Here is a 1,153,433-nt window from a genome sequence, read left to right as displayed (position 1 = left end):
TCCGGCTGAGATGGGAAATGGCTTCGACTCTGGATCTGAAGAGCCTTCGCTTAAGTGGTGCTGATAATCTATTACCAATTGTTCAGATAAATTTGGAAAAGGAGTAAACTGCCTTAGGTTGGTCTCCACCGCTGGCTCGAGTCAGGTAAGAGCTGAGGCTTATTGCTGGTAGATGTGTATTTTAATCACGTGTGTACGTCATCTCACTTGTTGACCACATCTATAATCCTTAAGATTTATATATTTTACTAGTACATACTATTGTGCTGCATGTATTTTTGGTACAATGCAGATATCTTCCTTGATATGTTTTGGGGATGTGATTTCACTTTTATTCTCAATTCACTGAGAACGTATTTTCACAGCACCCACACACGTGGTCATGGTAACTACTGTAAGATTCACTATTTCATAAAAGGTGGTATAAATTCAAAGCCATTATATGGTCTTGGATATATTTACTTCTGTTACGAGCACTGATAAATGTTGATTATTTGAAAAAATGAAAGAAGAAAGCAAAATCTCCTTAAAAGTAAGACAGTTTGAACTAATTGAAGCAAAATAGATACATAAGGAAAATAATATTCAATAAAGTGATGGGTGTTTTCTGTGGAGGGCAGATGAGAAGGAACAAAGTGGACAGTAGAAAACTTGCTCAAGTTCTCAGTCACTGATTTGGATATCTTAGTACTGGTCCCCTCCGCCAATGTTCTTAATTACGATGGAAAGCAACTAATTGTTGGAGGAGAGAGGTAGGTGGAGCTGAGTTTAGGAAAATGGCTTACTCTCGCTTTGTTATGGAGGTGATCTCTACCCAGTGGTTATTCTTTTAATGTTGATGACTAATCATAGCAGCATAAATAATCCAGGTCACCAGGATTAAAGTTCCCTGTAAACTGGCTTTTTGGAGTTACCTTTTTTAAATCTGTAATTCCCCTCCCCCTCTTTTGCTCCACATTGACGGAAGTCACCTTAGCACTATGATTGTATATATACACTAAATGTACTAGCTTCATATCTGAGTATGGTTGTTGTGGATGTCTTCCTGTCCTTGCTTCTTCTTCTCTTCTCCTGGGTAACAGTGGTAGTTTTGGAGACGTTAGAGACAATGTATTTAACATTACAAACCATTAAGCACTTGGTGGAGCAACTTGAGAATGCTTAACAAATTTTGTTCGGATGGTGGCAGTAATTAGGGTGGTGGCCCTGAGAGAAGAAATGTTTATGTTTATATTTGTATCATCCCACTGCATATGGGTTTATATATGTGAGATGTGTCTGTTCATTTTGTATCGAGGATCCCTTTTTTATTTATATATTCTTTCACTTGTATGATTTTTAACCATCTCCTGCAAGTATCTGGGCACTTGCGGTAGGTAGGTGAGCAAATTGCTTTGAGACTTCACAGATTATATTTAAGTCCTAGTCCTTGCCTTCAGGGAGCTTACAACTTTCATTGATGAATTTGTGTGGCTAGAGAGACAACAATTAAATGCCAGCCAATAATGGCAATGTTAAGCGAGAGGGAAGCGGAGCGAATATTTGGAGGAGGCAGAGAGAATTTGACTGGGCCATCAGGGAAAGGGGCAGAGCTTGAGAGCTCCTTATTAAGTAGAGAGGGTAGGCCATTAATTTGTGATTCTGTCATCAAAGCATTTGATAATGGAAATTGGATGTGTGGGTGTCAGACTTTATTGTGAACATTGGAATTCCAACTCACTGAATAAAAACTTATTTTGTATGTAGAGAATGGTGCTAGGGTTGGAGAGTCAAATTTGCAGATGAGATCTGGGAGAAAGTCACAGTCTAGAAATGGGGGTGGGAGTGAAGAGTGGACGAAACAGTTAAAACACACTGAGATGAACCCTTCTCTGGGGCACACCTGAGGGCTTCAGGAGCCCCTGGAGAGGGAGTAACGGCTTTTGCCCTGGAAGGCAGAAGGCTATGTTTTGAGGTGACGTCGGAGTTGGAGTTTAAGGTTGGAAGGGGGCATTTCGGGCCCAGGAAATTGCTGGTAGAGGCACTGGCGGGAAGAGAATGGTGACTCGACTTCAAGTGACTTAGGGCAAGTGCTGTGCTTGTTCCCGGGAGTGGGCAGGGCAGGAAACTCCGCGGAGTCTGTGAAAAGCCCTGTGGTTGTTAAACTGTATGTTTGCGGCCCAATCGAATCGGATTTTAAAAAGAAAAGTGATGGGAGGAGCGCGGTGAGTGGAAGGTCGGTTAGGAACCAGCGCTAGATAGAGCACCAGGAACGCAGTGGCAGCAGAGGACCCTTTGGGAAAAACTTAGGCTCTGGCGGTGGCTTCCAGGTGTAGGGAGTAGGAGAGAATGTGAAACGATGTCTCTGTAGTGTCCCGTGGAGAAGTTCGGGAGGACGGTTTGGAGTTGCCGGCTGTTTGGGGGAGTCAGGCCAGGAAGCCCCTTCCTCATTCAGCACGGACGGGGAAACGTCCAGTCTCCCGGCAGGTGTGCCCTGGGAGCTAGCCAGGCGGGCCGTCCCCACTTTGCCCATCTCTCCTATGAAGTGGAGGAAGGGCCAGCCCATGGCTGTTCTGACCCAAGGGCCTGTCGTATCTGTTGTCCTCACCGTCCCCCCCCCCCCGAACCACCATTGACAGCTTCGTTCCATTAGAACTCAGACCTCCCCGAGCCCAGATTCTGGCCCCTCCTTCCAGCTCTCGGTCCGAGGAGGTGGACGCTCCAAAAGGAACAGGGAGGCCTGGCGTGGGGGAAGCTGCGGGCAGAGTGGAGGCAGCCGCGCCCTCGCGCCGCCCTCGACTGCGCCGGGCTCCCGCCCCCGGCTCCCACCCCCCGGCCTACGGCCCAGCGAGCGTGCCCGGAGCGCTCCGGGCCACACGGAGGGGCGCGTGGTTCGGGCTCCGGGTCTTGGCGGCTGCCGCGGGGGAGGCGGGCACGTGTTAGGGCGGGGGGTTCCACCTGGCCACGCCGCCCGCCCCTGCGCGTTGGCTTGGCCCGGGACGGGCGTCCGCGGCTAGCGCACGGAGGCTGGAGCTCTGCGGTCTCCTGTAGGGAGGCTGCGCATTTGGTGGCTCAGCCGCTGCCGTCGGGGCGGTGGGCTTCAGACGCGGGCAGCTCGCTCCCACGGCCCCCTGCCCAACTTCGGGCCCGCCAGTGCCTGCCCCACTGGGAACCACCGCCGTCCGCCTCGACCTTCGAGGCCCCCCCAGTCCCGCCCGGCCCAGGTCCCAGCACCCACGTCGAGGCGGGCCGGCCGGCAACGCGGCCGCCGGGTCCGACCCCCCGGAGGGGACTTGCAGAAGTCGGGGCCCCGCCCACCGCTCCCGCGGCCCCGCCCACGCCTCGTCTCAGCCCCGCCCACCGCTCCCTGGCTCCTCCCCTTCCTGCCGGCTCGCCCAAGGCGGCAACCCGCCCGCCTCGGCCCGGAGCGGAGCCCACTGCTCCCCTCGGCCGCCCCGCCCCGCCTGCCTCCCCGCCCCTCCCGCGCGGGCGGTCCGAAAACCCGGAGCGCGGGAGCGCGGCTCCGCCGGGCCCGGGCGGCCGCACTGGGCATGCTCAGTAGCCGGGGCAGGTTTTTTTGGTCGCAAGTAGGAAGCTTTTTGCACTACACCGGAGAGGGGGAGCCACGGAGCCAGCCGCGCTGCCGTGCACCGCCGCCGCGCCCGCCCCAGCCCGGCCCGGCCCCGCGGCGGGGCGCGATGAGCCCGAGCCCGAGCCGGCCCGCCGGGGAGTGAGCGCGGGGCGCGGAGGGCGCGTTGCGCAGCTGCTCCTGCGCACAACCCCGCCGCCGCCGCCGCCGGCCCGCACTGGCAGTGAGTGTGAGAGGCTCGTCCGTGCTGAGCTCCCGGCGCTGGGAGCGGGAGCAGGAAGCGCAGGCCACGCAGGGACCCAACTGAAACAAAGTGTCGGCCGCCCGGCGGCGGCGGCGCCTCGCCCCGACCCTGCCCCTCCCGCCCGCCCGCAACTCCGCCGCCCACCATGGCTTCCGAGGAGCTGTACGAGGTACCTCCCCTCCCCCTCCCGGACCCTCGGGCCGCCCCCGCCCGCCGCCCCGCGCCGCCCCTCCCCGGCCCGGCCGCGTCCAGCCCGACGGCCCGGCTCTGCCGCGGGCGCCCGCTTCGCCCCCTCCCCCTCCGCGGCCGCAGTTTGCTGGACGGGAAATGTGTGCGAGGGGAGCCCGAGCCACGCTGCTCCGAGGGGCCCGGCGGGCGGGGGGGCTCCCCGGAGTTGTCGGGCGCCTGGGGGGGGCTCCGGCCGTGGGGAAGTAGCGCTGACACCAGTGACTTGCTCAGACTGAGCCCAAAGTGTTCTTGGCGGGGGCAATGGGTGTGAAGCCCCTGTTAGAGCTTGGCGGGGTCTGTAGGCGGTGCGGGGGTGTTTTTCCTGTCCATTTAATCAAGCATTTTGGAGAGGGTTTTCCTCCGGTTTGAGGAGTGGGGGGCCGAGAGGAAGAGTGCAACTGTCTTCGACTCTGTTGCTAGCCAAAGCGATGCAAAATAACGCACCGAAAATGCTAAACGTTGACCACATGCTTTAATTAGGTTAGCATTGTGAGCCAGGAAATTTAAATTTAACGCTGATACACCGTCATTCATTTGCGTCGCAGCGTTGCAAGTAAGAAGGGGCACAATCAGACCTATAAGTTGTGAACGATGGGTTTGCCAGCTTCAACTTCCAAGTTTTGGAGTTATCTGTTTGGATCTTTAGACATATTTTGTATGCCTCGGTATAACTTCCTGACGTATTTCGAAGTAGACTTCTTGGGAGTACAGAAGCTTGGAAGGCTTTCTGTTCTTTTGGATAAACGATCTTCTGTTTATATATATTTATAAATTCATCTTCGGAAGAGACTTAAAGCTTCCGGATACTCTCTGGATTCACCTTTAGGATGCGTTTAGGGAACTGGGTGTTTAGGGGCTTAAGTAAGCGTATGTAACAGGTAGAGCCCCATGGCCCTTGTCAACCCCTAATATGTACCAGGTGAACCTTCTGAGGTGTCATTATTGCAATTGGCGTAGAATGGCACTCTATTCCCGACAATGATAGCCTTCTAGCAACTTTTCGTTGCTTTTTAAAAGCAAGTGTTTGCAGAAGTTCTCAGGAGGAGGCTGCCTTCTGTAGAAATAATGGTAAGATTGTTGGCTCCCCTTACATTGTATGTGGTCAGTGTACCTTAGCTGGCACTGAAAACGTTCCATTCTCTTCACCCATTTTATACATTAGCTGTGCCTTAGTGTATTCAAGATACTATCTTTGGTCATTTGGCTATTTTAGTAAAGGGGAAAAAAAATCTTGTCCTCAAGAAGTTTCCCTTCTAGGACTAGGGAAAGTGGTGTGCATGGGGAAGGTCCATAAGTAGAGGCTAAGATAGATGCAGGTCTTCCAGGCTGACAAACAGTTGGAAAAATACAGATGAGGGATTTTGGTTTCTACATTAGATTGTTCTTTGTTTGTTTAGGTTTGAGTATTCACTGTACTGATTTTTGTGATTATAAACACATAATCACTTAAGTCATTCCATTAGTGTTTGGGTGAAGGTAGCACCTTATACATCAGTTGTATCTTATGTGTGTAAAAGTGTTCCTGAAGACAGTATATTTACCACCAGTGCTTTATGAACTAAATTTAGTTCTTTATTCTTATCTTCAGGTTTTCTAGTCACTACTTTCCTGGCAGAATTCATGTATAAGTCACATTTTGTTCAAAATTCGTGTTCATTCAGCATGTTCATTGAATGTCTTCTCTATGGTGATTCCATAAGGAGATAGGGAGGTGTAAGGTATGAGGATGGTTCGTGTCCTCAACATTCTTTGGGGAAGAAATAAGTACATTGCAAAGAAATGATACTCTCATACAATTGACCTTCTGATTCTGGGTTTTGGGTTAGTTTTGAAAAAAAGTGTTATAGAAGTATAGTTGAAGTGATAGTAAATATCGTGATAGTATCCTTCAGGATAAGTTCTCTAACTTCTTGATCTTGTAGGCAACACTGACTTCACTATGACTATAGTACGATTGAAAGTTCTGCATAGTGGTTAAGAGCCTGGGTTTGGAGTCAGAAAACCTAGTTGTTGAATTCCAACCCTGTCACCTTGGGTAAATTACCTTGAAAACTTTAGTTTTCTCATCTGCAAAATTGGGATCAGTGCTTACCTCACAGAACCGTGAAATTTAGATGAAAGAAAATGTAAATCATACTCCACAATTCCCGTAGTGAACACTCAGTAAGTGATGGTTATTGTTGTATTTTAACTGATCTAACATGCCTCCCTGAGGCCTGGTTTTGTTTCTAAAGATAGAGAATTGTATTGTTGTTGTTGTTGTTTTTTAAAGATTTTATTTATTCATTTATTTGAGAGAGTGCGAGAGAGAGAGAGAGCACACGAGAGGGGGGAGGGTCAGAGGGAGAAGCAGACTCCCCGCTGAGCAGGGAGCCCGATGCGGGACTCGATCCCGGGACTCCAGGATCATGACCTGAGCCGAAGGCAGTCGCTTAACCAACTGAGCCACCCAGGCACCTGAGAATTGTATTGTTTTAATCAGGGCAATATTACTTGTGAGGCAGAAATGATATGCAGTTGTAAATAAACACTATAGTCTAACAGACTATTTGACAAGGCTGGGAAGAACACTAAGGTACATTAGTAATAAGGTCATGGACATTAGTTGTCTTGTTTTGTTTGGTTCTGCCTAAATCAAAACAGAAGTTTCGTGTTTGGCCTCAAACTCTACAATTTTGTAGGGATAGATTGACAGAGGAAGAAGTTCAAAGTCTTGCTTCTTGATGTAACCTGGTATAGTAAGAGCACAGGTTTGCAGTAGCTGTGTGAACTTGGGTGAATTAATTGATTGCTAAGCCTCTGTTTTGTCACCTAGAAGAAATGAGATCTCCAGTACTTAGCATGGTGCCTGGTATATGGTAATAGGTCCTTAGTAAAGTGGTTCTTGTAACTGTGTGGATAAAAAATAAGGGAACAAGATGGGGTGGAGCATCAGCCTTACAAAATTGGAAGAGTGTCTGTTGAAGATGGAATGGATATACTAGGAAGAGTGTTGAAGATGGAATGGATTTACTAACTGTATCTCTAGCAGCTAGGATTAGGAAAGACAGATTTTTTACTTACTCCTGGTGAGTACTTCATAACTTTCACAAAAAGATAAACATCGTATAGATCAGGGGTCCAGACTTTATGTAAAGGACCAGGCAGTTGATATTTTAGACCCTGCAGTCCATGCAGTTTGTTGCAACTACTCAGCTCTGCTGTTGTAGGGCAAAAGCACCCATAGACAATACCTAAACGAATGAGTGCCATTTTCCAATAAAACTGCTTATGGACAGTAAAATTCAGATTTTATGTAGTGTTCACATGTCATAATCTTTTTTTTTTTTTTTAAAGATTTTATTTATTTATGTGACAGAGAGAGACACGGCAAGAGAGGGAACAAAAGCAGGGGGAGTGGGAGAGGGAGAAGCAGGCCTCCCGCTGAGCAAGGAGCCCAATGTGGGGCTAGATCCCAGGACCCTGGGATCATGACCCGAGCTGAAGGCAGATGCTTAACAACCGAGCCACCCAGGTGCCCCTTACATGTCAGAATCTTGTCCCCCCCATCACTTAAAAATGTAAAAATCATTCTTAGCCAATGGGTTCCATAAAATCCATGGGCTGGATTTTGTTTTCTCACCTCTGCTTTAGATGACCAACTACTCAGGGACTGAGGTTGAGGCATGTGGAGTGTGGAATAATGAAAGTCCTTCCAGCTCCAATCCCAGTTCTAGACTGGGTTCCACTCTTTCCTTTTGTATAATGAAGGGAATAGCTATGTGTCTTCAGAAACTCTCTCTCCTGAACTTCCTCATCAGTAAGATGTGAAGCTTATATGACCTTAGCATGTAAAGGCAATTTATAGTTGATAAAGTGCTATACCCAAGTGTTAAATGATTATATTATTCTAGGAAACATCTTTATGTTCTTCCATTCTGTTTTTTTTTTTTTTAAAGATTTTATTTATTTATTTACTTATTTGAGAGAGAGCATGAGTGGGGAGGAGAAGGAGAGGGAGAGGCAGACTCTCCGCTGATCAGGGAGACCGATGTGGGGCTCGATCCCAGGACCCTGGGATCATGACCTGAGCTGAAGGCAAATTCTTAATCGACTGACCCACCCAGGCGCTCTATCTTCCATTATTAATTAAAGAAAGAAAAAAACCTATCCAGCTCTCACACCTGAAACCAAACCTGTTTTCCTTTGATATTTGGGATTTCAAAGCATCACGTAAACTGATTATATCACCAAAGAAAACTGTGAGATCAAGAAGACTATCTACTGGTCAAGTTACCACCATAAGACTTCATTCATGTGGGACTGAATAAGGAATCCACACTGTAGGAAAATGGAGATGCATTCTCCTTATATGTATATCTTAATATTCCTTCTTTCTCAGTGGATATGGGGTTTTTCCCTTGAAAACTGTTAAAATAGCTAATTTAAATTTTAGTAAGATCTCAGTGATCTAGTCCTGGCCCTCTGAGAAATTATTTATCTAACACATGCATATTCCAGTCTATCAAAAATGGAAGTAAGTTTTTAAGAATGAAATTTTATCTGGCTTATTTAAAAAATGTCTTAAAGTTGATTAGTTTGGAAGGATAATCAGGATTTGGGGGAAAGGTAAGTCTTTTGAATTTTTCTTACTGCTTTGGGATATCATTGCTCCTGTCCCCTATGCACCACATGGATTTTATGTACATTGACCAAAAGCACAGTTATAAATAAAATCTGCTTGTGTAATTCAAATGGAAGTCACAAAGATCAAGAGACCTTTTTCAGTGGATGTTGGTCAAGATAAACCCACATCTGTTGTGTGTGTGCTGGCTCTTAAAAGATTGACCAAGATAAGAAAAAGAAAAGAGAGTTGTTTGACTTCTGGAGTTGATTGTGGGGCAGTGAAGTCAAATGTGTATTTTGAAAATTAACATCTTGAATGTGAATTGCTGAGGATATTATTTATTTGCCTAAACAACAGTGTGGAGACATCCCACGTGCTTAACCTCTGTATTTGCTTTCAATTCCTGTGTACTAGAATGTCTTTTTTTCTGTTCTTGCTATAATATCTAAGAATCATTAAATTTTTCTTCATGCTCTGTAATAATTTTTAATCATTAAAGATCTTTTCATGGTGTATAGAAAATACTTTATTTGTACTGTTCTGATTCACAGTTTTGAATATCTGTGATGCACAAAGCCAATATGAGTCAAATTTTTGTGAATAAGTAGTTTTTATATTGTGTGTGTGTTTCTAGGTGCAACAGCATCATCTGGGGTCCTTTTAAAATACAGATTCATGGGCCCAAACATGAGAGAGTAGTTTTCAATGTTTGGATGGAGACCAGAATCTATATTTCCAAAAAGCTGCTTTATGGAATGCAGGTGGATGTAGGAGCCTTTGGATTGCAGTGGTCTGTGTTTCTGACACTGAGGCTACACTACACATTGAGGTGGGGAGGGGTTGGGATCTTCCTTTGCAGAACAACTCCAGGTGGACCAGACTAGTCCTTTTTGCAGGCTCTTTGTTGCTGGTTGTTAACGGAGTCATTCCACGAAGGGAGTATTAAAAATACTAGGTAGCTAGCTAAGGGTGCTTTAATATCTATTTTGTGTTTTCATTGTATGACATACTTGTCCATCAGGTTGTAAGATTGATGCTAACAATCTTTAAAACTAGGAATTTTTTCTTGTCGTTATTTTCCAAAGTTCAAGTATTGCAGTAGTTGCATAATTGTTGAGTTACACTTCAATGAAAGAGTGAATTATAGGACTGACTCTCCATTCTTGACCTCTTCCCTCCAGAATTCCCCCTCCCCCAGATGTTATGCCTTGTGCTGTTCCTTTTACACTTGGTTCCTCCTCTGCATATGTGGTTTCAACTCTTGGGTAGGAGAACTTCTAACTTTACTAACTTTCCCACACAAACTTAATTCTCTTTAGCCTTTTAAGCTGTGCAGAGCCTTGGGGATCTGTGTTCTCTGGGAGTCTGGGAAAAGTCTTTCCCGTTTGTATGAAAATTTGTACAAGTCTGTATGAGAGTTTTACTGAGGGAGAGGATCAATAGCTTTCATCTGTTTCTCAAAGGGATCTGTGACCCAAAACAAGTATTAAAATTGTTCTTGAGATGTTTGAGCTAAGATTTGACTTTCACTGCCCTTCACTGACCATTCTGACATTTTTTGCCAAACTCAGTTCAGCTTCAGCCAGAGTCCACAGTAAAATCGTATCAAAACTTCACTGATTAGATTTGGAAGTTGTACACTATTTCTTTAAGTGGCTATTCTCGAAATTATACATCCATGAAGTCTAAAGTTAACCAAAGGGGAGTGGGAGGTACAGGCTTCAAGTTATGGAATGAATGAGTTACAGGTCTGAAAGATCCAGCATAGAGAATATAGTCAGTGGTATTGTAATAGGATTATATGGTGAAGATGGTAGGTACACTTGGGGTGAGCATAGCATAATGTATTCACTTGCCCAGTCACTATGTTGTACACCTGAAACAAATGTCACATTGTGTGTCGACTGTATTTCAGTTAAAAAGGAAGTTAAGCAGGGCGCCTGGGTGGCTCAGATGGTTAAGCGTCTGCCTTCGGCTCAGGTCATGATCTCAGGGTCCTGGGATCGAGTCCCACATCGGGCTCCCTGCTCCTTGGGGGCCTGCTTCTCCCTCTGCCTCTCTCTCTCTTGCTCTGTCTCTCATGAATAAAAAAAAAAAAAAAAAAAAAAAGGAAGTTAAGCAAAATTTAGCTTCACTTCTGACAGTATAAAGACTTTAGAATCCTTTAACTCTGATCCCACCCCCCCCCGAACTTACATGCTGTTATTTTCCCGTGTTTATTTATGTCTATGGAAAAAACCTTACACAATAGGACATTATTATTGTATGCAGACAATATTTGTTTAGATTTACTTATATCTTTACCAGTTTTTTTGATCATCAAAACTTCTGGGATTCCTTTCTTGGGTATATCCTTTAGAGATTTCTTTAGTGAAGGATTATTGGTGGAAATGTCTATTTTTTTTTTTTTTATTGTAAGGACATATCTCTATTTTGCCTTCATTTCAGGAAAATAGAATTGATTCCAAATAAAAATCAGTTAATTGGTAAATTTCTTTAAGCATTTTGAAGATACTTTTCCGTTGTGTTCTGGCTTTCCCATTGTGGTGGAGGAGGTTGTTGTCAGTCTAGGTGTAGTTACTTTACAAGAGATCTGTCTTCTGTCTCTGGTTGCTTTTGAGATCCTCTCTTTGACTTTGGTGTTCTCTAGTTTTATTATGGTGTATCTCTGTGAGACTTTCTGTTAATAAGGTTTGTATATGTTGTGCTTCTTTGGGCAGTTTTTGCCTTATTAGTGCTCAAAGTGTTGTCCATTTTATCATAAAATACTGCTGTTCTTCTATACACTTCTGGAATTTCACCAAGTAGTTATTTATAAGGTCTTCTCATTTTCTCCTCCCTATCAAAGGGTAAGAACCCTCTCATTTCCATCTTTTTGTTTTAGCTTTGTTTGCATTCCGGGTTTTTCCTTGGATCTGACTTCTAGTTCACTGATGAAGTGTGCCTAATCTGCTATTTAACCCAGCCATTGAGTTTTTAATTTCAACAATTATATTTTTTACTTCTACATTATCTGGGGTTCCCCCACCCCAAATCTCTAGCTTGCTTTCTTAGTCTTTGGTATTTGTCTACTTTTATGATTGAATCATTCTTTATGGTTGGGTTGGAGAGAGGTATGGGGCACTTAGATATTTTCCTTGCTTCTTTTTTTTTTTTTTAAGATTTTATTTATTTATTTGACAGAGAGAGAGATAGCGAGAGCAGGAACACAAGCAGGGGGAGTGGGACAGGGAGAAGCAGGCTTCCCGCTGAGCAGGGCGCCCGATGTGGGACTTGATCCCAGGACCCTGGGATCATGACCTGAGCTGAAGGCAGACGCTTAATGACTGAGCCACCCAGGCGCCTGATATTTTCCTTGCTTCTTGCAAGCTCAATAAAGCATTAAGAAATACACTTTATTGAAGATCTAGTTATTTTGTAGTGAGAATGCCCTTTTGGAATCTTGTTAGCTTTTTTGCCAGAATTGGAAGAAACCTTATTGATTTTGAATTTGTGGTGTCATGCATGGGGATAGAGGGCTAGAGCCAACACTTGAGATTTATGTAAAGATATTGAAAATGTAAATAAAGTATAAACTAGATTTCAACAGGACTGATTATGAAAATGGATATAATAGTTACAGAACTAATGATTCTAAGGCAAAATGTTCAGCATCTTTGTTCTGTCAGCCTTGATATATAAGCATATTTTCTCTAATTTTTCTTTACCTGAGGTTGTCCTTGTCATGTGGTCTGAGCTACTGAAGCCATAGTTGTCGGCTTACTTTGTCCACACCTGCACAGCCCATCCCTTCCTACCTTTGTGTTGCCATTTTTCCAATAGGTGGATCACCCAGCTCGCTAGCTTCAGTGTCCGTTCTCATTCAGGACCTCATTAGAGTTCACAACTAGCAGGAATCATCCCCTCCAAACTCTGTGTGAATAATTTACTTTTTTCCTTTGCACTATTGACTTATTAATTTGCACTTTAAGTATTGCTTTCTCTAGGTATTAAATAATACCATATGTATTTTTTTCCGGGAATGGGTTGGCTATTTGTTGATTTGTTGCAGTGCTTAATCTGAGGACCTGAATGTGACTGGAGTTCTATTTGAAATTGTACCATATATGTGAGAATTGTGCATTTTGTTTGGAAAAAACTCTACATGGTGTTTTGGAGGAAAATAATGTTCGTCATAGTATTTGTGTTTAGCTGTTGGTGAAAAGTGTTGGGGGGAGATATCTAAAAATACTCTCCAGTTGGAGAAGTTAACCACAATATATTTAGAAAATGCCTTTGTATTTTGTCTTATTTTCATTTATGATGAACTCTGCAATGTGAAGTTTTTAAGAGGTTGATATTTTCTTAGTGTTTGTTGATAAAGCCCAACGATGTTGATTGCAGATAATGAATATCTCTGGTTACAATATACCCATTTTTCATCAGCAGTATGTTTAGGATTGGTATGTTTAGGATTTTAGGGCATCACAGAGTTGCATACAGAAGCATTTCCTATTTTAACATGTAACTAATTTGGGTGCCTCAGTTCTTTAGAATATGCAAGAACCCCAGGACCAAATAAAAGTCTTCTTGGCTTGTAGAACGGGTCACACCCCTTACACATTGAACAGCTCTGGGTCTCTCTGGGAGACTGTTTTCCTTTATTTTAGGCATGATATGCTTGGACTTCACCAACTTCCTTATCATGTTAGGAACAGATTCTTGGTAAGAGAAGGAGAGCTGTCAAAGGCCTGTGGGTTGACATTAATAAAATTGCTCGTGAGATGAGCTGGTGACGGCACCTCCGGGTCATGGAAAGCACGGGCTCCTGAGCCCCACAGAGCATGTGAAAGGCATGCTTATGAAAAAAAAAGGCATATTGAAAAGAGCTGTCAAAAATGATTTTTAAAAAGTTTTGGCGTGTAAGTGACAAAATTCAGTTTACTTTAATGGTAATTTTTTCCCAAAGATTCCACCCAAGTATTCCTAACAACAGAAGCAAGAGATCAGATAGCCTCATAAGAGTTGGAGGTGGAAGTTGGGGATTAAATGGCCCGCTGCAGTCCTCGCCTGTTTTTGAATTCTCACGTTACCTAAACCTTTGTGAAGTTAACAGTGTATGCCATAGAAAATTTTTTGGTTTGATATTAAATGTCTTAAAGGTATTTACCAGTACGTACTTCTCCATAAAACTTTGAGTCAGGTTGATGTTTCAGGAAGAGGAGTTAGTGTTCTCATACAACTTTTGATCTCCCGCTGGGCGTGTGCATCCAGTGCAGGAGCAGGGGCTTACTGTGTTATCTTCCATGACAACGCTAGGTAAAAGAATTATTCCTGTTGGAATGGAGGCCTGTCTGGCTGTAGAACTCTTCCTACCCATGGGCTAGGCCAGTACCCCCTTAGTAAACTTCCTTTCATCTCCTCTTTCCCTCTTGAATGTTCTTGTCCGCATGTCCAGCTCTGGTGCCTTCAACATCATTTTCATCCCTCTGCCACATCCCCTTTGAGTTGAGTCTTCGTTTGTTTTGACTCTTAACCCTAGCCTCCATACTTGCTTGTTGCCTTGGTAAAGCTCTGGCCCGGGAAGCAGCAGTCTGGCTGCTCACTTTTTCTTACTTAGCTTTTCGTGTGTGCAGTCCAGAGGGAAATCTCTGTCCGTCTTACCTCAGACACCTGTGGCGGAGGTTAGCCACCTCTCCAACTCTTGGCCAGCAAACAGGTCCCCCGTCTTAATCCTCTAACTTCTCTCTTGTATGCAGATGAGCTTTTGAGCTTAAAGCAAGAGGTTAATGATTATTTTATTATCATTTCTTTTTTTTTTTAAAGATTTTTTATTATTTGATAGAGACAGCGAGAGAGGGAACACAAGTAGGGGGAGTGGGAGAGGGAGAAGCAGGCTTCCCGCGGAGCAGGGAGCCCGATGCGGGGTTCAATCCCACATGACCTGAGCCGAAGGCAGACGTTTTAACGACTGAGCCACCCAGGCGCCCCATTTTATTATCATTTCTAAGGATGGAGAGAGAGCGTATGTGGCAGAGAGTGCCAACTAGAATATGATTTGTGGTATTTTTCCCTCAGAGTGTAGATGTGATGAAAATTTTCTCCAGAATTATTTTATATGCCATCATTCAATACCACTAACTTCATCTCATAAATGAGTTGAGAATGTCTTGATTAAATTGATGGATACATATCTAAAAATGTATTCCTAGGGGAAACGATCCTAAGTAACTGTAGGTTGGGACTGCTTAAAAATGATGAAGTTGCAATGATTATGTAGAATGAGTTTAAAAGATTGTGGAATGAGGGGCATCTGGCTGGCTCAGTCAGAGGAGGAGCATTCAGCTCTTGATCTTTCAGGGTTGTGAGTTCGAGCCCTACGTTGGGTGTAGAGATTACTTAAGTAAATAAGTATTTAAAATAAATAAAAGATTGTGGAATGAGATCTTATCAAGGTGTGTGGGTCCACCTTGGCAGGAGGGAGTTAATGTGTTAAGACCAGACACGTTCAGTTTTCCTGGGAACCTGATAAAACCAACAGAAAAGAGATTGTGGTCATGAGTGGACAGCTTTACAGCAATGCTGCACCCCTGCCTTTGTCAAAAGATGGCCTGGGAGAGAAAAAGACCAAAACCAGGAAGTGGAGGGTCAGGTGGAGAAAGGATTGTTCTAAAATCCACGTCCCTTATATGCATAATCCCACTGGAAGGAAGGCTAAAACCTTGAAGTCCTTGTCTTGGCTGATTGCTGTTGCAGTAGAGAGATATGCTTTGAAGTTGGTAAGCTTTTTTTTTTTTTTTACAAATTTTATTTATTTATTTGATAGAGAGCGAGAGCAGGAACACAAGCAGGGGGAGTGGCAGAGGGAGAAGCAGGCTTCCTGCCGAGCGGGGAGCCCGATGTGGGACTCGATCCCAGGATCCTGGGATCATGGCCTGAGCTGAAGGCAGATGCTTAACAACTGAGCCACCCAGGCACCCTGAAGTTGGTAAGCTTTTAAAAAACTTTACCTGTCGTGGAACAGGTCTCCCCTTGAGGAAGAGTGTTCCCTTAGAGCTTGAGAAGGAAACATTGGAACAAGTAAGGACATTGATGTGACCAAGGCTTTGAGAACTTCAGTTTTTCCTTGGAGGCAATAGGCAGCTGAGCCCCTCACTCTCCTGGGTGATTGCGGTGGGAACTAAAAGTAAGGTGGAAATTTCCATCCTTCATGTGCTTTTTCACCACTCAGAAATCTGGCCCCCATTTTTCCAGAGCCCTCCTAGCATACAAACAGGAGCTCTCTTCCTGCGCCCACCTGTTAGGGCCACTAGTTAGCAGATAGTGGACTATCTGCTTTGCTCCTTGGGAGGAGGAGGAGGGATGTGCTCATGTCCTTCACTGAATGAGGCAGAACTGCTTCCCATAATTCCCCAGGTGATGTGAGGTCAGCCAGAGCCCTTACCTTGTCACAGGGTTTTTTTTGGTTTTCAGCTGTGCTTTTTTCCTAGTAGTATCCCTGGTAAGGGCCGGGGACAGAGCTGGCTGTTCTCACCATCCAACCTTGCACCACACACTTTATTGCTGGGCCAGTTCCAGTCTGGTTCCATCCCCCCTCCAGGCATCTCTCTGAATCCCTGTGGGCAGGAACTCCAGTGGTTCAAACTATAGTAACTACTACCTACAGAGAGAGAGTGGCTTCAGACCCATGTGCAGTGATTTCTCAGGTTTTGCGGGGGGAGGTGTATGTCAGAAGCTCCTGTCACTGAGCACGGTTGTCAGATAAATTAATGATCCAAGATTTGTTTCCAAAGTAGTTTTTCTTTAGCTCTATTGCATTTTTGGCCTTTTCTAACTCTGGGTCAAGAGCAGTGAGACTGAGAGTTGCTCTCTTTACCACCTGCCCACTCTCTGTCCTTCTCATCCAACCCCCTGTTGGAGAGCCCTACCCTGCTGCACTCCATGTAATACGGAATCAAACTATTCAGAAAGGTTTAGTTTCCTGTTCTTAATGAAAAAGCCAAGTGAACGTAGAATCATTCTGTCTTTCTAAAATAATAAACTTTCAAACTAAATTCAGCTACTCTTTGCTTGCTCCACTTTTCCCTGTGGTTTGTTTGAAAATGGATTTCTCACTCCTGCTGTATACATCATTATCAATTTAGGACATGCCATCCAGTCAGGTTTTTGCTTATCTATTATATATAAAGCATCAATAAAGATACAGAAGAGCAACAAACATAGATATCTTCAGTCTCCTTATCTATTTTGGATCCATGTTAGCAAAAAACTAGTAAACACCCTTAAATGATTTGTGTTTGTTAAAAGTGGCATTTGAAAGATTTCTTCAAGAAAGTTTACAAATGATACTCATGAAATCTTTTAAATAGGAAGATTACTTAAATTAAAAAATTTTCTACCTAATAAATTTTAATGAGCATTTGATAGTGTGACTCAATACTGCATTTAAGTATGCATAGGTGATCTTTTGTATTAGCATGCTATATAAAAACTTCTCCGAGTTGAGGAGGCATTACCTCTGTGGTTTAGGGTTTACTTTAAGTTGTGGGAGATGTTAGTGTCCTATAAGACATACACCTGCACCTTAACCAAGAGAAACCCACTCATTTTCCTTGCTATGAGGACTAAAGTTAAAAGATTCCTTAAACTCTTTGTAGTATAAGGTAACAGATGATGGTAGCTCCATTTTAAAAGATAGACAGGATCCTAATCAATATTTTAATCTGCCTTTTCTTCCATGGTCACCATACTTGAGGTCATTAAGCAGAACATAGAGCAGATGTGACTTAAAGCAATGGCATTCTCTGATAGTCTGTGGAAGCCAAACAGGAAAGCTCAACTAATTACCTGTAATTTCAAAGGCAGCCAGTAGGCTTCCCGTGCCCAGCTGCTTGAAAATCTGTATGGGCCTAAAAAATGAGGGGGTAATTATAGGGTAGAAAATGAATAAGCTTTGCATGAGATTAAATAAATTTGCGAGGAGAATGAACCTAATGCTTCGTCATGGATAGTGATTTTTGAGTGTCATCAAAGATTTCAAGTTAAACAGGTATTTATAATGAAGCATAAAACATTGATGAAAACAAAAGATCAGAGATTGCATTTGTCCCAATATTTTTGTCCACAAAAAATAAGCAGGTGTTCACTTTGGAAGAGAATTTGAAAGTTTCTTCAAAGATAATGAATGTAAACGATGATTTGACGTTTGCTATGCTGCTTTTTAAAGAAAGAACAAAGTAAAGGGTTTGGAGAGTACATTAAAGAAGACATGTCCGATACAAACTTTAAAAGACTCATGCACAGTGGAAAGCAGTAACATTCTCAGAAACAAGAAAGGAACAATGTCAAATCAAAATGTGATTTTTGTCACCAATAGCACCGTTCATTGTATAACTGATTCCATAGGGATCCACATAGATTTAATACGTGGAAATTAGGAAGTTTGAGAATGATGAGATGCAGAGGGAACAAACTTGAGGCCTGAGTGATGGGTTTCTTTATTAGGATGCTTCGTATTGTTTGTGGGCAGCCACTTTTGATTTACAACATATCGTCAGCGTAACCCACTGACTTATAGTTCTGAATTATGTTAGTTCATTCTAAGATTCATTTCTCCCTTAGGGAGTAAAGAATTGGCGCCATGAAGGATATTCAAAAGACTGTGTCTGAGGGCAGTCCTAGACAGAAAGTTCTGGGAATGTTTTGTTTTAACTGCCTCTTTGAAATAAGAGTGTGGCCTCTTAAAGTCAGTACTTGAATCAGCTGACCATCCGCTTGACAGGTCCTTTGAATTTCGTAGTGTCAGAAATTACGTGGCCTCCTCCCCTTAACTTGTGGTTTGTGTGTGAAGGCCCTACGTAATGTTTACTGAGAAAAGAGGGAAGTCTAAGAGGGAAAGAAAAGTTACTCTTTGCTCTACCACCCTAGATCAGCTACCACAAATCATAGAGGACCACCATTTTGGACATCTGTATGCATAAGTACAGTTAGAAGAATGGGTGTATACAGAGAACAGTTACTTCATAAAAATAGAATTCTATACATGGTGTTCAACAGAAGACAGGGATGTGAAGGAATTGTAGAATTTTATAGAAACACCTTTTTCCCCCATTTGTCCATTTTTCTTTAGCCTTTTTCTTACTGATTTGTTGGAGTTCTTTGTAATGGATGCTATCTTTGTTACATATCTTGAGGACATTTTCTCATCTGTGATGTGTCTTCATTTAAAAAATTTTGAGTCTGTAATATAGTTACATATTAACTGAGTTTTACATTTTAACGTAGACATTCATTTTCCCCATTTTGTTTCTTATTGAAGACATCCTTCTTATCCCAGGATCATTATTTTCTATCATCATCTAAGAGTTTGCTACTTACAGGGTGAACATCTACCTGCTTTTATATATGATATGAAGTTGGGATCTGATTTTTTTTTTTTTTAATTTATTTGACAGAGACACAGTGAGAGAGGGAACACAAGCAGGGGGAGTGGGAGAAGAGAAGCAGGCTTCCCACCAAGCAGGGAGCCCGACGCGGGGCTCGATCCCAGAACACCGGGATCACGACCTGAGCCAATGGGATCTGATTACTTTTTAAAATGTGGATAATCTATTGTCACCATTTATTAAATAGTCCATCCCTCCCCCACTAGTTTGCCACCTCCGCCATAATGTAAAGCTTTCATTTACGTGTGGGTTAGTTTCTTCTGCTCAGTTGGTATTTGGCTTTTCTTGATCACACCACACTGCCATAATTAGTATGGGCTTATAATACGTCTTGGAAACTTGCCTTACCAAATATCTTTATCTTGTTCTGTTTTTCTAAAAAATGTCTTAGCTCTTCTTGGTGGCACGCTCTTCCACTTAAATATTGGAATCGTCACGTTGAATTACAAAAGAAGCCACGTTGGGGTTGGGATTGATGCTGCACTGGACCTAACAGATACAGTCCCTGCCCCAAGGACCTTATATTCTAGTGGTGGCAGCAGACTGATTAGGGTACTGCTGGTGGCTTGGGGTGTGTGTTATTTTTATGTAAATTGTTAGAGAAAGGCCTCATTGATAAGGTGACACTTGGGACTTGAAAGCAAAGGAATTCCCCCCCTGAGGTCGGCATGTGCTTAGTAAGTTTGAGCAGCAACCGGGAGGCCAGTGTGTCTGAAGACGGAGGGAGAGACTGGTAGATGAAGTCAGGGTGGTAGTGGGAACTCTGCAGGGTCTTTGCAGGTATGCTAAATACTTTGAGTTTTATTTTTACTAAGATGGGATGCCATTGGAGGAATGATGTAATCAAATGAACATTTTTGAAATGCCGTATAGAGAATAAACTGCAGGGGGACCAGGAAGGAAGCCGGGGAATTGATTAGGAGGTTGGCGGAATGATTCAGGCAGAAGATGATGGTAGTTTGAAGCCTGGGTGCTGGGATAATGGGGGAGAAGGGGGTAAGTGAGCAGTTACTGCACTGGGGGTGTATTTTGAAGGTAGAGCTGAGCAGGATTTATTCCTGGATTGGACATTGAATGTGAGGGAATGAGAAGAAAAATGGGAAGAACCCGGGTTTTTAGGCTTGAATAACTAGAAGAATGGGATTTGCTATTTATTCAGGCAGGTGTCACTGCAGCTTTCGTTTATTGGGGGTGAGGGCTGGTGGTGGATAAATGGGAGTTGGAGTTTAAACAAGTTTGAGATGCTTTATAGACGTGCGGGTGGAGGAGGGGTTGAGCAGCAACAGGTTCTACAAGCTTAGAAGAGAGGGCATATGCTTCGGCGGGGATTTGGGGAGATATCAGTGTACGTATGTGGTTTTGAATCTTCAGGGAGTAGAGCGTAGGCAGAGATGTGAAGATTGAATCTTGGGGGCATTCATGTGTAGAGCTTAGGGGAGATAAAGGTAAAGTAGAAGGAGACCGAGAAGTGAGGTGGCCAGGAAAGTAGAAGAAACGGGAGAGAGGCGCCCTGGAAGCCAGGTGAAGAGCATTTTGAGAAGGAGGGCATGACCCTGTGTGTTCTGTGCTGCAGCTACGGACTGAATTGATTGAGATTTGGCAGCATCTGTTTGGGGGCGTCCTGGGGATGAGAGCCTGGCCTGGCTCATGAGAGAAAGGGCAGGGAGGAATTGATGATTGTAGGCAACTCTCACGACCAGTTTTGTGAAAAGGGAACCGGGAGGGTGAGGTAGGCCCAGAGTTTGTTTGCCATTAAGATAGGAGCACTTAGAGTGTGTTGTGTGATGATGGGAAAGAGCTAACAGGAAGGGGGGAATGAATGAATTGAATCGGAAGCAGGAGGGAGGGCACTAACTGGAATGCTTTTCTCAGTTGGCAGGAGGGAAGCAGATCAAGAGCATGGGGCGGGACGCACGTTCTGTCATTCGATCTCTCTTGCCTCCTCCTTTTCGTTCTCCAGTAACGCTACGAACTTTTTAAAAAGTTTTGCACAGGGGCACCAGAGTGGCTCAGTTGGTTAAGCCTCTGCCTTCTGGCTCAGGTCGTGATCTCAGAGTCCTGGGATCGAGCCCCGCATCCGGCTCCCTGCTCAGCGGGGAGCCTGCTTCCCCTCCCTCTATCTACTGCTCTGCCTACTTGCACTTCCTCTGTCAAACAAATAAATAAAACTTTTTAAAAAAATAGTTTTCCACAGACTTTCTTGGGTTTATTCCTAGAAACCCTAAAGTTATATTTTTTAAATTAGTTGATATTTGTGCACAGAAAGGCTGTTTATGTCTGTGTTTTAGATCTGGCAACCTTGTTGAACTATCTTGTTATTTGAAAATTTGTAGATTCTTTTAGATTCATACGTAATCATATTGTGCGAATAGTGGTAGTTATATTTTTCTTTTCATGTTTATACCTGTTACTTCCTTTTCTTTTATTACATTAGCCTGGGCCGTCCAGTACAATGTTGAATAAAAAGTTAAAACAAACAAGCATTCTGACTTTATTATTAATCCTAAAAGTCCTATAAAATTTTATTAAGTAAAAGTTGTAAGTCATTGCTAGATACCCTTTTTAAAAATATGGTTAGAGTTCTTTTATTTCTAGTTTGTGAGGAGTTCTTAATCATAAATGGTTAATGAATCGTATTGAATGTGCTTTCTGCATTTATTAAACATTGTCATTTTACCTCCTTTACTTTTACTATTTGATATGGTATATTAATATATTTTCTGATATTGAGCTATCTTTGGCTTTCTGAGATAAACCCAGCTTAGTCATAGTGTATCACATTATGTACATCATTACATTCTTTTCAGAATCAGTGTTGGAATAGTCACTTGAAGGCGAGGTAACAAACTTTATTTTTTTTCTATTCTGGAACAGTTGCAGAATCTTTGGACTTTTTGTTTTTTGAGGATTTTGGTTTACTTGCCTATAAAATCATCTGGGCCTCTGTTCAGACTTTTAAGATAGGAGAGGAACCATTTGATTATCCATTAAACAATCAGCTCTCATTGATTAGTAATGCTTTCTATTAAGTCAATTGTGGTCTAAAGTTTTTCATACTAGAATATTCTTAGGACCTTTAAAAATTGTACTGGATCTGCAATTATATACCTTCAGAAGAACCACTTTTTAATTTTATTGATTATATCTCTGTCATATACTTTATTTCTTGCTCTTTATTTCATTCTGCCTCTAGGTTATCAGATTCTCTTCCTGGGTTATTGAGTTGAACACTTAGCTCACTTGTTCTTTAGTGAAGGCTATAAAATGACCTATAGTACAGCTTTGGCCACATCATAAAAGTTTCATCTATTTTCAGTCTGAAGTCTCTTTAGATTTTCCCTTTGTTTATTAAAACATTTTTGATTGGTATATTCATGTGTTTTTTAAATATTTTATTTCAGAGTGCACTAGTGGGGGGAGGGGCAAAGGGAGAGGGAGAAACAGATTCCCTGCTGAGCAGGGAGCCTGATGCAGGGCTCAATCCCAGGACCCCGGGACCACAACCTGAGCCAGAGGCAGACACTTAATGGACTGAGCCAGCTAGGCGCCCCTATTCATTCATATGTTTTGAAAGCCAGAAAGTATTAAAAAAAAAATTTAGCCAGGAGCAATTTTGTGTGGGGGAGAAGGGGGTAAGTGAGTACTTAAATGTATTAAATATTTTAAAGGTGAAAACCTTTTTTGTTACTGGTTTCTAATTGAAGTGCATCATGATCAGAGAATGGTCTTTATGAATCCTTGAAAATCAGGGAGGTTTCCTTTTGTGATCTTGTAAAAAAAAAAAAAAATTTTGGGATTAGAGTTCAGTATTGGTTCAGGGTTCAAATATATACATTTATATCAAATACCCGTGTTTATTAAGTATTGACTATACTGTTCAATATGTAGTACCCTTCTATTAATGAATTTTTCCTTTAAAATTTTTTATTTTTTTATTTTTATTTTTTTTAAGATTTTATTTATTTATTTGACAGAGGGAGAGACAGCGAAAGAGGGAACACAAGCAGGGGGAGTGGGAGAGGGAGAAGCAGGCTTCCTGCTGAGCAGGGAGCCCAATGCAGGGCTGGATCTCAGGACCCTGAGATCATGACCTGAGCCGAAGGCAGATGCTTAACGACTGAGCCACCCAGGCGCCCCTAAAATTTGTTTTTATATGTTATATATGCTTGCTTTAATTATTGTATTAATGTTGGATAGTATTTACTAGTCATCTTTTCCCTTTTAATTTAAAAAAACTTTCTGGTTTTGTTTAGAAGTGTCTTGTAAGCAACACATAGCAAGTTTAAAAACTTCAGTGTGATGTCTTTTATGAGTTTCATATATTTGTTATGATTTATGAAATATTTGGACTTGTTAATGTTTGCTGTTTATCCTTCTTGGCGTATTTTTTTCTTTTCAGCTGTTTGAGAGAATATTCTGTATGGATTTGCTGTTTATTCCTTTGCTGGTTTGGAAGATACAGATTCTTTGACCTTATGGTTACTATTAATTTCTTTAAATTCTGCTTAACTGTTTTCCTGAATAATCAAATTATTTACTAATTTCTCATCTTCTGAAATGTGACAAGGATGTCAGCATTCTTTACCTTTTGAATATATCTACTCCCTCATTTTATGCTTATCTGGAATTTTAAGGTTTTTCTCAGTGTACCAAAAATGAGATCTATATTCAATAGTTAATTTAGTCTTTTTTGAGAATATAGCAAGGACACAACACACTACTAACTACTGAAATCTCCAATTTCACCCCCACTAGATTAAGATTGTTTTGTATTTATTCTAGCCTTTAAAAAAAATACACCAATTTTTTTTTTTGTAAATCTCAGGTTATTTAAATTTTCTAACATTACATTTGAATACTTGTTTTGTTTATCCCTTCCCTTTTTTGTGGGCTTCCCCCCCCCGAATTTTATCTTATTCTTTTCTTTTTTTTTCTTTTTAAACTATACTTCACATACCATAGAATTTCTCCTTTGAGTGTACAGTTCAGTAGTTTTTAGTATATTCACAGAGCTGTGAAACCATTATCACTGTCTAATTTCAGAACATTTTCATTAGCTGTCAATCCCCATCTCCACTCCCACCCTGCACCCTTGGCAACCATTAATCTACTTTCTGTCTCTAGGAATTTGTCTATTGTCTTTATGTCTTTATGAGTTTGGACACTTCACATAAATGGAATCATACAGTATGTCATCTTTTTTGTCTGATCTCTTTCCTAATACGCTAATAACTTAGCATAATATGTTCATGGTTCATCCATGTTGTAGAATGTATCAGTACATCATTTCTTTTTATGGCTGAATAATATTCTGTTTTGTGGACATAGCACATTTTGATTATCCACTCATCAACTGATACACACATTTGTTTTTACTTGTTTTCTGTTATGAATAATGCAGTGAACATTCATGTAGAAGTTGTTACATGGACATAATACTTTCAGTTATCTTTAGTGCATATCCATCAAATCAAGTCTTTATAATAATTATTTTAATGAAGATTTGGTATAGTAAATTCTTGGTATTTGTATGTCTGAAGATAATCTTTCTATTATCACTCTTTTTTTTTTTTTTAAAGATTTTATTTATTTATTTGAGACAGAGAGGATAAGAGACAGAGAGCATGAGAGGGAGGAGGGTCAGAGGGAGAAGCAGACTCCCTGCCGAGCAGGGAGCCCGATGCGGGACCCGATCCTGGGACTCCAGGATCATGACCTGAGCCGAAGGCAGTCGCCCAACCAACTGAGCCACCCAGGCGCCCTGCCCTCTATTATCACTCTTGATGGCTTTTTAGCTGGGTATAAGTTTTATTGGTTGACAATTAAGTTTTATTAGTTTTGTAGCTGATGAAAAATCTTTTCTTATTTCCTTTATAGGTCATCTAAGTTTCTGGTAGTTTAAGATTTCTTACCTTTGGTAATTCTGCAGTTTTATTACAGTGGGTTTAAGAGGAGATATGTTATACTTTAGATCTGAGCATGTTTAGTCTTTTTAATGTTAATGCCTTGAGGAATTGTTGTCAGTGTTCATAAGGTATATAGGTCTGTAATTTTCTCTCCTTGTTTCATGTCAGAGTTATGCTGGCCTCATAAAAGGAGTTAGGAAGCATTTCCTTATTTTCTGAAATTGGTTGTGTTATTTTCTGAAGTTGGTTTTGATTCTTACATGAATGTTTACTAGAATTTATCAGTGAAACCATGTGGTACTGAAATTTTCTTTGTGGTAAATTAGACTATAAATTCACTATTTTTAATAACATAAAGGTATTCAAACTTTGTATTTCTTTATATTGAGTTTTGGTGTTGCATCTTTAAAGGAATTTGCTTTATCTAAAGTGTTGAATTTATTAACAGTTTCTACTCTTTATTATTCATCTTTGACTTTTAATTTTCCTTTTTAGTTTTGTAAGATGGAAGTTTAGGCCATTGGTTTAAGACTTTCTTTGTTTTTTAAGATGAACATTTAGTGCTGTACATTTCCTTAAAGCCCTGTTGGTATATCCTACAAAATTTGATATGCTTTCATTTTAGTTTAGTTCAAAATATTTTTTTAATTTCCCTTGTGTTTTTTTTTCTTTGATCCTTGGCTTGTTTAGAATTTGGATATTTAATTTTTAGATATTTAGGGATTTACTAGATGTTTTATTTTTGATTTTTGATATTTGATATTCTGTTGTAGTCAGAGAACATTTTCTGTAAGATTTCAGTCTTTTGCAATCGTAGACAAGTGTAGTGGCCCAGAATATAATCCATCTTGGTTGAATGTTCTGTGTGCCCTTGAAAAGGTTATGCAATTCTTCAGTTGCCGGCAGAGTGTTTTATAAGTATCAGCTAATTAAGGTTTATGTCATTTAGATCTCCTCAGTCTGTACTGGTTTTTGTCCATTGAGAGAATCTCCAACTATGAAAGTGCATTTGCCTATTTCTTCCTTTACTTCTGGTTTTGTTTCATATATTTCGAAGCTCTGTCATTAGATGCATGCATATTTATAATGTTGGCGTATCTGCCTATTCTATTAATCTTTTAAGTCATTATGCAGTGTCCCTTTTTGTCTGTAGTAATACTCCTTGAAGTCTTTATTTATTTTAAAGATTTATTTGAGAGAGAGAGAGAGTGCTCAGGGAGGGGCAGAGGGAGAAGGAAGGAGAGAAGCAGACTCTGCTAAGCTTGGAGCCCGACATGGGGCTTGATCCCTCAACCAAGAGATCATGACCTGAGCCAAAATCAAGAGTTGGACAGCCAATGGACTGAGTCACCCAGGTGCCCCTACTTTGTTTTACGTTAATATATTAATTCCAGTTTTGGTATGTATTTATTCAGCTTCTTAGTTTGTTTTTGTCTTTATATTATTAAAAGGGCTTTTTTGGGAGCTAGGATGTAGTTGGGGTTTGTGCTTTCTTAAATCCAGTGTGACATCTCTGTCTTTTGATTACAATGTTTAATACATTTATATTTAAAATAGTTATTGGTATGGTTGTATTTAGGTCTTTCATTTGTGCTTCTTTAGGGAGAGAGTTTTGTCATTATCCCTCCTTTTTTGGTTTTTGTATTAAGGTGTTTAAATTCTATTTTAATTCTTCTCTTGGTTTTCTTTGCTTTTTTGAGGGGGTGGTGTATGTTGCTCTCTAGGGAATACAGTATGCCTCTTAGCTATACTCCAGTCTACTTAGTAGTAATATTGAATCATCTTGAGTAAAACACAGGATTTTCCCAGTAGTATATTTTCATTTTCTTCTCTTATTCTTAGTATTATTGTTCTAATACTGTATTATATCCAGTAATATACTTCCATTTCTTTCTCTTATTCTCAGTATTGTTGTATGTGTTATGTCCGTATACCTTGTTAACCCGACAATAGTGTTGTAATTTTTGCTTTAAGCTGTCATCTTTTATAGAAACTAAGAAATTACATATTATATATGCCCACATAATTACCATTTCTGGCTTTCTTTTTTCTTGTAGATCCAAGTTGCCATCTAGTGTAATTTCCATTTGGAATAGAGAACTTTCTTTAGCATTTCTGGTAGTACAGATCTGCTGGTGATAAATTGTTTTTTATTTGAAAATGTCCTTATTTCACCTTCATTTTTAAAATATTTTTTTTTCTGGATACCAGATTCTTTGTTGATACGGTGCCCCCCCTCTCCTGTTTAGCAATTTGAGTATATGGTCCCAGTGTTTTCAGACTTCCATAGTTTCCAATGAGAAGTCAGGCTATATTCTTAATGATTTTTGTCATTTTCTTCTTCTTTTTTTTTGGTATATAACATGTCTGTTTTCTTTGGTTGCTTTCAAGATAGTCTTTGAGTTTTAGCAGTATGACTAAGATGTGTGTTAGTTTTATTTGTGTTTATTTTGTTTGAGGTACATTGAGCTTTGGGGGATTTTTCAGAGGTTACATCCTCACATATTTTTCTCTCCTTTTTTCCTGGAATTCCAGTTACAGTGCTGCTCTCTGTTGTCATGCATGGTTTTGATTTCTATTCATTTTTCATCCATCTCTTTTTCTTTTATTCAGATTCTGCTATGTTCACGTTCATAACAGATGGCAGAAGAACACATCAATCTGTTTAGCCAACCTAGTGAGTTCATTTTAGTAAATGTTTTATTTATTTCTCTGTTGGTATTGCCTTATCTGTTTACTCATTGATACCATATTGTCCTTCAATTCCTTCATCAGATTTTTAAAATTTTTGAAATATTTATGGTAGCTGCTTCAAAGCCTGTTAAATACAACATCCAGGCTATCTTGGAATTGGTTTTTATTGACTGTCTTTTTATCTGCTCATGGGTCATACTTTCCTGTTGTTTTCCTTGTGTAGTTGAAAATTAGATATGTTATGGTGACTCTGAATTCCTGTGTTCTTCTGAGGATTATTGGGTTTTATTGTACAGACAGTTAAGTTGTTTGGAGTCAAACTGTAAACTTAGTTTTCCTTGTGTTATGCAGCTGCTTAGATCTCTGTTGTTATGTTTTTCTGCTGATGTTCCTTTAGTCTGATGCTCTGGGTCTCCCCTGTGTCTGTAAGATTTATAAGTCAGCAAGTATGTAGGTAGAGATGGACTTAGTCTCTGACGTTTTCTTTCTTTAGGGGATTTCCCTAGTTTCTAACTGTTCTATCAGCTTTGGGCTCCATTCTGATATTTCAAGCTTTCTACTACCCTAGCTGAGCACAATTGGGAAAAAGCATCAGATTCACAGATTTGGCTCCATGTTACTCTTTCAAAAGATTTCTTTCTGGTCCCTGACTGCCTTTTCGGCATGCTGTTTGTGGTTTCCTCTGAGCATATGTAGTTCAGCTGTCAGCCGGGGATTTTAGCATTTTATGCTCTGAATTTGAGTGTCATTTTTACAGTTCTTGTGTTGTCAGAAAACTCTAAATTTCTGGTTACTGTCCCAACTCTAAACTCTTGATACCTGGCACCTTTAGCTTGTAAGGCTTTGGGGTTTTTTTTCTGCCACCAGTTTTGCAGCTATAGTTCTGGGGTTTGCAGTGCTCTGAAGTCAAGAAACCGCATACTCAACAGTTGTTACCTCTTAGGGTTATAGCATTTGAGATTTACCCTTTCCCTAGCTTTTGTAAACACTGTCTTTAGGGTTTTTTTTTTAAATTCAGTTTTCATGAATGTTATCTGTGGGTGTTCATATGACCTCTTCACTCTTCCTCCCATTATAGAAAATTGATTCTTTTCATTTGTTTTGAAATACTAGGGTACAGTTTACCTGTTATATGAACATGTCTTTCTGCTGTGCTTTCATTGCTGCTGGGTCGTTGTAGTCATCATTCTTTTTTTTTTTTCTTTCTTTTTTCTTGTAATTTGTATGAAGTTCAACTACTATCCTTTTTCTATTGTTCTTTTTTATTTGAAATTAGTCATTCTGTGCTTTAGGAAGGGGGATGGGTCAGGAGAGGTTTTCTAATGTCACAGCTCCAGAGCTCCCTCTTCTGTCGTATTTGAAAATACGGCTTGGGACTTCCTGAGGTCTGGCTCTGTTCTGCGGTCCTTACCCTTCCACTATCATCTGGACTTTCTCTTTCCATTTTCCCCAGTGTCTCTGTCCCTCTCAATTTGTATTCTATTCCCAGCAGTTTTCCTTAGTAGAGGGGGAACTTTAGCTGGCTGGTTTCAAGAGCTCTTCGGCCTAGACAGCTCTAGGCCCCTTGGATGTGACTGTAGATTCCTTATGCTCACCTGCAAATCGAGTGTGCACAAGTTCTTCCAGTTTTGACTGCTGTTCTCACCATGGCTCCATGTTTTCTAGTGAATACCTGTTGACAGTGTTGAGGTTCTTCTGTTCCCATCAGTCAGAGGCCTTTTGCTTCCCTCTCTTTCTTCCTGCGCGGATCCTGGTACGTCTCAGTCTTGCAGCTTTTGGTGATTTGTCCTTTCTCAATAGTATTCTGTAGTTGGTGTGGGGTACCTTGTTTTCTTTTGGCTAATAACTGAGGATTTTTGGTTTTTATTAGGGCATTGGGGAGATTGAAAACCTGCTGTCCTCATTCTCCCATAGTTCCTCCCGTCTTGAGGTGAAGCAGGGCTTTATCCTGCTCTGAAGGCTGGAATGTGGGTGAGACTTCTCTCCGATCCCCTCCTCCAGCTGAGATTGATGAAGATGTGTTTCCTTATTCTGTTCTCGAGCCACTCTTTCACTTGAGAGAAAGCCTGCAATCTCGCCTGTGTATAACTTCCCACGGGCTGTCTCCTGATCTCTACATCACCAGGCATCAGTGGATGCCCGTGGGGATTTATCTGGCTTCTGATTTGGCTTACCTTTCTTGGTTTTTGGATTCTTATCTTTATGTTCTTGAAGGTTTCTCTTCTTGCCAACTTGTGAGTGATGCATTGTAAAAAGTATTCTTAAAATACCTTAGTTTTCTGTTTGTATGTTTATTGTTCTAGAAGGCCTTTTTAAAGTATTTTGCCACCATATTGCTGAAAATGAAAGTTTCATTTTTTTTCTTGAAATTTGTCTCTTTTTTCCATGTTTTGTCTGTCTGGTTGCTTAGCATGAATTCTTTGCTCTCTTAACCTTTGTGGTTTTTGAAATACCCTTGTTTTCTGTTCAGGTTCTAAGAGTTTGCTCTAAGAGTCTTCCCCTTTAAGAAACTAGTGCAAGATCTGTAATTTTCATGTAATTTTCATGAAGCTTGGGTTTTTGGTCACTTACAGACTAGCCAGTACAGATAAAAGGGAGAGAGGAAGTGTAACACTTGTGTTATTAGAGCTAGGAAAATACAGATCACTCCCCACATTTCATGAGTTCGTAGACTATTATAGCGAGAAAGGTCTTTGACAATGATCTTGCCTCATCCACCTTTGACTTTTACACACAAGGATACTGTAACTGACACTGGGAAGCTAACTACTGAATTATGATGAAGTGCAAGACTCCAGGAAGTTAACTCAGGTTCCTTACATCATTGCAAGGCAGATGTCAATCTCCTCTGTTTAGAGCTGAAGCAAAGAGTTAAGTATTGAAATGGAATTACAGCTCCGCTCTCAGAGACCCCTGATACCACTGTCCTACTTCTCCAGGTCAGTGGTCTGAGAGCCAGGGAGAATGGAGTTCTTCTGACCTCTAGTACCTTGTAGGGGTACTCACCCCCAAGGAGGTAATGGGTCATGCTGCTTGATTTGTTCAGATTTTTAGTAAAGTCAAATTGTGTCTCCCATGATTAATCTTAGTGGGACCTACCCATCAATCTCTCCCCATCCTTGTAAATGACAAACTGCACTCATTCCCTCTGATCTTTTTCTGGCACTGTTTCTTAGACTTGACTAACATCCAAACGGCTGGTAAAAGAATTTCTTATGCTCATCTCTAGATACATTTTCCATCCCTTACTAATTATAGAAATTCCCAGTACTTTGAGAAAATGTCTTTCAGTGGCAAATTAACCCAAGAAGATTAATTAGACTTAATAATTGGATTATTTTTTAGTTCATCACTTAAATGAAAACATAAAATTGAAAAATGTTGTAGAACTATTGGCCCATTTAGCATATATAGTTGTCTCATTTCCATGCTTTATCGTGTGGTCCAGGTTATTCTCCATACTCTCTTTTCCTACTTTTTTTTAGTTTCCTTTTAGAAGAGAGATGATAGAGATTTTCCTTGACTATTCTGAAGGTAGTTGGTACGCATTTGACATTGAGTTGCACATTAAGTTCTATTTTTTTATTAAGTTATGTTAATCACCATACATTACATCATTAGTTTTTTGTTTTTTTGGTTTTTTTAGTTGCAAATAGCTTCTTAGGAATTTATTTATTTTTACTTTATTATGTTAATCACCATACATCATTAGTTTTAGATGCAGTGTTCCATGATTCATTGTTTGTGTATAACACCCAGTGCTCCATGCAGAACGTGCCCTCTTTAATACCCGTCACCAGGCTAACCCATCCCCCCAAGTTCTATTTATTTGGAATATGACTAAAGAGAGAGAAATTGGTTAACAGTGGTTTTAGCTAGAATTAAGATTTGAATCAAAATGTCAAACTGCACACAAAAAAGTCGACTAGAACCTGCTTTTGATTGGGAATAACGTATATAAACTAATGTGTATCACATGACACTGAAACTATTAATACGCGAATCGGCCAGTGAATTAGCTTTTTTTTCCTTTTAAACTGATGAGTAAATTTTGCTTTACTTTTTGAACTTCTAAAACCAGTCCTGATGCTGCCGTTAATCCAGCCGTTGCAGCAGCGCAGATGTATTCCGCTCCTTTAGGCAAAAGAGAGATGGTTGGTGAAAGGAATGTAATTGGTGTAACGGCTGGGGGCAGTGGTGCTAGGACCTGTATCAGGCATAGGTCGGCCAGGAGGCCAGGAGGCCAGCACTCAGAAGCCGCCCGGGCCATCTGGGGCAGGGGGTTTCATCAGGAGTTCCATCAGCAGGTGGAAAGGGCAGGTGGTGGGGACGACCAGTGCCCAGGGAGGCAGCCGTGGCAGAAAGCAGCTCCTACCCCGTGGGCTGACCAGGAGGGCATGGAAGGAACTTGGCCTGAGGCCCCCCTCTGAGGGACGGTGCGCACCCCCTGTTCCCCAGCGGGTGCTTCCCCCACAGCAGGAGGAGGACGTAGGAAGAGGAAGGGTACCTTCCGGCAGCGGCCCGCTGGCTCCCTCTGTTGGCAAAGCCTGAGCACAGCGGCTGGCGGAGGAGGAATGCAGCTCCAGCGTCAGAAAAACAGGACAGAGCAGAGAGTGACAGTAAGTTAATAACTCCTCCATGTTGCTCCCGAGTGAGCTTTCCAAAATTTAAAACTGTTCCTAGCATTCCCCCACCCAAATACCTTAATGGCTCAACATTTTTTAAAAAATTCTTTTTAACGTTCTATTATGGAATTACCTGATCCTTACGGAAGAGTTCCAAAAAATGGTCAAGAGTGCTCATATACCCTTCACCCAACTTCCTGAATTTTAACATCTTCCATAACCGCGTAACCACAGCACAGTTATCAAAACCAGCATTGGGACAGACTACAGACTGTATTCAGATTTTGCCAGTTTTCCTATGAATGTCCTGTTTCTGTTAGGATTCAGCATTGTATTTCGCTGTCAGGTCTCTTTAACCTGTGATAGTCTTTCCTTTCTTGACCGTGTCACCTTTGAAGAGTATTCGTAAGTTATTTGTAGAGTGTCCCTAAATTCTAGTTTTCTATGTGTATTTTCACGATTAAATTCAGGTTAGTGCATGTTTTGGCAAGGATTCCGTACGAAGAATGTTGTGTCCTTCTGTATTGGTCTGCTAGAACTACCATAACAAAATACTACCAGCCAGGTGGCTTCAGCCCCAAATGTTTTTCCTCGCAGCCCTGAAGGCTGAAGTCCAAGATCGGCAGGTTTGGTTTCTTCTGAGGCTTCTCTTCTTGGCTTACTGATGGCTGCCTTCTCTCTGTGTCCTCATACGGTCTTTCTTCTGCGCATGTGTGTTCCTGGCTTTTCTCTCTGGGTCCAAATTTCCTGCTCTTACAAGGACACCAGTCAGATTGCATTAGGGCCCATCCTAACAGCCTCATTTTAACTTAATTACCTCTTTAAAGGCCCTGTCTCTAAATAGAGTCACTTTCTGAAGTTATAGGGGTTAGGACTTCAACATACTAATTTGGAGGGGGGGACACAGTTCAGCCCATATCACCTTCTCAATGCATCCTCACATCAGGAGGAGGGTATGTGATGTTGTTACCTTATTATTGGTGATATTAAAATTGACCACTTGCTAAGGTGGTGGCTGCCAGGTGACTCTTTTGTACGTTGTAATTAATACATATTTTGGGGGAGGTCACTTTGAGACTATGCAAACGGAACTGTTGCCCACTGACTTGAACACTCCATTGGTGATTCTTACCTGCGTGGTTATTTCTGCGGTGTTTAATGGTGATTTTTATTTCCCTTGTTTCTTTCTTTTCCCATTTATTAGTTGGGAGTTTTTCTGTAAGGAAGAGCTGTTGCTTTCCCCCTGTATACATTCGGTTATCTGTGTCTTTATGGAATCACACATATTTTTAAAAATTCCATGGGCTATAATCTTACACACCCATTCTGTTGTTCCGTTGTTCTGGTTTTGGCCACTGGAAGTTCCTGTGTTTGGCTCCTGTGTTCTTTTGTCATGGTCCCTCCCTCCTTCCTTTTTTGAGCACTTCCTTACTTTTCAGCCACCACAAGATACTCAGGGCTCATGCTGAATTTTCCTTGCCCCCGCACTGGAATCAGCCGCTTCTCCAAAGAGCCCTGTTTTTAGTCTCATTGGAGAATGACATGTAGAAACCCAGATCTGGGTACAAGGTTTGCTTGGTGGCTACTGAGGCATCATTGTGTCTGGACCCTCCTAGTGGACAGAGCTGTGTGTGTGTGTATATATATATATATGTATAATATATATATGTATAAATATATGTTTGTACACTTGAGCAACAGACCCACACGTCTTTACATGGATCTATGTATGTATTGAAAAAATGAATTCATACTGATAACCTCCATTTCCAATCCAGCATCATAGCATTCACTGTAACTATACTTTCCTTATTTGTAGCTTCTTGCTCCAAAAGTGAGAAACCTGGTCCTCATTTATAATAATACATTGACTCAACTTTAGTAGTTTGGAATTGCTAGCCCAAACAATGTGAGAAACAACTTCACTAACTAGACCAGACGGTGGTGGACTATGGTCCATGGGCCAAATCCAGCCCACTTCCTGTTTTTGTAAATAAAGTTTTATTGGAATACAGCTTGCCCATTTTGTTTGTATATCATCTCTGCTTTCTCCTCACTACAATGGCAAGAGAGACCATATGGGCTGCAAAGCTGAAAATATTTACTGTCTGGCTCTTTATAGAAAAAGCCCGCTGACTTCTAAACTCATGTATGGATTTTATATACAGTTCTTTTTGTCTTTGTCCTTACAGTGTCCTAGTAAAAATAACTGTTTTCCAAAGTGACTTTTCCCTTTCATCTCTTTCTGTATAGTAAAGTTATAGGTTAATAATTAGTAATATACTTAGGTTCATCTGTTCCTGCACGTATTCCATTTTAGGTTCCCCCATATCCTAGTTGATTGTAATTGTTTATTTTGGGGGTGTATGAAACATTACTTGGGCTCTAGGAGTGGGAGCTGTATGAAAGAGGATGCTGAGAAATGGCCCTCCCCCCTCATTCCTACTACCCCATTCCGCCATGCTGTCCACTCTTTTTCCACCCACCCTCTTTAGGTGACCAGTCTCTTTAGTTTCTGATTTTCCTTCATGTATGTCTTTTGTACAAATTAGCAGATACATGTGTATTTTCTTACATCATCATCTTTCTTAGAAGAGTAGTGTGTTATAGATGCTCTTTGTGCTTTGCTTTTTTTCACTTAGCAGTCAGTATGTCTTGGAAATTATTCCAAATCAGTTCATAGAGATCATCTCCCCTTTTTAGAATACCTGTATAGGAGCTCCATTGTATGAATATTCTATAGTTAATTCAGCCACCCTTCTGTGTGTGGCATTTAGAATGTTTCCAGTATTTTGCAGTTACATAGAGTGCTTCAGTGAATAACCTTTGCGTGTGTAGTTTTATATGGCTGAGGGCCTGCCTTCAGTATAGTTTCCTAGAAGAGGAATTGCTAGGTTGAAAGCTAAGCTAATTGCAGATATGATTTTGGTTTTTCGGTTTTTGTTTTTTTAAGATTTTATTTATTTATTTATTTATTTATTTATTTTTAAAGATTTTATTTATTTATTTGAGAGAGAGAGAATGAGAGAGAGCACATGAGAGGGGGGAGGGTCAGAGGGAGAAGCAGACTCCCCGCCGAGCAGGGAGCCCGATGCGGGACTCGATCCCGGGACTCCAGGATCGTGACCTGAGCCGAAGGCAGCCGCCTAACCAGCTGAGCCACCCAGGCGCCCAAGATTTTACTTATTTATTTGACAGAGAGAGAGCACAAGTAGGGGGAGCAGCAGAGGGAGAGGGAGAAGCAGACTCCCTGCTGAGCAGGGAGCCCAATGCGGGGCTCGATCCCAGGACCCTGGGATCATGACCTGAGCCGAAGGCAGACGCCTAACCATCTGAGTCACCCAGTTGCTCCGCAGTTGTGATTTTGTTAGCTGTTGCCAAATTCTCTTCAAGGAGATTGCCCCACTGTGCATTCCCAGTGTCAGGGTCTGTGAGGGCCTGTTTCCCTGCAGCCTCACCAGCAGGATGTATTGTCATACTTTTTTCTAATTATTTTATTGGTGTTATCTCCATGTTTTTAACTTGAATTTCTCTAATAATGAGTTTCAGTGATTTTTCAAATTTGGTATTTTGTATCTTTTAGTGACTTTTTAATATGTACATTAATATTTTTAATATCTTTTTATATGAATTGCATGTTCCTGTCTTTTTCCCATTTTTCTATCAGATTTTGGTTCTATGTCCTTTAATTTTTAAGAGTTTTTCTGTATTACAGGGATGTCAGCCCTTTTGGTGATATTTTTTGTCAACGACCCTTCCCCCCCAACACACACATTGTCTTTTGACTTTGATTATAGCATTTATTTTTACCCTAATGACTCCCTCTTTCCTGGGGGTTGAGGTCTTAATTAATACACCGTTCTCTAAACACACAGTTGCTAAACCTTTGCTGTACCCTGTTTGCAGTGTACTTCCTGACAAAGTCTCAACTCCGGCATTGGCTCCCAAATGATTCCTCAACTCGAATGAGTTAGGTTAAAGAAAGAAATTATCTTCTGCTTTCTCAGAAGATGCTGCTTTTAAAAGTTATTTGATCCTCACAGTATCCTTTGATGATTCTCTGTGATTATGTGACTAGTACTAGTTAACTAAGTTAGAGTTTCTTTCAAATTTCATCACTGCCATATCTGTATGGAATGATTCACTGTTAGACTTGAGACTTTGTTTTCCCAATTCATTATGATTTCATGAATGTATTTCCACCAAAATCTTTCTTTGCCTTAATAAAATTTATAATATATAATAAAATTTGTAAGTCCCAATGTTAACTTGAGTGGCCATTTCTGTACATTCAATTATTGCAGACAGCTCCTTCAATAAATAGCGAAATGGCTAGTCAGTGCATACCATCTCCTGGGAGCTAATGAAGCTTCAGAGTCAGGTCCCCTCACTTGCAGCAAGGGCCAGGCCTGGAGACTTTTTCATAGTTGTCATTACAGAAGGGACATTTCTGCATGTTCATTAATTCTTTAACGGTTAAGAAGGATTTCCTCTGGGGGGATTAATTAGCAAGTATATGCAGTAGAGATGAAGTATAGTAGGCCATGTGAAAAACTCCTGAACTATGTTGCATGGATATTACTTCAGATAGAAATGGCAGTTGTTTATTTTTAATAAACTTTTATTAGACTTAAAAAGTTTAAGACTAGAACGCCTGATTTAAAATGGTGTTTTTAAAAGTACCTCTGCAGTCGTGGTGGGCTGTCACCACCAGGTTACCATTACCTTCCCTCAGCTGCTGCTCTCTTCCAACCAGTTACTGAGGAGTGGTTGAAGAGCGGAGGTGGCCAATGGTAATTGATCCTCTCTGTGTACTTGCCACCTTGCGATTCCTAGAATTCAGTTAACTGTATACTCAGAAATGGTCTCCTAGCTTTTAATACACATGACATAACCACATTATTCTTGTTAAACAATTGAAAACCCTGTAGGTAAGGCTGAAGCCCCCTTTTACTTCTGCTCATGATCTCGCTGCTCTCTGTCGTCTCCCTCCCACCACATCCCACTTCAGTCATCATCGGTCTCCAGCTCCTCTGGAGCCTTCCAGGTCATCTGTGTGCCTTCCTCTACTCAGTGTGGTCCATCGACCAGCCGCAGCAGCTCCTCGCTGGGCCCTGGTTAGAAATGCAGAATCTCAGGCACCTCCGCAAACCTGTTGAACCAGAAGCTGCTTTTTTTTTTTTTCTTTTAACATAACAGCTTTATTTATAATAGCAAAAAAACTGGAGACAACAGAAATACGGCATATCCAACAACGGAATGCCGCTGCAGAGATGTCTGAGCTATATACGTTTGTCAACCAGAATCTGCCTTTTAACAGGATCCTTAGGTTTCTGGAAGTACGTGGTTTTGTATTACTTGTATTAATGAGTGTAGAAAATGCTGCCAGTGTGTTCAGAATTTACACAAATGGCCTGATGCCCTAACATTTTTCCATCAACAAGGTGCCCTAGGGACAATTTCTCTGCTCTGGTGTTATGGTAGTCCTGTCTCATTCTTTCTTAGCTGCCGCCTGACTTCCCTTCTGTACTGTTGTTAAATGGCTAGTCATTTCCCCATTGAGGGACATTAAGGTTGTTTTCAGCTTTTTGTTTTTTTGAGACATCCAGTGTTGCAGTGAACTCTCCTGGGCATATCTGGTGTACATGTGTCAGTGAAATAACTAGATGGAAGGGTGTGAACATTTTTAATTTAAAGATCCTGCTAAATTTGCCTTCCAAAGTGGCTCTATCAATTTGACTTACTTTGTTCAGTGATGAATTTGCATATTCTTTATTCTTTATAGCATTGTTTTAATTACTGCAGCTTTATATGTTTTCATATCAAGTTGCCCAGTTCCCCTCTTGTTGTAATTTTAAATTATATTGGCTTTAAAAGAAATTTAAAATTTGTCTTCTATAGGAAATGTAAAATAGTTTGTCAAGTTCTGTGAAAAATTCTCTTAGGGTTTCCATGACAAGATATTGTATTGAATTTCTAGATTAATTTGGGTGGAGAAGTTAAGCCTTCTGATATCTATTCCTGAACATGGTATTTCTCTCAATTTATTGCAGCCTTAAGTCCTTTAATAAAGCTTATTAATGGTTGCATATATGTATGCTTTTATACATATGTGTGGGTTGCATTATAGTTTTGCTTTTTTTCTTTTAGGTTTATTCTTTGCTAATTTTCCTAGGTATTATGAGCGGGATTTTTGAAAATATTTTTTATTTGTTTATTTTTAATTTGTCTATTATATATATTTTTACTGAAGTATAGTTGATGATGTTGCATTAGTTTCAGATGTATAACATAGTGATTCAACAAGTCTGTTAGGCTGTGCTTCCCACAAGGGTAGCTTTACCTCTGTCACCATGGAATGCCATTAAAGTACTATCAACCATATCCCCGTGAAAAGATTGACTTTTAATTGATTCCCAGTATATAGAAAATTATCTGTGGGAGGTTTTTTTTTTTTTTTTTTTTTAATGTCAGTCTTGTACCTGCTTCTTCTGCTGGATGCTAATAGTTTTAATTATCTGTTAGATCTCTAGGATTTTCTGAGTAGGCAATCATATGCCTTCTAATTAATTGTGGTTTTATACTTTTCTCCTAGTATTTATACATCCATTTCATTTTCTCATCTAATGGAGGCTGAGAACTGCCAGGGCAGTGTTGAATAAATAGTAGCATGATAAGATAACATTGCTGTCATCTTCTTCACTTACTGGGAGTACTTCTGATAATTCCCCATTAAAGTATGATAGTTTCCAAAAATACCTTGTAGTAGATATTCTTCTATCCAAATTTTCTAGCAAAGAGGCCTATATTACTTCTTAAAGTTATGAGTGGGTTTTAATTTGATGGTATGCTTTTCTAGCATTCACTGATAATATACTTTCTCCTGCATCTTGATGGCAGTGATAGATTTTCTAATGCAGAATTATCCTGGTATTCCTGAGGCACACTCTACTTGGTCACCATTTATTCTTTTGCCAGTGATGGATTCTGTTTGCTAAATTATTTGTTTAGAAAGGTTAAATCTCTGCTATAAGTGAGATTGGCCCACACATTTTTTTTTTCTTTGTGCTATCCAGGTTTGGTTTGTTATGAGTTGTTCATAGAATGTAATTATTTGATTTTTGACCTTTTGGTGGAATTTGTCTTCACATTTCTGTCCCAGACTCAAACAGGATTGTTGGTGCTATGATTCGTTAAGTATTTTTATTTCTAATAACAGTGAGCATTAGCTTTTGGCAGGTTTGTGTGGCATTCAAATTATCTTTATTTCCACATTTAGTGGAAATAAATTTTTCTTAGCAAAGCTTTGGGAATAAAACAGCATTTCCTGAAAATGTTGGAGTAATACATTTTCTTTTTTTTTTTTTTTTTTAAAGATTTTATTTATTTATTCATGAGAGACAGGGAGAGAGACAGAGGCAGAGGGAGAAGCAGGCTCCCCGCAGAGCAGGGAGCCCGACGCGGGACTCGATCCCAGGACCCTGGGATCATGACCTGAGCCGAAGGCAGACGCTTAACCGACTGAGCCACCCAGGCGTCCCGGAGTAATACATTTTCTTAAAATTCGTGTAAACAACTGTTTTTATGCTTAGTGAATTATTTTAGAGTTGAAATAAATAGGTGGAGAAGAGAACCCTTAAGTAACTGACTTGAACCTGTTAGAAAATGAAATTGGGGGTTTTATTGTGCTGTTGAGTAGAGACAGCGCTAACCAGAGAAAGCAAAGGAATTTATAATTCAAGGAAATTCTACTTCAGCTAACTGTGAGGATTTAATATTAGAAGAGTAGGGCAGACGGGCAGATTTAGGATTGGGAACAGATCCTGGGGATCTGCCATGTGGGATTCACGTTAGCTTGTTGTGGAGTTGAGGTGGAATCCATTTGAAGAAGTGGGAGAGAATGAAGAGAGCAGCCAGGTCCGTGGTAACAGATCTCAGTCCCGTGCTTCACACACATTCCCAGTTTCCCCTTTGTGTCACTGTTCATCTGTCCAGTCTTCGATCTCAGAATCACCTTTTTAAGCCTGTCAGTAGGAACTCCAGTTTGGGTAGTACAGGCTCATATATACTAGTCATAATAAATGATTGCAGATGGAAAAGGGGACATGTGTTTTCTCCTCCCTCTTAAACTTTCACAGCATACGTGCACATATATGTGTGTAGATAGGACTACTGGGTCCAAAAGGTTACACATTTAAAAATTCTTTATCTCACTAGATTGCCTTCCAAATAGTCTAGCTGTGCACACTCAGATTGAATACCTATTTCCTTATAGGTAGATCAATGTTGATTATTACCAGCCTTTAAGTTTTGTTAATCTAATGGACAAAAATTGCTTTGTGATTGTCTTAATAATGAGATTTAGCATGTTTTTTTTCTTTTGGTCATTAAAATTTTTTTCTTTTCCAAGGCATTGCTCATGTTAATGTTCTTACCAGTTGGTAGGCATTCTTCATGTTATAAATAGTAGTCCTGTGTTGACAGTGTTTTTTCCTAACCTGCTATCTGTCACAACTTTTAGATATATGTATCTTTTGCTCTACAGAATGTTTTGATAGTTAACTGTCTTGGTCAAGAAGTCCTTTTTCTATGGCAACATGATAAACACTCTCCTGTATTTTTTTTCTAATATCTTTATAGTTTTGTTTTTCTTTTAGCTAGTTTATTGTATTGGAGAATAATATTTACAGTTTGGGGACACAAGGATTGCACTTAAAATATTTTCCATATGAAATAGCCAGTTGTCCCACTATTTTGTTGAATTTCTACTGTTTGAAAATGCTACCAATTAGCATATATTAAGTTTCCATAAATTTCTGAAGTTTCTATTCAACTCCATTAAATAATCTGTTCTGCAGCAACTTCACAGAGTTGCTTGCACAGTATGTTTTGATAACCTAGTATGCAAGTTTCCCTCAACTTTGTTCCTTTTGGTCAAAATTCTTTTGGGCATTTTTGTGGGTGTTTTTGTATGTGTATGTAAGTTCATTTTAAGAGTTTTATTTTGGAATGGGGCACCTGGGTGGCTCAGTCAGTTAAGTGTCTGCCTTTGGCTCAGGTCGTGATCTCAGGGTCCTGGGATCGAGCCCCGCATCTGGCTCCCTGTTCTGCTTCTCCTCTCCCTCTGCTGCTCCCCCTGCTCGTGCGCTTGCTCGCTCACACTCTCTCTCTCAAACAAATAAAATCTTTAAAAGTTTTATTTTGGATTTTGTAGGTAGTAAAGGGGCTGCATTTTATCTTCTACAAAGACAAAAATATGAAACTCCCTGAAAAATTAATACTTAGCCAAGATTTATTTTTATTTTCCATGGGCTGGATATTGTTTTAAGTTCTTTGCAAATACTGTTACAGGAGAAGCAATTACAACCTTCATTTCTCAGTGAGCAGAAAGTTAGCCTGCTGGAATGACTGTAATTAGAAAACATTAACAAGCCAACAACTGGGGCGCCTGGGTGGCTCAGTTGGTTAAGCGACTGCCTTCAGCTCAGGTCATGATCCTGGAGTCCTGGGATCGAGTCCCACGTCGGGCTCCCTGCTCAGCAGGGAGTCTGCTTCTCCCCCTGACCCTCCCCACTCTCATGCTCTCTCTATCTCATTCTCTCTCTCAAATAAATAAATAAAATCTTAAAAAAAAAAAAAAAAAAAAACAAGCCAACAACTGTATATTTTAGTAGAGACAGTATAGGTGGTGTACAAGGATAGGTCTGAGATAGACCTGCCAAGGTTCCAGTCTTACTCCCTCCATGTGCCCACCTAGTTTGCGTACAGCCACATTTAACATGATTGTCCTTATGTATCTGTGTTCTGCTTTTTGCAGATTATGAGCATTTCCCCATATCATTAATTTTATAAATTTAACCAATAAATGTTTTATATCATACTTATTTCAAAATCTACTTAACCCTTGTCGGCAATTTATTTTTAATTACATTTTTCTTTTGTAATTGTGATACCTGCAACAGAGTATGTCACATACGAATTATGGAGTGTAACAATCATGGGAACACCCGGGAACTACCTAATTTCAACGAGAGCCTTTCTAACAGTCATGTATGGAACTGTGTGCTCTTTCCCTAAAGGTCTTAATTAAAGTTACACAGTTTCTCTGACTGTTCTACCCCTTTGAAGAGAGGTTTTTGTTTGTTTGAAAATTGTGTGAAATTACTGGATCAGAAGTCACGAATATTTTAAGCTTTTGTTGGAGTCAAGTATTCATCCCCCCAGCAGTACCTGAAAGGGTATCCCAGCATTTCCTTACCAATGTTGGGTATTACACATCAAATCAAGTAAAGAACTTAGCTTACCTGACAGAAAAGTTGTCTTTTAGTTTGTATTTCTCAGATCCTTGGAAGCTAAATGGTTTTGAAAATTTTGGCAGTCCTTTTATAGTTAGATTTTTAAAAATCTTTTCTCTATTAACTCTTCACATTAAGGACATTCACCTTTTGTGGCAAATATATTTTCTCTGTTTTCTTTATACTTCTGTGCTTTTTATTTATCTGAGTTTTACTTTTTAAAATGTAGGCAGATCCATGGTCTTTTTCTTTATAATTTGAACTTGAACGGTTCATTCCCAAGTATAAAATTTCTGTTTTTATCATCTTAAAGCTTTATTTTTAAATAGTCTCTGTCCCCAGCATGGGGCTCAAACTCATGACCCTGAGATCAGGAGTCACAATGCTCCACTGACTGAGCCAGCCAGGTGCCCCAAGTTTTAAACCTTTAAGTTTATAATTTATCTGGAATTTATTTTGCTTTATGTTGTATCTTGATGGTCTAAATCTCGGTCAATTAGGCAGTATTTCCAGTGTTATTTATGCCTCATGCCCATTTACCGGAAGTTGAAGCTTCCGTGTGTGTTAGAATCTCTTTTGGACTGATCTGCTGTCAGATGTAGATGAATTTATCTGTCTCATTTCTTGGAACAAACCATTTCTCTAAAGGAACTTTGAAAAAATATTTTTGTAATATTTTGAAGTGTAGATTTAAACACTGGCAATTCTTGTTTAATGGCTACCACTACTGTTATATTTTCTCAGCCTTTATATCTTTGAGTACTGTAGTAACTATTAAAATTTAAAACAAGAAACACCAAGAAAGGGAGTGGGTGGTATAGGTGATACTGATAAACCTTTCTAGGAAGAAGCATTTCTCCCTAGGAAAGGGAGGGAATTTTGAAGCCTTTTAAAGGACTCTTTGAGACCTTCCTACCTGTGTATAATGTATAATTTATGGACGGTATGCAGGTGAATTAAGTTGCAGTCTTTTACCCTAGTGGATTGTGTGATCAGTGGCGGTGCTCCTTCTTTCTCTAGTGTAAATCTGAGGCTGGAGATGTGTTCATTAGACTTGTAGAGTTTACTGACCTTCAGCCATAAGTTACTTGTCTTCCATGAGCAAACGGATCTTTCTTTTATTGGTGCCCTGTTTTCCTAGTCATGTTCTGTTTATTGTACTTTATCTAGGGGCTTTTATCGCCAGATTAACTTTTCTTCTTCAAGAGCAAGAAAGCAGTTGTATTCTTTAGTAAAAACACTAAATTGGGAAGATAATAAAACCAAACTCTTACCACAGGTTTTTAGCATTAAAATCACAGATTTTAAAAATCTTATTGACTTGAGTGTCATTCTTTTACCAGGTGGCTGGAACGGGGCCCCAGGGCTGTGTTTGTTGTTTGTTTTTTGTTTCCCAGGGATTGATCCCCACCTGCCTTTAAGTCCAAGTGTCGGAAGATTAACACAAGTGTATAACTGCCGTGTTCTCTGTGTACGTCCCTGTGAGTTGGGAATGCAACTTCCCCACCCCCACAAAAATGTCCTTAAATCTAAGTCTATATATACTTTGGTAATCATAGTACTACCTGGATTTTTCTTTTTTTTAAGGTTTTCTGTTTTTAGTGTGTGAAGGTCTTCAGAGTTTTTTCTGAATAGGAGAGTTATTCATGTTGGATTTAGTGTTTTATAATAAATCTCGGTCATATTTTGAGATTTGGTGATGCTTTGTTTATGGTCAGCTAATAGAAATACATAGAATTATTTATATTTTTTCATTTTTGGGTCTAGAGCTTCCTTTGCTTAGGTAATACCAGTTTTCAAGCTGGAAGATGACGTGATCTTCTCATAGTTCACTGTTGGACAGAGAGAAGAATTGGAGGTCCAGAGGTTGAGGGGTTTGCCCAGAGTCACGCTGGTCAGGCTGAGACCTGAGCCCAGCTCCTGTGACATCCACCACATAGTAGTGGCTTCTGCCCCTTTTCTTGCTGCTTCATTGATAACCTCCATGTAGTGGAGCTCCTCCCTTTAAAGGTGTCGTCATGACAACATCATGAGGTTTGAGATGGACACAGTTTATAGATAAGTATCAGAGAGTTTAGTCATGATGCTATTTCTTCCTTCACCTCTGCTCCTTGTTTTTTCTCTTATATAATCTAGCATCAAGTTTTTATTGCAGTGGTTTTCAAGGAGGGAGGCAGCTCGTGTTTATTCTCCGGAGGACATCTGATAATGTCTGGAGACATCTTTGATGGTCCTCACTGGGTTGGGGTTGTGTGCTCCTGGCATCCAGCTGGTAGAAGCCAGGGATGCTGTTTAACATCTGACAGTACAGAGAACACTCCACACAGTAAAGAATTCCCCAGCCCAGTATGCCAGTCATGCTGAGGTTGATAAAACCCAGGTAATGGGAATGTACCAGAGATCAGTGGTGGAGTGGGAGGTCTGGTGTAAGGTGAGCAGGACAAGGGGGTATTAATATTAAGGCTGTAGGCAGGAAGACTGAGGAGAAGGGGCTGTTATAGGTGAGTAGTGGTGGGACGGCGGGCTGACTGTTACTGCCTCCCTCTTACGTTCTCTGTGGTGGCTGGTCCTGCAATCATACAGATACACGGAAACCTCCAAGAACCTCAGTAACCTGTGTACGATCTAGATATTTCCTGAGAGTGCATAAACACCACCGGAAGTGGATGAGAAGTTTTCAAGTCGTGGCACTTTTCCCTGTTGCTTCAGAGCCCTGAATATACTCCTGTGACGTGAAAGTGATTACTAAAGATACCCAGTCTGCTCTTTGGGCGGGGTGGGGGTGGGGGGTGGGGTTCAAATAGAAGATGTTAAAGACAAACCTTCACCAGTGGTTGGCTCTAACGCCAGGACTTTCCCTTCTCACACACTGTGACCTTGTGCGTATTACATACCAGGCTGACTTAGCATTTACTTAGCAGTTCAGTATTCCAAACCCATTCCTCATCATGGACATAAAGAGCAGTTCCTCTGGTGGCTGTATTCTGCTGTTCCCTTTTCTCTTTCCGGTAGCATCAGACTTCTCAGGGTGCTGAGATCAGGCACTGGGCCTTAGGGGAGGCGTCCCCAGTGAGGGAGATGGAGCATTCAGCACTCAGCGCAGTCCTTTCTCGAGGGCTCTGCATTGTTTAAGAAGAGATGTGTAGACAGGGAGACTTTAAGGAGCTAGGTGAAGGAAGACAAGATCAAGTTAAACCACCAATTCCCTGGTGAGGGTATCGGCAGGTGATTAGAAACCGTGTCCATGGGGTGGCTGAGCTGCCGTACTTGCATGGATGAAAGTTGTCCCCTCAAACACCTGTGAAGATAAAAGTGCAGTAGGTAGTAAGATACAGAGGCTGGCTTTAGAATATGCCAAATGACCGGAATAATGAAACATCCTAAAGTCTGCGTAAAAAAATGAAAGGAAGGAAGGAAAGAAAGTTAGTAAAAAAATCCAAAAGGTCTTACCTCCCATCCAGAATGTAAAGTCCATAGTGAGAACTACCTTACGTCTCATTTAGCTCTTGGCACAGAATAGATATTCAGAGTTAATAGCAGTCGAAGCGGTTTAAAAATTTTCTTGTTTTTGATTGTATTAATCTTATTAATAATTAATGTAGATTCTCATTTTACCTTATCACTATTCATCTCTTTCTCACCTTGCATCTTCATGAATTGTAGTGTCTTTATGGGCCAAGTGAAGGGTCAGAAATACAAAATGTGAATCACAGAGGGGAGGGGATAATCACTATCATAGCGTAATGCTTTATACAAAAGAGCTCCTTGGGTTTTCATGTGTTCTTAAAAGGTGTGGTTTACAAAACTTGATAAAGCACACTCCTTTGGGATTATACAGATTAAAATACACATGTAGATCATCCATTAGGTGATCACAGCCATATCATAATGTCCCAGACTTTTCTTGTTAGCTGGTTTTTGCAATACATGTGTACCACCAACACGGTTAATTGTTTCTTTAAATCAGCTTACTTTCCCTTTTAAAGGTAAACTTTCTCACTGCCATACATGCCAGGGTCATTTAGCTTAAGTAGAAGTATAAAAAAACGAAAACTGTATTAAAAAAGCAACAATATTAGTTTGGGGAAAAAAATACAAAAACCACAGCAAATTAATTTACAAAAATGTATACCTGAAGATTTTTTTTATCACTGGGAATATAGTTGTTTCATAAACAGTCAATAATAAAGGGATAAGAATGCTTAATACTCCCTAGTGAAGGCAAAAGTGAGATGCTCTCCGTCATTAATACTACCAAATGATTAATAGTTTTGTAATTTTGTCAGCCAGACTGAGAGCCAGCTCGCATGTACACAGTTGAACGTACATAAGATATTTAACCATTTTCTTTGATAGAGTTAGAATACCAAGAATTTCTAATACAGGTGATGAAAGCGACTTTGGTTTCAAGGAGCACAAGAAGCCATCCTCCACGAAAGAGTCTGAATGTGTCAAGTTTTCCAGGTAGCAGTCAGACAGTGGAAGGGGGTCCCATAGTCACTCGTTGTGGCCATTCTGGTATGGAAAATGAAACCTTTATTATGTCTTTCAAGTTCTCTTAATATGTAAAATATTTTTACTAGGTCTTTCAATTTAGATCATAAAGATAACAAAAGACCCCATATGCTTTTATCAGTGTCTAGGCCCAGAGCTCTACTTTTGTGCTCACGGGGGAATTCATATCATCTTACATGTAGAATACTACCTTATGTAAGGATAAATTCAGATGGCTTAAATGAGCCAATATCTTTGCAGGGTATGATGATTTGTGAAGTTTTGCTTATTTGTGCCTAGGCTGACGTGGACCTGTCTGTCCACCGGAGTGAGTCTCTCTCTTCTTGCAATGAGTATAGTAGTAGTAGACTTTCAAAGCTTTGAAGTTTCAGTATTAAACGGCAGTGGAAGTCACTACCCATCTCTGTAGAAAGTAGAGACAGGAGGATTCAGCATCTTTCTTTAGTAAGTGTTAACATTTTGAATTTGCTTCTCTTTCTAAACATGGAGTAGATTTCATAAGTTCCCGCAGGTGTTCCTATTTTCATGATGACCTTTACCTTTAAGATTGTTTTTAATCACTTAATCTTATCCATAATAAGTTTAACAGAAAGAAGAGATATTCAAAGAACAGTGCCAACTCCATTTCCCAATTATATATACTTGCATAATAAAGTAGACCGAAAGTTACTCCTAGGAGTCGGCAGTATGAGTGATGAGTGCATTCATACATGTTGTGAGATTGAGTGTTCAGAATCTTGGTTGGCCTTTGGGCATACAGAGTGTCCCATCTATGTGTACTTTTTCTTCCCCTTTCTTATGACAAATATAATACAAAAGTTGCCACTATAATCATTTTTTTTTTAAAGTAGGCTCCACACCCAGTGTGGGGCTTGAACTCAGGACCCTGAGATTGAAACCTGAGCTGAGATCAAGAGTCAGACACTTAACTGACTGAGCCACCCAGGTGCCCCTGCCACTATCAACATTTTAAGTGTACAACTCAGCGGCATTCACAGTGTTGTACAGCAATCACCACTATTTCCAGAACTTGTCATCACCCCAACAGAAACCATAACTCCCTGTTCTCTTCCCCCCGCCCCGGAAACATGTATTCTACTTTTTGTCTCAATGAATTAGCCTATTCTGGATATTTTATATAAGTGGCAATCATATAATTGTCCTTTTGTGTCTGACTTCCTTCACTTAGCCTGCTGTTTTAGAAGTTCATGTTGTAGCATGTATAAGAATCACATTCCTTTTTATGGCTAAATAATAGTTCATTGTGTATATATATTCCACATTTTATTTATCCACTCATCTCTTAGTGGTCATGTGGGTTGTTTACACATTTTGGCTGTTGTCAGTAATGCTTCAATTAACATTAACGTACAGGTACGTGTTTGAGTCCATTTCCAGTTATTTTGGACGTATATCTAGGAGCGGATCATAAGGGTTGTCTGGTGGATCGTTGTTGGGTCATATGCTAATTCTGTGTTTAACTTCTTGAGGAACCATCAAACTGTTTTACACACTAGCAACACCATTTTACATTTCCATCAACAACACTCACCAACACTTATTTTCCTTTTTTAAAATTATAGTCATCCTGGTAAGTATGAAGTGGTACCTTATTGTGGTTTGGATTTACATTTTCCCAAAGATTAACGATGTTGAGCATCTTTTCATATGTTTATTATCCGTTTGTGTATCTTTGAAGAAATGTCTAGTCCTTTGCCCATTTTTTAATTGCCTTGTCTTTGTTGTAGTCTTTGTATATTCTGAATATTAAACCCTTAACACATATGTGATTTGCAGATACTTCCTATTTGGTAGGATGTCTTTTCATTCTCTTGATAATGTCCTTTGAAACACCAAAGTTTTAAAGTTGATGAAGTCCACTGTGTCTATGTTTTCCCTACTGCCCATGTTTTTTGTTGTCATAGCTAAGAATCCATTGCCCAAAATCCAATGTTGTGAAGATTTATCTCTATTTTCTTCTAAGAGTTTTATGGTTTTAGCTCTTATGTGTTAAGATTATTGATCCATTTTGAATTATCTTATATATGGTGTGAGATACGGTTCCAACTTCTTTCTTTTACTTGTGCATATCCAGTTGTCCCAGAACCATTTGTTGAAAAGACTGGTCTTTCCCCCATTGAATGGACTTTGGCACCCATATCAAAAGGCAACTGGCCAACAGACACATGAAAAAGTGTTCAACATCGCTCGGCATCAGGGAAATCCAAATCAAAACCTCAATGAGATACCACCTCACACCAGTCAGAATGGCTAAAATTAACAAGTCAGGAAATGACAGATGTTGGCGAGGATGCGGAGTAAGGGGAACCCCTCCTACACTGTTGGTGGGAATGAAAGCTGGTGCAGCCACTGTGGAAAACAGTATGGAGGTTCCTCAAAAAGTTGAAAATAGAGCTACCAAACGACCCAGCAATAGCAGTACTGGGTATTTACCCCAAAGATACAAATGTAGTGATCCGAAGGGGTACGTGCACCCCAATGTTTATAGCAGCAGTGTCCACAATAGCCAAACTATGGAAAGAGCCAAGATGTCCATCAATAGATGAATGGATAAAGAAGATGTGGTGTGTGTATACACACACGTGCGCGCGCACAATGGAATATTATGCAGCCATCAAAAAACTGAAATCTTGTCATTTGCAACGACGTGGATGGAACTAGAGGGTATTATGCTAAGCAAGATAGTCAATCAGAGAAAGACATGTATCATGTGATCTCACTGATATGAGGAATTCTTAATCTCAGGAAACAAACTGAGGGTTGCTGGAGTGGTGGGGGGTGGGAGGGATGGGGTGGCTGGGTGATAGACATTGAGGAGGGTATGTGCTATGGTGAGCCCTGTGAATTGTGTAAGACCGTTGAATCACAGGCCTGTACCTCTGAAACAAATAATACATTATATGTTTAAAAAAGAAGAAGATATTCGGAAGGGAAAAATGAAGGGGGTGGAAATCAGAGGGGGAGACAAATCATGAGAGACTATGGACTCTGAGAAACAAACTAAGGGTTCTGGCGGGGGGTTAGCCTGGTGATGGGTATTAAAGAGGGCACATATTGAATGGAGCACTGGGTGTTACATGCAACCAATGACTCATGGAACACTACATCAAAAACTAATAATGTAATGTATGGTGATTAACATAATAAAATACAATTTTTAAAAAAAGTCAACTGGCCATAGATGTATAGATTTATTTCTGGAGCCTCAATTCTATTCCATTGGTCTGTATGCTTACCCTTATGTTAGGACCACACTGTTTTGATTACTATAGCATTGTAATAAGTTTTGAAATTGGGAGCTTGAGCCTTCTAACTTTGTTCTTCTTTTTCAACATTCTTTTGGCTCTGTGGGGCCCTTTGCAATTACATATGAATTTGAGTATCAGCTTTTCCATTTCTGGGAAAAAAAAGGCTGTTGGAATTTTGATAGAGATTGAATCTGTAGATCACTTTGATTAGTATCTAATGCTGTTGTGTAAAAACACATTGATTTTTGTGTGTTCATCTTGTGTCCTGCAATTCTGCTGAATTTAGTAGCTGAAGTAGCTTTCTTATGAATTCTTTATATTTATTTTCTTTATACAAGATCATGTCATCTGTGAATAGTGATAGCTTTATTAATTCCTTTACAGTCTGGATGCCTTTTTCTTTTTCTTGTCTAATTGCTTTGGCTAGATCTTCCAATACAATGTTAAATAGCAGTGGTGAAAGTGGGCATCCTTGTCTTGGTCCTGAAAGTTTGTCTTCAACATTGAGTATGAAGTTAGCAGTGCATTTTTTCCTAGATACCTTTTATCATGTTGAGGAAATTACCTTCTATTTCGAGTTTGTTGAATGCTTTTTATCATGAAAGGGGTATTGGATCTTGTCAGTGTCTTTTCTGCATTGATTGAGATGATCATATGTTTTTTCTTCTGTTAACGTGACATATTACATTGATTTTCCTATGTTGAACCACCCTTGCGTTTCTGGTATAATCACAGTTGGTCATGGTACATAATCCCTTTAATACGCTGTTAGATTCAGTTTGCTTGTGCCATCAATTCTTCTTTGTGGATTCTGTATTTGTGAATTCTCCTACATTCTGATAAGCTTTATTTGTAACCCCAAAATGAATATAGGGCATTTTCATGATTATTCATGGGTATGCCTACATTTGCACCTTCCCATTTGAAATTGACCAAGGAGACAATGCCTTCTAATTTCAGCTCTCACAGAGATGACGGGAGGATGGAAACAGTAGGGGCAAGTGCAACATAATGCAAGAAGCTCTGACTCTGGGGCCGTTTGATGGAGTTTGAATCCTAATTCCAGCACTTGGTTGTGTAGTCTCAGGCCAGTCACTTAACACTTCTCAACCTTGCTTTCTCTTTGGCAAAATAAAATCTGTTAAGAAAAGTCATTTTAGGATTTAAGATTATAATCTATGCGAAGGGTACGTGTGTGTGTTTATACTTCTGAAGGAACAGTGGTTCAGTATTCATTAATTCAGTATTTGTGACAACTTCATAAAACATAACTACTGTGAATATTGATAATCTATTTTGTTGAGAATTTTTGCATCTATATTCGTAGGAGAATTAAATTGACCTGTAGTCTTTTTTTTCTTCTCTTCTTTATCTGGATTTGGAATCAGATGATGCAGGCCTCATAGAATGAGTTAGAAAGTGCTTCCTCTTTATTTTTGGGAAGAATTTGAGAAGGTTTGTTGCTAATTCTTCTTTAATGTTTGGTAGTGAAGCCACCTGGTCTTGGACTTCTCTTTGTTGGGAGGTTTTGATTGCTGATTCAGTCTCTTGTTATAGGTCTGTTGATTGAGATATTCTGTTTCTTTTTGAGCAGTTTAGGTAATTTGTGTATGTTTCTAGGAATTTTTTTGTTTGTTTCATCTAGGTTATCCAATTTGTTGGTATTTAATTGTCCATAGTTTTCCCTTAAAATATTTTTGATTTCTGGAGGATTGGTGGTAATGTCCCTACTTTCATTTCTGATTTTAATACAGTGCATTCTATTTATTTGAATCTTTTTTTTTTGTCCAACTAAAGGTTTATTTTATTGACTCTTTTTAAAGAATCAACTCTTGGTTTTATTGGTCTTTCTCTGTTGTTTTTCTGTTCGTTTTATTTATCTCTGCTCTGATATCTTTTTATTTTCATTCTTATGCTACCTTCAGGTTTAGTTCAATCTTCTTCAGTTTCTCAGAGTTTTGTAAAGTTAGGTGTTACTGATTTGAGATTTTCCTTTTTTAGTGTAGGCTTTTAGAGCTCTAAACTTCTAAGTACTGCATTCACTGCATCTGATACATTTTGTATGTTGTGATTTTGTTTTCATTTGTTCCTGAGTAACTTCTAATTTGTGATTTTTTTGTTGTTTGTTTTAACTTCTTCCACATATTTGTGAATCGTCTAGTTTACCGTTTGCTTTTGATTTCTAGCTTCATTCCAGGAGATCCTTTGTATGACTTTGATCTTTTAAAATTTGAGACTTGTGTTAAGGTCTAGTATCTGATCTGTGTTGGAGAATGTTCCATATGCACTCGAGAGGAAGGTGTGTTTTGCTGTTAGGTGGTGTTCTATAAATGTCTCTTAGGTTTGGTTGGTTTACAGTGTTGTTCAAGTCTGTTTCCTTATTGATCTTGTGTCTGGATGTTCTTTATGAAAAGTGGTGTATTGAAGTCTCCAGTTGTTGTAGAACTGTCTAGCTCTTTCTTCTGTTGATGTTTGCTTCATGTATTTTGGTGCCCTGTTGTTTGATGCATATATGTGTATAATTGTTGTATCATCTTGATGAATTACCCTTTTTGCCAATGTCCTTAGTCTCTTGTGAACAATTTTGACTTAAAGTCTATTTTATCTGATATTTTATAGCCACCTGGTTACTATTTGTATATAATATCTTTTCCTATTTTTTTCATTTTCAGTCTTTGTGTCCTTGGATCTAAAGTGAGTCTCTTGTAGATAATATATGGTTGCATCATGTTTTAATATCCATTTTGCTAGTCTTTGCCTTTTGATAGGAAAGTTTCATTTACAGTAAAATATATACTAAGAAAGGACTTAATTCTTCCATGTTGCTGTGTTCAGTATGTCTTACACCTCTTTTGTCCCTCATTTCCTTGATTATTGCTTTGTGATTAGTTAATTGTTTTTGTAGTGAATGATTTTGATACTCATTTCCTTTTGTGTATGTGCTTTTTAGGTATTTTCTTTGTGTTTATCACAAGGATTACATTTAACATTCTAAATTTATAACAATGTAGCTTGATTTGTTACCAACTTCCATTACATGCAAATGTCTGCCTCTGTGCACCTTCCTCAGCCCCCTTTCTGTTGATGTTATGAATTATATTTTTATTCATTGTGTCTCTAGTAATAGATATATAGTGGGTTTTTTTTTGCATGTTTTTTTTAAATCATGTGTGAAATAAAAAGTAGACTTTACAGCCCCAAAATACAGTAATACTGGCTTATGTACGTACCTTTACCAGAGAGCTTTGTTTTTCAGACAAAGCACCACCGCTCCTACTCTTGGCGTATTGGCTCTGTGACAGGGCACTCCTTCAGCACTTAAATAGGTTTGCACTGAAGTGAAAGTTAAAGGTCTTCTTAGGTCTTTCTGAGCATGCATCTTGCCTTGGGCCTGTGCATGGCTTTCTGTCTCCCCATTTACAGTGCTTTTGACTTTCCTGATTTCTCTCCTCCAGCTTTTTTTTCTCTGCGCTTTAGGGGGGAGTTTGTTGTGTGTCACAACCATAAACTTTTGTCCTGGGTTTCTGTGGGGTTGTTGGTTTACCTTGCAGTGTTTATGAGCAGTGACCACCACTTTTCTGGCCTAAGTTAAAGCTTCTTGTGTCACTCCTTTAGGCAGCCCACCCTCTCAGATTAGACCATACCTACATGATAATTTGTGAGGAAAGTCTGCTCTGCTCTGTCTAGAATCAGGAACCGGGGACCCACACCAGGAATGCAAGCTGCCTTTGTTAAAACTGCTGCCATGGGCGCCTGGGTGGCTCAGTCGTTGGGCGTCTGCCTTCGGCTCGGGTCGTGATCTCGGGGTCCTGGGATCGAGTCCCGCGTCGGGCTCCCTGCTCTGCAGGAGGCCTGCTTCTCCCTCTCCCACTCCCCCTGCTTGTGTTCCCTCTCTCGCTGTCTGTCAGATGAATAAATGGAATCTTTAAAAAAAAAAAGAAAAAAAAAAAAACTGCTGCCATGCTGGGGAGAGGGTGGGGCAAAACCAGGTGAAAACACCACAAAGCTTTCTGTTTTGAAGTTACCTTTTTCATTATTCGGTGTGTGTTCACTTAATTGCTGTAAGCCTTTGCCTTCTTTCCAGAGTTCTGACAAAGTTGGTTTTAATAGTTTCTGCTTGTTTTTTATTTCTATGGGGGGATGAAAAGTCAGAGCTGCCTACTCTGCCATTTTCTCGAGCCTGTCTATACTTCTGAATGGTTATGGTGGAAAGTCACTCAAGATTTTAAATGTTCAAGGTGTGTGCGAGCAGCATCTCTATAGTGCAAGGGTCCATATAAGGTGGGACCACATTACCCCTTTAAATTTATGTTGGCGCTAGGTAGGGCTTTTCTGATACACACTGAAATATAATGTTAATAAATTGAAATGGTCATCCTTATGCCACCTAGAAATTATCTCGGGTAGCCTCCGCAGGACATATATTATGCTCTGGGATGTACTTCCCTACCATACATATGGAACTTGGATGGCACTGACTATTTTGTTTCATCAGCCCCTGCTGCGTTCTAGATCAGGCTGCACTATTAATATATGTGCGATAGCCAGCTTTACTCACACTTTACGACTCATGCATGCTTTGTGGTCTGAAACTTTTTTAAATTGGTGCTTTTGAATCTGGGAACTTTTTTTAAAGAGGGAGGCAGGAGGGGTGAAGGAGGTGGGGGAAAGAGAATCATAAGCAGGCTCCACACCCAGTGTAGAGCCCAACACGGGCCTCGATCTCACGACCCGGAGATCATGACCTGAGCTGAAATCAAGAGTCGGATGCTTAACTGACTGAGCCACCCAGGCGCCCCTGGATCTGGGAACTTATAAATCGATGTTATTCATAGGCTTAGGTTTCCAAGTCTGCTACAAATGCTGCCCATAACTATGTAAAGTAGAAAAGAATACTATGGAACCAAAAGGAGGTTTTAGTTAATTTATTTTATACATGTACCCCCCCCCGCCCCGAGGGGTTGGTGTGATAAACCGGTGTAATAAATTCCCAGTTTGATTTAGTTTCCTTTTTTTTTTCTCCTCTCATTTGTATATCTCCCTCAAGAATCCTAGGAATTGGGCCTTCTACTTCCCTTTTCCTGTGATATCACTTGTTGCACATTCACTACGGAGCATGGCTCTCACTGTCTCCCCTCTCCTGTTTCTGCAGTACAGTTTGTTCTTTACAAGCCTTTTAAAGGGCTTCCCATTGAGAAAATTTTTTAAATCTATTAATGATAAGGGGCTTTTTTCTCTGCACACCACCTTGCAGCAGGGAAAAAATAAGTTGTACATATGTTATGGAAAAGATGGAAGGCAGCAAGAACTACCCTTAGTGACTTCAGGGTGGGTTTGGTCATTGGCGTGCCTGAGAGAGAGAAGCTTGGGATGCCACCTGAGAAGGTGCTAGCGCTGGATGTGGGGAGCAAGGTGAAGAACAGAAGGGGAGCACCTTCTCTGCTCCTGGCTCCTTGCTAGAGACAGCCCTGGGAGGTTGTAGACCTTGTCCTGGGTGTATGACTAGAGCTGGAAACCAGGAAGCCTGCTGGAACAAATGGGGTTTGTGTTACGGTGCCCCTGGCATGGAGTGGGGGGCGTGGGTGTGCGCGTGTGCTTGCTCACACATCTGCCCACATCCGGCTTGTTCACCTCTCTATCCCCAGTGTCTTGACGTTCCCTTGTTGAGTGGATCAGGATCCAGATCAGGTAGCTGAGCCATTCTGGGAGGCGTGCACTGAGCAGGCACCGCCACATGTTCTGGAATATAAATTGGCGGTTAATTTTATTTTACTGATTTGACTCCTCACAGACTTTTATAATTAGAGCAACTGTATAATTTATCGTTCAGCTGGAGGTGCGTGAGAGGAAAGGGGGGACTAGAAATCGTTATGTAATCATCTACATATTTTTGACCAAATTTATTGTATTGGTAGACCTGTGAAATAGTTCTATTTAAAAAACTATTTTCAAAAATAAAATTATCTGAAGTAAACTTTCATTAGTTTAATAACTAAATTGATCATTCGAATATTATAAGAGTTAGTAATTATTCTTGGTATAGTCTCACATACTTTTATCATGTACTGTGTTACTGATGTTATTCTGAAGGTTATTTTTCACCAGCATGATTTTATTTCCAAAATTCTCATAATACGGCCTGCAAACTTCTTCAGAGTTTTGTTTTTTGTTTTGTTTTTTTGGTAATAAGTTTGAGATTGCCAACATTTTGAGTTTATTTTCCATGTGCCATACTTTTTTTTTTTTAATTGAATAATACTCTTTGGGTGCTAAGGTAGCTAGTAAGTTCAGAGCAACTTGTGCTGAAGGAAGGATACTTTCAGTCTTTTTTTAAAAACTGAAATGAGAAATATTTCAGCTCAGATACTTTCACAAGAACAGTTATTTTTACCTCCATTCAGAATACCTCTGTTCACATGAGAGACGGTGGACTCTGAAAAACAAACAGGGTTCTAGAGGGGAGGAGGGTGGGAGGATGGGTTAGCCTGGTGATGGGTATTAAAGAGGGCACGTTCTGCATGGAGCACTGGGTGTTATGCACAAACAATGAATCATGGAACACTACATCAAAAACTAATGATGTAATGTATGGTGATTAATATAACAATAAAAAATTTAAAAAAAGAATACCTCTGTTCAGCAAATAATTTTATGAGATAAAAATTGTCAAATAAATGGCCTCTGATTATTTTGATTGTATTTGTGAAATTTGGATATAAAATTTTTACTCTGTTCCATTTCTTTTTACAGAATATAAATTTAATTAAAAATGAGAGCTCTATAAAATGATTCTTTGTATAAATTGATATATTCCAAAGCACTCTATGAATTTCAAAATTATTATACACCTTCTTAAGCTCTGAATGTCTGATGTTTTTAATCCCTTGCTTTTTTAAATTAGGGATTAATTTCATTGTCTTATTTGCAAGTTTTGCTCAATAATTGCAGTTTGCCAAAATCTTCAGAAGCTGACTTAAAAAAAATTCTGTTTGGTAAAGTTTTTGACCAAAGATATCCAGCTATTTTGAGCATAATGCAACCAAAATTTTGTATTCTCACCAAAAAAAAGTCTTAAGTCATTTTTGTAATACCAGATTGATTTTCAAGGTAGTTTCTTAAAGGCTTAAGCAAGTGGGCAGCAAAAAGAGAATGCACAGTGCCGTGGTGAAGTATTTTTTAATTCAACTTCAGCCTTTTAGAAATTTGTTTTCACTGTGTATATATAAAAATCTGTATTCATATTAAAATCAAAGTGTTCTACGTTGAGCTTTTACAGTATTGTTCACAATAATATCAGTTGTTTAGGTAAAATTCAGCAAACTTTTTCTTCTGTATAGGGCCAGATAGTAAACCTTTCATATTTGTAGGGCCGAGGTCTGCTGTAGCAACTCAGTTCCGCAGCTGTAATCTGAAAGTAGCTAGAGACAATATATAAACAAATGAGCACAACCGTGTCTCAATAAGACTTTATTTATGTACCTCGGAATGTGAATTTCCTATAATTTTCACATACCACAAATTATTACTCCTCTTTTGACCTTTTTCCAACCACTGAGAACTGAAAAAAAAACATCTTTATCTTGCAGGCTATGACAAAAGAAGTGGCAGGCTGGATTTGGCCTGCAGGCCACACACTGCTAAACTTTGTTCCATGAATTGGATTTAAAAAAAAAAAAAATAGAACGACTAAGGAAATTGGTTTTCTATGTGAAAACTGGTACTAACTACTTGTAAAGTCCTCCCATGGCTTTTAAATGAGCCAGTGTTCTGTCGATTTTTTTATGTCCAGGAGAAAATTTAGGGAAAAAATGAGGACAGTTAATTAGAATACTTATTTGATCTAAATGAAAAGTCATGCTTCAGAAAGAAGCACGCTTTCTGTAATTGCGTAAATGGAAGTTCTTCTGTAGCTGTACTCCTGAATTAACTCTCTTTGGGCACTCTGTTTTAAATAAAAAAACCAGGTAGCTTCTCACGTGGATGCTATTGCTTGTTGAGCATATGTCTGCACATGTTTGTTGAGCACCCAGTTTCGTTCCATGGAGCATGACAGATACAGGCACACATTTGCAAATCACACGTTCATCATGAACTTTCTTAAGTGGCAATGAAATACTTAGATCTTTTTATTAAATCTATATTTAAATTTTTAGTTCGTTGCTAATAAAATGGCTTACTGCAAAATACAAGTCATCAAAGCAATAAAATAAAAAATTATTTACACCATTTAGTGAATGCCAGAATCATTGTAATAAGTACCAAACTTACTGTCTGTATGTAACTCCTTCCCACAAACTTCATGTACAGGAGTCATGACAGTAGCATACCTTGTTCCATCCGTGAGTGCTCATATGCTTTAAAGGAAGCAGTAACTGTAGACCCAGAAAAGAGTCTGGAAAATAGGTGGTTTACTGCTGGTTGACTTTCACGTGCAGCCATATGGTAAAATGGGAAGTCTGTTCACTGCCCGTGTGTCTTGCACTCTACTAGACGAGATTGTAGCAGAAGCAAGATACAGAAAATAGAGGTATATTGAACTGGAACTGGATTATTTTAATGTGATGGTGAGCCGTAATACTTAATGAAAGATGAAAAATGGACACATGTGAAACCAGATTGGACATTGAGACAGGCGTAAGCCAAGACTGTCTTAGGCAAACCAGAACATATGGCTCTCCTACTTCAATACATAAATTGCGCTTTTCTATAACTTGGATGGCTCTTCTCTTTCCTTTTCCCAATTTGGTCAGCAGAGTAGCTTCCTAAAAAGGTCCACTTATTCCACACGTTACTTTTATACAACCCAGCCGTGCAAGCTAACAAGACCCAAGCCCAGTCACGTCTATTCCATGCTAAGAAACCTAGCATTGACTACCCACGGATGTCACTCATGGTCTTGCAGTGATTGTGTGCACCAGAATCTTGAGTGTGTGAGGGTAATTGCAGATGTCTGGTTCCTGTCCCAGAGACTTAGATTCAGGACGGCTTGGGGAAACATTGGCATGTGGGAACTTGGGGCCCTTATCAGCCTGTCTTCAGTCTCACCTCCCATCCCCCTCCAGTGTCACAGTCTGAAACCATCCAGATGTTGTAGTTACCTGTGCCCTGTTCCATGGACCTGGACATCCTCTTCATACTCTTCCATCAGCCAGGAGGCCTGTTATCATACACCTTTGAGTTGAAATTATGTCTGTTGCTTTTTGATTCCATTTTTCTCTAGACTAAGCAATCTTGTGATAGCAAGTTCTACGTCTCAAATCCCTCCCGTATTCTTAACCTGACACCTGAAACTCCCGGCAGCTGTTTAGTGATGATGATTATAGGTATAAAGTTCAAAGTAAGGATCTTTCCATTGTTCGCTTGTCATGAGCTGAAAGTTAAGAGTGAATCAAAGTAGGATTTGTGTAGTCACTTCACGTAGCTCATTGTACCTATCAAGCTCTGCCTTTAAAACTTCAGCTTTCCCCAAGATTAATCAGTGTGCTGATTATTAATTTCAGACTTTAAAAATTGTGCTTTAGAGCAGATGAGCACCCTTAAATGTTAACTGCTGCTTTATCTTAAAATGTAATAGTAGCTGTGTCTTTCCACGTGCAGGATAGGGCTCAACAATGAGCTGGAAAATGCTGCAAGTCTCCAGCCCTGTGGGGATAGCACAGGGCTGTCAGCAGGAGTTCTTGAGTTTTTTCCGCAAGTCAGGATTGCTGTCAGGATGGTTAGGGAATATCTGCTCAAGCTTTCCTGAGAGTCTGTGCCAGTGGGACATGTCTCAGACTTTGAATTAAGTTCTGGTAAGAGTCTGGTTAACAACCAGTGTTGGAACTGCAAATTTCCGTTACTTGTTTATGCTGTTGCTTACCAGTATTAAAGTTTCATAAAATTCAACCGTGATTACCTAATATCCTTCTAAATTCAGTAGGCTTTCTCCAGGAAGAAAGCAATCTGTATAAGATAGGATTTTTTTGTCTGGGAGTAGGAGGTGTATGATACCCCACAGTCTCGAACAACATCTGACAAATAGTAGGCACTCAATATTTGTTTAAAGAATAAAATGAACTTTATGGTAAAGTGTGAGTATAGCAAATTGATTCTTTGATGTTTTAATTTTTTTCCTACTGGCAAATTCTTACAGAAATTGGAGAGTTTTGTGAAAATGTTTAAATAGCCAGAATTATCTATGGTATCCTTTCTTAAACCATCAGTTTGAAATCAGTTGCTAGTACTTAGAGCTAGATTAATGCCTCCTGTTAGATTTTGAGAATATTCTCTCTTTGGACAAATGCATAAATGAGCAGGCATGTAAGAACAATATGCAGCTTCTTGTTTAGGATGATAACAATGAAGGTCTTCCCAGCAGGAAAGCATTTGCATCATGAGTGGCTGGCCTGAATTTTTCATTCAAGTCAATGAAAAGGCAAATATTTTGATCAGGAGGAGAATTCTTCTTGGAGCGTATATAAATAGCCCAGGACAGCTTTGGTTGTGGCTATTTATATCTTCCCAGTGGTTTGTGTTTTCACTTTTATTTGATTTTTAGGATGCACTACGTGTTGAGGGTCTTAAGCCTCAATTGTGTGGGTGACAGTTTGAGACAGTTACTTTGAGGCTTCTCTCTGAAACCCCTTAGGGCAAGGGGCAGAAGATTATTGCATATAGGATATCTGAAGCTTATTGTTTACTTTGTTAGGATTTGACTGGTTTTCCCCAACATTTCTTTGTAACCTCAGATATTAAAAAGATAGTACTTAAATGTGTTAGGCCCTAGTTGTCATTAACGTATTGTGTCCATATTTTTATTGATCAAATTTTAAATTTAACCATGTTTACCTTAGAAAAGTGGTCTTTTTTTTTTTTTTTTTAAGATTTTATGTATTTGTCAGAGAGAGAGCAGAAGCAGGGGGAGAAGCAGGCTCCCCACTGAACAAGGAGCCCGATGTGGGACTCGATCCTGGGACCCCGGGATCATGACCTAAGCTGAAGGCAGATTCTTAACCAAGTAAGCCACCCAGGTGTCCGGAAAAGTGGTCTTATTTCAGAATGTCCTGATTATTTGGGGTCATCTAGATAAAACTCTGTTTGACTTACTCTTAATCTTTTCTTTGAATTCCCCTAGCCAAGTATTGGTATTTCTTAAAATCAACAATTGGATAAAGCACAACTTTATGGGTGAGGGGGCTTTGTAATAGTGTTGAAGCTTTTTTTAAAATGTGAAGTGATAGGCCAATTACTAAAACAGATAACACTGATTTTTGACAAAATGAGTCTTCATTGGAAGCGTATATTAGTGATTATCTGTCAAGTACAAGTGCTTTTTGAGGGTAACAAAATTATAAACAGGAAGCTACAGAAAGGTCAGTACTGAGCAGCATGATACTTACGCAGTATGTTTTTTTCAAAGGTTCTCAACAATCTTAAGTGCTCTCTGCATGGTATGTTACTCATTTATTTGGAGCATTTAAATAAGTGTTCTTATTTTCTTTCTCACATCAGTGCTTTTGGACATAAACTTCGCTGTTCAGAGAACTTCGTCCATTTAATTTATTTGTTATTTTTAATATAAAATTTCCCCCAAATGGTAAAATCGATCATGCCGGAACAAAGTCCCTCCCACTGAGTTTAATCAGTTAGGTAATTCGTATGATTTTGCACCTGCTAAATCCCCGACACTTAAAGGGATACGGCAAGATACAAAACAGGTGGACTCCCTGCCCTCATAAAGCTCACATGTAGACCCCACAGGATCAGGAAGAAAAACATGCCATGATGGAGAGATAGGGTGCTACAAAAGCAAGGAAAGTGGGGGTGGGGGGGCACCCAGCTAGCTCAGCCGGTAGAGCTTGCAGCCCTTGATCTCCAGGTTATGAGTTCAAGCCCTACGGTGGGCCGAGATTACTTAAAAATAAAATTCTTAAAAAAAAAAAAAAAAGGCAAGGGAAAAGGATACATAGGACTGGGGATGCAGGCACGAAACATGCTAGTCCAACTGGGTGACGACAGGTCTGTCATTTAACTCTGGAACCCATATTCTCATGAATAAATTGGTAAAAATAGCACATGTTCAACCTACTTCATAAGACTGTGTGGGTAGAAGGAATATTAATAGTGAAAAGGCCTTATCAGTAGTTCATATAATGATAACTGGTAACCTTTTTTTAGTATTAGCTTATTGAGTCCTTACAATAATGCATAAGTCTAGTGCCATTATTGTGATTAATTCCCTTGATTAATTCAGCAGATTATTACTGAGTGTCTTTGTTCTAGACACTAGTGATATAAGCTAGGTTTTAAATAGAGAAATCTCTGCCCTTATTCTAGTTGAGGTGTAGTTGAAGAGATGTAGCATTTAGTACTTCTCACAATTGCTATTGTATATTTTATTTAAAAGTTCAGTTTGTCAGTCTTTTGCCAGTTAACAGAAAAGTTTATATTTTAGTGAAGGCTATGATAGGAAACTCAGTGTGGTTTCATTTTCCCATTAATTGGTCTTGGGACCACTTGAAACAGTAATTGCTTTTGCTCGGCAAATACCAATTTTAAAAGTATTCATGGAGTTCCTTATTCCTTTCCTTATAAAAATTCTGCTGTAGCTCTCAGTTTATAATGGTGTTCAGTAAGAACAATGAATATAATTTCGTGACGACAGCATAGATCAGGAAGTAGAAATATGTCATTTGATAATTGAAAGTCAGGTTGTGAAAATCACACACTGGAATTTAGCTACGTTGATGAAATGCTGACTGGTAAATGAGGTAAATAGTTCTCTATCTGGGAAAAAGGAGTGGAAGAGATACAAGTAATTTGGATACTTAGTAAAAGATTATCAAGAGTTAAAATGTTTGAAAAACGAGTAATTTGCATTAACAGGCAATACAGAGTTCTTAATTGAATGACTAGGAAATCCTGCTGATTGGTGGGGAAAAAAGCTTATGATTACTGGGGGAAAAGTAATAGGAATCAAGCAGTGTCACAGTGACTTGTTAAGATCAGCTGTGTACTAGGATCTTTGGCTAGTGAAGACTTGACTGACTAGGTTTTGTGATTTAATCTTGGGGCCCTTACAGATTTCATGCAGCTGGCACTCTCCGCTCATGGACTCAAAATGCTGACATTCCTTTGGGGGACATAACTCCATGAGTGACAGTGATGGGTGTCACATCATTTGGATGGGTGGGCATAGTTCTTACAGAGGACTTGTGGTTCACTTTCAAAGCCTGAGGACATCATGTTTGGTAGAAGGTAATCTGGGCGGAGCACCTGTGAACTCAGTTGCTGATTCTGTAATGTTAGGCAAGTCGCCCAGCTTCTTGGTGCTATTACTTTCCTAAGAAATGGATATTAACAGGATTGTAGGACTCCTTGGAGGTGATTCAAGACCTAACGCAGTGTTTGCACACAGATACATGAAGTGCACGATGATTATTAGCTGTCAGTGTTGGTGTCGCTGAAGGTTTTTCTCCCGAAGTGTGAGCACTTCACCATATTGTAGGGGCTCTGCTCTTGGAAGGGTTTAGGCTCTTCCTGTGGTTGGAGTGAGCCTTTGCATTGCCTTCATCGTGGCAGGCAAGATTCACGGCACTTCCTCCTGTCTTGTGGGTGCAGGAAGCTAGAGTCTGGGGATTGTCTCTTGCTAAGGGGTCTTTGAGAAGGTAGAAACACAGGTATCGTTTGCTTGCACTCCCCACCCCCAGGACCAAGCAGGAAACTATAATCCCTGTTTAACTCTTCACTGCCTTTACTGATGCTTTGCATCCACCTGCCTCTGGACAGTCACTGATACCGACAGGCCTGGGAATGTGGCTCTGCATATAGTCGGACTTTCTCAGCCTTGTTTCAGTAGAACCCCGCAGCCATCATTCTTCATATTTAACCGTCAGAGACTTAACAGTCAAATGTAGAGAATAGTTTGATAGCGGGGTTGATGGTGCTGAAACCACCCGCCAGCAACTGAAATGTTAGACTTAAGCTGTGGTGATAGGGATACTAACGAACACAGGGTGCTATTTTATACCCTTTTCTAGAACAATCCCCCTAATTTTTGTTTGCTTTTACGTTGACTTTTTGAGGTGCTCAGGCCAGTTTCTTGTTGAATGTCTTGCCTCTTGGATTTATCTGATTGTTTCCTATTGGTATTTTGTAACTCATTTCTCTACCTCTTGTGTTTTCTGTAAATTGGAAGTTTGGGTTACAGGCTAGCTACTCTGTGCTGTCACATCCCGTTACCAGGCCCCCAGTGACAGGTTGTCCCGCTGGTGGGTGCTGACCTTGATAGCTTAGCTAGTGGTGTCGCCAAGGAGAAAGGGATGCATTCCCCTCTGTTCTTAGTACATAACCTGGCAGGAACATACTTGGCACCAGGCAGAAATCCCATTTCCATTAATGTTTCAGCCTGTGAATTTGGCATCCACTGATGGTCCTTGCTGAATCTTCTGTGGGTATTGCAATATAATAACTTTCTAATCCTGTCATTTCTTCTATATTTAGTAGGTAGAATTATTTTGTAAAGAAGAGCTTTCTCTCAACAGGGTTGAACTACAGTTCCTCCTGGAAAAGGCAAGGCTTAATTCTCTTTTACCAACTTTCCAAGTTTAGATTTGGTGTAAAAGTTAGCTTCATTGATAATAAGTGCAGGCTTAAAATTTCTTGTGGGTCTCATTGTGGGCTCTGAATTTTTACTCAATGATTCTGATACAGTCATTCTTTTTTGTTTGGATTGCCCCAATTTTCAGCCAGCAGGAACTGTTTCTAGTGGGTTCCTTTGTTCTTTTGACATCTGCCCACACCCCCTCATTAGTCTTTGAGTTTTCCTTGCATTTTGGCACAGTAAGGCTCCCCCTGCATTTCTTCCATGTAACTGATGACAATAATTGTAGATAACCATTGCTGAGCACTTACTGTATGTCAGGTACTGCTTCATATTTTAAAAGCATTACCTCATTCAAACTTCATAGCAGCCCTGAGGATGGGTACTTTTATTCTCCTCTGTAAAGAGAGGTTAAGAAAGGATGATATGATTTATCCAGAGCCAGTTGTTAAGTGGCAGAGCCTGCATCTGAATCCAGGCTTCCAGCATCAAAGCCTCCAAAGCAACCAAATCGCATGTTACTGACCCAGGTCCGTCCATATCCAATCCCCCTGCCCCTGTGTAGTACCAGAGGATCGCTTGAATCATTTGTCTAATCAGCCTGATTACTTTCTTGCTTCGAGTCCTTCTAGATTGTAGCATTGACTCTCTGCCTCTTGCCTTTCTCTTTCCAATATCTATATTCCTTCCAGAAGCATTTTTTTTTTTTTAAAGGCAACTATCACTTCTGCTTATAAAGTCCAGCCTCTTCTGCCTGGCACACTTGCCCTTCAAGGTTTGTCCCCTGAGCCAGCCACACAGGCCTGTCCCCCCCCCACCACCACCCCACAGCATGCACAGGTGCAGAACAGAGCAGTGTGCGGTTCTCAGAACCCTTGCTCACTCCTGTGCCTTTCTTTGCACACCTGGTTTCTTCTCCTTGGAATCCTTCTCCCACCTTTTTTTTTTTTTTTTTTTAAATTCAGCACAGATGGGCACCTGCTGGGAATGTGTTTTCCTGATTCTCAGTGCAAGGTGTCTCTGTTCCCAGTATGCCCCCTGAAGTGTCTCCCTTGGTTGCAGCCCACTCTCTGCACATGGCCTCCTCCAGCAGGGCCACTGGAGAGCAGAGCTCTGCCTGACCTGTAGCCCAGTTCTTCCAGCCAGCAAGTAGGGTGTTTTACCCTCGCTACAGAAGACCCTTGATACACATTTGAGCAGATTTATTTCTGCTTCTCCTCACTGGGATTGCCACTTGGCCTCTGTTTATTCCAAGTGACTACCATCTTGCAGGGTGTAGCTCACAGCTCATCTTCTGCAAGACATTTTTCCTCATTATGCCAGTTTTCTTTAAAAACTCAGCATCCCCAGTTCCCACCATCCTATTTATGTGATTTTATCCAATTTGATATTTCACCAGATCTCACAGTTTTAATGTGAAAGTTCTTCGCATTGCAAAGAACTCTGTGTACCCCATAGGCCCCCAGTGAATCATTTCCATTGAAGAGGTGACATGGGCCCATACTCAGCTGGGAGCTCTGTGTGTGTGCTCTCGTTTTAGAAGTGTTTTAGAGAGAGAATAAATACACCAAGTCTTCCAGCATGGTAAGTATTCTCAAGTGGTGAGAAGCTGAGTCACCTGGGATAAAATGCCAAGCACTCTCATGGCCCTTTGTGAGTAGAAAAGTAGTTCCAAGATTGGCAGGTGAAAGCTTGTTCCATTCAGCATGTATCTGCTGAAAAGGTAAGTTTGGCCTCTCAGTGGCAGAACAGGGAAGACTCCGTTCCAAGAGGGCATCACCCCCCAGATCTGTTTACGTGCAGGGTGTATGTAGCAGGTGGGTATGTCTGAGGCACCCACACTGATTTTGTCCCCCTTTGGGGTAAAGTCAGAGAAGTCACAAACCCCTCTGAAAGTTACTTCTGGACCCTTCTTCTCAAAAGTTTTCTTGACCACAAACCACATTAGAACTATATGTCACAGGCGCCTGGGTGGCTCAGTCGTTAAGCGTCCGCCTTAGGCTCAGGTCATGAGCCCAGGGTCCTGGGATGGAGTCCCATATCGGGCTCCCTGCTCCAAGGGATGCCTGCTTCTCCCTCTCCCACTCCTCCTGCTTGTGTTCCTGCTCTCGCAGTGTCTCTGTCTGTCAAATAAATAAAATCTTTAAAAAAAAAAAAAAGAACTATATGTCACAATCCACTATACACATATGTAAGTATATAAAATGTAAAGTTTCAAAGAACATTAACCTCTCTGTGTATAACATACTCTGTTCTATTCTGGTTCATTTTATAAAAGGTCATCAATGGCATTGATTTAATGAGTCCCCCCTGCGGTTAGAAAAATATAACTCTCAGTGTGCAAAGTTGCCAAGTTGTAGAACCCTTGTTTCATCATAGTCAAGTTCAGTATTGGAGTGTCTCCTGTTGAGACATAGCTTTTATGCCCATTGTCCATTTGTTGCTAAGAAGGACAGGTTGGGCCTGGGCCGCATGCTTATCTTAGGCAGTTAGAAGAAGAGAGTTACAATTTAATGTCTGACTGATTAAAAGTACTGAGATCTGAACCACATTATTCATATAGGGCATAGGAATCTCACATGCTCCGTGAGCACACATCGTGTGTGCTCACAAACATATACAGAGAGCATCAGGGTATAGCAATGAACCAAATAAAAATTCTTGCCTTCTGTAGAGGAGATAAGCAACCAACAAGGTTATAAACTAAAATATGTGGTATGTCAGGTCATGATAAATGCTAAGGAGAAAAAATAAAGCAAATGGGGGGTATGAAGGGTTGAGATAGAGCTTGAAATTTTAGGTAGCATAGCTGGGGTATTAAACTCACTGAGAAAGTAACTTTTGAGTAAAGATCTGAAGGAAGTGAGGCAGTTAACCATCAGATATTCAAGGACGGGACTCTACAGAGAGACAACAGCAAGTGCAAAATCCCTGAGAGAGAAAATGCCTGATGTGTGGGAGGAGCCGAGAGCCGCCTGGTGTCAGGAGAAGAGTGAGGGGTGCCATTGGAGGACTTAAGCTCTGTAACCTGAAGAGTCTCAAGGGCAGAAGCAGGAAGACAGGTGGTAACATGGACCAGGATGATGGCCATGGGAACGTTGAGCTGAATGGAACAAGCTTTCACCTGCCAAGGTGACAGGTGGTAACGTGGACCAGGATGTTGGCCATGGACAATGGCTTGGATCATGGAAAGACTGGAAGTGTTGTGAAAGAAAAGAGCCGAGGATGGCACCAACCAGAAGAGGAATTGGTGACCAAGTTGGGAGCTTGGAGGTTGCAGCTGGGGTCGATGGAGGTCCGGGGAGCATCAGGAGCTCAGTTTGGGAGAAGGTGAAAATTTGACATGCCTTTCACACCAGTTGGAAAAGTCAAGAAGTTGTTTAATTTTCAGGTATTTCCTCATTATAGTTTGAAAGAGAAACTCTAAACCTTTTCTGACAAATATAGTCATGATATTTTTTGTCCATAGCGTTCCTCCATGCTTTCATGTGGTGCTAAATTCTTGGCAGTTCCTTTCTCAGCCACCCTGGAGAAGTCTGCGGAGTTGGAAAAAAATTAACAGATGTTGGTGAGGACGTGGAGAGAAAGGACCCCACATGCTCTGTTGGTGGGAATGCAAACTGGTGCAGCCACTGTGGAAAAACAGTATGGATGTTCCTCAAAAGTAGAACTACGCTGCAATCCAGTATCCAGTAATCGCACTACTGGGTATTTATCCGAAAAATTCAAAAATACTAATTCAGAGGGATACATGTACCCCGATGTTTATAGCAGCATTATCTATAATAGCCAAATTATGGAAACAGCCCAAGTGTCCATCGACTGAGGAGTGGATTAAGAAGATGTGGTGTGTGTATATATATATACAATGGAATATTACTTGGCCATAAAAAAGAATGAGATCTTGCCATTTGCAACAAGATAGACGGAGCTAGAGAGTATTATGCTAAAGGAAAATAAATCAGAGAAAGCCAAATACTGTATGATTTTACTCATATGTAGATTTTAAGAAACAAGACAAACCAACAAAGGGGAAAAAAAAGACAAACCAAGAAACAGACCCTTAACTATAGAGAACAAACTGATGGTGAAAGAGGTGATGGGGATTAAGAAGGGCACTTGTGATGAGCACTGGGTGATGTATGGAAGTGTTGAATCACTGAAAGTAATTCACCTGAAAGTAATATTACACTGTATGTTAACTATACTGGAATTTAAAATAAAATTTTTAAAAAAGACCACCTCTCTGGTGAAATTGCATGATTTAAAAATACAGGTTTCTATCTGTTCATCTAAATACTTGTCTGTTTCACAAATCAGCTGGTCCCATTTCCTTATTTTGTATTGTACTAGCTCACTGTTCCTTGTACCCTTCACTGTTTTCCACATCCTTCAAAATTACACTTATTTTTTAATGCAAAAATTTCATCTAGAAACCTTATTCAGTTTCTTTCCTGACTCCTCTTATCTCAAAATATGCTCCTTATCCAAAGTGAGACTTTTATTCCTCCCTCAGATATAAATAGCTTTGAATTTTTTTTTTTATTAAAAAAAAAAGGCCATACTTACATAGAAAATTCAAGCAGTAAAGTAAGTTACAGCAGGGATGGGGAAACTCTGTAAACTCTGAATCAGACCCAAACCACTCTTTGTTTCCTTGATCGTTCTTCCCAATGATCTCCTTATTCATATGTAACAGTGACTGACCTAAGTTCAGTCTCAGCAGGTGCCAGGCACCAGAATGCTTTACACCCACACACATCAATTACTCCCCACAGCAGCCCTTGGAAGGTAGCTACCCACCTGCCCCGCCGAGCAGCCAGGCCCCACCGGTCACTGTCTATAGAGTTTCCCCCTACAGAGTGTCTGTACATATCATACATGTTTCTGTGTAACCTGCCTTTTTTTTTTTTTTTTTTTAATTTGGGGATATGGTAGAATTCTTTCACTGTTTATACATTGACTTAAAATTTAAGGCCATCAGCCTGAAGGTGGGAAGCGTAGACTTTGGAATTAGGTTGCCTTGGTTTATGCTAGGACTGCCTCAGTTCCTTCTGTGTAAAAAGGGGATGGTAGATAGGATTTACCTCCCAGGATTTTGCAAGAATTACATAAGTAAATACATGTAAAACGCTTAAAATAGCAATTGCCAAATAAGCAGTAGGTAAATGCTAATTACCTGCGATGGTAATAGTATGTTATGTGCTCACATCATTCGGGGCTTACTCACTAGCGAATCATTTGTTAGAGTGCTCTCAGACTAGTGCCAGAGTTCAAGTACATTTGTACATATTTTTACTGATGATGCGATTTCTTGAAGTCTTGTTTATGGTAAGGTGTTTGATTTGGTGACTGGGCAGTGTCTTGTTACACTTAATAATTTCTCTTTTGTGATGTTTTCAGTGAGTCACAAAAGTCACACAATAGAAGGCATGTTCTGTGGAACAGACCTATCCTTGGATTACAACAACAGGATAATTTTATTGCAGTTGTGAGCTCAGTTCTGTGAGCTGTATGCTTCCACACATAGTCTTCCGATTCCTGTCACCTCGGATGACTTGCTCTCATGTGTTGGGGGTCCTGTGCTCTGGGTGCACTGCTTAATGTAGGATACGCTTCATTTAACCTTCTCAGCACCTCGGGTTGGTTGTCCTTGTGTTATTGATGAGGACATGGGCAGGGTTATGCACCTGCCACGCTTTCCTGGCGGAACCGATGTTGCTGTCCAGAGCTTTCTCCCTCCCCTTTACCACATTTCTTTTCGCTGTAAAGGAGGCTTGATTTCATGGTGGCTGTCTTTTCTGTGCCTGTTACATGAAAGGACCTTTTTATTATGGATTTTATTAGATGATTAGATTATTTTGATTAGTGCTAGTTCTGAAAACTTGCATTTTCAGGGACTCTCTGCCTTATTTTTAGGAGATCGTTTTGGGTTTTTTTAGGTGTCCCCATTTATAGAGCGCTTTTCAAAATTTAAGTTCGGTGTTCGCTGAACAAAAGGGTATCTGTCCACTAGCATCACCTCTCCTGACGCTTTGCTTGTCCTCTTAGCACGTTACACTCTGACTGCAGGGAGCAAAGTAAGGTCCTAAATGGCTGTGTCGGGGCTAGACTGATACTATGACTTTTGTAGACACAAAATTAATAAGAATCTTAATAACAAGTTTATACTTCCTGTTTTTTCTTTTGAACTATAGTTTTCAAGTTTTATGACACATATCTAATGCATATGGTTGTTATTGCCACTCTTACAACCACATTCTCCCTCCCTCCCTCCCTCTCTGTCCCCCCACCTACTAGGTAGGAGCTTATGTTAAGGGCTCATGATATTGTAACCTACAGGTGTTAGCATATGGGTGGTTAGGAGCTTGTTGCCAATAATTAGAATGGTATAGAGAGTGGGATTAATTCATTAACAGCAGTTACTTATTTTTCTGACACAGAGGACCTAAAAATACAAAACAGTTAAGACCTATAAATGTCAATGAAAAATGTAGTGCTATGAGCAAAATGTTAGGGAAGAATATATGTGTTCTTTCTAGTTATGTGTATCAGTGGCTTCTACAGTGCTTTGATTAGCATCCTCCAGGACGTTCACCCAGGCCTGAAAGGCACTAAGGTGCAAATGGGGTTGTAGTTGTCTCAGGGCCAGGCGGGTGCTAGAGAGGAGGTGACCTCAGAACTCCTTCCTGGAGCTTGGTGTGTCACCCATCCCCAGTGGTGTTTGCGGTCACGCGTGTAACGGAGCTGGGGCTGCTGTCCGGGCGCTGGCCACATTTGGGCTCCACTTTCCTGCATCTGATTCCTTTGAGGACCAAGAGGGCCAGTACATCATGATTCCCCTCTTTCTCCAGTAATAAGAGGAAGCTTGTAGGATAAGAAATGGAAACCTACATCTTCAGACATAGTTCACACTCTGTGTAATGTGTCTAAGGATATATTTCCATTAATAAAGCTATTACTACATTATGTTGAAGGTATTTTGATTTTATGAAACTGCTCTCTAAAAAGAGTAGAAAGGAAAGGTATGCTTCTGGGTGCCCTTGAAAACTGTTCTTTTGAGTTGGGTTTGTTGCCATGTGCTGTTGGAGATCTGTGCTCAGTGCGGAGTGGCTCCCTGGTGTGTTTCTGTCCCCAAGCAATTTTATCCCTCCACTCAACAAACCTTTAAGCACCTGGGTTACAGGTACATGAATCTGGTTAAGTTAACTTGACCATCTCTTAAAATCCAGCAACGAACACTTTAGTATATATTCCCTATTAAATCACAACAAGCTTTCCATAGCCCTGGTAATAAATGGAAAGTAAGGGAACTCTTAAGAACCAGAGACAAAAGAACTGTCAGAGTGCTGGGTAGCCCTCCTTGGGTTGGTTACCAAGCAGGTCTGAGTCTGTGCCTGGTCTGTGTTGTTGTTTTAATATCTCAGGTTAAACAAAACACGGTAAGGTGATATAACACTGTATGTTAATTATCCTTCAATTAAAAAAAAAAAACTATATGGTGGGAAGTAAAAAGCCCCCCTTCCCCGCAATTACATCTGATTTCCTGGTATAGTCTGTGCATACTAGCTTTGAAAGAAATGTTAAGTGTTTGTGTTCTTGTTTGGGATGCGTGTGTGGAGGGGTGAGCTTATTCTGATTTGGGTTTAAGCTTATAAAGTTGGCTGTAAGACCATGAATAAGACATGAACAAGATCCATCTGGTGACAACTTACCCTAATTATTTTTACTCTGTCCATATAAACTTAAAATGCACAGTATAATAATAATAAGTATTCTATCAAAGCATTGTTTCATGTAACTAAGTCAGCTTATAGCTGTAAATGTGATCTAATAAAGATCTCAAAGTTTTCTGCTTTTGGGGGCAGTCCAGTTAATACATGTGCATATGTACTATCAGGCATTTGTGCTCAGTAGACTAAGTTTTTGGATCAGGACTGTTAACCTAATTCGCTCATCCTTAGTTTATAATTCCTAGATCTTTTATCATTCTTGGCTTCAAAGAGAAATTCCTTAATGGTAATTTTTTAGATTATCTATGGCAACTCTGGTTTAACTTGGTGCTGTAGACCCAGCAGTTCTTCTCAGCTAGTCAGTGTGTGTTGGTCTGAGTGAGACATCTTTTCAGATAGGCTGCTTTTAATAAAAACATTTTCCCTACTTCATGGCAAAAATAGAAAAAGAGGTGATTCCTTATGCTTTTTGGATTAGAAAAAGTCAATTTTATGCTCATAAAGGATGATTCTCCCGAAGGAATGAGCAGCTACTAGGTATTGCTTGATATTTACATTTAGTGGCGTTCTTCTACAAATGATCTAGCTTCAGTGCAACCCTTTCCTGGTGCAAAATGATACTTCTTATAAGCATAAGGTTATGTTGTTCCCAGAAAGCCATTTTGTGTCACAAACATCTAAATTAGGAAAACAATACACTTTGCAAGTATTTATAGGTCTGTGAAACAAATATTTAACACAGAAGCCAATCTCAAACTGAATTGGTTTTTAATGTTTCAGTGTTGGGATAAACTCAGATCTTACTTCCTTGCCTCATGCAGGCCCCCCAAGGCCTTGTCTCACGCCAGAGAATGTCCAACTTAAGTCAAATACGTTTTTCAGAAAAGTGAACTGACGGACTGGAGAAATAATACTGGAAAAGTTGGAAAAGATAATGTCCAAGAAGATATCATTACTGATTTTTTTAAAGATTTATTTATTTATTTTAGAGAGAGAGCATGAGCAGAGGGAGAGAGAGAATCCTCAAGCAGACTCTGTGCCAAGTGGGGAGCCCAGTGCAGGGCTCGATCCCAGTACCCTGAGATCATGACCTGAGCTGAAATCAGGAGTCAGACACTTAACGGACTGAGCCACCCAGGTGTCCCTTATTATTGTATATTTTTTAAAGTCCTCAGATTGAAGCACTAAAGCCCAATCGAAATTGAGCCCAGACTCTGACAGAGTAAACTGCAGAACATGAAAGGCAGAGGAGGAGATCTTGAAAAAACACAGAGAACGCACGGGGAAAGATGGCCTCAGAAGGACCAGCTGGGGCACTGAGCACAGACACTGACAGCAAGCAGTCAGTGAAGCCAGAGGCTGGAGCTGAGAACGGAGCTGCCAACCTGCCCTGCTTTACTACTGCAAACTATCATTCAAGAAGCCAAATGGAATGGACGCTTTCAAACGAACAAGTCCTGGAAGTTTTACCACTGGTAGATTTTCACTGAGAGGATCATCAAAAGTTATTCTTCAAAAAGAAGTTATTGCACCCAGAAAAGCATGAAATATAAATGATCAGTGAGGAAAGAAATTGGGAATAACAGGCAAATACACCTTAGTTGTTTAAAACAGTAAGTTATGTTGATAAATTAGGTCGTAATAAGTTAGATACAACTAAAATTTATAGCAGTAAGAAAGAAGATAGGTGATCAGAACTACTGCTGTCTTCTGCCCTTTTATTACTTAGGAGGGAGGAAGTAACTTTAAATTTTAATAAAACAGATAAGCGTGTTCAATCTTTAAGGGTAACTACTAAAAAATATACAGAATGTAGGAAAGAAGGGGGAAAGAATGATAGGAAAAGCAAGGGCAAATAGAATGACATGGTCAAAATAACTATAAATACAAATATATGTGTAATCACAATAAATAAAAAAGGATCGTCTCTGTTAAAAGTCAGAGCTTGTCAGATTGGAAAATATAACTTTAAGGCAATAAAGGGACAAACATAGAAGGGTCATTGTATAACAGTGATAAAAAGAGCAATTCTCTGTGAAGTTATAGTAATTTTAAACTTGCTTGCCTTTGGTAATAGAGCTTCAAAATATGGAAGACATGTAATTTTAGATCTACAGTCAGTGGGAATTAAGTGACTCTTCCGTAAATTACTAGTAGGTTGAGCAGAGAGAAATTAGGAAGGTTAGAAGATTTGCATAGTAGAGTTTCGGTTGAGCTCTGCCTTTAGTAAGTAGATACATTGTTTTAAAATACAAGAGACATATTCAAAAGCTGCCTACGTAATAAGCCACAAAGCTGCAAATAGGAACCAGTGCCAAATTACATACCATGTGGTCTCATAATTTATTAAGTAGTTTATTATAATTTAAATTAGAAACTTTGATTAAATTAGAAACTACATTTCTAATTTTGTGGTTTTCGAAAATTTAAAAATTGTCTAAATAACCTACAGGTCAGTGAAGAAATCACAGTGGAATTAAGAGAACACCTAGAAATAAATGGTGATCAAAAATTTTGGAATTGAGAGGCACCTGGGTGGCTCAGTCAGTTAAGCATCTGCCTTTGGCTCATGTCATGATCCTAGGGTCCTGGGATCGAGCCCTGCATCGGGCTCCCTGCTCGGCGGGAAGCCTGCTTCTCCCTCTCCCACTCCCCCTGCTTGTGTTCCCTCTCTCGCTGTGTCTCTCTCTGTCAAATAAATAAAATCTTAAAAAAAAAAAAAACGGAATTGAGTGAAATGCCCAACTTCTGAGTTAAAGAACAGCAGAATAAAAGTCAAAGAAAAAGGGATGATAAAAATAAGAATAGAAACTAACCCCAAACAAGGATACCAGTCCAAAAGTTAGTTCTTTGAAGACATGACATGTGACAGAATTTATAAAGGATGAGAAAAATGAACAAACAGGAGTAGGAATGAGCAGGCAGTTACGTCTACAGGTGTTTTTAATATGGAAAACTACAGACAAGTTGTGTGCCAACAAGTGTGAGAAGCTAATGCTTTGTAATTTCCTAGAAAATCTGTAACTTGAACTGGACTCAGGAAGAGTAGGAAACCATTAAAGAAATCCAGTCACAACCATCTGTACACCTCCCACCTTATCCTGATACCAGGCCCAGGGAGCTCACTGATGTGTTCAACCAAAAATTCAAAGGAATGGAGTCTCTACATTTTGTTTAGATATTTCCAGAGAAAAGAGACTGGATTGATCTTCTGGTCTTGTTTTTTCTTTCCATTTTAAACTATTTATTATGAGAAGTTTCAAATTGTACCGCAGTATAAGAAGCTCTCGTGAACCCATAATCCATCATTCGTCATAAAAGAATAGGTCTCATATTTTAAAAGAACATATCTACTTACTAAAGGCAGGGTTCACTAGCTCAAACAAAACTCCAGTATGCAAATCTTGTAACCTTTCCAATTTCTCTCTGCTTGATCGACTAGTTACTTACGAGGGCGGCGTAACAATTTCCCCTGACCGCAGATCTGAGATTACGTCAGATTTGTCTTCCTCTGCATATTTTGAAGCTGTGTTACCTACCAAAGGCAAACAAACCTGCAGTCAACAATTAGAATATTTTGCCATTCATGTTTTGTCTATAATTCCTCACGTATATACCTTCTTGGTTAGCTTCGTTTGTCATTTCTGGGATCTTTTAAAGGAAATCCAGGATTTGTCATTTCTTTCATAAATACTTCAGTAAATATCTCTTAATCTATAGGATTTAAGAACATAATTATAATACTGTTACTGTACCAACAATATTGACTAAAGATTGACTTTAAAATTCCATTTTTATAGTTGGTTAGAATTAGAATTAGAATTCAGATTATGACTCTACTTTGCATTTGGTTGACATGGCTCTTAAATATTTTTCAATTTTCCCTGTCTTTTTTCCCTCATCCTACTCATTTATTGAAGGGACCAGGTCATTTATCTTATAGAATTAACCAAGTTTGGTCTTGTAGATTGTATCCTTGTTGGATCATTTAACTTCTTTTCCACCTCCCTATATTTACTACAAACTGATAATTACTAGATTTAGAGGCTTGTTAGATTTGAGTAAATCACTTTGGCAAGAATACTTAAGAGATGGTACTGTGTCCTTCCTATTGTGTTATATCAGGAGGCACATGATGTCTGATCGTCCCACTCGTAGTAATGTTAAGGTTGATTAGGAGATTCAGGTGTTATCATAGCTATGAACACAGACACAGAATTTTCTAATGTATGAATTTAAAAATTTAGCAGTATATTAAGGAAAGATCGGGACCAAATTGAATGTATTTCAGGAATGCAAAGATGGTTCAGCACTTGAAAATTTAATGTAATCTCAATTAACATAACAGCATCTCTGGGTTAAACACTTTTTAAAAAATCTACCACCCTTTCTTGATAAAAGCTCCTAGGAAATTAGTGATAAAGATTAGCTACCCAACCTTACTGTAAACATAGTAATTATAGAATGTTGGAAGTATCTTAATTTTTAAAATTGGGAACAAATGAAGATAGAAGCCCTGGAAAGCAAGAAACAAAGCTAAACTTATGCACAAATATGATTGCATGGAAACAATAGATTTTTAGAACTTAAGAGTTCAGTAAGGGTAGACATAAACAGATAATGAACTGTGTACCTATATCAGAGTACCAATCTGAATATATGATTTTGAAAGATTTACAATAACGTCAACACTATAACCACAAACTTAAAATATGCAAGATCTTTATGGAGAGAATTATAAAGCTTTATTGGAGGAAATTAAAGAGAACCAAATAAATGGAGAAGTTCCATGCTTGTGGATGGGAAGTCTTGTTACTGTAATGTCCAGTTCTCCCAAATAAATCTATGAATTTTGAATCATTTTTATGAAAATCCCAAAGTCAGGTGTTTAATTCTTGATTTTTGCTGCCTTCTCCCCCCCACCCCCTTTTTTGGGTTATCATTGTGTGATACTAGTTGATCTTGTAATTTATATGGGAGAACATTGTGCCAGGAATAGCCAAGATAGTTTTCAAATAGAACAAGGTAGAATGGCTTAATGAACAAAATGCTTATTATAATAGGCCATTTTAGACAATATGATATTGGTGTTGGAAGCAAATAGAACATAAAAGTGAGTCATGTAGAAACTTGTAGAAAGAAACAAAGTTAGATTTCCTTTCTCACACTGTACAGAAGCCATTTCTATGTGTATTAAAGACTACCTTTATCACCTTAGGGAAGGGAATGAATTTTTTAAGCAAGACATCAGAACCAACCAAAAACTATAAAGAAACAACTGAATTTAGTCAAAGTAAAACAATAACAAAAATCTCATAAAGGCCACCATAAACAAATTGAAAAAGATAATCCACAGAATGGGCAAAATATGTGAACAGGGCTTCACAGAAAAGGAAAACAGAATAGAAAATAAAGTTTTATAGGAATTCTGTCCTCACCAGTTATTGGGGAAGTGCAAATTAAAACAAGTTAGCATTCTATATCAGTCAGATTTTAAAATAGTGGTTGGCTGGTGAGGGTGAGGAAACTGTTGATTTGGAGTATTAATGGATGACCAACCACTTTAGGCAACAATTTGATAATACCTAGTTGACTTGAAAGTGCTTCTACCATCTGATTTAATAATTTTTCTTCTAGATAATATACTTTAGGAGAATAGTCATGTGCATAAACAATTATTAACAAGGGTACTCGTTACATTGTTTATAGAGAGAAAAATTGAAAGCAACTCAAATGCACATGAGAATGGGTATGTAGCCAAGTTAATTATTCATACTGTGGAATACTATGCAGCCTTGAAAATGAATGAGTTAGATCTACATGTATGAATATGGATTAATTTCAAAAACTGATGAAGATTATAAAGTGTATAGAGTTTGAAACTATGCAAAATAATGCACACACAAGTAATACACTTCAAAAATGTATGAGAATGATAAACATCAGATTTGAAATAGTGGTTACTTACCTCTGAGGGGAGTGATGGGAGATGAAGTCACAGAGGGATGCTCAGTGGGTTTCAACTGTATCATACTACTTTAAAAAAAAAAATCCTATATCAGATATGGCAGAATGTTAGGGTTGATCAGCTAGATTAGGGCAGTCAGAATAATAGATAATACATACCCTCCCCCCCGCCCCCATTTTTCTGTATGATTGAAATATTACTTTTTGGGAGGCCAGAGAAAACATTGCCGTGAAATGAAGCAAGGGTAGTCTAACTGGTAAGAAGTACCCCTAATGATGTACAGACTTTTAAAACATTATTGAAGGGCAAGCGCTGGGAGTATAAATCTGTTTGCAGCTGGAATGTCACACCATTATTACATCACCGGTACCAGAGCTAAGGGGTCGCTAATGGTAAAGTAGGATTCCACAGCCAGGAACTGCTCCTGGACATAAGCAAAAATGAAAATACACAAACTTTCTTTTGGTCCCATTCAGACTGTATTGTCTGTGCTGCTTACTCGAGCAAGGGCCAGTCTTAGCATGTGGTTGGCTTTGGTCCTGCAGGTGAGCAAAATAATAAGGCAAAATCAGATCAATTCACCTGGAAGAGAAAACTTAAGGCTGATGCATGGACAAGTCCTGAGCCTGTGTTGACCTACGGGTTTTCTAAAATCAAATGGTGCTATTCTCCACTTTTACTACCAAACTTGTGCTTGTATGGTTAATGCTAATCTTCGCTTCTTCACTATCTTCACAATCTAATCTTCACTAACCAACTCTTAGTGCTGCTTGAGGGTGGTGTTCTTCTCCGGCGTGTTAGCTGTGTACCTGGTCCACAAGAAGGCCGCAGAAATTGGAGTCTGAAGCAGTGTTTCAAAGACACAAAGCACGGTGGCCTGCTTCCCCAGAATGAGCAGCTTTGCAGTTAGTGACTAGTCACAGATTTCAGCAACATCATGACCCCATACCACATTGTATTTGCATAAGAAGTATTTTAAATTCTTCCATATCACCGCAATCCTCAACCTTAAACCCTTCCCTCTCCCAGCTTCCACTCTTTGAAGATGCACCCAGAGCACTGGTTGTCTCTTTTCCACTGGGCACGGTAGGACCCATCACTTTACAGATCTGTCCAGTTCCCATAGGCCCCATTTTTTATTTCTCTCAGTAATGTTTTAAAGGTTTCAGTGTAAAATTCGTGAACTTCTTTCATAAGTTGATTTCTAAGTATTTTATTCTTTTTGATATTTTGAATGGGAATGCTTATTTTCATTTTTGGATTGTCCATTGCTAGCATATAGAAATACAATTGATTTTTATATATTGGTCTTATATCCTTCAGCCTTGCTAAACTCATTTATTAGTTCTCATAGTTATTTTGTAGATTTCTTAGTTTTTTCCTGCACAATCATATCATCTGCAAAAATTAGAGATGCTTTTATTTACTTCTTTCCAGTCTGTATGTGTTTGCTTCTTTTGTGCTATGTAGAGCCTACGGTGTGGTGGACGATAGGAGTGCTGAGAATGAAAATCTTGCTTTTAGTTCCTGGGATATTTAGGGGAATGTCTTCAGCCTTCCACATTAAGTGTGATATTAGCTGGGTTTTTGTAGGCTTCCTTATCAAGTTAAAAAATTTCCCTTCTACTTCTGCTTTGTGGAGAGTTTAGTCATAAGTCTTTTTTTGTCAAATGCTTTATCTGTGGCCATTAAGATGATCATGTGGCTTTTGTTCTATATTCCATTAGTATGGTGTATTGCATTAGTTGATTTTCAGATTGGAACTGACCTCCCTTGCATTTGGCAGATAAATTTTGCATGGACATGATGTTCAATCCTATTTATATGTTGGTGAATTTGGTTTGGGATTTTTGTGTTTATGCTTATAAGAAATACTGTTGTCTAGGGGGTGCTTTTTGTTTTGTTTTTATGATGTCTTTGTTTGGCTTTACTATTGAGTAACACTGGCCTCATAGAATGAGTTGGGAAGTGGTCTTTCCTATTTTTGGACAGTATTTTTATAGGATTTTTTTTTCTTTTTTTAAACATTTTGTGCAATTCATAAGTGAAGCCATCTGAGCCTGTACTTTCTTTGTGGGAAGACTTTAAATTACTAAATCTACTTATTTACTTGTTAATCTATACAGATCTTCTCTTTCTTCTGGAGTCAGTTGTGATCATTTATATTTTCCTGGAATTTCTCTATTTCATCTAAGTTTCCTACTTTGTTGGCAGCGTTGTTCATAATACCCAGTATTTCCTTTGTAGTCCTTTATTTAATTTCTGCCAGGTAGATAATGATGCCCCCTCTTTCATTTCTGATATTACTTATTTGTGTTCTCTTTCTTCTTTTTTTGGTTAGTCTAGTTAAAGGTTTATCAGTTTTGTTGATCAGTTTGAAGAACCAACTTTTGGTTTCATTGATTTTTCTGGCTTGTTCTTGTTTTTGCTGTTGCATTGATTTCTGCTCAGATCTTTATTATTTACTACCTTGTGCTTGCCTTGGGCTTAATTTTCTCTTCTGTTCTTGTTTCCCAAGGTAGAAATCTTAGATTATTGATTTTTTTTTTTACTTTATTAACTTCTTTTCTGAATAGGTGTTTAAAGCTATAAAATTTCCTATAAGCACTACATCAGCTGTATCCCATAAGTTTTTATATGTTTCCCATTTTCTTTCAATTCCAAATACTTTGATTTCCCTGTACTTTTTTCTTTGACCTATTTTTAGAAGTGTGTTGTTTGATGTCCAGGTTTGGAGAATTTCCAAAATTGCTGATTTCTAGTTTAATCCCTTGTGGCCTGTGAACAAGATTTTTCTGTCTTTAGCTTTCAATAGTTTGACTATTATGTGTCTTCAGTAAGGATCTCTTTGTATGTCTTGAATCCTTTCCAATTTATTAAAACTTGTTATGTGGCCTCAAACATGGTCTGTTGTGGTAAATGTTTTGTGTGCAGTTGGAAAGAATGTGTATCCTTTTGTTCCTGGATGGAGTTTTCTGTAAATGTCATACAGCATTGGTTGATAGCATTCAAGTTTTCTAGATCATTGCTGATTTTCTGTTTCATTCTTTTTTTTTTTTTTTTTTTTTTTTTTTTTTTTTTTTAAAGATTTTATTTATTTATTTGAGAGAGAGAGAATGAGAGAGAGCGAGTACATGAGAGGGGGGAGGGTCAGAGGGAGAAGCAGACCCCCCGCTGAGCAGGGAGCCCGATGCGGGACTCGATCCCGGGACTCCAGGATCATGACCTGAGCCGAAGGCAGTCGCTTAACCAACTGAGCCACCCAGGCGCCCTTCTGTTTCATTCTATCAGTTATTGGTAGTTGGATATTAAAATCTCTATCAATGTAGAATTGTCTATTTTTCCTTTCATTTATATCCATTCTTGCTTCATCTGTTTCAAGACTTTCAGATATACACATACATTCATTGTTACATCTTTCTGAAATATTGACCCTTTTATCATTATAAAATGTTCCTTTTAGTCTCTAGTAATATTTCTCAGCTAAAAGTCTGTTTTGTCCAATATGAATACAGTCACTCTCATGGTTACTGTAGGCATGGTATATCTTTTTCTACCCTTTTACTTGTAAGCTGTTTTTTCTTTGAATCTAAAATGAATCTCTTATAGATAGTATATAGTTGCTTTTTTTAAAAAAAATCTGGTCTCTGACAACCTCTGCTCTTTGTTGGGAGCGTCTAATTCTTTCACATTTCATGTAATTATTGATTTGGCTGGATTTAATTTATCAATCTACTAGCTGTTTTCTGTTCATCTCATTGTTTTGTTTTTGTTTCTCCTTTCCTGTCTTCTCTTATGTTAAACTCTCTTTTTGCCTGTACCATATTAATTTCTATGATTTTTAAAACTATGTCTTTGGATTATTTTCTTGATGATTGTTCTAAGGATTATAATACATATTTTAATTTACCACAATCTACTTTAGTTTAATACGGCCTGAATTCCAATCAACATATCACCTGTAGTCCAGTATATTTCCATTGCCCCCCGTGGTGCTGTTACAGTCATATATAATTGTATCTAATTTGTTAGGTGGGTATAGTGCTATAATTTTTGCTTTATACAGTCTTCTTTCATGTAAAGAAACAATTTTTAACCAGTCTTTTATATTTACCCACGTATTTACTATTTCCAGTGCTCTTCCTTTCTTTTCCTGGTTTTGCATTTCTGTCTAGAGTCTTCTTCCTTTTAACCTGTAAGACTTTCTGAGTATTTTTTTCAGGCAGTTCTGACAGCAGTGGATTTTCTCAGTATCATTTATTGGGGAATCTCTTTATTTTGCCTTCATTTTTGGAAGATAATTTAGCTGGATATAGAATTCTTGGTTTCCTTATGGTGCTTTGAATATGTCATTCCCCTGTTTTCTGCTTTCCATTGTTTCTGATGAAAAGCCAACCATTAATTGTATTATTTATTCCCCTATACATGTTAACTTGTCATTTTCCTTGTTATTTTTCCAACTGGTTTCAAGATTTTTTTTCTGTCTTTAGCATCGCTGATAATCAATTAAGGAGCTCTTTGGAGATATAATATATTAATTGGGCTTTGTTGAGCTTGACTCTGTTAAATAATTGCTTTCCATTGTATTCAGAATGTTTTCAGCCATTATTTTAAAAATATTTTTGTGCACCATCTCTCTGTGTCTCTTTTTCTTTCATCCTTTTTTCTCTCTCTTCTCCAGTTTGGTTAAAGTCTGTTTGATCTTTCATTCTTCTCCCATCTCAAATCTGCTAATGAATTTTCATTTCAGTTGTGTTTTTCAACTGTAGAATTTTTGTTTTATTTGATTGTCTATTTCTTTATTTCCTATTTGAGTCATTTTCATCGTGTTTTCTTTAAACATGGTTTTTTCCCAACTCTTTAAATGTATTTTAATCAACTTGAAGTATTTTTCTGCTAAATCCAGATTATGGGTAAACTGAGAGACGGTTTCCTTTGGCAGTTTTTACCTGAGTGTGACTCATACTTTCCTGGTGTTTTACATTTGTTTCAGGGTTTTAATTTTTTTCTGGGAATTTTTTGTCATTTTGGTTTTGTGTATGTGTGTGTTTTAAGCCACTTGCTAGGATGTAATCTGAACAATCTTATCAACCCTACATTGTGTGGCCACTGATTTCTCTGCTCAGCTGTCTCCTTCCCAGCTCTTATCTTTATTTTTTGGCCAGACTTTCTAGGGGTCAGTCCTCTGTCTGCATAGTTTATCTGTGAGCCAAGTTTTGGTCTGGATACCTCAAGCCCATAAGGCTTCCACCCTCTGCATTAAGTTTATGTTTGGTTTGGGCGTACATTCACAGTTCAGACAGCTTTCAGGGCTGCCTGCCCCAGGTTTGACTCTGTGCTAGTTCTCTCGAGTGTCCACTGTATGCGGAGCATGTGGAGCGATTTCTTTCTTTAGTGTGCATTCCAAGTACCTGAATCAAGTGGCCTATTCCACATCTCCTCTGAATGTCTTTAAAATGAACTCTTCTGTCTTCTCACTCCCAGTAAATGTCAGCTCCCCATTTTCGTTTACTCAGGCCAAATATCTTGGTTGGCCTTCACTCTTCGTGTTGTTTCATATCTTGCATTCAGTCCATCAGGAAATCTCAGATAGACTCCAAATCCAGCTGTACCGTATCACGTTGTCCATGTCACACCGTCTCTCACTGGGGCTATCACAGTACCTACCAGCTGCTCTTCCTAATTCCACAGAGTTGCTGGAGTCATGATTCTGAAATGTAAAATAGATACCATTCTTCTGCCCAAAACCTTTCCATGGCTTCCATCTTACTGAGACCAAACCCCAAATATATAATGGCTACAAGGCACCAAGTAACCCCCTCCGCACCCTCCACTCCCAGCTCGAGCCTTCTTGACCTAGTCTTCTTCATTCGTCCCTTGTTACCTCCACTTGAGCCTCCCTGGCCTTCTTGCTGTTCGTCACTCACACTGCAGCGGCTCACCTCCTCCTGAGCAACCTGTCTGCCATCACCCTGTCCTCTTGCTGTGGTTTTCTCTTCTTAGTGCTTATATATATATGTAATATATTCCATATCTATTTATTTAGTCTGACTTTTTCACTTGAATGTAAGATAATAGAGAGAAAACTGGTTTTGTTTCCTCCTGTATCCTCAGTAAAAGAAACAGCCTGATGTAGGGTCTCCATATGTATTGGTGGCATTGATGGGATTGACTGTGATCAGTGGAACTGGATTTTAGAATCCATCTGGTTCAGGGGCCTCCAGCCAGATTGTCATGGTCTCGAGATCTGAATCTCTTATTTGGCAAATCTCAAAGCTAGTTTGTCAGACTTAGAATCTGCAAATATTGACTACCACTTCCATGATAGTTTGTAGCTTGTGTAAAAATTACATTTGCCCATGTTGCTTCTCCCCTTAAATAGTATCCCCTAGATGGGCTTTGGAGGAAATATAAAGGGGTACTTTCTCACAAAAAGTACTCGATACCCCAGTCTGGTTCATGCTGTCTCTAACATTCATGCTGTCTCTAACGTTCATGCTAATGGAAGAAACCAAGGTTTCTGACCCTGAATTCCTCATTGGCATTATGACAGATGCTGCTAGGAGCCTACATTGTGGAGTTGGAATATGACTTCCATAACAGCACCTGGGATCTCTGTGCAGGAGTTGAGATTTGGGGTTTTGGCCAGAGCAATTATATTCTGGTTCCTAAATGCTTTATTTGTTTTTCATTGGTCTGAGTATGTGTGTGCAAGAGTATTCTTGTGTAGTTTTAATAGTCTTTCGTGGGCTATAGAACAGTTTTGCTGCATTTCATCCCAGAATGGGTTTTATTCCTGTGGTGGATGTACTCATTCCTGTTAGCAGAGGACTTAGGAGGTTTTCAACACAAAGGTACCCTCTTGATGTGTCAGCTTGTAATTTATGAGAAAGATTTTCATCAAACTGCATCAGTGAAATCTGTCACAGATGTTATTTTACTGTGTGCCTGGTATATTCCAAACGTATTTAATTTTGGCATGTCTTGGCATTTAAGTTTGGCTTTTTTGATAGAGCATTTAAGGTTTAAAAGCGCACACTTTGGCAAGGTTTTTATAATTTAAAATATGTGGAGGCTTGCCTGTAGCATTGTAGTTTCTAACTTTGCTGTTTTGCTATGGAAATAGGACCAGACTCCCAACCTCAGAAATCTTGGTTTATCTATTTTCAGTTCCTGAACAGTTTCATCTTTGTCTCTATTCATTTAATAAAGCCAGACAGTAAAGCATAGCAGCAAACATTCTGATTCAGAACAGAAATTTCTTTATTATTTCTTCAAGCTCCCTCTTTAGCATTTTTGGTTTGTGTTGTCAGTGAAAACAACAAATGCTTTATACTATTTTGAGGTGTCTGAAGAATAATACAGTTGTTACGAATATGTTTTCATAGTTTTTCAGTTGTAGCAGCTGTGCAGGAAAAGTTCTGATTCACCCTTGTTTATACGATACACACATATAGATTTGATTCAATTTGTGATTTGTTTGTCAAGTATGCAAGAAGCAAGAAGCAAGTGGTTTTATTTGTACCAGATACCATCCTACTCTTATTCAGAACAAAACACCAGAAATGTGACTTATTGGTAAGATTTCTAAACGGCTTAACCTTTAAAAAAATTTTTAATCCATTTTTACTTGCGTTAAGTCACATAAGAAGTCACCATAAAATATGGTGAGTGTTGCTACTTCTAGTAAAAGGAATCCCTTTACTCTGTATGCAGATAGAATTCTGAATCTCTCGTTGAGGAAGAAGAGAGTATATATGGTATCCGCACATACATATGTGTGTGTTTACACCGAGAGCCATTACGTTGCTCAAGTATCTGGTGTTCTTATGGGAGGGACAAGATGTGGACATTGATGATACTCTTCTGTGCATTTTTCATGGGGCAGGTGGAAATCCACATTTGCTAACAACCTAAATCATGCATTTCTCCTTTGTTTTTCATTAGAAAATTAACTTACCATTTAACCCTTTGGAAAACATGGCCACTGAAAATTCCTATACCTTAATTCTATCACCTACCTGAAGAATAAATTGATGAAGGCCTCATAACAGGATTCTACCAGTCATTATTGAAAGAATTCAGAGCTGAGATTCAGTGTGCCTGCAGGGCTCTGAGAACCTGGTTGAAGCCATTGAGAAGGTACCTTCTCCAGGGGGTGTGGTCACAGACTCCACAGCCTGCAGATTGCATCTCATCTGCTCCCCTGTGTGTGCCCGTGAACATTTCTTCAAGTTACTTCCTTGAGTTTATTCCTTAGCTAAATTCTCACGTAGAGAATAAGGTTGTTTTAAACCCTTCTTGATGTTCATTGTTCAGTTGCCCTCCATAGAATAATGCATGCACCCCCTCAGCAGTTAAGCAGGTAGCTTCTTCACACCCTTGTGAGACTGAGAAAGTGACCTCTTACTTTGGTGAGGTTAAACGTCGTCCTAGGCTTATTGCCGTTTGTATTTTCTTACGCGAATTGCTTACTCACAGTTCCGCGCCTGCTCTATCACAGTGCTGACCTTACTGATTTGAAGGGGCTTTTTCTGCAATGAGATTAATAGCCTCTTAATTCGTACTTCTCATAGCTTGTCAGTTTTATTTGGTGGTGGTTCTTTATATATATATCTAGTCACATGTTTTTAGTGCTTCTGATCAGACCCGACACTGCCAGCCTTGGGATTAGGCTGCTGTAGGAACTCGCAGGCTCTGTGCAGGGTGGGGAGCTCTGCCTGTGAGGAGGACGTGGGTCTCTGAGAGCCCAGCAGCAGTTTCAGATGTTACCTGCCAGAAGCATCTCTTCATTCCTGACTCATCCCAGGCTGAGAGCCGCCTGAGTTTTTTCCTGTTAAGTTTGTCCAGTGAGGTATGACTCCCATACAGTAAAGGCATAAATGTACAGCTCGATGGATTTTAACAGACGTGTACATCTGTACCGCTACTGTCTGGCTCGAGATAGAGCATTTTCACTTCAGTTTCCTTGTGCCCCCATCCCCGCCTCCCCCCTCGCTGCGCCACCCCACCGTGGCCCCCGCCCCAGCCACAGGCGGCCACTGACCCACAGGTTGGTTTTGCTTCTTCTGGGGCTTCCTACAAGTAGAATCAGAGAGGACAGATCCCATGGCATCTCGTGTCCTTTGCGGCATGATGGTTTTTGGATTCGTCCACGTTGTTGCGTCAGTCAGTAGCACTGCTTTTTTACTGGGAGCGGCAGTCCGTGGTGTGAATATACCGGATTTTGTTAATCCACTTTCCTGTTGATGGGTAGCGGGGCTGATGCATTTTTCTGGCGTTGGTGATAAAGCTGCTGTGGACATTCTTGTATAAAGCTTTCTGTGGACCTGTGTTCTGGTTTCTCTTGGGTAAATCCCCAGGAAGAGAATTGCTGAGGTAGGAACCGCCAGTTTTCCAGAGTGATTGTGACATTTTCCACACTCAACCCGCAGAGCATGAGCTTGAGCGTCCCAGGTGTTGTGCATCTTCATCAGCATTTACTCTTGTTTTCATTTTAGCCATTAGAGACGGGCTTGAATTTAGATTAACATAAGCCATCCAACTTTGGGCTTCTCTTTCGAGATTGTTCTGGCTATTTTAGGTATAAAATTTCAGAGTCAGCTTTTCAATTTCTATTTAAAAAAAAAAAGCTTTGGGGATGTTTTTATTGGGATTACATTGTATCTATATCAATTTTGGAAAAATTGACAACTAAATAATATTGAGTCTGCCAAATTACGAACATGGTATGTCTCTCAATTTATAGGTATTTAATTTCTCTCAGCTGTGTTTTGTCATGTTCAGGGTAGATGTTTTAGGTATTTTTATTTACTATATTTCTAATATTTTGATTATATTATAAATGGAGATTTAAAATTTTTTCATTTTCTTTTTTTTTTTTTAAGATTTTATTTATTTATTTGTCAGAGAGACAGAACATAAGCAGGGGGAGAGGCAGGCAGAGGGAGAAGCAGGCTCCCCGCCGAGCAAGGATCCCAATGTAGGACTCGATCCCAGGACCCTGGGATCATGACCTGAGCCGAAGGCAGCTGCTTAACCAACTGAGCCACCCAGGCGTCCCAAAATTTTTTCATTTTCTAACCGTTTAGGACCATTATATAAAAATTGATTGGATTTTTTAAAAAATTTTTGATATTCACTTGATTTTTAAAAAATTTAATCCTGTGACTTTTATTAAATTCACTTACTTTTCCTAGTAGTTGTCTGTAGATTCCTTTATTTCTGAGTTTTTAAAATCAAGAATAAACAGGGCGCCTGGGTGGCTCAGTTGGTTAAGCGACTGCCTTCGGCTCAAGTCATGATCCTGGAGTCCCTGGATCGAGTCCCGCATCGGGCTCCCTGCTCGGCAGGGAGTCTGCTTCTCCCTCTGACCCTCCCCCCTCTCATGTGCTCTCTCTCTCTCATTCTCTCTGTCTCAAATAAATAAAACCTTTAAAAAAAATAAAAAATAAAATAAAATCAAGAATAAACATTGACTTTTCCTCACCATTTTTTAATTATGAAAAATTTTAAACATCTAAATTGAAAGAATTTTACAGTGAACATTCATATGCCCAGTACATGTTCTTCCACGAACATTCTATTTTTCAGCCCAGTTTCCATCCATCATCTCATTTGTTGACATATTTTAAAGTAAATGCTGACTTCAGGGCACTTCCCCATAAAAAACTTCCATTAGCATGCATGTCATTAACTAGAATTCCATATTATTTATAGCTTTTTTCTTTTGATATAAAATTTTCCAACAAGGCGATGCACAGGTCTTAAATACAATACCAGTTGCTGAGCTTAACAAAGGCACATACATACCTGTGCACTCCAGAAGTGCTTATTAAGCTAGAAAGCTGTCAGCCCAGGAAGTTCACTGATGTCCCTTCCCAGTCAATTCCCTACCAACCTTTGTTTTGGTTTTCATTTTTTTGTTTAAAGGGATGTAGGGTTTTTTTGGCTTGTTCAAGAATTTCCATTTAAATGGAATTATGCAATGAGTATTCCTTTGAGTAAGATTTTCTCATTCAGTATGTTTTTGAGGCTCAGCCATGTTCTTGCATGTATCACTAGTTAATTGCTTTATGTTATTAGGTGATATTGTCTGTACTTACCACACTGTGTGCAGTCCCTTGTTGGAACTTCGGGCTGTCTCTGGTTTGGGGCCATTATGAACAGAGCTGCTATAAATAGCTTTGTACAAATCTTTTTGTAGACATATGTTTTCATTCCTTTTGAGCAAGTAATTAGGATTGGAATTACTGGATCATAGGGTAGGTATTTGTTTAGTTTTATAAAATGCTGTCAAACCTTTTACCAAAATGGCTGTATCTTTTTAAAATCCAACAATGGGTGAGTATCTCAGTTGCTCATCATTGGTGTGTTTTCTTGTTAGCCATTTTAATGGATGTGTGTTAGTATCTCATTGTATTTTTTAATTCGTATTTTCCTCAAGAACGATGATATTCATCACTTTTCAATGTGTTTATTGGCCATTCACGTGTCTTCTTTTGGGAATGCGTGCCCAGATCTTTTGCCCACTTCTTAATTCTATATTGCCATTATTGAATGCTAGGAATTCTTTATTAGACATAGGGACCAGTCCTTGAAGATATCTGTAATGGATAGTATATCCCAATATATGGCTTGTTTTATACATTTTGTCAATATTGTGTTTTGATGAAGACTGGTTTATCAGTTTTCTTTCTTTCATATTAGTGCTTTTTTGTCACCTAAGGAAGCATTGCCTTCCCCCAAGTTGCAAAGTTGACATCCTGTAGCTTTTATAATTAAGCCTATAATACATCTTGAATCAATTTCTGTATATAAAGGTCATGATAATGATTGTGATTCACTTTTTTTTTTTTTTTTTTAACCCATGGATAGCCAGTATCCCAGCACCGAATACTGAAAGGACTCAACCAAATGGATTGCTTTGGAAGCCTTTCTCACCAAAAGTAAATAACGAGTCCCTTGGCCGTGATCTATCAGTGAGAGTCTCCTTCGGGCTCCCTTGCTGTCCTGTTTCATTGATCTCTCTGTAGACCCTGGATCCAGGACTGTACTGTTGCTTTATGGTAGTAGGTCTTGAAGTGATGACATACGGCTACTTTTTCTTTTTCAAGATTTCCTAGGGTTTCTTTCCAGGTTTGTTGCCTTTCCGTGTGAGTGTTAAAATCTTTTTGGCAGTTTACACACACAAGTTTGCTGGGATTATTATTGGGATTGTCTGAATCTGAGAAAATGTATTGTTTAACAATATTTATTTAATTCATGAACATTTTTTTCTTTTAGTTTTATTGAGATAGAATTGACATACAGCAGTGTATAAGTTTAAAATGCACAGCATAATGACCTGACTTACATATTTTGCAAAATGATTACCACAGTAAGTTTAGTTAACAACCATCATCTTATGTAGATGCAAAAAAGGAAAAAAAAAATTCTTTTCCTCGTGATGAGAACTTCTAGGATCTACTCTCTTAGCAACTGTCAGATAGACCATACAGCAGTGTTAACTACAACTCATGTGGTACATTAATTCACCAGTACTTCTTTATCTTAAAACTGGAAGTTTATACCTTCTGACGACCTTCATCCAGTTCCTGCACCTCCCTCACCCCCTGCCTTGAACATCATTTAAGGATGTCTGTGTAGAGGACAGCAGTAGTTTCTCCTGCCAGGCGTTGGGACAGGCACACTCACTGACCGTCCTAAAAAATTGAGCTTCCTAAGCTCAGTGTCCTCTCCTGTACCATAATCCATTGTATGGCCCTCGTGTGTCCTCCTGAGGGAACTGGGGCTCGGGGAACTTAAAATAAGATGCTGGTACTCTGACTGTTCCAGTTGCTGTGAGTAGTCAAAGTCCTGTTATCTAGGACTCCAAGTCTCTTGCCTTCTGCCACATTTATGAAACTTGGCAGGCTCATTTGTTAGCTTGCAAATAGTGTGAAATCACAGGTCACAGTTCTTAACAGTTTCGGTTATGATGACAGGACACAGACAAGGCTATGGTTTTCTCAAAGGGGAGGATGAAAGCCTCCTGGGTCAACTGAGGAGATTTGAGGAAAACCCAGGAAGATCAGTAGCTTGACATGTTGACCAAATCCTCAACCTGGCAATAAATGGTCGTCTCCTTTAATTGTGCGAGAATGAGAAAGAAGTGGGAGATGCGTGCAAACTGACCCCTGACTACATGGTCATGTTTGAACACGGCTGCCAAACACTGCTCTGGTTATGGTGCCTCCTCCCTGGGCAGGAGGACATCCTCATTGGTTTGGTGGGCAGATGGTTCTGGCCCTTCTCAAACAGCTAAAGGAGGGAAAGTCACAACCACAATGGGCAGAAAGCAGGCAGATTGTTAGGACTTTGGCTGGTTCCCTTGGGAGATGAGAGGTTGGGACTTGTTAAAGCAGAAACAGCTGGGCAGCCTTGCTACTCCGTTTCTCCAACACTGTGTCATGCCAACCTCCGGTCCATCAGGACATGACAATAAAAGGCTCCGTTTTTTTTGCAGAGGGTCCTGGCTGCCAGGAGGGAGGTTTGGCCCTCTCAGAGAGATTTCCCAGAGACAGACAAATACCAGTGGGAAAACACTGATGATGCATTGACTAGTACTCGTCGGGCTTTTGCTGCCCCACATTGGATTTCCAGTGCTGATGAAGGTGACGCACTAGAGAAAGAGAAACCCTAAAAGTTTGAGATAAATTGTTGTTGGTAGCCCCACTGCCTGGAAAATTCTCCCCTGGCCTTTCTGCTAAAACCATGTGAGGTGTCAGGACAGTGGAGCATCGAATACCCATAGTTTAGTCACACGCCGTGAAGTTGCTGCTGAGCAAGTCAGGCCTGAACCAGCTAAAATGTGCAGACTCTATTGCCCCAGCCAGATGAGACTGCTGAAAACAGTAATGGCCTTGCCACCTGACACAGGGCTTCATTACAGTGGCCTGAAAACACTGGAAGTGCGGTTGAGCCAGGAGCAGCCACCGTGCCACTTGAATGGAAGGTGAATGTGCTTATTAACTGGTGCAGCACCTGACCCTCTGTCCTCCTCTGCTTTGACCCCAGCTGCTTTAGGGAGGTCTGGCTGAGCCTTCCCTGTCCCCAAAGGGGACTGCAGGCCATACACACCCATCCTGGTAGTCTAGGGAACTTGGGAAAGGGGAGGAGCTCAAACATTTGTGACTCTTTTGGGTAAGGCCACCCAAGTCACCCTCCTTCCCAGTCTTGCAGGAGTAGGTGGTATCTGAATCAACTGACGGGCTTTCGCCAAGCTTTGTGCAGTGGGGAAAGAAGTTAACGTGATCTCCTGGGTAGAGCCCATTGGGTCAATTCAGTGTACTATTGCTATATATCCGAATGTATAGTAGGAATTGATGTGTTATTATATACTTCGGACTTCCCTGTCCTGTAAGTTTCAAGGAGGATTCTCCCAATCAGAAAGAACTGTGTGTAGATTGTAGTCCGTCTTTGGGGGTATGTAAGTTCGTCCACAGTTTGCCAGTAGTGGGTGGGTTAGGATTTAGACTGAGTGATCCTGCCCTCTGAAATCACAGCTTTCACCCTCTAGGTGGTGTCCTGCTGGCAGGCATGTCAGAAGCCTCGGTCTCCAAAGCATTGTCTGGGTTCTCATCACCAGCAAGAGTGGTTCATTCACCCCCAACAAAATTGAGAGGTCTACTTGCTATGTAAAGGCTTTTAGGACTCTATGGGCAGACTTATGGCCTGGGACCCCGTATGAACTCTACAGTAATTTTTCTCTCCTTAGCCCCCACATGAAATAGGAAGTCCAGCACTTTATTGGGCTTTGGCTGTTGGAGACAGCGTGTGCCTCACTTGGACATTATTCTCCTTGGCCCTTTATATAGGCCAGCGTGCAAATCAGCATCCTTTGAGGCCAAATCTAGCAGGTTGTGTTGGAAGCTGTCCAGAGGTCTGCAGCTGTCTTGGCTGCAGGCACCCCCCTTTTGAAAAGCAGCTAGCTATTATTAGTTTGTTCTTACCTTGCTACCAGGCTCTTGTCGAAATTGAATGCCTGTCCCCTGGAGGTCTTGTGACTCTCAGGCCCGGTACTCTCATTTTGAGGTGGTGAATTTGGAATCAGTGACTAACCCAACGGGAAGGGCCCAACAGGCCTTGATTGTTAAGTGGAAATGCCATGTTGAAGAACTAAATGCCTGGTCCCAGTGGCATGTTAACTTTATGCAAAAAGTGGGAGGAGTCTGTATCCCCCACTCCTTCACCCTAAGCTTGAGCCACTGGCTCAGTGGGACCCTTGCTTCACAGAGTTCCCTGAGATGCCAGGCCTGGTTCAGTAATGGTTCAGTTGAGCTGAAAACCGGTGGTATGCATCAGGTCCCGCTGCTGCACCTGCTCTTGAGATGGGACGTGGCCTCTCTGCTCATTAGGCATACCTCAGGGCAGCACTCACGCTCTGCTCGGTACTCCCCTTGGTGAGCCGTGAGGTCTGGACGGACTCCGGGGTGTGGCCTAGCCTTCCGTCTGCTGCTTGGAAAACGATGGACTGTTTTGAGCTCCTCATGTCCACGCCCCTGATAAGTGCCCGCCCTCGATGAGACCGGCTGGCGTCCGGCTGCTGGGTGAGCCTGCACCGTCCAGGTACCAGACATGACCGCACATCCGCCGTCACCGACCGGACTCCTTGTAAAGACGTCCGTGTTTCTGGCACACACTTGACCGCTGCATGTCCAGCATATGATTCCTGCCAAATGTTTACCCAGTTTCCCAGACAGAGGGGAGCCACATCACGTGGGCCTTTGTCCCACCTGCCCCCTGGCAGGCTGATTACAGGAGACCTTTGCGCCTTCCTCACAGCTAACGGGTGCCTTGCCACTAATGACACTTTCAAGTTATGGTGTTGCTGTTCTCGACTGGCCAGCCAGCTTTGGCCATACCATAGTGACCCCTGAAACTAATCTGTGCCGTGTTTCCAAGCTGTCCAGACCATGTGCAGCCTGGCAGTGTTGCACCTTTATCTCAAATGCCACTTAGTAGTAGACTTTCAGTTAAGGTATTCGGTGGGCCTTCCATGGTCCCATCCACAGATGGCGTGTGGCATCACGGAGCCCTGGAGTAGCCTCCTCAGAAACCCGTGCAGAAAGGTTTCTGACTCTGCCTCCTTCATCTCATCCCCTCCTCCTCTACACATAGCAAAGCAGTTGGATCACTGAATACAGCTTTCCCCAGGAAGGGATCATTTCCTCTTAGCTGCTTCCTGGGTTATGACTAGGACAGAAGTTGTGAGACATTTTATATACACCCATTTTGAAAATTCTGGATTCCATCCTGATCATTCCTGGGTATATTTTTTCCCATAACAGCAAACGCAGACTGCTCTGGGTGACAGCCCAGCCAATGGGGACTTAGGGAATTTGAATTTAATTTTGCTGTGGTCACCTGAATTGTCTTGTCGGACTGATAGGGGAAGCCTAGATTATTAGGATAACGATCACTTAGTTTAGTCCTCTGGCCACTGAGTTCCCAGCAGGGCACACGTTGGCCAACGTAGAAAGACAGTGGATCTGTGTAAGCTGCATAAAAATGCCCTCACTTCTCCAGCACCTGGCCCTACCTTGCAGAGGATTGGGTGTGGGTAAAGTGTGATTGGCAAGCAGGTGCTGTAATGGGAACATGTGGTATTGGAACCAGTCCTGACACCTGGGGAGAGAGCACTTCTATCTCCGGAGGTATCGGAAAGGAAAGGACATTAAAGATCCTTGTCCTTCAGAACCACTCCTAGAGTCGTCCTCAGTAATGGAAAAGCCTTGGTGTGGTTCTCCCAAATTTTTGCAAGGGACTTAAGTGTAACTTTTGGATCTGCCTTCCCTGGCCAGAACATATTCTGATGATGAATTGGTGCGTTCCTCGTAACCGCACTGAGAAGATATCGGAAGCCACGTAGAACAGTTCCTCCTCCACAAAACACCTGTTAACACCTTCAGATGTCAGCCCGCCTCCATTCTTAGGGCCATCACTGTCATTCCATGAGCACAGATGACTGCCACCTGGCTGGTTGACTGGACAAACTGGACAAGTTGGACTGACTGTTCTCAGGCTGCCCCTCCAAAAACAAGGACAGGACAGTTATTTGAACTTAACCAGCTGGAAAGCTATGTTGGAGGCACTTTCAACCTATGCCCCCATGATAGAAGGGCCACTGGGGGAACCCCAGTCACTGTAAACAACACTTTCCAGGACCAACATGTGCACCATTGGGACTGTGCTTGTATGAAATCCGGAAACTAGCACGTTTCTCTCCCACAAACATGGTGACTTACACCCTGAGGGTGATCACTGAAGACCTTGAGATGTTTAAGGAAAACAGCCAGTAGTAGGTCGTAGAGCCCTCATAAGACCGTGGAGATCTCCAAAATGAGGCTACTCTTGATTACTCAGAGCAGGTTGCTGGAGGGATAATTGACTTACTGTGTATACAGCCTGCAGACAGTTAGCCCTACTGTGAGAACCATAGAAAGGGCAGTAGGAAATTTGTCGCTGCCTTTCTCTGAAGTGAGCAGTAAAAATGCCTTGGCTGGAAGATAGTCAGCCTCAGCTCGCTAGTCAGGGTTGTATAGATGCTAGCACTGCTCTGGATTTCCTCCTTGTGGGCCAAGACAGAGCTTGTGCAATTACTAATGCGTCCTGTTGTACCTGTATTAATGCCCCAGAGCAAGAGGAAAAATCAATTCAGAAACTTAAGGAGAAAGCCATCTGGCTTTCTGAGATAGATCCTGAGAGTTTATGGGATTTGTTCAGCCAGCTGGGTCCAGGACACTGGAGGCATGGCTAAAGACAGGACTGCAGGGTAGCTCATTCTGATGCCTGGAGTCCTGCAGATAGTAGCTTTAATTAAATGTTGTATGAGACAAATTGAAAGGATTTGTCCCAGCCTCTAATGGTCAGATTGATCACAGCAGCTGATGGAGTGGTATACTCAGGTAAATTTGCCAGAAGCCAAGACAGTGTGAATACAAGGGATGGATACTGTTGGGGGGACAGTTCTCGAGGGATCTCCGTATGCTTTTTCCTCTGCATTTCTGTATGTCTTGGGAACAGAGACTGTGCATTTGTCCTTGACTCTCTTCGGTAATGTTGGTATAGCAAACAGTCTTGGAGATAAAAATAGTGTCTCCCTTCAGACCTTAGGGTAGATTTGCTTACAGCTTTGGATGATCACGATAGGCCAGGTAGAATTCACCAGAAAAGCAATCTGCTCCTGTGCTTTTTCTTTGTGGGGAGTTTTTGTTTTGGTTTGGTTTTTTTGTTTTCTTTTTGTTTTTTCACAAATTCATTCTTTTTATTTGTTATAAATCTATTCAGATTCAGTTTCAGGAGTTTCTGTCTTTCCTGGAATTGCTTATTTCATCTAAGTTATCCAAATCGTTGGCATACAGTTGTTCATGGTATTATAATTCTGTTTATTTCTGTACTGTTGGTAGTTCCCTCTTTCATTCCTGATTTTAGTAATTTTAGTGTTCTCTTTTCTTGATTAATATAACTAAAGTTTGGTCAATTTTGTTGATCTTTTCAAGGAAACTTGGTTTTGTTGTGTTTTGTTTTGTTTTTTTAATATTGCTTTTCTGTTCTTTGTTCCATGAACTTCTACTCTAATTCTTATTATTTTCTTCCTTTTGCATGCTTTGGGTTTAGTTTGCTTTTTTCCCAGTGTCTTTTTTTTTTTTAAGATTTTATTTTTTTTATTTGAGCGGGGGAGGAAGGACAGAGGAAGAGGGACAAACAGACACCATGCTGAGCACAGAGTTGGCACCAAGCTCAATCCCAGAACCCCAAGACCATGACCTGAGCCGAAATCAAGAGTCCATCACTTAACTGACTGAGCCACCCAGGCCCCTCTTCCAGTGTCTTAAGGTGAATGGTTAGGCTATTGATTTGAAATTTTTCTTCTTTTTCAGTGTAGGCAATTTACAACTATAAATTTCCCTTTCATCACTGTATTTTGTATTTTTGTATTTATCTTTTGGGATTTCCTAATTTCCCTTGTGATTTCTTCTTTGTCCCACAGTGGTGAATTTCTCAGATTTTTCTGTTAATTTTCATTTTCACTCCATTTTATTGGCAATAAGACTTTGTATGACTTCAGTCCCTTCAAATTTATTGAGGCTCATGTTATGGGCTGGCATATGGTCTATGCTGGGGAATGTTCCATGTGTGCTTAAGAAGAATTATATTCTGCTGTTGTTGGATAGAGAATTCCCTGGATGTCTGCTGGGTCTCGCTTGTATATGGTGGTGTTCTGGACTTCTGTTACCTTGTTGATCTTCTGTTTGCTCTATCCATTACTGAATGTGGAAATGAAGTCTCCAACTCTTACTGTTGAATTGTCATTTCTCTGCTTATTCTTTTGTCAGTTTTAGCGTCATGTATTTTGTTGGCTCTTATTAGATATGCTTGAAACAGTTATATATTTCTATATGTTACAGATCCAGCAGCACAACTGTATATGTGTTGTTTTATACAGTTGCTTTTTAAGTAAGAAGAATGCAGAAAAATATGCATTTTAAACTTTTAGAATTATATAATTACCTTTACTAGTCCTCTTTGGGTTTTTGTGTGTGAATTCTGGTTTATCTGTTTACAGCCTGAAGAACTTCCTTAGGTATGTTTTGTAAAGCAGCTCTGCAAGCAACAAATTTTGCTTTTATTTATCTGAGAGTATCTTTATTTTGTTTTCATTTTGGGAGAGGGGGTGGTTTGTAGACTTCTTTTTCATAGCAGTTTTAAGATTCACGGCAAAATGGAGCAGAAGGAACAGAGTGTTCCCATGTACTTCCTGCCCCTATATGCAGGAACAGCCTGCCCCACTATCGTGGACATCCCCGACCAGAGTGGTGCATTTGTTACAATTGATGAACCTGCACTGACGAGTCCTATCACACAAAGTCCATAGTTTACATTAGGGTTTACTCTTTGTGTTTTACATTCTGTGGGTTTTGACAAGTCTTTAATGACATTTATCCACCATTATAGTATCATAGAAAATAGTTTCACTGCCCTACAACTTTTCTGTGCTCTACCTGTTCATCCCTTTTTCCACACTAACCCAAACACTTATCTTTTTACAGTCTCTATAGTGCTGCCTTTTCAGGATTGTCAGACATTTAGAATCACATAGTATGTACCCTTTTCTGTTTTCATTTTTGAAAAAGAGCATTGCTGTATATAAGATTCTTCGCTGACATGGTTTTCTTTTAGTACCTTGAATATTGTCCCACTGCCTTTTTCTTCCATTATGTCTGATAAGAAGTTAGCTGTTAATCTTACAAGAATTCCCTTCTACTGTGGAGTTATTTTCCTCTTGCTGCTTCCAGGTTTTCTCTGCCCTGATTATTGGTATTTTGACTATTACCTGTGTTTCTGGGTCTCTGCATTTATCCTAAACTTGGGGGAAGTTTTCAGCCATTTTTACAAACATTTCTGCTTCTTCATCTCCTTGTGTTCCCCATTGCACAAATACTGGTGTGCAGTTGCATGTCTCACATTTCTGTGGTTCCATCCATCTTTTCTTCAAGTTGATTGATTTTTCTTCCAATTCAAATCTGTTGAGCACCCAGAATTAAAAAGTTTTTCCGTTTGGTTCTTTTTGCATTTCTAACTTGTTAATGATATTCTTTAAGGTGATACTGTCTTCATACTTTACTTCTCTAAGTATGGTGTCCTTATATGAAGTCTTTGTCTGCTATACCTGGTAGCTCTCTTTTCCCAAGCAGTTCCTGTTGCCTGTTTTCCCCCAGTGTTGTATAGGCCACTTGATCATCCTGTGTGTTTTCATGACTTGTAATTTTTTGAAAACTGGACATTTTAGGTTATATATTGCAGCAGTTCTAGATACTGGTTCGTCTCTCCCCTCTCTGGGACTTACTTTTGTTGTTATTTGCTTGATGGTTTGTTTTGTGACTTGACTAGACTATTTTAGTGAAATCCATTATCCCTACTCTGTGAAGACTTCCATGGACTCCTCAGTGGGCACAGTCTTGAGCAAGTCCTGGGATAACAGTGCTTTCATAGGCTCTCTTTGGCTGTCTCCTTCCCTGGTTCTCTAAGCTGCTAGCTTTATTTGGTATTACACCTAGCCTGTTAGAATCAACTGATTACTGGTTAGCTACTCTCTTGTTTTTTGGGTTTTTTTTGTTTTACAGTGTCTGGTGCATTAATTGCTTAGCAGTCTGACCCAATTAAATTTGGGTAGGAGTAGTTTCTGAGACCAGTCTGAGAGTTACTCGTATCCTAGGGGGGCTCTTATTAGCTGGCCTTCCCTGGTGACTGGGTGAGTTATGGTTTAGCTTGTTGCCCTTCATTATCATTTTTAAGAACATCCTTAGGTTTAAACTTACACATACTCTGTCTCAAACAAAGTCATTTATTTTGGGAAATAGTTCTCTTTTCTTATGGATTACCTCTCCCCCAGGGCAAAATCTCTGAACCACTAGTCTGGGTGCTGAGTAGAGTGGTAGCCTCTGATTTCTCAGCTTGCCTCTGCCAACATAAAACCTCTCCCAGAGTGACTCGGGGCAGAATTGGTCACAGTCCCCAATATTTTTGCCCTGTTACCCCTGGGATAAAGCCTCCTTATGAATAGGGGCCAGCTAGAGGAAATGAGTCCCTGACCTCTCAGTCATACTCATAAGAGGTTTTTACCTCTTCTCCTTTAAGTGGGAGAGGAGAAATGCTGGTAGCCTGTCTGTCCTAGTGACATTTGGTAGCCGAGAGAGGGGAGAGAAAGCCTATATTCTTAGCTACACTCAGTGAGCTCCTGTCACACTAACTGGAGGGTAGGTGGGGAAAGAAGTGGGTCTTGGCTCAGATGCCATGAACTCTCTGTTCTTACCGAGTGTTAGTTGACTTTCTTGAATAAACGTTCCTTCATTTGCTCTATGGCCTTAGGACAGTTTCCAGAGACTTTAGGGTTTTGTGATTTTTTTCTTTTTTTTTTTTTTAATGTTTTTTGGGGGGGTGTTTGGTAATAGTTTACCAGCTTTGCTTATTTGGTTGAAGAATGTGTTTACAGAGCTCCTTATTTTATACTGCCATCCCAGAATTGGAACTCTACCTTTGCTTTTGAAGCGTATTTTTTTTAGATAAAGAATTCTGAATTGACAGGTTTTTCCTTCAGTGCTTTAAATATGTTTCCTTTGTCTCCTGGCCCCCAGTGTTGTGGTGCTGTCTGTGATGTCTTCTCCTGTCCTCTGCTCACTGGCTAGTTGGTGTTACCCTTTATCTTGGTTTGTTTAGATTTGATTGTGATGTCCATTGGTCTGGTTTATGCTGAACACCTGCTTCCTTCCAAGAATCTGGAATTTTGACCCATGCTAGGCAGCGGATGCCTCTGTGGCCAGCCCTAACAAAAAAATCTTGGGCAGGAAGTCCTTAATGAGCTTCTTTGGTAGACAGCATTTTGCATGTGTTGTGACAACTTGTTGCTGGAGGAATGAAGTGCATCCTGTGTGACTCCCCGGGGAGAGGACCCTTGCAAGCCTGCACTCGGTTTCCCTTGGACTTTCCCCTACATGCTTTTCCCTTTGTTCATTTTGCTTAGTGTCCTTTCACTGTGTTAAATCATAGCCATGAGTGAGACTGCATGCTGAGGCCTCGGAGTTCTAGTGAATCCTCAAACCTGGAGGTGGACTTGGGTGCCCCCAACACACCCATTGTTGTTTTCCACTAGCCTGTTGTAGTTCAGGAGTCCACCTGGGATTTGAGAGGGTTTATAATAATATTGTTTCAGGGGACTCCCCCTTCTGTGGGGGCCCTCCTGTCTGTGATCTCCACTAGATTTCTAGCACTCTGTCAACTCCTGACTCGGCCTTCTGACCCCCGAAGCCTGGAAGACTGCACTTTCTATGTGAGTCCTACTAGCAGCCGACCAGGGAGTGCAGAAGCCCTTGGGTTCCTTTGTTTAAAGGGTCTAGTCCCTCCAGTGTCTACCAGCTTTTGGTTTCTTTACAGTGTTGTCAACTATTTATGTTTATATTACACCTATACTTCTTGCAGTGGAACTATCTGCCTGTGTTTTTAATAGTTAAATGTTCTTAGTATTTCAGGCAACTTTTCCTTTTAATAGTAAACACAACTCTCAAACGGCTGGTGAAACACTTCTCTTCCTCATATAAAGAGCTTTTGCTTTTCAAAGGTCCTGTAGAATTCTTTGATAAAAGCAGGGTTTTTGTTTATTCATTTTTCCCATAGTGATGCTCGGTTGTTCCAGATTTTCCAGCCATTGGTGTAAGACCCAAACCTGAGAAAAGATCTCAGCATTTCTTGTGGTTTCAAAGTTACCCTGGCAGCCTGCTCCCGCTGTTCTGGCTGGGAGGAATCAGCAAGTATCGCTGACAAGGTTACCGATAGCACAGTGTGCCAAACTTTTCCTACTGTATTTTGCAACTTTGGTCTTTTCCTGTAAGTTGATATATTTGGATGCCTTGCCCTGATAAAATTTCTAGGCTGTTTGGTATTTAATGTAGCAATAGCAGAGTTACTCTTTCTTCCTACTCTTCCTGAGCTCTTTAACCAGTTTGGGCTTCTCTGTGGGTTTTTGTTTCTGTGTTAGGGAACCTTTGTCCATCCTTGTCTGGCTTCTGTGACTCTGTAGCACATTTCAGCACATTCCTGGGGCCACAGATACTAGGATGTGCTCTGAGGTAGGTGAAGTGAATTAGGTGTTTGGAATGATCTTTTGATTAATTTCACAGCTGTGCAAACCATCGGAGGACATTGTAGTGTTAAGGAAAGCCTTGTCTGACTTGTGTCACATCTTGGCTTTTTAGATTGAGTTTTAGAAGGAAATCCTAACGAACAGAACTTTGGTCAGTTTACTGTGCCGCAGGTAGTCAAGGCTATTGTGATTTGGATTCACCAGAATTTTACTGCACATGTTAGTGTGGGTAACACAGCAGAACAATCCAGGTAATTTGGATAAGATTTTCATGCCTTTCTTCATTTTGTCTTGGGCTTTTAAGAATCTTAGTAGAACTAGTCTGCGGTTCTATACTTCTGTGTTAATAAGTTTGTTTTATATAAAATTCTTTGCATTGAAATTCTGTAACTAGAGGTGGATACCTGTGCGTATACTTTGAAAAGACTGTTAACTGAGACTGGTTTTCAGAAACGGCTATGTTAGCAAGGAGAGGAAGAACACAAGGGGAAGGGACCGAAAACCTGAAGGAAAGTTTATTTATGTGTTTCTCTTGGAATCAAGGTTTTCCTCCCTCACCATCATAAAAGCACTCTGGAAGTAATTTTAGGCTTACTAGTACGGTCAAATATTTTTGAATCTGGATGATGATGCCTTTTTTTGGGAGACTAATTTCTTTTAGCCACTCAGACTAAGAATCAGTAGGACTTTTCCTTTAAGCTTTCAAAGGCGGAAGAAGGACGTCTGTCCTTGAATGGTGGGGAGAGGGTGTCATGTACCAGTGGAGTCCGAGTTGGTATTAAGAGGGCTATGGTCATTGGCCTAAACGTCCCTACCCTGCGTCTAGGGCCTGGAGTGATTCTGGTAGACCTGACACTTGAAAGGCATGCTTGCTGTCTCCTTATCAGCCATATGTGTCTTGTCAATTTGCAAGCCATGTTCCCCATGAGAATCAGTAGGACGGCAAGTCTGCAACCTGAATGTCCTGTGTCCTGTTGCTTTCTCAGCATCTAATGCAGGGGTCAGCAAACTGTGGCCTCAGGTTAACTCGAAGAATTGTTTTTACCTTTTTAAATAGTTGAAAAAAATCAAAAGCTTAATATTTCATGACACAAGTAAATTAGAAAATCTAATTTTAGTGTCCATAAATCGAATTGTTTTTGCTTTTAAAAAGTCTCCTCCTTTATATGTTGTTCTTGCTACAACACGAACAACATTTATACAGTGACAAGAGTTTGGTGGTTGGGAGCCCATATGGCCTGTGTGCCCCTTTACCTAAAGTTTGCCAACCCCCAGTCTCATGGGTCCCCTATTACTGCCTGCCTTCGGTGTCTAAACAAAATCTGACCACTGAGTATACATAAAACATAGCATATACACCACCACAGCTGCTGAGAGAGGGGCAAGCCTGCTGGGGGCTGGCAAAGGAAGGTGCCTGTGGGTTACAACCCTAGAAAAGAAACACCAGTGAAAGGACAAGACGGGCAAGAATCTCATCCTCCTTTACTAGCTCCCTCTTCAGCTTTAAGAAAGTGGAAGAAAGGAAAATTGGGTGCTCCGGTTCAGTACGGTTTAGTTGACCCTTGAACAACATGGGTTTGAACTACGTGAGTCCTTCTATACACCGACTTTCTCTGATAAGTACCGCACAGTACCATGAATGTATTTTTTCGTACTTACGACTTTCTTAGTAACATTTTAATATTTTCTTTTCTCTAGCTTCCTTTACTGTAAGAATACAGTGTATAATACATATACAAAATATGTGTTAATTGTGTGTGTTATCGGTAAGTCTTCCAGCCAACAGGATATCAGTAGTTGTTTTGCGGGAAGTCAGAAGTTATATGCAGATTTTTTTAGTGCCTTGGAGGTGGGCGTTGGTGCCCGACTCCCATGTTGCTCAAGGGTCAACTGTACTTCATGCTTCTGGACTGGAAATTGAGTTAGAAAGAAAATAAGTATTAAAATGTAGTTTCCTCTTAGAGAATCTATTTACCCCATGTCTTTAAAACTTTTAAACTATTTCTGCTATGAAATTGATTCATGTGGAATTTTCCAGAAATACATCTTTTGCTTATATTGAAATACTTAAGCCCTTGTATAAAACTTTCACAAGCAAAGGAGCAGGAAAAAAAAATCACTTTCAAAGCTTTCCATGCTATATTATGGACCGTGTGGACTTACATATGCAGATCCGACATTAGTTATTAGGTAATAATCTACAGAGATTATTAGTTATCTCTGTAGAGATCTGTTAGGCATGAAATCTGCCACCTGCTGAAACAAGTCCTTTCTTTACCCTTAATCCTTTTTTCACGGAAGCAATAATGTGTATTTAATTTTAGGCTTTTCTGTAGTTAAGGGCTTTAATTCCCTATATCCCAGGTAGACATATTGGAGAGTTTTTTTGATGGGGGTGGATTTTGAGAGTGGGGGAAATGATGAGGTAAGGTATTCTCCCATTCTCCAAAAGTGTCTGTTGTTGTACGCTAAGTTAGCCTCTGTTATTTTGGAATGTTGGAGAACTAGGTATACCATTATGTCATCTGACCTGACCTGTAGGTTTGCCAGAAATTTATTTATGTTCTTGGTAATTGATGGGCTTAGACGTTGAATCCTTAATTAAAGAGCTGCTCTGTGGCTGTAGGCCTCTCCCTGCAAGGTACAGAGATGCACGCTGCCGCTGGGGAAGCAGGCTGATGGTTTTTATGTTAACTATAGAGAGGTTCCAACAGATTCTAAATATTTCCCCAATAACATGGGGAAATTATGTCAAATAGATTTTGTTCGTGTGAGTCATCAAAGATCTCCCATTTACACTTAATGTGAAGGTAATAGCTATGTCACAGTAATAACTATCTTTCATGGCAAATTCATAAATTAGTGTGAACTCATAAATTAGGTATGGAATATATTGATCATCATATTCAAAGATTAGCAGCATCTTCCTTTGAAGATGTTAGTGTAAAATTAGTTCAGGGACGCCTGGGTGGCTCAGTCGTTAAGCATCCGCCTTAGGCTCAGGTCATGATCCCAGGGTCCTGGGATCGAGTTTTGCATCAGGCTCCCTGCTCAGCAGGAAGCCTACCTCTCCCTCTTCCTCTCCCGGCTTGTGTTCCCTCTCTTGCTGTGTCTCTCTCTGTCAAATAAATAAAATCTTAAAAAAATAAAATTAGTTCAAACCAATATTTGGAGGTAAATAACTGACCATTCCAGACCATTTTGTTACTGATACAGCATCACACTGTCTATGGACCTTTCTCCGTTTTAACCGAGTGCTTCTCACTGATACTTGCAATACTGACCGTTTCTTCCGTGAGCCAGTTCCACACGTCAGGAGGCTCCGAGCCCTTCGTAGCTAGTGTTTACCACGGCCGAGCTAGTGCCTGAGGAGGGCCTGCCGTGGGTGCCCTGAGGATGACCAGGCAGAAGGCTGCAGATGACTAGTCCTGTTCCAGCTGTAACAGAACCAACTCAGGTGGTCAGGGTCTGAGGTAAAAATAAAAACAGAGCCCCCTTTGAATCACAGAAAAATAGGCTACTTAATGTATGTCCATGTATTCTGGGCATAAAATTTTAGCATCTTGTCTGACTTAATTTCAAGGAAATTGCTAAAATCCCCAATGTTCTGTTCCTGTGCTTTTTTCAGCTTAGGAAAGAGATGGTCATTTTCTTTATCTGTTGTGGTTTTTATTATTTCTGATGCTTCCTTATGAAACTTGCCCCTTTTTCCCCAGATAATACGTTGACACCTCTTTCTTTTCTGTTTATAAACAGGTTGAAAGGATCGTTGACAAAAGGAAAAACAAAAAAGGGAAGATAGAATATCTGGTTCGGTGGAAAGGCTATGACAGTGAGGATGACACTTGGGAACCAGAGCAGCACCTTGTGAACTGTGAGGAGTACATTCATGATTTTAACAGACGCCACACCGAAAAGCAGAAAGAAAGCACACTAACCAGAACAAATAGGACCTCTCCAAACAATGCCAGGAAACAGATCTCCAGATCCACCAATAGCAACTTTTCAAAGACCTCTCCTAAGTCACTAGTGATTGGCAAAGACCACGAGTCCAAAAACAGTCAGTTATTTGCTGCCAGCCAGAAGTTCAGGAAGAACACAGCTCCATCTCTCTCAAACCGGAAGAACATGGACCTAGCGAAATCAGGTATAAAGATACTTGTGCCTAAGAGCCCCATTAAGAGCAGGACCGCAGTGGACGGCTTTCAGAACGAGAGCCCTGAGAAGCTGGACCCCATCGAACAGGGTCAGGAGGACACGGTAGCACCAGAAGCAGCAGCCGAAAAGCCAGTCGGAGCCTTATTGGGCCCTGGTGCAGAGCGAGCTAGGATGGGGAGCAGGCCCCGAATACACCCATTAGTGCCTCAGGTGTCTGGCCCTGTGACTGCAGCCATGGCCTCGGGATTAGCTGTTAACGGAAAAGGTGAGTGTCCAGGTGAGCTGCTCAGTAGGCAGCGTCCCTGTCGATGGCCACAGGCTGTTTCTCAGCATGCTGGCAATTTTCTCAAGGTGTGTAGGCACCGCTTTCTTCCGTGTTGGTCTTACTCTAGAGGGCAGGCTGATGGAAGTCTGGGGAGGCTGTGGACTGGAACCTCTGAGAGCCAGTGCAGCCTCTTTCTTTACCTGAAGCCTTTGGCATTTCTCTTTTCAATCAGCACTAGCTGTCTCTGTTTAATTTGTACCCACAAACCGTCCCACCACATTGACTTGCTTTGAATGGCATCTCCTCACTCTAAATCCGTTACGCGTGGTATTTTCCTTTATAGAAGGTTTCTTTGTGAACCTTCATACATCTTAGTATGTAGAAAGTCTCATGTTAAGGGTCCATCTGAATTTTCTAAATGTGACCAGTATTGATTAGAAGTCACGAGCCTTATTTTGCTGACGCATTTAAATAACCGGAAATGCCTTTCAGGTGAAGGTACCAATCACCTAATAGAACCTAAGGGACTTTGATTTGTTCATCTGTAATCATCAACTGTTCAGATCTAGTTGTCCCTTTTTCAGAGTAGGAGTCCACTCAGCAGGGGTAGTATTTTCTGTTGTGTTTCGGCTCCTGGATTCTGCAGCTTACCTGGTTGTGCCGTGGCCTCCCCAGCTCCTAAGACTGCGCAGCTGGGATTAACACAGCTCCCTTCCCCTGACTGTCCCCATGCCTCGGCTAGCCACCGATTTTTATAGGGTTCTGTTATGGGTTTCTCTGATGTGAGCCCCACTAGTTTGGCCTCACTTTGGGCCCTGGTCATTTCTTACCTGCCATAGTTTTCTCATTGGTCTCCCTGCTTCCTGCCTGTTGAGGGTTTCTGTCCATTTTCTGTAGTTCTTGGACGGAGGTGGGGGAGGGGCATCCCCGTCAGCAGTCCAATCCAGCCACTGTTGTTTTAGTTAGCAGGCGTGCTCCTGAGTCTCTCCTTGGCCCTCACCCCCTCTCAGCTCCCTCTCTGCCAGGAGCATCATGCCTCCTCTGGAGCTCCCACTCTGCCTTCTGGTTCAGGACCCACGTGCTCTTGCATCCTCTGGTCTCATATGCCATCCATGTCCTCTGTGCTGCAGTGTTGTGATTGTATCTGTCTGAGTGTCCCGCCAACTCACCCTTAGTGAAATAAAACAAACTGGTGTTGGTTTGGAAGGAGGGGAGCTATTTCCCTTGAGGAGAACTGTTCACCTGAGACACTGCCCTATCCGTCTTGTTGTGGTGCATCAGTGAGTTTTGGTTTAGACCTTTGTGGAGCAATGAAGAGGGAGGGATCTAAACGGAAATCTGGGGTTTCCCTTTGGACAGTAAATTGCCATTTGGCTAGTATTTTTCCAATAACACGCTTTACCCAAATGCTGCTTTTCTTCCTTACTCCAAAAGTTTCACCCTCACCTGGAACTTGTATGAGCTTGTTTATTACCAAGTTGACTTCCCAAATTGTTGGCCTGCTTCTTTTACTTCGCTATAAATGAAGGATCATAGAGACTCAGGGGCAGAAGAGATGATTAGCCATCGAATTGCGTGCTCTGTTTCACAGAGAGGGCAGTCGAGTCCGCGGAGACTGTGGTGTTCAGAGAGAGCTGAAGGCAGAGATGGAATCAGAACACGTTCCTTACTTCCTACTCCCGTGTTCTCAGCTTTGCTTGCTGCCTCCACTAGACGAGGAGCATCTACTTCTCTGTTGATGACTCAGGGCCAGGCACTGCGCTGGGCTGTGTGCAGTAGATGAGGGCTGGGGCGTCTGCTGACTCTGGGGCCGTGGTTGGCAAGCCAGCCTGTGGGCCAAGCCCAGCGCCCCGCCTGTTTCTGTACAGCGTGCAAGCTAAGAATGGTTTTGACACTTTCTAATGTTTGAAAAAAAACCAAGAGGAATAATATGTAATGACATGTTGAAAATATAAGAAATCCAAATTTCTGTATCCATGAAGTTTTGTGGGGGTTTTGTTTTGTTTTGCTTTTTAGAGAGGGGAGAGAGACTGTTTTTTTGTTTTTGGAGAGACAGAAATGGGGGAGGGGCAGAGGGAGAGAGACTCTTACCCAATGCAGGGCTCCATCTCACAACCCTGAGATCATGACCTGAGCTGAAATCAAGAGTCAGACGTTCATCCAACTGAGCCCCCCAGGAGCCCCTCCATAAATAAAGTTTCATTGGAACACAGCCACATTCGTTCATTGACTTAGGGTCTGTGGCTGCTTTCTAGGTACAAGGACAGAGTTGAATCATTATGACAGAGACTGTATAGCCTGCAAAGCTGAGAAAACTGGCAGTCTGGCTCTTTACAGAAGAAATTTGCTAATCCTTGCTCTATGAAGTCGCAGTCCTAGGGCCGTATTTTTGGAAAGTAAGGGAACACAAAAGGCTTCAGAAGATCTGTGGTTCCACTTTGTCCACAAAAGTTGTGTGTACATACACTTTTAGGGGGTGGTGTGGGGGCATGATTTTCAAAACTTTTTTGACCCTAAAGTTTCCACGTTTTGTCTTTACCACAGTCGTGTAGGCCTGGCTGCCCTCAGCAAAGCCTCCAGTTTCGTAGAAAAGGAGGGTAGTGGCTTCTGTTTAAATAAGGAGTTAGTGATTTCCTTTTTTATTCTTCTTCCCATTTTGAAAACATTTTTTAATGTCCATAAAGGTGGCTTTGGTTAAAACCACCAGGGATGCGTAAGCATAAATTCTTGAATTACTTTATCTTGTTCTGTGGAGTTAGATTCACTGATTAGGATGGGAGTACCACCGTACGTGCAAGGCCCTTGTGACCACCTCTCTCTCCTGGCCCTGAGTCCTATGTACTGTTGAGAGTACTCTCTCCACTTAGAAGAACAGAAGCCACTCAGGAAGATTTTTTAGGACAGTGGTAAGGGACATGGCCATGATCTTGCAGATTAGAAGGGAAAAGAACCATCTCCTCTTCCCTCTGGAGCCTCCCATTGGAGTGTCCTTTCTGAATGAAATATGATGGCAAAAGCAAATGGTGTGTTAGACAGTATGGCCACCTGTGGGCAGATGCTTAAGTGGGTCAGTGCCTTTGCTTCTCCTCACCCTTTCCCTTTGTAGAAAGGTGCTTTTGTTCCCTCCTTTGGAAAGTAAGCTCCAAGAAGGGATTTTGTTTTGCCAGGGCAAAATCCTACTATGTCCAGAGCGGTACCTGTGCATAGTAGGTGCTCTGCCAGTGTTTGTGGAGGGAACAATTCCAAGAGAATGGGCGCTCCCTGAACACAAGGACTGTAGTAAGTTCTTTGTAGCCCTGGGGCTGGGTCACACCCAATGTGAGGGAAGAAATGCTATTGAAATGACCGAGTCTGGAGGCCAGAAGTACAGGAATGTTCTCCAAAACCTATTACTAGCCCTCGGGGTGTTTCTTTCCTGAGAGAGCAGTACTGAAGCTGTGTCAGGCTGTTGGTCCACACTCATAATTTCTTGAAGTAGTTGTTTGTTTTTACTTTCCACATCAATTTTAGGGCTACATAAGAAAACTGATTTGTTTGTTTGTTTGTTTATTTATTTATTTATTTATTTATTTTTAGATTTTTTTTATTTATTAATTTGACAGCTAGAGAGAGAGTGAGAGCAGGAACACAAGCAGGGGGAGTGGGAGAGGGAGAAGCAGGCCTCCCGCCGAGCAGGGAGCCCGATGCGGGGCTCGATCCCAGGACCCCGGGATCATGACCCGAGCTGAAGGCAGACGCCCAACGACTGAGCCACCCAGGCGCCCCTGATTTGTTTTTTTAAAACTAATTGAAGCAGATACTTGTGGAGTCACTGGGAAATGAATCATCTTATTCAAAACATTAATCATGTGTGTATGAGGGATATTTTTGCCACCAAACACAACAGATATTTAAATACCTGTTAACCAAGAGAGTAAATGTTTCTGGAGAACTTTTAACACACACAATTGCTTTTACAGAATAACCATATGTATATTTGGTTTGTAACTGTTTTAAGTATGAAACAAAGGTTTAAAAGATGACTATATTGCTTCATTCAGAAATATGAAAAATTTTAAAGTTTAGGTGATATGATTCTCTTCTTTATGTTAATAAGTTAATGAGAGTATTTTCTTGCTCTTTTAATTGCCTAACAAATTAATCCTACAAAGCAACTGCTTTTAAAAACTGGATTATTGTTACTTTGTTCTTTTATGAACTCAAATATATAATTGTTCATCGTTTGACAAGTATGACACTTGAGAAAACACTGTTAACACACTTTTTAAAAAAATGACTTCTAAACCCCATCAATGTTACTGCCTAGGGTTGCTGCCAGAGATTAAGCCAAAGCCAGCAGATTCAGGAAGAAAGTGAAGAGGTACCTTAACATACCACAAATGCTCATCCTGTGAGCATTTCCATCCAAGGAGGCTCCCGGGAGAAATTGTTCAGGAAAATTTGGTTTCTTCTGAGGAGCCGGAGTGTAAATTCCCCTTAGTAGGAATATGAAGCTGATCATCTGTCTCCCTTCTCTGTTATTATCAGGGAAGCTGTTGTTCCAAATCAGTAGCTCCACCCACGTAAGAGGCCCATGGTCCCCTAGGGCCATTTATGATTGATGTGCTGAGATTAGAATTTAGCTCCAGGGATAGTTAAGAAATCAGGAGACCAGTGGCAGGAGCTGTTCAGCAGGCCCCAACAGGAGAAGTCTACCCGGTAAAAGAGGACAGTTGAAGCTGTTCCTAGCAGGCAGTCCATTGACCGTGCCAGTGAGGGTTTGATCACAAAGGACTTGCATTGGAAACCAACAAACATTTTCTGGGGCCTCTTGTAAAATGGGTTCCATGCTAGATACTTCCGCTGTCTTATCTCACTGGGAACAAACCTACTTATACGTAGAAAGATTACAGAAGCTAAAATTGAACCAAAGTGGAGCCAAGTTTCGAGGCAAGCAGATAGCAGCTCCACGCCCCACAAAGCAGTGACTGGGATGCCCCAGGCAGAATGGTGTGGTGGCCCAGACAAGATTGTTCCTTCTTTGTGAGGGGGAGCTCAGTGGGCTGCAGAACTCTTCTCTGCTTGAGCATTGAGTGGCATTTTAGGCACAAAGCTCTTCGAGAAGATGCGTTCATCCAGCAGCAGTCTGTTAGCGTAAAAAGTTGGTCACCTCCAGGAATCTTTGAGGACATACCACCCATAATCATTTCATTTTAAAAAGTTAAAAATGGGCACCTCTTTGCCACTGATGTAGAACCAAGGCCTTTAAAGGCCTTTGCTTTGCCATTTGTTTGGTGAGTCAAGCCCTTTTCTTTGGGTGTGGATCCGTGGACTAGAGTTCGGTTGTGTGGCAAGTGCATCCATAATACAGCATCTGCTGTTGCCATTGCAGATTTCATTGAAATGGAACAGAAACTTCAGTGCTTACAAATCTGAGTACACAGTCCTGGGATATTTTTTTCATTTTTCCCATATCCTCACTTATACCTGATTCGACAATTATTTTCACTTAGAGCCTTTCCAGAGCATTAGACATCATTTCCCTTGAGGCCGCAGCTCACCTCTTGTAATCATATCTCTGATCTTACGTAAAAATGAATTAAATATGATAACCCATTCAGCTGGCCTAAGAAGTTTAGGTTATGGATAAAGCCAGCCTGCTCCTGACCAGCACACATCCCAGCAGGAGCAACGCTGGCTTGCTGCCAGAGGACCCCCCCCCCCCCCGCCCCCACATTTCCAGGGTTTGATGGCATTGTTCAGGGGTGATTAGGGCTTGGGGAAGGGGTGACCCAGCGAACCTGCTTCAGAGCCCTTGTGACTGTTTAGTTTTCTCTTTTCGTCTCCACTCTCTTGAGTATTTCTTCCTATACCGGTGGTTCTCAAAGTGAGGTGCCCCGAGCAGCCACGACGGGGGGACTCTGGGGGCCTGTTAGAAATGCAGGTCCCCAGCCAAGCCCCCCTCACGCCTCCTGAACTGCAGTGTCCCCTGGGCCCAGAAGCCTGTTTCCCACAAGCCCTCCGGGTGGCTCTGGTACTCGCCAAAGGGTTGCAACAACCCCACTGTACCATGCTTTTTTTTTAATTTGGTTTTCTAGAGCAAGATGGGAAATAAATAAAAACACTACTAAATTCTTCTGTTTACAGTATATTTTAGGTTTCTTATGGTTAGATCCTATTCTCTGGTGAGGTTGCTTGTTAGCCTTAGTATATCTTGATTTAAAATTGTCTTCGGGCTTTTGTGATTTGGTTTAATAAATATTTACAATTAGAAATTTTAAATGACAGGAAAGCATTGTAAAATAAAACATCTGAAAGAAAAAAAGAAAAATAGAAGCACCCCCCCCAAGCCCCGCCTACTCCTCTCCAGAGAGAGATAACTGCTGTTAACAGTTTTTTCCTTCCAGAAATTTTATAAACATGCATATCTTTTAAATACATCAGTGGGTTCATACTTGTCATACAGCTCTCCAAGTCAGGCTTTTGTTTTTAATTTTGATATATCTCGGATATATTTGCATATCCACACAAGTAGCCCTACCTCATTCCTCTAAAATGTTTGTGGCTATTTATTGTGCGAGTACATATCCTACGTACCTGCCCACCCCCCCAATTCAGTGTCCGTATTTCTCAGCAGGGGGCACTTTGGCATTTGGGCCTGGATGCTTACTGGTTTAGCATCCTGGGCCTTGCCCTTAAGATGCTGGTAATGGCCTCAGGCATCATGACAGATCTCTGTGTCTGTTCTTCCCATCTACCTGCACAGGGCTTGTGTCTGGGTGCATCCACTATGTGAGAACCTCAGCGTGGACATTAAGAGTTTTTTTTCCACACAGATGAATACATTTTATCAATGTGGCAACAGCAGAAATGTTAACGCACCTCCTGTCTTAAACCTAAGTAATCCATAAATACTATGAATTTTTATGCAAGTAGTTTAGAAGTACAATGAGCCTAGTAGGAAAGTTTACCATTACCCCCTCCCCATAGGGAACATTAATAGTTTGACAGCTTTCCTTTCAGACCTTGTACATATTTATACTCTTTGATATGGAATCATACTATATACATCATTCTGGTATCTGCCTCTTTCGTTTAACATCATGTTGTGGAGAGCTTTCTATTTTAAGACACAGATCTCTACCTCTTTTGAAGTTTTAAACTTGATTTTTGTCTTCTTGGATGCAATTTCATATTTATGGAGGTTTGAAACCAGTCCAAGAAGAACCCATAGGCTTCATCCACGCTCCCCAGTTGTCTACGTTCAGCCTCACTCACTGACTTCCTCCCTCCCGCAGGTGTGCGTCTGTCCATGTGCTCACATACGTGCGTGTGCGTGTGGTGTGCGTGCCCCCTGCGCCCCCCTCCCACCTGTGTGAGCCTTAGCTGGACACTTGCTGCTGTCAACAAGAGTCCAGGGCTGTAATGAAGATTGTGCTAGATGCTGCCAAATTGCTCTCTAAGCAAGCTGTAAAGATTGTGAGTGCCCATTTTCCTATTATTCTTAGTCAACTTTTAAATACCTGTCAGATACTTAAAGTAGAAGATGGTATCTCCTTGTTTTAATTTTAAAATGTGGAAGTTCTGGTTTCACAGGTTAGAATTGTTTGCATTTATTTTTCTGTTAATTCCCTTTCTATATCTTGCCTCTTGAGGGGGGGACAGAGTCGTTCAACCTTTTCAAACTGTGAAGACTTTGTGAACATGCGTGTCCTCCTTGCCCAGGGACCACGCTGATCTCGCGTGTCGGGGCCGGAAAGTACATCCTTTCAACAGGAGCATTTCAGAAGACTTCACTGACTTTGGCTCTCCCAGCACCCACTCCAGGACGATAACTTCCATGCCAGGGGTTAGAACGAATAGTGCCATCGAGTCTCCACCCTAGGGGATTTACAACAGTTTAATGACAAAACCTCACATTAATTTGCATTAATCTTACAGTTCCTGCTCAGGTTCGAATATACTAAAGTGTATTTTATTAACTTGGAGTTTTATAATTTAAAAGAAATTTGGGTTATTTAGGTCATATGTCAGAAAAGAATCTGACTACAGTTCCTGCTCCTCTTGAACTTTATAACTGACTGGCACAGGGGCAGAATAAAAACAAGTCACCGACTCAAGTGAAATTCCTTTTTTGAAAACATTTGCTCTTGTTGGCACCTGCTGGTGGGGGCCGAATATTTGTTACAAATCTCACTTGTCTCGGGGCACCTGGGTGGCTCAGTCGGTTAAGGGTCTGCCTTCAGCTCAGGTCATGATCCCGGGTCCTGGGATGGAGCCCGATGCTGGGCTTCCTGCTCAGCAGGGAGTCTGCTTCTCCCTCTGCCCCTCCCCCTGCTTGTGCTCACTTGGTCACACTGGTGAAAGGAATTTTTTATAAGCCTCATTCATAGTGTTGCCAGTACTCTATTAGTTGAGACTTTCTCTCCCTCAGAGAGACTCTCTCTCTCTCTCTCCTGAAACTGACTCAAATTGGCTTCAACAAACAAACAGATAAAAATGCCATCTATTGGCTCAGGTGAGCAAGATCCAGGCTTAGGTGGATCCATTGCCTAAGAAGTAACCAAGCTCCAGCCCCTTCTCTCCACCTCTGGGCTTCATTCAGGCAAACCCATCCCATGGGGAAGGCAGATGCTATCTACAATTCTAGCTGGCATCCCAACCCTCACAGCAAACCAGGCAGAAAAGAGTTTCTCTTTCCCAGAAGTTCCAAGAGAGGAGATCAGCTTCCTCCAAACTCTCGTTACCCAAGCGCAACCCAGGGCTATTACCAGTAGGAGTGGAAGAGACTGAACTCCTGACAGTCTTGACACAATTAAGATTACCCTTAAAATACAACAGTGCTTTCCTAAGTTACAGAATATCATGAGTGTTAAATATGGAATAGTAAATGAATAATAATTTTAATTCATGTTTTAGCTTTTGAGCAGTCCTCTCAAACCGTACATGATCTTCTTCTCCCAGTTGCTCACCATGAGACTGAACTCTGTATTCGCCTTTTCATTTTCTATTTTTGTGTGTCATTGTGTGTTCTTCCTTCATAGCTGTTAGAGTCCTGTGTTTGAAGTTGGGGGGGTGGGGAGGCCGGGCACTGTGTCTGTCTCGTAAGTTGGTATGTCACCTTTTACAAGTAGGCAGTCATATTTTTCATTACAAATGAGGAAAGGCTGTGTTTGAGTCAGTTTATTAGGGACCTCTTAAAAGAAGACTCTACAGAGTCCTGTTCCCCAAGGTGCTTTTGCTTTGGGTGGAGTCTTAAGCAGCTTGGACACCTAGGCTATGTAGAGGAGCACTGATTTTAGGGGAATCACCAAAAAAGTAAAATCTGGCGGAAGAGATTCAATAAAACTTTAGATGGTAGAATGGGAAAACATTGTAGCAAACATTGTAATCTTCTTTAGAATCTTCTACATTGTCTGGTCTCATTGTTTACATATAATAGGTGCTTAATTAACATTTGTATGTGAGCCAGTGGGTTGTCAGAGCAGTTTTCTTCACTTCCACTTTCATCATTAGTGTTTGTCTTCTAAAAAAGGCTCCATGGGAAAAAGAATGAGGTTTGTGGGGGTGGTTGGGAGAAATTGCCGAGGAAGTAAGAGCCAAGGCAAGTTTTGAGCTTGCTTGCAAATACGGAATGATATGTAATTCTTTGAGCTGGAAAAACTCAAGAAAACATCTGTAGGTTAATGGTGTAGAACATCTTTTAAAAATATCAGTGAATAATTTTGCTCTCTATGACAATATCCAGGAGGCAACTTTATGGGTAATAAGTAGGGCCCCTCACCCAGATTTAGGCACTTCCAGAGCTCAGTGTCACTAGAATGAGCTTCAGACCACCAGAGCCTTTCCAGTGCCTTAGGTTTTTGGTCATTTTGAGATGAAAATAACCTCGCTGTGTGATTCTGTGCGTTTCCTCTTTGTCATTGCCAAGCTACAGCCTCTAAGAAAGCCCTGCAGCCTTTCTCTATAATTTTTCTCGGTTGAACTGCCTTCTTCCCCTTTCTCATCTGCCCCTAACTTAGTAGCAGCCCTTCAGCGCTCATAGCTGTGTCTTCCTCAAGTTCCCCGTCACGTTCAACCTCCTGAAGGAGGATTTCCCGTTCACCTTCCTGCCCTCCCTGAAGCCAGACACCTGCCCTGCTCGCTGGTCCTCCGCCTTCCCTCACGGTCTCTGGAGTGGAGAGTGTTCATCCTCCCCCAGACCCAGATGAACACCCTGCCCTGTTGAGGCCTGTGTTTTCTGACTCCTTCCTCCCCCCTCCCTCACTGTCTGCTTCACTGACCTCTTGGTCCTATGTCAGCATTCCCCAGAAGACAGGCTTTAGAGTCCCGCCCTTCCTTGTCACCCCAGAGGACTGGGCTGCCCGTGGAAGCCACGACAGCCGCATCGCTCATCCTGGTGGCAGCTAGCGTTTACTGTGTCCCTGCGTCCCTGGGTTCACTCCATGTGTTGCTGCTCACCCCGGCTGGGACTGGTGAGTGATGCCCATTTTACGGGTGACACTAGGCTGAAAGACGGGAGGGACTAGAACTCATGAACGCCTTTTCTTCAGGGTTCCACTTGCCTCCACCCTGATTCTGATTTTCCTTTTAGGCCACACTTGTGGGACCTTTCGTTCAGGATTGCCTGCTCTTTTCCTTTCCCACCCACCCCCAGTGTGGCTCCTGCCGTGCTGCTCTGCAGGGGCTCTTGGTCCCCGGGCCACCGTCACTCCAGGCCACTCCCCGCCACATTTAACATGAGCGCCATGTCATTGTTTTCGCTTTCATTTTAATTGTGGCAGCAAACACATACCCCTTACGTTACCATCTTAAACATCCTTAAATGCATAGTTCAGGAACGTTACAAGTGTATTCACATTGCTGTGCTCCCGGGCTCAATCACATTTTCACCTGACACAGTTGAAACTCTACCCTTTAAACACTAATGCTCCCTCCCGTCTCCCCCACAGCCCAGCAAACACCATTCTTCTTTCTGTTTCTTTGGTTCTGACTACGTCAGATAGGCTTGTATCACTTCAGGATGTCCTGGAGCTTCATCCACGTTGAAGCCTGATACAGGATTTCCCTCTTTTTGAAGGCTGCGTAATATTCCATGGTGCGTATAAACCACGTTTTCTTTATGCGTTCTTCTGTCAGCTGACATGGGGTTGCGTCTATCTCTTGGCTGTTGTGAATAATGCTGCAGTCGATATGGCTGCAATCAGTATCTCTTCAAGACCTGGCTTTGAATTCTTTTGGATAAATACCCACAAGTGGAATTGTAGGATCATATGATAATTCTGTTTTTGATTTTGGGGTGCCTCCATACTGTTTTCTGTAGCAGCTGCACCATGTTACTTTCCTACCACACTTTACGTCCCCACCCCAGTACTTGTTTCTGGAACACTGCTACTTTTTTACACCTTTTACCTCTCTGGGTGTTTCTTTTCCCAGGCGCCTTTGTGGCTGTTCTTTTGCCCCCCTTTAAGAGACACAGCCCCCAAGACTGCTTGCTGGGCACATGCGCACAAGGATATTTATTTGGTGCATGGGGCCTTTGGGAGGATGCTGACGGCAGCAGCTGGGGCCAAGGGCCATCCACTGGGGGTTCCAGCCGCCCTCCCCCCTGCCACTGCCTAAGCACTAGGGTCCTTCTTCCCAGTCAAGGTCAGCAGCCTGCCCCATTCCCCTGAGCTGCTCTACTTCCACATGTCCTTTTAAGGAGAGTTGACACGCTCCTCTTTTTTTTTTTTTTTTTTTTTAAATTTTTTTTAAAGTAATTTCTACCCCCGTCACGGGGCTCGAACTCATGACCCCAAGATCGAGTCACACGCTCCACCAGCTGAACCAGCCAGGCACCCTGACACGCTCCTCTTTACAGCTGTGTCCCCAGGGTTTCTCCTCCCTGCCTCGAAATAGGTGGCCACCAAATGCGGGAGGTGGATAAAGCCTTCTCTTCCTCCGTGGCTCATCCTAACGTGTCTTCATAATCACTGTTTTTCTGATGTTACTGAATTTCAAAGTTACCATTTTAACTGTTTATTAAGAGTAATACATTATTGTTTTATCTGGGCAAATAAGGAATTCATTCAACTCCACTGAACAAATGCAGCAATAAAAGAACACGCCGTCTGCTGTAAGATGTATACAACTGCTTGCCGTTATCTGAGTGCTTGTGGGACAAGAGGCTTCTAATTTACTTTCTCCCCAGGAGCCTGGGTCCCCTATGGCTCTCAGGTCACCCCACCTCTCCCACTTCCCATGGCTTTGGACCCTACAACTGTGCTTGCTTCACGTTACGTGGTTCCAGGCGTGCTTGCTGGCTCCTGATTAACTGTCTTCCTGACTTGGAGTTCCTGAAATAGTTTTTCCTCTGGTTTTAAGGCACATTTTAAACCTTGCTTTGAATTTCTGAGTGAATACATTCCATGCCATTCTCTGACCATTGCAGCCTCTGCATGGGGGAGTTTCTGGAAGGTCCCCGCCTTGTTACCTGGCACTTAGTGAGCGTTTGCTGTGTGCCAGGCTCCATGCTGGATGCTGATCATCCAGAGCCCAGTGAACGACAGCCCCTGACTTCTAGGAGCTCATAGCCTGGTAGGACCAGTGTCCGTGAAAGAGCCTTTGTTTCTGACTCTAGGGATCCATTTGAATGGCATTGCAGTTGACAGGAAGTAGCAATACTGGTAAAACTGCCTCCCTACTGAAGTCAAGGGTGAAATGGTCCAGAGTGGACGGAGCCATACTGTGCTCTTGGCCAGGCCACGGTGCTGAAAGTCCAGCCCAAGGGTTATAGGCAACATTCCTTAAGGCAAGAGCAGTACAGCAGACTATTGATAAGGAGATTATAATAAACTAATCCTTGTGCAGACCTGTTCTTGCTGAAACGATGACATCTAATGAGATAAACTATCTCTATAAAAAAGTAATTACCCTCATGTAGTAAATACCCATCTCCCCTAGTGGTAAGGATCCAATGTAATTGCCTCTCGGTCTAGGACCATAAATAGGCTCTGCCGAGGCATTCAAAATATGAAATATTAAGAAAACACTTTAAATCTTAACCTCCAGGGTATTTTTTCCTCCGGGTTATTTTCCAAACTGTGTATTTGCTCCTCCGTTCTCCATGCCACCGCCCTCCCCACCTTTTGGGAAGATGACCCTTTATCATCCCGTTTATTTATGATAACATCTGGTCTGCCCTTCCTACTTCATTATTTAAGAGTTGACTGTGCTTAAAATAATTTTTTTTTTTTAAAGATTTTATTTATTTATTTGACAGAGAGAGACAGCGAGAGAGGGAACATAAGCAGGGGGAGTGGGAGAGGGAGAAGCAGGCTTCCCGCTGAGCAGGGAGCCCGATGTGGGGCTCGATCCCAGGACCCTGGGATCTTGACCTGAGCCGAAGGCAGACGCTTAACGACTGAGCCACCCAGACGCCCCTAAAATAATTTTTTAATAGGAACACACTAGGCTCTCAAAATACCTGAAAACAACCTCCTTTCTGCCCAGTTATCTCCATCATGGCCCACTCTAATTTCTGCCTGCAGTTTACATTCTTATTTATGTATGTGCAGCTGAGGGCGGGAAGTGTGCTGTCGGGGAAAAGATGTAAATCTGTTCCCACCGTAGAGCCACAGCGTGGACTTAGGACTGTCTTAGCCACTTGGAGTTCAGCTGTGCGCTGTAGATGGCCCCCTCCACCTCTGTGCTGAGAAGGAATTGTCACGAAGTCCGTGCTCTGAAATAGTGACAGTAATCCCTAGCAGATCTCCTCAGTCCCCGGGTCATCCACTGTGCCCCTGCCAGCCTGAGACGCACCACCCACCCCAGCATTACCTGAATTTCAGAAGTATACGTTGGATAAAAATAGTAGCCCCGGGGCGCCTGGGTGGCTCAGTCCTTAAGCGTCTGCCTTCGGCTCAGGTCGTGATCCCAGGGTCCTGGGATCGAGCCCCGCATCAGGCTCCCTGCTCGGCAAGAAGCCTGCTTCTCCCTCTGCCACTCCCCCTGCTTGTGTTCCCTCTCTCGCTGTGTCTCTCTCTGTCAAATAAATAAATAAAATCTTAAAAAAAAAAAAATAGTAGCCCCATTAGCATGGTTATAAAAATGATGTGTATCACAGTCTCTTAATGAGGTCAGTTTAAATGATTGGGATACTAACCTGAGTTTCTGTCCTCTCCAGTCCCCTCGAGACTTGATTAAGAATATTAAACCCTCTGGAGTCCTTGGTGACCTAAAGTACTGTCTTAATCACTCTTTGACAGCTCAGTGTCCCGAACATCAGGCCTGCTCCCCAGTCAGTACTTGGGAGGTGATGCGCTTCTGGGTGCTGGCCTCTCCCCTCGGGAGACAGACTGGGGCTGTCCCTTTACAGGCTCAGCTGATTCTGAAAAGCGTACTCTGCCACCAAGGAGGGCAGTGTCTTCGTGCCTTTTCTGCAGTGGCCTGCTGAATTCTGAGGGAGGGGGGGTTGAGAAGCAGTCTGCGGGGAAGGATGAATCCCTGGATTATTTTGAAGTAATAAAGGGGGAGGTCACGACATCTGTTTCTGATGATTAAACCCGTGAGGCCGTTGGCCCCAGTGAGGTGAGAGCTGCAGGACGTGGAGACCCGACCACACCCCATGCTGAGGAGCCCCCGCTTTCCCCGCGCGGGCTTCTACATGTCAGGCACCTCACGCTGAAGACCTCTGTCCTCAGACTCACAGGACCGTTCCTAGTGTTAACAGTCACTGTCCTGGGAATCCTGTGTCTCTATGGTGGTTGGAGCCTTAGAAAAACTTAGTGGGTTCTAATTAAATTTTAAAGTCAAATAGTAAGCTGACATGGTATATGAGGAGGCGAACGCTCAATTTTAATTAAGTTTTATATTGCTAACGGAGGGAGGGTTCTGCATTTTATCCAGTAAATGACACTGCCTGTCGCGTGGATATGCGGGGTGACTTTTATTAAATGTAACACACATCGTTACCTGAAGCCCTTAAACTGGACAGAGATTGTTTTTCATCTGGCTGATAGAGTTTTAAATTCTGTATTCTGTGTTAGTATCATAATTGTAGCACTTTCTTCCTTGGATGACACTTTTCAGGAAAACTTGGTAGCTATTTCTTATACTTGGCACTCCCTGTGAAGGTTAAATGCCATTTTGGTTTTGTGGGAACACTGTGCAAACGTAATGTGAACATTAGCCACATGACTGCGGGGGCTCACGCTGTTTAATTGCCGTGTTGCCAGAGAGCTGAGTGAGGTCTGCCAGCGTCGTCACCTCGCGTCTTCCCAGCAGCAGCTCAAGTGTAGGGGCCGCACAGCCCGCACCAGCCTTGGAACAGGTGACGTCTCATCCAGAGTGTGGCTTTGGAGACAGTTTCTGATTCCTAGAATTCCTGGGCTCTGAAGGGAAAGTGGGACGCATGCCCCCTTTTCTCATCACACGTGTGCGCTTCGGGGTTTCAGGCGAAGCTCACCCGATGGGGTGGGATGGCCTCAGCTTTATAACAGCAAGTGAGGAGGAGTGGCGTTAAGAGGAGTGTCAGTCTGGTTTTTGTTTTGTTTGGGGACGGAGGGGTTGCCCTAGTGAATTTTCCACTTGCAAAGTAATCCCGTTTTCACGAGGGATTTTCTGATATGCATTTAATGAGCAGTTGCACACCGGGTTTTCTTGCTGCTTTCATCTGGGTAATCCTGTGACCGCCTAGCGTGGCACTCTGCCACGGTCTCCAGAGTTGCTCGCGTTACTGAGTATAACCAGTCCACATTAGAAATGGGGGCTTGAGTAAGTCCGAGGGTGGCCCCTGAGAGCCTGATTACCAGAGGGACGGCGTGTCCCCAAGATGCCCTACATAGAAAGCAGGGGCTGCTGGAAAATGCAGAAAAAGCCGTGGCAGTTCCAGTATCTGTTCCGTTGATTTCTGGAAGAATGGAAAGAAAAGCTGACTGCTGGAACTTGGCTCAAGGACAGTTTTGAAGTAGTCCTCGATGCTCAAACTGGATTCTAAAATTTCAGGGTTTTGCTTTATATTTCGAGTCTGTTGTGTTCAGGTCAGTTCTCTGTCTTGACCTTTGAGGTAGCTTTTGTCCTCATCTATAAAATGATGTGTTAAGTGTTCTCTCTTGAGCCTATGCTTTTTAGCATGTGATTCTAATCTTCAGCCAAAATGTCTTTGTCAAGTGAGTGGTCCGTGCTATGGTGTGGTTCTATCTTGAGCTCTGAGTCCCCTGCCACCCTGGTAGGTATCCCTAATTGAAAAGACACACAAACGCCCCTGCCTGTCGTCAGGCGGTCCAAGGGCCATCATTCTTCAGTGTGCACGGTGTGTGGACCCCTCTCAAGGCCAAACACTTGGCGCACCCTTGAGAAAATACTTCTACACTAGTTGGAGGAATATTGTGCTGAGAGTCCCTGCATCTCTCAGTCCTGGCTACATGTTAGGAATGAATACCTGGGCTCACTGGCAGAGATGGATGTCGCCCCTCCGCAGGGATTGTCATGGAAGGCTGGCTCAGAATCACAGCTGAGGAAGGCGATCCTTGGCAACAGCCTGGTCACACCTGATGGGAACGGAGCCTGAAAGCCCCATGGGAGGCCATCAGTCCTCGTAGATGATCACGAGGGTAAAAGCATAGGATTTAAAAATTGTTTACTGCATAGACTCGTAGTACGTCCTCAGACCCTAGTTTGAGAAATGCTAATCTGGACTAAAGCTGGATATTTGTCTTAAAAATTTGCTCTAGGAGACACTTAATTTCGGTTTGGTTTGCTTAGCCTTTTCACTTGGCAGATTGAGCTAGCTGCTTAGTGACAACACCCCAGGAGAGCCACTGGGGCAACTCTTGAGGCTGGTCTTGTGTCGTGGGCCAGCATCGCACAACCTCAGGCACTTGTCTTCCCGTGGCGGCCCCTGCGCGTGGCGCATGCTGGAATTGTGGACCAGCTGGCCTTCATCCTTGGCTCCCCAAGGTTGCAGGATCTGATTCCTGAAGCATAAAACCCTCTGTTACTTTTGAGCTATTACTTAAAAGACAGTGCCTGACCTGTGAGCTTAGCATGGTCTTTCCTCATTTTTCCCTCTCCATCCATAAAAAAGTGAAGCTTTACTTCTGATGGGGCCACCAGGAGCCCACACAGCCTTTTAACATTTTGACCCACTGTAAATCCTCCAACCCGCAGCTTTCCCATCCCATGGAAATGTGCTGTGTGTGTCTTTAATACCGTGACACTTTCTTTAGGGGGTCTCCTTTCGGGGCTCGTGGTCACATTCTGTGTCTGTCTAGATGTCCAGTTCTTTACTGGGTTCTGCTCACCTGATTAATCCACAAAGGGTTCTGTGCCTTAAACGACAGATACAGGCCCGTGCACAGAGGCGGGGCGTTAGAGTATGCGTGAGCAAACTTAACCATTCCAGACACACCCCACTCCTCACCACCCGGAGCCGTGAGAGGTGCTCTCAGTCGTCTGAAAACATTTGTGGTTCGTGAGAGTGAGAGCAATCTCCTAAAGGAACCCATCAAGAAAGGGAGGAGAAGCGAGTATGTAAGGGGGGATAAAAGATGTATTTATCACGCCATTACTTATGTCCTTACAATAGGCTTTTTAAAGTAATAAATTTCATCATGAGCATGGCAAACAGTGAGTTTGTTTACCGTGAGCATTGTAAATGGTTAATTATTGGCCTCCTCCATCCTGGCAGGGAGAACAGGGAACTCCATCTTCCCGTCTCAGTGAGTGCTACCTCCATCTCTCTAATAGCTCAAGCCACAAGCCGCAGATCGGCCATGCCCGCCCCTCTTCCTCATCCTTACCACCCACCCCACCACCACACCCACTTCGTTCCAAGCCAGGTGCGCCTGCGTCCATCTCTTTCCCTGACCTCTGACCATTGCCAGCACCTAGTCCAGGTGACCAACATCTTTTTTTTTTTTTCCTTTTAAAGATTTATTTATTTTAGCCGGGGAGGGGCAAAGGGAGAGAAAGACTCTAAAGCAGACTCCCCTCTGAGCATGGAGCCCAACACAGGGCTCAGATCTCATGACCCTGAGATCATGACCTGAGCCAACACCGAGTCAGACACAACCATCTGAGCCGCCCAGGCCACCCCAGCATCTTTCTTGTCTTTTTTCAATCCATTTTTCACTCAGTCACCAGAAGGATTTTTGGAGATCTAATTCATATGTTAAGGTCCTGCTGAAGTAACTTTCTTGGCTACCTCATGTACTGGGGATCAGATTCAGACTTCTTAACTGTGATCTGCGGAGCCCTCCATGGCCTGCCCCTTCACTGCATCTGATTCAGGTGCACTAGGCTTCTTCCAGGTTCTGGAGTTTGCCAAGCTCTCTCCTTCCTCAGGGTTTCTCACGTGTACTTCTGTTTTATTGTCTGGTTAATTCCTTATCCTCCTGGCCCCGGCCCTTCCTCCAAGAAGCCTTCCCTGATCTTCTCCCACACACCTTCCCCCACCTCCAGAGTAGACCATCTATGTTCTGTGGCTTTCTAGCATCATCCACAGTTATACTTGCAGACTTAGTGTGTTTATTAATGTGAGTTGCTGGAGGTCAGACACTCTATATACTTATTCAGCCCTATATCTTCAGCATCCAGAACAGCCTAGGCTTGTTAAATGGCCGTTGGATTTTCTTGTCTTTCTTCCTACCAGATTATCTCTAATGCTCTGCATTTAATGACCATTTACCTTTGTACTTTCTGTTTTCTTCCCTCAACTTGATTGATTAAACATCCTACATACTGTGTGCCGAGTATTAGGAGGTCCTGCAACTGGTGACATAACGTGACTCGTCTCAGTTCTCCCAAGAGCTGGTGTTTGCTAGGATGAGAAGCCAGCTACAGAAGCTATCATGTGAAGCAGTGTACAGATGCCTGTGTGTCGGCTGGGATAACAGAAATTTAGTGAAGAGGGAAGAGGTGTCTTCCGGCGCCTGGAAGGATTAGTAGGGTTTTGTTAAATGGCAACAGGACTCGGAGGGGTGGTCTAGGTAGAAAAGCATGAGCAAAGGACCAAGAGACAATAGTGGAGTGATCCTGGTGATTTATACACGACTTGAAAAAGGACCTAAGACAGCTTACAGGTTGGAACTCCAAGGTTTGTTTTTTCCAAGTGAAGATATCAAGACAAATGGAAATGAAAACATGATGAAGCTGAGAGTGTGATAATGTAGAGAATGCACACATGACACTGAACATTGCCAGTGGGCCACAGATGTGGCTTCAGGCTGCTCGGTAGCATATCCTGAGAGTGAGCAGGTGAATCAGATTCACAGAGCGCATGCACACTTATACACATGTCGCTCAGAGTACAGTTAGGCACAGTTGTAAGACCTGAAAGAGAGTTTACCTGGCTTAGTGAACACCACCATCTTCACAGTAAATATAAGGTTCACGGGGTTGTTTCTTAAAGGGTGATCTTTATGACTGAAGGCATAAACCCAAGCCATTTGGTTATCTGTTCTAGAGAAAAATGATAGCTCATGGGCTCGGTGTTCCATGAGGATAGTGTTTCTAAAAACCCACTTAAACAAAAATAAAATCTCAGGAAGGAATCCGTAATGGTAAGATCCATTTAAATTTAAGTAACTCCTTGGGGCAGCTGGGTGGCTTAGTTGGTTAAGCAACCGACTCTTGATCTCAGCTCAGGTCTTGATCTCAGTGTTTTGAGTTCAAACCCTGCTTTGGGCTCCACACTGGGTGTAGAGCCTAGTTAAAAAAAAATTTTTAAAGAACTTCTTAAGTAACTTCCCAGTTGTATTAACTTGCCATATATAGTGTTGTTAGTTTCAAACCTGTAACTATTATGGGACATCTGTCAAATTAAGATTTTCCAAAAGTCAACACATGACTCATAAATACCGAATGAATGTGTGTCAAATATTTGTTTCGGGAATCAAAATGATGGTAAAGTCAGTTCAGAGAAAATTGAAGAGACTGGCTATAGTCACTGAAAGAATGCCTGAATAGTCACAGGGTGAAGTACAAAACCAGTGACTGTCCCTCAGGGCCATAAAGCCAACCTTTGGGTTCCCTTCTCTCCTGAGCAGTTGTCCTTTGTATCTCTAAGTAGTGCTATTCATTGTATATCACTATGCATTTTCAAAAATTAACATCTACCCTTACAGAGTTATAGAATATCCTAATCAATGCCAAATTCGTAAGTCAAACGAAAGTACATAGCCCGAGAGAAGGCCATAATCTTCGGTGGACACATCACACGGCGCTCCAGCAAGACCTTGAAATAATACGTGGGCATCCTGTTTTAGCCTTCAGCCTGTTTCTAGTTTGGAGATTTTTTTCCCCTCAGACCATTACAAAAAATGTTGGCTTTGGTTTTGGAGAATTTGATCTGATCCATTCTTTCCGGGAGTAAATGGATAGCAGGGCTACCTCTCATTTATACAGACAGCTCCAGCCCATCGTCATCTGTATGTGGCCTTGAGGGTCATCTGTTTTCTGCAGGGGATGCTTATGAGAGAAGTAGCATCCTGTTCATCAAAGGAAGAGACCAAAAGTGCTGCTTGAAAGAGCTGATCATCAGGGGCCAAATCATGTAGGGCTTTGTAGAGCAGGGTAAGGAGGTTGGATATTTTTCAGTATGGCGAAGGGGTTGAAGTAGAAACATGATGTGAACCATTTGACATTTTGACATTGATTGCTAACTATAAATGAAAGAAAATCTCTGCAGTGTGCTATAGTCTTTGACACTCTTCCTTATTACTTAAGAATTATTTCAGAGTTGCTTTTAAATGTCTTTTTTTAAAGCTTTCTGTTTAGCAGAGTGGCATATGCAAAATACAGTGCTCATGCAAATAATAGTTAAAAAGCACCAACATCCCATATGATCAAAATGACCCTAAAGAGTTAGTTGTGGTATTGTGTGGAGAAAGTGATGGTGGAAGAATGAGTCCTTTGCGTTCAGCACTGACCCTGTGAGGTGATACGCCATTCAGACCTCCACCTCCACAAAGAGGGGTTTTTGTGCTTATACCCTCGGCACCTGAATTAAAGGGCGGGCGTGCTGGGTAGTCTCCCTCCCTCTGAGGAGCTCATGGTAAGATGTAATGGCCAGCCACCCTACAGAGAACACGCGCCTGGCAGAAGCAATGCAGGAAGTGTACAGCGGGGCAAGTGGACTTCCCACCATCCATATCCTGCCTTTCATGCTGGGTTCAAAGGACACTTACCAGATTGGCCTGAATCTGGAGGAGGGACTCCCAAGGGAGAGGCTGTGTCCAATCTGGTGTTTTGTTTTGGGTTTTGGTGATTACACATTTTGAAAAACCAAGCAACATCTGTATTTAGGTTCCATTTCACTATGTCATAAAATAAAATCACTCTGGTGGAAAGAAACAAATCCTAAATCACAACCAGAGCAGCCTCCCAAGGTAACAAAAGAAGTATCTGAGCTTGTGCTGAGAATTCAGTCATCCTCTCCATCGCTGACCTCACCTGAAGATTGGTAGCTGTCGGGTTGTTTTATTTGTTGTTGTTAATGGTGGTTATTCAAGAGGAGTGATTATGTCTTTCAGTCGATGGTCATATTTGTATGTGCATAAGGACATGGTTTTAAGGAGTTCGTGAAGCCCTTTAGTTTCTTTGCATTGAACAGAAAGCGGTATGGACCAGAAATACCCATGAATATTAGAAATGTACTTATATAGAGCAGTGTCAGCGGCGCAGTTATATGACAAGTTAAACAGCCATTCCCAGGGAGGTCTCCCCCCCCCCCCCCCCCCCCCACCGTACACGGGAGCCCAGAAGTATGAGACAGCCTTTCTGTAGGCAGAGGTTACTTTGTTACTAGGAAATGGGATTGGGTGGTGATCAAACCAAGATGGCGTCCAAGGAAGTTGTTTTCAGTGTATTTTGGAGGAGTGGGGAGGAGCTACATGGAGCCCTTTCTCAGCTACGTCCTTGGGAGAGAAAGCCTTATTGAAGGGAAGTGGCTGCCTGATGCCCCTGGTTTTCCAGACCGAGCAGAGATGACCCAGCCATCTGCCTGCCCACCCGCAGGTGAAGAGAGAGAATGTTCTCTCCAAATTAGTAAGAGGCCAGACATTCCAAGTCTGCAACCAAGTGAGAAGGGCAGGGTGATGGATGGAGGGTGCAGGGACAGAGTCTCGAGATCTTAAAAGAGGAGGAAGCGTTCCCATAGCCTTCACCTTGCTGGTCCTTGTAACTTAGCAGGGCTGTACGCTGTGGTGAGCAAGAAGCTCAGATTAGCATTTTATCTCAGGGTGAGTGGGACCAGGAGGCCAGAAACGGGGACTTCCCAGGGTCATCCTGGTGGGACAAGCCTTTAAAGAGATGATGGTATATAAGAGAAGAAATGGAAGCATATCAGACTTGAATGGCCAAATTGAAACAACCAGAACAATTTGTATAAACACGCTGGCACCACAAGACATGGTGTACAGATACACCTCAGAGACACTGCGGGTCCAGCCCCAGACGGCCACAATGAAGTGAGCGTCACAGTAAAGCGAGTCACATGAATTTTTTGGTTTCCGAGTGCATGTAAAAGTTATGTTTACACCGTAGTCTGTTAATGCAATAGCATTATGTCTAAAAAAAAGAGTGTATGTACTTTAATTTAAAAATACTTCATTGCTAAAAGATGCTAGCCATCATCTGAGCTTTCAGCGAGTTGCGGTCCCTGATCACAGGTCATTGTAACAAATAGAATAATGAAAGTTTGAAGTATTGCAAGAATTACCAAAATGTGACACAGACACACAAAATGAGCAAATGCTGTTGGAAAAATGGCACCAATAGACTTGCCCAACCCAGAGTTGCCACAAAATTTCAATTTGTACCAAAAAAACACAGTATCTGCAAAGCGCAGTAAAGCAAAGCACAATAAAACAAGGTGTGCCTGTATTTTAACACTGCCAAACGCCTCCTCGCATTGCCATGTGTAAGACCAACGAGGGAGTAAGGAGAAGGCTCCTCTTTATGTTCCTGTTTTCAGGCTCTTAGCATTATGCAGAACTTCTATTACCACGGAGAACTGAAAGTTAACTGTACTGCTCCATTTATGAATGAGAAGTTGGTTTAACTATAAGTGTTGGGTTTTTGGAAACTACCAAGTAGCACTGATATTATCCTTTCCAAAAATGTGGCATTGCTTAAAATTGGGGGAGATAACTGTGTTGGGGGAGGCGCTTTGAGACAAAGGGAGGGGCCTTTGGAGTCTGGTGGCCACCTGTCTTGCTTCTCAGCTTTAGGTTCGCATAGTTTTTAAAATACTGTTTAGATTGTGTGCTTTTCATGTGAAAATAAAAAGTGAAATCAGCGTTTTAAATCTCACATGACATAAATATCTCAAAATTGTTGATTTCAGAACTTTACCATCAAAGGACTCCATGAAGGTGGACTTCAGAGCCAGCTCAGTGAATTTTGCTGATGCGTGCCAAATTTCTTGACAAGTCCTTACCAAGAATTAGTTTCTAATCAAGAGTGGGAGAGCCTCTTTCAAACATCAGATAGACTCTTAGTTTTAGTTTTCAGGCAGTGGATTTATCTTCAAAGATGACATGCCTGTTAGTATGAAGAGATAAGCAATTACTGATTTGATTTGTCTTCTCTCTCTGTATACAGAAAGGAAGCCCACCTCTTTGAAGTAGGCTTTGGGGAAGGTACGATGTATTAGAAGATGTTGGAATGGACATCTAGGTGGTGAAAGCTCTGAAGATAAATTTAATGTGGAAAACATCTTGAGATGTGGGAAAAGAGCTTTTGAGATTTATAGGAGTCTTGAACAGTATGAGGTTAGTCTTCATTATTCTGAGAGCATAGAACTTATTCCAATCCCAGAAACATCAGAATCTTGTTGGGACTGGGGTGGGGAGAAGCAGCAAAAACTCATTTGATTTCGAGCTAGGGTTTTTTTTGTTTTGTTGTGTTTTTTCCTTTTTAAGTTTGTGGAAAGTAAGCAGACCCTGTATTCACACTGATATTATATGATCAAAGTCAAAATTATATGGTTTTCAAGATACAGTTTTTCTCCTGAAATTACCATTAATTTCAGTTGTTTTTAATCATGCTAATGGTTTTCAAGTACATTAAAGTTTCAAATATAATTAAGAGGACAACTGAGAAGGGCACCTGGGTTGTTTAAAAAAGTAGGGAGGGATGAGAAATACTGGTGGAGTATGGGAAAAGGAATAACTTTGTTGCTCTGGGACTGTGAAGGGGACAGAGAATTGTTGTGAACACAAACTTCATACCTGCCCCTCAAGTAGGCATGAGCACAAAGTACAGACAGCATCCTAGCAAAATACAGATTACTGAATTACCTGTTGAATTGAAGGTGGTTCATCCCTCAGTAACATTACTAGCCCCTGATTGTGTTTGCTTGCTTTAAGAAAAGAGGTCAGGGCGCCTGGGTGGCTCAGTCGGTTGGGCGACTGCCTTCGGCTCAGGTCATGATCCTGGAGTCCTGGGATCGAGTCCCGCATCAGGATCCTGCTCGGCAGGGAGCCTGCTTCTCCCTCTGACCCTCCCCCCTCTCATGTGCTCTCTCTCATTCTCGCTCTCTCAAATAAATAAATAAAATCTTTAAAAAAGAAAAGAGGTCAGTTACAGGTTATCTATTTTTGGAGCTGCTGTGATTTCCTTTTTTTTTTTTTTTTAAGATTTTATTTATTTACTTGACAAAGAGAGAGAGTTAGTGAGAGCGGGAACACAAGCAGGGGGAGTGGGAGAGGGAGAAGCAGGCTTCCCGCAGAGCAGGGAGCCCGATGCAGGGCTCGATCCCAGGACCCCGGGACCATGACCTGAGCCGAAGGCAGACGCTTAACGACTGAGCCACCCAGGCGCCTCCCGCTGTGATTTCCTTAAACTAGTTCCATAATCCCTTTTTAAGTTAATAGTTTTTAAATACAAGCCCTAATTTTAGGTATAAGTTGTTAACTTTAGTGATTCCATGACAGTGCCACACTTTTTCTGCTTTTAACAGAGAACAGAAAGTCTGGTTGCCCATTGGCAAAACAAATTTAGCCTTTAAAAAATAATCTTTGCTTTAAAATCCTGCTAATAGCTGGACTGTTAACTTCCTTCAAGTCTTCCAGGGACAGAACTCTCTCTCCACTTCCTTTCTACGATGATACTGGACATGAGAGGACAGTTCAGCCTAGGAATCAGCACACTTTTTCTGTAAAGAGCCAGATAGTGAATATTTCAGGCTTTGGGGCCATACGGTCTCTGTTACAACTATTCGTCACTACCCTGTGGCCAAGGAAAGTGGCCATAGACTGCATGTGAACAAATGAGTGTAGCTGTGTTCCGTAAAACTTTGTTTACAGAGACAGCAGCCCAGATTTGGACCACGCACCCGCGTTTGCCGGCCCTCGATCTAGCCTATTGGCTAGTGTTCTTTCCCATCTCCTCCCCCACAAGCCACTTTCACAAGGATACTTTGATATCCTACAACTAACAATCTTGCAAATACCCTAGACTCCCTTCCATATCTTTGCTGCCGTCTCTCATCTACGTGAACAGGATGCATGTTGCTCTTTCAGTGGCTTCTTCTTACTGATTTGTCAAAGTTCCAAACATAATCTGAATATAAGCCCTGCATACTGTGCACCAGTCTCTGGTACAGTCTCTTTGTCAGAAGTGTTGCAAAGGTCTCTTTCCAGTTTTTGCTTGATTTTTTTTTTTTTAATTCTCTGATGGTCTTTTGATGAACAGAGTTCTTAATTTAGTGTACTCCAGTATATCTGTCTTTTCTTTCACTTGTTATGCTGCTTAACAAGTCCTCCCTAATCCCAAACTCATTCTCTTAAGTTGTCTTCTAGAAGCTTTCACATTTAGATCTGTAATTTGCAATGGTGTTGTATGTATAGAAGTCAAGTTTTACACCATTTTTCCGCTGCTGCATGACCACCTTAGGCATAAACCCAGGGACTGTCTGTATACAGGTCACTTTGTTCTGGATTCTGTTCTGTTATCTGCCCTTAACGCCAGTTCCATTGTCTTAATTACAGTATCTTTAAATCTTGTAGATATCTAGTAGAGAAAGCCCTCCTACTTGGTTTTCTTCCAGTGCCTTGATTGTTATTGTCACTTTCCAGGTCACTATACAGTGTAGAGTTAGCTTTTTCATTTTCCACTCCCCAGGAAGAAACGTACTGGAATTTTGATTGAGATTACATTCAGTCAGATCATTTAGGGAAATTGGCATCTTAACAAAAAAAATGAATGTGTCTTAAAATTTTCTGAGTTAGAGGGCTTATTACCTGTCTTACGTTAGATGGATTCCTTCAGGGTTTTTTTTTTTAATATATTTTCGATGTTATTATAAATGGTGTGTTTTAAATTTTGTTTTCTTATTATGTTTATTGTCTTCTTTGTCCTAATCTCTGAAAGAAAATTGCAAGATTTCATCATTAAGAATAATGTTTGCTGTAGAGATTTTAAATACTGTGTATCAGGCATATCAATTATCCATCGCCATAATACTGCTGTGTAACAAACTATCTCAAAACCTCAGTGGCATATAACATTATTGACACATCTTAGGTTGTTGGATGGGCAGCTCTGATCTCGACTGGGCTTCCTTCCAGGTGTGTTTGGCTGTCTGAGATCAACAAGACGATGAAGTACTGAAAATTTCCACTGGACTTACTGTCTTTAGAACCTACTTTTTTTATTATAGGGACATATTAGTATTGAATTTGACTCATTTCTAAAGGTATACTCCAAAGATAAAAATACAGTGAGAGGCTCTTAAAAATATTTTACTTCTAGAGTTACAAAAGATGAACATATTTGTTCTGAAAAAGAGTCCATAAGATGAGAAATAACTTCAAAGGAGATTTGAAAGGAGCAAACTAGAATATTGTGCATGTAATAACTGTAGCATGTGTCCATTGACTGTTTAATGTATGTCCGGGACTGTTATGAGTGCTTTACCAACATCAGTGATTTGATTGCATAAAAGCCCTGTGCCATAGCTGCTGTTAACATTCCCATATGTTGATGGGCAAAGGTAGCAACTTGCTCAAGGACACATAGCTAGTTAGTTGACAGAGCTAGGAAAGGACTGGAAACAATCCAATTCAGGACCCCAAGCTATACTGCTTCAGATAAGGGTAAATATTTAAAATCCTCATCGGATCTTGAATGGCCTCAGCTGGAACAGCTGGGGTGGTTCAGATTGGTTCTTTCTTCCTCCAGCAGGCCAGACCAATCATACTGTAACAGCAGTATCAAAGATACAAGAGCGCAAGCTCCTGTTCAAAGCCCATTTCAAACCTGTTTCCAGATTCACCGACTGGGACAGTCAGCCCGTCCACAATGAGAGAGAAACAAAGTTACATAGCAAAGGCATATGGATACAAAGAAGAGTTAACAACAGTTGGGGCCATCGCTAATTAAGGAAGTTCCATTCTATTTCTAATTTGTTAAAAAAAAATTTTTCATGAATGGATATTGAATTACTTGCATCTTTTGAGATTTTGTTCTCATTTATTCCATTAAGCAGGTGAATTTGCATTGGATTCTCTTCCTTCCTTGCCCCACCCAAAACACCAGGTCACCCTTGCATTCCTGGAATGAACCCAAGTTAGTCATGATATTTTATATTTTCTTAAGTGGCTGGATTTGTTTTACTAAAATTGTGTTATAGATACAGGATCCTAGTTCACTGTTGACATTGACCTCTAATGTTTCCCTTCGTGTAATAGTAATCTGACTATTCAGTTTTTTTAAATTTTCACTCTTTTTAATCTTGTAATACCTTTTTAGCAAAACGCAAACATTAGTATTATTTATATCAACAGCTGTCTGTTGAGGCTCTGCTGTTTGATAGGTGCTTTTTTGTGCATTTACAAAAAAATGAGAAAGTTATGCAACCATCGACATTTTTTTTTTTTTAAGATTTTTATTTATTTATTTGACAGACACAGCAAGGGAACACAAGCAGGGGGAGTGGGAGAGGGAGAAGCAGGCTTCCTGCGGAGCAGGGATCCTGATGTGGGGCTCAATCCCAGGACTCTGGGATCATGACCTGAGCCGGAGGCAGACAGCTGAGCCACCCAGGCGCCCCCCATTGACATTTTTAATTCCAGAACATTTTCATCACTCCAGAAAAGAAACCCATACTCAGCAGTCACTTTCCTTTCCACCTTCATCCCAGGTGCTGGTAACTACTCATTTACTCTCTGCCTCTATGAGTTTGCCTATTCGAGACAATTCATATAAATGAAAGCAGATAGATGGAATTAGTATCTGTGTTTTTTACCTCCCGTATGTTTTCAGAGTTCATCCACGTAACATGAATGAGTACACCATCCCCTTTTTATGTCTGAATAATATTCCATTGTACGGACATACCACATTTATTTATATCCCCTCAGTTGACGGACATTTGAGTTACTTCCACATTATAGCTGTTGTGAATAATGCTACTGGGAACATTTGGATACATGCTTTTGCTTGGGCCTGTGTTTTCAGTTCTCTTGGGTCTATACATACGAGTGGAATAACTGTGTGATATATTAACTCTATGTTTAAAAATTGAGGAACTGCAAAACTTCCAAAGCCTCTATAACATTTTACATCTCCGCCACCAGTGGAGGAGGGTCTCAGTTTCTCTGCATTCTTACCAACACTTGTCATTGTTACAATAGCTGGGTTTTTTTGTTGTTGTTTTTTATAGACATCCTAGTTGGTGTGAAGTGGTATCTCATTGTGGTTTTGGTGTGTGTTTCCCTAATGACTGATGATGTTGAGCATCTTTTCATGTGCTTATTTTCTATTTGCATATCTTTGGAGATATGTCTGTTTAGATCCTTTGCCTGTTTTTTTAAGTTGGGTTTTTGTGTGTGTGTGTGTCTTTTAATTGAGTTGTACAAGCTCATTATATAATCTGGATATTACAAGACATTATGAGACGTGATTTGCAGACATTTCTCACATTCTGTTGGTTGTCTTTCACTTTCTTGATAGTGTCTTTTGAAGCAAAAATACTTTTAATTTTGATGATATCTAATGTATTTATTTTTTCTTTGGCTTCTTGTGCTTTTAGTATCATAGCTAAGAAACCCTTGCCTAATCCAAGGTCAGGAAGATTTATACCCATCTTCTTCTAAGAGTTTTATAGATTTTGCCCTTTCATTTAGGTCTTTGATCCATTTTGTGTTACTTCTTTTATATATGGTATACAGTATACAGATCAACTTCATTCTTTTACATATGGCTGTTCTGTTGTTCCAACACCAGTAATTGAAAAGAGTATTCTTTCCTACATTGAATGGCCTTGGTACCCTTGTCAGATACCAGTCAGCACAGATATATGAGTTTATATCTGGACTCTTAATTCTAATCCAGTGATCTATATGTCTGTTCACATATCAATACCACATTGCCTTGATTAGTGAAGCTTTGTAGTAAATTTTGAAATCAGGAACTATGAGTCCTGTTTTGTTCTTTTTCAGGATCATTTGCTATTCTGGGTTCTTTGCAATTCCACATGAATTTTAGAATCAGCTTGTCCATTACTATTAAAAGTCAGCTGGGATTTGCATTGATCAATTTTGGGAGAACTGCCACCTTAACAATGTTAAATCTTCTAATACATGAACATGGAATGTCTTGTCATTTAGATCTTTAATTTCTTCAGTGAGCTTTTGTTATTTTCAGTATACAGGTCTTGCCCTTCTTTGGTTAAATTTATGCCTGCATATTTTATTCTTTTTAATGCTATTGTAAATGTAAATTGTTTAATTTCTTTTTGTTTCTTACTGCTACTGTATGAGAAATACAGTTAATTTCTATATATTGATCTTGTATCTACCATCTTGCTCTACTCATTCATTAGTTCTAATAATTGTGTATATGTATGTGAATTCCTTTAGGATTTTCTATATTTATGGTTACGTCTCATCTGCAAATAAATAGTTTACTTCTTCCTTTCTGATCTTTCATTTCATTTTCTTACCTAATTGCCCTGGCTAGGACCTCCATCCAGTTCAGCGTTGAATAGAGGTGACTAGAGTGAACATCTTTATCTTATTCCTGATCTTACAGGGAAAGTGTTCAGTCTTTCATTACTAAGTATGATGGTTGCTGTGGATTTTTCACAGATACCCATTATCAGGTAGAGGAAGTTCCCTTCTATTCCTAGTTTTTTTAGTGTTTATCATGAAAGGGTATTGAATTTTCTAATACACTTTTTCTGTATTTTTTGAAATGGTCATGTGGTTTTTGTCCTCTCTTCTTTTCATATGGTTTATTACACTGATTGATTTTCGTATATTGACCCAACCTTGCCTTCCTGAGGTGAATCCCACTTGGTCATGGACTATAAATCAATTATGTATGCTGCTGGATTCAGCTTGCTAATATTTTGTTGGGGGATTTGGGATCTATATTCGTAAGGGATATTGGTCTATAGTTTTCTTGTATCACCCTTGTGAGGTTTTGGTACCAGGGTGGCTTCATAAAATGAGTGTGGAGGTGTCTTCTCCTCTTCTGTTTTCTTGGAAAAGTTTATGAAGGATTGGTTTTAATTCTTGTTTATATGTTTGGTAGACTTCACCAGTGAAGCTTTTCCTTGTGGGAAGTTTTTTGATTATTCATTTAATCTCTTGTTGCAAGTCTTTTCAAATTTTCTGTTTCTTCTTGAGTCAGTTTCAGTAATTTATATTGTTCTAGGAATTTGTCTATTTCTTCTTTTTTATTATTCTTTATTATTTTTTTTTAATTTTATTATGTTAGTCACCATACAATACATCATTAGTTTTTGATGTGGTGATCCACAATCCATTGTTTTCATATAACACCCAGTGCTCCATGCAATACGTGCCCTCCTTAATACCCATCACCGGGCTAACCCATCCCCACCCCCCTCCCCAAGAATTTGTGTATTTCATCTAGAATATCTAATTTGTTGACATACAGTTGTTCCCTAGTATTCCCTTATAATCCTTTTTATTTTTGTAAGGTCATTGGTGCTGTTCGCTCTTTCATTCCTGATTATTATTTATCAAATATATTTGAATATTTTTTTTGTCCTGGTCAGTCTAAAAAGTTTGTTGAATTTATTGATTTTTTTCAAAGAACCAACTTTTGGCTTCTTTGATTTTTGCTCTTGTTTTTCTAGTGTATATTTCATTAATTTGTTCTCTCAATTTTATTGTTTCCTTCTTCCTGCTTGCTTTGGGTTTAGTTTACTTCTTGACTTTTAGTTTCCTATGGTAGATACTTAGGCTTAATAGTTTGAGATCTTTTTTGATGGGAGGGTTTACCAAATTTCCTTCTGTTACTGATTTCTGATTTCATTCCATTGTGTTCGTAGGTCATACAGTTGTTGAGTAGGTTATCCTACAGATGTCTTTTAGGTCTAGTTGGTTCATAGTGATGTTTAGTCTTCTTTCCTTGCTGATCTTCTGTCTATCCTATCTAGTTCAGTATCCATATTGAAAGTGGGATATTAAAGACTTCAGTGATTATTGTTGAATGGTCTATTTTTCCTTTCACTTCTGTCAGATTTGCTTCATTTTAGGGCTTTCTTGTTAGGTACATGTAAGTTCATAATTGTTATGTCTTCTTGATGGTTTCACACTTTATTATTACAAAATAGCCTTCCTTTTCTCTTATAACTATTTGTTTTAATTTTTTTTTTAATTTTATTTTTTTATTTGTGAGAGAGAGTGAGCAAGAGTGGGAGAAGCAGGAGCCCGACACAGGGCTCACTTCCCAGGACTCTGGGATTGTGACCTGAGCCAAAGCAGACACTTAACTGACTGAGCCACCCAGGCACCCCTAACTATTTCAGTCTGTTTTTGCCTCTTTTGGAATAGGTATTCCAGGTCTCTCTTGGTTATCATTTATGCACCAGGTATCTTTCCCAATCTTTTAACCTGTTTGTGTCTTTGTATATAAAGTGTTTCTTATATAGACAGCATAGAGTTAAACCAGGTCTTTTTATCCTTCTGCCAATCTCTGCCTTTTAAATTGAGTGTTTGTAATTACTGATAGCTCACACCTTTTTTTCTCCCTTTGTTACTCTATTATTGCCTTCCATTATTCATGTTAAATAAGTATTGTCTAATGTACCATTTTAATTCCTTTATTGTTTTTTTACAATATCTTTTTAGCTTTTTTCTTAGTTGTTGCCCTGGAGATTACAGTTTACATTTTAGTCTGTGAAAATGTTAAATTCATTTGTATATAAAAACTTTACTCTTGCATAACATTGTTCTCTCTTCTCTCCTTTGTGCTGTTATTGTCATACAGAATCCATCATTTTACTTTATATGCTCATCAACACAGATTTATTATTATTGCTTTATGTACTTGTCTTTTAAATTAGATGAAAGAGAATTGTGAACTGAAACACATTTACCCTGTCTTCCATAATTATCTTTTTAGTTACTTTTGTCAGTGTCTTTATTTTGTGTGTGGATTTCATTTACTATTTAGTGTTCTCTCATTTTAGCCTGAAGGACTCCCTTTAGTAGTTTTGTATGTATGTATTATAAAATAGGTCGGCTGGCCACTGAATCTCTGTTTTTGTTTATCTGGGAATGTCTTAATTTCTCCTTTACTTTCAAGTATTTATTATGCTAGATATCAAGTTTTGGTTGACAGTCTTTTTCTTTCAGTACTTTTTATATTTCGTCCTACTGCCTTCTGACCTCCATAATTTCCACTGAGAATTAAGCTGTTAATCTTATCAAGGGTCCTTGAACATGGCATGCTGGTTCTCTATTCCTGCTTTCAAGATTCTTTCATTGTCTTTATCTTTCAACATTTTTATTATGATTTGTCTAGGTGAGGATCTCTTTCACTTTATTTTGTTTGGAATTCCTTGAGCTTCTTGGATATACAGATTAATGTTTTCCATCACATTTTGGATGTTTCTGGCCATTATTTCTTCAAATATTTTTTTCTGCCTTTGTCCTCTCAAGATTCCCATAATTTGTGTGTTGGTATACTTAATGATGTCCCAGAGGTCTCTGAGGTTCTGTTCTTTTTCTTTTTTTTTTTTTTCCCCCTGTTTCTCAGACTAGATAATCTCAATTGACCTATCTTCAGGTATGGTGATTATTTCTTCTGCCAGCCCAAGTCTACTATTGAGCTGCTCTAGTGATTTTTTTTTTTTTTTTTTCCATTTCTGTTGTACTTTCAACTCAAGGATTTCTATTTTCTAAAATAGTCTATCTTTATTGATACTATTTGGTGAGGCATTTTTCTCATACTTCCCTTTAGATCCTTTGATACTTTTTTTCTTTTGTTCTTGAGCATATTTGAAATAGCTGATTAATGTCTTTGTTAAGTTCAATGTCTGGGCTTCCTCAATGACTGTTTCTGTTGACTGCTTTTCCCCCTGTGGTATGGGTCATGTTTTCTTTATCTTTGCATGCCTTGTGACTTGTTAAAAACAGGACTTTTAAAACAATATGGCAACTCTGGAAATCCGATTCTTCCCTTCTCCAGGGTTTGTTGTTATTTCTCGTTTTAGCACTTGACTTTTTCTTAGGGTTTCTGGTCTTTGCTCGATTGCCCCATTTGTTCATGCACGTTGTCCACCTTTCTAGTAGATTCTTTTACATGTATCTTAGTTATTTTAATGTCCCTATATGATAGTACCATTATCTGGGTTATCTCTGAGTCTGTTTCTGTTGATTGCTTTGTTTCTTGACTATGAGTTGTATTTTTTCCTTGATCTTTGTGTATTTTATAATTTTTTATTGAATGCTGGACATCTTGTAAAAACAGGAGAGACTGACATAAATAATATGTACGCCTAGAAATGAGCATGGATCTTCTCAGGCAGCTAGTGGGGGGGGATTGAGTCATTCTACTCAGGAGTTGAGCTGGGTTTGAGTTTTGCCTTGGCTGTGGTTGCTGGAAGATTTTTCTCAGTGTACTCTTCTGTAAGCTTTCAGTTGTCTCTATATGCCTGAGTCATAGAGGACTCCTCTTTCCACGCTTTTGCCCCTCTCCTAGGGAAGACTTCTATTGATTTTTTTACTCAGTTCTTTCTGGGCTATTGTAGGAAGGTGCAGGATGAAGTGGGAGCAGGACAGTTCCTTTTATTTGGAGTAGAAATTTGGTTATACTCTACAGGTATCTAAGCAAGATAGTATGTTCCTTTAGTATCTCAGATTTGAAATTAATGGCCATGCACTATTAAAATGAAATAGAAAAATTAGATTGTAATTGATTCATTATCTTCCTAAAGCAGTAGTTGCAGAAACTAGTTGTTCCTAAAAGTCAAGGTAAACATTATGAGGAAAAGTGTTGAGAGAATTCAGTCCTCTGTCAAATAAGGCAGAATCATTATTGCAGGAAATAAAATTCTTCTAGATGTGATAAGTAATAAGATTCCACTGGTGGAGAATTATACCTTGTCGATAGTTATTATCCTTCTTATATTTTGTTTTTCTTGCCAATCCTTTATTCTCAGCACTAAAGAGGAAGGTGAATCTCATTATTTTCTGTTCCTTTTTTTGGTATTTCAAGGTGACATTATAGTGTACAGATTTTCAGTAAGTTTTTTCTGTCCAGTATTTGACTTATTGTCAGAGCTGTGTTAATGAGGAAATAAAATGTACTAAATTTAAAGTATCACCTGTCTTACTGGATTTATTTTTGAACTTATCCTGATATGCTTAGTTAGAATAATAGGATTTATATTGCTAGTAATTTTTCATTTTTTGTTTTGGTGTGTCATAGTAAAACTAAACTTAATAGCTTGAGTTTGCATTTATAATTCAAGATTGATCATGCTTGAATAAAGTTTCCCATTAACCTCTTCAAATAATATACTTCACTTTTAAGGATTTCAGTTTCCTCAGTGTTTTTAACTTTCGTTCTAAAATGTTGGTTGCTGATAGCTTTGTATATTATCACCATATGTGTTGAAGAGCTGAGTAAAGATGGATGCCTAAATTTCCTTTGGTCTATTAAGGACTTCATTGCTTTTCTAGATTTAGGAATCCAAATCCCTTTAGAGATTAATGCTCTCTGAGGAGCTCAACACAACTCAAAATGAAGATTAAAACTGACAGAGGATTCTTCTACATATAATAATGCTGTAGAATACTGACCTTTATACCTCAGAACTTTAAAACATGGCCAAGGACTCTTGATTATCTCTAGTTATACTCTGAACTGAGTGTAGATGTTTGCATAGTTTACAGTGACATTGCTTATTGGAGTGTTTCTGTTCTAAAGAACAAAAATCCCTAAGTTGTTCTTTTTTTTTTTTTTTTTTTAAGATTTTATTTTATTTATTTGACAGAGAGAGAGACAGCTAGAGAGGGAACACAAGCGGGCGGAATGGGAGAGGGAGAAGCAGGCTCCTGGCCGAGCAGGGAGCCCGATGCGGGGCTTGATCCCGGGACCCTGGGATCATGACCTGAGCCGAAGGCAGACGCTTAACTACTGAGCCACCCAGGCGCCCCAAAAATCCCTAAGCTCTTCTTATTCTCCTACTGTCACAATGTCATTCAGCAAACTCTGAGTGACCTTAATAACAAGGTTAGTGCTCAGAACCAGAGGCACAAGCTTGATGAGGCCTGGATCCTAACCTCAGGGAAGCACATGACTACTTTGTGTACATTAAAACTGCAAGATTGGGGGCGCCTGGGTGGCTCAGTCGTTAAGCGTCTGCCTTTGGCTCAGGTCATGATCCCAGGGTCCTGGGATCAAGCTCCACATCGGGCTCCCTGCTCAGCGGGAGGCCTGCTTCTCCCTTCCACTCCCCCTACTTGTGTTCCCTCTCTCGCTGTCTCTCTCTTTCTGTCAAATAAATAAATAAAATCTTTAAAAAAAACAAAACAAAAAAACTGCAAGATTGGCTAGCAGAAAACAATTTCTGGCCATAAAAAGAAACAAATGATGTATCTTATGAGGGTTTTGTCTATAAACTAAGCCCCTCAGAATTGGCTGTGGATCTTTGTGCAATGTATCTTTGATTATATTAACCCCTCTTCAACATGTAAAGGATTTTACATCCTTGTATTCTCTGGTTTCTAATCTCAGGAAAAGAAAACAAAAAATAGCACTGAAGTGGAAGTAATCACCATCCAGTCCATGATTTGGATCTTCTCCAAGAGTTTGATTATAATTACAAATTAAACACATTCTAACTAATTTAGGGAAATAGTAAATATAATTTCAAAAAAAACAAACATGAAATTATCAAATGATCCACTTCTATATCAACAGATACAGATATTTCTATATAATCCATAGAATTATCAATTCCACCTCTAGGTGAACTATCCAAAGAATTGAAAGTAGGGACTCAAATATTTATACATTCATGTTCATAGCAGCATTATTCACAGTAGCCAAAAAGTTGGAAACAGCTCAGAAATATCCATTGATGGATGAATGGATAAACAAAATATGGCTTATATGTACAATGGAATGTCATTTAGCCTTAGAAATGATGCTCTAACACATGCTGCAACATGGGTGAACCTTGAAGGCATTATAAATAAGCCAGGCACAAAGGACAAATTCATACAATTCCGTATAGAGGAGGTATCTAGAGTAGTCAGATTCATTGACACAAAAAGTAGAATGATGGTTATTGGGAAACGGAGAGTTCTTGTTTAATGAGTTCAGAGTTTTGGTTTGGTAAGATGGAAAGCATTCTGGAGATGGATAGTAGTGATGGTTGCACAAATAGGATGAATATACTTAATGCCCTTAAACATAGTTAAAATGGTAAATTTTTCATATATCCACGATAAAAAAAATATTTTAAATTGTTTGCTTATATTTTATTTGAGACTTTTGCAAACGATATGGAGAGATACATAAAAGCAAAATTAAGATTAGGCTATTTTTGAGGTATCAGAATGCCCCTTCCCATGCCTGGCTAGGTAGTAAGAATTTTGGTTGTTACAGGCAGGTAGGTGAGCTGTTGACCCCCTATAAGCCTTCTCCATTGCCTCCAGCATTCAGTCTATTTTCTTTTTAACTTCTTATTTTTAACTTGGTATAACCCTTAAAAGGCTGATTTCAGCCAGTTCTTTTCCATCTTGGTTTTTTTAATGGCAAACCTTCATCAAAGTCCTTTGAATTTATATCTGGCCATCCGTTTCTTTGCTAATAGCGTGGTACCCTAATATGCCATATTCTGGTTTTTTTATGAGTTATCTTCAACACATTTACTGAGCACTTACTATGTGCAAAAAGTACTTGAGCCAGTTAAAATCCAACTCTGTGAAGTCTTAAACGGCATTACTGGAGATGTTTCTCATCTTCTGGAAGACATTTAAGGCCGTCATTGTCACTAATCACTCATTTATATCATTTACCTTCTGCTCTTTAGCTTTCCACATGTGTATCTTTGTGCCACATCAGGAAGCTAGGCATGATGGAGACCACATTTGTGCATCGAGTGCATGGGCCTCAGTGTGATCTCCACTTTCTGCTTCCTCACCACTCAGTGACCTCAGGCAAGGCTGTTAACCTCTCTGGATCTTGAGTTTTCATCTTGTAAAGGGGGGATTTAGTGACAAGCCCCATATTGCACCCTGCAATTATGGATGAGCCTGTGTGTGTTCGTTGTAGTCCCTCAGCCTCCATTTATTTCTCTGACCTCTTCTTACCTCCTCTTAGAGACTAGTCTGATTGATCACTGGGTTTCTCCCCTTGCTTTTGGTAAAGAATAAGAAAAAAGAAATAGTTGTCAGTGAATGGGAAATCCACTTTGAAGGAAGGTGATTAAGCGGAATATCGACATTTTACCTTTCCTAAATGATATTACTGAAAAATTATAAATCCAAGTAATAAAAGAACCAACCGTTAGGCTATTTGAGGCTATTTAACTGATATTGTGAGCATGTTTCCTGAAATGCAGTCTTTAAAGAGGAAGGCAGTATGATCTTGTTGGTATTGACCAGCACCTGAAAACTCCTTTTTGGTTACCAGGTCCTGAGTTTTTACTGTTTCCTTTGACTTACTCAATAAATTCGTTATTGGAAAAAAACCAGTCACGTTGAATATCTTTGAGTATTTTGAGTTTCTATACATTTCCTAATGCCCCTCTTTAATCTGTTTTAGCATTTCCTTATGTTCTTTCCAGTGTTCTCTACTTCTTCTAAGAATCAAATATTATTTTTCTTTTTTCCCATTTTCTTATTTGTTTCAATTACTCGGACCTTAATGACCCTTCCTCTGATTTGGAGGAAATGTTACTGCTAATCTGGTCTCCGTCTTCTGACTTAGGCGTTTTCCTTTGGGTTGCCCCGAATGTCCTATTTTAGACCCCAAGTGTGCTACATCAGTGGAAGACACCAAACCCACTTACCTACAGCCATGGTCCTCAGCCCTCAGCGTGCGTCAGCATCACACGGGGAAGGCGCCAGTGCTCCACTCCCAGGAGCCCCGGGGAGCTGGGAATGTGGCCCAAGGAGCATTTTGTAAAAACCTGCCTCATGATTCTACTGCCTAGTCCTGATGAGAACCCCTGCTACCAATGGCAAAACATTGTAATTCCCATATCAAAGACTATATTGTTGTGTATATCCTGGTTCGTAATTCTTTGGTTTAATCAGGCTGATCTCATATAGAAAACTGGCATTAACTCTAGGTTATTTAAAGTTACATAGTCTCGGGCGCCTGGGTGGCTCAGTTGGTTAAGCGACTGCCTTCGGCTCAGGTCATGATCCTGGAGTCCTGGGATCGAGTCCCGCATCGGACTCCTTGCTCAGCAGGGGGTCTGCTTCTCCCTCTGCCCTCTTCCCTCTCGTGCTCTGTCTCTCATTCTCTCTCTCTCAAATAAATAAATAAAATCTTAAAGTTAGAGTCTCATCAGTTGCTACTTTTTATCTCAAAATAGTATTTTTCTTTTTAAGTCTCCACATTGCTTTTTCATACCTAATATTTTTAGGTTGGTTCTTTCTGAAAGTTAATTTATTACACAGGATGATTTTAATTGAAACCACAGCTTATGTTCTTTTTTCTGTTGATTTTCAGAATGCTTCCTAATTCTGTGTACTCTCAGCTTCTTTAACTAATTCATTTCACGGTTTTCCCTTCATCTGCTTTGAGTATATTTCTAGCATTTGTGAGTTATTTAGTAGTTTCAAGGAAATGATTTGTATGCCTCACGGGCTGAAATGCCTTTTATGCAGCCTCCATTCTTAAGTATTCTTTTGCTCCTTAGAGAATGAGCTGTTCGGAGTATTTCTGAGTGCTAATACTGTGCCAGTAGCCGCTCAGTACAAAGTTTTGGAACCCGCTCGGCCAGCTAGCGTGGCCCTCGCTCATACTAAATAGCTGGGATGCAAATGCTTGTGCCTGGAACCCGGAGCAGAGTGGCTGATTAATTCTTAGGAGATAATGTCAGAGATGCAAACGAGCCCCAACGTATGGAAAACCTTAATTATTGACCCGATAAGTTTTAAGTTTGAGGTTTTTTTGGTTCTTGTCTTATAGGGCAGATACTCAATAAAAAGGTTTGAGGAAAGCCATTGTGGCCATAAGAGTTGGCCCTGGCTAGCGTCCGGTCGCAAAACTAGAAGCCAGGGAGCAGTGAGGCTGATGGAGTGGTCAGGATACAGAATAATCACTATGAAAACCAGGCGAATCAACAGAGCAACGCAGGGGCAGGGCTGAGGAGGCGTTAACAAACTGAATGTGAGGGTGCAGGGTGATAATGCATCTGTCCCTTCTTCCCATTGCCAAGTGAGGGAAGACATGATGCCAGGGAGGGGAGACCTTGGTGACGCTGTTGAGAAAGCAGAAGCATGCAGATCAGATTGACGGGTGCTTGGATCCCAGATTTATTCATTTATCAGATGCTACCCAGGAGTCACGTGCCATGCTGGGGTCCAGGCACAGAGGTGTCCTCCTCAGGGGAGTCGGCTCCTCACAGCCCAGTGTGACAAGTGCTGGAGGGTTCAACAGGCGACACCGCGGCCCGGTTGGGGCCGTCAGGGGGACCCCTTGTGAGGGCCATGCACAGAAGCACTGCCCGGGCTTTCTCTCTGGATGGTTGCTGCTTGCACGGTGCTCGGCAGTCTGAGCAGCCTTCCCAAACTTCTCCAGTGCAGCCGCAGTAAGACATACCTGTCATCTGCTGGCCTGGGTGCTGCTAGGCCACGGTCTCTGGTGTTTCCTAGTCTTTTCTAAGTACATGAATACTGATTGGTATCCACGAAATGGATTTTGTGTCCCAGAGCTTGCAAAGCACTGTTGTGTATAGCACGGGGGAAGGTCATACAGCACCCACCCACCTGTCCACCCCTCGACAAAGAAACCCAGAGCTGATGAACAGTCTAGGTGTAGGGTAGCCATACTGAAATGGTTAGGAGAAAAGGGCCTTCTCATCTAGACCCAGCGTGGACGACAGTCGCTGCGACTGCTGGAATAGGAAGGCACCTGCCTCAGGCATCAGGATCGTGGAATGACTCTGGCAGTTTCGCCTGGCCTGGGCAAGTAGCTTATCTGGCAGAACATTGCTGTGGTTTCCAGCACGTTTGTGGAAAGTGTGGTGGTGGTCACCAAGGATAGTCTGGCCTTCCCTCCCGTTTGCTGTGCTACTTGTACTATCTTTCGGGGTCCAGAGGCTGGAGCAGTAGTACGTAATGACTAGAACACATGGGCGGGGCGGGGCGCCGGGGAGGCAGGGAATCTGGTGCATCCACAGCATAGCCAGACATTGGGAATGGACAGGACAGGGGAGATGTGTTTGTGCAGTAGAAACTGGACAGACTTGGGGCGCCTGGGTGGCTCTGTCAGTTAAACATCTGCCTTCAGCTCAGGTCATGATCCCAGAGTCCTGGGATCGAGTCCCCCATCGGGCTCCCTGTTCAGCGGGAGCCTGCTTCTCCGAACTCTCCCTCTGCTGCTCCCCCTGCTTGTGCTCTCTCTCTCTCTGACAAATAAATAAATAAAATCTTAAAAAAGGAATTGAACCAACTTATTCTCTTTTTTTTAAGATTTTATTTGAGAGAGAGAGAGCACAAGCTGGCGGAGGGGCAGAGGAAGAGGACAAAGCAGAGCCCATCACAGGGCTCGAGCCCACAACCCTGAGATCACGACCTGAGCTGAAATCAAGAGTCAGATGCTTAACCGATGAGCCATCCAGGCACCCCCAGACTTACTCTTAATGATAACGATTCTTATATTTCAATTTGATTACATTAAATGTGTATGATGAAGAGGCTCCATGTCTTAAGTGGCTAATTTACATTTCTAAGTTAGGGTTTGTCCTAACACACTGTACAAAAATAAAGCATCCCCAAGCACAGCATTCAGGGGCCTCAGTGGTGATGTAAAAGTGAGCTTGCACTTGATCTCTGAATCCCAAATCCAGAGCTGCAGGTGGTCGTCAGGCACATCTTACCTGTGGTAGGGGACCTGTCCTGTGGGCTAATCCTGAGGGACCTACCAGGAAGAGTCTAGGTAGGCTTCGAGTCACAGGAAAACAAGTGTTGACAGATTCTAAACACCATTTGCACTCTCCTAACCCTCCTGCAGGGTGACAAGTGGGGACTAGATGTCCCCCCTAACTGACGTGGGACAAGAAAGATGTGGCTGTGGCCAGCAATGTGATCTGAAGGGGAGGGGAGGAGCTCCTCCTCACATCAAGGGTGGCTGGGATGGCCTTTCAGGTACCATTGCCCTTAAACACAGGTCTCCTGGGGAGGATTGTGGTGGCAGGTATTGCTCTTTGAAACAAAAAGGGATGTAACTAGCTTGAAAGTGAACGTGGAGCTCTAAAGACGGATTTGTGGGTAGAGATAGAGATTTGGGAGCAACCTGCTGTTGAGAACAAAGGAATGGATCACACAGAGAAAGCTGAGCGCGCTTACGGGCTTTGGAACACAAACACACAACACTTTGCTCTCTCCAGTTGGAGAATCTCCCTTCAGCTCTGGAAACCTTGGGGCCCTTTGCTGTGGAAGCCCACTCTGGTGGGGTGGGGACAACAGTAGTAGCGTTTGGGTGGAGCCCCTGCATCCTTCCGGGAAGGATTGGACTAATGAAGACCAAAGATCTCTGAATGTGGAGTTTGATCGTACGCATTTCCATCCTCATTCCCCATTGAGCAGTTGCTTGTTGGTTTATGTATGGCCACTTGAAGCAAATCGTTAGTTAGATGGCTTTATTTTTAAGGCCAGGTCTAAAACGTGACTGTGAATAAATTCTTTCTCGACTGAGGCAAAAAGAATGACTTTGATACTGAGCAGCGGAAAGAAAACTTACAGCCAGTCCTGCTTAATGCAAACGTATGCATTCTTGAAAATTACCACACTATGCAAAATCATGCACTAAAAACCACCAGGCTTAGGTGGGAAATGGATAGGGGCCCAGCACTCAAAAACTGTGTCACTGGCATGTTTAAAAATAAGGAAGGACCCTAATAAAAGTAGTACTACAGTTGGACATATGAAATGGTTAAGAAAAACGTAAATACTGCAATAAATATGGCACGTTATCATGAAAGAGACATGCAGTTTGCTGGTGGAAGTGGGCGCGGGAAGGGTTACTGTGAGGCAGTGGAAGGGGCATCTTGAAAGCACACAGAAAGCGGGGGTGGCTGGTGGAGGTGTGTGTTTTGTGTGTTCCTGCCCAAGTAGAGTCACCTGAGTTGTGCGTACATTCAGCTGTCTCCAGACAAAATCAGGCATAAACAGAAGGTGAAATTTGCAGTATGCTCAGAATTGTTCCTAATAGATCAGTCATGTTGGAGCAAAGCATTATAGCAGCCCTGACCATACATTACTGTCTTTTATAAAGACAGCTCAGAATAAGCATATATGGCCTTAGACCCAGAGATTCCCTACAGACAGGGACCTGTATTTGAAGGAATTGGAGCAAAGAGACTTTTATAGTTATTTATAAAGTCTTCATTCATTTAACATGTTATGGATAAAAGGGATACTGATGTTTAAAGCCTCCCTTTTACTTCCATGTTCCAAGTTTTCTGTTAATGATTTCAGTTTGCAGATTATATAATCTGAATAAGTGGTAGGCATTTGTATGGCTAAATAGGATTAGGTCTAGAAGATGTGGAGGACAATGTTTTGAAATGTTAAACTCTGTAAAGGAGGGTTAATAATTCTATAGACTCTGTAGTGCTTGCTCTGTAACTTTAGACTAAAGAAAGTAACAGCTGGTTTTGAACTTTCCTGCAGCTCAGACCCATAACTGCCTTAACAATATACTACATTTACGAACTTTGGATTAAACAACCCTAAACTATAATACACTTAGAGAAATACCAATAAATCTTTACCTATTTAAAAATAATATCCCAGAAATGTTTGTCTGGATTTTGGTTGCTATAGTCTGTTTTCAAGTACTCCTTCCCCTGACATCAGTAGGATATTGTAGAAATTTACAAAATACCAAGAATATAAAAATCACCCGTATCTCTTTCACCAAGAAAGAGCCATTACTAACATTTTCACGTATCTGCATTTCTAATAAACTCACATGTAAACATTGTTGATTACACTACTTACACCTTTTGATATCTTTCATTTTCATTTCTCTGCTATATAATCTTGGGAGTAACAAAGTAAAAGAACACAAGCTTGAGAGACAGATCTGCAGATGCAGCCCCACTTTCAGGTGTCCCCTGATGGATTTAAATCAGATTTATGTTAAAAGCTTGGCATATGTAACATATAATGTAAATGGTAACTACTGTAACACACTTACGGACCTGGATGTTATAACAGTCTTCATGAACATCCCCATGATGTGTCAGGCGGATGGATGTGTCTCGTTGGTCATTGAACCATTTCCTTACTATTAGAGTTAGGGCTTTTTACAGTTTTTCCATTTTAAAAATAAAGTTATTTGAATAAGTGAAAACATGCCCTCATCTAATTTCTTTTTCTTTTGTTAGAAGTAGAATTCTAAAAGTGGAATTACAAGGGCAGAGGTTGGTGGACACACCTTATAAAAATCGCTCTCCAGAAGTGTATCCATTTATGTATGTGTGCTCTTCACCAGTCCTGATCTAACTGCCATATTTAAAAAGGTTTCCTAGGGCGCCTGGGTGGCTCAGTCAGTTAAGTGTCTGCCTTCGGCTCAGATCATGATCCCAGGGTCCCGGGATGGAGTCCCACATTGGACTCCTTGCTCCACGGGGAGCTTGTTTCTCCCTCTCCCTCTACCCTCCTCCCCTACTCGTGTTCTCTCTCTCTCTTCCTCGCTCTCTCAAATAAATAAAATCTTAAAAAAAAAAAAAAAAAGGTTTCCTAATCCGTAGGTAGAAAAGATCGTTTCATTTTTTATTTGTGAGATCAATTTTTTGTGTTTTGGTGTTTTATTCCTTGAAATGAATTTTTCTGTGCTCATCTCTTGCGTGTGTCTGTGTTTTATTTTGAGTAACAACATAGACTGTTTTAAGAAAATTAACTACTTGATTTTTTCATTACCACTTATTGAATGATCCTTACCGACTTCTATTTATCTGTAACGCCGTAGATTGTCATCATCATAGGAACTAGTCCTAGGTTAAATCTAGTTGGTCATCTTCTATGCTAAAACCATGCCCTTAAAGCTATAAATATATAGTTAGCAAGGTGCATTTCACTCATTCTCTTCAAAAATTTCTTAGCTTGTTTTCCAGCCAAATCTTAGCCACTGAGGTTGCAATTGGAAGTCTGTTAGAATTAAAATCGAGATAGATAGCTTTGTAATATTTGGTGTTAATAAAATGGCACTGTGGTGTCACAAGTCATAAGTAAAATTGACCTGTGGTTTTGTTTTGTGTTATCAGCGTCAAGTCCGGACATCAGAGTGAAATTCTCTTCTTCACAAAATGAATTTGGTAGATTTCCTCCTTCTCTCGGAACCTTGAAGCCGTTTTCCTCTGTAGTCCACGGCTCCTACCGTGCCCAGCCCCAAAGCGCTTTTGGGGGCAGTTCTTCAACTTTACTTTTTATCTTTCCTCAGTTATTCTTTCTCTTTGTTTCTGTTGTGTCCGAGATCAGTCTTGAGAATTCATATTTTTCCAGAAAGTGGTCGATTTCTTGAGGATACCGTCACGTATTTATGTAGTGCACACAGAGTGGTTTTTACTCACTCTGGTTAGTTTGATGTGGTTTTGTGAGGAGGCCAGTTATTGCCTCCTACTTATAGTTAACTAAACCTAGCTACAGTCTGTGCAGGTTCACTTTTCCCCATATGTTTACCACTGCTGGTGCTCTGCATTCTTCTGTGTATGTCCAAGCTTCTGTCAGCTCTCATTTTCCTTGAAAAACTTCCTTTAGCATTTCTTGTAGTGCAGGTCTGCTGGCTACCAATTTTCTCTTCTTTCGTCTGGAAAAATTTTTATTTCTCCTGTTTCTGAAGGACAAATAGGCTGCATGTGTGCTATATGCTATTTTTTACTTCCTGCACTTTTTTTTTTTTTAAGATTTTATTTGAGAGAGAGAGCATGAGTGGTGGGGAGGGGCAGAGGGTGAAGGAGAAGCAGGCTCCCCGCTGAGCAGAGAGCCCGACGTGGGGCTCAATCCCAGGACCCTGAGATCATGACCTGAGCCAAAAGCAGACACCTAACCCACTGAGCCACCCAGGCGCCCCTGCTTCCTGCACTTTAAAGATGCCATGCCTTTTCCACGGTCTTCTCTACTTTCAAAGATAAATATGCAGTTGTTGTTATGTTGTTCTACCTGTAGGTCTTTTTCTCTCTCTCTACTTTGAAGATTTTCTCTTTATCACTAGCTTTTGCAGGTTGATTATGATGTGCCTTACTTTTGTTTTCTTTGTGTTTATCCTGGTTGGTATTTGTTAAGCTTCTTGGGTCTGTAAGCTTCTGGTTTTCATCAGATATGGAAAACTTTTTTTTTTTTTTTTTTTTTTAGATTTTATTTATTTATTTGACAGAACACAGCGAGAGAGGGAACACAAGCAAGGGGAGTGGGAGAGGGAGAAGCAGGCTTCCCGCCGAGTAGGGAGCCCGATGCAGGGCTCGATCCCAGGACCCTGGGATCATGACCTGAACCGAAAGCAGATGCTTGACAAGTGAGCCACCCAGATGCCCCAGATATGGAAAACTTTGAGCCATGATTTCTGCAGATGTTTTTTACACACATGCACACACCATTTCTTGGACTCAAATTATACATATGCTGGATTGTTTGATGTCATCCTAAGGGCACTTGGGTTCTACTGTTTGGTTTTTCTTTTTTCTCTGTGTGCTTCATTTTGGATAGAATCTGGTGATAGGTCTCAAGTTCTCTGATCTTTTCTTGTGTAGCATCTAATCTGTTAAACATACCAGTGAAATTCATATGTTCATGTTGTCATTTAAATTCTTGAGCACACTGAGGTGATTTATAACCATTTTGGAAATGTCCTTTTCTGTTACTCCATCGCCTCTCATTTTTAGATCTCTATTAAATGATTTAATCTTAATCATAGGTCCGATTTTTCTGCTTCTTTGCATGTCTGTAATTTTTTGGCTGCTAAATGTTGGGACTTTTACATTTTGGGGCGCTGGTTTTGTATGCTTTTAAAAGTGTTAGTTTTGTTCTGACAGCCAGTTGTTAACTTGCAGATCAGTTTGATCCTTTCAAGGCTTATTTTTAAGTGTTGTTAGTGTAGTTCTAGAGTATCCTTTGTTCTAGAGCTAGATTAGTTCTACTGATATGTGCCTGTTCTGGGGTCTCAACCCAGTGTCCCGGGTGTTCAGTGAAGTCTCTCCATTCTGGCTGGTGACAATTCCCAGCCCCATGTGCACTTTGGCAGTTATATGGCTTATAGGTAATTTTTTCTTCAAAAGTTGTTGTCTGCCAAACCTTGTGGAGTTTCACCTCGTGCATACTCAGACTGGTGTTCAAGAAAGACTCAAGAGGATCCCTAGGCAGTTCTGGAACTTTCTGTGGAGCTCCCTCCTTTTCAGTACCCCACCCCACAAAGTAGAGCCTCCTGAGCTCCTCCTGATTTTAGGACTTCCGCTGGGCTGTCACGGTGTCCCTTGCCTGTACCTACAGTGTGGAAATGGCCTCCAGGCAGAAAGCCTGGGACGTTGTTGGGCTCACCATGCTTGGTCCCCTTCATGCTGGGAACGTGGTCCTGCCCTGCCTGTTGTCCAGCATCTGAAACAGTTGTTGGATAAATTTTTTTTTTTTTTTCCAGTTTTCTCCTTCTTGCTAGAAATGCAGCTACTGTTTCTTTAGGTTTGGAAGCAGAAGGCGCATTTCATTTTTAGAGAGACATGCTTTTTGAAGCAGTGAATTCTAACAGGTTAAACACATGTTTGAGGGGATCCTTTTTGCTCTCAAGCATGTTAAAAGAATATCATTTATTAGGAGAGGCACTAAAATGGGTTTGTTCCTCGCTGGCTTTTCTGCCAGTAAATCCTAGGAAGGCATTTAGTAGTCTCTGAATCCAGGTCCTGAAGGAACGGTCAGCTCACTGAGAACATTTGCTCCACTTTGTCATCAGAGCTTTTGCTCTAGGGAGTCACAGTAAATTTTCACACAGTTTACTTGTGGAGGGCATTTTTCTCTGAATCTCAGTGTTTACCTTTTAGGTTGGTCATTAGCAGTTGATTGTGCTCTAAAGCGTACTGCTTGCTGTCCCCGGATTGGCATCAGGTGATCAGCCGTGTGACGTTGGGCAGGCCACTTAACTTCTCATCCCTGCGTGGAGGGAGCCGGGCTGATGGGACTTGAAGGGCCTTTCCATTCATTTCTTCAGTATTGAGTGTTCCAAGCCCTGAGGGTACATTAGCAAAGGAGACAGACAGGGACCCTGCTGTCAAGGAGCTCAGTGAAGTAGGGCAACAACATATACACCATGAATCAAAAATCAAATGAGGGGGCGCCTGGGTGGCTCAGTTGGTTGAGCAACTGCTTTAGGCTCAGGTCATGATCCTGGAGTCCCTGGATTGAGTCCCACATCAGGCTCCCTGCTCGGCGAGGAGCCTGCTTCTCCCTCTAACCCTCCCCCCTCTCATGTATTCTCTCTCTCTCTCATTCTCGCTCTCTCAAATAAATAAATCTTTAAAAAAAAAAAATCAAATGAGGAAGAAATACCTTTGGTGAGGAGGGCTGTGAGGAAGACAAATGGGGGCAACGTGAGTGTAGCTGAGAGGGGCCCACATTAGAGGGGCACTCCATAGAGGCTCGTCTGTGGACGCGATGCTCAAGCTGCCATCCAGACGAGCAGGAGGAACCAGCCGTTTGAGGCTGTAGGACAAGGACATTCTAGGCAGAGGGAGCAGCAAGTACAAAGGCGTTGAGGTGAGCACGAAGCCAGAATGGGTGAAAGACCGCCATGGCTGGGTTGTCATGAGTGAGGGGCTGAGGGGCACAGATGACAGTGGGGGAGGGGCTCGGGGGGGGTTCAGGACCCAGCTCATGCTGGCAGTCCGATTCCAAGACTCAGCCCTGCTGTGAACACTTTACCCACATAGGGCATGGTTCGATGTTACATGGCCCCAGAGGGAAATAACAGAGGGTCCCAGGAGTCCTGCTGGGGTGGGTGTGGTAGTTGAGGCACTGGCAAGATCACAGGGCCTGCAATCAGCAGGGACCATGATGGCACCAGTGAACCAGTGCAGTTTTAACAAGGAGGTTAAGGCCAAGTTCAACAAGCCTGGTCAGCATGAGCCAGCATGAATCCATTTCCACATTTGCAGAACCACGGATAGCTCCATAGGACCTGTTGCCTCCAAGAAAAGAAAATGGGCTTATTGTGAAGCTCACATATAAAGGCAACATGGACCCCATAGCCTAGAAATCCTGCTTCTGTGGAAAGAAGCCCCCAGGAAATCTGCCTGTAGGGTTAAGGAATGCGTGCCTTTTAAACAAGGAAACAAAAGAGACTGAGAGAAGCAAGAGCAGTTCAGGGGGAAAAGGGGCCAATCCAAAGTCAGCAGACTTTGTCCTGGCCGAAAATAGCTACCTGGCCCTCAACAGCCCTTCCCCTGTGTTGCTGGGTCCTTCTCACTACCTTCTGATACAGTGCCAATTAATTCAGTTCGGGGTTAGTAACTCTTAAAAATCCAGACCCTCTCACCTGTTGTTCCGAGCACACTGGCCTGTGTTGTCTGCCAGAACCGCCCCTTCCTGGGCACGCCACAGCCTCCAGCCCATCCCCACTCACTTTGCTTTTGTCCCATCACCCTCGCCTCCGAGTCAGGCGGCCTCCGGCTTGCCTCTGCACAGGATGGCTCCCGTGCGGTCTCTTTTTAGGCAGGGAAGTCAGCGTTGTCATCTATCCCCTCCTCCAGATCAGCATCCTCTCACCTGGCAATTGTAGTTCTGTGCTCCTTAAAACAGCATGTTAACAGATTCTTGATTTGAACAGGCATGCTTTTTTATTTAACAACTTTTATCTGTCTTCCATTGTATCCTGCAGTCTGGCTTTTTTACCCTTAGCACTGCAGTGACACTGCTTGCCCGAGTTTAGTAATGGCTTCTAACCTCCCCTCCGTTGCCTTGCCTCCTTTCTCCTCCACCTCTCTGCGGCATATGCCACTGTTGACAGGTCCTCATGGCCACAGCATCTTCCCCTTCCTTTGAGGGGAGCCTCTTACTGCCTTTCTGCTTCCCCGCTGCCTCCTGGCCCTGCACGTGGCCCTCCAGCTCCTCGCTCTTCCCTTTGGAGCTCCTGCTTCTCGATTCAGCCATCGTTTCCAGGCACCAGCTCCCAAGTACTCATCTCCACCCTGACTTCTCCGGCCCCCACTTCTGATCTCTGGGGCATCTACACCTGAATAATAACTGTAGATAAAATGAAGTTTCTGTTCTCCTCCCCCGGCTACGTGAGACTCCCCTGTGGTGCCCCATCTCCTGGGCGCCCAGGCTTAATGGTTTCAGGGTCATCTGTGATCCATTTCCCTGTTACCCAAGAAGTCATCTGGTCATGTTGCCTCTAGCTACAGTGGAGTGTGTTGAAGATTGTGGACAGAGAGAACACAGATGGGGAAGGTTCTGATGGAGGAGAGGTTGAAAGTTAAAGAAAAAGGATCCTTGCTAGCCTCCTCAGATTCAGGATACCCTGTGTTCCTGGTAACAGCAGCCTATCAAATGCTCTTTCAATTGGAAATACTTGCCAGCATTGGAATGACAGAGGCCAAGGTAATATTAGCATTTATTGCAGTGTGGATCGGTAAAATGGATTATAGAACATCCATTCAGTGCACTGGTATGCAGCCTTAGAAAAGAACAAGGAAACTGACCCACCAAGACAAGTTCTGAGATACTGTCAAATGATAAAAGCAAGATAGGACAAAATACTATGTCTAGTGAACTACCACTTGTGTTTTTTAAAGGAGGGTGGAAATCTTTTTATTCTTACTTGCTTGTGTATACATCAAGACACTGTGGAAGGATCCCGGCAAACCATACTCGGTAGCTAACTGGAGGGTGAGGGTGCTGGGCAGATGGAGAGCAAAGGTGGTGGGAGGCCTCTTACCATAGATCTTTTTACATTTGTGGATTCTTGAACCATATTGCACACAGTAGAGGCTGTAGCCTCTTCCAAAATTTCAAAAAATTGAATTTTTTTTTTTTTTTTTAAAAACCTCTGAAGTGTTTCTACCAATTGAATGAAAGTCCTGTTGTTTTACGAAGGAGATTATTTGACTTCTCTAGATGTCCATTCCTGAGTGTTTCCTGGTGGCCTTGGCTTATTTTCTTTAACTGTGGAGGAAATATTTCTGACCCTCCAAGAACCTCTGCTAATTTTATTAGTAAAGCTTGAACCAGTTTTCTTACATTTCTTTCCCTTTCTTCTCCTACCCGAAGGCTCTGTATATTCATTACCAGGTGAGATAATACTCAGTTCGTATGAATAGGGCTATAATTATTCATTAATACTTGAATTCTTACTCTGATGTAACTTGATAACTCTAGGAAAGCATTAAATGAATCTCTTGCCTTTATTATAAGAAATACTAAGATCAGGAGACCATGTGTTTAAGACACAGCAACCACATTGATGCTGAGAACTGACATAGGAGGGAAAATTAGCAGAACACTTTATGTGGCAGGAAAGAGCATTGTCTTGAAATTGTACTTAGAAGGCTGTTGGAAAATGTGGAACTGGGAGCAGTGGGCAGAGAGCAGTCACATCCCAAGGCATCAGAAGAAAGAACTCCTGAGAGGCTTGAGTGCCCCCCAAGGGGGCGTGGTCTGCAGTGGCGGCCACGGCACCCCCACCTGTGGACCAGCAGAAACAGGTGGCCACGTGGCGTGTCCGTACACACCGATCTTGCATTCAGAAAAAAATTTCAACTGAATGGCTTTGGCTCAAATAATAATATTTTCTTGAACCGATTTCCTTTTTTCCTTCAACTTCTCGAGCCTGGAATAGGTACGCTTGGTGAGACCCATTCTCTTTTAATCCCATTCTTGAGAGGTCTCAAATTTTGTAGCTTCTTTTCAGCAAGTACTTTCTATCTATATTTTTTAGGCAAGATAAGCAAGAGGATGATTTCCTTGTCAGACTTTGAAGGAAAACAAATGCCTTTAAAAGCAGACTTTTTAGGGGCACCTGGGTGGCTCAGTCGGTTAAGCATCTGCCTTTGGCTCAGGTCGTGTTGCTGGGGTCCTGGGATCGAGCCCCGCATTGTGATCCCTGCTCAATGGGGAGCCTGCTTCTCCCTCTCCCTCTGCCCCTCCCCCTGCTTGTGCTCTTGTGCTGTCTCTCTCTCTCTCAAATGAATAACTAAAATCTTTTGTAAAAATAAAAGTAGACTTTTTAACAGCCTCGCTTTTAATACATGAAGTCGTGGGTTCGTAATAAGCGCTTTTACCCAATTCAGAGACGACACCGGGGAGGGAATTAGTAGCTGGACATCACAGACCACTGTGATTTCAAACTCTCGGCAGGTTCGTCTCCGTTTATGGATGCATTAACAGCCAATGGAACAACCAACATACAGACATCTGTTACAGGAGTGACAGCCGGGAAAAGGAAATTTATTGACGACAGAAGAGACCAGCCTTTTGACAAGCGGTTGCGTTTCAGTGTGAGGCAAACAGAAAGTGCCTACAGATACAGAGATATTGTCGTCAGGAAGCAGGATGGCTTCACCCACATCTTGTTGTCAACAAAATCGTCAGAGAATAACTCGCTAAACCCAGAGGTGAGAGACGTTCCTTGAGCTGCTTTGTGCTTCATGTTTCTCCACGCCCTTGTATCCGGGGCCTGCTTTGCCAAATCGGTGCTCTTTGGGCCCTTTCTAACTCGCCTTCTGGGCGGTTGCGCAGTCCCACCAGAAGGTAGGAAGCAGGGGTGAGGCTGGGCGGGCTTGCTCCGTACCGCACTGTGCCTGCATGCTCATGCCAGCGCAGCTGGGGCCGAGCGCGCCTCGGGGTCCGCCTCCGTGCCCCGGGGTGGGGCTGTGCTGGGCAGGGGGAGCGGCCACCTCCAGGTCACCAGCTCTCACCTGCGGGCCGTGGGGGCCTACCCAGACTCGCATTTGAAGTGCATGTGGGCACGTGCTTTTCTTTAGCTTTGTTCAGACAAGATTAAAACGGCCGGGGTCCCAGGCCCTTCAGAGGGTGTTACATCATTGCTACGGGTCTTCGGCATCGTCGTGGAACTTCGTTCCCGCTGCAGGGACCTGGGCACGTGTTCGTTGCCGGGAGGACCAGGCAAAGCTGGCGTTCAGGGATCCCGGGAGATAGGTGCTTGCAGAGGTTCAGAAACAAACTCTAAACTACCTAAGATGGAAAGTACTGGAACCCGCGCTGTGCCTTCGTAAGATTCTACATTCTGGCCGTTGTTTTCCACTTGTGAGCAGCTCAGTCAAGTTTTTTTCCAGACAGGAAAACCAAACTACACGAAGTTTGTATGTCTGGCCAAGGTCACATGACAAACCAGTTCAGGGCTGGTCCCCGGTACATTTTTAAACTGCAGAGTCCCTTCATTGGTTATTTGTAAATGCTTCTCTATAGAGATCATTTTCAGTGGTCTTACGCCCTTCTAAAACGACTCCGTGCTAATGTGCCTATGCTTGATATACTCATGCACCAAACTTCTGGGGTTTCTGTCCCACGCGTGGTAGGCTGGTGTTAAAAGGGAAAAGAAAAAAAGGGCAGGGAACCCTAGTTTCTTTCAACTGGTTGAATGTGCCACCTGCTGTCCAAACTGTGGAAGTGCCAAGTATCCTGTGTAACTTGCCTCATCTACTGAAAGTCCCAACGATTAGAATATTAAGGTAACTCAGATTTACGTGTCTTTCTAATTATACTCTGTTCATAATTAGTTACGGAACTTACACTGTCCCCAGCATTCCCAATCTCTGCTTATAGAAAAGAAGAAGTTTGTGAATTACTTAAATTGTGGTAGACAAAGGGAACGGTATCCGGCTTCTGCACTTCTCTGGGTCCAGATTATCCAGGAACAAAATGCTTTTAGGATTTCGTATCAGAAATACTCTTTGCCACTTTCCCTTCTGGTGACTTCCAGGTAATGAAAGAAGTCCAGAGTGCCCTGAGCACAGCTGCTGCCGACGATAGCAAACTCGTGCTGCTCAGCGCAGTGGGCAGCGTCTTCTGCTGCGGTCTCGACTTTATTTATTTTATCCGGCGTTTAACAGATGACAGAAAAAGAGAAAGCACTAAAATGGCGGAAGCTATCAGGTATGCGTAAATGGTGTTTTTTTAATGGTTGGTTTGAGTGTCTTGGTTTGAGTGTATCCATCCCTGGGAGAACAGGCTCCGGCAAGCCGTGAGAAAAACGCATGTCTCCTTCCACTGAGAGACACTGGTATCAAAATTAATTAAATCATCTGTCTTTTCTGTGGGCCTGGCATAAATTACTACTTGCCTTGAGCAAATAACTGATTTCAGGGCTGGCTCAAACCCAGTGAGTACTCCGGGAATGTTCTAATGATTAGCATGGACAATAGCATATAGCCAGAGTTTCCATTATTTGTACTATGAGCATGTTCTGTCTTCAGCCCTTAAATAAAGATGCACTGTCTTTCACATAATAACTTCCCATTTGCTTGACTCTGAAAGAAATTGGCTAGGCTTTATGACAAGCTGGTTCCATAACATCACATGAAAAGTTTGTTTTAGTACAAGTCGTGCACATTCTTGTTCAAGTTCATCCCGAGTTCCAACTACCCATAAAACTCGATCATGTAGAGTGAAAAGTAAGAGTTCCCTTTCTCTCACATGCTCCCCTCCCCCAGGGACCCATCATTCATTTATGTGTTCCCAGCCTTTTTCTAAACACTGGCAAATATTCATTCCATACATATTAGAGATAAAATAGATTTATCTTTAGTTCTGTTAAATAAATGGAATTATACTGTGTGTTCTTTTGCAACTTGCCTTTTCCATTTAACGGTGTGACTTTAGAGATTTCCATTTCTTCTGTTTGGGGATTTTCCACTGTTACATCATAACATTGCAAAAAGCTTCCCCAGAATCACCTAACTCTGCTGTAAGCATACCCAGGGACATATTCTGTTTCCGTATTCCTCACTTCTCATGCTAATCACTGTAAGTATAATTTCAAAAGATCTAATTATTCAGAAATTAATTTTATTTGAAGTGAATGAAACCCAGTCACCAACCAGGAAGACTATTGTACTGCCCTTCTCACCTCCCTAAAATAACATATCCCTGAGTGACCCCTAAGAACCCCTTGCATGTGCGTTTGTCTTCGTGAGGTACAGGAGGACAGGAACTTAAGATGCACATACGTGCAAAGTAAACTTGGTTGGATCTTCTCCAAATCCCCACATACCTGGAGAGTTGAAGTTGAGCTTCTTTGGATGGTTATTGGGCTCTTCGTGTCTGAGACCCTATGCCCCGATCTTGGGGCACAGGGCTTCCTGGTCCCCCAAACCATCCTTAAAGATGCACGTTGGGATTAGTGGAAGTTCTGTGTTGGTGGTGCAGAGTGAGGTAGGGCATCTCTCTGACAGACTTCCCCAAGATGGTTCTGATGGGTTGCTGCCCTGATCAGCCCATCAGAGTCCTGGAACCCCATACCTTGGGGTTTCAGGGCATTGCCTTGGCCTTTTATAACATTTATAACAATTTTCAAAATTAATATATTTTGTCACTGTATACAGAGGTATGCACGCATACAAGAGGTTCCTTTTTTAGGTTATCATATGATCATTGTTTTTTCAAAAACAGTTTGAAATTTTATAATCTGTTTTAATTAAGTATTGTCTCTGGTCTCCTAAATAATTTCAAACTTGTGGTTTACTGGATAAGACCATCTTATTAATCAATTTCAAATTAAAGTGCTTGATCAATACACACAATTACTTGACAGTCAGCACCTCTAAGACAACGTGTAGGTATTCCTGATTGTTAACCCATCCCATCCTTTCAGGATGAATTACGTGGGTTTAATTTTCATTCTTTAAGTACAAACTACCTCGGGCGGTGACTTTGTAGATTTTCTGTAAGCTCACACTGACTTTACACATAATACTGTGATTTGGGGGAGCTCTGCTGTAATAGAGAATCAGATTCATCTGCCCGGGCCTTCTGCGATCTGGCTCCTTTCTCCCCAGAGGCACTTCCCTCAGCTCCACTCCTAAACCTCGGTGTCACAGCCCTAGTCCGGCCCACTCCTCCCGAGCTGAATTGCCCTTGACAGTGGCTGAGGCTTGCATTGTTGGTATTAGAAACCTCAGAGGAAAGATGGATGGAGAGACTGCATTTGAAGTTACCTTTAGGTAACTTCAGGTGTTTATTTCGGGCAGCTGCCCACTCCTGTCACTTGTCCAGACCCTCCCTCTCCCCGGTCACTCTCCTTGCCCCCCACAAAATAGCTTTTCTAGGAAAAGGCCAAATTTTTAGGGAAACCCAGTTGGTTCTTTAAATGAGTATATTTTTATCAATGTGAATTTTTCTTTATGTACTCTGGCAAGATACGAAAATAATGAGTTATACCAAATTCACTTAACCTTTGCTCTTGCTCATTTGCATTTAAATTAATTCTTACATGTGTAAGATCGGCTTTACATGTAAAGCTGTATGTTTGTTATTCCTGTGTGTCTTGTCTTGAATTTCTTAAAACTTTGGGACAAAGAACGTCACTAGAGCAAGTTTCCCCCCATAAAAAGTGGGAAATATGAAGATGAGGTTTGAATTTGATTGTCAGGTGTCTACGACAGCTAATTCCATTATCAGGACTACTGGTCATAACCAGCTTGCAGATTCATTGTAATAAAAACATTCAGCACATTAGTGATAAAAACAAAATGATAATAAATCCGTTTATAACATTAGGCTTTTGAAGTCTATGGGAACCAGTCGCTGCCTCTTAGTGTCTGAAGGACTGGGAGCCTCCTCCCTCCAGAAGGCAGGCATCTTCTTCCCCCACAGAGTGAGAGAAGCAGAGATGTGGGGAGACAGCAAAGCTGACAAGCACCTGACCTCTCCCCATTCAGTCCTGTCCAGACCTTCACAGTGAAGGGAGAGCTCCCTTGAAAACCGGCAGTGAACTCTAGCTATTGAAACTGCAGATCCCGCTGGCCTTGTTTTCCCCAGACAGTTCCTACACTCTTGTTCTTAGGTGCTTTTCTAACTTTTTTGGTGATATCCATGAAGTAGTGAACATTCTTCAAAAGAATGGATAGAAGTTTGCTTTTGTTTAATTAGAAGTCTTTTTAAACTCCTTTTATGACAAATATAACCTCTTTCCTTCCCTGCCATACCCACCACAGACTTTATAGCTCAGTTCACATATAGTTCCCAGAAAGCTGAAATTTGAATTCAGTATGTTGCATTGAACACATTGGAACACTCATGCATTTTGATTTTAAGTTCTGAAATAGACTTGGCTTTACGCCCCCTAAAAGCAGTGGCCCAGCCCTCCCTGAGGGCCAGGCTCCTGAGCAGCGTCCGGGGGCCCGAAGGCAGCCCCCGCCTCCCTGTCTCTGGTCGCAGTGTGGCCAAGCCTTTGTGGCTCTGGAAAGTTTCTACTAAACAGAAAAAAAAGGATTTCTATGAAGTTTGTTGTTGGTTTTAAAAAAAAAAAATTTTTCTGTAGGCCATGCTCCTTTCTGACATCTCAGAGCTCACATACCCGAATGTTCGGTTGTGTCCTCTGAAAGGGGAAGATGATCTTCGCTGAGCGAGCCACTGAATTCCTACCCCTCCCAGAAGCAGCCACCGATGTCAGATGAAGTTATCATTCCAGGCAAAAATAAAAATAAGTTGGAGAGGGGGGCTGAGGAATCAGCTTCAAACAATTCTCCAGGCTTTGATTTTGCAATATCTATTTTAGAAGCATCTTTTTTCTTTTATACAAACATATAACGTGAGAAGGAACACTGCCTTGTGGAGTGATTGATTTCTTTGACCATTTCTCTATAAAGTCACTCTCTTACTGCAATATTTGCTCATTTCTTTCATGTTACTCTGCCATCCCATTCATGGTTTCCAGATGTTATTAGCACTAGCCCAGCTCCCCCTCGGCCCCTGTTCACATGAGGCAGATGAAAGCGGGGTGATTCCAGGGCACCTGGGAACAGATTTTGAAAACGTCTGCTCTGTATCATGGAGACCTTTTCTAGAGTCATCAGTAACTAAGCGTAGTAAATGTATTTCCATCATGTCATTGACCCAGAATCCTCAAAAGGTGGCACAAGTGAAGTACCTTCATGTAAATTGTCTACATTATTTCAAGAACCTATTTAAAAGGTTGTCTGGCTCTTCTTTGTATCATTAAAACCCAGTGTGATCTTTCTAACAACGCCTCAGGCTCTCATTTAGAAAGCCTTACTGCAACTCATTCATTTGAATGAGTCAGTTCTTACTCAATGTAAAGAGCCCACAAACCATAGGGGACCTTGGGGGCTGGGCTGAGGTCTGCACTGGCTGCACGGTGCTTTCAAGAATACTCCCTGGAGCTAGCATGCAAGCCGCCAGATTCGGCAGTGCGTCCTCTCTTCTGTTCTTCACACGTGCGCGTGTGCACACAAGCACACACGAACACACCCCAAACTTCCCTAGCCTGCCCCCCCTTCAAAAACTATATGATCCCTTGTTGTCACTATTTGGGGAGATGGGGAGACCACTTAAGATGTTAAGTCCTGATTTCCGGAGATAATCTGAATAGATCTGCTGTAGCTTTTAAATTGCTGAATTGCAGAGAGCAACCAGATTGTTATTTCTGGTACTGAAGATGGGGGTCAGGTTTAAAATTCTGTAATTCTGAGCTAGAACTCTGACTGCCTTAAAGGAATTACCTTCTGTTTTTGTTGGTGCATGTTTGTCTTTTTCTTCACCATGTTAAATCATAACGAGCAGCAACCTCTGAACATAAAAGTAGATTCTAGTGGTAGGAAGAAGATGCACATTCCCAGTATGGCATGGCACCAACCTACCCTAAATTGAAAAGCAGCCTACTTTTCCAGTCTGATCCTAAAACAAATCCAAAAATAGCGTTGGCTTGGTTTTGAAATCCACATCCTCTGTGAAGGCTGCCCTACCCCTAGTCATGCTGTCCTTTGCAGTCCTGCGGTAATTGTAATCTCCAGCACACAGTGCGGTACACAGGGATGTACAGGCAGTGTCTCTGCTGCTTACTGGCCTTCCTTGGATCTCCAGTCTTAAACCAGCCTGGAAGTTTCTTGTTTCTACCCCCCCCCCCCAAGTCATTCCATCTAATTCTGGACAAACTCAGGAAATCTCTGGTGTTTCCAGTCAATGAGTTGCATGAAATCACATACCAAGTCCAGACCCCGATCCTGTGGGTCATAACCCCAACCTCCTAGTCTTTACTCAACACCAGGCAGTCTTGGGAGGCCCCGTGCCAGGTTTTCTTTGGGAGAGCTTCCAGAGTGGTCATCGGAAGCCCACAGTGTTTATTGGGCTCCTTATGTCTTAAAGAGAAGAAAGGTTGTGGAGAAAGATGGATTAGTCCTAGAGCCCAAGAGCCAGCCTCTGACTGGACTTCACCCGTAGTCTTCACAAGGTCCTGTAGCCACTCTAGCATAGCGTCCACGGTATCGTCGGGCCTTTAAACACACAGTAAATAAGACCATGGCCCACTTCTGGGAGAGCCTTCAACAAATCTCAACTTACCTTGATTTCTTCTGTAGAGTTTACCTCTTGGTATATTGAATCTATAATAGTAGATTTTTCTGTTGCTCAAATACACAATGTTTTGAGTAATTTCCCATTTATTTTTCATTTTAGAAACTTCGTGAATACTTTCATTCAGTTTAAGAAGCCTATAATTGTAGCAGTAAATGGCCCAGCCATTGGACTAGGAGCCTCCATATTGCCTCTTTGTGATGTGGTTTGGGCCAATGAAAAGGCTTGGTTTCAGACACCCTATACTACCTTCGGACAGAGTCCAGATGGCTGTTCCACCGTTATGTTTCCCAAGATTATGGGAGGAGCGTCTGTGAGTACCTCTATTTTTTAAAATTATTCTAGGAGACTTCCTGAAGAAATCTAGTTTGGTCATTGTTTTTCTAAATGTATATAGGGTGTCATTTTGTGGGGACTTCCTACCAAATGAACCTTGTAGTTCAATTCTCTTCATTAACTCATATTCTTAATTCATGAAATCTTAGGAGGTTTTTCATATTTTGGTTCATAGAACATTTATTGACATTGGGTTGCATCGTTTCCTAGAGAAGGACCTTATTCAGTGAGCAGTCTCTCTCTGCATAAGTGACACTGATATCCGTTATTAGTAAATACCCAGTTTGTAATCCAAACAACAGAGTGTGCCACTAAAAGTTTCTTGACCTAAGAACCTAAGAGCTGCACTTTTAAGAGAAAGCAATGAAGGAGCTAAGTTGATTAGGATAAGAGAAGTCTTCCCATCTGATTGTGGAGCTTTATTTTTTTTAACTGTTTAAGCCATCCATAATAAGAGTGTTTGTAGCTTTTGATTTTTTTCAAGCAATTACGCACATTGCATTTCTTACTCCATGAAGTAGGGCAAGAGGTGGTGTCACGGGTTAGGGTCTTCAAAAGCCAACACTGAGGCGGAGTTTGTCATGGTGGAGCAGTATTCCATAGTCCACACCTGTTGGCAGGATGGCAGCAGTTAGGGGGCTGGACAGAGGAAGGCAGGCCCAGCAAAGCTTGGGCCACCTCTGGGGAGCTCTGGGGCATGGATGGCCTGTCACAGTTGTCCCACAGTGGGCTGAAACAGCTGGTTCCTTTGTGTCCATCATCACCGAGTGTGGGCTGCCCAGGAAGAGCGCCGTGACCGTGGATGAGGCGGCTCTCTGCGGCGGAGGGCGTCCCCGAAGGAGCTGAGGGCTGGCTGCTGACAGCACTGCCAACAGCTGGGACTGCAAGCCCTCCCTCGGGCGGGCCTCAGCGGCACATCCCGGTGTCCACCACAGTCCACCCTTTGGTCCTTCGTATGCACCTCTTCATACACACTGAGGGGGGCCGCTCTTCCCAGGGAAAGACGTAGAGGGGGATTAGCCACTGATGACTGTACAGGCAAGAACCACCTAGATGTTCAAGTTCGCGGGTAAAAGTATGATGAGAAAATGGATGTTTTGCATCCTCTCATTATTTATGGTGGGAAGAATAGTTAACTTTACAGTAGAGAAGACTGGTAGGCGTCACCTTGCTGAGTGGTCAGAGTCCCCAAAAATAAGACCCGTCGTTGGCCCCCGACCTGCTGCAGCGAGAATGACATGGCATCGCTCCACCAGAGTCCTGCCCTGTGGGCATCACCTCTGTCGGGTCTGGAGAGAGCACCAGACGAGCCCGGACTGCGGCACAGTCTGCAGGTGCCACGCAGGGCCCTGACAAAGGGCCACGGCGGTTGGAGAACTCACCGGGAGACCTAGGCGCCGCCCCACACTGGAGGGGACAGAGGGGCCTGACAGCCCCATGCAGATGCAGGGATCTCAGACGCGGTTCGGGGTCAGAGGAAGGACTTTCCTCGGAAAAATCGCCAACTTTGCAGAGAGTCTGTGGTTTGACTCATAATAACTGTGTTGATGGTAGTTGTCCAGTTTTGATCATTGTAAGATGTCGTAGAAGATGTTAACAGAGAGGGCTCGGTAAAGGGTTTATTATCTCTCTACTGCTTTTATAATCTTCCCATAAGTCTAAACTTATTCCCGAAACAAGGTTGAAAGAGGAAGGAGTCTACTGGGCCCACACAGCCCCCATTGCCCCATCTGGTCTCAGAGCCACCCCATCCTCGTCTTCTCCCTTCCTGTTCCAGTCCCACCCACGGCTGCCGCCTCCGCTGGCCTCAGCGACCCTCCTGTGGTGGGACGCTGCTCCCCCCACCCCGGAGTTACTGCACTTGTGCGTTGGTGGCTGCGGCCGGGCGGGACCCCAGGTGCCCCAGTAGTAGTATTCATAGCCACGCTCTTGGGACTCTCGCTGCATCCGTTGGCCAAGCATGCTCCCTCAGGGACCAGCAGAGCCCTGTTTTAAAAGCAGGAGGCAAACGGCCCTCAGACCATTGGTGGGGAGCAGGGCCAGGGGCAGATGCAGCCATGCCCCTTCCCTCCCCTCATTTCCCAGTCCCGAGTGTTCTTTCTGCCGGGGACATGGTACCGTATCAAGGTCTTTGATGCACTACATACACTGTACTCAGAAGGGGGTGCCACGTCCAGGCTGGTACTCCGCCTGCACTCGGGCCGTCCCAGCGCTCCATCAAAAGTGGTCGAATAGGACAGGGTCAGAGGACCCATGGTCATGGGCCCACTCCCCCCAGCCCCTTTGCTGTGAGGGGCATCTGGCATGGCACACCCTATGCCTGCAGACCGGGCACGTTTTGAGCCTCAGAGAGTGGTGCTCGTGAGGACTTGAGGCAGGAAAACAAACCCAGAACAGAGTGAGCATCTATTCCTGTGACAACAGTCAACCAGCCACCAAGCGGCCGACCAGCTGGTCTCAGGAGTGTTGCCAAGCAGGTGGCTCGGCATTAGTGTCTTGCTGGAGGCTGGATGTTCTGCAGTGACAGTAACTGAATCAGCCTCAATGAGTCAGAGTCCGTGCCCTTGAAGCTGCATGTCCCACACATCCCACAGCCACTCCGTCCACCTGTCTCTTGTGCTGGCACCGGGGCAGCCGGCGACCCCGCTGGTCTCCCAGAGCTGTTCGGTTCCTCTCTGTGGTGCACGCTCCCTGCTGGACACTGATGTCAGCCAGCCATGTACACACTTTCCCGGCCATTGACATGCCAGACCCCTTGTCCCCAACCTTCCAGGCCCCTGACCAGCCAGCCAGGCCCTGGGTTGGGTCACTGCGTGTTCTCACCTTGAGCCACCTCTCCTTCCACAGCAGGTGGTGGACAAGGCACATCCCCTGTCAGGGAGTGTTTCCCTTCGGGGGAGGCTCCCGGGCACTTGTCGGCTGTGTTTCAGTCTGCACACCCGAAAATGGAGCCAGCCCACCCACACCCCAAGCTCGCTCATCAGGACTCCCCCATGTGGCCGGCAGTGTGAGCTGAGGCAGGGCTCTGGTGCAGCAGTGGTGGGTGACGTGGGGTCTGGGCCCCCCATGCGGCTCCCCTGTGCTGTCTGCTGTCTGTGCCTGATCCCAGCGCTGCACCTTACGGCTCACCTTACACCTAGCAGGCCTGATGGGACTCCGCTCCTGGGGGACATTTCCAGCGTGTGGTCATTTGGTGTCCCGTGGCTAGGTGTTCTGCCTCCGCCAGGGTTCAGTAAACACTCCAGAATTGTTTTTAAGAGGCACATTCTTCTCTGCTGTGAAAAGCGCGGCCTCGCTCTGGAACCCCGGAGGCCTGCATTGTGGTCCTCTCTCTGGCATGTGCCCCAAGCTCCTGGAGGCCTCTTGTCCCACCCACTGCACAGTCAGGCCTGGTGGCTCTGACATTTCGGCTCCACTCAGCCTGGCCACCACCCCCTCCGTGCTTCTAGAAACCATCCCAGTAGCCAGGTCACGCCATCTGCTGGGGCACTTGCCAGGGAGTTCCATTTTGTATCTCAGGAGAGCTCCCAAATCAGCAAACTCCCCTGTCCAGCTTTGTGTTCTGGCTCCAAGTCAGGCACCCTTAGAATTCAGCTCCCTGTGTCGTCTTGCAGCTCCTTGGAGGGAGGAAGCGAGTTACAGGCCTAGGGGCCAGGAGAGGAGGTCGGCAGGACTTGAGGGAAGCGATGCCGTCTTGCGGAGAGAGACCTCTGCATTGTCTCTAGGCAAGACGGCAACACTTGTTCCTGTTGGGGACAGAGGGGTCAGAGGAATCTGGGGTTCAACTTTGGGGTGTCCACCTGGAGTCCCTATTCCAGGTTTAAGGGTCTCCTCCTTCCTCCCCTCCCCACCAAGCCCAACGGGTCCTCCCTAGTGGGTGACTCATCTTGTCTGGAGCTGGGCCACTCAGACTAGTAAGTCCTGGGTCTGGATCTGCGCTTTCTCTGCCTTCTTGCTACCCGGGAGCCCCTCTGCTTGCGTCAGTGGCAAAGAGCAGGTACTGTGCCCTCATGTGAGGATTTTCACACTCGAACCACCGCCAGGGCCGGGAGCTCTGGGTGCTCCACCAGTCCGTGAGGGGTGCTCTTTGCAGGCCAGCCAGGGAGCGATCTTGCTCCCAAAGCCCTCTCATCACCGCTTTCTCTCCCATTCCCACCCGTGACAAGGTAGTTTTTCTGGAAGCAGAGGCTGAGATGGATTTGGGCAAGCAGGACACAGGGTCCGCCTCTGTGGCAGGGCAGGGAGGAGGCAGGATTGGGCAGAGGGCACGGGTGAACCGTGTACCTTCCTGGCAGAACTCCTCACAGGGAGCCCCCACTCTTCCGGGGGCCGCACAGCCTTCAGAGCCTCATCTGCGGGGTTGGCCGTGCCGAGGAGCTCTCCCAGAAGGCCCCTGCGAACAGCACTCCTGGCAGCGGGGCAGCAAGTGTTTCTGGGCCGAGGCGTTCGGGCAGCACGTCTGTGTCCACCCCAGGGTGGTGCTCCATGTCTCACGGATGAAGAGGTGGGCCCCGTCTGGGTCATTTGTCTTCTTTTCACCACACTGCACCCACCCAACAGTTACTACTACCTAGTTCTGGTGGTAGAGTTGTTTTCGGGAAAATTACTTTAAGTTCGTTTTGAGTTATTACTGTAAAACAGATTGTTTCCTAACAGCTACTGCCTGTTCTGGGAGTGAAGACTCCTTGCCACGGGTGAAAGCCTTCTACGTGCATCCTGAGTCATTACCGTAGGGGAGACTGAAAGAACTGCGTGATCCAAGGAGGTGTCTGATGTTGATGCAGATACACAGGAAGAGCAGATTGGGGGAAATCCTAAACCTGACATTTAAACACATTCTGGGCAAAGACATTCTGAAATTGGAGTCCTTGGGCCAACAGCTTCTAAGAGGTGGAATGCTTTGAGCCCATTGCATTCAGCACCATAAAGCGCGGGAAGCCGTGACGAAATGAATGGCTGCTCGTCCAGCGGGTGCATTTTCCCTCACTGGACATGTCTTGAAAACACATTACTTTTTGCTTCTCCTTGTGATCTCCCGGTGCCACTCATGATTCTCCCCCGGGGTGCTGGGTCCTGTCTCCCCCCTCCCCGTGGGCACACGCTGCAGCGTCTAGAGACTTGACAGTCACAGCGGAGGTGGAGCTGGGTGCTGCTCGGCGTCCCGCAAATCACAGGACAGCCTCCTCAGCGCGGAGCCGTCTGGACCAGAATGTCGGCAGGCTGAGAAACCCTGCCCTGAAGCAAGAGCAGACAGTTAAGTGCAGAGCGTTTGACTAAAACCTGTCTGCAGAAAGTAAGTAAATGCTGCAGGGGTGAGGCATGGTGTGACAGTGCTCCTTGGAAGTGACCCCCCAGATGCCAAGTCCCCTTGGTGAGCTTCCAGCAGGCTGAGGCAAGGCTGCAACAGGATGGGCTTTCCACCCAGGGTTTGTGCACAAGTCTGCAAGAAGGCCAGGAAGGATCCTGTTCCCAGGATAAAAGGAGCAAGCTGCCAAAGCCCCTTTGGAGTGAAGCTGTAGTCACAAGATGTGCAAGTTAGTGTCAGACGGTATCTTCTACAGCTTAGCCCTCCTTGTCCCCAGTGAATATTCAGGGCGTGCCCGGCGCTGCACGGTCCCGGTCCCATGGCTCCAGGGCTGTGACAGACACCCGGCAGAGCCTCACTGAGGAGAATGCGAAGCTGGTGAACACGGGCTCCCACTGAGAAAGCTGGCGGCTCTCGTTCCGGATGGTGTGATGCTGGAGAGCAGCCCAGTCAATGGCTGATGGCCTCACCCCGAGTTTACCGGAGGGGCTGCCACTCTGGGGAGTTGAGAGCCTGACCGAAGGGAGTAAAGTGGCAGAACCGCTGCCTCCATGAGGTTCAGACTCCCCAACCCCGGGGCACCTGGGTGGCTCAGCTGGTTAAGCATCTGCCTTCTGCTCAGATCCTGAGCCCGGGGTAAAGTCCCACATCGGGCTCCTTGCTCAGCAGGGAGCCTGCTTCTCCCTCCCCACCCCCCCCACCCCCCCCAGCTTGTGTCCACACGCTCGCTCGCTCTCTCTCGCTTTCTCGGACAAATCTTTTAAAAAAAAGAAAGAAAAAGCTCCCCAACCCCTCCCACCCAAGCTGGTCAGGTTTCCTCACCACACCTCTTAATGTGGTCTTTTGGGCTGAAAGAAAAGGAAACTCTACTTTCCTGTGGCATTTCTCACTTGTCTGGGTAGTTACACTATAACTTTTTTAAAAAACAGTTGTCCATCTTGGAACAAAATGGCAGCCAATAAATTTCCAGTGACCGTATTTTTGCAAATCTGTTTCTTGGGTAGAAGTTAGAAACCTCTCATGTTAAAACTGCTGGAAATGGAGCATATGGGAACATGCTCATTCAGACTGAGTGTATTTAATCTTACTAATCTTATGGTATCATTTGTTGACTGTAATTTAAACCAACTCACTGCCTGTACTTACATGAGTATTAACAACCTTGAGTCAGTCCCACTTTTGTGCTCTTGGGTGAAGTCAGAAATACCCTTTGTTGTCTTGCATGTCCAGCCATCAGGAATAGAGAAGACTAAGTAGGGAAAGACTCTCCAGGGACTATAACCACGGAGTTAGCCCGGCTCCGAAAGGAGGACATGGTGGCAATGGCAGCTCACCGCCTGGCGGGAGACTGTTCTGATGGCCCAGTTGGCTAGCAGAGGCGCGTGGGAATCAAGGAAAGGGAGAAGGGAGGAAGAGAACAGTGGTAGGGTTCTGCTCTACCTCCAGAGGGGAACAAGTAATATTCAGAGAAGTGACAGGGTGGGGGGACAGGCCCACAGAGGGACTGGAGAGGGAACACGGGGAGGAGGCTTGCTCTCCCCCACGGCCCACTATTTACTGGCATGTGTTCGCATCCACGCCCCGAGCTCAGGCCCTGTGGTTCAGGCTGGTCTTGAAAACATATGTCACACTTCACTTAAGTGATGTAGTTGTGGTGTGGTCTTCACTGTGTGTTGAGAGTGAGAGAAGCACGAAGTAGGAAAACCGTAGAGCACTTCCCACCAAGTCCTTCTGTCAGCACTCCTCTCACCCTTTCTCATTGCGTTTGGACCGGTCTTCTAAAGAACTATCTTAACAGCTAATAGTAAGGTGAAGTCAGGCTTCTAAATGCATTGTTTATTTCAGACCTTCTTTTCACCAAGAAGAGGATGTTCAGTACAGGGGTTTTCAAATAGAACATCTCCAAACTCTTCAAACATCCGTGACTTTGTCCAAGACTTGGCACAAATAACAGGTCCACGCTGGCGCCAAAATAAGTCATGAGTGTGAAGGACTTTAGTCCTTCTTGTGGGGACCCAGCTCTCCACCCTGTTTTCCATCCTCTGCCTGTGTTGAAAGGGTAGTGAGTCAGCCAGACATTTCCTTTGCCAGCTCTTTTTATTTGGGTGTCGTCCACACTGTGTGTTCACATGCAGCAAATGTCTCGATGCATTTACAGGAGAATTTTCTTAACAATAGTTACCTCTTTACCTAGTTTACCTTGGGAGGAAGGTCACCTCCCAAGAGTATGCTTTACCTGAGTCACAGTAGATTATGGTCAAGTTTTTGTCGTGACCACCAGAGTCTTTGGGAAGCTTAGCAGTGCAAGATAAACTGCTTGCAGAAAATTGGCACGTCGGAACAGCACGAAGTTTCCTTGTCAACTAGATTTTCTCCCTATTTTGATATCTGTGAGCCTGTGATTTGAATGAGCTAAACTCAATGCACATTGTGTTGAGACCTTAAGTGATACAGAATCCAAAACAAAGTCAATTTTGTATGTATACATACACATACAGGTACATATATACCTTCTCTTTAACAAAGATAAGTGTTCATTTCCTTCATTGAGTCATTTGAAGTAACTATAGTCAGACCCTTCTAAGGAGACTACAGTAGTGGTCATTTTGGGTGCATTCAGGTCCTGAATAGTTGCTTACTTTAATGTCCGAGTGGTAAAATGTGGCCTTCTAAGATAAACTCAAGCAGAGGGGCGCCTGGGTGGCTCAGTTGGTTAAGCGACTGCCTTCGGCTCAGGTCACGATCCTGGAGTTCCGGGATCGAGTCCCGCATCAGGCTCCCTGCTCGGCAGGGAGTCTGCTTCTCCCTCAGACCCTCCCCCCTCTCCTGCTCTCTCTCTCTCAAATAAATAAATAAATAAAATCTAAAAAAAAAAAGATAAACTCGAGCAGAAACATTCACTGCCCTTAGAACATTGTCTGTGTGTATTGAGAAGAAATCACCATTGGCCTCTCAGATACAGAAAATCTTGAGTAGTAGTTCTGTGACTGATTTCGATCCCGAAAACTACGAATTTTCTAGCTTCGCTTATGCCTCAGGATACTGTTCTGTGTATTGAGTGACTTCACATGTGGGAACGGCTGCCACTGGGAAGGAGGAGGCAACTGGAGAGGGACATGCCAGGAACTTCAAGCTCACAACAAGTAGACCTTCTCTAAGTGAGATTTCTTGGTTGTGCCCACGTGATTCTGTATTACATCATACAATAAGCCTTTTTTTTTTCTATTTTTTTTAATTCCCAGTCAGTATGTTACTTCTCTGCGTAGTTGATTGTGCCTCGTTGGATTGCTTCTCCATGCACAGGCTCCAGAACAGTGCACTTTAGCTGGAACCCTGGAGGAAGCACAGCGAGTCCCCAGCAGGGCCCACACGTTCACACACCCGTCCTCAGTTTGAATTTTTTTAGATGAATTTTCGGGTTGGGTCTTTTCTGCCTGCCTCCCCCTCACATCTCATACCAGTTTCAACTCTTCTTCCTTTCAGGCAAATGAAATGTTGCTCAGTGGACGGAAACTGACGGCCCAGGAGGCGTGCGGCAAAGGCCTGGTCTCCCAGGTGTTTTGGCCTGGGACCTTCACCCAAGAAGTCATGGTTCGCATCAAGGAGCTTGCCTCCTGTAATCCAGTTGTAGGTGGAATTCATTCTCTTACATATGTTACCTTTTTTTTTTTCCCCTATGACCTTTCCTCCAGAGAGCTCGCCCATGTAGCGGTGTTTTCGGAGTCCTCTGCCTCTCCTCCCTGCATGGCTGCCTGCATGTGAAATGCCACTGGAGCTAAAATTGGTTCCACTGCTCCAGATGGGCTCACCTTGTCCTCCCGGTTGCAGAGGCCTAAGAATGAAAGGAATGCATTTCAGAAATGTAGGAACCTCAGAATGTCCTACAAAACTCTCCAAACACCATCTATATGGTTCTTTCCTGGTTCCAAAGCTCTTTCCTATAATCATGTTTGCTTCCCATGCCCCCCCCCACGCCCCCCACAGTGGATGTAAGCTTCTTTTTGATAAATGTGCTGGATAATATTCAGTCTGGTAACAGAATAGCATGTAGCAAATTAGAAGATGAAATGTTACTGAATATTAACTGACGTGACTCCCATCTAGATTACCTTTGACATGACAGCCCTTGTGAGTAAGATTAAATTTTGGTTAGAAGATCCCCTCAGCAGGTGTTTGCAGAGTTTTCACGGAGTCTCCCAAGGGTCGATACCCAGCACCGGGGCTGCGCTGGCCTGCAGCAGGGGCACGGGGCCCAGGCTGGTTGGTCTCGGTGGGGAGGGCCAGGGTGCAAGCAGCACAGCGCTCCTGAAACAGCTCAACAGCTGAGAAGTCGAGAATTTGCCCACTACCTGGTGTGGATATACCACAGCCCTATCTCGGGCCTGATGTGTATCATGAAAAAAAATGGTAGCCTAATTTTAACAGGTAATTACTCACGATGGATAACTGCCTCCGTAAATTTGGGGACAGATAGAGCCAGTCCTTGCAGATGCGCACCCTTGCTAACTTACTGCTCGTTGTCCGGTCCAGGTGCTGGAAGAATCAAAAGCCCTTGTGCGCTGTAACATGAAGATGGAGCTGGAGCAGGCCAACGAGAGGGAGTGTGAGGTGCTGAAGAAGATCTGGGGCTCGGCGCAAGGGATGGACTCCATGCTGAAGTACCTGCAGAGGAAGATCGATGAGTTCTGATTGGCAGGTGCTTGCTGGTGACACTGGAATTCTAGAGCAGGACATCTGTCGCGCCAGGTTGCCCTCCTCCATCCCCACGGCCTGAAACAAGTTCACTCTTAGCTCACGCTTGGAAGCAGGACTTGCGACATCCAAGCTATTTATTATCAAGGAGTTTTTAAGTACTGTAACTTTAAAATAAATAACTACAAAGCTCCTTTGTCCGAACGTCATTATTTTATACTTAATATACACACAAGTATAAGAGTATAATGGTGAGCTCCAGACTGCTCTTCGAAGCTCTAATTTTTGTTATCTTTAGCTAGTACTGTATAAAAAAAAGAAACGAAGTGTGTTTTGCTGGTTTTGGGTGGCAGAAAGGTCTGGAATAATGTTTGTTTTCCTGATTTTTTCCTTCTAGAACAAGAATCTAAAGAGGTATTAGCCAGCCTCCTCTCTCCTGCCCCAGTTAGAGATACAGAAAGATCTGAGATGTGCCTCTGTCTCAAAAGGTACAGATACCTCAGAGATGAAATGTCCTGAATCAAAAGGAAAACTTACCTTGTAGGATAAGTATTTCTGATGAAAAACCCACTGACAAACATACCCCTAAAGTACACTTAGGATTCATGCTGGAAAATCCATTGATTCTTCCTTTTTAGTATGTCCAGTTCTTACCCAGTTAACATGAAGAAACCACTGTCTCTTCAGAAGAAAGCTTGTTTGCAGTATTAGTGAATCACTGAATAGCTTAAGTATGAATTTCTAAGTTATAAGTTAGTCTTAATGGAGTTTAAAGAGTTTTTCTGACCCTTTTGAAAAAATAACTACATAAGTGCTTCTTGTTGCTGGGTGAGAAATACTACTTTATATACAGTTTGGGTTTTCTATTTGCAGATATGATTGATGTATTACACCAAAAAAAAAAGTATTTTTATGTTTATAAAGTGTAATTTTTAGGTTCACTTAGAATATATTTTATTTAATAAGTTAAAATTCTTTTGGCACACTATTAAATGCAGAAACTCCTTTAAGAAAAGAAAAAAAAAAAGAGCTACCTTATATTCAATGTTTAATGTTCCTGGTCTCTGCTTTCATGTCTACGCACTATGCGGAGTACAGTGTGGTGTCCAAGAGTGCCCTGTGTAAATAGACATTCACATTCCTTTCAGGAGTGGGGACTGATTCCTGATTACAGACGCCTATTATTAGTTAGGCTTCTGAGCTTGCAATCATATTGAATGTATGAAGAATGAAATAAAATCAAAACCTTATTTTTGTACAGTTTGGAAGTTTATACTTAGAACCGACCACCTCCTGACCACGTGGAGAGCTGTACAGTGTGTAAATCTGCCTTTACCTTGGATTGGTTGGTGCAGTATTTTTGCATCTGTGGGACCTACTTTTTCGTTCAGTAGTTTGAACTATATATAATAAACTGTACAATCTGTAAAGTTTTTATAGAATAAATATTCAGCTGTGAAAACTGGTTAAATAAAACTAATATTTCTTAACACATTTGAAATGTTCGTCTCATTCTTCACTCCTGAAGTTTCTCAGGGGACGTTTAATCTTTTTCGTGAGATACGCCCGTGGGCATACAGCTTCTGTAGAGTTTAGAGAGTAAGTAAGCCTGTGGGACTGTACCTGGAGAGGAGCTGGAATATGACAAGTATTGTCCTCCCAAGACCCGTCTCCTGTACTCCCCCCCCCAGGCTGCCATTTTTTTCTGAACTTTGTGTCTGTCTCTTCCTCGCTGCTCTGTCAGAGATGCATATTCCTACATACATTCCCTACTTCTGCCTGTTTCTGAACTTTACATTGTATCATGTGAAAGCTTCAGCGATTACTTTAGTATTGAGAGAGTTGGAACTTACTTCTTCTTTGCCCAGACCTACAGTGGAGGTGTTTTCATTGCTGCTTCATAGATAGAGAACCTGAAGTATGAAGTACTTCACATCGGGCTGGGATCTGGCGTCCAGCCCAGGTCAGCGTGGCACAGCCGGCATTCTGGCCGCAGCCCCATACCGTCTTTTTCCTAGAATTTACAAAGGGAACAAATTCAGTTGGGTTCTCCTCAAATTAGGGATCCGACTACACCATCCTGGGTTTTGCCTTCCCCGGGCCATGTTGGCCACATCCCCCCTTCTCTGAAGCAAAACTTTCATGTTCCAACTTCTGGCTCATGAATTGAGCCCAACTAGGAGGAAGAACGGACAACTTGAAATCCTGACGTCCGTGCCCAGTGTTGGTGACGGTGGCAGGAAATGCTGTCCTTCAGATTGGTGGAAGCCTAAATTGGTTCAGCTTCAGAGGAGAGTTTGACCAAATCCAGCAATTCCACATATAAGGATTCATCATAAGGAATGAATTCTTGCAGGACATACGAGAATTAAGATACATATGCAATTAAATTCATCTCGGGGATTTTCCTAACAATGAAGAGCTGGAAATGGCATACACATTCATCAGTAGAGTTTGAGTATGCCACACCATACAGTGAATACACAGCTGTTAAAAAAGAATAAAGTATTTATAAACCTTAGGTGAAAAAGCATGTTCTAGAGCAACCTATGTCAAAAACACCCATTGTATGCTTAAGAGCTTAAAAGCTATGCACAAAAACCAGGCTCCCTTCTGCTTATGAGGTCCTCTCCCCCAGTGCTTCCCAGCTGCCGGGTTTAGATACGGCTCAGCCCTTGGCATGTGGAGGTGGAAAGCCAGACAGAGACGGGCACTGCTGCCCACTTAGGCCTCTGAGTAGGGCCAACCCTTCTTGGGCTTCATTGCTCATCTGTGCTAAGGGTGAAACAGCTAGCACGTCCCCTGCAGGATGTGCCAGGCACTGTTCCAAACACTTGTGGGTATTAGCTCATAGGTTTTTTGAGGGACCTCCATTTCCAAGGAATATTTATTAAGGTGACATAAATATACAATCACTATAAAATGAGAGCTCTCAAATCTTTGGGTAGGCTGATTTAGTTTCTGGCGACTCTGACAGGATCAGTGAAGACAAGAAATCAGAAGAACACTGGACTTTGAAGATCTTTGAAGGAAATCATGCCCATTATGTAAGAGGAGAGAAGTGTGGAGAGCTACTGGCCAGGCTGCTCCTACTGCCCCTCGGCCTCATTGCTCGGTTGGGAGTGAAGGAGGGGTAACCCAGGTCTCTGGGCAAAGCAGGAGCCCAGTGGGCCAGGGTCCGGCCTCCATGACCAACTCTCTCCCTTAGCCACACCACAGAGGCTTCAACCCACTCCTACATTACTTATTCACTTATACTAGTATGAACAAATGTTACTCTCCAAAGGAAGGAAATTGTGTACGTTGCAGGAGAATTGGCACTTAACCAAATAACAAGCACGTATCTTCGGGACAGCCTGGGGATACGGGGCTCTGTCAGCTGAGCCTGTCACTGCTCTCAGGAAGCTCAGTCTCATCTGCTTTCCCCAAATCCCAACTAGCCCATCTGGTGGCCTCTCTGTTACTGACCTTTCTATCCTCCCATAACCAGCTTTGCCCAGTCCATGCCTTTCCTGCCCTGGAATGCACTCTAGAGGCCTGCAGAACATGCAAGGGAGAGCCCTGGTCTTCACAGGAATAGAGACTCAGGGCAGGTGAAAGTCCTCCAAGAGGACTTAGCCCTGTAATAAAGCCCAGAACTGCAGAGCGGGAGAGGATCTGTGACATGGCGTGCATCTGTTCATACACAAGGACACTGAGACTAGAGGTGTCAAGTGACCCTTTCATCATTATACAGCCTGTGGGGACAGCCTAGAAGTGGCCTGGCATCCAGGAATAGCTAGTGTTCTTCACACTCCATTGTTGCCTGCCTACCTGCCTTCAGCACCTTTACTGGCCAAAATCAGAATGAGATGAACACTGGCTACAGGTAGTGTAGAGTGGTGGTTCTCAAACTTTGTTGCATATTAGAATCACCTATAAAGCTTTGAAAACTCTTAATGCCTTGACTGTACGTGAAAACAAATCACGATCCCCGAGCTGGGATCCATGCATCTGGGGTATTTGACCCAGGTAGCTTAACTTGTCTGTGCCTGGGAGTGGTGATGGTTAGGAACATGGCCTGGAGAACTCAGTGCTTTCTGGTATCTCATGGATCTGATGCTGTGGGTGGCAGTGGGGCAGAGTGGGTGGTTTGAGGCTGCTTGGCGGCTTGGGATTTAGGGCTTTTTCCAGTGGAGGCTGGCCCTACCTAGAGAGTTTTGATGGTTTACAAACTGTTTCTGCATCTGGAGGGGCTGGACCAGTCCACAAAACCTTCAGTACTAGCATCTAGAAATAAACATCCCCAATCTTTGGCAACAGAGGAAGGACTGCCTATATCCCAGGAAACTCCTCTCTGTTCTCTAGAGAACATTCCTGACAGTATCTCTGAAGACACTCTGAAAATGGCACTGAAAATGGACTTGAACATTGGTTTAAGAGTTACTTTTTTGGTGAGGGGAAACTTAAGTTAAAAGCCAACTTTATGATCTTAGAGCCATATCATGTCCTTAGAAGACTAATAAGTTGTTTAATACAAACATTTTTTAAAATAAAAGCTAAGGTCTAATGAGTTTTGACCTTAATTCCTATTTTCCTAATTTTACATTGTATTCTAAAACTGGGAGATATATATCTATATCAATATCCATACAGACTATATATATAATCACCCATGTGAAACACCCTGGATAAAACAACTAGACATAAGATTACAAGGAAATAGAACACATGAACAACAGTATAGACCATATAGGTAACTAGACTTATTGTGGGGATCATTTCATAATGTATAAAAATACTGAATCACTATGATATACAACTGAAATTAATAAGATATTGCATGTCAAGTGTACTTCAATTAAAAAATGTAGACCTAACACATCTATAGAACCCTCCACCCAGCAGCAGAATACATATTCTTCTCAAGGGCACATGGAGTATTTTCCAGAACAGAACATAGGTTAGGCAATAAAACAAGTCTGAATGAATTTAACAAGATTCAAATCATAGAAAGCGTATCCTTCAACCACAGTGGAATGGAGTTAGATATGAACAAATTTAGGAAATAGAAAAATATGTGGAAATTAAACCTCACATTCTTAAAAAAAAAAAACTTTCACAAGAGAAATTAGAAAAGATCCAGAGGTGAATGAAATTGAAAACACAATGTAACAAAACATAATAAATTAATAACAAAACACCAATATTTAAAAAAATAGAAACGACACCCAATCAATAACCTAACATTCTACCTTAAGAAACTAGAAAAAGAAGAGCAAACTAAACCCACAGCAAACAGAATGAAGGAAATAAAAATGATGAGAGCAGATATAAATGAAATGGAGAATATAGAAACAATAGAAAAAATCAAGGAAATTTCTTTGAAAAGCTTAATGAGACTAATCAAGGAAAAAAGAGAGAATACCCAAATTACTAAAACCAGGAGTGAAAGAGGGACAGTACTACCAACCCTATAGAAATAAAAAGAATTATAAGGGAAAACTGTGAACAATTGTATGCCAACAAATTAGGTAAAGTACATGAGTTGAATTAATTCCTAGAAAGATGAAAACTACTGAAACTGACTTAAGAAGAAATAGAAAACCTGCATACACACCTATAACAAGGAAAGAGATGGATTAAGTAATCAAAAAGCTTCCCACTAAGAAAAGCCCAGGACCAGGCTTCATTCATTAATTCTATCAAATGCTTAAAAAGTAATCAACACCAATCCTTCACAAATACTTGCAAAAAATAGAATAGGAAGGAACATTTTCTAATGTATTCTATGTGGTCAGTTCTAACACCAAAACCACACAAAGACATCACAAGAAAACTACAGAGCAATGTCCCTTATAGATGCAAAAATTCTCAAAATAATCTGACACTGTATAAAAATGATACACCATGACCAAGTGGGTTATGGTTGCAAGGTTGGTTCAACATAAAAATATATATATAAAGAATAAAATTACATGAGCATTTCAGTAAATGCAGGAAAGCATTTTTAAAATCCAACAACCATCACAATAAAAACAAACAGAAGGGAATTTCCTCAACTTGATAAAGGCCATCTATAGAAACCCAGAGTTAACATCATACTTAATGATGGCAATTGAAAGCTTTCACCCTAAAATCAGGAACAAGACAAAGATGTTTGCCTTTGCCACTTCTATTCAACATTGTACTGAAAGTTCTAGCCAGAACAATTAGACAAGAAAAAGAAATAAAAAACATCCAGGTGGTAGAGGAAGAAGTAAATCTATTTGCATATAACATGATCTTATATGTAGAAAACACTAAGAAATCCACACACACACAAAAAACTTTTAGAACTAATAAGTTCAGTAAGGTTGCAGGATATGAGATAAATATACAAAAATCAGTTGTATTTCTATACACTAGCAATAAATCTGAAAATAAAATTAATTTCATTCACAATAGAATCAAAAACAATAAAATTCTTAAGAATAAATTAACCAAAGAAGTGCAAACTTGTGCACTGGAAACTACAAAACACTGCTGAAAGAAATTAAAGAAGACCTAAATAAATAGAAAAACATTCATGGACTGGAAGACTTACCTTGTTAAAATGGAAAAACTAAATTTATCTACAGATTCATTGATAACCCTATAAAAAATTCCAACCTCCTTTTTTGCAGAAATGGACAAGCTAGTCCTAAAATTCATATAGAAATGCAAGGGACCCAGAAGAGCCAATTCAATCTTGAAAGTGAAGACAAATTTGGAGGGCTCACACTTCCCAATTTCAAAACTTACTACAAAGCTACAGTAATCAAGACAGTGTGGTACTGGCCTAAGGATACACATATAGATCAATGAAATAGAATTGAGAGCCCAGAAATAAACCCATACATCTATAAGCAATGATTTTCAATGAGGGTGCCAAGATCACTCAGTGGGAAAAGTCTTTTCAACCCAAATTATTCTGGGACAATTGTATATCCACATGTCAAAGAATCAAGTTAGACTCACCATATACAAAAATTAACTCAAAATGGATCAAAATTTAAATGTAGGACCTACAAGTATAAAACTTAGAAGAAAACATAGGTGTAACTTCATGATCTTGAATTAGGCAATAATTTTTTAGATATGACATTAAAAATGCAGACAACCAAAGAAAAACAATAAACTGAATTATATTTTAAAATTTTTTTTAAACTTTTGTACTTCAAAGAACACTACCAAGAAAGTGAAAAAGCAACTCATAAAATGGAAAGTATTTGCAAATTATATGTGTGATAAGTCTAGTGCCCAGGAAATATACAAAAAATCTTGCAACTCAACAATAAGAAGACAACCCAATTTAAAAAAAAAAAAAAGGATCTGAATAGACATTTCACCAAAGATATACAAATGGTCAATAAGTACATGAAAAGATGATATCATTAATCATTATGGAAATAAAAATCAAAACTACAATGAGATACCACTTTACAACACCAGGATGGCTGTAATGAAAAATAACAAATATCAAGGAAAATATGGAAAAATTGGACTCTTCCTACGTTGCTAGTAGGAATGCAAATTGGTGCAACCACAATGCAAAACAGTTTGGCAGTTCCACAAAAAGTTAAACATAGAGTTACTATGTAATTCTGCAATTAAATGTATGCCTAGTCACATACCCAAGAGAATTAAAAACAAGTTCTCGACAAAATACTGTACACAAATCTTCATAGCATCATTATTCATAATAGTCAAAAAATGGAAACAACCCAAATGTTCATCAACTGGTGAATGAATAAACACAGTATGATATATCCAAATTATGAACTGTTATTTGGCAATAAAAAGGAAGGAAGTATTAATATATGCTACAATGGGATTGAACATTGAAAACATTATGCTAAGTGGAAGAAAGAAGCCAGAAACAAAAGGCCACATATTGTATGATTCCATTTATATGAAATGTCCAGAATAAACAAATCCATAGAAACAGAAAGTAGATTAGTGGTTGCCAGGGAACTGGAAGTGGGGGAGGGAAGACAGAATGGGAAATGACTGCTAACAAGTACACGGTTTTGAGTTAATGAAAATGTTCTGGAATTAGTGGTGATGTTTGCACAACCTTGTGAATATACTAAAAACCATTGACTACCATACTTTAAAATGGTTAATTTTATGGTATTTTAATTGTATCTCAATTTTTTAAAAAGAGTATATATCCTCTAAACTAACATAAGGAGAAAATGGAAAAATACTTAACTGACCCAAAATAAGAAAGGAAAAAGGATAGATAATAAACACAGTTGACATGGTGGATTTTGCTCAAAATATTAATAAAAAAGATTAAATGAAAATGGACTGAATGTATGAAAATATCTGGAAATGCATATATGTTTACAAAAAAAACACATCAAAAACTGAAAAGTTCGAATAAAGAGGTAGAAAATATATAATGTGCAAACATCAAACAACAACATCAACAAAACCCTGCCATCACCATATTATCAAAATACTACTAAAGCAAAAAGCATGTTAGAAAAAGAATTACTTTATAATGAGAGCAGACTGAGTTCTACTCAAAGTTAAACACCAAATTTGTGTGCCCTACTTAACTTATCCTCAAAATATATAAAGCAAGAATTGACAGCTGTACTACAAAAAAAAAAAAGACAAGGACAAAACCATTATAGGAGATTTTGACACTACTCAGTAAATGATAGACTCTGACCCTCTTACATTTTCAATGAGGATGTGGAATCTAAAATCTACCTGATTTTGAGTTATTTTATCTTTGCAAGTTCCTGAGTGTGAATATGGTAGGTAGTTTCTAAAGTGGCTCCCAATGATCCCACTCCCAATACTCACACTCCTGTGTGATCCCCTCATCTTCTCTGTGGGATGGACCAAGTGCCTTGTCTTTAACAAATAGATTATGGCAAATGTGATGGGGTGTCACTTCTGAAATCTGGCTATGAAAGACTGTGACTTCCATCTTGCACACACTTGTTCTCTTGCTGCCTCATCTTGTTCACTCTGGAGAAGCCAGCTGCCATGTTGAGAGGTGCTGTAAGGAGAGGCCCATGAGCCATGAAACTGAGGGTGATTTCCACAAACAGCCAGTGAGGAGCTGAGGCCCTCAGGCTAGCAACCCAAAAGGAATAAATCCTGCCAGCTCCCTCATGATTGAGCTTGGAATAAGTCCTGCAACTAGTCCAGCTGTGAGAAGACTGAAGCTTGGCCAACATTTTTTTTTTTTTTTAAGATTTTATTTTTATTTTTCGACAGAGAGAGAGAGAGAGACAGCAAGAGAGGGAACGCAAGCAGGGGGAGTGGGAGAAGCAGGCTTCCGGAGGAGCAGGGAGCCCGATGCGGGGCTTAATCCCAGGACCCTGGGATCATGACCCAAGCCGAAGGCAGACACTTAACGACTGAGCCACCCAGGCGCCCTTGGCCAGCCTTTTAACTGCAGCCAGTTAGAGACCCCTCGCCCAAGGACCCAGCTAAGACATACCTGGATTTGTGTTCCAGAAACTGAGATAACTAAATGCTGGTATTTTAAGCCACTAGTTTTGGAGTAATTTGTTATGCAACGGAAGATAATTAGTACACTCAGAATGATCGGTCTCACAGCGTACTTTGGCATTTGACAAATATATACATAAGAAATATATATCTACATATAAATACAGAGACAGGATACATAGGGTCTTAGACAAAATTTTCATTTTAACATCCTGTTTATTCTTTGCATTTAAATATCCTTTTATGAGGGATTGGATACATAAATGTTTTTATGCTCGTACAATGGAATTCTATGCAACTCTTAAAATGAATATGATATTGATGATGATGATGTAGTAGTAGTAGAAAATATTCATATATTTATTAATCTCTTAGAGTAGTAATTATTAATGATCTCTAATTGTATTAGAATTATAATCCACTCCATTTTTCAGATGAGAATACTGAGTTTTAGGAAGGTTATATAATTTCCCTAAGGTCATCACATTGTAAGTGTTGGGGCAGGTGTTTGACAGCAACCAAACTCTACCCAAGAACAGCTTTCTCGGGGTAACCTGGCTGGCTCAGTTGGTGGAGCATACTTTTTTTTTTTTTAAGATTTTATTTATTTATTTGACAGAGAGAGGGAGAGAGCACAAGCAGGGGGAGCAGCAGAGGGAGAGGAAGAAGCAGGCTTCCAGCTGAGCAGGGAGCCCAATGTGGGGCTCCATCCCAGGACTCTGGGATCATGACCTGAGCCGAAGGCAGATGCTTAACCTACTGAGCCACCCAGGTGCTCTATAGCATGTGATTCTTGTTTGTGGGTTCAAGTCCTACATTGGGTGTAGAGATTCCTTAAAAAAATAAAATCACACACAAAAAAGAAAGAAAAACAGGGACGCCTGGGCAAATATATTTGGGCAATGCCCCCTTTGGGAATCTGGATTATGGTTCCTGAGATAGAGACAAAGGAGTGTTCCACTAACTGGTGTATTTTGTAACAGTTATGTTAACATGCTTGTAAAAATCAAAACAGTACACCAATTTGTTTGAAAAGTAAATTGGCACTAGAGATACCTAGTGAGAGTCAAATCAAAGTTTGATGTATTTTCTGTGCATGTGTAACTGTCTCTCACCACCCAAATCTATTTGCTTCCTGATTTGGATAATGAAAGTCAGACACTGAGCTTGAGTAAGAAGGGATAGTACATATTTCAAATGAATTTGGTTCCTTAGTTTAAGACAGTGAAGAGCAAGAGTTTATATAACAAAGAATTTATCTAAAAGTCATCTGACTTTCGTTGGGGGCGCCTGGCTGGCTCAGTCAGTAGAGCATGTGACTCTTCATCTCAGGGTCATGAGTTCAAGGCCCAAGTTGGGTGTAGAACTTACTTTAAAAAAAACACACACACACACACAAAAACTGAACCATAAAATTTGAGTGTAAAAAAAGTCATCTGGCCTTATTTGACTCTTAATCTTAAGCTCGATAGTGAAAGTTTAGATAGCAAGGATACCCATAATGGTATATGTGTAACAAGAATACAAATTGCTTCTAAAATTCAAGAGGCCATAAATGTCACATTCGCTTATATTTCTAGATAAAATCAAGTCTGGTTCTTAGTTGCTTAGGAGAAATGAGAGAATGAGCAACAATGACCAAGAGAGCGGCTGGAAGGGACCGAGACCACCTCGGGGCTCCTGGAGAAGGCTGCACAGCCCCTCAAGGAGCAGGGCAACACATCCGCAACCTTCCGGAGCACCCCTCCCTCGACCAGAGGCATCATTTTAATAAAAGGAAAAACAATCTGTTGATTTTTACACCTAGCTGTAAATTTTTGCTGGTAGCAATCTGTTCCTTGTGACAGTTTACCACTGAGGTTTTTGTTCCCCTTTATGACTAGAAAGCTTTCCTATCTGGAGCTTTAAAGCCTCCTGCAGTGAGAAACTATTACATAAACACACAGTTTGGAGAGAAGGGAATGACCTGTAACTCTTGTTCTCTAAAGATGGGCGATCATCACACCAGCGCCAGTCCTCAGCTCCACTATGGGGACTCTCAGCTGGGCCTCATTCCCAGACCGTAGGAGGACAGAAGGATATCCCATTGACGCTGAGAAGGAGGCTCCTGTCGTAGGCCCTGCAGATTCTGAAGTTCAAGTCAAAAGCTTCAGCGACTGTTGCGTAATAGTCGTGGGAATAAGGTAGACGCAGGCCTAAGAGGTTTTCCTACCCTGTACCTCTGGCAAGTCCTCCCTTCAGCTCGGACCTTCACGGAATCCTGGAATGCTGAAAGAGGTGTTAGAAGCCACGCTGAAGCTCAGGAACCAGCCCTCCGTGCGTTGGTCTTTCTCGTGACCAGGACCCTTGGAAGAACCATGGCTCCCACAAAGCAGGTAGGTTTGGAGAGAGATGCTCGTAGTTGAGCTGATTAAAGTATCACTCGAAACACTTCACTGTGTGCAAATGTGTGCATGCGTGTGTGTTGGGAGGATGCTTTCTTAACAGCTTCATTGAAGGATAATTTGCATACAATGAAGGGCACATGTTTAAAGTGTACAACGTGCTGAGTTTTGACATACGTATACACCTGTGACCTCGTTTCCATAATCAAGACAGCAAACATCCCTCACCCCAGTTTCCTTGCCTCTCTTTGTATCTCTCCCTCCAGCCCCTCCCCACCCTACCTCTCCGCAAGCAGCCCCTGATTTGCTTTTTGTCACAAATAAGTAGTTTTGTAACTATTTATAATACTAGTTCTGAGCCCAGCAGGCAAATACTTTGTTTTTGGAGGTGAACTTTTTATTGTGTGTTTAAAATTCTCAGTTCCGGGCACTTTGTTTTTGGAGGTGAACTTTTTATTGTGTGTTTAAAATTCTCAGTTCCAGGTGCCTGGGTGGCTCAGCCGGTTAAGCATCTGCCTTCGGCTCGGGTCATGATCCCAGGGTCCTGGGATCGAGTCCCGCATCGGGCTCCCTGCTCAGTGGGGAGTCTGCTTCTCCCTCTCCCTCTGCCTGCTTCATCGCCTGCTTGTGCTCTCTCTCTCTCTCTCTGTCAAATAAATAAAATCTTAATAAAATAAAATAAAAATCTCAATTCCCAGAGAATGAGAGCAACAGAGACCCACAAAAGGCTGGTATGGGGCACCTCCTAGGGGTAACGGTAGCCTCAGCTTGGCTCACGTGCCCTGGAGGCCCTGCCCACAGGACAGCCCCGAGCAGCCTCTACCAGCTTGGTGACAAGGCTCACTGTCTTTTCTGGCAGGCTCGGGACAGTGTGGGACTCCTGGCCAGTCCTGGCACCAAAGCAAGGAGTACCAGCAATAGGACATTTGAGACCAGTCACTGCCACCTCACATCTCATCCCTGGACTACCTAGCCACCACCTAAAAGGTACTCCCCTTCTCTCTCCTTTCTGGGAGCTTCACCCTTACTGCTGTGCTCCTCCACATACTGGATCTTTCCTCCGTCTGCTCCGTTCCCAGGCCCCTCAGCCCCCAAAGCCCTAGGTCAATGTCACAGTGTCTCTCCACCTCAGTCTGCATGCAGAACTACATCTCGGCCTGGGCTCTGCCCATGGGACCGCACACCTTCTCCCCCCCAAGCCCCCGGGGGGCCCTGCACCTGGGGGACACCACGGGTCTGGGAACCCATGACGGCCTACCCGCGCACTGCTGCCCAGCCTCTTCCAGGGCGGCAAGGATGTTCGGATGAGGGGTAACCATGGAAATTGTCCCACATACATACTCTGTCCTGCTTTGGGCGAATGACAGTGAAGATAGTGCTTTCCCACAAAATAGGTGATGACATCTATGAAAGTGACTAGTTCATTTCTGACAGAAACAGGCATCAGAGAGGGCGCCTGGGTGGCTCAGTCGGTTAAGCGGCTGCCTTCGGCTCAGGTCATGATCCCGGGGTCCTGGGATCGAGCCCCACGTCGGGCTCCCTGCTTAGTGGAGAGTCTGCTTCTCCCTCTCTCTCTGCCTACTTGTGCTCTCTATCTCTCTGTCAAATAAATAAATAAAATCTTAAAAAAAAAGAACCAATCATATAAAAAAAAAAAAAAGAAAGAAACAGGCATCAGAGAAGTAGGGCTAAGTAGCCACAGGTCGATGATAAAAGCTCCTTAGGAGACAGGTAAAGAGTTCTTCAACCGGACACAAAAAGGACGAGCCCCTCCCCCCGGAAAGATGGAGACATTGGACAATAGTAAAGTGAAGAACCTCTTTCGCCTCCCCCCAATTTTGATACATCATTGGCATATAACACTTAAGTTTGAGGCATACAACATAATGATTTGGTACATGCATATACTGCGAAGTGACCACCACATTAAGTTAACATCCATCACCTCGCATAGTGACGAGTTGTTTTCTTGTGATGAGAACTTTCAAGATTTACTCTCTTAGCAACTTTCAAATATGCAATATAGCCATGTTACCTATAATCACCATGCTACACATTACTTACAAATGGACGCTTGTCGCTTTGGATGCCCTGCACCCATTTCCCAACCCCCACTCCTCACCTCTGGCAGCCTCCCATCTGTTTCTGTGAGTTCAATTTTTTTAGAGTCCACATAGGAGTGAGAACATACAATATTTGTCTTTCTCTGATTTATTTCTCTTAGCACAATGCCCTCCAGTTTCATCCACACTGTCACAAATGGCAGGATTACCTTCTATTTTATGGCTGAATAATATTCATATATCATATATATAATTCATATATATTATATATTCATATATCCCTATGCATATATATATATATCCATTTTCTTTATCCAGTCATCCATTGACGGACACTTAGCTTGTTTGCATGTCTTAGCTCGTATAAGCAACGCTGTAATGAACATGGGGTGCAGATAGATCTTCCAGAAAGTGAATTTATTTCCTTCATATATATACCCAGAAATGGAATTGCTGGATCATAAGGAAGTTCTATGTTTAATTTTTTAGGTAACCTCCATCCTATTTTCCACAGTGGCTGTACCAATTTACATTCCTACCAGCAGTGCACGAAGGACCCTTTTTCTCCACATCCTCACCAACACTCATTCTCTCTTGTCTTTTTGATCATAGCCATTTTAACAGGTGTGAGGTGCTATCTCATTGTGGTTTGGATTTGTAGTTCCTGATGATGAGTGATGTTGAGCACTTTTTCATGTACCTGTTGCCATTTGGATGTCTTCTTTGGAAAAATGTCTGTTCAGCCCGTTTGATCATTTTCGAATTGGCTTATTATTATTATCATTGCTTTCTTATTATTATTTGCTGCTGAGTTGCATGAGTTCCTTATATATTTTGGATATTAAACCCTTACCAGATGTGTGGTTTGTAAATATTCTCTCACATCCCATAGGTTGCCTTTTCATTTTGATTGTTTTTCTGTGCAGCATCTTCTTAGTTGCAAAAATAAAAAAAAAAAATTGTCTTTTCATCAATAAGATAGTGAAAGGCCACAGATGGAGAAATATATTCATAATGTATATAACAGACACAGTAGTCATATCCAGAATATGTAACGAGTTCCTCCAAATTAAGAAGAAAAAAGGCTGATAACCCGATTGAAAAAAAGAGCATAAGAGATGAGCAACCTAGAAGTGGGTGGTGGTGGTTGCACAACAGTGTGAACGTCCTGATACCATGGCAACTGGATGCCAGAAATGGTAAATGTTATATATGCATCATCATAGTAAAAAGTAGTCTAATAATGAATTAATTAAAGAAATGAACAGATGCCTCACCAAAAAAAAAGGAAGGATATCCAAATGTTCAAAAGGCATATGAAGGAGACTCAACCTCATAAGCTATATGACAAACTTAACCCACAGTAAGAAACCAGCACAACACTTAACAGATTGGCTAACATTGAAAAGACTGTTAATCCCAGTTATTGGGGAGAATAGGAGCAACCAAAACACTCATCCACTCATTCCCACTCATTCCACAGTGGGAATATAAAAGAGCGCAACCACTTTGGGAAACTTTTTGGGAGGATCCACTAAAGCTGAGCATACCCTGCTATCCAGAAATTCCACTCCTAGACATTGACTCCAAAGAAATGGGTACATATTGTCACGAGTGATGTGCACTCGAATGTTTATAGCAGCAGTATCCATAGTGGCCAAAAACAGGAGAATGTATAGATACATGGTAATATATCTATAAAAGGAATTCTTACAGAAGTGAAAATGGATTAGCAAGTGGGTTGCTATGCGCAGTTGATGAATCTCACCAACATGATGTTGGGCAAAAGAAGCCAGATGCAAAAGAATGCATCCTGTATGAGTCCATTTCTATGAAGTTCAAAAGCAAGTAAAACTAACCTATGTGTATTAGAAGTCAGTACACCGATTACATTAATGCTCGGCAGGGGGGGTGCTTGCAGGGAAGGTGACTCTGGTAATATTCTGTCTCTTCATCTGGGGGCCGGTGATCCAGATGTGTTCACTTTGTGATAATTCACCAAGCTATATTCTTAGGATTGGTGGCTTTCCTCTATGTATATTATACTTCCATTTTTTAAAGTTTATTTTATAAAGCTCCTACTGATAAAGAAGCATTATATTTTCTTTAAAGCAAACTCTCCTAATTATCATCCTCGCTTGATCTTCCTACCCCAAATAAAATAATAAAAAGCCAGAAAGCTTTTAGCAGGCTGGCTGCCATGTACTCTGTTTATGCATGTATTCTTCGTGACTATTAAAAAAAAGAGCACTATGGATTCTGGAATTAATGGATAAAGGGGAAGGGTCGATCTCTAAATCAACAAACTGAACAACGGGTAAAATTGGGAAATGCCAAACAGAAAACTGGGACTGGCTGTATTTTCTTTGGAATCTTTACTTATACTCATGGAATGAAGGTCTTCATTTCGTTAATTAGAAACTTGGTAGAGAAGATAGGAAAGATAATTTTTAGTGAGGGAGGGTTCCTTTCTTAGAGCCAGAGCTGATCCCATATGGACCCATGTACTGAGCATACCCCAGAGCCACACTCGGGCACAGCGAGGGCCAAACTCAAGCCAAGCATCTAGAGGCATCTTGCCTTTGCTGGGCCTGTTGACCTAGTGAGACATTCTGTTTTCTTCCCCTCAGTTCCACATAACAACTACTACTTATCACAAGTTATGCTAAGTCTTAGTGACCCAAAAATAAATTAGATATGATGCCTATTCTCAAGAGCAGGAAGTTATATAAAGCAGATTACAACTCAAGGTGATGATACAAATGCTATGAATTATACCAGCCGTAGATTATGACGCTGGACAAGTTGCCTAACCCCTCTGGGCCTCAGTTTCCGTATCTGTGAACTGGGGGATAAAGATAGTACCCATGTCACAGGGTTGCCGTAAGGATGAAGTGAGATCAAGCGTGGAAAGCAGTCAGCCGGGTGCCCGATGCACACGGTACGTGTTCGTGCTCAGTGCATGACTTTGCTCCGTCTGTGATGATGGTGACCAGACCGTGGTTACAATGATGGGGTGAGGCCCCCCAGGAGGTGATGGAAGCATTAAGACCCAGCCTGGGAACTCAAGGATTCCTTTCTGGGGAAGATCCTAAAGGATGGATAGTTTGAGAGGAAATGGAGGGAAAGGAGAATGGCGGACAGATAGGAGGGACAAGAACGTCTCAGAACCATGAGCCGGCTGGGTGAGTGCGGGCAGCCTGCAGCTTTGGAGGACGGGCTGGAGGGTGGAGGACTCTGTGCAGGAGAAGAGTCTAGAGCTGGGCCTTGGAGGGCCTTGTGTACCCAGCTGGTGAGCTGCCATTTCATCCCGGGAGTGGCAGGGAACCATGGAAAGGGGATTTAAAAAAAAAAAAAAAAAAACCTTCCAAGTAGAATAGCAGGACTTGGTGTTTGATGGGTTAAGTTTGAGGGAAAGAGGAGGCCCCTGGGAATGGAGGATGTAAGAGGAAAACCAGGCGCGGGGGGAGGAGGGATTTGCGATGTGTCTCAAACAGGTGGGGTCTGAGGTACCTGCGGAGCGGTCGGTGACAAATGCCCAGCGTGCAGTTCGGTGCGCCCATCTGAGGCTCGGGGACACTGGAGAGACGTGAGTGGGCAGGTGGGGCCAGGGCGATGAGCTAGACGTCCGGGGAACGCACATGGAAGGATGGGGACGGTCTCCTGAAGCCAAGCAGAGGGGGCCGGGCCGCACTGGGGCTTCAGGAGGGAAGATGGGCCTGGAGGCCCAGCAGAGTGTGGAGTCCAGCGGAGGGCACGTAAGATAAGGACCAGAAAGGGCTCGGGATCATCAGCTCAGGCTGCCACGACATGCACCACAGACTTGGGGCTTAAATAACATTTATTTCTCACGGTTCCAGAGGCTGGAAGTCCGAGATCGAGGTGACGGGAGCATGGGCGTTTCCTGAGGCCTCTCGTGTCAGTTTGCAGGTACCACCTCTCCCCGTGTCCTCCCTGTGTCCTCACGTCCCTCTGTGTGTGTCTGGGGCCTGATCCCCCCTTCTCAGACAGACACCAGCACGCTGGGCCAGGGCCCACCACCCATTTTATCTCAATGACGTCGTCAAGGTTGTATCTCCAGTCATGTTCTGAGGTACGGGGGTTAGGACTTCAGCATATGAACTTGGAGGGGACACAGTTCAGCCCGTAACAGGCCTCTTGTGGCGGCAAAAGGAAGCACTGGATGCGCTCCCAAGAGCCCTGGAAGGTGGGAGGAGGTCGGGCTGCAGAGACCGGATGCGGTTAGAGGCAGGGAATGGGGCCGCCTGGGGGCGAAGGGGCCGAAACCAGGGTGGAGGCTCAGCATGAGCACGTGGGAAAGGCTGAGGGGCAACGTCCACAGAGCAGGGGAGGGAATGGAAGGTCAGGATCACAGGGCCCCTCATTGTGTGTGGAGCGGAGGGAGCACTCTGGCTGCAGAACTCCGGTCCACCTCGGGGCCAGGGTGGCCCACGGTGAGCACCCGAGTTACATCCCCTTGAGAGGAGGGGCCCACTCAGACTTTCGAACCCAGATTCATCTTGACTGCAGCCCCCCCGGAATGGTGACTTGTCCCAGAGGATCGAAGGAAAAGCCGGTCACCCAGGGACAGCGCCAGGAGACTTTGTCACAGCAATTTAACAGCACAGAAACTTTGATTTTGTGACTGAAGAGATTATTTTCTCCTTAGTCTCGAGATATTTTCTAAATTAAAAAATTTGTTTCGTGTGCACTTGTCATAATGAGCACTGAGTAATGTATAGAATTGTCGAATCACTATGTTGTATATCCGAAACTAATATAACACGGTCAGTTGACGCTCCTGGAATTAAAATTTAGAACAATAAAATTTAAGAAAATTTTCTTGCCACTTCCACGAGATTGCTGGAGCCGTAAAATCAGAGAGACAGAAAGCAGAATGGGGGCTGCTAACAGCTGGGGGAGGGGGGAGGGAGGAGTCAGTGGTTAAGGGGGACAGAGTTCCAGTCTGGGAGGATGAAAACCTTCTGGAGACAGTTGGTGGTGGTGGTCACAGAACACTGTGAATGCACTTAATCCCATCGACTGAACACTCAAAAATGGTTAAGACGGTGAGTTTTATGTGATGCGTATCTTACCACAATTTAAAGAAATAAATAGGAATTTTTTTTAAGTTTTCTATAATAGAGTTTTTTTCCTCCTTGATATGGATATTTAAATGTTGGAGACAAAATGTCTCTAATGCTCTTGATTAGCAAAATGTTGGCTTTTTGGTTTTGGGTTTTGTTTTGTTTTTTTTTGGTTTTTTTCCCCAAAAGCATCAGGCAGGAGACTTGCTGGACACTAAGTGTACCAGGAACTAGTACCAGCCTTTCCAAAGCATGAAAGGAGGGTTAAGGAGTTCCTATATCAGCAAAACCTTCTTTTCTACAAGCAGTTCAAGCCGACTGCCATTTATTACGCACCTATCACGTGTTTGTATTACTTGGACTTTTTCGTGCTTTGCTTTGTCACGAATGGTATCCTGTGTGATGGGCAGACAGCGGGGTGTCAGGGAGTGACACGACTTGGGCGCCACCCGGCCCTCTGATACATAGGCCCTTCCCCTGAAGACGCCAGGAATGCTCCCTCTGGCCCTTTGTGTCTGGGGTCTCCTTCCAATCTGGGAAGCAGATCTGAGTTCCTCCCAGGTCCTCGATGCAGAGGGCCAAGCGTCTTGCAAGTCTGAAGATTAAAAAAAAAAAAAAGAACCTGCTGTGGCTGGCCATTGGAATTCCAGAAAATTCTGAATGAAAACAGCAGTTGCAAAATGGAATGGATTTACAAATTGCAGCTGATTATTCACTGGCTGTCTTGAGTGTTGGCAGCAGAACTCGAAAATCTGCCGCTCGAGGATCCAAAGGCAGCAGAGGAGGGCCGGGGAAGCACTGGGCCTAGCAGCTGGCCCCCAGCCCGTCCCCGCACAACCTCAGGCCCTAGTTGGCTGAGACGCAGGCCCCGAAGGCCACATAAGGCAGCGGCTGAGGGTGGCCCCAATGTCTGGGGCTTTGGAATATGTGTTATTGTCCTGGGACCCGAGTCCTCAGATGTCCAATACTCTGAGCCAGTTAAGGCTTTTGGCTCTGGGGCCCTGGGGAGCCGAGAGTACTTCCCAGGCTCACCAGAAATGTCTGCGTTATTTCTCCAGTGGGTCAGCAGACTGTTGTGGATGCCAGGTCTTTGATGGAATGAATTTTGGATGCAAATCAAATATTTAAATGGATGTTTTCCCTCTTTGGCAGGGCCCTTCCAACTAGTCCTGTTGACTTGTTCTTTACGTAAAATTCAGGCTCCATAAATATGTATTTTCCTTCTGGACTATGCTTGAGGCAGGACAGTGGCTGCATTTGAAAGCCCTGAGGTGACTGGTCTCCCCAGAGAAAGGGGAGCGGGTCCCCTCAGCTAACCCGCTTTGCTGAAAATGTACTTGTCAAAAACCGATTCATTTGCCTGTTGCCTCCACATGGTTATATATTGTTTAATCACAGAGGCCTTGGGTTTATGCCAAGCAGCGACTTGCTGTCTGCTATCTTTTAGGAAAGAAGAAGTAAGACAAATTCATTCACATCTGTCTCTTTTTCAGTTTCCTGGGCTGAAAGAAAGCAAACGGTGTTTATGAACACCCCAAAGTGCTGTAAAATATCCATCTTGGTGAAAACAAATATCGTGCTTTCCTTTGAAAAACAGCATTTTGTGAAAGAAATTCTTACCCATATATCTACCTCAGATAATTCTAGATATTTCAAATGGCTCCCCTCCTGCCTCCGCTATATATATATGTATAGAGAGAGAGAGAAAGAGAGACTCAAGAAATGTGAAGTTGCCTTCTCCACAACTTGCTCTGGGAGCTGGGATCTGGGCCTGGACCAGGAATCTCCACACTGGCCGGTTGCTGTTGACATGGGGAACACGAGGGGCTAAGGGAAACATGCTTCCAGAAAGGCTAGGTATGTGGTAACCTCGCTCCCAAGGAATCCAAAGAACCCCAGGGCCAGAGTCTACTGCAGCTCTTGGAAAGAGCGGGTGGGTATTTTCCTTCAGGGATGGGATCCAGGAGGGGGTGAGTGCTCCCGCCCTGCCCCACCCAGGATGCTCCTCTGTTGCCCTGCTGGGCGGCTGGAGCCTCCCTCAAGTGGGACCCAGCCTGCCAGCTCCTCAAAGGCCTCTAATTCAGGACCCCCAACACCCTCCTTTCTCCTTCCATCTTCCCACCCATTGTGCAGTCTGGCAGGAGTCAAATTTTCCTACTTCCTACTTTGTTTCTCTCTGTTTCATTCATTGGATGTAGAAAAATACACAAGCCCAGTGTCCCCCTTATGTAGGCCCTGCCACTGGAGCGTCAACTGCTCAGTGTTCATCCTTGCCATCAGGGAAGGACCAAGCTCTGCTTATGTCAAGAGTGAAGTGTCTACCTCAGCACAGCCCACTCAAACATCAGACACTGAGTCAGGCTCCTCAGAACAATATTCCAGACGAGAGGGGCCCAGTGTACCAAGGACACCCACCGCCCGAGGGAGGAAGAATGACTTAAACCTCTGGCCATGAGCATAGAAGCTAAAGAGAAGCTCAATGCACAGACTTGCTGGAAGGGGACACCATTCATGAGCTTACCTCACAGGGTCACTGGGAGAACCACACGGGCAATGCCTGCAGGTGCTTGCAACTGCCTGGCACAAGGTGTACTGTTATTTTAATCGCCTTGTACTGTGGGCATTGGTCAGAATTCAGTCCTTGGATATCACATGTGGATCTGTACAAGGTACAGAAGAAAAATCCAAGAGATGCTCAGCCTCCTAGAGCCAGCTGGGTGAATTCTGAGGTCAGCAGGTTCTCCCTTTGAAATCTGATGGGGAGCGGGAAATGAGAGCTATTGTTCAATGGGTGTAGAGTTTCAGTTTTGCAAGAAAAAGTTCCGGAGATCTGTCACACAGCAATGTGAACATAGTTAATGTTACGGAACTGTACACTTAAAAGTGGTTAAGATGGTACATTTTATGTTACAGGCAGACCTCATTTTATTGCACGTCATTGGATTGTGCTTTGCAGATATTGCTTTTTTTTTTTTAACAAATTATAGGTTTGTGTCAAGCAAGACTATTGGCACCATCTTTTCAACAGCATTTGCTCACTTTACCTCTCTGTGTCACATTTTGATAATTCTTGCAATATTTTAAACTTTTTCATGATGACTTTCTTAGGTGATCTGTGGCCAGTGATCTGTGATGTTACTATTGTAATTATTTGGGGTACCACGAATCATGGCCATATAAGAAGCAAACTTAATAAATGTTGTATATGTTCTGGCTGCCCATCTCTCTCCCTCTCTTTGGGCCTCCCTGCTCTGAGACACAACCATATTGAAAGCGGGCCAATGAATAACCCTACAATGGCCTCTAAGTTTTCAAGGGAAAGGAAGAATCACATGTCTTTCACTTCATTATTTTTTTTCCAAAGATTTTATTTATTTATTTGACAGAGAGAGACCCAGTGAGAGAGGGAACACAAGCAGGGGGAGTGGGAGACAGAGAAGCAGGCTTCCCACTGAGTAGGGAGCCCAATGTGGGGCTCGATCCCAGGACCCTGAGATCATGACCTGAGCCGAAGGCAGACGCTTAACGACTGAGCCACCCAGTCGCCCACGTCTTTCACTTTAAATCAAAGTTTAAGTGAAGCTTAAACTTTGTTTGAGTGGCCTGAATAGCAGATGAAACCAGCCACAACATTCCCTTAAGCCAAAGCCTCATCCAGAGCAAGGCCATAACTCTCTTCAATTCTGTAAAGGCTGAGAGGTGGGGAAGCTACAGAAGGAAAGTGTGAAGCCAGCAGAGGTTGGTTCATGAGGTTTAAGGCAAGAAGCCATCTCCATGACATCAGAGTGCAAGGTGAAGCAGCAAGTGCTGATGGAGAAGTTGCAGCAAAGCATCCAGGAGATCTAGCTAAGGTCACTAATGAAGGTGGGTGCACCAAAGAACTGACTTTCAATGTAGACAAAGCAGACTTCTGTTGAAAGAAGCAGCAATCTCAGACTCTCATAGCCAGAGAGGAGAAGTCAAGGCCTGACCTCAAATCTTCAAAAGACAGGCTGACTCTCTTGTTAGGGACTAATGCAGCTGGTCTTTGAAGTTGAAGCCAATGCTCATTTGCCATTTCAGAACCCTGGGCTCTTAAGAATTATGTTATACTGGGCGCCTGGGTGGCTCAGTTGGTTAAGCGACTGCCTTCGGCTCAGGTCATGATCCTGGAGTCCCCTGGATTGAGTCCCGCATCAGGCTCCCTGCTCGGCAGGGAGTCTGCTTCTCCCTCTGACCCTCCCCCCTCTCATGCTCTCTCTCTCTCTCATTCTCTCTCTCAAATAAATAAATAAAATCTTAAAAAAAAAAAGAATTATGTTATACTATTCTTCCTGTGCTCTAAATGGAACAACAAAGCCTGGATGGTAGCACATCTGTTGACAATATGGTTTACTGACTATTTAAAGCCCACTGTTGAGAACTACTGCTCAGAAAAAAAAGATTGCCTTCAAAATATTCCTGCTCATTGACAATGCACCCAGGACCTCTGATGGAGATGTCCAGTGAGGTGAGTGTTGTCTTCATCTGAAGACATGCCTGCTAACAGCATCCATTTTGTGGCTAATGAATCAAGGAATCATTTCAACTTTCAAGTCTTATTATTTAAGAAATATGTTTCATAAGGCTTGAGCTGCCAGAGATAGTGACTCCTCTGATGGAGCTGGATAAAGTCAACTGAAAACCTTCTGGAATGGATTCACCATTCTACATGACATGCAAAACATTCCTGATTCAGGGAAGAGGTCAAAACATCCACAGGAGCAGGAGTTTGGAAGAAGTTGATTCCCACCTTCATGGCTGACTTGGAGGGCTCAGGACTCCAGTGGAGGAAGGAACTGCAGATGTGGTGGGAACAGCAAGAGAACTAGAATTAGAAGTGGAGCCTGAAGATGGGGCTGACCTACTGCCATCTCACAATAAACTTGAACAGATGAGGAGTTGCTTCTTACGGCTGAGCAAAGACAGTGGTTTCCTGACATGGCATCTACTCCTGGGGAAGATACCGTGAAGACTGTTGAGACAACAACAGAGGATTTAGAATATGACATAACTTAGTTGATCAAGCAGTGGCAGGGGATGAGAGGATTAACTCCAGTTTGAAAGAAGTTCCACTGTGGGTAAAATGCTATCAAACAGCATCACAAGCTACCAAGAAATTGTTCCTGAAAGGAAGAGTCAATCAATGTGGCAAACTTCACTGTTGTCTTATTTTTTTTTTAAGATTTTATTTATTTGACAGAGGGAGACACAGCGAGAGAGGGAAGACAAGCAGGGGGAGTGGGAGAGGGAGAAGCAGGCTTCCCGCAGAGCAGGGAGCCCGACGCGGGGCTCGATCCCAGGACTCTGGGATCATGACCTGAGCTGAAGGCAGACGCTTAATGACTGAGCCACCCAGGCACCCCCATTCTCATCTTATTTTAAGAAATAGTCACAGTCACCCCACATTCAGCAACCACCACCCTGATCAGTCAGCAGCCATCAACATGGAGGCAAGACCCTCCACCAGCAAAAAGATTATTAACTGAAAGCTCAGATGATGGTTAGCATTTTTTGGCAATGAAGTCTTTTTAATTAAGGTATGTACATTGGGGGGCGCCTGGGTGGCTCAGTCGTTAAGCGTCTGCCTTCGGCTCAGGTCATGATCCCAGGGTCCTGGGATTGAGCCCCGCATCGGGCTCCCTGCTCAGCGGGAAGCCTGCTTCTCCCTCTTCCACTCCCCCTGCTTGTGTTTCCTCTCTCGCTGTGTCTCTGTCAAATAAATAAATAAAATCTTAAAAAAAAAAAAAAGGTATGTACATTGGGTTTTTTTAAAGATTTTATTTATTTATTTATTTATTTACTTACTTACTTACTTACTTATTAGAGAGAGAGTGCTGGGGGAGGAGCAGAGGGAGAGGGATAAACAGACTCCGTAACCGACTAAGCCACCCAGGCACCCCTGTACATTGGTTTTTTTAACATAATGCTATCACACAATTAATAAACTACAATATAAACATAACTTTTATATGCACTGGGAAACCAAAAAACTCATTTGACTTGCTTTATTGCAATATCCACTTTATTGCGGTGGTCTGGAACAGAACCCGCGACGTCCTGAGGTATGCCTGTACCTGGTTTTCGTCACAATTTAAAAGTATTAAAAAACAAAAACGAAAACAAACACCTGAGGGGGCTGCTACCCGGCATGTAGAATCAGTGCTGACGGCCACGGCTCCATCTTTCTATCCCTGGTCCATGAGACTGCAGTTCCCCGAGCAGACCCCTCTCAGAAACCCACGGCCCACCGGGTCTGCCCTCAGGTTTGAAACCATATCCCAGCGTGCTGACTGAAAGCAAAGGTACTACACGGCAGGAACATTTCATAAACAACCTCTCTCTTTTCCTGACACCACTGCTCACCTAGTGACCACCCGGAGCTTTCCTCCCTTGGCCCATCTTAGAACTGAGGCCCCACGGCTTTCCAGGCCCTGAGCCTCAGGGCCCTTCACCAGTGTTAGTCTGATAGGGTCGCAATAAGAAATACCACAGACTGGGTGGTTTACACAACAGAAACTCGTTCAGTTGCGGTTCTGGAGCCTGGAATTCCAAGATCAAGGCGTCAGCAGGGTTGGTTTCCTCTGGGACCTCTCTCCTTGGCTGGCAGATGCCACCTTCTTGGTCTCCCCTGTGTGTCTGTGTCCTGATTTCCTTTTTAATAAAAACACCAGTTATGTTGGCTTAGGACCCACTTATATAATTTCATTTTACCTTATTTAGTTCTTCAAAGGTCTCATTTCTAAATATATTCACCTTCTGATATGGGGTGGAGGGTGGGTACAGTTTAGGACTTCAGCATATGAATTTTGGAAGACATAACTCACCCCCTAACAACCAGTTCCCTCCAGCAGCCTCCTGATGACCCCAATAGTGACTTCCTTTTCATGACCTTATACCCCAAGTGGTAACCTTAATTTTAGGAAAACTCCCAAAGGTGACCCAATGGGACATTGAGGTGCCCAGTCCTGACCAGACCAGAGTGCCTGCATAAAGGCCATGTTCCCAGCACTTCTCTTCCATTCAAAGTTTCAAAAGTTGCCAATAATTCTTCTAGGTCTGGAGATGGATGGTAGTGATGGTCACACAATAACATGAATGTGACTCAATGCCACTAAACTTTTAAACTTCAATATGGATAAGATGGTAAATTTCATCTTATGTATACTTTACCACATTTTTTTTTAAAAAAAGTGTTAGAGATGATGAAAATTTAAGACCAGGCCCGCTAGGGGCGCCTGGGTGGCTCAGTCAGTTAAGCATCTGACTCTTGATTTTGGCTCAGGTCATGATCTCAGGGTTGTGGGATCAAGCCCGCCAGACTCTGAGTTCAGCACAGAGTCTGCATGAGATTCTCTCTCCCTCTACCCTTCCCCCTGTTCTCTCTCCATCTCTAAAATAAATAAAATCTTAAAAAAAAAGAGAGAGAGAGAGAGAGACCAGGTCCACTAGTTTAACACATAAGCACAAAATGAACCAAAGGCTCCAGGCTTTTTGCCCCTGTGAGCTTCCTCCTCCATTTGAATGCAATTGCAGGAGGGGAAGAATGAAGCGGGGGAAATTGGAGGGGTAGACGAACCATGAGAGACGATGGACTCTGAAAAACAAACTGAGGGTTCTGGAGGGGTGGGAGGATGGGTTAGCCTGGTGATGGGTATTGGGGAGGGCACATTCTGCATGGAGCACTGGGTGTTATGCACAAACAATGAATCATGGAACACTTCATCTAAAACTAATGATGTCATGTATGGGGATTAACATAAGAATAAAAAAAAATGTAAAAAAAAAATCACCCGGTGTGCCTGGCTGGCTCAGTAGGTAGAGCATGCAACTCGATCTCAGGATCATGAGTTCAAGCTCTGTGTCAGATGTAGAGCTTACTTAAAAGCAAAACAAAACAAAACAACTTCGCTTTCCTTACAAACCTTTAAGTGTCCTGTGTTGCTTACTCCTCAGCTCCCAAATCTGCATATAGCACCAGAGGTAGATTGGGAAGGAGGAAGGAGCATGGCTTTGGAGTCCAGCAGTAACTCAAAACTAGATCTGCTGAGAACGAGGCATGTGACCTGGGCCAAGTTACTTCCACTTCTCATCTGTAGAGATCATAATATAATTGGGGTTTTGTGAATATTGAACAAGGTAATGAGTGTTTTGACAAGCTAACTCTCCTTGAAAACAGAGAATTTTAAATTAATAAATGAACTTACCAATTATTGATTCATTTAACAGCCTGAACACCACCATTCAAAATATCACCATTTATATGCAAACGGCTATATATGTTAATTTGAAATTCTAACTGGTAAACTCTGCTATTAGTCTGAGAGGAAGAGAAGGATGCTTCTCAGGTAAATAAAATATTACCACATGATGCCTGTTACTGTTACTTTGGTGGCCCCCAATGAACCACACCTTCTAAGATTCATGCCCTTGTATAGTCTACCACATTGACTCAGGGCTTGGCCATGAGACTAACTTTGGTCAGTGGGCCATTAACAAGTATATTAAAAATGGAGCCTTGATTAGCACTCTCACAACGGGGCTTGTCTTCTTGGAATGTTCCTTCTTAGAGAGCAGTCACCATGCTGTGAGGAATCCCAAGCAGTCACACAGAGGGGCCGATGAGAAGGAGGCCATTTTGGACTGTCCAGCCAAACCACCATCAGGTAAAACAGAAGGCCTCCTGGTCAACAGGCAGTGTCGTGAGAAGTAATGGATTATTTTAAGCCATTAAGTCATAGGGCTGTTTTGTTACCTAAGAATGGATGGTTGAAACAATTCCTTTTCTTCTTCCCAATCTCATTTTGGTAATCATACAGGAATAAAGGAATTTGTAAGAGAGAGCATGTCTTCATGTTTAAAATCTCCAGTTATGGAATCAAGCTTAATTTGTAATTTTGGTTTTACTGCTTAACTTAGCCATGTAGCCTTGGGAAGATTACTTAATTTCTCTAATCTAATTTCACTTCCGCTTTAAGTGCCTTTAGTGGGCATTTACCGATGAAATGTGTCTAAAATGCTTAGCCTGCCTGAACACACAGTACGTGCTCAGTAAATGTCATCTATTATTATGAAATCGAATATACTGGCTGGTACTTTTATTCTGAGAACTTCAGAACGAATCCAAAATGAAACAGGGGCAAAGTTTACCAGGTGAGAAATAGAGACAAGCTTTAGAAGTTCAGAAGGCATTATCTGCCCATAACTTTTTCCCTCAGGAACAAAGACATTGAGGCCTGTTACAGGCCTACAAGAAACGTCACAAATTCTGTCTGCTTACAGACCCAAGAGACTGCCCTACATTCTCAAGCCCTCCAAATCTTATCTGGGTTTCTCACCCCGAAGAGTATCAGGCAGCATGGCCTAAAAGCCAAGAGACTTACTAAGATTTTACAGAATGCACTGCCTTGAAGCTGCCAATTATTATCTGAAAGAAGAGCCAGATGTGAGTGAGTTCTTCATAAATGAAAGGGCTCCAACTTACATCATTAGTTGAGGGAAACAAAGAAAGTCTGCAGGAATATACTTTTGTGTGTGCGCCTGTTTTTCCCTCAGAGAGAGCTCATGGATGCTAATAGAGTGATAGCCCAGATTTCCAGTCCCTGAATTTCTTTCCATTTCCACCTTTCTCACTGAGGCTTTCCCTGCTAGTGGTGTTCAAGGGATTGTGATGGATTTCGTCAGTTCCTTCACACTTGGTTGGCTGCTGCAATCTCCTATCCTGACCCCCCTAATATGGATATTAAAAGAGAATGAAAAAAATAAATCCTACCCCAGGCCCAATTGCCTTTTCCATGAGTCTTCCCTGTCCTAAAATAAGGATAGTCACTCTATAAAAGCAATGCATGAACAGCTAACCCATAAATGGGGCACCAGGCTATATTTAGGTAAGTGGTTGTTTCTATAAATTAATGCATTCTCCTAAGAAAAGTTTTCCATCATCATTAGGGGAAAATGGCTCCAACCATGCTCTAGCCAAAGAGAGCTGGTGGACTGTTGAACAATGTATTCTCAAACTGATAAGTTAGGGCCCAAGGGGTCGGGGTGGGGTGGTTGAAAGAATAGCTCCAAGACCAGGAAGCTCCCAACTGGCTGCCTTCCCCAGGGGAAGAGTCCTAGGTGACCTGAAATTCCATCCCTTCCAAAAAGTTCACTCAGCTACTTCACGTAATAGTCTACCACATTAGCTTGAGTCAAGAGCTAATGAGGTCAAGGTAGAGACAGCAGTCCTCTTGAGTAGCTTTTCCTCAAAAGGAGAAGTCATGTCAAACAATTTGTTCTGTTCTCACAGCCCACACGAGTAACTACTGAGTGTAAACTAGATGCTTAATAAACACTACAACAGACTAAATTCCTGAGGGAGTATCATGGTTAGTTCCGTGTCAGGCTTGACTGGATCATTTCAATATCCAGATATTTGGCTAAACATTCTTTCTGGGTATGTGTCTCTGAATGAAATTAGCATTTGAATCAGTGGACTCAGTAAAGCCGATAGCCCTCCTCAATGTGGGTGGTCCTCATCCAATCCCTTGAGGGCCTGAGTAGAACAAAATGGTGAAAGGGAGAATCTGCACTCTCTCAGCCTGATTCCTGGGCTCAGACACCGGGTCTTCCCCTGCTGGACTGGGACTTACACCACTGGCTCTCCTAATCCTCAGGGGTTTGGGCTGGAGTGAACTACACCACCAGCTCTGCTGGGTTTCCAGCAGATATTGTGGGACTACTCAGCCTCCATAACTGAGAGCCAATTCATCATAATACATATTTATAATATATAAAAATATTTTCAAATTTTATAAATATATATTCTATTGGTTCCATGTCCCTGAAGAATCCAGGGAACTTTGTGGTGAAAATTGCACATAGCTTTAGAGGCAACATGCCAGAAGGAGGAAGAAAACACCAACCCTGGGCAATAGGAAAACGGGACAAATAGTTCTTCAATTATAAGAGATGAAAATAATCATCTTTGACCTCTGGTTATTTCCTCAGAAATGGGTGGATCACACTTGGCTTTCTGCCAAGTAATTTGATTTATTAAGATTAATACAGCAGTAACTTTGCATCCAAAGTGTAACCTCTTCCCCTAATCTGGATTCTGAAGAATATGCTTGTAGTGGTCCCTCTGGTCCCCAAGTCCCAGCAAATGACACTAAAAGAATTTGAGCACAATCTTAGCTCCTTAAAAGGGATGCCTCTGGCATAGGGTTGTTGTTTTTGGTTTTGTTTTGTTGTGGTTTTTTTTGTCAGTTGCTATGTTACCATTTCACTGCTCTAAACTTAAGAAATCGGCCTTGGTAAGTTCTAGCTCCTTCTTTCCTTCTCTCTCTTCTTTCTTTTTTCTGGAAAACTCTTGACACTTGCTCCTTGAAGATCTACAAGTCTGTTTTCCTATGTATATAAGTTCATCAACTCAGTCTTAAAAAATCCTTTTATATCAGATTTTTATTTTTCATCTTATATAGAAAATAGTTGAACATCATATTAACTGTCAGATATAGTTTGAAAACACTAATCAACCCCAGATTATTCCAAAGAATGAACAACAGTAAATCTTATTTCCAACTTCAACTGACACCTCCTAAATTAGGTTCCTTATTACAATACTTCCTCTCAGTTGGCATGCACTCATACAGATAATCAGAGGGACATAACTGAAACAAAAACACCTTCTGACTTCCGGCTTGGGCTGATGGTTTACATTGTGTTGAGGCGGAGAATGGAGCGGTTGGAAGCTTTTGGTGTTAATATCATCAAGTTGTAAAGCAGCCCTGGAGGCTGTTCTAGGCCCATTGCAGTTCTACAGAGATTTTAGAATCAGCTCGTCAATTTATATAGACACACACAAAAATAACCTGTTGGGATTTGGATTGGGATTGTATTGAATCTATATTGAATCTGTATTTGGGGAATATGATATCTTTTTTTTTTTTTAAGATTTTATTTATTTGTTTGACAGAGAGAGAGAGAGCAGAAACACAAGCAGGGGGAGTGGGAGAGGGAGAAGCAGGCTTCCCGCTGAGCGGGGAGCCCGATGCAGGGCTCGATCCCAGGACCCTGGGATCATGACCTGAGCCGAAGGCAGATGCTTAACGACTGAGCCACCCAGGCGCCCCTTGGGAATATGATATCTTAACAATTCTGAATCTCTTGAGCCATGAACAAGGTATATATTATTGTTTATTTAGGTCTTCTTTATCACAACAATACTTTGTAGTTTCAACAATGTACCATCAAATTCATCTAATGGTACCTTTATATCTGGTTCAACCTGAGAAATGGTGCAGGTCTTTCATATTTTTTGTCAGATTTATTCCTAAGTACATTTTTTAAGCTGTTGTAAGTGTGGATTTTTAATTTCAATTTCTAATTTTTGCCACATATACATGATTTTTTATGTTGCTTTGTATCTTGCAACTTTGATAAAGTCGCTTATTAGTTCTAATACATACTTGGTAGACTCCATTGTACATTTTTTTCCATTGTACATTTTCTACATGTCTGAAGATAATGTCATCTGTGAATAAAGGCAATTTTTTCTTTCCAATCTGGATGTCATTTCTTTCTTACCCAATTGTGTAGTCTAGAATCTCCTGTACAACATTGGATAGAGACCTCCCTATTTGTTCTGATGTTAGGGGGAAAGTATTCAATCTTTTACAATGAAGTATGATGTTAGCTCTAGGGTTTTTGTAGATGCCCTTTATCAAATTGGGGAAGCTCCCTTTATTCTTAGTTTGCCTGAGTTTTTCTCAGAAATAGATGGTCAATTTTGTCAAATGATTTTTCTGTATTGAGATGATTATGTGAATGCTAAATCAACCCTGCATTCCCAGGATAAATCCCATGACCATGATATATTATCTTTTTATTATATCATAGGATTCAATTTACTAAACTTTTTCTTAGAATTGTTGTACCTAAGTTTATGTGGAATATGGCTTTGTAGCTTTTCTTGTTTTGTCTGGCTAATAATTTTAGTCCCAGAGTTATGCTGGCCTCACAGAATGAATTGGAAATTATTGCCACTTTGATTTTTTGGAAGTTTGTAGAGAATTGGTATTATTTCTTCTGAAGTTTTTGGTAAAACTCACCACTAAAGCCACCTGGGCCTGAATTTTTGTTAGAGGAAGGTTTTAAAACTGCAATTTCAATTTTTTTTAATAAAGATTTTATTTATTTGAGATAGCGAGAGAGAACGCACAAGCAGGGGGAGGGGCAGAAAGAGAGGGAGAAGAAGACTCCCCACTGAGCAGGGAGCCCCAAGTGGGGCTCCAGCCCAGGACCCTGGGATCATGACCTGTGCTGAAGGCAGATGCTTAACCAATTGAGTCACCCAGGCACCCCTGCAATTTCTTTTGTAGGGCTATTCAGGGTATTTCTTTCTTAGAGTACTCTGGTAATTTGTATCTTTCAAGGAATTTGTCAATTTCATCAATGATGTTGAATTTATTGGCATAAAGTTGCTCCTAATATTCCTTTTAATATCTGTAGGATCTGTACTGATGTTACTTCTCTCATTCCTTATATATATTCCTTGGTCATTTGCTTTCTTTTTTCCCCCACCAATCTGGCTGGAGATTTATCAACTTTATTGGTCTTTTTTCCCCAAAGAACAAGCTTTGGATTCATTGATTGTTCTCTATTATTTTTATCTTTTATTTCATTGATTGCCTCTTTGATCTTTATTATTCCTCCTCTTTTGCTTACCTTGTATTTAATTTGCTTTTCTTTTTCTAGTTTCTTTTTTTTTTTTTTTTTTTTAAGATTTTATTTATTTTTTTTGACAGAGAGAGACATAGCGAGAGCAGGAACACAAGCAGGGGGAGTGGGAGAGGGAGAAGCAGGCTTCCTGCAGAGCAGGGAGCCCGATGTGGGACTCGATCCCAGGACCCTGGGATCATGACCTGAGCCGAAGGCAGACGCTTAACGACTGAGCCACCCAGGTGCCCTTCTTTTTCTAGTTTCTTAAAGTGGAAACTCAGGTCACTGATTTGAGACCTTTCTTCCTCCCTAATACAGGTATTTAATACTATAAGTTTCCAAGTACTGCTTTAGTGGCAACCCATAATTTCTTATTCACTTCAAATAACTTTCCAATTTCTCTTTAGATCTCTTTGACTTGTTAGTTTCCAAATATTTGAGGATTGTCAAGGATCTTTCTGTTATTGATTTCTAACATAATTCCTCTGTGGCCAGAGAATATACTTAGTATGATACTTTCAAATTTGAGACTTTTTTAATGGGCCATAATGTGGTCTATCTTCATAAATATCCCATGTACACTCTCATGTTCTGCTGTGGTAGGTGGAATGTTCTATAAATATCAACCAGGTCAAATCGGCTGTTATCATTGTTCAAATAGACTACATTTTTGTTCTGCCAACTTGCTCCATCGGTTTTAGAAAGTGGATACCAGAATCGTTGATAATTGTGTATTTGTCCATTTTTTCCTTGCAGTGTGACCAGCTTTTGCTATCACTTAGGATTGCTGTCAGTTACATTCATTAACAGACCCATTATCAGTATGACATAAGCTTTAATCCCTGTTAATATTCCTTGCTCTAAAATCTGTTATTAATATACACATTCCAGCATTCTTTTGACTAGTGCTAGCTTGGGGTATCTTTTTCTATCCTTTTACTTTTACCCTACTTGTATCTTTAAAGTACATTTCTTGAAGGCAGCATTTTTTTAAATCCAATCTGACAATCTCTGCCTTTTAATTGGAGCATTTAGACTGTTTACATTTAATAGGACTATTGATATGGATAGGTTGACCATATGGTTAAATGACCTATGGATAGGTCATTCCCAGTGCTCTCCATCCCTTTGTGTAGATCTAGATTTCCATCTGGTGTCATTTTCCTTCTGCCTGAAGAACACCCTGTAATTTTTGTTGTAATGTGTTATCTGCTGGTGATAGTCTTTTGCAAGTCTGAAAACATCCTTACTTCTTCCTATTATTCTTTTATCAGTGGTACCTACTCTGCTGTTATGTTAGTTAATCCATTGAACTCTCAATTATGTGTTCCTTATTCCTAGATTTCCATTTGGTACTTTTCCCAATCTACTTGACCATGTTTACAATCATGCTCTTTAATCTCCCCTATTTCTTTAAATATAAAATATATTTTATATTATGTCTGGTGAATCTTAATAGCTTAAGTCTTTGTAGACCTGCTTCTTCTGTCTGTTTCTGCTAGTTCTTGTCTATCTTATGTGTTTGTGATTTTTTAACTTATATCCTTGAAACTGTTTCTGAGTTCCTCCAAAGACACTAAGTTTTGCTTCTGTCAGTCACCTGGAGGGCACTAAAAACTGGTATCACTTTAAATTTCTGGTGTGAGACTTTTAGACTACCCAGATTGTTCAAACAAACCAGCTTCAAGGCTGCTTGTGGCAATATATACATATATATATACACACACACATACATACACACACACATATATATACATATATTCCTTCTCAGGGAAGATGGAGATGTGTTCTCTCAGGATAGGCAATCTTCCTTGCTATCTGGGGGGAGTAGGGGAGGACAAGGGGAGATTGGAGAGGGAGGAGGCAGGCAGATTTGTTCATTGTTCACCCTCAGTAAGTCTATCTTTTTGGGGTCTCAACTTCATGAGATCTCCTATTATCCCTCCCACTTTGGGCAGGCCCTAAGCTTTGTCTGCTATGCTACTGCCCCTTTCCCACCCCAGATGATAAAAATCAAAGTTTAATTAGGTATTTGGCAAATGTCCCTAAGGGCAAAAAGTGGCCCCAGTGTCCTAATTACCTCTTTGTGCTTCTACTTCCATTTAAAATTTTTTGAGACTTATTTTATAGCTCACTGATCCATTTTTAAAAATGGCTATTGATATATATTCCAGAAGTTTTAGTGGTTCTCAGCTGGTCCTTATCAGCCATAATGCTAGCGGAAAAAATTCTTTCAACTTGTTCTTTACCATATACAGTATCCAAATACCCCTCTCTTGATCCAGAGGCAAGAGTGAGAACACACACTTAGGAACCAGCTGGCCTGAGGTCAGGTCTCAGACTCACAAGCAGCGTGACCCTGGTAGCTCATTTATACTCTGTGCTGTCGATGCAAGAAATAAATGAGGTAGGGGCGCCTGGGTGGCTCAGTTGGTTAAGCGACTGCGTTCGGCTCAGGTCATAATCCTGGGGTCCTGGGATTGAGCCCTGCATCAGGCTCCCTGCTCAGCCGGAAGCCTGCTTCTCCCTCTCCCACTCCCCCTACTTGTGTTCCCCCTCATGCTGTCTCTCTCTCTCTCTGTCAATTAAATAAATAAATAAAATCTTTAAAAAAAAAAAAGAAAGAAATGAGGTAAAATACAATCAGTACTTAAAGCAGGGCTGGCTCTGAGAAGTATGAGATAAGGACTTATTTTTATTATGTGAAAAAGTTGTAATCATACACCCGAGTAACAGGACACATCTTACCCAATGGTCTAAGAACACCTGTTCCCTGGCCATCCTAGTCCACTCTGCCATGCAGTACCCACACCTCTGTACTTACAATGAGACTGACCAGGGTAATCAACTATGAGCTATTCATTGGATGTCAGTCCCAGCTACACTCACAGGATGGGCCCTAAGTCAAGAATGCTAATGGATGCTGATCTAAAAAAATGCCATCATCATACAAACCTGAGTGAACACACAGTCCTTTACCATTAACAAAATCTGAAAGAAAGCATGAACATAAACAAACATGATTTTAAATTTTGTATTTTTTATGGTGGACAGTCATCATTTGCCCCAACAGCCATCTGAAGCCAATAATCCTGATTATTAAAAATCACGAAGTTGTATAAATGTTCTCCTCCTTTTCGAAAACCATGTTCATTTTCTCTCCACGAAACAGGACTGTCTGCAAAGCCTTGTACTGACAACGTAACCCAAGGAGCTAACTTGGGCTCATCAAAGTAGCGACTGAAAAAGAAAGAAAAATCTTAACAGGGAGGGCTAGGAATGTTCACATTTTTTTTACTATTCAGGATAAGTGATATTTCTGATGTTCCAATGAAGCTTAGACCTTAGCTTTTATTTATAAGGATTAAGAGATGCAAATTACATTCCTGATCCTATGTGGTGTATTCAATAAATGTTAACCAATTACAGAATGCACAAAACCAACTTCAGCAGTTCCTATGCTTACTGTGGAACATCATGTAAGATGCGAAGGGAAAACAAAATAAAGCCACAAAGCATACAGAAATAGTTTCCCTCCATTTAACAGTGCTGTTCAGTCTCTGTTAACTGAAACACTGCAGAATAATTTCCTGGATTTAAAAAAAAATCCAATCTTCTTGGGGCACCTGGGTGGCTCAGTCAGTTATGTGTCTGCCTTTGGCTCAAGTCATGATCCCGCGGTCCTGGGATCAAGCCCCGCATTGGACTCCCTGCTCAGCAGGGAGTCTGCTTCTCCCTCTCCCACTCCTCCTGCTTGTGTTCACTCTCTCACTCTCAAATAAATAAATAAAAATCTTAAAAAAAAAAAAAATCCAACCTTATTGAGGAAAATGAAAGTACTAAACTAATACATGAAAAAGGGTATTGGGCTTAAAAAAGAAAACCCTCAAGATTTAAATCTTAGACATTTAAAAAGTGAAGATTGATGGGTGCCTTGGTTAAGCATCCAATTCTTAATCTGAGCTCAGGTCTTGATCTTAGGGTCATGAGTTCAAGCCTGGCATTGGGCTTATTTAAAAAAAAAAAAAAAAGTGAAGACTGAGAAGGCATTATGTTTGCTTCATGGTCTTTTCAATATGGAATCAGAGTTTCCTGACATTAGATAAAATGTAGCGTTTTATTTATAGAGTACCTTCTCAAATGAAAAACCCCATACTGCCTTGTCCAATCCTTGGCATGTTAATGACGCCCAGGGCTTCACAGGATGTCAGGGCCAGAAGAGATCTTAGACATGATTTGGATTCAAAAGTGGTCAACTTGTTTTCAAAATAAAACATCTGCCGAACTCTAACATTTAAAACAGACCATAGTGTGTCCCGTAGAGTACGGCTGTTTTCTTAAGTGATATTACAACTTCCGGAGCACAAGAAAAATGAATAGTTTGTTTTCAAGAAGCTTAGTTAAACTCTGCTCTTTGTCTTTTCATAAGGACAAGTATTTGGCAATACAATTTTCCTATCACCAAGGATAGTTACATCATTTAAGATAATGTTACCACACTGTGAGCCCAAGCAAGGAAAAAAGGGGAAACGTTTGTGAGAGTACGCTGCGATCTGGAACAGTAGCACTGCCCCTAAAATGTCATGTGGGCACGGACAAGCAAGATATAAAAGGCAAAAAGCGTTCTCACCACAGCTGTTCCAAGAGGAGACAGATCTTCTCTGGAAGTATGAAACCAGTGATTGTACACAAATAAGCTTTGGCCAACACTGTGCTTGGCTGAGGACAGCAATAGGTTGATATGAAGTTATTAGGCTCATTATTTCTGTCACACACACACACAAAAAAAAGAAAGAAAGAAAACATATTTACATTTCCCACATGATTCATTTTCAAAGTATAAACCCCTATGAAGAACAAGAAGTCAGCCAGAGCCCGAGCCCACAGCCCAGGAGCTACTACGCACAGTTCCGCGTGGCTGAAGACGGCGCCCAGCCAGTCCAGAAGCTCGGGAGCGCTGCAGGCCGCCTCTGGCGCCCCCCGGAGGGCGCTGCTTTGCAGCACCGGGCACTGCAGCTCTGTCACTGTGCTCAGGGCTATTTTTGGCTGGTGCTCCTGAATTTGGTAATTGGAAAAGTATGACATCATTGTGGATTCTTCCGCACCTTAAAAACACACCATGCAAGGTCATCTGACTCCTTTGAAAGCAAGTTCAGTGAATCCCTGAAACCGCCCCATTCCCATGTGAGAGTTCTGGGGAGAAGGTGAGATGAAGTAACGCAGAAGGGAGTGGTGCAAAGCTGTATTCAAATTAAAATCATTTAAGTTGCTTTCAGCTCCTTGTGCCAAAGTTCTCTAAACATTCATTTCCTTTCCTTTTTCCTGGAAAAGCATAATCCTTTCAGATTCAACCCCATATTAGTTTCAGCATTTGCTCTAGTAAGAAAATTTTGAGTTACTGAATACAAAAAAGTGCTACTCGTGGCTAAATAAAATTAGTGAACTCTACAGAGAGGAGTTTATTTGCATAATCTCTGTAAAGGAAACACAAGAGGAACTGAATGATGGCAGAATCTCATTTAAGCTTGTCTTTAAAAACCCAGTAAAATCCAACTTATCTTCAAGGATTTTCCAACAGCCTTGGAAGACAGAAACAGTGGCCCCCCTTGGGAGCAAAAGTGAGGCTTGCTTCATGTCCAGTGTAATAGAAATAATCTGCTCCCCCTGCCGACCCTCCGCCCCAGAACAAAGGCCCGCAGGCTCACTGGCCAGGATGTAAGACTGGCGTTCCTGCAGCTCGGGATTCCTCTCCTGTAATGCAGCCCGTGGCACATGTCGTATCCCCTGGCCCACCGCGTGTCACCCTGTAGGTAGTGGGGCCTGCTGCACTACGGCCACTACTGTATAATTACATCCCAAGTCTTGTGCCTTCTGCCAGCATCCATGAGACTGTGCAGGCTAACTACTTGGTGTACAAGTGAGGAAAATCTTGGACTTTCCCCAGTTCTTGACAAGCCCTTAGAATAATCAGGAGCCTTAGGAACACAGAGCTCTCCAGACCCGAAAGCACACATGGTCCTCAATGAAGACTTCATGCAACTGAATGTCTTGTCAGTCTGCCTGGCCTCCTGTATCTTTACCCTAAGGAGGAGAAGCACTAAAGCATTACAGACTGAGGACTCACAGGGGCAGCCTGGAGCACCCCAGGACCAGAAACGTCCCACACAGAGCAGATGCATAGGCATATTTCCAAAATGGACCTATGTGCCTCCCTATCCTCCAAAAATGAGTATGACACTATCACAACTGTGATGATCTGACTCATTACAATCTTGTGATGGACCAAAGCTACACTCTAAAAGGAGCAAGGCACATGGAAGTTGTCGGCACGTCACCACGTTTGGTGACCAAGCACCCCACTAAATTTCACATTCTAATCAATTCCAAGTTACAACAAATTTCATCTGACATTTAATGGCATGCCTGATTTGGACCCTGAAATAATCAACAGTTTGTGTTTATAATTTGTGTTATTTTAAAACATACTGCTGGGGCGCCTGGGTGGCTCAGTTGGTTAAGCGACTGCCTTCAGCTCAGGTCATGATCCCAGGGTCCTGGGATCGAGTCCCGCATCGGGCTCCCTGCTCTGCGGGGAGCCTGCTTCTCCCTCTCCCACTCCCCCTGCTTGTGTTCCCTCTCTCGCTGTGTCTCTCTCTGTCAAATAAATAAATAAAATCTTTAAAAAAAAAAAACCATACTGCCAAGACTGTTTGAGGTAAGGTGTAGGAAGGAAGGGTCAAGAGACAGATAAAAGTTAGCTGCTATGAAGCCACTCTCAAGATCTCTGGATTGACACATAACCCAAGGAGGTGGAGGCAGATGGCCGCATGCCTAGATCATCCCAAACTATGGCTCCCGGGGATCGCAGGGGGCCCGAAGCAGCTTCCCGAATAATGTTTATGCACATATGTACACAATATCCTAGACCACAGGGATGAATCACAATTCAATCCTCCATTACTCCCCTTTAATTAATGATTATTTCCAAATCACTGTACTGTTACATATTTTCCATACCTGTATGATGCCAAGCCAAAAGAAAATCAAATTTCAATGGCTTCTTTTCTTTGAAGGACCAAGATATTCTTTCATACTTCTTAGAATTCGGGTTAAAGGATAAATCCATCAAATCAATGGAAACAACTTAAAAAATGGAAAGAGGAATAAACAGTTCATTCGTATATACACAGCCTACACTGTGGAAAAAGTGCTGTATTAAAAAGCATCAGAATTTTTGGAAGTTTTATGACTGCAAAAATTATTTTGTTCTTGCACTCCTTTGGTTTACCAAATCAAAACTCTGCCTTTCATGGGCTTTTCTAGCATTGACAGTAACAACAAATTTTTTAAATTCATACTTTTTCGAGGTCAAAGCCCAAGGGCAGAGGTTTGGGAGGTCAATCCTAATCTACCTAAGGATGTGACAGCCTCAGTCATTCGTGTTCAAGCCAGACACTATCGGCAGAACCGTATCTCCTCACTCATGGGGGTGTCTCTACTAGTCATCATAAAAAACCTGGTGAAAGTAAAGGAAATTCTTTATTAAGAACACGCTGTAGACTCTTATCTTGGGTTCATTACTTTGAATTTCTGACCCAAAACATATATATTTAATGGACCATTCCAATTCTGTGATCCTTATAAGATGCAGCCCACAGCCGAAGAGAAACAGAGAGAACAGCAATCTTAGCCTCTCCAAAGCCAACCTAGAGCCCCGTGGGTCAGAAGTTTTAAAGACAAGAAAAAGCCATACTCCTTCTGAATAAAGAGAACAGTGGCAATTCAAACATTTACACTGAAATTGCTACAGGAAGATTACTGACTTGTTAGAAACTGATGGGAGCATAATACTTACTAAATTTCATGATTTTTCTGCCGGAGTACTGAGATGGACGACCTTGAAGACCAGTTTCTTCATAAGTATCTTTATCCAGTGATAAAATTAATTTCCCTATAAGTCAAATAATTCCCATAAAAGAGATGTTAAAAATATGACACGTTCTCTGATTAAAAGAAAGCACAGCCAATCGAGCAGTTAAATATGAGGGTAATAAACTGCACACAAGGATTTTCTTTATGATACAAGGATATTATTTATACATACATCCTATTTATGTATAAGGATATTTTAACCTATTATACATACAAGGATATTATTTATGACAGTGAAAACAGAAATTATCTAAATTTCTATTAAAGATGGAATAGTTAAACAAATCATCGTTACCTCTTCACTAGAATACCTTCAAAATATTAAAAATAGTAAGTCAGAACCATATGCCCTGATATGGAAAGATGTCTATGACATATTGAGAAAAAAGAAAAGTGAGGAACAAGGTAGTACAATGTTATTTATGTTAAAAAAAAAAACAAGCTTTATGTGTGTTTATAAATTTATAGAAAATGTCAAGAAGAATAAAAACCAACCTGTTAAAAACAGTTCATTCTAAGAAGGGGAGTGATCTGGAGATTTGACTTTTTTTTTTTTTTTTTTTACAGTATTTCTTTTAAAATTAAAGAGAAAGTGAGTGTTGTTACCGTCTGGCAGCAGGGCCACAGTATTATCTTCATCGATATTTGTATTGTATGTTAGTGCACAGCACGAACCTGTAAGAAAGCCCAGACGAGAAATTAAAAAAAAAAAAAAAAAATCACACCTGCAAAGTTAGTGGATTCTCTTCACATGATAACGTATCTGCCAGGTGAGTAAAGGTCAGTACCCACCACGGCTCCAGCTCCCTCAATAAACCTAAAACCTGGGGCGCCTGGGTGATTCAGATGGTTAAGTGTCTGCCTTCGGCTCAGGTCATGATCCCAGGGGCCTGGGTTCGAGCCCTGCATCGGGCTCTCCGCTCAGTAGGAAGCCTGCTTCTCCCTCTCCCTGTTTGTGTTCTCTCTCTGTCTCAAATGAATAAATAAAATCTATAAATAAATAACCCTAAAACCTGCCAAGGGTGAGCTCGAGGACACAGAGGCCACACAACAGCTAGTTCACGCCCCCACCCAGGGCCTATCTGTGCCAGGTGACTACCATCAAGCAGGAAATGGACTCAGGGCGTGGTGGGTACCGCTGAGAGTGCTGGCAGAGAGGCACAAAGTAGAATACTAGGTCAGTGCACGCTCCTGGGAGGAAGAGTTCCAGGTGAAGATTCAAAATGTGCCAGGACCTTGTGTGAGGTTAGGAAAGCCACTCAGTCTCTGTGAACCTCAGTTTTCCTCACCTGTAAAATGGGGATCATAGGTCTAACTCAGAGAGCTGTTGGAAGAGTTCAAGTGGTTAAGATATGTAAAAGTGCCCCTTACAGCCAATGGCCACATTATTAACAAAGCAGCACCAAACTTCAAAATAGATGAAAGGACTCAAGTTGACGGGACCAAAGACAACACGCACGGCCAGCTTCGCAAGCAGGGCCAGCAGCACCCGAATGAGAGGAACTGGAAGTCACTGGATTCTTCAGGGCTCCCTGCAGGCGACGAATATGGAGCCTACAGCAAGAGAAGGGGCTTGCTTACTTCTAAGTACAGTGACTTACGTGGTGAGGGGGGAATCCCTAACGACAGTCTGAAACACAGTTTCAAACAAGTGCTCCCTAGGAAACAACTGGAACAAAGCCACCAACCCAGCAGACACGAATGGAAATGCGGTGGGGTGAGCAGAGAGGGTCAGAGCCACACACTCGAAGCAGAAGACACTGAACCATAATGAGCACACCGCCCGGTGAACAGCTGCTATGGCGGCAGGAGGAGATGAACCTTTCGAGGCGGCTGAGTGGGGACTGCTGGGAACACAGTGGTCTTTGTGGCCACTTTGGGTCCATTAAATATATATGTTTTGGGTCAGAAATACACCCGACAGCAGTGTATCTGAACACACAGATCCCAAGGCTCTCTCCTCTCCCTGAATCCTTGTTTTAAGATGAGGGATAGCTTTATGTTACAACATCCCCATGCCACACTCGTGGACAAGTGTCATCAGAAACCACCACCTAAAGAGAGCACGAGAAAAAGTAGGGTGAGGATACTGAGGGAGGGGGAGTGATGCATGCACTTGACCACGCAGACTACCTCCACAGGCCCTATTTAAGACAAGAGAAGAGCCCTAGTATCGTGATGTGATCCAACTATACTTCCTCATCTTGCCACATTCATAGACACGACAAGATTTTTCTTACCTTTCTTCACAAAGGTGTTGATGAATTCGTGTGTAATTAACTCATGAAGAGGTAAGTTCTTCACAAAGTAATAGGGTCCAGTTTCCATGACTAGGTTTTTCAGTTCTTTTGACAGAATCCCACATTCAGGAATCAGAATTGAAACCTATTTGGAATGTGTAACATAAACCAGTCTTACTTTCATGTAGATCAGCCTCCAGCTTTTTAAGGATGCTATGACATATGAAGGCTGCTAACCATTCCCCCACGGGTTTCTATAAAACTCTTACATTAATTTACCAGTCTCAGGAAAAGAGAAATTTGACAATTCACGTTTTTCATTTCTGTATCCAAACATTAAAGTTAAAGAAGCAAAAAAAAATTTAATGGAAAGCTTTTGCAAATAAACAATATGTTTTATATCCTGTCCACTGCTCTAATGAATTTTTAAGGAGATACGGTACAGTGGAATATCCCTAAATTTGTTTAACCTGGTACCAGGCTGGAATCAAAGGGACTGTCCCTTAGGGCATAAGGAAATTAGGGACATCAATCATTAAGAGGCTCCATGGAACCAGAAGTGGTCCAGGCTGTTTCTATTTTCTAGACAGAAAAATTCTACAGATCATCCTGGAAAAGATAAGATACACACCCCGATTGCTGCCTGCGATGAGCTTTTGTCTAAAGCAGAGATGTTAAACCTAAACGGTTTCAAATGTTGCCCAAGTGCTGCCCACCTTGAAAAGCACTCTCCCAAAGCTCAAACGCCAGTCTATTCCTAAGGGACCGGCCTCACCACCTGTGTCTCTGAGAAACTGCCACGGCAGTCAGGTCTGGGTGGAGATGAGGCTGATGAATTTAAAGTGTAAAGGGCTAAAACCATTTTCAGGTTGAGTTTTTGGAGACCTTGCCATTTTGGAAACCGAGCCATTGGACACTTGACTGGCACTGGGGTTATTCTCTTCTCTTGCCGGATGCTAGATCATTAACCTCACTGAGGCCTCAACTTACACAAAGCCCCCCCACGAGAATGACATCTTCACGAAGCAACACCGATGTTAGCACCCCTGTAAAGCTCTTAAGTTGTGCTCGGAAGCAGGCCCACCATGGCGCATTTCTACACAAAGCTGCCGAACTGGCGCGCTTTGGCTGGAGACCACAGAAGACAGCAGGCAAAGCGGGAATTTTCTCAGATCTAAACCTAGCTCCCCTAAATAGTCTAGAAAAGCACGTGCTTCCTGGGTCCGGACTCGGCAAGACGCTCCCACGAGGAGGGAGAAAGAATCAAGAGGTGGGGAGGGGCGCCGAGTCCGGCCCCGATTTTCCTCCGACCCGCGGCTCCACGTCGCACCCATCACTCGCTCTTTAACTTCCCAGGCTCAGCCCCCCACTCCCTCCCGGGAAAGCACCCCACCAGAGGCGGGACCAAAGTAGCCAGCGCGCTTTGGAGTCGGCAGGGGGCACGCCGCCCCGCCCCTCCCCCCGAGAGGAGAGGACACTGCCCCCGCCCCCGGAGCATCCTGGGAGTGGTAGTCCTGCAGCTCCGCAAGCGAGCAGTCGGGAGCAGTGAAGAGATTACAATTCCCAACATGCCTGGCGAGGAGCCCCGCCCCTCTGCGCGTCGAGGGCGGGCCCACCACTCAAAGCTCAATGCGATTTTGCCCGGACCTCCCCACCTCCCGGGGATGAAGCGATGCCCGAGGGGCCAACGGCGGCCGAACTCACCTTGTAGTTGTGATAGTGCGTCTCCACAAGATGTCGGTGGCGCGACTTGTCGTGGCCGAAGTTGGATTTCTCGCAGACCAGCAAGTGCCGGGGAACCTCCCGCAGCCGACGCAGGGTGGCCATGCTCTCCCTGGCTTCGGCCCCGGGCGAGCTCGGCGCGCCCCGCCCCTCCTCCTCGCCCCGCCCCCCCCGCGGGCATGCGCAGTGCGGACGCGCCGAGCCAGTTGCTGTAGGCGCGGGCTCCGTTTAGGAACTTTAGCAGAGGCTTGCAGTGGGTTCCTGAAACCGCAAATTCATTACCTAAAATGGAAATACCTGGCACCTGGAAACCTGGAACTTGCCTTTTCAAACCCATCTTTCTCGCCTTGTCCTCCGTCCCTCCCTTGCTGCTGTCACTTGCCCGTAAATCCTCCCTCTGGTCCTTCCCAAAAGGTTAAGGAACTTTGTGCGGGAAGAGAGTACACAGTTTCTGTCGTCTGCCCTACAGTACGACTCCTTCGGAACCACTTTAAGATCCCTTCTTAAAAATCCCATCTGAGTGGTTGTTGGGGGTTGCAGTGAGAATTCATTTTTCCATAATTTTTCTGATCAGATTCTGCATTAGTACCTGCTTCTCAAACTGGAGTATGCACATCCCCAATTCTGTGCAGAAAGGATGCAAAACAGCAGACTGTGGTACAACATTCTGAAGCAGCAATTTTACTATAAGATTTGGAACAACCGAGGTTAAGTAATTTACAAGGTAAGTATTTAAAAATTTTAAACTGAGACAAGGCTGGAGGAAGGTCTTCTGCCAGTTAATGTCAGTAACCTGTGTCTGAAATGTCAGCCTGTCTCTGAGGAAACTAAGAAAAACATATTTCCCATTATTTTAAACAGGAAAAATGATTAGAAATAGCGGGTCAATTGAAAAATTATGCCAATTTTCTAAATCACAGTATGGCACCCAGATATGTTACAACTGTCATATTAGGATATGAAATGCTTAAAGCATTACTTCTTGGTCACCTCACATTTAAGTAGCAGTGGCCTCTCTTAGACCAACCATCCGATGTGTATACCTTTGCTGATACTCCAAAATTTGCAAAGTGACTGGTGTGATTTTATGGTCTACCAATTGTATTTGGAACCAACGTGAAGGTTTTCTTGCAAGCCATTTAGTTTAAAATGTTTTATTAAGGGGGCGCCTGGGTGGCTCAGTCCCTTAAGCGTCTGCTTTCAGCTCTGGTCATTATCCCAGGGTCCAGGGATCAAGCCTCACGTCAGGTTCTCTGCTTAGCCCGGAGCCGCCTTTTCCCTCTCCCTGTGCCTGCCGCTCCACCTGCTTGTGCTCTCTCTCTCTCTGTCAAATAAATAAATAAAATCTTTTTTAAAAAGTGTTTTATTAAGTTTTGAAAACTCAATATAAATTATATCCTCTGAAAATATACATATGAACAGCCACTATGCAGTTTGGGTATTCATAACTCAAGTGTTCTTCCAGGGAAACAGTACTTGAGGATATGTTCTGGGGTGCGGTGTGCCTATATTATGAAATAAAAGGCAAAAATCTCATTTATTTTAAAGACTAAAGCTGTAACTTTAGGTAAATTTGGGACGGAAGAGTCCTTTCAGCCTACCTCCACGGTGTTCTGGAGTTCTCTCTGTAATGATTCATTCATTTCTCCCTGCCTGCTGGGTCATTTCTATCAGTATACACACGTGCCTTAATGTTGTGCATTCCTTTGCATTCTCACCATTGTGTTTCTCTGCTCCATCAGAGCTTCCTTTCCGCACATTGTCTCCTGACCCCATTCCATTCTAGCTTTCCTCCAGACTGCCTCACTGACTTGGCTTTTACCAAGGTCACCAGTGATTTCCATTTTGACAAATTCAAGGCCAAGTTTCTGTTCTTATCTCAGTCTTTTTTTTTTTTTTTTTTTTTTAAAGACCTTATTTGACAGAGAGAGAGAGACAGCGAGAGAGGGAACACAAGCAGGGGGAGTGGGAGAGTGAGAAGTAGGCTTCCTGCAGAGCAGGGAGCCTAATGTGGGGCTCGATCCCAGGACCCCGGGACCATGACCTGAGCCGAAGGCAGATGCCTAATGACTGAGCCACCCAGGTGCCCCTTATCTCAGTCTTTTAGATGCACTTGATGCAAATGATACAGTTGAGCACTTCTTCCTTTGTATTAACTATATTTTCTTATTTTCTGTATTCTTATTCTCTGATGCTCTGGCATCTGGGGCCTCACTGACCAGGGTGGGCCTGCCCCTTCCCAGGTTAGCTAATTCCTAAAGATAGCAAATAACTTGTGCAATGAGCATGCCTTTCATTTGCAGACCTACTAATCTGGAGTTGACACCCTGAAACACCTCTTTTGTAAGCTGTTACACTCCAGGCTCCTTTTCCCCTGCCCTAATAACTCCAGGGCCAGGTTCTGGATAACTGGGGACAGTCCCTACACTCCAGTGCCCACAGAAACTCTTCAAACTAAACAATCCTAAACCTACTTGGTGTGGTTACCCTGCCTCCCCCATTCCTTCCCATAACAAAAGCGCTAAGGGATGCTCTCCCCTCACTCCCCCTGCCAACCCAGATGTGCTTGGCTTGCGGTGGTGGCTCTGCATGACCTGTCATTCCTCCTGATTCTAGGGAACTGTGAGTAAAACCTTCTTCCTTTAGGACAGTCATTTCTGTGCATGCTGTCATACCTGTTAGAACAAATCTGTGGGTACATTTGAAAACACTCCTTGAAACACTTCCTCTGGAGTTTTGAGAACCTCCCCGCTCCTGGACTCCCTCCCATCTGACTCTACCTTCCTCCTGCTTCACTTCCTCTAGGTCTCTAGTGATCCTTACCCTCCCCACTTCTCTTTCATGCCCTCCCCCCTCCCCCCCCCCCCACCCCCAGAGGGATCCCATGTAGTCTCTCAGCTTTCAGGACCATCTATCCACTGAGAACCACCAGGCCTGGGTCCTCATCCCTGGGGTTGGGGGAGGGGGGCACCCAGGCATCATTCCTGACTCGTCTTCCCTTCTACCCCCATACACGATCCCACCGCCAGTCTGTGGCTTGTTGGCTCTGCCTGCAACAGGCATCCTGGTTACAGCCTCTTCTGTCTCCACCAGCCACCTTGCCCTCTCTCGGTCAGCTGCCAAACAGGCTCCTAACCACCTCCCTGCTTCCTGTCTGTTGCCCTTCTACGGTCTATTCTCCACTCAGCATCCAAGCTGATTTCTCAAAAACCTGAACAATGTGATACAGACATAGTTCATTTTACTGCACGTTACTTTACTGTGCTTTGCAGATACGGTGTTTTTAAGAAATTGAAGTTTTGTGGCAACCCTGTGTCGACAAAGTCTGATGGTGCTATTTTTCCAAGAGCTTCTGCTTCCTTTGTGTAACTGTCATATTTTGGTAATTCTTACACTATTTCTAACTTTTTCATTATTGTATTTGTTACGGTGATCTGTGATCAGTGATCACAACTCTGAAAGCTCAGGCGATGGTTAGCATTTTTTTGGCAATAAACAATCTTTCAATCAAGGTATTTACTTTTTTAGACATAATGCTATTACACACTTAATAGATTACAGTATAGTGTAGCATGACCTTTTTTTTTTTTTTTTTTTACAGATTTTATTTATTATTTGAGAGAGAGAGAGCAAGCAGGGGGAAGAGCAGAGGGGGAGAGAGAGAGGAGAAAAGAATCTCAAACAGACTCCACATTGAGTGTGGAGCCCAACATGGGGCTCCATCTCCCAACCCTGAGATCATGACCTGGGCTGAAACCAAGAGTCAGACACTTAACCGAGTGAGCCACTCAGGCGCTCCTAAGCATAACTTTTATATGCACTGGGAAACCAGGAAATTTATTTGACTCACTTTATGTGGTTGGCTGGAATCAAACCCGCAATATCTCGGAGGTAGGCCTGTATATGCTACCCACCCCCTATTTAAACCCTGCCTGGCTTTAAACTGGCTATTCACTGCAGTAGAATAAAAGCTTGTAGATAACCTGGCCCCTGCCTCCCTCTACAGCCTCATCTCCTACCCTTGCTTGTTCATACAATAATTTTCTGAATTTCTGGTATCTAGAACTGAAAGAAATCTTAACTGACCAACAGATACTAGATCATAGATTCGAGAGCATAGCAAAAGTCTAAGGATGATGGGCCAGGAATGGCAAAAATAAATAAATAAGAAAGAAAAGCACAGGAAATGAAACATAACTGATTTGTGTATATATATATATATATATATATATATATATATACACCCAAAAGAATATAGTAGCAAAATAACTTTTAAAAAAACCAAGCCAACAAAAAATAAATAAAAATATATTTTTTTCTTTTGCAAAAAAAATAAAAATACCTTTGGTTGTATTCTAACAATACAAAAATATACTTAGTAAATCTAAAAGGACAATTTTATACCACATTTTGGGGCTACAATGCAATAAAATTAGAAGTACAGAAACAGAATTTAAATATGCTCAACTCTGTGAAAATGTTAGAATATTATTTTACATAAATTAATGCCTGGGTCAGTGTGCAAATTCAAAACACAAATACAGTACCTATAAATATACAGTTGACCCTTGAACAATGCAGAAGTTAGGATGCTGACATCCCCCTACCCCGTGCAGTTAGAAACCCATATCTAACTTTTGACTCCCCCCTCCAAACTTAATTACTAATAGCCTACTGTTGATTAGAAGCCTTACTGAGAACATAAACAATAAATTAACACATATTTTGTGTATGTGTATTATATACTGTATTCTTACAATAAAGGAAACTAGGGGAAAAGAGTTAAAATAATGAAGGAAAATACATTTACAGTACTGTACTGTAAAAAATCCACAGATAAGTGGACCTGCAGACTTCAAACCCCGTATTATTCAACAGGACATGCAAATATATTGGATCTATATTGGTGAAAGGAGAGAACTCTCCAACTCTGAAGCTCCTGGGTATGTTTGTTCTTCGGAATGCACCCTAACCTGAAATCACCTAACATCATCCCATTACAGGCGGGAGTGGCAGGGAAGGTGGTGCTGGGAACTGTAGCTGTTGAAGACACCGGTAGTAAATCTGAGGCCTCCCCTCCTGCCAAGCCTAAACTTGACCTCACAGTCCTTTCCAGCCCAGGGCTCCAGGCATCTGCCACAAATGGATGGGTGTTGGTGTACAAGGCAGCCAAGGAACTGGATCCAACAGCCACAGCGGAAAACATCAGTGGCCCCCAAGAAGGGTATGTGAGCCACCCCCGCAAGCGAGGACTTGAATCCCTGGCGTTCTGGGAAGGGCTCAGAGCCAGACTGCTTCCTGTCCTCTCCCTTTGGCTGGTTGGAATTTGGTGGAGCATGTGCACATATTAATAATGGCAACTACGTGAACTGTGTCCAAGTGTACAAATGAAGTGTACAAATGAGGCATACTTTAAAAACAGAACACAACGTCATATGTCAATTATATCTCAATAAAGCTGGGAAAAAAAAGAACACAGAACGGTCACACCGTCTGACTAAAGCTCTGTCACATATGTTAAAATAACAATTTTGGAAGAGAATTTGGAAATGGTTGACATTTTTTATAAAGCTCATTCTTTTATTTTGTTTAAAGGGGAAAAACATATGTTTAGAAGTAAATTGGGATGTAAAAAATGTAAATCTTAGCTATCCAGGGACTTCAGATGTCTAGAATGAGGCATTTCTGTGTACCTCGGATTTTGCTATAATGTGAAAACTATTAATCCATAATGCAGTTGATGAAATAATATACATTGAGAAAGGGGTAATCACTATAATTTTATATATAATTATCAATAATTATGTAATAATATATATATTACATATACAATACTGAACACCTATAATGAATCAGGCACTACTCCAAGCACTTTATATTAATTATCTCACAAGAACCCTCTCTGAGGTAAGTTTTAGTATCTTCAACTTAGAGGCTAATTAGTAAACAGAATTGAATAAGAAACTTTATTTTTTTTTAAAGATTTTATTTACTTCTTTGACAGAGAGAGACACAGCGAGAGCAGGAACACAAGCAGGGGGAGTGGGAGAGGGAGAAGCAGGCTTCCCGCCGAGCAGGGAGCCCGATGCGGGGCTCGATCCCAGGACCCCGGGATCATGACCTGAGCCGAAGGCAGATGCCCAACAACTGAGCCACCCAGGCACCCCTAAATAAGAAACTTTAAAATGTGAAAGACTCTCAAAAAATACAATGTGGAAAGAGAAAGGGAAGGGACTAGTATATTTGGCACATACATCTGCACGAAGTCGAAACTTGCAAAGCTAAACATTATACTATTTAGAGATACGTATGTAGCAAAATTATAATGAAAGTGGAATAATAATTGTTTAAAATTTCAGATGAATGACTCTCTAGGAGGGGAGGCAAAGAGTTGTATTTGGGAAGGGCCATGAAGAGGGTGTCGAAGGTAGTGGTAAAATTTTATTAAGCAGGTGACAGATACAGAATGTCTATTTGTATACCATATAATTTTGTATGTAAAATAATTCATTTGTGAAAATTTTAAACCACTTTCTTGAGATACAATTCATGTACTGTATAATTCATTTAAAGTGTATAATTTAATGGTTTTTAGTCTATGCACAGATGTGCGTAACTGGCACAAGTCAATTTTGGATCCTTTTCATCACATCAAAAAGAAACTCCCTGTAGCTGCTAGGCTCCCACCTGACTACCCTGGCCCTGGGCATCCATTCATCTTCTTTCCATCCCTCTAGATTTGTCTTTTTCTGGACAGTTCATACAAATGGAATCCTATAATATTTAGACTCTTGCGACTGGCTTCTTTCCCTCAGCTAAACGTTCTCAAGGTTCGTCCAAGTTGCCGCAGGGTGGGTACTTCATTCCTTCCTATATTTGGCACGATAAAAATTTGTCTTGAGTGCTCGTGCGTGGAGAAGGAAATGAGAACAATGAAGGTTTCTCTGCGGATTCTAAAGGCTCTTAAACTACTTCCGGGATCTCTAGAAGTGGATGGCACTGGTTCTCGTTCTAGAATATGACTTCCTTTTTTCCCAAATCTGTGGAATACTAAACTGTGGGGTGAATGGTTGATCCCCCAATGAGTGTGAATGAGGCAGAGAGTGGAAGAAGAGTTATTTTATGAGGAAAAGCAGACAAGAACTGCTGGAAGAGGTACAGCAGGAGGGGCGGGGAGGGAAGGAGAAGGAAGGGGCAGGGAGGGAAGGGTGGTGGCGGGAACTGCTCGAAGTAGAAGGAACAGAGCTCTGAGCAGAGGAAGGCAGAATAAAAGGTGGAAGGACAGTTGGAACAGACTGAGGGAAGGGAGACGGCGATGAGTAAGAACTTTGGGGGACAGAAATCCCCGAGTTCTCCCACAGCTGGAAGCATTGCCCTGGGGCTGGGGAGCAGGGCGTGGCCAAATCCCAGGAAGGAGTGGGTATACAGTGTGCTTCTGCACATCCATCCACAGCACCAGGTGTGGAACTTACCTGTATTTGGCCTCCGTGTGCATCGGAAGTATTCATTTATCCAATCAACAAGCTCTTAATTAAGCTTCTACTGTTTGCCAGACACTGTGACTATCTCTCTGCCCCAGCTTTGAGGGACTTGCCAGGTCATGGGAACAATATTGGTTATTTCTTTTCCATTTCCCCACAGTTTCTGGAAGAGTGTTCTTCATAGAATGGGCAATTTTGCAATTATTGTTAGTAATCGGAGAAAGGAAGCTTTTCACATTCAGAGTTTTTACGAAAATGCAGTATATTAGATGTAGAACTATGTATCTTTGGCTTTAAAGTTAACAAACAATGAAAAAAAACTAATTTTATAATACTAAATGTTCACATTGATGTCAATTGGAAAAGTTTTTTCTCAGAGTATCTGCACTTAGGAACTTGAGAAGGGTGGGGGAAATATATAGTAAGTGGTACATGCTTTATCGTTTCCCTGCATCTCACAATGCTGTGATGATTAACATATACATGGATTTATGGATCTGAAAATTTTTCAGTGACACATCTGTTTACATTTAAAATGTGGCTTTCATCTCCTTTATTGCTCTTGAATTCGATCATATCCCTGGGTAGCCACGGACGCATTGCGTGGAGGCTGGGCTTCTCTCCTTAAAGATGTTGTTCATTAGAAAAGAAAAAGAAAGTTGCCTTGCATCAACTAACGACCATCATGCTTACTTTCACTAGAGAGTGTTATTATTTAGAGTTTTTGTGAAGATTTGCTCTCTTCACAGCATCCCAGCCCTGTCTGGATGCAGCACATGGTCCCATTTCTATACAGTGATGGCACTGGGGACTTTCAGTCTAATGCTTGGTGTGGACTAAGTCCTGGGAACGTATTGGAATTGTTGGAAGTGATGTCCCTTTTTGGTAATGCACATGCCTGTGAAAATTAGCTGTGGTGTGATTCTAGACTCAATTCATTACATTCTTTTTCCCAGCTATGGCCTGCAATTTGTATTTCTAATATTAGAAACTAAAAATGATGGTAAAGCCACAGAAAGAAAAATCCTTTGGTTTGTGAGAGCTTCAAACTTCATTTCAGCCTTATTCTTCAATCACCCTGGAGGAAGGGGATCTAATGTAAAATGGAAATATCAGGACCTGGAGCCAATCTGTGAGAGGCTAAGTAGTAAAGGTCTGGAGCCAAGAACCATGTCTTCGCATTGCTTCTGCAACCCTCGTGCAAAATGATACCAATTCCTAACACGATGTTGAAATGATGCATTTTATTTTTAATATTAAATCTTAAATTTAGGGCGCCTGGGTGGCTCAGTCGTTAAGCGTCTGCCTTCGGCTCAGGTCATGATCCCAGGGTCCTGGGATCGAGTCCCACATCGGGCTCCCGGCTCGGCAGGAAGCCTGCTTCTCCCTCTCCCACTCCCCCTGCTTGTGTTCCTGCTCTCGCTCTCTCTCTCTCTCTGTCAAATAAATAAATAAAATCTTTATAAAAAAAATCTTAAATTTAAAGCCTTATTAAATCCCTTATTCACAAGTAGAACCAGTAAAATGCCAAATTCTTTTAAAATTTCAGATTTCCTAGCCTTCCTGTCCTCTGCTCTTCTGAGGAGGCAGCCCGTGCTTTGAAAAGGAGGCAGTCCTTGAAGAGAGCAATGTCCGGTAGAAGCAGGAGGTGAGCCACGTCTGTAGTTTTAAAATCTCAACCCTCACGTTAGAGAAAATAAAAAGAAACAGGTGAAATTGATGGTATTACTATGAATTTATTTAACCTCATATCTAAGATACTATTTTAATGTGTAATCAATATAAAATTATTAATGAAATATTTCACCTTTTTGTATTAAATCTTTGAAATTCACTCTATTTTGCACTTTCAGTGCTTCATAACTTGGACCAGCCACATTCTAGGTGCTGAGCACTCACATGTGCTGAGAGGCTGTCACGTTGGAAATGCAGCACTCAGGGCTCCTCTTGACCTTGGGGAGGTGACTCCTCTTGACCTTGGGGAGGTGAAGTGCCTGAAAACATCCCCTTCCCTTCCAGAGGCGTCACCCCTTCCCCACCAACTTCTTCCCCACCAACCTCTTCCCCTCAGCCCAAGGTGAGAAGAGACGATGCCCCAAGAGGAAGTTTCCTAAAGTAGACCATGGCTTCCCAACAACTGCGTCTTGGGGTTGGGTCCATTCCACCTTCCCAGAGGTCAGACAGCAATAGAAGAAAGATGGAGCCCCCGAAGGAGGGAACTCCATGTCTTTAGATCTGTCCACAGCCTTGACCTCCAGAGTTTAGATTCAGAGGGAAAAAAGGCAAACTTCTTATTTCGCAATCTGGCCCTGGGCCCTCATGGTCAGACTCTGGTCACCCACTTCCTCTTGCAGTGTGGGGTGCTGTGTGAGCTTAAGCACCAATCACATACATACACGTCTGCATGTATTTCTGTTTAACTTGAGAGATGCAACTTTCAATAAGGGAAGAAGGAAATCAGCACCTATAGGATGCCTACTGTTTGCCAAGTAACTTGTAATTAATATATCATTGAATCTTGACATCGTGTCTGCAATTGGTGTATGTACTAGTTATTGTGTAACAAACCACCCCAGTACTTATCTAGCTCATGACTGAGCTGGTCAGCAGTTTAGGCTGGGTTCCGCAGGACCAGTCTGATCTCTGCTGGGCTCCTTCATGCCTGTGTGGTTAGCTGCTCGTTGACTAGGGGGCTCTGCTTCTGGGGGTGAGCTGGCTGTCAAGTGGGCATCTTCGTTCTCTTCCTCATTGTATCTCATCTTCCAGCGGGCTCACATGGGCTTGGAGACAGCTGTATTCTGAAAGAAAAAGCAGAAGCATCTAAGACCTTTTGGGCCCACACCCCAAACTGGCAGTCATTCTACCCTCTGCATTGTTATTGGCCAGAGCGAGTAAGACCAGAGGAAGGGAGTCAGCCTCTGAATGGGAGCAGCGGTAAAATCACATTGCCGGGAGGGCATGGGCCACAAGGAGGAATGAAGAATCGCTGGTGTTTTTGCAGTCAGTACCCTTAGGCCTTTTCCTGCAAGAGGTTTATGTAACTGTCATCCAAGTCAAGAAACTTGCCCAAAGCCCCATGGCAACTAAATGGCTGGGCTGGGCCCCGTGTATCGACTCCACCTGACTAAAGCACTCCCCTGCCTCCACAAGGATCATTCTGCCCCTGCAGCTTCCCTTGTCATCGGAGGTTCTGCTAGTGAGGCTTCTGCAGTAGAAGCAGAATTCCTTTGAGATCGGCATCCATCTCGTACCCTTCACACTGGGAATAATCCCCTGCAGAGAACGCTGAGTATCTTGGAAAGACTTGAAATAATTTAGGGAAATGGCTGAGGGCTGAGTTTAGGAAATCAAGTCTTAAGCAATGTAGTTTTCCTTTCTAATCATAGGAGAAATTTGAAAACATGTATAATGCACTCCACATGTTTGCAAATTCTTTTCATCCCCTTTTGGTATCCGTAGGCTATTAATGATTTTCTTTTTTTTTTAAAGATTTTATTTAATTAGTAGGGAGACAGAGGGGAAGCACAAGCAGGGGGAGCAGCAGGCAGAGGGAGAAGCAGGCTCCTCGCTGAGCAGGCAGCCCGATGTGGGACTCGATTCCAGGACCCTGAGATCATGACCTGAGCCAAAGGCAGACGCTTAACCAACTGAGCCACCCAGGCATCCGGCTATTAATGATTTTCAACACAGACGAAATCAAACTGCTGTGCCTAAAGCAACCCCTTATTCTGAAAGCAAGTGACATAAAGATGGATCTGCTAAGAAGACATTTCCTCCTGTTGCAGTTTAGACAGATAGCTGAGTAATCCAAAGTAGCCCTTTAATTTTGACAGGGCAGAACTGTTTTCTAAAACCCTGGAACACACATGGAAATCACTTACAGCTGATGCATCCCTGGCCCCATATCTGTGGTCCTCACCCTGGGCTCCATATGAAATCACCTGGGGGGGCTTTTGAAATTCCCAGAACCCAAATTACGACAGATCAATTACATCCAAATCCCTGGAGCGGAGCCTGGGCATCAGGTACTAGCTCTTCAGGTGATCACAGTGTGTGGCCAAGGCTGAAAACCACTGCATTAAACCAATTATTATTGGCTGAACTAGTTGCAAATAGTTGATCAAACAAAGTATGAAAACGTTTGCTGCTGAGTGTAGCCTTTCAGTCATATCTGCCATCACCTGCTCACTAGCCTGTGCACAAACAAGCCTCTCCTACTGGGTTTGTTCCTGTCAACACAGTGCCACGAGTATCGTGTATACAATGTGCAAGGAACCGTGCTAGGTGTCCCGGTGTTGGTACACATCTTAGGAAGGGAGGACTTCTCTGGAAAAACACTGCATCATAAAAAAATCAAAACCATGTGACTTACCAAACTGAAGCAAAAATGGAAAGACCCTAGGAGCTCACCCAAGGTTTAGGACGGTAATACTTTGGAATATTAAAATCCATCTGATGATGCCATGAGCAAACGTGTTTTACTTAAACACAAAACACAACAAAAGCCTGCTGTTATTCTGAGATACTGAGTTAGGATTTTTATGCAAATATGTAGTATTTAAATTTTAATTGACATAGGCGCGCCTGGGTGGCTCAGGATGTTAAGTGGCTGCCTTCCGCTCAGGTCCTGATCCCAGGGTCCTGGGATGGAGCCTAAGCGGGGTCAGGCTCCCTGCTCGGCGGGGGAGTCTGCTTCTCCCTCTGCCCTTCCCCCCCAGCTCATGTGTGAGCACGCATGCTCTTTCTCTCTCAAAGAAATAAATCTTAAAAATTTTTTAATTGACATATAACCTGCATCCTGAGATAGATGCAGAAACTCTTCATGTAAAGCTCAGTGAATTATTATAGATTGAATACATCTGTGTGACCAAGAGCTTGAACCAGCTTTGCTCAGGCTCCCTATCACTTTCTCCTTCCCTCCGTCACAAAGGTAACCAATGTCTTAAATGGCTAACACTGTAGATTCAATGAAGGTCTCTCCAGAAAAGTCTCTTGTGCTGCCTCTTTGTTTGTAGTCAGCTCCCCCTCCCCCACCTTATCCTTGGCAACCACTGATCATTTTTCACCCCTGTAATTTTTCCTTTACTAGAATGTCATGTAAATAGAATCATGTAATATGTAGCTTTTGGGGTCTGACTACCTTCACTTAGAGAAATGCATTGAAGATACATCCTTGTGCTTGTGTGAATCAAGTTTGCTCCTTTTGTTGCCAAGTAGTATCCTACTGTATGGATGCACCATAGTGTACTTATTCACTCACCAGTTGGAGAACACCTGGTTTATTTCCAGCTTCTGGCAGTTATGACTAAAGTGGCTATAAATATTCACGCACAAGTTTTTAACATTAGTTTTCAATTTACTTCACTAAATATCTAGGAGTGGAATATCCATAGGTCATCTAATGTTTAACTTTACAAAAAACTGCTCAATTATTTTCCAAACGCTGTACCATTTTGCATTTCCAGTTCTAGTCATTCCAGAGCCTCAAAAGTACTTGCTATTTGCAATTTTATTTTTATTTTAGCCATTTCTAATAGGTGTGTGGCATCCCACTGTGGCTTCTGCTTCATTTTGAAGGAGAGTTTTGCTAAGTGAATGTGGAATCCTGTGTTTATATTGACTTTTCCCCCTGCACTTTAAAGATATCATTTCATTGTTGATTTGTCTCTTGTTCTTGAATGATATATCATCCATCACTCATATTATTATCCCCTCTACGTAGTGTGGTATCCTTCCCTGGCTGCTTTCAAAATTTTCTTATTATCTTTGGATTTTTGCAGTATGACTGTGATGTGCTTAGGTTTAGTTTTATTTGTATTTTCTTTTGAGTTTTTTAAAAAACTTCTTGGACCTAAAAATTTAGGTTTTCTACCAAATGTTGGATTTTTAATTTTTGACAAGCTCGAAAGTTAATTCCTTTTCCTTTTGTCATCTTTCTAACTTTTTTTTATAATTTCCATTTCTCTGCTGAGTTTCCACATCTGTTCATTAATTATGAGAATATTTTCCTTTACCCTCAGGAACATACTTATAATGGCTGATTTCAAATCCTTGTCTGCTAACTGCAACATCTTAGATATCTTAGGGATAGTTTCCATGGCCTGCTTTTTGTCTTGTGTATAGAATACACTTTCCTGCTTCCTCACACATCTCATGATTTTTTAAAATTGCATACTAGACATTATCAACGATAGTTATAGAGACCCTGGATTCTGTTTTATTCCTTTGAAGAGTGTTATTTTCCTAGTACAGAGTTAACTTTGCTAGACTCAAAACCTCACCTACAGTGGGCACAGCTGAAATCCTCTTTCAGGCTGGGCCCCCTAAGGGATGCTCTGCACATATGTAGTTTAAAGATCTATTACCCCTTCATGGCTCTCGCCCTTCCAGAATTTCTCCCCTAACTTTCTACCTACTCTACTAACCCCAATATATGTCCTCTCTGACACCACCAGTAAGACTGTGGTTTTCCGCCTACGTGTGCCATGCACAGATTGTGAAGTGCATTGAGGCAAAAAGACTCAAGCTTGCAAATATTTGCTGTTGTCATTCCCATCATTCAAGGGAAGGGACTTCCCTCCACTTCTGCTTGTTTTCTGGAAATATATACACATATATCATATGTGTATTATATATAGGTACATATTTCTATATAACTATATATAATATTTTGTCCAGATTTTATCATTGTTATCTGTGAGAGTGTTAGTTCACAGGCTACTTCATCATTACTGGAAGCCAGACCTCAGTTTTGTTTTTCCATTTGTTTTAAGATATATAAATGGAATTATATAGTTTGTAAACTTTTGCATCTGATTTCTTTTCTGCACCATTATGATGGTGATATTCACCCATGCCTTGTACATAGCCATAGTTTGTTCATTTTTTCAAATATCATTTATTTTTTTAAATTGTGGTGAAATTTACCATTTTAAGCATTTTTTTAATGTACTGTTCAGTAGTATTAAGTACACTCACATTTTTGTGCAATCATCACCTCCACCCAACCATAGAATTTTTTTTCATCTGTAAAACTGAAACTCTGTACCCATTAAACAATAACCTCCCTTTCCCATCTCCCCTCAGCCCCTGGCAGTCACAATTCTACTTTCTGTCTCTGTGAATTTGATGATTCTAGGTACCTCATATGAGTGGAATCATGCAGTATTTGTTTTTTTTCTGGCTACCTAATTTATTGTAGCGTATGTCTGAAATTTCGTCTCTTTTTAAGGCTGGATAATATTCCATTGTATGTATTACCACATTTTTTCAATTCATCCATTGATGGACACTTGGGTTTCTTCCCCTTTTTGGCTATTGAGAATAATGCTGCTATAAACATATGTGTAAGTATATGTCTTAGTGTCCTTGATTTCAATTCTTTTGGGTAAATGCCCAGAATTGGAATTACTAGATCATATGGTAATCGTATTTTTAATTTTTTAAGGAATCGCCATATGCTTTTTAAAAAATATTTTATTTATTTATTTGTCAGAGAGACAGAGAGAGAGAGGGAACACAAGCAGGGGGAGTAGCAGGCAGAGGGAGAAGCAAGCTCCCTGCTGAGCAAGGAGCCCGATGCGGGACTTGATCCTAGGATCCTGGGATTATGACCTGAGCCGAAGGCAGACACTTAACAACCGAGCCATCCAGATGCCCCGCCATATGTTTTCCATAGTGGATGCATCTCTTTACATTCTCACCAGCAGTGCACAAGTGTTCCAGTTTCTCCACATCCTAACATATCTTGTTTGTTTGTTTGTTTCTTTTATTTATTTTTTTTTAAAGATTTTTTTTCTTTTTATTTATTTATTTGAGAGAGAGAATGAGATAGAGCATGAGAGGGGGGAGGGTCAGAAGGAGAAGCAGACTCCCTGCTGAGCAGAGAGCCCGATGCGGGACTCGATCCCGGGACTCCAGGATCATGACCTGAGCCGAAGGCAGTCGCTTAACCAACTGAGCCACCCAGGCGTCCCTGTTTGTTTCTTTTAAATAGTAGTCATCCTATGGGTGTCCGGTGGTATCTCATTGTGGTTTTGGTTTATATTTCCCTAATGATAAGTGATACTGAATATCTTTTCATGTGCTTCTTGGTCATTTGTATATTTTCTTTGGAGAAACACCTATTCAAGTCCTTTGCCTATTTTTTAATCAAGTTTTTGTTATTGTTGAATTCTGGATAGTAATACTTCACTATAAATTTGATTTGTAAATATTTTCTCCCATTCTGTGGGTTGCCTCTTTACTCTGTTAATAGTGTCCTTTGATGCACAAATTTTTTCATTTTGATGAAGTCTAATTTGTTTATTTTTTCTTTTGTTGCCTGTGGTATCATATCCAAGAAGTGAATGTGAAATCTAATATCATGAAGCTTTTCCCCTATGTTTTCTTTGAAGAGTTTTATAGTTTCAGCTCTTAAATTTAGATGTTTGATCCATTTTGAGTTAAATTTTGTATATGGTGTAATTTCTAATTTTAGTAATTTGAATCTTCTATCTTCCTAAATTAATCTAGCTAAAAATTTGTCAATTTTGTTGATCTTTTCAAATAGCCAACTTTTGGTTTCATTGATTTTCTATTCTCCTATTTATCTCTGCTCTAATCTTTATTTCCTTTCCTCTACTAGATTTGAGTTTAACATATTCTTCTTTTCCTAATTCCTTAAATTGTAATGTTAGGTTATTGATTTGAGAGCTTCCTTTTTGATATAAAAATGTAGAGCTATAAATTTCTCCCTTAGCACTGGTTTTGCTAGGTCCATTAAGTTTTGGGGTGTGGTGTTTGTTTTCATGCATCTCTAAGTATTTTCTAATTTCCCTTGTAATTTTTTATTTGACCCATTTGTTGTTTAAGAGTTTGTTGTTTAGGGGTGCTTGGTTGGCTCAATTGGTTGAGGGTCTGACTCTAGGTTTCAGCTTAGGTCATGATCTCATAGGTCATGGGACTGAGCCCCACATCGGGCTCCACATTCAGCACAGTCTGCTTGAGATTCCCTCTATCCCTCCCCCTGTTTGTGTGCATCCTCTCTTTCTCCAATAAATAAATAACTCTTTAAATAAAAAAGAGTGTGTAAATTTCTACAAATTTGTTAACTTTCTAGTTTTTCTTCTGTATTAATTTCTAACTTTATCCTGTTGTGGTCAGAGAAGATACTATATATCATAGTTATCTGGGTAAATATATTGAGACTTATCTGTGTATTAACATTTGTGGCTTATCCTGCAGAATGTCCCAAATATACTTGAGAAGGATGTGTATTCTGTTATTGAGTAGAATGTTCCGTATATGTCTATTACCCCTAGTTGAGAAATCATGTTGTTCAAGTCCTCTATTTTCTTGCTTATCTTCTGTCTGGTTATTCTCTCTATTACTGAGAGTGTGATATTAAGGTCTTCAATTATTTTTGTAGAACTCTATATTTCCCCCTTTAATTCTGTCAATTTTTGTTTCATATATTTTGATGGTTTGTTGTTATATATATAATGTAGATATGTTATATTGTCTTGCTGTTGAATGAGGTAGTCTACAAGATCTGCCTCACTTGAAGTAGTCGGTTAGATCCAGTGATTGATTATGCTGTCCCATCAGTCCTTGCTGACATTCTGCCTGCTCGGTTTGTCAATTACCAATAGAGTGTTGCTGAAGTCTCTCACTATAATTCTCTATTGTATCTCTATTCATCTATTTCTTATTGTAGTTCTATCAGTTCTTACGTTGCATATTTTGACACTTTATTATTAGGTGTGTATACATTGAGGATTGTTATGTCTTCTTGCAGAAGTTATCACTGTGATATCACTGTGACCAGCTTGAGAAACAGAGCCTCTTACTTGGACACGAAACACGGGAGCTGAATGGTGCTGCCAGCGCAGAAGTAGCATAAGATAGCATCTCCTGCCCTCATGGAAATTAAAACCTATTTTGGGATACAAAACTGGAAAAAAATCTATAGTGCAAGGTGGTGCCTAATCAAGTGGGTCTTAGAGATGTTCAAGGCAGGGAAAATCACAGAAGGAGGAAATTGAGATCTTAGTGGATGGGTAAGATTTAGTAGAGGAAACAATGGCACCTTCATCATGGCAGGGCAATGAACATAGTCAATTCAGAGGTATTGGTGCATTCATTCTAGTTTTACTCACATTTTAATTTTCTACCCTAACTCTGATGTTGGGAGAAATTGAACTCAGGTAAGTCACATGACTTATTTTAAAAATTGGTATGCTACAGTAACTTTAAAATATTTCACAAGGCTTTCCATCCAGATTACAATAGAATTGCCTTCTATCAACTTGTTTGAGTTGGTTAGCCACACTTTTTTTTAAAATTTAAACTCAATTTAATTAACATATAGTATATTAATAGTTTCAGAGGTAGAATTTAGTGATTCATCAGTTGCATATAACACCCACTACTCATTCCATCAAGTGCCCTCCTTAATGCCCATCACTCAGTTACCCCATCCCCCCTACCACCTTCCCTCCAGCAACCCTCAGTTTGTTTCCTAGAGTTAAGAGTCTCTTATGGCTTGTCTCCCTCTTTGTTTTCATCTTATTTTTCCTTCCCTTCCCCTATGTTATGTGTTTTGTTTCTTAAATTCCACATATGAGTAAAATCATATATTTGTCTTCCTCTGACTGATTTTGCTTAGCATAATACCCTCTAGTTCCATCTATGTCATTGCAAATGGCAAGATTTCATTCTTTTGATGGGTGAGTGATATTCCATTGTATGTATATATGCCACATCTTTATCCATTCATCCGTCAATGGACATCTAGACTCTTTCCATAGTTTGAGCTTAGCCATACTTTTTTTTTTTTTAAAGATTTTATTTATTTATTTGAGAGAGAGAATGAGATAGAGAGAGCATGAGAGTGGGGAGGGTCAGGGGGAGAAGCAGACCCCCTGCTGGGCAGGGAGCCCAATGTGGGACTCGAAACCAGGACTCCAGGATCATGACCTGACCCGAAGGCAGTCGCTTAACCAACTGAGCTACCCAGGCGCCCTTAGCCATACTTTTTAAATAGAAACAATGCACAGCAAAGTATTTGGAAATCAGTCAAGCCACATAAGCAGATAAGGCCACAGTGTAACTAAAACATAGTTCTCTAATACCCCTGACTTATCCACCACACAGAACAGGACCATTTGGAAAATTATATTCTGACATCGCAGCCCTGATAGCATCATTGGTGGTATGGGAGGGGATTCAGCCACACATTGGAATTGGGTCTGGAAGCCCTAAAAGAGATCAGGATTTTAAGGGGACCTGCAAAAGGTAGCATGAATTTCAAGGACTCCTTCATTGTTTGAGAACAGATCCCTTCTCTTCCTTGTCTAATCTCTGAAGGAGGTAAAATTTCCCAAAATGCTATTAAAAGTCAGCTGTACAGACCAGGAGTTAGTACATTGTTTCAGTAAAGCCCAGAATAATGTCAACACCCAGTGGAACCCACAAAGTGGGAATCAACACAAGGCAGGGGGCGGTGCAGGTATACCTGTCCCCCTCCCCATCCCCCCAACTTTCCATTCTTAAGTGAGGCAGACTGTGGTCTAGTCACTCCAGGATTAAGGCTGTGAAAGAAGAAAAGGAGGAAAGGTCATCTCAGAGGTGAATGGCGTGCAAGGACGCAGGCTGGATACTGCAAACCCTACGGGCAATCTTCACCATCTACAACATCACCTTTTCTATGTGTTCTTCTCATCACCAACCAACTTCACAAACTATGTAGATATCATGTCAAATAACAGAAAAAATGTGAAATAACTGGTAGCATTAGTGCCAATTTAAATGAAAGATTGCAAATAAATTTATTTAAGTGAAAAATGGTCAATGTTTCTTTTCCTTCCTTGTTTTTCCAGGGTGGGGGTTAACTCAGCTGAGGGCTAGAAAGGCACGATCTCCCTCACGAGTGTTAAATGCACTATCACCCCAGCATAAGGAATCAGGCTAAGGAGCAGCTGCATCCGTGAGGGGCCTGGGCTGATTCACCATGCTCATGATTATGTTTTCGCCGATCTTTTCAGTTTTTCATGTGTGTAATGCCCTAAATATCAGGTCTGGCTACCACAGTGGTTAGCTGCACTAACTAGTTGAATTCATGGAAGGGTATTTAGAGCTAGTTATCGAGGCTGGTATGTAAATTAATGCAAAGTATATGTCAATAGGTCTCAAATTCAAAATGCTGCCTCTTGGGAAAGAACAGTCCACACCCCAGTGGCATGCTCCCCACACTCACTACTCTGAGCATCTGATGGAGACACCGCTGCTGGGAGGGCTCACTCGGGGTCTCCCATGTGGCTGGTACGCTCCGGGCCCAGGTTTCAGAGGGAGCAGAGTGACAAGGCCATTGTCCCTAGAACACAAAGCCTTAACAAAGGTAGCACAGGAGTGAGAAAAAGGAGCCCCAGGCCGAACCAATCTGTAGCCCCTGCTGGTGCCAGCTAGAGGGGGAGAAGCCTGACCTGTCCTGGATAAGGACCTCCAGGAGGATCTCACAGTGGCCACTGGAACCCTGAGGACATCAGCCATGTGCGCAAGGCTCCCTCCACAGACTTGCCAGGATGGTCCTGTGCCGGAGGCTAATGACAGAGGGAAATGAAAAGTGTTTCTCCCGACATGTCAGGGTCCCTGCTCTAGAATCTGTGATCACTCTGCCCAGGGCAAGAGAGATGTCCTTTCAGTCACCAGCCCAGCAAAGTGGGCTTGCGCTGAGACCAAGCAGAAGTCCTGAGTCCGGTGACTTACACATCAGAGAGAAGGGGGGAGGGGAGGAGGGGCAGAATAAGCTCTCCACGGAGAGTCACATGAAATAAAAAGTGCTGTACTGAACCGTCCTGGACGAAGGTAACCTCCACGTCAAAAGATGTGAGTGCATCTTCTAGATTGCATGATACATTGGCAAACACCCTCACAAAGACATAGTACCTGTGAATCTCCCACCGAGAGCGGGTGAGAAGGCACATTGACAGCTCCTCTCTGACACCGAGTATTTTGGGTTTATTTCATCTCTGCCACTCTGATGCTTGAAAATGTGTGCTTTTACGTCTGCCTTCGGCTCGGGTCATGATCCCAGGGTCCTGGGATCAAGCCCCACATTGGGCTCCCTGCTCAGCTGGGAGCCTGCTTCTCCCTCTCCCTCTGCTCTCCACGCCCCCGCCGCCCCTGCCCCGCTCATGCTCTCTCTCTCTCTCTCACAAATTAATAAATCAAATCTTTTTTTTTTAAAGTAATCATTTGGGATGACTGGGTGGCTCAGTCAGTTAAGCACCTAACTCTTAATTTCAGCTCAGGTCATGATCTCAGAGTTGTGAGATCGAGCCCCTCTTCAGGCTCCATGCTCTGTGTGTGCCCACTTAAGATTCTCTCTCAGCCTCCACCCCCTAAAAAAAAAAAAAGAAAGAAAAGTAATCATTTAAACAATTTTATCACTAAGCATAAATCATGGCATCTTTCTAAACGAGTGAATAACTTTTTTATGGCTCGACTGGAAATACATGCAAACTATTTCTGATGCTTGTTCTTAGGAACCTGTTGCTTTAGCTGTAGAAAGATAACACACCCTACGATAAACCACCAGAAATGCTTGTGGCCCCTGCTCTTCAGCAACTGAGTGATCCTTTGCACTCCTGACACTTGGAGGAAGCTGGACACTGCTGCAACAGGCCCCTGACAGGGAGGCAGGCAAAGCAGTTGGGATCATGCCAGTCCTGCCTTCAACCGGATGGCAGAGTGGGCAACACTCAGCATACCCATTAGTGTACTTAGCATCAGGGAGGAAAAAATAATAATGCATCGCTCTGGCAAGTCCCTCAGGTGCAATATTCATTTAGAAATAGATTTGCTTCAAGTGCTCTGGCACACAGTATGTCTGCAATTCCTCTCCCTTTTTACCGAGAAAAAAAAACAAACAAAACAGATTTTAAAACATCTCCCAGAGCTGCCAGCTTACAAGGGCATGAGATATCCAAAGAAACTGATATGCCACATATCTACGGAATAGACAAGCAACATAGACACATTCTTTTGTGGTTTTTTTTTTTAGTTTTACTAATAATTTTATTCAAAAGCTCAAAAACAATCTTATCTTGAACAAACTGTTCCTGTTATTGGCTGTCTCCTTTTATGTATTAATACCAGGGATGCAAGAATAATTCAACAGATAGATAGAACAAACAAGTGAGCACTTCAATTGATATAGGAAACAATTTGATAAAATTCAACATTTGTTCAGACACATTCTTTTTTTTTTTAAAGGTTTTATTTATTTATTTGAGAGAGAGAGAATGAGAGAGACAGAGAGCACATGAGAGGGAGGAGGGTCAGAGGGAGAAGCAGGCTCCCTGCCGAGCAGGGAGCCCGATGCGGGACTCGATCCTGGGACTCCAGGATCATGACCTGAGCCGAAGGCAGTCGCTTAACCAACAGCCACCCAGGCGCCCCAGACACATACTTTTTTTAACCTAAAAATACTAACCAAATTATAAAGGAATATCTGAAAAATGCTCAGATTTCTTGGGCTCTGCACCCACGAGGTGCATGGGAAGTACAGGGAGCCAGATGTTTGCAGGTGCTTGCTAACAACCCCCTCCCCGCAGCAAGATGGCAGGTCTTCCCACGTGACAATCTAAGGAGGCAGGGACGTGACAAAGGAAGTGTGTGGTCGGTTCTCAGTGGAAAGCCCGTGTGACTCCCCTTCAGCTGAACACGGTAGCCTTTGGGTTCGTCTTCCCGGTAGCAGGACTGCAGCTCAGGGACTGCGAGCCAAGCCGGGAAGGCAGAGGAAAGGCTAGCTGCCACCATTTGTGACACTGAGCTGTTAGAGGAAACAGCTCGATTTCCCCAACACTGTGCGCACACGGTTTATCACGTACCTATGTTTGGGGCCCCTGAGTGGGCACTCTTCATACACCGGTCAATGGAAATTCATTCCACCAAAATGGCTCAACTGCTCCTTCACCAGTATGTTCAAAACATGGGCAAGTCGCCGACCAAGAGCTGAGAAAGGGGAGGGATGATGGCTGAGAGCTGGGAGGGTCCACACGCTCACGGAACAGTGCGGGCAACTGTAGCAAACCCCTTGGTGGAAAATCGTCATCTCCTCCCTGCAGTTATCCCTGAGAAGAGGAGTGACTGGCAGGCAGGGGAAGAGAAAGTAGAATAGATTATAAATTAATTGGTACAGAGAGCAAATCCCAGAAGCTGCCTATTAGTTTCCAGCAGGTAAGATGGATACGCATTATCCTGGCTCTTTTCTGAGCAATTTCCTAAGGCCCAGCAGTACCGAGCCCTCCACCAGCCCGGTCACTCCTCTCTGGCCTCCAGGAGGCTGGCAGGGAATCTTGGTAAGAGTCTGGGTGGCCGTTGCTTTCCATCCTAGATCATCATATCGTAACAGAAACTCCTGATGAAAAGTCTGTGAGACGTAAAAGCCTAACTCACCACTTATGTAATTTGGGGTGTAAGGAAAACAGCAGGAGGTCTTTTGAGCATCTCTTAGAACATTACAGAAAAATAACCCCACCTTCGTAAGACCAAGCCTTGGTACCTCTACTGCACAAAGCAGGATAAATCCAAGATGGCATGAAAGGTTGTAATACACACTATCCTGTCCATCATAACTATGTCACTTTATGTGACCCAGTGGGTGTTTAAAATAAGCATTAGAACATAAAAACTTTCTTCACAAGGAAAATACTACAGATCAGAGGAAAAATTTCTCGAATCTTTACATTTTATGATAATTAAATTATATGCTATATTGTATTCCTGTGGGTATATCATCAGCACCTCCATAATAATTACTTTTAATTTTCAGCTCGGGGGCGCCTGGGTGGCTCAGTCATTAAGCGTCTGCCTTTGGCTCAGGTCATGGTCCCAGGGTCCTGGATCGAGCCCCACATCGGGCTCCCTGCTCAGCGGGAAGCCTGCTTCTCTCTCTCCCACTCCCCCTGATTGTGTTCCCTCTCTCGCTGTGTCTCTGTCAAATAAATAAATAAAATCTTTAAAAAAAAATTTTTTTTTTCAGTTCAAAAAACACAGATGCTTTAAAAAACAAAACAAAGCAAAACAAAAAAAACCCACCTAGAAACACAGAATTACTGTTGTCTTAAGCTAATAAAAGTAGTAATGCCCCAGGATCCGTTAAGGAAAAAGCTTTCAAACAAAATAAGAATTCTTGGCAGGGATTAGAGAAGATGGGAGCTTTCACATATAAAATAATAGAACTAACCCACAGTAATCAAGATTTTGATTAATTACACAAGAGCTTATTCAGTTGAACAGGAATACTCACTTGGAAATCAAACTCCCATCATCATCCCCAGGAGCATTTCTGGAACTTTCCCTCTGGACACAAGTTTTTATCTTCCAGTATAGACAAAACCCAAAGCAAACCAGGACCCACAGCAGACAAGGGAAGAGGAGTCCCTGCTGGGACAGCACTGAGAGAGACTCAGTGCCCGGATGTCACATTTCCAGGAGCCCCACTGGATGAGCGCTTCCAACAGAACCGTCCTCCCACTCAACAAGGGCCCTCAGGGCCAGTTTGCTTACTTCCCCACCCCATCAAAACCAAAACAAAACAACCAAGAAAGAATACCTGTTAAAGCTTTTGTTCCTCATGTAAATCATCCAATTGTAAATTAAAACAATGGAAAAACAAATCTACTTGCTAGCTGGCAAAACCAGTACTCGTTAATGAGAACATGCTCTATGCTCCACAATCTCATCAGGAATACCCATTGTTCAATATGCTATGTGTCCATCCATAGATGAATGGATAAACAAGATGTGGTATCTATAGACAATGGAATATTATTCATCCACAAAAAGAATGAGATCTTGCCATTTGCAACAACATGGATGGATCTAGAGAGTATAATGCTAAGTGAAGTCAGAGAAAGACAAATACCATATGATTTCACTCATGTGGAATTTAAGAAACAAATCAAATGCACAAAGGAGGAAAAAAAGAGAGACAACCCAAAAAACAGACTGGTAACTGTAGAGAAGAAACAGATGGTTACCAGAGGGGAGGAGGGTAGGGGGATGGGTGAAAAAGGTGAAGAGGACTAAGAGGATACTTATGAGGAGGACTGAGTAATACACGGAATTGCTGAATCACTATTTCATAAACCTGAAATTAATATAACACTGCATGTTAACTAAACTGGAACTAAAATTTAACAAAAAAGAAAAGAGAAAAAGAAAATTAATTCACAAGGAGCTCTGAAAAGTGCTACACGGAGTGGCTCATTGTCTCATCTCTCATATAAATAAGTTACCCATTTAAGAGACACAGTATATAACCAACCTCAAAAGGATGTCAAAAATCGGGACTCTGGCACCCCCAGATCTGAGCCACGGGAGCCACAGAGTACTGGGTAGAGAGCACTAGCTAGGATAGGAGCTCTGCCATTCGCCCCCTCCGTGCTATCAACAAGCTGCTTACCCTCCCTCGGCATTCACTTCCCAATCTGCTAAATGGACATCTGTGGCTAAAATGAATTAGGAAGGCAGAGAAAGTCTTGGGACGACAGTAAATGCTACTGTTACTTGTCGGTGTTAATATCATCACTTATAATCTGCTCAAGGCAGTGGCAACCTTATATTCTCCAAGACAAACACAAGACCCATTCAAATCAGTAATCACCTTCCACAGTCCATCATCCAAAGCAACTCAGAAAGTTAGATATTAGATGCTTACCCATCAGAATTTATTTTTGTTGTCTTAGTTTATTTCTAGAGAACCATCTCTCCTCCCCACAAACTCAGGAGCAAAGAGAAGGAAGAGCAGAGAGGGGGAGAAAGGCTCCAGGAACAGTCCGATCTCTGATGTTTCAGCAGATGCAGAAGAGGGACTGGCCTCTGCCCGTATCCCCCAGGGGCTCCTGACAATGCCATCAACTTAAGCTTCGGTTATTGTGGCCACAGCAATTTTGAATGCCGTGGGGGGTGCCACATAGCTTCTTCATGTGAACGCCATGGTAAGACCCCCCACAGCAGTTGGCACACCTCAGCAGTTCGCACACTGGACAAAGTCCTGCCATCTGGGCACGCCAGGCACTCCGGGCACACACAGCAGCACGTACACGTTGCATTGCCCACACCCGCAGCTGTTTGTGCAGCACCTAGCCACGTCCTGTGCCACGTCTTTGGGGCATGGAACTCAGGATCTTCTTGTTCCCTGTAAAGTGCAGGGAGCACAGCCCGACCTGACATTCTTTATCACCTCTGTCATCCACCACGGGAAGTTTGATGGGCTCCACTTTGTCTTGAGCAGCAGTCTGGGTCCTTCCAGCTGACCTGAAACACGGGTGTCTATGAAGGTGAGGAAACTCCCAGTGGCCCCCTGCTGGCCCTGGCTGTTGCCAGAGGGAGAGGCTGGGGTCATCCCTTCAGGTAAATTCTGTGGGTCCTGACCACGCTGCTCAGTGCAGAGGGAGTTTCCTTTCGGGGACGCACTATGGGGCAGTTGGTTCTTTCCGGGGCTCTCCCACAGCTGCTGGTGTTGTGGGTGGAGGACGAGGTCATGGGGCCACCCTGGGAGGCTGGGCAGCAGGTGGTGGTCTCCAAGCCAGGTAGGGGACTGGCAGACCTGGGGCTGTTCTGCTGGCCTTCCACCTGACTCCCGGTCCTCGTGGCACTTATTTTCTGTGTTAGAGAACAAAGTAAAAGTGGGAATGGCAGGTTCCTGAAACTCTGGAGCCTTGAGGTAACAGAGATCCTAGGCTCTACCTCACAGGATGAGGAGGGACTCAGCTATGGTGGGATCTGCTGAGGCAAGGGCTTCATGGTGATGGAGTAGCCCTTGGGCTGGGGTGTCTTGTAGCCCAGGAGGTGACAGGTGGACATCATTTTGTCATGCTTCAGGCCCATCAGTGAGTCCTGGGTCTCTCTCCATTTGCAGCCCATGGGCAGCATCGACTCCATCTGCGGGGTGTCCTTATAGTCAGGGAGTGGCTGGATGTATCTGGCTTTAGTTCCTCTTCAGGGCCCATGTTTACTGATGGATCCTTCATGATTTCTTGTAAAATACCTCTGTCACTGGGACTGAGGATCAGGAATTATTAAATTTTTAAAAACTTCAGTTTTATTAAAGTGTACTTGACATATGAAATTGTTAAATTCTTGAAAGTGTACATTGCAATAATTTACTACATTATACATTGTGAGGAGTCCTCCATCTAGTTTTTTAAAATATTTTATTTATTTATTTGAGAGAAAGAGAGAGAGAGCACACAAGCAGGGGGTAGGGGCAGAGGGAAAAGCAGGCTCCCCGCTGAGCAGAGAGCACGACACAGGGCTCTATCCCAGGACCCTGGGATCACGACCTGAGTGGAAGGCAGACTTTCAACTGACTGAGCCACCCAGGCGCCCCATCCACAAGCCTCTTTCCCTTTCCTGTGGCTGTGGTGCAGTGGGTAATCAACCATCTTTCCTTCACTAGCACATTCGATGGCCAGATGGAGTGTTTCCTGGGTCCCAATCACCTCAAATAGCTTCAGGATTTGGGGGTGACTCATGGCCTTCACACTTTGACCTTTGAGGAATCTGGAGGCTGGAGGAGCTGATCTGGTGAATGACCTTCATGGCTACTGTCCAAGACAGAATACGCCAGATCAACTGCACCTCAGCGAGGCTGCCCTGGCTGATGGTCTAGAGGAGCTGGTCATTGTCAACATGGGTTTCCTCATCAGCAAAGGTGGCCGAGAGGCCCTTCAGTGTGATGACCTGATAATTGTACTAATGACACTAACGACCTTAATTAACACTAATCATGGTAAGAAACAATACTAACAAACTAAATTTTAAAAATAGATGAGAAAAATGTTAAAAATGAGAAAAAGAAAAAGGAAAATAAAAAATGATGCAAAGATGGGACGCCTGCTGGCTGGTTTAGTCAGTTAGGCGTCTGTCTTCAGCTCAGGTCATGATCCCAGGGTCCTGGGATCGAGCCCCGCGTCGGTCTCCCTGCTCAGCGGGGAGCCTGCTTCTCCCTCTGCCTGCCACGCCCCCTGCTTGTGCTCTCTCTCTCTGACAAATAAATAAAAATCTTAAAAAAATAAAAATTAAAAATAAAACAAAATCTTAAAAAAAGACTCAAAGAAAAAAAATAAGACAAAAAATAAGAATATGAACCAGGAAAACACACAGGGTAAAGAAAAATGAGATCATAAAAATAAAAGAATAAAGAAAATAAGATGAGAAAAAAGAAAAATGAGGAATTAAAAAGAAAATATCAAAAACTTTAAAAGAAAAAAGAAAAAAAGAGCAATAGAGGAAAAAAAATAACAAAATAAACAAAAAGTCAAAGAGAAAAAAGCTAACTGTGGTCCAAGTCCCTCAAGTCACCAAAAATACTCTTCCTGGGTAAAAGGACCAAAAGCCCTCCACCCAGCATGGACTCCCGCGGGTATTGGGGTTCCTGAATAGTGGTTCCTATGAGGTCATAGCATAGTTACAACTGAGGATGATCCACAGTGCTTTTCTCACTTGTTGCTCTCAAGAACACTTTACTTTTAGGGGCCCCTGGGTGGCTCAGTTGGTTGGGCGACTGCCTTCAGCTCAGGTCATGATCCTGGAGTACTGGGATCGAGTCCCACATTGGGCTCCCTGATCAGCAGGGAGTCTGCTTCTCCCTCTGATCCCCCTGCCTTGTGCTCTCTCTCTCTCTTTCTCTCTCTCAAATAAATAAATAAAATCTTAAAAAAAAAAAAGAACACTTTACTTTTAAAGAAAAAAAGGGGGGTGGACCCCAAAGGGCTTTTTGTTTATGTGGTTGATAGCAATCAATATTAACTTATTAGAAATTAAAATCTGTAGGCTGCTTCAGTGGCTTTTTCTAGTTGGAAAACCTGTAATAATCTTTGGGTTTTATTTTTTATTCTTTTTTAAAGATTTTATTTATTTATTTGAGAGCGAGAATGAGAGAGAGAGAGAGAGCATGAGAGGGGGAGGGTCAGAGGGAGAAGCAGACTCCCTGCCAAGCAGGGAGCCTGATGCGGGATTCGATCCCGGGACTCCAGGATCATGACCTGAGCTGAAGGCAGTCGCTTAACCAACTGAGCCACCCAGGCGCCCCAATCTTTGGGTTTTAAAAAAGCTCATAATGTTGACACTTAGTATATTCAATTCCTTTCTCTTTAAGCTCTGAGTGATTGATCTCAAAATGATGCCACGACTTAACTGACAGGATGATGATATAACAAAAATGTTCTGTTGCATAAGACAAAATACGGTGCATTATTAATATACATAAAGCCGAAGGGAACAAGGCTTTTGCTATATTTTCACTTGTTATTTGCAGTTTTGCCCAGAGTCTTTGGAAATTCCTATCTTCCATGTGCATTTCAGTAACCTGTAAGTGTAGAGGTTGCAGCTGTGGGTTGAGAAAGTTACTCTCTTTTTTTAAGCCAACAAGCCAGAAAATTCTGTGTCTGTATTATTCAGCATGGGTATGGGCATGGGTGCTGGGTGCTGGGCATGGCACCCGTGCCTCAGGGGAGGGAGGCAAGAAGCCCCTTCCTCTATTCCTCCCCTAACACTCCTCCTTTCTATATGTAGATTCAAGTTTCTGACCTGTATCATTTCCGTTCTCTCTGAAGAACTTCTTCTAACACTTCTTGCCAGGAAGATCTACTGGCAAATTCCCTCAATTTTGTCTGTCTGAGAAAGTCTATTTCTCCTCCACTTTTGAAGGATAATTTCACTGGATACAGGGGCGCCTGGGTGGCTCAGTCGTTAAGCGTCTGCCTTCGGCTCAGGTCATGATCCCAGGGTCCTGGGATCGAGTCCCGCATCGGGCTCCCTGCTCAGTGGGAAGCCTGCTTCTCCCTCTCCCACTCCCCCTGCTTGTGTTCCCTCTCTCTCTGTGTCTCTGTCAAATAAATAAATAAAATTAAAAAAAAAATTTCACTGGATACAGAATTCTAGGTTGGTAGGGTTTTCTTGCTTGCATAATTTGTGAGAAGTCTGATGGCATCTTTATCCTTGTCCCTCTATAGGTAAGGTATTTATTTCCTCTGGCTCTCTTCAAGATTTTCTCTTTGTCTTTTATTTTTCTGCAGTTTGAATATGATACATCTTAGTGTAGTTTTTTGATATTTTTCTGCACAATATTCTCTGAGCTTCCTGGATCTGTGGCTTGTTGTTTATCATAAATTTTGAAAAATTCTCAGCTACTATTACTTCAAATATTTCTTCTATGCCTTAGTCTCTTTCCCCTCTTTTTGTATGTCCATTATGTATGCATTACACCTTTTTAAATTGTCCTGCAGTTCTTGGATGTTTTCTTCTTCTTTCTCCTTCTCCTCCTTCTCCTTCTCCTTCCCCTTCTCCTTCTTTCTCCTTCTCCTCCTCCTCCTCGTTCTTCTTCTTCTTTTCTTCTTTCTTCTTCTCCTCCTCCTCCTCTTCCTTTTCCTCCTCCTCCTCCTTCTTCTTCTTCTTCTGCCTCTTCTTCTTCTTCCTCTTCTCCTCCTTCCTCTTCTCCTTCTTCTTCTTCCTCTTCTTCTTCTTCCTCTTCTCCTCCTTCCTTTTCCCCTCCCCCTCTTCTTCTTCTTCTGTCTCTTCTTCTTCTTCCTCTTCCTCTTCTTCTCCTTCTTCTTCTTGTTCTTCTTGTTCTTGTTCTTGTTCTTTCTTCTTCTTTTCTTCCTCTTCTCCTCCTCCTCCTGCTCCTTCTTCTTCTCCTTCTCCCCCTTCTTCTTCTTTTTTCATTCTTTGTTGTCTTTGCTTTCTAGTTTGGGAAGTTTCTACTGATGTATGTCTTCAAGTGCACTGACTTTTTCCTGTCATGTCCAGGTCACTGATGAACCCATCAAAGGCATTCTTCATTTGTTACAGTATTTTTGACTCTAGAATTTCCTTTTGATTCTTTCTTAGTTTCCATCTCTCTGCTTACATTACCCATCTGTTCTTGCATGTTGTCTACTTTTTCTATTACGACCCTTAGCATATTAATCATAGTTATTTTAAATTCCTGGTCTGATAATTCCAAAAATTCTGCCATATTTGAGTCTGGTTCTAATGCTTGCTCTGTCTTTTCAAGCTGTGTTTTTTTCCCTTTTAGCATGCTTTGTTATTTATTAGAAAACTGGACACGATATACTTGATAAGAAGACCTGAGGTAAATAAGTCTTTAGTGTGAGGTTTTTTTAATCTGGCTAGGAGTTTATCTATGTTTACTCTTTGCTATAGCTGTAGGTGTTAGAGGGTTAAATTTTCCCTGTGTCCTTGGTTTTTTCTCGTCTGTTGTCTCTGGGTTTTCCTAGACTTCTTCAGTAAGATCTGAGGCTTGTAGTCCTTTCCATTATAATCTGTTATTGTGCAGGAGCCTTGCTGTTGTGGGGGGGATGGTGTGGAGGGAGGGGGAGTGTTCTCAGAACTAGTCAATTAGATCTCAGTTTTTAATGAGCCTGTGCCCTAGGCTATGACCATCACAAAGTGCCTCTCAGGCAACCACCACACTCCCCTGACCTTAGGTAAGACAGGGGAGCTTTGGGGGGCTGCAGTTGGGTATTTCCCATGCCTCAGGTCTGCTAGACTCTGGTAAATCCCAAGGTGGTTTGGCTCTAGCAAAATAGTGTTCCTCGAGGGCAGGCTTTTGTTAGCAAGAACAGAATGCTCTGGTTCTGTGCATATTTCAAAATGGCTACTTCTCCCCTCCCCTGTGGAAGACAGGAGGGAACTTTTCTCTGATTTCCACTCTGAACACCTGGTGGGGCTCCTACCTCCTGGACATAGGCTCACAAAAGTGCAGGGTCCCATAAGTAAGACAGAACAGGACCCCTCTTAATTTCTAATTCCCAAGTTTGTGCACATTGGGCCTCCAGCAATTTGTCAACTAAAGTTTTTCTACCTACGTACTGGCTCCAGTGGCAGCTTCTGTTCCTAGTAAGTAAAGAGCTTCAATATTCACCGATCTCAGGGCACCTGGGTGGCTCAGTTGTTAAGCATCTGCCTTCAGCTCAGGTCATGATCCTTGGGTCCTGGGATCAAGCCCCACATCGGGCTCTCTGCTCAGCGGGAAGCCCGCTTCTCCCTCTCCCACCCCCTGCTTGTGTTCCCTCTCTCACTGTGTCTCTCTGTGTCAAATAAATAAATAAAATCTTAAAAAAAAATATTCTCTCCAATTTTGGGGAGACCAGTTTGCCCTGGACTTTACTTCTCTGATGAATCTAAGAAAGTAACTGCTGATTTTCAATTTGCTCAGTTTTTATCCTGTTGTAAGGACCAGAGTGACAATTCTAGCTGAAAATCAGAAGTCTCGTTTCGTTTTTCTTTTTTAAGTTTTTTTTCCTACAATAAATAATGATGCTACACACATTCTTTACACATGTTTTTTGATGCACATGTACATGCATTTCTGTTACCCCAGGAGTGAAATATCTGGGTCCCAGGATGTGCTAATTTTTAGGTCTACTATACAATGCCAAACATAATGTACTCCCTCTAGCTGTAAATGAGACTTATTGTTCCATATCCTCACTAACACTTGGTATTGTTAGTCTTTATAATTTTAGCTGTTCTGGAGGATGTGTGTAAAATATTGTGATTTTATTTGAATTTATGTAATTATTAAGGAAGTTGAAGACCATCTGGATATCTTGTTTTGTAAATTATGTATTCAGGTCTTCAGCCCACTTTTCTATTAAACTGCATCTTTCACTGATTGATTTAGAAGAGTTCATTTCCTATCTGGACATGAGCCCTTTGTTAATTACATAGATCTACTCCCACTCTGTGAATCACTTTTTTACTATCTTAATGATATCTTTAATAGAAATTCTTATGTTTTTTAAAGATTTTATTTATTTATTTGAGAGAGAGAAAGAGAGAGTGAGAACACACACGGGTGGGCAAGAGGCAAAGGGAGAAGCAGGATCCCCACTGAGCAGGGACCCCCCCTATGGGGGGTTCAATCCCAGGACCCCAGGATCATGACCTGAGCCAAAGGCAGCCACTCAACCAACTGAGCCGTCCAGGCACCCCAGAAATTTTTAATTTGAATGTAGTCCAATTTATCAATCTCTTCTCATATAGCAGATGTTTTTTGTGGTCTAAGAAATCTTTATCTACCTCGAGGTCATAAAAATAATTTATCTTATGAAAGTTTTTTTAAAAGATTTACTTATTTATTTGGGGGGGGTGAGGGGCAGAGGGAGAGGGAGAGAGAAAAATCTCAAGCAAACTCCCCACTGAGCGCGGAGCCCAACATGGGGCTTGATCTCACAACCCTAAGATCACAACCTGAGCCAAAACCAAGAGCCGAACACCAACCGATTGAGCCACCCGGGTGCACCTCTTATGAAAGTTTATTTTTTTAACATTCCTATTTGAAGCTACTTTCTCTCTGGAACTGATGGTTGTATATGGTATCAGATAGGTTTCAAGATTTTCCTTTTTACATCCTACTATTCAAATGACCAAGCACCATTAATTTTTTAAAATATATTTTTATCACTGATCTATAGGACAATTGACCCTTGAACAACACAGTTGGAACTGCTTGGGTCCACTTATATGTGAATTTTTTATAGTGTACTACTGTAAATATATTTTCTCTTCCTTATAATTTTATTAATAACATTTTCTTTGCTCTAGCTTACTTTATTGTAAGAATACAGTATATATTGTACATATAACATTCAAAATATGTATTAATCAACTATTTATGTTATTGGTAAAGCTCCCAGTCAACAGGATACTAGTAATTAAGTTTTGGGAAAACCAAAGGTTATACATGGATTTTTGACTGCATGGGGTGTTGGTGCCCCAACCCCCATGATATTCAAGGGCCAACTGTACTTGGTTTGTTATAGATCACATGTCCACATGCATGTGGGTTGGTCTGAGGGCTCTGATCTCTTCCATTTATCTAGTTTTTTTCCTTGTTTCTATATTACTGCCTTAATTCCTATAGATTTGTATTAAGTCTTTGTATCTATGGAGTAGTTTCTCCCTTTTAGTTCTTTAATTATATTTTGGATCTCTTGGCCCTTAGCATCTCATTTAAATTTTAGAATGAGACTATCAATTTCCATTTTTAAAACCCTGCTGGGATTTTGATTTATTTAGTAATTATTTTTAGTTGGATATTATTTATTTTCACAATAGCCTTTTTGTTTCTGATTTTTCCTGTTATAATTATGATGTTTTGTAGGTGATGATAGGAGAATTGCTAACTATTAGAAAGCAAGGACAGTATGTTATATAATTTTTTAAATCTAAAACTTATCCTGCAAGAAGAAACCCCTTTTAATTAAAGTTTATAACTGGGTGTTCATGCAGATTTGTTAGCATAAACATTCACTCAAGATTGGTTGGTCGATCTGGCATTTCATGGGAATCTCCAAATCCCAAGAGGGACAAAAGGAACTCTTGATTGTTTCCATAGAAACAAACTACTGCAGGGTTCTCAAACTTCCAGGGGTCTATGGACATACTATCCATGAGCTCAGATTTATCAAAAATATCTTTAGATGGTAATCTTAAAAAACTGACTAAGAATACTCTGGATATTTTGGCTGACCTTTATTTTTATAACCAAGTTGTGTAATTTCTATGCCAAAAATTATAATAAAGAAAGCCAGAGAGTGATATGTAAATTTCTTTATGTTTCCATATCAAGTGTCACAGATTCACCAAAAACCTATAAGCCTCACTTCACACCACTGACATGAAATAACTACTGGATGAGGGTTTTAAGTTGCCCCGTGTTTTGTACATCAGTCTGGTGTAGAGTAACTCATCAGACTTTAATAATAATTGACATTATTAGGGATTTTTTTTTATATGAGGGTAGATTACCACAATAATAGTGAATATGCTTTCAGGAAAATCTATTCCCGTTTTATAAATTTACTAGTGTGACAAATATTTTAATTTCATTCATGATAAATGTGTTGTCCTAAGACTGACTCCAGCAACCTGCCTACCAGAGCAGGCATGAAGCTGCCCAGACACTTCACTCTACGTGTGAGTTAGTCAGTGTCCAAAGTTGAACTATCCATCAGGCATTTGAACGTAAGAGTGGCTTTCAGGTGAATCTGACTGCTGGCTCATTTCCCAGAGGCACAGGGGGTCAGGGACATCTTTCTACAGGGAAACTGCCCTGTGGTTCAATATCCTGGGGTGTTTACCTTTGCTGTTGGGGTTTATAGTACTGTCTAAATTGGGAGCAGCTAGGGTGGGTCTGAGGAGGGGATGTATCTACTCATTATGTACAGAAATGTTCCAGGGGTCAAGGGCAGGGAGAGCCTTTGGTTGAGGAAGAAGAGTATACAGACTGTGTCAAATACAGAAGCACAGTGGGGTGCTTCTTCAGCTCAAAGGTATAAATCCATGTCCCATTTTAAGTGCTATGAAAAGTGTGAGGAAAATGTTCAGGCACATGGCAAGGTTTGACTTTTGGGCTCAGTATCATTTGTCTTGGGGAATGATGAGGTCGTCATCTATTGGCCCTGATCAGGGGTTCAATGCTCTGGACAACAGGGCCCCCCCAACAAGAATGTAGGCCTTTATCAGTTCTAGGGGATGAGTTGTAGATGTCAAGTTATATTCAACATGCTTTCCAGAAATCTGCTGCTGAGACTCCACAGGCAGGAGTGAGCGAGCCCTTCCTGGTGCAGAGAATAGCAATAGAAAAGAGTGCCCCATTCACAGGTCTGTGTTTTGGGAGTTCTAATGGATCTGTTTTAAGGGAACTGCTTGGTGAGCAGTGATGAACCTGCTGCAGATAAAGTAAATCAGGGCTGGAAGTAGGACAGGGCCTTCCATGCTGGCCTGGGGCTGAGTAACTCAGATGGACACCAGCTGAGCCAGTAATGAGTCTTCCGTGATGGAAACTGGTGACTGCCTGAGGTTCTATAAACTCACTGGGTTTATAGACGTCTATATCCAGTCCAATAATTAACATGTCTACTGCTAATTATTTGTTGAGCGTTTTTTTTTTCCTTTTAGTCAAGGGAAATGAGAGTGGGGGAGGAGGAAAAGGAAGAAACCCCAATGGGTGACAAGCCACCGATGATTAACAGTATCCTTGTGGCATTATTCTGACTCACAGCTTGCTTCAGCTTGGAGTTTAATTGCTGTTTTCATGTTAAAATTGCTCATTTGGTTGCTTATTTCTTTCATAAATGCTTTAATTAGAAAACTATGGTGCAGGACTTTAGGCCTTATTTTGACCTTCACTCCACCCCTTGCCCTACTCTCCACTGTTCTAAAAAAATGGAAAACAGTTTGGTTGAATATAGACTATTTATGTTCCATGAGAGCAGGGAATACGTGTGTGGTGTTCACTGCTGTATTCCTGGGGCTCAGTACAATGTCTGGCCCGTAGCTGGTTCTCAGTAAATATCAATGACCTAAATACCACTTTCCATACTGCTTTGCTTCAAACTTCTGAAATAATACTAATAGCTTCTAAGTTACAGCAACTTCTGGTAAGTGATAGGTAAGTGATGCGAAAAACTAAGGCAAAAGAAATATAGAAAGGAGGGGCGGAGCAAGATGGCGGAGGAGTAGGAGACCTGGATTTTGTCTCCTCTCAGGAATTCAGCGGGATAGGGATCAAACCATTCGGAACACCTACAAACTCAACAGGAGAGCGAAGAAAAGAAGAGCAACAACTCTCTCATCAGAAAAGCGACCACTTTCTGGAAGGTAGGACGTGCGGAGAAGTGAATCCGAGGCGATATTCGGGGAGGATAGATGACGGGGGAGGGGCCTCCGTCGGCCGCTTCTGGCACGTGATACAGCCGCGGAGCACAGAATCGGAACTTTTAAAAGTCTGCTCCGCTGAGGGACGTCACTCCGGTGGCTAAGCGGGGGGTGGAACCCTCACGGGACACTGTGGTCTCAGGACCCTCGGGGTCACAGAAAGACCGGGGGTGCCTGAGGGCGGCAGAGCTCCCAGGTATCGGAGCGGGGAAGCCGGCTGCAGAGGCGGAGCCCAGGCGCGGGCTCTCAGCTCGGGGTGGCCATAAACCAGGATCCGCGGGACCGTCGGGCCCCTGCTCCTCCAGCAGGGACCCAACAAGCGGCAGATCCGGGGAGACTCACCTTCCTCCCCCGGGAGGAGCCGTGCGGGAGTGCACCGCAGGGATCTGCTGGGTTTGCAGACTCCACCCGGGGTCGGGTGCCAGAGATAGAAACGCGCGGTCACAGGCTGGGCGAGCACAGAGTGTGGCCGGAGACCGGGGAGACGGCAGTGACTGGCGGCTTTTCTCTGGGGGCTCACTGAGGAGCGGGCCCCGAGTTCTCGGCTCCTCCGGGGCGGAGATTGGGAGGCCGCCATTTTCACTCTCCGCCTCCAAAGCTGTACGGAAAGCTCGCAGGGAACAAAAGCCCCGGAGAGCAAACCCGAGCAGATGACTTAGCCGGGAGGGGGCAAGGGCGGGGCTATTCCGCCTCCGGCAGAGACATTTGGAAACCACGGCAACAGGCCCCTCCCCAGAAGATCAGCGAGAACAGCCCGCCAAGACCAAGTTTACCGATCAATGAGAACGGCAGAACTCCAGCGCTAGGGGACTACTGCACACAGAATTCACGGCTTTTTTACCATGATTCTTTATTCTTTCAAAGTTAATTTTTTTTTAACTGTCTTTTTTCTTTTTTTTCTTTTTGAATTTTTCTTTTTCCCTTTTTCAACAAACATCTTATCAATCCCTTTTTTAAAAAAACATTTTTATTCTTCATTTTTAGAGTCATATTCTATCCCTTCATAGTAGTTACCCATATTTTTGGCTTATATATATAAGTTGTTCTCTCTTTAAAATTTTGAGATAGTTTCTTCTAACACATTAAAATATACCCTAAATCTCTAGTATATGGTGTTTTCTATTCCCCTGCCTAATCACATTCTCTCCCTTTTTTTTTCTTTTTTCTTTTTTTAATCCTCTTCTTTCTTTTTTCAAACAACTTCTTATCAATTCCTTTTATAAAATTTTTTATAATTTCCATCTTTACAGTCATATTCCATCCCTTCATCATATCAACCCTTATTTTTGTACATATATAAGTTTTTCTTTCTTTAAAATTTTGGGAAGCACTTTCTTCTAAAAGACCAAAATACACCCCAAATCTAGTGTGTGGCCTGATCTATATACCAGCCTGATCATATTTGATCACATTCTGGTTTTGTTGTTGTTGTTGTTGTTTTGTTTTGTTTGTTTTTGTTTCTTTTTATCTTTATCTTTATCTTTTTTTTCTTTTTCTTTTTTCTCTCTTTCCATTTCGTTTTCCACTGCTTCAGGTCTTTTCTGATTTGTTTAGAGTATATTTTCTGGGAACATTGTTACTCTGCTAGCATTTTGTTCTCTCATTAATCTATTCTCCTCTGCACAAAATGACAAGATGGAAAAAATCACCTCAACAAAAAGAACAAGAGGTAGTACTGACTGCCAGGGACCTACTCAATACGGACATTAGTATGATGTCAGATCTAGAGTTCAGAATCATCACTTTAAAGATACTAGCTGGGCTTGAAAAAAATATGGAAGTTATTAGAGAAACCCTTTCTGGAGAAGTAAAAGAACTAAAATCTAACCAAGTAGAAATCAAAAAGGCTATTAATGAGGTGCAATCAAAAATGGGGGTGCTAACTGCTAGGATAAATGAGGCAGAAGAGAGAATCAGTAATATAGAAGACCAAATGATGGAAAATAAAGAAGCTGAGAAAAAGAGAGATAAACAACTACTGGATTACGAGGGCAGAATTCGAGAGATAAGCGATACCATAAGACGAAACAACATTAGAATAATTGGGATCCCAGAAGAAGAAGAAAGAGAGAGAGGGGCAGAAGGTATAATGGAGCAAATTATAGCAGAGAACTTCCCTAATTTGGGGAAGAAAACAGGCATCAAAATCCAGGAAGCACAGAGAACCCCTCTCAAAATGAATAAAAATAGGTCAACACCCCGACATCTAATAGTAAAACTTACGAGTCTCATAGACAAAGAGAAAATCCTGAAAGCAGCTCGGGAGAAGAGATATGTAACCTACAAGGGTAGAAACATTAGATTGGCAACAGACCTATCCACAGAGACCTGGCAGGCCAGAAAGGACTGGCAGGATATATTCAGAGCACTAAATGAGAAAAATATGCAGCCAAGAATACTCTATCCAGCTAGGCTGTCATTGAAAATTGAAGGAGAGATAAAAAGCTTCCAGGACAAACAAAAACTAAAGGAATTTGCAAACACAAAACCAGCCCTACCGGAAATCTTGAAAGGGGTCCTCTAAGCAAAGAGAGACCCTAAAAGCAAGATAGACCAGAAAGGAACACAGACAATATACGGTAACAGTCACCTTACAGGCAATACAATGGCACTAAATTCCTATATTTCAATAGTTACCCTGAATGTAAATGGGCTCAATGCCCCAATCAAAAGACACAGGCTATCAGACTGGATTGAAAAACAAGACCCATCGATATGCTGTCTGCAAGAGACTCATTTTAGACCCAAAGTGAGGTGGAAAACCATTTACCATGCTAATGGACACCAAAGGAAAGCTGGGGTGGCAATCCTTATATCAGACAAATTAGATTTTAAACCAAAGACTGTAATAAGAGATGAGGAAGGACATTATATCCTACTTAAAGGATCTTTCCAACAAGAAGATCTAACAATTGTAAATATCTATGCCCCTAACATGGGAGCAGCCAAATATATAAGGCAATTAATAGCAAAAGCAAAGAAACACATCGACAACAATACAATAATAGTGGGGGACTTTAACACCCCCCTCACTGAAATGGACAGATCGTCTAAGCAAAAGATCAACAAGGAAATAAAGACTTTAAATGACACACTGGACCAAATGGACTTCACAGACATATTCAGAACATTCCATCCCAAAGCAATGGAATACACTTTCTTCTCTAGTGCCCATGACATTCTCCAGAATAGATCACATCCTAGGTCATAAATCAGGTCTCAACCAGTACCAAAAGATTGGGATCATTCCCTGCCTATTTTCAGACCACAATGCTTTGAAACTAGAACTCAATCACAAGAGGAAAGTCGGAAAGAACTCAAATACATGGAGGCTAAAGAGCATCCTACTGAAGAATGAATGGGTCAACCAGGAAATTAAAGAAGAATTTAAAAAAATACATGGAAACCAATGAAAATGAAAACACAACTATTCAAAATCTTTGGGATGCAGCAAAGGCAGTCCTAAGAGGAAAGTATATAGCAATACAAGCCTTTCTCAAGAAACAAGAAAGGTCTCAAGTACACAACCTAACCCTACACCTAAAGGAGCTGGAGAAAGAACAGCAAATAAAGCCTAAACCCAGCAGGAGAAGAGAAATCATAAAGATCAGAGCAGAAATCAATGAAATAGAAACTAAAAGAACAGTAGAACAGATCAACAAAACTAGGAGCTGGTTCTTTGAAAGAATTAACAAGATTGATAAACCCCTGGCCAGACTTATCAAAAAGAAAAGAGAAATGACCCAAATCAACAAAATCATGAATGAAAGAGGAGAGATCACAACCAACACCAAAGAAATACAAACAATTATAAGAACATATTATGAGGAACTCTATGCCAGCAAATGAGATAACCTGGAAGAAATGGATGCATTCCTAGAGATGTATCAACTACCAAAACTGAAGCAGGAAGAAATAGAAAACCTGAACAGACCTATAACCACTAAGGAAATTGAAGCAGTCATCAAAAACCTCCCAAAAAACAAAAGCCCAGGGCCAGATGGCTTCCCAGGGGAATTCTACCAAACATTTCAAGAAGAATTAATACCTATTCTTCTGAAACTGTTCCACAAAATAGAAATGGAAGGAAAACTTCCAAACTCATTTTATGAGGCCAGCATTACCTGGATCCCAAAACCAGACAAAGACCCCATCAAAAAGGAGAATTACAGACCAATATCCCTGATGAACATGGATGCAAAAATTCTCACCAAAATACTAGCCAATAGGATCCAACAGTACATTAAAAGGATTATTCACCACGACCAAGTGGGATTTATCCCTGGGCTGCAAGGTTGGTTCAACATCCGCAAATCAATCAATGTGATACAATACATTAACAAAAGAAAGAACAAGAATCATATGATCCTCTCAATAGATGCAGAAAAAGCTTTTGACAAAGTACAGCATCCTTTCTTGATCAAAACTCTTCAGAGTATAGGCATAGAGGGTACATATCTCAATATCATAAAAGCCATCTATGAAAAACCTACAGCGAATATCATTCTCAATGGGGAAAAACTGAGAGCTTTCCCCCTAAGGTCAGGAACACGGCAGGGATGTCCACTATCACCACTGCTATTCAACATAGTATTGGAAGTCCTAGCCACAGCAATCAGACAAGAAAAAGAAATAAAAGGCATCCAAATTGGCAAAGAAGAAGTCAAACTCTCACTCTTTGCAGATGATATGATACTTTATGAGGAAAACCCCAAAGACTCCACCCCAAAACTGCTAGAACTCATACAGGAATTCAGTAAAGTGGCAGGATATAAAATCAATGCACAGAAGTCAGTGGCATTCCTATACACCAACAACAAGACAGAAGAAAGAGAAATTAAGGAGTCGATCCCATTTACAATTGCACCCAAAACCATAAGATACCTAGGAATAAATCTAACCAAAGAGACAAAGGATCTGTACTCAGAAAACTATAAAATACTCATGAAAGAAATTGAGGAAGACACAAAGAAATGGAAAAACGTTCCATGCTTATGGATTGGAAGAACAAATATTGTGAAGATGTCAATGCTACCTAGAGCAATCTACACATTCAATGCAATCCCCATCAAAATACCATCCACTTTTTTCAAAGAAATGGAACAAATAATCCTAAAATTTGTATGGAACCAGAAAAGACCCCGCATAGCCAGAGGAATGTTGAAAAAGAAAAGCAAAGCTGGCGGCATCACAATTCCGGACTTCCAGCTCTATTACAAAGCTGTCATCATCAAGACAGCATGGTACTGGCACAAAAACAGACACATAGATCAATGGAACAGAATAGAGAGCCCAGAAATGGACCCTCAACTCTATGGTCAACTAATTTTTGACAAAGCAGGAAAGAATGTCCAATGGAACAAAGACAGTCTCTTCAACAAATGTTGTTGGGAAAATTGGATAGCCACATGCAGAAGAATGAAACTGGACCATTTCCTTACACCACACACAAAAATAGACTCCAAATGGTTGAAAGACCTCAGTGTGAGACAGGAGTCCATCAACATCCTAAAGGAGAACACAGGCAGCAACCTCTTCGACCTCAGCCGCAGCAACTTCTTCCTAGAAACATCGCCAAATGCAAGGGAAGCAAGGGCAAAAATGAACTCTTGGGACTTCATCAAGATAAAAAGCTTTTGCAAAGCAAAGGAAACAGTCAACAAAACCAAAAGACAACCGACAGAATGGGAGAAGATATTTGCAAATGACATCAGATAAAGGGCTAGTATCCAAAATCTATAAAGAACTCATCCAACTCAACACCCAAAGAACAAAGAATCCAATCAAGAAATGGGCAGAAGACATGAACAGACATTTTTCCAAAGAAGACATCCAAATGGCCAACAGACACATGAAAAAGTGCTCAATATCACTCGGCATCAGGGAAATCCAAATCAAAACCTCAATGAGATACCACCTCACACCAGTCAGAATGGCTAAAATTAACAAGTCAGGAAACGACAGATGTTGGCGGGGATGCGGAGAAAGGGGAACCCTCCTACACTGTTGGTGGGAATGCAAGCTGGTGCAGCCACTCTGGAAAACAGTATGGAGGTTCCTCAAAAAGTTGAAAATAGAGCTACCATATGATCCAGCAATTGCACTACTGTGTATTTACCCCAAAGATACAAAAGTAGGGATCCGAAAGGGTACGTGCACCCCGATGTTTATAGCAGCAATGTCCACAATCGCCAAACTGTGGAAAGAGCCAAGATGTCCATCAACAGATGAATGGATAAAGAAGAAGTGGTATATATATACAATGGAATATTTTGCAGCCATCAAAAGGAATGAGATCTTGCCATTTGCAACGACGTGGATGGAACTGGAGGGTATTATGTTGAGTGAAGTAAGTCAAACAGAGAAAGACATGTATCATATATCTCACTGATATGAGGAATTCTTAATTGCAGGAAACAAACTGAGGGTTGCTGGAGTGGGGGGTGGGGGGGAGGGATGGGGTGACTGGGTGATAGACACTGGGGAGGGTATGTGCTCTGGTAAGCGCTGTGAATTGTGCAAGACTGTTGAATCTCAGATCTGTACCTCTGAAACAAATAATGCAATATATGTTAAGAAAAAAATAAAGAAGAAGAAGAAGAAGGTAGCGGGAGGGGAAGAATGAAGCGGGGGAAATCAGAGGGGTAGACGAACCATGAGAGACAATGGACTCTGAAAAACAAACTGAGGGTTCTAGAGGGGAGGGGGGTGGGAGGATGGATTAGCCTGGTGATGGGTATTGAGGAGGGCACATTCTGCATGGAGCACTGGGTATTATGCACAAACAATGAATCATGGAACACTTCATCTAAAACTAATGATGTAATGTATGGGGATTAACATAATAAAAAAAAGAGAGGAAAAAAAGCAAACAACACAACACAATATGAAACAAATAAAAACACATAAGCAGCAAAAAAAAAAAAAAAGCAATATAGAAAAAAATTAAACTTCCTTATAACTTACAGCCCATTGACAAGTACTTGAGACAGGCAGAGCGACCTTCCTCCGGGGGCTCAACTCCCTCCATGTGAATACTTTGCTAAGGGCAAAAGGCAAACTTAGCTTGACCTTAGCCCGACCCCCAGGATCTTGTAAGTCTTCTTTAACATATAAAAACACCTTTCGAAACATCTTTTATCTCTACTCCCACAGATAATATGTTAATAATCATCCTCCAAGCATATGGCCCCCTGATATACACCTGAAGGGTCTCATGACTAAGGGTTTACTAGATAGTAATAAATGACTTTTTCCAACAATAGCTAGACCCCTCAAGGTCCTGGAAACCTTGCTTCCAAACTCCTTAGAGACTTATGCTCTCCCTAACTCCCTCCCAACTTGAAAGTATATATTCAGCCATCCTCAAGACCCCAGGGCGGCCCTTTCTGCCCACGGGTCCTGTCCCCGTGCTTTAATAAAATCACTCTTTTTTGCACCAAAGACAAATCAAGGATTCTTGAGGCACCCTTCAAGAATTCTTTCTTGACCATTCACTCCCGGACCCCAACATTTCACAGCAGTAAGCTTCATGCCAGTTTCCTTTGCAGCATTACACATTTATTTTTATTTATTTTTATTTTTTATTTATTTTATTTTATTTTTATTTATTTGACAGAGAGAGACACAGCGAGAGAGGGAACACAAGCAGGGGGTGTGGGAGAGGGAGAAGCAGGATCTCCGCTGAGCAGGGAGCCCGATGCGGGGCTCGATCCCAGGACCCCGGGACCATGACCTGAGCCGAAGGCAGACGCTTAACAGCTGAGCCACCCAGGCGCCCCCACATTTATTTTTAAAGCACAGCAATTTGGGGTGCCTGGGTGGCTCAGTCAGTTAAGCATTCGTCTCTTGATTTTGGCTCAGGTCATGATCTCAGGGTCGTGAGATGGAACCCTGCATTGTGCTCCGAGCTGGGTGTAGAGCCTGCTTGGGATTCTCTCTCTCCCTCTGCCCCTCCCACCACTTGCGTGCTCTCTCTCTCAAAGAAATAAATAAATCTTTAAAAAAAAAAAAAAAAAACAAAGCAGCAACCCCTTTATTTAGATTAAGGAAAACAAATGAAAATAAGCACTTTGTCGGCCCACTCATTCCATGTTCCAGTCATATCAGACATCCTTCATTTTCGCCCAGAAGTAATTCTGATAAAATTGGCAATATTTTAGACAATCCATAAACGAGATGTTTATCCAGCCTTGTAGGCTTAACCCAAACGTTTAGAGCAGGCCAAAAGAAATCAGCCAAAGCCAAGTCTTCTCAAAATCTGGGAGATGATGTCCTTCAGAGACCTAGATCCCAGTGGACTTTGAAAGGACCCTCCTCGGAACGACCCACCTGACCTCCCAGGCTTTAGCATCTGCCTTTGTTGACTCAGAGGAGCTCCTGAAGCAGACCTCAGCTACCTGCATTTTGACCTCAGTCTGTGCTTTCTAATTGATTAAATGCTTCTTTCCAGCTTCTCTCTGATCTCAGGCGAAAGACACTGTGGGCAGAGCGGCCCCTGTGGGAGCCAAAACTAGGACTCCAGCACCAAGGACTGTCCTGATCCAGCAGGACCCCAGGAGTGACCGCAAGACAATAATGACCCGACCTTCACCGCCCACCGGCACGTACCCACCGACCTCTGTCCCGCATTCTCCTTACCTAAACCTGGAAGGATTTGCAGCACTTTGGAGACAGTGTTTGAGATAGTCGGTGTTGGCCTTATGGAAATAAATTCCTTTCTTGCTTCATCACCCCTCGTCTCTCTGCCTGTAGATTTTGTCAGCGGCGAGTGGCCAAACCGGTCTGTTCGGGACCCCAGAGCCAGGCGCAGTCGCGTTGGTACAACTTGAATGCATCGCATACCCACAGGCCTTCTGAGAAAGTGGCTTCTCACCAGCCCATTTCAAGGAGGAGGTGTGGCCCCGAGGGCCGATAATTTATAGGTGGTCTCCATCGTAGGAGGTGGACTGGCGTGAGATCTCTGCCCAGCAGGAAGGAGAATCACTATCTTAAGCAGTCGGATCCTTTCTTTGTGGGGATGTGAATTTGAGACCCTGTAGAGACCATCAGCACTTGCTAATCTGGGCAGAAGCCTAAGGCAGGCAGAGAGAAAAGTGGCAGAAGGGACGAGTCCGGACAAGCCACGGCCAAGCATTGTCTGGAGCAGCTGAGTCTTCCTAATAGCAGCCCCAGCTCCAGAAGGAGCTAAGGTCCAATCTCGAAAAGACAGCAGGCGGTGGAGTCCCCCGGCAGCTGCCTGAGGGCCAGGGCACGTCTGTCCACCGATGACCTTCCTGCCAGGCCCCAGAGCCCCATACAGAGGGCGGTCTCTGTTCTTTCCCCTCCTGTCGCCTCAGCTAACCTGGAAAAGCCTAATCAACAGGCATATAAATATGAACTCCCTGGTTCTAAAATTCTAGAATTACACTGAGCACAGTAAGAACTCATTAATGCAGCTCACGGGTTCCAAGCTTCTAATTATTCCTTTTGGACGAAGCTAATTTTGCTCAGCAAAATTTTCTTATAGATAGCTCAAATTAAAGAGAGGGCAGAGGAATTATTTAAAATATTTCAGAGAACAAGCTACTAGTTTAATATGTTAATTTAAAACTACTTTATTTATTTAAAACGTATGACCTGGGGCTCCTGGTTGGCTCAGTCGGTTAAGCATCTGCCTTCAGCTCAGGTCATGATCCCAGGGTCCTGGGATTGAGCCCCACATCAGGCTCTGCCCTCAGTGGGGAGTCTGCTTGTCCCTCTCCCTCTTCCCCTCCCCCAAACTGCGCATGCATGTGCTCTCTCTCTCTCTCAAATAAATAAATAAAATATTTTTTAAAATGTATGACCCAAGGAACTTCACTTAGGTAGAATGAATAAATATTGTTAACATTTATGCTTCTTTTTTTCAACAAATATTTACTGATTCTCTCTCTGAGCCAGGCTCTATGCTAAGCATCAGAACACAGAAACAGAGAATCAATCAAATATGGCATAGTACTGTGTGTTAATTTTTAAAATAAAATGAAAGATCAACATAAGAAATATCTCAGTGTTGGTTTTTGCCACCCACAAAATATATATCTATATGTATACACATACACAAATATATATGTATGTGTGTGTGTGTGCGGATGGATAGATGGATGGATAGATGAAGGGATAGGAAGGAGGGAGGGAGGGAGGGAGGAAGGAGAAAGGATGGAGGGAAGGAAGGAAGGGAGAACCTTGCCCTCAAGCAGCTTAGAGACCGGTGGGGGAGACAGAGAAATGTATGAGCTGTTGCATCGCTGAGACAGAGATATACATACAGTATGTTAGCACAGAAGAGGAGTATCTCAGTCACCCTGGAGCCGGGGTCCAGAGAGACTTCCTGGGGACAACTGGTAAGGAGGTTTGAGGATGGATCAGGTGGCCAGAGGGAGAGAAAAAAGAAGGCACCTCAGGCAATGACAAACAGTGGAGCCACATGGCAAACATAGTGGGAGGGACAGTCAGTTCTCACCATCCACAGTAGTTGTGTTGTCTGAACTGAGTGCAAATACTGAATTAGTGAATAGCGGAGTACAGCTCCTAGGGAAACACAGGGTTAGGTTCCTGGGAGCCTCCAGGCACAGTTTTGTCAATCAAAACCCCATTCATGCTATATAGGATCATGTGCCAACATCCTTGCAAAAGAAGGCTGTTTCATCAGCATGGAGAACCTGCTCTTCCACATAACACCTTTCCTGCATAATGTGTAGCAGGTGTTTTGAAAATTCTTCCAGGGGCGCCTGGGTGGCTCAGTTGGTTAAGCATCCAACTCTTGATTTCAGTTCAGGTCAGGATTTCAGGGTCCTGGAATCAAGCCCCATGTTGGGCTCTGCACTCAGTAGGGAGTCTGCTTGAGGACTCTCTCTCCCTCTCCCTCTGCCCCTCCTGCTTGCACTCACAAGGTCCTGATCCAGCAGGACCTCAGGAGTGACCGCAAGACAATAATGACCCGACCTTCACCGCCCACCGGCACGTACCCACCGACCTCTGTCTGTCCCGCATTCTCCTTACGTAAACCTGGAAGGATTTGCAGCACTTTGGAGACAGTGTTTGAGACAGTCGGTGTTGGCCTTATGGAAATAAATTCCTTTCTTGCTTCATCACCCCTCGTCTCTCTCTCTCTCTGTAGTAAATTAATAAATCTTTAAAACAAAGTATCTTCCAGAGCCTCCTGATCTGCCTCCCTTGCCTCCCATGCAAGTTTAATGCTTCTCACACCATATCACCTTTGAAACAGGCAAGTGAGCCAGCCCTAGCTGAGAAGGGGTTAACATTTCCCTGGCCATCAATTTCTTTGGCTTTGCTCACAACACTCCCATTATGTTTTTTTTTTTTTTTTAACCAACTGCCATCTCATGAATCCACAGGTGTAGCTGCTTTTCCAGCTTTTTCATAGCTTCATCACCCACTAAAGATGTTACTTTAGCGCTTTCTGGAATGGCCTCGTGTACAAATTGGTCATTTCTTCTTTCTTTTTCTGCAGGTATTGTATCACTAATTCATTAGCATTGAACTCTTGGCTGATGGTCCTGTAGCTTATCTGAATGAAGTTCATCTAACACATGTACTTTCTCTATAAATATAGCACATCCAGCCTTCTTGCACTTAGGAACACCAGATATCACTTCAGTCTATGCTTGGGGGTCATTTTAAACAGTGAAATCACCAACAGGAAGCACAGAAATATGAAAAATGTGGCACTAAATAGGCCATGAAAAGGACACTTGTTTACAGTATGAGCTGAAATGAAAAGCAGAGTGTCATCTGGTTCAGCCTCAGCTAGGAATGTGCACATTGAATGAGTCAATTTTTCCCCCTCTCTGCACATCTGTGAATGATTGCAAAAGTGCCAGGAGTATTGATTTTGGAATTACAAATACATTGTAGGGAGTAGGCAACTGGCAAATACGGAATCCGCAAATAAAGCAGATGGGCTGCACTGCTAGCGAAGTGGATGGAGGCTGCCGTAAGTGGGGAGGCTTGCTCTTGTCTGAATGCCGTGCACTGTCACCGAAGGGTTTTAAACAAGAGAGTGACATGATCTTTGCTGTAGAAAAAACACTTTTCTCTAAATGTAAAGTGTGGTTTGAAGAGGGAAAGACTGGAGACAGGTAGGGGATGGCTGCGCTGGGGGAGAGTGAGAGTGAATGAACTCAGTCAGGGCAGAGGTTTGGGGAGCTGGTCTGAGAGCCATTAGAATCCCGGTGTCAGGGTTGGGTTGGGTGTGTGTAGTGAGGGAGGAATTGAGGACAACTCCCAGGCTTCGGGCTTGGCAAATGAGTGGGGTAGGGCCATGGGTGAGAGTCTAGTTTCCGAGTCGAGATGCTTGAGTTTAAATCCAAATTCCAGGGACGCCTGGGTGGCTCAGTTGGTTAAGCTTCTGCCCTCAATTCAGGTCATGATCCCAGGGTCCTGGGATTGAGTCCCACATCGGGCTCCCTGCTCAGCCCGGAGTCTGCTTCTCCCTGGGCCTGCTCTGCCTGTCGCTCTCTCTGCTTGTGCTCATGCTCTCTCTGACAAATAAATAAATAAAAATCTTAAAAAAAAATTTCCAAATTCCACCAACTCACTAGCTGTGTAGCCAAAAGACATTCTCCTTCACTTCTTTGAGCTTCGGCGTTTTCTTCTTTATATACAGATTCTATATAATGCTAAGAGTTATTTTGAGATTGAAATAAGTGCTAGTGTTTTCACTTAAATAAGGAAAACAGGAAAAGCAGCAGCATGTGGGGTTGGGGTGAGAAGGAGAGGAGTCCCACTGGACACATAAGTTGGACATGTCTGTGGGCATCCATGTACAAAAGCTATTTGATATGCTCCCAGGAGGCCAGGAGCAGAGAAGCTGGGGAGAGACATACAGACTTGGAAGTGATAAGCAGGCAGGTGGCTACAACAACCACAAAGGATGGGTAGTTCCAGCATCAGAGGTCTGAAGACCAAGCCTGGGGAATTCGAGCACAGAGGAAGAGGCTGGAAAGGAGCTCAAGAAAGAGCAGCAGGAAAAGGAGGAAAACCAGGAGAGCGTGGGATAACGGAGCGCAGGGAAGGAGAGTTTCCGGCAGGGAGTGAGTTCAGTTAGTGTTCTGAAAGCATAAACCTAGTCATAGAAATTTTGAGCTGGAAGGGACTGAGAGATTTTTTATTTATTTTTAAAAGATTTTATTTATTTATTTGACACAGAGAGAGATAGAGAGAGGGCTAGAGAGACAAGTCAGGGGAACAGTAGAGGGAGAGGGAGAAGCAGACTCCTTGCTGAGCAAGGAACCCAATGCGGGGCTCGATCCCAGGACCCTGAGATCATGACCTGAGCCGAAGGCAGATGCTTTTTTTTTTTCTTTTTGCAATACTAATTGAGGGGTTTTTTTTTATTCCATTTTTTTTTTAATTTTATTATGTTATGTTAGTCACCACACTATACATCATTGGTTTTTGATGTGGTGATCCACGATCCATTGTTTTCATACAACACCCAGTGCTCCACGCAGTACGTGCCCTCCTTAATACCCATCACTGGGCTAACCAATCCCCCCATCCCCCCTCCCCTCTAAAACCCTGTTTGTTTCTCAGAGTCCATAGTCTCTCATGGTTCATCTCTCCCTCCAATCCCCCCGCCCATTTTTCCCTTCCTTCTCCTCATGTCCTCCATGCTATTCCTTATGTTCCACAAATAAGTGAAACCATATGACAATTGACTTTCTCTGCTTGACTTATTTCACTTAGCATAATCTCCTCCAGTCCCATCCATGTTGATGTAAAAGTTGGGTATTCATCCTTTCTGATGGCTGAGTAATATTCCATTGTATATATGGACCACATCTTCTTTATCCATTCATCTGTTGAAGGGCATCTCGGCTCCTTCCACAGTTTGGTTATTGCGGACATTGCTACTATGAACATTGGGGGGCATATGGCCCTTGTTTTCACTACATTGTGTCTTTGGGGTAAATACCCAGGAGTGCAATTGCTGGGTCATAGGGTAGCTCTATTTTTAAATTTTTGAGGAACCTCCACACTGTTTTCCAAAGTGGCTGTACCAATTTGCATTCCCACCAACAGTGTAAGAGGGTTCCCCTTTCTCCACAACCTCTCCAACATTTGTTTTTTCTTGCCTTGTCCATTTTTGCCATTCTAACTGGTGTAAGGTGGTGTCTCAATGTGGTTTTGATTTGGATTTCCCTGATAGCTAATGATGATGAACATTTTTTCATGTGTCTGTTAGCCATTTGTATGTCTTCTTCAGAGAAGTGTCTTTTCATATCTTCTGCCCACTTTTTGACTTGATTATTTGTTTTCTGGGTGTTGAGTTTGAGAAGTTCTTTATAGATCTTGGATACCAGCCCTTTATCTGTAGTGTCATTTGCAAATATCTTCTCCCATCCTGTGGGTTGCCTCTTTGTTTTGTTGTTTGTTCTGTTTCCTTTGCTGTGCAGAAGGTTTTATCTTGATGAAGTCCCAAAAGTTCATTTTTGCTTTTGTTTCACTAGCTTTTGGAGATGTATCTTGAAAGAAGTTGCTGTGGGCGATGTCAAAGAGGTTACTGCCTATGTTCTCCTCTAGGATTTTGACGGATTCCTGTCTCACATTGAGGTCTTTCATCCACTTTGAGCTTGAGTTTATCTTTGTGAATGGTGTTAGAGAATGGTCGAGTTTCATTCTTCTGCATGTGGCTGTCCAATTTTCCCAGCACCATTTATTGAAGAGACTGTCTTTTTTCCATTGCATGTTTTTTCTTGCTTTGTCAAAGAGTATTTGACCATAGAGTTGAGGGTCCATATCTAGGTTCTCTATTCTGTTCCACTGCCCTATACGTCTGTTTTTGTGCCAGTACCATGCTGTCTTGGTGATCACAGCTTTGTAATATAGTTTGAAATCAGGCAATGTGATGTCCCCAGCTTTGTTTTTCTTTTTCAACATCTCCTTGGCGATTCGGGGTCTTTTCTGATTCCATACAAATTTTAGGATTGTTTGTTCCAGCACTTTGAAAAATGTCATTGGAATTTTGATCAGGATGGCATTGAAGGTATAGATTGCTCTGGGTAGCATAGACATTTTAACAATGTTTATTCTTCCAATCCATGAGCATGGAATGTTTTTCCATCTTTTTGTGTCTTCTTCAATTTCTTCCATGAGTGTTTTGTAGTTCCTGGAGTATAGATCCTTTACCTCTTTGGTTAGGTTTATTCCGAGATATCTTATGGTTTTTGGTGCTATTGTAAATGGAATCGTTTCTCTAATTTCTCTTTCTACAGTTGCATTGTTAGTGTATAAGAAAGCAACTGATTTCTGTGCATTGATTTTGTATCCTGCCACATTATTGAATTGCTGTATGAATTCTAGTAATTTGGGGGTGGAGTCTTTTGGGTTTTCTACATAAAGTATGATGTCGTCTGCAAAAAGAGAGAGTTTGACTTCTTCTTTGCCAATTTGAATACCTTTTATTTCTTTTTGTTGTCTGATTGCTTGTTGCTAGGACTTCTAGTACTACGTTGAACAATAGTGGCGAGAGTGGGCATCCTTGACGTGTTCCTGATTTTAAGGGAAAGGCTCTCAGCTTTTCCCCATTGAGGATGATATTTGCTGTGGGTTTTTCATAGATGGATTTTATGAACTTGAGGAATGTTCCCTCTATCCCTATACTCTGAAGAGTTTTAATCAGGAAAGGATGTTGTATTTTGTCAAATGCTTTTTCTGCATCAATTGAGAGGACCATATGGTTCTTCTCCCTCCTCTTACTAATGTGTTCTATCATATTGATTGATTTGTGAATGTTGAACCACCCTTGCATCCCGGGATAAATCCCACTTGGTCGTGGTGGATGATCCTTTTAATGTATTGTTGGATCCTATTAGCTAGGATTTTGTTGAAGATTTTGGAATCCATATTCATCAGGGATATTGGTCTGAAATTCTCCTTTTTGATGGGGTCTTTGCCTGGGTTGGGGATTAAGGTAATGCTGGCCTCATAGAATGAGTTTGGAAGTTTTCCTTCTGTTTCTATTTTTTGAAACAGCTTCAGTAGAATAGGTATTATTTCTTCTTTGAATGTTTGGTAGAATTCCCCAGGGAATCCATCAGGCCCTGGACTCTTGTTTTTTGGGAGGTTTTTGATCACTGCTTCAATCTCGTTACTGGTTATTGGCCTATTCAGGTTGTCAGTTTCTTCCTGTTTCAATCTTGACAACTTATAGGTTTCCAGGAAGGCCTCCATTTCATCCAGATTGCTCAGTTTATTGACATATAGTTGTTGATAATAATTTCTAATAATTGTTTCTATTTCCTTGGTGTTAGTCATGATCTCTCCCCTTTCATTCATAATTTTATTAATTTGGGCCCTTTCTCTTTTCTTTTGGATAAGTCTGGCCAGTGGTTTATCGATCTTATCAATTCTTTCAAAGAACAAACTTCTAGTTTCGTTGACCTGATCTACTGTGTTTCTGGTTTCTAATTCATTGATTTATGCTCTAATTTTAATTATTTCTCTTCTAATGTGTGGCTTAGGCATCGTTTATTGCTTTTTCTCTAGTTTTTTAAGGTGTAGAGTTAGTTGGTGAATTCGGGATTTTTCTATTTTTTTGAGTGAGGCTTGGATGGCTATGTATTTCCCCCTTAGGACCGCCTTTGCAGTATCCCATAGGTTTTGGACTGATGTGTTTTCGTTCTCATTGATTTCCATGAATTGTTTAAGTTCTTCTTTGATTTCCTGGTTGACCCAAACATTCTTGAACAGAGTGGTCTTTAGCTTCCAAGTGTTTGAATTTCTGTCAATTTTTTTCTTGTGATTGAGTTCCAATTTTAGAACATTGTGGTCTGAGAACATGCAGGGAATAATCTCAATCTTTTGGTATCAGTTGAGACCTGATTTGTGACCCAGTATATGGTCTATTCTGGAGAAAGTTCCATGTGTGCTCCAGAAAAATGAGTATTCTGTTGTTTTAGGGTGGAATGTTCTGTAAATATCTATGAGGTCCATCTGATCCAATGTGTCATTCAAAGTTCTTGTTTCCTTGTTGATTTTCTGCTTAGATGATCTGTCCATTGCTGAGAGTGGAGTATTGAGGTCTCCTACAATTAATGTATTGTTATCAATATGACTCTTTATTTTGGTTAACAGTAGGCTTATGTAGATGGCTGCTCCCATCTTGGGGGCATAGATATTTACAATTGTTAGATCTTCTTGTTGGATCGACCCTTTAAGAATGATATAGTGTCCTTCTGTGTCTCTTATTACAGACTTTAGTTTAAAATCTCATTTGTCTGATATAAGAATTGCTACCCCAGCTTTCTTTTGAGGTCCGCTGGCATGGAAGATGGATCTCCATCCCTTCACTTTCAGTCTGGATGTATCGTTAGGTTCAAAATAAGTCTCTTGTAGACAGCATATGGATGGGCCCCGTCTTTTTATCCAATCTGCAACCCTGTGCTGTTTTATGGGAGCATTTAGGCCATTCACGTTGAGAGTGATTATTGAAAGATATGAATTAATTGTCATCATGTTGCCTGTGAAGATGTTGTTTTTATAGATTGTCCCTGTAAATTTCTGTTATATATCACTCTTGGGGTCTTTCTCCTTTTATAGAACCCCCCTTAATATTTCTTGCAGGGCCGGCTTAGTGGTCACATATTCTTTCAGTTTCTGCCAGTCGTGGAAGCTCTCCATCTCTCCATCCATTCTAAATGAAAGCTTTGCTGGATAAAGTATTCTTGGCTGCATGTTCTTCTCATTTAGTACCTGAATATGTCTTGCCAGGCCTTTCTGGCTTGCCAGGTCTCTGTGGATAGGTCTGACGTTATTCTGATGTTCCTCCCTCTGTATGTAAGGAATCTCTTCCCCCTAACTGCCCTTAAGATGGTTTCTTTGGTTCTAAGATTTGCAAGTTTTACTATTACATGCTGGGGAGTTGGCCTGTTTTCCTTGATCTTAGGAGGGGTACCCTCTGCCTCTAGGACTCGAATGTTTGTTTCATTCCCCAGATTAGGGAAGTTCTCAGCTAGATTTGCTCAAATACATCTTCTAGTCCTCTCTCTCTATCCACTCCCTCCAGGATTCCAATTATTCTGACATTGGAACGCTTCATGGTGTCACTTATTTCTCTGATTTTATTTTCATGGATTTTGAGTTGTTTTTCCTTGGCCTCCTCTTTTCCCTTTTTATCAATTATATTGTCTTCCAGGTCACTTATTCGCTCTTCTGCCTCAGTTACCCTAGCTGTTAGATTATCTAGATTGGATTGGATCTCACTGATAGCATTTTTAAGTTCTGCCAATTCAGCTTTCATTTCTGCCCTTAGAGACTCTATGTTGCCATTAATTGATTTCTCCATTCTAGCCATTGTCTTCACAATTGCTAGCCTGAATTCCATCTCTGACATCTTGGTTATATCTGCACCCATTTGTAAATCTGCAGCATAAGTCATAATCTCTGAGTCTTTTCTATTTTGGGGGCTCCTCCTTCTAGTCATTCTGCTGATGGGTGTTTGAGGGAATGTATAGAGTCCAAATTATTGACCAGAACCCAAGCAAGATGCACCTGTTTTCTTGGGACCTTAGGGTTGCTGGCCTCTTGTTTTCCCAGGCTGTCTTCTGCGGGAGGGGCCTGCCCTGCTGTTACTCAGGCAACCCTGTTTGGGCGGAGTTGCCCTGCCCCCCTGTGGCCGGGGATGGGCTCAGCGGGAATCAGTTTTTGGGGCTTTTGTTCTCTGGCAGCTTTCCCTCGTGGCTTTCCGCGTCTCTTCTGCGAGTCAGAGCAGAAGAGACCATTTCCAACCCTCTGCCTCAGAGCAGAGAGACCACAGTCCGTTCTTCAGTGAGCTCTCCAGGCCACACCATCTCCGTTTCTGTCTGTGCTGCTATAAACTGCAGTGTCCTGGGTTGTGCGCCCCTCCGCAGCGCCCCCAGTCCTGCCTCCAGGTCAGGGCACGTCTCTGCCCTTTGTGCTTCTAAAACCGCCAGCCACTCCCAGTTCCTGCCAGCGACCCCGCTGCTCTGGGTTTCTGCCCCAGGGGCTGCAGTTCACAGGCACGACCCCCCGCTCTGGGTTTCCACCCCAGTTGCTGCCCTAAAGTCCTTTCCCCACCGCTACCGGTCTGCGAGTCTGTGCCCGACCACAGCGTGTGAGGCTGTCACTCACCGGCGGTGTAGGATCCCCACAGCCAGGCTCCCTCCCGCTGCCATTTATCCTCTGATATCTGCCCACGGAATCATGGCTCCCCGCTTCATACCTCAAAACCAACCACCTGCGATATTCTGTTTGTAGAGATCCCAATCTTCTTACATCTCAGGCTGGTTTCATGGGTGCTCAGAGTGGTCTGGTAGATATCCAGCTCAATTCCAGGGACCAGTTGCAATAGGGTCCCCTACTCCTCCACCATCTTTCCCCCCTCCCCTCGAAGGCAGATGCTTAACCAACTGAGCCACCCAGGTGCCCCCGAAAATCTTTTAATCTAATCCCTTTATCTCTTCTGATGAAGAGATAGAGATTCAAAGAGGTGAAGTGAGTTGCTTGGTCTCACTGTGATTTCATAACAGGATCCTTGATGCCTAAATAGTAATAAAACACTTTTTCTAAAAATATTCTAAAATTCAAAATTGTTCCTATTCAGTCACTCTGGAGCTTTTCCCAGTGTGATGAAATTAGCGAGATTTTATTGATATATAAGAATAACTCTTAACCTTCCCATGTACTAAGACACAGTACAGTCAACCAAACTACTTCGTAGATCTGTTTATAGTATACATTTAAATAAATCATGTTCTAATGAATTTAAAAACATAAGAATATACAGTCAACTCAGCAACATGCAAAAGAATGAAACTGGACCACTTTCTTACACTATACTCAAAATGGATGAAAGACGTATATGTGAGACCTGAAACCATAAAAATCCTAAAAGAGGACACAGGCAGAGTTCTTTGACATCGACCATAGAAACTTCTTTTTAGATATATCTGCTGAGGCAAGGGAAACAAAAGCAAAAATAAACTACTGGGACTACATCAAAATAAAAAGCTTCTGCACAGTGAAGGAAATGATCAACAAAACTAAAAGGCAACCTACTGAATGGGAGAAGATATCTGCAAATGACATATCCGCTAAAGGATTAGTATCCAAAATATATAAAGAACTTATAAAACTGAACACCCAAAAATGAATACTCCAATTAAAAAATGGGCAGAAGACATGAATAAACATTTTTCTAAAGAAAACATACAGATGGCCAACAGACACATGAAACAATGCTCAATGGTCACTTATCATCAGGGAGATGCAAATTTAAACTACAATGAGATATCACCTCACACCTGTCAGAATGACTAAAATCAATAACACAAGAAACAACAGGTGTTGACAAGGATGTTTGGTCAAGGATGTGGAAAAAGGGTAGGAATGCAAACTGGTGCAGCCACTGTGGAAAACAGTATGGAGGTTCCTCAAAAGTTAAAAATAGAACTACCCTACAATCCAGCAATTGCACTACTAGGTAATTACACAAAGAATAAAAAAACACTAATTCAAAGAGATACATTCACCCCCATGTTTATAGCAGCATTATTTACAATAGCCAAATTACGGAAATAACCCAAGTGTCTATTGATTGATGAATGGATAAAGAAGATGTGGTGTGTGTATACACACACACACACACACACACACAATGGAATATTACTCAGCCATAAAAAAAGAATGAAATCTTACCATTTGCAGTGACATGGATGGATCTAGAGAGTATAATGCTAAGTGAAGTCAGTCAGAGAAAAACAAATACCATATGATTTCACTCATATTGGAATTTAAGAAACAAAACAAACAAACAAAGGAGGAAAAAAGAGAGAAAGGCAAACCAAGAAACATTCTTAGTTATAGAGAACAATCTAATGGTTACCAAAGGGAGGTTGGTGGGTTAACTAGGTGATGGGGATTAAGGAGTGCGTTTGTTGTGATGAGTACTAGGTGACATATGAAAGTGTTGAATCACTCTATTGTACACCTGAAATTAATATTACAATGTATGTTAACTAACTGGAATTTAAATAAAGCTTTAAAAAAAGACACATACAGTCAACTAATATTCAACAAGGAAGACAGGAATGCTCAATGGAGAAAAGACAGTTTCTTCAGTAAATGGTCCTGGGATAATTGGATGTTCATATGTAAAAGAATGAAACTGGACCTATAACATACACCACTGACAAAAATTAACTGGAAATGGGTTAGAGACTTAAATGTATGACCTGAAGCCATGAAACTCCTAGAAGAAAATACAGGACCAAACTCCTTGACATGGGTTTTGGGAATGATTTTTTGTATTTGGCACTTAAAGCAGAGCAACAAACTAAAAAATAAAGAAGTGGGGTACATTAAACTAAAACTAAAAAAAAAATTTTTTTTTTAATCCAAAAACTAAAAAAAAAAAAAAAAACTGAACTAAAAAAAACTAAAAAGCTTCTGAACAGCAAAAGAAATCAACAAAGTGAAAGGACAACCTACAGAATGGAAAAGATATTTGCAAGCCATACATCCGATAAGGGGTTAATATCCCAAACATACAGAACTTCTAAAACTCAATAGCAAAAAAATAAAAAATAATAAAAAAATAAAAAATAGGCAAAGGACCTGAATAGATATTTCTCCAAAAAAAAAATACACAAAAGGCAATAGGTACTTGAAAAGATGCTACATCATTAATCATTAAAGAAATGAAAATTAAAATCACAAATACCACTTCATGCCTGTTAAAATAGCCATCATCAAAAAGACAAGAAATAACAAATGCTGGTAAGGATGTGAAGAAAAGGGACCTGTGTGCTGTTCGTTGGACTGTAAATTGGTGCAGCCACTATGGAAAATAATATGGAGGCTCCTCAACAAATTAAAAGTAGAACTGCCATATGATCCAGCTATTCCACTTATGGGAATATATCCAAAAGAAGTGAAAACACTAACTTGAAAAAATATCTGCACCCCCATTTTTTCATAGCAGCATTATTTACATTAGCCAAGACCTGGAAACAATCTAAGTGTCCGTTGATGGATGAATGGATAAAGAAGTAGCTGTGGTATTATTACGGAACCTGGACTGGATCACCCGACGGAAGAACTAAGCGGCATTCAGAGATCTTGGAGGATAGGAAGTTTATTTAACACCAGGCAGGCTCAGAGGAGAGTGGTCTCCAAAGGTCTGAGCCCTGAGCACAAACAAAGGGGGCAATTTATACACTTCTACTTGGCACTTTTGGCGCATGCGCGAAGCGGGCCAGGGAGAAGAACCTGGAAGAGCCCCGGAGCAAGGACTGGGACTCTCTCACTGGCTTGGTTGGCCATCTTAGGACACAGATTTTCCTTATCAGTATATATACATACATACAATGGAATATTAGGCACGAAATCAAAGAAATCCAAATATCTGTGACAACATGAATGGACCTTGAAGGCTTTATGCTAAGTAAAATAAGTCAGAGAGGGCGCCTGGGTGGCTCAGTTGGTTAAGCAACTGCCTTCGGCTCAGGTCATGATCCTGGAGTCCCGGGATCGAGTCCCACATCAGACTCACTGCTCAGCAGGGAGTCTGCTTCTCCCTCTGACCCTCACCCCTTTCATGCTCTCTGTCTCCCATTCTCTCTCTCAGATAAATAAATAAAAAATCTTTAAAAAAAATGGAAAAAAAATAAGTCAGAGAAAGACAAATACCATATGATCACACTTATATGTGGAATCTAAAAATATAGAAAAGAAAAACCAAACTCATAGAAGCAGGGATCAGACTTGTAGTTACCAGAGGCAGGAGGTGGGGGGAGGAGGATTGAAGGAAAGTGACCATAAGGGACAAACTTCCAGTTATAAGATAAATTCATACTATAGATGTACAACATGATGATATACAGGAAAGCTGGTAAGAGAGTAAATTCTAAAAGTTTTCATCACAGGAGAAAAAAATTTTTTCCTTTATTCTCTTTCTTTTCTTTTTACTGTATCTAGATGAGAAGATGAATGGTAGCTAAAGCTGTTATGGTGATCATCTCACAATATATGTAAATCAAATGATCATGTTGTACACCTTAACTTACACAGTGATATCTGTCAATTATTGCTCAATAAAACTGGAAAGAAAACTTAAAAGTTTAAAAACGGCAGGAGTCATAACTCATGTTGAAGATAAGACAACAGGTCCAAAATGGAGTTGCTTATGCTAAGCCCCATGTCACCAAACTGAATGAGTTTTGGGGTGCCTGGGTGGCTCAGTCATTGAGTGTCTGCCTTCGGCTCGGGTCATGATCCCAGGGTCCTGCGATTGAGTCCCACATCGGGCTCCCTGCTCCGTGGGAAGCCTGCTTCTCCCTCTCCCCCTCCCCCTGCTTGTGTTCCCTCTCTCGCTGTGTCTCCCTCTCTCTCTGTCAAATAAATAAATAAAATCTTTAAAAAAAAACTGAATGAGTTTTTAACCCTCAACAAACTACATTTTAGTTTTAATATATGTAAAGTATACCATAATAAAACTTAGTTTTAAAAACAGAGCAAATAGAAAGGTTAGATGTTTAAACTAAAAAGTAATTATTTTCTAAGTTAATTTGTATACAAGAACCTAAGGGATAGAAATATTTAAATATTTGGAACTTAGCAATTGCACTACTGGGTATTTACCCCAAAGATACAAATGTAGGAATCCGAAGGGGTATGTGCACCCCGATGTTTATAGCAGCAATGTCCACAATAGCCAAACTGTGGAAAGAGCCAAGATGTCCATTGACAGATGAATGGATAAAGAAGATGTGGTATATATATACAATGGAATATTATGCAGCCATCAAAAGGAATGAGATCTTGCCATTTGCAATGACGTGGATGGAACTGGAGAGTGTTATGCTGAGCGAAATAAGTCAATCAGAGAAAGACATGTATCATATGACCTCACTGATATGAGGAATTCTTAATCTCAGGGAACAAACTGAGGGTTGCTGGAGTGGTGGGGGGTGGGAGGGATGGGGCGGCTGGGTGATAGACATTGGAGAGGGTATTGCTATGGTGAGCGCTGTGAATTGTGCAAGACTGTTGAATCACAGATCTGTACCTCTGAAACAAATAATACATTATAAGTTTAAAAAAAAAAAAGAAGAAAAAGATAGCAGGAGGGGAAGAATGAGGGGGGGTATCAGAGGGGGAGAGGAACCATGAGAGACGATGGAGTCTGAAAAACAAACTGAGGGTTTTAGAGGGGAGAGGGGTGGGAGGATGGGTTAGCCTGGTGATGGGTATTAAGGAGGGCACGTTCTGCATGGAGCACTGGGTGTTATATGCAAATAATGAATCATGGAACACTACATCAAAAACTAATGATGTATGGTGATTAACATAACATAATAATTAAAAAATAAATAAGTATTTGGAACTTGATCCTTCTTATGGCTTTAAGGAAACCACTTCTACCTTATTCTTTGTTTCCCTCATTATGAAACAGGAATGATATCATCTTGTAAGATTGCTCATAGTTAATTAATACATGTGAAATTCTTGGAAAAAAATATTAAATACATGATAAATATTTTCTGGTAAATATTATCTAACTAAATTTATAAATAATAGCACTTTACAGCCACATTACAATTATAAATTAAAGCCCATTTGAAAATATATACAAACATATGCATATATATACATACCATTAGGAAAAGAAAGCCACAATTATCAATGAACAAAGACAGAGAATATCCCTTTCATATAAGATTATTTTGATCAATATAATAAAAATACCTTGTGACTGATCTCTTTTCACTTAATTGTTTAATGTTATTTGGGCTCTGCCTAAATCATATGAAATTGAATATAGCAGGAAACTGTAACACTGCTGGCCTTTTTTTCTAGCTAATGAAAAGAAGAAGAATGATGAAATTATCCTGAAGATAAGCCATTTTATTTATTTAAAATTTGCCTCTGCTTTAGGAATCCAGGACTATACAATGAGAGAGCTTTGCATTTCTACAGGGAATGTTGCTACAAATCAGTGTCTCAATCTTAGCACTATTGAGATTTGGGGCAGCTGGATAATTCTTCACTGGGGCCAGGGCCGGGGGGGAGGGGCTATCCTGTATATTGTAAGATGTTAAACAGCATCCCTGGCCTCTACCCAGTAGAGGCCAATAGCACTCCCACCCCAATGTGTGGCAACCAAAACCATCTCTAGACATTGCTAAATGTCCCTGGGGGGCAAAATCCCCCCCACCACCACTCCTACAAAAGTCTTTCTGTGCACAAGTGGGCCCCCTTTTAAATGCACTGAGGACAAAGGTCCACAGGTGGAGGTAGGTTTTTGTGTTCCAAACTGTCATTTCCCATTGGTTGGGCAGATACAGCAGCCTCCAGATGCTTGGATGCCCCCACTTCTCACCCCCAGGCAGAAGTAGAGGCACAATAGGGCCTGCTTGCATGGCACCTTGAATGAGCTGGAGTTACGGGCAGTTCTTGTCTGCTCACAGCACTGCCCAGGTCCTCCCAGGGCTCATGCCTCACCTTCCTACACTCTGCAGCTAGGGCATCCTTTTGGTTTTTCCTCAGTTATCCAAAATCCTTATCTAAAAAGTTTCCTTTATCATTAATTATGTCACAGACATGTTGACATTTTGTCCAGACAAACAAAAATCAAAAAGATCTTTGAGTTTTCTATCTTCATACATTACAACTTGAAAACAAGACTAGAGGAAAGAATGTGTAGAAACACATAAAGAAAGTGATATGTTAAAGCTGGGAGGGGTCTTAGAGCTGAGCTCCCAACAGTCAACACCTGCCACATTCCAAGGTCCCAGTTGCTACAGGTAGCTAATGGCTGCCATATTGGACAGCATAGACATGGATCATTTCTGTCACCATGGAAGTTCTTGCAGGGGGCACTGTCTCAGAGAGTGCCTAGGTCACAGGCCTTATTTTATAGATGAGTAACTAAGTCCTAGAAGTTGTAAAAAAATAATCCAGCTGGGGCACCTGGGTGGCTCAGTTGGTTGAGTGTCTGCCTTCAGCTCAGGTCATGATCCCGGAGTCTGGGATGAGTCCCGCATCGGGCTCCCTGCTCAGTGGGGAGTCTGCTTCTCCCTCTGCCCCTCACCCCACTCTCATGTTCTCTCTCTTTCACTCTCTTTCTTCAAATAAATAAGTAAAATCTTTAAAAAAAAAAATCCAGCTAAAAAGGGTGCTTGGCTGGCTCATGTAGAAGAGCTTGCAACCCTTGATCTCCCGGTAGCGAGCTTGCGCCCCACGTTAGGTGTAGAGATTTCTTAAAAAAAAAAAAAAAAAAAAAGATAAATAAACTTAAAAAAAGAGTAATAATCCAGCTAAGAGAAACAGTAAGCTTGTGGCAGAGCCAAGACTGAAAACCCAACCAGTTAATTCCACTCCTGAGCTCTTTCTTCCACATACTACTTCACGGTAAGTCCAAGCTTGGAACGCCACAGGGCGTTCCTGCCACTGTAGCTTAAAAATGGGTGTCAGAGGCAGAAAAACAATTCCAAATAATTAAGACAATGGACCCCCTCCCATGCCATGGCTGTCATTCACTCGCTGCCCGGGCTCTGTACCTTCCATGCTCCACAGCCTGTCAGGGGGCTTCTGGGGGCCTGAGAACCAGCCTCCTCTCTCTTTCGCCCATGCCCAACCACTCATGAAATTCCATTCCTTTTCTTTAAAAGCTCTAGAACCTACTCCATCCCCCTTACCATCTTTGTTCTAGCTCTCATCATCTTTTTAAAAAATTATTTTAATTTAATTTCAATTATTTTAAAGTGTGACATTCATTAGTTTTTAGTATATTCACAAAGTTGTACGACCATCACCAGTGTCCAATTCCAGAACATTTCACCTCCCCAAAAAGAAGTCCCACAGCCATCAGCAGTTAACCCCCTATTCTCCCTGCTGGCCTCTCCCTGACACCTGCTAGTCTACTTCATGTCTCTAGAGATTTGCCTGTGGCAGACATTTCATATAATGGAATCACACATTATGTGATCTTGTGTGACTGGCTTCTTTAACTTAGCATAATGTTTTCAAGCTCCATCTTTCCTGTAGCACCTGTCAGTGTCAGTACCTTCTTTCTTTCTTTTCTTTCTTTCTTCCTTTCTTTCTTTCTTTCTTTCTTTCTTTCTTTCTTTCTTTCTTTCTTTCTTTCTTTCTTTCTTTCTTTCTTTCTTTCTTTCTTTCATTCTTTTGGCCCTTTTTCTTTTTAATGGCCAAATACCCTTCTGTATGGATATCTCATATTCTGTTGTTCCATCCTCAGGTGGTGTACATTAGGGTCGGTTCCACTTTGAGGCTATTATGAATAGTGCTGTTATGACCAATGCTGTGCAAGTTTTTGTGAGGACACGAGGTTTCAATCCTCTTGGGTACCCCATCATTTTTCAATAACATTAGTGAATAAAGCTTGCAGTTTTCCCTGTCTCCAGGCTTATCCTCTCACTTCATTCTCCAAACCAACATTAGAGTCTTTTATCTTATTATTTTTTTTAAAAGATTTTATTTATTTATTCATGAGAGACAGAGAGACAGAGGCAGAGGGAGAAGCAGGCTCCCCGCGGAGCGGGGAGCCCGATGCGGGACTCGATCCCAGGACCCTGGGATCATGACCTGAGCCGAAGGCAGACGCTTAACCGACTGAGCCACCCAGGCGTCCCTATTTTATTATTTTTTTAAGATTTTATTTATTTACTCGACAGAGACACAGCAAGAGAGGGAGCACAAGCAAGGGGAGTGGGAGAGGGAGAAGCAGGCTTCCTGCCGAGCAGGGAGCCCGATGCGGGGCTCGATCCTAGGACCCTGGGATCATGACCTGAGCTGAAGGCAGACGCTTAACGACTGAGCCACCCAGGTGCCCCTAGAGTCCTTTAAACACGTAAGTCTTCCATGTGTATAAATCAGATCATTCTGAGCCAGTTTTTAAAAGCTTTCAATAACTTTCTATTGCACAGAAGAAAAAAACAAAGCCCAAAAACCTCAGTGTGGCCTACCTCTTCAACCTCGTCCCCAGGGTGATGATGGGCCCTGGGGCCATTGGCCCCTGTTTCCCCCAACTCACGTTTAGATAAACTGAGGCTACAGGGAGGGCCACCAAGGAGCAGCTGTCATTGGTGGTAGTATCGTTTGCTACTTTCTTGTCCCCGCCAGTCCTCTGCCTGGGGTGCTTAGACAATGGGGACAGGGCAGACAAGTCTGCCCTACTGCAGCTTCTCTTTCCTCCCCTCAGGCCATTCCTGAGAATCCAAGTCTCAAGATCTCAGACTGCTAGAGCTTCAAGGAGCCTCGGGAGCTTCCAGTCTGGTGATTTGAGGGCTGTGCTCAGGGAGCCCCCCAGGTGTGAGGGCAGAGGGCGTGAGACCAAGTGGGCAGGGCTCCGTAGCGTGTGGTTTTGTTTGAGGAAAATTTTTATCAGCTGAAAGCAAAAAGAGACCTGAGAACAAATTTATTTTTTTTATCCATGTTGATTGGTTGATATGTCTCTTTTATCTCACGTATAGGCTAAACCTCCATCTCTTTTCCCCCCGCCATGTATATTTTGTTGATATGTGGGTCATTTGTATTGTAGAGATTCCCAGAGCCTCAATTTTGTATCTTCATTTGTTTTTGTTGTTTTTTTTTTAACACGTTCCTCCTGCCTGTTTGTCTCCTGTAAACTCTTCATTAGATCCAGAGGTTTGAGGAGATTCAGGATCTGTTTTGTGTTTGTGGTGGGGCTGGGGGACAGAGCAACTTCACAGACGGTGGTGTTTCCTCCTACCGGGAAGATCCGCAGTCTGGTGGTCTTTCTGGTGATGTTAGCAGCCATTAACGCTCATTGCCAAGTCCATGGCCCATTAGGAATTACAAATCGTGGACATTCTAATTCTATTACTCCTTTTCCATGTGTTAGCTGGAATTCTTCTGTAACCCTCTTCATTTACTGATGAGGAAACCAAGGCTACAGCCAACAGAGCTCTTGCTTCTGCAAGCCAGCCTGGCTGCCCCGCTCTGAGCATCGCAGAGCGACAGGTGGTCCTGCCTCCCCGGGGAGGCCTGGCGAGGCCAGCGGGCCCGCAGCGGACTTCTGGCACCCTGAAGCAGGAAAGGGAGCAGCTGAAGAACAGAAGGATAAATGCTGGCAGGAAAAGCTGACAGTGAGCTTTAAATCAAAGGTAATAATAGAAGCGGGCCGCGCGAGCTTGGGCCTGGGGCAGAGGTCCAGGAGGAGGAATCCTCTTGTTGATGACTCGCCAGCCGGCAGGCATAGGCACAAGCAGGAAGTGCTGCCTCCAGAAATGTCATCACAGACGAGAGGAGGCTGACCAGGCTTTCAAGAACCTTTGGTGGAGAGCTCCCAGACACAGACTTAGGGGAGGGAAGGGAAGGGTGATGCGGGCAAGGAAGTGGAGGGGCTTTGCGAGGCAGGAAGCCGAGCTGTCATCCTCCTCCCATCCCTCATCCCTCGGGGCTCCCGGACCCAGCCTGATGGCAGAGGCTGCAGGATCCAGCTGCAGTTTTTCAAACCAATTAAGGAGAAGCGCCGCGGCCCCAGGAGGGCGTGCTGTGGGCCTCTCCTGAGTCAGCAGGCTCAGACTGGGACCTTTGGGGACGACATCTGAAGGCTCTAATTGATCCCCTCAGAGTTAAAAATAAGAAGTAGCAAGCAGCTAGTCTTTTGACTTTAAACTGCTGCAGGAGGGTGGCTCTTTTTCAGCAGAGGTTTTCCATCAGAGATGCCAGAGAGCAGTGTCCCTGCTTGGCTTAACTGTTGGTACAGAGGCCCTGCACATCCCCTTTCCATTTGCACCGTCTCCTTCAGGAGGCTTCAGGTCCTGAATTCATCAGTTAGCCAGAAGTAAGTTCCATTTGGCAGGACAATACGGCCATTCAAAACAAAGCAGCCCAAATCTCTCAGCTAAGAAAAGTCACAAAGTCTCTGTGTTCGTCTTAAACCTGAGTCACTCTTAAGAGAGTTGAGTGAAAAGCTGTGGAATATAACAGAGAAAGTGGGCCAAACCATCCCCTTTGGTCATTTTGTGATCCGTAGACCAAACTGCTGGCTGTGAAGGTTTTACTTTGCCTCCAATATTTCTGGCATTGTGTAGATGTTTCTTCAGAAAAAAAATAAAAAGGTCGTATTCACCTCCAAGTCTGAGAATCAGAATAGAAAGGTCTGGGCTTGCAGAGTGGGGAAGGGAAATGAAATCGGAGCGTTCACTGTTCTTAGGAGTGATACCCAGACTTCTCTCTTTCCCAAACCATGAACGCCAAAAATACTTTTTCTGTTTTTCTATGGAAGTTGGACAGCAGCAAAATCATCACTGACTGTCGTTTATGAAAACACAGCTCAGTACAGTGTAATCCATATAAACACAGGATCCCAGTATGGCCCAGTCCTGGCATGGTGTCGCCTTCCAAGAAATAACAAGCCTGACATTACAAAAGTAGGGTTGAGAGGAGTCCAAATCTGTATTTAGTCTCTTGAGGGAACTTGAAAGAGGAAACAGTTTTTAGACACAGCACAACATCTACAAAAGGTTCTATTTCTTCATCTTTCTCTCCCCTGGCACCCACGCCTTCCATCAGAGCTTCCCACGGACCCCACTTGGCCCCTCTCCCTTTTCCCCTCCTTCCTCTCTGCCGGTCTCTTCACTCTATCCATCCACTGTGGCTTTCTGGATTCTATCATTTTCTTAGCACCTGGATTCTGTACAAAATATCCCCAAAGAACCAGGAATTGATCTAATAAGAAAGTGGGAGGTGGCAGGCAGAGGAAAGGTTAAAAGGTATATATATGCAATTTTGTGCTCTTCTTTTGTTGGATCTTTGTGAGTCTAGCCAGGCAGGAAAGCATAGTTACTGTATCTCCCAGAGGGGCTTTGCCTCATCCCTAATCCCATACCTGTTTTTTCTCCTTCCAGTTGATCAGGATTCCTGACCAGGACTTCTGAAGACACTCACTCTCTGAGGGTTTCCAACATTTCTCTTTGCAGACCAGGGAGCAAAGATACTGGCTTAGGGGCTTAATCCCTGTGTCTAGCAAGAAGAGGGGAAGTTGTACTTCTTTCCAGGGGCCTTTGACCACTAAATGACCCATGCTGCCACCACAGGGGGATGGTTCTAACCCCTGAAAGTCTGAGAAGGCTACAGGTGTCACTGGATGGTTTCACCATCCTGGGACCCACCTCAACCATTCCTTCCCACAGAAACCACAACAAAGGCTCTTGCCCACAGCTACTCCCTCTCCCTCTGCCTCCAGATCAACCCGGGGTGTGTCCTGCCCCCTCCTCTTGGGAACTGTGAGTAGTAAACCATTTTTTCAAAGGCCAGTGTCTCCTAATCTGTTGACTTTAATATACCTCAAATTTTCTGTTAATACACAGTTTTTTTTTGTTTGTTTGTTTTTTGTTTTTTTTTTTAACAGCTAGGAAACCTCTTATCCCCCTAAATGTCAGGGGTTCATCTTCAAGAGGGTGAGGCTTACCTGCTTTATTCCAGGATTTCCATGTGCACCCTGGTGCCTAACTCTGACTTCTATTGGATTTTTCCAGGTAGGTGGCCATGGTTTCTTTCTTTTTCTTTCTTTCTTTCTTTCTTTCTTTCTTTCTTTCTTTCTTTCTTTCTTTCTTTCTTTCTTTCTTTCTTTCTTTCTTTCTTTCTTTCTTTCTTTCTTTCTTTCTTTCTTTCTTTCTTTCTTTCTTTCTTCTTCTTTCTTTCTTTCTTTCTTTCTTTCTTTCTTTTTCTCTTTCTTCTCTTTCTTCTTTCTTTCTTTTCTTTCTTTTTCTTCCCCTTCCTCAGCCCTGATTAACTGACAAACGTGAGAACTTAGCCCATTTGGTTTGTGATGAAATCCAGGATTAATTAGCCATTCTCAGTGCTTAATTCTCCCGGACTGACCTGACCCAGTCACTTCTGATTTTCCAAGCTAGACTCTTGCATCGTCCTGGTGGAGGGAACATGTTAGCACGTTATGAATACAAAGATGAAGCAGTCTTGCCTTTTTATTTTACCCAACTTCCTTTGCCATTCTACAAAAACTTCTTAATTTCTTATAAAATTATATGTCCTTTGAGATCAGGTTAAAAGTCAACTTTAAGCTGCTAATTTCATAAAGGCATCTTTTAGATTGGTGACCAACTCTTATTTGTGAGTATATTCTGTGTTTCTATCATCGGTATATTTTCCTGGATCTCTCCTGGTTTTAGCACTGAAAGCCCAGCACCCTAGGCCTGGGAAAAACAGGATGGTTGGCCATCTGACTTTTACATATCCTCAACTTCATGAACTTACTTAGTGCTAAAAAGCAGACTTTCCAAACCATACATTTGCCTTAAAATAGTGATTTCAACTCTGGTGGTCCCCACGTATGCCTTTGTCTTTCTGGTGGTTGTCCCAATCTGTAATGGTCTGTATCTGATCCACTTGTGTCTGGAGTGCTATAAATCCAATTAATATGGCAGTGAAGACACATTCTTGGATTGGGCCTACAGTGATTCTTTTAATCCCAGATATAGCTGAGCACCATATCTTAGATCCAAAATCTAATACAGTAAGCCTTAAAAAATATGACTCATATAAGCCTAGAAGTTCACATGACCCATTCTCAGTAAAGATGTCATATTTAAAAAGCAATTCAAGTTTTATGTACATTATAAACACTAACATATTGCTCATTTTATCCTTATTATAATAGCATTAAATATCACAAAGTGGAAAGAATTATGGGTGAGTTATGGGTACTGTGGAGTTCTGCTAAGTGGTTCTGTACCCTCGTGAAGATAGTAAAGAGGGTATCTACCTCTGTTTCCTCCAGCTTGAGGTCTTTGTTAGAGTCAGAAGGCTCCTTAAAAATCAGTCAGCATTGCTCTCCTTCAATAGTTTTCTACAGTGTATGTGGTTAATAAATTCTGGGTGATTAAATGGCCTTGTTAAGCTCAATTTCTCAGAGTCATTGTCTACTAAATATTTCATTTTCCATTAAAGTTATGAGCATCTGTATCCTAAGATTTGTATAGAATATAGATGATAGACTAAAATTTTGGTGATAGAAAGCTCTTGATGATTCTGTAAGAACTTTTCCATATGATCACTCTCTTTCATGGTTATCTGGGCCCAGCAGAATGGCAACAACACATTTAAAGACAGGCTCTATTTTGACACTGTGCATTCTGTGCTGTCCATCAGGGACCCCTACTTCACCTTGTGATTTTTTACACAAAAAATGTCAGTGATGCAAGAAGGAGGGTGGCAGCCTAAGGAGGAGGGTGGGTAAGATCACTGAGTAGTGTGTACCTCAAGGGAGGAAACCAGTGCTTAAAGGAAAGTAAGTATTGGCCTGAAGGGGACAATGGGAAGGGACAGAAAGCTGGTAGTCCCTCTGAGCTCATGGAACTGGGGAATAAGTATAGAAGAATTAGCAGAACTTGCTCCAGAGGGCTGCAAGGGAAGCAGTTCCCTCAGGGGGAGCAAGGAGATAGAGCAACCTTCAGAGAGGAAGTTGTGAAGAGACCTGAGGACAAAGGGGGTTTCGATTACAGGGTGAGGAAGATGTGAGCGGGCTCACTGCAGAGGAAGCTTTGAAGAAGAGCCAGCGTTGGAAGGAAGAGCAGTGAGGTGATGAAGATCTCGTGGATATCATCACTGTGAGACAGGCTTGATGTTTGTCAGGACTACCAGACCTTCACCACCACCTCTGGCCCCAGAGGACTCTTGTGTTCCTGAAGTGGGAACCTGCATCCTCCTCTGCACACACAACACGGAGCCCCTGCTACTACTACCCACGCTGAGAATCTGATGATGGGCTCTTCTTTCAGGCCTGAAGGCACTGGCAAGTAGGGAGCTTGCCCTCAGAAGACCAAATTTTCCACCTAAGGTAGCTAATGTACACTATGTGCTGTGCCTGAGAGTCCCTTGCATCCTGCTACACCCACAGAACTACCCTCTGCCAAAAGAACACAGCAGCTGAGATAAGCAGTTTTGGAATTTGTAGGGCCTAACACTTAACAACTGCTAGAACCTTCAACAGGTAAGGTATTGGCTATTCTAACTCTGTTTCTTCATCTTTAACATGGGAATAATAATAGCTCATTATAGCAGTACATGGCCTCTTTGATTGAGAGCCTAATTTGGATCTTTTTCAAAAGAAAAGTTCTGGGGGTTTTGGGTTTTTTTTAGATATATATATTTTTTTTATCAGAGAGAGAGAGAGAGAGAGCCAAGCAGGGAGAGCAGCAGGCAGAGGGAGAAGCAGGCTCCCCACTAAACAAGGAGCCTGATGTGGGACTTGATCCCAGGATTCTGGGATCATGACCTGAGCTGAAGGCAGATGCTCAACTGACTGAGCCACCCAGGCATCCCTCAAAAGAAAAGTTTGGGTAGAATAGTTTGAGATCTCTTTTCAAAAAGAGAAGTTTGGAGGTAAGGAAGATGGTGAAGTAGGAAGCATCCAGAGTCCCTCTTTCCATGTAGACAACAATTGCACTGGCAGAAATTTCTCTGATGTAGCTATTTTATACCCAGGGAATCTACTGAAGGCTTGCAACATCTAGAAGAAGGCTTAAATGGTAAGTTGTAGTTAATTTTGGTCAACTTCAACTCTTAACACAGTAGCATCCCCCACCCACCAGACCCCTGGCAGGGAGCCATGCATATGTTCCTGAAGCAGCTTGCACACAGTTTGCAAAAGCTAGGATGGGTAAGAAGGACCTTGTCCTCTAAATAATAGGGATCTGTCTCTGATCACTGATTGCTGCTTCTGATTGCAGAGATGCAGACACAGAGATAGGCAACATTGTTGTAGTTTTCATTGCCATTTTTATAAACCCTGACTTCTCCAGCCAAAGTGCTTTCAGGGGGATTTAAACAGTTGGCCCCTGTTTTGGGAGACTTTTTTCCCTTCATGCTCCCCTTTTTTTCCTTTTGGGGGCTAGACATTTAAGGACTAGGACATTCAAAAGCAACTGCATACACATTTAAAAATATGAATACATATACATTTACACACTTGAATTTAAAAAGTCACAGCATGTACCCAGGGAAAGGCACAGGCTCAGAAAAGACCTGAGAAGACCTTAGGTTTTTATCTCAGGCTGATTTCTATAAAAACAAAACCAAAAACAAGCAAGGGGAGAATCTGCATTCCACACTTAACACATGATAAGATTCAAATGTCCAGTGTTCAACAAAAAGAATCACAAGGCATATAAAGAAACAGGAAACTATGACACATTCAAAGGAAAAAAAATAGAGAACAGACACCATCCCTGAGAAAGACCAGATGGCAGATTTATTAGACAAAGACCTTAAAACAACTGTCTTGAAGATGGTCAAAGAGCTAAAAGAAGCTTTAGACAGAGGCAAGAAAAATGATGTATGAACAAGATGTAAATGTCAATAAAAAGATAGAAAACATAAAAAAGAGATCACAAGCTGAAAACTACAAAAACTGAAATGAAAAATTCATGAAAGAGAATCAGAACAGCTTTAAGTAGGTGGAAGAAATGGTGAACTTGAAGACAGGATCATCAACATTCTCAAGTCCAAGAAACAAAAAAGAAAAAAAGGCTAAAGTCAACTGAGGGCACCTGGGTGGCTCAGTTGGTTAAGTGACTTCCTTTGGCTCAGGTCATGATCCTCTGTAGCCTTGTGTAAGTGTCATGCTTCTCCCTCTGACCTCCCCTCTCTCATTGTCTCTCTCAAATAAATAAATAAAATCTTTAAAAAAAAAAAAAAGAAAAGTCAACTGAGACTATAGGACATGTGAGATGCAATCAAGTGGACCAGCATACATATTGTAGGAGTCTCAGAAGGAGGAGAGAGAGAAGAGGGCAAAGAGATTATTTGAAGAAACAATGATTGAAAACTTCCCAAATTCGATTAAAGCCATGGAAATAAATATCCAAGAAGCTCAATGAACCCCAGTAGGATAAACTCAAAGAAACCCACACCAAGAGGCATTATAATCAAACTATCAAGACAGAAAATCCTGCAAGCTTGCTTTAGCAGCACATATACTAAAATAGGAACAATGCAGAGAGGAGTAACATGACCCCTGTGTAAGGATGAGAGAATCTTGAAAGTAGCAAGAGAGAAGTGACTCATCACATACTAGGGATCAATAGTTGCAGAAAAAATGGTGATGGAGAACACAGCTTCCCCGTTATCCCACGAGTGATTGGACAGCTATCTACAAACAAAAACAGCTCTGGGAGACCTCTAGAGTCCACTTAGAAAGTTTAGCAACACAGTGTAACAAAAATAACTGAGAATAATCAAGAATTGCATTTGCTTGTATCATCCCATACCCCAAACTGGCATTGTGGAGCATCAAGAAGGAACTTGCCAGCTAGAAAGAGTTCCTTTCACCAGGAAAGAAGAGCAGGATGAGCAACAAGTTTTTCCAGCCTCTTGGGGCACTGGGCAAGTGACCTGCTTCAGTTTCACCCCAACCAGACTAGCAAAACTGAAACACACAGAGCTAGCTAGGAACAAGGAAGAAAGGCAGTGGCTTGATTAGCAGACATGCAGTGAGAGCAGATGCAGTTTACAGAGATCTGATCTGCAGACAAACTCAGCAAACTTTGCTACTGACAAAGCCAATGACCAGCACAGCAGCCACAGACACCCTGCAGATTTTGCCAGATTTTACCCCATAGGTAAACAGATTTGTTCATTGACACTAGTTGCTTAATTTCCTCCTCATTCTCTCCCATCCTGACCCTGCCAGAGACAGCCATCTGACAGCCATCCAAGGTCTCCGTGCCTGCAGCTGTGCAAGTGTAAGATACCTGAATCCCTCCTCACCTCTGCCAGGGCCCTGGAGCCATGCCTGCAGCCAGCTTGGGCCTCTGCAGCTGCATGAGCACAAGACCCTAGCCTAGAACCCTCTCCCTGCTGACCCCCCTCCTGTGCCCTGCTGTGCCCATGGAGGTTAGCCCCTCTAGGTGTGTATCTACATACCACCAGGCTGAGACCTATCATCTGCTCCACAAGAGTATGCATGCCCTGGGGGTGGGAATCGGGGGAGAGTGTAAAGCCACAGGTGAGCATGCCAACAGCCAGAGCCCTCCCCCCATCCAATTGCTTGTGGGTCTGCATCAAACCCTGCCTTCTGTCACTGGCCAGCAGCACTGTGCCCAGCAGCTAGCCCCTTCCACTGTGTACTGGCATGTCCCTTGGGTGATTCCTGTCACTGACCTCCACTACAGTATGCATGCCTGGGAGGAGGATATGCAGCCACAGGAGAGCAGCCTGATAATAAGGGCCAGTTTCTGGTGAGCTCATAGTTGGCCCCAGCCCTTGGTATCTGCCTTGGCCCCATCACTATGTGTGTGTCTGTAACACCCCTGCCACTACATAGGCACCTGCAGCTGACCCCCACAGCTGAGTGTGTGCACACTTATGGTTCTGGCCACCACCACTGCCTGCTGAAGTTCCTGGTACCTAGAAGTGCTGCTGAAGACTCCAAAAGCTATTGTAGCCACAGCAGACCCTTTGAAGTTCTCACCAAGGACCATACAGTTGTTAATGTTGTGGGCCCCAGTGACTTGAGCCAAAGAGACATCATGCCCCCTCAGACCCAGTGCTGCCTTGTGTTCCCAAACTTGGCACCATACACCATTAAACCCAGGGTCACAGCACAGTCCAGCATGCCCCCATCCACAGGTGAAAGCTTCTCTTCCTGAAATCAATCTATAAAGTCTAGAAGAGGTAACTGCTTCAGACATCTACACAAGGCTACAGGGATCATGAAGAATCAAGGAACATGTCTCCACCAAAGGAATACAGTAAACTTCCATTAATTGTCACCAAAGAAACAGAGATGTGGGAATTGCTGAACAAAGAATTCAAAAAATCTCTTGATGCTCAGAGAACTACAAGAAAACATAGATAAATGATTTAACAATATCAGGAAGACAAAACAAGAACAAAATAAGAAGTTCAACAAAGAGATAGAAAACATTAAAAAGAACCAAATGTTGGAGCTGAAGAATGCAATGACCATACACACCTCAACATAAGAAGGGCTACCTATGACAAGCCCACAGCTGAGAGCATCCTCGATGGGGAACATCTGAGAGCTTTTTTTCTAAGATAACAAATGAGACAACGATGCTTACTCTCACCACTCTTATTCAACATAGTACTGGAAGTCCTAGCCAAAGCAATCAGGCAAGAAAAAGAAATAAAAGCCATCCAAACAGGAAAGAAAGAGATAAAACTATCTTTGTTGTAAATGGTATGATATTATATAGAGAAAATCCTAAAGACACCACAAAAAAACTGCTAAAATGAATCAACAAATTCAGTAAAGTTTCAGTATAAAAAATCAACATACTGGGGTGCCTGGGTGGCTCAGTCGTTAAGCATCTGCCTTCGGCTCAGATCATGATCCCAGCGTCCTGGGATCGAGCCCCAAGTTGTGCTACCTGCTCAGCGGGGAGTCTGCTTCTCCCTCTCCCACTCCCCCTGCTTGTGTTCCTGCTCTCACTATCTCTCTCTCTGTCAAATAAATAAATAAAATCTTTTTTAAAAAATTAAATAAATATAAATAAATAAATAAATAATCAATATACTAAAAACAGTTGTATTTCTTATATGAACTCTACCTCTGAAACTAATAATACACTGTATGTTAATTAATTGAATTTAAATAAAATAAAATAAAAATTAAAAAATAAAGTGAGATTGTACAACTCTGTAGCTTGTGATAACAAAAAAAAATTTTTTAAGTTGCATTTCTATACACTAACAACAAACCATATGGAAAAGAAATAAAGAAAACAATCTCATTAACAATAACATCAAAAACAATAGAATACTTAGGAAAAAAATTAACTGAGGAGGTAAAAGATCTATACCCTGAAAACTACAAGACTTTGATGAAAGAAATTGAAGAAGACACAAATGGAATGATATCCCATGTTCATGTATTAGAAGAATTAGTATTGTTTGAATGTCCATATTATCAATAGTCATCTATAGATTCAGTGCAACCCCTATCAAAATTCCAATGGCATTTTTCATAGAAATAGAAAAAACAATACTATAATTTGTATGGATCTACAAAAGAACCGCATAGTCAAAACAATCCTAAGAAAGAAGAACAAAGGTGGAGGTATCACATTTCCTGATTTCAAACCATACCACAAAGTTATAGAAATCAAAACAGTATGGTACTGGAAAAAAATAGACCAAAGAAACAGAATCAAGAGCCCAGAAATAAATTATTGCATATACAGTTGATCTTTGAACAATGCAAGGGTAAAGGGTGTCCCCAACCCCCTGCCTGGGCAGTTGAAAATTTGTGTATAACTTTGACTTAACTTTGACTTAAGTTTGACAAACTTAACTACTAATAACAGCCTACTGTTGACTGGACACCTTACCAATAACATAAACAGTTGATTAATACACATTTGTATGTTATATGTATTATATACTTTGTCCTTACAATAAAGTAAGCTAGAGGGGAAAAAAGTTTTAAGAAAATCTAAGGAAGGGAAAATACATTTATGGTACTATGCTGTATTTATTAAAAAATAAGTCCACATATAAGTGGATCCACACAGTTCAAACCTGTGTTGTTCAAGGGTCAACTGTACAGCCAACTAATATTTGACATGGGAGCCAAGAATACTCAATGGGAAAAGGATAGTATCTTCAATAACTTGTATTGGGAAAATTGGATAACCAGATGCAGAAGAATAAAATCAGACCCCTCTCTTACACCATTCACAAAATGAAATGGATTAAAGGCTTAAACACAAGACCTGAAACCATAAAACTACTAGTAGATTCCATAGGGACAAATTTCTTGACATTAGTTTTAGCAGCAATATCCTAGATATGACAACAAATGCACAAGCAACTAAAGCAAAAAGAAATAAGTGGGACTACATCAAATTAAAAGACTTCTGCACAGCAAAAGAAATAATCAACAAAAGTAAAAGGCAACAAATGGAACGGGAGAAAATATTTGCAAATCATATATCTGTTAAAGGATTAATATCCAAATCCTATGAAGAATTCATGTAATTCAATAGCAAAAAACAAACAACCTGATTTTAAAATGGGTAGAGGAACCAAATAGACATTTTTCCAGAGAAGACATACAAATAGCCAAGAGGTATATGAAAAGGTGCTCATCATCACTAACCAGCAGGAAAATGCAACCCAGAATCTCAATGAGATATCACCTCACACCTGTTAGGATGGCTACCATCAAAAAGACAAGAAATAACAAGTGTTGGTGAGGATGTGGAGAAAAGGGAATCCTTGTGCACTGTTGTTTGGAATGTAAATTGGTGCAGCCACTATGGAAAACAGTATGGAGGTATCTAAAAAAAATTAAAAATAGAACTACCATATGATCCAGCAATTCCACTTCTGGATATATATCCAACAGAAATGAAAACAGGATCTCAAAGAGATATCTGCACCCTCAGGTTCATTGCAGCATTATTCACAAAAGCCAAGATATAGAAACGATCTACATGTCCATCAATGGATTCATGGACAAAAAAGACATGGTGTATATATAATGGAATATTATTCAGCCATGAGAAAGAAGAAAATATTGCCATTTTGACAACTTGAATGAACCTTGAGGACATGAAATAAGTCAGACAGAAAAAGACAAATGCTGTATGATATCACCTATATATGGAATCTGAAAAAGTCAAATTCAGGTAAACAGAGAGTAGAGTGTTGGTTACCAGGGCCTGGATAAACCCTTTCCTCCACCCCCGTTCACTAACAGTTCCACAGAGCACAGAAGTAAGGAAATAGAAATGGCTGGCTGTAGAGTAAAGTCTCTGACTTTGGCCTTGGAGCCAGTAATGCAGAGGAGGGGCTTGAGGGGAGAGAGAAAGAGAGGGAGGGGGGAAAGGGAGAGAGAGGGGGGGAGAGGGAGGGACTGTGGTAGGAAGGGACAAGAGAGACAGAAAGAGAGAAGAGGGATGTCACTCACTGGGAAATAAGTAGCAACAGATTTTTGTCAGAAATAGAAGAAACAGATTTCTCTAGAATAGCATGGGTAAAGGACTCTGTTCTCAAATGTGGAGCAATCATCTCTGGGAGCTTACTGCAAATAGTAATAAGTGCTCTGACACAATAAAGCAACATTCATTTAAAAATTGGACATTGAAACCAGAATCTCTGGGCAATTATTTATAATATTTTTTTATGGTGCCAATTTTAAATACAGTTTTGGTTAAGACATTGCATTTTCCACTTAACAATACAGTGCTTATAAAGTGCAATGTTTATTTCCTTTCCCTGTGCACATATTCCATATTCAGTATCAAGAATGCCCAGTTTATTTACTATAGCAGCTCAACATTAAAACTGCCATGGAGGGCGCCTGGGTGGCTCAGTTGGTTAAGCGACTGCCTTCGGCTCAGGTCATGATCCTGGAGTCCCGGGATCGAGTCCCGCATCGGGCTCCCTGCTCGGCGGGGAGTCTGCTTCTCCCTCTCCCACTCCCTGTTTGTGTTCCCTCTCTTGCTGTGTCTTTCTCTGTCAAATAAATAAATAAAATCTTTAAAAAAAAAAAAACAAAAAAAACTGCCATGGAATTTGCTACAAATTTGGGTCCTTCAAATATTTTGTGTGGAACAATGTTAGACCTATTCTCAGGTTGGCTTAATCAACCTCTTCAATGGTGGGTCCAGAGGAGGCACCACCAGAGGGAGGAGCTCCACCACCAGGGAAGCCTCCAGGCATTCCTCCTGGCATGCCCCCTGCACTCTGATACAGTTGGTAATGATGGGATTGCAGACTTTCTCCAGCTCTTTCTGCTGGTGTTCAAATTCTTCCTTCTCTGCAGTCTGGTTCTTATCAAGCCATTTGATGATTTCATTGCTCTTGTCAAGAATCTTCTGTTTGTCCTCATCATTGATCTTGCCCTGAAGTTTTTCATCTTCAGCAGTTGCTTTCATGTTGAATGCATAAGACTCAAGTGAATTCTTGGAGGACACCTTGGCCTGCTGTTTCTCATCTTCAGCTTTGTACTTCTCAGCTTCCTGGACCATGCGCTCAATGTCTTCCTTGCTCTGGCGGCCCTTGTCATTAGTGATGGTAATCTTGTTCTCTTTTCCTGTGCTCTTATCCACAGCAGAGACATTGAGGATACCATTAGCATCAGTATCAAAAGTGACTTCAATCTGAGGAACGCCACGAGGGGCAGGAGGTATGCCTGTGAGTTCGAACTTGCCAAGTAGGTTATTATCCTTGGTCATGGCACGCTCACCTTCATATACCTGAATAAGCACACCAGGCTGGTTGTCAGAGTAGGTAGTGAAGGTTTGTGTCTGTTTGGTAGGAATGGTAGTATTACGCTTGATGAGAACAGTCATGACTCCTCCAGCAGTTTCAGTGCCAAGAGAAAGCGGAGTGACATCCAACAGCAGCAAATCTTGGACGTTTTCAGATTTGTCTCCAGAAAGGATGGCTGCCTGGAGAGCTGCACCGTAAACAACAGCCTCATCAGGGCTGATGCTCTTATTCAGTTCTTTTCTGTTGAAGAAATCTTGTAGAAGTTTCTGAATCTTGGGAATAGGGGTAGAACCACCCAACAGGACAATATCGTGGATGTGAGACTTGTCTAGCTTGGCATCCCGGAGGGCTTTCTTTACAGGGTCCAGGGTGCCACGGAACAGATCAGCATTTAATTCTTCAAACCGGGCATGAGTAATAGAGGTATAGAAGTTGATTCCTTCATATAGAGAGTCAATCTCAATACTGGCCTGCGTGCTAGAAGAAAGTGTATGCTTAGCACATTCACAAGCAGTACGGAGACGACGAACTGCCCTCTGTTTTCACTGATGTCCTTCTTATGTTTGCCCTTGAACTCTGCAATAAAATGGTTGACCATTCTGTTGTCAAAGTCTTCTCCACCTAAGTGGGTGTCTCCAGCTGTGGATTTGACCTCAAAGATCCCATCTTCAAGAGTAAGGATTGACACATCAAAAGTGCCACCTCCTAAGTCAAGGATCAGCACATTCCTTTCAGCACCAACCTTTTTGTCTAAGCCATAAGCAATAGCAGCAGCAGTTGGCTCGTTGATGATTCGAAGTACATTGAGACCAGCAATAGTTCCAGCATCTTTGGTAGCCTGACGCTGAGAGTCACTGAAGTATGCAGGTACCGTGACAACTGCATTGCTAACAGTCTTCCCAAGGTAGGCCTCTGCAATTTCCTTCATCTCCATCAAAACCATAGAGGACACCTCTTCTGGATAGAAACTTTTTGTCTCTCCCTTGTATTCTACTTGGACCTTGAGCCTGCCAGCATCATTCACCACCATGAAAGGCCAATGCTTCATATCAGATTGGTCAACAGCATCATCAAATCTACATCCAATCAGGCGTTTGACATCAAAAACTGTGTTGGTGGGGTTCATCGCAACTTGATTCTTTGCAGCATCACCGATCAATCGTTCGGTGTCAGTGAAGGCGACATAACTTGGGGTGGTTCAGTTTCCCTGATCACTGGCAATTATTTCCACTTTCCCATGCTGGAAGACACCCACGCAAGAGTAGGTGGTGCCAAGATCAATGCCAACTGCAGGTCCCTTAGACATGGTTGCTTCTGTGTGGGCCTGGCTCGGCTTGAGAAGAAAACAGCTGTCTGGTGATCTAGCCCAGCATTCAATGAGACCCTATAATATTTTTAATATTGTTTCCGTGTTAACCGTACAGAAAATTGCATATAGCTCCCGTTCTGTTTGAAAGAATGTCAGCCATTTTCACTGAATCTCTTTGTTGTTTTCATGAAGTCCCAAGGTAAGGACTCTTGCATAGATAGCAGTGGGTGTGTTCTGCCTATTACAGCAAAAAAATTCTAGAATCCAATGTGGGCAAGAACAGATAAACAGCCCTGCTCCCAGAATGTGTCTTGACCAGAGGTAATATGGTCTGGTTAACCTACCTCAAATTCTCATAATAGTACCTGTGCTTTCACTGACTTGCCATTAACAGAAAATCACTGAAACGGCTACTTACATGTGACACACATTGTGTTTTTTAGTCTAGTTAACCTCTTACCTCACCCAAGAACTAATGTGCGGATGGCTCTATCCTCACAAAGGTTACCCAGTCATGGCTGGAATCCTCATCTGAGTGTCTCTACAGGGGTGGAGGGAGGACGTGGGAACACAAGGAAAGAAGTTAACCATCATTACATGAGTGCCTTGTCCCAGGCACTATGCTTCCACAAATGTTTATGATCAATTGCCTTAATTCTGAGAGGCTGGTACTACTGTGTCCATTTTCCAGATGGGGAAACTGAGGATTAAAGAACTGAGTAATTTGCTCAAGATCCCAGAGTAAAGACATGGGAAAGCCAAAATTCCAAATGAGTTCTGCCCTACTCCAATGCCTCTGGTCTTTTCACAGGCTTATGCCATCACCTAATTTTTTTTTTTTTAAGATTTTATTTATTTATTTGACAGAGAGAGAGAGAGACAGCGAGAGAGAGGGAACACAAGCAGGGGAGTGGGAGAGAGAGAAGCAGGCTTCCTGCTGAGCAGGGAGCCTGATGCAGGGCTCGATCCCAGGACCCCGGGATCATGACCTGAGCCAAAGGCAGGTGCTTAATGACTGAGCCACCCAGGCACCCCTGCCATCACCTAATCTTGAGCTTACTCTCAGTGTCAAGTCATCCAGAGTATTTCTAAACACACTTCTGATAATTGTCTTATTATAAGGCATGCCAAGGAGATGGAGGACTGATGCCTGGTTATAGGAGGAGATGTAGAGATAGAAAAAAGAGTAGGCAGGAGACAAGAACTGACTTGCTTTTACCATGATGAAATCAGGGTATCTAAGATTGTTTCAGATCTCTGTATGTTACATTGCAAGGCCAAATACAACATGTCCCTCAAGATTTGGCCCAAATGCTACCTGATCCATGCTGTGCTGTCTTCACTTTCTACCCCACTTTTTAATCCCCTTGGTTCGGTTAAATAGGTTTTATTTACCCAACTGCCATCTCAGGACTGAATATATTCTACCTTGTGTCCCTCTACCTCCCACACAGGCAGAGATCTTCGAAGTAGGAGGAGGGGATCCTGAGCTAAGTAGGTCTCTGGTCACCATGCCAGAATCTACTCAGAGGTTGAGATTATGGCTTCAATTCAGGGGATCGAGGGACAGAGCCAAAGGGGACCTACTAAAAGGTAACCTCAGAACAGTTGAAAGCCATGCACATCCTCCCAGATGGAGCTACTGGTGTTACTCCCAAATCAGTAGTTCAAGTTTTTGGTCCTGGGACCTCTTTATTGTAACTATTGCTGTTGTCATCATTGTTGTTTTTGAAGACCGTGAAGAAGCTTTTGTTTATGTGGGTTATGCCATACTTACCATAATAGAAATTAAAACAGAAAAATCTAAAATATTGATTGATTAAAAAAATTGTATGTTAACATAAAAAACCTTCTTTTATGGAAAAACCCTATATTTTCCAAGACAAAAGAAAATTAGAAAGGCAGCAATGTTTTGTACGTTTTGCACATCTTTTTAGTGATTGGCTTAAAAGAGGACAGTGGGGGCGCCTGGGTGGCTCAGTTGGTTAAGCCTCTGCCTTCGGCTCAGGTCATGATCCCAGGGCCCTGAGATCGAGCCCCGCATCAGGCTCCCTGCTCAGCTCAGTGGGGAGCCTGCTTCTCCCTCTCCCTCTATCTACTGCTCTGCCTACTCGCACTCTCTCTGTCAAATAAATGAATAAAAACGTAAAAAAAAAAAAAAGAGGACAGTGGATTCACTTACCTACTTCTGCACTCAATCCTTGTCAGGTTCCAAATAGTTACGTCTCCTTTATTGTTAATTACCTAAGACCCAGTGTCTGCTTCTTAAGGGTTTCGCCTCCCTGAGTAGTCCAAATGGGGCTCTCTCTGCCTAGAGAGAGGAGATGGTTGGAGCCCAATGAAACCACTTGGGCCACTGCTTGTCTTTGTCACATGGGATCACTAATGGAAACAAGTTCTGTCCAGATGCTGTCTGCCCAGACCCACTTCCCCAACAATCTGCCCAAGCCCACCGTCTCCATGGGAATAGGATGCTCCAGAGGCACAGCCTTTACTTCACACCCCATCCTCAACCATCGTTCTCCAAACCACAGCATCTGTGCTCAAAAGAGAGTGGACTGGAGGAGCGTCCCTGCCACACCCTGGTCCTACCCCCCACAGCCTGCACGTCCTCTGTCCTTCTTGCCCTTTTCTGCTTCTGGGTCTTGCCTAGACCCTGTGTGGTTGGCTCAGCTTCAGGCATCCTTGGGGGATACTCAGTGGGTACCCATTTCCAACCTATAGCCTGCACTGAGGACTCTTGGCTTTGTCTGCCTCCAGAGGTTATCTTTTCCCTTCTTCTTTCATAGTCCCCTATTATTTTTCCTGTTTTATCAATGGCATGTTTGATTTTACAGCTCTGTATCTCCACACTATTCAAGTATATAAAATTGCCTTAATGTCTGCTGTTTCTTTTCCATTTTATCTTTCTGCTTTAATTTCCTTTATTTTCTTTAAGGTAAAAATGTCCTGCTTCCACCTTGTTTTCCTGGCTTTTCTATTAACTATTTTTAATTGGAAAAGTAATAAAAGCACGAGATGAAATGGAAAATGATAAAAGGGTAAACAATGAAAAGCAAGCAAGACCGCTGGTCTGCTAATCCCTGTCTCCAGAGGCAACAGTGTTACCAGCATCTGGTGTTTTCTTCCAGAAACGGTCTATGCATATAATAAGCATACTCCTCCCCCTTTATTGAACTAATAGAAGCTTGCTTTTCACACAGTCTGGACCTTTGGTTTTCTTTTTAACCTTGTATCTTGGAGACTGTTTTAAATCAGCATGCAAAGACCTACCCCAATATTTGTAAGGGTTGCACCAATAACACAAATTATGGATGTACATAATGTATCGAATCTGTCCCCTTTTTATAGAGCACGTAGGTTGTTTCTGATCTCTTCCTGTTACAAATAGTACTTCAGTAAAGTATGTACATACACATGAGATTATGGAAAAAGTTCTAGAAGTACAGTTCGTATGTCAAAACTATTTGCTTTGAAAATGTTGGTAGATATTATCACATTGCCCTCCAATGCATAGGTCATAGGTATCGTAGGTGTTGGAAGTATTGTTCCCTGTATGTTTTCTTTAGATTTTGTTTATTATACATATATTTTTTGTCATGAAGAAATGATAGGTTTTTATGCAAGTAAATTATTTTTTTATGCTTTGCAGGTAAATTCATGTATGGCTTTTGACCTGTGTTTCTTCCTTAATTCAGGTCTTCTCCTATCTAAGATTTTTTTCCCCTGTACTGTGCTTTTTTCTAGTCTCTTTTGTTTTCAATTTTGACATTAAAATTTTCAGTCTCTCTGGAATTTATTTTGAGAATTAGAATCAAGGAAGAGCTTCATTTCTTCCCAAATGGTCAACTGGTTTTACCAGTAGTAATTTTTTTATACATTTTTAAAAAAAAGATTTATTCATTCATTTTAGAGAGAGAGTTGGGGGGAAGGGGCAGGGGTGAGGAGAGTGAGAATCCCAAGCAGATTCCATGCCAAGCACGGAGCCCAATGTGGGGCTTGATCCTAGGACCCCTGAGACCAGCACCTGAGCCGAAACCAAGAGCAGGAAGCTCAATTGACTACACCATCCAGACGCCCCATCAGTAGTAGTTTTTAAATAATTCATCTTTTCTCCACTGATGCTAACTATCACCTTCATCACATAGTTCCTATTGTTATTTCTAGGTTCTCTGTTCTGTTTTAGTGATCTGTTTTCTTAGTCACACGTGTTAAGTAAATAGCTTTAAAATATGCTTTAATATGTGTTAGGACCAACCTCCTCCTCATTCTTTTTTTCTTCTCAGACTTTTCCTGGCTAGTTTCTTTTCTTTTTTTTTTTATTTATTCATTTGAGACAAAGAGATAGAGAGAGAGAGCATGAGCAGGGAGAGAGGCAGAGGGAGAGGGAGAAGCAGGCTTCCTGCTGAGCCAGGAGCCCGATGTGGGGCTCAATCCCAGCACCCTGGGATCATGACCTGGGCCGAAGGCAGATGCTTAACCATCTGAGCCACCCAGGCCCCCCATTCCTGGCTATTTTCATATGAATTTTAGCATATAGCTTTCCAACATATTTTTATTTTGGGGGTTCCCAGTAAATTTGTGGATTCTCTTAGGAAGAATGAACACCTCTCTACTATTGTTTCTTCCTATTCAAGTACAGGGCCCTTCTTTTCATTTATTTGTGTATTCTTTTGTGTCTCTCAGTAGAAAAACAGTTTTCTTCAATGTACAGATTTGAGCCTATATATTTCTTGTTAAGTTTATCTGCAGATATTTTATACTTCTTGTAGCTTTTATTAAATGGAATATGTCCTCCTTGCCCTAAGTTTTTAGTTTCATTATTTAAAACAAAATCAAGTATCTTTATTTGGGGGGGTATTATTTTACTTTTAACTCTTTAATATTTAATTCATTCTTAATCCTTCAATCCTTCTATTTTTGTGATTTAAACTTATTTCTCAGGCTTTAGCTTTTTGTCTCCTTTATCCCAAACATGATCGATAAGCAGTTTTCTGTTTCATGTACCGACTATCACCCAATGTATACTTTCTCAATGTCCACCAACACCCGCAAACCACCATTCATGTATGACAACTAACAAGCATCTCTGTCTTCCAGATGGGCCTGACTTTCAGTCAACAATTCAGTTCTGGCTGAATTACCACCTCTGCCTGTAGAGCAGTGATTTCCCAACTACGTGAATATTTTATTTCATTTTTGCCCTTTTTTAATATAAAAGAATGAACAACTCTAAAATAACACAATTTGTAACACAAATGAGATAAAGATATTAGTTGTGCCCCAAACTTTTAGCTTACTAAGCTTACATAGGTTTAACGTGTGTTCATTAGAAATAGCTGAAGGGTAGGTAAGGGGTTTATGTGTGTGTATGTTTGTGAGGTGATGAGAATATTCTAAAACTGGCTGTGGTGATGGTTGCATGTATCTGTGAATACACTACAAAAACACATTTAAAAAAAATCTTAAAAAAAACATTGATTTTTACACTTCAAATGGGTGAATTGCATGGTATGTGAATTATACTTCAGTAAAGATATTTTCAAAACAGTAAAAGCAAATGAAAGAGGCTGTTAAAAATGTGGGGGAAAAGAACATCAAAGATTATATCCATAAACCTGGGGCAGAGTATAGGAAATGGAGAGAACTTGAACATTTGGGGATGACAATTGTCATAAAAAATTCTTTTGATCCAAATGCAAAGAGTTTTTCTTAAGAGGGTTTGATAGGTGTAAAAGAACCACTGATAGGGATACAAATAAGTTCTAAAGAGAAGATAAGAAAGTTGATAGGATACCATCAAAATCCCCTGCTCAGTCTGTGCAGATTTACCCCAACTAAATCCATCTCTTGTGTTTGCCCATTTGGCTCTCTGAGTAAGCTGAAAGAACCAGATTTAAAGGAAGCATCACTTTTTTTAAAAAAAAGCTTCATTTAGATATAATTTACATATCATACAATTCACCCATTGTATATGATTCAAAGGTGTTCAGTATATTCACAGATACATGCGATCATCATCACTGTCAGCGTGAGAATGTTTCACTGTCTTAAAAAGAAATCTTATCCCTTTTAGCTATCATTCCCTGCCTCTCCAGTCTCCCAATCCTAAACAACCACGAATCTACTTTCTGTCACCATGGAGTTCCCTTTTGGGATATTTCATATATATGGAATCTTAGAATTTGTGGTCTTTTGTGTTTGGCTTCTTTCATTTAGCATATTTTCAAGGTTCATCCAAGTTATAGCATGTGTCAGAACTTTCTATGCCCTAACAATATCCCATTGTACGTAGATCCCATATTTTGTTTATCTAGTCACCTGTTCATGGACACTTGGGTTCCAGCAACATGGCAGACCAGGATGACGTCTATCACTGCTACAAATACATGGAGTAAGCCTGGATAAAACACACACACATCCCCAGGAAATTATATACTTTATACTCATAAAGTTGATTGTTTTAAGTTACAGGAAAAAACCCCACATAACTCCCTTTCAAACCAAGTTTGAAAGAATGAAATGTAAACCCTTGGTATCAGAAATAGAGAGAGAAAACAGAACCCAAGCGGTAGGAAGCAGTTGATGCGGGAGTATGGGCTGGATAGCAGCATGAGGGGCAGGATTTCAGAGATGTGGTGCTTGGCACATCTGACGGAAGTGCTGAGAAAGTGTGCCCGCTCTCCTTAGTGTCACTGGTAGGGGAAGAGTGACAGGTCTGGGCCATAGGTGGTGGTGAGGTGGATTGGGTCTGAACCCAACACCTGCATGGCCCAAGAACTGAAGCCTGAGAAAATAATACAAAATCAGGCCTGTGACCATCGAAGCCTCCAAAGGTGCTCGCAGAAAGAAACTTCATACTCTTCTGGACCATGCCAAAGTTTTCACCACGAAGGGCTCACAGAACTTCCACAGAAAACCATGAAAATGAGTTCGCTCACAAAGTCTTACAGACCATTGGGAGAAATAAGCATAATGCGGAGCTGTAACACCCAGAAACTGAATATTTACCCCATCATTGAGGACATTGTAATTTTGTAGTTCTGTAAATGGAGGTCTTTTACACATGTGTTTTGCTCAACTGTTGGATAATTAACTCTGGTACTTTTGTATAAAAGTAAGAGTTTTGTACTGATATTTTGCTTTTTTTTTTTCCTATTCTCCTGGTTTAAAATGCTATTATTCTAATTTCCTGATCATACTTCATTCTCCTCAATCTCAGAACCTCTCTGTGCTTTTCCTCTCTGATCACAGTTTAATTTATAATCTCTTTTTCAGAAAGGCCTGAGGTAAGTATGGCTTGAGGCAGGAAGGATTAGAAGCCTTGTTTATTCTGAGCTGCCCATCCTTTTCTTTTGAAAGTTCATCCTTTTTAAGGATGCTTCTTTAAAAACATAACAAAACAAACAAGCAAAACCTGCATTCACCACCTCCCTAGTCCCAGGTGACACTCAGGACAAAACTAGGTCTCCGTGCAAATGGACACGAGTTGCTGGCTCTGTCAGATGATTTCCGGAGTCATGTGCTAATGGACACACTGCACAGTTTAGAGTCTGTGAGTCCTCACGAGTATGTAACTGCTGGACTGGGGGCAAACCAGAGCCCCACCGCAACCAGGAGGGGAAGGGAAGGAGGCAGTCACATGGGAAGGGACCATGGTAGGACCCATGTAACACTGATGTCCCCGTGGTCAAGGGGCCCATGGAGGTGGGTGGCGTGGCCAGTCCTCCACCAGGCCTCTCGAACTGCGAGCTCACAAACCAGCCCTCCAATGAAGGCGTTTCCATCTCTCGGCTTCCTTCTCAAGAGGCACAGGGGGATCTCTGAGGGCATTTCCCCTTCGATACAAAGCTGTCCTGAGTAGCATGGTTAAATGGGATAAGGTGGACAGCACGCTTAGACTGTTTTTACAATGGTGTAATCTGAGAAGGCAGGGAGGCCCATTTCATCTACAAAAGCCTTGGTCCCATGATGAAGCAGTACATCTAGCTGAGGCTGGGCTTTATGGGTCCACTGTACCCCCCGGAGAGAGCCAGGTCCCTCCCTCCAGCCACATTCACCAAACTTCCGTTTCCAGGGGCCATGCCTTCCCTGACCCCCTTACCCATCACGACGTCTTCCGCTCATCCTATCCTCCTTACCCCTCCCCCTTACTTTGCTTTTAACGAGTATCATCATTCACACTCGCGTGAACATGATCTGAGCCCCTCTCGAATAGAATCCCCAACAATCCCAGGACTTTGGGCTGGCTCGCCTCTGCACCCCAGCACCAGCACTATGCTATATGGTCAGTGAATGAGGAAGAATACTCCCGACCGTGTGCTGTTACCAGGCCAGATCTCATGCTGGGTACCACTGTGGACCGGGTTGGGGGCGCCATCTCCCAAGGCTAGATCAATCCTTTTAATGATTGCTCAGCCTCTCTAGGCAATTTGTCCCCTGGCATCCTTTCCCCAGACCCTGAACAATCCTCTTCATCTCTGTTCACCCCAGCACGTTGATAACCTGACCCAGGGACTGTCATCTGCTTCCCAGGAACTGGCTGGCCACACTTTGCCTCCCAGAAAAGGAATGTGACCTGCTCAGCGGAGGCAGTGGTCCAGTGGGAGCTGCCTGCCGACTGGTCTGAAGCTCTGCAGTAAGGCTTATAGCCACATTCTTTCAGATCTGGTGGACTCTCCCTGGCCCAGAATCTCCTGGAACATTACAAGAGTCCACTCTCAATCTGTTGTTAGCTTTGGGGGGTATGTTTTAACAATATATACCTGTAAGGGACCAGGGTTTTGGAATAGTCTCCATTCCAAAGTCAAAATTTTTGAACTTCTATCTGCTGGCTGGAGAAAAGAAAGAAAAAAAACACAAAACATTGATAGAAATAAGGGTGACAGATGAATCATTCTTTCCACCTTGCTCACAGAAGTTGCTATTCCAGCTGGCCCTGATTGGTTCTCTGGCAAATAGGATGTGATATCCGTATTTGTATATTTGTCTTTATTCATCTTTTAAAATTTACTGTATTTTTAAAATAATTAATAGACTTTATTTTTCAAAAATATTTTATTTACTTATTCGAGAGAGAGCAAGAGACAGAGCAGGAGGGGGGGCGGGGCAGAAGCAGGCTCCCCGCTGAGCTGAGCAGGGAGCTGGATATGGGTTCGACCCCAGGACCCTGAGATCATGACCAGAGCCAAAGGCAGATGGCTAACAAACTGAGCCACCCAGACACCCCTAGACTTTATTTTTTAGATCAGTTTTAGGTTTACAGAAATACTGAGTGGAAAGTGTAGTTAGTTCCCATATAATCCATTGTCCCTCACCCCACCATTTTCTATATTATTAACATCATGCATGAGTGTGGCACATTGGTGATAATTGAGAGGACAGTATTAGGCCACTATTATTATTTCAAGGCCATAGTTGGTATTAAGGTTCACTCTTGGTGTTGTACATTGTATGGGGTTGGACAGATGCATAATGACATGTCACTGCTCTTATAGTATCGTACAGAATAGTTTCACTGCCCTAAAAATCCTGTGTGCGACTTATTCATCCCTCCCCCCAGGCCCTGGCAATCAGTGATCTCTTTACTGTCTCCATAGTTTTGCCTCTTCCCATAATGTCATATAGGCAGAATCATATAGTATGTAGCCTTTTCAAATTGGCTTCTTTCATCTAGCATTTAAGTTTCCTTCATGTCCTTTTGTGGCTTGATAGCTCATTTTTTAAAATTCCTGAATAATATTCCATTGCATTGTATAGATATACCACAGTTTTCCATTCACCTATAAAGGACATCTTGATTGCTTTAAAGTTTTGCCTTTAAATTTATTTCTAATTATATAATTGAAACATACATATATTCATCTGAAGAAAACATTAAAGCAATAGAGATAAACATTAATTTCCTTGTTATTACTGCACCTCTTCCATGTTTATTTTTTTTAAGATTTTAGTTATCTATTTGACAGAGAGAGACACAGCGAGAGAGGGAACACAAGCAGGGGGAGTGGGAGAGGGAGAAGCAGGTTCCCACTGAGGAGGGAGCCCGATGCTGGGCTCGATCCAGGATCCTGGGATCATGACCTGAGCCAAAGGCAGACGTTAAACGACTGAGCCACCCAGGCGCCCCTAGATTTTACTTATTTTTGACAGAGGGACAGAGAGAGTGTACAAGCAGGGGAAGCCGAAGGCAGAGGGAGAGGGAGAAGGAGACTCCCTGCTCAGCAGGGAGCCTGATGCGGGGCTCAATCCCAGGACCCCAGGACCATGACCTGAGCCGAAGGCAGATGCTAAAGGACTGAGCCACCCAGGTGCCCCCTCCTCCACGTTTAACACATTACCATGTGCATCTTTCTAGACATTTCTTATGCTTTTATAGACACTTATGTTCCTAGACTACATTAACTATCTATTGCTGTGTAACAAAATAACCTTCAATTTAGGAGCATAAAGAATAAACATATTTTACAGATTTTGAGTGCTAGGAATTTGGGAGTGGTTTAGTTGGGTGGTTCTGACTCAGTTTCTCTTGAGGTTGCACTGAAGATATGAGTGAAGGCTACAGCCATCTGAAGGCTTAGATCGGCTTCCAAGGAGGCTTGCTTGCCCAGAAGACCGGCAGATGGATGTTGGCTGATCATGGGGCTGCCTGAGTGCTCTCACCACATGGTGGCTGGCTTTCCTAATGCTTTCCTAAAGGAGAGCAAGGAGAACCCTCAGTGGCTTTTGTAACCCAGCTGGGAAGGCGTGCCCAGTCACCTCCACAGGCTCTTGCTGGTTACACAGTTCCGCAGGTGGGGGGCGGGGAGTGGAGGGGGTGGGACGTTAAATACCAGGAGGCGAGGATCCCTGGGCAATTCATGGATTTGTTTTGTGACTTTTGTGGGAAACTTTATATTTGGCAAAAGGAAAAATTACAGATTTTAATCAATTTCGGCTTTACCCATATAAAGTAAGCAGTGTTAAATCTGCGGGACACCTGAGTGGCTCAGTCAGTTAAGCGTCTGCCTTAGGCTCAGGTCATGATGCCAGGGTCCTGGGATCGATACCCGCCTCGGGCTTCCTGCTCAGCAGGGAACCTGCTTCTCCCTCTGCAACCGCCCCCCTCGTGCTCTCTCTCTCAAATAAATAAATAAAATCTTTAAAAATAAATAAATAAATAAACCATCCTTTAAAAAACCAAATCCAATGCCAGTTTGTAGTAAAAGATTTGTGTGGTGGAATTTTCACCATCATAATAATGGGATAATAAAATTACTAAATATGAATACACAATACGAAGCTTTAAAATTTGCATGAACACTAGTCAATGCTTGGATATAGGAATATTGTAGTAATAAATTAACTTCCACATATTTAAAATCTTCTAACAAGAACACCCTACATTTATCTCAGTGTTGGATATGCTCTAAGTTTTATTTTTTCCCATTAAGAAAAAATCACAGTTCCTCCCACTCTGATTTGTTTTAGGCTTGGGCTCATAGATTTGGCCTTTGCTTATTTACAAAGAGATGCTTGTCTTACAATAGTGTCGTCCATTAGCCCACCCATCTTGTGAGGTTCAAGTTCCGGCCCTAGGGGTTTTGAAACAGGACAGGAGCTGCTGCTTGGTAACACAAGGGGTCAAACACGCTCCAGCCAGCACCTCCCAACCCCCACCCCTTTCACAGAGCAGCAACTATTGATCACAACTGAATGCAAACTGCAGAGTACAACCGTGTGCTCATCCGGAAGAAAACCCACGTAAAAACACGTATTGGTGTCTCCGAATGCCATCGGTACGGATGTTGCATGACTTCTGGCCTGGTTTTTCCACACTGCGGCCCTCATCAGTCCTATGTCTACGATCCGCTGCAGGTCTGGAGGGGGTAACCCCCGTGTGCGTTATTTAATCCCATGGGAAAGCAGGACTTGGGACAGAGAGAAAGTGGGGTAGAGTAGGCTAGGGAACAGTAAATGACTCAATAAACACATATAATGAGCACCTACGTGTAAAACTGTTTCCCATAACAACTGTCATTATCAGATATGCTGTATATTTTGTATATGGTCTCCACTCCCAGCCAGACAGTAGGATGGGAGCTCCCTAAAGGCAGGGTTTTGTGACTGTTTTGTCGACTGCTGTGTCCCTGGCACCTAGAAGAATGTCTGGCACATAATCGACATGCAATAAATGTGTGCTAAGTGAATGAATGCACTATGCTAATAATAGGTCATATTAGAAAACAATCATTGAAAGCAATTTGCATGGATTATCTTCTTTAAGTAGGCACTAACATTATTCCATTTTACAGGTGAGGGAACGGCTCAGGGAGATCACATAATTTGCAGAAATGGTCTCCCAGGTCCTTATGCAGACCAAGCCTCCTATCTCACACTCCGGGAAAATTACAAAGACCAACTACACACAATCCCTGTTCTCCAAGCAGAGATGTGCTCATTGGAGAAAAGATTTGGAAACAAGTCAGACCCAACCAGGGTGGTAAATGTTAAGAAGTATACCAGAGAAGCAGGCAATAAACTCTGGGTCTGAGGGAGTGGAATAGGGGCAGATAGAAAAAGATAAATGCTAAGATACTAACAGGATTATTGCTGGATGAAATTATGAATGTTCATACTTTCTTTTTCCTACTTTTTCTCTATTCTCTAATTTTTCCCTAGTGAGTAAGTATTGCTTTTTGTATTAAAGAAAACAATACATTTATCTTGGGAAATTTTCCCTTAAAAATTGAAAAACATAGGGCACCTGGGTGGCTCAGTCTGTTAAGTGTCTGACTTTGGATTTTGGCTAACGTCATGGTCTCAGGGTCGTGAGATGGAGCCCTGCATTGTGCTCCGAGCTGGGTGTGGAGCCTGCTTGGGATTCTCTCTCTCCCTCTGCCCCTCCCCCTACTCATGCTCTCTCTCTCTCAAAAAAAAAAAAAAAAATTGAAAGACACATTTTCTAAGGCAAATTTCCCCCTGTAGCATGCTCTATTACTGGTTTTTTGGATAACTTTTTTTTTTAAGATTTTTATTTATTTGAGAGAGAGCACACAAGCAGGGGGAGCGGCAGGCCGAGGAAGAAGCAGACTCCCTGTTGAGCAGGGAGCCCGATGCGGGACTCGATCCTAGAACGTTGAGATCATGACCTAGGCTGAAGGCAGACGCTTAACCGACTGAGGCACCCGACTGAGGTGCCCCTTGGATAACTTTTCAATGATACTCTGTGTATGCAGATATATGGCAATATATTTATGGTGAAGGTTTAATTTAATATGGTTTTGAGACAAAGTTTTTTCAATATCCATGTATTTATATATTATATAAAATATATAAAAATATGCTATGTAAAAATATATATTAAACATTTTTTTCAAAACCATATTAAATTTAACCTTAACCTAAGGAGTCGGAAGTGCCACTGAGGAAAGAAATGTATCTTGGGTGACTTTCCAACCACCTCCAACAAGCAGGGAAAGGGTGGAGGGCTCCTTCCAGGGCAGTATAAAATCCTTTTAAGGATGGTTTCCTCTTAGGACGGGGGCGCCTTGTCCCTGCTTGCCTTTCTTCCAATTATCCTTCATTATAGGGTGGTGGAGAGGGAAAATTTTGGAAAACTCCCATCAAGTTTCTTTCACACAGCAGCTGTAAAAGATGTATTATAGGTTTGTGCCTACAAATGCAGGAAGCTAATAAATTCTATTTCACGTAATTACCGTAAAAGAAAAATCTTCCTTTCCACATGAGCCTCTTCCTTCAGAACATCTCACAACTTGGCATCTGGCTTCTTCAGAATGTCAGTTAAGACGGAGAGAGCCAGAGAGTGTCAACAGAAGACTTAACATGGGAGTGACATCCTATCACTATTCAGTAGGAAGGAGGCCTTGGGCTCTACCCACACTCAAGGAAAAGAGATTATACAAAATGGAGGGCATTGGAATATGCCATCCCAAAATATGCCCACTTTGGCATGAGGATTATTTTGAGCTAAAGAAAATTAAGAAACAGTAGACAAAGAAAAAAGCTCTCTGCCCTCCCCCTATCTGGCTAGAAGCACAACATAAATTTCCATTTGTAAAAATGTTTTCCTCTCTTTACCCTAAAGAGGACAGCTCTTAAGACTCTTGATTCACATCAGCTCAGGCAGCACGGGAGGAAACTTACTAAAACAACACTATCTTCTGTTAGTTTCCCCTATATATTTACCCTACCAGCTTTACCACCTCCAAAAGGGTTTATCCTTTTTCCTTTGTCTTGCACTTCTCTACAAATTTATTGTTCTTTGTTAAGATGATGTTTAAGCCCAAGTTCTAACCACTAACCACCCCTGTGAGTTACTTATCACTGAGTTTCTCCCCTGTGAATGAGTGCTGCACATGTAAATAAACTGTTTCCTTTTCTCCTGTTAATCTGTCTTTTGTCAGCTTAATTTTTAGGGTCCCCAGAACCTAGTAGTTTAAAGATTATTTATTTATTTATTTGGGAGACAGAGAGAGAGCACAAGCAGGGGAGAGGGGCAGAGAGAGAGAGAGCAGCAGACTCCCCACTGAGCAGGGAGCCCGGACTCAAGGCTCCATTCCTGGACCCCAGGATCATGACCTGAGCTGAAGGCAGCTGCTTAACAGACTGAGCCACACAAGGTGCCCCAGAACCTAGTAGTTTAGAAGAAAAGTTTTCTTCTTCTCCCTGTAGCCTGAACATCAGGAGGGAGGATCCCTGGGAACTATGTGGGAGCTGTCCATCACAGCACCATAGGACACCTTCATGTGGTGCTGTTGATGCTGGCCTGGTACCTTCTTGTCACACCACTGGCTGAGTAGACAGAGTGGGCCACAGTAACATGCTAGAAGCCATTCTGACACCAGACATCTAATAACACCTTAGATAGACAAATGCAGGTCATTGTGCACCACCTAAACATACTCCATTAAATTGAAAGATGTGTCCCCAACTCATTTGTCTCTCATCTGGATCCCAAAGTGCTACAGGACACTCTAAAACCACCTCACACAAGTGGTCTTAATTAATTGTGGTTAAAACACCATACTCCTGCAAATTTTACAAAAGCATGACTGTGAATACATCAGAAGGGGTCAAAGAACACTTAAGCTTCAGGAGTTTCAGTGTAAATCTGCCTCGGAGCAAAAGTCACCATTACTGACTAGGTTGATCCAAAAAAATGTCATAAAGGAGGTAAAATTTGGAAATTGCCTTAAAGACCAGGTCAAAAAGTGGAGGTGGGGGCAGGATATTCCAGGCAATGAGAAGAGCAAAAGCACTTTTAAGGGAATAAGTTGTAGAAAAGTTTGCTCTAGAGCACTTAAAATATGATGGTAATGATAATGGTGATGATGATGGTGATGTTGATGATGGTGATGATCACGGTGATGGTGGTGATGATGATGACGGTGATGATGGTGATGATGATGGTGATGATGGTCATAGTAATAATGATGGTGATGATGATGGTGATGATGGTCATAGTAATAATGATGGTGATGATGATGGTGATGATGGTCATGGTGATGGTGATGATGGTCATAGTAATAATGATGGTGATGATGATGGTGATGATGGTCATGGTGATGATGGTCGTGATGATGTTGGTGATGATGGTGATGATGATGACATTATTTTACTGTGGAGTTCTTTGCTCAAACAATATGGTGGGGAATCCCAATATGTAACACAGGTAAAAGTACAGTTTCTCAGCTAGATTTGGAGCAGAGGGCCTAGGGCTCTGTTGTCTCAGCTCATATCAGCCCAGGGGGCTCCTAGAAGAATTTTGTGGAAAATAACTTCTTAAGGTGAATAGAGAAGAAGGGATGGAAAAGTGATTGGAGTCAGATTATTTACAGGTAAGGAGTTTGGACCATACTTGGGAGATGTATACGGATGGTGTCAAAGCAAAGGTCAGGTAAGATTCCTCCATCAGGGCTGCGCTAAAGGACTGGTGGAGGTCATGCTAGGTAACAGTGATATGGAAAAGGAAAAGATGTCCTCATTATAATAAAAGGAAGAATGGGCAGAGGAATAAGACCAAGCAGCCAAAGGTAGCCAGTGAGAAGGAAGAGTCACGTGCTATAATGAACCCAATTTTTATAGATTTTATTTATTTATTTGTCAGAGAAAGTGAGAGCGCACAAGCAGGGGGAGCGACAGAGGGAGAGAGAGAAGCTGACTCCCCGCTGCGCAGGGAGCCTGAAGTGGGACTCGATCCTCGGACTCCAGGATCATGATCTGAGCAGAAGACAGATGCTTAACTGACTGAGCCACACAGGCGCCCCAAGTTCAGTTTTTAAATATTGAATCCTATGAATGCTTTTTTTTATATTTTTAAGATATGGCAAAATATATGTAATATAAAATTTATCTATAAGTGCTTTAAAATTTTTACTATTTAATAAAATGAAAAGATACTTACACAAGACAAAGAATTCAAACAGTAGAAAGGATCTACAATGAAAGTAAGTTTTCCTCCCACCTCATAGCCCCAGTCCCTCAGCTCCACTCCCTAGAGGCAACCCCTATAATAGGATTTTTCCAGAAATACACCATGCATAAACAAACAGATATGTGTTGTGCATACATTAATTTTTTCCACATAAAACTTCTGTCCTTCATTTTTTTTGCTTGTTTGTTTTTGTTTGTTCATATTTTTCCACTGAACAAACTAACAACATTTGTTCTTTTGGAGGAAACTGATGGGAAAGAGAAAACAGAATAGTAAGGTTCAGAGTAACTTCCATGTGCCTGGAGAGAAAGCAAATAGGGACGAAGTAGCCAAGCTTTGAAGTTAGATCTAGAGCCAAATGCTGGCTCTGCCACCTGCTCGTTGATATCCTTGGGCACATTCATTGACCTCTTTGAGGCTCATTTATTCTTTCTTTCAAAATTACTATAATAATTCCTTCCTATTAGGAGACCCTGAGCTGCAACCAGCAGAAAGCTCAATTAAACTGGTTTAAATCAAAAGGTTGTATGATCGGAGGTCCAAAGACAGAGTATCATGATTCTCAATGGGGGAGGGAGGTTTGGAAACAAGAGTATGGATTTTATGGTTGTCACATTCCTGGGGTTGCCAGTGCATTTTGAGGGTAGGGCTCATGGATGTTAAAGATCTTAAAATGTTTGCTACAGATGGTCACAGCAAAGACTTGCCCTACTCACAAAGCCAATAGCCTTCCCACTGAGAAGCATCAACTTAGCAGCTCATGTCAACTTTCCATTTCCCATGCTCAGTTAGCACCTCACCTCTGACTGTAGCAAGGTAGTTATGACTACTGTGGGCCCGGGGGATTAAGTGAGACTGCATCATCTCTTGCTCTCTCTTGGGAAGAAGGAAACATCCCTTGGAAGCTTCCTTTCAGACGTCCCCCTCACAACTTACTGCGCAGGATCACTTGCTCATTCCTGAACCAGTCATGGTCAGGATGGGGGTTCCTCTGAGATCAGACAAATGCTACTGTGGAGGGGAGTAGGGGAAAGACGTGTGTGGGATACCTGCCAGAAAGGAGGAAGAGGGGTGTGTGTGGAGCTCGCCAGCCACATGCCCACTCCACTCCCTCACAGGCTGTCATGGACCCTATTAGGAGACCAAATCTCTGTCATGTAGTGAGAAGGCAAGACATGTGGCTTCCATCCCTCCTCCCTTCAAAGAAAGATGTCAAACCCAGTTGTTTCCCAAAACTTTCAGTTCTGCCTCACACACAGAGGGGAGAAAGCAGGCAGGCTCTGGACAAGAAGGTTGAGAGGGCAAATGAAGGGCCTCCTTCTAGAAGCTGACAGAGGCTCTGTGCAGCCATGCTACTACTTCAGTAGATTGGTATCAGTCTTGCGCTCCTAGTTTCGTAGGTTTACTCAGAGTTGTGTCACATATACCAAGAACTTTAAGTTTTTACACATTTGTTTATGCTTGTGATCAGACTGGTATTTACACTCATTCAAAGTCAAGTGAGAAAAGTCACTAAATATAAGTAAAATGACTTAAACGTGACAGAAAATTGATATGAGAATAAAAAGTTAAATGAAACTTGAAGTGTTAATAGATAGAAAGTCAACTCAATTCTAATGGGCTCTTTAAAATGTAATGTTTAGGGGAGGCTGGGTGGCTCAGTTGATAAAGCATCTGCCTTCAGCTCAGGTCATGATCCCAGGACAGGTCATGCTCCCAAGGTCCTGGGATCGAGCCCCAAGTTGGGCTCCCTGCTCAGCGGGGAGTCTGCTTCTCCCCCCCAACTGTGCTCTTTCATTTGCTCTCTCTCTCTCTCTCTCAAATAAATAAAAATAAAATCTTTAAAATGTAATATTTAAATGACCGTTAATTTCAGAAAAAAAATTGGTTGGGTATTAAGCCAGTCAGCTCTAGGAAACTTACAAATTACACTTAGAACATATTATGCAAATCATGTTAAAATCTTGATGATCAGAAAACATGAATAAAATTCATTGAAAGACAGAAACCAAAGAAATCAAGAATAAAAATAGAAAAATCCGTCCTTAAGGCTATCTTGTTAACTCCTCATCCCTTGGTTGTAGGAACATGGGAAGGCCCCTTTTGACTTGATTTTTGGGGTTTTTTGTTTGTTTGTTTGAGCCAAAAGCAACATGACTTGTCTCCAGTGGGATCCCAGAGAGGGCTGCAGTGGGGTTCAGACAGGGCGCTGTGACCTGTCCATGGGAGTCCAAATCCTGGCTCGGCAGATTCCACCCTGGATAACTAGAGTGATTCATTAAAACTTTGTAGGCCCCTGGGCACCTGGGTGGCTCAGTTGGTTAAGCGACTGCCTTCGGCTCAGGTCATGATCCTGGAGTCCCTGGATCGAGTCCCGCATCGGGCTCCCTGCTTGACAGGGAGTCTGCTTCTCCCTCTGACCCTCCCCCCTCTCATGTGTTCTCTCTCTCTCAAATAAATAAATAAAATCTTTTAAAAAAAACCAAAAAAAACTTTGTAGGCCCCCATGACTCCATACTAGGTGTAACAGTAACCATCCCCGTGAGCAGTGTGAGGATATGTGACGCTGGTAGATTTTAACACACAGTGATGAGCAAGGGCTAGCTGTATTAGAGATCATTCCAGCCCCCAATCTTCTGGGTAGCAGAAGATTGGTTAATGGCTTTGGTTAGGCAAATCATTATGATCTCGCTTGGCTTTATTTTCTCCACTTTTGAAGCGAGTCAGCTGTATACTAAGACCTCTTAGAGTTCCTTGACTCTCTGTTAAAAGGCCCACATAAGAAAGAAAAATGAACCAGGTGAGCAGGGTAATGTTTTTTTCAAATTTATTACAGGTTCATTCCAACGCCATATTTCAGTTGTGCTGACAAAAGTGGCCTAAGGCACTACAAAATTTGATCCTCTCAAGCTAGAGGACATTTTTCTACGAAGTTTCCATGGCTGCATTTTTCTGTGAAGTTCCATGGCTGAAAAATCACTGTGACTTTACCTTAATCAATCCAATCTCCTTCAAAAAAGCTAAGGAAGAGTTAGGGGAAATGTTTCTAAAATGCTTCTGCTCTTTTAAAACACTTTAAAAAGTAAGTATTTTTGAAATACTTTAACATATTATATATGGTGTCTCTATCCGCTTAGATTCTGTGTTTGGGCCTAAGAATTAAACTGACAAAAAGACAAATTTACAAAAGAAAAGCATAAAAAGTTGATTTCATGTTAGCAGTTTTGTGTGTACGTGGAGGTCTTCATGTGTTAAGAAATGAAGACTGGAATAAACAGGCCTGAGAGCTTATGTACCACTCTAACAAAGAATGATAATCAGTGGGGCGGGGTGGGGGGATGGGGTGATGTGGCAAGACAGAGGAAAAAGGGGTCAGGGCTAAGGGTAATAAACTGTGGGAAAGTGACTCAGAAATACACGGGGGAAGCTAATGGAAGCTAAGAGTTAGTTTAGTAGGTTTGTTTGTCCACATTCATCTTGGTGTCAACTCTGTCTCAGGTGATAAGAATATTTTCTTTTTCCTGGTGCAGGAAACGATGCCCTGCTTTTAGGTAGAAAGGAGGAGGGCAGAGAGCCCTTCCTGTATCTGCTGTCTCTCAGTTGTCCTCATTTCAAAATAATCAATGTGCCTGCTATGGTCTGCATGCTTGTGTCCCCTCAAAGTTCCTATGTTGAAATCTAAACACCAGTGTGAAGGTATTAGGAGGTGGGGGCTTGGGGGATCATTGGATCATGAGGGTGGGGCCCTTAGGAATGGGATTAGTGCCTTTATGAGAGGGACTCAAGAAAGCCCCCTTGGCCCCTCCACCATGTGAACCCCTTCCACCATGTGAGGACATAGTGAAAAGACAGCTGTCTGGGAAGCAGGTTCTCACCAGACACCAAATCTGCTTGATCTTGGACTTCCTAGCCTCTGGAACTGTGGGAAGTAGTTCACTGCTCATAAGCCATCCAGTCTATGTTTTTTCATTATACCATCCCAAACAGACCAAGACAATGCCAAGGTAGCATATTTTGGGGTTCTGATCACCTCCATAGTTTCATGTTAAGTAAATAATATCAGCTTTATTTACCCAACTGTCTAACCATCAAAAAAGGAAACCAGTGGTCATCAAGGAATGGTGTTATCTTAAGAAAAAAAAGATGCGATTCTGAGGCATGGTCTCAAAGACTAAGAATCAAAAGACTGTTCTTATTCCAGCTCAATTCTTGCCTTGAGTGAAAAGTTTGAACAACCCTCCCTCTTTGAGTGTCAGCTTGCTCATCCGAAAAATGAGAGTTTTAAGCTAGCTGAATTCTCGAGTCCTTTCTAATTTGTCCTGCTCTATGATAGTTTGATGGTTTTAAGACACACCTGCAATTTCTTGGACACTCTTCCATCAAAGGGAATCTAATTCCTGTCTCTTTGAACATGTTGGCACTCGTGACTCACTTCTGAGGAAGACAATGTAGCAGAAGAGACACCGGGAGGCTTCTGGACTAGACCATAAAGTCATGCAGCATCTCCGTCTCGCTCTCTCTTTCTTTCTGAGAAAACAGGTTACCAGACCAGCCCTGAAGCCACTGTGCTGGAGATCACACAGAGATGCCTGAGGACTGCCAGTGGATAGCCCGGCGGTCCGATCTTCCAGCCCAAGCATCAGTGGATCCCAGCCCCAACCTCCAAGCAGCCACAACCGGAGCCCCGCCCACCTTGCAGATTCACGCAGAAAATAAATGCTGTTGTTATTTTAATAAGCAGTTATGTCTGGGGGTGGTTTGCTATGCAGCAGTAGGTAACCAGAAATGATTGTAAAGCTAGGAGCCTCTGAATGCCTGGAGTAAACATTTTAGCAGCTGAGGCACATGATGTTTGAAGTTGGACTAAATACATTTCAGTGGGGTGGATGACATGTTGAAGTTATTTTGCATGCTGCATCATTTAATGACTGACTTCAGGCACCCAGATCCCCTACTGGGTCCACCTCTTTCAGGAGACAAGAGAGAGGACCCCAAAGCCCCTGTGAGCCCCAAGTGGAATGCTTACCTCTCCTGCTTCTGAAGTCTTCCCGTGGCATCCGAGGAACAGAACTCTCCTCATTCCTCCAGCCCTGCTCATTCTCTATCCCTCTGCAGGCTCATCCTTTTCCTTCTGGCCTTTCAATGCCCTAGTTGCTAAGAGCTCAGTCCTGGGCCCTTGTCCTTTTCTCAGCTCTAGACCTGTATATCCTTCTGTGGTGTAATAAAAATATGTGTTTGGCCTTTGTCCCCAGTCCTGGCACAGAAGGCCTACAACGCTGGAAATTTCCTGAGTGATGGGAGTGCCTTAAGTTATGAGCCCCTTTCGATCACACCTATTTATGTTAATGAGATGATTTAGGGTAGGGCCCCTAGATGGCCTCAGGGTAGCCCAGGGTGGAGGAGGGGGCTGCAGATTGAGCTCTATGAAAGCTCTTGAACAATAAGCTTCAGAGAGCTTCCTGGTTGGTGAACACATTGACGTACTGGGAGGGTGGTGTACCTGCAGAGGGCTTGGAAGCTCTGAACTCCTCTCCTCACATCTTTTTCATTTCATTGTTCCTGAGTTGTATCCTTTACACAACTGGATAAACTGGTAAATGCAAATAAAGTGTTTTCCTGTGTTGGGGAGGAAACACTTTTCCTCTATCCTCTTAGGTTCAGTTAAATGACCTTACTGGGTAATTTGGCTTTCCTTTTCTTACTTTCTTTTTTTTTTTTTTTTTTCCTGAGATACTGGATGTATGCTTTTTGGTTAATGTTGGTCTCCTTAAATACTGGATGTATGCTTTTTGGTTAATGTTGGTCTCCAATATATCGAGAGCTCCATGAGGGTGGAGCCCTCTCACATTTTCACCAAAGAGAAGAGTAACAGCGCTTCAAGACAGATTAGGAGTAAAAAAGGTTTATCTCATATGCACATGGGCACTTCACTAGAGAGAAGTGAAAACCCCTAAAAGCTGTTAGGCCAAGGAGCTTATATCCCACCTTAGCAAAGGGTGATAAATTGTGGAAAAGTGACAGAGGAAAAGGTGCTTGGGCTTCTAGGGGCAGTAATAGTGGGAAGGTAAATATAAGGGGGAAACGAGTGGAAGATAAAGGTCATTTAGTCAGGTTTATGTAGGTTATAAGTTTAGTAAGTTTATGCAGACTTAAGTCAGCATCATCTCCAGGGTCATTTCTGGTGATTAAGAGAGGGAAACACATTTAGAAGTGGATAGTTATTATGTTACTTTTACAAAGGGAAAATTAGGCCCTGCTTTTAGGCAAAAAGTGGGAGGACAAAGATCTTGAGCTGGCTGTCTTTAATTGCTTTCTCAAAATAATCCTTATGACGAAGCGGCATATTTGCGATAGCACATTCTTATCCCTGTGACCTGAGTTCTGTGAACCATTCTGGTGGATTACTGAACCTGAAAGGGGGAATTGTGGGAACCCCCAAATGTGTACTTGGCTGGCCCAAAGTGTGGTGGCCTGGGCACCCCATGTGCAGCTGGCATCTGAAAGGGGGCTCTCTCACAGGAATGAGCCCTTTACCCTGCAGGATCTGATACTACCTCCGGGTAGTTACAATCAGACTTCAATTGCTGGATACCCAGGTGGTGTCAGAGAATTGGTGTCAGAAAGAACAGAGAATCTATTAAGCTCAAAATGCCCAAAATGGGATTCATGATCTTGCCCTCCCTCCATTCCTCTTCTTGATGGTCCCTGCCCCCAGGGAGTATGACTGCCTCTAGTAACCACTCATGTCCAAATCCTCAAGGCACCTCCAGCCCTCCCCCCCTTCCCCTCTATGGGTCCATAAGCACGTCATGCTGGTCTCACGCCTAAATAGCTCTCAACCACCATCACCACTACTCTTGACCTAGGTGTGATCATCTTTCACCTGAAAGATACTGAGAGTTTCCTAACAGATTCACCTACATTGCCTCTATCCCCCACAATCTGCTCTTCATCCTGCTTCCAGAAGGAGCTTTCAAAACTTAAATCTGGTTAGTCACACCTATGATTCAAAATACTCCAATGGGAGGGGGGCGCCTGGGTGGCTCAGTCGTTAGCGTCTGCCTCGGGCTCAGGTCACGATCCCGGTGTCGTGGGATCGAGCCCCACGTCGGGCTCCCTGCTCAGCTGGAAGCCTGCTTCTCCCTCTCTCATTCCCCCTGCTTGTGTTCCCTCTCTCGCTATGTCTCTGTCTGTCAAATAAATAAATAAAATCTTAAACAAAACAAAACAAAAAACAAAATACTCCAATGGTTTCTCGTTACTCAAGGCCCTGAGTGGCTGGCCCCTTCCTACCCCTGCATCCTCAGCCCCCGGCCCTTGGGCTACACAGGCTTCTTTCAGTCTCTCCCTATGACCCATACTCCTTCCCACGTGGGGCCTTGTATGGGTTGAATTGTTCTTTGTAGGCCCACTCACCTTCCTCCTGGAGGCCTCCCTGGCCTCCCTGGCCAGGTTGCATCCTTCATAGCATCTGCTAGAGTGGCTGAGTCTGTATTTGCTTATGTGGATTTTTGGTTAATGTTGGTCTCCTCCAATATATAGAGAGCTCCACGAGGGTGGAGTCCTCTAACATTTTCACCAAAGAGAAGAGTAACAGGGCTGGACCCAGGGCCCTGCACAACCCTGAGAATGATGCCTCCTTAAGTCCCACTCCTTAGGCTTCTCACCTTCTCCAGTCCCAGTCCTGCAGTGGGCACATGCCCTGAGAGGATCGGCACAACCTCAAAATCTCTTTGAAATCTTATTTTATCTTCCAAATAATTTGCAAAATTTGTGCTTACCTCCCTAATATATAAATGTTTACCTAAATGTAAAAATAATGTCTTCTTCCTCAAATCTTGGAGTTGTTCCAGAAGGAACACCAGAAGTATCTGGTTCCTCTTGTAAGCTCCCAAGTTGACATGTAATTATAGTATTCTGTATTGGGTACAGTAGGACCTACCATCCCAGCAAGAGGACAGCAGAGCCCCTACCTCATGAACACCATCCCCAGCCCTGGCTTCCTACCAATGGGAGAAATCTTCGCTCTTAATCACCTGGGTGCAAATCCACCACACCCAGTTGTGAGGCCTGGGTCGTGAACAATCTTTCTATGCCTTTATGTCCCATTTGTAGAGTAGAAACGGTCTGAGAATAAGATCATGCAAGAGGAGTCAGTTCAAGCCAGCACTGTTGATGGCTGGGTGCTCCATGAATATGAGCTATTAATATGACTCTACTCATCACCTTCTGCTTGCCCCCTCACCAAAATGCCTAAGGCACTGGCCCCTCTTAATTCCCCTTTAAATTCTGCCAGACCATAAGGTATTTTAGTTACAATGCCTCAGTTAAATGACCTTATTGGGTAATTTGGCTTTCCTTTTCTTACTTTCTTTTTTTTTTTGCCCTGAAACACCAGATGTATGCTTCTACTGATCTATGTCTAAAAAAGCTAGAATCCCTAGCTTTTTTCACAAGGAACTCCACACGTCCACACAGGTTTATACGTAGTTCCCCAAAATACAGACCTAGAGCCCAGCATCAGTACGCCCTTGTTAGAAATACCGAACCAGCGTGGGGCCCCGGACCGGTTTCACAACCCCTCCAGGTGACACTGACGCGCGCTCATGTTTGAGAACCACTAACTCCGGCCAGGGCAAAGTCGGCCTGAAAAAGGGGATCACGAGATCATCAAAACCAGACAAAATCAACCACAAAATCCCACTATCGAAAGTCCCCCCGGCGCCCGGGGCCCCGCGCTCCGTCCGCAGAGCCGCAGGTCGGCCGCCTCGCAGCGCAGCCCCAGCGCGCGCCAGGACCCTCGGGGCGGCGGAGAGCGCGGCGCGGCGTCGGTCCCGCGGGGCCCCCAGTCCTCGGGCCCCGAGCGCGGCGGGCGGGACCGGGCGGGACCGGGCGGGGGGGCGGGGAGGAGCGGGGACGTGCTCCCGGGCCCCGCGCTAATGGCCTCCGGCAGCTGTCGGCGCGGGGCCGCGTCCACTCCGCGCCGCCCGGCACCGTCCCCGCCCCGGACTCGGCCCCGGCCCCCCGGGCGCCGCCACTGCCGGAGCGCCGAGGCGAGCGCGCCGGGCCGGGGCCGGCTGGAGAGCGGGACTGGAGCCCGGGCGCCCTGAAGTTTGGGAGGAAGGAAGAGAAAGCGACGGAGGCGCTCGGCGCTCGCATCCGCGGCCGGCCGCCTCCCGGCTCCCCCGCAGGCGAGCTTCCTTAATTGCGCGCCTGGCCGGGGACTTCCTGGGCCGCTGCGACAGCGGGAGGACGCCGCTCTGCGACCCGCCGGAGGGCAGACCCGCCAGGACCTGGGGGCTGACTGTACGGGCAGAAGGCAGTTCGCGCCCGGGTGCACGAGAGCTGAGCGCCAGTGCACCCCAGGAGCTCCGGAGGCAGGACAGACGCGGGCCCCGCCGGGGCGGGCAGAGGGAGGCCTCGACTTCCAGAAAGCCGTCTCTCCCCTTCTGCCCGAGCCTTCGGCAAGCCCGCCCAGTCGCCCTGGCCCGCGCCGCCCCGCTCCCCGGTGTTCCCACGGCCCGCGCCTCCCCGCCCCGGGCCCTCCCCGGCTGCGGGCAGGTTCAACCCCCCGAGCCGGCCCCACGCCCGCATCCTCCTCCCACTCCGTCCAGGGCCGCCGCCGCTAAAACCCGAGGCTCCGCGGTGGAACTGCCTTCTCCTCTCGGTCCGGGGCGGGCTCTGAACGCTCCTGCAAAGACCCACGGTGTTGAGTCTCCAGAGGAGCCCTGAGCCGGGGGTGGGGGACGCGAGCCGGGGCCCGGCGGGGTCATGGAGCCCCAGGGGACGCTAAGTTCGGAGAAGCAGGGACCCGCGCTCTTTGGCGAGCCCCCGCCAGCCGAGGGGCTGCCCGCCCCGGGGGTCCTCCGCATGGAGAGTGGCGGGGACGGCGGCGGCACATCGGAGGCCCCGAGCCCCGACGCTGAGCCCTTGCCCGCGGAGGAAGAGGCTGCCCCCCGGGAGCAGGAGGAGGCGTGGGAGTGCCGCCGCCGCCTCCCGCGTTCCTTCTCCCTGCCCGCGGACCCGATCTTGGAGGCCGCCAAGTTGCTGCAGCAGCGACAGCGGTTTGGCCTGGGTCTGGGCCCCGAGGGCGGCGAAGGGGCCGAGGGCGCGCCGCACAGCGCCGGCGGCTGCTGCGCCAAGTGCAAGAAGCGGGTGCAGTTCGCGGACGCGCTGGGGCTGAGCCTGGCCAGCGTGAAGCACTTCAGCGAGGCCGAGGAGCCGCAGGTGCCTCCCGCCGTGCTCTCCCGCCTCCGCAGCTTCCCCCTGCGCGCCCAAGACCTAGAGCAGCTCCCGGGCCTCCTGGCCGCGGCGGCAGCGGCCGCGCCCCTCTCCGCGCCACCTCCCCGGCTTCGGCCTCTTTTCGAGCTTCCCGGGCCGAGCGCCGCCGCCGAGCGGCTGCGGCGGCAGCGCGTGTGCTTGGAGCGCGTGCAGTGCTCGGCGCCCTCGGGCGCAGAGGTCACGGGCTCCGGCCGGGTGCTGGGCTGCCCGGGGCCGAGAGCCGTGGCGGTGCGCTACACCTTCACCGAGTGGCGCTCCTTCCTGGACGTGGCGGCCGAGCTGCAGCCCGAGCCGGCGGAGCCACAGCCGCCAGAGGCGTCGTCGGGGGGGCCCGGGGACGCCGAGGAGGAGCCGGGCGCCGAGCGCTTCCACTTCTCGCTGTACCTGCCGCCGGGTCTGCAGCCCCAGGAGGGGGAAGACGCGGACGCGCCGGGCGCCGCGGTGCACTTCGCCGTCTGCTACCGCTGCGCCAAGGGCGAGTACTGGGACAACAACGCGGGGGCCAACTACACGCTGCGCTACGTGCGCCCTTCCGACGCGCTCTGAGCCCGAGGCCCGGCCCCAGGCCCCGCGCCGCCGCACAGCTGCCGGGTGACCTGCGGGGACGTCTTCCTGAGCACCGTCCACCGGAGAAGGAAAGCTGTAAACTCGCACCAGGACGGATCCTTCGAGCAAGCGTCGTGAGCCCGGGCAAAGCACCGAAGCTGCCCGGCCCGTTTTCGCCTCGCTTAGGCCTCCCTCGGCTGCCTCTAGAATTCTCGCCCTGCGCCAGAATGCGAAGAAATTCTTGACTCCGAGCCGTAGCCGCCTTCAAGAAAAAGGTCCTGACCCCTGTGCACAGCTGTAAGACCTTGGGATTTGTTTTCAACTACAGACATCGTGTTTTAGCCTTTGCAGCTTGCTGCAGACGCCTCGGGTCTCAGGGAAAGGAAAGGCATCCCGCCACGTCGTGCGGAGAGAAGGCGCCGGACCGTGGGGGTGCGCCCGGGCCTTCACACAGCGGCCCGTTTCTCGATGAAAACCGGTGGGGCCTTGGATGGGCTGTCCTTTTCTCTTAACTGGGATCTGGGAGATGTTTGCACAGACTGGACGTTATTTACTTGGCCCTTTGTGTACACACGTCTTTTAAAAAATAAAGGCCACTTGCACACCCTTTCACGCTGTACTTTCTATTTCAGCTCCTGGGGAGTTTGGGAGGTCTTGATAGTCAGGGGATCTTCCTCAGCTGATCATGCTGGCCCTTTAACAATAATTAAACAACAGTATTTCCAAGTTTCCTTTCTTCAGTCTTTCCTCTCTGAAGTGGAGAGGCCCAGATTTCCCATTCTGGGCAAAAATGTTCTTTTAGAAGGCTTCTGTTCGCTGTCAAAATAAGGTGCTTGGTGAATTGACACACCAGAGTAGTCTGGTCGGTTTGCTGTAAGCTGCAGGGTCGCTGACCCTCAACCCCCTTTGTGTAGGCAGAGCACAGAATAGCTTAGCTGCTAGACTTCTCTGGGTCTTTAGCAGTCAGAGAAGCTTGACTGTCAGGGGCTGCGTGATGGGGGGGAGGAGGGAGGGACAGGAGTCTTTCTGTCCCCCCTCGGAGCCACAGTGGGTAGTGATGATCTGACAGAGGATGAAGCATGCCCAGCAAGTATGTGCTGCTCAGAACCAGATGGGTGCTCTGCAGGCTGGCCTTCTTCACTCACCTGCTGATGGCCGTGGATGCCAGGATGAAGTGGCCTTGCATGAGCAGGACAGGTGAGCATCCTGGGTGAGGGCCTGATTTTTAGCCACGCCTTGCTCATCTTTTGGTAATTTGTCTTTCTTTCGATTTTATATTTTCCGGCACATGACTAGTACAATCAGTTCATTTTGCAATGGTAATCTTTAAGGCAGGATGGTTTCTACTGTTGCTTTATGGGAACGAAGGTAGGCATTCCACAGCCCATGGGCCTAATTCAGCCTGAAATCTGTTCTTATAGGCCCTGAGAGCTGAGAATGATTCTTACATTTTTTAAACAGTTGGACAAACTCAAGAGAAGAATACTGTTTTGCGACACATTAGAACTGTATGAAATTCAAATTCCAGTGTCCAGAAATAAAGTTTTATTGGAACGCAAGCCATGCACATTCATTTACATATCATCTCTGACTGCTTTCCTGCTACAAGAGCAAAGTTGAGTAGATGCAACAAAGACCATATGGCAAAAGCTAAACTATTTACTATCTGGTCCTTTAGAGAAAGTTTGCCAACTCCTGTTCTAGAGAACTATTTTTTAACACTACATGCTGAGAGTTACACTTAATAAAGCAGCTAAACTTTTAGTAAGGTTTGCCACTTGAAAGTAACCTCTTTCGTTTAGAGGTAATACTGCTTACGTTACTTTCAGTAATCTTGGTTAGAATAAACACTAAGACACCAAATGTACAATTATTACTACACAGGGGAATCTACTTGTCCTCTTTCATCTAAGAAATAATAATAAATCAGTACAGCTGAAATATAGCATCCATCTGAATTGACATCAAGCTACAAAAACTGCCAGATACTTCCATGCTTCAACATGAGAAGCCATAGCAGTATTTAATTTAGCTTCTGGTTTGGAGACATCCCTTTTGACTATAACAGTGTTTGCCAGAGGTAATTCATTGATCCTGGGAAAAATGTTTAAATAATTATTAGTGGAAAGCCATCAGAAACTAATAAATTATAATTTACATTTGGAGTAAAGCAGACTAAAAAATAGCCACGCCTATGAAATAATAACCCTTAATTCACATCTAGTTATAAAAAAAACTTTATAACAATAAAAATAAGCAATCATTAGAATTACATCATTTTTCTGTTATAAAAATAAGCAATGTCCCTTTTTGGATCTTGTATACTATATTTCTTTTTAAAGAGTGCATTATTGCATAATAACACTTAGATAAATATCTTTTGTATTTTTCTTATGTGTTTAGGAACACGTTTTAGTTGAAAAGTATTGATAGTGTATATAGCCTACAGCACAGTTTGAAATGCCAGTTCCTATGATAATTACGCATTATTTTGGATTGTTTGGGATTTTTAAAAATTACACAAGGATGAAATTAGGAGCCCAATATCAAGATTAAAATAGAGATCCCTTTGTCTGGCACTCTTTAAAATGGTAACCCTTCAAATCTGGAATAAAATAAGAAATGGGTTCTAAAGAGGTATGAAGAGCAAACTGTCTATTCTTAAAAAAAAAAAAAAAACAACAAACCATTATTGACTTCCAAAAGTATATTTTGGAATTCAAGCAACTAATTTTAGAAGTACTTAGTTCACAATATAACGAATGTCAAACCTGGCTTTTAGGTAAGGAAATCAGTCTAGCTTTGCTGTCTCCCAAATCATGGAGAATAGCTTTTCTGAGGTTCAGACTTTTGTGAAAGACTTGGAACAGCCCAGTCTGTGTAAATGTGGTGATAGCCTTTCGAAGTACTGGGCAATCTTGTAAATGCCAATTTTATTTTATAAAATGCCATCTTTTCATCCTAGACTGATAACGAGCATGTTGTGAAGAAACTTAAGGAAGTTAAGTAGGTTTTGTTTTTGAAAAGGCGGTTTCAGAGGAAGGGGCAATACTGACCAGACTAAGGAAGTATTTAAGAACATATTTCCTGAATGGTATGAAAACTCACACGCTCATCCCCCAAAGCAAAATCCCCACATTCAGTTGTTGGTTTTTGGCAGGAATATTTACCTCAACTTGAGGCAGTAGGGGTCAGTCTGGTTGAAACGTAATCGCTGAAATACCTTGCCCAGCTCTAATGATCAAAACTCACTTCTGCTCAGCTCATTTAGTGATGCTGACCTCCACCAGAGAGATTCCAGCTTCTTCTTTATGGGCAAGTGAGTCCCTGGGTCACCGGGTCAGGGAATGTTGAATGAAGTGTGTGTCTTTATCTGAAGAGTTTCAGAAACAGTGGCCGGGAACGTGACAGTCTGTACGGAACAGAGTTTCCCCCTTACAATCCCCAGGTTTATGAAGACTTCACTTAGGGAGGCCAGGATCCTGCTCCAGGGAGTGGGCGCTGGGGGCTGGGAGCCCACTGAGCTCTGGGGGACGCTGAGGCACCTCTGTTCCCGGGGCAGCTTTCCTGCAGCGCATGGGGGTGGGGCAGTTATCATCGGAGAACCTTAGCTGCAGGGGCGGGGGAACTTTCTCCTGGGTCAGGTGCTTAGGCGGCTTTCAAGCTGACCATGGCCTCATCTGCTGTGCCCTTCCTTCTGCCCTGACCCGGACTGAGGTCTCCCCTGGTGACATTATGGTTCTGGAGTCTGTTCACCTGTCCGCTCACAGCAAAGCAGAGCCGTCTGCGCATTTCATTTTGGGGAGTTGTCGTGTTGGACTCTGTACGTTATTTCACGAGTTCCCCATATTGCTGCTTTCTGGCACGGCAGGTGTGCATATTTTAGTAGGCCAAGTTTTTCCATTTTCTCCCTCAGTCGTGTTTCTTAGGAGCGTGTGGCTTGGAGTATTGTGATCTGCATCACATGCGCTTTGTCAGGAGTGCAAGGAACAGCCTTCGAGAGGAAATGGGATGCTTCCCTTTTTCTTTGGCATCATGGAACTGAATCGAACGTGTATTTTTGACTCACACAATGGAGTACAGGTTTGTAGGTTAAAGACAGCCCCATGATGTGTGGTAACTTAATAAAGCAACGCTGACAAACAGTGAGCTGTTCGCAGCCCAGCCTCTGCCCAGCCAATCCCCATGAAACCAGGGCCAGGACGGTCTTCCAGAGATCGGGGATGTGCTCGGTGCGGCGACAGGGGTAAAGGGCTGGGAGCAGGGTGGAAACTGACAGCCCTGGTTCAGCCCAGTGACCCCGGCTTTCCCTCTGCCGAGCGGTCCTGGCTATCCTGTAGATAAGCAGGCGGAGCCTGAAACCCGCTGGGAGAGGCCAACCCGGGTTTCTCTTCCCGACTACATAATAGACACATTCCATCAGGTGACCTGCTGTGTTTTCATGTTCCTCTCTGGACTCCCTTTAGCGAATCGGGGAGACTACCAGAAGGCAGCCCTAAATGGTCCTCAAATCCTCCAAGGGCTGGTTGTTGGAGTGCTACATAACTTTAGGCTCATTCGGATTTACATTTTCTTTTAATCTTTTGGATAGACTTTGTATTTGCATTTTGTGGAGTCTAGTTCTTTGACCTTGGCCGTCTCTTCGGGGACAAATTTTGGCAAGGAGAGAACAGAGTCACATTTCAGCTGAATATCGGTTTTTAAGATGGCAAAGATCAAGGGCTTACTTTTAAGATGTGCCGCTGAGATTTGCCAGTGAATCTAATAGAAGAGTTTAAGTCGTGAGTTCAGAGCCGGTTCAACTGGGAAATCTACATATCTACAAACATCTCTGGTAAAGCAAAGGTATTTTAGACTCCCTTACAGACATTTAGAGAAATTAGACCAGTATAATTTCTCCATGATTGTATTTACTCATCCCATTCTTATTGTTGGCATTGCTCAGGTCCTTTGAAACGTGTTACCTGAGGTCATTTCCCGAGGAGAGTCAACAGCATCCTAATGTTATCCTGAAATGGGAAAGTCTGTCTGAAAATCTGAATTGAGTAAAGATTGAAAACAGGTCGATTTTGAGAACTAAGCTTGAAACATTTAATCTCCAAGTTGAAAAATTCATGAGCATATCCTACAGATGGCTTTTCTGTAAATAGCTACACGCATGTAATGTTGAGGAAGCATCCACTCCAGCAGACGAGGAGTTTATGGTCGCGGGAAACTAATAGTCTTTCGAGGGAACACCTTGCAGTGCTCTCTAGAGGACATGTCCTTTCTGTTCCTTCCTCGACATCTTTCGGTAAAACATCCTTGTTGTCAGGAGGCTGTTCTAGTGTAGTGAAACAGGTTACGAGTTCTTGCAGAGAGGTTTTTTTCCTAACTAACACCTAAAGAAATGTGAGTTTATATTCAGAAAGACTTGAAATAGTCCAGAGCATTCCATTTGCATATTCCTGTCTGCTTAAGGAGCAATTGTGTTTTTAGGCACAGATTTCAGGCATGTTGCTGAGCCTCCAAGGCAGGGCCCAATCTCAGTACCCCGAAATCATGACCTGAGCCAAAGGCAGACGCTTAGTCAACTGAGCCTCTCAGGTGCCCAGGCGTGTTGCTTTTGAGGTTACATTTTTTAGCCAGAAATCCCAAAGCTGTGGTGTCACCCATATCACAATTAAGTGCAGACCCCAAGATTAGCGAGGTCTATTGTTTTAGGATTATGATCCTAAAACATGTCTATACATTAAATTGTCTATACATTAAATTGAGTTTGAAGGTCCCTGTCTATACATTAAATTGAGTTTGAAGGTCCCTGAGATATCCATACATTGATATTAAATGGATAATTGTGGAAATAAACGGATGTTAAGTCGCAAACAAGTGCTTAACAGTGAAATACATAACATGTTCTTTTGCAAAAATAAATAAATAACAGTAATAAGAGTACCTCTTTAGAAAGATTTGTGAGTAACCCCTTTGTCCCCCATTTCCCCAAATCTGAACTACAGGTTGCTTCTGTTCCTAGATCCCATGTTATTTTGGACTTTGCTATTTACCATGAAGTCATTAAAAATGAGTTTATGTATTGGTGCAACATGCCCGGAGACACTAGTTTTCTGGCAGAGGAAACAACAGCTTCAAAATGGGTTATGAAGGGGGTGCCTGGGTGGCTCCGTTGGCTAAGCATCTGCCTTCAGCTCAGGTCATGATCCCGGGGTCCTGGGATCGAGCCCCGCGTCGGGCTCCCTGCTCAGCGGGGAGTCTGCTTCTCCCTCTGCTGGCCGCTCCCCCTGCTTGTGCTCTCTCTCTTTCTGTCAAATGAATAAAATCTTTAAAAAAAAAAAAAAGTTGTAGAAGCATTGAGTTCTGAGGCTCAGGGCTGTCCTGCCCGGCACTACCTACCACTGCCTAGAGCTGAGAGAAGGTGAAGGGGATGAGGCTCCCGTCTTGGGTCTCGGGCTTGGACCACGGCTCGTCCTCTCCCAGCCCCTGCAGGCCCTGGCGCGGGCAGAAGTGAGCTGATGGCCACTGCGAGGTGGAAGGCATAGCTTTTTGAGGCTTGGCTTTTGACTCTGCCACCTCCAGCTGGTTCAGAAGATCTTACAAATGGAGTCTTCACTGTCCAGATCATAATGTGGCAGCCAAGGGTTTCTAAAATGATTCAGCAACATTCTCTGCAGGCTTATACGTAAGAGGCAATGGCAGAGGCCTGTGGTACGTGATCCATCATGTGATCGCAGAGGTTGGTGTGCAAAGGCTCCCTCCGTGAGTAAAGATGGACTTGGGTTTTCGTGTGTCAGCCCAGAGCCAGATGCTGTTAAGGCTGACTGCCACTGGGATGTCGCTGACCCACCCCAGTCATTTCTCCAGAGCCTAAAATGCAACGGAGCCTAACTAGGCGTGTGTCCGGGGGCCCCGAGCTTTCTAGGGATACTGCCTGTGGAGGGCTGTGACCTGCCAAAGGAAGTTGGTGAGATTCCCAGCCCTGTCTGGGGGCAGGGGCTGGTTCTCAGAGCTGGAGCAAAAACAACCATCAACTTTGATTGGCCAGGGTCTGCCCTCCTGAGCAGAAGCCAGATGGGGCCAAATGCTCCTTTATTAGCCAGGCGGCAGATGCAAGAATGGGCCACTATTTCAGACAGGAGATTGTTACATGATTCTGTAGGATTTTTTTTTTTTTTTTTTTTTTACAGTTCTTTCTAATAATGTGAGAGGAAATAACCTCATCAGTCTCTGTTTTAAGATTTGCTTGAGAAATGTGCCCAGTGGGATGTTTGGGATGAGTAACAGGTTTCTGTGAATGTGATTTTTGTTAGTGTTTATTTAAACAGAGAAGATGTAGTCAAAACGCAGCCTTCATCTTTCTCCAAGATTTTTTTAAAGGATAGTTCTATTTTTGTGGTTTGAAAATGTCTTTGAAATTCTGAGGATTTAAAAAAAACAAAACAAAACTTTGTTTGCTGTGGTTATTTTTCTATATGCGTTACGTCTAAAAAAGGCCAAACCCAACGTCGTATTTTGAATAAGGAATGTACAGCAGTTTGGTACTTTAAAAGCCATCACGGAGTCTGGGCACATTTTTGGTGGTCACAGCTGGGGCGGGGGATGCTGGCGTGCTGCTGAACCTCCTACAAGGCACAGGACAGCGATCCCCACCCCCAAGTAATTGTCTGGCCTAAACCCTCACTGCAGAGGTTGGAGAACTCTGAGTTTGGGGCGCCGGGGTGGCTCAGTCGGTAAAGCGTCTGCCTTTGGCTCAGGTCATGATCCTGGAGTCCCCGGATCGAGTCCCGCATCGGGCTCCCTGCTCGGCGGGGAGTCTGCTTCTCCTTCTGACCCTCCCCCCGCCATGTGCTCTCTCTCTCTCATTCTCTCTCTGTCAAATAATAAATAAAATCTTTATAAAAAAATAATAAATAAATAAAGTTTCATTGGGCACCTGGGTGGCTCAGTCGGTAAAGCATCTGCCTTCGGCTCAGGTCATGATCCCGGGGTCCTGGGATCAAGCCCCGCATCGGGCTCCCTGCTCAGCGGGAAGCCTGCTTCTCCCTCTCTCTCTCTCTCTCTCTCTGACTCTCATGAATAAATAAATAAAGCACTGTCAGGTGCCATGCTAGTGGTGAACACTTAGATGTCAGGGTTGGAGGCGTGATGTGGGAAAGACACGCAGGCCCCAAGTGAGCCAGGCCTGCAGCTGACCCCAGCTCAGCTCTCTGTGTGCTTTCCAACGGGTCCCTTAACCTGCGAGCGTGAGTTTGCACGTTTGCAAAATAGGGGTAGGAACTCCCGCCTTACTAGGTTGTTGGGAGCACAAAGGGAAATTACTTATGACGTACCAAGCAGACAGCTGGTTCTCAGCATCTTTCTCTTTTCCCTTTGATCTCAGCCAGGTGGTTCCACGGATTTCACTCTGACGATAGATGTTGTCTCTCTTCATCCGAATGTAGCAAGAATAAATGAAACTTCCAACTTGGGCGACATATCAGTGGCTGCCAAGGCACTAACCAAACTGTTCTTGTTGCTGCACGAACGGAACATGCCATTTGTTTCCTGGTATTCACGTGATGGGATGTGTATTGTGTATGTATGTGGTTAGAACATACACAATGTACCTACGTTCATCTGACTTAGATCTTTGCATTTCCTTGGGACCGTTTCTTCAAAGATTATCCACCCTATGTCAAGAAACTACTCTTGGAGGGCTTCCTGTTTGTTGAGTACTGGTTGATATTGTTGAAAATCCATTCTTTTGGACGCGTTTTGATTTTTGTGACCACCCTCTTCTGATTTGCCTCCTTTCCCTCCAAGCTGTTCCTTGTCAGTCCCTCTGGGACTGATTCTCCTTCTGTCTGCCACACAGTCCTCCAGAAATCCACCTGTAACTCTTTTTTCTCTTATAAAGATGTTGTAAATTCCACAGGGAGAAGACTATGTATGATTCTTTTTTTTTTTTTTTAGAGTTGGCTCCTCACCCAGCATGGGACCTGAACTCACGACCCGGAGAGCAAGAGTTGCATGCCCTACGACTGAGCCAGCCAGGTGCCTCCTGCAGTGGCCACGCCCTTCCCTCAGTCACCTCATCAGAAATCTATCCATTCTTGCAGCAAGAGGTGACGGAGCGCTTCCCATGTGGCCGGCAGAGCCGTGGCATTGGGATACGTGGGGACACACAGGGGACGTGGCTCTCAGGGGCCTGCATTCAGGAAAGTGGGGCCTTTTTGTGGACAACTCCAAATCTATGTCTACAGGCACATTCTCTGCACTCATGCTCTCATCTTCCTTTCTTCTACAAACCCTAGCCAGCTCCACGCACATGAAGAAATGTTTTCCTCAAAAAAATCTGACCCTCAGAATCCCTGGAGTTGGTACTGCCTGAGCGTCTGGTAGGGGAGGGCTGGTAGGCCTTGGTGGCTCTGTCTCTGCTCCCCTCAGACGATCCTTCCTCGTGGCGGAGGGCTTTGGACAAAAGCTGCCGCCTCCCACAGCAGACAGCTGCGTCTCAGCCCCTTTACGTCACCCCTGTTCCCACATGCATGTATGTCTAGACATCCCAGGAGTGGGCCTGTCCCATTGCAAACCTGTTCGGCCGTATCTGCTAAAGCGGAATACACACATAACCCCCCGACCAGAAGTTCCACAGACGTACAGAAGTGTATACTATGGGCACCAAGAGGCACGTCCAAGAAAGTTAATAGCAGCGTTGTTCGTAGTAGTAAAACCTGCGAACAATGCACATGGCCGTCATGGCCAGCACATGGAGATCTTCACAGCCATCTGAAGCAGGGTGGGCGGAACAAGCGAGAAGGTTACAGGTGCCCACGTCCCATCCCACATCTCCCTGAGATATGCACCCCTCAAGGGCAGCTGTGGGCAGAACTTGTCAGTGGTGTCCTAACTTGTCAACTGTGTCTCTCTCTTGCTGTAGAGAATGGCCAATTTTGATTTGGTTAGATTCCCATGGGATGTGAAGCCACGTGCCAGGATTAGTTCACTCCATCCTCACAACTAGCTGCTGGGGACTGGGGAGGGGAAACACTGTGTCTCCACGCCTGGTCTCCCTCACTGGTGGGCTCTTGTGCCCTCCTCACTGCTGCCCACAGTGACCTGCTAGGTGTAGCCTACACATCTAGACCTCTTATCAGGACAAGAGGTCGATCTCCCTCTTCTTCCTACCTCCTGTCATCAAAGTTTCAGTTACCTACTTCTTCTGGGGGACTGGCACAGGGACTAGTCCCCCTTTCCATTTTCCAGTTCAGAACTTACCTACTGAAAAATGTGAACTTCTTGTAGTCTTCAACATGGCCCCATAGTTCAATACACACAGACACAAACACAGAAAGACAATGTATCTGGAGTTCATCCGTAAGAAGGAAAGGAGAGTTTGCTTGGGTTCCTTCCTTCCTCCTAGATGTCTCAGGAGGGTGCAGCCCTAGACATCTAGACCTCTTATCAGGACAAGAGGTCAATCTCCCTCTTCTTCCTACTTCCTGTCATCAAAGTTTCAGTTACCTACTTCTTCTGGGGGACTGGCATGGGGACTAGGTCCCCCTTTCCATTTTCCATTTCAGAACTTACTGAAAAATGTGAACTTCTTGTAGTCTTCAACATGGCCCATAGTTCAATAAACAGCATAAGTCAATGTTCCGAACTGCAAGTTACAGAAACTCAAGCCAGCTTGAGCAAACAGGGGAGTTGGTTTGATGGATATCGGCCTATCACGTGGCATCCGAAGGCAGCCGGGCCTCTGCAGGGACTGGAGCTTCCAGAGTCAGGAGGGACTCTGTCTGCCTCATCTCGCTCCATTCTGCTGCATTCATCTCTCCCTACAGACTAGAGATTTCCTCTTCTCTGTCTACACGATAGATGGAAGGTGGCTGGTGTACCTCCCAAGTCTGTGCCTCTTGAGGTCCAGCAAATAGCCCAGATAAAAATAGAATCTCACTCCTAATTCTGAGTTTCTAGGAGAAAAAATTTGGCCCCCTTTGGGTCAACCAGGGTAGGCAGCCCCGTTCCATTAGCTGTGGCTGGAAGTGGGGTTGGATTATGATGCGAAATGGTTGTCAAGAGCTCCTGACTCCTGTTGGGGTCTCAGGAGATGGGCGGATACCCCAAAGTGTCTCTACTGCAAATACAACCCACAGTAATGTGAACTGTAGACATACAGCAGTGCAGTGAGGTGTATGTGTGTGGACGAGTTTGCCTTAAGGGAGATGTGTCATTGCCCTGCATCTTATTTCGGGGAGAGGCAACCCACCCGGTCAGTCTTTCAGGACCCAGCATTCAAGTTATCTTTGCTTCACTCCCATTCTTTATTTTATGTATCCAATCTCTCCTCAAATCTGACATTTGGAAATACCTTTTGGACTCATTATTTCCTCTCTATCCAATCCACACCACTAACCCCAGCCAGGCCTTAGACTCCGTGCATCTAAGTTACTACAACAATTTCCTGGCTGCCTCCCCTCAGGGACATTCTGTATGTCACTATGCAGTTAATCTGCTGTGTACCGCCGTTCTCTTCTTAACGGCTCCCTTCCCCACCAAATAAATCTCAGACTCCTTAGCCTAGAATTTACAGCTCAGGCAGAAGTAATTTCTCCTTTTGATCTTACCTCCCTTCCTGCTTCTGGCCCTAAAAGTAGGGCCCACCTAGGTAACTTATCACCTTAGACTTTGCAAAGGTACTTACATGTCTTAAGTATGGTGCAAAATGTGCTGTCATTAAGTATATTAAGGGAAGAATCCACATCTGGTCCATTTCTACATCTCCTGAGGCATCTGATACAGTCTCTAAACGAATGATAAAACACCTGAAGTTTGCTTGCTCATTCTATATCAAATATGGTAGAAGAACTTTATGTATATTATGCGTTTGCAATCTTCACAGCAAACCTGTAAGGTAGGTAGGCAGTTAGATCTATTTCAGAGATGGGGACACAGAAGTTTCGAGAAGCTGCTTATCTGGGATCTCACTGCCAGGAAGAGACAGAGCTGGAAGATGAAAAGAATGAAGGACTGTCTGGGATGTCTGCAGCCTGGAGCCACCTTGTGGAACTGTTCTTGTCAATCCCAAACCCCCAGGAGCCAGGAGCCATGATTTGCTCTCTTCTCCATTGTGCACTCGGTATATCTGCCTTGCCCATGGGAATGCTCCCCAGCTTCCCCGTCCCAACACTGCACTCCCACTCTGAGGCTTATTCAAGCCCCAGGATCTCTCGAGCTCTCTCCGGTCCACGCTGTTCTCTTGCTCTCACAGCCAGGCTAGCCTTTGGTCATTTCCTCGTTGTTCTACATGTGTTTAGTTGCGGTCCCCAAATAATTCTTGGGGGCAGGAACCCCTGGCTCATGGCGGCCCACAACCTTCCTCTACCCCAAAGTGCTCACTCTTCCTTGAGTACGTTCAGAACGTTCTTTTTTAACCACATGACTGGTAGGAAAACATGCAAAGCGAAAGTTATTGCTGGTGCATTAAGAGTAAGCGAGAGATGGATGTCCCCTTTCATTTTTAGCAGGCTCTAAACATTGCTTTAGGAATCTCAGCAGCCAGTAGAAACCAGGGAGAAAAAGTTTTCATTTTTTAACTTATATTTATTTTTATTTTTTAAAAGTAGGCTCCACACCCAATGTGGGGCTTGAACTCACAACCCGGAGATCAAGAGTCGAATGCTCTGACTGAGCCAGCCAGGCGCCCCCAAGAAAAAGTTTTTAGTTCAGAAAAAAAATGGAAACCCACTTCTTTGGTCAGACACTGGCCTGGAGGCTGGGGAGGATTCTGAGGGGCCAAGGTCTGCCTCTGGGACTTCCTTGTGCCTTTGCAGAGAGCCCAGCTGGCTGCAGTGCCCCGTGTAACCCTAAATCCACATTCTCATGGATCATGGGCTGGGCTGAACACAATGGCTCACCCAAATAGCACCGAACCCCCGTACTACTCAGGGGACGGGTCCTGAAGATTTCCTGCTAATTATCCCAAAAACAGACATTCAAAGAATGGGTTCTTCCCTTTTGATTTCACTGGAATTACAAGCTTTTACAGCTAGACAGGTTGGTAGGGGTCCTGGGATCTGACTATCCCACATTGCCTGGAAGAAGCAAAGGCCCCGGATGCAGGACTTAGGCAATGTCACAAAGTCCAATGGCCTAGCCGGAGTTAGAGCCCCTTGTCCAGGTGGCAGCCCCAGGACTCGGGCGTCTGGCCCCAGTGGCTAGTTAGTTTCTACCATCCTCATTCCTCTCATTGCTCCGTAGTCCTGTCTTCCAACTTTGTTTTTTTTTAGTAAAAGAAATGTTTTCTTTTTTTGCAGTCTGAGTTACTGATACATCCTTTCCCCCCTTTGAACAAGCTTCTGTTTACCAAGTCCCACAAAGACTCAGTGCTTTTAAAGTGAAAATACATGCTAAAATGTGGCCACTTAGTCATCTTAAATATGTTACATGTTTGAAGCATGAGTGGAAGAGTAACTATGGCAAATCCTGATGAGATAGATACTGGACATTAATGTTGCAGCCCTTGATCCTGTATCGTGTGTGTGCTGTGTATATCACCTCTCGGCACCTAAGTGAAATATTCCTTTAAAAACCCAGAACTAATTACATTGTTATTAAACTGTCTCTGTATTCAAGACAGATGAAGACACATGAATTCATTTAGTAACTGATTGGGGTTTTTTTTCTTAAAGATTTTATTTATTGGGCGCCTGGGTGGCTCAGATGGTTAAGCGTCTGCCTTCGGCTCAGGTCATGATCCCAGGGTCCTGGGATCGAGTCCCACATCGGGCTCCCTGCTCCTTGGGAGCCCGCTTCTCCCTCTGCCTCTCTCTCTCTGTCTCTCATGAATAAATAAATAAAAATCTTAAAAAAAAAAAAAAAAAAAAAAAAAGATTTTATTTATTTATTTGAGAGCCAGAACACAAGGGAAGGGGAGCAGCAGAGGGAGTGGGAGAAGCAGACTCCCCGCTGAGCAGGGAATCCGACGTGCGGCTCGATCCCAGTACCCTGAGATCATGACCTGAGCCGAAATAAGGAGTCAGACACTTAACCGACTGAGCCACTCAACTGCCCCCTGATGAGAAGTTTTATCGAAATGTTTTAGAAATTAAGTGACAGCCACTTAAGTGATACTCTCAAACAAAGAAAATAAAGTAACTTTGGGGCTAATGAAAAAAAAAGGGTTTAGTACCATCCATCAAACGTTCTAAGAACACGTATCACTGCAGTAGGAAGAGATCATCTTTAAGAAGCTGTTTTCCTGGGGCGCCTGGGTGGCTCAGTCGTTAAGCGTCTGCCTTCGGCTCAGGTCATGATCCCAGGGTCCTGGGATCGAGCCCGCATCGGGCTCTCTGCTTGGCGGGAAGCCTGCTTCTCCCTCTTCCACTCCCCCTGCTTGTGTTCCCTCTCTCGCTGTCTCTCTCTCTCTGTCAAAATAAATAAATAAAATCTTTAAAAAAAAAAAAGAAGAAGCTGTTTTCCTGCTAAGCCTGCTGATCCCCAGAAGTCCAGCTTCTCTGGGAGGCGCAGCCCAAACGTTGCGTGATGGACACGGCCACACTGGTCAGCACAGGCATGCCGAGTCTGCGGCCATCCGGTTCGGAAAGACCCCAACAAGTGCACCTGCAGCTTTCTTGGTGTCAACATTTGTGAGTGGTCCCATTTCAAGATGGCAAGACACAGACTGTGTTTGCTGTTACCATTGTGGTGTCAGTGGTCCCCTTAGGTCAAGATCATAGATTCATTTCTGCCAGTTCTTCTTTGCACTTAAAACTTGGCCCTGGAGGGCGCCTGGGTGGCTCAGATGGTTAAGCGTCTGCCTTCGGCTCAGGTCATGATCTCCAGGTCTTGGGATCGAGCCCTGCATCGGGCTCCCTGCTCCGCGGGGAGCCTGCTTCTCCCTCTCCCTCTGCTGCTCCCCTGCTTGTGCTCTGTCTCTCTCTCTCTCTCAAATGAATAAATAAAATCTTTAAAAACAAAACAAAACAAAAAAACAAACAACAAAAAAAAACTTGGCCCTGGAGCAAAAGCAAGATTATCTATCTTATTTCTCACATGGATCTCAACATGAGAAGCAATTTTCACGAATGGCTCCCTGAGGTACTGATAAGGGCTGCAGAAAGATTGAAAAGTAAAGATCTTATTTGTTCTCAGAGGCGAGGGGAGCTGCTGTCCATAGAGGGGATGGGCAAGCGGTCACAGGAAAAGCCTGCTGGATCATACACAAATCATTGCTTTCCCTACCAAGTTCCAGCTTTCTTCCAGATCGTTCTGTAACAACTGGCCAATACTAGATTAGCGATGAGGCATGTGCCAACCCGGGATGTGCGAAGCACAAGTTTCTGTGGATGGTTTCTTTTGTTCATAATGATGAACATCTGCATGAGCTTCCCCACCCTCACTGGCGTGACCTCACCAGATATCTGTTCCAAAGATCTAGAAAACGTGGCCGATTCTCGTGGCTTCTGAATCACCCACTGGGTTGCAGTCATGAAGCCACCGGCAGAGTTTAATGCGGTGAACTATTAAAATGTTCTTCGGTTCATATGATTGTCTTTAGTCAAGAATGGGTCATCTAGGGGCTCCTAGGTGGCACACTCGGTTGAGTGACAGACTCTTGATCTTTGGCTCAGGTCATGATCTCAGGGTCCTGAGATTGAGGCCCAGGTCTGGCTCCGCGCTCAGCATGAAGTCAGCTTGGGATTCTCTCTCTCCTTCCCCCTCTACCCCACCTCCCCCTCTCTCTCTCTTAAAAAAAAAAAAAAAAAGAAAAAAAAGAATTGGTCATCTGGGTTCTGGCCATATTTACCAAGGAAAAGAACTTCCTGTTCGTGATTGTGGGGAGGTCCAGGAGAAGAGTTCCCAACTCAGAGAACATCATTCTTGGCGTAGGAAATGCTTTCTCCTTCTGTGTTTTGAGTGCTTATCATTTCTTCCGCTGCAGCTATATTTGTAGCCTGGCCTCAGTACCTGTGATATCCTTCAGTCTGGAAAGCGACCGAACAAACCTAAGCAGCTCATTCTGTTATAAAACATATTGGTGCATTTTCTGTATACTTGTTGATATTTTACTGTGCATTTTTTTTTATTTTTTATTTTTTGTAAAGATTTTATTTATTTATTGGACAGAGAGAGAGACACAGCAAGAGAGGGAACACAAGCAGGAGGAGTGGAAGAGGGAGAAGCAGGCTTCCCGCCGAGCGGGGAGCCCAATGCGGGACTCGATCCCAGGACCCCAGGATCATGACCTGAGCCGAAGGCAGACGTTTAATGACTGAGCCACCCAGGCGCCCCTTTACTGTGCATTTTAGTTGCATTCTTAGAACCATACTCTTAGAATATGTAGACCAACCTTCCTTCGCCTTTTTAAAAATCTTACACTTTTTACAAAATATAGAAAACTTTCCCCCTACTCCTCCTGTCCCCAGAGAGAATACATATTTGTAGGCTTTATCTGTAGAAGGAGTATATTTGTTGTACAGAGAGCTATGGGTAAAATCTCTTTTAAGGGTCTTTTAAATTTTCTTCCAGTGGATTTTTTTCTTTGTTTGGAAAAACCGGAAATAATATTTTCAACCTTTGGAAGTAAGAGATACATTTGTAGATGCTAGTCTTCCTGTTTGAACTTGAGGTTATTTGAACTTGGCAGGTGGACAAAGCTTCAGACAGTGCCCATTGCTGTCTTGTCTTAGCTGGTGGCCCAACCTCTGCTAAGTCACCCAGGCCCCAAACCTGGGACCCCTCCTGGACTCCCGTGACACCCTCTCTGCACTTCACATCCAATCAATGATCAAGTCCTGTTGACTCCCTTTTCCTTCTTTTCTTGGTCCTCTTTTGTGCTAGGCACACACTAATGGGGCCCAGTGGTTGGCAAGCCCTTTCGTCTGTAAGACATTTGACAACTGTACTCTGTGGGTGCTTGTGGAATGGGCTCCACACAGGAGCCCCCCAGTTTTACCAAGTTTGCCTACCTACTCTTTGGTTTGCTAGGTGGCCCTGATAATATGTCTGTATTATCATACGAGCTCTCTGTATGAGCTTGTCATTGCTCCACAGCCACCCACAAACTTAGTGCCTTAAACAGTAATTTGTTCCGTACCAGGGCTTGGCTGCAGTGGACTGACCTCAGCGAGACTTGGCTGGGAGGCTCAGCTGGGCGCCTCTGCTCCACGTGTCTCTCACTAGCCTTGGGAGAGCAGCTGCGTCAAAGCAAGCTCTTCTCAGGGTGATGTTGACTCTACCTTGCAACCGTCACCGTCCTAGGTGAAGTCACTACCATCTCCTACCTGGATTAGTGTCCAATCTAACCCTCCCCCCACCGCCCATAAAAGGTGGTCTCCCTGCATCTCTCCCAATCGATTCCCCCTATACAAACTTCATCCTGCTGAAAAACTTCAATAGCTTCTTACAGCCGCAGGCCAAGGCTCCCTGGGCCTTCTGCAGTGTGTTCCCTGCCTTTTGACTCATCCTTGCTTGCCAGCCATCCTGGGCTGCCTGTAGGTAGTTCCTTGCACGGTGCTCTCCTCCTACCCCCGCACCCCCCCATTCAGGTCTTTGCATATGCTGTTCCTCCTGCCTAGAGAGCTCCTCTCCCTACCCTTTGTCCAGCCAACTCCTCATTTAATCTTCAATTTAAATCACCCTTCTCTCAGGGAGGGCTTTCCAGATACCCCCCCATCAGCTCCTAGAAGACCTTTATTTCAGCCTTTGTAACACTCCTCAGACGTGTCCTTTCTCATCCAGTTCCCCTGCTGGACTGCAAGCTCTGTGAAGGCAGGGGCTGCCTTGTTCACTGGTCTCTCCCTGGCGCCTGGCACCAGCTGGCTCGCAGTCAGCGCTGAATGAACGAAAAGACCAGCAAAAGGGGTGGCAGGGAAAGGGCTGCAGATGACCCGGGATGCTCAGGATCTTGGTTTTCACACCTGCCGATGTGGGGGTTGGATCAGGTGGACTCTAATGCCTGGCAGCTCCGCCATATTGTCATCTCTGCAGATGTCCCCCTAGCCTGTCCCCTTCGCTCCTGAATGCCGGGTGGCGCTGTTGGTTGTATTCAGGCGCTGGAGATGTTGGATGAAGCTATGGATGAAGGGAGTTTAAAGTAACTGCTGTTGGTAGCAGGGCAGAGTAGATGTGGAGCTAGCTACGTCAGATCCACGATCATCTTTCAGCTCCAGAGTCCAGAGAACAACAGCCATCAGAACAACATAGCCATGCCTGTGCTCAAGAAAGGCTTCCCGGGTATCAAAGCATGATAGCCAGACCAACCAAGTGTCATCTCCGGAGGTCTAGAGAATAGCTGTGCTTGGCCAATGGTTTTGTCTCAGAGGTTAACTCGTATTGGCATTTCTCACTTGCTAAATGCTGACACCGCAAAGTGGTCTCCAGACTCCAGCCCGAATCCCTCCTTCAGAACAGCCGAGCACACTAGAGAGATCCGCGAGGCTGAGTGTGATGTGGGGCTCCATTCGAGCATGGGGAACACTTAACTATAGAAACAGACACTCCCAAGGGCATGTCACTTTATTCAAAGCTCTGGAGTCCACCTTGGGTCCTCTGAGTTGAGGAGTGCCCAGTGCAAGGCTCTGCCTGCCTCACCTGTACCTGGAAGACAGGCTCTAGACTGTGGATTTTATGGGGCAGGATTTTTTCATGTCTTTCTATATATTCCTAATGCATAGTTATTCTTATCCAAGTCACAAAAATTAAACTGTTTAAGGCTTTGGACCTGTTCAAACCCATTCATGGGCTTTATTTATTTATTTATTTATCTTTTTAAAGATTTTATTTATTTATTTGAGAGAGAGAGAGAAAGAGAGAATGAGAGAGAGAGCACGAGAAGGGGGAGGGTGAGAGGGAGAAGCAGGCTCCCTGCTGAGCAGGGAGCCCGATGTGGGACTTGATCCTAGGACTCCAGGATCATGACCTGAGCTGAAGGCAGCCGCCCAACCAACTGAGCCACCCAGACGTCCCCATGGGCTTTAATTAACATAAAAGTGACCTGCTGTTATGTCCTGCAGAACGAGCTAAGTTTGCCTGGTCCACTGCCTCTGTGACTCAAATCTGGGTGCGGGGGGGGAAGTCTCCTCTGGAACGGATACCCTGCTAGTAACTTGACACTTCAAGGGGACAGGTTCAACCCTGGACTTAGGTTTCCAAGTAGCAGCTGCTTTAATTCATTAAGTGTAAATCAGAGGTGACATTCATTAGCTAGTCCTTGGACCATTTCCTACTGACGCAGAGTGGAAAAAGTGACCGAGAGCCGCACATCCCAGGGTGGGTTACTCTGTCCCATGACAGTTAGCCGGAGAGAGAGAGCACATTTCCCACTTCACCTATACTCACTGTCTACTCCGCACTGTAGCGCTAACATTGTTTGCGGGGTGGGGGTCAGGTCCAAGACCTACCAAGGTGCAGGTGTACAAGAGTATCCACGGGCAAAAGCCTTCTGAAATCCTAAGTTGTACTGCCAACCAGGAGTACACTCGTAATTTATTCTGAATGCACAGCAAAATCCACCATCTGGGGGTGAGGAGGGCACATGTGATCTTTTCACATGGGAGAGGATGAGGACCCAGACTTGACTCACATGACTATAAGAATTAGAATGACAGGGGCCGTGGGTCAGTGGCAGGTTCAGTGACACTGTCATTTTAGAATCTGGAAATATTCATATGAGCCTGTTCCAAACCTCAACACCTTAAGTCATGAATTCACTTAGTGCCTTTTACAAAGGTAAACAAGTCACTCAGATAGTATCTGGGTGCCCCATAAAATCCCCAGAAATCAAGTAAGTTATTTAATACCTTCTTATTATGTTTTTAGCTAATGTGTTTCCAAGGCTAAATGCACACAAATGTCTTTATTACCTGCAACATCTTCAAAAAGCAGAGTTTCCTGAACTGACTAGACGTAAAAACACCAGGGGACCTTTAAAAATGTAGATATAAATGATCATGCCTCACCTCTCACTTACTAAGTCAGAATCTGAGGGGAGGGAAGCGCTGAGAAATTCTTCTTAAAAAAACTCTCCAATTCTGCAGATGCTCATGGCTCTGTGAAGGGAGCTCAGGGAAGCCAGCTTTGGGAGGCAGAGCCGAGTGGCCCTTTCCCAACCTCAGCGTGGGCTGGGGGCACCTGGATGTGTTAGACTCAAGATTCGGATTCAAAGCATTTGGGCTGCGGCCTGAGATTCTGCATTTCCAACCAGCTCCCAGGCAGGGCTGCTGGTGCCCATCCTCAGACCACACTCGGAGTAGCAGGGTCACCAGTCTCCTGTCTCCAGGTGGGGAGCCAGGGGTGAGCCCCTCTGTGGTTGCACTGGGCCCAGCTATAAATTGTGGGATGCACCTTCTACCCCTTTGGCCTTGCCCTACTCCATGCTGCCCTCCAAATCTTGGGTGCCTAGACTTGTCTCCACAAAGGGAGGGCTCAGCTCGGGTCTGGACCCTCCCTCTGGGTCCCCACCGCCCTCTGCAGGCCCTGCCTCAGCAGGAAACGAAAGTGCATTCATAGTCAGGAGCGTATCTGGTGTAGGAAGGCTTCGGGAGACAATTCTGTTTATTGTCAACGAAGAGACAGAGGGTGGAGGGGCTCTATACAGGTGGTGGTGAGATACAAAAGAGGAGTGGGGTCGAGAGGAGACGCAATAATACACAGCATTATTCTGAGCCAGCTCCAGCTCTTCACTCGGACACTTGAATCAAGGAGAGCCAGCCACCCTTTTCCACTAAGGCTGCAGAAGAATGGAAACCGGACTCAGTTTATCAGCTCCTACAGGGCAGGCCAAGCAAGAGGCTATGCTAAGCTGATGGAAGAGGCCACTTGTGGTCTGGGGGGAGCCCCCACCCCAAGCGCAGAATGGATGCTGAAGCTGGTCCACGGCTGCTGGTGGTGGCTGGTCCCGGCCCCCTAGGTCCTAGGCTTCTCTTGATTCTCAATGATAATCTTGTCAGTCAAATACATTTGGCCGACGTGGACCTGAAGGGAAAGAAAGACACAGGCCCATTAGCGGTGAAAGGTCAGAAAGAGCATTTCTAACATTTAAATGCCAACGTCTGCCATCCTAGGGCTGTTCCTGGTGGGGAACTGCGTCATGGGGCAAGTGTAGTCACCCGGTTGGCCTTTGCTAATTCCACACCCTCCAATTCCCACTTCCCTCGCTGTGAGAACAAGTTAGAGATCCACACTCCCTCCTTTCTGGCCTTTGAAATGGCACCAGCAGCCGCGGCCTTGGTTCCTCGGGCTTCCTCGCTGTCCTGAGCCGGCTGAGACCACCCACCAGGTTCCCCGGCTGGCGGCCAGAGAGAGAGCCATCCGGACGCGTGTAGAGCAGCTCCTCACCGAACACGACCCCCTCCCTTCAGAACCGGCTCTCCCATTTGGAAAGGCTTCAGCATAAAGCAGAAATGTGCCTTGCCTATGTTGGGCTAGAACATGGGTTGCATGAAGGGCACTGCAAGGGATACGGCTGCCTGTCTGTCCCAGGCTGCGCCGAGGACCGTGGTCTGGGTTCTTTCACCTCTTGCCTCTTGTCTTTCCTGCCCTTTCCTTTCTAGGTGTCCTCTTACACTGTTTCTGCTAGTGGTTCCCGCCGTCCCAGGTGGATGCTGCCGCCATAACCCGGGGCCACAGCAGGTGACTGGTCCTTCCTTTGGAACAAAGGGTCTTCACGAGGTTTCTCCAGAAGCATTTCCTAAGTGATACTTTCTTAGAACCAGGTACACTGCAGAAAGGATTTCAGAGGAGTCGGTCACCACCGGGTGGTTTGGGGTCTTTGCTCTTTCAGTAAATGAGGGAGCCTCTCCCTGGCTGTAGTGACTACCCAAAGCAGCCGGGGTCAGAATCAAGACCCTCCTGTGGTTTTCCCAACTTGCTTTAATAGTCTATTCTATTTTTAAAAAAGATTTATTTGTTTGAGAGAGAGAGTGCACGCAAGCGGGAGCTTGAATTCTGATGTGGGGCTCGGTCCCAGGACTCAAGATCATTACCTGAGCCAAAATCCAGAGTCAGGACACTTAACCCACGGGGCCACCCAGGTGCCCCATATAGTTTATTTTTTTTATTCGCATATAGTCGAGACATCGTGTTACACTGTTGCAGGTGTACGACATCATTATTCAACTTCTCTACATATTATGCTCTGCTCGCCCCAAGTGGAGCTGTCACCATCCAGTGCTCTATTACAACATTATATTCCCTGTGCTGTACCTTTTATCCCCATGACTCATTCACTCCACCACTCGAAGCCTGTATCTCCCACTCTCCTTCCCCCGTTCTGCCTACCCCCTCCCGCGACCGGCAACCATCAGTTTGTTCTCTGTATCTATACCTCTCATTATGCTTTTTGTTTGTTTATTCATTTGTTTTGTTTTTGAAGTTCCCCATACAAGTGAAGTCATTTGGTATTTGTCCTTCTCAGTTTGACTTATTTCGCTTAGCATAACACCCTCTGGGTCCGTCCATGTTGTTGCCAATGGTAAGATCTCATCTTTTATGGTTAATATTCTATTTTAAAATGATGGCCCGCGAAAGGGGGAGATTTTGACACTACTAAGGTACAGTGGTGCTCTCTCCCCAATGACACCCCGAGAGACCGTCTGAACATTCCCATTCTTCCATGCCACTGGTTATGTCTTCTGGCACACACTTGCACAGAGGTGTCCTGATGGCCCGTGAGCACTAGTAACTCACAAGCATCGCGGTGCCAGGGGAAAGTGAAGGAGGAGGTCAGAGCCACCGAATTATTGAAAAAGACAAAGTACAGAGTGGAGATTTAGGAGGATGAGGATGATCGTGTAGATATTTTCACTGCAAGTGAATTCCTTAATTTGATAAAAGAGAAAGGGGGTGGCGATGGTGGGGAATGAGTGCTCTGCACCGTTCCCAACAGAAGCCAGTGTCTTTAGTCTCCCTTCCCCTTGTCAATATAAAGAACACATATGGCTTCAGATGCAAGCAGGAAGGGTGGGCCTGGGGTTCCGTGGACCACACTCTGCATAACGTAGTCATAAACCATTTTGGAGGGTGAGATTAGCTGGATGGAGGGAGAGTCATGACGAGTAGAGCACAGAGGCTTGTCCTGGCCTCCCTTCTGGATGACCCAGAATAGCTGCGGGGTGAGCGGGAGCCATATGCACCCTTCTTCAGGGAGGAGACTGAGAAGCAGTGTTCGCCACGCCGGATGCTATACGATTTTCAGATGCTAACCTCAACAGACAAATGGGCCCACTGTCAACGTTTTTTAGAAGAAAGGCTAGTCAGGGAAATCCAAATCAAAACGTCAATGAGATACCACCTCACACCAGTCAGAATGGCTAAAATTAACAAGTCAGGAAACGACAGATGTTGGCGGGGATGCAGAGAAAGGGGAACCCTCCTACACTGTTGGTGGAAATGCAAGCTGGTGCAGCCACTCTGGAAAACAGTATGGAGGTTCCTCAAAAAGTTGAAAATAGAGCTACCCTACAACCCAGGAATTGCACTACTGGGTATTTACCCCAAAGATACAAATGTAGTGATCTGAAGGGGTACGTGCAACCCCAATGTTTATAGCAGCAATATCCACAATAGCCAAACTATGGAAAGAGCCAAGATGTCCATCAACAGATGAATGGATAAAGAAGATGTGGTATATATATATACAATGGAATATTATGCAGCCATCAAAAAAAACCCCCCATGAAATCTTGCCATTTGCAATGATGTGGATGGAACTAGAGGGTATTATGTGAAATAAGTCAGTCAGAGAAAGACATGTATCATATGATCTCACTGATATGAGGAATTCGTAATCTCAGGAAACAAACTGTGGGTTGCTGGAATGGTGGGGGGTGGGAGGGATGGGGTGGCTGGGTGATGGATATTGGGGAGGGTATGTGCTATGGTGAGTGCTGTGAATTGTGTAAGACTGATGAATCACAGACCTGTACTTCTGAAACAAATAATACATTATATGTTAAAAAAAAAAAAAAGAAGATAGTAGGAAGGGAAAAATGAAGGGGGAGAAATCGGAGGGGGAGATGAACCATGAGACTATGGACTCTGAGAAACAAACTGAGGGTTCTAGGGGGGAGGAGGGTGGGAGGATGGGTTAGCCTGGTGATGGGTATTAAAGAGGGCACGTTCTGCGTGGAGGACTGGGTGTTATGCACAAACAATGAATCATGGAACACTACATCAAAAACTAATGATGTAATGTATGGTGATTAACATTACATAATATAGTAAAATTAAAATAAATAAATAAATAATAGAACTACCATATTGGGAAAAAAAAGAAGGCTAAAATACCAATTATTTTTAAAGGACAAAAAAGAATCGTTATCTTTTGGGGGGATGTCTAGGTTAATAAAAGTAATTTTATATAACAGCTCAAATGATTCATTTATATTTCATTGATCTTGGGACAGTTTAGCAGGAATCCCTCTTAGAAGTGTTGACAATACCATGTTCCACGAGTGCTTGACTGAGTTTATCAGTGTTTTTTCAGGGCTCTAGTGGCAGACAGAAGTTATGATACGGCCTAAGGAAGAATTCTTTCACACACTTGTCAAAAAATGGAATCGGCTGCCTCAGGAAGCTGTCAATGCTCTGTAAGGAGGAGAAGGTGAGGATGGAGAAGGAATTTATATGCTGGACAGAGGTGGGACCAGATGGGCTCCTTCCACCTCTCAGCCTCTGTGACAACTTGTTGGGTCACCAGGACCCATCTCAGACATCTCTCAGAGCAGCTGGGTGGCCCCCGAGTGGCCCAGAGTTGAGCCATGTATTCTAATACTCTGGAAGAAAAGGGGGTCTCCTTGATGGACTGTTTGAAGATCCAGCAGCACATTTATCACGAATAAACACGTCTCCTCCCACACAACTCACTTTGTGGACACTGTGTTAACAGCCACCTTCTTGATGGATGGGCTACAAGGACACGGGGGTTCTCTTGTCGTGTGGCCTTTTTTTCCTGTGCTCCTAAACCTCCAGGGATGTGGTGAACAGAGTAGTGGTTCTCCTTGTCCACCAATCTAAAGGATGGAACCTTTGGGGGAGGGGTGCTCTCTTGAAAGAAATGCAGATGTGATACGGGGTGACCTAGTTGCAAGCAGCTCCACGTAAAAGGCTCCAAAGAAAACTGAAGAATGAAGAGCAAGGGGAGATTACAAAGAGCTCAGGTTGTAGGGAACTTCAATCAAAACAAACCTTCAGAAAAATAAAATAAGATGGAAACAGAGAAGGAGACAAACCACGAGAGGTGCTGAACTCTAGGAAACCAACTGAGGGTTGCTGGAGGGGAGGGGGTGGGGGAATGGGGTAACTGGGTGATGGGGATTAAGGAGGGCATGTGATGTGATGAGCACTGGGTGTTATATGCAACTGATGAATCTCTAAATGCTACCTCTGCAACTAATAATACACTATATGTTAATTAAATTGAATTTAAATAAAAAATTTAAAATAAATTAAAAAAATGAACCAAAAAACAAAAACCCTTCAAGTTTGCAGCCCATTTTGACAGACATATGAATTAGATTTTAAGTATTCCATTCAAATACAACACTTTTATGGCTTTTGGGAGAAAACAAAGAATGAAATCAGATCTTACTGTTAATGATGTTAGGAGAGCACACCAATTAATCTCTGTCCAGGTCCCGTGGTCTGATAGTCACTATCCTCGGGTGGCTGCTCACCCTCCTACGAACCATGGAACTTCTCCCTGACTGCCATGACACTCTGGGTCTTCCAGCTTCTGTCTTTGCTCAGGTTCCTCCGCCAAGAAAGGCTCATTCCACATCCACCACACAAAAGCCTACCCACCCTTTGAGCGAATGGTTGAAGCTTCCCTGGGGCCCCTGTGCAGAAGGGGCTCTCTCGCTCTCTCCTGGGAGCACTTAGTGCATGTGTCTCTGTGCCTGAACCAGTTCCTCTGCATGAGCCTCAGTGACTCTGGGGAGAAAGGCGGGGCTCACGTCCCACTTGTCCAACTTAGGACAGGACAGTGCTTTCACAGGACAGTGCTAGGCATGTAGAAAGTGCTCAGTAAGTACTCGGTAACTAAAAATACCAGAGTCTATCATCCCTGGTCATAAGCAAGGCTCTATGTCCACTAGTTCTAAAACCTGGATCTGTAAGTAATTATGCAGTGCTTTGGTGGTGAGTTACTAGTGGGATTACGGAACTGATCAAGGCAAGTCAATAAAAGTAGCAATAGGACCATTTTATTGTAACAAGAATGCTCATTCACTGTTAAGGAAAATCAAATGATTTAAATTTGGCCCAGCAGAAAATTTAAAGCTGTAATCCAGGGCTATAAGGGATTAACCCAGAGCAATTACAGAAGATGGAAGAGAAATATTCAGTTCATACAGGGAGGAAATATTAAAAAGTTATTTCAATGAGAGCTACAGAAGCAAGGCAATAAATGTTTGCATAACAGTTCTGTTGCATTTATTTTGGCTATAAAATGTGTCAGCACACATGGGGGGGGGCAGCCAGGGACGGATGCTGCTGGTGCTAATGACGGAGCATGTCGCTTCTGAGCTGGAGGTGAGAGGAACTGGTCAATGAAGCGAGGAAGTACAGTTACCAGCTTCAATTTACAGCCCTTCCAGAAGCCCCAATGGGCTTAGCCAGCCACATCCGACTATTACCATGCATAAACTGGTCATTAAAGCTGATCACACTTTTATTCTATAAACTTCAGAAGCTGGCATTAGAGTCCATTAGAAAAACACACAGCTTACTCAACCGCAAGTAGATGGGCTGGCTGGTTGGCCTAGAAACACTTATGAGCTCGGAGACTCATTAGGCAAATAACCTGCTGGGGAGGAAGGAGGAGGATCCGAGAAAAGAAAATTTAGTACATTTCAGGTCTTCATTGCTCACTCATCTGCAGCAATGCGCTGTCCCCTGTGCGCCACATTTCAATCTGATTCGGAGTGGACTCGGAGGAGCTGGGCTCCATCACGAGGGGTGGGGGCGGTGGGGAGGCTGCACTGGGGCCCTGCCTATTTCACACCATTGTTATGAGAATCAAATGCGATAGGAGACTTGATGTACCAACTGCCCCAGATACTTCCTAGGGCTCCATTACGTTCATTGTCTTCACGTTGTTGAGAGGATTAACTAAGAACAGTAGTGGGTATGTAGTCAGGGCTTGTTAAATGTTACTGATGTGCATGGCCTCGTGCACCGCCCGTCTGCTGTTGAGAGGAGTACCACCGGGTGTTAGATCCTGACCTCAAAGATCTCGAAGCCTCCTCACACTCTGGCTGTAAGAGTCTATGATTCTGTAATTGTCAAACACACCCACACTGTGGAGAGGGTGTCAGGGATGTCTGATATCACCTCCTGTTCGTGAACTTGAGCTTCCCTGGCTGGACTTGAGGACTGACAGACTCTCCTCATCTCTGCTCTGGGCCCCAGCCTCCTGTCTGGTAGGCCCATGATGCTTCCGGCTGGTCGTCAGAGTGGTCTGGTGTCAGGAGGTTGCTCTGGGCACTGAAAAGTTAGAGAGAGGCTGATAGCTGGCTCTGCTGGAGAAGCCTAGGGAGGGACTGTCCCTGCTCACTGTGCTCTCTGAGGATGGTAAAACCACCCGGGCAGGGATGGTTCCCTGATGGGGGACAGTGACAAACTCTGTCCCTGGCATTGTAGTGATTACACCACTACTACCGATGATGATGATGATGATGATGAAAGGTAATAGTCACATTTAATGAGCAATGACTGTGTGCCAGGCACTGTTCTAAGCATTTAATTAAGTCAATTAATTAGAAGTATTTAATTCTTCCTACCTCACAACAACTTTATGAGGAAGATACCATTATCATCATCAATTTGCAGGCTTTCTACAGGCAAACCCCATCCTTGGTATTTGATTTCCACATCTGGAAGGAGTGTAATTGCTCAGATGGGCATGCCCTTCCATTTCACATATAAGAATCCAGCATCTCAGTGGATCCCACTGAAAATATGATGAGAAAAGACAGTAAAAACAGTCACAACAACAAACAACACACCTAGACATAACCCTAAAAAGAATTAGTGTAAGGCTTTAAGAGAGAAGAACAATAAAACTTAAAAATGTAAAATGAGTTTGGATGAAATTAGATATACCATGTTCATGGAAGGACTGAATCATATAAAAATGTCAATCTTTTGCCAAATTAATTTATGTTTTAACACGATAATGAAAATCCCAGTGGGGTTTTTTGAGGTATTTGAGGAAACAACTTTCATGCTTATTTGAATGAATACAAAGTCAAGAATTAGAAAGAATATTTTTTTTTTTTTTTAATTTTTTTATTCTTATGTTAATCCCCTTACATTACAACATTAGTTTTAGATGAAGTGTTCCATGATTCATTGTTTGTGCACAACACCCAGTGCTCCATGCAGAATGTGCCCTCCTAAATACCCACCACCAGGCTAACCCATCCTCCCACCCCCCTCCCCTCTAGAACCCTGTTTGTTTTTCAGAGTCCATCGTCTCTCATGGTTCGTCTACCCCTCCGATTTCCCCCGCTTCATTCTTCCCCTCCCGCTACCTTCTTCTTCTTCTTCTTTTTTTTTTTTTCTTAACATATATTGCATTATTTGTTTCAGAGGTACAGATCTGAGATTCAACAGTCTTGCACAATTCACAGCGCTTACCAGAGCACATACACTCCCCAGTGTCTATCACCCAGTCCCCCCATCCCTCCCACCCCACCCCCCACTCCAACAACACTCAGTTTGTTTCCTGCGATTAAGAATTCCTCATATCAGTGAGATCATATGATACATGTCTTTCTCTGTTTGACTTATTTCACTCAACATAATACCCTCCAGTTCCATCCACGTCGTTGCAAATGGCAAGATCTCATTCCTTTTGATGGCTGCATAATATTCCATTGTATATATATACCACATCTTCTTTATCCATTCATCTGTCGATGGACATCTTGGCTCTTTCCACAGTTTGGCTATTGTGGACATTGCTGCTATAAACATCGGGGTGCACGTAGCCCTTCGGATCCCTACTTTTGTATCTTTGGGGTAAATACCCAGTAGTGCAATTGCTGGATCATATGGTAGCTCTATTTTCAACTTTTTGAGGAACCTCCATACAGTTTTCCAGAGTGGCTGCACCAGCTTGCATTCCCACCAACAGTGTAGGAGGGTTCCCCTTTCTCCGCATCCCCGCCAACATCTGTCGTTTCCTGACTTGTTCATTTTAGCCATTCTGACTGGTGTGAGGTGATATCTCATTGAGGTTTTGATTTGGATTTCCCTGATGCCGAGCGATATTGAGCACTTTTTCATGTGTCTGTTGGCCATTAGAAAGAATATTTTGATGAGGAAGATATTAAAGCATTTTTGAGATACAACTGAAAAAATTGGCACTGGCCCAAAGAGAGAGAAATGAGCAGAGTAAGAGTTAGAAACCAGACCCTACCGAACAGAGGTAGTTAATACATAAAATCGTACTCATGGGGATTTGGGGCTTAGCTTGAAGGGGATGTGGTAACTAGAACATTTCTTTGAAGTCCCCTACTGATCTTCATATAAATGGTGTATTCTGTTCCATAATAAATTTATACTCACTTTATAAAAATGTTTTCCCAAACTGTCAAGTAACTCTGGCCCTTTGAGAAGATGCATTTTATTTAGCCTGTGCCTTTGAGTGTCCCCGACACACCCAGTTGAGAGGCATCCTTTTATTTCCTAAGGTAGTTACACTTGATATGAACCACCAACATAAGTGAATCCTTTGATAGCAGAATTTCAGCTTTTGGTCTCTTGTCAGACCACAAGTTCTGCTGACCACCAACTGTCTGCTTCTCCCATAGAAGGTGGGCAGGACATTTGTGCCCCTCCTCTGACCTATAATGATGTCAGACAGTTTTCCATCCTGCCTGCAGCTCGCTCCACGATTCTTCCAGTGATATCCCAGCGTGAAGCGTCACTGTCACAGCCTTGCCATAGTAGAGCACCTGCTGTAGCAACCATTTTTCAAAGAGACCATTTTTATCATACTTGGTTTCCTAATAAGTTTTTAAAGAAGCTAACTGATACAAGGATACATGAAATTATATATAATTTTTTCAATCTTTTCTGTTTAGCAGTAAGAGGTAAAATCCTAGGTCACATGGTCTTCCTCTAAAAATAGCTCTTGATGCATATGTTCTTTTTCTTTCTAGAGTCTGGTAGCCTAAGTTGTTTTATGAAATATCTACATATAGTAACATAATATTATTGCTTTGGAATTTGCCATCATTTTATGAAATAGAAGAATGCCTGAAATGGCCAAAGTAGATCTTCGAGAAGTCAGTCCACAATTAGATGTACAGCAGAGAAAGAAGGCCAGTGCAAAGAATCTAGAGATGAATCTTCTTGTGTTTCCTCTCTCCACACATGCTCCATTCAACTCTGTTAGCCTTGAATTTTAGATACTGGATATTCCTAATGTGGAGGGAGGTGGTGAGGAGCTGACTTCTTATTTTCTCTGTGATATTCCTGGCAGCGCAGTGAACAAATCCCTATCTCTTCTCTAAACCCCATGTCGCAATTAATACTTACTGTGTTTCCTCCTCACTGGTAAGGACAAGAGACACCCCAGATGCAGGATTGTGTCCTCTCATCAGTGTGACCAAGCGCCCGGCTTACCCCTATTGTCCCAGCGTGATTATTAATAGAGCCTTCTTTCACTCTCAGGGGTCCCCCTTTGTGATGATGAATTATATGGTCGCCCTATCTCTTACCCACCATTGTCAGATTTCTAGGCCATTCCGTTGTTTTTCTGCATGTCTGATGTTCAGTTGAAAATTTTTTTAAAAAGCCCACCAAGAGATGGCCTCTTTCTTTTGAATTCCAGGCCACCAGAGTAAAGGAAATCAAACCATTGTAATGGGTCTCAGAAAACTGTGGCCTCAAAGAGCCTGAAGCCATGGGAAGCCAGCAGGGGTTCCCATTCCATCAGCATACTGTCCCCTCTGCAGGAATGAGTCCCTTTTTGAACAAATATACATGTAAGGCAGTGGGTCCTAACCAGACGGGCCTCAGAACCACAGGGTCAGCTCTCAAGGATACACATGGTCAGGCCCCACTCAGCGAGTCTCTCATTAGGGAGGTGGGGGAGGGGGTCCATGCATGTCACCATTCTCTTGCATCTGATTGGCACCCCTGAGTTCTACACTGAGCATAAATATAAGGGCATTCAGGCTCAGCATTTATTATTAGTATTTAAAAATGATCAGTTTTTTTTTTCCAATGGGTGAATATTTTTCCAAAAAAACAAACGAAAAGCTAGGGTTGGTATTTACCCACCTGGTGCTCTATGGGCATAGCCCTTCCAGAAGGTACAGTCGTGGACTACAAGACCAGGTTGGGGGAGGGAGGTGTCTTTGTACCTCAGTGTTGCTCTAGGATGCCACACTGTTAATGAAGGCCAGGGGGTCCTCCTACACCTGTCCTTTAGAGCTACTGGGTGTCTGTGGATGATTTCTACCTGCTAGTCTGGACCACTGCTCGGGGTGGGCAGACAGTTATAAAACAGGAGACAGCCACTAGCTGTCTTCCCACCCTATCCAGATAGTCTCCTTCCTCCGCCCCGGAGGCACAGGTGACCACGTGGGGACACTGGATACAAACAGTCTGCCAGCCCCCTCGCAGGAGCCTCCTGGAATCCGCAGGAGCCTCCTGGAATCCGGGGTGAAGCATTGCATAACTAAGGCTCTGGGAGATGAAAGCATCCAATGGCAAGCATGCAAGTTAGCCCTGCGACTCAGTCACCGAGCCCTTCTTGGAACTGGGCAGAACTCAGAACCCAAACATCACGTCAGAGTGAAACCTGGCTCTTCCCTGGGATGGTGACAAGCCCAGGCAAAGCGCCAGAGACGCCGGCCTTCCTGCACTGCGCTCGGCTGCACCTCAGCCCCTGAACTCAGTGCTCTGGGTCACCAAAAGCACAGCAGCATGACCAAAATCCCGGCACCGCTATAATTAGTGACAAGGTGATGCAACTGCCTAGGCAGGCGATTCCTGGGATGGTGCTGGGACCAGCAAGCTCCTGACTATATGCTTATCAACTTGCTTGAGGAAGATCCTTGGCAAAGTTTCTGGGACAAGCAGGTGCTATTTTATCCCTTCAGGGACACCTTTTTTCAGGGTCAGCTTGATTCAATTCTGATTTTACTTTTTTTTTTTTTCTTAGAGAGAGGGAGAGAGGGAGGGGAGGGGCTGAGGGAGAGAAAGAATCTTAAGCAGACTCCACGCCCAGGGCGGAGCCTGATGTGGGGCTCGATCCACAACCCTGAGATCCTGACTTGAGGTGAAATCAAAAGTCAGATGCTTAACTGACTGAGCCACCCAGGCACCCCTCAACTCTGATTTTACATTTGCTTTAAGCCAATATAACTGAAAAGGTTAGGTGGCAAAAAAAAAAAAAAAGAGAGAGAGAGAGGGAGAAAGAAATACGGAGTTCGATGATTACCCACCACTTTAGACAATGGTTTCTAGAGACTTGCAGATCGACTTTATTTCATTTGGTTTGGCTCTGGCCACAGGTGGTCAGATGGTACAGAGCACGGTCACTCACACTACTCTGTTTGATTGGATAAGTTCTTCACTTTGTGGGCTTCCAGGTTCGGGGAGAGCACTGAGGCACCTGTCAGGAGTGACCAAGTGTCCCCAGATGAGCAACGAGCATCCCCTCCCCTCCTGTGCTCACACCTCTCACAGACCCAGGTTTGCTGGAACAGGTTCTCTGCAACAATCCCACGCTCAGCAGCTTCTGACGGATACCATGGCCGTTGGCAGCCGCCCTACCTCCACCTCAGGGGCCGGAGCCTGGCTCATGCAAGAAATGGTGTGAAACAACAGAAACAAACAAGAAGTCAAACTCCACCCCCTTTCCTCCAACTTGCCCCTTTGTCAAGCTCAGCATCTTTACATGGCAGGACACAGATCTTCCTTTCAACCAGCTGCCTTGCATTCCTTTGCATCCATCCCCGTGGGGACCCGCTATGTCATATCCAGGGACATTAAAACACACGGTCAACACTACATCAAAAACTAATGATGTAATGTATGGTGATTAACATAACAATTAAAAAAACCCATATGGTCAGCAACATCCTTACTTTCCCAGGGCTTGGGAACCTTCTGGGAAGGATATTAAACCTTAAACAACATTGGGGTCAGACATACATCAACACGTTTGATTAAGTGTCTCTCTTCTGTCTCTCCCCATCCAGAAGTCAGGTTGAAAAGAGCACCAAAATGGACAGGAGAGAAGAACACCCACGTGAACTGAAAGCCTGGCAGGGCCTTAGAGGGAGCACTGGGTCCAGATGCACTAAGGAGCTATGCTTGCCAGCCTCTCACCCAGCACTCAGGGCAGGGCGGAGATTTGGACAGTGGACGTCAGCAGTGATGGGCAGTCAGTGGATGGCACCTCTGCTTAACATGGCTCACCCCAACAATATCCTAATCCTGATCCCACCATCTTCCATAGGACCCCCAAATTGGCAGGGTCAAGGAGACACTTAAGTATACGTGTAAGGACCCCTGGACATTCTCAGAAATGTCTGGGGGAGGGGAACCACTAGAAAACACAGGGTCTCTGTTGGCCTGGGGAGAGGGCAAAGATGATATTCAGCCAGTATGTACCAGACTTGCTAAAATGGGGCACGACCGCCAGACTGCGGGTCAATGGCTGCTGCTTGGGGACCTTCCCTCCCTGAGGGTCCATGATGTCTGCGCCTCACACTTAGAGTCCTCCCTCCCTCCTGCCACCTCCAGGGCAGGATGCCTGGACCTCACACTCAGGGTCCTCGTCTGGCTTGGTGGGTTGTCGTCCTGCTCGAGCTTGGCCAGTTTTCATTCTGAGGGGTCAAGGCCTGTGCCACACTGGTGGTTAAACATGGAATATCACCTACAGGGTAGGGGCTTTGGAGAATAAATTTGGGCTATTCCTGGAAAGTATAGTATGCATAGTATGCACAGGCTACTGATCACAAGGCTCACATTTTCTTGTTTCTTTCTAGCATGCTGCAGGGGAGATGTGAAGACAGCTGCGCAGAATGGCCTGTATTTTGCTCCTGGAAGTTATTGTGGGTGAAGGAGAAAGGGAAGGCCAGAAGCTAGAGCCTGAAATGACACCATGGGTTTGAGGAGATAGGGGCCTGGAGGTTCTCTTTTGGTGCCAGCCCAGTGTGGTGGCTCCTCGGAATTCCTCGGCACTCTCAAGGTCAAGCCCACCTCCCTGATCCCTGGGGCTCTAGTAGGACACGGGGAACTTGCCATCAGCTTACACCGCCTCCACACTGTCCCTGAAGCCCAGTTACTGAACATACCTTCCAACTAAAAGCCCGGGAAGCCAAGAATTAACCCCAGAAGGGCTCTACCAACTCTTAGACAGAAACATCCACACCAACATTGCATCATCGACAACGCCAACAGGAAAGATGGGCATCTTTTCTCTTCTCCCGTGGCTGTGTCCACTATTGCTCTCCACCATGTGACGGACAGTCCAGATTTCTGAGATATGTCACAGAGGGATGGTGGGCTGGTGGAGGAAATAACCAGTCCCTACAGAACCTGCGGAGGGAATCAGCAGTCAACGAGTGAACTGCAGTTTGTCTCCCCGGCAGGCGGAGAGAACCCGGCCTTTGAATGGAGAGCTGCAGACACCCTGCCAGCATTCAGCCATGGCCAGGACACGTGGCTCTCCTGCCCACGGTTCTGCTTTCACTCGCCACAGAGCAGGGCAGGCTGCAGCGGGCTGGATTATCTGGGTGGACCCCCATTTCGGTGCCCTCCCGGTTTCCCCGGGAAGGAGACAACCAGCTCCCTGCAGCCTTGGAGCAACCTCCTTCCACCCGCCCTGGGCAGATGGCCACAGGGGAAGACACCGTGTGCACATGAACAGTGGCTTTTCTCTTAACGACCCCGACTTCCTTTAAATGTGCTCATCGTCAGCTGCTAAGGGGAAAGTGCAAGGAAATTAACCGGCCTGCTCCAACTTTTTGCCATGGCTGATTTTAAAGAGTCTGTGATCATTCTCTCCTGTCAGGGCAACTGCAGTTCAGCCTTTTTACTTTCACTTGCTTCAGTGAAATCATACCAGAGCCATTTTATGCAGATTGTGACAACCTCATACTCTGTGTGCAATAATTATAGCAACAACTAATAGCTATCTAGCTTTACAGTTATCTGTACACTTTATTGGCTTGCCTGATCATTGTATGTAGAGCAGACATCCTGTTTTATTTTTTTAAAGATTTTATTTATTTATTTGATAGAGAGAGCACGCACAAGTAGGCAGAGCGGCAGACAGAGGGGCAAGCAGCGGGAGAGGGAGAAGCAGACTCCCCGCCGAGCGGGGAGCCTGACCCGGGGCTCGATCCCAGGACCCTGCGATCCTGACCTGAGCCGAAGGGAGACGCTTAACCCAGGTGCCCCTCAACCTCTCTGTTTTAAAGAGCCCTAGGGTCTAAGGGGTAAACTTAATTTATCCAGCATCACAGGGTCAATACTTATGACCCTGAGTTTTAGCAAAGCTCTAAATTCTATTCCTTTAAATCTCAGTGTATTCCGTGAGTACAGTGTGGTTTTTTAAAAAAAAAAAGTATTAAAAGAAATTAAAAAAAACAACCCCATCCCACCACCTCAAAATCACCTTTATTTTTATTTCTGCAAACTCCTTTTGTCCTGTTGACACACAAAACATTCAAAGTTGCTGTTTGCACACTGTCGCACATGTACTGTTTGGCGTGACTGACCAAGAATCCTGACAGCATCCCCCCAGGCTGTTTCTACGCAGCCTTCACAACTGTGTTTTGTAAACAATGCATTTCAACAGACAGCCTCACTTCTAGTAGCTCAGCTGAGAACATGATCGATTCTCCAATATGGTTAACTCCCCGCTACCTCCTTTTTAAACATTTTGGAGATAAGACTTTTTTGCTAGAAAACATATTACTTTGATGAGTCACGTGTCTTTTGCCTCTTTTTTCTACTCTTTCCTCCCCTCTGCCCCTGCCCCTGTGTGTCTGACTGGGCTACAAGTATGACTTCAGAAACGTGTGTCCCTCATGGATGGGATCTCTGAGAGAATTCTCTCAGTTCAGGGAAATGGGGATACACTTTAAATAACCTCGACTGCCCGAAGGCAGCCATTTAGGGAAGAATACACGTTGCCTAGAGATTGGGTTTCCTTTGCCAGGGCACGGGGGAGGGGTGGTCTTCCCTGGCCAAGGCCCCCCCCCCCCCCCCCCCCCCCCCGGCAGGCATACCACCTCCTGCTCAGCCAGAGTTTCTCTGACTCCAGTGTGTGTGAGTTTGCCAGAGGGCTCTTTGCCAAGCCCCAGAGACCGACTTAGCAGATCTGGGATGAGGCCTCAGACCATGTTTGGAAAAGTGCTCTGTGGACTCGGGGCCTTCTGTTCTGTCTGTTGCAGCACCAGCCACACCATCCTGACTTTATATTTTATGCAGTTTATGTGTTTGTCTCTGACAGAGGCTGGGGCTGCGTCTGTTTCATGTCCCTTACACCCAGCCCTGCGCAGTTAGCTTCCTTCCCATCCCCTGATGAAACCGTAGTCTCAGAAGAGCCTGGAAACGAGTCCTCATCCCATGGCCTGTGGGATACCTTTTGTGTCCTTGGGCATAGCTACGGGAGGAGAAAGGGTGGGACCCTTGCCCCACCTCAGTCCGCGGCACACAGCTGCTAGAATCATCTCTCTCTGAGCCTATGAAGATTCTTGGCATAGAAACCTGTGGTTTCCTTTTTTTTTTTTTTTTTAAAGATTTTATTTTTTATTTATTTGAGAGAGAGAGTGTGAGAGAGAGCACAGAGGGGGTAGGGTCAGAGGGAGGAGCAGACTCCCTGCTGAGCAGGGAGCCCGATGTGGGACTCGATCCTGGGACTCTGGGATCATGACCTGAGCCATAGGCAGTCGCTTAACCAACTGAGCCACCCAGGTGCCCGAAACCTGTGGTTTCTTTACTCGTACTGAATCCTCAACCCCTGGCTGAGCTCTAGGACCTCCACCAACTCTTCTCCCCCTTCAGAGCAAGTGGGTGGAGCCAAACACTTGATTTTGTTGCCTGAACATGGAACCCCGGGTCTACGCAGGTGGGGTCTGAGCCCATGAACCAGTCTGGGTGCCGGCGTGCCCATGAGCCATCCCTAGTGCTCAGCAATCTCTGCTGAACGGACGAATGAGCCCAGGAGCAGGAGGTGCTTGTGCAAGGTCTCAGGGCAAGGCCTGTCAGAGGAGGAGGAAGAAACTAGCCATAGGAGTCAAGCCCGGCAGAAGGCTTCCTCCGCAGAAAGCCCCTCTTGGGCCTGTTCCTCGCTTTGTTCAGAAAGAAGACGTTCTAGTTCTGTTCATCTGAACGACAGAAACTTCATCATCTGAGGCAGTCAGCTGTTTTCTAGGAAGAGTGAACCTTGAGGCCTTTGAGGATGGTCCAGTGTTAAAAGCTGCGCTCTGGATGTTCATTTTGACCCCCGAGCCCCAAACTTGACCTGCTATAAGTAGCTTTCCTTGGGCCTGACTTCTGATTTGCTTTTCGGTTCAAGTAAGGTGGATGCTCCATTTCTGTCATCAAGGTGAAGGGACCCTCACACTGGAGTCAGCCCTGAGGACATGGACCAGCCAGTGGGACAAGCCCCTCTTTTATTTATTTATTGTTTGTTTATAGATTTATTTATTTATTTTAGAGGGGGAGGGGCAGAGGGAGGCGGAAAGGCAGAGAATCCCAAGCAGACTCCCCGCTGAGTGCGGAGCCTGATGTGGCCTCGACCCCAGGATCCTGAGATCATGACTGCAGCTGAAATCTGGAGTTGGATGCTTAACCGACTAAGACACCCACGCGCCCCAACAAGCCCCTCTTTTAGAGTAGTTTGCTCAACCTTTCTCCTTTCCTTTCCACCCAATGTCTTAGTTAGAGTGACGTGTTCCTGGCAGTTAGCGCTGGGAATCTACTATAGGAAACTACAGAGTTTACCACAAATTTAACCATTCTAGATTTCCTTTATTTTTTTGACAGAAATATCCCACACTCTTGTAATGCACAATGAAAGATCACCCAGGGCTGTGAGAACACAAAGAAAAGCTGTTTATTGATAAAAGCTGTTTATGTCCTTAGCCATTTGGTAGTGACTTTGACAGAGCCGGGCCACCAGCACTAACTCACTATAATGTTCAGGGGAATGGAGACCAATCCTCTGAGGCCACAAGGAGATAAGCAGTGTTGCTGCTATAAATGCTGTTATTTGAAGAATGTAAACAACAGGCAGATATGGCCAAGGAAAATGTATAAAAAATTAAAGCATAGGGGGGCCTGGGTGGCTCAGTCAGTTAAGTGTCTGACTCTTGATTTCGGCTCAGGTCATGATCTCAGTGTCCTAGGATCCAGCCCCGCGTCGGGCTCGGTGCTCAGCATGGAGTCTGCTTGAAATTCTTTCTCTCCTTTCTCTGGCCCTCCCCCCCGCCCGCACACTCTCTCTCTCAAATAAATAACTTACTAAAAATTAAAGCACTGTGTGAAAAAGATTTTATGCAACAATGCCACTCCCGGGTATATGTTTACAAAAAATGAGAACAAATGTCCACATGGAAAGGTGTACAAGAATGTGTACAGCAGTATTATTCACAATTGTGAAAAGGTAGAAACAACCCAGTGTCCATGAAGGGATAGACAGAATGTCGTATGTCCAAACAGTGGATCCATGTAATGGAACATTATCTAGCCATAAAAATGGGTGAAGCATTGATACATGCTACAACATGGACGACTCTTGAAAACATTATGCTGAGTGAAAGAAGTTGGACACATAAAACCACACATTATCTGACTCCATGTATATGAAATGTCCAAAAGAGGGAAATCCATAGAGCTAGAAAGTAGATCAGTGGTTGTCAAGTGGGTGAGTAGGAGAGAATGTGGGTGACTCCCAGTGGGTATGGGGTTTCTTTTTGGGGTGCTGCAATGTTCTAAAAGTGATTATGGTGATGGATATTCACATAACGCCAATTATACTAAAAACCATACTTCAAATGGCACATAAAACTCAATAAATTTGTTAAAAGGTATTGAAAAGGACATACGTAAAGATACATTAAAAACACTGTCTATACTTGTGCTATCCTATTGGCCTCATGGCTGTTTAGCACCTGAAATATGGCTAGTCCAAATTGAGATGTTCTGGAAGTATAAAATACACACTGGGTTTCAAAAACTTAATAAGGAAAAAAGAATGCAAAAATTAACATTTTTTTTTGTACTGCAGGTTGAAATGATAATATTCTAGACACACCAAGTTAAAGAAAATATATTATTATTATTTTTTAAAGATTTTAGTTATTTATTTGACAGAGAGAGAGACAGCGAGAGAGGGAACACAAGCAGGGGGAGTGGGAGAGGGAGAAGCAGGCTTCCCGCGGAGCAGGGAGCCGGATGCGGGGCTCAATCCTGGGACTCCAGGATCATGACCTGAGCCGAAGGCAGACGCCCAATGACTGAGCCACTCAGGCGCCCAAGAAAATATATTATTAAATTAATTTTGCCAGGTTCTTAATCTTATGAATGTGACTACTAGAAAATTTAAAATTACACATGTGGTTTGCATTTATAGCTTGTATTATATTTCTGTAGAATAGTGCTGGTCTATATCATCCTTTAAAAAAAGTTCTATTTATTTATTTACTTATTTTTAGTTGGCTTTAAAATTGTGGTAAAATATTATATTTTACATATAAGTAACATATTAAAATAAATTAGGTTGTGTTAAAATGTATCACTTTAACCCTTTTTATTTTGAAATAAATATATAGTCCAGGAAGCCACAAAAAGTAGTACAGAGAGGTCCTGTGTACTCTTCACCCTATTTCTCCCAAAGGTAGCTTTTTGCTTAACTATAGCACAATATGAAAATCAGGAAACTGACACTGACACCTTCCATTACATTTTTTTTGGTGTTTAAGACTGATCAACCCTTGGTGACGAGAAATCTAGGTATATAACAAGAAATGGTATCTTAGGGGCTCCTGGGTGGCTTAGTCTGTTAAGCATCTGCCTTCGGCTCAGGTCGTGATCCTGAGGTCCTGGGCTTGAGGCCCACGTCAGGCTTCCTGCTCAGCAGGGAGTCTGTTTCTCCCTCTCCCTCTGACCCTCCCCCTTTTTTGTGCTCTTGCTCACTCTCTCAAATGAATAAATAAAAAAATCTTTAAAAAAAAGAAATGGAGGGCGCTTGGGTGGCTCAGGTGGTTAAGCGTCTGCCGTCAGCTCAGGTCATGATCCTGAGGTCCTGGAATTGAGCCTCACATCGGGCTCCCCGCTCAGCGGAGAACCTGCTTCTCCCTCTCCCTGCTGCTCCCCCCACTTGTGCACTCTCTCTCTCTCTCAAATAAATAAATAACATCTTAAAAAAAAAAAAAAAAGAAATGGTATCCTAAGGTTTTTGATCCTCTATGAAATAAACACTACTCCTGTTGGAATAAAAAAATTAAGTGGAAGTTTAAATTTAGATTTCTTGCTGTCTGCACAGAAATATTTTATAGGACCTGTCAACGTGAAGAGGACCAATGGTTACATTCATATTCTGGGCACAGGGTGCCTACTGCCATGCTTCCCCTGGTCCTAGCTGAGGGTGGGGGCGGCCCCCTGCACAGTCACTAAATTGCAACATAAGGGCACCTTGTGGCCTTCTAGGTACAAGTCACTTCTTAAGCTCACCAATCACAAAGGGCTAAATTAGTTGTCAGGCTTGATCGTGGCTGAGCACACTTCCTTGGGGAAAGTCAAAGTTGCAAGGCCGCCTGGCTGACTGACAGCAGATAAAAAGGAGCCACCCTTATCTTTCCCTTTTCAGGGAAGGAAATCATACCTGAAGATTTCAGAGGCCACTTTTCACAAACTGTCACAAATAAGTGTGTTTGGAGACCATGCCCCCTTCCCTCCCCACAATCGTTTTGTGACTTTGTCTCCTGGGCCCTCTATTTTCTTTTTTCCTCCCTCTGTCTACACTTGATGTTCTGACACAGCTTTGGATGTGAACTACTATGTGGGAGAGGACCAGGGTCATCCATCTTGCTTTTTACTTGCACGACTGAGGGAGGCCCCATCTCTCCTGTGTGACAAGGTTTAGATGCTTCCCCAGAGATGGTGCCTGGGATTCTCTCAGACAGCCCATGCCACACCAAGGCCCGCACTCCTTTGAAAGCTTGGCTTTGCCTCCCCAGAGCCTCTGACGTCCCGCTCACATATGCACTTGCTCAAAGAAGACCTCATTCCCCCCACAGGATTTCTCTTGGGCACTAGCGGAGAATATGTCCACATGGGCACCGTCTTTAAGGGCTTATAGGGACCAAGCAGCTTCAACCATCCCCACCCCCAGCCACGCTCCCAGGACCTCAAGTGTATGTATGAGGTGTGTCTCAAGACTGTGTATCCCCTTCCTTCCCGGGGACTGGGGACACAAGCTAGTAGCATTGGTCTTATGGCTCTCCAAAGGATTACCTTATGTATTAATTGCTGCTGTAACAAATCACTGCGAACTGGGTGGCTTAAAACACATATTCTGGAGGCCAGAGGTCAGTTAGTTTCACTGGACTAAAGTCCAGGTGTCAGTAGGACTGGGTCCTTCTGGAGGCTCTAGGGGAGAATCCGTTTCCTTGTCTTGTCTTTTCCAGCTTCCGGTGGCCGCCTGTGTTCCTTGGCTTGTGGCCCCATCCTCTGTCTTTAAAACACGTCACTCCAACCTCTGCTTCTGTAATCAAGTCTCCCTTTGCCTTTCTCTTACAGGGACACTAGTGATTACAATTAGGGCCCACGTGAAACATCCATGATGGTCTCCTCTTAAATCAGTAACTTGATTACATCTGCAAAGTCCCTTTTCCCACAAAAGGTAATATTGACAGGTCCCAGGGATTAGGATGTGGACATCTTTTGAGGGCCATTTTTGAGCCTCCCATTCCTTACTTCATGGTTTTGCTGAAAACAAAAATTTTAAACTTCAACATATCTTATTGTAGAAAACGTGAAATATAGCTCTAGGTCCATCTTTACTTTACCAGACACACTGGAGGGAGGGAGAAGTGAGAACACAAGGCAACCCCCAAAAGGCCAAGTCAAAGAGATGGAGCACCAGGGAGACAGCAAGGTGGGGGTGGGGTGTGGGCCATGGAGGGGGAGGGAGGTTGTGCTCTAAAAGGTCTTTATTTCTATGTGCTAAGTTCTTAAAATATACTTTTCTTATAGATTATGTTCTAAATGTTGGTTAGGTTCCCTGCTCTCACTACAAAACTTACTGAATCTGAAATCTCTCTAGTAAGTAGTACCAGAGAGTGGGATTCTGGGAACTTGGAGGCCTGAACGCGCTACGCTTCCCCTCTGGCCTCCCATCCAATCTCTGACTCTGTGAGACAGGCATACAGGTGCTGAAGCACGTAGAGCCGCTGGTGTGAGTGGGGTCTCAGCCACAGGAGTGCGGTGTTCAGGGGGTTCATGGGGGCATTCTTCCTGGAGACCACACAGGGTCTGGAGACCAGTGCTGGGGATTCTGGGATGAGGTCTGTGGGCCTGGGGTTCTGGCCGACATCTGCCTCTTGTAAGGGAGCCTTATCACTCAAGGAGGAAGGGGAAGTCAAGGCTGGCACTCCCTGTTCCTGAGACTGGGACTGTCCAAGGGGACCTGGGAACAGGAAGCAGGCAGCTGCTGCCACTGCTATCCCGCTGGTCTCCCAGGGAGTAGAGAACCCTTCCCTTTTATCACTGTGGAGCTGTAGCCATAGGAGGCAGTCTAGCAGCCAGACCTGAACCTCAGTGAGACGACAAAACAAAAAGAAAAGAAAAGAAAAGAAAGAAAAGAAAAGAAAAGAAAAGAAAAAAGAAAAGAAAAGAAAGTACACTCAAGGGAATCTAAGGGCTAGAGAGAAAACGGACCCAAACTGTTGATTGTAACATAAACCGGCTTGAAGAAGTGGCCAACAAGTGGTAAAAAGTAAGAGCACTTAGATTTAGGAGGAAACAACTAGTAAGTAAGGTACAAATGTATGAAACTTATCTATGTAGGGAAATGGATGTCTTGAAGGGAAAAGCAGGTATTCTTTTTCAAGTAATAGTAACAAATGTGTGCTTCTAATTATAAGCATCAGGCTACAGAAGGAGAAGTAGGATTCCCAAATAAAAGAGGGGGAAAAAGGAAAGAATTGCTACTTGCTAAACCACAAAAATAAAGAAGGAAAGAAGAGAAAACAAATTCTAGTAAATAACAGAATGAGGCGGAAGGAAGACAATCAAGCCTGTCAGCCATTAGATAGAGGTGAACGAACTCACTGGGATAGATAACAAAGCAAGAGTGATAAAGACTGAAAACCAAGGAGTGAATTAAGGTATACTAGGCAAACTTTGGGGACAAAATCCTAGTTTATATGAACACTAGACAAGGCAGAGTTGAATATGAAATCACTAAATGAATAATGAGCAACATTTACAAAAAAGATGTAGTCATTAACTCGGCACAGTACGTAAGACGGTCGCTAATTATACAAAACCTAACCAGCAGAAATGAAAGGAGAAACCAATAAAATCATTATCAAAATCAAATAAAATTATAGTGGAGGACTTTGATATTCTTTCAAAACTGGAAAAAGCCAGTATATTTCAAAAGGTAATGACATACAGGATTTGAATCATACAGTGAGCAAACTAAATACACATACTCGCGCCTCAAAGAATGTATTTTTAAAGGTGTCCAATAAATATTTTCAACAATGGAATTTACAAACATTGATCAAGGACTTGGCCAAAGAAGAATCTTAAAAAGTTTTCCACTTCTCAGGTTAAATTACTTTTCATTAGATTTTCAAATTAGCTGCCACAGAGTTGCCCATAGCTTTTTCTCTTATGGCATATTCTTAATATGTAATCATTAAAAATGACATTATAGAAGAATATTTAATGACCTGGAAATTATATTTGAAAGGGAAAAAAAGCAGGTATGAATCATAATTGAAAGGCAGTTACTATATGCCTTGGCCTCATAACTTTATCCCTAACTTATATCTTTATCTTTAAATAGTCATGGATCCCCAACTGATAGATCAGGATTTATCAGCAGATCCTAAATTGTAACCTAGTTTAACTCCAAGCAAGCTTCCATGATTGTACCCAACTCTTGTGGTTCTCAGGACACTGCCACAGGAAAGAGAGAAGGCATTTCTGCAGCTTGTCCCTTAAACCCCTGGCTTCAGGGATTAAGTTTGAGGATCACGTGTTTTACCTACTTAGCAATACATATTTGGGAAAGTAACATTTACTGGGCATGCACCAGGCTTAGATGAATTAGTTGCTCACTTCAGGTTTTATAAATATCCTATACAATATATAATACCCACATACATCTTATGGATGAGTGTATAGAATCAGAGAAATTTATTAGCCAGTCTACATTTTCACAACTGGTAAATTAATTCTAGAGAGCTGCCATATTCCATTCCAGGTCTTCTGACTCCAAAATCTATGTGCTTTTTTTTTTTTTTTTAAATATTCACAACCAACCTTTATTATTTTATTAGAGCTAAACAAACATATCAAAGGTCAGGGCATGGAAGGGAAGAAGCAGGGCCTGCTTCTGGGCTGGAGATGAACCTAGAAAGGTTGTTGATGAGGGGAATTTGATTCAGATCCAAATCTATGACCTTTTACAACACACGTTCTTGGAATAAGTGTCTTCCATTCTTTCTAATTAATATTTTATTTTTTTAAAAAAGATTTTATTTATTTGACAGAGAGAGAGAGAGAGAGAGGGAGCCCAGCAGAGGGAGAGGGAGAAGCAGACTCCCTGCTGAGTAGGGAGCCCAACGCGGGACTTGATCCCAGGACCCCGGGATCATGACCTGAGCCCAAGGCAGATGCTTAACCGACTGAGCCATCCAGGCGTCCCTCTAATTAATATTTTAAATGGAAACCCCATGTTATTCAAAGAGAAGAGTCCTTCGGTCACTTAGTCTGGCTTACAAAAGGCTGAGACAGATGGAGATTTCATTTCCCAGTTTAATTTGTACTTCTTTAGGGGCACATCTCAGCCACAGGGTTTTCAGAAACGATGTTCATGGAGTAACGCCGAGCACAGAACAGCACCAGCCATCCAGCTCTTGGATTTCTTAAAGAACTGAACTTTGTGAAGCTCCATGGGGAACAACACGCCACTTGCCTAGTGTTTGTGAGTTTATTCAGATTTTGCCAGAAAAGGAAGCTGGCCGAGGCAGAGGAGAACGAGAACTCCCGGTCTACATTTAGCCCATTTGCAGCCCTGCCAAAGCCGCAGAGCCGGCAGCAGCTGGCTGCGGCCTGATACGAGCTCACGGGAAGCGAAGGAAATGGCATTTTCCTTCCTGGGGTAGGGAAGCAAGCCCTGCTGAGATTCGATAGGATGGATGGCAGCACGAGCCATCCCTGGATTAGAAAGATGACAAGACAACGTTCACTGCCCTCCCGGAGGCATCCGTACGGGTTCTTTGGCCTCTGGTCCCGAGGTTTGCTCAAGAAGTGGCCAGGACAGCTACCGCTTTGGCAGGGTGTGTGCCGGGGGATGGGGGCCACTGTCGCGGTGCTCCCACCCTCACGGGCCACGCTGGCTGCTTTACAAATCTCAGTGGCAGTTAGAAACGGAGGGCCTCTCATATTAAAAAACCCCATATTAAATTCTCTCATTTTAAAAAAACAAGGTCGAATCACTGTTTTGTATACCTGAAACAAACGTAGCAGTGTGTGTCAACTATACTTCAATAATCAAAGTTTAAAAAAAAACCCACTCAGGGGCGCCTGGGTGGCTCAGTCGTTAAGCGTCTGCCTTCGGCTCAGGTCATGATCCTAGGATCCTGGGATTGAGTCCCACATTGGGCTCCCTGCTCCACAGGAAGCCTGCTTCTCCCTCTGCCTCTGCCCCTCCCCAAGCTGTGCACTCTGTCTCTCTGAAATAAATAAAATCTTTAAAAACAAAAGAAAACAAAACCCCCACACAGGTCAATGCAAGATGATCGTTTTCTTCTCTGGTTTTCCAGAATTTATTTTTCTAAAAAAAGAGACAACATTTTGCATGACTCTAAGCAGCGATTTCTGACAGCATCTGTTGACTCTAGGAGCTGAAAAGACATAGCTATTCCCGAGAACAAGTGAACAGACTGGCACAAACTTAAATACATCACACCTCCACAACCACCTACGAAGAAAGCTTGAAATCCAGCCTTTATCAAGGATTCCAAGCCTTGGCTTTGCACTGGCATCCCTTGGAGTGCATTAGAATATTCTGATGTTTGGGTCACACTTAAGAGATGATGATTTACATGTCAGATTTTTTCAAAATTGTGGTCAAATACAAAACAGAAAACTTACCATTTAAGCCAGGTTAAAGTGTATGTTAACAACATTTATAGTGTTGTACAACCATGACCATTATTGAGCCTGGAACTCTTCCATCGCCCCATACCCATTAAGTAGTCCCTCGCCTTTTCCCCTCCCCTCCGCTCAGCCTGGCCACCACTAACCTACCTGATGTTTCTGTGGACTTCCCTAGTCTGGACAGTTCATACACATGGAACCGTAAGATATATGGCCCTTGCGTCAGACTCCTTCCGCTCAACGTGTTTTCAAGGCTCATCCGGTTGAAGCACATAACAGTATTTCATTAATTCTCCATTAACAGCACGGGTTCCATTGTATGGGTACACCATATTTTGTTTATCCATTCCTCCCCTGAAGGACAGTTGGGTTGTTTCCACCTTCTGCCTGTTGTGAAGAATACTGCTACATTTGTGTAAAAGTTTTTCTTTGAACACCTGTTTCAATAATTTTGCTGGGTTACATGATAACTTTATGTTTAACTTCTTTAGGAACTGCCAAACTATTTCCACACATGTCAGGGTTTTTTTTTTTTTAAAGCTCCCTAGGTCAGTCTAACATCTAGCCAAGGTTAAGAACCTAGCGGGTTAAGATTCAACTACCAGTTTTTATACAAGGTAAGTAACGGAACAGCGAAGAAATCAGCAAAATCCAGACATAAGAACTTAACTTCTTCAACAAGAATTATAAGGAAAAACAAGAGTGAGGAAAAAAAGGATATGGGCAGAACCTCTACATTAAAGAAACTTTAAGAGCTGTATCATCCAGAAGCTGATCTGGATCTTAATTCAAACACATAAAGTTTAAAAGATTGTATTTATGAGACAGTTCAAAATTTAGATACTGTATATTTGATGATATTTAGGAATTACTGTTAATTTGTTAGGAATGATAATGGTATTATAGTTATGTTAAAAAACTTTTTGGATTTGTCCTAAAATAAAAAATAAATTTATATATGAGATATAAATCTTCTCATAATAATATGGGAGGGCATACAGATAAAATACCATTGGCCATGAGTATAAAATCATTAAAGGTGATCATTAAAGGAGCTCATTATGCTATTCTGTATACTTTTGTATACATTCATATTTTTCCATAGTAAAAATTAAAAAAAATAAATTCATAGAGCCATTATGGAATACCAGTATGGAATTTCCTTAAAATATTAAAAATAGAACTACCATACGATCCAGCAATCCCACCTCTGGGTCTATATCCAAAGGAAATAAAATCAGTATCCCAAAGAGGTATTTGTACTCCCATGTTCATTGTGGCATTATTCTAACAACCAAGAGATGGAAACAGTCAAGTATCCAAAGCAGGTGAAGGGATAAAGAAAGTGTGTATATAAATGAATACACACACACCAGAGTATTAATTCAGCCATAAAAAGAAGGAATTTCTGCCATTTGCAAAAACATGGATGAACCTGGAGGACCTTATGCTAAATGAAACAAGCCAGACAAAAAAAGACAAATACTGCATGATTCCACTAATAAAAATCAAATTCAGAGTAACAGAGAGAATGGTAGTGACCAAAGGCTGGGGAAAGGGTGGAGGAAGGGGGGGTGCAGATACAGATCAAAGGGTACAAACTTTGAGTTATAAAATGTATATATTCTGGACACCTAATGTACAGTATGGTGACTATAGTTAATAATAATAAAATTTGCTAAAGAGGGTAGATCTCAAGTGTTCTCACCACACACACACACACACCACACACACACATGGAAGGGTACTATGATGATGGATATTTTAATGAGTTTGACTGTGGTCATCACGTCCCAATTTATATGTGTATCAAAATATCATCTTATACACTTATATACATACAATTTTTATTTGTCCATCAAACCTCAATAGCCGGGCGGGGAGGGGTAGTAAAGAAACAAAGAGAGAGTGCCAGCCATTGCAAATGGAATATACAGGAAAGAATGTAACCCAATGTCAGTTTCTTTAAGAGCTTCCCCTCTCCCACTCCCCCTGCTTGTGTTCCCTCTCTCGCTGTGTCTCTCTGTGTCACACACATAAATAAAAATCTTAAAAAAAAAAAAAAAGAAAAGAAACCTCATCCTTACTTACTCTCCTCTCCAGCCACCACATTGCTTGGGGCTGTGAACGGACTGCGGATCCCCTCCAGCTGTGGCTCTTCCCGTCACGGGATTAGCTCCTTTGCTGGGGTTCATTCTGGATGCCTCAAGCCTTGTCTTCTTCCCAGGCAAGGATTGTCTTCTACATTTTCCAGGTGAACCCACTCAAAAAAGCTTTCCTGCACTAGACTTTGAAGCAAACCCAATACTGTTTTTTATTGTGGTAAAACACACGTAACATAAAATTTGCTGCTTGCCATTTTGAAGTGTACGCTTTAGTGGTATTAAGCACATTCACAGTGTTGTACAAACGTGGCCATCATCCATCTTAACCTTTTCGTCTTCCCAAACTGAAACTCTGTACCCATTCAACTCTAACCTCCTGTTCCCCTCTACCCCGGCAACTACCCTTCTACTTTCCCTAAGGACCTCATGTAAGTGGAATCATACAATATCTGGCCTGCATTACTTCACTGAGCATGTCTTCAAGGTGCATCCAGGTCGTAGTCTGTGTCAGAAGTGCCTTCCTCCTTAAGGTGGAAAAATATTCCATTGTATGCACAGGCCATTTTGTTCATCTATTCATCTGCTGATGGACACTTGGGTTGCTTCCACTTTTGGGGAAAAAAACATAATGCTGTGAACACTGGTATACAAGTATCTCTTTGAAGTCCCTGCTTTCAATTCTTTTTGGGCATATACCCAGAAGTGGAATTGTTAGATCATTTGGTTATTCTGTTCAATATTTTAAAACTAAGTCAATATTCGGGGCGCCTGGGTGGCTCAGTCAGTTAAGCATCTTACCCTTGATTTTGGCTCAGGTCATGATCTCAGGGACCTGGGATGGAGCCCTGGTTTGGGCTCCCTGCTCATCGTGGAGTCTGCTTGAGATCCTCTCCCTCTCCTTCTGCCCCTCCCCCTGCTTGTGCGCATGCTCTGGCTCTAAAATAAATAAAATCTTTAAGAAAAAAAAAAAAAAACTAAGCCAATATTCTTCTATATAATAACTTGTCCCCAATTTCCTTCTGCCTATTAGAATGGGCTGGAATGGGGGTGGAGACGTGGGAAGGCAGGAGAGATAATCCATGTTGAAGAGCCTGGGCTTTGTCGTGAAACAAACCTGGTTTCCATCTTCTCTCTGCCAGTCACTAGCTCTGAAACCCTGGTTAACCCTGGAGCCTCAGTTTCCTTACCTGCAGAGTAAGATAATACCGATCTTCTATCATTAGTATTTATAATGTTTTAGCACAATGCTTGGCCCATAGCATTCAATGAATGGCTTCTATTAATTAGATTACTTCCACTTCATCTTCCCAGGTCTTGGCTAGGCAAGAGGCACCTGCATCAAGGTGAGTCCCACAGGTTCTAACCAGAGCCTCTTCCATCGGCTTGCTAAACTGCCCTGGGGTTAGTAATGACACCTGTAGAAGGACTGGTTAGAGTCTCTTCATTTCTTGTTGTAGAGAACTATGCACAGAAAGACCTGATCTCTTCCTGGTGCCTCTTCTTAACAGCTTAACATAATTCACATACTATAAAATATTTCAAAATATACAATGCACTGGTTTTTAGTATAATGACAGTTGGGCACCCATCATCACAATCAATTTTCATTACCCACAAAAGAAATTGTACCTAGGAGTAGTCACCCCCCAAACCTCCCATCCTTCCCAGCTCCTGGCATCTACTTATCTACTCTCTGTCTCTATGGATTTGCCTATTCTGGCTATTTCATAAAAATGAAATCACACAGTATATGTCCTTTTGTGCCTCGCATGTATCAATACTTCATTACTTTTTATGGCTGAATATTCTCCATTGTATGGATATACCATGTTTTGTTTATCCATTCATCAGTTGATGAGCACTGGGTCTGTTGCCACTTTCTGGCTATTGTGAATAGCGCTGTTGTGCATATTCTCGGTATGCCTCTTTGTGTGGACACGTGTTCTCAGTTCTCTGGAGCACATAGCTAGGGGTGGGACTGCTGTAGGAGTGCTTCTTCTTTATAAGGCCAAAGTAGAACTGTTGCTGCCAGGATCTGTCGGGAGAGCACCAGACCAGCAGAAACCAAATGCCTGGGGTTGGCTCCACTCCGTGACAGCCTTGAAAAGCTGTTCAAGTTTGCAGTTTGTAACTTGCTGTGTGGATGTATCTTCTTTGAGTGCCTTCTTATATGGACTCTAGTGAGCTTTATTGTTGACTTTGCGACCTGGCTGGTGATAGTCCTCTGTACACCCACCTCTACTTAAAATCACCTTCCTTGGATGATGCTTATTTTAATATTCTGCATCCAATGTCCTGTTATTCTATCTGTAGAATTAGAACTACTCAATTGTTTGTTGACCTCCTCTCAGAAAAGACAGAATTCCTGCTCTCTTCTGGGTATCTCCCTCCATTCTAGTCACCAACTGGAGTAAGAGTTGATAGGCTTTGTCCTTGCTAGTTGCCTGAGGAGCACCAACCAAATTCTCTTCATCAGAATGTAGTTTTTAACGCAAAAAAATTTTTAAAAAAATTGAAGTATAGTTGACATATAATGTTACATTAGTTCCAGGTATATAGTACAGTGATTTGACAGCTCTATATATTATGCTATGCTCAGCTAACTGTCCCCATACAATGCTATTATAATACCACTGACTATGTTCCCTATGTGGTATCTTTCTTTTTAAGATTTCATTTATTTATTTGAGATAGAGAGAGAAAGCAAGAGAGAGCATGAGCAGGGGAGAGGCAGAGGGAGAAGCACACTCCGGCTGAGCAGGGAGCCCGATGTGGGACTTGATCCCAGGACCCTGGGACCATGACCTGAGCCAAAGGCAGATGCTTAACTGACTGACCCACCCAGGCGCCCCTCCTATGTGGTATCTTTCATCTCTGTGACTTATTCATTCCACAACCAGAAGCCTGTACCTCCCACTCCCCTTTACCCATTTTGCTCCCGTCCCCTCTGGCAATCACCAGTTTGTTTTCTGTATTTATGGATCTATTTCTGTTTTTTTGGTCTGTTTTGTTTTTTAAATTCCATTAAAATTTTTATTTTTATTTTTTAAATTTTATTTTGTTAGTCACCATACATTACATCATTAGTTTTTGATGTAGTGTTTCATGATTCATTGTTTGCGTTCCATTAAAATTTTTAAATAAATGTACCCTATGGTATTTGTCTTTGTCTTATTTCACTTAGCACGATACCCTCTAGGACTAACCATGTTCTCGCAAATGGCAAGATCTCATTTCTTTTTTATAGATGAGTAACATTACATTGTATATACACATCTTTATCTGTCTATCAGTGAATACTCAGGTTGTTTCCGTATCTTGGCTATTGTAAATAATGCTGCAATAAACATAAGGGTGCATATATCTTTTCAAATTAGTGTTTTTGTTTTCTTTGGGTAAATACTCAGGAGTGAAATCACTCGATCATATGGTAGTTTTTAATTGTTTTGAGGAACCTCCACACTGTTTGCCACAGTGGCTGCACTAATTTACATTCCCACTAACAGTGCATGAGGGGCCTTCTCCACATGCTCATCAATACCTGTTATTTCTTGTCTCTTTGATACTAGCCATTCCATCAGAATACATTTTTGAAGGAAGATACGGAATATTCCTCCTGCAGGTTTGCAAATTCCAACTTCTATTCTACTTCTCTTTCTAGCAGCAACGTTTTTTTTAAGATTTTTTTTTTTTAATTCATTTGAGACACAGAGATACAGAGAGAGAGAGTGCATGAACAGGGGGAGAGGGAGAGGGAGAAGCAGGCTCCCCGCGGAGCCAGGAGCCAGACGTGGGGCTCGATCCCAGGACCCTGGGATCACGACCTGAGGCGAAGGCAGGCGCTTAACCATCTGAGCCACCCAGGCACCCCTCTAGCAGCAACTTCTATGAAAGGCTCCAAATTCACATTAGCTGCAGAAAAACAGTCACCTCCTCTGTATAAAATCTGACCTCTGTCATCCGTGTTACTCACATATTTGAGGTGGTGCAGACTTAATTTTGCCTTTGGTATGGTAGTGGTTCCACAAGTTACAAAGAGGAAAAACAAGTCTGCCGTCTTCTAGGAGATGAAAAAGGATTCTAAAAAAGATTAATAGGTAAGGGGCTCTGAGAAGGTATCATGAAAGTAAATTCCATGAAGACAAAAGAAAAATGCCTGCCACAATTTTATATGTAGAAAAAAATGACGTTAAATACTTTTCCTCAGTTAAAGAATTTGAGTCAGTAGCCAGTGAGAATGAGTATTCTTATGAGTGATTTCCAGACTATGTCACAAAAAGGCTTCTATATTTTGACATTTGTATATTACACACATCCCAAACTCAAAACCCAGGAAAATAACCCCAAGATGCAACAGAAAACAAACCCAGTGACAGATGTGACTTTGGACTTAAGACTGAGGGTAAAAGAGACAAAAATATGAGAAAGGTAAGAACTAGAATTACGAGAAAGGAACAGTTCTTTGGATTTTTGAATAGAAGCAAGTGCTAGAGATACTTAAGAAAAGTTAAGAGCTACGAATGAGATTAAGCCTTTAGACACAGAAATGCTGCTCTCCACAATCATGCTCACATTCTAAAGTCTGAAAGAAACAGTCTTTTGACAATCAAAGAAAGACTTCAAAGTGGTTGCTCCAGATAAAGCCCCAGAGTTTAATCCCAAAAGAAGAATATTAATATTCTTTGAGCACCTACTAAGTTCCAAGCACTTAATGGAACTGAATGTCATCCTTGTTATTAAATTCTTAGAAAACTGGTATTAAAATCTCTGTTGTAGGGACGAGAAGACAGAGGCCAGGAAAGGCTGGTGAGCTGCAGAGTGGCAACTTAGCCAGGTTGGCCGGATGCCCATGGAGAAAGGGGGTCGAAGTTCAAGCCATCTCGTCCCTGTGCCTCTGTAAACACAGTGAGGGCATCGTAAGGAGAACTTTGATCGAGGATATACTTCAAAGTTAGCCAACAGAATATCAGGTTCAACTCATGACACAGGTCACACACTCTATTTGCAAAAAATACAAACTGGAGTAGGAGGTTCAAGAGTGTTGTGTAAAAATAAATGTCTGGTTTTAAAACAGTAGTGGCTTGCTGGCTTTTGACACTTTTGATGTAACTGTGTTTAGTATTACGCAAGGTATTTTTAAAAACGTAAACTGTAACTAAAACTTGATAAAATTTTAAAAAATGGTGGGAGGAAGGAGAATTTATTAAGTAGATGATGAGTACATCCACACGATGTATGGCTTTAGCATTCAAAAAGGTCAATATATAGGGGCACCTGGGTGGCTCAGTTGTTAAGCGTCTGCCTTCGGCTCAGGTCATGATCCCGGGATCCCGGGATCCCGGGATCGAGTCCCGCATCAGGCTCCTTGCTCGGCAGGGAGTCTGCTTCTCTCTCTGACCCTCCCCCCTCTCATGTGCTCTCTTTCATTCTCTCTCTCTCAAATAAATAAATAAAATCTTTAAAAAAGCAAACAAAGGGGCGCCTGGGTGACTCAGTTGGTTAAGCAACTGCCTTCGGCTCAGGTCATGATCCTGGAGTCCCAGGATCGAGTCCCACATCGGGCTCCCTGCTCGGCGGGGAGTCTGCTTCTCCCTCTGACCCTCCTCCCTCTCATGCTCTCTGTCTCTCATTCTCTCTCTCTCAAATAAATAAATAAAAAATCTTAAAAAAAAAAAAATAAAAAAGCAAACAAAAAACCTTGTTGGTCCAAGAACCTCCATGTGTGATCCTGATTACCTCTCGTTAAAATTATTTTGACCTTCCAGGTTTTTGATGTTGAGTTTTCACTGTCTAAAAAATCTGTGCTTTTATGAAAAGGGACTGAACATTTGTCACATCTGTGGAATTAAAAAGAAGATGGCACCGTCACCTAGGGTGCACACATTTACATATTTTTGATCAACAGGATGATGTCACACAAACAGTAAGGTACACTCCCTCAGGTGTGAGGATTTTTTTTTTTTTTTTAAAGATTTTATTTATTTATTTGACAGAGACAGCGAGAGAGGGAACACAAGCAGGGGGAGTGGGGGGAGGGAGAAGCAGGTTTCCCCGCCAAACAGGGAGCCCGAAGTGGGGCTCGATCCCAGGACCCTGGGATCATGACCTGAGCCAAAGGCAGACGCTTAACGACTGAGCCACCCAGGCACCCCAGGTGCGAGGATTTTAGCCTGCATCGCCTCCAACCCTGCCCCTTGTGAGGGTTAATTTTATGTCAGTTGGAATGAGCCAAGGGATGCCCACATTAAGCACTATTTCTGGGTATGTCTGTGATGGTATTTCCAGATGAGAGGAGCACTGGAGTTGGTGGGCTCAGTAATGAGAATGCCCTCCCAGTAATTAGGTTTGTGCTCCCCAGGAAGAATTCACCCCCGTTCCCTAACTGTTTGAGCTGGGGATGGGATCTCATTTTACCCTCTCCTGTTCTCAGGCCTTCAGACTCGGACTGAATTACATGGCCAGCTTTCTCGGGTCTCCTGCTCAGCCTCCATAATGATCAGTCAATTCCGCAAAGTAAATCTCCTTTTATATCCAGTGGGTTTGTTCCTCTGTTGAACCCTGACTAATATACCCTCTGTCCTCAGGCACATCGCTTGGCCTCTCTGTGCCTCAGTTTTCTCAGTTGTAAAATGGAGAGTTTGATGATTTCCAAGTCCTATTACAAAGCCACTCTGTGATGCTATAGTTCCACACAAAGGAAAACATTTCAAAGGGCCTCAGGAGGAACTTATAAACACAGGAATCCTATAGACTCAAATGTCCATACAGCAAAGCAGAATCAGTGTGGATAAAGGAACCTCATGTCAAAATAAATAGTAAAATCACGCATTTGAAAGCTGAAAAAGTTTCACTGATACTTAACTAGGCCTTTTGTTTTACAGAGCAGGAAACTTTGTTTTTTTAGAGACAGCGTGTGCGCACACAGGGTGGGGGGAGAGGGGCAGAGGGAGAGAGAGAGAATCTTAAGCAGACTCCACGCCTAGCAGAGCCCCACATACGGCTTGATCCATTTCACGATGCTGAGATTATGACCTGAGCAGAAATCAAGAGTCAGACGCTTCACCCACTGAGCCACCCAGGCACTCCTGGAGCAGGAAACTAAAACCCAAAGAGCCCAAGCAACACGTCCAAGGTTTCAAGGCTCATGATCAGGGCTGGCAGAAATTTTAGAGATCATTTAACTCGGAATTCTCAAGGTGGGGAGGGGAGTTAGGGTTTTCAGGGTAGGGGGGCTTTTGCAAACTTTTATCATCACCCTCTCACTCAGAGTTACTGCTGTAGCAAACCCCACTACCACTGAAGCATGCGTTATCAGGCTACTAAAAAATGGAATAATCACTGACTCAGAGCTCAGTGTTTTTGTTTTCCAGGACAGGAAACTGAGACCCAGAGAGACTAAGACCAGGTCAAACCTCAAGTTGGAGAGAGAACCAGAGCTAAAGGCAACCCGCTGACCCACGCATTTGTCCATGGCACACCTGTCCAGTGTTCCCTGAGGGCCCACAACACGCCACACTCTGTTGCGAGACACGTGTAAGGAAGGAGTTACAATGAAGGAGACAGGTATGGCTGACATAGTTTCCAAATACATGACTTGATTTCAGTTCCCTCTCCTCGAACCTGGGCAAGTTCTCTGACCACCTTTACTGATACACCTGGGTTAGTGGCAGAGACACAGCATGGCTTCTGAGGCTAAGTCATAAAGGAATCTATCTTCTGCCTGGCTCTCTCCTTTGGGCCCCTTGCCCTTGGAATCCAGCCGCCATGTTGTGAGGAAGCCCAGCGTACATGGCGAGGCCGTGGGTGCGTGTTCTGGTGAGCAGCTCTGCCTTGACAGCCGGTGCCAACCACCAGACAAGTAAGTGAATGAAATGATTCCAGGCCCCCGCTTCTGAGTCCTCTGCCTGAGGTCGAGTCACTGCAGAACATTCTCCGTAAGACACGTGCTGTCTGAGTACCTGAAAATCTCCCACAGAAGCTGGGAGAGGTAGTAAATGGAGACTGCTGCTTTAAGCTGCCCAATTTTGATAAGTTAGTATGCAGCAACAGATAAGCAATATGTCCAGTTCTAGAGTTTATAGCCTTCATTAGATTTCTCGATGCTCCTATCTACTACTTGGCTTTCCGTAGTTCAGAGTGAAAGTGAAAAGCCATCCGCTTTTTAATTTCCCCCTATATTTGAAGCATAACCCCCCCCTTTAACTTAGCCTTTGTATTAGGAGATAATGTTACCTGCAACATCCTTTTGGGGGCTACACCCATGCCCAGATTGGAAGAGCCCAGTATGCTTTAGTAACTCTGCCTCTTAATTTCAATTTTTAGAACGCCTTTGCCTAAAAAGAGCATTGTCATCTCTGGGCATGGCTCCTCAGCTTGCTTGTCTGTCACAGGGTCTCACAGAACATCTGCGTCATGGCTGCATCAGCGTCCCATGGTCCAGTTGGCACTTCTGTACCCCGGCCCTACCCTGAATCATCATGTGGCTACAGTTTGGATATTCTCCATCCAGCCTTTCATGAAACTTCCAGGAGCCGAGATGCCAATGTATTGTTTCTGAGCTGGGAAGACATCAATGATGCCATGTCAAGTTCAGAAGGGCTCTGGCCGTAATTCAGCTGTATAATGCTGGTAAGTCACTTGAGAATGCTCAAGTGACATCTGTTTGCGTTCCAAGACCCATGGCTACGTTGGTGGTCTTCAGTTTGATGCCCGGTTGGCACACCACTGTCACACAGGATATGATGACCATTTTGAACTGATGTCAAAAAGTTACACAACAATTATTCAACTATGTCTTGCATAGGTGACCAAATTTACCTCCTGGCTCTGGGGTCTCACGACAACCTCTGGGGTAAGGTTTCTGTACTGGGAGTCATGTGAGCTCATGCTGATTTATGGGCGAGTTTTACTGCTAATAGTAATAATTCCTACTCCTTTGATGAAACATATTGGTGACTGTGACCTACAGACATTGAGGGGTAGACAGCTGCGATGATAATAGGGCCAATCTAAAGATAAACGGAGTACTAAGTCCTTGCCCTTGAGATGTAGGCTGGCTGGGGGACCTCTCAACAGAACCCAAGGTCTCTCTCCGTCCTGTTCTCTCTGTCCTGCCTGAGTTCTAAAGATTACTATGGTTCTCTTTTGCAATCCTTAAAAACAAGGCATTTCAGTTTGGGTGGGGGCAAATTTTCCCCAGGGGAAAAACCCAAGGGCCAAAGCACTATGAAGAGGGTCAAGGGAACTGAAAATAGGAGTCAGATTTCACAGCGTAATAACACATTCGACCAGCAGGTGGCAATAGAGGACTTTGTGAGCAATTCTGGCCGCTGAGTTCTGAAATGCTGGAAGGTAGCTTTTAACGGCTATTGTATAAGTGATTTATGTATTTGGATTCCACTCAATGTTATATATGCATTACTGAATAAAACATTCACAGTGTATTTCCCACCAGCAGCTGAGCTCCAGTTCCAAGCTTCTGAGTCTTAATTCCCAAGGCTCAAAGGAGCCCCTGACATCAAATTGCTTTCCTTCCAGAATAGCCGCTCCATAACCCAGAAAAAGAAATGCTTAGGGAGAGCTGAGAGAGATCTGATGTGACCACATCATCAGAATGGCTTAGCAAGCATGTGTTAGGAAAAGCAAATGTCTGTCAGATGGTGTCCTCAAGGCAAAGCTGTCCAGGGTTTCCCTGAGCTCCCACTGCTATTCCCTGGATTTTCCTCCCCCTTGTTCTGCTGTGCTCAGCACCACTGAATTGACAGGCTCGGACAAGAGGGGGACTAGCCTCAGCATGCACAAGGAAGAGGAATGGCTTATTTGTCAGAAATATGTCAAGTACATAAAAAAAAGTGAAATTCTCATATAGGGTATTAAGTCATGGTTCTTCCTGTCTTTTCCAGAGAGTCCCAGCTACCCACAGCTTTGGGAACTGGGAAATGTCTTCAGCATCCCAAACAACCCTGAGCTAGAACTGTGTGGAAATGGCAGGCGTGGGGTGCTTGCTCTGAAGGCTCCCGGGCCATTGCTGGCCACGCCTCTGCAATCCCTTCCCCTGTGGCTTCTCGGCCAGGGCTGCGCTGCCTGACTTCTCAGGCCTCTGAGGTCTGATGTGCTGGCACGTTTTGATGTGCCACTGTAAGTGGGTACGAGCCACGGACCTGCTAGCATAAACCCAAGGTGTCATTTGCCCTGATGGCGTGGCCCCCTGTGAAGGAAATACTTCTCACCGGGAATGTGTCCGAGAGGCAGAGAGGCGGCCTCTGTCACCGGGCTTAGAGCTGGGACAGGGTTCTGCAGAGAGCGCAGTGGCGCGGGCCAATGCCTGTGGTCAATGCCACCCTACCATTTCAAGTACACGACCAGCATGTTGGTACTGTGGCTTCACTCACTAATACATCATATTAGCTGAAGTCTGAAGCAAGCTTTTCCTGCTCCTTCTCTTATTTGCCTCTTCTTTTGTCTATTTGAACAGAGGAAAGGAAATGCAGTTAGGATAAGTGGAGATAATATTATTCTCATTTTGCAGGAGAGGAAAATGAGATTTATAAAGATTAAGAAATGTGCTCAATTTCACACATCTCCTGTGGTGAGGAGCCAGGACTGAAACCCAAAGCCCGCCTGACAATAAAGTCAGCGCTCCTCATCACAGTGATGGTGAGCGCTATGGGTGTGACATTTCTTTGTAACAGCTCAGGCCCTCCTGCCCACAAAGTAAAAACAAGCTTCATCCAAAGGGAAAGCGGTACGATTCTAGTCCTTACGAGGGGGAAAAAAAAATCTCAGGAGACATGCTGCCGAGGAGCAGAAAAGAACATTACATGTCCTCACTGCTCATGCATATTGATATGAAGCAGTATAAAATGTCAGTAAGCCACCGGTAGGTCTTTAATAAATACTCACTACATGGGCCCTCATTTATACCCACGGCTCTGATGTGCTGAGAGTACTGCCTGTTAAGTCTCTGTTGCTAGACCAGCCCTCTCTCCTGAGCCCCCAACCCAGCACAGTCAATCTTCAGTTTACCTCTAGAGTTCACCCATCCTTTTCATTCCAACAGTCACTCCCCTCCCTCAGCTCTGAAATTCTCTCCTGCTTAGCTTAGCTCTACCTGGACACTCTGCCTCCATTCTCAACACTCGACAATTACTGTTTTTCATTACTGCAATCCCTCCAGCACATAAATCTGATACTACCACTTCACTGCTTAAAATATTCTAATAGGCTCTCACTGCATATGGGGCTTCTCACACTGCATTCCTACCCACCCGCCTCATTAGGCTGTGAGAAGCTCCAACACAGGGTATGTCTTCTTCCCCCGTGTGAGGCTAGCCTGTAAGCTCCGCAGCTGTTTCGTAGCATCCTCCCCTCACCGGCCCGAATAAATAAATCTCTGTGAAGTAGGGATCCCTGATTGACACCTTGTCCTTAAAGAGCTTAGACCTGACTGGGAAGGAAGAGCAGGCCCGTGCATTCATCTTTCCTCCCATGTCATCTTCTGAGGTGGACACTGTTATTATTAGTGGGAAGACTGTGTCGCACAGAACTGGCAAAGGGAGAGCAGGAGTCAAACCTAAGTGCTTGCCCAATAAATACCCTTAGGCAATACCCGGGGTGCTTGTCAGATGCAGGTGCCCAGGCCCCACGTGTTAAACCCACCGTGGATGAGATCATTGCTTGCCCATCCACAGCCGCCCCTTCTTTGCCTTCTTCCCTCCCAACAAAGCCCCAACTTGTTCAGTCCCCTGTGAGCCTCAGGGGAGGCCGGTCTCTCTCCAGCCCCATGGTGTCCACCTTGATTGATCTAAGCCAATCACTGTGATCTCAATCTACCTGACGGGTGAACGGCTGGAGGACAACCATGTAACACAACTCTGGTCAATGTGACTAGAAGGGAGGATGGCTGAGGCCTTGTGGAAAAGGTGTCCCTGCTCTTAGGAGAAGACAAGGAGCCAGGGACTTTCTATTTTTTACTGTGGGACATTGTCAAGCTAAAGCCAGGAGGTTTATGGGTCACTGAATTAACCAACCCAGGATTTGTTGTTATAAGAAACAATCCTAACACATTCTCATGTCAGGGATTTGTAGACTGAGACCACCGAATAGTCATTTTGGACTTTCACCGAAAAATGGAATAGCTTGGGAGAGGACAGTACAGAGATGATGGAATAATCTTGCCACCACTTACTTCTCCTTCCAGAGCATGAGACGAATCCTTATAGCCTTCAAGAAGCCATGATCAGGTATTACTGTGTGGGTTTGAGGTTTATATTTTTAATGATGTTCCTAATTGGGTTACAGGTAAGCTTTGCTGTTATGTCTGCATTTGAGGCAGTTTTTTTTTTTTTTTAGCAACTTAAATGTTAATTTATGTTCAATGTGAACTCCTTTTTTTTTAAAATTTTATTTTATTATGTTATGTGAACTCCTTTTACTATCTTAACAGAGCAAGGATATGTGGGATTTCCTTTTCTTTAACCAGGAAGCAAACATATGCAGTCATAGTCTAGCTGACGTCCTAACATTTTAAATTTTTTTTTTTTTTTTTTGCGAGAGAGAGAATGAGAGAGAGCACGAGAGGGAGGAGGGTCAGAGGGAGAAGTAGACTCCCTGCTGAGCAGGGAGCCCGATGTGGGACTCGATCCCGGGACTCCAGGATCACTGACCTGAGCCGAAGGCAGTCGCTTAACCAACTGAGCCCACCCAGGCGCCCCGTCCTAACATTTTAACTTGGATCTGGAGTTAAGTAAAGATGATAATTAAAGTGCTTGGTTAGGCTACCAATGAACAATCACTTCAGGTTTCACCTAAAATGCCAGGGGGCAGAAGCAGGTAAGTGTCCCTTTCCCTGAGAACTGGGGTTTATTGTGAGGTTACGGTTTAAATAGTGGGTTATCAGTGTCCAGAAAATATACTGTCCCAGGTTAAGTAAAAAAAAGTCCTTGGATCTGCTTAACCAAATTTTATATATGTTCATGTGACTACATAAATTTGTTATATTAACATATAACTACAGGGCGCCTGGGTGGCTCAGTTGGTTAAGCGACTGCCTTCGGCTCAGGTCATGATCCTGGAGTCCCGGGATCGAGTCCCGCATCGGGCTCCCTGCTCAGCAGGGAGTCTGCTTCTCCCTCTCCCGCTCCCCCCTCTTGTGCTCTTTCTCTCTCTCTCAAATAAATAAATAAAATCTTTAAAAAAAAAAATATATATATATAACTGCAAATAAATATATTTGGCTGTTTGTCTTATAAACGGACACCCCCCCTTTTGAAAGATTTTATTTATTTGAGGGAGAGTGAGTGAGAGGGCGAGAGAATCTGAAGCAGACTCCGCACTGAGCACAGAGCCGGACGCAGGGCTTGATCCCACAGCCCGAGAGATCATGACCCGAGCCGAAACCAAGAGTCAGACGCTTAACCGACTGAGCCACCCAGGCGCCCCGAAACGGATCCCTTTTAATCTTTGTTTGAAGGAAGATAGTAAAGAGAGATATAAAATTTCACATAGTCACAAAAGCCTTTAATGCAGAGAAATAGGACTTACTCACTTTCTCTCCCCACTGCCTAAATTCCTTGTGTTAGCAAGTGAAGTTAGGCACCAGTGAACCTGGGGGGGGGGGCAGGGGGAGAATGGGACACACACAAATTATGTGCTATTCCACCTCTCCTTTTTCTTGTGCTGCTGCTGAAGCAGCTTCTCCCGCAAGCTCTGGAAGCTCCGGGTCTCATAAATGAGCAGCGCTGATGAAGAGATGATTGCCTGTCTTTTCTTTCACCGAAGAGCTGCTCGGCTGAGGCGGCAGAGCCTCCCTCTCTTGCAGACAGGGCAGCCTGCAGTGGGGAAGCCAGGGCAAGGGGCTTTTCACCGACACGGAGTCTAAATGCAAGAAACAACCCCTGTCTTCTTACGGTTCCTGGAACGTGCCTGCACTGTTTCTCTACCCTCTCCTTAATGCACCTCTCCTTGTCGCCAGGCCCAGGCCAAATGTCACTTGCTCCGAGAAGACACCCTCAACTGGTGTCCCTGGTCACCCCCTTCGGGGCTGTAGCCCTCCTTGTGACAGATTCACCTATGTGCTTATTTAATGTCTGTTGTCTGGATTTGCTGCTTACCCCACGGAGCCCCGCACTGTACAGAGCGGGCATTTATTGGAAACATGAAACCACGAGGAAGAGATGAAGGCCTCCACCAGCCCCAGGCTCTCAGACTTGCAGTGTAACGGTGGCAGGACTCCGAACTCGAGTCCTGCTCTGTGTGTCCATTGGAACTGTGGCCCTGGATAAGTCACTGTGCCTTCTAAATGGTCTCAAGTACAAAACATGGATGCAAAAGCGCGAAAACTTATTAGTCATGATAAGGAGGTTTTTTATTTTTTAATGAAAGAAACATTTTCAGACTAGTTGATAGGTGATGACCTTTACTCAGTGGATATGGAGACATGGACACACACACACACACACACACACACGTGTGCACGCACACACACCTCACAGCAACCAAGAAGTCAACTCTTCTAAAACCATGCCAATAATTACTGAAAATGACAGCCTCTCATTTGGAATCATTTTCCATTTTATATGAAAGATACATAATGAAATAACTGCTAATTAAACCTATAAATATACATGGAAAGATTCTTTGTCATTTCTAATGTACTTCCAAATATAAAATTAAATATAAGTTTTGGATTTCCTTCAGAACTCAAGTTTCATTTCTGATTTATCTAGAATAGCTCCTTCACCAAAATTTCATTTTCTGACCCGATGCTTGTTTGATATTACAAAACTGTACTTTAAGCTTGAGATTTTGTATTCATTGTTACATTTTTTAGGATTATAGGATGACACCATGTTTCAGATAAATGACTGGGTGAGTAAAAATTTAGCCAATTTAGCTTTGGACGTATGGTCCTGAGTGATCATTAATAATTCAGTGAAACTTCATTACGATGTGTGATATTTTCAGGTTTTCAAAAACCGTAAGTGAAAGAGGTAATATCATAGGTATGTATAAAATGAGGATAATGATATGATGAGGACCTGACAGGAAGCACGCCATGTGGGAAAAGCCTGCCAACGGAGAACAATGCAACAGGAGGCCTTCCTCTGAGAAGTCCTTCAGTCCAAGACTCTTTTAGTATTTTATGGTTATTAGCTCATTAATTCTCCCAGGTCTTGAGGACACAGGTATCGAGGATAGCAAGTGGCTCATTATCTTGGACTCTGAAGTGGAGGCCAGGATGGTGGTCAGGGGATAATTAAGATCATACAGTGAGTCACAGAGCTGGGGTCCAAGCCTTCCTAGAAAGGAAGCTCAAACCACTGGTTGGTCCTTCCTGCTCCTTCAGACAGTCTCCAAGTGTTCTTTGTGGGGGCAGGGTGGAAAGAACCAGAGACTGCCAAGTGACCCTCACAGCCCGATTTACCTGATCTATTTGGTTATTAAATATCTCAGGATAATAAGAGACATACTAAGGTTGGTGGGGAAAGTAGACTAAAAATCTTGGTAGGTGTTATGGAAAAAAAACGTATCCCTGACGTCTTTCATTGCTGTGGAGATCAGGCCATCACAGGGCTTCTTATATCTTAAATTTAGATGAGTGGTCAGGCTTCAAAGAAGCCTTCCCCACTGAGCCATGATTGGAAAAACTATGAGAAAATGGAAAACCTGGAGCCAATGTTCCTCTAAATTTAAATATATATGTTTAGAAATGTAAGCATCAGATATACAATTCCATTGCAAATCATACGTGTGCATGCACACACACACATAAGCACACACGTGGCATGTAAATCATTCCAGGATATGTCAACTTACTACTCATCATTGTACTAAGCTTGTTACTCCTGCAAGTAAAACATTTGTCACTTAAAATAATGTAGGATGAACGTAAAGAAGGGCAAAACGTTACACGTCAAACCTTCACGTGCCGGAGTAGCTGAGTGTGGCAGCATGCCTCTGGTCCCCCAGAGTCCTTGCTGACTTTCAGACATTCACCCTCCTTGCAGGCTGCAGTGATACAGGGTAGTGAGAAGCAGTAATGTACCACACAGCCCATCTGTTGTACTGCGCGGATGGAAAATCCTCGCACATAAGAGCTCAATATGCAGGCTTTGTGCAAGGCAGGTGAATGTTAATGGTGGTGAACCAGCACCTGCCCTGCAAAGTCACTCCAGTCCCCACCTTTACTCCCCAAGGATCCAGAGGAAACCTGATAAACAGAAATCAGCTGTGTCTCTGCCCTTGCAATTCTTTCTTTTTTTTTGGGAGTCCCACTTTCCGTGATTCCAGCACCTCTTTTCCTTCTCTCTGTTTAACCAAGTCCAGGGACCTAAAGGCCATCAGATTTGGTCCCTAACCCCAGTTTTGCCACTTACTAGTTGGCTAATTTGTTTAACCCTTGTCTTAGCTCCTTGCTATGAACAATGATACTCATCTCGAAGGATGTTGAGGACAGAGGTATGTACAACGCCGAGCACAGTGCCTGGTTTACAGCAGGCAGTTACTAATTGTTAGCTATCAGCATGGCTATTCTTTCTCTGTGGCTCTCTTCTGCCACCACACAAAGCACACGAGATACCAACTGTGCACATGCTTTGCAAACAGGAGAGTGCCAACTCACATGGACTCCCAGCCTCCATTTCCCCTACAAAGTGCTCTGGCTCTGACCGCTTTCTCGAGTTCTAGAGCTGAAGAAGTCATGTGCATCTCAGGCTCACTGAAATCAGAGTCCTCATCACGCCTCTCCAGTCTGCTCCTGCTCTTGGGTGTGCTTTCCCAAGGACAGCACCTTCAAGAGAAGGCCGCAGTATGCTCCAGTGTCTCCTCCCCCTTCCCCACTTGTGACCTTCAATCTCAGCCCATCAGCTCAGCCCTGAATTCTTGCAGAGCTCCCAGCCAGTCCGACAGACTCCAATCTCATTCCTGTTCACATGAGTACTCATGAGACAGAGCTAGATGTGACCTCTCACCTAAAGCTGGAGTGGCGCCAAACTGCCTTTGCAGTAACTCTCAAGTCTGCCTTCGAGACCTGCCTTCCCCCTTGCCCGCTCTGCTGCCAGTCCCTCACGGGTGCTGCTCACGTGGCAGAGGACACATGCAGGGGTTCCTACCTGCCCACTGCCTTCTCCCTCCAGTGTCCCTGCTGGAAATAGACTCCCCAGCTCACATGTGCCAGTTCCACCATTTTTAAGTCCTTGAGCAAATGGTTCCTCTATCAGAAAGGGCTTATCCTGCCCCCAAAAGTATCCAACCATTGATTCTCCTAGCATTTTATCAGGAGGCAACATGATCCAACAGAAAAAGCCTGAGTTTTGAAATCAGAAGGGCTTGTTTCTGAATTGTGGCTCAACATACTAGCTGCACAACTAGGGGCGGATTACTTATTCTCTGAATGTTTGCTCCCTTATCTATAAAATGGGACAGTAATATCTACCTCACAGAATTATCGTGGTAATTATATTAAATGTATATAAAGTATCAAGAAGAGGTCCTAGGGCACAGAGAGAGGCTTAATAAATATAAGTTTATTTTTCCATGGCTTTCTCAACTGATATTTTTCCTTTCACTTTCTGGAAGAATTTTTTTTTTTTAAAGATTTTATTTATTTGACAGAGAGAGAGAGGGAGCACAAGCAGGGGGAGCGGAAGAGGGAGAAGCAGGCTCCCCGCTGAGCAGGGACCCCGACATGGGGCTCGATCCCAGGACGCTGGGATCATAACCCGAGCTGAAGGCAGATGCTTAACCGACTGAGCCACCCAGACGCCCCCACTTTCTGGGAGAATTAGTCCTCCCCTTGACTGGATGGTAGGCTGCAGGAGGGCAGGTCTTTGTGGGACTCCCCTTTGTATTCCCCACAGCATCTAGCATAACCCCTGAGACATAGAAGGTGATACACACAGATTTTGTGAATGAATGACAGGATTATAATACTCTTGCCAACATGAGTCACTGGAATCAATGAGTAAGAGAATTGGAAAGGACCTTAGAAATAAATCACTAACTCAATTTCATTTTATAGATGCAGAAACTATAGAACCCAGAGAAGTTAAATGACTTGCCTCTGGTTGGCATGCATGTACACAGTGGGAGATTCTCAGCTCTGGTTTCTCCTGCTCTAGCACCTTGCCTCCCTCATCAGGGAGGCAGCAGGTGATGCCAAAAGCATTTCTTGGGAAAATCTTACCACCCATATAACTTATGCCACTTGGGAAAACAGCCACAGGAGATAAACAACTTGTAATCTGACAACATATCTGTAGTATCTCAGTGCCTGCCAGGACATAGTAGATTAAACAAGGGAACAGGGCTGGCTTTTAGTCATCTTTCAGTCTTCTAATCTGGGGAAAAAAGTATATCTCAGTGTATCTTCTTTGGAACGAATGTGCCGTCAGAAGGCATGGATGGTGGAGGTGAGCAGGGAAGCGGAGACGGTGTCCAGCTCCCTCCCTCTGACTTGCACCCACCACGCTGCCCCTCCTTCCCCTGGCTGTCCACCTCCTGCAGGCACCCTTCCTCCTATAGTCCTGCCCTCCAGAAGGCTGTTTCCTCACTGCCTGAGCTGACTACTAGCTAATCTCATAACCCAGCTAAAATGAACATGCCAATGGGAACTGTTCCCAGCTAATGAGATATGAACTGTGTCCTTCTGCAGAAAGTTCTCCTCTTTGGGTCTACTCTACTAATGGCTGGGTAGGGTTTTCAGGCTAGACCAGAAGGCTAATGTAAATGTGTGGCTGGGCTGATGCTTTACCCCCTGCCTTCTACTGGTGAACTTGCTGGTGGGTGGAGGATGCTATAAAGGGCTGATTAAAACAGTAAGAACATTTAGTGTTTTATTTACCTACAGATTATACATGTAACAACAGTGGTACGGCATGTCCTTAAAGGATACTTAAGACCTCTGGGCTTTCAGGTTCCTTAAATGAGACGATTATTCACCTAACTCTGCCTCCCAGTGGTCCCGTGATTGTCACAATATACTGTGTTTTTCAGTTTTGTTTCCGCTGAAATTTTGATAATCTGAAACACGGCTAAGACCTCAGGTTACAACACTGGGTTGGTGGAGAAGTTGGACATTGGGAAAACAAGTAGATGAGGTGTTACCTTGGGCAACTCACTTAACCCGAGAGCCTCAGTTTCCTTCTCTGTGAAAGAGGGGGTCATCAATAACACTTGCGTTATCTTTCTTGTGATGAGTGAAAGGGACATAAAACCACGTGAATTATAACCTGACACTCTGGGTAAATCTGTAGTTTTCAATAGGGATAATCACCAAAATCATCTGTGTGATCTTAAAAAAACATATTCTGAGGCGTAGCCAGAATTGGGAACCACTGTTAATGGTACTCGACAAATGTGAGGAACTACCAGTATCTCTAGTCATTCCTGAACACTTGAATGGAATGATCACACACTGTGAATACTGAAAGATGTAAAAGAAAGATTCTAATAATTCCAAAGGAGAAAACTGCTTGTCCCTTAGAAGCAGAAATCCCACGTAAGAATGCTAACTGGAAGGAATAAAGCCTGAGAATACCCTATACAGGGATACACAGAATGCTCTGATTCCAAATTACTGGTTCTTCCCTAAATCTGGTAAAGAAAATGACTTGCTAAATGTTATCATAAATGCTGGGGCTACAGTTTTTACACAAGTTATAAAATAAACCAAGAAAAAGCCCCCTATAAATTAGATATTCTCTATCTTTAAGCCAATAATGTTAATCAATATTAGTTTGTGAGTTTTAAATGACTTTCTACTGAACCTGCCCACCCCCATCAAGTCATTATCAGAAATATTGATTTCACTCCATACATTCAATCTTACAAGTTCAAAAAATATTAGCCTATTAAGTTAACATAAAAAATATAATTCAGTAGAATTAAACAGCAGAGTGAATTCTGTACAATACCTGGAAATTGGGCCTCTCTAAGGAAGATTCTTGTATATCAGTGACACTAACCTTCTCAGTCTCTCAGCCCTGGAGTGGGTGGGAAAGGAGGTTACAAAGGGGGATACTGTAGTAGATAGTAGTGTGTGGGACCTAAGACCATGCTGCACACAGATGAAACATCATTAAACAAAATCCCCAAAACCTCATTTTATAGATTAAAAAAAATCAGATCAACAAATGTACAGTAACTTAATCCAAATTATATACTTAGTATTGGGGGGCATCAGAATTCAGGTCCCTTTCCCCCAGGTCTGGGACTTTGTAAAATGATGTCACTCTAACAGGATGGCTGGTTGAATGGATGCATGTTGGGAAGAAGAGTGATATGGAAACACGGATTCTTTTCTATACAGAATCACTAACTTGCCTGCACAGCTTACCGTTAGACTGATGGCTAACAACACTGCAGAAACACAGGATAGGTTTTCAGACTCTGCCTTTACTAGGCTAATAATTAATTTCTCAGCTACCGAGATCACATACTGAATGGAAGTTATTGATGCTGGTAAACTCTCTCATTTTTCAATACCTGAGTCTCAACAGCTGTGTGTACGTGTGCTTGGTGGGGTGGGGGTGGGGGAGCCATGCATACACATATCATTTAATGATCATGCACTTTGGTATCAAGATGTTGGGGAACCAATCAGAAAACTGGGATTCTAATACTGGTTCTGTCTGTTGTGGTAGGCCTGTTTTCTCAGCAGCAAAAGGTGGATAATGGCCCCTCCTAGTTACTTTGAAGATTAAAATGATAATGAATGGGAGAGCACTTAGAAAAGTCTAAAGCATTAAACAAAGCAAAGCAGAGAGTTTTGGTATGTTATAGTTTGTGTTCACACTATGTATCTATATCTATATCTATTATTGTATGTTACAGTTTGCATGTGTTCCAAAACATCATACATGTTCCCTGTGAAATAAGTATTAGTTGGTGCATATGGCTAAGAAAAATGGGCAGACAAAAGTCTTGAGAGATCTTTGGAGGCAGGTGGGACAAACCAGACGTTCTCATTTCACATGGAGTTCTCCAGAGGTAACCAAACAGATTTATAATCTTGGTCATTCAATAGTGAATTCTCCAATAGGACTGGATCACCTGTCTTCTAGAGTGTTTGCCAAAACAGGAGGCAAAGGTAAGAAATGAATAATCCCGTTATCAGATCCAAGACAACAAAGCTCCACTGCTCCTCTGAAGAGGAAGAGCGTGCGGCAGACACAGCCTAAGCCCCAGATGAAATGAGCCGGGGCTCATGGTCCCTTCTCTGCAGAGTGGCAAAGGTGCGTGGACCATAGGTACCCGCCCAGACCACAGGAACTCTGCCCCTGGCAGGTGGGGAGCTCCAAACTGAAGGAATTGAAGCAACTGCTTGAAACAGAGTCAGCCAGCCCGTGGCTGGTGGCAGAAAGAGTAGGCAGTGGGGGTGGGGGGCGGGGAAGTGAAGAAGGGGCAGCAAAGCAAGGGGAAAGGTGAACTGCTGGGGATCTCTGCTGAGCTGCCCCATTTCTCCGAGTGTTATTAGAATAAACCCCCATCTCAGATCTGTTCTGTGCAACCGGAACTTCTGAACCTCCTATTATCTGTTTTGTACAAACAGAAAAAGCTTAACATAAGGAGGTATTCTGGGTCCCCTTAGGGAGAGAAATCTTGACTGCCGCAAGGCAGTCCTGACTTCCCAGAAGTAGCCCGGCAACTGCTCGCAAACCTCTAAGGGTTTCAAATCACAACAAACATCGTGGTAATATCACAAGACCCTAACCTACCAGCAGCCTAATTCCATCTTCTTGAAGAAAAAGAAGAAACACCCTTCCAGCAGTTTGCATTTTGCCTTGTGAATAACAGTAAAGCAATGCTCAGTCTTCCTCCAGAACTTTCCCCTTGAACTCAGATAAGCAGCACAGAATGGCAAGTTCAAGGTCAGCGTTTGTGACTCTAACAAAACAGAGAAAAGTATTCTTTAATTCTCTGAAAATCATACAGATATCTACTCATTTATAAACAGATACTGAGTGAAAGCCCAGAACATGGAGAAGTATTTTACCCTAAATTACCAAGAATAACCTAGCATGGCAAAAATTACCATTTAATCCCTACTCTTTATTATATGACTGGTAACTTCACTTAAAAACACTTAGGGATGCCAGGGTAGCTCAGTTGGCTAAGCGTCTGCCTTCAGTTCAGGTCATGATCTCAGGGTCCTGGGATCGAGTCCTGCATCAGGCTCCCTGCTCAGCCAGGAGCCTGCTTCTCCCTCTCCCTCTGCTGCCTCCCCTCCCCCCCGCCTATGCTCTCTCTCCCTGACAAATAAATAAATAAAACCTTTAAAACAAAACAAAGATTTAAGTGAGTAAAGACGTAGGTATCTGCTAAGGACTATGATGCGGTATGCTGGTAACTACTACTTTATTACCAGGCTCAGGCTGCAATTTCCCTAACATGTGAAGGTAGATACACAGCAACTGTTTCTCACACGATTAGATAGTCAGAGCCAGTTAACATTATAAAATGTTCCTGGTATGAGCTCTGCAAATAGAAAGCAAATAATGGTGTCTAAAGTTAAAAAATAAAAAAGGAGTACTGAAATTTTATATTTACAACATTATGTTTTAACTAAAGGAGAAATCCTGCAGGTTGCTTTAAAATAGAAATAACACAGCGAAATTCCCAGAGGTGGCATTTAGCAGTGAGATTTGGTTTCCATTTCACCTGGCTTAATAATGAAAACATGAAGGATGGCTCCCGACTTCTCTCAGATCAACATATTAATCCATTTAAAGAAATACCACAGGAGGCTGTTCCTACTTTTCTCTGCAAGGCAGATTTAGTTTGTTCTTGCTTAAAATTGAATGTAGCCCTCAGTTGTAACGGTGCCTGAGCCTGAGCGCTGTAACGTGAGTTGGATTTCAAGCGAGCCTGTGGGCTGAGACTGCAGTAAAAGCACTGGCGGCTTCGGCTCAGTCAGCGGCCCCTGCTGCTGTCCGTGGCATCGGAGGGAAAGGGAATACGGGCCTTTGAACAAGAGGGTCGGCACTAAACTCCAAGGCAACAGCACCACAAAGCACAGCCCGCTCTGTTGAGTACTGGGACAGAATCAGAGAAGGGAAACAAAGAAGGAAGAAAAATGGTCCCCGGTCCCCAAAAGTTTTATATATATGTATGTTGGGTGTGTATGGGAATGTGATTGTGTTTATGTGTGTATGCACGCATGTGCACATTTTATCTGTATATACATATGTGTGTGCACAGATCTATTTATATATGTACATAGTTATATACATAAGTATTTATATAGAGGAGGAGTAACTTATCAGTATTTCAAAGTATTTCAAGCATAAGCAAATACGGGCAGAAAAACCTCTGGCCGGTACTCTTGGCAATGAAAATTGAGCCTGAACATAATGTCGTAAGCCACCTTTAATAACAATATTCTTTTCCAAAGCACCTACCACAGAGTGAGACAAACTGGCTCTCAGGAGGGTTCTTTCCTCTGGTTTCCAGCTCTTGAGGTTATGCTGGTTGCTAAGAAATCCAAATAATCATTACTGTTGCCTTTGCTAGGTTGGAAGAGGGTCAAAGCTGGAAGAAGCAAAGATTTCTAGAGGCATCATGCCCATGTGTTTGAGTGGGAATTTTTTAAAGGTGGGAAGAAGGCCTTGGTACCCCCATTGTGGAGGCAGGTTCAGAATGCGACATTCAGCTGGGCCACACTGGGCTACTTGCATGGGAGAGTCCCAGGAGTTTTCAACAGGTCTGTGTCCAGGCAAGAGTTGCGCTGGAGAGAGGAAGGCTGATAGCAGGTGTCCTACTCACCCCGGGTGAAATGTCAAGTAGGCAGGTCAGTGTGGTCTGGAGGGACGTGGGGGCTGGAGACACATAGTTAGGTGTTGCCGCCACTCAGGTCGCCCCGGAAGAGGATGAAGGTGAGTGGAGGCGGGTAGAGGGCAGTCCGCGGTAATGCGGAGAGACGGGTGAAGAAAGGAGCCCACAGAGGGGACTGCATAGTCGTGTGAGCGAAGGCAGGGAAGTGGCGGCATTTTGAAAACCAGGGCAAGAGAGTTTTCAAGAGAAACAGGTCACCACATGGTTGAAAGTTAAGAGAGATCATGGAAAATAAAGGATGAAAATTATTATTTTATTATATTTTATTCATTGTATTTACAACAAAGAGGTTGGTGAGGGCAGCACTGGGGCTAAACTGCTTTCAGTGGTTCTTCACTGCCTACTAATCCACCTCAAGGTTTCTCTCTCTCAAAGCAAAGCTGTCCTTCGGGTCTCTAACCGGCAATCATACCTCAGGTCTTAGGTCTTCCCATCATATTTTATTCAAGAATTTTCCTTAAAATTCATCCCTATCTTATCCACATCAAATCACACCTCCGCTGTGAAGTTTTATGGGACCACCTCAGTTCAAAAGTTCTTGCTATTTCCTTTACAACCTAAAAGCATTTGTCTTAATATTTGAGAGGGGGAATATGTTAACCTAGCCATGCTCATTCAGCATGTGTCTCAGAATCTGCTTTTCCTATCGCTCATCTATTTCCCCACATCCCCATTTTCCCCTTCTCTTTGGCTTTCTCCTTCTAAGCCATCATCTTTCCCTGGAATGTTTTTTTTCCTCTCTTTTCTTTCTTTTTCGTGTTTTTTTTTTGTCTGCCGAAATCTCCCCCTCTTTTGCTGAGAGAAAAAGAGAGAGAGAGAGAGAGAGAGAGAGCATGAGCGAGCATGCACATGTGAGAGTGGGGGGTGGGCAGAGGCAGAGGCAGAGGGAGACAATCTCAAGCAGACTTCCTGCTAAGCCGGAGCCTGACCTGGGGCTGGATCTCACGACCCTGAGATCATGACCTGAGCCGAGTCAGGAGTCGGATGCTTAACTGACTGCCAGTTAACAGGAGCCACCCAGGGGCCCCCTGAAATCCCCTCTCTTAAACTTCAGCCATGGCTGATCGTTACTATGAAGAAGTTGTTCTGCTGAGCATCCACTGAGAAATGATCTTTTGTTTCTCTGGAATGCTTTAGCTGAATGACTACTCTTTCTGCAACTCAGAAGAGTAAATGGTATTTAATTTCAGGTGTGTCGACTTGTGTATGTTATTTCCACTCCCTCCCAACTGGATCTGAGTTCCTGGAGAAGTACCAAACTAGGCATTTCAGCACCTGACAGATCTGGGTCCCACCCTCATGGACTGGTGAATAGACTCATTGAATCTCCATTTCCTCAACTGAAGAATGGAGGTCAAGATGCTGACTTCGCAGGGGTGTGGTTCTCGTCCAAGTCAGGTGTGAGCAGCATCCTGCTCCATGCCTGAGGTCAGTGGCAATCACTGATGAGTAGGTACACTCCTTCCCTTTTTCCTTTCCTTTCTCTGCCTCCCAGTCAACTGGGCCAAAAATTAACAGAGATGAAAATGCTCCCCAAACAAATAGGGAGCAAAGGATTTAGATCAGAAAAACGGAATTCTAGTATTGGATGCATCCTGTATTCATAATACAGAGAGTCACAGTCTAACTTCTCTGGACTTTGGCTTTCCTTTTCTCAAATGAAGAATATAACACTACTGGTCCTGTCTAACCTACTGAAAATGCTGAGAATCTGCATGGGATAATATATATGATATGTGTAAAACTACAAGAAATTGCTGAATTATTGAGTAACCAAAATATTCCAAATTATGGTTCATAGTATACAAATTTAGGTCTTTTATTACATAACAATATTCTGAGATAGTAAGAATCAGAATAAGGGTTGTAGATTAAAATTTTATCTCCTAGGGGCGCCTGGGTGGCTCAGTAGTTAAGCGTCTGCCTTCGGTTCAGGTCATGATCTCAGGGTCCTGGGATCGAGCCCCACATCGGGCTCCCTGCTCGGTGGGAAGCCTGCTTCTCCCTCTCCCACTCCCCCTGCTTGTGTTCCCTCTCTCGCTGTGTCTCTCTCTGTCAAATAAATAAATAAAATTCTTAAAAAAAAAAAAATTTATCTATTTGCCCTTTGGTTGGTAGAAGACATGGGTAAAGCCATGGAAGAACTATAAGATATGAAAAAAACTACTAGTTAAATAATAAATTAGTAGGATTAACCTTTAAAAGTTTTCCTTTATTTAGACTCTTCTGCATTTCTTCAAACTGTTGTATATAACCTATTTTTCCCCCACATATCACAACCTTAAATAGATTATCAGATGAGTATAAAGTAACCTTTGCGGTCAGCATTTGGAATAACTTATGAAATCAATTAAAGCAGTATAAATACAAAATATTAAAATATAGTGCATCAGTTATTTTTAATTGATGCACTTTGGAAAGATTTCCAAAATATTTACTTTCCTCTTTGGTTACTGAAGAGGAAAGTAAATAAGATATTAATCATGGAAGAAAGCGGCTACAAAAGGCTGTATGAATTATGTAAAAATTCTAGTGATGTATTTTCATTATAGTACATCTGTATTCACAATGGCATTTAAAAAATAAAAATTTAAACAGCCACTACCACCATGTTTCTCTTTGGAAGGAGCTGCCAGGGCTTTGTGCTTTCACAGTACTGAAATACTGGAGATACAATCATGAATTCTTAATCAGTGTGGTGGGGCCGAGGAGAAGGAAAGAGGAAGGAGGGCCGGATGGACCAGCAATCTAGGCCTTTCTTTTCTGCAGTAGCCTCTTCTGCTGAGTTGGTTCTGTGTGCACGTTATCTTCAGTGAGGTGCTCATGGGTTAATTAGGAAGGGAGGGAAATCTCTGTAGAAAATCTGAGCATCTTCTTGAAAAGATTTTTACACTTCCTGTTAGGCGTCCCCAGGACTCATAATCCCCTCTCTTAAAGAAGAACTCTAAAAAGAAAAGGACCCCCTCCTCCTCAGTCGAGCCAAAACACAAACGATGCAGCCTAACACGGCTGCTCTTTGGGGCAATCAGAGGAGTATTTCAGTTTTAACTGTGCCCCCAGACCCAAGCACCAGCAGGGGTCATGGCCTTACCAGCACATCAGAATCACCTAGGGAGCTTTTAAAACTCCCAGGACCCAGAATGCAACCAGAACCCCAGGTGTCAGCAAGTTTTCAGAGCCCTCCAGATGATTCTAATTAATATGTATGGGAGCTGGGTGCCTGGGTGGCTCAGTTGGTTAAGCGACTGCCTTCAGCTCAGGTCATGATCCCAGGGTCCTGGGATCGAGTCCCACATCGGGCTCCCGGCTCAGTGGGGAGCCTGCTTCTCCCTCTGACCCTCTCCTCTCTCATGCTGTTTCTCTCTCGCTCACTCTCCAATAAATAAATAAAATCTTAAAAAAAAAAAAAAAATATGTATGGGAGCAGAACGTTTTGACCTGGTCAAGTTCGCACCTACTTCATTTACCTAAAAAAAATAAAAAAATAAACCTTCAGCTTTGAACAGTTTCCAAGCAGAGAACACAACAGGCTTCTGCACCTTCACCTATCCCTGCCACTTAGGTGTCCCTTCATTATTTCCCTAAAGATGATACTAGTCACCAGCAATAGTGAACTTGATGTGGCTCTGGGTCAGGGATGAGCTGTCCATAGCTCAAAGATTAGACTGTGTGTGTGTGTGTGAGAGAGAGAGGGGGGGGGGGGGGGAGGTGGTGGAGGGTGAAGCAGGCAGCAGGGGAGATCTGCTTGCTCACATTTCATGGTAATGGAAAAGCTAATTTTTTTTAGGGTTATAAGTATGTGTGAAACCATCTGGTGTTTCCTGCTGTTGCATACTTTAGATTTCACATGTTTATATGTCCATGGCATCAAAACATCATGAACCTAAAACACTAATATTTAAAGGACATTACGTTTTATTGTAATTACTCACATTACTGATGTTTCATAGGCATGCTATTTTAGAGTGTCAGTAGTAAAGAAGTAGCTGAATATGTACATGACACAATATTCTCTTATCAAAAGTAAGGAGAAAAGGAAAAAAAACAAAGGAACCCCCCCATGTTAATTGGCTATCTGGATATCACCTTTTGTGAATGTTCATATTTTTTACCCATTTTATAAAAGCTGGTTTCACTCTTTAAAAAAATTGATTTGTAGGAGTTTTTTTTTTTTTTTTAATATTTATTTATTCATTTGAGAGAGCGAGAATGAGAGAGAGTACATGAGAGGGGGGAGGGTCAGAGGGAGAAGCAGGCTCCTCGCTGAGCAGGGAGCCCGATGCGGGACTCGATCCCGGGACTCCAGGATCATGACCTGAGCCGAAGGCAGTCGCTCAACCAACTGAGCCACCCAGGTGCCCGATTTGTAGGAGTTTTAAAAAATATATTCTGGATGTGGATCTTTTTTCAGACATTTTCACCCATTTTGCTTTTTTATTCTCTTAATAATGGTGTTCTTGCCATCACAATTTTAACATGGCCAATGTATTAATTTTTTTCTTTTATGGTGCTTGTGTACTGTTTAAGAAACCTTTGTGTACTCTAAGGTAATAAAGTTTTCCTTTGTTTTCCTCTAAAATAACACACACACACACACACACACGCACTTACTTTTCCCACTTAAATCTACGATCCACTTTTATGCATGAAATGAGGAAGAGGTTAAGATTCTTTTCCTTCTCAACAGCTACCCAATTGGCTGAGCACCATTTATTGAAAAGACTATCCCTTTCCCATTGCACTGTAGTGTCATCTTTGCCATAAATCAGGTGACAGTATATAAGTGGGTCTCTTTTTGGACTGTATTTGTTCCATTGATCAGTTAGCCTAGCCTTGCACCAGTAATGCAGTCTTAGTTACCAAAGCTTTCGAATAGGTTTTATGTACAACAGTGAGAGTATTTTAGCTTTCTTCTTTAAGAATTCCTTGGCTAGCCTTGGTCCTTTGTATATCCATGTGAATTTTTTTTTTAAGATTTTATTTTTTTGAAAAAACAGAGAGAGAACAAGCAGGGAGAGTGGCAGGCAAAGGCAGAGGGAGAAGCAGGCTCCCCATGGAGCAGGGAGCCCAATGCAGGACTTGATCCCAGGACCCTTGGATCATGACCTGAGCTGAGCTGAACTGACTGAGCCACCTAGACGCTCCTCCATGTGAATTTTTTAATGAGCTTCTTGGTTTCTGCAAAAGAAAACTGCTAGTAATTTGACTGGGATTGTATTATATCTATACATCAACCTGGGGAACATTGACAACTTTATAATGGGTATTCCAATCTCTGAACATGAAATATCCCTCTATGAACAAATACATGAAAAGGGGCTCATCTGCATGAGTTATCAGAAAAATTAAAACTAAAACCACCATATATCCCCTAGAGTGGTTAAAATGAAAAAAGACAGAAAATACCAAGTTTTAGAAATGATGCAGAGTAACTAGAATATATATTGCTCATGGGAATGCAATTTGGGGCATCTATTTTGGAAAACTGCTTGGCAGTATCTTCCAAACATGAATAGATGCAAAACCTATGACCTAGCAATTCCATTCCTAGAATGACCATTCACTAAAAGATAAGTACCAATATATATAGGCACTATTCAGCCTGAAACTGGAAACTACCCAAATACCCATCAGTAGTAAAAAGGATACATAAATTTTGTGGTGTATTCACACAGTGAAAAAACATAAAGCCCTGAGGACAAACCATCCACACCAGCACGCAAAAATATGGACGAATCTCCAACACTATTGAGGAGTAGCCCAGTTCCATTTTAGAAAGAACAACAACAGGAAAACTAATCTATGGGATAAATCCCAACAGTGGTTATCCTTGCTGGGGTAGAGTGATGAGGAAATACAAAGGCTTGTGGAGTGTTGATAATGTTCTCTTTATTGATTTGGGTTCTGAGTACATGATATCGTCAATTTACAAAAAGACACTGAGCTATACTCTTATGACATTGCACTGTTTATATATTTTAACAAAAAGTGTTTTTAAAGGAATTCATAATTGGGTTTTCCATTGAAAAACCGATTCACTTTTAAACAATTCCCTCTCCCTGTCTGTCTCGCCCCCTTCCTAGGGCATTTATATAACCAATAACCTGAAGAGAATTCTTTTTTTTTATTCTTAAAAACAAAACAAACAAAACCAGAACAAAAAAAAAAAAAAAAAAAAAAAAAAAGGGAAACTATGCCCTGCAGGAGCTTCCCCAGTTGGAAATTAGTTTAAATGCAGTGCTTTTGGGTATTCTATCATTCAACCAAGCATGTTGAACTCTTTGTGAGCATCTAATTAGAAGCATTTTCTTTACCTCTTTTTAGATGAGAAAATGGGAGAAATAAAGGATAGAAGACACTGCTAGTTTTAATAAGTTTGTCTTAATTCCTCATTCAAATCATTACTGATGATTCCCACCTTTTAGAGTGATTTAGCAATGCTTCAGCATGGACACAAGTGTACGTCTGTGTTTATTTTTCCATAAGCAGCCTCTTTAACGGTCCCTTTACCCATCTTTTTGTAGATTTGTTATGCTAACATCCAGTTGTCCTAATTTGTTTTTCTCTAGTTTTGTGTGGATACTAAACTAATCAGTGGATGCAATCTCAGAATCCTAGGAAATTCATTTTTTAGATATGACACAACATAATTTTCCCCCAAATTGGCAATGAATGCTAGCTTACTTTCTTCTAGTCTGTTTCTAGAAAAGGTTACTAAGATTGAGCCTTATATTTCTATAATCCACTAAATGAAAAATGTAGAGTGAAACCGAGAATTACAAAGCTGAGACTGTTTAACACAACCAGTAAAGTGAAAAGCTAACAATTTTTTAAATAAAATTATAAATATAATAGAATTATAATTCAAGTTTTAACAAAAATACCAAAAATGATCATAGTGAGAAGAAAAAATCTCATTCACTATTGAACAGCAAGTGCTATGAAAGAGCTGTTTGAAGAATATTTTGTTCTGTGTTTGTATCTACCCCAGATAACACTCTGTGTTATCTCTTCCCCTATTAATTCCTATAATATTAATAAATACACTGTCATGTATCGACCTGTTTCTATTTTTCAACTCGCTTTACCTCCTTTTGCCTTTTTAACAATATATCCTTATATATCTATAATAGGACTTAGGATGGTGCGGGGCACATGACGTAAATTATACACTAAATTTAATACATTAAAAAAAACAGAAATTTTAAGGGGTACACTACAATAACCATCACCACACAGACAGAGATTTGTGGTAATGCTGAAAGCTGTCTGTGGAAAAACTTTTTTTTAACTACATTAAATATTGAAAGTTTTCGTTTCAAAAACTTAGAAGCTCCCCGACATCATCATCTAAACAGTGTGGAGCTGAGATGGTGATAGTTGTTTTAAAAAGCCACACCATGTGACTTTGGGGCCCAGTTTCTATGATGAATGTTATCATGCAGATATTCTTCATTTTTTCCCAAGGTGTTCGTATTGCCTCTGTTGATTTTGGGGAATGAGCTAGGAAGTGGAGTAGAGAATGGTGTTATACCTGAGCCATTTCCCACTTGTTCCTAATCTGTTCCAGGATATCTGTCAGAGAGTAGAAGGGAGAAAAACTAGTTCTTTGACCCCATAAGTGACCCATATCGGGATGAACACCCCATCGCCACCATCAGATGAGACTTAAGCACAGGTAAAACAAAATTGCCTTGAGTTTCTTATGCTTATTTTTGGACTTACGAGGAAAGTAATAAATAAGTGGCTTAGAATGAGGAGAAGTAAAATACCAGTTCTTAAAAGCTCACTTGGATAAATGAATTATTGAGAATTCGGACCATTTGGACTGGAGTAAATACAAATTGAATTTATTTTGAGAGTCTTGAGAATTTTCCTTGGATTCAATTTGTTATATTCAGTGGAGGCAAAACCAAAAAAACTCTAGCCACCCCCACCCTACTCCCCGCCAAACATCCAAACCAAGCCAAGCACAAAAACCCTGTAGTTGTTAACAGTTGGCTTTACGAGAAAGGGAAGGGTCATCCATTTACAGAGTGCCTTGTACATACATTCCTCTCATTCTTACCTGTGTATAAATCATCACAGTGAAGCGTGAGGAATTAGTGGAATCCACAGCTGAAAGCAGCCCAGTATGTAAGTACAAAACTGATTAACCCACAAAAATCATTTTACTGTGGCATCCTGTCCCCAAATGCTGAATCATTAGAATGTGACAAGGGGCACTGTCTACCCTGGGGACATGATTATTTCAAAGATGGTACCATAGGCAGATACATGATCACTGGCATCTAAACCTTTGTGGTAATTTAAAAAAAAAAATGATCTTGGTAAAGCCAGAGAAGGGGTTTTTGAGGAGTGTCATTTCAGAAATGGTGGATCAAAACAAATTGATCAAAACAAATTGTTCAAATATACACAGGTATGCGTTGACTTATTCAAAAGACATATCCCAATGACTCTGTTTTCAAAAATATAAATCAAAGTACATTTTAAATAAACTAGAAGCAATTAAACTTGAGAGTGACTCTTTTCTGAATAAAGGCAAAGAAGCCTTTGGAGTGCGTGCAAATCATTGTTTTGCTACATTAGACCCCCCAAGGCATGCCTACTTTTGCCACAACCTTTTGGCAGTCCCCTTTAGTCTAAAAGATCTATTCTAACTTTGCTCTCATGCCCCAGCCCAGCCCATGCCTGGGCTTCAACTCTTTTATTCAGTTGGCATAGACCCCTCTTTTCATCCAAAATCTTTGTCTTTGTTTTTATAAGAGTAATATATGCACAGAAGGGTTGCTTCCTTCTCTCTTGTCCCTCTGGACCCTTCCCCAAAGATAATCACTGCTAACAGCTTCTTATGTCAGAAAAAGTCTCGTACCATGACTACACAAACACACAGAAACACAACCACTGATTCAAAGTTCACTTTTGCTTTGAGTTCCTTCACAGACTAGTTCTCCCACATTCTGCTTCGTGTTATCTCTTCCCCTATTAATTCCTATAATATTAATAAATACACTGTCATGTATCGACCTGTTCCTATTTTTCAACTCGCTTTGCCTCCTTTTGTCTTTTTAACAACATATCCTTATATATCTATAATAGGACTTAGGATGGTGCGGGGCACATGACGTAAATTATGAAAACACCTGTCCGATGAATGACTTTACATTCTGAATTGTAAGTACAATTCACCTTCCTTTTTCTGAAGAGGCTTTTCACACACAAACAATGCCGAGTCAGATATTTCTTAATGGCCTACTCTTTGCTGAGAGGAAGCGCCTGTTTATTTGGGTTATTAGTAGCTGGGCTCTGATCCAGAAATCCATTTCTGGAGAAATACACTGCACTTTATTTTTAGCTATGAATGGGGTATACATTTTGTTTGCTTATTTAAAATAGTTGGCTGCTCTGATAAAATATAGCTATGGATAGAAAATAATAGATAATTGCTTCTTATATCATATTATTGGGAAGAAACAAAGGGAAAAAAAAATACTCTGTGTCAGAAAACAAGGAGGTGCTCAAAGACTAACCGGGACATGTCAAAGGGACACAGGAACTGGATAGACAAAGCTCCCACTGGCAAATGTGGGACAGTGTGAACATCAAAGGAACAATGATGGTAATGGACTACACTTTGAACAAACAATAAATTTCTAGTGATACTCAAAAAAATAGGGAAAGAAGAGTTAGGGAGGAAAGAGAGAGCTCTTCTGTATAGAATGCCAGCAAGCTGGAAAAGCACCTTTTGCAAGCACTCATGTAATAATTCAGGCAAGGGTCATCACCAATGAATGCTAAAACCTGAATGAAAAGTTGCTGCAGAACAGAATATTCACTAGGCCTTAAATATCACTTACTAATTATAAGGAGAAAGGGAGATCTCAAGCAAATGAGCAAACTGAGCATCCCCAATACACGGGGTGCCTCCTGATGTGACAAAATGAGAATCACACATCATTCATGTAGTATTCGTGTCAGAATATTTTACCTGAATCTAAGGACAATGAGATTAAGTCTGGATGGCAGGACATTATCCAAGACAACTGGCCTCGACTCTTCAAAACTGAAATCTCACAGAAGACACAAAAAAGGGCGAGTACAGGGGTGAGGAGAGGTGCTGGTGGTCCAGATTTAAGGAGACAAAAGAAACATGGCAGCCAGTGGGTGGACCCTTTATTGGATCCCAATGGGAGCCGGGAGAGGGAAGAGTATGATGGGGGAGCATGGAGAAATTTGTACTGGATTGTATTTTACGCTAATGGATAATGCTATTGCATCACTGGTAACTGTCCTGGATGTGATATTGGTCTCTTGGCTATGTAGGAGAATATGCTTGTTCTTAGGAGACACATGCTGAAAAATTTAGGAAAGTGTCATTATGTGTGTGAGTTACTTTCACGTGGCTCAGGAAAACATACAGAAAAGAATGACCATGATGGTGACAGGGACATAGGGAGGAGAGTAAGAGGGTGGGCAAATCAGTGAGAGTGAGCAAATGTGGCTAATGCTGACAACTAGTCAACTGGGGCAAAGGGTATATGGGTTATTTTTGTATTATTTAAAAAAAAAGGGCGCCTGGGTGGCTCAGTTGGTTAAGCGTCTAACTTCGGCTCAGGTCATGATCCCGGGGTCCTGGGATCGAGTCCCGTGTCAGGCTCCCTGCTCCGTGGGGAGCCTGCCTCTCTCTCTCTCTGTCTCTCTGTGTCTCATGAATAAATAAATAAAATCTTCAAAAAAAATTTTTTTTTTGTATTTTTGAAGAATTTCAACATAAATAGGAAGAAAACCAGACCAACGTATTTTTGACCGTTTCTCGCTTGAGCAACAAATCTTATCACTTAGATGACAGCAGCTAGATCTGATCAATTTGGGAATCAAAGCAGAAATTAACCTGGTTAGTTTTTAAAAGAGCACAAGGAGCCAACTGACACACCATAAAAGGTGCGAGGAAAGCTTGTCAGGGCCCATGAGAGTGCCTTCCAGCAGGTACTTCTTTTATTTATTTATTTATTTTATTTTATTTTTTAAAGATTTTATTTATTTATTTGAGAGAGAGAGAATGAGAGAGAGCACATGAGAGGGGTTAGGGTCAGAGGGAGAAGCAGACTCCCTGCCGAGCAGGGAGCCTGATGCGGGACTCAATCCAGGGACTCCAGGATCATGACCTGAGCCGAAGGCAGTCGCTTAACCGACTGAGCCACCCAGGCACCCCAGGTACCTCTTTTAAAAACAAGAGTTAACAATGGCACTGTTAATGGCGTGGCCAACAGCGTAACTAGGTAAGTGGAACAGAGCAGATAACCAATCACTGGTGAAGGTGCTGTGGGTATCAAGTAGGTGAATTCTCAAATATGCAGTCTGCAAATAATGAGGATCAACTGTATGAGAAACATATACCTACTTTCATTCCCATACACCACACATATTCTCCCTGAAGGTTAAAACCTCTTTTGCAACCTTGGAAGTGCTTCCTGTCTAGGGTTGCGATGCTGATTTATTTGCTTGTCTTTTCCCAACTGTGTCTCTCAGGATTCTGTAAGTCCCGTAGGAAAAAGCCAGTTCTATTTTATCCTGTCACTCTGCACTCTGCATCTGTTGTGTGACCTCTACCAGGTGTGCAGGAAGAAGAGATGACCAATGTGATGCTTCTGGATGAGACTAACATTTAAATCAGTAGACTGAGTGCTGGAGGAGGTCATCAAGAAGATGCGGCCGCCAGCTGACCTGTGAGCTGGACCCTGGCAATCAGAGGCACCTCACCTCCTCCCCTGTCCTTGAAATGTGTGTTTTGCCCACCGTTTCCACAGTGGGAGCTGATTTCAAGGACATCACCTTGAGAGAATAAGGTATTTTTGAGACTATCTAGATGCTATGTGACTGAATCCAGTTCTGGCCTCTATATAAACTTTTAAGATTCCGGCAAGCAGGTATAAAGATCTATTTCTCTGTGGCCACTCAAGATAAGCCCTGTAAGTACACTCCCTTGCTTATTAAACACACGACCTCCCAATCTGGAGTGGTCTAACTCTTTCTTTGGTCTTTCCCTGCCCTTCGTGTATGGGGGCCAGTTTGCGAACCAACACTGAACAAAACAGACTGCCTTCTGTAATGTCGGTGGGCCTTATCCAATCAGTTGAAGGCCGGAAAAGAACCAAAGGGCTGACCCTCTCCTGAGTAAGAGAGAATGCTTCCTGCCTGATGGTCTAAAAAGGAGTATCAGGTTTTATTCTGCTTTTGGACTCAAAATGACAAAAAGGCTCTTCCTGGGTCTTGAACCTACTGGCACTTTGGACTGGAACTGGGTCTCCAGCTGCCTCACCCTGCTGATCTTGGGACTTGCCAGCCTCCATAATTGTGAGCCAATTCCTTGTAACAAGTCTCTCTCCCTTTCTCCCTCTCCCTCTCTGTTTCTATACACTAAATATCCTCTTGGTTCTGTTTCTGTGGAGATCCCTGATTAATACTTTGGGCAAGGAAAAGCTCAAGCTGAATCTAAAGTTTCCCCCACGAGTGACTGGAAGAAGAGTGGTATGATTAACAGAAATTTGGATGCAAGGAGGTGGAGCACGTTTTGAGAAAGAAATGATGAGTCTGGCTTTGGTCATGCCAAATGGGACAGTGAGATAGTCAACTGGATAAATCCTGCAAGCAGGAAAAATGCATGAACAGATGGGGTAAAGTGAAGCATTTGAACATCACATCCTATATGTTTAAAATGGGTCTCACCCAAATGCCTCAAATAAATCTTTGATAACCCTCTACCAAATGTAAATCTAGAGTAGTAGGGGCAGTCTATCCTTCTTCAGAATGATTTCATTCTTGGTTTCAGTACTATTTTTAACAGTCCAATATAAAACAGACTATACATGGAAGAGCATAAAATATTTATTAGACTGGAGCAGAAACAAGAAATTAACTTCATTCTTAACTGGTATGAAAGTGGTAATAATTAAAAACAAAAAGCTAGGAAGTACCTGTAAGTCAACGACTGACCCGCACTCAGGAGCAGATGGACCCTTGGCATTGTATTTATATGTGCATTTTTCCAGGGGAGCATCCAAAGCTTTGTCAGATTCACAAAGGTTCTGTGACCCAAGAAGTAATTAAATGTGAAACAGCTTTTCTCACTTTGTTCCTTTAAATGTGGCCATATGAATGGCAAGAGTTCACCTAATCTCAGAACAGGAGCAACACAGTAGTAGAGTATTAAAAGCAAACACCTTCTCCTCCCAAATTGGGCGTATATAAAATCTCCATATATTGGGCATAAATTTTGACCTATCTCAAGTCTATTTCCAGTTATCTATCCTAAATGAAGAGCTAGATAAGTGAAAAAAGATATATCATTCACAAGTATGTTTGCCAGGGCATTGTTTAAAGTGGCACATACCTACAGGTCTAACAATGGGGGGGGGGTTAGCAAAATGAATGAGCTTAGTGCACTCGGTGGAACCCAATGTGTCCACTTAAAAATGATGATGCATGCATATTTTCACTGACTTGAAAACTGTTCATTTTAATTAGGAAATCACAACATCATACATGATTAGTAGGATTCCATTTAATGAAAAAACATACCTTCATATGTTATCTATCTGCAGAAGTAACATTCTGGAAGGATATACATGAATACAATAGTGTTTCAGGAAAGAATTAAGAAAACAGGAAAACACTGCTTCTTGAGAGCCCTCCATCCTTTCAATGCCTCCATGCGCAAGTATGAATCACAAACGCCACCCGGCATCTCGTACTCAGAGGGCTTCTTCCAGTTCGCAGTTGACACCTCTTACCGAGAAAGATACCAGTGTCACACAAAAATGAACAATGGGTGGGGCGGAGGAGACAATGAATGCTAACAGAGAGCCAAGACTTATTTTAGGATCAGGAATAATTCTGCAAGTTTAAGCTTTCCACAGCCGTAATATAGCAATCAATAGCAGTTGTTATCATTTTGCTGATGCTTGTTAACCAACCGTATAAACATTTTGGGAGTCCAGGAAGGAGGGCAAGGGGAGGGGCAGGGAAGGGAAAAAAGGACATTTTAAGAGTCCAAAGTGATGACAAAGCAACCTCTTTCTGTGGTGAAAACTCTGCCGGAGCAAAATGTGGGGATTTTATGCCATTGTCACGGTAGGTGATGAGATTTCCACCCGCCCCTCCCACGCTTTTATCAAACATGGCAGATTTATATAGGATATTTAAATTGTTTATTATTATTATTTTTAGGTTGATGGGATAAGGAAACAGCTATGAATCGGGGGAAACTGACTCAGAAGTAATCAGTTTCTAGAAGAGAGCACTGTAAATCAGCGCTCCATTGGAACAGAGTCCATAAACCTCACTCTAACACCCACATAGCCATGTGGGGATGGCAACAGGACCGCTATCTGTTTGTAACTCCAGATCATGGACTTCAGTAAAAGCACTGTGAGCTAACCGGCTGCATTAGGAACTCTAGCCCATGTCCAAAAGGGACTCTGGAGACGCACTAACTCTGTGATTACAGGCCTGCCTGGAAGCCAAAGTTGGCAGCGGATCTAAAAGGTAACAAGTGAAAACATCTGCTATAGACCCATGCATTCTAACAGGCTGGGAAAGCATGCAGAAACACGGGCTGCCATGGCGTGGAAGAGCACACGGTCCGAAGAGCAGCAATTTTCAGAAAGCCCAGAAAAGAAAAAGCTGGGGAAAGAGCATTTCCAAACGCTCTGAGCAAGAGAGAGAGCCCAAGAACAACGACCACAGGTCCAGGAACACCCCCATTCCTCTGGCTTCTGTGCTAGATTCACACAGCTGCCCAGATCATGTTTTGCAGAAAGCCCCTCTCCCCAAGCACTGGCCATCTCAGGATTCTGATATTCTGACCTGGAGGGTGGAAAGTTCCGCTCAGCACGGAGGGACCGGGCTAAGTCACTGCACCTGGCCTAACGCACCTCCTCCATTTCCCAGATACACAGACCTAAAACATCCACTGAAATCAGGATGCCTGGCTGGCTCAGGTGGAAGAGCGAGCAACTCTTGGTCTTCAGATCGTGAATTTGAGCCCCCCATGTAGAGATAACAACAAAATGAAACAAACTTACAAAAATTCCACTGAAATCATTCTCATGCTCAGGAAGTCCAAATACTGATGTTCCTATTAATTTTAAGGGGATTTGTTAAAGAACTTGGGGGATTGAAAGTACTCATTCAAAGTTCACAAACTGGTCAGTTATTTGTGGCTTTTTAAAAACAGGTTTTTGATGACTTCCAGAAATAATAACTCTACCCCTTCTCCATCTCCCCAGATTATACCAACGAAATGATATGGTATTATTTCAATAACCTACAGGGCTAGCACCTGATTAGTGTTTCACTCCTTAAATGTAAGAAGATAAGAACAATACCTCCTTGAGTGATGTGGAGCCAAGTTTCACAGCAGCTTCTTTACGGTCAATAAATCCATTTTCTAATTACATACAAAGACATGTTTGTCTTTGACCCTGATTACATTAAAAATACCATAAGTGTCATTGCTTTAATGTGCATTATAGAAACATGACTCCCTAAGTGAATCTGACTCATTAATACATCTCTTTAACTACTAATGATTTTTGCAGACATGTAATAAAATATTTTATGGCTGTTTTCAACCATCTGTCCTTCTTTCTCAATATGAATTTGCCAGAAATGCAGTGAAATTTCCTGTGCTTTGTCCCATTACACGTTCGTTGATACCAACACACCAATTAGACACAGTCACACTGTCACACATGCTGTACATGGAGCTATGCTCTGGGCACTGCTCGAGGAACTGGAACCTTCTGTTTGCAAGATTCCTTTAGGCCACTCCTTGAGCCGGGCGGGGATCTAACCTATTGCAAAGCAGCACATTCACATATGTACCCAAGATGTGCAGAGCTAACGAATCATGAGCTAATCAGTCCCAGAACAAGAACAACCAGATGCATTAAAGATGCCACACTTGAAAGAGTTAAATATGATAGTCAAAATTGCAATCCTTTTTTTTGGAAATTGACGATAACCTATATTAACATATTTGAAATGCCACTAATTATGTTATTGAAGAGAGCACTTAACAAGTATGAGTGATCAACAATACATCGTCTCATAGAATGTTAAGCTTTCTTCATTTACAAACTATTTACTGAGTGCCTATTATGAGCTAGACACCTCTGATGGTCAAGTGTTCTGAGCACAGACAGGGCTCAGGCTTAAGTACGTATGCAGAAGAGAAATTCACTTTACAAAGAAGCAGGTCTTAAAGTAATGAGCCAGCTTTCAAATGACAGTAATCTGCTTTGCGAGTTGCTTTCACCAGCAAGCTGTCCTAGGGATGAGGGGCAGGTTCCTGCGGCACCTCTTGCTGTGGAAAAAGGAGGCTTTGAAGGGATACTGGAAGCTACTGAAGGACCCAGGCCTTGGGGAAAAGGTCCTGGGGACCATTAACGTCACTTCTGGTCCGAGCTCCAGGGTTCTGTGATGAGAGAACCGTGACCCAGTACGCAGACTGCAGAAAGCCACCTCCTCTTTCACCAGACGTGAGGTTTTCCATAGTGCATGCTCAGCAAAGATGTCCCGGCTGCTTCCGCTCCCCCACCCCACCCCATGTTAGGGTAAAGGAGGAATGAAGAGTTTCCCACAAGCAGCTGCCTGTGTTTAGATCTCACAATGCATTTTTTTTTTTTTTTACAAAGAGCAGGGAATGTTCTAGAGAATATTGAAAAATCATTAAAATTTCACCTTCACCAAGAGAAAAACAACTAATTTCACCCTGCCAGGGCACCAGCCATGTTCCTAAGGATAGTGTCACCTTTAAAATCAATTACTGTAGTTAAAAGGAGGAATATATCTTTCTTTCCCCACTCGTGGCTTCACCCAGAGGTGATAATGAATAGAGCCCGAGGGACATATATTGCACAGGGACGTTTTCACAAAGACTCAAGTTATAAAGAGGAAAATAAAGATCATTCACTGTGCTCATCCTGTTTGGTGTTACTATGACATTCTTCTCAGAGGGAGGGGGTTATTTATAAACTTAGCTAATGATTAGTTCAAGGAGGGCAGGAAGAAAAATAAAGCTTTAGCTTCAGATTTCTTAAATCTCTTGGTCTATTTTCTTCTACTTTTATTTTGTCTTTACACTTATAACTGGTAATTGTTAAGTCCTGAACACTATATTGAGGTACATATATAAAAATATATGTTTTGCATCTATTTTAAACAGATACCATGCTCAGGATTAAGTTTATTTTTTATTTTTTTTTAAAGATTTTATTTATTTATTTGACAGAGAGAGACACAGCGAGAGAGGGAACACAAGCAGGGGGAGTAGAGAGAGAAGCAGGCTTCCTGCAGAGCAGGGAGCCCAATGCGGGGCTCAATCCCAGGACTCTGGCATCATGACCTGAGCCGAAGGCAGATGCTTAACGACTGAGCCACCCAGGCGCTCCATGGGTAAGTTTAAATTCTAACCAATATTGAGAAGAGTTGAGGATATGAAATATAAGTCAATCTTTCTTCGACTTCATACAGCTAGTCATTAAAGGTCTGCTCCTTAGCTAATCGGGCTTAGAGACATCACACACATAATTAATGCACTAAAATGTTGCTATTTCTATGCTAATTGTAGATGGAGGAAGGATGCCTTTCAGTTAGTGAGAACCTAGATTCTTGAAGAGGTTCTGCAAATATTACTTAAAATAAGCAGTATTAAAATGAGGGACTCCTAGACCGCAGGACGCAGATTTTTGTGAATAGATGTAAGTGTGCGATATTAAATATTGCTTTGCTTTATGAGTTTTGGACCTTTATAAGAGGGGTTCAGAGCCCATGCATAGATAAATACTGTAAATCCAGATCACAGGAAGGTCCAGAGGTCAAAAACTGGTGGTTCTTGGACTACGTGCAGCCAGCAAATGTGTTTGGCTGGCCCACAGCATGTTTTTAAAACAATGTGAGCCAATTCAAAAATCCAATTTCACAGTACAATGGAAAGATGTGGAAATACAAAGACTTCATTCTTACCTTCATTTAGAATTAACAGCTGTCCCTTTAAAATGGATGAAAGCTTTCCAGTTTTCCTCCACTCGATTTTTTTATGTGTGCTTATTCAACCTTTTCTTTCCTGCCTGACCTAGGGATTTAAGAGGTAATGGGATGGGGTGAAGCTCCTAGGCCCTTATTCTTGAACTGGGTGGTGGGGGGGTAGGGGAGTTATAGCATATAACTCCAATGTAATATAATGTAAGAATTATATTCTGAGAATTCCAGGACAATGGGCTGTTGCAATATTAAGGAAAAGGGGCCTGTGGTTGTTTTAAAACATGGCCACAAATTTTGTGACACTCCTAACCACTGAGAATTGGGGGGGCCTATATCCCCATCCCTTGAATCTGAACTTGGGACTGCCAAGACCAATAGGATATGGCAGAAATGATGCAATGTGTCTTTCAAGACTAGGTCATAAAAGCCATACAGCTGTGTCTTATCCTCTAGAATACTCTCCCCTGGAGTTCTTGTAGACATTCAGCTCAACAGTCATAGTGGGTCCCAGCCTAGGCACCAGACCTGTGTGAAGAAGCCTCCAGATGATTCCAACTCCTAGCTGATCGAGTTATCTGCAGCAGTTTAGTGTTCCCAATTAAGGCTGACATCATGCATCAGAGACAAACATTCTCATTGTGTACCACCAGTTCTTTGTATTTATGAGTCCGTTTCTGTTTTGTTTTGTCTTTTAGAGTCCAAATATGAGTGAAATCATATGGTATTTGTCTTTCACCATCTGACTTATTTCACTTAGCATAATGCTCTCCAGGTCCATCCACGTTATTGAAAATAGCAAGATTTCATTCTTTTTGATGGCTGAGTAGTATTTCATTGTATATATATACGACCTCTTCTTTATCCATTCATCTACCAGTGGATACTTACATTACTTCCATATCTTGGCTATTGTAAATAATGCTGCAATAAACACAGGGGTGCATATATCTTTCCAAATTAGTGTTTTACTTTCCCTTTGGGTAAATACCCAGCAGTGGAATTACTGGATCCAGATTTGTCTTTGAAAATGAAGTTTTCATCTTCATCTTGAAATCAAGGATAATGTCAGCTGATTACCTATTTCACAGTCGTTCCAAGTTTGGGTGAATATGAATCTCAGATTTCCCAAAGTAAGAGAATATTATTTGATCTCCATTGGCATGGCGACAGAGGTATTACTTCCAAAACTTCCTGTATGTTTTCCCAAGTATCTCATCACTTAATTACACATAAGCATGGCTGTACTTAGGAATATGCTTCTTTGATGCTCTACGTGACACATTTCATTTTGTTTTGGGTTGTTGGCTCTTTGAAAATACCTCAAAAATCCTGTTTAAATGTCATAAATGTGTGTCAAACTTGAGAATGGCAATATGAAGGGGAAATATGGAAGCATGCTAATACAGCTGCATCATTAATAATTGAAGGAGGGGGGTGCCTGGGTGGCTCAGTTGTTAAGAGTCTGCCTTCGGCTCAGGTCATGATCCCAGAGTCCTGGGATCAAGCCCCGCATCAGGCTCCCTGCTCCGCGGGAAGCCTGCTTCTCCCTCTCCCACTGCCCCTGCTTGTGTTCCCTCTCTCGCTGTGTCTCTCTCTGTCAAATAAATAAACAAAACCTTTAAAAAAAAAAAAATTGAAGGAGGACTACCAAGGTCTCCCATTTTGCTGTGTGTTTAAGGGAGCTGTGCTCTTGACAGCTGCAACCATTGCTGAAATGTAAAATTTGGCACAAAAAAAAATCACAGATGATTTTAGAAATTTCTCGACCCTATATTTCACTGCTAGTTAATGTATCTTCTTAAGGCTTTCCTTAAATGGCATAGTTGATGTATTTTTAAGGATCTCAGAAGGAAGTTTTCCTAGTAATGCAATGGCAGTCAGGAATAATCACGTCCTTGCTTGGAATGAAATCTCCAGACCAGAAAACCCTACCCCTGTCCTCCAGGATGATTTTGTTTTAAGCACCAACTGCTTCTTTAAGAGCTTAATTCAGTGATACACAAGCTCTCTGGTGCCAACACAATTATCATCCATGCGAAGGATGCTTGTTTAATTTACCTCTCAAAGCCACACTCCCATGTTGTCTTGTTATGACATGTTGTTTCTGTCCTACTGCTCTGGCTTGAGGGATATTTTACTTAAATGTTTTCTTCAATCATTTTAGCTATGCTTATCAAATATATCCTTATGGTGCCAGGTTATTTCAATGCCTTATAAAAATATAAAATCCAACTAGAGTCATAAGATGCTCTAACTTACGTTCTTTGAATAGTTTGAGGGGCTAAAGAACAAGTTATCCCATTACAGTGTCTGTTTTCTATTATTCTAAACAAGTCAGGCCAAATGCATTTACTATTTATTATTATTTATTGCAATCATTAGGAAATGAAGATAGTCTTCAAGAAACATACGAGACCTCACAGCTTTCTTAAGACTGTCGTTTTCAGAGATGATAATGGATTCCAGGGATGGTGTCTTTGTTCAAAACATTTCTGAAAGCCTCTCCTTGCCCTGGGCCCCTGCTATACCCATGAGTGCCACCACTTTTCACTATATATTTAATTGTTTGAGAATGTCTGTCTTCCCCTAAGACTGTCAGCAGCTGAGGAGTAAGGACTGAAATGGTCTGTTCATCTTACATCCCTGTTGTCCCACAGAACACTTGGCAACATAGTAGGTATTTAATATTTATTGAATGAATAACTCATACATTCTTTTGAATAGTGTCTGTGTTGTCAAAGTTTTGTCCCTTGAGGGTAGATTTACCTTTCGGAAATAGTCAAAAGTGATTCAGAGTCAAGTCTGAAGAAAGAGGCCATGAGACAACTCAATTTTCTTATGTGCATGGAAACTAAAACTGATGGCAATTCTGAAAAGGACGTTTATTGAAGTAAGCAGGCAGGCCCTCGAGGCAAATAATTTAAAAAGTCACATTTGGATGTAGAAATTCTCCTGTGTTTCTTAAGAATCATTGTTCAGGATTCTTAAGCATAACTTTAAAAAAAAAAAAAAACCTCTAGAAGTGAACTCCTTGTTTTCTGCAGACGTGTGTGTGTGTGTGTGTGTGTTGTGTGTGTGTAAATGAAAAATACAAAAATCATTTGCATCCGTGTTTCTTAAACGGACATGTAAATATGAACAGACTTCATATTCTGGCAATCTGTGTTAGTGTAAAAGGGACCAAAAATACACTTAGCCTTTCCATCTTGGCCTGCTGTTCCATTTCCTTCCCATTTCTCTACATCTCAGCCTGAAGCAAGGCAGCAATACCAGCAGGAACTGGAAAGAGACAACCCTGTGTTTTCTCTGGCTCACATCTGTGGCGGTGATTGTGCACTGATGTGAACATCTTCCCCCTAATGCCTGTGCTGTGCAGAACTGTGGAGAAATGCAAAAATGGAGATGCAGTGAAAAGACAACCCGGGTCAAATCAGGAGTGAGTAATGTCAACATAAGGTCGGGAGTGAGATATGCTGAGGGTGAGCATCACTGTGAGCCGGAAGCAGACAGCCTTGGCCCTACATGATAGTGTTAACCTTGACTCAGGGCTGAAGCTCAGGCTCCCTCTACTCCCACCATTCTTTACTCAATTGCTATAAATGCCAACTTTTAATCCAAATGGATGTTTTGCAAAGCTGATCTACCTAGAATTTCTTCTTAAAAAAAAAAAACAACAAAAAACCCAATGTATAACTTACATACAGTGAAGCATTTACATCATTAGTGAATCAAACTATCTTTGTTATGGCTACAAGCAAGTAATTCCCTTCTCTGGCAACTTCTAAAAGGGAGAAATGAATATGTTCACTTTTAGCATTAATAATGATAATTTCGAGAATAAGAAGAAAAACCTAAACAAATTTAATCCCCAACATCATTTTTAACACAGTCCAAAGAAGTTGGAAATCAGAAAAAAAAGTTTGTTTTTTAGAAAAGGTTACATAGAAAAAAGATTTTATGTATTTCCTGCAAAATGATAGGCCGGAGAACTGACACTGAGCACCACAAAGCAAGCGGGTCCTGAAGGTGAACTTCACAGCCTACTCGGTCACCTCGTCTGCCTGTGCCTCTTAACTGTCACGGTCACGGTCTTGGTCCACTAGGGCTGCTTTAACACCCCGAGGGTGGCTGGGTGGCTTCTAAAACAACAGACACTAACTTCTCATGGTTCTGGAGGCTGGGAGTGAGATTAGGTGTGAGCACGATCGGGTGCTAGTGAGGGCCCCTTCCTGGGTGGCAGACTGCTGATTTCTCCTGTGTCCTCACTTGGTGGAGAGTGGGAGGAAGCACACTCTATCGGGACTCCAATCAGGGCACTGATCCCATTCACAAGGGCTCCATACTAATGACCTCATCTACTCCTAAATACCTCCCAAAGACCCTGCCTTCTAATATCATCCCATTAGGGGGTAGGGTTTCCATATACGATTTTGGGGGGTATGCAATCATTCAGTCCCTACCCACACGGAGAACCATTCTGTAACTACCATGAAGACGGATGGTTGGTAATCCAGTCCAGTGTCTACCAGCACCAAAGCGGCTACAGATATGCTGATGTAGGCTCAGCTAATTCTACTTCAACCGTCTGCTGGAGCCACCTTTTCATCATTTTACTTTTTAGGGCTCTGCCGGGCTAATGCTTCCTGAACACCTGTATTCCTCCATCCTGCTTCATAGGCTCCTGCTGATGACGCTTACGTAATCCCCTCAAAAACACAGAGGCACCAGAACACCCTCAGTTAGGACACGTGTATACATGTGAAGACTTGTCCTTGTGTCTACATGGGCTCACTGCTTCTGAGAGCAGAACTGGCAGGTCATTCTCCCCTTCCTTACAACGCACACACACTTCCCAACACTTACTCCACACATCCCGAAACATGAGGTCAGTTATGAATGTATGAGACCTTACTAATCTCTGGGAGTCTCACTTACAGAAGAGTCGGTAATGGCTCGAGGAGGCTAACACTTCAACCAAGTGAAGATTTAGCTGAAATTTACACCAACAACTACTCATCCCTCATCTTTCCTTGGGAATGCTTAGTGAAACACACAATAACAACACATACTGTAGTCATCCAGGCAATGCGGCCAAGACTCTAGCAGAGGAGCAGACCAGTTCCAGAGGGGACTGAATGTGAGCCCACTTCCCTGCCACAGAGGGTTAAAATAAAGTGAGTTCTTTTCAAGGAAGAGGGCTTACTGGCAATCCAGATTTGCTGTCTCAAAGCTGAGTAAAGCATGGTTTTGCATGTGTGCACACGTGCGTGTGTGTGCATGGTTATACACCCTTGTAAGATTAGAAAAGGATATATTTTCATCATTAAGGACATGCTCTTACTGACCTTCTCACTGAGAGATGCACACCTGAAAAAAAGGGGGAGCAAACACCCCTCAACAATTCCAAGTCAGGGTCCAAGCTGGGATTATTTACAGTTGTGGGAAAACATATAAAACATAAAATTTATCACTTAAAACACTTATTTAGAAAACGGTATTCATGCCTTTTTATAAAACTGTGGTTAATTATATGCAAAATTTATCATTTAAACCATTCTGAAGTGTACAGTTCTGTAGTTAAATACATTCTTACTGTTGTGCAACCATCACCACCGTCAACCTCTGTAACCTTTTCAACTTTCCAAACTGAAACTCTGAACCCATTAAACACTGACTCACCATTCCCCTGGCAACCATCACTCTACTTTTTTGTGTCTATGAATTTGGTTATACTAAATACCTCTGTAAGTGGAATCATATGAGATATGTCCTTTCCTGACTGGCTTATTTCACTGTACATATAGACCACATTTTGTTTATTCCTTTATCCATCAAAGGACATTTGGTTTGTTTCCACCTAATGGCTATTAGGGATCATGTTGCTGTGAACACGGGTTAAAATATCTGAGACTCTTCCTTCCATTTCTCTGGGTATATACCCAGAAGTGGAATTGCTGGATCATATGATAACTCTATGATTTTTTTTTTTTTTTTTGTGAGGAATAGCCATTCAAGGTGAGTTTTGTATTATCTGCTCCATCATGTTTGTAATACACTTTTGGCTATGGCTTCTTACCATTAATTTCTTACTGTGCTTAGTCACAAAAGATGTGACTATATCAGATGGAGTCTTATTATGCCAGTCACACAGGCTAATCAGTTTGCTTTACTTCTAGCCACACATCACAGTTTCTTAGGTAGAAAAAAAAAAACCTAAATCTCAATACAAAACCACAAATGGTGATTCAGCTAAGTAAGTAGATTTGTTTACTGGGCTAACCTGAGAATTCTAGCATCTTCCAGGAGATGGTCACTGATGAAATCTGAAGAGCCTATAACCCCTACAGAGCCTCTGGATTGTTCTAAAGTTTGTATCTTCTGAAGTTCTATACCTTCTCTGGGGCTATCGTGTACACAGAGGCTGTCCTGGCCCTCTTCCCAAATTTGTAGCTGTTATCCTTTCTCTGACAACTTCGATCCCTAGCTCAATTTTCCTGTCCACTCATTCCTTTGCCTGTATTCTTAGGTTTATCAGCATCTACGCTAATAGGGCTACCTTGCCCTATATCTATCATCCTCAAGTCCAGCGATGCTCCCTATCTCCCTAACGTCACCTACCCTTGGATATGGACCTCACTGACATAGCCAAGCCCCAGACCTTGACTCAATCTCCCATCCTTCTGCTTTTCTCAGTCTGTCACCCCAAACTTGCTCCTCCTCCTCAGTGTGGCCTCTAGTTGATTGGTCTCTCCCATTCTCATAGCCCACCTGCCCCTTCCAGCCCCACAGCTGTGCTGCCCAACTGGGGCCTGGAGACCTGTCACTGCAGTGATGCTTGAGCGGGTGCCCTTGCTTCATCTGACTTCTACCGCTGCATTTTCCTTGCCAATCCCAGCCTGGCAGATGGCACTAACCTCTCTATCTGCTCCAAATGTTGCAAAACCAGGCTGATGGATTTCACTGCTAAAGTTCGTGTTTGACTTTCCCTCTGTCACCTTGGTTGCACAATGATCTTTGTATGCATTGTTAATGGCCTCCCTTAACTCTCTTTACATCTACTCTAGCAAGCCTCTTCACCTCTCCCTTTTCACAGTGATGCATCTCAATGCTACAACCTGAACTTTGTACAGGTCTGCCCTCTAATTTTTTGAAAGAGTTGAGAGCATGTAAGATGGATGAATTTTCATGCCAAGAAAAATAGAAGTATAAAAGAAACTGTGGATATGTTTGATGCCATATCACAAGTTTTTTATAGTCCCAAACACAAACCAGCTTGAAAGATGAATGACAAAGCAGGAAAAAGAAAATGTGTGCTTCTTCAACTGCTCCTTCTTTGCCTCAGATTTGTCTTACCTGTCTTTTTATCTATTCTGCTCTCTTTCTAATGGTACTTGAGAATTCTTTAGGAAAACCACTTTCCCCTGGTTGCTCTGGGGCCTTGCTCCATTAATTTTTTTCTCTTTATTCTGTCTTCAATGATTTCTTTTGCATTGGCTCCTTTCCCTTAGTCTACAAACATAATAAAGTCTTTGCACCCTAAAAAAACCAAAACCCCCCTGAAATCCCAGATGGACCCATCTACCTACTCCCCCCACTTCTCAAACAGTTCTCAGTTCTCTCCGGCTCTTTGCTACCAACTTGCCCTGCTGATCCTGTTCTCTCCCATTAAGTGGCTCTCAGAAATAATATGGTGTCCCAACCGCCTCTTTGCAGACCGCTTCCTGATGAGCTCTCTCTAAGTAACGGACACGGCAAACATCATGCTTGGAAACTCTGTTTTGAATGCTCTTCTCTCTCTGACTGCTCCCTCTCAGCAACACGGCCCAGTGTTGGGGTTTTGCCTCTTCTTGGATGACTTCCAAACTTAGGTCTCCTGCCCTATGTGGCCTCTGACCTCTAGGTCTGCATTTTCGCTGTTGGCTGGACATACCTAGATGGTATAATGCTGGCATGTCTGACTCGGTATGACTCCAGGAGAACATTTCCTTCCTTCCCGTGGGTCCTCTGTTCCCTACTGCTCACACAGAACGGGGCTCACAGTCCCGTTCAACAAAGAAACAAAAAAGCACAGATGCACACAGGCACACACAGTTGCACTGATTTAACAAATGAACTTTACCCATAAAAGGGCAGCTTGGATTGGTGCTCAGTGCCCCGACAGGAATCAGGTGGTATCTACTTCAGGTCCTGCAACCTCAGGTATTCTTTTTCCTTTGTTAGTAAGACTGAGATAGGTATTAATCAATGTGACATTTCTGAAACCCGAGGATGTTGTGTAGAAATAACAGAGACTTGAACTAAACCAAGAGTGTTAATATTCTGGAATAGGTTTAGAAGTACAGTAACTGGTTTTGTAATGAGTACTTTTGTGTTGTTACAGCTACTCTTAAAGATGTTTGGAGAGTTTTGGGGCACCTGGGTGGCTCAGTCGGTTAAGTGTCTGACTCTTGATTTTTGGCTCAGGTCATGATCTCAGGGTCATGAGTTCAAGCCCCACACTGGGCTCCTTGCTAGGCATGGAGCCTACTTAAAAAAAAAAAAAAAGTTTGGAGAGTTTAAAAGCAGCAGCTCTATTAGATTAGTAACTGTTTTTTAAATTGGTTAAGAAAATAAAATTTAGCTTTTAATCAATGCATAAATGTTTAGTGAAGATCCACTTTAAAGTTTCAATTATTAGATATATAAATTAATAAACTGATCATTAAATTGAGAATAAACTTCCATGGCCATAAGCCCCCTGTATGTTAAAAGGCAATTGATACTTTAGAGGTATGTCATGCATGTCTCCTTTTGTCTTAAAAGAGGTTGAGAGCCATGGCTTTATCTAGGAGAGTCAGGTACCTAGAACCTACAAGCTTGGGCATGTGTATTTTAAAGAGGTGGTCTGAGATGTGACCCTGTTTAAGAATCACTGTTTAGATTCTTCCTTTAATCAGCATGGTAGATAGAGTACAGTAAGTAGTTAAATTACTAGTCAAATCACATTTTGCTTGATAGAGATGGACCTTCTATATTCTTTAGCTGAAATGCATCAGTTTTCAAAGAGGCCATAACCTAAAAGTGGGGGAATATGTTATGTTATGGAGAGATTTCTTATCATGAAAAGATTTAGTCTGCATGTGTGTGTTTTATTTTTATAATCTAGCGTTTGCCACATAAAGTTGTAGAAACTATAATGAAAGTGTAAATCTTTAATTTTAAGTGAGTACCTGGCACACACATATTATTTCATTACTAAAGGCTTTTCCTCTCTGCCTTTCCCCCTCTGGCTTAGTTTCCACATAGAGAAATGTTAACCTACAGCCAGTGTGCACTTATTTAGAAAGGCATCTGGGAACAGGGTCTCTCGCTGGCTAATCCAGAGCTTATGGGCTAATGGCTACAGGAAAGAGAGAAAATAAAATATGCTGCTTTGTAATTTCTGCCCTCTCCTGTGATGTATAAATGAAAGGCTCCTTGTGCTTTCTATACCCGCACAGCATTCCTCATCTGCTGTTGGGGCAGTAATCTTAAATACTGAAATGTGGGATTTTGCAGCTTTGAATGGCATGCATTGTTCCTTTTTAGCCTTAGTGAAAATATGTTATATAGTGTCTGGCATATAAGAAACAAATGAACAGTAGCTGCCATTATTATTATGACTATTATTACTTGTACTATTATCATCATTATTATATTTGGTACTATTATTTAGTGAAGCAAAGGTTTTCCATCCAAAAATGATTAACATGTATTGAAAGAATAATCCTATGAGATCTCAGTTGTTGAGAAATGTCTGTAGAATGAGCCTACTATTGAGTCAAATTCTGCTAAGCGTGTACAATCTCCTATTTGAGTTTCACAGCAGACCTCATTTCTCTTTATTCCACACCCTACCTTCCCCCACTTCTGATCCACTGCATCAAGTATGTGGTACAAAAGGGGTCATTTCTCATCTTTTGGTTACATGAGTAGAAATAAACAAAATAGGCAGGGAAAAGAATTTGCCCACAAAATAAGAAAGACTGGATCTTATTTAAAGCTCTGCTTGAGATGTTAAGAATAATAAAAATCAAGTCTTATTTTCTCTCCCTGTGTATCAAAAGCTTTTATGGAAGGGACTAAGGAGTAAATCTGGTCCGTTTTACTGTCTTCAGACTTGCCTTCATTGACCACAAATGATTTTTCATATATATTTTTAATGTCTACATTATAGGTCCTGTGTATAAAATAAATAGGTGAATTCCAAAAATCTAAAGCAGGATACAAATGGCAAGTGGTGTGGAATTTCACAATAAGAAGGTTCAGAATTATAACATCCCTGGGAGAGTCTCCTCTCCTTCCTCAAAAGAGCTGTCTCTTTAAAAGAAAATAAAGCCGTACTTTTCTTTCCTCCTATAGAAGGCAAAAGGTATTAAACAACCTAGTGTTCACACTTCTATTAAGGGCTTGATTTTACTCTGAGGAGATGTTAGAATCCTACAAAAACAAAAAGGACTTGCTTATATTTTATAAAGATCAACCATATTAACATTTTAATAAACTGATTTAAGCCATCTGGTGTTTAGAAAATGGGTCTGGTTTTCCAAAGAAAATAAACAAGATATAAATAACTCTGGAGTTCATGCCTTTTTTTTTTTAAAGAAAAGGAGACTCTTGATCATATACCCTGCATTAGCATTTGCTCATTCCCCCACCAACCCTGCTGGGTGCCAACTGTGGATCAGGCACTACTCTAGGTTGTCATGTTTAAGAAGCAGTCTGCTCTTAAGGCACTTCCAAAGGGCAATAAATAAACAGATGATCCGTGTAGATACCAGCATAGTGACAGGGAGCTGTGGGGAAGAACGAAAGAACAAATGTGATGGTATCGCACCTCCCAGTAAATCGTGAGGGCCCCTCCCTCCGGATAAAGCCCAGGTCTCTGGCTCTTGCTTTTCTCTGCAGCTTTCCTAAGCCTCTCTTCACTAGTGCCCTGGCCTTCCCCTGCCTAACTCCTACTTGCTCCTTGGCTAGTGCTTCTGGAAGCCTCCCCTCAAACCGGCCCCTCTCTCCCTACCGCCCACCCCATGTGTTCTGTGGTCCTTGTACGTACCTCGCCTCATTACACTAGTGTCCTACACAACAGTGCCTTGAGGGCTGTCTGAGTCTGTCTTAGCACCACGGTAGTCCTAATGCCCGGGGGATTCTGGCACGAAGGACGGATATCTGTTTGATGAACGAGTGGATGAATGAATGACTGAGGGAAGTCATGTCTGTCGGTGACGGAACACTGGCCCTGTGCTGGGGCTGGGGGGACAGAAGGCTGGCCGAGGCAGGGAGATGGCATGGCGGAGGGAGAGAGCACAAGCAGCTGAAGTGGCTGCAACGAGGATTTTCCTAGAACACAGCTTGTCTTTCTGATGGAGTCTAAGCTTCTGGAGACAGACTAACAGATAAAGGGAAGAGATGGGTTTTGGCTTCAAACAGCTCTGGGTTGAAATACAAAGTGAATACAAACACGCACCTACTCTGCCGAAGGTGAGCTGTATAAAGTCCACAGTATGAGACCTGACACAGAGTGGGCCCTCAATATAGCAATATCTAATCTTACCTAGAATACAATACAAAATACAATATTATCGAGTCTCTGCCCATATAAAACCCAGCGTCCAGTAGGACAGACAGACTGACTTAAGTAAGTAAGTAAGTGGCTCCCTAAGGATCACATGGCTGGTAAGGGGCAGACATGTCATGGTGGTGGATGTGATCACAGGGAAAGAGAGGGCCAGCCGAGGAGACTGGGACAGGACTGAGAGGGCGGTGGGAGTGAGGACTGAGAATGCCAGCAATGCAAAGGACCTCTAGAGTGGCCCTTTGGAGCAGTCAGGCACTGCTAGAATGCCTACTTGGACGAGGGCACACACAGCATTTGTGGCCATTAGGAACCTGGTTACTTCTGCAAAAGCTGGCCTATTGTTGGGATGACAGGGGTTGAGGTGTGAAAGGAAGATGAGGAAGTGGAGCTCGTGAGTGCTAATGGCCGCGTAGAAGCAAAAGGGAAACAAGTAGGGCAGGAGCTTGACACGGAAGCAAAGAAGCCGAAGTGTAGTTGTGCGTGTGGGAAACAGGAATGTGCTTTAAGGAGGGAGCCGCGGCGCCAGCAGAGGGAGAGGGGAGGTTTTAGGAGGGCGGGCAACTGAAAATTAGTGCGATTTCAGAGACAGGAACTGTGGTAACTGACAGCAAAGGAGAACTGCTAACTTGGGTAAAAATAATGGGTGCATTTTTATGAGGTAAAAATGGAGGCAACTGAGGATTTTCTGGCCCCGTAAGTTTGATTAGGACAAAAATGCCTACTTATTTGATAAATGGTACAGGACAAGGGGATACCATTTTGGATAAAGTTAAGCTGAACCCATACCTCCATTCTTACAGTAAAATAAATTCTAGATACATCAAAAATTAGACATGAAAAAGTACCTATAAAAGTACCAGAGCGAAATACGAGAATTCTGGAGTCTTGGAGTGTGAATTTGGCATGATGCAAAATTTAAAGGCAATAAAGTAAAAAGTAACTACATACAAATTAAAATCTTCTTGTATTAAAAAATGTAGTAAGGAAGGCCAAATAATAAATGACAAATGGGGAAAATATATTTGTGATAAATGACAGGAAACAATAAAACAGTGAATAAATTAACACAGAAAAGAGACAGAGCTGGCTAACATAAATAAACTACCTTTAACTTGAACCTAACTAAAGAGATACCACCTTTTACAAGTTGGATTGGTAGAGAGGACAATGTTTGATGCTCTCGGGGCTAGAGAGTCAGGTGAAGACAGGGTTGCTGGGATGGTAGCCTGCTGGGCAATGTGGTAATGTTGGTGTGTGTTTTCAATGCCCACACCTTTGACTCAGCTCTTCCCCCTCTAGGCCTTTATTCGACATGAAGACAGGTACAGGGATGTCTGAGGCTGCACTGCTCATGATGGTAAACAGCTAAGGTCAGTGTAAATGTCCATCACTAAGGGCCCACTTAGTTAAATTACCACATATCCATACTGTGGAATACTATCCAGCCATTAAAAAGGGAAAAAAAGGTTATATGTTCTGATATGGGAGAATATATTAAGTGGGGAAACAAGAGGCTGTAAAAGACTATTTTTAGTGTAATGTCATCTGTTTTAAACAGAAGAGTGCACACATAAGCATATACACATACTACCTCTAAATGCACAGGAAATTTCTGGAAGGCTAAGTAAGAATCTTAATGTGGGAAGTGAGATTTAGAGTCAAGAGAAGAAGGTGAGAGCAACTTTCTTCTGCCTTTTAAGTTATCTCGAAAACGTAATATTTTGATTAAAAAATTTAAGTAAAGAGATATAAATCTCTGAAAGATCAAGTTATCCAACTTGCAAATCACAGGGGGTTATTGGTTGTGTTCTATTATGCTTCATTCTAACATTTGATAATGATCACCATTGTCAAGGAGATCCTTCAGAGCTAGGGCTCTCAGTCTGTGTGAATTCTGGGTCCCTTACTTATTTATGACAGTGGGTACATAATTAACTGCTCTAAACTTCAGTTTCCTCATCTTATAGTACTGGCTGAAAGATTAAATGAGACTGTGCATGTAAATCATTTAGCATACAAAGTAAGTGCTCAATAAATGTGATCTATTATCATTAATAAAACTCTTTCATCTTACAGTTTGCCATTGCCCTTTTATAAATAATTCTTACTTGACTCTTTCTTTTCAGATTATAAAACATTATCCTATCTTCATTTTACAATAGCCCCATTTTTACTGAGTTTCAGAGAAATTAAGCAGTTAGCCCAAGATCACAACCTAGGGTTTAAAAGCAGATCTTCTGACTTCAAGTGTTTTCTCCCTCTTGATCATAGCTGTCGGTCGACCAACAAGCCCACAGCTCCTATATTTTGACATGAATTAATGTTGATTGTAAAATCCTAGGCATTAGGGGCCATGAAGCTCTTTATTACTTCATATAGTACTTTGGACAGAGGAAACCAAAATGCTACTTACAACTCAATTCTAATGTGTACAACTTTCCTTAAAAAGACTTAAATAAATCTGTCTACATGGTTAGCAACGATAGCACAAAAAGAAAAAACAAAACACCTCACAAAGATGGCTAAATCACCTGTCCAAAAAAATCAATACATGCTTCATTTACTCTATGAATTTGGATCACTGTTGTCCCAAATCTAGGCATTTTCATTAGAGTCTACCATGTTCAATAATTCTTTATATAACAGAAGTTGATCTGACCCAAGGAATGTTTTTTTTCCTGAACTAGAAAAGTAGGCTGATATTGGTATCTTCATTTAGTAGACAAGACAAAGAGAATTTATACAATTTTCCCAAGGTCCTTCAGTGATTTAAGGGCAGAAACAGTTTTTTTTTTTTTTAAAAGATTTTATTTATTTATTTGAGAGAGAGAGAGTGAGAGACAGAGAGCACGAGAGGAGGGAGGGTCAGAGGGAGAAGCAGACTCCCTACCGAGCAGGGAGCCAGATGCGGGACTCAATCCCGGGACTCCAGGATCATGACCTGAGCCGAAGGCAGTCACTTAACCAACTGAGCCACCCAGGCGCCCAGGGCAGAAACAGTTTTGAGTTCACTCACTTGCTTTCTAATTTGCCTCAAATACCACAACCGAGATCACACTCTTCCCTGCTTTAATTTTTTTTCATAGGATTTTCCTGGAATCAGTTCTGAGTTTATTTTGGAATAATAAAGTATTACACTAAGCACACAGAGTAGACAGTACTGGAGTCTCTGTAAATTCCTTAATAGATGCAAAATAATTGATTACCTCGAGTTTTGTTTTTTGCTTTTTTTTTAAAGAGTTTGGCTCAAACTGAGAATGCACTTTTTTTTTTTTTAAATAGCTGTGACTTCTAAATGCTCCCCTTATGTATAAATGTCTTTTAGCACAATGTAACTCTACTCAGGAGGAAATTCATTTGGTATTCTGTGGTAGCACCATCTCTGTTCTGAACTATTCTAATGAGGAATCAATGAAATATGATGTCTCTAATAGGCTGCACATTGAAAATTAATTTAATGTTATTTATTTAACTGAAATCACCAACCCCCCAAACACGTACATGCATGCATGCACAGTATAATTGACCACCTCTGATGTGAGTGAAAACTAATCCAGAAAACATCATCTATTTTTAAATTTTTTTTCCAAAGATTTATTTATTTTAGAGAAAGAGAGAGAGTGTGTGTGTGTGTGTGTGTGTGCACGAGTGCGGGGAGGAGCAGAGCAAGAAGGAGAGAGAGAATCCCAAAAAAGACTCCACCTTGAGTGTGGAGTCCCATGTAGGGCTGGATCCCACAACCCTAGTTTCAGACCAAGCTAAAACCAAGAGTCACACACTCAACCAACTGAGCCACCTGGGTGCCCCAGAAAACATCATTTAAATCAGTTCTCTTTCTCTGACATCTTTGGAAGCATTTTGGGCCAGACTCTTTCTTGGAACATGATGCAGTTAGGAATCTCTGTGCCACATCTCAGCTGCCCAAAATTGAGTACTTGGAGGGAAGGAAGAAGCATACAGTGTAAATTAAAATTCCTATGTTTTAATGGTGAGGTGGAAGGACAGCTATTGATTTAAGTGACCTCAAAATCCCAATCTTTTCCCCAGTAAATTCACTGGCATTTCCACCCCAACTGAAAGAAAGATTAAAAAATATCTAGGTTGCAACTCCCACTGCGGGATGTTCCTGGTTTAAAGTCCCAACAGTCAAAATCAAGGGTCTTTATCATGATATACTCTAAGATCTTAAGTGAAAAAAATATATCAGAGCTGTGGATTGATCAGTCTAGGTTCTCAAATTAGTCTTCCATAGTATAAATACATTAAGTTAGAACAACTGAATTGATGTAACTGATCAGAGAAATTCAAACCCAAAGTGCCATCCCCAAAACTGCCATAACTAGAGTTACTAGTGTTTAGTTATGGAGAACAAATGTGAGTTACTGATTATGAGAGGTTAAGTGTTCATTGTACGGAGGATTATAAGAGAAGCTGCAGGAACTGATTATGAATATAAAATATCCCAACTCTACTCTCAAGAAGTGAGAATCTCAGATGTGATCATACATATTTCTTATCAACAAATAATGGAAAAGCTCCTAACAGTCTCACAACTACTTATTAGAATTAAAGCTAGTGTTTGGAATCATGAAATGGTATGATCAGAGTAGGCCCAGTAGAGCTTCCTGGAGAATGTAGTCTTGGATAATTTTCATAGTTCAATCTTTTTTTTTTTTAATTTTTTTTTTTTAAAGATTTTATTTATTTATTTGCGAGAGAGAGAATGAGAGACAGAGAGCACGAGAGGGAGGAGGGTCAGAGGGGAAGCAGACTCCCCGCTGAGCAGGGAGCCCGATGCGGGACTCGATCCCGGGACTCCAGGATCATGACCTGAGCCGAAGGCAGTCGCTTAACCAACTGAGCCACCCAGGCGCCCTTCATACTTCAATCTTGCAAACTGGTTTCTGAACCTGAGCCCACAGCTTCAAGAAATCGATATATCTTATGCAAAACTTTGTATGTATAGGTATATATATTTCTGGGGAAAGGGTAAAGAGCTTTTCATCAGATACAAGGCACTGTGTTTAAAACTTGCCTAAATACCAGATTGCTGGGAGGTTGGCAGAACAGGAGGACCCTAAGCTCGCCTCCTTTCAGGGATACAACTAGATAATACTCATATCAGTGTAAATAACCCAGAAAACAACCTGAAGACTGGCAGAACAAACTCCACAACTAAATGTAGAGAAGAGGCCACACTGAAGAGACTATGGCGGGAGCAGACGCATCTGTAGGGCTCTTGGTGGGAGGGAGGGACCCCTAGGTACAAAAAGGGGAGAAAAACAGACCCCCACACCGGGAAGCCTGCACTGGGAAGGTAAATCCCTGTAACATTTAGCTTTGAAAACCAGAGAGGCTGAATATCATGAGTTCTTACAACCAGTGGGACTTAAAACCTTGAATTTTAAAAATCAGCTGGCTCAGCTCTGGGAGAGCAGGGAGGCGGAATGAGTCCCTGCCCTTAAAGAGATGACACAACAAACAGCCCACAGAGATATAGCATAGAAACAGCAGTTTGAAAACCCAGCTGAGGTCTATAGGAGGGAGAGCTGTTTACTCATCTCAGAGCTATTCTGGAGGGACAGAGATTCTTGGGGGATGCCTCCAGGAACAAAGGAGCTAGCAGGTGCTATTTCCCTCCCTTGCTCCCTAGCAAGACACACAGGCACCTGCAGGAACCAGCTACCAAACTTGCTACCACTGCCCCTCCCCCCACCACTGTACTTCAGTTGATCTGTCCCCTCCAGCCAAGCCTGCCTCAGTAGCTGTGCTGCATGTCTACGCCCTCAGAAGGCCTGTGAGCAAAACTTGCTAACACTGTTCATCCAGCCCCCACTGCAGATCCGCCTCCTCTAATACGTTCTTGGCCAGAGTCCTTCCAAAGCAGTGACCCAAGCTGGGCAGTGTGCAAGCAGTCCCAATAGGGGTCAGCACCACTCCAAAGACACTCCTGCCCCAGAGAGAGGGAAAGATAACCCCACACACCAGTCAGACTGTGGCCCCAGCAGTGGGCTGGGGGCAGACAACTAGTCTGACTGCAGGCCCACTCACCAATGGAAATTTCTCAGGGGACAACAAAGGGAAAGCACCCTGCAGTTTGGTGCTCTGATCTTTCGCAAATGTCTGGTCTCACTCAACTCAAGACCCAGAAAGCCACAGACTGGCCCACTAATACCACGGGAACCACGCATTGCCCACAACAGGTAAAGAGAACCACTGCAGATGACTGGACTGAGGGAAAAAGCAGCACAGCTACAATAGCAGGGTGCACACAACACGTATAGGAGACACCCCTGAAACGCCAGGTTCCCATGAAGAGGGGACACTGCACTGCAGGTCACTACAGGACCTCTTCTTCATAAGGCCACTACTTTCAAGAGCAGGAGATGTGGCTGACTTTCCTAACACAAAGAAACAGACAGAGACAGACAACATCAGGAGACAATGGAATATGTGCCAAAGAATGGAACTGAATCATGGGAAGAGATGTAAGCAAAATGGGTAAGTCATATGTCTGATAGAGAATTTAAAATAATGATCATAAAGATACTCACTGGACTTGAGTAAAGAGTGGAGGACATCAGTGAGACACTTAACAAAGAGATAAAAAAGAACCAATCAGAGATGGAGAACATAATAAATGAAATAAAAAATAGGCTAGATGGAATAAATAGTAGACTAGAGGAATCAGAAGAATGACTCAGTGACCAGAAGGGTGGAGGAATGGAAAGTAATCAAACTGAGGAGGTGAGAGAAAAAATTATACAAAATGAGAAGAGATTTAGGGAACTTAGTGACATCATCAAGGATCATAATATATACTTCATAGGGATCCCAGGAGAAGAGAGAGAAAAGGGGGCAGAAAATTTATTTTAAGAAATAATAGCTGAAAACTTCCTGAATCTGGAGAAGGAAGAGAAATCCATATCCAAGGGGCACAGATATCTCCCAACAAAATCAAGCCAAGCAGAGCAACACCAAGACAATACTAATTAAAATGGCAAAAAGTAGTGACAGAATTTTAAAAGCAGCAATAGAAAAGAAAATAGTTACATACAAGGAAAACTCCATAAGGCTATCAGCTGGTTTTTCAGCAGAAACTTTGCAGGCCAGAAGAAAGTGGCAGGGTATATTCAAAGTGCTGAAAGGTGAAATTCTGCAGCCAAGAAAACTCTATCCAGCAAGGCTATCATTCAGAATAGAAGAAGAGTAAGAGTTTCCCTGACAAACAAAAGTTAAAGGAATTCAGGACCACTAAACCAGCCCTACAAAAATTGTTAAAGGGGATTCTCTGAGTGGGAAGAAAAGATCATAAGTAAAAGTAAGAACAGTAGGAAGCACAAAAGCAGTAAAAATAAGTATATCTATAAAAATCAGTCAAGGGACTCACAAAATAAAAGGATGTAAAGTAGACATCATAAACCTAAAACATGGCTTAGAAAGGAGTAAAGAATGGGTTCAAACTTAAGTGACCATCAACATAGGCTGCTACAAGCAAAAGACATAATATGCAAATGTAATGGTAACCACAAATCAAAAACCAGTAACAGATACCTAAAATATAAAGAGAAAGGAATCCAAGTATATCACTGAAAGAAGGTCAACTTATGGTGAGAGAAGAGAGCAAGAGAAGAAAGGAACAGAGAAGATCTACAAAAACAAACACAAACCCAAATAACTAAATAAAAAAATAACATACATATCAGTAATTACTTTGAACGTAAATGGACTAAACACTCAACGTAACCTTATACCTAAAGGAGCTAGAAAAAGAAAAAGAAACAAAACCCCCCAAAATGAAGGAAATAATAAAGATTAGAGATAAATGAAATAGAAAACTAAAGAAACAATAGAACATATCAATAAAACCAGGAGCTGGTTCTTGAAAAGATCAACAAAATTGATTAGCCAGACTCATCACAAAACAAAAACAAAAACCTAAAAAAGAGAGGGACTCAAACAAAATCAGAAATGAAAGAGTAGAAATAACAAGTGGCATCACAGAAATACAAAAGATTGTAAGAGCATTTTTTTTTAAAGGATTTTATTTATTTATTTGACAGAGAGAGACAGTGAGAGAGGGAACACAAGCAGGGAGGGTGGGATAGGGAGAAGCAGGCTTCCCGCCGAGCAGGGAGCCCGATGTGGGCTCAATCCCAGGACTCTGGGATCATGATCTGAGCCTAAGGCAGACGCTTAACGACTGAGCCACCCAGGTGCCCCTGCCTGATTGCTTTTTTATGTTCCTATTAATATTTAGGAGCTTTCTTCTGAAGTCCAAACGACATAAACTAAGACAGCCATCAACATGGAGATAAGACCCTCCACCAGCAAAAAAAGGGCAGACGCTTAACAACTGAGCCACCCAGGTGCCCCGACTGTAAGAGAATATTGTGAAAAATTAGATGCCAACAAATTGGACAACCTAGAAGAAATGGATAAATTCCTAGAAACATAACCTTTCAAGACTGAAGCAGGAAGAAATAGAAAATTTGAACAGATTACTTGCAACAAAATTGAATCGGTAATCAAAAGCCTAGGACCAGATGGCTTCACAGGTGAATTCTACCAAACATTTAAAGAAGAGTTAATACCTGATCTTCTCAAACTATTCCAAAAAATAGAAGAGGAAGGAAAACTTCCAAATTCAATCTATGGAGGCCAGCATTACCCTGATACCAAAACCAGATAAGGATTCCACTAAAAAAGAGAACTATAGGCCAATGTCTCTGATGAACATAAATGCAAAAATCCTCTACAAAATATTAGCAAACTGAATCAACAATACATTAAAAAAATCATTCACCGGGGCGCCTGGGTGGCTCAGTCGGTTAAGCGACTGCCTTCGGCTCAGGTCATGATCCCGGAGTCCCGGGATCGAGTCCCGCATCGGGCTCCCTGCTCGGCGGGGCGTCTGCTTCTCCCTCTGACCCTCTTCCCTCTCGTGCTCTCTGTCTCTCATTCTCTCTCTCAAATAAATAAATAAAATCTTAAAAAAAAAAAAAATCATTCACCACAATCAAGTGGGACGTATTCCTGGAATGCAAGGGTGGTTTAGTATTTGCAAATCAATCAAGGTGACAGATACATCACATTAACAAGGGAAAGAATAAAAACCATATGTTCATTTCAAGAGATGCAGAAAAAGCATTTGACAAAATACATCCATTCATGATAAAAATCCTCAACAAAGTTGGTTTAGAGGGAACAGACTTCAACATAACAAAGGCCATACATGAAAAACACATAGCTAACATCATACTCAATAGCTGAAAAACTGAAAGCTTTTTCCCTAGGGTCAAGAAGAGGACAAGAATGTCCACTCTTACCAAATTTATTCAACATAGTACTAGCAGTCCTAGCCACAGCAATCAGACAAGAAAAAGGAATAAAAGGCATCCAAAGGTAAGGAATAAGTAAAACTCTCACTATTTGCAGATGACATACTATATATAGGAAACCCTAAAGACTCCACCATAAAACTACCGGGATGATAAAGGAATTCCGTAAGAATAAAAAATAATATACAGGAATCCAATGCATTTCTGTACACTAAAAATGAAGCAGCAGAAAGAGAAATTAATAAAATAATCACATTTACAATGACACCAAAAATAATAAAATACCTAGGAATAAACTTAAGCAAGGAGGTGAAAGACCTGTATTCTGAAAACTATAAATCACTGATGAAAGAAACTGAAGATGACACAAACAAATGGAAAGATATTCCATGCTCATAGATTGGAAAAACAAATATTTTTAAAATGTCCATAACTACCCAAAGCAATCTACAGATTTAATACAATTCCTATCAAAATATTAACAGTATTTTTCATAGAACTAAAACAATCCTGAAATTTGTATGGAACTACAAAAGACTCCAAATAGCCAAAGCAATCTTGGAAAAGAAAAGCAAAGCTGGGGGTATCACAATTCCAGATTTCAAGTTATACTACAAAGCTGTTGTAATTAAAACAGTATTGTACTGGCACAAAAACAGACACACACATCAATGGAATAGAACAGAAAGCCCAGAAATAAACCCATGATTATATAATCAATTAATCTTCGACAAAGGGGGCAAGAATATGCAATGGAAAAAAGACAGTCTCTTCAACAAATGGTGTTGGGAAAACTGGTCAGCTACAAGAAAGGAATGAAACTGGACCACTTTCTTACACCACACACAAAAATAAACTCAAAATGGATAAGGACCATATCACAAATGGATAAGACCAAATGTGAGGTCTGAAACAAACAAACAAACAAACAAACAAAATCCTTGAAGAGAGCACAGGCAGTAATTTCTCTGACATTGGCTGTAGCAACATTTTTCTAGATATGTCTCCTGAGGCCATGAAAACAAAAGTGAAAATGAACTACTGGGACTATATCAAACCAAAAACTTCTGCACAGCAGAGAAACAATGAAACCAGAAGACAACTTGGTGAATGGGAAAAGATATTTGCAAATGACGTATGTGATAATGGCTTAGTATTCAAAATATATAAAGAACTTTGACTCAGCATCCCCAAAACATATAATCCAATTAAAAATGAGCAGAAGACATGAACAGACATTTCTCCAAAGAAGACATAGAGATGGACAACAGGCACATGAAAAGATGCTCATCACTCATTAGAGAAATGCAATCAAAACTACAGTATCACCTCACATCTGTTAGAATGGCTAAAATCAAAAAGACAAGAAACAACAAATGTTAGTGACGATGTTGAGAAAAAGGAATCCTCATGCACTGTTGGTGGGAATGCAAACGGTGCAGCCACTGTGAAAACAGTATGGAGGTTCCTCAAAAAATTTAAAATAGAGCTATCCTATGATTTAGTGATCGCACTAGTGGGTATTTACCCAAAGAATATAAAAACGCTAATTCAAAAGGATACAAGCATCCCTATGTTTACAGCAGCATTATTTACAATAGCCAAATTATGGCAGTGTCCATCGACAGATGAACAGATGAAGACGATATGGCATATATATGCAATGGAATATTATTCAGCCATAAAAGGAATGAAATCTTTCGCCATTTCCAACAGAGAGTATTATGCTAAGTGAAAGAAGTCAGAGAAAGACAAATACCATATGTTTTCACTCTTATGTGGAACGTAAGAAACAAAACAAATAAAAAAAAATAAGACAAACCAAAAAACCCAGACTCTTAACTACAGAGAACAAATTGATGCTTAGTGGGTGGGGGGTGGGTGAAACATGTGAAGGAGAAGAAAGAGTACACTTATTATGATGAGCACTGAGTAATGTGTAGAATTGTTGAATCACTATATTGTATGCTTAAAACCAATTTAATACTGTATGTTAACTATACTGGAATTAAAATAAAAAAATAATAATTATAAAAACTGCCTCAATACCTTAAAAACCGCTGATTTTAATTTTAGGAATTTGCCTTAAGAAAACAGGGATGTACATAAAGATATTTATGGCCACACTGTCTGTAATAGGGGAAAAATAAAAAGAAACAAGTAAATTTTCCACATTGGGGGGATAGAATAAACATATCATGGTAAGACATAAAATGGAATACTGGAAGCCATAAAAAAATCATGAGGCGAAAGAGAACTGATTCACAGGAGAACTGTTCACCATAGCTTATGTAAAAAGAGGTTATAGGGGCGCCTGGGTGGCTCAGTCATTAAGTGTCTGCCTTCGGCTCAGGTCATGGTCCCAGGGTCCTGGGATTGAGCCCCGCATCGGGCTCCCTGCTCGGCAGGAAGCCTGCTTCTCCCTCTCCCACTCCCCCTGCTTGTGTTCCTGCTCTCGCTATCTCTGTGCCAAATAGATAAATAAAAAAATCTTAAAAAAAAAAAAAAAAGAGGTTATAAGCCCAGTGTGCAGTTATGATCCCCAGAGGGGCTAAAAAGGCAAACGCGTCTCCATTTTTGTTCATGCCAGTGGTCCATGTAGGTTGAATGATTGTCACAGGCAATTCAAGGAATGATCTGAAGTCCGAGACCAGAGTGACCCCAAGCCTCTGAGTGTAAAGAGTAGAGCCATGTGACTCTGGCAAGAATAGAACTCCAAGATAAAACCTCGGAATGGGTTAGCAGGAAGTATCTCCATTGAGGATTGGGCTAGAGTAAGGAGTTTGGTGAACTGGGAGAATTAAGACAGACAAGTGAGAAATGTACCTGAATGTAATTTAGGTTTTATCCTCATTAAAAATGCCCCCCCCTTCCCAGTGATATATAGATGCAAACTAGGTGACAAGGGAATAAGAAAAATCAACAGTTTATAACCGCTCAGTAAATAATTGATTCAGGCAAGGTATGTTAATGGGTCTGCAAACCACTGGCAAAGGGTGAAAGGTTGATGGGGCATAGGTTATTTATTAATTACAAAGAGAAACAGGATGCTTATAATGTCAATATCTGGTCAATTCCACTCTAACAAATGATCAGATTTAGCAGAAACAAATAATGGTACAACCAGAATTAGGGGCCTCCCGATACAATGCAAAGGGAGAACGTCATAGTACCAAAGCAGTGTTCCTGCCAAAGTGATTACTCTGAGTGTAATAACAGAGAAAGAATCTCACACATTCGTATTAGGGAACATTTCTTATGTCTCCTTTAACAGAAAGGGCAGAGGACCTCTTTTCTTATGTCTCCTTTAACAGAAAAGGGCAGAGGAACTCTTTTTTGTTAAAGGAGACATAAGAAACGTGACTGGAAAATGCAATCCTTGATCCTTAAATGGATTCTGGATCATGGAAAAAAAAAGCATTATAAAAGGTTACATAGAATAATTGGAAAATTTGAAAATGGACTGCATATTCCACAATATGTATCGATGTTCAATTCTGAGGTGTGAAAATAGTGTTGTGATAATATAGAAGAATGCCCTTGTTCTAAGATATACAGTGAAGCATATAGAAGTAGTATTATGCTTGTAACTTGTTTTCAAACAGTTCAATAAAATAAAAAAGAAATAGGAGATAAAGCAAACATTGCAAAAAAACTGCTAACACTGGTAGAATTCAGTAAAGGGTAAAATATTTATTCTTTTACATAAACTGTTTAAGTCCAAGTAAAATAATAATTAAAAAATTATTATTATTAAGTTATTACTAAGAAGAAAACTATCCAGAGAAGAACAATATGCTACTTTTCATTCCAAAGAAACATGCTTGAGATGCTAGTTTTAATAGTCCGCCCATAAACTATCCTACATTCCTACCACAGGTACTGGGGCAATGTGTACTGAGTAGAGCACACATTTAGAAGAGTGAATCATAAACTTCTTCAAAGTTAAATTTGCAAACCTCCCATACATGTTATCAGTAAATATCACAGGCATTATAAAATTAAGATGAGTCTATAATCCACTTCTTCAGAGACACAGCCTATTTCTTTGCTGAGTAGTATACTCTCTATAGGACCTTGTGAATGACTTTTAACATGCTGTAACTTCTAACTGAAGACGACCAGGGGTGAGGGAGTGGAGGGGGAGTTGGGCAGAGAGAGCTGCTAGAACCAGGAAGGAGGGTCCCAAGGGCAGGGTTTGGCCCTGCCATACAAAGATTCCCTTACCAGGTGAGCCGGGTGAGAAAAGTACAGACTATGGGCACTCTGTTCTCACCTCCCTGAACACGCCCTGGATATGTTCTAAAAAAGCACTCCTCACACACTCTTCCAAATGTGACATGTAGCAAGGGTCTATTAGAAAAAAAAGTTAATGCAAACATTAAAAAAAATTCTGAGGTCCTAATCATTACTAGACTGTTGTGACAATTAGACCTTTGTGCCTCATGCATCCCCCTTCTTGTTAGAACAGAACATACTGCTTGTGGGGGCCTTGTCATGGGGAAAGTGCTCTGTGGGAGGGGCACTGCTGCTCTCTCCTGTGATCAGATCAACTCTTCTCAATTGGTGCAGTTAAAAGACATCAAATCCACAAGCTATACCCATAATGTATCCAAAGTGTGTCTAGGCATAAAAGCTTAATTCCCATTTGTAGTTTGGTAGACACAATAATAAAAAGCATGGCGTTCTATAGCAGAAAGCCTAAAATGCAAGATCCTTGAACAAGAAAGTGAAGGGGCTGATATTAGAAAAGAAACTCTGAGTGACAATACACTTTCTCCTCCTGTTGAGCAATAAGTTCTATTTCAGCATCTCCATATACTACATGTGATTATTTCTCCATAAAATATATTTAAAGAATGTCTTAGGGGCACCTGGGTGGCTCAGTTGGTTAAGTGTCTGCGTCAGCTCAGGTCATGATCCCGGGGTCCTGGGATCCTGCCCTGAGTCAAGCTCTCTGCTCAGTGAAGAGTCTGCTTCTTCTCTCTCTCCCTCTGCCTCTCCCCGATTGTGCTCTCTCTCTCTCAAATAAATATTAAAAAAAAAACAACCCCAAGAATGCCTTGATAGCTTTATTAAAAAGCAGTATTTCTGAAGACTATCAAGTTGTGGGTCATTAGCCACTCCAACTGAAGAAACACGTGATGGAAGGGCAGGGCTCTTTAGCATGTAATCTTACAGAGAGTAGAGAAAAATGGCCAGGAGGAGATTTGGTAACATTAGCAGACAGATTCTGTATGTAGTGCTTCTGTTCTTCCCATTTTGGTCTTTGAAAAAGAGGCATTGGGAATCTTAAGAGAAATGGGGGAAGGGGAAATAAAGTAGAGTTTCCCAGCTAAAGTGCTAAAAAGGCAAACTGAAGTTGTTCTCTAAATTACCTAACAATCGAAGTAACAAGAGACCCTGTCTATGGCTGAGACAGACAGGAGCAGACAAGGAAAGAAGACCAGAGACCCTCACAATCCCCTAGCCGAAACTGGTAGTCAATCAGGAAAGGCCCTTGGAAAGTCTGATTATAGGATTACAGGTGCCTTACTAATCAAATTCTGCGTATACAGTTTGGTTAGGAGGTAAGGAAAGGTAAGGTAACAGAAAATGTTTCCTTACAAAGGTAAGGAAACAGAAAATGGACATAGAGCACCAAGGTACTTGTAATTGACATTTAGACAAGAATAACTGAAATTAATGGTTTATGTTTAATTTCAGGGGCTTTAACAGGAATACGATCTGATAGTCTAAAAGTATGTTAAGCAGGGCATGAAAACCAACAGAATGTGTGTCATATGTATAGGTATATGTAGTATATGTAGTATATGTATATATATATATATAAAGGGATTTATTTTAAGGAACAGGCTCATGTGATCATAGAGGCTTAGCAAGTAGGGGGTAGGCCGCAGACTGGAGACTCAGAGAGAAGTTGCAGTTTGAGTCCAAAGGCCATCTGCTGGCAGAACTCCTTGCTCAGTGAGGGTAGGGGGTGGGGAGGTATCAGCTTTTTGTTCTACTCAGACCCGTGAGTGGATGAGGCCCACTCATATCATAGATGGTAATCTGCTTCATTCAAAGTCCACCAATTTAAATGTTAATCTTATCCAAAAAATACCTTTACAGAAATACCTAGAATAATGTTTGACCAAATATCTGGGCACCTTGGCCCAGCTAAGTTGACCCATAAAATTAACCATCACAAAACCCTATCTTTGGGACCTAAAAAGAAGTAATTTTATCACTTAGGAGTATTAAATCAGATCCCAAGGAATGCTTCTAAGGAAGGAAATAATAAAAAAACAAACAAACTAGCTGTAAGGGCTAAAAGAATAAATCTGAAGTTATGAAATAAGATAAAAATTCTCAGTAAAGTAGGAAAGAGGGAAACTTCCTCAACTTGATAAAGAATATCTACAAGAAACCTAGAGCTAACATCATACTTAACAGTGAGAAACTAGGAACTTTCCCACTAAGATCAGGAACAAGGCAAGGATATTCCCCTCACCACTCTTTTCAACACTGCACTGGAAGTCCTAGTTAATGCAGTAAGACAAGAAAAAGAAATAGAAGGTATACTGATCGGGAACTAAGAAGTTATGAAGTAACACTAGGTGTAATGTTTTATATATGGGTGTTTTCATTCACTACCCTTGATCTTTACCAAAAACCAATGAACAAAACCCCAAAGAACCTAAGAAAAGCTATGAGATATCTGTAATTTAGTAAGATCATTGTACTGATTCCATGTAATAAAGGAATAACTAATGTACATGAAGTGATTTTATATTTACAAAGGGTTTCACATTTATAATCTCATGTGATTCTTAAAACTTTGTATGGTAGATAGGGCTGATATATTCATGATTAATGGTGCCAGAGTTCAAATTCAGATCCTTTAACTCCAAATCTTGTGCGTTTTACACTGTTTATGTGAATTTTTAGACTATGCTCTTCTCTCCTGACATATAATTAGGTATTGAAATATGAATGCAATTCTTCACCAATGTAAAGTTCTGATTTTCATCTTTTCTACCTTCTAGGTCTCTATCTCATATTATGTAAACCTACAGAATCCAGAAAATCATAGAATGCTCTAGAACTATGCTGTCTAATATGATAGCCACTAGCTATAAGTGGTGATTTAAATTTAAATGAATTAAAAGTAAAAATTCAGTTCCTTAGTCAAAACAGCCAGATTTCAAGTGCTGAATCAACAGCCACAAGTGGCTAGTGGCTACTGTGTTAGGCAGGGCAGACATGCAACATTTCTATCAGCAGAGACAGTTCACAGGAAGACTTAGAGATTAATCTATCATTTCATTCATTTCACAGCAGAAAGGACCAAGACCTAAAAGTTATGTAACCTATTCAAGATAACACAGCTCAACAGTAGAAACTGTAGGTCTCTGAACTCCAAGTAATTTGTTTTTCATGCTATAGAATAATCTTACTAGATAAAATCCAACAGATCCACATAAATCTCTGTCAACCCACAGTTAGCAGAGAACTAATTTCTAGGCATTCTTTTAGAACGTATGCCCAACTTTCCTTTCCAAGCTTCTGAACTTTCTCTCTGTCCCCTTACCCCTAAAACCTTATCCATTCATGGGAATAAGGAACACAGACAGGAATTCACTGTTCATTAATTGAACACATATTTAACTATCTTCTTTGTGCTCAAATTAGCCAGAGTTGCTTTTTGTTGACTGCAACTAAGGATCCTGACTGCTGATATATGGGGATGGGGAGGGAGAGAACATGGAGACTATCCTCCAAACTGAAATTTGCCTCTAATTAAAAGTCAACTTCATGCTCCCGATTTGGGAATTAGAAAAGAAGTGTTACCTCCTCTGGTAAACTGAAAGCACCCTGAAGGCCTGGCTCATCTCAGATTCCAAATAAATCTTGTTGAATGATACATTACTTGATAGGGTTTTGCCCTTGAGGTAAGAGCACAGGATGGCAATAGTAAGAAAAAATAGCCACAGTCCTTCTCCTAGCAATAAGAGAGATTGGTCAGCATTCACCTCGACCCATACTAACAGGTACTCCCTGGTATACTTTACAGTACTTAATTTTAAAATTTCTGTTCTCTAGCAAAATGATTAGTTGCCAAAAGTTCTGCGTATAACCTCTAAAATGCTCTGTTCCCTCATCTCCAAAGTGGGTTTAAGACCTATCTCATGGGCTCAAAGGAGGATTAAATGCAATAAAACCATTAACTCCTACAAAAACATTAAGGACTATCACGATTGATTTTTAAGCTCTTCAGTAGAGGTCAAAGTATGTCTTCATTTTCCATCATGTGGAAAACTATTACCTTTAAAGTTGAAAATTATCCATAAATGACCACATCAGAAATAAGGAAAACATAAAAAGACTGTTTCATTATTACAATAGCTTTTGACTTGAGAAAGCTGTCATTTTAAAACTTACAGCGTCAGACTTTAAGCTTTTTAAATCATTTACCTTATTAGCAAAATATATTTACGCATGCAACTTTAATGTATGTTTATATTTATTTAGATGTTATCCACATATGCTCCTGTGCTATTAAATTATGCACATTATAAGATACACACAATAATATACATTTAGAAAGATGAGATAAAAATTATAAGCAGAAGTCCCACATTTCCTTCTTGTACCTCAGAGGATTGTCCTGCATAATCTCCCCACCTCACCTCGAAGATCCAGAGGATAACAGACAGTTTTAAAGTAAAGTAATTCTGGAATTGATGTTTTATTCACTGGCTGTATTAAATTAACCTTATTTTACAGAGGGATGTTAGAACATTATAAAATCCCACAGTAGCAAACCCCTCTCACGATGACCTCGGTCAGCCTGTGCCTGGACCTCTTCAGTGATTATCAGGGAAAGGGCGGGGGTCACAGTGTCAGGAATGGTTCATTCAGGGGTTGAATGGCTGCTTTATTGATTCACACAGTAATTTCCTTTCTCCCTAATACAGAATGTGAGCAGCATGAGGACAGGGGCAGGGACTAGATCTGTCTTATTTACTGCTGTGTTCCACTGTCTAGAAGTGTCTCATACATAAAGATTTGCAGAATTAATGTATAAATGGTGAGTGGTTTTTTTTTTTTAGAGAACTCTTCCTCACACCTAATCTGGATTTATAATGTAATAATAGTAAGAGTGGCACTTTTCACACTATGTGCCAAGCACCTTTATCAAAAGCACTTTTCACATATTAACTCACTGAGTCCTCCCAACTACCTTATAATGTAGGTACTGTCAAAATTCTCATCTTAGCTGAAGAAAGTGGGACAGAGAGCGGTCAAGTGGCTTGACCAAGGGTGGGGGCTGGTGAGTGGCTGAGCTGGGATTTGCTGGGGCCAGTGTGACTCCTGGGTCCATTCTTGTAACTACGGCACATCACCGCCTCTCGGCAGGTCAGAGGGCTGGCCCCACTGCCGATGCCTGCATGCAGAGAAGACAAGGTCTATTCTCCCTCAAGGGAAGGGTCTTCAGGTATATGAGGACAGACCTCCTGAGCCTTTCACATTCATCTTTTTTTCTGAGCTGAACATTCTAGAGTGTTCAAATGCCTAAGAGATGATGTGGATTCAGTCCTTGGACACCTATGGGTCTCCCTCACCGTTGGAGGTTTGGTCAAGTCTGTCTCTGAAGGGTAAATAATCTAACCATGGACTCTGCGGAGCCCTGGGTATGAGTCCCGGCCTTGCAAAGTCACTATTTGACTCTGCAAATAACTTCAGCTTACAACGCCTCAGTTTCCTCTCCCGAAAAATGAACTGATAATAGTTCCTTCTTTGCAAGAGGGCAAACTGTCCTTTTGTCCAAATTTCTCTTCCAGGAAGAGGCTTGGCACAGTACATCACTCGCAAGGGAGACACATTAGCATTCATTTGGACAGTAACGCTGAACTTTATGGGAACGTACTGTACTGGCTTGGGAAATAGCTTTCTTCTCTTTTCACTGGAATGATTTGGCCCTTTAACTTAATTTTACATGGTGACACTGACTCAATTCTCTCCGTCTCTTGCTACACGGTTCTTCCTTTCTCATAGGAAAAAAAATCCTCATAAAAACAATTTATAAGACATCAAAATATTGACAGAAACCTTAAACCTTAATGTCTGAAGATATCTGTGGGCATGATTTATTACAGAAGTTCCACTGTTATAACTTGGCAATTAGGAAATATTGATAAATGCAAACACATTATTGATGTCAATTAAAAAAAGCACAAGATTGATGAGCCTCCCAGAGTGCTTGGACACAAACAGTTACAGAGTAATGTCCATCAATACACATCTAAGCACTATAAATGCCCAGGGAAATCAGGCTGTCAGCAAACAAAGGGTGCTTTCACATTAACAGTGAGATTATTTAAACAGATGAACATCTAGTCAACAGGAATATCTAACAGAACCTCAAGTAAAGTTCTATAGAAAAAACAGAATGCTTACTGGTGATTCGTGATAAGGCAGGCAAGGAAAGTACTCAAGAGGAGTCAAAGATCGGGACACACATTGACGTAGCTAAAGGCTGGGCCAAGTACCTGAGTTGGTTAGACCTGACTAGAAGTGAATAGCATACACCCAAGCCTGAACCTGAAGAAGAAGATAGTTTTCAGGGTGGTACCTCAGAACATAGTTGAATATTTCCAGGTACCCTATTTTAGAGGACCTGAAAAGAGGCTTAGATTTATTTTAAATGGAGTACAGAAACAATCAAGGCTCCATTCTCTGTGCATAGGGGCGAGGAAGGAGTTGAGTCTGCATTACCAAGAGAATGGAAGTACTGGGAATTTGGAAAGGAAAATTAGTTTAAGGGAAGGCAAGATAACTCATTAGGTTTTGGTCATGAGGGCTTCCAAGTGCTGATAAAACACCCAAGTGCAAAGATCTACTAAACCAAGGCTAACAGTTTACATGAAAGAGAGGACCAGATACGAAGTTTCAAGGAGTAAACAACATAAGATCTGTAAAGAATAAGGATATAAAAAAGACTGACTTAGTGGTAAGGAGGTCTATGCGTCTGAGACAGCAGCTGAATTTTTGTAGGGAAGAAGGTAGAGTTTAAAAAAAAAAATCAACCAACACCTACTGTGTGAAAGACTTCTATGAGGCACTATGCAAGGCAAAGCACATTACCCCGGTCATCTGGGAAGTTCATCTCTTCAATCCAAGCTCAGGGAGGGTCTCATGGAGCAGTGAAAGACAGCACCCTCAACCAGAGCTTCAGATTATCTGAATCAACCCTGGCTGCCCAATGCACACTTCCAAGCCATACCGGAACTCTTATACACACTGTAATATCAATGAGGGCTTAAACTGGTTCTCACAGAGAACTGGGGTCTAGATCTAGAGAAGGACTGGCCTGAGATTCATGTGGACAAAATAAATATATAAAAATTAAAAATAATCTTAACCTTCCCTTGCATGTTCCAAGAGCAATTAGGTCAACATTAGCTTTCCAATCTAAATCTGGTTGTTTTATGTATAAAAGGTATACACTATACCACTTCCTAGCCACTGGGATGGCTGGAAGTATTTGCAAGAATGTGGCAAAATTAGAACCCTTACAAGCTGCTGATGGTAATGTACAAAGGAGCACTTACTTTGGAAAATAGGCTGGCATTCCTCAGAAAGTTAACAGTTATCATGTGACCCAGCAATTCCACTCCTAGATATTTACCCAAGAGAAATGAAAACATATGTCTACACCAAAATTTGTACACTAGTATTCATAGCAGCATCACTGACAATAGCAAAAAAGTGGAAATGGCCCAAATGTTTATCAACTGATAAATGGATAGATAAAATGTGATACAGTCATTCAGTGCTATTAGAAAGGAATGAAGTATCAATACATACTATGAATGGATGAACCTTGCAAACATGTTAAAGGAAAGAAGCCAGTCACAAAAATAAATTCCATTTATATGAATGTCCAGAGTAGGTAAATCCATAGAGACATAAAGGAGATTTGTGGTTTCTAAGTGCTGGGGGAGAGTGATTGGGGAGAAATGGGGTCACTGATGATGTGTATGGCGTTTCTTTTCGGGATGATGAAAATGTTCTAAAATGATTGTGATGATGGGTTACACAACTCTGCGAATATACTAAAAGCCACTGAATTGTATAGTTTAAATGGGTGAATTTTATGATATGTGAATTATGTCTCAATAAAGTTATTTTTTTTTTAAGATTTATTTATTTGAGAGAGAGGGTGTGAGTTCATGGGATGGGGGGAGGAACAGAAGGAGACGGGGAGAGATAGAGAGAGTGCATGCAGGGGGAGGGGCAGAGGGAGAGGGAGAAAGAGAATCTCAAGCAGACTCCCTGCTGTTTGTGGAGCCTGACGAGGGGCTTGATCTCAGATGCTGAGATCATGACCTGAGCCAAAATCAAGAGTTGGATGTTTAACTGACTGAGCCACCTATGTGCCCTCCCCCTTTTCAAAAAATATTTATTTATTTATTTATTTATTTGAGAGAGAGAGAGAGAGAGAGAGTGTCAATAAGGCTGTCATTTAAAGAAAAAAGGAAAGGAATACACTGAATGTTCTAGCAAGTTAAGGAACACATGATCTAGTGAAATCTACACAATATTGGCCTTCGCTAGGGAAGAACAGATTGAACTGCCAGATTCCATCAGAAAGTTTCATCAACAGGCTGAATCTTGATTGGTTCTGGAGTTGAGAAAAATCAGACCAGGAAATTTCCAGAAAAATCTGGAAAAATTTGGTGTACCAGCAGGCCAACACACCCCAATTTAAGCCCTGATAATCCAGTTCCTTTGAGTGCTAGAACGTTTGGCCTGGTGCATTAGCATTTGTCACTGGGCTAGCTCCCAAAAGCTGCTGCCCTGTTATGCTTCCACTGGTCTCCTTGCTGTTCCCATGGTGATCTATCTGACAGGAGATGCTGAGGACAACTTGTGCATCTGATGGCTGTGGAGTTTCAAAACAGACCAAAGTAAGGAGCACACTCCTATCAACTATCCTGAAAGGCTGAACAAATCTTACAAGTATCTTTCTTGGTCTACAGCTCTATTAATCTTCTTTTCTTCCCATCTATTCCCCCTGAAAGAAGAGAAGGTGCATGACTTCCTGAATAATTTTACCTGCACTTGGACTATGGCTGCTATGTAGATACAGGACTCTGCAGATATTCTTATCGCCAGGGTTTATGTGACAAGCAGAAATGCAGGATGGATGAGCTACAATTTATATGAGCAGCAAACCCTCAGTTGCACTAAAAAATATCCCCCAAAGATTGTTAAATAACTTCTCCCTGAGATGAAGACTGCATTACTGAGAAGACGTCTCTGCCATTCTTTTGACATTAAGCTGTGTTATTCTACTTGGTTGTGAAGAATATTGTCTTGCTCTATCAGCCAAAACCCAAAGAGCTTCATCAGGAGTATGCACACTATGGGAACACGTGAGATTTCCAGTGGTAATAAGAGAGAGTTGCATTGTTCAATATATAAGAGAACTTAAGAGTTTGAATCTCTGTGTAAGTGCAACAGAACAAAAATTATCCCTGGGGCAAAGGTTAATTTAGAGAGATCCAGAGATCAGTAATTACAAAAATCAAAGACAATTTGCTGGCCTTCTGGAGAATAGGTACTCAGTGCAGGGTGACAGGTTTGGGGGTACCTGTTCAGGGGCTCAGTTTCAACTCCTGGTTCTCAACCTTGGTTGCATGTTGAAGTCATCTGGGGAGTTTTAACACTACTGATGCCTGAGTCCTACCCTCAGAGTCTCTAATTCCATTGGCCTGGAGTGGCCTGGTCCTAGGGATTTGTGAAAGCACCCAGGTGGTTCCAGTGTACAATCAAGGTTGAGAACCATGAGCAGAAAGTGCAAAGTCCTGTCTTTGAAGATCCCACTAAAGATCAGGTAGCCTTTGGTTCCCCCAGTAATACAGTTTAAAATTAAAGCTGAGTTGAACTAAATCCCAAGTGTACTGCAACATACAGGCACAAAACGTGTTAAAATAAAGATGAAAACTTCCTTCTTCTTGGGGGAAATGTATGGTTGTTTTGAGATTGATTATAGTTTTTCTTTCCAAACATTACAAAATGCTTAGATAATGGAAAACTTCACTAGTGTATGGTTGCAAGTATTTGAGGTGAGTAAGTAACACAGGTATTTGAGATGGAATGTGCTAGTCTTCATTCAGTTTCCTTTTGTTATCAAGGAAGGGCTACAGGCAGTGTAATATGAACCTTAGTAATGTACGCCTAAAAGGTCCCTCCTGGGTGCACAAGTGCATGGACAGGCATCTGCCCTCCTTCTTGATGAGACAAAAACTTTAGATCCCTGAAATGCCCTGGAGATATACCAAAGCCTCAAATGGCCCTGGTCTGGTGGGGGAGGTGGGAGGGAGTTTAATTTGCTCATGCCACAAACTATCGCTTTTCTTTGAGTGAGTCATTTCACTGGTCAGACTTAATTCCCTTCTCTGCCTTCCACTCAGCTCTGGGTCAGGCCTCTGGCTCACCCCTTGAGCTAATGCTTGCTGCCTCCAGAGGGAGCTGTCTTTCAGATCCTGCCAGCAGTAAGGCCTGAAGAGCTCTGAGGGCTCGGGGGCGCTGCACCTCATTCTCTCAGCGTGCACCCGAGGACAAGGGCACGGAGATCCAAGAGTCACAGTGCTATGGGTCCCTTCCCCAGAGACCCACTCCTTGATTTTGAGCACCCACTGGCTTTTAGTTGAAAGGGGTTTTCAGGGGCACCTCGGTGGGGTGGCTCAGTAGGTTAAGCGTCTGCCTTTGGCTCAGGTCATGACCCTGGGGTCTTGGGATGGAGCCCCACGTCGGACTCTCTGCTCAGCGGGAACCTGCTTCTCCCTCTCCCTCTGCCTGCCGCTCTGCCTGTTTGTGCTCTTTGTCAAATAAATAAATAAAATCTTAAAAAAAAAAAAGTTACGTCATTAAAAAAAGGGGGGTTTTCAAGCTACAGAAGTTTATCTAAATCAGATTTTTGTAAAATTCATTTTACTAAAATGCAATGAAAGATCCTACTGTCAGGCAAAAAAGGATGGTGGTAAGAGACCTCAGCTCAAAAATCCTGCCTTCAACCATTATGTCTAAGGAGTCTCCGTCTCCTTAATCCCTCTCTCTGTGCCTTGGTTTCCTCACCTATAAAATGAGGACATGCTGCAGAGTAGTTGTAAATGAAATGATCCATGCCTGCAGTATGTAGCATAGAAGAGATAAAAATGTTTTAACCCCTGTAGTCTCCATAGTCATTGAATAACCATAACCAGAATTAATTTATATAAGTGTTCAATCTCCAGTTACATTTCCTTGGTAATCTAAATTTTCTTTCTTTTTTTAAGATTTGTTTATTCATTCACTTACTTAGAGAGAGTGAGTGAGAGTGCGTGAGCAGGTGGAGGGGCAGAAGGGGGGGCAGAGGGAGAGAATCCTCAAGCAGACTCCCTGCTGAGCGCAGGGCTGGACACAGGGCTCAATCCCAGGACCCTAAGATCCTGACCTGAGCTGAAACCAAGAGTCGGACGCTTCACCCACCTACTGAGCCACCCAGGCGGCCCGGTAAGCTGAATTTTCATAATGGGTTTGTTTAAACAATAAATCCTGGCAAGAACATGACTGCTTTCGACTTTCCTACATTTCTGGGCATGTCTGAATTCACATGAAAAGAGTTCTCCCAAAGGGTAAAGGTGAGTAAGTCATAATGTATTGAGGACCTCTGTGTTTATAACACCTGTATTCCAGAAAGCTCTGGAGAACTGACCAGAGGGGCAAAGGGCAGCCTGGTTCCCTGGCCTTGCCTTTGATCCCCCACCTATCATGGACAGGCTCATTTCCCAGCTTCCAATCTTCTCACATATACACAGAAGGTACACGAACCTAATGCCATCCCAAAAGGCTACCAAAGGAAGATGCAGGCAATGGAAGAAGCATGCAGACCAACTCACCAGTCTTTTTCATTCAGATATTTGGATAAGAATAACTTGCTCTAATAGGCCTCTCCAAAGCAGCTATGGTAACCCCCACTCTCTTTATTTCTCCCATTCCTCCCCCCAAAATACGAATAGACTGTCCTAAGTTTGTATGTATGGCAGGACCGCTATCTGTCTCAAAGAGAGTTTTATAATTGGTTATGGTTCTAAAAGGTTATGTTTTATGGATCAAAACTTTGCTAGCTCAGGTATGGCTTTTTACTTTGTTGATAAAGGTTATTCCCTAAATAGAATGGATGACACTGAGCCACTACTAAGATATTCAAGCATATATAATTTAGTCCTTTGTAATTAAAGCATATTTTATTTATTTATTTATTTATTTATTTATTTATTTATTTATTTATTTATTTGAGAGAGAGTGAGTGAGCAAGCATGGGAGGGGCAAAGGAAGAGGGAGAGAGAGAATTTTAAGAAGGTTCGATGCCCGGCGTGGAGCCTGACGTGGGGCTCAATCCCAGGATCCTGAGATCATGACTTGAGATGAAATCAAGAGTCAGATGCTTAACTGACTGAGCCACCCAGGTGCCCCAAAGCATATAATTCATTCAGCAATATTTTCTAAGCATTATCAGTGTGTAAGATACTGTGGTTAAGTGTGGGGACAGACACAGTGCCTGCCCTCAAGGAGACAAGGATCAAAACCCCTATTAAATGAAGAAGCCACATATACAACTCTCATGACTTGTCCACTGCTATGAAGGCATGTGTTCCAATGTGAAATCTGTCATTCACCGGTCATCACAAAACAAGTTCCTCAAATACTGACCATTCTTAGCCCTCTCTGCCCCTACTTTGGTAGCTCATTCCTGCGGACACTCCAAAATGCTTAGGAATAAATATGGATTGTCTGAGATGAACATTACAGAAATCTAAGGAAAATTTCCCCCAAGCTCTGCAAAGACATACCTTGTTGATCAGGCACCGTTCTCTGTGTATGAGCGTGGGTGAAAAGACAACGGTGGAGGGGCGCCTGGGTGGCTCAGTTGGTTAAGCGACTGCCTTCAGCTCAGGTCATGATCCTGGAGTCACAGGATCGAGTCCCGCATCGTGCTCCCTGCTTGGCAGGGAGTCTGCTTCTCCCTCTGACCCTCCTCCCTCTCATGCTCTCTGTCTCTCATTCTCTTTCAAATAAATAAATAAAATCCTTAAAAAAAAAAAAAAAAAAAAGAAAAGACAACGGTGGAACCAAATCTTTCTACCTGTATAGTGTGCTTTCCTGCTAGGCCCATTAAGGGCTCCTGGTTCTGCCTTCCCATCTTCTGAATTTGAGGACACCTTTATTTATTCAAATTCAGGCACCCCCAGTTTTCACTTCCAAACACCAACTGGCTCTACCTGCTCTTTTTATTTGCCTGTAGTCTTTCCTTCATTTCATTGCCTGGCAGTCCACAATGTGACAGGAACATCTAAAAGAAGAAAGTAAGAATAGTGAACTGCACTTCTCTTTTGCCCTCCTGGTTCCAGTCGGTGGATATGCTTTTATCAGCATGTGATAAATATTTCATACAGAAACTGTCACTTGGAATCTAGTCTTTGCAGCTTCACTGAAACCACTGAAAAGTATTTTGGAAAGTCAGACCTATATTACAACAAGTACCATATGCCAAGAGCCGGCAGATTAGCAAAGCCTCTGGAGTCGCCATGGAGGAGACTGGAGAACAGAGCCGCCTGAGAGGGGGACTGGCAGCAGCTCCCTTTCTGCATGTTTAGAGATCTGAAACCAAACTGTGACACAGCTCCGTCATTTCAGCACTTGAGATTTTAAAAGAAGTATGGAGAAAAACAAGCTGATGCACGGACACGGCTGCAACCACCTTTCATTTACTGAACATTCACCACGGGTCAGGTGTGGGGGTGCATGCTTTACAGACACATTTCTCTGTCTTCTCACCTCCCAACAAGGTGGGAACAGGAGAAGGAGTTCCGCAGGAAGTCATTTTCCTAAGTTCAGAAAGCTAGGGCGTGACGACCAGGATTTGAAATCTCTCCCGACTCCTGGATCCCGTGCCCTTTGTGCCTCCTAGTGGGGTAAGAAAATCGGAACGGAGCCTTCTTTCCTACTCTTGGAATTCACCTCACCAGATCGACTTTTGTTTTCGGTTTATTCTGGCCAATACACTAATTTCCAGGAGGAGTTCCTGGCTTCCTTTTTGGTACCCGGGCGGTAGCCACATCCTCAGGCAAAGCAGGATATTTAGTTTGAGGGCCCAGTGCTAGGGCCTGAAGGTTGTTAACTCTACTCACTGGTGAGCGGCTCTGCTGATGGTAGAGGGTGTCAGCGCGCTTTATGTCCTTCTGCGTTCATGAAGATGCTAGGAAGACTTCTGGTCAGAAAGGCCAAGTCTGCTGCTCTTGCCCTGGGTCAGGGGCACAGCGTGGGCTAGAACCAGTCCTTCTGAGTTTCAGTTTAAAACTCTTCCTTCCGTGTCTTCCGACCAAGCTTTCATGACTCTGAAGGATTAATGGAGGGCTCACTGTATCTACAAGGCACCGGGGGTACCACGGTGAACAAGGAAATGGCCCTGCCTCTCTGGAAGGTCAGGGGCTAAGGGCAGACATGCCTTATGAACACAGCACTGCAGTGCCATGTAATTAATGCCGCAGAGTCACACTGCCGTGCTTTGGCGGCCCGGCGGACACGATTTCGGCAGGCAAGAAAGGAGGAGGAAGGGCCCTCGAGGCCTTCCCGCGGGGCGCCGGTGAACGCAGAAAGGTGTCCGCTGGGCGCTGCGTGGGTCCACTGGACACGGCAGGCCCAGCCCTCAGGGAGCCTGCCACCCGGCTGAGGAGAGACTCAGCTGCTTCCAGTCGGGACGCAAGGGCAGGGCTGCGCGGGCAGGACATAAAGCAGGGCTGTCCGTAGGAGGCACACTCGGTTTTGCTCTTTTTCCCGGTCTCTCCTTCTGAGAGGCCTGTCGAGGCCCAGTGAAGAAAACCTCTTCAGTCAAGTGAGGTATTTACAGTCTGCCAGCTGTCCGAAAGGGCAGCTTCTGTGCACAGTGCACAGGCCCCCTGACCTCACCAGGATTCGGGGAGCGGTCCCGCCATGGCTGGCTATTAAAAGCCTTTACAAAGTATAGCCAAAGGGTTTTCTTGAATCGGCCCTGCTGCTGAGGCTGGCACCTAAGAACAAATATTACATAACTCGGCATTACATAACCCGGTTCCTCCTCCACGCTCAACAAAACATGCCGTCTGTGAGCTCAGGGCAGCTCGGTTTGCTTTTTAAAGTCAATTCAGTAAACAGAGGAGGTCGGTGCCATGACTCGCCCTTGGGCAAAAACCAAATTGCCAGGTGTGTTTCTGGGACCTAACAATCGTGACCACAATTATTTTCCGAATCAGAAAATATCCGGTGTGAGGGAGACCTCGGAGCGTCATGGAGCAGAACCCTCCCGAGCCCCAGGAGGAAGCTGGCAGAAGGGGACTGCCTGCCCACGGCAGGGGCTGGGAGCAGACTCCAGGGCTGCCGGCTCCCGGGCCCCCCAGCATTCAGCGCCTGCATTTGTTTTTTAAGATTTTATTTATTTATTTGACAGAGAGGGACAGCGAGAGAGGGAACACAAGCAAGGGGAGTGGGAGAGAGAGAAGCAGGCTTCCCTGCTAAGTAGGGAGCCCGACGCGGGGCTCGATCCCAGGACCCAGGGATCATGACCTGAGCTGAAGGCAGACGCTTAATGACTGAGCACCTGGGTTTTTATTGGGCTCCAAAGGCTTGTCCATCTCTGTGTAGGCAGTTCTGGAATGCACTCACTTACTAGTGAGATGGAATAACCTGTTGAAAGAAATCCCAAGTTGGATCTCAACAAGGCAGATTCAGACATAAATTCTTGTGCCCCTGGAGATCCAGGAAACCAGTGTACCCGAGTCCTTACTTTTTACAGATGAGGCCTAAAGGGTCATGGACTTAGTGGTGATGCTTTTGCTAACTTCTGACAGACTGAGGGGGAAATCCATGTGGCCTCTGGGTTGGGGCTATTTTCACTATATTCTGGAGTCGAGATGGGTGGGGGAGAAAAGACAAATTTAGGCCATATGAAGTGGAAATGTTTGAGAAAAAGGAAAATATTTAAAATACTGACTTAATTGTATACTAGCATTAATTGAATAAAACTAAGATTACTACAGTGCCACATCTTAGAGAATTTTTAGAGCCCTTTGATTATTTATAATGGACCATTTCATGACATGACAGCTTTAATTACCAGATTGGGGAAGAGAGAAAATGTCTGATACAACGTTTGGCTTTGGTATCTCAAAAACAGAGCAAGTACAAAACTAACATTAACTTCAGAATGGTATTCCTTTGCCTTGAGTAGAAAAATTGAATGATGATAATATTTTAAGAGAAATTAAATAACACGACCAAGGCCAGAGAGCTACTGAAAAAGTGTCAGGATTTCAGTTGCGGTGTATCTGGCTCCAAACCTTTTCTTGTCTCTTGGCTACCACTCCTATTATGTCTCTGCGTAAAACAACAGTTTTTTGGACTCACAGATGTATAATTAGGAGGTATCTTTCCAACAGCACCAATGAATCTATCCTTCATACACACACACACACACACACACACACACACACACACACACGAAACACATCAAGTTTGAAAATATCCAACTGCAGATAGCAAGTGCTCAGGAAACAAGTGTATTTCTCACACACGCCCTGGGCATGCGGGATCACTGGCTCCCCGCCACTTCAGGGGATGTGGTATAGAAACACAAACAAACATAAATGGGGCGAGCCCCTTCCACTGCTCTGCCTAAAAGGTGTGACACTGTTCCTTTGTCATCTTAGAAGAAGACCTTCTGCATAAGCATGACTGAAATTAACTTTGATTACTTGAAAGGACAAGCCAAGCAGCAAGGCATCAAAAGGTTTCCAGTGAAGGGCACTTCAGTGATAGCTTGTCAGGAAAAGCACAATTGCAGCTGCAACCTTCAGATCTAGGGGGAAATTCTGAGCAAACACTTCTTAAATAAGGTGGCTGAACTTTAACATTTTCAGACTGTGGTCTCTGTTTTTTTTTCTTTTGAAGGCAGAGAGAGTTTTTTTGAGAGATGCTAAAGGAGATCAGTGCCTCAGGATAAACTATTCATGAGTCCACAGAAGGTAAGCTGTTACCTTTTAATACGAATTCTAAATGAGCAATTAGAAAAGGAAACCTACTTCTTGCCTTCTCCCATCTCCAATGTCTTATTTACCCCTGTTAAGATGAGACCACCCACAGTTTGATATCTCTTCTAAGAACGGGCTAAAAAGTGAGAATAGATGTGGGCCCACCATTCTCCTAATTGTGCGTCCTTGGGGAGTTATTCAAACACGCAAAGTCTGCACTTCCTCATCTAACACATGAGGAAAACAGTATCTTTCTCACAAGGCTGCTGTTAGCAACTGAGACAACATGTTCAAAGTACTTTGTAGTGTCAGCGTGTAAAGAGGACACAATGAGCCAACACTGAGAGCAAGCATACATCACCACCACCACCACCACCACCAGCAGCAGCATCACCATCATCAATATTCATCAATAAAATCATCTCTTTACACATGTGGTAAATTAGGCAAATAAATGACCCCAAGATCACACAGTATGGTCCTAACAGAGCTGACATTACAACTTCCTCTCTTGCTATGGATCAGTGTACGTTCTGCTCCAGAGTTGATGGTGTCTACTTCCACTTCAGATGCTTCAGCAACAAAAATGGGTCTTCAAGGAATTCAAGAGTGAAAAGCTCTAGTAGGCTAGATGGGAGAGGATAATAAATATTCCCAAATGAAACCCCATGCAAAGCTTTCTATAAATAGCATTACTGTTGCCTTCCTCATGAGCTCTTCTGAACATGCAAATATGAAAAAGAACTATTACTGTATATGAAAAATGGAGAGATAGGATAGGCTTCTTCTAGAAAGAAAATGGAATCTTGTTTTGTACATGTCAGCCTCGGAGGAGTCATGCAAATTCAATGCACAATCTCTAACTGAGAGGTATTTTTTTCTATAGGCATGCCAACGGTGGGGATAGTATTGCCCCAGACTCGAGGATTTACTGGAATTTCTAGAAAGTGCAGGGAGGGAGGAAATTAGTTTAAATTCTTGTATGAAGAAGTCTTTTTAAAGCTGCAGAGAAACTATATATTGAAAAGACTGAAAAAAAAATGAACGTCATACATAGGCCAAGCTATAAAAGTAATCAAACCTTCTCATTTGACAGGGGTTTGGGGAATCTTTCATTCATATTGAAAGAATTCAGATATCCAAAAGATACATGGTTCACTCAGGGGGCAATTCCAGTCACTGTATATAAATTCATGTTGATTTCCTGAGGATTTTTATTGAAGTCCAAGACAGAGTGTTTAAATCTCCTTTGCTTCTGACTGCTTTATTAGTTTTTAAATATGTAGATTGATTTTTCGATCCAATCTTAGTTGATCTATATAGGCACAGGGGAAAGTATTGCTGGGGTACCCTATTAGAGTCCATATATTTCTGTTCTATTAAGTGAACAAATAGGTGTGATCTAGAATGAAGAGGAAAGGTTTGTCTCCCGAGAGTCAAAATGAGAAAGACCATCTACAAGGTTCTGACGGATTTGAAAATTCCAATCCCAACTCTGCCTCCAAAGAACTTATAAAGTCAATTCATAATTAGGTGGTATAGAGTAGGTGCTTGATAAATATCTAGGAAAAGAAACTGTGGCCATGGAATTACAAAATATATAGTGTCATTTGACCTATCTAACAGATCGTGTTTCATGCAGCTTAGAAGCCAGCCAGGGAGCAGGGAGAAGTCCAATCAAGAAGAAACTAGTATTAACATTAAGGTGGGGCTTGAGGAAAGCATTTTAATCTTTTTCTTGCCTATCAAGTTAACGTATTATTGCTCTTGAATTGCTATTTAATTTTCTTTGAAAGAAAATGTTTTGCTCAGAGAGATGCTCTAGTACTGCTGATGTATCTTCTATCAGAAAGGAAGGCTAACAGCAGAGGTGCTAGCAACATTAATAAAATAATTCAATTTTCTGACTTTTCTTGCAGCAGAAAGGCTAGACCAAGAGAAGTTTCTGAAATTTATGATGGTATAAATCCATAGCTGGCTTACAACTTTGCTTATCTATAGCCTAAACTCCGTTAAGATCTTAGTAAAAATTGGCCAAGGAAAGCTCAGCATAGAGTAGTTTACTAAAAAAAACGTATCAGATAGGTTTCTGCAAATAAAGAAGGGGACAGATATTCATGTGAAATGTTAAACCATGGGATTTTAGAACTGGAAGTAGCCTTAGAAATCATGGTATAATCCTTTGATTTTACACATAAGAAACTGAAGGTTCACAGATATAAATCCACTTGTTCAAGCTTCAAACAACTTAAGCCTCCCACTCTTAAATACCAATGTCTAAAGCATTTAATTTTATTTTTCCCAATTAAGGAAAAAACTGATGACCAGCTATAATTCCTTTTTTGGGGGGCAGGGGCAGATATTTTTTATTGTGGAAAAAAGCACCTTAAAATTAACCATCTTAACTATTTTTTTTTTTTTATATTTTATTATTTATTTGACAGAGAGAGCGAGAGCAGGAACACAAGCAGGGGGAATGGGAGAGGGAGAAGCAGGCTTCCCACCGAGCAGGGAGCCCGATGTGGGACTCGATCCCGGGACTCCGGGATCATGACCTGAGCTGAAGACAGACGCTTAACAACTGAGCCACCCAGGCGCCCCATCTTAACTATTTTTAAGTGGACAGTTCAGTACTGCTCAGTACATTCACACTGTTGTGAAACCGATCTTCAGAATTCTTTCAACCTGCAAAACTGCAACTCTGTACCCATTTAGCAATAACTCCACAGACACCCAGCTTCCTTCAGCTCCTGGCAACCACCATCTACAATCTGTCCCTTTGTGACCGGCTTATTTCATTTGTGTAATGTCCTGGAAGTTCATCCATGCTGTAGCATGTGCCAGAAGTTGCTTCCTTTTTAAAGCTAATATTCCATTGTACGTATATACCGCATTTTGTTTACCCGTTGATCCACGGGTAGGAATTTGCTTTGCTCCCACCTCTTGGCTATTATGAATGGTGCATAATTCTTTTCAAATATTTTCAATGCCCCTAATGTAGGAGTTGACTTTTCTTTACTCCATCAAAACAACTGCCGTGTAAATTTTAGAGATTCCCCCAAACTATCAAAATGGTACTTAGGCCAGAAGTATACACAAAGAGAGATAGTGTGCTATTAATTTTCCTCCAAAGGATCTAAAACCATCCTACCTTTTCACAGGCTGCTTTAAAGGATGAGAACTGTGGGCAAGATATCACTTTTAATTAAAGTTTTACCCACGATTCAGGGCATTGGAACGGATGTTGCAGTGCTGACAGTGAGAAAAGACAGACATCATTCATGAGCTTCTCATTTCACAACCGACACACTAAAAAAGTTATTGGTGGACATTTCTCTTGAACAGCCATTTAAAGACTAAACCATAAAATAGCAAACAAAAGTAAAAAAAAAAATGGTTTCAGAGACTCTCATCTATCACCATCCAAAATGCCAATAAACTGGGCAAATTACTTTGCTTTTAGTGACCTACAAATAAAGTAATTAAGTACGAGCCAAGAAATGCTGAAAATGCTCACACATACGCATAATCAGGTTAACAAAAATGCGGGCTATCTGTAACATCAACCCCTTTCCTACTATTTTTTAATGGCTGCATGGAACCTGCTCTTAATTGCTCACAACTACAGTTTCATAACCCCGAGTCTGATACATCCATTATTTGAACTGTTTCATTATAAAATAGCCTAGCTTGGTGGGCGGGGGCTCCAGTGCTGGTCATGTGGCGGGCAGGGCTGCTGCAGCCGTGTGGCCAGCCGTGCCCAGTGCAGGACGGTGCTGGAGGCATCATGGCTGGCGGTGGGAGGGGTGCTGTGGTGGCAGCGCCTGCAGATCTCCAGGAGCTCAGGAGTGGTGTACCATTTTCCTTCCCTACCAGCAATGTATGCAGTGATCTAGTTTCTCTGCATCCTCACCTGCATTTGGTATTATCACTGGATACCCATGGACTCTTGAAGGGCTTTCTGGTTTATCCATAATCAAATCATTGGTTGGTTTGTTTGTTTAAGATTTATTTATTTGAGAGAGAGAGAGAGAGAGAGTGTACACATGCATGGAGGGGGGAGAAGGAGAGGGAGAGGAGAAGCAGAGCCCTAGTGGGGTTCTGATCCCACAACCCTGAGATCATGACCCCAGTTGAAACCAAGAGCCGGAAAGCTCAACCGAATGAGCCACCCAGGCGCCGCTCATCGGTTTCAATTTGGATGGTAGTTCATCACCTGAAGAACCTGACTTGGCCACGGCTGGAATCCACTGGTTGCCTTCCACCTCAGGGATATCTCACTCATGATTCCCCTCCTGTTGGTTCTTGCTGCTTCAGGATACTCAGCCCATGTCTGAGATGCAGCAACCGTCTCCCCCAATTCCCCTTGTCCATCCTGATGGGCAGTTTAAAAACTTGCCCTTTTATGATGTCCCTGATGTTCTCATCAAGCCCACGAGTTTAGCTGAAAGCAGGAGTCAACAATTTCAAGAGAAGTTTTTATTTTTGTTCTGACACCCTAACAAGTTAGAGAGAGATGCATATCTAGGGATTTTTTTTTTTTTTTTTTTTTTTTGCCAGGTGGTAGGAGAGATTATATAGTCCAAGTTCAGCTGGGACTTTGCCTGGCGGAGACAAGTTGCTCTCAAGAACAAAACTATCCCAACAGTCTATGTATAAAAGTAAATGGGAAGTAAATGTAAAGTGAATGTGAAGCCGTTTTCTTTGCCTAGCTATGCATTACCACCTAAAAGTGGGATTGAATATAAATACATCTTTGGTTGGGTTATCTTCAGCTGTGCCAAATCAGATTTCCATTTCCTGGGCATCAGAAATTGGAAAGAATTACTCCATGTCTGTATATCTTGTATGAAAGCTCACATCAGCCATGTCATTACAGAGACTAAAAATGAAAGGTATTAGAAACCTTGATCATTCCAGAAAACTAAAGAAAAACTTACTGCAGCTCCTGATAGTGAAATTCCTTCAGGTATCCTTGATGTGCCCTTTAAGGAAAACGAGGCCCGCAATCCCATGCCATGCAGTGACTTATACACATCTATAGTGTTTTGATGCTGCCCTTTATCTGCAAATGAATGAGAAGCCCGCTTGGATTTGTCCTGTGACAAAAAAAGCTGCCCATGAAAAGTCTAATTTTACATGGGCTTTTTACGGAAATTCTCAATGACTGTTCTGATGTGTATGAGATCACATTTCAAGAAGATGGTTCTTGGTGTCCAATGAGACACCAAGAAGAAAGAAGCTATGAAAGTATCCAGCAATCACATACAAAAATGAACATTTCAAGTGTCTTCATAAGCTTTCTTCAGTGACTGTAGTCAATGAGGCAAGAAAAAAGTGGATGTTACTGACCTAACAATAGAAATCTCTTCCCAAGAAGAGGAAGACCCTCTTGCCAACAGGAAATGTATTTGTGGTCCAAAACTCAAAGCAGCCTAACCAAAGGAGTATTAGCCATCTTTTGTATGGGTGCCCAGTGTGATTTTGGTTGATCCCACTGTTGTTCACCTTCACTAACAGACTGTTCAGTACCATTCCACCACAGGCCAACATAAAGCTCGTCATCAGCTCTGCCAGGTTCGGATTTTCCTCCTCTTATTCCACTTGATCCCTAGTACCGTCCTCTTATGGTTTTGGATAGTCTCACCTCACCCTTAACAGCACAAGTATGTCTGTCACCATGACCAGTCCCCAGGAAAGCAGTCCTCATGTTAGTTCATCCAGCAGCAGAGTGACACCGGGGTCATCACCAGCAGTGGAAGCTTCATTCCTGACATCACCTCCTCATTGGATTAAAGGAGGACTCACCTGATTCTAGGAATCATTCACTGAAACTGCTCGTTCTTGGGTCTCTCTCTGTGGAAGTTGTTTTTTTGAAAACAACTACTTTAATATTTATCTATTTTTTTTTAAAGATTTTATTTATTTATTTGACAGAGAGAGACACAGCGAGAGAGGGAACACAAGCAGGGGGAGTGGGAGAGGGAGAAGCAGGCTTCCTCCCCGAGCAGGAAGCCTGATGTGGGGCTTGATCCCAGGACCCCAGGATCCTGACCTGAGCCGAAGGCAGACGCTTAACCAACTGAGCCACCCAAGCGCCCCTACTTTGATATTTATTGAAACATCAAATGGATTCTTTTGCTTTCTGAGAGATGAACACAGATGACTGCACCAAGAACCACATGACATGCAAGGATTTTTCTTATTCGTGCTGTACTCTGAACACCAAATACATTCAGCCATAACTGTATCTTCTTGAGAGATGGATTTCAATCTCATATGTTACTGGATGGAATCTACAAATTAGTTTAAAACTTTTTTGTTGTAATAAACAGCAATGAAGTTACATAAATATTCAGGTAAAGACTTTTTTTCTAATTAAAAAAAGACGTAATCAATGATTCTAAAATGACAGCAACTTTTGTTTAACCGGCTGTGAAGGAAAAAAATACACGCAAAGAAGTTGTTTGTCCAAAACAAAACAAAGCAAAATAAAGAAAACTCCTAACTCCCTCCACCACCCCCGGCCAAAAAAAAAAAAAGAAAAAGAAAAAGAAAAAACCAAAAAACCACAAAAACACCCACACTGGCTTAAGAACGACCTATGTGGTATAAAATCGTCATCACTGAAAAGCTGCTGGCGAGACCGGTATGACCCCAAAACCTCGTTGTTACCCAGCATGTACAATCACATACCACAGTATCAAGTATCCTCACCCAAATACTGAAGTTACACATGAACCTCATTTTGTGGGATGCCTTCCTTACTTCAGTACATGTACAGCCCATCCCTGATAGGGGAACCAAACATTATTTAGATGGAAATTTAGAGCTAAATCTGCTAGCCTACTTAAGCTGGTGGTTGGGAACCTTTCAATAGGGAATAGTTGTTCCTCTCCTAGAGATTATGGTTTTACTCAGTTAACTGTCTAAGGAAAGGGTCCATGACACATGTGCACACAAGCGTGCGTGCGTGCATGTACACACACACACACACCCCTTCTGTTACCCAGTTGTGCTGCTACCTGAGACCCCAGGACAGCAGCACGGATGCACTCCGATGAACACGGAAAGCATCGTGTAGCTGGAAATAAACCCAAACTCTGCACAGATATGTGAGTTTTCACCAGGTTTCTAGAAAAAGCTGCTATACATTTAGGTTATAGCTGAGTATTCCTAAAATCACAATCTTAACTGGCATATTCAGGGAAATTCTGTCAAAGTACAAGGAGATGGGTCTGGTAACACCTCCCCACTGTAGCCAGAGTTTCCCACCCTCAGCTGCCTCTTCTATTTCTTCTCTCACAGACATGTGGCTATTTAGCTAGGAATGTAACAAGGGTGACCACTCTACTTCAAAATGCTTGGAAAATACTTTCACTTTGAAGAACCAAAATCTCTGTGAACTACACAGGGAGAGAGGGCCCCGTGGGTGATGGCAATGGTGCAGGTCTTTAGAGATTCCTCGAGTAGCAAGGGTATAGAGCATAGAAGTAGTGATACCAAATAAGGCAGGCTCTGGTTCTTTAAAATCCAAAGTGGCACGACAAACTATACTGAGTGGGGGTGATTACCTGAGAGCTATTCTAATTCACGCCTTATAAATAGGAACCAAAAGGAATACCTTCAGAACAGCAAAATGGAAGAAAGAACCAAGATGAAAGCATGGTTGACCTTTTTGCTCTTCTTTCTGATACGAAACACCCAAGGGGCCTTGTTTACTATCTGAGGTAGGGAGTACTTAGGTACTTCTTTGCTGCCCAGATTGTGTGAAAGAGGTTTGCCCAACCCTATACACAGGTCGGCTTCTGTGCATCCTTCCTGGCACATACACAAAAGGCCTCTCCAACTTTTTTTCTTTTTTTTTAAGATTTTATTTATTTATTTGAGAGAGAGAGAGAGAGCACGCACAAGCAGGGGGAGCTGCAGAAGGAGATGGAGAAGCAGGCTCCCTTCTGAGCAGGGAGCTCAATGCAGGGCTTGATTCCAGGACCCTGGGATCATGACCTGAGCCGAAAGCAGATGCTTAACCGACTGAGTCACCCAGGCGGTGCAGGCCTCTCCAATTTTTTGATCCCACTTGGGAAGCAGACAGGGAAGCTAGGTTTAGTGGGGACTGGTCCATAACTTGCTTTCAGCAGAAAGGAAATACTCATACAAGCTGCCAGGGTCAATCTGTCTTTACAGAACCATTTTATATGGACATAATAGGAATTTATTTATTTATTTTAAAGATTTTATTTATTTATTTGACAGAGAGAGACACAGCGAGAGCAGGAACACAAGCAGCGGGAGTGGGAGAGGGAGAAGCAGGCTTCCCGCGGAGCAGGGAACCCGATGTGAGACTCGATCCCAGGACCCTGGGATCATGACCTGAGCCGAAGGCAGACGCTTAACGACTGAGCCACCCAGGTACCCTTGGACATAATAGGAATTTAGAGAAAGGTGGAAGGATGCCTCTGCTAGTTAAGGGCTATGAGATGATGTTTGTAGCTGGAAAGAGATTAGAGACTGACAGACTGGATTATAATTTTCAGGGGAGAGTTGGTCTAAGAATGTCAAAGAAAGAACAAGTGTTTGCCAGGCTTCTATTGAGTGGGCCATAATTATAGAGTGAGCAAAAGGAGTCTGACTTGCTCATAATGGAGGAAAAATGATCTGCCATATTACTTCTTGAAATCAGAGTAATCCTTAGGAGCGGTATGAAAGGCAAATGGGAAATACTAATGCTAGGTAGAACCCTTCAGTGTTGCCACAATGAAGACAAAATTCTGCGCAAAAAATACAAAGGAAGAATGACCTCTGAGGAGAGGCTGAGCTGGGTTGATGTGGTCCTTACATATCTTGGGTACGAAATTGGGGAATGACTTAAGAATATCTTTATCCTTCAATTTCTACTGACTCAGGAGCTCATGTCCTTGAACTTCTGAGTTTCCTCCAAGCTCAGGTCTGGCCATGTGGCCATGGACAAGGCATCCAGCTTGCACCTTGGTTTCTCTACCCCAAAAAACCAGAAGAAAATCTTTGCTCAGAGACTTCTTTGAAAACTCACAATCTTACCACGTGCACAGTTGTATTGTCAGAGTCACAGCTGACTGAAGGGACTGAAGACACGTCTGTAGAGAGCAAGACCCACTGTAAAGACAGACTAGAAAGCAGGGAAGAGGTAAACTGTGTCGAGAGGGAAGTCGGGTGGAGGGTTCTACTTTGAGCATTGCCTTTACAGATGTGCATTATCTGGCAGCTGCAAAGATGACCGGGGCTTTCTCATCCATGGAGAAGTGATGCTGAGATCGACGTGCATCTGGGTGGATGGTCTTTGGGTCCCAGTATGCAAGAGGAAGAGGGATCTGATAGGAAGGGTATTACAGCTCATGCTGGTTATGTCTCATTAGATTAGAGGCTAAGGGCCTCATCAGGTTTCCACTTTACCTTCATGACTCATTCTCTTTGAGGAGAGGTTCTGGGTGGCTAGCAAGATACCATGATTTGGTGGCTCAGACCCCATGCCTGAGATGTATGATCCCAGGGGCCAAATATATCTTCATATATTCCTTTAGTCCACAGAGGATTATTAAGAGCCCACTGTAGGTGGGGCTTTTCTAGATACTCCTGATGACAATAATAGCAAGTATTTACTATGTGCCAGCATCCTTTGAAGGGCTTCACATGTATTAATTTACTTGATGCTCACCATAACCCATGAGGTTGGGCCTGTTCTCATCTGCATTTTATATTAGGCACCAAGAGGTTAAATATCTGGCTCAAGATCACATAGTTAGTAGCCTGAGTCAGGATGTGAACATAGGCAGGCTGGCCCCAGAGCCCATGCTCTGGCCAGTCAGGCACTGTGACCATGACAGGGGAGATCCCTATCCTCACGGAGGAGGATAAAACAGACAAGGCAATACGTGATGTTATTTTCAGGACTGAGAAATGCTATAAAGAAAACCAAAGCAGGGAATGGGATAGAGTGATAAAAGGAAGGCTATTTCAGACAGTGTGGTCAGGACAGCCCTCTGCGGGAAGGTGAAATCGGAATAGAAGTCTGAGGGGAAAAAAGGGAATTGAGCGATGGGAAGGTCTGGGGAGAGAGTATTCCAGGCAGAGGGTACAAAGCCTCCATGATGGGAACAAGCTTGGGGTATATCAGGGACATCAAGAAGGCATCTGAAAGTGTGAGGGAGCCATGAGCAGTGGAAAGCCTCTGAGGACTTCTTAAGGATTTCAGATTTTATTGCCATGGTGCTATGAAACCTCTGGAGGGTTTTGAGCAGGGGTAAAACCTGCTCTAATTTTCCTTTTAAGAAAAGATCACTCTGGCAGTATGTGGAGAATAGATCATGCAGGGAGGGGAAATCAGGGAGGCATGTTAGAAGGCTATGAGAGCAGCCAGTGAGAAGAAAATAGAGACACTGCTTTACTTCAGGCCTTTAGGCCAAGGTCAGCTCATACCAGCATGGAGCAAGGCAGCTCGAGGAGTCATTAACATCTCATAAGCTAACTACAGTAAGTGTGACACCTGGATTCAGGAAGTCTTAACAAGAAAGGGAAGTGAGCCGGAACTTCCCAGGTGTTGACCTGTAATTGGCTGAGTTCTCTGATGGAATGGGAATGTTTTCATTTGTCAGAACCTTTCTAAGGTTCTAATCATCTGCTGCTCTCCTGGCGAAGGGCCCTGGGCCTGAAAGTAGGCCCACCTGTTCCCCAACTGGCAAGGAAGATGCACTTGCCAGGCTGTCCTGGGGAGGGCGTCCTGGCCCCCACAGGTTCAGAGGCTGCAGGTTTGAGTCTGTTTTGAGTGCAGATTCACTGGGGATGTCTGAAGAGAGCCAGTCTAATCTTTTTTTTTTTTTTTTAAGATTTTATTTATTTATTTGACAGAGACACAGCGAGAGAGGGAACACAAGCAGGGGGAGTGGGAGAGGGAGAAGCAGGCTTCCCGCCGAGCGGGGAGCCCGATGCGGGGCTCGATCCCAGGACCCTGGGATCATGACCTGAGCCGAAGGCAGACGCTTAACGACTGAGCCACCCAGGCGCCCCTAATCTTTTTGTTTTTGAAAGGGCGGTGTTAGCATTTCAAACCAGGAGGTGACACAGACAATTACATAACAGAAGAAATGGTGGCACAGAATACTTACAGGCACCTTTTCTAAGCAGTTTTCTACTCTGTGCAACTTTATGCTAAAGGATAAAACCAGTCTGGGAGATGCTTGCCAACGTCTACATCAGAAAGTGCCAAAGAACTGAATCTGAGTTTATGCGAAATAAGGACTCAGGATGTTTGTTTTTTTCCAAGTTCCAGTGCTAAAGGAGCCCATAAAATTCAACCACTGATGCCTGGAAAATGCCATCATCCTAGAGTTTTCAAAATGTCAACTCATTTACCTGCCACTATCAAAATACACGCAAATATGCAGATCGGTTTCTTTTTCTGATTATCCTATTATCTTCTCATGGCCTTCCTTAAAGATCATTTCCTAGGCTTATCTGAATGTGGCAAAGTTATTCTGTTGCTAGATAGATAACTGGAGAACTCAAGGAGGGTTATCAGAATCCAAAAAGTTATTCTAGAAGGGATTGTTTCATTACATTGCAAAACTTCTGAATTTGACATAAAGAGAAAACTACAGTATTTAATATTGCTTCTTTTTCTGAATCGTTTAGAGTGAAGCATGAAGAAGGGTTAGGGATATATGTGTACATATATACATATATAATTGCATATATATGTCATATAGTATGATATGATATACCGTCAGCTGAGCTGGTATCTCCTGATGATGCTAAATAAGCCCTTTCCAAAAACACTAGGCAGAACTGAGGGAAATCATAAGGGACTTCCCTTCCATACTTTATAAACAAATTTACTGCAACTAAGAGAAACGAATGGAAGCAGAAATGGAGCTTATGGTATGACTGTTGCTAAATCAAAGAAAAATAGTGAAAAGGATGAGTTTTTTAGAGGGTGAGAAAACCAACCGAGAGTAGGCTACTTGGCCTCTGACTCTCTAATTTTGCAGAAAGAGGGACATATCACACTACCCAGGAGACCATGCTGCTGCAGATGTTCCGGAGAAAGAGAACAGCAGGCACAAATCAAGGTGATCCCTGGCACTTCTACAAGACAAAGACAAACACACCTTCCAGGGTCCATTATGGGGTCAGTAGCCAAGGAGCTGTGCCTTACATCATTTGCACCTGCAGATACACCTTCCACGTGGCAACAAAATTCAGGTTCCTCACCAACGATCATGTCTCCAAGAAAAGGGCAACAACACCTTGAATTATGATTTTAAAATACTAGGCAAAGTAGAATATATTTACGTTCTTTGACATATGTCAACGCATAAATATGTAAATATATCTTAGAAAGGGGCAACATTTTTTTTAAAAGTTTCTCATATTTAAAGATCAACCTTTAGTAAACGATGAGAATACAGCTCCCCAGAAGGATGCATTCCCTGAGATTCTGGAAAGCTGATATTTTCCTTTATGTTCTCCTTGAGTTCAGTAATATGATAGGTCATCTTTCTGTGTCTATATGAATAAAAGGAACAGTTTCATGACCCTGTGGTATAAATCATAAACACCAAAAGCAGTGATGTCCAATTAAGGGGGATATGTCAAAGTTTACAGCTCTTAATGAAAGACAGTACATCATCGAACCATCTTACCTGTCGACGAATTATTCCAAGGTCTCTTTTGGCTTTATTCACTAGGGCTTGAATTTCTACAGGATCCTTTACATTCTTATTTTCTCTGAAGGCATCTCTTATCCTCCTGACAGCGTAAGTTCTAAATGAATTCAGGAGAAAAAAAGAAAAAGTGTCAGCAGTCTGAAGCTATGCTTTTAAATGAAATCAAAAGCCTTTCCTTACGAATTAACTGTCTGTATTCCCCTGTGAATAATCCACTTAGATCTTTGCTCTTGGGACAGGCCCATCTATTACTATTCTGGGATGACTAAACAAACAGATTAGGGAAATAAATCTAGCACAAACAATCCACATATAAATGGCAAACTGCTACTGAATTGCTCCTTAGATTCCTGGTTCTTTAGTTATTCACATCTGAGTTCTCTCCATTAACATGGATAACTGAACCTTTAATGTACAGAGACAAAGCAAGAATTAAAAGAGGTGAAACAATGCACCACATATGCATGCACCCAGACAGTGATCTATGCCTGACTCGGGTCAGCTCTCCAATCTTGTCCTATCTTTTAGCTGTTTATTCCTCTTGGGGAATATAACGTATAAGGATCCATGTTGGGACCCTACCACAGTGGAGAGTGGAGATTATACCAAAATGCTTTCCCCCATCTTTTTTTTTTTAGATTTATTTGAGAGAGAGAGGAAGACAGAGAGAGAGCACGAGTAGGGGGAGGGGCAGCAGGAGAGAATCTTCAAGCAGACTCCCCCCTGAATGGGAAGCCGGACGCGGTGCTCAATCCCACAACGCAGGAGATCATGCCCTGGGGACGAAACCAAGAGTTGGATGCTTAACCAACTGAGCCACCCAGGCTCCCCTGCCTTCCTCCATGTTTAAAGTGCATACATATGCACATATGTGCACATACAGACACCCTCTTCCCACCAATATAAATTACATGCAGCACAGGACAGCAATTCAAGAGCACGGTTTCAAATCAGACAAGCTCGGCTTTGCGCCAAGCTCCCACTGTTTGTGTGAACTTGGGCAAGATTCTTAACATAAGCCCATGTTTCCTCATCTGTCAAATGGGCATAATACCACCTACCTCTCAGGGCTGCTGGGAGGATTCAGCTTTATCCTCTAACCCAATCAACAAAAGTTCTTCTTCTTAATATCTTAATGCATTAGTACCCCCCTCTCTTGACATCACAGTCTCACCTTCATCCCACATCCTCAGGGTCATACCACGGTGTGTGGACAGAGGGCAAAATGGTCTGGATAATCAAGAGTCCTTAACCTGATGTGTCCCCTACACAGTCATGGCCTTAACCCATGCCCTCCCCATGTACGCAAGACTGAACACAAGAGATGAAGAGCGAGGAGTCCAAGTCAGTCACAGCAAACACCATTTTCTCCAGTCCTTTTATGATCTCACCTGGCTCCGCTTTTAACTTTAAACACCAGCTAAAGAATCCAATAGAACCCGTTAATAACATTTGCACACAGAAGCAAAGAGATGAGAGAAGGGGAATATAATTTCTTTGGGAGTTTGGGAGTATGTTCAGGGAGATGGATATCATTTACTGGGAAAAACTTGATTTAGAGAAGACTACTTTTGTTTTAGATCAACTTTCCTAAAGTAAAAAGAAATTCTAAATTAAAATCCAAATGGCGGGTCCTTTGCAAAAGGAGTTTTGCAAAAGCAAAAGTAAAATGAAATCTTGTGCCGTTAAGAATTGTGACAGAGAAAGGCAGACACTTTTAGGACGTAAACCACTGGAGAGACGTTCATTTGAAGCCTTGGTGAACCAACGGGAGTATCTGCAGAGGCGCTCCTGGGTGCTCAGGATCAATCTTGGGACAACCGTGACCGGAAATGGAATCCCTAAACTAGCAGACACTATGTAACGACAGGGACTCCTTCATTATGAAGGCTTGGAAAGGATTTTTACTAGACTCTATCAGATATTCTCCTGTATAGCTGCTAATCTAACAAGAGGTTAGATTATCTAGGAAAGCTAAAAGCAATTCCTGGGGTACTTTCTTGCACAGCATGATGGTTATTAACATAACACAATACCACTGTCCTTCCTCATACCCACACATTCCTCAAAACAGTTTCTTTGTTGGTGGTGATGGGAGCAGAGTGGACACCGTAATTTAATTCTAATATTTTGTTCCACATGTAGGACTGGTTTTAGAACAGGAATTTACCCCAGGGAGTCATCGTTGTTTTAGTTCTTCACTCAGGATGCTGCATGGGATTTTTGGAAAAATGAAATGGTCAACAGTAATCATTACTAAATTCATTTCTCTAGACGCTAGTGACTAGCCCAGAATAGCCAGCGCAAAAGGGAGTATAGCTTGGAACATGAAGTCTGAAGTTCTTCTAAAGTTTAAGGAAATCAGAAAATAACGGGGCTCAAAGATTTCTATCAGCTGAGCTCAAGGTACAGCCTTTTACACAGTTGGCTGTGTATTCTTGTTGTCTCCCCAGATCTCCAAAGTCCACACTTAAAGGAACAAAGTTCTAGATGTTTGAATTAAATGTGTCTAAAGCAATCAAGAGTTGTCGTTCCAAACCTGAATGCACCTCTAACACGAATGATGTGGTGATGGCTCTCTCTTCTCTTTCTTGTTCCTCGTCCTCCTCCATCTAAAACATACAGTGTTTTCCTTTGCCCCAGGAGAAGTCATTGCACTGGCTCAGAACCATATAAGTAATTACTACTGCATGAACAATTTTTCAGTTGTATGAATTATTTCTTTTTTATTAAATAGATTTTTAATTTTTTGGGGGGGGAGGGGCAGCGGGAGAGGGAAAGAGAATCTTAAGCAGACTCCAAGCCCAGTGCAGAGCCTGTCTTGATCTCACCACCCTGAGATCATGATCTGAGTTGAAATCAAGAACTGGATGCTTAACTGACTGAGCCACCCAGATGCCCCAGTTGTGGGGATTATTTCAAATGATCATAACTTTGTGAAGGTAATCACAAATCTGCCCGAACCTTCAAATTTCGTAGGAGAGGGCTAACCACCCATTGTTTCAGTTCTGCCCCCACCTGGTTTTTATCCTTTGCATTTTTTCCACCACTACAAGGAAAACCATTTATCCTTGAACACATTCTGGCTATTGGCCTCTTGACCCTATCACTGAGCAAGAACATTTCAAAGAAAAATGTGCAGAGGCCGCCATGAAAATGTGCAGCTGCCGCACATGGAAGGATCCTAGTATGAGTCAGATGCTGTTTGAAAGAAAGCATGAAAAATTAACAAATAAAAGGCTACATAACAGTAAGAGCTACCAACTCTGGGAAAGCAGACCCCATCCACAGAAATAGTAAGGCTATGCTGCTCATACAGTCACTCTCCGTCTACGCTGCTGAAGCTCTGCGGAATTTCTTCATGCTTCCTTGTGCAGATTTCCATTTGGCTTTTCCTCTCTACCCCAGCCTTTGCCCTTTAGTCTGCCATGAGATCTCCGAGTGTATACAGGCTCTACTGACTATCCTTTCACCACTGCAAGGATCCAACTCCTTTATGAGATTCTTCTACCCACTGTAATTTCCCAGCTGCAAAATAAACAGCAGACAGTAATGAAAGCACTATGGTGCCCGAGGTCTTGTTTACTTTCTCCCCTTCCAATGCAGGCCCCAATAATCACAGCACTTGGAGGCTCACATTGGTTGTAGCGTCCAAAAGGTGCGATTGGGAAACAAGCTGATATAATACCCCTCATTTGCGTCATCCTTCATCACCACCCCACCCCACAATCTGGTTTCTCTGTTTATTCATCCTGTAAAAACATTGGTGCTTTTTCTTTCTTTCCCCAACCCCAAGTATCTCAATAACAAAACAACTTGACCCTTCTTTTAGTCTTTCTGGGGCAAACTCCTTCAATTGCTTGGAAGGACAAGTGCTCCATCAACTTGCCTTAACTCAAATTCCTTTATAGCCACAAAGAGAAAGCTGCTTAATTCTGCCATGCCTTCAGATTCCAAGGGACTGAGAGGAGAGTGCCAGTGTGTTCTGGGATCCTACCCCTGCTTATGGGTCATTGGTTCACCCTTAACACATCTTTGAGGCCAAGCTACCTAATGAAACCATGTTGTGTGCCCCGACACTGTTATCTGCTGACTTCTTGATGTCAAGTCTCAAGATTCATCAAGGCTTAGTATCCAAATGGCACTCAGTGCATACACAGGCCACTTAAAAAATTAAACTTAAACTTAAAAAATCATCATAATTTTTAATAAAAATAAGATCCTTTGAAGTCAACAGTTTTTATGAGATCGATGACAGTGTTTGCCGTTTTTAACTGAGTTATCTACATTTGCTTTACTGATGGAGAGTTCCACAGCAAGCTGGTGTCTTGTCCTGCTCTCTAGATCTACTAGTTATTTCTTCCTAGGCTACTCTGCGAGCTCATCTTATTCTGCTGCCTCTTCTATGTTGTATTCTCTAGGGTTCTCTACTGGATCTCTTTTCTTCTAAATAAAATCTCCTCCACTAACTGAATCTGTGCCCAAGGTTTTATACTATCATATATATGCCACTGGCTACCAAGTCATTCTCTAGTCCCAACTCCATATAACCCAACTGCCTTTTGGACTTGCTAACACAAGACACCCACTATTCCTCCTACAGCTTCTTATACTGAACACTTTCAAACTGAAGTCACCATCTTTTTTCCTCCCTGGCCCCAGTGGCCAGTATTCCCTTTGCAGGTAGGTGCATTTTCATAACGCTAACTATCTAAGTCAGACATTTGGGGATTCATCCTAAATTCCCTCCTTTCCCTTAACTCCTTATATTCAATCAAGCATAGTATTTCATTGTTTCAACCTTTTACATCTCTTCTGAATCACCTTCCACTTCTCCAAACCTTCAGCCCTAATCTTGGTTCAGGCTCTTATCTCTCACACTAATGCAAAAGCCTTGGGATTGTGGTGTGTGTGATGTACAATAAAATGGATACTAACAACAAGAGAGAGAAAGCTCAAGGACCATTTGAAGGTCATGAGTACTCTGGGTGGATAATAGGGTGAGGGACAGATCAGAAAGCTTCCTTCTTATGAATATAGGTTCCCACTAGAATATAAGCCCCACGCAATAGGGACTTTTCTCTTTTTTACCACTGGATCTAAAGTGCCTGGCTCAGAGACTGTACTCAGTAAAGACTTAGGGAATGAATATACTTCTCAAAATATCAGAGGCAATAATAAAAAGATCTTTAGGAAAAAGGCCAATAGTCAATAAGGAAAACACAACAAAGAATATGAAACTGAAAAGGAAATAGAATGAAAAGGGTTTGCAGCACAAAGATTGAAATAACCTCTGAGAGGTAGTGGTTATAAAATGTGCACTGAGAATTCACTGAAGAAATATGTACTGAATGTTTATTATGTAAGTACAATACTAGGGCTACAGAGGAGAGCAAGAAGGTTTTGGACTCGGGGACTAGATAGGAAATCTACACAGAGATGAAAGAGGAGGTAGAAGTCATTTAAAGTGAACACAGAAGGGCTAAGGAGAGTTTTGGGGGTCAATGGAACAGTTCTTAGCTTGTCTGGGGTGGTTTTTTCACATCTACATTTGACAAAACATTGAAATTGTACACTTAAAATGGATGCATTTTATTATAGGTAAATTATTTCTCACTTGGGTGACTTTTAAGGAAAATTGAAAAAATAAATAGTATTGGAGTTATATTACATTTGCCCACTTTTAAGAAAAGCAAAAAGATACCACCAAAGACTGCAATGCTAGACAATGATTATGTACATGGCTGAAGTAGAAATTAATGCTGTATTATAGAAACCAGGATGGAGGACAAACTGGAAAGTCAAACCTGAAACAGAAAAATTATGTAAATTGATGACAAATATGTAAGAAAAAAAATTAAGCTTCAGAACAGGGCAAAAGTACATAACCTATGAATAGTAAATGTGAACAAACTGAACTGGGTAGGTAATTAAAGTTATAATAGAAGAAAATGTCCCAGGAGTGATTAGATAAAAATTGAGAAGACTCACTGGATTTAACAACCAGAGTACAACGCCAAGATATTTACGTATAAAACCCTGAAGCCCAAGGTCAAAGAAAAAATAAGAAAGGATAAAGAAAAACCTTGAAGTAGGTAACAGAGAATGGAATATAGATAAGTATATCCTCAGACTTCTGTTCTCCAAACTGCAAAGAAAAAGGCTGCTCTCCACAGTCATTTGCTGTCTTGAGGGCCCAGAAGGGGGAAGAAAATAGTATCTTTGATTGATGGCGCAAGCACCGTGCTCAGGACACTGTGCTAAGGACGGGGTATACATGACCTCATTTAATCCTCACGAACTACGGCTCAGAGAGATTCAGAACATTTAGGCCAAGACTACATGCCTAGTAAGTGGCAGAGTTGGATCCTGTACCCAGCTGACTACAGTCTGTGATTTTTAATTCTAAGCTGTGCCTCCTCCAGAGGTCGATGAACTCTACCCAAATTTTGATAAATACTTGGTATAAGCCAAGTTGTTAGTCATTTGAAAAGGCATTAAAAAAATGGTCTCTTGCTTCACAAAGCTTAAAAAGATCATCTGGTCTCTCACCACTGCTTCAAGTGTTCCTACAAGTAGTTCAAGCACCAACAATGTCTTAGGAAAAGACAAGTAGCTGATGGCACTACGGGGGAAAGAACTACTGACACAAGCAGCAAGAGTGAGTGAAATAATCGAGATTAACTGTTTTAAAGAGGTGGACAGTGATCAATAAGAAGAGCTGTGGAGTGAGGAGGTGAAGTTACTATCAGAAAACCTACTTGGGAGGCCAAAGCTTCTTAGTCTCGGGGCAGCTGTAAATAAAACCTACTACGTACTTCTCTGTTAAAATCCCCCACTGGCTTTCCATTGTCTTCAGAAGGGTCAAATGCACGGACAGTATACTCCTGCTCATCTCTCCCACTCTATCAAGCACCCCTTCCAGCATGGTCCACCAACTCCAGCCATATGGGAAGACTTACAGTGTCCTCAGTCCTCTCTCCTTTGGCCTGCTGGTCCTCCATATGAGGAGTGTCCTCCCCCAGCTTGATTCCTTGGCTAACTCCTACTCGTCCTTAAACACCTAACCCAGTTAGAAACAAATATGACAAAAGATTAATATCCTTAGCATATAAACAGCACATATAAATCGAGTGGAAAAGACATTAGGCCCAGAGTAAATAAATGAATAAGAATCCAGAAACAATAATTCACAAGAGAGCACAAAGAGGAACTAAATTTAGAGAGATAAATGGACAGAGATACATGAATGTTCAGCCTCAGTCATAATCAGAGAAATGCAAATTTAAATAAGGTACGATTTTCTGCCATCAAATTAGCAGAATTTTTTTTTAAAAAAAACAAAGGGTCTTTACATCCTGCTGGTGGGAGTATGAACTGTATTTCCTGTGGGGGAAAATAGCATAGTAATGTGTAATAAAGTTCATAATTGTTTATCCAGTAATTCTACTTTTAGTAATCCTACAGAAATAACCTGAAATATGCATGAAGATGTATACTAAACGATGTTCATTACAGCACTATTTGTAAGCATTAAAAATAAAACCCCTAAATGTTCAACAATGGAGAAATGGCTACATAATTTATGAAATTATGCTTTTAAAATTAATGTTTCAAAAAACTTAAAGTCCCAGGTGCAAAAGTCAAAGGTATTAAAAAATGTATCAGTCTCCCTCCCAGTTCTTCTCTCTAGATGCAACCACAGCAGTTTCTTATTAGCCTCTCAGAGAGTAGATTCTAGCTAAAACCCCTGTATTTCTTCCACAAGTGGCAGCATTCTAAGCATACTGCATACTTTTAATTCTTCAATTAAAATGTATCAGTAAGCACTTCATATCAATACAAATGGAGCTGACTCATAAATGGTTGTGTCATATTCCACTGTATGGATGAATTAGGATTCATCTGGCCAGGCTTTTATTAATGGATATTTAGTTATATACAATCTTGCTCTCATAAACAATGCTGTAATTAATCAATATCCTTGTTTACTGTAGCATCACGTATGTGTATCTGTGAGATCAATTCTGAAAAATGGAACTTATAGGGCAAAGGACATGTGTATTTATGGCTTTAATAAAATTGTGTCCAAATTCTGTGTAGAGGTTCCACCAGAAATGTGTAAGTGTGACTGTTTCCTAACACCTTTGCCAAAACAATGTGTTATCTAAATTCCTGATCTTTGCTCATCTAACAGATGGAAACAGTAACTCAGTTTTTAAAAAAAAATTTTTTTTGAGTTATAACATGTAACATTATATTGGGTTCAGGTGTACAAACATAATTTGATACCTGTATACACAGTGAAATGATCACCACAATAAGTCTAGTTGACATCTGTCATCATACCAAATGCACTTTAAGGACTTACTCTCTTGGCAACTTTCAAGTATGCTCTATATAATCGACTGTAGTCATCATGCTGTATATTACTTCCCCATGACTTAGTTATAACTGGAAGTTTGGGTCTCTTGACCTACTTCACCCGTTTTACCTACTCCCCAACCCTTTCCCCTTTGGCAACCACCATTCTGTTCACTGTATCTATGATTTTGGCCATGTTTTGTTTGGTCATTTGGTCTTTTTAGATTCCACATGTAAGTAAAATCATATGGTATTTGTCTTTCTCTGTCTATTTCCCTTAGCACAATTCCCTCAAGGTTTGGCCATGTTGTCACAAAAAGTAAGATTTTATTTTTATGGTTGAGTAGCATTCCACTGTATGTGAGTGTATGTATATATATACATACACACACACACCCCACATCTTTGTCCATTCCTCCACTGATGGACATTTAGGTTGTTTCCATACCTTTGCTATTATAATGCTGCAATGAACACAGGTGGGTGCATATGTGTATCTGAATTAGTGCTTTCACTTTCTTCAGATATATTCCTAGAAGTAAAATTGCTGGATCATATGGCATTTCTATTTTTAATTTTTTGAGGAACCTCCATATTGTTTTCCACAGTGGCTACACCAATTATATTCCCACTAACAGCGCATGATGATGGTCCCCCTTTTCTTCATATTTTTTTTCTTTTAGAGAATAGTCATTCTGACAAGTGTGAGGTGATATCTCATTGTGGCTTTGCTTTATATTTCCCTGATGTTGAGCATCTTTTCATGTGTCTGTTGGCCATCTGTATGTCTTCTTTGGAAAAATGTCTGTTAAGATCCTCTGCTCATTTTGGGGCAATGAAGCGGACCACCTTTCCACAAGTTTAAAGCCATTTATATTTCTGTTTATATCCTCTACTTTTTTGAATTGAATGATTTATCTTTTTGATTCATTGTAAGATCTGTTGTGAGAAGCTGAAATGATCTCCCTAGTTTGTCATTTGGCTTTATATCTGTGTGTTTTTGTCATGTAGAGATGTTTAGTTTTCACAGAGTCAAGTGTATCAATTTTTATGTTATGGCTTCTGGGTTAATTACCATATGTACAAAAGCCCTCTCTACTGTGAGATCACAAGAAAATATTCATCCATGTATTCTTAAGAATCTTCATGAATTTTTTGTTTCACTCTTTCTGGAATTTATTCTAGTGGAAGGTGTTGAATATGACTCTAACTTCAGCTTCTAAGGTAAGTATCTTAAAATGAAGGATGGAACTATATACTCAGAATGACCTCAATTATGGAATATATAGGCACAGAAAAACTAGAAGGAAATACAGTGGCATGTTATAATTGCTTTCGGTTACTGGGGTTTATGCTTTCTAAATTATTACAATAACCATAATTTCCTCATAATGTTTAAGTTCCTAGTGACATCATAAAATCAGTAATATACTTCAAAATAAAGAAGAGGCAGCAATAGAGAAGGCTCACTTTGTGGGAGCAGAGATTGGGTTTTGAGTCTCTGGTGAGAACCTCCAGGCTGGCAATAAACTTGAAACTCACTGATGAAGAAGAGTGAGGCACAACCAGGGGAGTAGATGTGATTGTTCAGAAGAAAGCAGGAGGATGGGAAGAGAAGCCAGCTCTGGAGACACAGTAAATATTTAAGAGCAGGCAGAGGGGATCAGAGTAGAGGCAACAGAGAGAGGAGACAAGAAGGCATACTTTACACGTAGAGAGTAAATAAGATTGTCATAGTCCTACAAAGGATAAGACAAAAGCTGAAAAGGGCTCCAATGAAGTTTGTAGTTAGGATGTTATTAGTAACTTTAGCAAGAACAACATCAGCATGTATTTATTGACTACAATGTAGTAAATGTATAGAAGGAAAAAACCCCTAAATTCTTGGAAATACACTCATAAATAACTGAGCCTAGAAAAATTTCATTATAGAATAAGAGAATATTTTTAGAATAATGACTATACATAAAATCTTTGGAATGAGGTCAAAGCCATACTTAGATGAAAATTAATGGCTTATACAGCCTTCTTAGTTATAAAATAAAAGCAGAGTTTAATAAATTAACAATATTTCCTAATATTTTAAGAAAGCTTCTATTTATTTGAGAGAGAGAGAGAGCGCACCTGTGTAAGCATGCAAAGGGAGGGGTGGAGGGAGAGGGAGAGAAAGAATCTCAAGCAGACTCTGCGCTGAGCATAGAGCCCGACACGGGGCTCAATCTCACAACCCTGAGATCATGACTTGAGCCAGAATCAAGAGTTAGATGCTTAACTGACTGAGTCACCCAGGTGCCCCTTTCTTAACATTTTAGAAAGGCAAAACAGTATCCCATGAGAAAATAGGAAGAAACAAGGTATTGTTAAAATGTGTCAAACAAATTAAAAATGAAAAAAAAAATCAGTGGAATTAGCTAAGACAACTGAGTTTATTCTTTTACATTATGGTTTCTGGGATATACATCAGAAAACAAAATTATGAGGAAAAAAGAGAGTAAGGAGGATTGGAAGTTTGAGAAGAGGGGTTTAAAAGAATCATTTCAGCAAATGAGAGCATGCGCAGACCGCAGAACTTGCCAAACAATGAGAAGGGGCCAGCTGAGGTTGGAAACAGCCAGAATGGTGGTACCAACTTGCCAAACACAGTGATTCTTCTTTTTCTCCAACTGTGGTTGGTTGCCCAGGTCTAGTTATGGGGAAGACAGATGTTTGAGGAATCCATACTTGCAGGTTTGACAGATGAGAGTAACAGAAGGGCAAGACAGAGAGTGGAGACAGAAAAATGTTCCAGGGCTCAAAGGAGGTGGTGCTAGGAATTTCTTCCCCTGCATGAACTGCTGAAAACCCCAGTTATTAGAACTTAGGCTATCACCTCACTCAGCAGCCCCTTTGTAGGATTTAAGTCCTAATCTAAATGTCCAATAATAAACAGTCAAAGAAATTATGGTAAATTAGTGGACTATATCTATCAAAATAATAAATGTGAAAATTATGTACAAATGAGAAAAAATATATTTAAAAAATACTATGACTTAAAAAAATTTCATATAACTACAGATTTTCAGTAAGTTTCTATGGAGAATTTTTTAAAAAGTTTTATTAATTTATTTGAGAGAAAGAGAGAGAGAGCACAAGCAGAGGAAGCAGCAGAGGGAGAGGGAGAAGCAGACTCCCTACTGAGCAGGGAGCCCGACGTGGGGCTTGATCCCAGGACCTTGAGATCATGACCTAAGCCTAAGGCAGATGCTTAACCAACTGAGCCACCCAGGTGCCTCTGGAGAATTTTTTAAAGTAATAGTCTCTTTAAAAAAAAAAAAAGCTAATAAAGTAACAGAAAGAAGGAAAGGTGCCACCATCCTGTAGTGTATTCTGAACCTAAGGCCCTGGAGGAAAAGTTTATAAGCATTCTATCTGGGTTTCCTTTTTGGTGCTTAAAAACATTTAATATCTTTAACCTATAATTCATCAAAATTGAACTTGTAATTATCACTTGGATCCTTCCTCACAGCCACTAACATTTTGTTGCAAACAAGATTTTTCAAAATGTAAACCAATTTATCAAAGTAAAGGCCACCTATAAAACTGGTCTGGCTTTCTGCAGTAAGGCATACAGATCAAGTAGTGGGGAGGTCCTGGCTTCTCTTTTATTTGGTTTTAGACACAGCCGTTTAGACCGTGCAGGCTCAGATCCTTAGTCCATTCTTCACATATTCCTGGCCTGAAAGATGAGCGTGTCCTTCATCTGTGGAGTCCTGAAACCACTCTCATTAGGGGAAACACAAGATAAATACTTAAGTTATTAATTGTCCTCACACTCACAAATCTTATGGAATTGGCCTACATCTTTTACAAGTTATCCCTGTGGCATATAAGGCTCTGTGTTCAGGGATATGGTTTTCTGGCTCTGTTCCTCCTGCATTTACCAGAAATGAGCTTGACCGAGTACCACAAAAGCAAGTTCAAGTTTTCATTATGTAATAAGGGATAAAAGTCAGGCTACAGAATACAATTTTAAAAATTTTCTTTTAGGGCGCCTGGGTAGCTCAGTCGTTAGGCGTCTGCCTTCGGCTCGGGTCGTGATCCCAGGGTCCTGGGATCGAGTCCCGCATCAGGCTCCTTGCTCAGTGGGAAGCCTGCTTCTCCCTCTCCCACTCCCCCTGCTTGTGTTCCCTCTCTCGCTGTGTCTCTCTCTGTCAAATAAATAAATAAAGTATCTTAAAAATTTTTTTTTCTTTTAAATTATAGTGTGAACTAGCCGGTGTAAGACATGACCTTTAGATGATTTAAAATGTATGGAGAGTATCCACAGTAAGAATATTCAATTAATTACTTCTGGATTTTCCACTGGAGGGAGGGGTGGTATAAAGCAGGAATGATGGAAATTCCTCCTGGTCATTAAACTCAAATGTCATTAAAATTTCCTATCAGTGCTGCTAAAAAGGAGCCAAATAAAATGCCTTTTGTTTTATTCTTTCCTCCTGCCATCAGTCACCAGCAACAATAAATGAGCAAAGAAGGAAAGACAAGAAGGAACAGATAAGTCACCTAGCTTGTGCTCAATGTATTATTAAGGATAATTCACATACCAAAAAAAAAAAAAAATGCAGAATGATTCTCCCTCCCCCTTCTTACAGTGTGTGAAACAGCAGAATATTTGCTGGGTTATTCAGAAGGAAATATTTCCTGGGTTATTCAGAAGGAAAGAAAAATCTACATAAAAATATTCCAGGTATACAGTACCCATACCCATCCATAGGGTCCTGGAATCATGATTGCAAAGTACTGTCAAAATCCTGGTGAGCTTTCCCTGAGTATCCTGGCTTTGGAAAGGACAGCAATAGACATGTTGGGTCTCAGTTCCCTCAATCCCTGAACACTGGATTGAATCCAGGGTATGGGAGGCCATTAGCTAACTTTACTTTGCTTACTTGGAGTTAAAGGGTTCTGAACACTATATGTAAATTTATGCAAATGAAAACATTAATCACAGCCCTAGATTTACTGACAAAATCTGGTAGCCCTTTCTCCCTTTGGAGAGCTTTAATTTTGCTTTTCATGGAGAAGAGGCATCTCTAAAGTCTTGTCTAGTCTAAAAATTCTATGAATTTAAAAATGCAATTAACCTCTATGTCTCGTGGGATGTCATAAGCAGCATGAGGCATGGAATATCATGCACTATAATAAAGAAACGGTTATTTTGGTCTAGGTGCTGTATTGCCTTGAAACAAAGTTTGTTTGCTTGGCCATTTATAATACAAACAGCGTGTTACTGTATCTTTCTTCCAAGTAGGCCAAAATATTTCCATGCATTACATAATTTATTTCCATAACATCTTTGTGAATCATCTAGTAGGTGTTTGTGTTAGGATTTAACTTTATTTTAAAGAACTTGAAGACTTTAAGACTGAAGAAAATCCAGCAAACGTTTGCATTTACAAATTTGGTTGCTGTTTATCATACTGCTTTTTCACATTAATAGTGACTAAATAATATTAGAATAACACTTGCCATTTATCTGCCAAAATGACAATAAAGTATACATGGTAGGTCAAACCACAAATGCAGTCTCAAACTCTGACGATTAATATAAATCTAAGTCTCCTTGTTCTGCCGTAGGACTGGCAGCGACAGGCATCTTTGGTTGTGGGCATACTACATCTCTCCCTTCAGGGCACGCGGTGGCGGAAGGAAGCTGGCCACAGGCTGTCCCTCTAAACTTGCATGTCCTGCTTACTACTTACAGCTCCTGTCCAAAGTCAAGTCTTGGCAATTCTCTTGGGATACAGATGGTTCTCAAAGGTGGTGACACTTTCTGGACACCTAGGTGCATGCCTTGGTCAGGAGGACATGGCATTCTAAAGACAGGTAATTAAATGTCATTACACTGACAGGAGCCAAGATGCTTTACAGAAGTGTGAAGCAGTGCAGTAGAGGAATGTACAGCATGGCTAATAAAACCCTTCACTGCATGTCACTGGGCCTTCTCCTTTGAAATCTGATAGTCTTCTTCTAACTGCTTACGTCCAAGGTCTTAGCAACTGCTGCTCTTTGGCTATTGACCGCAAGTGTGTAGATACCAGATCTAACTGGTAAAATATGAAGGGCTTTCCGCCCTGTCACTTATACTTTAGTACAGAAAACTCAGGGATCAGAAATCTGCAACACACTTTGATTTTGAGTTGCATGAAACTTTTATTACTTGGCCTCAATCTAAGGTCGACTTTTCAATATACATAAATGCTCAGAGCATGAAGGCATTTGGCCTCAGTACTGTCTGTAATTCCATGATCCATTAAGCCCAGTCCATAACAACAAACAGCACATTCACAGTAGATATCGAGCAATCAGTTTAATGCAGGGGGTACAGACTTAAATGAGTTCCATCTTCTTTAACTACGTCCTAAAATTTTAAAACTGTCCACCCTGCGTTAAAAGCCACACTAGTGTGATAAACTGTATTTACTTAGAACCATCACCATTGGATTAACAGAAAAAGAGGCCAACCTCTTGGCCCGTGTTCAATACACTGAGGTTCAGTTGGGAAGCTTTCCTCACTGCCATTCTTTTGCAAAACGTGTTTCCTAGAAATAAGGAGCTCTTAAGGGTATGATCAACCACAGCAGGCAGAAAACAGGTGATCTGGCAGATTAGGGGAGGACCTATCTTCTAATTGCCTAGTTGTGCTTTCAAGAGCCTAAAGCAGGTGAAAATCAAATCTGACAGCATTTTCCAACATGTGTTATGTGAAAAAAAAAATACTAGTATCTCTTTGGGAAGAGTTACAAAGAATATTTGTGTATTAAAGCAGTAAAGAAACCTGGAAACATGGGAAGACAAAGTTAGGCACCCAGATTCATTCACAGAACCTCTTCCCATGCCCGATAATACCCATTACATTTTGGGAAATGCTGATCTGGGCAGACCAGCCTGCTTCTTTCAGGTTCAAGAGCTGGAGACTGAATGGGCAGGTCCCAGGCCCTGTGCAAGTCCTGCTCAGTCATCAAACCCTTCTCTCACAACAACAGCTAACCGGTCTAGCACACTGACTACATGCCAGGCACAGCCTTGTTACTCTACTTGTATCTCCGTTAACCCTCTAGCAACACAGCCTAAGGACATCCGCTGCTCTTAGGTGTGTGAACTCCTTTAGTTACAGCAGAGATTCTTGACAGAGATCCCCAGCCCCTTCTCCCCCAAACTCCCCTACCACACAGATTCCACAGCCAGTCCAAAGTCAGATCACAGTAATAAAGGGGATCAGAACATTCTGCCCCCAAATATGTCACTCTGGTATTTGGTTATTTTAAATGGCAGGCAATTGAGAAACAGCAGATGCAGGAAGGGCTGTCTGTCCTTTCTGCCCAAAAAGCAGGGCATAAATTTCCCATGAGAAAGGTGTCCTCCCAGTACCAGGAAAGAGAACATTCTTATCACTGGAGATGGGGAGTCTACACCAAGATGAGTCTGCACAAACAAGCCATACTAAAACAACCCTTACGGGATGCCTGGGTGGCTCAGTTGGTTAAGTGTCTGCCTTTGGCTTAGGTCATGAACCCAGGGTCCTGGGATCGAGCCCCACATCGGGCTCCCTGCTCAGTGGGGAACCTACTTCTCCCTCTCCTTCTGCCCCCTCCCTGCTCATTCTCTCTGTCTCTCTCTCGCTCTTTCAAATGGATGAAAATTAAAAATAATAATAAAACAACCCTTACATCCCACTAGTTTCCACATATATTTCCTACTTTCCTATAATATGTTACCACCCCAAAGCCACAATCCTCTTCTGTGCCTAGTCACTTCTCCACAGTTTATCACCCTTTGTAAAAATGGTATAATAGCCCCCAAGTCTAACTGCTTTTTGGGGGGCTTCATTTTTCTATGTAGCCATCCACATGCCCTATAAAAACATTAACATGAAACAGAATTTGTATGCTTTGTATGTAGTGTAGACACACTCTACATTACTATCACAGGAATATACACACAGTGCTCTGAGAACAGAGAGGAGGGAGGGAATAGCTTGGCCTGGGGGTTTGGGAAGTCTTTCTGAGAGGTGGACTTCTTTGAAAGAGGAACAGAATTTTACCAGAGTACAGCAGCCATTCTGCAAAGGGAGGCCAATAATGAACTTAGAATTCAAAATTCCGTATTTCCATATGACTGGGAAACGTATGGAAAAGGCAAGAGGAAAATATGGAAGAAGGAACAGAGAGTTTTGGAGGAAGGAGAGAGGGAAAGAGAAAGACTACTTTTTTCAAAGAGGAGTCTCTGAGCATGGGATGGAATTCTCTGGTAATATTTAGTTGCTAGATTAAGGGAGAAGGAGAGTACTTTCACAGTAAAGTTGTAGTTTTAGTATTATAGCTCGAAAGCAAAGTTTAGTTCCCACTAGTGAGCACATCCAACTCCCGTACCCCACGGCTTCATGACAGTCCCACTCCCAGGCCACCTCTCAGCCTCTAGCACTTTGTTTCTGGCCCTACTGTGTACCCCCATGACACTGCCTTGTCCCCTAGGGTTTACGGACAGTGTGTCTACCCCACCAGGTTCTCCATCTCTTCAAGACAGGCACCCCGACCCTGTTCATCTTTACTTCCCCACAGGCCATACTATGCTTTGCTCATAGTAGGTGCTCTACAACTACTGTTGAATCAAAAAAATTTTATTTAATTAGAAAACAAAATACCAAAAACGGTCATAAAAATCTGTGACCCAATGGTACATGTAAGATTTCTAACCCAACAGGAATAAAAATTCAATGCTATTTAGCCAGAATTATATACAGCAATAAACTGATACTCATTAGTATTTTTTAACCTAACAAGCAATTTTAGATATTATTTTTTATTTCACCTACTAACTACATGTTTATATCTTTTCTTCACTATCATTTAATAATTATTACAGTAAATTGCCAATGTTAGACAGTTCTGGAAATAACTTACATCTATCTCCACTTACTGCACATTATACTTTAACATTTCCCATATTAAGCATAATTTGAACACATCATCACAATTCTATTCCTGCAACAACATCAAATATGTGGACTTAAGTTACTTTAGAATACTTTAGACAGAAAAATAATCTGGTTGTGTTAGTCTTAAGTATGTAGTTTATGGCCTGTTCTTTTATCTCTCTGTCCAAGCTTTACTTGGTTACAGAGTAGTTTCACTGGAAAACAATGTGTTTATTGATTGACTGCCACTGAAAAAATTTGAAAATTTAAAATGTTCTCCCTAGTTTAGATATTAATACATATTAATTTATTTAACTTATATTTAATACATAATTAATTCATTTGGCTTAGAACCAGACAAAAATGTTATCACCGTGCTAAACGCTAAACTCTACCCTTCGGAGGGCAACTATGCCAACAAAACTATGACCACTCGAAAAGAACAAAGTACCGTAGTCCCCCCCCACCCCATCTGCAGTTTCGCCTTCTGAGTTTTCAGTCACATCTGGTTAACCACAGTCCTGAAGCAGATGATCCTCCTTTTGACGTATCCGCAGATCAACAGTTGCCTAACGCTATGTCATAGTGCCTATGTCATGCACCTCACTTCATCTCCTCATGTGGGCATTTCATCAGCTCACACCACCACAGAAAAGAACAGTGAGTACAGAACAGTATTCTGAGAGAGAGATACCATATTCACATACCTTTCTTTATGGCGTATTGTCATAGTTGTTCTATTTTATTACTGGTTATTGTTGTTACTCTCTTACTGTGCCTAATGTATTAAACTTTATCAAAGATATCTATCTATAGGAAAAAAAACTTGGTGTATACCATAGGGTTCTGTACCATCTGTGGCTTCAGGCATCCACTGGAGGTACTGAAATGTGTGTGTCCTCCCTGCCCCCCACCGACCACAGATAAGGGGAACTAAAATATCGCCCTCCCTGAGCATGAAGGGAAAGGTTATACCTGCATGCAGATAAAGAGGTTTTGACAAACACGGAGGGTGGTCTTAAGAGACAATGGTTTTGAGTTCAAAATATTATTCTAAAAACTCAGCCTTAGATAAAATTTCTGAAGTTAAAGCCTTAATTTTTGGTACATGTTAAGCGGCTTATAGCTCAAAATAACCCTGTAGGATAAACCATTTTAGTTATATAGGGGTTCACTTTATCACCGATTTACTTGAGTGTCTCATCTGAAAGTTATTTTAAGAAAGATGGTCCACCATAACAGCCTCTTACAAAAACCTTGAAGGTCTAGAACTGGCGTATTTTGAATTGGAGTGGATCTAAAGTTCTTAGAGGCCTCTGGTTCTGTCCACGGCAATTCCCTCAAGGTAAAAGTAAAGCTTTCCCTTTCTACTCAGTTTAGATTTTGCCTGGGAGTATAATTTCACTCACTGCTGCGCAAAACATATCAAGTGTCTGAAGTTAAGATCTATCTCTGTAGGAATGACTAAAAGGCAAGCCCTCTATCTATTCCCCTGGATACTCAACTCTATGTGTGGGTGGCGCCAGGGACCTAGAATCTTGGGTCTCTTGTGAAGCTGCTTTATTCCCTGTGCTCTGGTGTCATTAGCCCACATTATGAGATGCCAGAAGAAACTAGCCTTTGAAACTGACTATTTATGTTAAGGATGTTGCCCTTCATGAAAGAAATCTCTTGAGTTTTCATGCCTGAAGAGTTGTATTTCTAAGCAACTGGCTGCTTGTATATCCCGGCCACTGTGACTCCAGTAACCATTCAAGATCTCCTCTTCGCATAGGCTACTGGGAAGCTTGGAGCCAGACCGGAGTTTGCTCCCGGCTGCCAAATGACCTGTCTTCTCAGCGCCCATTTTGCTTGTTAACCTCATTCCAGGTCTCATTTTGGTTTTCCTATCCTTATTTTCCTGATTTTCTCACTTGCAACACACATACAATCCTGATTCACTAGTTAAAACGTATTGAGGGGCGCCTGGGTGGCTCAGTCGTTAAGCGTCTGCCTTTGGCTCAGGTCATGATCTCAGGGTCCTAGGATGGAGCCCCACATCGGGCTCCCGCTCAGCGGGAAGCCTGCTTCTCCCTCTTCCACTCCCCCTGCTTGTGTTCCCTCTCTCACTGTGTCTCTCTCTGTCAAATAAATAAATAAAATCTTAAAAAAAAATATTGAAACAAGTTAGGGATAAAATTTAATGCAGCTTGTTTTCAGTTCATTTGAGAAAAGATGAGGTTGCAAAATTTCTTATTTATTAATTGAAAATTTGGAACAATGTTAAAAGATGGTAATGTTCTCAGGCTAGCCCAAAGGAATTTAATTTAACCACAAGACAGCAAGATGTAGTATTAAGAAAAGCTACTGTCATTTAAGACAAGCTCTGCAGGGTAATTCTATATTCATGTTAAAAGAAATTTTTCTTATTAATTTGTGTGTAAAGACACATCACTAATTACCCAAACTCATATAGGCACAAGATACATAAGTCAGCTAAGAAATTCATAAGCATTTAAGTAAGAGAAAGTCTAAGGGCCTTATAAATAATCCATATTTTATTCAGCCAAGTTGACTTGCTCTTTTTTCCCTTATATAAACAAATAACTAAAGGTAATTTAATTCAGTGAGAGTAGTGAAGTGAATACAGATCTTTGAAGAACGATAAAATGTTAATTTTATGATCCTATTTATTTTGCTTACGCTTCTTCATGATAGGACACAAATGCAAATTTTGACTCAGGGTCAATTCTTAATTTTCCAGCAGCAGAAAATGAAATCATTTGAATACTTGAATTTTACAAGCAAATTCGACATATTTCATATAGATAAACATAATAATGTCTTGGACGTAGTTATTTATAGGTCTAGACTATGGCTTATATTTACTGGGCTCTCATTCAGCATTTATGCATTTGAAGTCTACCCAGTCAAATTTTTTTTGACAAATCTTGGCTTCTAAGGGAAGAATTTTGCTTCTATTAACCCTTGGTGCTACTTTTAAATGCATGACTTCAGAGAGTGGCACCACTGGATTTGGATTTAAAAAATCACTCTGGTGGCAAGATGAAGGATGCCTTGGTAGCATTAAGAACTGAAGACACAGAGATCAGTAGAAGGCTGTTATAAAATCCAGACAGAAACTGCTGAGGGCCAACGAAGACAATCACTGTGGGGATGCAAAATTTCTGCTGGTAAGAGAAATATGGGAGAGACAATCCACTGGGCAAGAAGACGGACTATGGGTAAAATAAGGAGAGAAAGTGAAGTGATTTCCGGCTTGAGAGCTGAACATCCAGACAATGAGAAGGAATGCAGGAGGGCCATGTTTGCTGGGATAGATGCAGAATTTTGTGTAGACACATTAATTTGGTAGCATACCCAGAAGCTGAAGGCAGGCTTTGGAGAGAAGGGTCTGCAGGCTCGGGGAAAGGATAAACCAAGGGTGAATCATCAGAGCACCCAGGGTTGAAGCCACAACTGATGAGCACATGTAGGGAGGTTGTGAGAAGGTTAGGGTGCAACAGAAAGGAGCTCCCATATTGAAGAAAGAGAGGTAGAGGAGGAGGAGTGTCCCAAACAGGGAAGAAACCAGGAAGACAGTGGTGTCGTGCATGCTAGGGAGGGAAGGAAAGATGATGATCCTGGTAGCAAATGGGCTGAAGACAAAAGAATAACAGAAGGAATTTGGCAAGCCAGACTGCAGTGGAGTGAGGAGTAAGTTGAACGGGACAGTGGAAAGCATGTGTAGACCATTCCTACCACGAGCAGGCTATCAAGGGATCTTCTATACTCCAAAGAGCACAAACCACACTGGTCTTTTCTACAGGGTTGGCTATTGGCTCTTTTAGAGTAATGTTTTCCTATAGAAGCTGGTTGTCTGTTCTTCAAGGTTCCTTTTGGCAGAGGCTCTCAGCCACCATAAAGGAACAGATCCAGTCATGGGGCAAGACAAGAGCATGAGCAGACAGAAGCATGGGAGGGAAGGCAATGATGGCAGTGGGATGCTCACATCTCCACAGCTCTGGTTTGGCACCAATCAGGAAGGAACTGGAGCCTGTGGTCCAGAAATATTTCCTTCCCTTACAGTAAATGCGGCTATGTGGTCTTGCACCAAATGAGACTCATAGCACTACAGATTCTCCTTGGGAAGATCACCATTAGGTCGTCAATCCAGCTCTGCCAAAGCTAGCCTCACCTGTTTTTTACTGCTGAAATTATTTAGGGAAATTAAAATTATAGAGTCCAAACTCTGACCTGCACTTTGAAGTCAAGGGATAGTAAGAACAGAAAGAGATACACAGTGATGTTGGTAATAGCTCCCCAGTAGGGGTTTTCACGGAGAGTTTACCTGCACCTATCTGGCAGGACACCTGGACACACCAAGTCTCTCTCTTATGGGAAGAAGCCCACCCAAAGAAAAAAAAGCAGCATCTTCTTGCGGAGACAGGTGGAGGTCTAGAAGGCTTCCTAACCCGTGTCCACAAGAAACATGGGGAGAAGTGTTGGTATTGGAGGACTCAGGTGTTAACTGAGTTCCCTATCAGCTGTATTATTTTAGGTTTGCTACTTTACTGCTCCGAGCTGCAGCCTCCTTACTTGCAAATTGGGAGAAATTAGAAGGATCTGCTTCGTGGACTTTTTATGATGGTTAAATGAGATAACGCAAGAAAGGGCCTAACATGTGTCTGGCCCATGAGAAATGTTTAAGTATAACAAAGCTATTATTATGATTGTATTTGTAAAATGGAGTAATAATACCTATTTCATAGTGAATCTACACTGAATAAGACAATGCATACTGAAGTACATGATATCAGTGCTTGATACACAGCATGTGATCCATCAACGTTAATTCACTTTGGAGTCCCCCTCTCTTCTTCTTTCCCCCTAAACACTGGGGGAATCTGTGTGAATATGGAACAGATATCCCTCAGGCAGTAAACAGCCTCAGCGGCAAGGACTGATTTTATTAACATTATTTCAATCAGAATTTGAATAAAATCAGTCCTCCCAATGCTTTTAACCTCTGGAATGAAACTGTAACTAAGCCTGAATTTGGTACAAAAACGTGTGTGAGACTACTACCTCCAGTGGATCTAGTTATCAAAGTGCTGGAAGGCTCCTGTTACAACACAATCTTACTAGAATGAAAACTCTAGGAACGCAGGCCTCTGATAAGTTTTATTTTCTGCTCCATCTCTGGTGCCCAGCAGAACGCCTGCTATATAGCGGAAGTTCAATAAATATTTGTTAACTGAATGAGTATGGCTCCCAGAGATATGTTATATGTCAGAGCCTTTGTCAAAAAGTTACCGTCCACAAGGATCATGCAGAGGAAAACAGACACGGGAGCCCTAAAGGCAGCTATGGTCTTGGCGGTGGACAACTGACGTGCCATAAAATGATACATGGGGGACGCCTGGGTGGCTCAGTCGGTTAAGCGGCTGCCTTCGGCCCAGGTCATGATGCCAGGGTCCTGGGATCGAGTCCCACATCGGGCTCCTTGCTCAGCAGGGAACCTGCTTCTCCCTCTCTCTCCCTCTGCTTGTGCTCTGTCAAATAAATAAAATCTTTAAAAAAAAAAATAATGATACATGGCACTGGTCTGACTCAGGAATCCTGGGATTCTAACAGAGCCCTTCATCCTTAGTGATGTCATAAAATAAGATTATTTCAACCTAAGTAAGACAAACTCAAAACACTCCCAACCACATTATCACTACCTTAATTTGAAAGTGCTTCATAGATTATGAAGCTTTCACACATAAATTCTCATTTAATAACCGGCTGGCCTACTTGCATTTTTTAGGAGAGTCCCTACTATAGGCAAAGTCGGAGGGGGGCGGGGGGGAGGCTTAAAAAAAAAAACGTGAGTATGACAAAATTTCTGCTCTTCAAGGACTCAAAATATAGCAGGAACCAGCAAATCCTTCAAGGGCAAATTCTGTTAATTTCATCCATCTGCTCTATCCACACTTGACCCAGGTGTTTTGCCTCCATCATGGAGGCAGATACTTAGAGGACTCCAGAGAGATTTAAGACCCTGGGAGCACAAAATGTGGGTTTTGAGCTCTGCTGTCCATAGCTCCCATTCTCTTGCACACGTTAAAGACTTTGAGAATAGAAAAGAAATCAACCAGATTCTCTTTTCTTAGGTTCTAATATTCTGAACACATTTGTCTTCAGGCTGGCAAATGAAAATAAAAAGGAATTGCAAAATGAAAACAGGCTGTGCTGCAAGGTAATAACTCTTTCCTCCATCCTTAAAGAAGAAGAAAAAAAATGAAAGATACAGTAAAAATAAACACTGGATTCCCTCTTATTCCTCAGGGTTAGAAGGATGCCAGAGAGACAATTCTCTGTGATAACTGTATGCCTGAAATACATGAAGTTTTCCAGGTGATTGTGGACTAAAGTTAATTATTGTGGAAATAACATTATTGCCAGGAAATGACTGCCTAGGTTAGTAGTAGAGGTTATGAAATAAGTAGTAGTTTTGGCATTTTGGTTATTTTTAATTAATAAAACAAAGAGGCTTATTTTCTCTTTACCATCTTGCACTGGTCCTTCTGACCTTTGAAAATTCTTCTCCGTGAAATAGATGGTGGCATCTTAAGAAAACAATGTGTCCACAATCACTACCAGTGATAGACAGTTCTGACAACATGGACTTTTCTTCCTCCCATACCAAGTTTTGTTCCTTGCCTGAGATCTCTCATTTGTTCATCACCTGAGATGTCTCAGTGTTTTGGAGAATTTTTCCTTGTGTTTTTACTTTTTAGAAGAAAATGGAAGTGGCTTTTAAGAAACCGTATGGCCCGCACATCTTGCTTTCTGAATCGAGTCTACCTCTTAACAGTGCTGCTGACAGGACATCCCTGTGATAGAGCCCCTTCGCCATCCCTGCTTGTCCTTTAGGGGACAGACCACATCTGAAGGTCTTATAAGGGGCATGGAGAGTATGCGGCTGAGGATGCAAGAGCAGAAGTGCTGGAAAGGGAGAAGAGAGAATCCTGTCTGATGTAGCTCGTGTGTTTAGCCAGAATGTAGGAAGAAACGGTCCCAAACCTGAGATCCTCACTCTGTGGAGAGAAGCAGTTCTGCCCTAGCTTGGGATAGAAGTTGGGACCTGTTCTCTCTACACTCACCTAGCTCAAGCCTCTGAGAGGCCTCAGCAACCGTGGCAACATGGATGTGGATAGGCAGGCTGGGCATAGCACGCACACGTGAGCATTCCTAACAGCAGACAGAGAGCCAGCCTCCGTCGCCGGTGGGGGAGCGAGGGGAGGCTGGGAGGCCCTTCCTCGGGGCTCCTGCTGCAGCTTACACCGCCTACTGGGGTTCCTCCAGCTTGGGGAGGCAGCTTGGAAAACTACCCTAGTACTGTGTGATCACTTGTTAGTAATGGGCTTGCCTACATACACCTTACAGTAGTCCCAAAGAGAAAGAAATCAAGCCGGTTTCATTTGCAGGAAGGCTTTTTAAAATATACTAGGTGAATTTTGGGGGGAAAAAAGGCTAGATATAAATTTGGTTGGGGAAACCAAATCTTATCTTAAAATTCTCTGAGATGCCTCTGTATTCAGATATGGAAGAAGAAGGAAGTTAAAGAAAATTATGTGGCCATCTGTGCCCTAAACACGGTCACCCCGGTAGTTAATCTTTTCACTTATCCTTGTTAATAAGCAGTTACCCGTACACATGGCATTCACTCACACATTTCTTTTGCTTTTCCAGTGTGTTATTACTGAGAAAGAGAAGGTGACTCAAACATAGTCCTTAAGCCCCAGGGACAGTATAGTGAACAAGGACAAGAGTGATGGGGGGAATTAACATGGCAGGATTTTGCACAAAGTGTCTGGAAGACAAGGAAGGAGCCGCCATAAATACAACCCACTCGTGCCTGGCTTGGATGCTGCGGGGATAGTGGTGAGCAAAACCACACATAGTCCTTGACTTCCTGCAGCCTGCGGGCAGACTAATGGGGCAGACGTTATGGAGGTGATTACAAAGTCCATGTAGAATTACACCTGGTGAAAGTGTCATGACAGAGCAGTCATGGGGCTGTGAGAGCTTACAACACTGGGCGTGTGCTTTTGCTGGGGTCCAGCTGAGTGAGCAGGGAGGGGTGACCTATACAGACAGAGAAAGACCTTTGAGACAGAGAAACGGCATGGGTTCAGGGCAGCATAGTATTTCAGGAAGTTGAGAAAAGGGCAATGTGAGGAGAGCACCCCCCAAAAGGGAAAGTGACATAAGGCCAGAGAGGCAGGGAAACTGACCCTATGGCAAATGTAGGCCATGGTAAGGATTTTGAACTTTATTAAGAGCAATGAGAAGCAACTAAAGTTTTTTTCTTTTTCCTTTATCTTTTAAAAGATTTTATTTATTTATTTGAGAGAGAGAGAGCATGAGTTGGGGGCAGAGGCAGAGGGAGAGGGAGAGGGAGAGGGAGAAGACTTCCCGCTGAGCAGGGAGCCTGATGCAGGGCTCACTCCCAGGACCCTGGGATCATGACCTGAGCTGAAGGCAGACACTTAACTGACTGAACCACCCAGGCACCCCTTTCCTTTAAAAAAAAAAAAAAATTGAGATGCCTGGGTGGCTCAGTCGGTTAAGCGTCTGCCTTCGGCTCAGGTCATGATCCTGGAGTCCCTGGATCGAGTCCCTGGATCGAGTCCCGCATCGGGCTCCCTGCTCGGCAGGGAGCCTGCTTCTCCCTCTGACCCTCCCCCCTCTCATGTGCTCCTTATATAATAATAATATAATAAATTATATTTATATATAATAAAATATACATAATAATATATATAATATATTATATTTATATATAATAAATTATATATAAATCTCTTAATAATAAGTAAAATTTATTATTTTAAATAAATAAAATCTTTAAAAAAAAAAAGAGTCAGCCTATTAGCTGAATTTTGAAGGATGATTAGGGTTTGCTGTACGAAGGGAGGAAGTTTGTTTCAAACACAGGAACCAGTATGTGATCACATGAAGGCCTAAAGCCGTGTGGCACCATTACGAAAAAGGGAGAAGTCTGATCTGGCGGAAGGGAAAAGAGACCGGAAGAGAGGAGGCAGAACACAAAGAGGGGCAAGTGAAGCTAAGAATGAATTTTACTCCAAAATGGGAGAAGTCTGATCTGGCGGAAGGGAAAAGAGACCGGAAGAGAGGAGGCAGAACACAAAGAGGGGCATGTGAGGCTAAGAATGAATTTTACTCCAAAATGGGAGAAGTTTGATCTGGCTGAAGGGAAAAGAGACCGGAAGAGAGGAGGCAGAACACAAAGAGGGGCATGTGAAGCTAAGAATGAATTTTACTCCAAAATGGGAGAAGTCTGATCTGGCAGAAGGGAAAAGAGACCGGAAGAGGGGAGGCAGAACACAAAGAGGGGCATGTGAAGCTAAGAACGAATTTTACTCCAAAATGGGAGAAGTCTGATCTGGCTGAAGGGAAAAGAGACCGGAAGAGAGGAGGCAGAACACAAAGAGGGGCATGTGAAGCTAAGAATGAATTTTACTCCAAAATGGGAGAAGTCTGATCTGGCTGAAGGGAAAAGAGACCGGAAGAGAGGAGGCAGAACACAAAGAGGGGCATGTGAAGCTAAGAATGAATTTTACTCCAAAATGGGAGAAGTCTGATCTGGCTGAAGGGAAAAGAGACCGGAAGAGAGGAGGCAGAACACAAAGAGGGGCATGTGAAGCTAAGAATGAATTTTACTCCAAAATGGGAGAAGTCTGATCTGGCTGACGTGAAAAGAGACCGGAAGAGAGGAGGCAGAACACAAAGAGGGGCATGTGAAGCTAAGAATGAATTTTACTCGGGCGCCTGGGTGGCTCAGTTGGTTAAGCGACTGCCTTCGGCTCAGGTCATGATCCTGGAGTCCTGGGATCGAGTCCCGCATCGGGCTCCCGGCTTGGCGGGGAGCCTGCTTCTCCCTCTGACCCTATCCCCTCTCATGCTGTTTCTCTCTCTCTCTCTCTCTCTCGAATAAATAAATAAATAAAATCTTTAAAAAAAAAAAAAAAAAAGAATGAATTTTACTCCAAAATGGGAGAAGTCTGATCTGGCTGAAGGGAAAAGAGACCGGAAGAGAGGAGGCAGAACACAAAGAGGGGCATGTGAGGCTAAGAATGAATTTTACTCCAAAATGGGAGAAGTCTGATCTGGCTGAAGGGAAAAGAGACCGGAAGAGAGGAGGCAGAACACAAAGAGGGGCATGTGAAGCTAAGAATGAATTTTACTCCAAAATGGGAGAAGTTTGATCTGGCTGAAGTGAAAAGAGACCGGAAGAGAAGAGGCAGAACACAAAGAGGGGCATGTGAAGCTAAGAATGAATTTTACTCCAAAATGGGAGAAGTTTGATCTGGCTGAAGTGAAAAGAGACAGGAAGAGAGGAGGCAGAACATAAAGAGGAGCATGTGAAGCTAAGAATGAATTTTACTCCAAAAGCCACGTCTAGCCTCTGGTGCATTTAAACAGGGGGAGTAGGGTGGCTGGGTGGGAGCAAGCATATCTTAGAGCCAAAGTTTTGGGTTCAAATCTTGACTCTGGTCCTTATAAGGTTCTTCAGTTGGATAAACCATGGTACTCCTTCCTCAAAGAAATCATCCACCTACTGGTGCCCAGCACCCTGCTCAGCAAGTTAGCTACCTGCATTTAGAGGGGTTACAGAGGGGACCAACAGTAGAATAGGGGTGCAGCCACTGAGATGAAGAGTAACGATGAGCTAAGCTTGCAGGGATGAAGAGGAGGGGATGGGCCTGAGTGATGTCCAGGTAGAATGTGGAAGAACAGGAAGCCAGGTAAAGGGAAGGTATCTTGGACGAATGCCCAGTCCCCAGCTTAGCTGGTCAGGTCTGGATGTGTGTGAGTTGCCTATTGCATCTGGTGCTTGAGCTGGAAACAGACTTGGGATGTAAACACCAAATCAAGGTGGCAAATGAAACTACGGATTGTGATAAAATTAAAGGGAAGGTACAAAGAGGGAAAAGAGGAAGAACCAAGCACAGGAACCTGGGAATGAATAGACCTTTGGGTACATCAGAGTCTCACGGGAAGCCAGTCCTTCAGACATGAGGAAGGAGAGGTGCTGAAACTAGGTGCTGAGACTGGATGTTTTTTTTTTTTTTGAGACTGAATGTTCTAGTCAGGATTCTGGGGCCTGCAAAGGGCAGAGCCTGTGAGCAACATCCCTTCCAGGAGGCTGCCCAGCAGGGTCTGCCCTAATTTACTCAGCACCTCCCGGGATTGCCTTCCTTTAGAGTTTCAAGTTTGGGGTTAAGCATTAGGTTGCCACTAAAAGCTGTGCTTACTATTTCTTGTCTCCATGAGTTTAGAGGTCTGCCACAGTCCTGGAATCTTTTCATCCTTGGTCTGAGAAGGGAAGAAACAGAACACTGAACTCGAATACAATGTGAATCCTCAATAAAGAACTGCTGAATGAATAAGAGACCACTGGACCAGAAGAGAGGATCAAGGGCTTGTTCTGGCTCCAGTGTGGCGGCAAGGAACTACTTTCTCAATTAATTTAGCATTCTGCTTAGTAAAGGGCAAAGGAGATTTTAGATGAGATGCTTCTGCCTATAGAAATGATTTCCGGTTAAGACAACATCACTGTTAGGGATCAGATGCCCGGGAGGGATAATTGTATAGGGAAAATATTTGTATTTATTCTCAAACTGTGGATGCACAGAAAGAAATGATGAGGGCATTAACTGAATAAATATGCTATAGAATAATATATATAATTGTAATGAATTGATCATGTAAGTAATTTTAAACTAGGCGAAAGGGGGTGTACTAAATCCACTCAAAAATTACCCCAGAAACAAAAGAATGTAAGGCTAATAGATGCACTAATGACATCTAATGAGCCATCTGATAAATACAATAATTACCCTGAGAACAAATAAAATGAACTAATTGAACACTGATGAATATTAACTGGCAAATAAAGAAAATTAATATATGAAAGCTACATAATTGGAGAAACAAAAGTGAGCTAAGCTTATATAGTGTTGCAGATTAAGTTAACATCTAGGGCCAAAGAGATGCTTTAAAATTGTGTCTGAAGGGGCGCCTGGATGGCTCAGTTGGTTAAGCATCAGCCTTTGGCTCAAGTCATGATCCTGGGGTTCGGGATTGAGTCCCATGTCAGGCTCCCCACGTGGTGGGGAGTCTGCCTGTCCCTCTCCCTCTGACCTTCCCCTTGCTCATGCTCTCTCTCTCAAATGAATAAATAAAAAAATCTTAAAAAAAATTGTGTCTGAGGGGCACCTGGGTGGCTCAGTCAGTTAAGATCTGCCTTCAGCTCAGGTCATGATGCCAGCATCCTGGGATTGAGCCCTACATCGGGCTCCCTGCTCAGTGGGGAGTCTGCTTCTCCCTCTCCCTCTGTGCTCTTTCTCTCTATCAAAAAAATAAATAAAATCTTAGAAAAAAAAAATCGTGTCTGAAACATCCAGATACTCTCCTGAAGCTTTATCACTGCACACAAAGGTACTCATGGTAAATGCCTTCCTTGTACCATGAGGCATTGTCCCTGATATGTGATGTTTCATTTTGAACGGTCTTCCTCCTTCCAATTATATTCTGCTCACTGAAGTTCGAGTCATTCCCTCTAATCCAACATATTCAACCAATCACGAAGACCAGCTAATTCTACTTCTCAGTGTATCTCAAAACCAGCCTCTTCTCTTCATTCATCACCACTGCTCCAATTTGGCCTTTACCATCAGGACTAAAGAGAACTAATGCCGTTACCTCCTAACTGTCCTCTGTCTTCAATCCCCCTCACGTCTGGGGTCCAGCTGAAGGCGTACCTGTAGTCTGCTTAAAATACCTAATGGCTTCCCGCTGCCTAGCAACACGTCCCAGCAGTCTGGCAGGGCACATGGGGCTCCGTCATCTGTGGTCCCACTTCTGTGATCTGTCTACTCTCATCTTCGCCCTCTGTCTGCCATCAGTGGCCCAAACTGCTGGCAGTCCCTCATGCCCAGCACCAATTACATTTTTTTTTTTTTTTTTTTTTTTTTACATCTGTCCCCTCTGCTTCTGCCTTCCTTCACCAGCGAATCCCTACTGAATCTTTACAGTTCGGGCCAGCTACCATTGCTTTCTAAACCTCACTCCCCTTCTGGACAGGCTATGTTGCATTGCCTGTCTGCTCCCACCACACGCTGCTCAATTCTCCATCAGTACACTGACACCACACTGTTAAAAAATTTGCAGTGAATGTATTACTGTGGGCACTGAACTGCAAAGCTCCTTAGGCAAAGGTCATGTTCTGTTTATCTCTGTACCTCTAGCAGGGAGAAAAGGGTCTGGCACATGGCAGGTATCCAAAGAAGGTTAGCTGAATGAAGGCTCAAGCCAATCTCATCATATTGAAACTACGTATTCCAGTGATAAGGTTTTTTGGACTGCGAATAAATACCTGGTAAATACGAATAAATACCTGGCAAATACCTGGCGCAGAATGTGACTCCAAAAGCTTAACTTGAGCTGGTTAAATCACTGTTGGCTACTACAAATTTAAATGATTTGGCAGCTGGACTGCCAGTGTGAAAGATAACTATGTAGTAGCTAATTTACTTGTATCTGCTGAAATATAGAGGTGACTTTGGAGTACCTGCTGTATGCCAAACACTCCGCCAGAAAGTTTGGCAACTTTAGCATTCTCATTTTATAGATGACATACTGGGGAGTAAATGATTTATACCAGGGTAACAGAGCTCATTGACCTTAAATTTGAAACATGTTTTTCTTCTAAGAAATCTGCATACCTAACTAACATGGGGCTTGAACTGACAACCCTGAGATCAAGAGTACTATGCTTTGGGGTGCCTGGGTGGGTCAGGTGGTTGAGCATCTGACTCTTGATTTCAGCTCAGGTCATGATCTCAGGGTCCTGGGATCGAGCCCTGTGTTGGGCTCCACACTCAGCGGGGAGTCTCCTTGAGATTCTCTCTTTCCCTCTGCTCCCCCTTCCCCCACCCCAAATAAACAAACAAATAAATCTTTAAAAAAGAGTGGTATGTTCTACCAGCTGAACCCCTAGGTGCCCCCAAAGCAAGTTTTCTTGATTCAAAGGCCAGGAATCTTTCTAAGTCAAGACTGCCTTGCTCACGATTCTCATTCATAATACTGAAAACAATATTTAAAGCAAATTAGTTCAGGAATGATAATATTAGGGGAAGAAATAAGGTATAAAAGAAAAAAAAAAGAAGTTCTAGCATCAAGTCATTGCAACTTTCATTTCTCTTTTATTTGTCATGAAAGACTTTGCTGTGAGCTATTTTTTTTGGTTTAAATCTCAAAATATTTGAGTTAAAAAAAACTGCTATACTTTAAAAGACAATTCCAATAATGAGTGGCTATGAAGCCACACAGATAACCAAGATGTCACAGTGATACATTACTATGTCATAACTTTGGAAATTCTAAATCTGCTTCTTAAAATGGGAGGGTAGAGATCAACTGAAGGAACCCTATTCAAGGCATTCCTATTACTAACACAAACAAAAGCCAGGAGGACCCATCTTAATTTAGCCGACTCTTGCCAAATCCAGAAATTCACAGCTTGGCTCATGTCAGTGATCTAGTTTTATTACTTAATTTGGTTTCTGCAGAATTTTCCTAAATTGGCCAAGTACCAATTAATTGAGAAAATAAATGCTAAGACATATGTAAAAATCCATTACCTGATGAAATGGGATTCAGTGTCAGGAAAGGGGTCATAGAAGAGAAGAAATAGAAAATGAAGTACCTTTCACCCACGACAAAGTAGTCATACGGCTATTGATGCAAGTCGTTAAGAGGCAGGCAATTTTCTATGATGCTCATTACAGCACTTCTCAAACAATGTTTTGTAAGTATACTTGTGTTAAAAAAAAAAAAAAGCATTACCCTGGTATAACACAGAATAATTTAAAGATACTTTACGGGATTTCATTTACTTTTTGCATTTTGTGGTCTAGCTTTACTCCTTTACTGTCTTAACAACATTCTCTATTTTCTCTTTGCCCCGATTCTCTCATTTATTATTTTTTAATTATGACAATTATTTCATCTTATTGTATGTATTCTTATAAATTTTTTAAATGTTTAGGGGCCAAGATGAAGTATAAATAGAAGAAATGGAATCTGGAAACTCTTATAAAAACTAAACTCAGTAAGTCAACAATGACACATAGATCTAATAATTTTTTAACACTTTGCTCTACTGTCAAGAGTAAAAAATGTTATTTTTCCCCACAATTCAGGCTGTTGACTATGTTAAATATTTTCTTTTCGAGGTTAATTGTACAATTTTACTTATTTTTCAAAATCATTATCACTCAACATGGCAGAACTTAGCAACCATAAAAGAAAAAAATTTTTTTGAAATGTCAAGCATATTTAATGGTAATGAATAATCCTTCTTTGAAGAGTCTAAGAAGCTGTTTTTCTTCAGTACAAAGAACTGTCTCTAGTTGTTGTGGGGATTTGTAAAAAGAAGGGATCAGGTAACAATAGTTCTAATAAAGTGCCATAGGCTATTCCATGAGTTCAATAGTAGATACTTGGAACAAATTTAAGAGTAAATTTGGGAAGAACTTAGAAAATTAAAGAGTTGCCTTTTTCTCTTTTATTCCTCTCCTCCTTTTCTGTGTTCTTGCATAGCCTGTAACATAAAAGTTAAAAAAATTTTCAGAGAGGTATGATTTGTCAACATTTTATAGTGAGCAAAACTCTACTTTGGCTGCTTATTACAGAATTCTGTGGTTTCTTTGATTGCTCATAATATACACATCCATTTCAAGACTTAAGAAAAAACAGAAAACTTTTTTACTGGGGGAAAATCCTAATAATCTTGTTAAAAATGCCAAAAAGCTGCTGGACCAGTATTCTACCTACTCCAAAGCTCTAGTGCAATAATATATATGAGCTTTCAAGAACTGTTAGGAACAGACAAAACTGGATTTGTTCATTTGTTCCAAAGCCAAAGAATATTCGGCAGTGAGGTCTTTAGTGCAGCTGTCCTGTTTTAGAAAGGGAAAGGTGCTTGGTGTTGATGCTATTCACATTAAATTAGTTTATTCACCTTGGCATTCTTGATCAATCAGTGGTACATGGGGCAAAACAGGTAGTCAATGTCAAAAGATCTGTAACACTAAGTACAGAACTTGTGGAGGAAACCCTCTGCCTGGTTCCTGCTGTGTCCAGGAGCTCAAGGTTCCACGTCCTCAGTTTCTAGTTCAAAGAGAATAGACTACTAAATAGGAACCATTATTTAGTCCATTCATTAAGACTTCAATCAGGCTTCAATCATGTTGCATTCAGTGGTGCAGCAGGTAGTAACTGAGACCTGACATTACCAACAGTTAGTAATTTACCAGTCACAAAACTAGGGAGAGCCTGTTTAGCTACTTCAGCTGGAAAATAAATTGTGAAAATAAATATCTTTGGATTGATGTTTCTCAAACTTTTGAAGGCCAAGTCAGAGGATGCATGGGGTTGTAGGAAGTTTCCACTGAGGAGGGTGGAGTCCTGGAAAAAGCAGTGCCCTAGGGGCTGGGAGGCATTCTAGTTCCCATTCTATCATTTACCAGTTGTGAGACTTTAGTCAAACTGTTTATCCTTTCTATCCTCACCTTTGTTTTAGACCCATTTCATCACTTGCTGACTATTTCGACCAGCACTCAAAGTCAGCTTATGCTGGAACTCCAATCCAGTGCTTCTGGCTCCGAGGTGCCCCTTGTGTTTTACTTCCCCGACACCTCATTGTCTGTGCCTGGAATGCTCCTCCACCCATGTCTACATGTCCCTAGTTGCACAGACACTAACTGGTGGCTGGCCCAGCAGTCATTCCACTACAGAGGCTGGAATCGCTACACCCTCATTTTCCAGCCCCATGCCCAGCTAGTGAGAAAAATGTAACAGAGTTCTGGTCAATGCTATAACCAGAAGTCCACTAGAATGGTTCCAAGTTTACCCTTTCCTTATGAGACAAAAGCTTACTTTTTCCTGGTTGGGGCGCCCGTTTTTTCTGCTTCTTGCCTTCAATAAGGATATATTTGGAACTTCAATAGCTGTTTGCAACCATCAGGCATAAGCATGAGAGGAAAGCGAACACTCAAGACACCTTGACATCATCTAGTGGCTAAATCAGTTTGACCAGCTACCCACCTCTAGACCTTCTCTATGTGAGAATAAACCCCTTATGTACTGTGTAAAGGTTTTCTATTACTTGTACTCAAAAGCATTCCTATTGATAATCTATTTTTAAGGTGGTGCTTATGAGGACAGCTCCCCTTTACACCTTTTCCTCCTTTGAACTTTACTGATAAATTTTTTTTTTTTAAGATTTTATTAATTTGAGAGAGCGAGAGAGATAGCGAGAGAGCATGAGTCGGGGGGAGGTGGAGGGGAAGAGGGAGAAGCAGGCTCCCTGCTGAGCAGGGAGCCCAGTGCTGGGCTCCATCCCAGGACCCCAGGATTAAGACCTGAGCTGCAGGCAGACGCTTAACCGAATGAGCCACCCAAGTGCCCCATGAACTTTACTGATAAACTTCTGATGATACTATGAAAATTAATAAAGGGAAGTCTCATTTGAAATGTAGTCGGCAAGCCCTCTAGGGGGACCTGTCACTCATGAACTTTCCATCTAGCTTACCCCACACTAATGGACTGGAAGAAGTTCACATTACTATCCCAGCAGAAAGAAGGTTTTCTCCTTGCCCGGCAACCAACCAGCCAAGGAGAAACTGCCACAACCTCAGCCAATGAGGAACCACCAACACCCTGAACTCTTCACTTTCCTCCAAGAGTCTTTTGTTCCAAGCAGCCCCTCCCAACCTCCTCCTTTTTCTTCTCCTTTGTTCTCCAGACTGGCTTATGGTTTGCCACAGCCTGCCTGTCCCGAATTGCAATTCCTCCGTTCCCAAATAGACTCATTTGGCTGGTAAAATAATGGGCTCTTTTGTTTTTTAAGGTCAATGGTCAGTTACCACTGTCTACCATTAATGGAAGGCTCATTTTAATTTGCAGCTCTCACCGCAAAGCTTAGTGTACAAGAGGCATAATACTCAAATATTTAATGAAGAAAGAAGAAATTCTGATAATTTGGTAAGCATTTGGGCATTATTTTTGCTTTTTCTCATATTTTACATTATTTTTAACCTATAAGAGGAGAAATGGCTGATAAAAAATACCTCTGAATACAATCTCCTCTTACTTTTTAACAAATAATTATAAACATATACTGCATAGTTACTGTGCTAAGCACTAGGGATACAGATCGAAAACAGAATTTCTGCTTTCAAGGAATGAATGGCAGACACAAGTAAACCTACAATGACAATAATGTTTGATATATGTAATAATAAATCTGAGAGCACAGTGCTTCCTCAACATCCACTTATTTTCCACTTTATCCAGAAACTGGCTGTCAGGCATGGCATGAATCACCTCAACCTCCCATCCTTTCCCATCTTCACCTCCTTCACCCACTGATGAAAAAGTGTCCCTCCTCCTGTCCCAAGACCAGCTGTGCTCTCAGGCACAGCACTTCTCACCTCTTGTGGGGTCTTGCTCTAGCAGTTGTCCAAACTCCCCTATCATGTTAACCAGAGTTCCTGGGGTGGCGGGTTGGTTTACACTGACTGCGGCTGTTCACTTCTTTCTGATTCACTTCTCAACGCCCATAATCCAGGTTCTGCCTTAACCACCTCACTAACACTGCTCTGGTAAAGGTCCCTAGAGATCTCCGTACTGCCGACACCAGGGACCACACTTCCATCTTCATTTATTGGACCTCGCTAAAGCAAGTGCCCCTGACCATAACCACTTTCTCAGAACACGGGACTATCTGGACTTCTGTGATACTACTCTCATTGCTTGTTCTCTTCTCGTTTTTAGACACGACGGTGTTACCCAAGTGTGGGCCTGGGGCCAGTGGGGGGTCTGAGACCTTTCAGGGGATCCATCAGGAAAACTGTTTTCACAATACCAAGAAGACATCTGCCCGTTACTCTCATTTTCTTATGGGTGTACAGTGGAATTTCCCAGAGGCTAAATGACATGTGATATAGCAACAGGCCGTAGGCAGACACAAATATAAGAATCTACCCTTCTTTTATTAAGACAAACATTAAAGAGATTTGCAAAAATGTCGAACAATGTCACTCTTGTCACTAATTTAATGGTTACTTTTCATAAAAATGTTATTTATGTTAGTATGTAATGGCTTTATTGGCTGCCTGTCAGCTAAGAATAAAGTCCAAGTTTCTTAGCATGGTGCCTAGGCCCCTTAGTATGTGGTCTTTTTCACCCTCAGTCTCATCCTCTGTCACCCTTGAATCACACTTAACTCTCCAGCAATTAAATAATCTTCTACTGTTTGTTGTTCTTGGAGTGTACTATGCTGCTTCACGCCTTTGACCCAATGTCATCTTCTGGGAAGTGTTCTTGATTCCACCCCCGTGCATGCCCATCACAGCACTCAACAGTTTGTGAAAATGGTTTCTATAACTGTCCCACAGAGGTTAAAAAAGCCATTGATGTAGGTGCTTTGCTGAACCCAAAGCTCTTATCTTTCTATCTCCAGGTTTTGGTACCACACAGGGCAGATTAGTCTTCAGACACATTTTTGGAAGCACTGAAGTAAAATGACACTTAGGAAAAGACCGGTTTGGATGGAGGTTGGGGTTGTGAATGAGGAGAATTAGGAAAACCTTTGTCCTGAGGTCATGATTGAACTGAATCTCAAAAGAGGATGAACTCAAGACAAGAGTGTTTAAAGGGCATTGCCCAATACAGAGAACTTCACAAGGGGGAAGGGGCTGTCTTTGAAATTCACAAGACATAGCCTTAATACAGAAGGAAATTATTTTTTAACAAGTTTATTATCTTAGAGATCATACTAGTGGGAATCTCAGGTTTTAGGTCCATGATTTCAAGAAAGTGTAAAATGATTACTAGATTCCTATAGTTAATACGTTTACACATGTATAATAAATTTAGTTCAAAAGCATTACTCGAAGTATAATTTGAACAATTATTTTCTAAATGTATATTACTTTACAGTGGCTCATACAGAAACTCATTTCCAATTTTCTGCTCACCAGGTACAATTTGAATGGTTTTTCTGCAGTTTACCCCTGTTGACTTGGCATTTATTCACTTGATAAAAATTTTGCCTCAAATGTGGATTTCAGCACCTGGCTCATAAATCATTTCCAAACGGATTTTTAGTAATGTAAGAGTCCTCAGAGATTACCTGGTCCAACAAGCTAATTTTGTAAGAAAGAAAATTGAACTACTAAGGTTGAGTGACTTGTTGAAGATGACATACTCTCTGAGGACTCCTCCTTGACTTTTCCATGATGTGCTTTCATATCTACCCTATCCTTCCCTGCAGTGTATGACCTGTGTGCTGATTCCCAGTTCTTGCTCATTCTCAGTAAATATAAATGACAAAATACCTTCTTCCAGACTGCAAATAACTGGTTTCCACTTATTCACTTGAATATTTTGTAGCTTTCTTCAACAGACTTGGTGAAGTTCTTGGTGCTAAGTACTTTGCTAATTTTTTGTTAAAATTCCACCAGTATCCCTAATGTTTACAAACTTTACCTTCCAAAGTCATTAAGTAAAATCATGCTCTCCCATGAAATGGTTCTTTAAACCATCTGACTGGTCTCACTGGTAGGACCCAGATGTTGTTCTCAAATTTAAAGGATGAATAACTTTTCTATGCAGGTATCTAAAAATTAGATAGTCACTGCTTGAGAGGTTTGGTATTCTGTCCCATAACCAATGTTGTAATGGGTCTACTTATCACAGGGCCTGCCAACTCATATACCCACTGGGAGGGTGGCGCCCATCTGACCAGACTCTCTCCTAGGACACTCTTAGGCTGGCCAGTCACCCAAAGTGAGACCTGGCATAAATATGGCTCGAACTCTGAGATGATCAGGTAGTTAGTAAGAAACACCAAATCTGGAAGGATGCAGAGAGAAAATCATTAAGATACATACAGTAACGATGGGTCAGAAGTTAAAAGGAAGCAAAAAAGAAAGCAGAGGCTGTGAGGTAGACGAAAGATATATGAAATGATTAAGGGACTCAGGAGCAAATATGAGAAAGGGGCATAGAGAAAGTTGTGTGCTACACTGAGGGATTTAAGTTTAGACTCTCATTCTGCTGCAAAGATGCTTTAAGCTGTATCCCCATCTGACGAGGCCAAGATAAACGTTTGGTATCCCCGAAGTTTGTGAGTTTTTTTCCTTTACAGCTCCTTGAATCTCCTTCTTACAAACCCTGTCCTCGCCTCACGCCCTCCTCAAAGCCAGTGCCCTAAGTAGAAAAGATTTGATTCTTGCAACCAAAAAAGCCAGTTAAGGCACCCAGGATATTAGAGAGGCTAGAGCGAAGCTTCAGCTTTCAGACATGTGTTACTGGCTGCTCACTTCCACTATCGACTCTTGCAATCCTAGGGGAAGTTCTAGGTATGCGACCAATGGGTCCTAGCTTGAGCACCTGCAGCTTCCACATCCACTCTTCTCATGGCAGAAACACACCAGGAACCACGCTCCCAGAGAACCACGCTATTCGACTTGGGGGAAAACATCACAGGACTTGAACCTCTTCTCCGATACAACGAAGGGCAAGCCCACCCTTGCTTTCCCCCCGAGGTTTCAGAGGGCCACGCTGGTCGACAGGGGTACGCTTTTCCGCGGCGGAGCCTGTGCATTCCCGTCCCGAAGTCGCCGGCGCGGGACAGGAGCTCCCCGCACCCCGGACCTCCCGGCCCCCGCCGCCCGCCGGGTCACCTGTAATTGTAGGCGCTGAAATGCTTGCTCTCTCTCAGCATCGCCCGGTACAGATCTAACACTTGTGCGCGGCTGGAGGCTGCCATTTTGGAAGGAAAAAAAAATAATAATAAATGGGTCCTCTTCGAGAAGGTCCCGAGTTTAACCTACCCCACGAAACTTCAGTCTATGCAAAACCACGAACGAAATAAAATAAAATGCCGTGGGGCTCGGTCTTGCTAGCCGGCCGGGCCTACGCCTGGGTGAGGACCGGCCCGCGCCTGCGGGCGCTGGGCGTCGCGCGCCGCTTCGGAGGCGGGCGCAGGCGGGCTCCGGACAGCTTAAGGGGGAGGCGCCGACACGAAGGCGTTCCCGTCCTCCGCCCGCGCCTCGAGGCTCCGGCGCCTCGAGGCTTCGGCGTACAGCAGCCCTACCAGCGGGCTGAGGCGGGAGGGGGAACGGCCGCAGGGCAAGGGCTGAGCCTGTGGAGGGACGCCGGCCGGAGGCTGAAGCACTGCGTGCGCGCAGCCCGTCTAGGAGCGCCTTCGCGAACGGCCCGAGGCGGGAACATGTAGCGTTACGCCGCAGCGCCTAGTCGCACCTCCGCGAGGCCCGAGGCCGCGTTGCCAGGGTTACCGAGCGCGCCGCCGGTCGACGCTCCGCCCCCGGCCGCAGATGACCCGCCCCTTGCGCCAGGGCCGCCCTCCGCGCTGCCTGAGAGGCCGAGCCGGGTTTCCAGGGGGCCTTTACTTTACCGCGCTCTGTCTGTGGGCCCCCAGTGCAGGGCGCTTTCTGAGCGCAGGGACGGGACGCGGGGGGCGCAGAGGCGATGGGTGAGGGACTCCCTGGTGCTCTGGCTCCGCCCGGGGCGACCGGCTAAGGGCCTCGGGAGCAAGGACCCCTTTCTTGTCAAAATGGCAGCGCCCGGCGTGCTGTGGGGGTATCTTTAAGGTAGGGGGTGCGGCAGGTAAGAGCCTTCCCAGGAGAGTAGGCAGCGTGCCGCGCCTCAGATTTGAAACACCCGGGTTTGGGTCTCCTGGGCGAGCGGTGGGTAAGTGCCGGCCTCGCTGCAGCGTGGGGTGCGACGTGGGCGGTCCGTGCTGGTGGTGGGGAGTTACTTGGCCACGGGATTGCCCCTCTTTCGGGTGTTCTTTGAGCTCTCGAGGTTTTACTTTGAGTATTCAGACCCAGAGTCTTGTCATCTAATGTATACAAAAGGTGGGGTGGCGTGGGTAATTAATTGGGAAAACCTCGGGGATTTAAGGACTCTGTTGGGCTATTTCAGACGCAAAGCAAGAAGTTAAGCAAGTTTTCTCTTGAAGATCTTCATGGCTAAGTTTTCTCTTTTGGTCTTTCTCTGAAGACGTCAGCTTTTCAGGATCACCTTGTTACGGTGGTGAATAAAGTTGGTCGTTGTGGTCCCTGAGCGTAGGACTGGGCGTAGAGAAGCCTGAGCTAGTTCTCCTTACTGTGTTTGCAAAGCATCTGTCTTGTTTTGGGACTTTTTCTGTCTATAGTCAACTTTAGGAAGAGCCACAGTTTTCTTGCTCAAAACAGAGCTAGGAGTAACTTTAGACGTAAAAAACAAGTTTGCCTCAACATCCGTTTTTCTTCAACCACTGAGTTGTGGTTGTATTTCATATCTTTAAGTTTACCTGGTTTTAAAATGGCACTTGCTTTATATCAAAATCTCGTATTTTCTGGAACTTTAGAGGCAGGAAACACTTTTCTGATCTTACTGCACTTTAGTGTACTTGCAACGTGGTGTCCTTGCACCCAGATATATTGTTAATACTACTCGTTATAATGCAATAGCATTTTAAAAAAACGCATGGGAGAGAACATTTTTTTTTTTTAAGTAAGATTTTATTTATTTATTTGGAGAAAGCGAGAGCGAGCGAGATCACAGAGGGAGAAAGAAGCAGACTCGCTGCTGAGCGGAGAGCCCCACTCCCGGCTGGAACCCAGGGTCCGGAGATCATACCTGAGCTGAAGGCAGACGCTTAACCCACTGAGCCACCCAGGCCCCCCAAGAGAACATACTTTCATTAAAATCTTTTAAAAAGATTTTTAAATCTTTTTTTTTTTTTTTTAAGCTCTCCCACATCTATGAGCATCAAAATAGTTTTCTACAGGGTATCTGAACTTCTGTCACTCTTGCAGGTTGATCAGGTCATTGGGCAAGTCTTACCTCAGGATTATTGAAAGAGATTTTAATATTTTGAGTTTTCCTTGGCATTAAAGGTTCAAGACCAAGGGAATTGCACATTATTACAGAGTAAGATTTAGAGCCATTTTCTCTTAATATTTTATGAGTGCTAATGATATAAAATGCGGCACCTGGGAAAACTACAGTATTCATGCAAGTTAAAAATAAAGAAAGCTATCAAGGTAAAAGAAAAAAACATGAAAGTTACATTGGCTTGTTTAAAAAGTGGGGTGCCTGGCTGGCTCCGTCATAGAGCATGCAACTCTTGATCTCAGGTTGGTGAATTCTAGATCTCAGGTTGGCTGTAGGGATTACTTAAATAAATAAACTTAAAAAAAATAAAAATAGTAGGACTTGCATTATTATATTTTGCTATCATCTACAAAATGAAGTTGGAGTAATTATTACTGTATACAATTGTTTATGTCTAATTATCGGGCAATTTAATCATTAATGTATATAATTAATGTATCTAAATGACCTTAACTTTGTTATAATCAAATAAAGCTTTTCAAATAAATATATAAAGTTTAGTTTGTTTGGGTAGCCTAGTCATCTGTTAGTACAAAGAATAGTTGAGATTAGGAAAGTGATAGCGTCCCAGTAGATTCTAAGATAAGTCCTCACAAAAATACTTTTATTGTATTTAAAATAATATACCATAATCTTGGATATCATTGCCTTGAACAACTAATAAAAAAAAAAACTACATCCCAAAGCTAAATCTCTATTTTTGTACATCTTTATTGCAGAGATGACTGTTTTCAATAATAGCTCTATCTGAGGTTGAAACTGGAATTGGGCCAGTACCTGAGGATTACTTACTTACTTATATGTCCTTTAATGTGCATCTGTTCTGAGCTGACTATAAGCTAGCGGTACCCACCTACTACCATCTTGGCCTCAAAATGTAAAAATTGCCTTAGTATTCACCTATCCATAGTTAAGAAATACTAATAGTTCTTTACCTATGTAAAACCTTGTATTAAAATTAGGATTGCTGGATTGCTAATGAGCACTTAATGCTTTTTGAAGAGAAATTTCTCCAAACATAATAAGTAATAGGACAGAAGTATACTGTCTTAGGCTTAAATATTAAAATGATGTGTAAAGAAAATTTTGTATAAATGAGCAACTTGTGACATTATGATTTAGAAATTATTCCACTCCAAACATGGATCTAAATCTTTATGTAATTGTCATTTGTTTTTATTGATCCTTCATTCTAATAGAATATGAAGCTGGAAGAGACCTTGGATATCAATTCCTTTTTATAGATGAACAGACTGAATTTGAACTGAGTATGAACAGACTCATTCATTCATTTATTCAGCATTTATTGAACACTTCCTAAGTGCCATATATTATCCAAGATGATGGAGTTACCATGAAGAGAATCTTTCTCCCCAGAAATGGACAGGGAACTCGATAAGCAAAGTATTAATTTGTTTTGACAGGTGCTATGATGGGGTAATATTACCAAGTGTCGGGGGAGTACAGAAGAGGGCCATTCGACTAGGACTTTGACCTAAGGAAAGACTTTCCATCATAGAAGGTGTTTACACAATGAGCTAGTAACAGCCAGATAAAGAATGTGGTAAGAGCTTGTAGTGTATATTCAAAGCAGGAGGCATGAGGGACCATGACCCATTCAGGAAACTCTGGGAGAGGGGATGGGAGGGACCGTCTGTGAAACCAGACGTGATTAGCCCGTACCTGATTTATTACGATGATGTTTCGTCTGTTTTGTGGATAAATTATTTTTTTGACGTTGGCTAGTTCACCCAAGTAGAACTTAACATCTGAACTATTGAAATATAGGTTGGTTTTTCAGGTGTTGGTTGGCTTTTGTTTTAAACCGTATTTTTGATCCTGTATTCTAGGAGTACTGAAATTCTGTTTACCTCTGCATTTAACAAGGGATAGTTGATCAGCCTGGTAGTTCAAGCCACTGTTCTTGTGGATATTTGAGGGCTATAAATCAAATACTGATCCCTTTTTCCAAAAGTTTACAGTTTAAATACAATCTGTATGTAATTAAGATAGTACAAAGTGCTGCAGGGGAAGTACTGGGGAAGCGCTGTGGGGTCTCAGCATGAGCAGTCACTTCCATGGGTGGTGCCTGGGCCACACCTCAGATGGACAAAGTGAACATGGCTGATGCCCAGGCTTTAGGAAAAAAAAATTTTTTTTTTTTAAATTACCCAGGAGATTGGTCGCAGCCTGGTAGAGAAACATTGACCTGTGGGAATTAGGGGGCTTTTTGGAGGAGGTAGTGTTCATGTTGGACTTGAGAGAATTTAGGTTTGAGCTGGGCCTTGAAAGGAATTACAGTATTTGGATGTGTGGGTGCGGTAGTAAGATGGTTACTGCAGGATGAAGGTTTACCCTTAGAAAGGGTAAAGGAGAGAGTGAGTGAGGTTTAGGGAAAGGTGATCACCGCCTATGGAACACTGAGGGAGGGCCTTTTGAGGGAGGGAGTAGGAGAATGCTTGAAGGTGAGTGCAGGAGATGCAGCTGGAAAGGCCATCAGGGTGGATACCAGCTGAGTCCTTGTAGGATCTCAGTTAATCCTTTGGAGACCCACTGGGAAGGAAAGCTGTTAACTGCATTTCAGGACAGGGAAGCTGAGAGGTTAGATTATTGAGCTGCAGTTAAGCAGCTAGGAAGCGGGGAGGGTGGGCATTGGTCCAAGATGTGATCTGTCTAGCCATGATGCTACACTGTCTCACAGACGGTCTACAGTGAAAGCTTTAGGAGTTGGAAATGTATTAATTTTTCTTGGATAATATGGGTAAATTTCAGACATATTTGAATTTTAATTTAGTTGGATATTCACTTATTTGTAAAAGCTAACTGGTTAGCTCCTAACAAATATTCAGAAAATCTCAAATGTTGATTTTTATACTACCTTTTTAGTCTTTTAAGATAAAGTTACATTTTTTTTCTTTTACCATGTCTTAGAAAAGACTTAAATCGAATACCTTTTTTAGGTTGTCTGTTCAAGTGTGCCACAGACATTACCTCATGAGGGATTTTTGAGACTCACCTTTCTGTAGAAGAAGCTCTTTTCAAATATACCTAAGAAAATCTGTTCTCTGAAAGTTAGAAAGCAGCTAGACAGTCTAACTTCATTGATTGGAGGCTCAGGGTTTCCCTGCTTGTGGGCAGCATAGGTAAAACTGACAATCGATTTTGTGTGAAGTGTATCAAATGTCACTTCTAGAGAATTTTTTTTTTTTAACAAATTCTTTGCCTTCTAGAGGAAAGAAACCATCTTTTCCTAATACAAGCCACCACCAACGTGGGAATTATTTTCCAGTGTCATTTATGGCAGTATTCTGCTACAGATCACCTTCATTCTTTTTCCTGCTAGTTATGAGGGATAACTTGAGGGAATGATGTTTTCTTGTTTGTATGTTTTCGAATGATTTGTTAATCAACCAGCTATATGTGATGGTAATGACAGCTATTATTTATTCAAAGTGTATTTTCTCTTCCAGGAGCGTTTCCAGGCAGTTTACAAACATTTCATGTCAGTAATTCTTATAAAGACAAATTTGAAGCTCTGATGGACTTCTTTGAGTGGGGAGTAGTAACTGCCATCTCTTGTTTGTCCAGATTAGTTGGTCGTTTACAGAAAACACTTAGGATCTGCACTGTTGACTCTGTTGAGAAGAAGAAAACAGCCTATGTTTTGCTGATCCCTGATGAAACACCAGGTCAGTGTCTCCTGATATACAGTACTGAGTCCTGTGATGTTGACTGTTATCTTGGAAGAACAATATATCTTTTTTTTTTTTTTTTTAAGATTTTATTTATTTGAGAGAGAGAGAGAGAGAACACAAGCAGGGGGAGCAGCAGAGGGAGAGGGAGAAGCAGGCTCCACTGAGCAGGGAGCCCAACGTGGGGCTTGATCCCAGGACCGAAGGATCATGACCTGAGCTGAAGGCAGACCTTAACAGACTGAGCCACCCATGTGCCCCAGGACGATATATCTTTGTAAAGGAAAATCCCACAGTTCTTTCCTGCTGTGTGTTTCTTTCCTGTGTATCTCCTTAACTACGCAAACAGAACATTTCACCTATGGTCACCAGATGTTTGGGGGTTTTTGCTGACACCAGAGCAATTCTCTGCAACACCAGCTGAGTGTCCTACAGTTCAGCTCAATTCTGATACCACCTGAAGGTAGCCTCAGATTCCATATTCCTGCAAGACTGACCCCCCTCCTCTCCTACTTCACATGCCAATTGCAACTAGTAGGTCCCCAGTTTACCCACACCTATCCGATTAGGCTGCATATTGGAGGTTTCTATGACCCCTCCTTAGGTTTGAGTAATTTACTGGAGAGGCTCACAAAGCTCAAGGAAACACATATACCAGTTTATTAAAGGCTATGATAAAGAATACAGATGAACAGCCAGGTGAAGAAATACCTAGGGTGAAGTCTGGGAGGGCCCTGAGTGCAGGACCTTCTATCCCTATGGAGTTTGGGTGCATCACCCCTCCTGTGTGGATGTGTTCACCCCCACCTGGAAGCTTTGCAAACCCCATACTATTGAGATTTGTTGGAAGCTTCCTCATGTAGGCATGATCAATTAGTAGCAACATTTCCAGCCCCTCTGTTCTCTAGAGAAGTGGGGATGGGGGGATAGGGCCAAAAATCCCAAGTGCCTAATCATGGCTTAGTCTTTCTGGTGACCAGCTCCCTTCAGGACCCTTACAGGAGCCTGAGTCACTTCTTTAGAACAAATGATGCTCCTAGTGCCCTTATCACTTAGGAATTTTCAAAGGTTTTAGGATCCCTGTGTCAGGGCTGGGGTCAAAGACCACATTTTAGAACAAGAGATGCTTTTAGTATTCCTACCATTTGGAAAACTACAAGGGTTTTAGGGGACAGGAACTGGGGGCAGAGACCAATATATATATTTCCTATTATCTCACAAACTTTGATACTTGTCTTAGTGTGTTTGGTCTACTATAACAAAATACTATAAACTGCGTAGTTTATAAGCAATAGAAATTTATTTCTAACAGGTCTGGAGGCAGGGAAGTTCAAGACCAAGGTGCTGGTAAATTCAGTGGTGAAAGCTTACTGGTTCACAGATGGCTGCCTTTTTGCTGTGTTCTCACATGGAAGGCACAAGGGATCTCTCTGGGGCTTCTATTATAAGGGCACTGATTCCATTCCTTAGGAATCCTCATGATCTAATCACCCAAAGGCCCTACCTCCTTATACTATCACCTTGGTTTTTTTTTTTTTTTTTTAAGATTTTATTTATTTATTTGAGAGAGAGAAGGGTCAGAGGGAGAAGCAGACTCCCTGCCGAGCAGGGAGCCCGATGCGGGACTCGATCCTGGGACTCCAGGATCATGACCTGAGCCGAAGGCGGTCGCTTAACCAACTGAGCCACCCAGGCGCCCTATCACCTTGGTTTTTAACTTAGGATTTTAATATGAATTTTGGGGGGACATATACATACAGTCAATTGCAGTATTACGCTGGAGAATGTTATTAACAGTAGAAGCTAAACAGAACTCATGATTTCTTTGCCATTATAGTGAATATTTTTATATGATTTAATATTTCATAGCTTTCTAATTTAAAAATTTATTTGCTGAGCACAACTAAAGCAATTCAGCTTGGCAAACCTGTGTCCTGTATATTTTGTAATTGTGAGCTTGAGTTAACTAATAATAGTTAAGAGTATAAAAGCCTGGCTTGTGTGAAATGGATTGCAGTAATATTGGCAGACAGTGATACAGAGTTAGCTTCATTTAATAAGGATTGGTTTATTGGGAGAAATATCTTTATAACGATTTCTGGAATTCTGGACTGCAGGGAAGAGTGAAAATGGAGAAATCATGAAATAGAACAAAGCTTATGAGGCATACTCTCCCTCCTTGACATTTCCATGTATGGACATTGTTACCTATTTCAAGTCTTCGAGTACTTTGAAATAAGTGCATGTGCCCAAGCTTTGATGACCTGAAGCTCTGTTAGAAATCCCATTCACACCTTGGCTTCTACGTGCAGTGAGAGCCCCTCCAGCCTTCTGAGATCTGGTTGTGATGGTAGTTACGGGACCGCTTTCATTTGTAGAGCCCTGGTCTTCCAAGAATCGCCTATACTCCCTACTTTTTAAAGGCTCTGGGTAAACTGTCCCGGATTAATACATTTCCTAACAATAAGGTCAGTTTCACCAGAATGTTCAATCTGAGTTGGAATGCCCTTCTGTTAGAGGAGAGTCCATGGGTGCTAAGTTATACTGTTTTCTGAAAATCCTTTTCTGTGGTCTTGACAACTATTTGAAAATAAAATGTTTAGTATAGATTAATGTGACAGTAATTTATGCTAATCTTCCTTCTCCCCAGAAAACCCCTCTGCCTCATTTTTGTTTTATTATTAAAAAATTTTTTTTAAAGTTTATTTATTTTAGTAATCTCTGCACCCAACCTGGGGCTCGAACTCACAACTCCGAGATGGAGAGTTGCATGATCTTCCAACTGAGCCAGCTAGGCACCCTTCCCCCATTCTCCCATACCACCCCCACATCATTTTTAGAATAAAGTCTAAAAAAGTTTATGTAAACTCACTAACACAGTCAATATGACCCTGAGGGGCCATTGCAAATGCTGATCCAACTGCCTGGAATATTCTTTCCAGCTTTCCTAATTTGCCTGGTATGAGTTTAAGAGATACTCAAAGACACTTTCTCAAACTTTAAGCACATTTTCCTCTTTTAAGCCCTCTTAATGTTGTGAGTGTATTTTTTAACTGAGAACGACTGCAGTTGCAAGTAACAGAAAACCCAAGTCAAATAGATTTGAACCAAGATAATGGCTTTATTGTTTCATGGATCTTGAAAGTTCGGAAGTCAGATGGGCTTTAGGATTGGTTTATTTGAGTGATGTTGTCAAAGACCTGCTTTTGTCCTTTTTTCCACTCTGTCTTATACAATGTCAACTTTATCCTCAGGCTGGCATTCTTTCTTGGTTGTGGAAGGACACCAGCAATTCTGGGGCACTTGTTTCCAGAATGTCGGAAGAGAGAGCTTCTGGATCAGGAGTGCCCTACAGTTCTCTCTGTTCACCTCTTTGGCCCTAATTGAGTTGTGTGCTCATCCATCTCTAACCAATAACTGTGGTTAGGGCACATAGGATTACAGTTAGTTTAGGTTTGAGCCACCCGCCTAAATCCTAGAGGCAAGAACGGGGGCAGCTGCCCCCAAGGTATACAGGCTGTGAAAGCTGGGGATGGGTAGGTAGGCATGTGGGGGTACATACAGTGAAATTGAAGTAGTTACCAAGAGAACAGGGACTGATTTTAGGTAAAAGGCAACAAAGTTCATGACAGCAGTCTTGCCAGAGTTCTATATCTCTTTTTGTGTGTTTATTTGATCAATATTTTTCTCTGTTATCAGGTTGTATATTCCGGGAGGACAGGGACCATGTCTGTTTTTTATTACAATTGTTTCCTCAACACTTTGTGTCTAGCTTTGCATATGCTTGATGATTAATAAAACAGTTGAATGAATGAATCAATTGCATAAGCTCTAAATAACTTACCTGTAAAAATTATTGGGTGACTTCAGATAGTGTTAGTTATCTATGCAACAGCCATGCTTCTTCTTGGCCAACAGAACAATAATTTTGTTTGAGTGGCCGTGTGCCTAGTTCCTGGAAATGAATCATAATGGTCTAATGTAGTCATGGTGATTCCATTCCCTTTTGGCCAGATTCTTGGTTTTCCAGCCTTTCTTATAGCCAGAGGTAGCCACAAGACACAGATCTGGTTAATGAGACGAGGATGTTGGCTGGAAGTTATCTGGAAAAGATTTTGCTTCCCTTTAAAAGATAGGTATTCACAAAGGAGAGTTGGATTATGCTATCTCTTTCCTGCTTGGGTTGCTAATGTGAGGACTAATTCTTGAAGCTTAGCAGCCATCTTGCAACCATGAAGAAAAAAGCCTGTGAGAAAGGACAAGAGAATACAAGAGATTCCAACTTACCGCCTTGACTTTTCTGAGCTGTTGAATGAACCCTGTAACTGGGTACCTACAGACTTCATGATGAGTAGACACTAAGTGTGTTTCTTATTAACTATTTGGGCTTTCTTACAGCTTAACGCATCTTGATATAGTGGTGCCGAAAATAGAGTTTCATTGTTTCAGCCTTGACAAAACTTTTTATTTGGAATTTATTGCATTTGTTAATTTAAGGTAATTTCTCTGCTATTTGTGAAGCTCTGGGAATTTTTCATGTAGTTTTTTTTATATAAATCTGTTATGTGCATATATAGGCTAAGCTTTTTTTTTTCTTTTTCTTTTTTCACCTCAGGAATTTTGTACATCAGGGTCCCTCTCTGGAATAATCTATCTCCTCCCATACTCTTCTTTTGACCAGTGACTGCATAGATTACATGTTCCATCTTCAGCAAATGGTTCCCTGGCCATAGTTTAAATTTATACCATCTTGATTTTTATTATTCTTTCTTGAAGCATCTTATTCTTTACCTTAACTTTTTATAATATAAAATTATGTTGCTCTGTAATTCTCAGACACTGGTTTAATGTTGATTCCTCCCATTAGAAGTCAATTCCATGAGGGCAGGGACTATGTCTGTTTTGTTTTGTCTCTGTAGACAATGTGCATAGTAAGTGCTCAGTAAATATTTGTCACATGACTGGGTGGAAGAAAAGAAGACTGAAATCCTTAAATTTCCGCATCTTCCAGCTTCCTGCCCCATAACCACCAACAATTTTTGGTAATGTGAGATGTTCAGCTACAGCACAGGTTCTGTTTACATTTGTTTAGAGGATGTTGTTCCTCGTTGGTCAGAGTTTCCTTTTAGATTTTATAAGGTGAGTAGTGTAGTCACTTAGTGTACTAACTGAGCAAGTTTCTTGTCAGTTTCTTTAGCAGAGTAATACCTATTTTGGACACTTTTTCTTGTCTTAGGATTTATTCTCCCTGAATTTTGCATTATCTTAAAACAGACTTTATTGGCACTATTTTTCTAATTTGACTTGAAGAGCCTCTGGTAGCGAATGTTTTTATTTTATGTTTTAGAACACCCTGGAAGCATGGAAATGATTCTCATTTTAGCAGGTTATTGTGCTTGGTTACTAGTCATTTAGAATCTCTGTATCTTCTTGCTAAAAGTGTAAATTCAGGAGAGGCCATGTGAATTATTGACACAAGGTATTGACTTACAGTGGAGATGCTTTTAAATAAAATTTTTGCGTTTCAGCAGGCTATAATTCTAGACTGTTGGTAATAGTTTTATTGTTTCTACGGAGAGTGACTGTGAACTTTTAAAATTATTGGAAACACTATGTATGTGAGTGATAGTAAGGGAGAAAACTTGACTAGGATTTTGTTGATTTGGTTACATTTCACAGCTATCACAAAGCTCTTCCATATCATTTTAGGTCAGTCACTTAATTTAACATTTGGGTGATCATATAAATCCATTTCCTAAATCAGGACACTGTTGAGATCGATGAAAGTGGGTGCTGTTAATAGTGATGCTGGGACAAGAAGCATAAAGCTGAACTGCCTTGGGGAAACCCTATTTGGTACAGTAGTCTATGATGACTATGATGACGATTTTAACCTGCACACCCTGGTGTCTTAATACCTTCCAAAATAAGGGAGGCCTTCCTTCTCCTGACAAGGCCGTAAGATTGTTTGTTTGCAAAGAGATAGGAATTGCAAGAACCAAGATTCTGAAACTCATCAAAGCCTTCATTTCCCTTTTATTCCCTGCAGGATCCCTGCATCCTCCCTGCCCTCTGCTCAGAGGTGGGATTCTTCCATTGTCTGGATTGTCCTGGATCCCCAATTTGCTGTGCTTTCATCAGCAATAGGAGATTGGGGGTAGGGGTTTGGTGCAATGAGAGTTTTTTCTACTTTAGGGTTGAGTCTATGCGTGACTAGTGGGCTATACTAAGGTGTGGAAATAAGGGAAGTGTTTGACTTCTTTTACTGTTTCACTTAATAGGACAAACTGTGGGTTCATGGTTATATTTAATCATAGTCTTATTTTATGTTGTTTGGACTTCTAGAAGAAAGCTCCTAAATATTAATAGGAACATAAAAAAGCAATCAGGCGGGGCGCCTGGGTGGCTCAGTTGTTAAGCATCTGCCTTTGGCTCAGGTCATGATCCCAGAGTTCTGGGATTGAACCCAGCATCGGGCTCCCTGCTCCACGGGAAGCCTGCTTCTCCCTTTCCCACTCCCCCTGCTTGTGTTCCCTCTCTCACTGTGTCTCTCTCTGTCAAATAGATAAATAAAATCTTAAAAAAAAAAAAAAAGCAATCAGGCATTTCAGAACAGGGGATTTGTGTACCCTTTTGGGGTTGTTTTCCCTGTTGCAGCTCTGCAGCCTGTCCTTTGGAAGGGGCCATAGCCCAGTTGTACCTGGGTTAAGACAGTCCTAGTCTGTTAACTCCGTCTGTCTGGGACTGAGAAGGAAGAAAGATCAAATGCCAGTGTGATGTGGTCTGGGGCCTCACGGCACAGATTTTCCTGAGGGTCACAGACCATACTTAACAGTTCTCTTCCTCTCCAGCCATTTTCCACTCCATTTTTAGGGCCCGCAAAAGACATCTGACATAATTTTCTTACTTGGTTCTCCTACTAATTAAATGAACTAGACATTGTTACCCCAATTTTACCCAAACCTCTGAGGCTTAGAGAACTTAAAATAAGTGGCCCCACTTCACAAGACAGATTTGATATTTGAACTGTTTGTTTCCAAAATGTTTGTATTTTCCGGATTGTATCATGCCATATTGATTCGGTGCTATAAGAGCAGCCTTGAGAAACTAGCAAATAATTTACATAGATTCTTATTTTCTGTTATTAGCATCCTCTACAGTGTTTTATTTACCTCTGTGTGAGCTCTTGTTTTCAAGCTCTAGTTGCCTCAGGGTTGGGTTATTTGGCTTTCTGTTTGGTTCTGTTTGGTTCTGTGCTTGAAAAGTACGATTAGTATATAAATGCTTAAATAAATATGATTAGAGTGATTGATCATTACTTTGCATACAAAATGTATTCAGTGAGTATTGCTACTTGATCAGTAATTTGAGAGAATTTGTGCTTTGGTTTTGTATTTTGCTAGAATCTCTCTGAACCTGTTTTTTCAACTGCAATATCAGTTTTTTTTTCTTCCTAGAAATGCTGTACTGCAGGTTCTGCAATTTTAGGATGAGGAATATGAATTTTAAAAGATTCATGGTCCTGTCAGGTAACTCAGAGCAGTGGTTTCCAGCCCACGTGCTAGACAAACTGTGGGAGCCACAGAAAGAAAAGGTTTATGAATCCCTATGTTTCTAATGTGCTTGTCCTCTCATTTTTCAAACACATGCACATAGTATAATGATTGGAAAAATATGCAGTGATAAAAAGCTGTGATTTATTAAAGCTTTAAAGTAATTTTAATTTATATGGTGGACGTTAAAAGTGTATGTTGCTGAGAGAGTAGATCTTGAAAGGTCTCATCACAAGAAAAAGTTCTTTTGTAATTGTGTATGAAGATGGATGTTAACTAACTAGACTTAGTATCATGATCGTTTTGCAATATTGAATCATTATGTTGTACCTAAAACTAATATAATGTTATATGTCAATTATACCTCAATTAAAAAAATCGAAGTACTATATCCCAGGCTGTTGTTATCATTAAAGAAATTAATACATACAAAGCATTTAAAATAGTGCTGGATTCATAGAAAATGCTGTAGAAGATTAGCTGTTGTTATTGATTTTTGGGTGGAGAGCCTGGCATGATTAGGCACTCTGAAGTATAGATTTTCCTTAGGAACTAACCATCCTTTATCATTGGGTAGCCATTCATTCATTAAGCATCAATCTTAAAAAAAAAGTATATGTCTGATCTTGTGGAAATTAGATAATTTTTCAAAGTTAAAATTTATTCTTAGACTGAAATAGGTTGGGAACCCCTGGTCAGGTTGTAGTAATGCCAGAATGTGTCTGCAGTGTTAACCATTATGTTTCTGTCTCTTGCATGGCTGCAGAGCACATTCCCAAGCCTGCATGTGGCAGGAGCATGTCCTCTCATCACTCAGCAGACATTTCATTGTCCTAAGTCAGGCCAGCCTGGGCTTCCGCTCCTCCCTGTAAATAGAAGCAATTGGTCAGTTCCACCTATTTTACCTCTAATTGCCCTCTAATTTTGTCTATGTGCTGGACAATATATTATTAGCAGATAGATGTGAAAATAAATTATTAGATTGTACTTTGCATAGCATTCAATAAATATTTGCCAGTGGACTGGTCAGTGATTCAATGGAGTTTTCTACTAGGGCTGTAGTTTCATGATTTACTCCTGTCCCTTGGTTTTCTTACTTCTTTTCCCTCAATATTGGGTTTCTTTCCTGCTGCAGGATGCTTGTGTTTGAAGCTAAGTATGTGAATTTTAAGATGTGGATGGCTCAGTTCTGAGGGCTCAGGCTTCTCCCTCCACCCTGCTGGTTCCTGGTTCTTGGCTCATCAGCTCCAATGGGCACCGAAGGGACTAACTACTCTTGGAGTACTTATTGGGCTAGCTTTTTTTTAAAAAAGATCTTTTATTTATTTGACAGAGAGAGAGGACAGTGAGAGAGGGAACACAAGCAGGGGGAGTGGGAGAAGGAGAAGCAGACTCCCTGTGGAGCTGGGAGCCTGACATGGGGTTCGATCCCAGGACCCTGGGATCATGACCTGAGCCCAAGGCAGAGCCACCCAGGCGCCGCTGGGCGGGCTGTTTTATGGGTTACCTTATCTAGTACTCATCACAATCCTATAGAACGAGGAAACATAAATAGTAAGTGGCACGGCTGGGATTCACAGTTAAACACATTTTATTGACTGAACTACCCCCAGACTCTCAGTTTTAAGTGTTTCTCTAACTCTGCTGTTCCTACCTTCTAGCTTATTCCCTTCGCTACCAGGGCTGCACAATTCTTTATTCCCACAAGGACTTGGAATCTACTGGACTTTCCACTTTTTTATTGTGCCACATCTGTCTCATATCCTTACTTCTTCCCACCTTATCCAGCCCAGACTTCTTGTTCACTGCTTAATATCATCTGATTGTTCTGCTCAGACTAGTCTAGTTCTTAGTCCTAACGATTTCCCTACTCTGCTTTGTTAGTATGCTTTCATTAGTGGGAATTGACTAACAGTATAGGGAAGAAAGGTGAGCATCTGTACACCTGGCTTCCCATTGGGTATTTTTGCCTGTGATTCAGTGATCCTGCATCTGTAACCAGTATGTTGAACTAGCATGACCGTTGGGATGTAGGTCAAACACATTCCTTCTCCTGCACCCATACTTCTTTAAGATTGTGTTCAGTGGCCATGAGAGATGATGGACTCTGAAAAACAAACTGAGGGCTCTAGAGGGGAGGGGGGGTGGGAAGATGGGTTAGCCTGGTGATGGGTATTGAGGAGGGCACATTCTGCATGGAGCACTGGGTGTTATGCACAAACAATCATGGAACACTACATCAAAAACTAATGATGTAATGTGTGGTGATTAACATAACAAAAAAATTAAAAAAAAAAAAAGATTGTGTTTAGTGGGCTCATCATCCCCTGCTTCTGGATGAAAAGTTACTTCTTCCCTCACCCATTCTTTCTGCAAAGAGCCCCGTGATGGGAAAAGGCGGTGCTGTGTGTATGGCTTTTTCCTCCTGCTCTACGTATCCTTTTCTCCCGATCTGGTAATTTCACCAGGCTATTACTGTTGCTCATTGCATTGTAATTTTTCCTGGAGCATGGTTGGCTCTTGATTTGCAGATTCAAATATGTCTTAATTCTAGGAGAGAGCTTTTTCGGTGACATCTTTAGATATTTTTCTGTTTGTTTTGTTGTTGTTGTCTTGTTCGTCAGGAGCACCAGTAATGTGAAGTAGATCTTTTGTCTTATGTATCTACCATTTTCTTTCTGGTCATTTTTGTATTTTTATTCATTTATGTTTCCTTTTGTAAGGCTTCTCAGACCTGGGAGTTTTTATTTGTGTTTATTTAACATCTTGTTACCTCTAATATGACACTCACTTTGCAGGCATTTCATTTTTCTCTCCTATTTCTTGAGCTGTACCAACTCACTTTTTATCTTCCGTTGTTTTATAACCTTTTTTTTTTTTTATCTTTTGTGTATCTTCTTTGACCCTCCCCAAGACCACTTTTTATCTTTTTATTTTTTTAAGTTTATTTGTAATTCCTTTGAATTTGGGAAACAATTTGGTCTGAACTCTTTGTTTCTTAGAGCAATTTCTCTTTGGTGAACATTTTTTTTTTGCTTTATATTTTTAATTTTGTTTTCATTCAGTAGTTTCTATGGATAGTTTCTGGTTTGTTTCTTTTCTGATAATTACTCATCCCTGGTTCAAGGCAGTGTCTCTCTGCCAAAGAACAGCCGCTCTGCGGCTTCAGTTCAGGGTTGGCTATTTCCTTGTCTGAGGGCACTTCAGTTTTGGATGTTCTGGACAGTGTGCTTTGTGTTAAAGTCTCTGTATTTTGTAATGTGGTGACTGCTGGTTTGTTTGTTTCCCTTCATCTTAACCCTACCTCACCATGGCAGTGACTCAAGGTAGGTTCTTGACATTAAAGGTGGTGTGTGTCTTACTGTTCCTTCTCCTTCAGCTCCATTTCCCGCTGCGTTCCAGGGTCATGTTTATAACACATACATATGTCATTCTACTGCTCCACTAATAATACTGGCCTAATTTTCCTATAGGATAAAGATCAGGACTCTGAGCTCCTCAGAATGTGGCCTGGAACTCCCTTTCTCTTATTCATTACTACTTCCTCCTTTGGTCCCCACAACTCCTCATCCTGAGCTACCAGCTCTTTCAGGATCTTCCTACTCTTATGCCTCTGGTCCTATGCACTTGTGGTCTCTCCACTGTGTAGAAATTTGCCATCAAGATCACTGGTGTGCTGGTCGATGTTTAATAAACAATGTTTATGGGAGGAGTGCCTGTAATTGTGTTTGGCTGTGGTCGGTATATTTATACCCCATTTCAGGCCACTGTCAAAAAGCCACCAAATGCAGAATTGAGAAGAGATGTGCCCAGTCTCTGCTGATGTTAGCTGTCAACCCCTGAAAATTCACTCTTTGTGAAATCTTTTCTGCTTTTCCTCCATGTAGAGTTAGTCACGTCTTCCACTGCCCTCCAATGACCATTTAGTCTTAAGTTCTGGCTGGGAACTTATATATCTCTCACTCTAGCTTTCTTGTAGTCTGTGAGCTCCTCGAGGGGTATGACCATTTCTTAGTTACAGTGCCAGATATTCAGTAAGCCTTTAAATAGCCAATAGTCAGTGTATCAGTGATATTGGCTGTAATGTTTCAGATGGGAGCACGTAGATGGATCTTCGTAGACCTATTGTCTCTAATGAAAAAAATAAGTCGATGATGTTTGTGTGTTCTTTTCTTTTTTTTTTTTAAAGATTTTATTTATTTATTTGAGAGAGAATGAGAGACAGAGAGCATGAGAGGGAGGAGGGTCAGAGGGAGAATCAGACTCCCTGCCGAGCAGGGAGCCCGATGCGGGACTCGATCCCGGGACTCCAGGATCATGACCTGAGCCGAAGGCAGTCGCTTAACCAACTGAGCCACCCAGGCACCCTGTGTGTTATTTTCTTATATACCTTTATTTCTCATGCTTTTTATTTTAGTCATGATAATAATTGTACAAAATGGCCTATTAGTTGCTGGATTTAACAGGTGTATAAATCAAGTGGAAAACTGGATGAGATTTTTTTTCCTGTTAACTACAATTATTTATAAATTGATGTTTGTATGTTATTTTCTTATATACCTCCTTTTCTCATAATTCTTATTTTGGTCATGATAATAATTATACAAAACTGTCTAGACGTTGCTAGATTTAGTAGGTCTATAAATCAAGCGGAAATCTGGTTGAGTTTTTTTTTCCTGTCAATCAATTACAGTTGTTTGTAAATTGATTATATATCTCAGCTTTCCTGTCAGTTAGCTGTAAAAGTGTTTGATCCAGATTTCCTGTATCAGTCTCCTAATTTAGCACAATTTGCTGCTTAGTAATCAATCATTGAGTCCCCTTTGCGACCTGGTCAATTACAGTTCATAATACATGAAAGAGTAAGAAATAAGCCTATGCTATGATCATTCTTATTGTTTTTCCTCAATGTATTTCCACTGGTTTTAAGGTTTAGACATTGGGAATGTTGCATAGGACATGAAGTCAGTATTCAGCAAAAATACTCTGTGTCTTTCCCTCTTCTTCTCTGTCTAGTTTCCCCATCCCCCAGAGGGAACCACTATCCAAAAGATACCTTTCTAGTGTTTTTTGATTGGCTTGTCTGTGAATTTTTGCTCTCAGGGTTTGAGAGTTGTCTGATTCATGAAGAGGAAATATTTCAGAGGCATAATTTATCAGAAACTTAATGACCAGAGATCAAAACATAGGTAGGGCAAGGGAAATAAAACCTGATTTACTGAACATCCACTTTGTGCTAAGCCCTTTACCTACATTTGCATTTGCACTTTGAGTTTTTATGAGAACTCTGACTCTGAGGGCACTATTCCCATCTAATAGATAAATAAATTAAAGCTTACAGAATGTGTGATTTACTGCATGCAGCATTGAAGCTAAAATTTGAACGTAAAGCCACAGGGGTCTGTTTGTTCTAGGATTTGGATTTCTTCTTTGCCCCTCAGCTAGTATTCTGTTCTTCTCTGGGAGTAGCACTGAAGCAGTTGAACTGTTCTTTGCTCTGACATTTAGATCCATCAATTCTGTCTTTTTTATAATTGGGCATCACTGACAATTTTGTGTAACAAGTAAGCTATGATCCTTCTCCACAAGTTAGCCATGAGAGATCTTTGTTACTGGCTTCAGGAAAATATGGAGGTTGTACTATGGCTGTGAAACTTTGGGAAATAATGTATTGAATGTGTCTTGTGTGTGAAGAGATGAGCTACAGGATGTCTGTCTTTATTGCCCAAGGCCCACTTGGATTGTTCAGCGGTTGATATAGCTCTCATTTTCGAATACCTGCTGTACTCCTTGTTTTACATGTAATTCATAGTAATCTTGGTAGATTCCCGATGAGATGGAGTGAGTGCCAGTTAACATCTGGGAAAATAGGCTGAAAGAATCTCCTCAATGGGCCAGGGCTATACAGCTAGTTAACGGTGGACTGGGAATTTGAACTCTTGCCCACCTCTGAGTAAGCTCAAGCTCTCTCCTCTCACATGAGCTGCCTCCCCCTCAGCCTTCTTTCTAGGAGAGAGACCAGGATTTGAGTCATCTAAGCAAACTCAGGGGTCAGATCTGTCTTTATCTGAACTTGTCCCCCTTTAGTTGTTCCCAGATCATATTACCTGACAGATGGATACCTCTTGGTTTCATTAACCCACTGGTTCTCTGGCCTCATATTACACATCTGAGAACCTTTACAAACTACCAGTATTCTCTTCCACTCACATCAAATCCATCATAAACCCTAGGCATGGGGCCCAGTAGTAACATATTTAAAAAGTGTCAGGGGCTTCTAATGTACCACCAGGATGGAGGACCACTTCATCAGGCACAAGTCAGACAGCTGTGTGAAAGAGCAGGTGGTAGCCATCCATGTTTATTGCCCCCATGGAGGTGTGGCATTGCCATTTTTTACCAGTGCTGTGGTGGGGAAGCCCTGAATTTAGTGGGATGATGTAAATACATCCTCACATCCCAGTGCTCACATGACTGGGCTAGGTGTGTTCAAAGTTTCCTTTGGTAAGCCCCCTTTACAAGAGGGAGAACCTAGTTTTAAGGGAAAATAAATCTTGTACTTGGAGTTTTCCTCCCTTAAGCAGATTTTAGAATTGATCCTGTCCATAATCTTAAAATACATGACAGTTAGCATTACATCAGGACTTCTTGCTGCCCTATTTAACCAGTCTTCTTGTGATATATGTGCCTTATTCTTTAAAACCCCAACAGCAAATCAATAAAGCAAAATCTAGTTTTGCATATACAAAGGCCCGAATTTATATCTTATCATCCTGTCGTTGAACTGGTCTTAGCAAAACTTTCTGTAAAAGATGTGAAAGATGTGAAGATCATTTCAGGAGTCTTCTGAAAGTGGTCAGTATTGCTTCTTACTTTTTGGCAAAATAGTTTTATTAAATGCCATTTTGACTGATCTCAGCAATTAATTAAAAATGAAATTTTCATATGAAGAGATATTTGTAATAAAAGTGATTTTATGGGGAAATGTAGGTAATTTTAAAAATGATTATCTTAAAGTGCTTATAGTCTTCTCAGAGCTATATGCTAGTTGAAGTTAAGATGACACAAATCGTCTTCTGGAACCTAAAGCAAGAAAAAAAAAAAAAGGAAATATGTAGGTTGGATGCTAGGTATTTCATGCAATCCAAGGCTGAGTTAAACAACCCATGACAATTTGAGAACCTGTTTGAGAACTGTTGGCCTTAGCAGCTGTGGGGTTTGTGAACTCTCAGTCTGGAGCAGTGGCCCTTGGTCTTGGCTGCACATTACAGTCCCCAGGGGCTTGTGAAACTATTAACGTCAGGGCTCCTCCCACAGCAATCAAATAAAAATCTCATGATGGTGCCTTGACACAGATCTTTCTTAGCAGCTTTCTAGGTAACTCAGTCAAGATTGAGAACCACTGGCCCTTAGTGCTGCCACCGAAACGAGTGACTGATGAAGACACAGTCATTGCCCATCACTGATTTTGGGATTTTGTGAGGCTGGCCTTCTGAAACGTTGGAGGGCAAAGACTTTTTCTTATTCTGTTTCCTAGCACCTCTTCTAAGGACACAGTAAATATTTGTAAATTAGTTTTATTTCTTTTAAGGTATTCCAGATTTCAAGTTGTTCCCTGGATAAAACTGATTATTTCCCCCAGATAAGCACAGCCCTGTGTGCGCAAATACTAAAATGAAGACACCTCTCCCTCCCCCCACACACACCAAAAAAACAAAATAAAACAAAACACCCAAAAACAAAACTAGGAGATTTTAGATTTAAAGCAAGGAGGTCATGAAGGCCTAGTGTAGTGGGAGTGACTGGCTGGTGGAGCAGGAGGTATTCCTTGCTTCCTGATCAAGAAATGTCTGTCTGTCCAGAAACTCCCCATGGCTTTGGGAGAACCCTGAAGGATCTCTGTCTCTTTCTGTCTCTAAAACAGGCAGCACAGGAACAAATACATGTTATATTTTCAAATAAAATCTGTGCTTCTCAAATGCATGCTCAGTATACTGAATCAACCTTAGAATACCGTGAGTAATGAGAAAGCATTTATCCTCTTGTGATGGTTAAGCCTAGTAGGTACAGAAGCTACTCTGTAATTAACTTCACCTTTTTGTTATTCATTGATTAAATGGTGGCTGCAAAGCAGGATAAATACGCAGGTAGTGGATTTAGTTTAATGTTACGCAAAGCTTTTTGCATTTGTAGACAAGAGCTGGCTAACGATATTTTCTTTGATTAATTGGTATCTGTCACATGTAGGTATTTGACTTTTTTTGAAAGACCTAAACCAAAACATTAAATAAAGTTGTAGTTAGAATTGCAAAATGGTTTGTTTTTAAAACAAGCTGAATTGACCCAGGAGGTTTTAGAATGACTGTACTTTTCAGTTACATTTCCCTTGTCTCTTAAAAATTATTTATTTATTTATGAAGTGTAATTGATACACAGTGTTATATTAGTTTCACATATACAGTCTAATGATTTAATAATTCATCAGTGCTCATCAGTTACATTTTTGAGGAGAAGGAAATAGTTACCAATTCCAAATGGGTGGTTATAGATAATTTTTTTTTTTTAAGCTACAACAAAAATCTTTTCTTTACCAGAAAGTTACAAACTGGAAAGCAAAAAAAAAAATGTGATAAAACTTGTTAAATTTAAGGAGTTCTGATTTCCAAATGCCTTATACATTTGTACTTAAAGTCAGATTATTTTCCAAATAATCTCTGTAGAGTATAAAAGGTGCTAGCCAGATTGAAGCTAAACTTTGTTGTTATGTAGTAGCTCGTTATCAGAAATACCATGTTTAGAAGTGAATATATTTAAGATATGAAAGATATGCATGGACTTTTTTACTGAATCTCTATGTATTGCAATTTATTCATAATATGGAAGAACACTGGTGTTTTTTCCTTGCTTAGCATTATTTCAATATTTCTTTCAGTAAAATCCCAGCATCACATTGTCAGTTTTTACCCCTAGACCCTCATTTAAAGGAATATCCTTGTGCCCAGCCCATTGTGGATATCTCCATGTAATAAACGAGGTGAGTTTTGAACAGAGTAGGTACTTGTGGGCTGGTATCTTGTATCCTGCTTGTTTGGAATAGAACCCTAATCTTTTTTTTTTTTTTAGATTTTATTTATTTGACAGAGAGAGAGGGAACACAAGCAGGGGGAGTGGGAGAGGGGAGAAGCAGGCTTGCCGCTGAGCAGGGAGCCCGATGCGGGGCTCGATCCCAGGACCCTGGGATCATGCCCCGAGCCGAAGGCAGACCCAACAACTGAGCCACCCAGGTACCCCTAGAACCCTAATCTTTTAAAAGTTATTTTTTCCTTAAAGTTATTCTTTATCTGTAATTAATATAAATTATAATTTAAAGTAAAGCCGCCATCTGCTGACATTTTCCAACTCTTATAGTATGATCCTGAAGTGGGTGAAGTACTGAACATAGCGCTGGAGGGTCAAATGTTCAGCCGCGCTCTGCCCCAGCTGTGTGATCTGTGATCAGGTTACCTTTTCCTACTTAACTCTCTTCAGTCCAAAATGGAACTAAAATCATCTGTTCTCTCCCTACCTCTAGGGACATTTGGTAGAGTTTAGGAATGTATTCTCATTATTTTGTGCCAAAAACAGTATTTGTGCCCCTCTTTGTGCAGTTCACATGTTGAAATCCTAACTCCCAATGTGATGGTATTTGGAGGTGGGGCCTTTGGGAGGTGATTGCGTCATGAGGGTGGAGCCCTCATGATTGGGATTAGTGCCCAATAAAAGGGTCCCCAGAGAGTTCTGCCCCTTCTATGGTGTGAAGACACAGTGGAAAGACTGCTGTCTGAACCAGGAAGTGGGCTCTCATGTGGTTCCAAACCTGCAGCACCTTGACCTGGGACTTCCTAGCCTCTGGAACTGTGGGGAATAAATGTTTGTTGTTCGTAAGCCACCAGGTCTATGGTATTTTGTTATAGTAGCTCCAATTAAGAACATTCTGCTTTGGTTTTCCATAAAAAAAGAGGGTGTGCAGGGAGGGTTGGTATCACTGCCCAAAGAACTCGGTGAACTAGGTCTGGCAGGAGCGCAGGTTTTAGTTTTTTGTTTGTTTTTTTTGTTCCTTTTTTTGGTATAAATTCACATGGCATTGTAACATCTGAAGCTTATGCTTTCTTCAAAATATAGTAAAATGAAGTGTTTTTACAAGGTCTTTTACTAAAAATGATAGTGGCGTACTTTATTTGAAAGAAGCTTAATTTTAATTACTGAAAAGTGGGCAGAAATGTCGTTCTGCAATGGATGTTTTGACATGTGTGGATTTAAAATATGTTCCTTAGCCTGATCTTCTATAACTATTCAACCTCACTGGGTTTTTCAGTTTAGTTGGCATTGGGCTTTTCTTCATTAAGGCTAAAAAATCAAAACCTGATGTCAGAAGCATAATTTCCATATTTGACTCTTAATTAATTTGGTATGAGAATGCAGCCCTTTTTTTTTTTTTTTTTTTTAATGCCAAGCATTTCAGTTCTTTCCAGCATTAGAGGTTCTATTTTTCTCTCTGAAAGAAATGGGCCGGGAAGGAAATTGCCCTGACAGTTTGGCTCCCATTACGTACGGAGGAAGATAGATGGTGCCTTCCAGCCACCCGTAGGAGGCCTTGCGTGCACCAGAGGACAGTGGCTTCTGTGCCGGTTCACGGCCCTCCTGCCTCAGCTAAGCTCAGAGATCTTGGGTGCGTCCTATGGGCACTTCATGTAGCTCCTTGAAAGGGAATTTGGGCCATAACAAAAGCAGCCTGAGACCTGCTAGTAGAGAGCCACTTGGGTTGAAAGGTGATGAAGAAGACTGTGAAGACAGTCGGATGACAAAGTGTGTGTAAATGGGTGAGTGCGGTGCCAGGCAGAGGTGTCCCAGGCACCTCAGCTCCAGAGGTCCCGAGGGCTTCACTGGTCGGAGTTCCCCTCAGTCCTGTCCTTTGACAGCTGGGGTGTTTGCAGTGCCCCACCTGAGAGCTGTTAGTGGGACAGTGACAGTGCTGCGCTGCCCACTGCACGGCACCAGCTGCATCTCCTGGGAAGAGGGTCGTCCCCCAGGTAGCTCTCAGACCAGCCGCTGGGTGTTGCTGCTCCAGGTCCACGTGGGTTGTGTGTCCTTGGCAGGAATAATGACCTCCTACCCTCAAGTGGAAGGGCTGCACTTGTAAGACAGTATCTTGATCACGCATGTGAATAGTGGCCTGGAAGAACACAGCTAGTTAAAATTCACCATAATTCAGAAACCTCGTTTAAGCCCGCTCTTCCTCTGCTCAGACGTAACAAAATTAATTGATCTTTCCTTTCCTGCCCACTCAGAAGTTGGTGCTTCAAGAAATGAAATGACCAAAAGGCAGGTGAGTTAGAGGGAGAAGGAGAACTGCCTAGGATAATACATGGACCGTTGTCTAACTTCCCCCATTGGAATAGATTTGGGTGTCAGTTAAATGCTTTGCTTGATGTTTCGCGTTTAATGAGACTGCTGCAAAAGGCACTGAAATCAGTTTCTAGCCCATGCTAAGCCCATCCCACCTGGACACTTTGGTTCTTCAGTTCCCTCTATTCGGAAACGGTTTCTCTCTTTCTGAATGGCTTATCTTTCTAATCTTGGGTTCAACATTACTTCCTCAGACAGGACTTCCCTGGCTGCTCTTCTTTATCTAAAAATAAGGTCTCTCCTCCTCTGTTTTTTAGGTTTCTATTTATCTCCTACTTAAATGATTAGTTTCACTTGCCGCCATACCTGATAACCAGCCCAGTGCCAGTCCCATAGTAGGAGCTCAGCAGCAAACATGTTGAATGAATGAATGAGTGAAAATGCTGTGATTGCTTCAGAAAAAGGCACTTATTATCTAGAGCTCTGTTCAGTAGACTTTCTGTGATGATGGAAGTGTTTTATATCTGCACTGTGGAGTATCGCGGTCGCGGCCACCACCCGCCTCTGGCTCTCTCGAACACTTGAAATGTGGCTACTGCAACTGAGGAAGTAACTTTTTAACTTAATTAATTTGAATATAAGTAGCCACATGTGATTGTGGCTACTGTATTAGCACAGATCTAGAGGATGTGCCTTTATCAGCCTTCAGTATTTATTTACTTATTTTTAAGAATTTTATTTATTAGAAAGGGAGAGAGAGAGAGAATGTGAGCGCATGCACACGCATGCGCTGAGCAGGGAGTCTGGTGGCAGGGCTGATCCCAGGATGCTAGGATCATGACCTGAGCCTAAGGCACTCTCTTAACCTACTGAGCCACCTACGCACCCCTAGCCTTCGACATTTAAAAATATTAATATTTAATGCTGTCCCATTAAACAGGTAGTTTCTGAAGCTGAAAAGGCCTTCTGAAGGCAGTATCATGTGCACAGTTCATTTTACAAAACATAATGGGTGTGTTTTATGGTTTACTTGGGATGTAGAGGAAGATCTTATGTCCTTAGTGAGGTTCTGTGATTTAATATTAACATTACATTTTCTTCTACGTATTTTTTTTATTATTTTAATTGCATTATATCAATTGGCTGTAGCTTTCCTGGGCTTTAGTTTGAGGGAGGACTCATCAGGGAATCAGGGTTTTTTGCATTCAAGCCTGCTGTAGGTTTCTGTGCCAGGCTATCTATTGTCAGCAGCTGTTTACACAACAGCTGCTTTATCTGTCTTGGAGGTTAAAGCTTTTCGAGTGAAGAGTAGGATTAAAAAGAAGAAGAATTAGCAGATTAAATTTAAGTGATACATTAGTACTTTCCAAATGAAGGTAGGATTAGAAAAATAATTATCAGGATAAACTTCACGATTAATATATTTAAAGCATCCGATTTAAACTCCTGATCAGTAAACTGCTGATGTTTTATTTATATTGTCTTTTTTGACGTACAATATTAGTTTCAGGTGTGTAGCATAGTGATTCAACATTATATGCATTATGAATTGATCACCACAATAAATCTAGCTACCATCTGTCACCAAAGTTGTTACATATTATTAACTACATTACCCATGGTGTACATTGTATCCTCGTGCCTTATTTATTTTATAAATGGAAGTTTGTATCTTTTAATTCCCTACCCCTACTTTGCCTGTTCCCCCACCCATGTCCCCTGTGGCAACCACCACATTGTTCTCTCTGTTTCAATGGGTCTGTTTAGTTTTGTTCTTTAGTTTTGTTTTCTAGATTCCATATGTTAAGTTACATCAAGTTACATCGTATTTGTCTTTCTTTGTCTGACTTATTGCACTTAGCATAATACTCTTTCGGTTCATCCATGTTGTCACAAATGGCAAGATTTCATTCTTTTATATGGCTAATATTTCAAACTACAGCTTTATCCATTTATCTATCAATGGACCTAATCCATTCACGATTGACAGACACTTGCTTCCATAACTTGATTATTGTAAATAATGCTGCGTGAACATAGGGGTGCATATATCTTTTCGAATTAGTGTTTTTTTTTCCGAATTAGTGTTTTCATTTTCTTTGGGTAAATACCCAGAAGTGGAATTGCTGGATTGTATTGTAGTTATACTTTTAATTTTTTGAGGATCCTCCATACTGTTTTCCATAGTGACTGTACCATTTTGCTTTCCCACCAGTAGTGCATAGGGATATTATTCTCCACATCCTCATCAATACTTGTTATTTCTTATCTTTTTGATAATTGCCATCCTAAGGGATGTAAAGTGATTTTTCACTGTGGCTTTGATTTGCATTTCCCTGACAATTAGTGATATTAAGCATCTTTTCATGTGTGTTGGCCATCAGTATGTCTTTGGAGGAATGTCTATTCAGGCTCTCTTTTTTTTAGTTGGATTTTTTTTTTTTTTTTTTTGATACTGAGTTGTGTAAGTTCTTTGTAAATTTTAGATACTAATCCCTCATCAGAATATCATTTGCAAGTATCTTCTCCTATTCAGTAGGTTGCTTTTTCATTTTGTTGATGGTTTCCTTTACTATCCCAAAGCTTTTTACTGTGATGTGGTCCAGCAATTTATTTTTGTTTGTGTTGTCCTTGACTGAGGAGACAGATCCAGAAAGTATTGATCAGACTGATGTTCAAAAGCTTACTGCCTATGTTTTCTTCTAGACGTTTTATGGTTTCTGGTCTTATGTTTAAGTCTTTAATCCATTTTGAGTTTATTTTTTGTGTAGCGTGTTAGAAAGTGGTCCAATATCATTCTTTTGCATGTAGCTGACCTGTTTTCCCATCACCATTTATTGATGAGATTGTTATTTCCCTATTGTATGTTCTTGCTTCCTTTGTCATAGATTAATTAGACCATATGGGTTTATTTCTGGACTCTGTTCTGTTGGTCTGTGTGTCAAAACCATACTGTTTTGATTATTAGAGTCTTGTAGTACAGTTCAGAATCAAGGAGTGTGATACCTCTGGCTTTACTCCTCTTTCCCAAGATTGCTTTCGTTTGGGGGGTCTTTTGTAGTTTCATATAAATTTTAGGATTCTTTGTTCTAGTTCAGTGAAAAGTGCTGTTGGCAGTTTGATAAGGATTGCATTGAATCTGTAGATTGCTTTGGGTTATATGGACATTTTAACAACATTAATTCTTCCAATTCATGAGCATGGTATACCTTTCCATTTATTTGTGTCTTCTTCAATTTCTTTCATCAGTGTTTTATAGTTTTCGTAGTTCAGGTCTTTCACCTACTTGTTTAAGTTTATTTTTAGGCTTTGAAATTCTTTTTGATACAATTGTAAATGGGATTTTTAAAAAATTTCTCTTTCTGATAGTTCATTATTAGTGTATAGAAATGTAAAAGATTTTTGTATATTAATTTTGTATTCTACAACTTTAGTAAATTCATTTATTCTAATTGTTATTTGGTGGAGTCTTTAGGGATTTTTGTATATAGTGTCATGTTGTCTACAAATAGTGACAGTTCAATTTTTCTTTTCCAATTTGGATGGCTTTTATATCTTCTTTTTGTCTGACTGCTGTGGCTAGGACTTCCAATACTATATTGAATGAAAGTGATGAGAGTGGGCATTCTTGTTTTGTTCTTGACCTTAGAAGAAAAGTTTTAAGCTTTCACTATTGAGTATGATGTTAGCTATGGGTTTGTCATATATGGTCTTTATTATGTTGAGGTATGTTCCCTCTCTACTCACTTTGTTGATTTATTTTCATAAATGGATGTTGAATTTTATCATATGCTTTTTCTGCATCTGCTGAGATGATCATATGATTTTATTTTTTTTAATGTGGTATATCATGTTGATTGATTTGTAGGTATTGAAGCTTTTTTTGCACCCCTGGAATAAATCCCACTTGATTGTGGTGTGTGATTCTTTTAATGTATTGTTGAATTTGGTTTACTAATATTTTTTGGAGGATTTTTTTTTTTAAAGATTTTATTTATTTATTTGAGAGAGAGAGAATGAAAGAGAGACAGAGAAAGCATGAGGCAGGGAGGGTCAGAGGGAGAAGCAGATTCCCTGCCAAGCAGGGAGCCCAATGTGGGACTCGATCCTGGGACTCCAGGATCATGACCTGGGCCAAAGGCAGTCACTTAACCAACTGAGCCACCCAGGCGCCCCTTTTTTGAGAATTTTTATGGCAGTGTCCATCAAGGATATTGGTCTGTAATTTCCTTTTTTTGTGGTGTCTTTGCCTGGTTTTCATATGAGGATAATGATGGCCTCTTCTATAGAATGAGTTTGGGTGTTCCTTCTTCAATTTTTTGTAATAGTTTGAGAAGGATAGATATTAACTCTTCTTTAAATGTTTGGTAGAATTCACCTGTGAAGCTATCTGGTCCTGGACTTTTATTTGTTGGGAATGTTTTGATTAGTGATTGAATTTCATTACTAGTAATTTGTTCAGATTTTCTTTTTCTTCTTGATTCAGTCTTGGAAGACTCTGTGTTTCTAGTAATTTATCCATTTATTCTAGGTTGTCCTATTTGTTAGTATATAATTGTTTTTGTTTTAGTTTTGTTTTTTGAGAGAGAGAGAGAGAGTGTGCACACACATGCATGAGTCGGGGGAAAAGGGGCATAGGGAGAGGGAGAGAGAGCATCTGAAGCAGTTTCCTCACCCAGCATGGAGCCAAAGCAGGGCTCAATTTCATGACCCTGAAATTATGACCTGTGCTGAAATCAAGAGTCCGACGCTTAGCTGAATGAGCCCCCCAGGCGCCCCTAGCATATAGTTGTTTGTCGTAGTCTCTTACGATTCTTTGTATTTTTTTGGTATCGGTTGTAACTTCTTTTTCATTTCATTTCCTTTTTTATTATTTTTTAAATTTTTTAAAGATTTTTTTTAAAAGATTGTATTTATTCATTTGATGGGGTTGGGGGAGAGCACAAGCAGGGGGAACAGCAGGCAGAGGGAGAGGGAGAAGCAGGCTCCCTGCTGAGCAGGAAGCCCAATGCGATGCTGGATCCCAGGACCCTGGGATCATGACCTGAGCTGAAGGCAGGAACCTAACTGACTGAGACACCCAGGCACCCCTCTTTCATTTCTGATTGTATCGATTTGGGCCCTCTATTTTTCTTGATGATTCTTCCAAGGCTTATCAGTTTTATTTTTTCAAATAACCAGCTCTTAGATTCATTGATTTTTTCTATTGTTTTAATATTTTTTTAAGTTTCTGGTTCATTTGTTTCCACTCTGATCTCTGTTATTTCTTTTCTTCTGCTAACTTTGGGCTTTGTTTGTTTTTTTTTTTTCTAGTTCCTTTAAGTGTAAAATTAGATTGTTCACTTGAGATTTTTGTTTCTTGAGGTGGGCCTGTATTGCTATAAACTTTCCTTTTAGTATTGCTTTGGCTGCATGCCATAGACTTTGGACTATTGTGTTTCCATTTTCATATGTCTTAAGGTATTTTTTGACTTCCTGTTTGAATTCTTCATTGACCCTTTGGTTTTTTAGTATCATGTTGCTCACCCACTATGTGTTTTTTCCAGTTTTCTTCTTGTAATTGTCTTTTAGTTTCATATCATTGTGATCTGAAAAGATCTTGATATGATTTCAATTTTCTTAAATTTATTGTTTTGTGCCCTAACATATGATCTGTCCTGGAGAATGTCTCGTGTACGCTTGAAAAAACTGTGTATTCTGTGTATATCTATTAAGTGCATCTGGTCTCACTGTCGTATAAGGCCACTGTTGTTAGTGATTTTTATGACTGAATGATCTATCTACTGATGTAAGTGGGTTGTTAGAGTCCCCTAATATTATTGTATTACTGTCAACTTCTCTCTTAATGTCTATTACTTTCTCTTATGGTCAATTTCTCTCATTATGCTTTATGTATTTAGGTGTACCTATGTTGAATGCATAGATATTTACAAATATTTTTATCTTCTTGTTGGATTGATTCCTTTATCATTATGGAATGGCCATCTTTATCTCTTATCGCAGTCTTTGTTTTAAAGTTTCTTTTGTGTGATTTGTTACTACCCCAGATTTCTTTTCATTTCTGTTTGCATGGGATATCTTTTCACTTCCCATCACTTTGAGGCGGGTGTGTCTCTGAAGTGAGTCTCTTGTAGGCAGCGTATAAGTGGGTCTTGCTTTCTTATCCATTTTGTCACACTTTATCTTCTGATTGGTGCACTTAGTCCATTTACATTTAAAATAATTATTTCTTCTCTTGCTCTTTTCCCTTGTCATTTGGTGACTTTCCTTAGTGTTCTGTTTATATTTATATTCCTTTCTCATTATAGATTTGGTTTGTGTTTACCATGGAGTTTTACATAACATTCTACATATATAGCACTCTATTTTAAGTTGATAGTTACTTAAGTTCAAGTGTGTTCTTTTTTTAAAAATTTTTTATTGTTATGTTAATCACCATACATTACATCATTAGTTTTTGATGTAGTGTTCCATGATTCATTGTTTGTGGGATAACACCCAGTGCTCCATGCAGAACGTGCCCTCTTTAATACCCATCACCAGGCTAACCCATTCTCCCAACCCCCTCCCCTCTAGAACCCTCAGTTTGTTTTTCAGAGTCCATCGTCTCTCATGGTTCGTCTACCCCTCCGATTTCCCCCCCTTCATTCTTCCCCTCCTGCTAGCTTCTTTTTTTTTTTTCTTAACATATAATGTATTATTTGTTTCAGAGGTACAGATCTGTGATTCAACAGTCTTGCACAATTCACAGCGCTCACCATAGCACATACCCTCCCCAGTGTCTATCACCCAGCCATCCCATCCCTCCCACCCCACCCCCCACTCCAGCAACCCTCAGTTTGTTTCCTGAGATTAAGAATTCCTCATATCAGTGAGGTCATATGATACTTGTCTTTCTCTGATTGACTTATTTCGCTCAGCATAACACCCTCCAGTTCCGTTCACGTCGTTGCAAATGGCAAGATCTCATTCCTTTTGATGGCTGCATAATATTCCATTGTATATATTATACCACATCTTCTTTGTCCATTCATCTGTCGATGGACATCTTGGCTCTTTCCACAGTTTGGCTATTGTGGACATTGCTGCTATAAACATTGGGGTACACATACCCCTTCGGATCCCTACATTTGTATCTTTGGGGTAAATACCCAGTAGTGCAATTGCTGGATCATATGGTAGCTCTATCTTCAACTTTTTGAGGAACCTCCATACTGTTTTCCAGAGTGGTTGCACCAGCTTGCATTCCCACCAACAGTGTAGGAGGGTTACCCTTTCTCCACATCCCCGCCAACATCTGTTGTTTCCAGACTTGTTAATTTTAGCCATTCTGACTGGTGTGAGGTGGTATCTCATTGAGGTTTTGATTTGGATTTCCCTGATGCCGAGCGATGTTGAGCACTTTTTCATGTGTCTGTTGGCCATTTGGATGTCTTCTTTGTTAAAATGTCTGTTCATGTCTTCTGCTCATTTCTTGATTGGATTCTTTGTTCTTTGGGTGTTGAGTTTGATAAGTTCTTTATAGATTTTGGATACTAGCCCTTTATCTGATATGTCATTTGCAAATATCTTCTCCTCTTCTGTCAGTTGTCTTTTGGTTTTGTTGACTATTTCTTTTGCTGTGCAAAAGCTTTTTATCTTGATGAAGTCCCAATAGTTCATTTTTGCCCTTGCTTCCCTTGCCTTTGGTGATGTTTCAAGGAAGAAGTTGCTGCGGCTGAGGTCGAAGAGGTTGCTGCCTGTGTTCTCCTTTAGGATTTTGATGGTCTCACATTGAAGTCTTTCAACCATTTGGAGTCTATTTTTGTGTGTGGTGTAAGGAAATGGTCCAGTTTCATTCTTCTGCATGTGGCTGTCCAATTTTCGCAACACCATTTGTTGAAGAGACTGTCTTTTTTCCATTGGACATTCTTTCCTGCTTTGTCAAAGATTAGTTGACTGTAGAGTTGAGGGTCCATTTCTGGGCTCTCTATTCTGTTCCATTGATCTATGTGTCTGTTTCTATGCCAGTACCATACTGTCTTGATGATGACAGCTTTGTAATAGAGCTTGAAGTCCGGAATTGTGATGCTGCCAGGTTTGCTTTTCTTTTTCAACATTCCTCTGGCTATTCGGGGTCTTTTCTGGTTCCATACAAATTTTAGGATTATTTGTTCCATTTCTTTGAAAAAAGTGGATGGTATTTTGATGGGGATTGCACTGAATGTGTAGATTGCTCTAGGTAGCATTGACATCTTCACAATATTTATTCTTCCAATCCATGAGCATAGAACGTTTTCCATTTCTTTGTGTCTTCCTCAATTTCTTTCATGAATATTTTATAGTTTTCTGAGTATAGATTCTTTGCCTCTTTGGTTAGATTTATTCCCAGGTATCTTACGGTTTTGGGTGCAATTGTAAATGGGATCGACTCCTTAATTTCTCTTTCTTCTGTTTTGTTGTTGGTGTATAGGAATACCACTGATTTCTGTGTATTGATTTTATATCCTGCCACTTTACTGAATTCCTGTATAAGTTCTAGCAGTTTTGGGGTGGAGTCTTTGGGGTTTTCCACATAAAGTATCATATCATCTGCAAAGAGTGAGAGTTGGACTTCTTCTTTGCCGATTTGGATGCCTTTGATTTCTTTTTGTTATCTGATTGCTGTGGCTAGGACTTCTAATACTATGTTGAATAGCAGAGGTGATAGTGGACATCCCTGCCGCATTCCTGACCTTAGGGGGAAAGCTCTCAGTTTTTCCCCATTGAGAATGATATTCACTGTAGGTTTTTCATAGATGGCTTTTATGATATTGAGGTATGTACCCTCGATCCCTATACTCTGAAGAGTTTTGATCAAGAAAGGATGCTGTACTTTGTCAAATGCTTTTTCTGCATCTATTGAGAGGATCATATGTTTCTTGTTCTTTCTTTTGTTAATGTATTGTATGACGTTGATTGATTTGTGGATGTTGAACCAACCTTGCAGCCCAGGGATAAATCCCACTTGGTCGTGGTGAATAATCCTTTTAATGTACTGTTGGATCCTATTGGCTAGTATTTTGGTGAGAATTTTTGCATCCATGTTCATCAGGGATATTGGTCTGTAATTCTCCTTTTTGATGGGGTCTTTGTCTGGTTTGGGGATCAAGGTAATGGTGACCCCATAAAATGAGTTTGGAAGTTTTCCTTCCATTTCTATTTTTTGGAACAGTTTCAGAAGAATAGGTATTAATTCTTCTTGAAATGTTTGGTAGAATTCCCCTGGGAAGCCATCTGGCCCTGGGCTTTTGTTTTTTGGGAGATTTTTGATGACTGCTTTAATTTCCATAGTGGTTATAGGTCTGTTCAGGTTTTCTGTTTCTTCCTGATTCAGTTTTGGTAGTTGATACATCTCTAGGAATGCATCCATTTCTTCCAGGTTACCTAATTTGCTGGCATAGAGTTGCTCATAATATGTTCTTATAATTGTATTTCTTTGGTGTTGGTTGTGATCTCTCCTCTTTCATTCATGATTTTGTTGATTTGGGTCATTTCTCTTTTCTTTTTGATAAGTCTGGCCAGGGGTTTATCAATCTTGTTAATTCTTTAAAAGAACCAGCTCCTAGTTTCGTTGATCTGTTCTACTGTTCTTTTGGTTTCTATTTCATTGATTTCTGCTCTGATCTTTATGATTTCTCTTCTCCTGCTGGGTTTAGGCTTTATTTGCTGTTCTTTCTCCAGCTCCTTTAGGTGTAGGGTTAGGTTGTGTACCTGAGACGTTTCTTATTTCTTGAGAAAGGCTTGTATTGCTATATACTTGCCTCTTAGGACTGCCTTTGCTGCATCCCAAAGATTTTGAACAGTTGTGTTTTCATTTTCATTGGTTTCCATGAATTTTTTAAATTCTCCTTTAATTTCCAGGTTGACCCATTCATTCTTTAGTAGGAAGCTCTTTAGCCTCCATGTGTTTGAGTTCTTTCCAACTTTCCTCTTGTGATTGAGTTCTAGTTTCAAAGCATTGTGTTCTGAAAATAGGCAGGGAATGATCCCAATCTTTTGGTACCGGTTGAGACCTGACTTATGACCTAGGATGTGATCGATTCTGGAGAATGTTCCATGGGCACTAGAGAAGAATGTGTATTCCGTTGCTTTGGGATGGAATGTTCTGAATATGTCTGTGAAGTCCCTTTGGTCCAGTGTGTCATTTAAAGTATTTCCTTGTTGATCTTTTTTTTTTCTTTTTTTTTAAAGATTTTATTATTTATTTGACAGAGAGAGACACAGCAAGAGAGGGAACAGAAGCAGGGAGAGTGGGAAAGGGAGAAGCAGGCCTCCTACCCAGCAGGGAGCCCGATGCGGGACTCGATCCCAGGACCTTGGGATCATGACCTGAGCCGAAGGCAGACGCCCAATGACTGAGCCACCCAGGTGCCCCTTCCCTTTTGATCTTTTGCTTAGATGATCTGTCCATTTCACTGAGGGGGGTGTTAAAGTCCCCCACTATTATTGTATTGTTGTCAATATGTTTCTTTGCTTTTGTTATTAATTGCCTTATATAATTGGCTGCTCCCATGTTAGGGGCATAGATATTTACAATTGTTAGATCATCTGGTTGGATAGACCCTTTAAGTATGATATAGTGTCCTACCTCATCTCTTATTACAGTCTTTGGTTTAAAATCTAATTTGTCTGATATAAGGATTGCCACCCCAGCTTTCTTTTGGTGTCCATTAGCATGGTAAATGGTTTTCCACCCCCTCACTTTCAATCTGGGGGTGTCTTTGGGTCTAAAATGAGTCTCTTGCAGACAGCATATCGATGGGTCTTGTTTTTTAATCCAATCTGATAGCCTGTGTCTTTTGATTGGGGCATTTAGCCCAGTTACATTCAGGGTAACTATTGAAAGATAGGAATTTAGTGCCATTGTATTGCCTGTAAGGTGACTGTTACTGTATATTGTCTGTGTTCCTTTCTGGTCTCTGTTGCTTTTAGGCTCTTTCTTTGCTTAGAGGACCCCTTTCTAGATTTCTTGTAGGGCTGGTTTTGTGTTTGCAGATTCTTTAGATTTTGTTTGTCCTGGAAGCTTTATATCTCTCCTTCTATTTTCAATGACAGCCTAGCTGGATAGAGTATTCTTGGCTGCATATTTTTCTCGTTTAGTGCTCTGAATATATCCTGCTAGTCCTTTCTGGCCTGCCAGGTCTCTGTGGATAGGTCTGTTGCCAATCTAATGTTTCTGCCATTGTAGGTTACATATCTCTTCTCCCGAGTTGCTTTCAGGATTTTCTCTTTGTCTCTGAGACTTGTAAGTTTTGCTATTAGATGTTGGGGTGTTGACCTATTTTTATTGATTTTGAGAGGGGTTCTCTGTGCCTCCTGGATTTTGATGTCAGTTTCCTTCCCCAAATTAGGGAAGTTCTCTGCTATAATTTGCTCCAGTACACCTTCTGCTCCTGTCTCTCTTTCTTCTTCTTCTGGGATCCCAATTATTCTAATGTTGTTTCGTCTTATGCTATCGCTTAGCTCTCGAATTCTGCCCTCGTGATCCAGTAGTTGTTTATCTCTGTTTTTCTCAACTTCTTTGTTTTCCATCATTTGGTCTTCTATTTCACTGATTCTCTCTTCTGCCTCATTTATCCTAGCTGCTAGCACCCCCATTTTTGATTGCACTTCATTAATAGCCTTTTTGATTTCGACTTGGTTAGATTTTAGTTCTTTTATTTCTTAAAAAAGCATTTCTCTAATAACTTCCATGCTTTTTTCAAGCCCAGGTAGTATTTTTAAAGTGATGATTCTGAACTCTAGATCCGACATCGTACTAATGTCCATATTGAGTAGGTCCCTGGCAAGTCGGTACTACCTCTTGTTCTTTTTGTTGAGGTGATTTTTTCCGTCTTGCATTTTGTCCAGAGGAGAATAGATGAATGAGAGAAGAAAATGCTAACAGGGTAAAAACGTCCCCAGAAAATATACTCTAAACAAATCAGAAAGGACCTGAACCCAGGGGAAAAAGAAAGGGAAAGAAAGAAAAAAGAAAAAGAAAAAGATAAAAACAGAAAAAAAAAACAGAACAAAAGAAAAAAAACCCAGAATATGATCAAATATGATCAGGCTTGTACATAGATCAGTGCCACACACTAGATTTTGAGTGTATTTTGGTCTGTTAGAAGATAGTGCCTTTCAATTTAAAGAAAGAAAAACATATGCGTACAAAAATAAGGGTTGAAATGATGGAGGGATGGAACATGACTCTAAAGATGAAAATTATAAAAAATTTTATAAAAGGAATTGATAAGAAGTTGTTTGAAGAAAGAAAAGAGGATTTAAAAAAAAAACGAAAGAAAAAAAAAGGAGAGAATGTGATCAGGCAGGAGAGTAGAACAAAGCCATACACTAGAGATTTAGGGTATATTTTGATCTGTTAGAAGAAAGTATCTCAAAATTTTAAAGAGAGTATCACTTATATATATATGCCAAACATAAGGGTAACTACTATGAAGGGATAGAATATGACCCTAAAAATGAAAAATAAAAATGTTTTTTAAGAAAAGGGATTGATAAGATGTTGGTTGAAAAAGGGTAAAAGAAAAATTAAAAAAAAAAAGTTAAAAAAAATTAACTTTGAAAGACTAAAGAATCATGGTAAAAAAGCCATGGATTCTATGTGCATTATTTCCCTAGCGCTGGAGTTCTGCCGTTCTCATTGATGGGTAAATTTGGTCTTGGCTTGCTGTTCTTCCTGATCTTCTGGGGGGGGGGGCCTGTTGCCGTGGTTCCCAAATGTCTTTGCTAGAGGCAGAATTGCCCCGCCCTTGCCTGGTCTGGGCTAAGTAATCTGCTCGGGTTTGCTCTCCGGAGCTTTTGTTCCCTGCAAGCTTTCTGTACAGCTTTGGAGGCCGAGAGTGAAAATGGCGGCCTCCCAATCTCCGCCCTAGAGGAGCCGGAGGAGCTGAGAACTCGGGGCACCGCTCCTCAGTGTGCCCCCAGAGAAAAGCAGTCAGTCAGTCCTGTCTCTCCGGTCTCCGGCTGCACTCCGTGCTCACCCGGCCTGTGACTGAGCGTTTCTATCTCTGGCACCCGACTCGGTGTGGAGTCTCTAAACCCAGCAGATCGCTGCGGTGCACTCCCGCGCTGCTCCTCCTGGGGAAGGAAGGGGAGTCTCCCCGGATCTTCCGCTTGTTGGGTCCCTGCTGGAGGAGCAGTGGCCCGACGGTGCCGCGGATTACGGTTTATGGCAACCCCGAGCTGAGAGCCCACGCATCAGCTCCCGTCTCTGCAGCCGGCTTCCCTGCTCCGATACCTGGGAGCTCGGCCGCACTCAGGAACCCCCAGTCTTTCTGTGACCCCGAGGGTCCTGAGACCACACTGTCCCACGAGGGTTCCACCCCCCGCTTAGCCAGTGGAGCAACGTCCCTCAGCGGAGCTGACTTCTAAAAGTTCCGATTTTGTGCTCTGCGGCTCTATCACTTGCCAGAAGCGGCTGACAGAGGCCCCTCCCCCACCATCTATCCTCACGAGTATCGCCTCGGGTTCACTTCTCCGCACGTCCTACCTTCCAGAAAGTGGTCGCTTTTCTGTTCAGAGATTTGCTGCTATTCTTTTCTTCCATCTCCTGTTGAGTTTGTATGTGTTCAGAATGTTTTGATCCCTATCCAGCTCAATTCCTGAGACCAGACGAAATCCAGGTCTCCTACTCCTCAGCCATCTTGCTCCGCCCCCAGTTCAAGTGTGTTCTAAAAGCACTACATTTTCGTATCACCCTAAGCCCCATGTTTTATGTTTTTGTCATCATTACATCTTATTTTGGATTGCCCTTGACTAATTATTTTAAGTCTAGATGATTTTACTGCTTTTGTCTTTTAATTTTCTTAGTAGCTACGTATGTAGGTGGTTGATCCACTACCTTTAATATGTTTTTATCTTTACCAGTGAGATTTTTCTTTCATAATTTCCTTATTTCTAGTTGTGGCCTTTTTTTGTTTTCCAATTGAAAGAAGTCCCTTAAACATTTTTTGAAAGACTGGATGATGTTGATGAACTCCTTTAGCTTCTGTTTGTCTGGGAAAATCCTTATCTTTACTTTAATGCTGAGTGATAACATTGTTGGGTAGAATATTCTTGGTTCTAAGTTTTTTCATTTCAGCACTTTGTATACAGTGTGACACTCCTTTTTGGCCTGTAAAGTTTCTGTGAAAAATCAGCTGATAGTCTATCGGGGTTCCCTTATATATAACTAGTTGTTTTTTTTCTTGCTGATTTTAAGATTCTCTTAGCTTTTGACACTTTGATTGTAATATGTCTTGGTGTGGGTCTCTTTGAGTTCATCTTGTTTGGAACTCTCTGTGCCTCGTGGATTTAAATGTTTGTTTCCTTTGCCAGCTTAGGGAAATTTTCAGGTTTATTACTTCAAATTGTTTTTCTGTCCTTTTCTTTTTCTCTTCTCCTTCTCGGATCCCTGTAATGCATATGTTAGTATGCTCAATGTTGTCCAGAGGTACCTTAAACTACTCTCATTTTTTAAAAAATTCTTTTTTCTTTTTGCTTTTCCGATTGGGTGATTCCCACTACACTGTCTTCCAGATCACTGATCTGTTCATCTGCTTCATCTAATCTGCTGTTTTTTGCTTCCTGTGTATTTTTCATTTCAGTGATTGTGTTCTTCAGCTCTGATTGATTCTTTTATATACATATTTTTTTATCTTGTTGAAGTTCTTACTGTGTTTTTCCATTCTTCTCTCAAGTTCAGTGATCATCTTTATGACCATTACTTTGAACTTTTTATCTGGTAGATTGCTTATCTCCATTTCATTTTCTTCTTTTTCTGAGTTTTTATCTTGCTCTTTTGTCTGCAGCATATTCCTCCTGTACCTTTTTTGCCTGATTCTCTGATCAATCAGTTATATCTCCTACTCTTGAAGGAGTGCCATTATACAGAATGTGACCTAAGGGACCCAGCAGTACCAAACCCCCTTGGTCAGATGAGCCTGATGCCACAGGAGTGTCCCCTATGTGGGCTGCATGTACCTTCCTATTGTGGCTGTGTTGCAACTGGTATGGACTTGCAGGTGGTCAGGGCTGTTGAGGTCTGGCTAGGATTGCTGTTGCCTGCTAGTAAGTGGGGTTGGCTTTCGGCCCACCTGGCAGTGAGTCTCAGCTGTGTGTTGACAGATAGAGCAGGTCTCCTGTGGCCTTAACTGTAAGGCCCAGGTGTGACTGTTGTCAGCATTCTAGAGTTTGGGGCTGGCCCCCTGGGGTGGGGGAGCTTTGCAGAGGCTTCAGTGCCAATGAATGCTATATATGTCAGGTGAGATGGGGCAAGGACCACTTGGAGGGGGCTCTGGTGCTGGCTGAGGGTGCCCATTTGGAGTGCTTGGTTGTAGAGCCGCTTGGAAGGGGGTCTAGCTTGGTGGTTGGTTTGGACAGGGCCAGTCTGCAGGCAAACACTGGGACAGAGTGAGTGGTGTAAGCACTGTAGATGGCGGGTGTCAGAAATGGTGCATGCCAGTAGCAGGCCAGCTAGAGGTGGTAGAAGGGTAAGAAAGATGGCATCTGCCAGCACTACCATCCCCAGAGAACATTCTAACAGGTCCCTGCCCTTCTGGCACTTGCCATAAAATTAGTCAGTGGATTACCTCCATGTGTAACCTAGGAACTTTTCAAACTGTTGTGTCTGCACTGGGACTTGGAGTGAGTGAGATTTGTTTGGGTGCCCTTGAAGAACACCTTTGTATTGCTCTCCAGCTCTCCTGGACATAAACCCCCTTAGTTTTCAAAGCCAGACATCATTGGTGCTTGTCTTCCTTGTGTAGGTCCCCTGGCCTTTGGATCCCAGTATATCTCATTTGGATTCCAGTATATCTCATTTGGATCCCAGTATATCTCATTCCTCATGGAAGGGCTCTGTGGTTGTGATATCCCTCCCTCTTGGCGGGTGCCACATGAGATGTGCTGGTTCTGACTAAATGGTGTCTCTGCCTCTTCTACCCCTCTCGATGTGGCTTTTTCTTTATATCTTTTTATCCATATATATGTCCTTTGATTTCCCAATTATGATCTGTTCTGCTAGTTTTCAGTTTGTTTGCAGAGATGGTTGTTTTATACGTAGTTGTAGATTTTGCTGTGTCTGGGGGAGGAGGTGAGCTCAGGATCTTTCTACTCCATCATCTTGATCCCACTTCAATTATTTTGTCTTATTCAGGTCTTGAAATTAGAAATAGAAAGAACCAGCAGTTGCATCTTTTACTATGTAAAAATAAGGAAAAATGTTTAAAAGTCCTGTTTCATGATAGATTTTTAAATATTATAGTTATGTGTGTGTATATATGAAAAAAATTATCATTTTAATGATTTTAAATATACAGTTCAGGGGCATTAGTACATTTATATTGTTGTGTAACTATCACAACTATCCATTCTCTAGAACTTTTTCATCTCTCAAACACTATCCCCATTGAATAATTACTCCCCATTCTTCCCTCCCTCTGGCCTCTGAGAGCCACTATTCTATCCTTGCTATATGAATTTGATGATGGATTTTTAAAATTCTTGTCCAAAGTCATTGTCCAAACCAATATATAATACTGATATCTATGTGTCTATGGGGATCACCTCTTTTCAAATGACCTTGACCTAACTAAATGCATAATTGCCATATATTGGGAAATGGTAGACACTTCTTGCTAAAGACCTGAATCCGTCCAATTTAGTCACTGCTCCTAGCCATCACTAACCTTAGCTTGCCCTGAAAAAGATCATTTTTCTCGTTTATAAAAACAATAACTCTGGAACATTACTTCTAAGTGAAAAGTGGTAAAATTGACTTTTTTGCATATGTGTTGTCATGTGCTTGGTTTTCCAAACTTTTTACCAGTTTCCATTGAGAAAGGCAAAAAAGAAGCAGGGATCAGTTATTTCAAATTTTTAATACCTTCTAACATAGAATAATATTGTTGTGAACACTGGGGAACTGTGCATATAAGCACATCTAAACTTATGGATTCAAGGTGGCTTTTTAGTCTTTTAATGAGGAATAAGAGTTTGGGGAATTTGAAGGGATGTGTTACCTTTACCAAATGACTTGCTCCTTATTTCTGTGGGTACATCACTGTATTCAGAAGATCAAGAACAAAGCAGGAGATGCAGCCCCAAGGAGAGGCTTACCACTGGCATATGTGCTTAGAAGAAATCAGTGGAATGGGCATGTAAGGGCCACCTTAAACACAGTTCTGCTGTCATATCCTGAATGTGCATTAGGGAACATTTCCTGAGGTCCGTGGCCTTTACAGTGGATGCTGAAGGCCATAGACCATCTTAGCTGGTGCAGGTGGGGAGGAGAGACATAAGTGAGATGGGCCATTCCTGGTGGAGGAGACCACCAGAATTTAGGTTGATGGGTAGGGAAAACAGCTCTAGTTCTAGTCCTTGTGAGCAGTTTCTGTCAGCTGGAGTGTGGGGTGCAGTCCCTGGGGAGGAAGGGGTTTGGGCTTGTGGGGAGTACTGGGATAGGCCAAGTATTGTCCAGGTCTTTTGAAGCCTAATGAAGTTGTGCTTTAGAAAGGTAAGTGCAGGGCGCCTGGGTGGCTCAGACGTTTGGGCGTCTGCCTTCGGCTCAGGTCGTGATCCTGGGGTCCTGGGATCGAGTCCCGCATCGGGCTCTCTGCTCCTTGGGAGCCTGCCTCTCTCTCTCTGTCTCTCATGAATAAATAAATAAAAATCTTAAAAAAAAAAAAGAAAGGTAAGTGCAAGCATAGTGCATAAGCTGTATCAGAGAAGGTAATCATTTTAGGTGGAAGGTGGTTAAAGGTTGTTTAATTATTTTGGAGAAAGATAATGAGGGTCTCTAAATAATGTCGGTTCTGCGGGGAGTGGATAAGAGGGCCAAAATGGCAGAAATGTTGTGAAGATAGAATTCACAGGCCTTATCAGATTAAATGAAGCAGAGTAGGAAGGTCAAGAGTGATCATTAAGTTCCTAGGTTGTAATGCATATCAAATAAAATTCAAAAGTATATATGCATGTATTAGAAAAGTAAGCCTCTCTTCTCTGTCTGTCCCTCAGCTCTTATAACCTCTTATATACTTTCTTATATATGTGTGTATATACATTAGCTATGTTTATATTCCTGTTAAAATGTGTTAAAAATTACCCTGTATGGTAATTAATGCCTCGTTTTTATCACTTAACAATATTTCTTGGAGATATCTTATGTCAATACAGGTAGAGCTGCCTTATTCTCCCCCCCCCTTCATTTTTCCTTTCCTACTATCTTTTTTTTTTAACATATAATGTATTATTTGTTTCAGAAGTACAGGTCTGTGATTCAACAGTCCTACACAATTCACAGAGCTCACCATAGCACATACTCTCCCCAGTGTCCATCACCCAGCCACCTCATCCCTCCCACCACCTGCACTCCCTCAGTTTATTTCCTGAGACTAAGAATTCCTCATATCAGTGAGATCATCTGATACATGTCTTTCTCTGATTGACTTATTTCGCTCAGCATAATACCCTCTAGTTCCATCCACATCGTTGCAAATGGCAAGATTTCGGAAAGACCTGCCTTATTATTAATTTATTTAGCTAGTCCTGATTAATAGAAATGTATTTCCTGTCTTTGGCTCTTACAAATTGTTTAGTGAATATCTTTGTTCATGCATTATTTTGTGCACATGCCAACAAGTATATCTGTAGATTGAAATTACTGCAAGTGGGATTGCTGAATGAAAGGAGATGTGCATTTTAAATGTTGATGATATTGCACTTGTTTTCCATAGAGTTTTTATCAGCACTGCTTATTTCTTAGATCCTCATAATAGTATGATATCAAACAATATAATCTTTCCCAATTTGTAGATTTAAAAAATCTAATTGTCACTTTAATTTGCATTTCTTTCTGAGTGAGATTGAGCATCTTTTTATAACTTTCAGAGGCATTTATAATTCCTTTTTGGGAAACTTTCTGTCACTAGCTGATTCCCATTTCTCTATTCAGAAGTTGGGCTTTCATGGAATGCTTATAGTGGTTTCTCATAAATAATAATTCTGGAGTTTTGATGTATTTTTTGGGATGATATTAAGGCAATAGGTGTTTATTCCCATTTTTTAAGAGTTTGTTTTAATGAAGAGTTAATGTTAAAATTTTTGAAATGCCTTTTGAGCATGTGGGAGGCTGATTTTTTGGTGATAGGGTAAATTGAAGGACAGATTTTCTATTTTGATTTATCCTTGCTTGCATCCTATGCATGACAGGCACCCACCACCCCTTTTGGCCATGGAATAGTATTTTAGTGGTTTCTGGGTTCTGTTTGTTCATGTATTATTTGGGATTTTTGCGTACAATCCATAAGTATCTTATTCATCACTGAAATAGCTTTTCAGAGATCACTGATCAGCTCCTTCGGGTTCAGTTACCCCTCATCTCTTGTACAGTCATTAATCTTGTTCACCTTAGTGGTGGCATTTCACACCCTTACCTCATCTCCTTAAAATGCTCTCCTTTCTTCGCTTCTGTGATACTAGGAGCTGAGCCCTCCACTCCCTGATGAATTCTCCTCAGAGGAGAATCTGTCTGCCCAGAGCCTCCCTCCTTGACCTTCTTTCAAGCCTGACATCAGCACTAATGTGGACCGATCTCTCATATATCACGTGGCATGCTCATCTGCATGTCCCACCATTACTACAAACACAGGGTGTGTCAGAAACTCATTCCTCACTCTCACCCCAAATCAGCTTCTCCACTTGATACACTTGCTTCTGTTCATTGTAACATCTACCATTATCATATTGATCCTGGCTCTGGCATGTACTGAGCACCTGCTGTATGCCAGGCCCTGAGAAGCTGAGTAGCTAGGAGAGAAAGTGGGGACAAGGAAGGCAGGCTCAAATGTAGAGTCCTTTTTCTAGAAACTTGATGTAATGGAGAAAAAGACATTGTTTGAAAAGGTGAAGGGGTAAAGAAGTTAAGGGAAGCCTGATTTGTTTGAGGTGAGGAAGTAGTGAAAGGTGAGAAGCATCAGATACAAGAATCAAGGAGGCTAATGGGAGCATTGCCTAGGAGGTAATTGATGGAATCAGTCACCAGAAGAAGAGAAAGATGGGAAGATCCAGAGAGACTCTGAGAGGAGAAACGTCGGGTGCAAGAACATGAGGCCTGGGTTAATGAAAAAGGTGGCATTTTGTTCTTGAGGAGAACAGACATTTTAAGTTCTCTGAACATTTTTCTTAACGTGTCTATCTGTATTAGCACGATCCTGCTTTCGGCCACGTTTGATAGATTGTTGAAGTGTGTAGAGGGCATGGAGGACCATCAAGGGGTAATCTTAGCATGTCGTAGATGTTCACAGTTAGTCCTTGAATATAAGGCTCCATCTGCAAGTACATTTTTTGTTGTCATTCAGGGAAGGCTACTCTTTTGTTCTCTCTTAGCAGTTTGGTTTTCAGGAGCGTTGGGACAGGTAGAGAAGGAATTAATGTCTCCCAGTGCCACTCAAAGCATTTAAGCCTTGTGAGCATCTCTCTCAGCAATAGTAGCTGTGTGTGGGGGGCAGTGAGCCACTGTGCACCCTGTGAGCAGCTCCCCCAGCCCTCCTGATGGAGGCCGTCCTCCCCCCAGCCCTCTGCAGAAGTCCTCACAGTCTCAGAGTGCTGCTCCTTTTCACGGGCTATTTCCCTCCAGTTGTTTGCCCTGATTGTTAGGAAAGTTCACATACGGGGGATATGGTTCTTCCGTTTTCCTCTCTCCTCTTGGTTCCTGCTCTCATGCACCTGCCGCAGCCACATCTATACCTCCTTTTGCATGATAGCATTTCAAGTACTATGGTAGCTAGCCTTGTATCTCTTCTTCTCCAAGGTAATTTTGTTGTTGTTGTTGTTCCTTTTCCACTAAATACTTGATTTCCAGGCACTTTATATTCTCCTAGATAACCTGTAATTTCTGTAGGCTTGCATTAGTACATTTTAAAAGAGAACATTGGGTTGATTATTTCCGATGAGGGTACACTACTACCTTTCCTTTTGCTTATAAATAGAATTATAATCTGATTTACTGTCTATGTTCACTTATATACCGTGCTTTTCTTGAAGATATTCAGAAGTTTATAGTTCTATTCAGAATATAAAGTGTTTTTTCCCTACCTGTGGTCCTGCCCACTGTCACTCTGTATGTAGAAAATAAGTGTATGTGTATGAGGATGTATATGTGTACATATTATATACATACACACGTATAATGTAATAGTACGTGTACAAAAGTATGTAAGAATGTAGTATATATAATTATGTTTATAGTATATAACATATAAGATTATATAGTCCATAAATTGTATGTTTATAGTCCTTGTAAGTATATAGTCCATAAACTATATAATTATGTATAAAGCATATATGTTTGTGTGTGTGTATGAGAGAGAGAGCGAGAGTGAGAGAGAGAGAGAGAAAGAATAGTTTCACATGTTAAATAATTGCCAGATTAATTCTGGTACTGCTTGAAAATCTTTCAGAGTCAGAATTTTTCAGACCCTTGTGAACCCTGAGTAGGGAAAGCTGAATCTTGTCGGACCCAACGGGGAAGAAGGGCTGTGCTTGTGGCCTCTGGGTCTGACTTTGTACCTTGTCTCTGTGGAGAGCTGCCTGGTAAGCTGGTATCTTTACATAAAGAACCTGACAAATTCTGTCTCTGAAATCAGCCTGCCCTGGGCATGATGTAAGCCGACGGATGGGGACATTCAGTTTTCTGTTCCTCTGTGCTTTCCCACCTCCTAGCCATCCTTCATCCTAGGCAAAGAATCTTCTAGAGTGGACCTACACTCGGTCAATGCCATTTCCTTCTTCGTAGGACTTTTATAGTATGCCACCAATTCTGTATCAGAAAAGGCTCTGTTTATATGAACGTTTAGATGGAAACCTTTTCCAGAAAACACCATTAGTACAGATGGGGAATTCTTCAAGACAAGGAGCTTACCCCAGTTCATGTGGTTCCAGTCCCCTTTCTCAGTAGGTGCTTTATGGCCACACTTTTGGAAATTATAAAGCTGTTTACTCTTCTGAAGGCAGGGGATAAGGATGAGTAGCAATGTGGCCACAGAGCCCTTCGCTTATTAGAATATCTCACTTCTAATATGTGACCCAATTGTGGGTATCTGTCTGGTTCTCCTATAATATTTTCTGTCTTCCTAGTCTTGTTTTCTTTCTTCCACCCACACGGCCTTGTTCTCAGAGCCCTCCTCGTATTTATCAGGGAGTGTCACCACATCCAAGATGTTCTTTCTCCTTGCTCGTTGGCAATGTCATAGTTTTGACTGGGTGACAAACATTTTCTCCTCCGAGTTTTGCTTTTCCATCTGTGCTGAGCCCAGTGATTGTCATATCTTGTCCAACCATCTGTCCTGAATCTTTGCTCTCTTCTTCTGATGTTTCTAGTCAGTGGTTTGAAGCCACTTACGGTGCCTTTTTGTTGGCTTATTGAGGGCCAGGTTGACCTCCTGTACTGTGCTCTGAACTCTCCGCACCAATTACGTTTGCTGACACTACAGAATCTGATGACAGCCATTTGAAGACACAGCATGACCTGTGGTTTTGACTATGTGTAGCCTGATTCTCCCGTTTGTGATGTTGGTGTGGGTACTGTTGCAGGTGCTGGCCATATGTAGGCATGGGGGTGGTGTAGACGAAAGTCCCTGCTCTCGTACAACTTATGTTCTCCTCCATGGCGTTTTAGAACATACTCTTAAAAGACGGAGGAAGGAAAATTCCACTCTCTTGGTTTTTAATTCACAGGGGAGAGAAGATAGCACTGGTCAGTCTGTGCCATTGCTTCACTGCCTCTGATTTTAAGCAACACAGTTACTGGGTCTGTTTGCTCTTTCATCAAGATGGTACTAATCTTAGGCAAGTTGTAAGACCAATATATACTTAAAATTCTTTGAACTACTTGTAGGAAGCATTCAGATAAATTCAGAGTTACTGTTATTATAGATGTATATAAACCTCCGATATGTGTATTTATTCTCTTCCACAGTAAATGAAACTACAACTAATGATGTAATGTATGGTGATTAACATAACATAATAAAATAAAAAAAGAAAATGTAAAAAAAAAATTGAGTAAAGTTGTACAGTTTTACTTATCTGTATATATGGTGTCTGTGTAATAATAGTGCTTGTTTCCCCCTACATTATAATAAATAACTTTTACTAATAGATTATAGGCATTGTACTGACATTTAAACATGCAAGGAGAAATTTTGACAATATATGTAATACATAGCCTAAAATATATAACTGACAGTCACAGGAAAGTCATCATTATTACGTCCCATGGAGGTGGCAAAAGTGTCGAAGTCATTTATTCTAGGTTTAAGTCTGAAGATGTTTAACTTTCAGTATTACTATTGTAGAGTATATTTACCCCATTTGTGACATTTCTTCACAATTGACACGCACTTAGAGCTGGAGAATTTTGATGGTTCATTCATTTAAACAGCAATAACTGAGTTATTCTTAAAAATGTAAGAAAATTTTAATAAAATATCTGACGACACATTTGACATATTACACGAACCAAATTCCAGATTTAAGTCAAAGGAGAAGGGATCATGTTTGAATTTTAATCCTTAAAAGTTTGAATATTCCATAGTTTCTACCAATGCCTTAAAGACTGGAATGATAGACTGCTTGTGTAGTTACCAAACCAGACACGGGTTTGAATTCTTACATCAGGGAAAATCCAAAATGGACTAAATGTGTTCCTTTGTGCTTGGCTCCTTTTTAGAAGCTAGTCAGAAGTTCTAGTTTTCAAGATCGTTGTTAAATAGAGTTGATCCTTGAACAACATGGATTTGAAGGAAAGTTGAATTTTGGTATATCTGTATCATACTTAGAAATCTGGGACTGCCAACAGATTTTTTAACCCTCTTTTACTTACTTTGCACCAAAATTATGTCAAATGACTTTGTGTGGGACAGAGCTGGGCAGTAATACTCCGTAAATTATGCTTTCTTGTACAGAGTTTTCTCTAGTTAAGTAGAAGACTTTCTATACAAAGTTGGCGTGTTCTGGGGACATAAGATGTATTATCTCACTGATTGTCATTAAGTTACCACTGGGATTGCAAATTCCTTTGGAGAAAAGAGCATCAAAGTCATTTTATTGGCTACTTAAAATTTTTATGCACAGTGTATTTACTTCTAAAATTTTAAAGTTTGAAAACAAGACAGCCCAGATTAAATGAAATAGGAGTTTTTCAAGCAGAATGTGCTCATGTAGAGTGTAGTTCATTTTTTCTACTTGAACTACAAAAGCTCTAGGTTGGCATAGTCTTGTTTTGGTGGCCTGTGGTTGGTTAATGAGATCCAACTTAGTTGGTAATATTCCCTTTCATCCCCCTACAGGTGGGTTAAAACAATTCTGGAACGGAAGTACTGTGCTAGTCTTATGGAACATTTCTTTCCAGATGTCTCCTCAAGAGCATATACAATATATAAGAATCTATTTGTAGCCTTCTCGCTTTTATACACTTCAGAGACAGGTGTAGAAACCCTCATGGTGTGGTGTGTGTTCACTGGGAAAAGAGCTTGATTAGTATTTACCTGCCAGATGCCTAGTTATTTTGATAAGTTCATTCTTGTTAATGTGATCTGATACAAGAAACTTGGTTTTATCTAGCCTAAAACACTGCTGCTTAACCTTGATTCTTTCTTTTATCTTTGGAATTTCATTTTTTTAAATTTTTTCAAAGATTTTATTTATTTGACAGAGAGGGAGAGACAGTAAGAGAGGGAACACAAGCAGGGAGAGTGGGAGAGGGAGAGGTAGAGTACTGCTTTTGTGTATTTTGGTAATGTAGGTGAGGAATGAGGAATGCCTGAACTAGCAGTAGTGGAGGAGATGGGGGAGAGAGGGAGGCACAAATCCTAGAGATTTGTAGTTTAGATGCAGTAGGGCCTAGCAATTACTTGGGTATCAGGAATAAAGGGAAAGGACTCAAGGATGCCTTCTGGTTTTCCGGATTGAATAATCAGGTGGTGGTTGGTAGCATTCCCCCATATAGAAATGCATAAGCTAGTATTAGATTTTGGATGTATTGAGTTTAAGGTGCCTGGGCAATGCCCAGGTGAAGTCCTGAATGTGTAAACTAGAGCTCATGAGGGAGACTGGGGGTGGAAATATAGAGATCTGACAGACCTTGGCATATCATTGGTAACTGAAGTCAGTGATATTCAAAAGTAGATGGGACCAAGGAAGGGTATGTAGTAGAGAGGGAAGAAAACAGGGCCAAAGATGGGGTCACTGACTGCTAAGGGATGATTGGAGGACGTGAGTCCTTGTAGGAGAATGAGTAGGAGTGTTCAAAGAGGTGGGAGGAATGTCAGGAGAAGGGTGGAAAAACTGAGGGAAGGCACACACTTTGGAAGAGGAGGTGACCAACAGTGTCAAATGCTACAGAGACTTCAAGTAAGATAAGCACTGAAAAGTGGCCACTGGATTGAGTAAATGGGAGGCCATTGGTGACACTACTGAAAATAGTTCCAATGGACAGAGAACCTAGAGTTCATTGGGTTGAGAAAATGAAGACAAGCGGGTTTAATGCTTAAGCCTCTGTGCCTTCCTGAGAAATAAAGAGATAAGACAAGGGTAGAGGGGACCGTAGCTGGATGGGGTTGTGGGTGCTTGTAGAAATTTGAGCATTTTGTATGCTGAAATGAATACACAATAATGCTTTGGCCTAGGTGAGAAGAAAGCTCCCTTTTCTGTTGAAGTAGGATACAAGTGAGAAAGATGGATGCCAATGAAGTGAAGATTAAGTGTATGCTAGCAGGGGAGGAGGTTAGAACTGGAAGGATTGGGCGCCTGGGTGGCTCAGTTGGTTAAGCGAACTGCCTTTGGCTCAGGTCATGATCCTGGAGTCCCAGGATCGAGTCCCGCATCGGGCTCCCTGCTCGGCAGGGAGTCTGCTTCTCCCTCTGACCCTCCCCCCTCTCCTGCTCTCTCTCTCTCATTCTTTCTCTCAAATAAATAAATAAATAAAATCTTAAAAAAAAAAAAAAAAGAACTGGAAGGATTATTATTTGGTCATTCTGTACCTCCCCGTAAAGAAAGATACATTATTTAAAACTAAGAGTGAGCCATGTGATTTTTATGATGAAGAAACTAGTTTCACTGCATAGAAACTTGGGTGATTTATAAGTCTTTAAATCCTAGTGGAGGAAAAGTTATTACTTAATAATATCATAGACATTCACTTTTATTTAAAGAATCCTGGTAGAAGACAAATTGGAAACTCCATGTGCTGTTTTTTTCGTCTACCAGAGGGTTTCCTCAAATTATATTCCTGTCATTGGCATTTTGGAGCTTGAGGACAATAGAACTGTTACAACGTGAATTTTTAGAGCTAGTTTTGACCACAGTAAAGTGACTGTGAAGGCTGAAGGTCGAGAGTACGATTGATTGGGTGATTACAATTCCTTTTAAAACAAATTAGAGATGGCAGGTTTGCCATGGGCAAAAAGTACTGCAAGGAAATAAATCTCATCAGCATTTAAAACTTCTTGGATCATCAAAAAAGAGTTAATGTTTAAAATATAGACACACACACACACCACAGAGGAATGACTTGCATTAGGAATTCCCATGTGTGATACTTTACAATGTAGTGTCTTGCCTTATTTTTCTGTTAAATCATATACAGGCACTAAATTGGGTATATTTTTTATTTTTAATTTAGGGACTCATACCCTAAATGTTAAATTACACTTATCAGTTCAATTTATTTATTTTCTGTATTCGCTTTTATATTTGGGGTCTTCTAGATTGTTGGATTTATGATTAGTTGTGTGTGTTTGGGATCTCTGGTTTAGAAGGAGGCAGGGGTGTAGGAAGGAAGCAAGCACCAGTGTTAGGAAGGGAATGGCAAAGGAAGGGATGCAAAATGGAGAACATATGTGTGGGTGTCTTTTGTCTTGGAGTAGGGTGAGATGGTGGTTTTGGAGCATTAATTTTTCTCCGGAAACTAATGCGTGTCAGACACCAGGCTGTGCGTTTTCATGTATATTACATCCTCACAATAATCTTGGCAAGGTAGGTATTGAAATTATTTGTAGTTTCAAAGGAAAAAATGAAAGGAGTTAAGAAGATACAAGAGGAGTTTAAAAAGATTTTATTTATTTGAGAGAGGGAGAGAGAGAACACACGCGAGTGGGGAGAGGCAGACGGAGAGGGAGAGAATCTCAAGCAGACTGTGCTGAGCGGATTCCAATGCGGGGCTTGATCTCATGACCCTGAGATCCTGAGCTGAGCTGAAACCAAGAGTCGTTTGCTTAACTGACTGAGTCACCCCGGTGCCCCCCAGAAAAGAACTTTTAAAAGTAAAGAAAAACAGTGATGATGATGATGATGGTGATTGTTATGGTTGAACATGGCTTCAGTGTAGCTGGTTGTGGCACTTTTATTCTGATATTTTGGGGAGAGAATGTAGTCTTTGGCAGAGTCAAAAAGGTGAATGTTGGTTATTAAGCTGGTTATATGGGAGCTAGTTGAACTCCCTACTTTTGTATATGCTTGGAAATTTTCATACTAATAGGTTTTTTAAATGATCAAGCAAAAAGTAAAATAGTCTTGGTTGTGATAAAAAGTGAAAGAATATTTATGAATAGCAGGGAGAATTTCCTTCTTTCTTTTTTCAGACACATATGATAGTATTAGCCTATGAATCAATTTTTTTTTGAAGATTTTATTTATTTATTTGAGAGAGAGAGAGAGAGAGTGAGAGGGAGAGCAGAAGAAGGGAGAGGGAGAAGCAGACTCCCCGCTGAGCAGGGAGCCTGAAGTGGGACTCGATCCCAGGACCCTGGGAACATGACCTGAGCTGAAGGCAGATGCTTAACTGACTGAGCCACCCTGGTGCCCCCCCATGAACCCATTTTTGAGGCAAAATTCCTAACAAACCATTTAGGAAATGAAGACAATAAAATTATTATTACTTTTTTTAATGTGGTCATCTCAGTTTTATGTGTGAAGACTACAGAAATTAGGTGGATTCTTTATCCAATTGCAGTGGAAGTTTTGTCCCAAAGGAGCATTTATTCTAGAAGGAAGGCCTGGGCTGGAACTGTCTCATTGAGGAAGGTATACAGCTCCAAGGGGGAGGATCGGAATCTCGTCAGCGAGCATCTCTTTCTGTAGAACACAGTAATAGGGACTGGAGGGGCTACAAAGGCAGGAAAATAAGATAGTAGCTTATATTTATGGAGGGCTTACTCTGTGCTGGGCACTCTCTAAACACTTTACGTATATTTAATCCTTACAACATCTCTAGAAAGTAGGGACTATTCTTTCTTATTTATTTATTTTTTTTGTGGCAAAATGTATAAGACATAAAAATGACTATCTTAACCGTTTTTTAAGTATACAGGTCAGGGGCATTAAGTACATCCACATTGTTGTGTAAACCATCACCACCATCCATCTCAGGACTTTTTCATCTTCCCAGACTGAAACTCAGCACCCATTAAACCCTAACTCCCTATTCCTCCCACGCCCCCCCAACCCCCCCATCCCAAGCCCCTGGCAACCACCCTTGTTCTGCTTTGGGTCTCTGTCAATTTGACTACTCTAAGGATAGCATATAAGTGGAATCATACAGCGTGTGTCATTTCATTTTGTGACTGGCTTATTTCACTCAGAGTAATGTAATCAAGGTTCATCCATGTTGTAACATGTGTCAGAAGTTCCTTCTTTATTAAGGCTGAACTATAGTCCATTGTATGAGTATACCACATTTTGTCCAACTGTATGTCAATGTTCTCTTGGATTGCTTCCCCCTTTTGGCTATTGTAAATATGCTGCTATGAACAGCAAAATATGTTTGAGATCTTGCTTTTCAATTCTTTGAGTATAGACCCCAAAGTGGAATTGTTGGCTCATGTGGTAATTCTATTTAATATTTGTAGGAACCGCCATACTGTTTTCTGCAGCGGCTTCACCATTTTACATTTCCATCAGCAGTGCACCAGGGTTCCAATTTCTCCAGATAGGAGGTAGGTACTATTCTTTCGTTAGTATTACAGAGGAGGAAAAGAGGTGCAGAGAGATTAAATGGGCTCACACAGCTAACATGTACAGATCTGAATTTGAACCCTACAGTCCAACTCAGAACCTTTGATATCCAGGGAAGATGAGGCCCAGAGAGGCTCAGAGACATGATTAAGGGCACTATGCCTAATGTAGTATTGGAGCCTGGGTTCAGACCCAGGCAGCTTGCCTGCAGAGTTCATATTGTTAAGCGCTCTTAGATTTAGTGGTTGGTTTTCTTTTCTTTTTTCTTTTTTTTGATAAAAATGTTTTTTTAAAAAAATCCACATATTGTAGAAAGAATTAATTTTTGAATATCTCTATATGGTTTTTTTCCTGCCATTCTAAATTTATGCTTTAAACTGTTCTGTTATTTAAAATATTATTCTAGGAAATGTAGGCAATATGTTCGATTTTCTCTTTATTCAGATTTCTTGGGTAAAATTTGCCTTTAAATATTTTGAATAAGTATGAATTTTTTCTACATCTCCACTCTACCTACTCCTGCCAGAAGTTTGCTTTCAAATAAAACCAAGCAAAATGATCTCAAGCTGGATTTAAATTGGGGGAAACTTGGAGAGTATCAATGGTAAACATTGAGGACTTTTTTTTATTCAGATAGAGTGAGTTTTCCAGCTTTATTAACAGAGTAGCAACAGCTAGGAAATGTACTTATTTTTTTCATCCCCGTGTGTGTTTTGTTAAGAGGGTGTGCATTCTCCCTCAGAGAGTAGTCACCACGGGGCTTTGTGGCATTCTGAAAAAAGTGCCATTCCTCTGTGAGGCTGGCTTAGCTCGGCCGGCTCAGCTCGGCCTGTGTGTCAGCTCATGTCGCAGCCTGTCTCCAGGGCCTCTCATACCGCTGCCAGGGAGGCACCCTGTGAAAATACAGACCCAGGGGCCTCTTGGACCCTGCTCATCCAGGCAGGCCCTCTGGGTGGGTGACTTTTGTGCTGCACTTTAAGGCTGGGGGCCTGGGTGTGCATGGCCTCAAGTGCCTCCCCAGCCGGGTGTGGGTTTCAGACAAAGACTCCTGGTCCAGTTGTATCAGGGGCCCACAATCAACAAGGATGACCTTTCTGATCTGGAAGGTATCTTTAGAATTATCTCTCATTCAGTACACTGCACTCCACCTAGGGAGCTTGAAAATGTAATGATGCCTGAAGCCTGCCTCCAGAGATTCTGATGTAACAGGTCTGGTGGGTGCCCTGGCCATTGGGATTTGTAAAAAACTTTATGGATAATTCTAAGGTATGGTCAGGGTGTAAGATTGTTGCTCTAATTTCTTTTGACTACCTGGTTCTTTGAGCTCTCATTAAGATTTTTACCACCACAGAGGATACAGGAGGTCTTTTCTCTGGTTGTCCTTATCAGCGGGGATTGCTGGAATATATTTCTCACATACAATGGGAATCTCTTCTATTTTGTTTATCTGTGGTTGAAAATTATTTCCATATCTTTATGGAGTATGTCTTTATATTCACACAGTGCTGGTTGCTGTAGAGGACAGATCGTATTTACCCTTCAGGACCTTAAATTTAGGAATATAGAGGAAAGACAACTGTTCTCCAAGATTTCAGTGCAAGCTCCAGGTCACTATTCTGATGGCAGTTTGATTTTATAAAGTGAAGGCTGCGATGATGTTGGAGCTGACATTTCTGCAGTTCTGGAAGGCTTCTCATTTAGACCCTCACTACCTATAGCGCCTGCCCTCCTGTGCATTTAAACCCTCAGCCATATCACTACTTTGGGAAATCTGACTGTATCTTTGAGTAAGCCACATAGTCAGTCTGAGGGAGTTTGGTTTAGAGGAATGCTTTGTCCTAGCCCCTCCTGGGTCGTTTGAGTATTTTTTTTTTTTTTTTTAAGATTATTTACTTATTTATTTGACAAAGAGAGACACAGCGAGAGAGGGAACACAAGCAGGGGGAGTGGGAGAGGGAGAAGCAGGCCTCCTGCCGAGCACGGAGCCCAGTGCGGGGCTCGATCCCAGGACCCTGGGATCATGACCTGAGCCGAAGGCAGACGCCCAACGACTGAGCCATCCAAGCGCCCCTTGAGTATGTTTAAAAGGGCAGTGACGGATCTGGCATCATCTTTCCTGTGTTGGACTGTGGCTTTAAGATTGTTTGGTTGAAACTTCATCAAAGTTCAGAGATGAGATTTGGAGTTTGGGGAAGCAAGTATTCTCTTCGCTTTGGTTTGGTTTTAAAAATGAGCGTTTAGATGTAGAATTTTCTAACTTTGTCATTGTTTGTATTCTGTGTGTTTATGAGAGCTCTGTCAGCAGTTGAAACAGAAAGAAAGGATGTATGATCCATGGCTGTTTTCCTGCTGTGTATCTCTTAGAGACCCCACTTAAGGGTAGAAAATGTTTGAGTTACTCTGGTAGTTGAGGACAAGGACTTCCTGACCCACTCCAAAACCTTTCAGATATAGGCAGAGCAGAGAAGTTTGTACATGTATATGTGTATGTACTTATGAATATACATAGTACATGCTTAAATAATGTTATGTTTATTTATAATCATACATAGTTGCTAATTCAGAGTGACACAAGGAAATTCTCTTAAGGACATCTGCCATTTATCCTCTTTGTTTTTTTCAAAGAGAGGCACATTTGGGTTTGATCTGTTTTTCACATTTAGATAATTTTATAATAGTTATGGGGAGTGGACTGGGGAGGTGGCTTTCTTCTCACATTAGTGTGGATTTCTCCTCTTAATTACCTTGGTGACAGGTGTGGTGGAGGTGGAATGAGGGCACTGATGGATGAGGGAACCTGATTGCTTAGATCGAAGGCAAGGGCATCTGGTCATTTCTGATGTCTTTGAAAATGAAGGCTGTGCTCTCCCCGCTTCCCCTCGGAAGGACTTGAAGGGGCTCTTGGATCAGTTGGAATGATTTTTCTGCTCTGTACTCTCATTTGTTTTCCCTATCCCGTTCCCTGTAATTTTTCCTTAGTTGTTGACCTCCAGGGGCTGATTAGTTACACATTAGCTAAGAAAAGGTCAAGGGTTATAACAATGCAGCGCTTACTTTTCTGTTGCCTTAGTTTTTAACATGCTGGATATTTGAAATGGAAAGGCAACAAGGTACCAGCAAATTCTCTTTAAAAACATAGCCAGTTGTTCTGTGGAGGAGGTTCTGGCAGCCCCTCCTAGCTCTAGCCCAGCCCAGTGCCACTTCTGGGTCTTTCAAAGCCAGCAGCATTTCTAAGAGGAACAGTTCAGAAATGGTTCTCTTCCATCAATGATAGTTGGTGGCATCTTCATACAGGGAGTGTAGAATCAAATACTATATTATGGTGATATGGGGAAGGGCCACTATATGCAGGTTCCATTTCAGTCAGGCTAAGTGGGGCCTGAGAATCTGCATTTCTGATGAGCTCCCACATGATGCTGATGCTGGTCTGTGGACCACACTGGGGATAGCAAGGCTTTGCTCTAGAAAGCCTACTTAAATCTCCCCTAATGCTTAAGAGGAGCAAAGATGTTTGACTTGTCTGCTAACATGGGATAGCATATGTACCTAGCCAAATACCTCTGGCCTAAATACTCTCATGGGGAGTCAAAGTTAAAAAGGTACCTGTTTACTGGGTGCTAGACAGAGCTCTCGGAGTTTTATTCATATACTTGGTCCTCACAGCAGGCTTAGCGAGGTAGGCACTGTTCTACATCTATTTTATAGATGGGGAAATCGAGGCACGGAGGGTTTAAGTAACTTGACCAAGGTCACATTAACTAACAAATGAAAGAACAGGGCTTTGAATGCAGGCAGTGTGGACTCAGTACCCCAACTTTGAAAGGATGGCTGTGTGCTTCCTCTGTATCTGAGGTGTTACACTTGTAGGGAGATGGAGTCAGATCATGGCTCAGAAATGAGAGTGTCTCGGTTTGGATGGTGTGGTGGTTCCAGAAGGCAGGCTGAGTACAGGTGCGTGGTTGGGATAAGGAAGATTTAGCAGGAGGGATGCTGTCATGTTTAGTGGATAGGATTAGTGGATGAAGGTGAGACAGGCATGGTGCTCGTAGCTGAGGAACAGAAGGGCACGTGTAGCAAACTTTTGTTTTAGCGTTCTGTTGGATCAGATACTGTGGTTTATGTTCATTCTTTTTTCTTAAAAATAAAAGGTTTTATTTATTGAATTGAGAGAGGGGCTCCTGGGGGGAGGGGCAGAGGGACAAGCAGTGTCAGCGCTGAGTGCAGAGCCCGACTCGGGGCCTGATCCCAGGACCCCAAGATCATGACCTGAGCCGAAGTCAGATGCTTAACTGACTGAGCCACCCAGGCGCCCCTACATCCATTATTTCTTTCGAACCTTATAATGACCTCATGGCATAGGTATAGATTTTAAAGATGAGGGAACTGAGGCTTGGAGAGATTAGGTAATTTTCCCAAGGTTGACAGAGAGGAGGGTGACATAATTTGAATTTTAAGTCCATTGCTCTGCAGCCTCCCGGGGCAGGGCCTTGGAGCAGAAATTAAGATACAGAGGGGAGGTGAGCATTTGGTTGTTGACACTGCATTATAAAAGCGGTGCTTGGCTAAGGGATGACGGTAAGAACACAAGCGCTGCAAGGCAGGGAACCTACGAGTCTCACTCAGTGTTGGCCGTTTAAAATTGGACTAGAGTTCCCTAAGATCTCTGTGTGTGGGCTGGTCCCCAGGTTGGACACAGGGCTGAAACTGCATGTGGGATTAAGTGGCTCCGAGTTTAAATCAGTTTCCATCTGGTGATTAATAGTGTGTTGGGGCTGAACACTCTTCCTGACCTGCGTCCTTCATCCCTGAGTGAGCCCAGGAGAGGCCAGTCCTGCCCTCACGTCGACTCCTGTCTCTGAGACACACACCCCTGGTGCCACCTCCTCTGTCTCACCACAAGTGACAGGTGTTTCTGCTTTCTTCCCCCCATCTTTCTGATTATTGCATTTCTTGCCACAGACAATCCTCATTGCTCTAAATGTGAAAATCCATGCTTATTTACTTTATAAGTAAATATAAATGATTGTACAGTCTCATGTGACCCCATATAGATCTCTTTAACAGAGAACTAACCTGACAACGGGTGTGGTGTGCTTGGGGAATTCTCTGCCTCAGGATGTTCGTAATGGAGGGAATTGACTGGGGTTAGCTGGTGGGCACTGCCCATTTCTTGGCGATCACTGACAATATGGGACACTTCCAGGTGGTTCCCCATGAAGTTGTTCTCCGCTCACGGCTTCCTGCCTGTCATGCAATGAGAAATGCCTCTGGCCCCCTTCCTCCCGGGGTGAGAGGGCAGACTTTGCTCTCTGGTGTGGCCCCTCTCCTCTTTATCCTTATGATCAGAGGCTTGCATTCCATTTTTTATTGTTTTATTTTTATTTTTTAAAACTTTAATTAAATTTATTTATTTTTGAGAGAGAGAGAGGGAATGGGAGAATTGAGGGGGGCGGGGGCAGAGGGAGAGAGAGAGAATCTCATGACCTGACCCAAAATCAAGAGTCGGACACTTAACTGCCTGAGCCACCCAGGTGCCCCTCCACTTTTTAAAAAAGATTCTCTTTTAATGATAGAAGCATCAGAACTATATTACAAAAAGCTAAGAAATAGAAAGGGAAAAAACAGGCCCGTTCACCATCCTAAAACAGTGATTATCATTTTCTGCAGTGATTTTTACATGTTTGTATTTGTTTTCTATCTGCATTCCCCATTAGTGGTACGTAATCTCCATCATTACCATTTTAATGGGTGCATAATATTCTGTTGCATACCATTAATGATTTAACTCTCTTGTTGACAAATACATCGCTCCCAGCTTTTCACAATTATTAATAATACTGTCAGGTATATCTTTGTGCCGGTGGTTATTTCCATATTTTGAATTAGATTCTTATGAGAGAGTCCCAGGTGTGGCATTACTAGGTCAAAGAGTATGAACAATTTTATGGCTCCGAAAACATATTGCCAGATTGCTTTCCAGAGGAGCGGAGCCGATTTACAGTGCCGTCACATGTCATTTGTTTCCCAGGGGGGCTGCCAGGAGTAGGGCTACAGCCTCCCACAGTAGGACAGGAGGGGGTGTGTGTGTGAGGGTGTGTGTGTGAGGGTGTGTGTGTGTACGCATGTGCGCACTCAAAAAACTCACTGATTCATGTGTGTATTGATTTAAACTGCGATGACATTATGCATCGTTCTTGTTAATAGGAAGATACTAGGTGTCTAATGCCAATATAATACTCGTCCAATTCAGTGTTTTATATCACAGTGTGTTAGACAAGGAATAAAGCAAGTTATATATATTTCCTGTTTCTGGAATTTTAAAAATTAAAAAAAATTGGCAAAGGTTAATTAATAAGAACATTCAGCCACTGGAACGAGGTTCTTAGTGGCCCTCCCCTTTTTGAGAATCATTTAGAGGTGAAGGTGGACTTTGAAGGCTAGTAGGACAGGCAGAGGGGAGGGCTTTGGAAGTACCTCAAAAGCTCACTGGTTTGCCTAACCTGGGCAGCAAAGATACCCTCACCTGGTAACTGCAGTCTTTCAGATGCAGAATGGAGTGCTTATGTTGAGAGGGTTTTTTTGTTTGTTTGTTTGTTTTGTTTTGTTTTTTAAAGATTTTTTATTTATTTATTTGACAGAGAGGTAGAGAGCAGAAGTAGGCAGATCGGCAGGCCGAGGGAGAGGGAGAAGCAGGCTCTCAGCTGAGCAGGGAGCCACGCGGGACTCGATCCCAGGAACCTGAGATTATGACCCAAGCCGAAGGCAGACGCTTAACCTACTTAGCCACCCAGGTACCCTGAGAGGGGTTTTGAGGTCACATCTAGGGCTAAGTGGGGAAGCTACTTTGATTAATTAGTAATTTGTTCTAGATCTTTGCCATTACAATTTTCTCCAGTTCTTTAGTTCCCATTGGACTGTAAACACTAAGTACCTTACAGTAGAGACTGTACCTTTTAAAATCATTAATTTTTATACCTGTCCCCTGGATTGTCTAGCACATTGTTTTGTATCTTATGTATGTTGTGGTGGCTTTGTGTCTTTTGACTGACTGACTGACGGACTGAGTGAGGGAAATGAATGCTGTATCCGGTGGTCCTTGGAGTTGTACCAAAGCCCTGTGGTTAAGTAACAGGATTGCCAGGTCTTGTGCTCATAAGAGTGAGTGTGTCTGTAAAATCCACAGCTGACCTCACAGGGGTAAAGGAAGAAGAAACTTTGGTGGAGAAATTACCTAAGAAAGGTGATGCTGGAAAAGATCTCTTTTTTATCCCCCCGAAGATTTATGTATTTATTTGAGAGAGAGAGAAGGGGGAGGGGCAGAGGGAGAAGGAGAGAGAGAGAATCCTCAGGCAGACTCCCCACCGAACACAGAGCCATACGCGGGGTGCGATCCCAGGAACCCAAGGTCATGCCTAGCTGAAATCAAGAGTTGGACGCTTAACTGACTGAGCCACCCAGGCACCCCGGAAAAGATCTCTGGCTCTTGTGTATTACCTCCCACATCATCTAACGGGACCTCCTTGTTTGACAGATGAAGAAACTGAGCCCAGGAAGGCCAAGTGGCTTCCTCAAGGTCACATAGATAGTGGATGATGACTGGGAACTCAGAGCTGGTCCCTTGGGTCCTGCTGTAGTGTCCTTTCCACTACACCCTGTGGACCGAGCTTGGGGCACTTGTTTTGCTACCCCCATTCCCCCTTGCCCTCAATAGATCTATATTTGGATTTTTTTTTTTTCCCCATATGCCCACATTTCCCTTCTCTTATAGCTGCACAGAAATGTGTTTATAGAGATTGTGACCTTGATGCAATAGTCAGGTCGGGTCCAGAGCCATAGAGGCTTAGAGATTTGTATTGAGAGCCCAGAGATAGTGCGGGATCAAAATTCAGTTTCATACAAAATTACGGCTTTGCATTATTATCTCTGAATTTGAATATAAATTTGTTATTTCAGAGGAAGAATGTTCAGTGTTAGTTGTGGTACATGATTGGAGTGTGTATTTGCCACAACCGTGATCCTAATAAAACTCTCATTATGATCCATATGCACAGAGTAGAGATTTAAGGTTGTCAGGGGAGCATTAATTTTGAGTTTCTTGATTTCTCTTGTGTGACTGAAATCTAAACCTCAGTGTTGCCTCGTCTGTATGGTGGTTTTTCTTCTTCCTCTCTGTAACCTCTTCCCCTGAATATGACAAGCACATTTGTTTGCATAGTTGAAGTTCTGAAGCTAAAGGCTTTAATAGTGAGGCAAGTACCCATGGTGAATGTCAAATGGAAGGACTGAGCAGACAAAGCAGGAGGGAGAATGAACAGTCTCCTGGTCCTTTTAACAGCCCTGTGATGTCTGCCCTGGGATTTGAATGATTTGTGAATGACTACAGCCTGCCCAGTCCGAGGTGGCTCAAGGCCTCTGGAAATGGATGTTAACTACATCAGCTGTCAGTAGTTATAGCTATTGGGTAATCGGGTTTGGAATTTATGGGTATTTACATTTTGGAGGGCTTTGACTATGTTTCTATAACTTTGGAGTAGAAATGTTTGTCCTTGGTATGACTGAATAGCTTATTTTATGTATGGTGCCAGGGTTTCAAACTGTCTCAGTGTGTAAACCACTTTCTCCCTGGGAGAGCATAAAGATAATCTCGTTAATCGGATCTGTGGCTAGTGGAAAGATGATTTTTGTCTGCATCCCACTAAACTAGCTCCATACTGCCTTCTGTGCAGTAACCAGTAATATGGTTACACAGTAAAAAGAAGTTAGAAGAGTCTTACTGACTGCTGTTGATAAACATTTTGCTACAGCTTGCTGAGGTAGGCATTTTTTTTACTTTATTTGGTCTCAAAGGGATTAACTTTTTTTTTTCCGTGATAGGAACTATTAAGTTTGTTCTCAAAAATTTAGAAAATAAGGAAAAACTGAAAGAAGAGAGAAAACCCAAGTTCCTTCCGCTTGAATGCAAGCCACGTATAACATTTCAGAATTTTCTTTCATTCCCGTTCTCTACATAATTTTTATGTGGTTATAATTAGGCTGCTGTTTTTTTGTTTTGTTTTTATTTTAGAGAAAGAGAATGCAGGGAGGAGGGGCAGAGGGAGAGAGAGTCTTAAGCTGACTCTGCGCTGAGCATGGAGCCCGTCATGGGGCTCGATCGCATGACCCTGAGATCATGGCCTGAGCCAAAACTAAGAGACGCTTAACTGATTGTGCCACCCAGGTGCCCCAGTAATTAGGCTATTTTTGAAAACATTTTTTTCTTTCTATTGAATACATATGTTTTTCCTTGTTATATAATTTCCTTTACAAAAACCTAATTTTTTGAGAGGCATTTATTGAAATAATTGTTTATTTTGTCAGTTTCTGGACCATAGGCTCAGCCCTTTTTCATCAGTGGGGTTTTGTGCTGCCCCTCAGTCATGGAGACACACCTGAGTGGATTGTCTTTTCAGTCAGTAGTGACTGGATCCCTCTTTCCTTTGAGAATCATTGATTGGCACAGCTCCGATATTTTCCCAATTGCAGATTATCATCTAGTGAACTTTTTGTGCATGAAGTTTGGTATGTATTTAGTATTAGTTTTTTTTTTTTTTTTTTTAAGATTTTATTTATTTCCTTGAGAGAGAGAGAGAGAACACAGGGAGAGGGAGAAGCAGGCTCCCCGCTGAGCAGGGAGCCCCATGTGGGGCTCGATTCCAGGACCCCGGGATTATGACCTGAGCCGAAGGCAGACGCTTAACTGACTGAGCCACCCAGGCACCCCTAGGATTAGTTCTTTAGGGTATTTTCCCAGAGCTGAATTGCTGGTCAAAAAAGATTAAACATTTTGATGTTACACACACACACACACACACACAGAGTTTTATGTTGTATGTTATATATATTATTTTCAACAAGTTGATACTAGTAATGCCAAACTAACCACAGGCTACACATTAACATTGGGTATTACTGCTGTTTAAGCTTTGTTAACTTGATGTGTAAGAAATAGCACTGGGGGCACCTGGGTGGCTCAGTCATTTAGCGTCTGCCTTCGGCTCAGGTCATGATCCCAGGGTCCTGGGATCAAGCCCCGCATCGGGCTCCCTGCTCGGCGGGAGGCCTGCTTCTCCCTCTCCCACTCCCCCTGCTTGTGTTCCCTCTCTTGCTGTGTCTCTCTCTGTCAAATAAATAAATAAAATCTTAAAAAAAAAAAAAGTAGCACTGAGTTTTTAATTCTTTGCTTAGCAGTGAGTTTGAGCATTTTGGCGTGTATTTGTTAACTAGTTGATTTCCTGTTTTATGAATTACCTCAGCTTAGCTTAGTGTTGTGGTGAGTAGGGAAGGGTGGTGCCTGTGGGGATCTTGGTGGGGTAAGTATGGTTAGGACCACAGAGTTGCCTGCAGGCTTGATCTTGGCAGGACCCTACTTTGTGTTTTAGCTTCTGCCTTACCCTAGTGGCAGGCAAGCACTCACCCTCCCACTTGGCTTCAAGAGAGGAGAATCTTTTAAGACTGAAGTAAAGGGTGGGGGGCAGGCCAGCTTAGTCGGTAGAGTGTGTGACTCTTGGTCTTGGGGTTGTGGGATCGAGCCCCACGTTGGGTTTAGAGAGTACTTAAAAATAAAGAAAATCTTTAAAAAAAAGGATTGAAGTAAAGGGAGAATGTGAGATTTTTATTTTTATCAAAAAAATGGAGCATGGATGTGAGAATTTTTTCACTTTTTAAAAATAGACTGCTACAAAATTGTTTTTCCATTAATTCTTTCCTGAGTTTATTGTCTCCTAGGCCAGGTATTCCTAGCTGAGAGAGTGGCCCATACAATGGCCCCAAGGCAGAAAGAGAGCACTGTGTCCTGGGAAGGCAGACAGAGCCAGGGCCTCTGGATGTTGACAGGAAAGATCTGGGTGAAGTCACAGAAGCAGGAAGGAGCCCAGGGATGCGGATATTTGTAGGTCCTGGAGAGTGCTGAGGGCAGGTGCTGAAGGGTTTGAGCTGCAGGTATGTGGTTCTGTGGAAGTGGATTGGAGGGGGGCAGGGGAGATCAGTGACTCCCCTTGGGTGCCTGCCAGGGTAGGCTAGGGATGATAGGGGCTTACATGCCCCTGCATCTTAAACCATCTGTGGCAAAGGACCATAATTTTTTATTTCTAATCTGTTGTTGATGGATATGTTTGTAAATTATGAGAAACATGAATTACTGGAAGAATGTGACAACAATGCCTCATTGTTCCAAAAGGATTTGTGTGCTTCCTCTCCCTTTCTGTCCTTACCTTACCACGGGCTGGCACCAGGCATCTGCAGACCACCCTTCAGTAGCCCCAGCTGTGACCACTACTCTAACATCCAGCCCTACATCGAGCACTTTCTGTGCAAGGGGCAGTGGTGCATCGTTAACATTCTCTACTAGTCACTGTGCTATGTGCAGGAGAAACAGTGAGACATGAAGTCAGGCCTCTGCCTTCTCAGCTTCTGTAGTCTTGCTGAATTAGGAGAGGAGTGGATGAAGCTGGGGGAGACACAATAGGACCTACTGGTGGATCAGATGTGGCAGATGGAAGGAGAAGGAGGACTCCAGGCTGACTGACAGTAGCAGGACCTTTCAGACCTGGAGTGTGCAAGATTCTTTTTAGCCTTGAGCATATTTTATATTTTAAAGAGAGGTCATCCTAATTTCTTAACAACAAAATGATTTACATCCTGCTTCAGATTTGAAATGAATCTCGAGGGAAGAAATCTGGATGGCTGGGGACAAGAGTGGAGGAGGCCTTACTTTTCAATATATATCTCTTTGTATCTTTGGAATTTTGTAGTGTTTGTGCATATCACCTATCCAACAAGATATAAATAGTTTTTTTTTTTTTTTACAACAACTATGAATAAACTTGAAATAAGAAATATGAAGACTTTTAGATGAAAACTTTAAAACCAAAGGGATATGATAGAAGGGTTAAAGGAAGAGTATAGAAAGGAAGGCTTGATATTGAAAGTGGTCATTTCTCTGGAAATTCATAAAATCAGTGCTTTCCCAATTCAAAAGAGCAGTAGGATTTTTGTTGTTGTTCAGGGTAGGAGTTAATGAAATGATACAGAATTCCTCTGTAGAACTAAAAATGTGAGGAAAAACCTGGGAAATTCTAAAAAAGATAATGAATGAGCAGCAACTAGACCTACTGGATGTTAAGGTACATCATGAAGCTATAATTACTTAAACGCTGGAACTGGACAATTTAAACTTCTTGCTGTGGAAGAAGAAATAGATAAACATATCAATGGAACAAAATAGTATCCAGAAGTAAACCTGAAATGGACCTGAAATTAGATGATGACAGTGATGATTTTCAGATCGCTGTAGAAAATAGATTTGTCCAATAATTTATATGTTCAGGGAAATGAGATTAAACAAAATGCAGTTTTCCTCTTTCACTCTTTACCGGGTTGGGGAATTCCAGATATAGATCAAAGATTTAAGCGTGAAAATGTGAAACAGTACAACTCTAAGAAAATGGTGGATTTATTTTTAATTTCAGAATGGTGAAGACCTTTCTCTAAGCTGTACATTTGTAGCACACATAGCCAAGAAAACAGTTGACAGAAAGACAAGAAAGTTAACAATCTTAATTTTAAAAGAATTCATAAGATGCAAGTAATAAAAAGACTATTAATCCAATAGGTTGTGTGTGTATGTGTATGTGTGAATTGGTAGTTTAAGAAAAAATATACAAATGCTGCTAAAAAAATAAATGAGATGGGGCGCCTGGGTGGCTCAGTTGGTTAGGTGACTGCCTTCGGCTCAGGTCATGATCCTGGAGTCCCTGGATCGAGTCCCACATCGGGCTCCCTGCTCAGCGAGGAGCCTGCTTCTCCCTCTAACCCTCCCCCCGTCATGTACTCTCTCTCTCTCTCTCTCTCATTCTCGCTCTCTCAAATAAATAAATAAATCTTTAAAAAAAAATAAATGAGATGTGCAGCCTTGCAGATAATAATTATTAGCAGGTATGTTAATGAGGTATTATATTTGGACAGTTTGGCAAAAAAATAAAATTCTAAGTGCTCACGAGAGTTTGGGCAAATGGAAACTTTCACCATAAAAACATGAGATCCATAGACAATATCAAAATAGAATGCATATGCCCTTTTCCCTAGAAATCTCACCTTTAAAAAATTACCTTCCATCTGAACTTAGGATGATTTGCTAAGATACGTGGGCAAGGATACTTATTCCAGCATCATTTGCTATAGCAGAAACCTGGGGACAGAGCGCCTCAGTGTGGCACTGGTCAGGTAAATCCTGGCACCCCTAAATGGCTGTCCAGAGAGTGAGGAGGATGTATCATGGGCTGACAGAGAAAACATTCCAGTGTATGTTGCTATTTGATGAAAAACAAGGTGTGGTCTGTGACCCTGTTTGTAGAAATAATCAGAAAGAATATGTTTTATAGATAGATTAAATAAATCCCCCAGTCTTCCAAAAAGGATCATAGGAAACATTAACAGTTGTAGGAAAAGTGACAAAGTAACTGAAGTGGAGATTGAGGAGGGATCCCATTTGAATTATGTGTATGTATGTGTGTGTGGTCTGTTTTATTATTTTTAACTCAACAGGGATTATCTGAGTATGAGAGTATAGGGCTTTCTTTCTCTAAAACACACACGCATCTATACTCCCTAATAAATGTTACTTAGAAAAAAATCCTCTAACATTTTCTTTATTCATAGATTGTGGTATTAGACTGAGATCAACTTACTTTGTTTATCCTGTCCTCTTCAGATATATGAAACTCTCTTAAAATTGAGACCTTTTCAGTTTTTTTTTAAAGATTTTATTTATTTGACAGAGAGAGACACAGTGAGAGAGGGAATATAAGCAGGGGGAGCGGGAGAGGGAGAAGCAGGCTTCCCCAGCAGGGAGCCCAATGTGGGGCTCGATCCCAGGACTGTGGGATCATGACCTGAGCAGAAGGCAGACGCTTAACGACTGAGCCACCCAGGTGCCCCAAGACCTTTTCATTTTTTGATCTTGGTGGTTTAATTAGCTAAGAAGAGGACCATGAGCCTCTTTTTTAAGCATGGGCATGGAGAGTGGGTAAGAAACTAAGGTTTGTAAGTGATGGGGACTAGGGGCTCCTGATTGGATCTCGCTGTCATAAAGAGACAAAAGCCACCCACAGACTGCTTTCTTTCATAACTGTAATGCATTTCTTTCTTTCTTTTTTTTTTTTAAGATTTATTTATTTGACAGAGAGACACAGCGAGAGAGGGAACACAAGCAGGGGGAGTGGGAGAGGGAGAAGCAGGCTTCCCGTCGAGCAGGGAGCCCGATGTGGGGCTTGATCCCAGGACCTGGAATCATGACCTGAGCCGAAGGCAGACGCTTAACGACTGAGCCACCCAGGCGCCCCTGTAATGCATTTCTGATCCATAATAATATATCTCCACTCTGGCCCCATGTAAATTTACCTACTATATGTTTCTTTGGGGCTAAAAGTTAGTTTAAATAACTTTCCGTGCATCATAAGATCTTCTGAGTGTTTATGGGTTTTATGCAGTAAACATATTCATCCACAAACCAAATTTAGGTACACAAAGTTCTTGTACTACTAATGAGCTTTTTAGATGTGTGCGATGTCTGAGACTTATAGATAAATTTAGAAAAAAGCAAATGGCTTGGGACCATCTTCTGGAAGCAATTCAGATTATGAATGAAGCTGCAGTCCTTGTGAATGTGCCTTCAATTCAGAGTGATGCAGTTTTATTCAAGGCATTCATGTATCCCCAGAAATTAAAGTATAAAAATTTTAATAAGAATTTATTTTGGGCTTTGCTTGCTATTAATCTGTAAGTCTCATAACTTATATTTGTATGGTATTTTTTTATGTTTAGAGACTTTTTTTTTTTTTTTTTACATTCTCAATTATGCTTCCTAATAGCCCTGGGCATTGTCTTTAACACTTAGTGTTTTTAGTGTTTGACATTGGAGGGCAATATTGCCAACCTAGAAAAGACGTTAACGATGGTGAACAATATTATAGTACCACAGCAGGAAGAACCAAGGCATAAAGATTTGACTCATTTCTGTAGTTGCTGAGAATGTGCTCATCGAGGAGGGTTTTGAAAAGTAGGGTAATTCCCAGGATGTGCTAGAAAGTGTGGGGCACTTTTTTTCTTGCCCCTCCCCTGTTCTGGGCTATTATTTCCTAAAGAGCCATCTCTCAAAATTTCAAGACTGCAGTGCCAACTATTGATTTCTTATTTTTAAGGGATCCAACCTGGTCTTGAGTCAAAATGGAGAGCCTAATAGGTGCCAGTGCTGGATGTGCTGGAGACAGGTGTTCAACAGTGAAGGCATAGCCCCTTTCCTTAGGAGCTTCCGTCTGATGCTTCCTTTCAGGGATGTGTGGTTACCAAGGAGGACATGCCCCTGGCTCCCAGAGAACTTGGCATTTAATGGGGTTGCTGTCTGATCAACAGGCAGACCTGACACCTTGTATTCAGTGTTATAATAGCGGAAGCACAAGTTGCCAGAGGACACGGTCTTTAACCCAGATTTGAGGATTCCGGGTGAGGAGGGGAAGAAGCGAGGGAGGGAGGGAAGAAGAGAGAGTGAGAGAGAGAGAGGAAGAGAATCTCAAGCAGACTCCCCACTGAGTGCAGAGCCCCACTTGGGGCTTGATCCCATGACCCTGAGATCATGACCTGAGTCAAAAGCAAGAGTTGGATGCTCAACTGACTGAGCCACCCAGGCTTCCTGAGAAGATAATTTCTGATAGGGAATTTTTTAAGGACTCTACTGTTAAGTACAGGGAACTCTTCTGGGAAGTAGATTTGTATAAGCCTTAATGAGGGTGGAGTGTTCACAGGAAACAGCCTCAGCAAAGCCTTGGGTATAGGTAAGCATGAGAAGGTATTGAAAAACAAAATGGTTCAGGGAGGCTAGTTTGTGGGTGGGAGTTAGAGAATCTTAAGAGGTGAATCTGGAGAGGAAAGCGTTGCTTCCCCAAACTTGGCTGATTTTGGAATCACCTGGGAATTAAAAAATACTGGGATAACTGGCTCCCACCTCCAGGCACTGTGACTTAATTGGGATGGGGTGTGCCGAGGCATTGGAAATTATAAGGCTTCCCAGATTTCCATGTGTAGCAAAATTTGGGAACATCCAAAGCAGTTTCTGAAGGTCCGTGTTTCTGAACCTTCAGCAGTTTCTTTTTTTTTTTTTTTTAAAGATTTTATTTATTTATTTGAGACAGAATGAGAGAGAGAGAGAGAGAGAGAGAGCACATGAGAGAGGGGAGGGTCAGAGGGAGAAGCAGACTCCCCGCTGAGCAGGGAGCCCGATGCGGGACTCGATCCCGGGACTCCAGGATCATGACCTGAGCCGAAGGCAGTCGCTTAACCGACTGAGCCACCCAGGCGCCCCCTTCAGCAGTTTCTGAAGGTTCTTTGCTAAGCACCGACCTCATTTGATCAACTGCCTCTAGTCTGATTTCTCCTCAGGTAGAGCTTGTATCTTCTTCCTCTGCAGTTTGAGTGGATGTCTTTTCTGTAATGATTAATGATCTTGCATATCCTCATATGCATTAAGAGATCTAGTAAGGGGGATTCTCCCCATACTTGTGATCCATGGGAGTCCTGGTGGCCACCATGGCTCAGTGGCATCTAAAGAGCTTCGGTTTTCATAGTTGGGTAAATATAAATTTTATTACTCTTTCATATAATTGAATTGGGGATTTATATTAGTTTTTTTAAAAAAAAGATTTTATTTGAGAGCGAGAGATAGTGAGAGATAGAGCACGAGCAGGGGAGAGAGGGAGCAGGGGAGAGAGGGAGCAGGGAGCCTGAGGTGGGCTGTATCCCAGGACTCTGGGATCATGACCTGAGCCAAAGGCAGACGCTTAACGACTGAGCCACCCAGCCGCCCCATGGAATTTATATTACTTTTTTTTTTTTTAAAAGATTTTATTTATTTATTTTAGAGACAGAGCACAAGAGGGGGGAGCGGGAGAGGGAGAAGCAGACTCCCTGCTGAGCAGGGAGCCCGATGCGGGACTCGATCCTGGGACTCCAGGATCATGACCTGAGCCGAAGGCAGTCGCTTAACCAACTGAGCCATCCAGGCGCCCCTGAATTTATATTACTTTTATCCAAAACATTTTTGGAGAATTTTTGAGGCAAATTTTATATAGCAATCTGGATTTCTTTGAGAAAGAAGTACAATCTATGTAACAGAAGTTCAGTTGTGCTCTATTTCAAGAAAATCTGATATACAGAAATCTGAAATGACAAAGCTGGCAAATTGTGGGTGGAGATAATTGGTGGTTGATAATTTTGCTAATGGGTTCTTGGCTTTGAAAAGAGGTGCTTTAGGAATCTTTCATAATGTAAGGTTTCTATGTTCGTTTAAGTGACTTGGATTTTAGGAATAATATTTTGGGTTAAGAAACAGCCTGCCTGGATATTAGAGAATTAACTAATATTGTTATGAGAATCCTGGTAAAGCATTAAAAAGGGTTAAGACCCCTACATAATGCTGGACAATGTCACACAAGGTATTTGTTTGTATACATGTGCTGTCTGACCTGTCCCCCTTACCACAGCTTTTGTGAATAGTTGTCTCATCTCTTTCCGTGCACACAGCACCTGCAGAACCCCATAGTGAAATCAAACCCTATGTGTGACATTTTGGTCTGTTGACATGAATGTGATTCTAAAGTCATAAATTATATATAAATGATATCCATTATAGATTTACCTAGGTAAATAAGTTTTCAAGCCAGAAATTATAATAGAGTTAGATGGGAAATTCATTTCCTGGTGAGAAGATGGAGCTGAGAGAAATTATGAAAATATAATTTGGAGAAAAAAAAAAAACAGTCCACAATTTGAAAAATAGTAAGACCTTAACATTAAGTATTTGCGGTGAAGTAATAGCTCTCCCCATGTTTCAAAGAAAGAATGATATACCAGTAACAAAACATGTGTTTTCCAAAGCATCAAGATATATTGTTGGCAGTGTATTATTCTGAAAAGAATTTGTTTTGTTTCTAAAGAGTAGAATGATTTTTAGAGAAGAGGGGAACAGAGGGCACCCGAATACCTAACACATTTGTGATGGGCTGGTTATAAATGCATGTTCAGAGGCAAATGACCATGATAAACAACCATATAGGAACCTGCTTCATGTGGAATGAAACCATTTGCCTCCTGCCACCTTGCAGGGCATCAACAAATGAGTTGTGCACGGGATGTAAAGCAGGGTATACTGCTGGTGCTCATTCTGTCATCTGCTAGGGCTTCATTACGGAGAGGGGTGCTGGTGGCTATCCAGACGCTTAACTGGCAGCCTTCACTGACTCTTGGAGCTGTATTCGTGTTGGCTGACATCTGGCTTTAGAAGTTATTTATAAAGAAAAGATCGTTGTAATCCAAACAGAGAGATTTTTAAATGTCCGATGTACTGTGCAAGATTATTCATCTAGGGTGAGTGGCACCTTGGGAAGGATTAGCTACGTTTCTGAACACTCGTATGTGCTGAGGGTGTTTTTCCTGTGTGCAAACAGTATTTCCATGTAGCATGTTATAAGCAAAATACTTGAAATAAACATAGATTTCTGTAGTTTTGAACATTGTAAATAGGACTGCAGTATCACCAAAATGACACATTAGTAAACTAAAAAATTAATGGGACAACATGTAAAGACCTTAGATGTCCACATCCCTGTCCTGACAATGAGAAAATAAGCTCAGCAACTTGAAAACCAATGACTCTTCTCAGATCCATCAGGGAATCAAGGTTACAGGGGCAAACTGCTGCCCCAAGACATGGAGAGAAGAGTGCATACCAAGAATCACAGTTTACCCGAAGCAGAAGTCCTGGAGGAGAGCCCCCCTTCCCTGACCCGCCCTTCTCCCCCTGCCCCCACCAGGACTGGTAGGAACAGTTAAACTATAACAGGTGAATTGCTAGAGGCTTGATGTGCACAAACCTGAGAGTTCAAAACTACTCGGGCCCTATACTGGTGGGGGAAGGGCTTTATGCTTTCCTGAATTTTACTTCCAGGAGCCCCACCAGAGTCTCTGAGAAATCCTCTCCTGTTTCTGGCAGTGGGAGGGGAAAAGAAACCATTTTGAAATATATCCAGAGCATTCTGTTCTCCTTAACAAAAGCCTGCCCTAAAAGGAACTATTTTACTAAAGCTTTAACAGACCTGGAGTTTACCAGAATGTAACTAACTGAGTTGGGGGATGGGAAGTACCCAATTCCAGCTCCTTCTACACTTTTGGTCTCACTTGAGGCGGGGAAAAGAAAGGTGAGTCACACTTGAAAGTCACAGTCCAGGGGCACAGTCTCCCTAAAAGACTGAGACCTAATCAAAGCACTATAGAGGGCTTCCCTTCCTCCAACACCTTACCACCACATCAGTCATGGACCTGGATAATAAACAAGGGATTATCAACAGCAAGACTCAGACCCTATGTAAGAGAAAGCCAAAGGCAACAGGGAAGACTAAAACAGGGACAGTAGAAGAAGTTTTAGCCTCTTGACGCCTAAAACTAACAGTAAACATAGCCTACCTCCTAGCCAGATACACATAAAACCTCACACTAAAGGCCTCAGTTCCTTTAACACAATACATCACGCCTGCCTTTTAACAAAAAATTACAAGGCATGCTAAAAGGAAAAACAGTTTAAAGAGACAAATGAAGCATCAGAACCACAGTCAGGGAAGAGATTTTTGAATCGTCAGACTGAGCATTTAAAATAAGTATAATACGCTAAGGGTTCTAATAGAAAAAGTGGACAAAATTCAAGAACAGATAGATGTAAGCAGAGAGATGGAAACTCCGGGAAGAATCAAAATTAATGCTAGAAATGAGAAACACTGTAACAGAAATGAAAATTGGCTTTTGGTTCACCCGTAGGCTGGACTGGGCCAAGGAAACAGTCAATGAATATGTAGATTCATCAAGAGAAACTTCCACAAAAGGAAAAAAGAATAAAAAATACCAGAACAGAATGTTTAAGAACTGTAGGACAATTAAAATATAAAATGTGGGTATTGGTAATACCAAAAGGAGAAGAAAGAGGAAAAAAAGAAATTTTTGAAGTGATAATGGCTGAGCAATTTTCCCAAATGGATGATAGACATCAAACCACAAATTCAGGAAGCTCAGAGAACACTATGCAGGCAAATTGCAAAAAATCTGCACATAGATAGATCATATTAAAACTGCAGAAAACTAAAGAAAGAGAAAATCTTGAGTAAAGCCAGAGGATGTAAACACCTTACCCATATAAGCTCAAGGATAAGAATTACATCAGATTTTATTCAGGAACCATGTAAAAAAAATCAGAAAAACAACCAACCTAAAAGTCTGTACAAGCATATCTCATTTTATTGTGCTTTGCTTTACTGAATTTTGCAGATGTTGTGTGTTTTGCAAATTTTAGGTTTGTGGCAATCCTGCATCAAACAAGTCTCTCAGTGCCATTTTTCTAACAGCATTTTCTCTTCATGTTTCTGTGTCACATTTTCTAATCTTCACAATATTTCAAACTTTTCCATGATTATTGTATTTGTTTTGGTGATCTGTGACCAGTGATCTTTGAAGTTATTCTTGTAATTATTTTGAGGTGCCACAAACTGTGCCTATGTAAGAAGGTGAACTGAATTGATAAATACTGTATATATTCTGGTTGCTCCACTGACCAGCTGTTCCCCCCCTCTCCGTTGACCTCTCTATTCCCTGAGACACAACAATATTGAAAGTAGGCCGGTCACCCTATCGTGGCTTCTAAGTGTTCAACTGAAAGGAAAGGTGGCACATCCCTCACCTTAAATCAAAAGCTAGAAATGATTAAGCTTAGTGATGAAGGCATGTCGAATGCCGAGACAGGCCAAAAGCTGGGCCACTTGCACCAAACAGTTAGCCAAGTTGTGAATGCAAAGGAAAGGTTCTTAAAAGAAATTAAAAGTGCTACTCAGGTGAACACATGAATAAGAAAGCAAAAACAGCCTGATAACTGATATGGAGAAAGTTTTAGTGGTCTGGATAGAAGATTAAGCCAGCCACAACATTCCCTTAAGCCAGACCCAGGTCCTAACTCTGTTCAACTCTGTGAAGGCTGAGAGAGGTAAGGAATTTGCTGGAGAAAAGTTTGAAGTTAACAGACGTTGGTTCGTGAAGTTTAAGGAAAGAACCCATATTTGTAATATCAAAGTGCAAGGTGAAGTAGCAGGGCTAAGGTAGAAATTGCAGTAGGTTATCTGAAAGATCTAGCTAAGGTAATTAATGAAGGTGGCTGCACTAAACAGCAGGTTTTTAGTGTAGACAAAACAGCCTTCTATTGGAAGATGCCATCTAGGACTTTCATAGCTAGAGAGAAGTCAGCTCCTGCCTTCAATGCTTCAAAGGATAGGCTGACTCTCTTGTTAGGGGCTAATGCAGCTGGTGACTTGAAGTTGAAGCCAATGCTCATTTGCCATTTCAGAACCCTGGGCTCTTAAGAATTATGCTAAACTATTCCGCCTGTGCTCTAAATGGAACAACAAAACCTGGATGGTAGCACATCTGTTGACAACATGGTTTACTGAATATTTAAATTTAAAGCCCACTGTTGAGAACTACTGTTCAGGGAAAAAAAAAAAAAAAAAAAAAGATTGCCTTCAAAATATTCCTGCTCATTGACAATGTACCTGGTCACCCAGGACCTCTGATGGAGATGTCCAATAAGATGAATGTTGTCTTCATGCCTGCTAACACAGCATCCATTTTGTGGCAAACGAATCAAGGAGTCATTTCAACTTTCAAGTCTTATTATTTAAGAAATATGTTTCATAAGGCTAGAGCTGCCAGATAGTGATTCCTCTGATGGAGCTGGGCAAAGTCAACTGAAAACTTTCTGGAAACGATTCACCTTTCTAGATTCAGGACACTGGTGATTCATGGGAAGAGGTCAAAATATCCACAGGAGCAGGAGTTTGGAAGAAGTTGATTCCCACCTTCATGGCTGACTTTGAGGACTCAGGACTCCAGCGGAGGAAGGAACTGCAGATGTAGTGGAAACAGCAAGAAAACTAGAATTAGAAGTAGAGCCTGAAGATGGGGCTGAATTGCTGCCATCTCACAATAAACTTGAATGGATGAGGAATTGCTTCGTACAGATGAACAAAGAAAGTGGTTTCCTGACATGGCATCTACTCCGAGGAAGATACCGTGAAGACTGTTGAGAAGGCAACAGAGGACTTAGAATATGATGTAACTTAGTTGATCAAGCAGCGGCAGGGGGTGAGAGAATGGACTCCAATTTGAAAGAAGTTCTGTAGGTAAAATGCTATCAGACAGCATCACAAGCTACAGAGAAATTGTTCTGGAAAGGAGTCAATAGGTGTGGCTGACTTCATCGATGTCTTATTTCAGAAATTGCCACAGCCACCCCACCTTCAACAGCCACCCCCCTGAACAATCAGCAGCCATCAACATGGAGATAAGACCCTCCACCAGCAAAGAGATTAGGACTTGCTGAAAGATCAGATGAAGGTCAGTGTTTTTTTGTTTTGTTTTGTTTTAGCAATAAAGTCTTTTTTAAATAGGTCATGTACATTGTTTTTCAGACATAATGCTATTAGACACTTAAGAGACTACAATATAATGTAAACATAGCTTTTTTATGCAGTGGAAAACCCAAAAATGCATTTGACTCATTTTATAACAAGATTCACTTTATTGTGGTAGTCTGGAACTAAACTCACAATATCTTCAAGGCATGCCTTTATCTAGTAAAATTACCCCGCAAAAGTGAAGTAGAAAGAAAGAATTTCACAGACAAATAAAAATTGAAGGAACTTTCCACTAGTAAATATGCCTGTCAAGAAGTGTTAGAAGTTCTTCAGAGAGGAGGAAAATGATACAGGTCAGAAACTTGGATGTACAGAAAATAGGAGGAGGACAGAGAAGGAATAAATGAAGGGGCTTCTCACTTCCCTCCCCTGAGGCACAGGTGCCATGCCCAGCACCCAGCACCCATGCCTGCACCCCTGCTGAATAATACAGACATGGAGTTTTCTGGCTTGTTGGCTTAGAAAAGCGAGTAACTTTCTCAACCCACAGCTGCAACCTCTGCATTTAAAGATTACTGAAATGGACATAGCAAGGTCTCTGGCTCAGATAGGAATTTCCAAAGACTCTGGGCAAAACTGCAAATAACAAATGAAAATATAGTGAAAGTCTTGTTCCCTTTGACTTTCTGTATATTAATAATGCACCTTATTGTGTCTTATGCCACAGAAATTTTCATTAGAGTATCATCCTGCCGGTTATTGTGGCATCATTTTGAGATCACTCAGAGCTTAAAGAAAAAAAGAATTGAATATATTAAGTGTAGACATATGAGCTCTTTAAAAGCCAAGCATTATTATAGCTTTTCAAACTGGAAATGAAAGGGCCACTGAAACATCCTAGTTGTTTTAAATTTTCATAAAGTTAATATTGATGGCTATCAACTAGATAAACAAAAACATCTTTTGGGGTACTCCCCCTCCAGGGGGGCAGTCTTGAGACAAATGTGAGAAAGAAAGCACTGTGGATTATCCCCATTCATGATTGGTGCATTTCTTGCTATGACCTCATAAGGAACCATTGTTAGGGAACTCTAAGTACCTGCAGGAGTCCGTGGCTCTGCCAAAGGCTTGGGTTCTTTTACGGAAGAAGCAGATTTTTGGTGACCTTAGGGATGTTGACCACAGTTAGCTTTTTGCCTTTTTGGCTTTTGTCTATTTTGTTTGTTCTTTTTCTCTCTCTTTTTTTTTTTTTCATATTCTTATTCTGTAATTCTTTAAAGGTATTCCCTTTTTTAAATTCTTTTACTTTCATTTGTTCTCATTTTTTAAAGATTTTCCTTATTTTTTTCAATTCTCTTTTCTTTTTTATGTTTTTCCAATTTTTTCTTTATTATTTTTTCTTTTGTTTTTAGTTGATATTGGTAGCTAGTATTGTTGGTGTAGTTAGCAAGTTACCATGCTGCAGAGCTTTGCAGCAATCCATACTGATGCGGACATGCATATCGACAGTTACCAGCTCCTTAAGACCATTGGGCAGGGCAGCTTTATCAAGGTCATGTTGACTCGGCACATTATGGAACAAAAGTGGCTGTGAAGGTCATTAATAGGAGTCAGCAGAGATTTTACAGCTTCCAGAGACTATTCCTTGAAGTCCAAAGCATGAAGGTCTTTAATTACCCTAATAATGTGAAACCGTTTGAGATGATCTTGACCCACGAACATTCTACCTGGTCAGGATATATGCTAGCGGATGTTTGATTATCTAGTGCACCATGGCCACATGAGAAAGAGGCTTGTAGCAAATTTTTCTGGAGAATGTCCATGGTACAGTGCTGCTTCCACCAGAAGCGTATTGTCCACAGGGACCTAGAGCCAGAGAACCTGCTTTTTTGATGTCCAGGTTGCGGATTGGCTTTGGTATGACGTGTTCACCATCGTCAATAAGCTGAATACCTTCTGTGGCAGACACCACCTTATTCCCTGGAATTCTTATGGAGCCATAATTATTATGCCACCTCCGTGGATGTGTGGAGCATTGAAGTCATCCCTTTTTATGATGGTCATCAGTTTCCTGCCTTTTGAGGGATCGGAATTCAAAGACTGTGGGAATGGGTATCGTGTGGAATACACGACTTTTCTTTCTTCATGTCCATAGACACTGAAAACCTGCTTAAGAAATTCCTGATCCACAACCACAGTGACAAGGCATTTTAGAGGAAATCATGAGAGACCCGTGGATAAACATGGGCCCTGAAGAGGAACTGAAGCTGCTATACATTGAGCTCTCCCTGACTACAAGGATCCCCGGCAGCCTGAGTTAATGCTGTCCATGGGCTACAAGTAGGAAGAGATCCACGACTCAGTGATGGGCCTGAAGCATCAAGAATTAATGACCATCTGCTGGCTTTGGGCTACTAAGACACCCTAGGTGCTGGAGGGCATTCTGTCATAATGAAGTCCCTGCCTACAGCTGATCCCACCAACGGTGTTGTCCTTCTCCATCCTGTGAGGTAGAGGCTAGCGTCTCTGTCAACCCAAACAGCAGAGTACTGTCATTCCCACCTTTATTTTGTTCTCTAAGACAGTAAATCAGTGGCCTGAGGACGAGGAGTCTGGGTGGAAGCCAGCAGAATAGACAAAGGGACTGTAAGTCTCTGCCTAGTCAGGAGATGAAGACTACCACCTGAACACAGCTCTCCTACTTTTTCCCTGTGGTCTCCTAACCCCCCCCCCCCCCCCCAGTACCAGCAATGGTGGTGGAGCCTTAGGCTGAATCACCTTTTCCCAGCTGTATGTGTATGGCCTGGCCGGCTCAGAGGACTTTGTCCAATGGAGGATGGAGGTGTGCAAAGTGCTGTGGCGTTAAAGCTGCCTGGCACTCCCACGGCATTCAGAAGCATGGAGGACAAAATAACTGTGATGGTCAAGTTGATGGGATTGCCAGGGGCCCTCTGGGGAGTGGAGAGGCCAGCCCCTCGACCTATACCTGGTGAAACTTCAGAGATTACCTGTACTTGGAGCCTTTCTCCCTTCCCCTGCTTCTCTCCCTCCCTCTGCCATGTTTGTGGTGAGGGGAGATGGTTCTGTAGAAAGAAACACAAGTATTAATGGGTAAGCACTTACTATCTTACTTTCTGAGTTTCTTTTGATGATGAACTGTAGGAGGTGATTACTGATTTGAATGGGTCTCATGTGTGTTTGTCTTAGATAATATAGGGTTGTCACTGCCTTGAGCAGATTATTCAGCAATGATATTAACACTGACAAGTAACAGCACTTGCTGTATGTTGTCCAAAGACTTTCTCTGCCTTCCTAATTCATTTTAGCCACGGATGTCCATTTAGCAAATTGGGAAGTGAATGCTGAGGGAGGGTAAGCAGCTTGTTGATAGCACGGAGGGGGCGAGTGGCAGAGCTCCTATCCTAGCTAGTGCTCTCTACCCAGTACTCTGTGGCTCCCGTGGCTCAGATCTGGGGGTGCCAGAGTCCCAGATTTGCCATTCTTTTGAAGTTGGTTATACTGTGTGTCTTAAATGGATAATTCAGTCGTATGAGAGATGAGACAACCAGCCACTTTGTATAGCACTTTTCAGAGCTCCTTGTGAATTAATTTGTCTCCAATCTTCGCAGCAGGACATGGTCCTGAGTACAAATACTGCCTTGAAAATGTGAAAGAAAAATGAAGCTGTCCGATGTTAGAAACACTAAGGGTGTATGGAATCCTATTTACAGGAGGGATGGTGTCTTGTAAGCCCTTTGGCATGCAAGTTGGCCGCCTTGATGTTACAGCTTTTGGAGGAGCATCTTCCAGTTTTAAACCTGCTCTTCTGCCTCACACCAAAACCTTCTGAGTTAGAGAGCAAATGTGGACTGATGACTTTAGGCTGAACATCTTTTGTATATTTAAAGTTTACTTGTTGAGTTGGAGAGCCTCTCTCCCTAGCCCAGTCCTTTTCTATTAATGTACCAATTAATGTATCCAAGTAGTTAATGTTTTGACTCCTGATGGGATGTTAGAAGCTATAATAATATGTATAATAAGTATTTGTCAAACAACTATATTTATTGGGTAGCTACCATGTGCCTAAATTCGTAGAGGAGCTAGAAAGGTGAGCTTACACCTCCCTGGCCCGGCTTCAGCCACAATGGCAGATCCTCTTGAGCTGTAGGGTGCTCCTGGCCACTGTCCTTTCAGACCGTCCCCAGGTGTAGGGCTCAGAGATCTCTTTCAGGGTGGGGCCTGAGCTTTTTCCAGTCTGACTGCTTGGTGAGGCCACTGAAAAGTTCTGGAAAATTTATTGGTAGGTTTTCGGCGTGTCCTTTGCCAGAGGTGCAACCTTTTTTGGCACAGACTTTCTTCTTGAATATGATTATCGCAGTGTCTGTAACCGTGCTCACCAAATAGTATTTTTTTCTCTTTTCTCTGCAATGTTGTTACAAAAAAAGAACTACTGGGCATTTCAGAAGAGAGATGGAATGCTGTGTGTAGCTGAGATGGATCAGGAATGTTTTCTGAATGAGGCTGATACGAAGCAAGGAACAAAGGCTAGGTTCATTCATTTATTCATCTGATGCTATAGTCTACCTAGCATATTTCAAGTATGGGTATGTAATGAGAATATAATGGTCACAAAATACAAACAGAAATGTTTGCAATCTGTTGAGTCAAACGTTCATCAAATAATCATATAAATAAATACAAAATTACATGGGACACAATCTGAGTGTCCTATAGGAAAATGATGAAATAAATGATAATATGTTCTTTTGATTTAATATTATGTAGCCATTGGAATTGTTTGAACCAACTTGTAAAATGGTTGCAGTAACACTGGGTATTTAAAAACAGATAATAAAAGTGTAGAGTATAATCCCTCTTTTGTAGAAACAATGCATGTTTGCCTGTGCATAGGGAAGTTGATTATATAGCACATTGAACAATGGGTATTCCTGTTGAGATTGTGGAGCATAGAGCATGTTCTCATTAAAGAGTACTGGTTTTGCCAGCTAGCAAGTAGATTTGTTTTTCCATTGTTAGAATTTACAATTGGATGATTTGCCTGCTTTCAATGGGAAACTAAAGCCTTAAGGTATGTTTTTTTCTTGGTTTTGTTTTGGTTTTGATGGGGTGGGGAGGTAAGCTAACTGTCCGTGAGGGCTCTTGTTGAGTGGGAGGAGGGTTCTGGTGGAAGCCCTCATCCAGTGGGGCTCCTGGAAATGCGACATCCAGGCCCTCTTAGTGCTGTCCCAGCCAGGACTCCTCTTCCTCTGTCTGCCGTGGGTCCTGGTTTATTTTGCCTTTTGTCTATATTGGAAGATAAAAACTTGTGGTGAGAGGGAAATTTCCAGAAATGCTCCCCCCGGGGATGATATGGGAGTTTGATTTCCAAGTGAGTATTCCTGTTCAACTGAATAAGCTCCTGTGTAATTAATCAAAATCTTGATTACTGTGGGTTAGTTCTATTCTTTTATATGTGGAAGTTCCCATCTTCTCTAATCCCTACCAAAAGTTCTTATTTTGTTTGAAAGTTTTTCCTTTTTATTTTTTTTTAAGATTTTATTTACTTGAGAGAGAGAGGGAGTACAAGCAGGGGAGAAGCAGGCTCCTTGCTGAACAGGGAGCCCAACGCGGAACTAGATACCAGGACCCTGGGATCATGACCTGAGCCAAAGGCAGACGCTTAACCTACTGAGCCAGCCAGGCGCCCCTGAAAGCTTTTTCGTTAAAGGGCACTGGGGCATTACTACTTTTATTAGCTTAGGACAACAATAAGTCTGTGTTTCTAGATGGGGTTTTTTGTTTTGCTTTGTTTTGTTTTTTAAAGCATCTGTGTTTTTAGAGCTGTAAAATAAACGTTTATTATGGAGGTGCTGATGATATACCCACAGGAATACAATATAGCATATAATTTCATTATCATAGATGTAAAAATTCTAGAAATTTTTCCTCTAAACTGTAATATTTTCCTTATAAAGAAAGTGTTTCTTTTCCTTTTTTTTTCTTCCCCTCCTGCTATCTTCTTCTTCTTCTTCTTTTTTTTTTTTTAAACATATAATGTATTATTTGTTTCAGAGGTACAGATCTGTGATTCAACAGTCTTGCACAATTCACAGCGCTCACCATAGCACATACCCTCCCCAGTGTCTATCACCCAGCCACCCCATCCCTCCCACCCCCCACCCCTCCAGCAACCCTCAGTTTGTTTCCTGAGATTAAGAACTCCTCATATCAGTGAGGTCATATGATACTTGTCTTTCTCTGATTGACTTATTTCGCTCAGCATAACATTCTCCAGTTCTATCCATGTCGTTGCAAATGGCAAGATCTCATTCCTTTTGATGGCTGCATAATATTCCTGTGTGTGTGTGTGTGTGTGTGTGTGTGTGTGTGTGTATACCACATCATCTTTATCCATTCATTTATTGATAGACATCTTGGCTCTTTCCATAGTTTGGCTATTGTGGACATTGCTGCTATAAGCATCAGGGTGCACATACCCCTTTGGATCCCTACATTTGTATCTTTGGGGTAAATACCCAGTAGTGCAATTGCTGGATCGTATGGTAGCTCTATTTTCAACTTTTTGAGGAACCTCCATACTGTTTTCCAGAGTGGCTGCACCAGCTTGCATTCCCACCAACTTTCTCCACATCCCCGCCAACATCTGTCATTTCCTGACTTATTAATTTTAGCCATTCTGACTGGTGTGAGGTGGTATCTCATTGAGGTTTTGATTTGGATTTCCCTGATGCCGAGCGATGTTGAACACTTTTTCATGTGTCTGTTGGCCATTTGGATGTCTTCTTTGGAAAAATGTCTGTTCATGTCTTCTGCCCATTTCTTGATTGGATTCTTTGTTCTTTGGGTGTTGAGTTTGATGAGTTCTTTATAGATTTTGGATACTAGCCCTTTATCTGATATGTCATTTGCAAATATCTTCTCCCATTCTGTCGGTTGTCTTTTGGTTTTGTTGACAAGAAAGTTTTTCTTTATGTTCTAATGCTTATTTTAAACACCCACTGGGTCATGTAAAGTGACATAGTTATGATGGACAGGATAGTGTGTATTACAACCTTTCATGCCATCTTGGACTTATTCTGCTTTGTGCAGTAGAGGTACCAAGGCTTGGTCTTACGAAGGTGGGGTTATTTTTCTGTAATGTTCTAAGAGATGCTCAAAAGACCTCCTGCTGTTTTCCTTATACCCCAAATTACATAAGTGGTGAGTTAGGCTTTTAAGTCTCACAGACTTTTCATCAGGAGTTTCTGTTACGATACGATGATCTAGGATGGAAAGCAACGGCCACCCAGACTCTTACCAAGATTCCCTGCCAGCCTCCTGGAGGCCAGAGAGGAGTGACCAGGCTGGTGGAGGGCTCGGTACTGCTGGGCCTTAGGGAACGGCAGGCAGGAAGCTGCCCTCACCAAGGATTTTCCACGGCTGGCCCTGGTTCTGCAGTGATAGCAGCTCCCAGTGCCCCGGGCGGGAAATTGCTCAGAAAAGAGCCAGGATAATGCGTATCCATCTTACCTGCTGGAAACTAATAGGCAGCTTCTGGGATTTGCTCTCTGTACCAATTAATTTATAATCTATTCTACTTTCCCTTCCCCTGCCTGCCAGTCACTCCTCTTCTCAGGGATAACTGCAGGGAGGAGATGACGATTTTCCACCAAGGGGTTTGCTACAGTTGCCCGCACTGTTCCGTGAGCGTGTGGACCCTCCCAGCTCTCAGCCATCATCCCTCCCCTTTCTCAGCTCTTGGTCGGCGACTTGCCCGTGTTTTGAACATACTGGTGAAGGAGCAGTTGAGCCATTTTGGTGGAATGAATTTCCATTGACCGGTGTATGAAGAGTGCCCACTCAGGGGCCCCAAACATAGGTACGTGATAAACCGTGTGCACACAGTGTTGGGGAAATCGAGCTGTTTCCTCTAACAGCTCAGTGTCACAAATGGTGGCAGCTAGGCTTTCCTCTGCCTTCCCGGCTTGGCTTGCAGCCCCTGAGCTGCACTCCTGCTACCGGGAAGACGAGCCCAAAGGCTACCGTGTTCAGTTGACGGGGAGTCACACGGGCTTTCCACTGAGAACCGACCACATACTTCCTTTGTCACGTCCCTGCCTCCTTAGATTGTCACGTGGGAAGACCTGCCATCTTGCTGCGGGGAGGGGGTTGTTAGCAAGCACCTGCAAACATCTGGCTCCCTGTACTTCCCATGCACCTCGTGGGTGTAGAGCCCGAGAAATCTGAGCATTTTTCAAAAATGGCTTTTACTTTTAAACATGTTCCTTTTAATTTTGTTGAGTCTTTCTATGTTAAAAAGAATGTATGTTGCTTGTCTATTCTATAGATACATAGCATATCAGTTCCTCTTGTATATCTCATACCCTTGTAAGCTGGCAGCTCTGGGCGACATTTTAAAGTCTGTTGTTTTTATTTTTCCTTTGTCAAAGGGGAGAGGAATTGCTGGCATACTGTGTGCCAGACCACTTGAAGCAAATCTATTTCCAGCTCGAATACAGCAGCTAAAGAAATTGCCAGAGTGGTGCATTATTAATTTTTCTTCCTAATGGGTATGCTGAGTGCTGCCCACTCTGCCATCGGGTTGCAGGCGGGACTGGCATGATCCCATGTGTTTTGTCTGCCTTCCTGTCAGGGGCCTGATGCAGCAGTGTCCAGCTTCCTCCAAGTGTCAGGAGTGCAAGGGATCACTCAGTTGCTGAAGAGCAGGGGCCACAAGCATTTCTGGTGGTTTATGTCATGTAGCATAATCTTAACAGCTCAAATAACAGGTTCCTAAAACAAACTATCAGAAGTATTCTGCATGTATTTTCAGTGTAGCCATGAAAAAAATTTTCTACTTGTTTAGGAAGGTAGTATGATTTATGCTTAGTGATCAGATTTTTCAAATGATTACTTTTTTTTTTATCAAGCACCATAAAAAAGGACGAGGTGGAAATGACCAAATATTTCTCTATATATCTATAGAATAGACAAGCAACATATTTGCAGTATATGTGATGAACAAAATGGTTATAAAGCAATCATCACTGTAGTTTTAAAAATGTCAAACATTGTCAATTTAAAAAAAGTAAAAAAAAAGACTGAGCCTGGGTGGCTCAGTCGTTAAGCGTCTGCCTTTGGCTCAGGTCATGATCCCAGGGTCCTGGGATGAAGCCCTGCATCGGGCTCCCTGCTCAGTGGGAAGCCTGCTTCTCCCACCCCCCCTGTTTGTGTTCCCTTTCTCGCTGTCTCTCTGTCTGTCAGATAAATAAATAAAATCTTTAAAAAAAAAAAAAAGCACGATAGTTTAATAAAATATATGGAAACCTTTTAAACACCACTAATAATAAAAGAAATGAGTATAAAAGGATACATTCTGAAGGATTAATTGGCAGATTTGAAAATAACACTCAGAATACCAAATGTCAGGGAGGAAGTGTTGAGGTGCCTTCTCAGCTACTACTGAGATCATTCACAGGTACAGTGTTTTTGTTAAGCTGTGTGCCTGTGTGTTTTTACAATGCAGAATGTGCATGCACATTATTTGCTCTGAAAATTACCTCCTATCTCATCCTTATATGACTGGAGCAGCTCCAAAGGTGCTTGATCCAGGATTGTTTAGCTTGGCTTTATGTCAAGTGACCACCAGTGGAGAGTTAACTCTGCCCCTGCTGTGTAACTGTGTAACTCCCTGGACTCAGGGCTTATGCTGAGCCCCAGGGTAAGCCCAAGTTAGGCTGCTAACTGAAGGGATATTTATTCTAGACAGAGTGATCACATGATTCTAGAGCAGGGACCCTGACATGTTGTCAGGAGCAACACTTTTCATTTCTCTCAATGAAATCATTAACATCTGGCACAGGTCCATCCTGGCAAGTCTGGGGAGGGAGCCTTGCCCACATGGCTGATGTCCCCAGGGCTCCAGTGGCTGCTTTGAAGTTCTCCTGGAGGTCTATCAAGGACAGGTCAGGTTTCTCCCCAACTCACTGGCACCAGCAGGGACTGGAGATTAGCTGGGCTTGGGGCTGCTGAGCAAATAGCCAGACTCCTCCTTTTTCTCACTCTTCTGCCACCTTTGTTAAGGCTTTGTGTTCTGGGGACAATGGCCTTGTCACTCTGCTCCCTCTGAAACCTGGGCCCGGAGCGTACCAGCCACATGGGAGACCCCGAGTGAGCCCTCCCAGCAGCGGTGTCTCCGTCAGATGCTCAGAGTAGTGAGTGTGGGGAGCATGCCACTGGGGTGTGGACTGTTCTTTCCCAAGAGGCAGCATTTTGAATTTGAGACCTATTTACAGATACTTTGCATTAATTTACATACCAGCCTCTGATAACTAGCTCTAAATACCCTTCCATGAATTCAACTAGTTAGTGCAGCTAACCACTGTGGTAGCCAGACCTGATATTTAGGGCATCACACACATGAAAAACTGAAAAGATCGGCGAAAACATAATCATGAGCATGGTGAATCAGCCCAGGCCCCTCACGGATGCAGCTGCTCCTTAGCCTGATTCCTTATGCTGGGGTGATAGTGCATTTAACACTCGTGAGGGAGATCGTGCCTTTCTAGCCCTCAGCTGAGTTAACCCCCACCCTGGAAAAACAAGGAAGGAAAAGAAACATTGACCATTTTTCACTTAAATAAATTTATTTGCAATCTTTCATTTAAATTGGCACTAATGCTACCAGTTATTTCACATTTTTTCTGTTATTTGACATGATATCTACATAGTTTGTGAAGTTGGTTGGTGATGAGAAGAACACATAGAAAAGGTGATGTTGTAGATGGTGAAGATTGCCCGTAGGGTTTGCAGTATCCAGCCTGCGTCCTTGCACGCCATTCACCTCTGAGATGACCTTTCCTCCTTTTCTTCTTTCACAGCCTTAATCCTGGAGTGACTAGACCACAGTCTGCCTCACTTAAGAATGGAAAGTTGGGGGGATGGGCAGGGGGACAGGTATACCTGCACCGTCCACTGCCTTGTGTTGATTCCCACTTTGTGGGTTCCACTGGGTATTGGTATTGATTGCTGAAACAACATACTGACTCCTGGTTTGTACAGCTGACTTTTAGTAGCAGATTGGGAAATTTTACCCCCTTCAGAGATCAGGCAGGGGATAGAAGGGATCTGTTCTTAAAGAGTAAAAAGTCCTTCCAATTCATGCTGCTCTTTATAGGTCACCTAAAAATACTGATCTTAGTACTTTTAGATCCTAAAATAACTAAATGTATACCCTTTATTTTTGTTCCTGTTAAATCAGACATCCATTTGTACTAGACTTCAGGATAGGCCAGAATTAAATACCCTCTTCTCCCCATGTTGTAAGAAAATAAATTGGGAAGAGTCTACCTATCATTATGTAGGAAGTTGTTTTAATTATAGGAGGAGACTGCTTAGTCTTTCTCATTGACCTCTTCTACCCTCAGTCCACTGTGGCCATGGTTATTTGAGAATGTGGTCTAGAGAATAATAGTGTGGTCTTGCAGATCAGTCCTGTTGCTCTGTTAGTTTTGAGCATGAGTGGTGTGAAGGTAGGATACATCCCTTTTTTGCATTAGGTTCCTGTGTTAGCCACTTCATTGACAATACCATGTTATGAAACATTAACAACTTGAAATTCGGGAGACCGAGTTTCTGGCTGAACTCTGCTCTCAGGAACCCCCATAGGCCCATGGGGGAATGTCTGCCTCAGTTTCCTAAGCCAGTCCCTCTGGTCAGTCACACCTCTGTCTACAGCTTTTTATTACTCTGACTTTGTCATTTTGAAGTAAGAGTGATGCAGTGTATTTTAGGTGTTGTGGTGCCTCCTATTTTATTCCTTTTGGCTTTTAAGATACGACATGTATTTTGTTAGGAATTCTTTTGTAATAAGAACAACTCAGTAGTAAGTTCTTAGTTGTAGTAAGAGTAGCTTCTGAGCCATTTTAGTTGTGAGCATCTTACACTGCACCTCCAAGGCCTGGAACGTTGTTCTGTGAACCTCATTGTCAACAGTGGTTTATATAAACAGAAGTTTATTTTCTGCAGATGAGCCCAGTTCTGTGTTTTAAACAGCTCTTCTTTCCTCACTACTGTTTCTTGATATCATCTTATAAACCTTCACCAACCAACTCTTGCTGTGGAGGGCAGCCATGGTGAAGTTCACCATTCTTGGCCTTGAACCGAGTAGATGGAGGGAGGGACCATCTCTAGTGCTCCTTCCATCAGGGCTGCAGGATCAGAGCACACCTTTCCGAAATGGTCCTGCTTTATGTGGTGGGTGGGCTCGAGGGTGATAGAGTGCTGTGTTTCAGCTCCACCTTGGCTTCATGCATTTTCAATCACTCTAATAAACCTTTTACTATAAAGCATGGAGGGGCTGCTCCAACTCATAATGAAATTGATAGAATGTAATTCTTTTGTAATTTCAAGTCAGTCTGGTGCAGTATTTTAAAAATTCTATAGCATATTGATTTCCACAGTCATTCATGTGCTTTTCCTTATTCAGTTTCTCCAAGCATTAGAGTGATGGTTCAAAATCAAGAATGTGAGTGAAAAAAAAAAAAGTGAGTGAAATCTAGAATGAACTCACCATTGTCTCTTAGTTGACTCCACTTGTTGTCTTGCGACATTTGAAATGCCTGTGAGCTATCTTTACTCATAAAATTTTTGATAGCAAATGCATCCTTTGTTTTTTTTTCCCCATACTAACCAATTTTCCAACTCTCCAGATACTAACTGGGTATTCTACTATTAAATTTGGTTCTGCACTAACTACCCAGATTTAGCTTAGACCCTTCAGGTAAAGGGCTCAGTCCCAGCAAATTCCCTCTTCCCCTCCAGCCCCTTCAGATGCTAGTCATCATCCCAGCTTGCCACCTGTACATCTCACCAATCAGCTATAAATCTTAGGTTCCCATGAACCCCCTCCTGAGATTCAATCATTTGCTAGATTGGCATACAGAACCCAGGAAAGTGCTTTACTTAAAGTTACTGCTTTATTATAAAGGATACAATTCAGGAACAGCTCAATGGAAGAGAAGCATAGGAGAGTGTGTGGGGATGGTACAGTGAATTCAGCAGTGCATTTCAGGGCGTGCCACCTCCCAACACCTAAGTGTGTTCACTAACCTTGAATGTTTTCTGAACCCTGTTGTTGAGGGATTTTTTTTTTTTTTAAAGATTTTATTTATTTGAGAATGAGAGAGAGCACAAGCAGAGGGAGCAGCAGAGGGAGAGGGAGAAGCAGATTCCTTGCTGAGCAGGGAGCCCCGATGCAGAGCTCCATTCCAGGACCCTGGGGTCAGGACCTGAGCCGAAGGCAGACGCTTAACCAACTGAGCCACCTAGGCGCCCCATGTTGAGGGATTTTTTAATGGATGTTTTATTATATAAGTATGATTACAACAAATATAGGGGTATTATATAATAGGGAAAAATCAGAAACGTAGCATCAAAGAAATTTCATGTTCATTAACAGACCCCTTTGGATATGCCTCCAGCCTCCCCTAGAGATATAACCATTCCTACTATTCTGATGGGTAGTTAGATTTCACTAGTAGTTGGAATATACTTTGTAACTTCTAAAGATTTTTAAAAATTTGTTATTTATTGAGAGAAGAGCGAGTGCGCACACACACACTAGCAGGGGGAGGGGCAGAGGAAGAGAGAGAGAGAGAGAGAATCTGAAGTAGACTCTCCACTGAGCATAGAGCCTGACATGGGGCTCAATCTCAGGACTGGGAGATCATGATCTGAGCTGTACTTTGTAACTTCTAAAAGACTGTGCAAATGTTTGCATTATTGTAGTAGACATTACGTTAATACTTGTTGATTTATAATCTTAACCCAAGTATTTTTTGGACTGTCATTTCTTACGGACTCTGAGGTTTTTGTACTTAAGATAGTCTTCAGATAAAAGATCTCATTTTCTCTCTTATTTTGCTTGGCTGAATTAATCATGGTCTTCCTCATTTTAATGTTGCCTCTTTCAAGGTGTGTTTATAGACTAATGAGTTGTAGTTTTAAAATGCTTTGTATTTAGATAGTGATAATGAGAGATTAACCAGAGCCATGTTTCACATTCAAATGTCACTGCTTCCCCCATGTCCAGCCTGTTGGGCACACAGAAGGGCTCAAAATATAGTGTTCTCTTGGTGGCTGGGATTTCCTCTTATCTGGCCCTGAAGCTTAGCTTTAGTGAAATTCATCTGTGGTTCTCTGAAATGTTAGGATCAATCATGGAATATCAAGGGCTAGATATAAGGAAGGACATAGTAGACACAAGGAGGCCTGGGGGATTAGTTGGCCTCAGACTCACATTATAGTTGTTAATGGGTCATAGTAGGGTTGGGTCTAAAGGAAGTGTGAGATCAATATTGACAGAACTGGACCATGAAACAGGGTGTAGGTAATATTCTAAAATGGTCAAGGCGATTTCCAGAGAACATTTGCTGCTTCTTAGGGCCTAGTATCCACCTCTCTATAGTTACTGGCCTTAAAGGGTGGGGGTATTACTTACTGAACCCATTGTCTGACATTACCTATGTAATTCATGACCTCAGAGAGAATTTGAGTGAGGATGTATGTGTGGTTTAGTGAAAATCATCGACAATTTCTTCAGCCCTTATGTGTCAGCTAACCTGGAAATGATTTTAAATACATTATTTCATTTAGTTTTCACAGAAACTCTATGAAACAGATATTCTTCATCCCCATTTTTCAGATAAGAAACTAAAGGCCTGAGAGGTCACATGATTTGCTCACGTTCCAGGTTAAATTTGGAAAGTACCGGAGCTGGGATTCAAACCCAGGACTTTGTCACTCTGGCAACATGTGATAGATACTGAGCACCTACTATGTAGCAGGCACTGGGCCAGGTACTGGAAATACGAAGAAAAATTCAACTGCCCTCACTTCAGGGAAGACAACGCATTCTCTTCATCAAAATGCTAAGGAGATTCCAAAATGACTTAATTAAAAGCGCTGCATAAATTCATGGCATTATATTAGGTTGGCAGCCGTTTCCTGCCAATATATGAAGTGCTAAGAATCAATAGGAAGAAGTATATGGTTATAAAAAAAAAAATGAGCAGAGCCATCAAAAGACTAATTGAAAGCATGGAATGTTAAGAAACTCACAGATTTGTTTATGTGAACTTTGGAAGATGCTACTCTAGCAGTTTCTGGCTGGTTTTGATGATTGATGATATACCTAAAGTAGCTGAGCTACTCAGATTAACTTAAGTTGCCTTATTTAAAGCTGTGCTCTCTCAGAGAATCTTACTTTTAATATTCCCAGAGGTATATACCTGTGCTATGTTGGGGATAAGCTATTTTAGTGTCAGGAGAGGAAATGAAGAAAACAAGGTCAATATTATATGGTTTCAACACTGTCAATATATTGCCCATGATACTGTGCCATACTCACAACTGGTGAGAATATGGGAAGGGCAAGTAGGGTAAACGCTCATGGAAAGATGACTAGAATTATACAACGGATGAGCTATATTAAAAACATAGTGGTTCAGTATTAAGGAGTATAGAAGAGCAGATATTAGGAATTTGCTTTTACTCAGCAAAATGAATAACTCTTAGGTTTATAGATCAAATCAAGAATGTTATATTAATACAGGGTTTTTTATATGACTTCTTTAATTCAAAATGCTTTTTTTTGTTTGTATTGGTAACTTCTAAAATATACCATTCTTCTTTTTGAATTGTCTAGGCATTCTTTATCACTGAGTACTTTTTCTTTTACTGCTTTGATGGAATTATATCAGTGAAATTAGAGAATGCTAAAAGATGTGCTTGGGAGCAGTCAGTATTTAAGTGGTACTATATATTTTGGTTTTACTTGAAGTAGGCTGGAAGGGAAGAGAGAAAAATTCTGTGTAGAGCTCAGTCATTGTGTGTCAGGGACCCAACTAGATTCTATATGTAGATTCTCTCTTTCTCTAGGTTTAAATATCATCTCTATCAATCAGTCAGTCTTTCTTATATCTATGTAATTTCATTTGCATAGCATTTGTCACCATTTTGCAGATGAGGTTTCAAAGATTAAATGACTTGCCAGATTTTTTTTTTTTTTAAGATTTTATTTATTTATTTGACAGAGAGAGACACAGAAAGACAGGGAACACAAGCAGGGGGAGTGGGAGAGGGAGAAGCAAGCTTCCCGCGGAGCAGGGAGCCCGATGCAGGGCTCGATCCCAGGACCCTGGGATCATGACCTGAGCGGAAGGCAGCTGCCCAACCAACTGAGCCACCCAGGCACCCCAGTGACTTGCTAGATTTGAAACCAGGGCTTTTGCCTTCAAAACCCTTGTTTTTGCTGGAGTTTGCTGTTGTCTTGGGTTTGAAATGACTGAATTGCAGTTATCGGCAAGATAAAACATGAAGTTATAGCATCATTTTTTATTTACTTTTATTTTGAGCAATATGATCATATTAAGTAGATGTTTTTAGGAGAGTCCTATAGTGCATCTATAAAATATGTAAAGACAGTCCTGCCCTACAAGGGTTTTGAACCTTGTGTAAAGGATATATAGTCACCTAGAACCTTTCTGAATTGCTGGTCTCCATTTAGAGTTGATTTTTAGAAATTCTTTTTGGCCACTGTTACTTGTGAAACTGTATTATCTGGCTTTTTTTTTTTTTACTTTTCTTGTCTGACTGGACTACTTGTATTTTGAGCAACCCCTAGCCAAGTATTAGACCCCAAGTATTAGACCAGTAGCATCCAGCATAAGTATTTGTTTTGACTTTGAACTCTGCCGTCACTCACCTTGTTTGTACACAATCTGCTTTCTCTTCCTTGTACTTTTCAGGCTGTCTGGACTTGACTTCCATGAATGCATTCCCTGTCGTTGTCTGTATTTGCTCTTCCTCCTCCTGTACCTTTGGGGACCTTATGCTGTTCTCTTGTTAATCATATGTTTTTTTATAAATGTATTTCTATGTTTCACTGTGAATACCATGGTGCTCCAGCATCCTACATTTTAAACTCTTTGATTTCATGGATGGTGATTTAAACACCAGTCCTTTGCACAAAAGTCGACTTAAAAAAAAAAATCTTCTTGAAAATTATTTAGTGTAACTTTATTTTAGTAAAACTCTTTGGCAGTATAGAGATGAAATGGTTTAATCATTTATGGTGCTACAAAGAGTACAGGGAATGTGGCACTCATAATTGGTGGTGGGGCTCATTGATGGGACTTCTAACTAGCGCATTGCCACTTGGGAGATCCATTTGACTGTGTCCGTTGAAATTTAAAATGCGTAAACCATTTGACCTTGCAATTCAACTTTTCGGACTTTGTCCTAAAAATGCTAGAATGTGTATGCAAACATATTTGTACAAGGGTATTTTTTAAATAGATTTATTCATTTTAACAAAATATTGGAAAAAGTTTAAATGTTCATCAGTAGGGAAGTGGCTGAATACCTACATGGTGGGGCTTTCATGTGATAGAATATGGAATACTTTGCACCATTAAAAAGAATGTGTACTACTTGACTTCTGTGGAGTATTATTAGTGTAAATTCTTAACTGGTAAGAATATGATACAGAACAGTATGCTAACATTTGTGTACAAATTAAGTCTGTGGGAGAGGGGTTTATATGTGTATGTGTGTACATACACCCATACAATTGTATAACACATATAAAATGTTTATAGGGAGGTAGAGGATGTAGTAGAAGTTTACTTTTCACTGTTTACCCTTTGATAACATTTGAATTTATTACCATATACATTGATTTATCAATGAATAATATTAGTTTTTAAAAGTCTGATAGTACAGATTTAAAATTCCTAAGTCTATTGACTTAGAACAATAGATGAGATAATGTGTATAAAGAACTTAGTATGGTTTCAGATGTAATAATGAGTATTTAGTAAATTTTATGAGTGGTGGTCATGGCGGAGATGGTGGTAGAGTTGTAATGATGATGTCAGAGCTTGACCTTGAAGAATCCCTAATGTCAGGGCAGAGTGAATGTTCCATCTCAGTATCTCACCCTCACCTGGGGATCTAAGTAGTCTTAAAGAGGGGTCTCAAGTGTAGAATATTTTATAGTTTGGTGCTTTGGTTTAACATTAATGATTTTTTTTTCTTTGTTCTCTTCTATAATATTTCCCTATTCACTTACTATCAGGGAAATAATTTGAAAAACTCATGTATCTCCCCAGGGGAAAAGAAATGATTCAATCAAAATTTGCAATCTTGACAGATGAGCCATGCTTGTCTTGTGGTAATGTGGAGCCCTTGTCTTTTGCCACATAGCTCCAGGTGTATATAAGCCCTACTTTGAGAAGCAAGGCGTTCTATCTACCAATTAAGGTTAGGATCTGATATTGCCCTTTGATGATTTCTTTGATGATGTAGTGATTTCTCTGAAGTTGGTGGAACTAAATTTGGTTTCTAAGTCCTGTGACCATCCGTTTGTTGCCATTTGACCTGCGAGACCATTGGTTCCCTGGCATATGTGACCTTACTCTCCTGCCATGTAGTGGTCCAGAAAGGCTACTTCCAAATCAGTGTCCTCGCTTCAGGGGTTTTTACTGCTTTAACTGACTCATACATTTGCAAATTCCATGTCCATTCCAATTCTGCCCCCGTCTGATCCTTTGTTATGACCCAGGCCCAAAAGGGAAACTGTAGAGAGGGCAGGTAGGAATGACAAGCCAGTAAATGCCCGGGAAAGATCTGTAGTTAACCAGCAGGTAACTATGTGCAGGTGCTTTGTGTTGATGTTTCTTCTTAAGAGTGTTGAGGCTTTCTGGTTTGATGGACTGTATCTGTGAAACTATAAATAGATGTGTTTTTTTAAATTTGTGTCTTGTACTTACATATTGATGTTATTTTTTGACCAATATTGAAATTTAGAATTGATTTAATTAAATGCACAGATATATCATTCAGATAAAAACGATCTCAAACTGTTTCTTCTGACCAAATATTTTTAGGTGAAAATTAACGTGTTATGAACAATTAGTAGTTGTAATGTAACCCCCCCCCCTTTTAAATACGTTAGCAATGCTGTTAGGTGAAGTAAAATTACATCAAGTGATTCAGTGTGTAGAAGTGTCATGAAGGAGTTTTTCACTATTACTTCTAGAGGTTAAGTTTTAGAGAAATTATGTGACCAGTAATCAAAGAATATATAATATTTATCAAAGTAGAAAGTAAAACAAACCAAACTTTAACGTTTGACATGCAAACATTGACCTCATTTTTATTTAGTTGCACTGTCAAATAGTAAGTGTTAGTACTTATATGTACAACAAGCATAGTAGATCTGGATATCTATGCATTTGCCTCTATTCTTTTTATACCTTTGGGCAGATATTTGGCCTTTTACAGAGAAGAGAGAGACAGGAGATTTTATTGTTCACACTGTGCTGAACCTCAGAAGTGCTGCCCCCACTTGCTTAATGTCGTTCTAATGCAAACTTAGAGAAACAGTGGACCTGTTTCTTCAGAGCTCTTGTAAGACTTAATATGAAAAATCACAGAGGCATAAATGTATTTGAGTCATTAATTTTCATGTGTTTTTTCCTATCGTGTTTTATTTTTATTTTTCAGATACTATCTCCTTTGGGATTAAAACAAACTAAAAGGTAAGGTTGCTTTTTTGTAAGAAAGCTCAGAGTAGAGGAAAAAAATCTTAGTTCTAAATATATCTTTCTAGGGTTATAAAATAAGATAGCTTTTTCTCTGGAAGAACAAAGATGTGGCAGTCTATTGGTTTTTAAAAATCTCAGAGACTTTATTTCATACCCATGTAACTGAAAGCTCTGAGTCTTTTCAAACTGTTTCTAAGATCAAAGATATTTCTTCACATATGTGGGATCTTATAAATCTATGGGCAAATAAACTATTTTCAAAAGCCCAGATTTGTTTTTGAAATAAAATATAGTTTATGTTTTCCAGATCTGTATTTAAAATGATGCAAAGAACTATTTATATGGAGTAGAATGTTGAAAAGGCCATCAGCATTTCAAAGAGCTGATACTGTCCCAGAGCTCAAGTAAACAGTGGCTGGCTATGTCATTCACTGCAGAGATTTTCCCCCATTTTTTTTTTAAAGTTTCGAGTTTTTTGATGTTTATAAACATCAAAAGTCTTAAATTTTCATGTGGTCAAATTTACGTGTCTCCCATTTATTTCATCTGCTTCTTTTGTAAAACATCATTCCTAACCCCAGATCAGTTAAGGAATTACCAATATTTCTTCTGTTTTTGTTTGCTTTCCTTTGTTTTTAAACATATAACAGAACTCTCTATAGAACTCTCCACAGTGTTTAGGCATATGACATGAAGAGGAGATGAGTTCATTTTTCTCCCAAATAGTTAGTTTCTTAACACTATTCCTTATATAATTTATTTCTACACTGGTTTATGAGGATATATATTAAATTTAAAAATAGAATCTATTCGCTGTGTCAGTTCTTTTATGAGTTTTCTTTGTTGCTTTTTTCTTGTTATTTTTCAACAAATTCCTAGCTTCTATCACTTATTTAGTTTTTCAAATGAAGTTGGGTATTAAAGTCCTCCTAACCACCCCCATAGAAATTTCTGTTGGGAATTAACATTAAAATAATTTGGATAGAGCTGGCATTTTATACTATTCAATCTCCCCATTCAACATATATCTCTATTTATTCTGATCCTTCATGGTTCTTTGTAAATTTTTGTAATTTGCTTCAAATTGACCTCTCTATACCCAGTAGTTCCCCCCCGCCTTATTTACAAGGAATATGTTCTAAGACCCATAGCAGGTACCTGAAACCACAGACAGTATAGATCTCTGTATATCCTATGTTTTTTCCTATATGTACATATCTATGATAAAGTTTGTAAATTAGGCAAGTAACAGATTAACAATAACTAATAATAAAATAGAACAATTACAACAGTATAGTGTGATAGAAGTTATGTGAATGTGGTCTCTCTCTCAAAATATCTTACTGTACTGTACTCATCCATCTTGTGATAATGTGAGATGATAAAATGCCCATGTGAGGGAATGAAGCGAGGAGAACAACACAGACACTATAACGTGGTGTTCGGCTTCTACTGTCCTGCTGACAGTATGTCAGAAGGAGGCTCATCTGCGCCATGTTGGCTGTGGGTAACTGAACAGTGGGAAGTGAAACTGTGGATAAGGGGGGGGACTACTTAGTCATTGTTATTGTAAATGATTTTTTTCATTATAACTTTATTTCCTGTTGGTTATTACTGGGGTTGAAAAATGCTATTGATTTTTAGGAATTTTAACTTCGTTTCCTTGACCAGACTGTTACTTGTTTTAATAGTTTATCAATCGATTCATTTGAGCTTTCTAGATAGACAATTATGTTGTGGCCAATAATACTTTGGTTTCTTCCTTCCAGGAGCCCTGTTCCATTACTTCCCGTGTTATGTTCTTATATTGGCTAAGTCCTAAAATTAAAAAAAAAAATGATTGGTTGTAAAGTATTTACTCTGTTAGGAATGATTTTATAACTTATCCAGAGACTGCAGATTACTTTCCACCATGAAGAAAGGTTTTTGCGAAATTGTCACATTTCCTTGGTAATGCATCAGTGAAATCTGTTCATATTTTTGGAAGAACAATTGTAATTTTAGAGAAAACTTGTTAAAATAGTTGCTTTGAAAACTTATTGAAAGCAGATTTTTAAATAGATTATTATATTTTTTCCTTTTCATATTTCTAGGTGGAAACTTGGTGATATTGGGAAAGAGAAATTCAGAGTTAGAAAATATGAGTGGGGTGCCTGGGTAGCTTAGTCAATTGGGTGTCTGACTCTTGGTTTTGGCTCAGGTCATAATCTCAGGGGGGCTTGAGATTCTCTCCCTCTGCCCCTCCCCTCGCTCGTGCATACACACACACACACACACACACACAAACACACATTCACTCTCTCTCTCTTTCAAGTAAATCTTTTTTAAAAAAGAAAATGAGTTCAGTGGTTCTTAAGTAAAATCCAACTTGTATGGATAATTGTTATAATGGATATTGATTATATAAAAAAATAGTTTCCATTTTTTTTCATTACTCAGCAGAATTATCTTTCCTTTAGGATGCAGGTAACAGTTTTTACTAATTAACTTGCTTTTGTGGTGTGCTGTTATCTAGCTCATGAATTGTTTCCACTCCCAGAAAGCTGAAACCACCCGCTCAATTTGCTTTGGTGTGTTTACTTCCCACCTTGGGTACCTTTACCTGTATGCATGTGTCTTCCTTCTTTTCTCCTCACCAGTCTTTTGTGTAGCTTGTCACTTGTCCTAAGGTTCTGAGTAGACTCTACATAGAACTAATGGGAGCTGTTCTCTGGAAGCTTCTGCAGCAGTGACTTGCCTTTCCCTGTGTTTAAGATGCCTGCCTTTTCTTTATCCACTTTGTTACCAAACCTGTCTCGTGGCAAGATTTCTTAGAAGTTCCCCTCAATGAGGGGGCTTTCGCTGATCATCTCTGCCAGTAGTTCCTGGACTCGCAAGGTGCTTTATGCTTTCTGTGTGTTTGAGACGTGTTAATAGTTTGCCACAGTGTTTCGTGGGTGGGTCACATTTCCCGCAAATCCCCAGTGCTTGGCACTGCCGCTGTGTTTTGATGAATGAGTGGGACACTGTCTGTATTTTGGTGCTCAGTGCTCTGGAACATGCTGCTTGTACTTCTCCTACATGCTTCCCAGATTCACTAGCCTTTTCTGTATATTCTCTTTTTCTCAAAAGTACTATCTTAATGATCATGATGCATGCTTGTTACTATTCTTTCCTGAATATATATTTTTTCTCAAATATATTATTTTCACAATGATCATGACACATAAGTTATAATACATAGTTGTTTTCTGGGCTTCATATGTTGCTGTTAAAAATGAGTGGAAACTAAATATTTTTTTAAATGGCTTTTCCATTAAAATTTAAAAAAACATTGCTCTGGAAATATACCAAAAAGACATGAAAAATGCAAGATGGCAAAAATACCAGTGTGGTCAAAGTCATGACTTTGTGATGAGTGGTACGACTGTACTTCTCTGTCATTATTTTATATCCTCTTGTGAAAAATGTACTCCACAGCCGCTGTGTAACTTCTTAAAATCTGTCACTTAGTTGGGAAAGTTTCATCTCGGTAACAAGTCACTTAATTTTGCCTATGAAATGTTCCTAACCAGCTCAATCAAAGGTAACATATCAAAGATATGTTTTTAATCATGGTTAATTAGATTAATAATAATATTAATAACCACTAAATACTTAAAAAGCTCCTTCTCTGTGCCTTTCACATTTAATCATCACAATAAGCTGGGGTCGATGTTGAGTCTGTGTTGCTATTTATTGATGAGGCCTCACTCTGTGATAAATTATCTTGCTCTGATCAAACTAGTCAGTCACCTAGATGTCTTTACATATGGCCTTGCTTCTATCAAATGTCCAGAGAAAGGTTTTGTTTGATTTGGGGTGGTGGCATGTGTCCCAGGAGGATGACTGTGTATATCCTAGAAATATTCCAAACTCATTGATTATTTTTTATTAGATCAAGGAGCAAATTCTCATTAAGGTCTGCTTTGGGTAAAAGTTAATCCTACTACCAGTGTGTGTGTGTGTGTGTGTGTGTGTGTGTGTTTATTCCTAAGGTCTCCGAATGCTTTACAGGAATTCTCACTTTTCTCCTCTGATCCTCATGATTGCTATGTAAATAAATGAATCCATTTAATTTGAAAGTCTTTTCCTTAAAAATCAAAGCCAGGAATTTGGCATTTTAAAAAATCACTTTTCGCATACATTTCCTAATATTAGAAATTACTAGACAACCAGCAGTACCATTTCCTTAAAGGACAGATGGAAGTGGGTCTTGGGAGTGGCTGCCTGAAGCCTGTCTTGTGGTGCACATTAGGGTCATTCCCTGGAAGCTGCCTGTCCTTTTGAGTCAAGGCTGTGCCATCTTCTGTCCTTGTCTGGAGGCTGCCGAGGCTCTAAATTAATTGGACATCAGTGGAGAAAGAGCTATCTGCATGGCAGCTGAAGAGGAAAAGAGGAGACAAAATGGAGGGAGAAATGCTTTTATGGAGTGAATTTCCTATGTGCACGTCCCAATTTCATTTGCCTGCTGTCTGGTCATGCATACAGATTGTATGTCCTGTAAGAGAAGTTTTGAGGGAGGCTATGAGAATTTTCCAGGGAGATGGTGGGTGGAGTTTGGCTGTCTGCTAGTGTGGTATTCCCACAGGCTTATGGGATTGTGATGGTGTCACTTTTTATTTTCATATTCTTGCCTTGAGTATCTTCTACACTGACATCCAAAAATTCATTTTTATTTTTTGGTAGATTTTATTTTTGTCTTCAGACATGTTGTAACCTTTACCCAGAATTATATTTTAGATACGCTAAAGTAAAAGAATTATTTGAACAAAGGCAGTCTATTTAAAAAATTCTAAAAATACATCAGGGAAGTTTCCCCCTCTTACTTAGCATCACATCACATCTTCAGACTGGCAAAATTCTCTATGCTGATATTTTTCTGTTTCCATTTTTCAATCAATGCTTAGAGAATTTGTGATGCAGTTGTTTATTTAGAGCACCAAGAATACAGTAGAAAAAGAAAATGAAGGAGCCCCTGATTCATTTTTATTTTCTTCTGGAATTTGATTTTTACTATCATATACTATTTGATTGAAATGATGTGCCCCCTTTCCACTGTCTAATTTTTTAGGATATCAAATCCTATGAAGTGGTGATAAAATAGCCTCTAGTCAGACAATCAGAAATTTCAGTTGTATTGAGAAGCTTGATTCATGTAGCTCTTATGATTCAGAGCATCTAAATGAATGAGAAACCATTTGCTCAACAGTGTTTATTGAATATACACCCTCTTGGTACACAATACTTAACACAACCTTAGTGGCTTAATTCAACACCCATTTATTGTCTCAGTTTCTGGAGGTGAGAAATCTAGCCACAGCTCAGGTGGGTTTTTTCTTCAAAGTCTTTCAAGACTGAAATTAAGGTGCTATTGGGCTACATTTTCATCTAGAACGTGGTGTCTTCACCCAAACTCATATGGTTGTTGGCAGAATTCCGTTCTTTGCAACTGTTGTATGGAGGCCCTTAGCTTCTAGAGGCCTCCCACGGTACCCTGCCACACAGCTCCCTTTGTAGATAATTCACATTGTAGCTCTTTGATATTTTAAGGCCAGTAGGAAAATCTTTGCTGCTTCCAGTCTCTATGCCCAGGGAAAACCCAACGCCCTTTTTGAAAGGTCTCCCTTGATTGGGTTGGACCCATTCAGGACAATCACCTTTTTGATGAACTCACAGTCAACTGATTAGGGACCATAATTGAGTTTGTAAAATCCTTTCACCTTTGCCATATAACATAACATAATCATGGAACTGATAGCCTTCATATTTGTAAATCCTACTCATAGTCAAGAGAAAAGGATTATACAAGGATGTGGGTCATTGGGGATCATCTTATGTTGGGCAGAGATTTTGGAGCTGAGGATATGCTAAGTTTTTAAAGGATCACTCTTGCAACTGTGTGAAAAGTAGTCTGTAGGGGAGTAAGGATGGAAACAGGGAACCCAGTTAGGAATCAATTGTAAAATTTCAAGTGAGAGCTATTGGTGGCTTAGACTGGGGTGGTAACAGTGGAGATAGGTAAAAAAAAAAGTTGGAATCAACATGTGTTTTAAAGATTTCATTTATTTATTTTAGAGAGAGCACATGAACAGGTAGAGGAACAGAGGGTAGGGGGAAAGTGAGGGGGGAAAAAATCTCAGGCAGACTCCGTGCTGAGTGTGGAGTCTGATGCGGGGCTTGATCTCAGGACCCTGAGATCATGACCTGAGCCGAAACCAAGAGTCAGATGCTTACCAGGTGCCCCTAAATCAACATATGTTTTAAAGGTAGAGCCAACAAAAAAGTTGCTTATGGATTCATTATGAAGCATTAGAAACAGAGAAATCACAGATGATTCCAAGGTTTCTGACTTGATCCACTAGAAGGATGAAGGGGGGAAGAACACATTGGAGGGGGCAATGTAAAATCAAGAGCTTAGTGATGGATGTAATAGGTTTGAAATGACTACTAGACTATCCAGGTAGAGATGCTGAGTAGGCAGTAGGTTAGTAGGTTTGGAGTGTAGAGAAAGAGGCTTTAGCTAGGGATGTAATCATACTGTTTCAGTTTATGGATGATATTTAAAACTGTGAGATGGATCAGATCGCCTAGGGAGTGAGTGTAGTACAAGAGGGAGTGTAGTACAAGAGGAGTGGCTTGAGGACCGAGTCCCAGGGCACTTCAGTGTTTAGATAGAGGTGGCTGATGAGCAGGAATAAGCTAATGACCAGTAAGGAAGAGCTAGTGAGAGAAGAGAAGTCAGGTGCTGAGCTGAGAGCTAAGAGAAGAATGTGTTTCAAAAAAAAGAAGGGAGCAACTTTGTCAGATGCTGCTGATTGTTCAAGAAAGATGGACACCAAGCACCTGCCGTTGGGATTACTAATGGGTTATTGATGGATCTAGACTGGAGCTATTGTTGTGGTCAAATAAATGCCTCATGGGGCTGAGTCCGAGAAAATGGAGCTGAGGAATTAGAGACATCAATATGTAACACTTTGGAGGTGTTTTGTGGTGCAGGAGTAGAGATTAATAGGGTAGTAGCTGGAGAGGAAGATGAGATCAAGAGAGGGACTTCTTAAAAGATGGAACATACAGCAATTTGTAGGACTAGGTGAATAAGGCCTAAATAGCTTATTAGAAGAAAATAGTAGAAAAGTCTAAGTTCCCAGGCCACCAAAAGACAAAGAAGAGGGCACTGAAATTTTTTATTTTTGCCTTCTACTTGTTAGTCTTATTATGACTCACTGTGATGTTACTGTTTTTATCTTATTTATTTAACCAAATCATTACATATGATTTGGAATGGAAATCTAGATAGTCATTCTCTGGCTACCTTGCAGGTCCTGGTAATCCTGAGTGTTTTTTCTTGGAGGAACAATTCCATCTTCCTACTTCTTTGCCTCCTGTCTTGCAGCAAGGAGCTTATAAATGAGGCTAAGAGTTGCAGTCGCTTTTGTGGTTTGATTTATTTACTTCTCTAATCGATGATTTTTTGCTTATGATTCAATACTGATTTCCTTGGATGTACTTTATTTTAAAAAAGGAGCTGAAAGGGCGCCTGGGTGGCTCAGTGGTTAAGCGACTGCCTTCGGCTCAGGTCATGATCACGGAGTCCTGGGATTGAGTCCCACATCGGGCTCCCTACTCAGCAGGGAGTCTGCTTCTTCCTCTGACCGTCTTCCCTCTCATGCTCTCTCTCACCCTCTCTCTCAAATAAATAAATAAAATCTTAAAAAAAAAAAAGTAGCTGAAAGTAAATGTGAATTGTCTTTGACCACATTTTTTCTTGGATTAAGAATGGAGTGGAGGAACATCCAACTGATCAGTGTTTCTTTTATATCTATCCTACGGATCTTGGAATTCTCTGCCAATAACATGAGCAATTACCGATAGCTTGTGAGTAGCCAGAGAAGATGTCACAAAGTCCATGCGGTCTACTCATAGGAGAGAAGCCTACCAAAAGAAATATAAAAGATGTACTGCCGAGGAGAGTGGGTTCCAGTCTTTTCTCTGCTGCCACAGGCTGCCGTCCACTTTCATTCACAGTTTACTCCTGAAAAAGGTTTTAAAACTTCAATGTACAGAAGTTAGGCATGTGGATTTATATTCCCAGAGAACCAAAAGATAAATGTATATTTTTATGTCCAACTGTTATGCAATGTGCATATACTTCTAGAATATTAAACTTAGGTTAAACTGAAATGTTGACAGTTTTACAAAGTAGTAATTTTGTAGCTCCTATTTTGCTTCTGTCAGTAATGGTCCTGTCTTTAATCTGTGAAATAAACTGTTAATACTATTAGAAGTAAGGAGTTATCAGTGGTAGTTTTGTATGGGGTAGAGCAGAAACTAGTGACTTGAGTTTGATGCTGTCTTGTCCTTTTTTCTTTTTAACAAGGTACTAGTTAGCTGATTCTTGTAGTCAGGTATATGCCTGGCAAACAGACCCATGAAGCTCCCCCGCTCCCCCCCCCATTTGAGTTACTGGACTGTTACTCTGATGCTAGTTTTCATTTAGTATTTTTGTCATCTTTTTAACATGTTCTATCACTGACCTTCGTTGCTTGGACTGTCTTTAGACGTTGTGGTCTTGGTGCCGGCGGTATCTGTCCTTTTTCCCTATTACCCTTGCCCACTGAATTGAACAGCTTACGTCTTCTAGCTGGCCATCTGACGGTGAGCCCTCACTTTTATACCCTTCATTATGTCCATCTTCATTTCAGTTGTACTGTTAGTAACAGCACTTGTATTTTTCTGTTTCCGCTCATTTTCAGAAAATATGTAAATGTGACACACTTTTTAAATGATTGTATAAGTAAATGTTGCTTGGCAAAGTAGAACTGTTGGTTACTGTGCTTTACTATGACGAAGTAGTGGGATGTGTGTGTCCAGCAGCTGATACGTGGCTGAGGAGACGTGGTTGGAATATTATCCCCTTTTAACATTTGAAAGCACTGATTGCATGGACGTCATGCTGTAAAGTTGTGGTGTGCCCACAAATTGTGATCCTTGTTGATTGTCTTCTGGAGCTGTTTTCTCGTCTGTAAGGTGACCAAGTTGGTCTTTATGGTCTTTAAGATTCTTTCCAATGTGATCAATGTGATTTTACTTAAACTTTCAGAGCCTTACACAGAAACAGAGTATTCTTATTTAGATATAACTTGAACAAGTTTATTTGTCTTCTTTTTGTTCAGTCTGGCACAGAGAACAAAGTGGGAATTATTAGGATTTATTTTTTAACTCTCTCTCTTTTTAAACAATTTTTTAAATTTTTTGCTTTCTCTTAACTAAAATAATTGAGGGCAGCTTATAACAAGGATATGAATTTATGATACAATATAAAAATAAAGAGGACCACATAGGGAAGTGGAAACAGAAGCGGAAAGAGCCATACAAAAAGATGACAAATATGCTGATTGTTAGGACCTGTGGATGCCCAGGGGTGTCAACAGGCAGAGAGACAGTCTCCCTGACAGGGAAGGGGCGAGCCCGGCCACCAGGTAGTGGTGCCAGGACTCTTCAGTTGTGCACCCTACAGACTCATTTCTCTCCTCTTAGGACTGTGGCATCAGTGTTACCCCTTCAGGGTTTCGAAATGAAATTTACTTCCCCAGGCCCTTTAAAAGAAGAGAAACAGTTTGTTAGCTGTGATCAACTGAAATGTGGCAGTGGTCTGTGTGGCAGTGGTCTGTGGGTCTGATGGTGGCTGAGCCTGAGCCTTGCCCTGTTCTGGAGCGCCCTCTGCCTCCTTTGCTGGAAGCACCGGGCCGGCTCTGCCCTTCTGTGCCTCCTTTTCCGAGCTCTTGCTGGTCCTTTCTGGGGGTGGTCACTGACATGGATGTCAGCCTAGATTTCAGTTCAAACGTCACAGAAGCCATTGTGTTTTTTTCATGTGGTGACCTCAAGGCACCTCAAGGAGTGGCCCCCAAGTCCGGTTTCTCTGTATGAAATCGTGATTCAGAAAGGCCACTGTGGCTGCTTCCTGTGGAGAGACTGGCTGTCGTTGTGGCAAGGACCTGGTTCTCGGCAGGGAGCATTTGCTGGCCGGTGTCATCGCTGCACAGGAGAGGGGACGTGGAGATGATGCAGTGAGTGCCGTAGGGTTGTCACAGGGATTTGTAACAGAGCCAGCTGACTTGAAGGGGGGCCCTCAGGTAGATAACGGGGCAGGGCAGCCGCCTGGGCCTTCCCCTTATGTCTCACGCAACCTGCAACCTGCGGTGTCCTTCCGGATGCACTCCGCCTCCCTGTTCTGCTCCACCTTGAGGCCAGCTATTGGCTGTTGAGCCGGTGGTTTAGGGAGGAGGCAGCGTGTAAGAGGAGCCCGCAAGTGCACCTCCTTGAAACCTCCCTCTGGGGTAGAGGACACGTGGTGCCAGAGAGTAGATTCTGCTCAACCCCCCGGACGCATGTGCTGCGAGTGAGGGGTCTTGATCAGGACAACTGAGATTCATCCGCATTATCCAACCCAGTGGAAAAACTGTGGGCTTTGGAGTTAGAGCTGGGCTTCTGATTCTTACCAGTACCCTTTTTTGTGTGTGTTAACTGGAGCCTCATTTTCCTTTTCTACAAAATATTATCAGTCTTGGATTGTGACGGTGACTAAATGAGATAATATATGTGAAGTGCCCAGTTAGTGACTCAACAAATAATAATAATGCCATCATTATTATTATAGTTATTTGTTCTTCTACCAGACCTTTAATAAGAGATGTTAGTAAAAAGATAGGTAGCTTTTAGAGATGGTGGTCTTTGATTCCGCCATAAGGGTGAAAAAATCTTAAAGGCAAGCTGCTATTTTGGTATTTTGAAAAATATCAGAAAGACCCAAGGCTGCCTAGATTATAAAGTTGGTAGCTTGACAGGGGTATCGCCTCACCCCCAGGTAACTTAAATTAAGAGACATCTTGATTATACAGAAAGATCAACTCCGGAGCTCCATTAGATAGCAGTTTACCCACAGCTTCTCAGACACACACATATAAAAGAGGTCCATACACTCTTTCTGCAGAACAGGTAATGGAGATTTAGAGAGGAGAGTAATTTCAGCTTAGTGTCTGAATTTTGTGTTTGAGAATAGCAGGCAATTAAATGCTGTAAAGTGGCACAGGGAAGTGGCTTGAACTTTAAAAACGTTCCTTTTCCTCCATTCTCCCACTTCACCCGGAGATATTCACATTTATATTAATTATCTCTATAGCTCATATTAGGTTATACAATAGAATCTGAATTTCAAATAAATGCCAAAATCAGAAAATAGGCCTATAATCTTTCACAGGCAGCTATGAAGAAAATGGACTTTCTGTTTTTGAAGCATTTTGTCCTATGAAGCACAGACCTTATTTTTCAAATACCTTGTCACCAATATAACTAGAAAGTCTCATTAAATACTCCTCAGGGGTGCTGGGGATCATGGCAGGATGCGGAGTTACAGAAGAAGGAGCAGGGCCCTGGCGGCACCTCACGAGCCTGGGCCCGGTCTGCCTCACACGGACTCCTGGGGATGACCTGTCACTCGGAATTCTGTTTCCTAGCTGACCCAGGTTTCTCATCTGGAAACTCAAGATAGGAAACCAGTGATCTTCAGTGTCTTTCAGTATTCCATTTCTATGTGGAGACATATGAAGCATCACTTTTCATATTTTACCCAACCATTCCTGAAAAACATGGGTGTTTTCTTCCTCACGGAGGCCCATGCTACTAGTCTGGATGAAACTCATCATCACCTCCAGCAGTGATTTTTCGTGTGTGTGTGCATGTGTGTGTTTCTTTGCATTGTTGGAGCCTTTAAAGGTATTTGCATGAAATTCCAGCTTATCAAGTATATAAAAGTAGAGCCGCTGTGGTGTCATGAGGGCCAGGGTCCTCCTGTCTAATTTTCATGCCCTGAGCCACTTCCATAGAACCCTAGGGTTCGAAAACTAGACATTACAGGGTGAGATGCATACTCTTGAGTGCACCACTGTGTGCTTGGTCTAATCCCATTTTTACTTTTGCCCACTTTTTCATTTTGTTACGAAAATTTTCAAGCATACAGTACAATTTCTTTTTTTTTTTTTAAAGATTTTATTTATTTATTTATTTGACAGCGAGAGAGACAGCGAGAGAGGGAATACAAGCAGGGGGAGTGGGAGAGGGAGAAGCAGGCTTCCCGCTGAGCAGGGAGCCCGATGCGGGGCTCAAACCCAGGGCCCCAGGTTCCTTTTACAATGAACCTCTGTAAAGCCACCACCTGGATTCTTTTATTATTATTCTTTTAATTAACATGTTACTGTGCTCATTTTACCACATATCTGTCTGTCCCTCTGTCTGTCACCAATCGAGTCCATCTTTTTTTGAAAATAAATTTCAAAGTAAGTTGCAGACTTTCTCCAAATGCATATAAAAATGTAATTCTAGTTTTTGAAGGCAAAATTTACATACAGTGAAACGCATAGATTGAGTTCTGCTAAATGTATATATGTGTGTAATTTGAGCCCCCTATCAAGATACAAAACATTACTTAACATTATATACCCCAAGAAGTCTCCTCATGCCCCCTTTGAAGATTAATTTCCACTCCCCCGGTCCAAAGGAAGGTTATATTACCTTGCATAAAGGTAGTCTTTTGTGACTGGTTTCTTTTACTCATCATCATGTTTCTGAGACTCATCCATATTGTTATGTATGTGTGTATATATGTAATGGTTCTCCATTGTAGGATACCACTGTTTGTTTATCCTTTCTTGTATTGATGAACATCTGGGCTGTTTCTGTTTTGGAGCTGTTATCAGTGAAGTTACAATGAATGTTCTCATGCAAGTCTTTTTGTAGACATTTTCTCTTGGTTAAATATCTAGGATTAGAATTGTTGTGTCATAGGATAGGTATATGTTTAATTCTATAAAACATTGCTCTGAAGAGGGGGTATCATTTTACGTCATCCCCAACAAATATTTGCGAGCTTTGGTCGCTCCTCTTCTCCAACAGTTGGTGTTGTCTTTAATATTTTTAATTATTAATTTTTAAAATTTTTATTTTTATTTATTTGTCAGAAAGAGAGCACAAGCAGGGGGAGTGGCAGGCAGAGCAGCAAGTCCTGCTGAGCAGGGAGCCCGATGCAGGACTCAATCCCAGGACCCCGGGATCATGACCTGAGCCGAAGGCAGACGCTTAACGACTGAGCCACCCAGGCGTCCCAGTGTTGTCTGTCTTTTAAATTTTAGTTATTATACTGGTATAATAATAATTAGTGATATTAGTGGCAATAACTAGTAGTGGTATTTCATTAGGCTTTATTTGCATTTTCTTGCTGACTCCTGATGTCAGGCACTTTTATATGTGCTTATCAGCCATTCATATATCTTCTTTGAAGTGTGTTGAAATTATTAATTTGTTTTTAACTGGACTGTCTTTTTACTATTGAATTATAGGGACTCTTTATATATCATAGCTTCCATATTCATGTTTTACAAATATTTTCTCCCAGTCTTTGGCTTCCCTATTCATTTTCTTAAAAATGTCTTTTGAAGAACAGAAAATTTTAATTTTCTTTTTTTTTTTAAAGATTTTATTTATTTATTTGACAGAGAGAGACACAGCGAGAGAGGGAACACAAGCAGGGGGAGTGGGAGAGGGAGAAGCAGGCTTCCCGCGGAGCAGGGAGCCCGATGCGGGGCTCCATCCCAGGACCCTGGGATCATGACCTGAGCCGAAGGCAGATGCTTAACCGACTGAGCCACCCAGGCACCCCAATTTTCAAAAAATTCATCTTATAAATATGTTCTTTTATGATTCTTGCTTTCTATTTTCCAAGAAACCTTGTTCTACTCCAGGTTATGAAAACAGTCTCATACATTGTCTTCTTTTTTTTTTTTTTTTTAAGATTTTATTTATTTGAGAGGGAGAGAAAGAGAGATTGAGAGCGCAAGAGCGGGGGGGAGAGAGAAGCAGACCCCCCACTGAGCAGGGAACCCGATGCGGGACTCGATCCCAGGACCCTGGGATCATGACCTGAGCCGAAGGCAGCCGCTTAATTGACTGAGCCACCCAGGAGCCCTCATACATTGTCTTTCACGTTTAGTTCATTAGCTTTTATGTTTTAGGGCTTTGATGTATCTTGAATTAATTTACGTATATGCTCCAAGGTAGTGGCTCTGCCTTTTTCCACTCCCCAGCATAATCTCTGGCTTCCGGTACCCTGGCTGACTGGTTATTCTTCTAATGTGTATACACTCACGGCTGTGTACTTGCGCATTCTGTTCTTTCTCACTCTCTTCCATAAATATTTATTGAGTGTTTATACTGTGCTGGTTGCTAGGCTTAGTATTGGGTATATACTATTGAACAAAATATAAATAATCCAGGCCACTGTGTAGCTGGTAGTCTAGTAAGGATAAATACACACTAAGCAAATAAACACAAACACTTTTATATTTATGTCTGGTGAAGTCTTATTTATCCCTTAAAATTCACCTTGAGTATTTGAAAGCCAGTCATTGTAATCCACCATATCACCAGACTAAAGAAAATCATGTGGCCATATCAATTGATATAGAAAAAGCATTTGACAAAATCCAGTACTCATTCAAGGTAAAAACTCAGCAGACTAGGAATAAAGAGGAACTTTCTCAACTTGATAAAGGACATCTATAAAAATTCTCCAGTTAACATCCTATTTAATGCTAAAAGACTGAATGGTTTCTCTCTAAGTTTGGGAACAAGGCAAGGATGTCTTCTCTTAACACTCTATTCAACATTGTATTGGAAGTTCTAGCAACTGCAATAAGGCAAGAACAAGAAGTCAAAGGCATTCAGGTTGGAAAAGAAGAAACAAAACTATCCCTATTTACAGATGATATGATTGTCTGTAGAATATCCCAAAGAATCTACCAAAAACAAAGCAAAACAAAACAGAACGCCCTCCTAAAACTAAATGATTTCTGCAAGGTCACAGCATATAATACCAACAAATAAAAATCCATCACATTTCAATACACTGGCAAAGAACATGTGGGAACTAAAATTACAAACACAAAACTAATTATAGTCACTCTTCAGAAAATGAAATACTTAGGAATATATTTAATGAAACCTGTCTTGGATCTATATGCTGAAGATTATAAAATGCTGTTGAAAGAAGTCAGAGATCTAAATAAATGCAGAGACATACTGTGTTCACAGATTGGAAGACTCAAAATAGTGACGATGTCAGTTCTCCCTCAGTTGTTCAATGCAATTATTATGAAACCCCCCCCAGCAAAGCTTTTTTTGTTTTCACTTAAAGACGTCCTTGATGAAGCAGTAAAAATTATTAATCCTACTAAATTTTAATCTTTGAACACTTCTCTTCTTAGAAATGTATATAAAAGTTTTTATTTTAGAACAGTTTTAGATTTACAGAAAAATTGGGAAGATAAAGAATTTCCATGGAAGATAAAGAAAACCCATACCCGGTTTTCCCTCTTGTTAACACTTTACATTGGTATGGTACATTTGGTACAATTAATGAACCAGTATTGATACATTGTTATAAACTAAAGTCCCTACTTCATTCAGATTTCCTTATTTTTTACATAATATCCTCTTTCTGTTCCAGAATCCCATCCAGGGTGTGACATTATATGTAGTTATCTTTGTCTTGAGCTGGACAGTTTGTTAAACTTTCCTCAATTTTGATGACCTTGACAGTTTCAAGGAGTATCTGTGGGATACTTTTAGAATGTTTCTCAGTTGGGATTTGTGTGATGTTCTCCTCATGATTAGACTAGGGTCATGTGCTTTTTTGGGAGAACAACCACAGTGGTAATGGCCATTTTCATCACATCATATCATGGGTTCATACTATCAGTGTAACTTATCACTGTCAATGTTGTCCTTGATCACCTGGCTGAGGTGGTGTTTGTCAGGCTTCTCCTTTGTAAAGCGACACCCCCATTCCCTTCTCTACTGTCCTCTTTGTTTGTTTTAAACTAATAGATTTTCTTTTTTTTAAGACTTTATTTATCCATTTGAGAGAGAAGGAGCATGAGAGAGAGAGAGAGAGCACCAGGAGGGGGAGAGACAGAGGGAGAGGGAGAAGCAGACTCCTGCTGATCAGGGAGCCTGATGTGGGGCTCGATCCCAGGACCCTGGGATAATGACCTGAGCCAAAGGCAGACGCTTAACCTACTGAGCCACCCAGGTGCCCTTTTAGTGTACTCTTTGAAACCAGCAAGATTTTTTATACATAAGCTTCTTCTAAAGTTTATAGGAAAAGACACAGGTCCTAGAATAGTTAAAAATCATCCTGAAAAAGAATAAGGCCAGTGGGATCACTCTACCTATTTTTAAAACCTACTATAGCTAGTAAAGTAAGGCATATGGTATGGATATACACAGAATAGAGAATCTAGAAAAAAGCAATTTAATGGAAGAAGGAGGGGCACCTGGGTGGCTCAGTCATTAAGCATCCGCCTTCGGCTCAGGTCATGATCCCAGGGTGCTGGGATCGAGCCCCGCATCGGGCTCCCTGCTCCTCGGGAAGCTTGCTTCTCCTTCTCCCCCTCGCCCTGCTTGTGTTCCCTCTCTCACTGTCTCTCGCTCTGTCTCTGTCAAAATAAATAGATAAAATCTTAAAAAAAAAAAACAACGGAGGAAGGATAACCTTTTTACAAAATGGTGCTGGAGCAATTGGGCATCCACTGGCACAACAAACCGTGGCTTAATCCTCACACCTTATATAAAAATGAACTCAAAATTGGTCATGAACTTAACTGTAAAATGCAAAAGTATAATTCTTTTAGAAAAAACGTGGGGTTCTGGGGCTTGACAAGTAATTCCAAGACTTGACACCCAACCCATGATTCATAAGAGAAAAAAATCAATGAATTGGATCTCATCAAAATTGGATTTTTACTTTGCTAAAGACCCTGTTAAGAGAATGAAAATAGGGCGCCTGGGTGGCTCAGTTGGTTAAGCGACTGCCTTCGGCTCAGGTCATGATCCTGGAGTCCCTGGATCGAGTCCCTCATCGGGCTCCCTGCTCGGCAGGGAATCTGCTTCTCCCTCTGACCCTCCCCCTTCTCATGTGCTCTCTCTCATTCTATCTCTCTCAAATAAATAAATAAAATCTTTAAAAAAAAAAAGAATGAAAATATAAATTGCAAGGCTGGGAGAAAATATTTTCAAGCTACAGGGTTGGTAAAGGACCAGCATTCAACTTATACAGAACTTCAGAATTCAATAATCAAACAGAAGCAAAAAAATAGTACAATTAGAAAATGGACATTTTACTTAAGAAGATTTACAGATGGCAAATAAGCATACAAAAAAGATGTTCATCATCATTACCCATTAGGGAAATGCAAATTTAAACCACAATGTGGTATCACTACATACCTATCAGAATGGCAAAAATAAAAAGGAGTGTGACAACTCCAAATGGTTGGTGAGCATGTAGAGAACCTGCATCACTCATACATTGTTGGTAGGAAGTAAAATGTACAACAACTCTGGAAAACAGTTTGGCAGATTCTTATAAAACTAAACACACAACTCCCATGTGACCCAGCAATTACGCTCTTGGGCATTTATCCCAGAGACATGAAAACGTGTTTACATAAAAATCTGTACCTGAATGTTCATAGCAGCTTTTTTTCCCACTTATAATAGCCAAAACACAGAAACAACCCAGATATCCTTCAAAGGGTGACTTGTTAAAATGTAGTACAGTCATACATGGTATAAAGCAAAAACACTCTGTTTTTTACCTTCCTGTGTGGGGAAAAACCCAGTTCTCCCCTACGGTGTATTTCTTCCTCCTGTGTGTCTGTCTTTTTTACCTTTATGGAGAATGCTTCACTTCTGACACTTCTGGTCACTGAATATTTGGAGATGCATCAATAAGCAATTCTCAGACATCAGCTGGGTGTCCCACAATTTAACTCAATTCTATCACTCTCTACCTAGAGATAATGTCAGATCCCACAGGTTAAGGGTTTAGTCTCATAACACACACATAAACACTTTGGATGCCCTTCTCAAGTGTCTTCTGTGCTTCTGAGCAACTGCCTATAAATTAGAGGTTCCTTCAAACCCTCCTCAGTTTTTATTAATTTGCTGGAGAATAGAACTCACAGAATTCAGGGAAATATTTATGTTTACCAGCTTATTAAAGGATATGATAAAGGGTACAGATGAACGGCTAGATGAAGAGATACACAGGGTGAGGTCTGGTGGGGGTTCCTGAGTGCAGTTGCTTCTATCTCTGTGCAGGTTGGGGTGCATTACCCTCCTAGTGTGGGTGTGTTCAACCTGGAAGTACTCTGAACCTTGCATTATTAGTATTTTATGGAGGCTTCTTCGCATAGGCATGATCAATTATTAATTCCATTTCTAGGCCCTCTCCCCTCCTTGGACGTTGGGGGTAGGGCTGAATATTCCAAGCTTCTACTCAGGGCTTGGTCTTTCTGGTGACCAGCCTCCATCTAGGAGTTCACCTAGAGTTGCCTCATTAGAACAAAAGTTGCTCCTAGTGCTCTTACCATGTAGTAATGTACAAGGGTTTTAGAAGCCCTGTGTCAGGAATGGGGCCAAAGACCAAATATTAGAACAAGAGGTGCTCCTGTTGTTCTTATCACTTAGGAATTTATGAGAGTTTTAGGAGCTTTTTGCCAGAAGCCAGGGGCAGAAACTATATATGACCAGAGAATGAATATTCATTCTATGATCTCACACATGGGTACTAGTTAGCAATAAAATGGATCAAAATCTTGATACAGCAACCTGGATGACTCTGTAGAGAATTAAGCTGAATGAAAATATGCAATCCTGGGGCACCTTGGTGGCTCAGTTAAGCGTCTTCCTTCGATTCAGGTCATGATCCCAGGGTCCTGGGATTGAGCCCCGCATTGGGCTCCCTGCTCAGCGGGGAGCCTGCTTCTCCCTCTCCCTCTGCCTGCTGCTTCCCCTGCTTGTGCTCTCTCTCTTTTTCTCTGTCAAATAAATAAAATATTAAAAAAAAAGAGAAAATATGCAATCCTAAGGGGTCTCATTGTATGCATTCTTGAAATTCTAAAATTATGGGAGTGGAGCACAGACGTACTCATTACTATGGGTGACGGATGTGGTCGGGGGAGAGGTGAGCATGGCTGTCAGAGGGCAGCTTGAGGGCTCCACGTGTTGGAATGTTCTATGTTTTGAATGTATCGGTGTTAGTATCCTGGTTGTGATCTTGGTGCTGTAGTTTTTCCAGATGTTATCATTGGGGGAAATTGGGCAAAGAGTCCATGGGTTCTTTCTATAGTATTTATTATAACTGTTTGTAAATCTATAATTATCTCAAAATTAAAAGTTTAATTTTAAAAATCCCCCTGAAAGCTAATTCCTCTAGAGAGCTGGGTTGTCTTTTAGCCCTTTGTATAATTGACACTCATTTACTCATTTAGTAAGTTCTTACTTTTTACCAAATTCACTGCTAGTTTCTGAACATACAGAGAGTAAAGACAAGTTTGGATATAAATATTTGGGATTCAGATGCTTCTATGACCAGGGAGGATATTGTAGCTTCAGAGAGCTTCAGGGCCATACTTATTTCACTCTATTGTGTTAAATTCCAGACTCTGTTTGAGTAGAGGACCATGATTTATTCAGCTTTATATTCCCAGTACTTGCCTTTGTAGCTGGGATATATGATGCATTAATGCAGATATGCTGGATGCTTGATTGACTGCATGAATATGATGGGGTTCAGGATAAGCTTACCCCAAAATATGGCACCTTGGCATATTGAAAATCTTAAGCTGAAGGAATTTGAAAAAATGACACAAGTAAGAAGGTCACTCTGCTTCTCACCACCTTCTCTGAAAGCAAGAGATAAATCTCCCATATGAAAGGTACCCTCCCTATACTAGGAAGAAAGAATGCATTATTATCACCAGGGAGGGAATTTGGGGCCGAGAAATCTGTACAAACCTTGTTAAACTAACCCTTACCTTCTTAGTTACTTTATCATTTACTACCCCTCACCCTTCGCAGATTGATTGTTTCTCCCTCTACAGGATATAAAAGCTTCCTGCTCTGGTCCTGCTTTGGGCCTTGATTCTCTTGTGAAGGCTCCCATGTACATTGTAAACATTTAATAAAATTTGCATGTTTTTCTCCTATTAATCTTTGTCACTTTAATTTTCAAACCCTGCCATAGACCCTAAGAGGGTCGAGGAAAACTTTTTCTTTCCCTACAAATGCTTTAGTTTTTATGAGGGCAATAAGCTTTATGACCAAAGAAAAGAATTAGATAGGGAGATGCAAATTTAATTTTTTTAGATTGTGGGAATGTATCTTTTCACAGTACGATGAATAGCTACTGATTGGTGGACTCGAAATTTAGCAAACCCAGAAAAGTCTACATCTCCAAAAAACACATTTCTGATATATTCCTTGTAATAGCTCATGGAGGATTTTCAGGAGTACCTTGACAGAATATTGACAGTGATTAACTGATCCTCTGCAATAACTACATTTCTCCTCTTCCCCTATTACAGAAACTCAGTGTATAAAAGCAGGGCAGGGGAAATCAGATGGAGTTAATTTCTTGCTATGCTCTTACGATAGTTTTTCTATGATAAGAAACACACACATATAAAAAATAAAGATAGTATGTTATATGTATAATTTTTTAGCTGCTTTATTTTGTGATCATTGTCCAGTGTCAAAAATATTTTTAATTACTGTTTTCTCTCACATCATTTGCACTGTTAAAAGATAATCAGATGCACATTAACCATTTTAAGCGTTTATTTGAGCAAATATAGATTCAAATTAGGCAATGCCAAACCAAAAATGGTTAGGAGTACTTCATGGACAGGAGCTTGGGGAGAGACTTTTATAGAGAAAAGGTGGAAACAAAGTAAGGAAATTACTGATTGGCTATAGCTTAACACCTAGTTGGCTGTTTGTGATAGGTTGTCCTTAAGTTTTGATTTTGTAACCTTGAGGCATTTGTGGGCTTAGACTTTGATTTGCTTATGTAGGCCACCATGGTGTTACAGCCACCTCGGTCTAATGGCCTCCTTTTAAAATTAATTTAGCAGTACCATACTTTATTTCACCAGCTCCTTAGAGTTGACACTTAAGCTTTTTCCAAGTGGGAATACTCAGTTTCTTGTTTTGCCCTGTTCAGTCATTTAGAGGTAGTTCACTTTTGCCATCACTATAAAAAGACAAGGGTACCATGTCTAATAGACTAAATCTCTGGCAGTAAATATTTGAAAACAGCTTATGTTTTTTCCCCATTTATAAGGTAGGTCATCTACTGCCATGATGTTTTTTTTGACGGTAACTTTAATTTCTGGGAGGAAGCCTTAAAAATAATGCTCCTCTTTCAGGACATTAACATTGATTTTTTTCTTGATTTTATTAAGTTTTTTATTTTAATTCCGTATAGTTACCATACAGTGTTATATTAGTTTCAGGTGTACAATATAGTGATTTAACTGTTCTGTACGTTACTCAGTGCTCATCATGGGAAGTGTCCTCTTAGTCCCCTTTACCTATTTCACTCATCCCCCCACTCACCTCCCCTCTGGTAACCATCACTTTGTTCTCTGTAGTTAAGAGTCTGGCTCTTGGTGTGCTTCTCTGCCTCTCTCTCTCTCTTTTTTCTTTTGTTCTTTGTTTGTTTTGTTTCTTAATTTCACATATGAGTGAAATCATCTGGTATTTGTCTTTCTCTGACTTATTTTGCTTAGCATTGTACTCTAGCTCCATCCATGTTGTTGCAAACTGTTAAGATTTCATTCTTTTTTATGGCTGCATAATATTCTAGTGTGTGTTGTGTGTGTGTGTGTGTGTGTGTGTGTGTCCATTTATCTATTGATGGACACTTGGGATACTTCCATAATTTGGTTATTGTAAATAATGCTGCAATAAACATAGGGGTGCATGTATCCTTTTGAATTAGTGTTCTTGTTTTATTTGGGTAAATACCCCGTAGTTCAATTACTAGATTGTAAGGTTGTTCCTGACTTTTTGAGGAACCTATCTACTGTTTTCCACAGTGGCTGCACCAGTTTGCATTCTCACCAACAGTGCAAGAGGGTTCTTGTTTCTCCACATCCTTGCCAACACTTGTTGTTTCTTGTGTTTTTGATTTCAGCCATTCTAACAGGTGTAAGGCAATACCTCATTGTCATTTTGATTTGCAGTTCCCTGATGATGAGTGATGTTGAGCATCTTTTCATGTATCTGTTTAGCCATCTGGATGTCTTCTTTGGACAAATGTCTGTTCCTGTCTTCTGCCTATTTTTAAATTGGATTTTTTTTTTTTTGGGGGGTGTTGAGTCATATCAGTTCTTTATATATTCTGGGTACTAACCCTTTATCAGATATGTCATCTCCCATTCAGTAGGTTGTCTTTTAGTTTTGCTGATTCTTTCCTTCGCTGTGCGGAAGCTTTTTATTTTGATGTAGTCCCAATAGTTTATTTTTGATTTTGTTTCCCTTGCCTCAGGAGACTTATCTAGGAAGATGTTGCTATGGCTGATGTAAAAGAAATTACTGCCTGTACTGTCTCCTAAGAATTTTTATGTTGTCAGGTCTCACGTTTAGGTCTTTAATCATTTTGAGTTTATTTTTGTGTATGATGTAAGAAAATGGTCCAGTTTTATTCTTTTTCATGAAGCTCTCCAATTTTCCCAAAACCATCTGTTGAAGAGACTCTTTTTCCCATTGCATATTCTTTCCTGCTTTGTCGAAGAGTAATTGACCATAAAATTGTGAGTTTGTTGCTGGGTTTTCTGTCCTGTTCCATTGATCTGTGTGTCTATTTTTGTGCCTGTGCCATACTGTCTTGATTACTGCAGCTTTGTAGTATAACTTGAAATCTGGAAGTGTGATGCCTCCAGCTTTGTTTTTCTTCTTCAGGATTGTTTTGGCTATTCTAAACTCTAAAATAATTTAAGTATGTAATGCCCACTCTGCTCAAGTATTTGCTTACTACTCTGTGGGTGGTTGTACTTTCTTTGTGTGAAGGAAAATACAGGTCAGATTATGGAAAGAGCACTAGGTGACAAGTAAAGGAGAACAGAAAGCCTGGTCTATAGTTCACCTGGTATCTGCAGGGGAGGTGTCTCTGGGCCTCAGTTTTCACACCTGTTAAATGCCATACTTGGTCTGGCTCATCTTTAAGTTCCCTCTGACTTTAAATTTTTAGGTTTCTTTCCAAATGTCAGTACTTGCTTAACCAGCCACAGAGAGAACCATCGTTTCAAATGTTGGAAAGGCTGTGGAAGAATGAAGCCCAAGGTAAAATGGGAAACCAGGCTTCTGAGCTCCTCCTCTTTACAACTTGGTACTTTGCGAAGTGAATTCTTAGAACAACAGACATAGACATATATTCTATCCTAAGCGAAAAATATTTCCAAATCTTAGTATGTTAACATCTCCATTATATCCAGAGATTAATTTTCTACCCATGTCATTCTTTTGGTGCAGAGCCAAGGTCTGGGAACTAAAAGCCTATAGGAATAAAAAACTGGCCATTTCAGTCTTCCTGCACTAAAACCAGGCACTTTATTCCTTAGGTCTGCACCCAATCTTATGGATACTTAGCATTTAATTCTAATGAGCTTAATTATTTTGCTTCTCTGATAGCTTACAACAGAGTGAAAGCCTCAAACTCAGAGAGGTTGGCAGAGCTTTTAGTACTATTAGAACAGTGGTAGAGGTTCTGCTGGCCAACTGAAATCAGAGGCAAAAAAATTTAAAACACTAAAAAAACTGCATGATTGCGAAGAATAGCAGTGGCTTTCCCTGAAGGATGAGGGTTGTCATTGAGAAAAGTTTAAATTTTATGTATAGCCTTTGTTAAAGAGTATAGTAACATTTCACAGTATTTCTGTACCAGTGGTTCTCCAGATTTTGCTGACATAGAATCACCCAGAAGCCTTGTTAAGGTGTAGACTGCTGGCCCTGCCTGAGTCTCTCTTTCTTGGGTCAGGTGTAGGGCCTGAGAATCTATTACTCACAGTTTCTTTATTGATATTGATGTTGCTGGTCCTGGGACCACACTTTGAGAACCACTGTCTTATGCAAAAGCATTTTAAATGTTGTTTAAAATAATAAGTTTAAATTTCCTGGAAAAATTAACTTAAGTATAAAGCTCATTCCTTACTACATAATTATTTCTAAAATATCTTCATTTTGTATCCTACCTCCTGTGGCTCCCTCTTTGGAGAGCTTAAGGTATAGAATTTTTTTTTTCTTCCCTCTGTGCTGTTCTCTCTTGTGAGAGTCTGTTGTCAGTTCCTCAAGGTAGAGAAACTCCAAATATTTGTGATTTTCCATATTTGAATTCATTTGTTTCTACTTTCATTCTTCCTTATTCTTAATTTTATTTGCTTGTCTTTTTACAATTGGAACCCAAAACTTACTTCTACTTTTTTCACATTATTAATATGTTTAATGCTATTTTATCTGAGCACAGGTCATAAAATTCTGTCTCTCTCTCTCACACGTTCACACATACACACATACACATCAAAATTCAAGAGGTTATAACACTTTGGTACAAAAGTAAGTTTCTCCCTTCTTCTGTTTCCCAGCCACCCAGTTCTCTTTTTTGGAGGCATCTGCTCTTGTCAATATCTTTTTTTTTTTTTTTTAAAGATTTTATTTATTCATTTGAGACACAGAGATACAGAGAGAGAGCGAGCATGAGCAGGGGGGAGGCAGAGGGAGAGGGAGAAGCAGGCTCCCCGCTAAGCCAGGAGCCCGACGTGGGGCTTGATCCCAGGACCCTGGAATCGTGACCTGAGCCGAAGGCAGACGCTTAACCATCTGAGCCACCCAGGTGCCCCTGCTCTTGTCAATATCTTAACATTCATGCAGTCCTTATTATTCGTGGATTATTCATGGATTCTGTATTTGTGAATTTACCTAATTGCTACCATTTGTTTGTAACCTCAAAATCAACACTTGTGGGGCTTTCTCAATCATTTGAGGACACGCACCGAGTATTAAAACTTTGATGCATCCATGTTTCCACCTGAGGTCCAACGAGGCAATGCTCTGCCTTCTTATTTCAGCCCTTGCTGTAAACACATAACCTTTTTGCCATCTATTTAGTGCCATGTTTTTCACATTTTTGTGTTTGTTGTGGATGATTTTGCCTTTTAAAATGGTCCCCAAGAGTAGTGCTGAAGGTCTGTCTCATGCTTCCAAGCTCAGGAAGGCTGTGATGTGCCTAATGGAGAAAATACCTGTGTTAGATAGCTTTATTCAGCCCCGAGTTATAGTGCTGTTGGTTGTGAGTTCAATGTTAGTGAATCAACAGTATATATTAAATAACGTATCTTTGAACAGAAACACACATAAAACAAGATTGTATATTGATTAGTTGACAAAAATGTGAACAGAGGCTCACAGGAAACTAACTCTGTATTTCCCCTAGAAGCAATGGTTCAGTATTCACTAATCTAGTGTTCTCAGAGATGTTATAGATCATAACTACCGTGAATAATGGGAATGGACTATGTATATATTATTTTCATTATTTCTGTTTCATATATATTTTGCAATTTCAATTAATTGCTTCCATGCACTAGCTAATCTTTACAAGTTACGAAGCATATAGGGAAATGCAGAACTATATTTTTTACAGGGCAGTGTTAGTGGAGAGCACAATATAATCTGGACTGATTGGGGCTGATTGGGGGCTGATGGAACCCTCAAAAGTGGGCCTAAGTTTCACTCTTCTGCCATCTTGTCACTATATTCAGAATATGATTTAGCATGCACATAACAGCCTGCTCTGAAGTTAGAAAGAATGTTGTTTGATTTCCATCCTTTTAAATGGCTTGCTAAATGAACGTCAGTGCTGTACTTTGCTTTTAGCTAGTTTATCATTAGATGTGCTGTGGGGAGAGGGTGACACCATGGAAATGTCACTGTGAGTTAATGAATAGTGTCTTTTCTCAGCAGAACAGTAATAGAGAAATCTATAGCATGGATATTCCTAATGGGATTCACTCCTTTTGACTTGGAAAAACATTCCTTTTTTTTAAGGACAGAAACATTGTCCTTGTCCTCCAGTCACTTAAGATCTAGTGGATGGACTAGCGGTTCTCGGATGCGTTCAGTGAGTGTCTTATATGCACATGGGGAAGAGAGGAGAGATGGCTCAGTTGGGTTTGGGGAAGTATGTAGGATAAGACATGGTTTCACAGAGATAACATCTCTGGAATTATGAAGCATGTCAGTGGGAAGGTGTGTTTTGGTTTGAAAAGAAAATTGCCAAGGAACTCATCAGGACTGTCTGTTGGAAAAAGCCAGGAAGGCTGGTATTTCTCAGGAGACGGCTGGTAATGGAAGTGGCAGGGGACGACCGGGACCTGGAAGAGTCAGAAGGCCTGGGTTTCAGTCCTGATGCTGTTTAGTGCTTTCAGTTTACAGTTAGTACGCGTGACTTTGGACAAATCAGTTTATGTTTTTTTTGTAGTGTTGTCCTGAGGATGAAATGAAAGAAATAATAAAAAGAAGAAAGAAAACCCATCAGAGAGGAGGTGATGTTACGTCACCATTTGCAGGTGGAGACATATTTCAAGGCTGGTAGCATCTACTTAATAACTGTGGAACTGAGGACCAGCAGAGCCTTCGTGTGCTAAAGTTTACTCCTTTCTCCACTAAGCCCAGACTCCAGGACTTTATTTAGAGACTCTTAGATAAAATCAGTTTATTTAGAATATTTACGAGAAAATAATTTTTAACCTGGAGGCTGTTTCTTCTATGTAACAGTAATATTTCTAATTGCTGAAAATAGTTTTTAATATGCAGTCTAGTGAGTTGATTTAAAATGGGTTTTAATTTTACTTGCCATAGCCATTCCACTTGCTAAATTATTTCTGGGTGAAAACTTTACTCTTTTTCATTAGCTGAGTACTTTTTAATTTTAAAACTGTTGTGTATGTGTACATTAGTAAGATTATTATACAGTTATCTTAAATGAGGAAGTTAGTGGATAATTATTCTGTCATTCTCCAAATATGGAATATGGAGAACCACAGTATATACCTCTCATTAAAAACAAAAATAAAAGATAACTAGTAGATTGGTTCAAGTTGAGAGTAACTAGCAGTTTTGATGTTTCACTTGAGTTTGATGAGATGCTGGGGAGCATAAAGAATGAGTTTGGTACATTTGTTTATAACGTGTTTGTGTTTTATATTTTACGTGCATTGAGAGGAACTTTTTCCCTGGCATACTGAGGACAAGTTCATTCATACTAATGGATACTGGTTATGTGATCTTAATTTTAACTGATGATACTTTTCCTGAGTGAAAAATAGTACAAGAGTGGTTGGGAATCTCTCTGCAATTCCAAATATGGTGATATCTATAGACACTTATTAACCAGTCTTCAAATTAATTTTGCAGTGTCTTTGGTCTGCAGTCATTCCCCCATGCATTTGTTTAATTACAGATTTTAACCTTTTGACTTAGGATAACAAAACTCATTTCTCTTGGAACCGAGTGCTGTATTTTTCCATTTGTTTTTGTGTCCATCACAAGATACTTTTCTCTTGAGTACCCTTCTATTCTTGAATAATTAAGAAGCTTCCGGTGTGACAGAACATTTTCACATCTCTCATTCTTGAAAATATGGCATTTATTAGCAAAGAATGGTATTGACAGTCATTTCTCAACTGAATTTATAGTGATGAAAAGATCTCTCTTATGAATGGGAACATTGTATATTCAGATAATGACTGTTTTAAAATTGCTTTTCCTGCTCCTCCCCCCCCAACTTAATTGTAATAAAAGACATTATCTACACAAAAGGTGACTATTACAAAAGGAGACTGAAGTGTCAAGGGATTTCCCGGGCTCTCTGATCTGTGTGCCCTGGCACCATCTCTCATCAGACTTGCCCTCTATGTGCAACTGCCAAGTCTTCTTGCATAATTGTCTTGACAAATGGTATACTCGTTAATATTGCAACTGGGCCTTAATCTGTGGAAGCCATGTGCCCCGGGCAGCCACGTCCAGTGCCAGTTTCTTGCTGGTGGCTTTAATCCATGCCTTAAATACGTTGTTGAAACCAATGCTGGATAAATAAATAGTCACTTAAGGTAAGGAGTACTTTCATTTATCCAGGCAAGATAAGAGCATTTTTGAAAGGTACGGGGCCGCTGGTGTTTCTGGGCTCTAGACCCTCTCGTAGGCTGGCACAACAGCTTCCTGCCTTGGAGGCTTTCCTTTTGTTACTTACATGCTCCAGAATCCATCAGAAAAACACATCTTGGTGGATCCTTAGAGAAAAGAGATTGTTCATTTTATTCTCTTCAGCGCTATTAAAGTGCCCAAGGTAGAAAAGCAATGTTGTTGTTATCAGTGCCTACAGTCATTTCCAGGAATTAGGCACACCAGATGCTGTGCAAAATAATAATTGTGTCTAAATGAACAAAAGTCAAGGAAAGAGTGGGACGCTGTCAGTACAACTGTGTGTTAAAGTGTTCTCCTAGGCATTTCATTTTATTGCAAAATAAGGATTGCAAATACAGTGTCCATTTGAGCCTGTGTTGGCTATTTTCCAGTGGGAGAGATGTACATGTCCACAGATAATTGCTACTAGGTTCATTTGGCATGAGAACTGTGAATATTTCTATTTTAAACTTCCAGGTTATTTATATTCACTTCAGCTCAGCCAGCAGGAGATACATTTTCCTGGTGCCCAGTTATTTCCAGAATTATCAGTTGCTGTATCTTCTGCTCTTCTGCACATCCAAGCTGGACTCTTGGTTTTCTTATTCTTTGTGTGTTGCATAGAATCCCTCCCGGAATAACCTTCCTAGTTATTCTGTAAGGTAGAGCTATGTAGATGGTGTGTCCTTTTTTCTGATGACTGACTTCATTTGCATGTGGCTTTTTTCATGATAGTCTCACTTTCAGGAGGAAAGAACTCTGGCTAGGGTGACCCGCACCTTGGTGTGTGCAGTTTAATTTGTAAGACCTTTGTCCTGTTCAACCAAGTTTCAACTGTGTTCTTGGCTTCTATAACAATTTTGAGAGAGAGGGGCCACACACACATAACTTTTATGAGAGCATATTGTTATAATTGTTCTATTTTATTATCAGTTGCTTTTGTTCATCTCTTATTGGGCCTCATTTATAAGGTAAACTTTATCACAGGTAGGTATGCATAGGAAAAAACAGGATTTATAGGGTTCGTTACTCTCTGTGGTTTTAGTCATCCGCTGGGTGTCATGGAACATATCTCCCATGAATAAGGGGGGACTAGCATATATACATTTTACTTAGGAATGATTATTTATATAAGACAGCAGGGGTAACCAGAGAAGTACTTTGTGAACTGTTTATTTCTACTTACAGCAGCAGTACAAGCTCACTAATGATAAGCTGGATGGCAGAAAAATGAAATTTTGTTGTTTCTAGTTAACTCTTCACACAGCCTTACTTTTTAGCTTATTGTGAAAAGTAATGTTTGACGTTACTTTTGCCTAGCCCAACAGTGGGACATCTTTAATGGAGCCTGGTGACCAAAGAATTTTATGCCCTTGGTAACCTTAAAGGTAAAAACTGCCGGTTATTTTTCCAGCAAAAGATGGGTTTACTTGGACGTAAAAGAGAATTACAATCCCAGGACAAACAAGCTGTGCCCAAACCGCGGGCAGGTCTGGGGAACAAATGAGAGGTGGGCTTTTTCAAGGAAAAAAGGAGTAAGTTTGGGAAGGCAGTTATGAAGGAAAAGTCCATTAGAATAAACAGAGTTCTAAGTATGGTGGCTTCTCATTGGCTGAGCTGTTGCCTGGGGGATGAGGAAAGGGTCTCTTCCTTCCTTCCAAGTGCAAGGTCAAGTCTCTCGTTGGGTCTGCAGTTGATGAAGAGTGGTAGGGCTCCCCTTCTGAAACCTTCTGACTTTGTTTAAGTGAGTTTCCCGTTATTAAACACATTAAAAAAAAATAGAACTGCATGCTTGCTGTAGTTAATAGAGTCCTCAGATTAGAAATATAAAAATACAAAATAGAAAATAAGGACCAGATATTATACCTATTAAATTTTGTTTAGTTCCTAAATATAGTATGCACATATTTATAGGTAGATAATATATTTGCATAATTAAGATCATATCATACATACAATTTTATATCTTATTTATCACTTTAGAAGTATATGGTTATATCATTAAAACTCTTTGAAACTGTTGTACTTTATGAGTGCATAATATTTTATTGTATGGTTCTATAATTTACTCAATCACTCCCTTGTTGGGGGGACGTTTATGTTGTTTCTAATTTTTTAGTAATGAAACTCCTTTGTGTTTAACTTGTGTCTTCATTTACATTATTTCATTGTGATAAATTCCTAGAAGGGTAATTACCCTCTCAAAGGGTATGAACAGTTTTAAATCTTTTGGTAGTACTGAACTGCTTTCTAGAAAGGTTGCACCAATAACACTCTCACTAGTAATACAGAGAGCTGCCTTTTTAGAGACTTTTTTTTTTTTTTTTGTATTCATACTACTCAGCAGGAATATAGGCACACTCTTTGCCTTGCCCTTTTATGATTAAAAGTTAATAGAAGTTGGCCATTTCCCCACCATTATTTTAGTGGAGTAAAATGTACAAACTGTGTTGACTGAGCCACGATTCATATTTCATGGTAGAAACTGTTTAAGTATTGCATCTGAAGGTTAATGGAATGTGCCTGATCTTTTTCGTATGGTTATGACCATATGTCATGTTTGCTTACCATGGCCCTTTCTGGTAAGCTAATTGTGCTTTGTAGAAATTCCCAGTCCAGCAGACTTAATGTACTGCTTAGTTTCTCTTACATACAAGACCAAGGGAGATTGAAAGGAAAGACTGTTTAAACTGTTACAAAATTCATTCATTTTAACAACAAACATTTACTTGGTATTTTGCTAGTTCTAGTCACTTGAGCTAGATTTATGGTAGTAAAGAAAGCTTACAGCGTTCTCATGTGGCCTGTTGAACAACCAAAAGAATCTAAATATAATCTGTGACCATGTAACAAGATATCTTAGGTACCATTTTATTTATTAATTTAACTTAATTTAATTTTTAAAATAAAAATTATATATACTTAAGGTTATACAATATGATTTGACACACACACATATATGAAATGATTTCTACAGTCAAACTAATTCACAATCATCTCCTCACATAGTTACCTTTTTTGTGTGTCTAATGAGAAGTGTCTGAAATCTACTTTTTAGTGAATTTCCAGTATTCAGTACAGTGTTATAAACTGTAGTTGTTGTCATGCCTTACATTAGATCTCTAGACTTATTCATCTTACAGACTGTAACTTTGTACCTCTTGACCAATATCTTTCCATTTCCTCCTCCTCTGCATTCCTGGTAACCACCTTTCTACTCTTTATGCTCCTGTGTACTCGATCTTTTAGATTCCACATTATAGGTGAAATCTTAACTGGGCTTAAGAGTAGAACAAACATCTACCTGGAATTAGGCCGCTGAGTTATGACCTCTGATCAATTGATTGGCTGCACATCCTTGGGAATATAGCTAATCTGTGACTTGGCTTCTTTATCTATAAAATAATGACTCTTGGACTTAATGATTTCTGTGGTCCTTTCTAGTTTGCAAAATGTTTAAATTTTTCTGAAGATTGAATATTAGCTCTATTTATAAGCTGAGATCCATATACTATTTTAGAAGCTTACTCATAGTCGTATCAATATCAACGTATTTTAGAAGCTTAGTTTGTATACTAAAATACAATCTTGGGAATCAGTTTTGATTGTTTTGGGTATGGAATTCTCATTTTTCTTATATGAGGATCTAGATCTGCCCTGTCCAATATGGTATCTACTAGTCGTATGTGGCCGGTTTAAATTAGAATTAAGTTAAATAAAATGAAAAATGAAATCCCTCAATTGCACTCTCCACATTGCCAGTGCTCAGTAACCATTTGTGGCTGGTGTCTACCATATTTGACAGTGTGGATATAGGATGTTGCTGTCATTGCAGAAAGTTCTGTTGGATGACATGGACCATTGTTTTTTGGTCAGAATAAGCTCTGTTTTAGTAAATAAGTATAACATCTGTATCAAAAAGGGCTGGGAAAAGTGATCCAGTATCTTTTTAAGGTATACTGCTTAGGGTCCGCTGGGACTTCTTTTTCCCCTCAGTTCCAGTGTCATTTTTTCATGAAATCTTCTCTGTCCTAGTTGGAACACAGAACTAAGTACATTGATTTTGACACTTGAAGAAAATGAACTTTAGCCTCACTTCCCTAAGGATTTTACAGTGTTCAAAGTGTTAAAATGTCACCATATAATTTTGCTTTAAAAATAATTGTTTTTACAGAGTTTCAGTTTGGGATGATAAAAATGGTCTAGGGATAGATGGTGGTGATGTTGCACAACAGTGTGAGTGTACCAAATGCCACTGAACTGTGCACTTAAAAATGATGAACTTTATGTTATGTATATATTAACTGCACAAAAACCAATTTTCTCTGATTAGAAGGAAAATGAGCATCTGGGTAGTATCAAAATAAAGTTGTGAGTATATTGTATTTCTGATTCAGGAGGAAGAGTAGAGGATTTAATTCTGTCACATCTGTCCCAGGCTGGGTTTTCCAGGAAGCAAATTCTGAGCTGAAGATTAGCAGTGCAGGATACTTATTAATTATGTGATGTTATTAATTATGTGATGTTGCTCTTGGCATCAACACCTGTGGGGGACTGGGAAGAAGCAGGATTAGGCAGAGGGGAAGTCGAGTCCCAGCGAAGATCTCAGCCACCTGCATGGGGGCCTGCCAGCCAGCTGTGTCCTGAAACATACCCCCCACTGTAATGGATGCAGGCTGTCCCTGGAAGGATGTGTGATTTTGGGCAGGGCTCTTTCTTTAGGTGAGGCTATCTCTAAAGTTTTTATTTATTTATTTAAGTAATCTCTCCACCCAACATGGGGCTTGGACTCATGACCCCGAGACCATGAATCCCATGCTCTTCCAAATGAGCCAGCCAGGCGTCCCTAGGTGAGGCTATCTTTAAAAAAGGTTGAAACCTTTGGAGCGTCTGACTGGATGAGTCCTCCATTCTTGAGGGTAGATTTTAGTGGTGCAGCACAGTTACTCATGGTCGTATCAACATCAAGCCAGAAGGCTGTTTTCTAAATAATCCACATTTCTGGACTATGTAAATAGAGGACCAGAAAGTAAGAGAAAAAGGGCTCTTGTGGTGTTAGGTAATTCCTACAACTACCAATAACCAAGAGCAGAAGAAAGAGCAGGCTCCATTGAGATTTTTCATTTCTGTATCTGATTTGGGTTAAGTATTTGTAATTGTTTATTTTTTCTTACAAAGTTATATATAATAGCTATAAGTAAATATTCTCTGGTGTGACATAATAATTTTTTATGTCCCCTGATCTTTAATTAGTCAAAGTAGCTTAAAATACTGTATATTTGCATAACTTGGGATGAGCAAAGAAGGAAGGAAAATATGATGGAGTGAATTAGCCCATACCGTACACTGGGTGCCATACACTGGGAGAAACTACCCCCTTACCTTCACAGGTACCATCATCAACAAACAATAGCAGTGAGCTCTTTTTATAGGGCTCTGAGGCACTCACTCTAAAGCCAGCAGAGTGATTTTGCCTCCTTCTGACTTTTACGGGGAAATGTATCAAAAGAAAGTGTGCACGAACTTACCCGAATAGCCTTTTAAAAAGTGTCTTGGCCCATTGCAGACATCTCAAAATGTCTTTGTAAGTAATAAAGAAAAAAAAGTTCATTGCATTTTTTAGTAGTGTTGACTATCTCCAGCATATTATTTTTAAGTCATGATAGGGTGAGAGGTACATAGAGTTCTTTATATATTTAATGCATGACATTTTTATATTCATTTTATAGAACTAAAACTTTGTACCACCGGCTAAAGAAACTCTTATTTACACCTTTGTTTTTGTGCCCTTTTTGCCTCCATCTTATTTCTCTTTTTCAGTGGCTTAGAGTAAAGTGGAAAGATCATGGGATTTTAAAGTTAGAGATAAGGATTCGAGGCCCTTCTTTGCTACTTTTATCCATGGGAATTGAGTTATGTCATTTATGTATTTCTTTTTCTGTGAATTGTGACTAATAATTGTGTATACCATCAAGGTGTTATTGAAATCGGTAATAAGATGCATGTGAAATTATTTTTATAAAATGTAAAGCACTCTTGTTATTATGTGTACTTTTCAAAAGCTAATATTGACTTCTTGATAAGGAGCTGTATTATTGCTCATATAGGTGATTCTGACTTTAACATGATTGGCTGACCTAAAGGTAGGCCTAACGTTCAGTTAAGAAGGCTCTGGGGGCCCAAGAAATTGGAGTGAAGTAGGTTAAAATTGAGGGTGTGCCAGGAAGATAGATTATCTGGTACTAAGTAGTATTCAGATCAATATACTTATCTCCACTAGCCCCAGAACCCTTGGTTGGTGACTTTCTTGGATTCGTACAGAATGTATATTAATTTTTACTTATTTTTTTAAATCGATAACCTTTGAGTCTATCTAGAAAAATCTTCTAGTGACTGCTCTCTTCTGTGAGGTTGTTCTGGATGACAGGTCAATTAATATACTTCTTTTTGGCTGACTCCTTACTTTCCAGTAACCAAATCAGTCAATCATCCTTGTTCCTCTAGTGTTTCCCTACACATTCTGAACTTACACTTTCTTTAAATCAGTTTCCTTTCCTTTTCAAATTTCTCATGTTTCTCTGAATTTTTATTTTCTACAGTAACTCTTAAATGGATTCCTCTTAATTTCATGCATAGTGCCCTCCCCTGACCCTACTATCTAATATTCATAACTTTCATCCTAAACTATAGCATTCCTCTTAGAAAAAAAAAATCACATTTACTTGGTGAATGTTGAGATCATACAAAATATTGTTCTTTATAAATCTAAAGCTTTCTTTGGGAGATTAGGACCATCTATTAAAAGTTCCCTCAGCTTCCCTTCCTTTAGTTTCAGAAGTTTTAAATATTTTTTATTTATTCTCTCTTTGGTATCCTCCTTCATTTTTACATCTTCCATTCATTTCATAACCCATTATAATCTGATTCTGCCCTCACTCAGCCATTGAAATTGCCCTGTTGATGGTCGTCTTCTCAAATAGTTCTTTACTTTGCCCCCTGCCTAACCTCTTTGTTATGTTTTATCATGTTTTTTTTTTTTTTTTAAGATTTTATTTATTTATTTGACAGAGAGAGACACAGCAAGAGAGGGAACACAAGCAGGGCGGAGTGGGAGAGGGAGAAGGAGGCTCCCCGCTGAGCAGGGAGCCCGATGCGGGGCTCGATCCCAGGACCCTGGGATCATGACCTGAGCCGAAGGCAGACGCTTAACGACTGAGCCACCCAGGCGCCCCGTATGTTTTATCATGTTGACCAAATTTTTTCCCCATCCTTTCCTGTTTTTCCTCTTTCACTTCTTCCCTCCTCTTTCATCCAGTATCAGGTGAAGTGCTAGACTCTGGGTATACAAAGATTTACATGAGAGAGAGAAAAGGGAGTGTATGTTCTACTCTCAAGAACCACACAGTCTAACAACAAACAAATAGTAATAGTACAGCATGCTAAGGATTGCACATACAGTGGCATTTAGGTTCAGAAAAGACCTTGATTTCCGTCTAGAAACTCTCTGCTCGTAGCTTTGTGATATTGTACCCTTTGGTTCTCTTCTGGCTTACTCTTTATATACCCTTCCCTTAAATAGGGTAACTTCCAAGAATTTGGTCTTTTGCCCATTTTTATTTTTGCTCTTACCTGCCCATGGATTGTCATATACCTTTATAATATTAACTCTTACCTCTATACACATAATTTCCAAGGCCTACATTTCTAGCATTAATCTCTCACTTCATTTTCAAACCCATACCTCAGACTGATTCCTAGAAATTATAACATGACTATCTTCAGTCATGTTTAACTTTAACCTGTCCAAAGCTGTTTCCCTCTCCAACCACAAATGCACATATGAAAATTATTTGAACAAACAAACAAAATTCGTCCTGTGTTTCCTGTCTCACTGAATAACTTTACTGTTTTCTCTGTTACCTGGTCTCTAGAAGTCTCTGTGTCATTTTTAACTCTAGATTCAACTCATCTTATCTTTTACATAACAGTCATTGAGTTAAGTATATTATGAACAGGATCTAGTTTAATTCTTTTACTATGAGGTAGGTATTGTTTTCTACATTTTTATGCATGAGAAACTTGAGAATCAGAAAGGTCAAGCTGTGTGTCCAAGAGTAATACACAGCGCCCGAGTGGCTGACTTAGGGTCACACTCACCAGGGTGTCTGCAAAGTGTGGTCTTTTGCCCTTTGTATTGTATTGACTCCTCTCACAGTTGGTCTCACTGTGTCTTCTGTACCAATATTAGCACATTTAAAATCCACATTTATACTTTTCTTTTAGTGGCTCTATAATCTACGTGTATTTGTGACTAGGAAGATATTCTTAATGCTGTGGAAGAACTGAATTTTCAGTGAATTAAGCTAAAACAGGGCTCAGCAAACTTTTTCTGTAAAGAACAAGATGCTAAGTGTTTCAGCTCTTTAGCTTTGCCTCCGGTAGAGCAGCCACCACAGACGGTATAGAAATGAACGGGCACTGCTGCATTCCAGCAAAACGTTATTTACAGAAGCAGGACATGGGCAGGTTTGGCCTACCAGTTCTTGGTTACATAGTATTTCATTTCTTCATTTGCGCGTTTAAAATGCATTTATGTATAATCTGAATTGCTCAGGTAAGAGAGAAGTTAGGAGTGATTAAAGAGGTGTAATTTGAATTTAACAGTTGGGAGCTATTGATTGAGAAGCACTTAAGTCGGTCAGAGTTCTGAACTTTGTCCATGGGGAGGTTTATGAGTTTGCTCAAGAGGCATGATCTCTTTGAGTCTTAGTTTCTTTGTAAATGGTAGTTATGAATAATGTTTACCTCCTGACGTTGTTGAAAGTATGAGATGGAAGCCCACTGTGTCAATAGCGCTGTGACTGCCATCGGCAGTGTCATTTTCCTCCGTCTCCTGTGCTTTCCACATGAACTGTTTCTTTTTTTTTATTAAAGATTTTATTTATTTGAGAGAGAAAGAGAGAGAGAGAGAGAAAGAGAGCACAAGCAGGGGGAGTGGCAGAGGCAGAGGGAGAAGCAGGCTTCCCACTGAGCAGGGACCCTGATGTGGGGCTTGATCCCAGGACTCCAGGATCATGACCTGAGCCGAAGGCAGACGCTGACTGAGCCACCCAGGTGCCCGGGACTGTTTCTTATAGAGAAATTTAAGAGACAAAAAGAATGGAATCTCCTTCTCAGATGGAAGTGGGAAAGCTATCATAATCATTATTCTCTCTCTGTAATAGATGACAATAGAAAAAAAAAACCCAAATAATTGTTTTGGGTGGGGAGAAATGGTAGTGGGGAATATATGTCAGCGCTGAGCAGATAAAAAGTCTGGAAAGGAAGACAAGAAAATGAAACTTTTCTCAGTACTCAGTAAGCTGAGGGCGGGATGAGGAGAACAAAGAAGGGGCATGGGGATGGGGCACATATGTGGGAACAGGACCTAGAAGAGGGTTTGGCAGTGTGAAGGGCTGGGAACCGAGAAGGAAAAGGTAGTCAACAACCCAGGAACAATTGCACCAATAGCCCCGTCCCCAGAAGAATTCTGACCTTTGCATCACAGCATATGCCTTTTGGGGGGAAGAGATGCTTTCTTGTATCTTGCCAAGGGTGCTGAGCTTGGTAGCTCAGCCGGGTAGCTAACAACCTAACAGTGTGACTTCGCGCTAAGATGTAGAAGGTGGTGCATGCATATTTAAAATTTGTATCTATTGCATTGACAAGCCACCGAACACTAGATGGGAAGACAGATTTCCGCTGAAGTTCAGCCAAAAACACTTTTTGGAACAACTGACAAAATAGTGCCATAAATGAATTAAATCCAGGGAGTTGCTGTGTATCTTCTTTTATGATGGCAGTCTCCTGCGAAAGTGCCGTGTACCGGCTGCTAATAAGCAATCACACACACGCGCGATATCTTGTAGCTAGGTATTTTCGGTTACACTTTTGAATCGGGGGCACTGTGCTGCCTGAGTACGTACTCAGTATGCTTTTGATGTCACCTGGAACAATACAGTTCACTCCTAATGCAGCTTACTATCACGAAGGTAGGTATTTTCTTAATGATTATAGGGCCCTCGAAATAAAATAACCACATGGTTGTATGTTTTAAAGTAGCCCAGTAGATAAAAAATTCCAAAATTTTGGAGATGATTTGGGTGATTTAAGTTCATAATAATTTTTTTTGCCAGCATAGGGATAAAACAGCTGAAGATTTTCATTACTGAGACCCCTGAGTCAGTTTAAAACTTGTTTCTGTGACCATGGGGAATGAATACTGCATTAGTGGTCCAGTGGTTGTCTCACCTCTTCCAGTACTCCTTAGAGTTCAGTCAGCTGTACCTGATTGGTGACATGAACAGCCTGTATCGGGTGACTGCCGAAGGGACTTAACACTATGAAATTTGATGCTCTTCTTAAATTAATTAATGTGGTGCTCTTCTTAAATTAAATTGTAGGCATTTTTTAAAAAGATTGCATTTATTTGAGAGAGAGAGAGAGAGCGCATGAGCGGGGGGCGGGGTGGGCGTGGAGGGAGAGGGAGAAGCAGGCTCCCACCTAAGCAGGGAGACCTACACTGGGCTGATCCCAGGCTTCCGGGATTCCCGGATTATGACCTGAGCCAAAGGCAGATGCTTAACTGACAGAGCCACCCAGGAGCCCCAAATTCTAGGCAGGTTTTTAAAAAAGATCTGGTCTGTACTCTGTCTTCTGGCTGCTCTGTATCCCTTCCCAAGTAGGTGTAGCCCTGTTCCTGGTTTACTGTAGGTGCATAGTAGAAACTTGTTCTTTTACAAAACAAAAATGTAACAGTGGGATGCTGCATTGGTATTTAAAATGACAGGACCAGATGTGAGGAAAGAAAAGATTCGCATTTTATAAAAATAACTTCAGCTGTCCATTGGAATAGTCTACCACTTTGTGTAATATTTCCTTAAGTTGTTCATTTTAAAAATTAATTTTAATTTTTTTATTTTAAGATTTTTATTTGAGAGAGAGAGAGCGAGCACCAGTGGGGGAGGGGCAGGGGAGAGGAAGAAGCAGGCTCCCCACTGAGCATGGAGCCCAATGCAGCTAGATCCCAGGACCCCAGGATCATGACCTGAGTGGAAGGCAGATGCTTAACCTACTGAGCCACCCAGGCACCTGGGTTTTTCATTTTTTTCATTTTTATTTTTATAAATATTAAATAAAAATAACCACCACCCAAAATGGTGTATTTTATTTGAAACATCAAAAAAAGTTAATGTAGTAACAGTTTTGTAACATTATGTAATAACATTTTATAATATAGTGGAATGCAGAAGTCACATCTGTCAAAGATAAGCAGAACTTAGTTAAGATGACAGGTAGAGGGGCGCCTGGGTGGCTCAGTCATTAAGCGTCTGCCTTCGGCTCAGGCCGTGATCCCAGGGTCGTGGGATTGAGTGCCACATTGGGCTCCCTGCTCCGCGGGAAGCCTGCTTCTCTCTCTCTTTCACTCGCCCTACTTGTATTCTCTCTCTCACTGTCTCTCTCTGTCAAATAAATAAATAAAAAACTTAAAAAAAAAAAAAAGACAGGTAGAAACGTGCAGGATGCCTGTTTCAAATACCCTCTCTTCTGCTATATGTAGTCATGTGCTTCCTTTAATTAATGAGACATTGTTAGGGTCAACCAAGCCCCGTCCTTTAGGCAATCCCTCTAAACTTCTTCTTTCTAGAATATAGTCCAAATAAAAGCAAATTGTCGCATTTAAAGTTTTATTCAACCTGAGGGATTCAGGACATGACACGACCTGATAAAGGAAGTTTTCTTCAAACTCACGGAAGGACAGCTAGAGAGTAGGGATCTAAAAGTGATGTTCAAAGTTCTTTTGATTTAGAGCAGTACCTAGTAAGCCTCTGTCAGCAGATTTCCTTAGTGGGATCTTCTGTCTGTTTGGAGGAGGCAGTGAGGGAATCAGATGTCAGTAGGACAATTGGAGGCTGGTTGGAGACACAGGGGACGTGTTTACTTTTTTATAGAGTGAAGCTTGACTTGTGCTTTGCATGTGTGCTCTTTGCAGAATCTGTGAAAGGAGTTTCTACAATGGTTTGCTCAGCTCTCAGGAGAGTTGCCCAGATGCATGTTTTCCTGGTGAGGAAGGCCAGTAGTGTCTCCAAAGGCCATCATCAGCAGGCCTTGGGCTCAAGACCTGCTGCTTCAGAGTTTGCTGCCCGAGGAGCTCCAGGTGGTGTGGTGGAGTTACTGGGCAAATCCTACCCTCAGGACGACTACAGCAACCTCTCCCAGAAAGTCCTCTCCAGGGTTGGCAGGAATCTGCACAATCAGCAGCATCACCCTCTCTGGCTGATCAAGGAGAGGGTGAAGGAGCACTTCTACAAGCAGTATGTGGGCCGCTTTAGGACTCCACTGTTCTCGGTCTACGAGGACCTTTCTCCAGTGGTCACCACCTGGCAGAACTTTGACAGCCTGCTCATCCCAGCTGACCACCCCAGCCGGAAGAAGGGAGACAACTATTACCTGAATGGGACTCACATGCTGCGAGCACACACGTCCGCACACCAGTGGGACCTGCTGCACGCTGGACTGGATGCCTTCCTGGTGGTGGGTGATGTCTATCGGCGCGACCAGATCGACTCCCAGCACTACCCAGTGTTCCACCAGTTGGAGGGTGTCCGACTCTTCTCTAAACACGAGGTGAGTGCTGAGACCATTCTTATCATTGATACATAGCGTGGACATTCTTGTTGAGGTCACTAAAGTTTATCTCAATGAAAGCAGTTGTCCTTGATCTCCTTTTGCATTTGTAAATTATACATGAGTACAGGCCGAGCCTCAATATTTTTTGATTGACTTGTTGTGTTCGTACCTACAGAAATGAGTGGGCCTTTGTTTTGCCTCGTCTGACCTTAGTCTTTCAATACTGACCTGCCTTTCTCTAGGTTTCTTCATATGAATGAATAGTCAGTGGCTCAAATTTATCCTCAGTCCATGATGTAACTTAAGATACAATGCTGAAACCTATGGTCAGGTTATCCCAGTTCTCAGTTAGTAAAAGTGAATTAGGTTTTCATGCTTTTAGAGGTTAATGAATTTCTTCTGCAGTAGAGGGGACTGGCAATTTATTGGCTTAGATTGGAAACTGTGTTCTGGTCCCAAGCTCTTCCCTTACCATCTCCTCCTTTACATTGGTAGGTGTTTTACATTTTTTTATTTGTGAGATGCCTTAGTTGTTGCTCTTCCTGAAGTGTATGTTTGGAGCTTAGAGGTTTTTGATCAGAGAATCTGATATTCTGGTTATTCTCAAAAGCCACCTTGCGTGTTTGTTAGCTGATATCATAATATACTGATTTACTAATTTTTTCTCTTTGGCAAATTATGAAAATCCCTAAAAGCTTGCGTCTATTTCCTAAAAACCTGCAATACCACTTGTCTTTCATTCATATATTTTTAAGTCTCTGTTTTTATGTAAGAAGCAAATGGAATAAAATGAGGCACAGGAAATATTTCACTTTACCCCTTTCGCACTTCTTCCACACATGTTCATCAAAACAGGAGGAACAGTTCCCTCCTGTGAACAGAAGCTACATGGGTTGTTGGACATGGAAAGGAATAGTATATGATCCCTAGGCCAAGAAGGAACCATTGTTTTGTTGTATTAAGTGAGCCACGTCGTATGAGACAACTGTTTGCCTCAGGATGTGCTGTTTTTCTGTGAGTCTGCGATCCTACAGCAGTAGGTGAGCTTTACATGCTAAGGCCATCCACGCTTGATCACATAGCTGCTTAAATGAGCATTCTTACTCCTTGGAATAGCTGGCTCTTTTCTAAATTAGGATTAACACTATTAATAAGGGTATGGGTTTATTAGGAAACGAAAAGGAAACGAACATAGACAGGTCAAAGTCTAGGAAATATGACCAAGTGATAGAATGTCACCTACAATTAATGAGCTGGAGGAGATGTATACTAGTGAGATGGTGGCCAGGTCACAGTAGCCGGCAGGTGCTCGGCCTGGCTTACCTCATTAAAAAAATGAGAAAGGAAAGTGCTCACTGATTTGTAAGCCTCAATGCCATGAAAGTGGCAGAGAAAGCTTTGAGACTTAACACTGGAATTTTAATGGAGGAAAAATCCAGGCTACCTTAGAAGGTAGAAAATAGGAAGAGGGATAGGAAAGTAATCTTTATCTTGTTTCATATTTGTTTGGGGTCCAGTCCAGTTTAGTCGTTAGCAGACATGGCTAATCTAGACTGATAATGTTACTGTATATTTTGCCTTATCATTAAAAAAATTATACACACACACACATAACTAATAATATAGTTTGATGAGGAATTCCATGTCCATTGTTTCATTTATTCCTCTTACTAAAACGCTTGTGAGATCAATTGTTTCCACCTCAACCATGAGGAATCTGAAGTCCCCGGAGGTTGCCCAAGGTTATCCACCCAGTTGGTGGCAGGGCTGAAACTTGAACTCAGGTCTTCTGAGTCCATTGCCCATTCTGCTGTATTCTGTTGCTTTCTAGGTAGCTGCTTTGTAAGTGGGACCTGCTTATGACCCAGGTGGAGCGTTAGTTTTAAGAATGGTGTTGGGGAGAGAGAGGTTTTTTTTTGTTGTTGTTGTTGATTTTGTTTATTTCTTTTTAAAGCCTGGTCTCAACTAAAGTGTTGGTACTAAGTCTGACCTAATCTTAACCATCAAAAAAATGTTTTTTCCTTCTTTCAGTTTATTCCCTTAGAACATGATTTTTCGGTAATTTTAATCATGTTACCGATGTAATTTAAAAATTATATTATCTTTAAAGTTCGGTTATTTAGTAATCTTTGTAATTATTGTTTCAATCACTATAAGGTGTATTTCAACAAGAAGAAAAGCAAATACAGAGGTCTGGGTAAAAGAAACAGGGATAAGCCTAGAAATGACTGAATTATGACAATATATATTTTAACTATTAATTGTGAAGAAAACCCTGTTTGTATTTCAAAAAAAGGTTAAATGTATCAGTACTCACAAATCTAAATGGGTTAAACTTACCAATTAAAGACATACATTACCAGAGTGGACATTTTTTAGTGAGAGAGACCTGAAACAAAACCATACCAGAGGTTGAAAATAAAGGGCAGGAAAAAGATATATCAAGCAAATACTTGCCAGAAGAAAGCTGGTACAGCAATATTAGTATTAAACAAAATAGAACTTGTGGCAAATTTGATAAATACGAATAAAGAGAGATAATATATCAACTACAATGCTTTATGAATCAGGAATTTTAATGTGCCCAACATCATAGCCATAATACATAAACCAAAACTGAAGAAATAAAAGTTTAATTTGACAAATTCATAATCATAGTAGAAGACTTTAAATGACCTCAGTCAAAAACCAATGGATTAAGAAGACAAAGTGAGTAAAGATATAGATAACCTGAAAACACGATTAACAGGCTTGAGTTATGGTTATTTTTAAAATTCTGTAACTAAAATAAAATAAAATTCTGTAACTATACAAATCCACACAGAAATTCTATACTCACAGTCGGAGGTATGTAGTCACATGGGATACTTAAAATAAGTTGTCCATGTACTAGTTGACAGCTGAAGTCTAAATAGATGTCAAAGAATCAATAACATAAATAGAACTGTGCTTGACTACAATGTGGTTTATGTAGAAAGCAGGAAGAAAGGATAATAAAAACTTTTCATGTCCTCAGACATTTAAAAATTCACAGTTACAGATTCATGGGATAAAGAGAAATATTACAGGGGCGCCTGGGTGGCTCAGTTGTTAAGCGTCTGCCTTCGGCTCAGGTCATGATCCCAGGGTCCTGGGATCAAGCCCCGCATCGGGCTCCCTGCTCGGCAGGAAGCCTGCTTCTCCCTCTCCCACTCCCCCTACTTGTGTTCCCTCTCTCGCTGTGTCTTTCTCTGCCAAATAACTAAATAAAAATCTTTAAAAAAAAAAAAAGAGAAATTTTATAGTAAATTGCAAATTACTTATTAACCAGCAAGGAAAATACTCTCTTCAAACTGCTCAGATGGGCGGGAAAATAGTCACTTTATTTTGTAGAAACTTGGTAGACCCCACTTAAATTGTGTGATCACAGTTAACATTAATAAAGCAAAATGTGTGGGATGGAGCTGAAGAGGTACTTGTAGTACATTTAGTTTAAATATATTTAGGAAAATTTTAAAACCCTGAAAAATCAATGAATTAAGTGTCATTTTAAGATGCTAAAGCAAACAACATTGTTCTAAAAATGTAGAAGGGAGGTGGGTTGTATAGTTTGTAATAGTCCCAAATCTTACAAAACAGATAGCAACTGGAATAGCAAAGCCCATCTCCGACATGGCTGGGTGACGAGGTCTCCCTAAGATCTTCACAAATGGTGGGAACTTACAACTGCCAGCTGCAAGCTCTGCACTGTGTCCGAAACCGAGGCTGTAGAGGGAACCGGTGAGGGCTGAGGGGAGGAGAGCTTCTGAGTCTCTCAGAGAACAAACTTCGGACAACCCAATTTACTCGCGGGCCTTTGACATTTAGTGCTAGTAATAACATTGCTCATCAGTGACCACCAACATCACAAAGACAGGGTCCAGGGCCAGACTTTCAGGTCTCCTGACGAAGAATACAGTGGCAGCTCTAAAGTCTTGCCAAAAAATTTGGACCTGACTCTGATCAGATCTCTAGATCCAGCTCCAAATTGACAGGTAGTACAGAAGACAGAGAAACATGCTAAACTATGCCATGGAGAATTAATAAGCAAAATCCAACCTGTGGGAAATGCAACAGCAATGCTAAGGGGCGCCTGGGTGGCTCAGTCATTGAGCGTCTGCCTTCGGCTCAGGTCATGATCCCAGGGTCCTGGGATCGAGCCCCGTGTTGGGTTCCCTGCTCCGCGGGAAGCCTGCTTCTCCCTCTCCCACTCCCACTCCCCCTGCTTGTGTTCCCTCTCTTGCTGTCTCTCTCTCTCTGTCAAATAAATAAATAAAATCTTTAAAAAAAAAAAGATGTGATGTGCATAATGAAATAAATAGAAAAATCAAAAGGAAGACCTTAGAAATGTTTAAGCAGCAGTGTTTAGAAATGTGTAAGCCATCATATTCAAGCACATTATCAGTGGAATTCCTTTGTGGAATAGCATATAAACTGGTTCCAGTGTTCTTCCATGCTCCTGGTGAGTTGCATGTGCTCAGTCTGTGTGGTAGTCATGCACAGTAAGACCATGTCTCAGTCTGAGACTGATGGGAAATCTTAAACTGTCCCTTCAATATTGGCAGCTTGAGAAGCACTGCTGTATAGGACAAATGATTCAATTTCATCAAGTAAACTGCAAGAAAAATAAAAGGGAAATACACCTATAGATTAAAAGAAAGATCAAGGAATCATAAAAAATCATTTGAGGCCATTAGGAATTTGAATGCTAACTGAATGTCTGAATTTAAGGAGTTTTTTATTTTTATTTTTTAAGGTATGATAGTGGTATTATATTTAGAAAGTCATTTTCCTTTAGATTTACATATTGAAATACCTGTGAGTGAAATGATCAGATGTCTGGTTTTCTTCAGAATAATATGGGGATAGGCATGTGGGGATGAATGGAAGAGGATTGGTCATGAATTGTTAATTATTGAAGCTGGGTTTTGGATACATGAGGGATCATTATCCTTTCTACTTTCGCGTGTGTTTGAAATTTTTCTGATATAAAGTTAAAGGAAAAGACTGAAGGAAGAACACTGGGGTTGGTCAGTCAATCAGAAAAACATTTGTTGAACACAAACTGGAGTTCAAGTCTGTAAGAAGGTATCAGACAATCATGAGATGCTCTCTGGTTTCATGTGGAAGACAACTGTTAAGATTAAAAAACAAACAGGAGACAGAAGATATTAATCATAGAAGATTACATTGCATACAATGAAGACTGAAACCAATTAAATCTAGGATTAATAGCCCCTCTTCCATCATTCTGAGATGATTTTACACATTTTTACCAAGTGAAAGACTTGTATGGTCTGTTTCAGAAAATAGAGAGACTTATCAAGCTCATTTTATGAGGTTAGACATGTTAATATACAAACTAGATGAAAAAGAAAATTATAGAAGTTTCATCTTTATGAACATAGATGATTCTTTTTTAATGAACAGATATAGAATTATTAAATGAAATATTTGCAAATTTAACTCACTGGTGTATTGTGTCCTGCCACGTTATTATTATACATTTATTCCATTATATTATATTAACTGATGTAAGGAGAAGAAGCATGTGATCACCTCAATAGATGTAGAAAAATAATTTGATGGAATTTAATGTTTTATGACATAAAAAATTTTTGATGACATTAATGACTCATGATAAAAACTTTTAGCAGACTAGGAATAGAAGGGAACTTTTTTTTTTTAAAGATTTTATTTATTTATTTGAGAGAGAGAGAGTGAGAGAGAGAGCACAAGCCAGGGGTAGAGGCACAGGGAGAGGGAGAAGCAGACTCCCTGCTGAACAGGGAGCGCAATGCGGGACTCCATCCCAGGACCCTGGGATCATGACCTGAGCCAAAGGCAGATGCTTAACCAACTGAGCCACCCAGGCTCCCCTAGAAGGGAACTTTCTTAAATGATATTTGTCAAGCAGTCATAGCAAATATCATAATTGGTGAGTCATTGTAAACATTTCTATCACAATTAGCAACAATTCAGGATTACTTGCCATCACTGCTTCTATTCATCATTGTGTGGGATGTTCTACTTTATGTAGTAAGCCGGAAAGAGAAATGGAAGGTATAAGCACTGGAAAACATGAGATTAAAGTTGCTTAATTTTAGATGATATGATTGTTTACCTAGAAAATTGAATAGAATATTCAGGTCAATTATTAGAACTAATAAGACAGTTGAGTAAAGTTGATGGGTACAATGTAAAAATATATATATATATGTTTCTAATCCAGAAGTAATAACCTGTTAGAAAATATAATGGAATAAAGATTTCATTCATAGTATCAACTAAAACTTGGAAGTGCCCAGGTGTAGTTGTTCCTGAAGATGCTCAAGATATTTATGGATAAAATTATCAGATATTATTAGAAGAGAAAAGGGAGAAATATACCATAATCATAGATTCATAGCTAGGAAAACAATATCATGAAGATGGCAGTTCCCCAAATTCAGTGTATAAATTCAGTGTAAATCTAATGAAAATATCCACTGGGTATTTTGGAGAAGTTGAAGGACTGATCTTCAAATTCATAGGAAGAACAAGTTTGTGCACAGCCAGAACAATTTTTTACAAGCACCCATATAAGGGTGCCTTACCAGACATCAAGACTTAAAGGCTCTGTTATTAAGATGGCTTATTATTGGCACAAGTTTAGTCAAATAAAGAACTTTGAAGTAGCTCTCCTCATATTTGTAAGTGTATTATCTTATTATACAGTGGAAATGATGTTACATAAATGGGGAGGTGATGGATTCTACATGAATTGCTCTCAGACAATTATCTGTATAGGAAAAAAGAATCTTTTCCTATCCACATTTGTGATCTTTATCACACCAAATGCAAAATTCAGTTCTGGATGGATTCACAATCCATTTGTGAAGAGGTCTTTAAAACTTAAAGAAGAAAATATGAGAAATTGTCATTATCACCTTGGAGATAGAATATAATATCTTAAACTCAGACTCCCTAAAAAGAAAAATCCTGAATGGAAAAAATTGTTAAAGAGTGAATACATTAAAATAAAATTTCTGCCTAATCAAAGCCTTTCATAAATGAGGTTAAAAGACAAGCAACAGGCAGGGGTGGAAATATTTGTATGTATACAGCTAAAAGATTAATGTTGATCAAATTAAAAGGTTTTAGTTTGAAAAAAAAAGAATCCAATAGGGAAGGTCTGACAATACCAAGTGTTAGTCAATACATGGAGCCATGGGAGTGCTCTGGGGGAGTATGAAAACACAGGCCTGAAATCTCACTCCCACGTGTATATTTAGATATGTTCTTAAGTGCTCCTTTTAGCAGATAGGTGAGAATGTTCACAGCACTCTTAGTATTAGCCCAAACCTGAAACAACCCATATTTCTACCTAGAGTAGGACAGGTAAGTAAGTTGTGGCATATTTATCCGATGGTATGTGAGTATTATCTGTGAAAATGAGTAAATCACAACTATATGCATTGACATGAATGAATATGCAAAGTAATACTAGGCAAAGAAAGAAAGTTACAGAAGCTTACATTGTATGATTGCATTTAGGTAAAGCTTTAAAAATGGGCAAAATTAATCAGTATGTTACTTAGGGGTTCATGTATGTGTGGAAAAATTAAGGGATGCAAAGGAATAATGAAAAAATTTAGTTGTTACCTCTGTTAGGCATGGCAAAGGGATTGTGATCAGGTAGGGGCATGAAGGGGGCTGCAAAGTTTTTGGTACTGTTTTCTGAAAATGGATGTGGGTGGTGAGCACACATGTACGTGCTTTTATTATTCTTTAAAAACAATATACTATACACTCTATATGAATGTTTTATTGTCTAATTTTAAAAAAATTAGTAACTCATCATCAGCATTAACAGCCTATCAATAGGTGTGATTGGCCAACAAGCAATGATCGGTCTTATCAGTAAATAGCAAACGCTAAGTTAAAATATATAAGAACCAGATATTGTTCCAAACCCATTAGATTAGTAAAAATTAATAACCTTGACAATAGCAAGAATCTAGAGGAACCATAAATCTTACATCCTTTTTTGGGGAGTGTATATAGTTGCCACCACTTTGTAGAGTTATTTGGTATTTTTTTTTTAATTGTATACTCTGTAATCTGGTGTTTTTTTCTTTAAATGTAAAGAATAAAGGACAATTGGCTCTATTTGTACATTGAGTACTTTATTGCAGCTAACATAGAGCATCTATGTCAACATGGATGAGGTTTTAATACAATATTCAGGGAATCAAATAAGTTATGAGTGATACCAAACTATGATATCCATTTTTTTTTTTTTTAGTAGGAGAGAGAGAGTGTGTGTGCACGTGTGCATGACTTTGGTGGGAGAAAGGGCAGAGGGAGAGGAAGAGAGAAAATCTCAAGCAGACTCCCTGCTCCTGCAGAGCCTGACTCAGGGATCGATCTCAGTATCCTGAGATTGTAACCTGAGCTGAAATCAAGAGTCAGACACTTAACCAACTGAGCACCCAGGCACCCCTAGACTATAATATCTTTTTAATTAATTAATTAATTAAATTATTTGAGAGAGAGAGAGCGTGAGAGAGAGATCATGAGCAGGGTATGGGGTAGAGGGAGAAGCAGACTCCCCGCTGAGCAGGCAGTCTGATGTGGGGCTACATCCCAGGACCCTGGGATCATGACCTGAGCTGAAGGTAGATGCTTAACCGATTGAGCCACCCAGGTGCCCATGATCTCTCTCTCTTTTTTAAAAGATTTTATTTATTTATTTTTGAGAGAGAGAGAGAGAGCAAGTGAGCCCACATGAGCTGGGGCAGAGGGAGAGGGAGAAGCAGACTCCCCACTGAGCAGGGAACCTGATGCAGGACTCGATCCCAGGGCCCCGGGATCATGATCCGAGCTGAAGGCAGACACTCAACCGACTCAGCCACCCAGGTGCCCTTTATTTTTATTTTTAATTAATTAATTAATTTTTGAGATCTAGAAAGCACTTTAATATTCTGTCCTTCTTCAAAAGAATATAGAACGCTCCACGACTTTGTGTGTGATCCTTACACAGGGGCTATGCTCATCTTCTCTGTATCATTCCAGTTTTACTATATGTGCTGCCAAAGCGAGCACCCCAAGCACCCTTTAATAGGTATTTTAGAAGATGCCCAAATAACAAGGGTTCTCATTGTGTACTTGCTCATGCTTTGTCTCTTTCACTTGCTCTAGCTCTCCTTCCTTCTCTTTTTCCACACCCATTCCTCCCCCATTTCTCATACAGTGTTTTTTGGTGTTTTTTTTTTGTTAGATAAATATGTAGGTGGGTGTGAAAAAAATATATGGGAACGATAAACACCAAAATCAAGACACTGATTACCTGGTGGTGAAGGGAAGGTAAGTGATAATAGGCACCATTATTGTTTGCAAATAATGCCAAATATTATGAGTTTTTTTGGAGGCTGGAAGGATTTTTGAGACTAAAAAGTTTGAGCACCACTGTTCAATTGTTTCAAACTAAATTTTTACCAAACATGTGAGGCATTCATTTTGCAAAGAATAGCAAATCTCATGTGTTTGACAGACTCACCAGAGGGAGCCCATCCAAATCCTGTATCTATTTAATCTGATTAAAAAAAATTAATAAGTACATACCTGGACCGTGTTCAGAGGAGCTATATTTTCCTTTTGTCCCTGGAGAAGCCTTGTCCTGTTTCACCAGCTGTGCCCTGTGTACGATTCCTGGGAATGCACTCTGAGCACAGTGAGTGCACTGAGGGGCTGTGGAGGAGGTGGGACGCTATGCAATTTATTCTTCACTCTGGGCTGCAGACTCTTTGTTTCCTCAGTGTGTCTTCATTGTCTCCATTCCCTTTCGATGACTTCCTCTGGGTCAATTTTATCCAGAGTCTTCCTCTTACATACACACATAATGCAAGCCGTACTTCCTCCTGAATTTAAGATTATTCATGATCAGCCTTCCTTTCTTCCTATTTCTGTCTTCAGTATTATTATAAAAAAAAAATTCTCATTGCTTCTTCTTTTTTTTTTTTTAAATTTTAAGAATTCATGTATCTATCCTGTCTTTGTTTTCTTGGCTGGTAGTTCTTGAACTTGAGTGTCTTAACAAGTCCTGGGCCATGACCAAGTTTTTGTGGATCTTACAGGAAAATTACTGATACAAGAGGAATGTAGCAAGTTTTATAAATGTATATTTGTTCACTTCAAAGGACTCTTCCTTTTCCTGAGATGATTTCCTTGCTACTTCCTTAAATATTCTTTTATGAAGTGACGGTGATGGTATTTTAATTACCTGTAATTAAATTATTTAATTACCTGTAATTAAAAAGTCTGTAATCTGGTGTTTTTTTCTTTAAATGTAAAGAATAAAGGACAAAATAAAGCATTGCCAAATTTATCTTAGTTCTAGAATTCTTTGAAATTTTTACCAGCCTATGAAATACAAAGTAAAGTCTTATATTTCTAATACACGTGTGTCTTGATAAATGAAGACAATTGAGAAGTTGTAAATGTTCTATAATTAATAGTGATTCATGCATATTCACACAGAAACAAAGGGGAATGTTTATATAGAAGAGGTGAGTAAAGGTATACAGAGAAGTAAGCTTTGATATAATTTGGACCACAACACATTACTGAAATACTACTTCATTCAGAGGAGTTCATATTCCATCCCATCTCAACTGCCTACTCTTTAAAAATAATCATTGGCATTCCCCATTTCTTCCTGTAGGAGTATGGTTAAGGGGTTCCCTCCATGGATTGTGCTCCTTGCCTGTAATTATTCAATCCAAGTGGAGTGGATAGCCTTCATTTTGAACAACCCCTTTGGCATCCTTTGTGGTTCATCCTTGTTAGAAAACCACTCTCATTTATCATCAGAAAATTTCATTTTTGCTCCCTTTGATACTCTCTCCCACCTTCCAGATGGTTCATTAGAACCCTCCTGTTTTGGGGCTTCTTTTCCTGAGCTTCCCCACTGTTACTCTTGTGGTGAGCCAAAGGTAGTCTCTTTATTCCTGCTTTCTACCCTGAATCACTTTTCTATCATTCAGTGAATGACAAGGTTTTATTCTCCACCATGCGGTTATTGGGTTTCCTTAATAGCCTCATGTGGAGGGGCTTTATTGAAGGCACTTTTATTTGGCCTTGATAGATTATAGTCACCATGTTTCCCTAATCTCCTCTTTAAACTCTTTTAGGAAGGACTCCTTCTGTCAAAGACACACTTAAATTGAAATGGCTTTTCTTTTTTTATATTCCTTTTCTCCACCCGAGTGTTTACTTAGGTATGTCTCTTGACAGTGAAGCAGAAGGCAACTGGTCACAGCCAGGAGTCCACAATATATTGGATTTGAGTAATACCCCATTATTGGAGGACAAAGAGGGGTGGTTTGGAGAACCATTTAAAGAGAGACCAGTCTGTTTTCTGTGGCACAAGGCTTTTGCAGATCATTTGTTCTTGCCATGACAAAATAGAAGCTCATAGCCTCTTAGTCTGAGACCCTGTCACTTACCTATAGCATTATGACCCTCACTGAGCTTTCAGTACATCCCGCCTTGAACTTTTACTTTGTAGATGTCTGGTTTTTCCAACTGGTTGGTCACTTCCTTAAGGGTGTCTCCTGTTCAGCCCAGGATCCTACACAGAGTAGAAGTTGGGAAATGTGGTGTTTGGATGTCTCCTTTGTTCTGGTCTGCCAGCCTCCAGTCTGCAAAGGATGGCAGCTAATGTAGTTAAGTGCATGGCAGTTCACCTGTCAGCTTTTCTGGCTGGGCATTCTTAGAGCTATTTCTCATGTTCCAGCCTTCCAGAGGAGCAGGTGTATCATTCAGGGCTGGATTGCAAGGCAGAAACCACATAGTAATGGATCAGGGAAAGCTCAATTTAAAGAATTATTAACGATAATGTAGAAAATTGGGGCAATGAGGGATTAGCTAGTAAGAAGTAAAGAGAACTCTAGAGAACATAGAACTCGCAGCTAAATGAGCAGCTGCTACCCCTAGGACTGACACTCAACCCCTTAGGAAGAGCCCTCTGCCCCACCCCCCAGCTGTGGCTCACTGAATGGCACAGAGGTGGTGGTGGTTTCATGCTGGTGAAATTGCTGGATATCCACATTCTGGAATTTGTTGGAAATCTGCTTTTTGAGGGGCCAGGGAAAGCTATTTGAGTGTGGTGTCTTGTAGGAAGCACTCTGCTATAAAATTGCCTAGGAAGGGCCGTGGAGGAAGCAGCTGTCCGCTGTGGGAGCTCCTGGGGAGCTGAGTGCTCCTGCTTCGCTACAGGACACCTGGGATCCAGCAGGAATCCCTTTGTGATGTGTGCCTTTTCCGGGACCTCTACTGACAGAGCTTAATATTGTGCTGCCGGCAAAGGAAAAATATTTGAAGGGCCCAACTCAGTTTTCACAGAGCAGTCAATGGAGGATTGATTTGTGGCTGAGAGGCAATACATTGATAACTAGCACAGCCAGCTTGCTCCTTTTCCCGAATATCTAGAAGTCTTTAGGGAGTTAGACTGTTACTCACCAAATAAATAGGTTGCTAGGGTAAGTCACATTTAGGGAGGCACAGACTTTTGCCCTTGATTCTAACTTAAAATTTCTGAATATAATTTAGGCTGTGGACAAGGTGTCTAGTTGCTTGTTCTTAGTACATGGGTGCAAAAAGGACAGAGGATATTCTGAAGGGTAAAAGCTGGAACCAGTATAGGATCCAGAGAAAAACAGATGAATATCCTCCACATCTCATTCCTTGAAGATCTCAGGAAAATCATTATCATTTACATTCTGCATTTGCTGTTGGAGGCCAAGAGGGCCTCGTTAGGTTTTACTGAATCCACATAATTAGAATAGCAGTATTTTTTGTACTAGCTGAAGTGATGTGTGAAAGTAGCAAAAATATTTTCACAGTGATATTATGCTCTTTCACAGTAGACTTCACACCTTGCTGGAGACTGCATTTCTTTGTGTGGTGCACATTACAGAAACCTACTTTCTATGGAAGGGGTGGTGTAATTTCACATTTTCAGCTTGGTAGGTACAGGTGGGAAGGTAATGAGAGGGAGTTTGCTGTACCGTCCAGCCTCAGAACCAGCTAGTAACCCGTGATATGCACATCTTCTTGAATTGTCAGTTCAGATACCTGAGTCTGCTCTTAGATGGAAAAGATGATGCTCCTGCTATTTGACTGACACTTTAGGTGTCTTCTTTCTGAAACTTTGTCCTCAAATCTTCTGTCTAATGTCATCCCCCAGACTCATCCTGGGGTAGGTCTCTGAAATTACAAACTAGTTAATATGAATGAATTTGAAAGATAAAACAGAGTTTTCTTAAACTAGATATATCATTTAAAGACAATGCGATTTTTCACCTATATGGAGACTTTCTATAATGTTGTATATATGATTGATAGCATTTCGTCATTGCAATGATTTCTAGCCTTTTTCTTTACTATTTGGGAATCTGCTGAGAGATTTGGATACTGCACACACACACAGACACACACACACAAGATTTTGTATGTAGTTTAAGGGGTATGATATGTTCCTGCATTAGAAGTCACTGTCAAGGAGATAGTTCAGTCTCCATGTCGATAATGCCCAGCCTACATCTGTAGTAAACTGGAAGAACTGTTGTTCCTTATTCCCTTAGCATTTCTCTCTTTCCACTTCTGCTGTTTCTTATACTACCTGTCTTGGATTGCATTGGGATCCAGGTTGGGATTATGTTTGATGGTAGATTACATGAACAGCAACAGAAGTGAGGGTTACGTTAGCCATAGGAGGACAGAGAATGCTGCCTAACTTGGGAATGACCAGATGTTGGCTGTTGGGGTGAGTGGAGGATCAAGGTTGAAGAGCTAAGAGTCAGAGGCTGTCTAGGAATAGGTGGGTGACTTGAATGTGTTTGGGGAAGCCAAGGGAACAATTTCTGCCTAAATCTGAGAGCCTTTATCTTGGGGCACAGGACATTCCTATGTAGTGACCATTCCAGATCCAAGAAACGGAAATATTTGTTCAATGTTTGGAAGCTTGTAAGGTAGAGAGCCACCTTGAGATTGGACTCAGGTACAGAGTTGGGTGGTATGGGTCTTGTGGGGAGCAGATCTTAGCACACATCCAGTAAAAGGTGACTCTTGGAGGCCTGGCATGTGTTGGGGTTTAGATAATTCATGGTATGTTTCATTTAAGGTTAACGACCTAGGCTTAAATCAAAACAGAGAAGGGTTTGCATGAGACAAATGGAAAGAATAACTTTCTCACTGTAAGAATTATGAGTGAGAGGCAGTTTCAAAGGGATTTGGGATCACCTTATCATCCAGGTGATGTTTCTCAATATTTTAAGGAGATCGACTCTTAGTGAGGTGAACGACCCTCAGTTCAGTTGCCCCAACTCTGTTACCCTTTCCGTGCAAAAACTTGGGATAACAATGATGTGTCATTTCTTAGAGAATTTGGTGGTGGGACCATGTAGAATATGTATCTATCTGCTTTGATAATAGTGGTATAAATGATTCTTATTTGAACCAAAGTATCAAATATAATTTTAAAATCTAGTTGTTAGATGTTGATTCCATCATGCATCAATATATACTATAGCATTTGTCAAATAATCCACAATAAATATATCCACAGTGATAGGACTAACAGTGATTTATTGTTCAAAAGCTCTACCAGCATTTGACATCTACAACCAACCTAGGATACCACTGAAGATTAACTGATAGTCTCCTCCCAGTGAACTGTGGAGATTCTGACTTTTCAATGTGCTCCAGGGCTATAAGAGCTTGTTGGTGTTGTCTTTTTATGTTAGTCAGGATTCTCTGGAAACAGAACCCTAGGGTGTGTGTGTGTATGTGTGTGTGTGATTTATATAAAGTGATTTATTGTAAGGAAGTGGCTTACATGATTATGGAGGCTGAGAAGTCAGACCACAGAAAGCCAGTGATAGAGTTCTAGTCTGAGTCCAAAGCCATGCTTCTCATGGTATAAGTTCCAGCTGAAATCCACAAATCCAAAGGCAGAAGAAGACTGTCATTCTGCCTCAAAGACAGTCAGGCACAGGGAAAAAATTGTTACTCAGCCTTTTATTTTATTCTGGCCTTCAACAGATTGGATAAGGCCCAGTCACACTGGAGAGTGCAATCTGCTTTACTCAACATACAGATTCTGCTAATCTCATCTAGAAACGTTCTCATAGACATATCTGGAAATCATGGTCAACCAAATATGTGGGCACTCTCTGACCCAGTCAAGTGGACACGTAAAATTCACCACCACACTCTTCTTGGGCAGCCAGAGTTTGTAGTGGCATGCTGGAAGTCCCTAGTCAATTCTCCTAAGTCCTTAGTTTTGTTCTGTGGATGCCACATTTTAAAGTAATTCCTAGTAAACAACGTAGTCAGTTACTAGTAAGTAACCTTTATTTGCACATAAAAGTGTGAAAGTATGAAATTTTGCATTTTTCACCCTTTGGGATTGAATAGAAGACTTGAACTTTTGGGTTGTTGGAGCCCATCTGTGGGTCTTGGCCTCATAGATGGAAAATGTTTCTGGTAGCAGTGCCTGTTACTCTAGAAATATCATCTGCTTTTGAGCTGGTGTGAGGGGAGTCAAATCCAGGCTCTGCAACTTACTTACTCTCTGGTGACCTTAGATAAATGACTTAATCCACTTTGAATCTTGGTTTCCTTAATTAAAACAAGCACAATTCCTGAGTTGTGGTTAAAGAACTTAGCATGATTCCTGACAAGTGGGAGGTGCCTGACAAATGTTCACACTCCAGCCATCCCCTTATATTAACATAAAAATAGATGTCTGCCCTTTCTGTGTTGGTTAAGTATAGATCCAGCTGTGTATCAACATGAATCAGGTACTTTTTAGGTCCTGCTTTTTAGATCTGATCTACTTTTACTTTTACTTTTCTTTTCTTTCTTTCTTTCTTTTTTTTTTTTAAAGCCACTGCTATCTTTTCTGTTGACTGATTAGTAATATGTCTCCTGTCATCTTCCTTTAGAGTGGTGATAGAATTTAGATGGGGCTGTGGTCCTGTTACATTTCACCCACTGGCGTTGTGAATGAGCTGTTTAGCCACCTGAAGAAGAAAATGGAATCTCTTTCTCTCTGTTTTATCTGTCATTATGACCTAGGAAGAGGGTGACAAGAGATCACCTTTTGAAAGGTGACAGCAGAATGGATGACGTTTTCTTCCCCTTTAAATGGGGGTTGTCACAAGAACCGGTTCTCGCCAGGGCCGGCTGGCTGTTTTTTATTGTTGCCATTGTTGCTTTTTGCCTCCACACGCCCAAACATTTAATCTCTCATGTAGTTTGTGTACAGCTTCACGTATTTCCTTGCTTTGATGGATTGAAGTTTCTGATGTTTTCTCTCTATAGGCTAGAGCTTGGCAAAATATTACTCTACTTCCTTTTCCCATTGGTATCCTAGGAGAACCCCTAAGAGAAGAAAAGTGCTGAAAAATAAACTTGTCATGATATGGTAGAGTTAATAAAGGCAGGCAAAAAAGCTGACCAGATTTCCGAACTAGCCAGAAGCCTTTGGCAGTATCTCTGGGGAGGGGAGCCGGGAGTCACTGATGACGCTCGCCTGACATTGTTGCAGAGCACAGCCTCTGCGCATGCGGGGAAGACAGCTGTGTGGAGTCAGGTGGGCGCCGACTCGCTGTTCTGAGGATTTCCTGACCCTGGCTTCTTCAGGACATGTGTTTTGTCACTAAACAAGGAAGTGAACAGCCTCTATGATATATTTAACTTGAGTTTTCTCTTATGGAGGCTTCAGTTAGGGGAGATTTGGAAAGATTGTGTTGTTCAATGGGGACCTGTTTGAGTTTGCAAATGAAGGTCTAGTATGGGGGGTTCCCTGAGAAAGCGTTTGAAACTCGAACTTCTCGTTTGTAGAGCCCCCTTGACAGCCAGTATTTTGTTCAACTGCCTGGCAGAAGTTGCTTTTCAACTACCAGTGTATTTTTGTAGCATCTTCCACCGCAGAACACTGACTGTTTCAAATCTCTTCCCATTACTCTACTGGCAGAAAGTTCCATAGCAAGGAGAGGAAATGAGATAAGGAGTAGGGAGAGAAAATAAAGTCTACTTTTGCAGTGCAGAGCTTTAATGCCTTCCCTCCCCTGTGCTAATCTCTGTAACTTGATTAATTGGCATGTGGTACGTTACAGAAAATCCAGGGAATGACAAAACTGCTTCAGTATCAATTAGCTAGAACAGGAGTGGACTTCCCACAGAGACCCCTGGACAGAGCTGTATTTAACTGGGCCCTTTCAAACACAAATCTTCCCAAATGATGGGAAGTAGAAGTATTTCACTTAGGGCCCAGTTGTTTAAAGAAATTAAAAACTGTGGAAATTAGCAGCTGAAATCCACTTGGATGAGTCTACTATCCCTTTAATATGTCTGTCTATTCATCTCACTAAGACATCCCAGTCCTTCCTCCAAAGTGATTTGAATACTTAATATTTGCTGAAATGCTTTAGTTGGATTTGAATAACATAATTGAATTTGCTTTTTGCATTCAGGGGGAATGAGGGCTTGGGAGTTCCTATGGTAAGATATGTGAACGTGCTTCTTTTTAGAAGTGATTCTTACTTATTGCTCTGCCTGTGAACCAAGAATTAATAAGCAGTGGGCCTGCCAAATATATGGGGCTGTATTCATCAGAATTAGAGGCTTTATCTGTCACTCTCCAGGTGACTGGCTAGTCCCTGGGACTCAGAGGCTATCTTCTTAGTGACAGGTTTTTGTTGAGCTGAGTTTGATATAGATCGCCTTTGTGTTTGGATGCCATGTGTTTTTAGGAACCACAGCAGAAACAGGATCGTTGTAAGCTAAGGTCCTGACTAAGTGCTGTTCCTGTTGTTTATGGCCTGATGAAGGAGACAGATAAATATACTAGAAACTCAACAGTCAGCACAGTGAAAGAGATTTGGCCAAGGCAGAGGAGGAAATGTTTATCCCTGGGTTAATAGTAGGAGGCTTACCAGAGAATCTTCGAGAGAAGTTTGAAGTTATCCTGGCAGAGAAGCGGAGTTCTGTTCCAGGTTGTGGTAGTAGCATATTTGAAGGCACGAGGAAATGAAACATGTGTCGTGGGGTGGCTGGAGCATGGGGAAGTGATAGAAGATGAAGTTAGAGAGAGGTATAAACTGCTTCATGAAGGGCCTTCTATGTAACTTTGGAATTTGAGCTCTAGTTTAAAAATACTAAGGAGTCTTTAATAATTTTTAAGTATGAGAATGACGTAAGTCAGATTGGCATTTTAGAAAAATAATTCTGTTAGGTTAGCCCATGGAATGGAGCAGTGTAGTTAGCATTGGACATGAGGAGACTGGTTAGAAGATCATTTATAATCATCTGAGAGAAAATCAATGCAGGCCAAGCCAAAGAAACAATAGGGATGACAGATAAGAAAGAATGGACTTGAAAGATGTTAAAGAGGTAGAATTTACCGGATTTGGTGGCTGCACGTAGGGAAGTGAGGGAAAGGGGAAAGTATTTGATCTGCTTTCTTGGTCCCATTGCTAGAGTTTGGGATGACAGGAGGAGAAGTAGGTTCTGGGGTTGGGGTCAGGAGAGCTAGTTGAGTTTGGGATACATCTCGATGGAGGATTTGCAGGTGGCCTTGTTCAGTAGACAGGCGCTTGGATGTGTCTGGGCCCTGGCATGGTTGCCTAGGATGGAGGTGGAGATTTACGGTCAATGGCCAGAGTTGCCACTAAGAATTTGGCTGTAGTCATCTAGGGGAGTGTAAGCAGAGCCAGAAGTGAACAAAGCTGAAAATGAGGCCTGTGGAAAACAAATATTTCGTGACGGGAAAGGAAGGAAAGGGAAGCTGTGAAGAGGACCAAGAAAGAGTAGCCGACTTACTTGGGCAGAGGGGAGCGGGTGGTAGTAGCATGACATGGGATGACAGGGAGCTTCGTGTCTCTTGTGGACTGTTTGAAAGGGAAGAGTTAAATATTTGTACTGAGGAGAAAGAGCCAGAAAAGAGAATAAAAGAAGAAGAGATGTGCGACGATTTCTAAGTAAGAACTTCGGAGGAGACAGAGAGTGATTGGGCGAAGGTATATTCTTGTCACTGGAAGGCCTGGCGCCTGACCAGAGGAAGATGCTCTTTTCTTTTCTTTCTTTTTTTAATTTTTAAATTACAGTGGACGTGAAGGGCTGAAGGATGACTGCAAGGCAAATGCATTTTATTTATTTATTTATTTATTTATTTATTTATTTATTTATTTATTTATTTATTTATTTAAAGATTTTATCCATTTATTTGAGACAGAATGAGAGAGAGAGAGAGCGCACATGAGAAGGGGGAGGGTCAGAGGGAGAAGCAGACTCCCCGCCGAGCAGGGAGCCCAATGCGGGACTCGATCCCGGGACTCCAGGATCATGACCTGAGCCGAAGGCAGTCGCTTAACCGACTGAGCCACCCAGGCGCCCCAAGGCAAATGCATTTATAACTGGGAATGGAAGGGGTTTCCTATCTGATGATTTCTCTTTTTCAGTAAGAAGGAAAGGTCATTTTTTTTTTTTTTCCTGGCAGAAGTAATGTAGGTGAGACAGACACCTTTAAGGAGTGACATACCTGATTAGTCTCTGAAGTTGACTAGACAGAACAGCTAGTACTTTCTCCAAGGTTTGGTTCTTGACTCAGCACATGCCTATGGAGGCAGTTCTAAATTCATCAGGTAGTTAAGAAGACATGCATGAGCATCTGCTAAGGTGGTTTTAATTCTTGAAGTTATGGAGTCTTTCCTGTTGCTCCTCAGTTGGTTACAAATCATGGTAGCCTGTCTTCTTTCACATTAAGAGTTCGGAATATTGCTCTTTGGGCATTAATCTCTCTTTAGCAGCTGACGTCAAAGGAGTCTGTAGTCCCTATATTCAATTTTGTAATAAACTTTTTATTTTAGAATCTTTCTAGGTTTTACAGAAAAATTGCAGAGACAATACAGAGTTCTGTGTATCCCACACCCAGTTTCCTCTGTTATTGACATATTAGTATGGCATATTTGTCACAATTAGTGAACCAGTTTTTATATATTATTACCTATATTTATTTTTATTTATTTATTTCCAAGCCTTCTTGCTGTGGCCTTTTCAATTATCTTTGGCAGGGAGAGGAATCCTTGTCTACTGATAATTCAGAAACTTGAGTTGAACAAGCAATTTTAATGTTCTCTCTATTGTGTCTTTGGGATTGTCTTATCTTAAACCCTCCTTCTCAGGCGCTGAGTGTCATTGTCAGTTAAGCATCTGACTCTTGGTTTCGGCTCAGGTCATGATCTTAGGGTCATGAGATCCAGCCCTGCATGGGGCTCCGCGCTCAGTGTGGAGTCTGCTTAAGACTCTTTCTCCCTCTGCCCCTTCCCCCCATGCTTGCTCTCTTTCTCCCTAAAATAAAAATAAAAACCCCAAAACCCTACTTTTTATCTCTTTGAAAGTCATACAATTAAAGAGGTGAAGAAGTCTACAAAGAAAAATAAATATCAACTGGTATCAGTTATGTGTCTCTAATTTATAAAGTATTATTATTCAGTAAATGCAACTTGTTAGCCAAAAATCTTTATTTATGTATTTATGTATGTATGTATTTATTTGAAAGGTTTTATTGAATTATTTGACAGAGAGAGAGAGAACAAGCAGGGGGAGCAGCAGGGAGAAGGAGAGGGAGAGGCAGGCTCCCTGCTGGGGCTCAATCCCAGGACCCTGGGATCATGACCTGAGCTGAAGCAGACGCTTAACTGACTGAGCCACCCAGGCGCCCCTAGACAAGAATCTTTTAAAAAATGGGTTCATAAGGGATAGCAAAGAGTGTTTTTTGTTGTTGTTGAAGAGATTGTGCACCATCGCCAGTGGTCGCAGTTCCCTGTTCTCTTTGCCTCTGGATGGCACTGGTTTTATACTGGCCTATAGTTTTGAAGCTATACAATTTGGAATAAAAAAGTCTCTCTGGTCAATGTTATGTCCGTGTTCACTGATGTACCCTCTGTTTTCACTACTGCTCAGCAGAACACGGAAGTGGGAACCTCTCTTAGTTCCTGTAAGAGACCCGTCATAACAAAGTCATTATGACCGATGTGGAATTTGCTGATAATTTCGTGAATAAGAAGGAGGAGAGCATTTGTATCATGTAATCTGCAGTGCAGTCATTCCAGAAAACTTCTGAATGAGACTGACTCCTCTCGGTCCCTTTTTCTGTTGTCAGTGGGGAAGGTGTTGTTCTGAGCCATTCTTCTGTGTAGAACTTAGTTCTCTGGCATCCTGTTCCCAGCTCCAAGAAATTTCAAAATCCACCAGAAAGAAGCTTTGTCATGCAGAGCTATTTAATAAGTGTCTCATATTCCGTGGGCACCTTTGGGTTTTCACTTTACCCCCTTCTTATTGCTCCCTCCTCCCCACTCCCAACTGCCAAAGAATTCTCTTTACTTGTTACTCAAAGACTATATTCTTTTTACTTTTTTGCCCCCATCTAATTAAGCTGTAATCTTTTGAGTCACATCCTTTCCAGTAGAGTCATACAGCTAAATGAAACAGTTTAAAAAATGTCAGCTTGCAGAAATATTTTGTGACTGTAGGCACAGCTTCATTCTGAAACAACACATCGGCAGACTGAAGTGTTATTTAGGCACTGTTGTTGAGATTTGAAAGCTCTTCCTCCTTTCCTCTTCCTTCTCTTCCATCTCTGCCCTCCTTTCTCCTCTTTTTCCTTCCCCTTCTCCTTTCACTTCCTCCCTCTTCCTCTTTATTAAAATGCTGGTTTGCATAGCGTGAATTCATAGTTATCACCTCATTTCTCTCTTGTTCTCAGGCTTTCTACCGAAGCTGTTTCATTTGGCTGTGTCACTTGGCAATACTTTCCCATTAACATGATCTTGGATTATATGTTCACTCCTCTTGTGCCTGCATTTGCTACTGGGCAGAGCAAGAATGCTGTCCCACAGGGCTTTAGACTTCTGCTCTATTACCTCAGGCAAAGACTGACTTCGGAACCTAGAATGAGCTGAACTGGTGGCTGATTGGTGTGCCAGCTGGTCAGAACTTCAAATGCTGTTGAAGTGACCTTACCATACTGGTTTTAATGTTCTAAATGCCGAAATGCTTTGTAACTCGAAAATATTATATCTGTTTCAGATGTATTTTTCTGAATGTTGCCTTCTTGTTCCAGTACTTTCTGAGCTTGTTTGGGTTATTCAGAGAGCGAGCCTAATTTTTTCTTTCACCGTGAGGTCAGGCTTGGCGTGACACTTCAGGCAGGAAAGGTGGAGTTACTTCAGCAGTGTAAAGAGGAAATTAAAAAGCAAGTGAACATGTGCTCTTGTGCAACCCACATGCTTAACGTATCCTCATTGGATGTCTTTGAGGGACCTTGCCTTAGGAGCCCCCAGTCACCTCAGGGGCTCCTTGAACAAAGGTTTTATTTTGACTATTTGCTGTGCTGTTTCATCTTTCAGAGTGTTATATGGTGAACAACTATATCATAAATCCATGTCTTTTCTTTCTGGAGGGTTTCTTCTGAACCACTTTTGGAGTTGAGCGCTATTTCTTCTGCTTTCTCACCTCTCTGCGGATCATTTATTTGTTCAATGCTGAAGCACTTCACTTCCACATTTCTACCGCTCTTTTCATCTGGTTCTGTTCTTTCCTTTAGTGAAGAAGGAAAGGGTTGAGGTAACCCGCATCAAGCATGGGTGTCATAATAGGGGCCCCAGGAATGCCCGCCTCCTCGCGCTCCGTTTTGTCTTTGGAAGTACGTGTGGCCTCTGCCATCCATTGCCTTCCTGTCGATGAGGCAGAGCGTCGTGCAGCCTCTGTTTGGTTTCCAAGCAGTGCTCCCCAAACAACTGTCCGCACAGATGCCCTTACACATATTCATGCGTTAGAAAGGCAAACCTTAATTATCTTTTGTGGGATTTATTGCACCTCATGCACTAATAATGATTTATTTAGCATAAACCGTCACTATTTTATATAGGGCGCCTAAAGCAGTTTTGGTGCATGAAATTATGGCAGCTCACCCTTGTTCACGTTTTATATTCACTTCCTAACCCCATCCGTCCGACTCCATGGATTCCTGCTACACAGAAGACAACGAGATGATAATGTACATGCCGTCATGGAAATTACCACAGAAACTGGAAGATGGGTCCGTGAGTCAGATTTTGGTTTGAATTCAGACTCCACCACTTACCATGTGAGTGGCAAGTGACTTCTCTAAGCCTCAGGTTTCTTAGCTGAGAAATGGGAAAATAATACGGACTGTGAGGATTCAATGGACACATACAGTAAGTAAGGTAAGCACTCAGTAAGGCAGCAAATACAGTGAACGACCCAGAATTGTTAGCCAGTGGTAGGTAGTGTCAGCAGCCGCGGCAGCAGCAAAATTTGTTGTCGGGTCGTTATGTCTTTCACGGGAACTCAGAGGCATGGGGGGTATTTAGCATTACTATGAAAGGCAGACTACATAGATTAAACCAACGATCAATGGATATCTTTATTTATTTTTATTTTTTTAAAGATTTTATTTGTTTATTTGAGAGAGAGAGAGAATGAGAGCGTGAGCACAGAGGGAGAGGGAGAGGGAGAAGCAGACTCCCTACTGAGCAGGGAGCCCAGTGCGGGACTCGATCCCAGGACCCAGGGATCATGACCTGAGCCCAAGGCAGATGCTTAACCGACTGAGTCACCCAGGCGCCCCCAATGGATATCTTTAAATGGCTGAATAGAAGAACTACTGCTTTAGCAACCACAGACCAGTCCTGCGTAACTCCATCCTGCTATCATCCAAGCCCCCTTTACACTTGGCCACATACGATTTCGCGTAGATGTATATTCTTCTTCTGACCATTTGCTTTTTTATTTGCTTTTTAAATGTGTGTTTAAAAATCTGGGCCATTTTGAAAAATCCCTTTTACTCTCTAAATTTTAAATTTAATTGGCTTTTGCAATGCACTTTAAGTTTTGAGCCTGATTGGAATTAATTTCTCATATTCATTCTTTTCTCATCTGTGAACTACTTGCCCTGGCTTTTGTAAGCAGTTGCGGTAGTGGTGGAATTTGTATTCTGGGTCATTTGGGTTTGTGCAAGGACACTTAAGAAAATGTCAGAGAAATAGAAGAAATCCTAGTAGAAAAACAAATGACATAGCCTATTGTGTGCAGTTAATGGAAATTAAGTTTAATTTCTTCAACAGTGGATGTCTCTCAAACATAAAGCTAAGAGAGAGGCAGCCACTTAAAGGTCCCTGGAATCAGGGGTAAGCTGCGTGTTTTAGTCCCAGCATGGTGGCTAATTGGCTCAGTAATTTTAGCTTCTGTGGATCTTACCCTCTCTGGATTTCATTTTCTTATTTCGAGTTGGTTTTGTTGATCTGTAAAGTCTCTTCCAGTTCCAGTATTATATTTGCTCTAGAAATAGTAGCTGATTTGTTCACATGGTTTTATTCTTTTGTGTTGTATTGTGCAGATGGCCTTACAAATTACTGCTTTTCTTTCTTTGAGAGTTTTTCAAACTTGAGTCATTAGTGTATGTTACAAGTGTTTTTTGGTTATTCCTCTATACTGTATATACTATTAGATATTAATAATTTTTAAAAAATAGTCTTAAAGTGACTGAATTCTTTTACTTAGCATTGTCCTAAGCTCTACTATCTCTGAAGTTATGGGTTTGATATGGGAGTGACATATTTTTCTAGTACACAATTAAACTAATACATAACTATTAATATATTTACTTGTATACCTCCCTAAATCTTAAAAGAATATATGCTGCCTTTGGGGAAACATGGGTGGGTTTTGGGTTTATTATGTCAACCATCCCTGTCCTCCCCTAGCATTTTTGATATATTTTCTGTACCTGACATGCCAGTGTTCTGATTGATCTATTAAAACTAGATTGGCCACAATGAATAATTGAAACCTTTAGTGCACAAATGGACTCCCAGAATTATGATATGCTAACTGAAAGCTTGGGCAAGACACTCTGAGGGATTTATATTCCACTTGTGTAAAATGTTCATAGCAGGAGTGGGAGGATTTGTGGGTGATGGTGGGGAAGTTCTTATGACAGATGGAAAAGGATAATGAATGGATCAAGAAACTGCTCTTTAAAAAATAATAATACACCTTACAAGTATGAAGTATGGTTAATATTACCAGCAAGAACATGACAGTTGGAGAAGGGCACTCTCCTCCTTTGTGAGCACACACAGTAGGGCTATCATCTTGCATAAGACCAGAGAACAGTCATGGTGCTCATCTTTCACCTGTTCAACAGCGTATTTGTTTAGTGTGTGTTATGGAAGGTCCAGGATTGATGAGACATCCTTGAGCTTTGTGTTCTATTAGGTTGAGAGAATATTTACTTTAGCTTTTGTTTCCCTTAGTTTTGACCCAAGAATACCCCAGGAGAATTACTACATTGGCCTAAATCTCTGACTTTAGGTTGTGAATTCCTAAATGATCAAGTATCTCTTGTTTGTGCGAGTGGAAATTTGAGAAAGGATTCCGTTTGTTCCTGGTAACAGTGGAATGACATTGGTGTCCCAGAATGAGGGGAACATAAAGCCAATTAAATACATATATATGTATATACATAATATTACAATAAAACCATATGGATATTACTGTTCACACAGAGCCTAAATATCTAATTAAGAAATATCTAATTGGATGGCATTTGATGAGAAATATGCTGTTTTTCTTGTACCTTTTGTAAGTGACATGAGCAGGGGCCATTTGTTTTTACCTCCAAGTGTCACTTTGAAATATCCATATTGTTAATAAAAAAGTCAGTTTTTATTTTTTTATTTTTATTTTTTAAAGATTTTATTTATTTGACAGAGCGAGAGAGTGAGCATAAGTAGTCAGAGAGGCAGGCAGAGGGAGAGAGAGAGAAGCCGACTCCCTGCCGAGCAGAGAGCCCAACTCGGGGCTTGATCCCAGGACTCTGGGATCATGACCTGAGCCAAAGGCAGCCGCTTAATGACTGAGCCACCCAGGTGCCTCCAAAAGCCAGTTTTTAAAAAATTATTTTATACGTTCATTGTCCTTAAATAAAGGTGGTATAAAAGGATTCTTTCTTGTTGTGCTCATTAATTTTTTACACAGCACTCATTTTGACATTTGGAGTGGTACAGGAGCCATATTACATCTTCTGAAAATGGTGATCTTCATCTGGTGCCCTTGGTTTTGTGGCTACCACCCAGAGAACAATCACTTGATAGCCTGGCTCTTGTGGCCAGTGGGGCTTGTGTTCATGGGTTTAACAGGACGGTAGCAAAGAAAGAAACAGTTCTTAACTGGCTGTCCTCCTACCTCCCAGTCTTCCCTTGAAAGAAATATATTTGCATACTTTGAAAGTCACAACCTTACAGTCTGGCTTCTGAAATCAGCCTACATCTAGGTGCTGACTGAGATCCTCTCCTTTGGGTCAATGACAGGTCTTGAACATCTTCAACTACTGGCAGTCACTAAGAACAAACAAGGCTGCTTGGACAATCACAAAGGTTTGAGAAACAACCTAGAGCTGGGGCAGGGTTGAATGATAAGGTTCATCTCCTACACAAGACCACTCCATAAACAGTGGGAGAGGGGGTTGTTTTATCTAATGCACAGAAGCCAACACAGAGAGTTAGGAAAATGAAGAAACAGAAAAATATGTTCTAAATGAAAAAAACAAGATAAAACCTCAGAAAAAGACAAGAATGAAATGAATGAAACATCCTGTTTGATGAAATGAAACAAGAGATAAATGATTTACCTGAGAAGGAGTTCAAAGTAATGGTCATAAAGATGCTCACAAGTTTAGGAGAACAATGCATTGTTTTTCAACAAAGAGATAGAAAATATGAGAAAGTACCGAACAGAAATCGCAGAACTGAAGAATAAAATAACTGCACACAAAAATTCAAAGAGGGTTCAACAGCAGACTAGATGAAGCAGAAGAAAGGGTTAGTGAGCTTTAGTGAACTTAAACACAGGACAGTGGAATTCATCCAGGTGGAGGAGCAAAAAGAAGCTGTCCTTCAGAATTGAAGAAAAGATAAGAAAAAGCTGAAGGAGTTCATCTAGACTGGCTTTAAAATAAATGTTAAAGGGACTTTCTTAAGTTGAAATAAAAAGGTGCTAATTAGTAACAGGGAAACATAAAAAAATATAAATCTCACTGATAAAGTTAATTATGTAGTTAATTTCAGAATAATAATATTGTAGTGTTGGTGGGTTAATCACTTATAAGTCTAGTATGGAGGTTAAAAGACAAAAATAGTAATAACTATAACTACAGTAATTTATTAATGGATACACAAGATAAAAAGATGTAAATTGTGACATTAGAAACATAAATGGGGGAATAAAAATGTAGAACTTAAAATAAATTGTTACAACCCTACTACATTTTATGTAAGTCTCTGGGTGACCACACAACAAAAACCTGTAGTAGATACACAAAAGATGAAGATAAAGGAATCTAAGTATACCACTAGAGAAAATCATCAAATCACAAAGGAAGAGAGCAAGAGTAAAAGAAAGGGACAAAGGAATTACAGAACCACTAACAAAATGGTAGTAAGTCCATACCTATCAATAATTATTTTAAATGTAAATGAAAATCTTCCAATCAAAAGACATAGAGTGGCTAAGTGGATAAAAGAAAACAAGACTCAATATATGATGCTTGTAAGAGACTCATTTCAGGGTTAAGGACACACACAGACTAAAAGTGAAGGAATGGAGAAAGATAGTCCATGCACATAGAAATCCAACAAACGCTGGGGTAGCTATACTTAACATCAGACAGAATAGACTTTAAAAAAAGACTGTAATAAGAGACAAAGAAGGTCATTAGATAATGGAAAAGGAGATCACTCCAAAAGAGGATATAACATTTGTAAATATTTGTACACCCAACATAGGAGAACCTGAGTATGTAAAACAAATATTAACCCACCTAAAGGGAGAAATAGACAACTATACAATAATAGTGGTGGACTTCAGTACCCACTCTCATTAGTGGGTAGATCATGCAGACAGAAAACCAATAAGGAAACATAGGACTTATAACTATACATTAGACTGGATGGTCTTACTAGACATTTACAGAACATTCCATCCACTACAATACATGTTCTTCTCAAGCACTGATGAACTTTCCCCAAGATAAGTCATATGTTAGGCCACAGAAGAAATCTTAATAAAGTTAAGAAGATTGAAATTATATCAAGCATCTTTTCTGGTCACAATTGTATGAAACTAGAAATCAATAAGAGATGAAAACTGGAAAATTCATAAACATGTGGAGATTAAACAATGTGCTACTGAACAGCCAGTAAGTCAAAGAAGAAATCAAAAGAGAAATCAAAAAATATCTTGAGACAAATGAAAATGGAAATACAGCATACTAGGAATTATGAGATGCAGGGAAAGCAGTTCTAAGAGGGAAGTTCATAGGGATAAACATCTAAAATTCAGAACTAAAAAATATTTCATACAAACAACCTAAGTTTACAATGCAAGGAACTAGAAAAAGAAAAATAAATGAAGCCCAAAGTTAATAGAAGGAAGGAAATAACTAGGATCACAGTGGAAATAAGTGAAATAGAGGCTGAAAAGTAAATAGAAAAGAACAATGAACCTAAGAGTTGGTTTTTTGTTTTTTTTTTTTTTTGAAAGAGAAACAGAATAGACACATCTTTAGATAGACTTACCAAGAAAAAAAGTGAGAAGACTCAATATAAATAAAGTCAGAAATGAAAGATGGGCTGTTACAACTATATTTTAGAAATATAAATTATAGGACTATTATGAACAATTGCATGCCAACAAATTAGACAACTTAGAGGAAGTAGACAATTTCCTAGAAACATACAATCTAACTAACACTGAATTATGAAGAAATAGAAAATCTGAACAGACATGGGGCACCTGGGTGGCTCAGTTGGTTAAGTGTCCCGACTCTTGATTTCAGCCCAGGTCTTGATCTCAGTCTTGTGAGTTCAAGCCCTGCGTTGGGCTCCATGCTGGGTGTGGAGCCTACTTAAAAGTTAAAAAAAAATCTGAACAGACCAATAATGAATAAGGAGATTGAAGCAGTAATCACAAACCTCCTAATAAACAAAAGTCCAGGACCAGATTGCTTCACTGGTGAATTCCTCCAGACATTTAAAGAATTAATACCAATCCTTCTCAAATTTTTCCAAAAAACAGAAGAGGAGGGAGCACTTTTAAACTCATTTTACAAGGTCAGCGTTACCCTGCTGCCAAAACCAGACAAAGACAATACAATGAAAGAAAATTACAGTCTTTTTTTTTTTTTTTAAGATTTAATTTATTTATTTGACAGAGAGCACAAGCAGGGGGGGGGAGCGGCAGGCAGAGGGAGGAGCAGACTCCCCCCTGAGCAAGGAACCCAATGCGGGACTTGATCCCAGAACCCTGGGATCATGACCTGAGCCAAAGGCAGATGCCCAACCGACTGAGCCACCCAGGCACCCCTACAGTCGTTCTTTAGAGATATTTCAGGTTCAGTTCCAGACCACCATAATAAAGTGAATATCACAATAAAGTGAGTCAAATGATTTTTTTGGATTCCTAGTGCATATAAAATTTATGTTTGTGGTATACTGTAGTCTATTAAGTGTGCAATAGCATTATGTCTAAAAAAATCCCCAATGTACATACCCTAATTAAAAATTCTTTATTGCTAAAAAATGCTAAGCATCCTCTGAGCTTTCAGTGAGTTGTAATCTTTTTGCTGGTGGATGGTCTTGTCTCAGTGTTGCTGGCTGCTGACCGTTTAGGCTGGTGGTTGCTGAAAGTTGGGGTGGCTGTGACAATTTCTTAAAATAAGACAATGATGAAGTTTGCAGCATCAATTGACTCTTCCTTTCACAATTGATTTCTCTGTAACATGCAATGCTGTTTGATAGCATTTTACCCACAGTTGAACTTCTTTTAAAACTGGAGTCCATTTTCTCACCCCCTGCCACCGCCTTATCACTAAGTTATGTCATATTCTAAGTCCTCTGTTGTCATCTCAACAGTCTTCACAGTATCTTCCCTGGAGTAGGTGCCATGTCAGGAAACCACTTTCTTTGCTCCTCTGTAAGAAGCAACTCCTCATCTGTTCAAGTTTGTCATGCGATGGCAGCAGTTCTGCCCCATCTTCAGGCTCCACTTCTAATTCTAGTTCTCTTGCTGTTTCCACCACACGTTACTTCTCCAATGAAGTCTCGAACCTTCAATTTGTAAAAAATGCAATTTCTGTGAAGTGTAAGAAGATGAAGCACAAAAAATGAGGTATGACTGTAGTACAAGCTGTTACCCCTGTTGAGCATAGATGCAGGAATCCCCAACAAATATTAGCAAACTGAATTCAACAGTGCATTAAAGGGATCATACACTGTGGCCAAATGGGATTTATTCTAGGGTTTCAGGGATGGTTCAACATCTGTAAATCAACGTGAGACACTATATCACCATAATGAAGGATAAAATCATATGATCTCAATAGATGTAGAAAAAGCATTTGACAAAATGAAACATCTGTTTATGGTAAAAACTCTCAACAAAATATGTATAGAGTGTATGTACCTCCATATAATAAAGGGCATATATGACAAACCCACAACTAACATCACACTCAATGATGAAAAACTGAAAGTTTTTTTTTTTGTTTTTCTTTCTAAGATCAAGAACTAGACAAGGATGACTCTTCTTGTCACTTTTATTTAACATATTACTGGAAGTCCTATCCAGAGCAATCAGACCCAAAAAAGGTATCCAAATTGGAAAGCAAGAAGTAAAACTATCTTTATTTGCAGATGACATGATATTATTTATAGCAATTCATAAAGACGCAGCCAAAAAACTGCTAGAACTAATTAATAAATTCAGTGAAGCTGCAGCATGAAAAATCAATATACAAAAATCTGTTATGTTTCTATATACTAGTAATAAACTGCCAAAAACAGAAATATTAATTTGGGTTAGTACCCAAAATATATAAAGACTCCATAAGAGTCAATTAAAAAAATCAATTAAAAATATGAAGAACTGAAGCTATGTAAATATCCTCTTTCTCATTATATTTAGCCCTACTAACTTTAGAATCCATTGATAATTATTGCCTGAAATGATTACTACTTTGGTGTTTGCCAAATGGTCATTTTCTTTGTCCATCATTTCTTCTTAAGTTGTTTAGAATTTTATTATTAGGAAGGCCTTTACCTTGTCTCATATATATTTATTCGATTAATTATATCAGTACGACTTTGTGGATATTTATTTTGTGGGTTATTGTTCCTTACTAAAATTATTTATTTTGACCCCAGTTTGGCCATTGGGAGCCCCTTCAAGTAATCTCCTGTTTCTTTTGACACGTTTACATCATTTTTTGGCCCCACATCGTATCTCAGGTTCATGGTGTGCTTTCCCTGCCCCAGCCCTGGAATCATTCATTTTTTTAAGGAGCCCTGCTTTTTCATTAAAAAATGGTGTTTAGAAACCCAGCCTTGATTATATTATTGCTATTGGGATGTCCATTGCTTCTGTCAATGGCCAGAACTAGGAAATAGATGTACATGTACTTTTATTTATTTATAAATCTATCTGTGTATGTGTAAAAAATATGAATTTATATGGATACCTCCATTCCATCTCATTATGACATGAGTCTTTCCAGCCCTCCTCATGTTTTTGTTTTTGGTTCTCCTTATCCACAATATATTTGCTTACTTGATCAGTTCTAGAATACACACTGGGCAGTTTCAGAAATGTTAACATATACTTCTGTGGAAAAAAAATTTACATGCTGGCATACAGTATTTGCTATTATTTTGTGTTTAAGAAAATAGTTAAGATAACTTTTCAAATTTACTTTGGTCAGTTCTTTTCTACCCTCTTCAGTATGGCAGTGTTATTTATTAAGAATAGAATTAGCTCTGTTGTTACTGATGGTATTCCATTTTGAGTTCTCAACATGTCTGGGTGGATTTTAATTATTATTTTTAATTTTTTGAGTAGATAAAATATCACCATGATTCTAAAAGTCAGAACTATACAAAAAAGTTTACTTTGAAAAGTTACTCTCGTCTCATCCCCACTCCCACCACCTCCTTCTTTTTACTCTGTTTCCACTCACCGAGTCTTTTCGGTCTGCATTGTGTTACCACCTACTTTCCTTTACAAAATTAGTCTCTTGTGGTTCATCTTTTCTATGCTGTTTTTTCATTTTTGTTTTATACAAATGAACAGATTTGTGTACATTTTATAATTTTCCCCTTTTTTACATGAAAAGCAACATAATTGACTATTTAAAAATATCTTATTTATTTATTTGAGAGAGAGAGAACAGAGAAGGAGAAGCAGACTCCCTACTGAGCAGGGATCTCGATGCGGGGCTTGATCCCAGGGCCCTAGGATCATGACCTGAGCTGAAGGTAGATGCTTAACTGACTGAGCCACCCAGGTGCCCCGCATAATTGATTTTTTTAAAAGTAGCATATGATATGTGCTTTTTTTGCACTTCGCTTTTTTCACTTAACATTGTACCTTGGGAATCATTGCATATCGTTCAGAGAGACCTTCATTCTTTGTTGTATCTGCAAAGTACTCCATTGTATGGATAGAACATAGTTTAACTTCTCTGTTATTCTTGGACATTTCTTTGTTTCCAGTATGTTGTAGTTACAAACAATGCTACAGTGAAAACCTTGAACATAGGTATTAGTTCTGGAGGTTTATCTTCAGGGTAAATAGAAGTGGAAGGATTGGGTCAGGAGGTGAACACATATGTAGTTTCATTAGATATTGCCAAATTTGCAATCAAAAGGGTTCTACCAGTGTCTATATTTCTGTCAACAATCTATGTGAGTACAAGTTTTCCCAAGCCCCACCAGAAGAATGTGTTTTGCTTTTTATTTATTTATTTTTTTAATTTTTTATTGTTATGTTAATCCCCATACATTACATCATTAGTTTTAGATGTAGTGTTCCATGATTCATTGTTTGTGCATAACACCCAGTGCTCCATGCAGAACGTGCTCTCCTCAATACCCATCACTAGGCTAACCCATCCTCACAACCCCCTCCCCTCTAGAACCCTCAGTTTGTTTTTCAGAGTCCATCGTCTCTCCTGGTTCGTCTACCCCTCTGATTTCCCCCCCTTCATTCTTCCCTTCCTGCTATCTTCTTTTTTTTTTTCTTAACATATATTGCATTATTTGTTTCAGAGGTACAGATCTGAGATTCAACAGTCTTGCACAATTCACAGCGCTTACCAGAGCACATACCCTCCCCAGTGTCTATCACCCAGTCACCCCATCATTCCCACCCCACCCCCGACTCTCGCAACCCTCAGTTTGTTTCCTGAGATTAAGAATTCCTCATACCAGTGAGGTCATATGATACATGTCTTTCTCTGATTGACTTATTTCGCTCAGCATAATACCCTCCAGTTCCATCCACGTCGTTGCAAATGACAAGATCTCATTCCTTTTGATGGTTGCATAATATTCCATTGTGTATATATATAACACATCTTCTTTATCCATTCATCTGTCGATGGACATCTTGGCTCTTTCCATAGTTTGGCTATTGTGGACATTGCTGCTATAAACATCGGGGTGCACGTATCCTTTCGGATCCCTACTTTTGTATCTTTGGGGTAAATATCCAGTAGTGCAATTGCTGGATCATATGGTAGCTCTATTTTCAACTTTTTGAGGAACCTCCCTACAGTTTTCCAGAGTGGCTGCACCAGCTTGCATTCCCACCAACAGTGTGTAGGAGGGTTCCCCTTTCTCCGCATCCCCGCCAACATCGGTTGTTTCCTGACTTGTTAATTTTAGCCATCCTGACTGGTGTGAGGTGGTATCTCACTGAGGTTTTGATTTGGATTTCCCAGATGCCGAGTGATATTGAGCACTTTTTCATGTGTCTGTTGGCCATTTGGATGTCTTCTTTGGAAAAATGTCTGTTCATGTCTTCTGCCCATTTCTTGATTGGATTCTTTGTTCTTTGGGTGTTGAGTTTGATAAGTTCTTTATAGATTTTGGATACTAGCCCTTTATCTGATATGTCATTTGCAAATATCTTCTCCCATTCTGTCGGTTGTCTTTTGGTTTTGTCGACTGTTTCTTTTGCTGTGCAAAAGCTTTTTATCTTGATGCAGTCCCAATAGTTCATTTTTGCCCTTGCTTCCCTTGCCTTTGGTAATGTTTCTAGGAAGAAGTTGCTGCGGCTGAGGTCGAAGAGGTTGCTGCCTGTGTTCTCCTTTAGGATGTTGATGGACTCCTGTCTCACATTGATGTTGATGGACTCCTGTCTCACCATTTGGAGTCTATTTTTGTGTGTGGTGTAAGGAAATGGTCCAGTTTCATTCTTCTGCATGTGGCTGTCCAGTTTTCCCAACACCATTTGTTGAAGAGACTGTCTTTTTTCCATTGGACATTCTTGCCTGCTTTGTCGAAGATTAGTTGACCATAGAGTTGAGGGTCCATTTCTGGGCTCTCTATTCTGTTCCATTGATCTATGTGTCTGTTTTTGTGCCAGTACCATACTGTCTTGATGAAGACAGCTTTGTAATAGAGCTGGAAGTCCGGAATTGTGATGCTGCCAGCTTTGCTTTTCTTTTTCAACATTCCTCTGGCTATTCGGGGTCTTTTCTGGTTCCATACGAATTTTAGGATTATTTGTTCCATTTCTTTGAAAAAAGTGGATGGTATTTTGAAGGGGATTGCATTGAATGTGTAGATTGCTCTAGGTAGCATTGACATCTTCACAATATTTGTTCTTCCAATCCATGAGCATGGAACGTTTTCCATTTCTTTGTGTCTTCCTCAATTTCTTTCATGAGTATTTTATAGTTTTCTGAGTACAGATCCTTTGCCTCTTTAGTTAGATTTATTCCTGGGTATCTTACGGTTTTGGCTGCAATTGTAAATGGGATCGACTCCTTAATTTCTCTTTCTTCTGTCTTGTTGTTGGTGTATAGGAATGCCACTGACTTCTGTGCATTGATTTTATATCCTGCCACTTTACTGAATTCCTGTATGAGTTCTAGCAGTTTTGGGGTGGAGTCTTTTGGGTTTTCCACATAAAGTATCATATCATGTGCAAAGAGTGAGAGTTTGACTTCTTCTTTGCCAATTTGGATGCCTTTGATTTCTTTTTGTTGTCTGATTGCTGTGGCTAGGACTTCCAAAACTATGTTGAATAGCAGTGGTGATAGTGGACATCCCTGCCGCGTTCCTGACCTTGGGCGGAAAGCTCTCAGTTTTTCCCCATTGAGAAGGATACTCGCTCTAGGTTTTTCATAGATGGCTTTTATGATATTGAGGTATGTACCCTCTATGCCTATACTCTGAAGAGTTTTGATCAAGAAAGGATGCTGTACTTTGTCAAAAGCTTTTTCTGCATCTATTGAGAGGATCATATGATTCTTGTACTTTCTTTTGTTAATGTATTGTATCACATTGATTGATTTGCGGATGTTGAACCAACCTTGCAGCCCAGGGATAAATCCCACTTGGGCGTGGTGAATAATCCTTTTAATGTACTGTTGGATCCTATTGGCTAGTATATTGGTGAGAATTTTTGCATCCATGTTCATCAGGGATATTGGTCTGTAATTCTCCTTTTTGATGGGGTCTTTGTCTGGTTTTGGGATCCAGGTAATGCTGGCCTCATAAAATGAGTTTGGAAGTTTTCCTTCCATTTCTATTTTTTGGAACAGTTTCAGAAGAATAGGTATGAATTCTTCTTGAAATGTTTGGTAGAATTCCCCTGGGAAGCCATCTGGCCCTGGGCTTTTGTTTTTTTGGGAGATTTTTGATGACTGCTTCAATTTCCTTAGTGGTTATAGGTCTGTTCAGGTTTTCTATTTCATCCTGGTTCAGTTTTGGTAGTTGATACATCTCTAGGAATGCATCCATTTCTTCCAGGTTATCTAATTTGCTGGCATAGAGTTGCTCATAATATATTCTTATAATTGTTTGTATTTCTTTGGTGTTGTTTGTGATCTCTCCTCTTTCATTCATGATTTTGTTGATTTGGGTCATTTCTCTTCTCTTTTTGATAAGTCTGGCCAGGGGTTTATCAATCTTGTTAATTCTTTCAAAGAACCAGCTCCTAGTTTCGTTGATCTGTTCTACTATTCTTTTAGTTTCTATTTCATTGATTTCTGCTCTGATCTTTATTATTTCTCTTCTCCTGCTGGGTTTAGGCTTTATTTGCTGTTCTTTCTCCAGCTCCTTTAGGTATAGGGTTAGGTTGTGTCTTGAGACCTCTCCTGTTTCTTGAGAAAGGCTTGTATTGCTATATACTTTCCTCTTAGGACTGCCTTTGCTGCATCCCAAAGATTTTGAATAGTTGTGTTTTCATTATCATTGTTTTCCATGAATTTTTTTAATTCTCCTTTAGTTTCCAGGTTGTCCCATTCATTCTTCAGTAGGATGCTCTTTAGCCTCCATGCATTTGAGTTCTTTCCAACTTTCCTCTTGTGATTGAGTTCTAGTTTCAAAGCATTGTGTTCTGATAATAGGCAGGGAATGATCCCAGTATTTTGGTACCGGTTGAGACCTGATTTATGACCTAGGATGTGATCTATTCTGGAGAATGTTCCATGGGCACTAGAGAAGAATGTGTATTCTGTTGCTTTGGGATGGAATGTTGTGAATATGTCTGTGAAGTCCATTTGGTCCAGTGTGTCATTTAAGGTCTTTATTTCCTTGTTGATCTTTTGCTTAGACGATCTGTACATTTCAGTGAGGGGAGTGTTAAAGTCCCCCACTATTATTGTATTGTTGTCGATGTGTTTCTTTGCTTTTGGCATTAATTGCCTTATATAATTGGCTGCTCCCATGTTAGGGGCATAGATATTTACAATTGTTAGATCTTCTTGTTGGATAGACCCTTTAAGTAGGATATAGTGTCCTTCCTCATCTCTTATTCCAGTCTTTGGTTTAAAATCTAATTTGTCTGATATAAGGATTGCCACCCCAGCTTTCTTTTGGTGTCCATTAGCATGGTAAATGGTTTTCCACCCGCTCACTTTCAATCTGGGGGTGTCTTTGGGTCTAAAATGAGTCTCCTGCAGACAGCATATCAGCGGGTCTTGGTTTTTTATCCAATCTGATAGCCTGTGTCTTTTGATTGGGGCATTGAGCCCATTTACATTCAGGGTAACTATTGAAAGATAGGAATTTAGTGCCACTGTATTGCCTGTAAGGTGACTGTTACTATACATTGTCTCTGTTCCTTTCTGGTCTGTGTTGCTGTTAGGCTCTCTCTTTGCTTAGAGGACCCCTTTCAATATTTCTTGTAGGGCTGGTTTCGTGTTTGCAAATTCCTTTAGTTTTTGTCCTGGAAGCTTTTTATCTCTCCTTCAATTTTCAATGACAGCCTAGCTGGATAGAGTATTCTTGGCTGCATATTTTTCTCATTTAGTGCTCTGAATATATCCTGCCATTCCTTTCTGGCCTGCCAGGTCTCTGGATAGGTCTGTTGCCAATCTAATGTTTCTACCATTGTAGGTTACAGATCTCTTCTCCTGAGCTGCTTTCAGGATTTTCTCTTTGTCTCTGAGACTCCTAAGTTTTACTATTAGATGTCGGGGTGTTGACCTATTTTTATTGATTTTAAGGGGTTCTCTGTGCTTCCTGGATTTTGAGGCCTGTTTCCTTCCCCAAATTAGGGAAGTTCTCTGCTATAATTTGCTCCATTATACCTTCTGCCCCTCTCTCTCTTTCTTCTTCTTCTGGGATCCCAATTATTCTAATGTTGTTTTGTCTTATGGTAACGCTTATCTCTCGAATTCTGCCCTCGTGATCCAGTAGTTGTTTATCTCTCTTTTTCTCAGCTTCTTTATTTTCCATCATTTGGTCTTCTCTATCACTGGTTCTCTCTTCTGCCTCATTTATCCTAGCAGTTAGCACCCCCATATTTGATTGCACCTCATTAATAGCCATTTTGATTTCTACTTGGTTAGATTTTAGTTCTTTTACTTCTCCAGAAATGGTTTCTCTAATAACTTACATGCTTTTTTCAAGCCCAGCTAGTATCTTTAAAGTGATGATTCTGAACTCTAGATCCGACATCGTACTAATGTCCATATTGAGTAGGTCCCTGGCAGTTGGTACTACCTCTGGATCTTTTTGTTGAGGTGATTTTTTCCTTCTTGTCATTTTGTGCAGAGGAGAAGAGATTAATGAGAGAACAAACTGCTAACAGGGTAATAACGTTGCCAGAAAGTATACTCTAAACAAATCAGAAAAGAGCTGAAGCAGTGGGAAAAGAAACGGAAAGAGACAAAAAAGGAAAAGAAAAAAAAGAAAAAGAAAAAGATAAAGATAAAAACAAACAAAAACAGAACAAAACAAAAAAAAAAACCAGAATGTGATCAAATATGATCAGACTGGTATATAGATCAGTGCCACACACTAGATTTTGGGTGTATTTTGGTCTATTAGAAGAAAGTGCCTCCCAAAATATTAAAGAAAGAAAAACTTATATATGTACAAAAATAAAGGTTGATATGATGAAGGGATGGAATATGACTGTAAAGATGGAAATTATAAAAAATTTTATAAAAGGAGTTGATAAGAAGTTGTTTGAAAAAGGAAAGAAGAGGATTTAAAAAAAGAAAAAAGAAAAAAAACGGAGAGAATGTGATCAGGCAGGGGAGTAGAAAAAAAACATACACTAGAGATTTAGGGTATATTTTGATCTGTTAGAAGGAACTATCTCAAAATTTTAAAGAGAGAACAACTTATATATATATATGCCAAAAATACGGGTAACTACTATGAAGGGATAGAATATGACTCTAAAAATGAAAAATAAAAATGAAAAATAAATTTTTTTTTTAAAAAAGTGATTGATAAGATGTTGGTAGAAAAAGGGAAAAAGAAAAATCCAAAAAAAAAAAAAAAGACAGTTAAAAAAAATTAACTTTGAAAGACTAAATAATCATGGTAAAAAGGCCATGAATTCTATGTGCATTATTTCCCTAGCGCTGGAGTTCTGCCATTCTCATTGATGGGTAAACTTGGTCTTGGCTGACTGTTCTCGCTGATCTTCTGGGGGAGGGGCCTGTTGCCGTGGTTTCCAAAAGTCTTTGTTGGAGGCGGAATTGCCCCACCCTTGCCCCCTTCCGGGCTAAGTAATCTGCTTGGGTTTTCTCTCCAGAGCTTTTGTTCCCTGCAGTCTTTCCGTACAGCTTTGGAGGCTGAGAGTGAAAATGGCGGCCTCCCAATCTCCGCCTCGGAGGAGCCGAGAACTTGGGGTCCCGCTCCTCAGTGAGCCCCCAGAGAAAAGCCGTCAGTCACTCCCATATTCCCGTCTCCTGCCGCACTCCATGCTCACCCGGCTTGTGACCGAGCGTTTCTATCTCTGGCACCTGACCTTGTGTGGAGTCTCCAAACCCAGCAGATCCCTGCAGTGCGCTTCCGCACCTCTCCTCCCGGGGGAAGAAGGGGAGTCTCCCCGGATCTGCTGCTTTTTCGGTCCCTGCTGGAGGAGCAGGGGCCCAACTGTGCCGCAGATCACAATTTATGGCAACCCCGAGCTGAGAGCCCGCGCTTGGGCTCCGCCTCTGCAGTCGGCTTCCCCACTCCGATACCTGGGAGCTCTGCCGCCCTCAGGCACCCCCGGTCTTTCTGTGACCCCGAGGGTCCTGAGACCACACTGTCCCATGAGGGTTCCACGCCCTGCTTAGCCACCAGTGTGACGTCCCTCAGCGGAGCAGACTTCTAAAAGTTCCGATTTTGTGCTCCGCGGCTCTATCACTTGCTAGAAGCCGCCGACGGAGGCCCCTCCCCCGCTGTCTATCCTCCCGAATATCGCCTCAGATTCACTTCTCTGCACGTCCTACCTTCCAGAAAGTGGTCGCTTTTCTGATGAGAGAGTTGTTGCTGTTCTTTTCTTCGATCTCCTGTTGAGTTAGTAGGTGTTCGGAATGGTTTGCTCCCTATCCAGCTGATTTCCTGAGAGGAGACGAAATCCAGGTCTCCTACTCCTCCACCATCTTGCTCCGCCCTGTGGTTTGCTTTTTAATTTCTACTAATGTCATAGATTAGAAATAATATGCCAGTGTTGTTTTAATTTGCATTTCTCTTTTGAATATCTTTCACATGTTAAGGGTAATTTTCATATCTTTTTTTTGGTGAATTGTGTACTCATGTATCTTACCCATTTTTCTAGTGACATTTTGTCAATTCTTAAAAGTTCCTTATTTATTTGGGTATTTCCCTTTGTCCTGTTGTTGCCTAGAAAATTTTTTCTTTCTTTTTCTTTATTTTAATTTCCATGTAGAAGGGCCTGTATGTTTTCTTCTTTTTTGTTAATGGATTTTAGTTTGTAGTATTACAGTCAGAGTGTAGCTTATTATTTCTTATTATGGGACATACTTCTTATTTCTTCCTAATGGAACATACTTACATTTTTATTCCAGTCTGATGTATGATCAATTTTTGTTCATGTTGTCTGGGTCCTTGAGATGAAAGTGTATTTTATATGTTAGGGGAGCAAGATATATATATATTATTCCCTTTATTAGTTATGTTTTTTAGGCCTTTTGTCTTCTTAGTTGATTTTGTGTACTTGATTTTATACTAAGAATGGTGTATTAAATTCTCCCAGTATTAGTGTGTCTAAGTGTGTCTTTTGCATCTCCTAAGGATTTTTCTAAATAATGTGGTTACTGTCTTATTTGATTTGTAAATATTGATAAGTACTGTGTATTCATTATGATTTGAAAATATTATTTTATTTATATTTAAAGATTTTTATTTATTTATTTGACAGAGAGAGAGAGAAATAGAGCGAGTGAGCACAAGCAGGGGGAGCAGGAGAGGGAGATGCCGGTTTCCCATTGAACAGGGAGCCTGATGTGGGGTTCTATCCCAGGACCCTGGGATCATGACCTGAGCCGAAGTCAGATGCTTAAATGAGCTGCTGGTGCCCCGTGATTTGAAAATTTTAGAAATAATATGTCTTCTTTTTCGTGTTGTGTTTTTTTTTTGTTTTTTTTGGTTTTGCTTCCATTTTACCATTTCTGATTTCATGATTGCTGTGCTTAATGTTTTGTTTCCATTTGTTTGTTATCCTCTCTCTGTTCCTTTATTTTTAACATTGTTTTAGGTGTGTTTCTTGTAAACAGCATATAGTTGGGTCTTGCTTTGTGATCATATTTAATGTCTTGTTTTGTTTTGTTTCTTTTAGATGAGGTGAATCAAGTCCATTCACACATATTGATATGCCTGATATGTTTGGTCTCAACTTTGTCAGAATATTGTGTAGTTATGTATTATTTTATATTCAGCATATTTCCTTCTCCACCAGGTATATTTTATTTTATTTTTTACTTATTTTTTTTATTATGTTATGTTAATCACTATACATTACATCATTAGTTTTTGATGTAGTGTTCCATGATTCCTTGACTGAGTATAACACCCAGTGCTCCATGCAGTACATGCCCTCTTTAATACTCATAACTAGGCTAACCCATCCCCCCACCCCCTCTTCTCTAGAACCCTCAGTTTGTTTCTCAGAGTCCATAGTCTCTCATGGTTCATCTCCCCCTCTGATTTCCCCCCCTTCATTCTTCCCTTCCTGCTATCTTCTTCTGCTTCTTTTTTTTTTTTTTTAACATATTATGTATTATTTGTTTCAGAGGTACAGTTCTGTGATTCAACAGTCTTGCACAATTCACAGCGCTCACCACAGCACATACCCTCCCCAATGTCCATCACCCAGCCACCCCATCCCTCCCACCCCCCACCACTCCAGCACCCCTGTTTGTTTCTAGAGATTAAGAATTCCTCATATCAGTGAGGTCATATGATCCATGTCTTTCTCTGATTGACTTATTTCGCTCAGCATAACACCCTCCAGTTCCATCCACGTCGTTGCAAATGGCAAGATTTCATTCCTTTTGATGGCTGCATAATATTCCGTTGTATACATATACCACCTCTTCTTTATCCATTCATCTGTCAGTGGACATCTTGGCTCTTTCCATAGTTTGGCTATTGTGTACATTGTTGCTATAAACAGCAGGGTGCACGTATCCTTTCGGATCCCTACATTTGTATCTTTGGGGTAAATACCCAGTAGTGCAATTGCTGGGTCATATGGTAGTTCTATTTTCAACTTTTTGAGGAAGCTCCATACTGTTTTCCAGAGTGGCTACACCAGCTTGCATTCCACCAACAGTGTAGGAGTGTTCCCCTTTCTCCACATCCCAGCCAGCATTTGTCCTTTCCTGACTTGTTAATTTTAGCCATCCTGACTGATGTGAGGTGGTATCTCATTGAGTTTTTGATTTGGATTTCCCTGATGCCGAGTGATGTTGAGTACTTTTTCATGTTTCTGTTGTCCATTTGCATGTCTTCTTTGCAGAAATGTCTGTTCATGTCTTCTGCCCATTTCTTGATTGGATTATTTGTTCTTTGGATGTTGAGTTTAAGAAGTTCTTTATAGATTTTGGATACTAGCCCTTTATCTGATATGTCATTTGCAAATATCTTCTCCCATTCTGTCGGTTGTCTTTTGGTTTTGTCGACTGTTTCTTTTGCTGTGCAAAAGCTTTTTATCTTGATGCAGTCCCAATAGTTCATTTTTGCCCTTGCTTCCTTGCCTTTGGTAATGTTTCTAGGAAGAAGTTGCTGCGGCTGAGGTCGAAGAGGTTGCTGCCTGTGTTCTCCTTTAGGATGTTGATGGACTCCTGTCTCACATTGAGGTCTTTCAACCATTTGGAGTCTATTTTTGTGTGTGGTGTAAGGAAATGGTCCAGTTTCATTCTTCTGCATGTGGCTGTCCAATTTTCCCAACACCATTTGTTGAAGAGACTGTCTTTTTTCCATTGGACATTCTTGCCTGCTTTGTCAAAGATGAGTTGACCATAGAGTTGAGGGTCCATTTCTGGGCTCTCTATTCTGTTCCATTGATCTATGTGTCTGTTTTTGTGCCAGTACCATACTGTCTTGATGAAGACAGCTTTGTAATAGAGCTTGAAGTCCGGAATTGGGATGCTGCCAGCTTTGCTTTTGAACAGTTGTGTTTTCATTTTCATTGGTTTCCATGAATTTTTGTAATTCTTCTTTAATTTCCTGGTTGACCCATTCATTCTTTAGTAGGATGCTCTTTAGCCTCCATGCATTTGAGTTCTTTCCGACTTTGCTCTTGTGATTGAGTTCTAGTTTCAAAGCACTGTGTTCTGAAAATATGCAAGGAATGATTCCAATCTTTTGGTACCAATTGAGACCTGATTTGTGGCCTAGGATGTCATCTATTCTGGAGAATGTTCCATGGGCACTAGAGAAGAATGTGTATTCCGTTGCTTTGGGTTGGAATGTTCTGAATATGTCTGTGAAGTCCATTTGGTCCAGTGTGTCATGTAAAGTCTTTATTTCCTTGTTGATCTTTTGCTTAGACGATCTGTCCATTTCAGTGAGGGGGGTGTTAAAGTCCCCCACTATTATTGTATTGTTTTCGATGTGTTTCTTTGCTTTTGTTATTAATTGCCTTATATAATTGGCTGCTCCCATGTTAGGGGCATAGATATTTACAATTGTTAGATCTTTTTGTTGGATAGACCCTTTAAGTAAGATAAAGTGTCCTTCCTCATCTCTTATTGTAGTCTTTGGTTTAAAATCTAATTTGTCTGATATAAAGATCGCCACCCCAGCTTTCTTTTGGTGACCATTAGCATGATAAATGGCTTCCCCCTACTTCACTTTCAATCTGGGGCGTGTCTTTGGGTCTAAAATGAGTCTCTTGCAGACAGCATATCGATGGGTCTTGTATTTTAATCCAATCTGATAGCCTGTGTCTTTTGATTGGGGCATTTAGCCCTTTTATATTCAGGGTAACTATTGAAAGATAGGAGTTTAGTGCCAGTGTATTGCCTGTACATTGTGACTGTTACTGTATATTGTATGTGTTCCTTTCTGGTCTATGTTGCCTTTAGGCTCTCTCTTTGCTTAGAGGACTCCTTTCAGTATTTGTTGTAGTTTCGTGTTTGCAAATTCCTTTAGCTTTCGTTTATCCTGGAAGGTTTTTATCTCTCCTTCTATTTTCAATGAAGCCTAGCTGGATATAGTATTCTTGGCTGCATATTTTTCTCATTTAGTGCTCTGAATATATCCTGCCAGTCCTTTCTGGCCTGCCAGGTCTCTGTGGATAGTAGGTTACAGATCTCTTTTCCTGAGCTGGTTTCAGGATTTTCTCTTTGTCTCTGAGACTCGTAAGTTTTAGTATTAGATGTCAGGGTGTTCACCTATTTTTATTGATTTTGAGAGCAGTTCTCTGTGCTTCCTGGATTTTGATGCCTGTTTCCTTCCCCAAATTAGGGAAGTTCTCTGCTATAGTTTGTTCCAATATACCTTCTGCCCCTCTCTCTCTTTCTTCTTCTTCTGGGATCCCAATTATTCTAATATTGTTTCATCTTATGGTATCACTTACCTCTCAAATTCTTCCCTCGTGTTCCAGTAGTTGTTTATATCTTTTTTCAGCGTCTTTATTTTCCATCATTTGGTCTTCTGTATCACTAATTCTCTGTTCTGCCTCATTTATCGCAGCAGTTAGAGCCTCCATTTTTGATTGTACCTCATTAATAGCCTTTTTGATTTCAACTTGGTCAGATTTTAGTTCTTTTATGTCTCCAGAAAGGGTTTCTCTAATATCTTCCATGCTTTTTTCAACCCAGCTAGTATCTTTAAAATCATCATTGTGAACTCTAGTTCCGATATCTTACTAATGTCCATATTGATTAGGTCCCTGGCAGTCTTACTGCCTCTTGTTCTTTTTTTTTTGAAGTTTTTTTTTTTTCTGTCTTGTCATTTTTCCAGAGGAGAGTAGATGAATGAGGGAACAACATTCTAACAGTCTAACAACATCCCCCGAAAAATATACAGTAAACAAATCAGAAGAGACCTGAAACCGGGGGAAAAGAAAGGGAAAGAAAGAGAAAAGAAAAAGAAAAAGAAAAAGATAAAAACAGACAAAAAGAAAAAAACAGAATATGATCAAATATGATCAGGCTGTTGCATAGATCAGTGCCACACACTAGATTTTGAGCCTATTTTGGTGTGTTAGAAGATTTATTTATTTATTTTTTTATTTATTCCTGAGAGACAGAGAGAGAGAGAGAGAGAGACAGAAGAACGCTCCCAAGGAGCAGGGAGCCCGAGGCAGGACTTGATCCCAGGACTCTGGGATCATGACCTGAGCCGAATGCAGTTGGTCTGTTAGAAGAAAGTGCCTTCCAAAATTTTAAAGAAAGAAAATCTTTCTTGTACAAAATTGTACAAAAATAAGGGTTAGTATGGTGAACGGATGGAATATGAGTATAAAGATGAAAATTATAAATGATTTTATAAAAGGAATTGATAAGATAAGAATTTGGTTGAAAAAAGAAAGAAGAGGATTTAAAAAAAAAAGGGAGAGAATGTGATCAGGCAGGAGACTAGAACAAAGGCATGCACTAGAGATTTAGGGTATATTTTGGTCTATTAGAAGAAACTGTATCCCAAAATTTTAAAGAGAGAAAAACATATATATATATACATATATATATACATATATATATATATATGGATATATATAAATAAGGTTAACTACTATGAAGGATAGAATATGACTCTAAAAATGAAAAATAAAAAAGATTTTGTAAACAAGCGATTGATAAGATGTTGGTTGAAAAAGGGAAAAAGAAAAATTGAAAAACAAAAAAAAAAAAGAAAAAGAAAGTTAAAAAAAAATTAATGTTGAAAGACTAGAGAATCATGGGGAAAAAGCCATGAATTCTATGTGCAGTATTCCTGTAGTGCTTGAATTCTGCCATTCTCATTCATTGGGAAACTTGGTCTTTGCTGGCTGTTCTTGCTGATCTTCTGGGGGAGGGGCCTGTTGCCGTGGTTCCCTAATGTCTTTGCTAGAGGCAGAATTGCCCCACCCTTGCTGGGTCCGGGCTAAGTAATCTGCTTGGGTTTGCTCTCAGAAGCTTTTGTTCCCTGCAAGCTTTCCGCACAGCTTTGGAGGATGGGAGTGAAAATGGCGGCTTCCCAATCTCTGCCTCGGAGGAGCTGAGATCTCGGGGCCCCACTCCTCAGTGAGCCACCAGAGAAAAGCAGCCAGTCACTCCTGTCTCCCCGGTCTCCAGCCGCACTCTGTGCTCACCCGCCTGGCCTGTGATTGAGCGTTTCTTTGTCTGGCACCCGACCCTGTGTGGAGTCTCCAAACCCTGCAGATCTCTGCATTGCGCTACCGTGCCGCTCCTCCCGGGGGAGGAAGGGGAGTCTCCCTGGATCTGCCGCTTGTTGGGTCCCTGCTGGAGGAGCAGTGGCCCGACTGTGCCGCGGATCACGGTTTATGGCAACCCCGAGCTGAGAGCTCACTCCTCGGCTCCGTCTCTGCAGCAGCTTCCCTGCTCTGATACCTGGGAGCTCTGCCGCACTCAGGCACCGCTGGTCTCTCTGTGACCCCGAGGGTCCTGAGACCACACTGCCCCAGTGAGGTTTCCACCCCCCGCTTAGCCACTGGAGCGACGTCCCTCAGCAGCGCCGACTTCTAAAATTCCGATTTTGTGCTCCGCTGCTCTATCACTTGCCAGTAGAGGCCAATGGAGGCCGCCTCCCCAGCCATCTATCCTCCCGAATAGCGCCTCAGATTCACTTCTCTGCATGTCCTACCTTCCAGACAGTGGTCGGTTTTCTGTTTGGAGAGTTACTGCTATTCTTTTCTTCAATCTCCTTTTGCTCCTCCCTCTTATTTTGTTTTTATATTGCTTTTAAATTATTTTTTGCCTTTCTAAAAGGTTCATAGTTTTGTTTTAACGGTAACTTTTGTATTTACAGCTTTTTAAAGCTCTCATTTCACTGTTTTCTTGATTAACTTACTAGTTTGTTTGAAAGGTGGTCTTTAACTATTACCTATCTTGTATACAGTAACCAATGTGTGTATTTCATTTTTCACTTCTACTCCCTCTCCTTCCATTTCTTGTTCCATTATTTGTGCTTTCTTTTAGTCTCAAATCTATAATTTCATACATTAATGTGTTAGTCATCATTAATGTGTGCTGGGTTATCTTGTGCTTGAATAAGATGCTTTGGTGAAATCAAAAAGAGCTCTTTAATGTGAAATTCCCCATGTTCTTGTATGTTTACAGCTTTTTCTATAGACCTGATATGCAAAAGCCAGTGTTGCTGGGTATAAAATTCTTGGTTCATAACTTTTTCTTTGTTTTTTGAAAAAAATTTATTATTATTGAATTGTTTGAAAATATAGCTCCATTATTGCCCTGTTTTGTATGTTGTTTTGAAGAGTCTGATGCTAGTCTAATTTCTTTGCGTTTCCAATTAATTTGATCATTTTGCCTGGAGGCCTAGGGGATTTTTTTCCTCTTCATCTTTTAGATCTGGTAGTGTTTACCAACATATGTCTTGTGTTTTGTCCTCTCAGGTGTATTTTCTCAAGTACTTATTTTATCTAGTGCACAATAGTTCTGCTCTTGTGTTCTGTTTCTCCTCTTTCAGGGACTTGGAATTATATACATGTTATTCCTTCTTTGCATGGCTTCCGTTTCCACCACTTTCTCTCTGACTCTTCTTTCTTCACCTCATTGTTCTTACCTTGGTTGTCTTCCTGCTTTTCTTCAATGCCCTGATTAAATCTTTAGTGAGGCCTTTCTTTCCTGTGTACTTCATAATTTAGACTTCCATTCTGAGATAAATTTCTTCTCTTTCCTTCCTTAGTTCAATCAACTCTGTTTTCATTTCTTCCTGTTTTCCATACATTTTTGTCTTAATTTTTGAGTTTCTGACTCAAGCAATTATTTATGCCCCCAAATGCTTGTTTTAGTGTATTTAATTTAGTCTTGAAGTATTATGTTAACCTTCTTGACTTGCTTTTTGAGGAAAAGGGAAAAGGGTTATATTTTCATCAGTTCAACTGTATTGAATGGTTTCCTGATTTTGTGGGGGGCAGCAATAATTCTCTGTAGCTTTATTTCATTTTCTTCTGTTACTTCTTGTGGGTTTTTGGTTGTTCAGGAGATTTGTAGGTTGTCTTGGTGCCCTCTTCTGTTAGTGCAGCAAAGTGCAGAGTTTTCAGTGGAATTTTTTGTGTTTTTTGGATTTTTTTTGGTGAGGTGGGGAAGGGAATGATTTTATAAATCCTGTAAGTGTTTAGGTTTGCTTTATTTTATGGAACTCTAAGTTTTCTCTTTTGCTTTTTTTTACTCCTCCCCACCCAGTTGCCAAAGGATGTCTTTCGTAATTTTCATCTTTTTCTCTTCCCTTGTAACTATGCCTTTTGAGGACTGACTGTCACTTTTAATTGGTCATGCTGTCCCTTCCTTGTCCCTAGTCACATCTCCTAGAATACTTGTAGTACTTTCACACTTATGGCACTTACTCTTTCTAGTGGTGATTTTAGATCAACTTTAATACCTCACTAGTTCCCCTTTTCTCTCTTCCCCTCTATTTTTCTCAGCTTGCCCTGACTTATCTCAAAGGTAATAAGTGGGATGCAAATATAATAGCTCCTTTTCTCTGGGAATTATTTAACTTGCCTGCCTGACTTCCTTCCTCCCTTCCTTCCTTCCTTTTTACGAGCAATCATTTTAAAATGTGGGCATTGTCTGTTTCATGTGAGGGCATGGTGTTTAATAGTTTTATTTGCTCTTTTTGTTCTCAGTTACTTTTAGAATAGGTGGTGAAAGGCATAGACTTTGGCAGCTGCATTGTCTTCAGCTGTCATAGGACTAATTTGAGTTCTAGGATGGCAGAATTTTTTTCTGAGAAGATTTTGGTTTGATTTGCTGGGCACTTAGAGGAGCTATCAGTCTGTGATTGCCTTAGTCCATGTTCACAGCCTGAGGTTCTATCTCTTGCCCAGGTAATGTGACCCCTAACTGCAAGTCTGTACAAGAATATTGTATTCATCCTTATCATGGGGTAAGTCCTTTAGGACTATTTATTTGATAGCCCAACTTGGTCAGGCACTGTGGACTTTCACTTGAGCCTCATTTGCCATGGTAAGCTGTCACAACCAACATTCAGCTTTTCAGTTGATAACACTGGATATGTAAATATTCTCAGTGTTCCTGTCTGGCTTATGCTGGGCTTTTTTTTTTTCTTTCTGGTTTTGTGCTTTCTTGTACAGTTTTAAGTTATTCCTCTCTATTGTGTTAGTTCTATGCTTTTAAGAATTTTTGTATATTCTAGTAGATTTATGAGGTCCTAATTATTCAGCCCAATATTACTGGAAACAGCAGTTGACTTTTTTTTGTTAAAACATTTAAAAAATTTTATTTCTTTGGACATTAGGTGGAAAGAATGTTAGATTCATTTGCTCAGTTATCCATCTTGAGTCCTCTCCTAGAAGGTGAAGATCTACTTTGTTGTTAAAGATGGGGACACTTTATTTTAGTGGTAAAACAGCTCATGACTAATAACAGGTGTGATTAATAATGATTGTGATGATAATCAAAATTATTTAGCCATTGCAATGTGCTATGCTTTTCATATATTTATTTAATTATCACAAAGTCTCTTAATTTAGTGTTATTATATCTACTTTACAAATCATTACCTGAAACTTATTTACCGTAATACTTGTCCTAGTTCACTCCAATAGTAAATGGCAAAAATATGTTTCAGGTCCTGTCCTGGGCTTTGGAGATAACAAGGTTAAGCAAAGTCCAACATGCTTCCTGCCTTCATGAACTTTACAGAATTTAATTCTTGGATTATACTTTCTTACATAGTCTCAGGTCACACTGTAAGGACTCTGTAGGATGGTCAGGAATATAATTTTAGAGTCTGAAAGCCTGATTCACTGATATTTGCACTAGCATTGAAGATAATGTCTCTTTTGAGGAAATGGCTGTAAGTTAAGCCAAAGTAAAATGAAGAGATGAGAAAAGATCAGAACAGCGTCTTTTAATTCCCTAAAGACTCTCCATTACATGTAGCACAGTGCTTTGTTCAAAGTCAGTAGTAAATGAATGTTACTTTCAGTATGTTCATTGACTAGAAGACTTAACGAATTTTATTCCCACACTATGTTTTTTCATGTAGGCTGGCCAGGATACTATTTTTATTTATGCATGTTATTTCTCTTGGTTTACAGTTATTTGCTGGCATGAAGGATGGAGAAGGCCTACAGCTCTTTGAACAGAGTTCTCGCTCTGCCTATAAACAAGAGACACATACCATGGAGGCCATGAAGCTCATCGAGTTTGACCTTAAGCAAACACTTACCAAACTTGTGACACATATTTTTGGAGATGGTAGGTATCAAATGACTTTGTCTTTCTTTGGGGGATTAAATATTTAACAAATACCATCTTTCTTGAAGTCATTAAGTCTAGGTGTGCCTAGATTTTTTTAGTCTAAGTTGTGGCTTAGTGTTTTTCATCCTCCGTGAGGTAGAACTTATGGATTTGCTGGTTCATTTCACTTGAGGAGCAGGAGGACATGAAAATGGAATTAGCTTGAGAAAGAAAAATGATTACAACCTTTGATAAGAATGATAATGGATTAGGATCGTGGAGAGAAAGTCTATTGGCTGATTAGTATTATTTTATTACTACATTATCATTAATATAGTACTTGGATTGATGGGGCAAGATTCTCAACCATGTGAGTTGGCCCAGTGGAAGATTTTGTATGTTGGCATACTGATTACTGTTATCAATAGCAAACATATTAACAGTGAATTTCCTGGAGGCAGAACAATCTTTTTAAGACCTGGATTCTCACTTTAGTCACTCACTCTCCCTTATATCTCCAGGATAATTTTTTGTCTGTAATGCCCCCCACCCCCTTCACTATTTCTAATTTATTGAGACAGTATTTTGCTTATTTTTAGAAACATATAAAGAGAAGGTTAGGGGATTTTTTTTTTTAATTGTGACCTGTATTTTATTTTTTAATTTATTTTATTTATTAAAGATTTAATTACTTATCTGACAGAGAGAGAGAGAGCACAATCAGGGGAAGCGGCAGGCAGAGGGAGAGGGAGAAGCAGGCTCCCGGCCGAGCAAGGAGCCTGATGTGGGGTTCGATCCCGGTACCCTGGGATCGTGATATGTTCTGAAGGCAGACGCTTAACTGACTGAGCCATCGAGGCGCTCCAATCGTGACCTATTTTTTAAAGGATGTTTAGAAGACAGAAGCCTAGCATGGTTAGGATTCTTTTTTATTCTCCTACTATTCTTACAAAATTTTTTAAGGAACAGCTTTATTGAGTTATAATTGATACAAAATAAGCGATACATATTTAAAATGTACAAGCTGCTAAGTTGACATTCAGGAAACTGAACATACGTACACACTTTTATGAGTTTTGACATATGTATGCACCTATGAAACCACCAGCAGAATCAAGATAATGAACATATCTATCACCCAAAAAAGTTTCTTTCTGTTCCTTGGTAATCTCTCCTTCCTGCTCTTCCTTACAGTTCCTTATCCCAGGACATCAGTGATCTACCTTTTGTTACTATTGATTAGTTTATACCTTCTAGATTTTTATAAATGGAATCCTATGATATGTACCCTATTTTTGGGGGTGGGGTGGGGCTTACTATAATTATTTTAAGATCCATCCATATTGTAGTGTATATCAGTAGTTCATTTCTTTTTATTGCTCAGTGGTATTCCATTCCATAGTTTATTTATTCATCTACACATTCATATTTGTTTATTCATCTACCCATTGATAGACATTTGGATCATTTCCAGTGTTTCACTATTACAAGTAAAGTTATGCACATTCATGCACAAGTCCTTGTAAGAACACATGCTTTTATTTTGCTTTGGTAAATACCTAAGAGTGGAATGGCTACACCATATGGTAGTTGTATTTTAACTTTCTAGGAAGCCACTGAACTATTAGCTGATGTGGTTGTGCCATTTTACATTCCTTTCAATAGTGTATGAAAATTCCAGTTGCTCTATGTCTTCAACAGCACTTAGTATGTTCAATCATTTTATTTTATTTTTATTTATTTATTTTTTGTAGGGAGAGAGAGAGAGGTGAGTAGGGGCAGAGGGAGAGGGAGAGAGAATCTTTTTTTTTTTTTAATTTTTTATTCTTATGTTAATCCCCACACATTACATCATTAGTTTTAGATGAAGTGTTCCATGATTCATTGTTTGTGCACAACACCCAGTGCTCCATGCAGAATGTGCCCTCCTCAATACCCACCACCAGGCTAACCCATCCTCCCACCCCCTTCCCCTCTAGAACCCTGTTTGTTTTCAGAGTCCATCATCTCTCATGGTTCGTCTACCCCTCCGATTTCCCCCGCTTCATTCTTCCCCTCCTGCTAGCTTCTTCTTCTTCTTCTTCTTTTTTTTTTTCTTAACATATATTGCATTATTTGTTTCAGAAGTACAGATCTGAGATTCAACAGTCTTGCACAATTCGCAGCGCTTACCAGAGCACATACCCTCCCCAGTGTCTATCACCCAGTCACCCCATCCCTCCCACCCCACGCCCCACTCCAACAACCCTCAGTTTGATTCCTGCGATTAAGAATTCCTCATATCAGTGAGATCATATGATACATGTCTTGGGAGAGAGAATCTTAAGCAGGCTCCATGCTCAGTGTGGAGTCTGAGGTAGGACTTGATCTCATGACCCTGAGTCCATGACTTGAACCGAAATCAAGAGTCAGACACATAATTGACTGAGTCACCCAGGTGCCCCTGGTCAATCATTTTAATTTTAGACATTCTAATAGGAGCATAGTGGTATGTCAAAGAAGCATTCAGCATATATAAAGAACGCCTCCAAATAAACAAGCAAAAAATCAACCTAAGAAATGGGTAGACATTTGGTGAAGGTGACAAATGGTGTAACTAGAATGACTAATGAACATAGGAAAAGATGTTCACCCTAATTAGTAACAAGGGAAAAGCAAATGAAAACCACTGTGAGTTATTGATTGTCATTTTTCATATGTGAAAACCTACATACCTAACATTTGTAAGTGTTGACAAAGATAACAGAAAAATAGGATGAAATACACAGTGTTGGCTGTATGTATGAGTCTCAGTTATCATTCCCCCAGCTGGAAGTTGAGTGTTCACCTACTATTAATTTATGTCTATTTTTTTGTACCTCCAGATTTCCCTACTTATGTGTGAGTTCAAATTGTATTTACAAAGGTTCTTTTTCTAATTCATTAAGCCTCTGCTGCCCTGTTTTAGCAAGGTTTATTGGAGCATCTCCACTGCTGTATTGTAAAATGAATAGTTAATGTAATATTTAAGAAACCACTAAATAATCCTGTATATTCTTTATATTCCTGTCCTTTTAAAAAGAGTACATCAACTTCCTGCTACTGTCTATTTCCAGGAGGCAGAAAACGGTATTAGGGAGGAGGTACAAATCAGGCTTCCAAGTGTGTTCATAGTGTTTTATTAAAATCAGAAAGACATGAAGTTAAATATGACAAAATGTTACGATTTCATAAAACTGAATGGTGGGTGAATGGATGTTTGCTATTTTCTATTTCTGTCTCTTGGTATGAAATATTTTGTATTAAAATGATGTAATAGTGAAACAGTTTTCAGGTAGAGATTGCTGATGGGAAAATCCTATTATAACCAGTTTCTCTTTACCTTCATGATAAAAGAAAGGATTTGTGTTGGAGGGAGATGGATTGTGTTGTTCAGGCCATTTTCGAGGCAGGTTAGGGTAGAAGGGATGGTAGTATTGGAGGGAGAGATAGCGTTCCTTCTCCAGTAGCTTTACAAACAGATTGAGGACCATCTGAATTTTCCCACTGTCAAACCATGGAAAGAATTGTTTTTAGAGCCCTCTTTTATTTAGGCCTTGCAAAACATTTCTGTCATCAAATGATTTGCTATTGATGAGGTTTAGGAACTGCCACCTCGTTAGATTACTGAGTGGTTCTGAATAGGCAGGTGGCCTCCTTTCTTAAAATCTTAGTATTTGTGTTTTTCCTACTTGGTTAGTTTTCATTATTTTCCTCCCCTGCCACCTGGTTTAGTCCTCCCAGCCCCTTTACCCTTCAACTGAGTAATTCTTTCTTCTTTTTTCCCCAACTGGAGAATTCTTATTTATCCTCTAGTGTCAACTCAGATGTCCACTAACCAGGGACCTTTCCTGGTGCTCATGCTGAGTCCCAGAGGTGCTGCCTCTTCTATGTGCTCATCTAAGCTCTCTCTGGGGGTGGGTTTTTATTTTTTGGAGCAGGAAGCACCATTGGATTTCCGGCACATTGCAGGCATCACGGTGTTGAATAAGTGAGACATAATAGCTTGTTTTCAAGGAGCCATGAAGCTTGACTCCTCTCACTGGGAAGCAGAAGTGTTATGGGAGCATGTAGGAGAGGCACCTCCTCTGAGATTTGGCATGTGCGCCAGGACAGGTTCCCGGCTGGAGGAAGTCAGAGCTGACACTAGTCATTGAGCATAAGCACACAGCGCTACAGCATTAAGGAATGAAGAATAAAAGAGAAAGGAAGAAAAATGGTTAACAGAAAAAAAATCTCGTGTCCACTGAGAGATGGTAGTGTGCAATCAGAAAAATTAAATTTAAGTTCTCTTTCCTCCACTTTGAAATCTTTAACAGGTCAATTAATGCTTTAAGCCTCAGTTTTCTTAGAACTTTTAAAAAGCCAAGGCAATAATACTTGTTTCCCCTGAGAATAAAATGAGGTAACATATGTGAAAGGTACCTTGTGAGGAGAAAATAGTAAATAAATGTATAAATATGAAAAAAAAATAAAGGGAAGAAAAATGAGGACACGGCAATAAAAACAGGGTAGAAATACAATACAATCAAAGAACAATAGTTACAGTTGATTTGTCTTTATTTTGTCTCATGAGATGAGATGTGGCTTTCTACCAGACTAGCACAGCAGTCAGATGGATGTCAATGGTAGCTTCATGTCCTCTCTGAGTACCAGCAAATATTTTAAAAAGAAAACAATGTTCTAGACCTTGTATAGATTATAAAACCTTCCCAGGGGCCTAGGGGATTATTTCTCTGAATCTGGTGCTGGATTTCCTTTACGTTATTATTTTTAATATTTGTATTTGAGTAGCATTCAAAATCATGCATTGAGGTGAAAGTTTCCCGGTAGCAATTTTCCTTATAAGAGAACATTTCTGCAGTGTATGATTTCTCTGACTGTGGTGCCTATCTTACATGATGGGCATGTTCATGGCCAAGAATTGAGAATCTTAACTTTTGAAAGAGTAGTGAAGTTGCAGCCTCTCTATTTCAGACAATTTGCTTTATTTGCTTTATTTTTGCTTTATTTTAAAAATGCTATTAGCCTAGACTTTTAGGTTTCAGGTTTCATTACAGATGAGAGTCGCTATTTTATAAATCTTCAAATTCACATTTTGTTTGTAAGACTGAGTTGGCAGAATTGTGGAATATGGCGTTGAAGTAAAAAACCAACTAGTTTGGAGAATACGTGTTGTTCAGTGCGCTAAAGTCTATCTGTGAGAAAAGCCTTTTATTTTTTCTTTCCTTCCAGCCATGAGATTATTTTTAACCCCATTCACACAGTAGCCAATTACCCTGAAAATCCTTAAAGACACATCTTCGCCTAACCCCGGCGTATCTTTGCCATATGTATGGCCAAGGGAGCTGTCGCCGGGAGGGGTGTGTGAGCTTGTCCCCAGGTGTGTTTGCATGTATAGAACATCTGCTAAGATGCTTCTTGGGTTGGATGCTAAGCAGGGTGGGAAGGTGAGTCAAACCCAGGTCCATGTTATGAACTACAAGGACAAGGAGGTATGTATCCTAAGAAACAGGTGCTGTGCGCTCTCCTACGGTTCACGCTGAATCTTAACAACTCCCTCAAGACTCTTGGCTGTTTCTTCTGCACTCTGAACAGAAGTGTTATGTTCTTCAGGCATTTCAGAGGATCATTTAACTCTTTTTTGAGGGGCGGGGGTGCTAGTTTCTGAAAAATTCCTTGGTAAACCTGTCCAGGTACAAACAATCTGGGTGTCATTTAGATTAATAATAGCTTTAATTATGGTAATGACAGTGCTAGAGATAATAATTAACAGTGTCAAAGTCTGCACACGGATCTTTTTGTTTCGACCTGCATCTATGATTATAATCTCTATTTTTTGTGGAACCTACACATGGAGAAATGCAGTGCTGTGAAGATCACACAGCCAGGAAGTGTTTGAGCCCGGTTTTATTAGCCCATTGGTCTGACTTTTGAGCCCAGGTTAGAGGTTAGCTCTTTTGAAAAGATAGAAAGTAATCATTTAAGTAGTATTTCAGAGACTGTGAGGTCTACAAAAGCCATGATGTCAAAAAAACCAAAAAGGAAAAACCTGGGCATCTCCCTAGGCATTCCCTTGTGACTCTCCCCATACCCTGACTCCTATAGCTAGCTTGGGGTAGAGCCCTATTTGCTACATCATATGCAGTTACAGATTAAATAACAAAGATATTTTAAAACTTCAGATTCAGTCTTTCTTTACTTAGTTGATGAGCAGTAACTGCCTCAGCAGGACTCAGAATTATCCAATAATTCTTTATATATTTGTTTTTATGGTCTAAGCCTGCTTTCCACTTTTTTGATGTTGTTGTTATTAATATCACCTTCCTTTGTTCTTGAAAAGCAAAATTAAAAATCAGAACACACTATTTCCTTGTGGCAATTTGTTGTTATTACAGCTGCTTTAGTGTCGGTGTTTTTTTTTCCCCCCGCCTCTCCAAAGCAGTTTTATTATTTTCTGCTAACATTTCAATTGCACCAGCATCCTAAGGCTGAGAGATGTTACCAGTTTGGAATTAGAAAGAAATAAAATAACCCTTTAGACTGTTTTCATGCTTGTGGCATTTGCTGTCATTTTTAACGTTTCTAAATTGTTTCCCCAATATTTTGTATCATATTTGGCTGATCGTTTCTTTCAAAGCAACGGGGGTTTAGGATTTCTAATGTTTTAGTTTCACTTTCTGTCCTTCAGGATTTACAGCCCTTCTTCTGCACAGTCTTGCTAAACATTGGACTTCCATTTAGAAAGCATTGATCTCATAGCACAGTTTAGATTAACTAGTCTGATGGAAAAATGGACTGTGACCCTCTGCTGTTGACTAGATATGTTGCCGGGGGCAAGTCATGTCGCTTACCTTTGTTTCAAATAAAAAAGACCTGTGATGGTCATTGAGGTGCATGTCCCAGGAGCCTCTCCAAGGACCCTGGCTGATGGGAGTACAGATGGCCCCCAGCTGTCAGTTCCTTTGGGAATTGCCTCAACTGGGGGCTGCCTCCTTGCTCAAGGACATGCCTTTCTTTTTTTTTTATTTTATTTTATTCTTATGTTAATCCCCATACATTACATCATTAGTTTTAGATGAAGTGTTCCATGATTCATTGTTTGTGCACAACACCCAGTGCTCCATGCAGAACGTGCCCTCCTCAATACCCACCACCAGGCTAACCCATCCTCCCACCCCCCTCCCCCCTAGAACCCTCAGTTTGTTTTTCAGAGTCCATCGTCTCTCATGGTTCGTCTACCCCTCCGATTTCCCCCCCTTCATTCTTCCCCTCCCGCTACCTTCTTCTTTTTTTTTTTTTCTTAACATATATTGCATTATTTGTTTCAGAGGTACAGATCTGAGATTCAACAGTCTTGCACAATTCACAGTGCTTACCAGAGCACATACCCTCCCCAGTGTCTATCACCCAGTCACCCCATCTCTCCCACCCCACCCCCCACTCCAGCAACCCTCAGTTTGATTCCTGCAATTAAGAATTCCTCATATCAGTGAGATCATATGATACATGTCTTTCTCTGTTTGACTTATTTCACTCAACATAATACCCTCCAGTTCCATCCACGTTGTTGCAAATGGCAAGATCTCATTCCTTTTGATGGCTGCATAATATTCCATTGTATATATATACCACCTCTTCTTTATCCATTCATCTATCGATGGACATCTTGGCTCTTTCCACAGTTTGGCTATTGTGGACATTGCTGCTATAAACATCGGGGTGCACGTACCCCTTCGGATCCCTACTTTTGTATCTTTGGGGTAAATACCCAGTAGTGCAATTGCTGGATCATATGGTAGCTCTATTTTTAACTTTTTGAGGAACCTCCCTACAGTTTTCCAGAGTGGCTGCACCAGCTTGCATTCCCACCAACAGTGTAGGAGGGTTCCCCTTTCTCCGCATCCCTGCCAACATCTGTCATTTCCTGACTTGTTAATTTTAGCCATTCTGACTGGTGTGAGGTGGTATCTCACTGAGGTTTTGATTTGGATTTCCCTGATGCCGAGCAATATTGAGCACTTTTTCATGTGTCTGTTGGCCATTTGGATGTCTTCTTTGGAAAAATGTCTGTTCATGTCTTCTGCCCATTTCTTGATTGGATTCTTTATTCTTTGGGTGTTGAGTTTGATGAGTTCTTTATAGATTTTGGATACTAGCCCTTTATCTGATATGTCATTTGCAAATACTTTTCCCATTCTGTCGGTTGTCTTTTGGTTTTGTTGACTGTTTCCTTTGCTTTCCAAAAGCTTTTTATCTTGATGAAGTCCCAATAGTTCATTTTTGCCCTTGCTTCCCTTGCCTTTTGCGATGTTTCTAGGAAGAAGTTGCTTTGGCTGAGGTCAAAGAGGTTGCTGCTTGTGTTCTCCTTTAGGATGTTGATGGACTCCTGTCTCACATTGAGGTCTTTCAACCATTTGGAGTCTATTTTTGTGTGTGGTGTAAGGAAATGGTCCAGTTTCATTCTTCTGCATGTGGCTATCCAATTTTCCCAACACCATTTGTTGAAAAGACTGTCTTTTTTCCATTGGACATTCTTTCCTGCTTTGTCAAAGATGAGTTGACCATAGAGTTGAGGGTCCATTTCTGGGCTCTCTATTCTGTTCCATTGATCTATGTGTCTGTTTTTGTGCCAGTACCGTAATGTCTTGATGATGACAGCTTTGTAATAGAGCTGGAAGTCCGGAATTGTGATGCTGCCAGCTTTGCTTTTCTTTTTCAACATTCCTCTGGCTATGCGGGGTCTTTTCTGGTTCCATACAAATTTTAGGATTATATGTTCCATTTCTTTGAAAAAAGTGGATGGTATTTTGATGGGGATTGCATTGAATGTGTAGATTGCTCTAGGTAGCATTGATATCTTCACAATATTTGTTCTTCCAATCCATGGGCATGGAACGTTTTTCCATTTCTTTGTGTCTTCCTCAATTTCTTTCATGAGTATTTTATAGTTTTCTGAGTACAGATCCTTTGTCTCTTTGGTTAGATTTATTCCTAGGTATCTTATGGTTTTGGGTGCAATTGTAAATGGGATCGACTCCTTAATTTCTCTTTCTTCTGTCTTGTTGTTGGTGTATAGGAATGCCACTGACTTCTGTGCATTGATTTTATATCCTGCCACTTTACTGAATTCCTGTATGAGTTCTAGCAGTTTTGGGGTGGAGTCTTTTGGGTTTTCCACATAAAGTATCATATCATCTCTAAAGAGTGAGAGTTTGACTTCTTCTTTGCCAATTTGGATGCCTTTGATTTCTTTTTGTTGTCTGATTGCTGTGGCTAGGACTTCCAATACTATGTTGAATAGCAGTGGTGATAGTGGACATCCCTGCCGCGTTCCCGACCTTAGGGGGAAAGCTCTCAGTTTTTCCCCATTGAGAATGATATTTGCTGTACGTTTTTCATAGATGGCTTTTATGATATTGAGGTATGTACCCTCTATGCCTATACTCTGAAGAGTTTTGATCAAGAAAGGATGCTGTACTTTGTCAAAAGCTTTTTCTGCATCTATTGAGAGGATCATATGATTCTTGTACTTTCTTTTGTTAATGTATTGTATCACATTGATTGATTTGCGGATGTTGAACCAACCTTACAGCCCAGGGATAAATCCCACTTGGGCGTGGTGAATAATCCTTTTAAAGTATTGTTGGATCCTATTGGCTAGTATTTTGGTGAGAATTTTGGCATCCATGTTCATCAGGGATATTGGTCTGTAATTCTCCTTTTTGATGGGGTCTTTGTCTGGTTTTGGGATCCAGGTAATGCTGGCCTCATAAAACGAGTTTGGAAGTTTTCCTTCCATTTCTATTTTTTGGAACAGTTTCAGAAGAATAGGTATGAATTCTTCTTGAAATGTTTGGTAGAATTCCCCTGGGAAGCCATCTGGCCCTGGGCTTTTGTTTTTTGGGAGATTTTTGATGACTGCTTCAATTTCCTTAGTGGTTATAGGTCTGTTCAGGTTTTCTATTTCATCCTGGTTCAGTTTTGGTAGTTGATACATCTCTAGGAATGCATCCATTTCTTCCAGATTATCTAATTTGCTGGCATAGAGTTGCTCATAATATGTTCTTATAATTGTTTGTATTTCTTTGGTGTTGTTTGTGATCTCTCCTCTTTCATTCATGATTTTGTTGATTTGGGTCATTTCTCTTCTCTTTTTGATAAGTCTGGCCAGGGGTTTATCAATCTTGTTAATTCTTTCAAAGAACCAGCTCCTAGTTTCGTTGATCTGTTCTACTATTCTTTTAGTTTCTATTTCATTGATTTCTGCTCTGATCTTTATTATTTCTCTTCTCCTGCTGGGTTTAGGCTTTATTTGCTGTTCTTTCTCCAGCTCCTTTAGGTGTAGGGTTAGGTTGTGTCCTTGAGACCTCTCCTGTTTCTTGAGAAAGGCTTGTATTGCTATATACTTTCCTCTTAGGACTGCCTTTGCTGCATCCCAAAGATTTTGAATAGTTGTGTTTTCATTTTCATTGGTTTCCATGAATTTTTTTAATTCTCCTTTAATTTCCAGGTTGACCCATTCATTCTTCAGTAGGATGCTCTTTAGCCTCCATGTATTTGAGTTCTTTCCGACTTTCTTCTTGTGATTCAGTTCTAGTTTCAAAGCATTGTGGTCTGAAAATAGGCAGGGAATGATCCCAATCTTTTGGTACCGGTTGAGACCTGATTTATGACCTAGGATGTGATCTGTTCTGGAGAATGTTCCATGGGCACTAGAGAAGAATGTGTATTCCGTTGCTTTGGGGTGGAATGTTCTGAATATGTCTGTGAAGTCCATTTGGTCCAGTGTGTCATTTAAAGTCTTTAATTCCTTGTTGATCTTTTGCTTAGACGTTCTGTCCATTTCAGTGAGGGGGGTGTTAAAGTCCCCCACTATTATTGTATTGTTGTCGATGTGTTTCTTTGCTTTTGTTATTAATTGCCTTATATAATTGGCTGCTCCCATGTTAGGGGCATAGATATTTACAATTGTTAGATCTTCTTGTTGGATAGATCCTTTAAGTAGGATATAATGTCCTTCCCCATCTCTTATTCCAGTCTTTGGTTTAAAATCTAATTTGTCTGATATAAGGATTGCCACCCCAGCTTTCTTTTGGTGTCCATTAGCATGGTAAATGGTTTTCCACCCCCTCACTTTCAATCTGGGGGTGTCTTTGGTTCTAAAATGAGTCTCTTGCAGACAGCATATCGATGGGTCTTGTTTTTTAATCCAGTCTGATAGCCTGTGTCTTTTGATTGGGGCATTGAGCCCATTTACATTCAGGGTAACTATTGAAAGATAGGAATTTAGTGCCATTGTATTGCCTGTAAGGTGACTGCTACCGTATATTGTCTGTGTTCCTTTCTGGTCTGTGTTGCTTTTAGGCTCTCTCTTTGCTTAGAGGACCCCTTTTAAGATTTCCTGTAGGGCTGGTTTTGTGTTTGCAAATTCCTTTAGTTTTTGTTTGTCCTGGAAGCTTTTTATCTCTCCTTCAATTTTCAATGACAGCCTAGCTGGATAGAGTATTCTTGGCTGCATATTTTTCTCATTTAGTGCTCTGAATATATCCTGCCTGTCCTTTCTGGCCTGCCAGGTCTCTGTGGATAGGTCTGTTGCCAATCTAATGTTTCTACCATTGTAGGTTACATATCTCTTCTCCCGAGCTGCTTTCAGGATTTTCTCTTTGTCTATGAGACTCGTAAGTTTTACTATTAGATGTCGGGGTGTTGACCTATTTTTATTGATTTTGAGAGGGGTTCTCTGTGCTTCCTGGATTTTCATGCCTGTTTCCTTCCCCAAATTAGGGAAGTTCTCTGCTATAATTTGCTCCATTATACCTTCTGCCCCTCTCTCTCTTTCTTCTTCTTCTGGGATCCCAATTATTCTAATTTTGTTTCATCTTATGGTATCGCTTATCTCTCAAATTCTGCCCTCGTGATCCAGTAGTTGTTTATCTCTCTTTTTCTCAGCTTCTTTATTTTCCATCATTTCATCTTCTATATTACTGATTCTCTCTTCTGCCTCATTTATTCTAGCAGTTAGCGCCCCCATTTTTGATTGCACCTCATTAATAGACTTTTTGATTTCTACTTGGTTGGATTTTAGTTCTTTTACTTCTCCAGAAAGGGTTTCTCTAATAACTTCCATATTGTTTTCAAGCCCAGCTAGTATCTTTAAAGTGATGATTCTGAACTCTAGATCTGACATCGTACTAATGTCCATATTGAGTAGATCCCTGGCAGTTGGTACTACCTCTTGTTCTTTTTGTTGAGGTGATTTTTTCCGTCTTGTCATTTTGTGCAGAGGAGAATAGATTAATGAGAGAAGAAAATGCTAGCAGAGTAACAACGTCCCCAGAAAATATACTCTAAACAAGTCATAAAAGCCCTTCCAGAAAGTGGTCGCTTTTCTGATGAGAGAGTTGTTGCTCTTCTTTTCTTCGATCTCCTGTTGAGTTTGTAGGTGTTCAGAATGGTTTGATCACTATCCAGCTGAATACCTGAGAGGAGACGATAATCAGGTCTCCTACTCTTCTGCCATCTTGCCAACTCCTCAAGGACATGCCTTTCTCAGGGCTGCCCACATGTAAAGACTGGTTGTGGCAGAAATATAAAGGCCCAGCATTTTGACCCACCACCCTACCAGGCCACCACACCACAACCCCACTATGGGGCAGTTTTGATTGGCTAAGTTCCAGAGCTGTGATGAGGTTAAGGCTTTGTTGGGCCTCATTGCAGCTCATTGACTTCTCCTTCTGCCCCAACTTGTTGTCACCTTCTTCCTCCATAGGTGTTGATACCCCCAAAATAACCTGCTCGTCAATCCAGCCTACATATGGTCCCATCCAACTGAAACATTCTAGGGCTCTGTGTTGTGAATGTTGTCCTGGTCAAGAGTAATGTCATTTGGTAACGGTATTGAAGATCCCATATCCTCCATATCTTTTTCACATTTTTTTTTCTATCTACCAATACTTGTTAATATAAATTAAGTGAAAGTAATTGAGAATAATAATTGTGTTTATAGTTGTTAGTTCTACTTTGTTCCTAAAATTGAATCCAATTAAAAAAGTTTTAAGCATGTTACTTTAATGATTTTTAAATCAGCTTGTTCAGGCTGTCTAGTATCTGATTTGGAGAGGGTTGTCTTTCTCAGAGTACTCCTAGTAAGTGAAGTAGCAAGGTTCTTGTTGCCTTCGGCCAGTGTTGAGTTTCCTGTGCTCATTGTGGCTTGGATGTTGTCCAGACAGTGTGCACTTATAAAAACTGGCTTGACATGGTCAACTTTTATGAGCCTTGGGATCACTAGCTATGAAATGGGGATATGAAGTACGTTGCATTGTATCCACTAGGGGTGTTCAGGGGAAATACGACATCACCTAGGAATTAGATGTAGAGAGACCTAAGACAGTTTTTTTTAGATGTCTCGTAAATGGAGAAAATTTGTATTAGAGTTGACATTTCTGGGCAAAGGAACTGGTACAAGGAAACCTCTTGGGAGAAAGTTTGAGATAGCTATAATTGAATTGAGCTGGAATATTTTTAAGGAGCCTAAAAACGTCCACACTTGTGTGATGGTTGGGCAGGGGCTAGGGAACAGGTTCCCTACTCTAGAGAAATAGGAAGTTGAAATTGTTTGGTGTTTTATGTAAATGAAATAAAATTATTGGGCCTTGAGGTACAGTGAAAAAAGTACTTATAATTTTAGGGATACTGTAATCAAGATGACTAATGTGCCAGGAACTGACCTATTACTTAGCATTTCTGCTTGTAGGTGATTGATATACAGGCAACCCGGAAAACATTAAGATTTACGGGAGAGGGAAATTCCTTCTCTACTTTTTTTCCTTTGTTATCTCTCCTTACTGCCTTTTCTGCTCACGCTCCCTTACCACACCATGCCTTGGGTAACTAGGGTGATCTGCTTTCTGTCACTTTAGATTAGTTTGCCTAGATTGTTGTAAACAGAATCCTACATATATAGTCTTTTCTTGCCTGGCTTTTTTTCACTGAACATAATTATTTTGAGATGCTTCCATGTTGTAGTGTGTATTAATACTTCATTCCTTTTTACCCCTGAGTTGTATTATATTATATGGACAGCTCACAATATGTTTATCCATCCAGGTGGATAGGCATTTGGGTTGTTTCTAGGTTTTGGCAGTTACAAATAAAGCTGCTATAAATATTTGTGTTCAGGTCTTTGTATGGGCATATGTTTTTATTTCTCCTGCATAAATAGGTAGGAATGGAATGGCTGAATAGGAGGTGTATGTTTAAGTTTATAAGAGACGGTCAAACTGTTTTTCAAAGTGGTGGATCCACTTTACATTCCTGTTAGTAGGGTATAATAGTAGAAGTTGCTCCTCATCTTTAGCAATACTAGGTATGGTCAGTCATTTTAATTTTAGCCATTCTAATAAGTATAGTCGTATCTGATTGTGATTTTAATTTGCATTTCCTTAATGGCTAATGGTGCTGAGTATCATATGTTTATTTGCCATCCATATACCTATTCTTGGGTGAAGCAACCAAATCTTTTGCCCATTAAAATTTTTTAAATTGATTTTCAGAACTTCTTTGTGTATTCTGGAGACAAGTCTTTTATCAGATATGTGATTTGCAGATATTTTCCCCCATTCTGTGCCTTATCTTTTCATTCCCTTAACAGTGTCCCTCAAAAGAGCAGAGGTTCTTAATTTTGATGAAATTTAATTAATTCACTTTTTCTTTTATGGGGTATGTTTTTGTTGTAATGTCTAAGAAATCTTTTGTAACCCAAGGTCATAAAGATTTTTCTTTTCTTTTTTTTTTTTTTAAGATTTATTTATTTATTTGAGAGAGTGAGAATGAGAGAGAGAGAGAGTACATGAGATGGGGGAGGGTTAGAGGGAGAAGCAGGCTCCTCACCGAGCAGGGAGCCCAATGTGGGACTCGATCCAGGGACTCCAGGATCATGACCTGAGCCGAAGGCAGTCGCTCAACCAACTGAGCCACCCAGGCGCCCAACTGAGCCACCCAGGCGCCCTCATAAAGATTTTTCTACTCTGTTTTCTTCTAGAAGTTTTATAGTTTTCAGTTTTATTTTTAGGTTTGTGATTATTTTGAAAAAATTTATATATGCTATGAGCTACGAATTATAGTTTTTTTTGCATATGGATATCCAGTTGTTCTAGCACAGTTTGTTGAAGTGACCATCCTTTCTCTACTTACTTGCCTTTCTACCATTGTCTAAAATCAACTGACTATATATATATATTTGGGTCTATTTCTGGACTCTATTCTGTTCCATTCATCTATTATTTGTCTATCTTGATGCAATATTGCACATACAGTAGTTTCATAATAGGTCTTGAAGTCAGTTAAAGTCTTTCAACTTTGTTCTTGTTCAAAGTTGTTTTAATGAGATGATTTGCATTTATTTGGATGTTGATGTGGTTGAGTTTTTTTTTATTAAAATGGACTTTATTTATTTATTTATTTAGCTAACTGAACTGTGGTTGAGTTTAAATGATCATTTTTGCTATTTGTTTTGTTTGTCATATTTGTTCTTGGTTCTTTCTCTCTTTTTTTTTTTTATTTTTTAACTTTGCTTCCTTTGGATTAATTGTCGAGTTTTTACTATTTCGTTTTATCTGCTTTGTTTGGCTTAGTAGCTATAACTTTTTGTGTTATTCTAGTAATTGCTTTATGGTTGGTAGTATATATCTTTAAGTTATCATAGTCCGTCTTCAAGTGATAATATACTACTCGTGTACAGTATAAGAACCTTGCAGCAATAGACTTTGATCTCTCCCTTTTTGGACTTTATGCTCTTGGTGTTATGAACTTTACTTTTATATGTGTTATCAACTGCTAAATACATTGTGGTTATTTTTGTTTTGAACAGTTGATTAGCTTTTAAAGATATTTAAATAATAAGAAAAAAAGTCTTATATTTACCCAACTAGTTATGTCCAGTGGTCTTTATTTTTGTGTTATTTTCATTGGGTGAAGGATTCAAGATTGACGGGTTTTTTGTTTTAGTTCTTTAAAAATATTGTTTCTGTCTCTTTTCATTTACATTGTTTCTCTTTAGAAATCTGCTGTCATTCTTGCTTTTGCCTTTGTTCTTCTGTACATAATGTGTCTTTTCTCTTTGACTGTTTTTGAAATTTTTTGTCATTGAATTTAAGCAATTTAGTTATGATTTGTATAGGTGTAGTTTTCTTTAGATTTTTGTGTGTGTGTGTGTGCCTGACATTGATTGAGCTGGGATTGATGGGTTTATATTTTTCATCAAATTTGAGAAATTTTGGTAAATTTTTTCTTCATATATTTTCTCTATTAATTCATTCCTTTTGGGATTCCAATTACATCTATATTTGGCTATTTGAAACTTTTTCACAATTCATTGGTGTTCTGTTCACTTTTCTTTCAGTGTTGTTTCTTTTTTTCTCCTTCTGTGTTTCCTTTTGGATAGTTTCCATTGCTGTATCTTCAAGTTTACCAATTATTTTTTTGCAGTGTCTAATCTGCTGTTAATTCTAGCCAGTGTTCCTTTCTTATTCACCCCATTCATTTGTTTCAGTTAGGGTCTTTTTTATATCTTCTTTGTCTCTACATAACATTTTCTTTCCTTTAACTTTTTGAACACATTGAGTACTATCATGATACATATTTTAATGTCTTTTTTCTAGTACTTCTATTGTCTGTGTCATTTGTTGATGAATTGTTACTTATTTTTCTCTAGTTTTTTTCTTCTTTGCATGATAATTTTTTTGTGGAATGCCAAGCAGTGTTAATTTTACCTTGTAATATTATCAGTATTTTTGTATTCCTCATAATATTCCTGAGGTTTTTTTCCAGGATTACTTAGAAATACCTTAATCCTTTTGGCCCTTCTTTTTTAAGTCTTGTTAGACAGGACAGCGTAGGGTTTCAGTCCACAACCAATGTAAGACCTGTTTTAGTACTGTAACTGATAGCCCATTGATTATTAGGTTTTCTGCTTGGCTTTTGGGAACTGGCAATATTCTTGGTCCTTGTGAGCTCCCAGCATTATTCCCTCTAATCTTTTTGTGTTGTTTGTTCTCTGGCCTTGGGAAGGTTCAAGCACTGACAGTATTCAATTGAATACTAAAGGGTTTTTTGTGTTTTTTTTTTTTTGGCAGGTCTTCAGGGTTCTCTGTCTATACAGTCCTCTTCTCTCCTTCACTCTATCCTACGAATTCTAGTTAACCCTGACTTGTCCAGACTCCCAGCTCTGTCTCTTCAACTTGGGAAGACTTCTGGGCTCTTTCTGTGTTCTCTGTTGGGGCAGTGTTAGGACTCACCTCCCAGGGATCAGTGCCCTTGGTTACCTGGATGTCCAGTGTCTCATGTGGCATTTTTTTTGTTTTAGTTTTTCACATGGAAGGGTAAAACTGGTTCATTTTTCCACATTGTCCAGATATGGAAGTCTTTCTTTTTCATTTGACACTTTGACTACTCCTTTTTTTAGATGTAGATCTTCCTCGACTTATGATGGGGTTACGTCCTGATAAACCCATTGTAAGTTGAAAATATCCTCAATAGAATATGCATTTAATACACCTAACCTGCCAAACATTATAGTTCAGCCTAGCCTACCTTACATGTGCTCAGAACACTTACATTAGCCTACAGTTGGGCAAAATCATCTAGCACAAAACCTATCTGATAATAAAAAAGTCATGAGTATCTCATGTAATTTGTTGAATACTGAACTGAAAGTGAAAAACAGAATAGTTGTATGCATATAGAATGGTTGGAAGTGTATCAGTTGTTACCCTTGTGATCGTGTGGCTGACTGGGAGTAGCAGCTTGCTGCAGCACGAGAGCCTAGGAAAAGATCAAAATTCAAAATTAGAAGTACGGTTTCTACTGAATGCGTATCACTTTCACTCCATTGTAAAGTCGAAAAATCGTAAGTAGAGTACTGTAAAATAAGAAAAAAAAGAAATATGCCTTTTCTTATTTTTCTTACACCTCTTATCACTTACTCTTTTTATTTTTCTTTGGCTTCTTTTTTGATGATGCTTAATGTTTATAACAGGAATTCCTTGTAACTGGGGCTGGGGTTTTCCTTCTCAAAGCAGAGTTTGATAGGGAGATGGCTAAAATCTTAAAGTTGCATTGTTTTAGATCTGGTTTACAAAAAGATTGCCTTATGATTTTTTTTTTTAGGAAAAATCAGTGAATTGTGCTTTATCTCTTGGGATATTGGAAACATACTTATTTTAAAATATCAGGTTTTTTTTTTTTTTTTTTTTAAAGATTTGTTTATTTATTTCGGGGTGGAGAAGGGGCAGAGGGAATTCTAAGCAGACTCCCTGTTGAGTACAGAGCCCACCATGGGGCTCAGTCTCAGGACCCTGAGATCATGAGTCTTGAGCCAAAACTGAGAGTCGGATACTCAACCAACTGAGCCACCCAGGCACCCCTAAAATATCAGGTTGTTTTAGAAAATTAATCTCATCTGGACTGAATTCATGTTTGATGGTTGGTTTTGTTGACTGGCTTATTTAACATTAGATTTATTCATGTACTTTGGAATTTTGATTTGCAGGTTCCTGTTCAGTGGAGGATTTTTGCTTTTGTTTTTCTCCTTTTCTCTGTTTTCCTCCCTCTTGTCCTCTCCTGCTTTGCTTATTTCTCCCTTATGTGACTTTGCAGTTGGTTCCATGTAGCTCTCTGGGCCTGAAATCCAGAATGGACTTAGAAAGATCTGTCAGATGTACTAACTAGCTCTGATTTAGGGGATGGCAGATCCAACACCTATGGCTTGGATCTCTGAGCCTACAGCTCTTCAGAGCTCCTGCCCCAGGCTGTATTTGGCGAGTTTTTGTCACTCTCCTTTTACGAGCATGAAGCTTATTCCATTCCAGCATCTGACTCTAAGCTTTTAGTCTCCCTCAGATCGCAAGCCAGTAGTACATTATCCTTCTGAAGGCAGGCTCCTGGCTCCTTTCCTGAGTGTGGACCCCGAGCCCAGCAGCACTGTGCTTTCTCCTCTCTCACGGTTTTGCATTTCTGTTCTGTTTCTAGCCTATGGAAGGAAGTATTGAATGTAGATTATACCTTTTTGTTTTTTTCCTTTTTATCATACCTGTCGTTAATGTATTGGAAAAACAAGGAGTCTGATGGTGTCATTTGGTCTTGTAAGGCCACTTTGCATGGAAAACCAAGTTAGTGTAGCTTTCGTTGTCTGCTCCAGTGGAGGGCAGCATAGGGCTTATTGTCTGACACCTGGATTTGAATTCTGATCATGGCATTTACTGTGTAAACTTAGGTATGTAAGCTGTTGTGACCACCATTCTTTCTTCTATAAAATGAGAATAATGGTGGTTCCTGAGCAGTGTTTATGCCAGCCTTATACCAGTGTAAAGATTAGAGAAGACATGCAAGGGATTCAGCACAGCGTCACAGGAAATGAACAGCACATGTTGATTACCTTAGGAATGCAATTTAGAAATGCTTATTTTTTTTCATATTTTTATAAAAGTGAAAGATATTTTAGATTATGGCCTGACTTTCAGTGACGTTCAATTCAAAAATCACCCATTTGGCGTTTAGGTTCTTTACATACTTTTCCTTACTGAATTGTCACCAAAACTCTGTGAGTTAAGTATTCTTATTTTAAGCAAAATGGAGGCAGTGAAGGAGGGTAAGGAACTTGCTTGGCTAAAATGGTGGAGCTGGGATTTGATCCTAGATCTAGGATCGCTCTTTCCTTACGCTATGACCCATCTACCCATGTCTCTTTGATCAGATTTGTAGAGGGTGGAGTGTGAGCTTTCTGTCTAGAAGGTTTCTCTGTGTACCATCCTGTGGCTCACCCCAGGCCAGGTTGCTGTTAAGCTGTCCTCTCTGTTCCCTACACAGCCAGAGAACAGTCACTTATCCTTGTGCCTCTGACCCCATGCCCAGGTTTGGAAGGAGGGCACATTAAATTGTGCTATACTCCATTTTCAACCCATTATGAGGTGGAGAGATGATAATATCATTTCCAGATCTAAGCCCTAATCAAAAGGATTCCCGTGTCCCTTGTCCAGGGCAAGAGCCTGGAACAACACTTCATCACACAGGTCTTTCCACCAAGTAGAAGACTGTGATAATAGCTGTGTGATCAGTTACACTATCAGTGTTGGTGATAGAAAATGCTAGGTTTTTTGTTTTCCGCTATTACGTTGGGAATGTCTTAGCAGAGGGAGTCATTGTGGCTGAAATAGTGCTAATAGCTTCTGTCTTGTCCTGTGTGCTGTGGAGGTCCCACACCGAGAATTTTATTACCCTCTTTCCCTCTCTGAGAGGGAAAAGGTAATGTTTCACATTAATTGTGTAGTTGGAATGACTTTATTCCACTTAGCAGTCTGTGGTCCTGGACTCAAGGGTATGTGGCTGTGTAGACACATAGGATTGGTGTGCTGAAGGGTCACTGTGATGGCATTGCCAGGTTCCCAAGGCCCTACATGGGGAATTCACTGTAAGTTGTGAATGACTTCATGCTGCTTGTGGGGTGGGCTTTGGAAATGGAATCAACATTCATATTCCCACATGGCTGCCTCAAGCCTTACCTGTGCTTCCTCTCCCTCATTACTGCCAGCCACGTGGTTACTCAGTCCAGAGGATACTCTTCTCGTTTGCTGGGGGAGAGACAGGAGGTGCAAACAGACAGCAAGGGTGAGGGACTCAGCAGGAACCTGGGAGTCTTATCCGTGGTGCTCAGCTTCTTCATTGGCTACGTGGGAGCTGCCCAGGGAGGTCAACCTGGGTGGTCTTGTCTCGGCACCCAGCAGATACCCTGAATGTTCAGCCAGGACCTGAGCTCGGATTTGACTCTTTTACTAACTAGTTGTGTGGTCTTGGCCCCCTTGAAAAATATTGAGCTGATGGGAGTGCAAAATGGTGCAACTCCTACAGAGGACAATATTAGAACTATACAAGCATTTCCTCTTTGAACAGCACGGTAGTTTGTTGGAGCACTGTTGCTCATAGCAGAATAATGGATATAATTCAAGTATAAGGGTCTTCTTACATAAATGTGGCAGAGCCACTTGCTGGAACACTATGCAGGAGTAAGGAAAGGAATGAGGCGGTACGTGCTGTGTGTATTCAGGTGGAGAGGCCTACAGAACGTATCATTAAGTGAAAAAAGCATGGTGTAGAATAATGTGCAAGAATGCTGTCTTTTATATAAGAAAGGAGGAAAAATAGACGTACATGTTCGTATTTGCTTACATCTGGTGATGAGAAGGTAACCCTAGCAGGGGTCCAAGAGGAGGGTCCAAGAGGAGGCGGTAGCACAGGGACAGGGATGCAGTGACACTTTAACTGATGCCCTATTTTCCCCCAGTTTTATTGAGATATAATTGACATACAAGTTTTATTAGTTTAAGGGATACAACATAATGACCTCGCATGTGTGTATATTATGAAATGATCACAGTAAACTTAGCATCCATCAGCTCACATGGTCACAAAAGTTTTGTTCCTTGTGATGCCACTGATGCTCTTTTATATAGTAAAATGTATCCTCTTACAGTATTTCGATTTTGAACCCTGCGAACACAATACCTGTTACATTTTTTTAAGAGAAGGAGCAGCGGGGGGCAGAGGGAGAGGGAGAGAGAGAATCCTAAGCAGGTGCCACCCCCACCTCGGGAACCTGACTCGGAACTTGATCTCACGACCCTGAGATCGTGACCTGAGCTGAAATCAAGAGTCGGACGCTTAACTGACTGAGCCACCCAGGTGCCCCAAAATAATTTTTTTAAAGAAAGCCATTAGAATATAGAGATCTTGAGAAATCTGGGGAAAAAAAATGCCTGTATGCTGCTTGCTGTATTTTCAGTTTAAAGGGCTGTGGGTTTTAATTCAATTAAACAGAAGCAGAAAAGATGGAATTGTCAGGTAACTTTGACGGTGATGGCCAGGTAATTTCCCTAGTGAGACTGTAGTCATCTAGGATGATCTTAGTTTTTCTAAGAATTTATTTTTAGCCTTTCTTTCTTTTTCTCCCCACCTTGCTTTCTTTCCTTGGATGCATGCTAAATCCTGTGCAGAAAGCGTGAGGAGCAGCCCTATATCAGAGCGCTACATTCTATTTCTCTGCTACCAACCAATGAAAAACTTGTTGAAAAATTAATGCCCAATAGCACCTATTAATTGCATATTTGTATAGTCAGTTTAAAAAATTATCTGCTTCAGGGGAGGGAAACTTTGGGAGGATATATAAAATCACTGGTACGTGTTCTAGTTTGGGCCATCAACCTTTTAAAATCTACATTCTCACACCTCTGGGAGGTGGTTCTGATAGCAAAGTCTCATCTTTAAATATAAGGGGTATGGGAAAGAGGACGAATCCCTTAGTGAGCCAGTAAGTCAGGACAATTAAATGTATTATATGAGATCTGTGATGAAGGTGGGTTGGGGGGGTGAGAAGGAATGACACCTGTTTAATATTTACAGTACGTGAGGGTGGTTAAACACTGCAACATCGCATAGGAGACAGGGATTGGTGGGAGGAGACCCCCACACAGCCCCCCTTCATTGTGTCCCCCATTGGCTTTCCAAGGATCGAGCAGTTGTGAGGCTGGTGTACAAAGCAGATGAGATTCAGTGCTGCCTTTCCCATGCCCCTGGTTCCCTGCGGCCAGTAGGGGCAGGTAATACCTCACCAGAGTTGAGAGGATTAGACTTCTAGCAACCCCTCTCCCATTTGAGCTCACAGCATTATTATGAAGGAATTTTCACTAATCATATCTGAGGTCCCAATTGACTTTGTGCTCTCTTCATTCTTGGACAAAATCAGCATCCTCATTTAGGAGAGAAAGCAGAGTGAGTGCCCACATTGCCAAAGAGGATCTCTGCCTTTGAGAAAACCTGGACTCCTCCCATAGGTTCTTTACTCCAGACCCCGGTGAGATAGCCAGCATTGTACACAGCAGGGAGAAACATCAGTCTCAGAGAGGTTAATTAACCTGCTCACTGTTTCACAGCAAAAAGGTCAAAATGTGAGACGCAAATCAGGTTTGGTTTACTCTCAGGTGTTCTTTCTTCTACTTGGCTCCTAGCTAAAAATTAAGGTGTATAATTTTTGACAGTTGCTATAGTCTCTCAGAGTTCTAAGGCAATTTTTAAAAAGCTCTGAGCTTCATTTATAAATATGGTTTAGTAAATCATTCCGTCCAAACCAACCAACCAACCAAGTGAAGAAAGAACAAAAGAAAAAACTTTGGCATTATTTTCCATTAGATATATAACACCTGTGCATTTAATTTCCCTCTATCATCCCAATATGAGATTGGTCTAATGCATAATGAATCTATATGATTTGGACATGTTTTAAAAAAATTTTTCTCTATTAATATGTAACACAAAATACATAGTTTTAAGTGGATTTTTTTACTGACTCCTGGTACATGGCATGTGAATTAAGCCATACTAAGTTTTTAGCTGGCTATTCAGTATCACATCTTTTAATATAAGCTGTATGTCAAGTTGCTTTTTAAACCCAATATATTAATCCTTACTATAGTTTTGAGGTTATGGGGACAAAACATGAAGAAAGCGTATTTTGGGTGTTACATAAAAGTATTAAATAAGGGATGCCTGGGTGGTTCAGTCGGTTAAGCGTCTGCCTTCAGCAGGTCATGATCCCAGGATCCTAGGATCAAGTCCCCGTCAAGCTCCTTGCTCAGCAGTGAGTCTCCCTCTCCCTCTGCCTGTCACTCCCCCTGCTTGTGCTCTCTCTCTGACAAATAAATAAAATCTTAAAAAAAAAAAAGTATTCAATAAATGATTCCACTAGTAGTGATTTAAAAGAATTACTGTTAATGTGTCAATGTAACTGGAATTTAAATTGTTAGAAAATATAGAAAATATGGTGTTTTGGCAAAAATTACACATTAACTAATAGAATTTACTTTCAAATAAGGACCATTTATGTTTGAAGTAGAGCTACAGGCTTCCCCAAACTGGGGTTTCATAGATTTTGGCTCTTGCCTGTTGTTGTGAAGGAAGCAGAATTGAAGAACTGAAGTCTTTAAAGAAGTGGAACAAAGAGAATAAATGGTGTATGGGCTTTGCATTCTTTGCAAGGTCATGTAGATTTAAAAAGGAAACTTTTAACAAAGGATCCAAGGAGGTGAAGAGGATTACAAATGTTCTAGATGCATTGGATGTAACTTTTGCCAATCTGTGTTTTCTTAGTTTCTGTGATATTATTATTAATGGGTTCTGCTCCACAAGTGAGTAATACTAATCATCTTCACGTATTCTGCAATTACTTTCCTTGTTTCTGATAGATACCTTTGGGGGCACTTGAGCAAGAAGAAACCCAGGGCCAGGGTGACTGAGGTCTGAAACCAAAAAACAGCAAGGGTTGATGCAACCAATATATGGACATTTGATCTTAAGAATTTATGCAACATTGGGGCGCCTGGGTGGCTCAGTTGGTTAAGCGACTGCCTTCGGCTCAGGTCATGATCCTGGAGTCCCGGGATCGAGTCCCGCATCGGGCTCCCTGCTCAGCAGGGAGTCTGCTTCTCCCTCTGACCCTCCCCCCTCTCATGCTCTCTGTCTCATTCTCTCTCTCAAATAAATAAATAAAATCTGGGCGCCTGGGTGGCTCAGATGGTTAAGCGTCTGCCTTTGGCTCAGGTCATGATCCCAGGGTCCTGGGATCGAGTCCCGCATCGGGCTCTCTGCTCCTTGGGACCCTGCTTCTCCCTCTGCCTCTCTCTCTCGGTCTCTCATGAATAAATAAATAAAAATCTTTAAAAAAAAAAAATAAATAAATAAAATCTTTAAAAAAAAAAGAATTTATGCAACATTAAAAACATGTTATTCCAAAGTTATCGTTTTTCCTACTTCTAGAAGTGGCCAAAACCCTTCGGTAAAAAAAACTTCCCAGAGAAGGGGTGAGATCCTTACATCACTTTCCAGTTCAGTCCTTGTGCTCTCTTGACACCATCACACCAGCAGCGCAGATGGGTGTGTGGAGATAGAGTCCTGTCTCTATGCAGGCTTCACTTCCCATAGACTTTATGCAGTAGGGATTTAGTTTGAGCTTAATACAAATTGATAATAGAATTACTTTAATCAACACGTGATTATTTTCAGGGCTTAGTAATATCTGAAATAATCTTTCTCCTTGGGGTAGGGACTTAAGGTTTTACAGGTGTGAGATATAAAGCTATGTAAACTAAATTCTATGTGGGGTGCCTGGGTGGCTCAGTTGGTTAAGCATCTGCCTTCGGCTCACAGGTCATGATCTCAGTCCTGGGATCAGTCTCCCTGCTCAGCGGGGAGCCTGCTTCTCTGTGTCCTCCCTGCTTGTGCTCTCTCTCACTATCTCTGTTGCTATCTCTGTCTGCCTCTCTCTCAAATAAATAAATAAAATCTTAAAAAAAACAACCCTAAATTGTATGCATTTAGCTTGTCCAAAGGAATAAAATAAGGATATGCAAGAAAAATTCATTTGTGTAGACCTCACCTAACTCTGTTCCAGGTGATGTTTAATTATGTCATGATGGAATCATCCTGTTAACCCTGAGTACTCATCTTGCTTTTGGTAGAATTTGATCCAAGTCATGTAAACAAAATTGGTTTTTCTAAATTGTTTTCGCTAGGTGATTTGTGCTTATCTGGCAGGAGTTACAAAAAAGAATGATAAAAATGCTTTATCTGCTGGTCCGTCGGCACTCAGTTGTATATCCCAGTGCTTCACACATTTCTGTTTACCAGCAGGACTGCCTCTGCAGCTTTTTAATAAAAATATGGTAGGGGATTGTTGGTCCCAAAGATGGACAAACACACAGGTGTACTGATACCTTCTTCTCAGAACATAGTGGCAAATAAGCACCTGCTCTGCATCCTAGTGGCTTCCGTACAGAAAAGTCAGAACTACTCAGGGGACCTAAGACACTTCTCCAGTGGCCTGCAATAGGACCAACTTTTTCACCCCCCATTAGAAGAGCTGTTGGCGAAATCTATTCAGTAATAAGAAGGAAGGAACTAGGGGCACCTGGGTGGCTCAGTTGGTTAAGCATCTGCCTTTGGCTCAGGTCATGATCTATTAGCGGGGAGCCTGCTTCTTCCTCTCCCTCTGCCCCCCCCCTCCCCGCTCGTGCTCTCTCTTGAGTGCAAGCGCTCTCTCTTAAATAAATAAATAAAATCTTTAAAAAAAAAAGACACTAATGATATGTGAATCATGGGTGAATCTTAAAATCATTCTGCTGAGTGAAAGAAGCCATACCGAAAAAAAAGTACATGCTGTATGATTGCATTGTTATAAAATTCTAGAAAATGCAGACTCCTTTGTAGGGACAGAAAGGAGATCTGCAGTTGCCTGGGGTTGTGGGGATGAGGAGAAGAGGTGGGGGCAACAGGCAGGTGGGTAGGGTTACTAAAGGGCACTTGGAAACTTTTGGGGTTGATGCATATATTCATTATATTGATCGTGGTGACAGTTTCATGGTTGTATACATGTTAATGTTTGTCAAATTGTGCACTGTATTTTATGTTCAGTGTAACGTTTGTTACAGCACATGTATAACAAGAGGGGGAAATACGGTATTACTGGTGTAACAGAAATCAGTTGTCACTTGCTATAGATAGCAGGTAAGTAGGAAAATAAGGCAACTAAAATGTTCTTAGAACAATGAAAGAAAAGCCTACCTTGTCCCTTGTCATCTGGGGCATAGGGAAGGTCCCCATGTTTCATAATTCTGTTCTCATGTGCTTTTTTTTTTTTTTAAAGATTTTATTTATTTTTTGACAGAGAGAGAGACAGCGAGAGAGGGAACACAAGCAGGGGGAGTGGGAGAGGGAGAAGCAGGCTTCCTGCGGAGCAGGGAGCCGAATGTGGGGCTCGATCCCAGGACCCTGGGATCCTGACCTGAGCCGAAGGCAGATGCTTACCTACTGAGCCACCTAGGTGCCCCTGTTCTCATGTGCTTTTTGATTCTTGAAATACCTTATTTTGATGGGCAGGAATTATATTTTAATTGTCAAGAGCGTGAGTTTTGGAGTCAGGCCGACCTGGGTTTGGCCTAGTCATCTGCTAGCTCTGTGCCTCTACACTTGAGCTATCTATTCATCTTTTTCCCTGTGAGGTGGGCTGACAGAGTCCTCAATAAATGGAAGCAATTTTTGTTATTTTTATTTTTTTCATTTCACATTCTGATTCCCACAAGGTTTAAAATGCAGATAGTCTTGGGTGAGAAAAGACAGTATTCTCAGTTCGTAGGAGGTCATGTTACCATGGAGAAATGGAATCAGGAGCGTTTGCTTAAAGAACAGAAAGATCATTACACAAAGTGAAGGGAGCCAGGGCAGGAGACCGTAGATGATTCGTCAGCTGCCCACTTTTCTGTGTTCCTCATGGTGGGTATCTAGCTACCACGTGACCTTCGCGTCTGCTTTTTCTGCTGTTAGTAACGTCTGCTCTTTGCAGGCTTTAATTGTTTTTAATTCATTAGTCTTTTCCTTTGTTAATTAATAATAATATTATTTATGAGTGCCATGTTCAAGATTGCTTATTGAGAAATTCATTCTAGCATTTACTTGTTTGTTTAGATGTGTGAATATTTGTCATTCCTCTGTAGAAAAAAAATTTGACTTTCCAGATGTTTTGCTTACATTTAGTTGATCTTAGTTTTTTATTTGTTCTTATAAACTTAATTAAAATATATATATATATATATACTTACAGAAGTAAAAGTTGGTTAGTTTATCCTATATTGGTCATATTGTTGATAAGTAAGTTTGCAGCATATATAGTAAAACTCCTTTTTCTTTAACTCTGAAAAGATATCATTTTCACTTATAGAACTAACAGAATCACCAGCTTTCCCATGATCTTACCTAATTTTTTTCCTTCTGCCAGGTGTTTGCAGGGATTTGACAAGTGACTGATTTGGTTTTAGAGGGTCCTGGAGCTGCACAAAGTGTTTTTCATATTGAAAAAGACATGCCCAGTTTTTCACAAGTTTTAAGATTTATTACCTCCCCCTAACGTGTTGCAAATGAGTTTGTTTGCTATTTATTTTACTCAGAATGTCGTAATTGTTGTCATTAGCGGAAGGGCAAGCTTGATCATAAGGAAGGATAGACTGCCTTTTAACACTATCTGTTTTTATTTGGCATCTTTTCAGGACTGGACATTAGATGGGTAGACTGCTACTTTCCTTTTACTCATCCTTCCTTTGAGATGGAGATCAACTTTCATGGAGAATGGCTAGAAGTGCTTGGCTGCGGGGTGATGGAACAGCAACTGGTAAATTCAGGTAGAAAAGAATCCAACATTTTATTTATAGGCTCTCTTAAAAAAGACTTTCTTCTTTACCTTCGTTTGCATACTCATTTTCATATGCATTTACATACCCGTGTGGGGATCGCCTCACCATCTTTCTTTCCTCCTGTTGCCCTCCAGACTTATCTCTGACACTTAACTCTGGAAAAACTTAATTTCTCACATCTAATTTTGTAAAGACTTCTTGTGTTTGGAAATTTTCCTTGTTAACATTTAAGTCTTGGACTTGTACTTCTTAATTTCAAATTTTTTGATATGTTGCTTTGCAATTGCCCATAGGCAGTTGACGCATATCACCTGAGTGCAGTTTGTCCTCCAAACTATTTAAGAACAAGGCCAATGTATAATCCTTTTTTGTTCTTATTTCATTATAATAGTGCCCCAAATTCAAGATATTTCTGAAAATACAACAAAATACAATAGAAGAATACTCAGACCTATAAAGTTGTGTTGTTTGCTGTCCTCGCTGTTGGCAGTGCCACCTGACTGAGGTTAAGTGGGAAAATGAGGCCTCTCATTAAATCCTACCTGTATCTGCAGGTACTTGAGAAAGATCTTTACAGCTCTTCTCTGCAGGACCGTTGCTTAATAAAAATGAGTATTTCTGAACTTAATTTCAGAGCTTTTTTTTTTTTAAATCACTATCTGAATGTAATTAAAAAATACTCTTTCAGAGTATAAATCCTCCCTGGGAAGGTGGTCAGGATTGGGTGTTTGAGCAGGAGCTCACTGCGTAAGCAGTAAGGGGAGGGGAGCTGATGTGGATTGCCCTGAGTCCCTCCCCACTTCCCATAGTAGGACATTTGCTCTCTGGCCTTGGAGGGCAGTGGCTCTGGTTCAGGGTTGGGCACAGGGCCTCATGCAGCAGAATGGAGAAGAGCAGGCCCTCTGGGTGACTAAGAAATGTGGAGAGACCGCAGGTAAAGTCATGGGGTTGGAGATTAAGGTTGGAGTGAGACAGAAGAGATGAGGTGCAGGGAAGTGCAAGATTTGTGAGACCGGAGGCTGGCTTTCCCTTCTTCCTCATAGGTAACCTCTGTCTGCAGGAGCCTGGACTCAGCTCACAGATTCCTCTCCATTCTGGCAAGGAAGGCTGGGGGAAAGCGTAGGGCAGTGCCAGATGCTTCTTGGATGGTTTTCACATATTTGAAGATCTGACCTAGAGAAGAGGGACAGAGAGGTCACATTATTAGGGGCTATGAATAAAAGTTGTGAGGCTTGGGCCTGGGTATCTGTCTTAGGTTTTCTGTCAGTTGACAGCTGTGTGTCTTTGGGCAAGTGGCTTAACCCTTGTGAGTCTTTCTCATAGTTAGAATGGACGCAATGATACCTCCCTCAAAGTTTCATTATGAGGATTAATTGAGGTGATACATGTAACATGCCTGTTAGCACAGGGTCTGGCACACAGTAAATCTGGGCTAAAATTAATCGCTGATGTTGTTTTTAATTTTTTTCCCCAATGGTTAGAGCCATTTCTCAACAGAGAGTCCCCTTAAAAAGAAAATATTTAAACAGAGGCTGTCCTGCCTATCACAGGAATGATTTCTAACTAACTGGAACTCGATTACCTCTTTGATCTTAGTCATCTTAGTATCTGTGATTCTGGTTTGAGTGATTTTAGAAGGAAAAAGAAAATTAAGAATATATAGTAAGAGACAACAGGACAATCAGCCTAATAGGCATATATACATCTAGTAGAAAACACAAAATATTGGAAGCAATCATGTAAGATTTAATCTCTTCCTGAGTAGGAGCTAGTTCCAAATACTTCTGTGGTGTTTTTGTTTGTTTTGTTTTGCTTCTTAGAAGAGTTCAAGGAATCCCAGGCTTCCCCCCAGGAGTGTGTGTTGTCAGGGGCCAGAATTGAGCAAGCCGGTCGGGATGATCAGCTTACATATCAGTTGTCACTAGGAATTGTGCTTCCTTGTATCTTTTCCAGTATCCTTGATGGGTTTTTATGGTGTTTATTCATACAGTAATTGGCCAAATACAGTTATCTGAAAAAGGTTTCCAAGTCATTATTGCTCATTAATGAGACTGCTGTTATACAGTTAGCCATGTCAAGTATTCTTGAAGGAAATGACAAAGTGAAAGAAAAAAAAAATTAAACAAAACCAAACTAGGGCATCTAAGATGCAGATATGTTTGAGAGGTTCACACTCGTGATAGAATGTGCTTTAAGTTGGTGGGGAATTGTACAGATAAAATTTAAATTAAATATCTTGCAAGAGAGGGAGACAAGAAAAGGAGGAAGAGATGGTTTTGTAAAAGAAATTTTGTGTGGGCTTTGCTAGTTGAACTTGAAGTTATTGTGACAGAGTTCTGCTCTGTGTTCTCAGACTGGGATGTGTTTTGACATCTGGAGTTAAAAATTTTTTAAATGTGTGCCTGGCAATCACTAAGCACAGGCATTATTTGTAAGAACAGCTCATTTTCTGTTTTCTGAGTTCCTGTGGCCTTGAGAAAGGCAGACTGCACGCCTCATCCTTCTAGTTCTGTTTTGCCTTTCCTTCCATCTCTTCTCCGACATTTTCTTCCCTCCCATCTCCCCCTCCCCTGCCTGGTAAAATGGAACTTCCAGGGGCCCCTGGGTGGTTCAGTGGGTTAAGCATCTGATTCCTGATCTCAGCTCAGGTCTTGATCTCAGGGTCTTGAGTTCAAGCCCCGCGTTGGGCTCCACGCTGGGCATGGAGCCTACTTAAAAAAAAAAAAAAAAAATAGAACTTCCAAGAAACACTGAAATTGGTGGCTGTAGATCTCCTTCTTTAAAGGTCTCATAGAAGTGCAGGTAAGTGCTGAGGTAACTGGAAACCAAAGAAGCCGTGATGGGACCGTGATACTAGTTGCCACGCTTGAGCCCTTCCTGTGGGCCAGCACCTCACTGAAGGCCCTGGAAACTTTCTTCCGTTTAGCTTTGAGAACAAGGCTCCGATGTAGATGCTGGTATCATCCCCATTTACAGAGCCCGAGAAAGGAACCATGCTGTGCTATACCCAGATAGTAAATTGTGTGATTTTGAAGTGGCTAGAAATCCATTTCAATTAAATGATTGTGTCCAACACAGAATGAAGAAATGAAACCAAATGAAACAAACGACAGCAAACAGAGCTCTCTTTGTTCTCTTTTATTCGTTACGCCTATAGAAGGGCCCAGCCATCATGTGTGTTATCGCCTGTGATAGAAGGCATTTAATTTTTTTTTTTTTAAGATTTTATTTATTTATTTGACAGAGAGAGACACAGCGAGAGAGGGAACACAAGCAGGGGCAGTGGGAGAGGGAGAAGCAGGTTTCCCGCTGAGCAGGGAGCCTGATGCGGGGCTCGATTCCAGGACCCTGGGATCATGACCTGAGCCAAAGGCAGATGCTTAACGACTGAGCCATCCAGGCGCCCCAGAAGGCATTTAATTAAAAGAGTGAAATAAGATTGCTAATATGAATAGTCAGCGAAAACACTTTATTACACATTTAAGTTGACTATGGCATTGATGTAGTTTTTTTTTTTTTTTTTTTCCTGGAATAAGATAAGGCTCTTCCACATGGCTTATAGAATTTTACTTTATTTCTTCTTCTTTAATTTATAGTGTCTTCACCCTTCCTTTCAGACTTCTTAGATTTAGTAATTGTGATGTGGGTGGTTACTGTTGTCGTGATGATTTGATTGTTTTTTCCTGGAGGAGATGTTTTGAGGGCAGGACTGAGTCATGTCCCCGAACACTACACTCTTATTTCCCGTTGAGCTGACTCAGGCTGCTAATGTCTTTTCAGCTAATATGTGGAGCACAAACATATCAAACCATCACCAGGGGTGACAGTAGGCTGTGATCATGCCAGAAAGGAATTTACCATTTATTGAGCCCCTGTGAAATTTAAAAGATTGCACATAGGCCAGGGGATAGAAAAAGCCCTGTAGTGGAAAATAACTTTTAAAAAATGGAATCTCTTTCCTTACCTTTTGTTCAAATTTAAAAGTGGACTCTTTTGGGAAAAACCTTGTAAATATGTACATGAACAGTTTCCAGTTTTAATAGTCATTCTTTGTTGTTCATTTGTCTGTCACATTTTTCTTGAATTCCTTCTAAGGCTGTAGAAAAGCAAAATAAGCCTTGTCTTTGCCTTTGGGAATAGCACAGTATACAAGGACATGCAGATAAGTGAGTACAATACCGTGTGGTAAGTATTTGTAACAGAGGTACAGTGGGCAGAATGGGGAGGATGGAAAGATTGGAGAAGATTTTACCAAGGCCTTGTTCTGGTTACTACATTCAGGATGGAATGCTGGAAATACGGGTATTTGAAATGTATGTCCCGGATAAGTTAGGTGCCTGTTTGCAAGGAGTTGTGTACTTTCTGCACTTTGCTTGGATGTCTGGGTGGCATGACTAATGCTGATTTTCCTATGTGAGTGAAAATCTGTTTCCAGGCTGTTTACTCCAGGCCGATCTCTGCAGGCTCTGCACACACTTGTGACATTCACTGTTATTAATCTGTTGGTGAACTTTGAGATGGCATCAACCAGGATGTGTGCCTAACCAGGCATATTATTATATACAAGCCGACTTGCCATTCAGCTGCTCAGCATCTTTTGTGTGTAAGGCACTGTACTAGCCAAAGAGGAAGACCCAAAAACCGTAAGATGTGACATTTCCCTATAAAACTGTTTTGCCTTTCCTTCCATCTCTTCTCCGACATTTGTAGTAGTCGAGTGTAGTAGGGAAGATGAGACTATATAATTAGAGCATGGTAGCGTACGTGCCATTCGTGAGATGGGGTTCTGGGAGTTGTGAAGAGGGAACTCTGTCCATCAGTTACATCAGTGCAGGTGTCAGAGAGGAGGTGGTATTTGAACTGGGCCTTAAGCAATGGTTCTCCGTATATGCCTGGTAATCACCTGGAGAGTCTACTTAAAATGTCTGTTCGCATCAGGTTTTGTGGGTCTGGAATGAGGACTGAGATGTGCATTTTAAACAAATACCCTAGATAATTCCTGTGAATGATCAGACCTTGCTTTGAAAACCCTGTCTTTAAGTTGAATATTTTTCCCAATTTTATTGGGGCATAAGAGAAATATAACGAACTATGAATATTTAAACTATACAGTTTGATCCATTCTTGACATGTGTATATACCCATGATATCATCGCCACCATCAGGATAATAAACATTTCCATCACCAACCAAAGTTGCCTTGTGCTCTTTTGGTAATCTATCCTTCCCTCCAACCTGTCGCTGGGCAACCACTGATCTACCTCTGTCATTATAGATCAGTTTGGATATTCCAGAGTTTTATATAAGTGGAATCATACTGTATGTATTCTTTATATTTTGCTTCTTTCCCTGAGCATAGTGATTTTGAGATTAATCCATGTTGTTGTGCATATTGATCAACGTTGTATGCATCATTCAATCCTTTTTGTTTTGACTATTGTTTTATTGTATACCCCAATCTGATTATCCATTCACTTGTTGATGGACATTTAGGTTGTTTCCACTTTTGGCTATTACAAATAAAGCTGCTATGATGAATATTTGTATAAGAGTCTTGGTGTGCCTATATGTTTCCATTTCCTTTGAGAAGAAACCTAGGAGTGGAATGTTCTATAAATGTCAAATAGATCAATGTAATTGAATAGTGTTCAGCTCTTTTATGTTTACTGATTTTTTTTTTTTTTTTTTTGGTCTTAGTGTTCTATCAGTTTCCCAGAAAAGAATGTTAACATTTTCTACCATGAGTATGGATTTGTCTTTTTGCTCTTTTATTCTATCAATTTTTCTTTATGTGTTTTGAAGCTATGTCATTAGACGCATATGCTTTTATAACTTTTATGTCTTCTGAACGAATTGCCCCTTTTATCATTATGAAATATCATCTTTATCTCTGGTACTTCACTTTTTCTTGAAGTCTGTTTTATTTATGTTAAAATATGCATTCTAGCCTTACCCTCTGCTCTCAGTCACCTTCATGTTGTTATGGTACATGTATTATGTCTACCTACATTGAACACCTCACCAGTGTTAGATTTTTTGCTTTAACAAGAGCAAATAGACATTTTATTTTATTTTTAATTTATTTTTAATTTTTTTTAAAGATTTTATTTATTTGAGAGAGAGAGAATGAGAGAGAGAGAAAGAGCATGAGAGGGGGGAGGGTCAGAGGGAGAAGCAGATTCCCCGCCAAGCAGGGGGCCCGATGTGGGACTTGATCCCAGGACTCCAGGATCATGACCTGAGCTGAAGGCAGTCTCTTAACCAAGTGAGCCAGCCACCCAGGTGCCTCAAAAGTCATATGCATTTGAAAGAGCATAAGAGATTATAGTTTTCTATTCTATTTACCTAGCTATTTGCAATTTGTCTTGCTCTTCCTTCATTCCTGAGGATGCATGTTTCCTTCTAGTATTTTTTTACCTTTGGTATGGAAAACTTCCCTTAGCATGTCTTATAGAACATGTGTGTTGGTGATGAATTTTTTAGTGCTCCTTTATCTGAGAAGGTCTTTACCCCTTACCGTAAAGGATATTTTTATTGAGAATAGAATTCTGGATTGACGTATCTTTTTCCTCAGCAGTTTAAAGATGTTGTTCCATTGTCTTCTGCCTCTATAGCTTCTGTAGAGAAATGCAGAATTCAGTCAGTATTCACCTCTATATAATGTATTATCTTTCTTTAGCTATTTTCAGGATTTTTTTCTTTACCTTTGGTTTTCAGCAGTTTGATTTTGAGGCATCTAGTTGTGGTTTCCTTGGAGTTTATGTGTTTTCAGTTTCACTGAGCTTGAATCTATGAATTTATGCTTTTTACCTATTTTGTGAAGTTTCTGGTCATTATTTCTTCAGATAACTTTTCTGCGTCAATCTCTTCCTCTGACCCTTCTAGAACTCAAATTATACCCATGTTAGATCTTTTGATTTTATCCCAGAAGATCCTAAGACTCTGCTCACTTTTTTCTGTCTTTTGCTGTTTTTCATACTAGATAATTTCTATTGACCCATGTTCATGTTCCTGTATCACTTCCACTCAGCTGCTTTGGGCATCAAAATATATTTTTTTAAATTTCAGATTATTATTATTATTTTTTAGTTTTAAAATTTTTGTTTTTTAAATTTATTGGTTCCTATTTCTCTGCTGAGAATTACTGAATTTTCATTCCTATCAATTGTGTTTTTCTTTACCTCATAGTTATAATAATTGCTTTAAAATATCTGTCTGATAGTTTCAACATCTGGGTCACATCAAGAATGAATTCTGTTTAGAATTGATCACATTTTCCTGGCTCTTTGTCAAATAACTCTGGATTGGATGCTGGACCTTGTGAATGGTCAATTGTGTGTACTCTGTCCGGTTTTAATCCTGTGATAACTATTGATAGTTTATTTTAGTAGATGGTCACCTGGTGAGGTTTAGCCTTAGTTCTGACTTGCTTCCTGTGGGCAGTGATTCAGATCTCAGTATAAGTTTTCGCACTGCTGATCTGTGTCCTTCCTGCACACGTGTGCTTCAGCAGTTAGTCTGCAACTTGCGTGAATGGTTCAAATCTTCGTTCAATTTTCTTAGCTTTTGCTATGCTGGCTACGGTGTGTGCTGTGCGTATGTAGCTCAGGGGTTAGGCTGATGCTTGTGTAGGTAGAATGAGGGCATCCCCTTCTGGTCTCTCTTCACTCCAGCTCACAGAAGCCTTTCCCTGCATACAGAAGGACAGGTTTCTCTTCGAGTTTCAGCTGCCCATGATGCTGTGTAGCTCTGCAACTGGGGCCCACCTTTGGGGCAAAAACATGGGAGAAACAAACAAACATGAAATTCATCCTATGTAGGACATTTTTCCAAGTTTTGACTTTATATCAAAATTGGTCTATTTACCTTTCATAGTGCCCTATTACTTTTTTGTGTGTTTGTACTTGTCCAGGAATTTAAGTTGTAATGAGAGTGAGTCATAGAGGGCTCATATCCCCATAGTGGGACCAAACTCTAGGTTGGATTGTGAAGACACCCCTGGTACAAGGGTAATTGTATGACATAACCATGTGGTGCCAGACAAGCGTGGGGGGTTGGCTCCACTTGTATATTTAATCCATTGACTTTATTTATTTTTTTTAAAAAGATTTTATTTATTTATATATTTGAGAGCGAGCAAGAGAGAATGCGCATGCGCATGCCCCTCAGCAGGGGGAGGGGCAAAGGGAGAGGGAAATGGAAAGAATCTCAGGCAGACTCCACACTGAGCATGGAGCCCAGTGTAGGGCTCGATCTCACGACCCTGAGATCAAGACCTGAGCTGAAACCAAGTCAGTCGCTTAAACTAACTGAGCCACCCAGGTGCCCCTAATCCATCAACTTTGTTAATCAAAATTAAGCATAGTGAATTTTTGAAGTAAAACAACCAAGACACTTGTTTTATGATATGTTGTTTTAAGATATGGCAAACTCTGACTCCTTCCCTTCCTTCCTCTCTCCCTCCCTATTCTTTCTCCCTCCCTCTCTTCCTTTCCTTCACCCTCCTAACTTGCCTCCCTTCTTTTAAGTCAGTCTTGGCTCTCTTAGTGCCCTTTCAGAAAAGCAAACAAATATGTATCAGCCCTGTGTGTATGTGTTGCCTTGTAGTTCCTCCTAGTGACATATTTTCAAGCTGTCAGAATAGAGATGTCTGTTCAAATATTTACTTAGCCTTTGTCCTTTTTCCCTTTTCAAAATGTGTAAGATGGTGAGATTTTTTTTTCCTGATATAAAAGCAATCTGTAATCATTGAAAAAATGAAAATGAAAGCAATTCCATTGTTACCCAGGTAATAAAACTTTGAAAAATGCATATATATATAATTATTAACTATACCCATATATAAACATCATATGTATTTTAGAAAAATAGAACCATCTTTTGAGTTTTCTTTTTGTATTGTGCTTTTTCACAACAAGTTTGACATAAGTGTTTTTTCGTATTGCCAGATACCTACCTACATCATCATTGTTCATGGTTGCATGGCTATTGTGGATGAGTCTTTTGGCCATTTATGTATCCGATAGGTTGTTGACAATAAACAGTCTTTATGCACATGTCCTTGCATACTTGCCCTAGTATTTCTCTGGGATAAGTCTGTAAACAGGAATTACTGGCTTTTTCCCCTCCAAGGTTTATGATATGTGTTGTCAGATACACAGTGGAAAAAAGCACCCGCAGTATTTGAGAGTACCTCTGTTCCCACACACCCTTACCACCACCGAATACTACCAGTATCTTTACTTTTGCACGTAAGAGGGGAAAATGTTGTGCTGGTGTTGTTTAAATTTCCCTTTCTCTGGTTATGAGAGTGGTTTAGGGTGTGTCCAGAAGTTATGGGCTCAGTCTGTTTTCTAATGGCACTTGAAAGGATGCTGGGACATATACCGCATCCTTTTTATTCTCCCACCTCAAACTGTACCTTTATTCACATCATTGTGTTCTTAACACGGACACTTTCTTTTTTTAAAAAATCCAGGTCCCTCAGTTTTTTTTTGTTTTTTTTTTTTAAGATTTTATTTATGTATTTGACACAGAGCACAAGCAAGGAGAGCGGCAGGCAGAGGGAGAAGCAGACTCCCCGCTGAGCAGGGAGCCCGATGCGGGACTCGATCCCAGGATCCTGGGATCATGACCTGAGCCGAAGGCAGCGGCTTAACCAACTGAGCCACCCAGACGCCCCCGGACACTTTCTATTTTACTGAGAACATCTAAGCCACCTTAAGTGAACTCTCAGTTTCTCCTCTTTGCCAAGGCTGGGTGGCATTGGCTCTGGGTTCTGTGCCCATAGTCCCTTAGAATCTGACTGCATCACTTGTCCTGTTTTCCTGCTACATCTTTTCTAGTCATTCATTTTAAAAAATTTGTTTGTTTAGGGATGCCTGGGTGGCTCAGTCGATTAAGTGTCTGCCTTCGGCTCAGGTCATGATCCCAGGGTCCTGGGATCGAGTCCCGAATCGGGCTCCTTACTCAGTGGGGAGCCTGCTTCTCCCTTTGCCCACTGCTTCCCCTGCTTGTTCTCTCTCTCTCTGACAAATAAATAAATAAAATCTTAAAAAAAAAATTTGTTTAAATAATTTATTGAGATGAAATTCACATAGCACCAGATTAATATTTTAAGGTGAACAATTCAGTGACATTTAGTACATATACAGTGTTGTTCAGTCACTACCTCTATCTCATTCTCTGGGATTTCCATGACTCCACTCCTCTTACCAGCTAAGCAGTTTCTCTCCCCCACTCCCAGCCCCTGACAACCACAATCATTGTTCTGTATCTGGATTTATTATGATTTCATATAAATGGATCTTACAATATGTGACCTTTTGTGTCTGACTTCTTTTACTTAGTGCAATGTCTTGGAGGTACATCCACAGTGTACCAGATATCAGTACTGCAGTCCTTTTTACAGGTGAATAATATTTCCACTGGGTTCATATACTACCATTTTTTTATGCATTCATCTGTTGATGGTCATTGGGCTAGTTCCATATTTTGGCTATTGTGTATAATGCTGCTATGAACTTGCATGTACATGTATTTGTTTGAGTCATTGTTTTTAGCTTATTTGGGTATATAAATAGCAGAGGAATTGCTGGGTCATATAATAATTCTATGTTTAACTTGTTGAGGAAGTACCAAGTTGTCTCCCACAGTGGCTAAACCATTTTACATTCCCACCAGCAATATATGAGGATTCTATTTTTCCACTTCCTTGCCATTGCTTGTTTTTATTTTCTGTTTGCCTTGTATTGTTTTGTTTTGTTTTATAGCCATTGTAGTAGGTAAGAACCAGTACCTCATTGTGGTTTTGACTTTTATTTCCCTAATGGCCAATAATATTAAACATCTTTTCATATACTGTTTGTATATCTTCTTTAGAAAAGTGTCTTTTCGGGGCACCTGGGTGGCTCAGTCGTTAAGCGTCTGCCTTCGGCTCAGGTCATGATCCCGGGGTCCTGGGATCGAGCCCTGCATCGGGTTCCCTGCTAGGCAGGAAGCCTGCTTCTCCCTCTCCCGCTCCCCCTGCTTGTGTTCCCTCTGTCACTGTGTGTCTCTCTGTCAAATAAATAAAATCTTTAAAAAAAAAAAAAAGTGTCTACTTAAGTTCTTTGCTCATTTTAAAAATTGGATTGTTTGTCTTTTTGTTGCTGAGTTATAAGAGGTATTTATATATTCTGGATACAAGACCTTTATCAGATGTATGATTTGTAAATATTTTCTCCAATTCTGTAGGTTGTCTTTTTGTTTCTTGATAATATCCTTTGAAGCACAAATTTTTAGATTTTAATGAAGTCCAATTTATCTGTTCTTTTCTTTTGCACCTGCTTTTGGTGTTATAACTAAGACTCTATTGTCAAATCTAAGGTCAAAAAGATTTACCCTTATATTTTCTCCTAAGAGTTTTGTGGTGTGGGCTCTTCTATTTAGGCCATTGATCCATTTTATGTTAATTTTTGTCTATGATGTGAGGTAGAGGTCCAACTTTATTCTTTTGCATGTGGACATCCAGTTGGTCCGGCACCATTTGTTGAAGAAACTGTTCCTTCCCCATTAAAAGCTCTTGGCAGCTCTGTCAAAAAATCATTTGACCATAGATGTGTTGGTTTATATCTGAACTCTCAGTTCTATTTTGTTGTTCTGTGTTTCTGTCCTCATCCCAGTACAACAGTGTTTTGAGTCCTGTAACTTTGTGGTAAGTTTTAGAATTGAAAAGTGTTGAATCTTCCAATTTAGTTCTTCCTCTTTTCATTCTTTACTCTTTACTGTGAACATACAGAAGTCTAATTTTTTTAAAAAGGTTATTTTTTTCTTAATATTTTTTTCATTGACATACTTTATCCTTATACTTTGCTCATTTCTCTGTCTATATCTATGTGTATTACAGTCTTTTATTTTATCTATCAGTCCACTATCCACCGCCTCGCTTAAGAGAGAGAGGACATTATATGGTTGAATCCCCTGTGTATCCCTTTTTGTTAGTATCTTCCCTCTTTCCCTCCCTCTTGTGAGCAATCACTATTTTGAATTTTGTGTTATTACCTTGTTTTTCATTATAAATTTATTATATACATTGTAAAAATAGGTTAACTTTCACTGGTTTTTATTATTTTCAAAAGGAATCATGCCATCCTTTTATGACTTTACTTTTTCATGTAGCTTTGTGAAGTTCATCTGTGTTGTCATATGTAGAGTTTTAGTCATTTTTTTCACTATTTAAATTCTGTTGGATGAACATGCCATAGTTTATTCATCTATTTAATGGACACTTGATTATTTCCAACTCTTTTTTGCTATCACAAATGCTATGGCTGAACATTCTTGTACATCCTATGTGTCTAGGTGTCAGAGCTTCTCTAAGGTATATTTTATTTAGCAGTGGATTTACTAAGTTAGTACTTACGAACGTCTTAGGCTTTATTGGCCATCACACGATTGTTTCCCAGAGCAGTTGGGCCAATTTATATACTGCCTTGGGCCTTTGTGAGAAAGTTCTTGCTGTTCTGTATCCTCTTCAACACTTGACCTCGCTCATGTTATTTTGCTTGTCTGGTGGGTTTAAAATAGTATCTCATTATCATTTTGTTTGTACTTTGATTAAGGTCGAGCACATTTTTATATATTTATTTGACACTTAAAGTTTTTCTTTTCATTTTGGGTTGGGGCTCATTTTTCTGTTTTTTTTTTTTGATAAGAATTCTTTATTTTGAATGCTAATCATTTGTTATTTTAATGTATTAACAATTGTATTCTCTAGGTGGCTTTTCTTTTTTATTTTTCAGTTGCTCTTCCGTAAATGGAATATATGTATTTCTTACTTGAGTAACTTTAGGTTTCTTTATATAACATCATTCCACAAAAAAGTCACTTCATCAGGGATTGTGAGTGGGTGTAAGTTGACAGGTTCCATAAAGACAACCCTTCTGCTTGTCATGCTTGATTCTGGTGGTTTCCAGCCTCTGATGTTATTGCTATATCACTCGTATTTTCAGCATGGGGATTCTAAATATTTAATGACTTTTCAAACATCTACCTTCTCTCTCCTAATGTTCTGTCAGATTTGGTCCCACCCCCTGTGACAATTCCTCTGGCTAGGAAGGTATGCTCTAGGATGCACCCGTTTGACTAGGGAATGTAGCCTGGAGCTTGCTTGCGGACTCCATTTATACTCTTTGTTTTTTTTGTTTTTTTTTAAAGATTTATTTATTTTGACAGAGAGAGACACAGCGAGAGAGGGAACACAAGCAGGGGGAGGGGGAGTGGGAGAGGGAGGAGCAGGCTTCCCTCTGAGCAGGGAGCCCGATGCGGGGCTCGATCCCAGGACCCTGGGATCCTGACCTGAGCCGAAGGCAGACGCTTAACGACTGAGCCACCCAGGCGCCCCTCCATTTATACTCTTTGTATAGAATTTGACTTGTTTCCTGGTGTATTTTTTAGTTTTCTCTAGCCCTGCTTAGAATCTATGTCACCGCCTTCAATATTTGTTATTGCAATGAAAATAAAGGTTTTGGTAACTTGATTCAAGTTGTGGTATGTGTACATTTCTGATGTTTTTGCAGAGTACTACATACTCTCTGTGGCATAATTTCTTTTTCTTTTTTTCTCTTTTTCTTTTCTTTTTTTATTGTTTAGAGAGGGAGAGGGAAAGAGAGAGAGAGGCAGAGGCAGAGGGAGAGGGAGAGAGAAAATCTTAAGCAGGCTCCATGACCAGCATAGAGCCCGATGTGGGGTTTGATCCCCTGACCCTGAGATCATGACCTGAGCCAAAATCAAGAGTCAGATGCCTACCCAACTGAGCCACCCAGAGGCCCCATTTTGTTTTTGTTTTTGTTTGTGGGGGCATAATTTCTATATGTAGGAGACTTCTGGATAGTAGAGAATCTGCCTTGTGCAGTATTTTCAGTGTGTAAGGGCTTCTGTGTTTGGCAGAGATAAAGCACTTGTCATTTAATTTCCCCAGCACTTCTCCCATCAATGTGGACTTAATTTTTCCATTTTCAACCATTTTTCTTTTTTCTGTTGTTTCTCCCATTCCTGAAACAGTAACCACCATAAGACAATTCAGCCATTAGCTTTTAATGCTGGAATAGTTTAGAGTTTCCAGATAAGGGGTTTGGATTAGAAAGAAATGGAAATTTGGCAAGTTTAGATTGTTGCAAATGGTCACTTCTTTCATTAAACTCCATTACTGTTCCCAGTTTGTCCCCCCCTCCCTGTATCCATACACTTTGCCCCCATCTTTGAAGCACTTCCCACTGTGGGAGGAGTAGATTTTTCAGCCCTGTTGATGTTTTGGCTTGGCCATGTGGCTACTTTGGCTAAGGGGATATTAGCAGATGTGATATGAAAAGAGGCTTGAAATGTACTCGACAGTTGGTTTTGCCCTTTTTTGCTTCCCCCTTTTTTGATGAGATGAACATGCATAGCCTGCTGCTTCTAGAACAGTAAAAAGCACGTGGAATGTACCTAAGTCAACCTGGAGCTGAAGCCTAGCCCAATCTGGACTCCCTGAGCCCCAGTCAAGCCCCGGCCGTATACATATGTGGTTGTGGTTGTACACCACTGAGATTGTGTAGTGCTTTGTCCATCCACAGTCGCTGGCTGATAAAATGTACATTGTGGTTGCGCTGTGTATTTTTTTCTCAGTTCATGCAGGCCTCATAGGTACTTAAGATTCCTCCAATACATTTCACAGGATTGACTTATTTCTTTCAAGTTTTCCTTACCACCTCCCTTTTTAACTTAGTGAGAAAGATGGTTGAAAAAGCTTGAGTCTTTCTATCCATCCCCTTGCCCTCAAGAAGCCATTGAAATTGTTTCCTAGTATTTCAGTGTATGTTGTGTTGGTTTCCTAAACCAGACAGCGATTGGGGGTGGGATTTATCTGGAAAGTTTTCCCTATGGGATTTTTAAAACATGCTACTGACGTATGGATGATTGTGTGTGTGCGCGTGTGTATACGTACACATTCTCATTATAACTTTTTAAAGTTTTAGTGCTAGGTATCTGACTTCAGTCAGTCTCAGGTAGAAAAGTCTGAAATCACTAGAATGTAAGCTTCATGATAGCAGGGAATTTTTTGGTTTTGACCACCACTGTATTCCCAGTTCCTAGAACAGTGCCTAGCACATGGTAGGCACTCACTATACATATTACAAAATTAACGGTGGGTATCTTGATGTTAACTGTGCTTTCTCCAGGCTTATTGAAACAATAAAGTGTGGAGGGAAACGGCCCTATTTTCCCAGCGCAGCTCCTGGCCTGTCTACTCTCAGCTGCTCAGTCTAGTCCCTGGATTAACAGAAAGATACAGTGGGAAGTGCAGGGCTTCAGAGGGAAGATCTGCCTACAGTCAGTCCCGGCCACTTGTTGCTGTAGACATTTTGGGCAGATCCTGATCTGCCCAGTTTATAGATCCTCATCTATAAACTGATGAAGAAACAGATGATATAAACTCTCAGATTTCTTTTTAGCTCTCAGATCCTATGATTTGGCCTCTTAAACAAGCCGGAGATTTTTAATATTAATAAAACCCACAGGGGATTGTGCTTTGTTTTATAGCACCACATGGAAAATTACGTAACAGCAGGACTTTGGTGTATATGGTTGGTTAATCAGGTTTCTTCTCCACACCCCCTTAAAGAAACTCTCAGAGTTAAAAAAAAAAAAAAAAGAATGCTCATATAATTGAATTTTATTTAAACTATTTATGAAACTCTTGCTTCATGGGATCACTGCAGCTTTGCAGGCAGGTAGCGATGTGCTCCTCAATGGCTCCATTTTATTTTCTCCCTTGCAAAAAGGCAATTTAGAAGTTTAGGAATTATTTATGGTACTGTGGGGATAAACACAATCTGCTAAGTTATTTTTCTTGTATCATTTTTTTTAAAGTTCGTTTCTGTAGTTTAGGTTGGAAGCAGTATCTTCATAAAAGAGCCCTGTAATGTCCACAGATAAAATGAAGTCATGTCATTAGGCAAAATTTATACCATATTTTCAAATTGTTTTTTTTAAATTGTCATAATTCAGGGTTTCGTTAAATGTAACATTTCTCAAAATGTATGACATAGAACCCTGGGTACTCTTAGGTGTTCCACACAAGAAAAGATCTGATATTCAACTAAGTGTGGAAATTAATGAGTTGACAAAGTCCTGTAGCTCTCTTTAGCAGAGAGCATCTCTGAGCTAGGAAGAACTAGCTCCTTGCAAGGATAGAACGAGCAACATTTCCAAACTTCATTGATCACAGAATCTCTTTATGAAAGGAACCCTTTTATGGAGTGTGTTCCAAGAAGGACACTTAAAGGAAATGCTTGTCCATTGGTTGCTTGGGGTTGACAGCAAACTAGGAGGCTGATTAAAGTGGGTTGGGGGAGGTAATGACAAAGTATAGTAAGATATTCTTTTAAAATTTTACCTTGAGGAGTGTCTTCAGTATGAAGGAAAGCAGCTGATGTTAACGTACATAATTTAGAACATTCAGGGGCATCTGGGTGGCTCAGTTGGTTAAGCATCTGCCTTCGGCTCAGGTCATGATCCCAGGGTCCTGGGATGGAGCCCCGCATCGGGCTCCCTGCTCAGCGGGAAGCCTGCTTCTCCCTCTCCCACTGCCCCTGCTGTGTTCCCTCTCTTGCTGTGTCTCTCTCTGTCAAATAAATAAATAAAACCTTTAAAAAAAATTTAGAACATTCATTTGGCATTTTACACTGTTTGTCAGTGGAGCCCTGGGAATTGAGGGATTTGGGGTTTGGGAGGCATTAGGAAGGAAAAGCTCTCGAAATCCATTATTTGGTACTTCCATTTATTAGAATCGGCCTTCCTTCTCTCTGTCCCTTCTTTCAACAAACATTATATTAAGTATCTGAGTGGCAGGCACCATGGTAGGTGCTGCAGATACAGAGATCATTTCTGCCTTCGAGGGACTTAACTATCCAGTGGGAGGGACTGAGGTCATCTACTCTGTCCATGGTGCTGTGACAACAATTGAAGGAAGAAACCATTCCTTGAGAGAAAGGTGAGCAGGTTAGATGGTAGTGGTAGAATGAGGAGATCTTTTCCAAGCAGAGAGAGTAGCTTGCGCAGAGACATGTAGGGTGGGAGGTAGCACTGTGTGTTCTGGGAAGACCGGTTAGTATGGAGTACTGGTAAAACCAAAGACATGGGAACTAAGTAGAGGAGGCAGAAAACCTCCTTGGTTGTAGTCAGCTCTGGAAGGGTTTGGAGGGAAAATAAAAGACCTTACATCTCGTCCCTCTGCTAGTAGCAAGTGATTGAGAGATTTTGAAAGGGGAGAAAGATGTGATTAGGTTTGTGTTTTAGAAACTGGCATTACTGTGGAGAGTGAGTTGAAGAAATGCAAGTTCAAAGTCAGGGGGGCCAGGTGAATAGTTTAGACTCTAAATGATGAGAGAGGTAGCTGAAGCAGTGGCAGGAGGGAGAGAAGGGGACCAGATTGGAGTGGATTTAGGAGTTATTGCTAGGCTTTGTGTGCCCGGAGACCACATTCTTAGAGTGAGGAAGAGGTCATGGACTTAGGGATCAGGCAGTCCTGGGTGTACCTTTCACAGGCATAAGTGATACACAGAACCTTTGGGCATGCTCTGCCACTGTATGCCCTCCAGAGAATAATAAGTGGATTCCATGGCCCCTACCCCCCACCTTCTATATGATCAGTTACCTAAGCCATAAGTAACTAGCATAACTTCTTTCTCAACATGGAGGCATTTTTTAAGAAAGAGAGGAGGCAATCAGAGCCAGATCTCCTCTGAAGTTAAAGAAGCAATATTTTCTTCCTGTTTTGAAGAGAGCTCTTCTGAATTGTGTAGGCTTCTAGCCCTATAAAACCTGTCTTCACTCCTGGATCAAATGCATGTGGGTGTTGGCTCTTAGGTCTTCTAGAAGATTACTCTGACTCTCTTTGGACAGGCTCTCTCTGTATCTACTCTGAGTCCAAGTGTATTTCCCTCCTGGAGAGTAACTGGTTGATGAGTAGTCTATACTGGTTGGCTGGCACAGAGACTATGTCTCTACCTGAGCAGACCTAAATAACTCCCTTTCTTTGGGTATGGGATTTTTTTGGGGGGGAGGGGGGAGTGCCTTTGGGACTTTTAAGTTGATTTGTTTAACTAAGTCAATTTTTCCTTGTCCATGGCTGGCTATTTCTCTGTTAGCCATTGAGGGTCCTGGCCATCGGGGCTCCTCATTACTTGCACTTAGATTCTTTGTCAGTATCTTGGTGGTGCATGGAATAGTAGACATGGGGATAAGCTGGTAACACGAAAGGACAGCATCTCCTAGGACTTGTTTATTCTGGCACTTACTAGCTACTGCTGACTGGTTTCCTCAACCGTCATAGGGTCGATATGCTTGTGTCTACAGAAAATATCAGGGGGTTTAGACCAGAAAAGTATACTTTCATTGACAAACACATCTATTACTTCACATCTCTGAATTCCAGTACCTCATCTATAAAATGAGAATGATAATATGCACCTCTTTGGTTTGGGTTGAAGAATAGGTGAATTAATGCATATAATGTGTTTAGTGGAGTATTTGGTGCATCAAAAAGTGTTAGATCCTTTCTCTGTCCTCACTTTAACCCTTCCATCCTTTGGGGAGTAAAAGTTGGAAGCTTCAAATTTCATTAACTCTGAATCCCCTGGAAGTACATGCCAACTTTTGCATCTGTTTGTGAAGGGACATGTAGGGCGGGGGGTGGTGAGAGAGAGTAAGTATAGTTTTCATTAGTTTCTCAAAAGGTTACGTGGCTTTAAAAAATAAGAACCACTGATCTAGTCTAAGTACCGTTGTTTTGCATATGAGGAATTAGAATTGCTTAATGGGGCAATTGTTAGGTATGTGTGGTAGAGAACCAAATGCAGGTATGATTTTGAGGGGCACCAATTTCTGACTAATAATGCTTTCTGCCTCATTCAGACAAATGCAGTTTGTTATTTGAAGATGCTTGTTACCCAGACAGGCAAAACATTCATCCGATGTTTGTTAAGGAAAGGGTGAGGAAGGCAGATAGCATTTGATGGAAGGGTAGATGCTTGGCAAGAGATGAATAGGGTGGAGCTCCTGTCTGCAAGGAGCTAATGGTCTACTAAAGGGTAACATTATACATACGTAGCCCCAGAGACAAAGTCATCATGCCAGGTGGTAAGGAGGGTTCAGGGAAGTTGTCCCAGAAGAGATACTCTGAAGAGGTTTTCTTTCACCTTGATCTTGAAGAATGCATAGGACCTTGCCCCAGAGCAAGAGGAAATGTAGGTTCTAGGCAGATGGGGTGGCATGTTCAAAGATACAGACTTCTAAAGGATTTGGAATGTTTGAGGACAGAGACTTTTGACGTGATTGGAGTAGTATGTGTTGGGGGACAGGTCCAAAGGGGCCTATAGTATGACTGGCTTTTTGGCAAAATTAAGTAGTGTGGGCTTGGTAACTATGGTCATTGCAGCCAGATGGGATTTATTTGGGAGGGTGAGAGGATAGCAGAATAGAAGAAGGAGTCCTGTCCATTTACTGTGTAGTTTTAGTTTTTAGGTACCACATTCACTTGGGGTGTGGTATGTTTGGAGGGTGTGTGTGTGTGTGTGTGTGTGTGTGTGTGTGTGTACTCTCCCTTCCACCTCATTTGCTTCTGATTCTTCTTCCTTTTGTGTCCTTGTAGTTTTGAAATGCAACTCAAATATATATTATTTTTTTTCTTCTTGAAAACAAATAGTGTACTATTACATCTTTTTTTTTTTTCACTTACAGTGTACTTTAGAGATCTTTGTATGTTAGAAAGCAACTCATTTATAGTCACAGCTGCCTGGTTTTCCATTGCGTGTGTGAGCCATAATGTTTTTAACTAGTGCTGAGCTGGTGGGCGTTTTGTATGGTTTCCAATCTTTTGCTATTAAAAACAGTGTTTCAGTGCATTACTCTGTACACATGTCACATTTCATCTGCAAGTATCTCTATGGGATTTGTTCCTTGAAGTGAAATTGCTAGGTCAAACAGTATGTGCAGTATAAAAAAATTATCATTTTAAAATATATGCATATATATTTAATTTTAATTTTAGTATAGTTAACATACAATGTTATACATAGTTTAAGGGGTACATATAGTGATTCAATAATTTCATATATTACTCAATGCTCATCAAGATAAGAGTACTCTTAATCCCCATCACCTATTTCACCCATCCCCACAGCATTTATAATTTTTATAGAGCTCATGCCTCTCAAGTATACTTGATAGATAACCACGTCAGGCTGCCTGTTTCTCTTCTTACCTGTGATGTGTGAGAGTACTTACTTCTGCACACCCCTGCCGACATGTGTGTGATCAAGTATTGGGATGTTTGCTAACCTGACACATGAAAACTGTGTCTCAAGGTCATTTTAATTTGTATTTCTTATGAGTGAGGGCTAAGCATCTTATATATATATATATATATATATATATATATATATATATATATATATGAGACATTTTTTATTTTATTTTCTATGAATAATCCTTATATCTCTTGCTCATTTTTTTCCCACTAGAGAATTTTTAAAGTGATGAAATCATGTGATCATATTTGGGCTAGTTTTTTGTTGTTGTTGTTGTTGGTGAGAGAATTCCAGAACCGTGAAAATTGGTGATAGGAAGACTAGATAGAAGCTGTTAATCAATCTGAGAAAATGGTGGCCTGCATTTCAGCGGTGACAATAGAGAAAGAGAAGAGAAGGTGGATTTCAAGGATATTTCTGGGGTGAAGCAGCCATATCTAGTATGTGGATTAGAAGGGGGTGATCAGAAGGGAGATGTTGAGGGTGATCCCAGGTTTAGCCTCTGTGACTCCTAATGCCATTTCACAAGCTGAAGACCAAGAAGGGTATAGAGATTGCACCCAAACTTTGGACCTCCTAAGTCTGAGGTGCCTGGAAGACATCCAGGTGGAAATATCTGGGACATAGTTGGACATGACAGATTGGAAAGTGCAAGTGAGCCTCTTAAGAGATTTTTGAGTCATCAGTGTTGTGAAAAGTCGGGAAATTAAGATAATGTAAGAAAATCATCATAGAGAAAGGCCAAGAGATAGAAGATTGCAGAAAAATAAACATTATGTGGGGTTCCTTTATCTTTTGAATTCGCTAGATGAATTCACTGGCATAGGAGACAGTTTTCATGTGGTTCAGATCTTCATTTGTTCATCATTCATTCAGCATTTACTGAACACCACGTAGGTATAGAACATAAAGGTGGCGATGGTCCCTGCCCTCATGGCACTTAGTCAGGTGGCGAACGCGGACAGGTAAACATGAGTTTGCAGTCTGGTGTGATGCCTGTTGTGAGGAGGGGCATGCACGCTACTACTTATGGGAACACAAGGAGGCTGCGTCTGGTCTGTGAGACGTGTGAGAGCTGCCACAGACGTAGGGAAACCAACAGGTGTGGCTGTGTTCCGGGAGAACTTTATTTATGGACACTGACAGTCCCTTCTGATTTTCACATGGCATGTAACAGTATTCTTCTTTTGATATCTCTTGACTATTTAAAAATGTAAAATTCATCCTTAGCCTGCAGGCCATGCATAAGATAGAGGGCGCGGGGACCAGCTTTGGTCTGCAGGCTGTAGTGTGCTGACTTCTGTTCTAGGCTAGTGCGGCAGCCTGTTCAGAGGCCGAGAGGCAAAGGAAAGCACGCGGGGGCTTCTGTAGAGTCCTTTTCTCAGCTGGCCTCCTTGCACCCTGGGTCTTGTTCCTCCAGGCTACCCCACATGCTGTCACCAGAGAGATTCTCTTGGACACCTCTTTCATCGTTTCTCTGCTTTTCTGAAAAATTTGCAGTGATTTGCAACGAAGGTGATTAAGATCATCCCCTCATTGTCTGCTTTGTTTGCCTGAATGTCCCTTCTGGAAGAATTTGGGAAAAATTTTTGCTCCACTGACAGTTATATAGTATTTTAGGTATGATTGGAAGTGCTGTAAACATTCCAGGGCTTTCTAGGTCACTGCTCATTCCTGTAGATGCATACAGAGTTTGCTTTCATTCTGAGCTTTTTGCATATTTTCTGGAAAAGTTACTTTTGGATTAATTTACATATAAAAGTCCTATATTTTCATCTCATTTTTATCCTGCAGCTTCAGGTGTAGGGAAATAAATGAAAAAGTCTTCAAATGTTGACTTCTAAGACTTTATTACTACAGACAGCTTCATTAAGTTTGTGGAAATCTAGTGTGCTTTGAAGGAATTAATCTAGCCTTACTGGCAATCTGTATATGTTTACATAGAATGAACAAACATTGCATTACGTTTCATGAAAATTCAATTATTCCTGTCTCCAGGAAACTTGTTCTGCTTAGTATTTAATTCTCAAGTAAGTCAATATTATGGCTCTTGAGCTGTCATAAGAATTTGAGATTTTGAGCTCACCGCTCACTTTTATGATTCATGGAGAAATGGTTAGTGGAGACTTTATCACTACAGGCCTGACCCTATATTTGGGGATATGGGCAGCATCTGTCCCAGTGGTATAGAGCTAACAGGAGCAACTCTTCTTGCTAGGTTTTTCTTAGAATAAGAGAAGTAAAGTTAAGGATGACACTGTGCATGATCAATATTTTATTTTGGAATCTCTTATACATAGAATCTGTTTGGAGCCTCTGTGAATAGAGTTACTCAGCTTACCATCTTCTTCCACAAGACTGTAACCCCCTTGAGGGTAGAAACCATACTTAATTCATAGCTGTTAGTGAGGAGATGGTAAGTAGGGTTTTCAGCAGGCAGAGGTGGATAAGGTGGGATGGGGCTTACTGTGGCCCTAGCCAACGACTAGAGTCAGGCCAAGGGCCTGGCTGCTTGGAGTCCTGAGGAGTGAGGTGTTGTTGGCTGTGACACAGGACTAGGAGTTGAGAATAGACCAGAAAGGTAGATTGGGGCTTTACGTGAAGCTGGGAATGGGGAACCACTGGAAGTTTCTAAATGGAAATCGTGTATTGAGATCAGCATAGCATGTCAGTCCTTTCTGACCTGACCTGGCCTTTGCCTCCCCCTGTAGCTTGCTCTTCCACTCTTGCCTATATATACTCCATGCTCTGAGGAGCTCTTGGATGTGTAACTCTGTTCGGTATTTCCCGACGGGACACAAGGCATTCCTAGCACTCACTTGTCATACTGCAGTGTTGTTTGTTTATTGCTCTGTCTGTGCTCCATTCACGAGCTGCTGAAGAGAGATCAGGTTTCTTTATTTCTTTGTCACCAGTGCCTCACACACGCCTAACCTTTAGTAGGTACTCAGTAGATATTTACCAAATGCATGGATGGGTGAATGCGTTTTGGCACCAAACCTCCACTTTTGCACTGAAAGATAGATTGGACGGAGCGGAGACGGGAGGTAGTGAGAGGGGCTTGGAGCATCATACAATAGCCTGGGAGAGAAATGTTGAGAGCTTGAATTGTATCTGTGGCGGTAGGAATTCAAGGGAGGAAATAGATTCTGGAGACCTGAGGAAGTAGACCTGACAGGCCCCAGTGATCAACAGATAAAATGGGTGCTGTGAAGAGCCAAGGGTAGCAGAAGTTAAGACAGGCCCCTGACGTGCACCTGATCTTGTTACTCCCTGGATGTTTTCCTGGGGGACAAGGGAGCCATCCTGGGTAGGTCTCGTTGGAAATCCGCTTAACCAAGGATTAATTGCCTTGGTTTGAAAAACTCTTTTCCTTGAAGGATGCATAACAGAGTGAATTGTGGAGCACTAAAGCATCCTTTGCTTAATAATTTATTTAGATTTATTCATCACACATTTCTGCAAAGGCGATGAGGTAGTGACATCTATAGATAATAGATGTATCTGGATACAACAAAAATCTAGGGGCAGAAGATAAAAGGAAAATAAGTATAGGAAAATATAAAGCTGAGTTAAGGTTGCAACAAAGAAGTACACATTTATCTCAGTTGCTATAAGAAGACATAGATTTGGCCCTAGCTGCCTAATGGTAAAAAGGAAAGAGGGAAACATAATTAATGAACATTATCCTACAGTGTCTACAAGATAGAAACATGCCCACTTTTGCAGGGAAAGCACAATGTTCTTGACACAGAAAGTTGAGAGGAAAATCCCCCCTCATCCGCGAGGTACTGTGTCTTTAAAACAGTTGAATTTCATAATGTTCTTTTTTACATTTCTTAGTCTTTTCTAACCACTGGGAGAGGATTTGATTTGCTCTGTTTAACGTATAATGTAGTTAATTGTGAAAGATCTCTACAACCCAAATCCACAGATTATTTCCAAATCCCATTTTCTATCTGTTGCTAATTGTTCACTTGATGAGTCAGTACTTGCCTCTCTCATGTGCCAGGTGCCCTGGATGGTACCAAAGTGTGTAGGACATTCTGATGGAGTTCACAGTCCCTGCGGGCACTCTTGGCATCAACACAGGCAAAGTGTGTTAAATGTAAGAGTTGGTTAAGAAGGTAACCAGCCAGGGGATCTAGCAAAGCAGTACCTGATCCACTGCTATATGCAAGGTGCGACGTCAGATGATGTCTGTGAATGAAGATGCAGGCTGGAGGGGCCGAGGGAGCTTTGAGAAGGAGGAATGACCTTTCCTTTTCTTTTTTTTAAATGAGAGCCTCACTATTTTTATTACTTAGTTTATACACTAAATTGGAAACTTAGTTTATTCTTTTAACAAATTTTGAATTTTAGTATAGTCTTTAGAAACATCATGTCCCCTCCCCTAATTTTTGTTTTCCTTTTTTTTTTTTTACCCACGAAGAAGTATGCCTATGATTTTTATCAGTACCATTGTGGCTTACTAACCATGCCCTCCATTCCGTGGATCCATGCTTTTCTGCTGTCGCTCCTATATGCAGAACTCAGAATACTTATGTACTGACTTAATGTTATTTTATTTCACGTGGTTTGTACGGTTCTGAAAACATAAACACTTGTTTTTCAAGCGATGATCTTTTAACAGTCAGGTCTTTGTTGTTATAATCTCTTTATAATCCTTGGATTCCCAAAGCTCTGAGGGTAAAATTCAAAACCCTTAGTTGCTGTGCTCTTTGGCCTCGTGCCTGCCATGGGTCTGGTCCTGACCACCTCTCTAGCTATACCAAGTTCCCATCCCCCTGGCACCAGGCATTCCTGCCCAGGGGTCCACACGTCCTTCCTGCTCAGATCGTCCTTCCTGCTGGCCTTTCAGATCATCCTTCCTGCTCAGGCACGCACATGTCCTTCCTTGTGCTGGGGCTGCCCTGGCCCGGCAGAGGACCCTGTGGAACACTCTAGCACCTGCACACCCCTCCGTGGTGAGCATTGCCATTGCAATGAAATGATTGTGATTATGTCTTTATTAAATGTGTCTGATTCTAGCCCCCTCCCAGCACTGTAAGCACCTTGAGGACAAGGACCCTGTTGATGGATCGTTCACCACTGACTCGCCGCATCGTTCGGTGCCTGCTGCAGAGCTAGTGATCACAGATCCTTAGTTTTGAACCATGGTGTCATTGTGAGCTTCCCTTCTCTGGTCTTCATTCAAAACTGTCTTGGGTTTCCCTCGCTTGTTATTTGTTTCTGACCCTGCGGTTGGGTACCAAGCAGCTTTTTGATTTTAAATCTCTGCAGAAGATTCCAAAAAGCTACTCCAAAGATGACATAAGCCACTATTTGTTGCTTTTCAAAATAGACACACTTTTAGTGCCAGGGGATGATTTTTGAAGCTTGGGTGCGTGTTGGTCACTGGGGAGCCAGTGGAGAAGGGCAGACTGTGTGAGAGTGTTAGTCGGCGAGTAATGTCTGATGTAGTTTACGGAACAGTTTCAAAGCAGAGTAATGGGGGTAATCTCAGAAATTCTAAGCAGCCAAGTTGTAAAAGCATGGAGAGAGTGTTGCTTTTATGTCATTGACTTGAAATCAGAATGTTTCTTCCATCCTGCTTCCAGTTGGTTTTTATTACCTTAATATTCTGTGTCACGGAGGTTCTAAACATTTTTAGAATAAAACTCTAAAGAGATGTAAAAATTGCTGCTTTCTAATTTCATTGCCTTAATTATAGGGCATTGAAAATGCAAAAACCAGGGGTAATGTGGGACCGTGGAAAGAGCCTTAGCCTCAGCATCAGGAGACCTGGAGAATCGTTGTGGTTTTACAGCTGACTGATAACTCCCTGGCCGACTGTGTGAATGGAGGGGATCCTTTGATACCTCCATGTCTCTGTTTCCTCATCTATTAAAGGAAGAGATTAAAGATGACATTTAAGATTGTAGTCTCCATTTACACTTACCTACATGCATCAGATTTTGTTCATTTAACAAATATTCTTTGCATGCCTACTCTGTGCCCACTACTCTAGGTCCTTGAGACACAGCAAAGCACAAGCAAACAAACCTCGCCCTGCTGGTGCTTGTGTTCTAGGGGCATTTGGAGGGTTTAATACCATTTAGCTAGTACCAGCTTATTATGGTTCTGTGTGATGGGAGGATATGGTCAGTGAAGAGAGGGCAGAGTCACTGGCCAGGCAGAACTTGAAAAGTCAGCTTCATCCTACTTTGGCTGGCTGGTGGAAATCTACCCGTCTGTCCCCCGCTCCCTGGCATTTCTCAGAGTGCTTGAAGGAAGGGTCAGCAGGGAGGACAGGATGTTCCTAGTCCCTGCCCCTATTTACCCCCATTTCCTGGCAAGAGTACTACTGTACAACGGCGAGGAAAGGGAGGCTGACGGTAGCCCAGCAGCCTTGGCCTGGGCGTTGGTGTGAGGCTTTCCCACTGTTTGACTTCATTTCCACTTTTAACACTCCAAAAGCTCAGTGATCCTCTACTGTCTGCAAGACAAACCATAAACACTTGCTTTTCCAAGGAGGCTTCGAACCACCCTCCTCACCTTCCCTTGCCCTTGGCAGTGGACAGATGGGCGCTCAGTGTCCCCCAGCACTGAGGTGAATGCTTTCTGGCTGGCTGGTATTGATCGTCTTACCTTCTGTGCCTAATGCAAGGCCAGCACATACCAGGTACAAGAAGCTGTTTGTTGAGCTGTCTGTGGGCATGTTCTCCTGCGATATTTACCATAGTTTACCTTTTGGTATGGTTATTTAAGGAATTTTTTTTTTTTTCACTTTCTAGATCTGGGCTTCTTGACAGCGGGACCTGTGTTTGTTTTATTTATTTATTTTTTAATCCCCTGAAGCACCTGGTTCCTGGACTCACTGAATATTTAATGACCTGAAATAAACAGAATTGAATTCTTAGAAGGATAGTTGAATTTGAGAGGTGGAAATGAGCATATGGTTTCCTTTCCTGTTTCTCTGGGGGGAAACTGAGTCAAAGAAAAATAAATAACTCATGAGTTGATGTCTCAGCCAAGGCTAAAAATTGGGTGGGGGGTAGTATATCTGAGGGATCAGAAATTAAGCAGTAAAAGAGCATTATAATTTTAAAAGCTTCCAAATCTCTCTCTTTAGAAGTGTTTCCTACTTTTCACCCTCAGATCTGTTGTACACATTATGCTTTGTTTGCTGCAAAAGCCTCCAGCTACTGAGTGGATTGGCTCTGGCATCAGCGAAGTCCCCGATTTAAGGTGGAGATGAGACATGGATCATTCTGGCATGGCTTCCTCGTGGCTCTCATGGATCCTCCGCCCGTGGCTCTGCTGTGTGGGCCATGATCAGCTCCAGGGTGCAGCTTGTGCGTCTCTTTCTGCTGCCAATGCCCCTGGCTGCCTTCCCCTTGGCTCTGGCTGGCCCGACTGCCTTCTGCTCCTCGGGTCTGTCTACATTTAGTCCCTTGCAATCACTTAGAGTGCAAGCTGCCCAGGGATGGAAATGCGGTACTGGCTTGGTGGGAAACGGGTTTGGGCAAGAATTGGCTGCATGGTGTTTAACATACCTGAGGCCCTGTCATGGCTGGGGATATAAGAAGCCCAGGCTGGCTGGCAAAGCTGGCCTTCCTGCCCAGGGCCGTGGAGCCCTATTCTCTGGAAAGGGGAGCACTCTCCAGTTCTTTGGCCAGCCAGCCTAAGGCCCTCTGTAGTCTAGAATGTCACATGAATCCACCAGTGGAAAGACCTGGAGATGACCCTGGGCATCCCTTCACACACTGCCCCCCCACTACACTCCCAAATAATGGCTAATAATAGTGAATTAATAGCATAAAATCAGAATCTGCTTTCCATGTGGAGATCAGACCCATGAGCCCTGGGCAGTTGTATAACCCACCCAGTATTCATGGATAATGGTGAGGCCGGCACTTCCGACCAGAAGCCTGCCAAGTGAGGACATTTTTATTGTTTCTTCTACCTTGTCAAAATATCTGTTGTTTCCTATTCCTAAGAATGGCAGGGAGTAAAAATGATTTATTTCCCTTGATATTTTTCATTTCAAGAATCAACATGGGCAGATTTATAGTGTTCACAAACATGCTGGTAGCAATTTGATTGCAGGAAGAAGGAAATTTCGCTTAGGCAAGTGCAAATTTATCTGTTGTGGCGAGAAGGGCCCTACCTGTATAAATGGTGCAATTCTATCCCGAAGATAAATTTTAACAGAGATGGTGGTAGTGGTTTTTATTCTTCTTTGGTTCTCTCAGATGCAGTAGTTTAAACATTAGAGAAGGAAATATATTAATTTGGTTACATGGGCGCTTTCAGCTGGATGTGTTGTTCTATAAAACTTTTGCATTGACTCACCACCCATAATATTTCATAGAACTCGTGGCACCTGGTCCGTGTGGGCAGCTTTGAGGATAATAGGAGTCCTCTGAGAATAGTCAGTTGATAGGTCTGTTTCGTCGCCCCACACCACTTCCAAGAAAAAGAAATGAATTAGTTTTAAATTTTCCTGGAAATCATGCCTCTTGGGTACTTCAGAAGCAAATTTGAATTTAGGCAATCTAATTAACCTTTAGCTCAAAATGTTGGTATTTCAACAACTCTTTAAGATAGAGACAGTTGCTAGGGGTTGCCTCAAACTTACTTCAAGATACTTCATCTCTGAAAACCAATTTATGATCTTTTATTTGATCCCCAGTATACCGAGATGTTGCTTTTGTAGCTGGTCTTCTATCACTTTAGCTCTAGTTTTATTTGAGCTTCTTTTCTCTTCTGTACTCTTGGCTCACGGTGACCCAGGCACCTTTCCAGATGAGAGTGGGTAATACCCAATTGCATGCTACCCATGTGGGTGTGCCCAGAGCATACTGTTCACAGGGCCCAGGAAGGACATCCATCTGTACCCAAAGGGCCTTGGCTTTTGGATGGTAGGGAGGATCCTTGCCACTTCCTTTGCTCTTTTTTATTTTTTTTGAAGATTTTTTTTTTCTTTTTACTAAAGTTTATTAACTCCACAGTTTAAAGAGTCAAATAGTTCTACAAGTTTTAGTATAAACCCCAACCATCCCTCTTGTGCATTTCCTCTTCCTACCCCTTCTTTCCCTGCATTCCCATTTCCTCTTCTCTAGAGGCCATGTTTCAACTCTTAGAGCTGATTCTTTGACATTACTCTCTGTCTGTAAGTTAACACGCTCACACTGCTGCTTCTTGATTTCTTTTCATTTTAAACATTCTCTTTTAACTATGCAGTGTCCACCCTAACACTAAAACAGGTGCCCTTTGCATCTTCCAAACTCGTCTGTAGTTAGAATATAATTTAGAATACATTAGTACTCTGTGTTAGGTTATTTTGATTATCTAAATGCTATCCAGAGGTGGATTAGTAAACTATGATTATCTTTAAAAAACAAAACAAAATCTTTCCACCTATTTCTTCCCTCCTAATCCTTTGCCGTGGGCAACCACCAGTTCTCTGTTCGTCATATCTATGAGCTTGTTTTTTTGGGTTTTGCCTTTTTTGATCCCACATATAAGAGAGATCATATGGTATTTGTCTTTCTCTGTCTGACTCATTTCATTTAGCATAATGCCCTCAAGGTCCATTCATTTTGTCACAAATGACAAGATTTCATTCTTTTTTTTACAGCTGAATAATATTCCCGTGTGTGTGTGTAACACGTACTATAATTTCCTTATCCATTCGTCAGTCGATGGGCACTTAGGGTGTTTCCCTATCTGTATAGGCATCTTGTTGTCTGTCTTTGCCATCCTCTCGGAAATGCCCTATACTTCTCTTTTGTATGGGATATACTGCTTCCTGTATCCTCCTAGGTATTATATTATTCAAAGGTTCAGTTGGAAGGGACAGAAACCACACTAGCCAATTAAACAAAAATAGAGATTAGGTGCCTTCCAATCTATTGGAAGTACCAGAGGAGTAGGCTTGAGGCTGGGACTCCAGGAATGTCCCAGAACCACACAGCTGCCCTGACCTGCAAAGGGTACTGTATCATCTGCGACATTGGGTGGGAAGGAGTCGGGAGGCCACCCCTGGGACTGTGCACTTTAAGAATCTTCTGCTGTAGCCTTAGTCCAAAGATCAGAACCTGTCAACAGCTACTGTCTCTTCATATCCTTGAAGGTGAAGACAGCAATGCATTGGAACACCTGCAGGAAAACCCACTAGTCCCCCTGCCATGATGGCAGTATAGAGAGCCAAGCCGCAGAAGGATCACCTCCACTTCCATGTCCCATCTTATTGGAGTGCACCTAATTGGAGGAACCTAATTTACTCAAAGAACCCAGTGGTGTGGGAGGCCAGGAAGTGTAGTGTTTAGCTTTCCAGCCTCTGGTGTACAAAAAAATACATACAAGTAGATAGGACTGCTGACTGCCATCGCACAGTACACACCACACCGGGGCTGTGCGTGTGTATGTGTTTGTGTGTGTGTGTTCTCTTGTTTTCTCCAGTGCCCTTCCAAGAAGGAGCATGGGAAGCAGTTGCCCTGAGTCCTTACATGTCTGAAAGTCATTTACTCTGTCCTCACGTTTGCTGTCATTCGTGTCAAGGTGTAACTTCTGTGAAAGTCTTTTAGAATGATAAAGCATGTCTTACAGGTTCTAGTGTTCTGTTTAGAATTCTGAAGACATTTTAATTCCTGATCATTTATTTGCCACCATTTTTTTTCCTCCCTAGGACTTAGATTTTTTAAAAAAGTTTTATTGAGGAAGAATTTCCATGACATAAACTTACCCACTGCAAATATACAATTCGAGGGTTTGTTTAGTCAATTTATAGAGTTTTGCAACCATCACTATCATCAGCTTTTAGCACATTTCTATCATCCCCAAAAGTTTCCTCACACCTATTTGCAGCCAGCCATCATTCCTACCCCCACAACCCCAGGCAACCAGTGTTCTACTTTCTGTCTCTATAGATTTGTTTTTTCTAGACATCTCATATAAATAGAATCATGTAGCCTTTTGCATGGGGCGTCTTTCACTCCATGTGTTTTGCAGTTCATCCTGTTAGCACGTCTCAGTAGTTTGTTCCTTAGTGTTGTTGATTAGTATTGTGTGTGTTTTATTTATCCACTCACCAGTTGGTGGACATTTAGGTTATTTTCAATTGGGGGCTGTTATGAATAAAGCTTCTGTGAACTTTCATGTACAAGTTTTTGTGGGGACAGATTATTTCATTTTTTTTCTGTAGATACCCAGGAGTAGAATTGCTGGGTTGTATGTGAGCTCATGTTTACCTTTTTAAAAAAAAAATTCAACTTAATTACTGTATACTTTACTATTAGTTTCAGAGATAGGATTTAGCGATTCATCAGTTGCCTACAACACATGGTGCATGATTTACTTTTGATGAAACTGCCTGCTGGTTTCCAGAAGTGACGATGTCATTTTATGACTCCACCAACAAATGTCTGAGGATTCCAGTTTTTCTACATCCTCACCAACATTTTGTACTGTCTTTTTGATAATAGCTGTTTCAGTGGATGTGGAAAGGGATCTCACTATAGATTTAATTTATATTTTTCTCATGAATAATGACATTTAGCATCCTTTAATAGTGTGTATTAGCCATTTATAAATTTTCTGTGGTGAAATGTTTATTCTAATATTTTGCCCATTTTTAATTGGGTTGTTTGTCTTATTATTTAGTTGTTAAAGTTCTTTATATAGTCTGAATATAAGATCTTTATCTTACATATGACTTGCATATGTTTTTTTCCTAGTCTGTGGCTTGTCTTTTTATTTTCTTAGTGGTATCCTTTGAAGTGGAATAGTTTTTAATTTTAGTAAAATCCAGTTTATCTTTTTTTTTCTTCTGTGGATCATGCTTTTGGTGTTCCTAAAACTCTTTGTACCTAAAAACTCTTTGATTAATTCAAGTCATGAAGATTTTCTCTCATATTTTCTTCTAGAAGTTTATTGTTTTATGTGTTACTTCCTAACGCAAAGACAAGTTAGCTCTGTTAAGGGGTCAGGCTTCCGTCTGGGATAAGATAGAAATAGTTTCTTAATACCGCCGTTCTACCAACCTTGAGAAATGGGCTATGACTCAGCAGATCAGCTGGGTGTTCAGCAGCTGGTTCCACCATATGTAGTGTCCCTCACTCCAACAGACGGATAGGCATGACCTTGACCATTTCTCAGGCTAGGTCTTCCAAGTCCAAGGGTAGTCTGGGTGGAGTCATTGGGAGTTCTGGACCGTCTTCCAGTTTACCCCCAAATCTTCCTCCTTAGGGATGGATACATTATGGTAGGAAGAGCCTCCTCTCTCTGGCTCTGTTGAACCTGCCATTTTGTTTTGTCACATTGTCCCTTTTCCATTTCAAACATCCCTGCCCCACTTTATTTAATTGCCAGTGATGAAAACATTCCTTCATAGTGTTCAGCTTTTTTCCCCACCTATTAGATATCCATTTTCCTCTTTGCTTCATAAGCTCTTGTAATACTGGGACCGTATGTGGTATTTTCAAGTAAGTGAAATAGCAGCATCCTTTAGCTTTTCACAGTGCTTGAAAATGGTCAAAATGCACAGCAACCCCAACCAAAGAAAAGTACCTCTTTTGTAGATTCAGAACAAATAAACAAAAACAAAACAACAACAACAAAAACAACTTATTTTCAGGGAGGTCAGTGATTAATCATGTGTTTACGTGATTCAGCCTGAACAAACTGAAAATAACAAAATGGCCATTTTTCTATTAAGATGATGACATATCTTTTCTAGAGTTTTTTTTTTAAATTTTTTTATTGTTATGTTAATCCCCATACATTACATCATTAGTTTTAGATGTAGTGTTCCATGATTCATTGTTTGAGCATAACACCCAGTGCTCCATGCAGAACGTGCCCTCTTTAATACCCATCACCAGGCTAACCCATCCTCCCACCCTCCTTCCCTCTAGAACCCTCAGTTTGTTTTTCAGAGTCCATCATCTCTTATGGTTCGTCTCCCCCTCCGATTTCCCCCCCTTCATTCTTCCCCTCCTGCTAGCTTCTTCTTTTTTTTTTTTCCTTAACATATATTTCATTATTTGTTTCAGAGGTACGGATCTGCGATTCAACAGTCTTGCACAATTCACAGCACTCATCATAGCACATACCCTCCCCATTGTCTTTCACCCAGCCACCTCATCCCTCCCACCCACTCACACTCCAGCAACCCTCAGTTTGTTTCCTGAGATTAAGAATTCCTCATATCAGTGAGGTCATATGATACATGTCTTTTTCTGTTTGACTTATTTTGCTCAGCATAATACCCTCCAGTTCATCCACGTCATTGCAAATGGCAAGATCTCATTCCTTCTGATGGCTATATAATATTCCATTGTATATATATACCACATCTTCTTTATCCATTCATCTGTCGATGGACATCTTGGCTCTTTCCACAGTTTGGCTATTGTGGACATTGCTGTGATAAACATTGGGGTGCACGTACCCCCTCTTCGGATCCCTACATTTGTATCTTTGGGGTAAATACCCAGTAGTGCAATTGCTGGATCATATGGTAGCTCTATTTTCAACTTTTTGAGGAACCTCCATACTGTTTTCCAGAGTGGCTGCACCAGCTTTCATTCCCACCAACAGTATAGGAGGGTTCCCCCTTCTCCGCATCCCCACCAACATCGGTCATTTCCTGACTTGTTAGTTTTAGCCATTCTGACTGGTGTGAGGTGGTATCTCATTGAGGTTTTGATTTGGATTTCCCTGATGCCGAGCGATGTTGAGCACTTTTTCATGTGTCTGTTGGCCATTTGGATGTCTTCTTTGTTAAAATGTCTGTTCATGTCTTCTGCCCATTTCTTGATTGGATTCTTTGTTCTTTGGGTGTTGAGTTTGATGAGTTCTATATAGATTTTGGATACTATCCTTTATCTGATATGTCATTTGCAAATATCTTCTCCTATTCCGTCGGTTGTCTTTTGGTTTTGTTGACTGTTTCTTTTGCTGTGCAAAAGCTTTTTATCTTGATGCAGTCCCGATAGTTCATTTTTGCTCTTGCTTCCCTTGCCTTTGGTGATGTTTCTAGGAAGAAGTTGCTGCGGCTGAGGTCAAAGAGGTTGCTGCCTGTGTTCTTCTTTAGGATTTTGATGGATGCCTGTCTCACATTGAGGTCTTTCAACCATTTGGAGTCTATTTTTGTGTGTGGTATAAGGAAATGGTCCAGTTTCATTCTTCTGCATGTGGCTGTCCAATTTTCCCAACACCATTTGTTGAAGAGACTGTCTTTTTTCCATTGGACATTCTTGCCTGCTTTGTTGAAGATTGGTTGACCATAGAGTTGAGGGTCCATTTCTGGGCTCTCTATTCTGTTTCACTGATCTATGTGTCTGTTTTTGTGCCAGTACCATAATGTCTTGATGATGACATCTTTGTAATAGAGCTGGAAGTCCGGAATTGGGATGCCACCAGCTTTGCTTTTCTTTTTCAACATTCCTCTGGCTATTCGGGGTCTTTTCTGGTTCCATACAAATTTTAGGATTATTTGTTCATTTCTTTGAAAAAAGTGGATGGTAGTTTGTTGGGGATTGCATTGAATGTGTAGATTGCTCTAGGTAGCATTGACATCTTCACAATATTTGTTCTTCCAATCCATGGGCATGGATTGTTTTCCATTTCTTTGTGTCTTCCTCAATTTCTTTCATGAGTATTTTATAGTTTTCTGAGTACAGATTCTTTGCCTCTTTGGTTAGATTTATTCCTAGGTATCTTACGGTTTTGGGTGCGATTGTAAATAGGATCGACTCCTCAATTTCTCTTTCTTCTGTCTTGTTGTTGGTGTATAGGAATACCACTGATTTCTGTGCATTGATTTTATATCCTGCCACTTTACTGAATTCCTGTATGAGTTCTAGCAGTTTTGGGGTGGAGTCTTTTGGGTTTTCCACATAAAGTATCATATCATCTGCAAAGAGTGAGAGTTTGACTTCTTCTTTGCCGATTTGGATGCCTTTTTATTTCTTTTTGTTGTCTGATTGCTGTGGCTAGGACTTCTAATACTATGTTGAATAGCAGTGGTGATAGTGGACATCCCTGCCGTGTTCCTCACCTTAGGGAGAAAGCTCTCAGTTTTTCCCCATTGAGAATGATATTTGGTGTGGGTTTTTCATAGATGGCTTTTATGATTTTGAGGTATGTACCCTCTATGCCTATACTCTGAAGAGTTTTGATCAAGAAAGGATGCTGTACTTTGTCAAAAGCTTTTTCTGCATCTATTGAGAGGATCATTTGGTTCTTGTTCTTTCTTTTTTTTTTTTTTTTTTTTTTTTTTTTTTTTTAAAGATTTTATTTATTTATTTGACACAGAGAGAGACAGCGAGAGAGGGAACACAAGCAGGGAGAGTGGGAGAGGGAGAAGCAGGCTCCCCACTGAGCAGGGAGCCCGATGCGGGGCTCGATCCCAGAACCCTGGGATCATGACCTGAGCCGAAGGCAGACGCTTAACGACTGAGCCACCCAGGCGCCCTGGTTCTTGTTCTTTCTTTTATTAGGTATTGTATCACGTTGATTGATTTGCGGATGTTGAACCAACCTTGCAGCCCAGGGATAAATCCCACTTGGTCGTGGTGAATAATCCTTTTAATGTACTGTTGGATCCTATTGGCTAGTATTTTGGTGAGAATTTTTGCATCCATGTTCATCAAGGATATTGGTCTGTAGTTCTCCTTTTTGATGGGGTCTTTGTCTGGTTTGGGGATCAAATAATGGTGGCCTCATAAAACGAGTTTGGAGGTTTTCCTTCTTTTCTATTTTTTGGAACAGTTTCAGAAGAATAGGTATTAATTCTTCTTGAAATGTTTGGTAGAATTCCCCTGGGAAGCCATCTGCTCCTGGGCTTTTGTTTTTTGGGAGATTTTTGTTGACTGCTTCAATATCCATAGTGGTTATAGGTCTGTTCAGGTTTTCTGTTTGTTCCTGGTTCAGTTTTGGTAGTTGATAGAGCTCTAGGAATGCATCCATTTCTTACAGATTATCTAATTTGCTGCCATATAGTTGCTCATAATATTTTGTTATAATTGTTTGTATTTCTTTGGTGTTGGTTGTAATCTCTCCTATTTAATTCATGATTTTATTCATTTGAGTCATTTCTCTTTTCTTTTTGATAGGTCTGGCCAGGGGTTTATCAATCTTGTTAATTCTTTCAAAGAACCAACTCCTAGTTTCATTGATCTGTTCTAATGTTCTTTTTTTTCTATTCCATTGACTTTTGCTCTGATCTTTATTATTTCTCTTCTCCTGCTGGGCTTAGGCTTTATTTGCTTTTCTTTCTCCAGCTCCTTTAGGTGTACGGTTAGGTTGTGTACTTGAGACCCTTCTTGTTTCTTGAGAAAGGCTTGTATTGCTATATAGTTTCCTCTTAGGACTGCCTTTGCTGCATCCCAAAGATTTTGAATAGTTGTGTTTTCATTTTCATTGGTTTCCATGAATTTTTTAAATTTTTCTTTAATTTCCTGGTTGACCCATTCATTCTTTAGTAGGATGCTCTTTAGCCTCCATGTATTTGAGTTCTTTCCAACTTTCCTCTTGTGATTGAGTTCTAGTTTCAAAGCATTGTGGTCTGAAAATAGGCAGGGAATGATCCCAGTCTTTTGGTACTGGTTGAGACCTGATTTATGACCTAGGATGTGATCTATTCTGGAGAATGTTCCATGGGCACTAGAGAAGAATGTGTATTCTGTTGCTATGGGATGGAATGTTCTGAATATATCTGTGAAGTCCATTTGGTCCAGTGTGTCATTTAAAGTCTTTATTTCCTTTTTTGCTTAGATGATCTGTCCATTTCAGTGAGGGGGGTTGAAGTGCCCCACTATTATTGTATTGTTGTTGATGTGTTTCTTTGCTTTTTTTATTAACTGGCTTATGTAATTGGCTGCTCCCATGTTAGGGGCATAGATATTTACAATTGTTAGATCGTGTTGGATGGACCCTTTAAGTAGGATCTAGTGTCCTTCCTCATCTCTTATTATAGTCTTTGGTTTAAAATCTAATTTGTCTGATATAAGGATTGCCACCCCAGGTTTCTTTTGGTGTCCATTAGCATGGTAAATGGTTTTCCATCCCCTCACTTTCAATCTGGGGGTGTCTTTGGGCCTAAAATGAGTCTCTTGCAGACAGCATATCAACTGGTCTTGTTTTTTTATCCAATCTGATAGCCTGTGTCTTTTGATTGGGGCATTGAGCCCATTTACATTCAGGGTAACTGTTGAAAGATAGGAATTTAGTGCCATTGTATTGCCTGTAAGGTGACTGTTACTGTATATTGTCTGTGTTCCTTTCTGGTCTGTGTTGCTGTTAGGCTCTCTATTTACTTAGAGGACCCCTTTCAAGATTTCTTGTAGGGCTGGTTTTGTGTTTGCAAATTCCTTTAGTTTTTTTTTGTCCTAGAAGCTTTTTATCTCTCCTTCAATTTTCAATGACAGCCTAGCTGGATAGAGTATTCTTGGCTGCATATTTTTCTCATTTAGTGCTCTGAATATATCCTGCCAGTCCTTTCTGCCCTGCCAGGTCTCTGTGGATAGGTCTGTTGCCAATCTAATGTTCTACCATTGTAGGTTACAGATCTCTTGTCCTGAGCTGCTTTCAGGATTTTCTCTTTGTCTCTGAGACTCGTAAGTTTTACTATTAGATGTCGGGGTGTTGACCTATTTTTATTGATTTTGAGAGGGGTTCTCTGTGCCTCCTGGATTTTGATGCCTTTTGATTTCCTTCCCCAAATTAGGGAAGTTCTCTGCTATAGTTTGCTCCAATACACCTTCTGCCCCGTCTCTCTTTCTTCTTCTTCTGGGATCCCAATTATTCTAATATTGTTTCATCTTATGGTATCACTTGTCTCTCGAATTCCTGCCATTGTGATCCAGTAGTTTTTATCTCTTTTTCTCAGCTTCTTTTTTTCCCATCATTTGGTCTTCTGTATCACTAATTCTCTCTTCTGCCTCATTTATCCTAGCAGTTAGAGCCTCCATTTTTGATTGCACCTCATTAATAGCCTTTTCGATTTTGACTTGGTTTTATAAATGAAAGTTCTTTTATTTCTCCAGAAAGGGTTTCTCTAATGTCTTCCATGCTTTTTTCAAGCCCAGCTACTACCTTTAAAATCATCACTCTCAACTCTAGTTCCAACATCTTACTAATGTCCGTATTGATTAGGTCCCTGGCAGTCGGTACTGCCTTTTGTTCTTTTTTTTGAGGTGATTGTTTTCATCTTGTCATTTTGTCCAGAGAATAGATGAATGAGAGAACAAAATGCTAACAGGGTAACAACGTCCCCAGAAAATATACACTAAACAAATCAGAAGAGACCTGAAATGGGCCTAAAGAAAGGGAAAGAAAGAGAAAAGAAAAAAAAAAAGAAAAAGTAAAAGGTAAAAACAAACAAACAAAAACAAACCAAAACAAAAACAGAATATGATCAAATATGATCAGGCTGGTGCATAGATCAGTGCCACACACTAGATTTTGTGTGTATTTTGGTCTTTTAGAAGAAAGTGCCTCCCCAAATTTTAAAGGAAGTGAAAATTATATATGTACAAAAATAAGGGTTAATACAATGAAGGGATGGAATATGACTGTAAAGATGAAAATTATAAAAGATTTTATAAAAGGAATTGGTAAGAAGTTGTTGAAAAAAGAAAGAAGAGGATTTAAAAAAAAAAAAAGGAGAGAATGTGATCAGGCAGGAGGCTAGAACAAAGCCATACACTAGAGATTTAGGTTATATTTTGGTCTGTTAGAAGAAAGTGTATCCCAAAATTTTAAAGAGAGAACAACTTATATATATATATCAAAAATAAGGTTAACTACTATGAAGGGATAGAATATGACTCTAAAAATGAAAGATAAAAAAGATTTTTTAAAAAAGGGATTGATAAGATGATGGTTGAAAAAGGGAAAAAGAAAAATTAAAAAAAAAAGAAGAAAAAGTTAAAAATAAAAAAAATTACCTTTGAAAGACTAAACAATCATGGTAAAAAAGCCATGAATTCTATGTGCTGTATTACCCTAGCGCTGGAGTTCTGCTGTTCTCATTGATCGGTAAACTTGATCTTGTCCGGCTTTTCTTGCTGATCTTCTGGGGGAGGGGCCTGTTGCCGTAGTTCCCAAATATCTTTGCCAGAGGCGGAATTGCCCCGCCCTTACCATGCTGGGCTAAGTAATCTGCTGGCGTTTGCTCTCGGGAGCTTTTGTTCCCTGCAAGCTTTCCGTACAGCTTTGGAGGCCAAGATTGAAAATGGCGGTCTCCCAATCTCCACCCCAGGAGCCAAGAACTTGGGGCCCCCCTCCTCAGTGAGCCCCCAGAGAAAAGCAGTCAGTCACTTCCGTCTACCCGGTCTCCGGCCGCACTCCGTGCTCACCCAGCCTGTGACCGAGCGTTTCTATCTCTGGCACTGACCCCGTGTGGAGTCTCCAAACCCAGCAGATCCCTGTGGTGCGCTCCTGTGCCTCTCCTCCCAGGGAAGGAAGGTGAGTCTCCCCGATCTGCCTCTTGTTGGGTTCCTGCTGGAGGAGCAGTGGCCCGACTGTGCCGCGGATCATGGTTTATGGCCACCCCGAGCTGAGAGCCTGCTCCTCTGCTCTGTCTCTGCAGCTGGCTTCCCCGCTCTGAAACCTGGGAGCTCTGCCGCACTCAGGCACCCCCGGTCTTTCTGTGACCCCGAGGGTCCTGAGACCACACTGTCCTAGCGAGGGTTCCACCCCTGCTTAGCCACTGGAGTGATGTCTCTCAGCGGAGCCGACTTCTAAAAGTTCCGATTTTGTGCTCCGGGGCTCTATCACTTGCCAGAAGCAGCCAATGGAGGCCCCCTCCCCTGCCGTCTATCCTCCCGAATATTACCTCGGATTCACTTCTCCGCACATCCTACCTTCCAGAAAGTGGTTGCTTTTCTGTTCAGAGAGTTGCTGCTGTTCTTTTCTTCGATCTCCTGTTGAGTTCGTAGGTGTTCGGAATGGTTTGATTCCTATCCAGCTGAATTCCTGGGACCAGACGAAATTTAGATCTCTTACTCCTCTGCCGTCTTGCTCTTCCCCTCCTGTGGTTTAAGTTTTTTGAATGTATGAATTTAATAATGATTCTTTTCCCCAGGTGGTTACCTATTATTAACTAATCCTTAAATGGGTACTTTAAGATAGATGTAAAAATTTTACTGCAGTGGAAAAATTAGTTTTGAAGCTTCATAAGCCCTAATTTAGGGGCCCTTCCATTTCTGAGAAGTTCTTTGTGATCATTGCACAAGTCATTTCTTATTATAATGCTGGAGAGTCCTTGAAATCACCTGTACCCACTTGTAAGCTAATAACATTTATCCAGGAGGGCTTTTTAGATGCTGAAGATACAGTTGATCTGAGATGGTAATCAAATATTCTTCGGTGATCTTCTTTCTCAGTCTTCTTTGCTAGATTCACTTCTTTCACTAGTTCATCAAAACATAAGTTTCTGGTATTGACAGTATTATTGTCCCGCCACATGCTGCATGCTATAGTTGAACAACCTAATCTTTTCCAGTAGCTTCCAGTGTCGCCTCTGGCACCATCTAGCACATTCACTTAACCACCTCATAACCACCTCCTGGCCAAGCTTTCTCATTTTCAGATGATGAGAGTGAGGTTGGTGACCTGCTTTTAGTTTGGAGGCTGTGAATCTTCACATGGTGTTCTGGGCTCTTCCAATGAGATAGAATATACCAGAAGGAAAAAGGTAACCTCACTGCATCGAAGATGGTAGCTATCATCAAGTAAATATCACTTTCACCTTTTCTCCCTGCCTGCCTGCTAGAAAGCACACGTCTCCAGATTGCCCTATGTGAGTTGCTTTATAACCACAGTGGCTTTTGAGGCCCACATGGTCATGGGCAGTTCTGTTTTCAAGATCGTGTCTGGGTTTTGGAGTCTGCTTCTCAGTGTGGAGTTGGCATCCATACTTGTTGCACTTACCATCTGTGTCTTTCTCTGGACTCTCACATCCTTGGGTGGGTTTCATCTTAGCTCCTCATTCAGAGGGCATTGTCTTCATCCTCTAGGTACCCCTGGCACCTGGCACAGGGAGGGTCCTAAATATATGGGCCTGGTAATCCTGAAATATACAGTTAGTCTTACCTTAGTTAATTCTATGAAGTTTCTAAGAACTTGGTCAGTTTATTTGGGAAGCTGTGGTTTTTCACGGTTTCATGGTTAAAGAGCAGGGCTGTAGAGTCAACCTGCTCGGTCCTCATCTTGCTCTGTCCTGGCCATGGGAAAACTTAGACCCCTGAGATAGCTTCTTTGCGCCTCAGTTTCCTTATTTGGTAATCTCAGCGTGGTAATATTAATGGTTATCTCTTAGGATTCTTGAAAAGATTGTATGTGGAAAACAGAGTGGTTGTGGGCACAACTACCTTATGGTAAATGTTAGTTTGAAAATGATAATAATATTAGTAGTAGTGTTATTGTTATTATTAGTGTATTTCTCCAGACTTCTCCATTTCCTCATTGGTGAAATAAATGGGATTGCACTAAAAGATAATTTCTAAGATTTCTTACGCTTTTTTCTATATTTTAGATATACATTTTGATGGTTATAAGTGTTCATTGCCTTAAGAAAGTTACCAAAAGGGAATAATAAGCCATGTTTCAAAACACTTGTTTTCTTAATATTGTGATTTACTTCAGAATTCCCTTAAATAGAATATATACTGATAAAATGTTTTTCATCCACTTTCCTTATTGAGATACTGAGGCCAGTAGTAAAAACCTACAATCACCAAATATTAGGGCTAAAAGTGACCTGAGGGAGCATCTCATCCATCCTCTGCAGAAAGTCTGTGATGTTGTCAACCCAGGATTTCTGGTCATGTGTTGTACACATCAAGATAAACTCCTTTAAGAGCTATAACCCTTAGTGTCAGCAACATCAAAGCCGATGATTTCTTAAGTGGTATTTCTCATCCGGCAATGCATTGAAAAATAATATTCTTAAGCTCTGAAAGACTGTACATCTGTTTCCGAAGTTAGATTAGTATTTCAGAGCATGACAATTAGATCTTTTTTTTTCCCCCTGGCTGGTAATAGAAAAAAAATTTTTTTTAGCTATATAATGAAAGGAAAATTTGTGTGATGGTGAAGTAATGTTGTATCTTATTATAAAAACTGAATTCCTTTCATATTCTCATCAAGCATTTCGTATTTAAAGGGAGAACTATTTAAGGATAATCCATAACATTATAGAAAGAAATTCATTTTCTAAAATATAGTTTGACCCGCAGTCTTTAAATCTATGTCAAAGGGGGCCATTTCATTCATGAAATCAAATGACGTTATTTTGAGCACTAGTGTTTGATCTTTGATCTTTTTCCTATGTCAACAGAATAGATTATAGATTCCCTGCATAACCTGTAAACCATTTCATTTCCTAACAATTAGCAAATTATTCACACTTTACAGAAGAATGGTATGCCTGAGATGCTACAGTCAGTTCCTGTTCTTATACAAATGGATTGGAGAGAAATCCCGAGATAAGAATGAAAAGATAATTTCATTCGTCTTTAGAGGGTAATGTGTGGGAGATGACTTTTGTAGTCCATCCCTGGTTCAGATTGATGAAAGTGAAGGATTTCTGTATCTTTTAGCTATTGTATGCCAGGAAAAATTTGAAAATAATGTCTTCCTGACAATCTCACTTTGCTGCATTCTGGTCATTTCAAGTCTGATAGGACTCTTGTCCTCGAAAAGGGCCAGAGAGCCGTGTGAATCCCTTACACAAATGTCATGACAGAAACCCATCTCTAGCCATTTGTTCCTTCCACTCTGACCATTTCTGGGGGGCACTTGGGGGCAGCCTCATGGTCAGCTACCCACCCAGCAGCTGTGTGGCTTTCCTGCCTGGGCCATCACCACCCACTGGCCCACTGAAGCTCCTTCCTGCACAGAGCTGTATTCCGTCAGAGCCCACTCTGTCCACACCAGCTCCCAGCCCAACCGCTCCTCCTCCTCACCTCTCTGATCCTCACGCACACTTCAGACTCCTCCTCTGCTCTGCGTCCCTCCTGGCATCAGCTGAAGAGACTCAGGGGCGGGGGCGATGAGTAGCTAATCTTGCCGCTGGACACTTTCTTGTCCTTCTCCCTAGACAGCTGCACAGGGCTGAGAAAACCCCTTTTCCCCGCTCCAGCATGTCAGAATCCAGCAGCTCACTGTTAATTGCCTCTGTAGCAACTCACCGACCATCTGCCAGCTCTGGAATTTGGCCCTGGTGTTCCTTACTGGAGCAGGGTTTCTGTCAGTGACACTGACTCAGTTCAAGGGTAAACTGATGATGTTCCATTAGAAATTAAAGGTGATAGAAAAATTTGTGGTCTTTGCTTCTAAAAAGATGAGACTTGGGTTTAGAGGTGGAAATACTTAACAGAGCTTTCACAATTTTGATTTTTCTGTAAAGGCCCTAGATTCCATGATCAACAGCTTTTTTTGAGTCTGAGTCCAGTCTTCTCAGAATTCGATTCTACCCAGTGTTCATCACTATAGCCTCAGGGTTAATTTTGGGGGGTTAGGATTCAGATGGCTTTGATTTGAAATCTGGTTTTGTTACTTGTCAGTTGGATGACCTCCCACAAGGTACCCATTCTCTGTACCTCCTTCCCCTCATCTCAGAAATGGGAATAATATTGGTACTGACCCTGAGGAGTTCTAAAAATTAATGAATGTTACAGGGAGAGCACTGAGAACAGTTGCTGCCACAGAAAAACAGTTCAATGAATATTAGATTTTAATATATTATTATTTACTTTTATTATTACCAACACTTTTCCAGAAGGTTCATTATTCTTCGAATAAAGAAGCAGGATCTCTTCAGAAGCTCTCAGCTGAACTTGTATTTGTAGTTGTTTAAGGGTCATTTACATAATGGAGAAAAGGATGAAACTTTTCCTTTCTCATCTGTATAATTTTTAGTTTATTGTGATAACTAATAAGTAAATCTAGGCTCAAGAGTAGATTTGTTCTGTACAGTGTTACGGAGGATGGGTCTGGGTTTATTCAAACTAACCTCAGAAATGAAGTTGGAAACTAACTAGTGCTGTGAATGTTAAAAATTCCAAGAAAAAAAAAAGGCTCTTTTTCATCTGACTTATCTAGAAAACAGAGCAATTCACTAAGATCCTATTGATACCCTGCTTTTTTCCCTTCTTGTCCTAGAAGAATGTGAGCAGAAAGTAAGATATCCCTTTTTTTTATCCTTTTAGTGTTTGCTCACGATGCAAAGTTGAGCACCGTGAATTTTTCTGGACCTTTCTCACTCTGCTGTAAATAAGCTTAGGTGCCTTTGAGTCATCTTGGTGTAAGGCTATTCCATTTATAACAGCCAGCCTATTGTTACCTGTTTCTCTTCCTCCTTCCTTGTACCTTTCTTCCTGCTCTTTCTTATCAGTAAATGCCTTTTAAGTGAGAGTGTAAGAATTCTTAACAATAAGTGAACCCCAATGACAGGATTTCAGATACTGAGAGACTGACCTAGAAGCAGCAGTAGAGGGCGCTCGGCCCCTCATTTCATAATAATGGAGCCTGCACCAAACGTCTTTCATTTAAGGAGCTAAAAATGAATTGCACATATTAATTAAGTCTTGCGGAGACCTTGTTTAGTGATCCAGTGCTAAGTGCCTAAAATAAGTAGATCTTATTTTAATCTTGGGGAAACTGGGTATAAGAGGGAATTTCCTAAGATTCCAGAGGAAGAGTCAGAATTTCACTAATGATCCGGGAATCTTTCTCTTGCTTTTCCTTCCTGTGGCCAGTATCCCAAATGCTCCTTCATTTAGGAAGAGCCAAAGGGAAAACCCAGGAGTTTTAATTTTCTCTTGAGTATTGCCTTTAATGCAAGATATATGAGATACATGCATTAAATAAATCAGTTAGGCACAACACTGTACCACCAGGGATTCAAAATTAATCCTTTTTGTTAAGATGGTTATTCTAGTGGCTCTTTTGGCCAACAAAGACCCTTAAAACATGGAAAATGAAAAATAAATAGCATTCCTGGAATCTGTGCACGCAGATCATATTCCGTGTGATCTTGTTCGCTCCTATTATGTGGTGATTAGAGCAGGGCTTCAATCAGCTGGAGGATTCCCCAAGGCAAGGTCTTGTCCCACCAGTGCACATGGCCTGCCCTGTCTGACACCATGGGGACTTGAGAATTGAGGCCAGGGAAGCTGCAGTGTGGTGCAGCAGATGAGCACCAGTGGTTGCCATGGAGATCACTAATACTGCTGAAACTCAAAGAAAGGGCACTTGCCGCAGCTCAGGAGCCTGCCTGAAAATGAATGAGAAACAAGCGGAATTTAGAATAGGCCCTCAGCTAGTTGTCCCACATGGAGTTTTAATTTCCTTTCCTTTCCTCTTTCAAAGAGTAGATTGAAAGCAAGGCTGTGTTCTAAAGCATGCTCAGGCCCCTCCGACCTCATCACAGCCTGGCATATCCTTGGAAGATATGTATATTAATGATGGTGCATGACTAATAGGATTGGGGGTGGGGGCCCGGGCGAGGCGCGCGCTGGCCCTTCTGGAGCCCGTGTGCCGCTTGTCACTGGGGTTTAGTAGGCACCTTGGGATTTGTCTGCAGCATATGCGCTGGTGTTAATGATTGAAAAATTACCACAACAATTAGTCACGGATCGCTAAAGGCAGGGCCCCCGAATGTGATGGACAATGTGATTAAATCCATGTATGTGACAATTAACTGTGCTGCAGGTTTATCCACCAAGGAGAGTGCCCTGGGGGTGAGAGCAGAGGGGAATGAGAAGGAGGAAAAAAGGGTAACAAAAAAGGAGCAGGAGAGAACAACGCTGCAGAATGGATCTGATTCAGCTGGCACTATTGGTTTTAATCTGATCCTGAATTAATCACAGTTTGATTAATCCCTGTTTTATTGCACCTTTCTAGTGCCCATTTATTTATAGCTCCCTTAATTTATGGAGGCATGACTGATTACATTCTGACCATTCCATGTTTTTTAAAATTTCAAAACCAGGTCTCTCCATTTAATGTGATGTTCTAGGTGATCCAAAGTGTAATTATCTAGTAAAAGCTAAGCGGGCACCAGACATGGCATGTCATGAAACCCCTTACGTATCACAGCTGAGTAACCCAGAATAAATATTAGTTTGTTCAGTGTTCTGCCTAAGCAATAAAGAAGCCTTGTGATGTCAATCTGCTTGTTTATTTGGGTAGAAGAAATAAGAAGACACACACACATACACACAACTTTGTTAAATAAGAGGAGCACAAATACAGTATATGTCACATAACATTTTGTGCACAAGAATAAACAGTGTTAATATTTGGATGAACTGTCCGCACATAAATATTCATAGCATAAAAGGGTATTTGTAGCCCAGAGGTATGTTGATATGTGGTATTATTTTAACCAGTATGTACTGTTCTTATTTTGAATACATGTTACATGTTATTTTTGATGTTATTCATATTTTTATACAAAACACTGCCATTAAATATGCCAAGGAGGTGGTGACACAAACCAGCATAAGCAAAGCCTCATGCTTTGTAACTCACGAGCTTTGTATGCATGTTGTGAGTTAAGAATACCCCATTCCTAATTCAGGAAAGGGCATCTAACGCTTTAGAAAACACTGAATTACATATAAATACATGGTTTTCCTTCTTTCAGTTTTCCTTAGGTTTATTCCATTGCTCTTGTTTAAAGTGAATTTGGAAGAAGGCTCGTTTTTTTTTTTTTTTTAATATGCACTTTAAAGTGAATTATCTTTATTACTTGCATTTTCGCCTGATCTACATAGGCATATAAAGATAGAAGATCTGTGATGTGGGCAGCAGTGTCTTTCAACCTAGTAGTAAAAGCAGGTAACCAGCACAAGCAAAGATCTTACTGCCTTGGTGACAGCACAGATGCTGCCCTGTTAGATACCCCTAGAGACCTGCGTCTCTAACTGCTGATATCACCATATTTTAGAGCACCAACCAACCAAGAAATCCAGTCTTGCTGTGGATGATTTGGGAACTTCACGATCCCCGCTCTTGCCAAATTTGTGCTTTCTGTGTCAATTTCCCGGTACCCAGCCCTTCAGTTCTGCCAGGAATTTACATGAAGGTAGGAAAACACCTCATACACGAACTAGCCTTCACACCCACCAAAGGTAACTGACTACTTCTTGAGCCAGTAACTCATACCTGGATTTTCTGCTGGCACATGCCAGTGTCTACCTGTGTAGCTCTAATGATCAGGACCAGTGAGCACTATTTGTTCATTGGTTTGTTAATTTAACAATTTGTAGATTTATTATTAACCCAACAAGTGACCTATACCAGTCCATTCCAGGCACATTCTAGATACTTGAAGTGGGGATGAAGGTAGAAGATGGGGAGACTCACTAACACATACTCTATGCTGATGGTGTAAAGATGAGATATGTATGAAAAGAACCATATGCAAGGTAAAAATTGACAGTTGCTCACACGAGATGTGACATTTCATGAAGCACATGTGTTTCAGACCAGGTCCGCACTACATCCTGAAAGCTTCCAGCGAAGCCTTGGAGGCCCTGCATGTCTAACCCCCTGCCCATTGCTCTGGCTTCATCAGACACTTTCTTGTACCCTCTCTCTACTGTGGTCACACTGGTTTCTGTTGTCTGAACAGGCTGACCTTGCTTTTGTCTGAATCTCTGTTCCCTACTGATTTTTTATCCGAAATACCCTTTCCCCCCAGCCTTGCCATGGCTACTTCTTTCTCATCATTCAGGTCGCAGCCTGGAGAGTCCCTCTTTCACTGTTTGCCTATTTCCCAGCCCACAGTTCCCCACTCTACACCCTAACACCAAGTGGCTCACCGTAGTGGACACTGGCATTTGCCCCCCTGATTTTATCTTCCCCCCTGGTTTTGTTCACGTAGCCATTTTGACCCTTGGTAATTCAGGGGAAGGTGCTCCTCTCCCTTCCCCAACGGTAGACCCTGATTAGGCTCATCTTCTTCATTGTAGTTCTCTTATTGGTGATTGGTTTCGTCGTGGGCACGGGACTCAGGGCTGGACGAATGAGATCCGAGGGGCTCCTGGGAAAACTGCTCTCGCTGCTGAGAGAGCGTCATGGGAACAGGTGTCTCCTCTTCATCCCCTGGAAGTTAAATATCCGATGACAGTATAGAGGTCTGCTGCCTAGGGATAAAGCCAATACCCAGGGGAAGGCAGTGCCAGAACCTCAGAGGCAAAATCCTGGTGGAACATGCCCAGAACCTCTCCACTTTAGACTTCTTGTTTCCTGAGATGTATTCCTTTTTCAAGGCCCCTTGAATTGGGTTACCCAAGTCAAAGGCATTCTAATTGATACGCTCTTTTATATTCCCAGTGTTATTTTCTTCATGGCATTTATCACTATTTATTTACATGTTTGTTATCTGTCTTCCTTACCACAATTTAAGCTTCTTTTGGGCGTGTACTTATCTGTCTTGTGACTATTCACTCCACAACTCCTAGAACAGAGTGAGGTGGGATAGTGGGTGATCAGTAAATACTTACTGGCTGAATGCGTGGATTAAGGGAGGGAGGTTAATGTAGCCTTGTATGAAGAATCATGGAGAAGGGTTAGAGATGGCTGGTGGAAACCTATTGCTGTTGCTATTGCAGAGAAGTTCTGGAAGGGAGGCAGCGAGAGCTTATGCCTTGCTTGTGGTGGTGTAGTGGAAGCAGGGCCAGACAAGGAGGATATGACGGACCAAACAGGGCTTGGCAATTGACTGAGGGGTAGGATTTTCTCCTGAGACTAGTACTCAGGGTTATCGGGAGGGACAGGCGATAGGAGACAGAGCAGGTGCAGGAAAACAGGTAGGTGAAAATCAGAAATACAGAAGATTAAGTGCCAGTTAGGTGTCAGCATGAAGCTCTCTCTTGCTAGTAGTTGAAAATCAGGAATGGAGAGAGACTATTTATAATCAGAAGAAAATATCTCTTTCTTTCTAAAGATAATTAGGCTTGGCGGTTGACTCTTTTCATTCGTAGTTAAAATGCATGACTGAAAAGCAGGGTCCATGTCCAACCCAACTTTATATGTCCAAACCCCTAGGTGTGTGCTTATCTCAATACTTTGTATATAATTCCTTGAGACAAAAACAAAAAGAAATGAAAGCTTTGACTGTGCTTGGTTCTAATGGGACTAAGCAGAACTAGTCCTAAGATTAGTTTGGTGGTCTGAGATGCACAGGAACTGGTTTCTAAGCAAAGTCATAGCCCATAGCAGACCTCCTTGAGACACTCTCTATCCCATTGCACTAGTTTCTTCTTAACACTTCCCAATTTCCTGAAAAGCCCTTTGTTTGACTCACAAGAACAATTCTCACTGCAGCATCTTCAGGACATATAACAACAGTTAGGAGTATAGGTTCTGGATTCAGACTGCCCAAGCTTGAGCCCTGTCTTACTAGCTGGGTGACCTTGGGCTAATTCCTTAACCTCTCTAAGCCTTACTAAGTATTATAAATTAATTTTTGTGTGCGTATTACATATTACATGTGTATAATTATACATATTATATATAAATTACACATACAATTTACATATATACCCACAATTTACATATTACACATATATCCTGTGTCTTAGAAGCCACAGCTAACATCATCAATGGGGAAAACCTGAATGCTTTCCCTCTAAGATAACAGTATAAGGCAAGGATGCCCACTCTTGCCACTTATATTCAACATGGTACTGATTGCTAGAGCAGTGAGACAAGAAAAAGAAATAGAAGGTATCCAGTTCACAGAGGAAGAAGTAAAATTAGCTCTATTTCGTAGGGGACCTGGTCATATATTTAGAAAACTCTAAAGAGCGCCTTTATGTGCCAGGTTAATACTGACTGACATAGATAGCACTTAAGAATAATCTTAACCAAAGATGTGAAAGACTTGTATCCTGAAAGCTATTTTAAAAATGATGAATAAAATTAAGGAAGACACAGATAAATGGAAAGACATTCTTTGTTCGTGGATTGAAATAATTAATATTGTTAAAATGTCCATATGACCCAAAGTGAACCACTGATTCAATGCAATCCCTATCAAAATCCATTGGTGTTCTTTACAGAAATAGGAAACAAAAAAGTCCTCAAATTTAAATGAACCACAAAGACGCTAAATGGTCACAGCAATTTTGAGCAAGAAGAACAAAGCTGGAGGCGTCACACTTCCTGATTTCAAACTTTATTACAGTGCTACAGTAATTAAAACAGTATGATACTGGCATAAAAACAAACAAAAAAAGAGACCAATGGAACAGAATAGAGAGCCCAGAAATCCGTCTATCTGCAGATGACTGGTCTTTGACGAGGGTCAAGAACACAGAGTGTGGAAGGGATAGTCTCTTTAATAAAGGTGTTGGGAGAAGTGGATATCCACATGCAGAAAATGAACTTGGACCTTCATCTCACACGATATACAGTCAACCCAAAATGGATCAAAGACTTAAACATAACACCCGAAACTGTAAAATTATGAGAAGAAGACATAGGGGAAAAGCTCCTTGACATCGTTCTGGAAAATGACTTTTTTGGGTATGACACCAGACGGACATGTAATGAAAGCAAAAGTAGACACTTGGAGCTACATCAAAATAAAAAGCTTCTGTACGCATCTTCTTTATCTATTCATCTGTCGATGGACATCTTAGCTCTTTCCACAGTTTGGCTATTGTGGACATTGCTGCTATAAACATCGGGGTGCACGTACCCCTTTGGATCCCTACATTTGTATCTTTGGGGTAAATACCCAGTAGTGCAATTGCTGGGTCGTATGGTAGCTCTGTTTTCAACTTTTTGAGGAACCTCCATACTGTTTTCCAGAGTGGATGCACCAGCTTGCATTCCTATCAAAAGGAATGAGATCTTGCCATTTGCAATGACGTGGATGGAACTGGAGGGTGTTATGCTGAGCGAAATAAGTCAATCAGAGAAAGACATGTATCATATGACCTCACTGATATGAGGAATTCTTAATCTCAGGAAACAAACTGAGGGTTGCTGGAGTGGGGGGTGGGGTGGGAGGGATGGGGTGGCTGAGTGATAGACACTGGGGAGGGTATGTGCTATGGTGAGTGCTGTGAATTGTGCAAGACTGTTGAATCACAGATCTGTACCTCTGAAACAAATAATGCATAAGAAAAAAAAAAAAGAAGATAGCAGGAGGGGAAGAATGAAGGAGGGAAATCGGAGGGGGAGACAAACCATGAGAGATGATGGACTGAAAAACAAAGGGTTCTAGAGGGGAGGGGGGTGGAAGGATTGGTTAGCCTGGTGATGGGTATTGAGGAGGGCACGTTCTGCATGGAGCACTGGGTGTTATGCACAAACAATGAATCATGGAACACTACGTCAAAAACTAATGATGTAATGTATGGTGATTAACAAAACAATAAAAAATTTTAAAAAAACTTCTGTACAGCAAAGGAAATGAAAGAGTGAAAAGGCACCCTATGGAATGGGAGGAAATGTTTGCAAACCACATTTCTGATAAGGGATTAATATTCAAAGCATATAAGGAACTCCTACAACCCAATAACAAAAAAAAATGGATTAAAAATGGGCAAAAGACTTCAACAGACATTTCTCAAAAGAAGACGTACAGTGGCCAACAAGTGTGTGGAAGACTACTCAACATTGCTGATCATCAGGGGAATGCAAATCAAAACCACAGTGAGATCTCCCCTCATACTTATTAGAATGGCTAGTATCCAAGAAAAGAAGAGAAGGTAAAGGTTGGTGAGAATGCAGAGAAAAGGGAACCCTGGTGCACTTTTGGTGGGAATGTAAATTGGTACAGCCACTGTGGGAAACAGCATGGAGGCTCCTCAGAAAATTAAAGATCAGACTACCATGGGATCCAGCATTTCCACTTCTGGGTGTATATCCAAAGGAAATGAAATCGGTATCCCCATATTCATTGCAGCATTATTCACAGGAGCTGAAATATGGAAACAACCTAGGTGTCCATTGGTCAATGAATTGATAAAAAAAATGTGGAATGTATAAGTACAATGGAGTAGTATTCAGCCTTTGAAAAGAAAGAAATCCTGACATTTGGGGCAACATGCTAAGTGAAATAAGTCAGACACAGAAAGACAAATACTGCCTGTTTTCATTTATATTTAGACTTCAAAATACTCAAACTCCTAGAAGTAGAGAATAGAACAAGTGTTTGTCAGGGGCTGAGGGGAGAGGGGAAATGGGGATATGTTGGTCAAGGAGCACAAAGTTTCAGTTAGGCAAGATGAATAATTTTTTTCAGGGGATCTAATATACAGCATGGTGACTGTCGTCAACAATATATATTGTATACTTGAAATTTGCTAAGAGGGTAAATCTTAAGTGTTATCTCTCTCTCTCTCTCTCTCTCTCATACATACACACACATACACACACAGAAAACAGTAACTATATGAGAGGATGGATATGTTCTTTAGCTTTGTTGTGATCATTTCACATAGATACATGTATCAGAACATCATATTATATACTTTACATATGTATCATTTTTATTTGTCAATTATACCACATTAAATGTGGGAAGAAAAAAGGAAAGAAAAGTAAAAAGGAAACATAAAAAATAGTATGTGTGGACTCTAGTTGCAAGAACACAGATTATTGTGGTAGCAACAGAGGCTTCAGATAATTTCATGATCTGTTCTGTGACTGGATGCTGTTTAACCTGTCTGTCCATTGGTAGTGTTTTCCTATTGTATTTAAAATTCTAAAATGTGAGAGAGAGAAATAATTTTCTAGCTGAAGATAATGTATCTTTCACTTGTATGGTGCTTTTCCAGATTATTTTCTTATTATCTGATCTCGGTCTGTTTGGGGAAGATGCGGGGAATATCATTGCTATTTTATGAGGAAAGAAGCCTAAGGATACCGTGGTTAAATGTCCTAGTAATGAACAGCCGAAGCAGGAGTAGAGCCTGAGCCTTCTGTTTCCTAGCCCCTGGCTGGAGCTGCTCATCTGTTAATCCGTCTGTGCTACCAATGACAAGTAGAATAAATACCCAGAGGCCTAGGCTAGATAAACGTGTTCAGGCCTCCATAGTTCTCTCACGTTGACTGAGGGCTCCCAACTTACACATGGAAAACAAACACCACCACCACTAAAATGATTGGTTTGGGGGGCAAGTAAATTAGCTCGTCTAGGGTAGCTTTCCTACCTTTGCCCTAAGTTGGTGCTACTTTGGGCTGTCTCTTGACCTACTCTTAGCACCTGTGAATGGCCAGGTGATTGCAGTTTGATCATTTGCTTTTGGTGGCCATGTGGCATTGCTTCCCAGGATTGTCCCCATTCTCAGCGGAGGAGAGACTCCACTCAGTCCCACGGGTGAGTAAGTCAGAGTCCCGATGCTTATTCCAAGAGTAAATATTTTTAGAAGCCTCCTGTCTTTTCTTGACTATAAAATACACAAATATTATCGGCACCATCCTATAATCATATTTATTTTAATATATAAAAGCACTTAATATTATGTGTCATATATGGTGGCTTTTAAAAATTCCAGTGTTCTTAACCTGTGACTCTGCATTTCCTGGACACCCTTGGGGATGCGTCTTACCCAGAAGTCTGTGCTGCTGGCTTATGTTGGGCTCCTCTGTGCAGATATTTTCACTTGTGATACCTTTGTCCAGAAGTCCTTATTGTAGTCCAACGTGCTGCAGTAGTTAGTGTGTTGCCTGCAAAATGTGGTAGGCTTGTCTGCTCTTTCTCGTTGGTAGAGCTCTATTCAACTCATTCTGTTCAAAATCAGTTATCTTCTATTCCAGTGGGGACCACCATCAGAGAGGCAACATGAAGTAGGAAATGTTTTAGGAGTCTGGACCAGGGATTGAGTTGTTCTGTCCACTGGTGTCATGAAGCGTTACCCCTGGACAGTCTCTTCTTGAAAACCCGGGAACGGGAAGGTCTCCACATATTCATCTAGGTTCGTCTCCCCGCAGCATAAAACCGTTTCTAATATGCAGTTGTTTATCTTTTAAATTTTATTCATCTTTCTGATTCCCCACTTCTCCTTTTGCATAATATATCTATAAAAGTTATAGCATCTTGGAACAAATGCTATTACAGCTCAGATTGCTGCATAATAAAACAGTTTCCACAGCCCTGTGCAATGACCCAGTTTAGGTGGTATTGTATATATAAAATTCCAGAATAGTTTTAAAAAGAACATTCTGATTTGAACTAATAGCACTGACCACCTTACAACTTAATTTCAAAGGTTAGCTAACAGCTTTAAGGCAGTTAAGCCAAAACCTACACAGCCACACCCAAGTATACCAGTCTCAGGCAGATATCAGCCATCTTTTTAAAATTTAATTTAATTTAATTTTAAATTTTTTGAGAGAGAGAGGGGGAATACGAGTGGGGAGGGGCAGAGGGACAAGCAGACTCCCCACTAAGCAGCGAGCCTGACACGGTCCTCCATCCCAGGACCTTGAGGTCATGACCTAAGCTGAAGGCAGATGCTTTTTTTTTTTTTTAATTTTATTTTATTATGTTAATCACCATACATTACATCATTAGTTTTTGATGCAGTGTTCCATGATTCATTGTTTGCGTATAACACCCAGTGCTTCATTCAGTACGTGCCCTCTTTAATACCCATCACCAGGCTAACCCATCCACGTACCCCCCTCCCCTCTAGAACCCTCAGTTTGTTTCTCAGAGTCCATAGTCTTCCATGGTTCGTCTCCCCCTCCGATTTTCCTCCCCCTCATTTTTCCCTTCCTACTATCTTCTTCTTTTTTTTAACATATAATGTATGGTTTGTTTCAGAGGTACAGGTCTGTGATTCAACAGTCTTACACAATTCACAGCGCTCACCATAGCACATACCCTCCCCAGTGACTGTCACCCAGTCACCCCATCCCTCCCACCCCACCCCCCACTCCAGCAACCCTCAGTTTGTTTCCTGAGACTGAGAATTCCTCATATCAGTGAGATCATACGATGCATGTCTTTCTCTGATTGACTTATTTCGCTTAGCATTATACCCTCTAGTTCCATCTACGTTGTTGCAAATGGCAAGATTCCCTTTTTTGATGGCTGCATAATATTCCATTGTGTATGTGTGTATATATATATGTATATACCACATCTTCTTTATCCAGTCATCTGTTGATGGACATCTTGGCTCCTTCAATAGTTTGGCTATTGTGGACATTGCTGCTATAAACATCGGGGTGCACGTACCCCTTCGGATCCCTACTTTTGTATCTTTGGGGTAAATACCCAGTAGTGCAATTGCTGGGTCGTAGGGTAGCTCTATTTTCAACTTTTTTAGAAGGCAGATGCTTAACTAACTGAGCCACCCAGGCGCCCCTGCCCCCTTTTTTGGTAAGATTTTAAGCAGCGAGCCGTCTTGATGCACAGTGTCCTAGTGCAGCCCTTTGCTCCTGAGGAACAGGAGACAGGATGACTGGCAGCATTGGGAACTAGTAGTTTGTCCTTTCAAATTTGCGAATGTGGCTTCTCTGTCTCCCCACTAGAGTAAGCAAGCATACGCAAGATACATTTGCACATGCATTCACACATGCGTGCCTGTGCGCACACACACAGTGTTGGGTTTTCTTATCTCTGGCAGGTTAGGCCCAGCCCCCCAACCCAAAAAAGGGAGTAGGCTACATAAGGGTGAGTAAAAGTTTGTGCAGGATTGAAGAGGGCCGATGGCAGGGAGACTCGAAGCTCAGCTGCCTCTATTTACAGATGAGGTGACAGAAATTCCAGAAGACAAATGACAGAACTGGGGACAGAGCATCTGCTGGCAGCTCTTGGCTGTGTCTTCTGAGACCCAGCTCAGGGCCCTTCCCAGTACAGCAGCATCTCAGGCACCTGGGGAAAAAGACATTGCCAAGGGCTTGAATGTTATGCTTTCACTGTTTGAGGTAGATTTCTTTTTAAAAATTAATTTCACGTTTTGCCTTCAATTTGTCTTTTTCCCGATGATGAAATCTCAGGTTTTTAACCCAGCAATATGCTGGGTTCCTCTGGTAAATGGAACATATAAGTCATCAGATTAGCAAGAAAGAAAGAAAGAAAGGGTAGAAAGAAAGTTGTGTTTATTAACTGCTTCCTTGGGCCTGGGGGTGCCTGGACAGTTGTGACTAGGTTGTCATGGCCATGGTGCAGCCAAGATTTGCCTGAAACCTCTTTCCCCTCCCTCCCATCTCTCTTTCCACTGAACTCAGTACCTAAATTTATCTAATAGCAGACCGAGACCCCATAGTATACTGTATGTCTGGATATCCCTGAAGCATTTGGGAAAATATCCCCAGAGGCCCTCATGCATAACATGGAGAAATGTGGGCGGGGCAGGAGAATAATGCATTTGTATCTGTTTGGACAGACCTTTCTAGAGGGTGGATTATCAGTTTAATATTAACCTGCAGGAATCTTTGCTTTCAGACTTGTCTCGCTTTTAATTTCTATCAGTGACTGTGATGAAGACACGTTTATCAAATTGGCAGTTGACACAAAGCTGGGAGGGACAGCTAATATGATTAGTGACTTGATCTTGAGTCAAGAAAATCTTGATAATCTAAAATGATGCACCAGAAATAACTGGGTAAAAAATAGTAAAGATAAATATAAAGGCTTTTAAATTAGGTTTAAAAAATTAATTACACAACTCCAGGGTGGGGAGAAGTGGAGGATGTAATATGTCACAAAATCAGTCTTAGTTAACCTATGATAAGGCACTTGAAAAATGTGGAGGTTGTTATAGAAGCACAGAGTGCAGTCCAAGGGAAGTATTAACGTTGAGCAGACCACATCTGCGTTATTTATTGAATAATCCCTCCCTACCTGAGATACACTAGAATTCAAATATTACCAAATGATATGTCCATTTTCATGTTCATGACTTAAGTGAAAAGATTTAATTGCCAAGTGAGATAGATATATATATAACTCCTGGGTAAACTATTTGACACAGAGAAATGACTATTTCAAAACCCATCTTGGGAAATGTTAAAAATCTAAAGAAGGCCCTCCCCTTTGCTCTCTCCTTCCTCTCTGCCACCCCACTCCCACCCTAAAATTAAAACCAGAGATCCCCAAGAGGTGTCTTCTTTAGTGACTGAAATGTTTATGGCCCCCACCCCACCCTGCCCGTGTTTCACTGTATGGTGAATTTGAGGTGTTTTAATGGTTCTCTCTGTAAAACAGGCTTCTGCAGGCTCTATGGAGGGCTTTAAAAATGAAAACAGCATTGCGCGCACACACATGCTAGTCTATTGGTTGAATCCATTTTGCAAAATTAAAAATGAAGCCCTCTTTAAAAAATTCCCTTTTGCAGTTAGCCTGCAGCATAGTGTTTATGGGCAGCAGGAAGAGACAGGCAGTCCTTTATGCACGTCTTACACCTCCCTTTCGATTCCCATCTCTTCGCCCTGGAAAGAAAAATATTCTGGCACAAGCATGTTTTCGTCATCTCTGTTTAGAATGGGTACCACCTGCCTCCAGAGCCCAGGGGAGCCCTCTGTGTGTTCCTGCCCAGGCACACCACATGGTAACGTGGACACTGGGCCAGGCCTACTTGCTAACAGGCTGGGGAGAGGGGGGGAGCCCGGGAGGGGGAGGGGAAGTGCTGGCTCATTACAAAGCACTGAGCCACTGTCACCTTTTCATTAGCTGGTTAAGGCTGCCTGCCACATTAGGAGGGGAGAATAAAAGGCATGGGGCATATTGCAAGCTGTCAGTGGGACACGGAGGGTGAATTATAATTACTACCACGGTTTCTTTTTCCTTCTTCCTCTTCTTGGGCCCCCTCCTGTCATTATTCTTAGGTTTGAGGAGGGGGGAAGGTGACTGGCTATTGGTCATCTTCAGTAGCCCAGGAGCTGTACCCGTTCACTTGACTCTTCAAAGGAAAACAAAACAGCGATGTCATATCCTACCACCAGTTCCACCGCCTCTCAGACTCACAGTCTTATTGGCTGTTTGCTTGTAGCTGAGCACAAGAACTTTCTTTTACATTTCTCACTTATTTCCATAGTGCAGTCTTTTTTCCGTAGGAATTCGGAATTTCTGTGTTGATATGTATTTTGACAGGGATGCTTAGGTTTGCTTTCACTTTGGGGTGTAGCCCTCAATCACGGTTTTTTGCTTTTCTGTTTCAAGTGTAAGAAGTGCAAATATCCATGGATTGTCTCTGGAAGACTGTCCTTGTAAACTCCTCAGCACGAGTGAGTTCATCAAAGGGTTTCTCGAGCAGAGGTCTTGCCAGAGTGTGGAGTGGGTGGGCCTCATGAAATGGACAGAGAAGAATACCAAGGAAACATGGACTGTCTTCCTTAGAATCCTCAGATATCTATTTTTATTGATAAAATGCAAATAATAATATCTGTCTCTCAGGATTGCCAACTTAGGTCTTTGTTGGAATCGGGTGAGAAATAAATAAATACCACATTTCAAAAATTCTAGAAAGTACAAAGCTTCTTTCTCCTACATTTTTTGTATTTCTGAAGTCAGTACTTGTCTTAAAATCAGTACCATCTTTCATTTATTTTGGCAGTATTTTTTCTTTCCTAATGGTAAATCAAATAATGTAACATCTTATAATCAATGATGTCTCAGGTTTGATGAAATACAGTTTAACTGACCAGGGCTGTTGCTGGATTAAATGAAGTAACATGGGGAGTACAGAGTTCTACAAATGCCTATTTAATTTCATTGGGACTGGGGCCCTTTATCTAGTGCTTCATTAAAGGAGAGCATAAAGACGGATAGAGATTTGGACTCCTCACTTCCTATTTGATGTCTAGGTGTGCTCATTCCCCCTTTCCTTCCTTCCATTCACCGGACGTTTGGACAGGTATTGAGCACCAGACTGCCTAGCAGTATGCTAGAAAGAGCATTCCTAGAGGTGAAGGACAGTTTTTGCCCCGGGGGCATTCAGAGTCTAGTGGAGAGAGAGAGAGAGAGAACACACACTTACAAGGGACTGTGATGAGTGCAGCGGGGTGCTGGGGGAGCCCAGAGAAAAAGCATCCAGCTCAGTTGGGGGTGGGCAGACCAGCAAGAGCTTTAAGGAAGAAATTACTCAGGGAAGTTCACAGTTGGCATTTTATGAAATTACATTCGGGGAAATACTCATACTTCTCGTGTTCAGAGAAGCTGCCTCACCACCTCCTGGTCCAGCCCTGGGTTCAATCACACTGCGGTGAAATCACACGAGCTGAGACTCACCTCTGCTGCCACGGCCCACGTTTCTACCTTCTGCCTCCAGTGCTGCAGGCACTCAACTAGGCCCCTGTCCAAGAGCTTCCTTGACGTGCAGGACTCAGCTGAGGGCCTGGGAGCTAGTAGATAGATAGATGACCCAGGCTGACGGTTCCTCCAAGCCTTCCGTGCGGCGGCTTTGAGATTCTACGAGCTAACCTTGTAGCGCACCTTTGTTTGAGCTTTTCTCCTTTCATCTGCTACTCTGCACCCTCGCTCCAGCTTCATGGGATCAACTCCCCCCACCAAATCCACCGGCAACAAAGTCCTTGCTTCAGGCTCTGCTTTTGGAGCAACCCAAGCTGATTGACGACTGAAATTATTTCTAGAGTAATTACTTAAAGGTTGCACTGAGAACATTGATAATATACTGTAAAACTGACTGACAGAGTGGGCCCAAGAGATGGAGAAGAGGGTGAGTAAGTCAAGGAAGGCTGTTGGACAGAGGCAACCAAGAACTAACCAGATAGGAGGTAAATCTACACACACCCCTCTAAGTCTTGAGTGATTTATACAATAATGTACAGTCTCAGTCGGTTTAGTGCAGATCATCAAGGCCAGAATCCCCCAGTTGAGAAAGGAGGTTTGGAAGTTTAAATCACCAAGTAAAACTTCCAGGCAAACATTAATTAATGATGTAATTGTCAGATGGGCAAAGCGCGGGGGTGGGGGAAGGCTGTGGAAGGAAGTGTTGAGAAATGAGCTAGATTTTTTTAATATCATTTAGTTTTAAGTAGCTTAAATTGAAATAGCCACATGTAGCTATTGGGTCTTATTGGACAGTGCTATGTAGAGCGGAAGAAAAGGATCAAAGTACCAAGGGCTCATATGTACCATTCAGGAAAATCTGAGGCCTATCAGTGGGCCTAGGACAAAAAAGTCTAGTTTGCTGCACACCGTAAGGTCCAGAGGCACCTCAGGTCCCAGGAAGCACAGAAGGGCCGTGCAGGATGTCGGAGAGAAGACCTGCTGGCTATTTCCAACGGCTTGATGAGTTTCCAAGTATCTCAGTTGTTGCTAAAAGATGGTGTCCTTCTTCATGTGTGTGCTCGCCTGATGGCCAGATAGAAGAGGCCAAAGCTGCTCTGACTTTTGAGGGGCCCTGACTCTTGAGAGGTCCTGTTGGTTTTTAGCCCCCCGGCCCCCTGCAGAAAAGCCACTCTATCCTTCAGACACTGTTTCTGTTCCATAAACTGGACACAGCTCCGGAGGAGCCCAGCCTGACCTCTCCCTCTGCACCCACTTATCTGGTGGAAGGGATGCTTTCTCCCACGGAGGGAGAAAGCCTGTGGCCTTAGCTGTTCTGCCTGAATCAGTCGAAGGTGTGGGATGCGCATACTCCAGTGCCGTTTTCTTCAGCTTGTACAGAACTCTTGTTTCATAGTGAAGCCAGTGGACTTGGAGTTGCCACTTCAGTGTAGCTTTGAGCCCCACGTGTCTCAGTTTTCTCCTTTGTGAAATGGGTATCCGGCACATGAGGTGGTTTTAAATAAAACATGAGATGATGAATGCAAAAGCAGTTTGTAAATGTGAAGAGGTATTTTGGGGCGGATGGTACAGAACTCATTAGGGCATCTCTTAGCCAGCATTTTTTTGCCTTTGTTCAGGCTTGGATCACTTAAATACTATCATGGGAAATATAAATGCTCACATGGCATGACATTTGATGTCATCCTTAAACAGTTAAGATTTAAACTGGGAGACTGGGTTTGAAATCTCTTTTCCCAGGGGCAGTGATTTTGGTAATCACTGGGTGGGGTAAGAGGACAGCTGTAGGGCAGGTGGCTGTGGACCTTTTTTTTTTTTTTTTTTTAAGATTTTATTTATTTATTTGCGAGATAGAGCACAAGCAGGGGGAGTGGCAGAGGAAGAGGGAGAAGCAGACTCCCCGCCGAGCAGGGAGCCCCATGTGGGGCTCGATCCCAGGACCCCGACATCATGACCTGAGCCGAAGGTAGACACTTAACCGACTGAGCCACCCAGGCACCCTTGGGCTTTTTCTGAAAAATACCAGATAGTAAATATTTTAGGCTTTGTGGGCCATATGCTGTCTCTGGAGCTGCTGCTGCTTTTCTAAAACTTTTAAAGACATAAAACACATTCTTAGCTTGTGGTCATGCTAACACGGACTGGGGGCCAGGTTTGGTTTACAGCCTGGAGTTCGAGGACCACAGGCACTAGAGCTATTCTGTCCAGTCCAGCGTTACAGCCACTAGCCAGTCTTGTATTATGGCTCTTTAAAGTAACGGGAAATTGAATTCCTCAGTCACACTGGCCACATTTCACGTGTCGAGAAGCCACATGTGGCTGGTGGCTCTGAATTGGGCAGCACAGAGAATTTCTAGCACACGGTTCTACTGGGTGGTGAGGTGGGATCCTAACTTTGCCACTAACTAGCCTTATGGACTTAGACTAGTTATTTATCCTTTCTGAGATTCTGTTTGCACACCTGTAAATTAGAAATTATAACATTACCTCTCTCAAGGATGTGGTAACGATTTAATGAATATAGTGAATGAATATAAAGTACTTAGCACAGGGCCTGTCCACCCTCAGTAAATGTAAACTATTAATGTTATAAAAGTAGAGACATTTCTGTTACCGGTAATTTTAATAAAGCTTAACTTTTTAAAACGTTATATTTGGAAAAAGGGATTATCATGCCTTTTTACAGGACATTTGTAAAGTACAAGATTACGTTGGTTTTGGGTTTAGTACTTGCCCAAAGAGAAACGATGCTTCTCTAAGTCCTAAACCATGTTATCACAGAGCACCAGTGCCAAATAGAGCTGACATATAAAATTAAATTAGTTTCAGGTGTACAACATAGTGATTTAACAGTTATATACATTACAAAATGCTTACCACTCTTAAATGTATTACAGTATTATCGACCATATTCCCTAGCAGGTACCTTCTTGTCTGTCATTTCTAGGACTTGTTTTCAATTTAACCTTCGATTCAGGTGCTCGCTTCGGCAGCACATATAACCTTCGATTCAGGTTAGTACTCACCCTATAGTAATTTTGTGAAAAAAAAATCCATGATAAATATTTGTTCAGCTTAGTGGTGTGGTAGACATAAAGGTTAGTTCACAGGGGAGAATGTTCTGCAATCAGAATTTCAGAGTAATTTATTGTTTTACTTTTGCTTATGAAAGAGTTCTAGCCAACATTGTATTGATTAGTTTCTCCTTCAATGCTGAGCAACAAGACTTCTTTTATATGTCGTAATGAGCCAAATGTGATGTTAGGAGGGCAGCTTTTGGGGTCATGGGCTTCTTAAGCCTGGCATTGCTTTCTTTCATTCCCCTGTGGGCAGCCATATTTACATCACGTGAATGTATGCACAGGCCACTAAGAGCTGAGTCATTTGCCTTTCTGTGCAAAGTGATCTACCTCTATCCTTGCTGAAGAGAGATCATGCTCTTTACATGCTAATATTATCCAGCTGATAGTGGTAACATTATTAGTAATCCCAAGTGAAACTTTGATCAATTGAATTGTGTGATTTATAGACTGAGTCATTGTTTTTGTGTTCTGTATACATCATACTGTTAGAATCCTAGAAGGGTCCCATCCCTGACAGAAATGAAGGTGATTGGATGTTGGTCTCTCACATCCCAGGTATTGGTGATTATTACAAAGAAGTTACAAAGTGAGGTATGTAGAAGAAGACAATACTCCACTGAAATGACCATGCTTATACAGAGAACGCGTCTTGGTTATTTGTTTTTCAATTTGCACATCAAGACATTTGTGGTTTCGCCTCTGGGATGTGCAGTCCTATTTGTGTGCCTGGGCCTCTGCGTTCACTGCCTGGATGGATTCCTTTTTATCATGAGCGAGCTGCTGCCACGACTGAGAGGGGCCCCACTGGGACAGTCCTGGCCTTAGGGGACAGGTGGTATACTCTGCCTTGTGAGCATAGTGTGGAGGAGTGCTGATCGTTGACCAGTGAGACCCAGAAATAGGGCCTCTGATACAAGGCGCTTGAGAGGTTAGGGACTGGCACTTACGTGGGATGCTGACGTTTTAGAAATAAGGTATCAAGACCAACAGGCTGGTGAAGTGAGGTAAACACAGTAACTGAGTGACTCTGAATCTTGGAACAGAATTTGTAAGAACCAATCTCAAATACTCATTGGATCAAACAGAATCAGAGTAGTAACAGTACCAGGCAGCACGGTAGTTGCTAACACTGAACATTCATCAACTCTGTTCTAGGTACCAGGGTAAAAATGTACCCCAGTTATCTCCTTTAATATTTACAACAGCCCTATATATTTGGCACCGTGGTTGCTGTTCCCTTTCACTGCTGACCAAGTGGGGCCTTAGAGAATGTAACTTGCCCCAAGTCACATGTGTAAATCTGTGGAGCACTGGATTCAACCCCAGGTAGTACTGACCGTGCCCGCGCAAGCATGTGGCTCTACTTCTCTGGGCCTTATCTACTTATCTGGAGAATGACTGATTTGACTAGACTGATCTAATGTCCCTGCAGTTATTGACAGTCTGTGGTGGTTTGGGGGACCAGTGTCTTCTCCATTAGGTTCCCGGGGCACGTGATTGTTTTCGGTCCTGGAGTGACCAGTCTTCCCTTGGTGCCTTTACTCGTTTACAAGAGTTGAGTTGCCTGACAGCACGTGCACTCTCTGTCTGGCACACGCTAAGGCTCAGTAGACACTGAATCAGTGAGTTAAACTCTTATTATTCCGTGTTGGAAGGGACATGGGAGCTGGCCTCCAGGGGCAGTACTGATTCTGGAGAATATTCTTTCCCTGAGGCAGTGTCTGTCATGCATGGGGATAATTTCTTCAGGACTTTCTTCTTCATGGGGTACTAGGTGTTAGGGTCAGCTGTGTCATGGGACAGATGTGTTTTTTCCTATCACTGAAATTGTTAGCTTTTGTGTTAGGCCCTGACTGTTTCTTTAACTGTTTCTCTGAATCCTGTCCCCATCTTCACTCAACCTAGCCCAAAACAATGGTGGTTGAAAGGCTCAAAATTCAAGTACAAAAGTGCAGCCATATGTTTGTGATGATATTCAGTTTGATCGGGCTGTGATTCTGTTTCTTAATGAAAAACCTTTCACTGGTTTTGTTTATATTAAGTACTTAGACTTCTACTGGTCTTTCAGGGCTAAAAGAGTTAGTAGGGTTGTTGTCTACTATTGCAGTGCCTAAATATTTCTACTGACCTTATGTGCCTCCATTTGATTCCATGGACAGAATTCTTCTGTTAATGATATCTGATGATGCACAGTCACCATTACAAAGTGTGCATTATTTTCACAGGCAGATAAATGCTTTTACAGCACAGTGGAGTACCATGTATAAGAAAATATTTTAGATGTTTGTGTGCCTTAGATCCCATTGTTGAAAGAGAACAAGTTTAATGGCGCAGAAGAGTTAGTTATGGAGCTGTTGAATTTGCGGTGCCTCTTAGAGATCTCATATTTTTGCGGAGCTTTAGCCATTATTTTGGGGAAAATCACCAACCCCAACTTCTCCCTTGGCAGGTTCTGGTCCTTCTTTAGCTATTAAATACCTCACATTCTGCATATCCAAGTCCACATCCATCAATTCTTTCTGATCTCCTCAAACACAATACATACACACCCATCAATTTTCCTGATTCTAAAAATCTCTTTTAATGCTTTCATTCAATTCATTCAGCAAATATTTATTGAGCTTTTATGTAGCAGGTACCTTTCTGGACATTGGATATATAGCAGTGAACAGAACAGGAGAAAACTATACCTTTCTGGAGCTTATAGTCTGGTGGGAGTAGATAAACAACAAGGTGAATGAGCCAAATACATTATCTGTTGTCCTAAGATCATAAATGATGATTAGTGAAAAATGAAGCTGGGAAGGAGGATAGAAGTTTAGATTAGAGGGGTGGGTGAGAGTATTTCCGTTTAAAATAGGATAGTCAGCAGATGCCTCACTGTGGGGGCGCCTGGGTGGCTCAGTTGGTTAAGCGACTGCCTTTGGCTCAGGTCATGATCCTGGAGTCCCTGGATTGAGTCCCGCATCGGGCTCCCTGCTCGGCGGGGGATCTGCTTCTCCCTCCCGACCCTCCCCCCTCTCATGCTCTCTCTCTCTCAGTCTTTCTCTCTCAAATAAATAAATCTTTAAAAAATAAATAAATAAAATAAAAGATGCCTCACTGTGAAGGTGGCCTTTGACATTTTAATGGTATCATGATCCTCCCAATTCCCAGTATTTGAATGTCTCCTTTGATTCTCCTTTATCTCCAATCAGTTGACAAATTGAATCAGTTCAACCTGAGCAATATGGCTTCCCTCTCTTTCCTTTTCGCTATTCACAACACCACTGCTTTTAGCTCAGGGCTTTCGCAGCCTCTCCTGCACAGTTTTGTTACTTTCCAGATAAGCCCACCAGTCACTGGTCTCTTTTAAATTTGATTTTCTGATTAGTCATCGTTGGCATATAAAACCATTTTTGCATTTTATGTATAGTCACATATCTTCAGAGTTGAGAAGCAGACAATAGTGTCATGCACATAATAATATTCTTATTAAGGTATTTACATGAAATAAAACATCCATTTCAAGTGTGCAGTTGGATGAATTTTGGTAAATATATACACTTGTGTAACTACCACAGTCAAGATATAGACAGTTCCCTCACCTTAAAAAGCTTCCTCATGGCCCTTTGCAATTGTTCTCTCTAGCCACTCTAGCTGTAAGCCATCACAGATACGTTTTCTGTCATGGTTTGATTGTTTAGAATTTCATATGGAAATGGACTCATGCAGTGCATAGACTTTTGTGTTTGCCTTCTTTCACTCACAAAGTGTTTGAGATTCATCCATGTTAAATATATTAATATTTTATTCTTTATAAGTGCTGAGTAGTATTTCATAGAGTGGATATATTACACTTTGTTTATCCATTCATCAGCTGATGGACATTTGGATTGCTTTCTGTTTGGGAGTATCATATATAATGCTACTGTATGAACACCCAAGTACACATCTTTGTGTGGATACTTGTGTTGGTTTCATTTGAGTAAACAGGACTGGAAGTGAAAGAAGTGTCATTTGGTAACTGTTTAACTGTTTAAGATATGGTTATATTTCCAAGGTGATTTACCATTTTGTATTCCCACCAACACTGCATGACTGTGGTAGCCAGCCTGTAAGATGATCCCCAGTGCTCCCTGCTTTCTGAGGTTCATAGCTGTGTAGTGTCTCCTCCCCCATTGTGTCAGGATTGGTTTGCGTGATCATAGAATATAGCAGAAATGATGGTATGTTACTTCTGAGCTTAGGTTATAAAATACACTGCAACTGTCATCTTGACTGGTTGCTTACTCTCTTTTGAATCCCTCACCTTGGGAGATGCCAGTTGCCATGTTGCAAGCAGCCCTATGCAGAGACCCACATTGTGAGAAACTGAGGCCTTTGGCCAACAGCCTGTTAGAAACTGATACCTCCTACTAATAGCTCTATGAGTGATCTTGGAAGCAGATAATCCAGCCCAGTTGTACCTCCAGATGCCTACAGCCTTGGAGGACATCATGATCACAACCTCATCGGAGACTCCAAAGTCAGAACCACTCAGCTGAGCTGCTTTTAGATTCCTGACCATTAGAAACCCTGTGAGAGAATCAATGTTTGATGTTTCAGACTGCTAAGTTTTTAATAATTTGTTACACAGCAATGGTTAACAGAAACAATGAGAGTTCTAGTTTCTCTACATCCTCAACAATATTTGACATTGTCAGTCTTTTTAACTTTAGTGATTCTAATACATGTGTGGTAGAATCATTTTTTTTTTTAAGATTTTATTTATTTATTCATGACAGACATAGAGAGAGAGAGAGAGAGAGGCAGAGGGAGAAGCAGACTCCCAAGGAGCAGGGAGCCCGATGCGGGACTTGATCCCAGGACCCTGAGATCATGACCTGAGCTGAAGGCAGACGCTTAACCATCTGAGCCACCCAGGCGCCCGAATCATTGTGTTTTTAATCGACATTTCTCAGATGACTAGTTATGTTTAATATCTATCCATGTTTTAAATTGCCATTTATATATCTTCTGTGAAGTGTGTGGTCCTACTTTTGCCCATTTTTTAAATTGGCTTGTCTTTTTTTTTTTTTTTAATCTACCCTGAAAATCTGTTGTATCATCTCCATAGGAAATAAGATTCCTTTCCAGTCATGGCCTCTGTAATTGTTGCTGGGTAGAATTAAATGGGCCTTGCAATAGCATTTCTTAGCAGCATTTTGACCATACTCAGCCTTAAGCTGTCAATCTCTTTGACTTTTCCTGGAGTCGCATTGGGGTAATAATCCTGCACCATTGGAGCAAATTCTGTACCCACCACTCAAAACCTTTTCCATATCCTAAATCACTTCTCCTTGTCTCTTGCCAGTTATTGAGAGTTGTGTAAACACAGAGCTTTTCCCGTGTCGCATGATGCCCCCTCTGCCCTTAGAATTGTTTCTCCTAGCATCTGCTTCATTCCATACACATGTGCAACATTCAGCATTTTCTTACCTGATTCACATGTTACAATCATCCCTAATTTTTATTTCCACCATGAGCTCACCTTTTCCACTACTCCCTTAAACACTCACTACTTTTGTACTTTCCAGATGTCACGAGACTAATCTTATTCTTCTGACACCTTCAAAGTAAGTACAAATAATAGGGAATGCTAGTAGAATGGTCTTCCGACAGATTAGCAGCCTTTTATTAACATCCACCTCATGAAGTTGCTGTAAAGATTTAATAAGATAGGGTATATCTTGACTTTCCTAACTTAAGAGATGAGTTAAAGGATAGACTCCAAGAAAGTAAAATGCATTCTATAAACATTAATATAGTATTACTATTTACGGCTAGCCTTGTTTAAATGGGCATTTCCTCACAGCTTTATGTTAAGCAGAGATTTTAAATTCTACCAGCAATAGAATCATATCAGCAAATATTTATTGAATATCTGCAGTGTGTTAAGCATTGTACTAGGTCTGTAAATGCCAAATGGCACTTGGCATATTTTCTATGAATTTTAATTTATTTTCTATTCAACAGGTATTTATTAAGCCTATGTTCTGGGCACAGTGTTAAACAGTGTTAGGTAGTAGATAGATGAAAATGAATAGGCCAAGAATCTTATAGCCCAGGAGCTCTGAGAGAAGTAGACATGGAGGCGGGTGGCGCCCTTGAGGCAGCGTTGCATGCAGCGGGAAATGCCAGCGCGAAGCGCTGAGGCAGCTCCCAGGAGTGTGAGGTCAGTTGTGCCTGAGAATGCCAGAGAGGCTTCCTGACCAGTAACTTTGGGGCTTAATTTTGAAGGGCTAGCAGGAGTTTACCAAATGGCAAGAGTCAGGAAAGGATGTTCTGGTCTGAGCAGGATAAGGCCATACACAGAAAGAGTCTTTGAGAACTAGAGTACAGAACATTTCTGTATGTTCTTCCGTCCTTACTGGGGAAGGCAGGGTGCTGTTTGCATCAGAAATGACAAGGTTTTCGAGGGACAGGACTGTATCTGATATTCTTCTGTTTTATTTTTGTGACTCACTGTTCTTTCCTTTCTCTCAGCATTGACCTAAGTTATTTATATTAACTTCATGAGTGCATTTGCATCTTCCTCTTCTTTTTTTTTTTTTTTTTGGTGATTATTAAATGCATTTGAGGCTATGTAATTTGATTATTTCAGTGTGTTTGTTGTATAATTGGAGCCCAAGTTAATGTAGCCTAAAAAGATTCTTTCTTCTAACGTGATCAATTCTGTAATGCTAAACCAATTTGTTATTTCTCCCTGCAACCTTTTGCTTATGTAATTTGCTTAGCGACCGTAGCCCAGTGGCACTGCATTAGACTCAGCAAATCACACTCCCGTCCTGTCCCCACCAGTTTAAGGGTTTCAGCTTTAAAAAGTGTGCGTTTGTGGAATAAGTCTGGTGTTTGCCTCTCATCTTCCTTTCCGGGTGTTTTCAAAGGTTCACAAAACCACCTATAAATTTCTTTTGTTGGCCTTTTTCTCCTGTGGACCTATGTTCTATATATGTCTCATTTAGAAATGAGCCACCTACTGCATTCTTTTGCTCTCTTGTTATTTAATTATTAGATGGTTGCTTTTAATTCTCATTTGCTTCATTTGTTCCTCATTTCTCCAATAAGATTTTCATATTCTTGAATGTAGGGAATCAGCATATCTTTTAGCACAGTGCTTGGTACAGAACAGTATTTAAGAACTACTTTTTTAAATGAAAGAAGGGTCTGACAAAATGTTAATAGAATAAATGGCTTTTGTCATGTGGCTAGATCATGACTGAATTAGATTGACCTTTGAGGGGATGAATAGGCAAGATCGTGTTCTCCAGGGATGGTGGTATGTCTCCAGCAACTAGCCACACCAGGACGTGGGGGGTCTGACTCCTTGCTGCACCGCTAGCAGGTTCTGCAGCATCTGGCACGTCACTTGACGCCTCTCAGCTTTGGTTTCCCCAGCCATGAAGTGTGGGCAAGAATATTACTTATTCATGGTGTCATTTTAAGGATTAACAGAAGTAAGGCACAGAAATTGGGATGCGTCCCACGTGACAGTTAAAGCATTATTTACAATGTTTTTGTTGTAGAGCACTAGAGATGTAGTGATCATTAAATTACTTTATAAAGTACAATGTTATGCCACTATTTTACTGTTACTTGCTTTTATTTTGTCTATGGCATCAGTTACCTACCTCTCTACATTATGAAAGTACTGTTTTCACTTGAAGATACGGTGGGCATATACATCTTCAACAGTGACATGTCTGAAAGGCCTGGGCACAAGGGGCAGTTGTGGGGACTCATGTCAAACGTTGATCTTGGTCCATTGTTGGGGCACCTCAGTCCTCCCCCTATCGCTTATTTTCTCTAGGTCTTGTTTTCTGTCCCACTCCCACACTCCCCTGCACCCCCCTTTTTTTCTATGGTACAACTAGCCTTTGTGGGGATAATTTAAAGTCTTGGGTATATACTGAAAGTCTCAGTAGTTAGTGACTACTGTTGGAGTCAAATTTGGTTTTAAAAAGTAAAATTCTAGATTTTAGAACTATAGCATTTTTAAATGAAGACACCTTGGTGGTCGTACAGCCCAGCCATTCTTAATCTCACAGACGAGGCTCAGAAAGTTCCAGAAGCCTGCCTGAGGTTGTATAGCCACAGGACTGGAATCCTGTCTGTGTTTTCTGGTGCTCTACACCACCTTTGCTTTTAAGTGAGTGTCACACATTGACTCCTCTGCTCTATTTTGGTGTCCTTGGCATGTTCTCATGCCCTTTGTGTCTTCCAGTTACTAGTGTGAGCGAAGTAGTTTGGTTTGCACTGTAGAGACTTACTTCATATGCTTGGGGAGGGTGGTCCTCTAGTAGATGGGCACACCGTTGAGTAGGTGCATGCCTGCTAATCTTCTCTCTCTTCCCACTACCTGCCCTTTTGATTTGGGGTATTCTCCTCGGTTGCATCTTTTACATTTTATCCTTCCTTACTTTTCCAGTATCTCCTTTGCCATATTGCCTGCCTGAGTTCACATGTTTGATGACTGAAATTTCAAACATACTGTATGCTGAGAGGTTATATTCTTTTCCTTTTTCTCTCCCCCTCCCTCCTTTTCCCCTAGAGCTCAAGTGTTCGAGGTATCCTAATGGTCTAAAATGTCAAAAGAAAACCAGGTGAAGAAAGAGCAATGGAAAATAACTCTATTAGATGCTGCCTTCTTGTTCAGATTAATCTTTTTCTTCTTTTTGACCCTTTTAAACAAATGAACATGTTGGCCCATTTAAGGGGTAATTGCTCTTCTCTTGGGAACACGCTTCCTAAAATGACTAGCTGTGCGAGGTTATACATCCTTGGTGACAAAGGTTGGCAGGACTGAACTTTCTTGTTTTCCTCCATGGCCTTTGTTCTCCCCTCTCAAATAATACACTTTTTTTTTTTTTTTCCAACTATAGAAACTGTAGAGGTCAAAGATATGACTCAGGTTCAACCCAGTGAAAATTGTACCCACCTTAAATTAGAACATACATTTTTAGCTTTTGATCCCAGGTAGCATGCCAGCTGGAAGATGTAGATTTGTCATCATTTTCTGCCTGTGTTTCGTCTTCTCTTTCCTTTTCTGCACTATCATAATTCTCTAACTTCATTGTTTCTCTCTGTTGTTCTCTCCCCTTGGTAAACCCCTCTGCTCCCAGTGGAACCAGAAGAAATTGTACATGGGGTTTTGATATTTTGCCAACTGTTCTCTATAATTAAAAGTGAATTGGAAATGTGAACACTGCCTCTGTTCTGCTGTTGCTTCTGGGGTCTCGTCTAATAGAAACACTAAAAGGTGTAAAAAAAGAATCTGGAGGTAGAAGGAGAAAATGGAAGCAGGCTATCCAGGTTAAAAGGCTCCTAATGGAACAGAAACCCTTAAGCTTTTGGGTTATCTATTCTAAATTTGCTCTGTTATTTGGGTCAGAAGATCATCTCTTAGGTTTTATCCAAAATTAAACCAGTAGTAATGAGGTGGTGGTTCATACTCTTCCTGACTGGCTTGATCCACATGAATTATCTTGCCAGGTGAAGTAATCGAGAGTGGAAACCTACATAGAACTATTTGGAACTGAGAGAGATTTTTATTCAAGTTTTCATGCTCTAAGCAAGAACAGTAAATAGAGCGTACCTCTTGTATCGGCCCTAGATGACTGGTGTCCCGGAGTGCGGGGCTGGGAACTGCGCACGGACTAGACTGGAGAGCCCACTGAAATGCTGCAGCATTGTTAGGCCCTGTCTGAGCGGCTCCCCAGCCCTTCACTGTGATAGCACGTTCCCTTAAACTCTGACACTACTGCATTGCACACCGAGGAGACTTTAAGCTCTGCAAGGCCAGGGAGCATGTCTGTCTTTTCACTATTGTGTCTCTATCACCTAGATCTGTGCCTGACCCACTGTAAAGACTCAAGAGGTGTTTGATGAATGAATGAATGAAATGAGAACCTTTGAAGCATTCCAGTTTTATTGTTTTTTTTTTTACTCTGCAAGTTCTAAAGTTAGATACTTGGTGTACCTCTATATGGAAATAGGCTGGATATAAAATTGATTTAATATGAAAACCACGGGACACTTCACCTAAGTGAGGAGGAGCCAGGAATAGCATGAAGAGATGACATAGATCTGTGAGCATCCACCTCTTGCTCATTCTTCAGGAGCTTTGTTTAAATTAAAAGAATTGCTAGTAGATTTTCAGATAAACGGTTGGAAGATAGGATATCTCAAGTCTTCCAACTTTCATGTTTTATCTATAATTTCATGTTTTATCTATAATTTCAGTTTTTTGAGCCCCTGCCTACTTTTAAGTGGATATGGTAGAATAGGAAAACAGCCTCAAAAATACAGCAAAGGAAAAAAGAAAGAGAGGTTTTTTTTTTCCATGAAAAGTCAACTGGAATTATATGAAAATACACGTGAAGAGGGAGTTTGTCCACGGGACTTCCTGTGCATGTTGGGAAGCATCCAGAATAGTTAACTCTTTCACTGACACCATGTCCTTTATTTGTTTCGCTTAGCACAGTGATAAAGAGCATCAAGTCTTCTGTGTTTCTCTCAAGATCATGTCTTTCCTGCAAGAACAAAGACATTGTTCTTTTTAAAAATTTTTTTTATTGTTATGTTAATTACCATACACTACATCATTAGTTTTTGATGTAGTGTTCCATGATTCATTGTTTGTGCACAACACCCAGTGCTCCATGCAGAACTTGCCCTCTTTAATACCCATCACCAGGCTAACCCATCTTCCCACCCCTCTCCCCTCTAGAACCCTCAGTTTGTTTTTCAGCATCCATCGTCTCTCATGGTTCGTCTCCCCCTCCGATTCCCCCCCCTTCATTCTTCCCCTCCTGCTGTCTTCTTCTTTTTTTTTTTCTTAACATATATTGCATTATTTGTTTCAGAGGTACAGATCTGTGATTCAACAGTCTTGCACAATTCACAGCACTCACCATAGCACATACCCTTCCCAGTGTCTATCACCCAGTCACCCATCCCTCCCACCCCACCCCCCACTCCAGCAACCTTCAGTTTGTTTGCTGAGATTAAGAATTCCTCATATCAGTGATGTCATGTGATACACATCTTTCTCTGATTGACTTACTTCGCTCAGCATAACACCCTCCAGTTCCATCCACGTTGTTGCAAATGGCAAGATCTCATTCCTTTTGATGGCTGCATAATATTCCATTGTGTGTATATACCACATCTTCTTTGTCCATTCATCTGTCGATGGACATCTTGGCTCTTTCCACAGTTTAGCTATTGTGGACATTGCTGCTATAAACATCGGGGTGCACGTACCCCTTCGATCCCTACATTTGTATCTTTGGGGTAAATACCCAGTAGTGCAATTGCTGGATCGTATGGTAGCTCTATTTTCAACTTTTTGAGGAATCTCCATACTGTTTTGCAGAGTGGCTGCACCAGCTTGCATTCCCACCAACAGTGTAGGAGGGTTCCCCCTTCTCCGCATCCCCGCCAACATCGGTTGTTTCCTGACTTGTTAATTTTAGCCATTCTGACTGGTGTGAGGTGGTATCTCATTGAGGTTTTGATTTGGATTTCCCTGATGCCGAGCGATGTTGAGCACTTTTTCATGTGTCTGTTGGCCATTTGGATGTCTTCTTTGGAAAAATGTCTGTTCATGTCTTCTGCCCATTTCTTGATTGGATTCTTTGTTCTTTGGGTGTTGAGTTTGATAAGTTCTTTAGGATATTGGATACTAGCCTTTATCTGATATGTCATTTGCAAATATCTTCTCCTATTCTGTCGGTTGTCTTTTGGTTTTGTTGACTGTTTCTTTTGCTGTGCAAAAGCTTTTTATCTTGATGAAGTCCTGTTAGTTCATTTTTGCCCTTGCTTCCCTTGCCTTTGGTGATGTTTCTAGGAAGAAGTTGTTTCGGCTGAGGTCGAAGAGGTTGCTGCCTGTGTTCTCCTTTAGGATTTTGATGGACTCCTGTCTCACATTGAGGTCTTTCAACCATTTGGAGTCTATTTTTGTGTGTGGTGTAAGGAAATGGCCCAGTTTCATTCTTCTGCCTGTGGCTGTCCAATTTTCCCAACACCATTTGTTGAAGAGACTATCTTTTTTCCATTGGACATTCTTGCCTGCTTTGTCGAAGATTAGTTGACCATAGAGTTGAGGGTCCATTTCTGGGCTCTCTATTCTGTTCCATTGGTCTATGTGTCTGTTTTTGTGCCAGTACCATACTGTCTTGATGATGACAGCTTTGTAATAGAGCTAGAAGTCCGGAATTGTGATGCCGCCAGCTTTGCTTTTCTTTTTCAACATTCCTCTGGCTATTCGGGGTCTTTTCTGGTTCCATACAAATTTTAGGATTATTTGTTCATTTCTTTGAAAAAAGTGGATGGTATTTTGATGGGGATTGCACTGAATGTGTAGATTGCTCTAGGTAGCATTGACATCTGCACAATATTTGTTCTTCCAATCCATGAGCATGGAACGTTTTTCCATTTCTTTGTGTCTTCCTCAATTTCTTTCATGAGTATTTTATAGTTTCCTGAGTATAGATTCTTTGCCTCTTTGGTTAGATTTATTCCTAGGTATCTTACGGTTTTGGGTGCAATTGTAAATGGGATCTACTCCTTAATTTCTCTTTCTTCTGTTTTGTTGTTGGTGTATAGGAATGCAACTGATTTCTGTGCATTGATTTTATATCCTGCCACTTTACTGAATTCCTGTATGAGTTCTAGCAGTTTTGGGGTGGAGTCTTTGGGGTTTTCCACATAAAGTATCATATCAATGCAAAGAGTGAGAGTTTGACTTCTTCTTTGCCGATTTAGATGCCTTTTATTTCTTTTTGTTGTCTGATTGCTGTGGCTAGGACTTCTAATACTATGTTGAATAGCAGTGGTGATAGTGGACATCCCTGCCGTGTTCCTGACCTTAGGGGGAAAGCTCTCAGTTTTTCCCCAATGAGAATGATATTCGGTGTGGGTTTTTCATAGATGGCTTTTATGATATTGAGGTATGTACCCTCTCTCCCTATACTCTGAAGAGTTTTGATCAAGAAAGGATGCTGTACTTTGTCAAAAGCTTTTTCTGCATCTATTGAGAGGATCATATGGTTCTTGTTCTTTCTTCTGTTAATGTTGTATCAAGTTGATTGATTTGCGGATGTTGAACCAACCTTGCAGCCCAGGGATAAATCCCACTTGGTCGTGGTGAATAATCCTTTTAATGTACTGTTGGATCCTATTGGCTAGTATTTTGGTGAGAACTTTTGCATCCATGTTCATCAAGGATATTGGTCTGTAATTCTCCCTTTTGATGGGGTCTTTGACTGGTTTTGGGATTAAGGTAATGGTGGCCTCATAAAATGAGTTTGGAAGTTTTCCTTCCGTTTCTATTTTTTGGAACAGTTTCAGAAGAATAGGTATTAATTCTTCTTGAAATGTTTGGTAGAATTCCCCTGGGAAGCCATCTGGCCCTGGGCTTTTGTTTGTTGGGAGATTTTTGATGACTGCTTCAATTTCCATAGTGGTTATAGGTCTGTTCAGGTTTTCTATTTCTTCCTGGTTCAGTTTTGGTAGTTGATACATCTCTAGGAATGCATCCATTTCTTCAGGTTATCTAATTTGCTGGCATAGAGTTACTCATAATATGTTTTTATAATTGTATTTCTTTGGTGTTGGTTGTGATCTCTCCTCTTTCATTCATGATTTTGTTGATTTGGGTCATTTCTCTTTTCTTTTTGATAAGTCTGGCCAGGGGTTTATCAATCTTGTTAATTCTTTCAAAGAACCAGCTCCTTGTTTCGTTGATCTGTTCTACTGTTCTTTTGTTTTTTATTTCATTGATTTCTGCTCTGATCTTTATTATTTCTCTTCTCCTGCTGGGTTTAGGTTTTATTTGCTGTTCTTTCTCCAGCTCCTTTAGGTGTAGGGTTAGGTTGTGTACTTGAGACGTTTCTTGTTTCTTGAGAAAGGCTTGTATTGCTATATAGTTTCCTCTTAGGACTGCCTTTGCTGCATCCCAAAGATTTTGAACAGTTGTGTTTTCATTTTCATTGGTTTCCATGAATTTTTTAAATTCTTCTTTAATTTCCTGGTTGATCCATTCATTCTTTAGTAGGAGGTATTTGAGTTCTTTCTGACTTTCCTCTTGTGATTGAGTTCTAGTTTCAAAGCACTGTGGTCTGAAAATAGGCAGGGAATGATCCCAATCTTTTGGTACTGGTTGAGACCTGATTTATGACCTAGAATGTGATCGATTCTGGACAAAGGCATTGTTCTTAAATGAAGGCATTTTTTGTTCTAATGTTCAATTCCTTCCACTGCTGTCTGCACATGGAAGAAAATTCAACTTCTTTTTTTTTTTTTTTTGAAAATTCAACTTCTTACAAACATCAGTACCCCTCACTTCCCAAAGGACTATCCCAGTGCCGATCCCCTGCCCCCACCAGCTAATTCCTCTGCTGGCTTTCTTCCCAATTACTTTGGCCACACCACATAAAACTACATATTTCTTTTCTTATCTCTCTCTCTCTTTTTTTTGGGGGGGGGGAGCGGGAATCATTAATTTCATTCTCTTTAATATTCAGTTTTGACTATGTTGCATGTTTTCTGGTTGCTTTGTAGTATAGCATATTGCTCAAGTGGCTCATTCGTCACTTAGATGTTTTTAGGTGTTGACTTTGGTGTTGGTATTATAGGAGTCAAAGATTATTAAAAGTGAAGCCTTATGAGTTGTTTGGTATTCAGAATATTTTCCAGCAAAGGAAGAGTTTTGTGAACTTAGTGTATTTGCTCTACCTAAAAGCTGGAGATCTGTGTCTAGCATAAAGTGGATAGGAGGTGTAGTAGTTTGCCAGGCCTGCTGTAACAAAGACCCACAAAGCGTGACTCACAGTTCTGGAGACTAGAAATCCAAGATCAAGGTGTTACGGGTTGGTTTCTTCAGAGAAGAAACTTAGCTTATAGATGCTGCCTTCTCCCATGGTCTTCCATCTGTGCCTGCCTGTGTCCTAATATCTTCTTATAGGGACGCCAGTCCTATTGGATTGGGGTCCACCTCAGTGACCTCATTTTACCTAATCTCTTTAAAGACCCTTCCTGCAAAGACAGTCACATTCTGAGGTATTGGGGGTTAGGACTTCAACATATGAATGGGGGAGATTGCACAATCTCCATTGGAGAGAGTGAATAAACTCTAATCCCTGATTGAATAGTATTTTTAAAAAAATATTTTATGTAGTTAGCTGACAGAGAGAGATACAGCGAGAGAGGGAACACAGCAGGGAGAGTGGGAGAGGGAGAAGCAGGCTTCCCACTGAGCAGGGAGCCCGATGTGGGGCTCGATCCCAGGACCCTGGGATCACGACCTGAGCTGAAGGCAGATGCTTAACGACTGAGCCACCCAGGCTCCCCTTGACTGAATAGTATTGAATGGAAATACGAGACTAAGAATAACTCCCTTATAGGATGGTACTGAGAATTAAATGAAATCTTGTGTGTGAAAATTTTGAAAACTCCAAATCCTCACTAATAAAAATGGTAGTGTCATTCCCATTGTTATATAACAGATGACAGTAAATATAATGATTACTATGATATAAAATGGTAATGTTATTGGAAACGTCATTCGAATCCACATGAGAAATGAAAGAGTTTGAATTTATGTTACATTTCCCAGAGTTACAGAGAAACTAGTGCAAGCAGAAGAGGAAATCAAAATCTGGGGACAGTGACAGGCAGTCTGCATCATTGCAACTCTGCTCAGTTTTGAGCAGTTATAAAGAGTGGATCTTTTTGCCAGGCCTGTTGAGAATGAAATTCTTAATGTCAGATGAAGGACAAACTGAACAGTATCTGAAATAATTGACTGTCATGGATTAAATGCCAGGAAAAAAAATGAGTAAGAGGAACATTGTGTTCCTTTCTTAATAATAGAAATCAAAATGTTTCACCAAACATTATTTCACCCGTTCAGTTAAGAATCTGTACTATTACTGTGGTAAATAGGGTATACCATGTTGACAGTGAACACCAATAGTGTCCTTCAAACGCCTTACAGTTTTCTAAATACATTTTAAATATTTTCCTCAGTGTTGTTCTGATTAAGAGCCATAGATGTAGGTGATTTTGTTAGTCTTAGTTTCATTTTAAGTAGAATTTTAGAAATTGTCTGCTCTAAAAATGTAATCCCTTTATTGCCCTTTACTCCAAAAGGTTAATCCATTAACCTCTCATTGTAATAGGAGCTGGAGCATTTGAAGCCAATGAAGTGTTTTACATTATCTTTCATTGTGAATTAAACAAATAATTTTCTGTCCTCTTTCCTCAAATTGCTACAATTTAGGGATCAGATAGCTAATTATACAGCTCTGGAGCCAGTTTTGAGAGGGATAAAAATCTTTTCCAAACACATCTGCTTTAGCAGCCTGTACTGGGGACTCCTGGGGGTAGGGGAGCCTCCCTGGGGGTGTTTAGGACTTAAATATTTGTTGCGTTAGGCAATTTGATGCTACTAACAGTTTCACAGAATGGAATCTAGGACAAATCTTAACAGGATAAGAAATGATTTAAAAATTTTTTTCATATTTCATAGTTCTAAATTGGAGATCCATCTTCCTCTGATAATAAGTCGGCTCTAGGTTATCTTAGTAGATATATTTTTGGGGTGGTAGAGATTTCAGGCTCTGCTTTTTTCTTCTTGTCCTTGTCACCGGGCTTTTGGCTATTTCATTTCTCAGAGTCATTATTCAAGAGCACCAATGGGAGAAAAGCAATGCCAAGATGGAAATCAGATGGGCCAAGTTAACAATTTGACAATAAGAAGTCCAATTTTCTCATAAAGCCGAAGGTGTTGAGATCTTTTGACTGTCATGTTTCTCCTCTAGGTTTTAGTATTTGTTGGGGGAGCAATATGCTCTTCCTGTGTCTCTAACAGCAGAGTGACACGTACCCCGCGGGGCACTCAGCAGACCTTGTCTGAATTGATCCTTGAATTAGATCTAAGATCTGCATAGTCCTTGTTGTTGTTGTTTTCACTTTCTGCGAAGAATTCCTTCTTCAGTTGGCTTTGTCTTGCCTACACCTCACTTGTGCAGCCCTCCTGAGAGCAGCTGTCCTGAGAGCAGCTCCCAGCAGCACTTGGGTCCCTTTTCAGGGTGAACCCCTGTCCCTTCACAGGGGGATAGCAGTGTGAAGATGAGGTTAAGACTGCTGCATTAAGCCGAACAACATCTCAGTTGCCCTAGGGAACCTGGAACGTCAATGAACCAGGAAGCTAGAAGCTTACATGTGGGAGGCGAGGGGTGCTTTTCTCTCATTGAAGAAGGGGTCTTGTGGGAGGCGTGCATCGACTCCGGCTGCACCCAGCTCGGCACTGGCAGCTCTGGCCAGAGTGAACCCCAGGGAACCTGAGAGGTTGGAGCAAACACGTGTTTTCAGAGTGAAGTATTTGGGGAGGACGAAGAGGTGAAGCAGACCGTGTGGTACTTCCCCGGCGGTTTTCTTCAGAGGGTCGGTCTGGGTCTTTCCTTTGGGAGATGAAAACTCCACTTGAGTACTTCCGACCTGACTCGCGTGAACCAGGGCGACATGGGAAAGAGGAGCGAGTGTTGAAGAATGGAATTAGAAGGCTTGATTTCTAATCTCAGATCTGTCACTAATGGGGTCTGTGATCTTGGACCAAGTCCTTTACTCTCTCTGGGCCTCAGTGTGCTCATCCATAAGCTGAGTGAGTGAAATGGATGGAAGCTAATGGCTACTGTTCTTGGAAGCTCCCCATAGAGTTCTCCGTGTTTGCTGGAGCTTAAAACTTGGGATCATTTTCTCCCTGTTTGGTTCCCTTTGGCTTGGTGATGTCATTGTGTGCAGAAATAGCAAATTGGCACAAAGTCATTTCTCCAGTTCTGTGCACCAGAACATCTTCAATGAGATCATATTTTGCTCTTTTGCTTGGAGAAACCAATTCTGACTCAGATAGTAGTCACTAACTACTTAAACGCCGGGTGTAGCAGTGGCCTATATTTTCTTTTCATTCCGTGTCGGTTTCCTGCTTCCCTGTGATTGCATTCTCCTCAGTGCTTTCTCTCTTCCCTCCACAGAAATGATCGGAAGGGGCCTCCGGAATCTTGGCAGAAGCAAATGCCAGTTATACCAAGCTGGGGGCAGTGTCCTTTGCAAATGCGTTGTTTTATGAAGATACGCTTTTTACACGATTCTTCGCATCAGCAGTTTTGCCCACTTGACATTGTTTAAAAAGCCTATTTGAGTATCTGATCCAGTTCTCTGTTCTCCACCACTGCTGCCCTTTTCCTCCCTCCTGTTCTCCAGCTTGGAAAAATGTGTGTGGTACAGTGAGAAATTCTGGCCACTTGGGGACCGCCTTTTCTTCAGCATCTTGCAAAAGAGGCTGATGTGGAGGCTGGAAAGTATTCATAGAAATGCTGCTTTTCACAGGGCTGCTAACAGCTGCCTGGGACTCTGTGGAAGCAGAATGCAGACTAAATAAGATCTGAGGAGGAAGGTAATGCATTAAAAAGTATCTCTCGCAGACAACCCTGGGGAAATGAAGGCCAGCCAAAGCTGCCAGGAGTGGAGCAGGGCCAGGTGCTACAGGTAGAAGCTTCCGGAGGAGAAGTCTGTGCTGTTTCCTTCCAGTGTGTTCCCACTGTAGCACAGCCAAGGGCAGGCCCGTCTGGCACCAGGTGGTGGCTGAGGAAGATCTGAGGCCACTGTGGCAAAAAGCATAGACTCTAGAGTCAGACAGACCTGGATTTCATTTTTGAGGGGCAAGGTGCTTTGGTTGTAAGCTCTAGAAACCAGTTCTGGCTAACTTAAACTTAAAAGGGAGGGGAAGGTTAGAATGTATTCAAAGGACACTGAGTCATTCACAGAACTGGTGAGGCCTCAAACAGTGAACCCTCAAAAAGGGGAGGCACCAAGGTAGCTCTAGTATGTAGGACAGCTCCTCCAAGGTGGTGTCACTGGAATGACTTGAAATAGAGCGTTTCTGTCCTTGTGACTTTTCATTCAAGATCCAAATCCTAAGGGGCACCTGGGTGGCTCAGTCAATTGAGGGTCTGTCTGCCTTCGGCTCAGGTCATGATCCCAGCGGGATAGAGCCCTGCGGGGGCTTCCTGCTCAGTGGGGAACCTGCTTCTCCCTCTGCCCCTCACCCCACTCTCGTGCGCTTTCTCTCTGTCTCAAATAAATAAATAAAATCTTTAAAAAAAAAAAAAAAGATCCAAATCCTTAAGAGACAAATGATGGGTCCTGCCTTGTACTTTTTTGGGGGGAGTGGGTGGGTAGAGCACCATAGTGATTAACATAGACAAGGTTGGCTCACCCAAAGAAAATTGGGCAACCCTTTTTAAAAGAAGCAGTTAGGGTTGTTCTGCAGACTAAACCAACAAATGTCTGTCTATCACGTAAGTGAGTCCTGCCACTCAGCATGTTACTCTCTGAATCTTGGGTAAAACTTCAGACTCAGGCAATGCCTTGAGTACCTCAGCTCTGTACTAAGAAAACTGAAGGAAGGAAGTCTGACGAAGAAATAATACCTATTTATATATATAGATGTGCTCACTGAGACATTAAAAAAGGTAATACCTATAAAGCTCTTTGTATGTGCCTTGTGTAAGTACTTAATGATGTTTAGCTCTATTCATTGTGTTTTCTCAGCAAAGTCATTAGTTGATGGGGTGACCCAAACACATCTCAGTTTGCTCAGGACAGCCCCAGTTTTTGTCTTTATACCTTCCAAATTAGCTTTGTCTCAGATTCCTCATGTTTAAAATAAACCGCCATTATTGCTGGTTGCATTAAAATAAACCAGGATGGTCTAGGAGCACCTGGCTGGCTCAGTTCCCGTTAAGTGTCTTGATTTCAGCTCAGGTCATGATCTCAGGGTCCTGGGATTGAGCCCCGAGTTGGGCTCCACGCTCAGCAGAGAGTCTTTTTGGGATTCTCTCCCTCTGCTCCTCCCCCTGCTTGTGCTTACTTTCTCTCTCTCTCAAATAAGTAAATACATCTTTTAAAAAATAAAGTAAACCAGGATGGGCTTGATAGACCTTTGCTTTGCCCTTCCCAGCCCTGCCCCGCCGTTCCTCGAATAGTAAGTGAGAAGCATATACAGTGAACAGGGTTCTCAGTGAAATCTGAGTCTCACCAGCAATAACCTCCCTCCCTTTTCCCAAGCCTTTCAGACGCAGCTTAAACACCACCACCCTTTACGGGTGGTATGCGGGGTGCTCTCTGCGAAACAGTGCCCTGAGACCCGGGTGCTGGGCTGGGACAGTTAGCTCCTCCCAGTCCAGAGTGGTGGTGGGAGAAGCCCTGGGTACTGCTACCCCTGCCAGCCCTGTGGTCTATCAGCCAGCCATGCCAGGGCCATTCCCATAACTTCCAGGAGACATGGGCGGGCCCTCAGTCAGCTTGCAATATTGTAACAAATTTGGTTGAAATATGAGGGGGAAGGAGGCCAAGCAGCTTTGCAGTAGAGCCTCTAGGTCTAGAGGAGAGTCTGCATGCTCTTGATACAGGGGTTTGTCACATTGTCACATCTGAAGCTATTCATTTATTTCGCTTTTTGTTAGTGTTTTTTTTAATCTTTCAAGTAATCCTTTTAGTAGCAGTTATTCCTCACTGCCCCCAAAAAGTGCCCTTTTAAAAGGGAAGATGAATGACCAGGTTTCCATTTTTCAAGGAAGTTGATATTAAATGTGTAACCTCTCGGATATGTACCATTCACATAAGGGCCATAACAGTATCACCGACCAGGAGAAAACCCAAAGAAATCAATCTGTTGAAGAAGCATTCGCATCTAACCTAAAAATTCCAAAGGTGAGAGTTTAACACATGCAGCGTTTTTGCATATTATTTTGGAGAAATAGCTTTTCATCGAGATCAAAGAACTGTTGTTCTAAGTTAATTTCACTCATTTTGGTGTTCCAGTTTTCTTCCACGCACATTAAAAGTATAGTTGTAGCTGTTAATATCTTGGCTCCACTAGCAAAAGAACTTTGCAGACAGTTACATGACCATGCCAATTTTTTTTTTATACAGTGTTATATTGGTTTCAGGTGTACACATAGTGATTCAACAATTCTGTACATTACATGTACAGTAGATGTGGTCACCATCTGTCACCATACAACATTATTACAGTATTATTGACTATATTCCCTATGCTGTACTTTTCATCCTCATGACTTACTTATTTTATAACTGGAAGTTTATACCTCCTAATCCCCTTCACCTGTTTTGCCCATCCCCTTCGTCCCCTCTGGCAACTACCAGTTCTTTGTATTTATGATTTGTTTTGTTTTTTGGATTCCACATATAAGTGAGACCATACAGTGTTTGTCTTTCTCTGTCTGACTTATTTCACTTAGCATTAATACCCTCTAGGTCCATCCATGTTGTTGCAAATGGTAAGATCTCATTCTTTTTATAACTGAGTAATATTCCACTATGTATGTGTCTGTGTGTGACATCTTCTTTATCCGTTATCCATTAATGGGTGCTTAGGTTGCTTCCATAACGGGTGTTGTAAGTAATGCTGCAGTGAACATGGGGGTGCATATAGCTTTTCAAATTAGTGTTCTCGTTTCCTTTGGATAAATACCCAGTAGTGCAGTTACTGGATCGTATGGTAGTTCTATTTGTAATTTTCTGAGGAACCTCTATACTATTTCCCACAGTAGCTGCACCAATTTATATTCCCACCAACAGCGCATGAGGGTTCTTTGTTCACATCCTCACCAACACTTATTTCTTGTCTTTTTGATAATAGCCATTCTGACAGGTGCGAGGTGATATCTCATTGTGGTTTTGATTTGCATTTCCCTGATGATCAGTGATGTTGATGATCATGCCAATCTTCTATCAGTGTCATCTCATCAGATACTTCAAGTAGAAAATTAGTTAAATTAATTCCAATAAATTTTCAGGGTTTTTTTTTTCCATCCAATTCATGAGATGAAAGGAAAGTTTTTGGAAGTTCATTCTGTCCATGGAAACACATCTGACATTATTGTACTTATGATTGCTAATCCAGTCCCAAGGTTCAGCATTTATGGACAAATTATTTAGTTTTGCAATGATAGCATATTAAAATTTTGTAGAGTGCAGTGTTTTAGTAAAAACAGCTTACTAAATTTAGAAAAGTGGATCAGAAATATACTTGGAATTGATTGTGAGATATATATATATATATATATATATATATATATATCTCAATCACTATAAAATTTTTGCCACAAGGCTGAAGTTAAATACAAAAAACACCTCGGTTTGGCAAGAACTGTCATACTTGCTGTCTTTGCTGCCTGTTGTCAGTCAAATTTTAGCAATGGCTCAGCCCTTGAAAAACTAATTTGTATCTCCCCTCACTATTCTAAATGTTATTGAATATATGAATCCTTTACATCTTGGCTATATTTCTTTCCCCCAAATCGATTGGAAATCTTAAAGCATTCAAATAATAGAACACCAGAAACATCAGCATTTTGAAGCTTTTAGAGAATTGCAGTTATTAAAAACAAGGCCTAAAAACTAGAAAATAATGTAATATAGCCTCACAAAAGGATAGCAGGGACTGAAAGAGCACATGACAAGGGCCCAGTGGTACACAAAACTTAATTTTAAAAATCTGTAATTCTGATTTAGTATAACTCTACCATGGGAAGGATTTTTTAACATAACTTCTGTATTTAATTAGATAAATTTTTATGCTGTAGCACAATGGAATGAAATTGAGATGACTTGTAATATTGCATCATTTAAATTTGGCAAAACATTCAAAGAATCATAAATAGAGACAATTTATATGAAGAGCTTGTTCTTGTTAATATAGTTGTTAAGGACCCATATACTCTGAATGGAAGCAGATAAGGCATTTCCTTTGAAAGTATTATGGCTGAAATATTATGCTCCAATAAAAAATAGAATCGAGAATATTCTCCATTTGGTAGGACTTGTTCTGAGCATATCACACACCCTCAGAGGGTGTTTTCAAAAATCAAAATAGGGTGGTCTTCACAGAAGAGTCCATTAAAGGTGTCAGCAGTCTCAACTTGCACAAAATGGAACTTCAGAGAAGATTGCAGGCAATTTCATGACAAAAGTTTAAAATACCAAGGTCATATTGGAAACCTGTATTTTTAGAAAAATACCGGGGATAGAATTTAAGAGGTATGGTTATGAAAGTCATCAAGGTTTGTAAATATATGAAGACCAGTTATTGTTTATACTGCTTTTAAATGTTCATAAAATTAATATAAAGAAGTTTTTTTATTTTGCTTTAATATATATGAACATATTTGTTCTAGAAAAAATTTGTTCTTGGAAATAGTTTCTGAATAAAGTGATTCTGTAGATCCATCAGTGTAAGAAAACGAGTTTGTTAACAGGTATATGCTTCAAAAATAATATAATTTTAATTATTTGCCACATCCATTTTTACTCTCAAAAATGTGTTGGTTTGAATAATAAATTATGTGGGCATTTTATTCATAATAGCTTCGATGAATCTTTAGGATTAAAACATGGCAGAATTAAGAATGTTCAGATCAGGTTGTAAAGGGTTTGCTGCCCTGGAGACTCATGCCCTTGGGGGTTCCTTCACCTGTGCAGCTCAGTAGTCAAAAGTCTAGTGGGACTTTAGCTGTTTTGCTTTACCACACCCCTTTCCTTAATTATTAGCTCCGCTCCATCTAGACGGTCGGCAGGAGTGGGCCCCTGACCTAGGCTGGGGCGATCATAATTTTAGCCCAGGAATTGTGGATTTAAGGCAACAAATAATACAGTATCTCTTCAGTGCCTGAAGTTAGCAGCTGTTAAGCCAGGGAACATTTGATGGGATGGCCATGTGTCTCATACTTTGGATTTGAGAGTCAGCAGACAGAAAAAGAAGAAAGCAGATAAAGAATGAGAGGCAGGATGATTTTTAATTTCCCAGGTGGAATTTTTCCTGAGGCTCCCCTTAGGTTTCACCAGTCACCTGAACATTTTTATAATAAATTAACCTTTTGCTATTGTAAATTCAAGTTTAATTGCTGTCAGTTGCAACCAGAAGAGTCATTTCTTCCTCTTCTAAGTTTAAAGCAAATTAAGAATAAGACATCTAAGTAGATAGAGGAGACAGAATGGCAACTCGATTTCTCCCAAGCTGATTGGACAACCTGGTTTTCCATCCAAGGGGCTTACCAATCACTTCCTTCCCACCACCTCCGCCCCCCTCTCCAGCCCACCTCAGGGGATGGTGGACTTGATGTAACTGGCGTAGTCTCTCAGCTAGCTGAGGTGGAAGCATAGGAAAAAAGCAAATTCCCACTGTTTGAGGTCTTCTAATAGATCAGCTCCACCCCATTCAGAAAGATGGACCGATCAGGTAACTTAGTTCTTCAACAGGGACCCAGTAACAGGCAGAGGGAGAGGTCAGAATAGTTGCTCTACTGGAAATTTCTCTACACATGGAAACTCAAGACCAGCAGAAAGGAGCGCACCCCACCACAAGACTGAACCAAAACCTGAACCTAAACTCTCAAGATTAATGAACACCAGTATTCAGATGGTCAGCTAGAGGCTGTGGGCCTGGGGTATGGCTGCGGGACAGACAACCAGCTGGTCCGTAGTGTACCAGCTGTCTTAACAGCCATGTTTTCTGTTTACGACTCTGCAAGCGCCCTCCTTGGTGGGATCAGTGCATGGGCTTTCCTAGCTGGGCTCCAGCCCCTCCCACCATTGCCTGAAGATTCCCAGTATGTATCAGTCTACTGAAGACCGGCATTTGCAAATGGCAGGCCAGAATTGTTAATACTTGTGGATAACGTTACTAGTGATGCCTTGGACCTGGGAAGGATCTGCTTTGAGGGGAGCAGAGCAGATTTAGCTAATAGATGAGACTATGGGTGAGAAAAGCCATCTGCTGAAGTGGTTGATCATTTAGGCACTTGTGAAAACAGCTAGATATAAAATCACTCTGAAAGTTCATGACCAATAAGATAGCAAGGGAAATCTGACAGTTTCTCTGGCAATCCAGAGTTTTCCACAGAGAGAGGCTAAAAGGCTAACTATATATTTAAAGACTGCCCCCCTTTCCTGGATGTGTGTCTACTGTAAATGGCTTTAATTTTTCAACCCAGGATTACTTTCTTCCAGTTTTGCACATTCGAGTGCATGCACACTGCTGTTTCGGATTTCAGATCTTTCTAAAAACTGATTCACACAGACACCTAACCTTTCCAACCCCTTTCTGCCACCTACCTTCTCTGTGAATGCAGTGGCTCACAGCCTTTCAAAGAGAAAGGTTTCAGAATTTGGCAGCAAAAAATTGATGGCACCTAACAAATTAGCAGTGTGGTTAATAATAATGGTTACTTACCCCTGCCTGCCCAGCCTGACCGGCTTTCCCATTGTTTAGTGTGGTCCAGCTGGCTAATGTTGACTTAGAAACTGGAACCCAACTTAAATGTTTGTGTTCAAAACCCATTTGGGGTTTGAGGTATCATCTCCTACATACGTTGTACCGATTCATAAGAAGGAAGCTTTTTTTTTTTTTTTAAGGCTGACATTTAGCTCCTTTTGACCTGTAATGGCTAAAAATGAGTTTGAAGCATATTGCTTTTCATCTCTTCTTTCAGCTGTTAATTTTTAGTTCTTTCATTTATGTTTGAAAAAGCAGTTAGAAATGAAAGTTCCCAGACAACAGTTAGTAATTGGCGGGCTGGGGTAGAAGACTGGGGGTTTGCAATGATTTCAAGAGAATAATGAAAATAGCTTTTAAGAGAGGCAGGAATTGTCATTTGAGCTAACATTGTACATTAAGGTCATTTTCCAGTGGCCCAACTCGGCAGTCGGTGACCTCTAGGCTAGTGGGTCAGATGCTGAGGGTGATGCTGGAGCATCATGGTGGCAGTGGAGAGAGGGCTAAGGAGAGAGCGAGGAACAAAGAAAAAGCAGAAAGCAGGGGAGGAAAATTCCCATCCTCTCTTAGGGATTTTATAGCAAGGTTATATTATTTTGATGAAAGTACAGGAGTTCCCAGAACAGTATATTTATAAATATTCAGCCTCTTAAAGACCTGACAATTCAAATGAGTATCTGAGACCAGAGCATATGCCCTGCGGGAGGAGTTTCCTTTTCTTCCCAAATTCGCTATATCTGGTAAGTAAGTGATTAAGAGTTCTGGCTTTTCGAGGAGCCTGGGTGGCTCAGTTGGTTAAGCGACTGCCTTCAGCTCAGGTCATGATCCTGGGGTCCTGGGATCGAGTCCCGCATCGGGCTCCCTGCTCTGCGGGGAGCCTGCTTCTCCCTCTCCCACTCCCCCTGCTTGTGTTCCCTCTCTCGCTGTGTCTCTCTCTGTCAAATAAATAAATAAAATCTTAAAAAAAAAAAAAAGAGTTCTGGCTTTTCATATGAAGATAGGGAAAATAAACAAGTATTGGATGTTTTAAAGCCGGGTATAGTTTTTTAGTTCCTCTACTTATTACCTAGCATTGCAATCTATATCCCATACTCCAATCTCTTCTAGGAGATAAAAGGCAAAAATGTGAAATACCTTGAAAACAGTAAAGTATGTGACATAAATCCTAAGTATAATGTACCTCGAGCGTAGGTGGCCCGCATGTTGAGATCTGGTACAGTTTTGGAAGCCACATCCAAGAGAGGATCTTCCCCCAGATGAATTCCTCTCAGCAGAATCTCTCTTGTAGTCTTTGTCTTCATTTTTTTTAGCCATCGGAATCTATAAGGTGAGCAGATAATTCAGCAAGAAATGAACAGCGAGTGAGTGAATACTTGGCAGCACGAATTAAACAAAAGAGCAGAATGTGGAGTGGCCAGTGGGGCATCAGTGGACCATCAGGAGAAGATCCGCTGGAGGAGATGGGAGCAACGCTGGGTCTGGGCTGGGCAGTGGAGGCACCAGAAGCCCGAGCAGTAGGGGAGGAGAGCTTGAAGTGTGCAAGCAGTGGGGAGGGCACCAGCCAAACAGGGCAGAGGGCAGAGGTGAGACTTTGGGGTGCTTAGGAAATTGGCTTTGGTGGCAGTTAAGAGCATATAAGTCTTTGAGCATGGGTTAATAGGATTCTAGTAAGTGACTAGAAGATCAGCCTGGCAGCAATGTTGAGGATGGGTGTGGGAGAGGGAAGATAGCCCAAACCAAGAAGTGGAGAGAGTGTGAGTCATAATATATGATCATTGGAAATGAGGGTGTTATTAAATGGAAAAGCCTTTTGGAGGAAGAAATGGCAGTGGTATTCAGTGATATTAGGAGGTGATATCTGGTGATAAATCTCAGGTAGGAATCGGCAAACTTTTAGGTAGTGGTCTGGAGAGTAAATATTTTCATGTGTGTGGGCTGGTCTCCAGATAATATATACATAAACGGGCATAGCTAAATTTGGCCCAACGGCTGTGGTTTGCCAACCCCTTCATATAATGGATGGGGAAAAAAATTTAGCCTTAGGGAATAGACATGTGTCGGTAGAGACTGGTCATCTTGTGACCAAGATTTTGTTTCTCTGAACGAGAATTGTTATGAACACTTTTTTCCTGAGATCCTAAACATCCAGTATTGCCCACCTCTACCCACTTCAACCTTATGTAGCCTAGGACTCCAGGATGACCCACTGCTTTGGCTGTACCTCTGTCCGGTAAATGGTTCATCACTTACATTCTGTAGCTAATGAAATGTCACAGAGAAATTTCAGTGAGCATACTGGCGAAATGAGCTGATTGTAGTAGAACAAAACTGGCCCAGATTTTTACAATTCAGCTCAGAAAATGAGGGTCAATCTCGAAGGGTGCAGGTACGGGGAAGGTGGTGGGTTCTTGAGGATAAGGCAAAGTGTCCTTGTGACTTCTAAGTAACTGACTTTTCCAGACAGTAGATGATGAGCAAGGAAAGGATGTCAAGAGGGTAAGAAGTCAAGCTCGATGCTGGAGCTGAAGAGCGGTGGGGCAGAAGGAGGGTGGGCAGAGCATCAGGACTGTTCTCAGACTGTGGGCGGTTTCTTTATGTGGATACCTGCACTGTTTTTTAAAAAACAGGTTAGTGGGAAGAGCATTATCCACAATACAACATCTATATATACCAACACATAACATATGTATACTCCTTGATGTGTTTATATATACACATTGTTTCTGCTTTATTTTCCTTTTACTCAAAATACATTATGTCTCCCGATTTTATTTTCTAATTTAATGTGGAGCTCTGTCTGGTGGTGGTAACTATAATTTTAGCTTTACATTTTGTGAGGCCTGCCAGTGCGGGGTTGGAGATTACAGATATTGTCTTCTGGATAGATGGCAGGGAAGAAGAGGAACCCCAAGTTTGACAGGGGAGGAAAGGATAGGTTGTTTGGGTCTTTTTCTTGTTTTGTTTTTTTTAAACAAAGATTTTTGCCTCATTTCTTTTTCTTCCCGTTCCCCCTTGCCCCGCCCCAATTCAACCATTCTGTGGTTATCTAAGAAGTGAAACACTCCTGTTCTGTTTTCAGGGGTGGCAGATGTGTATGTGATCACTTAGGGGAGATTCCAGTTGGTTTTTTTGCCTTCTCCCTGTGGGATACCGTCTTGTCTGGCTTCCTTTCCTTAAACCCTCTCTAAACTTTCTGTGCTAAAGCAGTTTCTTCTTGTTCAGACTTCAGAGAGCACTTTCTCTAAACTTTTCTTTGACCACAGCACAGCCTGTCTTTTCTCCTAGTCTTTAAGCTCCCGAAGGCCCTCAGAGTGATGGTGCTGGGCGGAGCCTTGCACTTTGTAGGCATCTAATGTGTGTTGGATGAATGGGAGGAACTTGAGCGGTTTGAGTGCAGAGCCTGTGTCTTATTCACCTTGGTAATCCCAGTGCCTAGTAGAGAGCTTAGCAGATTGATCAGTGTTTGCTGAATGAGTCATTGAATACGTGGATGATGAAACCAAGTGATAACCCATATCACATTTATCGTAGAATGGCTTCTGAGCTTTGTTCCTGGGTCCTGCCACCATCCTCGTGTCCTCTTGGGGGATTCACCGCCAGAGGAGCCAAACTCATGAAAATAATATCCATAAGAAAAATGAACTACTGTTTTATTAATGTCTAGACAAATGCCCAGAACCGACCCCCCCCGCTCCGCCCCCAACTTGCCTCCCGCCCAGCATCTCTGCAGGCTTTTTCTAATACGCATGTTTGCGTTTGGATTCTGGTATGAATTCCCCTCATCAGGTCCAGTGAGGACATGAATCTGAGGCAGAGTTTGTTCCCTGCACCCTCCCCTGAGCTCAGAGAAGGTCCCTTTGCTCTAAAGACGCATTGGGCACGAGGCCTGGAGGGGAAAGTGATGTACTTTCTGGCTGCAGAAAGACTGGCTGTGCTTGCTGGCCAAAACCGTAAATAAGAGAAGACCTGGAAGGATGGAAGCCATAACAAGAAAGAATAATAGAAGCCAAGATGAATAGTTTTTTACATGAGAAGGGATTTGAGAAATCTTGAGACTTTCTTGCAGATGAAAATGAGGGGAATAAAAGCCATTGTGCTGGTGAGAAATAACCTATGAATTACACTTAAAATAACATTTCAAATCAATGTAAGTCATGAAGTAGCATAAAATCATTTTGATTTCACTATGTTAATGTTAATACATTTTAATTTTCAGGTGCATATGCCTAAAGGCCTCAAGGCTCTTAAACACAAAATAATCAAAAAGCTAATTAATCATAAATGGGCAACCTTCCCAAATAACTCTAAGAACAGTCACAATTAAGAAATGATACCCTATCTGTGGAAGTAGAATAAAAATGCACAAATAGACAAGAAACTTAATTACAAGCCATAAAAACCAAAAAGAAAAACAGAGAGTCTCATTTCCTAGGCTAGGTAAATTCTCCAAATGTATTTGGGGAAAAACTGAAGATAAGGGTTATTTCAGAGATCTATGGCCCTAAATGGGCCTTTTCCCTGTTTTCCTTATTAAACTCATTCTCCTGGGCCTCTTTAGGCTATTGAATCTCGACTCATACGTCTACTATATTAACTATTTCTTTCAGCCTTAAGAGACATAGAAATCTGATAAGCATGCTTTTCACTCCTCCAAGTGCCTGCTGAGAACCCTAAGTAGTGTAGGGGCAGGTTCAGGCCCTGCAAAAGGACACGGGCAAGCTCTCTCCATGCACGCTGGTTAATCAGAACATTTTGCTTATATTGATTCAACAGGTTTCACATCCATTTAAGTGAACAGTTGAGCCCTCTTTTCTCTTTTGTGAGAATATTTTAAGAGACGTTAGCCAAGTGCTTTGCTATAATCCGGGCATGCTTCATCTATGTCATTTTTTGCCTTATTCACACAGTGATGCAACCACAAGAGACAATGAGAGTGGGGTATTAGCACTGTTAGTTTCAAGAGTCAGAAATCCAACTAAAGCAGAAAAAAGGGATTTCAGATTCTTACGTAAGTAGGAGGTCCACGGGGTGGGCTGGCTTCTGATACAGCTGGATCCAGGTCACATAGCTAATTAGAGGTAGAGCAAGCGTTCAAATTTACTTCAGGTCCTCCGACTCCCAGGGCAATTCTGTTTCCATTACATGGTGCTCCCTTTATGGTCCTTCAATCAATATCAGCTGAATTAAAAGAAAAATAAAACAAGAAGGGCATGTGTCCTCCCTGGGGTCACTCTAATAGGTTATTCTGATTTTCCCTCTCAAGACCTGCATAGTTCATGTTCCTGAAGGAAAGTAGAAGGGCTTTGGGGCTTCTTTGGGAAGGAGAATATCATTGCTCTCTCCTTGCTTATATTTCACTTTGTGTCCTAGGCTAAGGTAGATGATTTGTCCAGCAGTCATTTGTCCCTCCATTTATTCTGCAAGCATTATTTAGCATTTACTAGGTTACAAATGCTGTGCTAGGCATTTGGGATGCAGATGTGATGAAGACATTGGCGACTGGAGACAGAGGACAATTCATGCAGAAGGTCTAGTAAGTGTATAAACACGAATACCTTCATTTGTTCATTCTTTTAATCAATAGGTGCCAGGAACCATTTTAGCATGTAATAGGTGCCAGGAACCATTTTAGATGTCACTGATGGGCATAAAGGAGTAGAACGTGTGTGGGAAAATACAAATAGTTCAAGATGGCAGAAGTACAGGGTACATGATAGAAGATATGAGAACCAAGGGAAATCCCCAGTGTCAAATCACCAGACACATTGGAGAAACCCTAGCCAGGTGTGATGTAAGAGAGCATCGTGATCTGATTTGCATTCTAGGGGCTCCAGTTGTAGGCATGTAGGTTGGGTTGGAGAGGGTAGGGACTGGAGGCTGTGGGAATAGTCCCCAGGGGAGAGGACAGATAGTTGTGCTAGGCAGCAGTGGTTGGGGTGGAAAGAAGCTAGATTCAAGAGAGAATCCAGAGGTCAAACCCAGCAAGCCTTAGTGACTCAGGTAATGTGAGGAGGAGGGAAGGAACAGAGTCAAGACAGATTCTGGGCATCTGGGTGAATGGTGAGCTCATTAAGAGATTGGAACTCTGGGAAAAGGAGCAGAATTTTGTTCACGTTGTGTTTGTCTTACAGAACAGTACCTGGCACATGGTAAGGATCCAGTAAATATTTTTTGAAGTGGATACCTGGATATAACAGAAAGGACAATACAAAGTTTTATGGAAGTACCAGAAAGGGGATTTATCCTTATCCAGAGGGTCATTTGGAAGCGTGCACTGCCCCCCCCCCCCCCCGAAGAAATGATATTCAGCCTGAGGTTGAAGAATGGATGGGAGTTAGCCAGGGAAGGGGGAGTAGAGCTTTGTAACACATTTGTACGTGACTCTGAAATTCCATCTAGGGTTTGCCTGTCTTTTTGTTCTGCGTGCTGCTTTAGTTCTCTCTCCATTCCTGGCTTTGCCTGTTAGCCTCTTCCATCTGTTTAGGTTGCTGCTGGGTTGGACAGGGTGAGAAGAATGATAATGCTTGCCCTAGTAACTACTGCTCATGAAGCAGTTTTGTTGTCCCAGTCTGTGTCAGCAGCCCTCAGCCTAGAACATGAACACAGAGTCCTTAGAGCTTGTCACTGTCTAACCGGTCACTTAAGCCCCAGTCCGTTTCCTAGGATGGGAAGGGCTTTACAAACCATTACAAATTCTGAGAGTCAAGAAAACATGGTTCCCTGAGGTACATTTTACAGTTTTAAAAACTCCATTGATAGGTTGGATGTGATATTTGATCTCTTTATTTGGTTTTCTATGTTTGCCCATGTTGCATAGAAGTATGAGGATGCTTAAAGGAAAACACACAATGCAGTCATCAAGTAGGAAAAAAATAAAAAATTAAAATAAAAGTGAGGAATAAGGAAAAATATAAGATAAAGTGAATCTAGGAATATCCCAGATGTGTTTTGATTTTAAGAAAAGTCTGTGTATTGCAAATTCACGAGTATTCAGCCAAACTCTTAAATGAAGCACAAGTAATCTGCCAACTATCTAGTTAAAACAAGTTGTGTGAATTATAATGAAATTCCTTCCAACCAAGTACACATTTTTAATGTAAGGGAATGTACTTCAGACCAAAATTAAAAAGACAGAAATCTTTTTTTCACTGGTTTTAAGTGTACAGTGACTTTTTTTATTGAAGTATAATTGAAATACAATATTATTTTGGTTTTATGTGTACAACATAGTAATTTGACATTTGTATACATTGCGAACTGATCACAATAAGTCTAGTTACCATCTGTCACTGTATAATGTTAATGCAATATTACCGACTGTATTCCCCATGCTGTACTTTACTTCCCTCTGACTTTTTTATTTTATACCTGGAAGTTTGTACCTCTTGGTTCCCTTCACCCATTTCCAGCTCCCCCAACCTCCCTCACCTCTGGCAACCACCACTCTGTTCTCTGTATCTCTGCATTTGGGCTTTGTTTTGTTTGTTTGTTTTGTTTTTTAGATTTGTTTTCAGTGAAGTCACGTGGTATTGTTTTACTCTGAATTATTTCACTTAGCATACCACCCTCTAGGTCCATCCTTGTTATTGCAATGGCAGGATTTTATTTATTTATTTATTTATTTATTTATTTATTTATTTATTTATTTATTTATTTTTGAGAGAGAGAGTACATGCATGGGGTGGGTTGGGCAGAGGGAGAGGGAGAGAGAGAATCTTAAGTAGACTCCATGCCCAGCATGGGGCCCCATGTGGGGCTCAATCTCATGACCCATGAGGTCATAACCTAAGCTGAAATCAGGAGTTGGACGCTTAACCGACTGAGCCACCTAGGCACCCCCTCTTTTAGGATTTCATTCTTATTTATAGCTGAGTAGTATTCCACTGTGTGTGTGTATATTACCTCTTCTTCATCTATTGATGAACACTTAATGTCATTTCCATATCTTAGCTATTGTAAATAATGTTATAATGAAAACAGGAGCACATATATCTTTTTGAATTAGTGTTTTCATTTTCTTTGGATAGATACCTAGAAGTGGAATTGCTGGATTGTATGATAGTTCTATTTTTACTTCTTTTGAGAAACCTCCATATTGTTTTCCAAGGTGTTTGCATGAATTTGCATTCCCACCATCAGTACACTTGGGTTCCCTTTTCTCCACGTTTTCACCAACTCTTGATATTTCTTTTCTTTTTTATAGAAGCCATTATGACAAATAACCCTAAGATTTGTATGGAATCACAAAGATCTTGAATAGCCAAAGCAATCTTGATTGCTGATTTCAAACTGATTTCATCCTGATTTCAAACTACCCCACAAAGCTATAGTAATCAAACAGTATGGTATTGGCATACAAACAGACACCAGAAATAAACCCATGCAAAAATGGTCAATCAATTAATTATTATTAATTTATTAATTTGACAAAGGAGGCAACCATATACAAGGGGAGAGGATAGTCTCTTCAGTAAATGCTGCTGGGAAAACTGGACAGCTACATGCAAAAGAATGAAACTGGACCACTTCTTACACCATCCACAAAAACTAACTTGAAATGAATGAAACACTTGAGTGTGAGACCTGAAACCATAAAACTCGTAGAAGAAAACATGGGCAGTAAGCTCTTTGGCATCGGTCTTAACAATGTTTATTCGGAAAAAGAAAAAAAAAATCTTTATCCTCTCAAAAATGTGGGTAGCCTTGCCTTGCATAGTTATTCTATAATAGTAATTGGGAATTACCTAGTTTAATTCATTATTTAGAAAGGCTTGGCAACATTTAAAAGTATAAGCATCTATGAAATCTGTTCTAAATGTCTAAAAGTTTTTCAGTATGAATTTAAAATTCAGACATTCAGGGAATTCACCCTACAATTGGCTGAAACACAAGGTAATCATGCTTTCAGTTTGCAAAATAACTATTGCTGTGAGCCACTCTGCCTGGCAAAGAGTATCTTCTCTACAATCGATGCCAACTCGAACTCTTTCCAAATGTTCCAATACAGTCTTATACTGACATCCCTATATGTACAGTCAGGAAATTCAAATTGTACATCATTAATCCTCCCTCAAATGGCATCCGTGGCTTTTAATTAAAGATATAGTGTAATACCTGTGTAGGTACGGAAATAATCGGAACCAGTAAAATTTAAGGAGGTACATCTGACAGTGATAAAAACTTTTTTTAGGTAGTTTCAGAAATAAGGTGATGTCAGTGATACTACTCATGGATGATGAATGAAGCCTGCTTGGAGTTCCACGATGATTTTGTCATTAGGAATTCCTTATGGAATGATAGCCCATGTAAAAAGAAAACTATAGGTCCTAGACTCACAGTGACCTTCACTGACAGTAGCCATTTTGTGAGGATACTGCCAATTTTAGAAAACTTACCGGTGCTAAAATTCTGTTCAGCATTTCATTTTGTCTGTGTGTTTTCAACATTAATGATTTCATAAATCTTTAACCAGATTTTATATCTGATACATCTAAAATTTAATGTATAGTTTATTATGCCATTTTAAAATAAAAGAAGGAGCAGAAACTATTTTAAAGTGAATTTGCATTGGGGCACCTGGGTGCCTCAATTGGTTAAGCATCCAACTCTTGATCTCGGCTCAGGTCTCCATCTCAGGGTCATGAGTTCAAACCCTGCATTGGGCTCCACGCCCACTACTTAAAAAAAAATAAAATCAATAAAGTAGATTTGTATTTAGTAATTTAGTGTAATATTAATTACATTTGCCACAATATTCAATTTCAAAATACACGTCCTTAGAAACGTAATTTAGTTTCCTATCAGTTATTATTCAGGGTAATGAAGGATGAGCTGCTGCCACCGAAAAATAACCTCAAAAATCCCAATAACTTAGCGCGACCGAAGTTTATTCCTTGCTCTGATGAGGGCTGACCCCTGCCTTTGGTAACTAACTTCGCAGCTCTGGGTCTAGGGTCAGGGGAGAGGAATACAGAGGTGACACACCCGCTCTTAAATGCCTCAACCCTAGGAGTGATGGGCGCCACTTCCGTGTGTTTCATTGGCTAGAATGTGTCACGTGGCCCCATGGAACTGTAGCAGAAGGAGAAGGAACAGAATATTTGTTGAGAGTATATTATCTGCCATGCCATCTTGAAAGGAATTGACAGCAATAATAACAAGTAGATTTTCAGTTGTACCTATTTTTTCTATTTGTAAGTGGATTTTAAGTACAAATTTTATTTGCTTCATGTAAATCGTTGACACAACCACACGTGCAGGTTGGTGTAATGGAAAATTACAGGGACCTGGGCACGTGGTTATGGTGCTAGTTCTGCATTAGCTAGTTTTATAAGTTTCTGTCACTGTAGCCCTGCACCTATTTTCTCTTCATTTGTGAGGTACCTAGGTCATAGCTCACATCCCTTATAACTTCCGATTTTAAATTTACGTATTCTGCCCAAGCTATACCACAGGTATACTGTTTCTATAAGTCAGCTCTGCATGGAAAGAGAACTTCTGCAGCAGTTGTGTGTGTCTGCAATATATCTTTGCAATTTTTTGTTAACCAAGGATATGCCGTTGACCCTTGGACAGCAAGAGTTTGTACTACACGGGTCCACTTCTATGCAGATTTTCTCTGATACAGTGCCATACTTTAAATCTATTTTCTCTTCCTTATGACTTTTATAATAACATGTTATTTTCTCTAGGTTACTTTATTGTAAGAATACAGTATATAATACATGTACCATACAAAACATGTCTTAATTGATTAAGTAATTGGTAAGGCTTCTGGTCAACCATAGGCTACTAGTAGCTGAGTTTTAGGAGAGTCAAAGTTATATGTGGTTCTCACCCCCACATTGTTCAAAGGTCAACTGTAAAATATTCACTTAGGAACCAGAATTTAAGTTTATAACTCTGAATTAGTGCACACACAACTCTGAATCTTTTTAATTCAATAAAGATTTAATTGTCTGATACTATGTACAATGATTTTGTAATGTGCTTGAGATATAAATGAATAGATCTGGTAGGATTTTGTCTGGAGGAACCAGTATTCTAGCACTGGAGACAGACATGCAGACAGATGAATTCAGTGTGCTTTGGGAAGCATTGTGATGGTGGTGTGTGCAAGAACTCATGAAATATGAGTCTGTACTTGGTACAGCGTGGGAGGTAGGAAGGGCTGGCTGAGCTGAATCTCAAAAACTGAATATGAGAAAGTTTGGAAAAAGAAGAACAAAGGCATAGAAAAAAAGCATAGTAAATAGGGAAATGTATTGAGCATCTTGTTAGTGCTACAGCTGTTCTGTCCAATATGGTAGTCACTGGCCACATGTGGCTATTGAGCACTCGCGATGTGGCTAGTTCAAATTCGGATTTACTTTAACAGTAAAATATACATTGGGTTTCAGATACTTAATTCAAAAAAGAAATGTAGACTATCTCATTAGATACTTTTTAAAATATTGATTACATGGTTGTGTAGAACACCCATACTATATGTTGGCTAGCTGAACATAATAAATAAATAAATAAATAAATAAATAAATAAATAAATAAATAAATAAATAAATATTGATTACATGGTGAAATGAACATTTTAGATGCACTAGATTAAATAAAACATATTAATATAATTAATTTTACCTGTTTCTTTTTCCTTTTTTAATGTGGCTACTAGAAAATTTAATACTACATATATGGCTTGCATTGTATTTCTGTTGGATGGGGCTATTCTAGGGCGTAACTTGTAAAGGAAGATGTGGCAGGAGCTGGTGATGCAGAGGGTGGCAGGACTCGGTGTGGAGAGTCTTGGGTGCTGTTCTCTAAGCAGCTTACCTCTTAATTACTTAAACTGGAAAAGTGTAAACAGTAGAGTCACAAGGTCACGTGTGCATGTTAGTGAGCTCTGAGCTATATGGATGATGGTGTGCTAGGCTCTAGAGTGGAGGCTGGGATCCTGTCCAGAAGGCTGTCACACAGTCCAGAGGGGACAGATATGAGGGTTGCGTAAGGGTGGTGGCAGTTAACTATGGAGGTCAGGAATTGGTGTTTCAGAGTGAAGGATCAAGGGTGACTCTTGGATTTCCGGTGTGGGTGACCGATGGTCAGTTGTGTCACAAACTAATATTGTGCATCGGGAAGGCGGCCAGGTAATAGTGAGTTCAGTTTTGGAAATGCTGATGTGACTTGATTGTGGCTCATTCACAAGGTGTTTGGGTAGATGAATCTGAACTCCGGGAGAAAGGCAGGAGAGAGAAATAGATTTGAGAGTGATCAGGCAGTGGATAAACAATGGAATTCTATGTAATTACCTAGAGAGAATATAGACTGAGAAGCGTAAGAGGCAGAAATGGTTGCCTGAGGAACACCAACGTGTAAGCATGGGCCAGAGGAAAATATGGGAATAGACAGGACTCTAACTGATTCTATCATATATGAAGATATATGCTCATAATCGATTTCAAAAAGGATAACCAATTTTATTATGATTAATGTTCAAATGTGGCATTTCTATTCATAGTAGTATCAGTGTTGGCATCATGTAAGAAATACATATTTTGATGATTATTTGATAATTTTACAATTCTGTAATATCTATAACTAATAATTCCTAATAAAATTAGTTTTAATTTAATTTATTTTTTTAGAGATTTTATTTATTTGACAGAGAGAGACACAGCGAGAGAGGGAACACAAGCAGGGGGAGTGGGAGAGGGAGAAGCAGGCTTCCCGCTGAGCAGGGAGCCCAATGTGGGGCTTGATCCCAGGACCCGGGGATCATGACCTGAGCCGAAGGCAGACGCTTAACGACTGAGCCACCCAGGTGCCCCTTAATTTTATTAATATTACTAATAAAATGAGTTCCTAATAAAATCTATGAATTTTGAAACAAGAGCTTTGTAGTGGTTACAATATCAGCACTTGCAGTTTTGTTGGATGTTTAGGAGATTTTCAGATTCATATGAATTGATATAATCCTTGGAATGTATTAAGGAACCTTTTTGCACAAAATAAGAATGATTACTTTAAGGTACAATTTTACCCATAAATTGTTGATGTCGTAACCCTGCTGCATATAGTGCATAACATACAGAATTTGGTAGCAGATGAAAAGCATCATGGGGAAGTTTGTCCAGAAGCTGTGAATAGATGGTGACCAGCCTCTAGCCTTGAATAAGCAAGATGTTTGCTGGCACATTCACATTGGGTGTATGAGCCGACTTGTCTGTACAAAACCTCAGAAAGCGCCTATTGTGAGGGATGAAGGTGCAGCACTGCAAAAAGAAGGATGTTACGCAGCAAAATTGAATGAATGTCTGTATCCCCCAAATTCATGTGTTGAAATCCTAATCCCCAGTGTGATGGTATTAGGAGGTGTAACCTTTGAGAAGTGATTGGGCTCAGTCCAGCTGAATGACATTAAGACCCTAATCAAAAAGACCCCAGAGAACTTCCCTTGCCCCTTCTTCTATGCAAGGCCACACTGGGGGGGGGAGAAAAAAGACAGCCCATGAAGCAGGAAGCGCACCCACACCAGATACTGAATTTGCCGGTGCTCGGTCTTGGGCTGCCCAGCTTCCAGAACGGTGAGAGATTGATTTTTGTTGCTTATAAACCACCCAGTGAACGGTATTTTTGCTTTAGCAGCCTGAACTAAGGCGGTCCGCTCTAGGCAGCAGCTTTAAATTTGGCACATAGAGGCTCTTGTCAATGTTTGTGAAAGTAATCTTAATGGAATAGTGCGGTAGAAACCAGATCGCAGTTAACCTTGATTGCACCAGAGAGTAAATGGGAGTTAAGGAAGTGCATACGGTAGGTGTAGACTACCCTCTCAAGAAGCTTATCCAGAAGGGAAGAAGTCAAATAAAAGAAGACGTAAAACAAGGTAGAAGCAGTTCATGGAGGGTTTTGATGGGAGAATTTTAAACATGTCGATTGGTTGGAGGAAGGGGTCATGATTTTGGACACTGTTTGCTGGGTGACGCTTGGGTGTGGAATGAAAATAATACTATTAATTTCTCCATCAATCTTGCACCTCCCATATGGCCAAAGAAGGAGATCTAATAAAAGAGCCACCCTGTATTCCAAGTGTCCATTTTTTTCCCACTATACTCTTAACAACAATATGACTCTGTGAGCCCAGTCTCCTATGTAACTTTAAAACATAAGGAAATAAAATAAGGGTCCCATTGTGTTATCAGACTTAGTTGTCTGGTTATCAGTACTATCACAGTGTTTTTGCCTTTATGTCTCAGTGGATAGATCTCAGTGTGGCCTTAATGTTGTTGAGCTATGTTGAGAAAGTGCATGACTTATCTATTCATAATTTTATTGTGTTGCTTTGAGTCAGCAAATGAGATTAGAAGTGATAATTCAAGCATAGAAGTCTTAGCTATGAGGTTAGGTGACTTTCTTAAAATTCAGTTTGTTTCCTGTCAAATAGAGTGACTAAGATTGGGTTCTTCCTGCCAAACAGTCTTGACCAATTAATTCCCCACAATGCCAAGCCATTAGCAGATTTCAGGGGAGGTGAAGAGCGGTACTTCCTCTTGACCAAAAACAGAAATGCGCCAGAGGACGTTGCTGTTCCCTAGGCTGAGCAAAACCTGAGGGTCACGAATTTTGTTCAAAGATGAAGCATCATGTTGGATTGGTTGTTGTTGTTTTTAAAGAATGTTTTTATTCTTAGGTTTGTGAGGCCTGAATGCAGGTCTTTAAGAAGAAGCTGTGATTGCTGCTGGTGTCCGTGTATTCCCATTTCCTGTCTTGGTTCTGGCTCTTGCTGGGAGTAGCCTCATCCAGTTCAAAACTGCCCAGTTAGAAAAGTACTTGCGTCTCTTGCTTCCTTAGACTAAACTTGCATAGTTATTTCTTTGTATTGGGCAGTGGGTGAAAGAAGTGACCTCTTCTGTCCCTGCCCTTTTGGGACACATTCTAAAAATTGTTGCTAAGAAAAATTCCAAGCATTCCCCAAAGTATGGAGAATAATATAATACTCTGTTCAAATCAACAGCTCATGAAAGAAAACATTACAGATACAACTGAGGCCTATTGCACCCCGTCTTGCCCCGAGCAGCAATGTATGACGTCCTGTTTGTCCACCCTTTGGCCAGCATTTTTCATCGTCAGACTGAAATGTTTGCCAATTTGATGAGTGAAAAATGATGAAGCCATATTTTTCAAATTATCCTTGGAGTTTCTGAGAATAGATAACACATGGAGGAGAAGTTTTCAGAGAAATACAGCCCCAAAGGAAGTAAAATATTGATTAAAAATTCATGATAAATTTATTAAAATTGAAAATGAGAAAATATCGACATATATGTACATTAGTGAATCAGAATATTCTTTTGGACTTTGGTCACTGAATGATGGATTTGGCTGCTTTCCCCAAAGGAACCAGGGTAGGCTTTCTTTTGACAAGGTATTAGTTATGATATGAATTGTGATAGCCATGTACCTGTTCTTTCCTGATAACATCATACCAACCATGAGCTCTGGTTATTAGAAGCTTTTACTTTTATATGCTCTTAGGAGTTCTTAGAAATCTTTCTTTTCCTTTTGTAATTATTTTTGTTTTTCTATTTTGTTTGCTTCTCTCTGTCTCTCTCTCTCTCTTTTTTTTTTTTTTTTTTTTTACTTTGAACATAAAAACTCCTGAAATGACTGGGTCCTGGAGGCTTGAAGAAGATTCTGATGATTTCTTTTCAGCTTTTATCTAAGGTTTGGGTTTTGGTGATGATGGGCAGTGGGGAATTTTCTGTGCATTGACATATAGTAACCTTAGGTATTCAGAGTAATATGTTGACAGTAATATGTTAACAGTTGACAGTTGACACTGAAGTTGAGAAGCAGTGTTTGACATATGATGTTGATCTCCTCCTACCAGAAATATGTGGGGGTATCGTATCAAGCTGCTGGGTGATGACTTTGTGAAGGGAGAGGTGGGCTTTCTTCCACTCCCCCTCCATCCCTTGTACTTTCTTGTGCTTGGTGCAGTGTTGGTAGGCACCTGGGCAGTACCTACTAAATAGTCATTAGATGAATGCACACCAGAGTTTTCTTTACTTTCTTTCTGGAATAGAATGCCCCATCCCAAACAAAATTTATAAAGCTGGAAAAGCCCTTCTGGATATTTTGACCTGAAGCTCTAGCAAGGCAAGAAATTGAAGTACTGACATGGTGACTGGGTGATTGTCAGTCTTAATTATAGAGACTTCCAGAACTCATGATTGCACAGCCTCTCTGGGGTACCTGTTTTAGTGCTTAGTTCCTTAGACATTCAAAAACTCCTTTTTTTTACCTTTTAGCCAAGTTCTTGCTTACTGAATCTTCGTATTGTAGACGAACATCATTTTCTTAATTATAGTGTGTAAGTGGTTGACTCTCCAAATCTCTTCCAGAGCTTATATGAAATGTTTATACTGTTATACTGAGTTAGCGAAATTATTTTCACAGGACAAGGAAAAGTGGTATTGATTCTAAGAATGGTACCAACCAGGTTATGCAACCCTTCAGTGAGTCCAGATTCCTCCAACATGTCAGACTGTTAGGGCTGATTCATAGTCAGGATAGGCTAGGTCAGGCTGTACTGACAGAGAAATCCCCTGAAATCTCAGTGGCTTAATCTACTGAAAGTCCACAGCCCACAGACAGTGAATGTGACATTGACCGTGACCGATGTGGAGTCCTCCATCCACATTGATGGCATCAGAACATGTGACTGCCATGGTCCCCGCAGCAGGGGAAGAGAGAGCTGGAGGGTCTCCAAGGGCCAGACTGAGAAGGGGCCCACACCCTATCTGCCTAGATTCTGTTGGCAAGAGCATAATCATAGGACCCTCAGTTTCTCAGAAGGAAGATCGGGACGCATACTTGCCTTCCTTTCCACAAGGATGAGAATGAAGTAGGGTTTTGGTTTTCACATAGCATTTTCTCCCACATAGATTATTCTTACTGGCCTAGATGTGAATTGACAGAATTTGCTGATGAAAGGGACAATCTGTACCATTGTTCCAAGATAAACTCTGCCAATTTGGTCTGTCTGATTAACACATTATGGTGCAGAAGTTTCATGTGCTTAGACCCGTGGAATTGTGTTTTTAGCTTTGCCAACCGATATCTTATTTTTATCCAAGTCTGTTCCCATGTCCTTTTAAGTTCCCCTCCATCTGTTTTATCTCTTATATTCCATAGTCATGGCTAAAAAATGCATTGAGTTTGCTTGGGAAGAGTGAGCAATTTTCTTGACTAAATGGATGAATTTGGGGCAAGATTTAGGAATAAGAATGAAAAAATTGGTTACATTTAATCCATATTATTCTATTTCCTTTTTCTATTCCCCATCATTTCTACTCAGTTTAACATTTTATGCTATTCTAGTTTGGGTCAGGAATAAAATATTTAAATGTTTCAAGTATGTATTTGTTAACCCAGAGGCATAGGGAGGCAAGAGTAGGTATGCGACAGTGGGAAGCACAAAGGAAGAGAGAGCTGAATGAGGCCATTTAGGAGGAGCGGAGGAGTGAGGGAAGGTTAAAGTAAAATATATTTATAACATTGCATTCAATGAGCTGGACTCACTAGAGGTAAACTTCTAAAATAGTTTTATTTTTCACACCGTGGCCCTCAACAAGTTCTAACCATTCTTCCTCATTCAGAGTGAAATTTCAAGCAGATCCCATAGCTTTCTTGGTCATTTTCAAGTGCAGTCCAGTCCAAGCACAGTTTCCACTTCCATCTACTTTAAAGTCTTTCCTCCTCCCTCAGCTCCGAACAGGGGCACAGGTGTGGAAGCTCAAAGAGTGGTAATGGAGCAAGGAGCAGGGGGTGAAGAGAATTGGGTAGGGAGGACAGAAGCGAGGCAAGGGGCAACAAAGGACCTTTTAATGTTAGATTTGGAATCTGGCATTGGTGACTTCTGGGTGTGACCACTATCAGGATGCTAATAACTTCTTCTCATGGGGGTGGAATCCTTAGAGACTTTTGACTGAAGGCCTCATATGGGTGGTGTCCTATCTGGCTGATGGCCAGGTCCCACCCCAGGGTCACTGTATTCAGTGGTGTATTTATAGGCTCTGTCTGCTGAGGTCAACTCATCCACTACAGGCTATACTAATGGATTGGGTGCTTTTCAAGGCGGTGTATAGCCGGCTGCTTTGGGCTTGAGTGCCCATCCAGGCTACAGAAAACTCAGTTCTCCTCCTGTTGTCAAGTTCACGCTTGGTTTTCTGCTCCGCTACTACAGCCTTTTCCATTCAGCCTTCAGAGCTTTTCAGGTGTGGGTGAGGGGGAGTCTCTGGGTCCCCCAAATCCAGGTAGACACAGGCCAAGTTCTCTAGATGGTTCCCTAAAAACAGGGGAGTTATTCTGTTTCCCCTAGGAAGGAGAGAAAGGCAGCTATCCAGTGGTAACTCTCCAAAGAGGGCGTTTCTCCAGTAACACAGTGAATGCTTAGCTTTTACTAACGTATCCCGGATGTGGGCGATGAGCAAGCTTATCCCACTGTCTCAGAGCATATGGAGCATCTGTCTTTCTTAGCCTTTGGGACCCCCACTGACAACAGGAAATATTCCACTTAACCTATTTCATATTCACAGCTAGTGAAACAGCCATGATACCCATGAGGATGTACTCCTATCTGATATGAACTGCTTGGTCACGGTGAAGGGTTAGTGCAAATCACAAATTCCAAGTGGAGCATGTTCATCGCTCCTCTCCACGGAACTGTGTGATGATCATGACAAGCTCTCATGGAGCCCTTCCTGTGTCCCGGGCCCTCGTCTAACCCCTTTACCTCACTAACCTATTTAAGCCTCAGAGTGGCTCGGTGACGTAGATGCTGTTAATTGTGCTCACTTTACAGATGGGAAAGTTGAGTCAGAGAGAGGTTAAATAACTTGCCCAAGATTACCTGGCTCGTAAATGATGCAGCCAGGAGTAGTCTGGATCCAGAGTCCATGCCTTCAGCCTGTCTGTTTAGATTAACAGTATGTGATTAAGCTAACTGCACAGGAGAAGATTGCAACTTACTTAGAGTCCAGTTTTCCTCGGAGGAAGAAAGCAAGCCCCTGTTAGTTGGCAGCTGCTTTCTTCCACTGGCCTGGGATCTCTATGCACTACCAAGGAGTGGGGGCGGCTTCTGAGTGGGGCTGAAGAGAGTCTCTGAGCAGGGGATGGCCAATCAACAAGCCTTTGTCGAATACAGAGGGCCAGCCGTCCATCCTGTGGGCACACTCTTTCATGGGGAATTTTTAGAAAAGGAACTCCTGGCCTCTCCTTACTGAGAGATTTATCTCCATTCAACTTCTATATTATTCCCAGCAAGCAGAATCCACCCCCAACAAGAGAACTTCTTGCCTATTTGTACAAAGATGCTGTCCTGTCCCAGGAAATAGGTCTGTTCCCTGCCTGTCTCTTCTTCCCTGTCATTTTCTCAGATTCCAGAAATGTCCAGAAAAAGAAAGGGGATGGGTCAAGAGCAAATTTCCCAAGGGAGTTCAGATTTACATTGGGGAAAAGGGCATGAAAATATCTTCATTCAGGGATCCAATCAATACTATTTATCATATTTGGACGACTTATAAGAGTTCTACATGACTTTGTTAGGAAGAGTTTTACCAGACGACCATGGAGGGGGAGGTCAGGATTTTGCTTTCCACACGTGCTCTTGCACTTGCCTTTTTTTTTTTTTAATTGATTTTTGGGGGATAATTGTAGATTGTAGATTCATATGCAGTTGTAAAAACAGATCCTGTGTACACTTTATCCCATTTCCACCAGTGGTAGCATTTTGCCAAACTATAGCATGGTTTTACACCTGGTTATTGACATTACACAATCCATTGATCTTAGGCAGATTTTTCCAGTTTTCTCTAAATTAATTTGTGTGTAATATTCAGTTCTATACAATTTTATCATGTGTAGATTTGAATATTCACCACGAAAATGAAGGTACAAAATAGTTCCATCACCACAGCGATCCTTCATGTTGTCCTTTTACTGACTGTACACCACCCCCCCCACATCTATCTGCTGTTTCTAACCCCTACTAATCATTAATGGAGAAGTGCCTTTGGGGATTGGCACTTCTCACAGGGTATAATTCCCTGTAGATCCATCCAGGCTGTTACCCTCTGTCAGTAGTCCATTCCTTTGTATCACATGGATTAGCATTACATGGTGTGTGGATGTTCCACAACTCATTTAACCATTCACCTGCTGAAGGACATCTGGTACACTCGCTTTTGACCTCTTGGGTCATAGACTGATTGGCCTTTTAGTGGTTGCTTTAACTTTATCTCATTTTATTACCATATCCATAGACCAAAAACTTCTGGATTGACGTGAAAAAAAATTCATCTAGTGTATTTTTCATACTGTTAGAGGCTTATTATCATGACAGTTGAGTTACTATTACATCCCTGCCAAACCAGTAGGTGACATTTTGTTAACACTCCCAGCTATGGATACATTTCCTCACAGTGTGAATGCACAGTGCCTCTGCAAGAAGGTATTAGGACGTGACCCATGTTTTTTCAGATTTTGTAATAATTGGTTTCACACACCTGGGAGGGTCAGGCCCTGAAGAATTCTAGTGTGGACATTAGTTCCATGCCTCCAATCAATCCCTGATTACGTTGGCTTCATAAGGAGTGTGCCCTCTAGTCGCAAATACTCTGTTAGACTAGAGTTACGTCGTCATCGTCATCGTCGTATAAAGAAAACTGTGGGAGTGCAAGAGGGGGTTGGAGAATGGGGAGTTAAGATTTAAAAATAAGAAGGAAAAAGTGGTTCAAGGAGCTTGCCAAGAAAGTTTTTGTTCATTTGTCTTTAAGATATTTGGGGAGAGATTGAATCAAGCTGTTTAGCTTTTGCTCAGAAATGTTCTCTTGTGTATGGTAATTAACTTGGCTTCAGCCAAGAGGTTATATAGGCTTGTGTGTTTGGGCTAACATTAAAGGATGTCTTTTCTCTGAGTGTAGAGAGTTGTTAAAGTAGATGGCCTAAAACAGTAAAGACCACAAATATGTACCTTAATAAATTTTAGACTATTGGAGCAAACCAGGGAAGAAAACAGAAGCCTTTATTAGATACTTCTATTGATTTGTTTTCTTTTTGGAAAGGTCAAGGAATATTTCCACAGCAGTGAAACAACCCAATTAATATCTATCCAATAACACTCAATGATAATATTATCCAGCTTTTCGTGTATTGACAAGGGAGATTGATGCTCCAGGTTGACAGATACAGCATAAAAGGTAGAAGTTAGAGCTAAGAGTTTATCTGGAAACTTGTGTCAACTCTCAGAGGAGATTTAGAGGTGTTTCTCAGTTGCCTTTCCTTTGGGAATGGGATGCAGTTTGAGTTTTTGTTTGTTTTAAATGTCATCTTTTAATTATATTTTGGATAATGATGAAGAGAGATGCAATTTGGTTATGAGAATAAATCTTAAAAGGCTCAGTGGCTCCTTTATCTATTGCTTAAAACAACTCCCACTAGTAAAGAGTGTTTCATTAATTGTCATTACTTGGGAATTATGGAATTAGAACAGCTGACATTTCTTTTATCATTCATATATTTAAGTGACAGTGGCATTACTTACTCTAAATTAAGTTCCTTTCATGGCTAAAAACTATAACAGTGTGACAAGAAGTAGAGCACTATTAACTTATATTTTGGAAAGCAATTTTTCTAATATAGATATGAAAGCACACTTTTTCAGACTGCAAGGCAGACAAGTATTATTCCTTGGTTCTATAACAGGAGGACGTAGGTAAGTACATCTAACTTAAAGCTTCAGGAATTTTAACAGTGGGGTACATCAGCAGGTTTTCATGTTCTCCACACTAAGAAAAGAAGAAAGCATTCTCCTATGGTGCTTATGTAAATACTGTAGCAAAGGTGCTTTCCCTTTTGGCATCAATGCCTGGGCCAAATTACTCTGTCAAGTTGGAGCTGACACTTAAAAGTCTGTGTTTCATGGCAAATGGAATCAGAACAAGAAAGGGCCACTGGAATCTGTTGGAAGGACTTTGTTGACCCTGCCATCCAAAGGCCTGTCCTCTAGAACCAGAGTGCTTCTGTCATTTTGGCTCAGGGGATTTACAGAATCACTTTCTATTTCTGCACCTTTCTTCCTGAAAGACTTCTCAATTCTAGTTAGCTTTTTTGCTTGTGGCCCAGTTTTGATAACTCTTATTAATAAGGAAACTTGATATATTTGAAGTAAGTAAAAACATATCTCAACTAACAACTCTGTGTGGTATTTGATGATGTTCCCTCAAATATCTATTATAGTCGGGACTCACCTTATAAAAATTGATGTATAAAGAATCCACATGTAGCTGAAAGTGATTAATTAATGACCATCTTAGTGGACTAAAAATGTGATTCAGTTTTTTAAAAAGTATCATCTGCAAATTTGGGGAATACATTGTTACCTGAAGCTCTGTATGCAATTTAATCAATTATAGACAAAACACAACAATCAAACAAAAGCAACTTCTATATCAAAAATGGAAAATGTTGGGGCACCTGGGTGGCTCAGATGGTTAAGCGTCTGCCTTCGGCTCAGGTCATGATCCCAGGGTCCTGGGATCGAGTCCCGCATAGGGCTCCCTGCTCAGCGGGGAGCCTGCTTCTCCCTCTGCCTCTCTATCTCTCTGTCTCTCTGTGACTCATGAATAAATAAATAAAACATTAAAAAAAAATGGAAAATGTTGAAGACTAGTAAAGCGTTAGGAAGGCTAGCTTTTGATGAATGAAACTTTGTTATTATTGTTGTTGTTTTTGTTGTTGTTTTAAATAGGCTCCACCCCCACATGCAGCCCAGTGTGGGGCTTGAACTCACCATCCTGAGATCAAGACCTGAGGGGAGGTCGAGTCACTCAACTGACTGAGCCTTCTAGGAGCCCCACTAATGAAACTTTTATTTGCTATGTACTATGTGGCAGTACTTAATTCTCTTGAGTTCTAGGATCTTAGATTGAAGTGTGAGGGGAAGGGGTGAAAGATAATATAAATACTGTATTTTTGGCAGCTAGTCAAAGGGTGATACAGAGGTGGGATGTGAATCCTTGATTCATTATATTGGAGTCAACATATTTAGCTTTTAACTCTTTTTAAAAATATTTATTTATTTGTGAGAGAGAGAGAGCTCGCAAGAACAGGGGGAGGGGTGGAGGGAGAATCAGACTCTCCACTAAGCAGGGAGCCCAATGTGGGGCTCCATCCCAGGACCCTAGGATCATGACCTGAGCTGAAGACCGTCGCTTAACCGACTGAGCCACCCAGGTGCCCCAGGTTAGCTTTTAACTCTTAGTAAGTGCTAAGCAAGGTATGACTATTCCCTTTACATTTTCAGTTGGTTCTGAATTACTCTGTACTGTTGTCAGTTTAGCCAACTTAACTTCATTTCCTGGTTCTGCCTCCATATGTTTGATTTTCTCTTTACCCCTTATTGGAAGATCTTTATCGTTTTAAACCCTACATGTCATTTAAAACCATACTCATCTAACCCTTCCAAAACATTCTTGTTTAGCCAACCTTAAAGTAGACCCCTGCCTTCCTCTGTGATTCCAAAGAACCTGGCTTCTGTTACTCATGAGACCTGTCACATATGTGTTCATAGATATTTCCTCTCTTTGATCTGAAAGTATGCATTGCTTGAGAGCATAAACTATGAATTACACATGCCTGGGCTCAATTCTAGATCTAGCACTTACTCGTTGTTTGGCTAACCCAATGTCATTCCCAGCTCCATTTTCCCTTGGATACATCCCAGTTTAGAGTTTAAGAAACCAGACATTCTCCTGGCATCCATTACATGTGGTGGTGGCTAAATGACACAGTTCTGGGTGATGAAATATAAGGAGAAGTTTAGGGGCCTTATGAGATAGGTTTTGCTTCCCTGTAAAGCAATAGGCCTAAGAGTCATACCCACTAGAGCTGCCCCTTGCTGCCAACACCTCCCCCTCCCCCCTCCCCCCTTCTTCTTCTTCTTCCTCCTTTTCTTCTTCTTCTTCCTCCTCTTCTTCTTCTTCTTATTCTCCTTCTTCTCCTTTTTTGTTACGATTTTATTTTTAAGCAGTCTCTATATCCAATGTGGGGCTCCAACTCACAACCCCGAGATCAAGATTCACATGCTCCACCAACTGAGCCCGCCAGGTGCCCCCTACTTTCTTCTTGCCTGGAATATGATGACTACAAATGGAAAAGCCATTTTGCAGTCATGACAGCACATAATAAGGATGAAAACCAAACCAAGGATGGTGGAGCAAAAAGACAGAAAGAGCAAGCCTCCTTGAGGATATCCTTGAGCTGCCGTATAGAACCTGGAAATGCCTACCACTAGAATCCTAGTTATAAGACTGAAATATTTATTATTTGGACCACTTGTAATAAGATCTTTTGTGGCTTGCAGCCAGAAACTTTTCTGGATAGCTATGTAATCTGGCACAAATTAGTTAAAGTCTCTAAACTTTGGTTTTCTCATCTATAAGATGGAGCTAATAGTGTCCTAACAGAGTAGATGTGAGGATTAAAAGAGATAGTATTTTCTGACACATGGTAAGCAGATAATCTTCTTTTGGCTCCTTCCTTCATATAATACTGTTTATCAGAAAGCATGTACTGAATGTTTTTGTACAAATAAAAGCCACAATAAATATCTGATGACTGAATTAAATGACTGTTAAAGCAGTTGAGCAGACTTTGCAAGACAAGCTACTATAGTGGCTTCCCATAGACTTGTTAACAGCTGAGTAAACAGGAGAAGGAATTCACCTAATAATCACAGTACAGCTGGGGGAGAGAAGTTTTTGGAAAGTAGCTCTGGGCAACCAGACTCCTTACTACAGTAGGTTAAAAAATGGCCACAAATTCTCCCCTTCTCATTAATTGTTCCTCTACTCCTTAAAATGTAACTTGGCCATGTGATTTGCTTTGGCCTATAGGAATAGTAGCAAACTTGATGCAGGAAGAAGCTTGTAAAGTGTTGGCACATTGGGACTTGCCCTCTTACTGCAAGTGGGTCCCTGCAAGCCACCATGTACATAAGCCTGAGCTAGTTTGTTGGATGATGAGAAAGAATCAAGGTGTCCTAGCCAACAGGCAACCAACACCAGACATGTGCGGGCTAAACCCAGTTAAGAACAGGAAAACCTCTTTCTGGGGGCACCTGGATGGCTCAGTCATTAAGCATCTGCCTTCGGCTCAGGTCATGATCCCAGGGTCGTGGGATTGAGCCCAGCATCAGGCTCCCTGCTCAGGGGGACCCTGCTTCTCCCTCTCCCACTCCCCCTGCTTGTGTTCCCTCTCTCGATATCTCTCTCTCTCTCTGTCAAATAAATAAATAAAATCTTAAAAAAAAAAAAGAAAAACCTCTTTCTGAGCCCAAAGTACCAACCAGAATTGAGCTAAATGAATAGTTTTCTTAAACTACTAAGTTTTTGCAGCAAAAAATAAGTGACATAGGGTTGGTCTTGGGAACCCCTGATACAGGGGTAGATGGGTGCCGTGTATCTCCAGATGGAATGCCTAGAGAAGGAGAGAAGGGCACCATATCACTTTTGGAGTATTCCAGCTTGGTTCCAGAATCTGAAACTAATCATGAAGAAACATCAGTCAAATAATCTCAAATTGAAGAACATTCTGTAAGATAATTGGTCAGGGTTCTCCAAAATGTCAGTGTCTTTCAGGACCAAGAAAGGCCAAATAGCTTCTCCAGATTAAAGCTGTCTCACTAAAGAGACTTGGTGCGTAAATGCAGTATGTGACCCTAGACTGGCTTCTGCACTGGAGGGAGAAAAGCCTAGAAGGACATTCCTGGGAAATTGACAAAACTTAAATAAGAACTACAGATTAGAGTATTATGTTGATGTGGAATTCCCTGAATTTGTTAACTGTGCTATATAGTTCTTTGGAAATATACATGGAAGTATTATGGACTGAAGGAACATGGTATAAGGAGCCAACTCTGAAATGGCTCAATAAATTATTACATATAATACATATATTTATATAATTATAAATATGTAAATAAATACAAAAATAACTGATCTAGCTATTGGCACACTCTTTTGACTGAGGGAAGTTTTAGCAAGTGTCTTTAAGCTTTTAGGGAGTGTACTCACCCTTCTGTACATTGTACCTTTTTGTGTGCTCAGATAAAGTGAGTATAACATGTGAGCACCATGGAGCTTATAAGAGCAAACCAAAATCACAGTCACTAATTGTTGGTAGCAAGTTACTGTGTGTGCTGTTTTCTCCTTTAGGGTGATGACCAAGTAGAGTTCCTGTACTCTGACTTTTGACTGATGACCTGCAGTGACCAGTATGCACCTCTAACTTGTTGACACCATTAGTTTCTTGTGCCCTTTCATTGGGGCACTTGGACTGAGACATGCTTATCAGTTCTCTTCCTTGAGGAAGTTTATTATGAGGCATAGCTGTGCTAACATCCTTCATGACTCAGGGGATAATACTAACTCTGCATGAAGAGATGCCTACCTTATTGATACAGTTTTGACTAGTGCACTTCCTGCTTGTTGGACATATTGAAGGAATGGCTGAGGAGAGTTATCTGGCTGTCATCTCAGGGCCATTTTCCTTGCTTTGATAAAGGTTGAAATCATACTTCTCTATCAGTAGTTGCAGGACAAATATATCTTAGTCTTTCTATATTTGGGGGATGAATCTCTTATGGCATCCTTTGGCTTCATTTTTCTAGAATTGTCATATGGTTCTTGATCCACTATCACTGGTCTTCTAGGATGTTCATAACCTTACTAAGATCCCAATTTCCATGTTTCATGACATTGAGACTGGTACCCTGGGTCTGTACGTTTCCCCCTGATTCATGATGGTTAGATTTTAGAGAAGGCAACCTAAGACCCAGATAAAAGCTGAAATTTGTTATTTGTCTTGAGTCCTGAGAGAAGGCTTCAAGAAGACCGGATTTCATGCATTAAAATTACCCTTGTCTTCCCAACAGGACCTGTCTTACAAATAGTTCTCTATGGTCCTCTCCCTGTTCTTTAGTATATCAGGATTTATGTATCTGTCAGCAGGAAGCAGAAACCATAGATAACAGTGGTTTAAGTCCTACAGACTTTTATAATTCATTTCAAAGATGAACAGGTCCTTCCTAATGTATAGACGGCAGGGCTGGGTTTGAGAGGTCCAGGCTCTTTGCACTAATCCTCATCTCTCTCCTCAGCACAGTGGCTTTCATCAGCCAGCTTGTGGCCCTCTTGGTCACATGTTGGCTGCTGCAGCTTCAGGTATCATATTCTCATGTGTAGCATCTAATGCAAGAAGGAAGACAGGAAGAGTTTCAAAGGACCTGTACCTTGCCTTTGAGCATCCTAGAAATTTCCCCATGTATCTCATTGGTCATGTCTTCCCCTAAATAAGTCATTGTAAAACAAGGCTCCATCCCTCCCCTGGGGTAGGTACATTGCTGCCCAAACTCCAGAGAAGGCAGGATGGCTGCTGGGAAGGCAACCAACATGGTCCACCACACCCAGATTAAAGGCTCAAGGAGCAGAAGGATGCAAATTCCTAGGATGCAAGCTCCTAAGGGAACCTGGAGACATCTATACGGAGGGTTTGTGTAGACAAGGCCATTGGGAATTGCTTCATGTACTGTTGATTAGTACGTGCACCAGAAACTGTTTTCTCCTTCATTAAACTACAGAAAACTGAAATTCAGGACGCAAGAAAGAAAGGAAGATGGTCCAAAGTGAACTTTTTAAGATGGGCGTTGAAGGGTTTGTTGTTTTAAGTTTATTCGAATGCAGTCTAGCTCAGATTGTATTAAGGACTACTGTCTTCACAGCTTATAGAATCTGAGCCACAGTCTGCTCCACACCATGGAAAGGTTCTTTTAAAAGAGGTCTGCCTTTGGATTGTGTGCAGGACTTATTGACAGAATTGTGTGGGGCCAAGGATATATACAACTAGAGAAATTTTTCAGGCAGGAGATCGATCTTTGGGCACAGCTTGAAAAGTCAATCATCCAATGGCAAGTCTCTGAGGAATTCAAGAGTTATAGCTGAAAGCAGGGGATCAAGGACTGAGTCCGTGGTGGGGGGAGGGGGGGAGAAGAAATCAGAAGAATCAGAATGTAGCTGGGCTAGCTTTTCTAGACCTGCCTCTGTATGTACAGTGTCACACTGGGATGCTGTGTGGCTTTTATTCTTGTGTGACTGCCAGCGTGACTAGTGATCAAGGAAAGGGGATGCTTTTGTCCAAGACCATTGCTAACTACTGGTCCCGTCAACTCACTCTGTGTTTATTAGTCAAATTCAGTGTGAAAGCCATGTTTGGTGTGGTGGACAGAACCCAAAGTTCAGAAAAAATCTACTGATATATTTGAGCACTTACTTATGCAAGTCATTCTACTAACTTTCATGTAAAATGATAGTCAGGAAATTGGCAGTTAGTTACAAAGTAGAAAGCACACAGGCATAGGTGGAGTTTTCTGATGGTTTGAAGTACTTTGAACGTAGCCCCTCTATGATAATGTTTGGACACTGGATACATACTTGAAGGGAAAAAACAGATTTGAGTCCCGTTGTCGGCGATTTTGCTTAAATGGTGTTTATTTTTTAAGTATAGATAATAATACCAGTTCTGACATTCCCCTAAGGGTCATTGTGAGGATCAAAATCCAGATAATATTGATGAAATGTTTTCTAATTGATAAAGTTCTATAAAACATGAATGTTAATTGCTTGGTTGTTTCAGTATTTCTTGTAGCAGTTATTTTGGGAAAGTGTCAATGCATGAAGTCAAAGAATTCCTAGAAATTAGCCCCTATTGACAAGGAAGGAAAAGTATACTTAATATCATTTAAAAAATGTTTTTCAGTGTGGTAGTTTGAAGTTTTAATTGGTCCTTGGCTTTGCAACAAAATATTTTGAGAGGGAACCTCAGGATGCAGGGGCTGTTTACAATTCAGCAGTTCAGTCACTAAGGAATAAAATAAAATTGACAAAATACTGAAACAGAGCAGTGTTAAGATACTAGGCTTCAGGGAGCTTGTGACCCAGCACCAACTGCACTGTATAAAGTAAGCTCAATGAACAGTGATGAAGGTTGGGATGAATGGTTAAAATATTCATCTTTTCCTGTTGTTCCTTTTTGTGCTTCAGTTCTCTCCTTTCTGAGATGTCTTTTTCAGGAATGGTGTTTCTGATATCACCACTGTTAAAATATAATGAATCATGGGTCATTACATCAAAAACCAATGATGTGTGGTGACTAACATAACACAATAAAATAAAATAAAAAAAAAATAAAATCACTTCATATTATGATAGATAAGATCTCTCACAGGTTACTGTCACATTAGAGACTGTTACATTAGAGACAGTCACTGTATTGAAAACTTCATTTAACGTCTACAGTTCTTTATAATACTACCATTTAAATGAAACAAGTAATTTAAAAAGTAGAAAAATCTCAAGACCTTTCCTTCCATACCATTCACTCACTTTGCAAATATCCAAGCACTTGCTTTGTGTCACACACTGGTCTAGCCACTGGAGATGTATTAGTGATGAAAACCAGCAAAGATCCTGCCCTTGTGGATTACAGACTAGCAGCAGTCTGATGGTAAACAATAAATAAAAGAAATATGAAAGGTTGTAGTATTTTAGAAGATGCTACTCTCTGAAGAAAACAGGGCAGAATAAGGGGGATTGGAAGGGTAGATTGGTGGAGAGGTATATAGTTTTAAAGTGGATGGTCAGGGAGAAGGTGACATTCGAACAGAGACAGGTTGGGGGAAAGACCATTCCCAGTGGACACAGCTGTCCAAGCAGGGGGTGCAAAGTTGAGTGTACCTGCGTGTCTGAGGGGTAGAAGGAGACCAGATGGCCAGAGGAGAGGGCAGTTGGCAGATAACCTTTGTTATGCTGTTCAATATTTAACAAAATTATTTTGCAGTACTTTGTATTTCATTGGAAGCTTCTTTAGAGTAGACCTTAGTTAACTGCTTCTAAACTGAGCCACATCCTAGACTGTTAAGAGCTGGAAGGAACTTGAGATGCTGTATTATTGCTGTTCTTTCATTTTATGGGAGATACAGATCAAGTCCTCTGAAATAATTGGCTGCATAGTGGCTCAATTGGTAAATCTCAGTGTTTTCAGAGATGGCTGTGGTAATGAGAAAAAGGAAATATTTATAGAAAGTGAAGAACATGCAGAAATTTTCTTCAAAGTTTGTAAATGTTTAGCCCCATAAAATTTTATTTTTATATGGTAAAATGTATACAATAAAAAATTTTCCATTTTAACCCTTTTTAAGAATACAATTCACTGATATTGATTACATTCATAATGTTGTTCAACCATCGGCACCATCAATTTCCAAAACAGTGTCATCACCTCAAGCAGAAACTCGGTATTCATTAAACAGTAACTCCCCATTTTCCCCTTCCTCTGGCCCCTCTAGTAACCTCTCATCTTGCTGTCTCCATGAATTTACTTATTCTAGGTATTTCCCATATGTGAAATCATACAATAGGTATCCTTTTGTGTCTGGGTTCTTTCATTTAACATATCTTTTTCAGGGTTCACTCATGCGATAGCATATATTAGAACTTCATTTCTTTTTAGGGCTGAATAATATTCCATTTTATACACGTACCACATTTTGTTTTTTCATTCTCCGACACTGAGTGGTGTTTTTACCTTTCGTCTACTGTGAATAGTGCTGCTGTGAACATTGGTGTACAGTTCTCTTGAGTCCCTTTTTTCAATTTTTTGGAGATATGTATATCCATCTATATATCTATATATATATGTCTATCACTGTATTTTGTGTATACATATATATATACACACACACATGCATACAGATAGAGATAGATAGATCAATCTATTGAGGGGGAGAGAGAGAGAGAAGAATGGCTGGGTCATATGGTAATTCTGTGTTTAACTTTCTGAAGATCCAGCAGACTGTTTCCTACAGCAGCTGTGCCATGTTACGTTCCCAGCAGCGACGCACAAGGGTTCCAGTTTGTTCCTTGTTGGCAGTTGTTTTCTCAGTTTTTTGTTTGTTTGTTTTGTATTGTAGCCAGCCTAGTATGTGTGAAGTAGTATCTCACTGCGGTTTGGGTTTGCATTTCCCTAATGACTAAGGATGTGAAGCATCTTTTCATGTGCCTGTTGGCTATTTGTAGAACTTCTTTTGAGATGTCTATGGAAATCTTTTGCCCATTTTTAAATTGGGTTGTTTGTCTGTTTGTTGTTGAGTTGTAGGAGTTCTTTATATATCCTGAATAGTAAACCCTTAACAGGTATATAATTTGCAAATCCTTTCTCCCATTTTGTGTGTTGTCTTTCCACTCTCCCCTCTCTTTTTTTAATGAAGACTTTAATTTTTTTAGAGCAGTTTTAGGTTCATAGCAAAAGTGAGAGTAACATACAGAGTTCTCATATACCCTCTGTACCTTACTCTGTCCCCACACATGAATAGCTCCCCAGTTATCAAAATCCCCTACCAGAGTGCTACAGTTTGTACAATTGTTGAACCTATATTGACACGTCATTATCACCCAAAATTCATTGTTTACCTTAGGGTTCACTCTTGGGGTTGTACATTCAGTGGGTTTGGACAAATATATAATGACATTGTCCATCATTATAGTATCATGTAGAGTATTTTCACTGCCCTAAAAATTCTCTCTGCTTCTTGCCCCCCCCCCACCAAATTCTCCCAAATTCCTCATCTTCTTCCATTGTCTGACAAAAGTATAATTATATAACCACCTGTCTGTGGCTCAAGATTATCACCTACTAGAGATGGAGGCACATAGGCTTCACTTGTCTTGGTGCAGCGTAAATACTGCGTGATTGTGTGTAGTTCTGTTTCCGAGTCAACAACTGCCCTTTCTCAGCCTTGTCTCAGGTTGGTGATGTGACCTCTTCTGCATGGCACAGTGGTTTTTCTAAGGACTTTAGGATGCAGGTTGGAGAAGTATCTCCACCCACGCACCACCCCCAGTGCCTCCCACCGAGAGCGCAGAGGTCCATTGCCTTCAGAGGCATGGGGTTGAGCAGTAGCGGCCAGTTTTAGTCTTCCCTCGGGGCTCCTTGTTCCCCATCCTGACACATGGCTAGCTAAACGTTCTCTCTCTGAGATGCCTCTTGCTCACAGGGTCTCTGCTTAGAAGGGCCAGGCCAGAGGCTGTGTGCAAGCCTTGCTTTGGTTTCTCTCTTGCCAGCGTTTCTCTTTCTGCAGCTGTTGAGGCAGAGCCTGGAGGGCCATCTGCTCTGGAAGGGACTATTCATGGGGTTAGATGGCTTTACGCTCTAAGACCTACTGAGTTTCTCCACTTTCACACTGAAGACTTCTTACTGTCCTCTTTTCAGTTGCCATTCGCCTCTTCTCCTTCTCCTCCTCCTCTTCTTTTTCTTTCTCTTCTTTTCCATTTTCCCATCTCTGAGCTCTTATCTCACATTATTTTGCTTCTATATATAGGCTGACCTTCTTAGGATGATTTTCAGCACCAACAACAAAAAACAATTTTTCCTGTGTGGGTTGCTCCATTCAGCACAAAGCTGTGTTAATCAGAATACCTAATTGCTTCCCATCCTGAATATTCTGTTTAATTGAGGATGTTTCTCTGTAGTCAGCTTTCTGCTTTGGAGACTAGTTTACTGGAACCCACTAGTATTGGAATAGGGAAAAAATATACTGCCTTAAAACCCTGTCAGCCCTTGAGCACCTGGCAACAAATTACAGCTGAGGAGGGCCAAAGACCTGAAAATTAGACTTGCCTTGGCTGACAGTATCTTTAAGTGTCTAGTTATTTATGGCTCACTTTCTTCCATAAAGAATTTGAAGTGCCATATAAAAGTATGTACAAGAGGATAAAATAAATAGTTGAGATAATCAGGACAAAGAGGAAATAAGGATAAGAAAATAAAACTGGGCCAAGAGTCACAGAGAGAAATGAACACTTGTACAGTTGTAGAGGTGACCTGCAAGGTTGGCTCTAAGTTTCCATGGGGCCAAAGTAAGGAGAGAATTGTGATCAATTATGTAACTCATGGTATTGTTAAAATGAAAAACAATCCAGTTGTTCAGGGGAAAGAAGCTTTTTCCATCTTCTTAGATCTGAGATCAGTTTATATGATGACGTCTCATAGGGAAGACTATGTGCTACAGTGATCAGCATCGTGAACAGGACTGCCTGGTGTCTTACTAATGCCTTAGCCGGAGAGCACAGTGCAGGGTGCAATTCAGAAGAAGCTGTTCTAGGTGGGACCAAAACAAAGTGTTTCAAAGGCAATATTTGGTACAACTCAGCAAACAGATGCCACATCCTTTCTTGCAACTCTCCACAGTAATTGATTGTCACAAATAGGCTTCTCTGTAACAATAATTGTGAGACTCAGCGTGTGATGGAAGGAAGCTGGAGGCCAGCTGCGCCCTGCTCCTAACGAAGATCTCGTCCTTAACCAAGGTGGTTGGGATTCCAGGTGCTTGACGTAATGCCTCCCTCACTGGTCCTAGCATTGGGTCGTCCTGGGAGAGCCAGTCTCCTATCTTCAGAAGAGGTTCCGAGCTCATGCCCACTGACAGCCAGGTGAAACCAACAACCCCAAATCATGCACACTGTGGATTTTTATAGATCATGATCTTCCTAAACTCACATATCAGTAACCTTTGAAATGTTTTTCCTTAGGAATTTTTATGTAGTCAGACATGCAATCTACAAATAAAGATAGTTTTACTTTTTTCTTCCCAATCTGTTGATCTGTTTTTGTTTTTATTTTTGCTTTCCCCCTGCCCCCCCGCCCCGGCTTGGAACTCAGGTTAGTGGAAATAGAAATAGAGAGATGGACATACTTGTCTTCAAGCTGATCCCGAGGGCAAAGCAACTGGTCTTTCACCATTGAGTATTATATTAGCTCTTGGTTTTTTATTGTGTCTTTTATCAGATTAAAGAAATGCCGGGTGTTCCTCATTTGCTGAGAATTTTTATAATAATGGATGTTAAATTTTTTCAGTTGCTCCTGAATGATCATGTGTTTTCTTTTTTAATCTGCTTATTTGATGAATTACATTGATTGATGGTCATATGTTGAGCTAACCTTGCATTCCTGGGATAAATCCCTTCCTGACGTCATGTCCTTTTCATGCATTGCTGGATTCAGTTTGTTAATATTTTGTTAAAGGTGGTTTGTTTGTTTTCTCTGTTCATGATGCATATTGGTTTAAAGTTTTCTTTTTTTGGAATGTCTTTGTCTGGTTTTGGTATAAGGATAATTCTGGCCTCATAAAATTTCATTATTCTCTACTTTCTGGGAGAGTTTTATAGAATTAGTATTATTTATTTTTTCACATTATGATAGAATTCATAGTAAAAGCCATCTGGTCCTCGAGTTTTCTTTGAGGGAAGGTTTTTCATTACACAGTATTTTTAATTGATATAGGTTATCTGTTCTTCTTAATGGGCTTTGGTAGTTGGGGTTTTTTGAGGAATTTGTCCATTTTGTATGGATTATTGATTAGTTGCTGAATTCACTTGCGTAAGGTTATTCATAATCTTCCCTCTATTCCCTCATTATCCTTTTAATGTCTCTAGGGTCTATCTTTAGTGAGGTCCTATCTTTTGTTCCTGACATTGGTAATTTGTATCTTATCTTTTTTCTTTTTTTTTTTTCCTTATTAGTCTGGCTAGCAGTTTACCAATTTTATTGATTTTTTTTAAAACAGCTTTTGGTATACATAAACAATGGAACATTACTCAGTCATAAAAAAGAATAAGACCTTGCCATCTGTGGCTACATGGATGGACCCAGAGGTGAAATAAGTCAAATAGACAGAGCTTTTTTCTTTTTTATGACTAAGTAATGTCCCATTGTATATATGTACCACCTGTTCTTTGTCCATTCATCTGTCAATGGACACTTGGGTTGCTTCCATATGTTGACTGCTGTAAATAATGCAGCAATAAGCATAGAGGTGCATATATCTTTTTGAATTAGTGTTTTCATTTTTTAGGGGGGGGGTAAATACCCAATGGTGGAATTACTAGATTGTATGGTATTTCTATTTTTCATTTTTTGAGGAACCTCCGTACTATACTGTTTCCCACAGAGGCTGCACCAATTTACATTCCCACCAACAGTGCATGAGGCTTCCTTTTTTTCCACATCCTCACCAGCACTTGTCATTTCTTGTCTTTTTGATTCTAGCAAACACCATATGATTACACTGAAATGTGGAATCTAGAAAACAAAACAAAGAAATAAACAAATAGCAGAAACAGATCCATAAAATACCAAGAACAAACTAATGGTTGCCAGAGGGGAAGGTGGTGAGAGGGTGGGCAAAACAGGTGAAGAGGAATGGGAGATGCAGGCTTCCAGTTATGGAAGAAGTCACAGGGTTAAAGACACAGCATAGGGAGTATAGTCGGTGATACTGTAATCATGCTCTGTTGTGACAGATGGTAGCTACACTTGTGGTGAGCGCACCACAGTATAATGGAGTTGTGGAATCACTATGCTGCACATCTGAAACTAATGTAACGTGTATCAACTATGCTTTGGTTTTAAAATTTTTTTTAAACCAGCAATTGGTGTCATCAGTTTTCTCTATTTTTCTGTTTTTTATTTTATCACTTAAGACTGTTGTCTGTATATTTTCCTTGTTTTGCTTAGTTCTTAATTTTCTTCTCTTTTTCTAGTTTTGTAAGGGAGTAGATTATTGATTTGACACCTTTCTTCCTTTGTGACATAAGCATTTAATGCTATAGGTTTCTTTTGAATCATAGCTTTAGAGGCATTCCATCCATTGTTACGTGTTGCCTCTTAATTTGTATTCATTTCAATGCATTTCCTAATTTCTCTTGTGATTTTTTTTCTTTGAATCTTGGGTTATTTAAAAGTATGTTGTTTAATTTCCCTATATTTGGGAGTTTTTCCAGATATTTTTATACTGTTGACTTATCATTTATTTTCATGTTGGGCATGGGTCGTTCCTTGTAAATATTTTGAGATTTGTGTTTCAGAAAATCGTCTGTGTTGGCAAATGACCCATCTGCACTTGAAAAGAATGTGAATTCTGTTGTTAAGCAGTGTCATGTCCATAATTTTATATGTGACAAAATTAACAACCTGTAGTGTTTTGGAAACTTTTTTGAAAGTTCTTCAAACTTTTTCAGACCAGTGCTTCTCAATCTATCTGTAACATAGCAGAATATTTGTGTTTCCATTTGTCTTTATGATTGCCTTGATGCCAAAGTATTTAATTTACAATGAGGCATTTTTCCAACTGGACCTTGCACATAGAATCTTGAGGCTCCATGAGAAGTCAAGTTCAGCTAGACTGAATGGGGATCTCTGGAATGATTTTAAGCTTCTTTTTGTGTTTTAGAAGGACAATAAATGCAAAATAAAAATGAGAACAAATATGACTCTTGGAGATGAGTCACTCGTTTTTCTACCCTTATACATATCTAGTGGTGACAGTGTCCAAATTTATGTTTTAGAAAGAGAATTGGCGGCACTAGCACAGATGGACCAAATAGGGAGACAGACAGACAGACTACACTTGGGTGTAGTTTTTAGAAGTCTTGGAAAGCCCAGGTGAGAGATGTTTGTTGAAGGCGCAAATCTGTAGCGACAATTAGACTAGAATGAAGGGATAGTTTTGAGAGAAATTTTGAGATATAATTTAAAGGTCTGTGTCTGAAATGAGGTAGTATTAGAGTTAAAATTTACTCCTAGGTTTCTGCCTTGAATAACTAGACAGAGGATGATCCCACTCATCATAAGGTAGAAAAATCAGATGAAAAGCAGTAGTTGGGGGCGCCCGGGCCGCTCAGTCGTTAAGCGTCTGCCTTCAGCTCAGGTCATGATCCCAGGGTCCTGGGATCGAGCCCCGCATCGGGCTCCCTGTTCAGCGGGAAGCCTGCTTCTCCCTCTCCCACTCCCTCTGCTTGTGTTCCCTCTCTCGCTGTGTCTCTCTCTGTCAAATAAATAAAATCTTTAAAAAAAAAAAAAGCAGTAGTTGGTTGGGAGAAGGAGTATTACATAGCTTCGGCTTAGGACTGTCTGCTCTGTACATAGGACGAGCAATGTGATAAATAGTGGGGGGTGGCATGGCCTTTGGATAGATAGGATATTATGACATAATTGATACTATGGCATATACAGGGTAATATACAATATAGGTGATTGATCTTATTTTAAGCTTAATTCCTGATCTCTCCTACGTGAAACCCTATCTAGTCTTTATTTGCATTTCCATAATGGGAAGTGTTTACAATAAAAGGCAAAACCCAGATGATTTAACAATGTCTGGTTAGCCCTTGTTGAATAACAAACCACTCCAAACTTAATGGCATAAGAGAGCCACCATTTTATTATTCTGTGGTCACAAATTTGGACAGCACATAGTGGGAATGGTTTGGAAATGTATTGGGTCTTAGAGAACGAAGGAAACCAATCCTGGCTATAAAAGGGGGACATAGAAATTCATTTTTACTAATCATGATTATCCTGAAAGTTTGGCCCTGGTGTGACGTAAGAGGAATACTTTGTTCTTATAACCTCTTGAAAATAAACAGAAAAGAAATTGTATTTTATCTAGTAACAAAAATCTCTATTGTCCGAAATATTTCTTGTCACTGTTTATTTAAAAAGGCATGTAGTGTGAGGTCTCCCCATATTTGTCCTCCAGTTTCCCAGTTCTTTCCCACTCACCCACAAATTAAAAACAAAACAAAATAAAGTCAGACAGCTGCTGCTTTGAGTTTTTGAAATCTTTCAGAGATTTTTTATAATAATATGCCATGTATGGACATAGCCTAGTTTGTTTAATCCGTTCCCTGGTGATGGACATTGGGTTGTTTGCGGTCTTTTGCTTTTATAAACAATACTCCAGAAAGTGGCCTTACACATTCATAATTTCCCATAAGTAGGATGCATTCTAGTAGCTAAAGTAACAAGGTGTGGTATACACATCTGTAATTTTGATAGCTACTGCTATATTCTGCTCCTTAGGTCAATGGGTTAAAAACCCAGTTGTGAACCTACCAGCTGTGTGGAGAGTGCTTGTCTTCCCTTGGCTTTGCTATCAAGTATGGGATCAGATGTGTTTATTTAGCTAATCTGATAAGGAAAATATGGTAGTAACTTGTGCATTTTTTTCTTGCATTTTTCTTAACTAAGCTTTTTGTTTGAAGGTAATTATTCTTTGTTTCTATGAATGTCTTCATATTCTTTGTCCATTTAAAAATTTAGATTGTTGGGGCACCTGGGTGGCTCAGTTGGTTGAGCATCTTATCTGGCTCTTGATTTCGGCTCAGGTCATGATCTCAGGGTCATGGGATTGAGCCCCCGTGTTGGGCTCCACGCTTAGTGCGGAGTCTGCTGGAGGTTCTCTCTGTCCCTCTGCCCCTCCCCCTGCTCGCTCTCTCTCTCCCTCTCTCAAATAATTAGATTGTTGCTTTTCTTCTTACCTGCTTTTAGGGGTTCTTTGTTATTCTTGTTTTTGCTTTAGAAAATGTTTTAGGGGATGGGGACTACCTGGGGATAGATGAAAGGAGCAAAAGCTAAGGTACCAAAAAAAAAAAAAAAAAACCCAAAATACTAGATATTAAATAAGATCTTACCCTGAATCTATTGCTCATTCAGTTACAGATATTAGGCTCAGGTGGTTGGTTATATCTAAAAAATTGATCATAAAATCTAAAAGATTAAGGAAAAAGCCTAAATCACAAAGCAGCATTAACACTCCTACCTATCTTTATTACTTTCTTATTGAAAAGACTATAGCAGGATGCCTGGGTGGCTCAGTCAGTTAAGCGTCTGCCTTTGGCTCAAGTCATGATCCTAGGGTCCTGGGATCGAGTCCCACATCTGGCTCCCTGCTCAGTGGGGAGCCTGCTTCTCCCTCTCCCTCTGCTGCTCCCCGTGCTTGTGTGTGCTCTCTCTCTCTCTGATAAATAAATAAAGATAAAATCTTTTTTTTTTTTTAAAAAAAGACTAACGATTTCAGGAAAATGCTTTAAAGTTGTTTTAAAACTATTACCCATTATAATTCTTGAACATCACATTTTGTTTTTATTTTTTCACAGTAAATCCTCATTTGTACCTATATTAAATAGTAGTATCACAGGACATATTCATGTTATCATAGATTCTTCATAAGCTCTTACAGTCTGTCACTTAATAAATATGTATTTGTATAGCTATGATTTTTAATGACTCCATCAAAATGTCCTATAATTTTTAAGCCATTCCCTAATTTGGGCTACTCAGGTTGTTTCCATGTTTTTGCTCTTATAAGTTGTACTGCTGAGTATCTTCTTTCATTTATGTTTTTATTTTGTTGAGTTATTTCCTTAGGATAAATTCCTGAGTAGAGTTATAAGAATAAAGCGTATGAACATTTTAAGGATCTTTATATGTACTGCCATGTTGTTTCCAAATTGTAAAAATACATAGTGTAACCAGCAGTGAGTGAGACGCTAGAACCACACAATGCGGAATGTGCTGGAGCCACATCCCCAGGACTGTCAATTTTCAATTAAAGAAAAAAAAATTCTTCTTTAAGTAGATTTTAAAAGTCTATCATGGTTGTATTAAATTTCATGTCTTTAACTAGTCACCAGGCTTTTTTTTAAGGCCTCACACATCAGTATGAATTATTCTAAAATATTTTGCCTCACACTTCAACTGCTCTCTTAGGCACCTGATCACAGGGTGAGGGGTTGTGGACACTTTTTCCTGACCCCACTGTCTGTGAAGTTAAATAGCCCTCTTCCCTCCTCTTCACCTGAACATTCATTCTTACTCAGTTCATCCTTACGGGTGCTCTCAGCCAACCACCCGCTTTTCTTTCACATACACCTTCCCTCCTGCTACTGAGCCATTCTCTCTCTCTGTGATCTCTTTTTGACTATTTTAATTCATTCAGCTTTTAAACACACCATTTGCAGAGGCTCATACTTCTGCATGGCTTCTATTATACATTTATCCTTGTTGTTTTATTTATAAACAATTGTAGTAGGAGCACGTGGGCAGAAATGGATCCCCTCCCCTCTTACCTGCCTCAACCTTGAACCATCTGTGTTTCCAGAATCTACTTCCAACCATTCCATGCTGCACTGTCACCCCTTTGTTTTTTGTGTGTGTGTGTGTTTTTAAGATTTTTATTTATTTATTTGGCACAGAGAGAGAGAGAACACAACAGGGGGAGAGTCACCCCTTTGTTATTGAAGATGTTCCTTGAGTCTGGAGTTTTCTTTTACCTTCACATTTTGGATTCGTGTTAGTTTTCTTTTGCTGGGTAACAAATTAGCCTCATACTTAATGGGTTAAAACAACCTAAATTTATTATGTCACATTTTTCCTTGCATCAGAAGTCCAGGTGCAGATTGGCTGGGTCCCCTGCTCAGGGTCTTCATAGGTGGAGATCAAGGGGTCAGCAGGGCTTTGTGCTCTTCTGGAGTTCAGGGTCCTCTTCTAAGCCCATTCACACTGTTGGGAGAATTCATTTCCTTAAGGTTGTAGGAGTGAGGGTCCCATTTCTTGCTGACCGCCAGGACCTCCCCCGGCTTCTAGAGGCCTCCCTCAGGTCCTAGCCACATGGCCTTCTCATTTCTGGGAGCTGGTTTGCTCCGATGGACCTGCATATAAAGTAACCTAATCACAGGGGTGAAATCGCATCACGTTCCTGGAGCCACCCACACTCAAAGGGAGGGATTTACGCAGGGCACGCATGTCAGGAGTGGAATCTTGAGGCCATTTGCAGCCTCCCCAGGATCCTAATCATCTTTAGGAAAAGTTATGCTCCTTTCATGAGCCCTTTCTGTAAGCTTTTCCAGTAGTATGTGTTGCTCCCTTGCCTTCTTCACACAGGGCTTTATATCTTTGGTCTTACTCTGTTTCAGGTGGGCGAAATAAACCTTTCAAGTTCATGGTGTTGCCATAATGTCAACAACACAGCTTACCTTTGCAGTGAATGGTAGTAGATAAGCATTTTACTTTGGCTTTCTTGCTCTCCGTGTATTTTTGAGGTAACGCTTACTAAGGGTGAAGGTTGTTTTAATAAAATTGAGGGTTCTTTCTGAATATTAACAGTCCACTCTGGCATGTTTTGAACACACCTGCCTGTTTAGTAAGCCATGTAGGGACAAGAGACCATCTTTTCTCTCTCCTCTGTAACCTGCACATAGTAGGCTAAATGTTTGAATCAGGGCAAACAAGGATTACTCAGAGGCAGGAACCAGGGCTTTAAAGAACCTGGAATGTAATTATAAATGAAAGGCAATATTAGAGACAGTGTGACTCCAGAGTGCTTCAGTGAAGGAAGTGAGTGAGGAATGTGGGAAGCATGAGAAATGTTAAGACAGAGACCCTCATGGATGTCTCCACAGCTCCCCCCAGTGCCTCACCACTAGGAGGTGCTCAGCCATTCACCTGCGAAGTCTTTATATTTTGTAAACCAGTTTTGTTTTCCCAATTGTAGCTGGTGCTCAAGATCGGATCGGTTGGGCCTTTGGCCTAGGATTGGAAAGACTGGCCATGATCCTCTATGACATCCCTGACATCCGCCTCTTCTGGAGTGAGGATGAGCGTTTCCTGAAGCAGTTCCGCGTGTCAGATATCAACCAGAACGTGAAATTTCAGGTAAAAGGACTTGAAGAATCAAATAACAATAATAATAATGATAATAATAATAACACTGGTTTTTAAGGATTGAAGGGTCATATACTTGAAAAGAAACTTGTGGAATTTAAATATAATGTGTATTTGAAAAGAGGTTTTTTTTTTAAGATTTTTTTTTATTTATTTGAGAGAGAGAGCATGAGCAAGAGAGCAGGAGGGAACATGACCAGCGGGTAGGGATCAAGGGACAGGGAGAAGCAGGCTCCCTGCTGAGCAGGGAACCTGATGCGGGGCTCTGTCCCAGGACCCGGGGATCATGACCTGAACTGAAGGCAGACATTTAACTGACTGAGCCACCCAGGCATTCCTTGGAAAGAAGTTTTAAATAGAGGTCCATAAAGACACATGAGTTCATAAACCATCAGAAATTGTATGCAGAAAAATAAGAGATTTATCAAGCTTTTAGTCTGGGCAAAGAACTAACTTTGGGCTTTGTTAATGACCATTTTATCATTATGAAATAGCCATCTTAAATCACCGATAATACTTTTAAAAATTTTAGTTTTTCTGGTACTAATGTATACACACTGGCTTTCTTATGATTAGTGTTTGCAGTGTGTGTCCTTTTCCTCATTTTATTTTCACTCTAGGTCCTTATATTAAGTGTGCCTCTTCTAAACTGCATAGAGTTGGGTCTTTTTATTTAAGCCCGGATTTAACTGGAGTGTTGAATACCTCTTACAGTTACTATAATTACCTGGGAGATTCTTGGGCTTAATTCTGTCATTTTTTATTTCTTCCCCATTTCCCCCTTCTCTTCTTTCTTTCTTCATTTGGAAACTGAGGTTATGTGTTTTTTGGTTTGTTTGTTCTTTTATTCCATTTTATTACCCCTGTTCTTGTTCAGTCTCACTATTTTGTATTTTTTTAAAAGATTTATTTATTTGTTATTTTAGAGAGAGAGAGAGAACGTGAGCTCTCCGGACCCTGAGATCATGACCTGAGCTGATATCAAAAGTCAGTCACAAAACCGACTGAGCCACCTAGGCACCTCTCCATTTTGTATTTTTAAGTAGCTCTTCTAGATTACAACAGGCATAATTAACCCATCACCCTTTACCATGGTGACTGTTACACAGCTTCCTAAGACATTTAACATCCGTCAGGAGTGTAGTTTTGTTTACTCCTCTTGAATTTAATATTACTGTTGTTACTTTATTTCTCCGTGTATTATAATCCCATAGTATATCACTCTATTTGCTTCAAGTAGCCAACTGTCTTTTTAAAGAGACTTAAAGCTATGTTGTTTTATATCTCCCTTGATATTTATGCCACTGATCATCATTCCTTTCTGCCGATCTTGGTTTTTCTCTGTGATCATTTCCCTTTGGTCTGGAGAACTTCCTTTAATATTTTCCTGTAGTGCAGCATGAATGTTCGCAGTTTGCCTGTCTGGAAATGCCTTTTCTTCACCCTTACTTTTTAGGAGTATTTTCTACGAATATAGGTATCTAGGTTGCCAGTTTGTGTACACGTGTGCTTGTATGTATGGGCACGTGTGGATGTGTGTGCATGTGTGGGTGTATGTTTGTGTGAGTGAATGTGTAGGTTCCTTTCAGCTCTTGAAACGTGTCATTCCATTGCCTTTATCTTTGTACTCTGGTTTTTAGTGGTTTGACCTATGTGTGATTTTCTGTCTATTTTCCTGCTTGGGCTTTCACTGGGTTGGATTAATGTCCTTCAACCACCCTTGAAACCCTCATCTAAAATCTCTTCCAACAATTCTACTCTATTCTTTCTTTTCTTTTCAGGCCGTAACTGCATGTATGTCAGAGCATTTGAAATTATGCCATAGTATTCTGATTCTCAGGGTGTGTGTTTTATTACCGATTTTTTTTTTTTTTTTAGCTCAGTGCTTTATTTTGGATAGTTTTTGTTCTCTTATCTTTGGGTTTACTAACCTTTTCTGTTTTGTCCATTTAACTATTAAGCCCTTCCAATGAATTCATATTGTACTTATCAGTTCTGCAATTTCTATTTGCTTCCTTTTTAGAGTTTTTATTACTCTGGTGAATTCTTCATCTTTTCGCCCATTTTGTACATTTTCCCTTAAATTCTTTAGTGTCTTCATAATAGTTGTTTTTAAGTCCTATCTGTAAATTCCAACCATTTTGTTATCTGTTCTCCTTTTATTCTTTTTTTCTTCTTCATTATGGGTCACGTTTTTCCTGCTTTTCCACTTACCTTACTTTTATATTGTGTATAAAAGAACAAAGAAGCTGAAGTAGGTAATATCTGTCCTCAGAAAGCCTTGTCCTTTGCCCTGTCAGGCAGCTAAGGTGACTAGGCAAGATCTCTTTGTTCTAATCAGGAGTCAAACTGGATTTCATATCTGATTTCCCGTTGATGGTGAGATCTGGCCTGCAGCAGAGTCTGGGATCTCTGCATGTGAGATTACATCTCTCTCCTTTCCACCCAGTTGCCAGCTTCTTCACCACCTGTGCTTGCTTGCCAGGCAAAAGCATGATGAAGGAGCACTGACTGGCTGTGGGGTCTCGCCGTTTCTCCACCTCCCAGTCTGCCATACTAGCCGATGTTTGGCTGATCAAAGTTGGGCTCCTGTCTCCTTATTGCAGCCAGGTTTCTGCGCCAAGGGCAGGCTAGCTCTTCTGCCCACTCATGGCCGGGGTCTCATCTCCCTCTGAAATTCTGCTCGATTAGGCTTGTGTCCAGATCTCCTCAGTGTCTTGCACGACAAATAAGATTTCTGAATTTATTGTGTTCTCATCATTACAGTGGGACCAGTGGTTTTCTGTGACTTTTTGTGTTCTAACCAAAAGTGGAAAAACCTCCTACAACTTACTCACATTTTTAGTTTCACCTTTAGTGGCCTTTAAAAAAAATCCCTTTTTTTTTTTTTTCAAGTAAGCTGTTATTTTTGTTCTAGCACCAGGTCTATGTTAATTTAGAATAAAGCTCCATCTAAGTGATCAGCTGTGAAAACCTGACTAAGGATGTAAGTCTTTCTCATTCACCTTTTCGTTTTGTTCAGTCATTTATTTAATTGGCAAAATTGATGGAACACCAACCAACACTGTACAGAGCAGGGTGCTCAGTGCTGGCGGGACATTCACAGATGACTAACACAGTTGCTGCCACAAGTCAGTGGCTCAAGTCCAATGTTAAGTGCACTGTAACTGTCACCTCTTAGGAAACACAAAGATCCCCAGGAAGAGAGACATGTCATTTTTTGTCATTTCTTCTGCCTTCCAATTTCAAAATCAGTGCACGCATACTTACACTATAATGTAATTTAAATGGCTCTCTTTGTGTAATAAACTTAACTTCTGATGGAGCAGTTAGGATTTGATCGCTGAAAAAATATCTGTCTATAAAATACTTTGGAAATTACGGGTCACGGAGAGCTGTTTTCGAATTATTCACCCGTATTTAGTATTTATTGATTATATTCTACGCTAGCTCCCTATTGCTGGCATAGCAAGCTACCACAAACCTAGTGGCTTACAACATCCTTTATTATTTTATAGTTTCAGAGGTCAGAACTATAAGATCAGTCTGGGCTAACGCGAAGGTGGCAGCAGGGCTGATTCCTTCTGGCGGCTCAAGGGGAGAATCCGTTTCCTTGCCTGTGAGCTCTTGTCGGGCTGTTCTCATTCTCAGATCATGGCTTCCCCTCACACTGCCTTTTCCCCTCTCCTTCCCTCTGTGGTCATCTTGCCTTCTCTGAATTTTTGTCTTCCTCTTACAAGAAAAGGACCCTTGTGATGACGTGAACCCACCAAGATGATTCAAGATAATCTCCACATCCCAGTATCCTTTTCTTTTCTTTCTTTAATTTTTTTATTATTATGTTATGTTAGTCACCAAACATTACATCATTAGTTTTTCATGTAGTGTTCCATGATTCACTATTTGCGTATAACACCCAGTGCTCCATGCAGTATGTGCCCTCTTTAATACCCATCACCAAGCTACCCCATCCCCCCACCCCCCTCCCCTCTAGAACCCTCAGTTTGTTTCTCAGAGTCCATAGTCTCTCATGGTTCGTCTCCCCCTCCGATATACCCCCTTCATTTTTCCCCTCCTGCTATCTTCTTTCTTTTTTTTTTTTAATATATAATGTATTATTTGTTTCAGAGGTACAGGTCTGTGATTCAACAATCTTACACAATTCACAGCGCTAACCATAGTACATACCCTCCCCAGTGTCTATTACCCAGATACCACATCTCTCCCACCCCCCACCACTCCAGCAGCCCTCAGTTTGTTTCCTGAGATTAAGAATTCCACATATCAGTGAGGTCATATGATACATGTCTTTCTCTGATTGACTTATTTCACTCAGCATAATATCCTCCAGTTCCATCCACGTCATTGCAAATGGCAAGATCTCATGCCTTTTGATGGCTGCATAATATTCCATTATATATATATACACTCACACACACACACACACACACACACACACCCCACATCTTCTTTATCCATTCATCTATTGATGGACATCTTGACTCTTTCCACAGTTTGGCTATTGTGGACATTGCTGCTATAAACATTGGGGTGCATGTACCCCTTCGGATCCCTACATTTGTATCTTTGGGGTAAATACCCAGTAGTGCAATTGCTGGGTTGTATGGTAGCTCTATTTTCAACTTTTTGAGAAACCTACATGCTGTTTTCCAGAGTGGCTGCACCAGCTTGCATTCCCACCAACAGTGTAGGAGGGTTCCCCTTTCTCCGCATCCTCGCCAACATCTGTCATTTCCTGACTTGTTAATTTTAGCCATTCTGACTGGTGTGAGGTGGTATCTCATTGAGGTTTTGATTTGGATTTCCCTGATGCCAAGCGATGTTGAGCACTTTTTCATGTGTCTGTTGGCCATTTGGATGTCTTCTTTGGAAAAATGTCTTCTGCCCATTTCTTGATTGGATTCTTTGTTCTTTGGGAGTTGAGTTTGATAAGTTCTTTATAGATTTTGGATACTAGCCCTTTATCTGATATGTCATTTGCAAATATCTTCTCCCATTCTGTTGGTTGTCTTTGGTTTTGTTGACTGTTTCTTTCGCTGTGCAAATTTTATCTTGATGCAGTCCCAATAGTTCATTTTTGCCCTTGCTTCCCTTGCCTTTGGCGATGTTTCTAGGAAGAAGTTGCTGCGGCTGAGGTCGAAGAGGTTGCTGTCTGTGTTCTCCTTTAGGATTTTGACGGACTCCTGTCTCACACTGAGGTCTTTCAACCATTTGGAGTCTATTTTTGTGTGTGGTGTAAGGAAATGGCCCAGTTTCATTCTTCTGCATGTGACTATCCAATTTTCCCAACACCATTTGTTGAAGAGACTGTCTTTTTTCCATTGGACATTCTTTCCTGCTTTGTCAAAGATTAGTTGACCATAGAGTTGAGGGTCCATTTCTGGGCTCTCGATTCTGTTCCATTGATCTGTATGTCTGTTTTTGTGCCAGTACCATACTGTCTTGATGATGACAGCTTTGTAATAGAGCTGGAAGTCCGGAATTGTGATGCCACCAGCTTTGCTTTTCTTTTTCAACATTCCTCTGGCTATGCGGGGTCTTTTCTGGTTCCATACAAATTTTAGGATTATTTGTTCCATTTCTTTGAAAAAAGTGGATGGGGGACGCCTGGGTGGCTCAGATGGTTAAGCATCTGCCTTCGGCTCAGGTCATGATCCCAGGGTCCTGGGATCGAGCCCCGCATCGGGCTCTGTGCTCAGCAGGGAGCCTGCTTCTCCCTCTCGCTCTGCCTGCCTATCTGCCTACTTGTGATCTCTCTCTCTCTGTCAAATAAATAAATAAAATCTTTAAAAAAAAAAAGTGGATGGTATTTTGATAGTGATTGCACTGAATGTGTAGATTGCTCTAGGTAGCATTGACATCTTCACAATATTTGTTCTTCCAATCCATGAGCATGGAACGTTTTTCCATTTCTTTGTGTCTTCCTCAATTTCTTTCATGAGTATTTTATAGTTTTCTGAGTACAGATTCTTTGCCTCTTTGGTTAGATTTATTCCCAGGTATCTTACGGTTTTGGGTGCAATTGTAAATGGGATCTACTCCTTAATTTCTCTTTCTTCTGTCTTGTTGTTGGTGTATAGGAATGCCACTGATTTCTGTGCATTGATTTTATATCCTGCCACTTTACTGAATTCCTGTATGAGTTCTAGCAGTTTTGGGGTGGAGTCTTTTGGGTTTTCCACATAAAGTATCATATCATCTGCAAAGAGTGAGAGTTTGACTTCTTTGCCAGTTTGGATGCCTTTTATTTCTTTTTGTTATCTGAGTGCTGTGGCTAGGACTTCTAATACTATGTTGAATAGCAGTGGTGATAGTGGACATCCCTGCCGTGTTCCTGACCTTAGGGGGAAAGCTCTCAGTTTTTCCCCATTGAGAATGATATTCGCTGTAGGTTTTTCATAGATGGCTTTTATGATATTGAGGTATGTACCCTCTCTCCCTATACTCTGAAGAGTTTTGATCAGGAAAGGATGCTGTACTTTGTCAAATGCTTTTTCTGCATCTATTGAGAGGATCATATGGTTCTTGTTCTTTCTTTTATTAATGTATTGTATCACGTTGATTGATTTACGGATGTTGAACCGACCTTGCAGCCTAGGGATAAATCCCACTTGGTCGTGGTGAATAATCCTTTTAATGTACTGTTGGATCCTATTGGCTAGTATTTTGGTGAGAATTTTTGCATCCATGTTCATCAAGGATATTGGTCTGTAATTCTCCTTTTTGATGGGGTCTTTGTCTGGTTTTGGGATTAAGGTAATGGTGGCCTCATAAAACAAGTTTGGAAGTTTTCCTTCCATTTCTATGTTTTGGAACAGTTTCAGAAGAATAGGTATTAATTCTTCTTTAAATGTTTGGTAGAATTCCCCTGGGAAGCCACCAAGATCCTTTTGTTAATCACACCTGTAAAGTTCTTTCTGAATGGAAAGTAACCTGTTCACGGCTTCCAGGCATTAGGACATGGGCATCTTTGGAGGGCTGTTATTCAGCTTATCACATATGCCTTTATATATTCCCTTTTCATGCTGGCAGGTAGAAGAGAGCAGATTTTGTGGTTAGATATAAGTAATGCAGACAGTACTAGAGTGTTAGCAGTTTTTACCTATCTGTGTGGAGTGCTCATGGATATACGTATATGAGAAGAGTGAGACTCACTGTGTCAATGTTGTTGGCCTGTCTTAAGAATACTATTTAACGTGATCATTCTACTGTGTGAGGAGGCTCTTCTCCAGAGCAAGGGGGAGGACACATGAGGGGAAGGTCTGTTAACAGCTGTGTGTTTGTGGCTTCTCTAGCTGGGAAATTCTGGGAGCCATTTGGGAATTGTATTGTGCAGGGCTGGCAGGAGTCAGGAATTTCTTTTCTTTTCTATCTCCCTTCAGGCCATCCAAGATTATGTTTTAAGCTCTCAGCTTCTCTGGCATCTTCCCCTGCACAGTCTCCATGGTCTTCTAAATCCATCCGCCCGTCTCGCTAGGCTGGCTCTCTTCGAGGGGCTAGCAGCAGTCTGATTTGTCTCACCCCAGGGCCCCATCTATGCCACTCTTGCCCAAAATCCTTCAAACCATCGTGTGCCTCTAGTAAGTAGGAAACTCACGTTAGATGTGTTGATTTTTGGTGTCTGTTTGACATGGTTTGAGTCCAGCGCTTTGTTGTGGCTCTCTTTGCCGAACCTTGATCAGTGCCTGATATACATGGATGAACAAACTGGTGGTTTCATCATCCAAGTGTCTTCTTATTCTGCACAAGAGATCTTTGTCTCGCACTCTAGCTCCCCTGGCTGGGCTTATAGTCTGGCCTTTGGGCCCTTGTTGTGTGTACATCTGCCAACTCCCCTAGGTGCCATTCACTGTTTCCATGCATGAGTTGAATCTTCAACAATCCAAGTTTTGTTCATCTTTGAAGTGTTAACAGTCCTAAATTGTGAATTCAATATTTAGTCCTATACAGAGTAATTCTTGTTATTGAAAATCATTCATTAATCATCATTGTACGGGCGCCTGGGTGGCTCAGTTGGTTAAGCGACTGCCTTCGGCTCAGGTCATGATCCTGGAGTCCCTGGATCGAGTCCCGCATCGGCTCCCTGCTCGGCAGGGAGTCTGCTTCTCCCTCTGACCCTCCCCCCTCTCATGTGCTTTCTCTCTCATTCTCTCTCTGTCAAATAAATAAATAAAATCTTAAAAAAAAAATCATCATTGTACATTTTATTTACAAATTTTACTTAAATATTGTGAGTTCCACATGTGTCCATAGTTGCTCACGAGGTCAGTCCCTATTTGATGAAATAATGCTGGTTGTTGGTTGTTCTCTTTTCTCCCAGTTAAGGAGTTTAATTGGCTTTCTTCTGTGGGCACAGGCTGTATTTGTCCCTAATCCTGAATATTACTCCAGATACTTGTCACTGTAACAGGAGTAGGTGAGCATGGATGGGTGGTGGCCCGCAGGCCTCTCCTGCCACACCCTATGCAAGAGCATCATAATAACAGTCACATTTAGTGCTTAACACTCATTTAAGCCTCATTCTCTGTTCAGTACTCTAAAGACCTTACATGCCTTAAGGTAGTCTTCTTAATAACCCTCTAAGTTTAGGTACGATTATTCTTTGCACTTTACAGTTGGGGAAATGGTCGAGAGAGAGAGCATAAGCAGGGCAGAGGGAGAAGCAGGCTGCTCGCTGAGCAAGGAGCCCGATGCGGGACTCGATCCCAGGACCCTGGAATCAGGATTAAATTTTTCTAACAGTTCCAAAGATTGGTGCACAGTTTCTATAAAAATAAGGCATGGAGTGAAATTACCCAGTTTATTAACTTACTGGTAACAAGCTGTATGTGTTAATGCTTCTCACACTTCAGCGTGGAGATGAGTCACTGGAGGATCTTGTTAATATGCAGATTCTGATTTAGTATGGCTAACACGGAGCCTGAGACTGTGTTTCTAACAAACTCCCAGATGATGCTGACGTTCTTGGTCCATGGACCACACTCTGAAGCTACAGAAGGATGGACAAACTCATCTTACTTGTCAGAGCCTCAGCTACCTCACCTGTAAAATGGGATGATAAAGTGAGATAGTCTTGACCAGGTGATTAAACTCACTTCTTCCTCTGGTGCATTCTAGATTTCGGTTTAGTAGAACTGATGTGGAAAACAACGGCAGAAGAAAAATTATTAAATTTCCTTACTACCTGAAGTCCATTGATAAGTCCTTGAAACAGGCAGAGTGACCTTCCTCTAGGAACTCAGCTGCCTGGATATTAATACTTTGCTAAGGGCAAAAGGCAACCTTAGCTTGACCCCCAGTCTCCTGTAAGTCCTCATTAACATACAGAAGTTCCTTTGGAAATTCCCTTTATCTCTGCCCCCCCAAGATACGTGTTGACAGTCATCCTCCAAGCATATGACCCACTGATACATATGTCTGAAGGGTCTCATGACTGAGGTCTTACTAAACAGTAATAAATGACTTTTTCCTAACAATAGCTAGCCCCCCTCAGGGTCCTGGAAACTTTGTTTCCATAATATCTGGGAGGCTTAAGCTATCCCTAACCCCCTCCCAACTTGAAAGTATATAGTGGGCCACTCCTCATGACCCCGGTGCTGCTCTTTCTGCCCACGGGTCCTGTCCCTTTGCTTTAATAAAACCGCCTTTTGGCACCAAAGACATCTCAAGAATTCTTTCTTGGCCGTCGGCTTCGAACCCTAACATCTTTCCTTCATCATAGCTATTACAATAAGTAGATCTATGAATTATGATTCCTTTGAACTAATCTTGAAATTCTTCTTTCTTCTTGCCCTGTGAATTTCAGTTGCAATTCTGTAACACTTTTGTTTTTATGACCTGCCAAAGGTCTTCCTTTCTTCTTCCTTTCCTCTTCCTTTCCCTTCCGTCCTTCCTCCCTCCTTCCCTCCTTTCTCTGTCTCTCCCCCTCTCTCGTTCATTCGTTTATTCATTCATTCATTCATTCATTCATTCTTTTGTATTTGTCAATGTGAGAGGACTGTGTGAATAAATTCATACAGTTTAAATGCATATTTAAAACATGCTTAAGTCAGAGATTTTTTTGTGTGCTTTATTTATGAAGAGAAAACAGTAGTACTTAATTTAGAAAAAAAAACAGAACTAGCGATGTGAGGGATGAGTCTGGATGCTCACAGGATGTGGTGCAGGCCTCAGTAGGACGGTGACTGTGAAAGTCATCTCTGAGGTCAATCATGGATAGATTCCTGCAGGAAAGTGTGTCAGAGTTTGGCCTCGTCTTCCCTATAATACGAAGCATCAGCGGGGATGCTTGGTTATATGAAGACCGGGAGTTTCTAGAGGCCAGGGTTAGCCATTTTCCATAATTGATGTCTTCCAGCAATCCTAGTTCAGTGGCCCATATATTGCACGTTAATTTGTTTAATACCTTATAATACTTGCCATTTGTTGAGTGCTGTGTGCAGGCCACTGGACTAAATGCTTTGCCAGTCTTATAGCTTTCATTCATCACAATCTAATGGGGTGGGTATTATCAAATGATTTTATTGGTGATGCAGCTGAGGCTAGGAAGCACCAGTAACTCAGCCATGAGAACTGCAGTGGTAAGTGACATAGCTAGAATTTTGTCTTCAGCTGACTGCAGAGCGCTCCTGATGGTGAACTAGTAAACTGTTGTGCCTAGACTGAAACACTGTTCTGGAATCAGGAAGATAAAATGAAAGCTCCTGACATCACATTGTTTCCAATCTGGAAGAAGAGACAGCTTTATCAAGAGATAATTATAAAATAAAATAAAGTAAGTAACGGAGCTGTATAGTTACGTGTAGAATTTTGCTGACACTGACCAATGCATGTGGAGGTCAAAATTGTCTTCTTCCTTTTTTTTTTAATCCCTTTTTGCTAGTTTAATTCTCGAAATCCCTCCATGTCTCTCCAGAATTGTATTAGGACTTGAGCCTGTGATTACTTGCTAATCTCCATGGCTTGGAATAGTTCCTAGGTCTAGTTCTGCTGTCATTATAAATGTTGTCTGATAGTGACTTACTGCAGGATTATGCAGAGTTTCTTCATTCTATTCCCAAATAAATCCAGTTGTGAGGATCCCATCAGCTTCATTGTGTTGCAATGATATGAATGGATCTCTGATTTTTTCACTATTTTCATGTGCATTTTTTCCCAAATCACACATACACAGAAAACACGTAAGTATTTTTCTTTATCTAGAAAGCGGTGTTTATCCCCGGAAACTGCAGGTGTACCTCATTTAGTGTGCTTCATCTTATCGCCTTGCACAGACACTGCATTTTTTATGAAATGAAGGTCTGTGGCAACCCTGTGTCCAGCAAGTCTGTTGGCTCCATTTTTCCAGTATCATTTGCTTGCTTTGTGTTTCTTTGTCACATTTTGGTACTTCTTGCAATACTTCAAGCTTTTTCATTATCACTGTATTTGTGAGGTGATCTGTGGTCAGTGATCTTTGATGTTACTAGTTCAATTATTTGGGGCATCACAAAACCAAGCCCGTATAAGACACTGAACTTAATTGAAAAATGTTGTGTATGTCCTAGCCACTCCACCAACCAGCCCGTCCCCCCATCTCTCCCCCTCTCCTCAGGTTCCCCTATTCTCGGAGACACAACAATATTGAAATCAAACCAATTACTAACCCTACATGGCCTCCAAGTGTTCAAGTGAAAGGAAGAGTTGTATGTCTCTCACTCTAAATCAAAAGTTAGAAATGATTAAGCTCAGTGAGGAAGGCATGTCGAATGCCGAGACAGGCCAAAAACTAGGCCCCTTGCCCCAAACAGTTAGCCAAGTTGTGAATGTAAAGAAAAATTCTTGGAGGAAATTAAAAGTGTTACTCCAGTGAACACATGAATGATAAGAAAGTAAAACAGCCTGATTGCTGATACGGAGAAAGTTTAGTGATCCAAATGAAAGACAACCAGCTATAACATTTCCTTAAGCCAAAACCTAATCCAAGGAATGATCCCAACTCTCTTCAAGTCTGTGAAGGCTGAGAGAGGTGAGGAAGCTACAGAAGGGAAGTCTGAAGCCAGCAGAGGTTGGTTCATGAGCTTTAAAGCAAGAAGCCATCTCCATGACATCAAAGTATAAGGTGAAGCAGCAAGTGCTGATGGAGAAGCTGCAGCAAACCATCCAGAAGATCTAGCTAAGGTCACTAATGAAGGTGGGTGCACTAAACGACATATTTTCAGTGTAGACAAAACAGCCTTCTATTCAAAAAAGCCGTCTAGGACTTTCATAGCTAGAGAGGAGAAGTCAATGCCTGCCTTCAAAGCACAGGCTGACTCTCTTGTCAGGGGCTAATGCAGCTGGTGACTTGAAGTTGAAGCCGATGGTCATTTACTATTCCAAAAATCTTAGGGCCTTTAAGAATTATGCTAAATCTACTCTGCCTGTGCTCTATAAATGGAACAACAAAGCCTGGATGATAGCACATTTGTTTATATCATGGTTTACTGAATATTTTAAGCTCTCTCTTGAGACTTACTGCTCAGAAAGATCCTTTTCAAAATATGACTGCTCATTGACAGTGCACCTGGTCACCCAACAGCTCTAATAGAGATGTACAATGAGATGAATGTTGTCTTCATGCCTGCTAACACAGTATCCATTCTGCACCTCATGGGTCAGGGAGTGATTTTAACTTTCACGTCTTAGTATTTAAGAAATACATTTCATGAGACTGTAGCTGCCATAGATAGTGATTCCTCTGATGGATCTGGGCAAACTGTATTGAAAACATTCTGGAAAGGACTCACCATCCTGGATGCCATTAAGAACATATATGATCCATGGGAAATGGTCAAAATATCAACATGAACGGGAGTTTGAAAGAAGTTGATTCCCAGCCTCATGGTTGACTTTGAAGCATTCAAGACTCCAGTGGAAGAAGGAACTGCAGATGTGGTGGAAAAAGCAAGAGAACTAGAATTAGAAGTGGAGCCTGGAGTTCTGACTGAACTGCTGCCATCTCATGATCAAACTTGAATTGATGAGCAAAGACAGTGGTTTCCTGACATGGCACCTACTCCCGGGGAAGATACCGTGAAGACTGTTGAGATGACAGCAGAGGATTTAGAATGTGACATAAGCTTAGTTGATCAAGCAGCAGTAGGGGGTGAGAGGATTGACTCCAATTTTGAAAGAATTTCTATTGTGGGTAAAATGCTATCAAACAGCATTGCATGCTACAGAGAAATCATTTGTGAAAGGAAGAGTCAATCACTGTAGCAGCCTTCACTGATGTCTTATTTTAAGAAATTCCCACAGCCACCCCAACCTTCAGCAACCACCACCCTGTTCAATCAGTGGTCGTTGACATGAAGGCAAGATCCTCCCCCAGCAAAAAGAGTACAATTCACTGAAAGCTCAGATGATGGTTAGCAATAAAGTATTTTTAAACTAAGGTATATATATTGCTTTTTAATACATAATGCTATTGCACATTTAATAGACTTCAGTATAGTATAAACATAACTTTTGTATGCACTGGGGAGCCAAAAACTTCGTTTGACTTGCTGTATTGTGATATTTGCTTTATTACGAACCTGTAATAGGAAGAAGTAGAGGAAGATGTGGGGAAGATGACCATCTATAGAACCTTTTTTATGTGCTCTGTAATCATTGTTGACTGCAAAATAAAGAGAGATGCAATGAGCAAGAGAATGGACAAGTTGGTATTAGGAATCATTATAGTGCTTATATGCAAAGCATTATATTAGAACCTATCACATAGTAAGTGTCTCATCCAGGTTAACTAGTATTCATGTTTCTATCACCACCACCACCATAACTACTACAAAACATAACCCATCTGAGCGCAGCAGCTACAGTCCTCATGATTCCTCGCCCTTCCAGCCCATAATTTCCATCTTTAGCTTGCTTTGCCAACATTGGTGTTATGTAACCCCACTCTTATGATGTGAGGACATTTCACTGACCTGCAGTCTATGGAGTCCTCTGGACTATGGCCCCATGTTTGTATTGGAGCCTCTATCCTCAGAGGCCTGTGGATTTATGACTATTTTTGTTTGTTTCTGTTTTTGTTAAGGCAGGGGATCTTGTGATACATTTATACATTTCAAAAACTGTTACCACAAAGTTCTGTTTTGCTTAAGGCCCTTTAAAAGAAGTAAGAATGAGATCCTCCGGTGTCTTCTTCCACAGCTCTCTTGTAGTGTAGATTAGAAGGATGTGTGTTACATGACCTTTAGATGTACACACATTCAATATCCATATTACGTTGGCTATTAACCTTGGAGATATACAAGAACTTCTTATTTATAGACAACACATTAAACTTAAAATCTTGCCAACAAATTATGTCCAGTATATTTTAGAAGTTATCTATCTGACTAGAGGAGGTTTTGGTATTTTTAAAAAAAGATTTTATGTATTTATTTTAGAGAGAGATGAAGAGAGTGTGCACAGGGGTGGGGGGTGGTAGAGAGGCAGATGGAGAGGGAGAGAGAGAATCCCAAGCAGACTTTGCGCTGAGTGCGAATCCCAGTGTGGGGCCCAATCCCACAACCCTGAGATCATGACCTGAGCTGAAAGCAAGAGTCAGACCCTTAACCAACTGAGCCACCCAGGCACCCTGAGGAGGTTTTGGTATTTCTGTCTCTGGAACCAGGGGGATACATTAATACTGTACAGAATCATCTAAACTGGATACTAATAGTTGATAGATCATAAAGTTAAAAATTATAGTTTTAGAAAATATTTCATAATGCATATGTGTTTCAAACCATCACATTGTACACCTTAAAAATATATACAATTTTGATTTGTCAATTTTACCTTCATAAAGCCGGAGAGAAAAAGTTAGAGTTTTAAAAGGAAATCATCAGAATAGAGACCAGAAACAAATACAGTTTTGAAGGAATTGTCATAGGAAGAAAGAACATGTCAATTAAACAAGGATGAGTAGGTCAATGGGTTTTCTCTCCAGGTATGAATATGGGAAGTTGTTGTTACAGGATTGCAATAGGGGATGCTTTTGGCTTCAACCAAGAAAAAGCCAACTCAGAATAGTTTAAGAAGAACAATAGCAAGCATCCCTCAGTGATGCCAGGCTCTAGAACCTTGAGCGTTTTTTCCCCTCAGGGTTGAAAGATGGCGGCAGGAGCATCAAGCATCACCTCATGCAACTAGATCCAGAAGCAGAAAGCAGAACACCTTTGTTTCCTTTTTTAAGTGTGAGGGAAAGTTTTCCAGAAGTCTTCAGGCAGTCTGTTCACCTCATTTTCAAGGTAGTTGGAATGGTCTGTGAAGGTAGCTTGCTGTTTTCTGATATTTATACTGAGCTCATGTCAATAAGGTTTATTCTTCTGCATTATTTCACTACCAGCAATGCTAGATGCTTACAATTAGGCCCCGTGGCAATGCTGTCTCTTATTACCACAGCCATTTTTATGAATAAACAGTCACTTACGAAATGGGATGATGAGGCTGCTACAAAAGCTATTCCAGCCTAAAACCTGCCTTCTGCTGGCTAATGCTTGAAATCATTCCTTAGAGTTTGACCCCCTCATCAAATGTGAAATATTCCTTTTGCGTAGAATATGCTGTGCCTACTGCCCTAGGGCAATTGGATTGGATTCACAGACATATGTGACTGTGGGACATTTTTTTCTCTATCTCAAATTGAGTACAGAAATCAGGGTCACCATGGCCTATCCAACTATGTTAACTGTCTTGGCCAAAGGGGAAAAGGGCTGAAATACTAACCTCAAAGCCATCCAACCTAGGATTGAGATCCTGGGAGTTGTCAAAGACATAACAAGTGTTGACTGGAGCCAATTCAAATGGAAAATTCAAGCTTTATGTTAATGTTCTGGGGACCAAATTGAAGCCAAGTAATTTACCTTACTAAATTCTTAGTCAAGAAAGACAAGTGTGGTTGTTCCGTGTCTTTAATTTATCTCATCCTGCGCAATAGGAAAAACAAGTCTCTTCACTGTTGCAATTAGAGAGGGCTCTGCTCCTTCACTCATAGGATAAGGAGGAGCATTTGGGTTCATCTGAAATATTAGGACTTAGAGTCAGCCTGTGTTTAGATAGAGAAATGAGAATTACTTTGTGATCACATTACTGCACAGCTTTTCACACTTTGTGCCTTTATGTTGGTATTCTGTATCTGTAATCTTGTGATCTTGAAAATGAAGAATGGTTAAAGTAAGCAGTAATTTATATAGTAGATAGCTTAATTATTCTTTCTATCACTTGGCTGAGTAATGAATCAAATGTTTTCTTTCAATATGAGGGAAGAATTTATTTTCTGAAGGGCCTCCCTGTGAGTTTTATAAATGACAATTATAGACCGTAATTCACTACCAAAGATAGTGAATGAGAAATACATGACCCTAGTCCATTTGGCAGATTTTGAACTCCAGGTTAACTGCTGTCTGAGAGCCAAATAGCTATTTTATATTTATTTTTATTTGTTTTTAAAATGATAAATATTCTAAACACGTAAGCATATATTTCATGATTTGATTTGCTAATAACATAGGACTGTGTGCCTTCTTCCCAGCTAAGCCGTTACCTCTCTCAACTATGCTAGGGTTTTACCACAGATTCTTCTAGAGACTGAAAGTATCAGAAATGCAGTTGACCCACGTAACTCTTTCCTGCTATCCTCCCCAGAGGTGACCCCTGACTTCGGTTTGATGTTGACCATTCTCATGTTATTTATAGATATTCAAAAACAGTTTATAAGATTGCTTCAAAATGCATATTAAGTGGCCAAAATAGTTAAAAGATAGAAATTCAGATGGATGTTATGGGAGAATTGAGTGGATTCTAAAATGCATGTAGAAATACAGAGGGCCCAGAATGGCCAAATAACCAATGTGGAAGGATTTGCTTAATCTGATGTCAAGTCCTTTTTAAAAGCTACGTGGACAGAGAGGCCCGCAGGATGTGGTGAGGAGCCCAGAAACACGTCTCTGTACTACCCTAGACCTATGACCACTCCTGCACTGTGGGACAGACAGACAGAAGGAGCCTTTTGTGCAAGTGGAGTGGGGAAAATTGAGTGTCCATATGGAAAAAATGGAACTTGACCCCAGGTTCCTAATTATTCAAAAATGAATTTCAGGGTATTTGTAAATCTCAATGCAAAAAGCAATTTGTTAGCTACTGACTTTGAAAGAGCCATTTTACCAGGAGTGATTCTTTGATTATTATTGGAGTAAATTGAATTGGGGAGATTGAGTTAAATGAACTATGGTAATATAAAACTAAAACCTAATTCTATGTCTGATCTTAAAAGTTTTGAAGTGCATATTTATTTAAAGTCATCGCTCTAAGTTTTTTTGTAAAGCCTTTTATCAAATAAGAGATGTTTCCTTCCATTTCTAGTTTGCTAAGAGCGTTTATCATAAATGACTAAAAATTTGTCAATAAATTTGATATTTATATATTTTATATACATAGGTAAGTATATATTTTGTCCATATATTTAGAAGCACTCTCATAATTTTTTGGCTTTATGCTGTTAATATAGTGACATATAGTGATTATTTTTTGCGTGTTAAAGCCTTCTATTCTTGAAATAAATATGGTTGGAATATATGGTCTTTTTATATATTTCTGGATTTGATTTGGAAATATTTGTCTAGGATTCCTAAATTTGTGTTCAAGGGTGAAATAGATCTGCAGTTTTCTGTTTCTTATATTCTTACAGGTTTTGAAGTTAAAATTATGCTATCCTCATGAAACTAATTTGGAAGTATTTTTCTTTTTTTCTATGAGACAATATTTTGAAGATCAGCATTCTTTCTTTCTTAAACTGTCTGATCCAATTTACCAGTGAAGTCATCGGGGCCTGGAGTTTTCTTTGTGAGGAGTTTTTAACCACAGGTTAAATTTCTTTAACTGTTATTAGGCTATTCAAATTTTGTTTTCTTTGGGTCAGTTTTGATAAATTGTATTTTTTTCTAGGACTTTGTTTCATCTAACTTTCAAATAATGTATTGGCATAAAGTTGTTTGTAATATTTTCTTATTATCCTGACTTCAAAAAAAATATTTTTAATTGGGGTGCCTGGGTGGGCCTCAGTCGGTTAAGCTTTTGCCTTTGGCTCAGGTCATGATCCTGGGGTCCTGCTCGGCAGGGAGTCTGCTTCTCCCTCTGCCTCTGCTGCTCGCTACTCTCCCTGACTTGTGCTCGCAGGCTCTCTCTCACTGTCTCAAATAAATAAAATCTTTAAGAAAAACTATTTTTAATTAATCAGTAGTTATGCACATTTACTAACATTTTATCAAATTTAGTACTCATCTTATTTTTTCCATACTGAGACTTTGCTTAGATTTTGCTTTTCTTTTTAATGAAGTATATCCTTTGAATATTTTTTCTCTGAGGGAACGTAAGTGGTAAACTCTTGGTCTCTGTATATCTGAAAATGTCTTCCTGTTGCCCTCATTCTTGAATAATAATGTAGTGGGGCATAAAAGAGCGGTCATCCCCCTGTATCACTCTGAAGGTAGTACTTCTGGCCTTTGTAAGTCTGATTTAATCAAATTGTCATTTCTTTGTAGATAATAATGCCTTTACGCTTGGGTGATGTTTAAGGCTTTCACTTTATGTTTGATGTCCTCCTATTTTACTGTGTTGCATGTTGGTGTGGATTTGTCTTTACTTATTCCTCTTAGTACTTGAAGGATACTTTGATTCAGTTCTAGAAAAATCTGCATTATGATCTCTCTGAGTAGTGGTTCTCCTCCATGCCCTCTTTTACCTTTATTGTGGAGTCTCCTGTTGTATGTTGGAGCCTCTTAGTTATCAGCCACGTAGCCTAACTATTCTTTGATAGTTTTTATTTTTTTGTCCTCCTGTGCAGTAAATCCCTCAGTAATTTCTACCAATTCAATAGTTTTTCTCTTGAGTTTTTTTTTTTTTTAAGTTTGTAACTTCTTATTTCCAAGATCTCTAGTTCCTTTTCTTCTCCAACTTCTTGTTTTATTTCTGCCTGGTTTAATTTTCTAATTCCTTGCTTTTTAAAATGGTTTTTACTTTGTTTAGCAATTTGAATACCTTCATTATGCTTATTTTAAAGGCTCTAGCTATTCTATAATATTAGTTTTACCTAAAGTGAGTTCATGCTCTGGTTGTTGATTTAGTTGGTTGTGTTTATTTTTCAGTGTTTCAAAAATCTGGCTTTGCCAACTCATTTTTTATACCTGTTCATTTTTTCTTTTTTTTAAAAAGTCACAAACACTCTACTCATCCCTCCTTGTCTACCGACCTCTATGGTCTAGACTTGGTCCCAATGTGCCCCAGTTGACAACTGGTCTTATAATGGCATTTTAGAGTACCCACCTCTTGATTATAATGTAGTCACCAAGTTCAAGAGACTGTATCTGCTTCTTTCTTTTTTTTTGCCCAGGCCCACAGCTTCCTATTGAGGAGGTGATTCAAAGCATTAACTCAGAATGGTAGCATGACAGGAGATTGAAATGAGTCCATGGGACAATAATTTATTTAACATTCAGGGTTTTTTAATTTAATTTTATTTTTTTAAAGATTTTATTTATTCATTTGAGACACAGAAATACACACACAGAGAGAGAGAGAGAGCATGAGCAGAGGGAGAAGCAGAGGGAGAGGGAGAAGCAAGCTCCCCGCTGAGCCAGGAGCTCAATGTGGGGCTCGATCCCAGGACCCTGGGATCATGACCTGAGCTGAAGGCAGATGCTTAACCATCTGAGCCACCCAGGCGCCCCCAGGGTTTTTTTTAATTATTTTTTTTTATTTGAGTATAGTTGACATACAATGTTACATTAATTTCAGTGTACAACATAGTGATTCAGTATCTCTATACACTATGCTCTGCTTACCACCAGTGTAGCTACCATCTGTCACCATACAATGCTACGATAATACCATTGGCTACATTCCCAATGCTGTGCCTTTTAATTTTGTGACTTATTCATTACATAACTGGAAGCCTGTACCTCCCACTCCCCTTCAACCATTTTGCCTATTCCTCTCCCCACCCCACCCCACCCCGCTCCAGCAACCATCCATTTGTTCACTGTTTTTATAGGTCTGATTCTCCTTTCTGTTTGTTTATTCACTTTGTTTTTGAGATTACATATATAAGTGAAATCATATGGTATTTGTCTTTCTCTATCTGATTTATTTCGTTTAACGTAATATCCTAGGTCCATATTGTTAGAAATGGCAAGATCTCATCCTTCTTTACAGCTGTGTAATATTCATGTGTGTGTGTGTGTGTGAGAGAGAGAGAGAGAGTGAGAGAGGTGACATATATATGTGTCACATCTTCTTTATCCATTCATCTATGGATAGCCACTTTGGTTGCTTCCATTATCTTGGCTGTTATAAATAATGGTCAATAAACATGGGGTGTCTATATAACATTTAGGTTTTGGTTGATTCTCTCCTTGTTCACCAGAAACCAAGTTATATGGCGTGTGTGTGTTTGTAACAATCAGCCTTTTCCTCTCCCTGACAGTCCTTTGGCACAGCCCATTTCTAGAGATGTACCCAGGCCTCTGAGCCATTAGTAACTCCACCTTTTCTTCTCCCAAACAGCCAAAGCATGCTTTTATGCAAATGATAACCTCCACTTTAATTGGAGTGTGTATCTATATAGTATATGTTATATATAACCACTGTATAATATATAAAATATCACTAAGTCTCTACACTAGTGGAGTAAGTCCAGTCAGATAATCTCCAAGGTCATTCCATAGTTTGTGATGCTGTGAAGGTGAGAAGGATTTCCTTGTCTCCTTTCCTGCCCACCTCAGATTACATTGCTCCTCCTCACATTCATTTTACTTAATTTTACCAGCTTTAAAAAAAAAAACAAAACTTGGTTATAGAAAGATATTATTACTGTGCCTTGGCCTCCATTCCTCAGAAAAGTCTTCCCAGATGGTGGAAATACCTCCAAACTGATTTTGGATTCTAAGATCCAAAAAAGGAAAAAGATGGTAACATGGAGTTAGGGAAGGAGAACCAAATCTTTGTCTTTTTAAAATCATTTCCTCCAGAACCACTATTTATTGAGGAGCCTCAAGGGCGCCCCATCATCGTGGCCCTCCTCCCTGCAGCAGCCTCCTGCAGACATGGAAGTAGAGATAGCTTTTCACCCTGGGCCTTTGCAGTGGCTGCTGTGCCCTCAGTGGCATCCCTGGCCATCAGTCCACACTGTGGATATTGAAGAATCCCTCCTCTGTTGGCTTCCGATTATTTGTGCTAACAGTGCAGAACATAAGCCTCTCTCTCTTTCTCTGCCTTTTTCATTCCTTCTGTCTTTTGTCTGTCTCTGTCCTTCCATCTCTCCATCTCTGTTCCTCTCGCTGTCTTTTTCTAGGTGACATTTTCTCTTACTCTTTGTCACTCTTTTAATATGTGTTTCTGATCCAAGTAAGGTTGTCAACATAGGTCCTAGGCTGCATGAAATCCCAAAGGAATTACTTCCCTGCTATTTATTGAGACCATAGCTGATGTATATGAAATATGATAGGATTTATCCCAAACCTAAGAACCTTATCAATTATTCATTCAGAAAACTTTTTGAGCCTCAGCTCTTGTGCCAGGCACTGTGCCTGACTCGGGGGGTTGTAGAGAGAGTCTAGTCCCTTGCCCCCGAGCTCATGCACTAGTGGAGAAGACATTAATATGGATACATGCTTGATAAAGGTCAACCAAGGGAGTCCGGACCAGTGGGAGGCAGTCAGGTCAATAATGGGGGGAAAGGAGACTGAGGACAAAGGCCTGGAGGCACCACTTGGCCATGGTCTCTCATTCTGTTTAGGTTATTTACAGGGGAGTGTGCTGAGATAGAGGGGAAATGTGGACAAGGGCAAATTTTAAGGACATGAAAGTTAGGGTTTGCACTTTCTCTGGAAGGCAGTTAACAAGACAACAAATGTGGTGATCGAATTTCCATTTTAGACATATCAGAGTTCTGATAATATAAGGGTGGGCTGGGGCACAAGGCCAGAAGTCCCACCCGGGCCTAGCCCAGGGACTAGAGAGGAACTGATGGGAGGCTGAGGGGGGCAGTAGGAGAGAGACTAGAAGCTAGGGTTTCGGCTCATGGCATTTTCAGAGACACAGTTGAAGGGTCTTGGGGCCTGGTGTGAGCAGAGTGCCCTGACCGTACGCTTGATCATCTGAGTTGAGATTCGGCTCCCTTTGAGAGTGACAGGGGGCTCTGTTGCTAACTATGCTGCAGCCACACAGGCAGACTGGTATTGACCTGGGCACACTGGGTGTTGAAACACTGGGGAAAGACGCGAGAAGCCAGGTTTCTGGCTTGGGTGGGAAACGACAAAAAACAGATTTGGAGAATTTACATGAGTGGAAAAAATTTAAGCTTAGGATTTATTGGTATCACGTTTGCATACGCTGCTTTTTGTTGTGGTTATCTTTGTCGTTGTTGTTGTTTGTTTTGATTGTTACAGGCAAGTCCTCAGTTCATGTATGGTTGTTTTAGATAGCGGGATTTGTGGGACCGTGCCCAAGGGACCCCTGGGCCGAGGTAGAAAGTAGAAGTCAGTGTAGGTGAGTCAGATCTGAGTTCTTCTGAGAGAAGCGAGGCAGGTGATGGTGGGTGTGCACATCGTTACCAAGTGAGATGAATTTGGTGAGCCGGCACCAGGATCGGCGCTGGGGAATTGCTGCTCAAAGGACAGAGCGCGAAGACCAACAAGTATGATATAGGTGAAGCTCCCTCCAGGCAAGAGGACACATTAACAGAGGCGGGTGGGGATAGAAGAGGGACTGCCGGGTCAGACGTACAGCTGTTCAGTGGTGCCTGCTTCAGGCGCAGGAACCTTTGCTTAAGGACAGTTACAGGAATGCTAATCATCATGGAAGGCCAACATTACATTATGACACACACACGAAAAAAATCACGGTTGTTTTAAGCTTTTGGAGATTTCTTCTGGAATGTTTCTGCATGGTAAGCAGAAAATATTCTTCTCTTGACCAAAGACTAAAAACTGAAAGGAAAAGAAAAACAGAATCAAATATTCTAGTAAATGCCATCCACATTTGAATATTTGGAAGATCTTCCTCATGTGTTTATTTTGTTGGAAATGTGAGGAAATAGGAAGAGAGGATATCAAAAGTTGGCTTGCATTATTTGTTTAAAGCTTCAATGATCCTGAATGTTATGGTATGCCCTCAATTCCAGTGGAATGATTAAAACCATAACATCTCCTTTTTTTACTTTTGTGGGCTTCAGCTTTCTTTTTTAGCCTCATATTACCATAACTTTTGCATATTTTAAAGGTAATTCAGTTGCCCTCTTCCCAGATATGCAGATTTCTAGTTTTATAGGGTTTTTTTTTTCTCCTTCTCACCCAATTTCCCAATTATCACCTTGTTAGCTGCACACCTGCTGCACAGAAAATTGTATTGTGCCATTTAACCTTTTAAAAGAGAAAAGATAGAGTGGAAAATACACTTTGTTAATTGGCTAATTCAGCTTCAAAGAAAGTGGCCTCTGGGTATGGAGCCTCGGCATGCTTGCTGAAGGGGCGAACCTGCTTATTTAATAGGTTCTAGAACCAGAACAAGAAAGGCCATTGACAGGACCCTGGAATCAGGGAGAACGTCGGCGCTGTAACTTTCCTGTTCCGGTCCACAGAGATCAAGCCCAATGAATAAACTCTTCTTTCCATCAGTTTCTACCCATTTCTTTATGGAAGAGCCACCTTCATTATTATGCCACTCTGAAATTATTCTCATTTATCATCACATCCAGTGATTAGCTTCATTTTGTAGTATAGAAGAAGTAAATAGATTCACTGGCTGTTTCATTTTCAGATTTCTCATGAAGATGTGGTAACTTTACACCTAAATGGTTATTCATTTACTATACTTACTTGCACATACTGTATCTATTAAAGGCAAATATGCAGCCATTAGTATGTAAATTGAACTTGGACACTGAGGTGGAGCCTCAAACATTATTTATTGACTAATTAGTTTTATTGTAATCAGAGGAGGACCCATAGGAGTGCGTAAAACTATGGGTGGGAGGCCTGCATTAATATAAACACATGTCCATTTCATTTTGGTCTGACTTAATTCATGCCTGTTTTGTGACATGGGGGTGTAATACTTTCATTTCAAAATGGTTTAGATGCTTACATAGCTATTAAATAATCATAGATAATGTAATGGAAAAGATTGTTGAATCCTATGAAAAAGAAGGCCTCACAGAAGCATGTAGAGAATCCCACCCTCGAAGCAACAGAAGTTAACAAGAGGGCACCGTGAGACCTTGTTCAAATCCCCCGTTTGGCATTTTCAGAGATGACTGGATCTGGAGCCCTCAGGTAATAACACCTTTCCCGCTCCCCTTGCCATCATCTGACCACACTCCTGGTCAACAAGCAGCTCGGACACCTGGCTGGCTTTTTCTCTCTGCCATCCCGGGAGCAATGCCACAGTCACTTGGCCTTCTGTGAATCACCCAAAAAGCATTTCCACCTCATGGATTTACTTCACAGCCACATCCAGATCATCCAGCCACTGGTCTTTTGCTGCATACCCTCTCTCATACCACAGTCCTCTGTCCTGTCCTTCTGTCCTTCCAACTGCTACATTTCTTTTTTTTTAAGATTTATTTATTTATGAGAGAGAACATGCGCACACACTTACGCATGTTGGGGGAGGAGTAGAGGAAGAGAACCCTCCAGCAGACTCCCCGCTGAGCATGGATTTCTGAAGGGGGGCTTGATTTCAGAACCCTGAGATCATGACCTGAGCTGAAACCTAGAGTCAAATGCTCAACCGACTGCACCGCCCAGGCGCCCCTCGGCTCCTACATTTCCATCAAACCTTCCCTTTGTTCTCCTCTTTACTCTGCTTCTCTTGCCCAGTCTGCCAGTCTGCCTGCGTCCCCCAGGCCTCACTTCTGGCTCCACCACACCCAGACTGAGCCTACTGTCCTCCCACCAGCACCCTCCCATTTCTGCCAACCTATATAGGCAGCCCCCTATCCTACGTTAACCCCCGGGTTTCCCTTTTTCCTGTTTGAACGTGTTTTTTCCATGTTGAACGTGCCTTACCCAACAATAGCAGAGCAGAACTGATTGACCCCTCTGCAAAAAATTGGGAGTCCTAGATTCATGGCACAAACTCCCCCACCCCCAGCCTTTAACAAATAATCTCATTTTATCACTGGAAAAAAGCAAGGCCATCTCGCATGGGATCCCTCATCTTCCCTCTTCTCCACTTGTGATTTTTTTTTTTTTTCACAGTCCTTTATCCGTCCTAGATCTACTTGGTCAGAATCTTTTGGGACGGAATCCAGAAATCTGCTTCTTAACATCCTCCCAGTGATTCTTATGTGCCTTACCCTGTGAGGACCTCTAACCAACATTGTCATAATAACCACCAAACTGGTTCCCATGACTGTGGGTTCTTCCCCTTTCTGGCCATTATCCACGTATCATGAAGTTCCTATCTTGTTTTAACACTTGGAGTAGTTCCCATTGCTTAGAGAATGGATCTTGAACTCTTTTAGCATGATGTCCAAGCTGTTTGTTCACTAATTGTCCCTTCCTATCCTGTCTCCTGCCCCTGACTCCCTTATGCCCTCTTTCTGACTTTCTGACTTCTGTGACTACATAGAACTTCTGTTCTATGAAGTCAGTCATTTTTTGTTTCATTATTCCACAACTTGTTGAGTCTGTCATGATCACGCTCTGCATTTCAGCCATTGGGTTTCTGACCGAGACATAGTCCCTGCCCTGAAGTTACAGTCGTGCTTTGCTCTATTGCTTCTCGGTCCCTGCCCTCCCCATTTCTCTTGCTGGACGCAACAGGTAACTTTTATTGAGTGCTAACCATGGGCTAAACAGTGTGCTTTAGCCAGCCCTCCTTCTTTCCCCCCTTTCTCATATATGTACCTGTGTGTGTTTGTATAATTTTATTTAACCCCAGCCATATGGCATAGTTACTATTATCTTGATATCCCCATATTGCCGTAAAGGCATTTGAAGTCTACAGAGTCTTTGAGCTGATATGGGTGGACTCTGGATTTGACTCCCTGGCCTTCTGACTCGAGAGCTTGAACTTGCCTTCTCTGTGCTCTGCTGCTCATCCTTCAGGCCATGATCAGACCTGATACCCACTCTGTCGTCCTCCCATCCCCACACCTTTTCTCCCTTCCTTCACTTCAGTTTTCCACCAAGTACTTTGTTTATTCAGTAACCATTCAACAAAATTTAAGTGCCTTCTCCATACTGGGCTTCACTGTAGCACTTTCCACTTTTGCCATAGTTGGTCCTGTCTTTTCTCTGCTCTGGGCTTAGGAGACCCTTAGGTGCTGTGGGTCACGTCTTATTCCTTTTATCTTCAGTACCGGGTGCTGGTTTTCTCGGTGATACTAGCACAATCTGTGGGCCAAGAGCAGCACTCAGTGATGTTCAGTGAATGATATAAGGGGAGCAGAGCATTTTCAGTTAAAGTGTGCTTTCCGTAGTCTGTGCCTAAAAATATATATCTGCCAGCGAAAATCATGGTGACAGTAGGAAAAATGTTACACGGTAAAGGCTGACAAACTTTTCCCAGGAACACTTCAGCAGCTGCATTGTATCTCAGTAGTGCCTCTGCTAATTGCATGTACTTCTCAGCTACCTTATTAAATGCATTAGGACAGTATCTTCCAAAGACTAGGTGTAATGTATGGAGCAATAATATTTGTAATAACAGAAGGCTGAGAACATACACCTCCATCTAGAAGAGACCATTTACATAAATTGTGGAAGGCTTGTAAAAGAAATACTATGGTGCCATGAAAAAGAATGAGGTAGCTCTCTGTATAAAAATGAAAAACAGTATCTATAGCATGTTCCTGCTTGAGTTTCAAAAATAACAAAAATATACACCATGTGAGTATTCACAGAAAACCCCTGGAGGAATATATAAACTCTTAAGAATGGTTGCATTTGGGAAGAGGAGGAGGCCAAAGTTCTAGGTTAAGAGGAAGACATCATTTTTATTAAATACCCTTCTATAATATTTGACTTATTTGCTATGTGCATGTATTACATTTTTTACTGTTTTATACTTGATGTGATTTTTTGGTAACTTTTTTTTTTTTAAAAAGATTTTATTTATTTAGGGGTGCCTGGGTGGCTCAGTCGATTAAGTATCTGCCTTCAGCTCAGGTTGTGATCCCAGGATCCTGGGATCGAGCCCTGCATCTGGGCTCCTTGCTCAGTGGGGAGCCTGCTTCTCCCTCTGCCTGCCCCTCCCCCTTCTTGTGCTCTCTCTGTCTATCAAATAGAGAGCACAAGCAGGAGGAGCGTCAGAGGGAGAGGGAGAAGCAGGTCCCCCACTTAGCAAGGAGCCCGACACTGGGCTCAATCCCAGGATGCTGGGATCACGACCTGAGCCGAAGGCAGACGCTTAACCGACTGAGCCACCCAGGTGCCCCAATTTTTTGGTAATTTTTAATTGTCATATGAATTCAAATTTAAGGAAGAGTTGTAAGAATAGTGCAAGGAACACTCAAATACCATGTATGCACACCAATCATATGTGGTAAATACAGTTGATCCTCATTATTTGTGGTAGTTATGTTCTGTAAACTTGCCTTGAACACTGAATACCAAACTGCACCTCTTGGGAGATACAGGATTAGATTCCTACCAGCCTCTGGTCACAACACTGTCATCAACTAATCAGTGCATAACCTTGTTTTATGTGCATTTCTGCTTAAAACACCTTATTTAATATATAGTTGATTTGTTAACATTGAACTCATGATCAACAGCGCTGTGCTCATGTCTGAACAAGGCTTAGCTAACACATGTATTTTCTCCATAAGGCACATCACAGCTTTCTTGCGCTTAGGAACACTAGAAAACATTTTAGCTCTGCACTTGGGGGCTGTTTTAAAAAGTGAAACCACCAACAAAAAGCACAAAAATAGCAAAAAACGTGGCACTAAATAGACTTGGAAAAGGACACTTCTTTACAGCATGAGAGCTGAAACAAGACAGCAGTGTGGCTTTGTTCAACCTCAGCTGGGAACGTGCACATTGGGCAACTAATTTTTCACCACTGTGCTCATGTCTGCAAATGACCGTGAAAATGCTGCAAGTATTGATTTGGGGGTAAATACAGAACCTGAATAATGAGGATGGAATACATACACACACACACAACACATTATAATACATTTTTATACATAGTATAATATATGTAGTATCTTTTATATTCTATCTTTTATGAGACAAATAGATACTATTTATGTGTATACAAATGTGTACACACACACAAACATATATATATGTGTATATATATTATATATACACACACACCCCCCCTCTGATTTGAGATCAAGTGGCCCACACATGCCCTTTCCTCTTAAATTTTCTAAGAAAATTAATTTTCCTCCTGTATTTTCTAAGAACAAGCACTTTTTCTTACATAACCACAGTACAGTTAATAAAGTCAGAAAAGTTCATGTTGATTCAACATCCAACACACAGCCCATATTCAAATTTTGTCAACCTTCCCAATAATGTTTTCTATTTCTATTTTCTTCCCTGCCCAGGACCCAATACAATTAATATTTGTATTTAGTTGTTCTATCTCTTTGGTCACCTTTAGTCAGGAATAACGTCTGAGCCTTGGTTTATGTTTCTTGACCTTGACATTCTTTGAACAGTACAAACAAGTTGTATAGTAATGGGCTTCAGTTTGAATTGTCCAAAGATTCCTCATGGTTGGTTTCAGACTGTGCGTTTTTCACAGGAATACCACAAAAGTAATGTTTTGTCCTTCTTGATGTGTGGTATCGGGAGGAGCATGACGTCCATTTGCTCTCATATTAATGGTGATAGTTTTGATCACTAAGTTAAGGTAATGCCCTCCATGGTTCTCTACCAGAAAGTTACTCTTTTTCCCTTTATAAGTAGTAAGTAATCTATTTATGGGGTGATACTCTGAATCTCTTGTGTCTCATCAAAATGTCACCCATTCATTTATTTATTCATTCAGTTATTCATATAAATAGGACTTGTGGCTTATTATTTCATTCAATGAACCATCCTTAACTCATTTTGTTTTAAATTTTGAACCTCTCATTTTCCCAGATTTGGCCCTTCAAGTTGCCTCCTATGTCCTTTTGATGTGTCTATGATTCTTAGACAACTTTTGTGTTACCTGGGGTGATTGGAAGTGTCCTAGATCTTTACAGCTGGGTGCTAAGAATGTACTTTTACAATTTGTGCATTTCGCTATATGTATATTTTACAAAAAAAAAAAAAAAAGAATGAAAAATTGTTGAACTCTAGTCAGTAGGGTCTTTCTTAAATATATATAATGGTATGGGTGAGTAATTCTGAACTCTCTTCTTTTTATTCTAGTTGAAGCAAATGAGTCAGTAATACTGAGGTTGATGAGTGCCAGGTTTCTCACTGTGGAAGAAAGGAAGAATAGATAAGAAGAAAGGAAAGGCAACAGTGAACCCTGGTTGCTAGATTCGAATTAGAGGTACTGATGGTTTTTTAGATAGTTAATATAAATCGTGTGTATGCGTGTGTTTGTTTCCCATCTCCAGCTCTGCCTACTTTGAGGGCCTAGAAGTAGTAATACAACAGTACCACTGAGCAGACCAGCTGACCAGATTTTATTTATTTATTTATTTATTTTTAATTTTTAAAGATTTTTTACTTATTTATTTGAGAGAGACAGAGATTGCAAGAGAGAGCAGGAGCCAGGAGAAGAGGGAGAAGCAGGCTCCCCACTGAGCAGGGAGCCCATTGCAGGGCTCGATCCCAGGACCCCGAGATCATGACGTGATCCAAAGGCAGACGCTTAATGGACTAAGCCACTGAGACGCCCCAAATTTTAGTTTCTAAATTGTCCCCTAAAAGGAAGCAAGGTTCTTTGTAGAAAAAAACTGAATCTATGGTCAGAGCAGGAAGAATATGAGATGAGCCTGGAATATGTCATTGAACTTGATGTGATTTCATTATATATTTTTTTCTTCACAATCATTTCTGAAGGATTGAATTACGTTCCCTTTTTCTGTTTAACTGCTTCCTAAATCTATAGGAAAGCAAAACGATGGAGCTTTTGTTAAGCATAAACCCAGAAAGCAGAATCCACTAGGATCTAGCTACAGCTTTGGGAAAAAAAAAAAAATTGATTGCACTGTATCTTTCATAGTGTCCTCTTGCAGCTATGAATCTTGGTTGCTGTTTCCTGAAATCTGATAACACCTCCATTCCATTTATAGACATAAATAGTGGTTAAGTCCTCTGGTGGCCCAGCATCTTCTTCCTCAGCACGTTTGGTGCCAATGTCCAGGAGCAGGTATTCATCCAGCGCCCCAGCACCCCTATTCCCCAGCCTACCAATGACAGCCCAGGCAATGGCCCATTCTCCCTGGGCAGGGGGTCCACCACCCTGGGGAGGCAACTCTGGACTGTGGTGAGATTGTGCTCAAACTCCTGCCTTTCACTCCATGTGCAGATGGCCATAAAGAAGCCTGAACGCACAGGGTGGGAGGAAGTAATTCATTACCTTTTCTGTTTAAAAACAAAAAAAAGTTATTTAGGGGGCTGCCTGGGTGGCTCAGTTGGTTAAGCTTCTGACTCTTGGTTTTGGCTCAGGTCATGATCTCAGGGTCATGAGATGGAGCCCTGCGTCAGACTCCGTGCCTGGCAGGGAGTCTGCTTGAGATTCTCTCTCCTTCTTCCTCTGCCTTTCCTGCCCATTCTTTATTTCTAAAATAAATAAATCTTAAAAAAACAAACAAACAAACAAAAACGTTATTTCGGGGGTGCCTGGGTGGCCCAGTCAGTTAAGCATCTGACTCTTGGTTTCGGCTCAGGTCGTGATCTCAGGGTCATGAGATCAAGTCCCGAGTCAGGCTCCCCGCTCAGTGCAGTTTGCTTGAGTTTCTCTCTCCCTCTGCCCCTTTCCCCCATGCTCTCGCTCTCTCTCTCCCTCTTTGTCTCTCTCTCTCTCTCTCCAATAAATAAAATAAATAAATCTTTTTAAAAAATTAAAAATTATTTAGAAGAGGAATACAAGTAAACAAAATAATAGGAAGACATGACCTCTGGAGCCAAATTTCCTGAATAAGTCCCAATTCTACTACTTACTAGTAGGTATTAAAAAAAAAAAAAAGATTTCTCTGGGTTTGTTTTCTCACTGTAAAATGGGAATAATATCAATTTCTACCTATAGGGTAATGTTGTGAGGATCAATCAGTTTAATACATGTGAAATCCTTAGCATAGTACCTGACATGTAGTAAGTGTTACATTAATCTTAAATATTATAGCTGTAAATGACGATGTTAGTATATTAAATAACGTATTTAAATGAATTTATTAAGTGCTTATGTGCAAATCCTTCTGCTCCGACTCTGTTAGGAGTTACTGTATCCACTTTAAGGTAAGAGTAAATGTATCAAAAAAAAATATTTTTGAGAGCTCTTCCTGTTTACCAGAATGACTTTACCCACAAAAAGGAAAAATAATGAGATTTTAATGCTTTTTCTCTTGGTTCAGCAGAAGGACCAAGTTGTTTTTCCCCTAAGGCAATGTTCACTTTGGCCCATTCAAACATTCTTCACGTCCTGTGTGGAGGGGGTATGTGCCCCTTCTGTAGCCTGTGAATGGCACCACGCCTCTCGTTGAATCACTGACGGGCTCTCTGTATTTCTTTTCTGGAAACAGATACGTAATCACCATGACAGCACCGTCCCTCACTGCTAATGAAAGTAAGCCTTCTGTATACCTGCAAATCTACTTTAAAAAAAAAAAAATGGCATTTGGGGGCGCCTGGGTGGCTCAGTCGTTAAGCGTCTGCCTTCGGCTCAGGTCAGGATCCCAGGGTCCTGGGATCGAGCCCTGCATCGGGCTCCCTGCTCCGTGGGAAGCCCGCTTCTCCCTCTCCCACTCCCCCTGCTGTGTTCCTGCTCTCGCTATCTCTCTCTCTGTCAAATAAATAAATAAAATCTTTAAAAAATTAAAAAATAAAAAAAATTTTTAAAAATGGCATCTTTAAAAAATATTGCTTTCCTGTTTGAGATCAAGTACTCACTCATCCTATCTTTCTTTATCTCCCCTCCACCCCCCCCAGCCCTGGCCCTTGGTTTCATCTACTTTTTCTTTGCTAGAACATAGGGCCATAAGGAAGAAAGTGTGGAATTTCAGTTGAAGAGAGTTTGGTTTTCTGGATCGTGTTATCCCCATTTTTCATTTGACAAAACTGAGGCTGCAAGACGTATCTACTCTGTTGTGGTCCAGAAGGGCAACCGCACAGAAACTCGCTGGCCCTGTCCTAAGAGCTCCGCCCATCTAAAGCAGGGCTACCCCAGTGGCTCGTAGCATTGTCCACAATGTGGCTCTGCAGCTCCATACATAAGCTTGCTTTCTTTTTTTTTTTTTAAAGATTTGTTTATTTGAGAGAGAGAGAGAGGGAGAAAGTGGGGTGGGGAAGGAGCAGAGGAAGAGGGAGAGAGAAACTTAAGCAGACTCCACGCTGAGCTTGGAGCTCCATCTCACGACCCTGGGATCACTACCTGAGCCGAAACCAAGAGTCAGGCTCTTAACCGCCTGCGCCACCCAGGCGCCCCCATACATATGTTGGCTTTCTAAACCTCAGTTTCTTCTGTGAAATGGGCATAATATCCCCCTCCCCTCACACGATGGGAGTAACTGAGACCTTGCATGTGAGATCCCTTTGGGTACAGGGATAGTACTGGGCAGTGCTGTAAAGATGTAAATTATCACTAGCTTCTGGAGACCATTGTACATGATGTGAAAACACCAAGGACTTCACCCTTAGGGTTCCAGGTAGTCCTCTTCATTTCCAAATAGAGGCCTGGTTGACATACTAAGTATCTGTCAGTATGAGCACTTAGTGGGGAACAGAGTTTGCCAAAACCCACATTTGTTTAGTTTGAAGGATGAACAGAACCACTGGGAAAGTTTTCTCTTCGCTGGTTCTGGAAAGGTGTCTCTCAGGGTGCATAAGATTATCAAGTCAAGTCAAGCAGCATGGTGGAGTTGATAGGAAGCCACATACCAACATGGGTTTTGTTTGAAGGTGTGCAGCCGGAAAGTGTGCAGAATGACAGAGGGGTGGAACCGTTTTCACTGCTGGATTTGCAGCATTGATTATTCACCAGCGATCTGTTGAGAGCCCAGCAGTGGAGGTGGCTCCTGCTTTAAAAAGCGCCCAGTGTAGCTGGGGAGAGAAAACCAAGGCACGAGAAACAATTTTAGGAACATGTGGGCACTCTCTTGACTTAAGAATGCAGAAGGAAGTTCCAACAAACAAACAAGGAGGAATTAGGGTAGACCAGAAAGGTGGATCTCAGAAAGCCTGTATATGGGTTATATTTGGCTTTCGAGTAGAAACCCGGAGGAAGCTAGTCATCTGCCCAGCCTGCCCACGCTGCCCCCAAGCCCCAGCCAGTTCTGTTGCTGAGTGGGCCCCACAGGGGGCGCCATTTCTCAGCACGCGCACAGTCCAGTGCCCAGCCAGGGGTGTGCCAGAGGTTGGGCCTGCTTGTTTGCTCTGAGTTCTGGAACCTTCCTGCCGCTGACAGGGCCTTTGTGCTGTTAATGCACTGCTGTTAATGCCGGGGAGGGACAGAGAAGAAAGAAGGGCATGGTTAGGAGTCCTGCCTGTGCCCCTGGGGGCGTGCGGGGTGGGGTGGGGGGTCCTCACGAAGGAGCTGGGGGCTCACATCCCAATGCACTTGACCATGATTCCGTAAGGTACTTCCAGTTCAGACCGACCCCAGGAAGGCCGTGTCAGAACCAGATGCTAATATTACTACTACGAATAATGAATAACCTTTAGGAAACACTAATGTGCCCACCTTGACAATACTAAGTACTTTTCATATATTTTCTATCATCTTTATGAAAGCACCTTAAAGAAAGTACTAAGAGTATCCCCATTTTACAGATGAGGAAACTGACATTTCCAGAATGTAGAAATCTGTCCTAAGAAACACAACTCTCAGATCGAACCGTATGAAATTGCTTTTGGGGGGAGTCAAGAGAGTCAATCATTAGCAGTTTCACCAGGCTCAACATGATCATCTGTGCCTTTGCTACCAGATAGCTCTGAGTGTGGGCGTATATTCTGATGGAGAACCCCCCAGCCGGGCTATCTTTTAATCAGATTTCATCCATTGACAAAAGGGACCTTTACCCAAGTTACGGTAAAAAAAATGTTGGCACTATCTTTCAGCAAAAAGGATGGTCCTTTCTGTTAAAAATGTGAGTCACAGAATAATGAAGTTTATGATGTCATTGCTGACATAAGAGTGTTCATTCAGCCTTGCAGATTCTTTTCCAGTGGCTTGAGTTTTTTCAAAGCGGGGTGCCCGGTGAAGCTCACATAGAGATGTTTGAGGCATATTAAAAGAGTGCTCAGCCGAGGCCTGATGGGGTTTAGGAAATAAATGTGCTGCATGTCTGGTGTTTCCAGCCCTCCCTCATTCATCATTAGACCAGTGACACTCCTTACACAAACATCTTACCAATGAATGAATGTTCCCCACACCCGATACATCATTCCCATGCTTAAAAAAAAGTCCTCGTAAAAATGAAGTGGTTCAGCATGCCAAGTATATCACTGTTCTTCCTCAACAATTAAAATCTGTAAACAGAATGAAATTAGAATAAAGAATATTTCTAGCTCGGTTACATTTCCAGTTAGGTCTCAGACCTCAGGAGTTTTCTGTTCAGGCCACCAGTGTTGGTCGAGCACCCGCTGTGGGTACAGCCTGATGAGAAGCACTTGGCAGGACTTGCAGAAGAATTATATATATTTAAGTATGCCCACTTAGTGCCTCAGTTTCCCCACTTGTAAAATGAATGAAGATGGTTCTATCTCCAGGGGATTTCATTTGTATGACAACTTAAACTCTTCCAGTGAAGCATGGATGTCATTTAAATTAGTAAGTCTAACTGATCAGTAACAGAAACCAGTTCACTCACTATCTCCTGTATTTACAGTTAGGGTTAGTTATTTGCTTAACAGATCCTTATATCATACTTCCAGGAGCTATTCTAGGCACCTTACATTTGCATCTGTTAAATAGATACTATCAGTATCCCCATTTTACAGATGAAGAAACTGAGACCCGGAAAGGTCATATAACGGGCCACAGCCACACCCTCTGACAGGAAGTAACAGAGCCAGGTATGAGTGCAGGCGGTCTAGTTCATACGCTTAATGAGTGCATGCGATGACCCAGTTTGGTCTGTCCCTGGCACAGGCAAGTAGCCCTTTTCACTGGGGAGGCTTGTGTCGGATGGGTTCTCTTTTGTGTCCCTAAATGTGAGGCATTTTGAAGAAGTTACTGCTGCTGCCTCAGGGTTAAATGGCTTTTTCATCTAATTTTTAGTGGAATTCAAAAGCAGCAAGATGAATTTAGGGGTGCCTGGGTGGCTCAGTCAGTTAAGCATCTGCCTTCAGCTCAGGTCATGATCCCAGGGTCCTGGGATCAAGCCTCGCATCGGGCTCCCTGCTCAGCGGGGAACCTGCTTCTCCCTCTGCCTCTCCGTCTGCTTGTGCGCTCTCTCTCTCTCTCATGAATAAATAAATAAAATCTTCAAAAGCAGCAAGATGGATTTTTCCAGGAGATATCTCCATTTCTGTTTTGGAGGAGCCACCAGGTGTAGTCCTCCCCTCCCCTGGGGCTTCCCCTCCCCCCACCCGCCTTGAGTGTGCCCGGAGGGCACTGGGGCAGCCCTGAGGTTCTGCCTGTCCAGGTGAGAAGGGAGAGGCGGGGTTAGGCTCTCCTCTCTGGCTGTGGATGGCACCCCTTATCAGAGTTCAGCTTTCCCCTTTCCTTGTACTTTCATAAACCCATTCATCCAGGCTATAGGACAGAAATAGCAGGATTCACCAGACTCTCCAAAAAAATGGGGCAATTTTTGCAACATCATTGTCTCCTCCCGCCTCCTCTAACTATCCAAACAAACAAGAAAACAAGCAGCCATCCATTTTCCAGCCATATCTCCAAGGGCTTATTACTCTCTGCATAGGAATTTCAGATATTTTCAAAGAGGCTTTAAAGGCCTTTTTGTAATAAACTTCTTCCTCCCTGGGGTGTGTGTGTGTGTGTGTGTGTGTGTGTGTGTGTGTGTAGTATTTTAATTGTGTCCTTTGGAGAAAGACTGTCTTAGGTTCTGTCACTGGCACATTTCCTTGATGGTTATTTTATCAGCATGTTCTTTTTCAAACCTTCCATAGCTATGTATCTGCCCCCAAATAGCATTTAATGAAGAGGTCTTTGAAATAAATCTCTAAAAACAAAAGCTACTTTATTCATCATCTGTGGGGAGAGCAGCTCATCTGTAAATGCATAATTAGAAACCAGAGGAGTGTGTTTGTGCATGTGCCTGAGCGTGGGTAGATACCGATGGTGTTAATAAAATCCTGGTTTCCAGTTCCTTCTTCTCTGATCGGAATAAGAATTAGGTTACATGGAAACCAAATGACAAGAGGCAGCAGAGAGAAGAAAAATGCATTATTGTTATTATTGTAATACCCTTCTTCCCATATTCTTTTTCATAGCAAAACATTGGTGTAGAGATCTTTAGATTTGTGGGGGAAATAAATGTTTACTTTTTTGTAGAATAAAAATAACCTTCCATATTTCATTTTTAAAGGCAACTGGTCTTTAGGATCGGCTCCTTGATATATTAAAGTCCTAGTAGTCATAATCTGACTAAGCCATGTTATTTAGAAGCCTTGTTATGATATATTCTCTGTAAACCACCATGGTGAGGAATGGGGTTAATTAAAATGTGTGGCTAACTGGGAGCTGTATGACTTAACTAGATGACTGAGGTGAAAATGACTGATAAATAAGAAAAGAAAATGCATTTCGTATAAAAACGCAACGTTTAATGAGGCCATTAACATCTGGCAGTACTTTCTGATGTGCTTCAGTGGAAGAACGGGGTAACAGGCACTTTCTTGATAACCCTTTTGACTGTTGTCAATTCACTTGTCCTCTTTGGGCTTCATTTTCATCGTCTTTTAAATGGGAATGCATTGGGGACGCCTGGGTGGCTCAGTCGGTTAAGCGGACAACTCTTGATTTCGGCTCAGATCATGATCCCAGGGTCATGAGATCCAGCCCTGCAGGGGACTCCCCAGTCAGCGAAGAGTCTGCTTCTCTCCTCCTTTTGCCCTTCCCCCCCCCATGCTCACTCTCTCTCTCTTTCTCTCTCAAAAATAAATAAGTCTTTAAAATGGGAGTACAGTGGTTTCTATTTCACAAAGGCAGAACTGAAGTAAAACAGTAAGTGTCAAAATATCCTGTATGTGTAAGGTTATTTTTTATTGTCTTCCCGTTATAGATGTGTTAGAATGGTTTTTAATAAAAGTGCAGATTAATAGAATAAAAGCAACAAGATGTATTCTCAATTGAGGAGATTTCAGGTTATTGAGGAAAAGGTGAGACCTTATTATGAGGTTTCACTCATGTGGCTCCAGAACATGTCGTGTCCACTACAACATATCCCAGACCGTGTTCCTTGCGAACAGATTATTTTACAACTAAACATGGCTTCCCTTACTTGGAGATTCACAAAGCCCAGTAGTGTTTTAAGAGTTCTAGGAAGTCTTATAGTAAGAAACCTAAAGCTATCATTTCCCAAGTTCTTTGACCATGGAACCCTTTTAAGGAAAGCACCTATTAGTATTCTTCTAACGCCCGGACTCCTTCAAGTTCATGAGCTTTGGAGGCGGACTGCCCATGTTCAAACCTCAGTTATGTGACCTTGAGCTAATTACTTGATATTCTCATTTTTTTAAAAAGGGGCAATAGTATTTATCTCATAGGGTTTTTAAATGAGACAACATGTTTTTAGTACATATTGTTAGATGAGGTATTGCATGTGAATTATGAACGAACACGGTTAGAGGCAGGTAAAACTCTGCTTTTGGAGATGGTAGGGCTGGGGCGGGGGTGGGGGGGTGGGGATGGGCTGGAAGCACTTATTGGCCAGCGGTCCTCTCCAGTCTTTTATTCCCCCATTGAGACAACTGCCAGGTCTCTTCATGATTAAGTTCTCCCCTTACTGTGAAGTGTGACCCTGAATTCTTCCCAGGGTGGTCTTGTTACCGCCTGGTCTTACTATCCGAACTGCCCGTCAGCAACTCGCATGTGTGCATGGGCTAGGTGGGGACGGGCACAAGGTAAGGGGCAAATGGCAGGGCTTGCCAGCCTCTTCGAAAGGGGGTCCAAGCCTCGTGTTGCCACATCTTCTAATTTCTAAGAGATAAGTTAGAAATCCAGATGATGTAAAATTTCCTGATTTTTTTAACATAGACAAAGTATTCAGATCAAAAATACAAAACAACATGTTTGGTCCTTGAGTTGCCAGTTTTGCAACCTCTGCCTTAAAAGCAAACTCACAGGTGCTGCCTCCTCCCTCCCCTGCCATCTTTCCCACCTTTTAGCTTTGGCCTGATGTCTGCCCTTCTCCTAGAGGAAGGAAACCCTTTTTTTAGTTAAGCTAATGAGTCTCCTTGGTCCCACCTGCTGGTTCTCTCGTTGTCATAGGACCATCTTTCCTCTGAGTCCTCCCTGCCCAGTATCACCATTCATTCATGAATGCCCACTAGATGCCAGGCTCAGTGGGTTCATTTCCACATAATTCCTCCGGGAGACCCTGCACTGTGAGCCCTGCAGCAGCCTGGGAAGACCCTCCCAGGTCAGAGTCAGAGTCGCATCGGTCTCTTGCCCTCTGCTTTTCTTCATATTCACACCTTCGGCAGGGCTGAGCAGCTCCTAAGGGGGCCGTTTTCTAGGAGTTATACTCTTATCAGATTGGACCTTTCTAGATAGTTTCTCTTGACAGTTTTAGGTTAATCTTCAAAATATTAGTCCTTTAAAACCTACCTGGAAAACTGGCTCTTACCATCTTATCTCTGTTTGACTGGTGTGTTTCTCCATTTCCAGAGGTGCTATATCTTATCACCTTTATAATCTGTGCCTGTCACAGTGCCTGATAAATAGTAAGAGGGTGATAACGAGCCCAAGAGGTGAAGCCAGCTTGCCTGGCTCTCTAACTCTAGTTAGATAGTTCGAGATCGTGTAGAATCACATACTAGTTCTATAACTGTAATCCTGGGCAAGCTTCTTAGCCTCTGTGCTTCAGCCTTCTCATCATAATGAGGACTTGGTGTGAGATTCATGGAAACCACCAGGGCCAGTGTCTGGCACATAGTCAGAGCTCTGGAAATATTGACTCTTATTAATAGTGGGATTACTATTCATCTGGCAGGAGTGCAATACGTGCTGATCAGAGGAATGAACTCACAAGACTAGTTTGGCTTTGGCAGTAATCTTCTCCAGAACAATGTAAGAATCGTCTTTTATTTTGAAAACAGGGGAAGTCCTGTCACTTTCCTCAGCAGCGTCCCATTTTTCAGAGTCTGCTCGATTGGTGGGCTGCATGCGATCCCCTCCGCGGGTGGGCTGGACCGCAGCCGTGCCCCTGCGGCAGCTCCTGAGGGGTCAGACGAAGCACGATGGAGCATGCCATCCCTGGGAACACTAGTGGTATCCTCTTAAGATTCCAGACACTGAGCCTGGGCACACAGCATCTGCAGAAGTCTTTTATGAACATAGATGCTGAATATATATCCTTTCAGTAGATCACTTCAAGTAGATACTTTTTCTCCATTTTATGGATATGTGTCAAATAGCCTTTTGTACGTAGATGCAGAACACATTCTAAAAACTGAGTAGCTCATGCATATAAATGAGCTGCTGTGTCTTAGTGCCTAGATGCACAAACTTTGATGCCAAGCCGATCGGATTCAAGAGCCAACTCCGCCCTGAATAGCCCTGTGACTTTCCGCAGGTCACTTAACTTCTGTAAGTCACAGTTTCTCCATCTGTAAACTGGGAAGCCAAAAGTAATTACCTCCTAAGGTTGTTTTTGAAGATTAAATATCAAAATGTACCAAAGGTCCTCAGCTCAGTACCTATGCTGGCACATAGGAAGTGCTCGGATATACATATATTTACGGTCGACAGAGCTCCTGAATTGGGTCTTTGTGTGGGCAGATGGGATAGTGAAGAGTAGCGCATGTGTGACCAGTATCCTTCCACGGAGTGCGAGAGGCAGTGAATGGGCTACTCTGTTTGCATCGGAGCCCTCCGGAGAGCTCCTGGAAGAGACCCGGGCCAGGCCTCCCCTGAGAAGTGTAGATTCTGTTGGTTAGGGGCTCAGGCAGCTGGGCCAGAGCATGCGCTCCATGGGTCATGAGGTCATGGCCAGCATCCGCCTGGGCAGTCCTCGCCACAGATCGTACCCCAGTGTCACCCAGCACAGAAATGTGCATTGGTTGATAAGAGACAGGCTGGGAGTGCCAGTCGTCATCAGCTCCATCCCCACCTCTGAGGTGATATTCCCAGCATTCAACCTGCTGATAGGAATTTACATTGGAGAGGAAACTGACACACCACTCACATTCCTCTTTTACCTCTAAGCCCCATATGTGTAGCACCTGTTCCGACAGATTAGTCAGTAGAAGTGTAGCTTTGTAAATTGTACTGACCTGGTCAGCACTTTGATTTTTTGAGGTTGGGGGGAGAGATTTTGTTTCACTTTTTTACATAGCCTAGAGTATCTGTTATGAACATTTCTAGACCTTTCTCTTTCACTAAATTTTAAGATCCTGTGAAGAGTGTCTATGTCTTAACTCATTTTAGATTTCTTAACAGCTGTCTTGTGTATTGTAGGCATCGAGTGAAATCCCCAGGGAACTGGATTAGCCATGAGAAATCAGTAACCAGTCATCAAGATCAGCTTTGGAAAATTTATTCTGGGGTCATTAAATTATCCAGATCAGCCACATATTAAAAAAGTATATAGATCTAAGAGAACAAGTACAAATGTAATGTTACAATTTCACAACAGAGCCAGATTTCTGCTCAGTGAAACTTTGGGAACAGACAGGGAAACCCTGGTGTTTCAGATAAAGAAAACTCTAGTTAGATAGTTCGAGATCGTGTAGAATCACGTACTAGTTCTATAACTGTAATCCTGGGCAAGCTTGGTGGTGGATTTTTACAAATTAGGTAAAGACTCAGATAAAGAAACTCAGATAAAGAAAACTTCACCCTCTTATCCATTTGAACTAAACTATACATTGATTTCCTGGAATTTCAGGGAAAATACCCTACTTAAATGAAATTTAGATAGCTAAGAGTCACAGAAAGAGCTACGGCCACACAGCAGTAGGAAGGAGTGAAGGGCAGGGACTGAGTGACCCTAGACTGTGCTGTCAGTGTCTTGCATTAGGGAGTGGTAGCACATGACGAGAAACCGTCTGTTATGTCTACAAGTTACATCAGCTTCTCTGAGCAACTACTCAGTTAGGAGCTGGGGGGAAGATCACAGACACCCGAGGTATGCCTTCTGCTTCCGTGAAGCCTCCACTCTTCCTCCTGACAGGCAGTCGCATGGCCCGCTAGCCTTGTCCACGTGCACGTCCTGAGGGAGAGTCAGGTTCAACACACCAAATGTACTTCCGCTCTTTCTCAGCCTTTGGAACTCCACTTCAGATATTATCTCCTGGATGTCGCTGACAGGATGTCTTTGCTGAAGACATTTTTCTTGTGCCTTGAAGACCCCCTGCTCTCTCCTACTTGTGCCGCTGCCCACCCCTCAGGCTCAGACAGCCCCTCCCTTCGTGAACATCCCAGAGGAGAATGATGGCTTATTGGCTTGCCATGTGTTTGTACCTCAGCCCTGAAACTCACTTACCTGAGGTTGAAATTAAATATTTCTAGTAACCCATACTGACCACCCCTATCAGCTTGCAGATGTCTTGGGAAAAAATATTTTCCTCACCTTAATGTCTGTTGTGTGCCTTTCATGTTTCTTTGCACATAGTGTTCAGTAAATATTTGTTGAGTGAGTGAATGAAGAAAAAAAAGAAAGACTGACAATGGTAGGTTGATCAATGCCAAGTGTTTGCAGACAATGCATTTTAGAGACATTCATGTTCTTTTTTTTTTTCTTAATATCGAGTAGCTTTTATTTATTTATTTTTTGTTATGTTATGTTAATCACCATACATTACATCATTAGTTTTTGATGTGGTGTTCCATGATTCATTGTTTGTGTATATTCTTGTGTCCCTTCCTTAGCCTTTCCGAAACGTGCCATTTGTGTTTTGATTGGCTCGAATCTTTAAGAGATCCAACTTCTACTATCACTTGTAAGATTTTTCAAATGGTTGAAGACAGTGGTGAGATCTAACAGTGGAAAATCCACCAACCTGCCTGCCCTAAAATACACTCGGCCTCCACACAGACGCTTTATCGGGTTGATCTCGTGCCTCTGCCGCAGAGCTCAGAGGGCATCTGTCAGTCACCCGAAGGGATCCCATGTTTCAGCCACCCACAGTCAATAGCCAGAAAGAATGTCCCCAATGTCAGCGTATCCTGCTTTGTGCCCTCCTTCACTCCCTGCCTGCCAGCACCGGGCCCGAGGTGGGAGGGGCCCAGACAGGAGCCCAGGCAGGTACAGGTGCAGACAGCTTGAGGGACCGTCGGTGACACCCGCCCAGGGCGGTGCTTCCACTCACGGCACTGCTCGTGGCCCAGCCTCTTGAGTGATGACACGCTCTTCCCCAGTCTGCCTCAGCCCCCAAATCCTCCGGCCAGCCCTTTCCCTCCTCCCGCCTCCGCTGTCTGCCTTACCTCCTTGCCACAATCAGAGAAAGGGTGAGCCGACCAAAGCCTTCCTGAGCACTGACACGGTTCTGGTTCATTAGCAGCTCACAGACAACAAGCGAGGAGGGGCAGACAGCACAGACAGAATCCCCCCGACAGTGAGCAAGTCACAAGTGTATCAGCTCAAGGGAAGTTCAATGTTTTAGAGTTCACTCTTCTGCTCTTTCTCTTGGACGGTTCACTATGATAGCACCCCCGTGCGGGAGCTGCACCTCCGGCCCTCCCCGGCCTCTGCCCACACCCTGCCAGACCCAGGGAGCTCCTCGTGCCCGGCCACATAGTCATTCTCGCATTTCAGAGATGATACAGCCCTCCGACTGAACCGAGGAGCCAGGATTCTTCGCTTACCCCCACCTTTCTCAGCCTTTCTCTCCAAAAAATAAACAGATGAAGAAATTCAGAACCTTGAAAAACCCTGCCAAGAAGAAATTACCTCCTATCTGGTTTGTCAGATTCAGGTTCTTCGCACTTTCCGTAGGAACAAAGACTGTCTCCCTATCACCTGTCAAGTGAGGGCAATAGGAAAGTGTTGTAAACCATTTGAAGGAAACACCATTACTGATGGGTCGTAGGTGGCTGGACAAGCTGTGGCTAAACCCCTGACTAATGATTCTGGAAAGGAGGCATTGCTCCATGACAGACTGCAGTGGCATATATCCCCCCAGCCCTGTTCCATCAGCCTGGAGGCCTTAACCCCTCTGGATGCTTCTTCGCACGGACTGCCCCCCCCCCCGCTTCTTGCTTGGTTCTCGTCTGACATCACTGAGTTATATTTGATAAAGGAATGAGAAGAAACTTGAAGGATCATAGGTCTGGTGATCTTTTTTCTTTGCAGGGATAGAGGTACTTGAGTCCAGGGTATAGTACATGGAGAGTGGTTCTTTGTGGATTATTAGAAAAGAGGATCTAGTTATACCTTTGATGTGTCCCCATATGAGCAGAGGATCTGTGCTTTAAGAAGCAGCTTTGTTGTTCTCTGAGCTACTTTCAGTACCCTTTTTGGTTTTCATTTCTTTAGGCTTATGTTGCGAATGGTTATTCTGGATCTTATTTTGTAGTTGATTAGAATCTGGCGCGATATCAGGGACCACAGACTCTTGGTAAATCTCTTTCTCCCTTCCTTACTTGGTATTATCAGTCAGGGTTTAGGCAGGAGACAGAAACCACACCAGTCTGTTTTTTTTTTTATTGTAAATAATTTAAAGAAACATTAGCCTTTGAGGGAGGTAGCTAAAAAGTCAAAAGGAGAACACTAAAGTTTCACGGAGGTAGCAATCACAAGGAGCAGCTACCCCCTCTAAGGCTGAGAAAACAAAAAAAGTCGGAATTAATAAAATTTAAAAACGTGGTCCCTGAAGGCTAAGACCCAGACCTCTGAGGAGGAAGAAAAGCAGCCGTCTCTGAGTCCAGAGGAGGGACTAGGACCCACCTCTGAGGAGGGTCCAATGAAGCTGGTTCTGCAGGAGTTGGAAAGGTTGCACAGTGGGTTCGGCTGCTATATGGTCAAAAGTGGCGTCCTGGGGGTGCCCAAGCGGTGTTGCTGGGGCCCTGAAAGTAGGAGGCCAGCGGAAGAAGCCAGGCCCTCCTCCCTCCTCCCTTCTGCCTCCCTCCTCCCTTCCGCCTCCCTCCAGAGTTGCGGTGTGCAGAGCGCAGCCTGTCCTCACACAGCAGAGTGGGGCAGCGGGTTTGGAGCTGGGAGGAAGGAGCTTAGTAACTGGCCTGGGAGGTAGGTGAGCTGCTTCGTTAGCCTAAGGGGGTCTTTCTCCCTCATCACTCTGAGCCTTAATTAAACTCAAAAGTCTTGACCGACCTGTTCTTGTTTGCTCCTGTCTGCTCCACGTTTGACCCTTTAGCTCTCCAGAACAAAAGTCTAAAGGGGCCCTGGTACTTTGGTGTTTTTGTTGTTGTTGTTTTTTGGTTTTTTTTAAAGATTTTATTTATTTATTTGACAGAGAGAGACACAGTGAGAGCAGGATCACAAGCAGGGGGAGAGGGAGAGGGAGAAACAGGCTTCCCGCGGAGCAGAAAGCCCGATGCGGGGCTCGATCCCAGGACCCTGGGATCATGACCTGAGCCGAAGGCAGACGCTTAACGACTGAGCCACCCAGGCGCCCCGGTACTTTGGTGTTTTCAGCTTATAATCCCCTTATGCCTCCACCGAAAGGGGTCTACCCCCTGATCTTTGATGCATGCACCTGAGGGGAAGTGCTATCTCAGCCCCACCTCCCGATCATTTGTCTTTTTCTCTGTCAGCGTTTCTCACAGGGCCTTTCTCCCCCTTTTTCCTACTTCCCTGCCCCAAGAGCCACGTGCCCTGGGGCCACAGCCAGATCAAGGTTGGTGAAACCAGCAACCCCGGGGGAGAGCGGCCGGGCTTTCTAATGCAGCCCCACACATGTTAGTTATTTCCATTGTGGGCCAGGCACCGTGCTTCAGGTGAAGAGGGAGCGAATGTGGCCCCTGCCCTTTGAGACCCTTTTAATCCAGTAATGCAGAGAGATATGTAAACCCTTTCCAGATTACAGAGCATGGGAAGTGCCACAGCGTGAAGAGGTAGTAGAAACGGCGGGATCCGAGTTCAGGCACAGTTCGGCCATGTACAAACGGACGAGAAATGAGGCACTAAACATCTAGTGGTTACTATGTGCTTTACGTATACTGATGTCTCCGATCCTGGCAGCAACCAGATGAGGGGCTACAGGCAGGATCCTTGTTTTGCAGATGGAAAGATAAAGGAACTGCCCAACGTCACAAAAACCAGTAAGTGGCAGAGCAGAGTTGTACCGGCTGAGTGACCTCCCTCTAGGCTCTGTTTGAAGATGAAGTAAGGTAACAGCGCCTGGTATATGGTGGGCACTAACTAAACGGTAGCCATTATTATGTGGTGAATCTGATGGGTTTTTTTAAAAGCTTATAAAACAAAAAGAAAGGGATAGATAATCATACCTTACCTTATATGGGGTTTTGTAATTTATAAGGGTTTTTAATATATATTAACCCATTTAATCTTCATAATCATTCAGTGAGGTAAGGATATCATTCCTATTTTTACCAAGGAGTCTACTGGGGCTGAAGGATGTGCTGGAGCTCAAAAAGGATGAGGAGAGGGGAGAGGCAATGTGACCATTGTCCTCCATATTCAGGGAGGCCTTCAGGAGGAGGGGCCCTTCGCTGGCTGTGGTGTGATTTCATGGATGAATTGGCGATTTGGGGGCTCTGCGCACCTGTGTTCAGACCCCCTTCTCCACTCATTACCTGTGCACCCTTGAGCACAGCAGTCTCTGCTCTCCCATTTCCCCATCTGTACTAGCTGGCCAACCCCGTGCCTTACCCCACTGTGAGGATGGGTACCTGAAAGTGAAAACCTTGGGTCACGTACAGGTAACCAGCAGATGTGATCATTTTGGAGAAAAGGAGAAATCGCAAAAGTTGCCTTCGTGGCCTACCCTCTGTACAGAAACATTCTGGTTCATTTTGCAATAGGGAAATTAATCATTAATGCGCTTGGAATATTACCTCTTTGAGTGACAGTGTTACTTGCTTATAGCCTCCGCGACATGGCATAAGGTTTATTTGATGCAAGTCTGAAAAGCTTATTTTTCCAACTCTAAAGTTTTGTTTAAAGTGGCGAGCAACCCAGGGTCATTCTGAGCGGCAGGGATCGTGATGTGGGGGGAGGCACTGCTGAGCCATGCCGGAAGCGAGGACACAGATATGTTTGGCGGATGCCCCTGCTCCTTCTCTTCTGGCAGGCTGGCGTGGCACGCGTGATCGGTGGACTCGAAAATCTGGGTTCACTTGGTCCTTTGGGTTTACAGTTTCAGAAGACGTAGGCCTCTGAAGAGGAGGAAGGGTGGGTTTTCCCAGCATTTCTCAGAGGCACTTGACAGTGGCCCAGGTTCTTCGGGGTACCTCTTGTGACATCCTGTGGGACAGTCTTGATAGACCTCAGGGTGGGGGCACTAAGTGCATTCTTTGGCAGATGAAGAAGTTTGGGTCCAGAGAGCTTGGCAGTTTGTCCACGGTCAGAGAGAAGTGGAAGTCTGGTCTTGCTGCCCCTGGACCGGGCGTGCCCTGTTCTGGCAGCATCTTCTCCAGAAAGTGGTTACTCGTCACCTTTCTCTCCTTGTCAGCATGGGCTTTTGACACAACAGATGGCCCAAAACTTCTTCAGAGGCACTCCCTCGTTTAGTATTTTAATGAACTTATCTTACCGAGACTTTCACTTAATGGACGGAAGAGGTGTTTTTCTCTTGGGAGGAGAGAGAGGTAATCTAATGACCCCCATTCAGCCTTTTGGCCATATTTACAAAGATGGCTCAGTCTCCGGCACCACAAGGGAGTCTTCCCTCTGCTCCACCACACAAACCATATTTTGCATGTCCCACTTCTGATGGCCTTCTTCCCGTATTGCCTGGGAGCTCCTTGGTGGCGGGGACAGTGTCTGAGCAGCCTGGTGAAGTTGTCTTGTTCTCTGTCCCCGATTACGTGTAAATTCTTTGGCTCCCACCTGAGTGGGGGGCGGTCTCTTGATGGGAACCCCATATTCACATTCCATTTACTTTTTTTTTATTCTTATGTTAATCCCCATACATTACATCATTAGTTTTAGATGTAGTGTTCCATGATTCATTGTTTGTGCATAACACCCAGTGCTCCATGCAGAATGTGCCCTCCTCAATACCCACCACCAGGCTAACCCATCATCCCACCCACCTCCCCTCTAGAACCCTCAGTTTGTTTTTCAGAGTCCATCGTCTCTCATGGTTCGTCTACCCCTCCGATTCCCCCCCTTCATTCTTCCCCTCCTGCTACCTTCTTCTTCTTTTTTTTTTCTTAACATATATTGCATTATTTGTTTCAGAGGTACAGATCTGAGATTCAACAGACTTACACAATTCATAGCGCTTACCAGGGCACATACCCTCCCCAGTGTCTATCACCCAGTCACCCCATCCCTCCCACCCCACCCCCCACTCCAGCAACCCTCAGTTTGTTTCCTGTGATTAAGAATTCCTCATATCAGTGAGATCATATGATACATGTCTTTCTCTGTTTGACCTATTTCGCTCAACATAATACCCTCCAGTTCCATCCACGTTGTTGCAAATGGCAAGATATCATTCCTTTTGATGGCTGCATAATATTCCATTGTATATATATACCACATCTTCTTTATCCATTCATCTGTCGATGGACATCTTGGCTCTTTCCACAGTTTGGCTATTGTGGACATTGCTGCTATAAACATCGGGGTGCACGTATCCTTTCGGATCCCTACTTTTGTATCTTTGGGGTAAATACCCAGTAGTGCAATTGCTGGATCATATGGTAGCTCTATTTTCAACTTTTTGAGGAACCTCCATACTGTTTTCCAGAGTGGCTGCACCAGCTTGCATTCCCACCAACAGTGTAGGAGTGTTCCCCTTTCTCCGCATCCCCGCCAACATCTGTCGTTTCCTGACTTGTTAATTTTAGCCATCCTGACTGCTGTGAGGTGGTATCTCACTGAGGTTTTGATTTGGATTTCCCTGATGCCGAGCGATATTGAGCACTTTTTCATGTGTCTGTTGGCCATTTGGATGTCTTCTTTGGAAAAATGTCTGTTCATGTCTTCTGCCCATTTCTTGATTGGATTCTTTGTTCTTTGGGTGTTGAGTTTGATGAGTTCTTTATAGATTTTGGATACTAGCCCTTTATCTGATATGTTATTTGCAAATATCTTCTCCCATTCTGTCGGTTGTCTTTTGGTTTTGTTGACTGTTTCCTTTGCTTTGCAAAAGCTTTTTATCTTGATGAAATCCCAATAGTTCATTTTTGCCCTTGCTTCCCTTGCCTTTGGTGATGTTTCTAGGAAGAAGTTGCTTCGGCTGAGGTCAAAGAGGTTGCTGCCTGTGTTCTCCTTTAGGATTTTGATGGACTCCTGTCTCACACTGAGGTCTTTCAACCACTTGGAGTCTATTTTTGTGTGTGGTGTAAGGAAATGGTCCAGTTTCATTCTTCTGCATGTGACTATCCAATTTTCCCAACACCATTTGTTGAAGAGACTGTCTTTTTTCCATTGGACATTCTTTCCTGCTTTGTCAAAGATGAGTTGACCATAGAGTTGAGGGTCCATTTCTGGGCTCTCTATTCTGTTCCATTGATGTATGTGTCTGTTTTTGTGCCAGTCCCATGCTGTCTTGATGATGACAGCTTTGTAATAGAGCTAGAAGTCCGGAATTGTGATGCCGCCAGCTTTGCTTTTCTTTTTCAACATTCCTCTGGCTATTTGGGTCTTTTCTGGTTCCATACAAATTTTAGGATTATTTGTTCCACTTCTTTGAAAAAAGTGGATGGTATTTTGATGGGGATTGCACTGAATGTGTAGATTGCTCTAGGTAGCATTGTCATCTTCACAATATTTGTTCTTCCAATCCATGAGCATGGAATGTTTTTCCATTTCTTTGTGTCTTCCTCAATTTCTTTCATGAGTATTTTATAGTTTTCTGAGTACAGATCCTTTGCCTCTTTGGTTAGATTTATGCCTAGGTATCTTATGGTTTTGGCTGCAATTGTAAATGGGATCGACTCCTTAATTTCTCTTTCTTCTGTCTTGTTGTTGGTGTATAGGAATGCCACTGACTTCTGTGCATTGATTTTATATCCTGCCACTTTACTGAATTCCTGTATGAGTTCTAGCAGTTTTGGGGTGGAGTCTTTGGGGTTTTCCACATAAAGTATTATATTATCTGCAAAGAGTGAGAGTTTGACTTCTTTGCCGATTTGGATGCCTTTGATTTCTTTTTGTTGTCTGATTGCTGTGGCTAGGACTTCCAATACTATGTTGAATAGCAGTGGTGATAGTGGACATCCCTGCTGCGTTCCTGACCTTAGGGGGAAAGCTCTCAGTTTTTCCCCATTGAGAATGATATTCGCTGTAGGTTTTTCATAGATGGCTTTTATGATATTGAGGTATGTACCCTCTATGCCTATACTCTGAAGAGTTTTGATCAAGAAAGGATGCTGTACTTTGTCAAAAGCTTTTTCTGCATCTATTGAGAGGATCATATGATTCTTGTTCTTTCTTTTTTTAATGTATTGTATCACATTTTTTGATTTGCGGATGTTGAACCGACCTTGCAGCCCAGGGATAAATCCCAGTTGGTCGTGATGAATAATCCTTTTAATGTACTGTTGGATCCTATTGGCTAGTATTTTGGTGAGAATTTTTGCATCCATGTTCATCAGGGATATTGGTCTGTAGTTCTCCTTTTTGATGGGGTCTTTGTCTGGTTTTGGGATCAAGGTAATGCTGGCCTCATAAAATGAGTTTGGAAGTTTTCCTTCCATTTCTATTTTTTGGAACAGTTTCAGAAGAATAGGTATTAATTCTTCTTGAAATGTTTGGTAGAATTCCCCTGGGAAGCCATCTGGCCCTGGGCTTTTGTTTGTTGGGAGATTTTTGATGACTGCTTCAATTTCCTTAGTGGTTATAGGTCTGTTCAGGTTTTCTATTTCATCCTGGTTCAGTTTTGGTAGTTGATACATCTCTAGGAATGCATCCATTTCTTCCAGGTTATCTTATTTGCTGGCATAGAGTTGCTCATAATATGTTCTTATAATTGTTTGTATTTCTTTGTGTTGGTTGTGATCTCTCCTCTTTCATTCATGATTTTGTTGATTTGGGTCATTTCTCTTCTCTTTTTGATAAGTCTGGCCAGGGGTTTATCAATCTTGTTAATTCTTTCAAAGAACCAGCTCCTAGTTACGTTGATCTGTTCTACTGTTCTTTTAGTTTCTATTTCATTGATTTCTGCTCTGATCTTTATTATTTCTCTTCTCCTGCTGGATTTAGGCTTTATTTGCTGTTCTTTCTCCAGCTCCTTTAGATGTAGGGTTAGGTTATGTACTTGAGACCTTTCTTGTTTTTTGAGAAAGGCTTGTATTGCTATATAGTTTCCTCTTAGGACTGCCTTTGCTGCATCCCAAAGATTTTGAACAGTTGTGTTTTCATTTTCATTGGTTTCCATGTATTTTTTAAATTCTTCTTTAATTTTCTGGTTGACCCATTCATTCTTCAGTAGGATGCTCTTTAGCCTCCATGTATTTGAGTTCTGTCCAACTTTCCTCTTGTGATTGAGTTCTAGTTTCAAAGCACTGTGGTCTGAAAATAGGCAGGGAATGATCCCAGTCTTTTGGTACCGGTTGAGACCAGATTTATGACCTAGGATGTGATCTGTTCTGGAGAATGTTCCATGGGGACTAGAGAAGAATGTGTATTCCGTTGCTTTGGGATGGAATGTTCTGAATATGTCTGTGAAGTCCATTTGGTCCAGTGTGTCATTTAAACTCTTTATTTCCTTGTTGATCTATTGCTTAGACGATCTGTCCATTTCAGTGAGGGGGGTGTTAAAGTCCCCCACTATTATTGTATTGTTGTCGATGTGTTTCTTTGCTTTTGTTATTGATTGCCTTATATAATTGGCTGCTCCCATGTTAGGGGCATAGATATTTACAATTGTTAGATCTTCTTGTTGGATAGACCCTTTAAGTAGGATATAATGTCCTTCCTCATCTCTTATTACAGTCTTTGGTTTAAAATCCAATTTGTCTGATATAAGGATTGCCACCCCAGCTTTCTTTTGGTGTCCATTAGCATGGTAAATGGTTTTCCACCCCCTCACTTTCAATCTGGGGGTGTCTTTGGTTCTAAAATGAGTCTCTTGCAGACAGCATATCAATGGGTCTTGTTTTTTAATCCAGTCTGATAGCCTGTGTCTTTTGATTGGGGCATTGAGCCCATTTACATTCAGGGTAACTATTGAAAGATAGGAATTTAGTGCCTGTAAGGTGACTGTTACCGTATATTGTCTGTGTTCCTTTCTGGTCTATGTTGCTTTTAGGGTCTCTCTTTGCTTAGAGGACCCCTTTCAAGATTTCTTGTAGGGCTGGTTTTGTGTTTGCAAATTCCTTTAGTTTTTGTTTGTCCTAGAAGCTTTTTATCTCTCCTTCAATTTTCAATGACAGCCTAGCTCGATAGAGTATTCTTGGCTGCATATTTTTCTCATTTAGTGCTCTGAATATACCTGCTAGTCCTTTCTGGCCTGCCAGGTCTCTGTGGATAGGTCTGTTGCCAATCTAATGTTTCTACCATTGTAGGTTACATATCTCTTCTCCCGAGCTGCTTTCAGGATTTTCTCTTTGTCTCTGAGACTCGTAAGTTTTACTATTAGATGTCGGGGTGTTGACCTATTTTCATTGATTTTGAGAGGGGTTCTCTGTGCTTCCTGGATTTTGAGGCCTGTTTCCTTCCCCAAATTAGGGAAGTTCTCTGCTATGGTTTGCTCCATTATACCTTCTGCCTCTCTCTCTCTTTCTTCTTCTTCTGGGATCCCAATTATTCTAATGTTGTTTTGTCTTATGGTATCGCTTATCTCTCGAATTCTGCCCTCGTGATCCAGTTGTTGTTTATCTCTCTTTTTCTCAGCTTCTTTATTTCCCATCATTTGGTCTTCTATATTACTGATGCTCTCTTCTGCCTCATTTATCCTAGCAGTTAGCGCCCCCATTTTTGATTGCACCTCATTAATAGCCTTTTTGATTTATACTTGGTCAGATTTTAGTTCTTTTCCTTCTCCAGAAAGAGTTTCTCTAATAACTTCCATATTTTTTCAAGCCCAGCTAGTATCTTTACAGTGATGATTCTGAACTCTAGATTTGACATCGTACTAATGTCCGTATTGAGTAGGTCCCTGGCAGTCGGTAGTACCTCTTGTTCTTTTTGTTGAGGTGATTTTTTCCGTCTTGTCATTTTGTGCAGAGGAGAATAGATTAATGAGAGAACGAAATGCTAGCAGAGTAACAACGTCCCCAGAAAATATACTCTAAACAAATCAGAAAAGACCTGAAGCAGTGGAAAAAGAAACGAAAAGAGAGAAAAAAGAAATAGAAAAAGATAAAGATAAAAACAAAAACATACAAAACAAAACAACAACAACAAAAAAAACCAGAATGTGATCAAATATGATCAGGCTGGTATATAGATCAGTGCCACACACTAGATTTGGGGTGTATTTTGGTCTTTTAGAATAAAGTGCCTCCCAAAATTTTAAAGAAAGAAAAACTTATATATGTGCAAAAATAAGGGTTGATATGATGAAGGGATGGAACATGACTGTAAAGATGGAAAGTATAAAAATTTTTTTAAAAGGAATTGATAAGTTGTTTGAAAAAAGAAAGAAGAGGATTTAAAAAAAGGAAAAGGAAAAAAAAAGGAAGAGAATGTGATCAGGCAGGGGAGTAGAAAAAACCATATACTAGAGATTTGGGGTATATTTTAATCTGTTAGAAGAAACTATCTCAAAATTTTAAAGAGAGAACAACTTATATATATATGCCAAAAATACGGGTAACTACTATGAAGGTATAGAATATGACTCTAAAAAATGAAAAATGTTTTTTTTTTTTTAAGATTTTATTTATTTATTTGAGACAGAGAGAATGAGAGAGACAGAGAGCACATGAGAGGGGGAGGGTCAGAGGGAGAAGCAGGTTCCCCGCCGAGCAAGAAGCCCGATGCGGGACTCGATCCCGGGACTCCAGGATCATGACCTGAGCCGAAGGCAGTCGCTTAACCAACTGAGCCACCCAGGCGCCCCTGAAAAATGGTTTGTTTGTTTTTTTTTTTAAATATTTTATTTATTTACTTGACAGAGAGAGAGAGTAGCAGAGGGAGCAGGAGCGGCAGACTCCTGCCAAGCAGGGAGCCTGATGCGGGGCTCGATCACAGGACCCTGAGATCATGACCTGAGCCGAAGGCAGACGCTTAACGGCTGAGCCACCCAGGCACCCCTGAAAAATGTTTTTTAAAAAAAGGGATTGATAAGATGTTGGTTGAAAAAGGGAAAAAGAAAAATTCAAAAAAAAAAAAAGACAGTTAAAAAAAATTAACTTTGAAAAACTAAAGAATCATGGTAAAAAAGCCATGAATTCTATGTGCAGTAGTCCCCTAGTGCTGGAGTTCTGCCGTTCTCATTGATCAGTAAACTTGGTCTTGGCTGGCTCTTCTCACTGATCTTCTGGGGAGGGGCCTGTTGCCGTGGTTTCCAAATATCTCTGCTGGAGGCAGAATTGCCCCGCCCTTGCCCCCTCCCGGCTAAGTAATCTGCTCGGGTTTGCTCTCCGGGGCTTTTGTTCCCTGCGAGCTTTCCATACAGCTTTGGAGGCGGAGAGTGAAAATGGCGGCCTCCCAATCTCCGCCCCGTAGGAGCCGAGAACTCGGGGCCCCACTCCTCAGTGAGCTCCCAGAGAAAAGTCGTCTGTCACTCTCGTCTCCCCGGTCTCCGGCCGCACTCTGTGCTCACCCGGCCTGTGACCGCGCGTTTCTATCTCTGGCACCCGACCCCGGGTGGAGTCTCCAATCCCAGCAGATCCCTGCGGTGCACTCCCGTGCGGCTCCTCCCGGGGGAGGAAGGTGAGTCTCCCCGGATCTGCCGCTTGTTGGGTCCGTGCTGGAGGAGCAGTGGCCCGACTGTGCCGCGGATCACGGTTTATGGCCACCCCGAGCTGAGAGCCTGCGCCTGGGCTCCGCCTCTGCAGCCGGCTTCCCTGCTCCGTTACCTGGGAGCTCTGCCACACTCAGGCACCCCCGGTCTTTCTGTGACCCCGAGGGTCCTGAGACCGCACTGTCCCATGAGGGTTCCACCCCCCGCTTAGCCACCAGAGTGACGTCCCTCGGCGGAGCAGACTTTTAAAAGTTCCGATTTTGTGCTCCGCGGTTCTATCACTTGCCAGAAGCGGCCGACGGAGGCCCCTCCCCCGCTGTCTATCCTCCCGAATATCGCCTCGCATTCACTTCTCCGCACGTCCTACCTTCCAGAAAGTGGTGATGAGAGAGTTGTTGCTATTCTTTTCTTCGCTCTCCTGTTGAGTTTGTAGGTGTTCAGAATGGTTTGATCCCTATCCCGCTGAATTCCTGAGAGGAGACGAAATCCAGGTCTCCTACTCCTCCGCCATCTTGCTCCGCCCCCCCCTCCCCCCACATTCCATTTACTTTCAACTAACGTATCACATCTGCCCTCTGTGAACTTTTGTTGTGGACTCTGCTAGACTCGTTTGGATTTGGTGCAAAAGAAAATAATGCTTCACATTTGTCTCTCATGTGGGGAAGCTGAACTCATTTTTTTCTTTGTTGAAATAGAGTCCAGTACTAACAGCGGGAATTTTATTTTTAAATATGGAAAAAACTATTTCTTTTTCACATGTGAATGCATAATCTGTGGCCAATGTTTCCTTCCATTATATAATTTCTGTAGGTAAATGACTAAGTATTGATATCCTTTTTTCCTTTAATTTTTTAAATCTAGTATTTGGATATTTGAAAAACAATGTGTTTAAGTTGTGAAGTAGAATAGTATGGCGGGTACCCATGGAGTCAGCACCCCACCGTGGTGAATGTCCCCAGCACCTTGCATCTCATGTTTTCCTCCCCGTTTCATTCCATCCCCCGGCCACCCCTGTCCTTGCCCAGAGCAGCTACAATGTTTTAAAAATTTCGATGGTCACAACTTTTTGTTCCCCTATCCATTTCTACCCTATGGCAGAGAGTTGGTATTAGATTCTATTCTAGAAATAACAAATCAATAAGTGTTTTTTCAGAAGTAATTAACCTAACCCATCTCCCCTAGACATTTCTGTTACCAAAAGGGATGAGAATACAACTTGAGAATACAACAGGGATGGCTATCTGTTCGCTGGGGTCTGTTGCTGTAAAACAGTTGAGACAGTGTTAATTTGGGGGCATTATGGGAGTCAGGAAGAAATATTAAGACATGTAGTATCAAGGCATCTTGATGGCCTAAAACATCTAAAAGGATGTGGCCTAAAAGGACCCGTAGACAGGGTTGTGGTGGAAGAAAGTGGGATGAGAAAGCAAGGAAGAAGGTCAAATCCAAGAGAGTCTGCTCTATAAAAGGCCTTTTGTCAGTGAGAGTCTCAAGTTTGGTCTTTACTCCAGTTTTGAACAAGCCATTGAAATCAAACGTTTAAAGTTCTTGAGGTTAATTTTTGTTTTGCCTGTTTTCCCCTGGGAATAGTCAGAAAGCCAGCTCTGTATGACATCTGGCAAGTTCAAGTTACTTTTTCGAGCTGGCCCTGGGGTTTACCTCGCAGCGTGTGCAGTCCCTGGCAGAGTGGGGGGTCTGGTACAGATTGAGGTGACATAAAATGAAGAAGAAACTGCGATTGCCCTCACAGAGTCCGTGTTCTAATTGAGGTTACATTTGCGGTTTTAGATGAACAAATCCAGTTTCCCATTTTGTATTTTTCCCAGGAGGCAGGAGAACGAGATGGGATAAAATGGGGCCCCCATTCACTTACTTGAGGCTTAAGGAAGGGAAATACCTGTCTCCCATTAAACATGATTTACTGGAAAAAATGATCAAAAAGCTAGATGTGACCTCACTTAAACTATAGTGATTGTACAAAGCTGTGAAGATCCAGACCAGGCATTTACTGGGAGATTTAAACAATTGGGCAAAACTTTGACAAACATTTTACCCTGGAGAGAAAAGCCCAGAGTACAGAAGTAATGCCTGCTTCAGAAAGGTTTAATTATCTTGGGACGCCTGAGTGGCTCAGTTGGTTAAGCGGCTGCCTTTGGCTCAGGTCATGATCCCGGGGTCCTGGGATCAAGTCCCGCGTCGGGCTCTCTGCTCGGTGGGGAGCCTGCTTCTCCCTCTTCCTCTCCCCCTGCCTGTGCTCACGCGCTCTCTCTCTGACAAATAAATAAATAAAATCTTTAAAAAAAAAAAAAAAAGAAAGGTTTAATTATCTCACCTGAAAATATGAGTGCAGAAATGAAGTCTTTGATAAGTTCTGAAGATGAGATAGAGACTAAATACAAAATAGAAGCTCTCCATTTCTAGAACGCTTATTTCTTTGATCAGTTAAGTTTATTTAGTCACTTAACTGTTTTCATACCTCTGTTGAGATACGGTCCACATACCGCACAATTCACCCATTTAAGTTGTGTGATCCCGTGGTCTTTAGCATATTCGCAGAGATGTGTGACCCTCTCCACAGTCGATTTTGGAACATCTTCCCATTTGTATTCTGTGTGTGTGGTTCTCCACCAGGACTCTAAGCTAATGGTCTGGGCTGCAGGCTCCCACTCCCCTGCAATTCCTTCTCTCACTAGAAGCTCCTATGATATTTTATTTGAACAGAGATTTCTGAGGCTTACTTTTTTCTTTTAAGTTAGAAGCCATTACATTCCGGCAGGGCCCTGAGACCTTGCTTGGGATCCCTAAGGTCCCACAGAGAATGTGGGGCCCCAGCTCTCCACTCCCCACCCTGGCTAAACAGCAGTAGCAAACACATCTTTGTTTTTCACATGCACACGATTTGTTTTAAATATTTAAGATGTCTAGAGCTCTAAAGTAAATTTGAGAGGATTCAGAAGGATTCGAAATTTTGTTTCTGCTCTGAGGGGGTCCAGGAGATCGTTGAGGGGGGGAACTATGGTATAGAAACATGGGACGTTAATTCAGTAGAAGGCTGCCCTAAAATGAGTGGTCCCCACGATTTCATTATGGAAATTCTTTGTTTTCTGTGAATCTTCAACCAGAACTGAAATTCTTTTTTTTTTTTTTTTTTGCCATTTAAAATACCTTGTATTTTCAAAACAAAACAAACAAAAAAAAGCCCTTGTATTTTCATGATTACACAGCAATGCAGTTTACTATTGGCATTTTTTTAATTTTATAAAATCACAAAGGCAAAAATAAAAAAAATTAAAAACAAGGGGTGCCTGGGTGGCTCAGTCAGTTAAGTGTCTGCCTTCGGCTCAGATCATGATCCCAGGGTCCTTGGATCGAGTCCCGTGTTGGGCTCCCTGCTCAGTGGAGAGCCTGCCTCTCCCTCTTCCTCTGTTGCTCCCTCTCTTTCTGTCAAATAAATAAATAAATAAAATCTTCAAAAAAAATTAAGAATAGTTATGAGAAACTGAAAGTTTGAAAGAATATTTTGAACTTGCTGGTTCTCATATGGTTTCTGGATGAAGTCACAGGATAGAAGTTGCCTGAGTAGGAGTTGTGCTTACCTCTGACCAACATGCTATGCTCCTGGCACTCAGAAATTAAGTAAGAATAAAAACAGAATATTGGAACAAAGTGAGAAACCTCAAGGCAGCATGGAATCATGAGTTAGAACAACCTGAATTTGTGAAGTGCTGAACCTGCCAGCCAGATTTGATAAACAGGTTTTTTTTTTTATTACAAAATGAATAGAGGTAATTAAATTAAGGGCTGTGAAACATTGGAATGCAAAGCAAAGTAATTGACAGTACGCACTGTTTTTATAAGTAAGACTGATTTTTAAGTTAATTTAGATATGAACACAATCACACAGGCTGTAAACAGTCCAGAAGTACTTATAAATCAAGATAATTAATCTGAAAGCTCAATGAATCATTCGAAAAGGAAATGTCATGGAAGGCACCATAGGGATAAATGTTAGACTTGTTCTTATTTACATAATTACTAATTAGGCTACATGGGCTAATTCTGGAAACAGTACTGGAAACGGAGCCATTTCCTGTGAGCCCCTAGATTTAAATGGGAGGCCTTAAAGCGTAGGCGTCAGGAGCACCACCTGCCCTGCATTTGATCTTGGCTCTGCCGCTTCCCGCTGTTTGACCTTGAGCAAGTGAACCAAGGTCTGCACGCCACCCACGTGGACATGGTGGGAAGAGGAGTAGGGTCCATCCCATGGGACTGTGCCGGGTGCTAACGAGCGGATGCACAGGAAGTGCACGACACAGCCTTCGGCACACAGCACCCCACCAACGGTAGCCGTTAATAACATAATTGCGGTAAAAACCAAGGGACTGTGTGTTCTGATCTAGAAAGAGAAACACCGCCCGAAGAGCTGCAAAGTAATCCTTTGCCTAAAGTCAGCCTGGTTAAAAGCGGACTATAAGGGGCGCCTGGGTGGCTCAGTTGGTTGGGCGCCTGCCTTCGGCTCAGATCATGATCCTGGAGTCCCTGGATCGAGTCCCGCATCGGCTCCCTGCTCGGCGGGGAGTCTGCTTCTCCCTCTGACCCTCCCCCCTCTCATGCTTTCTCTCTCTCAAATAAATAAATAAAATCTTAAAAAAAAAAAAAAGCGGACTACAAGTCACCTTGACAGTTCCAGAACTCTCGAAGAAACAGCCCCTCCCCCGTTCAAGGGACTGTCAAAATAATTACTAAACCAGAAAAAGAAAAAGAATATGTCATAGCTTTGCCTAGAGGGAAGAAGACAGAGGTTGAGTTAATAATGATTGACTAGTACAGAAAACATGCGTAGTGGGGAACGATGATCTGTTATCCTGCCTTAGTATCATTGAGCGGGAGAAGAGCATTTAAGAGGAAGACTCTGAGGTAGAAACACAGCGAACTGGAATCAAAGTATCATGTTGTGTTACCAACTGCAAGTTAAGATTATCTTCCTTGAGAACATTTATGAGCAGGGACAGAGGGCCTAAAGAACTTTGATTTTATCATGGGATGGTAAGAAGGGAGCCTTTAAGGATCTTAACCTTGGAAGGTACATGGGGACATTTGGATTTTAAATATGGAGGTGAGCCTGGAGCAAGGGGCCAGTGAGGATGGAGTAGTACTGTGAAACCCAAACTCATTTTTTAGACCCCCGCCCCCGCCCCAGTCACTTTGGCAAGCATATGATTTATAACCAGGTGTTGCGGACAACAGTCAAAATTGTGCATATGTCTGGGTGGCTCAGTTGGTTAAGCGACTGCCTTCGGCTCAGGTCATGATCCTGGAGTCCCGGGATCGAGTCCCGCATCGGGCTCCCTGCTCGGCAGGGAGTCTGCTTCTCCCTCTCCCACTCCCCGTTTGTGTTCCCTCTCTCTCTGTGTCTTTCTCTGTCAAATAAATAAATAAAATCTTTTAAAAAAAAAATTGTGCCTATGTTGAACTATCCAAGTCATTGTTTTGGCTTGAAAATGACTTAAGTATGTGCTTCATGAATGTTATGTCATTTGCACTACAGTTTGCTGAGGTAGGTGCTGTCTCCATTCTATAGATGGAGAAACTGTGATGTAAGTTTTCTCAGGCCTGAACACACCAGGCGAGGCCCAGGCCTGCTGATTTGGCTGATTAGCTGCAGGGAGCCACCTCTAGATTTTAGATGGTTCGTTACTCACATAGACTGTAGCCAGTTCCCTGTGGTCCCTCTCCCACACACCAAAAAAGGATGACATGGATACAAAAGGGGCTATATTGGTGTCCTGGAGCTGCTATGACAAGGTGCCACAGACTGGGGGGCTTCTTTTGTCTCATAGTCCTGGAGCCTGGAAATCTGAAATTAAGATCACAGAAGGGTCAGTTCCTTCTGAGGACTGTGAGGCAAAATCTGTTCCAGCCTCCCCACTAGCTTCTGCGGTTTGCTGGCCATCTTGGTCATTCCTTGTCTCGTAGAAGCAGCACCCCTGTCTCTGATTCCTCACATGGTGATCTCCCTGTGGGTCTGTCACTGTGCCCAAGTTCCCCTTTATATAAGGACATCAGTCATACTGGATTAGGGCCCACCCTAATGACCTCATTTTAACTTGATTATCTCTGTAAAGACTCTTTCTCCAAGTAAGGTTACATTCTGAGCTATTGGGGTTTAGGACTCCAACCTAATTCAGTCTCTAACAAGTGGATGATTATAACAAAAGTTGTGAAGGACTCCGTTCTGAGGAGCCAGTTCTAGACTACAGCTAAGAGGTTATATATCCTGTGCCTCTCGTGAGGAAAGCAAAGGCAGGAAGCCTCATACCTCTTCAGAACCCATGTGGTGATGAGAAGCTGCCTCCTGATAGCCTTCCGGGGGATGAAAGGGTGAGTAGGAGACAGCCTCTGGGAGGATCATGAAGCACCCTGCCAAGATGCACCTGGGGCTGTGGTTCACGTCTTTGTGGGCGTAACCCTCAGGTTTGGTAGGGCACTTCCACGGGGTAGTAGGGACCCAAATTCCAATGCAGATCTGCCTCACTCTGAGTGTATGTTCCTTGATGCTTGCTGTCCCCCTAGACACACCAAATTCTTTTGTCACCTGGTTTTGTTGTTGTCTAGGAGTCATGAGTCAGGGTCCCCCAGAAGGCATCCTCTAAGACAGAAGTTAGCAAGCTGGAAGCTTATTTTCAGGTTCTGTCAGGATCAACCCCTGTGGAAGGGAAGGGACGGAAGCGGGACTGGTTAAGGGGAGAAGTTGGGCTGTGATGCATTGACAGCAAAGGCCTCAGCCCACCCATAGGCAGCTCTAAATGAGGATGGCCCTTCAGAGTTGTCCTGAGTTTCAGTAAGGAGTTTCTTTGTCCAGCCTGTAAAAAGCAGACTTTTTTATTTCTGTAAATATGTCTACATTCCTAGTAGCTACTACAAGACAATGATGACCTCATCTGTGTCTTTATTACCATAAAGTATACATTCCTTAAAATGTATAGGTATGCAAACTACACATACTTATGTGTATATATATCATATGGTACTTATTACCATATGATATTTTGGTATGTATTTGGTATTTTTCAGTTCTCTTCATACAGTAATTTCAGTTGTCTGTATTTGAACTCATGACATGATTTTGAGTATGGGTCAAAGATGTCCTTATCTGACACCTTGAATGACTTTTACTGGGCTTGTGAACCCTAGAAGCCTATGCAGAAATCTGCGTTTGTGAAAATATGTTCTGGGAACAAAGATTTGCATCTTCATATTCTCCAAGAGGTCTGTGTGCTCTCCCATACAGAGTGAAGAACCATTGTGTAAGGAAATACAGAGTCAACCCGGTGTTGCTTTGTGGACTGCTCTTTACCTGCTTCACACACACAGCCGTGATAACAATCTAAAAAGAGAACATGAAAAAGGCAGGACCATGCCTTTGCCTTTTCCCCCTACAAAAGATATGTATCTGTGGACCAGAGACAAACACAAAGTGGAAAGTGAGAATGAAGACGCTGTGCGCTCCAGTTCATAAGCAAGGACGGGAAGCCAGTGGTTTGGCTCTGGCAGAGCATCGGGACTGAAAGAGCTGTGCATAATGCGCTGGGCCAGAGTGTATACTCTCCTGAAAAAAATAGGGTTGGGCAGTGGTTGTGCTCTCCTACTCTAGAAAGGAGGCAATTATCACTGCTGCAAGTTGCCGCCACCATGACCTGTAGCCCTTAGCTTAAGTGAAGCTTTGATCCTACGGGGAGGAGAACAGGACAGAGACATGGCCTCTTCTATTTTAATTTTAAGTCCAGTATACTTAACATGCAGTGTTATGTTAGTTTCAGGTGTATAAGATACGGATTCAACAATTCTGTACATGACTCAGTGCTCATCATGATAAGTGTGCTCTTAATCCCCATCACCTACTTCACCCATCCCTGTACCCACCACCCCTCTGGGAACCAGCAGTTTGTTTTCTAGAGTTAAGAGTCTGGGTTTCTGTATCTTCTTTTGTTTGTTTTTGTTTGTTTGTTTCTTAAATTCCACACATGAGTGAAATCATATGATATTAGTCTTTCTTTGACTTATTTCACTTAGCATTATACCCTCTAGAACCATCCATGCTGTTGCAAATGGCAAGATTTCAGACTTTTTGTGGCTGAGTAATATTTCACTGTATATATACCACTTTGTTCATCAGTTGATGGACAGGGTTCCTTCCATATTTGGCTATTGTAACTAATGCTGCAGTAAACATAGGGGTGCATATATCATTTTGAATTGGTGTTTTCATATTCTTTGGGCAAATACCAAGTAGTGCAATTACCGGATCATATGATAATTCTATTTTTAATTTTTTGAGGAATCCCCGTACTGTTTTCCATAGTGGCTGTACCAGCATTCGCACCAACAGTGTACGCGGACTCCTTTTTCTCCACATCCTCACCAACAGCTGTTGTTTCCTGAATTTTTGATTTTAGCCATTCTGATAAGTGTGAGGTGATATCTCATTGTGCCTTTGATTTGCATTTCCCTGATGATGAGTGGTGTTGAGCATCTTTTCCTGTATCTGTTAGCCATCAGTTTCTGCCCATTTTTAAATTGGATTATTTGGTTTTGGGGTGTTGAATTATATAAGTTCTTTACATATTTTAGATACTAACCCTTTATCAGATATGTCATTTGCAAATATCTTCTTTCATGCGGTAGCTTGTCTTTTACTTTTGTTGATTGTTTCCTTTGCTATGCAGAAGCTTTTTATTTTGTTATACTTCGAATAGGTTATTTTTGATTTTGTTTCCCTTGCCGTAGGAGACTTATCTAGAAAGATGTTGCAATGGCTGATGTCAGAGAAATTACTGCCTGTGCTCTCTTTTAGGATTTTTATGGTTTCAGGTCTCCAAGGCTCTTGACCTCCAATCAGGTCTCCAAGATCCGTAATCCATTTTGAGTTTATTTTTGTGTACGATGTAAGACAGTGGTGCAGTTTCATTCTTTTGAATGTAGCTGTCCAGTTTTCCATCACCATTTGTTGAAGAGACCGTCTTTTTCCCATTGTATATTCTTGCCTCCTTTACCAAAAATTAATTGACTATATAATCATGGGATTGTTTCTGGGCTTTCTGTTCTGTTCCATTGATCCATGTGTATATTTTGAGACATGGCCTCTTTATCAGGAACTGAGATAAGTCACCCCTATGGCATCATCAGCAATCTCACCTTTGGGTGGGAACCCAGACAGCACTACCAGTTTGATTCTGGGCTAGGAATACAAGTACAGGAACCGTAAAAATCTCTAACCAAGGAGCGGTTTAGGGAGAGGACATTAGTGATTGTCTCCCATACAAGATGGGTCTGCACACACAAATTCCAAACCACATAAAGAACTCTGACCTCAGAGTGTCAGCCAACCAAATCAACAACTAGAATCTGAATTCACTGGAGAGTAAAGTAAAATCAAAAAGTGTTCTTTCTTTCTTTATTTATTTAAAGATTTTATTTATTTTTATTTGAGAGAGAGAGAATGAGAGAGAGGGAGTACATGAGAGGGGGGAGGGTCAGAGGGAGAAGCAGACTCCCTGCGGAGCAGGGAGCCCGATGCGGGACTCGATCCAGGGACTCCGGGATCATGACCTGAGCCGAAGGCAGTCGCTTAACCAACTGAGCCACCCAGGCGCCCCAAAAAGTGTTCTTTAAAAAAGGAATGCCTAACATCCTTAGAGAGATCAATGGAGGATAATACCCATTAAAAAAATACAAAAGGAGAAGAACAGGAAATTCTGAATAAGGGGCAAAACCAGGCAGAAATAGAATGTAAATCGATATGAAAAAGAAACAATTAGAAATATCAGAAATGAGTAACAGAATTCATTGAAATAAAGAAGAGAAAAACAGATGAGACTAGACTCCATTGAGAAGAGAATTAAGAAATTAAGCTATTACTAAAGAACTCACCGAGAATACAGCACGAATATGTAAAGATTAAAAACCTGAATTGAGTTAAGTGAAGATAAAGAAGCTCCACAGTATGTGTTATTGCAGTTCCAGAAGAGAATGAAAAGAATGGCACAGGAGTGGCCAGAATTTTTCCGAAGTGGCACAAGACACGAGCCCTCCGATCACAGGCACACTCTGAGTACGGAGCAGAATAAATGGAGATAAATGCAGACCAGGCCTAATCGGAATCGAACTGCAGAGCCTCTAGGATAAAGATAAAACTCTTCACATCTGCCAGGAAGAAAAGACAGATTCCCTAGGAAAAAGCAGCGCTGACTGACATTAGACTTGTCATCAGCATAAGTCTAGAGAAATATTTTCGAAGTGCCAAGTAGAGACAATTATAAACCTACAATTCTGTGCCCTGCTAAATTATTTGTATGAGGGGTTTCAGACATGTAAATACTGAGAGTTTGCCTCCCACCTACTTTCTCGGAAGAGACGATTAAAAGATGTTCGTGTGCAAGAACAAAAGTGAGCAGAAGGAAGGCTGTCAGAAACTATGAAAGGCCTACGATTTCCCCCTGCTTGCAAGGTCACGAGGTGTCTGCCAGTCTCATGGCTGCTGGAGAGACTCCAGGGTCAGAGACGAAGGACTGTGACTGGGCTTCCTGTTCACATCGCTTCTCCTAAAGCCCCAAACCCCAGAGGGGCGACGCCGAGCAGCTCAGGTGGCTTCTACTCCCACACTGGCCTTAGAGCACAGCTGAAAACCACCGAGCTGTGCAGCTCTGCAATCTTTTCGTTCTTGGATTATGTTTATTTCCTCGCTTTCCTTCCATTCCTTTGAAGAAACTGTGAGCCAGCCTGCCGTATCTTCGCCCCTGAGGAAGACATTATCTTTATTGTCCTGGTGAAAAAAAAACAAATCTGCTCTTGCCCCCAAGGGAGAAACTACCTCTGTCTTCCAAGGGTCTTTGTTGACACAAGCGGTTACAGGTTGTGTGGAAATTCCATGGACAATTGTCTCCCAACAAAGAGGACAAATATAAAATTAAAAACAATTTTTTAGCTTAAATTAATCATTGTCTTAAATATCTTATTATTTTGTGTGTGCTTTTTAAAGGATAAAAATCTAATAGTTGGGGAGAAGAGCTGTTTAAAAAAAAACTAAGGTTTCTGTCTAAGACAGATTAGAGATCCTAAATAAATTTAGGCTTTAGATCAGTTTATTAAAGGATATGTGTGTGTGTGTGTGTGTGTATTAAAGAAAAGACATACAGGGATACCTGGGTGGCTCAGTCAGTTAAGCATCTGCCTTCAGCTCAGGTCATGATCCCAGGGTCCTGGGATTGAGCTCCATGTCGGACTGTCTGTCCGGCCAGGAGTCTGTTCCTCCCTCTCCCTCTGCCCCTACCCCTCGCTCATGCTCCCTCCTCAAATAAATAAATAAAATCTTTTTTAAAAAAAGAGAATAGACATACAATTTACAGCTTTTTAAACTGAAGAAGGAAAAATATTAGGATATTTTTAAAAATTAACCAATCCAATAGAATACAAGAAAGGAGGAAATATAGGGAAAGACATAGTTTGTGGGATATATCTAAAGAGGTATTTAGAGGAACATTAATAGCCTTAAAGGCTTTTACTCAAAACTAAGAAAGCCCCAAAATACATGAGTTATTTTTTCGCTTAAGTCAGCTGGGGAAAGAACAGAATAGAACCAAATAAGCAAGAAGAAAGATAATGAAGATAAAAGAAATTAATTGGAACAGGGGAGAAATGCACCCCACTTTCATCTGTCTCTTGTTAATTACCTGCACTCTGGCACTTCAGCTGCCAATGTTCTCACCTGCAAGTCTGGAGACTTGGGTCCAAAGACATGAGTGCGCCTTTTCAAGGGAAGTGGGGAGAGTAAAGGGACATGGGTGTAAAATTTAACAAGCAAAACTATTTCAAAGAAAAGAAAAAGGGAAGAAAACAGCTTCAGAAACCAAATTCATGTGACCCAGATGGCATGGAGAATTGTCCTTTTTGGAACTATCCTGGAAAATTTGGGAAGTATGGACACAGACCCCATAATGTAGTCAGTTCAACATGAGTTTGACCGACATTTATTAGCCGGTTACTGTAGTGCTGCTGGGCTACACAGGAAACCAGACATTAGTCCCGATCCTGGAGGACATAATGACAGGGACATGAACCTACGAGGGGCACTCAGTACAGTCAGAGGACTTGGAGTTAGGGTGGCACATAACTCCATGATTGTTCTGTTCCTTAACCCCAAACAGGAAATAAAACAATTCTTGGGTTGGAATTGTCAATAATTGGCAGAGATAAGAGGTTTTCAAAAGGGCAAACTGTGAAAAACATTTATGGATTCCCAGGATTAGCTCAACCTAATAAAGTAAGGATATTATTCCAACCCCATTAGAGGTAGCCAAAATGCAATAAATGTAAGGATACTGCAGGGGGAGGAAAAAATATTTTTCTTTCTACCCTTCTAGGTGTCATCTGGTGCTCTGCCACAAAAGACAGACTAGAACAAACAACCTTATTAACATGAGCATCATGCATGAAACACGCAGATTATGAGAGAAGAGTAACTCAAGGCTTGGTTGGTAATTGGGCTTATAGAGCAGCTTAGCAAAAGAGCAATAAATTTTTAGAGAAGTAACAAGGCAAAGAAAAAATCTCGAGTCTGGGTGTGGGCCAATTGTGGAAAGGTAAATATATGGGAAACTAAAGGAAGTTACGTGGGGCCGTTAGTCAAGTTCAATATGTAGATCCTTCTGGTGTAATCTCTGGGCTGATAAGGGTCTAGCTTGTCTCCAGTGATTGGAGAGGGGAGATGAGGCACCTTTGCAAGTTTTTTTGTCCTGCTCTTAGGCAAACTGTGTGCTTGTGTTGTGTTGGCCCCGGAGCTGAGAGCTTTTCTTGTCTCAGCTTCTTTTTAGTTGCTTTGAGCTCAAAGTAAACCTTATACCAAAGTGACATGTTTGTGGGTGGCATTTTTTGCTACTCTCTGATAAGAAGGGGGGATTACAAGGGTGTTTAGCCTCAGTGTTCATGAAGGGAATAAAGTCTGAGTTGGGCTGACCTCACTAACTGGGGTGTGCCACCCGCCTATATCCCAAGCCATGCGGAGCTCACTCAGTGCATTTGCTGCAGAATTCACGGTTGAACCTTAACTCTTTTGCATCTTAAAGGTAAAGGCAAAATCCCTTCTTGAATATTTTCCTTCCTTCCCCAGAGTTAATCATTGTTTTGAAGTCCAGTATAGCCTTCCCACATCTGTTTTAATACAATTTATACAATTTATTTGTACATATGTATTATTGTCATACCTGTTTTTAAACTTTGTATAGTGAATACATCTTAATACAACTTAATACAACTTTTTAAAAACTCAACATATACTTTTTTGTATTTCAGCCATAGTGATATATGTACCTCTAGTTCATTCACGTTAACTCTTGTATATTTTGTGTATATTGATATATATGAAATAGCAATTATTATATGAGGTAAATACTAATAATCCTCCATTTTTCAGATGAGGAAACTGAAAACAGAGATTAAGCAGTTTGTCCAAGTCATATAGTTAGTAAGGAAGATTCACATGAGGATCACAAATTTTGCCTTATTCCATTCCAATAGCTTTTCCTGTTTCCTGCCTTGGGTTAGGATTTATAATGTGACAGAGCAAGGGTGAGAGAGGGTATCCTTATGTTGTTCTTGACTTTATTTCGAATGCTTCTAAAAAACTTTAACTTTAGTATGTTTGCTATAGGTTTTCAATAAATATCTTGGAAGGAAGGATGTTGCCTTCTATTTATAGTTGGCCAAAAAACCTCTTTTTTCTTATAATGAATAAGTATTATATTTATCAAATACTTCCTGTCTCTGAAAAAAAAACATGATTTTTTTTCTTTATATGTTGATTAGTAGATTGTTTTTTGGTTTCAAAGCATTCCCGTTATTCTGGAATAAACCCTACTTGGTCATTTTGTGTTCTTATGTTAATATGCTGTTGAATTGTATTTGCCGAAGTTACTTTTAGGATTTTTATGTAGGTTGTAAGGTGAAATTGGTCTACAATTTTTAAAAATTATTCTGTGATTATCCAGCTCTGGCTTAAAATTTATAAACTCATGAAATTAGTTGATTTTTCCCTCCTTTTCTGTTTCATGAAATAGTGTGTTAAAGATACTGCTTCACCTGAAATATTTGATAAAGTTATACTATGAACTATCTGAGTCTAACACTTTTGGTGTGAGATTTGACTGATAAATCAATTTGGTACAGTGCCAATCAGTTTAAATTTTGTCTTAAGTGAAAATTATCATTTAATCCAAGTTTTCAAACTCATTGTTACTAAATTGTTCATATATATTTTGACTTTTAAAGTCTCTACTATGACTGTAGTTTTGATCACCTCTTCAATTCTAAAAAAAAAAAAAAACGAGAATTATAGAGATGATCTCAAAAGAACAAATCAATTCATGGTTATTTGATAAGATGAATAAAATAGACATTGCTCATCTAGATCAAGAAAAGAAATGAGAAAACAAAAATAATACCAAACGCTATTTAAGGGCTGTGAAGGGATTTCATTAGAAAATGGAACCGGAAGATATGGAACAGAGAATCTCACGCATGCTCCCTCAGAATAATGGAACTTGAAAATGGAGAGACTGATTCCCTATAAATGCCTGATTTACAGTGGACTGAGACTCATCTGACCAATGAACATCTGCTAAGAATCTCTCACTATCCTCCAGCCAGTGAACTCACTGTTTGAACTCTGGCTGGCCTGCCTTCTCTGGGCACTCGTTCCCATTAATACAGCTGCCCCAAGCCTTCAATGGACTTGCCTGCAGCATGCATTTTCCGAAGTGCAGTTCCTCTGCTTTTCCTGAATGAACTCAGTTTCTGGTAATTCGAGCTTGCCTCAGTTTACCTCTTTATTTAGGTTAACAGGGTTTTTTTCCAATTCTAAAATTACCTTGTTCTGTGATTGTGGATTATCAAGTCCCTACCAAATCACTTTGCCTGTCCGCCTCTTCTTTGTCATTCCACATGGTCACTATCTCCGTATCACAGCATAGCCAGGGATGGAGGCAAGTGTCTATGTCTTATTTACCTGCCATGTCCATTAGCTGGTCTGGTTAGAGAAGAAAGAACAGCTAAATTGATTCATTGTAACGTAGCCATTGCTCACACAAGGTAGCCTTATGTGCTCTTGATGAATACCTACCATGTCACGGGGACTGTGCAGGGTAATAGAGATTTGGAAGTTAAAAAAAAAAAGATACACACCCCACCCTCAAAAATTGAAATATACTGGAAAGACAGACATTAAGTAAGTAATTACACAAACAATTACAATAACGAAAGGTACTATGAAAGAGAAGTATAGGCTGCCATAACAAGGGACTGCTGGAGTCTGTGAGGGTTAGAGGTGAACGTGGTAGCTGAGGAGCAGAAGTAGGGTAGGGACGGCAGGAAACAGTATCTGGAGGAAGCCGCATAGTGTGTTCAAGAAACCAAATAGCCAGGCTGGTGTGAGCCTGGAGAACATAAAGAGCTAGAACTTTCCAAGAATTGGGGACTTATCCTAAGATCAATGGGAAGCCACTGGATAGTTTTTAATACCACCTCTGGCTAAGCATCAGAAAGCCTACATTCCAGTAGCTATAGATCTGTAGTTATCCTTTCAAAACAAACTTTTATTTTCCCCCTCAAAAAAGCAGAAGTCTCTAGTAGGTATCCATTTCTGTCACATACCAGTTAGTATAGTGAATGCTTCCTTTAGATAAACCATTACTTTAAACTTGTTATATATAATTTGTTAGGTTGAACTAGTTTGCCGTGCAACAGTCTGGGCTTTTCTTCCTGGTTTTTAAAACTGTAATTTACTGTAAAATGCACTTTTTAATGTCTTGGGGACCTCAATTCTGGCTAACAGCATTATTTTGTTATTATCATGTTTACTGTTGTCAATGGGTTGCGGACACAAATGCTCAGTTGGACACCTCCCATGTCTGTCATCAGAGCTCAGCGGTACCTCAGCTTGGGTCGACTAAAGAGGGCCATTGCATGCGAATTCTTGGCAATCCCAGCCTTTTATCCAATCTCCCTAAATTTCCATGTTCCTGAAGGGGCGAAAGGATGTTGTCCAAGGGAAAAGCTACTGGTGTAACCACTGTACTCCTGTATGTGTTGTTACATTAACCTATGGATGATTTATCACAGGATCTTGACTTTACTGTAGGAGATAAAACAAAACATATTTTTCAGGAGCCATGGTATTTTGTCAGAAGCACCTAGATGGTAGCTTTATTATGTTCATTTGAAATGTCTGTTTTGAACTGATGCATTTGTCTGACAACTTTATTGATATTTCAAGTTGAATAATCATTTTTTATTTGAGTATTTGGTTCTTCAGAGGTTTTGTCATTTAAAAAGTTACACTTTTTCTGATCAGTGATTCACCAAAGGGTTTATAGTGATATCAGGCTTGGTGTAAACCAGTTTATAAATTTGCTCTTCTACCAGATTTATTTATACTTTAGCACATGTCCCCTGAGGACTTCATAGTTATATAATGAAACATTTTTTATTGTGGCAGTAACTTACAAACATTTATTATATATATATTTATATGTATATAAGCCACGTAAACAAAGGCAGTAACTTTTAAAAGTATCTAATTTTAAGTGTCTATCCAATATAAGGATGAGATTGAATAAACTAGGGAAAATGGGATAAAGTGGGGGAATTGGCTACATTTGTGTTTATCTATCCTTAGAGCCATAATTTGAAAAATAACTCCCTAAGTGACTACTTATCATCCCAGTCCTTTATTTTAATAATTAGAAATACTAACAAATAATGACATTACCAATTGAAATATCAATTTTGACAAGCCTTTACTTATTTCTCTATTAAAATGACTTCCTGAAAATAACACAGGAAGTTAATGAATTGCTTGTTAATTAAATTTGAACTTTTTCTCCTCTAGTATTCAGAGGAAAAAACTGAAATATGATATATTCAAATTGCTTTATACTAAATTGAACATTAATGGTTATATAAATATAATATATGGTAGTGTTACACATGAATGTAATAAGAATCTGTAACATTCGTAATGGAATTTGCTAATTTTGAATATTGGCTTATCTTTTAAGTTCATTTTGTTCCTGAAAATTCAAGTGCTGAAATAATGTTTTACCAGCATTTTCTAATTAGCCAAGTGTAACTTCCCATGAAAAATTTAAACATTCTCTCATCCAACTAACAAATCAATCTATGTTTTCTCCTCTTGTTTTGTTAGCCTTTTAGCAAATACCCTGCTGTGATAAATGACATCTCATTCTGGTTGCCCTCTGAGAATTATACAGAAAACGATTTCTATGACTTAGTACGAACAATTGGAGGAGACCTGGTGGAAAAAGTTGATCTGATAGACAAGTTTGAACATCCAAAGTAAGTAAAAAACTTTCTGATTTTATCCTTTTTTTGTCTCTATGTGACAAATGGCTTATGGAAATATATAATAAAATTTTGCTGAAACTCAATGCATATGAGACAGAATATCTCCAGAATTTATAGTGAATATATACTTAATCAGAAAAGACTTTTATATCAGTCCTTTCTGAAAATCTTTCTAAAATGCAAGTTTAATCTTTCCTGTCTTAGTAAATAGGTGAGACAGAATGTTTTAAAGATCTTAGAGTTTTTCAGTATTGTTTTTAGAAGTGATTTCTTACCATATCACATCCCAGGAACAGAGGACATGTGGCAGAAACAGGGGTTTGTGGAGAAAAAGCTGTTTTGTCAGTCTCTCAGTGAATATTTATTAAGCACTTGCCGCATGCCAAAAGCTGTATTAGGTTCTAGGATAAAGTTTAATAACCTTATCAGGATCCATCTCAGTGTTGGCCTGTCTTCCTGGTGTGTGTGTGTGTGTGTGTGTGTGTGTGTATGTGTGCGCTGTAGTCTTACACTAATCAGATTTGACTCTACTTTGGTTTTAGAAAAGTTTTCTTGAGTTATATCATTAAGGATTTGTTCTGATCCATTGTTCTGTTTCATTCTTCCGGAATTCCAGTTCTGCATGAGTAGGCTCTCCTTTATGTGACTTCTCTACCTATTACTTTCTCTCTAATGTTTTAAAACTCTTTATTTACACTTCATTTTGAATGCTTTTCTCATTGCTACCTTCTCTGTCCCTTACTGTTTTCTGCAGTCTCTTCTTCCTTGCTCACATTCCATTTCCATCTTCGATTACTTTGTTTTTCCCCCTTGTATGAGTTCTGCGAGCTCACATTTCAGTTCCTCCTGTTTTCTTGCCTTCTACTCTCTGAATTATTTGTTCTTTGTAGTTTTACTTCATAGAGGAATTGCTTCATTTGGTTTTAAAAAATCAATTGCAAGATATTTGCCCAACAATTTCTTACGATCCAGGGGCAACCTTTTTTTTCCTATGACTTCTTTGTTAAAAAGTTTTTCTTTCATCTTCCTTATTTTTTCCCCCAGTTTTTAAATTGATGTACCTGTGGTATGCATATGATTTGCCTTTTTGTTACTTGTATTTGAATGGTATTGGATTTTCTGAACCAGCTATGTGCACAAAGTTGAGGTGTGAGGGTGGGGGTTGACATGGCAGGTAGGGGCTAGGGTGATCATTCTGGCTAGTTGTTTTCACCACCCTAAGGCTTTTATCTTCTCCAGTGCCAAGAAATAAGTCTTTCTTTGAATATGGCTCATTCATCTCATTGATTCCTTGTATAGTTCTGCATCCCACCCCAAATCTTCTCTTCTTACAAACAAAAGATTCGCCTTTGTTTACTTCAGTTTCAATACTTATCGGTGATAAAGATTTTGAACTTCAGATTATAACCCTCAGCTCTGAGAAATACGTCTTTGCTAGTATTTTCTGAGAAATGCCACTGTTTCTGTTTCTTTCCTTCACATCTTCTCATTAGCTTCTACTTGCTTTGAGCTGCTTTTGGCAGCCTTTAAATTATTTTGGAGTTTGCAGATGATATCTGTGCCCTAACTTTACAGAAACAGTATATATGGAGCAGCCCGGGTTTTTGACATGATGGAATACCCATTCAGTCCAGGACTATTCTGTGAGAGAGAAATTTCCAGGAATTTCCATGTTGATAGTGAAATTCCAGTTACTTACTTTTGAAGAAGAGGGAAAGTGTAGGACTAAGACTGATTGTTCAATGTTAACTGAGATACCAAAAGGACATGACTTGTTATTTTTTCCCCATTGTTGTTTAATATGTAGACAACCCATGGGTATCAAGGATTCAGAATCTATTCCTAATTTTATACTTCTCAAGCTTTGCTTCCTGCCGTTGCCTTAGCCCTACCTCTACTCTCATATCATCAGTGTCAAAAGTTAGAGGAGTAGCCCTTTCTGGTTGGAGATGATCAGATCTTAAAGGTTAGAGGGAGATGTTGTTGCCTGGATGTGGGAGTAAGTGTGGTTTGGGGGCGGGGTAAATATCGTTTTTATCTGACTTGAAGGTGATCTGCAGTAGTGAGAGTAAATGCAGAATGGGCATGCTAATTGGAGAAATTCTGTGAGAATGAGGTAGTGTTGGGGTCCTTTGACCACGAACACACCAGGCAGGCAGATATTCCATTTAAAAAAAAAAATCACTGGACTATATAGGAATGCTCTATTGATGCAGATCTATACACACAACCACATACTAACTTATGAAAGTAGGATTTGTCCAGTTGCTTCCAGAGGAGACCGTACTTTTGCTTGGAAATTTGAAAACAACCAACCAACCAAAAAAATACTTTTTATCTGCACTGATCTTACCATCTTTTAAATAAATGTTAAACAGATATTTAAGGCCAATTATTCTGGAGCTATGCCAAATGATTAGTCTGCTCAGAGTGTGCACCTATCTTAATAAGGGACTTGGTGGTTGGAGTAAGGTTCCTGTGGCAGAGATTGCTAATTATCTCTCAATATCCAGTCCCTCATTTAAAATATAATGTAACTTTGATTTTTTATCTAAGCAGCACTATAACTAGGTGTATCTATGTGGCCAAGTCTAGCTAATGATTTATAAGTAGAAGTGTTTAGGTATTTCCAAAAGTTTCCCTGAAAAGTTAGGTCGAGGCTGTCCTTTTTCCTTCCTGCTACTTGGATGTGAACGTAATGGCTGGTACTCTGGCACCCATTTTGGACCATGGTGTGACCTTGGCAATGGAAGTCATGTCGAGTACAGCCTGGGTCTCTGGCACCGGAGTGTCAGTTCAGCCCTGGACTTTTATGTGAGAGACAAGTGTCTTGTTGAAGCCATTGTTTTTAGATCTTTGTTACTAGCAACCAAAGGTAAACTTTGCTATTATAGCCCTGAGGAAAAAGACAGACTTGCGGAAAAGGATACATTATTTAGTAATAGTAGCTCACTGAGTAAAGATCCTCAGGAAATACCTGTTGAGGGCCAGATAGTAAATAGTTTTGACTTTGTGGGCCATAGGGTCTCTGCAACATCTGTGCCCCCCTCTGCTATTGTAAAAGCAGTCATGGACAAAATGAAACCAAACAAACATGGCTGTGTTCCAGCAAAGCCTTAATTACAAAAACAGGTGAAGGGCTAGATTTGGCCCATAGTTTGCTGACTGCAAATGTACAGGAGGGAGCCACATATAATTTTTTATCTGACCCCCACTCACATATTCTAAAATCCTCCTCTCGGAGGTCTTTTTTCCTTGGGCACCCTGCACCCTCCCATTCTCCCCTCATTAAGAGTTCCTGACTTGGGTGGTGGCAAGTGAAGGGTCACCTGACCTTGTACTCATCAATGCATATCTGGAGCTCAGGACTTAACTTTATTTTCTAAACACGGAAATTAAATACTGCTAAGCAGTCCAAAGAGCTCTGACCCTTTCTTTGCCTACCATCAAGAACTGAGAAATGCTAGTGGCGAGTGAAAGACTCTCTGAAATAAACAAGTAGTTGAACAAATTGTGTGTTAATTTTTTTTTTTTTTTTAACAAATTAGGTGTCATTTTGTGAACAAGAGCAGATCCCAAGATGTTTCAGGGAGACATAAACTGCTGAATAAGAACCTAATTTCATAATGTTAGACAAATGGGCCCATTTTTTCTGGGTTATGGATAACAGTTTGTGCCCTGAAGGGTTACAGATAACAGCTGTTCAGGTTAGAAGAAGATGACTTTTTGTTCTAGTCCGTCATTCGGAACCTTCTCCCAGAGCATCTTTGCCACTTAATCTATAGGCCACTCACTGTGCAGAGGCATTCTTTTAGTTCCAAATTGCACGTAACAAAAAGTAGAGTAGTGATGACTTCTGAAGAGGAGATCTGCGGTCCCTGGGTGTGCTTTGATGCCTTTGCAGCATTTTACTATATGCAAGTGCGCGGAGTCATGAGAAGACTTAGGGAAATAACTTCTGCGTGTCAACATACAAACCTGGGTATCTGTTGTTTGACGCATTTATGAGTTCAGTGGTCATTTTAGTCTCTATGTCCGTGCACCTGAATGAATTATGGGGTACAGTGTTTATTTTCTCCTGTAGCACAACTACTTAAAACACTTCCTAGCCCCGGGTAGGAGAGAGAACAAAGAAGAGCAGAAAGAAACTTAACCATTGTCTTCGGCCATGAGCACCTCATGTGGGGATGCCACCAATTATTTGTGAGCTGTGGAAATGGACTGGAAAGTGGGCTCGGATGGGACAGATTTGGGTTGAGCCCAAGGTGGAGGTTTTTGGAAGTTAGAATTAGGGGATTTAAAAGACTTACTTGACTGGACTACAAGGAAGGGGTGGTGGGGAAAATGCGCCAGGTGTCTGCAGCAGGCTCTGCTTGGCCGTGTCCCCAAACCAGTGCTTCTCACAGGCCTCCCCCTTGTTCCTGGCACTGCTGCTTGTTTTGTGCATCCTGCTCAGACAGTTGTGGACACGGTTTCCTGGATCTGTGAACCCACATTCAGGGTCTAGTTGGGGCCAAGATGCTAGCGGTAAGCATCCTGAGCCATGGGCACCAAAGGCGAGTCCCAGCTCTGTTCAGCCCTCCTTAATCCATTTAATAGTTCTGTTCTTTATGTGACCACTTGCAGTTGGGACAAATTTGGTACAGGTCGGTATACCGGAGCACTTGTTCAGTATTTTTTAACAGCATGGTGAAGAGGGGCTTCACGAAGAGAGGCGCTTTCTCAGTGTGGCTGGCCCCCCTTCTCAGTGGGTATGAGTCACGGGCATTACCTGCTCCTAACCAGCCACAGCAAGGCGGTGGGAGCCCCTGTGGATGAGGCAGTTTGGATGACTTCTCCTTCCTTCTTCCCTTCCTCTCGTCTTTCCCTCCCTTCTCTCTCTCTTTTTTTTTGGGGGGGGAGGTATTTGATTTTGCTTTGGCAAATTGCATCCAATAAAAACATAAAAGTTTAAAAATCAAAAGGTAGAGATTCACCCATCATCTCAACACCCTAACACCACAGTTCTTCATATTGTTACATTTTCCCTGTTTTAACTTTTTTCATACTTATGCGTCAGATGACATTTGATCCTTGAATGATACATGCTTTGTATTATCAACCTTCTGGTCTAGAGTGGGGTTCTTCAGCCTCTGGACTACTGATATTTGGGGCCAGATAATTCTTTGTGGGGGCAGGGGGGAGGCTGTTCTGTGCACCATAAGATGTGAGCAGTACCTCTGACCACTCTCAGCCCCTCCCAGCACCTTATGATGACCAAAAATGCCTCCAGACATTGCCAAATGCCCCGTCAGGCAAAATTGCCCCCAGTCGAGAACCATTGGGATATCATTTAGTGGAGAATTTCTTATTTCTTCTGAAAAAATATTATTTCTTTTTTTTTTTATTCTTATGTTAATCCCCATACATTACATCATTAGTTTTAGATGAAGTGTTCCATGATTCATTGTTTGTGCATAACACCCAGAAAAAATATTATTTCTTAAAACCATGCTTTACTTTTCTGTTCTGACCAGCAGGGAGAAGGGACAGAAGGACCTCACAAGAGGGAGGTGTTCACTGGGGGTTCTTGTGGTTCCAAGAAACACACTTGACAAAACATGTGTAAAGCTGGCTTCAGAAAGAACAGGAGCTAGGGCAGGGTCTGAACTTTCTGTCTCCGTCGCTCTTTCTGGGGTTTGTCTACCAATTTCTGCTTCTCTGTTGCATTCTATTTCCTCACGCTCACTCTGGCTCTCCCCTGCTTTCCACCATATAGCTTGTGCTCTCTCTGTATCTTGCAGAGTTCAGAATACCCTGCCCAGCCCCCGAGTCTAAATGACCTTTAGGTGTCAGCGCTCAGCACCAGTTGCTACCACTTTGCCCAATTCTGACATTCTCGACAAAGGAATCTCGCTGGCCCGAGATTTTCTGGTCACTGACCAGCTGGAGGACAGGTTCTCCTCGAATCAGGTGCCTGCCCTCACTCTAATTAGCCACACGAGTCACATGGACAGACCTCTGACCTTGCTTTATACGTCGGTAGGTTTACTGTCTATACAGATCTTTCTTTGTTTTCTCATTAGCCTGAACTCAGTAGCTTCTGACTGAGGCACTGCCATTTTTAGACTTCCTTGAACTTCATGCAAAGAGGCACGTTGTAAGAACGTTAGCCAGTCGCTTCTCGAGTTCCTGTGTTATAGGAGACACGGGGTCCACTGGGACCACAAGGATATTAAGGCAAGATCCCAGTTTTTATGGGGCCAAATAACGAAGGAAAATTAACTAGCAATAAAAAGTAGAAGGTAATAGTAAGGTGGGTTAAGCCTCGTAAGTGGCCTACACAGTTTCTGATGCCCCGTAAACCTTCACTGTCTGAGGGGCAATGTCTAGGGCTATAGATTCAGAGCAGGGCAGCCATTGGTCTGAGGAGATTTCCCAGGACACAGGATAGCAAACTCTGCATATCTGTTTCCCTTCTGCTACCTTGTGAATGAGGTGTACACAGCTCTGATTCTAATTAATGTCACTAAGTGCCTTTGAGTAGAAACCTTCAGTTCCTGTAAAAAGAACTCTGGGTTGTTATGTTCTTTTGTTGCTGGGGCAGATTCACTCAGGGTAGCCACTTTAAGACAAATGGGATTTATTTAAGGAGATACCTGAATCAGAACAGGAAACTTGTTTGGAACCAAGACAGGTCTAAGGGCTAGAGATCTTTTGCAACTGGGTGCCCCTGGTTCTATCCCTCTGCTTGCACCTCTTAGCCAGGGACCACTCATAAAACAGCTCAGCCCACTTTCCAGAAAACGTAACCATAGTCTGAACATTTACAACCAGAAAGGTTCATGGGGCATTTTTTCAGAATAAGCCCCCAAGTACTGACCTCCTGCCCTCATCCCCCACCAGTCTGCTCCTCGCAGAGAGCTCTATGTAACTGCTCCTAATGTTGGCTCATTCATCTCTTGTGTTCCTTATTTGCATTTAAACTTTTCTAGACTATTCCACTTGATGGAAACTCCATAGGGCACTATGGCATAGTCTCTCACTGCCATCTTCCCACCATGTTTATATTAGTGGAAGAGGCTGGCTCCCTGTGTGACGCTTGGTGGATGGCTCACTGATCCTTCTTCATAGCTTAGAGGAGCTTTTGTTACCCGGCTGCATATTTCGGAGGCAGTGTAGGCCAGTGGAAAGAGCTCAGAATTCAGATTCAGAGGCCATCAGCGGAGTCTTGGCCCTTCACATCTTAGAAGTCTCATAAAGGGGCTCTCTGGCCTCAGTTCCTCATCTGCCAACCCAGGGCACTAACATCATCCCAAAATGGCAACTGCAAAAATTAGATGAGCCTATAGATGTGAAATGCTTTGAAAACTATTTTTTTTTAAATAGCTATCACAGTAAAAACCAGTAACTGTCACAATCAGCCCATCTTGCTTATTAAAGAATAACCTTAGCCCAGCCAGGAGTCTTGGATTTGGCAGCCAAATACATATGACTAGGAAGTTCTGGTCATCACGGGAAGCAGAGTGGGACTTCATATTCTGTGTTGGGAAAATGCCATGGCCGGTGGCAGGTGGAATGACATCTCTGGTTTACAAATCACTCCCTGCTCCTGGTTCTTGTTGACAGAGCCAAAGAAGGGCTGTTATCTGAACTTAAACCCTGGCCAGCAATGAAAAGCCAGCGACAGCTAATCTTGAGAGAGCTTGTCAGAAGTTGCGCCCCCTTGAAATTGACAGCATGCAGTACCAGGGAGCTGGCTCGGGGCAGCCAGGCCTGCTTTGGAACGCTCCTGGCTTCTTTCCCTTTCTTCGCTTTTATTGCAATGCTGGTGGCGTGAGTCTAAGAACTTTTATTGTTGTGGTTCAGACAGCCCAGAAAGCAATTCTAAGAACACTATTTTTAGCCTGGATATTTGTTTTTCCCTGCCTTCCTCCCTTTACCTCCTTCCCCAAAGCCTTCTTTTTAAAGCAGCTCACGAGAGGTGCATTTTCTTGCTGCCACGTAGCGGCTCTGTTTGCCACCAGCAGTAGACAAATTAAAACACAATTAGTTCAGTCCCCGAACACCTTGTTCTGCCTTGTCCCCCAGCACTTCACCGTTTGCTGAAGGATTCTTTGGGATTACCTTCAGCATTGACCTGGCAGGGCCCTGGGAGCAGCATCTCGGCACAGAGCAGAGAACGAGCAGAGAGACAGCTCGATGGCCGCCAGGCAAGGAGAGAGGCCAGGAGCTTAATGAGCTGGATCTTCAGTGATCTGCTGCGTGCGTGCACACCTTCGTGAAAATTAACCATGAAGCCACTCTTCCCTCTTTAACTTTCAATTAGCAGTTTTCGGGGAATTTGGAAATTATCTTCACTTGGCACCCCGTGCACCTTTTTGCAGCATGGAGATTGAATGCTCTCTTTCCAAGATGCAAGGCAGAAGTAACCCACGTCCCTTGATGTTTCCCTGTCCCTGTCCCACCCCCATTGATCAAATGAAAGCGAGTTAAAATGCACACCAAGGACAACATGTTAGGGGACTCTAAGTCACAGAATTGCTGGCAGAAATGTGATGGGGAGGGGCAGCCCCACCGCATCATTTTGGGCAATTATGAGTCATGCCCTAAACCATTTTGGATCTTTAATCTGTTATCCCAGGTCACAAGGTCACTTCTTTCAACTAGCTACCACCCAAATGCGATGCCCAGAGCTGCAATGGGAGCCTGCCTCCCACTCCCACCCGCACCGTCCATACTGGGTCAGTGACCTTGTCCTTCACACCCCACAGAGGCTTGGCCTTGAATGTACCGCGACCCTCACAGTTAATGATGTCTTAGTAACCAAGAGATTTTTTAATCCAAATACAACCTGACATTGTACAGCCTCAGAATCATACATAGGATAACCAAACACTTTTCCTGATGCTAGATCTTGGAGTTGAGTCTCTAAAGATAAGATTTGTAAGAAAGTTTCTGAGACCTATTTGAATTTCTGAGCAGCAGAGACATGCTCCCCAGACTTGCCGATCTCTCTGGCTCCAGCACCAGCCAGGCTGGGGCTACGATGCACAGTGCACGGGCTGGGGTGGGGCGCGGGGGGCGCATCCAAGTGTCTCTTGGGTTAGTTACTTTCCTTAGCTTGGTCATAACTGAGACTTAAGCTGTTGGTGTACAAAAGCAGGCAGGGACCTCTAGGGATGGGAGGTCAACTCCAGGGGAAGGGACCAGTGGTGTGTACACAGTTGGCCCAAATGGCACCCACGATCTAGGGCTCCACACAGTAGCGAGCCCAGTGGAAGCGGGTGGCAGAGCGACAAGCAGTCACAGAGAAGCTGGGCTTAGGGGCCGCAGTCTGCCTGGGAGCTCCGGTGCTTAGCTGCCGCCCCAGGGCTCCTAACTGTCCCCTCTGTAGAGGTGGGATCGGATCTGGAGCCCACACGTGGGGGTGGGGAGTAAGGGTGGTTAAGTTAGAAAATCCAGGCGACCAACAGGAACTTCGATTTGTGTTTTGTTTTTGCTTTTTGGTGGTTTGTTTTGTTTTGTTTTCACAGCCTATAGCTCCACTGGGCGATCTACTTATTCAAGTGTCGTTTGGAGCCGGAGAAGGTATGACTATGACCAGAATTTAATCAGGTGTCTGGTGAGGACAGAGCAAGGAAGAATGTTCCGTAAGATTTACATGAAGAAGAGGAGGACACCTCAAGGCAGTGTAGTGCCCGGCAGGGTGTCCCGTTCCAGCGGAGATGCTGTAGCATAGAGGGGGCTAGTTAGTCAGACGCTTAGGAAAGTCAGACGCTTAGGAAATGAATTGAGGAACTTATATTCGGATCTCCCCAGCATGTCACCACCACCTGCTCACGGAGACCTCAGCCTCCTGCACAGTTCCCCTCAAGTATTTCTGGAGGTCTCCAAGGATGTCCCACATTTGCTTACAAACAAACTTCCCCTGAACATGCCGGGACTCAGGGGGCCCCCAGTTTCCTCCTGGATATTGCTAGCCCTGCTGCTGCCCCAGCTGGCACACACCCATGAGACTCTGGGGGGGTCTTCACGGTGTCCTGTGCTCTATCAGATTTGGGCAGAGCTGTGCCTTCCCTTGCTGGTGTCACACCTGTCACCGGGGACTCAAGCAGCTCTGCTCTGAGCCCCATCTCCTTTCCTACCTTGCAGAGCCCCTCCCCCAGGCTTTCCCCTCCAGGCAAACCCCTGCAAAGAAGGCCTCGGGGATTCCAGCGCACAACTGACTCCGTCTCAGTTCAGACCAGAATCTTTCAGACCTCGGAAATGAGGACAAAATCAACAACTCCTCTTTTGTTAACAGAACTATTTTGCAAGATGTCTTATTTAATATTTCTCAGAGGAGAAAGAATACCCCACAGAAGTTTTTAGATTCTGTGTTTGACAGATCCGGCCACTTTTCTTAGCCTCTACTTCCTCCTGAAAGAAAGTGATGATAGTAAGATGAGAAAAGAGGAAACCAGCAGTGAAAATGAAGCAGGTGAAATATTTGTACAAGAGATGACAGCTGTGGTCTACACACTTACTCAGAATTTTACTGGAATAATCTTATCTTATCCCAGCATTTGTTAAATATGGTAATTTCTCCTAGCTGGTTGTCTGTCCAGCAACACACATGGTATCAGTGATGGTGAGATAAGCATTTCTAACACGTTCTGTTTTGGCAATTGCCACGTTGCATTGTATTTATACACTTTCCACCATTGCACTGTGAGTTACTGCCAGGCACTGGGTCTTTAACTTTCTGCTCTATTTGAGGTATAAAACATAGCAACTATTCAATAAATATATGATGAATGAATGATAAAAAGAAAGAAAACCCAGCAACAACATACTGACATCATGTTTTCTCCAAATATAACCGACATCCCATTCTCTGTAGGCCAGAAAGAGACCCCATTTGGTAACATTTTCCAGATGGGTGACCAGAACCCTTTACTCTCAGTCATGCTGGTTTCTGACTGAGGAGAAACAGAGTGGGGGGTGAGGAATTGGAACAGGAATTGGATTATAGCAAGTTAGATTCTGAGTAAACTGCTGGTTTAAAAATAGCGTTTTTGAGATTAGTGTTCACATAGAGAAAAGGAAGAAAGGAAAAAGGAAAAAAAAGTACCTTTGAAGAAGATTGGTTGTATCGTTTATAAAATATATTTTAATACTCTGAACTCCCCAGATCAGAAAAGTGTTGGAAGTATGCAAATTATTCCATGATTACCTAAGAAACCCTTTCCTGATTGGAAGAGGGGAAATCACAGGGTTGAATGGAAATTCAAGGAGTCAAATTATAACATGCTTGTTGTGTATGTTTGTTTGCCACAGATGAGGAACAAGGGAAAATTTTGAAGGAAGGTAACTATGAAAGGAAGAAAAAAGCTATCTGTGCAGGGAGGGCAGAGAAGCCTTAGCTCTCTTGAATGTGGGCTTTCCAAACCACTACGTACCTAAGCCATCCCACTGAGAGTCATAGGAATAGTGGATCCCTGACATGGCTGCCAACATCCTTTTCTAGAAGCAGCTTCTTCCCCCATGTGCTGGGTTCATAGGACAGTGTCCACACTGGTCCAGTGGGTCTCTGTTCTAGGGCCTAAGTGATTGCTGCGGGGGTGGGCACCTCATAAAGCTGGGCCAATAGGCCTTCTCTCCCCATAATGTTTGGATGAAAGACCCAAGAGAGCTTAAGCTGTGAGTGACATACTTAGGAGCCATCTCTGGCCACATTTCCCATGTGGGGAGAATGTGGTGAGCAGAGAGGGAGAAGGAAGCAGCAGAAGAGAGATGTGACATGGAGAGGAGAACTGGTGTGGTTTGAGTCCTCGGTTCCATTGTGTTCTGGGACCCAGCTGCTCACCACCCTTCCCACAGTTGAGTTGTCCAGTCCTTGCTCAGATTCCCTAAGCAAGTGTAACTCCCCTGTTGTTTAAGTTGGTTTCACATGGGTTTCCATTATTTGAGATCAAATGAGTTCTAAGACATGTAATTACAGACTTCTGGCATTGGAAGAGGGCAGGAAGGAAGAGGGTGACAGGCCAAAGTCATTAGCTTCCTTTCCAGAGAACTCTGGAGCACCACAGAGTTGAGGCTGCAGTGGGCCCTTGAGCTCCAGATGTTTTTCTTCAGTATGCTTTTGAATAGTTCTTTTCCTTTTAGCTAGAATAGCTAAAACTTAATGTATCTCAAGTTGTGACTCCTTCATTCTAGTGAACATGTTTGTGAACACTTACTATGGGTGAGGCACTATGCTATCTGTGATACTTAGGGTCAGGAGATATAAAAATGACTTTTTAAATGAGCTCTTGTCCTCAAGGAGCTCACAGTCTGATAGGAGGTCAGTGCACATAATTTAATGCAATTTAATATGAAAAGTGTCTTAGATGACAGATGGCACCACCACGATTTCAAAGAAGAGTAGCACCTCTCTTTGCTGTAAATGATCCAGAAATGTTTACAGATCATGGTTCAGCTGACAAATTAGACTTAGCTATGGAATGGGCCAAGAAATTCCAGGCAGAGTAGACAGTATGCACAAAGACAGGAAGAGAGAGATGAAAATAATTTAGTGTGCCCAGCATACAGGAAACATGGCGGAGTGGGGGGAAATGAAACTGGAGAGTTTGGGAAGGGCCAGATCTTAAAGGCCCTTCATTTCCTTATACTCATGTGGACTTTTCTGGTAGAACATGTAGGGAGTCATTGAGCTAATTCAGATGTTTTCAAATTTGTAAGTGATTATCTGTCTTGAGACTATGTTGGCCCTGGGTAAAGCTGGGGGTAGGGAAAGATGGAGAAGTGCATCTGAATAGCTTATCTGAATGGAGGAGATAAGTCTGAGCTGAGACAGTGGCCAGGGCCTTGTGGGAAAAGCTGACTGATGGAAAGGATATTTAGGCGTTAAAATCCACAGGAAAGGTGGAGCCATTTGAGGGAGCGAGCATGGAGATGAAGGAACTAAATGTAACTTCCGAGTCCTGAATGGTGTGACTGAGAGCTGACCTTGAGGTAGGGGTTAAGTAAAGGGAGCAGGGCTTTGGTGGAGGTTATGTGGTTACTTGTGGTCTTCCTGAGTTTTAGGTAGCCTGCCTGGAAATTCCGGCCTAAGAGCTCATGAGAGAGAGGCCAGGATTAGAGTATACAGTTGGCAGTTGGAGCTCCAGTCAGGACTGAGATGCCTAGGTTGTGTCTGGCACAGGAGAAGGGGAAGATGAAGAAAGAATGAACTCCAGGGAAGGCCTAAAGGGATGGAAGAGGGAACGAGTGAGTGAAGGAATTAAGAAGGGTGACCCAGGAGGTCCAGGTAGAGGAACAGAGGCTGGGGGATGAAAGCATGGAAGGTCTGTCTTGCAGGAGCGAGATTAGAGAGTGCAATCAGGTGACCTGCCAAGACCACATGGATTTGGCCAATACAAAGCCTTCAGTAGTAGGTTCAAGGATGGGAAATACTTTGGTGAATCATATTCTCCTTTCCCCCCTGTGGTGCCTTCACAAATATTTATTCCACAAATGTTAGTAATTACAGAATATTTGATTTAATGGTTATATACAGAGGGTTGATGTGTTAGGGAGCAAACAAAATGTCCTAACTCTGGCACCTAGACCTGGTCTTCATGGCTATGTGTTTGGTGATTTTCCTTTGGAATAATGTTGTGGGGAAGTTTCACTTTTCAGTCACTTACCTGTTTGTATGTTCCCTTCCCCTATAGCTCATTTAAAGGGTGGATAGGGCAGGTGAAGCATCTCCGTGAGCCCTCTCTGAGAAGCAGGAATTATACAGGAATGACACTTAGAGATTAGTCCCCAGCGCTGGGGTGGCCCACTTAAGACAAGCCTCATTAAATGCACTTCATAGGGGATAGCCAGTGTATTTAACTTAAGAAAGGACATGGCATGCCAATTAAGACCTGAAAATATGCATGGAATTTGGAATTTGAACAATACTTTGATCAGCACTTCTTAAAATGAAGACTCCTTAAAAGGTTGCTTATACTTCCCTTTGGTCCTGCTGGGTGGAGCCACCTGCTCCAAAGGATGAAGCCACCCCTGGGGGACAGAAGTGCAACACAATACAGAGTACACACAACTCCTGAAATTAGACTTGACCTCCACTCATCCTCTCAAGGCATAAAAGGAGCCTCCCCAAAATGAGAGGAAGAAAGCTGGGAAAAAAAGGTGTGAGGCACATATCGCAAGGAAAACAGAGAGGAGTTGATTTTGATTATATTTAGAATGCTATTTTTTTTTTTAACCTAGATTGAATCAAGGAATACCTGTACATTGAACTTCTTTGTTTCAGGATTCCTACTGCCAGAAAGTCTCTTTAAATATGAATCCCAAATAATGTGATATCACATCTGATATAGGAATATATCTGGCAATATTAAACAGATCAAATTCTTGGGAAGACTAGTCTGCATTGAAGCTATTCTTAGCATAGTTAAAGTAAAGGAGATCCATACAGATATTCAAGATGGAAAAATCCTAATAGTTAATAGAAAACCAAAACTCAAGGTCCCTGCAACCTTCAGAGCAGAGCTACTTCAAGTTCTTCTCAGAAAACAAATGTGTCTTAGAGATTTTAGCCAGGGGCCCCTCCACATCTTCATGTCCTTTTCTGGGGCATCCTCCCCTCTTTCCTTCCTTCTTTAAATCATCTAATGTCTCATGTCCTGCCTGTCCTGTCCCTCAGACAGCTTTGCTCAGCCAATGACTGGACCAGGTAGAGATTGAAATTGGAGCCTATAACATATGACCAGATTTATACATCATATTTACATCATTTAATTACTTCAAATAATACTTTTGCTTAGGTTTCCTCCTTAGGGTACTGTCTAGCTCATGCTGTAATAAGAAAATGGCAAGGCAGTTACGGTAGTCCTAACTGCAAATTTGTGTAAAATTACATTCAGTTGATCTGACATACTTTCAAGCAACTGTGAAAAATAGCTATTATGATCTGTTGGTATGCTGCCTTGAGTGGCTAATAATTTTAGTTAGATGGTGGTTTTAGTTCCTTATCATCAGTAAATATGGAAAATAAAGTTAGAAAAAAACAGTAGCAGTAATTTCAAAACTTTATATTTGTATATCAGTTGGGCCTTTGCATTATGTTTTTAAGACCAGTTTCCCACCCCACCCCCCAAGAAAAATAAAGAAATTCTGTTAAAATATCCACTGGGTGTATTCTGTGGAAAATAGATCCATACAATCCGTAGCAGATGTGAGGAGATCTCCTCTATTGCACTTTACCCCTGAACCCAAAGTCTCAGATTCAAGGATGTCTAACAAATCTGTTTTAAATTAGTGTCCATGTAGATGGTGTCCCCATGGAAGGGCTACTCTAAACTTATTTTTCTGTTGGCTTTTTTTTTTTTAATGAGGTGAAATTCACATGACAAAATTAGCCATGTTCGAGTAAGCAATTCAGTGGCATTTAGCGCATTCACAGTATAGTGTGTCTATTTGGTTATCTAGATCCAAGACATTTTCATCACCCCAAAGAAACCCCACACCCATTATAGGGCTACTTCCCATTCCCCCCACTCCTTCCATCCCCCAGCCACTGGCCACCACCAGTCTGCATTCTGTCTATGTCATTCTGTCTACATCTACATCATACAGTGTATGATCCTTTGTGTCTGTCTGGCTTCTTTCACTTAGCATGTTTTTGAGGTTCATCTACCTTTCAGCATGTAGCAATACTTCATTCCTTTTTATGGCTGAATAATTTTCCATTCTACATATAAACTACAATTTGTTTATCCATTCCTCCCTCAGTGGACATTTGGGTTGTTTCCATATTTTGGTTACTGTGAATAATGCTTGTATGAAGATGTGTGCAGAAGTATTTATTTGAGTCCCTGTTCTCCATTCTTTTGGGAATAGACCTAGGAGTACAGTTGCTGAGTCATTTGGTAATTCTGTTTAACTTTTTGAGGAACTGCCAGACTGTTTTCTATGGTGGCTAAATCACTTTACATTCCTACCAGCCATGTACACGGGTTTCAATTTGCATCCTCTCCAACACTTGTTTCTCTCTCCCTCCCTCCCTTCATCCATCCATCCGTCCATCCATCCATCCATCCATCCATCCATCCTTCTATCCATCCTTCCTTCCTCCCTCCCTCCCTCCCTTCATCCATCCATCCTTCCATCCATCCATCCATCCATCCATCCTTCCATCCATCTCCCTCTCTCCCTTCCTCCCTCCCTCCCTTCATCCATCCATCCATCCATCCATCCTTCCATCCATCCTTCCTTCCTCCCTCTCTCCCTCCCTCCCTTCATCCATCCATTCTTCCATCCATCCATCCATTTGGTTTCAATTTATACTTCCTTAAAGACTGAATGATCTTTTCATATGCTTGTTGGCCATCTGTAGATGTTAGAAGAAATGTCTATTCAAATCCTTTGCCATCTTTTTAATTGGGTTGTTTCTCCCTTTTTTTGGAGTTGTAAGAGTTCTTCATGTGTTCTGGATACTGGACACTTATTACGCCAAACTTTTTATTGCCTCTTAACCTCTTGAAAGTTAAAAATTATTTCCTTCTTTCTCCTTCCTTCTTTCCTTTCTTCCTCCTCCTTCCTTCTTTTCATTCTTACATACTGAAAATACTAAATTTGGGTATTAGATATAATGGCTTTTTAAGAAAAGAAAGGTATAAGGAAGATAATTTAAATTCCTTGTAATTCAACAACCCACAGATAAGCACTGTTTTCATTTTTATACCCTTTTTCCATCCCTTTTTTTAAATATGTAGGATAAGCATGCATACATATATATTCAGAAAATTCTGATTTTGTTGTGTACTATTAATTTTTTAATGCTTTTTTTTAATGTGGAGAAGGTATATTTATTTACATATAATTATCAGAGCACTTTGTTGTTTTAATGCCAAATGAAATAGAATCTTTCCATGAATTTGTTAATCATTTTGAATACCTCGCTAAGTGTTCAAGTGCTTTGTCCACTTTTTTCTGTTGGGGTTTTATAAACAATAAAACATCTCAGATCAACTTGGTATAAGCTATTTATATACCCAGAATACTAGTCCATTTTCTCTCTTGGTTGTTATGAGGCTTTTTTCAGATTGTTATCTGCCTTTTATTATTCTGTGTGGTGTTTGGGACATAGTGATATTTTACCTTCTTTCATATTGTCATGTCTAACATTTTTTTCATTGATTCCTTCAATTGTTTTTCCATGTAAAAAGTCCTTGTCTGTCCTATAAAGGATTATATAAATATTTGCTTACTTTTTCTCTTAAGTTGTTTTTTATTTAAATTGTATTCCTGGCTCCGTCTGGAGCTTACCATGGCATTGTGAGATGAGAAGGTCACACTTTCATTTTCCTAAACAGCTAACCATCTTTCCCGATACCATTTATAAGATTAGTAATTTGCTTTGAATGAATCTGTTACCAAAGTCATGAAACCAATTGTTTTACTCATTTTTTTAAAAGACACTTAAGGGGCGCCTGGGTGGCTTAGTCGTTAAGCATCTGCCTTCAGCTCAGGTCATGATCCCGGAGTCCTGGGATCGAGTCCCACATCGGGCTCCCTGCTCGGCGGGAAGCCTGCTCTCCTTCTCCCACTCCCCCTGCTTGTGTTCCCTCTCTCACTGTGTCTCTCTCTGTCAAATAAAATCTTTAAAAAAATAAATAAAGGACACTTAAACACTGACTTGTATATGAACTGCGTCACCTGTGCCTCGGTTTACATGTATTCCTAGTCTCACTAAACGAGTAGCCACAGTCGCATGTCAGACCAGAGTAGCCACGTGGCAACCCTTTGTCCCGGGCAAATGCTCAAATGACAGATTGATGAGGTTCCTGAGATTGGGCCGTGGTTTCTGGGGTTCAGTTGACCTGCAGTGTCTACACAGTGTAGTGGTTGCCACATTCTGTCTTATTCCATCTTATGTCCGGAAGGAATAGAATGTCATTGCTCAGGGCCAGGAAGCCTTCGTGGGGGAGTGGCTATAACATGGGCTTTGGAGGTTACCCTGAGTGTAGCTCCTTTCTTTGTCACTTGTTGGCCTGTGGGACTTTGAGCAACTTGCTTTATCTTTCTAAACCTCAGTTTCTTTATCTTTAAAATGGGTCTAACATTAGGAACTACTTTAAAAGGTTATTTTGCAGTGCCTGGTGCATAAGTATACAGTAAGTGTTGTCGATGGTGGTGATAATATCCTAGTGGTGAATTTCTTCTGGGAGAAACTAATGGTAATTAAATGCAAGCATTAAATACACTCTAAGAACAGCAAAGCATCTCAATTAAAAAAAATTGTGCTTTGTATTTACTGTAGTTAAGCTCATACTCAAAATAAGCATCCAGTTGCTCAACGAAAATTTATTCCAAACAATAAAGTTGCTTTCTGAAGGTCTTAATAGTTCTGGATACGAAGAGGGAACAAGAAGGTTGAAGATATGACAAGGGAAGAAAAGCATGAGGGGGTTAAGATGTAGCATATGGGGGGGCAGGGTAAGCGCTGTAGAACATGGGTAGCACATCGTCTCTGGGAGAAAAGTGCAAGAGAGGAAATGAGCAGGATGCCCGCTGGTCGGAAATGACAGAACTGGGCTCTGCAGCCAGCACATCTGTTCGCAGGTGGGATTTGATGAGACAGACTTCCATTCTGGACAGGCCCTGCGTCTTGGGGTCTCAGGGTTTTAATTCAGTCCTGAAGTCTACACCACAGAGTCTAAATACCAGAGGGATCCTGCACAAGGCAGACGGCACTTTGTATTCTGATTTGGAATTCAGCGAGAGTTCAGTCGATGATGTAAGTGAATACCAACTAGTTACTGTCAGTACTCATGAAACGAGGGATATCAGTCATTTTTAGGAGATAAATCACCATTTTGCCATCATCTGTTGGTGTTTCTAAATGTATTTCATGGTGAAATAATTTCCAAAGCACACCAACTACCAGACACCAATTTTTAAATAGAGTAGCTATATTAACTTATGAAAAGCAGTTGCATTTCTTTTTGAGTTTTAAAGACATGTGATAGGTTTGTCTGGGTGTTTTGTTTGTTTGTTTGTTTGATTGATTGTTTTAATCTGCATTTCTGTTTGGAGATTTCTAATGAGCATTCCAAAATTCAAAATCTCTGGGGTGCCTGGGTGGCTCAGACAGCTAAGCGTCTAACTCTTGGTTTCAGCTCAGGTCATGATCTCAAGGTTGTGAGATTGAACCCCGTGTCAGGGTCGTGAGATTGAGCCTCGCCTTGGGCTCTGCACTGGGCATGGAACCTACTTAAAAATTAAAAAACAAAAACAAAACAAAGTTGCAGACATTAGTACACTTCTCCCAAAATACTTCAGTGTGCATATCATTAACTATATTACATGAATATGTGTACTTCACATGCTATGTATACTTTAGCATGCCACTTCTCCCAAAATACTTCAGTGTGCATATCATTAACTATATTACATGAATATGTGTACTTCACATGCTATGTATACTTTAGCATGCCTATCATTAACTACAAAGAAATGTAAATATCTAAACTATACCATTCTGGGGCACTGGGGTGGCTCAGTCAGTTGAGCATCCAACTCTTTATCAGGTCATGATCTCAGGGTCATGAGATCAAGCCCCGTGTCTCACTGTGCACTGGGTGTGGAGCCTGCTTGGGATTCTCTCTCCCTTTGCCTCTCTCCCCCGGCCACCCGCTCTCTCAAAAAAAAAAAAGAAAAAAAAATAATTTTAAAAATAATATAAATAAATAAATAGATGTAAAAATGTCTGAACCTCTCCTCTCTCCCAATCCAGAGCAGTGGGCCCTGGCAGCCATGTTGTGCAGGGGGGCTTCCTCTCTACACCACCCTATCCCTAGCCCCCAGTCTCAGCTGATGAGACCCAGACAAATGCTTGACCCACAACGAGAATTTACTATTGGGGATGACAGGGATTCAGTCATTCCTTTGACAAAAGTATCTTCCACATTGTCTGTTTGCCTTGAGAAGCAGAGAGGCACAGAATGGCAGTCTACAGAGAAGAGAGCCAAGTAGATATACAGACGAAGTGGAGACAGGAGGCCAAGATGGAATCCAGAAGGCAATCAGGTCCCTTATTCCTGTGCTTTCAAGGGGCCCGAAGGCCTGCCTCTCCCTGGCCGGCTGGCTCCTGAAACGAATTCCCCTTCCCTGTGGAGCCAGCAGGACTCAAGGAGTAGATTTCCTTTACTTGCCCCCAGAGTCCAACAGAGGTACCCGGGAAGTCCAGCGGTATCCTGTTTCTGTCGCGAGAGGCTCTTTGTTAGCCTAAGCGCCTGAGTACTTTGCTCACACTTAGGAACTTTGCTGCCTTAGTGTCTACTTCAATCCGTGAGTTGCACTTTCTGACCCACTGCATTGGCACATGCAGCTCCATGTCAGAGAGCCCAGGGAGTGGGCAGAGAGTGCCTCCCAAATCAAGAAGAGCCACGCCAGGCACCAGATGGCAAGGAGAATTTCATAGAACATATCGATAAGAAGCGAAGCCTCTTTATTAATGCTTTCCGTAAACACTCTCAGTTAAAGGGAGCTCCAGTCGAGTGTATAGGGAGACAAATAGACACGCACAGCCATCCATCCCGGCACACAGTGGCACCAGACACTCCCAAGAGTGTGGCAAACTCACAGAGGAAGGAGAAGAATTCAGAGCAGAAGGAGGAACATCGGATGGCCGGGTTGGACTAAGCCGTTCCTGGTGAGGAGGACTAGGGCCTCAGAGTCCCCATGCTCGATATATCCCATCCGCTCACTCGTATCTGACGGTGTCTGAAAACACACTTTGGTTGAGGGCGGTGTCCCGTGGCTCCAGCCCAGCGCTAAGTCTCTACTCGCCTGACCTCATCACACCTTCCCCGCCCACCTTGAGACGGGCAGTGTTGCGGGCTCCCTTTCAGACTCAGACACCAGGCAGCGGAGGTAAAGCATCTCATCCAACAAGACACAGCCTCTAAGGGGCAGAGCCAGCGTTCGACCCCAGCAGTCTGAGCCCAGGACATGTTCCTACCAAACCACCATATTGCTTCCAGCATATGGCTTTAAGTTGCTTGCCAGCCTCTTTGGTGTCTTTCTGGAGACCCAACGTGAAGGCTTCCACATTACTTTGTAGGACTGCCCTAATAAATACCACAGACTGGGTGGCTTAAATAACAGAAGTTTATTCCCTCACAGCTCTGGAGGCTAGAAGTTCGAGATCAAGGTGTCAGCAGGGTTGACTCCTTCTGTGGCCTCACCTTGGCTTGTAGATGCCACTTTCTCCCTGTGTCCTCACAGGGTCTTCCTGCTGTGTGTCTGGGTCCTAATCTCCTCTTATAAGGGCACCAGTCAGATTGGGGCCCACCCCATGACCTCATTTTACCTTAATTACCTCCATAAAGACCCCATCTCCAAATAAGGTCATATTCTGAGGTACTGGGAGTTAGGACTTCAACATGCGAATCTTGGGAGATAAATTCAGCACAACAGCTCCTTATAGGAATTTTATGGCTAGCTCTTGATTTCAGTCCCAGTCTGATATCTAAGGTGGGCAGTGAAAACAAGGAGCGCCCTTTTGGAGCGGTGACTTCTGCCTGGGGAGATGGTACTGTGTGGTCACTCTCCAATGCCCTATTCGAACACAGGACTGGAAGAGAATCATATGCTTTGCTTTTTGGGGTTACAGTGAAAAGAGCTAGTTCAGGGACTGAGGCTTGCTGCAAGAGTATAGCACTGGTAAGGGAGACGTAACACCAATGCAGTCTTCCCAGAGCAGGCCTCCCTGAGAACCGACCTCTCTCAGGATAGAGTACCTTACTAGCTGACTCCCAGGAAGCTTGTTACATGCCTCTGTTATGTGTTCTCTGCACAGGGCTAGACCATGATGGTGCCTAGGTACCGAATGGTGCCTCCTTCACTGGCTCCTCGTGATTCTCTTTCTCTTGTGGCATGTCCAGCTTTCTTAGGAGAGAGGATCTGGTTGGTCCGTAGAGTCCTTGCCATGATGGCGGGGGCGGGGGGGGGGGCGGTGATGGCCTAGAGCTCAAGCCACTCGTTGCTGCATGGCCAACCCCCATCCTTGGTCCAGTCTTCAGAGGCCTGCAGGTGGGGCACGTAGCCCCAGCACAGAGACTTAACAGGGGCAGCAAGGGCAATAGGCACTCGAGGCCTCCCACTGCGGCACACATAACTGGCAGGCAGCTCATACACCAACCCCACAGCAAGATAAAATCCGCTTCTTTTTTTTTTTTTTAAAGATTTTATTTATTTGACAGAGAGAGACACAGCGAGAGAGAGGAACACAAGCAGGGGGAGTGGGAGAGGGAGAAGCAGGCTCCCGGCCGAGCAGGGAGCCTGATGCGGGGCTCGATCCAGGACCCTGGAATCATGACCTGAGCCGAAGGCAGATGCTTAACGACTGAGCCACCCAGGCGCCCCGATACAATCCGCTTCTTAAGAGCATGTGCAATTAGGGCGATTGACGTAGGAGAAAGAGACCTGCATTCTAAGGCCAGCTTCTTTGTTTCGACAGGTCACTTAGCCTCTTTGAGCGACTGGTTTCTTCATCTAAAAAACTGATGTAATAACCCTACCTTAAAAGCAGCATTCTAAGTCTAAAATGAGATGAAGTTCTTAAAAGTACATCCAAATATTTTAAAGCAAGGTGATTGAATTTTTAATTCTAACATGTGCTTCTCCAGCCTTCTCTCTGACTGCTGATGTATGCCCAGTGCCTGTTACTGTACCTTTGTACTGCCCATCCTGTCGTGGGGCTTATTTCACCAGAAGCCATATTGGTCTCAGTGATTATTTGAAATTTGCACATGAAATGTATAATGTTTATTCCCTGCACTTAAAGAACTTCTGAAGGTTTGTGCTCATCGGGGAATCATGTCAACATATTCAGAATATTTGGGGGAATTTTCAGGAATGAGAAGTAGCTGCTCCTTGCTTAAGGAAGGTTCCCACTTGAGCAGGCCATTTGCATAAGTAGCCTGTGGGGAACCCTGGTGCCTGGAAAAGGCCACATTTTGTGAACTGGGGGGTCAGACCCCTCTTCCTCTCTTTGATCAGCGTTTGGCTCTTTCTTTGCAAATGCCGGTAAGGGCTCTGGAGGTGGAGGGTCTTAGGAAGCTACATGGTGTCCTTGGAGCATTTCACTGACTGGCAGGTAAGGGCCTCGTCAGAACCAGTGACTCCCCGTCAGAGATGTGGCCTCTACCCCTCCATGGGGGTGTCTGCTGCCCATTTGCTGCTTCAGGTCCTGGGCGGCTGGCTAGAACACGGGGTTCTTTGAAGGGTCACCTGCTTTCCTCCCCTTGCTTCAGAGCTAGTGCCCATGGGTCCCATACTTCCCCAAGGTAAACTGTCTCTTTAATCAACCCTCAACTCAAGTGTGGGTTTCTGAATCATTTTTTTTTTAATCATGCTCCATTTTGCTAATAATCTGCTTCACCCTAGGACTCTAAAGGTGTGTCCTTAAATAATGTTTAACTTTTTTGTGAGGGTGTGTCTTTGAGGTCTCTTTGTCCTGTAACCCTCTATGGGTACTTTTCTTTCTCTTTTTAAGATTTTTATTTATTTATTTGAGAGAGAGAGCGAGAGAAAGAGAGAGAGAATGAGCAGGGTGAGGAGCAGAGGAAGAAGCAGACTCCCCGCTGAGCAAGGAGCCCCATGCAGGACTCGATCCTGGGACTCTGGGATCATGACCGAGGCTTAACCGACAGAGCCACCCAGGCGCCCTGTGGGTACTTTTCTCAGGGTGTGTGTGTATGTGTGCATTAATGTGCTGTCGTGCACCAGTTCTGTACGCGGGACTATATTATGTACTGAAACAGTGGGAGGACTGAGGGTCGGAGAGTCTGATTCACTGGCCTGAGCTCGCACAGCTATTCCACAGTCATGGCAGGTCTTAAAGGGGACACAGAGGCTCAGACTCTGCTTCCTGTGCAGAACAGCCAAATGAAATCTGGGAGTGGACCATCCCTCCTACTTGGAGTACCAGAGTTTTACCTTTCCAGGTCAGTGTTGCAGACTTGAGGCCTGACCTGCTCACATAACGAACAGCAGAGGTTTCGTGTCGAGGTTGCTAACGGCCCAGGTTTTATGACACAGCCCCCGCTGACCTGCTCCCAGTGCAGGCTGGAGACAGGCCAGCTTCTCTTCCTGTGGGGAGGAGTGCTAGGATGGGACTGAACAGCTGTTTTGGAAGATTGTCCGTATTTTCAAAACACCATTCATTTCCCTTGGGGCTTTTCTTACAGTGGTGTGTCATCACCGAATCACAGAGCGGGGAGGCACACCAACTGGTTCTGTTCAGCAGGCACCTCGTCCGCTGAACTGTCCATTGTATTTTATGTGTCAACAGTTCTAAGGACAGCACACTCCCAGGCTGCATTCCCTGGATGCCAAGTGCAGGTAATGAAACTCAGGATTAATTTTAGCCTGGGGAACTCATTCAGAAGATACTTGCTTATCCAAAATGGTGATCCGTGAGTGACTATGCGTACCAAGCGTGGGTTACCAGGTATCAAAGAGTTCGAGTCCAGAGGCCACCAGGCAACCTTAACAATACAACTCAAGGACTCCCTTCCGTAGGAAACCTCTCACAACACCCCCATCCTCCAGGGAGAGCTGTTCATATTGGTGGCCACTCTACCTACATGTATGTCCATCGAAAAGCCACTAACATTTTATTGTACTCCATGTTTTCATGTGTCTCCCACTAGACTGTGAACTGGAGGGTAGGAATTTTGTCTTACTGATCAATTTTCCTCAGTACTTACCATAATGATTGGACAATTAGTAAATAGTCACTGAATGAATAAAATCTTCTTAGCCATGGGCTTGCAGACTTAGATCCCCACTTATCCACAGGGGGAATGTTCCAGGACCCTCAGGGGATGCCTGAAACCGTGGATAGTACTGAACCCCATATGTACTCTGTTTTTCCTATATGTACACATCTGTGATAAAGCTTAATTTAGAAATGAGGCACAAAATGAGATTAACAACAATAATCAAGTAGAATAATTACAATATGCTGTAATAAAAGTTATGTCTTTGTCTCTCAAAACCCCTTACTGTACTGCACTCACCCTTCTTGTGATGTGGCATGACGGAACACTTACACGACGAAATGAAGTGCAGTGAGTGACATGGGCGCTATGATGTAGTGTTAGGCTTCTGTTGACCTGCCGAGGATACATCAGGAGGACCGTCTGCGTCCAACTGCAGTTGACCAGGGGTAACTGAAACCATAGAGAGCAAAACTGCAGACAAGGCGTGGGGACGACCATATGCTAATATACAGATGTGTCTACGTATGTGGACATGTGTATGTGTGTATGGACTATAACACGTCCCTACAGATATGTGTCTACGCATATATAATACATATTTTAGACACCGGTAGCTTCTCATTTTCAGGGGACAAGTTCATTACTGCGGAGAACTATAAACGCAGAACAGTAGAGGCTTAAGCATGAGCTATGCTCATCCAGGACAATCCATCTATACCGCTCTTCGGAATACTCTAAATCCCAGATGTGTCTTTTTTTTTAAGTCACTTGACCATTGTTTAAGCTTTCTGATTGTTTGGATTAAGGGCTAATGATGGTTTACTCCGAGATAAAACTTACTCTGAAAAAAATAAAGCTCTTAATTTTAAAACCTTCTGGAATATCTCAAGTTATTCTTTCCCCTTTTGAAACAGTAATTGAGAGTTGATATTCTGGCGTATCCTGTCTCTGCCCTGCGTGTAGAATCTAACCCAGCACCTCAGGAAGAAGAATGGAAGAGGATTTTTTTAAATGTTAAAAAATAAAAATAGAACTTCCTCCTGTGCATCTCACTCCAGCTTCTGTGGCAGACCTCGGATGCCTGCTTTCTAGGATTAGATAAGAAAGTAATTTGCACAGCTGTAAACAACTCAAAAGAAGGGCAGATTTGAAAGGCACCGTGCTGTGTCGGCGCTCATGATTGGAGTCCAGTGGGCCAGTAGGGCAGGCACAGAAGGATGGGGCCTGTGAGGGAGCTCACGGGGCGCAGCAAACCCTCCGCAGCCCAGTGTTGGCTTTCAGGGATCCCTTGCGTCCTCCTGAAACTCCAGCTCCACAGCCTCCAGCCACGAGCACGGTTCCCCTGGCCCTGGCTGGGCCCAAACCTGCAATGCTCACGATCGCGCCATAAACATGGCCCCGTCCCGGAGAGATGGGACTGAAGGAAATGAAGAGCTTGGAACATGAGATTCAGGAAGGCGCTTGATTGGCAGCTTTTTAAAGAAATGGTTCTTTTAGATGAAGGAAATAAATAGTTCCACTCTAAGAAAAACTCTTACCTCCCTTATGATCTAGCTTCACACACATAACACACACAGGCACACAAATTTTCTTCCTTGAAGAGGGAACAAACGTATGTGGGTGAAACGAGGAGCTGAAATAATAATCCAGCTTTGATCAAAACTCCTTGTTATAGTGTTCCCTCTGAAAATGATTTCTAATCAATGAGTGCTACCACAGAGCACCGAGGAGTAATTACCTTACATGTGTTTCACTCTGAGCTGTGATTAGAAACAAGATGTGAGATCAGAGGAGCATAAGATGAATATAGGAAGGGAAAATCTCAGATAGGAGCTGAAACGCACAGGCTGTGGGATATTTAAGACGCTTGGAGGCTTGCTCCAGGTAGTGATGCCCACATTCATTCTTTCTCTCGGGTGACGTTTCCCCGCTACGCTGAGGATAGCAGCAGGCTGTTGAGATAACTTAGCACATGCTGCCCTCATCTACAAAGACAAGGCAACCAGCTGGCTCCCACTGAAGTATGAGCTTTAGTTCCCAGGTATTCTGCTACAGGATTTGGGCTCCTGCACCTGCACCTGCACGTTTCCCACTGGTTAGGAGCCAGTTTTCAGCATGGTCTGGTTGGCACAGTCACCAGCCTGAGCAGTCGTGGAACCTGGGCTTTATTAGTCCAACGTGAGAGGCAGGGACCTGGAAAAGGGAATCATACACTTGGAATAATTCTACCAGTGAAAGAAAAACTTAAGAAGAGGCTAGGATCGAGTACGTGGTAGTAGTATTGAGAAGCTGAAGACCCGTTGGTCTGTCGAGGAGAGAAGAAGTCTTTGGCCCAAAGTGTTTGCTGGGCATTTACTGAACCCATGAGAGTTTCCGAACTCTTAAGAATATATGGTGAACATATAATGAAAATACCCGCACACTGAGAAGCAGGAACGTTCACTCTGATGACCATCCTGCCATAGGGCAATGCTCAGGTGGAGAAGGTTCCCCACGTTTGCCAGTAAGACAGAGGCTCCCTCCCCAGTGAGATCACCATTTAGCCACAACACAGCCACCCTTGGGGCTGCTCCTTCCTTTCTTTGAGAGCTGACAGTTGTGTGCACTGATTCCTTTTAACCCTTGTCTTCAAATAGCTGAAAGAATGTCAGCATTTCTACACATGTGATCTTTAAAAGCCTCTCAGTGTGCTTAGCATGTGATTTCCTTAAAAACATCCTCGCTAGGTGATGCTCTCCCCAGAGAAAAGCTTGGAGGGCCACGGTTTGATATACCAGTTTTTGGGGGTTTTTTTATGTGAAAATGCTTATCTTTATTATTTTATTTTATTTATATGTATTGTTTTGAGAACAGGCGTGAAGGAGGGCAAGTACCCAGTCATTTAAAGAAACCTTATTAAGATATTGATTAAAAATAAGGAAAATAAATATTAGATATGTCACTTGTAATTGTTATTTCTTCAAAAAGATTTTGCTAACAACCATATCCCTAACTATATGGTAAGGTGCAGGTTCTGTATTCATGTTAAAAATGGGGAATCTTTATTGAGCTCATGCAATATAGCTTATACCTGGCCTTCTAGTCAAACATACTCTCTGTTGTGTGTGTGTGTGTGTGCTTTTTAAAAATTTTTTTATTGTTATGTTAATCACCATACATTACATCATTAGTTTTTGATGTAGTGTTCCATGATTCATTGTTTGTGCATAACACCCAGTGCTCCATGCAGAACGTGCCCTCCTCAATACCCATCACCAGGCTAACCCATCCTCCCACCCCCCTCCCCTCTAGAACCCTCAGTTTGTTTTTCAGAGTCCATCGTCTCTCATGGTTTGTCTTCATCTACCAGATTTAAACTCATTATCAGTGGTTCATTTTATCTTATGATGTTCCTAAGGCTTCACCCTGAATTCCTCGTCCCAGTAGATAATAATACAGTTTTTTAAATTCTTATCCTTTGCAAAAGAATTGAGAGAAGCTCGAATGAGTGGCAGGTTGACTGTACTGTCATTCTCTGAATATGTTTACAAATGGGAATAGCTACAAATACAGGATGATCAAGGGCTCACCTTAATGTAACTGAGAAAATAGACCAAATGAACCCCCATAGTTGACCCAGATCTTATGATTTCTGAAGAAAGTGACATGTAGGCACAGAATGGGACCTTACCAAATATCGTTGCTTTAAAAACTTACTAGTTGACTTGGGTAAGACATCCTTTCCACCTTCAAGGATGCTTAAGCTCTTCCTAGGTTATCCTGGAAACCGTTCACGCCGCAGTAACTATTAGCCACCTCTGAAACAGCGAAGGGCAGTCATCCTGCCCCTGGTGTGGAACTGGGGACTGGACCAGAGTGCCTTTCCCTGCTTTCAGGCAGAAGTAAAACAGCCAGAATGTGCCTTAAGTATCCAAGGAAAAATTTGGCCAAGGCTCTGGGCCAGTGTGTCTGTTGTTATTTTAGATTTATTCAATTAGAGTCCCAAGTGAAGTAAATTGAGCTGTGTAGCTGATTTGAATATTACCTTGGAAGAGAGCGTAAGGAGATTAACAAACCCTAAGGGACTAGGGAAGAAGCCTGCCAGGCTCCTCCTTCTGTCCCCGCGCTCAGGCCGGGTGTTACAGACTCATTTACGAAGGACCAGAATCAAAGCAGAAGAGCAGACGTGCCTTTTGTTCGATGCCACGTAGTCCTTTTCCTGCTTTACTGTCCTCTGAAATTTCCTCCGTGTGTGTGAGCCACAGCAAACGTAAAACTGGCACGTGGGGAAGCTTTCACGTTGAAGGGGGCTTCTGAGAAAGGGGGGCATTTGGCCCAGTTGAACTGTGCCTTTGTCTTGGCGTTTGTGTCGTCTGGCACAGCCGGCTGCATGCAGTTGACCTGGTGCCTCAAAAAACCGGCGCGTGAGAAATTATTAAAATTAATTGCACGGGCCTCGCGTTTCCTGAGGCTATAGGATAAATAAACCATGAGCTTCCTCGGCTCCACCGTCTTCAGCACCACGTAGCGATTGGTTGCCTCACACTTCATTCAAAGAGGGAGGCATTTTTTACGTGTTTTTTACTCATGGTTTAACCGAGGTACAGGAATAGGATGATGCCAAGGAGGCCATCCTGTTTTCAGGATCCAAGTGGTATTTTTAAATAGAAGTCTTTCATGCTTTGGCAGATTGAGAGGGTGATGAGTTTTCGAGTAGAATAGGAAGTTGGAACTGAGGACGGAGAGGGAGCAGTGGGGAAACACAGAGGAGAATGTTGAGGTTTTCTCGGGGGTTACTTTTCACTCTTAATCATGACTTTTTAACGTTGTTCTTATTCCCATGGGCTCTCACTGTTTTCAGGGTATATCCAGTGCTGCGCTTAATATCAAGGCTACAGGACTGCACTGAGAATTAGATTAGGGAAGCATATATCCAAGCTGCAGTGGCTCTAACTGGTTAGTGGCCACTAACTAGTTGTGTGACCTTGGACAAATCACTCGTCTCCGAGAACCCACTTCCCACTTGTGAGATGAGGGAGTGGGGTCACGTCATCTCTCTGTCCGTTCCAGCGTTGCCCAGCAGAGTGGTCTGCGTCTCGTGGCCTTGGGTTCCGGTCTGCTCTGCAGAAGAGGAGGGGTTTTCAAAAGAATGCCTAATGGGGTGTGGATTAGCAATCTGTTAAAACCGTTGTGGTTTCCCTAGCTCCTTATAAGTATTTTTATCAGAGAATACTAGGCAGTGGAGATGAAACCCATCACATCTCCTTTACTTGTTATTAGTACTGAGGAGCTTGAGATTTAGGAGCAGGAGAATGACAACAGTGGCCCAGATGTATCTTTGGCTTAGTTTTGTTTGCAGCGTTCCTCCCCCACAGTTAGGAAGGGTACGGCTCTTCTTTGTTGCTGCTTGTTTACACTTCATCCTGTCCCCAAGCAGGGAGCTTGACTTTGGGCCTGCCTCCCTTCCGCTGCCTCCTCCTTCCCTCCCCTCCCAGTAGGCACCCACGTCTTACTTATCTTTGTACCCTGAGCATAGTCTTTGGCACATAACAGATAATCAAAATGTATTTGTTGACTGCCTGGGTTCAAAGAGTAGACCAAGAACATGAGAAGGAATACTTGGAATTAAAACTGGAATTTAATGTAACCAACCATGTCCTTAAAATAAAATGGAATTAACATTACAAGGAAAGATAGAGCGTGCACATGTTTGCCAACATGGACTGGAATAAATGTGGGCTAGAGTTACCTAAAATATTTTGAAGATGGATTGATCACCTCTGATTTCTATACCATCTTGGAAAATGTATAATTTGCTCTATCAAACGTACTCCAATCACTGCTTTCTTCATTCAGAAAGTTAGAGCGGCGCATCCCTTCTACTTCAAGCACCACACCTTGAAAACAATCGAACAAAAACAGGTTCAGAATAAAGCAGGACATCTCCTAGGGAAGAGTCAGATAGTGAAATGACTAGAATTAAAAGCAGGTAAAATACAGTCATGTGCTTTAACTTCCACAGAACAGTCAATGAATGATACCGCCACACATCCAGTAACCCAAAGAACCTTCTAGACTCTCCCTCTTTTTGCAGCTCCTGCCATTGGCTTATAAGCTAAGGGTTAACAGCATGAAATCTGGAGCCGGGCTGCCTGGGTTCGAATTACAGGTCTTCACTCACTGGCTGTCATTTCAAGCATCCTGCCTCAGTTTCCTGATTTGTAAAATGGAGGCAATACTAATCCCAGCTACATTCGGAGTGTTGTGAGAACTGAATTCATGTGTGCAAAGTGCCAGGCACACCGCCTCCTGGTCTCCGTGACAGCTCTATTTCTCACTGAAAACGAGTATACCATTGTTTGGTTTTAAGTAGTCTGAGAGACATAGGATAATTTCAGAGAAGTGCTCCTCGGTAAAACTCATGATGCTGAACTGGGGTAGATTCATTAAGTTCAAGGCCAAACCTGACATTTCTTAGCAGCCTCTTTTTCCAGCTCACTAATGTCTGTGCCTCATTCCGGCTTCAGAAATGAGACCGGCTCCCTCGGGACTCTCCCTCACCGGCAAGAACATGAGCCGTCCCCAGATCGGGCCGTCTGTGCGTCGGTCTGAGCTTCTAGTTCCACGTGCAGGGCAGCCTGTTCCTCTCCCTGCCTGGGAGCTACCTGTCAGGCCCTGTGTGTCTCCCTCTCCCTGCGCCCAGGGACCCACTCGCAGTCGGTTGGAGGGAGGGAGGGAAGAAACCAGGGTTTTTTAGTACCAGGATTTCTGGTGAATGTCCTTCTTTGGATCCTATTTTATAAGCTCCTTTCTGATGCTTGCTTTTGTAATCTTTGCCTTCTCCTGTTTTGTTTTGTTTTGTTTCCTGTCTGTCTTTTTCTACCCTTCAAAGAATTCAAATCCTAAAGCTAGTTGTGTTTTTTTTTAACCCAACTCTCTTTCTTTGAAGTATATCATTCAAGTCCACTACCCTTTTTAAATTTTCTTTATAGATTTTTTTAGTGCTATAAAACTATTATTTATTGGTATGTTAGTGTCTGCCACCAAACACACCCCCATGGAGACAAGAACTTTGTACTGCTCGTGCTATGTCCTCAGGTGCCAGACAGTCCCTGGAACTTAGTAGGTACTCAGTTAATTGTTGAATGAATAAGTGCTATATAAAACAACATTGTCCTCTGTGTGTATAATGTCTGTGGGCTAATAGCCATGGATGGGATTTAGGAGCTCCTCATTATTGTTTTGACAGTCTTATTACAAAATGTCTTTAAAAAAATATCACCAAAGCACACCACGCCTCAGTTTGTCAGAGGGTTAATTTCTGTAACTACAGTGGTGGTTGGTAAATCTCCTTGATGAGTCTTGCAGAATTATGGCTGATGTGAAAAGGTATATAGTTAGCATCTGTTTATGCTGTGCGTATATCTCTCATCCATTCTGTATGTATATTTTAAGGAACACTTCTTTGATGCTGTGTTTTTTTCTATTTATGTCTTCACCATAAAAATATAAATAGATCGTTTATCTCCGGTATCCTTCAAGTAGCTTGCATCATTTCACTTTTTTAAACTTTTACATAACCGAAGTTTCTATCCCCAGAATACATCTGAGTGGCTGGGAGCAATCCTAGAGACACTGAGGTGAGCTCCTAGTGAGCCCTGAGGCTTGTTGCAGGTCCCAGAGCTGTGCGCACTGGCTGCCGGGTAGTCCATTCCAGCAACATCCTGCGGGGTACCTGCAGTGTTCGCCCCTCCTGGCGCCAGACCACAAGCCCTTTGCAGGTAGAGCTGATCTTTGTTCATTTTCTGTCCTCCACCAAGTATAACCCAACTCTTTGAACATAGTAGATATTTTAACAAATCTCCCGTGAACTTGTCATGTAAACAGTTCTTCTTTTTAATTGAGATACAGTTGACACGTAACATGCTACTAGTTTCAATGTACAACGTAATGATTTGATAACTTGTATATGTTGCAAAATGATCACCACAATTAAGTCTGGTTCACATTCATCAGCATACAGTGACAAAGTTCTTTTTTGTATGTGCATCAACATTTCTTGAATGTCAACTGTATCTCAATTAAAAAGAAAAAGAAAATATCACTTAGCATTTATTAACTATGTACTACTAGCTATTACACTTAATGCTTAACATCACTGAAACGGATAGCTCGATAACGTGACTGCTATGACCCATGTCATTTTACAGAAGAGAAAATCAAGGCTTAGAGAACTTGTTTGGCTTTCCCAAAGTGCGCACACGTAGTAAGTGACAAAGCTGGGTTCACACCCAAGCCTGTGTGTCTGGAACCCATGCTCTGATCCGCTAGCCACACAGCGGAGACTGAGTGAGGCTGGTGGGGATGCACAGGACAGGTTTGTTACGTGGGCTCTAGGGTTAGTCATGAGGAGAAAGCCATGACTGTTAGTGAGAGAGCCCTAAAAATATTCCTCTCTTTGACTTTTTGGTCAGAAGACCTTAGACATTTTCTGAGAAGGGTTTTTTTTTTTTTTAATTTTTTTTTATTTCCCAGGAGTATTTTGATCGCTGGAAAAGGTGACAGTTGGCATTCATGTTACTGGACAAAGGACCCCTCTGTCTGAGTTATTCCCTTTCCAGTCAGGAACCCTTTAAACCAAGGTCAGAGGGCTGAGCCAGAGCTTTGGGTAGGATTCATGGAGCAAAAGTGAGACATTTGGAACAAGGGGTAGAATGGAGTGTGGTGGCCACAGTAGACTGAGAGAGGTCACCTGAATCTTCACGGGCTGATGGTATTTATCCTGGTGCTGATTCTAAAGTGGAACACATTCTAATAGATGGCCCCTGTTGGAAGAGGCCCCGCACTCCTTTGGAGAGGCGTGTGCTCTCATGAAGACAGTGGGACTTTAGAATCAGGCAGACCCGAGTTCAGGTTCTGATTTCATTTCTTACTGGTTTTGGAGTGTCAACACATTACACACCTTCCCCTGGTACTTCACGTTATCTCGCCTAAGAAGTAAGGTGAATAGACTTGTGATTAAAGATGGCAGATTGAACACAAGCATTAATCTCAGTCACCTCTGAAGATGCCATTATAGTCATGGTAAAGTTGTGTTTGTCTATTTATTGTGACACATATTAATTAAGGCCTAAATGAATGGGAGAGGAGACATACATTTGGAAGCCGAGAAGCAGTTGGGGAAGTGGTAGCTACTTTAAACAGACCCCAGAAAGCTGAAATCCAAGTTGGCAGTGGGGAAAGTCAAGAAGCAACCCAACCTAAACTACAGTATTTGGGCCTTAGTCGTACCAGTACCCTTTGGAGTGGTGGGTGGGGGGTGGGCGGTAAAGACAGGAAGCATAACTCCAGATTTTCTCCCCAGTTCTATGTAGCATATATTGCTACAGCCCAGTAACTGACAAGTCTTCATCTTGAGAGAAGGCTAAATATTTCTCTCTCAAGAGGGTAAAACGGAGGATCTCTAGTTTTGGGGATGAAGTGTAAGTTTACTAGCTGGTACTGAGACCCCCACCTTCTTTGTCGCCTTGCCTCCCTGAATCCTAGCCACTTGAGTCACCACCCCCATCCTTGAGGGATGATGGGAATAGCCACTCTGGGGATCTTACTAGCCTATGTGGAAAGAGCTTAATAGACTGACAGGGGTTCCCCAAGAAACAGAGCACATAAGTCACTCTTCACTGAACCCCTCTCCTGATACCTCAGTTACCTTACCTAAGAAGTACAGTTAATAGACTTCTGATTAAAGGTGGCCTATTAACAAGCATTAACCTCAGTTACCTGTCAGAATGCTATTACACTAACAGCACAGTTTAGAGTGACAGTAAAGTAAAGCTCTACCCTTCCACAAGGCGCATGCACAAACACACAGGGCTCCCAGCAGCTCTTCCTGAACTACCAACACACATCCAAGAAGTACCAGGCATTTGCAAAGTAGGACCAAGGCAAAAACAAAAACAATAAATGCAGTTTGAAGGAGCCTTAGGGTGTGGAGGCAGAAGAAAACATGAAAAAAAGAACTTGCCTCTAACATCCTTAGAGAAGTAAAAGATGCTAATGCTTTTGGAACAAAAACAAAGACTCATTTAAAAATGGAATATTCAGAGAACAAAAGGAGCTCTTAAAAATTAGAAATGTGATAGCAGAAATGTAGAAGTTGAGTCCTCCTAAAAAGAGAAAGAAAATTTTAGAGAAAAACATAAGAAAATGTGCTTTTCCACATTGCAGAGACTCACTAAGTATCCAGGGCAAAGAACAAAATTGGAGTCATACCAAGACTCTCAGGGCCTGACAGAGAGTTGGAGACAAGAGAAGATCCTCAAAGCTGAACAGTATGAATCAGGAGTTAGAATGACATCATATATTTTGGCAGTAGCTCTAGAAACCAGAAGAGCAATGCCTTCAAAAGCTTGAACAAAAATAATTTTCAACCTAGAATCCGATGTTTGGCCATACCATCCATCAAACCTCAGGGTAGAAGAACAATTCTTTCCGACTACTAGAGGACAAGCCACCAAAATGAGAAGTAAGCCAAGACAAGGTAGGAGGTGAGGCAGGAACCCAACGTCCAACAGAGGCAAAGGGTGTCCCCAGGATGCCAGAGAATGACCATCCCAAAGCCCCAGCTGTGCTGCAGTCTTCCAGAAGCTGATCCATCCAGATTGAAGCAGATCAGAAGGCTCCAGGGGAGACTTTAGCAGGGTATAATAATTGAATACTTAACAAGAGCCATCATGATCACTTACATTTATTGCAAAGCCAGCATGTATCGGATACACTTCTAAGCAGACAAGTATTCACAATTAAATCCTAAGGGTGGCCATTAGACAGATGAGCGTTATTATCTTCCTTATACAAGTGAGTAATTGAGGCACCCGGTGCTTAAATAATTAGTCTAAAGTCACACAGCCAGTAAGTGGTAAAGCTGAGATTTGAACCCAGGCAGTGCACACTCATAACCACTGCCCCACGCCTTCCACCTCCCTCACAACAGGAGAAGAGCATGGGAATGCACACGTTTGTAGAAACAACACAGATGAAAAGTCAACACAGCTATTGAAGCCAGGGAAAACAAAAAGTTGCGCAGGAAAAGAAAAGTAATCATAGTCTCTGCGCTCACACATAATAATGTGAGCCAGTGAATGTCTCAATGTACCTTTACTGGGACGACGGTGAGCCATATGCCTGCGCAGGATGGTGGTGTGGGAAGAATGGGGTGTGAAAGAGCTGAGTGCTTTTCTTCTGCAGTGCAGAGTTAATATATGTTGCCTAAAAGGAAAAAAAAAAAAACAACAAAAAACAAAACTCCAAGACCTAGCCCTACAAGTATCTTATTTAAAGATACAGAGAGAAATAGCAAGCGAATCCACAAAAGAGGTGAGCGCAGGTTGCCTCTGCGGAGCCGACTGCAGCAGGATTGGGCTGGGGCTTGCGGCTTTTGGGAATAAGCCCTTAGAATTACGTGGCTCTTCAAATACGTGCAAATATAACTTTGATAACAATGAAAACTAAATTTTAGAAAGCAATACCTGGCAGGCAGGACTGTTAAAAAATAAATTTGTTTGATCTTCCTACAAACTCAGTAAATGTTAATTGTCCTCCCTTTTTCTTTCAAGGCACCAAGTTCCTAGCACATGCAGAAATCAAAAGACTGGCATGTGGCTCTGCTGCCTGCCCACTTTCCATCTCGCAGCTACCGCTTCGGCGCTTTCATTTCTCAGTCACTAACGCTCAGTGAAGAAGAGAAAAGTAGGGAATTCTGTTGACAGAGACTTTTGATCAGTGCTTGTTAGCATCACCAGCCCCTGTTGGGCCCCTGGATTGAGGCACAGCAAATGGCCAGATCTAAGGTGTAGCTAATGTGCTGAGAGAAACCTCCAGCTTTGATGGGAAGGGGCATTAAAAGCATCTCACTGAGTTCTGAGCAATGAGCATCCAGTGCATTTCCTGACTGGTGGTAATGGGCAGGCTTCCCTCCAGACAGTCTGTAAGGAAATGATAGCATCAGAGATCCCGAAGGTTTCTGCTTAGGCACCTCAAAGTAGGGCAAGGGGCCAGTATCTTGAAAGACAGTTTGGGGTTTGTGTGTGTGAGGGAGAGAGAGACGAAAATGTATATATTTATAAAGCATACCATATGCTATTTGTTCAGTGCAATCTGTATTTTATTTTTATCTCTTCTGACTTGAAAGATAGGGAACGCCTATTAGTAAGTCTAGTCCTATGTATATGCATATATATCTATATTAATATCAAGGCTTTTGTATTGATAAATTGACTTAAAAATTTAGAATTGACTTAAAAATTCAAAATTGACTTAAAAGTGACTTAATAAATAAAATAAAAATAAAATAAAATAAAATAAAATAAAAAATTGACTTAAAAATGCTTTTCACTTCTGGCAAAACCTAGGATATTGATTTATCACTAGGATATTGGAGAATCATTCTTCCTATTGGAGGTCACTTCTTATTTTACAATAGTTCTTGTATAGGGTAATTATGAGTTTGAATAAAAAGAGTATATTGATTTACTATGATCTACTACTATGATCCAAGTTACCCCACGTCTCCAGAAAAATTGAAGAAAAGATGCTTTACCAATTCAAATCTATTAGTATTTATTGAGCACCTACTTCACAGAAGACATTAGACTGGCTGCCGCAGACACAATGACGGATAAGGCAGGCTCAACCCTTAGCCTTTTATATTTTGTTTTGGAGAGGAAACTCATAAGAACTAAGTAACAGCAGCCCAAGTCTGAGGAGAATAGCATATGAGAGGATTAAAAAGGCCCTCTTTGGGGGGCTCAGAGGACAAAGATCTCATTTCAGGGACCAGGAAGAGTTCCAATGAGTTGTCTTAAAGATTTGCCATATTGTAATTATAAAACAAATACATTCCAGCCTCCTTTCAGTCATTCCCTTGCTCATTCCACAAAAGTGAGTGCCTACCATGTGTCAGGTGGCCCTCTGGGCACTGAGGATGCCATCAGTGAACAAAACAAAGCCCCTTCATAGAGTACGTAGCCCAGTTAGAACAACATCTTCCATCACAGCAGCTGCTTAGGCAAAGGTTTGAAAAGGAGAGGTTGCATCTCCTCTGTTCTGACTCTAATTTGTGTTCTGAGACCATTCAGAAGTTTCCTGTGTGATGTGCATGTGACATTAGCCTTCAGCAGGGCTGGGCAGTTCTTGGTGGTCTCAGGCTTTGACTGACATGGGTACTGTATATAAGTATGGTGCCAATGGTGCCCTGGGTTCTTCGGTAGCTAGCATCCATGACATCACTAATAGAATGAGCGGTGCCCATTCTTTGGCCATGGAATCAGAGTCCGGTTAGGACCCTTAGGCCTCCTGGGAGAGGCGGGAGCAGGCGAACTGAGAAAAGCAGGGCTGCCCCAGCCCAGCTGGGTCATGGAAGAGGAAAGATCTTTGATGGGTCATCACAACCTTTCCTGATCCTCCCCCACGTCCGTGTGTTTACTCTTGGCAGATCCTACGTCAGCCCACCCTTTCCCAATCCTTCTCTTCAGTGTTAGCTGATCATTTCAGGAAGATTAAATCAGAATTTTAAAATGTTTTTCTGAAGTTGCCGTTTAAAATATTTATCCTTCAAAGAAAGATGTTGCCAGACTGATCTATCCTTTGTGAATAATAGCTTGGGCTGCATTAGTTGCCTCTAGGGTTGGGGGAGTGCCTTTCCCCTTAGGATTGACAGAAGGTTTGGTAAGGAGAATCGTAAGACCAAAAAGCTTTTAAGACCTAAAGATCTGAAACTCATGAGGGTGGAACCCAGCCATTGTAAAGACCGTGCAGAACAGATTTATGAATTCCCTGGAGGACTCAGTATGTCAGAAGCCTCCTAGTCCATTGTGCTTGCGTCCAGGCAGTGGGTATCTTATGGCATCTGTCCTAATTACATGCTTTTCTCTCACTGTGTCTTTCTAACCAAATTTTGCCTTCCTTAAACCTAATAAAGCTCGAGTTTCCACTCTATGATCTGAGAAAGCCCTCTTTCCTTACCATTTGAGTGATACTCCTTTCAACTTGATTTTTTTTTTTTTCATTTATTTTTGTGCCCAGAATCCCGCCTTTCATTCCATGGTAGCTGTATTCGTTTCCTGTTACTGCTATAACAAATTGCCACAAACTTAGTGGCTTAAGGCAGTACAGATTTATTACCTTACAACTGTGGAGGTCAAGGTCTGAAACCAGCTTAACTGGGGTGAGGTCAGGATGTCAGCAGGGCTGGTTCCTTCTGGAGGCTCTGACAGGAAAATCCCCTGCCTCTTCTGGCTTCCAGAGGCAGCCTGCCTTCCTTGGCTCGTGGCCCCTTCCTCACATCACCCTGACTTCTACCTCCTGCATCTCATCTCATCTCTGACTCTGACCCTCCTGCCTCCCTCTATTAGGATTCCTTGTGACCACACTGAGCCCACCCCAATCATTCACATCTCCCCATCTCACGATCCTCAACTTAATCACAGTTGCAGAGTCCCCTCTACTGTGTAAGCGAACATATTCACAGGTTCCAGAGATTAAGATGCAGACATCTATCGGGAGCCATTCTTTTGCCTACCCCTGAATAAAAGGAAATAGACTGAGAGAATAACATGCTTGAGCAATCCGTTTTGTCTTTCATTTCATTCTTGCCCACCTGCCAGAGCAGTGACACTTTTAAACAAACCCTAGACCAACAGCATGTTTCTCCTTGAGCTTGTTCTCTGATATAGCTGTTTTAAGCATCTGTGTGGTGTTTCCCAGTGAGAATGGAAAGCTTGTGAATGGTTACCCATATTGTAATCATTGGTCATCCAGCGAGTGTCACCTGACTGACTTTTGACAGATACTTTAATGTTGTATAGATACATCACAGACACTAAAATATTACACATTTCACATATTATTCTGTAATATACATAATATATATAATGTGTACACATTATACATTGTATATTTATGTATTTTAGATACATTATATGTATATGTATGCATACAGATATTTTGTATGATATGTATATAATAATGTTTAAAATATATATAAAAGTATATAAAAGCCTTGAAAATTCTTTTCAGCTGTTATCCCCTAGTCCTCTTTTTGTGGGTATATGTTTCCAAAAAAAAAAAAACATAATAGGGAGTGCCCTTTATTATTGTTCAGCTACCAGCTCCCCCTCAGCTTAGAAGACTGATTCCTATATCTTTTTAGGGAGAAGACGTTATCTAAATGGGGGCCAAAGAGCTTAAATCTTTCTTAAACCCAGATGAAGGATCACTTGGTGCAGTGAAGGTGTCTTTTCCACTCTGCTGCACTGATCAGATTACCCAGTCGAGCTTAGGAGAGGAAATGACATGGAAGATCAGATGTGGGAAATCACTTAAATATTTGCCCTCCTGTTAGATCACTGAAGTCCACTTCATGGGACACAGAGGTTTTTACCAGTAAGATGCGAGAAGGTGGCAACAGTAACACACTGGTTCTAGAGGTGTGTTGTTCTAGAGTCCTCTGCCCGTGTAAATGAAGTTCTGGCTTCGAAGGGGTTTTTGTTATTAGTGCTCCATTGGGATTTATATGCATTTAGCTCCATGAAGCCTGAATTGCATTAATGGTTTTTAAAAGCAGAGAATACTGAAAGGGAACACAGGGTCATATTCAGAAATTGATGTTCAAAATTGTAACTCTGTTTTCAATAAAAGCGAACGTTCTATTATGGTCAGTAGTTTGTAAAGGCCCAGGATCACGTTGTGGTTAAGAGCGTGGGCTTGGAGGGAGGCTGCCTGGGTTCAAATCTTGGCTTCACCACTTACTCTCCATGTTGTGCTAGGCAAGTTACTTAACTGTGCCTCAATGTCCACATCTGCGAGGTGGGGAATAACAAGAAATAGTGCCTTCCTCAGGGTTGCTGTGAAGATTATATAAATGAATGTATAAAGGCACTTAGGAATGTCTGGCCCAAAGTAAGTACTCAGTAAACATTGGTGGTTATTACTAAGTTATTATTGTTATTACTCTGCAGAGATTGGAAACATGAACACATTTTTACAAGATTTTCATCCCCAATAGTTACAACCAAATATAACATGTAAATACTTCAAGGAAGTGAACACTGAGCTATGCAAATGTATCCTTCTGGGGTCTGAGTCCCGTCATTTAACTCCATTTATCTACAGTAGTTATCTCTTTGTACACTTGCTTCTTTAAGAAACATGTATCGCCCAGCACTTTATCATCATAGCTATGGAGGCATTTACATTGTGTAAACTGGAGGGAAGGTGCCAAGAATTTTCCATTAATGAGCTAAATTTTTCCAGAGTGAGATAGATACATTGTTAGCAAAATCTATGACTGGGATGTTTGTCAGAAATTTTTAGGAAGATGCATATTAGGAGAAATTAAGCATTTTCTTCTCCAAGATAAAACCAAGTTATTAGATAATTTTGACTGCATGTCAGATTGCTTAATCATCTTTTTCATAGATGCTGCTTGTAAAAAGAGTTTATATGTGCTCATATCCTATTTCAGTTTTGGGTTATTTTTTATTTGAGTTACTGCCTCCTGAGCTACCAGGTTACTTGGCACTGATGTTCTCCCCTGTTTTATAATTGTTCCCTATAATGTTTTGCAATATATTGAGAGATTTTTATGCAGATTTCCAATACTGGACTACAGTTGCTCTTTTACCATGCTCCTTGTTAGCAATACCTGTTAGGATTAGCATTATGGGGAATTTCTCATAGTCATATGTGACTTATTTTTTTTTTAAGATTTTATTTATTTATTTGACAGAGAGAGACACAGCGAGAGAGGGAACACAAGCAGGGGGAGTGGGAGAAGCAGGTTCCCCGCTGAGCAGGGAGCCTGATGTGGGGCTCTATCCAGGACCCTGGGATCATGACCTGAGCCGAAAGCAGACACTTAACGACTGAGCCACCCAGGCGCCCCACATGTGGCTTATTGTAATTAGTACGATTGCTTAGTTCTTGGCTGTCCCCAGCCTTTCTCTGCTTATTTGGGTGTTTAATTATATATTCATCAAATGTGAGACCTGAGAGAAAGATCTTGGAGAGCATATTTTCCTGCTATGTCATTTTACCGTGAAGATTCCTAAACCCAGAGAGACAAGACTTTTCTAGCCAAGACTAATCTGCTAGTTAGTTTGAGAGCTACGACTAGATTTTGATTCATCTGGTAACTAAATTAAGGGGATTGAGAAGAGAATCACATTTACTCTACTACACAAAGACCAAAAGGCCTGCCATCTCTTGCCGAACTCACAGTTTAGAGAGGTGACAGTCAGGTGAATAGATAATTGCAGAATTGTCTTCTGATTTCCAGCCCATTGCTCATTCCCCTACACTGGAGTGCCGTGTGTCAGGGTGATGTAATTATTTGGTAGATACAGTTTTAGTCCATCTACACAGTTGTAAACTAGGCAGCTTTGTTTTTGACACCTATCTTTATATTTATCCAATTCCTTATTTTTCTATCTATGAATCCTTCAACAAAAAACACTATGAGAGGCACAAGGGTGGCTCAGTTGGTTGAGCATCCAGCTCTTCATCGGCTCAGGTCATGATCTCAGGGTCATGAGATCAAACCCCGCATTGGGCTCTATGCTCAGCACAGAGTCAGCCTGAGATTCTCTCCCTCTGCCCTTCCCCCTGCTCTCTCTCTCTCTGTCTCAATAATAAATAAATAAAATCTTAAAGAAAACACACACACACTCATGAGTGCCCAAGCCCGGACACCAGGGTCACTTCAGTGCTATATACTAGGGAAAGAAAATCATGGTCCTTGGCTTCAAGTGATTTCTAGTCCAGTTGAAGGAGATAGGCATATAAAGAATAACATACAAAGATGTGTTAAAAGAACTATGATACAAATATGACAAGGTGCATTGACGACCATTTCTGTCCTGCTAAATCCTCCTAAGGCTTTCAGATATTTCATGTGTTAGTTAATGGAATGAACTTTAAAATGTACCTTCTCAGGGGCATTTACATTTTATTTTATTTTATTTTATTTTATTTTATTTTATTTTATTTTATTATGTTATGTTAGTCACCATACAATACATCATTAGTTTTTGATGTAATGATCCATGATTCATTGTTTTCGTATAACACGCAGTGCTCCATGTAATACGTGCCCTTTTTAACACCCATCACCAAGCTAACCCATCCCCCGACCCCCCCTCCCCTCTAGAACCCTCAGTTTGTTTCTCAGAGTCCATAGTCTCTCATGGTTCGTCTCCCCCCTCTGATTTCCCCCTCTTCATTTTTCCCTTCCTTTTCCTAATGTCCTCCATGTTATTCCTTATATATATTCCACAAATAAGTGAAACCATATGATAATTGACTTTCTCTGCTTGACTTATTTCACTTAGCATAATCTCCAGTCCCATCCATGTTGATGTAAAAGTTGGGTATTCATCCTTTCTGATGGCTGAGTAATACTCCATTGTGTGTATCTTTATCCATTCATCTATTGAAGGGCATCTCGGCTCTTTCCACAGTTTGGCTATTGTGGATATTGCTGCTATGAACATTGGGGTGCATATGGCCCTTCTTTTCACTACATCTGTGTCTTTGGGGTAAATACCCAGTAATGCAATTGCTGGGTCATATGGTAGCTCTATTTTTAATTTTTTGAGGCACCTTCACATTGTTTTCCAAAGTGGCTGTACCAACTTGCATTCTCACCAACATTTTAAAATAGGTTGGAAATTTTGCTTTTCTATCTTCTCTCTTCTTCCCTCTTTCCCTTTCCTTCCTCTTAGATTGAGGAACATGTCCAGAATGCGCCATTTCTGAAAGAGGTCTTGCTGGTAGACCTCGCTCTTGCTCCAGAATGGAGCAGCCACCTTCCTTCTTCACCCCACTCTAGAAAGAGAATGCCATTTGCCAATCCTGCACTCTCTCTGTCACAGTCTGGTTACCACCTTCATTCAGTGGTCCGTTCATTCATTTGTTCATTCACCTAAATGTCTACTGTGTGCCAGGCACTGTAGTTACAATGGAAAGCAAAGACAGACATGGCTGATATTTGTGAAGAGCTTTGAGTCTAGACTAGATGGAGAAACTAAATTATAAAATAACATATAAATGTGAAATGACAACTGGGATAAGTGTTATCAACATGGTGTTTTCAGAATAGCTAAACAGTGGGATTAAGGTTGAGTGTGAGGTGGGAGAGAGAAGAACATTCAAAGCTGAAGAGCAGCACAGGCAAGGGTCTGGCAGGAAAAACAGGATGCATCATGGACCTGGTAAGAAGGCCAATGTAGCTGGACAAAAGGGAGCATGTGGTAATGAGGCTGAAGAGGTAGGTACAGCCAGACCGCGCTGGGCCTTATTAGCTGTGTAAAGATGTCTCACTTTATCAAGAGCAACAGGAAGCCCCCAAAATGTTTTAAACAAAGCATGTTACATGATTTGATTTGGTTTGCAGAAAGACTTTTTCAGGCCGCTCTGTGGAGAATAGATTGGAAGGGGAAAGTGGGGCTGCAGGACCAAGAGGGAGCTATTGCCAGAGCTACACTAGAGATGATGGTAGCTGGGACTGAGATGATGGCCAAGGGGGTGAGGGAAGTGAACAGATCCCAACATGAATACTACAGTTTCCAGAATTTGCTACTTAATTGACTATGAGGACACACGGTGGATGACACCAAGTGTCTGACTTGTGGAACTGGATGGACAGTGCTGCCATTTGTTGATAAAATGGATGTGGGCAGTTGAGATTTAGGTTTGAACATATTGACCTTGAGGTTTACCTGAGATGCTGAGGTAAACATGTTGCACAGGCAGTTTGAAATAGTCTGGGCCTGGAGACATGGGGACTAGAATATATATTTCTGGGTAATCTTCATTTAGGATATATTTGAAACTGAAGGTATGGAGAAGATTGACTAGAAGAATGGAATGAGAATGACAAGGGACTTTGGGTGAATCTGAGGGGAACTCAGGCATTTAATGACCAAGTATATGTTAACAAACCTGAAGGGAATAGGCAGAGCTTGGCAAGTGAGAGAGAGCCAGGGCATGTGAGTTATGGAAGCCAAGGGATGTGTACATTTCAAGGTAATGAGGGTAGCCAACATCCTGCAATAGATCAGAAGACTAAATGTCATTGTATTTAGGCTTACACAGGAGTCATTGGTGACCTTAGTGAAAACGAGCATTCTGGGGAGGGAGAGGCAAGGTTAAAGTGGATCGAGAAAAACATAAGATGGGAGGAAATGGAGACAGTGAATAGAGACAGCTCAAGGAAAGCAGAAAGACAAGGTGGTAGTTGGAGGGGATGCACAGGTCAAGGAAAGTTCTATAAAAAAGTAGTAAACTTCAGTGTGTTTTAAAGTCAATAGAAAAACACCAAGAATGAACCCCAATATAAAGTATGGACTTAGATGATAAGGATGTGTCAGTGTAGGCTGATTCGTTGTAACAAATGTAGCCCTCTGTCAGGGGATGCTGATTGTGGGACAGGCTGTGTATGTGTGGGGAGCAGGGAATATCTGTGCCTACCTCTCCATTTTATTGTGAACCCAAAACTCCTCTAAGAAATAAAGTCTATCGGGTGCCTGGGTGGCTCAGATGGTTAAGCGTCTGCCTTCGGCTCAGGTCATGATCCCAGGGTCCTGGGATCGAGTCCCACATCGGGCTCCCGCCTCAGCGGGGAGCCTGCTTCTCCCTCTGACCCTCTCCCCTCTCATGCTGTTTCTCTCTCGCTCGCTCTCTAAAAAATAAATAAAATCTTTAAAAAAAATAAAATAAAATATATAAAAAAAATAAAAAGAAATAAAGTCTATTAAAAAGTCAATAGAAGGATCCAGTAGAGAAGGAGAGATTGATTATATGCGGGAGGAAGAAAGATGGGATACCCGATGATGCACTGTTCTTGAGAGAAGGCAGAACATGGTACCCAAAGCTGGTTGAAGGAGGTGAACAGAGTTGACCTTGGAAAGGAGAGACAGATACCACAGGCTTCTCAGTTCAGCGACTAGAAATTGATGGAGTTCCCACCTGAGTGGCTTCTCTTTGCTCTGTGAAGTAAGTGGGAGGGCTTTCTTGAAGATGATTGAGGGAGAGGTCAGGTCAGGGTGGTTTGAGGATAATGGAGAACATTTGAAATAGTGTGACAGAGTAGAGAAGCAGGCTGAGCAGAGAAGCCCGGCCTGTGTGCACTGGGCTGTGAATGGGGGTGAGACCGTTCCCCAGATCCTTCCTACGGGTCTCACATTGCTGATGCACGCCAACCTCTTCCTTCATTGGGAAGCCTCTTATTGAACTGATCTCTTGAAGTTAGTGTGTTCAACTGGACAGAAAGGTTTTTTACATTGAATGAAAAAAGAAGAAAAATGTTTTTATTGTTTTTCTTAGATTTCCTAGTTGGGCTTATCTTTGACATGGATCCAGGCCACCGTAATTTTTTATTAACTTCTTACCATGGGTTATTCTGCCTCAACATGTTTTTAAATTCACAACATTTTTTTTCAATATTCTTTTCTTCTCTCGGTTCTTTTATTACAGACCGTATTTTTCATTCGTTATATGTCCCCATCCTTACAGTGCATTGCTTACAATATTATTCCTGCTGTTCTGTATGCATATTATTACTTTAGTTTTACAAGGACTTCCCTGTGAATAGCAGAATGTAATTTATGAAATATGACAATCACTGTCGTAACACCTCTGTGCTACGTGTTAAACTCACTCCAGCAGCAATGGGGAAGTGGTTACCCACACTGCCAGCTTCCAGAGCTTTGTGTTGCCCCTTGTGTTCAGAAGGAGCCTCCCTGGAGTCCTCTCAGGGTGGAGCCATAGAGAGAGGTAATGTCTACTGAAGCCATTCATTTCTGGCATTTACTGTCTGAACTATTTCAGGAACAAGTGTATCTAGATCAATGGTAATGTGTTTAAAGACACATAATTTCTACTTTTAGTTATTAGTCAAAATTATAATTATCTAAGAAAGGGATGCTAACTGGTTATTTTTCAGGTTCTTCCATGAGAAGCTAGCAAGGTATAATTGGCATGGCAGTGGTCAAAAGGGAAGATGCTCAGGTGAGACCTGCTGAGTGTGAATTCTGGCCGCGTGTGACCCTGGGCAGGTTATAACTTCTTTGTGCTCCCTTTCTGCTTCTGTATAAAATAGACCTAATACAACTCATCTCATGTGATTATTATAAGGATTGAAAGAGTTAATTCACATAAAACTCTTAGAACAACGCCTAACACATCATAAGCACTTAATAGAGTCTGGCTGTGGGGGCGCCTGGGTGGCTCAGTCCGTTAAGCATCTGCCTTCAGCTCGGGTCATGATCTCAGGGTCCTGGAATCCAGCCCTGAGTCAGGCTCCCTGCTCGGTGGGGAGTCTGCTTCTCCCTCTCCTCTACCCCTCCCCCTCTCCCTCTGTTTCCCGCCCACACTCATGCTCACGCACTCTCTTCTCTTGAATAAATAAATAAAGTCTTTAAAAAAATCGAGTCTAGCTATTATTGTAGATACTAGAATGTGCTTCAGACGTCTCTTATCTTCTACCGCCTCCTCTTGTCAGCAGTTCTATTTAGGAGACACTCCATTTTCATCACATGCAACTTTAAAAGTAGGTTATTGTATGCCCACTTTTTCACAATGTATCAATTAATATGAACTATAGTAATAAGATTTTATATTATGAATCTTGATTTATCATCCCCCATATATGCAATCAGCAATATTTATTCCCTTTGTATTAAAAACCCCCTCCCAGGGGGCACTATGTGGCTCTCAGGGACAGGGAATAGCTCCAACCAGCCTGGTACAGATAAGAAACATTCTTTTTCAGCTCTTTTAAACTATTTAGCAGAGGAATCAGATGATTGAACTTTCCACAAAACATTATCCTACGTCTGTTTGGATGGAATCATTTGCTGTAAAGATCCAGTGTTATTCAGAGCCGCTCTGTGCTCCCTTAATTGAAAAGCTCTGACATTGACATTGAAGAGAGATTGCCTTTGGGGCCACCAGCAGACAGCTTTCTATACCGTCTTATATTGTTAATGATTCAGAGAATGTTTTCCAATGAGATCAGAAGCAGCCCACTAACGAAAAAGTGGAGAGAACTTAAGAGCTTAAAAGAGCAGAGAAGAGGGATGTGAGAAAACCTAAAAAAAGACAAAAGTGTGTGTGGAAGAAGGGGCGGGACTAGTTCATGGCAAATTTGTCATTCGTCCCAACCCAGCTACTCAGAATCTTTGCTCCAGTAGGAAGAGCGGTGATGAGAAATCCTGTCCTAAAGGACAGTGAAGATGTCTTGGAAATGATGTGAGGGAAGCCAGAGACAGACATGGAGTGAATCTGGACCAGGTCCTGCCCTATAGATCTCGAGAAAAGATGAACCCAGCACTACTATTGTTTGCTCCCGGGCCATGTCAGTGTGTCTGCTGGAGGCGCACAGGATGGGCTGTCCGCATGCCGCCCGGCCGCCATATGCCCTTCAGGTGCTTACAGGGCCCCATGGGCACACGGCTTTGTTCACCGCCCAGAGCTGCCATCTTCCTCCACCTTCTTCAGCCTTCCTCAGCGCGACTCCACTGCTGACAGCTCAGCAGTGGAAGTGCAGACTGAACACAAATTAAGGGGCAGTTTTGGGATTTTTAAAGAAAAAGGGAAACTTTTTCATTTTAGCAATGAAAAACGTAATGTCTGCTATGTCAATTCACTGTATGTCCCCTGAAATGGCTTCATCTCTATGCTAATTTCATACTGAAAATAGAAACTCTCCTGCGCTGGAAGATGAGAGGAAGGGCTGGAAATCAAAGGTACCAGAGTGGCTAGAGCCAAGTAGGCTCCTTCAACTCAGTCCCACTTAGAAAAGGTCCTCTGGGCTGACCTGGCCCTCGAGACTGCCCACACTGTGCGGAGGGCCACATTAGGGGGGCCCAGGGCATTACCTCTCCCCCAGGAAACCAGCTCCCAATCCCTGGGCATGGATTCGTGAGCGGGAGAGTCTTCATGTGTCTCCTTGCTCTTCCACCAGTGATTTCCCTGGTATATCCACAGCCCCAGATTGACTTCCTTTGATTTCCTTCCCTTCTATTTTAAATGAACAATTAATTCATAAAAAGCATCATCTGAAAATCACAAAGTAACCCATAATACCATGACCATAAATTCTTTGAATAATGGACATTGTATTATGTTTAGCTCTGAATGTGTCTGTTTCTCTTGGTAGAACATGAGATGTTGAGGACAGGAACCTCACCTCTGGACCTTTAGCACTGACGTGGGACCTTCTCGGAGCAGGCACTTATTATACGCTTGTTGAATTTTATAACTATGATCTCTAGAGATTCCTAAGGGTCTGTCCCCTTGTCATTCAAGGGCAGTTGGACAAAGAGATTGGAAGGGTCCCATTTTCCCTGCTTTTTAACTGGCTTCCCACAGACACTTCTCTTTATCAGTTTGATCCTGCCAGTTCTCTTCACTTAATTTTCTGTATCCTTTTGTATATGATGATACTGGCTTTTTGTTTTATTTATGTTGTTTTAAAGAGACAATCCATGATGAAAAGGGAGTACACTTGTGGTTTCGGGAGCAGGACTAAGACCAGTAGGAGAAAATATAAGAGATTGATCTCGGCTCCATACAAAGAGCTGTCTAACGACGGGAGCTGTTTGTGAAGGAGCAAGAATGTGTTTAAGCAGAAGCTGGGTGGTCACATAAGACTATTGTCCTGACAGTGCTCACCCTGAGATTCAGCTGGCTAAGGTGCTGACTAATGGCTTACCTTGGGGACCCTCTCAGCCTTACTATCTGGAACCTCAGCTGACAGATGGCAGTGGAGAAGATGGAGCAGGGGGATAGGAGGCCATGTTCCTTAGGCCCTCTCAAGGGGCAAGTAAGGGCTAGTAGTCCACCATGTTGCTTGAGCCCATGGGGCACAGCTTCGAGAATGCACAGAGAATGCTGACTGGGCAGGCATGCTGGGACCATAATGCAGCTTGTCTTCAAGGTGGAAAGAATTTCTTGGGGACTTGGTACTCACACACTCGGAGGGATTTAAGATGAGAATGTCAAGGAGACACAGAGGCGTGGGTGTGTGTGTACGACGTGGTTTCTGTCTGCTTGATGATAAGGCTTTAAGCTTTATGTTTCTACTGTATTCATTTTCCCCTCCTATTAGGATGTCTGAACCAGAAACATGCAGCCCAGGGCAGGCCTTTTAGTGACCTAGAATAGGGAAAAGTACATTATAAACAGTTCTGGAAACATAAGGGACTAAAATGCGTTTAGCCATTTGGAAAGATAATGGAAATTGTGCTTCTTTGTCTTAGCTATTTCCTTTGAAGTTTAACGGTACAGTATTGCCTTTTTAATTCTTGCACAAGACAGGCCCTGGCAGAATTCAAGTGGGTAAAGGAAAAGCTAGTCACTAGCCAGCTACAGGGTGACAACTCAGCAGAAGGTGAGAACTTCCTGCTTTCTTCCTATGGCAATTCCACCCTTCTAACTAGAAGGAGCTGGTGACATGGCAGAGTGTCACGAGGGATTTGGGAAGAGGTGGCTGTAATTGTAGAGGCATTGACATTGAAGAGACCCAAAAAGGAGAGGTGTGTCTGGCCCCATGGTAGGACCCAGAAGGAGGGAAGGAGGGTTCATAGCCATAGAAGGTCTAGGGTGCTGTCCTTGAAAAGGCTATGGTGTTGATTGAATCCCTGAACTCAGTTAACCCCCAAATCCCGGGTACCTCCCATGTGTAATGCTCTGAAATAGGAACGGTGAGGTATACAAAGAAGAATCCAATAGCTCCCTCAACTAACTTAAAACATTCATCTGAAGGGGCACCAGTTTTTTTATGGAGAGAGAAAGAGCAAAGCACACGAATGTGCTCAATGAACACTTACTGATTAACAGCCACTGCAGGTCCTGGAATGTGCTTTGAGTTGGAAGAGGTGCCAATCTAGATGCTCCATGAGTGACTCTTCATAACGAAAGAGCAGCCAGCCTAATTGTGCAAGAACAGTACTGAGTCTTCTCCTGTACAGTACCAGGAGCTCCAGGACGCTTGCCGGTTGAAAGGAGAGAGAAAAATTTAATCAATATTTAGTGCATGATGCAGATTTGCCATGTATCATACATATGCAGTGCTAGACACTGAAGATACAAAAACAGACGAACAAAATAATCAAAATGTGATTACGATCGTGACCAACAAAACCAAAATATGGGGAGAAGGACAGATCATTTGATATTAAAGATAGCCCCTCAAAAAAAATCAGTACCAGTCATAGAGCCAGCGGCCGAATCCATAGAATTATAGAATGTCAGAACCAGATGAGCCCTTAGACCTGTTCAAATCTGTTAATTTGACAAATGGGGAAATGGAGACCCAGCAAGGAGACGTAAAGACATCAGCCACGTTTAGTTTATGTTTCTTTCTGTCTGTGTTTACAGTAGGTAAGTGCACCTTAACTTTTGTGGGTTGATGAAGACAGATGCGCTGTCTTCTGAAACTATGTTGGCTGCTGGTGACCACCTCTTACAGCAAGAGAGGCACTTTCTGACATTGATGAGGAATTATGCCGGTGGTCTGTGAGTTTCCTGAGCTGCTGAGCTTTGTCTCCGGTCCCCTGCTTTATTATTTCCTGGCATACGCTGCTTTCATGCCCATCATCAGAGAGTTTCTCTCGACTGTTCCTCGGCTCAACTCCTTCAGAAGTCTCTGTGCACTGACAAAAAATAGTTGGTCTGAAAACAGATGAGAGGTTTTTAAATTTGGCTTTTTCCCCCAAGGGATAATGTAGGGCTCAGGAGCTTCAGTTCTGTTGAATTTTACTTATAAATGGTGATGACTTGTAGATGATGTAGATTTTATTTTCTGTTTTATTTGTATTTTATATGCAGCCACATTAGCAAATATTTAATTTATGTTCACTCTCGTACTGTTGGACAGTGGCAGCTAATATAAATGATACTGCGCCAACTTCAGCCTGGGACTGACTTATCCAAATGTCTGTATTATGCTGAAGTAGCCAGTCGATTGATTGTTTTGGGCAGATAGTCAGAGAAATCAGCGGGAAAAGAACCCCTAAAACTTAACTAAGTGAATTGGTTTTTTAGGTGGTTTTTATGGCTTGATTCAGGCAAAACATTTCATCTTTTATTCTTTATTTAGAAAGAGCTGAAGCAAAAATGTATGGCTTTGAAGGCATATCGAAGCCCAAATCCTGGTTTTACCTCTTAGGTACTATATGCCTTGACCAAGTTACTCAACTTCTCTGGGCTTCAGTGTTTTCACTTATAAAAATGGGGATCATAACACTTACTGTATAGTGTTTTTAAGAGAGTCATGTTTAAATATTAAATATAAAGTACCTAGCGCAGTACCTGAAACAAACAAATGTTAATTCCCATCCTGCTTAAAAAGAGTAATCCCATAAAATGGGAGTCATTTTAGGACAGCGTGTAGACCGCATCCTTCTGGTCTTCACTCACAGATACCCGAGCAGCTTGTGCTCAGCATCCATCATCAGGCCCTGTAAGAAGCAGCTCTATGAAATACGTTACAGCATGTCCAAAGGAAGATTGTTGAGGATCTTGCCCATTCTGTCCCTCAGCACCCCCTCCCTAAAACCTTTCGTGAGATGTGTCTTAAGACTTAACCGCCAAGAGAAACTTAGTTTGTGTCAAGGTACAGGTAAATTTAATCTTAAGAATTTTGTTAGTCGCCCTTTTCCCTTTCACTCTGGCCGGGGAGAGACTCCAAGCCAGACCCGGAGCTCAGCTGGTTCCAGGCAGAAGCCTTCACAGCTTGCTGTTTGCATTGCCCTCCTTCCTGATCTCTGCAGGCCTATCTTACTAAAATTTCCCCTCCCCATATTGTTCTGTGTGAGGAGAGAGGTTGCAGTGCTGGTAGGTGGTCTTCCAGCCACAATTCTGGAGTTGCCAAATCCCACCCCGCCCAGGCTCCTGAGAGTCAGCAGAGAGCAAAGCATAACAGAGGGGCTGCCATCCTCATTAGCTGCAGGAGCCCCCAGCCCCCCAGGCCAGAGATGGTGAAGGACAAGAGGCTCTGAGTTGGCCAAAGCACACTTCTGCCTCATTCTCAACCCACACCCGCAGGGCTGTCGAACTGCTCCCACGGTTCACGGCCTTTGAGGGGAAACGGGGCAAGGGTGGGCAGAAGTGAGGCTGGCTTGAAAAGGCATCAGCAACATCCCACCCCTCGTACTCAGTCCTCATTTTCATTCATATCCAAACATTTTTTATTATATATTTTGTAAGCCTCTTTAAATCCTTTGTAGAATAAGGCAAGATGTAAAAACACGAAGCTTCACAGATCACATATACCAATTAAATGTAGCATGTTAATAGTGTACACATCCAAATAGGGGTGACTGGGCCCCAAATGCACACGTGTAGGCAGGGCGTTCCATGGCCAGAGCCGGCCACAGGCAGTTTGGTTATCGGTCAAGTCATATTTAGGTCCTTCTTCTTGAATCACATAAATCAATAGCAAGCAAATTAACTTGTATGGATCAGGTAGTGCGCCTCACTAATCATTGCAGACATCATCCTGCAGGAAGTCCTCTGTTTACAGGGCTGAAGCTCCTCAGCTTTTAGCTTCTGGACAGCAGAGACCATGTCTTATTGTTCCTTGTATTTACAGTACTCAGCCCACAACCAATGCATAATAAATGCATAAGCGATGAGTGGATAAGTGAGAATTCTTTAAATGGGGAGAATATTCAGAATAAATGAAGTGTAGAATGTCAGAATATTTTATAAGGAATGGCAGTTTGAACAACTCGTTATTACTTGTAGGTACTTTCAGAAACACAGACTGTTCCCCTAACCAAATGCTACTGAGTAAGATCCTGCTTTAATGGATAGATAAACATGATTTCTCATTAGTATGCATAGCACTGAAGCCCAATTTCATGGTTTTTTTTTTTTTTTTAAATAAACACAATTTTTAAGTGTTTCCATGAAGCTCTTTCTCTCAAAAAGCTTATCATTTGATTGACAGTGTTCATTTTCCTAGCAGGCCCTGTTCTACTGACAGTATAAAGTTTCAACTGGGACTCTTCACAGTTATTACCAATTCTTAATGAAGATGAAGTCATGTGGTTTTACTGAATTTATATTTGCCCGGACCATTTTTATTTTTAGTGTCCGATTGTGCCCATCCAAGACTATACGTTCAGCAGCCCGCGGTCTATGCCTGACTACATAAAAAACTCGAATGTTCACGTTATGTAATAAATAATGAGTGTCAGTGAACTCATTATGGTAAATCCTTAGGTAATTACTTTCTGCCTTAGTTAGGGGACGTATGGTAGCATGAGCTAAAATTATTCCATCTCGAGACAAACCCTGAGGTGGCTGTTATAGTTAAATATAATTCATTTGCAGCATGTTTATTATAGTTAAATTTAACTAATTTGGGGCCTGTTGCTGGCCAACAGCTGAGGAGGAGGAAGTTTCAGCGTCCATGAGTTCCTCGGAAAGAAAAATGAGGCTCCACGACCAAGCTTTCAGAACATGACGTAAGAGCTACTCCCACTCTGTCTCCGCTCTTCCTGTCCCCAGAGTTGGACGGCTTTGTTGCTCAAAGTGGTTGGCTAATGAGCTATTCAGGCATTGAATTATGTGGCGTAGCAAGAGGAAATCTCAGCGTTAAACTGGGGTTCTATTCAGTTCTGTTTCAATTCGGAACTTCCTGAAGTCCCAGAAAGAACCCTTCTATCCAGGGTCATGGGGATACAGACAGATTTCTCTGCAGATTGTTAGGCTCCCTCCTTTTATGCCCTGCTGCGTCTCGAAATCATAGGGTCAGTTTGGGTGTTATTTCTCTCTGGGCCTTCCAGCCTGAAAGAATGTTTACTCTGGGGGAAAAAAAAAAAAGTAATAAGAAGGACTTCTTCAAAGAACCAAAAACATGTTTACAGAGGGTCATTTACCGCTTAAAGATGTTTCTGCTGGAGGAACACTTTTTAGAGTAGCATCTGTCTCGTGAGAGTTCTCCCGAGCTAGATGGCTTAGTCTCCCAAAGATGCTGAGGGGACACACACGGGAGAAACCACAGCAGCGTGCAGAGGTGAACACTTACGAGCCTTTCACTTTTGTCCAAGAATAAAAAGTTAAGAATCGCTATAGATGGACTGTTCCCCTGAAGACAGGAACAGGGCCAGGAGAGGAAACAAAACTCCGATCATCGTGAGGAATGAGGATTTGAGGAAAACACTGTCCTACTTTTTAACAAAAATATCATGTATCTACTTTGGCAACATGTGTGCCATTCTAATCACTCAAGAGAAGGTGGCAGTTGGAGAAACTCCAGAGGAGGATGAGTGGATGGAGACAGGAGTCAGTAGGTGGCTGTGTGAGAGTTAGAAACAGCAGAGCCCCTTCAGTGGGAAGACAGGAGGACGAGGATAGCACTGAAGTATGTGGAGTCTAATGCCGGCTCACTGGGGTCGGTACAGCGTTCTTCACCACATCCAAAGTGCGAAGCCAGCAGGGCAGGCACACCTACCCGCACCCACAGCCCCCGAGCCTCCACCGAGCACAACCAGCCCAGCCTCCCGAAGCCCGGTCATGTCCCCACCGTTCCCCCACTAACCCTGGTCATCCCCAGGGTCACTCAGCGTACGATGGCCGAGCTTTCTGACTCTCAGGCTGATGTTCTTTCCACTGCACCACAGTTGTTTCCCTTGGACCCAGACCCTTCTGAAAACTCTCCTTTTCCATTTTGATCAGACACCTTTCAGCCATGGGAATGGTTTGCGACTCTAATGGGTGAGCTGTGTTATAAAAAGTAAACTATAGGTTACATAATTTCAGGGGCAGTTAACTTTTCCAGAATTCTGGTGTCAAAGCGAAGATTTCATTTAGGCTGTTAAAATTCAGGAAAACATAATGCACCTTCTCTGTACCTCCCCCACCTCCCCCCCTCCCCTTAAAAATAGCATCTGAAGTCTCAACGTAGCTGAGTCACTGCTTGGTGTGATCCAGGGCTAGGTCGCAACTGGACCTGTCAGAATGAGGCCACAGTGATTCATGACGGAAACCAAGTTTGGTTGCCACTGACAACATGTGTTCCTTTCTGTTTTTGGAGTTTGGCCGCACCATATTTTGCCTTTGGAGTAGCAACACCTTTGCATAGTGATAGTAATAGGATGAGATGAGCCACTGCAGTGAGTGCCCCCTCCGGGCCCTGCCGCTAAGACGCACAGAATCCCTAGCCATTCGTTAGGGGACAGCAAGGGCGATTGAGCATAACCAAAGAGCTATGGAGACCGTAGCTGTGCAGGAAGTTTATCACCTCCACCACTGCAGCTTCACATCAAGTCAGTCTACCAGCCAAGGGTTCCAGCACCTCCCGTGTGCCCCAAACTGGGCTTCCCGCTGAGGAGAAACAAAACACGGAAGAGATATGGTTCCTACCCTAAAGGAGCTTGAGGAAACATCAACCAGTGACAGCAGCAGCCCGTACTTCCCATGATGAGTCTAACAATCTGTGTGTCTGCTTCAAACCCACTTGTACATCAAAGGCGAAAGCCTGGCACGGCTTCCGGAAGCCAGCCATGATTGCGGAACTGAGTGAACGGGTGGGGCCTGCAGCCCCTGCTGGCCTGCCTCTACGTCCAGGACTCGGTCGGCACACCTTCTCAGGGCCCAAATTTGGGCCCGTCCGCCCGGACTTGGTGCAGGTGTCCAGAGAAGGGAGAGGAGATACGTGTCAGTAAGGAAGCAGTCACAGTGGTTTTATTTTTATTTATTTTTTTTAAGATTTTATTTATTTATTTATTTGAGAGAGAGAGAGTGAGCATGAGAGGGGGGAGGGTCAGAGGACAAAGCAGACTCCCTGCTGAGCAGGGAGCCCGATGTGGGACTCGATCCCGGGACTCCAGGACCATGACCTGAGCCGAAGGCAGTCGCTTAACCAACTGAGCCACCCAGGTGCCCCTCACAGTGGTTTTATTTTAAAAGCGGGACTTTGACCGTAAAGAATTCTGTGCTCTCCAACATTTGTGTTGAACTTAGCCAAATTTGTGCTAGCTGGACTTGTGCCAGCTTTTTGAAGTGAAAGGCAGATATAAGAATCGTGGGTACTTTCCAAGAAATAAAGCTGCTCTGTAATGCTGATGAAGCTCATTTCAGATCAACTCAGACTTACGGGAAATGTAGGGCAGAGCTTCCCGAATAGGGTTGCCTTAGTGTACAGATGTCCACAGATAGGTGTGCCAACAGAAATATCTCCGGAGCTCTTTGGACACCTTGATACACCTGCCGTATGGAATGGATTTCATTGATGAGTATAAATAGAGACATATATATAATGCATACACAGAAGACTAGAAGAATATACAAGGTGTTCACTGCTTATGTCCGGATGGTAGGATTATGGTATCTTTTAATTTTTTTACATATTTGTCTTCATTTGTATATAATTTATATGCATTAATCATATAACTTTTTAAGTCAACCAAAACCTAACCAAAATGTTGAATTCAGACTTTACCAAGGTTTGGTGGTCCAGCCAAAGATTTATGTATGTGTTATATTCCAACACTGACGTAGAAACCGTTTGTCCTCTTTTGTTTTTTTTGTTTTTTTTTTATCAGTTTTAAAATGACTATTTTCAGCTGGTGCATGCTCTTCAGAAAAAAAAAAGAAAGAAAGAGAAAGAAATGGGAAAGCAGATGTCACAAATCAGAGAAATTGTTGCACGTTGACGCATTCACACCATTTATCTTCTTTGCATCTACTGGCCCAAATTGGTAATAGCCCAAACTTTCTCCATTTGTAAAAAGTCTCATAAAGTCAACTTCCTGTTATGTCTGATGGCTATGTTAAGAGAAAAACCTATTGGTCGGATATTAGTTCCAATTGGCCCAACTACAGGGGACACGGATGCTTGCCCCTGGAGAGTGTGGAAACACACTGAAGCAATAGACAGGCTGGGAGATCTGGTTTCTATCCTCATCCTCCCCTTAACCAGCAGCTATAGGCACAGGGTGATGATCTGATGATTTTTACATTTTATGGTATGTTACATTGATAAAATGTCTATGGTTGTTCCAGAACAGTTCTGTGAATGCCTAATTTCTTTTTGCCTGGGCTCAGATTCTTAAGCAGGGGTCAGAGAGCATGATATTTTCCTTTTTCTCACAACGGAATGCCTGTAACCTAAATAAGATCAATATCGTTGTTCTGGGAGAAGTACTATTTTCACCTGTTTTCAACGTTATAAAATACTTCCCTGTTTGGAACTGTGACATTTTGTACTCAGAGGGATTTTTTTTTTTTTTAAGATTTTATTTACTTATTTGACAGAGAGAGACACAGCGAGAGAGGGAACACAAGCAGGGGGAGTGGGAGAGGGAGAAGCAGGCTCCCGCTGAGCAGGGAGCCCAATGCGGGGCTCGATCCCAGGATCCTGGGATCATGACCTGAGCCAAAGGCAGACACTTAACAACTGAGCCACCCAGGCGCCCCAGTACTCAGAGGGATTTTTAAGAGATTGTCTGGTCCTGGTCCTTCATTATACAAATGAAAAAGTTGAGACCAACACAGTCAGAGGGAAATGCCCAAGTCCCAAGAAGTGAATAGTGGCAGGCCTGTGGCCAGAGCCTAGTTCTCTTTTTACTGCTTCTATCCTGTACTTTTTACTTAAGATTTCCCAATTATTATGGGTACTTAAAATAATATTTTCGAATCTGCATTTTTTAGGGAGAAAAGAAATAAAAAGCACAGTGCCTGGTACAACATAACACAACATTTGGTGAAGAATGTATTGATAAGCTTGCATATATTCTCCTATTGAGTAAATAAAAAATATAGCACATTCGCAGACACAAATACATAGATTGATAGAATAGGTAGATGACTGGGAGCACACATGCCATTACCAGCTACTTACTAATAAGTATTATAAGTACTAGTAACTATTAATAATTAATAAGTGGTTGGTAATGGCATGTGTGCTCTCAGTCAGCAGAAGGATTTAGTTATCACATGTCCCCAGTCTCCATGGCTCTCTTCAAAGGAAGAAACTCTGGAGAGGAATGGCAAGAGAGTTTAAGAGACAGAGAAAATATACTCCTTTTCAGTGAAACCCTAGCAGGATTGCCGAAGTCAGAAAGCCATACACACCTGTGTGTGTGTGTCTTGAAATCCGTATTGTCTACAGTAACTCTTTGTTTAGTCATGGAATATGTCACCTGCCATTCCACGTTGTACCAACTGTAGTGTTAAAGAGACTGGTCAGATTAGGATAAATCCTAGAGGAAGCATAGTAAGAGCATCACCCAGTAATTAAATAGTATATCCTTGTTTTGGATTTGTGCTTCCAAGTTTCTTTTATTTTTACAAGAGTAAGTTAGAAAACATTAAAAGAAGGGCTGATCTTCACCAAAACAGAGTGAAAAGTGCAGAGATAAAGAAAACAAACCTGAACATATTCATAAACCCCCTACAGAAGGGAACATTGTTTTCCTCATGTTTTCCATTGGTTAACATACCCGGCAGGAAGTTAAATTTCATTTCCTTTTCGTATCACAGAATGTGTTTTCTTAATCACCTTCTCTACATACTGAACAACATCTTGATCATAATTGTGGCATATGCTACATTGAAACTGTGGCAAAAATCATTATTTTTCTCCCACCTAAGGGATATTTCACTTTTTTACTGAAGAAAGGCATTTAAAGTACAAACTAAAATGAAGATAACTACTATTAAATTTGGTTAGGCTCCTATAAAAAATAATAAAATAGCAGTCCAAACAACCTGATTCAAGTTTGCTACAGAAAAGTTTAATTAACACAGTACATTGAAGTTTGCAGGAAGATTTTCTTCATGATACATAAAGATGTTAGTCTCACTGATCAAGGAAACTCACTTGAATGGAACATTACATGAATGGGGGGTTTCCATACTCATCTACTATTGATGAGTTCATTTATTTGATTCTCCTTTTTCTCTCCTTCATTCTCATATTAGGGCCTCATTCTTTTGATTGGATTTTGCATTTGTTAAATACAAACAATATCATACACATTAGGCTGGCTATATATCCAGAAATACGCATTTATATAATCTTCCATTTTTAAATCATGAGACAAACAGTATACTTTATTGCACATGAATCTGGTGTCCTAGTTTAGGATCTGCTTAAATTCTCAATAACATCCTCATAAAACTGTTGCAGGGAGCAGAGCTAAGCCATAAGGACATGTACAATGTCACATTAAGGTAGGATGTATGCCACGTGCCTTGTAATAATACATTAAACGATTCAAATAGGATTTTATATAGAAAAAGATCAAAGTGGTTTAGAAAATTCTATATGGAGCCATATTTCTGAATGTGAAAGTCTCATTTTGTTTAATTATCCATAAATTCTCCCAAACTTCATAGGACTTTGTGCTTTCACTCTGTCTTAGGAAGAGAAAATCCTTATAGTCAACCTTATATGAATGTATGTGCCATCTTGCCTTGGTGATAATGACTGCAAGATTCCCTCTCTCACTCTTGTGTCATCCCATGATATTTGCTGCTTCCTGAAGTCAATATAGACAGACTCGAGCCAACTTAAATGTTGTCTCAATATTTACCTAGTACAAAGAAAATTCCATTTGAGAAAACCACAGAGTATAGTCATTCCTGGAACAACCAAGAGATGGTTATTACTCTCGGACAAAATCGCTTTACCCTGCTTTACTTTAAGAGTGACCAAAATAGTTCTTTAAAAATCTATCTTAAATTCAGAGGCATATGTATATTTAAAGTGCCCACATACTGAGATTGTTCCTCATTAGTTTCATGAATTGTTATTCTTTTAATTAAAAACATTTGAAATGCATAACCAAAGATGATCAATTCTATATAAATTTGTGAATCAAAAGGAATTCTTATCAAACCATGTGTCTTTTTTTTTTTTTTTAGTGAACATGGTGCAAATGTTGAGAATTAAAGCAACTGTAATTTAAAAGGACTGGTCCATAAGAGAGCTGTAAAGTAGGTAACATTTGTGCTGAACTTTCTTTCATTTCCTTCTTCTAACTCTCTTCCTACCTTTGCCCCTTTACACCATATTATCTACTAAGAACTTGGCAATGAGCCAACATAATAAAATTCTGTTAGCCAGACTTCTCCAACAACAGAGTATTTAGGTGATCTGTTCTGAACACTTCCTAATTATTAGAGCCAGAGCAAAAAGACACAGGCAGGTGCCTTTGATAATCAGTCCACCTGTGTGTGAGGAAGTCCTGCAGGTGCTAGGTGAATCCCTGTTAGTAACATTGGCCTTGCCACACTGCTTTGGGAAATTAACCTGGTTCCAGTGAGCAGGACAGAGAGGAGTGAGCACCCACCCCAGGTAGAAAGACAAAGAAAGGGCTGTTGCCAAAGGCCAGAGTCATCGTTCCTTCCCCCCATGTGCTTGTATACGAGTGTATATATGTTTCTTATGCTTCTAGTTTTGCTTTGCACTTACTTGAAATGTTTGTTGATGTGTCTATTTTGTCCACTTGATGGTAAAATTCCTGAAGGCCAGAATTCTATCTCGTGCCCGGCAGAAAGGAGGCACGTAGAAAATGGGTGTAGAATGAATGAGTGAAGGAATCAGTCTGTCAGGCAATCAGTTCATTCAAGTGACACCAATGAGAGTATGGCGATGATATGATCATAATGAAATGATGATAATGAAAGTTACAAACAGTGGCTGGATGTGAAATACATCGAGGTAGAACTAAGAGAAAATTAAGAGAGGTACCCAGTGGTCAATGCCTCCAGGGTTTTGAGCTGAACAAAAGGGAGAACATGAGGGGCAATGGATGAAATGGGGAACTCAACAAGAGAAATTTCATGAGTGAGGTTGGCAAATATGCTTTTAGACAAATTGAATAAAAGTTGACCAACTGGGTGTCAAAAATCTTTTTCTCAAAGAAACAGCCTTTAAATATGCCTCTGACATCTTCCCTTACCACACCCAACCCAATTTCCTGAAGATCTAATTTCAGGTAATTACTTTCCAGTAGAAAAAAACTATTTTGTAGTCATAGCAGATGTACATGGTTTAAAGAACATTCCCATCAATTCTTGAAGGTCACCATCCTTGGTAGACTTGGGAGGAGGGGAGGAGGGGAAGGATCTAGAAAACCTAAGACTGGTGCCTTGAGAAAAATCTCACAACCCAGTGGAAGCCCATCCTGTAGGGGGGTAACTGCTGGCAAGGGTCATCCCCTCAGGACTTGGCATCCCTTAGAGGTACTAAATCCACATCAGAGAAGATCTTATACTTAAAATCTTTGTTATAAATTATGTGCCCTGAGCCACCACTGGAGATAGCCTCTTAATATCTAAATAAATAATGTTAGAAGGAGAGTCACCTCATGTCACACCCAGCCGCCCTTTGGGAAGGCTGCTTGGGCACTGTTTCTACTGTCTCTGGAGCCACAAACACGTCTCATTCCTACATCCTTTAGAAATGCCAAAGAAGGGCCTCCTTAGCTGGGTGATGGGTAAGCTAGGAGGAAAGGAGCCTCATATGTGCATGCTAAAGTCTGTGAATTATGAAGAGGATATTGTAAGCAATTCATTTTCAATTTTCAGCCCCTCATTCCTCAAAGTTTTGGAGTGAGCTCTCTAAATTTCCCAAGGACTCCCCTGAAAGTTCTAGCAGAGGACAAGGATGCAAAGAAATCTGCTATGTGTTTTCTTGAGTTTTGTCCATTGTCTATCGGATATCCTAATGAATTAGGCTGTAATCTTGTCTTAACCCAAGTGTGGCGCCCCTTGGATCAGAAGGAGTGTCTGAAATACACTGATCTGTGGTTGGAATAGTAAGCCAAGCTCTAGGAACATCCTGCCGGTGGCCTGTCCTTAGGAAATCGTCTCAGATTTTCTTGCTGGTGAAGGATGACATGCTGCAACTGACCTTCTGTGGAAAGACAGAAAACAGAGGAGAAAGCAAGCCTTTTACTTTCTAATACTTCCTTCAGGCTATGCCTTTTTAGGGGTGATACTCTCTATATCCTTAGAGACCATATCTGCCAGACATTAAAACTGGGTCCTCAAAATGAGTGATCACCAGCCTCTGGAATAAAGTTATAACCAAATATGCCCTTGGGTTGCAAGCCTTCTCTTACCCTTGCCTTTAAAATCCAAACAAAAATATTCAGCCCTACATAACCGACATGTGCAGTTGAGTTTCTCCAGATCTCATGGGAGTGTATTTATGTCATCCTCTAGCTCTTCTTTCTGGACCTTTTCTCCATCACCCCTACCATCTTGGCAACAGTCCGCAGGTTGTTGACTTCATGACATTGATCACTCCACCCCTGCCCCCTTTTATTCCTCCGGATGCCCTAAGTGGTGCAGTAACTTGCAAGAGATTGGAAATAATGGAGAAGAAACTAGAACTGGATTTCTGCATCACAGTTGTAACAGTGCATCAGTGATTTGTCACCACAGTGAATCACTTACTCGCCATCTCTTGTCTTGTTTCTAGACGAACGCCAGGAAGCAGCGGTCTCTTTAGAGGAAATTTATCATTTCCTGGCTTCCCCCTGGTGCCTGGTCTTCCCTAAACTCCCATCTCTTTGGCCTGACCCAAGGACACCCGCACAAATCAGTTTCTTTCATTACAGTCCCCGATGGGGATATCCTTAATTATTTAACTATGTAGAGTGGTTCAGCTTCCTCTGTTTCAACTTCCCTGTTCATGGTAACAATAATAAGTTGATTAAAATGTTTCCCCATACTACAGAATTCTTCTCTCTCTAAAGCAGAATTTTATCCTCAAACCCAATGTGGAAACAGCTGCATCTAGGTGAAAGTTAACAGGAACTATATCTTTCTGCTCCAGAATGAAATTTTGATTTCAATGAACTCTGGTGGCTGCCATTAGTGTAGCTCAGGTGCTGAGACTCAGTGACGTCAGAGCACTTGCGTGGGCCTGGACGTTGTGTAAATGTAGGCCAAGCTGCATCTCAATCCACAACCTTGAGCAAAGATGCCCTTCCTAACAGGGAGACTTGTAACCAGGAAAATAAGACTATAAATCTGATGGTCAACGTGGCCATGGGTTATGTAGTTATCTGAACCACTAGTTTGTCCAGATATCCCCCACCATTTTTTATCCACAGGGTCACAGTGAAAAAGATTTCGGATAGGTATCCCTATCAATGATAGCAAGGTGGACCAAACAAAAGTGTTAAATGAGAATTACGGTAAACCAGAGTTAAAGAGCAAAGCGGTCCTCCCTGTATTTCCCACACGGCTACTCTCGGGTTCACTGCCCTGTCTGGTCTTTCTGCTGTCATCACCACAGTCAGCTTATGTGGAGATGATTTATTATTACCTTTTTATTATGCTTCTAGAAAATTCAACAGGTACTCCTAGATCCACCTGAAACTAGTGTAACATTGTGTGTTAACTATACTTCAGTAAAAAAAAAAACAAAAAACCTGCCCTAAGGAATTCATTTGAGAAGAATTCAAAGAGTTCTGCATGATTATTTACAAGAAATTTTGGAAACAACCTGTATGTTCCCCACAGAGAAACAAATCAATTGTGCTTTCCTCATCTGGATGAAGAACTATTTTGCACATATTCAGCTCCGTGTTATCTTAAAGAATTGTTACAGACCTTGAAGAGAGGTTCACAATATAATAGGTTTAAAGGGTAAAGAGTAGAATATGTGTTGTAAAACCTTCCTTGAGGAAGATTTATGCCTCCACCAGGGAGAGCAGGAGAAGCGCAGGTGTCCATGGCCAGCCCTGGCTCACGGGATGATGGGTGATTGGTACTTTCTTCTCTATGCTTTCCCCTACTTCCCAAATTACTGCCTGTGACTATTTCCCTTGTAAACCAAGAGCAGAGAAGAGTTACTTAAGGAGGAAAAAGAAGAAAACTGCACACCTTTATAGCAGCTTATCAAGCATTTTAACAATACAAGATGGGAAAATCCTCAGGATATGCAAGCCCTTTCTTCTCTCTCTGACTTTGGCTGGTTCATCCCCCCAACAAACTGCTGACTGTTTTCGCAAGGGAGCAGAGAAATAAAACAGGCTCTGACTGGCGCCTTTATTAAAGTCTTTCCAGAAGCTCCCTTACAGCGGCCACCTCTTCCTCCTCTGGCTTCCTCCCTCCCTCCCTCCTTTGGTGCCTTTTCCTGAGGCTGGCTGCATTTGGCCAGTGGTTGAAGTCATTCGTTCATAAATAATTTGTGCAGTGATTTGGAGCTTTCTGACAACAATCTCAAGTTTGCTCCAATAAACTTGCGATAAAGAGTCAGAATTGGGGCTGCTCCGTGCTGGACATCATGGAGTTGTCAGCCCTGGTCAGAATGTGGTTTGGGTTCTGCTGAAAGAACACCACTGATATCACCTTGATTTGTGTGGCATCTTTACTTTCAGTGAACTTCCAGTAGCCACATGCCCCAAAGAGGCTAGGTAAATTATACAGTATGTACGTCACCTTGGAGGAATATTACAGAGTCGTTAAAAATTACAAAGACTGGGGGGGGGGGCGCCTGGGTGGCTCAGTCGTTCTGCGTCTGCCTTCAGCTCAGGTCATGATCCCAGGGTCCTGGGATCGAGCCCCGCATCGGGCTCCCTGCTCCGCGGGAAGCCTGTTTCTCCCTCTCCCACTCCCTCTGCTTGTGTTCCCTCTCTCGCTGTGTCTGTCAAATAAATAAAATCTTTAAAAAAAAAAATTACAAAGACTGGGTTGCAGCATCAAAAAGTGTTAAAAAAAATGTAAGATAGGAAACAAATCAGTGTCTATATATGGTTACAAAAGTGTAAAAATAGATACTTGTATTTTGGAAGGAATAGAGGAAACATGGGGAAATGAAAATAATTTGATGGCGGATGACAGAAATTTTTAAAATTCAGCCGTGAATGTTCCCTGGACACCTGCAATATGCCTGACACCATGCCGGGCCTGTCTCTTTTTAAAATGTGGTTCTGTAATATGTGAGACGCTGAAGAAATGTCAGAGAGGGTGGAGGAATTCATCGTTGTAGATGTTACTGTGGGCAGTGTTGACCATATCTAAAGGGGGCCCTTAATAATAGCTTTCTGTTCCACACTGGATCCAGGTAGAACTTATCCTACTGGACTCTGATACCTGTTTAGTCCTCAGTGGGCCAGATGCGGCTTTTCTCCCCTCTGCTGCGCCTTATTCTTTCACACATGCGCTCAGCGGATGTGTACCAGGTTCTCTTCAGGTGTGGGCAATACACAACGACAAGGCTCTGTCCTCACGGGGCTTCCAGGCTCTTGGGAAGGACAGTAAACAAGGTCACTAGCAGTGTGATTTCAAGTAGCGATACCAGCAGTAAAGGCGAGTTTAGGGTACAGAGACAGTGAAGTGGAAAGCAGTAGGTTCTTTTCAGGAGAGTCAGGAAAGATCCTGCTGAGAAAACAGGGAAGTAAAGGAGCAACCATGCAAAGTCTGGAGGAGGATACGCCAAGGCACTGAGGCAGGAACACATCTGGTATGTTTGTGAGACGAAATGAGTTCAGAGAAGCCAGTGAGGCTGGGAACTCTGGGCTACAACACGGGAACTTTTCTAAGTGTGATGGCAAGTTGTTGGTTTTTTTTAAAGATTTATTTATTTATTTGAGAGAGAAAGAGAGAGTGTGAGGGGAGGGGCAGAAGGTGAGGGACAGAGAGAGAATTTTAAGCAGCCTCTGCGCTGAGCACAGAGCCTGATGTGGGGCTCGATCCCACAACCCTGAGATCATGACCTGAGCCGAAACCAAGAGTCAGATGCTCAACCGACTGAGCCACCCAGGCGCCCCTGTGATGGCAGGTCTTAAGGAATGTGAACACACTTACCTCTTCTCGGTAGAGAGCGTACTGTCAGGCAGAGGAGAAGCAGAGGACCAGCTAGGGGTTCAGCCATCCAGATGAAAGGTCAGGGGGGCTTGGCCTGGGAGGCTGGCAGAGGCGTGGAGCGAGGCCCTGTTCTGAAGGCACTGCATGTCTGACGTGCTGACATGGGCATGAGGATGAATCGGGAGACGAGGATCGCTCCTAAGCTCGGGATCGAGTCACCAGGTAAATGGTGAGGACATTTGCTAGAAGGGAGAAGGAATAGGTTCTATTATTTCTTTTTTTTTTTTTAAAGATTTTATTTATTTATTTATTTGAGAAAGAGAATGAGAGACAGAGAGCACGAGAGGGGAGAGGGTCAGAGGGAGAAGCAGACCTCCCGCTGAGCAGGGTGCCCGATGTGGGACTCGATCCCGGGACTCCAGGATCATGACCCGAACCGAAGACAGTCGCTTAACCGACTGAGCCACCCAGGCGCCCCTAGGTTCTATTATTTCTTAGTGAAAAAATTACCTAGATCTGATCCAGGTCAGTCTGGAAGCCGCTGCTAATTCCCAGAATCCCATGGCGGTATCTTCGCCCTAGGAAAAGGGCTTCACGGGATAGTGGAGAGCCCTCCAGCGTAGGAGCCCAGAAACCTGAGTCTGGTCTGCCTCTGCTCCAAGGGACACATCATGTCACCTCTCAGAATTACAGTTTCCTGTACATCTCCCTGGTCTCCAGAGCTTTTAGAGGTCTGTAAGCTGTTTAAAGTTCAACACAGGCGCATAGTGGTGTCAGTATTGTTACCTGCACTCCCGTATAATGAGCATTCCTGTTCAGAATCGTGACCTGGAGCATGTGTGAAAGCACAAGTCAACAGAGGATTGCCTCTGATATGCCGGATGTCTATCCAGCCCCCGATTCATCCCTGGCCCACCGCCCCCACCTGCTGCACTCCCAGCACGAGCCAAGCACTGTTCACCAGTCCTCAGAACAAATGGCTGAGCAAGATCCCCTTCAAGAGCGAAACAAAGGCATATTGATGTATCCCTGAGTATCTAAAAAATTAAATTTGCATTTCGTTCTCTGAGGACTCTTGCCAACGGAGGTGGTTGGTTGGTTTTCATTATCCCTGCCCTCCTGTGTTTGTTTCCAGGGGCCGTTTCCATCAGCCTTACCCTAGATTAAGCCAGCCATATAAATGAGAAGCCACAACAAGAAGCTGACTTCTCCCCTCCAAGCACTGCTTAATGGGCCTAATCAGCAAACTTCTTTACTTTCTCCCTTTTAAATACCATCTTGAGGAGTCCTGGCACCTGTCACCTAAAGAGGACATCTTCTATAGTGAATGGAGAGGTGGAATGGGTATTGAAAGGACAATTGAGGGAGCTATTCTAAAGGATTAGATGTTTTTCTTGCTAACAGAAGCCTAATTCTGTTGTATCTCTTAAGGAGTCTATTAAGACAGGTTTCTTTGACTCCTAGGGATCTGTTCAAACTTGTAAAGTCATTCAAATTGCCCACTCACCAGCTAGGAGAAAATGTAAGCAAATAAAAAAAAGTAAGTGGAGCCAGAAAACAATTTTCTTTTATGATTTCTCTTCTCGAAGTGAGGAAACTCAGAATCCTTCACCCAAAACACTATGGGGTTCGTGGAGACTGATGACGGTGAGAAGCAGGTGAACTCAAGTGACATTGAGTGTGCGCAGAAGCATGGCGGACAGCCCATGGAGGCTGGGAGCAGGCTAGCTCAGGAGGCATTTCACAGCCAAGGGCAGGGGCAGAGCCATCCAGAATGCAGGCTGAGAGCTAAAGGGAAGTGGTCCTATTGTTTGGGGACAAAACCAATCAATAGCTTTTTTTCACTTCTGCCATTTCGGGGGAAAGCTTTCTTCCTCATATATGTAATTGCTTTTGCATAAAAGATCCATTATTTGTGAGCCAGGTACAGGAGGTGAAATTCCCCTTCAGTTTCTGTAAGCCTCTCTCTGTCTCTGGCCCAGACCCAATCGCCGGCTTCAGAACTGTCTGTCCAACCCTTCCAACCAGCCCAGATTGTAACAATTGAGGTAAACAGGTAGGCCTCTTTGTAACACCCTCAAAGTATTGTAATAGGGTAGCTTTAATCCAGAGCTAACTGACCTTGAAGTGTGAGTACTGTGTAAAGAATGACATTTCCAGTAGCCTGCCAGACTGCCATAGAGAAAGTAGGGAGAACTTAGTTTGGGAAGCAGTCTAAGCTAGAGAGACTCTCTGGACTGGGAAGGGCATTTTAGATTCTGCCTGTAGTGAATAAAGCATCTGAGGCTTTGGTTACAGGGCACATGAGGCTAAGAGGAGCATGCTGTACCCGCCCTTGGACTGGCCTCTCCAGGCCGTGCCCAGGACTGTCGTGAGGTCACGTACAAAGGCTTCCCAGACAAGGTTGATAGTGGGTCTCTTACATCCCGTTCAGATCTAGTTGCCTTGACAATATTTTCCCATATTTTGAGGTGAGAAAACCTTCCTAGCCAGATGGAACAGAGACTATTAATTAGAATGAAGAACTTTAGAATATACTTCCTATCGCACCACTCAGTAAGTAGATAGATCACTTTCTGCGAGCTCGGGATTCCCATGTAAAATGGTAAAAATGAACCTGAGCTGAATTTATAGCATCTGGAAGCCTGCCTGAGGAAGATGGGGATGAATGGCGAGGTGAGAGGTGATTCTGTTTTTCCTGAGTCACCGAGCACAGGGCCTGGTCCGTAGTGGGTGCTCAGAAGATGTCTGCGGAAGTCAGGCAGATTTCATATCGTTGGTGATAACAGGCTTGTCTCCATGAACCTTTCATGCTATTGAAGATTGATCTCCATTCATCTTTTAAAATAATAACTAGGCATCGGTGTATCCCTTGGCCTCAAGTTTCTTCTTCTGTCCGTCGAAAGCTATTGGCTAAGCACTCTGCACCGTACCCTGAGCTGGGCAGTCATTGAAGTTTTGTTCAGAATTTACTTTGATAAGGAGGTTTTCCTAAACCTTAGATGGAAATAAAATACACATGCAAAGCTAGTAGGCTTAAAAAATGTAATGCGTAATGGTTAGAAAGCTTAATCTGTTTACTGCTAACGAGGCAGGGGAATGCTAAATAAATCATTTTTATAATGTACCCCCCAAATCTTCTATAATGGATCCTGACGTGAAAATGTATATATCCTAATATATTGAGTTAATGCCACATGAATACGTGGAATATGACGTGTGTATGGCTATTTTGCATTCACGCCTTGTATGCTGGTCCAGATGTTTAAACATGTCATAAAGACCAACTGCGTGGTACTATCACCAGTCCTACCAGATCGCTACCGCCCCAGGCATCATGGGGATGAAGCTCTTTATTCCACCCTCCCCCCTTCTTTGCCACCAGAAGTGAGGATCCTTATAAATTCAGGTTAATCAATACTGTATTTCCTGTTTTCCATCCAGAGTTTTATTTTATACCCTGTGTCAGAGAATTTGTATCTCATCTGTTTTGCAAAATAAGTATTAACAATAATAGTGGGGTGCCTGGGGGGCTCAGTTGGTTAAGTGTCTCCCTTTGGCTCAGGTCATGATCCCAGCTTCCTGGGATCGAGCCCCATATGGGGCTCCCTGCTCGGCGGGAAGCCTGCTTCTCCCTCTACCTCTGCCCCTACCCCGGCTTGTGTGCGTTCTCTCTCTCTCTGTCAAATAAATAAATAAAATCTTTAAAAATAATTAAATTAAAAATTTAAAAACAACAATAATAGTAAGGTAGCATTATACTCTTTGGACACAGTACCATCCTATGAGTTTACTTTTCCATAGATTAGATCCAGTCTGGCATTTGTCTCTACGTTCTCAGGATAAATGGTTTTCAGCTTAAAGAGCCACAGAAGCATCTGTCAAATCAGCTGGAACCGGTGACAGAGAAAAATGCGGCGTCTGAAGAGCAACTGACAAGATGGTCTAAATATTTTCTTTTCTTTTTGGAAAACCCTCGCCAGATTTGCCCCTTCCCCACTAATCTTTGAGCAGCCTGACGATTGATGGGGAATCCATCATTTGGTGTTTACGTTGAGAGTCACAGCTAAATGGCTGGCTGCTTCCCAACATGTGGCTGTTTAGCAGGGTATTAATGGGCAAGGTGGCTAATCTGTTCACATTGTTCCCGCAGAAGTTTTGCAGCGCTTTGGGGAATCATTTATCCTCAGCAGTTGCAAGATAGCCTGTTTTTAAGTAAACCTAGGATGAAAATCTGTTATTTATTGCCGGGTAACAAACTGCCCCCAAACTTTGTGACACAAAGCGCTGACTATTAGGCGCGCAGATCCTTGTCACTGCTCTCGATGCCAGGGCTGCCTTGTCTGAGAAGCCTCGAAGACAGCGAGCGGCTGGACGCGGGGTGGAGTGAGGCTGGCAGCTGACACTGGCGAGGACTTGGTGGCATTTGGGCTGGAGAGCACGGGGCGGGAGCTTTCTCAGCACAGTCGCCTCTGGATCTGAGCTCCTTATAGATGGGGGCTGGTGGCTCTAAGAGAAGCTATGGCAGTGAGCACTGGGAAGCCGCACTGTTTTTGTGACCTAGTCTCAGAAGTCACATCGCATCACTCCTGCTACCTTCTGTTGGTGGAAATGGTCATAGAAGCCATCAGGTTTCAGGAGGAGAGGACATAGCCTGCACCTCGCAAAGGAAGAACCTTCAAGGTCACACTGGAAGAAACACATGTAGGATGGAAGATGTCATTGCTGCCGCTTGAGGAAATGAGTGCACCGCACTCCGTGCACAGATTTCTGTAGGAAATGAATGAGTTGGGTTCTCTGGCTAAAACACATCTGCAAATGTGTTTGTAGAATATGACTAATCTTGTAGTTTTCCTGGCAGATACTAAGATCAGGGTTGGTAGGCCTGGCGCCAGAGCGATAGATGTGAGTGCTGAGTTAACAGTAGATAATCGACCCAAGTATTTTCTAGGTACTTAAAAATTAAAATTGAACCCAAAGAGCAACTGCCACTCTGAACAATTTGGTCATGACACCTGAGATCTAGGCTCTCTTTTTGCTTGAATAATCATGATGTTACCGTGCTCAGGGTGTAGAGGAAAAATAAATTCCTTATAAAAATTGCTTAGGATTCGATATTCCTTAAAGTAAGAAGCATATTAAATAATTGAGTTCTTTGAAGAAATTTTTGGTTTTCTTGATCTATTTAGCTGTAGAAATAAAATCAGATAGGAGACGGAACATGAATGTGTAGCAAATACCTTCAATTAGACGTACATACGTGTTTCTCTTCATATTATAAAGGGGATTGTCAACTTGTATGGTGCTTATGAATTCTCATTTAATGTAAGAGGATGATGTGAAACACCATGCAGGTTTTTATACTTTTAATTTCTTGTTTCAATTCTGTTCCTTGCTCTGGAGCAGTTTCTTCCCTTCGTTCTCATGAAAATTAAGGTAAAGACGTCACTCTTACCCAAAAGCGGTGTGCCTGTGTGTCATCACTGGTGTTTGTCCTGAGCTGTTTTGGTGAGCACAGATCACCAAATGAAATGCTCAAAAACTTTTAGATCCCAAGGTGCTCTAAGAACCGTGCTAAGAATTTCTGGTGTTTCATGGGAAATTACACAACATAGCAGCACCCCAGCAAGCCAGGTGCTGGGCCCCTGGGCGCTGTGCTGTGACCCCCAGCCCTCTCTGTGCCTCCCAGGGAACTGTGAATTCACCACGGGTATAGTGCTCACCACCTAGAGCTAAGTGATGATGCTGGCTAAAATCTAGGGGAAGCAAGGCTGCCATTTATGGAACACTCCCTATTTGCTATGCACTGAGTCACCACTTACATTATTTTATTTGGTCTTCACAATAATCCTGCAAGGTAGCTTTTATTATCCTAATTTTACAGATGAGGAGATTGAGATTCTAGGAAAATGAGTAATTTGCAGAAGGTCACAATGTATGTAAGTAATGGAACCAGCCTCTTCAGCTACTTTCTGTGGTTATTTCAGAGGTTAAATGAGAAGCAGTTCTTCCTTTCTTGGACAATAAACCTGCTAGAAAACTCAGAAGCCATCAAGGAAAAGAGGGATGAATTTATCCACATAAAAATGTAAAACTTCAGCTTAACAAAATATACCCAAAAACTGGATCAAGGAACATATAACAAACAAGGCAAGGGGGAGGAGGGCTGGAATTGCCACCCCATGATAAAAGACCAATTTTCTTAATATAAGAAAGAGCTCTTACAAGTCAGTGTGAGTGAGAAATACAGACTGCTAATAAACATCAGTTTATTAGTGTATGTATAGTGTGCTCAGCCTCACTCATGATTAAGGGAAATATAAATTAATAACTGTGACTTACACTTTTTCAGTTGTTGTATTGACGAAGATCCTGAAAGTTGATAATACTCAGTGCTGTCAAATGTATAGGATAACAGGTGCTTATCCATCTACATGATTTGCAAAATACAGATCGGTACAATTCTTCTGGAAGGCAGTTTTCATTATAAATACCAAATATATGAAAATATGCATACTTTGACCCAGAATTTACATATCCCACAAATATCTTAATACAGGTATTTAAATATGTGCGTGCCAGTATGTTCATTGCACCATTTGATATAATGCCCCAAACTGTTCTTCAATTGAAGACTGAGTAAATAAATTTTAGAATGTTTATACTACAGAATGCTAGTAGTCATAAACAATTATATCCAATAATAAGAAAAGATGAACAAGATATATTGAAAGAGCATTCTACAGATGATTTCATTCTCTGTTTTTATAAACATGTATGTGTTTTTGTGCATAGATAATATTTTTTTATTATGTTAATCACCATACATTACATCATTAGTCCTTGATGTAGTGTTCCATGATTCATTATTTGCGTATAACACCCAGTGCTCCATGCAGAACGTGCCCTCTTTAATCCCCATCACCAGGCTAACCCATCTCCCCACCCCCTTCCCCTCTAGAACCCTCAGTTTGTTTCTCAGAGTCCATAGCCTCTCATGGTTCGTCTCCCCCTCCGATTTCTCCCCCTTCATTCTTCCCTTCCTGCTATCTTCTTTTTTTTTTTTTTTTTTAACATATGATGTATTATTTGTTTCAGAGATACAGGTCTGTGATTCAACAGTCTTACACAATTCACAGTGTGGATAGATAATATCTAAAAAGATACAAAGGAAACCTCTACAGCAGGGGACTAGAATTGGGGATATCTTTTCTCTTTAGTTCATACCCCCTTTTGTATAATTCAAAATTTTTACTATTAGCATATATTATTTTTATGATAAAATAATAATTTTTAAAAATCCAGTGTGGAAGACATTCATTTATTAGGCCCTATTTGCAAGATGCAGGCTATATAAGTGGATCATCCCGTGTTGACAGATAGAACTTACCCAACCACAGAGAACAGATATCAGTGATTTAATAAACAATAAAGGTAATAAAAATTTTAGCAAAACTGACAAGAATCTCTTGGGAACAAATTTCTCCAGCTAGGTGGGTTTTTCAGTCTAGTAGAAATAGGAAAAAATAGTTTTGGGGACAGGACAGTTTCCAATTTTATATATTTTAATGCCTTTTCTCCTATTTACCAAAGACAAAAGATTAAGATTTCACATGGGCTTTATTTTTAATGGGCTGTAAATGTAGACACAGATGACAATTACAAGATTATGTTTCAGCAAAAAAAACAAATGAATGGCTGAACTGATGGATTAGAATGAGTTTAGAAATTTCTTTTGAATTGCATTATGTGAGAGGTAAAGGAAACAGACTGATGCGTGGGGAATGAGAGGCTATCTGAGACTTTGAGAGAAGAACTAAAAGCCTTCTTTGAAAAGTACTCATATTCCCAGCCAAGATAGCCTCACATCCCCCACTGAAGGGAATCCTAAACCAGCATGCCAGAAAACTATGGAGATGAAAAGACACTTAACTCCATTGTCCAAATGAGAGATTTGGGTCCAGTTTATTCAGTAATTTAAAAATATTTATCTTGAGTCCCCAACGCCATGCTCTTCCTGATAACTGTCTGATGCAAGAATATTTCCCAAGGACGTTGCTCATTATCCACTTGAGCAGTAAGTATGACTTCCAGTAAACAAAGACAAAATCATGAGCTACCACTAAAGTTGTGATTCGCCTTTGAAGTGGTTTCAGGTCATTATTTTAATATTGTGCTCACACACAACCTGTTTTACATTCATTTGCAGACTTCAAATATCTAATTTCAGGGTGAGCTTTAGCTGAGTGACATTAGAGCCCTCTGAACTGTCTTTGGTTTGGTGTGAAGTGAGAGGTCTGAAAAGAATATCGAGCTAAATCTTCAACTTAGAAGCAATAGTTATTTTTTTAATTAAAAAAATCATCTCCAGTATAATTTGAATCTTAAAAATATATTTGTGTCATGCTCTTTAGTTAAGACTCTGGATGTAGAAAACTGGCTTTGAGAGAGTTGGACTGAAATAGAGAGCAGAGGTGAAAACCAAATGATAACGTCTGATTCTCTCTCCCCGTGAAATGGAGGAACAAGGGAAGAGAGAAAAACACACCATGGCCAGGAGTACTTATTTCAGAACCATCTTTCTTACAAGGAAACCTTCGGGAACTTAGGAAACACTTCTCATGTGGGGCCTAGTGAGGTTTCCCTGGTAGTCCTGGGGGTTGCATGAGTCATTGGGACCAGGGTCTTTAAGAGATATCCCCCCCAATCCTGAATGGAACTTAGACAGTTCATCAGCAGGCTCACCAGGCCACTAGGAACCTCAGATCACCTCTGCCCGGTAGCTGGGACTGGCCTACATGGAGTGAAGCCACCGATCAGAGTATCAGTCAGTACGTATTGGCTAGTCTCATGTTTCAGTAACAGATAACCTGAAGATCTCTGCCACTTAACCCGACAGAAGTGTATTTCTCTTTCTCGGAGCTGGGCTCTACTGTCTCAGTTGCTGCTGGGGCAGCCAGGTGGCAGGGAGGGAAGGGTGGGTGCTGACCAGTGCAGGCTCGGCCTACCCCACCTGCTCAGGAGGTACCAGGGCCCTCTCAACTGCAGGGGGCAGACATGAGCAAGTCCCCCATGTGCCTAGCAGAGAGGAGAAGTAATAGGGGAACAAAGAGTCTTTTCCACAAGGAGAAGTCACAGGCCCTGGCATTCTCACCCATGCTGTTCATTCCAGTTACTCAGACTGCCGGGAAGGACCACATACCAAAGTAGACTGCAGTTGTACGACCCCTCTGTACATAGCCCTCAAAAGATCAAAGGATCTTTTAGATCCTTGTAGGGCCTGTTACAGGCATACCCTTAGCAACAACCCTGCAGGTGGCATTGAGGAAGGTAGGGTTGCTTCCCCTCAGTGAGCCTGCTACCAAGATTCCTTGAGACTCCCCTGTACCTATCCCTTCTCCTTTAGTAGCTTCCTTACTGGTCTCCTGTCCCATTCCCTCCCCTGAAGTCTACTTACACTAAAGGATGCTTGATTGATCTTTAGAAAGCTCAGCTGTGGTTACATCACTCCCTCACAGAGGTTTTTGGTGGTTTACCATTGTCTACGATTTTGCTCCTTAAACTAGCCCAGCAGCATCCTCTGGGGTCTGGTTAAAATGCAGAGTCTCAGGGTCCACCCCAGACCTACTGAATCAGAATCTGCGTCTTAACGAGATCCAGGGGACTCGTGTGCATATTCAAGTGTGAAGAGCACTTGTCCATAGCACTGGTTCTCAGATTTATCAGCACATTCGAATTACCTGGAGAGCTTTTAAAAATTGCTGATACCCAGTTTGCAGGTCTGGAGTGAGGCCTTGCACCAAGATTTTAAAAAGCTCCCAGGTGATTCTGTCACGTAGCTGAGTTTGAGAACCACTGCTGTACAGGGACCCAAGTGACATTCACAGCCGCCATTAGCGTGTCCCACACAACCTTCCCAGTGCCATTGTCACTCTATATTGGACTGACCTCCGAACCCCAAGTGCATTCTACACTTTAGAGAAAGTGCTGTTCCAGTCTGTTATCAGGATGCCACCAGGCAGGGTCTATGTCTCCCCTAATCACTGCGGAGAGCTTAGGACCTTAGGACACGTCTAAATTTGGCCTTAAAAATGCCATGGCTACAAGTCACAGAAATCCAAATACATTGATTTACTAAATTGTCCATGTGAAGTATTTTCCTGAGTGATAGAATTTAAAACTCGACTTCCCCAGATGACAGCCTGAGGTTACCTTATTATGTTACCATGTCTCCTTTTTGACTTTATTCTTTATTGTGCATCATAACTGTGGTAGATAAGAAGAAGACCGTGCTTGGTTTTATTTACGTAACTTTGAGGGTTATGTACAGAGGGGTCGTTTTCAAAATAGGTAGCAATAGCTGTGATAATCTGCTTTTATTTATTGTCACTGCTTCCACTCACTGAACTTGTGATGGGTGACACATACGGGAGAGACACCTGGCTTTGGGGACAGAATCAAATAAAGATCCTCTTTGATCCCTCCCCTAATGAAACGAGGACAGCATCTACAAGGCTTTTCTGCCTGCCCAGCCAGCGGCTGCGGAACAGACCCCTGGCACCGCAGTGCCTGACAGAATCTTGCTTCTGGGTAGATTGTTTTCTTTCCCGAATGGCCCCCAAAGAGATAAGTACTTTCCTTTCCGCTTTTATATGAGCAAGGTGTTAATTTTCACCAAGAATTTTATGGGCACAGCAAGCAGCAGTTGCTTTTTCCGTGTGAACATTAAATAAGATTCAGGGTCTGAAAAGCCTCCCTCGGAGGCTCAGAGGATCTGTGGGATTTGCTGGGCTGTGGCAGACAAATGGACTGCCAGTCTGGGACGAGCTTGCCGTCGCGGTGGGCCTGGCGACGGGGAGGCACGGGATCCTCTAATTCATCGGGATTACCTGGGCTCTGCTCCTAGCAGCCCTTGGAGAGTTAGAGGCCTGCGTGTGCCTCTTTCTGGAAAGGCCACTGGTGGTACACGTGGAATCCTGGCATTAGCGGGGTCTGCCTGAGCGCGGTAAGTCACCGCCGCCTCTGAGCGCGGCGCTCTGCGGGCTGGGCTCTGCGGAGCCTTGCGGGGGGCAGCGGGGGGTGGGGGGCACGTGTCAGTTGCGGAAGCACGCAGATGAAGATTCCCCTTATCTCATTAGGAATATAAAGCATGACTGTGAATAGGAAGGCATGTGCTCAGGCCTTCGTATTGGCTCTTACTGGGACCAGGGACACCCTGCACCACAACTCTGGACAGGTGCAGAGTAGAGGATTCTTATGACACTTCAGAAACCACAGTGTCAAGTTCTCTCTCAGTTGTTTTCAAGGCTGGTACCAAGAATCGACGGTCATGATGCTGGCAATACCTTTCCTTTGCTTTTCCTCCGGCTTCATCCCTAAAAGAAGAATAGAAATGAAGAAGAAATAGTCATTAAGTGAAATAAATTAAAAGCAGGGAGCAGTTAACTTTATGTCAACTTTAAGATAATGTTGGTAAATAAAACAGCTAATTGAAATTCTTGGTGTGTTCTAACAAGAACTTTTTATTATTATTTTATGCTTTAGTGGTTACTCATGGCATATGGTTGAGTGCAGTTCTCTTCATTACTCATTTTTATTAACACACACAATAAATATTAAAATAGATCTTGGGAGCAATAATGAGGTGAGAAATAGATGTGTGACTTGTCAAATACAAAAGAAAGCAATATGTGTGTTCCTATTCCATTTTTAAATTCATATTGGCTACTTTTTACCCTAGTCTAGCCTTTTTCTGACTTTTGTTTTATTATATTGTTGTTCTTGACATCCCCCAAATTGGAATTTTGCTATAAATTATGAAATGTATCAAAACATCTGGGACTTTTGAAAGCCAAAGGTGTAGATCCCTTTTAAGTGTTTCATTAAGAGGAAGCACAGAAACAACAACTAAAGAACTTTAACATTTTTCTCCCTGTTGGAAATTATGTTTTATATTTTTATATTTTTTAATTGGGATATCAGCAGTATTTTAAAGTGTCCCTTTAGCAAAGATTTCCAGTAGTATTTTTCTTTAACGTTGACAAAAAATAGCAAACTTTTTGGGGAGACAGTGCCTGCAGAAGTAATGACATCTATTTTGTTCAAACTCAGTTAATTGGAATGTTCTGTGAAGTATATGTTTTGATTAGTTCAGTATTTTAGTAATGAAAATTAATACAGAAAACTTTCGTTTCTATCCCTATTATTTATCTTTCTATAGTGAGGTGTGTACTTTCTGCCTAAGTAGATAAAATTTAGCTTTAATCTTTCTTTGATAATTGAAATGTTTTTCTAATGGGCTATGATCACAGATACTTCTAAAACTTGTGGAAAGGTAATTCACTGATTTCATGAATTAGTTTAGGCCAGTTTTTGTTGTAAAACTTAAAAAGTTTAGGAGTTCGGGGCTAAGGTTGGACTGTCCCGAATCCATGTTTAAGAAGTCTTTATTTGTTTCAAAAGAAATGCTCAGTCTGCCATCTTCTAAAAATGAAATGAGAGTAAAATAAAACTTGTCTGAGGATTCTGGTCACTTGGATTTTAATTAATCAAGATTTTTGATGAACGTTTTGGTTTTCTCTTCCCTTTAATGCAGTACCATGTTCCCCAGACACTGGGGAACTAAGATGCTGGGAGGTGGGAGGCCTAAGCCAGGGGGCTCCTGTGGAGAGTCCTGCCATGGACTGGGGGTTCTGGAAGGCCCAGCTGGGCTTCTCTCTTGTGTGCCCTCTGGGCTGTCACTGTCCTCACTGTTGCCCCTTGGGAACACCAGATAATTTTACCTAGAGGGACTGGCAGAACTTTTATATGTACTGGTCTGGTTTTATGGATATTGGCTTTTTAAGATTCTTGAGATCCTTTTGCTTCAAAGTGAAATGAGGTCTTCTCAAGCTTGAAAACTTCCACAGGCAAAATTTAAAGAAAGGAATGGAGAGAGGGAGGGAGGGAGGGAGGGAGGAAGGAAGGAAGGAAGGAAGGAAGGAAGGAAGGAAGGAAGGAAGGAAAAGAAATTACAGAGGAATAAACTATTTTCCTTAAATTCTCATTTAATAAAATTCAGACGATTGTTAAAAACAAATGTAGGTGCCAGGTCTTATGGATTATGTGTCCTGGTTCCAAAGAATGATGGACCTCTGGGAGGCCCCGTGATGGAAGGTTTTTGTACTGTGTTATGATTCGGAAGGCATACACTTACCTATACTCAAACAGCAGCAGCTCAGTTCAACCCGTTTTTGTTGCATGCTCACTGTCTGCTAGCTGCCGAAAGGTCCCCACTCTCATGTTGCTCAAGATCGAGCACACCGTTTTGTAAAATGAGGTTCATGGAGCCCTGGTGGTCTCTGGTGAGCAAACTAGTGGGTCTGTTGGCAGTTAACAATTACAGAGGAAATGTGAACTACAAATTGAGATTTTTGCAGATATTCCATTGTATCCTTCATAAAGGGTTTATAGGGGCGCCTGGGTGGTGCGGTGAGTTGGGTGTCCGACTCTTGGATTCAGCTCAGGTCATGATCTCAGGGTTGTGGAATCCAGCCCCGCATGGGGCTCTGCACTCAGCAGGGAGTCTGCCTGAGAGTCTCTCTCCTCTCTGCCCTCCCCCCCCCGCTCTCTCTCTCTAAAATAAAAAGAAAAATGGGTTTATAGCAGATATGCATTTTTTCCCACCACTCTGGCTGTGAAAAGTGGAACCTTCCTTTATTTGTCCAAATTTGATTTTATCTGTCTCATACTCCTACCCCCACCCCCCAGCCCCCCAGGCCCCGCCTCCCTCTGTCACACGCATACACCATATTGCATGAAGGCCTTTCAAAATGGGAAAGAACACTCTTCAGCCAGACCACACTGGCCACAGCTGTGATATGCTCTGTGTCCAAGCCTGGAGTCCCTTGAAGACAGACAGGTTCTCTGCTTCTGTGCAGAGCTGGGCACGAGAGCCTTTCACCAGGGCTCCAGAAACTTCAGCTTTCAGATGTTCAGTCCACCCTGTATCCCTGAGCTCTCACAGAGGTCCTCCCACCCCTAGGAGAGGCTATGCAGGTGTGGACTCCTGGCTTCCCCCTCTCTCAGGACCCTCCACACCCTCTATGCTTTCATGGTTTGTGCCCCCTGATCTGCTTCAAACCCACCTCCCTCCCGTCCCACCCACCCCCCACCTTCCCTGGGAAATCCTGAGTCACCTCCCTTCAGTGGGCTTTAGAAACACAATGCTGGGTTCTCCTTTCTGTGACTGATAAGGATGATCAGAGTTTTTACTTTTACCACTGGTCAGATGTTTTTCTTAATACATCATAGTGATAAGGAGTATTAAATATTTAGCACATGCTACGAGGACTGTCTTAGTTACTTCTCAGCCATCCAAAGGGTGTAATTATCTACCAACATTTTTGTCTCATTTACAAGTTAATCTTTACATATACTTAATTTGCCCTTTTCAATTAGTGGTTGGATCAGTGGTTCAAAATGACTCCTTGAAGTCCAAAAAAAGGGAAAATAATGTAAATCCTAGAACTCAAATCAGCATGCAAATGGTAATCGTTAACAGGTTTCTAATGTGACTTTGAACTGTCAATCTGCAAATGGGGTGATTTCTCAAAAGCAGCCAAAAAAGAAACCTGCAAACAGGAAGTATGATAATGAATATCTAAAATTTTGAATTTATTTGCACTGGGGAGCCATTCATCCCCTGCATTGGTAGCTGTTACGGAATCCTGGTGAATAGTTGCCTTCTCTGTAAACAACAGATGATAATGGAACTTATGACAGAGTTGTTGTAAGGAATACGAGAGTTAATGTATGTAGAATGCTTACGTACACACTCATGTGCTGCTTGTGTTATGACAGTTATTATCAGTATTATTAACATAAGGCCCAGGGATCTCTCTTAAGCCTATTGAGTTTTTCAGAACAAATGAAAATACTAGTGCTTTTGGCACACAAGTGATAAATGCTGTCATTAAAGATGGAGAAGTGACCAGAACTGGAGCAGTTCTCACTCAAGAGTTGCACAAGTTTATGCAAGTTACAGTCTGGCCAAATAAACCATAAAGTAAATAGCAAATATGTCAAAAGCATGAAATGTTCAAAACATGAAATTGTCATTTTTTTTTAAGTCTGCAACATTAAATATTAGGAAATCCATATGGTTCAACTTAACATGCTCAGAGGAAAAAGCAAATGAGCTGCTGACACGATTCGTCCGCTAAGTAACAGGGCGGGCAGCCACACGCTCGGGGTTGTCTACCCTGTGAAGAACGGTTCTGCTCCGTGAGTGTGTCCGCAGACTCTCTGCTTTGCATTCTGCTGGAGCCCTTGAGTGTAAGTCCGCACACGGGGGCGGGGCCGGGGCGGGGCGCAGGTGGATGCAGTGCTGGGTAACTTTCTCTTGTATCTGTCCCCTCAAACCCAAGCCACGAAGCAACCTCCATCATTTAGTTAATGCTTATCCCGGGCATGCTGCAGGTTGGAAAGAGTCCATTAGAATCATTACTGACCGCACCACTACCTGCTCAGAAGGGAGGGGCTTCTATCCAAGAAAGAGACTGCACCCCAGATGCCAGGCTACACACTGGCAGTCCCTGGAGAATCATCGGCCAGTGGTTCTTGTGTCTTATACCCCGCCTCACTCCTCACCCCACCCTTCCAAGACAACCACTCCCTGACATCTATCACCATAGGTGAGTTTTTCCTGCTCTTTGCACTTCACATAAATAGCATTTTGTTCATTTGCTCCTTGAGTTTTGAAGTAAGGGTGAAGGTAGAAGTATTTCCTGGTGACAGGGACCATGCTGTCAGAGAGCTTCTCCATGGTTTCAAGCACTTAACACAATCATGGAGACACAGTCAGCATTTTTGAACAGCCTGAACCTGTCACTGAAATATTAGACTTTTTAACTCTGAGGGTAAGAGAATAGAATTTCATCAAAAAAAAAAAAAAATCAAAACTGAACTGCAGTGCAAACGGCTTGATTTCTGAAAGTTTGCATCTTTCCCTGTGTTTCTTTGTCTTCACTCACGGGAAAAGGAAATCAGGAAGCTTTGAAGGTCAGAGTTGCTAACTACATCCAAATGCTACTATAAGATATGAGGAAATACTTTGTAGAAAGAAAGAGAAAGAATAGATTAGGAATCCACCCACTGCTTTCTTCCTCCTGAATCAGACACATTTAACCTTCTAGTTCTTGAGTGCTTCCTGCTCATGGATTTAAGATCTGACTGATTCTGGAGGTAGTTTCCAGTGAGGACATTCGCTGTGACCTGTGGGTTGATCCCCACGCCTACCACTGTCTAACAAAGCCACCAAATACTTGCCCTTGGGCCAAATGGCAGTAATTGCTTTTTAGAATTTTTATTCTAGGAGAAACAGTCGGGGTAATGGTTATAGTTAACATTTCTGAGACTCACTCTGTGGCAGATACTTTCTCAGAGCCTCCCTTCCTGTAACGGTCCCTGTGGGTCAGATCGCTGTCCCCAGCATATACATTGAGGGAATGGAGGGACAGAGAGCTTAGTGACCAGGACCACAGAGCCATGGCATGCACTGTGCCAGGGACTCCGGGGCTTGTGGCTGGGTCATTCCCCCTGTGTGAATAAGAAACTGGAAAGGGGGTCATGACAGGATCTCACCCCATCCCTGAACTGAGCAGGTACCTTGCTGAAAGGGTTCTTGCTGATAGCAGCCAAAAATAATACTTCCTTTAAAAATAGTTTCATTTTGGGGGGCACCTGGGTAGTTCAGTTGGTTAATTGTTCGACTCTTGATTTCGGCTCAGGTCATGATCTCAGCGTTGTGAGATCTAGCCCCACATTGGGCTCCACACTCAGCTGGGAGTCTGCTTGAAGATTTCCTCTCTCTCCCTCTGCCCTCCTCCCCTCCCTCCCACGCATGCCTTCTCTCTCTCTCTCTCTAAAAAAAAAAAAAAAAAAAAAAAAGTTTCATTTTTGTTAGCCAGTGTTTCTTCCAACTTTTAAAAAAATCACTACATAATACCTGTCCACATGTGTGATCAAGTCCTTGGATGCCAAGAGACACTGGTCTAGCCTAAGAAGTTAAGAGTTGATTTAGCTGGGCCTGGCAAGTGGTAAGAGTGGGAGCTCTTTCCCTCCAAGGAAACTGAAGGGCTAAGGGCTTCAGTCTTGAAAAACTGGGGAACCTGCTCCCCATCTTCGACTCTCCTTGTGGTGTCCCTGTTTTTATATAACCTCACTACGCAAAGGCCAAAGGCATCACTTGGGATGAGGACGGGGACTTGTGTCTGTCTGTGTTGCCGGCCAGACTCACGCCGCACTCTGCGGCTTCCTGCCTCACCGGTTTCTGACTGACCTGAATGTGAGGCGCCTGTCCCCCCACCTTACCCACTTCTGTAGCAGAACAGCCACCCTCTTCTGATGGCTCCTGGCCCTGCTCCCGCAGCTGACTTGTCTGCACAACCTCAGACCCCCATCTCCAGCTGCCTGCCTGAGACCCAGGCCTGGATAACCCGCCTACACTGTGGGTTAAATATGCATCAATGGGGCTCATTTTGTCCTTTTGACCTCTTATCTTTCTAAATGGCTTTGGCCTTTCTGGGTCACCTGGGCATGGGACCTCATCCTCACCGCCCCACTCCCACCTCCCATCCTTCCCTGCTCATGTTCATCTGCCTTTTCCTCCTTCTGTCTGGATTGTCAGCCCAGGGCACGTTATTGTTACTTCTGTTAATGCTACTACTTAATCTCCAACCAGCTTCCCTTTGCCAGTTTCCCGGCCTTCATCCGAACTCATCCTCAACATTACTGTGCAACTAATCTTCCTAGAAGAACGATCTAGAAACCTCCCTGGTGAGAAATGCATGGTGGTTCTCCAGTCTCCCTACCAAAACCCAAGTGGCTTATTCTAATGCTCAGGGCCCTCTGGAGCCCACCTATCTTAGTTTGCATTGCTATGACAAGAAAAATAGACTCGTGGCTGAAACAGCAAACATTTATGTCTCACAGTTCTAGAATTTCAAAGTCCAAGATCAGGGTGCCAGCATGGTCCGGGTCTGGTGAGGGCCCTACTCCTGGTTTCCTCACATGGCAGAGAGAGAGAGAGAGAGAGGGAGAGAAAGAGAGAGTTAAGTTAGTCCTGGTCCCTTTATTTCCTTATAGGGGCACTAATCCCATCATGGGATCATGGGGGCTCCACCCTCATGACCTCATTAACCCTAATCTAAACTCCCAAAGTCCTCACCTCCAAATACCATCACATTGGGGTTAGAATTTCAACATATGACACAAACATTCAAAGCATAGCACCATCATATTCTCAGTGTTAATTCCTTTTGTTGTCCTACTTACATAGTCTGCTCCATCCACTTGGAATGTTCCTGCTTCTTATTTTTTTTTTAAGAATTTATTTATTTATTTATTTGACAGAGAGAGACACAGCGAGGGAGGGAACACAAGCAGGGGGAGTGGGAGAGGGAAAAGCAGACTCCTCGCTGAGGAGGGAGCCCGATGCGGGGCTCAATCCCAGGACCCTGGATCGTGACCAAGCCGAAGGCAGACGCTTAACGACTCAGCCACCCAGGCGCCCCTTGTTCCTGCTTCTTAAACACCAGCGTGCGCCTCACCTGTTGCTCGTGACTGTGCCTCTGCATCTCCCCATCTCTGCCTTTTAAGCTCTCACCTATCTTTCCCATTTCTAATGCCACTGTTTCTTTACCGGTCTCTTGTGCTCTGTCCCTCCTCTGAACCTCAGTCATCCTTTGCAGTTTATTCCTTGTGGATGATCAACATGATGGCCTTCCTCCCTTCACTAGATGGCAAGCTCTGTGACGGCAGGGGTTGGGTCTAGGTCGCCATTATATCCCTCACACATGGTAGGCCAATGGTCAATAGTTTTTGATTTAAACGTGGCCAGTGCTGTCCCCATTACTTCAGATTCCCCCTGTCCCACTGTGGTGATGCTGATGTCTAAGGGTCACTGGGCATGGTCGGCAGCCTACACTACATACCTACCATGCATGAGCTCAGAGAGTAGCCAGCGAGGTTCTTTTTTTTTTTTTTTTAAAGATTTTATTTATTTATTCATGAAAGACAGAGAGAGAGAGAGAGAGGCAGAGGGAGAAACAGGCTCCCAAGGAGCAGGAAGCCCGATGCGGGACTCGATCCCAGGACCCTGAGATCATGACCTGAGCTGAAGGCAGACGCTTAACCATTTGAGCCACCCAGGCACCTGCCAGCGAGGTTCTTATAAACCCAGGGCTACGTCAACTTTTGGGTGTCCAACCAGGAAGACTATATTTAACTTGCCCTTGAATGAGAGCACTTCTGTAGTAAGCAAGCCATCTGCTAATACTGGCCACCTTTTACCTTTCCATCTCGTTCCCTATTGTTTATGACTGCGGACCACATTCAGCATACTCCTCCCATCCCTTTCCCGCTACTAATTCTCTCACTGTTAGTTCGGCCTTGAGATGTGCCGAATGTTGCTAGGCGAGATGATCGGAACGGCAGCTAGACAAAGTTTTTGTGAGACGTTGAGGCAGTGGGGGACATCGCTGTCTTCCATCCATTTACGAAACTCCCTTGGTTTCCACCTCGCAGTCAGCAAAGCTGCAGTAAAGGGCTCAGCGGACACAGCCTCGCCTTCTCCCAGTGCCTTGATGAACCAAAACGTTTTGCTTTGTTTTAACAAAGGCACAATCAGCCCAGGGCCTTGTTAAGTGCTTGTTCTTACTTTCATTCCTTTGTATGCCCTTTTCCTGCTTTCTTTTATTAGGGACCTGCTTGATATCATCACCCTGTTGCCATATTCACTGAAAGAGACAAATGTGTCCGCGGGGTCTCCTGTGGGCCCGCGTCTGCGGTGAGCAGCGTGGGTCTACCCCACGCGGGGCTGGCGGTGTGGGTTGCACTCATACAAGCAGCTTCTCCTTAGCAACTGGGGGCAGCCATTGTGCCCGTAGTACATGAATCTGAAAAACAAATTCAGCATCGGAGCATGAAGTAAGAAGTGAGCTTTAACACAGCACCAGGACCTCTCACAACCCGCTAAGCCGCGGAAAACCTTGATGCCAATACAAGTTTCCCCACCCACAGACACAGGAGCTTACAGGACGTGTAGCCGCTTACCATCGCATTACAGACGACTGAGATCATTTCCTCCGGCCCAGGCCTGCATACTTGCTCAAGTCACGCAGAACACTTTGCAGGACTGTCGAGACCAGAACCTCAGTCTCCTTAGGTCGAGTCCAGGCCTTTGCTGCTCTTTGAACCTTGCCAAACACAGATGTCTTCTTAGGAGCAGATCGTAACACCTCCCCCACTTCCCAAGGTAGAGAGGGACAAGTGGGGGCGCAGGTGTACATCTCCCTGAAGCACTACACTCCTCTAGGGGAGCTGATTCTCTTCCTTCCACGCACCCATCCTCCCAGCGCACGTCTCACACAGCCCCTGCCCCCCCCCCGCCACTTCCTTAGGCTCAGGGGTCCCAGAGATGAACTAAGCACCATCCCTGCCCTCAAGCGCCTCCCATTCCAAGGCAGAAGGCAAACACTTAACAGGTTGTTGGGGTGCTGAGGCTACCTGCTCTAATTAAGGGATGCATTAAGCACTGTGGAGCCCAGGGAAGGAAGACATTGGTTATCAATTCCTTACTGTCGGGATGTTAGGGGGTTGCCTAACAGGGAAGGCAACGTTTGAGTTAAACCTTAAAGAATGAGCAAGAATTCACCAGGTGGAGCACGTGGGGATGATGTTGTGGGTCGAATGAAAACTCACAGGCCTGGAAGTTTACGGTGTGTTTGCCGAGCAGCGAACAGCCTGGTGTGGTGGCGAAATGCCCGAGCAGAAAGGTTTTGTACGTTGTCTTCTGAGTAACAAGGAGTCACTGTAGAAAATAACACCATATTTTTGCTAGAAACTTCCATTCCTTAGACCAGCCCAGGAATCTTTTTGCTTTAAGTTTTTAATGGTTCAAGCCTAAATCTATATATCTATATTTGGATTGATTCTGTTCTTCTTTTGATTTTTTTTTGGGGGGGGGCCCAATTTTGCTCTATCAGGATTTGAGATCAAGGGGGCTATGTCACTGGCCAGCCATGGTCATTTCTCAGGAGGTCCCTACGCAGTCAGTTAGCTTCTGCTTGTCCCATGGTCTCCCTAGGGTGCAGAATTAACAGGTAGGACCCCAGGCAGTTATCCTGAAGGGAGTAGGGTGAAACGAGGGACAGTCATTAGAAGTGCCTCAGAGATCTGTGGCGTGCCCACCGAATGCAAAAGTTCTGGACAGACAGTTGCCAAGGTTGAGCCCAGGGTGCTGCCTGTTGGCAGCTTTTCTACCCCCGTTGCTACCGCCCCCACCTGTGGTTGAAGGAGGACAAAGTGTGGTCGCTTTAGCTGGCGTAGAAAGGACGCCCTGGTTCTGTGTTGCAAACTACAGGTAGCTCTACCATTTGGGGGAGCCTGATGTGCACATTGAAAGGAAAAGTCTCTTTACAGTATCTCTGACAGTGAATGAGACACTGACATCTGAAAAGGATTCTTTCCTTGGGTTTAAGTTTCCTGGATTTTAAAAAGGTGTTTGCAAATTGTTAAAGCCTGTGTCACGGTTTTGGGAGTAAGGCTGCTAAGGCCTGAAGGCAATGAAATTAAGACCCAGAAGAAAAATGACGATTTCCTATTTATGTTCCATAAGGATGTGTATTGCGTGCACGTGTGTGCGTGCGCGCATGCGCTCTGTCACTCCCGCTGAGAGAGTTGAGATGTAAGGAATGCTCTGAGTAGAGCCCCAGGGGGACGTTTTCAGCCATGATTTTCCACCTTCTGCCCTTGTGACCTGAGGGAGTTTCTCAGCTCTTGGTGAGCACTCATATTAACCAGCACTTCTCAGCTCGCCCGGATGGAGGGGGAAATCCTGTGAAATCAGCCATTCTCCTGTGGGCTGTTAAGGCTGATTTGCGATGTGCATATCACTAGGTAGCCTTGGGCATTGCTGGCCAGCACAGGCCCTTGTCTCCTGAGAAGAGCTGGGGTACCTACCTGGTGAGGCGGCCCTCTCCCCAGCTGCTGTCTCATCATCCTGGAGCTGAGCAGGAAGGCATTTGGCTTTCAGAGCCTCCCAGTTCCAAAGTAGTTAGGTTTTACACCTCCAGCGACCTCATATGTGGTATAGGCAGATTCACTCTGCTCATATGATGCCAGGTGGCCAAAGCTGCATCCCTCACTTGTGAAGGAGGTGACTCACTGCAAATCACTAGGACAAAACTACTGAGTATCCCGGGAAAGTCTATCACAAATGGTTCTAAATGGGACCCTTTATATACAGTGACCTTCAGAACGGCTCAGGCCAACATGGAGGAACAGGGAGTGAATTGACCTTCCCACCTCAGACGACTAAAAATCTAGGCAGAATATAGGAAATAGTGGTTTGCAGACATCGGACACAAGGTAGTATAGGACGGAGTCCCTGAGAGGGGAAACAATCAAGGCAGGCCCTATAGTCCTCCCAGCTCACTGCTGGAGAGGGGTCCCAGGCCATGGCACAGGGTAGGGGACCCACCCAGGCAGAGCCCTAGAGTCTCCAAGCTGAAGAGACAAAGTCAGGGAATCAGAGGCCGAGGCAGCTGGAGTTCACTAGGCAGAGTCCTGGAGGGAGAGCCAGCTCTGGGGGGTCTGCAGAGGATTTCCCTTCAGTCCTCAGGTGGGTACTGCTTAGCACTTGGTGTAAGGAAGCCACCAACAGCTGAGGAAAGAACCACAGGACAGAAACAGACCGAGCAATCTCTGAGGTCCTACAGGACAGGGAATAATTTGTGTTCCCGCCAGCCAAAGTAGGAAGATCTTGGGGACGGTAGTCAGGAGCGTAATCCATCAGTGTTGGGGAAAAAGCCCCAGATGAAAGGCTGCCCTGGTCCTGACCACCAAAGCTCAAAAGTAAGCCTGCAGGCTCCTTGGAGAGATGACAGATTCTTGGACTGGGGCAGGAAATATGTAAGATGAGCCCGAAGTGTCCTGTAGTGCCAGAAAAGAAGGAGGTGTTCAAAAAAAGCCACGGAATTCCCTCTCCCAGTCATACAGCTAGAAAGTAGCAGAGCCACAGTCCAAACTCAGGGATATCTGCCTATAAAGGCCATAGTCTTCCTGCTGCAACTCCCTGCCATCCGTCCCCTCCTTGCTTTGTAATCCTGAGCCAGCTGGCAAGGCTGGGGAGAGCTCCCTCACCCCTTCAGCCAAATGGCTGCTCCGTAGGCACCCTGTCCAGCATGCACTGAGGACGCTGTGACTAATCGTGCTTGGTCCCAAAGCTCACGCTGTGAATACACATGCCGGTACCGATTCCAGTACCTCTCCCTAAAATGGGGCATGCAAAAAATGTACCTCTAGAACTCTCACTGTCACCATCGTGATGCTTCCATTCCAGTAAGCTTTCTGGAAGGAAGAGAAAGACCCAAGGGACAGTGTATAACCCACTGCCTAGCTTATGCTGATCTCCACAGACCTTTAAGATTCAGGTCAATTTGGCATTATGATGGAACTGCTGAGTTGTGGTTGGTTGGTTGGTTCGTTGGTTTCCACATATTCTCTTAACCATTACCTGGGAATGGACAAAACTGACAAGGAAGATGGCAAGGTGTGTCCACCGTAGGTGAGGATACTCTGTGTTTGCAGAGGTAGTGGTGTTTTTGTTATAACACATCAACACATGTCTGTTTCAGTTACCAAGCCAGAAGAAGCCAAAGAGATTATGTAACTAAATTGGAGGAACACTACTCATTTTAGCAAATGTTAAAAATTTGTCAATCCTAGATATTATAACAATAAAGTTTATTTTCAGCTCATTCTTTTGTAGGACATGCTTGCTCACCTTAAAAATGGAATGGAGGTCTGGAAAAATTGACACTTAGGAAAAAAAATACGTTATTTCCATTTATTGAAAAATGTATTGGAAAATAAATTGAAATACCACATTTATTTTCCATAGTGCATGACCATCTCACACATCTGTAACCTATTAAATGTCCACACCCATTCAGCACTTCTGGTTGTCTTGCTGGTCCTTGGTGGGCCAGTGGGGAAGACCTCGCATGCCAATGAGCAGTTTTCAAATGGAGAGAGTGCTGAGCAACGCGGCTCTAAGACAGCTTTCACGGGAGCCTTTGCATGTTTGGACAGGCCACCGCGGATGTGAGAGAGGCGCCTTGACCCCATGGCCTCAGGGGGAATCTGGCGCAAGCCTGGCATGGCACCCGCCCAGCACAATGGCAGGCCAGAGCACAGAGAAGAGCATAGTCCTGTCTTGCTCTACCATGTTTTTCAAAGCCATGAAATTTAGTCCATATGTTTAAATCTCTCCTTGGCTGATTGCCTTGTGCAGTTGATATGTACAGTGCAACAAAATAAAAATAAAAAAATCTGTTTTGGAGCAAACTTGAATGGGGGAAGATGCTGTAGTTCTGTATGGAGAGCATATGTGAGCATGTAAATCCCATTGTGTGTGTGTGTGTGTGTGTGTGTGTCTGTGTCTGTGTCTGTCTGAGCTGTGCTTTCAGAGTGCCATTTATAAAATATTTATCATAGTTTTACTGATTTAGGTTCATGTAGAGCCTTTGTTATTGAAAAGGAGCCAAAGCACTTTGCTAATTTAGGAGGCTACGTGGGGGTATAAGAGTGAGAACCACAGATGACTGCGTTCAAATCCAGAGGGAAAATTGGCAGTCCTGTGAACGTTAGCAACAAAATTCAGCCATCTCTGGGTTGAGCCATTCTTATTCCCAAGGCACCACCAAAGGAAGGGGGTCCGGAAGGATCATCTGTGGGCTTTGTCCTTTGCGGTTCCAGCATTTGTAGACATTGGGTGGGTCAGCCAGACCTTTTGGCACAGAGCTGATTGCTGGGGCTACACTTGGTCTCCTTAGATCTCACTGCTCCCAAACCCCCATCAGTAGCCTGAAACCAAAAAGAAAACTCACTCACTCAAACCTTTTGAAGGATAATACCTTGTGAAGGAGAATCATAAAAATTCAGAAACCCAAAGCCAGTGAGACATCAGGAAGAGTCAGGAAGCCTTTTCTGAGCCTCTACTACCCATCTGTAATTACTGTGGTTTCTGAGGGAGATCAGGAAGAAATGGATGCTCCTGAAGGAGCTGATAAGGGGGAAAAAAGTGGTTGGGAATAGTAGCAGTTAACTGTTTATTGAGCATTTCATTTATGCCAAACACTGCTCCACCTGCTTTAAATGTATCAACCTCATTTAGCCCATACACACCTCTCTTACCCCCATTTTACACTAGGAAACTGAGATTCAAAGAAGTTAAATATCTTGCCCAAGGTCATGCACCTAGTAATTGGCAGAGCCAGGATCTGACCCAGAGGGTCCGACAATAGAGCCTACGCATTTTAAAAATTTACAACACATGATCTGTTATCACCTGTATGTTTACCCACTCCCTCCCAACAGGGATTCTTTTTTTTAAGTGTCCAATTCAGTGGGCTTTAGCGTGTTCACAGAGTTGTGCATCTATCAATTTTAGAATATTTTCATTACCCCGAAAAGAAATCCATCACATACACACACCCAGTACTGTAACCCTCCTCACCCCCAGCCCTAAGCAACCATTGAACTGCTTCTTATTTCTATAGATTTGCCTATTCTGGGCATTTCATATACATGGAATCATGTAATGTGTGGTCCCTTGTGACTGCCTTCTTTCACTTAGCGTAATGCTTTCAAGATTGATCCATGTTGTAGCTGGTGTCAGTACTTTTGTTTCTTTTTATTGCTGAATGATGATAATAATAATAGGACTAATAAATGTTGAGCATCTTTGCATGCACTAATTTCTCCACCTATTTTTTGAAGCTAATCCCATGTCATCCATAAATGCCCATGTATGTACCTATAATAAAAACAAACAAAAACACCCTTCAAAAACCATAGCCACAATATTTTTATCATTACCTTAAAAATATTTAATTATCAATCAGTATTAAAATTTTCCTATTTTCCCTGTTTGTTTCATACTTTCTTCTTTCAGTGGTTGGTTGAATTCAGATCTAAACAAGGCGCATGCTTGCATTTGCCTGATACATCTCTTAGGTTTCTTTTAGTGGATATTTCCTCTCTTCCTCTTTTTTTTTTTTTTTTTTTTGGTAATCTTTGTTGTTGAAGAACTTAGGCTGTTTGTCCTGTGTGGTTTCACACATTCTAACAGTTTGTCAGTTGCATCCCTGTGGTGTCATTTAACAGGTTCTTTTGTCCTCTGTATTTCCTATAAACTGGTAGTTGAATCTAGAGCCTTCACCAGATTTAAGTTTGATTGTTTTGTGGGGAGGCAGGACTGCTTCATGGGTGGTGTTCTGTATTTCCATATGTCTCTCTTTTTGTACTATTAAGATTGAGCAGTGGATTCAGGTATTGTCAGCTTAGTGTATCTATGATAAAGTTCTCCCATCAGCTTTTTACCAAGTGCTTTTAGCAGCCATTGGTGAGCATTGCTCAGATCCATTATTCATCAGAGGAACTTGCCTCCCTAATCATACTTGTCAAATGCCTCCCAAGAAGGCAACAGTACTCTTTTTACCATACCCTATAGTTCCCTTATATTACAAAAGTATGGAAATGGGAGGTATCAGTAATTAAGGGGACATTTTGCTTTTTATATTAGTTGTGCACAAATTTACTCAACTCTTCGGTGCCAGACTTCCTGAGGGCAAGAACTGTCTTGTTTACCACTGGGTCCTCAGTGCCCGCCTCCCCTAAACCAGGCCCATGGAAAGAGCTTACTGTTGAGTGAGTGAGTGAATAGCATGTGCTCCCTACTGTATACCCTCTTCTGAAGATTTCCTGTGATGACCAGGGTGGACCACATGTTTGCTGGTAGGTGTTTAGTGGCTTCCCAGTTTTCAGATGATGCCACTGTTGAACAGTGAAACAGGTGAAACAGGCTGTAGCTCTGGGAGTACAATGGGAGACATTTAGAAGATCAAATGCAAGGATGACCAATCAGAATGCAAGCTGATTTTTTTTTTTTCTTTTTAACCGAAACCTCTTTTATCTAACTGAACCAAAAAACTATGTGGTCTTTTCTCCCCTATTTTGTGGCCCCATTTCTCTTATAACTGAATAGCTGGTGAGTGGTTGAGCCTATTCCTACTGAGCCTGTGAAATCTGTCAGCCCAGAACAATGTGGCTCCTTTTTTTGGATTGGAAAATGAAATGTTTGTATTAAATTCTGGTTTACTAGATTCATGTTAGGTGTGTTGCAAGAACAGGGACATTTTATTTGGAATCTTCCTGTTAATATTGAATCTTTGGTTCTTCTAAACCAGTATGCGACCCTCCAGTCTTCCCACGGAAGATCGCAGGAGTGTTTCCGATCCCACTCAGAACCTTATTGCTTGCAACGGGTGCAGAGCACATTGTTTGCAACATAGTCAGGATCTGAGATTTGCCTCCCACCTCCCTTTTTACCTACTGACTCAGTTATACTTGTTGGAAGCAAAACCCCTGGATGCTAACCTGAGATTTTGAAAGCAGAAGACCATTATTTTGGAAAATCCAACAGCTGGGAGGGTGCGGTCGGGGCCCTTGTATGTGGACATTCTCTTGGGCTTCAACACAAAGAAGAACTTTATGTAGACCTTTGGTAGAAGTTCCAGGTTATGTGGCCAGCCAAGAGCTGTGGCCGTCACTAGTTTGTCAGTGATGTGACACCAAGAAAGAAGAGCATACATCTCTCTAAGATAACTCCAAATTCAGGTTCTGCAACATCATGTGGCTTGTGTAAGAAGTTGTAGAATGGTGTGTTTCCTTTTACATGAGACGGCTTCCAAGTGTGACTTCCTTTTAGTGTGATGCCAACCGTCTGTGAACTCTCTCTGGCGTACCACAGAAATTGCCATAGCCACGATGTCATTTGTCTCCCAGAAGCCAGAGAATCATTTTAAAACATGTCATGAGCTTTCCTATTAAAAAGTGATGTCTCAGGGGTAGTTAGGCTCCTCGTTAACATGCAGCGTAGCGAGGTCACCCACATGTTCAATGTGCAACAGTAAAAAAAAAGAAGGAAAAAAACTCAAATACGGCAGCAATACCAGCAGTTAAAATTAAAGCAATTATATTTAACACGTTTAGAACTTGTTTTAAATTCTTAATCTGATGTAGGCACTTAAGAAAAAGGAAAGGATGAAAAAATAGTTGGAGACACATATGGTGATTCTGAGGAAGACTTAGGAGTGGTCCTGTCATTGGGACTTTGAGTCACTAACCTTACTCTAATACATCTGAGCCATTCCAAAAGCTTTATGGAACATTCTGAAAGAGAGCAGGGAGGACAGATACAAAGTAAAGAGAATGTGTCTTTAGTGTATTCATTCAGCAGCATTTTTCAGCCACTAGATCAGCAATTCTCAAACTTTTTAGTCTCAAGATCCCCTTTACACTCTTAAAAAAATATTGAGGGCCCAGAGAGCTTTGGTTTATGTGGGGGTTATATTTCTTGATGTTGACCATATTGAAATTTTTAAATGTGATACTTAAAAATACTTTATTACTTCACATAGAGATAATAAGGAAGCCATTGCATGTTAACATATTTTTAGGGGAAAAAATCATAATGAAAAGAGTGGCATTGATTTACATGTTTCCAAATCTCTTTAATGTCCAGCTTAATAGAAAACAGCTGGCTTCATATACCTGCTTCTACATTCAATCTGGTGTTCTAAGTTGTTTTGGTTGAAGCATAGGAAGAAAATCCGACCTTGCCATATGTTGCTGAAAAAGGGAGAGTGCCTTGGCTGGCCATATAACCTGGAACTTCTACCAAAGGTCTACATAAAGTTCTTCGTGTTGAAGCCCAAGAGAATGTCCACATACAAGGGCACCGACTATACCCTTTTGAGAAAATTGTGGATCCTCTTTTTTGATATTACGCCAAAATTCAGCAAGTAGTAGTTTCTTAAAAGTTAGTTGCACTGAGAATTCTGAAACAATATCAATGAACTTGTTGTTAGTTACACTAAAATCTATTAGTCTGTCTTGCAACTTGAATGAATCTTTCACAAATGCATGATTTTGTGACATCTTGCATTAGTCAATTGGAGACTACTGGCTGAGTGAGTTATGTGGCTCTTTGAAATGTTGATACATTTCATTCCCCGTGATCAAAAAATCACATTTGTTAATATCACCACCATTCTTATCAGAAATGTCCTAAATATTGGGAAGCGTTGGCAGATACAAGTTTTCCAAAATTCAGATTTTCACTTGAAAGCTTGATTTTTATCCTTGGCAAAAGTTGCTCTTGGTTATGGCAGCCTCACTTCATTCGTTTTTGAGAAAAATCTCCTGCCATCATCTGTCAGTAGTTCATGGGGTTCCGTGAAGAAAGTTGCTAGTTCATCTCATAATTCAGATGATCACAGAAGTGCTTTTCAAACCCCGTATTTCAGTGTGTACCAGATAGGCATCCCATTTAGCCACACAGAATATCAAAGCGTCATGTACTCAAGGGCTAAGATATAATAAAGGTGACCATGTTTACTGCTCTTTCAAGGACATTCTTAAGTGAAACCGAATTGTTGTTTTTCCCTGCAAGTGTGAGATGCTAAAACATGTCAGTGGCCATGAGTAACAGGTTGGTGCTATTACCGTGATCTGTGTCGAGGTATCATGCATTTTATCCACCTTTGCTTTCTTTGCCAAAATTGCAAATGTCAACACAGTGAAAAGTGCAAATAAAGCCTTATTCTTATGATATTGTTTTGACTTCATGAACCCCTGAAAGGGCCTTAGGGACCCCCAGAAGTCTACACTAGATATTCAGCTTGACCTATACAAGACTTTCTTCCTGTAGAAGGGCAAGGAGAGAATTTTTTTTTTTTTAATGCATAAAATGCTATAACCAAAATAAAGCAGGGGTGGGTGTCAGCAGGCTATTTGAGGTTGCGTGGTCGTTAAAGGCTCCTCAGAGAAGGTAACATGGAAGGTGAAACTTAAGAATAGGCAGAACAGGACAGCTAGCTCAGGCTCTGCAGCAAGAATGGCTGAGGAACAGGAAGAAGACCATGTCGCTAAGCATGGAGAGTGAGGGGGATGTGGTGTGAGGGGAGGTCAGTGAGGCAGTCAAGGTCCACATTGGATTGGGCCTTAGAAACCAAGGTAAGGAGCCAGCTTTTATGCTAGGTTTGATGAAGACTTGGAGGGGGTTGAGCCAAGTGAAAGGTGACAGTCACCTTGTACTGCCCCCAGGGGGTGCATCTTCCCCTCCTCCACCTCCTTTCTTCTGCAGATGACTTCATCTCGCTTTGAAATTCTAACTGCTGGTTGTAAAGTTGTGAATGTAAGTGGAAAAGTCCCAAAAGATGACATATAGCACAATACTCTCTTTATACAATAAAAATAAATTCTAAAAATATTATAGTCGTGAGAAGGCTATGTAAAAAAGAAACCAAGGGGACAATAAACAGGAATTCAGAACAGTGATGACCTCAGGGAAGGGAGTCGGGAGAACCAGGTCAGGGGAGACCACACAGAGAGATTTAGGTCCTTGTTAAAGTTCCAGTTCTGATGTTGAGTGGTGGTTCTGTGGGTGGTTATTATCTTACCTTATCAAGAACAGGGGAATGAGTGAAAGCAGACAGGCCATGAATGGGCCAGTCATCCGAGTCCGTCGGGAGCCACAGATAATGACTAACCCGAGTGTGAGCACCAAGGCTTAATATAAAAAGAAAGTATGAGTGGAAAAGATAGAAATCTAATACCTTTTTCATTTCTTCACAAACCAAAAGGCAACTTCCTAGCCCATTCTAACCATAGCTGTGCAAATATCAACCATAGCATCTGGTGAAGAACTTGGGCTTCAGGGTAGAAGTGCTCTTGGATTTACATCCTTGCCTCGTGCCCTACCAACGGTGCAACCTGGACACAGTACCGATCCCTCCAGCCTCAGTGTCTTCATCTGGAAGGTGGGATAATAGCAGAATTCCTCTCTTTGAGTTGTTGGGAAGGCATATGAGGATCATGCCCGTAAAGTGCTTGTTATAAAATTTCTGTTATGTTTGCAGGGGGTGGGGTGAAAATTCTCAGGTGAAAATTCTCGTTCCTGTAAATATTCCCTGCTTCTTTCTGTTTTCTCTTCCTTTATGTAACCGGGGGAAACCAAAAAAGGAGCAGGTTTGTTTTTTGTTTTGTTTGTGAGAAAAAGGTTGTTGAATCTACTCTTAAGAACGTTTGAATTAAATTCTCTTGCCCGAGGAGGATATTTTTATCTTATATGATTGTTCTTTGAACAAGCAGTAAAAAAAAAAAACAAAAAACAGGAAGGCTCAATGCTTTCTTCCTGAAAAGAGGCTTCAGGGCTTTAGGCCAAAATGTGGCTTGAAGTGAATTTTAGAAGCAGCCGCAGCAGGCTGTCTCAGTTGTGAGGGGCCTGCTGGTGACAGGCACACTCCCCCAGGACCGGGGAAACACCCCCCGCGTGCTCACTGGGCTGCCCCTGCGCAGGGACCTGCAGGAGGAAAAGAGTATGCTGGATCAGAAAAGAAGGGCCACCCCATGGGATACGTGGGAGACCAAGCCAGGCAACTGTAAATGTCGGCCCACCTTTCCGTCAACTGCATGATTTCAGTTCCATCATACAGGGGTTTGGAATCTGCCAGACCTGACACCCTTTAGCTGATCCTGCCTCCCACTCTCAGCCATTGGCATCCACTGGTCTGTTTTCTGACCCTATGCTTTTGCCTTTGCCAGAATATCATAGGAATGGAATCATGCGGTATGTAACTTCTTGAATCTGATTTCTTTCATTTAGCACGATGCCTTTGAGACACAACCATGTTGTTGTATATGAGTAGTTTTTTCCCTTTTTATTGCTGATTAGTGTTCCATTGTATGAATGAACCACAGTTTGTTTCTCCATTTTCCAGGGGAGAGACATTTAGATTGCTTCCAGTTTAGGGCAAATATAAATAAAGCTGCTCTAAACATTCACATGCAGGTGTGAATGTTAACAGAAGTTGAGGTTTCTTTTTTGCTTGTGGACATCCAGTACTTTTAGCAACATGTTGAATAGACTCTCCTTTCTCCATTGAAATGCATTTTCTCCTGTTTAAGAAATCAATCGACCATATATGTGTAGGTCTATTTGGGGTTTTCTATTCTATTCATTTTTTTCTGTCTGTCTATCCAGACAGCAGCTTGATTACTATTGCTTTTAAAGATTTTATTTATTTGTCAGAGAGAGAGCACACAAGCAGGGGGAGCGGCAGGCGTAGGGAGAATCAGGCTCCTCGCTGAGCAAGGAGCCCAATGCGGGGCTCGATCCCAGGACCCTGGGATCATCACCTGAGCCGAAGGCAGTTGCTTAACCAACTGAGCCACCCAGGTGTCCCATACTATTGCTTTTATAGGAAATCTTGAAATCAAGTAGTGCAAGTCTTCCAGTTTTATTTTTTTACAAAATTGCTTGGTCTATTCCTTTGCTTTTCCATATAAAATTTAAAATCAGCTTGTTGATTTCTACAAAAACGTCTGCTCAGAATTTGATTGGAATTAATGTGGAATCTTTATGGTCTGGGAAGAATTGACGTCAAAATATTATTGTCTTTCGATCCATGATCATGGTATATCTCAACATTTTAGATCTTCTTTGATTTATTTCATCAGTGTTTATATTTTTCATCACACATATCTAGCACTTCTTTTCTAAGATTTATTCTTAACATATCTCATGTTTTTTTTTTTTCATGCTATTGCAAATGGCACTGTTTTTATTATATTTTGGCTTTCAATTGTTCATTGGTAGTTTATAGATATATAGATTTTTTTTAATACTGAGTTTGTGTTTTGTGACCTTACTAAGTTCTAGTAGCTTTTTTTAAAAATAGATTCTTTTGGGTTATCTGTGTGGCCAAATTATGACGTTTGTAAATAAGAAATTTTATTTCTTCCTGTCCAACCCATGCCTTTATTTCTTTTTCTTGCCTTCTTTCACTGGCTAGGCTCTCTAATATGATGCTTATTATTATTTATTATTAATTTATTTTTCCGAATTTATCATATTGGTCCTCTTGGAAAAAGTTATTCATTCATTCACCAAACATTTCTTGAATATCAAGTGGCAGGTTTTCAACATGGCACTATATGGGATACAGAGAAAAATAGCTTACCTCTAAAAAACTTAGGTTCATGTAGGAAACATAAGATATTTTCCCAGATGAGAATAACACTAGGTAAAAAGTATGGGTTATGCCATAGTCCCTTGGGGTCAGCCCTGGGTGGGGTTGAGAAGGAGGCAGGTAGTTTTCCTGTCCCTGCTCAGAGGTGTGCTCAGCTCCCTTCTAAGACCTGTGCAGTGGATCAGAGTTGGCTCCTGATTGGTTCTCAGTGTTGCAGGTTGGCTGACATGCTAGCCCAAGAGCTGGGGTAGGCTTAATAATAAATAAGGCCTGACCAGCCCTAAGGGAAGTAGAGATAGGCCCTGTTTGTTATGATTCTGGCTGGAAGGACAATTTCCAACAAACTATACCTTAGAGAAGAAGTGCTCAGTCAACACACTTTTCTTCCCAGACTTTGAAGGTCAGTCAGAAATATGGGATGGGTTTCAACTCAAAGAGAGGGGATGATGTGAGGTGGGGGTCAGTGGGGTGGGAACATAGGGACTAATGAGAAGAGAGACTAATGAAAAGAGGCATGTGCAGCTGTGTGCTATACCATATAGTCCTCTTCTCCTTCCCTGCATGAATCTCAGTGTCAAGGGGTTGGAAGGAGATCTCACAGTCCATGGTTTCTGGAGCTCATAGAAGGGAGAGCTGAGTGGTTTGGGAAGAGAAAGCTCCTTGAGCAGAAAAATGGGTAAGATGTGCATATGCAGAAACAGGACATTCTAGGCCAAGGACAGGGAAGAGGGACTAAGGACTACTAGCCAAGAACAGTAATACTTTGCACCCCATGCTCATGTTTTGTACCTCATGCATGGAACGGAGCAGCAAGGGGATTTATGAGAGGGAGCTAGAAAGGGACTCTGGAGGCAGATTATGTGGGGCCTTGAGTGCCAGACTAATGGGTTGGAACTGAACTTGATAATCAGTGGGGAGATGAGAAAAGAATTTTGAGCAGGGAAGGAAATGAGATCTGAGTTTTGAGGCAGTTGTTATAAAATGGTTCCAAGCATGGCCTCTCCAGCTGGGCTGCCTGGGTTCAAATCCTGGCCACCAGCTGTGGAAAGAGCTACCTGTCCCTATTGGTGCCTCAGTTTCCACACCTGTAAAACAGGAATATCAGGGGTGCCTGGGTGGCTCAGTCGTTAAGCATCTGCCTTCGGCTCAGGTCATGATCCCAGGGTCCTGGGATCGAGCCCCGAGTCAGGGCTCAGCTAGAAGCCTGCTTCTCCCTCTCCCACTCCCCCTGCTTGTGTTCCCTCTCTCACTGTGTCTCTGTCAAATAAATAAATAAAATCTTTAAAAGAAAAAAAAACCAAACAGGAATAATAGTAGGTACTTGTCCAGACTGAATGAGCGGATACACGTGAAGCTCTTGGAATAGTGCATGGTCTGTGAAAAAGTGCTGTAAGAGTGTTACCTTGTATTATGCTTATCAGCATTGTCATTGTTGTTATTTTAGGAACTTTAATTGGGAGGAAGATGGTTGAATTTGGGCCGTTAAGTGACTGCATAGTGAAGCACACCAGCCTTGCAAGGCCTGACTTTAAAAGGCTGGATGTGCTACCCCACCCCTACCATGGCACCTGCTCTGGGCTCTTCCCTCTTCTCCTACCCCTGCAGTTGAAACAAAAAGAGAAACCTTGCTCTTTTTTTTCTCTCTTTTTTTTTTTTAAAGATTTTATTTATTTATTTGAGAGAGAGAGAATGAGAGACAGAGAGCATGAGAGGGAGGAGGGTCAGAGGGAGAAGCAGACTCCCTGCCAAGCAGGGAGCCCGATGCGGGACTCGATCCGGGGACTCCAGGATCATGACCTGAGCCGAAAGCAGTCGCTTAACCAACTGAGCCACCCAGGTGCCCCATCTTTTTTTTTTTTTTTTTTTTTCCCTTTAAAAGCTTTTCTTTCTGATCCTCACTTGGGTTAATCACACTTGGAACCCCTTCACCGGAGTATGTAATGGATGTGTGCACTTGTAGGGCTGCATTTCCCACCAGTAGATTTGGGGAGTAAATTTCAAGCGCCTCCCTCCCAAGCCAGCAGGCCCCTGTGCGGGGGATGCAAATTTGATGTCTGGAGAGCACCATCGAGATGATAATTACGAAGACTGCAGCAAATAGGAAAATATTTAGACAACAATGTTACACGAAACAAAACCTAAAATTATGCATACATCACATAACTATGTGAAAACATGGATCCATATTGGCAAGGACCGTAAAGGAATGCAGACCCGTGACAACATTTGTGTTAAGATGGGAAGTGCGTGAACACATTAACTGCTTTTGCTTTCGTGTTTCTGCGATTGTTTAACAATATACAAAAAAGTGGAAAAAAGAAAGGAGGGAGCACGAGCCACTCCCCCGCCCCTGTGCCTAAGAGACCCTTACTGGCGAGCAGCCATTGTTGTAGCAGAGAACGGAGGCTACGGAAGGGTGGAGGGCGTCAGTAGTTAGCGGGACCATGGTGCCCAGAGCCGAGGTCCGTTCTGCCCCCTTTAGCTCCAGAATTCACGCATCTTCTCTGCTTTTGGAAATTCCTAGCCAGTGGCCTCCACACCCATTGTCAGTAACAGAGGCCCCCTACCATCTGTGCAGACAACACTGCCCAGGGACTAGGGCCCTTCCAGAGTGACACGGAATGAACGTGTCGCATCCTTAGACCACCGCAGTGATGGGCTCAGTTAAACAGACATGATTCAGATTCCAGCATTGTCCAGCATTGTCCCTATCATGTGCAAACGGTGTGATCTTAGCCTCTTGGAGTCTCCCTTTTGCCATCTGTAAAATGGGATTAATAGTGTCTTTTGCAGTGGGCTGTTACTAGTAGGAAGAGCACGGATACATGCTTGGCACCCAGGAAATTGCTCAGTAAATAGTCTTGGTTGCTGTAGCTTGGTGGGGGGGTGGTAGGGGTTGTTCTGAATCATTCTTTTTTGTTTGTTTGTTTGTTTTGTTTTGTTTTGTTTTAAAGATTTATTTATTTATTTGAGAGAGCGAGAAAGTACATGAGAGGGGGGAGGGTCAGAGGGAGAAGCAGACTCCCTGCCGAGCAGGGAGCCCGATGCGGGACTCGATCCAGGGACTCCAGGATCATGACCTGAGCCGAAGGCAGTCGCTCAACCGACTGAGCCACCCAGGCACCCTGTTCTGAATCATTCTTAGTTTATTGGAGAGAACCATCATTCAACGGCTAGCTCGCATGCCGCTGCCTTCAGGGGGTCAGAGCCCGTTCCTCTGCCAGGAGCTCCCTCTGTCGCCCCTGGTCTCCTGGAACGTCTGGTTTGTACCTGTTTCCTAGCTTTGGCTACTTTCTCTGTGGCAACACTGTCATTTTTACGCCTTAGCACTTTTCAAAGGTAGCAGCATGGTGCTGAGGGGCCAGAACAAAGGAAAGGCCAGGTCAGGGACTTCGTGTTGAAGATCAGAAATGCTACCCTAGTGGGGTTCGGGTAACTGTGAAGAAAGTGCATTCAGGGCACCTTCCAGTGTCAGTCTTGTGACTCAGGATGCATTTGAGTCTAGAACAGGCAGTGAAGGGGAGTCGTTTGAATCGAGGAGGACCTTTCCATGTCCCTCAAGTCATCCTTCCTCCGTGGTCCCCAACTCCCCTTAGGTGAAGGTGGCCCCATCCATATCTGTGTGATCAGAACGTGGCCCCATGAACCCACAGCACTGCCCAGCCCTCCACAGCAGCTGGGGCATCGCTGTGGTGCTCTGACCCGTTCGCATCTTCCGCCTCTACCACCCTCTGAGACAGTGCTTGCAACTTTGTAGGCACGCGGTACACATTTAATAATGGCTGAATTAATTCGTTCAGCCAGACAAAGTGGGTCTGAAGAATTCACAGACTGAGGATCTCATTTTCAGGTCCATTTTTCTCCAGTGCACTGGGACAACCTGGAAAAGTTCCTGGAGCTTCCAGTTACATCTGCGCATTGCCCTGTGTCCTCAGCACTTGGAAATGTAACGCCAGGGATGCCCGTAGAGAATGATTTCTAAATGAGCTTCCTGCCTTAAGGCAAAGGTCGATTCGCCTGTGCAGTTAGAGGGGCCACCAGGTGAATGAAGCTGTTAGTGGGGAGGTAATGTGGATGAAAGGTCGTCAGAGCTTGGCCTACTGTGGGCGCCTAATGGATGCTAAATAATTGAAAGAATAAAGTGAGAGATGGGTGAATGTTGCATTGATGAACCCGGGATGAACTAAGGGGGTCCTAGAACATTTGCAAATTGGTCATTAATGTTTCATCAACAGTGTCTGCATCCTTTGTTAATTCTGAATGGTAGCAGGAGTTTGCAATCACAGGGATGCGGCTCCATGAGAAACTGAAATAGAGGAACTGTGCCTGGTCTGCAATTCGACCCAATCGTTTGGGTTTATTTCAAAGTAGTCTAATAGCTGGCAATGGCCCGCTGTCCCTTACTAATGGGCTCAGAAAGGATTCGGGTGCTTTCACATTGTGACACTTGGAGGGCATTGCATCTTTATTGGGGTTTTGTTGTTGTTGTTGTTGTTGTTGCTGTTTTGCTTTGCCTGTTTTTGAAGCCAGGTTTGCTAAAGTGGAAACGACTGTTTACTCCTGACGGGGAGGGGACAAGAAGGTAGAGGGAGTAATAATTCTATTCATCTAGGAAGAGTGCCTTCTTCAAAATGATTTTTGCTGTTGGCAAAACTGAGAACATACTCACATGATTCTCTCCCTGCAGTAAGTGACAGGGAAAACACATCGTGCACCGCTGAGAGCTATCACTAAAAGCCAGTCGGCTTAAATCATAAGGAGAGCCTCCGTTTGCACAGCTCCCCGCGCTTCGGGAGAACCTGGCTGCAGTAGGAAATGGAGGCTTGTTTTAGAATACTAGAGATGTCAGGTCTAGTCATGAGCCTCCCGTGGTCGGGCTTTTCCAAGCAACAACCAGGTCCTTGCCCACCATGAGCTGTACGTTCTGGTAAAATTTTCTGCTCTCTGCCGCCGCCCTGCCCTCCATCTGGGGACCTTGCCGTGTGGAAGCTGTCCACCCCGAAGCCACCCGAAACCCTGCCTGAGCTCATCAGTTCTTTCTTTCACTGACTTTTGAAGGGGGTCCCCGTTGTCTCCAGCCCTGGGCAGCATGCTTTTGACAGTGGCCCGCCCTGCAGCCTGTACCCAGGAAGCTGGTGGTAGGTTCCGCTGGCTCAGCATTGGCAGAGTTCCATGTTTCACAACTTCACCCAAAAGGGCACGTAAGGGAAGCGGGCATTTAGTCCATCCCAGGCAGAATCAATCTTCCTGCTTCAGGAAGGAGCCTGGCTCCCTGCAGCTGGTGCCTGGAGTTGGTTTTGAGCCTATGTTGACTCGACATACTCTCAAGGTAACTGAAATGAATAGCTTGTGCTAATGAATGAGGTGGACCCAGAGCCCTGTCAGCCTCATTCATTAGCCCCACTGGGGCCTGTCCAGTGTCCTGGGCTGTCCCCAGGGTGGAGCGGAGGGCTGGGCACCCTGAGCCTGGGTTGAGCCGAAACCCTAGTCTGGCCACAGGAGTCTTCGAGACTGCCCCCCTCTCCCCGGGGCTGGGCATGGGCTAGCCAGGAATATCAAAGAGCCAGGGGCAAGGAAGCAGTGGTAGGCACAGAGTCTTTGCACAGGGAAGGTTGTTCAGAAAAGGCAACATGCATCCACATGTATGTGTTTTTGAAAGGGGAGGTATGTGCTCATTTTCCTTTTCTCTTGCAGATGTTTAGGATGTGGCCCAGTGCTCTGTATTCCTCGGCATTCCAAGTTCTGTTTCTGTCCTCAGCCTCTCTGTCTTTCCCCTGGACGGATGGGCATGTCAGTCATTCACAGATGCCTTTGCCCTCGTTCTTTTAAGCGTGAGCCGTCCTCGCCTTGTTTTTGTTTCCTGTTTGCTTGTTTTTGAGGCACAGATTTTCAAGTATAAAATTACTTGTCATATCCCTCAACTTACCCTCAGAAAACTTGCCTGTTTCCCAAGGGATTGACCTAAATCACTCTTAAGCAGGGTTTGTCAACGTTGGCACTGTTGACATTTTAGATCAGGATAATTCTTTGCTGTGGGGGCTGTCCCTGTGCTTTGTGGGATGTTCACAGCATCCCTGGCCTTTACCCACCATATGCCACGAGCAACATGCCCCCCACACACACCGGTTGTGACAACCAAAAATGTCTCCAGATATTGCCAAATTTCCCCCAGTTAAGAACCACTGCTCTACAGGAATTATGCCAAGGAAGCCCTCCCATTTTAAACATATGCCAGTCCACATGGTGGGATGGGTTGTTCTTAGTTATTAAACTCTGTTTTTTACTTCTTCATTTATTTACCTGCCTATTTACCCATTGATCCATCCATCTGTCCATCCAGCTAACCAGCCAACAGTCCATCCATGGAAGAGTAGTGCCTTTGGAGCTAGACATTCTTGAATTTAAGTTTTGGCTCTACTACTTACTGACTATATAACCTTAGATTTAACTTCCCTGCACATCACTTTCTTCATCTGTAGGAGAGGAGAAAACAGTGCCCAACTCATGAGATACAGAGCAGGACCGGGATTAGACTGGGCTTCATGGAGATGATGATAATTTGGAGTTGGGTAAAGACAGATGGCAGAGATTTTTAGTGGAAGGCTCAGGCCGAAAGCTAGTGAGGAGGGACTGAATTGGGACATGTTTAGTGAGCACTGAGAGGAGGAGGTGTGCATCTGAGATTGCAGAATTGACTAGATTCAGAAGTGGAGGCCAGAGAAAGTGAAGAGTCTAAGATGATCCCAAGGCTTTGAAGAGTATCCCGGTGCCTTGGAGAATGATGACAGCCAGGGAAAAGAACCGGCATGGGGGCAAGGGGGGCTTAGTTTGAGCTAGGTTGAGTCTGAGTCCCATGGACATGCAGTCAGCTAGAAGTGCTGAGGAGGTGTTGGGAAGCATGGGCTTGCAGGAGAGGTCGGCACCCAGGTTCTCTATATAGAGATGGTCATTTGAACAATGTGCTTGGACAAAGTAAAGAGCATAACCACAGAAGAGAAAAGGGCCAAGGATAGGTCCTTTGGGAGCACCTTCCTCAAGGTAAGGTGGACAGTATATGGGAACAGATGAGGTTGTAAGAGAGCAAATCTAGAGCCCAAGAAGAAGCAGTAAGAAGCTTACTAAGTTTTCCAGGAGCACAAGGTCATGAGAGGCTGAGGGAGGTTTCAGAGAGGAAGATGGGGTTGACTGTGACATGCCCAAGAAGGTCCAGATGAGTGAAGATGGAGTAATAGAGCTCTGGTGGGTACTGAAGGTTACTGGAGACTTTTAAATACATAGTTACAGGAAAATGGTGTTAATGGAGCACCCTCCCATATTTAGGGATTAAGGGTAGAGGCAAGAAGTATAATGTTCCATTTCAAGAAGTTGTTCAGCAAAGATGAGCAACGTAGGAGAGTTTCCTTTAAAAAAGTTTTTTTTTTGAGAGAAATGTGAGACTTTTTCAGGGAGAAAGAGAGATTGAAGATAGACAAGATGATCAAGGAGGAAAAACAGCATGAGATCAAAGGCACTAAATGTTTGGGGGAAGGTACTTGGAAAGAGGATATAGATGCTTCCATTTTTGAGACCACGGGGAAGGGAGACTGGAAAAGAGAGCACAGATCAGTTGATCCTGAGGAAGATGACTTCAGCTAACCCCAGGCCTAGATCGCTTCATAAAGAAGGAAGATTAGGGTCAAAGGGATCTTTGTCCAACTAGAACTGTTTTCGTTGGATTTATTTTCCCAAGATATGTCATAGGGTAAGTAATTCATTATCATCAGTTAATATGTCTGAGCACAAGGCCAGGAGAGAGAAATTAAGACTCCTTCTAAGAGCTCATATACAGTTGACAAAAATATCCTTCACCAAGGACAGATTTATACAAAGAGTTGGCAATCTTTCAGAGGTCATGAGCTAAGTCTTCACTTAGTCACTCTTACTAAATGATCCTCTCATTAGCAATAATTTTACTTCCCCAAATCACTGTGATTCGTAACTTTATCATGAGCTTCATGTGGGTTAATTCAATGAGTCACTCAGCCCTATAAGGTACTTTAAAAATGAGGCACCTGAAGTACAGCAAGGTTATAACCTGCCGCACGTCACAGAGCAACTAAGGGGCAGAGCCGGAATCCAGAGCCGCGCAGTCTGGCTTCTACGAGCACTGACTGCAGGACCACATGCTCATTGTCTGGAGGAAACACTGAGACCTGGATGGGAGTGTGACCACCACCGCCACCCAGGCGAGCCCATGGTCTTGGGAAACTCAGCTGATCTAAAAGGTGACAGACCTTAGGCATTTAAGAGAATTAAGGTATTGGGGTTTTTAAAAAGGCATGAAGAAAAAAAAATCATAAATAAAAATGCTTGGAAAAGCTGGGAAATGAAACGGACCCAGGGACCACCACGCAGAAGAGGATACCTCTCTTCCCATTTTCCTTTCCTCCTTCTCCTCCTTCCCCCTCCTCCTTTCCCTTCCTCTTCATTGTGGGTCCTCCTCTCTCCATGCAGCCCATGAAACTCTCCTCTTTCTCTGCAGGGAGTAGGACCCCAGATCCTCAATACCCCACTCCCCAAATCCTCCCCATTGCCGTCCCCTTGTGCGCTCACACCATGGGCTCCTGCCCCGTGTGGATTAGGAGCCGCGGGGCCCAGAGGTGGGGCATTTTTCACGGGCAGGAGTGTGGTTTCTAATGAGCGGTTTTACCCTGTCCTACCCTTTGATGTCCTGCACATTCTTCTATGGCTAAGGTCCTGTCCTGGGGGCAGAAGCTGGGCCATATTGTCTACTGGAGCTCAAAGTCCCTTTGCAGTGAAATTCCATCCCAAGCCTATGGGGCTGTCACTTTGGGGCATACTGTTTGATCTCCGTCTTCTCAGATATCCTTTCTCATTAAAAATTGAAGTGATCATAAAAATAGGGCCCCTTGGTCCTTCTCAGGTGCTCAACATTTGTTAGCCACAGCTGGGAACCTTTTTCTTCTCAGTGGCCCGAAGTGATTTATCACATCATGTGTCGTCTGGGCCACACTGTGGCCCTGCCACTGTGGCCCATGCAAGCACAACCTGTCTTCCCACGTTCTCTGCCTCCTCTTCTGCTGTCCTCCCGTGGGGTCCTGCCGACCCCATTGCTGTGACAGGCTTGCAGAGCTGCTCCTGGAACCGTGGGTCCAGTTTTGCCTTGCTTCCTAATGTGCATCCTTCCTCCTTGGATCAGAAGCCACTTAAATAATACAGCAAACATTGCTCAGCACCTATCATGTCCCAGCCACTGTACTTGGGGACGCAAAAGTGAATGAGTGGTCCTTAAAAGTGACAGACCTCTAGGGACACAAGACATGAGTATAATGAGAGGTGCATGTGGGGTGCTATAGTGATAGAGCACATGAGCCCCCCCTTGGAGGGCAGGGGCCACCTGGCCTTCAGGCCCGTAGGGGTGCAGTAAGGCTGTGAGAGGTTCATGCCTGGCGCATAGTGGGTACTCCACACACGTTAGTGGTCATTACTCTTATCCATTCCCTTCCAGCCCATTTCCCAAGTTCCAATATCAAGCCACACATGGGGTATTCAGAAATGGTTCTTAATCACAATGAAACTAATGAAGAAGTGAGTGTTGGGCCCGTCGGGAGGGAATTAGAGACACTGGAGAGAAGACTGATGTTACTGGTGGTGCAGTTAGGAGGGGAGAGTCTGGGAAGAAGAGACTGGATCCCATGGGCGTATCAGACTTTCCTCCCAGATCAGCCTCGCTCCTCACTCCTCGGTCCTGGTCACTAGTCCCCTGAGGGCCCCTAGTGAGTCTCCTCGTTGCTTTGTCCCTTTTTTCCCTCCAGAAATAGGACTTTTTCGTACACATAACTTTCAAAACAAAAACAAAAGTCAGGAATACTTCAGGGCCTGTTCCTCTGTTCACTCATCTTTCAATTCAGATCACTTTTGCAATCATTTATCGACTTCTTCCTGTGAGCCAGATACCATGTGGGGCCCTAAAATACAGCCGTGGACCAGATGGTCCTATCCCTCCCTCGCAGAGCTCGGTCCAGCGGGACAGACCACGAATGCCGTGGGCTCCGGGCTGCCACCCTGAATTCCCTACCACCTCTACCAATAAGACAGGTAAAGGGAAGGGTCTTGCTCTCATTCCCTTTTCCCAGGATGAGGTTTTGTGTGATTTTAACTTATTTGCAGACTATTAACCCTAGGGTCAAAAAAGCACACCCTTCTGCCTCTGTGGAGATTGAAAGCAGATTTTTGAAGAGAAGCAATTGCTGTATAGAATTAAAAGCTTCTTGATGAATAATGCTGTCGTTACGCAGGGAGGAAATTACAGTAGCACTTTCTGCTATGTAATTAAAAAACCAAAAAAGCGAAGATGAATGAAATACCCACAAGTGAAAATGAGATTTGGTTTTCAACAGAGGAAATTGAAGCTCTGTCAGTCACATGGTTTTCATTTCCCAATCTAAGTGAAGTGTGTCCTGAATCATTTCAGATTATAGCAGAGAATCTCATGGCACATTTTCTTTAACCTTTATAATACCGTGGTCTAAAAAAGGAGATTTTTACTCTAAAAAGATGGGTTTTTTTTCCCTGTCCTAACTATGGACTCTCTAAAATACCAAAAGCATTTCATAGACCCAGTTGGGGTCATGATCTGTTTTCTTTCTCCTCCTCCCCACTGCCACACCCTGATTTTCATAGTCAGGCTGATTCTCCCATTTGTAATCTAACCACCTTTGCTCCAGAACATGTAAGATTAGCAGCCCAGAGCTGGACTTGGAGTCTACACTGTACTCTTCGATGTGATTTTTTTTTTTCTTAGTCTTGTGTAATCCAGCCTGGGAGACCGTAGCTGCTACACACTGATAGGCCCCCAGGTGTAGGTCCCCAGAGCAGAGGAGACCGCTGGTTCTGAAGTCAGAGAGACCTGGGTTCTACTCCTAACCTAGTTACTTGCCATGTAACCTGTGAACTCAGTACCCTTTCTGGACTTCATTTCCTGCATGTATAGAATAGGCATTGTAATAGCCTCTTCATTAGAGTTATAAGAAGTAAATGAATTGATAGATATAAGAATATACATATTCTTATATCTATCATATATATGATATATATATATATCATATATATATTATATATCTTCTATATATATTTCACAAGAAATACCAGCTATTATCATTATCATCGGTATTGTTGGAAAGAACCACGGGATTCAAGAGTGCTAAATTGGTGTTACAGCCAAGGGATTTGGGAATACCAACACCGGTTGTGGGCAGTGGCCACAAGTTCCAGTGGCAGATGTAAACATTGTGAGAAATGGAGAGTATAGTCGGACAGATTCTTCTTGGAATTCTGGAAAGCTGGGCTGGAGCAGGAGGCCTATCCTAGAGGCCTCAGAGACCTGTTTCACCCCCCAGATCCCAGATCTCAGAGTTGTACCACTGGAGGACAAGGGAGTAAGGTCCTGAATACATGTTCTCCTGAGAAAAGGAGATGTGGCTAGCTCTCCTCCTAGCCAAGGCAAAAGAGCTGGTCTTCTTTAGGACTCTTAGTACATGGAATTAAGGAGTAGGCCTTGGGCCTCTGATCTTCTGTGCACTGTGAGAGAAAGCAAGAAGAGCATCAGGGAGAGCCATGCCTCTGTGGGCGCCATTCCCACTCTGCAGTCTTATACTCAGGCTGGGTCCTGGAATTTGACCATCAGATTGGGGGCCCTCTCCTTAGAGTGAGAGCAAGGAGATGATAGTGATGATGCTGATGACGACAATGAGAACAGTGAGCACTTGCGTGGCACTTAATATGGCTGGATAATACTTTAAATGCTTTATATAAATTGTCTTATTTAATCTTCATAAAAATCCTTTGATATACGTATTGATGTTATGCTCACCTTCTACATAGCTAAATTGACCAAAAGATGAGGATATGTAATTAGAGCCTAGAGAGTTCCTCTATAAATAAAAAGGATGGATGGGTGGATGGACGGATGGACGGACAGATGGATAGGATACTGTATCTTTCTATAGATAGATAATTCTTCTCTTCCTCTTCTTCACGACTGTTGGCCTCCAAAAGGACCATCACAATAAAGTAAACAGCTTTGCAGAAGATTAAGCCCAGACATGTCTCCTGGTTATTTTGCAAGTTATATTAAAATGCAAAAAAAAAGATGATTAGTTATTAGTTTTAAAATAAAAGCTAGAAACATATTTTCAGTTTAGCCTCAAGGGATTTTTTTTTTTTTTTTTTACTATTTGTACCCCTGGCTGTTCATTATAGAATTGTTATCTCTCCATGAAAGACTCAGAGGTTAAGTAACTTACTCAAGGTCACTGAGCTAGTAAGTAGCAGAACTGTAATCTGCTTCCTGGTTCTCTGATTCTGTCAACTGCCATTTCCATGTCTTCCTCCCATTACCCTATACTTTATGTGGGTAGCTCACCAGGTCACATCAGTGGCTGAACCAAGGAAAATGTGGGGAGTTTAGTGATTAAACTAATGGGTCTTTGTAGTAAGAAAGCTCCTGGCCCAAACTGTGGTTCCCTCACTTTGTGCTCTCTAGTTACTTACCCTCTCTGGGCCTCCATTTCTCCTGGGGTTGTTGTGAGGATTCGATGAAATAATGATGTAAAGCATCAGTGCGTTAAGTGATCATTGTGGTTATAATTAATAGTACGCCGTATGCCCTTGGCTATGTTCTCTCAGGAATTCTTTGCCTACTAGTAGAGCAGTGCCAAGTCTAAAAGGCCATTATAAACCTCTGAATATTGTTACTATTAATGATCGTAGTCAGTAAAGATAATGTCCTAAACTTCCAGATTCACTGTTTGGCAAGTTGAGTCTATCCCCTGCCTGTCGAACACACCGTGTGGGACTGGCCCTGTCTGTGACACCATGCTCTGTAGTGTGTCATGTTGACCTTCCAAAAACTGTAAGGAAGGTTGGGTGTCACAGCGGCCATTGATGTTACCCGTTTAGGAAGCTGTTCTCAAGATGATTGCAAAGCTTGTTTGAACCATTCAGAAGAAGGATGGTTAGTAGGTTAGTTATCTATTGCTCCATAATGAATTACCCCCAGAACAGCGTGGCTGAACACAACAGATGTTTCATTATCTCACAGTTTTTGTGGCCAGGAATTAGAGAGTGAATGTCTTGACTGGGTGATACTGGCTCTGGGTCTGTTTTGAGATTTTAGTCAAGATGTCAGGCTGGTGGGGGGTGGCATGGCAAGGGAGGCTGTATCATCTGAAGGCTTGATAGGGGCTCACTGTCTTGGCTGTGCCAGGAGACCTGAGTTCCTCCCTGGACATTGGTCAGAAGCCATAGCTCCTTGCCATGTGGCCTTCTCCACAGGGCAGAATGGCATGGCAGCTGGCTTCTGTAAGCAAGTGACCAGAGAGCAAGGCAGGAGCCATGATGTGTTTCATAGCCTACCATTGGAAGCAACACATCATCACTTCTGCCATGGTGTGTGGCCACATGGACTACCACCCCTGGTCCAACTGGGAGGGGACCACACAGGGCTCCCCTCAGAGGGTGGCTACCACAGGTGGTACATTCACATCCCTGGACAACTGAGAGAATTGTGATCTTTACAACCATTATCTCTAAAAAAACCCAACCCAGTGGGGTAAGCAGCCTTTCAGAGGAAATCTCAGTCCACATTTATTCCAAGACACGTCAGCTGATTATTTTGTGGATTATAATAAAATGCAAAAAGCCCAATGATCATGTTAGTTTTGAAACAAAAGTGAGAAACATATTTCCAGTTTAACCTCAAAGGATTTTTTTTTTAACCCTAAGTATCCTTGGCTATTTATTGTAGAGGAGGCCACAGAACTTTAAATATAGACCAGCATGAATTCAACTCTTACAAATTTAAAACCATCAGAAGTGCTAGAACACTTCTTTTCCAATCCAGAGGGGAGGGTTCTGTAAGAGTGGTGGCTAAATACATAGCAAACCAATTGACTGCTTTAGCATCTGTAATCTGGAATACTTTGCATTTCCTCTGACTCATCTCTTTTCTGCCCCTACAATTCCCATTTGTACCTGAGGCTGGACACTCCCTCCCTCCACCCTGAGCCAGATTATTTTGAGTGAAGACATTGATTTAAACTTACTCTACTTTCACTTTGCCCTGTGAACTCCCATGAGGAAATGAAATAAAAATTCATAGGTCCCATACATGAGCAACACAGTCAAGCTCACAAGAAGGAAGATCAGTTAGTTCTTATATATACACTCGCATATATACACTCAAAACCACTCATGGGGATCCTTAAAGGCGGTGGGGGAACAGAAGGCACTTCAGAAGAGGATCCTATAGGAAGGCAGGCCAGCCCCTCCTCCCTCTCTGCAGTCGTGTGGGTGGCAGATGGTATGGGTTGGCTGACCTAACCTCATCCATGACTCTCTTATCCTGGGCTTAGACATGGCTGTGCAACCCAGCCCTGGCCAAAGAATAAGCAGAAGTTTCTGGACGAGGTGTCCTGAAAGGCTTTGTGCCTAAGACGGCCTTTTGGCCTTTTACCATGTGACCCTTCTCCCGTCTATCTATCTGCAGCGGAGATGGGGCAGCCATCTTGTAACCGTTAGGGAACACACATAGAGACAGCAGCTTGCTTGCTAACGAGGGCGGAACAACCGCTTTGGTCTGCACATCTCCAGACGTTTTTTTACTGTGTTTTGGCCAGGTCAGCCTTTTTTGTTCCATGCAGCTAAACTCATCAGAACTGACACACAGTGTGGCTCGGAGCTCTGACGATATAAAATATGTTGTTCTGTTGCAAACAATCACAGGAAATGGGATCCTAAAGGAAACACGAATAGAACAGGAACCTTGAATGTACATCCCCGCAGTCTAAAGAGAGGTCAGTGAATGAGCGATTCAGGAAGTATCCAAGAATGAATGACCACAAATGGAATGCATCATTTTCACTTAGAAGTAAAATGGCAAGGTCAGCAGAGTTTTTCCTGTTTACCAGATACAGAGTTATCTACATCATTATAAGGAGTGTTTTTATTGCCAGAAACATCTAACTTTTATAAAAGCTTAAAGTAATTTTTTATCATTATTTCTGCAAAATGTTTTTATTAAAGGAAACACCATATGGTAACAGCAAGAAGAGTTAGTTACAAGTCACGAAGCTAGTCACAGATTTCTTTCCAACAGTTAAATTCGAAATACTTATCACAGACCCTACATTTAGAAAAAAAAAAAAAATTGCAAGTTTCAAGACTCCTAAAAGTATTAAACTTTCATCAAAGGGTTGTGCTTTTATTTCATTCTGTTATTGTTCTTGTTGTTTTTATTCTGTAGGATATAAAATCAAGTCTGGTAAGATCTAGGAGTCGTATTCAAAATATTTAACCACCTGTGAACAGCCCGAGCCCTGGCAGGGCAGACATCTGCCCAGCCGCGGGTGCAAAGTCTCAGGACATCAGCCCTTGGGAGACCTTGGGGTGGGGGGACACCGTGTGTGTGTGTGTGTGTGTGTGCGTGTGAGTGATGCTGAAACACATTCCATCATACAGACCCTATTTGGTGATCATTTACGATCTAGCCACCATTGAATTAGCAGACTGCTAACCATGAATTGGATCATGTGCTTTCTCTCTCTGCAGTGGTTTAGTTTGGTTTTTTGGGTTTTTTTTTTAAGATTTTATTTATTTATTTGAGAGAGAGAATGAGAAAGAGAGAGCACGAGAGGGGGGAGGGTCAGAGGGAGAAGCAGACTCCCTGCTGAGCAGGGAGCCCGATGCGGGACTCGATCCTGGGACTCCAGGATCATGACCTGAGCCGAAGGCAGTCGCTTAACCAACTGAGCCACCCAGGCACCCTAGTTTGGTTTTTAAAACACGCCAATACCCTGATTTTTGAAAGATGGCCTCCCTTGACCCCACCCAAAAACAGCAACAATGACAAAACAAGAATCCTGACCTCTAGCTACAGTAATTTCCAACTTTGAAAAAGAGGACACTGGCCTGTTATTTGAACGATAATTGTGTGAGAAGTCCCTGCAGAGCAAAGCAGTGGGTTCGTCATGTGTGCACACGCGGTGCACAGCTGTGTCGTTGCACTTTGTGTGTGGATTTGCGTGACCACTGCTGCCGTTTGGTACAAAATGATTCCACTGCGAAAAGATCTCCCTGGTACTCCCTTCGAGTGTCCTGCCTCCTCCTCCCCCACCACTAGCCGCTAAGCAGCCACTAATCTGTTTTCCATCTTTATAATGTTGTCATTTGAAGAATATTACATAAATGGAATCATGGAGTGCGTGACCTTTTGAGATTGGTTGTCTCACTCAGCCTAATGCCCTTGAGATCCATACAAGTTGTTGCAGGTATCAAGAAAACAGGAATCCTCACTTCTAACTCAGCCGTTTCCAACTTTGGCCAAGTTGGGACCGTGGCCTGTTGTTTGACCCATCCTTCCCTGGGAGGCAATAATTAAAACCAACATAGTGGGTTGTTTTTTTTACATTTAGAGCAAATTAAAAATTGCTTAGGAGGAGAATCTGTGGCCTCAGGCCCTCGGGGTCCCTGAGAGCCTGTGCGTAGGAGGTAGATGAACTCAGTGTGAAACATCTGCAAGACGGACACGTGCTTCCCAGGCTAATATTGACCACTTCACTTCTCACGGTGGAATTCTGGAATATTGGTGAAAAACAATCCCCCTTCTAGCCCTCCTTCTAGAATCCTTGTCCAGGAGGGCTCCCCATGCTGCCACGTGTTCACATGGCATTTTAGAGCCAAGGAAAGGAGAGGAGCTTGATCTCAACCCAGATCTCCCTCAGTCCTTGGAGCCTGTGGAGTAAATCCTAGCCACTCTGCTAAATGTATCACTTATGGTATTTTATTCAGTCCTTTCAACAGCTCTACAAGACAGATGCTGTTACTGACCCCATTTCCCAGATGAAGCCATTGAGGCCTAGAGAAGTAAAAACACAGGACTGGAACCGGGTTTAAAGGACCCCAGACTCCTTGCTTTGAACCACGAAATTGTTGTAGTTCAGAGTGGGAAGCAGGCCAAAGAGCCCACATACAGTGGCATCTGCCAGGTGCGGACTGGGAGAGAACATGGACCTATTGGCACCAGAAGCCTTGACATCTGCCCTTCAACACCTCTTCATCTAAGGTGCGATGAGATACACGTGTGTGTGAATGGTTCTTTAAATGGAAACTGAGGACTGAGGGAGCTCTCAGCGTGCGGGTCTCACTTGGGGGTTTTAAAACAGCTGGGACCTTTGAGGCCACTTTAGTTTTTCCCAATGAAGTAAGTCAGGGATGGAGATTTTTTCAGTCTGGAGAAGCAGAAGCCTGTGCCAGGCTTTTTAATTCTGAATCAAAACTAAGTACCAGGGCGCCTCGGTGGCTCAGTCGTTAAGCATCTGCCTTCGGCTCAGGTCATGATCCTGGAGTCCTGGGATCGAGTCCCGCATCGGGCTCCCTGCTCGGCAGGGAGTCTGCTTCTCCTTCTGACCCTCCTCCCTCTCATGCTTTCTGTCTCTCATTCTCTCTCTCTCAAATAAATAAATAAATAAATAAATAAATAAATAAATAAATCTTTAAAAAAAAAAAAAACTAAGTACCAAATGAGTTGGTGTATACCTTTAAAAATTAGTGGCTTGGCAAAGCCGGCGGCATCACAATTCCGGACTTCCAGCTCTATTACAAAGCTGTCATCATCAAGACAGCATGGTACTGGCACAAAAACAGACACATAGATCAATGGAACAGAATAGAGAGCCCAGAAATGGACCCTCAACTCTATGGTCAACTCATCTTTGACAAAGCAGGAAAGAATGTCCAATGGAAAAAAGACAGTCTCTTCAACAAATGGTGTTGGGAAAATTGGATAGCCACATGCAGAAGAATGAAACTGGACCATTTCCTTACACCACACACAAAAATAGACTCCAAATGGTTGAAAGACCTCAATGTGAGACAGGAGTCCATCAAAATCCTAAAGGAGAACACAGGCAGCAACCTCTTTGACCCCAGCCGCAGCAACTTCTTCCTAGAAACATCGCCAAAGGCAAGGGAAGCAAGGGCAAAAATGAACTATTGGGACTTCATCAAGATAAAAAGCTTTTGCAAAGCAAAGGAAACAGTCAACAAAACCAAAAGACAACCGACAGAATGGGAGAAGATATTTGCAAATGACATATCAGATAAAGGGCTAGTATCCAAAATCTATAAAGAACTCATCAAACTCAACACCCAAAGAACAAAGAATCCAATCAAGAAATGGGCAGAAGACATGAACAGACATTTTTCCAAAGAAGACATCCAAATGGCCAACAGACACATGAAAAAGTGCTCAATATCGCTCGGCATCAGGGAAATCCAAATCAAAACCTCAATGAGATACCACCTCACACCAGTCAGAATGGCTAAAATTAACAAGTCAGGAAACAACAGATGCTGGCCGGGATGCGGAGAAAGGGGAACCCTTCTACACTGTTGGTGGGAATGCAAGCTGGTGCAGCCACTCTGGAAAACTGTATGGAGGTTCCTCAAAAAGTTGAAAATAGAGCTACCATATGATCCAGCAATTGCACTACTGGGTATTTACCCCAAAGATACAAAAGTAGGGATCCGAAGGGGTACGTGCACCCTGATGTTTATAGCAGCAATGTCCACAATAGCCAAACTGTGGAAAGAGCCAAGATGTCCATCGACAGACGAGTGGATAAAGAAGATGTGGTATATATATATACAATGGAATATTATGCAGCCATCAAAAGGAATGAGATCTTGCCATTTGCAACAACGTGGATGGAACTGGAGGGTATTATGTTGAGTGAAATAAGTCAAACAGAGAAAGACATGTATCATATGATCTCACTGATATGAGGAATTCTTAATCACAGGAAACAAACTGAGGGTTGCTGGAGTGGGGGGTGGGGTGGGAGGGATGGGGTGACTGGGTGATAGACACTGGGGAGGGTATGTGCTCTGGTAAGCACTGTGAATTGTGCAAGACTGTTGAATCTCAGATCTGTACCTCTGAAACAAATAGTGCAATATATGTTAAGAAAAAAAAAAGAAGAAGAAGGTAGCGGGAGGGGAAGAATGAAGCGGGGGAAATTGAAGGGGTAGACGAACCATGAGAGACGATGGACTCTGAAAAACAAACAGGGTTCTAGAGGGGAGGGGGGTGGGAGGATGGGTTAGCCTGGTGGTGGGTACTGAGGAGGGCACATTCTGCATGGAGCACTGGATGTTATGCACAAACAATGAATCATGGAACACTTCATCTAAAACTAATGATGTAATGTGTGGGGATTAACATAAGAATAAAAAAAAAAATTAGTGGCTTGGGAATGCAAGCTGGTGCAGCCACTCTGGAAAACAGTAGGAGGTTCCTCAAAAAGTGGAAAATAGAGCTACCCTATGACACAGCAATTGCACTACTGGGTATTTACCCCAAAGATACAAAAGTAGGGATCCGAAAGGGTACGTGCACCCCGATGTTTATAGCAGCAATGTCCACAATAGCCAAACTGTGGAAAGAGCCAAGATGTCCATCGACAGATGGATGGATAAAGAAGAAGTGGTATATATATACAATGGAATAGTATGCAGCCGTCAAAAAAATGAAATCTTGCCGTTTGCAACGATGTGGATGGAACTGGAGGGTGTTATGCTAAGCGAAATACGTCAATCAGAGAAAGACAAGTATCACATGATTCACTGATCTGGGGAATTTGAGAAACAAGACAGAGGACCATAGGGGAAGGGAGGGAAAAATGAAATAAGATGAAACCAGAGGGGAGACAAACCATAAGAGGCTCTTAATCTCAGGAAACAAACTAAGGATTGTGGGAGTGGATGGGGGTGGGAGGGATGGGGTGGCTGGATGATGGACATTGGGGAGGGTATGTGCTATGGTGAGTGCTGTGAATTGTGTAAGACTGATGAATCACAGACCTGTACCCCTGAAACAAATAATATATTATATGTTAATTAAAAAAATTAAAAAAAAATTGGTGGCTAACAGTATGAAACACAGCATTAAGAAAAAAAAATTAATCTCTCTCCTCTATTCTCTGTCACTTACTTTTCTGATAAAGCAAAATCCTTTGGCTTGGTTTAAGCAAGGACATTAAGCATATTCACAGACCCCGCCCAGTATTGGCCCTACACTTGCAGGTGCTGTTTCCCCGATCGTAACACTCACCTGCTGTAAGAAAGAGCCACATCGCCATGCCTCACCTGGGCAGAGAGAAGCCCTCGTGGAGGCTTGCCTTTTATCCCCATTAAGCACACAGACCCGTAATGTGGGAAATGAGAGCAGGGGGAAGGACTGGTTGGTCTCTAAGCTGTGGGAAGTGGCCCTCCTGAAGACGAGCGCTCCGGGCCGTGTTCCCTGAACCACTGTTGACACCCTCACCGGTGGATGTCACCAGTGCCCCTGCTCACCCCTGCATGTGACCTCCTCCTCCTCCGGCCATCAGCTTACAACCACCATGGCCATACACGGACAGCCAGCCAGCTCGCCCCACAGAATAGCTTCTGGCCTGGCCCCACTGAGGGACTTCTCGTTTGTGATAGGTGCCTCCATGTTCAACAGGCTCCTGCGATGTTTCTGAGGCACCTGTGTCTGAACTCAGCCTCTGCCTCCATGTTTTTATTCTGCTTGTGACCAAAAGTTTCAGTGTAGGTAGGTTTGGCCTGGGGAAAGACAGGCTTGACTCTTCTCGTTCTAAGATTAATGAGTATCTTAGAGCCAGCTTTTTTCCCCAAAGTCTACTTGATAAATTCCAGGTTTGCTTGCTCCCAAATCTTCATTTATTATTTGTGAGCAAGATGCTCCCACTGCAGGGGGGCACCTGGGGCGTTTGCTGGTGCCTTACTCTTCACTGATTAAATTTGGGGTACAAGTTTTCACCCTCCCACAGTATTGCTTTTCATCATCATCCCATCTCTTATTTTGGCCCTTCTTCCTGCATTGCTTCTCTTCCCAAATTTCTTATCCCTTTGATTCTAAACACAGTTTCCTCAAAAGAACCAAGTCAGTTAGTCTAAGAGATAAGGATGGGGAGAAGGATGACAATTCTCAAGAACTCTAGTAGGTTGTTTTTTATTAAGCACATTTTATATTTTCCTGTTATCTATGTAATCTTCTAAGTATTAACTACAATGAGAACTTTGCTATGGAAAACCTTTAGAAGAGCTGGAGACTTTTTTGTTTGTTTGTGCAAAGTTTCCTCTTTTTAATCTGGCAGAATTTTTCTTTTGTTGTTTTGCTTGGTGGCTTGTTTGGTTGCTTTTTCTTACCCTCCCTTGGCCCTCACCACCACCTCCCCTTCTGTACTGGCCTCGTGCTTCTTGAGTGTCTGCAAAGAAAAGGATATGTTTGCAGGTATTAAAAATAAGGAAAAGGAACCTGGTAATAGTATTCTAAACAGGTAAACTTCCCACAAAGGTTTCTTTAAATAGAAAAAAAAGAAGTCATACGTAGTCTTTGGAAGAATTGGCTCTGTGGAAAAAAGCCGTCCACAGCCCTGCTGAAAAGTAGGGTCGCAGTACTCCTGAGGGACACTATGCTTTTGCCTGATGGCCGATGAGTCGTGTATGGGTGCATAAGTGTTTGTGTGGGGGTGGGGCTGGTGGTGTATATAAGGGTTATGGAGCAGGAGCAGGGTATTTATCCAAAAGATCAATAACATTATCAATGTCCTGCCTTGGAGGTTCTGTCTAGTTATTTGAGCTTTGAGGATTCTCCTGGCTATAATCCAGCCCTCTTGAGAAGCTTGCGAAAAGTCTTTTAGGGATTCCAACATCTTGTAAAGTGGTACCTTGCACATCCCCTTTTGAAACTTTTGCTTTTCCCATCTCTAAAATTCCCTTGATGGGACAGTCTGAAATCGGTGACTTTCATCCCTCATACTGATCTGTCACACTGGAAACTACAGGGCCTTCCTTTTGTCTGCTCACCCCTAAGACTGAACTCCACAGCAACTGTCCCTGTTGCAGGCACTTTGACCACAAGCATCTGGGCAACAGATAAGGCCAAGATCATACATTACCTTTCTCACAGTGGCTGAGAGGCTGCAGTGTCCATATTGATTTACAGAAGCACTTAATCAATGGCCCTAGTTTTGTTGTCTCTTTGCAACTGTACAAAACAGCTTGAATATTAGAAGGTGAAAGCCTTGCTCCCTAATAACCTAATGAAAGTTTCATGGGAGCCCTTCATCAGTAACAAGCTTGGCTTAGAACAAAACCGGGCTTTTCATCCTATCGTTGAAGGCTCTCACATGTGCTGCAGTTGTTTTCCCGTGAGGGTGGCTTCGTAAGGGAAATCACTGTGGGTAGATACCATGCTCTGGAGGAGCTGGAAGAGAGGACAGATGGGGGCTGGGAAAGCATCCTCACGGAAACATGCTGAGTTTAATGTTAGCTGTTTCACTCTCCTTCGAGAAAGTAGAAAACAAATGTATTATATCAACAGGCATTTAATAAAAGCCTTATTTATACAACTATCACAATAATAGTTTCCATTCATTGAGGGCCAGTTGCATGTTAGGAACATTTTATGTATGTGTAACACTCACTGTGCATTTCTCCTCAACTTCTTTCTACCCATACAGATTATATGACAGCCCTACAGTTTGGAGCATTGACCCTCCCCCCATCTTTCTCCCTCCACCAGCTCCAGGGCAGTCCCATGATCTAACTAATCTCGGGTAATGGCGTTCATTCCATTTCTTCCACCTAGTTCTAAGCCAATGAGTGCATGGCTCATTCCAATATCTTGTAAAGTGGTACCTTGCACATCCCCTTTTGGCAAATTTCCTCTTTTTAATCTGAGATTAATGAGTATCTTGGAGCCAACTTTTTTCCCCAAAGTCTACTTGATAAATTCCATGACAGGGATTGCCCTAGGAATGGGCCCGAACCCAACTGGGACCAGGGATTTGTGAGGGGAAGGTGTGAGATACCTGACAGCTTCTAGGAGCATTTCCTCACAGAAGACATCTGGGAGGATGTCTTCCTGTGTGGGTGAGAAGCCGGGACCCTGTTGGCTCAAGTCTGGGGATGAAGGTGGCAAATGTGGGAGAGCAGAGCAGGGGAAAGGCAGAAAAACCAAACCAAAGCCACTGCCATAGGACAGCCCTCTCCCCTGCCCTACTCCTAACAAGACAAATTCAGTCCAACACCTTTCTGCCTTCTTTGAACCTATTTGAATTGGGAATTTTGTTTCCCACAGCCATCGGCATCCAAACTGAATCAGTATGTTCACCAATTACCCATTACAGCCGTTCTCTGAGATAGGTACTGTGATGGTCTCTGTTCAAAGACAAGGAAGCAGAGGCTTTGGGGGGCCGCTCCCCCAGGCCCCACAGCTAGGAAGTAGCAGAGCTGTGATGCAAACCTCCTTCTATCTGATTCCTGAACCTGTGCTCTCCTACCCACCAATCTCCATTCATTCCCATATCCTGGTAAGCTTTTCATAAGGAAGGGGGGTGGGCAGGAGCAAGCTCACCATTTCTTTGCTTTAGAACCAACATGAATAAAGTCTGGAGCATAGGGCAAGTGCTCAGTGACTTCTGCAGTGCATCCCAGGGCTCGGAAGCTGTCCTGCAGTTCAAGCACAGAAAGTACCATAGACCATAGCCCAGAAACCTCTTGGAAGGCAGCACATTAAACTGTTTTACCTTTTTATTGACAAATACAACATACATGCAGAAAAGTGCCATAAAATATAAATATACGATGTAATGAACAATCATAAAGAAATTTGGCAATTAAGTGTTGGTGGCAAAGGAAATAGTGATGATCATCTCAGTCATTCTTCCCAGCCTAGTCACATCATTAACTTTATCTGTAGCATTTGACACTCTTTAGGAAAAGAAATGGTGTTGATGCCATAACCTATAACGTTTATGCCAAAATTAACATCTACAAATATATCCACAAAATGGTTTAATGGCTCCTAGAAAAGAGCTATTAAAAAATAAATAAAAGTGAGTTTCTGAACAAGGACAGGAACAGCAATGAAGTTATTATTAGCCCCGTTCTACTTTCTGGCTCTTTGTAGCACCAAATTCTCAGGGAAAAATGTCCTCTCAAGAGATTTCCTGGAAACCCAGAGCATGGAGTGGTGGCCAGGGCCCTCGGGAGGAGGGGACAGCTGCCCCCCCCACAGCCTCACCCTTGGCTCCTTTTCTCCTGTTGGTGAGGAGCAGGTCTTTCGTTTGAGAGCCGAGGCACACTCGCATTCATGGTGGGCAGTCTTACAAGTAGACACACTTCATTGTGCGTGCCTGTGGTTTAATGATCTTTTTATTTTTCAGCAGATATCCCGCATGGATAAATACCAATTTCTGTTTGTGTGTTATCTCTTGTAATTGATTCTTTATCAGCTCTTTTCAAAGACAGTAGAATAAAAAGGTCTGTTTGAGGAAAGCACAAAATGTCCACTGCTGCAAATGAAAGAACAAATAAATCAATGGGCCTTAACAACCACCTTTTATCCCAAAGTGAGCCCTCTACGACCCTGTATGGTACAGAGTCAGAGGAGAGCACTGAGAAAAGCTCACCGCCGAAAGGAACCCCAAGAGCCTGTGATGTGGGGCCAAGCCCCCAACTGGCATGCCCTGTAATTATCAGACAGATTAATCAGGACATTCCTCTCCAATTCATATTTTCACCCCTATTTAGAGTCTTCAATCAAAAAGACAAAAAATATCTTCCAGCCTTGATAACTCCTTTCATTATTTTAATTACTAAGGTAATCTATTTGATACCATCCCTTCCCAGGCAGCCAGCAGATAATTATCTTTGTACACTGCTGAGACCAGCCCAAAGCTGGGCAGGCTTTCTTCTAGAAGTCAAAGCCTAACCTGGTGAACAAAGACAGTGGTCCTTAGACGGTGCGTGCGCTGGTCCTTAGATACACACACGTGCGCGCACGCGCAAACGCACACACACAGTTTGTCTTCCGTAGTTAGTATCCGATGTATGCGTTGACACAAGATCTGTGTGGCAGATTCTTGTCTGGTTGCCATATATTCATTTGCACTTTGAGTGGAATCCAGACAGTGGCTTTCTGGGCCCCTTGTCACTGAGCTTCTGCCATTCCGAGTCCTCCAGCCAAGTAGGATGGCAGAACGCCCCTAGTTTTTTCAAAGCCAAGTTCTTTGCAAACAGCACCTACTCGGGCCTGGAGCTTCCATGGATAGTGGGCCAGCCTCCAGGCAGCAGCCAGATTTGGCTGGGGAGACAAGGGGCTTGGTCAGCAGGGAGCTGGAGTGTGGAGGGGGAAAGGGCCTTCTTAGGACAGGGTCCGGTCTCATTCATCCTTGTCCCTGCAGTGCCTGAAACAGTGCATATCATGTAATAGTAGTCAGTGTCGCTGTCTGTTAATATGTATTAAGCCCCTGATATTTGCCAGGCTCCGAGACTGCAGCGGTGAACGAAACTGAAGAGAAAACACCATCCACACATAGTTTATATTCTGTGGGGACAGATAATAAAATAAGTGAGAAACATAGGTAGTATTGAATAGATTGTGGCAAGTGCTATGGATGAAAAGCAGGGAAGAGAGCTAGGTTCTAAGGCAGGTGCATGCCTCAGGTTTGAGAAATAGATGGCACAGCGGGCACCAACCAAGAGAGGCCATGGTAGTTACAATGGCGAGAGTGATGGGCATTGTAGGAGATTAAATCAGAAATAACAGTGGGGGCCGGGTCACACAGGCTCTTGTGAGCCATGGAACAACACCGACTTTAACTCTGAATGTAGTGAGAAGATTTTAGAAGGTTTTGAGCAGAGGTGACATGTTGTGACTTGATGTTTTAACAGCATTATTCTGGCTGCTCTAGGGAGGCAAGGGGCGAAGCAGGGAGACCAGTTAGACTATTGGAATACTTCAGACAAGAGAGGGTGCTGACTTGGATGGTCATGGTGGAGGTGGTGGGAAGTGGTTAGTTCTGGATATGCTCTGAAGCTCCAGCCTGTAGGATTTGCTTAGGGGTTATCACGAGGTGTGAAATTAAGTAACATATGGTCATATCTGCCATGTTCTCTTGGTCACACAGGTCTGTGTGGAGTTTGTGTGGTCTGATGTGAGAGTGTATTAGACAGGGATGTGAATACAGGTGGCAGGGATCGTTGAGGACGGTCTTCTAGACTGAATACCACAGTGCGAGAAGGTGGAATGGATGCTAGAAAGGCAACCACCAGTGTCCCCCGCGATGAGACTCAGAGCAGTTAAGTCACTTGCCAAAACTGCACACGTGATCTTGAGAGCCAGACTATCAGCCTTCACTCTGTTGCTAAATAACCTTTTCTTATTGATTATTGAAATATATTGAGTTATCAGCCCATTTTAGCTTACTAAGATGCATCTCTTTTTCAGTTATTGAATCTAGAGATGGATCGTTCTTAAAATCTATAGCTGCACCTTCCATTTTCTCCAATCCCAAGCTCATCCCCTTCTTTACCATTCTGGGCTTTATCCTGGACTGTTTCTTAAGATCAAGAGTTTATCTGAAATGACTTTAACAAATCACTTCATTCAAAATCTGCCCCCTAAGCCAGTTCCATTCCCTCAAGAAAACTCCCACTGTGACCCCTCTCTCCCTCACCCCTCCTCTCCCCTCTACCCACCCCTGCCTCTGTCTTCCCACCATGGGCACCAGAATCCATGCCTCCCAGAGCTTTGCCTTCTTCCCCCAAACCTTTCCCATTGGCGTTCTGGAGCTGCTTTTCTCACAGCTAACCAAGGGAGAAAACGACCCCTCCCATTTTGAGCAAAAGAGAGAAATAAGTGTAGCTCAGGGACTCATTTCTAGTGAAAAGAACAGTATGTTTGGTACAAAGGGCGCAGCCAGATAAATGCAGAAAATGTAGAGAGAAAATCATCTTGAGAGCTTCGGGAATCACAGCCCTCGTGGCTAATGTGCTGTAAGAACTTGACCCTTTTCCCTACCGAGATGGTGAGGGGCAGGCTGGAGGCCAGCACCGGGCATCATGGCCACAGGCAAGAATCAGGGGTTAAAAGTAAAACTGGAAAAAAAAAAAAGTAAAACTGAAAATAAAAAGAACCAGCCTTGATTATCCATGCATGCCAAATAAGTGTACTGCATACAATATATCATTTTGTCTTTATAATATGACTGAGGCTCAGAGAGGTTGAACAACTTGTTACTGGACACACGGCTAGTTACCCACAGAGCCTGGAACAGTAATTAACAATAAGGTGGCTCGACTACCGCCTGCCAGTATTGAGTACTTTTCGTTCACTCGCTCGGCAAATACAAATTCAGGGCTGCCTATGCGGGAACACTGTGGATCCTTGCTACTTTGCTTTTTGACTTGCATATGGTTAGGCTGTAACATTAGTAACAGATTGGGTTTGTTGACATTTTGAGGAGAACTGATAAATGGCATCCCTCGTCTCCACTGAACTGAGATATCATTAAGAAGTAGATACGGGAATCAGACAGGTGCAGATCAAAATGCAGTGTTAATACTGACATGGTGAAATGTGAGGATATGGCTCAGGGTATAGCCACAGTCGGGCTCCCGAAGTGACCTTCCCTGAAATCCACTCCCTACCTCCGTGGATGGGCAGACATCCGGAGGTTGGGCTGCTGTGAAAAGGGGAGCCCCGCATGGGCTGAGCCCCACAGGCCCAGTCCTCCTCCTCTCCTCCCTTTCAGACTAATCCCTCCCCTGAGGGAAGGGTCCCAGGCAGGGGGCTCCCCGGTGAGGCATGCCCCGAAGAACAAATGAGAAGATCATGTGACTTCGCTTGCAGACCCAGCCCCACACATGGGGAGCACAGTACACGCCGGGCCTCCGCGCCTCAACCCTCTTGATCGGACAAGACTGCAGTGCTCTGGAAAGTGAGTCGGGCAAGAGGACAGGAGGCATTTACACAGACATTGGCTCTGACAGAGAGGCAAGAAATAAAAGAGAGCCAGAGATGAGGCCCCATCGAAAGAGTTTCTTTAAGATGGACTAGGCTTTTCTAAATACTGGTGGAAGGGCAGGAGAAGGGAGAGCTGAGGGTCACAGATCCAGGAGAGAGAAAGCATCATTGTCAGACAAGGCCCCCCAGAATTGGGAGGCAGTAGAATGCCCATGGCCGTGCTGGGGTTGAGGAGGAGGGACAGTAGGGAAAGAGAAGAGAATGGTGTGGATGCTGGCGAGGTGTGGGTCTGGTGGCAGAGAATGGAAGGGCTTTCTTATTTTTTGCCTGGGAAGGAAGGCATAGTCACTTAAAAGATGACTATTCAAAGGCTATCTTTCAACTTTCCGGCTGATCTCTAAGCATCTCTTGCAGGATCGAAGTCTTCTTTACCATGTTGGATATTGCTTTGCTAGGCACCCTATTAACTCAACCTAGAACTTTTTGCTTCATTTTTCATGCTGAGGTCAATTTCATAAACATAAGTTAGGCAGACTTTGAGGGGCTAGGCTAGAATCCTAATACCTTATGCAGCCTTGCTTCTGGGTTTACAGCATGCATTCTAGGTACACACTCACTGTCTTATAATTGGCATTTTGGAACACAACTCTCCATAAAGGATCCCATTACCCCTCTCAGTGATTTTAACTATTTGGGGAAATCATAGAATTTGAGCCTCTTTGGTGTGTCGGTGTAGGGAGGAAAGCCAAGAGTAGCCAATGAAGTGACTTCAGCCAATAGACTTGGACTTCCCGTCTCTTGCTTAGTAGGCAAATGGCATATTCCATCAGGTGCTCCGGTCCTGGACACTTGATGGTGGATGAGTAAAAAAATGCAGCAGTTCCCAGCATGCAACTGACACCTTTTTCCTACTAAGCAAAGCAAGCTTAAGAATGATCCATTATGTGAACTGCCTTCAATTCTGTCTTCCCCAGCATTCATTCCAGTGAGAAATCCTTTAAAAGGGAGTCAGTAAATCTAATTCCAATCATGGATCCTTCTGAAGATTCTAAAGTGGAGTATCTCCCATCATGTCAACTCCAAATTACAAAGCAGATGAATAAATACTTGTCCCTTGCCTGTTTCTGGCTCGAGGGGTGAGCTTGGTGGAAGCCTGGGGTGGCATGCAGTGCCCCCCCCCACCCTGGGCTGCACTCAGGAAGACAGTTCACAGCCCAGGACCCCCACTCCCGGCACCCTTGTTCGATGGCCCCCCCACAGGGGCCTTAGACATGCCACACACAGTTAGTGCTCATCTGTGGTAACCATTAACATCACAGGGAAGAACTCTCTCTTGAATTTCTTCCATTTAAAAATTATTTCTCCCACCCCGGGTTGTGCCCCAGTGCCCTAACAAATGTTTCTTTTCTGTGGCATAATGGTAAATTCCTCCCACTTATCACCCTATCAATTCTGGAGGATAAAAAGAAAAGTCCTCCACCAGCCTGCCCTGGCTCCTCTTTGCAGGGTTTCCCCAAATCCATCGTGTGCCCAGCAGTGGTTTTGTGAAGGGCCAGGCTCATTTAATCTCTCTGTTGTGATGTGCAAAGATCCCGAAAAAGGAAAGATCAGTGATTTATATGAAACACTTGAGCTTCTTCTCTCCACCTCCTCCTCCAAGAAGATGTCATAACCAGTCCATCAGGGCTCTGAGCTCTGTGTGTTTTCTCTCCCCTGCCCCCATCAGAGATCTGTGTCGAGTTAGAGCTAAATCAGGGGACACATTTAATTAAAAGACAAATGGCAAAATAGGGTTATGGTGGATGCTTTCTAACTGTGGTCTGTTAGAGTTTAATTATGCGTCGTAAATTGTGAAAGCCAATCCACTGTGTGTCTTTGCGCACTCCTGTTCTTTTTAATCACAAAGAAAATGTTCTCAGCTGCTGACAGGATGGGACTCGGCGTCTGTGCAGAGCAACTTGATCTTACCCGATGGTGACTCAGCAACTTGCCGAATCCAGTTAGCAGTTTTGTAGCTACTTACTCAAAAGAACCGTAGTAAAGCCTGACTTCAGACACCTCAAACTGCCGGCTCTCCCAGCCAACGATCTGCTTGTTTGTTTGTTTGGTTGGTTTTAAAGATTTTTAAAATTTATTTATTTGAGAGAGAATGAGAGAGAGCAAGCACATGAGAGGGGGGAGGGTCAGAGGGAGAAGCAGACTCCCCGCCGAGCAGGGAGCCCGATGCGGGACTCGATCCCGGGACTCCAGGACCATGACCTGAGCCGAAGGCAGTCGCCCAACCAACTGAGCCACCCAGGCGCCCATGATCTGCTTGTTTGTAATCAACCAATTATCATGGCCAGGGTGTGGTAGGACAGGTACTGGGTGCCATGGTGAGTTAGAAATGTGCTTCCTCCTGGGTCCCAGCTCTTCATCCAGCCTTACCTGTGATGGAGACATAAGCACTTAAAGACTCAGAGAGAAGAGGCCAGAAATCCTAGTGACCATCTAGAGCACATGAAGGAGCGGAGGCCCAGAGATGTTGGGTGCTTGCTCAGGATAACCTGGGTGGTTAGGGGAAAGGCTAACATCATGGGAACCAAAACTTCTTGACACCCCACATGCTGCTGTTTCCCGGGGCCCCACCCCCATTTCTCTCACCCAGAGCCCCATCTTAGAAAAGGGGTAGCAGTGTGTTCCAGAGAGGTCCTGCAGACTCTGCCCCCACTAGCAGAGCAGCTGAGGTGGGCAAGTCACCCCATCCCTCTGGCTCTCAGTTTCCCTATTGTTGCCATGGGAGTAAAGCTATATAAGACAGTTTTGAGAAGTATGTAAGACGGTGTACTCAGAGTATATTATAAAAGTACTTTGTATTTTTTAAACAGAAGTGCCCAAAACAAAGTAACAGTTCAGCCCCCAGAAGTCCCTTCCCTCTTGATTTGGGGGCACTGAGACAGAGGGAGGGTAAGAGAGAAGTGAGAGGGCAAGTACAGTGGTTGCATGGAAACATTGTGAATCCAAGTCACTTCTGCAAACACTGAAGAAAGCAGGTGGCCAGAGGGGGTTCTGCTTTGAAGGTCAGTTTATTTGGTTGATAACAAAGAGAAAGGGTGCCCCGTCTGGCATTTTTGCTGGAAGGCCCAGAATTTATACTTCTCCCTCTATTCTGGCTGTAGAGTTCTGCCCAGTGTCTGCCAACAGGACATTAGGTCCCGCTGCAGCTTTTCTCCCTGGACATTTGTCTGTGCTTTGGGAGTTGCTGTTTTTGCCGTTGGCCCAGACTTATATGTAGACCTAGAGTCTAAGGGACATGAGCGTCTTCTTCTTTTTTTTTTTTTTTTTTTTTAAAGATTTTATTTATTTATTTGACAGAGAGAGAGATAGCGAGAGTAGGAACACAAGCAGGGGGAGTGGGAGAGCGAGAAGCAGGCTTCCTGCCGAGCAGGGAGCCCGATGTGGGACTCGATCCCAGGACCCTGGGATCATGACCTGAGCCGAAGGCAGACGCTTAACGACTGAGCCACCCAGGCGCCCCACATGAGCGTCTTCTAATGAATTCTAAAAATGATTGGCTGTGGCACAGAGCTGTCAGTCATCCAGGCGTTTCTTATGCCTCCCCTCCCGTCCCCATGTTAACATGCTTATGAATTTCATGGCTTTGTCCTATCCGTTGAAAAGAGAACAGCAGATCTGTCTTTTCTCTCTGCTCTACGTTGATTTTTCCTGTGGCTAGAGGTAACTGCAGAACCTGGTTTTCAAAAACAAAACCAACCAGGCTAGAGCTTCCAAATCAAGAGCAGTCAACACAGTATTTCAGAGAGAGACTCGCCAGCCACTTCCCTATAGTCTTAATGAAAACCAGGAGTCAGATTCACCCAGCACCATGGTGATGCTAACGAGAAGCTGCTCAGATATCATGCAGTCAGAGGTGCTCAAAGGCCAGGAACAGTGTGATGGTGAGTGTATAGTACTTAGCACTGGGGCCCAATACATTTCTGTTAATCTTAATGCTCTTGTTTATTTTTCTCTCCTTTGGTAAATCTGGGGACACATAACTTTTTTATTAATCTAAATGTGTATACTGCTCACAAAACAAATTAATTAGCGAAGGTTATGATGCTAATACTAGTTATAGTAACTGGTATCTTTTATCAAGTATTTTTTTGTGTCAGGCACTGTGTTAGAATCTTTACACATATATCTACAAGACGTAGCGTTAGCCCCACGTAAAAGTGTTAAAAATTAGGCTTACAGAGATCCAGCAACTTTCCAGAAAGAAATCACACCTAGTACGTGCTGCGGGCAGCACTCACATCACACTGTTCCTGGCCTCTATGTACTCTGGGAGTATATAGCAGTAGGGTCTTTATTGTATTCTGCCGTCATTCTGGAACCTTCCTAACTCACTGCTATCTTATTCTGAGCTAATTGTCATACATGGAAGAGACAGACATACTCTTGGGTCAGCTGTTCTGGCAATCTGTCCAAAACACACACTGCCCAACTGTGCACTCATTCCTTTGCCCAGCAAAAAAAAAAAAAAGAAAAAAAATCAGCATGAAATAATGAAATATGAAATGAGGGAACCTAAAGATGTTAGACCACACTAGTAGTTTCTTCAAGGCATGACAATGTGTCACATTGCCCCGTGAGTCCAATTGAGGTGTCCTGATATTTTGCCGTTGAAAGTAACCCATGGGCACTCTTATCAAATCTTGCCTAATTATTCATGAAAGACAGATTCAGCTTCAGAAGATTATGTAAGAAATGTAAGCTTGATATCTTTATTTTTTTTAAAAGATTTTATTTATTTATTTGAGAGAGAGAGAATGAGAGAGAACACATGAGAGGGGATAGGGTCAGAGGACGAAGCAGACCCCCCCGCCGAGCAGGGAGCCCGATGTGGGACTCGATCCCAGGACCCTGGGATCATGGCCTGAGCCAAAGGCAGTCGCTTAACCAACTGAGCCACCCAGGCGCCCGATATCTTTATTTTTTTGAAGTAAGAAAATACCAAAAAGAAAATACTTGTTTTCACTGAGTTTGAAAATGGATAACTGTAATTCAGTAATATTTTGAAATGGTTTACTGACTCTGGCTCTTACTTTATTTGTACTTTCTTCAAAGTTGATGACAGTGCTTTGCTCACACGACTTCAGTTTTTTCCTAACTGAGGGACTAGTTAGGAACAAATAGCACTGCTTCTGTTTTACTGAGACCTGGAGAGGTCACTGGATTTATCCAAGTAGCAAAGGTATCTAGACCACCAAAAAAGCTATGTTGAACCGGCCCACCTCCCTTGCCTGAAGCAAAACTGCTTTTTCATGGAAGTACATTTTAGGGCTATCCCCTCAAGTTTCATCAAAGGAATAGCCTTATGAAACTCACTACTGCCTTGAAATAGTGATAGGCTTGAGACAGTGACCACCAATAGCAGTCAGTATCCCCAGCCCAGGATTAAAAGCATAGCTTTGGAGATATTTGGACACTTCGATTGTAATCCTGTGTCTTGCCTACTGTTTGAGTGACCTGGGCAAGTCACTTTTAACCTCTCTGAGCTATAGTTTTCTCACCTGCAAAATAGGGGAAATAATTCCCATTATGGTGGGACTGTGATAAGAATTAAATGGGATAATTCATGTAGACAAACTAAGTGACCCATAAAACATAGCCATTATTAATCAGAAGTTCCTTGTGAGAAGCCCCACCTGAGAAATTTCTTTTAGAATATTATGTTGGGGTAAGTTTTGCTTCCCTAAAGAATTAGGGTCTTCTCTCCTCTCAGGCAGTACGAACCATGGAATTGATAAGGCTTTCTTTCCATTTTGTTTGCCGGTTCTGAGGCAAGTTTATGATCTCCACTAGTTCAGAAGCCACCTGCAGATCTGGGTTCTGTGTTCTCCATGTTTGACTTTGTCTTCATCAATCTCATATTCTCCCTTATTCTGGCTTTGTTTGTTTTTCTTTTTCTCCCCCATATTTTCTATTAATGATAAGGATAAAATGAAACATGAAAGTGCCTAGCACTGAGTACATAGTAGATCATTCCTCCCTTTAAAATGTTTTTTCTTGGGGTGCCGGGGTGGCTCAGTCGGTTAAGTACCCAACTCTTGATTTCAGCGCAGGTCATGATCTCAGGGCTGTGAGATTGAGCCCTATGTTCGGCTCCATGCTGAGCAGGGAACCTGCTTAGGATTCTCTCTCCCTCTCTCTCTGTCCCTCCACCCCATCCCTGCTTTCTCTCTCTAAAAATAAAATAAAATAAAATGGTTTTTTCTTTCTTCTTTCACTCTTTATTTCTTTATACTTCCTACACTTTCTCCACTAAGTAATATTTACTAATGAATTTATTCTTTCCCTGTTTTGTGATAAAGTCCTAGTCATATTTCTAAAAGCATCCTATAATTTAATTGGTAAATAATAATCATTACTGTGATATCCCTGGTTAAAAGTAGTTAATGGTGGAGCACCTGGGTGGCTCAGTCAGTTGAGCATCTGACTGTTGGTTTCGCTCGGTCTTGATCTCAGGGTTGTGAGACTGAGCTCCGCCCCGGGCTCTGCACTCAGTGCAGAGTCAGCTTGTGATTCTCTCTGTCCCTCTCCCTCTGCCCCTCCCCCCCACTCGTGCAGTGTCTCTCTTTCTTTCTCTCTCTCTCAAATAAATAAATAAATCTTAAAAATAAAGTTAATGGTGCCTGCAGCAGACATTAACAGGCTGAACAGAGTGTGCCTACAACAAAAGGATGAGCAGACTTGAATGAAAAGGAAGCAAGTCCCCACATATTCTAGCTGTGGCCTTCACTAAGTCACTGCTTCTCTCTGGGCCTGTGCCTGGCTCTGCAGAAGGAAGTGACAGTGTCCACCTCTCAGGATTGCCGTGTGGGTCTCAACCAGTAAGACCGTGTGGGTCCAAGGCTCTGGAAGCTGCATCACTTTATAATTGTTAATTTTCTTATTGTTGCTACTTTTATTAGTAACAAAGTATCTTCAATTTTACAAAGACTGTCTGATGGCAAAGCCCAGAGCTTTCTTTAATTTTATCAATATTTGGAATTTAAACGTAGTTTTCATATAGGTGTTACAGGTTCTAGGATACATATCTGTCGGTGTGGTTTCCTCATGTTAGCTCTTCAGGGGAATAGATGGTCTGGGATAGTCATGTCCTCCTCTAGATGGTAAAAAATAAATCCCTGAGGGATGTCCATTAACTGTGGTATGACTATAAAGTAGTACACAAACATTCCAGCAACTTCTGAGTTGCTCACTGACACTTGCACAAGGCACCTTCTCTGACCTGCCCCTTTAAGTTAATTGCCCCTTTATGTAGCCTCATGGCTCTATGTACCTCTTCTTCAAGCCCAATACGGTAGCTGCAGTTTATATTTCTTTGTAATTCTTTGATTAATGCCTATATCTCTGTGAGCTTCATGAGGTCAGGTCTGTTTTGTTTTGTTTTATTCCACCATTAGGTCCTTAATACCTGGCAAAATACATGACATATATTGGATATTCACTTCATTTGTTGGATGCATGGATGAATGGATGGATGGATGGATGGATGGATGGATGGACAGATGCATAGACAGACATTTAATCTCAGAGACAGTGATGTTCAGCATTATATGTGCTGCCTCCAACTCTGACTACCAGTACTCCCGGGAGTCCCCCGCCAGGGCTGTTGTGGGGCAGAATCTAGGACCAATGAGGAGAAACATAGGAAGCACTAGTCAGCTCAGTGTAAAGGGAATCTCCCTCTCAGACTGCAGTGGGGAAACCTGAAATGGGCAGCCCCAGAAGTAATCCAACATAAGGCTTTGTAGAAAGAGCTCAAGCATGGGCCAGAAAATCTTTACAGTCCCATGTCTTGGATTCTGTGATTCCATAAAACATGTTGCTTGTATGATGAATCCTTAACCAAGATATCACTGCTGTATTCCAGCCTAGAATACTATGGATAGAAGAAGCTCATCCTACAGCCAAGTCACTGTTTTGTCACTCTCTCCCTCAACCTCCCACTCACTATTTGTCAAGACATCGTACTATTAGACCCAGAGAGTCCCTCCTCGAAAACATTTGTAAAATAACTGTAAGTCATTGGAACTGTATATAAGTTTCTCTTTCCTAATACTTCCTTCATAGTTAGACACTGAGTCTTTCTTAAAGTAATTAGCACATTTCATCCATTACTCACTAAAGAAATATAAGCTATACAACATAACACAGTTATGGGTAATTCTACTTACAATAATGGAACTGAGGATAGATCTATAGCATACCCTTGGTTAGGTGGCCATTACTATCAGATCAATGATACGGTAAACCATAATATCTGAGTAATCCTCTATTGTTTGGGGGGAGTGAGATCTGGAGTTCACTGAGGGCCAGACTCTAGAGGCAATAAAACTGCCCAGAGCAGTCATAAGATATTGTAGATATGTGACCCTGGACTCTGTTGTTTTGGTTGATTGCTTAATGATGCATTTTCTTTTGAGGCTTCTGAACCAGGAATATAAGGCCCTCATCTATAATCCCCACCCACCCTGCAGCCTCCTCCCCTACCAGTCCTGTACTGTAGAAGGGTGTAGACCCAGACCAGCCACTCTGAAGTACGCGCCTCTCCTCAATCTGTCCGTGCATGTCCATGCTTCTGTCTGTGCCTTTGCAGAAATGACCCTTCCCTCGTACAGGGTCAGTCACCTCCTGTACATGCTGTGACCAAAGCTGGTTTCCAGCTGTGATTGCAGCCTCCTCCCAGCAGATGATGAATCCTCCAGACAGCTCTTCACTGGACCATTTATCCCTGCAACATACACTCAGCAACTCCGCGTTGAAATGAGAGAGGAAAAAGATATAAGGAATGGCCCCCCGCCAGTACTTGTCATTTTGCCAGCTAGATGTACCCCTTGGCCTTCACCTGCAATAATCCTAATCATACTTTAAGATCTAAATCCAATCTCATCTCCCCTGCCAATCTTTCTCACTGCTAAGTCATTTACAGTCCATGTCATTCATTTAACATTTAGCATGAATAGCTTTGTCCTGTTGGTATCTTTTCATGTATAAATGTCTTAAGCCCCAAATAGATGGTAATCTAGCCTAATCCTTCTTTTCGTATTATTTTGGGATACTTCTTCCCTCTAACACTGCCACTGAGTTGTGCACAGAAAAGCCACTCCATGAATATTTGTGTATCGATCAAGCAATTTGTGTTTTGTATCTCCCACAATGTCTACCTCAGCACAGGATAAATAATTGCTGATCAATTGATTGAGTTGGAAATGTAGCACTTCACCTACCACAAATCTTCTGTTTTGTAACTGACTCATCCACCAAAGTGTCAACACGTTTGGGAAGCTGCCATGTAACAGTAGAGAGTTAAAGTTAGCTCTGTTGACTTTGGCTTGGCAGACTAAGCCAGGGAGAAAAATAAAACCTCTTCCAAATTTTCCACACAACCAAAAAGCACAGAGCTTTGTAAATCTGTGCAAAATGAGCCATTACTCCAAGTTTGTTAGAAGTGTATGAGGATGGCTTGGAAAATCATGGAATAGTTGAAGAGAATTGTTCAAATTGTTCAAATGTGGTCAAACCTTGTTATAGCTTTATGAGCAGGATATCATAAAAATTCATTTGTGTAAAATGCAGGGCAGCTTAGTAACTAGGTTAACGAAATCAAAATGAGCCATTTGGGGAGGATGGAGACCAACCACGTTATACCCTTGCCAACAGTCCTGCCACATGGATAGCAACAATTGGGGGGGTGGAGGGGGGTTGTTCTTGTCTTTTATTTGTTTTTAATATAAATGTGAGTTCCCAACCTCCATTTCTAGTAATAGTCAACTAGGTTATTTGGGCCAACCCTCCTCAAATTTTTTTTATTTTAATAAAATATACATAAAATTGACCTTTTTCACCATTTTTAAGTGTATGGTTCTGTGGCATTAGGCACATTCACACTGTTGTGCAACCATCCCCACCATCCATCTCCAGGTCTTTCTCATCTTCCCAGACCCAAACTCTCTATCCCCATTCAACACTAACTCCTCCTTCCCGCTCCCCTAGTCCCTGGCAGCCACCCTTCCACTTTCTGTCTCTGTGCGTGTCACAACTCTAGGGACCTTATATAAGTGGAATTCTATGTATGACCTTTTGTGTCTGGCTTATTTCACTTAATATGATGCCCTCAAGTTTCCTTCGTGTTGTAGGTATCATAGTAGGGACCCATTTTTACAAATGAGGAGTTGAAGCTCCGATAATTCATCTTAGGTCATTCAGATCTTTCCGTGAGGCCCGAAGTAGAGACTCTATAATCTTTAGGTACATAAATAATAATACTAATTGGTAACTATAAGCCTAAACTATGCCAAACACTTAACATGTATTATTTTCATGCAGTTTCTTTAAAAAACCCTATAAGTTCATTATCTGTATCTTGGAATGAGAACCTGGATCAGAGATTAAGAACTGGCCCAAGATCCTCTAGTGGAGAACTCATGGCACTGGTTGGTTAGTCTCTATCTTGTGCCTCTCCATAAGAGATTTTATTCAGTGATTTCCCCAAAGCAATTATTTTCGTATATGCATGCATGTAGAAACCAAGAACATTGGCTCCACTCCCCAGGAAGCACGAGCGTGAACTTCTTCCTCCTGCGGAGCTTGGCATGAGACACTCATTGGGAAGTACCAGGAGAAGTTACAGGGATTGATGGGAATAAAACCCTGGGGGTGCTTTGAAACTTCCCTGAGGACCTGACAAGTGTTTGATGTGAAAAAGCATTTCTTGCCTACAAAATGTGTGTCTCTGAGGAGCTCTTAAGTTGCCAACACACGAGATGACTGGGAGCTGGGCGGGGGTTGGGGAAGGCAGGTTTGAAAGCAACTCTACTCAAGCTGCACCCAGCAAGTTCCTTTTTCCCTGGCTCTGACTCTCCTTCCATCGAGGCCTGGATTGGAGTTGTCTTTCCCAAGGCAGTAACTGTCAGAGGAACCATCTGGTTTGGATTCTTGTGACTGACTCCCCCAGGAACAGAAATCCCTCTGGGAAGAAATCGTAACCACAGCAGCAAGCAGCAGTGAGAGGCAACTCTGATGCTCGCTAGCTAGGAACTAGGGGGAGGCCCCCGCTCCGAATGGCCTACCAGGGACCTACCGTTCTGAGAATGAGAAAGGCAAACCTCTTAGTTTTGGAGAGTATGGGGTGGGGTGGGGGGGAGGGTAATTTGTGGAGAGAGGCTAAAAGGTGTCCAGAGTGTCTATTACAACTCGAGGTCTACCTTCTACAGGAAGACTTTCTCAGTGGGCTCTCTCAAGCTGTAACCCAACCCCATTAAGCCAACTCCCTTCCCTCTTGCTTTGATCATTAATATCACTAATGCATCTTATGTCCATGCATTAGCCTGTCTGGAAATTGCCCCAGATCAGGGCCCCCTGCTCTTTCATTCCATGCAGGCTCGCAAATGCTGCTGGCTGGCTGGCTCATTTCCTCCACATGTGCATTTACTCTAGAAACTCATCTGTCCTCTGTCCTCTGCACTAACTCTTGGAGTGTTAGAGCCTGAAGGAGCTTGGGGCCCATTCAGTCTGGCCCTCTCACTGGGGAGGCCACACAGACATCGCTGGGGCTTGGACTGGGAACTAGGTCTCCTGCCTCCCACGCCTGTGTGTTCACCACAGAAATGCTCATAGGGAAGCACCGGAGGGAAGAACCGTTTGCTGAAGGAGGATGTGTGGTGGGAGTGCAGTGTGGCTGATGTCACAGCAAACACCAGCCCCATCACGGCCACGAGGGGAATGGTCCTCCGCTCGGGCTCCTCCCTGGTGGCTGCAGGACCTTGGAGGACCACTGGTCCCCGGATGTAAGCTGGTTGGGTTGGGGTTCTCCTCACTTGCTTATCTCTGTGCAGCTCAGTGCCTGGAACATGCTATTTGTGGAAAGACTAAAGGAATCTATGAGTAGACCAGTGATAAACCCTTGAAACTCAAATGTTCTAAATCTCTGTTAAAAATTCAAGCTCCAGCCAGTGACCTACTCGTTTTAGCCAATATCCAATGCAGTGAAATTCTAACACCAAAAGAAATGTTTAGGCTCTTTCTTCAAACTCACTATAGTGAGATTTGCCCTCTCGAACTCAGTAATGGGTCTTCTCGTTTATTTTGCCGATGAATAGAAGCCAAGTACATAAGAGAAATTTTGTTTACCTTGAAAACCACAATTGTCGATGTAGTCTCTTCTCTCCTCCAGGGAAGGTTTCTTGTCCTGAAGGTTGTGCCCCTGTGAGTCTTGGGCGGGGGGGGGGGAGGCACAGGGGCTATGGCAGCTTCCCACTGCCCAGCCCACTGTGGGCGGGGGGGACAAGAGCTGTGGCTGCACACACACCCCCCCCCCATCCCATGCTCTCCCCACAGCTCTCTTATTCCCCACAGCTGCTTGGCTTTGCAGCCTGCCTTTTTAATGGCCCCTTAAGTAGGAAAGGCCTTTATTGAAAAGCATCCCTGTCCCAGGGCTTCCCACTCTGTGTCACAGTTATACCTCACTTGTGGCCTTGTGTTCTCTGTTAGTCACAGGGCGGCGCTAGAAAGGAACATGGGCTTACTTCGTCTCTTCCTTGAGCAGGAGGATTACAGACATTGCCCTTCTCAGTAGCTTGCAAGCCCTGTCACTTCTTAGGGGAAGTTGGGGGTAGAAGGAAGAGGCTGGAGGTGGGACAGGAAGAGAGGAGGAGCGTGCTGGAGTGCTGAGGCTTGCTACTTAATACTTGGGCTCTGAAACCAAACTGCCTAGTTTGTGTGTGTTTGTGACGAGGTGAAAATTAACCATTTTTAAAGTGGGCGGTTCAATGGCATTTAGCACGTTCTCAATGTTGGGCAACCGTACTAGCTACCTAGTTCCAGAGCATTTCCTTCACCCCAGAAGAAACCTCGTACCCACTGTTCTCCTTAAAACGGCCGGTGATCTGCCCAGCAAACAGCGTGTTTATTTGGGAATAGCAGAGAGTTACAGTCCAGAACAAGCTAGCTATGGCACAACCATAGGCAAACCCCACAAACAAAAGAGAAGAATATTATTTTATGGAGAAGGAGGAGGTTGAGAGGGGTCGCTTTGGACAGAAGTCCATCGGAGAGAAGCAGGAGTCGGGGTGATGGCGGCTTCTCACTGGCTGAGTTGCACGGCTGGTGGATCTCTTGAAGGAGGTGTGACGTACATCTTTCCCCATGGGGGGCTATAACTGATGACTCTCCTGTTGAGACTCTTCTGGTGGGGTCTGTAACGGACACTTCTCTTGGAGTCTGTGGTTGGCAGTTCTTCCTGTAATTGACATTCGGTGGAAAGGCTCTCCCTTCTAGCCTCCCAGGCCCCTTTATTAATTTATTAAGCAGTTTCTACCTAGACCCCCTTCCCCGACCATCTGGAAACCACCAGTCTGCTTTCTATCTGTATGAATTGCCCTCTTCTGGATGTTTCGTGTGGATGAAATAATGCAGTACATGATCTGTTGTGTCTGGCTTCTTTCACTCAGCCTGCTTTTGGGGTTCATCCACATTTTAGCAGGTGTCAGGACTTCATTCCTTTAATGACTGAATAATACTCCATGGTGTGGATATACCATATTTTGTTTATCCCTTCATCCCCCCGATGGCCATATCCTGTTTGGCTGTTGTAAATGGAGCTGCTGTGAAAATTCTCATATAAGTGTTTGTTTGAACACCTGCTTTCAGTTCTTTTGGGTATATGCCTAGCAGTGGAGTGGCTGGGTCATAGGATAATTCTCTGTTTAACTCTTTGAGGACCCACCACACTGTTTCCACAGTGGCTGCACCATCTACATTCCCGTCAGATTGCCTGGTTTCAGATCCAGTCCTGCCAGTTAGTAGCTGTTTCAACTTGGGCGCATTCCTTTGTGCTCCGTGCCTCAGTTTCCTCATTTGTATAATCGGGACAGTAATGCTATGTACTCCGTGGGGTTTGGATGCTTACAGGAGTGAACGCCTGCAGAGGGCTTCGAATGATGCCCGGCGTGCAGGACTCACCACAGAAATGTTTGCTGCTGGTGTATTGAGCGACAGTGAAGGTCATGGCAGATACAAGATTGAGAAGCTTTTTGACTAAAAAGGCCCACATTGGGTGGTATAAAAGAATCACAAGAGCTCTAATTTGCATATTTGGAGTTGGGCACTGAGGGCATCCCTCCTTTGGAGGAATCCATCTTCATACCTGCTCAGTGATAAGCCACAAGATCCTTCAGCTCTGTAACTCCGTGGTTCTTGTAGAGAGCCTGCTCTTCAAGGACGAGGAGACTCATGACCAACGGCAGCGCCACTTCTTCCAGTTCTCCAGCAAGCAAAAGGAGGACAGGAGTGTGTCCCAGCAACTAAAGGCTCCAAAAAGAAGTCCCTAAAAAACAATGGGCCGCCTGGGCGGCTCAGTCGGTTGAGCATCTGACTCTTGATTTCAGCTCAAGTCATGATCTCAGGGTCGTAGAATCGAGCCCCACATCAGGCTCCACGCTCAGCAAAGAGTCCGCTTGTCGCTCTCCCTCTGCTTCTCCCACGGCTCGCGTGTGTGCACGCTCTCTCTCTCTCAAATAAATAAATTAAATCTTAAAAAAAAAAAAAGATTTCCTAGAAAACAAATAAAAGTAAGTCTTCTCTCTCTTACCAGTGATGGTAGGAAAAGGCAAAGCTGGTTGATTTTCAGTTGAATCTACTGAATTATCACCAAATATTCTGCCAATTTTATTTCTCTCAATTTATAAAATTAATCCATATGTTTATGATTCATTTACACCTCACTCATCGAAATGTTTTATAAAAGCTGTGTGAATCCCAGGAATCCCGACAGGGGCCTTCTCTGAAGCACATAGAAACAAGATGATAAATTTTTCATTTTGGGTTGGAAATCTCAACTTGTCGAGTGGCCATATTACCAGCTCTTCAGCTAAGTAAGAGATGCCAGAGGAAACCAACGAGAAAATGTACTAACAGTTGCCACAAGGATACTCTGGCCTCACACTTGTATAGCACTTCATAATGTGCAGAGCCCTGTCACTTTCTAAATAGGTCTCTGCAACAGTTTGGAAAGCTTGGTGGAGTAGGCGCTGCTGTTAGCTCTTTCAACAGAGAAGGAACGGAGACCCAAGAAAGGCCCAGAGATGGAGGAGCCAGTGCTAGGACCCTGAGCTGCTCACTTCCTAAGGGGCCTCTGGGACTCAGGAGGGCAGGCAGAGGCGGTCCTCTGCAGTGCACGCCCCCACCCCCCGCGCACACACACACAGGAAACCATCACACCCTTGCACCATCTCCAGGTCCCTGACAACCTGGGCCCCCCGATCGCGAGGCCACACTTGTTCTCGTAAATGTTTGCATCATCTTCAGACATCTACAATTCCTCCGCCCTCTTTCTCCCTCCTTAACTCATTTCTCCTCCCCCAGAACCTTCCTTCTCTCAGAAACTCAGGATGTTCAGCATCCTTTCTTGATGGCGTCCGGTTGAAAGAAAAGCCTGTCTTCTGCACCCGGGGGAGGCCAGGTGGGGGCTTCCAGCAGCTGCAGGAGGCCCAGTGCAGGAGGGCACAGTTGCGCTGTACCTCTGCAGTGGACAGTTTCTTAAGGACCCCAGCAGGGTGGGCCTTGCCCTTCCAGCAGCACCGTGAGGCCATCCGGTGTATCTGCAGCACAGAGGTGCGCCGGTGGAGAAAGCGTCTTGAAAGCATGTGCGTGGAGCATCTGTCCTGGGCGCTGCAGTGTTGGGACTTGTCACATGTCTCTGTGAAGACCCAGTTCTGCAAAAGGCCCCACTACCTGGACCTTGGAAGCATGTCCGTATGGCACAATTGTCTGTATGCTTTCCATGGCCCATAGGGGTGCGAAGAGAGTGATACCTCTCAGCCTTCTAGACGGCTAGAGCCCGCGGGGCCAGTCCCAGCCTTGGGACCCCAGTGTGCCTTCCATCCGTGATTGTTTTCTGTGCTGTGAGAAAGGTGGAGGCATACAGGCCTTGGTTCCTAACCCTCTCTGCTTATCAGAGTCCCCTGGGGAGCCGACAAAAAGCCCAGAAGCCCAGAACCCACGTCCCACCTGCTGGACCACGATCTCCAGGGCTTGACCCCGGGAAAATCAGACTCCTAAGAAACGCCCTTCCTGGGGGACTTGAATGCCTCTGGGCCAATGGGAAGCAGCAGTCCTGATTATTCAAGTCAGGGTTCCCCTAACCCACCTCCCGAAGCCCGCAAGAGGCCGTTAGTGCGAGCGATGTCCCTGTACCGCCTGGATCCCATCCTCAGCTCGCCACTGGGGTTGAGCTGGCTGGAGACACCAGCATGGCTCCTGTAGGCGGAGGGCACGCCTGTCCCTCACTCACCTGCCTTTCTCTTCCATTCTCCAGGACGCACAGGACCAGCCACTGCTACCGCATCACCTACCGCCACATGGAGCGGACCCTGTCGCAGAGAGAGGTCGGGTGCGTGCACCAGGCCGTGCAGGAGGCCGTGGTGCGGCTGCTGGGCGCGGAGGGCAGGTTTTGATGCCACTGCCTGGACCAGGCTGCAGCCCCTCGGGGCTCTAAGGATTTGCGAGAGAGAAAAGGATGCTGTGTGTGGACTGGGGCATCCGTCATGTTGTGATAAATGGGTCGGTGTTAGGACTTTCAGAAAATAAAGGATCGCTCCTGAGAAACTGTTGACATAGCATTTGTCTTTTATCTGGGGAAATGGGGAAAAAAGAAGCAGCAATATAAGAGTCCCCTCTTCCTTTAAGAAATGCTTTGCCGGGCACCTGGGTGGCTCAGATGGTTAAGCGTCTGCCTTCGGCTCAAGTCTTGATCCCAGGGTCCTGGGATCGAGTCCCACATCGGGCTCCCTGCTCCTTGGGAGCCTGCTTCTCTCTCTCTCTCTCTGTCTCTCATGAATAAATAAATAAAATCTTTAAAAAAAAAAAAAGAAATGCTTTGCCCGTTGGCGCTCGGTGTGGTTAATTGGTCCCTGGGTTCCATTAAGCTATAAACACCAGGCGTGTTTCTTGCCCAACAGGCTCTTCCACCCTTGTAATAAGTGAAGCCACACAAAGGGACATCCGAAACTCCAGACACCAGAAGATTGTTTGAATCCGCTTCCGTGCTTGCTTGCTTCTCTTCATTTTCTGCTTTGCAAAGGGCAGGCTTCAAACGGGGCACTAATGAAATGCCAGCCCCCCCCCAAAAGTGAAGACAGTCATGTGTCTGAGTGGGGCAGGGTATCTCTTGCTTTTCATAAACCCGTGGCTTAGAGCCAGGCCTCTGGCCCCAGGGCTTGGGCTTAGCTCCCTTCTGGCCCACCAGCGAGGAGAGAAAAGAACAAACGCCGCCCCAGAGGCTGGGAGGCACACAGGGGCCCCCTTCTTGAACCCCTGCGAGTTTTATTGCCTAACAGAAGGCCCCTGCTTCCGGAGACGACCTTTAAGGAAGAACACGGGGCTTTGATGTCTGCCCCCCCTTCTATCCCAGGCACTTTGTAGTCTGCCAGCCTCACTCCTGACCATTTTTAATAATCAAATTCCATCCCTGGCATGATGCTGGAGGCGGATGGAGGACTGCGAGGGCTGGGATAAATATTTGATGAGGGGTGGCCATTATCAGCTAGTGGCGTGGGGGGTGGGCAGCTCTTCTCAGAGGGAAGAAATGGGCTTTCATGTCATTTCACCTTGTTATTCATTTGTACTTTTCCTTTGGATTTTCAGGGAATTAAGGAAGCCGTGCCCCAACTCCTGCACCCAGGTGTGGAATCACACTGCTGTCCAGGGTCCTGGGGCCCCCCGGGTGCGGTTCCTTAAGTGGATAGATCTGAGTGGGAATGCACAATATGATTCGTAATGTCTCCTTCAGTAGCGTTTGCTAGCAGACCACTTCTGCTCTGGCCTTGCGCTGCATTTCCAGAGGTCCTTTTTATCCCCAAGACGAGTTAGGCTTTGATTAATATTCTCCAGTAAAACAAGTTAGGTGGGTAATACCCAGAAAATCATGGTGCCCCACCTGGGCCACAACCAGAGCAAAGATTTGTCAGATCTTGTGCTTGTGCCAGCCCTCTACTCAGGCCTGGAGGAGTGACATTCAGGAGGGCTCACAGAGTGCTTTTCTGAACATTCCTCTCAATACACAGTATCTGTTATCTAAGGTTTACCAATGAGGCACAGAGGCCTGAAGAAGCCACAGGACTTGACCAGGAATGACACCCAGGAGGTGGCCGGCCTCACACTCAAGCCTGCTGCCTCCAGATTAGTAACTTCCATCTAAGCAGACATTGGTTGGTTGTAGGATCTGTGCCTCCCTCCTGCTCCTTGGGCCTCTGTTTCATTCGGAGAACTCCAGCCGTGTGGGCTCCACTCTAGTGGGCTTGCCCTTGCGCCAAACTGGTCCCCCAGGGCTCAGGGAGCATCCAGCTGTTGACTTTTCATGTGCTTCCCACAGGAGAATACGTAACGAGAAAGGAAATAAGAAAAGCAATTTCATCCATAAGATGAATAGCACTTTGCAGCTCAAGAGCAGACTGGCTCTGTATGAAGTCGAGCGTGGTGACTAACACCAGCACCAGCACCGTGGGCCTCTGGGATGCTCCGTTCCCTCCTTTGTGTAATAAGAATAATAATAACACCTACCGCAGAGGGTGCTCATGAGGACCAAAGGAGACATCTCCTGATCTGTACCTGGCATAGAACCTGGAACCTAACGAGCCAGCAGTAAATGATACCTGCTCTGACCATTATTCAGGTGGCAAAAGGTAGAACTGTGGAATATTAGAACACGAACAGATTCTGGAGAGGGGCGCTTAACAGAAGGTGGCTCAGTCAGTTGGGCATTCGACTCTTGGTTTCAGCTCAGATCATGATCTCGGGGTTGTGGGATCGAGCCCCATGTGGGGCTCCATGCTCAGTGGGGATTCTGCTTGGGATTCTTTCCCTCTCCCTCTGCCCCACCCCTGCTCTCTCTCTCTCTCTCAAATAAATCTTAAAAAAAAAAAGATCCTGGAGAGCGCCATATCCCCCCCAGATGAGTATCTATATGTGAGAACACTGGAGTCCAGAGAGGCAAGACGACTTACCCGAGGGCACAGCTAATTACTGTAGAGCTAGGCCTAGAAGCAGGCTTTCCAGAGCCATTTTCCACAACACCACACTGAATCCGACATCTTGAGCATGTCTTTAGGTGTAAGGCCCACTGAAAGTCTTGACACTCGTAAGGGTCAGGAAGGCTCAGGCTACGGTTGCAGCCATGTCCTGGAGCTGAGCACCAAGTATCCTTCCAGCCCATGCATCACCTATCCGTGTGAGCAGGACTCTCGAGATGCCAGCCAGACAGAGGTCAGCAGGCTCTGGCTACTCTGAAGGTCATGGTGATAAATTCTGTGACCACCTGCAGCCTCGGGGGTGGAGCCTTGTGGGCTCCACAGCCACTCGTCCCTTTGTCCCCTCCCTGCTCTTCCGTCTTCCTGCTGGGTGACCCCCTGCTGACCCGATTCCCCTGCGCTGTCCCCTGGAACTTGTCATTCCTGTAATCAGCCAGCCACCGCCACACTGGCCCAATGTGCCCAGCCATTGGCTGGTGGTCTGGCAGACAAGAAATGAGAAAGGAAACCCTTTGCCACTGGAGGCTCTTTTATTTTTTTACTTTATTTTCATAAAGAAAGAATACATGGCCGCCTCCAAATGCCCACGTGCTGACTCTGCTTACCGAGACACCCCAGCGGACACGTCGTGTCCTCCGTCCTCAGGCCACGAGTGCGCCAGTCTCCCCACTGACCACCATCACTCAAACAGCACTTCCGGGCTACTAGCTGGGGCCATGAGCCCCTCCCCATCTGCAGGTCAGATGCGTATTTTCCTGGTAGTGGGAGGGCACGTGACCGTGACGGTGGAGTTGACGTGGCTGACATTGTGGTCTTCCAGGCATGATGCTCCACCTTCATTCAGCCATTTAGATCGGGGCCGCTGTTCTGTGCAACAGATGGAGCCAGGGAAAGAGGGGCCAAGTCCAGCCTTCCTGGAGTTTATGCGCATCCTCTCCTTCCATCCTCACAAGCCCCCGAGGCTCATGCCATTACCATCTCATCTCCAAGGGCGAGATTAATTGTGTGCAGGGAGATGTTGCACAGCCAGCATTGGAGGAAGCCCTTCTGACTCCCAGGCCCGTGCCCCTAACACTGCCTCCCACTCCTCCCTGTGCAACTGCCCAGGCCCTGGGACAGTGCTAGTCAGGGCTGGGAATCCCCTCCGGACCGTGGCAGAGGCAACGGGCCACCGTTGAGGAGACGTTGCCGGCAGGGGCTTCAAGCTTCAGGACGGTGACAACAGCACAGACAAGCCACAGGAACTCTCCGTGAGGTGCTAGGGCCCTGGAGGTAGGCCCTTGGGACCAGCTACGGGATCTGTGTCAAAACCGCTGGAAGCCCCTTTTGATCCCCTGACGCTCGAAGCCTCCAGTAGAATTCACACTTGTAGCCATAGCTGCTTCTGGACAGCAAGTCAGATTCAAGGTCACTGTCAGGGCCGAAAAGGTCAGCTCCTGAGTGACAGGGGAGAACCCAAAACTGAACAGTCTAGGACCCTGCAAGAACAATCCATGCTCCCAGGAGGGAGTCCTGGCACCGGGGTGGGGCGGTGGGGCAGCCTGACAGGAGATAATGTGGTTATTTCCGACCTCAAGGTCGCATTGGCTCGGGGATTTCTGGGTGGCTTCTATACCCAGAAATGCCATATTGCTCTAAAAGCAGTCAACGGCAACCAAAAAGCCCGCGCCCTATTCAAAGGTGGGGGTTCGAGGCAGATTTCCTGTGAGGTTGACGCGACCGCCCTGCTCTGGTACTTTTTCTCTCCCATCCCTGAGCCCTGAGGATGTTCCCAGGAGGAGAGCAGCGCAGGGGTGCCCCAGACGGGTCACCTAGCATCCCTAAGACTTGTTTTCCTCCGCGCTAAAATGGAGGTGACAATCCCTACCCTTCTTCCTGCAGACTGAGTATGAAATGAATGGCTCAGCAAGCAGTAAGAAAATCAGGTGTAAAACTCCTAAGTATTTCCTGTTAGCCTCATGACAACGGTCTGTCTACTAAGAAGTTGGAAACATCAAGCCCAAGGCCAGCACCAGAGTCCTCTAGTCAGTGGGTAATAGAGCTGGAATTTAAGGCCACGTTTGCATAAGACGAAAGCGCACGACCCTTACACCAGGCCGTGCGTCTGCCAGGCCCCGAAAAGAACACTGAGACAGCACATTACCCTCTGCAGCCACAGCTGTAAAAAGGGGAGTGCCCTCCGTAGCCTTCTCTCTCAAAATGAAGGCCAGTGTGTGTGTGTGTGTGTGTGTGTGTGTTTCCCTATGGTGCATACAAGCCTTACAGAGGGCTTGGCGTTCTCGTGAATCAAACGATGGAGGGGATGCCAGGCCACACTGAGTTAACAGCAGAAATCAAGGAAGGCACTCGAGATGGGTTACACGACAAGGATGGATCCAGGAAGAAAATCATTTTCTGATTTTCTCTCTAAAGCAGCACTTCCCAGCCCAGGATCCCTGCCACACCCCGAGCTCCTGGCGGGCCCGGCGCAGGACTCAGGTGCCCCCGGGGCTGCGCAAAGATCGTGGCTAACTGGCGAGACGGCGGCACCTCGTCTTCCCTGGCCAAGAAAGGATCTCAGAATGCAAGTGTGTGCGCTTGACATTTTATAAAGGGAACTTGAGAGTCTATTTTTAACATCTTCTAACCTATCAAGAGTGAATTATTTGAAGTCATCTATACTTTATTAGTAATAAGAAATAACTAGGGTGCCCCAGCAACTCCATGGAGAAAGGGAAGTCTTTTCAACAATAATAGCTGGTTATCCGCATAAGAAAAAAAGAAAAGAATCTCCTTTTCTTCACACTTCACACTTCTCTTTACTTCACACTGAACACAAAAAGTAATTTGAGATGGAGCATAGACCTAAATATGAAATCCAGAACTTGTAAGGCTTTAGGAAGAAAACATAAGGGACTATCTCTGTGACCTTGAATAGGCAAAGATTTCTTAGAAAGGACACAGAAGGAATTAGTAAAGAAAAAAATGACAAATTGGACCTTTTCACGATGTAAAACTTCCTCTTTGAAACGCATCATTAAGAAAATGAAGAGGCAAACCATAGATTGGGAGAAAATATTTACAACCTATGTTTCACAAAGGACTTAGACCCAGAACACACAAACATTTCCTACAATTCAATAATAATTAAAAAAAAAAAAAACCCTTTGAACAAAATGGGCAAAGACTTGAACAGAGAAGATTTATAAATGGCCAAGAAGATGAAAAGTTGCTCAGCCCTTTCAGCTGGTCAGGAAACGCGTTTCTGAAGTTATGGAGCGGACAGAACTAATCTACAGTGGCAAACGCAGATAGATCAGAGGTTGCCTGGGTCTGGGAAGTGATTGACTGAAAGGAGCACACAGGGCATTTTTAGGTGATGGAAATGTTCTATATCTTGAGAGGAGGGCAGTAACGCGGACAAATGCATTTGTCAAAACTCATCAAACCATCCACTTGAAGATCTATGCCTTTTGCTGTATGTAAATTATGGATGTACAATAACAAAAAGACAAATTTTCGTGCTGCATCTCACGACCAAATGAATGCTACAGCTCAGAAGCAGAGAAAGCCTCAGATTCTGGAAGAGTTGGGCAGAGAAGGTTCTAGAAGGACTCTGGGGGCAAGATCACCCGAGTCCATGGTGCACCTGGGTGGGCAGCTAGCTCTGCAGGGGAGACCGGGCGAAGGTGGAGGAGCAAGGGTGCAAGCCCAGTCCCGCACAGGACGCAGGTGAGAAATGATGGGGCCCTCGCTGCTGTCCTCGGAGCGGGGGGTGCACGCAGGGGACTGGCCGGCGGACTCAGTGGTACAGAGCAGAGGGAAAGGAGGGGACCCGAGGGCTGCTGGTAGAGCCTCTGGTTTAGCCATGTAGCTGCTCCCCAAAGTCCTTGGGGCTGGAGCAGCTCCATGACATGAGCCACGCTGCACCCCTGGGCATGGAGCTTATAACAAAGCACGTCCCGGGTCCATCTTCCATCAGTGGGAATCACCCAGGGTCACAGGGAAGCCAGGCAGCTGGCCCGTGGCTTCCGGATCCACAGAATATCTGTCTCCCACCTGGGGGAGGCTCAGAGCGAGGCCCGGTTGAGAAATCCGACTCCAGTGACACTCTCCCTCCTGCCCTCAGGCCACCAGGCCTAACCACAGCCCCCAAGCCCCCTCACCCTGGGGGTCACGACCTGGGAGGAGCCGAAGGCCTTGCTGAGGGGTAAAGCCCCCCGCCTCAGGCAGCAGAGGTGAAATGTGGCTCTGCCACTGAGTAGCTGGGTGACCCTGAGGAGTTCCTGAGCCTCCTGACTCAGTTTCCCCATTTTACAAATGGGAATACTAATCATACTCATGGGAACGTGATGGGGGTTAAATGAGCTAAGGCATGGAAGCTCTTAGTTTTTAGCACAGTGAGCTATTACAGCTATATTAATATTTTTCCTAAGCCCATGTTGGGAAACTGTTCTGGAATTAGGTGGTGGTGATGATTGCTTAACTATGTGGACGTACTAAAATCCACCGCAGTGTATGCTTCGGAAGGGTGACTTTTATGGCATGTGAATTCTATTTCAATCAAATTGTTATTTTTTTTTAATGTTAAGAACGTTGACATCTAATAGTAATAAAATGTTGTAAATATGTATTTACCGTATGACCCAGCGATTGCATCCTTCAAGTATCTCCCGAGAGAAATAAAAGGAGGGATCTTACTGAGTTCGGGCTAATGTGGAAACGGGCAGAAGTGCTGTGCCTTCTCCAGAGCTGGCAGTGCTCGGTCCTCCGCTCCTTCCCCGGGATCTGGCCACCCAGAGTCCCGCCCGCAGCTCCAGCACAAGGCCCGGGGGCCGACTGGACCAGGCATCCGGAACAGGGCTGCTGTTTTCTCGTGCCTATGGACCTTGCAGCCTTCCGCCCCTCCCCAGGGCAGGAGGGGCAGCCCTTGACCTCCTGAGGAAGCCTCAGGGGGCCAGCTCCTTACTTGGTCACGTGGGGCCCCCTGAACCATGAGCGTCGCCCAGGAGCCGGTTAGGAATGCAGGGTCCCAGGCCCCTGCCCCAGACCTGCCAAATCAGAATCCGCATTTAACAAGATCCCAGATGATCGGTGTGTGTGCTAGATCTCCAGAAGCTTTGGGCTAGAGCTTTGAGCTCCTTTCAGAGCGGGGAAGGTTGAACTGCTCATCGTCAGGGCTTAACCAGGCTGCAAAGGGAACGAGGAAGAAAATTCCACCTCTCAGATCCTTGACGGCCGCTGTTATGAGTTGCATTGTATCTACCCAAAAAGGCGATGTTGAAGCCCTAACCCCCCCAGTTACTGCAGAGTGTGACCTTATTTGGAGACAGGGTCATTGGCAATAGAATTCGTTTAAGATAAAGTCATTTACTGGGATAGAGCGGGCCCTCAACCAGGAGGCCTGGTGTCCCTGTAGGAAGATGGCCACCTGAGGACAGAGACACCCAGGGAGAACACCACGCAACATGTGACAATAGAGGCAGAGATTGGAGTTATGTAGACCCGAGCCAAGGAACCCAAAGATGGCCACCAAGCCACCAGAAACCGGCAAGGGATGACTACGGAGGCAACATGGCCTTGCAACACCTTGAATTTGGACTTCTGGTCTCTGGAGCTGTGAGGAGGGTCACCTCACAGTTGGCCCCCCGACTCTGCCTGGGGAGGGAGCTAGGAATCTGGGGGCTGTGCTGTCTTTAGGTGGAGACAGGCCTTCAAGAGGAAGAACAAGTTTCAAATGCCCTTCACATGCTAGGTGAGTCTTCTGCATCCTCCGAGAATCTGCCCCACATTGCGAAGGGAGCAGCAGACTCTGACTGAGGATCTGACTCACCGTCCAGGTTGCAGATGGCTGGGCATGCTTCCGGGCGGCCACTTCCACGTGGCCCCAGCCAGTGGCCCCTTCCCTACGTCTGCCTGGGCAGAGGGAGTCCTGCCTGTTTCAAGGGAGTTCAAGGGATCCCAAGTACCATCTCTCATCCGGTTTCATTTGCCCTTCCCCGCAGAGCCTTCGCTTCAGGTGGCTGGATGGAACTCCCTCCATCCCAGCTTCTCTTCCTTCTTTTTCTTTCTGCCCCTCCCACCTCCCCTCTTCCTCTGTCCCCCATCCAACTGCCCCCCTGCCCAGGCCACCTAGAGAAGGCGGCTCTGGCCTGGATGAATTCAGCCCTGGATGATGGAGGGCTGAAACTGCGGCCCCTGCCAGAGGGAGGTACATTGGCCTCGGCTCACCTGCTCACCCCCTTTGATGAGGGAAACGGTGCCTGGCAAATCACTGCTCCCTGGCAAGGGCAGCCACTAATTCTCCTGTCACTGCGCATTAATCAGCTCCACGTCCAGGCTGGGCACAGGCAGCAGGGCCTCTTAATAGCTCACTGAGCTTCTCCGTCCCTGTACCGACGAGCAACCAACAGGACCCCAGAGGAGAGGGGGCTGAGCAGCGCTGGCCTCCCTGCTTCACACCGCGCAGCTGGCTGGTTCTGAAGCGGTCACTCTGTGCTGTTCCAGTCGGGGCCCAAGCACCCCAGGGTACCTGCCTTTTCTGGGCCAACCCCTCTGGCAGGCTGTGAATGGCGTTCACTGGTGACTCCACTCAGACCAGGACAATCTGTTCATTCCTGGAGCTTATGCTGTGTGGGGCTCAGGGCTTGAAATATACTGTTTAGTAGGGTTGCCTAAAGCACATTCTTACGATAAGGAAGATAACGCAGGCAGTTCACCAAAGTCAGGAACTTGGGCTTCGGAATCAGGCAGATGCACGTTGAAATGTGAGGTCCTTGAGCACAATGCCTCTTAACCTCATGGAGCCACAGCTGCGGGATGGGATGCTAGACTGTTATAAGGATTAAGTGACACAGTGCATGGGAAACCAGCTAGCGTTGGAGCTGGTGAACAGACAATGAAGAAAGAAAGGAAATCTGGTTGTGGATTCAGAGAAGACTGCAATCCCAACTGGAGGGATTGTGAGGTCTGGGAAGTTTCTGGAGAAAATGTGGCACTTGGAGGTGTCCCAAAAGGTCTGGACCCAAGGGAACTTTAGCAATCATTTGTCCAGTGGCCCCATTATAGAGATGAATTGCTGAGGCCCAGAGAAGTCAAATGACTTGCTGTATTATCTGGGTGATTTCAATTTCCATTGAAATCAGAATACCCAATCTAGACTGGCTTACACGATTATCTCAGAGAACGAGAAGCCTGCAGGACACAGCTGATTCAGCAGTCTGATGCTGTTACTGAGACCCCAGGCTCTTCTCATCTTTGTGTTCTGCCAACTGCACTGTTAGGATGATGTCTTCCCCTCATGGTTGCAATAGGGCTGCAAGAGCATCAACCAACATATCTCCATACAGCCTCCAAAAGCAGGAATGAAAACGGCATTTCTTTTTATCATAGAAATTTCTTTTTCATATCATTTCATATCAAACAAATTTCTTTTTATCATAGGGAACATATTTCTTTGCTTTCTCTCAAGTCTCATTGGCCAGGATTGGTTCACATGCCCATACTCCAACATCAAGACAACTGGGAAAGGAAGTATCTAGCATTTCCAGCCTCTATTGTAGGAAAAAGTCTCTATCAGAGAAAGTAAGGGGAGCAGGGAATGTTATTTTATAGGAAACCAACAGTGTCTCCCAGACTGGCCCAATGTCATTCAGCTACTTGGCAACCAGAAACCACAGGAACTAGAATGGAACCCATTTCTCTGGATGCCAGGCCCAGGGACACTTCTAGATCTCTCCTGTATTTTGCTGCCTCTTTGCTGAGCAGCCTTAAAAATGGAGTGTGGTGAAAAACAGGGGGAGGGGGGCGCCTGGGTGGCTCAGTTGGTTAAGCGACTGCCTTCGGCTCAGGTCATGATCCTGGAGTCCCGGGATCGAGTCCCACATCGGGCTCCCTGCTCAGCGGGGAGTCTGCTTCTCCCTCTGACCCTCCTCCTTCTCATGCTCTCTGTCTCTCATTCTCTCTCTCGCAAATAAATAAAATCTTAAAAAAAAAAAAAACAGGGGGAGGGGCAACTTGTCGCAGGCCAGGGGACTAGTTAAGCTGAAACTTGGGGTCCAGACTCTGAACAGAGTGTGTTTAGAGGCCAGGCCAGGCAGGGTGAGACTGTGGAGCTCAGGCTGGTTGTGCTAGATGCTAAGGCCACTCCAACTGAGACCTCCGCGCACTTCCCACAGAGCTCACCCCCAAGACCTTTCCACCCGCTAGGATGGCCAACATCCATTTGTGGATTAATCAGTCACGGACACTGGTGTTCACAACATGAAAGATGGCCCTCCAGAGCTGACTCTTTATGAAGTGTGTTTAACTCACGGCCCATGCCTTTTCTTCTAGTGTTCCTAAACTCTTTACAAATGTTCATTTATTTATGTCCTTAACTCATGGTTAGGCAGATGGCAAATAATCTTTCCAGCAATGAGAGTATTCACTACCTAGACAATGGAGGGACTGGTTCAAAATCCCACAGAAACCGGTGTTCTGATTCATGGGGGCTTCCTGTATTTGCGGTCAGGGACGGTGTGTATCACCAGAAATTAAACTGCTAAGCCCTCGGGTGCTTTCTTTCTTTTTTTTTTTTTAAAGATTTTATTTATTTATTTGACAGAGACAGAGACAGTGAGAGCAGGAACACAAGCAGGGGGAGTGGGAGAGGGAGAAGCAGGCTCCCCGCCGAGCAGGGAGCCCGATGCGGGACTCGATCCCAGGACCCTGGGATCATGACCTGAGCTGAAGGCAGTCGCTTAACCAACTGAGCCACCCAGGCGCCCCCTCGGGTGCTTTCTTAAATTAAATGTCAAGATAGCAATTGTGGTTGCCCCAAAGTCTTGGAGGCAGGGAGCAGCCAGGCCCAGGCAGGGGGACTGCATGTGGCTCCTGGTGGTGGGGCCCTGGTGTTAAGGATGGTGAGAGACGCACTGGAGAGGGCAGGTATCATGGCTGCCAGCCAAGGGCAGGAGAACATACCCATAATCTGGGAAGGTGGCCAGGGAAGCAGGAAGGGAAAGCCAGGAGGAGCTGGGCAATGATCCCTATGGGAGACGGCTGAGGGGTGGAGAGGGTTGAGAGAGAGGCGAGATGGAAATGAGAGATAAAGACCTGGGGCTGACCGGATGAGCTGAGAATGACAGGAGAAGGGCGGCATCATCACAGACATGGACGACACGGCAGGGGAGCGGTCTGGAGAGAGGCGGGAGTGTCCTTTTCCTTCAGGTTTTCTCAGCACAGGATCTCTTGGCTCTGACCATGCTGAGATCCTGGGGGAGGCCAGGCTTTGGGTCTGGCTCCTCTGGGAGGCCAGACTGTGCTGTGGCATCTAGAAGAAATGAATTCTCTCTTCATTGCCTCATTCCTTCGTCAGGGTCAGAACCGAGGTACCACCTCTCATGGTAGAAAGGAGGAAACTGAGGACCTCATGGGCACTGTCACTTCCACGAGGCCTGGCTGTCAGTGGCAGAATGGAGGCCAGATGCAGAGCTCCAGGCCTGGCCTAGGGCACTTTCCTGCCAGGCCAATGCTTTGATGGATTTTTTTTTTTTAACCACCAAGAAACTCATTTGTGACTTTTTTTCCCTAAGGACCCCATGTTTTAAGAGATTTTCATCTACCAAACAACTGCATTTATCAAGTAATAATTTATTCATTTTCCCATTTTTTAAATTAATCAAAGATAGACATAGCTGCCAGCCGGAGACTCTGATCAGCAGGAGATAACCCTTATTACCACCCTGGGTTGATTTAATTCCTGCCAAAAGCAAAGAAACTTGACATTTTAGATAGCCTGAATAGCCTCACTGTGGGAACGTGGAGGTTTTCCATTAAGCTTTGTGAAATATTCAAAACAGCTCCTGGACCCCCACCACTGAATCGTGGGGACCCTGGCCTCCGGGGACCCCTCTTGGGAACCACTGCACCGCATGATACAGGAAGTAAGACACAGAGGGAATGTCACTGTCCCAGAGTCCTGCCACTACACTGTTAAAGGGTTTGTGGCCTGGATCGAGCCCCTACCAGCCAGGAGCCTTGGACAGACCACTCAATCTCCCTGAGCCTCAGTTTTCCCATCAGTAAGATGGGAATGAGGCATTAGTCAGGGATCTTAGTCACAAGCAACAGAAACAAACTCTGCTCATATCAAGCTGAAAAAAAAGTGTGTTAAAAAGAAGCTAAGAAAAGAAGTGGGACTGCTCCTCTGTAAGTTAAACATAGAATTACCATATGACCTAGCAATTCTACTCCTCAGTACATACCCCAAAGAACCAAGCACAGGTGTTCAAACAAACACTTTTACAAGACTATTCACAACAGCTCTGTTCCCAAATAGCCAAAAGTTGGAAACAACCCAAACATCCATCAGTGGGTGAATGGATGAGCAAACTGTAGTCCATCCACACAATGGAATATTCTTCAGCCATAAAAGGGAATGAAGTTCCAATAACATGCTAGAACACGGGTGAACCTTGAAAATACTGTGCTTAGTGACAGAAGCCAGGCACAAAGACCACGTAATGAGTCCATTCATATGACGCCTCCAGAATAGACAGATCCTTAGAGGCCGAATGCAAATTAGCAGTTGCCAAGGGCTGGAGTGTGGACAGGGGAGGAGTGGAAAGTCATTGCTTAATGGGCGTGGGGTTTCCATGTGAGGTGATAAATTCTAGAACTAGATGGTGGTGATGGTTGCACAACAGTGCTTGATGCCTCTGAATTGTGCAACTGAAAATGATTTGGGTGCTAAATTTTATATTGTGCATATTTTACCAGGATAAGAAAAAAGTCCATGCAGAGGTGTGGTGGCGGAGGGGGGGTGGCGCGGGGGGCGGGGGGGGGGAAGGTGCTGGGTGAATCACAGAGTGGCTGGGAGCCACACCTCTACCCTCACCATGAGGACACCACCACCACAGCCACACAGACACTGCCCCTTGCCCTGCTGCCCAGGGTCTCTGTCTCTGCAGCCACTCTGACCTCAGGTCCCCGAGACTCCAGGCTGGTGCATCAGATTGGGGGTGCAGAGTCATGGCCCTCGTGGAGTGCAAGGCAGCCTGGGGCCTGTAGTCTCTGGCATCTTTACCTTGTCTCGTGGGAATCAGCTCCATCAAGACACGAAAGGGAGCCATTGTCCCAGACGCGGGAAGGCAGGTGAGAGGTTGTTAGAAGGACGAGTGCACGGAGCTCATGTCTACTTCAGAGGCAACAGAGAGCAGAGAGAAAGAGCCTGGGGTGTGGGGGGATGTGAGAGACCAGGAGAGAAGCAGGTCACAAAGCAAATACTGCTCTTCAAAAGGTTTGCGGCGTAAGGTGACCTTTCCCTTCCCTCTTCATCCTTTTCTGAACACTCTCTACCACCCCACCACTCACAAATTCATTATTCAGAGACAATTGTTCTTCACCTTTCCTGTCTAGAGGTTTCTACCCTTTGAACAAGATGACAATAGCTGCTGGTCATTTATCTAGTGGACACTAATCTTTGCCGCTGGCTTTCTGTGATTCACTTTGTGGTTTAACACAGGGGCCCGACCACTTAAAAGCCACCTAACAGTGAGACCGTGCCTGGGAGTGGGGCCAGCTGAGGGCGACCAGATGCTGGGTACCTGCTGTTCGGGCACAGTCCCAACCTTTTCGTTCCCCACTCGGGTGGGGGAGATTCAACACATGCAATGGAAAATCTTGCCTCAAATTTCTAATACAAACTTTTCAAGAAGCAATTGGAAGCAAAAGAGACAGGTAAGATCAGAGTTAGGTTTTTAAGTGTTTTTCTATTTGATGTAATTTTAAACTTCCAGAGAAGTTGCAAAAATAGTGCAAGGAACTCCCTTATACCTTTACTCAGGTTCACCACTTGTTTATGTTGATTGGCTTTATCATTCTCCCTCCCCGACACTGCTCCATCTGGCTGCAAATACCCCAGTAGATATTTCTCAAGAACAGGGACAATCTTTTATATAATGACAGTATAATTGTCCAAACCTAGAAATTCTACACGGATAAATATTATTGCCTAATCCTCAGTCCATATTCACAATTCATCAGTTGTGCTACTAATGTCCATCGAAGCTATCTGGGGATTTTCAAAGTGTTGGTTTCTAGATTAATGCCACCGTGGTCAGAGAAAATGCTCCCCCAAGAGTTCAACCTTTTGACATTTCCTACATGTTCTTCTTTTTTTTAAATTTTAATTCCAATATAGTTAGCATACAGTGTATATTAGTTTCATGTGTACAATACAGTGATTCAACACTTTCATACATCACTCAGGGCTCATCATGGGAAGGGTCCTCTTAATCCCCTTCTCCCATTCCACCTATCCCTCCCACCACCTCCCCTCTGGTAACCATCTGTTTGTTCTCTAGAGTGAAGAGTCTGTTTCTTGGTTTGTCTCTTTTTTTTCCCCCTTTGTTCATCTGTTTTGTTTTTTAAATTCCAGGTATGAGTGAAATCGTATGGCATTTGTCTTTCTCTGACTTATTTCACTTAGCATTATACTCTCTAGTTCCATCCATGTCCTTGCAAATGGCAAGATTTCATTCTTTTCTATGACTAAGTAACATTCCATCGTGTGTGTGTGTGTAAGTGTGTGTATACCAGATACACATCTTCTTTATCCATTCATCTATTAGTAGACACTTGGGCTGTTTCCATAATTTGGTTATGGTAGATAATGCTGCAATAAACATGGGGATGCATATATCAATTCAAATTAGGGTTTTCATATTCTTTGGGTAAATACCCAGTAGTGCAACTACTGGATCACATGGTAGTTCTATTTTGAATTTTTTGAGGAACCTCCGTACTTTTTTTCCATAGCAGCTGTACCATCCTGCATCTTCTTTTATGGGCCCTCCCCTCAGCACTCCACAGCTTCCTCCTCCCAGGTTCCCTGGACTCTCTCCCAGGCCTGCGCAGTCAGAGGCCAGCCATGGACCCTGGGGCAGTTTATATCCAGATGTTAGGCTCCCCTCACTGGCTCTCTCCTATCTGGCATTTCCCCATTTGTTTTACAGCCCTGCAGGCAGCCCCTCTCCCAGCTCTGACTCCTCAAGGCAGTAAGACTGAGTTTTCTGCCTCAGCTCCATCTGGTCCACCTGCTGACCAGGGAGTGTCCAGGTGAGAGCCAGACAAGCACCCATTCTACCCAGAGCTAGTGCCCTTCCAGTTTCTGCCGTTCATATCCACTCTCTAGCACCTTCCCATAGTTGGGGTTTTTTTTTAATGTTCTGTCCAGAGTTTATACATCAGTATGCACACACACACATACACACACACACAATTAAGAATACATCTTGTTTTTGCCTCATTCTATAATGTGTACTATCACTCTAAACAGAACAAACTTGACCCCAACATGATGACTTTCGATTTCATTTGGGTTTCATCTGATTTACTTATTTACTTATCTGATGAAATTATTGAATCTTTCCTTAACATTACATGAAGAGGTCATTTGGAGACTTAATATAAATCGCAAAAGAATTCAGTTAGGCAAAACTAAACACATACGAAATAAACCAGATACCTTATGCTTAAACCTATGAATACATCGACCAGAAATTCACTTACACCTAAATGTGCAAAGGAGGAAGCATTGCTGAAACATTTCAGCTTGTATTTTATAAAACAGTTTTAAAATATTTGACATAGTTTAGTAATATTCTAGAAAACAGTCTGCCTAGTTTGGATGGTATATTGGTTTTCTCAGGCTGCTATGACAGAGTACGATAGGCTGAGTGGCTTAAATACCAAAATATTTTCTCTCACAGTTCTGGAGGCCGGAAGCCCAAGATCAGGGTGTCAGTGGGATTGGTTCCTTCTGTGGCCTCCATCCTTGGCTTGTAGATGCCACCTTCTCCCTGGGTCCTCACACAGTCTTCCTGCTGTGTGGTCTGTGTCCTGATCCCCCACTTCTTATGAGGACACCAGCCAGATTGCTTTAGGGCCCATCCCAGTGACCTCTTTTAACCTTAGTTACCTCTTTAAAGACCCTATCTCCGAATATGGTCAGCTGAGGTACTGGAGGTTAGGACTCATATGAATTTGGGGGTGGGGGGAGACACAATTCAGCCCATTACCGATAGACAGTCTCCTCAGTCTCCTGCCTTTGGTGTACTGACACATACTTTACCTCACAAGGAGTGAGGAATGGACTTGATCTTAAGGAGAGTGGGGGCCCTAGCGAGCCAGGCGCACTCTGACAAGAAACCCATTCAGAGGCCCAGGAGATTCTAGAGTGGACTGCTCAATCCCCGTGTCCTGGTCATACCTTACCCCAAGGAGGAGAGAGATGGGAGCAGCACCTGACAGATGTGGAGGCTGGACTTGAGATCACCTCAGTATGGATCTCCCTAGACTGGCTCATTCTTAATCTGACCAATATCTACTTTATTCTTTTTTTCTAATTAAAAACATTAGCAATTATGGATCTGGTAACTAATCCAATGGCACAAAAGAACTTGTGATGGGGCGCCCGGGTGGCTCAGTCGGTTAAGCGTCTGCCTTCCGCTCAGGTCATGATCCCAGGGTCCTGGGATGGAGCCCCGCATCGGGCTCCCTGCTCAAGTGGGGAGCCTGCTTTCCCTCTGCCTCCGCTACTCCCCCTGCTTGTGCTTTCTCTCTCTGCATCAAATAAATAAATAAAATCTTAAAAATAAAAGAACTTGTGATGAAAAGACCCCATATTCCATCATTTTAATCAGTCCCAGGCAAATATATAACTCAGTCGCCCTTCCCGTCTTCGTCACACTTGCCTGCCAAAACCACTCCCCTGGTTGTTTGGGTCTCTCCACCTACTCTGCACTCATGCCCACAGGACTTTCTGTTCCTGGAGGAAAAGGCCAACCAACACAGACAGGCGTCACTCTAAATTCATGACCACAAACCTCAGTGGCCCCTCAGAACTGTTAGATGCTCCTACATGTTGTCGGTCAGCACACTTCTCCCGGTTCTCGACAAACAATCCACACCTTCTCTCTCCTGGAGCCCCCACCACTCCCTTCCTCCTACATACACTCAGGAGCTAACCTCAGTTCCCAGTTCACTTGGAACATAAAAGCAACCAGAAGAGAGCTCTTCAAGCTCCCACCGCCCTGTCTGCCCCCCATGTATGTTGGTGCCCACACCCCCACCAGTTGTGTAGACCGGTGCACACACGTCTCCCAAGAAAGCCTGCTGTCCCTCTCGCTTATTCAGGACTTCACTCAGCCCTTGTCCCATCTGTCCTGTCATCTGTTTACTAAGCCTAATGTAATCACATTCAGAAACTGTTTAACTCGAGGAGGGTGAGGCCATGCTTTGAAGCCATGAGAGTTTCCTGAGGATCTCTCTCCCCACTTCCGGTGTGGGATGCTAAGCAAGACTGAGCAGGGGATCCCAGAGACCAGACATACATAAAACAACCACTTTCAGCAAGAATCTATTGCCCAACTAAAAAGCCTTTTAGCTATAAGCTGGAGGAAAAAAAAAAAACCCTTTTATGCTTAATTTTATTCCTAGTGACTTTTTTCAAGGGAAATAAAATATAAACATTCTCTGCTGTTGGACTAAAGAGGTTTCAGATTTCCCAAATATCTCCCTGGGTGCATTTCAACTTCTCAGAACTCATGGTTACAGTGGGCTATGGAGCACGTTCATCTGCCCACGGCCTACAATGTCAATGTCATTTGACCCTCCCACTTTGTGACACAGAATGTAAGGACATTCAGTCCTACTTGCAAGCTAACATAAAAGATACGTGTTTCTCTGCTCCCAACCAGCCTGTATTTGGCTGTGTTGAGGTGGACATACAGGAGCTGCCTGGAGCAGACAAGACCCTGGAACCCACCAGGAAGACTAGGCTCTTTGCTTTGTACATGGGGTCATGTGGAACAGGTGACTGAGGGCTTATTTGAAAGTTAATTTCTTTTTTTATTATTCTTTAAATTTTAGTTCACATGCAATGCAATATTGGTTTCTGGAGTAGAATTCAGTGATTCATCACTTACATACAACACCCAGTGCTCATCACAACCAGTGCCCTCAATAACCACCACCCATCTAGCCCATTCCCACCCACATCCCCCACAACCCTCTTATGGCTTGTTTCCCTCTCTCCTTTTTTCCCCCCTTCCCATATGTTCATCTGTTTTCTTTCTTAAATTCCACATACAAGTGAAATTATATGGTATATGTCTTTCTCTAGCGTATTTCGCTTAGCTTAATCCACTCTAGCTCCATCCATGTCATTGTAAATGGCAAGATTTCATTCTTTTTGATGGCTGAGTGATATTCCATTGTGTATATATACCACATCTTCTTTATCCATTCATCAGTTGATGGACATTTGGGCTCTCTCCGTAGTTTGTCTATTGTTGATAATGCTGCTATAAACATCAGGGTGCATATGCCCCTTCAGATCTGTATTTTTGTATCCTTTGGGTAAATACCTAGTAATATAATTGCTGGATCTTAGGGTAGTTCTATTTTCAACTTTTTGAGGAACCTCCATACTGTTTTCCAGAGTGGCTGCACCAGTTTGCATTCCCACCAACAGTGCAAGAAGGTTCCTTTTTCTTCACATCCTCACCAATACCTGTTGTTTCTTGTGTTGCTAATTTTAGCCATTGTGACAAGTGTGAGGTGGTATCTCATCATGGTTTTGATTTATATTTCCTTGAGATGAGTGATGTTGAGCATCTTTTCATGTGTCTGTTAACCATCTAGATGTCTTCTTTGGAAAAGTGTCTATTCGTGTCTTCTGCCCATTTTTTAACTGGATTGCTTGTTTTTTGGGTGTTGAGTTTGATAAATTCATTATAGATTTTGGATACTAGCCCTTCATCAGATATGTCATTTGCAAATATCTTTTCCCATTCCATAGACTGCCGTTTAGTTTTGTTGCTTGTTTCCTTCTCTGTGCAGAAGCTTTTTATCTTGATGAAGTCCCAATAGTTCATTTTTGCTTTTGTTTCCCTTGCCTCTGGAGTTGTGTCTAGTAAGAATATGCTGCAGCTGAGGTCCAAAAGATTGCTGCCTGCTTTCTCCTCTAGGATTTTGACGGTTTCCTGTGTCACATTTAGGTCTGAAAGTCAATTTCAATACAAGGTTAAATTAAGTCATTTAACAAATTGTGGTTGAGAGTATTCACATGCCAGTCATAGTCATAGGTATGTAAAGATGAAAGCAAACAAGAATGACATGATCCTACCCTCATGGTGCTTACATTTTAGTGGGAAGGAAACATAAAGATAGATAAACAGACACATAAGTCTGTAACAATGACATGAGGCTGAAGAGAAGGGCTAAGGCCAATCTCCCAGGGCTTTGTAGTCAGGTGAGGAGTCTGGATTCTAACCTCAGGGAAATGGGAAGCCCTTAGAAGGTCTGAGCAGGAGAGTGTCATGATCTCATTTATCCTATAAGAATTTCACTCTTGCCCCTTTGGAAGGGGCCAAAGTGGAAGTGGGAGACCAGCCGGAGGTTGTAGTCACATAGGCTAGAGATCATGGTGACTGGGACTAGTGTGGGGAGAGAGGGAGGGAGAAGGCATTCCAGATGGATTGCTGGGATGCATAGAACAGGGGGAGGGGTGGCATCAGGGATGGCACCTGGGTTTCATGGCTCTAGCACCTGGGGGACTGGTGGAGAAAACTGAAAGTGCACTCATTTGGGGTGTATGGGAGGTGCCCAAGATAAACTACATTGAACAGACTTAAACAGGTGAGGAAGTCTTTATTCAAGAGTATTGCAATAGTGGAGAGAGGTTAAATTCAACTCCAAAACTGAGGGTTGCTGGAGTGGTGGGGGTGGGAGGGATGGTGTCACTGGGTGATAGACATTGGGGAGGGTATGTGCTATGGTGAGCGCTGTGAATTGTGTAAGACTGTTGAATCACAGACTTGTATCTCTGAAACAAATACTACATTATATGTTTAAAAAAAAAAGAAGAAGATAGGAGGGGAAGAATGAAGGGGGGAAATTGGAGGGGGAGACGAACCGTGATAAACTATGGACTCTGAAAAACAAACTAAGGGTTCTAGAGGGGAGGGGGGTAGGGGGATGGGTTAGCCTGGTGATAGGTATTAAAGAGGGCACGTTCTGCGTGGAGCACTGGGTGTTATATGCAAACAATGAATCATGGAACACTGCATCAAGGACTAATGATGTAATGTATGGTGATTAACATAACATAATTTAAAAAAAAGAAAAAAATTCAACTCCAATACAACAGGGTAGCAGCAATTTACAGCCAATAGGCAGGGGTCAGCTTGTGGAAAATTACCAAGAGGACCTTGATCAGGTGTCAAGGGTGGGGGAATTCTGGCTAAATGGTTTGGCAGGCTTCTTGCTATTCTGGAGTCACAAACCAAGAACAACAGGCCAAGGCCAAGGAAGTTGAGAAGAAGGTTCAGAGGAGCCTGACTACAGTTTGGTCAAGGAGGGGGTCCTTGTCAGTGGGAAGGACTAGGGGTTCTGTTTTTGCTGTATCAAGTTTAAGATATCCAAGAAGAGATGTCAAGTGTGTAAATCTTGAGGTCGGAGGAGAGGTCTAGGCTGGTTATGGAAATTTGATCATCATTCTAAAGATGATATTGGGAAGCCACAACCCTCACTGAGCTCTCAGATCTGTGATGTAAAGTCTGATGGGCCAGTCCCAGCTGGAACTTCTAAACCCTACATGGGATAGTTAAGCACACTGCACAGGGTCTAGTCTCCCCACTCCAGAGGGAGCAGGACCCAGTTATTCTCCTTCCTTGCACCCAGGGTCTTTATCACTTGAAGACAGGTGAAGTCTTAATAAGGACTGGCCCCTTATAAAGAAAATTCTCATGCTCCCCTAGTGTTGATTAAAAATATTTCTATTGTAACAACACTTAAATATGTGTAATTATAAAACTAAATATAAATGCTTTATGCTTATAGTTATTATACAGTGATCAACCCAAAGTAAATTGAAGAAATGAAAACAAAGCCCTGTATCTCCCCACCTGCAACTGATCCCAGTTTGAGAAATGCTAGGGAGAGGGACTCTAACATCCTTTCTGTCCTAACACACAATGGTTTTGAGACTGCAGTGGGGAGACAGGAACCATGATTGATGCAACAAGGATAAGAGGGTCAATTGGAAAATAGTTCCCTAGAGATCCAAAGATTGCATAAGAGACAGCATTAAATAAAACAACTAGATAAGAAAAATAAGCATTTTACCTAAAGAAACAAACAAAACAGGGATAAGAAGAGCAGATTTATTGCTCAGGTGAAAAGAGATCCTGCAAATTTGAAAAAGTTCAACCTTTAAACCTCCTTGACTCACTTGGCCCCATACCTAACTGGTTTAGTTAGAAAAAAAACTGGTAAGAGACCTTTTAAAATAACTATGATATTGGGTGCCTGGGTGGCTCAGTAGGTTAAGCGTTAGATTCTCGATTTTGGCCATGAGATTGAGCCCCGCTTCAGGCTCCAGGATTCTCTCTTTCCCTCTCCCTCTCCTCCCCAACCTCCCGCTCAAGTGCACACATGGTCTCTCTCTCTCAAAATAATAATAATAATAATAATAATAATAATAATAATAATAATAACAACTATGATATTGGTTTATATTTGGAGAAGTTAAGGATGCTATTCATTTTATTCATTCCATGCTTAAAGCCACCCACCTAAGACAATGACAAATACTCTTCTATGCATTCCCTTCTAGTCCTCTGTCCTGTGCCTGTATTTTTTTTTTTTTTTTACCTACTACATGTATAACATTGTATTCTTTTAAAGTTTAGGATTGTGAGATGTGTTTTTCTCTGTTGCCAGTTATAATAAGTTGACTGCAAAATTGTGTATTTCTCCTATATACTACAAGTTACATAATCCCCCTCCTACTATTTATATGTAAGTTGCTATTTGTCACCAGTATAAAAAATGCCGCAGTGAACATCTTCAGACATACAAGCCTTTTCTATCTTGTGGATTAGTTCATTTAGCCAGATTCTGGGTCAAAGTGTACTATTTTATACCAAAAAAAAAAAAATTCTGATGATCTAAACAGAGACTTGAGGATAACGTAGGAAAAAAAGGCAGATTTGCAACCCACACTAATGAGCAAATTTGAAAACCCGAGGGAGAAGCAGGAGCTGTGTCACCAGGCAGAGATGGTCCTCTGAACACGGGTGTGTTTGGTGCTCATCTTTCTAAACCTTTCTTGATGCCTCTAGGCAAAGATGGAAAGAGCTGAGCGGCAAGAGCAATTCAGACGCGCTCTGCTTGGATCCTCCGGGGGCAGGAGCTCCAACCCACACAGGTGCTAGTTACCAAGGCGACCTCCACATGTCCCCTCTTTAACAGGTTAACAGTTCTGAGTCTGGGCTGGATGGTTGGATAGAATTAGTTCAAAAAAGAGAGAAAAAAGAAAATGACTTTTAAAAGACAATTTAACAGTTCACCCGAAGAACCAGCACCAAGCACAACGCAGAGAACCTTCTGGTCCATTCCCTTTACCGTATGACTTCATGGTTTGATCTTTTCTCTGAGGTGAATTTATTTCCATTTTTCTTTAATAAAATAGAACCACCAGCGTGTTCCATTGCGTCTAATTACATACAGCCTGTGGAGTGTCAAATGTCTCTGCCACACAAGCTCACGGGGGCCCCGATGGGAGATGCACTGAGGCATAATAGGATGACTATTATGGTCATGGAGAAACTAGGAAACAAGGGGTCTCAAACTCACACGCCTGATCCCCGGCAAGACCCCATCGCTGCCAGACCCGTTATTGTGGGGGTTCTCAGGGCCTGAGAACATATTGCTCCCAGCTGCTCACGGAAGGCTCTAAAGCCTCCACCCCCCTGCTCCCCGCTGGATTTTCCATGTCCCCACTGGCTTCTCACAGCCTGAAAAGCTGGCCTCGCCGAGCCTGAGAGCTGGCTCACTAGGTGGGTCACCGCCAGTGCTTGGGTGTGAGTTTGCAAGCTAGGAATCCAGGGAGCTGCAGCTTCTTCCCAGGTGCATTAGCTGCAGCTTGTAGCCACAAACCAGCAGCAGCCTGAGTTGCAGCTTGGGGCTAACAACACACGGACACAGCAAGAGTCACCCCTTAACGAGGTGTGGCAAGTGTGACTCGTAGCCCACAGACCCAGCAGGCAAAAATACATATTTCTCCACATTTCTATAATGCATGTCCAATTCTGAACCTCCTCTCAGGCAGATAGAAAGTATAACTGGGCTTGTTCCCAGCGTTTCTCCCCTCCCCGGCTCTGGGGTTTAACAAAGTGCTGATTGGCCAGGGGGTGTCTATCTGGCACTCAGGGGTCCGCACGCCCAGGTGCTGCTGACACACGCGGACAGCATCCGGCTGCTGCTGGTCCTGGGCCATGCCAGGGGCAGAGGGACCCCGTGCGTCGGCCTGGGGGCCCATCAGGCTAGACGCCCCCTGTGGCTCTTTTCCTTTCTGGGGTCTATTCTCCTTTCTGAGAGGCGTGCCTGGGTTTGCGGGTAGCAGAAGGGACAGGGGCATTTCGTTTAAGCCTGGGTGATTCTTTCTTCCTTTAGATTTCTTCAAGGTGCTCTGAATTCCCTTTCCCCAAGTAATTAGGGTTTCCTACAAAATAAAAAAGCCAGAAGTGGGTGACTCTGGTGGTAGACCCTGCCCCCAAGCCCCTGCTTCCCCTACAGCATTACGCTCAGCAGCTGCTGGTTTGCTCCAAGTGGGGAGAGTAGAAGAGGCGGACCCTGGAAGACCACTCCCCTCTCCCTCGCCCTCCCCCAGGACCTCAAAACAGACTCCACATTAGCCTCCTTGCAAAGCCTTATTATGTCCCTGTGAAGAAGATGTACTTCTCATCCACATGTTCCACTGTCTCTCAATAAGATGGGATCAGTGTCCCTCCCACAAATCGAGTGAGTCATCCAGTATTAGCAACGTCTACCTGCCAAGGAGCACCTGGCTGTGTAGGGGACACTTTCCCCAGCCGCCCTGGGGATGGCGGGGTGAGCGTGGACACCGGGTGGGATTTTGACTCTTGGAGCGGATGGCAGAGACTCAGTTAGGGGACAGGAGGAGTGGCAGACATGCTGCCTGGCAATGGACCCAGCTGGGAGGAGGGGGGCCTCTGATATAGCAGCCACTGTGTTAGTATGTGCCCAAACGACATCGAAGGGCCCGGAGCCAGGGGTGCAGCATGTCTCTGAGGAGGAGGGGTGCACAATGGGCGGTATGGTTGGAACAGCCAGGAAGGAGTTGGTTATACTCTTCCCCCACCCCCAAATTACGCCAGGCTTTTCAAGGATTATCCTGACACTGGGAACAGCCACCTGTCACCTGTGACCACAGGCATCCATGTTAAAGTTTCAAACCAAACCCAGTGATTTATAAAAATAAAAACACATTGTAGCCAAGTTACCAAAATCCAAAGATGATTTAACATGAAAAAAAACCTGTGAAGATAATGCATCTCATCGAAATGTGAGAGAAGACTTGTTCTAGAATCTTCATAGCAGCAGTCTTTGAATTAAAAAACAAAAAAGAAACAAAAAAAACCTGGAGTCATTTAAAATGTTCATCACTAGAACAATGGATACATGAATTGTGATATATTCATATAAGGAAGTACTATGCAGCAGTGGAAATGCATGAGCCATTGTTCTGTATGTTAACATTCATGAAGCTAAAAATGTAATGTTGTGTAGGAAAAGCAAGCTGCATAAGAATACATGTATCAGGGAAATACAAATCAAAACCACAATGAGATACCACCTTACACCAGTCAGAATGGCAAAAATTAACAAGACAGGAAACAACAAGTGATGGCGAGGATGTGGAGAAAGGGGAAGCCTCTTACACTGTTGGTGGGAATGCGAGCTGGTGCAACCACTCTGGAAAACAGTATAGAGGTTCCTCAAAAAGTTGAAGATAGAGCTACCGTATGATCCAGCAATTGCACTACTAGGTATTTACCCCAAAGATACAGATGTAGTGAAAAGAAGGGGCACATGCACCCCAATGTTCATAACAGCAGTGTCCACAATAGCCAAACTGTGGAAGGAGCCAAGATGTCCTTCAATAGATGAGTGGATAAAGAAGATGTGGTTCATATATACAATGGATTATTACTCAGCCAACAGAAAAAATGAATACCCACCATTTGCATTGACATGGATGGAACTGGAGGGGATTATGCTGAGCGAAATAAGTCAAGCGGAGAAGGACAATTATCATATGGTTTTACTCATATGTGGAACATAAGCAATAGCTCGCAGGACCACAGGGGAAGGGAGGGAACACTGAATGGGAAGAAATCAGAGACAAACTATGAGAGACTCTGGACTCCGGGAAAACAACTGAGGGTTACAGAGGGTAATCAGGTGATGGGTATTAAGGAGGGCACGTGTGGTGATGAGCACCGGGTGTTATATGAAACTAATGAATCATTGAACACTACATCAAAAACTAATGACATACTATATGCTGGCTAACCGAATATAATAAAAAAAAAAAGGATACATGTATGGAGATGCATTTACAATAAATGTAAAACATGAAAAAAAACAATCCTGTGTAACAGGTAGGGATGCACACATATGTAGTAACAGTGTAAAGAAAAGCGTGGTGATGGTAAGGTCTGACTTCATGGTCGTGTGCTCCTGTTTGTGAGCAGGTACGATATGTAGCCAGGGACTGGTATTCCGAGAGTTTCAAATGTATGGGTATCGTTTTATTTCCCTAATCAGATGGCAGATGCACAGAGGTTCATCAATTATCCTATAGACGTGTCCATCTTAAATATTTCAGTTTTTTCAAATAAATTTTGAATTGGCCATGAAATGAAAAACAAAAAGAAGCAATAAGGGGAAGTACTATCTGAATTAATTTTTGGTCTTAGAAGAAGAATCAGTAAGAATCGTGGTAGAAAGGAGAATGCCATCCTAGGATAGACAGGGCTAAGCATATACCTTAGACTTCAGGGGAAAAGAAAGAATATATACAAATATGTAAGCATGATATATGAGTATATAAAAATATATTAAAAAGAAAGAACACATAAAAAATTACACTGACAGAGAATCAAATTTAAACTCTGAATAGTCAAATCCCAGGGGAGTAAACACCGACCAGCCAGCCCACATGCAGTCCCTCCCAAGGCCACGGAAGTAGAGGGTCTGTCACCTGAAGACATCCCTACTGACCCCAGGGGAATCCGGGATGGGTGCAGATTTTACAAGGCTCTTTCCAGAAGATGGAGGCAGGGGCATTGTCAAAAGAGGTAAATGAGAGGCAGAAGCTATAGGGGGAGAAGCCCAGAGGAAGCTGACCACTGGGGAAAGCTGGAGACCCAAGCGTCCCCGCAGAGCAGAGAGACACAGCGAAGCCCCAGGCACCGACTTACGGATGCCAAGGGGTCGCCTTGCTTCCTGGGGAGCAGCTCCAGCAGGACAGGGAGTAGAGACTTCAGGAGGCCTTCACAGTCCGACCAGAGGGGGCACCCGGCCAGGGATTCAGACATCAGGTCGGATGACTGAGTCAGAGCGCGCAGATCGCAGACCACGGTCATCTCCATAACCGGGGGCTGGGAGGTGGGCTAGGAAGCTGGTAGCTGCTAAGTGCCATTGTGTTTCAAAGAAGTGGGAGAGAAAGGATTTCAGGAAACTTGGAGCAATTTCCTGCAGAACCCAGCCTTTTCTTTTTGTTCTTTTAAATAGGCTTTATTTTTTAGAGCAGTTTTAGGTTCACAGCAAAGTTGAGAGGAAAGTACAGATTCCCTGTACACCCCCCACCCCCACACACGCACAGACTTCCCCATCATCAACATCCCCACCAGAGCGGGACCTTTGTTACAATTGATGAATCTACATTGGTGCATGAAAACCACCCAAAGTCCATAGTTTACCTTAGGTTAGGGTTCACTCTTGGAGTTGTACATTCTGTGGGTTTCCACAAATTGCCATCATTAAAGTATCAGAGTATTTCCAGCACCCTAAAATTCCTCTGTCCTCCACCTGTTCATCCCTATCTTTTTCTGTGTTCATAATCTTCCTTTTCCAGGATGTCATAGAGTTGGAATCATAAAGTATGTAGCCTTTTCAGATTGACTTGTTTCACTTAATGATATGCGTTTACGTTTCCTTCATGTCTTTTTGTGGCTTGATAGCTCATTTCTTTTTAGCACTGAATAATATTCCATTATCTGCATGGACCAGAGTTCATTTATCCACTGAGTTACTAAAGGACATCTTGGCTGCTTCCAAGTTTTGACACTTAAGAAGAAAGCTGCTATAAACATTCGTGTGCAGATTTGTGTATGGACATAAGTTTTCAACTCCTTTGGGTATATTAAGGATTCCTTTTTTTTTTCTCTTCTTTCTCTGCTCTCTTTTCCTTCTTCCTTCCTCCTACCCTCCCTCCTTTTATTAGCACCTCCTGGATCTAGAAAACCATAGGGACTGACCATGCCCCTCTGTGTTTCCTCTTGCTGCCTCGCATAGTCAGTTGAATTCCATACAGCACATCTTGACTTCCTAATTGCAGGTCAGGTGTTATTGCTCTTCATACCCCAGTGTCTAGCACAGTTCTAGTCATGAAATGTTGTTTCAGAATATGTTTGTTAAATGAACAGATGAATGAATGAATGAACAGCCCTTCAGGGGATAATGCCACCCATGCTCCATGAGGTTCCTGATTAGGAGACTCATGAATGGGACTGAGACCAGCCTTCCTTCTCCTACAGAGCCCTGTGGAGGTGCTTGGCTGTGGGAGGCTGGAGGCTTTGACTTCTGGTAAAGTGCTTACTGCCAAGGAGTGCAAGCCACTGCATAGAACAGATCCAGTGGAGGAGGCCTCCCAGGCCATTGGCGCATATGGCCCAGGAGTGGAATTTCATCCTGAAAGGATGCTGCAAACAGATCTCAGCTGAGGGCATGCTACTTCATAAAGACAGAAAGGATGGCAGTGTGAGGACAAGATTGGAGGCAACACTGGAGACCTGAGACCACACAGGCAGTGGCCAGAACTCAGGCAAGTGAGTCCAAAGAAGGCTGGCACCATGACCATGAAAGGTGGGAACGGACTGAAGAGATGCTTTAGGGGGCGGGGCTGTGGGGCTTGGTGGCCGAGCCAAGTGGAGAAAGAGTGAGAGGTATGACATGGGGCTGGCTTGGGCAGCATGCTGGGTTGAGGGGGGTGGTATTGAGGTCAGTTCTGGACATTTTAAGCTCTAGGGGTCTGTAGGATGTTTACATAGTGTGGTTAATTTTGTGTTCCAACTTGACTGGACCACGGGGTACCCAGATTTTGGGTCAAACATCATTCTGGGTGTGTCTCTGAGGGTGTTTCTGGATGGGATTAACGTGATATGGTAGACTGAGTAAATAGATTGTCCTTGCTCATGTGGGTGGGCTTCATCCAATCCAGTAAAGACCTGAACAGAACAAAAAGACTGAATAAGAGGGAACTTCCCCTGCCTGATTGACTGATTGAGCTGGGGCCTGGGTGTTCTCCTGCCCTCCAAGCAAAAAAAATCACACCACTGGTTCTCCTGCCTCCAGCTTGTCAACTGCAGATCTTGGGACTTCTCCACTGCAATTATTGTGTGAACCAACTCACACACACACACACACACACGCACAAGGTGGAGTGGTGGGCAGGCCAAGGGCACACCAGGCAGAGGGATGGGCATATGCAAAGGCCTAGAGGCCAGGGAGGAGCCTGGTGTGTTGGAGGAATTGGAGCCAGGGAAGATGGCCAAGATATGGTTGGAGGGGTGGGTAGAGGTGGGACCAACCGTCCAGGGTTGCACAGTACCTGCCATAGTACCTGCACTTAATGTCCTCCCTTAAATGGTAACAGAAGTAATAAAAGGTGATGGTGATGATGGGATGTTTCCATGGATGACCACAGAAGCATACTTTTTCTGGTTTTCTATCTAGAAAGGGAATTATCCTGGATATAGTTTGTATTTTTTACATGTTAGCATTACTATGTTTTCTTGGATATCCAGCATTCAAGGCTGACCTCTGCCCCAGTGGGTCCTCAGGAGCTTGGGTGTATTAACTGACTTTCATTTTCTATATTCTGATGCTTTGACATCTTTAGGACTTGCCGACCCTGCAGGGACTGCCCCTCCCAGCGTTAGCTAATTCCTGGAGATAGCAATATCTGCTTCAGAGTTCATCTTTCAGATACAGACAAACAAATCCAGGAGCATCCCAACCACATCCTCTATGGGCTTTCACACTGCTGGCCACTGTCCACCTAATCACCCCCGAGCCAGGTACCAGGCAAGCAGGGACAGCCCTTATGTCCCAGAGCCCACTGAATGATTTAAAATAGCCAATCCTAAGCCTGCCCACCTCGCTTTGCCTGTTCCAACCCAAGGAGACCACAGTAAAGATTCTGGCCCACGTTTTTCTCCCCCTAGTTCTGCTTTCTGAGCAACCCTGGTTCTTCCCGTGTGGCCCTGTGTGGGGTGCAGTTCCTCCTGTATCACAGACTTGTTTCTTCACGACGGTCATCTTCATGCCTATGTGTCTAATCACACCCGATTAAAGCAAATCCTGGGTCCCCTTGAAACATGGGATAAAGACTCATTGTCCATCTGTTCAGCAGGAGACTACATCTGGCTCATCCCCCTGTCTCTTCTCAAACCCTCTCAGAGCTTAACGCAGGGCTGGATGTGTGGTAAGAGCTCAAGAATATGGCTGAATAAGCTCTCCTGCCCTGCTCACCAAGCCTTCCTCTTGGGTCCGTCCTTCTGGCGGTCTGTCTGTGTGTCCCTCTGTGACATGGGATGCCGGCAGCAATGGCAGGAACAAACACACCAGGTTGCTGTCTCTCTCAGAGTCAGTGTCAGGGCTCTGCTTGCTAAGGGTGAAGACAAGGAGGGTGACGGGTGAGCAGAGAGCAAGGCTGAGACACAGGAAGGGGAGGGGAAGGGCTGTTTGAGGAGTGATCAGGTGGCTGCGGACACCCCGAGGAATGGGCAGGGAGGCTGCCTTTGGAAACTCTCCTGCTCAGATTTCCAAAGGTTCTAACCTTTCAACTGCTGCCGAGTGATGCCCTCTACCTGGGTGGAGGAAGATGATTTGGAGCCAGATGGGCCCACTGGAGAGGTGTTCACCTGGGCTCTGCTCCTCCCCCCCTTCCTCTGCCTCATCTTATGCAGGTTAAATCAGATCAAGACAACCATGAAGGGTACTCTTGTTGGGGCAGACATACTACCGAAGGGCATGATGGGGTCAGAACCAGAAGTGCCCTCTCTTCTGCTTGGTGGTATGAATAACCAAGTGCAAATAGCCTCTTTTCCAACCAGCAAAGAGAGATCCTTGCTTTGTCTCCTCCTGGATGTTGCAGAGTCTAAAACATCTCTACTCCGGCCATGCACCCCCATAGCACTGGGGTTCAGGCATGAAAGCTGAAGAGGAGAGGAAGGAGATGCTCCTGCTTCTACTGTCCATGAGTCTGAGCTCAACCCCCCCCCCCCCCCAACCTAGAAACCCAGGTCTTCACCGGCCTGAGCTCCTGGGGTCCCCTACCTTTGCCATGCAGACCCAAGTTCCTCCTTCTGGTCATGTTCTCTGTCTTCAGACAGACAGACACAGAGACTGATTACTAGATGGGATAACAGAGATCGATGCATTCACTCACTCCAGCATTCATTCATTCATCCATTTGATGTATCCATTCATCAGTCACTATAATAAAGAAGTCAAGGGAAAAGTGGCTTTGCCAACTTTTGCTACCTCAGGAAGTTTCCTTAATTTTCTAGCTTTTTTCACTCATGTGCTTAAGAAATAGATTAATATCCACAAGAAGATCTATATAAAGTACCTGGCATTTGGTAGATGCTCCTTGAGTGGTTCTTATTAATACTGGCACTTATATGCCAGGCCCAGAAATACATAGATGGATTAACCCCACCCTTGTTCTCAGGAAACTGACATCCCATTAAGTCTTGTGTTTCTCTCCAGCAGAAGTCATGGGAGAAGGGGTGTCACTCCAGTGATCCCAGAGCTGCCCAGCCAAAGGGCTGCCCAAGGACTGGCCAGACAAAGCACCCAAGTTCTGAAAGCACTCGGCCCACTGCTCTCCCCCTCACCCTGTCATGCAAGCCCACGTCTCCACAGCATGGGAAGAGCTGAGGGTACTGCCCAGGAGGCCTGGGTGCCTGATCAGGTCGGGCTGAGCCGGGGAGAGGCAGAAGGCAGTCATCCCTGGGGCAGGGTTCAGCTCTCACACACCCTGGGCCGAATACTTTCAGAACTTGGGTGCTTTGTCAGATCCTGCCTGCCGAGAGAGGACACTAATGCGTGCCCGGGGGATGCTTGAACCACGTCTGGAAGCGCACGGAACTGAGATAGACAAGGATGGAGGCAGCGCTGCTTGCCGTGCTCTAAATGAGCAAATGTTTGGGAACGAGGGTGTCAGAACCAAACTGCCTGTGTTGTTGTCCCAGCCCCTTTTTCAGCTCAAGTCACACATGTGCTAAGAGGCTTTTGGCTCCAGGCAGCTGGTAGACATCGCTGACAGATTTGGGATCTGATAAGAGACTGTTGATTTCATTCCTGTGTGCAATGTCGGAGATGAATTTTAACAGTTAAAACAGGGAAAGGGGGAAAAAAAAAAAAGGAAAGAGAAAAAGAAAAAGCCCAAGAACCTTGTCGAGATTGCAACACTGGCTGTTTCTTCTACCGGATTTCTTGAAATTGCCACCTCCCCAAGTTGGAGGAGCCTATTTATAAGGGCATTGTTGTCGCATGCCTCCTGGGGACGCCAAGAGGTGTTTGTAGGGCAGAAGCAAAGGGGGCTGTCTGTGGGAATGGCTGGTCGTCGGGGACCGTGAGCGCCACGCCCTTCCGGGGCCCTCTTTCCTCCTGCAGATGCAGTCAGTGTCCTGGGCAGGCGGGGGGCTGTTGAGGCCAGCGTGGCTCCCTTCCGAGGGCAGCAGCCTCAGGCAACTCCTTAGGGCCTGCACCGCCACGGGATTCTGGAACAAGGGGTTGACTCCAGAACCAGGGGTTTAAAAATCATTATTAATAAAAATCCTTTGCAAAAAGAAACACCCACCAAAAAACAAAGTTCCCTTTCTCAGGGAACTCTAATGAGAAATTAATTAATTAATTAATTAATTAATATTTTTTAAAAGATTTTATTTATTTATTTGAGAGAGAGAGAATGAGAGACAGAGAGCATGAGAGGGAGGAGGGTCAGAGGGAGAAGCAGACTCCCTGCCGAGCAGGGAGCCCGATGCGGGACTCGATCCCGGGACTCCAGGATCATGACCTGAGCCGAAGGCAGTTGCTTAACCAACTGAGCCACCCAGGCGCCCCGAGAAATTAATTTTTTTAAATTTAACATCAAAGGATTAGTTGTTTTGGAAGCCACTGAGACAGGCATCATGCAACCCCAAAGAGTGATTGCCTCTGTGGCGGGGGTGATGGGCACAGACGGCCTGTATCACCAGTTGCTCTGCGTCTTGATTTCTCTGCAAGTTGCATTTGGTTAAATGCTGACCCCGTGTTCCCCCAGAGAGCCAGTGGCAGATCAGGCAGATAATGATCCCTTATATTTAGAAAGGTCAATAGATTTCAAAGGGTTTCACCCCACCTGATCCGTACAACCCTCTAGGATGGAAGGCACGGCAGACATCGGCACTGGCTTCGAGACGGGGAAATTGAGGTCTAGGGAAATAAAACCACAGGGTTGTAAATGGAAGGTCTCTTGACTCCAGACCTGAAGCTCTTTCCCACCACATCCCAGTGGGAAACAGTCCAGGTTTCCTTCAAGAGTGAATGTCACTTCCACACACTGTGTGGCCCACATCCCAGTGCCCTGCTGGCGTCTCAAAGGACCTGGGTGACAGCTGGACTGGGAAGCATCTCAGAGCTTGTCCCCTGTGCCCTGTATGTGGAGCCCTAGACTGAAGCATGCCATGCAGGGAATTCATATGGGCGCATCATCCTCAGCCTCCGGGCACCCACTCCCTTCTCGGACCCTGCCACTGGGCTGCCACGAGTGGCCACGGCGCCTCGGTGTCCACATGCCCAGCCTCTCTTCTGGAGGTGGGCACTGGGTCAGGTCTGGTTGGAATAGGGAGGACCTCCCAAGCCTTGTTCACACTGGCTGGAGACCGCTGGCCATCCCTCCTGCAAGCCCCTGCTACAGAGCTGCCCCTAGAAACAGGCACGCAGGAGCGGAAGAGGACGAAGGGCCCCCGTCTCAACCCTGGGGTCCTCACCCTTCCCCTTGCCTACTCTCTCCTGTCAAATCCTGCTTGCAGGAAGAGGTATAACAAAGCTGTGATGGGTGCCTAACTACTCACATTTTGTACATGGACACTCCCAGAAACATCAGCCATGTAAAACCTGGGAGGAGAGGGTGAATATCTGGGTGCAGAATTCTAGATAACACTGACGTGGGGGTAGCTAATTTTTTTTTTTTTAAGATTCTATTTATTTATTTGACACAGAGAGAGCGAGCACAAGCCCGGGGAATGGCAGGCAGAGAGAGAGGGAGAAGCAGGCTCCCCGCTGAGCAGGGAGCCCGATGCAGGGCTCGATCCCAGGACCCTGAGATCATGACCTGAGCCGAAGGCAGATGTTTAACCGACTGAGCCACCCAGGCGCCCCAGTGTTTTTTTCTTTTAAAGATTTATTTAGTTATCTGAGCAAGGGAGAGCGAGCGAGTGGGGGGAGGGACAGAGGGAAAGAATCTCCAGCCGATTCCATGCTGAGCGCGGAGCCAGATGCAGGGCTCGATCTCATGACCCTGAAATCATGACCTGAGCCAACATCAAGAGTTGGACGCTGAACCGACTGAGCCACCCAGGCGCCCCTCTCATAGTCTTTGAAGCTCTGTTCTTCTCAGAAGTCCCTGCTGAGGGCTGGCCATGAGCCTGGTCTTGAGGATTCTCTGGGGGAAAGTGTACCTCAGCGCTTCCCTCAAAAGACACTGTTACTGCCACATGAACCAGTGACAGACATTTCACTTCTGTCAACACAAACCTGACCTGAATCTTTAAAAATGCATCACTCTTATGTTTTACGAATGGGAAGTTCAATATAGTGAATCACGTGAGAAGACTCTTGCCCGTGTTAATTTATGCAACTTTTTAAAGAGACTTAACTTTTTTTTAGAGAAGTTTTAGGTTTACAGCAAAGTTGAGCGAAAAGGAGTGCAGAGATTTCCCGTAGGCCCCCTACCTGCCCCCCCCACATGCACAGCCTCCCCCCTCACCAACATCCCCCCAGAGTGGGCCATTGTTACGATTGAGGAACCTGCATGGACACGTCACCATCACTCGAAGTCCAGAGTTGACATGAGGCTTCACTGCTGGTGTTGCGGGTTTGGGCAAATGTATAAGGACATGTCTCCATTATTATGGGATCACACAGTGTCATTTCACTGCCCTAAAACTCCTCTCTGCTGTGCCTATTCATCCCTTGGTCCTCCAACCCCTGACAACCCCAGTTCTTTTTACCGTCTCCACAGATAATGGACAGTGGTTTTGCTTTTTTCTAGAATGTCACAGAGTTAGAGACATGAAGTAGGTAGCCTGGGCGGATTGCTTCTTTCGTTTAGTGATATGCATTTAAGATTCCTCTGTGTGTCTTTCATGGCTTGATGGCTCATTTCTTTTTAATGCAGGGTAATAGTCCATTGTCTGGATAGACCACCATTTATTTATCCATTCTCCTACTGAAGGCCATCCTGGTTGCTTCCAAGTTTTGGCATATACGAATAAAGCTGCTATAAACATCCACGCACAGGGTTTTGCTGGGACATGTTTTCAGCTCCTTTGGGTAAATACCAAGGAAAGAGATTGGTGGAAGTCGTGCAGATGTTGTTTTGATCAGTGGCCCTCAATCCTGGCTGCCCATCATGATCACCTGGTCAGCATTTAAAAAATCCCTATGCCCACCCCCATCCCCACCCAGGCCATTTAAATCAGACTTGGCGAGGGTGGGGCTTGAACATCAGAGCTCAACAAACCCATCAGGTCATCACGATGTGCAGCTGGAACAGAGACTCCCTAATTCAGAGGCTACCACCAGACTCTTGGGTTTCTGTGATTTCTAGTCAGCCTCTCCACCTACACACATGTGGGCTTTGAGCACAAAAGGGAAATGATTAAGTCGCTAGCTATTGGTTATGTTTTGTGAAATAGTTCTACTTAGGGTCTCCATTTGACCAAAAATCAGTTTCATTTGTCTAGAAAATCTCTCATGGGAGATGAAAAGCTGCCCCCCATTCACTTCCTTAGAATGACACCAGGCCCCAGAAAGTCTCCCTTTATCAAATTCCAGCATCCCTGGGCACCTTGGGGTGCCAACCAATTCCAACTTCTCCCAAGGACAACCGACCATTCCTGGTGTGACAAAGACTTGCGCTGTCTGGACCGGGGGTGCGGGCCAACCCCATCTTCCTTGCAATGACCTTATACTTGGCCAGCTCCTTGTGACTAACGGGGATGGAGGGGGGCATTTATCACTGTCTGCCTGGGGCCATGTGGGACCACGAGATGTCCGAGGTGGAGGGGTCCTCAGAGGTTCTCCAGGCCAGGAGTTTACCCCCCTCATATTTAAGCAGTGGGACTTCCTTCAACAAATACATATTGAACAGACAAACGCTGAGGGACGCTCCTAGGATAGTGGGCTGGAAGTCCTGCCCACCCACACAGCACCCCCTTTTCTCCACAACCTGGAGAAACTTGGAGCTTCCCAAAGGCCACATCTAGGGTCTATTTTCCATGGAGGAATGAGGGTGGAGATGGGTGGGTCAGAACCCAAGAGAAGAGGGGTGTTGCTGCTGTAGAAATCCTCCATTTCAAAGACTTGGTGGGGCCAGCCTTAGTTGCTGAGGAGATGGGGATTCTTTAACACCAGGTGCTCTGTGAGCTGCTCTTCAGATGACCTGCGGTGTTCCTGAAGCTTTCTCCCCCTTCCCCACAGCCTACCCCTGCCCACCATTGTTTCTCTTTCCAATATTTTGCTCCCTGCCCTCCCCCGTCCCCCACTCCCTACCCAGCTCCCTGGGCTTGTTCTGAAGGATACATGTCTTCTCCTCAGAGGGCAGAGCTAACCGACAAATATGTCAGATTTCCTCAATGTTAGGGGAAAACATCTTCCTTGAAAGTCAGAATCTTTGAATTCTGAAATTGAATTGGTGAAAGTCTGAATTCACCACATTCGGACTGGAGTGAGAAGCAGGTGCATTTCTCCTAAGCCAACAGGTGTGGAGTTGGGGCTCCTCCCCCGGGTAGGAGCAGAAGACAGAGGGAAAGTCTTCCTACCCTTCTCTGTCTTTGTTCTTTCTCCCCTGCCTTCTCTCCCTTCTCTTGCTCTGATGCTCCTGGGAGCCTCCCTGCAGATGGAAAGTGGAAACCTCCAGGAGAATAAGGCGAAGCTGTCAGGGAAGGCTTTGGGACCAGCAGCTCAGAATAGATAGTCCACAAACGCAGCAGTGCAGAACACAATGGGGTCTGGAAGGTGAGGACTTGAACATCTATCACGGTAGCAATAATGAACGGAAAGAAGACTTCTGGTACACATTTCCTTTCTCCTTGCCCTTGAAGCTTCCCTGAAGCTGTAATTATGAAATGTTTGGCACTGCCCTAGAAAAATGTGATGGGGTAGTGCTATGGATGTGCCCAGAAGTCATCTGTGGAAAGAGCTGCTGGGACCCGGGGTCAGCAAGGCCTAGGCACCCACAGGAAGGAAAGGTCACAAAAGTAATGCGTCACACATCCTACCTAAGGGGAACCGCTGGGAACCCGAACCTGAAAATGCTCATGTGCTTCTTACCACTCCCTGCAAAGAAAGAGACTGAAGATGGCTCCCAGGGGGGCAGGTGGGTTGATCCTGCTGAAGGAGATGTGACTGTGGAGACCAGACTCCACAGGACTCTTAACGGTGTATGGCTCAAGGTCACGGGGGCTCATTCATAGCAAAGGTGCCTCCCACCAAAGCTCCAGAACATGCTGAACTCCTGTAATTCAACAATAATTGAATTGAATTCAACTCTGTTGAAACACTGAAAAATGGGCAAAGGACTTGAAGAGATGTTTCTCCAATGGCCAACAAGTGCATGAAAAGAGGCTCAACATCCCTAATCAGGAGGGTAATGTGAATTAAACCACAGTGAGACCATTTCACACCCATTAGGATGGCGAGTATTAAAAAACAAAACAAAAAACCCCAAGCAGGAAATAACAAGTGTTGGCAAGGATGTGGAGAAATGGGAACTTTTGTGCACAGCTGGTGGGAGTGTAAAATGGTGCAGTGGTTATAAAAAACAGTATGCAGGTTCCTCAAAAAAAAAATTAAGCATAGAATTACCATACGATCCAGCATTTCCACTTCTGGGTATATATCCCAAAAAAGTAAAAGCAGGGACTCAAACAGGTATTTGTACACTCACGTGCATAGCAACATTATGCACCACAGCCAAAAGGTGCAAGCAACACCAGTGTCCATTGATGGATGCGTGGACAAAGCAAAATGTGGTGTTCACGTACAGTGGGATATCACTCAGCCTTAGGGAGGAAAGAAATTCTGACGTGTGTTACAACACGGAGGGAACTTGGACACATTACGCCCAGTGAAGTAACAGCTAAGCCAACCACAAAAGGACAAATCCTATATAATCCCACTTAATGAGGTTCCTAGAGGAGCCCAATTCTTAGAGACAGACAGTAGAAGGGTGGTTGCCAGGGGCAGGGGGGTGGAAGGGGGCTAGTGTTGAATGGGGACAGAGTTTCGGTTTTGCAAAATGAAAAAGTTCTGGACACGGATGGTGGTGATGGTCACAGAACAATGTGAATATACTTAATGTCACAGAACCTACACTTTAAAATGATTAAGATGGTACTTTTTACGTTATGTGTATTTTACCACAATTTAAAAAAAAAAGAAAGGTAAGCAGAGAAGGTGGTGAGCAGTGTGGGCAGGGGAGTTAAATTTGTGTCCGGTAGCAGATGAGGCTAGAAAGAGAACTGGCAGAAGAACGCTACCGTGGGCGGGTCCTGCAGAGGCTCCTCCCACCAGGAGCAGGTGCAGGTGTGGGGAGGTCCAAGCTCCTGAAGGCTGGTATGAGCCCACTTTGAACCGGCCCTGACAGAATCAGAGCAGTCCAGGATTCCAGCAAGTGTTCCCAGGGCCAGAAAGGTGAGGGTACACCCTAGGTCCCTGGTCTTATAAGTCAAAGGACATAGATAGGAATATTAGATAGTTCAGGGAGTCTGGGGCTTCTGGAGTGAGCACCGAGTCTCAGACCAGCTTTCCCTTCAGACTGAATAGAAGGCTGGAAGTTCTGTCGAAGAGAGTCCTGAACTCATGGAGGCAGCTTGGGGAATTTAGGGGCAGGGCAGAGTGTCTCTATGGGTGGCCCGCCGTCTACACTGGCATGGCTGAAGGTTGTGGGGCAGAGTGCTCTTGGGACTCAGCTGCACCCATCAAGCCAGCGTCTATTATGAGGGTGGATTTTGGAGAAGGAGCTAAAAGCAGTGAGAGAAATGCAATCACAGTAGCTGACATTATCCCCCATTCGTGTCTAGCTGGCCTGACCCCCATGGGCCCCCCCATGGAGATCTCCACAGTGGAGCATCCAGGTGTTCCTGCCTGCTGGCTGGACCCTTCTGTGCTCAGTCCTGCCTGACTCTCTCGGCTTCCAGTTCCCCTTTCATGCAGAAATCCCACCATTTCTGAGCCTCTTGGCCTCGTCTTCTGTCTTCCCTGAGCTCTTTCCTGGGACTTCTTGGCATGACTTGATCTCCCTAGTATTGATCCCCTCTGGCTCTTCCTTGCCTTGGCCCCACCTCACCCGACTCTGGCCCCTGGGTCCACCATGCACATCTGCCTAGACCCCGTGTCCTGCGAAGGGGACTCGGAGAGAAGCAGACTGTGGGACGGTAAGTGTTCAGGACTGCCCACGGCAAGTATCTTCCCAGGCATCGGCCCCCACTTTCCCTGCAGCCTGGGGAAGGCGTGGGAAGGGGGTGCCATGGTGACCCAGAGCGGGCTGGGTGCAGAGTCATCACAGAGGGCAAACACCCTCTCATTGGAGCCCGGAAGGCTGTACAGGACGGGGCTGGTGGCAAATGACCGGTGGTGCTTATATTCTCGTGGGAGGCAAAAGGGCAACAAGCCGAGAGCCCAGGGGCAGTGTCCCCAGGTCACCCCCCAGGCCAGTGCTCACTCTCCACTAACACCTGGGCTTCCGAGCCTCCGGTCATCCTCCCCCAGTGTTGCTGCCTGAGCGGGAGCAGCTGCAGACCCCATTCCACCCCCAGCCCGGCCATCTGAGCACATCCACGGGCCCCAGCGGCTCCTTCACCTCCCTCTGACCCCCGCAAGGGAGCTGAAGCTCAGCCAGCAGACTGCAGAACCGAAGTCGAAAGCCCCGTGTCTTCCCAGGACTCCTTCAAAGTGGGTACCAGGGGGCCCTGAGCCGGACAGGTGCCTCGGCGCGGAGGAAAAGGAAGACAAGGCGCAGCGAATAGATGTCAGGATCTGAAATGGGAGCCACAGTGAAGGCGCCCATCCCGGCCTGGGAACCTAGAGAAGTTCACACCACGTACATGGAGCCGGCGGAAGGAAGAGGGAGAAGCCAATCTCGCTTCCCTGGCAGGACAGCCGGCGTTCGGCGAGGGGTGGATTAGGCCGAGCGTTATCCGCCGTGATGAAACGCGGCAGCCGGTGGTAATGAAATATTTATGAATGGGGAGACGATGCTGCATTCTGCAGTGCAGCACAAGGACAGCGAAGTTTCAAGAATACTGTAAGAGCAAAACCCTCCATTAATTATCGGAAGCAAGCTGTAACGCCAGTTCCTATGGCAACGGGTCCCCAGTGGATTTGGTCCTTTTTTTTTTTTTCTAAGCTGCTCCCATTTACTGTGGTACATTGCATTTGTTTTGCACCAGAGGTTTGTGCTTGTCCTTTGCAAATGAATTCATCCTGTCCTCTCAGTGGCTGGAGCGGAGACTGGCAGGCCAGGGCCCAGGGAAAGTTAAAGATTATGCAACTTCGTGCTAAGGATGGTAGTCGGTATTGTGAGTATCCTCACTTTGAGCGGGGAGGCAAGGAAGGCAGGGCCAAAGGCACTGAAGGTAAGGACTAAGGAGTATGGGTTATTAGCATGGGGGGAGGTCGATGCAGGTTGCCCCCCCCTCCCCTCCAACCCCTCAGCCACCATATTTGTGATCCAGGCTTGCACCAGAGATGTGTCCTTGCAGCCCAGCTGGATTCTCCATCAACACCCACTGCAGCCACAGTGGAATCTGATACCTGCTCGGAAAGCTCAGACGTGAGGGCTCCGGGGTAGGCATATACCAGAGACAGTGCTATGGTTCCCAGGGAAGCCAGAGCATCCAGCCCCTCTGAGAAAAAGCAGTGCAGCCCCCCTCCACCCGTGGCCAATTCTCCCCATTTTCCACCGTTACCCACCACTTCCCTCCCCTGCGGAAATGCAAGTTTAATTTGGTGGCAGTTTGAAAGCAGTTCTTCTAGAGGAGACATACCGGGATGGACCGGCCCCGGATTGCTACTCACTGGAACGCTCTGGAGCAGGGTCAGAGCGGGGGACAGCGGCTTCACGCATCCCGCTGCAGCTGATGAGCGGCTCTGATACCTCAACGGAGAAAGGGCATGCCGCTCGCTCAGGAGGAGGCAGGCTGCCTCCTAGGCGGGAGAGTGCAGGCATTTCCCACTCGAGGCTGCAGCTTTTGGCTTAGGAGGTGTCCCGTCTCTTTGGTGGCCTCAAAGGAGTGGTGTGGGTCATGCTAAATGGCCCGGGGCAGGGCGGGGCGTGGGGTGGGGGGTCTGCCTTGACACAGAGAGCGTGCAGTCTCACATCACGAGGCTGTTCCAGGCCAAAAATAAATTTCTACTTCTCCAGAATTATTTTTCTGGTTCTACTCTGCTTTCTAAGTTGCCAAAGGGATGTACAAGCTTTTGCAAGCAAAACTGGGAGGATGCCAAAAGAAGGATTAAGCCGAAATTATGAACGTGTGTGATTCCATTTGCGGAATTCTACCTGGAGTGAAACCAGCCCGGCTTCCCCGGGGAGACGCACCTCACCTGTGGGACGGGGTGAGCTCCAGAGCCAGGGGGTCCTTGGACTTCTCTCCTGTGCCACCAGTCAGTCCCTCCTCATCCAGACCTCGTCCCTGGGACTGATGTCCACGTACCCACGCCACATCCGTACCTCCCAAGTGCAGGTAGGGACAGAGCATGTGTTGAGCACCTACTGCATGCCACGCACATGCCGTGCCCTGCAGGTGCCCTATCAACTCCGCATGAGCTGTCTACCTCATTTTAGCAGTGAACAAACCGAAGCTTCAAGGAGGAAAGTCACCTCCTAGGCTCCGAACCCACTCCCTCTGACCACAAAGCCTGTGCTTCCAAATGCCTCACTGGACAGCCTCTTGCCGAGAAGGGCAGAAATTGCAGCCCAGGGTCTGGCCCTGGCCAGGGCCCCAGCAGGCTCTCCATCGAGGTCCAAAAGCAGTGGCCCCCAGCCTGGAGGGGCCACACCAGAGGGGACCTGTCTGGTGTGCAGAGAGAAAACATCAGAAATTCTAGTTAGGGGTTCGTATGGCCCCTTGAAATGTCAATGTTTGTGTCTGCTTTGTGATGCTTCGGTTAGCTCAGTAGCACATAAATAGAATGTATAAATCAATAAACATTCATGTACTGGATGTGTGCCCCACATTATGTTACCAGTATTGGAAGTGATCAAGAAGATGGGGTCTGATGTTAGAGATGATGACAGGGGCCAGAGGGGACGGCTTGCCGTGGGCCTCAGCCTTCATCTGCAGTTATGCAGGAGTGTGATCGGGGAGCACAGCGTTTTGATCTGCCTGGCCACGCACAAACGTGGCAGCCCTTTTGGACCCATGCCTTCGCTCTGTCGGGAAGCCCGTGCCTCAGGAACCTCCCCCTGACTGATCTGTGGGATTTGGGGTGCGGGCACGGGTATGTGGGATGAACACAGAACTCATCTCCATCTCAGCCTCAGGTGGGAATCAGAGTTGTCCACGCATTCCTTGAGAAGCAGAAAGGGATCTTCTCCTTCCTTGTTAACAGGCTTCGGAGTCTAATTTAATGCTCTGGACCTCAGTTTCCTTGTCTGTGAAATAAGGTAATAAATAATCAGACCTTCTTTCCTGGGTGGTTATGAGAAGTCAAGGGAATTCCAATATCTCCCAAAACTCCCCTGCAGATCATGTGACAACAGGAGCCTGAAATCATCACAGCCCTTGGCATGCCGTAGGTGCGCGTAAATGCTGGTTTTCTTACACTCTCTGCCACTTGCTGGCTGTGTGTGACTTAACTTTGCAATGCCTTGCTTTCTTCATTTTGAAAATAAAAAAGCACACGTATCCTATTTCATGGCACACATAAAGAAGACTGTGAGGTATGGATGTGGGAGGGGCTGCAGACTTTACAATAAGAGGCACATTTGTTCCATTAAAGGAACAAGCATCACCCGAGCATCCAGGGGAAAAGGCAGGAAGAGAATGGTGGATATCCAATGCTCCAGCTTCTTGTGGCTTGCTCTCTGCATACCCTTGTGCGGTGATTCTGGAAAACGTTAGCCTTCTGGAGTCTCAGTTTTCTCATCTGTACAATGGGGGTAATTATAATACGTACCTTATTTGATTTTTAGGATGACTAAATGGGACAGTTAGTATGAAATGCTCAGCATAGAGTTCCGTCTGCAGTCGGTGTGGAGCAAATGTGGGTCGTTGGTAGTAATAAACTCCCATCATTACGATGCTGACATTTTTAGGCGTCTATTAAGATTCTCGTTTAATTGTCACACTAGCGGGCTGCGAAGTTGACACTATTGTCCCCACTGCTCAGGTGAAGAAACTGAGTCTTGGAGAGGCTGGGATTTCCCCAGGGTCATACCGAGCATGGCGATGGAGCCCCGTCTCTCTGCTTCCCCAGCCTATGCTCTCGCACTCCTACACCAACTACGTGGCCCCACGCTTCCTGGCCCTGGGCTGGCCGAGGCTGCTGCTGCAGTGTTAGGCTCCTCCAGACAATACGGTGCCAACAGTAGGAGGCTGTGGAAAGCATACAACTGGGTTCTCCAAATGGTGTGGCTCTCTGGCTGCCTTGGGGTGCCTGGGATCCCTTAGATCACAGAACTCAAATTACTCTTTCTTGCCACTCCGCTGGTGAGGCCGGCGGGAGCGGACCAGACAGCAGAAGAGACCGAACCATCACTTATCCCAGACACATTATTTCACTACAAAAGTCAGTCCTCCAAACTGCCCCCCACCCGCCGCCCTGGCCAGAAGTCCACCCCAGGCCCTCACGGGAGGAAAGTGACAGCCTTCTCAGGGCTTTCTTCAATGCGCTTTGATTTTCTGCTCTGAAGGAAAGACGGGACCTGGGCTGGCGTGACCCCAGCCAGACCAGAGCAGCTTCCAGCAGCTTCGCAGGCTTCCCCCCCAACTCCCCACCACTGCAGGGCTGCTCCTAAAGCAGACAGACGTCTCCTTATGTGTGCGTGGCTGACTAGCCACACTCCTGGCCCTGTGGCCCAGCCTTCCCTTGTGGCCTTCTGCAGGCGTGGCCAGCGGGAGCAGAGCCCCAAGACCCCTTCTCTTGCTGTTTCACACCCCAGCCCTGGCATAGGCTGCATGGGCTCGAGGGAATCACAGTATTCACGTCTCTAAGTTCACACGGGTATCAGGGCTAATGTAGGAGCTTGGCGGCACCCAAGCCCAAGAAGGGCGACTCAGAGCCGTCAAAGAACAGGGAGCATTAAAGCCCATTGCCTAGAGAAGAGAAGAGAAGAGGCCTTACTTCTATGTGGACTTGTTTGATTCAGCCCCTCTGTGCCTCGGCTTCTCTCCCCTCAGGTGGGAGTCAGGAAGGTGAGACAAAGAATGCGTGTAGAGCTCTCAGCTCCTGGTCTCTCTCCTTGCCCCCCAGATTTATTGGGATATAATTGACAAATAAAATTTGTAAAATTGTATACATTCAAGGTATAGTTTGATGTTTTCATATATGTATATGTTGTGAAATGATGAACACCATCAAACTAATTAACATATCTGTCACCTCAAATATTACCAATTCCTTTCTTTTTTTCTTGTGGTGAGAACACTTAAGATCCACCCTCGTAGCAAATTTCAAGTATATAATACGGATTGTTAACTAGAGTCACCGTGTTGTATTTTAGGTCCCCAGAACTTCATCCTGTGTCACTGAAACTTGGTGTTTGGCTATGACCAACATCTTCCCATTTCTCTCTATCCACCAACCCTTGGCAACCACCATTCTAGTCTCTGCTTCTTTGAGTGTGATGGTTTTAGATTCCACATACCTAAAAGTATCCTGCAGTATTTATCTTTCTGTGTCTGCCTTATTTCACTTAGCACAGTATCCTCCAGGTTCATCTGTTTTTGCAAAAGGTACGATTTCCTTTTTTTTTTTAAAGGTTAGATAATGTTCCATTGTATGTATAAACCACATGTTCTTTATCCATTCATCTCTCGAAAGGCACTTAGGTTGTTCCCATATGTTGGCTATTGTAAATAATGCTGCAGTGAACAGGGGAGTGCAGAGATCTTGAGATCTTGATTTGGTTTCCCTTGGATATGACCCAGAAGTGGGATTGAAGAATCACTCGGTAGTTCTACTGTGAATTTTTTGAGGACCCACCATGCTGTTTTCCATACGTGCTGGAGGTTCCTGGTCTCTCTTACTCAGGGTGAAGAGGCTGCAGGTGCTGGCAGCTATGAACCATATGAAGGCTGTGGGGTCAGTCCCTGCCCCTTGCCAGGACTCGAAGCTCCCTCACTGGAGATGAATTTCCTTGAGTCCTGCAGCCTGGATGGATGGTACGGCCATCCTTCAGGTCCCAGAGCCAAGAGAACCTGGGCTCAAATCCTCAGAGCTGGGCTGTATGACCTGAGGGGACAGGACTGAACTTGTCTGGGGCTCAGATCTTCTTCTGTTCACTGGTGCTGGTGGTGGACCACTCACACAGTGGATGAAAAGAGCAGAGGGAATTGAGCCTGTGATGTCTGCCACATATTAATCAGTCACCTCTTATTTTTAATAATTATAATTGGAATCTCTGTGAAAGAGCAGGCAGCCCTTGGTAGTGTGTTTGGTGAGTCTCTGGTGGAGGGAGCTCACATTAGATGGCATCTGAGTGCGGGCCCCTGCAGTAATGCAACCAGGAGAGCCTGTAGCTGGAAGACAAGGAAGGGGTTGGGGGTCAGGGAACAGGGGGAGACTGGGGGGAAATGGGGCGTGGGCCAAGACTCCCTTTTTCTAGCCTCTAGCTCTGCCTCAGGCACGCCCCAGGGCCTTCAGCTGGGGATGAAGGGAGACAGCCAGGACTTCTCTCCCAACTGGAGTGAAAGACACACAATCAATTTCAAGGCACCCACTGTGTCTGTCAGGTTCTGACCCACCTGGATCGAAGCTTCCCCTGAGAAGGGCCTTGAAAGGCTCGCCTCTTCTGCACCTTCGTCTTGTGGAGGACCAAGGGAAGACCTGGAAACGCGAGTCTTTCCATCAGCCATGTCTCATTACCAAGGAGAGACCTCCGAAGGCAGCCTGCGCCCCCATCCTCCGGCCCCCATGTGCCTGCCGGTCCCCATGTCCGTGAAGCTGCTAACACTATTAGCCACCTGCTCTGTGCTCCTAAAAAGACACCTTGTCTGGTGGGGGACAACACCCCTCCAGTGTGATTTCCTCAGAGTAATTTGCCCGTCGGGCATTTGCTGTCTAGAGGTTACTTATTAACCAGACGGAATCATTTATCTACTCAGGATAGAATTTTAGGACGGTATGCAGAAATGATCTGCAGGTGGTGAGTTGTTGGTAGCAAGGAAGGGGGGTTAAGGCGTGGAGGAAGCAGGGGGTGGGGGGGCCAGGGAGATTAAGGAGGGAGAATCACCTGAGGTTTGGGCTGTGCAGTATTTAATGGGAAAATTAGTATTTCCCAGGTAATTGCTTTTAAGTGACTATTGAAATTAATGCCTCATTCCAGCATCACATCTTTGTTAGAACATTTGCCTCTTAGAGGGAGCAAGAAAAGAGAGAGAGAGAGAGAGATAACCGTAAAAACCTGGAATGAGCACAGCCTATCTGCTGGAACGGCTGAGGACAGTGGGCTGGGGGCTGCAGGGCTCTCGGGTCGCCCTGGAGGCCTGAGCATCAAGGACTTGTGGTGGCCCACTGGTCAGGAGGAACTCCCCACCAGGCCCAGCTCTCCCAGCCATCCCCAAGCACTGATAGAGAGCAGAGGGACAGAGCAGCTCAGGACACACAGATGGGCCTGTGCTGTCCTTCTGCTCAAGCCGGCCAGATCCCCGGGCTTCCCAGCCACAGCAGCGAGGCCTTGGGCCCGTCATAGCCCCTTTGTTTCCCCATCCATGGTGTCAGCTCACTGGGATGTCAGGGGCCCCCTGCGGGGTCATGATAACAGCGCCGACTTTTGAGCTCATTCTGGGTGTGAGGCACAGTCCCGTGAGGGGGACGGCTGTGGTTGGAGGCACTGGAGCTGGGGCAGATATTGGGGGGAGGATTCTGGGCCCGTTTGAAGGTAGTTACTGGATTCCTAAACTTATTATGGGAATTCCTCTGAGAGGAGACACATGCTTTGCTTCACCTGAGGCCTGAAAATATTTGAGTTTGCTTCCTAGAAACTGGAGTCAGACCCCTAAGTACCCCCAACATTGTCAACCATCCCCTCCTCAAGCAGCCTTGAGTCTTGTCCCAAGGAGAAAACCCTCTCACGGGTTGCTACCCACTTGCCTTCCTCCCCTCTGGGGCCAGGACATGGGAATGAGCACTCTGGACTGGTTTGAACGGGGATGGACGTCAAACATCTGTGAACATGAACTCCATTCCCACCCAGAAGCTGCTCCTTCAGGAGTCCTCCTCTGCGGCAGCATCTACCCGACTGGGTCCTTAGACGCTCTGTCCTACCCTTGCAACCTGAGAGCTAGGATGTGGGGATGAAATCAGCACAGCCAACAAGGTTGGCAGATGAGGGGAGTTGGCTATGGTTCTGGCCCCCGTTGTCAGATGTAACAAGGGAAGGTTACATTTATTGGGGTAATGCTGGGCTGAGCCCTTCCTAGGCATCTCCTCACTCAATCCTTCAAACGAGCCATGAGGTTGACATTAGCATCCCCATAATACAGACAAGGACACTGAGGATTGGAGGACCGGCTGTGAAGACAGGGCAAAGCCGGGGCTCAGGTCTGTTCTGTCTGAATTTGGAGCGCAAATGTAATAAGACAAGAACATTTTTAAGACTAGCACCATCCTCCTGGGAGACATGGTGGCTCTTGCTTGAAGAGACCCAGAGCTTCAGCTGTGGAAGCAGAGGCTCCGAGAGGCAAGGAGCCTGGCCCGGGCTTGGCATGCAGGCGTAGGTTTGGAAAGTTATCCGAGGATGGGCCAACTGAGAATCACCAGCCGCCGCTGGCATCCTGATGCATCGGCCCAACTCCCCAGCCAGCTACGTGGCAGGCAGGCCCTTCAGAAAGTAGGGCACAGGCCTGGCAAATCTGGAGGGGGTGGAGAAGGAGAGGCGGAAAAGCTGGCCCAAGGCAGGGAACGGGAAGAGGGAGATGGGAAGAGAAGAAAGAATTGCAGAAGCCACCAGCTCGGGACCAGCCGTGGAGCCAGTGCCGGGCCCCACTCTGCCCATCTCTGACTACATCAGAAGGGACTACAAGAGGCCACGCACCAAGCTGCGGCCTCAGACGTGCTACCCGTCCACCCTCCTGGAGCGGTGGTGGATTTTCCGTTTCAGTGGCTGCATTGAGCAAAGCACAGGATTACCTGTCCCCAGCCAAGGTGTCAGTGTTGCCAGGGGAAAGAGGCACCCACTTGGGGACATTACCATCCACGTGTCCCCCTTACTGTTCCCTGCTGCTGCCCAAACAAAGCTGATCTGCTGCCCACTTTCCCCGAGCAACCTGGGCACTGGGGCGTGCTCTCCTTTAGAGCCGTCATCCCCAGTGGGCTCTAGCGTCCCCGAAGGAAACAGATCAACTCCGGACACTCCTGAAACTGCCACCTGAAACTGTGCAGGACTTAGAGGAGTCCCTTAAAGAAAGAAAGAATACCAGCCTGGAATGCTGTGGGGGGTGGGGTGGGGTGAGGGTCCATCGAATCAGGAAGCCTGGATTCTCTTCATACCTCTTCTACCCGCACAGCTGTGTGACCTTGGGCAAGTCACTTAAACTTCTCTGGGCTTGTTTCCTCATTGGTAAAATGAGCACCAGATGGCCTCTAAGGTCCTGGCCAAACTGTAACTCCGTCACTCTTGCTGGGCTCATGCAGCAGCTTGTCTCCCAAGAGGGAGGGAGGCATAAAGTGCAGAAAATGATCACTGGAGGTTGGCCAAAGATTGGAGTTTGGGGACCCTGAGCACAGAGATCGTGGTGTCCATGCTCTCCACCACGGTGAGCTGGCTTAGACCCTGCCCTCGAGGCTGCCTTTGCTCATTTCCAGGACAACACCGGAGCACTGGGGAGTGGTCATTTTGCTGTTCCTGGGACTGGGCTGAGCAAGCCTGGGAAAAATTCCACTGGGGGCAGAAGAAAAAAGGCTGCTGGGCTGAGCTTAAGACCAGTGGCTCACTTCCCCAAGCTGAGCTGTAATCACCATGCTGGGTCGTACTGTGCCTTCCCCAGCATATCACAGAGGGGCTTATGTCTGTGGTGGTGAGCTAGAGTGATCAGTATAGATGGAGACTTCCCCACAGCCAGGCTGTGAGGTGAAGCGTGCAGTCAGGCTGCCTGGGGGAAATTTGGGCGGCCGGCCATTGTTTATAAATGGGCAGCCCTGACAGCATGGGCAGGGCCCCTGCACCCAGAGCAGACCCTCCCAGGTACAGATCAGGAACAGCTTCCATGCTCCGCCTGCCACAGAGAAGCTAGGGCTTCGCTCCTCTCCTGCAGAGAAAGAGTAGGCAGGCTCAGGGTCGGGTGACACTGTCTTGGGTCCCACTGGGATCCGCAAAGAGCCCAAGCCTCTAGGAGGTGAGTCCTGATAGATTGTCTCCAGGCCCTGGGATGGTGACCAGCCAGCCCAGGTTGTTACTTGCAGAAAGAAGGTAGCCACTTTGGGAAACTAAAATTGCAGAGTGAGGCTTCTCTAGAAAACCCCAGGCAGTATGGTGTGGTCATGGAGCCAACTGGATCCTGGTGCCAGCCCATCACTTCTGAAAGATGTGGCCTTTTGGGTGATGCTTCTCAGTTTTCTCCTCTGCAAAATGGGTATAGGTTTGGGAGTGTGGGGGTGAAGTGAGGTGATGCCAGGCACATAATAAATGCTTGCTTCATAAGAACAGGCATCCTGTCTCAGAGCTTGTTTCAGTGATGGAGTTTGAGAGGTAAGAAATCCTCTCCAGCTTGGCACTGTGTCCTCTGACGGGTCCTCGGGGCAACTGGGCATTGAAGAAGACATTGATGGGGTGGAGAGAAGGGAGAATGGAAGATGGTCTCTGTCCTCTGGGTCTCAATTGCAGTGGAGGGACACAGAGTAATTAGAGAATACCGAAAACACACCATCCAATGCCGTGAAGGTAGAAGTCACTCCCTCAATCCTAACTCAATTCCTTATCCTTGCAGAATTAGTGAACTTGTAAAGATAGGGTGGGAGGGAAAATACTCAATCCAACTGAATATAGGTGGTGTGCTTTATTCTGGATAGCAAATATAATTCTAGAAAGTTCCATTGTGGCCTGAAAAATTTGTAAATCTCATCACACTTTAAAAACCTTTTTTTTTAAATTGAAATTTAATACACATATACTGGAAAGTGCACATATCACCAGTTGAACACATCTGTGTTACCAGGACCTGGATCAGGAAATAAAACAGTGTCAAAACTCTAGAGGTCCCTCCCCGTGCTCCCTTCCTGTCACTTACCCCCTTAGGATAAATAGTATTCTCATTTCTAAGAACATTAATTAATTTTTCCAGGTTTTACTTTATTTAAAAGGATTCAAATACATTTTTTTGTGTGTCTGTCTTCTTTTGTTTAACCTTGTATTAATCAATTTCATCCACAGTGTTGCATGCATTATGGATCCATTCTCATCACTAGATATTATGTTGTGTGAATATATCATAATTTATTTATATCCATTATACCATTGATTGGCATTTGTATAATTACCAGATATAGTCTACAACAAATGGTGCTGATAGGCACATTCTACTACCTGTGTGCTGGTGGATATATATATGCATTTCCATTGGTTATATACCTAAGAGTGGAATCTTTGAGTCAGAGCTTATGTGTATATTCAGTTTTATAAATATCATCAAACGTGTTTCTATAGTGATTATACCAATTCCCTCTCTCACTGGTAGCATATAGGATTTCTAGTTGTTCCACATCCTTGTCAACACTTATTATTTTCTGTGTTTTCCATTTTAGCTATGCTGGTGGGTGTCTATCGGTATTAGATCATGGTTTTAATTTGCATTTGCCTGATTAATGCAATTGAACAAAATTTTCTACGTTATCAGCCATTTAGCTAAATTCTTAAAGGAAATGCTTGTTCAAGCATTTTGTTAATTTATTTTTTTTAATTTGGTTAACTGTCTTATTCTTATTGATCTGTAGGAGTTCTGAGGACAAGTCCTTTGAAGATGGGAGAATCCTTTCACGGCATGAATAATGTTTGCATCTACATTTAGAAATCCAAATATTGGGCTTTCAGAAGTAAGTCACACAAGGGGGTGCCTGACTGGCTCGGTCGGTAGAGCTTGTGACTCTTGATCTCCGGTTATAAGTTCAAGCCCTGTGTTGGGTATTGAGATTATTTAAAAATAAAATCTTAAAAAAAAAAAAAGTAAGTCACACAAGCACTTACAAATTTCAAGAGGGAGGTAAATCCAAGCATGAGGAAATTCAGCCTCAAACTTTCCCAGCTACAAGGCACCTCTTAAAAAATAAGAAGACTGTTTCCTTTTCCTCATCCATTTCATGCTGGTTGGGCAAGTGGGGATGGGCAGGTTATTCCATACAGGGAGTCAAATAAGGAGGACAGTAGGTGAAGTGGCTGGACAATGAGGTGGACAATGAGGAAGGACACAGTGGGGGCATCGTGGAGGGTTTGTAGTCCTGCAGTTGGACTTGCTATGTAATTGGGCACATCACCATGCTCAACTAGGACTCGTGGACAGATGAAACTTCATATGGCAGGGGCTTGTCGAGAAAGAGAAAATGAGTGGTGGAGGGCTTATGATTTAGATGGGCAGGTATCTAGACAATCAGCGTCAACTCACCTAAGAAAAATGCTTTTGCTTAATTTGGGGACAACCTGAAAAGCCAAAACAGAGAACAAAAGTACTTCTGGCAGCATCTACCCCCCAGATTAGTGCAGATGTGGCACTGGGTGTGCTTTAAGACTCTGTTAGTGAATTCCTAGGGGTGATGCACAAGGACCCACCCTTGTCCTAAGTCCACATTTCAGAGAATGGCCCAGCCACCAACTGTGTGCCACCAGCCAACCTGCCATATACAGCAGATTCTGCAGCCCTTTGATACTACCGTAAAGGACTTTCCCATTTAATTTTCATTTTACACAGTGCTACATAGATATACTTGTCCTTTGTTAAATTAAAAGGAGACCCAGGAAAAATTTTCCTGGCTTTCATTCATTCAATAAACTTATACTGAGCACTTACTGTATGCCAAGTATCCTGCCAGAAGATAAAGAAATAGCACAAGGTTTCGCCCTCAAGAACCTCACAGTGTTGTGGAGGAGATAAAAAATTAAACAATTAATGTCGGATAAGATAGTGGCTGTGAGACAGGGGTTTGCAGAGTGTTAGTGGGGCAGGGGGCCTAGCCAGTGGTTGAGGAAGGGGACAGGCTGGGGTGAGAAGTCTCAGGAAAGGCTTCCTGAAAGAGTTAATACTTTCAAGTCTATTTCTTCCTCACTTCTGCAAAGGAGATATGTTTGAGAAAATTTAGGAATTCACAAAACTCCACCATGCACCAGAGCAGAAGGAAAAGATTTCCAATTTTCTATCCTGTTTAAATACCTCATGTTGTTATACCTAGGGTCCTCATGACTTATTTTAATGAACCTGTTTTTCCTCATTTTGAACATGAACTCAATGAAAGTTAATTAAAATGATGTAAAATGTGACCTTATGTGAATTAATTAATGTTAGAAAAAATGAGCTTCTTTTCTTTTCCTTCTGATTTCTCACCTAAGGAAACCCAAAACGGTCACCATTTCTTTACAAAGCATTGCCAGGGCTTGTGGTTTTCAACATCTTTCTCCTGCTTGCAGCCATAAGAATGCACAGCTGGGCAACTGGGTAGGAAACTTGAGGATTTGTTGTGCCGTAATTCAGTGGATGCTCCCTCTAATGGGCAGTGAGGCTAAGATCAGCAGAATCAGGAGTAAGAGAAATGGGGAAGGATTTATAATCACTCAGGATGGGGGGTGTGGGTGGAAGCTAAGAACCTATCAAGAAAGCCAATTGAGCACTAAGAGTTGTGGGAGTTAGATGCTCTTTTCTGTGTTCTCCCTGGTAGGGCATATGGCAACGTATCAGTTGAATCCGCTGGGATGCATTCGGTTGCAAGTAATAGAAACCCTAATTCATCATGATTTGAACAATTAAGCAGTTTATTATCTCACATAATAAGAAGTCCAAAGGAGTGACAGCTCTAGGTTTGGTTAATTCACCAGTTCACCAATGTCTTAAAGACCCAGGTTATTTCTGTCTTTCTACTTTGCCATCCTAAATGTTTTGGTTCATCCTCATAGACTGTTCTCCTAATGGACCCATCACGATTGTTTTGGTTTCAGGAACAATACACACACTCAAGCCCAAAGGCAGAAAAGCAAACATTTTTATCTTTGTTGTTGTTGTTGTTGTTGTTAAAAAGAGCCTTCCCAGAAACCTCACCAGCAGATTTTCTGCTTAGGTCCACTGGCCAAAATTGTATCCCATGCCCATGCCTAAACTAATCATCTGGCGGAGCAATCACTCCATCATATTTAGCTTAGGCCATGAACTCTCAACCCTGATTAGGGGAATGGCCTAGACTTCCCTGAAGGACTTGGTAACTTGCATGAGGATGAACTAAGTCAGATTCTAGTAAGAAGGAAATGGGTGGTTGGCAGAACAGAAGGCAAGCAAGATGTCCACAAGGAACAAGAGGTTCTCTGCTTTCTCCACTTGGAGTTGAGGGGCATAGCTTTGGGGATTTGGGGTTTGACCCTTCGGTTATCTCATTTCTTCTCTTCAGTAGCAAATAGTCATTAGAATCACATGAGACAAATGAGCATACTGTCGTGAAGAAACAAATTCATTACAGTGAGGATATTGGGAACAGACCATATGTGAGCAGATGGAGAAGCCCTTAGCAAAGTTGTGGAGTGCCCAAAGCTTGACTTCTGATTTGGGGAGTCTATCTTTTCTGTGTCCTTCCTCCCCATTCTATATCCCACCCAAGAGACCCAAGGTTTCCATATTCTCCTCTCTCAAAGCCAACATGTGCGAAAACATCAAACATAGTCACACTAAACTTTACATGACAGTGAACACAGGACAGGGATTAAAAGATAGCCTCGAATTCCAGCTCTACCATTTGCTAGCCTTTTAACCATTTTGGGCCTCAATTACCTCACCTACAAAATGAAAATCATGATACTACCCAACAGGTTGTTTCTATGGTTATTACTGTTAACTGTAATAGAGCAAGCTAACTGCCCAGAGCTTGAAGATCTCCATGACTTAGCAAAAGTTTATTTATCACTAACACAGGGTTCAATGTGTGATTCTGGTCAGGGAGCTCTCCTGTGACCCAGGGACTCAAGGACTCTGCCGTTCCATTTTGTGGCGTCACTGTCTTCTACATGCAGACTTTAAGGTTTCTGAAGGAAAGTCATGCCTGCTTTCATTGCCTTAACCTGGAAGCAATGACATTATTGAGAATGGATCCAAGGGGGCTAGATCCAATCTACCTAGATCCAAGGGTGCTGGAATAGAAAACTTTGCTGTATTCCAGGAAGAGAAAATAGGTGTGGTGAGCATTAAATTAGACTCAGGCACATTATTATTTTTGCTGCTATTATCATTATGAATACAGTGCATTAAAAAGGCAGTCATTTTCCAGATGTAACTATGGCCTCTAATATTCATTGATGCTCACTGCCATCATCCCAGGAAGCCATTTCTGAGAGATTAGGAAACTTAAGTTTGGTTTGAGGTGTCAAGGGACCAGACGTCTGTTACTGATGAGAATCATGAAGTCTGGTGATGTCTGTCTTCTCCACAATATGCAACATGGTCTTGGACACAATAAGTGCTGACTCTAACCATGGAACTTACTCCTGGCAGATGTGGTGTCCATTCTACTCTGTCTCCTCAGGTTCCCTTCCCATTTCCATGCCCCTCAGCTCCCAGTTTGCTTTTACTCCATTCTTCATCAGAGACATGCTTCTGGAAGGTGTTTTGCCTGAGTGGACAGAGAACAGGAAGTACCTGCACCTCAAGCCATTAGAGGAGCTTCTATGGCCTTAATTACTGTGCTGAGCATTGTAAAGTGCCACCCATGTCCCTTCAACAAGGACTTGCTGTTCCAGCAATGGAGAGTGCTGCCCAAATCTAATGGCTGAGGGATGCAGGTACATAATGGTCTGATCATTCCTCTGAGATAGCCCCTACCTAGTGACAGGTGGGTAGAGGGGCTCATGGTCTCCAGACTTCCTATCTGGAGATAAGCCAGTCACCCTGTAAGCATGGGGCTTTGTTGACTTTGCATATTGCTTGGCTTCCTTCTCCCTATCTTGCCTCCTCACTTCCCTCCAGGGAACACCACCCAGTAAACCACTTTATTTCAGAATTTCAAAAATCCCAGGGTCTATTGAACCAAATAGCAGAGAGCATCTTCAGGTACATCATTATTTGCCTCCTGCCTCAGTTTTTACATTCATAAGTCAAAATATCACAGAAGCAGACTTTAGTATGATACAGAATCTCTGAATGATGTAGTGACTCAAAGATGTTCTGTAGCAGCTCATCAGCCCACATTAGGTCTTCAAAGGGTTTTGAGAGATGGGGCTCAACCCACTGCCAGCCAGGTCATCTGAAAACAGAATTTAAATCAGCAGAGAGGGTCTCTATCAATTGAGTTAGACTTGCTTTTCTCAACAGGATATTATATTGTGAACTTGTAGACTCTGGATTACAGTATATGAATTTCCCAAGGTTCATGCTTAGATTATACAGTTTGCAATAAGTGAGGCAATTTCAGCTTTATGTTGACCATCTATAAAGCCATTCCTTTCTCTCCTACCCCAATGAATGGTGTACTTGGCTCTGATTAGGACTGTCTCTGAACTTCTGATTTCCCCAAAATTTGGAGCTATATTTAGTAATGACCTCAGAGCAGGTACACACAAGGCACAGTGAGATATACACAAAGCTGCACCTCAAGCCACTAGAGGAGCTTCTGTGGCCTTAATCACTGTGCTGAGCATTGTAAAGTGCCACCCATGTCCCTTCAACAAGAACTTGCTGTTCCAGCAATGGAGAGTGCTGCCCAAATCTAATGACTGAGGGATGCAGGTACGTAATGGTCTGATCACTCCAGCCCAACTTGGAACAACTCTGAAGAGCTATACAAGCTCCCATGGCCCCCCTGAGGTTGACCAAGGCTGCCATTGGGTTTGGTTCAATTACTTTCTCCTGCTTGATCCTCCTTCCTTCCCCTCCCTTTTACAGGTGTTGACTGCTTAATCAACATTCTGTGTGAAAAACTCCATCTCAGAGCCTGCTGTCAAGAGCACCCAATCTACAACCGTCACATTTCTCTCCCTCAACAGCCATGACTCTCCCTGAGGCACCAAGGATGACAAATGTAATGGCCACATTCAGTGCTGGATCTCTCCTCTTGTTTTCAAGCCCTCTGGGTCAAGGGCAAGGAGAAGAGAAAACCTCAAAAGGCGCAGTTTAGAGATTGTACAATGGGCTGTGCAACTCACCTTGATGCACACAGAGGGTAAAGAGGTTTTTATGGTCTGTGCAGGGAACAGTTCTGTGTTTATTCCAGACATCATCCCTGAGTGCTCCCTCCTTCATTCTCACATTCAAACCCTCAGCAAGTTAGAAAGTCCTGCAGACTCTCCATTAAAATATATTTTGAATTCATCTACTCTTCTCTTTCTCCTATACCTCCAACCTAGCCAAAGCCACAGACATCTCTTACTGGATTATAGGCATCTTGCTTCCTTGCATTCGTTCTCCACAGTAGTCAGAATAATTTTTGAATAATTATATTTTTATTTCTAAGATCTCTCATTAGTTCTTTTCATAATTGCCAGCTCTTGAGTCATACCCACCTTTTCTCATTTGATATATGATGCATAGATACCTTCCCTTATCTCTCTGAAGATATGAAATATATGGACTTAAACATTTCTGTCCTGATTACACTAGTAGCTCAGTTTCCTCAGTTTTAAGTTCTTTCTTTTATTGAATTTGTTGATGTTTTCTTTATAGGGTTGGTCACCTTCAAATGTTTAATATATATAGATTGTGTGAAAATCTCTGTATTTATACATTTTATTAAACTACAGCTTGGTGTTCGGCAGGCCACTGGGAGCATGGGTGGGAGCTGTTGGCTTGTGCTGTGGAGAAGGTCAGCACCTCCCACCAAGCAGGGTGGGTCTCGCTGTCCCATCTGCATGTGGGAGCTGCTCATTCTTTCTGGGTGTTGTTAGCCACTCAGGGCTCTGCCTGGCCTCAGCTTTCACACTGAGCAGATCCTCATTAGAGGCAGGAGCATCCCTTCTCAGGAAATCCATCCTGACAAATCAACCTAAACATATCCCCACATTCTTTTCCTTCATTGCATTGATCACAAGTGTTCATCAAGTTTATAGCAGCAATGTCCACAATAGCCAAACTGTGGAAGGAGCCAAGATGTCCATCGACAGATGAATGGATAAAGAAGATGTGGTATATATATACAATGGAATATTATGCAGCAATCAAAAGGAATGAGATCTTGCCATTTGCAACGACGTGGATGGAACTGGAGGGTGTTATGTTGAGTGAAATAAGTCAAAAAGAGAAAGACATGTATCATATGATCTCACTGATATGAGGAATTCTTAATCGCAGGAATCAAACTGAGGGTTGTTGGAGTGGGGGGTGGGGTGGGAGGGATGGGGTGACTGGGTGATAGACACTGGGGAGGGTATGTGCTCTGGTAAGCGCTGTGAATTGTGCAAGACTGTTGAATCTCAGATCTGTACCTCTGAAACAAATAATGCAATATATGTTAAGAAAAAAAAAAAGAAGAACAAGAAGGTAGCGGGAGGGGAAGAATGAAGCGGGGGAAATCGGAGGGGGAGACGAACCATGAGAGACGATGGACTCTGAAAAACAAACAGGGTTCTAGAGGGGAGGGGGGTGGGAGGATGGGTTAGCCTGGTGGTGGGTATTGAGGAGGGCACATTCTGCATGGAGCACTGGGTGTTGTGCACAAACAATGAATCATGGAACACTTCATCTAAAACTAATGATGTAATGTATGGGGATTAACATAAGAATAAAAAATTAAAAAAAAAACAAAAAAAACAAGTGTTCATCAACTTGTTTATGGGTGGCCTCACCCACTAAACCACGCTTGATGAAGGCTGGGAGTAAGTCTGGTTGGGTACCCAGTGTGTAGCAAGTTCTTAACACTGCATTTAACACATATTTATTTCAAGAAATAATTATTCAATAATTGTTGTTTATACTTTCGTGTAAGATTGCATTTAGAGACAGGATTCTAGTTAAACACCGTTTGAAAACAATTGCAGGAAAGGGTACTGTATCAAATGAAGAACAAAAGCTGATCCTTCTCTTTGTATTTAGATTCTGTGGGGCAGAGAAATGAGAGAGATATGGGCCCTCCATAGGCCTCATGTCCAGAGAAAACTGCAGCTCTATCACTGTCCTAGGCTGACTCTGGAGCCTGATTTCACCTCCCCAAGAGCTGGGAGCTCATTTTTCCTCTGAACTCACAGCCTGCTGCCAGCAGAGAGAGGCAGAGCCTGCAGAAGCTGCTGCAGGATCATTAGGGGCATTGGAGGAGACTATTACGTTAGTCGCTGGGTCCTGGGGGGCTCAGCAGGTAGAAAGCAGAGAGATGGAGGGGGAGAGAGCTGCACACTGCACCATTTTGAGTCAGCCCAGGATGCAGCATCTCCACCTTACCCCCATCAGGACCACTGTGTAATCTGCACCCATCCACCCATTCCTGTTCACAGTGGTAACAGCTGCAGTTGGTAAGGGACCTTCCAGAAAAGAGGTTGTTATGACACTTGAGAAGGAGGGGGCTTTAAGGATCACAGCTCCTCTTCCCACCTCCTTTTATAGAAAAGTGAACCAGCCCAGAGCAGAAATGCCTGGCCCAAGGTCACGTAGGCAGTAGTAAGAAGAGGAGCTGGGGCCAGAATGCAAAGCTCCTAATCCCCAGGGCACTGGCACTGCATCAAGCTACACTTGCTTTCTCCTCCTCTCTCTTTCCCCTTTTACTTTGTTTCTCTCCTTCTTGTCCTCAGCCTCTTCTTTCCACTTCAGCCCCATGCCTCAGCTGCACCACCAACTCCCACTCCTCTGCCCTACTGCCATGCAATTTACTCGACCCCGCTTGGGGTCAGGAGGCTTGCTGTCCTCTGACCATGTGGCTATCACCTGACCAAAGCTCCCTCTGGGGCATCAAACAGAATCTGCGAGCTGCACTAGGAAAACCAGCAACGGGCTTGGCCGCAGCATACACCAGCCCAGGCTCGCTGACCCTCTCCACACAGGCACTGGGTATTCATTTCACTTCCAGTACACTGGCAAGCCTAGCCCTTGTCTGATGAGCCTGGTTCTCAGACCTGGTTTCCTGGGATGAGAACACTTCCGAGGGCTCTGAACTGCGAGTAGGTTTTATTTGACCATCTCAAATACTGACTTTTGTATTTAGCCTCTGCTATTCCCTCTCTCCCTGGTGCCACACCCCCGCCCACCTTCCCCTCCAAAAGAGTGATCACTCCCTTCTTTTGAGTCACCACCATACCTGGTATGACTTCCACTCTTGTACCAAGCACACTGTATTGCAGTGACTTGCTTTGTCCTCTATCCTGAGTCCTCCCAGGGAGCACCCTGAGTGCAGGATCTGTCTCCAGCACCCGAGGATGCTGGTGCTAAGAAGGGCCTCAGTCATTGCTGGCTGGCTGGGATCCTGGTCACCTGGGATCCACACTTGGGTGCAAAGGGGGACATAGGAGGGAACGTAAAGTTCCCCCAACCCCAACCCCAGACTTCTCACTTCCACCTCCCGCCCCCAGTTGGGGGCATGGATGATCATGGGCCGCTGCTCATGCCTTATTAAGCGACAACCCTCCATCTAAGCAGAGCCTGGCAAGGGCAGCCCCCAGCGTGGGTGTGAAGGCAAGAGAACAACAGCCCAGCGAGGAGGCCCTGGGAGCATGATTTCCTGACAAGCTGGGGATTCCAGAGTGACCTATTCCTTATAAGAGCATTTTCTAGAGTGTGTCCTGTAGAACACTGGACCCTGGATATGTTCTGGGAGTAAAAGGCTCTGAGATCATCTAGGTTTAAGAAACGCTACTTACAGACATATCCTTGTCGAAGCTTCGCGGTGCACTGTGGTGTGTTAAAAGCTCTGAGCGACCCTATAGTAAGAAACATGAATTGTAAAACTGTGAAAACAAAAATGTATAACAGGGGAAGAAATCTCTCCACTGACCCTGAAGTGAAGCAGGTTCCTGGGCGGGAGAGCCCGACCTCCCCGGGGCCCGTGAGGGGCTTGGGAGCTGTCACGGCTTCTGTCCTCACAGACAACACTGCACTTCAGGGGTGTGTTCTTCCTCCCATCTGGGCTCGGTCCTTCTCCTCTGTATTTTGTTTATGCCTATTTGCAATTTCTGAAGAAAAAAAAAACGAATAAATAGTTTGAGCCCCAGAAAGAGGGCTGGCCAATGAAACGCGGAGCTGGGGTATTACAGCATCAGCGAGGCTGCCCATTGGCTGGCTTGCCCTGAGGAGATGGATACAGTCCCACGACCCCTCCCTCACCCCCCAGCTTCCCCCACCCTCGGCCTCGTCGAGGACTCAAGGGGTGCTGGAAGGATCGCCATGCCCTTGGCCGTGGGCCCCATCAGCGGTCAGCCTGTCCATCCTCGTCTGGCAGTTGTTGCCTGCAAGCCTGTTGGGGAGAGAGCCTGCCTTCCGGCACTTGGCCTCACACTCCCCCCGACCCCGGGTTGAGCCCCCACCGTGTCATGCTGTTTTCACGTAGTGTTTATGCTCACCCTGGGACAAGCTTGCGGGGATGTTCTCCTGCTTGAGCGAATTAACCCTTCCTTCAAAACCAGCCCAGGTCCTCTTCCCACCATAGAGCCTTCTCTGCCTGCCCCTGCCCGCATGAATCTCTAAATTTCTAAATAATTCATTCCTCTTGGCACCCACTTAAGCTGGTACTTGTAGCAAATGTATTGTGATGCACTGCCACATCCGTGCCCCCCTTTCTACCATTACATAATATCTTCTGATTTTAGCTGGGTGCACATATTCTGGAATAGAGACTACATTCCCGATTTCCTTGCACCTGGATGTGACTAAATTCTGGCCGTCGAGATGTTCATGTTCAACTTACAGAAAGTGTCTCTAAAGGGAGGAGGTGTTCCCTTTCATGTCCCTTCCTCTCTCCTGTTAGCCGGAATGGAGACATGATATCTGGAGCTCAAGCAGCCTGCTTGGACCATGAGATAGCACACTAAGGATTGTGGAGTATCAAGATGGAAGTAGCTTGGGTCCCTGATGATTTTGAAAACACCATACCAACCCTTGACTGCCTACCCTCGTATATATACATTTTTATGTGTTATCCGGTATCTTTTGGGATATGTGATTAAGGTTAGTCAGGGTTCTTCAGAGAAATAGAACCAATAAGATATGTGTGTGTGTGTGTGTGTGTGTGTGTGTGTGTATATATATATATATATGCATGTATGTATATATCTCTCTCTATATAAAGAGAGATTTGTTTAAGGAATTGCCTCATGCAATTGTAGGGCCTGGCAAGTCTGAAATCTGCAGAGCCAGAGACGAACTAATATTGTGGCTCAAGTCCAAAGGCAGCCTTCTCTCTTCCTCAGGGAACCTCAGTCTTTTCCCTAAAGGCCTTCAACTGATTGGATGAGGCCCACCTATGTTATGGAGGGTAATATGCTTTACTCAAAGACTACTGATTTAAATTTCAATGACATCTAAAAAAAAAAAATACTTTCACAGCAACATCTAAACTGGTGTTTGAACCCAAACTGGATACTATGGCTCTCATGGGCTTAATTATGCCCCCTCCAAATCCCTATGTTGACGTCCTAACCTCCTGTACCTTGGAATATGACTGTATTTGAGGACAGGACACTTGATGAGGTGTTTAAGTTAAAATGAGCCTGTTAGGGTGGGCTTTTATCTACTCCGACTAATGTCCTTATAAGAGGAGTTTGGGACACACAGAGAAACACCAGGGGTGCATGTGTGTAGAGGGTTGACCATGTGACACAGGGGAGAAGGTGACTGTCTATTAGCCAAGGACATAGGCCTCAGGAGAAGCCAATCCTGCTGCACCTTGATCTTGGACTTCCAGCCTCCACAACCACAAGGAAATACATTTCTGCTGTTTAAGCCACCCAGTCTGTGGTATTTTGCATGGCAGCCCAAGCAGACGAATACATGTGACCTAGGCAAGTTGACACATAAAATGAACCTTCTCAGTGGTGCTTATTTACCTAGACAGTGGGGTACTTCGGAGGCAGACCCAATTCATCCATCTTTGGGGATCGTGCAAGTTTTCGGAGCATGCTAAGATTGGACTCTAGATACTTCAGTGCTAGTGAGTGATGGAAGGTGATAAGTAGAGGAGTGCCATGGTCAAATTAGAATTTTAGAGGGATCTCTGTTGAGCCACTGAGGGGCAGAGGAGGGTAAGACTATAAATGGGGAGGTTGGCCTAGAAGTTTGTGCGTGAGAATAGAAGGAAGATGCCACAGGGACAGTGTTAAGGAGAGCCTTTGGCACTAGGTGGCCTGCTGGACTGTGGGGAGGCAGGGTTCCTAGCGTGCATCTCAAGTGTCTAGTTTGAGAGGTTGGGTGGAGGATGATGCCACCAACCCAAGTAGAAAAACGCCAGCTATGTTCCCCTTGGTGGTGGTGGGTTTGGGTGGGGGCGGCAGCTGACTGACTTTAAGCATGTTGAGTTTTATATGAGCCTGTTAGGGTGGGATAGAAATCCAGATTTCTGTCATTTCTATCCAGCAATTAAATTTCTAAGAGTCATGACTCTTCCCACCGTGCTTACATGTCTCAATCCCAAATTTCCCAAACATGCATGGCCACCTGGTTTTTGTTCTGTTTGTTTTCACTCTCATCACAATAAGGTAAATTCCAGAAAGGGGGCCGGCACTGACCCCCTGCCACGTGAGAAAAGCCCAATTTCATAGCAGAGATAGCTCGCATTTTACTGGCCTGGGGCCTTTCTCTCTCTTTTTTTCTTTTTAATTCAGAATCTTTGACTGTCTCCTCCAAAATATCTGAGACTACCTTAAGTGTTTGGAGGGATCTTCCCTTGGGCTGCATGGAGGTCTGACTGCTCTTCTAAAAGCAGATTCCCCTAGAAACAGCTTTATTTCCTCCATCTGGAAGTTTTTCCCAGGGGCCAAAACCCATTCCTGATGAAGGCCTCCCAGTCTCCTGCCCTGAGCAAGCAGGTAGGGAGAGAGCAAAGTGGGGTCTGGAGTGGCCTGGACCTTTAGAATCTGCATTTGAATCTTTCCTTCTGACCATGACCCTGGGCAAGTGTCTTTTAATCTCTCATGACTAAGCACCTGCTCTGTGCCAGGTCCCTGAGCTTTCTGGTTACATCTGGGCCTCTGCTTCCTCATTTGACAAAACAAGGTAAATATACCAGCCAGGCAGGGTTATTTTGATGCATAAAATGAAATAATAAATGTGGAAGGGTCTCTCACAGTGCCTGCCTCGGAGTAGAAAGTCCATAAATATTAGGGCATTCTGCATCTGGAAACCTCACCTCTAGTTACTCTCTTTCTCTTCCCAATTAGACAAAATAGTAACAGCAGCAGGCACGAAATGCACTCCAAGGTCCTTCTTTCTAACCATTTCCTGCCGGAGGAAGGATTTTGCATTCTTGCTTAGTTACAAATCCCGTGCTCCTAGATCTTAAATAGAACCCTGTGGTGCCTGCCCCTGTGCGTCAGGCTCTGAGGGGACTTGCTGCTGCCGACCCTTTGGGGAGTTCACATGCCCATGCAGAGGGGGTCTCACCACCCCCCCTCCACCCCACCCCCGGTCTATTAGGCGTGATGGCCAGCCAGCAAGAAGTGGAGTGGGGTTAACTCTCTGTTGCCCAACAGGGACCTCTAGCACACAAAGACCTATGAAGCTGTGCCCTCCCCTATGTATGAGAGGGCTCTTTTGGTGGGAGGGCTTTGTTCTTTCTGGCTTCCCGGGGGAAATGCAGAAATCTCAGGGAGCCACTGTGGGGTCCTTTTGCCCCGCTCTCTGGACTGGTGTGTCTGAGGACAAACCCTGTCTCTACTTGGTGTTATGCCGTGCAGTGGAACAAACCTCCTTAGGCACATGTACCTGCAAATGACCCTCCCGAGGCCAGGTGCCAGGCTTCTGAGGCGGACACTACCACTTGGATATTTCTTTTTGCAAACATTGATGACATCCAGTGAGCATCTCTGCTTAGTGTACCTTCATGAACTAGCAGTCAAAGGGTCTCCTCCATATTGGTAGGGCTACATGGGATGGTTCCCCCCCTCCTAGTATAAGCCTGAGCTGTTTTCCACACAATCCTCAAGAAGACAGTGGTAATGATGATGGTGTTAATGATGGCTGTAAAATCCATAGTAGCTCCCATGTACAGCCCTATTTGGCTTGTAAGACTTGGCAGATCACCAACGCCTCTCCCTCTTTATACTTACTGCGGGCCAGAGATGGGCTGAGTGCTTTGCAAGCATTGTTAACACTTGTTACAATCCTGGAGGTAGGCACCATTACCACTCTGCCTTCGAAATAAGGAACCTGGAGCTCAAAGGGGTGAAGAACCTGCCAAAGGCCATACAGCCCAAAGTGGCAGAGCCACCTGGGTCTGTCTGTGCGAAGCTGGTGCTTCTAACCTACACACCGCAGTGTGTTTCTGGTGGGCAGTGGGACCCTCCCTGTCCATGGCCCTCTGCCACAACCAGCCTGACCCCACTGCAGGCACACCCTCTACCCAGCCCGTAGCTCTCCCTGCCAGGTCTCCTGGGTGCAGGGCTGGGAGGAAGGGGAAGCCAGCTCTCAGCTCTGTGGGGCTGGGAGGACAGAGCTGGGAGGCGGGTTGTCTATTGATTGACTGAAATTGGATTTGTTGACACAAACTGCCAGCATTTCACAGTGATGGAAGGATTGCCCACTGGCCTCATAACAAGCAGAGATTTCCCTGAGGGCCAGCAGAGCTGCTGGTGTGGTTTTTTGTGAGAAGAAAGCAATTAGGAGAATGGGTGAGGTTATTAGGTCTTATTGCTTCCCTCAGTCCCTACCTACCCCGCATGCGGCATGGCTCGGGATCTCGGCTCCCCGGGCTACGTGCTGTGGATTCTGTTTCCACTGCATAAAGTCAGGCGAGGGACAAACACAGCTTGTGTGCACTGACTCCAAAGCATATGGAGAATGCACACACGTATTCGGGTCACCAAAAGGAACCAGCAGGTGGAACCAGCTTTAGCAGACTTAAAAAAATAGCATCATTGGATTACAAACACAAACCCATGAATGCACAATGCACGCACATCTCTCTCTACCTTGCTTTCTACATCCCTTTTCACATTTTGTCACATTAAGAATGTTCAGACTGCTCTAGTTTAAAAGGCATCGTCAGGTAATTGGTCAGCTATTCCCATCTGCAGATGGGCTGGGAAAGGAGAGGGGAGGAGGATGTATTTCCCTGGGGGACTCTCTGCATTGCGTTAGCAACTATTTATTGGGAGCTGGAATATGCGCAGGAATATGGTGAGGAGGTAATGGAATATCAGGAATACGGTCACCTTAAACTTGTACAAATATTGTAGCTGCCAGGGCATGTTCACTGCTGTATTTTTTGTTGTGGTGGTAAAATATGCATCACATAAAATATACCATCTTAACCATTTTAAGTGCACGGTTCTGTGGCATTAAGTACCTTCACATTGTTCTGCAACCATCACCACCATCCATCCCCAGGAAGTTGTCCATCTTCCCAGATTGAAACTCTGTCCCCATTAAGCACTAATTCCTGTCCAACCCTTTAGCCCCTGGCAACCACCTCTCTCCTTTCTGCCTCTATGAACCTGACTATTTGAGGAACCTCATATGTGGAATCATGCAATATTCATCTTTTGTGACTGGCTCATTTCACTTAGCACAATATCTTTAAGGTTCATCCCCTTTGTAGCATGTTCCAGAATTTCCTTCCTAGTTAAGACTGAATAATATCCCATTGTCTGTATACATCACATTTTGTTTATCCCTTCATCCGTGGATGGACACTTGGGTTGCTTTACCTTTTGGCTATTGTGAATAATGCGGCTGTGAATGTGGGTGCGCAAATATCTGTTCAACTCCCTGCTTTCACTTTTTTTGGGCATACCCCCAGAAGTGGAATTTCTGGATCATATGGTAATTCAATGTTTACTTTTTTGAAGAATCCTCATACCGTTTTCCACAGCAGCTGCACCATTTTAAATTCCTGCAGGCTGCGCACAGAGGTTCCAATTTCTCCACATCCTCGTCAGCACTTGTACTTTTCTGTCTTTTTTTATAATAGCCATCCTAATTGGACATGAAGTAATATCTCATTGTGATTTTTATTTGCATTTTCCTAATGATGAGTGATGTTGAGCATCTTTTTCGCATGCTTGTTGGTCCTTTTTTATGTCTCCTTTGGAGAAATGTCTGTTCAAGTTCTTTGCCCATTTTTTTAAATTGAGTTGTTTGTTTTGTTGTTATGTTGCTTTAGTTTGATTCTTACAATGGCTAGGGCTAGAGTTATGGATGGACCCCATTTTACAGAGAGGAAAATGAGAATCACAGACGCTCAGAAAATTGCTCAGGGTTTCCCAGCCAGCTGGAATGGAAGCAAGCAAGGGCTCTTGACTCCCAGCTCTGTGCCTTTCTGCTCTGCCACGCTGTCTCCCTCATGGGGTGAGATGTGGTCCATGTCTTTCTGGACGTTACATTTCGCTTAGGGAATAGTCGTGATGACACAAAAGCTATGTAAAATGAAGCTTACAGATGGCAAGTTTTTTGGGCATTCAGGAAAGAAGGCAGAGGACTGGGTCATTTGGGGAAGACCCGAGTGGCAAGGGGAGACCAGAATTGAACATTAAAGAGTAGTTTGGTAGGCAGAATAATGCTCCCCAGAGATACCCATGGTCTGATGCCTGGAGTTGCGATGATGAGCGGTTTTGTGGTAAGGGGGGGATTAGGTTGCTAATGAGCTGACAGGAGATGGGGAGACTAGCCTGGATTATCCAGGTGGGCCCAGGAGATCCTAAAGGAGGAAGCAAACCGGAGAGTCAGTGGGGATGTGACAACAGATTCAGAGAGGCAGAGAGATGTCGTTTGAGAAAGACTCTACCAGGGGCGCCTGGGTGGCTCAGTCAGTTAAGTGTCTACCTTCGGCTCAGGTCATGATTTCAGGGTCCTGGGATCGAGCCCCACGTTGGGCTCCCAGCTCGGCGGAGATCCTATTTCTCCCTCTCTCTCTGCCTGCCGCTCTGCCTACTTGTGCTCTCTCTATCTCTCTGTCAAATAAATAAATAAAATCTTAAAAAAAAAAAAGACTCCACCAGCCATTGCTGGTTTTCAAGAGGGAAGAAGGGGCCGTGAGCCGAGGCCTGTGGGCAACCTCGAGAAGCTGGAAAGGGCAGAGAACAATTCTTCCCTAGCGTCCCCAGAAGAAACACAGCCCTGCTAATACTTCAATTTGGGCCCACTCTGGCCAATTTTGGCCTTCTGCCCCCCGGAACGGTAAGATAATAAATTTGTGTGTTTTAAGACATTGCATTTGAGTTTGTAGTACTTTGTTATAGCAGCAATAGGAAACTAATAGAAATAGCCAGAACTTGGTTAACAGGAGAATCGAGATGCTGGGGATGAAGAGGGGATGAGCGCAGGTTGGAGATAAGTCTCCCCAGAACAAAGCATTTGCCTTGGGAAGAAGTCATTGCTAACATGCATTGAGTGCTTTCCTTGTTCTGGCCTGGTTTGAGCACGTTATGCACGCGTTCTCAAGAATCCTATGAGGTTGGTGCTATTATGACTGCCTTTCACAGGTGAGAAGAGATGCTGCGGTGGTACCCAATGAAGCAGGAAGAGGTAGGACATGATGTGTATGACCGCGGTGCTAACCTGGAGGACCCTGAGTGCTGTCCCTCTCCAGCTGATGGGAGGCCGGGCTCTGTCCTCTCCCCTGGAGGGGGTTAGCCAGCTGCCTCCTGAACCTGGCCAGCTGCCTCCTGAACCTGGGCATCTCTATAGGAGGCAGCAGGTAGCCCTATGGAGCACATCCCATGGCATCTTTGATCTGCTTGTTGCCTAGCTGATAGTAAATCAAAGTGAAAGAATCATCCCTTTTCTCCCCAAACCCCGAAACCGGGCTGGCCTTGTGTCTGACTTAGCCCACTAACCACTGTTTGTGTGACCTCTGCTTCCAAAGCCCTTGCCCTGACCATGGGCCTCCCTCCATGGCTTCTCTGTAGCCAGCGGGGAAATGGAGGGAGCTCCAGCTATGAGGGGCCAAGACATTGAACTTTCCCCACTGGTAAGCCCCTGCAAGGGTCAGAACAGTAAACTGACCTGCTCTCCCATGTTTGCCAAAGATAAACCTGGCAGCGAGATACAGGGAGAATTGGTGGGGGATTGTACGTGAGTGTTCATACGGCATTATCCATTGTCCATCAGCTGATGAATGGGCATGTCCATACAGTGGGATATTACTCAGCCATAAAGAGGAAGGGATATGCTACATGAGGAACCTTGGAAACATGATGCTAAGTGGAAGAAGCCAGTCAGAGAAGACCACATGTGTAATCGCGTTCATAGGGAGTGTTCAGAATAGGGAGCCGTATAGAGACAGAGAGTGGGTGATTGGTTCCCGAGGGCTGTCGGGGAGGAGGATGAGGGTGTGGGGTTTCTCTTTTACTGGTGATGAAAAATGTTTAAAATGAACCATGGTGATATTTGTACATATCTGTAAATATAGCAAAATCCATTGAATCATATTCTTTTTAAAATTTTTTAATCATATTTAAATTCAATTAACAGATATTTTTTAGTTTCAGAGGTAGAATTCAGTTAGTCATCCATTGCATATAACACCCAGTGCTCATTACATCACGTGCGCTCCTTAATGCCCATCACCCAATTTTCCCTTCCCCCCACCCAACTCCCCTCCAGCAACCCTCAGTTTGTTTCCTAGAGTTAAGAGTCTCTTACGGTTTTCTTCCCTCCATTTTTATCTAATTTTACTTTTCCTTCCCTTCCCCTATGTTCATTTGTTTTGTTTCTTAAATTCCACATATGAGTGAGATCATGTGATAATTGTCTTTGACTTATTTCGCTTAGCATAATACCCTCTGGTTCCATCCACATTGTTGTAAATGGTAAGATTTCTTTTTTTGATGGCTGCATAATATTCCATTGTATATATATATATATATATATATATACACACCACATCTTCTTTATCCTTTCATCTGTTGATAGACATCTGGGCTCTTTCCACAGTTTGGGTATTGTGGACATTGCTGCTATAAACATTGGGGTGCATGTGCCCCTTCAGATCACTATGTTTGTATTCTTTGGGTAACTATGAATTGTACTCTTTAAGGGGAAAGTTGTATGGTACGTGGATTATAACTTGAGAAAGCCGTTAGCAAAGAAGAATCAGTAGAAGAGGAACTGAAAACCAGCTGGCCACTCTGGGCCACACGTAGATGTGACATCGAGGGATGAGAGGACTGGAACTGGGGCAGCGGGCTAGCACCACACTGTTGCAGAAGCAGCCGACAAGGCGCCCGTCGGCGGGGGCCCCCAGATCAGGCATATTCTACAGCATCCCGAGCTCTAATCTTACCACCCCGGAGGCAGGCACAGACACAGCACCCCAGTTGCTCCCTCAGAGAGCCTCTTTCCAGTGGCTTCTAGAACTGATGACAAGGGGAGAGTACCCCAGGTGGGAAAGGAGTAGCTACTGGCCACACCTGCAGGGGCCGACAGGGAGCAAGCTCTTGCCTCACGTCCGGGGGAGGAGGAACCAGGCTGGTGTGGGAGGGAGAGACCCAAACCCGAGGGATGCATATACTTGATTGTATTCATGCAATCCACAAACAGTGCCAGGCACTGTTTCAGGCACTGAGAAGAGAGAGGTGAATAAGGAGGACAATGACGCTGACCCCTGGAGCTTCTATTTTAGAACAGCACCGTCCAAGCACAACTGCAGCTCCTGGGTCCCTTGAGCGCTTAAAATGGGGCCAGTCTCAGTAAGAAGTGCCGGGAGGGCGTGCACACCAGAACTCAAAACAGACCAAAACGTGTAACGTATCCCGTTAATCCTTTATTTTAAATATCGATTTTGTGTTGAAATAACAATATTCTGGATATCTTGGGCTAAATAACATATATTATTAAAATTAATTTCACCTTTTTCCTTTTGGCTTTTAACACATGGCTACTATAAAATGTAAAGTTACATATGTGGCTCGTGCCGTATTTCTACTGAACAGCACTGTTCCAGTGAGAGACAGGGACAATCAGTAAATAAGCAAATAAATAGACAGTGCCATATCAGGTAGCAATAAATACCGTGAAGAAGAAAATGAGCTTAGGGGGTGGAAGGGCTAAGGGGTGGTGCTATTTTTGCTAGCGTGGCCTCTCGGAGATGGTATCTGAGCAGAAACTTGAAGGCGGGGGAGGGGGCGGAAGAGCAGCAGGGCAGTGTGGTTGGAAGGGGGCGAACTTGGAGAGGGGTTTCTTGAGGGGCAGTGGGGCGAGATCCTTGAGCAACCTCGTGGGCTGTGGTGCATGTGAACCCGCAGGCCTTAGTGACTGACTGGGATCCAGGAAATGAGAGAGAGAGAGCGGGGGCAGATTCACCACGAGGAACTGAACCAGCGAGCCTGGGTGGGTGTTAGGGGCTCTGCTGGTTTGCCTAGTTTGGGATGGAGAGGGGACCCATGATTAGTTTAGGATCCATACCTGCTCCTGCTGAGTCTGAGGGGCTGCCACAAAATTCAAACAGAGATGCGTAGTTCACAATTGGAGATAAAGGTCTAGAGCTCAGAAGCAAGACTGGGGCAGAAAACACACATTTAGAGGACATCTGGGAGGACACCCGAGGGCCTGAGAATACTGAGTGGGATGATCAGATCTGGTTTGAGTCCTGGCTCTGCCAGTTCCTATGATCCTGTGCTTCTTCCCCTGTGTGATGGGCAATAGACAGCCGTGGAGTCTTGTGCCCTCTCTCCTGCTCCCTCTCCCTGAATGTGGGCTGGCCCCGGGACCACCCCCAACCAATGCAGTTCAGGGGCCAGCTTCTACCCTAGACCCAAGAGGAGGGGCAACACCTGCCTCACCTCTTGGAGCCCTGAGCCCTACCTAAGAGGTTCACCCATCCAGAGGGCGCCACATTGTGAGGAAGCCCACCCTTGGAAGCTGGATGGAGAGACAGAGAGAGATGCATGAACAGCCCCCAGCCATTCAAGACATTCCAACTGAGGCCCCAGGCATCATGGAGCAGAGATAAACTCTCCTTGTTCTGCCCTGTTCAAATTCCTGACTACAGACGGGTAAAATAGAAGAATAATACGTGGTTATTTTAAGCTACTAAGTTTTGTAATAGTTTGCTATTTAGTAATAGATAAACAGAACAACACATAAAATGGAAAAATAATAGGTATCTTGTTTTTTTGATAGAAGAATTATGAAATGGTAAGCACAGTTTCTGGCACTAGGTAGGTACTAAGTCAATGTTCCTTTTCTTTTAAAAAAAAAAACGTTTTTTTTTATTTATTTAAGAGAGTGGGTGCACAAGAGGGGGGAGGAGAGGTAGAAGAAGAGGGAGAAGCAGACTCCCTGCTGAGCAGGGAGCCCCACGTGGGGCTTGATCCCAGGCCCCTGGTGGGATCATGAGCGGAAGGCAGACGCTTAACTGACTGAGCCACCCAGGTGCCCCTCAATATTCCTTTTCTTTCCTATAAAGTCAAACCCTATCTTATCTTAGTTCAGCCTTGTGGAATGCCACAGAATAAGCTGAAAGTCCTATTTTGTTTCATAGGCATTCCCTTAAAGGTATGGCAATGGATCTCATGAAATCATAGGCTACCCCTTCTATGCTAGATTGCCCTTCTGCCCTTAGTCACACTGGTTTCAAGTCACATTTTCCTGGTCACTTTGCCTAGAGTCTGTTCTACTTTAAAGTTCCTCTTAGAAAGTGTTGCCCCTGAAGGACCGCACAGGTGTGCTAAGTACAACACTGGGCATGACGAGCACATCTGTCCCTCTATCTGGACACATCACACCACTGACCGGGCCGGCAGATCAGAGCAACACTGCGGGCTTTAGGATTCCAATTCTGTTATTGGACGTCTTGATCATCATTCCTAGTTTCATGGTAACATACATTTGGTCAGTTATAGTAGCCCTCTTTTATCTGAATCACTTATAAAAACACTGGACAAGACTGGGATGAGGATAGAGCCAATTGAGATCTCACTAGAGGCTGACATTTGTTCATTAATCTGCTCTGTTGGGTATGTTTGTTCAACCAGTTATGTGTGAATCACCCAACACTCTGTCATCCAGTCCACATTTCCCCCCATCTGTTTATGGGAATAGTCAATCTAGCTCTTTTGCATATATTGCCTACTTTTGTTCTGCATGATAGCTGGTGTCGTTTAGCCTGACCATGTTAGGTACTAGGGTGTGTGGGCAGGGGCCACCTCCTGTTTTTCTCTTGTTGACCCCTATGCTGAGCAAGTGAGAAGCACTTAGTGAGCCCTTGGATGACCAGATCTTTCAGCCATACTGCTCAATCAGTATGCCTGTTTTCTTATCAATCAATATGCCTGTTCTGACCCCGTAACATATTTTTGTTCATAATTATTTAATATGTTGGGTGTATAAAAAAACTTGATTTGATTTAAATTCTTCTTTTAAGTGAGTCAATGACATTTAACCTCAGCTGAATTCTTTTTTTTTTTTTTAAAGATTTTATTTATTTATTCATGAGAGACAGAGAGAGAGAGGCAGGGGAGAAGCAGGCTCCCAAGGAGTAGAGAGCCCGATGCGGGACTCAATCCCAGGACCCTGGGATCATGACCTGAGCCGAAGGCAGACGCTTAACCATCTGAGCCACCCAGGCGCCCCTAACCTCAGCTGAATTCTTAAGAGGGGGATTATAGAGAATTATATACGATCAGGTTTGCTTTATTCCCCTCTAGCAGAGAGCTGTTCCGTAAAGACAGGAGATAAGACACAGCTCCAAGAAGTAAGGCTGCTTGCTAAAGGAGGACAAGAGAAACTGGCCATGCTGAGAGGCGAGGGACAGCAGACCATGTGGGCCTGGGGAGTTCACAGGGACTGAGTGAGTAGCAAACTTTTGTTAACGTGCTCTTTAGCCACTGATAGCAGAGACAGGAAAGCAGATTTAGCAAGGCCAAAGTAAGAGACCATTTTAGTGGTGCTAAATCTTTGTTTATTTTGCTCTATTATTGAAAATATTTTATTTATGTATTTGAGGGAGAGAGAGAGAGAGAGAGAGAGAGCACGAGCAGGGGGAGGAGCAGAGGGAGAGGGAGAAGCAGACTCCCCTGCTGAGCAGGAAGCCGGACACAGGACTCGATCCCAGGACCCTGAGATCATGACCTGAGCTGAAGGTAGATGCTTAACTAACTGAGCCACCCAGGTGCCCCTGTTTTGCTTAATTTTTATTGTGTGATTTATCTGTGGCCACTAAATGAATTTTTAAATTATTTTTCCTCTGATGAAATCAACATTTACTGAGATGGTATTAAACAGTGGTTGAGGCTATTGAGCAAATTACTTAGATTCAAACCCCTGCTACGCCATTCGTTAGCTCAGGTTAACTATTTAATAACTTGAAGCCTCAGTTTTGTCATCTGTAAAGTGGGGATTCTGAGTTCACAGAAGGATAAATTAGATAAGACATGGGGAATGCTTAGAACAGTGGAGGGCACATAGGCATTGCTGGTTAAGTGACAACTATTATTGTTTATTTTAAATACTCAGGATATTTATCTTCTTGAGGCTCTAATTATTCAAATCCTAAAGTTGTTCATTCTTAAATTGAAATAGCTGCTATGCATCTTTAAGAAATGTACACAGAGACAAATAATGACACAGTTGGAAGGAAAAGAAATTTGGAATCCTTTTAGGACATGTCCCAACCTTCAAATAGCAAAATTAAGTCATTCAAAGTCACAGAAAGAGTAAGCAGGTTTATAGAACTGCAGTACTTTTGCCAAAAAAAAAAAAAAAAAATTCTCAAATTTAAGAATATCACCGGATGGACAGGTTAAGTAAATGGAAGTTGCCTGTCAAAACTCTCCCTCCCTCCCAACTTCAGAAATTTAGATTCAGGAGTCTTAGATGGACGTTCATAAGCCAACATTTTTTTTAAAAGATTTATTTATTTATTTTAGGGAGAGAGAGAGAACGCATTCAAGCAGGGGGAGGGGCAGAGGGAGAGAGAGAATCTCAAGCAGACTCCCCACTGAGTGCGGAGCCTGACGAGGGGCTCAATCCCGGGACCCTGAGATCATGACCTGAGCCGAAATCAAGACAGACACTTAACTGAGCCACCCAAGTGCCCCAGAAGCCAACATTTGTAAATAGCATTGCAGATAATTTTAAACTTCCATTCTCCTCTCTTCTCCTTTCTCACTCCTTAACTTCTACCTTCCCCTCTAGTCATTCATTCATTCATTCATTCATTCACTAACTCATTCATTCATTCATCTGTAGTACCTAGCATTTATATCCCTCTCTTAAGTTTATGGAATCCAGAAACCAAAAAGATTGGACAGTGTGCCCACTGTGAATCCTGGCAGCAAAGGGCTAGGTGTTTGGCTTAAACCTGGCCCCTAGATGCTCCCAGCAAGGACCTGGAATGTGAAGTAAGAGGGGCGAGGACACAGGGATGATTTAGGTTTGGCAGCACTAGTAGCCGAAGCTGGGGTGCCCTAACGAGCTGATTCCTGAAACATGACCTTCACAAGCTTCCATCTGTCATGTCTAGTTTTCCAACCTGGCTGTCCAGGCTTCCGCGGAGTTCCATGAGTTACTTCACAGCCTCTGAGAAATCCTTTTCCCAGTGTTTACAACCAAGAATCCTGAGTAGTTCATATGTGGCGCAGACATAAGGTGAGCAGTGCCTGATGGCATATTCTGAACATTATTCATCTGAATTATTTTACAAATAATCCCTCCATTTAACCATTAGTTATGACCAGTGACGTCATTATGGTGGTACTACTTAGATTCCACCTGAGGTCTTTATAGACCTTACAATATTAATAAATATGAGAGATAACATGCTTCCCACATAATCTCCTCAAACCAGTTCTCAAACTTTTCATTTTAAAACATGAAGTCCATGACACTCCTGTTGTATTTTTAGTCATTCTAGAATAAATGTAGTTCAGTAATGCACCATCAATAGAATGAATGGACAAGTTTAGATAAATATCACACTGGTTCAAGAACATTTTCCTTAAAAAAAAAAAAAACAAGGGACGCCTGGGTGGCTCAGTCAGTTAAGCGTCTGCCTTCCGCTCAGGTCATGATCCCAGGGTCCTGGGATCAAGTCCCGCATCGGGCTCCCTGCTCCGCGGGGAGCCTGCTTCTCTCTCTGCCTCTGTCTCTCTCTCTGTCTCTCATAAATAAATAAATAAAATCTTTAAAACAAAACAAAACAAAACTACATAGGTGCCTGGGTGGCTTAGTCGTTAAGCATCTGCCTTTTGCTCAGGTCATGATCCTAGGGTCCTGGGATCGAGTCCCACATTGGGTTCCTTGCTCAGTGGGAAGCCTGCTTCTCCCTCTCCCACTCCCCCTGCTTGTGTTCCTCTCTCACTGTCTCTTTCTCTCTGTCAAATAAATAAATACAATCTTAAAAAAAGTTTTCAAAAAATACTATAAAGCTGAAAAACATGACACACAGGAAAATAAAAATAATGATAGTAAAACAAGTACCCATTTACCCACCTCCCACCCTAAGGCAGCACTAACAGTAGGTTAGTGATTTGAAGGTACCATAAGGTCTTTCATAATAAAGATAGTGAAGAATTCACTATCTTGAATTTTTTTTTGTGGGGCCTGAATTCATGACCCTGATATCAAGACCCAAGCTGAGATCAAAAGGCAGATGCTCAACCAGCTGAGCCACCCAGGCCCCCCTTGAATTTTGTTTTAATCAATTTATGCTTTTTATCATAATTTGTCACAAACATGTTTATCTGCAAATAAAAAATTTAGTTTTGCCCTTTTTTGCACACTGTATGTATTCTTTGGTCCCTTGCTTCCTTCATTACATGTTTTACTTCTGAGATTAGTCTATTCCAATGTGTGTAGCTGTGGTTCATTCATTTTCATGGCTGTATAGTATTTCATGGAATAACCATGCCACCATATATTTATCTACCTTATTATTGATGAATATTTAGTGTTGATGGACATTTACTGTTGATAGACATTGTTTTTAAATTTTGCTGTTACAATGCTGCTATGAAGATTTAAGCATATATATTTGAGTATACATGAAAGGTGTTTTTCTATGGTATATCCTTGAGAATGGAATCAGTGGGTCATAGAGTATGCATATGTTTAAACTTATTAGATAAAGCTAGTTTTCCAAAATGGTTATAACAATTTATACTCCATCAGAAGCATCTGAGCTTAAAAATGTTTACCTAAAAGTCCTTTAATCTTTTGTCATATTCTTATAGGTACTTTATACCTATTTATTCTTAGGTACTTGATGCCTATACTTTTGGTTGCTTTCATAAATTGTTCTTTTTTTATTTTGTTTTTCTTTTACTGTTAATGGCTAGTGTATAGTTAGACAGTTGACTTTTGTATATTGACTTTATATCAGCTTCATTTGGGCTTTCTGGGGTAAACATATCATTTAGGAACTTTACCAATTTTGTTCTTTATTCTGCATTCTTTATACCTTATTTTTCTTGTCTTATCACACAGTGTAGAACCTTTATTAAAATGTTCACTGGAGATGGCAATGGCAAGCATCCTTGTCTTATTTGATTTTAAAGAAAATGTTTTTAATATCTCACCATTTAGCATGAATTATGCTATATATTTTTTATAGTTTTTTTTTTTAAGTCATTTTAGGGGGATGCCTGAGTGTCTCAGTCAGTTAAGCATCTGACTCTTGATCTCAGCTCAGGTCTTGATCTCAGGGTCATGAATTCAAGCTCCCCATTGGGCTCCACTCTGGCCATAGAGCCTACTTAAAAAAAAATCATTTTTAGGAAATTTTCTATTTCCAGTTTGCTAAGAGTATTTTTAAAAAATTGTGAACAATTATTGCTAATCAATTTCTAACTTAGACCTGCTTTAAAAGATTGAAAAATTTTCTGGATTACTCCCCTTTTCTTTTCGCCCTAAAGCCTGGAATTTTGTTTTCAAAATTAGCTGCCAAGCTAATATTTACACTCATTCATTCATCCATTAAAACTTCATTAAATGGGGCGCCTGGGTGGCTCAGTCATTAAGCGTCTGCCTTCAGCTCAGGTCATGATCCCAGGGTCCTGGGATCGAGCCCTACATCGGGCTCCCTGCTCCGCGGGAAGCCTGCTTCTCCCTCTCCCATTCTCCCTGCTTGTGTTCCCTTTCTCGCTGTGTCTCTCTCTCTGTCAAATAAATAAAATCTTTAAAAAAAAAAACTTCATTAAATGTGTACAAACTGTGAGGTACAAAGATGGCATAAAAGTCTACTGAGTAAGATTAAGAAATACATCAGCAATTAATAGAAATTTTCCATCAGAACTTCCTGATTCCTTCAGAGTTTAACATCACTCTTTAGAGCCAAAGAGCTAGGGGAAAGAAATAATATTCTAAAGTGGCCATGAGATAATAGAAGGGGAAAGGATTACTCCCCATGGAGAGGTCTCTAGGAAACACCAAGGAGTAATGAAACTTGGGAGCCAAGCAGAACTTATTCATAGGGTCATCATCATTTAGAGCTAGAAGAGACCCCAGGGCCATTTGGTTGAACCAAATAGTGCCTTTTGGGACAGCTCTCCAGTCACTGCTTGGATACTTTCAGCCAAGGATGGAGAGTTCCACAGGACTCCCTGACCATTGTTTGTCTGCTGTAACAGTTAAAATGCTTTTTCTTAAGTTGAAAAGAACTTTCTCTCCTGGTGTTCTCTTCTAATGATCTTACTATGCCCTGAGCATTCACCAAAAAACTTCTCTTGTCTTTCTATATGCTGGCCTTCCACATCATAGAAAGCACGTATGGTGTTTCCTCAAGACTTCTCCAATCAAGACTGAACACCTCCAGTTCCTTCAACAACTCCTCATGAGAAATCTTTCTTAACTGCTCACCATTCTTTCTCTAAATGAACTACATTTGCCACCATCTCCCCGCAAACTTAATGCCAGAGTCACATGAAATTCTCCACAAGTGAGCCAACCAGTGGTCAGTGTCAGGGAAACTATCATCTTACTGTTCTCCTCAGTTCTACCTATTCCCCCTGCTTTTCCCATTTTCATTCTCTGAAGCAATCCTTGCTTTTCCCTTTCAAAACCTTGGCACCTTGGAGAGATACATAAGTGTCATTATGAATGAAAGTGGCCCAGAAGAACGTACATCCATTTTTCCAGAAGGATAATGCGCTGGGATAGGTAACTACCCCAATGCTCAGGAGAACAGTTCTTTACGGTGCTAAAATATTAAGGAATTTCTCCCCATAGTCCCAGGCAAAAAGTGTAGCATGTGAATAATATACAGAGTGACTCTTTACAATAAATAAAATAATGGATTTCTGTTTGTTGTAGCATTTGCCACTGCTTGTGAAATGTAAATGTCCAATATGTATAATGTCAAAATGTCGTACCAGAGTGGCTGTTGGTCTTGGCTGAATCACCCACTTTCTCCAGTCCTGTTTCTTCTTTAATTCACTTGGTTTCCTCTCTGACTGAAAAACAGATGTGGCAGTAATAATCACTTGCAAATGGGCCTCCCAGGGAGAGATACACATGTTGGACCTTTGTAAACTGTGACTTGCTATGCAAATGCACGACATCATTGTCACTGTGAGTGTGGTTTTGGCAGATAGCAAGGGAATATTGTCAAAATAGCAAATCCAACTCAAATGTGTACTACCTTTGCATTCTTACATTGCTCCAAATAATTTGTCCAGTATTTTTAGATATAGAAGGCTCCAGAGGCCAGTAAGACTCTCAGAACAATCTGCTGAATGTCGTCTTAACTTCTCACTGTTTTTCATCAAGTATGGTCACCTTCTGGCCTGCCTGGAGCATATATCTAATTTCCTATGTGGAAATGAACATCATTTTCATCAGTTATTCCATTAGCTGCCCATCCCCCAACTTGTGACCTTTTCTCTTATAGATGAGAATAACGTTGACACTGCAGGACACAGAAGTTCCCCCCAAACCCAGGCTCTGCTCTGAGGTCCCAGCTCCTGCTTTGATCTCTGGTCCCTGCTGCCTCCTACTATGGGGCTCTCTGCTTCAGCCCATTTTAGCTTCTTTCTGACTGCACAAGAAGAGTAAATGGTACATATACAGCCAAGGAAGACAATAATTTCTAATGTGGACCTATTCAAAGGGGTTCTAAAAGGAACATCTTAGCCTTTAGAAGGTTGTAAATAATGAAGACAATTTCCCCATGTTTTATGCAAGCATAATTTTTTGGTGGTAAACAGTGAGATGATGTATATGTATATTTCCTATCCAAAACTGTATGCAATTAGCATTTGGAAGATTGTAATTATAGCTTGGTTGGGCTTTTTGTAGGTGCTAAAATTGATTTCTTGGCTGAATTATTTTGCAATAGACTTAAACAACTAATTGTACACCTAAACGAAATTGCGTGTGGACAAATCGAATAACTTTAATTTTACCTTGGATAATAATTTATTGATGCAAATAAAACTCCTTAATTAAATCTGGCATAGCCAGGCCTGTAGAGACACACATAAAGGCATTCTGTCACCCAGCTTTAGTGATTATTTTAATTTTAGAATAATGCTCAGCTATTCTTAGAGAGAATTGGGTATCTATTAAGGACTGTGGCAGTAGTGAGTCGTTTGAGTTCAGTACTCTTTGAATCCCAGATGAATCCACCCATAGATCTCTTTGGAAGAAGTGCTACTCATTTTTAAATTATAATTAAATGCATCCAAAATTGAAACTTTCATTACTATTTCTGAAAATAGCCTCTTCATTCAGAAGCTTCCAAAGTCTCTCAAAATGGGAGGAAATGGGTAAAATGTGGAGAGGCACTTTCATCCAGATCAATACAAGTTAGATAGTTGATCAAAAAGAAATCATTTATATATAATTTATATATATATATAATTGTATTAGTTTTATATAATTTATATAATTGTATTAGTTTCCTAAGGTTGCCATAACAAGCACCACAAACCAGGGGGCTTAAAACAAGAGAACTTTATTATCTCACAGTTCTTGAGGCCAAAAGTCCAAATTCAAGGTGTCAGCAGATCCATGCTTGTCCGGAAAACTGTAGGGGAATCCTTCCCGGCTGCTTCTAGCTTCTGGTGCTTTGTTTGGCCTTCCATGGGGTGTGACTGCATAACATCAATCTCTGCCTTTGTCATCACATGGATTTTTCCCGTGTGGTCTCCACGTGGCTGTCTTACAGTGGATTAGGTGTCCATAGTGGATTAGGACCCACTCTACTCCAGTATGACTTCATCTTAACTAATTACATC

The 1,153,433-nt window shown here is 42.3% G+C and overlaps 6 protein-coding genes, 2 non-coding genes and 2 pseudogenes across 50 annotated transcripts; 6 read left to right on the top strand and 4 right to left on the bottom strand.

Annotated features, from left to right (window-relative positions):
- The first annotated feature begins 3,568 nt into the window (after positions 1-3,568).
- Positions 3,569-177,535, top strand: CDYL (chromodomain Y like). 6 transcript variants are annotated; one of them, XM_045866431.3, is made up of 8 exons: positions 3,570-3,981; positions 106,093-106,759; positions 158,515-158,771; positions 160,100-160,272; positions 165,811-166,021; positions 174,833-174,976; positions 175,880-176,045; positions 176,439-177,535. In XM_045866431.3, exons 1-7 carry the CDS (start codon positions 3,958-3,960, stop codon positions 176,036-176,038), a joined length of 1,635 nt encoding a protein of 544 aa, XP_045722387.1. In that variant the 5' UTR covers positions 3,570-3,957; the 3' UTR covers positions 176,039-176,045; positions 176,439-177,535. The 6 variants fall into 6 exon arrangements, 5 of the variants coding, with proteins under 5 accessions (XP_045722388.1, XP_045722387.1, XP_045722386.1 ...); XR_010413516.1 differs by lacking the exons at positions 175,880-176,045; positions 176,439-177,535 and adding an exon at positions 170,701-171,578 and having other exon boundaries at positions 3,569-3,981; positions 174,833-174,972; XM_045866432.3 differs by having other exon boundaries at positions 3,569-3,981; positions 158,581-158,771; positions 175,880-177,535.
- A 23,298-nt stretch (positions 177,536-200,833) lies between these two features.
- RPP40 (ribonuclease P/MRP subunit p40) lies at positions 200,834-220,832 on the bottom strand. Of its 4 annotated transcripts, none has more exons than XM_064597244.1 (8): positions 220,651-220,832; positions 218,947-219,091; positions 217,313-217,381; positions 216,630-216,725; positions 215,792-215,917; positions 213,681-213,879; positions 213,405-213,539; positions 200,834-201,724 (listed from the first exon to the last, which is right to left on the bottom strand). In XM_064597244.1, the coding sequence occupies exons 1-8, from the start codon at positions 220,771-220,773 to the stop codon at positions 201,628-201,630; spliced, it is 990 nt and encodes a 329-aa protein (XP_064453314.1). In that variant the 5' UTR covers positions 220,774-220,832; the 3' UTR covers positions 200,834-201,627. The 4 variants fall into 4 exon arrangements, with proteins under 4 accessions (XP_064453314.1, XP_064453316.1, XP_045722385.1 ...); XM_064597246.1 differs by lacking the exon at positions 200,834-201,724 and adding an exon at positions 203,145-203,163 and having other exon boundaries at positions 220,651-220,828; XM_045866429.3 differs by lacking the exon at positions 200,834-201,724 and adding an exon at positions 208,815-212,014 and having other exon boundaries at positions 220,651-220,828.
- An 8,963-nt stretch (positions 220,833-229,795) lies between these two features.
- Positions 229,796-512,503, bottom strand: LYRM4 (LYR motif containing 4). 6 transcript variants are annotated; one of them, XR_010413515.1, is made up of 4 exons: positions 511,907-512,493; positions 472,754-472,874; positions 349,237-349,391; positions 346,417-348,646 (listed from the first exon to the last, which is right to left on the bottom strand). XR_010413515.1 is itself a non-coding variant. In XM_045866426.3 (3 exons), the coding sequence occupies exons 1-3, from the start codon at positions 511,990-511,992 to the stop codon at positions 230,921-230,923; spliced, it is 234 nt and encodes a 77-aa protein (XP_045722382.1). In that variant the 5' UTR covers positions 511,993-512,495; the 3' UTR covers positions 229,796-230,920. The 6 variants fall into 6 exon arrangements, 5 of the variants coding, with proteins under 5 accessions (XP_045722382.1, XP_045722380.1, XP_064453312.1 ...); XM_045866426.3 differs by lacking the exons at positions 346,417-348,646; positions 349,237-349,391 and adding an exon at positions 229,796-230,947 and having other exon boundaries at positions 511,907-512,495; XM_045866424.3 differs by lacking the exon at positions 349,237-349,391 and having other exon boundaries at positions 346,474-348,646; positions 511,907-512,465.
- LOC123838063 (U6 spliceosomal RNA) lies at positions 292,842-292,944 on the top strand. Its single transcript, XR_006789400.1, has one exon. It is a non-coding gene; the product is annotated as a U6 spliceosomal RNA (small nuclear RNA).
- On the bottom strand, positions 298,418-300,505 carry LOC123837490 (heat shock cognate 71 kDa protein-like). Its single transcript, XM_045866421.3, is given in 3 exon segments — positions 298,418-298,606; positions 298,609-299,664; positions 299,667-300,505. Coding segments are annotated over 3 exon segments (1,935 nt in total). The 5' UTR covers positions 300,433-300,505; the 3' UTR covers positions 298,418-298,493.
- Positions 325,800-328,321, top strand: PPP1R3G (protein phosphatase 1 regulatory subunit 3G). The gene has a single exon (XM_045866422.3). It carries the CDS (start codon positions 326,642-326,644, stop codon positions 327,695-327,697), a length of 1,056 nt encoding a protein of 351 aa, XP_045722378.1. The 5' UTR covers positions 325,800-326,641; the 3' UTR covers positions 327,698-328,321.
- Positions 463,251-465,872, top strand: LOC123837094 (E3 SUMO-protein ligase PIAS2-like; annotated as a pseudogene).
- A 101-nt stretch (positions 512,504-512,604) lies between the features above and the next one.
- On the top strand, positions 512,605-1,130,497 carry FARS2 (phenylalanyl-tRNA synthetase 2, mitochondrial). Of its 30 annotated transcripts, XM_064597214.1 has the most exons (12): positions 512,605-512,936; positions 517,716-517,816; positions 565,665-565,751; positions 588,166-588,285; positions 607,875-607,909; positions 648,105-648,739; positions 698,903-699,062; positions 727,205-727,336; positions 856,872-857,032; positions 928,574-928,725; positions 975,466-975,530; positions 1,072,690-1,072,984. In XM_064597214.1, exons 6-12 carry the CDS (start codon positions 648,128-648,130, stop codon positions 1,072,959-1,072,961), a joined length of 1,554 nt encoding a protein of 517 aa, XP_064453284.1. In that variant the 5' UTR covers positions 512,605-512,936; positions 517,716-517,816; positions 565,665-565,751; positions 588,166-588,285; positions 607,875-607,909; positions 648,105-648,127; the 3' UTR covers positions 1,072,962-1,072,984. The 30 variants fall into 30 exon arrangements, with proteins under 30 accessions (XP_064453284.1, XP_064453282.1, XP_064453285.1 ...); XM_064597212.1 differs by lacking the exon at positions 588,166-588,285; XM_064597215.1 differs by lacking the exon at positions 607,875-607,909.
- Positions 657,741-657,847, bottom strand: LOC123838021 (U6 spliceosomal RNA). Its single transcript, XR_006789364.1, has one exon. It is a non-coding gene; the product is annotated as a U6 spliceosomal RNA (small nuclear RNA).
- LOC123837093 (tigger transposable element-derived protein 1-like) lies at positions 866,997-874,423 on the top strand (annotated as a pseudogene).
- Positions 1,130,498-1,153,433: the final 22,936 nt, after the last annotated feature.

Source organism: Mirounga angustirostris, unplaced genomic scaffold (assembly GCF_029215605.1).
Source record: "Mirounga angustirostris isolate CCGP_5_RB_7025 unplaced genomic scaffold, mMirAng1.0.hap1 SCAF_8, whole genome shotgun sequence".
In the NCBI taxonomy this organism is placed as follows: Eukaryota; Metazoa; Chordata; class Mammalia; order Carnivora; family Phocidae; genus Mirounga; species Mirounga angustirostris.
This window is presented reverse-complemented; position numbering and strand designations above follow the sequence as displayed.

What these genes read in the sequence shown, in the direction of transcription:
- CDYL (XM_045866431.3), top strand. Translation starts at nt 3,958, where the DNA reads ATGGCTTCCGAGGAGCTGTACGAG. An exon ending in ATAACTCGCTAAACCCAGAG is followed by an intron (nt 158,772 to 160,099) that starts GTGAGAGACGTT and finishes GGTGACTTCCAG; the next exon opens with GTAATGAAAGAAGTCCAGAG. An exon ending in TTGCCTCCTGTAATCCAGTT is followed by an intron (nt 174,977 to 175,879) that starts GTAGGTGGAATT and finishes TGTCCGGTCCAG; the next exon opens with GTGCTGGAAGAATCAAAAGC.
- RPP40 (XM_045866429.3), bottom strand. Translation starts at nt 220,773, where the DNA reads ATGGCCACCCTGCGTCGGCTGCGGGAGGTTCCCCGGCACTTGCTGGTC. An exon ending in TTTGGCTTGGCATCATACAG is followed by an intron (nt 213,880 to 215,791) that starts GTATGGAAAATA and finishes TGTGTTTTTAAG; the next exon opens with GTGCGGAAGAATCCACAATG. An exon ending in GTCTTCAGCCACGCGGAACT is followed by an intron (nt 213,540 to 213,680) that starts GTGCGTAGTAGC and finishes TGTGTGTGACAG; the next exon opens with AAATAATGAGCCTAATAACT.
- PPP1R3G (XM_045866422.3), top strand. Translation starts at nt 326,642, where the DNA reads ATGGAGCCCCAGGGGACGCTAAGTTCGGAGAAGCAGGGACCCGCGCTC.
- LYRM4 (XM_064597242.1), bottom strand. Translation starts at nt 511,992, where the DNA reads ATGGCAGCCTCCAGCCGCGCACAAGTGTTAGATCTGTACCGGGCGATG. An exon ending in TTCAGCGCCTACAATTACAG is followed by an intron (nt 472,875 to 511,906) that starts GTGACCCGGCGG and finishes GAATTCATTTAG; the next exon opens with AACTTACGCTGTCAGGAGGA. An exon ending in TTGGAATAATTCGTCGACAG is followed by an intron (nt 355,623 to 472,753) that starts GTAAGATGGTTC and finishes TCATATTTTCAG; the next exon opens with TGGGATCCACTGAGATGCTG.
- FARS2 (XM_064597225.1), top strand. Translation starts at nt 648,128, where the DNA reads ATGGTTTGCTCAGCTCTCAGGAGAGTTGCCCAGATGCATGTTTTCCTG. An exon ending in GACACATATTTTTGGAGATG is followed by an intron (nt 699,063 to 727,204) that starts GTAGGTATCAAA and finishes GCATCTTTTCAG; the next exon opens with GACTGGACATTAGATGGGTA. An exon ending in ACCAGAACGTGAAATTTCAG is followed by an intron (nt 857,033 to 928,573) that starts GTAAAAGGACTT and finishes TTGTTTTGTTAG; the next exon opens with CCTTTTAGCAAATACCCTGC.